The sequence below is a fragment of the Clavispora lusitaniae genome (assembly GCF_014636115.1).
Source record: "Clavispora lusitaniae strain FDAARGOS_655 chromosome Unknown tig00000038_pilon, whole genome shotgun sequence".
Classification (NCBI taxonomy): domain Eukaryota; kingdom Fungi; phylum Ascomycota; class Pichiomycetes; order Serinales; family Metschnikowiaceae; genus Clavispora; species Clavispora lusitaniae.
Genome location: NW_027093976.1, coordinates 1,370,697 through 2,222,335, shown reverse-complemented (window position 1 = coordinate 2,222,335; position 851,639 = coordinate 1,370,697). Strand labels below are relative to the sequence as shown.

General features: G+C 43.0%; 410 protein-coding genes and 10 non-coding genes across 420 annotated transcripts; 198 read left to right on the top strand and 222 right to left on the bottom strand. All coding sequences in view use genetic code 12, as the record gives it.

The window, feature by feature from the left end:
• Positions 1–427: 427 nt before the first annotated feature.
• Positions 428–1,228, bottom strand: FOB63_002145 (acetate uptake transporter family protein; the record flags this gene model as incomplete). Its single annotated transcript, XM_002617705.2, has 1 exon — positions 428–1,228. The coding sequence occupies one exon, from the start codon at positions 1,226–1,228 to the stop codon at positions 428–430; it is 801 nt and encodes a 266-aa protein (XP_002617751.1).
• A 1,857-nt stretch (positions 1,229–3,085) lies between these two features.
• On the bottom strand, positions 3,086–4,435 carry FOB63_002144 (SEC14 family lipid-binding protein; the record flags this gene model as incomplete). Its single annotated transcript, XM_002617706.2, has 1 exon — positions 3,086–4,435. One exon carries the CDS (start codon positions 4,433–4,435, stop codon positions 3,086–3,088), a length of 1,350 nt encoding a protein of 449 aa, XP_002617752.1.
• Positions 4,436–5,850: 1,415 nt separating this feature from the next.
• FOB63_002143 (SDR family NAD(P)-dependent oxidoreductase) lies at positions 5,851–6,606 on the bottom strand (the record flags this gene model as incomplete). Its single annotated transcript, XM_002617707.2, has 1 exon — positions 5,851–6,606. The coding sequence occupies one exon, from the start codon at positions 6,604–6,606 to the stop codon at positions 5,851–5,853; it is 756 nt and encodes a 251-aa protein (XP_002617753.1).
• A 131-nt stretch (positions 6,607–6,737) lies between these two features.
• On the bottom strand, positions 6,738–8,129 carry HSX11 (Hsx11p; the record flags this gene model as incomplete). Its single annotated transcript, XM_002617708.2, has 1 exon — positions 6,738–8,129. One exon carries the CDS (start codon positions 8,127–8,129, stop codon positions 6,738–6,740), a length of 1,392 nt encoding a protein of 463 aa, XP_002617754.1.
• Positions 8,130–9,012: 883 nt separating this feature from the next.
• CAT2 (carnitine O-acetyltransferase) lies at positions 9,013–10,875 on the top strand (the record flags this gene model as incomplete). Its single annotated transcript, XM_002617709.2, has 1 exon — positions 9,013–10,875. The coding sequence occupies one exon, from the start codon at positions 9,013–9,015 to the stop codon at positions 10,873–10,875; it is 1,863 nt and encodes a 620-aa protein (XP_002617755.2).
• Positions 10,876–11,409: 534 nt separating this feature from the next.
• FOB63_002140 (autophagy protein) lies at positions 11,410–14,946 on the top strand (the record flags this gene model as incomplete). Its single annotated transcript, XM_002617710.2, has 1 exon — positions 11,410–14,946. The coding sequence occupies one exon, from the start codon at positions 11,410–11,412 to the stop codon at positions 14,944–14,946; it is 3,537 nt and encodes a 1,178-aa protein (XP_002617756.2).
• A 54-nt stretch (positions 14,947–15,000) lies between these two features.
• On the bottom strand, positions 15,001–15,972 carry PRS4 (ribose phosphate diphosphokinase subunit; the record flags this gene model as incomplete). Its single annotated transcript, XM_002617711.2, has 1 exon — positions 15,001–15,972. The coding sequence occupies one exon, from the start codon at positions 15,970–15,972 to the stop codon at positions 15,001–15,003; it is 972 nt and encodes a 323-aa protein (XP_002617757.1).
• A 246-nt stretch (positions 15,973–16,218) lies between these two features.
• ILV3 (dihydroxy-acid dehydratase) lies at positions 16,219–18,081 on the bottom strand (the record flags this gene model as incomplete). The annotated part of the gene is made up of 1 exon (XM_002617712.2): positions 16,219–18,081. The coding sequence occupies one exon, from the start codon at positions 18,079–18,081 to the stop codon at positions 16,219–16,221; it is 1,863 nt and encodes a 620-aa protein (XP_002617758.2).
• A 338-nt stretch (positions 18,082–18,419) lies between these two features.
• FOB63_002137 (uncharacterized protein) lies at positions 18,420–19,349 on the top strand (the record flags this gene model as incomplete). Its single annotated transcript, XM_002617713.2, has 1 exon — positions 18,420–19,349. One exon carries the CDS (start codon positions 18,420–18,422, stop codon positions 19,347–19,349), a length of 930 nt encoding a protein of 309 aa, XP_002617759.2.
• A 171-nt stretch (positions 19,350–19,520) lies between these two features.
• Positions 19,521–21,023, top strand: LYS21 (homocitrate synthase; the record flags this gene model as incomplete). Its single annotated transcript, XM_002617714.2, has 1 exon — positions 19,521–21,023. One exon carries the CDS (start codon positions 19,521–19,523, stop codon positions 21,021–21,023), a length of 1,503 nt encoding a protein of 500 aa, XP_002617760.2.
• An 888-nt stretch (positions 21,024–21,911) lies between these two features.
• Positions 21,912–24,650, bottom strand: SYG1 (Syg1p; the record flags this gene model as incomplete). The annotated part of the gene is made up of 1 exon (XM_002617715.2): positions 21,912–24,650. One exon carries the CDS (start codon positions 24,648–24,650, stop codon positions 21,912–21,914), a length of 2,739 nt encoding a protein of 912 aa, XP_002617761.2.
• Positions 24,651–24,852: 202 nt separating this feature from the next.
• Positions 24,853–26,748, bottom strand: FOB63_002134 (triacylglycerol lipase; the record flags this gene model as incomplete). Its single annotated transcript, XM_002617717.2, has 1 exon — positions 24,853–26,748. The coding sequence occupies one exon, from the start codon at positions 26,746–26,748 to the stop codon at positions 24,853–24,855; it is 1,896 nt and encodes a 631-aa protein (XP_002617763.2).
• Positions 26,749–27,098: 350 nt separating this feature from the next.
• FOB63_002133 (putative aminophospholipid-translocating P4-type ATPase) lies at positions 27,099–30,536 on the top strand (the record flags this gene model as incomplete). Its single annotated transcript, XM_002617719.2, has 1 exon — positions 27,099–30,536. The coding sequence occupies one exon, from the start codon at positions 27,099–27,101 to the stop codon at positions 30,534–30,536; it is 3,438 nt and encodes a 1,145-aa protein (XP_002617765.2).
• Positions 30,537–31,711: 1,175 nt separating this feature from the next.
• FOB63_002132 (uncharacterized protein) lies at positions 31,712–32,674 on the bottom strand (the record flags this gene model as incomplete). The annotated part of the gene is made up of 1 exon (XM_002617720.2): positions 31,712–32,674. One exon carries the CDS (start codon positions 32,672–32,674, stop codon positions 31,712–31,714), a length of 963 nt encoding a protein of 320 aa, XP_002617766.2.
• Positions 32,675–33,516: 842 nt separating this feature from the next.
• On the top strand, positions 33,517–35,410 carry ATP1 (F1F0 ATP synthase subunit alpha; the record flags this gene model as incomplete). Its single annotated transcript, XM_002617721.2, has 2 exons — positions 33,517–33,582; positions 33,848–35,410. The coding sequence occupies 2 exons, from the start codon at positions 33,517–33,519 to the stop codon at positions 35,408–35,410; spliced, it is 1,629 nt and encodes a 542-aa protein (XP_002617767.2).
• A 233-nt stretch (positions 35,411–35,643) lies between these two features.
• Positions 35,644–37,248, top strand: FOB63_002130 (uncharacterized protein; the record flags this gene model as incomplete). Its single annotated transcript, XM_002617722.2, has 1 exon — positions 35,644–37,248. One exon carries the CDS (start codon positions 35,644–35,646, stop codon positions 37,246–37,248), a length of 1,605 nt encoding a protein of 534 aa, XP_002617768.2.
• Positions 37,249–37,340: 92 nt separating this feature from the next.
• FOB63_002129 (uncharacterized protein) lies at positions 37,341–38,126 on the top strand (the record flags this gene model as incomplete). The annotated part of the gene is made up of 1 exon (XM_002617723.2): positions 37,341–38,126. One exon carries the CDS (start codon positions 37,341–37,343, stop codon positions 38,124–38,126), a length of 786 nt encoding a protein of 261 aa, XP_002617769.2.
• Positions 38,127–38,179: 53 nt separating this feature from the next.
• APE2 (metallo-aminopeptidase) lies at positions 38,180–40,885 on the bottom strand (the record flags this gene model as incomplete). The annotated part of the gene is made up of 1 exon (XM_002617725.2): positions 38,180–40,885. The coding sequence occupies one exon, from the start codon at positions 40,883–40,885 to the stop codon at positions 38,180–38,182; it is 2,706 nt and encodes a 901-aa protein (XP_002617771.2).
• Positions 40,886–42,174: 1,289 nt separating this feature from the next.
• Positions 42,175–42,699, bottom strand: ESS1 (peptidylprolyl isomerase; the record flags this gene model as incomplete). The annotated part of the gene is made up of 1 exon (XM_002617727.2): positions 42,175–42,699. The coding sequence occupies one exon, from the start codon at positions 42,697–42,699 to the stop codon at positions 42,175–42,177; it is 525 nt and encodes a 174-aa protein (XP_002617773.2).
• Positions 42,700–43,457: 758 nt separating this feature from the next.
• URA6 (bifunctional uridylate/adenylate kinase) lies at positions 43,458–44,318 on the bottom strand (the record flags this gene model as incomplete). Its single annotated transcript, XM_002617728.1, has 1 exon — positions 43,458–44,318. One exon carries the CDS (start codon positions 44,316–44,318, stop codon positions 43,458–43,460), a length of 861 nt encoding a protein of 286 aa, XP_002617774.1.
• A 1,014-nt stretch (positions 44,319–45,332) lies between these two features.
• Positions 45,333–46,380, bottom strand: FOB63_002125 (sepiapterin reductase family protein; the record flags this gene model as incomplete). The annotated part of the gene is made up of 2 exons (XM_066102211.1): positions 45,333–46,115; positions 46,354–46,380. The coding sequence occupies 2 exons, from the start codon at positions 46,378–46,380 to the stop codon at positions 45,333–45,335; spliced, it is 810 nt and encodes a 269-aa protein (XP_065958502.1).
• An 827-nt stretch (positions 46,381–47,207) lies between these two features.
• PAN3 (Pan3p) lies at positions 47,208–49,205 on the top strand (the record flags this gene model as incomplete). Its single annotated transcript, XM_002617730.1, has 1 exon — positions 47,208–49,205. One exon carries the CDS (start codon positions 47,208–47,210, stop codon positions 49,203–49,205), a length of 1,998 nt encoding a protein of 665 aa, XP_002617776.1.
• A 985-nt stretch (positions 49,206–50,190) lies between these two features.
• Positions 50,191–51,024, top strand: PCL5 (Pcl5p; the record flags this gene model as incomplete). Its single annotated transcript, XM_002617731.2, has 1 exon — positions 50,191–51,024. One exon carries the CDS (start codon positions 50,191–50,193, stop codon positions 51,022–51,024), a length of 834 nt encoding a protein of 277 aa, XP_002617777.2.
• A 185-nt stretch (positions 51,025–51,209) lies between these two features.
• On the bottom strand, positions 51,210–52,100 carry FOB63_002122 (uncharacterized protein; the record flags this gene model as incomplete). Its single annotated transcript, XM_066102210.1, has 1 exon — positions 51,210–52,100. One exon carries the CDS (start codon positions 52,098–52,100, stop codon positions 51,210–51,212), a length of 891 nt encoding a protein of 296 aa, XP_065958501.1.
• Positions 52,101–53,540: 1,440 nt separating this feature from the next.
• Positions 53,541–54,740, bottom strand: NAP1 (histone chaperone; the record flags this gene model as incomplete). Its single annotated transcript, XM_002617732.1, has 1 exon — positions 53,541–54,740. The coding sequence occupies one exon, from the start codon at positions 54,738–54,740 to the stop codon at positions 53,541–53,543; it is 1,200 nt and encodes a 399-aa protein (XP_002617778.1).
• Positions 54,741–54,967: 227 nt separating this feature from the next.
• PXA1 (ATP-binding cassette long-chain fatty acid transporter) lies at positions 54,968–57,397 on the bottom strand (the record flags this gene model as incomplete). Its single annotated transcript, XM_002617733.1, has 1 exon — positions 54,968–57,397. The coding sequence occupies one exon, from the start codon at positions 57,395–57,397 to the stop codon at positions 54,968–54,970; it is 2,430 nt and encodes an 809-aa protein (XP_002617779.1).
• Positions 57,398–58,783: 1,386 nt separating this feature from the next.
• On the bottom strand, positions 58,784–59,761 carry OAC1 (Oac1p; the record flags this gene model as incomplete). Its single annotated transcript, XM_002617734.2, has 1 exon — positions 58,784–59,761. The coding sequence occupies one exon, from the start codon at positions 59,759–59,761 to the stop codon at positions 58,784–58,786; it is 978 nt and encodes a 325-aa protein (XP_002617780.2).
• Positions 59,762–60,225: 464 nt separating this feature from the next.
• Positions 60,226–61,041, top strand: FOB63_002118 (uncharacterized protein; the record flags this gene model as incomplete). Its single annotated transcript, XM_002617735.1, has 1 exon — positions 60,226–61,041. The coding sequence occupies one exon, from the start codon at positions 60,226–60,228 to the stop codon at positions 61,039–61,041; it is 816 nt and encodes a 271-aa protein (XP_002617781.1).
• A 179-nt stretch (positions 61,042–61,220) lies between these two features.
• CYM1 (Cym1p) lies at positions 61,221–64,340 on the top strand (the record flags this gene model as incomplete). The annotated part of the gene is made up of 1 exon (XM_002617736.2): positions 61,221–64,340. The coding sequence occupies one exon, from the start codon at positions 61,221–61,223 to the stop codon at positions 64,338–64,340; it is 3,120 nt and encodes a 1,039-aa protein (XP_002617782.2).
• A 135-nt stretch (positions 64,341–64,475) lies between these two features.
• Positions 64,476–64,694, bottom strand: FOB63_002116 (mitochondrial 54S ribosomal protein bL33m; the record flags this gene model as incomplete). Its single annotated transcript, XM_002617737.1, has 1 exon — positions 64,476–64,694. One exon carries the CDS (start codon positions 64,692–64,694, stop codon positions 64,476–64,478), a length of 219 nt encoding a protein of 72 aa, XP_002617783.1.
• Positions 64,695–65,177: 483 nt separating this feature from the next.
• On the top strand, positions 65,178–65,816 carry ERV25 (Erv25p; the record flags this gene model as incomplete). Its single annotated transcript, XM_002617738.1, has 1 exon — positions 65,178–65,816. One exon carries the CDS (start codon positions 65,178–65,180, stop codon positions 65,814–65,816), a length of 639 nt encoding a protein of 212 aa, XP_002617784.1.
• A 52-nt stretch (positions 65,817–65,868) lies between these two features.
• On the bottom strand, positions 65,869–67,959 carry FOB63_002114 (uncharacterized protein; the record flags this gene model as incomplete). The annotated part of the gene is made up of 1 exon (XM_002617739.1): positions 65,869–67,959. One exon carries the CDS (start codon positions 67,957–67,959, stop codon positions 65,869–65,871), a length of 2,091 nt encoding a protein of 696 aa, XP_002617785.1.
• Positions 67,960–68,362: 403 nt separating this feature from the next.
• Positions 68,363–69,076, bottom strand: FOB63_002113 (uncharacterized protein; the record flags this gene model as incomplete). The annotated part of the gene is made up of 1 exon (XM_002617740.1): positions 68,363–69,076. One exon carries the CDS (start codon positions 69,074–69,076, stop codon positions 68,363–68,365), a length of 714 nt encoding a protein of 237 aa, XP_002617786.1.
• A 229-nt stretch (positions 69,077–69,305) lies between these two features.
• On the top strand, positions 69,306–70,304 carry FOB63_002112 (L-serine/L-threonine ammonia-lyase; the record flags this gene model as incomplete). Its single annotated transcript, XM_002617741.1, has 1 exon — positions 69,306–70,304. The coding sequence occupies one exon, from the start codon at positions 69,306–69,308 to the stop codon at positions 70,302–70,304; it is 999 nt and encodes a 332-aa protein (XP_002617787.1).
• Positions 70,305–70,666: 362 nt separating this feature from the next.
• FOB63_002111 (uncharacterized protein) lies at positions 70,667–73,165 on the top strand (the record flags this gene model as incomplete). Its single annotated transcript, XM_002617742.2, has 1 exon — positions 70,667–73,165. One exon carries the CDS (start codon positions 70,667–70,669, stop codon positions 73,163–73,165), a length of 2,499 nt encoding a protein of 832 aa, XP_002617788.2.
• A 419-nt stretch (positions 73,166–73,584) lies between these two features.
• Positions 73,585–76,938, top strand: DOT1 (histone methyltransferase; the record flags this gene model as incomplete). The annotated part of the gene is made up of 1 exon (XM_002617743.1): positions 73,585–76,938. One exon carries the CDS (start codon positions 73,585–73,587, stop codon positions 76,936–76,938), a length of 3,354 nt encoding a protein of 1,117 aa, XP_002617789.1.
• An 87-nt stretch (positions 76,939–77,025) lies between these two features.
• Positions 77,026–80,220, bottom strand: ISW2 (DNA translocase; the record flags this gene model as incomplete). The annotated part of the gene is made up of 1 exon (XM_002617744.2): positions 77,026–80,220. One exon carries the CDS (start codon positions 80,218–80,220, stop codon positions 77,026–77,028), a length of 3,195 nt encoding a protein of 1,064 aa, XP_002617790.2.
• Positions 80,221–80,540: 320 nt separating this feature from the next.
• On the bottom strand, positions 80,541–81,668 carry FOB63_002108 (uracil-DNA glycosylase; the record flags this gene model as incomplete). The annotated part of the gene is made up of 1 exon (XM_002617746.1): positions 80,541–81,668. One exon carries the CDS (start codon positions 81,666–81,668, stop codon positions 80,541–80,543), a length of 1,128 nt encoding a protein of 375 aa, XP_002617792.1.
• A 92-nt stretch (positions 81,669–81,760) lies between these two features.
• FOB63_002107 (dolichyl-diphosphooligosaccharide--protein glycotransferase) lies at positions 81,761–82,831 on the bottom strand (the record flags this gene model as incomplete). Its single annotated transcript, XM_002617747.1, has 1 exon — positions 81,761–82,831. One exon carries the CDS (start codon positions 82,829–82,831, stop codon positions 81,761–81,763), a length of 1,071 nt encoding a protein of 356 aa, XP_002617793.1.
• Positions 82,832–83,005: 174 nt separating this feature from the next.
• FOB63_002106 (uncharacterized protein) lies at positions 83,006–84,217 on the bottom strand (the record flags this gene model as incomplete). Its single annotated transcript, XM_002617748.1, has 1 exon — positions 83,006–84,217. The coding sequence occupies one exon, from the start codon at positions 84,215–84,217 to the stop codon at positions 83,006–83,008; it is 1,212 nt and encodes a 403-aa protein (XP_002617794.1).
• Positions 84,218–84,687: 470 nt separating this feature from the next.
• On the top strand, positions 84,688–86,454 carry FOB63_002105 (uncharacterized protein; the record flags this gene model as incomplete). The annotated part of the gene is made up of 1 exon (XM_002617749.1): positions 84,688–86,454. The coding sequence occupies one exon, from the start codon at positions 84,688–84,690 to the stop codon at positions 86,452–86,454; it is 1,767 nt and encodes a 588-aa protein (XP_002617795.1).
• A 104-nt stretch (positions 86,455–86,558) lies between these two features.
• On the bottom strand, positions 86,559–89,579 carry MED14 (Med14p; the record flags this gene model as incomplete). The annotated part of the gene is made up of 1 exon (XM_002617750.2): positions 86,559–89,579. The coding sequence occupies one exon, from the start codon at positions 89,577–89,579 to the stop codon at positions 86,559–86,561; it is 3,021 nt and encodes a 1,006-aa protein (XP_002617796.2).
• A 665-nt stretch (positions 89,580–90,244) lies between these two features.
• FOB63_002103 (serine/threonine protein kinase) lies at positions 90,245–91,732 on the bottom strand (the record flags this gene model as incomplete). The annotated part of the gene is made up of 1 exon (XM_002617751.1): positions 90,245–91,732. The coding sequence occupies one exon, from the start codon at positions 91,730–91,732 to the stop codon at positions 90,245–90,247; it is 1,488 nt and encodes a 495-aa protein (XP_002617797.1).
• Positions 91,733–92,941: 1,209 nt separating this feature from the next.
• On the bottom strand, positions 92,942–94,756 carry FOB63_002102 (uncharacterized protein; the record flags this gene model as incomplete). Its single annotated transcript, XM_002617752.1, has 1 exon — positions 92,942–94,756. The coding sequence occupies one exon, from the start codon at positions 94,754–94,756 to the stop codon at positions 92,942–92,944; it is 1,815 nt and encodes a 604-aa protein (XP_002617798.1).
• Positions 94,757–95,116: 360 nt separating this feature from the next.
• On the top strand, positions 95,117–96,202 carry FOB63_002101 (uncharacterized protein; the record flags this gene model as incomplete). Its single annotated transcript, XM_002617753.1, has 1 exon — positions 95,117–96,202. The coding sequence occupies one exon, from the start codon at positions 95,117–95,119 to the stop codon at positions 96,200–96,202; it is 1,086 nt and encodes a 361-aa protein (XP_002617799.1).
• A 383-nt stretch (positions 96,203–96,585) lies between these two features.
• On the top strand, positions 96,586–97,593 carry BUB3 (Bub3p; the record flags this gene model as incomplete). The annotated part of the gene is made up of 1 exon (XM_002617754.1): positions 96,586–97,593. The coding sequence occupies one exon, from the start codon at positions 96,586–96,588 to the stop codon at positions 97,591–97,593; it is 1,008 nt and encodes a 335-aa protein (XP_002617800.1).
• Positions 97,594–98,307: 714 nt separating this feature from the next.
• RMS1 (ribosomal lysine N-methyltransferase) lies at positions 98,308–99,933 on the top strand (the record flags this gene model as incomplete). Its single annotated transcript, XM_002617755.1, has 1 exon — positions 98,308–99,933. One exon carries the CDS (start codon positions 98,308–98,310, stop codon positions 99,931–99,933), a length of 1,626 nt encoding a protein of 541 aa, XP_002617801.1.
• Positions 99,934–99,978: 45 nt separating this feature from the next.
• FOB63_002098 (uncharacterized protein) lies at positions 99,979–102,888 on the bottom strand (the record flags this gene model as incomplete). The annotated part of the gene is made up of 1 exon (XM_002617756.2): positions 99,979–102,888. The coding sequence occupies one exon, from the start codon at positions 102,886–102,888 to the stop codon at positions 99,979–99,981; it is 2,910 nt and encodes a 969-aa protein (XP_002617802.2).
• An 886-nt stretch (positions 102,889–103,774) lies between these two features.
• Positions 103,775–103,847, top strand: FOB63_005537. The gene has a single exon. It is a non-coding gene; the product is annotated as a tRNA-Phe (tRNA).
• Positions 103,848–104,023: 176 nt separating this feature from the next.
• On the bottom strand, positions 104,024–104,305 carry FOB63_002097 (mitochondrial 37S ribosomal protein mS37; the record flags this gene model as incomplete). Its single annotated transcript, XM_066102209.1, has 1 exon — positions 104,024–104,305. One exon carries the CDS (start codon positions 104,303–104,305, stop codon positions 104,024–104,026), a length of 282 nt encoding a protein of 93 aa, XP_065958500.1.
• A 259-nt stretch (positions 104,306–104,564) lies between these two features.
• On the bottom strand, positions 104,565–106,133 carry FOB63_002096 (uncharacterized protein; the record flags this gene model as incomplete). Its single annotated transcript, XM_002617757.1, has 1 exon — positions 104,565–106,133. The coding sequence occupies one exon, from the start codon at positions 106,131–106,133 to the stop codon at positions 104,565–104,567; it is 1,569 nt and encodes a 522-aa protein (XP_002617803.1).
• A 227-nt stretch (positions 106,134–106,360) lies between these two features.
• On the bottom strand, positions 106,361–107,632 carry PCL1 (Pcl1p; the record flags this gene model as incomplete). The annotated part of the gene is made up of 1 exon (XM_002617758.1): positions 106,361–107,632. The coding sequence occupies one exon, from the start codon at positions 107,630–107,632 to the stop codon at positions 106,361–106,363; it is 1,272 nt and encodes a 423-aa protein (XP_002617804.1).
• Positions 107,633–108,673: 1,041 nt separating this feature from the next.
• On the bottom strand, positions 108,674–112,021 carry ZCF13 (Zcf13p; the record flags this gene model as incomplete). The annotated part of the gene is made up of 1 exon (XM_002617759.2): positions 108,674–112,021. The coding sequence occupies one exon, from the start codon at positions 112,019–112,021 to the stop codon at positions 108,674–108,676; it is 3,348 nt and encodes a 1,115-aa protein (XP_002617805.2).
• Positions 112,022–112,884: 863 nt separating this feature from the next.
• YBL053 (Ybl053p) lies at positions 112,885–116,622 on the top strand (the record flags this gene model as incomplete). The annotated part of the gene is made up of 1 exon (XM_002617760.1): positions 112,885–116,622. The coding sequence occupies one exon, from the start codon at positions 112,885–112,887 to the stop codon at positions 116,620–116,622; it is 3,738 nt and encodes a 1,245-aa protein (XP_002617806.1).
• A 15-nt stretch (positions 116,623–116,637) lies between these two features.
• On the bottom strand, positions 116,638–118,125 carry FOB63_002092 (uncharacterized protein; the record flags this gene model as incomplete). The annotated part of the gene is made up of 1 exon (XM_002617761.1): positions 116,638–118,125. One exon carries the CDS (start codon positions 118,123–118,125, stop codon positions 116,638–116,640), a length of 1,488 nt encoding a protein of 495 aa, XP_002617807.1.
• Positions 118,126–118,609: 484 nt separating this feature from the next.
• Positions 118,610–119,179, top strand: FYV5 (Fyv5p; the record flags this gene model as incomplete). Its single annotated transcript, XM_002617762.1, has 1 exon — positions 118,610–119,179. The coding sequence occupies one exon, from the start codon at positions 118,610–118,612 to the stop codon at positions 119,177–119,179; it is 570 nt and encodes a 189-aa protein (XP_002617808.1).
• A 43-nt stretch (positions 119,180–119,222) lies between these two features.
• MCP2 (uncharacterized protein) lies at positions 119,223–120,932 on the bottom strand (the record flags this gene model as incomplete). The annotated part of the gene is made up of 1 exon (XM_002617763.1): positions 119,223–120,932. One exon carries the CDS (start codon positions 120,930–120,932, stop codon positions 119,223–119,225), a length of 1,710 nt encoding a protein of 569 aa, XP_002617809.1.
• A 285-nt stretch (positions 120,933–121,217) lies between these two features.
• On the bottom strand, positions 121,218–124,196 carry ZCF20 (Zcf20p; the record flags this gene model as incomplete). Its single annotated transcript, XM_002617764.1, has 1 exon — positions 121,218–124,196. One exon carries the CDS (start codon positions 124,194–124,196, stop codon positions 121,218–121,220), a length of 2,979 nt encoding a protein of 992 aa, XP_002617810.1.
• Positions 124,197–124,691: 495 nt separating this feature from the next.
• SMD3 (mRNA splicing protein) lies at positions 124,692–125,012 on the top strand (the record flags this gene model as incomplete). The annotated part of the gene is made up of 1 exon (XM_002617765.1): positions 124,692–125,012. One exon carries the CDS (start codon positions 124,692–124,694, stop codon positions 125,010–125,012), a length of 321 nt encoding a protein of 106 aa, XP_002617811.1.
• A 108-nt stretch (positions 125,013–125,120) lies between these two features.
• GLR1 (glutathione-disulfide reductase) lies at positions 125,121–126,662 on the bottom strand (the record flags this gene model as incomplete). Its single annotated transcript, XM_002617766.1, has 1 exon — positions 125,121–126,662. One exon carries the CDS (start codon positions 126,660–126,662, stop codon positions 125,121–125,123), a length of 1,542 nt encoding a protein of 513 aa, XP_002617812.1.
• Positions 126,663–126,912: 250 nt separating this feature from the next.
• On the bottom strand, positions 126,913–128,160 carry FOB63_002086 (uncharacterized protein; the record flags this gene model as incomplete). The annotated part of the gene is made up of 1 exon (XM_002617767.1): positions 126,913–128,160. One exon carries the CDS (start codon positions 128,158–128,160, stop codon positions 126,913–126,915), a length of 1,248 nt encoding a protein of 415 aa, XP_002617813.1.
• Positions 128,161–129,261: 1,101 nt separating this feature from the next.
• FOB63_002085 (40S ribosomal protein uS17) lies at positions 129,262–129,932 on the top strand (the record flags this gene model as incomplete). The annotated part of the gene is made up of 2 exons (XM_066102208.1): positions 129,262–129,306; positions 129,510–129,932. 2 exons carry the CDS (start codon positions 129,262–129,264, stop codon positions 129,930–129,932), a joined length of 468 nt encoding a protein of 155 aa, XP_065958499.1.
• Positions 129,933–130,276: 344 nt separating this feature from the next.
• Positions 130,277–130,918, bottom strand: FOB63_002084 (glutathione-disulfide reductase; the record flags this gene model as incomplete). The annotated part of the gene is made up of 1 exon (XM_002617768.1): positions 130,277–130,918. One exon carries the CDS (start codon positions 130,916–130,918, stop codon positions 130,277–130,279), a length of 642 nt encoding a protein of 213 aa, XP_002617814.1.
• Positions 130,919–132,478: 1,560 nt separating this feature from the next.
• Positions 132,479–134,041, top strand: FOB63_002083 (Major Facilitator Superfamily protein; the record flags this gene model as incomplete). Its single annotated transcript, XM_002617769.1, has 1 exon — positions 132,479–134,041. The coding sequence occupies one exon, from the start codon at positions 132,479–132,481 to the stop codon at positions 134,039–134,041; it is 1,563 nt and encodes a 520-aa protein (XP_002617815.1).
• Positions 134,042–134,422: 381 nt separating this feature from the next.
• On the bottom strand, positions 134,423–136,078 carry MLS1 (malate synthase; the record flags this gene model as incomplete). The annotated part of the gene is made up of 1 exon (XM_002617770.1): positions 134,423–136,078. The coding sequence occupies one exon, from the start codon at positions 136,076–136,078 to the stop codon at positions 134,423–134,425; it is 1,656 nt and encodes a 551-aa protein (XP_002617816.1).
• Positions 136,079–136,489: 411 nt separating this feature from the next.
• Positions 136,490–138,079, bottom strand: MTS1 (Mts1p; the record flags this gene model as incomplete). Its single annotated transcript, XM_002617771.2, has 1 exon — positions 136,490–138,079. One exon carries the CDS (start codon positions 138,077–138,079, stop codon positions 136,490–136,492), a length of 1,590 nt encoding a protein of 529 aa, XP_002617817.2.
• Positions 138,080–138,555: 476 nt separating this feature from the next.
• FOB63_002080 (Sir2 family protein) lies at positions 138,556–140,124 on the top strand (the record flags this gene model as incomplete). Its single annotated transcript, XM_002617772.1, has 1 exon — positions 138,556–140,124. The coding sequence occupies one exon, from the start codon at positions 138,556–138,558 to the stop codon at positions 140,122–140,124; it is 1,569 nt and encodes a 522-aa protein (XP_002617818.1).
• Positions 140,125–140,263: 139 nt separating this feature from the next.
• Positions 140,264–141,595, top strand: FOB63_002079 (uncharacterized protein; the record flags this gene model as incomplete). The annotated part of the gene is made up of 1 exon (XM_002617773.1): positions 140,264–141,595. One exon carries the CDS (start codon positions 140,264–140,266, stop codon positions 141,593–141,595), a length of 1,332 nt encoding a protein of 443 aa, XP_002617819.1.
• A 380-nt stretch (positions 141,596–141,975) lies between these two features.
• RTG1 (Rtg1p) lies at positions 141,976–142,785 on the top strand (the record flags this gene model as incomplete). The annotated part of the gene is made up of 1 exon (XM_002617774.1): positions 141,976–142,785. One exon carries the CDS (start codon positions 141,976–141,978, stop codon positions 142,783–142,785), a length of 810 nt encoding a protein of 269 aa, XP_002617820.1.
• Positions 142,786–142,843: 58 nt separating this feature from the next.
• On the bottom strand, positions 142,844–143,720 carry FAD1 (FMN adenylyltransferase; the record flags this gene model as incomplete). The annotated part of the gene is made up of 2 exons (XM_002617775.2): positions 142,844–143,459; positions 143,515–143,720. The coding sequence occupies 2 exons, from the start codon at positions 143,718–143,720 to the stop codon at positions 142,844–142,846; spliced, it is 822 nt and encodes a 273-aa protein (XP_002617821.2).
• A 444-nt stretch (positions 143,721–144,164) lies between these two features.
• FOB63_002076 (SDR family oxidoreductase) lies at positions 144,165–145,187 on the bottom strand (the record flags this gene model as incomplete). Its single annotated transcript, XM_002617776.1, has 1 exon — positions 144,165–145,187. One exon carries the CDS (start codon positions 145,185–145,187, stop codon positions 144,165–144,167), a length of 1,023 nt encoding a protein of 340 aa, XP_002617822.1.
• A 360-nt stretch (positions 145,188–145,547) lies between these two features.
• Positions 145,548–146,156, top strand: FOB63_002075 (flavodoxin family protein; the record flags this gene model as incomplete). Its single annotated transcript, XM_002617777.1, has 1 exon — positions 145,548–146,156. The coding sequence occupies one exon, from the start codon at positions 145,548–145,550 to the stop codon at positions 146,154–146,156; it is 609 nt and encodes a 202-aa protein (XP_002617823.1).
• Positions 146,157–146,516: 360 nt separating this feature from the next.
• FOB63_002074 (uncharacterized protein) lies at positions 146,517–147,257 on the bottom strand (the record flags this gene model as incomplete). Its single annotated transcript, XM_002617778.1, has 1 exon — positions 146,517–147,257. One exon carries the CDS (start codon positions 147,255–147,257, stop codon positions 146,517–146,519), a length of 741 nt encoding a protein of 246 aa, XP_002617824.1.
• A 555-nt stretch (positions 147,258–147,812) lies between these two features.
• SWI6 (transcriptional regulator) lies at positions 147,813–150,107 on the top strand (the record flags this gene model as incomplete). The annotated part of the gene is made up of 1 exon (XM_002617779.1): positions 147,813–150,107. The coding sequence occupies one exon, from the start codon at positions 147,813–147,815 to the stop codon at positions 150,105–150,107; it is 2,295 nt and encodes a 764-aa protein (XP_002617825.1).
• A 257-nt stretch (positions 150,108–150,364) lies between these two features.
• On the bottom strand, positions 150,365–150,940 carry ncs1 (frequenin; the record flags this gene model as incomplete). Its single annotated transcript, XM_002617780.1, has 1 exon — positions 150,365–150,940. The coding sequence occupies one exon, from the start codon at positions 150,938–150,940 to the stop codon at positions 150,365–150,367; it is 576 nt and encodes a 191-aa protein (XP_002617826.1).
• Positions 150,941–151,095: 155 nt separating this feature from the next.
• FOB63_002071 (succinate dehydrogenase assembly factor) lies at positions 151,096–151,521 on the top strand (the record flags this gene model as incomplete). The annotated part of the gene is made up of 1 exon (XM_002617781.1): positions 151,096–151,521. The coding sequence occupies one exon, from the start codon at positions 151,096–151,098 to the stop codon at positions 151,519–151,521; it is 426 nt and encodes a 141-aa protein (XP_002617827.1).
• Positions 151,522–151,940: 419 nt separating this feature from the next.
• FOB63_002070 (uncharacterized protein) lies at positions 151,941–153,029 on the top strand (the record flags this gene model as incomplete). Its single annotated transcript, XM_002617782.1, has 1 exon — positions 151,941–153,029. The coding sequence occupies one exon, from the start codon at positions 151,941–151,943 to the stop codon at positions 153,027–153,029; it is 1,089 nt and encodes a 362-aa protein (XP_002617828.1).
• Positions 153,030–153,175: 146 nt separating this feature from the next.
• Positions 153,176–153,832, top strand: SLF1 (Slf1p; the record flags this gene model as incomplete). Its single annotated transcript, XM_002617783.1, has 1 exon — positions 153,176–153,832. One exon carries the CDS (start codon positions 153,176–153,178, stop codon positions 153,830–153,832), a length of 657 nt encoding a protein of 218 aa, XP_002617829.1.
• Positions 153,833–153,841: 9 nt separating this feature from the next.
• On the bottom strand, positions 153,842–154,657 carry SLU7 (mRNA splicing protein; the record flags this gene model as incomplete). Its single annotated transcript, XM_002617784.1, has 1 exon — positions 153,842–154,657. The coding sequence occupies one exon, from the start codon at positions 154,655–154,657 to the stop codon at positions 153,842–153,844; it is 816 nt and encodes a 271-aa protein (XP_002617830.1).
• A 140-nt stretch (positions 154,658–154,797) lies between these two features.
• Positions 154,798–155,670, bottom strand: FOB63_002067 (uncharacterized protein; the record flags this gene model as incomplete). The annotated part of the gene is made up of 1 exon (XM_002617785.1): positions 154,798–155,670. One exon carries the CDS (start codon positions 155,668–155,670, stop codon positions 154,798–154,800), a length of 873 nt encoding a protein of 290 aa, XP_002617831.1.
• Positions 155,671–156,501: 831 nt separating this feature from the next.
• FOB63_002066 (uncharacterized protein) lies at positions 156,502–158,361 on the bottom strand (the record flags this gene model as incomplete). The annotated part of the gene is made up of 1 exon (XM_002617786.1): positions 156,502–158,361. The coding sequence occupies one exon, from the start codon at positions 158,359–158,361 to the stop codon at positions 156,502–156,504; it is 1,860 nt and encodes a 619-aa protein (XP_002617832.1).
• Positions 158,362–158,702: 341 nt separating this feature from the next.
• Positions 158,703–159,524, bottom strand: FOB63_002065 (uncharacterized protein; the record flags this gene model as incomplete). Its single annotated transcript, XM_002617787.1, has 1 exon — positions 158,703–159,524. The coding sequence occupies one exon, from the start codon at positions 159,522–159,524 to the stop codon at positions 158,703–158,705; it is 822 nt and encodes a 273-aa protein (XP_002617833.1).
• Positions 159,525–159,651: 127 nt separating this feature from the next.
• PRP5 (DEAD-box RNA helicase) lies at positions 159,652–162,342 on the bottom strand (the record flags this gene model as incomplete). The annotated part of the gene is made up of 1 exon (XM_002617788.1): positions 159,652–162,342. One exon carries the CDS (start codon positions 162,340–162,342, stop codon positions 159,652–159,654), a length of 2,691 nt encoding a protein of 896 aa, XP_002617834.1.
• A 191-nt stretch (positions 162,343–162,533) lies between these two features.
• Positions 162,534–166,331, bottom strand: FOB63_002063 (uncharacterized protein; the record flags this gene model as incomplete). The annotated part of the gene is made up of 1 exon (XM_002617789.2): positions 162,534–166,331. The coding sequence occupies one exon, from the start codon at positions 166,329–166,331 to the stop codon at positions 162,534–162,536; it is 3,798 nt and encodes a 1,265-aa protein (XP_002617835.2).
• A 1,090-nt stretch (positions 166,332–167,421) lies between these two features.
• On the top strand, positions 167,422–169,293 carry FOB63_002062 (uncharacterized protein; the record flags this gene model as incomplete). The annotated part of the gene is made up of 1 exon (XM_002617792.1): positions 167,422–169,293. One exon carries the CDS (start codon positions 167,422–167,424, stop codon positions 169,291–169,293), a length of 1,872 nt encoding a protein of 623 aa, XP_002617838.1.
• Positions 169,294–169,500: 207 nt separating this feature from the next.
• On the top strand, positions 169,501–169,767 carry FOB63_002061 (uncharacterized protein; the record flags this gene model as incomplete). Its single annotated transcript, XM_066102207.1, has 1 exon — positions 169,501–169,767. The coding sequence occupies one exon, from the start codon at positions 169,501–169,503 to the stop codon at positions 169,765–169,767; it is 267 nt and encodes an 88-aa protein (XP_065958498.1).
• Positions 169,768–170,153: 386 nt separating this feature from the next.
• TAF60 (Taf60p) lies at positions 170,154–171,647 on the top strand (the record flags this gene model as incomplete). The annotated part of the gene is made up of 1 exon (XM_002617793.1): positions 170,154–171,647. The coding sequence occupies one exon, from the start codon at positions 170,154–170,156 to the stop codon at positions 171,645–171,647; it is 1,494 nt and encodes a 497-aa protein (XP_002617839.1).
• An 88-nt stretch (positions 171,648–171,735) lies between these two features.
• Positions 171,736–174,123, bottom strand: FOB63_002059 (uncharacterized protein; the record flags this gene model as incomplete). The annotated part of the gene is made up of 1 exon (XM_002617794.2): positions 171,736–174,123. One exon carries the CDS (start codon positions 174,121–174,123, stop codon positions 171,736–171,738), a length of 2,388 nt encoding a protein of 795 aa, XP_002617840.2.
• A 203-nt stretch (positions 174,124–174,326) lies between these two features.
• FUN31 (serine/threonine protein kinase) lies at positions 174,327–177,701 on the bottom strand (the record flags this gene model as incomplete). The annotated part of the gene is made up of 1 exon (XM_002617795.1): positions 174,327–177,701. The coding sequence occupies one exon, from the start codon at positions 177,699–177,701 to the stop codon at positions 174,327–174,329; it is 3,375 nt and encodes a 1,124-aa protein (XP_002617841.1).
• Positions 177,702–178,561: 860 nt separating this feature from the next.
• Positions 178,562–180,253, bottom strand: FOB63_002057 (uncharacterized protein; the record flags this gene model as incomplete). Its single annotated transcript, XM_002617796.1, has 1 exon — positions 178,562–180,253. The coding sequence occupies one exon, from the start codon at positions 180,251–180,253 to the stop codon at positions 178,562–178,564; it is 1,692 nt and encodes a 563-aa protein (XP_002617842.1).
• Positions 180,254–181,235: 982 nt separating this feature from the next.
• FOB63_002056 (uncharacterized protein) lies at positions 181,236–182,450 on the top strand (the record flags this gene model as incomplete). The annotated part of the gene is made up of 1 exon (XM_002617797.1): positions 181,236–182,450. One exon carries the CDS (start codon positions 181,236–181,238, stop codon positions 182,448–182,450), a length of 1,215 nt encoding a protein of 404 aa, XP_002617843.1.
• A 39-nt stretch (positions 182,451–182,489) lies between these two features.
• On the bottom strand, positions 182,490–183,428 carry FOB63_002055 (N-acetylglucosaminylphosphatidylinositol deacetylase; the record flags this gene model as incomplete). Its single annotated transcript, XM_002617798.1, has 1 exon — positions 182,490–183,428. The coding sequence occupies one exon, from the start codon at positions 183,426–183,428 to the stop codon at positions 182,490–182,492; it is 939 nt and encodes a 312-aa protein (XP_002617844.1).
• Positions 183,429–183,934: 506 nt separating this feature from the next.
• On the bottom strand, positions 183,935–184,864 carry FOB63_002054 (uncharacterized protein; the record flags this gene model as incomplete). The annotated part of the gene is made up of 1 exon (XM_002617799.1): positions 183,935–184,864. One exon carries the CDS (start codon positions 184,862–184,864, stop codon positions 183,935–183,937), a length of 930 nt encoding a protein of 309 aa, XP_002617845.1.
• Positions 184,865–185,102: 238 nt separating this feature from the next.
• On the bottom strand, positions 185,103–188,210 carry CAT8 (DNA-binding transcription factor; the record flags this gene model as incomplete). Its single annotated transcript, XM_002617800.2, has 1 exon — positions 185,103–188,210. The coding sequence occupies one exon, from the start codon at positions 188,208–188,210 to the stop codon at positions 185,103–185,105; it is 3,108 nt and encodes a 1,035-aa protein (XP_002617846.1).
• A 452-nt stretch (positions 188,211–188,662) lies between these two features.
• Positions 188,663–189,817, top strand: NTG1 (bifunctional N-glycosylase/AP lyase; the record flags this gene model as incomplete). Its single annotated transcript, XM_002617801.1, has 1 exon — positions 188,663–189,817. The coding sequence occupies one exon, from the start codon at positions 188,663–188,665 to the stop codon at positions 189,815–189,817; it is 1,155 nt and encodes a 384-aa protein (XP_002617847.1).
• A 398-nt stretch (positions 189,818–190,215) lies between these two features.
• On the top strand, positions 190,216–191,406 carry FOB63_002051 (Endonuclease/Exonuclease/phosphatase family protein; the record flags this gene model as incomplete). The annotated part of the gene is made up of 1 exon (XM_002617802.1): positions 190,216–191,406. One exon carries the CDS (start codon positions 190,216–190,218, stop codon positions 191,404–191,406), a length of 1,191 nt encoding a protein of 396 aa, XP_002617848.1.
• Positions 191,407–192,034: 628 nt separating this feature from the next.
• Positions 192,035–194,458, top strand: CCR4 (CCR4-NOT core exoribonuclease subunit; the record flags this gene model as incomplete). The annotated part of the gene is made up of 1 exon (XM_002617803.2): positions 192,035–194,458. The coding sequence occupies one exon, from the start codon at positions 192,035–192,037 to the stop codon at positions 194,456–194,458; it is 2,424 nt and encodes an 807-aa protein (XP_002617849.2).
• Positions 194,459–194,718: 260 nt separating this feature from the next.
• Positions 194,719–195,696, top strand: FOB63_002049 (phosphoglycerate mutase family protein; the record flags this gene model as incomplete). Its single annotated transcript, XM_002617804.2, has 1 exon — positions 194,719–195,696. The coding sequence occupies one exon, from the start codon at positions 194,719–194,721 to the stop codon at positions 195,694–195,696; it is 978 nt and encodes a 325-aa protein (XP_002617850.2).
• A 121-nt stretch (positions 195,697–195,817) lies between these two features.
• GIT4 (Glycerophosphocholine permease GIT4) lies at positions 195,818–197,365 on the bottom strand (the record flags this gene model as incomplete). The annotated part of the gene is made up of 1 exon (XM_002617805.2): positions 195,818–197,365. One exon carries the CDS (start codon positions 197,363–197,365, stop codon positions 195,818–195,820), a length of 1,548 nt encoding a protein of 515 aa, XP_002617851.2.
• A 1,171-nt stretch (positions 197,366–198,536) lies between these two features.
• On the bottom strand, positions 198,537–199,601 carry URA4 (dihydroorotase; the record flags this gene model as incomplete). The annotated part of the gene is made up of 1 exon (XM_002617806.1): positions 198,537–199,601. The coding sequence occupies one exon, from the start codon at positions 199,599–199,601 to the stop codon at positions 198,537–198,539; it is 1,065 nt and encodes a 354-aa protein (XP_002617852.1).
• Positions 199,602–199,963: 362 nt separating this feature from the next.
• On the bottom strand, positions 199,964–200,524 carry FOB63_002046 (uncharacterized protein; the record flags this gene model as incomplete). The annotated part of the gene is made up of 1 exon (XM_002617807.2): positions 199,964–200,524. One exon carries the CDS (start codon positions 200,522–200,524, stop codon positions 199,964–199,966), a length of 561 nt encoding a protein of 186 aa, XP_002617853.2.
• A 446-nt stretch (positions 200,525–200,970) lies between these two features.
• Positions 200,971–201,402, top strand: DIB1 (U4/U6-U5 snRNP complex subunit; the record flags this gene model as incomplete). The annotated part of the gene is made up of 1 exon (XM_002617808.1): positions 200,971–201,402. The coding sequence occupies one exon, from the start codon at positions 200,971–200,973 to the stop codon at positions 201,400–201,402; it is 432 nt and encodes a 143-aa protein (XP_002617854.1).
• Positions 201,403–201,520: 118 nt separating this feature from the next.
• Positions 201,521–202,213, bottom strand: TFS1 (Tfs1p; the record flags this gene model as incomplete). The annotated part of the gene is made up of 1 exon (XM_002617809.1): positions 201,521–202,213. One exon carries the CDS (start codon positions 202,211–202,213, stop codon positions 201,521–201,523), a length of 693 nt encoding a protein of 230 aa, XP_002617855.1.
• A 784-nt stretch (positions 202,214–202,997) lies between these two features.
• Positions 202,998–203,819, bottom strand: HAP5 (Hap5p; the record flags this gene model as incomplete). Its single annotated transcript, XM_002617810.1, has 1 exon — positions 202,998–203,819. The coding sequence occupies one exon, from the start codon at positions 203,817–203,819 to the stop codon at positions 202,998–203,000; it is 822 nt and encodes a 273-aa protein (XP_002617856.1).
• A 700-nt stretch (positions 203,820–204,519) lies between these two features.
• PMT6 (dolichyl-phosphate-mannose-protein mannosyltransferase) lies at positions 204,520–206,853 on the bottom strand (the record flags this gene model as incomplete). The annotated part of the gene is made up of 1 exon (XM_002617811.1): positions 204,520–206,853. One exon carries the CDS (start codon positions 206,851–206,853, stop codon positions 204,520–204,522), a length of 2,334 nt encoding a protein of 777 aa, XP_002617857.1.
• A 416-nt stretch (positions 206,854–207,269) lies between these two features.
• FOB63_002041 (uncharacterized protein) lies at positions 207,270–208,106 on the bottom strand (the record flags this gene model as incomplete). Its single annotated transcript, XM_002617812.1, has 1 exon — positions 207,270–208,106. One exon carries the CDS (start codon positions 208,104–208,106, stop codon positions 207,270–207,272), a length of 837 nt encoding a protein of 278 aa, XP_002617858.1.
• Positions 208,107–208,727: 621 nt separating this feature from the next.
• On the top strand, positions 208,728–210,284 carry FOB63_002040 (SNG1 family protein; the record flags this gene model as incomplete). The annotated part of the gene is made up of 1 exon (XM_002617813.2): positions 208,728–210,284. One exon carries the CDS (start codon positions 208,728–208,730, stop codon positions 210,282–210,284), a length of 1,557 nt encoding a protein of 518 aa, XP_002617859.2.
• An 874-nt stretch (positions 210,285–211,158) lies between these two features.
• FOB63_002039 (uncharacterized protein) lies at positions 211,159–220,893 on the top strand (the record flags this gene model as incomplete). Its single annotated transcript, XM_002617814.1, has 1 exon — positions 211,159–220,893. The coding sequence occupies one exon, from the start codon at positions 211,159–211,161 to the stop codon at positions 220,891–220,893; it is 9,735 nt and encodes a 3,244-aa protein (XP_002617860.1).
• A 130-nt stretch (positions 220,894–221,023) lies between these two features.
• On the bottom strand, positions 221,024–221,617 carry CMD1 (calmodulin; the record flags this gene model as incomplete). The annotated part of the gene is made up of 2 exons (XM_002617815.2): positions 221,024–221,470; positions 221,615–221,617. 2 exons carry the CDS (start codon positions 221,615–221,617, stop codon positions 221,024–221,026), a joined length of 450 nt encoding a protein of 149 aa, XP_002617861.2.
• Positions 221,618–222,549: 932 nt separating this feature from the next.
• Positions 222,550–225,924, top strand: FOB63_002037 (deoxycytidyl transferase; the record flags this gene model as incomplete). The annotated part of the gene is made up of 1 exon (XM_002617816.1): positions 222,550–225,924. The coding sequence occupies one exon, from the start codon at positions 222,550–222,552 to the stop codon at positions 225,922–225,924; it is 3,375 nt and encodes a 1,124-aa protein (XP_002617862.1).
• A 44-nt stretch (positions 225,925–225,968) lies between these two features.
• HOS1 (histone deacetylase) lies at positions 225,969–227,180 on the top strand (the record flags this gene model as incomplete). The annotated part of the gene is made up of 1 exon (XM_002617817.1): positions 225,969–227,180. One exon carries the CDS (start codon positions 225,969–225,971, stop codon positions 227,178–227,180), a length of 1,212 nt encoding a protein of 403 aa, XP_002617863.1.
• Positions 227,181–227,191: 11 nt separating this feature from the next.
• ALG1 (chitobiosyldiphosphodolichol beta-1,4 mannosyltransferase) lies at positions 227,192–228,586 on the bottom strand (the record flags this gene model as incomplete). Its single annotated transcript, XM_002617818.1, has 1 exon — positions 227,192–228,586. One exon carries the CDS (start codon positions 228,584–228,586, stop codon positions 227,192–227,194), a length of 1,395 nt encoding a protein of 464 aa, XP_002617864.1.
• A 91-nt stretch (positions 228,587–228,677) lies between these two features.
• Positions 228,678–228,749, bottom strand: FOB63_005536. Its single transcript has one exon. It is a non-coding gene; the product is annotated as a tRNA-Asp (tRNA).
• A 1,264-nt stretch (positions 228,750–230,013) lies between these two features.
• MUQ1 (ethanolamine-phosphate cytidylyltransferase) lies at positions 230,014–231,084 on the top strand (the record flags this gene model as incomplete). Its single annotated transcript, XM_002617820.1, has 1 exon — positions 230,014–231,084. One exon carries the CDS (start codon positions 230,014–230,016, stop codon positions 231,082–231,084), a length of 1,071 nt encoding a protein of 356 aa, XP_002617866.1.
• Positions 231,085–231,166: 82 nt separating this feature from the next.
• STF2 (Stf2p) lies at positions 231,167–231,430 on the bottom strand (the record flags this gene model as incomplete). The annotated part of the gene is made up of 1 exon (XM_002617821.1): positions 231,167–231,430. The coding sequence occupies one exon, from the start codon at positions 231,428–231,430 to the stop codon at positions 231,167–231,169; it is 264 nt and encodes an 87-aa protein (XP_002617867.1).
• Positions 231,431–232,269: 839 nt separating this feature from the next.
• FOB63_002032 (RBR-type E3 ubiquitin transferase) lies at positions 232,270–233,712 on the top strand (the record flags this gene model as incomplete). The annotated part of the gene is made up of 1 exon (XM_002617822.1): positions 232,270–233,712. The coding sequence occupies one exon, from the start codon at positions 232,270–232,272 to the stop codon at positions 233,710–233,712; it is 1,443 nt and encodes a 480-aa protein (XP_002617868.1).
• Positions 233,713–233,820: 108 nt separating this feature from the next.
• FOB63_002031 (amidase) lies at positions 233,821–234,792 on the top strand (the record flags this gene model as incomplete). The annotated part of the gene is made up of 1 exon (XM_002617823.1): positions 233,821–234,792. The coding sequence occupies one exon, from the start codon at positions 233,821–233,823 to the stop codon at positions 234,790–234,792; it is 972 nt and encodes a 323-aa protein (XP_002617869.1).
• Positions 234,793–234,941: 149 nt separating this feature from the next.
• FOB63_005538 lies at positions 234,942–235,014 on the top strand. The gene has a single exon. It is a non-coding gene; the product is annotated as a tRNA-Arg (tRNA).
• A 91-nt stretch (positions 235,015–235,105) lies between these two features.
• FOB63_002030 (uncharacterized protein) lies at positions 235,106–239,359 on the bottom strand (the record flags this gene model as incomplete). The annotated part of the gene is made up of 1 exon (XM_002617824.2): positions 235,106–239,359. One exon carries the CDS (start codon positions 239,357–239,359, stop codon positions 235,106–235,108), a length of 4,254 nt encoding a protein of 1,417 aa, XP_002617870.1.
• Positions 239,360–239,395: 36 nt separating this feature from the next.
• Positions 239,396–240,886, bottom strand: NGT1 (Ngt1p; the record flags this gene model as incomplete). The annotated part of the gene is made up of 1 exon (XM_002617825.1): positions 239,396–240,886. The coding sequence occupies one exon, from the start codon at positions 240,884–240,886 to the stop codon at positions 239,396–239,398; it is 1,491 nt and encodes a 496-aa protein (XP_002617871.1).
• A 903-nt stretch (positions 240,887–241,789) lies between these two features.
• FOB63_002028 (uncharacterized protein) lies at positions 241,790–243,373 on the bottom strand (the record flags this gene model as incomplete). Its single annotated transcript, XM_002617826.1, has 1 exon — positions 241,790–243,373. The coding sequence occupies one exon, from the start codon at positions 243,371–243,373 to the stop codon at positions 241,790–241,792; it is 1,584 nt and encodes a 527-aa protein (XP_002617872.1).
• Positions 243,374–243,571: 198 nt separating this feature from the next.
• On the bottom strand, positions 243,572–243,994 carry PET191 (uncharacterized protein; the record flags this gene model as incomplete). Its single annotated transcript, XM_066102206.1, has 2 exons — positions 243,572–243,932; positions 243,984–243,994. The coding sequence occupies 2 exons, from the start codon at positions 243,992–243,994 to the stop codon at positions 243,572–243,574; spliced, it is 372 nt and encodes a 123-aa protein (XP_065958497.1).
• Positions 243,995–244,047: 53 nt separating this feature from the next.
• On the top strand, positions 244,048–247,776 carry FOB63_002026 (U2 snRNP complex subunit; the record flags this gene model as incomplete). The annotated part of the gene is made up of 1 exon (XM_002617827.2): positions 244,048–247,776. One exon carries the CDS (start codon positions 244,048–244,050, stop codon positions 247,774–247,776), a length of 3,729 nt encoding a protein of 1,242 aa, XP_002617873.2.
• A 290-nt stretch (positions 247,777–248,066) lies between these two features.
• Positions 248,067–250,067, bottom strand: FKH2 (forkhead family transcription factor; the record flags this gene model as incomplete). The annotated part of the gene is made up of 1 exon (XM_002617828.1): positions 248,067–250,067. The coding sequence occupies one exon, from the start codon at positions 250,065–250,067 to the stop codon at positions 248,067–248,069; it is 2,001 nt and encodes a 666-aa protein (XP_002617874.1).
• A 792-nt stretch (positions 250,068–250,859) lies between these two features.
• SWD1 (COMPASS subunit protein) lies at positions 250,860–252,173 on the bottom strand (the record flags this gene model as incomplete). Its single annotated transcript, XM_002617829.1, has 1 exon — positions 250,860–252,173. One exon carries the CDS (start codon positions 252,171–252,173, stop codon positions 250,860–250,862), a length of 1,314 nt encoding a protein of 437 aa, XP_002617875.1.
• Positions 252,174–252,569: 396 nt separating this feature from the next.
• VPS8 (CORVET complex membrane-binding subunit) lies at positions 252,570–256,586 on the top strand (the record flags this gene model as incomplete). Its single annotated transcript, XM_002617831.2, has 1 exon — positions 252,570–256,586. One exon carries the CDS (start codon positions 252,570–252,572, stop codon positions 256,584–256,586), a length of 4,017 nt encoding a protein of 1,338 aa, XP_002617877.2.
• A 433-nt stretch (positions 256,587–257,019) lies between these two features.
• Positions 257,020–259,887, top strand: CHS8 (Chs8p; the record flags this gene model as incomplete). The annotated part of the gene is made up of 1 exon (XM_002617832.1): positions 257,020–259,887. The coding sequence occupies one exon, from the start codon at positions 257,020–257,022 to the stop codon at positions 259,885–259,887; it is 2,868 nt and encodes a 955-aa protein (XP_002617878.1).
• Positions 259,888–262,265: 2,378 nt separating this feature from the next.
• PMA1 (H(+)-exporting P2-type ATPase) lies at positions 262,266–264,965 on the top strand (the record flags this gene model as incomplete). The annotated part of the gene is made up of 1 exon (XM_002617833.2): positions 262,266–264,965. The coding sequence occupies one exon, from the start codon at positions 262,266–262,268 to the stop codon at positions 264,963–264,965; it is 2,700 nt and encodes an 899-aa protein (XP_002617879.2).
• A 1,529-nt stretch (positions 264,966–266,494) lies between these two features.
• On the top strand, positions 266,495–268,618 carry FOB63_002020 (uncharacterized protein; the record flags this gene model as incomplete). Its single annotated transcript, XM_002617834.1, has 1 exon — positions 266,495–268,618. One exon carries the CDS (start codon positions 266,495–266,497, stop codon positions 268,616–268,618), a length of 2,124 nt encoding a protein of 707 aa, XP_002617880.1.
• A 227-nt stretch (positions 268,619–268,845) lies between these two features.
• LYS144 (Lys144p) lies at positions 268,846–271,275 on the top strand (the record flags this gene model as incomplete). Its single annotated transcript, XM_002617835.1, has 1 exon — positions 268,846–271,275. One exon carries the CDS (start codon positions 268,846–268,848, stop codon positions 271,273–271,275), a length of 2,430 nt encoding a protein of 809 aa, XP_002617881.1.
• A 357-nt stretch (positions 271,276–271,632) lies between these two features.
• On the top strand, positions 271,633–273,018 carry ERG4 (delta(24(24(1)))-sterol reductase; the record flags this gene model as incomplete). Its single annotated transcript, XM_002617836.1, has 1 exon — positions 271,633–273,018. One exon carries the CDS (start codon positions 271,633–271,635, stop codon positions 273,016–273,018), a length of 1,386 nt encoding a protein of 461 aa, XP_002617882.1.
• A 115-nt stretch (positions 273,019–273,133) lies between these two features.
• SCL1 (proteasome core particle subunit alpha 1) lies at positions 273,134–273,927 on the bottom strand (the record flags this gene model as incomplete). The annotated part of the gene is made up of 2 exons (XM_002617837.2): positions 273,134–273,870; positions 273,921–273,927. 2 exons carry the CDS (start codon positions 273,925–273,927, stop codon positions 273,134–273,136), a joined length of 744 nt encoding a protein of 247 aa, XP_002617883.2.
• Positions 273,928–274,292: 365 nt separating this feature from the next.
• Positions 274,293–275,642, top strand: HOS2 (histone deacetylase; the record flags this gene model as incomplete). Its single annotated transcript, XM_002617838.1, has 1 exon — positions 274,293–275,642. The coding sequence occupies one exon, from the start codon at positions 274,293–274,295 to the stop codon at positions 275,640–275,642; it is 1,350 nt and encodes a 449-aa protein (XP_002617884.1).
• Positions 275,643–275,992: 350 nt separating this feature from the next.
• FOB63_002015 (serine/threonine protein kinase) lies at positions 275,993–278,059 on the top strand (the record flags this gene model as incomplete). Its single annotated transcript, XM_002617839.2, has 1 exon — positions 275,993–278,059. The coding sequence occupies one exon, from the start codon at positions 275,993–275,995 to the stop codon at positions 278,057–278,059; it is 2,067 nt and encodes a 688-aa protein (XP_002617885.2).
• A 1,020-nt stretch (positions 278,060–279,079) lies between these two features.
• Positions 279,080–280,531, top strand: MIH1 (putative tyrosine protein phosphatase; the record flags this gene model as incomplete). The annotated part of the gene is made up of 1 exon (XM_002617840.2): positions 279,080–280,531. The coding sequence occupies one exon, from the start codon at positions 279,080–279,082 to the stop codon at positions 280,529–280,531; it is 1,452 nt and encodes a 483-aa protein (XP_002617886.2).
• Positions 280,532–280,896: 365 nt separating this feature from the next.
• On the bottom strand, positions 280,897–283,605 carry FOX2 (bifunctional hydroxyacyl-CoA dehydrogenase/enoyl-CoA hydratase; the record flags this gene model as incomplete). The annotated part of the gene is made up of 1 exon (XM_002617843.2): positions 280,897–283,605. One exon carries the CDS (start codon positions 283,603–283,605, stop codon positions 280,897–280,899), a length of 2,709 nt encoding a protein of 902 aa, XP_002617889.1.
• Positions 283,606–284,639: 1,034 nt separating this feature from the next.
• On the top strand, positions 284,640–286,943 carry SCT1 (bifunctional glycerol-3-phosphate/glycerone-phosphate O-acyltransferase; the record flags this gene model as incomplete). The annotated part of the gene is made up of 1 exon (XM_002617844.1): positions 284,640–286,943. The coding sequence occupies one exon, from the start codon at positions 284,640–284,642 to the stop codon at positions 286,941–286,943; it is 2,304 nt and encodes a 767-aa protein (XP_002617890.1).
• Positions 286,944–287,002: 59 nt separating this feature from the next.
• Positions 287,003–289,345, bottom strand: CDC9 (DNA ligase (ATP); the record flags this gene model as incomplete). Its single annotated transcript, XM_002617845.1, has 1 exon — positions 287,003–289,345. One exon carries the CDS (start codon positions 289,343–289,345, stop codon positions 287,003–287,005), a length of 2,343 nt encoding a protein of 780 aa, XP_002617891.1.
• Positions 289,346–289,775: 430 nt separating this feature from the next.
• Positions 289,776–291,191, top strand: ARP9 (Arp9p; the record flags this gene model as incomplete). The annotated part of the gene is made up of 1 exon (XM_002617846.1): positions 289,776–291,191. One exon carries the CDS (start codon positions 289,776–289,778, stop codon positions 291,189–291,191), a length of 1,416 nt encoding a protein of 471 aa, XP_002617892.1.
• A 78-nt stretch (positions 291,192–291,269) lies between these two features.
• FOB63_002009 (uncharacterized protein) lies at positions 291,270–292,490 on the bottom strand (the record flags this gene model as incomplete). The annotated part of the gene is made up of 1 exon (XM_002617847.1): positions 291,270–292,490. The coding sequence occupies one exon, from the start codon at positions 292,488–292,490 to the stop codon at positions 291,270–291,272; it is 1,221 nt and encodes a 406-aa protein (XP_002617893.1).
• A 1,537-nt stretch (positions 292,491–294,027) lies between these two features.
• FOB63_002008 (uncharacterized protein) lies at positions 294,028–296,214 on the top strand (the record flags this gene model as incomplete). Its single annotated transcript, XM_002617848.1, has 1 exon — positions 294,028–296,214. The coding sequence occupies one exon, from the start codon at positions 294,028–294,030 to the stop codon at positions 296,212–296,214; it is 2,187 nt and encodes a 728-aa protein (XP_002617894.1).
• A 247-nt stretch (positions 296,215–296,461) lies between these two features.
• Positions 296,462–296,929, top strand: FOB63_002007 (uncharacterized protein; the record flags this gene model as incomplete). The annotated part of the gene is made up of 1 exon (XM_002617849.1): positions 296,462–296,929. One exon carries the CDS (start codon positions 296,462–296,464, stop codon positions 296,927–296,929), a length of 468 nt encoding a protein of 155 aa, XP_002617895.1.
• A 439-nt stretch (positions 296,930–297,368) lies between these two features.
• CSE4 (centromeric DNA-binding histone H3-like protein) lies at positions 297,369–297,788 on the top strand (the record flags this gene model as incomplete). Its single annotated transcript, XM_002617850.1, has 1 exon — positions 297,369–297,788. One exon carries the CDS (start codon positions 297,369–297,371, stop codon positions 297,786–297,788), a length of 420 nt encoding a protein of 139 aa, XP_002617896.1.
• Positions 297,789–298,215: 427 nt separating this feature from the next.
• FOB63_002005 (C2H2-type zinc finger protein) lies at positions 298,216–299,574 on the bottom strand (the record flags this gene model as incomplete). The annotated part of the gene is made up of 1 exon (XM_002617852.1): positions 298,216–299,574. One exon carries the CDS (start codon positions 299,572–299,574, stop codon positions 298,216–298,218), a length of 1,359 nt encoding a protein of 452 aa, XP_002617898.1.
• A 1,264-nt stretch (positions 299,575–300,838) lies between these two features.
• Positions 300,839–302,104, bottom strand: RCH1 (Rch1p; the record flags this gene model as incomplete). Its single annotated transcript, XM_002617853.1, has 1 exon — positions 300,839–302,104. The coding sequence occupies one exon, from the start codon at positions 302,102–302,104 to the stop codon at positions 300,839–300,841; it is 1,266 nt and encodes a 421-aa protein (XP_002617899.1).
• A 1,497-nt stretch (positions 302,105–303,601) lies between these two features.
• HOF1 (formin-binding protein) lies at positions 303,602–305,701 on the top strand (the record flags this gene model as incomplete). The annotated part of the gene is made up of 1 exon (XM_002617854.1): positions 303,602–305,701. The coding sequence occupies one exon, from the start codon at positions 303,602–303,604 to the stop codon at positions 305,699–305,701; it is 2,100 nt and encodes a 699-aa protein (XP_002617900.1).
• A 570-nt stretch (positions 305,702–306,271) lies between these two features.
• FOB63_002002 (D-arabinose 1-dehydrogenase (NAD(P)(+))) lies at positions 306,272–307,291 on the top strand (the record flags this gene model as incomplete). Its single annotated transcript, XM_002617855.1, has 1 exon — positions 306,272–307,291. The coding sequence occupies one exon, from the start codon at positions 306,272–306,274 to the stop codon at positions 307,289–307,291; it is 1,020 nt and encodes a 339-aa protein (XP_002617901.1).
• A 93-nt stretch (positions 307,292–307,384) lies between these two features.
• On the top strand, positions 307,385–307,738 carry FOB63_002001 (chromatin-binding transcription coactivator; the record flags this gene model as incomplete). Its single annotated transcript, XM_002617856.1, has 1 exon — positions 307,385–307,738. One exon carries the CDS (start codon positions 307,385–307,387, stop codon positions 307,736–307,738), a length of 354 nt encoding a protein of 117 aa, XP_002617902.1.
• A 496-nt stretch (positions 307,739–308,234) lies between these two features.
• Positions 308,235–310,985, top strand: MNR2 (putative Mg(2+) transporter; the record flags this gene model as incomplete). Its single annotated transcript, XM_002617857.1, has 1 exon — positions 308,235–310,985. The coding sequence occupies one exon, from the start codon at positions 308,235–308,237 to the stop codon at positions 310,983–310,985; it is 2,751 nt and encodes a 916-aa protein (XP_002617903.1).
• Positions 310,986–311,279: 294 nt separating this feature from the next.
• On the top strand, positions 311,280–311,885 carry FOB63_001999 (uncharacterized protein; the record flags this gene model as incomplete). Its single annotated transcript, XM_002617858.1, has 1 exon — positions 311,280–311,885. The coding sequence occupies one exon, from the start codon at positions 311,280–311,282 to the stop codon at positions 311,883–311,885; it is 606 nt and encodes a 201-aa protein (XP_002617904.1).
• A 379-nt stretch (positions 311,886–312,264) lies between these two features.
• On the top strand, positions 312,265–313,941 carry MNN2 (Mnn2p; the record flags this gene model as incomplete). Its single annotated transcript, XM_002617859.1, has 1 exon — positions 312,265–313,941. The coding sequence occupies one exon, from the start codon at positions 312,265–312,267 to the stop codon at positions 313,939–313,941; it is 1,677 nt and encodes a 558-aa protein (XP_002617905.1).
• Positions 313,942–314,092: 151 nt separating this feature from the next.
• Positions 314,093–315,127, top strand: NIT3 (putative hydrolase; the record flags this gene model as incomplete). The annotated part of the gene is made up of 1 exon (XM_002617860.1): positions 314,093–315,127. The coding sequence occupies one exon, from the start codon at positions 314,093–314,095 to the stop codon at positions 315,125–315,127; it is 1,035 nt and encodes a 344-aa protein (XP_002617906.1).
• Positions 315,128–315,844: 717 nt separating this feature from the next.
• On the bottom strand, positions 315,845–316,795 carry FOB63_001996 (uncharacterized protein; the record flags this gene model as incomplete). The annotated part of the gene is made up of 1 exon (XM_002617861.1): positions 315,845–316,795. The coding sequence occupies one exon, from the start codon at positions 316,793–316,795 to the stop codon at positions 315,845–315,847; it is 951 nt and encodes a 316-aa protein (XP_002617907.1).
• Positions 316,796–317,217: 422 nt separating this feature from the next.
• RIX7 (putative AAA family ATPase) lies at positions 317,218–319,647 on the bottom strand (the record flags this gene model as incomplete). The annotated part of the gene is made up of 1 exon (XM_002617862.1): positions 317,218–319,647. The coding sequence occupies one exon, from the start codon at positions 319,645–319,647 to the stop codon at positions 317,218–317,220; it is 2,430 nt and encodes an 809-aa protein (XP_002617908.1).
• A 938-nt stretch (positions 319,648–320,585) lies between these two features.
• On the top strand, positions 320,586–320,948 carry FOB63_001994 (lipid-binding protein; the record flags this gene model as incomplete). Its single annotated transcript, XM_002617863.1, has 1 exon — positions 320,586–320,948. One exon carries the CDS (start codon positions 320,586–320,588, stop codon positions 320,946–320,948), a length of 363 nt encoding a protein of 120 aa, XP_002617909.1.
• A 662-nt stretch (positions 320,949–321,610) lies between these two features.
• FOB63_001993 (RNA-binding ATPase activator) lies at positions 321,611–322,579 on the top strand (the record flags this gene model as incomplete). The annotated part of the gene is made up of 1 exon (XM_002617864.1): positions 321,611–322,579. The coding sequence occupies one exon, from the start codon at positions 321,611–321,613 to the stop codon at positions 322,577–322,579; it is 969 nt and encodes a 322-aa protein (XP_002617910.1).
• A 60-nt stretch (positions 322,580–322,639) lies between these two features.
• Positions 322,640–323,959, bottom strand: FOB63_001992 (uncharacterized protein; the record flags this gene model as incomplete). Its single annotated transcript, XM_002617865.1, has 1 exon — positions 322,640–323,959. One exon carries the CDS (start codon positions 323,957–323,959, stop codon positions 322,640–322,642), a length of 1,320 nt encoding a protein of 439 aa, XP_002617911.1.
• Positions 323,960–324,057: 98 nt separating this feature from the next.
• On the bottom strand, positions 324,058–329,136 carry FOB63_001991 (uncharacterized protein; the record flags this gene model as incomplete). Its single annotated transcript, XM_002617866.1, has 1 exon — positions 324,058–329,136. The coding sequence occupies one exon, from the start codon at positions 329,134–329,136 to the stop codon at positions 324,058–324,060; it is 5,079 nt and encodes a 1,692-aa protein (XP_002617912.1).
• A 64-nt stretch (positions 329,137–329,200) lies between these two features.
• On the bottom strand, positions 329,201–329,902 carry FOB63_001990 (palmitoyl-(protein) hydrolase; the record flags this gene model as incomplete). The annotated part of the gene is made up of 1 exon (XM_002617867.1): positions 329,201–329,902. One exon carries the CDS (start codon positions 329,900–329,902, stop codon positions 329,201–329,203), a length of 702 nt encoding a protein of 233 aa, XP_002617913.1.
• Positions 329,903–330,735: 833 nt separating this feature from the next.
• Positions 330,736–331,983, bottom strand: DUS1 (tRNA dihydrouridine synthase; the record flags this gene model as incomplete). Its single annotated transcript, XM_002617868.1, has 1 exon — positions 330,736–331,983. The coding sequence occupies one exon, from the start codon at positions 331,981–331,983 to the stop codon at positions 330,736–330,738; it is 1,248 nt and encodes a 415-aa protein (XP_002617914.1).
• Positions 331,984–332,271: 288 nt separating this feature from the next.
• On the bottom strand, positions 332,272–335,709 carry FOB63_001988 (uncharacterized protein; the record flags this gene model as incomplete). Its single annotated transcript, XM_002617869.2, has 1 exon — positions 332,272–335,709. The coding sequence occupies one exon, from the start codon at positions 335,707–335,709 to the stop codon at positions 332,272–332,274; it is 3,438 nt and encodes a 1,145-aa protein (XP_002617915.2).
• A 2,102-nt stretch (positions 335,710–337,811) lies between these two features.
• On the top strand, positions 337,812–338,429 carry FOB63_001987 (N-acetylglucosaminyldiphosphodolichol N-acetylglucosaminyltransferase catalytic subunit; the record flags this gene model as incomplete). Its single annotated transcript, XM_002617870.1, has 1 exon — positions 337,812–338,429. The coding sequence occupies one exon, from the start codon at positions 337,812–337,814 to the stop codon at positions 338,427–338,429; it is 618 nt and encodes a 205-aa protein (XP_002617916.1).
• Positions 338,430–338,629: 200 nt separating this feature from the next.
• On the top strand, positions 338,630–339,115 carry TAF19 (Taf19p; the record flags this gene model as incomplete). Its single annotated transcript, XM_002617871.1, has 1 exon — positions 338,630–339,115. The coding sequence occupies one exon, from the start codon at positions 338,630–338,632 to the stop codon at positions 339,113–339,115; it is 486 nt and encodes a 161-aa protein (XP_002617917.1).
• A 98-nt stretch (positions 339,116–339,213) lies between these two features.
• FOB63_001985 (E3 ubiquitin-protein ligase) lies at positions 339,214–342,834 on the bottom strand (the record flags this gene model as incomplete). The annotated part of the gene is made up of 1 exon (XM_002617874.2): positions 339,214–342,834. The coding sequence occupies one exon, from the start codon at positions 342,832–342,834 to the stop codon at positions 339,214–339,216; it is 3,621 nt and encodes a 1,206-aa protein (XP_002617920.2).
• A 497-nt stretch (positions 342,835–343,331) lies between these two features.
• Positions 343,332–345,989, bottom strand: PMT1 (dolichyl-phosphate-mannose-protein mannosyltransferase; the record flags this gene model as incomplete). Its single annotated transcript, XM_002617876.2, has 1 exon — positions 343,332–345,989. One exon carries the CDS (start codon positions 345,987–345,989, stop codon positions 343,332–343,334), a length of 2,658 nt encoding a protein of 885 aa, XP_002617922.2.
• A 1,749-nt stretch (positions 345,990–347,738) lies between these two features.
• On the top strand, positions 347,739–350,561 carry FOB63_001983 (uncharacterized protein; the record flags this gene model as incomplete). Its single annotated transcript, XM_002617877.1, has 1 exon — positions 347,739–350,561. One exon carries the CDS (start codon positions 347,739–347,741, stop codon positions 350,559–350,561), a length of 2,823 nt encoding a protein of 940 aa, XP_002617923.1.
• A 760-nt stretch (positions 350,562–351,321) lies between these two features.
• Positions 351,322–353,427, bottom strand: TRP5 (tryptophan synthase; the record flags this gene model as incomplete). The annotated part of the gene is made up of 1 exon (XM_002617878.1): positions 351,322–353,427. One exon carries the CDS (start codon positions 353,425–353,427, stop codon positions 351,322–351,324), a length of 2,106 nt encoding a protein of 701 aa, XP_002617924.1.
• Positions 353,428–353,771: 344 nt separating this feature from the next.
• Positions 353,772–354,209, bottom strand: MED3 (Med3p; the record flags this gene model as incomplete). Its single annotated transcript, XM_066102204.1, has 1 exon — positions 353,772–354,209. The coding sequence occupies one exon, from the start codon at positions 354,207–354,209 to the stop codon at positions 353,772–353,774; it is 438 nt and encodes a 145-aa protein (XP_065958496.1).
• A 437-nt stretch (positions 354,210–354,646) lies between these two features.
• FOB63_001980 (uncharacterized protein) lies at positions 354,647–355,789 on the bottom strand (the record flags this gene model as incomplete). The annotated part of the gene is made up of 1 exon (XM_002617879.1): positions 354,647–355,789. The coding sequence occupies one exon, from the start codon at positions 355,787–355,789 to the stop codon at positions 354,647–354,649; it is 1,143 nt and encodes a 380-aa protein (XP_002617925.1).
• Positions 355,790–356,130: 341 nt separating this feature from the next.
• On the bottom strand, positions 356,131–357,477 carry FOB63_001979 (uncharacterized protein; the record flags this gene model as incomplete). The annotated part of the gene is made up of 1 exon (XM_002617880.1): positions 356,131–357,477. One exon carries the CDS (start codon positions 357,475–357,477, stop codon positions 356,131–356,133), a length of 1,347 nt encoding a protein of 448 aa, XP_002617926.1.
• Positions 357,478–358,559: 1,082 nt separating this feature from the next.
• FMT1 (methionyl-tRNA formyltransferase) lies at positions 358,560–359,573 on the top strand (the record flags this gene model as incomplete). Its single annotated transcript, XM_002617881.1, has 1 exon — positions 358,560–359,573. The coding sequence occupies one exon, from the start codon at positions 358,560–358,562 to the stop codon at positions 359,571–359,573; it is 1,014 nt and encodes a 337-aa protein (XP_002617927.1).
• A 112-nt stretch (positions 359,574–359,685) lies between these two features.
• VPS13 (membrane morphogenesis protein) lies at positions 359,686–368,958 on the bottom strand (the record flags this gene model as incomplete). The annotated part of the gene is made up of 1 exon (XM_002617882.2): positions 359,686–368,958. The coding sequence occupies one exon, from the start codon at positions 368,956–368,958 to the stop codon at positions 359,686–359,688; it is 9,273 nt and encodes a 3,090-aa protein (XP_002617928.2).
• Positions 368,959–370,074: 1,116 nt separating this feature from the next.
• FOB63_001976 (NAD dependent epimerase/dehydratase family protein) lies at positions 370,075–373,248 on the top strand (the record flags this gene model as incomplete). Its single annotated transcript, XM_002617888.2, has 2 exons — positions 370,075–370,431; positions 372,604–373,248. 2 exons carry the CDS (start codon positions 370,075–370,077, stop codon positions 373,246–373,248), a joined length of 1,002 nt encoding a protein of 333 aa, XP_002617934.2.
• Positions 373,249–375,039: 1,791 nt separating this feature from the next.
• Positions 375,040–377,553, top strand: ATG1 (serine/threonine protein kinase; the record flags this gene model as incomplete). The annotated part of the gene is made up of 1 exon (XM_002617889.2): positions 375,040–377,553. The coding sequence occupies one exon, from the start codon at positions 375,040–375,042 to the stop codon at positions 377,551–377,553; it is 2,514 nt and encodes an 837-aa protein (XP_002617935.2).
• A 272-nt stretch (positions 377,554–377,825) lies between these two features.
• FOB63_001974 (serine/threonine protein kinase) lies at positions 377,826–381,905 on the bottom strand (the record flags this gene model as incomplete). Its single annotated transcript, XM_002617890.2, has 1 exon — positions 377,826–381,905. The coding sequence occupies one exon, from the start codon at positions 381,903–381,905 to the stop codon at positions 377,826–377,828; it is 4,080 nt and encodes a 1,359-aa protein (XP_002617936.2).
• A 1,295-nt stretch (positions 381,906–383,200) lies between these two features.
• On the bottom strand, positions 383,201–384,144 carry FOB63_001973 (proteasome regulatory particle lid subunit; the record flags this gene model as incomplete). Its single annotated transcript, XM_002617891.2, has 2 exons — positions 383,201–383,723; positions 383,780–384,144. 2 exons carry the CDS (start codon positions 384,142–384,144, stop codon positions 383,201–383,203), a joined length of 888 nt encoding a protein of 295 aa, XP_002617937.2.
• A 1,094-nt stretch (positions 384,145–385,238) lies between these two features.
• FOB63_001972 (uncharacterized protein) lies at positions 385,239–385,796 on the top strand (the record flags this gene model as incomplete). Its single annotated transcript, XM_002617892.2, has 1 exon — positions 385,239–385,796. One exon carries the CDS (start codon positions 385,239–385,241, stop codon positions 385,794–385,796), a length of 558 nt encoding a protein of 185 aa, XP_002617938.2.
• Positions 385,797–386,688: 892 nt separating this feature from the next.
• On the top strand, positions 386,689–388,063 carry CDC3 (septin; the record flags this gene model as incomplete). The annotated part of the gene is made up of 2 exons (XM_002617893.2): positions 386,689–386,698; positions 386,799–388,063. The coding sequence occupies 2 exons, from the start codon at positions 386,689–386,691 to the stop codon at positions 388,061–388,063; spliced, it is 1,275 nt and encodes a 424-aa protein (XP_002617939.2).
• Positions 388,064–389,040: 977 nt separating this feature from the next.
• On the top strand, positions 389,041–389,829 carry FOB63_001970 (nucleoporin; the record flags this gene model as incomplete). Its single annotated transcript, XM_002617894.2, has 1 exon — positions 389,041–389,829. The coding sequence occupies one exon, from the start codon at positions 389,041–389,043 to the stop codon at positions 389,827–389,829; it is 789 nt and encodes a 262-aa protein (XP_002617940.2).
• Positions 389,830–390,794: 965 nt separating this feature from the next.
• On the top strand, positions 390,795–390,882 carry FOB63_005539. Its single transcript has one exon. It is a non-coding gene; the product is annotated as a tRNA-Lys (tRNA).
• A 272-nt stretch (positions 390,883–391,154) lies between these two features.
• SSA2 (Hsp70 family chaperone) lies at positions 391,155–393,092 on the top strand (the record flags this gene model as incomplete). Its single annotated transcript, XM_002617895.2, has 1 exon — positions 391,155–393,092. One exon carries the CDS (start codon positions 391,155–391,157, stop codon positions 393,090–393,092), a length of 1,938 nt encoding a protein of 645 aa, XP_002617941.2.
• Positions 393,093–394,286: 1,194 nt separating this feature from the next.
• Positions 394,287–394,751, top strand: FOB63_001968 (uncharacterized protein; the record flags this gene model as incomplete). The annotated part of the gene is made up of 1 exon (XM_002617896.2): positions 394,287–394,751. The coding sequence occupies one exon, from the start codon at positions 394,287–394,289 to the stop codon at positions 394,749–394,751; it is 465 nt and encodes a 154-aa protein (XP_002617942.2).
• Positions 394,752–394,803: 52 nt separating this feature from the next.
• On the top strand, positions 394,804–396,831 carry ACS2 (acetate--CoA ligase; the record flags this gene model as incomplete). The annotated part of the gene is made up of 1 exon (XM_002617897.2): positions 394,804–396,831. One exon carries the CDS (start codon positions 394,804–394,806, stop codon positions 396,829–396,831), a length of 2,028 nt encoding a protein of 675 aa, XP_002617943.1.
• Positions 396,832–397,190: 359 nt separating this feature from the next.
• On the top strand, positions 397,191–398,438 carry FOB63_001966 (GPI-anchor transamidase; the record flags this gene model as incomplete). Its single annotated transcript, XM_002617898.2, has 1 exon — positions 397,191–398,438. The coding sequence occupies one exon, from the start codon at positions 397,191–397,193 to the stop codon at positions 398,436–398,438; it is 1,248 nt and encodes a 415-aa protein (XP_002617944.2).
• A 234-nt stretch (positions 398,439–398,672) lies between these two features.
• FOB63_001965 (uncharacterized protein) lies at positions 398,673–399,842 on the top strand (the record flags this gene model as incomplete). Its single annotated transcript, XM_002617899.2, has 1 exon — positions 398,673–399,842. The coding sequence occupies one exon, from the start codon at positions 398,673–398,675 to the stop codon at positions 399,840–399,842; it is 1,170 nt and encodes a 389-aa protein (XP_002617945.1).
• Positions 399,843–400,089: 247 nt separating this feature from the next.
• Positions 400,090–400,500, bottom strand: HHT21 (Hht21p; the record flags this gene model as incomplete). Its single annotated transcript, XM_002617900.2, has 1 exon — positions 400,090–400,500. One exon carries the CDS (start codon positions 400,498–400,500, stop codon positions 400,090–400,092), a length of 411 nt encoding a protein of 136 aa, XP_002617946.1.
• A 520-nt stretch (positions 400,501–401,020) lies between these two features.
• Positions 401,021–401,332, top strand: HHF1 (histone; the record flags this gene model as incomplete). Its single annotated transcript, XM_002617901.1, has 1 exon — positions 401,021–401,332. The coding sequence occupies one exon, from the start codon at positions 401,021–401,023 to the stop codon at positions 401,330–401,332; it is 312 nt and encodes a 103-aa protein (XP_002617947.1).
• A 257-nt stretch (positions 401,333–401,589) lies between these two features.
• On the bottom strand, positions 401,590–402,324 carry GIG1 (Gig1p; the record flags this gene model as incomplete). The annotated part of the gene is made up of 1 exon (XM_002617902.2): positions 401,590–402,324. One exon carries the CDS (start codon positions 402,322–402,324, stop codon positions 401,590–401,592), a length of 735 nt encoding a protein of 244 aa, XP_002617948.2.
• Positions 402,325–402,834: 510 nt separating this feature from the next.
• GPM2 (Gpm2p) lies at positions 402,835–403,587 on the top strand (the record flags this gene model as incomplete). Its single annotated transcript, XM_002617903.2, has 1 exon — positions 402,835–403,587. One exon carries the CDS (start codon positions 402,835–402,837, stop codon positions 403,585–403,587), a length of 753 nt encoding a protein of 250 aa, XP_002617949.1.
• Positions 403,588–405,281: 1,694 nt separating this feature from the next.
• Positions 405,282–406,631, top strand: RPN4 (stress-regulated transcription factor; the record flags this gene model as incomplete). Its single annotated transcript, XM_002617904.2, has 1 exon — positions 405,282–406,631. The coding sequence occupies one exon, from the start codon at positions 405,282–405,284 to the stop codon at positions 406,629–406,631; it is 1,350 nt and encodes a 449-aa protein (XP_002617950.2).
• Positions 406,632–407,018: 387 nt separating this feature from the next.
• On the bottom strand, positions 407,019–407,903 carry FOB63_001959 (uncharacterized protein; the record flags this gene model as incomplete). Its single annotated transcript, XM_002617905.2, has 1 exon — positions 407,019–407,903. The coding sequence occupies one exon, from the start codon at positions 407,901–407,903 to the stop codon at positions 407,019–407,021; it is 885 nt and encodes a 294-aa protein (XP_002617951.2).
• A 1,789-nt stretch (positions 407,904–409,692) lies between these two features.
• Positions 409,693–411,342, top strand: ICL1 (isocitrate lyase 1; the record flags this gene model as incomplete). The annotated part of the gene is made up of 1 exon (XM_002617906.2): positions 409,693–411,342. The coding sequence occupies one exon, from the start codon at positions 409,693–409,695 to the stop codon at positions 411,340–411,342; it is 1,650 nt and encodes a 549-aa protein (XP_002617952.2).
• An 853-nt stretch (positions 411,343–412,195) lies between these two features.
• On the top strand, positions 412,196–413,662 carry FOB63_001957 (uncharacterized protein; the record flags this gene model as incomplete). The annotated part of the gene is made up of 1 exon (XM_002617907.2): positions 412,196–413,662. One exon carries the CDS (start codon positions 412,196–412,198, stop codon positions 413,660–413,662), a length of 1,467 nt encoding a protein of 488 aa, XP_002617953.2.
• A 325-nt stretch (positions 413,663–413,987) lies between these two features.
• PHO85 (cyclin-dependent serine/threonine-protein kinase) lies at positions 413,988–415,028 on the bottom strand (the record flags this gene model as incomplete). Its single annotated transcript, XM_002617908.2, has 1 exon — positions 413,988–415,028. The coding sequence occupies one exon, from the start codon at positions 415,026–415,028 to the stop codon at positions 413,988–413,990; it is 1,041 nt and encodes a 346-aa protein (XP_002617954.2).
• An 842-nt stretch (positions 415,029–415,870) lies between these two features.
• Positions 415,871–417,799, bottom strand: FOB63_001955 (tRNA (uracil) methyltransferase; the record flags this gene model as incomplete). The annotated part of the gene is made up of 1 exon (XM_002617909.2): positions 415,871–417,799. One exon carries the CDS (start codon positions 417,797–417,799, stop codon positions 415,871–415,873), a length of 1,929 nt encoding a protein of 642 aa, XP_002617955.2.
• Positions 417,800–418,545: 746 nt separating this feature from the next.
• Positions 418,546–420,021, bottom strand: FOB63_001954 (ubiquitin-protein ligase; the record flags this gene model as incomplete). Its single annotated transcript, XM_002617910.2, has 1 exon — positions 418,546–420,021. The coding sequence occupies one exon, from the start codon at positions 420,019–420,021 to the stop codon at positions 418,546–418,548; it is 1,476 nt and encodes a 491-aa protein (XP_002617956.2).
• Positions 420,022–420,657: 636 nt separating this feature from the next.
• On the bottom strand, positions 420,658–420,942 carry ELC1 (elongin C; the record flags this gene model as incomplete). Its single annotated transcript, XM_002617911.1, has 1 exon — positions 420,658–420,942. One exon carries the CDS (start codon positions 420,940–420,942, stop codon positions 420,658–420,660), a length of 285 nt encoding a protein of 94 aa, XP_002617957.1.
• Positions 420,943–421,131: 189 nt separating this feature from the next.
• Positions 421,132–423,951, top strand: VPS16 (tethering complex subunit; the record flags this gene model as incomplete). The annotated part of the gene is made up of 1 exon (XM_002617912.2): positions 421,132–423,951. One exon carries the CDS (start codon positions 421,132–421,134, stop codon positions 423,949–423,951), a length of 2,820 nt encoding a protein of 939 aa, XP_002617958.2.
• A 74-nt stretch (positions 423,952–424,025) lies between these two features.
• On the bottom strand, positions 424,026–425,384 carry CHL4 (Chl4p; the record flags this gene model as incomplete). Its single annotated transcript, XM_002617913.2, has 1 exon — positions 424,026–425,384. The coding sequence occupies one exon, from the start codon at positions 425,382–425,384 to the stop codon at positions 424,026–424,028; it is 1,359 nt and encodes a 452-aa protein (XP_002617959.2).
• Positions 425,385–425,704: 320 nt separating this feature from the next.
• NOP4 (mRNA-binding ribosome biosynthesis protein) lies at positions 425,705–427,855 on the top strand (the record flags this gene model as incomplete). The annotated part of the gene is made up of 1 exon (XM_002617914.2): positions 425,705–427,855. One exon carries the CDS (start codon positions 425,705–425,707, stop codon positions 427,853–427,855), a length of 2,151 nt encoding a protein of 716 aa, XP_002617960.2.
• A 531-nt stretch (positions 427,856–428,386) lies between these two features.
• On the bottom strand, positions 428,387–429,331 carry SIT4 (type 2A-related serine/threonine-protein phosphatase; the record flags this gene model as incomplete). The annotated part of the gene is made up of 1 exon (XM_002617916.2): positions 428,387–429,331. One exon carries the CDS (start codon positions 429,329–429,331, stop codon positions 428,387–428,389), a length of 945 nt encoding a protein of 314 aa, XP_002617962.1.
• A 200-nt stretch (positions 429,332–429,531) lies between these two features.
• FOB63_001948 (mitochondrial 37S ribosomal protein bS18m) lies at positions 429,532–430,128 on the top strand (the record flags this gene model as incomplete). Its single annotated transcript, XM_002617917.1, has 1 exon — positions 429,532–430,128. The coding sequence occupies one exon, from the start codon at positions 429,532–429,534 to the stop codon at positions 430,126–430,128; it is 597 nt and encodes a 198-aa protein (XP_002617963.1).
• Positions 430,129–431,240: 1,112 nt separating this feature from the next.
• FOB63_001947 (uncharacterized protein) lies at positions 431,241–431,480 on the top strand (the record flags this gene model as incomplete). Its single annotated transcript, XM_066102201.1, has 1 exon — positions 431,241–431,480. The coding sequence occupies one exon, from the start codon at positions 431,241–431,243 to the stop codon at positions 431,478–431,480; it is 240 nt and encodes a 79-aa protein (XP_065958495.1).
• Positions 431,481–432,443: 963 nt separating this feature from the next.
• Positions 432,444–433,337, top strand: PEX4 (E2 ubiquitin-protein ligase peroxin 4; the record flags this gene model as incomplete). Its single annotated transcript, XM_002617918.2, has 1 exon — positions 432,444–433,337. One exon carries the CDS (start codon positions 432,444–432,446, stop codon positions 433,335–433,337), a length of 894 nt encoding a protein of 297 aa, XP_002617964.2.
• Positions 433,338–434,445: 1,108 nt separating this feature from the next.
• On the top strand, positions 434,446–435,309 carry FOB63_001945 (microtubule-binding protein; the record flags this gene model as incomplete). Its single annotated transcript, XM_002617919.2, has 1 exon — positions 434,446–435,309. The coding sequence occupies one exon, from the start codon at positions 434,446–434,448 to the stop codon at positions 435,307–435,309; it is 864 nt and encodes a 287-aa protein (XP_002617965.2).
• A 738-nt stretch (positions 435,310–436,047) lies between these two features.
• Positions 436,048–436,800, top strand: FOB63_001944 (uncharacterized protein; the record flags this gene model as incomplete). Its single annotated transcript, XM_002617920.2, has 1 exon — positions 436,048–436,800. The coding sequence occupies one exon, from the start codon at positions 436,048–436,050 to the stop codon at positions 436,798–436,800; it is 753 nt and encodes a 250-aa protein (XP_002617966.1).
• Positions 436,801–438,046: 1,246 nt separating this feature from the next.
• On the bottom strand, positions 438,047–438,349 carry FOB63_001943 (uncharacterized protein; the record flags this gene model as incomplete). The annotated part of the gene is made up of 1 exon (XM_002617921.2): positions 438,047–438,349. One exon carries the CDS (start codon positions 438,347–438,349, stop codon positions 438,047–438,049), a length of 303 nt encoding a protein of 100 aa, XP_002617967.1.
• A 1,234-nt stretch (positions 438,350–439,583) lies between these two features.
• On the bottom strand, positions 439,584–439,790 carry FOB63_001942 (uncharacterized protein; the record flags this gene model as incomplete). The annotated part of the gene is made up of 1 exon (XM_066102200.1): positions 439,584–439,790. One exon carries the CDS (start codon positions 439,788–439,790, stop codon positions 439,584–439,586), a length of 207 nt encoding a protein of 68 aa, XP_065958494.1.
• A 120-nt stretch (positions 439,791–439,910) lies between these two features.
• PCL7 (Pcl7p) lies at positions 439,911–441,551 on the top strand (the record flags this gene model as incomplete). The annotated part of the gene is made up of 1 exon (XM_002617922.2): positions 439,911–441,551. One exon carries the CDS (start codon positions 439,911–439,913, stop codon positions 441,549–441,551), a length of 1,641 nt encoding a protein of 546 aa, XP_002617968.2.
• A 755-nt stretch (positions 441,552–442,306) lies between these two features.
• Positions 442,307–443,575, top strand: FOB63_001940 (uncharacterized protein; the record flags this gene model as incomplete). Its single annotated transcript, XM_002617924.2, has 1 exon — positions 442,307–443,575. The coding sequence occupies one exon, from the start codon at positions 442,307–442,309 to the stop codon at positions 443,573–443,575; it is 1,269 nt and encodes a 422-aa protein (XP_002617970.2).
• Positions 443,576–445,599: 2,024 nt separating this feature from the next.
• FOB63_001939 (60S ribosomal protein eL34) lies at positions 445,600–446,205 on the bottom strand (the record flags this gene model as incomplete). The annotated part of the gene is made up of 2 exons (XM_066102199.1): positions 445,600–445,919; positions 446,169–446,205. 2 exons carry the CDS (start codon positions 446,203–446,205, stop codon positions 445,600–445,602), a joined length of 357 nt encoding a protein of 118 aa, XP_065958493.1.
• Positions 446,206–447,063: 858 nt separating this feature from the next.
• MMD1 (isoleucine biosynthesis protein) lies at positions 447,064–447,510 on the bottom strand (the record flags this gene model as incomplete). The annotated part of the gene is made up of 1 exon (XM_002617926.2): positions 447,064–447,510. The coding sequence occupies one exon, from the start codon at positions 447,508–447,510 to the stop codon at positions 447,064–447,066; it is 447 nt and encodes a 148-aa protein (XP_002617972.1).
• Positions 447,511–447,705: 195 nt separating this feature from the next.
• Positions 447,706–450,561, bottom strand: FOB63_001937 (CCR4-NOT core subunit; the record flags this gene model as incomplete). The annotated part of the gene is made up of 1 exon (XM_002617927.2): positions 447,706–450,561. The coding sequence occupies one exon, from the start codon at positions 450,559–450,561 to the stop codon at positions 447,706–447,708; it is 2,856 nt and encodes a 951-aa protein (XP_002617973.2).
• Positions 450,562–451,319: 758 nt separating this feature from the next.
• FOB63_001936 (uncharacterized protein) lies at positions 451,320–452,831 on the bottom strand (the record flags this gene model as incomplete). Its single annotated transcript, XM_002617928.2, has 1 exon — positions 451,320–452,831. The coding sequence occupies one exon, from the start codon at positions 452,829–452,831 to the stop codon at positions 451,320–451,322; it is 1,512 nt and encodes a 503-aa protein (XP_002617974.2).
• A 1,421-nt stretch (positions 452,832–454,252) lies between these two features.
• PGA63 (Pga63p) lies at positions 454,253–458,440 on the top strand (the record flags this gene model as incomplete). Its single annotated transcript, XM_002617929.2, has 1 exon — positions 454,253–458,440. The coding sequence occupies one exon, from the start codon at positions 454,253–454,255 to the stop codon at positions 458,438–458,440; it is 4,188 nt and encodes a 1,395-aa protein (XP_002617975.2).
• Positions 458,441–458,678: 238 nt separating this feature from the next.
• On the bottom strand, positions 458,679–462,251 carry ATC1 (alpha,alpha-trehalase; the record flags this gene model as incomplete). Its single annotated transcript, XM_002617930.2, has 1 exon — positions 458,679–462,251. One exon carries the CDS (start codon positions 462,249–462,251, stop codon positions 458,679–458,681), a length of 3,573 nt encoding a protein of 1,190 aa, XP_002617976.2.
• Positions 462,252–463,394: 1,143 nt separating this feature from the next.
• FOB63_001933 (uncharacterized protein) lies at positions 463,395–464,861 on the bottom strand (the record flags this gene model as incomplete). The annotated part of the gene is made up of 1 exon (XM_002617931.2): positions 463,395–464,861. The coding sequence occupies one exon, from the start codon at positions 464,859–464,861 to the stop codon at positions 463,395–463,397; it is 1,467 nt and encodes a 488-aa protein (XP_002617977.2).
• Positions 464,862–465,480: 619 nt separating this feature from the next.
• FOB63_001932 (uncharacterized protein) lies at positions 465,481–467,109 on the top strand (the record flags this gene model as incomplete). Its single annotated transcript, XM_002617932.2, has 1 exon — positions 465,481–467,109. The coding sequence occupies one exon, from the start codon at positions 465,481–465,483 to the stop codon at positions 467,107–467,109; it is 1,629 nt and encodes a 542-aa protein (XP_002617978.2).
• Positions 467,110–467,228: 119 nt separating this feature from the next.
• On the bottom strand, positions 467,229–467,534 carry FOB63_001931 (mitochondrial 37S ribosomal protein mS33; the record flags this gene model as incomplete). The annotated part of the gene is made up of 1 exon (XM_002617933.2): positions 467,229–467,534. One exon carries the CDS (start codon positions 467,532–467,534, stop codon positions 467,229–467,231), a length of 306 nt encoding a protein of 101 aa, XP_002617979.1.
• Positions 467,535–468,231: 697 nt separating this feature from the next.
• Positions 468,232–474,297, top strand: CCH1 (Cch1p; the record flags this gene model as incomplete). Its single annotated transcript, XM_002617934.2, has 1 exon — positions 468,232–474,297. One exon carries the CDS (start codon positions 468,232–468,234, stop codon positions 474,295–474,297), a length of 6,066 nt encoding a protein of 2,021 aa, XP_002617980.2.
• Positions 474,298–474,531: 234 nt separating this feature from the next.
• ZPR1 (zinc finger-containing protein) lies at positions 474,532–476,013 on the bottom strand (the record flags this gene model as incomplete). Its single annotated transcript, XM_002617935.2, has 1 exon — positions 474,532–476,013. The coding sequence occupies one exon, from the start codon at positions 476,011–476,013 to the stop codon at positions 474,532–474,534; it is 1,482 nt and encodes a 493-aa protein (XP_002617981.1).
• A 1,128-nt stretch (positions 476,014–477,141) lies between these two features.
• On the top strand, positions 477,142–478,926 carry FOB63_001928 (ubiquitin-binding SDF ubiquitin ligase complex subunit; the record flags this gene model as incomplete). The annotated part of the gene is made up of 1 exon (XM_002617936.2): positions 477,142–478,926. One exon carries the CDS (start codon positions 477,142–477,144, stop codon positions 478,924–478,926), a length of 1,785 nt encoding a protein of 594 aa, XP_002617982.2.
• A 690-nt stretch (positions 478,927–479,616) lies between these two features.
• On the bottom strand, positions 479,617–481,986 carry FOB63_001927 (uncharacterized protein; the record flags this gene model as incomplete). Its single annotated transcript, XM_002617937.2, has 1 exon — positions 479,617–481,986. One exon carries the CDS (start codon positions 481,984–481,986, stop codon positions 479,617–479,619), a length of 2,370 nt encoding a protein of 789 aa, XP_002617983.2.
• A 2,586-nt stretch (positions 481,987–484,572) lies between these two features.
• FOB63_001926 (magnesium transporter CorA family protein) lies at positions 484,573–486,243 on the top strand (the record flags this gene model as incomplete). Its single annotated transcript, XM_002617938.2, has 1 exon — positions 484,573–486,243. One exon carries the CDS (start codon positions 484,573–484,575, stop codon positions 486,241–486,243), a length of 1,671 nt encoding a protein of 556 aa, XP_002617984.2.
• A 598-nt stretch (positions 486,244–486,841) lies between these two features.
• On the bottom strand, positions 486,842–486,925 carry FOB63_005535. The gene has a single exon. It is a non-coding gene; the product is annotated as a tRNA-Tyr (tRNA).
• A 173-nt stretch (positions 486,926–487,098) lies between these two features.
• Positions 487,099–488,976, bottom strand: FOB63_001925 (tRNA methyltransferase; the record flags this gene model as incomplete). Its single annotated transcript, XM_002617939.2, has 1 exon — positions 487,099–488,976. The coding sequence occupies one exon, from the start codon at positions 488,974–488,976 to the stop codon at positions 487,099–487,101; it is 1,878 nt and encodes a 625-aa protein (XP_002617985.2).
• A 445-nt stretch (positions 488,977–489,421) lies between these two features.
• On the bottom strand, positions 489,422–490,288 carry RRP40 (exosome non-catalytic core subunit; the record flags this gene model as incomplete). Its single annotated transcript, XM_002617940.1, has 1 exon — positions 489,422–490,288. The coding sequence occupies one exon, from the start codon at positions 490,286–490,288 to the stop codon at positions 489,422–489,424; it is 867 nt and encodes a 288-aa protein (XP_002617986.1).
• A 553-nt stretch (positions 490,289–490,841) lies between these two features.
• Positions 490,842–492,272, top strand: FOB63_001923 (Alcohol acetyltransferase family protein; the record flags this gene model as incomplete). Its single annotated transcript, XM_002617941.1, has 1 exon — positions 490,842–492,272. The coding sequence occupies one exon, from the start codon at positions 490,842–490,844 to the stop codon at positions 492,270–492,272; it is 1,431 nt and encodes a 476-aa protein (XP_002617987.1).
• Positions 492,273–493,081: 809 nt separating this feature from the next.
• Positions 493,082–494,215, top strand: TRY6 (Try6p; the record flags this gene model as incomplete). Its single annotated transcript, XM_002617942.1, has 1 exon — positions 493,082–494,215. The coding sequence occupies one exon, from the start codon at positions 493,082–493,084 to the stop codon at positions 494,213–494,215; it is 1,134 nt and encodes a 377-aa protein (XP_002617988.1).
• A 42-nt stretch (positions 494,216–494,257) lies between these two features.
• Positions 494,258–495,007, bottom strand: FOB63_001921 (NEDD8 ligase; the record flags this gene model as incomplete). Its single annotated transcript, XM_002617943.1, has 1 exon — positions 494,258–495,007. One exon carries the CDS (start codon positions 495,005–495,007, stop codon positions 494,258–494,260), a length of 750 nt encoding a protein of 249 aa, XP_002617989.1.
• A 1,068-nt stretch (positions 495,008–496,075) lies between these two features.
• FOB63_001920 (anaphase promoting complex subunit 2) lies at positions 496,076–498,028 on the top strand (the record flags this gene model as incomplete). The annotated part of the gene is made up of 1 exon (XM_002617944.1): positions 496,076–498,028. The coding sequence occupies one exon, from the start codon at positions 496,076–496,078 to the stop codon at positions 498,026–498,028; it is 1,953 nt and encodes a 650-aa protein (XP_002617990.1).
• Positions 498,029–498,308: 280 nt separating this feature from the next.
• FOB63_001919 (uncharacterized protein) lies at positions 498,309–499,811 on the bottom strand (the record flags this gene model as incomplete). Its single annotated transcript, XM_002617945.1, has 1 exon — positions 498,309–499,811. One exon carries the CDS (start codon positions 499,809–499,811, stop codon positions 498,309–498,311), a length of 1,503 nt encoding a protein of 500 aa, XP_002617991.1.
• Positions 499,812–500,313: 502 nt separating this feature from the next.
• Positions 500,314–502,785, bottom strand: OPT7 (Opt7p; the record flags this gene model as incomplete). The annotated part of the gene is made up of 1 exon (XM_002617946.1): positions 500,314–502,785. One exon carries the CDS (start codon positions 502,783–502,785, stop codon positions 500,314–500,316), a length of 2,472 nt encoding a protein of 823 aa, XP_002617992.1.
• Positions 502,786–503,422: 637 nt separating this feature from the next.
• On the bottom strand, positions 503,423–507,682 carry FOB63_001917 (putative helicase; the record flags this gene model as incomplete). The annotated part of the gene is made up of 1 exon (XM_002617947.1): positions 503,423–507,682. One exon carries the CDS (start codon positions 507,680–507,682, stop codon positions 503,423–503,425), a length of 4,260 nt encoding a protein of 1,419 aa, XP_002617993.1.
• A 75-nt stretch (positions 507,683–507,757) lies between these two features.
• Positions 507,758–507,829, bottom strand: FOB63_005534. Its single transcript has one exon. It is a non-coding gene; the product is annotated as a tRNA-Trp (tRNA).
• Positions 507,830–508,265: 436 nt separating this feature from the next.
• NUC2 (Nuc2p) lies at positions 508,266–509,684 on the top strand (the record flags this gene model as incomplete). The annotated part of the gene is made up of 1 exon (XM_002617948.1): positions 508,266–509,684. The coding sequence occupies one exon, from the start codon at positions 508,266–508,268 to the stop codon at positions 509,682–509,684; it is 1,419 nt and encodes a 472-aa protein (XP_002617994.1).
• A 360-nt stretch (positions 509,685–510,044) lies between these two features.
• Positions 510,045–510,896, bottom strand: FOB63_001915 (uncharacterized protein; the record flags this gene model as incomplete). The annotated part of the gene is made up of 1 exon (XM_002617949.1): positions 510,045–510,896. The coding sequence occupies one exon, from the start codon at positions 510,894–510,896 to the stop codon at positions 510,045–510,047; it is 852 nt and encodes a 283-aa protein (XP_002617995.1).
• A 916-nt stretch (positions 510,897–511,812) lies between these two features.
• Positions 511,813–512,229, top strand: MIX17 (uncharacterized protein; the record flags this gene model as incomplete). The annotated part of the gene is made up of 1 exon (XM_002617950.2): positions 511,813–512,229. The coding sequence occupies one exon, from the start codon at positions 511,813–511,815 to the stop codon at positions 512,227–512,229; it is 417 nt and encodes a 138-aa protein (XP_002617996.1).
• Positions 512,230–512,538: 309 nt separating this feature from the next.
• On the bottom strand, positions 512,539–513,231 carry FOB63_001913 (uncharacterized protein; the record flags this gene model as incomplete). The annotated part of the gene is made up of 1 exon (XM_002617952.2): positions 512,539–513,231. The coding sequence occupies one exon, from the start codon at positions 513,229–513,231 to the stop codon at positions 512,539–512,541; it is 693 nt and encodes a 230-aa protein (XP_002617998.1).
• A 479-nt stretch (positions 513,232–513,710) lies between these two features.
• On the bottom strand, positions 513,711–514,781 carry FOB63_001912 (pheromone-regulated protein; the record flags this gene model as incomplete). The annotated part of the gene is made up of 1 exon (XM_002617953.2): positions 513,711–514,781. One exon carries the CDS (start codon positions 514,779–514,781, stop codon positions 513,711–513,713), a length of 1,071 nt encoding a protein of 356 aa, XP_002617999.2.
• Positions 514,782–515,402: 621 nt separating this feature from the next.
• Positions 515,403–517,697, bottom strand: TOP1 (DNA topoisomerase 1; the record flags this gene model as incomplete). Its single annotated transcript, XM_002617954.2, has 1 exon — positions 515,403–517,697. The coding sequence occupies one exon, from the start codon at positions 517,695–517,697 to the stop codon at positions 515,403–515,405; it is 2,295 nt and encodes a 764-aa protein (XP_002618000.2).
• A 632-nt stretch (positions 517,698–518,329) lies between these two features.
• FOB63_001910 (ribonuclease H family protein) lies at positions 518,330–519,241 on the top strand (the record flags this gene model as incomplete). Its single annotated transcript, XM_002617955.2, has 1 exon — positions 518,330–519,241. The coding sequence occupies one exon, from the start codon at positions 518,330–518,332 to the stop codon at positions 519,239–519,241; it is 912 nt and encodes a 303-aa protein (XP_002618001.2).
• A 930-nt stretch (positions 519,242–520,171) lies between these two features.
• On the top strand, positions 520,172–522,274 carry CDC5 (polo kinase; the record flags this gene model as incomplete). Its single annotated transcript, XM_002617956.2, has 1 exon — positions 520,172–522,274. The coding sequence occupies one exon, from the start codon at positions 520,172–520,174 to the stop codon at positions 522,272–522,274; it is 2,103 nt and encodes a 700-aa protein (XP_002618002.1).
• A 153-nt stretch (positions 522,275–522,427) lies between these two features.
• RPB11 (DNA-directed RNA polymerase II core subunit) lies at positions 522,428–522,853 on the bottom strand (the record flags this gene model as incomplete). The annotated part of the gene is made up of 2 exons (XM_066102198.1): positions 522,428–522,743; positions 522,801–522,853. 2 exons carry the CDS (start codon positions 522,851–522,853, stop codon positions 522,428–522,430), a joined length of 369 nt encoding a protein of 122 aa, XP_065958492.1.
• A 772-nt stretch (positions 522,854–523,625) lies between these two features.
• On the top strand, positions 523,626–528,043 carry SIN3 (transcriptional regulator; the record flags this gene model as incomplete). Its single annotated transcript, XM_002617957.2, has 2 exons — positions 523,626–523,684; positions 523,789–528,043. The coding sequence occupies 2 exons, from the start codon at positions 523,626–523,628 to the stop codon at positions 528,041–528,043; spliced, it is 4,314 nt and encodes a 1,437-aa protein (XP_002618003.2).
• A 101-nt stretch (positions 528,044–528,144) lies between these two features.
• On the bottom strand, positions 528,145–532,026 carry FOB63_001906 (uncharacterized protein; the record flags this gene model as incomplete). The annotated part of the gene is made up of 1 exon (XM_002617958.2): positions 528,145–532,026. The coding sequence occupies one exon, from the start codon at positions 532,024–532,026 to the stop codon at positions 528,145–528,147; it is 3,882 nt and encodes a 1,293-aa protein (XP_002618004.2).
• A 1,232-nt stretch (positions 532,027–533,258) lies between these two features.
• FOB63_001905 (uncharacterized protein) lies at positions 533,259–533,918 on the bottom strand (the record flags this gene model as incomplete). Its single annotated transcript, XM_066102197.1, has 4 exons — positions 533,259–533,265; positions 533,360–533,670; positions 533,726–533,809; positions 533,874–533,918. The coding sequence occupies 4 exons, from the start codon at positions 533,916–533,918 to the stop codon at positions 533,259–533,261; spliced, it is 447 nt and encodes a 148-aa protein (XP_065958491.1).
• A 518-nt stretch (positions 533,919–534,436) lies between these two features.
• Positions 534,437–535,042, bottom strand: RRS1 (Rrs1p; the record flags this gene model as incomplete). Its single annotated transcript, XM_002617960.2, has 1 exon — positions 534,437–535,042. One exon carries the CDS (start codon positions 535,040–535,042, stop codon positions 534,437–534,439), a length of 606 nt encoding a protein of 201 aa, XP_002618006.1.
• A 66-nt stretch (positions 535,043–535,108) lies between these two features.
• On the bottom strand, positions 535,109–537,085 carry FOB63_001903 (ERMES complex Ca(2+)-binding regulatory GTPase; the record flags this gene model as incomplete). The annotated part of the gene is made up of 1 exon (XM_002617961.2): positions 535,109–537,085. One exon carries the CDS (start codon positions 537,083–537,085, stop codon positions 535,109–535,111), a length of 1,977 nt encoding a protein of 658 aa, XP_002618007.2.
• Positions 537,086–537,236: 151 nt separating this feature from the next.
• FOB63_001902 (uncharacterized protein) lies at positions 537,237–537,689 on the top strand (the record flags this gene model as incomplete). Its single annotated transcript, XM_002617962.2, has 1 exon — positions 537,237–537,689. One exon carries the CDS (start codon positions 537,237–537,239, stop codon positions 537,687–537,689), a length of 453 nt encoding a protein of 150 aa, XP_002618008.1.
• Positions 537,690–537,809: 120 nt separating this feature from the next.
• On the bottom strand, positions 537,810–539,942 carry PRT1 (translation initiation factor eIF3 subunit b; the record flags this gene model as incomplete). Its single annotated transcript, XM_002617965.2, has 1 exon — positions 537,810–539,942. The coding sequence occupies one exon, from the start codon at positions 539,940–539,942 to the stop codon at positions 537,810–537,812; it is 2,133 nt and encodes a 710-aa protein (XP_002618011.2).
• A 122-nt stretch (positions 539,943–540,064) lies between these two features.
• FOB63_001900 (uncharacterized protein) lies at positions 540,065–542,800 on the bottom strand (the record flags this gene model as incomplete). Its single annotated transcript, XM_002617967.2, has 1 exon — positions 540,065–542,800. The coding sequence occupies one exon, from the start codon at positions 542,798–542,800 to the stop codon at positions 540,065–540,067; it is 2,736 nt and encodes a 911-aa protein (XP_002618013.2).
• A 495-nt stretch (positions 542,801–543,295) lies between these two features.
• On the bottom strand, positions 543,296–543,991 carry PRE10 (proteasome core particle subunit alpha 7; the record flags this gene model as incomplete). Its single annotated transcript, XM_002617968.2, has 1 exon — positions 543,296–543,991. The coding sequence occupies one exon, from the start codon at positions 543,989–543,991 to the stop codon at positions 543,296–543,298; it is 696 nt and encodes a 231-aa protein (XP_002618014.1).
• A 766-nt stretch (positions 543,992–544,757) lies between these two features.
• On the top strand, positions 544,758–545,816 carry FOB63_001898 (palmitoyltransferase; the record flags this gene model as incomplete). The annotated part of the gene is made up of 1 exon (XM_002617969.2): positions 544,758–545,816. The coding sequence occupies one exon, from the start codon at positions 544,758–544,760 to the stop codon at positions 545,814–545,816; it is 1,059 nt and encodes a 352-aa protein (XP_002618015.2).
• A 1,031-nt stretch (positions 545,817–546,847) lies between these two features.
• On the top strand, positions 546,848–547,522 carry FOB63_001897 (thioredoxin peroxidase; the record flags this gene model as incomplete). The annotated part of the gene is made up of 1 exon (XM_002617970.1): positions 546,848–547,522. The coding sequence occupies one exon, from the start codon at positions 546,848–546,850 to the stop codon at positions 547,520–547,522; it is 675 nt and encodes a 224-aa protein (XP_002618016.1).
• Positions 547,523–547,900: 378 nt separating this feature from the next.
• Positions 547,901–548,866, top strand: FOB63_001896 (uncharacterized protein; the record flags this gene model as incomplete). The annotated part of the gene is made up of 1 exon (XM_002617971.2): positions 547,901–548,866. The coding sequence occupies one exon, from the start codon at positions 547,901–547,903 to the stop codon at positions 548,864–548,866; it is 966 nt and encodes a 321-aa protein (XP_002618017.2).
• Positions 548,867–548,976: 110 nt separating this feature from the next.
• On the bottom strand, positions 548,977–551,424 carry FOB63_001895 (uncharacterized protein; the record flags this gene model as incomplete). The annotated part of the gene is made up of 1 exon (XM_002617972.2): positions 548,977–551,424. The coding sequence occupies one exon, from the start codon at positions 551,422–551,424 to the stop codon at positions 548,977–548,979; it is 2,448 nt and encodes an 815-aa protein (XP_002618018.2).
• A 244-nt stretch (positions 551,425–551,668) lies between these two features.
• On the bottom strand, positions 551,669–552,439 carry FOB63_001894 (40S ribosomal protein eS1; the record flags this gene model as incomplete). Its single annotated transcript, XM_002617973.1, has 1 exon — positions 551,669–552,439. One exon carries the CDS (start codon positions 552,437–552,439, stop codon positions 551,669–551,671), a length of 771 nt encoding a protein of 256 aa, XP_002618019.1.
• Positions 552,440–553,049: 610 nt separating this feature from the next.
• Positions 553,050–554,246, bottom strand: ILV5 (ketol-acid reductoisomerase; the record flags this gene model as incomplete). The annotated part of the gene is made up of 1 exon (XM_002617974.1): positions 553,050–554,246. The coding sequence occupies one exon, from the start codon at positions 554,244–554,246 to the stop codon at positions 553,050–553,052; it is 1,197 nt and encodes a 398-aa protein (XP_002618020.1).
• A 649-nt stretch (positions 554,247–554,895) lies between these two features.
• FOB63_001892 (Protein kinase domain family protein) lies at positions 554,896–556,380 on the bottom strand (the record flags this gene model as incomplete). The annotated part of the gene is made up of 1 exon (XM_002617975.1): positions 554,896–556,380. The coding sequence occupies one exon, from the start codon at positions 556,378–556,380 to the stop codon at positions 554,896–554,898; it is 1,485 nt and encodes a 494-aa protein (XP_002618021.1).
• A 2,365-nt stretch (positions 556,381–558,745) lies between these two features.
• Positions 558,746–559,035, top strand: DAD4 (Dad4p; the record flags this gene model as incomplete). The annotated part of the gene is made up of 2 exons (XM_066102196.1): positions 558,746–558,826; positions 558,877–559,035. The coding sequence occupies 2 exons, from the start codon at positions 558,746–558,748 to the stop codon at positions 559,033–559,035; spliced, it is 240 nt and encodes a 79-aa protein (XP_065958490.1).
• Positions 559,036–559,751: 716 nt separating this feature from the next.
• On the top strand, positions 559,752–561,986 carry FGR32 (Fgr32p; the record flags this gene model as incomplete). Its single annotated transcript, XM_002617977.2, has 1 exon — positions 559,752–561,986. One exon carries the CDS (start codon positions 559,752–559,754, stop codon positions 561,984–561,986), a length of 2,235 nt encoding a protein of 744 aa, XP_002618023.2.
• Positions 561,987–562,044: 58 nt separating this feature from the next.
• On the bottom strand, positions 562,045–562,116 carry FOB63_005533. The gene has a single exon. It is a non-coding gene; the product is annotated as a tRNA-Glu (tRNA).
• An 871-nt stretch (positions 562,117–562,987) lies between these two features.
• On the top strand, positions 562,988–563,542 carry FOB63_001889 (uncharacterized protein; the record flags this gene model as incomplete). Its single annotated transcript, XM_002617978.2, has 1 exon — positions 562,988–563,542. The coding sequence occupies one exon, from the start codon at positions 562,988–562,990 to the stop codon at positions 563,540–563,542; it is 555 nt and encodes a 184-aa protein (XP_002618024.2).
• Positions 563,543–564,212: 670 nt separating this feature from the next.
• CEK1 (mitogen-activated serine/threonine-protein kinase) lies at positions 564,213–565,352 on the top strand (the record flags this gene model as incomplete). Its single annotated transcript, XM_002617979.2, has 1 exon — positions 564,213–565,352. One exon carries the CDS (start codon positions 564,213–564,215, stop codon positions 565,350–565,352), a length of 1,140 nt encoding a protein of 379 aa, XP_002618025.1.
• Positions 565,353–565,725: 373 nt separating this feature from the next.
• EMP24 (Emp24p) lies at positions 565,726–566,322 on the top strand (the record flags this gene model as incomplete). Its single annotated transcript, XM_002617980.1, has 1 exon — positions 565,726–566,322. One exon carries the CDS (start codon positions 565,726–565,728, stop codon positions 566,320–566,322), a length of 597 nt encoding a protein of 198 aa, XP_002618026.1.
• Positions 566,323–567,331: 1,009 nt separating this feature from the next.
• Positions 567,332–568,588, top strand: AAT21 (aspartate transaminase; the record flags this gene model as incomplete). The annotated part of the gene is made up of 1 exon (XM_002617981.2): positions 567,332–568,588. One exon carries the CDS (start codon positions 567,332–567,334, stop codon positions 568,586–568,588), a length of 1,257 nt encoding a protein of 418 aa, XP_002618027.1.
• Positions 568,589–568,761: 173 nt separating this feature from the next.
• RPS27 (40S ribosomal eS27 domain-containing protein) lies at positions 568,762–569,211 on the bottom strand (the record flags this gene model as incomplete). The annotated part of the gene is made up of 2 exons (XM_002617982.2): positions 568,762–569,007; positions 569,209–569,211. The coding sequence occupies 2 exons, from the start codon at positions 569,209–569,211 to the stop codon at positions 568,762–568,764; spliced, it is 249 nt and encodes an 82-aa protein (XP_002618028.2).
• A 1,046-nt stretch (positions 569,212–570,257) lies between these two features.
• Positions 570,258–571,247, bottom strand: GLC7 (type 1 serine/threonine-protein phosphatase catalytic subunit; the record flags this gene model as incomplete). The annotated part of the gene is made up of 1 exon (XM_002617983.1): positions 570,258–571,247. The coding sequence occupies one exon, from the start codon at positions 571,245–571,247 to the stop codon at positions 570,258–570,260; it is 990 nt and encodes a 329-aa protein (XP_002618029.1).
• Positions 571,248–572,763: 1,516 nt separating this feature from the next.
• FOB63_001883 (uncharacterized protein) lies at positions 572,764–573,369 on the top strand (the record flags this gene model as incomplete). The annotated part of the gene is made up of 1 exon (XM_002617984.2): positions 572,764–573,369. One exon carries the CDS (start codon positions 572,764–572,766, stop codon positions 573,367–573,369), a length of 606 nt encoding a protein of 201 aa, XP_002618030.1.
• Position 573,370: 1 nt separating this feature from the next.
• Positions 573,371–574,216, bottom strand: FOB63_001882 (Signal recognition particle receptor subunit beta; the record flags this gene model as incomplete). Its single annotated transcript, XM_002617985.1, has 1 exon — positions 573,371–574,216. The coding sequence occupies one exon, from the start codon at positions 574,214–574,216 to the stop codon at positions 573,371–573,373; it is 846 nt and encodes a 281-aa protein (XP_002618031.1).
• Positions 574,217–574,438: 222 nt separating this feature from the next.
• Positions 574,439–575,569, bottom strand: ARO2 (bifunctional chorismate synthase/riboflavin reductase [NAD(P)H]; the record flags this gene model as incomplete). The annotated part of the gene is made up of 1 exon (XM_002617986.2): positions 574,439–575,569. The coding sequence occupies one exon, from the start codon at positions 575,567–575,569 to the stop codon at positions 574,439–574,441; it is 1,131 nt and encodes a 376-aa protein (XP_002618032.1).
• Positions 575,570–576,399: 830 nt separating this feature from the next.
• On the top strand, positions 576,400–581,068 carry FOB63_001880 (C2H2-type zinc finger family protein; the record flags this gene model as incomplete). The annotated part of the gene is made up of 2 exons (XM_002617987.2): positions 576,400–578,234; positions 578,815–581,068. The coding sequence occupies 2 exons, from the start codon at positions 576,400–576,402 to the stop codon at positions 581,066–581,068; spliced, it is 4,089 nt and encodes a 1,362-aa protein (XP_002618033.2).
• A 223-nt stretch (positions 581,069–581,291) lies between these two features.
• Positions 581,292–583,094, bottom strand: ACE2 (DNA-binding transcription factor; the record flags this gene model as incomplete). Its single annotated transcript, XM_002617989.2, has 1 exon — positions 581,292–583,094. The coding sequence occupies one exon, from the start codon at positions 583,092–583,094 to the stop codon at positions 581,292–581,294; it is 1,803 nt and encodes a 600-aa protein (XP_002618035.1).
• Positions 583,095–583,332: 238 nt separating this feature from the next.
• On the top strand, positions 583,333–583,593 carry FOB63_001878 (uncharacterized protein; the record flags this gene model as incomplete). The annotated part of the gene is made up of 1 exon (XM_066102195.1): positions 583,333–583,593. The coding sequence occupies one exon, from the start codon at positions 583,333–583,335 to the stop codon at positions 583,591–583,593; it is 261 nt and encodes an 86-aa protein (XP_065958489.1).
• Positions 583,594–583,913: 320 nt separating this feature from the next.
• On the bottom strand, positions 583,914–585,224 carry KGD2 (alpha-ketoglutarate dehydrogenase; the record flags this gene model as incomplete). The annotated part of the gene is made up of 1 exon (XM_002617990.2): positions 583,914–585,224. The coding sequence occupies one exon, from the start codon at positions 585,222–585,224 to the stop codon at positions 583,914–583,916; it is 1,311 nt and encodes a 436-aa protein (XP_002618036.2).
• A 685-nt stretch (positions 585,225–585,909) lies between these two features.
• On the bottom strand, positions 585,910–585,982 carry FOB63_005532. Its single transcript has one exon. It is a non-coding gene; the product is annotated as a tRNA-Lys (tRNA).
• Positions 585,983–586,276: 294 nt separating this feature from the next.
• FOB63_001876 (uncharacterized protein) lies at positions 586,277–587,344 on the top strand (the record flags this gene model as incomplete). The annotated part of the gene is made up of 1 exon (XM_002617991.2): positions 586,277–587,344. One exon carries the CDS (start codon positions 586,277–586,279, stop codon positions 587,342–587,344), a length of 1,068 nt encoding a protein of 355 aa, XP_002618037.2.
• Positions 587,345–587,399: 55 nt separating this feature from the next.
• Positions 587,400–589,649, bottom strand: FLC2 (flavin adenine dinucleotide transporter; the record flags this gene model as incomplete). The annotated part of the gene is made up of 1 exon (XM_002617992.2): positions 587,400–589,649. One exon carries the CDS (start codon positions 589,647–589,649, stop codon positions 587,400–587,402), a length of 2,250 nt encoding a protein of 749 aa, XP_002618038.2.
• A 703-nt stretch (positions 589,650–590,352) lies between these two features.
• On the bottom strand, positions 590,353–596,115 carry STT4 (1-phosphatidylinositol 4-kinase; the record flags this gene model as incomplete). Its single annotated transcript, XM_002617994.2, has 1 exon — positions 590,353–596,115. One exon carries the CDS (start codon positions 596,113–596,115, stop codon positions 590,353–590,355), a length of 5,763 nt encoding a protein of 1,920 aa, XP_002618040.2.
• A 363-nt stretch (positions 596,116–596,478) lies between these two features.
• Positions 596,479–597,216, bottom strand: TIF6 (translation initiation factor 6; the record flags this gene model as incomplete). The annotated part of the gene is made up of 1 exon (XM_002617995.1): positions 596,479–597,216. One exon carries the CDS (start codon positions 597,214–597,216, stop codon positions 596,479–596,481), a length of 738 nt encoding a protein of 245 aa, XP_002618041.1.
• A 246-nt stretch (positions 597,217–597,462) lies between these two features.
• Positions 597,463–600,156, bottom strand: HSP104 (chaperone ATPase; the record flags this gene model as incomplete). Its single annotated transcript, XM_002617996.2, has 1 exon — positions 597,463–600,156. The coding sequence occupies one exon, from the start codon at positions 600,154–600,156 to the stop codon at positions 597,463–597,465; it is 2,694 nt and encodes an 897-aa protein (XP_002618042.1).
• Positions 600,157–601,004: 848 nt separating this feature from the next.
• FOB63_005540 lies at positions 601,005–601,077 on the top strand. The gene has a single exon. It is a non-coding gene; the product is annotated as a tRNA-Thr (tRNA).
• A 75-nt stretch (positions 601,078–601,152) lies between these two features.
• FOB63_001871 (uncharacterized protein) lies at positions 601,153–602,514 on the bottom strand (the record flags this gene model as incomplete). The annotated part of the gene is made up of 1 exon (XM_002617997.2): positions 601,153–602,514. The coding sequence occupies one exon, from the start codon at positions 602,512–602,514 to the stop codon at positions 601,153–601,155; it is 1,362 nt and encodes a 453-aa protein (XP_002618043.1).
• Positions 602,515–602,954: 440 nt separating this feature from the next.
• FOB63_001870 (uncharacterized protein) lies at positions 602,955–604,085 on the bottom strand (the record flags this gene model as incomplete). The annotated part of the gene is made up of 1 exon (XM_002617998.2): positions 602,955–604,085. The coding sequence occupies one exon, from the start codon at positions 604,083–604,085 to the stop codon at positions 602,955–602,957; it is 1,131 nt and encodes a 376-aa protein (XP_002618044.2).
• Positions 604,086–604,901: 816 nt separating this feature from the next.
• HGT16 (Hgt16p) lies at positions 604,902–606,578 on the top strand (the record flags this gene model as incomplete). Its single annotated transcript, XM_002617999.2, has 1 exon — positions 604,902–606,578. One exon carries the CDS (start codon positions 604,902–604,904, stop codon positions 606,576–606,578), a length of 1,677 nt encoding a protein of 558 aa, XP_002618045.2.
• Positions 606,579–606,962: 384 nt separating this feature from the next.
• Positions 606,963–609,068, top strand: FOB63_001868 (uncharacterized protein; the record flags this gene model as incomplete). Its single annotated transcript, XM_002618000.1, has 1 exon — positions 606,963–609,068. One exon carries the CDS (start codon positions 606,963–606,965, stop codon positions 609,066–609,068), a length of 2,106 nt encoding a protein of 701 aa, XP_002618046.1.
• Positions 609,069–609,187: 119 nt separating this feature from the next.
• On the bottom strand, positions 609,188–609,586 carry FOB63_001867 (guanine nucleotide exchange factor; the record flags this gene model as incomplete). The annotated part of the gene is made up of 1 exon (XM_002618001.1): positions 609,188–609,586. The coding sequence occupies one exon, from the start codon at positions 609,584–609,586 to the stop codon at positions 609,188–609,190; it is 399 nt and encodes a 132-aa protein (XP_002618047.1).
• Positions 609,587–609,937: 351 nt separating this feature from the next.
• FOB63_001866 (uncharacterized protein) lies at positions 609,938–611,959 on the bottom strand (the record flags this gene model as incomplete). The annotated part of the gene is made up of 1 exon (XM_002618002.2): positions 609,938–611,959. The coding sequence occupies one exon, from the start codon at positions 611,957–611,959 to the stop codon at positions 609,938–609,940; it is 2,022 nt and encodes a 673-aa protein (XP_002618048.1).
• A 900-nt stretch (positions 611,960–612,859) lies between these two features.
• On the top strand, positions 612,860–614,464 carry FOB63_001865 (uncharacterized protein; the record flags this gene model as incomplete). The annotated part of the gene is made up of 1 exon (XM_002618003.2): positions 612,860–614,464. The coding sequence occupies one exon, from the start codon at positions 612,860–612,862 to the stop codon at positions 614,462–614,464; it is 1,605 nt and encodes a 534-aa protein (XP_002618049.1).
• A 286-nt stretch (positions 614,465–614,750) lies between these two features.
• Positions 614,751–619,331, top strand: FOB63_001864 (lysophospholipase; the record flags this gene model as incomplete). The annotated part of the gene is made up of 1 exon (XM_002618004.2): positions 614,751–619,331. The coding sequence occupies one exon, from the start codon at positions 614,751–614,753 to the stop codon at positions 619,329–619,331; it is 4,581 nt and encodes a 1,526-aa protein (XP_002618050.2).
• Positions 619,332–619,434: 103 nt separating this feature from the next.
• Positions 619,435–621,864, bottom strand: PIF1 (DNA helicase; the record flags this gene model as incomplete). The annotated part of the gene is made up of 1 exon (XM_002618005.2): positions 619,435–621,864. The coding sequence occupies one exon, from the start codon at positions 621,862–621,864 to the stop codon at positions 619,435–619,437; it is 2,430 nt and encodes an 809-aa protein (XP_002618051.2).
• Positions 621,865–622,182: 318 nt separating this feature from the next.
• FOB63_001862 (uncharacterized protein) lies at positions 622,183–624,717 on the top strand (the record flags this gene model as incomplete). The annotated part of the gene is made up of 1 exon (XM_002618007.2): positions 622,183–624,717. The coding sequence occupies one exon, from the start codon at positions 622,183–622,185 to the stop codon at positions 624,715–624,717; it is 2,535 nt and encodes an 844-aa protein (XP_002618053.2).
• Positions 624,718–624,794: 77 nt separating this feature from the next.
• On the top strand, positions 624,795–625,766 carry FOB63_001861 (uncharacterized protein; the record flags this gene model as incomplete). The annotated part of the gene is made up of 1 exon (XM_002618008.2): positions 624,795–625,766. One exon carries the CDS (start codon positions 624,795–624,797, stop codon positions 625,764–625,766), a length of 972 nt encoding a protein of 323 aa, XP_002618054.1.
• A 105-nt stretch (positions 625,767–625,871) lies between these two features.
• SMX4 (U4/U6-U5 snRNP complex subunit) lies at positions 625,872–626,264 on the bottom strand (the record flags this gene model as incomplete). The annotated part of the gene is made up of 1 exon (XM_002618009.1): positions 625,872–626,264. The coding sequence occupies one exon, from the start codon at positions 626,262–626,264 to the stop codon at positions 625,872–625,874; it is 393 nt and encodes a 130-aa protein (XP_002618055.1).
• Positions 626,265–626,613: 349 nt separating this feature from the next.
• Positions 626,614–627,522, top strand: FOB63_001859 (mitochondrial 54S ribosomal protein uL29m; the record flags this gene model as incomplete). The annotated part of the gene is made up of 1 exon (XM_002618010.1): positions 626,614–627,522. One exon carries the CDS (start codon positions 626,614–626,616, stop codon positions 627,520–627,522), a length of 909 nt encoding a protein of 302 aa, XP_002618056.1.
• Positions 627,523–627,772: 250 nt separating this feature from the next.
• Positions 627,773–628,141, top strand: FOB63_001858 (uncharacterized protein; the record flags this gene model as incomplete). Its single annotated transcript, XM_002618011.2, has 1 exon — positions 627,773–628,141. The coding sequence occupies one exon, from the start codon at positions 627,773–627,775 to the stop codon at positions 628,139–628,141; it is 369 nt and encodes a 122-aa protein (XP_002618057.1).
• Positions 628,142–628,195: 54 nt separating this feature from the next.
• On the bottom strand, positions 628,196–629,164 carry KSR1 (3-dehydrosphinganine reductase; the record flags this gene model as incomplete). The annotated part of the gene is made up of 1 exon (XM_002618012.2): positions 628,196–629,164. One exon carries the CDS (start codon positions 629,162–629,164, stop codon positions 628,196–628,198), a length of 969 nt encoding a protein of 322 aa, XP_002618058.1.
• A 213-nt stretch (positions 629,165–629,377) lies between these two features.
• Positions 629,378–630,121, bottom strand: MRPL8 (mitochondrial 54S ribosomal protein bL17m; the record flags this gene model as incomplete). Its single annotated transcript, XM_002618013.1, has 1 exon — positions 629,378–630,121. One exon carries the CDS (start codon positions 630,119–630,121, stop codon positions 629,378–629,380), a length of 744 nt encoding a protein of 247 aa, XP_002618059.1.
• A 251-nt stretch (positions 630,122–630,372) lies between these two features.
• On the top strand, positions 630,373–630,446 carry FOB63_005541. The gene has a single exon. It is a non-coding gene; the product is annotated as a tRNA-Asn (tRNA).
• Positions 630,447–630,555: 109 nt separating this feature from the next.
• Positions 630,556–630,789, bottom strand: TMA7 (uncharacterized protein; the record flags this gene model as incomplete). The annotated part of the gene is made up of 1 exon (XM_002618014.1): positions 630,556–630,789. One exon carries the CDS (start codon positions 630,787–630,789, stop codon positions 630,556–630,558), a length of 234 nt encoding a protein of 77 aa, XP_002618060.1.
• Positions 630,790–631,221: 432 nt separating this feature from the next.
• On the top strand, positions 631,222–632,766 carry FOB63_001854 (CobW/HypB/UreG, nucleotide-binding domain family protein; the record flags this gene model as incomplete). Its single annotated transcript, XM_002618015.2, has 1 exon — positions 631,222–632,766. The coding sequence occupies one exon, from the start codon at positions 631,222–631,224 to the stop codon at positions 632,764–632,766; it is 1,545 nt and encodes a 514-aa protein (XP_002618061.2).
• A 350-nt stretch (positions 632,767–633,116) lies between these two features.
• WAL1 (actin-binding protein) lies at positions 633,117–635,327 on the top strand (the record flags this gene model as incomplete). Its single annotated transcript, XM_002618016.2, has 1 exon — positions 633,117–635,327. The coding sequence occupies one exon, from the start codon at positions 633,117–633,119 to the stop codon at positions 635,325–635,327; it is 2,211 nt and encodes a 736-aa protein (XP_002618062.2).
• A 107-nt stretch (positions 635,328–635,434) lies between these two features.
• FOB63_001852 (uncharacterized protein) lies at positions 635,435–636,619 on the top strand (the record flags this gene model as incomplete). Its single annotated transcript, XM_002618017.2, has 1 exon — positions 635,435–636,619. The coding sequence occupies one exon, from the start codon at positions 635,435–635,437 to the stop codon at positions 636,617–636,619; it is 1,185 nt and encodes a 394-aa protein (XP_002618063.2).
• A 95-nt stretch (positions 636,620–636,714) lies between these two features.
• Positions 636,715–637,581, bottom strand: FOB63_001851 (S-formylglutathione hydrolase; the record flags this gene model as incomplete). Its single annotated transcript, XM_002618018.2, has 1 exon — positions 636,715–637,581. The coding sequence occupies one exon, from the start codon at positions 637,579–637,581 to the stop codon at positions 636,715–636,717; it is 867 nt and encodes a 288-aa protein (XP_002618064.1).
• A 159-nt stretch (positions 637,582–637,740) lies between these two features.
• FOB63_001850 (uncharacterized protein) lies at positions 637,741–639,318 on the bottom strand (the record flags this gene model as incomplete). The annotated part of the gene is made up of 1 exon (XM_002618019.2): positions 637,741–639,318. The coding sequence occupies one exon, from the start codon at positions 639,316–639,318 to the stop codon at positions 637,741–637,743; it is 1,578 nt and encodes a 525-aa protein (XP_002618065.2).
• A 428-nt stretch (positions 639,319–639,746) lies between these two features.
• Positions 639,747–641,654, bottom strand: PLB3 (lysophospholipase; the record flags this gene model as incomplete). The annotated part of the gene is made up of 1 exon (XM_002618020.1): positions 639,747–641,654. One exon carries the CDS (start codon positions 641,652–641,654, stop codon positions 639,747–639,749), a length of 1,908 nt encoding a protein of 635 aa, XP_002618066.1.
• A 1,377-nt stretch (positions 641,655–643,031) lies between these two features.
• Positions 643,032–644,108, top strand: FOB63_001848 (uncharacterized protein; the record flags this gene model as incomplete). Its single annotated transcript, XM_002618021.2, has 1 exon — positions 643,032–644,108. The coding sequence occupies one exon, from the start codon at positions 643,032–643,034 to the stop codon at positions 644,106–644,108; it is 1,077 nt and encodes a 358-aa protein (XP_002618067.2).
• A 115-nt stretch (positions 644,109–644,223) lies between these two features.
• On the bottom strand, positions 644,224–646,758 carry FOB63_001847 (uncharacterized protein; the record flags this gene model as incomplete). Its single annotated transcript, XM_002618022.2, has 1 exon — positions 644,224–646,758. One exon carries the CDS (start codon positions 646,756–646,758, stop codon positions 644,224–644,226), a length of 2,535 nt encoding a protein of 844 aa, XP_002618068.2.
• Positions 646,759–647,453: 695 nt separating this feature from the next.
• Positions 647,454–648,182, bottom strand: RPL25 (60S ribosomal protein uL23; the record flags this gene model as incomplete). The annotated part of the gene is made up of 2 exons (XM_002618023.2): positions 647,454–647,872; positions 648,095–648,182. The coding sequence occupies 2 exons, from the start codon at positions 648,180–648,182 to the stop codon at positions 647,454–647,456; spliced, it is 507 nt and encodes a 168-aa protein (XP_002618069.2).
• Positions 648,183–648,756: 574 nt separating this feature from the next.
• On the bottom strand, positions 648,757–649,368 carry FOB63_001845 (mitochondrial 37S ribosomal protein YmS18; the record flags this gene model as incomplete). Its single annotated transcript, XM_002618024.1, has 1 exon — positions 648,757–649,368. One exon carries the CDS (start codon positions 649,366–649,368, stop codon positions 648,757–648,759), a length of 612 nt encoding a protein of 203 aa, XP_002618070.1.
• Positions 649,369–650,253: 885 nt separating this feature from the next.
• On the top strand, positions 650,254–651,357 carry MCK1 (serine/threonine/tyrosine protein kinase; the record flags this gene model as incomplete). The annotated part of the gene is made up of 1 exon (XM_002618025.2): positions 650,254–651,357. The coding sequence occupies one exon, from the start codon at positions 650,254–650,256 to the stop codon at positions 651,355–651,357; it is 1,104 nt and encodes a 367-aa protein (XP_002618071.1).
• Positions 651,358–651,567: 210 nt separating this feature from the next.
• On the bottom strand, positions 651,568–652,101 carry VPS68 (uncharacterized protein; the record flags this gene model as incomplete). Its single annotated transcript, XM_002618026.1, has 1 exon — positions 651,568–652,101. One exon carries the CDS (start codon positions 652,099–652,101, stop codon positions 651,568–651,570), a length of 534 nt encoding a protein of 177 aa, XP_002618072.1.
• A 249-nt stretch (positions 652,102–652,350) lies between these two features.
• SWD3 (Swd3p) lies at positions 652,351–653,421 on the bottom strand (the record flags this gene model as incomplete). The annotated part of the gene is made up of 1 exon (XM_002618027.2): positions 652,351–653,421. One exon carries the CDS (start codon positions 653,419–653,421, stop codon positions 652,351–652,353), a length of 1,071 nt encoding a protein of 356 aa, XP_002618073.1.
• Positions 653,422–653,520: 99 nt separating this feature from the next.
• On the bottom strand, positions 653,521–655,116 carry FOB63_001841 (uncharacterized protein; the record flags this gene model as incomplete). Its single annotated transcript, XM_002618028.2, has 1 exon — positions 653,521–655,116. One exon carries the CDS (start codon positions 655,114–655,116, stop codon positions 653,521–653,523), a length of 1,596 nt encoding a protein of 531 aa, XP_002618074.2.
• Positions 655,117–655,367: 251 nt separating this feature from the next.
• On the top strand, positions 655,368–656,597 carry FOB63_001840 (uncharacterized protein; the record flags this gene model as incomplete). The annotated part of the gene is made up of 1 exon (XM_002618029.1): positions 655,368–656,597. The coding sequence occupies one exon, from the start codon at positions 655,368–655,370 to the stop codon at positions 656,595–656,597; it is 1,230 nt and encodes a 409-aa protein (XP_002618075.1).
• On the bottom strand, positions 656,575–661,117 carry FOB63_001839 (uncharacterized protein; the record flags this gene model as incomplete). The annotated part of the gene is made up of 2 exons (XM_002618030.2): positions 656,575–659,436; positions 659,531–661,117. 2 exons carry the CDS (start codon positions 661,115–661,117, stop codon positions 656,575–656,577), a joined length of 4,449 nt encoding a protein of 1,482 aa, XP_002618076.2.
• A 387-nt stretch (positions 661,118–661,504) lies between these two features.
• On the bottom strand, positions 661,505–662,320 carry HCR1 (translation initiation factor eIF3 subunit j; the record flags this gene model as incomplete). Its single annotated transcript, XM_002618032.2, has 1 exon — positions 661,505–662,320. One exon carries the CDS (start codon positions 662,318–662,320, stop codon positions 661,505–661,507), a length of 816 nt encoding a protein of 271 aa, XP_002618078.1.
• Positions 662,321–663,323: 1,003 nt separating this feature from the next.
• On the top strand, positions 663,324–664,727 carry CTM1 (cytochrome c lysine N-methyltransferase; the record flags this gene model as incomplete). Its single annotated transcript, XM_002618033.2, has 1 exon — positions 663,324–664,727. One exon carries the CDS (start codon positions 663,324–663,326, stop codon positions 664,725–664,727), a length of 1,404 nt encoding a protein of 467 aa, XP_002618079.2.
• A 206-nt stretch (positions 664,728–664,933) lies between these two features.
• On the top strand, positions 664,934–665,245 carry TRX1 (thioredoxin; the record flags this gene model as incomplete). The annotated part of the gene is made up of 1 exon (XM_002618034.1): positions 664,934–665,245. The coding sequence occupies one exon, from the start codon at positions 664,934–664,936 to the stop codon at positions 665,243–665,245; it is 312 nt and encodes a 103-aa protein (XP_002618080.1).
• A 135-nt stretch (positions 665,246–665,380) lies between these two features.
• Positions 665,381–667,903, bottom strand: PTP3 (tyrosine protein phosphatase; the record flags this gene model as incomplete). Its single annotated transcript, XM_002618035.2, has 1 exon — positions 665,381–667,903. One exon carries the CDS (start codon positions 667,901–667,903, stop codon positions 665,381–665,383), a length of 2,523 nt encoding a protein of 840 aa, XP_002618081.1.
• A 1,285-nt stretch (positions 667,904–669,188) lies between these two features.
• Positions 669,189–670,418, bottom strand: FOB63_001834 (uncharacterized protein; the record flags this gene model as incomplete). Its single annotated transcript, XM_002618036.2, has 1 exon — positions 669,189–670,418. One exon carries the CDS (start codon positions 670,416–670,418, stop codon positions 669,189–669,191), a length of 1,230 nt encoding a protein of 409 aa, XP_002618082.2.
• A 526-nt stretch (positions 670,419–670,944) lies between these two features.
• Positions 670,945–671,949, bottom strand: FOB63_001833 (uncharacterized protein; the record flags this gene model as incomplete). Its single annotated transcript, XM_002618037.2, has 1 exon — positions 670,945–671,949. The coding sequence occupies one exon, from the start codon at positions 671,947–671,949 to the stop codon at positions 670,945–670,947; it is 1,005 nt and encodes a 334-aa protein (XP_002618083.2).
• A 191-nt stretch (positions 671,950–672,140) lies between these two features.
• Positions 672,141–672,884, top strand: FOB63_001832 (TRAPP subunit; the record flags this gene model as incomplete). The annotated part of the gene is made up of 1 exon (XM_002618038.2): positions 672,141–672,884. One exon carries the CDS (start codon positions 672,141–672,143, stop codon positions 672,882–672,884), a length of 744 nt encoding a protein of 247 aa, XP_002618084.1.
• Positions 672,885–673,092: 208 nt separating this feature from the next.
• FOB63_001831 (peptide alpha-N-acetyltransferase complex A subunit) lies at positions 673,093–673,758 on the top strand (the record flags this gene model as incomplete). Its single annotated transcript, XM_002618039.2, has 1 exon — positions 673,093–673,758. The coding sequence occupies one exon, from the start codon at positions 673,093–673,095 to the stop codon at positions 673,756–673,758; it is 666 nt and encodes a 221-aa protein (XP_002618085.1).
• A 94-nt stretch (positions 673,759–673,852) lies between these two features.
• PNO1 (uncharacterized protein) lies at positions 673,853–674,632 on the bottom strand (the record flags this gene model as incomplete). Its single annotated transcript, XM_002618040.2, has 1 exon — positions 673,853–674,632. The coding sequence occupies one exon, from the start codon at positions 674,630–674,632 to the stop codon at positions 673,853–673,855; it is 780 nt and encodes a 259-aa protein (XP_002618086.2).
• A 586-nt stretch (positions 674,633–675,218) lies between these two features.
• FOB63_001829 (uncharacterized protein) lies at positions 675,219–677,060 on the top strand (the record flags this gene model as incomplete). The annotated part of the gene is made up of 1 exon (XM_002618041.2): positions 675,219–677,060. The coding sequence occupies one exon, from the start codon at positions 675,219–675,221 to the stop codon at positions 677,058–677,060; it is 1,842 nt and encodes a 613-aa protein (XP_002618087.2).
• Positions 677,061–677,108: 48 nt separating this feature from the next.
• Positions 677,109–677,789, bottom strand: FOB63_001828 (uncharacterized protein; the record flags this gene model as incomplete). The annotated part of the gene is made up of 1 exon (XM_002618042.2): positions 677,109–677,789. One exon carries the CDS (start codon positions 677,787–677,789, stop codon positions 677,109–677,111), a length of 681 nt encoding a protein of 226 aa, XP_002618088.2.
• A 272-nt stretch (positions 677,790–678,061) lies between these two features.
• Positions 678,062–680,944, top strand: FOB63_001827 (uncharacterized protein; the record flags this gene model as incomplete). Its single annotated transcript, XM_002618043.2, has 1 exon — positions 678,062–680,944. One exon carries the CDS (start codon positions 678,062–678,064, stop codon positions 680,942–680,944), a length of 2,883 nt encoding a protein of 960 aa, XP_002618089.2.
• A 28-nt stretch (positions 680,945–680,972) lies between these two features.
• Positions 680,973–681,941, bottom strand: SPT3 (transcriptional regulator; the record flags this gene model as incomplete). The annotated part of the gene is made up of 1 exon (XM_002618044.2): positions 680,973–681,941. One exon carries the CDS (start codon positions 681,939–681,941, stop codon positions 680,973–680,975), a length of 969 nt encoding a protein of 322 aa, XP_002618090.1.
• A 686-nt stretch (positions 681,942–682,627) lies between these two features.
• Positions 682,628–683,317, bottom strand: FOB63_001825 (uncharacterized protein; the record flags this gene model as incomplete). Its single annotated transcript, XM_002618045.2, has 1 exon — positions 682,628–683,317. One exon carries the CDS (start codon positions 683,315–683,317, stop codon positions 682,628–682,630), a length of 690 nt encoding a protein of 229 aa, XP_002618091.1.
• Positions 683,318–683,535: 218 nt separating this feature from the next.
• On the top strand, positions 683,536–683,910 carry SDC1 (Sdc1p; the record flags this gene model as incomplete). The annotated part of the gene is made up of 1 exon (XM_002618046.1): positions 683,536–683,910. The coding sequence occupies one exon, from the start codon at positions 683,536–683,538 to the stop codon at positions 683,908–683,910; it is 375 nt and encodes a 124-aa protein (XP_002618092.1).
• A 322-nt stretch (positions 683,911–684,232) lies between these two features.
• Positions 684,233–685,789, top strand: FOB63_001823 (uncharacterized protein; the record flags this gene model as incomplete). Its single annotated transcript, XM_002618047.2, has 1 exon — positions 684,233–685,789. One exon carries the CDS (start codon positions 684,233–684,235, stop codon positions 685,787–685,789), a length of 1,557 nt encoding a protein of 518 aa, XP_002618093.2.
• A 191-nt stretch (positions 685,790–685,980) lies between these two features.
• On the top strand, positions 685,981–687,552 carry VPS17 (retromer subunit; the record flags this gene model as incomplete). The annotated part of the gene is made up of 1 exon (XM_002618048.2): positions 685,981–687,552. One exon carries the CDS (start codon positions 685,981–685,983, stop codon positions 687,550–687,552), a length of 1,572 nt encoding a protein of 523 aa, XP_002618094.1.
• Positions 687,553–687,622: 70 nt separating this feature from the next.
• On the bottom strand, positions 687,623–688,300 carry SOD2 (superoxide dismutase; the record flags this gene model as incomplete). Its single annotated transcript, XM_002618049.2, has 1 exon — positions 687,623–688,300. One exon carries the CDS (start codon positions 688,298–688,300, stop codon positions 687,623–687,625), a length of 678 nt encoding a protein of 225 aa, XP_002618095.1.
• Positions 688,301–688,736: 436 nt separating this feature from the next.
• Positions 688,737–689,336, bottom strand: DID2 (uncharacterized protein; the record flags this gene model as incomplete). The annotated part of the gene is made up of 1 exon (XM_002618050.2): positions 688,737–689,336. The coding sequence occupies one exon, from the start codon at positions 689,334–689,336 to the stop codon at positions 688,737–688,739; it is 600 nt and encodes a 199-aa protein (XP_002618096.1).
• A 379-nt stretch (positions 689,337–689,715) lies between these two features.
• FOB63_001819 (TPR repeat family protein) lies at positions 689,716–691,941 on the bottom strand (the record flags this gene model as incomplete). Its single annotated transcript, XM_002618051.2, has 1 exon — positions 689,716–691,941. One exon carries the CDS (start codon positions 691,939–691,941, stop codon positions 689,716–689,718), a length of 2,226 nt encoding a protein of 741 aa, XP_002618097.2.
• Positions 691,942–692,425: 484 nt separating this feature from the next.
• FOB63_001818 (uncharacterized protein) lies at positions 692,426–692,944 on the top strand (the record flags this gene model as incomplete). Its single annotated transcript, XM_002618052.2, has 1 exon — positions 692,426–692,944. One exon carries the CDS (start codon positions 692,426–692,428, stop codon positions 692,942–692,944), a length of 519 nt encoding a protein of 172 aa, XP_002618098.1.
• A 148-nt stretch (positions 692,945–693,092) lies between these two features.
• Positions 693,093–695,630, bottom strand: PKH3 (protein kinase; the record flags this gene model as incomplete). The annotated part of the gene is made up of 1 exon (XM_002618053.2): positions 693,093–695,630. One exon carries the CDS (start codon positions 695,628–695,630, stop codon positions 693,093–693,095), a length of 2,538 nt encoding a protein of 845 aa, XP_002618099.2.
• A 766-nt stretch (positions 695,631–696,396) lies between these two features.
• Positions 696,397–698,709, top strand: FOB63_001816 (metalloendopeptidase; the record flags this gene model as incomplete). The annotated part of the gene is made up of 1 exon (XM_002618054.2): positions 696,397–698,709. One exon carries the CDS (start codon positions 696,397–696,399, stop codon positions 698,707–698,709), a length of 2,313 nt encoding a protein of 770 aa, XP_002618100.1.
• A 51-nt stretch (positions 698,710–698,760) lies between these two features.
• FOB63_001815 (putative serine--tRNA ligase) lies at positions 698,761–700,218 on the top strand (the record flags this gene model as incomplete). Its single annotated transcript, XM_002618055.2, has 1 exon — positions 698,761–700,218. One exon carries the CDS (start codon positions 698,761–698,763, stop codon positions 700,216–700,218), a length of 1,458 nt encoding a protein of 485 aa, XP_002618101.1.
• Positions 700,219–700,242: 24 nt separating this feature from the next.
• FOB63_001814 (uncharacterized protein) lies at positions 700,243–701,223 on the bottom strand (the record flags this gene model as incomplete). The annotated part of the gene is made up of 1 exon (XM_002618056.2): positions 700,243–701,223. One exon carries the CDS (start codon positions 701,221–701,223, stop codon positions 700,243–700,245), a length of 981 nt encoding a protein of 326 aa, XP_002618102.1.
• Positions 701,224–701,591: 368 nt separating this feature from the next.
• SRO77 (putative Rab GTPase-binding protein) lies at positions 701,592–704,810 on the bottom strand (the record flags this gene model as incomplete). The annotated part of the gene is made up of 1 exon (XM_002618057.2): positions 701,592–704,810. The coding sequence occupies one exon, from the start codon at positions 704,808–704,810 to the stop codon at positions 701,592–701,594; it is 3,219 nt and encodes a 1,072-aa protein (XP_002618103.1).
• Positions 704,811–705,321: 511 nt separating this feature from the next.
• DPM2 (Dpm2p) lies at positions 705,322–705,555 on the top strand (the record flags this gene model as incomplete). Its single annotated transcript, XM_002618058.2, has 1 exon — positions 705,322–705,555. The coding sequence occupies one exon, from the start codon at positions 705,322–705,324 to the stop codon at positions 705,553–705,555; it is 234 nt and encodes a 77-aa protein (XP_002618104.2).
• A 107-nt stretch (positions 705,556–705,662) lies between these two features.
• Positions 705,663–707,192, bottom strand: FOB63_001811 (uncharacterized protein; the record flags this gene model as incomplete). The annotated part of the gene is made up of 1 exon (XM_002618059.2): positions 705,663–707,192. The coding sequence occupies one exon, from the start codon at positions 707,190–707,192 to the stop codon at positions 705,663–705,665; it is 1,530 nt and encodes a 509-aa protein (XP_002618105.2).
• A 597-nt stretch (positions 707,193–707,789) lies between these two features.
• On the bottom strand, positions 707,790–709,652 carry FET3 (multicopper oxidase; the record flags this gene model as incomplete). The annotated part of the gene is made up of 1 exon (XM_002618061.2): positions 707,790–709,652. The coding sequence occupies one exon, from the start codon at positions 709,650–709,652 to the stop codon at positions 707,790–707,792; it is 1,863 nt and encodes a 620-aa protein (XP_002618107.2).
• A 1,004-nt stretch (positions 709,653–710,656) lies between these two features.
• On the top strand, positions 710,657–711,922 carry FOB63_001809 (carboxylic ester hydrolase; the record flags this gene model as incomplete). The annotated part of the gene is made up of 1 exon (XM_002618062.2): positions 710,657–711,922. One exon carries the CDS (start codon positions 710,657–710,659, stop codon positions 711,920–711,922), a length of 1,266 nt encoding a protein of 421 aa, XP_002618108.1.
• A 37-nt stretch (positions 711,923–711,959) lies between these two features.
• Positions 711,960–713,297, bottom strand: FOB63_001808 (NEDD8-activating protein; the record flags this gene model as incomplete). Its single annotated transcript, XM_002618063.2, has 1 exon — positions 711,960–713,297. One exon carries the CDS (start codon positions 713,295–713,297, stop codon positions 711,960–711,962), a length of 1,338 nt encoding a protein of 445 aa, XP_002618109.2.
• A 332-nt stretch (positions 713,298–713,629) lies between these two features.
• RAD52 (recombinase) lies at positions 713,630–714,934 on the bottom strand (the record flags this gene model as incomplete). Its single annotated transcript, XM_002618064.2, has 1 exon — positions 713,630–714,934. The coding sequence occupies one exon, from the start codon at positions 714,932–714,934 to the stop codon at positions 713,630–713,632; it is 1,305 nt and encodes a 434-aa protein (XP_002618110.2).
• A 513-nt stretch (positions 714,935–715,447) lies between these two features.
• On the top strand, positions 715,448–715,768 carry FOB63_001806 (uncharacterized protein; the record flags this gene model as incomplete). The annotated part of the gene is made up of 1 exon (XM_066102191.1): positions 715,448–715,768. One exon carries the CDS (start codon positions 715,448–715,450, stop codon positions 715,766–715,768), a length of 321 nt encoding a protein of 106 aa, XP_065958488.1.
• A 158-nt stretch (positions 715,769–715,926) lies between these two features.
• Positions 715,927–716,193, bottom strand: sme1 (mRNA splicing protein; the record flags this gene model as incomplete). The annotated part of the gene is made up of 1 exon (XM_002618065.2): positions 715,927–716,193. One exon carries the CDS (start codon positions 716,191–716,193, stop codon positions 715,927–715,929), a length of 267 nt encoding a protein of 88 aa, XP_002618111.1.
• A 518-nt stretch (positions 716,194–716,711) lies between these two features.
• On the top strand, positions 716,712–726,476 carry TOM1 (E3 ubiquitin-protein ligase; the record flags this gene model as incomplete). The annotated part of the gene is made up of 1 exon (XM_002618066.2): positions 716,712–726,476. The coding sequence occupies one exon, from the start codon at positions 716,712–716,714 to the stop codon at positions 726,474–726,476; it is 9,765 nt and encodes a 3,254-aa protein (XP_002618112.2).
• Positions 726,477–726,617: 141 nt separating this feature from the next.
• FOB63_001803 (uncharacterized protein) lies at positions 726,618–727,337 on the bottom strand (the record flags this gene model as incomplete). Its single annotated transcript, XM_002618068.2, has 1 exon — positions 726,618–727,337. One exon carries the CDS (start codon positions 727,335–727,337, stop codon positions 726,618–726,620), a length of 720 nt encoding a protein of 239 aa, XP_002618114.2.
• A 490-nt stretch (positions 727,338–727,827) lies between these two features.
• On the bottom strand, positions 727,828–728,826 carry STP4 (Stp4p; the record flags this gene model as incomplete). The annotated part of the gene is made up of 1 exon (XM_002618069.2): positions 727,828–728,826. The coding sequence occupies one exon, from the start codon at positions 728,824–728,826 to the stop codon at positions 727,828–727,830; it is 999 nt and encodes a 332-aa protein (XP_002618115.2).
• Positions 728,827–730,450: 1,624 nt separating this feature from the next.
• FEN12 (fatty acid elongase) lies at positions 730,451–731,437 on the bottom strand (the record flags this gene model as incomplete). The annotated part of the gene is made up of 1 exon (XM_002618070.2): positions 730,451–731,437. One exon carries the CDS (start codon positions 731,435–731,437, stop codon positions 730,451–730,453), a length of 987 nt encoding a protein of 328 aa, XP_002618116.2.
• A 393-nt stretch (positions 731,438–731,830) lies between these two features.
• On the bottom strand, positions 731,831–735,979 carry ROM2 (Rho family guanine nucleotide exchange factor; the record flags this gene model as incomplete). The annotated part of the gene is made up of 1 exon (XM_002618071.2): positions 731,831–735,979. The coding sequence occupies one exon, from the start codon at positions 735,977–735,979 to the stop codon at positions 731,831–731,833; it is 4,149 nt and encodes a 1,382-aa protein (XP_002618117.2).
• Positions 735,980–737,066: 1,087 nt separating this feature from the next.
• ARC18 (Arc18p) lies at positions 737,067–737,591 on the top strand (the record flags this gene model as incomplete). Its single annotated transcript, XM_002618074.2, has 1 exon — positions 737,067–737,591. The coding sequence occupies one exon, from the start codon at positions 737,067–737,069 to the stop codon at positions 737,589–737,591; it is 525 nt and encodes a 174-aa protein (XP_002618120.1).
• Positions 737,592–737,604: 13 nt separating this feature from the next.
• FOB63_001798 (methyltransferase family protein) lies at positions 737,605–738,246 on the bottom strand (the record flags this gene model as incomplete). Its single annotated transcript, XM_002618075.2, has 1 exon — positions 737,605–738,246. The coding sequence occupies one exon, from the start codon at positions 738,244–738,246 to the stop codon at positions 737,605–737,607; it is 642 nt and encodes a 213-aa protein (XP_002618121.2).
• Positions 738,247–738,319: 73 nt separating this feature from the next.
• On the top strand, positions 738,320–739,000 carry FOB63_001797 (protein-S-isoprenylcysteine carboxyl O-methyltransferase; the record flags this gene model as incomplete). Its single annotated transcript, XM_002618076.2, has 1 exon — positions 738,320–739,000. One exon carries the CDS (start codon positions 738,320–738,322, stop codon positions 738,998–739,000), a length of 681 nt encoding a protein of 226 aa, XP_002618122.2.
• A 25-nt stretch (positions 739,001–739,025) lies between these two features.
• On the bottom strand, positions 739,026–740,282 carry FAD2 (Fad2p; the record flags this gene model as incomplete). Its single annotated transcript, XM_002618077.2, has 1 exon — positions 739,026–740,282. The coding sequence occupies one exon, from the start codon at positions 740,280–740,282 to the stop codon at positions 739,026–739,028; it is 1,257 nt and encodes a 418-aa protein (XP_002618123.2).
• A 1,165-nt stretch (positions 740,283–741,447) lies between these two features.
• YHM2 (Yhm2p) lies at positions 741,448–742,374 on the top strand (the record flags this gene model as incomplete). The annotated part of the gene is made up of 1 exon (XM_002618078.2): positions 741,448–742,374. One exon carries the CDS (start codon positions 741,448–741,450, stop codon positions 742,372–742,374), a length of 927 nt encoding a protein of 308 aa, XP_002618124.1.
• Positions 742,375–742,393: 19 nt separating this feature from the next.
• SLY41 (Sly41p) lies at positions 742,394–743,728 on the bottom strand (the record flags this gene model as incomplete). The annotated part of the gene is made up of 1 exon (XM_002618079.2): positions 742,394–743,728. One exon carries the CDS (start codon positions 743,726–743,728, stop codon positions 742,394–742,396), a length of 1,335 nt encoding a protein of 444 aa, XP_002618125.2.
• Positions 743,729–744,687: 959 nt separating this feature from the next.
• Positions 744,688–746,658, top strand: NHX1 (bifunctional K:H/Na:H antiporter; the record flags this gene model as incomplete). The annotated part of the gene is made up of 1 exon (XM_002618080.2): positions 744,688–746,658. The coding sequence occupies one exon, from the start codon at positions 744,688–744,690 to the stop codon at positions 746,656–746,658; it is 1,971 nt and encodes a 656-aa protein (XP_002618126.2).
• An 89-nt stretch (positions 746,659–746,747) lies between these two features.
• FOB63_001792 (uncharacterized protein) lies at positions 746,748–748,567 on the bottom strand (the record flags this gene model as incomplete). Its single annotated transcript, XM_002618081.2, has 2 exons — positions 746,748–748,482; positions 748,545–748,567. 2 exons carry the CDS (start codon positions 748,565–748,567, stop codon positions 746,748–746,750), a joined length of 1,758 nt encoding a protein of 585 aa, XP_002618127.2.
• Positions 748,568–748,908: 341 nt separating this feature from the next.
• FOB63_001791 (mitochondrial 37S ribosomal protein PET123) lies at positions 748,909–749,832 on the bottom strand (the record flags this gene model as incomplete). Its single annotated transcript, XM_002618083.1, has 1 exon — positions 748,909–749,832. The coding sequence occupies one exon, from the start codon at positions 749,830–749,832 to the stop codon at positions 748,909–748,911; it is 924 nt and encodes a 307-aa protein (XP_002618129.1).
• Positions 749,833–749,929: 97 nt separating this feature from the next.
• FOB63_001790 (uncharacterized protein) lies at positions 749,930–751,621 on the bottom strand (the record flags this gene model as incomplete). Its single annotated transcript, XM_002618084.2, has 1 exon — positions 749,930–751,621. The coding sequence occupies one exon, from the start codon at positions 751,619–751,621 to the stop codon at positions 749,930–749,932; it is 1,692 nt and encodes a 563-aa protein (XP_002618130.2).
• Positions 751,622–751,914: 293 nt separating this feature from the next.
• PRP3 (U4/U6-U5 snRNP complex subunit) lies at positions 751,915–753,192 on the top strand (the record flags this gene model as incomplete). Its single annotated transcript, XM_002618087.2, has 1 exon — positions 751,915–753,192. One exon carries the CDS (start codon positions 751,915–751,917, stop codon positions 753,190–753,192), a length of 1,278 nt encoding a protein of 425 aa, XP_002618133.2.
• A 1,306-nt stretch (positions 753,193–754,498) lies between these two features.
• Positions 754,499–757,075, top strand: RNR1 (ribonucleotide-diphosphate reductase subunit; the record flags this gene model as incomplete). The annotated part of the gene is made up of 1 exon (XM_002618088.2): positions 754,499–757,075. The coding sequence occupies one exon, from the start codon at positions 754,499–754,501 to the stop codon at positions 757,073–757,075; it is 2,577 nt and encodes an 858-aa protein (XP_002618134.1).
• A 1,037-nt stretch (positions 757,076–758,112) lies between these two features.
• Positions 758,113–760,624, top strand: OPT1 (oligopeptide transporter; the record flags this gene model as incomplete). The annotated part of the gene is made up of 2 exons (XM_066102190.1): positions 758,113–758,183; positions 758,281–760,624. The coding sequence occupies 2 exons, from the start codon at positions 758,113–758,115 to the stop codon at positions 760,622–760,624; spliced, it is 2,415 nt and encodes an 804-aa protein (XP_065958487.1).
• A 435-nt stretch (positions 760,625–761,059) lies between these two features.
• Positions 761,060–763,216, top strand: FOB63_001786 (uncharacterized protein; the record flags this gene model as incomplete). The annotated part of the gene is made up of 1 exon (XM_002618090.2): positions 761,060–763,216. The coding sequence occupies one exon, from the start codon at positions 761,060–761,062 to the stop codon at positions 763,214–763,216; it is 2,157 nt and encodes a 718-aa protein (XP_002618136.2).
• A 124-nt stretch (positions 763,217–763,340) lies between these two features.
• Positions 763,341–764,282, top strand: FOB63_001785 (coatomer subunit epsilon; the record flags this gene model as incomplete). The annotated part of the gene is made up of 1 exon (XM_002618091.2): positions 763,341–764,282. One exon carries the CDS (start codon positions 763,341–763,343, stop codon positions 764,280–764,282), a length of 942 nt encoding a protein of 313 aa, XP_002618137.2.
• A 100-nt stretch (positions 764,283–764,382) lies between these two features.
• Positions 764,383–765,558, bottom strand: CDC11 (septin; the record flags this gene model as incomplete). The annotated part of the gene is made up of 1 exon (XM_002618092.2): positions 764,383–765,558. The coding sequence occupies one exon, from the start codon at positions 765,556–765,558 to the stop codon at positions 764,383–764,385; it is 1,176 nt and encodes a 391-aa protein (XP_002618138.1).
• Positions 765,559–766,016: 458 nt separating this feature from the next.
• On the bottom strand, positions 766,017–766,820 carry KRE9 (Kre9p; the record flags this gene model as incomplete). The annotated part of the gene is made up of 1 exon (XM_002618093.2): positions 766,017–766,820. One exon carries the CDS (start codon positions 766,818–766,820, stop codon positions 766,017–766,019), a length of 804 nt encoding a protein of 267 aa, XP_002618139.1.
• An 804-nt stretch (positions 766,821–767,624) lies between these two features.
• On the top strand, positions 767,625–768,353 carry MGM101 (Mgm101p; the record flags this gene model as incomplete). Its single annotated transcript, XM_002618094.2, has 1 exon — positions 767,625–768,353. The coding sequence occupies one exon, from the start codon at positions 767,625–767,627 to the stop codon at positions 768,351–768,353; it is 729 nt and encodes a 242-aa protein (XP_002618140.1).
• A 70-nt stretch (positions 768,354–768,423) lies between these two features.
• Positions 768,424–769,014, bottom strand: FOB63_001781 (uncharacterized protein; the record flags this gene model as incomplete). The annotated part of the gene is made up of 1 exon (XM_002618095.2): positions 768,424–769,014. The coding sequence occupies one exon, from the start codon at positions 769,012–769,014 to the stop codon at positions 768,424–768,426; it is 591 nt and encodes a 196-aa protein (XP_002618141.1).
• A 731-nt stretch (positions 769,015–769,745) lies between these two features.
• TOM20 (Tom20p) lies at positions 769,746–770,309 on the top strand (the record flags this gene model as incomplete). The annotated part of the gene is made up of 1 exon (XM_002618096.2): positions 769,746–770,309. The coding sequence occupies one exon, from the start codon at positions 769,746–769,748 to the stop codon at positions 770,307–770,309; it is 564 nt and encodes a 187-aa protein (XP_002618142.1).
• Positions 770,310–770,619: 310 nt separating this feature from the next.
• On the top strand, positions 770,620–772,077 carry FOB63_001779 (glycoside hydrolase family 5 protein; the record flags this gene model as incomplete). The annotated part of the gene is made up of 1 exon (XM_002618097.2): positions 770,620–772,077. The coding sequence occupies one exon, from the start codon at positions 770,620–770,622 to the stop codon at positions 772,075–772,077; it is 1,458 nt and encodes a 485-aa protein (XP_002618143.2).
• Positions 772,078–772,193: 116 nt separating this feature from the next.
• Positions 772,194–773,270, top strand: HOM6 (homoserine dehydrogenase; the record flags this gene model as incomplete). The annotated part of the gene is made up of 1 exon (XM_002618098.2): positions 772,194–773,270. The coding sequence occupies one exon, from the start codon at positions 772,194–772,196 to the stop codon at positions 773,268–773,270; it is 1,077 nt and encodes a 358-aa protein (XP_002618144.2).
• Positions 773,271–773,302: 32 nt separating this feature from the next.
• Positions 773,303–777,859, bottom strand: IML1 (Iml1p; the record flags this gene model as incomplete). The annotated part of the gene is made up of 1 exon (XM_002618099.2): positions 773,303–777,859. The coding sequence occupies one exon, from the start codon at positions 777,857–777,859 to the stop codon at positions 773,303–773,305; it is 4,557 nt and encodes a 1,518-aa protein (XP_002618145.2).
• A 627-nt stretch (positions 777,860–778,486) lies between these two features.
• Positions 778,487–779,023, bottom strand: PEX22 (Pex22p; the record flags this gene model as incomplete). The annotated part of the gene is made up of 1 exon (XM_002618100.1): positions 778,487–779,023. The coding sequence occupies one exon, from the start codon at positions 779,021–779,023 to the stop codon at positions 778,487–778,489; it is 537 nt and encodes a 178-aa protein (XP_002618146.1).
• A 282-nt stretch (positions 779,024–779,305) lies between these two features.
• Positions 779,306–783,472, bottom strand: LTE1 (mitotic regulator; the record flags this gene model as incomplete). Its single annotated transcript, XM_002618101.2, has 1 exon — positions 779,306–783,472. One exon carries the CDS (start codon positions 783,470–783,472, stop codon positions 779,306–779,308), a length of 4,167 nt encoding a protein of 1,388 aa, XP_002618147.2.
• Positions 783,473–783,757: 285 nt separating this feature from the next.
• FOB63_001774 (uncharacterized protein) lies at positions 783,758–784,344 on the bottom strand (the record flags this gene model as incomplete). Its single annotated transcript, XM_066102189.1, has 2 exons — positions 783,758–784,291; positions 784,342–784,344. 2 exons carry the CDS (start codon positions 784,342–784,344, stop codon positions 783,758–783,760), a joined length of 537 nt encoding a protein of 178 aa, XP_065958486.1.
• A 663-nt stretch (positions 784,345–785,007) lies between these two features.
• FHL1 (Fhl1p) lies at positions 785,008–788,052 on the top strand (the record flags this gene model as incomplete). Its single annotated transcript, XM_002618102.2, has 1 exon — positions 785,008–788,052. The coding sequence occupies one exon, from the start codon at positions 785,008–785,010 to the stop codon at positions 788,050–788,052; it is 3,045 nt and encodes a 1,014-aa protein (XP_002618148.2).
• Positions 788,053–788,256: 204 nt separating this feature from the next.
• PRE2 (proteasome core particle subunit beta 5) lies at positions 788,257–789,105 on the top strand (the record flags this gene model as incomplete). The annotated part of the gene is made up of 1 exon (XM_002618103.2): positions 788,257–789,105. One exon carries the CDS (start codon positions 788,257–788,259, stop codon positions 789,103–789,105), a length of 849 nt encoding a protein of 282 aa, XP_002618149.1.
• Positions 789,106–789,513: 408 nt separating this feature from the next.
• RPL11 (60S ribosomal protein uL5) lies at positions 789,514–790,032 on the top strand (the record flags this gene model as incomplete). The annotated part of the gene is made up of 1 exon (XM_002618104.1): positions 789,514–790,032. The coding sequence occupies one exon, from the start codon at positions 789,514–789,516 to the stop codon at positions 790,030–790,032; it is 519 nt and encodes a 172-aa protein (XP_002618150.1).
• A 396-nt stretch (positions 790,033–790,428) lies between these two features.
• On the top strand, positions 790,429–791,120 carry FOB63_001770 (uncharacterized protein; the record flags this gene model as incomplete). The annotated part of the gene is made up of 2 exons (XM_066102188.1): positions 790,429–790,468; positions 790,558–791,120. The coding sequence occupies 2 exons, from the start codon at positions 790,429–790,431 to the stop codon at positions 791,118–791,120; spliced, it is 603 nt and encodes a 200-aa protein (XP_065958485.1).
• Positions 791,121–791,226: 106 nt separating this feature from the next.
• Positions 791,227–791,571, bottom strand: RDS3 (U2 snRNP complex subunit; the record flags this gene model as incomplete). The annotated part of the gene is made up of 1 exon (XM_002618105.1): positions 791,227–791,571. The coding sequence occupies one exon, from the start codon at positions 791,569–791,571 to the stop codon at positions 791,227–791,229; it is 345 nt and encodes a 114-aa protein (XP_002618151.1).
• A 348-nt stretch (positions 791,572–791,919) lies between these two features.
• On the top strand, positions 791,920–793,191 carry FOB63_001768 (ubiquitin-protein ligase; the record flags this gene model as incomplete). Its single annotated transcript, XM_002618106.2, has 1 exon — positions 791,920–793,191. The coding sequence occupies one exon, from the start codon at positions 791,920–791,922 to the stop codon at positions 793,189–793,191; it is 1,272 nt and encodes a 423-aa protein (XP_002618152.2).
• A 57-nt stretch (positions 793,192–793,248) lies between these two features.
• FOB63_001767 (uncharacterized protein) lies at positions 793,249–794,271 on the bottom strand (the record flags this gene model as incomplete). The annotated part of the gene is made up of 1 exon (XM_002618107.2): positions 793,249–794,271. One exon carries the CDS (start codon positions 794,269–794,271, stop codon positions 793,249–793,251), a length of 1,023 nt encoding a protein of 340 aa, XP_002618153.1.
• Positions 794,272–795,069: 798 nt separating this feature from the next.
• FOB63_001766 (uncharacterized protein) lies at positions 795,070–796,221 on the top strand (the record flags this gene model as incomplete). The annotated part of the gene is made up of 1 exon (XM_002618108.2): positions 795,070–796,221. The coding sequence occupies one exon, from the start codon at positions 795,070–795,072 to the stop codon at positions 796,219–796,221; it is 1,152 nt and encodes a 383-aa protein (XP_002618154.2).
• A 121-nt stretch (positions 796,222–796,342) lies between these two features.
• On the top strand, positions 796,343–796,936 carry FOB63_001765 (uncharacterized protein; the record flags this gene model as incomplete). Its single annotated transcript, XM_002618109.2, has 1 exon — positions 796,343–796,936. One exon carries the CDS (start codon positions 796,343–796,345, stop codon positions 796,934–796,936), a length of 594 nt encoding a protein of 197 aa, XP_002618155.1.
• A 138-nt stretch (positions 796,937–797,074) lies between these two features.
• Positions 797,075–798,946, bottom strand: FOB63_001764 (uncharacterized protein; the record flags this gene model as incomplete). The annotated part of the gene is made up of 1 exon (XM_002618110.2): positions 797,075–798,946. One exon carries the CDS (start codon positions 798,944–798,946, stop codon positions 797,075–797,077), a length of 1,872 nt encoding a protein of 623 aa, XP_002618156.2.
• Positions 798,947–799,810: 864 nt separating this feature from the next.
• LSP1 (lipid-binding protein) lies at positions 799,811–800,740 on the bottom strand (the record flags this gene model as incomplete). The annotated part of the gene is made up of 1 exon (XM_002618111.2): positions 799,811–800,740. One exon carries the CDS (start codon positions 800,738–800,740, stop codon positions 799,811–799,813), a length of 930 nt encoding a protein of 309 aa, XP_002618157.1.
• Positions 800,741–802,028: 1,288 nt separating this feature from the next.
• On the top strand, positions 802,029–802,718 carry FOB63_001762 (Mpv17/PMP22 family protein; the record flags this gene model as incomplete). The annotated part of the gene is made up of 1 exon (XM_002618112.2): positions 802,029–802,718. The coding sequence occupies one exon, from the start codon at positions 802,029–802,031 to the stop codon at positions 802,716–802,718; it is 690 nt and encodes a 229-aa protein (XP_002618158.1).
• A 1,213-nt stretch (positions 802,719–803,931) lies between these two features.
• On the top strand, positions 803,932–806,145 carry RTS1 (protein phosphatase 2A regulatory subunit; the record flags this gene model as incomplete). Its single annotated transcript, XM_002618113.2, has 1 exon — positions 803,932–806,145. The coding sequence occupies one exon, from the start codon at positions 803,932–803,934 to the stop codon at positions 806,143–806,145; it is 2,214 nt and encodes a 737-aa protein (XP_002618159.2).
• Positions 806,146–807,600: 1,455 nt separating this feature from the next.
• IMH3 (IMP dehydrogenase) lies at positions 807,601–809,331 on the top strand (the record flags this gene model as incomplete). The annotated part of the gene is made up of 2 exons (XM_002618114.2): positions 807,601–808,051; positions 808,217–809,331. The coding sequence occupies 2 exons, from the start codon at positions 807,601–807,603 to the stop codon at positions 809,329–809,331; spliced, it is 1,566 nt and encodes a 521-aa protein (XP_002618160.2).
• Positions 809,332–809,520: 189 nt separating this feature from the next.
• SCP1 (Scp1p) lies at positions 809,521–810,054 on the top strand (the record flags this gene model as incomplete). Its single annotated transcript, XM_002618116.2, has 1 exon — positions 809,521–810,054. One exon carries the CDS (start codon positions 809,521–809,523, stop codon positions 810,052–810,054), a length of 534 nt encoding a protein of 177 aa, XP_002618162.1.
• A 268-nt stretch (positions 810,055–810,322) lies between these two features.
• Positions 810,323–811,210, top strand: MAK16 (ribosome biosynthesis protein; the record flags this gene model as incomplete). The annotated part of the gene is made up of 1 exon (XM_002618117.1): positions 810,323–811,210. One exon carries the CDS (start codon positions 810,323–810,325, stop codon positions 811,208–811,210), a length of 888 nt encoding a protein of 295 aa, XP_002618163.1.
• An 818-nt stretch (positions 811,211–812,028) lies between these two features.
• EFH1 (KilA-N domain-containing transcriptional regulator EFH1) lies at positions 812,029–812,898 on the bottom strand (the record flags this gene model as incomplete). The annotated part of the gene is made up of 1 exon (XM_002618118.2): positions 812,029–812,898. The coding sequence occupies one exon, from the start codon at positions 812,896–812,898 to the stop codon at positions 812,029–812,031; it is 870 nt and encodes a 289-aa protein (XP_002618164.2).
• A 906-nt stretch (positions 812,899–813,804) lies between these two features.
• Positions 813,805–815,409, top strand: AVT1 (Avt1p; the record flags this gene model as incomplete). The annotated part of the gene is made up of 1 exon (XM_002618119.2): positions 813,805–815,409. The coding sequence occupies one exon, from the start codon at positions 813,805–813,807 to the stop codon at positions 815,407–815,409; it is 1,605 nt and encodes a 534-aa protein (XP_002618165.2).
• Positions 815,410–815,531: 122 nt separating this feature from the next.
• FOB63_001755 (uncharacterized protein) lies at positions 815,532–818,729 on the bottom strand (the record flags this gene model as incomplete). The annotated part of the gene is made up of 1 exon (XM_002618120.2): positions 815,532–818,729. The coding sequence occupies one exon, from the start codon at positions 818,727–818,729 to the stop codon at positions 815,532–815,534; it is 3,198 nt and encodes a 1,065-aa protein (XP_002618166.2).
• A 2,967-nt stretch (positions 818,730–821,696) lies between these two features.
• GSP1 (Ran GTPase) lies at positions 821,697–822,344 on the top strand (the record flags this gene model as incomplete). The annotated part of the gene is made up of 1 exon (XM_002618121.2): positions 821,697–822,344. The coding sequence occupies one exon, from the start codon at positions 821,697–821,699 to the stop codon at positions 822,342–822,344; it is 648 nt and encodes a 215-aa protein (XP_002618167.1).
• Positions 822,345–822,493: 149 nt separating this feature from the next.
• Positions 822,494–822,901, bottom strand: FOB63_001753 (uncharacterized protein; the record flags this gene model as incomplete). The annotated part of the gene is made up of 1 exon (XM_002618122.2): positions 822,494–822,901. The coding sequence occupies one exon, from the start codon at positions 822,899–822,901 to the stop codon at positions 822,494–822,496; it is 408 nt and encodes a 135-aa protein (XP_002618168.2).
• Positions 822,902–823,759: 858 nt separating this feature from the next.
• Positions 823,760–824,118, top strand: ATP14 (F1F0 ATP synthase subunit h; the record flags this gene model as incomplete). The annotated part of the gene is made up of 2 exons (XM_066102186.1): positions 823,760–823,774; positions 823,819–824,118. The coding sequence occupies 2 exons, from the start codon at positions 823,760–823,762 to the stop codon at positions 824,116–824,118; spliced, it is 315 nt and encodes a 104-aa protein (XP_065958484.1).
• A 259-nt stretch (positions 824,119–824,377) lies between these two features.
• FOB63_001751 (uncharacterized protein) lies at positions 824,378–825,568 on the top strand (the record flags this gene model as incomplete). Its single annotated transcript, XM_002618123.2, has 1 exon — positions 824,378–825,568. The coding sequence occupies one exon, from the start codon at positions 824,378–824,380 to the stop codon at positions 825,566–825,568; it is 1,191 nt and encodes a 396-aa protein (XP_002618169.2).
• A 751-nt stretch (positions 825,569–826,319) lies between these two features.
• FOB63_001750 (uncharacterized protein) lies at positions 826,320–826,862 on the bottom strand (the record flags this gene model as incomplete). Its single annotated transcript, XM_002618124.2, has 1 exon — positions 826,320–826,862. One exon carries the CDS (start codon positions 826,860–826,862, stop codon positions 826,320–826,322), a length of 543 nt encoding a protein of 180 aa, XP_002618170.2.
• A 486-nt stretch (positions 826,863–827,348) lies between these two features.
• Positions 827,349–829,535, top strand: CDC46 (MCM DNA helicase complex subunit; the record flags this gene model as incomplete). The annotated part of the gene is made up of 1 exon (XM_002618125.2): positions 827,349–829,535. One exon carries the CDS (start codon positions 827,349–827,351, stop codon positions 829,533–829,535), a length of 2,187 nt encoding a protein of 728 aa, XP_002618171.1.
• Positions 829,536–829,865: 330 nt separating this feature from the next.
• FOB63_001748 (tubulin-binding prefolding complex subunit) lies at positions 829,866–830,345 on the top strand (the record flags this gene model as incomplete). Its single annotated transcript, XM_002618126.2, has 1 exon — positions 829,866–830,345. One exon carries the CDS (start codon positions 829,866–829,868, stop codon positions 830,343–830,345), a length of 480 nt encoding a protein of 159 aa, XP_002618172.1.
• A 31-nt stretch (positions 830,346–830,376) lies between these two features.
• On the bottom strand, positions 830,377–831,480 carry FOB63_001747 (uncharacterized protein; the record flags this gene model as incomplete). The annotated part of the gene is made up of 1 exon (XM_002618127.2): positions 830,377–831,480. One exon carries the CDS (start codon positions 831,478–831,480, stop codon positions 830,377–830,379), a length of 1,104 nt encoding a protein of 367 aa, XP_002618173.2.
• A 207-nt stretch (positions 831,481–831,687) lies between these two features.
• PES1 (mRNA-binding ribosome synthesis protein) lies at positions 831,688–833,469 on the bottom strand (the record flags this gene model as incomplete). The annotated part of the gene is made up of 1 exon (XM_002618128.2): positions 831,688–833,469. The coding sequence occupies one exon, from the start codon at positions 833,467–833,469 to the stop codon at positions 831,688–831,690; it is 1,782 nt and encodes a 593-aa protein (XP_002618174.2).
• A 447-nt stretch (positions 833,470–833,916) lies between these two features.
• Positions 833,917–834,438, bottom strand: FOB63_001745 (uncharacterized protein; the record flags this gene model as incomplete). The annotated part of the gene is made up of 1 exon (XM_002618129.1): positions 833,917–834,438. The coding sequence occupies one exon, from the start codon at positions 834,436–834,438 to the stop codon at positions 833,917–833,919; it is 522 nt and encodes a 173-aa protein (XP_002618175.1).
• Positions 834,439–835,181: 743 nt separating this feature from the next.
• On the top strand, positions 835,182–836,408 carry TAZ1 (lysophosphatidylcholine acyltransferase; the record flags this gene model as incomplete). Its single annotated transcript, XM_002618131.2, has 1 exon — positions 835,182–836,408. One exon carries the CDS (start codon positions 835,182–835,184, stop codon positions 836,406–836,408), a length of 1,227 nt encoding a protein of 408 aa, XP_002618177.2.
• Positions 836,409–836,541: 133 nt separating this feature from the next.
• FOB63_001743 (uncharacterized protein) lies at positions 836,542–839,202 on the top strand (the record flags this gene model as incomplete). Its single annotated transcript, XM_002618132.2, has 1 exon — positions 836,542–839,202. The coding sequence occupies one exon, from the start codon at positions 836,542–836,544 to the stop codon at positions 839,200–839,202; it is 2,661 nt and encodes an 886-aa protein (XP_002618178.2).
• A 27-nt stretch (positions 839,203–839,229) lies between these two features.
• On the bottom strand, positions 839,230–841,287 carry KAR3 (Kar3p; the record flags this gene model as incomplete). Its single annotated transcript, XM_002618133.1, has 1 exon — positions 839,230–841,287. One exon carries the CDS (start codon positions 841,285–841,287, stop codon positions 839,230–839,232), a length of 2,058 nt encoding a protein of 685 aa, XP_002618179.1.
• Positions 841,288–842,348: 1,061 nt separating this feature from the next.
• On the top strand, positions 842,349–843,230 carry FOB63_001741 (uncharacterized protein; the record flags this gene model as incomplete). Its single annotated transcript, XM_002618134.1, has 1 exon — positions 842,349–843,230. One exon carries the CDS (start codon positions 842,349–842,351, stop codon positions 843,228–843,230), a length of 882 nt encoding a protein of 293 aa, XP_002618180.1.
• Positions 843,231–843,271: 41 nt separating this feature from the next.
• Positions 843,272–845,200, bottom strand: FOB63_001740 (uncharacterized protein; the record flags this gene model as incomplete). The annotated part of the gene is made up of 1 exon (XM_002618135.2): positions 843,272–845,200. One exon carries the CDS (start codon positions 845,198–845,200, stop codon positions 843,272–843,274), a length of 1,929 nt encoding a protein of 642 aa, XP_002618181.2.
• A 571-nt stretch (positions 845,201–845,771) lies between these two features.
• On the bottom strand, positions 845,772–846,341 carry NBP2 (Nbp2p; the record flags this gene model as incomplete). The annotated part of the gene is made up of 1 exon (XM_002618136.2): positions 845,772–846,341. One exon carries the CDS (start codon positions 846,339–846,341, stop codon positions 845,772–845,774), a length of 570 nt encoding a protein of 189 aa, XP_002618182.1.
• A 467-nt stretch (positions 846,342–846,808) lies between these two features.
• On the top strand, positions 846,809–847,504 carry GIR2 (Gir2p; the record flags this gene model as incomplete). The annotated part of the gene is made up of 1 exon (XM_002618137.2): positions 846,809–847,504. The coding sequence occupies one exon, from the start codon at positions 846,809–846,811 to the stop codon at positions 847,502–847,504; it is 696 nt and encodes a 231-aa protein (XP_002618183.2).
• Positions 847,505–847,522: 18 nt separating this feature from the next.
• Positions 847,523–849,962, bottom strand: FOB63_001737 (uncharacterized protein; the record flags this gene model as incomplete). The annotated part of the gene is made up of 2 exons (XM_002618138.2): positions 847,523–849,909; positions 849,959–849,962. 2 exons carry the CDS (start codon positions 849,960–849,962, stop codon positions 847,523–847,525), a joined length of 2,391 nt encoding a protein of 796 aa, XP_002618184.2.
• A 136-nt stretch (positions 849,963–850,098) lies between these two features.
• FOB63_001736 (uncharacterized protein) lies at positions 850,099–850,659 on the bottom strand (the record flags this gene model as incomplete). Its single annotated transcript, XM_002618139.2, has 1 exon — positions 850,099–850,659. One exon carries the CDS (start codon positions 850,657–850,659, stop codon positions 850,099–850,101), a length of 561 nt encoding a protein of 186 aa, XP_002618185.2.
• Between the last annotated feature and the right edge of the window lie 980 nt (positions 850,660–851,639).

Sequence of the window (851,639 nt, the reverse complement as noted above, 5' to 3'; positions counted from 1 at the left end):
ATCAGTACCTCCCAAAGAACATCAGTACCTCCCTAAAGAACATCAGTACCTCCCAAAGAACATCAGTACCTCCCTAAAGAACATCAGTACCTCCCTAAAGAACATCAGTACCTCCCTAAAGAACATCAGTACCTCCCTAAAGAACATCAGTACCTCCCTAAAGAACATCAGTACCTCCCTAAAGAACATCAGTACCTCCCTAAAGAACATCAGTACCTCCCTAAAGAACATCAGTACCTCCCTAAAGAACATCAGTACCTCCCTAAAGAACATCAGTACCTCCCTAGAGAACATCAGTACCTCCCTAGAGAACATCAGTACCTCCCTAGAGAACATCAGTACCTCCCTAGAGAACATCAGTACCTCCCTAGAGAACATAAAATTGACATTATGAACCTATGAATAATGACACACATATTGTTGGGTTTTAATCTTTCTTCTTGCCAAAAATAGGCACCTGAGTTGGTTTCACAGTAAAATAGGAATTTTGAGGAGTAGCAATACCAGCATACACGCAAACCCAGCCACAGCAGGATGAAATAACACAGAAAACGCCTCCTGCTGTCATCAACTTATGGTTTCCCGTAAAGTAATGGGCTGTGAAGAGTATAAAAGCCATGTCAATTGTCACGAAAAGCATAATGAAGAACAAAGTTGACTTTAACGTACACATGACAATCATGAAAGTAAAAATTGCCCATCCCAACATGAAGAAACCTAGAGCATTGTTGAACTGTTCTGGATCTAATGCATATGCTTGCATAATTCCAAAGGCTCTGACATTAATTGCACCATAAGAAAGCCAAAATCCCATACCAAAACTTGTAAGTACCGTGCCTCCAAAACAATTCCCTATTATCAACTCCCAGATGCCTGCGGCGGCGCTAACGAAACCACCATGAAACAAAACTAATCCGAGTCCAACAGCTGGAATCTTGATGCCCATCGCTCCAGATATATAAAGACCCGATACAAATGTTGTTAAGGAAAATGCGGCCAAACCTAAGGCAGCAGCATTTCCAAACTTGTGAACGGGTGGTGGAGCATATCTTTCGGGAACCAAAGTTCCTGCAAAAGCAGTCATAAGCTCATGGCGATAATACTTTTTGTCTCCCAATGTGATGAACTCATTACCTTCTCCGCTCACGAGCACTGTCAGTGGGCGCCGCTCTTCATGAGAAATAGTGTGCTTGTCAAAATCCACAGATGATGAAGATGGAACAGACATTGTTGTAATTCACTTCAGTACACCGCAAAGAAAGGTAGGATGGAGAAAAAAGACCGAGAAAAAAGGCAGAAGATAGTAGAGGAAAGCTATTTCAGGTACATTGGCACTGGTATATATATTGGCCTCGTGTTAGAGTTTGCTGATTATTCTTGTTATCCCCATCTCAGCTTAGTACCAGAAAATGTGGGGTACGCAGAAAAAGTTTAAGACAGGGCGTTTTTTTAGAATGCCAAGCCACTTAGACCATACACCGCACACAGTGCTCTATGCCATAATGATATACAAGAGGACATCTCCATATAGAAGTTTCCCGCACATTTCTTTCAGAAGTACTAGGACAATATCGGGCACGAAAATGCTGCAGCTGTCAAGTTCTTTTATTAGTTTTGATGCTCCGGTGTGTGACTGCGAAAGCTTATTCCATTCCCCGAGGGGTGCACATCACCTAAAATGCGAGACGAAACAAGTAATGGAACAGGAAAATAGAAAGCGGGACATCGATTTGGAAGCCGAGGTTGCAAAGAGCTCTCCATAGAAAATGGGGCTACCCCAAATGTCAAGGGTGAGGAGAAACTTGTAGCCAAGAGGTCTCCGCAGTTGCGCGACTACTCTCCTGTGTACGAAAGAATGAAGGTCTGAGGAGAGCGAATTGGAATAAGAATCGGAAAGAAGAGTTGCAATCAAAGATACTGAAGGATAGGTATCCTGATACAAGTGTGAAAATCAGAAGTATATGTATCTGCTCTCCAACTTGCATCTCGCTTGTACTGACCTAAAATGGGTTGAAGTTCAAATGCCGCGCTGTGTACAATCACTGCATGAACTGGTCAAGCAAAGTGACTGAAACAGCAACTTTTAATCCAAAAAAAATCCTACCTCTCGTATTCTTACAATCCTTGAATCACAAGTCTTAGCCTTATCAATTTAAAATTTGGAAGAGGTAAAACTGCACGACATCAAATTTTGACTGGAACAACCGTTTTTCTCCGAATACTGCGAAATCCATGAAATAAACGTCCCATATCGGTAGGCCAAAACAAAAGTGGTGAAAAAAAAATTGAATTATTTATCTTAATTATTACAAAAAGTACCTACTTTTATCCAGTGGTAGACGCTATTTTCCTGTCTTCTTTTAAATTAATGCCTTACTTTCATCTTGGAATTTTTGAGTGGTCGCGGTCTAGTAAAAAACCTAAACTCAACTACTTTTTTTTTTTGTCTTAGGTCAAGTTACTTTACATCAGCCGGTTGTGACTACTCTATAGCTACTCACAGTGGTAAGCGCATGGGATATCTCCCTACCATGTTATTCTGGTGCTTTTTTGCTCAAATGTAATGGTTTGCTTGTTGGTAACTTGTATGAAGCAGAAGAGAAGAATTGTATTTTGATTTCGTAATTAGCCCCAATTTTTCAATCTCCCTTATGTCGCATAGGCACGCTGCCTGAATCAATTGTCATTTCAAGATTTAGTCTGCTTTCCGGTTGCCTCCTTGAAGAACTTTCTGTCTAAACTTACTCTTTTCAGACCATTTGAAAAATAAAATCTTCTTCGAGCTACAATAGGTACAGTAACGTACCAAGTCCCTTACTCTTTGCCTTTCTAGGAATGTAATCCTTAATGTCGCATGTCTTGATGATGAATGTATTAAAGAGACTAAAGCTAATTCTTATCAAATATTAGATACATGGTATACATGTAATGTAAAATATTCTACTTTACATATGGCAAGGAAAAAAGATGGTTGTCTGGTATTGAGGTTTTAACCTTCTAGAACCACTTTTCCTCTAAACATGAATACCAAATCTCCCTTTTACAAAAGATGAAGATTAACCATTAAAATTCATGGTGCCTAACACTAATATGAAATGATTGCCACCTCACCGTTCCTGTCAGGAATGCCCCTTGTTCTCAAATATGGGTCTAGATTGATATAATTAATTGCCCGCGCTCTTGAGATCTCGATCTTGTTTATAAGATGCATTTTGGACTCTTCGCTTGTTGTTGCCTCGATCCATTTAATAGTTGATTCGATGAATTTGACTGTAAGTTCATCTCTCTCCTTTGTAAGAGAGTAGAATGCTTCATCTGGAGTCTTTCTTTGGCAATTAAAGAAGGTAGGCTCAATGTATGCTGGTGGATGTTGTTCTGCTCCCCCAATATCGGCAGGAATATACTTCGGGTCAATGTACTTCGTTAGTTCCCCAATCGATTTTGTAAAGGAGATCCTTTCACGTAAATGAGGTTTCATCCAATGTTCCAAGATTTTCCACATTGCGCTAAAAACGCGAGGAGCATTGTGAATCTGTAATCTTTCAAGCGAGTCAGGGAAGTACTTTTGAAAAGCTCTGATCCCAAACTTGACGCCATGGAAGTCTGCGTGTTTCATTGTAAAGCCTGTGAGATCAATGATAACATGAAACTGGTCCACACCTTGTTTGTATTCCAGAAAGCCCAATCTTGCCCATTCTATGCATAAAAGAATAACTTTCTCAAACTGTGCATCCGTACATCGCCCTCTCTTATGTTTGGCCCCTCTGAATATGATTAAGGGGCTACCGCTTCTGGCAACTCCACGGACATACATCTCATTTCTCCGGAAAACATCAACTAAATTTGGGGATTTCAGCTCGAAGAAGATATGAGCATCACCTTTGAAAAGGATATCTTCAACATTGTACTTGGCGTGTCTCCAATCAAGAATATGAGCTATCCAACTCAAAGAAGATTTGTAGTTGAATTTTGATATCCTGAGAAATCGAAGCAAATAGTTGTCAGTGTTGTCGTTTCTGCCCAGTGCCCATAAACTCTTGTGTAAAATTTCTGGCGCATATTTTTTCAACATGGAATAACCTTCCAGTTGATATAAAGAGAAAATGTCGTCGTCGTCATTATCACAGCCTCCTGTCTCCAAAACATAGTAAACACTTCGGACATTACTTGAAATAGATGTGTGTGTGAGAGTGGATGAATGAGATTCCATTGTGGAAGTTTCCTTACTTCGAGAACCTATCAGCTCGGGATCGCCAATCAGGCGAACGTCTGTTATTGAAGCCACTAGCTGGTCGCCTTTTTCAATACTTTCTATGGAGATATTTATGGGATAGCCACAGTGCTTGAGGAGGATTCCCCACACTTTTTTCAAAGCGATCTCTTGATCATTTGTGAGAGACCAGATTCGTCCTTGGTGAATTGGAACATATGTCATATTGGAATTGCAGCAGAAGGGAAGAAAACAGGGATCGAATTTCCCTGGCAGGGTAAGTCATAGATAAATGACAAAATTGACCCTCACTCGACGTGCAGTGTGACAAGTAGCCGTGCATCTTCTCTTTCCCAAATTTGACGATTGCTCGGCTGTTTACCCCAAAAAAATAATTCTATTGTCGGGTTATCGTATAAAGCAATAATTGCCGCTCATGCGTCACAAACAAGAATTCGCTTCGGAGTTTTCGTTTGAGACCCTGTTCGTGGCCCTTTATAAAGCGTGGTTGTAATCTCTTGGGTATTTTCTAACGAAGCTGGATTGAGTAGCTTTCAGGTCAAAGTAGTTCACGTACACAAGAAAAAAATATTTGAATGCACGGCACATACATGATGTATCCCTATTAGATCCCAGATTTCCTAACGTGTTAATTTAGTCATAACTACTCTGGGAAAATTAACTTGATCAGTAGACATGCCTATTTGGGGGTCCTAGATGAAGCGAAGAATCGCGCATAGTATATACCTTGATGCAGGTGTTTCCCCTTACAGTAATGTCAAGCTTTGTCTATGAATGCCCAGAAATTATTTTCCCGCTAACACTAGGATCGAAATACAATAACCATAAGAACAATAGATCCTACATGCCACTACATTTGCTTCAATTTTTTGCCTCTTCAAGAACCAAAAGTTTTGGCAAGGACTTAAGGATCGGAAATGTTCGACTCTCAGCAAACGCCAACCTTCACACTGTAATTTGGCTTTCTTTATCTGACCTCTTGTAATATTAACGCGATCTCCCACCTATTTTTCGACGGAGATCAGAAGTGTGTAACGTGTCCAACAGGAAAGCAAACATTTCCAACTATAAGCGAAATACTAATGCGAACTTTCGGACCCTGGCTAGAAACAAAAACCCGTGTATTCTTGTTTTCTTAACATTCTCAAACAAATTCCATGGCTGCATGATCTAATAATTTCGAACAAGCGACCCAAAGTACTATTTTTTTGGGTCAGAATAAATTTTTGCATTCGTGCACGTCGTTTCCTCATGATTGCATGTCTTAGAGGAAGTTGATGGGTAACATGCAACTCTCTTGCCAGTGTTCTAAAAGTAACTGGTCCCGTGTCTTTTTATCTTGCAGTCGAAAAACTAAACACATTTATTTCAAGAAATCAAGGGCAATATTCACCAACACTCGTACGTTACAGGATCCTTTGCTTTCAGGCTAACAGTTGGTTTTAGTCAACAAAACAAAGAGACCATTTAGAAAATATTTTGGAACTGGTTTAAACTTACAGATTGAAACGTTTGATGTATTCTAGTTTAGGCCGCCCATTTCTCGCCTTTAGGTCCATCGATTTTACTGGGTTCAACAGGACTCGGATTTGTATAAATCATGCATTGAAAAGCTCTACTCAAACGTAAATGCCACCATCAATGCCAACAATCGTGCCTGTAGAAGTAGCAAGCTTGCATAGTAATATGAACTGCGCAGCAGTTTCGTCGATATCAGCCAATTTCTTAATCGGAGAGGCTTCAACTGTCTGTTGTACCTTCTCCTGTGGGAAGCGGTTTCCCCATTCCGTTAAAAGAAGCCCAGGGCAAACAGCGTGTATTCTTACCTTAGGGCCTTGACTCTGTGAGAGCATCTTGACCAAATGAATCAAGCCGGCTTTGCTGACCGCATACGGGATACTTGAACCGTATACCATGCGGCCTGCGATGGACGCCGAAACAATAAAAGCTCCTCCTTCTTCGTTCGCATCGAAAAACTTCTTTGCCGCTTTGTACAAGTAAAAATGTGACTTGATGTTTGCTCCGAAGCAGCCGTCCCAAAGCTCGTCGTCTAATGCCTCCAAATCGTCGTAGGGCACAATCTTAGTCCAGCCGGCGTTGGATATCACTATATCCAAGCCTCCTAGCTTTTCATAAGCACTTTTGACCAAGCTGGCTGCTACTTCTTTGCCGTCGAACACATTTGCCTGAATAACGTGGGTTTCGATCTTAAATTCTTCTTTAAGTTCCTCGGCCAACTTTTGGGCAGGACCAACAGAAGAGTTGTAATTTATTACTAAATTTACACCTTCTGCCGCTAATTGACGTGCCACGGCAGCGCCCAATCCTTTGGAGCCTCCTGTAATAAGAGCTGATTTTCCTTTCAATTCAATCATTAACGACACCTGGCCAAATGAATAGTCAAAGTTGCAAGGGAGAGGAGCAAGTTATACACACTCTTCCCCACATTATTGGAACGTGAGCCTTTGATATACTATGTACACATCTATAAATGAACCGTCAAAAGTCACTGAAGTTCCTCGGCAGAAAGATCGGTTTTGATTTTGAAGGGTTTGCCTCTCCAGTTGATTTCCTGGCCAAGCATCGCATCAATCCATATCGGTAATGCGAATGCTTCTCTCATGAGCCAAATTTGGCTCCATTGCCACAAACTTCTAGACATTGGTGCTACGTTTCGAAGCCACACCGGCAGATGCCGTGAATTAGTGATATTGTTGACCAAAACATAGAACTGGTAATAGTCACAGGCAAACCAACAGGCCATATGCAAAATAAAGAACCAAACGTTGAAAGTTTGGTTCCACAAGAGTGTTGACAATGCAAAAGTTCCGATAATGCCACATATGATAGATTCTGTGGTTGGCTCCACCAAAGTAGCAGCTTTGACCATATATTTTCTAACCCTTAGCCATCTGACTCTTCTATTGAAATATTCTTTGATGGAATTGGACTTATTGTGAGAAAGCAACGGCTGAATGACAATATCACCTGTTAGAGCTGTTCTGCCATTGCAATTTTCCCAGAGAGCAATTGCAATCATATTATCTTCACCGATATACTTTGCAAAGAACTCAATCAGATGGCCTGGCCCTTTATTAGAGATGCGCAATGCGTCTTGTTTCACTGAAGCTTCAGAAAAGAATTGAGATTTTGCGTAAGGAATGCGAGACACGGCAAAATCGAGATCCGACTTGCGATATAAGTTGGATTTTCCATTAACACATGGAGCGATAGAAAGATTGTTTAAACTGACGTAAAACTTCAGGTGAGATGTGAAAAGGAACATTTCGTCTAACAAACTCCCGAAACCTGAGTTAGCACTGTCTAAGGAAAGAGCAGACGGAACGTGGTGAACCAACTTGACCTTGCGATCGTTTTTTTCGACCGGCGTACCACAGTTTGTGTTTTCTAGCATTGCCATCACAGAGTTCGTAAGAATATATGGAGAGGCCCACACATTCAGATCCATAACCCATAGAATATCGTATTTCGCCGCTAGAAAACCTTTTGCCAAATTATTCACCTTCGGATTTGGACCAAAATGGTCAGTATGAGGTTCTGAGATCAAGATTTGCGCATCGGTATTGGGATACTTGGCAACAAGCATCTTCAATGTGGGGATGGCGGGATCATCCGCGTCGTACACACAAAACAAAATTTGGAGCTTGTCCCTTGGATAATCCTGAAGAAACGACAGCTCCAAACATGAAACTAGCTCTGGGTCTATGCCCTTGATTGGCCTGATGATTGTAACGGGTTCTAGCTTCGACAAGTCCCCCGTAGGCAAAGGAGGTTTATAAAACAGTACTAGGATGCATAGAAAACCTAGGAACGCCACAGATACTATGACAGCATACCATACAAGGGCTATGTACGCGAGAGCCACTTGGGCCAGCATTGGAAAAGGAAAAATTGAGAGTGTGCCCCTAACTTTGCAGCCTTGAAGATGCGTTACAGGTTTTTTTTTCTGAAGTGCCGGATCCTCTGGAACTCTCGGCTCAGTATAGAGCCGGGTGTTCTATATACAGTGTCTTTGCATGTTTCTCTACAGGAGATCTTGTTACCGCCGCGCCTCCTGACGCGCCGTGCCAAGTTAACGTTGGAATAGGACTGGATCAGAAAATAGTAAGACTGGTGGCGGTTGCAACGACAAATCTTGGTGTTTGTGTAAACTAGTGTGCTTTTACTGGGGCACACTTCGAGTAGTTTTTGTGGCACTTTAATACTGGGAAGAGAACAACTAGAACCAACGGCAGTAACGGCAGTAACGCAGGACTACGAAGTATCATTGGGGTCCGATCTAGTATCGATAGCAGAAGCAGATGTTTGAATGTGTCATCTTTGCGCATTCAATTCCCCAACCAAAGTGCTAAAAACCTGCCATGCGATCAAACTTTTGTCCTCGGAACCAATTCTTCACGTGCTGTGCCCAATCGCATGTCTTTCCACTGATAATTTGAACGCCGCCAGTTCCCACCAACAGGCTCAAAAAAAGGCTGCGATCTCGGCTCAATTTACCAATATCCGGATCCCACCCTTTTTAAGCGCTCAAAATAGACCCTCCCGGATTCTCGGAGTACGGATTCCCCTGACAGACACCCATACACCCCTTATTGAACCTCGGTCCGGCGGAATGTGCGACCCCACAAAATCAACTGGCCAAAGCCGCTATATAAGCGAACACCAACCCCAGACTTTTTCTCGAGTAATTGCACCACTTCCGCATCAGCTTTCTCTCCATTAATCTACCAGCACATTAATCGGGGAGTGCAAACATACAAATGCTTAAGTCTTTGGGAAGAATGACAAGAAAGTTTTCAACCTCCACCGTTAAAGGGGACTTGTTCAAGTTCCAATCGCAGCTTCCAAAGTTGCCCGTCCCCACCCTCCAAGAAACATGTTCCAAGTACTTGAAAACTGTCGAACCTTTTCTCTCTTCTAGTCAATTAGAGACTACCAAGGCGCATGTGGAGGAATTCTTGCAAACCGGTGGTCCAGGAGAAGTTTTGCAGAAGAGATTGGAAGACTTCGCTAAGGACAAGGACAATTGGTTGGCCGAATTCTGGGACGATTATGCATACATGTCATACAGAGACCCTGTCGTGCCATATGTCTCGTACTTCTTCAACCACAAGGATGTAAACAATGCCATTGGCCAGAACCAGTTGTACAAGGCATCGTTGATTGCTTACTACACGGTAGAGTTTCTTCTCAAGGTTGAGAATGAAACTTTGGAGCCAGAAGTTATAAAGGGAAACCCTTATTGTATGAACGCGTTCCACTACATGTTCAACAACTCGAGAGTGCCTGCTGCTGGCAGTGACATAACCAAAAGATATGATGGAAGAGAACATCGCTACTTTATTGTGGCCTTGAACAACAACTTCTACAAGGTGTACCATCACGATGCTGAAGGAAACCCATTGTCTAAAAGTGCTCTCTTCAAGCAACTTCTTTACTTGGTCAATGAAGTGAGCCCAAGAGTACCTAGAGGTGAGGGTGTGGGTGCTCTTACTTCGTTGAACAGGGATGAGTACTTGAATGCATTCAATGCGATGAACAAATCGCCTATCAATGAAGCCTCTTTCGAATCTATTTTCGCCTCTTCTTTCGTTATCTGTCTTGACGACAATTATCCTGTGACCATAGAGGAAAAGGCAAAAAACAACTGGCACGGAGATGGCCAGAACAGATTTTTTGACAAGCCCTTGGAGTTCTTCATTAGCAAGAATGGTAACTCGGGCTTCCTTGGTGAACATTCTAGAATGGATGCGACACCTACTGTTCAATTGAACAACTTCATTTTACAGAACATACTGAAGGAGGACCCTGAAGCTTTCATTTCTGACATCCTCGCCGATTCCGCTCATGCGGCATCTCTCGTTCCGGAGTTGCCTAGTGTTTTGCCATTTGACATATCCCTTCAGACAAGAGCTGATATTTCGACAGCGATCGCGAAGTTCCAGCGCACCATTGCATCTCATGATCAAGAAGTGTTCCAGTACTATGGCTATGGTAAGAATTTGATCAAGCAATTCAAGGTTTCTCCTGATGCCTATGTTCAAATGATGATCCAATTGGCCTATTATAAACTCACTGGTAAAGTTCGCCCAACTTACGAAAGTGCTGCAACAAGAAAGTATTTGAAGGGAAGAACTGAAACAGGCAGATCCGTCTCTGTTGAGTCTAAAAAGTTTGTTGAGACCTGGACCAACACAAAAGCTAGTGCCGAAGAAAAAATTGCGTCCTTCAATGCTGCCTGCAAGCAACATGTCAAATACTTGGTCGAAGCTGCAGATGGGAAGGGAGTGGACCGTCACCTTTTTGGTTTACTGCAAATGATCAAGCAAGGAGAAAACACACCAGCGATCTTCACCGATCCTGTGTTCAAGTACTCTTCGACTTGGTACCTTTCCACGTCTCAGGTGCCTTCCGAATTTTTCCAAAGTTGGGGCTGGTCACAGGTTATTGACGAAGGTTTTGGCTTGGCTTACTTGGTCAATAACGAATGGTTGCAAGTTCACATCTCTTGTAAGAAGGGTTCTGGCTTGAGATCCGATTACATGAAATATTATTTGACCGAAACAGCAAATGAAATGAAACAAGTCTTATCTGCTCAATTGCCTGCTAAACCAAAGCTTTGAGCCTGCTATTTATAAATAGTGCTACTATTATTTTTTAAGAATACAACGAGGTACTAAAAGTATTTGTAGGTGAGTCTCATGAACACTGTGTATTCGCACTTCATAAATACTTTCCAAAGAAGAACCTTTTTTGCAAAAATGCAAATTCCATGGAAAAAATCAGAGCAATGGATAAGGATAATAAGCTTCGAGTACAAGTAATAAGATCTTGTGGAGAAAAGACATCGTAAAGTTTCAGGACACATTTGCTATAAAATTTATCGTTTACATACAATGGTGTGGCTCCCCACATAGAAAGGTACTGGTGTAGTGTGATATCGAGCCTCTTGAGGTCCGATTATCACTTCAGCCACTTTACTCCTATTTCCATAACCACTTCCCTTGATATATTCCACGATAGTTGTATAATAACTGTCATCCTCAAACTGTGCGTGTTTTGTTCGCTTTGTCTACTACCAGGCATATTGGCAATAAACGAGGTGGCAAAAGTATACGTGCAACTAGAAACTACAATTGCTCTAATATTAGGCAAAAATGGGAAGTGACTTATCTTATGTGATAGTTTACAATGCTCACAATGGCTTGACTTTGAAAATCCCAAAACCAGTCCGGTTTCACCATATTCAATCTTTCAAGTCGTATTTAGTGGAAACTTTCTCAAATTATAACTTAGCCCGACCGGAGAATATCTTCATGCTAACTTCCTTTGGTATAAAATTCAACTTTCAAATTATAAATGAGGTCAGCGAGATATACGTATTCGATAAGCGTCTATTCAATCGCATGGATGATGAGGCAATACTAAACAACTACCTACTACAGACCGAGGATGATAAGTTTAAGAGCCTCCAACCTCAATCTTTTACTCAATTCAAAGCAATGAACACACATGGTAGTGAAGAATCGATTTATGCTGATTGGACAAAAAGTCTTGTCAATCTAAGCCATAGCTTGGAGGAACTAGTGGAAAGATTCATCAGCCACATAAACGTGATCTTCAAATCCTTCAATATTATACTCCAATTCATAGCAAACTTGATTAATGCAACAGATAAAAATGTGCAAAATCACTTCAATTACATCAAGTTGCTCGGTATGAAATCGCTCCATACTTCGTGGAAAAACTACTACAAAGAACTTCAAACATTCCCTCCAATTGTATTATCACATTCCCCACAGCACAAGATTCATCTTGCCAATTATTTGGACGAGGTGACGTTGAAAGAGAATGCTGCAGAAGTCAGCAGTACCTTGCCCAAGATTATCGATGCTTTTAACGGGTTTTTGAATGGTCTTGACAGTGCAAATTATGAGAAGGACAGCGTTGACAAATGCATTGAATCGTTAAGAAAGGAGTCAATGAATAACTTTTCCGAATTAGAACTGATACGGTCTTCGAGCCTCAAGGCGATTGCACTTGCTTCAAAACAAAGTCTGAGCAATTCGAGAGATCATCTGAAAGAGATTTTCACGCAGACTGAGAAATTGTACAACGCGTTGGAATCGTTAGCCACTTTTAAAAGAAAAATATCAAGAGAAGGATTACGCATTTTTCAAAACGTGGCGAAAATGCAAATGAAAATGGTTGAAATTAAGAGCAATATGAAAAACTTCATGAAAGATAACTCGTCCGGAGTTTCAGCAGGGCTGATCTCCAATACAGATGACACCCCGCGTGAGCAGGACTCAATAGCAAAAGTAAGACAGGCAGAGAATTTGCTTTCTATGACGGTTGATTTGCCGTTGCTTTTCGGGTTCATGTTGATAGAACAGAGAAGACAATACGAGTGGTTTGACTTTTTCACTAAAGGTGTTGTTAGCAATGTGTCAGAACAGTTAATGATTATTATTGATCATGAGAAAATGTTTCAAAAGCTTTGGATCAAGAAATTTGGAGCTTTCATAAAATTGCTCAATGTCAAGAATGATGCGAGAGTCCACGTACCGTCAGTTGAAGTCTCGTTGTCAAATGGGTATTCCGAGGCCATGAAAGGCTCCACCCTTGCATTTCTTGGAGACTTGGTGATAGAGAGAGATGATATTGCTCATTACATTGAGAGTATCAAGACCCATAAATTCACCAACAGTTCGAAATTTGCCTCTCTTCTTGCGAAGAACTTTAAAGATTTAATGATTTCTACAGATAACTTGAAAAAAGTCACAAGGGTTGTTTCCTCCCTTGGCTCCATGACATCCGTTAATCCCATTGAGACGAATCTGATGGTCCTAAGAAACTACCAAGAAGGACTGAAGGAGTTCGAGCAAGATCATGAAATTAATTTGGTTAAAGACCTTAGGCAGAGAATTAGAAAACTCGAGGACCTACTTCATCAACAGCAATACTCGAATCTCTCCAACTGGCCCGTAATTAAGAGCCAAGGGGTTAAAATTAGCGACGCTAATAATATGAGTATGCTTCTCACATCTCATCCTTCGCCTATGACTTCTGATCCCACCAAGTTTTTGAAGGAAAAGTCAAAGAATTCATCTATCGAGGAAAAGAGAGAGATGAAAGCAAAACCCCTCGACGCCTCGACTACCATTGATAAGCACTTAGATAACATTAGACTAAAAAAGGAGAATAACGAGTTGAAAAACTCGAATAAACAACTCCATGAGTCGAATCTCATCTTGAAGGAACAAATTTCAAAGTTGCAAGAGTCTTTGAGGTTGGAACAGCAGAAGAATGAAAATCTTCTGTCGCAGTATGAGAAAAAATTATCCGAGGTTCAGTCTTACGCCACGGAGCTCAAAGAGTCCAACGTAAATGAAGCTCAAAAAATTCGGGAGGAACATAATGCAATGGTAACTCAATTGGCAAAAGATAAAAATGAATTGAAGTCTAAAGTGAATGAATTGGAATCGAAGAACCGTACTTTGGAAAATAATGCATCCAGTAATCGTGACCTTGAACAAGAAATATCTGACCTCACCGCTGAACTTAGTGACTTGAGGATATTCAAAACAGAATTGTACTCGAATATGCAAGCAAAAAGTGCTGAATTTACGAACGAAAGGAATGAGCTTGAGAAGAAAATTAAGGATCTCATATCGCAGCTCGAAAGACTGACAGATGACTATGAGAATTTGATGGAGATCACACAAGCTAAAGAGCGGCACTTTGAGGCTACTATTGCTAGTGCAACGGACGTCATCAAACAATTATTTTTGAGAGTAATTCAGCTTATGCGCAGATGCTATAAATTTGTGGAGGAATTTTCTTTGGTTTTGGAATCCATGGGTCTTCTTTTAATCGAAGAGCAAAATGCTGAAACTAAGAAAATGGAATACAGAATAAAACGGGTCAAAGGCTTAAAGGCAAAGAAAGCCGATCATGGTGAAAATGCTCTAATCACAGAATCCAAGCTGCATGGCATCCATTCGTTGGTAGTTGAAGAGATTGCAAAATCTATGAAATGGGTAGAATCTATCGGAGTGTCTTTTGAAGATGATACTGGCGACGAGACGATGAAAGACGAAATTATTAACGAGTATGAAAAGGAAGCGACCCGATTATCTCACTTATTCGAGAAATATTTTTCAGATTCAGAAGACCGCTTGTCTCCCTTCGCTGCATTCTTTAATACAATATCGTTTGATGAAAACGTACAATTACACGCATTAGAAACAGATACTGTGGAAATCAACAAGATGTTCTTCCTCAACTCTATTGCGAAGAGATTCAACGATGTCGAAGGATTTGCGAAGAAGTTAACGAAAGAAATCAAGTCCAAAACTCAAGAAAAGTCTGTGGACGGAGCCAAGAAACGGATAGCAGTCAACAACTTCTCAGAAGGCGATTTGGTCCTCTTCCTTCCAACCAGAATCGATGACGGCTTGGCAATTGAAAACGAAGATATTCCAATACCGTGGACAGCCTTCAACTTAGATGCCCCTCATTATTTTTTGGATATAAGCACTAAGACTAATATTGGGAATGAGGAGTGGTACGTTGGTCGAATAATCAGTATGGAGGAACGTCTTGTCACAGACGAGAACGCCCAAGACAAGGATGAAAATCCGTATCACTTGAGCGCAGGAACTTCTTGGTACATGGTGCAGACGAAATAGTTTATGGGAAATATATGTATAGTACAGATGGCTAAATGGATGGTGGCCGCACAATTATTCGGGGACATTCTCGAATAAGTAGGAAACACTTTCACCATTATGCAATCTTCTGATTGCCTCTGCAAGAGTTGGACTGATGTCTAGAAGCTCAAGCTTTGGGCAGCGGGCCAACTTGTCATCCAAAGGCAAAGAGTTCGTGCAGACAATCTTGTCAAGTTTTGACTTATTCAACTTTTCGATAGCATTGCTGGAGAAGATACCATGGGTAACAATGGCCACAACTTTTTGTGCCCCATTCGACAAAAGAACGTCGGCAGCTTTACAAAGGGTACCACAAGTGTCAGCCATGTCGTCAATCAATAAGCAAATCTTGTTTGAGACGTCACCCACCAACACCATTTTGGACACCTCATTTGCTTTCTGTCTTTCTTTGTGGATCAACGCAAAGGGGACATCCAACTTGTCAGCAATATATGCCACTCTCTTTGCACCTCCAGCATCTGGAGAGACAATAGTTAGTTGGTCAGTGGAGTAATTCTCTGTGATAAATCGTAAGGCGCTTGGTTCCGCATACAAATTGTCAACAGGAACCTTGAAGAAACCTTGGATTTGAGAGGCATGTAAATCCAAGGTGATAAGGTGATTACAACCTGATGTCTGCAACAAATTAGCGATCAACTTGGCAGTAATAGGGGCTCTAGACTTGTCTTTCTTGTCCTGTCTTGCGTAGAAGAAATTCGGAATGACAGCAGTGATTCTTCGAGCACCACCAATACGGCAAGCATTAATCAAGTGAAGAAGTTCCATCAAAAAATCGTTAATTTCCGTTTCGCCGTATCCCGTCTGAATGATATAAACGTCATCATCTCTTACAGATTCTCCCACTGCGACAGCGGTTTCCTTATTGCTGTACTGGAAAGCACCGACTTTAGAAAGAGGAATCGCCAAGCGCTCGGCTATTAGCTCCGAAAGCTTTCTGTGAGAGTTTCCGGAAATAAGCCGTATAGAGTTGGGGCTGGAATGCATTTCAACTTTGGTCAATAAAAGTGGAGAAGACAAAAATTTATGATTCTATCACGTGGATCCGCATCAAGGTGCAGAAGCACTCATTACATGTACAAGACTCAATGAACTTCACAAAAATCAAAATACAATAAAACGCATTGAAAACAACTTTGTCGCTTAGTAAAAAAAAAGTATCTATTACAATCCGTTCGAAGGACATGACTAAATGCATTATAGAACTGAAGACGGGGATTATATCCTCCGTACTTACAAATCAGTGACACATCCCTTGGATGCGTCGCTCACCAAAAGAGAGTACTTGCGCAAAGTACCTCTAGGGTATCTTGGGGCCGGTGGCTTCCACTCCTTTCTTCTCTCAGCCAAAATTTCTTCGTCCACCAACAAGTCGATGATGTTGTTTTCGGCATCAATCACAATCTCGTCACCGTCATGGACCAAAGCAATTGGGCCACCTTCAGCAGCTTCTGGAACAATGTGACCAATCAAGAATCCATGCGAGCCACCGGAAAATCTTCCGTCGGTCAACAAAGCCACATCTTTACCCAAACCGTAGCCCATTAGGGCAGAAGAAGGCTTCAACATCTCTGGCATACCTGGGCCACCCTTTGGACCCTCGTATCTGATAACACAAACGGTCTTTTCACCCTTTTTGATCTCGCCGTTTTCTAAAGCAGTGATGAAAGCGTACTCCTCGTCAAACACCCTGGCCTTACCCTTGAAGTATGTACCTTCCTTACCTGTAATTTTGGCCACACACGATCCTGGAGCTAAAGTACCCTTGAGCACTTGCAAATGGCCGCTGTCCTTCAATGGATTGGACAATGGGCGAATGATGTCCTGTCCTTGTGGCAATCCTGGCAACTTGGCCAAGTTCTCCTTGATCGTCTTACCAGTGACGGTGTATTGATCGCCATCAATCATGCCTTCAGCCAACAACATTTTCATCACTGCTGGAGTTCCTCCCACAGTTTGCAAATCAGCCATGACGTATTTTCCAGATGGCTTAAAGTCAGCTAACAAAGGTGTGTTGTCAGAGAGGCGCTGGAAATCGTCCACAGTGATTTCAATACCCACAGAAGAAGCGATGGCAATGATGTGCAAGACGGCGTTTGTGGAACCACCGGTAGCAATGATGTATGTGATGGCATTCTCAAAAGCTTTCTTTGTCATGATTTCACGTGGCTTCAAGTCCAACTTTAACAAGTTTTTGATAGCTTCACCGACAGAAGCACATTCTGCAGCTTTCTCCTTTGAGACAGCTGGCGCAGACGAAGAGAAAGGCAATGTCATACCCATAACCTCAGCAGCAGAAGCCATTGTGTTGGCGGTGTACATACCTCCACAAGCTCCTGGACCAGGACATGCGTGTTGCACCACGTCCATTCTTTGCTCTTCGGTGATTTGGTCTGACAAATACTGCCCGTAGGACTGAAAAGCCGAGATAATGTCAATCTTGTCTGGAATTTCCGCTGTAGCACCACAAGATGGGGAGCCGGGTAAGATTGTACCACCGTAAACCATCAAAGAAGGTCTGTTGTGTCTACCCATGGCCATAAGCACGCCAGGCATGTTCTTGTCACAAGATGGGATTGCAATAGACCCATCGTACATCTGGGCCATGATCAAAGTCTCGAAAGAGTCAGCAATGATCTCACGAGACTGCAAGGAGAACTTCATTCCCTCCGTACCGTTGGTAATACCGTCGGAAACACCAATGGAGTTGAACTGCATACCCTTCAATCCAGCCTTGTTCACAGAATCTGTGCACTGGTCGTTCAAATCCATCAAGTGCATGTTACATGGGTTACCACTCCACCAAACAGAACCGACTCCGATTTGAGCCTTATCCATATCCTCGGTTTTGAATCCAGTAGCATACAACATGGCCTGTGACGCACCTTGTGATTTGTCCTGGGTCACGATAGACGAGAATTTGTTCAACTTCTTTTCGCTTCTTGCAGCAGTAACAGAAAACTTTCTGGCTTGCGCAGCAAGCTGCTTAGGGCCAACTTTCAAGAGACTCATTGTAGTTGGAGTTGGATCTGGTGAGCGCTCGTTTTTTCGTGAGTCAACTCTTGACGTTCCGGTACCGGGGAGAGATGCGCACATGTCCAATTAGGCACAGGCCATAAGTAATGGGTGCGCCCACCGATAAGATTGAAACCTACATATTATGATACTGTCAGGTGACTTCGCCGGTTCCGGCCAAATAATGACTTTAAGTTCTAACGACTTCAAGTACCCTAGGTAATGCTGAATATGCTAACTATAATGAATTCAGGTGCTTCACGTTACTTGCTGTGATTTACTTTGGTTAGTATTGCTCAAGAAAATAGCAAGGGTAGCGATTGGGCCATGGTTGCTGCACTTCGTATCAATTCCCTAATGAGGACAAGCTGGTACGACATGTCATAAAGTAAAAAATCTTCTTCACTACATACTTTTCAATGAAACTCACAACGAACTCTTGCCATTCTGACTCTTTGACAAATCCAGAATGCCCGTATCCGTATCAGGAACACTGGGAATTAGAATATGCTAGTTCTTCCGAAAGTTTGCGATCGCCTGGCGGTGTTTCAGGCACATTAGAGGTAAGACTAGGTCGTATGAAGTTGACTGAAGATTCTCCTATGACCCAAGGAGGAAGGGGTCGAAGGAAATACCATCGGCAGAGACAAAGAGACCGCAGACACTCAGCAAATGTTCCACAATCTCACATTACGCCTCATGAAGATGAAAGGTGCTCATCAAGTAACAGGCTACCAAGGAAGAGTAATAAGTGCTCGAAGAAGACGGGAAGTGGGAGGGAAGCTGGAAAAGAAGAGCTGAGGAAAAAGACCCAACTTAAAGCAAAACAACGCCGTGAGCATAGAAAGAAACCTTTGCAAAATCAAAACAGTCATCAAGATGGCTGTTTGGCTACCCCGTTACTAGCCAGACCAGCTCAGAACCCATGTGATTCTACTAATAGTCAAAGTATGGAAGACGTGAATGGACTAGAGCAAAGAGCGATCCGCGTTCTTCAGTCTGCGACTAGACTTCAAAGAGCGCCCCAAAGGTCATCCCCAATTGACATATATCATCAAATGATTCGGCCACCTCCGAGAGATGAATATGCTGCTAGAGATGAGGAGATACCACCGTATAGGGCACAACTTCATAAGTACCTCGATCTTGTTTCTTATGATGAACGATTCTCTCCTGTGCTTCGAGTCAATCGTTATTTGGTTCGAGGAGAAGGAGAATTGAGCGGTGCAATCAACAAACTATCTTGTTCAAATGTCTTACCTAAGAGGACAAACCTATGGGCGGTGTCCCACATTGATGACAACGAGTATGAACAAATGGTGCCTGCGCTCATATCTGAAGGCAGCTAGTTGGTTTAAAAAGAGAATTGTAAAGTGGGTTTTAAATTATTTTTTAAAATATTAAGTTAAAATTAAGATTGTTCACTAATTGTCTTTTTGTTGTCAAATTTAGACAAAATTAGAATAGGTGCGATTCCTAAAACTTTTTGGAAATGCTTTGAATTTAGTCGCCACAGGGACATGAAAACAAATGCAAATGAAAACTCCGTAAAGAAAGCAGGCGATTACAAATTCTATTTCTCAGAAATAATCAAGAACAATGCCTCTTGTAATACTTTTGGTACAGTATGTTCATTTCCTTTCGTTCAGCCATATAGTAGTTGTAAGTCCTCCCTGCAAATCGCGGCCTCTGAAACTCAAGCTTACTTTTTGTCTTTTATCAGTCTCAATATGTCCGTACCAGAAGGATTTACAAAAGTCACTGAAGATCTGCACAGATCCAGTGAAGTTATAAACTCTAACCCATACGGCCCTAACCCTGCTGATTTCTTGTCCAATGTTTCGTCTTTCCAGTTGATCGAATCAACCTTAAGAGAAGGTGAGCAATTTGCCAACGCTTTCTTTTCTACGGAAAAGAAGATTGAGATTGCGAAGGCGTTGGATGATTTCGGCGTTGACTACATTGAGTTGACTTCTCCTGTAGCTTCTGAACAGTCTAGAAAGGACTGCGAAGCTATTTGTAAGTTGGGGTTGAAAGCTAAGATTTTGACTCACATTAGATGTCATATGGATGACGCTAAGGTTGCTGTCGAGACCGGTGTAGACGGTGTTGACGTGGTTATTGGAACGTCACAGTTTTTGAGACAATACTCCCACGGCAAAGACATGTCTTACATTGCCCAATCGGCTATCGAGGTTATCGAGTTTGTCAAGTCCAAGGGCATTGAAATCCGGTTTTCATCTGAAGACTCTTTCAGATCAGATTTGGTTGATTTGTTGAACATCTACAAGACAGTGGACAAAATTGGCGTCAACAGAGTTGGTATCGCTGATACCGTTGGTTGTGCTAACCCTAGACAAGTTTATGAGTTGGTAAGAACATTAAAGTCTGTGGTTTCGTGTGACATAGAGTGTCACTTCCACAACGATACTGGATGTGCCATTGCGAATGCCTACACAGCCTTGGAGGGTGGTGCCAAATTGATTGATGTCTCAGTTTTAGGTATTGGGGAAAGAAACGGTATCACACCCCTTGGTGGTTTAATGGCGAGGATGATTGCCGCAGACAGAGACTACATTTTGTCCAAGTACAAGTTGCACAAGTTGAGAGACTTGGAGAATTTGGTTGCAGAGGCTGTTCAGGTCAACATTCCTTTCAACAACCCAATCACAGGATTCTGTGCTTTTACACACAAGGCTGGTATCCACGCAAAAGCCATCTTGGCCAATCCATCGACTTATGAAATTTTGAGCCCTTCGGACTTTGGCTTGACGAGATACATTCACTTTGCTAACAGGTTGACTGGGTGGAATGCAATCAAGTCTCGTGTTGACCAATTAAACTTGCATTTGACCGATGACCAGTGCAAGGAGGTTACCAATAAAATCAAAAAATTGGGCGATGTTAGACAATTGAACATTGATGATGTCGATTCCATCATCAAGGACTTCCATGCTGACGTCTCGGCTCCAAGCTCCTCAGGCACCCTTCTTGAAGAAAATGCAAAGAGACAAAGAATATAGATTAATAGGCTAATTGTGTTCGGAAAACTCGATCACTCATGTTACTGCAGATTTGTATTTGAATCTTTCATGAAACTATGAACGAAGCAAAAGCTAAATATGATGACGTTGAATGAGATCATGAATCATAAGGAAAACTGCAATGCTTCCAAAAAGGATACACATTCCCGTGCAAGTCATGATCGCCTGGCGCCTTGTACCTGTGTTGACTGTGATTCCTGCTCGATACTCCTCTCTGTACAAAATGATTCCAACCACAATGTTGATTACAGCAACGATCGAGCAAATGAGCTCAATAGTGCGATGCTGAAACATGTCCACGGATTGATGATGATTGGCGACTGCCCGTGTATCTCTGTCTGTGTTTGATGTTGATTAGTTCACCAAGCTGTGCTCATTCCAAAGTTGTATTTCCATTTGCATACAGATCGAACGATTGTGCACATCGACAAGAAGTTTCTTAAGCTTTGAATAGTCTTCTTGCTTTTTTTAGACAAGGATAGCCATAAAGCGGAACAACCGGTGACTTTTTTTTTTTGCACCAGTTTGTGACTCGCGCATACACTGAGGTTGGTACAGGCCCACGTGATGGTAATCTCTTTAATTTTGCTTTGTATACAGGGAACTAAACCACAGTAAGCTTAAGGCAGCGTTTCGAAGAAACATTTTTTTCCTTTGTTCACAAGTGAAAGTCAGTTCTCCTAAATTGAAGAAGAAGATGATGATGACCGAGTGGCATTTTACATACAGTTATCGTATTTCCTCGTTGATGTACATTTCGCATCCTTGATACAGTATGCGCAGCACATACGAGAAATGCAGTACTCTACATAATGAGATGAATAGTCACAATTAGAATCTTTATAAACAAATAATGCAGTATGGTAATCACTCGTCCGCTTCTTCTTCATCTTCATCACTTTCATCGAGTTGAACATTATACTTTTTCCTTTGAAAGTCCTTGATGTGGGCCTTATTCAAAGCGTTAGAAATATTAGCCAATGTTGATCTCCGACGCAGAAGCTCATTTGGATGTTCGGATGAAGCCTTTGACAGACTTTCTCCATCACGGCGCTTGTGACGCATGGAGTTAGTCTCGGTACTGTATGATGTCGTTCTTCCTTGAGATGGAGGTTGCTCAATACTAGATCTTGCATCAGACTCCACGAATTCATGTGGACCGTACTTAGTAGCCACCAATTTCTTAATCGCTCTTTCAACTTTAACAGGCAAGCGATAAGGTAAAGGAGAATCTCTCGAAGCTCGAAACAAAATCACATTGGTGCAATGCTCATTCTCCAATCTGAAAAAAACCCAAATAAATCTCCTGAAAATTTCTGCAAGTGCAATACAAAAACTTGTCACAGCCAGTTGCTGAATCTGATTGGAGAAGAATGCGTAAAAGATCCACTGAAAGCGCAAAATGACATCCATAATGATTGCAGTATAGTAGTATGCTGGCTTCTTGTAAAATAGGTGATCTCTTAGTAGAAAGTGTTTAGATTGAACCTGACCAAGAGACCAATCCATCACTATATCCCAAGCTGAAGAGAGTATCGAGTTAAGGCAGGCAATAACGATGAAAATAGCTCTGTTTGAGGACTTTCGCTCTATTCTCCAGTTACTAAGCAATGCATAATAGGCAATACTGATCAGATACTTGAGCATGTTCGCCAAATGGGGGAAAGCATCACCAGAATCCATATAACGACGAAGACACTGCAAGAAACGCCAAATGGAAGGTAAAGTAGATAGGAAACCCATAGCCCTAGAGTGACTAGAACCACATTTGGTGAGTGAAGGCGGGGATCCGCCGCCCAAAAATTTTCTCCATTCGCTAGTGTACAAGCAGAAGAAGAAATATAAGTTACCCATAGAATAAGTCAACGAACACAATATGTCGCCGAGAAAAAAATCTCTGAATTCAACAGGATAGAACCCAGAGCACATAAGTCTCCATATTGCTATTTGAAGCCATTTTCTGCTGGCTCCGAACATTCTAGAAGTTGGGTTCAAGAATATTAGAAGCATCACTCCAAGAAAGATCAAGGGCCAATCACGACCTGGAAACTTAGATGGCCAAAAGTCTTGAAATGAGAACCAGCCCAATAGTCCTAAAAGACCAAATGCAAAACTAGGAAGCATAAAAAATTGCTTATAATCCAATGCAGTAGTAAGATTGAACTCAAAAATAAACTTGTAGTTAATCTTGAATGCTTCAAAAACCATCATATTGATACCGATGAATAAAAATGCCATGTTCACTAAGAAGTAACCACCCCATATTTGTAGCAAAGATTTCCCTTCTGGTAATTCACCACCAAGTGTCTTTTCAAGGGCTTTATACAAGCCAATCACAAAAAGGGGAGCGCCTATTCCAATGTAAATCCCGGAGAGAAAAACGGTCTTGTAAAACAGCGGCAGCTTAACGTCTGCATTATTGTACACGTAAGTTGCACTACGCAACCTTTCCAAGCTATGTTTTCTGTCCAGAGTATCGCTTTCGAAGAAAGTTAAGAACAAATCTTCAATACGACTTGAGATAGTATCCAATACTGTACTGTTCTGGAAATAAGACTCGTCATCTACCTTCTTCATGAATGATTCAGAAACTTTTGCATCAAGGGCTTTGTCATACTTCTTCGTGATCTTTCTGAAAGCAGTACGATTCATTTCTTTATAAGACCTGACCAAAGAGATGGCTCGGTAATGCTCTATCAAAGCCTTCTTTAGCTGCGTTTTAGCATAATAATATGGTACTCCAAAATGCTTTTTCCGAACATAGTCTCTCCGTCTAGAGCGCTTCGCTTGAGCTGCAGTGCTTGGTTCCTCACGAGAAAAATCTTGTTGATTATCAGAATCACTTTCAATCAGATCAATGTCGTCGTCGATGTTAGAATCTACTCTTAATTGACCGTTTCTGATTTGGTTTTCTCTGTAGTTGGGATCAAAGTCTGCAGTTTCCACACTGCTCGCCATGGATAAAGAGAAAGAGTTTTGCCGCCCTCTGCCAGCCTTCCATGTCTTCAAGAATCCTGTGGATGGGAGTGATGGGAAGTCATATTTATTAAGGTGGTCGATAGTGTTTTTAACAATGTTCCTCCATCCCGTGACCGCAAGATTTATCGGTTCAGACTTGCGAGCCCGAGGAACTTTGTCTACTCTGCGGGAGAGTTCCAACTTATGGTCCTTTAACTGGTAAAACTGATCTTCCAACACTAAAAAACGCTCGTAAACATCTTTCTCCTTTTCCACGTAAAAACCATCAACTTTGGAAAGCTCCGATGAAAGCCATTGCAAAAAGGTAGATCGTTCAATCAAGAACTCTTCTTTTTTATTCTTGACCGATTTCATTGAGAGATTAAAAAGCGAGGCCCTTCTTTTCGAAGATGTTTCGTCATTTTTAGGTGGCGGCACAGCACCATGTCCCAAAGACAACCCGGGAATGGTGCCTCCCTCATGACTTAAAGATTCGAGCAATGGGGTAACATCAGATGTTCTATCTTCGGCTAGTTGTTTGTGGAGAAATGCAACCTTTTTGATTTGTTTTTTTCCCACTTTGTAGTCCACATACTGGTCCTTCCATTCGGGAATGGAACCATCATTGAGGGACTGGCCGAATTTCATAAAGCAACTTCAGAAAGAGTCAACTAACGATACGGTTTTTAAATCTGAAAATATCAGGAAAATATGCACATGTATTAATTGATTGTACAGTCCTGCATAACGTACGATCATAGTCACTTCGCAGTACATTAGCAAAATTAGATAAGATCCGGCAGATTGAGAGAATAGGTAAAAGAATATACAAATTAGATAAAAAAAACAATTAGCTCTCATATCTGACGTAAAGGGCATCAATGAAATGCGGATGTTTAATTCCAGGAGATTTTGCTGCTTTAAATCCCTCCACTGCCTCGCGGACACTCCATCCTTTTTTCTCAATCAAGTAACAGCAAATTAAATAACCGGTGCGATTAAAACCATAGTGGCAGTGGACTCCAACAAGTGGGTTAGGCTCATTTGTTGACGCAAGAATGTCGTCGATTAGCTGGATAAAGCGCCGCACAGCAGTGTGATCTGGAACAACTTTCGATACAGTAGCACACTTGTAGTAGTGGATATGCTTAAAGGATTTGGGGCTGTATGGTGGAATATCAGCTGAGATATCGACCACAGCTATTAGGTTACCTTTGATATCATTTTCCTTCGATGAGCCGTAGAATCTCTCTTCGAGAACATGTGGCAGATGGTTGGGATCACCTTCACGCAACGTTTTCATACCCAATAATGGGGCCAAGTCTGTGTTATTACGACGAGTAATGTTGAACGAAACTGCTTGTGTCTGCAGCCACTTAAGCTCATTCTTCAACCCCCACTTATCGCCAGAGATTTCTGCTTTTAATTTGAGAACCCAAGCCGGAGACAAATGAAGGCGTTCAGGAAACTTCAGCTCTAAGTGATTCAAGATGATGCCACTGATAAACTCTGGTTTTGCCAAAAGCAAAGAATGTCCAGCATTATTTACCTTTGTAACGTGTGAAACTGTCCTTTTTGTATGCGCACAGAGGTATTCGTGGATATCATCAACAACCTTCACCGGAGTGACCCGATCATTCATTCCGCCAATGAGAAGCGTTTTCTCGTAAGTGCTGGGATCTTGTTTACGATCATTGTAACGCGAAACCGCCGATATAAGCTCCTCGTAAGTAGCCTTTTGGAAACCATCAATGTAACGTAAAACAACGCGTGTGTCAACATCCATGTTCCATCTCAATTGTCTCACTTTCGTATAGATACTTGAGTTTTCAGGAAGTTGTCTCAAAACACTTTGACTTGATACACCTTCCAAACGGTCCCACACCCTAAACTGGTTCACAAGGTATGCGTTATGTCTGATGTTCTTTAGTAGGCTTAAGCGGGTGTTGTGTGTCTCCCACTCAGTTCCTTCTTCAGATTGCAAAGGTGGAGGGCTAAGAAGAACAAGTCCTTCCACTTTGTGCTCCTCTAAGGTGCTAGCAACCTTGATCAGAATGTGTGTACCCATAGAGTGACCTATAAGAATTATCTTCTTCTCTTGAGGAATGTACTGGCGAATGAACTGTACCACGATTGCTACAATGCAATCCGTTTTAAAATCCAGCCACGCCATGGCCTGAATACTGGAAGATATGGCCTTCTGGTGCTCTGCAGAAAATTTGTGTTTTGATGGGAATTCGTATCGAGAATCACCAAATCCCGGTAGATCGAGTGCAAAGATTTCCAGACACTGGGAAAGCAATCCCATCAACGGTTCGAACTGTGACATCTGGCCACCCAAACCATGTATAAAGACCAAAGCCGGAGATTCTTCAACTTCTTTTAATAGTTCTGGTGAGAGTGGCTCCTCTTTGGCAAAGTTAACCAACGGATGGCCCGTGTGAACAGAGTGCAAAGTTAGCGAGTTGACGGAAATGCAATCACAAGAACGAAGATCTAGATCCACGACTTTTGAGTACTTGGCCACAAAAGTACAGTCATTGGGTTCTGTTTCAAGAATGAACTTTTCCAATGGGTTTTCGTAACCCACAGCGGCCCTCTTGAAAAACTCCAAGCATTTCCTAGGGAAAGTAGAAGTGGCCTCCTCTTGGGCCTTTACAAGAGCAAGGAGACGCGACTCGGCTCCATTTGGGGCCACAAAATTGTCATCTGTCAGGCTAGCCGACAAATTTTCGTCGGACAGCATGTGCTATAGAGAAGATCAATCTGTGAGGATACTAATACCAGGGCTCGCTCAACGTGTAAAGGTAGATGCAGGCATGGGTCTTATCTAGTTAAAGAGAGCAAACACGTCACGAAAGAAGAGAAAATAAAAACTGTCTGGAAGTCAACCCCACAGATAGATAGAGCGAGAGAGCACAGATATAAAACGAGAGACAGTTGCAGAAACTGGAACTTCGAAGGACTCATAAGAGTAGGTCGATCCTAATGGCGGAGCTAGAACTCGCGGAACATGATCCTCCATATAACTGCGCCATACGTACAAGTAGCATACCTTAAGCTCCAGGCGCTTGTCTCACCTTCAACGAAAACAACATGCCCAGTGGCAATTGGAATCGAAGCACACAGCTGGAACTTAACACGCGAGAAAGCTCGTTCGATGACTTTGACTACTCGCTCGACCGAGCGCTAAACTCCGCCTCCAACAACTTCTTCCTGCGTTCCACCTCGCGCCACGGATCTCTGGGGTCGGTTCTGGGCATTCCGTTGGTCAGTCTAGATAGCAGAGAGGATGACGAGGAGGATTTGAACGATGCCGATCACGATAACCGTCCGCTTATACGACACAGTGACAGTGCCACGAGGATGGCGCGATCCGGCTCTCAGACCCAACCTACACCTTCGGCTCTGGGGGTGATTGGCAGCATCCGGCTGTTTTTGTCGAGTACTGCTGGGATCTACAACGTGCTTCATGGCGAAATTAACCAGGAATTACAGAGACGGGCCGGCGAGTTTGATGAGAGTCATTTGGGCGATGAGCGCTATGTGTCACCCCGAAACAACAGCAAAAAAACCTTTGTGTCGAATGCCATATCCAACGCCAAATATAACCCAGTGACTTTTATCCCGGTGATTTTATACGAGCAGTTCAAATTCTTTTTTAACTTATATTTTTTGTTGGTGGCTTTGTCACAGATCATACCTCAGTTGCGCATCGGTTACCTTTCCTCATACATTGTGCCATTAGCTTTTGTCCTTACCGTTACGATGATGAAAGAGGCCGGAGATGACATAGCTAGACGCAGAAGAGACATGGAGCAGAACAACGAACAATACGAAGTGCTCAATCGTCAATCGCCTCTTACGCAGGATGTCAGTCTAATCCCGTCGAAAAACTTGAAAGTAGGAGACTTGGTCCGGCTACACAAGGACACTAGGGTCCCAGCAGATATGATTCTTCTCCAGTCTTCAGATGCGAATGGGGAAGCGTTCATCAAAACGGACCAGTTGGATGGCGAGACTGACTGGAAACTCCGAATCGCATGCAACATCACACAAACAATCACAGATGTGTCTCGCCTTGTCAACAACATTTCTTTAATTGTTGGAAGACCCACAAAATCTATTCATAGCTTTGACGGGAAGCTTATTTATCATCAAACATCTGCAAACACAAAAATAGTGCCTTTGGGGGTGGACCAAACGTTATGGGCGAACACAGTTTTGGCATCAGGTACCGCGATTGGAATTGTGGTATACACTGGTGTGGAAACCCGACAACTGTTAAATACCACCATGTCTGGGGTGAAAACAGGTTTATTGGAGCTTGAGATTAATAAGATCTCGAAAATTCTCTGTGTGACTGTGTTCGTGTTGTCTGTGGCCTTGGTAATGGCTAACGGATTCCCCTTGAAAGATACATGGTACCTTGACATTCTTCGGTTCTTAATTTTGTTTTCCACCATTATTCCTGTTTCCCTTCGCGTGAATCTCGATTTAGCGAAGTCTGTTTATGCATCCCAAATCCACAAAGACCAAGATATCCCAAATACAATCGTCAGAACTTCGACAATTCCAGAGGATTTGGGTAGAATTGAATATTTGCTTAGTGACAAAACGGGCACCCTAACACAAAATGACATGGAGATGAAAAAATTGCACCTTGGCTCCATTTGTTACGCTGGAGACACTTTAGATATAGTGTCAGAATATATAAGCAAATCATTCTTTGCAGAACAGTCTGGCACAATCTCCCTGAAAAGAAAGGACCTTCGAGCAAAAGTTTGCGACTTCTGTCTTGTCCTTGCATTATGCCACAATGTCACCCCAACAGAGGAAGATGGCGTTGTGTCATACCAAGCTGCATCACCAGATGAAATTGCCATTGTCAAATTTTGTGAGAGTGTTGGAATTCGCTTGTACAAAAGAGACCGAACTTCAATCACCCTTATTCACATGTCTACAAACCAAGAGTTACACTATGAAGTCTTGTACAATTTTCCTTTCAACTCGGATACAAAAAGAATGGGTATAATTATTCGCGACCTTCAAACGAATGAGCAGTGGTTTATGCAGAAAGGGGCCGATACTGTAATGGCGAAAATCGTTAATAGTAATGACTGGCTTGACGAAGAAACTAGCAACATGGCTCGCGAAGGCTTGAGAACACTCGTCATTGGACGAAAGCGCCTTAACACCACCTTATTCCAAGATTTCGTTAAGGAGTATGAGGAGGCATCATTACTTATGCATGCTCGGGAGTCAGCCATGCAAAGAGTCATCAATCAATACCTAGAGACTGAAGTCGAGCTTTTGGGTTTGACAGGAGTTGAGGACAAGTTACAAAAGGATGTGAAATCTTCAATTGAGCTCTTAAGAAATGCTGGAGTCAAGATCTGGATGTTGACAGGAGACAAAGTGGAAACGGCCAAGTGTGTTGCTATCAGTGCGAAGTTGATTTCAAGAGGCCAATATATTCATGAAATTACTAAAGTTTCGCACCCAGATGCTGCCATGGCTTTGTTAGACCAACTCAATGTTAGCACCAATTCATGTCTTTTGATAGACGGAGAGTCTTTGGCAGTTTACATGAAACATTTCCCAGAAGAATTCTTCCGTGTGTCTATTGGATTGCCTGCCGTAATTGCGTGTCGATGTACTCCACAACAGAAAGCCGACATTGCTGTGGCTATTAAAAAGGCCACAGGCAAAAGAGTCTGCTGTATCGGAGATGGAGGAAACGACGTAAGTATGATCCAGTGTGCTGACGTTGGTGTGGGTATTGTGGGGAAGGAGGGTAAACAAGCTTCGCTTTCTGCAGATTTTAGTATTGACCAGTTTCACTTTCTTCTGAAGCTTTTACTATGGCATGGAAGAAACTCCTATAAGCGGTCAGCAAAGTTGGGCCAGTTTGTGATTCACAGAGGTTTGATTATGTCTGTAGCCCAAGCCATATACTCCGTGTCATCTCATTTTGAGCCTTTGGCTTTGTATCAAGGCTGGTTGATGGTGGGATACAGTACACTTTACACTATGGCACCCGTTTTCTCCTTGACATTGGATCACGACATTGACGAAAAGCTAACTAAGTTATACCCCGAACTTTACAAAGAGCTCACATTAGGCAGATCCTTGTCATACAAAACATTCTTCATGTGGGTTAGCATCTCCTTGTTTCAAGGTAGCGTCATTCAGCTACTTTCACAAAAATTCCAAACTCTCAAGGAAAGCAATTTTTTAGCTATGGTGACTATTTCATTCAGCTCTCTTGTTTTCAATGAGCTTATTATGGTAGCGCTCACAATTAATACGTGGAACAGAACTATGGTTGTGACTATAGTGGTTACGTTTATGATTTTCATTCTGCTGATTCCCTTTTTGGGCGATTACTTTGACTTGACATACATAACCAGTTTTGCTTTCTATTGGCAAACCGCAATTGTGCTTGCTCTTAGTCTTTTGCCTGTTTGGATTGTGCAGACCGTCAACCGGAGATTACGTCCTCCGTCGTATGCAAAGGTGCAGCAGTACTAAGTTGGGAAAAGCCGCACTAAGGTATGTACAGACTTTTGCGAGCATACGAGGCGCTTGCAACCATAACCATTTTTTTCGTTCCCTGATCGCGTCAGATCCATATGTCCGCGCTCTTATCCACAACAGGACTGCACTCTGATGGAATGCTGGGAGTAGTGGTTTCAATTGTTCGGATTTGTTTCGACCGAAGTGGAAAATTTTAAATGGTCAGGAACGTAAAGAATTCCCTAGGTTATGATCCATCTGCTTGAACAGAGAAGTGCCGGATGTCAAAAATTTGCTTTGCTTCCACTCGTGCGAGCAATTCTCCGGGCTTCTTCCAATGTCACCCGATGGCTTAGCCACAGGAATTATTTGTGTGGCTGCGAAATAAGAACTGCACATTACGCCAAGGCACCTGACCATAATGGCACCACTTTATCGGCCATATAAAAGGAAGCAGATGCCTTTACTCAGCCGTTTCATTGCTAAACATAACACATTTAAGTGTCCAACGACTCCAACTTCTTTCCCTTTGTGATTGCTCCGTTTCCCATACGTGTCTTTTCTCAAACTTTGATTACTTTTGATAAAATGTACGGCAGTCTCACCACAAAAACCTCGCTTTTGACTCTAAGCTACTTGGCTTTCTCCACAACGGTCCCATTTTTGTTATCTTACAAGGAAACACAAGATAACTCGGTATACACCAAGGGGCATCCCAGCACCAGGTCTCTATTTAACAAGATCTAGCCTGGTGCTAAAGATTGTTTTGTTTGAACACATGGGATGGCTACGGAAATATTGGTTACAATAATAAAATGCATATTTGAATCGATCAGTAGACTAGTTATCATCTGTCATAAGTAGCAGATAACAAGGATTCCATACGGAAGTTCGAAACTAGCTTTGGTACACTTTGTTTATACGGTATACGAGACAATCGATCAAGGGGCGCAAAACAGAAGATCGCATTGCTCAACATGTACTAGACGTGCATAGATTTTCCATCTGCCCTAAAATCTATTTTCCTTTCGGGAACAGGGGAAGGCCCTGTATGAACGCGACAATTCGGAAGAACCGATCAAATGAAAAAAGAAACCCTCCGTCCACCCGATGGAAGCATCTCTACTTCACACTACTTCTCTATGGAAACTAAAGAAATTCTGTTAGCCTAATCATTTCTATGTACACGATCACTTATTCCACGCAGCATTTTCCACCAACAGTTTTGCTGACTTCAAGCCTGAAGCAACATCGAAAATTGTCTGCTTCTGGGCTATATCCAAGTCGCCGTTCCTCATCAACTGAGTTGCCGTAAAGACGGAAGAGGTGGTTGGCTTCTCGCCCATGCTAATGTTTTCAACTTCACCCTTGACTGTTTTCTTGATTTTGTCTCCGAAAGTGGCCACGTCCACATCTAAAGTGTAGTCCTTTTGCAAAAGGAATCTGTTACCCGTGAAAGAATCATCCAACTTGTCAATGATGGATTTAGGCAATTTATATGGATATTTGGACTCAAGCAATGTTTCCTTAGCCACAGCAGCGACTCTTGAAGTAGTACACGTAGTCAAAGTTGTTGGCTTTCCATAGAAGAATGCATCTCCGGAAATGGATGGCTTTAATGGGCTTGCAACTAGTTCCTTACTGACAATATTAGAAGAGGAAGAAGGAGACAAAGCACCAGCAGAAGGTTTGGAGGCTGGACGTCTTCTGGCTTGAGGTCTTCTTCTTGGAGCCTCGGATGTCTGCTTGGGTTTGGAGTTTGTAGATTCTGGGTTTCTAGAAGCAGCGTTCTTTCTGAAGTTGGACTCGTCCATCAACTTGAATGTGTTTCTGCTCAACGGATGGTCTTTCACAGAAATTTTGGCACTTTGACCTTCAAACACACCTTGGGTCTTGCGAGGCGCTTGAGTTTTTTGGTTATTCTTTGTCTTCTTTTCTGAGCTCAGGGCCTGCTTCTGAGACTTTTCAGCCTTTTGTGTGTGCTTTGAAGCCTTTGGCTTGTTCTGTTTGACGTCCTTCAACTTCATGGTTCTGGCGTTGATGGTGTCGATTCTTTTCATCAAATCCGACAAAAACAGAGCCCCTTCATTGTTTTGGCTTGAGTACAAGCGAATCCCACGCGTGAAACTAGCTCGGGTAAACATGGTGCTCATACGTTGAAATGCTCAAGACTTTTTTTCTTCACCTAAAGTTGAAGTCGCGTACAGGAACACCATATAATATGGCGATAATGGAAAAGGCAAGCGGAATCAAATGCGCTGTAGTTGTATATATTTAATGATTGTTCTCTCAAATGGATACATTAAATCGTTCACTTTTGAATATTGAGGATGGATGAAAATGCCCAATCTTCATAATTGAGCGACTGAATAATGATCCAGGCCCGATTCGGTACCTTTATACTGCGTAATTAATATTACCTTAGAGAACCAAAGGGAGTACAAATAAATAAAAAAAAAAAGAACAGAATGCAATAATCTTGCAGAAAGAAATTACCTATTATTTTATTCCTTCATCTATGGGTCCCTTTAATGTCTTTCTCATGGTCGTCGCATGAACATAATAATATATTGAGGTTCTCGTTTTGTCCACGGCCATATACAAGCCTGGCCCACCGAATGATTGAAAAAAGAAAAAAAATCGATCCAATTCCGCTTCAAGTAAGTCGATCGACTTCAATTACGCTTTCCCAGACCAGACACGAGACTATATTTGATTGCAAACATACCCATGGTGCCCCATTAACCACAGACCAATAGTCTCCTACACATAAACACGAGTCGAATTCTGGTTGGAGGCGTGCACACAATCCGGGAAGTGTGAAAACCACAGCGGTGCGAGCCAATCAGAATGCTTAGTGCCAGGTATTCTCCGGCCGATTATGGTTGAATTTTCGCGCTCCTCTCACTCACTGAAATATATACTAAGGCAATTTTCCTACCTTTCTCTTTTTCTTCTTCACCTGACTTTTTCACAAAGCTCTAAATAAGTCGCCATGTTGTCAGCTCGTTCTGTCTTACGCACTGCTGCCCGCGCAGCTACCGTTTCTAGAATGCGTATCGTATGTACCTTGGCCTTTTCATGGTGTTTTTGAAGTTGTTTTCCCCCACCTGTTTTGGAAGTGATTTGCTGGTTTCCTTCGAGTGAAACTCAGCAATTCCCCGGTTAAAGTACCAAGCAATGCTATAGTACATCATCCAACCCTCGCTGAGCTCAATTGGCGGCTCAATGTCTACTGTTGGTCGACGGGAAAATTTTTTACGCCGAACAAGGAGGAATAAAGAAGACACGAAGATAGACAAAGCAAACCAATACTAACATTTTAGGCCCGTCCAGCTTTTACTGCTGTCCGTTACGCTTCTGCTAAGGCTGCTCCAACTGAAGTTTCCTCTATCTTGGAAGAGAGAATTAGAGGCGTCTCTGAGGAAGCCAACTTGAACGAAACCGGTAGAGTTTTGTCTGTTGGTGACGGTATTGCTCGTGTTTTCGGTTTGAACAACGTTCAAGCTGGTGAGTTGGTTGAATTCTCCTCTGGTGTCAAGGGTATGGCTTTGAACTTGGAAGCCGGCCAAGTTGGTATTGTCTTGTTCGGTTCCGATGCTTTGGTTAAGGAATCCGAGCCAGTCAAGAGAACTGGTAAGATTGTCGACGTCCCAGTTGGTCCAGAATTGTTGGGCCGTGTTGTCGACGGTTTGGGTAACCCAATTGATGGTAAGGGACCATTGAACGCTTCTGCTACCGCCAAGGCCGAAGTTAAGGCCCCAGGTATTTTGCCAAGAAGATCTGTGCATGAGCCAATGCAAACTGGTTTGAAGTCCGTTGACGCTTTGGTGCCAATTGGTAGAGGCCAGAGAGAGTTGATTATTGGTGACAGACAAACCGGTAAGACCGCTGTTGCCCTCGACACCATCTTGAACCAAAAGAGATGGAACGACGGTAACGACGAGAAGAAGAAGTTGTACTGTGTTTACGTCGCTGTTGGTCAAAAGAGATCCACCGTTGCTCAATTGGTTAAGACTTTGGAAGCCAACGACGCCTTGAAGTACTCCATCATTGTTGCTGCCACTGCTTCTGAGGCTGCTCCATTGCAATACTTGGCTCCTTTCACCGCTTGTTCTATCGGTGAATGGTTCAGAGACAACGGTAGACACGCTTTGATTATCTACGATGATTTGTCTAAGCAAGCTGTTGCTTACCGTCAATTGTCTTTGTTGTTGAGACGTCCACCAGGAAGAGAAGCTTACCCAGGTGATGTTTTCTACTTGCACTCTCGTTTGTTGGAGAGAGCCGCTAAGATGTCTGAGGCCAACGGTGCTGGTTCTTTGACTGCTTTGCCAATCATTGAAACCCAAGGTGGTGATGTCTCTGCTTACATTCCAACCAACGTCATTTCCATTACCGATGGTCAAATTTTCTTGGAAGCTGAATTGTTCTACAAGGGTATTAGACCAGCTATTAACGTCGGTTTGTCCGTTTCCCGTGTCGGTTCCGCCGCTCAGGTTAAGGCCATGAAACAAGTTGCTGGTTCTTTGAAATTGTTCTTGGCTCAATACAGAGAAGTCGCTGCTTTCGCCCAATTCGGTTCTGACTTGGACGCTTCCACCAAGCAAACCTTGGCTAGAGGTGAGAGATTGACCCAATTGTTGAAGCAAAAGCAATACTCCCCATTGGCTGCTGAGGAACAAGTCCCAGTCATTTACGCTGGTGTTAACGGTTTCTTGGACGACATTGAAATTTCTAGAATTGGTGAATTCGAAGAGTCCTTCATGTCTTCTTTGAAGGCCAACCAACCTGAGATCATTGACGCTATCAGAAACAAGGGTGAATTGTCCAAGGAAGAGTTGGAGTCTTTGAAGGCTGCTACTGAATCTTTTGTTGCTTCTTTCTAAGAGAGCTCTGTGTAGTGCACAGACGTGACCTATGAGGATCACAGAAGATACACATTTTTTATAAATTCACAATGAAAAATATTTACGATATATATTCAAAATCATGAAAACGATTTGAAGCATTTTTATTTGCTCGTCTAGTACGTAAAAGGGTCCAAGTTTATATCCAATCATTCCTGTAGGTCACGTGTATAACACAGAAGAGCTTTCACACTTTTGAAACAACATCAACAATGGCCCAAACAGCGAGGAAAAAACGCCTGGCGCCGAAAGTTGATTTATCTACGGTGAATGCTGTGGGTGATGCATCAAAGTTTCAAGTTGAAACATACGACTATGACGAATTGCAGACAGGAAAGCCAGCGAACGAAATCCAGCTCGAAAACGATTTGTTGTACTTACTCCACACTCCAGCAGAAAATGGAGACCAACTTCCATCTGTAGACGAAGGAACCAAAATTGCCCATGCGAGACGATCTCGCAAAACTAAGAATGGAAAAGCTCACATGACAGTCAAGAAAGAGGAGATCACAGCAGATATAGATGAAATAATCTTCTCGAGCGATGATGAGGGAGAAAGCGAATCCAAAGAGGGAAAGAAAGCTAAAGGAAAACAAAAATCTCCTCTGCGTGGCAAAATGATCAAAAAAGACAAGCTGAGCGAACCTACGGAAGATACACTGTCAATCAAAATCAAACCCTTGAAAGAAGACCAAACTGTAACAAAGGTACTGGCTAACAGTTCTGGCAAGGCGGAAAAGAAGAAGAAGAAGAGGAACAAAAATAAAAAGACGGAGAGTTTGGCAAAAACAGAACCAATTGTTGAGAATGATCGTACTGATGGGGCAGACAGTGTCGGAGATTCAGAGACACCAGGTTCAGAAACGCCAGAAGGTTCAGATGTCAAGGAATATAATGACTTGGCTGAGGGTGCTAAGGAATCCGCAAAGAAGAAACGCAACAGAGGAAGTAAGAAATCAAAGAAAACTAAACAGGACGAAATGGCAACGAATGAAGAGGCGAACACTGCCTCAGGATCGGAAAAGACAGGCAACGGGGCACTTGAAAAGCCTACCGGAGTGAATGACGCTACAGAAACATCGGATGATGCTAAAGCAAAGCAACAGCAAGATATGAAGCGGCCCAGATCGCTGGCTATCGCACTTTCAGCGACTAACTTGCCTGAGATACAACCCATAACGACTATTATTGGACTCCCGTTTGACCAGATACTTCATATGAAACCAACAGATGTGAAGATAAAAACTATTCAGACAGTGAGCAACTTATCCAAAACCTGCAAGCATGTTCTTCAGTTCACACTTGGTGAATCAGAAGGACTTTTCAAAGACAAGCAAAAGCAGACCATTTTTGTCGAGCTTTGCATTAACGTGGCGCTTTACGAGTCGGCCGGTTTTAATTTAACCGCTAAAAAGTATCCGGATATGGCTTCGTGGCTCGCTAAGTATGAGCCACTAACTTTGCAATCTACCAAGACGAAGCTCACAGTATCTAAGAAAGCTGCCCACACAAATAATTTTGACTACACTGTGTTCTCTTACATTGGACATATTATTCTCTGGGCTCTGCATTTGCAGTCATCTAATGGCATAACAACGGTTTTAGGAAAATTGAATTTGAATGTGACCCGAAAGCAAATTATGGACGAATTGGGCGGATACCATTTGTGGGACCGAATTCGCCGCAACCCCAAAACCATCAACACAAAGAGATGGAAGCACATTCAAAAATTTAGACAAAATTTCCCTTTCGAGGTTGACCAATTTGTGTTGATTTTGCGCTACATGTGTCTTGACATCAGCATGCCTTCGCATTGAACTTCTCTATTTTAGCGCATGGTACTTGTATGTAGACGCCACACCATGACTCAAGTACGTCGCGTTTGTCCATTCATAACTACACTACATCAATGTACGAACTACTCATCATAACCAAAGAATGGCTCCACCAATCTAGCAGCCCCAAGAAGTTTGATGACCTCACTAGCATCATCAACAAATCGTACTCAAAACCAATGAAGAAATTTGGCATTATCGAATCACCTCGCATTAGCACACCAAACGAGTTTCTCGAGGATTTAAGACTAACTCCAGGAAACGACGCCTTTTTGGTAGTTCTACTCGGAACCAAATCACATTTCGACTTAATAGAAAAAGAAACAGGCTGGAAGCGCCATTTTGACAAGGATATTAGACCGTTATCTGGATGCTACAACAGTGATATACCTAATGGGCACCTCTCTTATTTTGATAGCTTGAGTCTGCGAACAATCGTAAAAAAGACAATCGCTACACCTGGCCACGACCTTGATGAAGATATCACGGATCGTGTGTTGGCATCAGTGGGATACAATTATCATTCCGAAAGACCTTCTGAATCTGCTCGAGTATACGAAGTAACAGCGTTCACATCTTTTCTTCGTGGTATGGGCACGCAGCTTATAAACTATACACTAGACAATTTCCTTCAAGACCCCAACTGCGAATACCTCGGGGCAAACAAAGTGTCGAAGCGAATCATTCGCGCAGTCGTTATCGAAGAGCATTTGTTGGTGCCATACTACGAGAAGCTCGGCTTTAAATTGACTGGCGAGAAGGAAAAAATGTCTCAAAAAGGATTTGGTGAAGCAGGACTTCGATGCAGCGAAGACTTCCACTGGACGATTTTAGAAAAACAGATAGAGCCATGTTTGTGACATTATCATGTATTAGATTGTAAGATATGGTATTATAGACATACTACAAATAATTATTGGTAGTAGCCGTTGGACTTGAGCCATTCAGAGACCGCTTGGCTATCGCGAGAAGCCCAGTTGTGCTTAGCAGTAATCATATCCAAGGATTGGGCTAAACCTTTGTCATAACCCTTGGTGTCCTTCGAAGAGAAGAATTTCTCGACCTCCGCCTTTTGCTCAGCGGAAGTGAAGCCAGATGTAGAAATGATGACAACAGAGATCAACATCGATAAACCAGGAGGTAACAACTTGTAAATCTCATCCCAGTGAGACGTGAACCATGCCCATAACTTTTCAACACCAGTCTTGTGTGTTCTCATACCTTGCATAGGAACGTACAAATCTTGTGGCTTGATGATTTCAGTTTTCAATAACAAGGAAAGAGTCTTATCGAGAACAGAAGCATCCTTGAATTTTCCAAGAGACCTCAAAACAGCAAGCTTTTCTTCAACTGACAGTGAGTTGGTGTAGATCTTGTAAAGCGAGTCGAAGGTTTCCTCCGAGCCGACACTGGCAACGGTGTTGAAAATGGATGCTCTCAAGTTTGGGTTAATGGCACTTTTGTCACCAGCAATAAACTTGTCAAAAGCATTCTTCGCATACGAAACGACATCTTCTTGGCCGGCAGAAGCAGCAGATGCAAACAACAAGGATTTCAATTGTTGGTCAGCAAAAGAGTCAGAGTCTGAGAACTCATAGCCAACTTCCTTGATTTTCTGTGAAATCAAGTCAATCGTGAAGGCATCAAGGGCATCCAAGAGAGCTTCATCTTCGAACAAGAAAGCAGCTCTAAGCTTACTTATACTAGTCAAAGCAGAAGTCCATACGACGTAGTTAGACTCACCAGACCATGTCTTAATCAAGTTTAAGAGGTCAGTCAGACTAATGAAACCAGACGAGGCCAAGGAAGCGGCGTCAGAAACCAAACCAACGCGGTCTTCCACAGACAATTTTCCAGCAACACCAGCCTCGCCCAACTTCGTCCAGCGGTGAGGTGGGTACGCAGTACGATAGATACCTGCTTGGTCACCGTTGATTTTGTAGAAATCATTTTCAGACTTCAAGGTGATCTTTGTAGATCTATTGTCCAAAACCAAAGATTCATCAATTCCCTCAGAAGTCTTCAAGCCCAAGAACACTGGATACAACACCTCGTCTTCTTCAGCCTTGACATCCGCAGTGGCAAGGAATCTATGTTGAGTCAATGTCAATTCCTTTCCGGACTCCTCGACAGACACAATAGGGAAACCAATGTTCTTCGTCCAGATGTCCATGACCTTCACGACATCTTTTCCACTAGCCTCTGCCAAAGCAGTCCACAAGTCAGAAGTCTGAGTGTTGCCCCACTTGTGCTTTTTCAAATAGTTGGACACACCCTTGATGAAGGTCTCCTCGCCCAACCAGCGGGAAATCATCTTCAACAAAGAAGATCCCTTAGAATAGGAAATGGCATCGAAAATCTGGTTGATCTCGTCGGCACGCTTGACAGGAACCTCAATTGGATGAGAAGATCTCAAGGCGTCCAAAGTCAAGGCACTTTGAAGAGAGTCAGAAACATACGATTCCCACACTTTCCATTCAGGGAACAATGCATCGCAGGCGTACCAAGACATCCACGTAGCAAAACCTTCATTGAGCCACAAACCATCCCAGAAATCCATGGTGACCAAGTTTCCGAACCACTGGTGAGCTAATTCGTGCATAACGACTTCAGTGACACGTTGTTTGGTGTTGATGTTGGTATGTTGTGGGTCCAAAAGTAAGTCGACAGTACGGTAAGTGATCAAACCGAAGTTCTCCATGGCACCAGCAGAAAAGTCGTGGATGGCCACCATATCCATTTTAGGTAATGGGTAAGGGATGTCGAACTTCTTGTCGAAGAAAGCCAATGTCTTAGCAGCAATGTCAGCAGAGTACTCACCCAAGTGCTCTTGGCCTGGAGTGGCCCAAACCTTGATTGGGACATTATAAGAGTTGTTTTCAACACATCTCAAGTCTCCCACAATGAAAGCAACCAAGTATGTGGACATCAATGGGGTTGGGTTGAAAACGGTTTTCTTCTTACCGCTGTCCAATTGTTGCACCTCCTTGACGTCCATGTTGGACAAGTGTACGAGTTTGGCGTCAGAAATCAAGGAAATGTCAAACACAGCCTTCAAAGCAGGCTCGTCAAACGATGGGAAGGCGCGGCGACAGTCAGTGGGCTCCATCTGTGTGGTAGCCAAGTAGCGGGTCTTTCCCTCATCGTCAACGTAGGATGAACGGTAGAAACCAGCCATCTTATCGTTCAAAATACCGGTGAATTTAAGGGTCAAAGCGGCCTTGTCGCCCGGAGTCAATTGCGAAGCTAAGGCAAAGGTGGCGGTCTGGTTGTCCTCGTCAAAGTCAACAGAGGATACAGCATCGCCATTGACGGAGGCACTGTGGATGTCGATCTCCAATGTGTTCAACGTGATGGACGAGGATGGCTCGTTGACTTTCAAGTCGATGGTAAGATCGCCTGCGAAAGTGAAGGCATCGAAGTCCGGCTCGAGAGTCAAATCATAGCGAAGTGGTTTGACGTTTGTGGGCAAAACCTCTCTTTGAGGTGTGGAGGAACACATGGCTGATAAAGAGGTGGAGAATAAGCGCTGGCTGACAGGCTTAAGTATGGGGGCGTGGAGTATGGAGGAGAGGCACCGGCGCGCGCCACCGAAAGGCGTGGCTCGAAGCGCGAACATCAGAGAACACTAAAGACAGAGACAAGATCTGGAGTAGGGCGGGCGAAAAGATGGGCGGGAAAGAGACGTCAGGGATAGACCCAAGAGTTTCAGTGCAATCGTTCACCAGGGGAGCAAGCACGGGATAACGGGCGATCGAGTGCTGATATGGTCGTAAGATGTACTTGTTTGATTGGGTGGTTTTCGACCGCATCAACGTGCAGGGCAACCTGCGGCGTTTTGGTGCCACGTACTCGAAGCGAGCCGTGCGACGGAGACCGAAGTGGATTCTGAGTGGCCGACAGAGTAGCAGAAGCGCAGACGGCGCGGAAGCACAGCCTTCTACGAGACAAGTGAAAAAAGCGGCCGAATTACATGTGCGGTGTAGGGAGAATAGTAAGACGGAAACAATAGAAATACTTAAAGCGGGGAATGCGAGATAACACTGCGGCAATCTACAAAACGATTCTGAGGCCAGATAGAGGCCGAATATGGCTGATTTCCGTTGCACCGCCGTTATGGAGTGTGTGTTGACCCCGGTAACGGTGGTCTGTGCACACTTGACTTGCTGGGGAATGTGCCAAATATGTATCGAAGCAAGAATACGCGGGTGGTGCATGCACTGTCACACTGTCAAGCGGAGCGTTCTGCCTAGCGAAAGAGCCAAGTTACACATCAATACGGGGAGTCGTATGTATAATGATTGTTGGATTCTTCGCAGGGATTTGAATGAAAATTGAAGCAAATCGTCACTAGAGGCCCTAAGGCATCTATCATGAGCCAATTTGTCATTTGTCATGACAGTTGCCATTTTCTATGTCGTTTGTCTGTAATTGTGTTTAATAGCGGTGTTTCTGTTTGTTCATTGGATTCCTACAAACTGTTTGCACAGCATAAACTTATAATGATTATACAATATGTACCGTTTTGAAAAACTTATAAACTCCAACAGTTCGTAGAGATCTTCTGAGTTGAAGCAAGTAACTGGTTGGCAATGTCACATACAAATGCTATCTCTCGTAAACAATTTTACATTCTTTTGTCTGTGGTTGAAATATGTCTCTTGCAACGCCATGAAGCGTATACGTGAATACTTGCACAAAACCTTAGCTGACCACAGGAAACAACAGTAAGACTACAAATGCATGCGAAAACTGTTTTTTTTTATGACTAATCTCATTGTAGACCGTCAAGGTAACTGATATTAGTCAACCATTGCGAGCTTCCATGCGAAATATTTAGTATGTCTGTGCAATAGCCTCGCCAGCTATAGTTTTGATAAGATTCGGGGTTCGCCATTCTCTACCACATCATCCAGTGCGTTGGATCAAGTGCACACCACTGTCAGTTTCCACAATATCACTGAATTCACCCACATTCAAAGCAAAAGCTGCCTCTTCAAAGGCGGGTTGCATCTGGCCGCGGCCGAAAAATCCCAAATCTCCACCACTGGAATGGGATGAACAGTCACTTTCTGTCTTGGCCAAATCAGCAAGCTTGACTTCGCCGTTCAAGATACGCTTTTGGTACCCTTTCAACAAGGCGATGGACTCATCGCGCGAAGTAGTCACAGGGTCTGGCAGTTTCCACGATTTCGGGCGGCGCGACGTGACATTTTTGATTAAGAGATGCGATGCTCTGATCTTGCCATCTTCAGCTACAACAGGCTTCATTCCATTGGCACGAAACTTGTCCAAATACGCCTCGAGCTTAGCCGTGTCAGTACCATATGGAGGTTCCCACGACGACTCTTGTGTAGCCTGGTTAAGAAAGTACTCTTTATTATGCGTCTTGCTGACCCTGATGCACCAGCTGGGAGGTAAACCGGTTTCCATTGTGAAGTGTAGAATAAGAATGTGGTAACTTAAGAATCGTGAAGTTGAGTGCGAACACTAGTGCGAAATTCAAGAATTTGACCGAGAGCGATTCAAAGTAGGTTTGGATTGCAAATCGGCACTAAATAGATGAAAGTTTATTACGTGACTCGAAAAAGTTAAATTTCAGACTGTAGTAGATTGCCTCTTTGTACAACAAATTCGGTGGCAAAAATTCCTGCAGAGGTCACACATGACACCCTACAGTTTTTGGTGTAGGCAAAATTGGCTCCTATAACTTCCTTGTGTCATTCTACGATTGGTCATTTGTTAGATTATACTTTAGGAACTACTAATTTCAAAATATAAAGAATTTGTGCAAAAGAACAGCTGGAAAGCTACAGGAAAGCTGTCTCGAACTTGCGTTGTTCCAATTATTTGTTCCAATTATTTGTTCCAATTATTTGTTCCAATTATTTAGTTACCATTTGATCAAAAAGAATTCTGGCGAATTCTTGCTAGATTAGCCCAAGTAATAAAGCCGAAATATTCATTAGAGCGTAAATGTGCAAGAGTTAGATTACCTCACTAACCAGAGCGAGAAATAGCACCGCTGTATGACGGTGGCTTCATTCGAATTCATAGCAAAAGTACCCAAATTAATATACATAATTAGCGATTTCATCATCAGACACATAGATATTAACATTGGCTACATTCATTCGCTTAAATGTACATTGAAATGTTCAGTCAAGGAGAGGAGGTCTGGGTCGTGAAACCTATACCACGCCTTTCTTCTCTAAAGCAGCCTTGACTTCCCCATAGACAGAATCAATGGGCTGGTCACAGCTAAGTTTGACAACTTTCCCCTTCTTGTCGAAGTAATCAACCACAGGCATCGACGTATCAACAAAGGTACGGAAGCGCTTCCGAATGCTATCGATATTGTCGTCAGTCCGACCACTTGTCTTTCCACGTTGCAACAAGCGGTCAAGCATCACTTGCTCTGGACATTCGAAAAAGAGAGTGAATGCTGAAGGCACAATTTGCTCCTCAAAGACAAGCGCCTGGTCCATCTTCCGTGGGAATCCATCCACAAGGAAACGAGAGTTGCCCTTCTTGTGTTCTTCTGTGATTGCTTGTTCGAGCAACGCCACGGTGACTTCTTGTGGCACAATGGTACCTTCCCGAATACACTCTGCAATCAATCCACCGTACTTGGAGCCTTCACGCTTTTGTTCAGCACGCAACAAGTCACCAGCAGACAAATGAACAAAGCCCTTCTCTGCCACAAGCTTAGCACATTGGGTGCCTTTTCCAGAACCAGGACCACCCAAAACGAACACCACGGTCACCTCGTCCGGAGAGAACGTGGGCTTTTTCAATGGCTTGCCCAGGGCAGCTTCCTTATTGAAAGCAGCCGGGTTCTTAGCTGGCTCCACCATAGGCATTGGGTGGCTCTTGTTGTACACCAGAGCAACAATGGTAGTACCTATAGCCAAAAGACCCAATGCAGCGAGAATCTTTCCCTGGGAGGGAGAAGGAGGCGAAGGGCGACCTGAGGCAAAACGGACCCGGGCAAGGTTTCTGCTTCTGGCAAAACGGGCAAGCGGCGTCACTCTCACGGTTCTAGAGTACATGGTGAAGAAAGAAAAGTTGTGCGAATTGTTTCAGCCACGATATTGGGTGCAAAATAATCGGGACAAAGGGGTGTGCGAGGAGACAGAAGACAACTGGGCAAATGGCAACAACAAATGGATAAATATAATTGACTAGAACCAATTGATCAATTTACAGCTTATGTGGGATTGATGTTGAAATGTGATTAGGATTATCACCAGGATTTACTAATGTAGGACAATCGAGTTCTAGGGGCCGTGCATGGGAAGAGCTTTATTTATAGCAGAGCCTCGATCAGGGTATGACTTTCCCTCATAGAGATAGCGTGATTGCTAGAACTTGCTTTGTTAAGAGATTGCTCATTGGGGTTGCTCAATTGCTAATAATCACACCTAAGTGGTCAAGACGAGAAAAGAAATGTGCGACATGCGTAAAGAGCAATACTCTTCAAGCAAACTATCGTCATAGAACACCAAAGTGTGGGGAATGGGGTCCATGAAAGTTATGATGGCGGCAATGACAAAGATGAACATGATGCCACACTGACTACTCTAATACAAAAATATTAGGAAATGACGTTGATCTTTCAATCTGAGAGTAATACAATGTAGATCCTTCTGTACAGAAAACCCCAAGCGTCGCGGCTTCTAGTTATCATCTAGCAGCTTACAACAAGGATCATTGTGCCGAACATCCGAGATGTAGCCCGCACATTGCAAGACTCACAAGGTCGAAGTATTAAAAAAAGAAAGAAATACCGGATGAAACGATCAAGCTAAGGTAATAAAAGATCATTCTTGATTTATTGAGTGCTTAACGAAGACCGAGAAGACCATGATATTGAGTAGATTTCATACTAACCAAAAGCTATACATTTTATCTCACTGTAGAACCCGAAATTTCAAAAACACTATGGTAGTCAGGTTTAGTCATAATTGCTAATGATTACACCATGGGATGTCATATTTCAGAAAGAACACGTTCTATTTAGGTAAAGTCGGTGTAAATCAGCACTCGCCTGACAGAACTATTTCTCAAGCAGAGTCAGAGTCCTCGTACGTCTTCAACGCGGAATCGCCCACCCTGAAGTACTTGCCGTTCATTTCCTTCGTCCAGCCACGTACGGCTAAATTGGTATAGACTGTAGCAGGCAATTCTGGAGGCAGCAATTTCCCATTGGTATGCAAATCAACAAACCGCTGCAAGCTCTCGGGTGTCATGTTGGCTCCGAATTTTTCACGGATATCCTCTTGCATCGAAGTCGCCACAACACCAGGAGCAACAGAAATGGCGCCCACATTCGGGTTCTCTTCTGCAACCAGCATCATCAAATGATTGAGGGCAGCTTTGGAAGAGCCGTATGCGCACCACCCGAAATATGGCTTCTCACAAGCACCAGACGACACAGCCACAATTCTGCCATGGGATTTTTCCAAGTGAGGCAAAGCCGCAGCCACGAGATCCACAACAGAGAAAAAGTTGATGTCGTACAAACGGCGCCAGCGCGAAACGTCTGCTTTGGCTACGGTGTCTACCGGATCCAATACACCAGCATTGGCCACGACAGAATTGATGACACCAAAGTGGGAGATGGCCTCACGAACAGCACGAGCTGAGACTTCAGGATCAGTGACGTCGCCAGAGACCACCACTACACGAGATCCAAACTCAGCTGCGAGCTGATCCAAAGAATCTTTTGTACGAGCAACAGCGACGAGATTATGGTCCTTGGACTGACTCAAGTAGATGCGGGCAAGAGAAGCTCCGATGCCTGAAGTTAGTATGTGAAAACAAGGTGTGTGGTGGTAGACATACCTCTGGAGGCACCGGTCAAGATCATGGTGTGCGACATGGTTGAGAAGAATGTAGTTGATAAAGCGAAGTATGCGAAGTAGAACGATTCAAAGCACCGAAATATATAAATATGGTGTGTGCTGTTCAGAAAGTGCTCAGAATCCGGTCAAATAGCCGAGATTGGACGAAAAAGCCGGATTGGATGGATGCGCCGGAATGAAAGGATGTATCCGGAATTGAAGAGCGTAACGATATTGCTACATAATGAGCGCGCTTGTTGTCGTCCATGTCTGAACACTGTAGTACAAATATCGATATGAATGCAAACCTGTTGGTGGGGTCTATACCACTACAAGCAATTGAGTTCAAGGTGTATTATACTTGTCACTTAGTCCGATGCTGGATTGTACGTCTGGTGTTATAAACCTCGTGGAAATGTCTTAGTTCTTAAGTTAGATATGTGGCAGTTAGCCAGCAGAAGAGGTAGAAGGACAGCTTGGAGGTGCATCGTGGCTTGGAGGTGCATCGTGGTTTCTTGTATAAACTTTATCAAGTGAGACTGTCTAGTGACGTAAATATTCTGTATCGCACCATTGTGGATTTCCCATATCTGATTCGTTAGACAAATTCACGTTTCTTGGAACCGTTTCGCTGCCACTTGCTCTAATTCATGCATGTAAACTTTGATCTTTGTGTATTTTCGTCTTTGGCAGACTGGGCATTTGGATCATATTACACTTATACTAAGGGTGCTCACTGTAAAATATCGTATACGTGAATTATTGGGCAATTACAAATCCCTACGTATGGTTAGTCTTTTCAGTAGATGATAAATCAATTGACAAGTCAACTCTTTTAGCCAATACTTCCTTCTTCATCTCATAATAGATATAGTGCCAGTATCGAAAAGTGTCCGCGATATGCCCTACCAAAAGTTATCTCACCGGACAAAACAACACACACTCTCTAAGAGAAAGCACACTTCCACGCACGGATAACATAGGGAACTCATTTCCATTGCTTCACTTCAGCTAGAAGTTGACATAATACTTTGCTGCTCGAAAAGTTTTAGCCCATAATACATCTTACGACCAACCTCCCCATACTGCTCCTCCATGAACATAAACCCAGACTCGGCGAGGGATATTCCTTGCAAGAACGTTCTCATCTACGGATACTGCAAATATGAAAACAAGGGATGTGCATTTGCGCACCCAGCATCATCCAAGTCATCTACAATCAAGACAAACCTGGCTAATGCCTCTACCATAGCGACCGGAGACGCCACAGACGCGTCACCGCCCGCTGAGCCGAAAAGAAAGTTCAATATGAATACACCTTCGTTCCAGCCATCAGTCCTGGGTCTCACAAACAAGTTCAGTGCCCTTTCACCCAAGCTTAAAGAAATTCCAGTGTTTGTGCCCGCAAGCATGGAATCGAGTGAGAATCCAATTACACAGTCCCTGATAGCTAATGTATCGACTGCGACGAACTCCGGTAGCACAGGTGTACCTGGCGCGTCTGTAAACGCTTCAACTCCGGCGGAGAACAACTCTCCTTTTACGTCCCGAAAATTCAACGTATCCACGCCGTCCTTCACACCGTCCAATACAACTGAAGCGCCATTACTGCTGCCAGCAGCTAACTTTACGCTGCTGGCACCAACTCAACCGAAATTGGCAAATCCGTATGCGTCGTCCTCCGCAGCAGACTTCATGTACCACCACAGCCTGGGTGCTCTGGCTTACCCACTACATCACCATTTGTATGCACCTGCGCCACCACCGAGACTTGCGATGCCCTTAGGTCGTCATGAAACAAACGCTTCGGCTATGTTCATCCCTAATGATTTACGCGAACTCCTTACGCGAAAGAATGAGGCCACACTACAGACTATGCCTCATCTGACATTACCCGACCATGTGGGAGTGTACCATACTTTGGTACCAATTGATTCATCATTTGACAATGTTTCCAAAGAGTACCACTTGCCCTCTCACGTCTACAAAGTCTTGTCCAACGCTGATGGACTCCCGTATGCCATGCGCCGCATTGACTATGGCACCCTGTTGCGGATTGTCAACGAGTTGCCCTTCCGCACAGTTAAACGATGGAGATCCGTGAAGAATCCCAACGTGATCCATCTACAAGATGCTTTCACATCCGTTGCATTCAGCACGCAAGGAGAGCCGTCCCTTTGTCTCGTTTATGATTACTATCCATTGGCCGACACGCTACTGGAAAGACATCTTAGCCGAAAGTTGGGTAGTAAATTAGAGCCCGTGACGGAGGACCTCCTTTGGACATATGCCATCCAAATTACTGGCGCCCTACTTGACATACATCAGGCTGGTCTTTATGCGGGCTCCTCGATTTCTCTTAGCAAGATCTTAGTAACTAACAAGAATAGAGTGAGGCTTGGTGCTGTTTGCGTCGATGATATATTGGAGTTTGAAAATTTGGACTCAGAGCGCAACGAAATAGGCTCCGAAGCTGTTGTTGAAAAGTTACAGCTAGGCGATGTCATACGCTTTGGGAAAATAATACTTGATCTCGCTGCGACTACGCTTCCTGCTGGTTTGCGAAACGGTTCGATAGAGGAGATGATTGACAATTTGCTGCGTTCATCATCAATATCCTTTTCAGGCGAATTTTTGGAGACGCTTCGTGTGCTTAACAGTGCAGAGTCTGAATTCAGCTTGATAAATTTCTACACGCGATACCTCTCCCAGAGAGCTCTTAAACTTATCAACGGTTTGCAAGATCTGACAGACTATTACGAGGGCCAGCTTCTGTCCGAGTTAGAAAACGCTCGTTTATTCAGACTTATGACGAAAATTGATTATCTACTCAGCCAATCAGACAAAGAGGACGAGGTGAACGGCAACCTTTTTGTTATCAAATTATTCAGAGATTTTGTCTTCCAGACCACTGACGAAACAGGAAAACCAAAAGTAGACTTGTCTCGCGTGCTAGTCAACTTGAACAAGCTCGATGTAGGGGTGGATGAAAAGATCTTACTAGTGTCGAGAGAGGAAGACAGTTGCTTAATGGTTAGCTACAAGGAGATCAAAGACATCATGGATCAGACGTTCCGCAACATCTTCAGGTAGATGATGCAAAGACAAAACCCGAGGGGAAAATTAAAAAATAGAAAAAAAAAAAACGTGAAAACATTTAATACTAGTAGGCACATACCCTTTTAGTCACACCATCATCTTCACTTGCGTGCTTCGTTGCATATCTAGGCGCATACTTTAAAGAAGAGTCATTGCGAAATCGGTCATTAACCACTTATGAGTAATGCGCGCCTTGGTACTACGTGACTACCCAACCAAAATATGGGAACTCCGGTAAATGAAAGAACAATAAGACCTGAGTACAAACTTATCCCCGCATTTATAGGCAACGTAAGAGGAAAGCAACTACTTTCTCCTAATTAGTACAAATGTGGATCTCTTGAGGTGAAGCGCTGAGAAAAAACGCCACACCGTAGCAAAAGGCTCCTCCTGCACATTGTGAATCATTCATGACTAAATGTATATCTTATCGGGGAATGAGTAATTTTCTGGGGGACATACACAGGAACGGCTTCTGTGGGTCACCTATATAAATATGCTCGACCCCAAAAGCCACACCAAGCAGTGTCTACACGGCAATCTCCTTTACCAAACAAACATTTTACCCTTCCCTTGACTTTATTGGCAAGAGCAGTGGAAGCAACAAGTCATAATCTCCGCATTTTCTACATTTTTTTTTATATCTGGCGTTTTTTATTTGGGTATCTAGACGAACTTAGTCCGGCGGTTTTATCTTATCAAGAATTTTTATACTGAATTTTTCTGTTCCATTTCCATTTTCAATTTCCTTCCCATCCATTTGGTGTGATTATACTGGCTGGCCATATCACCCAACCCACAAGAGCCTGGAACCAAAGCTCTTTCATTTAATTTCTTTTGTCCAATCTTCTCCAGTTCGTTATCATTAAAAATGTCTTCTTCTAATTAATTTAGTCGAAGCAAGTGATTGGTTTAAGTTGTGCAAAAGTTTTTTAATTTCATCCCTTTTTATTTTGTGGTTCTTCCTTAGTATTGGTCCATGTCAACCATGACTCCAGAGAATTCTGTGTCGCCCCAATACAAAGAGGAAACACCTTCAACACCTTCAGAACATCATTATCCAAACCAGTTGAAGTATTACAATGATCATTTGAACAAGAGTCAATTTAATTTGATTTTGATAAACTGCGCTTTGAACTTGCTTAAGCTTATCTACCCAGAACAACAATGGGAAGAGCACAAGTTAAGATTCTTTATCATTGAGGTGTTGAGAAGATCCAAAACTTCCATCCAAACATTGCAGATTTGCTGCTACTACATGTTTAGGATCGTTAACAGTGGGGTTCCAGCTACACCTTCATGCCCCAAAAAATTGTTTTTGGGTTTGATCATCTTGTCCTCCAAATTCAACCAAGACCACAACTACTCTTTTAAATCGTGGCTCAAAATTTGTGGCTGCAAGACGGAAGACGACTCGAGCTTAAACTTGAAAAAACTTCAACAAACAGAAGTTGAATGTCTTGCCCTTCTTGACTACAATCTTTACATTAACTCTTCAAAGTACGAAAATTGGTGCAACGTTTTGTTGATCTTTGGTTATGACTTCATCTCGCTTCATGAAGTTAATAACGGAGAGCTAACATGGTGCAATTTTGAGCAAAGTGCTCAGAAGTTGTCTCGTTGGCGTACGTTTTTGACCCATTTGGACGATAAACAATTGAAGGAAGCAAATGTTAATTTCAAGGAATATTACGCCAACCAAATTGGATCAAAAGTGGTCCTCACCACTTCGCAAAAGGTTAATCTGTTGTTTTCTAAACGCAGCTATGACGATGAGTCAACCTCTGCCAAGAAGATTTGTGCAGCAAAATAGGTGCAATATATACTTCATCTGCAAATTGTGCTATGTAATCTTCACTGATACTTGTTTAGGATTACACTACTAATGTTAGCGAATGTTATGTATAATAAAACAGGATATGCTTGGGAGCCACAGTTGTAAGAGGGACACAACGTGAAACCCGAAGAAGATAGTATTACAAAGTTTGTAAGAAGGAATCACGCGGAAGCAGAAACGAACGGAACGTCCGAAGTAGAACCTTTAGTAATAATGTCTTGCATAGATTCTTTTGCGTTCTCTGCCGTAATCTGAGCCTTCTCCTTGTAAGGCGAAGCTTTCTCTTCCACATAAGTTTGTGTGGTATCTTTCAAAGGCTTAATGTAATCGTCATTGACTGATTTGAGCAAAGAAACTCCAGTGTTGATGGAGGCTGAAGCCACCTTAGCGTAATAATTTTGTTCGTTTGCAGCAGAATCGAACTCTTTGTTGTAAGTAGATATGACAGTATTGGAGAGATCGTTCGACTTTGAGGAAATCAAGTGCTTTGATCTGTTCAAGGTATCGTGGACAATTTCAATTGACTTGTAAATCTCATTTGATGCCTCTGCTTGCGCTGATTCTCCAGCATCTTTTGCCTCCTTGACTTTAGGCAATACTTTATCAACCGTGTTCGATGCGTAATCGTTAATGGGCTTCAAATAGGATGACACTGTGTCTTCACCTTTCTTTTTGTATGCCCCAGCAATGCCCTGAGCTTTCTTCTTATACTCGTCTCCGACTTGCTTGTATGTGGAAACATACTCATCTCCCTTCTTTTTGTACTCTGCCAACACAGTTTCCACTCGTTTCAAAATAGCCTCAGTTATTGAGAGCACGCTATCAACAACAGATAAGACAAGACCGTCAAAATTGTTGTCAGCAAAAACCAAAAACCGGGTAGCAAACGGGATGTAAATGATAATGTTGGAATAGATAAAGTTTGTCAAAGCAGTAGCGTACAAGTATACTGTATTCACTAAGGGAAGCGAAAAGACAATAGAAAGAATCTTTTGCACCAAAGGATACTTCTTGATATGTTCAAGGGACTTGGAAGAAAAGGGTTTGGTCATGGCAGCAGGTTACAACTAATTTATGAGGATGAATAGAAAGCAAACTGCTTGTACAAATGAGCTATGGGAATAAAGAAAAAAACGACGAACTACGAGGAGTAAGAGATGCCACAATATTTATAACGGGAGATTTATTACGAAACAGGAGATGAAAGATGGTGCGCCCTGAACCTGTATTATCAGGATATGCATTACCCTAACCAGAATCATCAGAGGTCAATGCGACGAGGAAAGAATCGACATAAACAGTAAATATACCACGAGATTGACAGATTGTAGTTTACATTTTTGAAACGGTATTGAAAGCTAAAAATACATCAAAGTCATCCCGACTTTCCCGCCGGAGCATATAGCGTAGGTTCATTGCACGTTTATTGCAACTAAAGACAGAGAAGTGTTTGATTGTTTTAAATTACAGAAAGTAGAATGTTGGAGTGCCTCTTGATACAATTTGGAGCCAATTCCGATTAGCTACAAGCCCCTATGCGCAACGTATAACTTATCGATAGTTTTGTTTTCTTGACTAAACCTTGTACCAGTTGAATATTTTTTTGCTTTTCTTTTCTTTTCTTTACGTTTCTTTTATAATTCCGTGAGAACTTGCCTCCGTATTCACGTATGTTCTACCCTTCAGAATCTGTATCCGTGTAATTCGACAGTTCTAGTCTAAGGGGGTTTCTCATTTTATCTCTCTTTGCAGTATTCTGAAGTAATCTCAACATACTATATGTCTTCGCGCGATAAGCAAATAAATTGATGGATGATTTACGAAAGTCCCTTTTTTCATGTTGCTTTCATTTTTTGCACTAATCCAAAGAAGAAAATCAACCTCGGTGATCACATTAGTTGGTTCTTCTTCCTCTAATTGGACTAATGGACTAACTAGTGTAATCCAAATGGTTTCAGGGAAGAAGCGGGCGTGCATTAGATTGCTTGAAATTATCCCGGTAGTAGAGGTGCATAGAGGAGCAAGCATGTGCAAAAGTCGCCACGACTTTCAAATATAGTCGCTGCTTCTGAATAAACAGATATCTAGTAGCACTAAAACCCGCCTATTTCTTTTCTTCAAATTTGCCTCCATGCATTTACGACAGTATTACTCTACTTAGAAAAACACTAGAACACTTTTATTGAGTGTTTGAGGCGCTATAGTCAAATAATATATGCAGCTTCCCTTGATAACTAGATTCACGCCCAAACCTGGCGTACGTTCACGTCATCGCCAGTCTTCGGCACAACAGTTTGGCATGCTGTTTGGAAACTGCATTCAGAACACATTTTACTTCACACAGCCGGCACAAAATATACATCGCGGAAATCCGCTCTCTGGGGCATACGGAACACACATGAGCAGACATAGCAGGAGTCCATTACACCAATGGACTGGATGCCATTACAAGTAAACCCGTATCTGGTCATGAGAGAATAGAGCAGCGCTTCTTATTGTTGCTTGCACTCTTGAGGATTTTCCTTTGGGCCAGGTTCGTTGATGTCATCGTCGTCGTCATCGTCAACATCTTCGCTGTCAAACTCTTCTTCATCTTCCTCAGCAAAATCTTCAGGGTAGTCCAAGCCAACAGCGTCACCTGTAAACCAATCAATGGCACGTGGAATCAACCTGTCCTTGATCTCCTCACCCAATTGATAGTCCAATTCCAATCTTTCTTCCAAGTCTGCGTCTTCCTCGTCATCTTCTTCCTCTTCTTCCTCTGCATCAGCCTTTGGTGGCTTTGGTGGATCGAAAAAGTTGAAGAAAGACTCTGTAGGTGTCAACTTCTCTATAGTACGTGTTTGCTTGGTTGTTTTGTTTCTTTGCTTTCTGCGTTCGATATTGATAGTCACATTCTTTTCCTTGGACTTCCAGTTAATCTCACATCCATCGGCATGGTCGTAGACAAAGTCACCAGAGTAACCCAATTCGGCTTGATAGTGGTAGGTTTTGGTCAAAACCAGGTTGCTCAAGTATGGGTTTTCCGAGAACTCGAAAATCAATTCGAATCCTGGAGTGCTTAAGTACTCCATGCGAATATCCTTCAAGTACTGCAACACTTCGCTATCTCTTTCTGTGATAGCCTCACTCACGGTACTCAAATTCTCCAAAGCAGTCAACCAGAAGTTAGGAATACCCTTTGGTGCGTCACCCTCCTCTGCTTCTTTCTCCTCCTCTTCTTCATCCTCTTCATCTTCATCCTTCTCTTCGAGTTCTTCTCCAACTTCGATTTCTTCTGGAGTAGGTTCTTGCTCACCATTCACAATGGCCTTTCTGCGCTCGTACAAAGGTTCGTACTTGCTAAAGTACTTTTTCTCCAACTCCAATAACTCCTTTTGGAACTCAGCTTCCAACTTCATTTGCTGTTGTTGAATGGCCTTCAAACCTGAAACTCTTTTCTTCACAGCCTTAGGTAATTGGTCAATATATCCACTTTGTTGGCCTACCAAAGTGCCCAATTTACCTTGAATCATCGACAATAACGCTGGATTGTTAGCCAACTGTTTCGTCAAGTTATTCTCATCTTCTTCTGTGATAGTGTTAACACTGGGAAGCTGCTGCTTCAAATACAGATTTGCCACGCTGGATGGTGTGTTCTGGGGGGTTGGAGCTTTTGAAATATCTCCGTGTTTTCTGATTGGTTCCGACATTGTTTCTCTAAGATGAGGGAAAGAAGATCTGTTGCAGAGGATAATTTGCTCGATCGTTTAAAAAAGAAACGCTTCGTTCGTCACGTGGGTGGGCGGCGAGTGTGTGCCTTTACATTGAAGGCCGAGAAGGGAAAAAACTAATATAGTGTACATAATGAAAAATATATTGGGAAAACAATAGTTATAGAAGAAATGAAGTTGATTATTCAACGCCCAATACGGACTGTTTAGAGCTCAAACGAAGCAGTCATTACCATATTCGTGCTTTCGGGAATTTCATCATACTTGCCATCCAAATATAATTCGATGTCATGTTTTCGCTTTTCCCATTCCTGCACACGATCCAAATTAGCCTGAATATCGCTGATTTCGTTATCAATCGACTTCAAGTTCTCCTCCGATGTCAAGTCGTGGAAAAGCCATTCGTGATTTTCAGACGTATCCCCTTTGATCTCCAACACGTAGTCATGGTATTTCATCAATAAGGGCCTATGTGAAAGCGTAATGAATGTGATTTTTTTGCTCTGAAGAAGTTCAAAAAGATAATCTTCAATATCAGTACTCACTGCGTTAGTGAATTCATCCAAAACCACATATTTGGGGTTAGCAAAGAGTACGCGAGCGACACTCATTCTTTGCTTTTCCCCACCGCTGAATACATCCTTCCAATCCTTCTTCACATTGAAGTTTCCTTCTCTGGTTAAAAGATACTCCAATTTCACTTCCCTCAATATGTGATACAAATGATCATCATTGTACCCCATGCTCAACATATCGTCGTACGAAAAAGGATATATGATTTGGTCTCTCAAGTTTCCATTTGTGAAATACGTTTTCTGAGGCAAGTAAAATATCTCCTCGTCGCTAGGCTTTGATAACAAACCATGATAAATAGGCCATAACCCAGCCATAATGCGGGCAATCGAAGTTTTTCCACATCCATTCGACCCCAAAATCAAAAGGTTTTTACGTTCCTGAACTTGGAAATTCAACTTGTCGATCAATAGAACACCTTCAGACCCTTCAGTGCTAGGTATAATGACGGGAATGCTTTCAAAGCGGATTCCGTTACCGTAGTTTCGTTGAACTGTTCCCTTAAGGTCTGCAGCACCATACTTAGATCCAAAGGCAAAAACCGGCGAGTGGCTCACATGTAAGTTGGTCAACAACATAAATACTCGGTTGGTGTAACCTGTAAGTTCCGAAACATCTTTGATAGAGTACATGAGCCGCGAACCAGCGTCAGCTAAAGACAACATCAATCTTTTGTTGATGATAAACTGCCTCATGTTCTGGCGCTCATCAACAGGTTTATTACCTTTAGGTATTGGTTCAATAAGCTCGCCTTCGTCTTGGTGGGGTGTCTCGGAAGAAAAGAATTCTTCCATAAAAACTGGCAAACAAGCAAAGACGTATCCCCAAGCAGACCACGTGTACTTCAAAACATAATCTTCAATAATAGAATAAGAGAAGGAAATATTGATTTCCTTCGAAACATGACCCATAAGCTCATTGAAAGTCTCTCGCAACTTTGCTTTCTCGATTTTTGAGCCTTTATAAAATCCGATTTCTTCGGAGTTAGATATGAGATTGAGATGTTCGTTATAGTACTGACCTTCCAACTGAGTTCTTTGGGATGAAAGTTTGCCAAAAGAAGGGGTGAATTTTTTCAAGAGGACAGCTGTAGCGAAATAATTGGCAAAAATGCCAACAATAGCACCTGTCCCCAAGTTATCTCTCAAATAAACTGAGAAGAATACCAAGTCAATTAATGGTTTACCCATACTTGAGAAGAGACCACAAATGGAGTCACAAAATTTTGCCACATCATTAGTGATGTATTGGTCAATATTCTGAATATCATTCGAATTCAACAGAATTTTGTAATATGCCATTACTTTATCCAAGTACATGTCATGGATGTACCGGGTTAAGTTTGTCCGAAAGCCCAATGAAAGGCGATTCGTAAGGTATTTGATGGCTGCATTGGTATATGACGCTGGGAACGCAATGAGAATCCAATAAATTAAATCTCTAACGAATTTTCTGCCGTTTGCACTAATAATATTCTTAACAATCTGGCCATCGAGTTTGGCAATGATCAAAGAAAGCCAAGTGCGGAGAACCAAGAAAAAACATTGCGAAAGTAGCAAGTATGTGTTTTTTGAAGCGAATTTAGGTATCAAGATTCTCCAAATGATAATTAGCTGGTTCAAAAAGCGCGAGTTGAACAAGTTATTTTGCAGTTTCAACTTTTGATCTATATGGAAATTCTTGTATAGATACTTGTCAGCAGCATATCTATCCATATTTGGCTTTGGAATAATGATCCGTGAAGTGCCATTTTTTCCTTTCGGAATGTAAATCTCTCGAGAACCATTTTTTAGTATAGTCGAAGATTGCCGGATGAGAAGGGGGCGACGAGCCAGTCTCTTATCTTTCAAATCTCTAATCCAGGTAATGAAGGAACGTAGAGCAAAAAAGGTTCCGATACCAAAAGTGGACACAACCGTACCAATAAAGAGGATGACCGGTCGACTCTGATAATTGATGGAGACTTGGTTGTCTTTGTATACGAGCACAAACTCGCGAAGAAGAGATAGCAACTTTCGAATATCTTCTCTCTTATAGAGCTTAAGCTTTGATACTCGATTCATGGTTTTTCAGCGGTAAGAAGAGAGACTAGCAATGAGCCATAATGACCATGTAGTCGCGAATACTACCCCACATTATCTTCCGAGGGTGTGCCGGATAATTTAAATGGCAAATAATAACCTATAAGCATGAGAGTATCCATTTAAGAAAATGCAAGATAATATAGAAGTATATCAAATGGATGAACTATCAAAAGCTTATGGTGAAGTTGAGTATTTTAGGTTTGATTTTTCGACTTTACAAGAGGGGGAAAAAATCAGGTGCACGAGAAGAAATAAAGGTGCCGCAACTGTCAATCAAAAAAAAAAAAAGTCATTCTTATATACTGGTTAATAAGGAAGAGCAAAACAAGAAATCCAAGCAATGGTTTCTTTTCAAAGAAACAAAGTTCATGCTGGGAAGCTAAGCCTCTAGTAAACCGTAAAAAAATCAAAGAAGAGTTTATTTGAAGAAGCATGCAAATCGAAATAGAGAGGGTTCGAAGTAGGATAAATTTGAGGATCACTGTCATTTCTACAACACGATAAGTTGTAGCGATCATATCTTCATGTATCGTCTTGTTAGTCTAGTCAGCAAATAGTTGAAGCTCGGAGTATCAATAAGGCTATCAGAAGAAAATGAGCTCTGAAAGCAACTCGAATCCATGGCATAGACTGAAATTGTTTTCGGGTTCATATCTACACCAAATGAACATGCTTTGTATTAGAATCCTATTTCTTCATATGGGACGAAACGCATGCCCGGAACAACTGGAATTCTTTGGCACAAGCGTCTTTTGAAATATTCGTATAACATTTGAGAACACACAGCCCATAAGCTGCACCGAGATCGGCACATTTTGCGCTGGCAGACATGAGTCTAGCCGCTGGCCTAACTTTTTGCGCCATGGTGGAGTTGAAGATGAGAGATGGGTCGCGGAAATGTGTATACAAAGCAACAGTAGGAACATACGCAAGTAACATCTACAAACCATCAATGCAATCGATCAACACAACCTGTGCTTGAACATGTATAAATTCAAACCATGAATGCGATATATCTTGAAAATGTTTGAGCACAGTGAATACGATAGGTTTTGGCAATGATTGAGCACCTGTCTCGAGACAAAGTTGCATTTGAGTAGCCTGTTCGAAGAGACAATCTGCGGCGATGAAAAAGATGATGAGCATTGATATCAATTGGTGTCTTCTGGCTACTACAATATGCCAACATATTGGATCTTAATGACGGATGATGGGATTTTTCATCTCGTATGCAAATGATCTATATTCAGCATCTATTTGGTGTGTACATCTCCACGTCTATAATGTCTGTATCAATCGGAGTTCCAATATTTCTAATCTGCATCCGATTATGAGTTTCTATTTTTCCTCGCTCCTGTTCTCGCTTTACAAGAGCTGCTCCGCCAGATAGACCAACTTCATTGCTTGTTCCATAAACATCAACGTCAAAATTGAATGTGGACCGATCCGAAGCAATTGCGCCCAAAAACCCTTGTAAAGCGCCCAAGGACCCTCTGTCTTGATGATTTTTGCAAAACAATCCGCAGGTCCCTTATACAAGTCGCCCTTCTGGTTGTACAATCGAGTCAAGACAACGTCCCATGGGTTCATTACTATTGCCACTCCAAGCCCGGCCATAGATGAAGATACAAAGTGTAATCCAATGGAACCATTCTCCATCAAGTTATGGTTCAACAAGTAGTTTTTGGTCAAGTTGTACACCGGCAATTGAGCCGAAGAGCCTGCTCCCGTACGCAAGACAGCAGCGTCAACACCCCGGAACCAACCGCGTACACCCTCAGCAGCATAAATCTGGCGAAATCCATCCAAAACACCTTTGTAGTAGGTTTGTTGGCCCACGCTGACCTGCAACTTGGAACTGGCCTTGTTATAAGACTGCATCCTCGTCTTGATTAGGAAAAGCGGATTGGCAATCACAGCTCCCGTACCACCAGAGACAAAACCTGCCAACACATTGATAAGCAAGTTCTGCGGAATCTTACTAACATCGTCCGAGTAGTCGGCCGGATGGAGCAACTGTGTCAAGTATTTTCGAGATGGCTCATAGAGACCAATACGACAACCATTGAGTCCCATCTGGTACCAATAGCCGCATACCAAACCTTGTTGCAATCCCCGTATTCCTTCGTTTTTGTAAATCACAGCGAAAGCCTGAAGCGGGTTTGTGTACAAGCGGGGCGCATTGGACATCTTTGTAAGTTCACCTTGCAATTGCATCCGGGTTTTGATAAGCTCGATGGGGTTTGTAAAAGTTACCGCCCCACACGCAGCAATTCCTCCTGCAAGGAAACCGCCCAATGTTGACACCTCTTGGGCGAGCGACTTGTGTGGCTTTTTAGTCATGGATAGAAATGAGAAGAAAGCGTTATCAAGCCGATTTCAGGTGAGTCAGATACAAGCGAGTGCGAAAAATTTGATATCATAGAACAATGATTGAAGCTAATTGTTTGAATGGGTTCTCATGGACGTAGTCTAGGCTTTGTAGCAGTTTGGAAAAGGTGAAGATAAAGTGAATAAACAAAAAAACTACAAAAGGAAATAAGTACGAATTCATTATTTTTCATGTTACGTACTGATTAAGGTAAAATTCATCAGGAAACAGCTTAAAGTTAGAAATATGGATTTCGTAAATGTGGAAAATCCTCATCTGCAAACGCAAGCGATAAAGACCAGATGTCACTACATTTTACATAACATCAAATTTTGTCTCATTAGTGACATTGATCTTTGTTTTCTTCGGTCCATGCTGACGATACTACGTTTCCTTGCATGATGCGCGAAATCTCTCTTATCTTCTTAGTTTAACCATGGGATATCCTTCGCCTTTACGTACTAGCATACGTAAACTCTCTCCAAATGTTGTTACAGTGTCATGTCCTTTCTCTATCAAAAATAAGGCTGACGTTGGAAATCGGATGACGTTGATCAAGTACGATGGAGATGTTGTTGTTTTCTCTCCTATTCCATATGGAGAATACATGAACGAAGCTTTTGAGGCATTAGGTGGACCCAATTTAAAACCAAAGTACTTGGTGATTGTCAACTTCCAACACAATTTGGCAGCTCCGTCATTCAAAAAAGAATATCCGGACATCAAGATAATCGCAGGGGAAAATGTTGAATTGGGACCAGAATGTCCTGTTTCACTCAGATTAACTAGTGACATGGGCAATCGCTTGCTTAAAGCTGAAGATTTGAGACAGAAGTGGGGCGTCGATGAAGAATGGTGGTGCAATTTGGAGCTCTGTTATTTGACTAACCACAAGAACAAGGATGTGGTTATGTACGAGAAAACGTCTCGCATCTTAATTGAAGGTGACGTCGTGTTCAACATGGGTGTTCCAGACGAAAATGACTCCTTTGAGCAATACTCACCTGCTACCGGTTACCGAGAAAAGCACTTTCCTTATACTGGATGGTCCTACATGTTGAGGTTTGTCAATGCTAACAGCTTTCTAGGACCATGGTTATTTTCTCGTTTGTCGAACACTAAAACAGAAGGCGGTAGAAATGCAATTAAATTGTTGTATGAAAACTGGGATTTTGAGACAATAGTACCATGTCATGGAAATGTCATTTCAAAAGACGCGAAGATTGTCTTTAAGAAAGGATTTAATCTCTGAAACAGTTATCTTTCCCTCAAGCATTAGGTTTTAAGTGACGTAGGAAATTCTCTATTCAATGCATATGCTCTTTACGATACTTTAGATTATTAATGTACTAACATCTAGTTCAGAGCGCGAAAACTGAAGCGAACAAATTACGAATTTGAAGACCCTACTCAAAACACTTTGTTGCCACCATGCTTAGAAACAATCGAACCAGCCTAAATCGCCATCTCCAACGTCGATTAATGGCAACTTTTTCTCAGGCGGAAACTTTATCCAAGTATCCAGTGGGTCTTCTGATGCATGGGTTTTCCATCGAGAAAGTTCAGCCAGTGCCCGAATTCTCATTAGTGGCAGTCAAGTTGAAGCATGGACGCACTGGCCTGGAACATTTGCATTTGGATGCTCCTATGGACAAGAACAATGTCTTCTCTGTCGCTTTGAAAACTAATCCGCCAGATTGTACCGGTGTGCCTCACATATTAGAACATACAACATTATGTGGCTCTTACAAGTATCCCGTGAGAGATCCCTTCTTCAAGATGTTGAACAGGTCCCTCAGTAATTTCATGAATGCTATGACTGGCCACGATTATACTTTCTACCCCTTTGCCACCACGAATAGAAAGGATTTCAGCAATTTGATGGACGTATACTTATCGTCAGTGTTCGAGCCATTATTGTCTTACGACGATTTTATGCAAGAAGGCTGGAGATTGGAGCAATCAGATTTGACTGACAAGAAGAGCCCGATCGAGTTCAAAGGAGTGGTTTACAATGAAATGAAGGGCCAGTACTCCAATTCCAGCTACTTATACTGGATCAAATATCAGGAGGCCATTTATCCATCGTTGAAGAATTCTGGAGGAAACCCTGCTAAAATTCCAGACTTGAATTATGAGGATCTTATCGAGTTTCATTCTCTGAACTACCATCCATCGAATGCCAAGACTTATACGTATGGCTCATTTCCTTTGGAGGAACATTTGAAGAGCTTGAACGAATTTTATCAGCCATTTGGTGCTCGCTCTACAAAACCGGTGATCAAGCCATGTATTTTTGAGCAACAACCAACTGTCAAGCTCCACAATGTGGAGGTTCCAGGTCCTATCGATACCATGTCATCCAAGCCAACCGAAGAACAATACAAATCTTCTTTGACGTGGTTCTTGGGAAACCCATTAGAGGAGGACAGACATTACGAAGTCTTCAAATGGAAAGTGTTAAATTCGCTTCTCTGTGATGGCCACAATTCGCCATTTTACCAAGAATTAATCGAGACTGGATATGGAGAAGACTTCTCACCAAATTCTGGCTTGGATATGACGACGTCTATGCTCAGCTTCACAATTGGACTTAATGGATTATCAAAGACTAAAGTAAATGAACTAGAGTCCAAAATTAAAGATATTGTGACCGATAAGGTACTCCCTGAACTCACGAAGAAGGAAAAGAGTGTGTTTCATGAAAGGGTTCAGGCTATTCTTCACCAGTTAGAATTGGGATTTAAAAAGCACAAGCCAGACTTTGGCTTGGGGCTCTTAAATTCCATTGTCCCATCTTGGGTAAATGGACAGGAGCCTGTCAAATCATTGCAAGTCCAGTTCATTTTAAACAGATTTAAGGAAGACTACGAAGAAAAGGGACTAGTCCTCTTCGAAGATATGTTGAAGTCAAGCTTATTGAACGAGCAAACTCAAAGATTCAACTTTACTATGGCTCCTCAAGAGTCATACAATGATGCTTTAGTGACAGAAGAGGAAGCGAGACTTGCACTGCGTGTAAACCGCCTTAACGAAGAAGACAAAGAAGTGATTTTTAAGCGCAGCCAAAAGCTTCTTGAGAAGCAAGCTGATTCAGGTGATGTTTCTGTTTTACCTACGTTAACACTTGATGATATTCCCAGACAAGGTGACATGTACAAGTTATCTTTTAGCTCTCTTTCCCACGACGGAGACACGATTCAGAAACGAGTTGTCAATACAAACGACTTAGTTTACGTTTCTGCGGCAAAGAACTTATCATTCCTTCCACAGAGACTCTTGAAGTACTTACCATTATTCAACTCATGTTTGACGAACCTTGCTGGAACCGAGAATATTCCTATTACGGAGTTGGAGAACAAAATCCAACAAAAGACAGGCGGACTTACTTTTTCTGCAATGGCAAAAACTGATCCTTATGATATTGGTAAACCACATGTCAAGTTCGTGATGTCAGGTATGGCTCTCAAAGAGAAATCTGAAAATATCTATGAATTATGGTTTGAAATCTTAAACAACACCATGTTTTCGGCAAATGAAGCTGTATTAGACAAGTTGCAAACTTTGATCAAAAATTTGGGACAGAACCAAATGAACATGATTGCTGATAGGGGCCACTCATACGCCAATTCCTACAGTAATTCTCAACTTACTCCTACAAAATGGATAAACGATTTGTTGGGAGGTGTGGAACAGGTGAAGTTTGTCCTGGAAATGAACAAAAAGTTAGATGAGAATGGCAAAGAATATTTGAAAGAGGAAATTTTACCCATTCTTCAGGAAATCCAAACATTGATCACAACAGGTTCCACTGAAGGCTTGAACAAAGGCTTCAATTACAATATTGTTGCGGACAAGGTTTCAGTCGCCGAAAACGTAAAGTTGATCGAGAAATTCAATGAGAGAATGCTCACTAGTTCTGGATCTAAGTCACTTGCAAATGAACTCCAAAAGTTGAAGATTTCTGCACCTACTTTGAGTCGGACAATTTTAAACTTACCATTTCAGGTTGGATATGCATCGTTGGCCCACACTGGTGCTGCTTACAGTACGAAAGAAGGAGCTGCTCTTCAAGTCCTCTCTCAAATTGTTACTTACAAACACTTGCATTCTGTAATAAGAGAGGCGAATGGTGCTTACGGAGGAGGACTTAACTATGATGGTTTAGGTGGAACCCTCAACTTTTACTCTTACAGAGATCCAAACGCGATAAAGTCTTCTGAAGCCTTTGCATTAAGTTATGCTAACGCGAAGAAAAACTTGATGGACGGAAAGTGGGATGCTAAGGCGTTGCAGGAAGCGAAATTGGCAATCTTCCAAAGTGTTGATGCGCCTAGCCACATTTCAAGTCAAGGCTCTGGTCTTTTCTTGGAGAATATTACGGAAGAATTACGCCAAGAGAGAAGAGAAAACTTTCTTGACGTTTCCCTTGAGGACTTGAAGAATGTGAATGAGAAGTACTTGGGCCATGCGGAAAACCAAGTTTTCACTGTCATTGGTGATACCAAAATCTTAGATGCTGGAAAAGGGTGGGAAGTTAAAAACTTCTAAACAGCTTTCCAGCTACTAGTTACTTGTATATATATGGATAAATCAATTTGTCCGACCGACCTTTATTTGAAATGGATATGTACATGGAAAAAAATTATATCATGAAAGCCAGGTTATGGTTGCTGAAGAGATGAATTAAACACGGTGACTTCTGTTGTAGTCCTTTGCCACCAAGTCTGGCACTTTCCTCTTCTTCTCTTCAGTAAAAAGACAATGTCTCTTTGCTCTAGGGTCATATAAGATCAAATTGAGTTTCTGGGTATGTCTTGGAATCTTGAACCACTTTTCATAACCAGTCTTTGCCGCGGAAACGAGCTTGACCATCGTATGGGTCGTTTTCGCTTTTGCTGCCATGGTGGGTGTAGTTGAAGTGTTGAAGAGCTCGGATCGAAAATTTGTGAGTAGAGACCCGTACACCAAAGTTACTTTCAAGCATGACTTCAGCTCCCTCTATAAGCAAGACTGGGTAAGAGCAGGTACGCGTAAAAGATTTAGTGATATCTGAGATAAGCATTGGAAGTAAGTAGCTAATGTAATTGTTAGAACTGGGTATTCTATGTTCAAGTTATAGCTGACTTCCAGTTCAATTTGGCAGTTAGGGCCTTCCTTCCATATTACTTTCTACGTCTTCTTTGAAAAGAGAAGAACCATTTTGAATGATCCAACAAAAAAGTAGATACAGACGTAAAAGTTGTCCAACAACACGAAGAAAGAAGTGTCAAGGTGGACCCCGGCTTGCATGTAAGTTGAATCATTTTTTTTTTTTCGTTTCTCCGTTGCGCGTCCTAAACACGAGTGGCCGAATTCCTGTCTATTTTACTTTCATCAACACATAAAATGATTTGGAACTTGTGGTTCGCCATCACTTTTGTGATCCAGCTTTCTGCTGCTTTGCTCGTTGAATTGCCAGCTCTTGAAAAAGCTGAGCCTGTTTGTATCCGTGACTTTATCGGTCAAGATCAATTGGTAGTGGTGAATGTTAAGACCAGTGGTCGTTCAGGAGACGGCCAAAGATTGCAGATGGTTATCAAAGACACTATGGGAAACATTCTTTCCAAAAGAAATGAAGTCAATAAGGATGTGAGAGTTTCGTTCACCACTTATGATGCTGTTGCTGTCGACATTTGCTTCACCAATATTTTGGAAAGAACAAACAACCGCAGAGTCTATTTGAGCAGAGAAGTTGAGTTGGAGGTCGAGTCAGGCTCATCCGCTAGAGATTGGAATGCTGTTCAGGCAGCAGAAAAGTTGAGACCTAACGAAATCGAATTGAAGAAAGTGGAAGAATTAGCAAAAGAGATCTCTCACGAGTTGAAGTATTTGAAGGCCAGAGAAGAAAGAATGAGAGACACAAATGAGAGCACAAACTCTAGAGTTAAGTATTTCTCCATCATTATTGTGCTTTCCTTGGTTGGCTTGGGCGTCTGGCAAATTCAATACTTGAGACATTACTTCAAGGTCAAGCACATTATCTAAACTACACAGCTTGCGTCCCATATTCATTATTCAATAGAAAGCGATCAAAATATCACACTGTAAAAGTGCTCACGGCATTAGGAAATCTATGTTTGAAAACATCCATGTAACTGATCATTTCTCGTTGTTTGTATTGTGTAATTTCCGACAGTGATAGTGTAAAATTGAGATCTTCGGCCTGGACATCTGCATCGTCCCAGTGGCTATCCAAAAAGTCGTGATAAAAATGCTTGATATGTCCGTCAGCTTTTTCCAAGGAGTTCACGATTGAAATTGGATATTCGACTTGTTCGTACGAAAGAGTTTGAAGTAAAAGCCACTGGAAAAGGAAGATGGTACTTTGCCATTTTTTCCAGAAATGATCAAAGCTCGGAAGGGAATAGTCGTTTGAAATATTGGAATATACCTTTTCTGAAGTAATTGCCAGCAAGATTTGCTGTAGTCGGGCATAGTCATCTTTCGTCGTGTCATAGAGATTTAGTTGTAAGCCAGTCAACTTGTCAAGTAATATAGAGCCCAAGTGATTTAGAAAAGGTGTTGCCACAGAACACGTAATGCCCAAAGTTTCCAGAAGAGGATATGTATCGAAAAAGGACTTTAAGTGGCAGAAATCTAAGGTCAAAAGCTTTTCTGCCAATGCGATTAATAGTTCAATGCTGCCGGCACGTTTTTCATAAAGATATAATGTCACTGCGATACGAAAACGTAAACGCATGGAGTGTTGATTGTCAGTATATTCAAGAAAGGTCTTGCATTGTGAGTTCTGAACCAAGGGGTCATGTTTTAGAAGCAGTCTTTCCCGAACATAGCACGGATAAGGTGTAGAGCTCGTAGCCTGGCCGAGGCCTGTGAGAATATATTCGACTGCTCTTTCATAGACTGTTCGAGGAGGACCGATAAGACGAAGAGCTCTATCAAGTAGAGAAAAGTTTTGACACTGAAACTGAAGAGAAAGAAAACGAAACACTATATCAAAGACACTTTCGTATGAGCGATAGATACAGTGAACATGGGTATTCGCCGAATTGAAGAGGAACTTCTGGTACTGGGATGAAGCATCAGCACACGTAAAAGCCCATCGAAGCAAAGCCCAGAAATCATATCCATCGTTTGGATCAATCGCCTTAGCGAGTACAACATCATCAAAAACACGAAGACAAGATACAGCGCTCAAGGAGTCAGACTTTAGTTTCTTCAGATTTTTGCTCCGCTTTTCTTTCTGAGTCCCATAAACCCTACGCTTCGGACCATCAGTCTTCTTTTCTGGCGCATGTGATCGATCCTTCATTTTGCTCTTTCGATTTGCTTTCGCTTCTGTGTCCGTTGCTTCTTCAAAATTTGGGTTTACTCCTTTGGCACCATGGATTTCTGGCTCTGGCGTAGCATGTGCCAGAAGATGGGGCATAGATTCGAATAGAGCAGTGGTTTCTCCGAGGCCAGATGTTTTACGACCGAGGTCTGATAATGAAGTGACAGCAACAGGAACAGAGAACAGACGTATTGGCTCTTCGTCTATGAGGCTATCCAGTCCTTCCGAGTCAGAGATGACTTCCACAACAGCCATTTGCTCTGGGGTAGAAAGAAGAGGTGATGGCAGACGTCGGCGAGTGAAAAAGTCTTTCTTCATAGGCACTAAAGCGGCTATCGCCTTTTCAAAACGAATATGTAGTAGTCGCAAAGCCTCTCGCTCTATTCGGGATGGATGAGACCGCATCAGTCCTTTTTGTGGCATGCCACCAGATATGTCAGACTGACTATGTACATCTGACTGTAGCAATATAAGGTACCGCTCAAGAAGCGCATGTGAGCGTGCTTGAAGCAGACTCTTAGCCAAAACCGCATCGTAGTCGCGATTGACCAGCTTCATGTAGTCTGAGGTTTCTGGTACCATAGATGAAGGCGAATGTGTCCAATTAGCATTCGGACATCGTGCAGCTAGCGTGAAAAGAATGTGGAGGACATTGACGGAAGGCACCAGGGTGAAAGTGCCCAATACCAGTGCTTCCAAATAGGAAAGAAGCGCATCGAACTGCTTGGTGTTGTTGAAGTTAATGACAGAAGTGGTACCCCGCAATTGCTCGAGCTCAGCAAGAAACGAATCGCCGAGAGCCAGCTGTGCTTCTAAAAGAGCTGTAGGGTGCATTTCCCAATAGCACTTCTTGAATCAATACTGTGTTACAGTACCACCCAAACACACTAATGTCGCACTGATGGACGCAATCTAGTCTTGCATCGCGCTTGAACAGTACATCAACTGTTGTCATATCAAACGAAGTTCATCTTTACTTGTTTAACGAATTAACATTCAATTCTCTTTTTTCGTTGCTTCTTGAGAATTTGCTGATTTGAACATATTTAATTTTCCTTTGAGTCGATTGACTTTCGCGTAGTGAACAGAGCCTTCCTCAATCATGAAGAGATCCTCAAACTCAACCGTAAGGGTAGCATAAGATATCCGAAACTATGATAATTCATCTATTATTTCAAACCTAGTATATATGACAAAAACAGGCTTTGTCGAATTCTTATAGCTCCTTCTTGCCAAATCAATCCAATTCGCCGAGCTGGCCCAATATCTCCGCAAAGCTTTTGATACCGATAGAAAGTTCCAGACCCGAGAAAGAAAAATCAACTCTACCATCAGCTGCTCCACATCCGAGCATGTCTATGAGAATCGAATCACTAATGTCATCTAACTGCAAGTAGCTTTTTACGCGGCGTAACTCTTTCGCCGATAATCGGCCGGTCTTGGGAGAGCCTCCAGCATCAAGAAAAAGAGCCCACGCGCTTTCTATCGTTTCCGAACAATCTCGGAATTTGATGAGTCGAGCACAAAACTTCAACAACTTATCTATATCCACAACATCCGATACATCAAACTCTCCATTCACGTAGGAAGAAATAGTCAATTGGGTCAATAAGTCTTGTGCTATTATCCATCGAGGGCCCCCACGGGCGGTTTTGACTTTGGCAATGTCGTAGAACCATTCTATACATTCAGTAATGTCGCGAGTATAAATGTGTGGGATCGCCAAATGATCTAGTAACAGGGGAATGTGTGCAAGAACTACATCTTGTGTTCCCGTTGTTTCTAGAATCCAGGAATAGGCATCAAGGACATCATCTTCGTGCTGCTGATCGAGTTTGGCATAGTTTCTTGACTTTTGAAACTTGGGGGGCATTCTTTGAAGACACGTAAAGATGAAAAGTCTTAGAGATGCATAAGGTGCGGGTGTACACTCGTATCTATGTACAAACATAGTGACTTATCGGAGACGCAAGTAATTAACTTTTCACCTATTTAAAATAGTTTCAGCCATTAACATGGTCCCATGATATCTCAGAAAATGCCTTGATATTACTGGCTAATGGTAACTATATTGTAAGTTCTATTCTTTCTTAATTCGCCGCTAATTCTGTCCAGATAAATCAGCCTCATACTGTATAGACATCATCTATCAGCCTTCGCCCAGCCATTATTCACATACCATGGTCGCTCCTGCCATAAAAACAGAGCTCGTTGATGTGACTGCAGATTTCAATGCTGACTGTCGTTTTCTTTTCAAACTTGAGCACCAGCAACCCTCGGGTTCTTTCAAGCTCCGTGGCATGAGCCGTCTCATCGAGAAATCGATAGCCGACGCAAATGCTACTGGCAAACAGAACTTGCATGTTTTCACTTCCTCAGGGGGGAATGCAGGCATTGCAGCAGCTTACGCATCTAAATTCTACGGAGTGCCTTGCACGGTTGTTCTTCCACAAACAGTGAAGCAAACTACTTTAGATCAATTGTCTGATCTCGGAGCTTCCATTATGATTTTCGGCGAACATTGGGGTGCTGCTGACGAACACCTTCGTAATGTGGTGATGCCAAAGACCGCAAAAGATGAGGCACAGTTGTACTGCCATCCCTTTGATAATGAAATTCTTTGGGAAGGACACGGTGATATAGTGGACGAAATGGTCTATCAATTGAAAGATTTGAATGTGGATCCGGTTCATGTGAAAGGAATTGTGTGCAGCTGTGGAGGTGGGGGGCTTTACAATGGGCTTGTGGCCGGTTGCCATCGTAATCCACTGCTCAAAGATGTACCCATGCTTGTATTGGAAACTTTTCAAACAGCTAGTTTTGATGCAGCAATTAAAGCAAATGAAATTGTTGCTTTACCCAAAATAGAAACATTGGTCACTACACTTGGTTCGCCATATGTGGCAACTCAAACATTGGCCAATTACAAGAGCCATAAAACAAGTGTGCGTCTAATGGATGATTTGGAAGCCGTGGAGGGAACAATTGAGTATTTTGATAAGTATGGTGTTTTGGTTGAGCCTTCATGTGGAGCAACAGTGGCAACGGCCACACGAAAGAAAGACTTCTTGCAGGTCTTTGGATCGTTGGGAGCTGAAGATGTGATAATCTTCATAATATGTGGTGGAAGCGCTACATCCGCCGAAACTTTAGAAAATTATCGGAATCTTCTCATTTGATATATAGAAAATGTAGCAGAACTAAAACCCTTCAATACCACCTACTAGAGAGGCTACGATGCTTCCAATTATGATCGTGTTAAGAGACTTAAGACACTTGAAATAAGTAGTACAAGTAAATGCTTTTTCTAGCATTAATAAGTCAATTTCTTCGCAATCCCATGTCCAACTGCCCACGAAAAAACAATACAAGGTGAGAGAGCGAATATTATACTAGAAAGTAACCGAACAAAAATATACTTTGTGAAGCTTCTTGCCAGTTGCCTAGACTACTGTGCACTCCATCATGCGCAGGTCTTATCGTATTGCACATGTCATTCGCATTATCTACGATCAGCAAAACTTGACTTTCCTAGGCAGCAATGGCCCGTTTAAGCATGAGTGGAGGTTGGTTTCCATGGAATATCGCCGAAGAAAATCATACAGATCAGAGCCAACTTACTGAAATGCATACCGAAGCACCATGTGCGAAGCACGAACAGAATGAAGATCTAGAACCTTCTACAGAGAAAGAAAGTCAAAACCAACTGTTACGAACAAGAGCATCAATGATCTCTCTACCTTCCCTCAACACAGGCGCATGGTTGAATTGGTCGAGCAAAGCCGAGACAAGCTCTTTGGCTGCCGACAAGAATGGAAATGATAGCAATGGAGTTGAAGGTGACAACGGAGTTGGGAGTGGGAATGGGAGTGGCAATGCAAGTGGAAATGGCAATAGCGGAGAAAATGGTAATAGAAACGGAAACGGAAATGGGGGAAACGGTAAACGAAGCGGTAAAGATGGAAAGAGGAGCAAGCTGAATAGGGACAATGAAGATGAAGATGCAGATGACTATCTTCCAGATGATAATGGTGACGAAGTCGAGGAAAATGCCTCCCAGGGCTCTCGCAAGAAGCTGTGGAGTTTTTGGTCCTCTCTGGAAGAGGCACCAAAAGAGAGCAATCATCCATTTCCTGTTGCCAATACCATTTTTAAATCGACTCCCACATTTCCAGCTCAAGAAGACACACAACAAGGAGGTAAAAAGGATGATGTGGTTTCTAATAATGAAGCAGGCGACGACGCGGTTCTATATAAGCCCCACAACAGTGCCAAACAATTCGACAAGATCAATACTCACAAGAATGAAAACCTTAAGGAGAATATCATAGTTCCACAATGGGAGTCGTGTCTCCCAGCCCTGGCAAATTCTATCAATGCATCAACCTCTCAACAAGCGTCAATTGTGAACCCAAGGAATGTACCATTCGATCTCAAGAATTGGAGAGGCTACCTCTCATACATTTCATCACGTTTTGGTTTTGGGTCGACATCTAGTTCTTCTGCTCAATCTTCCCAATCCCCTTTAGAGAAGGAATTCAAATCTTTGAATGATCATAGTTATCCTCTCTATGGAAGATCACTTAACAGGCTTCCACCATTGAATAGAGCGTGTTTACCAAACTATATCTTCTATCATAGACCTGAAAGTGATGCTTCCAGTTCTGAAGGAAAACATGTTCTTGTGAGTGAGGAGGAGCAGAATCCCGTATCTGTCACAAGTGACATGAGCGGGAATTTGCTGATAAATCCTCCTGCTACTGTACCACCGTCTCCTAATGTGACGGTTGTTAAAAGGCCGGTAGGCTCCTTGAAGAAAATAAAAAAGATTTTAATCATTGGAGTTCATGGATTTTTTCCCACTCGAATGATCCGGCCAATAATTGGGGCGCCCAAGGGAACATCATTGAAATTTGCAAATGAGGCAGAAAAAGCAATTATTAGATACTGTTTGGAAAATAAATTGCTAAACGATAAAGAGGAATCTTCCATAAGCATTCAAAAGATTGCTTTGGAGAAAGAGGGAAAGATATTTGATCGTGTTACATTTTTTGTTGACATCTTGACAAAATGGGAACAAGAGCTCAATGAGGCAGACTTCATCTTTGTTGCTGCACATTCACAAGGGTGCGTTGTGTCTATTATTTTGCTTGCTCAATTGATTAAAAGTGGAATTCTCAAGAATGCAATACATAAAAGAATTGGAATTTTGGGTATGGCTGGCGTCAACAATGGACCATTTTACGGTGTGGATAAATCTTTATTCATGAAAGCGTATTCAGCAATTGAACACGAATCACTTTTAGAGCTTTTTGAGCTAAACAAATTCGAAAGCCCACAATCGGTTGCTTACAAGGAATCTATGCAAATTCTAGTCAGCTCGAATGTCAAGCTTTGTCTTATTGGTTCCATTAATGATCTGTTAGTTCCGTTATACTCTGCACTCGCATCACATATCTTTCATCCCAACATTTATAGAGCTTGTTACATTGATCATTCGACCAATACTCCAGAATTTATTACGCGTCTTGTGTCCATTTGTTGCCAGCTTCAAAATCTTGGATTTTTTGACAACAATGTGATACGAGAATTGAGTGCAAGCTTGCCTGGCCCTGTTACTGGTGGTGGACACTCAAGGATCTACAATGATGGAAAAGTCTATAATTTAGGTGTCAAATTTGCTTTAGACACTGACGATTTGGTAATACCTAGCATTGCTCCTGGCTACTTGTCAAATGGTAAAGAAACAGAAAATGATGCTATGGGTCCCATTAACAATCGTGTTTATATCAAAGAGTACAATGTGAGCAAAATCGGTACAAACCCCTTTATATTACCGTGGTGCGTTCGTGGACTCATTTTTAACATCCAAAAGAATTGGCCGATACATGGGGAAAGACTTGATGACATTGATTCTGAGAGCACAGCTGAAGAGGAAATTCAAGCTTTGTATGAATCTTTTGATAAATGGAAACCCGTCAGCAAGACCTTAAAGCATTTAAGATTTAGGTTAAATGGGATTCGCACAAGCAAACTATAGACTGGTGAACATTCGCTACGACCCCACAAACGACTACTATATATTTATTATTATACAAGTGCGTGCACATATAGCTTAGAATGCCAAAAAAGCATCTGAATACTGGAGAAAATCAAATTTAGAAAGTAAAGTAGAAAAAAACGACAATAAAAAAAGAAGAAGAAGCGAAAAAAAATACTGCAGTAGGTTTTGCAGATTGAATTCGCACATTAGGAATGCACCGCGCTTCAGATCAAACTACACGCTTCTGTTTTTCAACCTTTTCTTTCAATTCTCCGAGTAAAAAAAAAGTGATCCCAGTGGGTGTTTTCAAAGATTTTTTTTTAGTTTTTCCGAAGTTTCGAGTCTACCGCACTGAGATTTCACAATAGCATTCTGATATTAAGGCGGAGAAGTAAGAAAGTTTGCCCAAGCTAATAATGCAATGTTCATCCCTGGTATCAACAATAATGGGCTCACCGAAACCGGAATCGAAAGATTCATTACCGCTATATCGAACTGTTCCAATGAAAGTTTCGCTGCTCTTGAATAGCGAAAGCGGGGAAACAGTGGAAACAATGCCGATTAGCCCCGATTCATTGAAAGTGGAAAACGAACACCTGATTTCACCTTCTATCGCTAAGGAAAGCACGCCTGCTTCTGTTAAGTCAGATGACTACGAGTCTGTCAGTGATGAGCTCAAGAAGTTGACGTACACAAACCTTTTGAGGAGTCATGTTCAAAAACGATTGCCGGATGTTGACTGGGATGAAATCGTGCGCTACGTTGAAACCTTGACATTACCCACAGACTTTACGAAACCGGAAATCGAGCTTATCGTCCTGGAATGGTACAAGGAAGGGCCAGTAAATCACCGAATGCTTGAATATGAATGTTTTGCTCGCACGCGTCGGGAGATCCATCTGAAGATCTGCGCTTTAGAAGATCTTTACGGTCTAAAGAGGGAGGAGCTTGAATGTCTGCAAATCATAGCAATGGAAGTCTGCAATGAGTTACAATTGTTTCTCTTAAGTGATATCAAACCGATGTTGCCACATATGTCGACTTCTAACATAGCGGGAATGATATCCAAACATTACAAATACAAAAATCGTTGGCTGGATCGTGAGGTTGAGTTTATTTCCGATTGTATTGAGAGAGAAGAACTGCGTGAGCTGATCTTAGAAGCTCTTGTATTCAGAAAGCCTTACGAGATCCGAAACAAAATCGACTCAGTGAAGAGGAGACTCCGGAGACAATCTACACCTCCTATCAAGAAAGAACCTTCTCCGGTGGTAATTGCTTACGAGAGTAAGCTTTCAGAGTTGATGAACAGTGATTTGACACTTACAGGGATTCGACTGGTAATGGGATCGCGCAACTTGAACCGAGTTGTTCAGGATATTCAAAGTCGGAAGAAACGTGACATTGCTTTACCCTTTACGTACCCAGAAACCGAGTTTCTACGCCATAGTTTGACTAACAATATGCCGATGGCTGATATAATGAAAGAATTGGTAATCCGGTCGGAGGAAGAGGTGGTGGCCAAGCTTAAAACTCTACAAATGGCTTGTGTTCGACAGAAAAAATTTACAAATACTGTTGAACGCTTAATTTATGAAGCTCAATGGTATATGGCTATTGCAGATGGAGAAAGTGGCGGACGTCCCAAGAGACGCACTAGGAACAATGTTGAACTTGACGATCTTCGAAAGGAAGCGTTGACAAAAAAGAAAAAAGTTGAACGTACGTTGACTCCAGAAGAAATTAGTGAAAAGCAAAAGCGCTCTGAAATACGCACGCAGAGACGAATTGAGCTGCTCCGAAGAAAGGCAGAAGAAAACGAACTCCGTAAGAAAAAGGCAAGTATGCGTGGAAGAAAGCTCCGGAGTACAAGAAAACAGGAAGCTGAATCTAGAGTGGCTGCGTTGATTGAAGAGGCACGCTGGTTTCAAAGTGTTACAGGAGATGGCACATGTGTGAAAGAAGGTGAGAAAAGAAAGAGGAGACCTGTTTTCCATTTAGTGCCAGAATTCAAAAATCGACAACAATTGAAGAACGCACAGAAACGACTCGTGGAGAAGAAGAAAGAGGTGAAAAAGAAAAGAGGTCGTGGCAGACCTAGACGTACACCATCTTCTGATGTCGATGATAGCACCAGCGACTCGGACTCCGAAGACGATTTGGAAAAACTTCAACACGCTATTGATAGTGATGAGTCGGATGAGTTTGCTTGTGTGAGCTCTTTTGATCCTACCGACATTATTCATGACTCATTAGTTCCACTTAGTGGAAGACAGCTTTTCAACAACGCGATCACATCGGGCTCTGTCAATCCACAACCAGTATCCTTCAGCGATGATGTACTGGTTATGATACAAAGCAATCAGTACTTACCGGTGAATGATACGGTTGCAGCGAAAGTTATAAAAGATCACATCAAATCATATAAACCATTGGGAGCATCTTTTCCACCATTGTTTACGAGCGATGTTAACGGCCTGGATGTAATTAACTCCAGAAACATTATTCACATTCGTTATTTGCTTTATCCGCAACACACTGAACAGTTTGTCTTGGCAGCTCCTAAGAGCAACGAGTTGGATCCAGTTTTTGAGTTGCAAAAAATCTTTCAAATTCACTATGCCCTTTTCTTCTCACATTCTTCCCTTATCAAAGATATTATCTATGAGAACTATTGCAAACTGTTGGAAAGAGCTGTCGAAGAGGACAACTTTTCCGATTTCATGACTATAATAGATCAGTGGAATACGCTTATGTTAGCTCTTTCGCCTTATCCAGTGAAGTTTGATCCATCAATTGACATAAATGAGGCTATCAGATTATATTTACCCTCCAACTATAAATTTCAGCCCACCGTCCTGGACCTTAAGTTAGACATTTTCTATTATGACGTTCTTTCAGCTGGAGAAATCAAGGATTCTGATAAAGAAACAAGCATTGACCGTGCAACTTCTCCTCTTATGCGCCCAACAGGTCCTATAAAAGATGCTGATTCTGCCATAGCCAATATTATCACTAGGTTCAGAAACCTTCGACCACTTTCTTATCCTAACGCTTTTATACGGCTGTTGCAAAGAGTTTCAGAGATCTCAAGATTTGCCATCCAACAAATACTTCTTCGGGCTTACACGAGAATCGTTTCTCCAAATTCACGGAAACTCAGATCGTACAAAGCTTTTACAGCCGAGGTCTATGGAGAACTTCTTCCATCGTTTGTCAGTGAAGTTTTAACCAAGGTGGACTTGAAACCTGAGCACAGTTTTTATGATTTGGGGTCTGGAGTAGGGAATACTACTTTCCAAGCTGCACTAGAATTTGGTGTGAAAGAAAGTGGGGGCTGTGAATTAATGAATCATGCTTCGGAATTGACCTCTTTACAGGAAATATTTATGCAGAAGCAATTAATTGTTTTTGGTCTAAAGCCGCTACCTTTGCATTTTGCTTTGAACCAAAGTTTTGTTAATAATCCGGAGGTCAGACTGAAATGTGTCGGCTGCGATGTGCTCATTGTCAACAATTATCTTTTTGATTTTCCACTCAATGTTGAAGTAGGGAAGCTATTATATGGTATGAGGCCGGGTTCAAAGATTATAAGTTTGAAAAATTTCATCCCACCTAGATATAAAGCAGGCACAGAAAAGACAATATTTGACTATTTGAAAGTTGAGAAGCATGAAATGAGTGATTATCTTTCTGTTAGTTGGACTGCTAATAAAGTCCCCTATTATATTTCAACTGTTCAGGAGTCTGTGCAACAGGAGTATGTTTAAGTACACATTTTCAACTATTACTACAACTTGTATTGGTGAAATACAGCATGAACTTTTAATCGATCGTAAATTTACATAAGCATTCCCTTAGTCATTCTCCACTTTAACTGTTCTAGTTTCCACTTCAGCCTCTCCATTCGGGCGTTTTTTCGCCTTGTTATTAGGAGACTCCGAAAAAGTTGGGTCAGGCGTTGCTTCAACTGTGCTAGGGTCAACAGAACTTTGCCTCGTAGATGCCCCGTTCAATTGCTTAGTTTTCCTTTTAGACCCAGATGCACCGTCTGATTCTTTTGCTAAAGCAAGCATGAGTGTGTTGACCCTTCTGCTGATCTCTTGTGGAGTTCTAGAGTTGATATACCAGTCAAATCTGAAAAGATCGCTCTCCGCTATATCTTGCTTTATCTTTTCACCAAGTCTTTCACTTAGAAGACCATGTTTGTGGACACAGAACATGATAAACCTATCTTCAAGTTTAGAATAGACACGCTTGGAATTATTTGGAGGGTATTGGATCTTGAGATCCTCAAGAGGGTCATCTAATGCTTCAATCTTAGAGGCTAACAAACTTTGCTGGATATGAAGCTTCGCCACTTTCTTTTCGCTTGCTTCAATCTGAGCGATGTATTTCTCGTACCCTTCAATCTCCTTATACCTCTCCCAGAACTTCTTCGTGTATCTCTCAATCTCGGTAACATCTTTACCGAGAGCTTCAGCAATCTGCTTGTATGAATGTCTGCCATATTTGGCACAACTATGTATATAATTTGTGAAATCACGCCGTGACCATGTATGAAAACTTTCATCGACCAATTCTTCTTTGCGAGTATGTTCTTCTTCTGTAAGTGGAACAGCGTCCTTAATTTTCTTTTGCTCAATTTTGAGACGTTCTTCTCTTGACATGTCCTCATCTTCACTCAGAAATTCTTCTTCACTATCACCAAAATCATCCACAGAGTACACATATCCTACTTCTTTCTTGTATGCAAGTTGCTCCCTTTCAAGAAGATCAATCAATTCGGGGGAGAAAAATTGGTGGTCCTGCGGATGGTATACTTTCGGTTGTTTGATTTTGGTTGCGGGTCCTTGTTTACCTTGGCCCGCAGGAGCCTTTAGAACATCCTTATAATAGTTGTCTATCGAATACGTTTGTTCCTTTCTTTCACGTTTAGTTGGATGAATCCAAGTAAGACCTGCTTCTTCGTGTTCGCGTTTAGCAAAATTTTGCCCATTCCACTCGTAGACAGAAGCGTCTGACGTAAAGTTTTGAAGGTCATCAAGGCCTAATTTGTTGAATTTTGCATTAAGTGAAGCAGTTTTCTCTCTTCCTCTAGCAAGAATAGCATCAATATCATCATGGAGCATGGTACTTTTGTTCGATTCGAAGACAGCCTTAGCGCCATGTTGAATCATACCTAGCAAATCATCAGCAGAATTTCCAATATTCCCAGTAGCCTGTCGACCCTGTTGAATCACAAGTTGGTCTAATCTCAATTTTTGGGCAGCCCTGTCCATAACTTTCTCCTCTATTGCATTTTCAGTCACGAACCTGAATACCTGAACCTGTTTCTTCTGTCCAATTCTATGCGCTCTATCCATAGCCTGCAAATCTGCCTGGGGGTTCCAATCAGAGTCATAAAGAATAACAATATCAGCAGTAGTTAAATTGATACCCAAACCACCCGCTCTTGTTGTCAACAAGAAGATAAATTTCTTTGAATCTGGTGCATTATAATCATCGATAGCCTCGATTCTATCCTCATGAGACGTCGAACCATCGATTCGACAATATTCATATTCTCTGAAATAGCAGTAATCCTCGAGGATATCTAACAACCTAGACATCTGCGAAAATATCAAAACACGCGAGCCCGCTGCTTTGAATTTCTTGAGCATTTTGTCCAATATGATCATCTTTCCGGAGTTGTAAATCAAATGCTCGTCCGTCGTGAATGGCGGTCCTGGCTCGGCGCCATCAAAAAGATAAGGATGGTTGCAGCACTTCCTCAATTGCATGACGATGTTCAATAATCTTGTCTTACCCTCTCTCTTTCCGACAACACCATTGACGGCATCGATGTCCTTCTCGAGAAGCTTTTTGTACCATTCGATTTGCATTTCAGTCATGCCGATGTAAACATTTGTCTCTATCTTCGGCAATAGAGAAGTCTCGACATCTGCTTTCACTCTTCTTAAAAGAAAGGGACTGAGTACTTTGTGGAGTTGCAGGACGACTTGGTCTTGATTTTTGTCTTTATCTGCTTGGCTATCAAACCATTCATCGAAAACATTAGAATCACCAAAAACATCAGGTAAAAGAAAGTTCAATAGGGCCCAAAGCTCATGCAAATTGTTCTGCAAAGGTGTTCCTGTGATTAATAGCCTGTTCTTCGAGTAAAACAATCGTATGATTTGGGATAACGAACTGTCCTCGTTCTTAATTCTGTGTGCCTCATCCACAACAATGTATTGCCAGCGGAACTTTTTCAACTGAGATTTTTCTCTAATAACCATCTCAAAAGAAGTAATAAGCACGTCGAACTTAGCAGTTAAAAGACGGGAGCGGATGATTTCTTGGCGCTCTTCCTTTGTTCCTTGTAACACCACAACATCAACCTCGGGTGTCCACTTAGCAAATTCTCTTCTCCAGTTATCTAGAGTCGATTTGGGAACAATTACAATGAAGGGACCATCAATTTTCTTGATATACCTCAAGTAGCCTAGAAAAGAAATAGTCTGCAATGTCTTTCCCAACCCCATTTCATCGGCCAAAATTCCACTAAGTCGATTTTCATATAACAGAATGAGCCAATTCAAGCCCTGTATTTGGTATTCTCTCAACTGTCCCTCACAAATATATGACGGTGATTCAGTCAATACTGTTCTTTGTTGTTCTGCATCACCGATGTGCTCTTCATCTTCTAAAAGCTCTGCATCCTCCTCCTTCTCTGTCTTGCGTCGGGACAGCTTCTTTTTCGGTTGCTTGAAATTTAGCTTAGCATCTATCAGTTTCACCATTTTCTTGAATTTGGCGTCCTTGGACATGTTAATATCAATGAAGTGACGGAAGATGTCAGTCAAGCCTAATAGATATTTGAACCGTATCGTAGAATCGTCCACATCGCGTTCTCTCGCTACTTTGGGATCACAATCAAGAATAAATCGGGCCCTTCGTTCCATGTCAACGTCATCTGTATTGATATCAATCTCATTGCCCGACGGTGGTTGATCTTCCGAATCACTTGATTCAACATAGTCGACCTGCGTTTTCTTCCGCCCAGTCATTTTTTGATTTGCTTTAAGTTTTTTTCTTTCAACTTTGAGAGGAAATGTTATTTAGGAGAAGGGTACTCAAAATCTCACTTAAGCCCCTGATGCAAATACGACCGTTTTTTTCGTGGTGTTTATGCAATCGATATATGCCATGTCGCACGTCGCACGCAATGTCGCACACCTACATATGTTTACCATGTTTGCTTTATACACTATTTGGCCATATTTCTTCCAACCTCGATGCATTGTATTTCACCATAAAAAATTAATGAGATAAAACTGAAAAAATTGAGTGCTACATCAACTTTTTCCCACTTAACTGTTGCTCAAGTTTATGCCGTTACAGAATTTCCGTCAATAATTCCCCAATCAATTGGCTGTTTTCCATTTTGGACTAGCCATTCATTGCACTTCTTGAAAACTTTCAGATCGAAGAATCCCCGATTGGCGGAAAGTGGTGATGGATGAACTGTCTTAAGAACGAGAAACGGTGTCTCTGGAGAACTCAATTGGGTACCAAATTTTGCAACACGCTTTTGAGCTGGGGTGCCCCATGCCATTATGACAAAACCCTGATGATTTTCCTTTTGAGCATACAAAATAGCTGTTTTGATTACTTGCTCTGTAAATTGTTCCCAACCTTGGCCTGCATGGCTATTTGCCTTGTGTGCTTCCACAGTTAAACATGCATTGAGCATTAGAACACCTCTTTTTGCCCATTTAGTAAGGTTGCCTCCACCTGGTCTCCCCTGCTTGTTCAATGAATTGTAATCGGGAATCTCAAAGGAGGGAAAGTCAATCTTGAGAGTCTTGTAGATATTTATAAGCGATGGCGGCGGACGAGTGGGCTCTAAAACCAGGAATGCAAGTCCATGTGCCTGGTTGAAATTATGATAGGGGTCTTGCCCCAAGATCAAGCATTTCACTTCAGGTAAAGGGGTGTAGTGAGACCATGAATATATATGGCCTGGTGGAGGGAAGACTGTTTTCCCTGCTTGGGCTTTCAAAAATCTCTTTAGTTTCAAGAAGTAAGGCTTTGTTAACTCTTTGTGGAGAAATGCAAGCCATGTAATATGTAATGTGTTCACCTCAAGTGCTAAAAGTTGTCTTTCTTCTTCAGTGAGACTAGCCACCCATTCCTTTTTGTTGAAATTGAACTTTTGGCAAAAGTCGTCATACTCATCTTGTGCGATAGAAGTCGTAGCTACCACAGGTTTAGAGATGGAGGTTTCTTGCACCTTTTCAGTAGATTCATCTTTACTTGAATGAACATGTGTGATGGTGGTAATGTTTTCCATTTGTTGAACCTTCTTTTCCGCGACTTTGGTAAGCGGTTTCTGTGCGGTCACTGGCTTTTTACTCAGCTTGGGTTTTTGGTTCACTTGTGCGAAGAATTCTGTGATAAGTTTTGGTTTTTTGGACAACTGTTCGTGTCCACTCTCCTGTTCTCTTTTGGACATGAAAAGACTTAGTTGGATGGAATCATGTGTAAGACGCGAGGACGCGAAATGAGAAAAAATAGGACACGGAAAAGACAACGCGGGAAAATCCACTAGAACAACTTGAGTAAGCCATATGGATACCCATGATCCTTCCTCAAGAACATGCTAGTTAAGACACTGAAAAAAATGTAAATGGCCCCCAAAGTCAATATTTGAAGAACAGCTAACTTTCCGTTCGCCTTGATTTGGCTATTCTGTGTAACATTGTATTGACCCAAGTAGAAAAGTAGTACAACAGACGATGCTAAAAGAAAATAAATGCCTGCAACCAATAGTATTTCCACTCCAAACTGATACAGGAGCCCTCCGCTGAGATATATGGGTCCCTTTTCGTTATACGCAATGAAGGGTGTCTGCTGGATTGTCGTGAAGGAATAGCCTCCTAAAAGAACAAATAGGCACAACATGACTAAGAACAGCAAGATTTTACCTCTACTCATCACAGATGAAAGGGATTCTGGCATGTTTTTCTTTATGACAATGATGGATCCAAGCGTTACTCCAAAAGTTGCGACAAACTTGGCCATTGCATGCTCTTGCTTCAAAATGATTCTCTTTTGCATGCTCAGAGCAAGCCAGTCGGCAAGCTCAAAAAGTTGGTCATCGAAGTTGGTGTCTGGAATATCAAACAGGGCATGTGGCTCGAGCAAAATGTCAAAGTTGTCGAATATTTCCTCGCCTGCCTCATTCGTCCTGATCTTCCTCGACAGTTTGTGTTCCTGTGCAACGTGAGAAGGGGGTATAAGCCAGATTTGTGGAACCGTTTGCAAATTCAAGAACTCAAATACCTTCAAATTGGAGCGATCAATGATATCTACCTCGGCAAAAAGCAAGTATGTAGAGTCAGGGTAATTCGAGTACCAACTCTCAGACAATCGATTCAATAATCCTTTAAGTCTATTACAATCGGCACACCCGTGTCTTTCGTCAGTTGAGGTCAACACTAACAACGTGAAGTGGTTTCTGTTTGGTTGGGAAATGAGAGATAAGTTAGATTCGGAGATAGGAAGAATTGCATTAGGGTATTGAATTGCTTCCAAATGCAAGAGCACATCTGAGGATAACTCCGCAGTTACAAAAACTGAGAGACAGAGGACAAGAAGAAACCGTTGGAAGTTCATCAGAGGAGGTAAATAGTCCAAGTATGCACTAGGAATATTTGGGTGCGACGGACTCGCAGAAGGCCGAAAAAAAAAAAGTGTACCAACTATACCGAATACAACGAATACAACGAACTACACCATAACAAAGTTCACATCCTATGCACATTGGACCCTCTATAGTCGGGCATTCTATTATACTTCTATGTCAGAGACAAAATCCTCTCTTTCATCCTTATTGATCACGAAGAAGCCTAACGTAACAATTGCCGCGCCAAACACGTACCAAAAATGAATATTAAAACCTTTGATAATCCAATCTCCAACCATCGCCAATGGAATAGTGAGCGAAAGCCCCACTGTTACTGTAAGGGGGCTAGTGAGTATAACGGCTTTGCACCAGCAAAAGTCGCTGATAAATGTAATGAACGCGTTGCCAAGGAGAAGCATGAGTACATTCTTGGAATGTGGAACCTCAAACTTCTCCAAACCAGTAAAATGCAAGAGAACGACGATTGGCCAGAGAAACACAAGACAAAAGAGACCAACAAATCCAAAGAACAAGTGAGTGTCTAGAATTCGTTCCGCTTTCATGTCCGTATGGGAGATTTTATGCTTCAATAGAATAGTGTAAATGCCATACACTAGGGCACCTAATAGAGCCAATCCATTTCCCCATAACACAAGCCATGGGTCCTCTGCAGAAGGTGTATTACTGGCATCCGATGAATCGATTTTTGTCACGATTAAAACCCCACTGAATGATAATATAATGCCCATCACTTTATTGGTATTAATTTTTTCAACACTGTAAAAGTACCCAACCAAAAGGGTGAAAAAGGAAGAAGTGGAGGATAAAATCGTTTGCGATGCCACAGAAGTATAGGAAAGTGACGAGTTTGTAACCAAATTCGCTGTGAACCAAAGAATGGTGAATTGTAACGAAAGCATCACTGTTTCGTATATGGGTACTTCTTCGGGGTTCGAAGACGTAGCTAACGAGGCGTCAGATCCTTCCAAAATGGCCACATTATCAGTGGAAGCTCCATATTCAGGCATCTCTTGTGTTGACCCCTCTGGGTCATTTAGGCGGGAATAGCGGGATTTGTGGAAATCCTGTTTCAATGCCTCCACAAATTCCGGGACGGAAAGGTTTTTGTAGCGCAAATACGGTATGAGGTAGAGCGCAAAGCAAGAAGTATTGACCCATGTGATGAAAAACGGCTTGCGGTAGGTGTCAGTCTCGAACAAGTCATTTACTAGAAACGAAGACAGCACCCAAAAAAGAATCACGGCTGCTAAGTTGAGAAGACCCAAGACCCATTTCTGCCGAGACAGAAGTCTGCTCTCCGGTAGGAAAAACGAATGGAAAAATGTCACCACCGCTGTCAGCAATCGTTTTATCATGTAAAAAGAGAGTATTGGGTGAAAGTGCCGTTTAGGAATGGGGCCTCGTAATCAGGACGATGGTGTGTCACGTGCAAAGGTGTGGTCGGGATCTTGACTGGTCCCAGGCTTAACAAAAGGCACGTAGTAAACTTCGAGAAGTCATCCAAAGTCATACTTGTGAAACGAAAAAAAAAAAAAAGTAAAGATAAAAAAAAAAGAGGTAATTGACATGTTCGTGATTTACAATGTGTAAGAGGGACTTCCTAGTACGGACCATGCTCTACTGGTCAAGTATCGTCTGGAATCTTTCTTTTTTTTTCCGTAGTCTCATTTTTAGCTTCTACCCTTGTTCCTTGCGGCGTTCATCTTTCCTAATGCGGCAATAGATAAGACTTGTTTACCATTGACCATCTGATGAATTTTCTTCGTTGCTCGTCTTTTGTCGAGAAAACCTTAATACATCGTCACCTAATCGAAAAGCCGTGTCTATGTCCACACCCGAGGAAGAGGAGTATGACGAGAGTTCGTCTCTTTTCAACCGCTCTCAATCCCAGTCGTTTTTGGACCAGCCCCATGGGCTGTTCCGGGGTCCTAACTCTCTTCACAATTTTGCGTCGTCCTTTACCAGAGCACAGCTGTTTGCGGCGCTGAAAATCGACTTGGATATTCGTAAGAAGCGTTCCTTCTTTGCTCTGGATGGTGACGAGGATGATGAGTTGTTTGATCCTTCGTTGATGGTTCCTTCCAATAGAGGTGAACGGCTCAGTACCATTTTGCATGACATGAGCTCCTTTAGAAGCAATAATGGTTTCGCTGCTACTGGACCATCGCCTTATGATGAGGTTTTCTATCAGGACGATATTGCCAATGTTCTTCACCGGACAAGATCAAATAATCAGTTTACCGGTAATGGGATTCCGATTCCTTCGAAAAAAGTATTTCCGTCACCATCTTTTCTGTCTATCCGGTCGAGTATCTCTTATGCGAGCACTGCTTCACACTTTGGCTTGAAGAAAATCGAAGATAAGGACGGAAACGTTCTAACCGTTGTTTCGGGTCAGTCAACGGCACCACAAACTGTATTCAACTCTATCAACGTCATGATCGGCATTGGTCTTTTGGCTCTCCCAGTCGGATTGCTTAAAGCGGGTTGGGTTTTTGGAATCCCTCTTCTAATCATTTGTTGCTTATCTACTGGTTGGACAGCTTCGCTTTTGTCCAAAGCGATGGACACTGATAGCACTTTGATGACTTTTGCCGACTTGGGTTACGTTTCCTACGGTTCCGCAGCTAAATTGTTCATCTCATTAATTTTTTCTATTGATTTGTTAGGTGCTGGTGTGTCATTGGTTGTTTTGTTCAGCGACTCGCTCTACTCGTTAATAGGAGACGAAGTCTGGACAAGAACACGTTTCAAGTTATTGGCTTTTATCGTGCTCACACCATTCACATTTATGCCTTTGCCGATTCTTTCCTTGGTTTCTCTTTTCGGCATAATGTCCACTATAAGCATCACCATTATTGTTGCATTATGTGGTATTTACAAGCAAACATCTCCAGGATCATTAATTCTGGCAATGCCTACAAATCTTTGGCCAGAAAATGTTCCTCAGTTCTTGGCAGCTCTAGGGATCTTAATGGCCCCTTTTGGGGGTCATGCCATTTTTCCTAATTTAAAGTCCGATATGAGACATCCTCATAAGTTCACGAAGACCTTGATCCCAACTTACACGATAACATTGCTCACTGATTCCACTATGGCGGTAGTTGGGTTCTTGATGTTTGGTGCTTTGTGTAATAATGAAATCACCAGTTTGGTTCTCGAAACTTCCGGATATCCAGCTTTTGTTTATCCCTTGATCAGTGGACTAATTTGCATTGTACCATTGGCAAAAACGCCTTTGAACGCCAAACCAATCATTTCCACTCTTGACGAACTATTTGGCATCAATACGATTGTGGACAATCAAAGCGCATTCATTAAAACGATGAAAACCGTTGGCAGATTCCTTACCCGAGTAGGTGTCAATGCCTTGTTTGTTATCTTTGCGATCTTGTTCCCAGAGTTTGATAAAATTATTGGGGTTTTAGGATCATCTATCAGTTTCCTCGTGTGTTTCATTTTGCCTTGTCTTTTCTACTTGAAACTTTGTGGAGATCAGGTTGGTGCAGCAACCAGAATGGGGCTTAGATTTGTGATTGCACTCAGTCTAGTCCTCGCTATTTGTTGCACCTACGTGACAATTTCCTACTAAATGTCGCCATTGTGCCAATTCCCTTCAAGATGGTGATGTTTAATCAAATTTTCACGTAATCATTGCATTACTTACTCATTATGTATAAAGAAATACAAGATGTGTCACGTTTTCAAAAACCTCAAGAAGCAGTCGGTGACCTTCCTCATTAGAGGCTCCAACATGTCAGGATCCATTAAGAAATCGTAATTAAGCTTGACGAAAACAGTCCCCTTAGGCTTCTCTTGCTGCAACTCCGTTGCAGCTCTAAAAATATCCTCAAACAATTTTTTATACTTCAAATTCTCGGAATTCAAGTTTTCTTTCAACGATACTTTTAAAAGCAATCGCTTAGCTTTGTCGAACTTATTCCTCTTGAAACTTAAAGAAAACACGATTTTATCCATGTGTACTTTTTTGGAGTTGGGTGCTCCTAGCAGATTGATGTAAAAGAGAAATTGCACACAGTTCAAGTTCGAAAACTTCAGTTCCAACTGTAGGCGGCGAAGTTCGTTCGGCAACCTCTCTTTACTGATGTCTTTTAGAATTTCTTTCAAAACTCCGATTGTCTTAAAAATAGGAACATACTGCTTCAAGTACTCAATTGTCCCCACAAGAGCTGTATGAGACTCATTCATTTGCTGACTCAAGAATTTTGTGATCAACTTGACTAATTGATCCTCATCTTCACTAGGGGCCAACGTCAATGCAGCTAGATCATTTGCAGGAAGGTTTAAATGAAAGTGCTTATACAACGGATCAACATCAAATGTTATTTCACTAAAGGAGTTGTTGGTGACCCTAATGTCAGTCTTCTTGAGTTGATTCAACATTTGAATCAACGTGTTGACTTTTTCAACGGTGCTTAATAATTGGTTCACGAGATTATGTGCGGTATTACTTTCACCATTTTCAATTGATTTAGACGAAAGATCCATCGAGTTCAGAAACTCAAACGTCTGAGTGTCTGGATTAATCTTGACGTTTAGTTTTGCAAAAGTTTCCTCATCTGCCTGGCTGCCACTGGAAAAATTACCACAAATAGTCAAATTCAATTTGCTAGAATTGTTTTCAGAAACCAATTGCACCACAAGGAACAACGTGTTGGACGTGACAGAAACAGGTAACAAATTTCCAGTGTTATGCAACGCAATCACGGTTTGATGGTCTGATACAGTGTTCCTCAATGTATGTGGAATGTTGAAACGAGTCAATACAGAATGGTTTGTCACTTTGACGAACTGAATCGACCTCTTTTGTAATTCCTCCGTAACCATATGGTCCACTATCATGTTCGAGCACGACTTTGACAAATTTGTGAAAAACTTGTAATCGAAATCCTGTTCTTCTCCAGCCTTAAGCATTTGGACCCATTGAATTTTCCATTCACCTTTAATGGATTTAAGTCGTGCAACCCACCAGTATGTGTTCGAGGTGAGACCACTGATCATATTGATCAAAAACCATGATGACGGCCATGTGCGGCATCTATAGAACAGAATGGTATTATGTGTCATGGTTTTTTCATCAAGTATGAAATTGAAAAGCTTTGCTGTCTCATAATCATTTAGCTTTATGATGTTATTGGAAATCCATTCAGTGGTAATGAGTTTAGTGCTGAGAGAGCGATTAAATGTATCAAGACGTAATTGAACCAAATTGCTCACAACATTCACAACCATATCCTGCTCGCTGATAAAGCTCCTGTTCTTTACTTGCGAGGGTTGATTGTTGATTCTATTCTGGCATTGGCTTTCGATCAAAGATGGGTCCATAAAATAAAAGAATCCTGTTAAAGGGTTGATAGCCAAAATTGTGGTTCTCTTTGGTGTGAGTTTGATTGATAGTTGATAGGGGTTGTTATAAGAAACGAAGTCTGTTGTCATTTCTTGTAGTTGTTTGAAAATTTTAGAAATTAACATCTCAGAATGTTTGTTGATTACAAGGTTCAAGATAAAATCAACACTCAAATCTGCCGGCTCACCCGTATCAGAGTCAGCTCCACTGATGTCTTGAATGTCGTGATTAAAGTTGTATTTTCCATTTTTGAACCAGCGAAAGTTGAGGTTGTACTGCTTGTCAATGCCAATTTCAATGAACGACTTCCAATTTCTGGACAAGTAGTGGTTACTCCAGTAATTGATAATGATGAGTGAAGTGTTATACTTGAACTGAATGTTGTTTCTCCATTTGCTGTTGACTGACAAGTCTTTTAATTGTTTGGAAATTAAATATAGTTTGAAAGAAACGGCATATTCATGCAAGAGTGAATAGAGCCCCTTTAATGATTGTTTCAATAAGACTTGATTAACCACTGCTTCCAACTTTTCTCTCGAGGTTTTAGGTAGTCGAGTTATGATATTGGAATCCCTATGCGTAATTAAAGAAGATTCGGGGTTTATGCCAAAAAGGAATGCAAAATCAATGAAGAAGAAAGGAGATTTATAATAATCTTCTTCATTCTCAACAATTAAATCATTGGCCACGGTAATGGAGACCTCAAATTCATTGGGAATTGTTATAGTAACACGACCATCTCTTACAACATAATTCTTTTGAAAACGGGGAGACATATCGTCAATAAGGGCCATTCTGGCGACCAAGGTCAAGTTCAAGTCACGCAAAACCTCTAAAATTCTTTCCGGAGAGATTTTCGGCCTTTCGATGAAATTGTAAGAAGGCAATTGTGGTCTTCCCTTCACCAAAACCTCTAAACTTGTGAGAATATCAGAATTAGGTAACTTGGCACCTGAAAAGTTATTGAGTTCATTTAGCCCATAACCCAAATTATCAAAATAGAACTCCTGCGTCCGGAGCCAGTTTAAAATGTCGATCAATTTGGATACATCCTTCGAATTTTGAGCCCATTTCACTAATGTGTATATCTTGATGAAGTCTTGTCTTAGAGAAATAATCAATTCCAAAAACTTCCTTTTTCGAGAAACATCGCTCTCCGAGGTTCTAGTATTAGCTAAATTTTCGATCAAGCGACTGAGTTGCTTGTATGCTTCTTGTGTATGAAATCGTAAGACGTTAGATAGCAGAATAATGTTGTTTGTAATATGCGGGAGTTCAGGGAGCGGCGGAGTTCCACCTTTCCCTTTGGAAGTCCCATTGGTTGTGGCTGAGGAAACACTTTCATTCATCTTTCCACACAGACGCCTGATGGAAATGTGGAAATAATGTAGGAATCAAGCAACTATTTTGAAGCTCTCTTTGTGTTTTGGCCGTTTGATGTTCTCCACCGACGAAGAAAGGGCACTTATGTCTGCTTGGCGAAGTTGGTGAGTATTGTCATAGATTCCAGAGAAAGGTTATGTGCAGCGCGACAGTCTGGAGTTTACATGATGTCACTTTTCCCGTCGATAAACTAAATAAACATGCTACGGAAGGGAGTATGGAGGGTGCATTCTAAATTCCTAGCACTTAGATTGGATGTAGTGTCTTAGTTTTTTAATGTTCGCTGTTGTTGTCGGCGGTACTCTCACTCGAGAAGAATTTATAATATCGGTCTTCACGATTAGTTATTTAATTCTTTACAAGAGGAATAAATATTATATGATGGTAGTCCCAGGTTTCCATTGTCTAGCAAGAAATGAACAGAAAGTGACTTTTATAATACCTATCAACTTTCAAACTTTTCTTTTGTGAAGACATCTCTACCGAGCCCATGAAATTCTCCTTCCAGACTATGCTGCTGTAGCTCCAGTCTGGTTACCGAATTGGAAGATCGTATTCCTCCTATATTCATCTACTCCCGCTTGTAACCCTTCCTTCATTAGTATAGTACATGCAAACTCGATAAATATAGCTAGCCGCGCCATGCAAGATAAGACGACGGTACCAGCGCTCTGATCCACTCAAAGCCCGCTCGATCCAAGAAGTTTGACGCCAGAACACGTCGTTCCTTACGCACCAACAACAATCCCACCAACTCCATAAGCTGCGTGATGATTTGATGCGCTTCGTCCGAGAGCGACATATCCTTCTGTAAAATAGACGCACGATACCAGTCCCAATCGATGGTTGCAATACGGTAAGCTGGGTTGTTCTTGTTCTGGCGACGCTTCAATACTGATGGCGACATCCCTGAGGCACTTGCAAGCTCTGGTGGCGGCATATCGAATGGTAGTCTGTCTTCCAAGATGCAGTAGGTGAGTACACCCAAAGCCCATGAATCGAGTAGCGCACCATCATAATTCAAGCCCATGAGCAATTCTGGGCTCACGTAATCCTGAGAACCGCATTTGGTGGCGAGGAGTTGCCCTTCGTGACTGAGTTTTTTGGAAAGACCAAAGTCAGTGAGCGTGCAGACGGAAGACAGTTTAAAGATCTCTTCAGCCAATTGTTCACCTTCTGATTCTTCAATATCATAGTCTGCCGTCAACAACACATTTTCAAGTTTAATATCACGGTGCACCACTAGTTTTGAATGCAAGTATGCGACGGTCACCACCAACTCTGCAACCACACGGCGCATTAGGCGCCAGAAATGTATACTGTGCACGGCACGGGCGTTATGCAGAAGCCACAGGAGCAACGAACCGCCCGGAGCGTATTGCAAGAAGAAGCATTGTTCGTTGGCCACTTTGGTAGAATACAAGTCGTACATGTCTGCGCCAGCATGCTGTTCTTCGCGGCCAAAGAAACACGCTTCGATTTCCTCTTCTGTAAGCAGAAGGCTCAAGCTATAATCGAGCAAAGAAATCACTCCTGGGTGTTGGAGATGGGTTAGGATACCCAACTCTCGACAGATGTACAGGCGAAAATTGCGTACACTTGTAGTGTCGTCTGTAGGCACCGTTACAATTTTCACTGCAACTAAGTCCCCCTGTTGTGCCGTATTTTCTGCAGCGACAACTGTGCTGAAGGCTCCACTGCCCACCACTTGTACAAAGCGGTACGTACGACCAAGATGCGGCGCCACGAACTCGCGGCCGGCAAACTGGACTGTCGCCAGTTCCATTGGCGGCAGTGGGAACAGCTCATTTGCTGGCATCAGGGTCGGGTTCGATATGTGACGCATGCCTGCCCGCGATACCAGGCGGCGGCGCTGAAACTCAGAGACAACTCTTGTGTTGGTCGAGGGTGAAGAGCCCGGATTTCGCTTTGCTACCTCGAGAGGTTGAAAAGCACCATGGTTTGTTATTGGCGTCGGAAGCTGTGCGAGCGGGCTGTAGTCGTAGCTGGGCCCGTTTTCGCCCCTTTCAAGAGAAATCGGCTCGCCTAACACGTCTTCCGTGGGAACGGTGATTCGCAATGCCGCACGGGCATGCGCCAATCGGTCGGTATCCTCCATAATGGCGAATATTCAAGTAGTTATGGAATAGAGAACTTTGAACACTCGTGTGGTGTGCTGTGCTGTAATGGGAGAATGATTGTAATGTTTGTGCGGGCGCCGATGACTAGTACTTGCAGTTGGTTTCGGATTGAGGATGTTCTGAATGAGTCTGTAAAAGCCCTGTGGTGCGGCTAGTAAATATTCTCACTTGCCGTAACAGAATGCTATAGGTGTTCCAGCGCTACTTTAGCGTTTGTAGCTCTTCCTATATCCCAATTCCCGTAATGTACTATCTGCGGATAGCGCGAGTTAACTACTACATGCCTGCAGATGGCGGCGTAACACAGATATCATGCATGCATCTCAACTCTTTTTGGGTCCGGGAAAGAGTTTCTTCCTGCAGTTACATGGCATCTTGTCTGCCCAAGTCCTATCTTTGGCCAGCATCAAATGCAATTGGTTTTGGTGAAGCAAGAAAGCCAAAGATTGAAGCAGGTTACGAGCGCTGTCTTGCATCCCCGTTGAAGTGCGCATGACACCAATGATTGGTTTTTGCGCTGCCTCGTGACACATTGTCATCAGCTTTCGTCTCTGCCCATACGGCAAAATATTTGTTTCTAAACTTTCTTGTCGTTTGTTCTTCTTGTGCCCATAGCTCGTGGATGTGGATGCACGTTCATGCACCAGTAAATTTTTGGCAAGCCGTGTGCGCATGTTTTGGGTAACCCGCTTTCCCAATTCGGCATGCGGCGCACGCACAAGTCCTTATTTGCGGTGACGGCGTCCTATACTTTCAATGCTGGTTCTTCCCCATTGCCGACGAAGATCTTCGCACGACACTAAATCCGCTTTATCACGCGGCCGTCTCTTTCCCTATTAGGATAGCACTTAATCTTTCCGCATAAAAAGTTGCAATTTTGCAATTCTGAAATTTTGCAATTTCAGGTTGGGCTCATTGAAAAGTCTCACTTATGGTGGTGAACAATGTGTCAACCCACACGACGCACTGGTTTGTGGCCTCTACATACGAAGGCCACGAACCTACTGAAATTTGGAATGGTTTTTAATTGTTTCTCGTCTAGTGAACATATATCTAAACCACTGATCTTCACTTGCATCTTGCCGTATTTTTATTATTACTATGGACCGTTTATGCGTTCGACTCCCAGTGTCATGCTTGTACCCCTCATTTTCATCGTAGCGCTTTCTCACAAGTTACCCCTCTCATCATAAGAAGCCCTCTAAGGCGCGGTGTGCTTTTTCAAGTCGCTCGATTCCTACGTCATACCGACTCTCGTCCGTAACCATATCCAGGGTCAACCGACTCAACAGATCGACAATCTTTTCTATCAATTGTTTCTCTTTCGCAGGTAAGTTCAACAGCTCAAACTCTTCTCCCACCACCGTACCGTTGATGCTCTCTAGAAGGTTGATAAGCGTGTTGTACGAAAATGGCCGAAGTTTAGGACCACTGCGACGCGACCGTGCTTTGCTCTTGTGTCTCTGGTGACGAATGCTATCCTTCACTGAACGAACTCTCGTAGGCCCCGTGATCACCACTGGCTCTTCTACATCGTAGTATTCGCCTTGGTCCGCCAACATCTCGCCCGCAGTGCTTTGGGCGAATTCGGGCGCCTCCGCGCGCGCGACGGTGGCTTCGCTGCCTTCAACCTCTTCAATGTCCAGCCCCGCGCCCCATTTCTGCGATGCCTGGCGGGCGCGCTGCATGTTATCGGGCGAAGGCCGCTTTGGAAGTGCCACTGGCGCCCGGGGACTGCCCAACACACCACCTTCCGCAGTCAAAAAGCTGTCCGACGAAAATGTGCTGCTCAAACACAGGGCACGCACATCGATCGGACTTCCCGTATCTCTGTTCGTACGAGTGGTGGAGTACCGGCTGTTGCGTTTGCTTGTGGCACCGGACCTCGCTTGTTTTTCCTTCTCGTGTCCTCTTTCCAGGTGTTCTCTATCCTCAACAACTTCAACACCTTCTTTCTGTTCCTTGTCTCCTCCTCTGTTTTCAATCTCTTGTCTTTCTCTTTCTTTTTCTTGCTCTTCTTGCTCCTGCAAATCCGTAGCACTGGCCATGAGCCGATCCAAATCCTCGCTGATATTCAAGGAGAGTCTGTGACCCGCCAGGGGTCTCACGGGCCGTGAGATCATCTCGCTCACTGGCCGACGTCTCAGTCGGGGCGGAATTGTGCCGTCTACGCCTGTGTTGACCGACAATGATGGTGGAGCAGCGGGCGCACCGGCGTTGATGGTGTTTAACCGACCCAACGGCACTTGGCCTTCAGAAAACATTGATTCCAAGTCTGTGTCATGTTCTTCGGATACAGCGTACCCAGGTGTACTTTGTGGAGCCTGAGCCTGTGGCGCCAGCGGTGGGGAATTGGGTGTTACGAGATCCGCATTTTGGGAAAGTGTTGTGTCTCGGCTTGATGAAGTTGGCTCTGATGTATTTTCATGCACGCCTTCGGCCTTTGAAGGATCCGCCTCCAAAGGATCCACGCCGGACGATGCAGCAGGAGTATAATACTCTGTTTCCAGCATCTTCGATTCGGACGGTTCCTTGTTGAATATCTCCTTATCAAATCCATCCGTGCCAGAGTCTTCCTTGGGGTGCGTGTACATGTTGACGGACAGGCCTGCAACTGAAGCAGCTGCTGGTGTCGGGCCCCGAGCTTCAACCTCCGTTTCTGTTTCTATCTCTGTCTCCAATTCCCTTTGTTCTTCTGGTTCTTCGTCGTTGGCACCAGCTACAAACTTTGGCTGCTGGTCTTGCATCTGCACTGGCACGGCCTCGCCGATCTCGGCTGCTTGCACTGAATCATGGGAAAGCATCGACATATACGACTCGCGCTTGGATCCGGGCGCTTGCGGAGGAAGCAAGTCGGGATCAACAAAACCACGCGACGAGAAACTGCCTCCCTTGGGGCTTTGCTTTTGAGACGATTCGCTCGTGTTGCGAGACATATTCTTGTCTGGACTTGGGGAAGGAAAACTTCTGGGACATCGGGAGCTACATATGTGCGCGGGCATGTTTTGCTTTTGCCCAATGCGGCAATGTAATGGTGAAGGGCTCTGTGCAATCGCATCATCTTCAGACACTGTCTGCCGTCTGAGTATCAGCGTCCATATCTGTGTTGGTTATTTTACCGCTTGCAATTGGCTTCGTTCTCAGTCTTGACTTATGCTGCGTCTTTATTGGGAACTAACTCATCATATTTAAATGCGTTGGACTTGGGCCTTGTATCCGCGCTAGATCCATTTGCTTGTCCAGCCGCACTATTCCTATCCTGTCCAACTCTCGCATTCACGCCCTCCGTTATAACATCGCTTACTCCTCGGTCTTCTCTTTTCTCCTGCTGCATGGCCTACTAATCACTCATTTACAATTACATGGCTCGTGGGTTTTTCTCTGCGCCGCCTCTCAACTACGAGACGCTTGCGCGGCGATTGGCGATTTTCCACAAGCGAAGGGCCACGCCCTCACTCCTTGCAGATTACATACGGGCCAATCGCCAGCTCCAGCGGACCACTAATCAAACTCGCCATTTGTCCCCTGGTCAAAATGATCTCGGCTTGAAAGTTAATGTTGCAAGCTCTACTTTAGAAAAGGAACTTTGGGCCGTCATGCGACGGTACTGGTCCATGTGTGTGGCCAGCGATCTAGTTGTTCAGACCTATGTCCTTTCAGCAGACAATGCGGATATTGGCCCTGCGTTTTCGCTTGTGGCTGCAAATCACAAACAGCACTCACAAGATCTTCTGCCCGGTGTTATGGCATTGGTGGCTCTTCTTTTGCGCCGCAATGACTACCACGGATGTTTCAAGCTACTTGACATCACTTTGAATAGTGCAGAGCTGAAGGAAAAACGGCGTGGCCAGTGGCTCAGTACGCTCGGACTAGGAATTGTTGGTGCGACTGGCGCTGGCGCCTTTGTTTCTACATGTCTACCATTAACACCATGGTTATTATCGTTTGGTGTGGCCTCGGTTTGCGTCCTAGGGCCCTTTTTCGGTTTGCGTACAATCGAGGCCGCTGCACAAGGCGCTCGAGTCGCCTGGAGACCCCGCACCGGTTTTTTTCATCGCTGGAGCCAGCGCCATGAATGGCAGTTGGTCAATCGCATAATCACTAGTTTTGAGGAACACCACGAAGTGAACGGACGAAACTTCCATACCAGCGAAGTGCGACGTGCTCCTAGTCTAGCCATGTTTGACCTGAACGATTACGAGTTGCACTTGCCGCAATCGCGTGCGCTAACTTTTCCGGGCGAAAATTTTGTGGCAGACGAGCGAGCGGACGAATTGGCACGGTATTTTCGTGGCGAGCTTCAACGGCGACGCATGGTGTGGAATGTCTTGGAAGAGGAACGAATGTTCATTGAGTGCTGGCTGGCACAGGGTGAAAATTATTTTTGGGGAGAACCTGATCAGGATCCGGCCGAAATGGTTCAATTTCACTCTCGTGCGAAATATTAGCAAAAACATGTTGACTGAATTTTGCATTCCTATTCTTGTGGCCGCTAACTCGCCTAATGAAATGAATGATGCGACCTAAGTTTTTACAGGCATTCGATGAATAACATATAGGATACTCTCTTTTTGGAAAATTATTATGGCAAGAATATGTATCGCTAATTTGTACATTCGAATCCTCTGTGCCCGCACTTTGTATTTTGTCCTAGGCGCGCCAAATCACTGCGATTGTGCGGATGTCTCCAAAGACTACCTGGATTTTCTGCAGGCAATTCTCACTCATCGTGTTCAAATAGTATCATACACAACATAAACACTGTTCTTGTCCACCGTCCTATCCTAATACACTCCTTTTCCTGCCCCGATTTGTCTCTGATATTCTCCTTATGTACGTTCCCCTACCGACGCCTCCGCTAGACACGCTTTCATGTCTTCTGTTTTCCCCAGACAATGTGTTAGCAGTATCCACATACGACGAATCTGTGCTTCTATATAACTGCCAGGCGTCCGACGGGCTCCGCCCGCAACTCGCGGCCCGGATTTCTGCGCCCAGCGCCGCGCTCAAAATGGTGCACACGCGCGCGCGAACTACATTCGCCGGACTCGCCGACGGGTCTGTGCGGCCGGTTGATTATGAGAACATGAAGATGGACCTGCCTGTCCTCGCCCCAAAACAAACTCTTTCCGGCGCCATTAGCGGATTGCAATGCATTCCTAACCAAAATAACATTGTCGCTAGTAGTTTGGATGGCACTCTTTCCATTTTGGACCCGCGAGCACCGCGCGTGTGCCATCAGGCGGGTGGCACCAAAATTCTAGCCATGGATACGACTGCAAAGTATATTACGGTGGCGCGCGCCGCCCTGATCGTTGATATTTACGACTTCCGCGCGCCCGATAAACCACTTCAAACTCGTGCTAGCGGTTTGCGTTTTCAAGTGTGCGCCCTCCGCAGTCTTCCATCGGAAGAAGGGTATGCGCTCAGTAGCATAGATGGCCGGGTAGCAGTAGAGTATTTTTCTGACGACTTTCAACAAGAGAAATACGCATTCAAGTGCCACCGCACGAAAGCAGATGGCGCAGACATGGTTCATGCCGTGACAGAGGTGCTTTTCCATCCACTTGGTTCCATGTTCACGTCTGGAGGCGACGGTTGCGTGTGTGTATGGAACTGGCGCTCGCGCAAACGCATGAAGCAGTTTCCGCCGCTCCCAGGCACGCCGCACGCTATTTCGCACATGGACATTAGTGCGGACGGCACCACATTGGCTTTGGGCGCGAGCGACGATCTGTACATGCGGCGGGCGGACTTTGACGACCGCACTGCGCTTGAGCCCAGCCGAGTCTTTATTCGACTTCTAGGCGAAGCTGAGGTTCGTCCACGGACAGAGTGATAACGTCCATGTGAATTGATGCTATGAAACCTTGTGCTGCATATTTTACGTGATGCCTGTTCGCCAAGATGTTGTCTATTATTACGCGATGTATATTTTCTGGCTGCGATGTGTTTTTCTTGGAATTCCTTTCAGAATTACACTGTTCTCAAGTAGAGTTATGCACACTGTATTTTACAAGAACTGCACGCGACACTCTAATAATGCCACTTAGTACTTAGTATTAATTGGAAACTATTCTCATACATGCCAGCCAAGCTCTCAAGGCTTGAAGAGCCTTCAGGTAGCATGTATCAGCTACCTTTTGCAACAGTATCTTGGAAGTGCCCAAATACTCGAGGGAAAAGTCATCTCGATTGATTCAGGTTCAGGCCCAGACTATTGGATCAGCCATGTCTAGTAAATTACACTTGCGCCGTTGCGGGAAAACTAATTTTAGTGCCATTCAAGGGTCTTCGGTAAAAATATTTCGTGTTCCTCTCAATTCCTAGTATTTGCACATTACAAGAGGATATGTAACATTTCGCGTTGTCGTTTCTGGCATGATAACGGAAATGTTTTCCTGTTCCTTTCAACCAGTGCTCCTATGAGTGTTCAAGAAAATCATGTTCCGAAGAAGACTATATTGTCATTTTTTTTGACAGGTGGATCTAGGGTATATCTCTAAATGCATCTTGGAATGCATCTCTTAATGCATCTTGGAATGCATTCAGTATGCATCTGGTATGTATCTTGGAATGTATATACGTCACTGTAGGCATGGGAGAAAGAAGAAGCGCTATGCGCAAAACGACAAAACGTATTCACAACACCCACATGTCCTTTTCAGATCGCACAAAAGCCTTTGGTTCATGGCTTCGAGAGAACAACGTAGAGCTCTCACTGAAAGTTGAAATTTCAGATTGGCGCTCCCATGGTCAGGGCCGTGCAGTTGTGGCTTCAAAAGATATAGAGCCAGATGAAGAGCTTTTCAAATTGCCTCGCACTGTGCTTCTAGGGGTGGAAAACTGTTCGTTGGTACGGGATAAGGAAGATTCGCTCGAGAAACTTTTAGACTTGACTCAATGGGAGGCGTTGATTATAGTGCTCTTGTACGAGTGGCTTGTAAAGAAAGATGCGAGTACTTGGAAGAGCTATTTTGATATACTTCCTATCAATGACCCGGAAAATTACCGATTCAACCAGTTGATGTTCTGGTCAGAAGAAGAAATTGAATGGTTAAAGCCATCCCTAATCACAAACCGTGTCGGTAAGGAAGCTGCTGTACAAATGTACGAAAAGTTATTTCCTACTGTCGCAGCACAAGTGCTTGGTCTGGATGAATTGGCAGAGGTAACTTTCGAACAGTTTTCCCTCATTGCTACTTTAATCATGTCCTACTCTTTCGATGTGGAACTTCCCAAGAATGATCAGACAAACCCGGATGGTGAACATGACGATGATGAAGATGAAGATGAAGACGACGACGAAAATGACGACGAGTCTACTCCGATAAGGGGAAGTCGCTATTTCAAATGTATGGTTCCCCTTGCTGATACCTTAAATGCTGATACGCACAAACATAATGCTAGTTTGATGTATACCTCACTGTCTTTGGTGATGCGGAGCATAAAACCGATTGCCGCTGGTGAACAAATCTATAATACTTATTCTGAGCACCCCAATGCTGAAATCTTGAGGAGGTATGGTTATGTGGAACAAAAGGGATCTGCTCATGACTTTGCAGAAATCCCATTGAGTAAAGTGAAAACTTACTTTAGTGAGAACACTTCACTTTCTTTGGAGACTGTGGAAGATATCCTTAATGTTCTAAGGGAGGTTAGCGAAGAAGATGGCGAACTGTACTTGGTCGATTCTTATGATTTATTCGCCAGCGGAGAAGTCATTTCCGAACTTACATTCTTAGTTCAGCTCCTAACTTTAATGGCCAGCATAAACGACCAAAAAACATTCAACACTGCAAGTGTGGATGTTAAAAGTAGAGGAGTTAGACGTGTACTAAAAAAGTGCTACCAGCTACTTGAGGGTGGAAAACTCACTAAGGGTTTTATTGTCCATTATCAAAATCTCTTAAAAGCAAGACTTAAAGAATATCCTAAGCTGGCATCGAAGGAATTTCCGGAGGAAAAGCCGGACCTCTCTAGACAAGAAATGGCCACAATTGTGCTAATCTCAGAATACAAATCTTTGCTCAATTGCCTAGATACAGACAAAGTCTATGGCCAAGGCGAAACTGTTTTTACAATTATCGATGATGGAAAGATCTTGCGAAACATCATGAAGAAAGATGTCTTCGAGGGGGGTGACGACCAGGTTAGAAAGAAACAGAAATTTACATAACCGACTTAAATTTCAAATCCAAAATTTGTATATTAAAGTATAAAATTAAAAGGAGCTGCTACCGTACGTGTTTTCGTCGGAACGTTCAGGAGACTTATCGATATCTGTCTCTCTGTCTTCGTTATTATTCATTCTCATCGCGGTCAATGGTTTTGGGCGGTATACTTCGAACCCTCTTGTTACAGGCTCTCTTTTGAACTTAACTTTACGCAAAAAGCGTACAGCCCACGACTCGGGTTGTCCAATATCCTCTTGCATTCCTGATGCACTCGGCGTTTGGCCTGAGTTTCCTTCTAGTCCGTCCATATTCCATAATCTGGAAGCCCACAACTTCTTAATTTCAGGATCAATTACATCACTAGAAAAATACTTCTCATAAATGAGGTCTCCCTCTCTAGTGGTGTAATCCTTGAGTCTCCTTCTCACTTCAAATCCCGTATCGTTGAATATTTCGACATCTTGCAGCGATGTCTCCTCCTCGTTATTTTTCTGTGCTACTGTCAGATTACCGGTGATTTCACTAGTTTTCCTCAAAATTTTATCGCTTCTAGAGCGGTAATACTCGAAATCCTCTTCTTCTCCGATAGTTTGTTCTAAGGCACGGGTAGTCTTCGTTCCCAATTTTGTATTATCTTCAGCACTAGAAGCATTTCCACAGGAATAAACAACGGGATAATACTCAAAATCATCTTTGAGTTGATCCAAATTACTGTTTTGAATCCCCGATGAATACTTTTCCATTTTCCTCTGTTTTCGGCTTGAAATACGAGACACCATAGTCAAGTATAGACAATAAATTAATTGAATAACAAAAACAATGGAAACGATTAAGTGTATAACCAATTGAATGTAAGCAACGTAAGTCCGTGGTGTTTCAGAGACGCCAAGGCCCCGAATATATGGAATCGAAAGGAACAAAACAAGGAGTCTCGCGATATGTGTAATCAAGTAGAGCGAATGCCAGGTCATTTTCAAGTAGAAAGGCTTAACCGTCAAAAGCAAAACCAACATTATAAATTCGATGATTATGAGGAAGACGACTTGAAGTGCACCATTAACTTGCACTAAAGCAATAACAATCAGAACCAATGTCACGTATACAAAATCCACGATAACATACTGAGTCTTTGCGGGCAGGTAGGAATTATAGAAATAAGCCCAAAGAAGAATCGATTTCACTTCGGTATACAAGCCAGTAACATTCGCATTCGTACTCAATCGAAAATTTTTGTAGGAAATCAAGTATTTGAAAACAAAGTATAACTTTGCCAGTAGCCACGCCAATATTGCCAATGATCCGCAAATGATGCTTGCCACGGGAATGTCTCCAGTGGTAGGCTTTGGGGACAGATGGTAGTTTACCTTCTCTATAAGATTTAGAGGACCCTCCTGTTTTAGGTAATTATATGGTACATTAAAATCAAAAGCTCTTGCCCGCAAAAACGATTGATCCAAGAATATTCTTTTCCCATTTTTCCCTGCTGTATATAGCATGAAGAATGTAAGAACAAGAAATGCAAGCTCAAAAGTGTATAGGAACTGCCTAAAAAAGTGGCCAAGTAAAGCCAATAAATTTTTTGAGACGGAGTAAAGTTTTGGCGTCTGCTTGTTTATCTCATAAGTCTGTTCAATATAGGTAGGAGACTCCTTGTTGAGCAATAGCTTCTTTCTGCATCTTCGTCTATTCACACATAACTTAAGCATGATGAAGAATTGATGAACAATAACTGTAGCAGAAATCCAAAGAAGCAAACAGATAATAAAATTAGGCCAGCTGTAATAGAAAAAGCTGTTGGAACCGTAAAGGGCTAATGACTTCAATCCAGTCCAACTTAAAGTAATGAAGATGTTATCACAGTCCAACAGAGGAACAGATGTATGACGGAAAACATTTAAGCCCAATAAGGCACACCATCTAATTTGTCCCAAAAAAGGTTGCAAAAATCCAGGGTACTGCAAATCAAGACCAGCCATAAAGAAAGCGAATTGGAAGTAATGCACAATGATATTTGTATTAGCCGATAACTGTCGCAACAATCTTCCATTGCAAATAGTGGATGCCTCGACTAAGAATGGATTATTTGACTCCTGATCAGGTGAAAATATCGTGATAAAATAATTGACGAACCCAGCAACAATAATAATTGCAAGAACTCCGTATATCAAAAGAGAGGATAAGTATCTTGGTTGCAAAACAGGAGTAACATGGGTTTGTGCAGCTCCAATGATATCTGATTCTTTATCATTGGAAACCACGGTGAATTTGACGTTGTATGAGCCAAGAGTGCTTGGATGATCGCTAACATCTGCCTGATAATATAAAACGATGGAGTCATTTTGGTATAGTGGGCATTGAACCAAATTACCTGTGTCATTGGAGAAGAATGGAGTGACCGATGCGTTGGAAGAGCCTATCAATCCAATATCCTGAAGAAGGTGTACCTTCGGAAGTTCTTCCACTTTTCTGCGTGAGAAAGTGCTCTCGTTGAAGTATGTTGAATGGGATGATGATGTGGCGGAAGAAGGTAAAGATGAGGAGGAGGAAGAAGAAGATGTATCATCACTAGGAAGCGGGTATCTTGTACTTGGGAAGTATCCTGATGTGTTTTTGACTGAGACGTGGTCACAAAATCTTAAATTTTCCAGGATAAATGTCTTCCCCATGAAATCAATATCGACATGAAGCGTTGTATACTTGTTTGTTTCGTCGTTCACGTCAGTGATTAAAACCTCGTTAGTCGTGTGATTCTTTGGTTTTCTCACTTTGGTATTTATGAAGAACTTTAGAAGATTCCTATCATGGTCCATTCCCACGTCGATGATGAATTCGCTAAGAAGAAGTTTTGAGTTATCGACACCGTTCACGGCAAGGGTTTCGACAAACGCAGCATTCACTAGTCGTAGGAAGGGCCCTAGCAAAATAAATGCTAGGAGGAGTGGTAGAGCAGTCATCATACGGAAGTGATGTAGCGGCTATTAGATGATGGGAATGTTAATGCGAAGAAGATAACTCTGGTGAGCCGTGTAAAATGAGACAACTTAGGGAAGTGAAAGAATGGTCAACAAGAACAACAGTAACAACAGTGGTTACTATGATGATGAACGACTGAATAAAATGGACGTGTTCAGGTCAAGCCACCCTCGTCTCCAACACCTTTCTAACAAGAGGAAAAAAGACGACACTGTGAGTGTGTAAAAGAAGCTATTGAGAAACAAGTCTCGGTAGTTAATGCACATGCAACCTCACAAAATTTGAACTGGGAATGTGTAGGCTGGCAGGCTTTACCAGGCCAAATTTATGCAAACGAAATATCCGCGGAGGTCAAGGGTGAAGTCTATACAATACTTGATCTATGCTCTATGTTTACTCTTTCTACATTCCCCATCTCTCTTATCGTCTTGTTTAATGTACCTTTACTGGGTCATGGCCAGGTCCTTGCTCGCATCGCACGTACTATGTTTTACAAAGATACATAGTCTCTTGTGCTTTACAGGTTGAATGCTTACAGAAAACTATGTCGTGTGAACACTTAATTGCCAGAAGGACTCGTCTAGACTCCAGGCTACCGGTACTAATTTATCTCCGGTAAACTTATCCGAAAGATTCCTGTGGGGCTATTTGCAGGAGTCCAGAACAATAGGTACATTTTCTCGTCTCACAAATCCTGTCGCCATATGCACCAAGGACGTAATTGATAGCGAGAAATTCACAAGGGCTTCGGAAACAGAACCTTAGGTGATACCCATGGCAAATGTGATTTGGAACATGTCAGCGAGTTGAATATGACACCACGAGTTCTTCTTGATCGGCTTTTGATTTCCCTTTTTCACCTATATACAAGCGGTTTTAGCTCAGTTGGGAGAGCGTCAGACTGAAGATCTGAAGGTCCTGTGTTCGATCCACAGAAATCGCATGCCAAAATTATTTTTTTTTCATTTATCCCATAAGTGTGGACATGTTTGCACTTTTTCATTTCCAGACGCCCATTCGCTAGTAATTTTAGTCTGTTTCTCCCCTGTTTGTTTTTCCTACATCGCTTTCCAACAATACTGTAGATTTCTATGTACATGTGTCCCCCAAGTATGCCCACTAATCGTTGACTCTTCTGAACTTTGGATACAACCGACCTGCGTGGTAGTTGATAGAGCTGACCGTTTCCTTCTTAGGCTTGAAAGTTTCCATGCATGTTTTTAAGTCGTTTTCAAAAGCTGAGCACAGAGCAGCACCTTCTCCATTGGCTGCCCAGCAGTTCAAAAGAGATGACATCAAAACATAGCACTGGTTGGTGGATTTTTGAAGGACAGGGTTCCTGAGTCTTAACTTGGGTAACGGAGGTAAGGCTTTGGTCTGGGCAACCTTTTTGTATGCCATGGCGGGTGATGTGAATAGAAAGTTAATGAAAAAACAATTTTTGGACCTGAAAGGTCGTGTGGTGCGAATATTTTCGCATCTTTCTCTTTGGTGCGAGCTGCGAATTCCGCTGATCTCTATCGCCTTTGACACGCGAAAACACTCATTAGACTTCTGGTGAACAACGGATTGAAGAGGAAAGAAAGAAAAATTGAAAATGAAAATGAAAATGAAAATGAAGCTAGTTTACATTTAAATATTTATCATGGGTATCTACCCATCACTTGAGCAAATTGGCAGGGTTCAAGATCAAAATATTGAGCGATTGAGCTTTTCTGCGCACATTTCTGGAAAAGTCCCGCCTCTCTGTCCTGAGGCCAACCCCTGGCTTCCTCACCCAATATATTCTCAGGAAGTTTCCACAAAGAATATGTTTGTGCAATACAGCATTGTATTGTTTGGGAACCTGTATGCGGCTTTTCAATGCCAACGGCATGAGCTTATCTGAAACAGCCTTGTGGATTCTCGCGTAAAGTTTTCTCATGAAAGAATTGGACTCCCGAGCCAGTGTATACTTAATTCTGGTCAACACATCGACGTGTTCGTCTAAGTTGATCAAGATCACGCGAAACAAATGCTTGTATAAGTTATTGTAATGTTTGACTGTGCTCAAGAGCATGCCATAGATAGGTACAAGATCAAACTGCTTAAAGCGATAAGATGTTGTGGGCCCTGAAATTGTTGTTGCGTCGTGATCTTTCGATGCAATCACATATTCGTTAGTTTTTAGTTTCTGCGAGTTAAAGGTGATCACGTCAGTGCCAGTAGGGATCATTTTGCGGGTAATTTCCAAGTATAACGCATCCTTTAACAGTATTGTTTCCTTCTCAATCCTTGTTAAGAACTCCATTGATGGATGTTCAACCTTGCGATAGTTGTCAATGGTGTCCAAGAAAATGGGTTTTCCTACATCTCTGAGCAAGTCTTCTGGTGGTAGCGGCTTCGCATCAAAGGGTGAAATGCTTTCCTTTAGCAGATCATCATCCAAGAAATTAACATCCACCTTGTGGACGGGCACCTTCGTATCAAACGGGCGCATGTCACGAATTAATTCTGTCGGGAATGCATCAGCTGGAGATTCTTCAGATGCATTCTTCTTTAGGTTATTCTTTCCACCGCGTAAAGGAACACCTACCAAGCTGCGATCAAAGCCAACAACATTATATTGATATAGCTTTTTGAACACTCTTTCCAAGCCTTTCGAGATCTCATACTTTTCACCCCTCCGGCCTGAGCTGCACATGTCACGCAAGTTGTTACCCATGCGCAACCTTGTGATCAAATCGTTGTCATCGATGCCAAATTTCTTCAAATACTTTGCGTGAACAGATCTATCCACATCAAGCTTTTCGAGCAGTTTGTACACCCGTTCGATCTCTTCCCAAGGTGTTTCAAGAAGGTCGACTTCGTCCGGTAGCGATCGTATCAACTCTCTTCGATCGAAAAAATGCTCCGAGGGAAAACTGCCGAACTGGCCTCCTTGGTCAAAATTTTCTTGAATGGCAATATCATCTTTGGTCATAAATGCAACTTTTTCAAAACAATCTTCGAGTTCATCTATATTTTCTTTCACGGTTATGTCTAATGCCAGCTGGGATGGCTGCTTCGGGAGCTGGGATTCTAGATCCAAATCAGTCAGTTTCCGATCCTGGGCGTCGCCCACTTTTCCTTGCAGCAATATGCTTCCGAGGTTTTTGAGTTGCTTTTTGTAGTCATCTTTCAGCCGGGAAAAAGAGACACTAAATGGTCTCCTGCCCCACAGAGTTTGTTTAAAGCAAAGCCGAATCATCGGACTAACAAACAGTGAAACAAGAAAAGTGGTTCGCACTAAGAATTCGCACCCCAGATTGTCACTAGCAACTGTGTATAAACCGCAGTATAGGCTTCATTTAAGTAACGCCTAGCTATGCTAGGATAGTAAAATAATTAATGGAATATTAACATTCTCTACAAAGGATGATTTCCGTTATACCCAAACCTTAATTAACCAATCTATATGCTAAAAATGAAACTGTCCTAAGCGGCTCTGGTACGGCAGAGGTTGTTGAGCATCCTGTTCAACTCCATCTCTTCCGTGCGGGCTGCCAACTCAATCCGAGGATCGATTGCGCCGGTGCTCCACTGTGGCTTGCACTGTTCTAGTGGACTCTCAGACTCAAACAGGCTACAGGAGTCCTGTCTGTAGTGGGCTCTGCTGCTTGAAGAAGCGACAGAACTTGCCCTGCTGTGACTTGCGGCATGGCCCAAGGACAAGGTAGAAGAGGCAGAGGAGCTTCTCGAAATGGAAGGAGTCGAAAGACGAGACTCTTCGTGGACTTGCATTTGCGCAGCAACGGCCTGCTGTTGTCTGTGCAAAAACGAGCGCATTTTTGTTGTCTTGATCAAGTCCTCTCTGATTGGCGCCAAGAACTTGTCCAATTGAGCACACATTTCCTCGTTGGACACGCGCATGTCCCAGTTCAAGAGATAAAGCAACTGTCTTTCCATTAAGTTGACGTCTTTAAGAGAGAAAAGCCCTTCTGTGTATTTGGCCCAATGGACGTTCTTGGGAGAAGAGTCATTGTGGAACTTGGAAGCTAAAATCAAGCAGCTCAAGAAGATGCGGTGGCGCGTGCAAGGCAATCCCTGTGCTGTGCGAGGTAACTTTTGCTTCAAACGGTCCAAGTATACCAAAGTGGACATCAAGGTTCCTGTGTAAACATTGGTGTAACGAACCAATCTGTTAATGAAAGTCATCAACGATGGCAAAGGTTTGCCATTGTTTGCAACTTTGGTGTTTTTGTCATCCAGACAAGGAATCACTTGCAACGTGGTCACCACCAACTTGTGGATCATGTCTTGGGACACTGGTGTGCGTGTGAAAATGTTCAATGCTTTAAGGTCGACGGTCGTGGTCATGGTGGCAGTAATGATGCTGATGGCAGATATGTGAAGGAAAGAAGAAGTAGAAGAAGTAGATGTAGAACAAGAATGGAAACAATCGCTAGCGTGAAGGTCTAGTTGTTCTGTCCAGCAGAGCTCCATCTTTATATATGTATGCTGGGCATCTACTTCTCTGCGGGTCGCGACGCATCCAGGCGTCAAGATGTTTTGATCTGGTGCAGCCCGGGCCTCCTGCGACGCGAAATTTTCCGACCCACGCCCAGGCACAACGCGGCGTTTTTCCTGTTTGAGGCTAATGTGCCTCCCCACAAGTAGAAATTTCGGTCCCAATGCGGTTCCTTGCAGACCAGCAACCTGGCTGAACTTTCGTGTTTCGCGTATGTAGATGTGCTCATCTCCTGTCATGTCCCTTCCCCAGAAACGGTTTGGTTCGAACAAGGCGCGGTAGCATCTGACACTCAGCCGAGAATGGATTACATTGCCCTTTTGGCTCGTGCTTGGCGCGTGCTTGTCGAGCTCCTACGTAAGTTTCTATGGATTGACCCACAGTGCTGTTTTTTCCTTGGGGTATACTTTTCGTTCTCATTCCCATTCCCCATCTTGTCCGTGTCTACTATAGCGCTCAATTGACCACAACAAATTATTGAGGTGGTTACAGCCTGTGCTCTCACATTGTCTGCAGACGATATTTCTCGTGTTCTGGGCAAACAAAACGCGACTAAAGGTTTTTGGCGCTGGCCTGCGTTAGCCATTCTATTCCTTAGCGCTCGTGTATGCAGACCCATCCGTAAGAGGTTAACAAGCAAAAGAATTTCGTTCCTTTTGGGCACCGCGACCAGCTCCTGCAATGCAAAGGCAGAAGCTAGTCATTTAGCACCGGAACGGCCCCTTGTGAACCCGGATGCGAATCTCGCAATCTGTATGTTACGATGTTTACGCCTGTGGGGTTCCTTCGGCTACCTGTCGCGACTACAAATTTTACGCATCTGAGCGATGGTTTTTCTTCACGCTTTGGTTCTGAAGGTTAGTAACGAGTACAAAAAATAAAAATAAAAGGGACATGTCAGGAATATGGGTATACTGTATCGATCATGAAAAGAGTACTCTGACTGGTGCACAGCGTTTTGTCATCATCATGTCCTCTCTAGTCATACATACACTTTAGTGTTGTGAGAGAAGAGTGTTTTCTTCAAAATCTCATCGCGCAAGCTCAAATTTATACTGACGGAGTCGGGTAAGTTTGGTTATATGCAGGCCAGAACGCCAAAGCCCTAAATTACACCCATATGAAGTTAGCTAATCACTCTCCATGGAATATTATATGCATTTTCACAAATCGGAAAGATAACAGTTTTTCACTGTGGGTGGCTCACGTCGTAATACATCCTCTAAGATTTTAGCTTTCTTCATTCTCGTTTCCATCTCATTACTTATAAACTTCAATTACTATGACATGGCAGCCTCAAAATCACCGTACATGGCGAAAAGCTTCAAAAGCTCCTCATTGCCAATCATTGACTGCTCATCAAACACATCCTCCTCGTGTTCACTATGCATGTGCTTCTCCTGTAAGACACCATAGGTATTGATAGTATTTTTGTTGGCATACATTGCCCTGTTCGCCGTAGTTGCATCAAAGTCCAAGCCACCTTCGAAACCGCAGTCCTTTGTCGGATGTGTGAAATGCTTAGTAAAACTCGCATCTTCTATTTCTGATTTCTCTTCTTTAGTTGTTGCCTTCAATGTGTTGAAATGACCCTTCAGCCGTCGCATCAGCTCCACCTTAGCTATTTTGAACTCTTCACATAATTTACACAAGCTTCGAAGTTCTGCTGTTGAAAGAAAGTGAATCAAATTAGCTCCTTCGTGGAAGAACTGTTTGCTGTTCACGGAACCCGAAAAGAGGTTCTCGGGATTTTCCATACACTGCCTCAAAACAAAATACGCCATCACGTAAAGCTTGTACGAGTTGATGTATGTGGTACTCAAACTTCGGAAATTGCCAACAAAAAGTTCAGCCTCAATCACTACAATAGTGAATAAAGCGTCAACGGCTTCACGTCTAGTATGCAAAGCTTCAACTGCTGCTCCATCTGGTATTGATCCCGTCTCATTGGTACTCAATTCTTGCATTAAAAGAGTCTTTTTATAATTGACAAGCCGAATGAAAAAAGATGTAAGGAATGCATGTGTCTTGACCATACAGCGTTCGAGTTGAGAAGTGAGCATAAAATCATAACAGCTCCCAAATAATTCTTGAGAGTTATCCAAAGCATATGTCATGATGTAGACTAGCTGGACCACACTTCGGATAAATGTCTTGAAAAGTTCGATTCCAGCACTTATATCAGCATCTTTGTCCTCGTCTAGTTTAGACTCATAATGAAGTGTGATCAAGTAATATGAACAGGACAAGTTTGCTCGAAGCTGAATAAAACTTATAAATTCGATTACCTTCATGTACGACTTACGACGTCGTGTCTCTTCATCCTCGTTAGATAAATCATATAAGGGCGAAGGCTTGCAGACATTCTCACGAAAGAAGTTATTCCCAAACATTTCAAGAAACAATGTCTCCATTTGGCTCGTTTCTTTCAAAAGGTTGTAGATTTTCGGCTTTTTCCTGATGTTCGTTATTATGTTAATAAAATTGCGGTAACACTGATAAACTTCCGCTTGCTTCTCAAAAAATTTAACGCCACTGATATACAAGCTGTCGGTTTCAGGTTTTTCAACATCACTGGCATCTAAATTACTCAATTTGAGTGACATTCCACAGTATATGGCTAGCATAGCATCCATGGTACAAATATAATACCAGAGCGATCTCCATGAGTTGACAAAACTCGGTTCTTTAGAAATTACCCCAATTGAATGTAATTGAGTAGGGTCTCTATTCAAGCCGATTGATAAAGCATGAGTGACTATAGAGCCAAACAATAATGTCGAGTCACTTCCACTCAAACCGAAGCAGTCATTTGGTGCAACAGATCTATAGTAATGTAATAAAGTCAATGCTTGAACGTAGTGGAAAGTCGACCTTGATTGAACTCTCTCTTCAGGAATGCAAAGGTTAACGACTCTCATGTAATCATCGGATTTAAATCGTGTAACATCTTTGATCAAAGCTTTTTCATCTTTACTATAATCTGCTTTTCGGTCAAAATTGGGAATTAATGACATGTAGCCGAGCCTGATCATCAAAATTAATTTGCCAGCAATGCACAATTCAACATCGTTCGTTATTTGCACAGTACTATATTGGCTATCTGCGGAATCAGTTTTCTTACAAATGATTTTTTTCAATTCAGAGGTAACAGTATCCTCATCAAAAATAGGGACAAACGGGTGCACATATTTGAAAAACCTCTTGAGTGCTTTGTTTATACCACGAGTTCGGGGTAGAATCTGTTCAATACTTGATGCGGCAAACTTGTATATATCTTCATTGGTAGAATTAGCGGATAATAGAGCCTGGGCCCCGGTGAGGTATGCTACTGGAAAAGTAGGACTTGATTGCCCCGGCCTTTCCTTTTGGACGTGGATTTTGGTCACAATGAGAGCATCTTCATTAACAATCTCGCCTATTTCAGACTCATTCCCACTATAGGGGGAGGTTTGCTCCGTTTCCAAAACATTTTCCTCGTTAGCCGAACTAGAGCTTTTGGACATCGATTTCTTTTTCCTCTTTTTCTTTGTATACTTTGAGAATTGCTCACTCTGGAAAAGATTTATCGTAAAAGAACGAACCAATTTGATGTAAGGATCGAGCTTTGTAAGTCCCACGTAAGATAATAACCCTTGTTGTTGCCAGTACGGCCCTTCAACCAATAATGAGTTTGAAGCGCAGACAAAAAACGTCAACTCATCATCGACACAGATATCTAGTACATTATTCCCGAAAGATATCGATACATATTCCTTGTGTTCACCATATCCTTTTTGTTCATCATTTATGGTCGTGTTTTGTTCGCATTCTGAATATTTTCGTTTATGAGACGAGGGGAAAGTAATTGAAGGTGGGTATTGTTGTGACTCTAATGGTGTAGTTTCGTGGTCCTGGATTTTTGGGCCTGACGCCGGAGATTGTGGATCGATGATATGCGGGCCTGACAAGGCAAGCTGAGGACCTGTCGCAATAATATGTCGCTTCTGCCTTATGTTATGATATGAAACTATATTAGACGTCTGAGGAGGTACCTCATCAGCTTCTAGCAGTGGTCGCAGGGATAATGAAGGCAGAATCAGTTTATTTGTGGCATTGGTCAACAGTGCGGGGCTTCTCTGGTCGACAGATGAAGAGGAGGCTGACCCTCGGGGTTGATAATAATGAAAAGCGTGTGCTTTCAGCTTCCGCAGATCGGGTCGATCTTGCCATACCTGTGGCAGGTGGTAAGCATATGAGTATGTAGGTGGTGGACCTGCAGAGACCCATGTGGTGGGGATATGTAGCTGTGTTGCAGGTATTCCCGAGCCGTATTGCTCTAGCTGAGGCGGGAAGCCCGCAGGATAAGCGCTATTGATTTTCAAAGCCTGCTGGGGATATGCCACGGGGTGCATCGGTAGGCCTGGTTCGGGGACGATCACTTCGGGGTGTGGGCGTATTGGTAAATATGTCGTAGCCAGGTTTTGTGGCACAGCTCCGGTTTCGTCCTCATACAAGCAAAGATGAGCAATCAGCTTCCGTTTGCATGTTCCACATACCGGATGAGCTCTGTCACACTTGGACTTTCGTTTTCGACACATCAGACACGACGCTGGCGTTCTGTGTCGCTTTTTGTACGAGGCGTCCATAACCTGAGAGAATGCGGGGTCACAGCTCAGAAGCGGAAGGGAAGGGTTCTTTTCAGGTTCTGTCTCAAACAAAAAAAAATTGAAAGTGTGTATTTGGTTAGTCCTCCCCACTGGCGGTACTTTTATTTGCGTTCTTTTTTGTGGAGTCAAATCTTGATAACCAAAGTGTACTGGTTCTGCAGGACGAGATAATTCGCAGTGTTGCTGCGTGGAAGGAAACAAGTTACTCGAGCTATTCTTAGACAGATGCTGAACATGTTTGAATTATTCATTTAAGTGTATTGGTCTGAACATTTTCTGTTGAGTTTTCATTCTTTCAACACTCAGCTTTTAATAGCCCACAGCTTGACTGATTCCTGCCTTGTGTAGGATTGTCCTGTGTGCGCCTGAATACGGGTTTAGCCAAGCGTTAGGGCGTTCTACAAAATATGATTCCCCGCATATAGACGCACAGAAAGATTTTAACGAATTCTATTTCGCACTATTCTTATTTGGAGCAATCACGGAGCACATTGCACGAGTTTTACTAGAATACTTTTCTATTGACGCATAACATTGGAAAACTGACTAAGGATTCAGTGTTGACCCTATAATGCGGGGATAGCTCATAGGATGTCCTATATATAGGAAGCTGACTACTCTTAGATTACTCTGAGTAATATGAAGATATTCTTCTTGAGTGTACTCGTTTTTTGATCCTTTGGTCTCTTGGTTTTCCTTTCTGACACTTTCGAATATGGCGTAATCGAGCTAGTGAATTTGGCTTGTGAGGACTCGCGGTATTTCAATTCTCCTGTGTCTTCGGTGCGATTTTTTCTATCGCGGTACGCGTCTCACCAACTCTTCACATCTACATTGAATCCATGTCTGACTACAAAGAAGATGAAGAGCTAGACGACTTCATTGTTTCTGATGAAGAAGTGCCTTCTCCCCAAGAAGAGGAAACTGAAGCGCCTCAGCAAGATCGAATCACAGGTCTTACTACCATGCTCAGAGTAAATGAATCCTTCACGTCCAAGGTATTGAGAGCGCACATATCGGTTCTCGTGTCGGCATTGGGAGGTCCAGATCATTCTTCTGAGGACGGACTATATAAATTGGGCCACGACGCTTTGGCCTGCTTGAAAGATATCAAGAAGTGGATCCGCAGTGTGGATGATAGGAATAACTCGTCCGAGGTGGCACTCGCATGCGCTGAGAATGGATTAGTTAATAACGACTTGACAGTAATATTGTGTCAATGGGATAAACCGCCTCCAGGTGTTAAGAGAACGAAAACTACGGATAAAATAATGCTTGCATGTTTGGAATTGCTAGTTCTACTTACGTGGCCCATTGAAGTTAATCGCAAAACTCTTCTCAAGGACTACACATCGAAAACCAATGCCAGACGTGCACAATTGGTTTATAAAAAACACATATTGGCATACCAGGGAGGACATACACTAAAAGCTATCATACGGTTGGGATTGCGTGCTATGCAGTTACCCAGAGAAGATAGAGAACCTCGAGACGTGAACATATTACGTCTCATTCTTTTCTTTATTCGTAACTTGCTTTTCATTGAACCTCTACCTGCATCAAAGTCCCCAAAAGCCATAACAAACTCTTCAGATTTACCTAATGGAATGAGCCCGGAAGATGTTGGTCTTAATGCAGTCATAGCTGCATTTGAAAATAATAAAGTGCTCCTATTTCTTACTTCCATTGCACACTCTGTCCTGAGTGAATTCAATGACGAGACTTTTGGTGTCTTAGTGATTGAATGTCTATCTTTACTTACTAGAGGTATCAAAACGGAAAGCTTATTCTCGACCATACCGAAGGCTCCAGTAAGTGATATTTCAGAGAATGTTCCCCCTGCATCGTCAGCTGCTGGATTGCAACTTCAAGATCTTCTTTCAGAGGAAGAAAAACGCAAGAGGCGCCAAAAGAATACAGTTTCCACCAGACATGGAAGATTTGGAACTCTTTTGTCTATTCAAAGTTCTGACAACTCTTCATATTATACTATATCTGGCCAAGAAGCTTTAGCCTCTACACTTGAATCTTTGGATAAGTTGGATCGGACTAAGAAGTGGCATAAAACATCTGGTTTCAAGTATGACTCTAACGAATATGTTAAAAATTCCACTATTTACCTCAATCTGCATTCGATAAAAATCATAAAGAGATTTATTGACCTGTTACTATCTAGCGGGTCTTATAACAACTTACTTCTGTTTGTGGGTCGTCACTTAACGAATATTTCCAATGATCATGACCTCGGGCGCAAAGTCATTCTTGATTCGGTTGATCCACATGAACTTGCAAGTTATTTTTTGGTCATTTCATGGTTTTTTTCTTATAAGAGAGATCGGAATAACTATTACGCAAGGAATAAATTGGCACCCCTCGATGAAGAAGATAGCTTAGATTATGGATCAGTCGGGTCATCCTTGAGTGAGATCAACTTCATCCTTTTGACTTCTTATTTACGTTCTGCTTACGAAGCTAAAGACTATGATTCACTACACGTCGCCTTGATCTGTATGCGTGGAATGCTTCAAATCTCAAATGCAATCTTTTCATCGGAGCGTACCCAAAGGGAAATGAACCCATCTTCTGAGGAAGATATCAACCACGACAGAGAACTCGCTGAGGGCATTATTCGCAAGCTTTTCTCCCAAAAGCAATTTTTGGACATGATTGTCAACATCCCAAGGCAAGCCTCCAGACATTCTCCCGAGTATTTGTCAGTTGTTGTCTCTGTGGTCCACATAGTTCTCAAATGTTTCGAAACGTTAGCGAATGAGGATGTTAAGTTATATATCCAAGGAAGAAGAAGGGTGAACAAGCTAGGGAATCAGAGCGGCCTAAACCATGATATGGACCGTCAGCACTGGCACCTAATCGATGCGGGATCAGATGAAGAGGATTTTGAGCAAGAGATTCGCTATATCAATCAAGAACGGAAATTGGACTTTAAGAATACAGAGGTAAGATTTTTCCATACTGAAACGGTTTCCACGCATATAGCTTACTTGTCGAGGTTTGAGGATCTCACTCATGAAGAAATCAAAAGGGGGATCTCGTTTTTCCATCGCTTGTTTGTCGTACGCAAAGATTTTGCCGCATTGTACAGACTTGATTTTATGAACTTGTTGTACAGATTACGTGCATATCTACCAAGATCTTCCAACATTCGTCGGCATGTTGATGATTTCATAGTTTACTTCATGAAAAAATTCAAAACTGCATTGGACAGATTTCCCGTGGCAATTGAACTTCTCTTTCCTAGGTTTGAAAACCTAGAGATGAAAGGCTTTTTAAGCACCGGTGATCTTGAGAGTACAAGTACATCTTCATCTATTGGAGTGACATCTGCCCGTGGGTTGCCCAAATCTAGTTACTTCTCGGAGGATGCACCGCAGCCAAGAGCAGCTGCCATCCTCCGCTTCAATGATGATAATTTGACGCTTGATGAGAAAATTGGAGTATTAATCTACCACTTGATCAAAAAGAAGAATGGTATCAAGATTCTCAAATTTTTGATTGGCGAACTAGAAAGATTAACAGCTTTGAAGGAAAAGGGAATCAATAATTTGATGTTAAGGCTTAACTTGACTAATAGGAAACTCCTTATAAATGAACCGCATTTGCGACTTTTAGTGGAATCTATCGGTTTTGATTTGCCTTTCTTACAAAACGACGAGACTTCCTTGAAAACATCAGTGGAGGCTTCAACGTTGGTTGAGGCAAAAAACTCCATCGATAAATGGTTGAAACTACACGAAGAAGGTGTTGGCGACATCGAACCATTTCTTGATCAAGTTCATCAAGAGATTTTTACGAAAGAACAGTTGAACTTCGGAATAATTGCTTTATCGGACGTCCGTTCAGGGAGACCGATTGATCTAGCTACAGCAGAAGTAATAGGGCTTAGACAAGATCAGATTGGTAAACTTATTGGACTTGCCAAGAGAAAAGAATACGATGAAATGGTAGCTGCACAATATGCTTTGGAAGATGAGGATTATGATATTGAGCCCTCTGATGCTGAGGATAATAGTTCCATTAGTGGGAGAAGGAGAAAGAGAATGAAGAATAAATCATCTGAAACAACACTCCTGGATTCAGTAATTGATGATCTAGATGACTTACCGAAGAAGCAGCGCAGGTCCAGACGTGAAATACTCAAACGTAGTTTGGACTCAGACGATGATGCACCAGTTAAGTCATCAGAGATGGTGAATGATTCCGACGATGAATCTGATGATGAGAAGGTGAAGAGTTTTTATGAAAAGGAGGAGCAGCTTCGTCAATTGATTTCACTGACGGGTGGAATCATGAACAAAACGCAGCTCGAAATTTTCAAGGAATCATGGCAAAAAATTGTAAACACAAACGAGGATTCTCAGGTTAAAACTGCAATCTCTAGGGCAGCTAGCTTGTTTGTCGACGACCTGGATGAAAATGATGATGAACTGCAGCCAAAGGAGTTTTCACACCAGAACACTACTGATGAGTTACAACTAAATCAGAAACGAACCCAAGATGAGGGCCACGTCATGGTCTCAAGAAAACGGAGAATAGTTTTAGAGGAGGAAGATGAAGAATAGATTAAATATGAAAGCTCAGTCACTGACACAATGTGAATCGTTATCGCTATTGAAACTTGAAACAATAGTCCTGTAAGAGCTAATGAACATGACAGCAAATCCAAATAGTACGCATAGAATGCATGGTAGAGCCTTTCGAAGAACGAACGATAACTTCTCATCCCTGTTTGCTCTTTTATAGTCGAATTGATCGAATGACAACTTTAAGTAACAAAGGGGAGGGATGATATAAGCCATGAGTGATGCCGAGGTGGCACCAATCAACTCCAAAATCATTCCTAAATTGCATGTAAATAACGATACCGACATAGATGATGCAACTAATACCGTCGTGACTATGAAGTTTTGCTTTTTTGAAAGTTCTAAATCTGCTGAGTTATTGTTATCTTCGTCTTGTGCTTCAGCAGTTAACATTATGTCTCGCAAAACATCACGAACAACAAAAATTTCAAGCGGGAAGGTAGTGAGCATGTTCAAGCCGAAACAGAATCGAGCAACATTGATCCAGTTGTCATTGCTTTTAAAATTGTTCAAAATGTTGCCCTTTGTATTGGTACCAAAATTAAGGAGTCCACTTACTCCCATAAGGAGGCAGAAACACATTGATATACCGCAAGCCCAATGCGTTAGCTTATTGAATTTCGATAAGGTAGCATCTTTCATCGAATTATAAATGAAAATGGTGTTATGGTGACACACAAGAGCAAACGAGATGACAGATATACCCTGAAAGATATTCTTATTGATCCACCATTGAGACTTTGTTAAAGAGCCTTTGAGAGATGAATCCACAAATGGGCCACGAACAACAGTTAAAATGACTATTATTACCATACCGACCAAAGCAAAACCAGATGCCTTTGCTAATTTTGAAATATCTCTATTGAGTGAAAGTGGATATGAAACGCAAAGCGTAAAAGTGACAATAATGACATTTCTTCCAAATAGCCAACCTATGACTGAATCTGAGCCTGTAATTGATTTCGGAAGCATTGATTTGAGTACATGAGGGATTGTGTCACCAATAATGACGCAGAATGCCATGCATCCTCCGTATGCAAAGGAACTGATGGATATCAATAACAAAATCTTCCCATATCGTCCAAAACAATAATTGACAGTATCTTGGTATGATCTTGTTTGAGACATAGTCGAATTGAGAATAATTAGTCTTAATGTCCAATCAATGAGAACAGTTAGAAGTATCATGACTATTATACCACCTAAGAGCCCACTGTTCTTGAATGCAAACGGTTGGCCAATAATTCCCGCTCCCAAAATTGAGTTAGCCATGTTCATGAAAGCCATTTTCATCGAGGAAGTCCCGCTTCCTTCTTGTGGTGATGCTTCAAGATCAGCGTCTGGGGTACTCAATTCATAATCTAATGACGCAAGATCGTCGAGAGCCACATCTGTTTCTGTGTTTTCTGGTATCTCGTACGATAAATCTGTTTCAGGAATACTTTCTGCCGGCAATTTGGCATACTTGTTAGTGGACGACATATCTGATCATATAAGGTAAACACGAGAGAATCCAAGTAGATAGATGTACGGATGCCGCTCACTATGGGTCAGATTTTATGGTTTAAACGAAAGATAAATTGAATTTCGATCCCTAGGATTAGTTTTCTTTTCTGTTGAATATTAATACTTAAATAAATTTATTTTTTGTTCTTTAACACTAAAAGCGTGCTCTTTTTGCTGAAAATGACAAGAAACCTATACTTTTTACGTTTCGCATTCAAAAGAGGTAGACTTGAAAGTTACATGTACCGTTCTTAAAAATTTCTTAGATCTAGAAATCAACTAACGTTTCACCAAATGAATCATATAGTATTGTGGAATTCGATCCAACCTGCTTATTTTGTAATAATTGCTTCGGATTTTAGTAGTGAAGTGTAATCTATGATCCCAAGCACATACGCATTTGGTAGATTCCCTGCACAACTGCGATGAGACTAAACTCTTGAAGCTCTATCTCTTTAAAATGGCTGGAATGCATGACAAGAGAAAACCCTTCCAGGGAAAGAAATTTCATAAAGATCTTCGTGAGTTCAAGAATCAAGAGATTAAAAGATCCTTAGTACACAGAGCAAGATTAAGAAAGAATTATTTCAAGCTATTGGAAAGCGAGGGCCAGACTACACCGGAATCCCAGAAAGAAAAGCAAAGTGACGAAGATAATGAAGAGAACGACGATTCTGGAAGTGAAAGCGAAAGTGAAAAAGAGGAATTGCCTGAAACCTCTGTAAGCAAAATTAAAAGTTCAGGACCGCTACCTCCACAAAGGGCACCTCCTGCAAGAGCTCAACCAAAACCTCAACCAAGAAAGGTTATCAATTTTGCAGAGAGAGCAAAATTAGCAAAAGAAAGGAAAGAGAGAGAACGTGAAGAGAAACTTCGTCGTGTACGGGAAAGGCGCCAGGCCCTTGAGCAGAAAAATAAAGAGCGTGAACGGAAAAAAGAGAGTCTATCAAAGAGAACAAAGACAGGCCAACCGGTGATGGGCCCCAAAATAAATGATTTGTTAGATAAGATCAGACAGAACATCAACTAGCAACTTCAAATAAATATCATTATAGTGTTCTATACATGCATAATCACGATACAGAGAGTCTAAGGTTGCGGAAGAACATGTAAATGTCGTACAAATACAACGACGAAATTCTCTTTCGATAAGACAACCAGCTGCAAAGGTTATGGCTGAACCACGTGAAAGAAAATCTGTCCCATTTCTTTGAGTTTTCTTCCAACGCCTCTTCATAAACTGCTCTTGCACAGTAGTTGGCCAAAATTAGAAAGGTCCTCTCGGGTCCCAAAGGGTTATTCAACTTTTCGTCAAGACTTCTTGTTAGATCATTAGTCTTTAAAATCAATAAGACTATTCTAGGCATGCTGCTTAGTATGTACATCAAATCTTCAAGAACACCTTCTTCATTCTGCAATTGGTTTTGCATATTAATCATTTCGTCCTTACCTCTAGCTTTCTTAATATCGTAGTTCAAAGCATTTTCAGGGTCCCTACCGGTGATAGCAGCTGCAAAAATTTGGAATTTGCGATCGCCCTTGATACCAGCAAATTTTTCAGCATAGTACTTCATCTTTGGGACGTCATTGTCCAAAATGGCCAACCAAAAATGGGAATAGTCCCGCTTCATTTGTAAAGGAATATAGCGATACAAACCGTGGTCATAGAGGACGATTTCAAAATTGTGGCCGTTCTTACTGTTTCTCTTATCAACTGCTTTAATGGCCAAATTGCCACCATGTGGGTCACAGTGGAGACCAACACCAGGAGTGAAAATCATGTTGTTGAAGATGTGGGAGAGACAAGAAGACACCTGGGCAGTGTTGATATTATTCTTTTTCATATATTCCAAGTCATCCAAACGTGCTCCAGCAACATATTCCATGATGAGAATTCTTTTGTCAGCCAGGACAATATATGGTATTCTTAAAGCTGTCAAGTTGCGCATATTTCTGAAATTTGCAGTAGTTTGCTGGGCATTAGTGGCCTCATTAACAAAATCTAACTCAACATAGATAGAGGATTGCATTTCATCACCTAACCAAGTCAAGGAATACTCCGGAAACACTTTGTGCATCAAGCCAAACACAGTCTGTGTTAAGAAAATATCCAAAGGAACAAACTCTGCTAAGGATGGGTGTTGCACCTTGACAGCCACTTTTTCGTTAGTTTCCTTCAAAGTTGCGATATGCACTTGAGCCAAAGATGCCACACCGACAGGTTTCGGATCAAATTCACTAAAAATGTCACTTAGATGGACCCCTTTATCCTCGAGGAACATGGCCTCGATTTCCTCCATCGAAGATTGCGGACACTGGTCTTGTAATGGTATCATAGTGTTAGTCCACTCAGGCGGAAGTAAGTATGTCAAAGCAGAAACGTGCTGGCCCAATTTAATGTAAATACCTCCATTTTTTTCTAGTGCTCGTAATGTAATGTCTGCAGCTTTCTGGTGAGCTTCACTTAAAGCCTTCTGACGATCATGCTCGTTGTCAAACGTGCGTTGGAGAACATCTTTGTAGATCTTGAAACATTTGAAAGTCGCCAAAGTGACAACACCAACACGTTGTGTTGTCAAAATGGTATGTTTTGTGGTGTTATGGAAAGTTTCGTTCGTGAAGTAGAGCACAGTTGCACTTATAGCTAGAGTTCCAGCGACTTTAGATAATATGTGAGAGCGCTTTTTGTGCTGACCTGTTGACAGGAACCTATTCACAGTAAGAGACGAGGAATATATCCTGTTCAACCCTCGGGTATGCCTTAGGGATCCTAATCTGTACATGGGGAATATTTAGGAGCGATGAAAATTATGAATTGTGGAGAACTAAAAGCAAAATGTCTCGTTTAACTGGATCTGGCACGTGATTTTTTCACCAATGGTACATGCAAAAGCTTCTGTCTCGTGTCACATTTAGGTCCGTGATAACAATAGGGATGAAGTTCGATATTGAAATGTGTTAAAAGTTTATGCATTGGATATTCGTCTGATATACAATGGGTTCTCTACTCTATGTGATAAGTCTTACACTTGATTATTGTATCGTGAACACATTAGGGAAATAAGTAACTATTGAAACATATTCTCGATCAAGTTTCCTCGGGAATCATTGTTAATTTGGAGAGACAAGTTTTCATCACTAGCTAGGTCGAAATTGAAATTGGGGAGGGTGTCCCAATCGATTAAGTCAAGGTTTGTAGGACTCAAAGGATTATTCTGGACTGGCGTCGCCAAATTCGAGGAAGAAAGTGTTCGGAGCAGAGGCATAGTAGCAGGTCGGGATCTTTTGGAGAAAGGACAACCGTCTTCGGCTTCCTCCTTCGAGACAGACTGTCTCATTTTACTTTCTTGAAAAGTATGGCTGTTGGCGTTTCTGAGTGCCTCATGATTGAAAGGACACAGTCGCTTCTGAGACTCCAGGTCTGATGGCTGTGACTGCAATACAGAGCTGCTCAGTGAAACGGGACATACTGAGATTGTACCTGAAATTGAGGAGGAATTTCGATGACTCAATGACTTGGGAACCATGGGAACTGGTGATGCTGGATGAAGTACGGGACAAGAGCCTTGTTCCAATCGAACCGAAGAGATTGGATAGGACTTCGAAGGATTTGACATGACAGGACAAGCATCAATGAGACGCTCTGAACCAAAAGCTCTCTCGTGAAGCTTTGCATATGCTGCAGGGTTCATTTTATGAGAGTTTCTGATAAACGTCATATAAAACCTCCATATCTTCGTCGCACGAATTTGACTTTCTTTTCCCAAGCTCGTTTCAATAAGGTTAACAGTCTGATATGTCTCTTGTATCACCATTTCTTTTGTTGAAACCGGAATAACAATCGGGGAATCTCTCTCGAGTTGCAAGGCGTAAATGAGAAATGCTGGATTTGGGGTTGGAGAGGATGTACCATGGTCGCCGTTATTTTCGGCTACAAAACGTATGAGTAGCCCAGCAATTATATGACTGAACAGCGAAATTGTTTCACTAATTGCCGCCAAAACGTACTTTGAGTAGGTAACCTTGGAAAACTGAATGATGCTGCTCTGAAGAAATTTATTTATGTCAACACATTTCGAGAAAAGAATAGGTATGAGCTTGCCAACTGTATCAATGTCTCCCTTCTCCTCACATTGTAAGCAAGTGAGGAATGTAAAGAAAAGCAGCAAATGGTTAAGGATTACTTTGATCTCAAAGTAGTGTGTCATTTTGAGTTTTGTAAGACCTAACTCCTCGCTGGCATTTGATACATCTGCCACAAGATTAGTCAAATCACCTATAGTAATTCGGTGGAAAACTCCCATAATCCCAGAGCGTAACAATAGCGACGCTTTTGCAATTAAATAGAAATTTTTTGTCGAAGTTATTAGGTTCTGAATGTGATCGGGCAGTTCTTGGCTTTGACATTGCTCTAGAAAGCTCGTATGGGAACGATATGGTTCCGCTTCGCCTATGCATAGTAGAAAAAAGTCCACGAGACGATTCAAGCGGTCCGTATGCTTCACAATGGGCACAAGGCCAAAAGTGACGATATTTATAATGCGCAAGAGATCACACCAGAGCTGACACAAGAGAATATTCAATTCAAATTGCCGTTGTGGTGTTGATTCTGCACTAAGGAATTGAACAATCGCGGGATCAGTCCATATCTCCAATGTGTTTCCGTCATCATACAAAAGTTCCAACACTGCAAGAAGCTGATTAGAAAAGGAAGTACGGACGTCGATAGCCACATTTTCTCGTTTGTAAAGTAATAGTAGCCTGTTTAGAATCGCCACACGCAAAGAGATAAAACACAACAGATTGTTCATTTCGTACGGTGTGGCAGATGCAAACAGACACACCGAATTCAAAACAAAACTTCGTTTATGTCCCAAGCCTTGATGTAAAGCCTCTAATGGGAACATTTCATGAAAATCGCGAGTGATGGAGTCGTTTATACCACTCCGCATACGCAAAAAATCAAGAGCCTCTTCAACTATCAACCCCAACATTGAAAGATACACACCCTTCAAGCGTAACTCATTGTATACCTCCGAGTCACTCATCTTTGGCAGAAAAACAGCAATGTCTAAACGGGCTTCATCACCATCTTGATGGATCAAGCCCATGATTTCAGCCCCAAAAAAGCGAAAAATGGTGCGTGATTCCATTTCACATGTTGGTATGTGTGAACTAAGATAAAACTTCACCAAAAACATAAGCTGTGCGTAGGTCAACTTTTCGTTGCCACGACCATAGTTGCAGATTTCCAGCCACATTTTCTGGAGCTGCGTGAGCAAATCAACTGCACCACCATTGAAACGTTTGAAAAGTTTCTCAGTTTCATCGGTAGACTCACTCTTTACGCTTACCGACGAGCTCATAGGAGTGCCGGGCCTGCTGGCATCCTCTACCATCATGTTAAACTCACATGCCACCACAGGACACTGTGAATGGCCACAACTAGGCGATTCCGCACGTCTTTCATTTAGGAGCCCCTTCTTGTAGAGATGGTACGATTTCTGCAAATTCGTGATCTTATACCAAAGAGCAGTGAGTTGAGGATCAAGCTTGATGGTGTTGAGCCACAGGTACAAGCTAGGCGCCGTGCTCGTGGCCAACGCTCTCTTTCGACGAAACCCACTCATAGTGTAAAACAGATCGTTTGCAACCCTTGGCTCCCCTGACCCACTCACGCGAAGTTTGCTTAGGATTGAAACCGTAAAATTTTCCCCTGTTGGGAGCATCTCCTTTTGTGGGGGAGGAAGCAGAGGAAGCGCTCGTTCCAATCGGGCTTCGAGTTGACTAACCTCACGCTCCTTCTCTTCCAATGATTTTCGAAGCTCCTGGTACTCTTTCAGCTCTTCAACGGGCAAGACGACCACTTCACCACTCGCTGCAACCTTCATCCTGGGATCTACCCACGAAGGCTCCACATAGACACAGAGATGAGCCACGTTGTTCTTGACACATCCAGTACATGGCTTCTTCTTGTCGCAGCGCACCTTGCGCTTTTTGCAGTTGAGACATGACAACGGCACGCGCTTGCGCAGCTTCTTTTCCATGGCGAGAGAAGAGTTGGTGGCTTTTTGTTGCCGTTGCCTCTGGTATCTGGCCGATAAGTGCTCTTGCCGATAAGTGCGAAAACGGTCTGTGCGACTCGGCTTTTGGTCCTACACTGTTGCCTAATGTTCCAGCCTTGAACTATAGACAAGCTTTTCCTCTTGACTAACACATGTACATTCAATAGCGTCTTAACTGTTATTTTACGACTATATCCTTTCTGCCACTTCCACTTGTGGATGATGTACAGCGTCCTGCAGACGCAGCTCTTCTCTGCCTTCGAAGCTACGCCAACCATCAGACTTTAGCAGTGTCTTCACAACCAAGAATTAAAAACGTTTCAGCCAGGCGATTGACCGTCAAGTTGTAGATCATTTGGACGAACCGTTCTAACAAATCTAACAACGGGAAATCTTTCACGTGACGCTATGCACGTGATAGGACTCCATCTGCGGTATACTGGGCCACATTCAAATATCTGAAAACTATTCTACACCATGTCTGCAGGTGTTCCAGTCCGGCTCTTGAACGAAGCTCAGGGTCATATTGTGTCTCTAGAGCTCACGACGGGCGACACATATCGAGGTAAACTTATTGAGAACGAAGACAACATGAACTTATCTCTCTACGATGTCACGATCACTAAAGGACGAACTGGAGAAACCTCGTACATGAACCAGGTGTTCGTACGAGGTTCTATGATTCGTTTTGTGAGCGTGCCTGACATTTTGCGCAATGCCCCTATGTTTTTTATGAAACCGGGCGAGAAGCCCAAGCCGCCAGTGAGAGGCCCTCCTTCTAAAAGGAGCAAATACTAGCTGTGTGCGAGAACCCGCCTATCATCGTCTATCATCAGGAACAAGCTACACTCTACAGAGTACCTTTAAATGTATAGTAATGTATAATAACGTCTGTATTGGGTTGTACTAACGCAAGGTCACCAACTCCTCAGCAGAAGTAGGGTGGATGGCCACACAGTTGTCAAAGTCCTTTTTAGTGGCACCCATCTTGATAGCCACACCAAAACCTTGCAAGATCTCACTGCTCGAGTCACCCACGATATGAAGACCAACGACCTTCTCTTCAGGCCCTGCGCAGATCAACCTGTAAACACATGGAACCTTGTCATCATCCGAGTCCATCATAGCGTAGTACATAGCATTGAACTTAGAGTTGTAGATCTTGAGGTTGTCCTTTCCATACTTCTCCACAGCTTGTTTAGTAGACAATCCAATAGATCCAGCTTCTGGGTGCGAGAAAACAACAGATGGAACGTTCGAATAATCCAACTTGTCATTGGCGTAAACTTCTTGTCCTGAAAATAATCTGTTAGACAATCTACGACCCGCAGCGATAGCAACTGGGGTCAATTCAATCTTACCAACGACATCACCCAAAGAATAGATTTTTGGGTTCGATGTCTGCTGATAGTCGTCAGCAATGATCGAGCCATTCTCCTGGGTTTTAACATCGACTTTCTCCAAACCCATATTTGTCAAGGCTTTTCTACCAACAGTCCAGATCAAAACGTCCACCTCTAACACATCGCCATTTCCCAAGTAGACTTTCTTTTTGTCGCCTGCCTTTTCCACCTTTGTCACACTACCGGAGTTCTTAATCACATTGACTCCGAGTTTGTTCACATACGTGTCTGTGACAGTAGTCTGAATGATGTCATCAAAAGCTCTCAAAACGGTATCTCCACGGGCCACTAAGTGAGTTTCGGTACCTAAACTCAGAAAAACACCAGCGAACTCAACACCAATGTATCCCACGCCTACAATGGCCACAGACTTTGGTTGCTTCTCCAATTCGAAAAAGCCATCAGAGTTGATTCCCAATTCCGAACCCTCGACTGAAGGAGGGATGATTGGCTGTCCTCCAGTCGCAATAAGCACCTTATCAGCCGAGAAAAGTAACTTCTCATCCTTCTTGAAAGACTTGGATAAGAAAGGCACCTCTTGGTCCGCACTCAAGGTAACTTCGACATCACCATTAGAGTTCGCAAAAGAGGCAAATCCATAAACATACTCGACGTTTTCTTTTTCTAAATTGCGCTCATAGATCCCGTTTAAACGCTTAACGTATGCGTCTCTCTTACTCTTGATTAGGCTCCAGTCAAAGTCGCCATACTTAACGTGGCCATCACCGCCTGCAAAGCCATAAGCCTTCAAGTGGCCCCTCTTAGAGGCGAGGTCAGATGCATACCACATCACTTTCTTGGGCACACATCCAACATTGACACATGTACCACCCAATTGCTTGTACTTGCCTTCAATAAGAAGCACTTTTGCACCATAAGAAGCCGCGCGGCGGGCAGAAGCTACACCTCCGGAACCTCCACCAATGACCAAGTAGTCATAATGTTTGGCAATTTTATCTTGTACAGGAGCCATTGTAAGGTGCTTGTTGATGGATAGGAGACGTGAAACCGGTTTTGGTAGCAACTGTTTGGACGGGGCAAACATGGATAGGCGATAACCTATATATGAGCGCCTTAGAGCTTCTGGTGCACACACGCAAATTATGCAAGCAATAAAGTTACTTACAGAGCTGGCGGATGAAAGAGAAATGGCAAAAAAAAAGAAGAGATTCGCAAAATGTTAGGATCTTAATTTCAAACAAGAGAGTGAAGTTGAAACATGTATAAGAGCAAGATAATCTAAACAATGCTGCTATTTGTCAATTGGCCACTACTTCACTCCTGTGCGTTAGTAATCAATCGAGACTGCGATCGTAATCTTCCCGCACACAACGCTTCAAATGGGATACTGTGCACGCCACAACTTCTGGATCTCCGTCCTGCGGAGCCACAAATTCATTGCTACTAAGCTGGCGATGATACGTAGATGTCAACCAAGCCAGATTTATCTCCAAAAGCTTCACCGGATCAAATTCGGAATCGCAGTCGCCGTTTGCTGAGAATGATGAAGCGTGCGCTTTTCTAGTTTCGTCTAAGGCCTCTTGGAATTCCTTATCGGCTTCTAGTAGTTGAAAAATCTCGTCCTTGTCCTCGTGGAATGCTTTCTGTGCATTTGCAACATTGTCTACCGCCGAATAAAGCGTGTTGTTGGTGATATGTTCTTGATTAAGATTGTTCAAGTAGCCGAAAAGCTTGTGAAGAAACTCTTTCTTGTGGTGGATCTGCACCTTACGCTTCCCAGAGAGCGTTCGGTACGCCATGAATGCCTTTTCTTGCGCAGCACTCTGCTGCTGTCGGTAAAGCCACAATGCCTTCTCTTCCTTCTCATTGTACTCGGTAAAATCTGCCTGTGAGCTGCACGAAAGTAATTGAGCAAAGTTATCCATGATAACCTTGAGCTCTCCTTTTGTGTAGCCCGGAATCGATAGGATAAGCAGTTGCGTAGTTGTGACTTTGTCTTGGGTTCCACGATTTATGCTCGTTTCTGGATCGTCACCGGCACATGTGTCTTCATCATAACTCGAGTCTACTAACTTGTCAGCATCGTCAAAAATAGCGAACGCGTCGCTTGAAGCTGACATATCATGGTCGAAAATAATGTTGGCACTGATCTTCTCAGCGGATTCCCAAGCTTTAATCTGTGATTCTTTCACAGGGGGAAGCAAATCATGCTCATCTATTGGAGTCCAGTTATCTATGAAAACTGAATAGTCATACTTGGATAAGTTGGCAGGCTTGCGCAACACAAATGGTTTTGGCTGAGTGTTGGCTTTTTTCTTCAGTTGCAGAAGATTGAGTAGTTTTTTAGATGTCCGAGCAGTAGATCGCATACCGTGTGAATCATCGGGACGAGATTTAGGTCTGGGATTCTTCTGGAGGTTCTGCTGCTGTACACGGCGAATATTATTGCTAGGGGTGCTGATGATGGATGAAGATGAAACGGTGCGCAGGGATACATTGCCAATATTTGAGTGATCTGCAAAGGATTGAGATGTCACACGAATCCGAGGAAGAACAGCTTTGTTGGATTTTTCGTCCGCCATGATGTTTCTTGTGCGGTCAACTGAGGTGCAATGAAATAGGACTAGAGCGAAAGACTAGAAACAGGTTGATAAGAGCACACTTGAGTTTTTCAAAGTTATTTCAATGAGAGGATTTGGCCAGAATAGATATAACGAGAAAGATTGCGTTTCGCTAGTTGGATATTTTGTATATTTATTGATGGGACATGTACAATACGCAAACAGATCCATAGCGCGCAGATAGCGCGGGGGGAACAGGGCTAATACAATAATGATAAACTCGAATTGCCATTGAACATGAAAGAAGATACAATGTACATTTAGGTTCCATTCTGAAACTAGTCATTTTCATAGACGTGAACGTAAGGGAAGCGTTGAAAATAATGCATCGCCACAATTACATAATTATATCCAAGCTAGCCACATGCAGCTGAATTAATAAGTCTGCGAGCTGAAGAAGCTACACGGAAAACGAACGACAAAAGACATTGTGAGAATAAGCAATAGATTCAGGAAGTGTATTGGAAAAATGAACAACGCCGATAAATGAAAAACCCAGTCCTATTCATCCAAGTAAGGAGCTAATGTTAGCAATTACGGTATATGCAAGTGAAGCTTATATATTGTGATGCATCGCAAAACCTGCGAAGTAGTTTGTTGCTCCACACACGTAGCTATCAGCTTTTAGTGAACAGATACAGTTCGATTATCAATAATATACCAATACCTACTCAAACATTGTTTCAGGCTTCCCTGAAACGTACATCAGTCCGATGCAGATTCACAAACTTTAGCATCACGTGATAATATCAGTATTTCAGTACACCACTTCGTCTCAACAACGGCCGGTGTTCTTAACAAAACTAGAGTGACATGAATGGATCCTTGATCCTATTACGGCAATGCCTGAAATAGTTAAAACGATGGTAGCCTGGGCCTTCTATCTGTGTATGTATTTCCACACATAAGCTCGTGCGAACGGTCACATAGGGCACAAGCCCTGGAAGACCTGCACCCAACTCCAAGATTGTGTCTGGCACGTTTGAAAATTTCTCCCGCGACCATTATACGCAAAAAAATTCTACTCTTTCAATCTAGTTACTAGAACAACAACTCGACAAGATGGCTACTGAATTGACCGTTCAATCTGAAAGAGCTTTCCAAAAGGTATGTTCCATTCCCATATATCCAGTTTAACCCATGTGCCTGGATGCTTCAGTCTCGAGATAGATGATGGTATATTGACGTTACTTCCACTTGGCAGAATGTGAGAATTCTTCTCATGAATTTCCACAATTTGACCAGATGGTATACCAAGAAGCATCTTCAAGCATATACTTCTATCCACTAATGAATACTAATCTTTCTAGCAACCTCACATCTTCACCAACCCAAAGTCTAAGGGTAACAGAAAGACCAAGAGATGGGTCAAGGAAGTCGGTTTGGGCTTCAAGACCCCAAAGTCTGCCATCGAAGGTTCTTACATCGACAAGAAGTGTCCATTTGTTGGTGAAGTTTCCATCAGAGGTAAGCTTTTGACTGGTACTGTTGTCTCCACCAAAATGCACAGAACTATCATCATCAGAAGAGACTACCTCCACTTTGTCAAGAAATACAACAGATACGAGAAGAGACACAAGAACGTTGCTGCCCACGTCTCCCCAGCTTTCCGTGTTCAAGAAGGTGACGTTGTTGTTGTTGGTCAATGTAGACCACTTTCCAAGACCGTTAGATTCAACGTCTTGAAGGTTGCTGTGTCTGCTGCCAAGACCAAGCAATTTGCGAAGTTCTAAATTGCATGACAAATCTGTATAAAGAAATTTGTTTGTGTATTACTTTAATGTTACATTAGCTCAGCTGCTATAAGGTCGTAGAAGTGCTGCTCTCTTTCAGTGGTTCAGATGGGAGTAAGTATGACGTTAGTAAAAATGGTTGCAAAGTAATAGCGGCTCACATCGTTGGCGATGCCTACATTCATGCTAGATGCGCATCGATTCTAATGTAGTGGAGACAAGTTTAGTTAATTACCATTCAGATGATATATCTATGCAGTGGTGCCTGGGATTGATGAATATATACAACCAATAACCCCTCTTGCTGATTCTCTATAGACAGTGGGCACTTTTTAAGGACAGGTCTAGACATTAGATGGTGCCTCAATGCGCTTGGCCGATAACTCCTTGTCGCCCCAGGTGTTCAACATATCGGCCAATTTGTTCTCGCTGTGAAGCGAGAGAAAGTCGTCGCTACCTCCTCGGCTTGTGTGGCTCTTGGTACCGACTAAAACGTTAGGCACAGTGCTTCTGTCCGTTATAGTTTTCAAGTACTCCTGGAGCTCCTTGCCGTGTTTGTGTTTATCCAACTCGACAATAATAGGTTCTGGTGTGATGCTATAGTTATCACGCAAAAGCTGTTTCAACCGTTGCGAGTATGGACAGTACGTTTTGGAAAACACAGTCATGGGTGCAATAGACCGTATCTCGAGAAACTCTTTTGCCGGATCGAAATCATCTGCAGCAGCCTCTTCTTTATTTGCTTTTGTTCCACTGCTTTCACCATCTTTGTGTTTCGAGATCTCATTGTTGATGGCCGCGTCCACCTTGTCATTGTTTGTTGATTCAATGAGAGACTTCCCGCCTTTCCCATTCGCAGCTTCTGGAACAGCCACAGGAGTTTTTGGAGCTTCATAACGCTCTCGTTTGGAATAAAGCACACTAACCACTAACAACGTGGCCACGGCCACAAGGAACATTCGCCATTTGCGTGCTGAAAGCATCATATGTTGAATGTGTTGTTGACCTTTATTCTGACACGCGCTACTTCAAGAAGTCGTGGCTACACCTAAATTAGAGGCGCGGGTTCGGAAGAAGGGACACCACCAGTGGAGAAGAAGGACAGGTGCCACTACGACGTGAAAGAAGAAAATGGTCTCATGACAAATGGTTCTTCAAGTTTCCGAAGAGGTGTTCCCGTAAATGGTGCTTATGCGCGCAATGTTACCCCGGGTTATGCACAATAATGTGGGGCAATACATGTTCTAGGCAAAATGGAAGAAATAGTTGGCCAATCAAGCAATCGAAGCGGAAGCGCGGAAATTTTATGGAATCCCCGGACAAGTCATGTAAGTGTTAGGATCAGTGTTTGTCTCAAGAAGATATCAGGTGGAACCAAAATGAAAGCAAATGATGATAACGCTGCGGTCCACCATTTGCCTTTCTCGCTACATTAGTAAATTTTGTGATAACTTTGCCACTTTTTTCCATGTTTTTGAGCGCGCGATACTACTTCTGTACGCCGTTAGTCCGAATTCGAGGAAAGTGATCGTATGCATGATAGCTTTCGGAGCCAATAATCTATCTCCGGAAACAACAAAAATACCCGGAAACTGAACCAGATAGGGCAGGTTGGGAATTGCCAAGGATATTCAACAGTTCGAATATTCTAGAAAATAGGACTACCTTCGGTCACGGAAAGTCGAATCAGAAAAGACAAAAGTTAGGTAGTGTAACCCTTAAAATTTGATACAACGAAACAGAAGAAAATGAGATCTATCAATCCTCAATGACGTCAAAAAACATCGAGAAAAAAATTTAAAGTCCCAACATGCTTACGTATTTGTAGAATCGTACACGCAGCCATCGCTTATAGTTTACCACATCGTAGAAGTAAGTGGGGTAAACTCAAAGAAAACTCCGGGACGTTTCATCTCACTACGCTGCCTTGCGTCCGGATATGGGGAGGAAGGCTGAAAGATGCACAGAGTTACAAATCGAACGGGAGACATGAGCCCGCTACAGGCAGGAAAAGATAATTTTAAGCGTTTTTTTTTGTTGTCCTTTACCTCCCCCTCACCCCGCCACCCCACTTGCCTTGTTCAAAGAGGGGCAGAGAACAAGCAAATTTTTGACAGGCCCTTACTTTCTTGGCACAGAAGACGTTAGGTTTGACATATTCTGCCAAAAACTGGACAATACCGTTGTCGCTTTGAGCTAGCACTTTCATTGTAACATATTGACAATGTACGTCCCCACACGGAGCTCAAGGTCCGAGATATTACGATTCCGTCTCCTCCAATGAAAGGCGTCAAATTGTTCGCCGCGCGCTCAGTTACATGTGTCATGGCGCGTCTGCAGATAACGTGCAGCCGATGCCAGCCGGGTGCATACTTGCATTCATTGGGTTTGCTTTGGGAAAACGTCGAATTTTTTTTTCGGTTAGGGTTAAAATCACAGCAATAGCCGCCTCTTGAAGTCGTTGTTATTTTTTTGTTAGATTTCTTTTCTTCTCAACTGCGTTTTTTAATCTCGCTTTTATTTTCTTCCTCTTATATTCGCTTACGATGACTAAAGACATGGAGCACCACCTGGACTTGGAGCAACACCAGGACATAGACAGCATCTTGCCCACTGCTGACAAAGTGATGGAAAAACCCTCTTTTGCACCAGCGGACATCCGTCGCTACTTTGCCACAAGATTCTCAGAGTTGATTCCAACGAAAGAGTACATGAATGCAAACAGAGACCTCTTGAACCCATTGCCTGGTTTGAAGGAAATCACCTGGAAACAATGGAAGTTCATTCTCTGTGCGTTCATGGGATGGACTTGGGACGCATTTGACTTTTTCACCATCTCTCTTAACGTTCATGTTTTATCTGAGCAGTTGCACAAATCCACAACTGACATCACTTGGGCAATCACTTTGGTTCTTATGTTGAGATCTGTTGGTGCGTTTTTGTTTGGTTACTTGGGTGACCGGTACGGTACCAAGTGGCCCTTTGTCGTTAACTTGGCATTGATGATGTGTGTTCAAATTGGATGTTCCTTCATCTCCACCTTTAAGCAGTTTTTGGGTGTCAGAGCAATTTTTGGTGTCATCATGGGAGGTATCTACGGTAACGCTGCTGCTCTTGCCTTAGACGATTGTCCTCCACGTGCAAAAGGTTTTATTTCTGGTTTCCTTCAACAGGGTTACGCCTTTGGTTATTTATTGGCTGTTATTTTCACTAGAGCTTTGGCTGACACTCAACGCCATAAGTGGAAAGCCATGTACTGGTTTGCTGCTTGTGTTTCCTTTTTAATCACTGTTGCTAGAGCCTTGTTGCCTGAGACTAATGCTTTCAAGCAAAAGAAATTGAAGATTATTTTGGAGAGAGAATCTGGCATCGTCCCAGACAGTTTCTGGAAGAAGGCTGGAAAAGCTCTCAAGATTTACTGGCTTATGATGATTTACATGATCTGCTTGATGGCAGGTTTCAACTTTATGTCGCATGGCTCCCAGGATTTGTATCCTACTTTCTTGACCCAACAATTGGAGTTTTCAAGCGACAAATCTACAGTTACAAACTGTGTTGCCAACATTGGTGCCATTATTGGAGGTCTTATCGTGGGTCACTTTTCCAACTTCGTGGGAAGAAGATTGTCTATCATCATCTGTTGTATCGGTGGCGGTGCAATGATTTACCCTTGGGCTTTCGTGAGAAACACTGGTATCAATGCTGCCGTGTTTTTCTTGCAATTTTTCGTTCAAGGTGCCTTTGGTGTTATTCCAGCTCACTTGTCGGAGTTAGCTCACCCTGAATTCAAATCTTTCATCGTTGGTATGGCTTATCAATTGGGTAATTTGGCATCTTCTGCTTCCTCCACAATCGAATCCCAATTAGGTAAGCACTTCTTGATCAAGAATAAGCACGGTGAAATTATTCACGATGATGGAAAAGTGATGGCCATTTTCGTTGGTGCTGTTTTTGCTTACAACTTGGTCGTGACATTCTTAGGCCCAGAGAACAGAAACATTCACCTGGAAATCGACAACAAGGAGAACTACAATAAGTTTGTCGGAGACTTAAAGGCAAACTCAGAGGTAAAAGAGAATGTCAGCGCTTCTGAAGGCGAAACGCGGTAGGTAGCTATGGAATTTACGGTATAACATGTGAATTATGGGTGTTTTAAAGCGTATGGAATGTAATGTATCAATTTGCTTCAAATAGGCATATCCTGAAGCAAGAACAAAGTAAAAAGTGGATGCTAGACAATGATCTTCAAATAGCCTGTGATTAATACCCTTATCAGCATAAATGCACAATTTTGGAGGGAGGACTATGTAATTCCAAACAAATGACAGAACTTACAATGCAGCAAACATTTTTAGAACACAATGGGACTCAATTTGAACTTATAGACAGCGTTTCTTTTTCTAATTTTCCTTGTACAAACATAGCTTTGTAATATCTACGTTTACACAAAATAATTGCTAGACATTTGATTTCTGTACAACATAAATAAACTACAATTTCTCAGCCGTAATAGGTCTGCCAATTGTGGTGACATCATTGTAGATCAATGTGGTGACAAAGTCAGAGTATTTCTCTCCAGTAGCCTCGGGCTTGAAGTACTCCAAAGCTCTCTTGAACTTGTTACCTGGCTTTGCTGCCTTCACCAACTTCTCGTATTCCTCTGTCAAAAGCTTCGAGACGTAAGACTTGTCGATGAGCTTGCCGGTGTCAGTAGTAGCACCATGAGTAACCCACTGCCAGAGTTGGGTTCTAGATACTTCCGCGGTCGCGGCATCCTCCATCAAGTAGTTGATTGGAACACATCCAACGTTACGCAACCAAGCCTCAATGTATGACAAACCAATGATACAATTGGCTCTGATACCTTGTTCGGTGATTTTTGCACCAGGAACAAATGGACTCAACAAGTCTCTTGCAGTAACTGGCTTGTAGGGTTCTCTTGGAGGAACATTGATTTGGTTAGGGCCTTTCATGTGCTCATTGAAAACCTTCAACACCACTGGAACCAAAGCTGGATGTGCGACCCAGCATGAGTCACAGCCAGCCAAAACCTCACGCAACTTGTCTTTGGCAACATTTTCCAAGGCAGCTCTGTTTCTGGCCTCATCTGTCTTGATAGGGATCTGTGCGGCCATTCCACCTAAAGCGTGAACCTGTCTCTTGTGGCATGTGTGCACCAAGAGTTTAACATAAGATGACATGAATGGAGCTGCCATGGTCACCTGTGATCTGTCTGGCAAAATGAACTCCTTGTGGTTTCTCAATGACTTGATGTAAGAGAAGATGTAGTCCCATCTTCCACAGTTCAAGCCACCAATGTGCGATCTCAATTGATAAATAATCTCGTCCATTTGGAAAGCAGCAGGTAAAGTTTCAATCAAAACAGATCCTCTGATGGTTCCTCTTGGGATTCCAATGTAGTCTTGTGCATGGTTGAAGATATCGTTCCACAACTTGGCCTCTAAGTGATGCTCCATCTTGGGCAAGTAGAAGTAAGGGCCAAAACCCTGTGCAATGGCCTCCTTAGCATTGTTGAAAAAGTACACAGCAAAGTCGAAAATACCACCAGAAACGGGTTCACCGTCAACCAAAACGTGTTTCTCGTCCAAATGCCATCCTCTTGGGCGTACAATCAATGTGGGGATGTACTTTCCTGGTTCAACCTTGAGCCTGTATTCCTTACCATTGGAAGAAAAGGACAAGTTTCTTCTCACAGCGTCGTACAAATTGACTTGGCCATCAACCAAATTGTCCCATGCTGGAGTCAAGGAGTCTTCGAAATCTGCCATGTATGTAGCCACACCAGAGTTCAAGGCATTAATCACCATCTTTCTGTCGGTTGGGCCCGTGATCTCGACTCTACGGTCTCTCAAGCCGGGAGCCAATGGAGGACCAGTCCAAGTGGGGTCTTCTCTGATGTGAGCAGTCTCAGGTAAAAAGTCTGGCAACACACCAGAATCTCTCAATTTTTGTTGCTCTTTTCTGGCAGCCAATAACTTCTTCCTCTGGCCTTGGAAGTTGCGGTGCAACGTGGCGACAAAAGCCAACGTTTCTGGAGTGAAAATGTGCTTGGCATTGGATGGGATCGGACCCAAAATCTGCACCCCGTGGGCTTTCAGGGCAGTGGTTGGAAAAGGAGAAGACATTGTCACAATAAAAATGGAAGGAAATGAAATATGAAAAGTGAGATTCAGAATGAGGGGCCGGGGCCTTTTATACCGATCCGCAAAAAAAGGAACATGTGTACCCCGGATTTCCCGTTCCAGCGGATACTCGGCGGTCGGAGTCAGCGACCTATTGTGCCTGTGAAGATTAACTATGGGGAAGCCTCCGCACTTAGGCGCCTGCGGTACAGGTTTCCATGCAGCATTCCATCGGACCGATAAGCGTGCATATTACCCGAATACGTATCTCTGATTGGCTGCGGACAGACGGATATTGCAACATACCCTGGCGATCGGTGACTTCCGAGCGCCAAGGGCTCTGGTGCCGGAACTACGTGCAGGAAAAAACCACTATCAGTTCGCTATACACTTGGGACAGAATGACTAGACCATTTACTCTTTGGCCCACTTGATACCATTCTTGGCTGGGGTCAAGATGCCGTTCATCGATGGCACGTAGTTGATTCTGTGGTAGGAATTGATGTTTTTTCTCAAAACAAACTGGTAGCACGTGGCACCCGATTGTCTCGAAGTGATAGTGGAGGAGGCCAAAAAGTATTCCCAGATTCTAAACCACTTGATACCGTACTTGTTGATGGCGTTGTCTTTGTTGCCCATCCAGTTTCTGTACCATCTCCACAAGGTAGCGGAGTAGGAAACACCAATGTTGTCGAGCGTGACAATCTCAAAACCTGCGCTTTCCAATGCGCTCACAACGAAAGCCAATGGCGTCGACGCATCAGCGCCAGGGAAGATGTACTTGTTCATGAACAAACCCCACACCAAGTCTTCGTATTGCCAGTTCTTTCTCAATCCAGCGTACTGCAAGAAGAAAATACCATCGTCTTCCAATGCTTCATGCACCTGGGCCAAAAAGGCACCAAATCTTCTAATACCGACGTGTTCGGCCATCTCGAGACATGTGATCTTGTCGTACTTACCATTGGCTTTCTTTGAAGGAGGTGCGTCTCTGTAGTCACAGCACACGATTTCAGATTGTGAGTTGGAAACTCCATACTTGGACAAAAGTTCATTTCCCCATTTGGTTTGGTTTTTACCTAAGGTGATTCCAGTAAACTTCGCGCCAAACTGAGAGGAACCAAAAGTGGCCCAGGTGCCCCAACCACAACCCAAGTCCAAAACGTGATCTGATTCCTTCAATTGGATCTTGGATGCAACAACATTCAACTTGTTATCTTGCAATTCTTCCAACGTTTCCTCTTTGGTAATGTCACTAATACAGCCAGAAGTGTAGATCATGCGAGGGCCCAAGAACCATGTGTAGAAATCGTCACCTCTGTCGTAATGGTCTCTTACTTGCTCCTCATCTTGAGACTTCGAATGCATGATAACTTCAGGAATCATACCGAGCAAAAAGAAACGGAAAAGAGACAAGGTGAAGCGGAAGTTGGCCCAGTCATGTCTGTACTCCATGACGTCCAAACAGTCGCCCTTGAAGGACACTTTTCCATCGAAATACAACTCATGGAAGGTTTCCATTGGGATCTTAGTACCTTGACCACCATTTGAGTCAACATATTTGGCTTTCAACTCTGGGGTGTGGAATTCCAAGTAGTGGGAAATTGGTTTGCCTGGCAACTTAACCTTTTCATTGAGACGAGGTGAATAAGACGACAAAAGTGTCCAGTATGCCATTAAGATGGGAAGAGCAAGAACCAAAAAAAAGAAAAGCCATGTCTTGAATCCAAGACCCAACTTACGCGTGATGAAATATGGAATCAACACCAAGAAACCGAGCATGGCCCAATTGGAAAAGTGCTTAGATCCAGGGCCATCAGCTGGCAATGGCGCATTGTGAATTGTAGGGGAGTCAGTGGTCATGATCCCGCACTCGGCCGAAGCCTTAGGCTGCGGTTTAGCTGGCGGAGTTTTGATAAATTCAACGTTGTCCAACATAGCTAAGAAGAAAGAAGGTGGAAAAGGAGGAAAAGCGGACGTTTCGAGTCTCGGGCAACGAACCATTATGCAGGTCAAGGCTTCTCCGGAATGGTTGTTCAGTTTATGTTACATGACACAATCTACAGGTTAGAGAAGTATTTTTCATATACATCTGACTGACTTTCACTGAACACCCCACTGACTTTGTTTGCGGTCTCAACAGATTCCTCCGACGCCTAATAAAGCCGTGAGCCAGATCTACTAACACGTTACTTTCTTGGTATGCGCGCTTCGCGCTTTGGTGTTCCGAGTTTGTCGTCTATTTACAGTCTTGAATTTTTCATCACCAAAACGCATGAACGAGTTCCATGAAAACGTTCATTTTCCTAAACATCATCAGCTAGCATAGACCTTATCTTGCAGTATAAACCGGATGAGACACACTTCAAACTTTCAACATAGCACCAGATTGGGAATAACCTTGACACTTTGGTCACGTGGGCGCGTCGCGCCGCCCATCCGTTCTCATATCAACATAGTCCCATCGTTTGACATTGCAAATGGGCTTGACGCGTAACCTGGAAGTGGTACTTGTAGACTCCGATTCGGATGCGGAGCTCGGCCGGATTTCCAAGCGGCAAAAAGCAGAGCCACAAGAGGGCACCATCGCGCCGTTTACGAAGGCCTTCATGCGAGACTCAGACACGGACCTGGTGTCCAGCTCGGACCACCAGGCTAACCAAACGGGCGAAAATGCTACGGAGACTGCCTCTCAAGACTTTGATGTACCACTGACGTCGTCGCTGTCGGCGCCAAGTGTTGATTCGTCTGATTTGGACGAAATTGACGAGGATGATGGCAAAAGCGATGCCGATGCCCCACCGCTGTCCATGAAACAAACCATCTACGAAACACGCAAGTTTTTGAAACTGCGAGGAGTTATGGAGTTCCTTGAGACTTTCCTCCCGCCCACGGCGACCAGCGAAAACATCATGGACCTCATTATCAAGTTGGGCTTCGTGCCTCGCAACATCCCCCCAGTAACCGAGGGAGAAAACTTGTTGCAACTTATCAAACTATTGCACTTGGCAATGAAACGTGTTCGCCAGTTGCGTTCGCGTTTAGAAAATTTCTACACGGTTGAACATGTATTGGACAAGCTCCGTACTGCAAAAAAGATCCTAGTTATCACGGGCGCTGGAATTTCCACGAGTCTCGGGATCCCCGACTTCCGTTCTTCCAAGGGCTTCTACTCACGGCTTTCCAACTTGGGTCTTTCAGACCCTCAGGAAGTGTTCGATTTGGACATTTTTCGCACCGACCCATCCATCTTTTATTCCATTGCGTACATGATTCTACCACCAGATAATGTATACGCGCCTCTTCATCGATTCATTAAGCTTCTTCAGGACAAGAACAAACTTTTGCGCAATTACACTCAAAACATCGACAACTTGGAGGCGAATGCAGGCATTCTGCAAGATAAAATGATTCAGTGCCATGGCTCTTTCGCGTTTTCCACTTGCGTCACCTGTGGCTATCAAGTTCCCGGTGAGACATTGTATCCTCTCATGCGCAAGAAGGAGATTCCATACTGTCCTATGTGTGCGAAAAAGAGAAAGAAGCTCATGGATAACGACGACACGTATATTGAAGAGAGCTATGGTGTGATGAAGCCTAACATTACATTTTTCGGAGAAGCTCTCCCGCGTGTTTTCCACGATAATATAAATCGCGATTTGGCCGATTGCGACTTGGTGATCAGCATCGGTACGTCTCTTAAAGTGGCTCCTGTGGCAGATATAGTCGATAAGGTTCGTCCTGAAGTACCACAAATCTTGATCAACAAGGACCCGATTCAGCATTGCAACTTTGATGTTAGTTTACTTGGCTATTGTGACGACGTTGTAAGTTACTTGTGTCATCGGCTAGGATCTGAGTGGGCTATTGACCATGCTGATTACCCAAAATTAGTGGGTCAAGACGGTCAGAATTTGAAACTAGAGCAAGGAGATGATAAAGGAGTGTTTCACATTCATAATCTACAGCGAGAAGCAGAATTGGCTTCAATGCCACCAGCAACGATCGAGGAGCCTGACTTGGTGATTTTGGAGCCCACTCTTAATTAATGTACTTTGGTTTATCTGCTGGCTTCAGTATCGCATCTTGGTATATACGCATCTCATAATATACACTCCCCTCTCTTGCAGGCGCACTAGAAAATTTGACTTATAGAGAATGCTTAATTAAGAGAAGCCATTTGAAAGCATGTTTTTCCGAGCAGTAGGACACACCCGACTGTGTGCCAACCGCTTTGGGTTATCTTCGTTTACTCGACATGTGAGCTTTTCCCATGTGCGAAACAAAGATCTCTTCAACTTTGAATTGAATGTAGAAGAGCACTTGCGAGATGGAAAGAAAAAACAAACGGAGGATAGAGACGATGGAAGTAACGCTTCTATCGCTACAAAGGAAGAATCATCAAAAGTCAGCCCACAGGAGACTTATGTGAAGCCTAAGGATGACAGCCTTCTTGACGACATCTTTGCAGATTTGGTGTTCGAAAACCAGGCTGGATCAAACGAGCTAGATAAGGTATTTCAAGACATCACAGACAATTCAAAATACGACCATTCTTTACCAATAAATTTGGACAAGACAACTGAAGATCACCTTTTTCCTCCACGAGAAAGTCACAAGAGTAAACTGGTGTCGATGCTAGAAGAGCAGAATCTCTTCCAGAATATCTTTGAGACCTATGCACAAAAGGAGTCAGCTGAAGTCAGAGATGACAAATTGGAAAATCAAGTGTTGCGGAATTTGCAAGAATCTTTTAATGCAAGTGGAGCTTCTTCTGCAAATAGCACTAAACGCACTTTTAAATATGACCAACTTGATCAACCAGCGATGAAGGAAATACTTGATTCTATGGCAGCTGCCCTTACTCCTACCCTTGAGGTTTTAGATGGATTCACGAAAAAACTGGAGGTTATCCAATTTGCTACTCGCATATTTGAGAGATATCATCTGTTAAACAACAATATTGATACTTTCTACTTACACAAAAAGAAATCGGAGACAGCGGCCGAATTCAAAGAAAGATGCAATGCATCATGCAAAGAAGTTGAGAAGTACTGTGCAAGCAAGCCGGACGAACCTGTGCTTAACGTTTACACAATGCCTCTCATTTTCAATCGTGTTCTTCGGGTACTCAACACAAAACTTTACGATGGGCAATTGGCGCTCACCCTTTTCCATGCGATCAAAAAGGACATCAACTTGTACACAGTTGTGTGTAACCAGGAGACTTACAACGAGATACTCAAGACTTATTGGGTCTACATGGGAAAGGCCAGCTTATGCGAAGTGGAACTAGTGTTCCTAGAAATGACAAACAACGGTTTTGCAGGAGATTTGGCTACATTCAGCATTATAAAAGAGATTTTGGCGTCTTATCACACAATGAGAATAGGGAAATCGTTATATAATCCTGGTGGAATGCCCATCTGGTCTCAGGAAGACGAGAGGAGAGCAAAAAATTTGGGAGCAAAGCTTCGAAAATTAGGAAACTCGTTGAGGAAACAACGATTCGGCGCATAATATCATGTACATAGTGGGAAACCCATAAGGTGCCTTGGAATAAACTATTTTATCCGACTAAAAATCTCTTGTAGTTAGCTCTACCGATCTGTCGTTGCTAAGTATATTGATACCTACAACATCATACACTTTTAGACATTAAAGTCTGTTGATTAACTCACGGGGTTCGTCTGTGTCTGGTAAGAGAGCGTTTTCGTGCACCTGCTCTTCTTTAGTTACGGGTCTAAAGAACCTAGATTTGGCGCGCTAATAATTCGTAGTTGTTCTCAAGTCATGACGGTGAAGGTATATGCATCGCCTATGGAAAATGCTCATACCGTTATAGACTTGTACAGCTGGAACCAAGCTTTATATTTTGAAACATACGAAAAAGAGAACACATGAGACTTTCTTTTGCTAGCCAAAAACAAGAAAGATCCTTCCTCTTTGGAATTGATGATAGATGCACTACCACATTCCCACTTTCGTTTCCATTATCCACACTTCTGAGAGCAACAATTATTCTGGTTTCCATGTCAGCGTATTCAGATAATTATTTGCTGCTTTCGGGATCTGGGTCTGGAACCCAGTCACCACGAATTCCTAGCATAAATATCAAAAACGAGCCGGGCTCGCCTGTTAATAATGAACTTCTCAGTCGGTCGCTAGACATCAAGAAACAATTGTCCCAGTCTTTCCAAGGAACTAGTTCGGGCGGGATTTCTAAACCACAGTCTAGGCGCAATTCGGCGTTCCACGTGATGTCAGACCAAGATGACGAAGATGATGGTCAGGGCCACGAGAGAAAACGACGTGATCACATTAATGACCGTATCCAAGAATTGTTGACCTTGATACCTCCAGACTATTTCCAAGATTCATCAAAAGACCAAGGCACCGCAGAAGAGCTTGCTGCACGTAATACAGGTACAAAAGATGGGAAACCAAACAAGGGCCAGATTTTGAGCAAATCCGTCGAGTACATCAAGGACTTGCAGAATCTCATTGATGAGAACAATAGAATGGAGGTGCAGCTACTAGTCAAGTTGCGCAAATTGGAGATGTACGAACAAGGGAAAGTGAATGTTCCCGTCTCTGTCGGTACCACGAGCGCAGAATTGGCATTGGGAGAAATAGGTGTGGGTCCCCACTCGGAGGAATATTTTCGTAAGGTGTTGAAAGACGCCACGGGTTTGGATCGTGACGTTTGATGCGACAAAAGACATTTACAATATCAAAGTTTGTGTTGTTCATATCCGTATCTAATTATCAATGTTTGGCACGTCCCGTGCGTTCCCTTTCATCGGCTTTTTCTTCAAGCATGTAAGCTGGCAAGTACGAGTCACCAACCTTCAAAAAATCATTTTTTTGTGTTGTATCGATACCTCCTAACGATGTGTATCCTTCATCGTAAAGCGAACAGTACAGCAAGTTACACCCGAGAATAAAGTACCAAATGTCTGTGTAGTTCCAATGCAACACCGGGTGGATTCGTATAAATTCGGGCCAGCTGTGATCAGTGGCTTGTTCGTACTTTAGTTGAGATCCATACGGGTCGGAGTATCGTATCCCAACAATAATAACTTTGATATTGGAGTTCACTTCATCTAAATAATACTGAAAGCCGTCCTTTAAGGACGACTTAATCGTGATCTGGTTCAAATGGTACTCGTGGGTGGATTCGTGTATGAAATCGGTTAACTCGGGAAATGGAACCTCGGAATTTATGTAAATAGAATCAAGTTTAAAGTCCTTAGGTAGCAAGTTCAATGAAGGATTCGAATAGACGTCCGAGGAGTATTTCTTGTGAATGGTGGCTAAGAGTAAAAGAAGCATCACAAGGCAGTCTTTACCCCCATTATATGAGATCGCAATCTCCTTAATGCTGTCAGTTAGTAATCCGTAATTATCCTCGACGAATAATCAATAGTTTAACATACCTGTGCTTTTCCAAAGACGTTTCTAATACTTGCAAGGATTTAACCACCTTGTCCTTTACAATCTGTCTTCGCTCCGGATGAAATGTATAGGGTGGGTTTCTTGTCTTTGGGGTTAATTCATCATTCAAGAATGCTTGTACAAGATGGTAGGCATCCAGACACTTTTGTAGAAACCTGCATTGCTCCAAATGTGTCGTTTGCGTCATTGTAGTTGACGGTTTCACTTTGGTACAGTATTCTCACTCATATAGTAGTTCAACCAATTTATCGAAATAGCACTTTTTCATTTGTAGAGAACTTATTTTTACGAACCAAAAATTATTTCTGGGGATAATTCCTCTTCATTTATTTCTGAATGATTGCTTGAATCCATTGACATGTTCTAAAATGTTATTCGTTGTACATTCTTCTTTCCTTCTTTACTGTCCTCCTGCATTGGAATGGGTGCTCACGTAATACTGTTACACATCCGAGTATCGGTTAGTCATACAAAAGGTAATAGAAGAGCGATCTAATCTCATATTTAAGACCAGTTCTTCCTTATTGCGATAGTCCTCAATGTCCGGATTTTCTCTGAAGTAACTACATGTGTAAAACTTAGTGACGATTTTGTCTCTTGAAACCATAAATGAAAACCTAAATCATATGTATCAACCCTTGAGCTTGAAGATTTGTGCGACGGTATCGTGGATACTCTCCTCGACGGTCTTCAACTTGAAGCCCAAAACGCTCTTTGTCCAAGAGTTGTCCAAAGTGAGGAAATTCTTGATAGCTTCTTTATCTTCTCCTGGGTTTCCAGCAGGAATAGCCTTGGTTTTGTCTGGAAAATCTTTGTGCAAGACATCCAAAATGGTCTGTTGTGTGAAAGGTCCGGCACTAAGCAACAATCTTTTACCCTTTGCTTCGTTCTTTTCAAAGGCCACAATGTGAGCATCTGCGACGTCACGGACATCGACTGCAAAGGCATTTACTTTAGGGATTTCTGCGTCGCTTCCCTTGGCTTTCAACACACCGTTGATTACTTCAGCAGAGGTGTTTAAGCTATCTGTCACTAGCGCATCAAACGCTTGTGGGCCGAAAACATACACTGGGTTGACAGTAGACAAGACAAAGTTTGGTTTCTCTTGTTCCACAAAGTCCCAAGCAGCCTTTTCAGCAAACTTTTTAGATCCACAATAACCAACAAGAGCATTTTCTAAAGAACCTTCCCATGTCAATGGGTTCCAGGTTTCTTCATTTTCAACAACTGATGATCCAGCCTGGCTAGGATCCAAGGTTGACATGATTGCCGCATATGAGGAGGTCACAACAACTCTCTTGATCTGAGGGCCAAACTTTTTCACTGCAGACAATGCATTTCTAGTTCCGTTCACAGCAGGTTCTAAAAGGTCCTTCTTAACGTCAGTGACATTGAAGTGGAATGGTGAAGCAGTATGGAGAAAAACTGTGGCTTCTGGATGTTTCTTCACAAAATCATCAAATGCACCGGGTTCAACAATGTCCTTGACAATTTCGTAGGAAAACTTGTCGCTCCCCAACAATTTCTTGAGGTTTTCACCCTTTTCGGTCGATCTGACGGATCCCACCACGGAGTATCCTTTCTCCAATAAGTGTTTGACGGTGTGCAACGCTATGAAACCAGAGGCTCCGGAAACTAAAACAGTTTGAGTCATTATCGAGAAATAATTGATTGGGTACTTTGTAATTGAAAAAGAAAACCAGGCGGGAAAAAGTCTAATTTATATCATTTTTTTTGGGTTGCTCTCGTGTTCTCTCGTGTTCCTCACCACATTCTAGAAAGCGGATTTAAATGTCCCTTCTCCGTAGTTTATGCAGTCATTCCCCATCGGGTTTAAAACCGACAAAGGACCTCTATATAAAATAACGCCATTTTACGCGGCATCTGTTGTGGCATCTTATCTCCTCCTCCTAATCATCCGATATCAGTGTATTTAATCACCAGTTTCCTTGAGCTGATTGATTTTTAAGTACTATCAGTGGATCTCACTTCAAAAAATAATATCTGCGAAACAATGTCCGACGTCTCAGGCCACTTTAACTTTGTCACCAAAACAAAAATCAAGATTGCGATTGTCTACTATTCGCTGTTCGGCACTACAAAGTCAGTTGCCGAGAGCGTTCTCGAAGGAGTTAACTCTGTCGAAGGTGTCGAAGCGGACTTATTCACGGCTGAGGAGGCCCTGAAAAATGTCCAAGTATTTGAGAATTACGATGGATTCATTTGGGGAACTCCAGCCTATTTTGGATCTTTGGCTTCCGGATTAAAATCATTCTTCGAAAAAACAACTCCCATGTTTATGACTAGAGCGTTTCAAAATAAGATCGCGACTGGCTTCGTAAATGGTGCCTCAATCGCAGGTGATAAACAAGGAGCTTTGATTGACTTATTTACTTTTTCGTCGCAACAAGGTATGCTTTGGGTTCCATTAGGACTCATTCCTGCCAAAGTTCCTGTCAACGAGGAGTATGATCTGTTGAACCATGCAGGATTCTTTAGTGGTGCTGCCACTAGAAGCACTGTTAATGGAGTTGTTGGTCAAACTCCTTCTCCAGGCGACTTGAAAACTGCAAGGTTCTTGGGCCAAAGATTTGCTAATGTGGCTCTACAATATTATAAGTAGGTTTTTCTGTAAATACTCTTTATATTTTCAATTGAATAAACCTTTCCCTTGACACATTCCCTTTAAGGTAATGCTCACTAAATATGACGTCAAATGTGCATACACTTCGTTCAAAGCTGTTAGACGCTAACCAATAGAATTCTCAATGAAGCACTTTGTTTGTATCTTACGAGCATAGCTCCGAAATTTGTCGGGTTCAATGTTCAAGATTCTCGTAGCTCATTCTTCGGACTTAGAATTTGTTGTCCAATGGAGTTAATTCCTCATGCAGTATTATACATTGACCACCGCGGAGATACTTGAATTTCCAAACTCGGAGACAACCGTAATGTGGAAATAAAACAACTGGCCATTAATCTTTTAGCTCTTGAAAAGAACCTGGATGAAGAATTCTTTAGAGTCTTCATCCCAGAACCACCAGTAAGAATTGGACATTTCCTCTGATTCCGGTTTGTCAATTATCTTCAGTGCAGGAAACGCTATTGCTATGTTCTCGTATGGTTCGGCGCTTATGACTAAATACTGCCATTTGGAAGGTTCTATATCATCATCTTGTTCATAATCTTCCTTTTCTCTATGAAGAAAAGATTTTGTCGCATTTTGGTTCTTTGTCGAAAGCTCGTAATAAGACATGAACCGAAAAAATGGCTCTTTTACAGTGATCTGTGGAAGCTGGACTTGGACAAGTAATCCCATTTGTAACGAGTTGGGGTCTCTTATTTTCGTGACTTTGGGCGAGGGCCGACCAATCTTCTGCCAATGTCTTTTCTCGACAGAGGTGATAGACACACCATTGGATTCTCCGCCGAGCTTGTTGCGGTTGTTCTTCTCATCCAAAACCCGCCGCCTCTCAAGGTTCATAGAATGTTTTCTTCCGCTTAAGTGCGAAATGTATGATGCTTCATTCGTATGTGTTGTCAAACAAAGACGACATTCTAGAAGACCTAAGTGGTTTCGAAACACATATGGGTCATTATCGAGATCAAGAACTTGACTGGTGAGAAGTTCTTTTATTCTCTGTTTAGTATGGATATTAGCTTCATGCTTATCTGCAAGTGCGCCTGCTCCCTTTTTGGAGTTGACCCTATCTGAGTAGTCCATGGAATAAGATGGTGATGATGAACAGTGCCATCTCTATTGACATCCGTACACCTCGCCTCATCCGTTACTGATGAAGGGCGTAATGATAGTGATCTTAAAAATCCTTTAGTGAGACAGACATTAATGCTAGAACTCTCTTCTTCTACATGATCAACACGTTTCCCTTTGTTTGTTGAAGAAAAAAAAAAAAAAAAAAAAAAAGATAAAGATGGAAGAAAAATGAACTCGCATTACTCACGCTTCGGAAGCGAGATTGGAGTAATAAATGTTGGTATGAAAATAGATTCTCTTTGAAAATTGGGCCATAATGTAGGACCGAATATGATAAAATGTGCATTTGACAAATCCACGCTCCAAGTTGTTCCCGTTTAGTGTATAAATTAGTAAGTAGTAAGACGGAGTTTTGAGGACGGGTCTGCATCTGAAGCTATTTGTCCCAATTGGGAAAAGTGCGCTTCCTGTTTGCTCGCATTAATCCATTTGTTGGTATTGTCCATCTGGCTAAGATATCCTTCCCTTTCTAGCAATACCATTCTGCAGTTCACCGTTTCCATCATGGACTCTCCACAAGATGTTGGAGATACTACTGCGAATTCCATTTCCAACCAGCTAAGCACCACTCACTTGCATCGACCAACAGAAACACCAGTAAGGGCGACCACCAAGAATAATACGCCAACAGTACTGAAAGCTGGTACTGCTGTTGCATCTGCAGTTTCTGCTGCTGTGTATTCTGGACAGAAATTCATGCAAATATCTGTCTCTTTGGAGACGGGGCCGGACAAGCCCATTCTTGTGTTGCGGCGCGTCCAAGACTCGTACGTCAACGTTTCCCAAATGTTGGAGATACTTGTGTTGACCGGACATTTCCTGAAAGACCAGGTGAGTGGTTTTTTGCGCAATGAAATACTCCATAGTACCCAATACTTACCTCGTGGAAACCCGACCCATTTGGCATCGTTCAATGATTTCCGAACACACGCGGTCGAACAAATACGTGGATTATGGATTCCTTACGATAAAGCGGTACTGATTGCAGTGAGATTCGATCTTTATGAGCTTGTTAAGAAGCTTTTTTTGGTTGACGTTCATGACTTCCACAAATTGCATAAACCTGAGCTGGTTCAACTGGCTGCCCAGAAACGACCAAACGAAGAAGACCTCGGAGAAGTCGAAGGATCACCCTCTAAAAAGAGAAAGGCTCTCACTGAGCTGCTGGATCTGCTTACAGTCAGGCTTGCAGCGGAGAATAACTCTAACTACCCGTACTGCTTGGCTCCATTGAGTTTTGAAGAGAACAACATTGCACTTATTTCAGAAGTGAAGCTTAAATTCAGTGAGATTTTCAAGACAGATGGTAAAGATTCTGTTTCGTTCACTATAAAAGACATTGAAGAACAATTCAAGCCATTGTTTTCGAAATGTGAACCTAAGGCAGGCAGTTTCACCTCCATACTAGATGTATCGTTAGATCTGCTGGGGAAAACAGCATTGCACTATGCTTCTACTCTCGCTTCAACTAATCTAGTGGCCAGTTTTATCGAACTCAAGATATGCTCCCCCATCCGTGGTGATAACAAAGGTGAATCGCCGCTCATCTCCATGATCCAGGTTACTAATGCCATGGAGAAAGGAAACTTCACAGAGATACTTCGGAATTGGTTGTGGCCTAACTTATGGTTGTTTGACAGCAAGCACAAATCTATCTTTCATGTCTTGACGTCGCTGGCATCCAACAACTACAAAAGTTCGAAGTTCTATCTCGAGAAAATTTTGGAGTGGGCCGTCTCCAATGAGAATAAGGAGAAAAACTTGTTCAACATTAGTACTAAAATGATCAATGCTCAAGAGTCTGAAAATGGCAATACTGCCCTTCACCTAGCTGGTGAGCTAGAGCTCAAGTGGTTTGTCTATTTGTTCCTCGAGTTACGTGCAGACCCGAACTTGCCCAATAATACTGGTGTGAAGGCCTCGGATTTCGATTGCGTTAAAGTAGTAGCAGAAGCCAGAGATAAGTGCAATGCGAACCCGGATTCTCTCTCAGCAATGAAGAATCTCTATGAAACTTTGGGAATCTCTGATGATTCCGAAGAGTACATGATACAACTTGTACGCACTGGCGTGGAATTCTTAAATAAACTGATGCATTTTGCTGAGGTGGGAGAGATGGAAGACGAACAGGAAGAGGAGAAACCTAAAGAACTTTCTCCCACAAGCGAAGTGGTGAGTTCATCTTTACTTTCAAACAAAATTTTTAAGTCTATTCAGGATTTATTATCTTCAACGAATGAAGAGTACGAAAAAGTGATCCATTCTAAAAAGGCAGAAATCAACAACCTAAACAGAGAGTTGCGAGATGCTACAATCATCACAGCCAACAATCGTTTTTTCTCCAAGAAAATTGCAGAACGGATATCGCTGGTAGACACAATGAAACTTCAAATGGCTAACATAACCGATAAGCTTCAAACTTTCAAGAAAAACCAGCTGGAAGAAGGGGATAAAGACGATGTGTTTTCTTCGGATATTGAGGTTTCAACACTTGTCAAATTCGATGCGGATGAGCCTTTTATTATCAAGCCAATCTATGAGAAGTTGATCAAGGGGGAGGCAGTGGAAGCCACACCAGAAATTTTAGAGGCTCTTCCGTCTTCTGGTATACTTTCGGCGCGTTTGAAGGCTTATAATGAAGTCAATTCCAGTCTTCAGCAGGAGTTAAATAACTTGCTTGATTACAATGCGTTGACCGCAAAGTTCAAGAAAGTGGTAAGCTTTTGCACAGGCGTTGGTATTAACGAGGTGGACGAGCTCTTAGATGGATTATTAGAAGCAGTTGAGGGGCAACAATAGCGAGGGTGCCGAAGAATGTTAGTGAAAAAATAGAGAGTTAGTAGCGAACACGACAAAATTCTAGACATAGTTGAAGAGACACGTCGATAGAGTGTAGCCTTGATTAGGGCTGATTATATAAGACGGAGATACTCACGAAAAATACCTGTCCAAGAGACGGTGATCCGGATCTGTTCTTAGTTGCAAAGTATGTATTATGTGATACTAAATGTAGAAGACGGTAAAGATGCTATAGGTACATGAAGTGAATGGCGGACTCAAACAAAACCTTCATATGAGCCAAAGGAATGTAGCAATGACGGGTCTACCTTGACAAGTTTCTTGAAGTCGTCACACACAAGATAATCTGTTTGTGGGTCCTTCCCCAACATCAGAAACAACTTTTGCGCTCGTAATTGGGGAGTCTGTTCGTCCGGTGCTAGTTTCACCATAGGCTCCACCATTTTATATATGGCAGAGACAACAGCTAGAACATCATCATAATACACCTTGCCGTCTCTATCAAAGTCGTACAAGCGAAATGTGAAATCGAGTTTTTGATTCGTGTCACCTCGTGCCGTCTGTGAAAGAACAATAATAAATTCCTTGAAGTCAATGTACTTGGAGTTGTCGGTATCGAAGCAACGAAAAAGATAGTGACAATAGTCGGAAGGATCGCCAAATGGAAAAAACTGTTTGAACACTTTGGCAAACTCCTCTTCTGAAAGCTGGCCAGAAGGACAATCACGTAGAAAGCCTTTGTACCATTGCTGAAGCTCTCTCTTGTCGAAAACCGTGCGGTCACGAAGTTGCTTTATCTCATCCTTGGATAATTTAGACACGGCTTTACCCATTCTCAGAGAGGTCAGCCCTTATAGTTGATGTTTTATTACTTTTTGCTGGATATCGAAGTTTGGCCTTAGATCTTGTGGAGTTTTGGTTGCGCGCGCACGACTGCAATCACTATTTCTTGCGACACTAATTTCTATCCCAAGAACAAAGTGCATCAATGTGGAAAAACTCAGTCAGACGTTTGGGCGGGTCACCTAGAGTATGGCTTAACTATGGTAAGCCACAGAATCCAGAATATAACGAGTTGGCTTCGAGGATTGAACCAGTCCGCAGAACAGGCGAAACATTAGAAATTAAGCGGGCTCGCTTGACGTACCAATCCCGGAAGAGGGGGATTTTGGAAAGTGACTTGTTGTTGTCTAGATTTGCCAAGAAGCATTTACACACTTTCAACATGGAACAACTAGATGAGTATGACAGTCTTTTGGATGAGGCTGACTGGGATATTTATTATTGGGCCACTGGCAACTACGATGTGACTCCAATTCCAGAGAAGTGGAAAAATTCGGAAGTTATGAAGAAGTTGCAGGAAGATACCCAGAACAACTCGGGCGAAATCTTGCGCATGCCTGACTTACATTAAACTTGTACATATTTTTAAGATTTTTTCATGGATGAGATTAGTAACGCTCTTTTTGCTCTGACATTACATGTGAAACCCCATTTAAGAGCTTGGACTGCCTAGAGATTAATCAGATGGATAGCGAATATGCTTATAGTTTGCGTCTAGTTGCTAGGCTGAAACTTGTCAACTTGCACTGAAACATGTGTGGATATCCGCATTGCAACACTACAGCTCGTTTAGATAATCGTTCAAGGTTGTAACATATAATCAAGGTCAGGAATGTCATCAAATGAGTAGGTTCAATCTGTATTTTGCTTTCATTTTTTTCTCTACTTTTCTTTTTCTTTCCTCTTGTGCTCTTCTTTCGGCCTCCTTTATCTTCACCTACTCCATAGGTGATCTTTATCCAGTCTTATCGCACCGCACAAGCAACTACAATGGAACTTGAAATCCCCGAATCCCTCAAAAAAGACAGAGACGTCCACCCATATTTGGCTAGAGCTCGAGAATTACACACAGCACAGCCTGTCGTCAGCTACTTTTGCAAGATTTATGTTCTCGAACACATTCTTTCCAAACAACTCCATGTCGGAAATCCAGAAGTCGAGGCTTTCACTGTGGCACTTTTGGACGACACCGAAGCTATCAAGAATAGCCACGAGGACGAGAATGTCCGTGCTGTCCTTGAAAGCAGACAGTTGTCTGTGAATGTTGTTTTCGCCTTTGCCTTCCGCCTTTTCCATAGTTGTCTCGAAGAAATCTCTCATTATGAGGCGTCTCGCAAAATCCTGTTGGCCTCAAAGCTCCGTGCTGCCATCAATTTTTTTAATGTGCTCCAGGTCTTCACAGGCGACCAGGACACAGAAATAGACTTCGAGAAAACTACTGGAGGAAAGTGCACTTCTAAAGAAGAGTTCATAGCCTTTGTGCGGGATAAACTCAAAACGCTTAAATACCAATTGAGCCGGCTTATCAAAGATGAGATTCCAGTGGTGGGTGAAGAAGAGGAATTGCGCCAATTAGAGTTAGATGCCCAAGATGAAGAGAACGAGAATGAGCAAGAGTCAAAGTCGCCACAAACATCTGCACCAGATGTTCCAGAAGACAGTGCACTGTTGAGCTTACCCGGTGTTCCTAGGTTTGATCCATCAGAGGAGGACGATGATTTAAAACTTCCAGGAGCACCACACTTTTTGCCTGATGACGATGTTAGCCATATCAACAAGCAATCGGCAATCCACATGATCCCACCTCAAGACCTGAAGGAGAGCGGGAGTGACAGACCAAAGTCAATACCAGCGAAAAGCTCTGAGAGTATCTCGAAGACAGCAAAATCTTCAAAAGTTGCGACAAAGCTCACCAAAGAAGATATCACCTCCATTATTGACAGCACCGAACACATTAGTCAGATCCAGAAACATGCGAAGTTTGCCATTTCAGCGTTAAATTATGAGGATCTCGACACAGCCGAAGAAGAGTTGAAAAAGGGACTCGAGCTTTTGGCACTTGTACGGCAGTCTACTTAAATTTATAATCGAAACGGCGAAATTTTTTTTTTATTTCGTTTCTTCGTGTCGTATACTTCTCACGCTATCACAACGAGGATTATGTGCGCATTAAAATACGTTACAACTCTATTTTTTTGTGTAATAGATATTTGTACTAATTAATCATGAGCCTAACTCCAGCAAAAGTACCAACTGTCAACGCATGGTCAAACCGACTAGTTCTTCCTAAAGGAACAGAAACTAAATGTAAAAAAGAGTATATCATCTTACCCGGTGTGTCGAACGAAGAGCGTACTTCAGGATCGTGTGAAAGCAGAGATCTGTCTCAAAGATCCTCTGAGTTTCCAAAAAATGGGCAGAAGAAGATGAGATTCGAAACAATGTCGCCTATATACCTCTCGTATGCTTCGCCAAGATACTGTTCTTCGCTGAGTCCGTCCCTAAATTCTACCTCTGAAGAGGAAATATTGCATCCGACACCTGTTTGTGTGCCCCAGTTTTTAGTTGATCCAATACGCTTTGCCCAAACAGAGTGGACACAAGCAAAAGAGAATGGGCTCGTCCTTGAACAACTCGCATACTACTTTAGCCCTGCCAATTTATCGAGAGATACCCACCTCTGTTCATTGTTTGATGACGACGGATATGTGATGCTCCGTGATCTCCTCAAACTCAAACGTCTAGCAAACTTGCTCGGCCGGGATTTGGATCGCCTATTCCGCATAGTGCATTACTGTCCTTTCTTGGAACTAACACCCGGCGACAATGCTAACAAAGCGGGAGTTAGGGTCCATGATTGGCACAAATGGGTTCCTAGTTAGCGTCGAGGACTAGCCGTATCTCTCAAGTAACTTGTTCTTTTTATTCTCGCCCGCCTTTCGCTTCTTCTCCTCATTCTCTCTGTTGCGAAGCATCATCAATGTCGGACTTGCCTCGACATTCAAAGACAAATCCACTGGTACATCTGCGTCCACCTTGGCGTAAGGATCATGCATATTTGCTATTTGAGCCTGAAAAATCTCTTTTTCCTTCTTTTTCTGGTATTCTTGGTTCTTTTCCCAGGCAAACTGTTGCATCTGCTTCAACTCCTTAACATCTTTACTTTCCTTCACAAAGTCTGAATCATCATTGACCAACGACTTAGTTGAGTCTTTTCCCAAGCGTATCTTTCCTCCAACATTAGCATTGATGGCTAAAATGTATGCGGGCACATCTCTTCGATCCCGTATGGCCTTCTCCATCGGATCTTCCTTCAGTGAATTTTGAATTTGTTTGCGGTCAAGCCCAAGTTCTTCTAGCTCGAGCTCATAATCTGTATCATCGCTGTCTTGTTCTGTAAGGGAATGTTGGCTCTTTTTGATTTTATCCCATTTCTCAAAGATCTCATCCCACTCTTCATGCGAATGGCCGTGCCAGCGGTCTCTTTTCGCATCATAATCCCCATCTGCTCTGACTAGGTGACCATCGACAGATTCGAAATTGTCTTTAATACCTGAACCAGCTTGCGGATCGCTGTGATCAAGTTTTTCACCCGGTTTTTTGCGATGATGATAAAGCGCGTCATCAGCAGATGCCAACGCATCGTTCTTATAGTACCATGGTATATTCTGGATGTATTTCGGTAGGTATTGGTTGTTTTCCGCCATTAGATGTACATTCACAACGAGTGTGTTTCGCACTCTTGTGCGGCTGCAACGCAATGCGAAGCATCAATGTGCTACACTACTGTCCGTTATCTGTTCTTTAGGTTATCTATTTATTCTATGATACAATGCACATCCGTCTCTTAAAAGCCGGTCCACTCATCTTCAGATTCCTCTGTCTTGTCTTCCAAAACTCCCCATTTCTTTAATCTTTCATCTTCGGTAACCTCTTCCTTGCATTTGGCTCTCATGGCCTTATTTTTAGCAGATTTTTCCAACTCTTGGAAAGGCTCAACCAAGGTTGCAAGAGGGGTTTTGGCACAAATAGCAGCCTTTTTTGCTTCAATCTCTTCTTCGGATAACTCTGCTTTTTCAGGCTTCTCTTCCTTATTCTCATCCTCGTTTGACGAATCTTCTTCCTTCTCATCATCACTGGAGCTACCCTCTTCTTCATCCTCAACATCATCTTCTTGACTGTAGTCTCTGAAATCTTTGAAAATCACGTACTCTATTTCGTCGAGGTAAATATCACACACATGATATGCCAAAGATTGAGGAAATTTGGTGTCGTTCTTCAATGGGTATTGCTTCAAAATGTCCAAGAAGTCGGCTGTTTCTTTCTTAGGAAACCCTTGTGCTTCTAAGCGGAAGAGCTGGTGTCTCAATACTCTTCTGACTAACATGTAAAATTTGTCAATTCTCCACTTGTCTATGGAATACCATTCCTTGGCCATCACCTCCCAGAAAGCCTGGTGAAATAATTTGAGCTTGTTATCTGGTACCACCTTTGAGAATAGTTCTCCCAAGTGGCCAGCCAAGTTCTGTTGTGGAATCGGCTTGTCACAATACCACATGGAAAAGTAAAGACCTCTCCACAACTTCTCCAACTCGAGGAGATCGAGTTTCGCTGATGACTTGGACTTCAAATAGTTGCATAACGCTTTGAATGCCGCATTTCTCACCGAAGCGTCATTGTGAGCCAATTTCCTGACAAATGTGTTTGTTTCCGAAGGCATTGGGAAACTTTAGATATGAGGCGATGACGATGAGCTCGCAAAAAATGTTCCTCTACTGCCATGTGCACTCCAATATGTCAACACTGCTTGTACGAAACTAGCAGATGGTTATGTCATAATTGGCATGATTATACCCTGGAGTACATTTTGCAAGGATGAAATGCTTGCTAGAGAAATGAGATGAGCTTTTTATCAAGTTATCCACGGTATATACGCTGAATAGGTTTTATTCTGACGAACTAGTGGAGCAAATCACACCTTTCTTACACTACAGATATAGTTGTAACTAGGGCAGATCACTATAGGATACTTAAAAGTGTGTTCATTTGTTATTAAGAAGGAAACGAAATCTTTAGGCATTTCATCAGGTATTTGGCCCGATCAAATAGCTTCGGCACATCAAGCAGCTTAAACGATCAAAGATCTGAGTGGAATGTGCACCAACTTGACAACGTATCCAACGACACCCATCATGACAAAGCCAACACCGACAGCTCTGATGATTCTCATGTATTCTACACTTGTTAGTAAGTTATTCATCTTGTGCGAGAAAGACAGCACACATACCGGTTTTGTTTGGCTTTTGGCATTTTCTGACAAATGCAGAACCATCTTTGAAGAATTCAACAGGAACCTCAGTTATCTTTTCCAAACCTTCTGCCATTTTGTTTATTGAACTGAGTGATTGAGGACTGGAACCGACGAAAAAGTGGAGAGGTGTCCACTACGCGCGAATCTTGTGGTACCCGCACGACAAGATAGCGCACACTGACAAAAGGTGCCAGCTTTCATACATTACTGTAGTAACCGTCATTTATTATACGTAAACCCCTACGACATGAGACCCAAAAAACCATCTTCCTCTTCCTCTGATTGCTCCATAATAGTTTTTTTCTCATTGGCATTCTGCAAAAAGCGCGCCTCTTGGCTCAAAGCCCACATATCTAGTTTACTGCGCATTCCTTCGTTCAAAGCCCATTTCGAAATAATAGCTCTGATCTGTCCCAAATCGCCATTCGATCCTTTGGCATCGATTAAGAGCTTCATCGTTCTCTCATAGAGCTGGCTAATTTTCGTGAGTCTGTCGTTGACCATACTGCGATTAAAAGAATTTGGTGAAACATCATGAAGATGATACTGAAGTGCTAGCTCCGATAAGTACTCGTAGCACCGTCTCTCATCAAAGTCTTCTGATAAAAGAGTTAAATATGTTTTGTAAACACGGGCAGAAAATCCGGGCAGACACTCACGATAACCTTTCCAAAGTTCTTCGATCAACTTGTTTCTTTGATTGCGTAAATCCCCAATAAACTTCAAGTATCCCTCATAGTCAAAGTCTGCGGACTTTTGTGCCTCTTCTAGCGTAAGTGCTACTTCATTTGCATCCGTTGGTTTCAATAGGGTTGTTGCTGTCTTCTGAATGAAATGCTGAAGTGCTCTGAATTCCGAAAAACGTGTCTGTATTTCACACCAACGGAAGATCAGGTCCCAAAAATGCTTGGCGTTATCCTTACTCAAGTCAATTCCATAATGCTCTTGAAAACCATTCATATATGCCATGCTGGAAACATACTGTTTGTTAAATATCATAGACACAACAATGGTTTTTAATATGTTCAAATCAGGATAAAGCGGATCGCCAACATCAAGCTTGGAGAAGCCTGCAACCATCTTACCTCTGGAATTGATACCCCAGTTCAGTTCAATGAGTTTTGTCAATTGCTCCACGTTTTTGGAGTAGGCAATGGAGAAAAGCATGGCAGAAAGTACCTGACGATCAAAAACGAAGTGGACATTGCCCAGTGCTATAGCTTGATTTGAGATGAAGTCATTGAAGATTTCAAGCCATCCCCTTTCCGACATGAGTCGAGATTGGCGTGGATTTAATTCGACTTCATACAAGTCGTTCAGTTCAACCTTCCATAAGGCAGGTGAGGCACTAGCGTATACCTGGAACTTGAGGAGCCATAATCTTGACGTCATATACTTGTAATGCGTCCCGTTGGGGTGCTGTTGTTCAAACCTCTGGAACCACTTAGAAGCAAGGTCCAATTTACCATTGTTTAATTCCATAGAGATCAAATTCTCATAATCGTTAGGGGAAAGCTCAAATGCCGTCACCAATCGGCTCCGATGCGCCTTTGAGTACAAATGTGCCCCTTCGGCCTTAGTAAATAGGAGATTAGCGTACACGGTCCTTATTTTCTCCCGCACACTATGGGCATGGACTAATTTGGAGGAAGTCCGTATTCCCAGACTTTCAACCATCTTCGCAGTTCCGGCTCTTGTAATAAGACCAATTTGATAGCTTATTATCTTGCTCAAAATGTGTGTTAGCTCATTATGGGTAAGTGTCTCTGTCCAGTTCGTCTCTCCCTTCCGGCTGGTCCATTTAATCAAGATTCTGAGCAAAGTGTCGTATTTCTTAGTGTCTATGAGGTGCAGTATTTCATTTTTGATCTTGTATGTTTCTGTCTCGGGCGGATTGTGAAAAGATGCAAAATGTGTCAGCGAAAGCTTGGATACGAACGATGCAGATGGAGAAACAACTGTTGCAAGTGTAGCTCTCTTTTGTGTCGGGATAGTCTCATCCACAACTGGCTGTGCAACAGTTATTGTGGCAGCCGCGGTGTTCGAAAGTGAGCGAAATGAGAGCTTTCGCAAAGTCTCAGGTCTGCGTAGGCTAAACATCGGTCTTGGTTTGATGCTTTACTCGTGGAGTAGACTGAAAAAAAATGCCTGGAGACTGTGCGTTTGGTCACGTGCAGATCGTTCTGTTCCTCGATTTTACTTCACTTCTCTGTATCCTGGAAGTGCACAAATCTTTTAAGGCGAAAAACCAAGTCTCTACTATGTATCTCTTATATATATCTGGCGTCCCAAAAATCTCTGTTCCAGCTTGTTCAATTTATGGTACTGCAGCCTTTAAAACTTTGTCAAATATTGTGCGCACTGTAAAGAAGCAAAGTCAAGAAATCACAAAAGAATCTCTTATAGTTTACTACTTAAAAGTCCATACTTTCAGAGCCTCGCTAGAGTTTGGAACCGAAGTTGTTCTTGGGAAAACCGCCGACCAACTGCGCTGCATTATAGTCTGCTATATTCAACAAACCTTGCTCGTGCGTTCCTCCATCCACCATGTATTGAATAGACTCCTTGGTACCCTTTATAGCCCATTGCTCATTTTGATTAATATTAGATCCGAGCTCTTTGCAGTATGTAAGGCCAGATTCTAAATCAGGCACAATCTTACTAACAAAGCCAAGGGATAACGCATCTTGAGCGGAAAAGATCTCACCAGTCAATGCATATTGATACATCAAAGACTTATTATTTACGAGATTCGACATTCTCTGCAATGATCCCATGTCAGCCACTATTCCAATTTTAATTTCACGAATCGAAAGCCTGGCTCCTTCCACCACCACCCTAATACTGCAGGCAGAGACCAAGTCTAATCCCAAGCCGAAGCAAATACCATTGATCAACGCAATCGTAGGTGTCCGCATCCTGGCAGGCATTGTAACTGCATCTTGAAACTCTCTGATATGCTGGTACATGAACTTTTCTCTATCTTTAAATGACCAATCTTCCTTCCCACTCATTAACCCCATGGCAGAAGTCAAATTCAATCCACTGGAAAAGGACTTGGGCACAGCAGACGAAATTAGAATTATTTTTGTTTCTGGATCATTTTCCAACCCAGTAAGAATCTCTTGATACATTTTCCAATCTTCAGTGTCATAGGCGTTCAAAGTCTTTGGGTTATTGTACTGGACATGAATAAACCCAGGATCAATTTCCGCAACAATCCATTTCTCACTTTTACTGAAATTTTCTGCCTTGAAAACCATATTTTAAACCGATGTAATACCTTAGAGAATATCTAATCAGAAGATTCCATCTCATATTTATCACCATTTACCCCACAAATCTGAACCGAGGGTGCACGGATTGCACGTGATCTGATAAGGTATGTATCTATACAGAGTATTTGCCGGTAGGGATCAGATTTTCTTCCTTTGATGCTATCTCGAGACCCTCGATCATCTTTTGCTTTATCATTTTATTGGCCTCATTGACGGATTCTTCTGTGAGACCTTCAATGAGTAAATAAAGTTTAGGAGGCGCCGGCACGTTACGGCCACCAATTTTTGTCGTTATTGGAATTTTCGTGTTTGGGGCATAGTATTGGCCTTTGTTTGTAATCGATGTGGATGTAGCCTCAATGATAGAACCCAAGCTATCTCTATTAACCACATACCAACGCGCCCTCTGTGGTAAGTCATTAATTGTGATTCGAGAGTGGAATTTACATTTGTCAGGTCCCGAGGTCTCTTCTGCTCTGCCCTCGATAATTTTAAATTCTGGTAAATCGATCTTTTCACCGTTAATTTCTGGTGTTCCTTCGGTATTAGTCCATTTAGTCTTTGTGTTTTCATTCTTCAGAATACTTCCAGACTCCGCTTCATACACTTTTCTCTCAAGCGCCATATGTGAGTTCCTGATTTCGTCTAGTTTATTCAAACCTTTTCCTCCAAACCCGAATCTAAATTTCTCTTCCCCGTCCTTGACTCGAGTCAAAAAGCCGTTAGAAATTTCAACCAACCGTTGATCGATTGCATCCTCTGGCATTTTGCTGAGGCGCATTGCCTTCACTAAATCTGTGATAGGTCGTTCTTGTTTTGATGTAACGAATGTGTAAGCAACGCCAGTATTTCCCGCTCTGCCTGTTCTTCCGACGCGATGGACATAGTCTTCCATATGATTGGCTGGATCATAATTCACAACTAAACCAAGACCTTTCACATCTAAACCTCTTGCAGCTATTGAAGTTGCAATAAGTACGTCCACACCCGAATCATTGTCTGAGAAGTTTTTAATAGCATACTTGCGGTCGATTTGCTCTTTCCCACCATGTATAGTCAAGCTGGGTATGTTTTCTGTTAAAAGCTTAACCATTAGCTTGTCAGCTGAATCTTGTTTTTCCACAAAAATCAACTTCTTGGTACTCGGAAACTCCTTCAAAACTTTCAATAGCTTCTCAAACTTCCTTTTTTCTATGGTATCTTCGTTGTCATTCTCAGTTACTTCAAAAAGTTCAACACGTTGAGTGATTTCTTGGGATACAACACTAATACCTCCCACAATCACCTGAATCGGATCATGAAGTATAGCTTTTGCAAGCATTTCCATTTTGCGAGCGAAAGTTGCTGAGAATAAAATACTTTGACGATCGGGTCGTACCTGACTGAAGATTTTGTTTACTTGAGGCTCAAACCCGAAGTCAAACATTCTATCTGCCTCGTCGAGAACAACGTAGGTGACTCTTCGCAAGTTGCAAACACGCCCACCGTTTGCTGCTAAAAGATCTATAAGTCTCCCAGGAGTAGATACTACAACTTGGCAGCCTTTTTTAAGTTCTGCGATTTGAAGTTCGATAGAAGAACCGCCGTAGCAACAGCAAGCAGAAATGCCCAACTTTTTGGTGAATATAGAAAGTTGCTTGAAGATCTGTAGAGCTAACTCTCGAGTAGGGGAAAGAAGAAGCGCAATTGGCCCGTCACCTTTAGATAAGGGTGGTTGTTCTTGCACATGTCTTAACATGGGAAGAACAAACGCCATAGTTTTTCCTGATCCTGTTTTAGCGATGCTGAGGATATCACGTCCTGACATAATGATTGGAAGAGCCTGGCATTGAATTGGGGTTGGCTTTTTGTATTCGAGTTTCTCTTCTATGAGTGACATGATGGTGGAAGAAAACCCTAATTGAGACCACATCCAAATAGGGCGTGGGCAATTGGAACCTTTCACCTTGATCCCCTCCATCTGTAAGCGAAGTTCTTCGACTTCTTCTTCGGTGAGATCGCTTACTGATTGCAGCTCCTGATAAAAGTCCTTGCGAAAAGGCATGTAGTCTACCAGATCGTGATCTACGACGGACAACTCTTTTCCCTTCTGTAAGTTCTTGAGTCTCAAAGAAAGAAGCTTGTCGTCGGAGTCACTTTCAGCCTCCGAGTCCTCTGTATCGGAAGCTTCGTGTTCTGACATAGCCACATCTGACATCAACTCAGGCATCTGTTCGTTTTCTAAATGCTGAACGAACGCATCAAGTGCGTCCTCCGCTTCAACCTCTGCTCGTTCTTCATTTCCCTCCTTAGCATCATTAGCATCTCCAAACTTAATATCTTTTATAAGAGGTTTTTTGAACACTGGCTCTGAAGTGGATTCGTCGTCCGACTCAAAAACTGCCTTTCTTTTCATTAAGTGCGGAATCTTAGTCAGGGTTTTAGGGATTCTTGTAAGCAATCCACTTTTTCTCAACAGCAGCTTACCTTTAGATTGCTCTTTGCCTGGCTCCGTTGTTTGCCTCCTCTGTTTCCACTCTTCGAGCCTCCTTTGCCGTTCTTCAAGTGGGGTATCTTCTTTTTTGGCATCTGTCGTTCCCGAAGAGTTGCCCTCTTGTTGTTCTTGTTTCCTGCGCTTCCATTCTTCAAGTTTTCTCTGTCTATCGAGCTTCTTTTGTTCTTCAGGCGTCGCTGTAGATGACTTTTCTAGTGGAGCAGGCTCACGGTCCTCATTTTGCGAAGAAGATGAAGTCTTCTTACTTCTCCACTTCGCTAGCTGTTCCTGTCGCCTTCTCAATTTCTCCTCCTTGGATAATTCAGACATGTTAGTCGTTGGTAACAACAAGAGCTTTGGGTAGATGCAAACCTTTATAACTGACTATATTTGGAATAATAGTCTTGTCAGATGTGTTGCATCAATGCGCGCGATGCGCGACTCCACATTTGAAGTAGATGCTGGTCTGTATTACGAAGAATTATAATGTATCTAATTAATTGTATAAGCTTCAGAAGGTATTATAAAGCTGTTGTAACCGTTACGGTTTGGGAATTTAAAAGGAGAATAGGTGGCAAACCGTCCAACCATGTAGCAAGACTGCTTGTGTAATCCATGGAGTCTTCATCATTTAAATGAGTACCAATGACCGGTGCGGGCAACGTCGAAAAGATCACCGCAGTTTCGCCTTGGTTTGAATGCATTTTCATCAACTCGTTCAAGATTATATGTTGGCCTTTTGCAGGCAAGTCATTGAAAGTAAGGTCAGCTAGTTCCTTTTTGAGTTGCTTGTACTTCGCTTTGTGATCCGTTGCAGATACATTTGCTGCATCATGCTTCTCTTGGCCTTGGCCATCTGTAGCACCATCTTCTTCTCCTTCTGCTGACGATTCAATCTCGCTCAACTGATCCAGGGGAGTGCCAGGTCCAGTGATGGAAACTATTGGCTTTATATCGAAGCTGGTATCGGCGTCTATTGCTTTCTGAGAAGAATAAGGTGATATGTTGCGAACTTTTCCACTCTTTCTTTGTCCTCTAGGGTTATCTCTGGAGGACACTGGGTGAGTAGGTTCCGCTGGTTCTTCCGCGAATGTTATAGAGGGTTTGGTGTCTTCATCTTCAATTTCTCCATTGTCTGCTCCTTCGTTCTCGTTGTCATCATCATCATCATCCTCGTCATCTGCGTCCCTTACAATAGATTTGGGGATCTTAACTGCCAGAAAATTAGGCCGGAGGTTTGACCGTGAAGACATCACAGAGAGTTGATCAGATGAAAGAGCATGATTACTACTATACTTCACCTTGAGGGCTGGGTGCAAAGGGATTTTGCCTCTTGGTTTTTGGTTAAGGATTGAGACAGCACTTCTCTCTCGTTGAATCAGGGACATCGTAGTTGGGTTGCTTTCTATGCTTTGTGCTGATGTGGTTGATTGGTAAAGGTTGGAGCTATCTCCGAAACTATTGGTTAAATTGGAATTGGACTCACTTTCGGTATCACTGATACTGCTGTTGCTGTCGTCTCCAGAGTCACTGTAATTAAAAAATCCATCTCCGCCTTGCGCTTTCATATTAAGAGAGAACAGGAGACCCTTTTCATGAAGATTAGAAAGTGTATATCTGCGATTATGTTGTAGAGATTTCCCTAAATTAGAGGGGTCTGTGGGGCTCTTTCCAAGAGCACCCAATGTAAATCTCATTGTATTATCCAGCATGGAAATCGGCCTTGGTTTCCCGCAATCACCTTTGCGGAGTGCTCTCTGTTTCTCAATACTTTTGAGTGTTTCCCGCGCTTCTACCAAGTTTGTCCACCATTCCTCTTTTTCCAATATCTTTGACAAATCTTCATACAGCTTTCTATTGGATGAAGTGACACCATATCCTTTTACCAAAAAGTTGTAGGTGGACAAGGAACCCTCCTCGAAGCAGATGATCTTCACTTCGGCTTTAATTCTCAAAGATTCAAGTAAGTCGTTTAATCGCTTCTTTTCTTCATCCTGCTCTGTAACCGTCTCAACGAAGACAATGATTCTCAATTGATAACCACTCGCCTTCCACTCATCAACAGTAGACAAGATGGAACCAAGCTGCAAAATCAAGGTGTAAGTGTCAAAATTCGTAGATAACGCTGATTTTCCATCTTCTAACATACAGACAGACGACATTTGAATAGGATACAAATCAATGTATTTCTTTCCTTCCTTCTCGGGGACAGACTTTTCAGGAAACCATTTCAGGCCCGAAAGAACGGGAAGTTCTAGTTCACGGAAGTTAGCAGCAACTGCAACTGTAGCTTGCATTATAACCAAATCCTCCACTATTTGTACCCATTGACTAACTGAAACTTTCTTCTCCTTCCTGCAATCGTCTGTAGGTAAATGCTTGGCTCGCAAGGACGGAAGATCTACTCCATGCTTTACAAAATCATAAAAGCCGATCACTGTGATATTGGGTTTCATCCCGCCCAATCCAGATCCCAAAAACACGTTTCTTACTCCCCAGGGAAGCGTTGGTCCAATTGCAATTTGCACAAATGCTTTAATCTTTGCCATGTCTCTAAGCTTGACCCACGCGTTCTTCTGCTTTTGTACCTCTTTGAATGATTCAACGTTGAATCCTGATGTTGAATTCAGGTGATCGGAATCATCAGCCAAAAGAACAACATGCCCAAGAATGTACAACCCTCCTTTCTTCAAATGGTTGCAGAATCCAATCAAGTTCCATGAAGTCCGAGGATTGTCACAAAGTAATAGGATCTGAGGCCTCCAATACTTGACGCTCATTTGAAGTTTTAGTCTCAATAAATATTTTCTAACTTGGTGGTAGATAAGAAGTTGAGAAATGTCCCCGAATCTCAGTGGCGGCGTGGAGTAGTGAATCATCATAATCAAAAAAACCAAGAAAACGATAATCGAGGTCGCCGAAACACCATCCACTAAATACATTGCAAGGACTGAAACAAGGCCACCCGTGAATGCTGTTTTGGAGCTGAAGTACTTGAATGAGGGTCTAAAGTTTGGAGCTGATCCAAGCCGTAATAAAAAGCATGCAAGATTTGTAACCAAAAATGTCATGAGAAACGCCATTGTGATTAACGTGGCAATTTCGTTGATGTCTGCAAAAAGAAATATCTGTGCAAGAAACCAAGTAAAAATGATGCTATAGATTTCGGCTCTTCTTTTCTCTGCTGGCTTCTTTTTCGCCATAGCAAACAGATTCAACCCTGGTATAATCCTATCGTCAGCAATTGCATTAAGCATGGACGCCGCTCCGACAACACCCATGATCACAGAAAATAAAGAAGTAGAAACCTCTCCGAAAATAATGATGAGTCCATTCAAGTTCACGGTTTGTATAATTTTAATATCCTTATGAAGCAACTCTCTAGGAACTGAAGCACCCAAAGATATAATCACTAAGAAGTAGAGGATAAAACTTGTTAGCAAACCTTTGAGTGTTCCTTGAGGGATAGACCTGGATGGATTCTTAAGTTCACCTGACATAGACGCACCTGCAAAAATTCCTGCTGTTGCTGGGAAGAAAATTCCAAATAAGTTTTTGAAAGTTTCAGGAACTCCGGGAGGTTGAACGGAGCCTGCGGCACCACTAGTGAAATGGGGCCATAAATTTTCTTTGATCGTAGACCATGCTATTCCAGTATACTCCAAATAATCATAAGGTGGAGGGAGTGGATGATGAGGCCGCACAAAGATTGCAGAAAGCGGAATTGATAAAGTACTTAGAGTTAATACAACAAAAAGCCAAAACGCAGTCTTAGATACGAGGGAAGACCCCACCATAGCGACTGCTGTACATATCGCAAGTAGCACAGTTGAGTAAACAAGTTGCCACATGTACGAATCCGGAAGGATGGCCATAACGTCTCCTTCTGGTTTGCCAAAATTGACTAGAAGTGGTTCTATGAAACCAACCACATTCAAAGAAGCATTCAATATCTGACCTATGAAAAAAATGATTCCTATCGCTCCTCCGAATTCTGGCCCAAGCGATCGCGAGATCATATAGTAGGCACCCCCTCCCTTGACAGTTCCATTTGTGGAGATAGCTGAAACAGAGAGAACGGTTAATGTGTCGATCGTGTAAGACATGACCAAAAGCAAAAGAGCACCCATAATACCCATCTGGCCAACGATAAATCCAAATCTCAAAAACATCAAGATGGAAAGCACGTTGAGCGTTGTGGGTAAGAAGACACCCTCAAAAGTGCCAAGTTTCCTCTTGGTCACTTTTGCTTTGCGTTTGGTGCTGCTGGTGACGACATTTGCCTTTGAAGGAGGTAGTAGAGGCAAAGTTTCAGACATTATATAAGCCGCTGTTTTGTTAAGAGCGTATTATTCTGTCTGGTGGCTCGTTTTGGAAAGAAAAGGCGGGTTGATCTGCCAACAGGATGCAGTTGCTACAAAGATAAGGCGGGTGCAAGAAACTGCGAATTTCTCATGCACGCTTACTTTAGAGAGAAAGAAAAACCAACTAAAGTTCTAGTGAAAGATTTATAGTGTCTTTAGTGAATACGTATCATTATCTTACTCAAAGGTTACTTAGGCATCCATTTTTTCAAATAGAAGGCTAGTTCACGAATTTTCAACTGATCATAGCATTTTTCTTTTCTGCGCAGAGATTCGTAAAAAGTATAAATTCAAAGAAAAGAAGCTTACTTGTAGATTGAAAACACACAAAAATAAATTTTCAGCCTTACCATACAATAAAACTCAAGCGAAGTTGATAACAAGATAGGAGCTTTAGCCTCATCAAATTAGGGGAAACTTGTCAATAACATGAGACTTCCCCTTTCTTTACGATTACGATTACCTGTAACATCATCGGCCTAGACCGATTCGGCCATGCCTTCGCCTTATTTTTCTGTACGATAAGCCACCAAGATGGAAAATGCGAGTGGCAATCATGACGTGATGTGATGTCGCTTAGAAGGCTTAGTTTAGGAACGAGATAACCATGCTCAGTACAAAATCTTTGAACTTCAGATGACAGCACCGCTTCATTGAAGCCACCTCCCACGTATTTGAACTCTAAAGAGGGCTATTACCATATGATATGGGTCTCACGCCATCTACTTTCGAGCCGCACAAAGGCATCACAAGTTGCGAGAAAGTCTAAGTGCATACCAACGACTGATTCATGAGAACTGCATTTATCAGGGGATGATTTTTTGGCCCAACGAAACACAAAACGGCGTCATATACGAAGGTACGATAAACTCGTTCATATATAGTTGCACCTCTTTTCTTGAAAAGACATCGCTACACCATTAATTGCTGCTGCTGAATCTTTTCACATCTATTCTACTAGGAACGAAAAGGCTCACCACTCTCCACAGAAAAAAAAGTCGCACCTAAAAAATTCAAGTCTAACAACTTTTTCTTCTACGCCACCATGTTCAGATTAATCGCTTCTAACTCCCAAGGTGGTCTTAGACCTGCTCTCCTTCGAAAGGTCAGAAGCAATACCAGCACTTTAAAGTTACCTGGAGCTAATGTCGATCTTGATTTGAATCCCATCCAGTTCCGCACGAATGCCACTTCTGCACAAGCTGCCCCCGCCTCATCTGCTACACCTTTAGGGAAAGTCGACAGATACTTCAGCAAAACTCTGGTTGATCCGTTGCTCAAAGATGCTATGTCAAGCACAGGTAGCCTGGCAAAACTTAACCGGTTTGAAGAGTTACTCGTAACTGCTAACCAAGTGAACCCTAAAAACAGCAACCAGCTGCACAAACAGTATTTCGAGACAATCAACTATTTGTTTACCATGTTTCGTGATGATGCAGTCAAGGATAATGTCACGCGGAGAAACATTTTCCAATATGCCAACCTTCTCAACAATTCTGTCTACCAGAACAGAACTTCCCGCTTATCTGGATCTAGAAACAGAGATAGCGACCAGTACCAGAGTAACACATTGAATAATGACGTGATGTTGAAGACTGCTATTTTAGATTTGGCTGAGAATATTGCCAACGGCCAATTCAAAAATATTTTGGATTCCAACACTTTGAGAGTTTTGCTTCTCGCTATGTTTCAGTTCAAGGTGTATCCGGAAATGATAAGCTTGTGGGAGTCAGGTGTTAATGATGAAACAGTCAGCAAAGTCTACTTGAGCCAGAACATTTTGTCTGTTATTTTGCCTGTTGCTTTCGACGAAAACAGATTCACGTATGAACAAATCTTGCAGATTTACGAGTTGAACACCAAAGACGCTTCTAATGTCAACTTTGAGCTTGTGGGAACAATTGGAAAAATCGCTATTAAGGCTGGCGACTACTCGAGGGGCTTAGATTCTTTGGAGAGTCTTTTGCAAATTTACGAACTGAATGGCAAGGCCAACAAGAGAATGATCTTAAGATCCTTGAGCGAATTGCACTTGAGTTTCATCGGTTCCTGCAAGGACATAAGAATTGCTAAGCACTTTTTTGATAAGGTTGTTGATGGTGATTTGCCTTATCAAGTATTGCTCAAGGCTCCACATGTTCAATCATTGTTTGAAAACTGTGTGGAAGTCAACGAATCTTTTGACTCAATTTTGTACTTTTGGAAGGTTACTGTGGAACACTATACTGGAGAGAATAATGATAAGACCAATTTGAACTCGCGTTATGCTATCTTGAACAATTCGTTTTTCTCGATTTTCTTCAAGTTGTTCCCATCATTGACAGAAGAATCCTACATCAAGTTGAAGGAAGTAATTGCTATTTATGCCAACATCAAACCTGTGGATGAGTTTTTCCTTAATACTGTCATCAGTAACTACAGCTGGAATGACAAGGTCGTGTTTGAGCAGTTGGTTGAGAACTATTCTATCCATAATGTTTCTCGGACTCCCGTTTCGTACCGTGTTTGCTTGAAGAAGATTGGTGACATTAAGGAATACAGTGAGAGCGAAATTTTGAATCAATGGAACGAATCTCTTGCTCATTTAGACAGCAATGGTTATAAATATATCCCAATTGCCGATTGGGCTGCTTTACGTGATGCAACAATCTTGTCGTCTCACAGAGCTGAACGGGAGGAGTTTTATTTGAAAGTTTTAGACGCTTACAAGAACTATCATCAAGATGAAAGAGCATGTTTAAGGTTTGTCAAGTATTGGTTGAACCGGGATGACCAGGTTAAAAAAGTTGCAATTGTTTCTCTCCAAGAACACCCAGAGTTTAACTGCTCGCTAGACATCGAAGTTCCACAATTCAAAAATTTGAGGGAGAATGTTAACTATAAAAAGGTGACCGCTCCAATGTTCAAGCAACGTTAATGGAGCCAAACAGCGGTAATACAGGCAAAATTGTTACACAGAAGCAAAAATGAACTTACTAATATGTATATAAATTTCAAACTTAATATTATACCCGGGATAAATGTTGTCTTGTAGATTGCATGGCAAGTTATTGTTCTGCATCTTTCTGCAGTCGCACTACAATCTATAACGATAACCCACTTACCACATTAAATACAGACTGGCATGGGGTCTTGTTTTTCCAAGCAGGATACTGACGAAGCCCCCCGAGTGTCAGAAAAGTCCAGAAGTAAGGGTGGGACCACTTCAACTAAAAAGAAAGACGGAAATGTACTCGGTGGAGGTGACGGACCAATTCCTGAAACTACAAAGGCTGCCGCTGCCAGGGCAGCCCAACAACGGTTCGACGAACACCAAGAGAAGAAAAAGATTAGTCAGCAAAAATTGAAGGCCATGGAAAAGACTTCTCGCAAAGAAAAAGGATTAGAGTAGCTTAGTGTGTTATTGTCAAGACGTCGAGACGTGATTAATGAACAAGAACTACTGCAAACGATTATCCTGTGAATACACTGGATATTATTTGGTATTTCATAATAGTTAACGTTTATGCATGAAGTATTAATAATACTTCCTACTCTTATAGTGGGCATTTGGCTGACCATCGATTGCGAGTGATTTATTTAGTAACCAGTTAGGATTGATGAACTAGCTAAGGCGTCAATATGGAGATGGTCAATAATGATTAGTACCAAGGACTTGTAAATCAGTAAGCACTCCATGTACTTGTGGTAGCTTATGGTGATAGGCATGCACGTGATCTTATACGCAACGACAAATACTCAACATCAATTTTAAACTCGTTTTCTTGTGCAACTAACATGGAATCGGCCACGAAAATTCCTCTTTCTCACACCTTATGGTCTCCCCATGATACAGTGAAGGATGTGGCAGAACTTTTGGGAATCAACCTTCCGGAGGATGCAGCCAAAAACTTGGCCATGGACGTGGAATACAGGATTCACGAAATCTTGGAGACGGCCATTAAATTCATGCGTCATTCAAAGAGGAAAATGTTGACTACAGGAGACATAAACCACGCATTGAAGGTATTGAATATCGAACCCTTATATGGCTATGATCAATCTCAACCTCTAGTTTTCAAAGAGGCATTATTTGGCGCAAGTGGCCAAACTTTGTACTATATCGATGATAACGAAGTTGAATTTGAAAAGTTGATCAATCAGGAGCTTCCCAAGGTTCCCCGTCAAACTACCTTCACCGCACATTGGCTAGCAATTGAAGGTGTACAACCTATGATCCCCCAAAACCCATTAGCATCTGAAATTAAGAATTTACCTGCTATCGTTAGAGGTGCGACTTCTTCGGTTTTGAATAATGATTTGTTAAACAACAGCTCTACTACATCTACGGTAGCTGGTGAAGATAGCAAGGAACAAGGGCAGAAGAAAAAAGCGGCCGGCGACAAAGATGTGGAAGTCAAACCGTTGGTCAAGCACGTATTATCGAAAGAACTTAAACTCTACTTCGACAAGGTTGTGGAGGTCCTCATATCCACAGATGCAGAAAAGGAGTCTTTGAGAGAAGCAGCCTTGAGCTCTTTGAGAACCGATCCAGGATTACACCAGCTCGTGCCTTACTTCATTCAATTTGTTGCTGAACAAATTACTAACCAGCTCAGAAATATTGATGTTTTGATTACAATGCTTGATGTTATATCCGCACTTTACGACAACAAAACTATTTTCCTTGCACCATACGTGCACGCTTTGATGCCATGTATCCTTACCCTTCTACTTGCCAAGAGGATCGGTCCCCCCATCAAAGAGAACTCGGACGACGCAGCTATCACAAATCTTTTGAAAGGACAATTTGCTGTTAGAGAATTTGCATCTTTGCTCCTTGAACACGTTATCAACTCCTACGGCTCTTCATACTCCACCCTTACTCCACGTGTCACTCGTACATTGCTAAGAGCATTGTTGGACTCCTCCAAGCCAATTGGCACTCATTATGGCGCACTCCTCGGATTGGAAAAATTAGGGTCCGAGGTCATTAAGCTTGTATTGGTGGGTAATCTAAAATTGTGGTATAAACTGGTTATCGAATCAAGCGATAAAAGTGCGGTAGAGAAGAAGCTCTTACAGGAGAAGGTCTTAGAAGCACTTAAGAAATTGAAGGTTGAATTTCAACCCAACTCCGATGATATGGAAATCGACAACAAGGAAGTATCAGAAGAAGTAAAAGAAAAATTGGAAGAGAGAATTGGGGAACCCTTGGCTAGTCTTGTTTTAGAACAGCCTGATGCTAAAGCCATATGCCGTGGAATTTTCTTTGGCGAATTGAATGTGTAATGCTTGTATTAATAGGAACTGTAAATTAGAATTCGATTAAAAATGCAAAATTCCTTGTATATGCTATTGAAAAGACTCTTTTCTGATGCTATCGCTTCCTGTATGTTCTGAGACTTGGTCGGGATGAAAAAGCTAGAAGTTTTTCAAGATCTGAGTCTGACCCTGAATCGTCCTCAAACTCTTCTTCGCCTTCAGATACTTGTTCAGTGTCACCATTCATCGGGCTTTCCACGATAGTATCTTTCACTGTATCTGAGTGCTCCATTGGAATCGTCTTTTCAGAAATTTCCAGAACAAGACTTTCGCCCGAGAAAAGAATACTTTCAGTAGTATTCGAAGCCATTGAAGCATTAGTGCGTTTAGTGGAAGAGCCAAGTTTGTAGGCTTGCTTACGTTTCGGGGGAGGAGAGCCATTTATAGAGCCGGCGAATGGAGAATGCAAAGTTGACAAAGTGTTGGCAGCGAAGGATCCGACTTCCTTGACATGTACGTTTTGGCTTGAGGAGTTTACCAAACTCTTTCTTCTTTCCAGAGGAGGAAAGCAACTATCTCCTCCACGAACGGGAGAAGATGTGATGCAATCAAAGTTCTCCGGAGGTGCAAGTTGTGCAAACATTTCATTGACACTTAGCTTCTGTTTCTGTGGTACAGTAAAGGATTCCTCGTGCATATGATGCGGTGTCTCGGGAACATGAGGAAGCTCTTTGATTCTATTCGTAGAGGGAGTTTCCATGATTTGAGGATAGCTAGAAGCAGATTGGTGTCTTGGCAAAGATTTTCTCGCTGGAGTTGCTTCCACTTGGACCAACGAATGTGGAGTTGGATCTGCTGGAACAGACTTAATCTTTCTTGCATCTCCAAAGAGAAACAGTTTGCTTTTTTTAGCTTCCTCAGCATCTTGCGATTCCGACCTAACGAGAGACATATCAACTTGTCTTCGTTTAAGGTTTTTAGAACCGAGATTTGATTTGGAACGTTTCAACAGGAATGCTGGTTGAAGGTCAGTAGGAACATCCGTAACAGATCTGTGTAAAAATGGAACCTTATTTGCGGAAAGTAATGTTTTAGAGAACTTTGATGTTCGCTTTGATAGCACTTCTGGTTCTTGCATTTCTTGTTGCCCCGCCTTTTTCTCTTTGCTGTGTGATTCACTTCTTGACGACCTGGAGCGTGATTTTGGTACGTGAAGCTTAGGGCGCAGTTCTTTAACTTTTTGAATTATGAAATTCACAATTTCGGGTGTTTGTTTGTTATAATAGGGCACAAGCACATAAGCTAGAAACCCATACATGCTCTCATCCTTTTCTCCCTTTGTACGACCCAATAACGTATCCCAAATACTCATTTGATCAACAAGCGCAATTAAAGACGTATACAATGTAAATTCGTTTACTTCACCTCGAGTTGAAGATTGTGTGTCTGTAGACGAATCCTGTATTCCAACACCAAGAAATGTGGGAATGATCTTCTTATTGCCCTTTTTTCGACGAACTAGAGACGGTTTGCGGATTTTCTTAGCCTTTTTTTCTTGGACTTTTGCGTTGTCGATCAAAAAGGATGTCTCATCTTTACCCCAACAGAGAATGAGTTCCATTAATATCAAAATTTGTAGCTGTGCTTCTCGAGTTTTTAGTTCTAAAACTACTTTCCTGATTATGTCTTCCTTAGTTGACCCTGCAATATGATTTTTCATAAAAAATTCTCGGCTTTGTTGCTCGTAGATTGAAATAGGTGCAGACTCAGATTTCGAACCATCAAGTCCGTAATTGTTGCTATATCGTAACTCAAGCTGCTCTGTTGTCAAGTAGATGGACAATAGCTTTTCTTTTCGTACAGCAGCATCATTGTTGCATAAATTCTTGAATCGCGACAACGCAGTCTTTGGAAAGTAGGATAAAGGTGTCGTGAAAGAATATAATGTGTTAAAGTATCGCGACAAAAGAAAGTTCAAGGGATCTGTATCCTGTGTTGGAGATAGAGTATAATTAGTCTTCTTCAGGGACTGCGGAACGGCTAATGTGGGAGGCTTCATTGAGAGTTGGACCAACTTTGGGCTAAGAGGCACATCTTGAACCGTTTGCCATAAGCCTAATGTTTTCTCCGTACTATCAGCTATGGGATAACACTCCTCCTCATTTTCGAAAGCTTGAGATGGAGGATTTGCAGGAGCATCTAGTAGTTGATATGCATCGCATAACAAACCACACCTTAATAAGTATCCAAAACTAGAAAGTCCATTAGTTCCTGTCTGTTTCACATGAAAACTGTTTTCATCCAGGAGATGACGTGTAATCTCTGGTTGAAGAATGACTAACCTCTTGTTAGCAACGGCCGTGGTATTAAGATGATGTATATGTAAACCTGGAATAGGCGCCAAAACTGTAATTTCTAGTGAAGTCGTGTTTGAAGTGCCCAGAGCAAGCAGGAAATGAAACGGAAACTTATTCTCGTCCGTAGAAGAGATACCATTTTCCATACTTATAGATCCTGAGTCGGCATTGAGTGTCTGTCGAGAAGGGTGTTTCGTAGTGAAGCTCACCAGTTTGAGAAAGTGTGCACACACAATTTACAGAACAAATTAGTATTCAACCATGTATAATTATGCTCTATAAGTATATATTTTTTTGAGATCCAAACACAGAGATACTATACTTAGGAAGTACCAATGAAACGACTAACTCACACATCAAGCCAATCATCGTCGGCGATATCAGTGATGGTAGGTCTTTGGTCAATCAGCCTATTCAAAATGTACCGGATTAATCGAAGGGAAAGATCACTAACAACATAAGGCACTCTCATTTCACCTTCCATAATTTCGTCGACGTTATAGAACGGGTTTTCCTTGTAGATCATGGTGTACAAAAGAATTCCAAGTGCCCATATATCTTGTGGTTTGCCCTCATACTTTTCACCTCTTAAAACTTCTGGAGAAGCGTAGTCAATAGTGCCGACAAATACATCAAAGGGACCTTGCTTAGTATAACCAGCACTACCAAAATCAATCAACTTGATCACACCGAACTCATTAACGATTATATTCTCATCTTTGATATCTCGGTGTACTATTCCTTGCTTATGCAAATGGTAAATGGCCAGAACAATCTGCCGGAAAATAAGTTGGCACTCATGTTCAGTCATATCCTTCTTGACTTCAATATAGTCAAACAAATCTATGGCAGGCGGATTGCCGAAAATGGGCGTCTCCAAATAGTAATAATCAGGATCCTCGAAGTAATCAATTATACGCATTATGTTGGGATGCGGATCGTGATTCAATGTTGCCATAATTTGGATTTCCGACGGAATTGTTCCTAGCAGACGATCTCTGACCCATGTATCCACTAGAATTCTCTGTTTATCAATGCACTTAATGATAATTTTGTAAGCAGGGTCGTTATTATGTTCAGCAAGAACCACTTTGCCATACGCACCCTCTCCTAACTTCTTAAGCACTCGAAATTCACTGTATTTTTTTGTTCTTTTCTTTTCTCCAATCACACTTGGCCAATATTTCGATTTGTTCTTCTTTTCTTCTATTTCCGCGTTCTCCATGATTAACATCTCTTGGTCAGTATACTTCTTGTAATATGAATTTCCGCTGCTATCAGTCTTGACCGTAGTGGCATTGCTCGACAGAGTATCCCGTGATTTTGGGGTCGTTTTTCCATCAGAAGTCGTACCTAAAGAGCCATTACTGTGATTATCTCTTTCAAAACTGGACAGATCTTTAATAAAATTCACAGGTATTGAAAAAGTGGTCGCTCTCTTTGGTTTCCTCGTACTATTATGACGACTTATCTCAGGGCTAGAGGAGCCGAGCTCCATAAGTTCTCCCTCGTTCTTGGGGAAGATACATAGCTGAGAGGGCAAATCAACCTTGCTATTTTCATTACTTTTCAAACTGATATTTGGTAGCTGTGTAGGGGAGCTACTGATGGAAAGTGAGGATGTACTTTTCGTCAATTTGTCCAATTGTTTCCCAATGTTCTTGTTTGATTGACGAGAGTAGGTGACCCACAAAACAAAGATTTCCGACAGGATCACTCGAAGTTGAACGTCAACATGTAAGGATTTTCCATCTCTATGACGTCCCTCAATTCCTCTTGAGCTGAAAAACAATTCTTCTGCATTTTGATCATTTTTAAATGCCAAAAGCAATGCATGGTACTTCCGGAAAAAATGTTCAGGCAAAACTAAACCCGGAACAATCTGCTGATTTGGCTGGTCATCCAATCCAGTCTTCAATATGTCAGAAAAATGTGGAAGAATGTTGTTGATACCATATCCGATAACTTTATTGGATGAAACTCCAAAAAGGTTTTTGGCGATAGCCTTATTGCACGAAAGGACGTTAAAAGTAGAAAAATCAACAACAAACATACCGGCAATGTATGGCATAGAATGAATCTTGATCTTTAACTCATATTTCTCATCATCCTTTTCAAGTGGGTATGAAGATAGAGCACAAGGAATAGTATCGCCATTCAACTGAATAGTGTAGTATCTGTTTTTGTTAATGAGGGCGCTGTCAAGAGAGTCACATTCATCTTCATTCTTGTGACTAGTAGCCAGTTTCTCCAAATCTTTTGCTAACGATTCCGAAAAGACATCAAGCTTTGTAATTCCGCTAGCGTCAAGATTGCTGATAAGTTTACCAGCTATTTCATCGACAGACGTGATAACATACAGTGAATTCGGATATGTCTCAACGTCGCACAGAATGACTAGGTCGAATGCGTCGCACGAGATCTGCTCAAACATGAAAATGATGAGATCTCCTCTCTTCTTCGCCCAGAAAGAGGTCCATGCAAATGTTCCATCAGCTTGTCTACTGATGGCGATGATCTCACCCGCAAAGATGATATTCTTATCACCCGGTTGATTTCTTGGAGTTCCAGTCAACAGTCTTGTTAACCGTTCTGTGACAAAATTGCGGAATTGAGGGGCAATAATGTCGATCAACGTCAAATTTTTGATCATGCTTTTCAGAATTCCAAACATTAAACAAGCCAAGTCATTAGCAGCCTTGAAAGTCCAAGGATAGTCTGCCATAACTGTTATAATAGACTGTGGAGAGGTATGTTTACCTGAAGAGATAGAGTGAAATGGTCGATTTCCAAGAGCTGTGGCAGCTTGCGGTTGCTGAATAGAATTTAGCAAGTTCAAGGCTGTACTTGAGGCGTTTGGCAAGGGCAGAAATGGGGGTGAGCCATTTGAAGCCTCCTCACCCCATATGTATGATGATATGTTCGAAGTTTCAACAAAAGGAGTGGCCAATGCAAATAGAAGTTTGTGCTTTAATGTGCTGTGTCTTTTTTGCACGTCTTCGTCGCTTGATGAGAGAGACAAGTCGTGAAGCGTTGATGCAAAATCTGAATTATGAGAGATGACTGACGAGTCACTTTCTAGTAGCTCGATCAAGTCTTTCAAGTCCTCATTTAAAATGGAATCTATGGGTTCGGAATTGTCATTGTTTTCAGAAATATGTGATGAGCTTGTTCGACGTGAGTTAGACGATGTTGCAAAGCTTTCTGAACGAGAAATACTTGGTCGAAACAAGACGCTCAAAGCAGCAGATGAAGCATTCGTTCTCGTTTTAATGTGATCTTTGGACAGCTGAACTTGGTCCCCATCATTGAGCAGCGGTTGCCTCTGGTAAGACTGAGAGGAGTTTCTAACCGCATCGGCGAGCAACGAGTGGTTCGGGTGAGGAGATAATGGCGTTAATTCATCGTCACTGTTGTTCAGGTCCTCGTGGTGATTGAGGGAGTTGAACCACCCTGGACGCTCATTCATAATCTCTAGAGAACGCTTCAAAACGTTAAGTCGAAGAGCCAACGAATTTGGGGACAAGTGGGCATAAGAATAAGCATGGGAGTTTTCGACTGGGAACAACAAGATATCATCAATACTAGGCACATCATTGGACTTTTTCGGCGCTGATGAAGTTCTAAGACTCATGCTCAACGTTTGTGCTCTTTTCGCCAGCACGGCAGCATCCCGTTCGTTGTCTCCATCTAAATGGAAGAGGGCGGATTTGGGAAGGGACATGAACTAAGAGGAGGGAATCACTAGTGTCGATGGACGGCGCTTGATGGAATCAGGGGAGGTGAAGAGTGAAGTTAAAATGAATCTCAAAGTGGAGAGATAATGCAAACAAAAGGCACTGTCTGAGGCTGGTGGAAAGATACTTTGACTCTAGTGCAAGTACAGATTGAGATTATGAGAAGCGGGAGGGTTAAAGGATGCCTGTCTGCAGTCTGAGATGATTCTGAACGATTTCTTCAATTAATTGAAGAAGCAGGCAAATAAGCAGAGCCGTGTTTTGCACGGAGTCTTGGAGATGGGGTTTTATCCTCGAAAGTTTGTGATCAGAAGAGAACAAACCTTTCAGGATGTTTCGGATCTGAGGATTAGGCCGCACGGCTAAAATGCGCCGTTGTTCTCTGCAGTTTCCTTCTTTTCGGGATAAGAGAACGTGCCGAATAATTTTTAAATACTAGAAACTACCCAAGCTAGAGGACGGAGAAGAAAACAGTGAGAATCACTCGTGGAAGGAGTACAGCTAGTAAATATCTTATTATTTTGTTCTTACGTTCAAAAAATTGGCACTTGGATAGCACTGTAGTCGCACGGTTACTGGAATCCGAAGAATGTACCTAGTATACCAAACATTCATAACAATAATTGACGGATCGGAGCCATTTACTTTGTCACTTTGCGTAAGCAACTATACTATTTGTTGTGCTTATGACGTCTAACTGCATACTTCTTTCGCAAACATCTCGAGCAAGAATAACCTCACGTGCCACGAGAAGGCATATTCAGATAGACAAGGGTAATCATGACGTACATTAAATGGGTATTGATGAATAAACCACGCCAGAGAAGCGTTGCTGAATCTGGCATCATTAAAGACGGAATTCCTGGACGTGCTCATCCAAATCAAGTACATGTGCAATGTTCAGCACAGGAGTCGAACCAACAGCATCCAACACCGCCGGAGTCAGCGAAAGCAGCGGAGTCAGCGTCTCATATGTAGGAGGACTTAATGCACTTACATCTTCATATGTTGGGGGCACCTCGTCGTCCCACGCTATTCCTAAACCTGAACGTTCGGTCACCACAACCTTAAACTGCATTCGCAAGACCCGCGCAGAACCTGTGGGGACGCCCACCACGCTCGAAGTCAGCACTGGAGCAACAGCATCGTACACCATTTTTTTCTGCTGAACGACTTCCTCAGCAATGATAACTTCTACCACCAAGACATGTCCCACATAGATGCCAAGGGTCGGGTCGGCAATGTCGCAAGAAACGTTCGCGCCTGAGCGCAGATCGTCATCGAGAGGCGGGTCGCGCGAAGAAATGCGCAGCGTGTGGCGCACCACGCCTGTCAGGCACGCGAGCGCAGAGATTTCGGCCACAAGTTCAATGCGCCCGCGGCCCAGAAAATCGGATTTCCAGCCACTCTTGACTTCACCATGAGCCACCACACGTAGTTCCTCAAGATATAGTTCTGGCAGAGTAGCAGGAGCAGGTTGCTCTGGATTTGAGGCTGCACCCGTAGGAGACATGGTTTCTTGTTCAGGCAGATCATCAGCTGGATGACGGAAAGGGCCATCGACAAGTCGGTCTTCAATCAGACGGTCTGGTACGCTTTCAGGGTTGCCAGCCAATTCTTCGGGAGCACCCTGAGGTTGCAGCGTCTCCGGAACTATATCGGGCCGACCCATGAACATCAGCGTTTGCACTGTCAGGTGGTGGAGACCTTTAGACTCCGTACGTGGTGAGCGGGAAGCCTCGAGCGCACGCACATTCGTCAAGTGCTTCTCGCAGGCGTGCGCCCGTACCTGAGTGCGTTCTTCTAGGCGCCACGCAAGTTTACGCATACGCCAACGGCGGTCACCATGGGCACTCACCACATTGTCCATGCGAAGCTCGATAGGGAAGGTCAGCTTCGGATACATCACACCTGGGAGAGCCGCTTGCGCCGTAATCTCCGTGGGTGGGAACACACGGACCGAGTTTCTGTCGGCACCACGGAAAACCAGTCGCAGCACGTGGAGCGGCATAGCCACCACTGTTTCTTTGCCCAGCATGCGTGCACGAGCTTCCAAATGGTACTTAACAAAAGAACCCGACTGCGCACTGCCCAATTTGGTCAGAGCTGCCACCAGACCGGGAATCAAGTGCGAGAATGGGTATGCGTGGCTTCCGGGCGGGAATGGCGCAGATTCTGTGAGAACATCCCAGCGGGCCAATTCCGTTTTGCGCGTGGTGCACTTTTTGCACCCTGTCACCGCTGACACTGGTGCAACGAAAGGTTTTGTAGCATGGAAAGTCTGCACAAGCAGAAGCACAACAGAGTCAAGTACAACGTGGCGTTCTGCATCGACTGACAATACACCCAGGAGAATACACCCGGTAGACTCGTGCGCGTGTCCAAAAAGCACGAGGGGCGGCGACTCTATGGCAATGGAGAGGCTGAAAGCTGGAGCACTTGACGAAAGCAGATTAGTGGGAGATATCAGGTTTGTGGGCGTGAGCAGCTTGGGACTGCGATCACTATGGTGGTGCAACACTCGCGCAAGAAGTGACATGGCTGAGAATGGAGCGAGGGCTTGGATGGATGTAAAATGGTATCAGCAGCAGCTAAAGAATAGCACTGGGAAGAAAGTGTCGGTGGAACTAAAGTTCGTTTCTGAATGTGCCAACACACCAACAAGAAGCTAGCAGAGTTTACTGCTTACCTCTTTGAAGCTGTTCTGAGGGAAGATGAACAAAATACAAGGCCCAGAAGAAAGGAGTTTCCAAGGCGCAGGGTTCTTTTAATAAAGAAACAGAAAAGCGACAGTAAAGTTTAGCACCAAAAATGTCTCAAATTGTTATAGCACTCGTAATGGAGATGCAACTGGGAAAACTTAATGTCGCACAAGTTTCACAATCGAAAAGACTATTAGTTCGCTGGCGCGACAGGAAAAAACAAATGAGATATAGTCAAACAAGTAGTGACTTGTACTCTGGACTCAGTGCGACTTGGAGTGAGCACTTTTGGACTATGAGGCGATGAAAGACAAAAAGCGGGGTCTGCCGATGCTAGACACCGTTTTTATGCCGCGTTTGCGCGAGCATTTGCGCGATATCGGCGCGCCGCTACTTCCGTTGGTGTGGGCCACACTTTGCTCATTCTCGGCCGCCCACACTTTTCGCTCTTCAAAACCGGCACCCCGCGCTACATGAATGCGCTCATTCCTAATTGTCTCAGTCACAGATGCCCTGTGTTAGCCTTTGCGCGGTATTCTTATTAGCAATGAGATGCGACTTTTTTTTTTTTTTGGCATGTATGACCTCTATTTGCTACAGATACGTATTGTCCAATCGTCCTTTTGATTAATCTGTTACGTAAACGTCTTTGCGAATTTATTTCTCTGGTTTCTGACGATCTTGATCGTTGTCAACTTTAATCGCTTGCATTTTTCTCTCACTGCCCACTATAGCGACCAAGTGTTTGTCCTGGATATACAAAAGTTAATCTGCGCGATTCTTCACTTCAAGTCTTGTGGGTGCATTTACTCATGGACCATGACTAGCCAGCATCTAATTCTTGATAACGGCTCATATAATATCAAAGCGGGATTTCTGTCACAAGAAAACCCTCTTTTGGTCCATAATGCACTAGCTAAAGCGAGAGACGGTGTCGTGTACATCGGTAATGATTATGTTCCACACACTAACTTGTACTCGGGAATCAACTTCAAAAGACCACACGATCTGGGCCATCTCACATCATGGGAAACTGAGAAAACAATATGGGACTATACATTCGACAAGCTTTCGCCAAAAAAGGAACTTGATCCACAAGACTTTCTGCTCATACTTACAGAAACACCCTTCCAACTACCGCAGCTCTCGATGAATACAGACTTGATCGTGTTTGAGGAATATAACTTCGGCCAGTACTATCGCTGTATTCCACCCCAACTTGTACCCTGGACGAAGGGAGACAATCCATCGGACTTTACGTTGGTTATTGACTGCGGCTTCAGTGCTACACATGTAGTTCCTGTTCTTTACCAAAGAGCTTATTGGAAAGGCATAAAAAAACTTCCAATTGGAGGGCGGCACTTGAACAGTCTTTTGAAGGAAATGGTGTCCTTCCGGCACTATGACATTTCTGACGAGCCTTTGCTCATTAACACTGTGAAAGAGAAAACGATGTACGTGGCTCCCGATTTCCAGAAAGCACTCAAGCACAAGGCCGAGGCCCGTTGCGAATTCGTCTTACCAGATTTTAAAACTACAGTGACAGGATACGTGCGTACAAAGGACACGAAGTTGCCCGATGATGCCCAAACTATCCAATTGTATGATGAGCGGTTTACAGTGCCCGAGCTGTACTTTCATCCTGAAATAATGTTGGACAACAATTCTTTCTCCACAAATTCTGTCATCCAGAATGCATATTTCAAGAATATAACTGATTTGGTTGTGGAGTCGATCATGGCATGTCCAGAGGTAACAAGACCAATTCTTCTGGCAAACTTAAGCTTTGTTGGAGGTAGCGCGAATCTTCCAAACTTCAAGGAACGTCTCATGTCAGAACTAGAGAAAGAATTTCCAGTTAACTGGGTAGTGAAGGCTACGCCACAACCATATGACTTGGATAAAGCTGCATGGTATGGAGGACAGGAGTTGGTTCAACAGGACATTATGAAGGAAATTACGATATCCAAACAGGACTACTACGAGCACGGTGCCAATTGGTGCCAAAAACAGTTTGGCTTTAGGAACTTCTAGCTGTGTATAATACATGTATATTAGGTTTACTATTTTCTATTAATTTACTTGAATCAAATGGTTGAAAGTCAAGTACCTGCTGAATATTAACCAACCATATCTGAACCAAACCATTTGTGAAAAGTGGCCATATGCCATAGCCGCATATGAGACACTAAGCATGTTGAGATCCGAGTAAAACTTGATAGACGGGAGCTGTTTATCAGAATATGCATTGAAGAAGCTGATGTTGATATTGATCTTCAAAATGTTGCTGAATACAAATTTGGAGAGCAAGTCGACAAATAACTCCACATTGGTTAAAAGTGTAAATGAGTACTTCTCCCAGAAGTTCAAACTTTTCAACACATAAAACTTGAAATTGAAGTCTCGCTTGGGCTTGAGATACTTAGCCACGAATTCTTTTGTACCGTGGAACAAAGAAATATGATTGGGGTGATTGGAAACACCTTTGTCATCGAAAGTAATGAGAACCAAAGGCTTAGAAGCATGTGTCACTTCCTTTGCCAAACTTGACGCAATGTCTTGAGCACTCCAATGTTCGTCCATGCCGTCCTTGAATTTATCAAGTACAATGACGTTTTCGTCCTTCACACCAATGATTCGGGCAGAACTCCTGAGCTCATGTGCCCTGATATCCCCAAAGGATTCATCAACTGCATCACCACGTGAAAAGCAAATGATCTTCACTTCATTGTCATGCTTCCTCTTGGTGATTTCAACGAGAGAAGGCGAAAAGAACATCACTTCATCATCGGGATGACCAATTACAAAGAACACACTGGAATTCCTTATTGGCAAGGGAGTTGGGGATGTTAGGGAATTGTATGGGTAGGTCTGACGAATAAACTTATTATTCTGGATCTGAGGATCTGTGAACTTGAGGGACACCTGAGGAATGGCCGTGGAAAGAACAATCCAGATAGCGAATGACGCTATGAGGAATTTGACAATGAACCTAGGTACTAGGAAAAACATGTTTCCAATATGCTGTATAGAACTTCTATATTCAAAATGGGATCAATCCACCAGGGAGATGTGAGTTGCAATCGTTGAGTAGCCCGCCAGTTCGAACAGAAAATGAAATAACGGAGCTTCAACGCAGTCAAAAACCCAAATATTCCGGGTCTCTAAAGACGAGTTGACTCTTTGAAGACGCAAACCCAAAACCGTTGGCTCTCTATGCGGGCCACGTTCTGTGCTTATTGTTGGCTAAAACGTGCAGGAATGACACCCAACGCATCACTGTTTCCCCAATTGAGGAGGAAGCTAAGCCCAAAAACTTGAACAAACTACGCACTCGAATATACTTCTGGCAATACGGCCATAACGCTTTGCATTTGTTTTCGCTTTTATTGTTCGTTCATCTTCATGTCAGAATTTCATAGTCTGATACGTTTTTGGCACGTGTACACATGCGCTTAAGAGGCATCCCAAAAGCCACAATGCGCCTAACGGAAAAACTGGACTTTACATAGTCCTGTCTATTTTCTTGTCATGAATGTATAACCCGAATACCATTCCAAGTCAAGTATAGTTTTCTCACGGTCCCAGCCTAGCTCTTCTTCAAAGGCTTTGATGAACTTTTCGAGAAATTCCTTGCCTTTCCCAGTATTCTCGTCATACTTGTGATACGAACTGTAGGTTGAGATGTACTGGATAAAACTCTGGAGATTGATCAGCTGCTTCAGAATCTGCAAATCGTCCTCTGCATATTTTGTTTCGCCATTGGTACTGGGAACATACTTATTGACTTTAACATTTTCAAACTTGCTGTAGGGAATGTGTTTATCCACCTCAACCAAGAAGTTTTTAAGAACTGTTCTCCCAGGCTGTTCCCAATGGGGACCAAGAAAGTCAGGATTCTCATACACAAAACGACGATATATGGACAGCGCAGAGTCAGCAATGGCAACTTTGGATCGGGTTTGATCGTAGGGCCCATCAAAGGCCACGACAACGGGGTCCGCATAATACCAATATGCTAAAACACCACCAGGTTTTAACAAGTTGCTCGCTGCCGAAAAGAACGAATCAAAATCCTTGAACCAATGAATGCATTCGGCACATGTGATCAAATCAAATGATTGGGCAGGCTCATCCAAATCTTCGACTGCGCTCACCTTGAAAGCAATGCGTGATTGATCGGTAATTCCTAATTGCGCAAGTTTGTCCAGTTTTATTTGGTTTGCCGTTTCAATCATCTTAGGTGACAAATCAAGCCCTACCACTTTTTCTGAGAGTTCAAGCAATGGGAAACTTGCGACTCCTGTTCCACATCCAAGATCGATTGTGGACGATACTTTGGGCCGCCCACAATATTTTTTGAGGATTTCATAAAATGACTTGGGGTAATGAGGACGGAATGCCTCGTATCTAACGCTATCAAAAGCAGATTTAGCAAACGTCGTCATATTTACAGAACTGAGATCGTAATATGGGGAATTTCGCGGGTCTTTATAGAATGTGGAGAATCATTCATACTGTATGTGTGCCGAAGTTGTCGCTCGGAGGAAGCGCCGAAACTCCGAGGTTGAAAGTGTTCTTGAGCTGCGGTTTAACGTAGGTTCTCATTAGAAAGTAGCTTAGGGCAATCTTAAACTGTTAATAAATATATTGAATAAATCATGTCTAGTAAGTTTATCTATATGCTTACTGGAGTAAAAATGCACCATCTTCGTCCATCTTATCACTTAATCTATCATCGTCATCTTCTTTGTATACCTCTCTATCGTTGAGAAATGGTACTAACCCGAGAGAGCCGTCTGCTACGAAATCAGACATAATCATTTCGTTGCTATGCATCTTGAAGGGATCAAATTTGAGCATTTCGTCAAACCCATCATCCAAATGCTCCAAGGGAAAAAGCTCGAACAATCTTTCCTCGCTTATCATGTCGCTACTTGAGCACAGCTGCGGTCCAACGGACTCAGATTTACCCCGCTCACCCGTATCTGATGACAGAGTTTCTGGACTCGGGAACTGTCTTTGTGACCCATATTGCAATGATTGTTGGGAAGATGCAAGTTCATCTAGGTCTTTAATGACCTGATGATGTACCATCGGCATCCGAGAAGAATCAAAAGATCTTGAAAGTGCAATATCCTGGGCCAGCTTCTTAAACCCTGAAGCTTTGAACGCCACCTTCTTCCTCAAATCGCCCGACTGCGAAATTTTCTTCATGTTGACTCCTAATATACTGAGGATAGAAAAGTCAAGTAGTTTGAGAGTGTTTTTAGTAAGGCCACCGGAGAGTTCATTTTCTGTTTCCAATTGAAAAGACAATAGAGTTTCCAAAAGAAGTTGTTTCAGATGATGATGTAAAGGTCCACCTTTTATGTAATCAAGACTTCCTTTAGCAACCAAAAGAGAGAATCTTGCTCTTGCTCTAGGAATATTGATTGGAATAGGCAATACGTACGCTGATTTTGAGGCCGTATGGTTGAGAAGCTTTAAAATTTGGATGGATGATTGCTGAATCATCGTCATACTGGAGACAACAGTAGCCACATCAGTCTCTCTCATTGAAAGCTTTTCTTTCATTGACATACCCGCATTATGATGGTACCCATACTTTGAAATAATTGGTAAGTAGATCAAAATCTTGGCATGGTAGTAAAGAAAGATCAAATTAATTTGGGCTTTAGAATACGTATCCCATGAAACTTCCTCAAAATCCGCAGCCTGTTTCCGGGAATCGACTTGCAAAGATAATCCATTCACATCTATCTCAAACTTCAATTCAGGAGGCAAGTCTCTTCTCCAGCAGTCTAAAATACGCTCCTTCTCCATAGACTTGCTCAGAACCTCAACATCCTCAGATCTGCAAAAAATAGAATCCATGATGTTACCTAAAACTTTGCAGTATTGCATAAATGCAAGTGATTCTTTTGAAACCTTACCAAATATGGTTAAGCTTGTGTTGTTGATGATTAATATGTTTTCGTTATTTTTCTCATCGTCATCATCATCGTTTTTCCCACTAAATGGCATAGCACATTCGATTTCGTAATCTTTGAGGAGCCTAGGAATGCCTAGGTTGAGTGAGGAGTAGACATCGAGACAATAAATACACCAGAATAAAATACGCCTTTCTCCTTGCATAGCATGTTGCAAACTTATATTTGCAACACTATTGCTTAGACCCAATACTGCAGCAGGACACCTATGAAGTCGCATTTGCTGAGCCATGGTGATGACTCTTCCTCTTAATTCATAGCATGTGTTGATATCCCCAACTGCAAAACAATACTGTAAGGCAAGTGTCAATATTTGAAGCGATTGCATTGATCCATACTTCGTGATGATGCAATTTGCTTTGATAAACTCGTGGATTAGCTGATGGTATCTGCCAAGTCGTTGTCGGGATTGAGATAGCTTCATCTTACTTGAATTCATGTCGGCATATCTATTGGAGAATGTGCCAAGACTTACTACCAAAACCATTATGGCACCGAACTTTTCGAACAGCTCACAATCCAATACTAGTTGGGTGTCATCTGAATGCCCACTTTCAAGAATTTCTAGTAATTTAAGATAATTTTTTAAGAACATTTGCTTGTTTAATACCGGCAATATGCTACCCCAAGTCAGGAAAAATATAGTCAATAGCTGATCTAGCTCAGCACGAGCAGGAAAATCAAGCAATCTGATGAATTTCAACCCTTCATTCTTGGAGAGTACTGGGCTGTCCTTGTCCATAATTATTTTTAATATGTCCTCATGTTTTGTTATTGCGTCAATATCGTCTGGCGATGGAGACAAGTTGATATTTTCTTTCAAAGCTGCCAAACTGTGAGCAGTCGTAATTGCAGGTTTCGAATTGTATCCGTACAGTTGACAGATTCGAGCTAGAAGCGTGGGAATGAATAGTGTTTCTTCTGTACTTCTTGGAATAGATGCAGTAACCAACCCAGTAAGTAGCCTCTGCTTGTTTTCTTCCTTCAATGTGTCTTCTGTCTGATCTTTCCTTTGCATTTGCTCTATCGCCGTAGCAGCTGCGAAAGCTCCAGGGGCAGGTCCACATTCTTTAATGGGCTGAAGTCCATAACTTTGACTAAAGATCTGACTCTCCACCAAGGATTGAGTGTCTTCCAAACTGAGCAAGCTATTTGTATCGAAGTCTTCATCACTCATGACTGACAGCGAAAGACGCATGCTTCCATCATGATAAAGTGATCCTGCGAGGGAAACGGGTCTTTCGTGGACAGCATGCGGTGCCGCACAGCAGTTGCACGATTCATCATGATTGTGAGTGGAAAGTAGGCCATCATTCGCAGGAGATATCTTTCCAGTACCCAAATTAGGTCCACCGAAAGTGGAGATCGATAGTTTTCTATCAATGTTATTGTTTTGGGAGGCGTGAGCGCCACTTGCGCCGGTCATTGCCAATTGCTCATCTCGCAAGTCCACCAAACCTTGTAGTTTTGTGTTCTCCGCTTCTAGTTGGCGCACACGCTCTTCCAATGTTTCTGTATATCCTTTTGGAAACGCCCTACGGGAAAGCTTGTCGGATACTATGCACTTGAGACCAGCTGCTGCACACAAGGAACAAGCCGGGAACTTTCCGTCACATCTCAGTTTCTTCGCCCGACATCGATCACAAGCTTGGGCAGTCCGAGCATTGGACAGACCCGGTGCTTTGATAGTTTTGCTGGTAGATCCTAACAGCACCCGCAGGCTTTTGGGTAGCTTTGATCGGCCCGTCTGGCCTTTCGGAGAAGATTGGTTGTCTGCTCCACCAAAAATCAGATTGGACATTCCAGAGTCGGGTGGTGGTATGTTCTGTCTTCGGATATCTATAGATTCTTGACTGCAATAGATAGATGCGTCTCAGCTCAAAGGGTCACTTAGTAGAACAGAAGAAGTTTTCCTGTCGAAATCCCAAAAGCGCATATACCTGGGAGGTGACTCAGGCTCCATTTATGGTGGGGTGCATAATCCATGCACTACGCCCCGCAAAAAAAGTCTTGTGCGATTCTCATACCTGACAATTCCCTGACTGCCACTGGCTATTTCGAAAACCGCGAAAGAACTGAAAAAATACAATTTACAGTCCATAGATAGTGAATGACGCATTATTTGCATTATTCACAAACATGCATACATGCGTCACCGAAAAGTGTCTCATGGACTGGCCGGGATACTGCAACCACTGGTATAAGTGAAAAAAACGCAATTTCGCGAGGAACTGTATAATATTCGTTCACTTGATGCCCTCGAAGAGAAGTCTTATAGCCGAAGAGCGCCCTAAACGGGTCCGGAGAAGCCCGAGATTAGTTTTGGACGCAGAAACTTTGAAGACTGAGCCTGAGATCAAAATAGAATCGTCGTTAGACAAACCTCTTAAAGAAGTATTCAGCGATAAACTGGTAACGACAACAAGCTTCAAACACGAGGTGGATGATGCTAAAGTGAAAGTTGAAATTGAAGCTTCGGTCAGTGGCAACACTGACACTTTCGCTTCTCCTGAGATTGAAAGCAAATCTAACGTATTTCAATGTGTTTCGCCTCTGGACATATTGCCTGGTCAGCCAAAAAACTGGAACTTGATCTACAACGAAGTAGTGAAGATGCGGGCCCTCATCGTCACTCCAGTGGATACCATGGGCTGTGAACGGATCCCAGAGACGATTGCTCCAGGACTAATCCGTCGCGACCCTAGGGCCTATCGTTTTCGTCTCTTGGTTTCCCTCATGCTTTCATCGCAGACTAAAGATGAAGTCACATACGTCGCAGTGGAAAATTTGAATAACTTCTATAAGACCAAAGGATTTGACGGTCTCTGCATTGAAGCTATTCTCAAATCTACAGAGGCGGAGATTGACTTTTGCATACAGAAGGTGGGTTTCCATCGCCGGAAAGCCGTGTACATTAAAAAGGCGTCTGAGCTTCTCAACGAAAAATTCAATGCGGATATTCCCAAAAATATAAAGGATACCATAAGTCTTCCAGGGGTTGGGCCTAAAATGGGTCATTTGCTTCTCCAAGCAGGCTGGCGAATCAATCTGGGAATAGGAGTTGATGTTCATTTACATCGCTTGGCCCAAATGTGGGGCTGGGTACCCAAGTCAGACAAACCTGAAAGTACCAGACTAGCTCTTGAGGACTGGTTACCGAAAAAATACTGGTCGGACATAAACCCACTTTTAGTGGGATTTGGGCAAACCGTGTGTGTTCCAAACGCCGGGAACTGTGACGTCTGTACTTTGGCTGCAGGCCTATGTTCCAAAGCAAACAAAAAGCTCAGTAATGCAGCTGTGACCGAAGCCCGACTAGCCAAATTGGCTAAACAAAGAGGTGATATCAGCGGCCTTATCAAGCTAAAGCACGAGTTACAAATGTTGAAGAAAGATTCCAATGTATAATGAACAACTTCGGTCGGAAGACAGAGCGCAGCATCATATAATATCGTAGTAGAGGTTGTTGTTTAAGATTTTCAAATATGATGTTGACCTTCGTTTAATTCATGAAAATAGCTCCTCGATACCCTTTTCGCAATAAGTTTGCTTACCCTATAGAAATGTATCAAATATATCCATCGGAGAAAGAGGCCTCTACCTCAACTATAGACCACACGTCGTCTTAATTTTTAGTAAAGCTATTGGAGAATTCAATGGACATAATTTCAACGACCGAGAGTCCGATTCGGACTTTGGGTAGCATCACATACACCCCAATTATTCCTGTACAGCAACACGAACCCTAACTCCATTCGGTACATCAAAAGTCCGTGCTTATTTTTTTTCTCTCAAAAAAGGAACATATGCTAGCCTTGAAACACCTAAAACGGGTGTGCGTCCATATACAACAGCCACAGCGCAGACTATCGGGAGTTTCCATAACTCCCGAACCTACTCCTTCCATTTACCCTCATTCTCACATTAAACCACCTCCAAACTTTGATGCTACCAAGTTTAGACAATGGATTGAGCTCTCACCGAAGAACGGTAATCCGTCTATCTCCATCATGACTTTTAACTTGTTGTCGCAGCACTATGTGTGGAAGAAAGTTTTTGGTGATTTGGATCAAAACTATCTCGACTGGACCCATTATCGGTTCCCACTTATAAACCAGACCATCTCTCAGTTCCAATGCGACATCATGTGCTTTCAAGAGCTTGAATGCCTGGTGTATGAAAACCTGTGGAAGTCAAACTTCCCGTTGAAAAATTATCTGCTGGTGTATATGCGGAAACCGAATCCGAAATACTGGGGAACAAAACCTTCGGAGTTTATGGATGGTGTAGGAGTGTTTGTCAACTCTGAGCGGTTCGATGTCGTGGACTATTATCCTATAAATTATGGAAACTACGTTTCCGAGCATCCCGACCGGTTTGACTTAACTGATGATGTTGTATCTAGAGTGATCCCTAGAAACACGGTGGCATTGATTCTCAAATTGTGGGATAAGCAGGCCGAAAAAACGGTCTATGTGACCAATACGCATCTATACTGGCTGCCCAAGTTCAATGACGTTAAGTTAATCCAAACCAAAATCCTTCTCAACGAGTTGGCTAGACTTATAGGCGAAGAAGAGAATCCATGTATTATCATGTGTGGAGACTACAATTCCACGCCAAATCTGTTGGTATTCAAATTGTTGAAGGATGGGAAAGTTAAGGTCGATACAGCAGAAGAGTTTGCTGACTTTGATTATGGCCATAAGATCGACGGCGAACCGCTCGATAATGAGTTTGTGAAAAGTCCGTTTGATCTCACTCCAGCATATGGCCCGCTTTTGAAAGACGGGCTGCCGCATAAGTTGGATTTTACTAGCTACTCAAAGAACCTAACAGAGGTGTTGGATCACATTTGGTTTTCATCTGCCACTTTCGAGGCAAATCGAGTGCTTGGAAAAGTTGAGGGAGATTATAGTGCGCAGGCGTCCGGATTCCCTGACAGACAATTTCCATCCGATCACATTCCATTGGTTTCCGAAATCTCCTACATTTGATCTCCTACATTCGAGGAAGATTCATATGCCTATCTTTAAGTATCTCTTTTTGGTACGTGAAATTGGTGCTGTTTGGGTACTGTTTAGGTGCTGCACCGGGTTTGAAGCGATGGACATTTATGATGTACAGGCAGGCATATTTGGGAACGCAGGGCAATCATATTTATGTTAGTATTCAATAGAAGACATAGCACACTTGAAGATCAGTCAATGCCAATTCCAAATTCAATTTCAAAATGACGAACAATTTGTCACCTTTTGCTTGCTTTGGCTTCCCCAAAACGCGGAATCAGTCAGAACGTATGTGGTCGTGCGTACACCCAGTACCGAAGTTGAGCCAAACCACGAAAAACACTTCACAAAAGTCACTCTCCAATAAATCAAGAAGAAGTTCGAGAGACACAAATACACCAAAGGAAATAATAACAGCCATTGAAGTTACATATCTTCTTATTGCTGGGCATTTCGAAATCTTAAACACGAGCCATCCCTGGTCCATTACATGTCGCAATCTTTCTCCTTACACATCTTAAGTGTCTACAGATTTGCCCATCACATATCAATCCATTCCTACAGGCCGACTTCAATCTAGGCGTGTTTTGCTCGCCTATATCTGACTTTTTATCTCATGAACATTAATCACAAGTTTCAACAATCGCAACAGCCTGGCTTACCCTCGCAACAAATTTTGCTCCAACAGTTGCAACAAGGCCAGCCTCAAACCCTGTCCCAAAATAGCGGCTCCCAAGCAAATGGATCTAAAAGCCAATTTGTGAATCAAGATGGACTTTATTCCGACTCTTCGTTTTACCAACGAGGTGGCCCATCTGGTGCACCAGGTTTCTATCCGCAACAATTCCAACAACAAGGCCAACAGCAGCAGCAACAGCAGCAGCAGCAGCAACAGCAGCAGCAACAACAACAGCAGCAGCAAAAACAGCAACAAACACAACAGTTCGGTCAATATCCTGGCCAAAACCCAATTCTTCAACAGCAGGGACCTTTGAATACGCAGAAGTTCATGAACCAGCAGAGTTTGTTGCAACAGAATCTCTTACAGCAACAACAGCAGCAGCAACAACAACAACAGTCGCAAGTTCTGCAGCTCCTGAATGTGCAACAAATGGCTGGTATGCCTGGGTTCCAAACCGTGAACAAGGTGAATTCCATAAATGTGGACGATCCGGGATCTATGTACTGGCAACACCAGGTTTCATTGTGTCAGTTGTCTCGCTCCGAAGACATGCCCCACTTCTATGCTCGTCAATATGCTCAAAACTCGAGGAAGAACAAGAACCCTTACTCAGAAACAAAAAGCGTCACATTAATCGATGCTACGAAAACAATCGTGGCCGCTTTGGAAGAGCAAGAGAAGCAGCAAAAAGCGTCTCAGACCGCTGCCGCTCCTACCGCGTTGATGCGCAACAAAAAGGTGGACTTAGAAGAGGATGAAGAACAGAGAGTCATGGCCAGAACTCAGGGAAAACAATTATGGTGCCACTTGGATTTATCTGGCCAGGGCTTGCTCAATTTGTCCCCAAAGTTATTTCAATATGATTTTTTGGAATCATTATATTTGAATAACAACAAACTCACCAGTGTGCCCTCTGTGATTAAGAAATTGCGTGGATTGCGAGTCCTCGATTTGTCTCACAATAGAATCACTGAAGTTGCTCCGGAATTGGGCTTATGCTACAATTTGCGCTATCTCTACTTGTTCGACAACAACATTAAGACTTTACCTAATGAGTTTCGTAACTTGATCGAGTTATTGTTTCTCGGTATTGAGGGCAATCCAATTGATTTGAAGATCGCGAACTTGATAGCAGAGAAAGGCACAAAAGCCTTAATCAGCTACTTTAGAGATAGCGAACCCACATACCCAGAACCCAACCCTAGAGCATGGCTCTTGCTTAAGGATGATGGTGAAATTATCGATCCAACAACAGATCCGAATGCTTACGCTAACGATCGTATTGGTTCTAAGAACTCAGACACATTCACTTTGATGTCGTACAACACTTTGTGTCAACATTATGCCACAACGAAGTTATACAAGTATACGCCATCATGGGCACTTGAGTGGGAATTCAGAAGAAACTCTTTGAAGGAAGAAATTCTTCGCTATAACACAGATCTTATTTGCTTACAAGAGGTAGAGACTAGAACTTATCATGAGTTCTGGTTGCCGATTATGGAAAGTGCTGGTTACAACGGCTTCTTCTTTTGCAAGAGCAGATCTAAGACTATGAGCGAGCTGGAATCCAAAAAGGTGGACGGATGTGCCACTTTTTTCCGTGCTTCTAAATTTCAATTGATTCAGAAGCAGCACTTGGAGTATAATACTGTCTGTATGGGCTCCGATAGGTATAAGAAGACGAAGGATTTGTTCAACAGATTCATGAACAAAGATAACATTGCGTTGATAACATATCTTCAGCACATCGAAACTGGTGAAAAGATAGTTCTTGTAAATACTCATTTGCATTGGGATCCCGCATTTAATGATGTCAAAGCGTTGCAAGTGGGTATTCTTTTGGAAGAATTGCAATCCATGATGAAGAAGTTTCAGCATACAAACAGTGTGGATGACATTAAAAACTCATCCTTAATCATCTGTGGTGACTTCAACTCCACAAAGTCGAGTGCAGTGTACCAATTGTTTTCCACTGGAGCAGTCTCTAAACATGGTGATTTGGAAGGTAAGGATTACGGAAGATTCACAGATGAAGGATTTCATCACAACTTCAAATTAAAGTCTGCCTACGACAGTATTGCGTCAGACTTTCCATTCACTAATTTCACTCCAACGTTTACAGAAGTGATCGATTATGTCTGGTACTCTACAAACACCTTGCAAGTTAAAGGCTTGTTGGGTAAACCTGATGAAGAGTATTATTCTCATCATGTCGGATTTCCTAACGCACACTTCCCTTCGGATCACATTCCTTTGGTTACAAAGTTTCAAATCCACAAGAAAGGTGTTGCACCAGGAACAAAGAAGGCTGAATTCAAACCCGATTTCAAGTCTGGCTCTTCGAGAAAAACTTGATTCGGTTTTCGAATCGGCAGCAACTGGGTTGCACAAGTCATTGCCTAAGCCAACGTCTTGCGCAACTGCTATTGCGTGTATTTTAGCTTCGTAAGAAATATAACATACTAGAAGTGTTTTTGTATTGCCCCCCTCACAAGTGGGGTAACTTCGGAAAAATATGCCGTCACTCCACGTTATTCCGGCATGATTGAACTAATACATATAGGGTATATCGGAAAAACAAATGCAAGTGCCCTCTTTCTTCTTTTTAGAGTACAATGTCCCTCCTTATCCCTAGTGAATGTGACTTTGAAGATGCACATGGAAATCCAAATGCAGAAAAAATGTATGAAGAGAAGCTTCTGCAACTCTCACTTTCTGAACCGGACAGCTTTAAATGGAAATTTGAAGTTGTTCCCGGCTTTTTTGTCCAGTCGGATCCCAAGACAGATGACTTGAACTTTAGGTATACTGAGCACAATTTGGGAAGGTTGCTATCATGGAAAGAAATCAAGCAAAAGTTGGCTGACCTCAATGCCAACGCGAATGATAACGAATGTTACAAATTGATATTTTGTTGCAGACATGGCCAAGGCTACCACAACTACATTGTTGATAAGTACGGAATTGACCAATGGTGGGAGAAATGGAATGTCCTTGGCCGCGACGGAGACATTGTGTATGGGCCGGATGCCATGTTGACGGAATTGGGTATAAACCAAGCCAAAGAGAACCATGCGGTGTGGGAGAAAGAGATTAATGAACATGGAGCTCCAGTTCCAGCAAAGTTCTATGTCTCTCCTTTGCAGAGGTCGCTGTGGACACTAGTATACACATGGGAGGGGCTCCGGCCATACACGAACAAAGCAATTGTCACAGAGAATTTACGAGAAACCATTGGCCAAAACCTCTGCGACAAAAGATCCTCCAAGACCGTTATTGCCGAAAGGTTTGCAAAATATGGCTTTGTATTTGAAGACGGGTTCGAAGAGGAAGATATCCTTCATGGCCCAAATAGGGAAACCGCAGAAGACCAGAGCATAAGAGTGAATAGATTCTGCCAATCCATGTTTGATGAGGATTGGGACCATTCGAGTGACAAAGTTGACAAAGAAAAGGCCATCGACAATTCCATCATCTGTACGACTTCGCACGCGGGCACAATAAGACTGTTCATTATTGTGTTTGGACATAGAAGGTTCACGATTTCTACTGGTGGTATGGTTCCGATAGTTGTCAAGGCTACCAGAAAGTGAATCAACCTATTCGATTTAAAATGATTATTCAGTGACATATATAGATCACTAGCGCTTAGAACCTATATTGAACTAAAGTTAGACATACATTAGGAAGATATAAACAGAAAGATTTGTGTACCTAGACAGAGTAGGTATCCACTTTAGCCTCGCTCCGTTTCTGGTCAAATTCGGTGCTTTCACTTTCAACATATTCAGAGACTGTTCCATTACCCATATTGCTGATATCGAATCCATGGGATTTCAAGTAGTTCACGTAGGCAACATCCTCCTTGTTGATAGCCTCCTGATCAACCGAAGGTACAAAGAAAACAGTCAATATTGCTGAAAAGAGACACAATGCAGACGAGATATAAAAAGCAGTTTGAATGCCCTTGTCACCCTTATACCTTCTAAGAATAATGGGGAAAATATAGGTGCCAACAAAGGCGCCAACCTTACCCGTAGCAGCAGCAATACCATAGTACTGGCCTCTGATTGGAGTCGCTGAAGTTTTCGCAGCCAAAATACCCACATTATTACCTGGACCGAATTCTCCAAGGGTGGTGAAAATACCAAAGACAACAACAAACGCAGCAATGTGATGCTTTAAATGTGAATAACCAGCAGTCATTCCAAACCCAACTATAGCTTGACAAGTAAGGCCAACAGCAAGAGTGAGTCTGGGACCGAAGAAATCGGTACAATATCCTCCGAGGAATGTTCCTGGAATATAGAACAAGTTGAAAACCACATTCCAACCCCAACTTTTGTAGATATCACTATCAGGCAAAATGACAGAAAGAATATATGATGAATAAAGGGAGAATGAATAAGCCGAGAAATCGTAAATAAACCAAATGATAGACACCACGATCAATCTAAACCAGTAGAACTTGATTGTGAGCCAAAATGGGAAATTAGTGACGGTCTTCATATTAAGTTTTTCGTAGGCTTCGGAGTTGGTCATTTTTCTTCTCATGAAAAACAACGAGATTGGAGGAATGGCACCAAGAGCCAAAGTCAATCTCCAAACAACAGTCAAATGTCTTTCAGAAAAGATCCATAACAAAACCAATGGGACAAATGAGGAAATGACAAATCCAAGATCGATGCACGAGTTGGTGAACCAGCAAAAGTATCTGTTTCTGTGGCCAGATGGCAATTGGTTAGCAAATTCGGAGGCAATGACAGATGAAGTAGGGTATTCGGCACCAATGGCAATACCCAAAAAGAATCTACATGTGGTGACGGCAGCAAAAGTGCCTTCTGGAGTTTTGCCCCAGGTTGCAACAGCACAGAGAAGGGCAAAGAAAATAAGTGCCACATTCGCCACCAACATGCCGCCTTTTCTGGCATAGTGATCCGAGATGTATCCAAACGACAATTGGCCAATAACAGTTCCAGCAAAAGCAATGGCTGCGATGTTGGAGATAGCATTGGAATGGGTATACTTCTCTTTGTAAAGAAGAGACAAACAGGTTGTGACCGTTCCGATAGAGTTATTGACATAGCCATCGGAGAACAAACCAGCGCCAGAAATGAATGCCGGCCATAAATTCTTCATTTGCACTTTGCGAACGGCCTTTTCGTCTTCAGTTTCTTCAACTGTTTTTTTGTTCAATGTGATCTCATCAGGGAATCGTTTGTACCAAGACGTGAACGACCGCGGCAAATCTCTGGAAGACATTTTTATGTGAGAGACGTTTGAAAATTGGATGGAAGTCCATCATTTCGAAAGTGGGTGTAGCGTATATATACCTACATTTACTTATCTGGGAAGGATTATTAACGGAGATGCATGTAGCCCTTGGGCTTGCCGTATGACAATCTGCAGTACCGCATAATCCTGTGCATGTGTGCGGCTTCGTGGATGGATTATCTAAAAAGACTCGAGAAGGATTAGGTTGTGTCGTGGCTTACACACTGATAACATTCGTAATGAGACAAATACGATTAAAGGTTAGAAAAATGGTTGGTTTTTCTCCCTTTTACCTAGGTGATTGCGTAGCGTTTAAAACTTCGCCTCGAATTGAAAGGTGTCAACGTGGGCAGGCAGCTATAAATCAGTGTCAAACTTGCAGGGAAAACAGCCCTCCATGCAGCAAGAAGGGTAAGTGTTCACGTTTTCTAGTGAGATCCCCCATTTATTATTCGAAAATCTTTCCACCTGCCTGCCACACGTGGCGTATTATTTCATATAAGAGCTGTACGTCTTCGTTTAAACGAGTCCTGCTTCGGAAAGAGTCCATTTGACGTACTGGTCAATATGTAGTATAGCCTAATGAAGAAATTAAAAGTCACACTTCACGAGGACGAGGGGAAAAAAGTCACATTTGTAGTTTACTCGGAACAAATTCTAGGAGACATCTTCCCGATAACTGATAAGAATAAGAGCCATACTTTTGCGCAGCGTCCAGATTATAGGAAAAATAACTGATAAGGGAAATTCCGGGCAACCAAATCGCGGACCCCGAATTTCGTCCTACACAACGGTATTAATGCACCCTGCATGTCTATAACCATCTTCTCGTATTACCAGAGGGATTCCTTTATTGTTGCGAGATAAAGTGGAAGAGTCGAGAAAGAAGGAAAGTGCAAAAAAAAAAAAAAAGGCCGTGTTTCTTGGTTCTTACGTACTTTGTGGTCCATAAAGCAAATTATGCAGTAGGAGTAAAAAATACCATGTGAAATTACCACATTTAACAGTAACAGCTCACACCCCACGCGCTTTCTAGAAACGTCTTGTGTCTGCCACTTACAATCCTCACTGTGAAGAGCATTTACTTTCGCGCTTGATGTTCTTAATGACACTGATTCTAGTATTTTGCGTGTATGCTAAAATCCGGCTCTAACGCCGCCTATCTCCATTCTACCATGTACTTGAGTTTGTCACCTGCCCTAAAAGGGACAACTTTCAAAGTATCATTGCCAATAATTTCTGGAACAACATTTTCTCTCTGGACTAAAAAGGCACGGTCCTTGCAGACAACATCCTCTTCAGATATTCCGTAGTAGTCCCTGCCATGCTCACTGACAAACTTCACGAGATTTTCCAATTTGCCTGCCGCATCAAAAATTTCCGCGAGGTAAGCAATTGCATGGGACTGAGTGTAGACTCCTGCACAAACCCCCACATGTTTCGCCTTGCTTTCCAATGGATGAGGAGCCGAGTCAGAACCGAAAAAGAAGTAGCGTTCTCCTTCAGTGGCCGCGCTGACCAAAGCCCTCATGTCTTCCGGTAGTTTTGCTACTGGCTTGCAAAAGTTAATTGGGTTTCCCGCCCATGAATCAATGGTAAGAGAAAGATGGTGCGCGGTAATAGTAGCGGCAACCTTGGAGGCTGGGTTTTCTTTATGGATTTGTCTGATTGTATCAACTGCTTTCTTTGTTGTACAGTGCTCCAAAATGATTTTTAAGTTGGGGAAATCTTGCGACAACTTCACCAAGGCTGGTAGGAACAAAGGTTCGGCATTAAGGACATGAATATCCTCACCTTTAGCTGGAGGGCGTTCTCCATGGAGATTGAGAACCAAATTGTTCTCCTCTAGTGCCTTGAAAATAGGGTAGAACGAACTGAAGTCGTTTGGATCAACTCCAGCAGCAGAATTAGTAGTCACACCAGCGGGATAGCATTTTACACCATGAATTGCGCCCTGCTTAGCAGCAGTGTGAATGAGCTCTGGAGTCAAGTCCTTGGACAAATAGAAACTCATCAAGAATGTTGTTTTGGGTGCGAGTTCTTGAAGTTTCTTCTTATAGTCAACTACTCGGTCCAAAGTCACAATGGGAGGAACCAAATTGGGCATCACATACGCCACAGAAACACCCCCTTCTCTGACTGTAGGAGTGATAAGTTCCATCATTTTCCCATCACGAAGATGGACGTGCATGTCTGCGGTGATCCCGAGCTCGATTTCAGTCATGGGTGTCTGTATCTTCGAAAACTGGGGTTTCGACCAAAAAATTTTTGGACCCCACTCAGAGTTTGGTCACGTGCACAAATAACGTGGAAGAGTTCATTCTGGACCTTGGGCACATATGCTTGTCGTTTCCCCCGTATCATTGTCTACCAAGTGTGCTGTGTGTATAATCTCTTTACTGTTGGTTCGTTCGGCGATCTTGTCAATAACTGCGTAAATGTCATCTGGTTTGTATTTCCAGTGAAGCTGTTCCACTTGATGTGGTCGCGGCGGAATCCAGATAGTGATCACAGCATAAGGAGATTGAACGCAAATGGAAACCCCAACAAGAGGAACTGTATGTTAGTCTATATACTCTCTTTCCCTTAACCACTTTGCTTCAATTTTGTCAGGTCTGTATACGTACTGCTCATGTCTGCCGGATAATAGAGTTCGTCCTTCAATAGAAGGTGTGCGACAGAATCAAAAAAGGGCACGGCGCAACCAATATCCGCTCTCAAAGTAATACAGTCGCCATGTTCAAGAAGCGGACTTGAGGCTAAAGGCTCAATTCCCATCCGCATTATATGGGTAGAGAGAACTTTTCCCTCGTTCGCAGCTGTTTGAAGTGTACGGTGGATATCTTTCATTTTAATCTCAAGCTGGCCCGCCGTTTCAATTAATTCCTCCATTCTTCCACCTTTTTCGTCCTCAAACCATAACCACCACTTGAAGTAAAGAACGTGCACTTTGCTTTTATATCTGTCCCTGTATAAGAGATATTTGTAGATTAAGCAGTCTTCATGTGTGTGAAAGAGAGTTCTGGCCGCTGGCGCTTCGAAACAAATATATTCATCCTCGTCATCGTGCAACGAGTGGCCCATGAGCATATTCAAGCGATCTCGTACTTTAAGGATACTTGTGGATCTGGAAAGTGGTCGGGTCATGAAGGTGTCAGGCATGGGGGGGTTTTGATCTCTTTGTGAATGGGTGCAAATGTAACGCGAAAGTACCGAGAACTTATCAATTCTTTTGAGGTCATTTCCACTCAGAGAAAAGCTTTGGAAGAGATTACCCTTCGTCAAAATGGTTTCCAGTCTTCGTGATTGAATTGCGATTAAGTCCTCGCAAATTTGATCAAAGCACATTCAAGCTTCATTTCTTACTCCACCTTCATTCTCTACACTAGTTACTTATTTCTTGATGAACTTTATGGTTCTACAACGTAGGCTTTTAATATTGTGTACTTATATTATTTTTCGTCATTTCGGTATGGCATCTTGACGAAAAGTCATATATTGTGCTCGAAATCACTTACTATGTTTCCTTTTTTCCTACTCTTCATCCCATCTACATTAAAAATTCTGGTTGTGTATACACACAAGTCCTCATCATGAGTTCCATCTTTCTTCCCCATCTTAAAACAGGCTGGCATGTGGACCAGGCGATTTTGTCTGAAGAGGACAGACTAGTCATCATCCGTTTCGGAAGAGACTATGATCGTCTGTGCATGATCATGGATGAAATCTTGTACGGCATTGCTGAAAAAGTCAAGAACTTTGCTGCCATATATGTATGCGATATTGAGCAAGTACCGGATTTCAATCAGATGTACGAGCTCGAAGATCCTTGTACGGTGATGTTTTTCTACCGTAACAAGCACATGATGTGTGATTTCGGAACAGGCAACAACAACAAGTTGAACTTCCTTATTGACAGTAAACAGGAAATGATCGATATCATAGAGACCATTTATCGGGGAGCCATAAAGGGGAAAGGTTTAGTGGTGAGTCCTAAGGACTACAGTTCAGCCCGAACAAAGTAGACTACAAAGAATATAAAAACATAATGTCATCAAAGTTCATTTCAAAACTCCTAGTTGGCTATCGAATCTCGTACACCAAGCCCGCATTCTACAATTGGTCCTGCTTCAAGCTTGAAAGTTACTCCTGAACCTCATTCTGAGCATAGAAGAAGTTGACAGCTAACAACTTCGAATCGCCTCCGTGCTTTTTAATCCAGTCTCTCACTCCCGATCCTGGTGTGCCCGTTCCCCAATTGGGTCTGTCTGAAGGCGCCACCAAGTTGGCACGAGGATCTTGTTTATATAACAAAAAGACATAGCGGTGCTTGCCTGTCTTTGGTGGTGGTCCGGGTCCAACATAAGGCAAGACTTCCTTTCCTTTCGACAAGTCTAAAACTGTCGACAATGAGTCCCCAGAGCCGGAATTGTTAGGGTTCAAAGACAAGTCCGAGAGAATCCAGTGGCAGAATTCCGACCACTTGTGGTCCGTATTGGAGGGTGCGTCTGGGTCGGTTAACACCAACGTAAAACGGTCATCTGTCTCCACCAGCATCTCCTCCTCCTGGTTGGGCGAATTGAGGGTGAATTGGATGGTTGGCACATGCTGGGTGTCCTTGACTTTCAAAGTGTTCCCCATTGTTACATGACGTTCGGGGGAGTATTCAATGGTGAGAAGACCTTGTGTGTCAAACTTGTCAACCACATCAGGGATAATTTTGTGCTTGGAGTAGGCGTCATCCAACAGTTGGGAAATGGTCATTAAATTCATTGTAGAGCGCCGAAATATGGGTAGACGCGATAAACGGGGGGCGGCTCTATATATAGCAAACATGAATCCGCTTGCTATAGGAGTCGATATTATATGGCGAGCCTAGCTCTTAAGGCCTTTTATAGCGCTCGGTGTGCACTTAACCCGCAAATTGGGGTTCCGATAAGGTCCGAAATCGGAAGGGCCACAGTTCAGCTTTTCATTCCAAGATTGAAATACAGCGGACCACGAACGTATTATCAGGTCTCAGCCCAGAAGACTGACTAGTACGAGACAGAAAACGGATGGAGTGCTTTCCATTGTAAGCGCATCACAGTGTGCACCCGTGCATCCCTAAATAGGGCCATTATACCCCAACTTAGACTGATTAAAATTAGTATGCCAGATTCAGGCCGAGCTCCCATGGTAAAATTAAGCACTGTTTTCTTTACGTCAATTGCAACCATGTGGAGTGTTTTCTCGGCTCCTTTTGCTTCGTATGGCGCTAAGCCGGTAGAATTACGAAATACATGTTACCGCACTCAATACAAGTAGCACTGTTTAATGCCCACGTGAAAGTACATCAGTTCGTTCATTACCAAAATCAATATTCAAACTATCTTGATCACCTATCAGTACACGCTGTGCATAACTATCGCCTTGACTCGTGAGCATTGTGGGAAATACTTATGAATGCAAGAGAGGCTAGTATCAAACCAGCATTCTCGATCTTAGTCGTCGCTTACCACGTATTCCGAGCCATATTTGCGGCAGTGTCCTCATGAATCATGAGGTATGCAATCTATTATCTTCATCGGAGAAGGGCTCTGGACCTCCCATATCCGTCGTCGCTAGAATCTCTTCGTAGCTAATAATTGTTTTCATACGTTGCGTAGCCATCAAATTCATACCTTTTTCCATCCTTCTTCTCGCTCATCACATCCTGCGACTCTTCCTTCACCGGTTCTTCTCGCCTTTCAAGAGGCAGGCGGTCTGCATTTGGCACCGACTCCGGTGGCCCTTGTGTAGTCTGTGGCCCGCGAAGATGCATTGCAGGTTGATGGAGGAGATGCTGAGGCGTATTTACATAGCTGCCAGAGCGCAGGCCCGGATAAGGTTTTTTGGGCTTTTCTTCTTCGCGCGGCACCACGTCGATCAAAAAGTCAAACATATCACTCTTTGTCAACGCTGCAGCAATATCAGATTTCTGGAGTGTGCGCCGCTTGTTCTCTTCGGCGTGGATCCATGCCCGCATCGTCAACTCCGTGATGAAAACATCACAGCCTTTCGCAAACAATATCGGCGCCTCCGCACTGATCATTCGAACATCTTCGTCTGTCTTCATTACTTTTTTGATGCGTGCCAACGGTAACTGGTGATTCTTGAAATCGTGTTCGTCGTGTTCAATCGAGTTGATGGTTTCTTGCCAGTATTGCATCATCATATCTCTGTTTTTGCCCACAAGGCCCTGACCCACATTACTAAACACCCCGCCCGCTTGGTTCTGTTGTTGTGCCACAGCGGCATCTGCGGCCGCCTGTGCCGCTAGAAGTTCTTCTTCATCAACCACCGGATGGTGTGGGGGGCTGGGCCGGCGCGGCTCAGGCGCATACTGTTGCGCGCCGTTGTGACCAGGGGCATTCAAATGCGGCAATTCCTCATCGTCCAAATACGCTCCGTTGTATTCCATAATAAGGTTAGAAATGTGATGATCTCGGTTGGAAGCGGTGATGGGGTTGAGAGTTTATTTGAGTTACAGCGTCCAAAGTTATGCGCTGCACACAAATGTGTCCCGATATACTATAAGAAAACAAGCTTTTCTTTCGAAACAGTAAACTTGATCTGGGAAATGAAATGGGATCAAGAGTTTGTAGTTGCGGTTACTTGGAATATATCATTGAAAAGATGAGTGCGAATCGGCGATGTGTGCAGGTGCTGTCGCCGAGGCCGAACGATGGTCGGGGCTCGTAACACGCGGGGCTCTGACTCTTCAACATCCTGAACTTCGTGAATGGAAGTGGTTCGTACAAACATCACAAAGAAAGGTGTGTATTACTAATGTGTGCTTTCTGCTGTCATCTCTTCGTCTTGAGTGGTATCAACAATTGTGAGACGATTGATCTTTACACACATAGATTTAGTCCATTGAAGATTTAGAGTAAATATGCACGCTAGACATGCAAAGTACTCGAATAACCTTTAGTTTCCGAATGCTCTGCATTAGCAACTTTGGTTACAAATTGTACAATTTAGTATCGGAAAGATATTGAAATGTGTTGTTTATTGGGCGACATTGACGTATACTAGGTCACCCTACTTTTTGGATCCTATGCTAAGTGACTGAAAACGCTCGCCTATCATGGCTCGTTAGAAATTCCATTTTTATTCGCCTAGTACACTTGCCATGTTCTCAAAAGACTGAGATGCTTGTACTGTTCCAAGGGACCGGTCATTCCCCAACAAAAGTCTTTGTAGTATAGGAAGCTGCCGATAATTCCCACGTAAGTAACCAAGTAAATCACATACTTCAAGTACTTATTTGCTCTTCTCGCAACCAAGTACTCCATAAAAAAACCTGCAACAAATATGGCAAAGTATAAAGCTGGCACATAATGATGCAAGTAAGTGACACGGCCCATTGCGATAAATGGCCAATAATGCAACACCCATCCTAGGAGAGGCAAGATTCCCGCAGACAAAAGGAAGTTCCATTCAGGACCAGTGACATTCAAGTTAATCGCCTGTCTTTGTCCTTGAATAAAGATAAATCCAATGAGCAAACATACCAATGGAATACATACTGTCGTAAAGTATGTTACAAAAATGTTGCCCATGAGCAAATATCTGTAACCACTAAGCGACCAGGCATTCATTCGCAAACCTTTTCTCAAAATAGGCCATTCCCACCATTGTGATTCCAATTTGTCATAATGGTCAGGGTCTGGCACCAACGCGTTATTGGACGCCATCATGCCGTAGTTGATGAGAATGAACTCCTTCCAGAACCTTGGTTTTGGTGCCACATATTGATCCTTAGGCATTTCTAGCTTATCATTCACATGGTCCTCAATATTCCACCAGGAACTCTTGTCTTGTGCAAGAAATGTATTTTTGCAAATCACTTCACCTTGCTGGAAACCCCAAGCTGGATAAGCGTAGCCTGTGGTGGCCAAGTAGCAGCCAAGAACTTTGTGTCTCAATCTGAAGTTGGAAGAGATCGGATGGAGAAGTTCAGGGTCCTCATCTGCAAAAGCTGGCAGAGGTGATTCATATTGCGCTTCTATCTCCACCACCCAATCATCCTTATCGTCTGGAATGTCAACGCCACCATAGCAACTAACTTCGTAGTGCCCTGTCAGAATATGGGCAGGGATAGAATGTGAGTGAAGGAAACATCCCGTCACTGCATGCCGTAATCTTATTGTGTCACCATCTTTTACAAGAGTCTCGAAATCGCTGACAAAATCCAGTTGCTTTTCCTCATCCTCAAGGGTTGCGAATTTTTTTTCGGTCAATGAAGTTTGTAAATCAAACTCAATTAAGAATTCGTTATTGTTATCTTTATAGCCGTATGTGGTCACTTGCTGTTGTTGTGATCCCTCTGGATACCGATGATTATGCGAATGAAGCAAATTTGGAGACAAGCCTTGAGATCTCAATGTGACCAAAGAGCCATAAGCTGCTGAGCGTGGGCCATACCTAATTGTATTTCCTTCTAAAGTAGCTTGAAGGAGTGTGGATATCGAACCATCACCAGGGCCTGATCTGTTCAAGACAGCAAAGTGTATCTTGAATGATACGACGTAAATCACAAATGGAATAACAATTAGCGAAATGATTCTGCTAAGCCAGTGCTGTAAGTATTTTGGCCAAGACAATTTCAATACCAGGCTTTCTGACTCCACTGTTGTTTGATAATAGCGAATTAACAAATCATAGATGATGTAGAGTCCAACTAGAACGGTTACAAACAACCCAACCCATTTGACAGAACACACACAACCGATGGATACACCGGTGTACATCAACCAGCCAAAACCCCTCATTGTGATGAGCTTATTACCGTTTCTGAGAGAATGTATTTTGATGAGTCCAAAAAAAGTTGACACGGTGAAGAAAAGGAGCATAGAATCTAGAAGAATGAACCGGGATAAAGTTAAGGATAACATCTCTAAAGCCACCAGAAGCGAAATGAACCAGACAGTGAGTTGGCTCATTCCCAATTCTCTTGCCGTGAAGTAAGCCAATGGCGTGCAAAGAATGCCAAAAGCGCAATTGAACTTTCTCATGAACATGATACTTTCCCGCAGAGGAAATTCAAGGCCACTCTCAAAAGAGAAAGAACCATCATATCCAGCTAGATATCCCGAGAGTGCAACCAATAACTTTCCCAATGGTGGGTGCACATCGAAATAGAACTCATGTTGTAAGTAATGAGATCCAAACTTACCAAAATGAGCTTCATCCCAAACAACTTTGTCATGTAGCGAAATCTTATATAGCCTAACAAACGCGGCGATGCTTGTAAGGATTGCTGGGTTGATGTAGCTTTCCCAAAGACCATCGCGGTGAGAAGATGGTCTTCTGTCATCGAGCGAGAGGGACAGTGTCTGCTCAATGATTCTTCCCAATTCATCTTCCGATGAAACAGGTAATTGCTTACGCCGCGAAGCTGTGGTCAGGAACTGCGCCGATCCGGAACTGACGGAGTTGGGCTGGGCCATGGCAATGTGAGAAATGCCGAACTTTGTGCGAAAGCTTAGTGGAAAAACTCAGGTTCAATGTGGGGCGCGAACTAGTGGCACGTAGCCCAGAAACTCTAAAACAAAAACATTAAATATTCAACTGGAAATATGCCACCGTATTTGCTGAGATAGCAATATCTTAGGCCGAATCAAATGTTTGTATGGTTTGTATCAATTGATATAGCAGGTTTTCACGGTAGGTTTCGACACAGGTCTATGAGAGATCAAAAACTGTCGTTCTAGCAAATGTATATGGACGTGTTGGTGTGACATGGCCGGTTGTACTTAATGGAATTTGATGCTACGTTCTCGAGCTACAGGGAACATAACTTCGTCTGGAGAGTCTAAAAAATCTATTTCCAAGCCTAAAATTTTCTTCAGATATAATCCTTGGACTAATATTCTCCGTTGATAACCGTGACGGCGGAACCTCTAACTGAAATCTCTTTGTCGCAAGTGACCTTGATTCTGCCTTCTCTGTTCAATACTGTGCCCTGTCTCAAATAAACAACGCCGTTAAATCCTTTTTTATCCCTGAGATACGCTCCAGTGGCACCGGATCCAGATCCACACACTGGATCTTCTTTAATGCCAACTAGTGGGGCAAATGTACGTGTTTCAAAAGTATGCTGTTCGGCGTGCCTTCCCAAAACCTGAAAGCCAGTAATACCCATCTTTTCTGATAGTGCTGATAGAGCAGCAAAATCTGGTGTCAACCCAATCACAACCTCAGCGTTCTCTAGCTCCACGACATACCACAAGGGACCTACATCATAACCGAATGCACCTAATAATCTGAATCCACCAAGGGCACAGCTAAGTTCTTCTAAATATTGTTCTTGGCCACCAATTGGCTTGGCATATGGCAAAACAAACAGAATCTCAACTTCCTCGGCTTCAGAAACTGAGAGGGTCACAAGCCCTGCACCGCATTCTTGAACGATTTTTCCGTTCTTGGGTTCGATCAACCCCGCTTCAAGTAAAGCATGGCATGTTCCAATAGTAGGGTGCCCGGCGAAAGGGAGCTCTTCCTGCAAGGCAAAAATCTGCACTTTGTAATCAGCCTCCGGGTGCGTGGGTTTCTGAACAAAAGTGGCTTCTGATAGATTTGTCCAGGCAGACATCAATGATTTCTCCAGATCTGGTATTTCTTCGGCATTGAAGAACACTGCCACAGGGTTCCCGCGATACTTTTGGGACGTAAATACGTCGACTTGCTTGAAAGTTGGCATGTGGTGTGTAAGTCTCTTTGATGATTAGCGAGGTAAACGGTGCTTGCGCGTCTGACTAATACAGGACCCTTTTGAAGACCGATAAGAATCACGACAAAAAGAAGGGATAGAAAAAAAAAGGAAACCAAAAAACTGAAGTTTCAACGAAATGCGTGACTGTTTGATAAGCGTCTAGATCGATTACAAATGTCAGTTCGTGAGTATATGGGGTAAGAGGAGGTAGTGTATTTATGTCCGTGTTAACGCCGCTAATGCGGTTTTAGGCGCCGGAAGCCGCATGGAAATCTTTATGCGGCTAATCTGAAGGCTCGGATAAAACGGCTTTGGGAGACATGGAGTCTGGCAACAACACAAACTTCGTATTGCCCAGCTGCTCTTTAATTTTAAAGCAGATCATCAAGCAACTCATCGGAAATCCCTTTAAAAAATTGAATAGAATAGCAAAAAGGAATCAACGGAAAAGTGAAACACAAAACCAAGGGCAAACGGCTTACCTCATGAGCCAGCAAGTGCAGGACAAAGACCTTTTCTGCACATCGGACCGGCCAGCCGAAACTTTCCTCTATATATCAGCATAAATATATATAGTGATAGCAAGAGACGATAGGACATCATCACCAAATGTCCGAATCCAAAACAACACAATATTCGGGTTCCGGTTCAGGATCTGGGATAGGTTCAGAGTCTCGCAATACTAGCTTCGACCATAGCCATGAAATCACTGATTTCCATGGACACGAAGAAGAAGATATGGGATTTCCAGAGCGTCAGCTAACGAGAACACAGTCTGTTATTCAAAGAGTTCAGACCAAACTTTCCTTTTTCAATGAAAAGCTAGAGTCTGAAAGATGGATGTTGGTACGCCGTTTCTTCTACATTTACCTTCTCATGGGGCTGTTAATGCTCTCTGTTTTCTCCATTTATTGGGGTTCAATGTATGGCCGTGAGAACCGAATGAAAAATCTACGGATGTTGGTCGTTATTGAGGATGACGAGACAGTCAATGGAATTCCTCCCGTCATTGGTGACCATGTGAGACAAATTTTGCAGCTGCCTTCGGCCCGTCACATGGGGAACTGGCTCATCCAGAACACTACAGAGTTTGAGCAAAAAGCTGCTGAGCACAACAACACGATTTTTCAAGAAATTCAACGCCAGATCCACCATCAGAACTATTGGTCATCGATTTACGTCAAGAAGAATGCGTCATCTGGATTGTACAATGCCATTGTTACCGGTGACACCAGTTATAATGTTTCCTTCAACTCTATTGTCTCGTTTTACGAGACGGGCAGAGACTTTATGGCCATGAACCAGTACGTTACGCCAACTGTACGAGAAATTGAAACGATGGTGACGCAGTCACAATCAGATGTAATGTCGAAACTATTACAAAATGCAAATCACTCTAAGGTTTTTTCCAATCCTGATGCTATTAAAGTTGCATCTACAGGGCTTGATTTCACTTTCATTGATGCACGCCCTTACTCAGATCCAGTTTTGGTTGCGCCTTCACAGGTTGGTTTAATCTATACGATCATCATTACGTTTTTCGCCTTCAATTTTTTCAGTGATATCCATAGACAAGTTCTGCTGATGGGCGTCAAGGTAGTGGATCTCATGCTTTACCGAGTTATTTCTACGATGATCACTTTTTTCTTTATGAGTCTCTTTTATTCTTTGGTTACGCTTGCCTTTCAAGTTGACTTCACCAAAGCGTTTGGCAAATCCGGCTTTCTCGTATACTGGATGACTAACTTCTTGACCATGTGGGCAGTGGGTGCTATGAATGAGGCGATGGGTATGATGTTTATTTTGATTTATCCTCCGTTGATGGGTTTTTGGATGTTGTTCTGGGTTATTCTCAATATTGCACCTACTTTCACCCCTTTGGCTCTCAGTCCGAAGGTTTATCGCTATGGGTATGCCATGCCCATCTACAACTCATATGAGATCACAAAGGTAATTTTCTTTGATACCTACAAGGGCCATATGGGTCGTAACTACGGTATTTTGGTAGTTAATGTGATCATAGCTACCATTCTATTATTGATTATGTTCAAGATCTTCGGTCAGACCATGGCTAAGAGGGCCAGGGCGGAGAGAGCAAAGATTGAGGAAGAGTGTCTCCAGAAGAACTGCAAGGATAGGGCTGCCAGCGTGGACTTTGAAAACTAGACGAAACATGCTTTCCTGAATCTAGTTCGTATCATAAACCTCATTTCATCAACACAGAACTACCTCGTCATTCCCTTCCTATACTCTTCATTTTTAGCAAGTCATATTTATCAAGTCATAGTTCTCAAGTCATATATATTAAGTCATATTTTAATCAACATATTTATATCAACATACCTCCGTCGTGTTCCCATTACCTTTCGCGCCATTTTATGGTTTCGGCAGGTCTCGTCTGGCGCACTCGTCTATTAATTTGTCGAACCACTCTCGTTTACTAATATATTGTAGAAAAGGGCCGCGCTCTAATTGGAAACAAATCGGACACGCAAGCTAGTCATACGTACTCGTTAAATGCTTGGAATTACCACTAGGAAGCAGGTTTTTGATTTTGATGATTTCTGGTTCTCTAGAGATCTGATGAGCGATGCAAAGAATTGCCATACCAAAAGATTCCTTGAATAGGTAATTGTAAGCAATGCGTCCTTTCTCTCAAACCTGTCCCTGTTCTCGTAAAATCATGTTCATCTGTCCCATGCTCGTTCCTCAAAACTAAAGTCAGGTTTTGTGCTTCGTGTCTTAATTTACATTCATATTTCATTCATTTTTCCAGACAAATGTTTTACGACGTTCCTATACTTCCCATGGAGTTTAGCCTCAGCTTTTCTCCACATCCTCCATAGTAGATGGAGTGCATGCACAAATGTTTACCTTGAATAACTTGTATACAGAATTGCTCGTGTTTTGATGGGGCGACTACACACTGTTAGACTTCGCATCATATACATCATTTGAAACTCAATAGAAAGTCCACTTTCCACTTTAGGCCCGTGTTCTATACTAGTTTTTTTATATCCAGACTTCTTTCGATCATCTGATGTCTCGCAAGCCGTCTCAGAAGGACGATATCCGAGGCCAGCTCTCGGATATACAGAAGAAGCTTTTCGGTACCAAGGATAAGACACCAAGTGTGGGCGTTTCTGTCAATGAATCTCAGCCAATCACTCAACCATCTGCCGGTGCAAGTGTTCGAAGGCTGTCCTTAGTACCACAGAGCGGAAGATCTGGAGGTCTTTCAAAGAACAATATGGTGATTCCGCAACCAGCACCAGCATTAGGACCCGAACTGAAAGGCCATGACATGGATTTCGTCGTTGGTTTAAGTGAAAATCTCTTGAGTGAATGTCGTCGCTTGACAGCAGAAAACTCAAAGATGAAGTCGAAGTTGAAAATACTGTATGAGGAAATAGCTCAGTACAAGAGCCAGGTTGTCAATTTGCAAAACTCAAAGTCGTTTGCAGTGACAGCCGAGTCAGAGTTGAAGGACAAAAATTGGGAGTTGGAAGCATCACTTTCGATTCTCAATGAACAACTAGACCAACTCAAGGCAGCAAACGAAAAGTTAGTCAAATCTCACAATGAGTCGACTCTCCGCATATCTTCGCTTCAAAGAGAAAATGACGAGTTGAATTTGAAATCAGCTACACTCAGTACTAACCTACGTCAAGTCCAAGACACGTACGAGAGAGAAGTCACAGAATTGAACACAAGAATCCTGACGCTTAATGACGAAAATGATAACTTGCATATTCAAATAACGGAGATGAGGGACACCGCAGCAACTGCGCTGCTTGCCAAACCCCAGTCAGACAGGTTTATTGACACTCAAGCTACTGTGAATGAGTCCACTGATGAGCCCCAGGATCTCGATAGTATTTTGCAGGAATCAACCGAAGTGCAAAGGGCCATTGCAATTGACCCAAATAACTCCGATTTAAGAGTTGAAACTCTTGTGGCGAATTTGGAGCATTCACAGAAAACTATTTCTAAACTCAAGTCAGCCCTACTCAAGATGAAGATGGAAAATGCAGAAAATTCCGTGGTTTCTGAATCCTTCGTCTCCAAAAATACCCCTAAAAGTTCTAAAAAGCTCAAGCACAAAGATTTGATTGTCGGTCCAGCGGCTAGATCATCGAACTTGTTTTCTCCATCTAAAAGAAACTCAAAGTATATTATCATGAACGAATTGGATGCTCAAAACTCAGCGTCCTCTGATCGTTGGCCTCAAGAAGACAACTGGGATGACTACATTGGCAACGAGGAGTCTACCACTCCCTCAAAGGCGCAGCGGAAAATCTTTGATGACCAAGAGGGAAGCGAGGATAAAAGCGCCTTCCTGGCTACTTCGGAAGATAACCCTCTCGTACATTCTTCCTATTTGCATGACTCGTCCTCTGACCTGGAACCGGATGTTCGTATTGAAAAGCATCGTGTCCTTTCTCACGAACTTTCTAAAGCAGCAGGGGAAATTACTGAGAAGCAGGTTGAAGATTACGCCAGGGAGAATAACTTAGTGTTGCTTAGCCTGGATGCATATACTAAACTTGAGTATAACGACATTTCCTCTGCCCCTCTCGAGAGACTAGTCTCGGTTGTTGAAGGTAAGGGATTTGTGTTGCTTTCTCAACAAGAGCATAAAGCTCTTTTAGATGAGGAAGAAATGAAGAAACGGTTGGAGAGTAAGGGATTAGTCACCATCGATTCTGAAGAGTTTAGCACATTGAAGGATACACGCACGAAGTATGATAATCCTGATCTTTCCTATCTTTCACAGAAGTTGATGACCCAAGGTTATGAACCAATTGAGTCTAGTTACTTGAACGATCTTAAAACTACGGAAAGATTGCTTGAATCTCCTTCTAAAGCTTATTTGGTTTCCAAATGTAAGGCTGCCAAATTAAGTGCAATCCCTGAAGAAGAACTCACACTACTCAGAGAAGTGAAGACAGATCATGAGAAACCTTCCTCCGAGTACTTGACCGAAAAAGCTAATGAGCTAGGTCTTGTTGTGACTTCAGCGAAGCTCTATGATGAGCTAGTTGAGAAAGCAAACTCACCTTCAAAAGACCATTTGGAGTCTAAAGCATCGGATGCTGGGTTTGCTATGCTACCTAGTCACGAGTACAAAGAGCTTGTTGATCCTCCAATTGAAAAGTTATCACAACATGCTCGGGATCGTGGCTATGTATTACTCTCCGAACCAGAACATTCTGATCTACACAGAATGGCACATTCGCCAACTATTGAGCACTTGAAATCTAAGTCTGATGAAAATAACCATAAATTGTTGCATCATGATGAATTCGAGGCTTTGGTTACCCCATCCCTTGAAAGTATAACTTCTCGAGCTGCTGCATTTGATTGTGCCGTTGTGAGGACCGAGGAGCTCAACGCATTGAAACAATCAGCGACCTCGCCTACCCTCGAGCGCATAAAAGAGTTGGCCACTGGCCACCAAGTCATTCCGAACGAAGAGTTTGAGCAGTTGTCTCAATTGGCGAAGAACCCAACACGCGCTCAAGTTCAGAAGAACGCTGAACAACATCAGCTTGTGACACTTCATACTGACGAGTATACAAACCTTTTTAAGCAGGCGAATGACCCACTGATTGAGTTCATTACGTCCAAAGCTGCAGAAAAGGCTTATGATGTTGTCAAAGCCTCTTACCTTGCAAATCTCAAAAATGAGCTCGATTCTCCTAATGTGGAATATTTGAGACTGAAAGCAGAAGAGCAAGGACACGCTATACTTGAAGTTCTGAAGTTGCGTGACTTGGAATCTTTGGCGCATGAACCAGATGTGGCCCATATCGAGAATAAAGCAAAGGCCAGGGGCCTTGCTGTTCTTGAAGCGCAAACATTAGAAAATATGCAAAAGGAACTTGAGGAGCCGCTGTTAGAATCACTAAAATCTCATGCGTCCAAATTTAGCCATGTTTTGCTTCCTGAACTGGAATTTGAGGAGATGGAACGCAAATCAACCAACCCAACAATGGAGGATCTTGAGTCCCATGCGAAGTCACTTAATCATGAATTGATAGATAAAGATGAATTATCACAAATCAAAGAAGCAGCTCGGAAACCAACTTTAGAACATATCAGATCGGTTGTTGGAGATTACGGCCATGAAATTGTGCATAAACATGAACTTGAAGAACTAGAAAGGTTGAGTCATGATCCTGACGCAGAACATGTGTCACAACGCGCAAAGAAATTGGGATTGGAGACAATACTTGCTGAGCACCTCGAAAGTTTGAAAGTCCAGGCAAATCTGCCTGATATCGCTCATATTACTGAAAAAGCTAAAGATTATGATCATGTTGTTATACCCACCAAGGAGTTCTTCGATCTTAAAAGGTCTGCAGAAGAGCCTACAATTGATGACTTAAGAGACCGTGCGCAAACATTGAAACATGTCTTATTGAGCAAGGAAGATCATGAACAGCCAACAATTGAATATCTTCAGGAGAAGGCTGCACTCTACAACCACATTCTCATCTCGTCTGATGAGCATAAGGATTTGGTTGAACATATCGAAAATCCCTCTAGAGAATTCATCGAGAACAAAGCACAGAAGCTAAATTTGGTTGTCGTTCCTGAAGAGGAGCATAAAGATATCCTATCTAAGATCATGACCCCATCTAAGGAGTATATTCACTCGAAAGCATCTGCTCTTGGATTGGTTGTTCTTGAGGACGAGGAGCACAAGCGAGTCATCTCTATGTTGGAGTATCCTTCGGAAAAGTATCTTGAAGAAAAAGCTACCAAATATGGTTCTGTTCTTTTCGATAAAGACGAGCTTGAAAAGTTGCAAAGCGTAGCGGAAAATCCGCCTTTGGACTTCATTAAATCAAAAGCCTCTGTACTAGGACTCATAGCACTTGATATCGAGGAATATCACAAGATGCAAGATGATATTAACTCGCCTCTGTCGGAGCGTATGGAGAGTTTCGCTCTGTCTCATGGAATGAAGCTTGTGGCTAAAGAAGATTTTGATAGATTACAAAAGGAAGTTAATTCCCCTACAAAGGGAGCATTGGTTTCAAAGTTGGAAGCTTTGGGATTTACGGCTGTTATCTCTTCTGAATTAACGGAGCTTACTAGAAAGGCGACTTCTCCAACTATTCTGGAGATATCTGTGATTGCAGGTAAGCAAGGTCATCATGTTTTGCCTGTCAGCGAATTCCAAAATTTAGTTTCTCTTACGACGAATCCATCGTTAGAACACCTCATTGAGAAGGCTTCTGATCAAGGTTATATTCTAATGCCTGAAGCTGAGTCTGAACAACTCAAGGAGGCTGCCGCGAATCCCTCCGCGGATGTTATCAACAAATCGCTCGCTAGCCAAGGTGACTGCAGGGTCAATATAACTGAGTTGGAAAGATTACGCAACAATGCTGAAAATCCATCAATCGAGCTAATTTCAGAGAAAGCTGCAGTGTTGGGCTACGAGATCAAAACCAAGTCAGAGTTAGCGGAGCTTAAAACTTTGGCGTATGAGCCGTCAGTTGAGCATATTGAGGAAGTTGCCCGGTCTATGGCTTACGCTGTAATTCCGATCGATAAGTTAAATGAGATGAAACTAGCAGCCTATGACCCGTCCATTGAACATTTAGAAAATATTGCAAAGAAGCGTGATCTCATCGTTTCATCTAAATCGGAATGGTCATCTATGAAGGGATTGGCCTATAATCCTGATATCGATCATGTGCGGCAATCCGCTACAAATCATGGATTCAGTCTCATCAAGTCTTCGGAGTTGGAATCTTTGCAGGCTCTCGCTCATAAGCCGGACCACGGTCATGTGAAAAAGGTCGCCGGAGCAATTGGCCTTATTGCAATTGCTACTTCCGAATTCGACCACATTTCTAAATTAGCTCATGAACCTGATGTCGTGCATTTGAAGAGGCATGCTGATATTAATGGGTTTGAAATGATTGATAAGGATGAGCTTCTTCACTTAAAGAGATCGATTGAAGATCCTTCTTTTGACTACCTTTCCAGTCATATCTCAGGATTGGGTTACGTGGCTGTACCTAGTCAAGAGTTCGAAAGACATTTGGAGGATAGGGAGAAGGCCAAGGGAATGAAGCTTGTTCCAAATGAGGAGTATGCAAAACTCAACCAAATCGCAGAACATCCATCTCTCGACTTCTTGAAGGATAAATCCAAGGAGCATAAATGTGTCATTCTAGATATTACTGCTTACAATGAATTGAAGGAAAAGGTGGATAAACCCGATATTGACTTTTTGAAGCTCAAATCTAGAAATCTCGGTTACGAGCTAGTTAATGAGAGTGACTACAACCAACTAGTTCATACAATCGACTTCCCAACGAGAGATTATTTAGCTGAGAAGGCTGCAGAACAACAACTTTCGTTAATTGAGACAAATGAATTGAGCTCTTTGAACGAGCAAATTAAGGTTCCTTCGGTAGAATATCTACAAGAGAAAGCTCATGAGCGTGAATTTACTCTTATCACTGAAGTCGAACTTGAAAAGTTCAGAAAGCAAATCGAGAATCCGGATAGAGAGTTTTTGGAGCTCAAGGCTGCTGCAATTGGTTTCACTCTTCTTTCTGACAGAGAATTGAATACATTGAAACAACACAGCGAGAATCCGTCACAAGATTTCTTACACGAAAAGGCTGATCAACGTGATCAAAGTCTTATATCAAAGTCGGAGCTTGCTTCTTTTAAACAAGTTTCTGAGTCCCCATCCGAAGGATTCATCAAAGAGAAAGCTACCATTTTGGGCCTATCTGTCTTGTCTTCGTCCGAGCTTGACTCTTTGCGTAAAACGATTGACTCACCTTCAATCGAGTTCATCAAAGAGAAATCCCGGGCGCTTTCTCATACAGTAGTATCTAATGAGGAATTAGAGGAACTTCGAGGCTTGTCTGAGAATCCAGATGTTGAGTTCTTGACACAGAAGGCTATTGATAAGTCCTTGAAAGTGTTACCATTAGCCGATTATAATAGCTTGCTTGAGCAGGTGAACCAGCCTTCGGTGGCCCATCTCAAAGAAAAGGCCAAAGAAAATGGTCTAGAAGTTGTGGATGCGGAATCTTTGGATTCCATGAAAAAGTCCATTGAAGAACCTTCGCTAGAATTTTTGCGTGCAAGGGCCGAAACGCAGGGTTTTCATCTTCTTCCAGTATCAGAATTTGAACTGTTGAAGGAAAAGGCGGATAAACCGTTCTCCGAAGTAGCCCGTGAAGCAGGCTACACGACCATTCCCGACGCGCAATTTGCAGACTTGAACCGTCTGATCGAAGAACCCTCGCTTGAGTACTTAAGCGAGCATCTGCATAAGAAGGGGTGCATATTATTACCTGTTTCGGAACACGATTCCCTAGTGAAACTTGCAAATGAACCAGAATTAGATCACATTGCAGAGAAGGCGAAACAATTGAACTACTTTGTTGTTTCTAGTGCAGACTACGAAGACTATCAGACACCTTTGGAGGAAAAGATTGATAGGGCTGGGATGGTCCCATTGAAGAAACAGGATCATCGGAACTTACTCAGGGCTATCGAAACTCCGTCTTCAGAGTACTTAAAAGAAAGATGCGCCAGTTGCGACTCAGTTATGGTCCCTGTATCCGAATATGAAGCCTTGCAGAAGTTGAGCCACCAGCTGCTTTCTGAACGAGCGGCAGAAGATAACAAAGTGCTTTTAGATATGGAAGCTTTTGGCAAGCTTCAAAATAGTGATGCGGAGCTAGAGAAACTCACACATCAATTAGAGTCACCGTCGCTAGACTATTTGTCGACCTTTGCAGAGAAGAACCACCGTGTTTTGGTGGATAAAACTGAGTATGAAGATCTCAAATTCAAGCTGGAACAATCGATCACAGACATTGCTCAATCACACTCAATGGTCGTCATTCCGATTTCTGATTTCGATACTATCAAACTGCTAGCAGACGAATCTCTTGAGACGAAGGCAGCCAAGCATGACAAGATAATCTTGGATGTCCACGATATGGAAGAGATGAAGAACAAGATCAACTCGCCTCCCATGGATATAGTCGAGAAGGTTGCAACAGCTCATGGATTCACTTTGCTACCAACAACTGAGTTTGAAGCATTGCAAGCTACTTCTGGTGAATCCTTGGAAGAGAAAGCGCTTGCTGGTGATATGGTAATTCTTTCCAAAGAAGAACATCAGGCTTTGCAATCAACAATTAAGGAGCCTTCCCTCGACTTTCTACAAGAGAATGCCAGGAAGCAAGACAAAGTCGTTGTTGACAAAGACGATCTTGAACACTTGCAAGCAGAGTCCAATCTCAGTATAGAAGAACGGGCTACAAATGCGGGTATGGTTGTTCTACCAGTTCAAGAATACAGCGCTATTCATCTGAAAGCAATGAATCCTGATGTGGCAGATATTAGAGAGGCTGCCTCGAAAAATGGACTTGCTCTTGTATCAGTTGATGAACTTGCTGACTTGAAGTCTCTTCATGACAATCCGAAACCTGAAAATTTGAGCAGCCTAGCACAAAAGATTGGTTTTGCTGTCTTCCCTGTTGCAGAATTGAGCCAACTTAAGGCGAATGCTAGTCGCACATTGGATGACCATTTACGAGACTCACATCAAAAGGCGATCAGCGAAAAAGAGTATGATGAGTTGCTACTCAAGGCTAACAAACCTTCAATTGAGGAGATTACAAAGGTTGCTCTCAATAATGGTATGGTTGTGGTTCCTGAAGAAGAATATGCAAGTTTAAAAGCTAGAGATGGAGAATCTCTTGAATCAAAAGCAAGGAAGGAAGGTCTCGTAATTGTTGACGAAAAGAAATTTTCTGCCGTAAAGGAGTTGCTTGACGAGCCATTAAACGAAGACTCGGGAGAACGTACTTTATCGTCGGGTTTCGTTGTGCTTTCAGCCAGTCGGTACAAAACCCTCAAATCCCCAGACATTTACGAACTTGCGGAAAGAAATGGCCTTAGTGTTATCGATTCCGCGCAGTACACGGAAATTATGTCCAAGGCAGACCAAAGCGAAGATGGACAGAAGAACATCGCACTCGAAAATGAGGATGATTGGGATACTTTGAAAAACCAACTTCGAGACAAAGGCTACGAAGTCGTTCCTAAGAACAAGTATGCTTTCATGTTATCTACTTCGAATAAATCTATTGGTGATGTGGAAGCTGAAGATAAGCTCACTATTCCAAATAGAGGTCCTAGTGAGGAAGAATTGAACAAATTGATACTGTGGTTGGAGGGTCAGGGTTATGCGGTGAGTGCTTCTCAGCAAGACTTCGCTGACGCAGATGAGTCTTTTGCGCTCAATGCTGAAGAATTGAATAAAAGTGCTGGTAGACTCGGTATGGTTGTGATTGCGAAGGAAAAATATGAAAGCTTAACGAAGAACCCTCCAACTTATAATAACAAAGAGCTGTTGGAGGCTGCAGGTGCCGCACTTTCCTTGTCCGTCTTACCAACAGCCGAACTCATGAAAATGAAGCAAAATTTGGTAGCTAAGGACTGTACCATTTTTTCCTTGAAGAATGGCAAAACAGCAAATGAATTGACAAAGGAAGAAGTTATCCAGAAGCTGCGAGACTTCAACTTAATCGTTCTTGAGAAAACTGATTACCAAGCTTTGACAAACAAACATGGCAAAGAAGTTGACAGTGCTTCCTGGACTGATGAGGAGCTTCAAAAGAGAGCTGAAGAACTAGGCTATGCTGTTGTTGGTATCCCTCAGTATCACCTGTTGAAAAGAAGTTCTCTTGTCCTTGATGATGAAAGTAAGTTCAGAGAAGAGGCCAAAAAATTCAAGTTCATTTGCGTTCCGGAAAGTGCATTTGTTGCAACCACTGCATCTAAGGTTGCTGAACCAGGGAACGTTACGCTTATTCCAACATCATACTACAACAAGTTGTCGCGTGCTGACGCCATGAATATCGAGAAGGTCTCGAATGAGGTATTTAAAAAGCATGCAAAAAAAAGAGGCTTTATCGAGGGCTCTTTATTCAACTCTCCAACCACCCCAGTGATGAGAGATACTTCCAAATTTATTCCAGAATCATCAGTGTCCCCAGGTGCTCCAAGCTCCGCTGAAGTCCCCAAGCTTGGTAACATTCCCAAAGCTGTTTCCGTGAACAGCAACTTGCATGCTGTTTCCGACGTTGGAAGCGTCCTCGATTCCATTACAGGTTTGTCCATTGCAACCAACATTTCATTTACAGACAAGTCAATGATTCCAGCTATCACACAGGTTGTCATCGGCGAATATTTGTTCAAGTACTATAGGCGACTTGGTCCCCTTAGTTCTATATCTGCAGACCGCCACGAGAGGTATTTCTGGGTCCATCCGTACTCTTTGACACTCTACTGGTCTACATCGAACCCTGTCTTGACAAATCCATCGGAGGTGAAAACTAAAGCCATTGCCATCACTAGCATTGAGAGTGTGAGCGATAATAACCCTATTCCAACCGGCTTGTACCACAAGAGTATCATTGTTCACTCGTCCACCAAGTCAGTCAAGTTTACTTGTGCTACAAGACAAAGACATAATATTTGGTACAATGCTTTGCGTTACTTGATCAATCGGAGCATTCAAGAGCTTGACTTCGGAGGCGGAGCACGGGCTGCCCTGACGGGACCTCCTCCAATTGCAGAGCTGCAAGAAGAAATGGACAGCTTGCATGAAATGCAAATGGACATGGAAAGTTCTACACGCCATGCCTTCCCAAGATCTTCTACCATCAAACGCAGCCAGTCACTTAACCGGTTTGGCAGCTTGAAGAGATGATCTTACTGAGTACAAACCTTTTCTCTTTTACCGCCTTTTCTTTTTTTTCAAAATACTTTATTAAAGTGATAAACAAAGGTATGAAAAGTAGAATGTGTCACACAATCCATGTGCCCAATGGCCCGCGCATCTATTTCGCTGCCAATAACTGTGTAAACTCCTTGATGTCGATTTCACCATCGTTATTGGTGTCTGCTTCTCTGATCATTTGGTCTACATCCGCATCAGACAATTTCTCGCCAATGGAGGTCAAAACATGTCTTAATTCCGTTGCACTAATTTTGCCATCGCCGTTTCTGTCAAAAACCTTGAATGCTTCGGCAATCTCAGCCTCAGAATCTGTGTCCTTCATCTTTCTGGCCATCATGGTCAAAAACTCAGGGAAGTCAATGGATCCGTCACTGTTGATATCAACTTCGTTAATCATGTCGGTCAATTCACTTTCGGAAGGGTTCTGACCCAACGATCTCATGACAGTGCCCAATTCTTTTGTTGTGATTTTTCCATCGCTATCTTTGTCGAATAAGGAGAAAGCCTCCTTGAATTCTGCGATTTGTTCTTCAGACAACTTTTCCGCCTACTGAGTTAGTATTGAGAACCATAATCACCTATTAGACAAGAACAACGAGCTCGATGACAAGCTGAAACCAAGCAAGATTTAGCTTTAGTCTGACAGTATTGATGAAAGTTGTCGGGCTTCAATTGCCCCCATTGTACATACCATTACGTGTGTGTGTTTTGTGGATCAACGGGAAAAAGTTTGCTATTGACCTTTTGTAAACCGCTCCCGTCGTGACCGATTGTGTGCAGGACGCGATTTCTATTCTAACAGCATTGTTTCGGTCAGTGTAGGAAAAGGCTGAGGTGGCGACTATCTTAGAAAAACGCAATTTGCCAAGATTTCAAATCTTTTGCATTTGTAAAAATGAATTCAGTTTTTCAATAAGGAGATATATAGAGTAAAACTTCAGAACCTTCTCGTATTCTTTTTTTACTGCGGCTGTTCTAGTATCGTATTGAGAACATGTCAAGTGCGAATCTGGGCGAATCTGGGCGGAGACAAGTTATCTTCGCCTGTATTGACGAAAAAAAAGAAAGAGAAACCAACGACGCAAAGAAATGTGCGAATCCATGTTACGAAGAGTTCGAGAATTTAGAGACGTATGGATGAGGATTCTACAGTTCTAGTGCATTACGAAATCTCTTGTAGGATAATACATTCTGCCACGGAAGCTTTTAAGTCGACATCGTACTGTGTATGGCATATAGTGGAGGCTGAGGTTTGGTAGCACTGTGATCTGTAACGAAGCGAACTTGCCGCATGACTTTCCTGTCTGGAGCAACGGATCGCCCTCAGCTTTGCGCGCAACTGTATTTTAGAAGATTCGTACTGTGTTCTGTGCAAGGTTGTATCCGTCGCTTGTTACATTAGTATTGAGCCCTACATGGCTTTATATGAACTTTCTCCTGGTTCAATAGAAGCCACAGCTAGCTACTTTTTGCTACTGGTGATTTTGTATTGCCCTAAGAGGCATTTCCTATTGCATCTAATTACTGCCACTTAAGTACCGAGCTCGCCTTCTCAGTTCCTTTCCCCATCTCTGCCTATTCATCTTTCACTCTCCATCTGTATCTGTTTGTCTGTTTGGGTACTGGATGGAGGACACGCCATACCAGTCCTTTCTTCGCCAACTCGATGACTCTGAGCTTATAGACCACATCTCTGAGCTTAGTCAAGAGACCGATGCTCCAGCCGCTATCTCGACTCCGCGTCCTTCGTCTGTTCTGTCGGATCCCTTCAACGATGGGCTCGACTCTCAACTCTTACGCTTGGGAAAGCAACCTTCACTCTCCTCGCTGGATGGTGTGCCACCAAACCAACTAGCTGTGCTTAACGAAACAGATGCGGACTCCTCTGATGATGAAGACTTGACCCCTGTGGGTCCCCTTCATCAATTTGGTGACTACGCTACTTATTTCCAAAACAAGCATGCCAAACAACAAAACGCTGACGCAGCTTTTGTTCAATGGGAGAAGAAACGCCTTCGAGCTATGGGTAAGGCAGACACTCATGTGCCCTTTTTCTCAGGGTGTGTGATTTTTGTTAATGGAAACACCACGCCTTCTCTTGCAGTTATTCATCGTTTGGTTGTTTTGCACGGGGGGAAGTTTCTTTCCTACTTGGTGAATAAAGGTGCGGCTACTCACATAATATGCGACAGACTTACGCCTAGAAAGCGGATCGAGTTTCGTAATTATAAAGTTGTGAGGGCAAAATGGATATCTGATTGCGTAGAGCAAGGACGGTTATTGGATTGGAGAGAGTATCGTCTTATAGACAATGTTGAGTATTGTCAAAAAAGACTCGCCTTTGACAATATAGAAGCGACAATACCACACACTGATAAGGATAAGGCGAAAGAGGATCTATCAGATGACATGGTTGAAAAGCATAATGATATATTCGAAATCCAGGATGAAGCTAAAATAACCCAGAGCGAGAACGTTGCACATTCATATGAGAATCAAGATTTCATCATCAAGAACCAAAATGTTACATCTTTATTAGGGAAAGAACGTGACAAAAGAGATCTTGTGTTCGAAGAAACTGCGGAAAACTCGTCAGATAAATTGGACCCAGATATTCCCCACGATGTTGCTCCCGAATATCATAGTACTGAAGATATTGCTGTGGACATAACCGATAAATATGACATCGCAGTACATCAAATGCCGAATGATGATATTGAATCAGGCGTTCGGAAACAATACGTGGCAATGGATGCAAAAAACCCTGATTTCTTGGCTCATTTCTTTGCGAATTCAAGGTTGCACCATCTCAGCACCTGGAAAGCGGATTTACGTGCAAAGTTTGTCAGACTAGTTGCTTCCAAGGCGTCGCCTCGGAAAAGCGGTGCAGTATCGAATAGGATTATTATGCATATTGACTTTGACTGTTTCTTTGCCACTATATCAGCCTTGGCCCATCCTAATTTGGATATTAATAAAGACCCAATCGCTGTTTCTCATGGAGGTAAATCATCTGATGTTGCCAGTTGTAACTATGTCGCGAGAGCGAAAGGGGTTTCTAATGGAATGTGGTTGGGAACTGCCAAAACACATTGTCCGGAGCTTAATGTACTCGATTATGATTTTGTTGCGTATGAAAGCGCCTCCAATAAATTCTATAACTACCTAATTGGGAAGAATGTTTTTGACACAATTTTTCCTGTCCTGATTGATGAAGTTTTGGTTGATGTGACCTCTTTTTGCAATCAAGGCGATATTGTGAAGAATGTTGAGTCTTTGAGTCTGGAAATACGACTGGATATTTACAAATTAACGAAATGCCCGGTCAGTATAGGAGCCTCTAAGAATGTGTTACTAGCAAAATTAGCCACTCGGAAGGCAAAACCGCGTGGTCAATTCTACTTGTATGATGACATTGAATCATTCTTGGATGATTTGACACTTAAAGATCTCCCGGGAGTTGGAAGAGGATTGACAGCCAAATTGGCTGAAGAAATGGACTGTGGATCTCAGGTTCTAATTAGACACGTCAAGTCCTTACCTTTGGATAAACTTATTAGGATATTTGGTGAGAAAACAGGATCCAAGATTTTTCAAAACTGCAGAGGCATTGATACTACGAGTATCTCATTAGACTTCAGTAGTGTGGAATCGTTGTTGGGAAGAAAATCTGTATCAGTTGACGTTAACTATGGTATTCGGTTCGATACTTTTGAGCAGGTCGAAACTTTTCTTATGAATCTTTCAAAAGAACTTTATAAGAGGTTATCTGACCTAAAACTATGTGGATCATCCTTAACTCTTAAGCTTGCTAAAAGGCATCCAAATGCTCCCGTTAATCCTCCGAAGTATATGGGGATGGGGCTATGTACTTTTCTTAGCAAGTCGTCTCGCTTGGGAATACCTACTAATGATTGGGGGATTGTTGGTTCAGAAATAAGATCTCTCTACAGAATGTTAAATGTTCCGCCTCAAGAGCTTCGTGGTATAGCTATCAGCATGACAAAGTTGCAAGATATTGAGCAAATGAAAAGCCACCGTCAAAGGACATTGGAGTTTAATAGAGCCAAAAATATGCGACGTCAAGTGAAAGCAAATTCACAAGAATTTCCATTTGCAGAACCTGTGAGCAACGCACAATCTATTGATTGGGCTGTCTTCAACCAATTACCAGATGCTATTAGAAATGAGTTGAAAAAAGAGCTATTACGCAGAGGTATACCAGTATCTGCTAGAGAAAAAAGTCCAACGAAAAGAAGTCCCGTGAAGACGGAGGGCCAAAAAGTTTACATACAACAGTTGTTTCCCACTCAGCCAGATGGCCCTTTCAAGTCCACTCGAGTAATTGAGTCACCAAAGAAAAGAAAAAGACTTAAAACGTCACCCACAAAGTCTATCCTGCCTATTAAAAGAGAAAATTCACCTACACCCTTCAATGATACAGTATCTTATGATCAGGGTGTTTTAGATGAATTGCCATCCACGATTCAGAGAGAGTTTTTTGCAGAATTGGAATGGCAGAGGAAAAACAAGAAACTTGCGACGGTTCCTATGAAGGAAAGGTTCAAACAGATTCAAGTGGATGAAAATACTGTGACGAACAAGGAGATCAATTTGGAATGGCTTAACGGACAAAACAGGCTCACTGAATATGGTGAGTTTGCAAACATGCGCAATTTCGCCGAAATCCAATCTCAGGTTACACTATGGGCTAGGCTGTCTTTGCGTTCGCAAGGGCCACATGTGGAGGACATAAAAATTTTTTCCTCATATATCGACGGCCTTATTGCTTTGAATAACATTAATCGTTGTCTTTTGTTGCTCAGGCTGATCAGCCATGAGGTTAATGCACACCAGTATGCAATTACGCTTTGCCCTCTTTCTTCGCAAGAAAAGCAGGACTATCTTCTTGGATTGAAAGATTGGCAGAAGTTTTATGAACAGTTTAGGCAACGCGTCATTTCAGCATGCAGCCAGCGAAAGATCATAGTAGACATTTAATATATCGTTTCTGATTGTTTTGCATATAAATCAGGTCTTTGTTTATGGGACGAAAGGTCTTTTTAGTGTTTTCTTCCGTCGGCTGCCAATTAAGTGACTTGGTTCCAGCGAATAAAGGTCGACAGTCCTTGGTTGACTCATTGATAATAGCATATGATTTGCATTCGAAGTGTGAGATAATCTCTGTTGCTAATGCTGATTCATCAGATCTCACCGCGTATCATTCACCACAATATGTGGCCAAATTGCTAGAAGTCAGATCTGATGACTTTTCTGATGAAGAAGAAGAAGCAATAGAAAGGCTCAAGAATACTCTTGGTGTAACATGTGATGCTAACAGTATTCGAACAGCAGATAGTGATAAAGAAAATACTCAGCTTGATCATGTTGGCGACGATATGTACGGCCTCGAGTATGACACGCCTGTATTTCCTTTCATGAATGAATATGTTAAGTTCGTGGCTGGATCCTCACTTAGTGCAGCTCGCTGTCTTCTTACATGCGTTAACTCTCGAAGGATATCTATCAATTGGTATGGGGGAAGACATCACTGCTTCAAGAATCGGGCTTCTGGTTTCTGTTATGTCAACGATGTTGTATTGGCCATTTTGAAGCTACGCCAAAAGTTCAAGAAAGTTGCATACGTGGATCTAGATTTGCATCATGGCGACGGAGTAGAACGTGCCTTTCAATTCTCTCACAACGTCACCACTTGCTCTGTTCACATGCATGATATCGGCTTCTACCCAGGAACTGGGGGCTTAAAAAGTTCACGAAGAGGAATGTATAACATTCCCCTAAAACGGGGTCTAAAAGATGAGACTATGGTACAAGTAGTCCGAGATTTCGTCTGTCCTTTAATCAAAGCAGGGGATCCAGAAGTAATAGTACTACAGCTTGGTTGTGACGGATTAGTTTCAGATCCTCTGGGGCAATGGAATTTAACCATTCGGGGTTATTGGCTGGCCGTTGAGCTTATTTTGAAATGCTTCCCAAATGTGTCCTTTTTAGTGTTGGGAGGCGGAGGTTATGATCATACTGAAGCCGCCAAGTGCTGGGCTTATATCACTAAAATGATAATCGGTGACGAATCGGAATGGACGGAAATTCCTGACCATGACCATCAAGAAGATTACTCTCGTGATAGCTTCCAATTTTGGACAGTTAAAAACCAGGAACCGAAAGTCGGGCGAAAGGATGAAAACACCCCAGAGTACCTACAAATGCTTAAGAATCTGTTGGATATATTCATGTGATGCTCTATTTGTTAATCACCGTAGTAGAATACTTTTTCCAAGTGTGTTCTCCAGTTGATGTCCCATGTGTTCTTGCTCTCTTCAATCGCATTCTCCTTGAGCGTGGATAAAAGTTGGGGATCCGACATCGCTTTAGTAATTAATTTGTACATTTGATCCGCCTCGTCAGATTTTTCAGTTGTATGTGTCACCATTCCGTTCACCTGATCTTTCACCAACTCGCCAATCGCTGGAAAATCCAACGTTATCACAGGAACACCAACCCCAAAGAAGTCCACAATCTTCATTGGAAGATCTATACCACTCAGTGATGTATGTAAAGAAACCGCTAAATCGGCCAACGAAAGAATCTTTGGATAATCCTCCAGCGAAAGCCACGCAGTTTTTACAATCACTTTTGGCAGAAAGTTCAAGGAGTCAACCCTGTCAAGAAACATCTGTTTTAAAGGTCCTTTTCCGGTGATTATAAGCAACAAGGGTGCGATATTGCTCTTATTGTCGTCATAAGTTTTCAATGCCCTCAAGAGAATCTCGAAGTCCTCATCCGGAGTAAAAGACGTAGCAGATACAATAATCCTGTAATCTTGGATGTTTTTAATACCTTGGAATAGTTCATGGTTCAGCAAGATCTCCTGCTTTTCATTATTACCGTCGATCAATGGAACAAACTGGCGTGCTGGACGATCGTGAAGTACAATAATCTTTTTCGGGTTGAGTTGAAATTCTGTGACGAGAAATTGTTTCATCTGGTTTGTCACGGTGAGGTTTAGCCAAGCACATCGTCCCAAATACTTCTCGTACAAACGTAACAAGCGAACCATGGGATGGCTCATATTTTTGAACTTTAGATTGAGTATCGTATAATTCAAATTGTGCCAGTCAATTATGAGCAAGGAATTCCGGCTGAAAAGTTTGATAAACACGACGACGAGTAATAAGAGAGGCAATGAGGGGGGGTTCTGTATCATGAAGTAGTGGCTTCCCCGAAGCTCGAACAAGAGTCTTCCTAACTGAACCAATTGCATGAGGACTTTTTGGACAGCAAAGGCTAAGTATGGTAGTTCCATCGTGTTTTGAATGGCATGAATAGGATGGATCTCAATGTTGATATCGTCAATCACAGCAGTGGGTGGTTCAGTCTCAACATAACCGCACAAGTTCACATTGTAATCAAGTTCGGAAAAAGAACGGGCATGGTAGCACATGCGAGGTGAGTGACCGACATCGCCCAATACAAGAATAGATATCGTTTTCCTTTTGCCTGCGCTCCCCTTGTATGTCAAGAAAGGTAGTATGATGTACACTGTGATTGGAAGTGTAAGATAAAATCCGACGAGCCACCAGAGCCACGACCCTCGTTTAAGGCTATCATCGAATGCCTCAATTCTTTCGAAGTTTTCAAACATAATGGCACATCGAAAGACAGGCAATTGCGACTCAGAACAAGGAAAGCTGAGCTTTACGTAAAGGTCAAAAAAAAGGGAAGCAAAAAAGAAGCTCCGCGACGGGGAATTGAACCCCGGTCTACCGCGCGACAAGCGGTAATTCTAGCCACTAAACTATCACGGATTTTATATTTCGCAATTCTGCGTAGTACTAAAAGATGAGAGGACAATTATTGATGTACGGGTTTTATAAATGACTTCTTAGATGATCAACGGAATCATCTATTTCCCTAATGTTTAAGAAAAGGTCTGTCAAGACGGGAACGAAACGAAAAGTTGAAACAGACGCCTATGACCAGGAAAATCAGACGATCATAACACCGATCAAAGATGATCTTAAGAAGAGAAAAATTCCAAAACAGAATGAGTTTAAACCTACACGAGATGTTTGCCACGATGATAAACCTCAACCTGAGGATACATCAGTAAATTACCAGGATCCTGAGAAAAAAAAGGTTGTGGGTCCAAAGGCTGCGCCGAAAAATATTCGGGTTACAACACTCACAGACTTTCAGCCTGATGTTTGTAAAGATTTTCAACAAACGGGGTACTGTGGCTACGGTGATACTTGCAAATTTTTACATATAAGAGACGAAATGAAGCAAAAGAAGCCTATTGAGAAGGAGTGGCAAACTGTGGTAGAGGATCCCAAAGTACTGCCGAAATTAGAAGATGTTCCCTTTAAATGTCCAATTTGCAAGAATGATTATGATAATCCAGTAAGGACGACGTGCAACCATATTTTTTGTCAGAAGTGTTTCCTTCTGCGATATAAAGAGAAGAAAACCAAGTGTTATATTTGCAAAAAGGATACTGGAGGTACCATCCTGCCACTTCTGAAGCAAGAGCGTACAGCTTTAATTGCAAAACAAGACATATAGTATTACTCTGGCAGACTCGTCGCCTCAATATAATCATTCAGGTTTCATTAGTCAACATCCTGAAAAAGCATTGGAACTTCAATGGGATGACCAAAAACGGGAAGCAGGCTTGGCTTCGGGTCAATAAGAAGTTTCGAGTCAAAAAGAAAAACTGTATATATCCATAACCTGAATTTCAGTGGAGACGTTGATATGAATTTCAGGGGAGACATTGATATCTTTGAATACTACGGAGCACATGGGAAGACAGTTTTAATCCTAAACTTTGAGATTAAGACACCACGAGGAAATTAATGTAAGGTTGTTCATATAGGAATCACACTGCGCGTAATCTGAAGGATATTGTTGATCTTTATCGGGCCAGCCATGTACGAAAGACCTGAAGGAATAGAGAATTGCCGTATTTGGATCGATGGCTGCTTCGACTTTGCTCATCATGGTATGTTCTCTTAATTTGTTTCTCTTTACTTCATACTCCAGACTAATGCAAAAGGACACGCTGGTGCCATGCTTCAAGCTCGCCAATTAGGCAAAGAACTTTACGTTGGTGTACATTCAGACGAAGAAATCCTCCTCAATAAGGGACCTGTGGTAATGAAGTTAGAAGAAAGAATGGCTGCAGTCGAGGCCTGTAAATGGACTACACAAGCCGTCTCCGATGCGCCTTATGTTACTGATCCAGAATTTATGGCAAAATATGGATGCAAGTATGTTGTTCATGGCGATGATATCACTACGGATGCCAATGGTGAAGATTGCTATAAAGGTGTGAAAGATTTAGGCATGTTCGTAGTGGTTAAGAGAACACCGAATATCTCCACGACGGACTTGGTGGGCAGAATGCTTTTGATGAGTAAATCACATCATTTCAAACCCATAGAATCTTACAAAAGCTCACTGGAACATCCCCTTTTTTCAGATCCAGAAACCTTGAAGAGGTTTGCCGACTATGCGTCCGACTCCACTGGCTCTAAGCACGGCTCAGGTGTATATTTGAACCTCAATGCAGATTCCGCATTAGAAGCTATTGTTCAGCCATCATCAGAAGTTTCAAGCAAACTCTATTCTGGCATTCATTATATCGATGGAGGCTTTGATTTGTTCCACCCTGGACATATTGAGGTCTTGCGTTTGGTTCGTAAAGAGGCGGAGAAGACAAATTCGAGTGTGGTTATCGGCCTCCATGATGACAAATGTATCAACACATACAAGGGCTTGAACTATCCAATTATGAACCTTTTCGAGAGATCTCTTTGTGTTTTGCAATGTCGATATGTTGACGCAGTTGTGATCGGTGCCCCTTATTCCCCTACAGAGAAGTTTTTGGCCAAGTTGCCGGGTCCTGTATCTGCAGTTTATCATGGACCTACCGAATTGGAGAGTGGTATTTATGATGGGGTGAGTGCTGTGTACAAAGAAATAGGGCCCCACAAGTTCGATGAAATGAACACGGAGTTTATTGTGAACCGTGTTTTAGACAATAAGCAAGCATACGAAGAGCGCCAGAAAAGAAAGGGCTGGAAAGCTGAGAACGAGAAACAACTCAAGCTCAAGGAAGAAGAACTGAAGAGCGTTTAAATCATACTAAATCTAAGAAAATTTTGTAGCTAGATATGCATTTCTAATGTAGTATACTATTCATAATTCGTTAAAGAAAGGTTTAAGTGGCGTCTTTCTCCTCGATCGCTCTTTGGATTTGAGCCTCATTCTGCGAGTGATTAGAGTTTCTTCTTGGTGACTTCTTGAAGAAATTAATGTCACCCAATTCTTCGTCCTCTAATTCGTCACCTGGTTTACCCCAATTGAATTTGCCATTTCCTTCCTTACTGACTTTATTTGGATTTGTGTCAATATGTCCGTTGTGGGTGAAGTATCTTGGTTCAGAAGCACCTTCATGCACAGTCCATTTTTGAGTTCTTGCCATGACTATTGTAGTTTGGATGATTTCTTGCTAGTAATATGAGTTAATATATTTTTCTTGGATTTGAGAAATAATATGATAATGATTGTGAATTGGGGGAAGGGAAGTTCGCTGGTTTTTATAGTCGTCAGTGACCCGAATGTGGGGTCAAGGTCGTCTGCAGTGATGGAACAAATATGCATTGTGTGATTCCTGTGGTGCAGTCCCAAACCAATCCATTGAGCTCCTATTAATCCAGAGTTCTTGCCACAGTCGTAGTTTTATACAATTGGGGACAAGAACGAAATATGAAAGCAAATATCAAAGTTGATTCTAAATATTCATGCAATTGGATATGCTTCACTAAAGCCTAAATGGCCCGAAGTCTCTATCTCCAGTGCGCGTCATCTCTTGTCAGGTCGTTCGCGTGACTTTGTCCCCTTTTACAATTCGAGAAGCATCTATGATGAGCCAAGACCTGTTGAATATTTTTTTTATTGTAGTATTACAAAATAAGCCACTTCTAGAATGTCAAAATGATAAACTCGCTGGTTCACTCAAGAATATTAAAGTGGTAACTACCTTGGACTGCGGTTCCTCTCGGATAGTGATTTTTTAAAATTTGTGCGATTAAACAGAAATATGAACAAATGCGAGATTCTTTCTTAAAAATCCAAAACTTGATTTTCTTTCAGACAACACAATACAATATGGAAATTTCTTAGAGGTCTTATCATTCTCGAACTTTATTGATCAATTACCGTTTCTACGTTGCAATACGAACGTTAGCCTTGAACGGCCTGCATAAGTCACAGCATGGTTCATGTATCTGATCCTCAGACACCAGTTATCAACGACCAAACATGTCACACAAGGAAGATGTCAGAAAAGAAGAACTTGAGACACTTCTGGCAATCTATGAGGACATTGTATCTCTAAATTTTACATCTTTTGAGGGAGTAGCGACTCTACCGATAAGCTTTGATGATGAGATTCCAATTCGGCTCCAAATCGCAGGTGGCAACACATACCGGAGCACCAATATAAAATACCTTCCTGCTATGCAATTCAACTTTTCGCTTCCGGAGGGATATCCATATGAAGAGCCTCCTGATATCCTATTAAACTGCACTGTGATTCTGGAAAAAAATCTATCTGAGTTGAAGGCTACGCTACGGCAATTATGGCTCGATATAAAAGACCAGGTGCTATTTGCAATGATTGAACACTTGAAAGAGACAGTTTGTTGGAATCCTAAAGAGTTAGTCGGATCAAGAATAGATTGTGGAGAAAACGGTATACTATATGACAAGCTCATTGAATACGATGCAGAAGAGAAACAAAAGTGCTTTGACCAAACAACCTTTACGTGCGAGATATGCCAAAGCGATTTAAAAGGAGAATACTGCCTGAAGTTTTCGCCTTGTAACCACATTTTCTGTAACGAGTGTCTTCGCAACTTTTTCATATCACTAATTGATAGTGGTAATGTTGAAAAAGTTCATTGTCCTGATTTCGATTGCACAAAGCGCATATTGGACGTTAGGGAGAAGTACCTTCGCTTAGACAATATTGCCAGTGAAAAATTCAACTTTGATGAATTCAAGATGCAAATCATGACTCCACCCATTGATGCATCTTTACTTCAACGCGTACTAAGTGGCAGCGAAGGGTTAGAACTATATCAGAGATATTTGAGGTTGTTCACCGATCATCAGCACGTTCTCATTGCAAAGATGTTCCCCACGAGGTTAGTATCTTGTCCGAGAGAAAAGTGCCCTGCAATGATCTTCCGTGAGAACATGACCAACAGACTCGTTATATGCCGCCAGTGCCAGTATGCCTTTTGCAATACATGCCGAAAGTCTTATCATAGTAATGCTATTGACTGCGCTAAAAAGAACAAAGATAGACAATACTATGGCATTCCTTTAGAAGCTTTGGAGACGTGGCTCAATTCAGAAAGCCAGTCCCGTGAACGCAGTGAGTTGAAGTACAAGTATGGGCATGATCTAATGAAAAAAGTCTCCGACGAGTATTTGATGGATAAGTTATTCAATGAGTTGTTAGCTGATGACTCACAAGATTTTAGCAAGTGCCCAACATGTGATCTAATAATACAAAGACTGGATGGTTGCAATAAGATGAAGTGTTCGTCATGTTACACTTTTTTTTGCAATCTTTGTGGTATATACTTGGATCATGATCATCCTTATGACCATTTCAATGACCCTAACAGTCCGTGCTATGGTAGATTGTTTCACGGAATGTCTGGAACCGAGGAAATGGTTGAAGTCCCAGGATAGTCGTCATTAGCGGAATTTAGGCTTAATAGTATACTCGATCACGAGAAGCATAAATAAATCGAAGCGCGCTCTCTGTACATTCGCCGTATTTGATACTCAGTCGACAATATGAGACTAAGAGTTGCGTGTGTCCAGTTTAATCCTTTGTTGGGACAAGTTGAAGCAAATATAACAAGGGTGAAGACACTTCTTTCAAGTGTCCAGAAAGAAATAGACTTGATTGTTCTTCCCGAGCTCTCACTTTCGGGCTACAATTTCTCGTCTCCGCAGGAAATTAAACCATTTCTAGAAGATTCAACTCAAGGTAAGAGTTGTTCTTTAGCTAGAGAATTGTGCAAGACGTATGGATGTACTACTGTCATAGGATATCCTGAAACTCACCAGGGTACCACTTACAACTCCGCATTGGTAGTGGACGAAGAGGGGAACGTAGTCTATAACTACAGAAAGACTCATCTTTACGAGACAGATGAGGCTTGGGGATGTAAAGAAAATCCAGATAAAAGCTTCCCTTCTATCCCACTAACACTTGGCAAAGATAGCTCAAGATTAACTCTCAGGACTAACATTGGCATATGCATGGATCTAAACCCCTACAAATTTGAAGCACCCTTCAATAAATTTGAGTTTTCTATTTCAAGTTGGTTGAACGATTCATCGTTAATAATAGTCCCAACGGCATGGCTCTCGTCTGATTCGCCGTCGATTCAGGAAAGCTGGACCAGGGATGAGAAAGACAAAAAAGCATCCGAATGGCAAAAGCGATTTACTGAAAACTCAATTGATGAAGCCAATGTTGAAAGCAAGCTGTTGGTAGACTACTGGATTCTACGCTTCTTTCCGTTCTTGTCCCATCCTGCCAACGGACTTTCACAGAAACCCCACAAGACTACTGTCATTCTTTGCAATCGTACAGGGATCGAAGGAGATGTATTATATGGTGGATCGTCTTCTATTTTGCAATTCGATCCTTTGAAAGGATCAAGTGATGATCTAGACAGTGCGAACCCTAGTGTTGAAGTAGTTGGAAGTGCTGGATGGGCCAATGACCAGGTACTATACAGGGAAATACAAATATAGATCTGTATATAAAACTTCCTTTAAAATTAAATGAGTTTATTCAAATCAATAAGCAAATTATCTAGGTTTGAAGAGAATTATAAATGCTTCTTAAAAAACTTCCTGACAGATATGATTGAAACGAGCTTGCGCCAATTTTTTTGCACGTAGCCCCTCTGGCCAAATGGTTAAGGCATCCGCCTCCTAAGCGGGAGACTCCGGGTTCGAGTCCCGGGTGGGGTTCTTAACTTTTTTTATTTTTACCTTGACGTTAATTTTGTCGAATATATGGTTCAGAACTTAAAAAGGCATATGCATTTCCTAAAAAATCCAACTAAAAACCAAAACTGAAAGCACTCATATCAGGTTCCTCAAAGGCGGTTGAAGCTGCTTCAATTTTCTGAGTGGGAGCGGCTGAAAATTCCAGGAATAAGTCTTTCTCGTCTGCCTTCTTTTTCATATCCTCTGTAACACCATAGTCAATAAAGGTCCAAGTCCTCAAAAGTGAAATCGCCAAATAGTCGCACCCCATTTTAGAATAGATTTGAGAAACTTTCAAAACAAAATCAAACTCTTCGGAAGGACTAACTGCAAGGGAGCCCTTGAGATAATTGAATTTCGATGCTCTGAGTTTACGAAACAAAACTGCCAACAGGGGATCATCTCGTAGGAAAGAATTTGCATCAGGCTTGAAATCAATGAGCCTAAGATTCCTTTTAAAATTGTCAGAAAATTTCTCGACGTTTTGCTGAACAACGAGATGCGGAGATTTGATTAATGCTTGAATCGAGACTTCCTTTAGTTTCATTTCCCAGAAGGCCCAACTTGTCATCCATCTATCTCCTTTGGACAAAGCCTTTGGAAGCACGAAATTTTCGATGATATGCATAACGGATTCATGATCACCATTGACTTTTGCGACAGCCAATGCTAGTTCCACATCGTCTAATTTGCTGCACAATGTGATACAGCAGTCTTTCACTTTACCAGCTAATAAGAAGAAGTAAGATGCGTCCATGTAGCGGTGCTTACCCAAAAGTACAAATGCATTTTTCAGGGCCGCTGTCCTCCACCTATCCTCCATAAAATTATTGCTCATGAACTTAAGAACCTTTTCTCTCTCTGGATGAGAAGCTGTTTTCCAGAGGCCCAATAAAACTTGCTTTTTCTTTATTGCAAGGTAGAAAAGAGAGATAAGTCCCGAAGGATCCCTAGAATCTCCGAATTCATTTCTAGCGATTGTTTCCATGAGGTTTGTCAAACGGTGCTTGTCAATCCAGAAAATAATTCCAACTTTCTTTACCTTCTCCCATGTTAAACGATGATGATAGTAATCATCGACATGGCTGAAAAGCAATTCCTTTTGGTCACTATGAACTGCCCAGCTTATATCTCTCATAGTTAATCTAGATTGTTTAGTGGAAGCTTGAAATAATTTAAACCCACACAAGAACTTCAATCCATTCTCATCAACAGATGATTCGAAGTCGGAGATGCTGCTGACAATGTTCACCACATTCATTAATGTGACTTGTTGATGTCTGGTCAACAATGGTAATGATATTTTCGTTAACTTTTCAATTAAGAGTTCCAGCACAGTAGTGCTGAAAGTGTCAAAAACACCTAGACCAATATCATACTTCTCATGCCTAGGAGGAGAGTTGATATTTGAGAGACGGCGCTTAATTTTTGAACTTCTTGTTTTGCTCAATGCTTCAGCCAAATCCATGTCGAGATTCCATGTTAGTTCGTCTTGAGTCCTAAGACACTGATAGAGCCGAATCAAGATTTCCTCTACAATTTCAATTTCATTCATAAGAAGAGCCTGGATCAAAAATTGAGGATGGTACACTGGTAAAGGGCCATTCAAAATCTTTGCCAAGTCCGATATGAGGAAATGGTTTTCATCCCGCTTGAAGCCAACTAACAATTGTCTAATAGTAGAACCAAGTGAATTGCTGGTGGAAACTCCTGAATTTTGACCAAGTTCGACCCATTTGTCGTCAATAAAAAACTGGTTACCACTTCCTATCACAAGATACCCTCCATCTATCCAGATCAGGTCCCCAATTTCATGCGATGAGAATTCAGATATATCAATCTTTTTCAAAACAGCAAAGGTAGGAATTCTGTTAGTGTAATCATACCGAAGCTGAGTATACAACAAGACGAAACGGGCAAACCCAACAGCCAAGATAGCATTCGCAGTTGATCCAGCTTCCCCAATAAAAGTCCAATCAATATCTCTCACAGGACCATATTCTGGGGGAAATGTTTCCTTATACTCAAGTAAACCAGACTTGGAATCCCAGATAGTAAGTTCAGATCCTGTACCATCCACTATAGCAAGACGGTGGATAAGTGATGCACCATGGATCAAGCTTGCATTCTCTATGCTTGTATCTATCTCATTTTTTTGTACCCAAGATACCTTATTCGTTTCAGGACAAATCTTTGCTCCAATAGATCTAAAGAGCCCCTTTTCATCAATAACAGACAAATCCTTTTCAAGAAAGGTATCCACAGCAGAGATTTTAGTGTATCCTGAATAAGCTCCTGGAAGTTCTTCAGCCTCGAGTGAAAAACAAGCAATTTTCGCTGTTTTATCATCAATTGTAACCCTCCAAGACTTGATGAGGTTTACGTCAAATATGCAAACTATGTTGTAATGGGTCGTGGAGTTGCCCATTAAGCAAAATGCTTGCGGTGCCTTTGTGATTCTTTCATTATCGGCATTTAAAATATCAAGTCTCGAGACTAATTCCGCCTCCTTATCGTCCATAGTTGTTCCATTGCAGTCCCAAATACTTAAATACCCACCTTTCTCCACTACAATTGCAACGTGATGCCGGAATCCACGGGTTGGTGGGCAAATATCATTGATCAAAATAGCGTCGATAATTCCTTGATTGTGAATGTTATCTTCACCCTTTCGGGCAACGTTTAGAATGAATCGCTTTGTGATCAGCATGTCCTTCTTTTTCTCTGGTACGAGAAGTAATGGCTCCCAGATATAATTATGATCAGGGAAATCCAGAACCGAAAGCATGATATTGCCTTCGTAAGACGAGGATGAGGTGATTAACTTTTGAATAGATTTTATGTGGCCTTGGAACTTATTCTTGAGTCTCACGCGAGGTCTAGGGTCAAGCCCTCGATGCGTTCGAAAAGACACTTCAGCAATCCTAATAGTAGATTTCAAACGGTCATGAACCAAGTATGTAAGACTGTTCGTCTCAGGCGACGCGAGAAGGTGTCCCACAGTGATGGGATTAGAGAAGATACTATTGGTGTATTCACCTGAATCTAACTCCTTACCAATATTATTGATGGTGACTTCGTCATACTTTGGAAGACAAAAAGTTTCCTCTGTAAATGTCGATAGCTTTTCAAAAACGATATTATTGGGAGGATTGGACTCAATATTTGAGATGGAATACGATACCGAGTCCATTTGGCCGAAAACAATGAGCAAGTCTAAATTCTTCACGTTTTTCGAGGAGAAAAATTCCACAAAATCCGATTTTGGGTCCATTTTATACAACGATGGTATTAAAGTGGCCTGAAGATATTTGTTTTCGATTATAAGTGCAGTAACAAATGGACTCTTCAAGTCTTGAACCAAGTTAAACTTTGCCCATTGCTTCAAATGCCTGTGTCCACTGAAATCATAGGTAGCCCAAACATTAAGGAACCGATCATTGGTCACGGTATAAAGGACATCATTGCTTTCAGTCAAGAATTGAGGGATGTAGTTGCGCATATTTTTAATATTAACCATCGAGGCTAGAATTTGTTTGTTATCGTCTTCCGATATGGAAGCAACAGCTTTTTCACGCCAACGACAACTCAACAACCACTTATCGCGATCGTGGGCCATATATGTGAGCTCAAATGAAGAATGGACATCATCATAGCTTGTACGCATCCACAACTTGACAAAAAAGTCGTAATCCTCACTATTGTACGTCACAATCTTACTGGAATCGTGGGTTATATCTAGTTGATTCACTGGACTTGCTAAAGTTTGAGACCACCGCTTGTTCGCTTTTATCTCACCATACTCAAAGCCCACATGGAATAACGAGATACTGTGGTCAGTTCCCACAGCCAATTCCTCCTCAGAAATAGCCCACTTCAAGCAGTGGATTTGGGATCCATCCACGTCTAAGATATGCGCTTCTGTCCATTTTGGTACGGACATGTATTCATTCACAGGTCTGAAAACAAGAACCTTCGGGCCTTGAGATATGCAAATGAGCCCATTGTCACCATTGATGGAAACAGCAGTTGGGTCTCGGTCCAAGTATATCGTTTGGAGACTGCGCTTTTTATTATCTGTTAGCGAATAAACGATTAAGTTGTTTCCCGAAGCATAGGCGACTATTCGGTGGTTTTTCCATGCTGCCTGGTCCAAACTATATAGGGACAGGTTTGGATCACCGGGCACGAATTGGATAGTCATGTAATAGAGAAATCGAGTTGGCGCACTGGTGCAATTCTCTACGCAAATGATAATGCGCGCTCGAGGCAAAGCGCCAAATTGGCCCACCCTACAGACTAGTGTTAGAGCAAACTGTACTCTCATTTATTATAGCAATTATATTTGTAAAACATTAAAAACTTACTTCAGATGCTCGATCTTGATTTCTTCATCGTTCAAAAGCTCCTCAATACCATCTTCCTCGAGCCCCGTGTGTTCGGTAATCATGAACAAAATTAAAGGAGCAGCAATGAGCATGGATCCATGAACCAAACCCCAAGAGGAAGCAAACAAGTCCATATATGGCTTCTTCATTGCGTCCAATCTCCAAACAATAGCAGCAAACGCACTTTGCAAAGATTTGTAGAAAGAAGCATACAATGCAACTTTCTTTGGATTGTTGGAAAATGTACCCAAGATCCAGAAGATGAAACTTTGGAAGATGGCATCAAACCCGCCATAGAACATGTACAAAAACATGGGACCGATGTAAGCACCGTCTTTGAAGTCAATTGGTGTCTTGTTGACTACATTCTCTCTGGTAACACCCAACTGGAACTTCAAACCACCACCCCAAATAGCTAAGCCACAAATGAAAACCACAGCGTAACCCATACGTGCACGAACAGGTCTGCTGAATCTTGTGCTATCCAACATAGTTCCGATGCCTATGGCTCCGACCATCTGCGAGAGCCAATAGAGCAAAGAATTTAAAGATCTAGTTCTGACATTGAAACGGCCAGCGTTGAAGTCATTGAACTGATAAGTGTAAAACCAGTTAGAGGCACAAAACATTGGAAACAAAAAGTAAATTTTCCGTTCAGTCTTCAACACTTTCCACATACCCTTGAGCTCATCTTGAAGTCTAGGATACTTCTTTGCAATGACCTTGGTGCCGTCTGCTTTGTAGACCTTATCCATAGGAAGCAAAAATGCAGCCAAGGCAATACCCGCACCCATCAAGACCATAAAGGCAATGTAGGTGCCAGCATTAACATGTGACAGGCCTGTTTCCATGTTTTGCGCCAAAGGAATCAAAGAGCCAAGAACAGCACCGAAGTTGAAGATGACCCAGAAGACCATAATAGCAGTAGCCTTCTTGTTCTCCAAAGCATAAGACATGATAATCGAGCCTTGGGCAGCCCACGTCAAGGATGCACATACACCCAAGTAGGCACCTGCAAATACAGGGAAGGCCTTGTTTCCCTTATAATGGAACACCAACAAAGACAAAGTGTACATGAGGTAGCCAGTACCTCCAAACACCAAGCATGCTCTAACACCGATCATGTTGCAGATGACTCCGCCAACTGCACCAATAGTGGCAAATGTGGAGTAAAGGGCAACATTAGCATTGTCAGCAACTTTTGGGTCAGTAAGACCAGAGTTACCTATACCGGAGATGGCATTGTAACAACCAGGCGTTAAAAATAAAACGAACGACATGATGACGATCTGAACCATAGCATGAGAGTAGGGAGGAATGAAAGAGACATAGCGGCGGTTGTACCACTTCCCTGAAGCCTCTATTTCAGCCCATGAATGGTGCACGAGTTCGATGTGATCTTCAGAGGGGTGGGCAGAAGATTCTGTTTCCACATTCACCTGTTCAACCCTTTTTTCGCTCGACATTGAGAGATTAATGGAAGGTAATTTGATCTAGGTATTTGACAAAGGACACACTTTGGGTTCAAACAAAAAACTGCTGTTAAAATTTGTTTGGGGACACTTGCAACACCTTAAATAAGACGATCCTTAGGAAAGTTTAAACAAGAAGATGGGAACAAAATGAAGTAAAGGGTCGACAGAGACACCTATATATGTTTTCGCTTATCAGCTCACGATCAGGTCGCGTACATGATAAAGCACTGTTGCCGAAAAAATGGAGACAGGTTGCAGACTGACTATGTTACATCATTTGCATGCAGTGCATCAGAATCATACATTATCGACCCCATATCTGGTCGTGTGCCACCTTCTAAAGAAGGGAAGACGGGATTTTACTTTAATACTGTCTTCAGTGACATGCACTGCTCACATTTATTGCAAGGGAATGTTGCCTGAGACAGTATGAGTTAGCAAATTTGTCCTATTGTTTCGCACTTTAGATCCTTAAGGACGATCTTGATCTAACGTTCGCAATGCAACATAGGCGCGATTCCATCCTGTTTAGGTTTCTCCTCCATGTTGCAATCTAGGTCCAGTGCAACCTTCTCTGGAAAAACGTAACGTTGCCACGTCCAGCATAATGCCCTATTGCACCCCACTTGGCTTCGTTATTCTCACCTTTGTAACGGAAAAGCTGTGAAATACATATATAAATACGCAAAGCTGCATGAATGTCACGTTTCCCCGCTCCTTTTGCCGTTCACTTTGGTTGTAAAATCGTGCCATGAAGTTGAAAGTGAAGTAATCGCGATCAGACCCTACAGTTTGTGCAAGATTCGAGTTACAGAAGTTGTCAGGTGATTGTATCTATACCTCGTACTAAAAGATAAGAGTTAACTTTTGAAGATAACAACGGGCTATCTAATTTTACAGTTGGCCCATTTTATTTTGGTATGCGGCTCCAACGGAAACAATGCTTGCCACCAAGTCGTCTATAATCTTGTCTGTGAGAATTGGAGAGTTGAACACCACACGGAAGAATTCACCCTTTTCATCCTTTGTTGGATTTGGCGAAAAGTCCATCAAGTATCTTCCTTGGGAATGGAGAGTACGTGAGATGAATCTAGTAATATTCGTCATATCATCTCCTTCATATCCCTCCGGTCTATAGTAGAAGCAAACCTGAAGACACTGGGGGTGTTCGTCTACCAAAGTAAACCCTGGCACATTAGTAATGCTTTGCACAAAATACTCCACAATCCGAAAAGCATGGTCAACACGCTGCTGCAAGCCATCGTAACCATAGTAGAGCCAAGTTAAGTAAAACTTGAATGCATCTGCTCTTCGTCCACATCCCATGGTTCCATCCGCCAAGTCCATGTTTTCTTCGTCATTCTCTCTTCCGTGGAAAAGATATGGTGCAGCAAGCGAGTTTGCTGTTTGGAAAGTTTTCACATCTGGAAGCAAAAGAAATGAACATGTGTTTGGAGTTCCAAGCATTTTGTGCGGGTTCGTAGTGATGGAGTCTGCAAACTCGCTGCCCTTTAGCTTTTTCTTGTGAACCTCAGAGAAAATAACATTACCACCCCAAGAACCATCAACATGTAACCATACATTGAATTTTTTTGCAATGGCAGAAGCAGCTTGAATATCGTCGTACAGTCCGAAAACAGTTGTACCCGCAGTCGTGTTGATGAAAAGCGGCGTATAACCTTCCGAAATTGATTTTTGAATCGTTTCCTCAAGAGAACGAGTGTTCATTGTTCCATCCGAATTGATATCAACTTTGAAAACGGACTTTGATCCAATACCAAGAAGAATTGCAGCTTTTTCAATAGAGTAGTGACAGTGCTTAGAAGCATAAACAGCGAACTTGAAATTACCATTGCCATGAAGTTTCGTCTCAGGATATTTAATTGATCTGGCGATTTGCATGGCAGTAATGTTAGACCATGAGCCCCCAGAGAATGTGAGACCGCCGCATGTGTCTTGGTGATTCAGATAAAAGAGTCTCGCGTACTTTCTGCCCATATAGTTTTCTAGGACGGAGAGGACTGGAGAGACAGTGTAAACGTGAGAATTCGTGTTAAGAACTGACAAAATTATGTCGCTAATTACACCAATCGGATTATTGGATGCATAAAGTTTGTCAAGAAATCCAGGGTTCCATGTGTTTACTGAGTATTTCAAAACGTTGTCAATGTGGTGGAATAGCAGATCGTGATCGTTCTTCAAGCCCCGCTCGAATATCCCTTCCTCGCTGGTGAATATTTTCTTTAGTTCCAGCGGTTCGTGGAAGCTTCCTAAAGAGTTAGCTTGGAATTTTTCGGAATTGGCATCAGCCGAGGCGACATAGTCTACTATCCTAGGATGGATAAGTGATAACAACTGGTCAAGTTCCTGGACTCTATCCGTTTCTAAATCAGATGAGATCATGGGGAATGAAACTTGCAGTAAAGAATAGTATACAGTTGGATCGGAAAAGCTGGGCCGCGGTTTAAAGGTTTTCATGCGACATTGTTTAGATGCTCGTTACCAACGCTTGAAGTATTTATGAGGACAGCACAAAAAGTAATATGAATATACTAAAGTAGAGATTATAACGTATTCATGGACGAAGAAAAGCTACGGAATCCAAATATGCTCGTTTAATTTTCGATTTGCAAGCGTCTTTCGCATTCAATTATTTACAGGGTGAACCAGGCAGACCTAATGCTGGAGTCTCCTCTTTTCTTCCTCTTCACGGAGCTGCCTCTGTTTCGACAAGTTCCTATTCAAGACGTCCAACTTTCTCATTTCCTCCCGGGCATCAAAGTCGCCAGTCGACAACTTCTCATATGTTTCATCATACTTACCTGTCGACAATGGTGCATTTCCTCTCATCCGTTTTCGCATGTCGAAAAATCCGTTTTTGCATTCCATAAATGCCTTGAAATTGGCGACACAGAGTTCCGGCAAATCCTTCTTCAACTCCGGGTCCGTGAGACAATCCTTGGGCGAGTGACGTTGTATAAGAACACATGGAGATCTCTGTAGACATATAGCAAGTGCTTTCTTTTGGTCTTTACAACTTCAACTGTTAGAATCTAGCATATAATAATTAATAAAACGTATAACATACCTAGCGCCCATTATGAATCTTTGACAACTAAACAAAGTAGAACGACCTGAATCATGAACTGACTATGTGGGGCCATATACACTCCCACAATCCATCAAGTATGCATCTAAATACTCATCGCCCAAGCTATAGAGTTCCAAAGACAATGCCACCAGGAAATGATTCTCTCTTCTTATACAATTTGACTCTCCAACCACCTTCTCTGGCACATAAATCTTTAGTGGGCCAGTTTTCTGGTCAAAAGAAAACGCAAGAATTGGTACTTGCTACTTCTACCACAATCGAAATCTACAGACCTGATACAGAGAAAGGAAAATTGAGAAAGTTGATGGTTCAACATGCATTCGCTATTGTTCAAAACATAGACAAAATACGTTTGACGGGGACCCAGAAAGATCTCCTAATTATTACATCAGATTCTGGAAAAGTGGTGGTGGCTGAATTTAATGAAGCCTTATCTAAGTTTGTCCCCATAGTTCAGGAACCACATTCAAAGAATGGACTCCGAAGGGTTACTCCAGGAGAATATTTATGTGTGGAACCAGACAACAGAGCGGTTATGATTGCTGCTGTGGAACGAAATAAACTAGTCTATAAAGTCGAGATGCAAAACGAAAGTGGCATCCTTAAACTCTCGTCTCCTTTGGAAAACACCTCAAAAAACACATTGACGCTCAACCTATGTGCATTAGATACAAATTATGAAAACCCACTTTGGGCTGCTATTGAGATTGACTATCTGAATTATGAAAATAGAGAATACGACTCTCAACTGTCACCCCTTCAGCTCAATTATTATGAGCTAGATCAGAGTCTCAATCATATCATTTTGAAAAAAAGCAAGCCTGATATCGACGCATCTGCAAACCTATTAATTCCTCTTCCTGCTCCTGCTGGTGGGGTCTTAATTTGTTGTAAGTCGTATCTCATCTATGAGCTGACACCTGGAGGCACTAGAAAATATCTCCAGTTTCCAGTAAGACTGGATACTTCTGAAGTAGTGATAACAAACTTTTATGTCCACAAGCTTAAAAAGAAAGAGTTTTTTGTTTTGGTCCAATCGTCGCTCGGTGATCTTTTCAAAATTACTGTCAGTATCGAAGGGGAAACGCTTACGGCATTTTATGCTACCTACTTTGATACCATCCCAGTCTGCACAAGCTTGAACATCTTCAACAGCGGCTTTTTGTTTGCTAATTCGACTGATAATAACAAGTTCTTCTACCAGTTTGAAAGCCTTGGCGAAGCAGATGACACTACTACACTGTCAGTAAGCGAGAAGTCTGATTTTCCCACAAAAACTTTCTTTGACCCACGAGGATTGAAAAACTTATCTTTGGTGGAGGTTTTGGGATCTCTTTCTCCTCTAGTTGACAGTACAATGCTTGAAACATACTCATCCGAATTCCCAGATCCACTTAAACAACTTGTCACACTTGCATCTAATTCATATATGAAGACTTTGACCTATGGTGTCCCTGTGTCTGAATTGGTTTCTTCGCCTGTACCTATCAACCCCACATCTATTTTCACAACCAAGATCTCCAAGAAATCCATCAACGACGACTATTTGGTTCTCACTTCATCGCTTACAATGAAGTCTATGGTTCTTTCTATAGGCGAAGTTGTGGAAGAAGTTAGTGATTCGGGGTTTGCTCTTGATCAACATACAATCGCTGTTCAACAAATAGGTCAGCACTCTCTTGTTCAGGTCCACAATAATGGTATTCGTCACATACGTAACTTTTTCGACGACTCTGATAACGTGACGAGCAAGAGGGAAACAAATTGGTATCCCCCTGCTGGAATTGTTATTCTTCATGCTAGTACCAACAACGAGCAAGTATTAGTTGGCTTATCCAATAGAGAAGTCTGTTATTTTGAGATTGATCCAGCTGATGATCAGTTAATTGAATATCAAGAGAGACTCGAAGTTACAGGAGGCTCCATAACCGCCCTCGCATTGGCTAGTAAGTTTGTTACAGAAGGGGACAGAAAGAGTAATTTTGCTGTTATTGGTACGTCAGAAGAAACCATTCAAGTCATTTCTTTACTTCCAAAGACCTGTTTTGAGATAGTAACATTGCAAGCACTTTCTGCAAATTGCTTCTCACTTTTGATGATGCCATTGGATAAGGATAACTATTTTGTACACATTGGGATGATAAACGGAGTATACGCTCGTGTGAGGATAGATGTCGTCTCCGGAAAGCTCGGCGATTCTAGACTTAAATACCTCGGGACACAACCAGTATCTCTAAGAAGTTTGGCTTTACCTAACGTTGCCCTGTCGGGTATCCTAGCAATTAGCTCGCGGCCATGGATTGGGTACTTCAATAATGAATCCAACTTCAAATTAACTCCTTTGATTGATATCAGTATTAAAGATGGTTCAGCTTTTTACTCGGAAGATATTGGAATAGAAAGTGTGGTCGGAATTCGCGATGGAGAAATCACCATTTTCACTGTGGGTGGTGAAGAAGGGGAGGGATTCGATGTAACAAATGATTTAACAATAAGCCTGATAAAGTTACGGTATGCTCCTAGAAAGCAATTGAAGGATTCTCTTACTGACTATTTTTTCGTTATTGAATCTGAGTTTGGTGTAATCTCACCATACCTAGAATCCAAAGAAGTGGATGCAGAATATTTCGAGGTTTTTGGATACAAAAAAAAAGAAAACCTGTGGGCATCTTGCTTGCAGATCGTTGATGTCGCTGGGTCTGGAATAGAATACACTCATGAATTTACTAACAACGAATGCACTATTTCGTTAGCCAGCATAAAAATTAGAGACGAGGAATATTTAATAGTGGGTACAACAGAAAACTTAGTCTATTCTCCACATTATTATAGTGGGAATTCCATCTACACCTTTCGGATAAAAAGGAACGCCAAAAAGAAACCTGAACTCGTTTACTTGCACAAAACTACTATTGAATTTCCTCCTTCATCATTGTGTGCTTTCAATGAAAAGTTGCTAGTTGGAGCTGGTAATCAATTGAGACTTTATGATGTTGGTCGCAAACAACTCCTTCGCAAAACTTCGACGAAAATCGATTTTTTAAGGCGGATCAACAAGATTCAGCATATTGCAGGCGATGTAATTGTTGTATGCGATTCTAGCGAATCGGTATCTTTTATGAGGTTCGATCAAACAAAAAATCAATTCATTGCTTTCTGCAATGATACGGCAAAAAGACAAATCACTGCCTTAGAAGTACTAGATTCTCGCACAGTGATAGCCGGTGATAGATTTGGAAACATTTTTGTTAGCAGGATTCCGAAGAACGTCGCAGAGCAATTAGAAAATAATGTCTTGATGAAGTTTGAGGAGGAAACATTAGGTGCATCAAGCTCAAGGCTCGATAAGCTTTGTGACTTTTATACTCAAGACATTGTAACTTCTTTGCATAAAGGCTCATTTGTTGTTGGGGGCTCAGAAAGCATTATCTATACTGGTTTACAGGGTACGGTGGGCATTTTACTTCCTTTGGCTACTACACAAGAGGTTGATTTATTAATGAAACTTGAAAATCTGCTCAGAGATTATTTCAATGATTCATTTGACGACTTTGATAACACAAAACAGGGATTCAACTTAGTGGGTAGAGAGCATTTAAAATTTAGAGGCTACTATAATCCAGTCGAGAATGTCATTGATGGCGATTTTATCGAGAGATTTTTCGAGTTGAATCCAAGTGCCCAAGTCAAACTAGCAGGACGATTAGATAAAAGTCCAAGGGATATCGAGCGGAAAATTTACGACTTAAGAAATAGAGCCGCTTTCTGAATATTGCTACATATATATCTTCACATTGGTTCAGGAGTAAAAGAGGATATGTAAATCATCATAGTTTTTAATATACCCTAATGTTTGACTGGTTGACGCACTTGGAGTGCTTACAAAGAGCACCTTAGGTAGGTGACCTGTTATGCCAATCAATCATTTTTTTTCTTCCTGTTGACAAATTTCTATGAGACCAAAGTAATGTTTACGATTTTGTTCACATCATGATGGTTTTCTATTTAACTTGCTAAAAAAATGAAAGAAATAGAAGGAGGGCATTCTTCAACGAGAGACTATTCTGACAGATTGTCGCGTTGCGGAGAAACGTTTGTTGGGGAATCATTTTCTTCGATACTTCTCTTGATGGAATTGCCACCCTTACTGAAAGTAGGGCTTGTCTGTCCGTTACTGAACTCGCTGTCCTTTCTACCTGGGGTCTGCCCGTTCGGAGTACTGAATTGAACAAAGTTCCATAATGCTGGAGAAGACTGTTGAGCATTGCCATTAAATCCTCTACCCCGTTGTCCTGATACTTTCGACCCGCGTTCTGGAGTGAACGCCTCAAGTGGAGCTATTTTCTTCGGAGATGTGAAACCAAGCGCTAGGTCAGATGTATTCGTTGCAGTAGGTGCTGTCGAATTCTGCATTGATTCACTTGTATTTGTAGGATTGGACGAGTTAGAAAAGGAAACGGGGCCACCATGATCGGCTTCCAGATCTTGCGTATGTTGGGTGTTGGGCTTGTAAATATTTACATCAGGGACCATGCTCGATGTGGGTACGTGATGACCGTTAGATGTAGGCTGTGGAAGACTATAATAACTGTTTCCATTAACTTTGGGTAGTTTAGGCAAGTTCTGGTCTAGCCTCGTATGCCTCAATGGAGATGCTAACTCTGTTGTCTTTTCTCCATGAGTTGGAATATAAGGGGGATTGAGGTGCAAAGGCTGAGATGCCTGTCCATGCATTGAAGGGGGTGCACCAGTAGCTTGATAGGGAGTTCCATAAGGAATTGGGTACCCATTAGAAACAGACGCTTGTGGCTGACCAGGTGGAAGACCCACGTATGGCAATGGTGCTTTTTGAGAAGCGTTAGGAATTTGATCGATGGACATCGCATGACGATGATCAAAGGAATTGCTCCGAGAATGGTCTTCACTTTTGAAGTAATTTTGAGAGTCTGGAAGTTGAGAATGTGTAGCCAAATGAATTTGTAGGGTTCTGGATACGGATGAACCACGCCTAGATTTCAGCAACGTTCCACTTTGGATTTTTTTCATGAAATCCTGTTTGTAAGAATCGCTAATTTGCCATTTCATACCTTTTCCTGGCTCATTAGGGCGTCTGGGCACTTTCTCAAAGGCTTTGTTGAGAGACAAGTTATGTCTAATAGAATTTTGCCAGCCGGTCTTGGAGTATTTGTAATATGCATAATGAGATGAGATCCATCCATAAATTTCGGAAAGGGACATGACACCTTCAGGATTTGATAAGATAGCTTGGGTGATCATGGTAGCGTATGAGTAAGGAGGCTTGATGTCTTTTGCATCTTCCCTAGAAAGGTCTTGATCCAAATTATTCTGTAGAGAAACGGCGGATACAGCAGAAGGGGAATGGTTCAAGTTCGTCTTGTCGAACATTTGGAAGCTAGATATGCTCGAAAATTGGCTCATTCCATGAGAAGCATTGTTACTCATGACTCCACTAGCACTGCTCATGGAGCTTGTTCGAGAGAGCTTATTCGAATCAGGTTTATAGCGTGCTAAACATACGTTGAGCATCTTTTGCAGTATACTTGGAGGAGCGTCTGGCAAAATAAACATCATTTGTGTTCCACCAATGTCCAAAATTGCACCCGAATGTAAAGGCGTAGAATGCTGGGATCCAACGGCGATTTTTGTTCCATCTACACGGGCACCGTTGCGGCCTAACACTTTCAACTCCCAACATCGCAAATCAATGTTGTAGGTGATGACAGCATGTTGACGCGAAACAACTTTGGCTGGACCCAAGTCGATATCCACTTGTTGTGCTGGAGGGGCAGCTCCAGGGATATTATCCGTATTTCTGCCTATGGATATGGCCAAAGCTTTCACGTAGAAAGTCCAGTCACGACCAGCAATTTTGGCATATGCCTGTACCTCGGTTGCCAAGTTCTTGTCATTGGCATAGGTTGTGGAAACATTTGTTCTTTCTTCTGGAGCTTGCAATGTCGAAATGACAGCATTGATTAGGTCTGTAGGATCGTCAAATTTCGGAAGGTCCTCTTCACGAGGGCGTTTTTGATCAGCCATTATAAGGATTCTCCGAGTGGATATATGGGCAAGAAACTAGTTCAAAAGATAAGCAGGACCACACGGATTAATAACCCAGATTTAAAAGCAAAGATATATTGGGTTTGTATCTTTAGAGCGGGGGATGACAGGTGGTGTAGCAGACTTATTGGTCGTTAAAGACAATGGTAAACACACCAGAATGCAAGATCTAGCGAAGGCCAATACGTAGTTCCCAATATTAGAATAGGAAGAGCCTTGATAATAAAAGCAGTTTAGTGGCCAAAGGAAGTAAGTTTTTATCCACAACTTTGACCTACGGAACCCAGGTTAGCTTGAAGGATGATAGACCGGTTTTTTGAGTATGGTGAGAAATTTCTCTGGACAAAACAGTAGGAGTGCACACAGCCTATGGCTTTATCCAGAATACAGGGAGCAACTGAAGCTACAAGCAGTATGTCCAGAGACGAAGGAGAAAGCTACTCTTAAAATTACACATGAAGGAAAAATAAAGGAGCCCGGAAGCCCAAATAGAAGAAAGAAGACGAGTTGTTTAACCCCACAGTGTAGGCGAAAGTCTACCTTGGGTGGTGTGCAGGATGTTTGTTTACACCAACAAAATGCTCAATGAAAATCCCGATCCAAGACTTCTCGTGACATTTCCAGGGGAAGCACGTGCTCACAATACGAGAACTGCACAGAGGGTTTCGTATTCGGTTCTTTCACGCATATAGACATGTGGAGCACTTGATGCGCGCACCAACATTTTACTCTTTTAGGAGCATTTTCTGATTTGGATCGGAATTCGCATCCTTAAAAGGAGGTGGTCACTGGCTTTTCGTAGTTAATAGGAATCACGAAAGATTTGACTTGTGTGTCAAAACCACGCGCATCGACAACCTCTTTGGTTAAAATGTCCACCACTGTATCTTCCTCTTCCAACCGCTTTTTGATCAAGTCCGTCTCGTCTATAATGTCGAATTCATCCTCTTTTTCTTCGTACTCTTCGTTCTCTTCAATCTCAACAAAATCCGGTGCCAAAGCGCTCCACTTCAGCGGAAACTGAACTGTCCACAAGTAAATTCTTCCACTGTCTAGTCCTGTAGACCCTATCATACACCTAGAACTATTCCACTTGACGTCAATGAGCTCTTCATGGCTTCCTTCTAAAATCTTGATTAATGATCCCATCGAAGTCTCCCAAACATACAAGTCGTGCGAGCTTTGACCAAATGTCGAAGCCACCAAAAACTCAGAATTATGATTGAATGCCACAGTATTCCATTGGAGTCTGTTGACCATATCCTGGTATCGATGCTCTATTTCGAATTCCCACAGTTCGGGGTTGTTGTTATTGATCATATCAGGCAACTCAACTTGACGAATGATTCTGTCAGACGAGTTCACAGCCAATTTGCGCCCATTCACGGAGATCTCAAGTGTTTTGATATTGCTGTTGGTGATTTTCACCAGATGAACCGTCTTTAGACTCTCCGTAGAAATAATATTAAGCCATCCTTTGCTAGTTCCCGCGAATATGTAGTCTCCCAGAGAGGTAAATGCTGTCACCAAAGTCATATGCTTTGTACTCTTCTTTTTAGGGTCTTCGTCGTCTTCTCCTTCTCCACTTTCGAACGGTTCTGTTTGAAGCTTCGACACTTTTATTTCAGATTCCGACTCCATGTTGACAAAGACTGGGTCGTCTTCAAAAAGTGATGCAGTAAACATCAAGTGGTTTCGGGGATGCATCGACGCCAGCCAAATGGGGCTATCAAACTTGACCTTTCGAAGTATCGCTGGATTCTCGTCCACCACATCGACATTTGCTTTGCTTAAATCCCACAAAATACAATACCAATCTTGTGAAGACGATAGTAGGTAGCGGCCACATTTCGACCATTTAAGTGAAGTTATGGGTCTGACATGTCCTCCACGACTTAATATAGCAACAGGACTACTAGTCACAAGATCATATATGACAATAGTACCATCACTGAGGCCAGATGCAAGGTAATCTCCTTTTTGGTTGAATTGTATCGTGACAGAATGCCCGTACTGGAATGTCTGTAGAAGAGTATCTGGGTATTCCTTCGTGACCGTGAACGGATCCTGAAGAGACAAGTTCATAGTCAAAAGTAAGGTTATTTATTTTCGAGACTATGTGTTTTGGAGTCTCCACAAATGACAGAAAGGTTTTTTAGCACCTTGAATTGGACAATAGCACCTTTTAAGAAAGCTGAAGTACTATAAGCGATGTCTCATTTTGTGCGAATTTCACAACATGACATCTGTGCTAGTAATTGAGTGAGCGACATCAGTACGACGATCGAATCGCCCTTTGTGAAACAAAATAGAACTTTTTTCTGATTCATGATAAAAAAAAATTCTTTACTTTTTTGTCAGGACCGTTAGACTTCTAAAGAGAATGCTTCCACTTACCTAGAGCCTGGTGGCTTATCTGTGCCGTGTGCAGTATCCTACTGATTCATATACTGATCTTGTTCAACGTAAAGACAGAAACCAATGACGGAAACTAACCTGTCTTCCTCCTCAAGCATAAGGAGTACTAAAACTTCAGATGCTACTTTATCTCCTTTTCGACGAAAGAGGTTTGATGATCGATCACAAACAGCTATAAGTTATCACCTTGCAAATAGTTCCACCGAAACCGAAAGTCTTGATCTTCGGCGCCTACAATCAACGCAAAGTAATTCCAATATCTTCACAAGCTTGGTGCATTGGAAGCCTGCTAGAAGTATGGAACATATTATCAACTCAGAGGATTTTGTGAATTCTTTTGGCAAGCCACTTTACCTTCAATTATCGCCTTTACATGTGGCATTGGGGACAGATAAGGGTGTTATTGTGGGTTTCAACTACCATCAAGAAATAATTTTCGCTCTATATGTGCATCCATTTGCTTCAGACGTTCATTCTTCTGTCTTCCATTGCCCCGTCACTTGTATTACATTCTCTTCGGATTCAACCTTTCTTGCAGCAGGGTTTATGGATGGAACAGTGGCTACTTGGAATTTGAATTCAGCAAAGGTCACAGTAGGGAAATATTCTGCTCTTTTCCCTTATGGCATTATACACCCTATATCACTTGAGGCCAGATTTGCGCGTAACGCTCAGGGACACTTAAAGGACGTTCCTGTAAGTGCTCTTCTGTTCATAGGAGGATCCAACCATCAACTAGTTGCTTCGGATGCTTCTGGGCTAGTGTTCTACCACTACTTGTTCAAAAAGCTTATGCGTAAGTACCATGTTACGCAAAAACTTTTAGGGAAGAATGACACCAACCAGAAGGAAACTGCTGGTAAGTTTGTCATCAGGGCGTGCAATATCCTCCCAATTGGGACAGTTCCACAGATAACGGATCAAATGGGTGTCATCGCTGTAATGACAGCAAATATTTTGGCAATAGTTTCTGTGTGTTCGCTCAACAATGCAAGCTCAACAAACCCGATCACTCATCTCAAATTATCGCGATCGAGGCATGTGTTTTTGAATTCCGGATCTCTGCCTTTAGGCAGCCTTGCGTGGTATCCTTGTATTAACCTCAATGGCAATGTTTGCAATGCCAAACTAGCTTACGCATGGAATAATGTGCTCACGATTCTTGAGATTGATAACGGAAAAATTCCAGAAAATATCAACAATATTCTAGCCGAATTGAAAGATAAGAATAAAGGAATACCTCAACTTATCATCAATCGAAAAGCTCGTTGGATGACATCAAATAAAGAGCAAGCTATCTTAGAGTTGAAATGGCTTAATTCTGAGATTTTGACGGCTTTGGTGCAAAACCCCGAGTCAACGGAAACAACCTTAATTTTTTTATATTATGCCAATAACGAAAAGAACTCCCAGCTCATTGAAGTTGGAAGGGACGATATTGACTCTCAACAAATATCGTGGAACGTGTTAGACTCTCAAAGCAAGGAGCATATTTACCAAGGATCGTTCCAGATATTCCGCCACACTATGATGGCTTTAGTCAATTCACACTCTTTATCAGAAAAAAGTGTAATAATTGGCAAAACACTTAAATGGGCTGATAAACTTATGACTTGTTTGGCCAAAAAAGATTTCAAGGCAGCCTTAATCCATGCATGCGAATTTTACTACTCCGACAATTATGGCAGATTGATATTATCTGGATTGCCTCATACAGCCAAGGAAAGACATGAAGTTGTCCGTCCTTTTTTGATTCAGATCATGAAGGAGGCCGTGACACCTTTATTCGAAGTTGAGTCAGCTAACGGACCTCTTGATGAGACCCTCCTATTATACCTACAAATAATAACAATGTTGGCGAAAGACTCAGGGGGACAGATTCCGGAGAATTTACTTGCAATATTAGAATCTATCGACGAAAAATATGAGGACAAGCACGGGTTTTATCAGCATCTTGAAAATTTCATTTTATCTCGACAAGTCCGAAATCTATCGCCAACTTTATTCAAAAACTTAGTGGAATATTATATGAAAGCAGCGGAAGGTAGCAAATTAACTGAAATGATTTGCATTTTAGATGCGAGCACATTGAGTATTGACATGACCTTACAACTCTGCACCAAATATGATTTACGTGAGTGCAGTGTTTACATTTGGAACAAACTTCTCCACGACTACAAGACTCCTCTTATAGTATTGATGAATGATTTGAACTCCTCGAAATATGACGAGGAGCAGAAATTGATAGTCTACACATACATGACGTATATATTGAGCGGACGTCAATTTCCCAGTGATGATTTACTAAGTGTTGATGAAGAGAAATTTGCTCGAGGACAGGTATGCGAGATAATTTTCAGTATGAATCCATACTCTTTACTCCATGGTACAGTTGTATCTGGTGATTCTGTGGATGTCTTATTTCCTCAGTTGTACCAATTATTAAAATTTAATGTGTTTGAAATGCTTGTGACATTGAATGAATTCTTCGAGAACCCTTGTTTGAATGCCGAAGGTAAAGACGCCCTCAACAGACAATACATTACAGATGCTTTACTTGACGTGTTTGATGCAAAGAAGGAAAGTTTCAACCAGAGAGACTTCGTGTACCTTGCTATTTTCATTGCCAGGAACTACCCTAAATATTACCAATTCATAAGGATTTCAGAATCCACTTTGGAGGAAACAGTTGATCGTCTTTGCAAGAACCCAGACGAAGACCTTCATGAAGACTGTGAATTGTCTTTGGAAAGTTTGCTACCTTTCTATGATATGCCTAATGATTCCCTTCTTATAGAAAAGCTACGAGCAGCAAAGTTTTTCAATGTTCTTTTTGGAGTATACCGGTCTAAAGGTAATTTGCGAAAGGCTTTAGAATTGTGGCTTGAAGGTCGGAGAACAGAAACATCACACTCGCCGGACGAGAAGAGAAGCTTAACTGTTTTAGCCACTACTCTTGAAAGTACATTTAGACGGAGCCAATCAAACTATGAAGAGAAAAACCAATTAACAAATTTTATTAATATCCATTTCGAGGAACTTGCGAGATACAACGTGGAAGACATGGTGGTTCTAGCCAATACCTACAATGTGGAACATCACTTGGCTGTACTCAGCTGTCAGGATAACAAACTTGCTTTTCAATATCTAAACGCGTTGTTTACAAAATACGATACAACTATAGAAGCTTCAGCTAAAGCTCTACTTCTTAGTAAATATATTCAGCTCATTGCTGAATTTGATCCAGAGCAGCTTGTGACAATGCTAGCTAACTATGGTACTTTTTTACGACCATTCAAGAAGCCAAGAGAGGAGTTGAAGTCATTTTTCAAGGCAAAATGCTTTTGTGGTGCATTAAGTGTACTTTTACGTCTAGAGGGTCGCTTTCAAGAAGCGGTTAATTGCCTTGCGGATGCGATGGAGCAAACTGTCGAGAATAACGAAAATATCTCCTCGTTGAAAAGCAATTTAGACCTTGCAATGTCGATATGTTCTGAAGCGAAGGACGACAAATTGTGGAAGTTCCTAGTGCAAAAATTAGTCGTGTTTACGGGTACAGCGGGTCCAAGTGCTCTTGAGTTGCTCAACCAGGGAATTTATCAATGTTTCCGCAAAATAATCGAAAATGGCAGTGGCATAAACTCACATCAAACATTCTCGAAGGTTTTCAATGACATTTTGGAGATTGCCACAGTTTCCAACGTGCGGTCTATTCTTCAAGATGTGCTTGTGTCGTTTTTTTTCGAAAGCGAGACACAGAAAATCGTATTAACCAAGATGAATCGGGAAATTTACAAATACATGTACCACTTAAAACGAGACATTATTAAAGGATGGCCCGTCAGAAACATGAGGTGTACCAGCTGCAGCAAGTCCATGTGCGGTACAGACGTCTCGATTGAAAACTACCTGGTTTGGGAAGACAAGATACGTGAACGTGTTTTTCTAGGCCCCGCTGAGGAGACTAAGTATACGAGACAACTTGGACTTATTGTTTTCAAATGTGGCCATGGATATCACTTACAATGTCTTGATGGTCTAGGTAGTCTGACCGTTTGTGTTATGTGTGTTCCGGAATGAGACACACGACGGGAAAGGTGCGAAGCATTCTCCTGAACAACATGCATCGGCTCGGCATGTTGATGTTATTGCGATGAACCACCAAAGAATGGCTAACATGTAAGAGTGAAAAAAATCAAAGCCTGAATAGCACCATTGGTTTACGAGGCACGTAATTTAGATCAAAGTGAATACAAGAATAGAAGAAAGATCCAAGACAGGGCCAGGTTGCGAACAAAGGTATTAATAGTCTAATGAAGCATGTTATGCAGGTGAAGGTGCCTGTGTCTAGTGCGAAACACAATCACCTTTCCCTTTTTGGAAAGGTTCAAAATAGAACATGCGATTTAGGCTGAGAAGCTAGACTGTATACTTGAACAGTTGTGAGCCTTTTGTATTATACTTCTCCCTTTCTTCGCTGCTTTCGCCAACGTCACCTTTCTCTTCATAGGCCATGAATTCTTTCGAGGACGATTTGTTTGGCGACGAGAAGTTCCATCACCGTATGCCTTCGCATCAAAGTGAAAATACTGCTGCCGATGAGGACGATTTTTACGAAAAACTAGGCGGAAGCCTTTATGGTGGTTCCAGCACCACAAATTCAACAGCAAAGTCTCATAATCTTCGGTTCCAAGAACCGGATCGCTTGAACACATTTTATGAGTATCCAGAAGCAGGCGACATGTCATACTCTGGAATCGAATATCCGCCTTCGGCTTACAATCGCTACAGTCGTATATCGACAGTGACACCTGACTTAGTCAACCCAGGATCACCGCCTGCGGTTCGTAACTCTCAGTATCGCTTCCTGAATGTGTTGTTACCTGGTCAGATGGAAACAAACGACTATAACGTTAATCTTTTGGAAGAAGCAAATGAAACGGATGATCCATTTGGTGACGACGACTCCTTGTTCTCTGACACAGGAGAGGAGCCCGTGCGCAAAGCAAATACGCTTCGTCGCAGATTTGGCGATGCCGATGAAGATGACTTTACGCCTCGGCTCAATTACACTAAAACTATTAAGAGAGCAAAGTTGGTTCATGGAAATTATGTTATTGATGCTCCGGTGCCTAAGAGCTTGCTTGAAAAGTACGGTCAGCTGCTTGGTGATAGCAATGAGACGTCTTTTGTGCGGTACTCTGGTGTGACTTGCGGCCCTTCAAATTTCGGTAAGTTCAACTACAATCTCAGACAAATGCTTTATTCCCCTCCACGTGAAACGGAACTCATGGTCTGCATAACCATGTACAATGAAGATGAGATATTACTTGGAAGAACACTTGAAGGTGTGTTCAATAACATCAAGAACCTTACAAACAGACGGGAAGCAACCTGGGGTGATGGTTCGTGGAAGAAGATTGTCGTGGTTATAGTCAATGACGGTCGTTTGCAACTTAATGAAAGAACCCAAAAACTCCTCACTGCTCTCGGTGTCTATCAAGAAGGTTATGCCAAGTCCAAGGTTAATGAGAAGGTTGTCAAATCGCACGTTTACGAGTACACAACTACAGTGGGTATTGAGCAGGTCACGAATGACAGAGTTCACTTGAATGTAAATCTGACACCAGTGCAGCTTATTTTTTGCTTGAAAGAAAAGAATGCAAGAAAGATCAATTCGCATCGTTGGTGCTTACAAGCGTTTGCATCGCTTCTCAATCCAAAATTGGTCATGTTGTTGGATTGTGGTACTAAGCCTTCTAAGGATGCATTCTACCACTTGTGGTGCTCTTTCAAGGACCCAAATGTTGCTGGTGCATGTGGAGAAATGAGATGCGGTTTGGGTCCTGGGAAGAAACTTTTGCTTAACCCATTGGTGGCGGCGCAAAACTTTGAGTACAAAATCTCTAATGTTTTGGATAAACCAATGGAGTCTGTATTCGGTTTTATTTCTGTCCTTCCTGGTGCCTTTTCTGTTTACAGATGGGATGCCTTATTGAATGTCGATGGACAGGGACCTTTGGAAAAGTATTTCAAGGGTGAGTTTTTGCATCTGAGTACTCAAATTGATGACGAAGAGGATGATGAGATCGAGCTCAAGGAAAAGAACTTTCAAGAGGCCGGTATCTTCACTTCTAACATGTACTTGGCTGAGGATAGAATTTTATGTTTCGAGTTGGTGGCCAAGAGAGATAAAAATTATGTTTTGAGATACGTTAGTGCTGCTAAAGCAGAGACTGATGTTCCAGAACATATTGATGACTTTGTCTTGCAGCGTCGTCGTTGGCTTAATGGTTCTTTGTTCGCGGCTGTATACTCTATCATTCACTGGACTCAGCTTTGGCGCAGTAACCATTCCCTTCTCAGAAAACTTTGGTTTCAACTTGAGTTTTATTACCATGCGCTTACCGTCTTGGTGTCATGGTTTTCTTTAGCATCTTTCTTCTTGGTGTTCCGTATCTTGACAAAAAACTTGGGTTCTAAAACTGTCGGATTCACGCTTGGAAAATATTTGTCCATCATTTTCTTGTGGATCTATGTGGCATGTTTGGTTTGTACCTTTGTTTTGGCTTTTGGTAATACTCCAAGAGGTACACGGAAATTCTATTTTACGATCACAGTTTTGTTTGCCATTATGATGGCCTATTTGCTTTTTGCCGCCGTTTATTTGGCAATCCGTACGGTAAAGCTCGTCATGGACCAAACGCATAATCATTTCGAGCCATCCATGCTTTTCCTGAATGAAAAGTTTAGAGATTTGGTGGTTTCCATGCTTAGTACTTATCTCCTCTATGCATTCGGAGCCATTTTGCATGGTGAACCATCATTCATGTTCACATCTTTCTTACAATATCTCATGCTTTCGCCATCATACATCAATGTGTTGAACATTTATTCCTTCTGTAACATTCACGATATATCGTGGGGTAACAGAGACGTTCCTCAAGCTAAGGACTTGGGCTCAGCCAAAATTACCGACAGAGGCGGTGAATTGGTTATGACTGTGGTTCCAGCATCGGACCAGGAATTAGAAGAGAGCTACAATGATATTTTGGAAGACTTGAGGGTCCCACCACCTGCTGTTATCTCTACCCCAAACAAAAAGCAACAAGAGGACTCTTACCATGCCCTTGTACGTACAATCACCGTTTTGGTTTGGATGTTGACAAATGGAATTTTGGTGGCTATCGTTTTGAGTACAGGTGGTGTGAAAGATAAGACATGGAATGCTGACCACAATTCCACCATTTTCTTGACTGTGATTTTGTGGGTTGTTTGTGGTTTGGCTGCATTCCGTCTCTTTGGCAGTCTCATCTACGTGATACAAAAAATGGGAAGACCTATGAAGTGGTGGATACAGAAGAGAAAAACGGTGGATTAAGTATTTATCTGTGTGTGTTAATATTTAAGAACACGATTTAGGGAATTTTGGCTAGAGTGTAACATAATGTAAAATTGTGCGTGAACGAGGCACGAAACGCAAATCCATTGAAGGGCATGGAAAAAACGAGCAAAACATACAACCAGCACAAACATCAGGTTAGAAGTACTTACCTGTTTGGGTTTATTCAAACATCCCCACACGGACTATTAGAAGCACTGGTTGTGGAGCAACTACGAAAGTCGTTAAAGACAGTGTACCAAACGCTTTACATGCAGAACCTAGTATTAGAATTCTCAACTAGAGTGGTTGGACCGGCGAATACAAGAGAACGGAAAGAGAATTAAAGATGCATGAAGACACCAAAAAAAAAATTCAGCAATTTAAAAAAGAAAAGAAGAAACAGAAATTCAGCATTCAGGAACCAATCCATATACACTAGATTCTGCAAGCCAGAGTGGGGGGATCTCTGCCACGGCCAGTATTCCTCCACCTGAGCTTCGGAGGCCTACTCGCCGGAGTTATTACGGAAATAGCCCACAGCTACTATATGCCCGAAAGACAGAGCTCAACGGCACTAGTGGGGAACTCATGAAGATTGTGCTCAGAAGAATTTTCATTGGCGGTCCCCCCCCGCACTGATGACGAAATCAAAAGCCACCACACACTACTTGGACGCATACGACATCAAATCACAAGACCAAAGGGAAGAATAGCCGCATAACGGTTTTCAGGGCACCGAGTAGTGCCTCGCGACAAAGTCGGGCCGATCGGCGAATGAGAGTGAGCGTAGAGCGGATACTCGAGGACGGTACAAAGAAAAATTCTTGTTGGCATACAAGTACAGGAACGGAGCATTCAAAATGCCTTACGAACGAATTGACCGAAGCCGATCGGATTGGTTGATCTGAAGATTGTTCAAGGGCCAGCAAAAGCCAAGACCAGGGCTAAAGCGCTTAGATTGTGGCCTAAGATTAAATGCATAAGTGGCCCGAATGGGCCGAACACTATTAATGGGGTCCTTAACACAAGTCGCACCGAAGTGCCGATGCCGTGCACAATAGACTGCTAGTTCCGTGCGACATTTCTGAGAGATTTTTAGCCATCCACTCGTTCCGAACGGCTTGACCGGACATTAGAGGATGACACTACTATACTGTGGATCTTTCTTCTGCAAGGAAAATGCATTGGGAATATCTTGCTGGCAGTTCTAGTGTGGACAAGTTTCTGGTTCCTGTGCCCAAGTAGGAAAAAAATGCCCCCAAACACTCAATTGGTGCGAATATCGGCTTAATCGGGTAATACACTGGTGAAGCATGGTGCAAGCAGCATGTCAGCCAGATGCAGAGAAAGGCAAAATAAAGAACAAAAAAAAAAATAGCATGCGCAAAAAAGAAATGGCACTCACTAGTATTCCGCGACATTTTTCACCGCTACAGGGCGTTATCTCTTGTGTTCGCCGCCTGCATCCTGTTATCGCATGAGCACGTCAAACCGCTTTTCCACACCTTCCCGAGCATTTCATCTGCTAATGTAGTATGGGGTAAAAATACCCGGCCAGCAGACTGTGTCGCCAGACTTCAAGCTTCAATCGGGGCGGACCATTTTTCGCTCGTGCCTTAAGCTCATCCGCCTGTATCATCGGGCTCTTCGTATGGCAGCCGTATGACAGTTACATATACGATACCTACACTTGCCGTAGCTTTACTCGCATTCAAAATGTCGCTAGCCGTGTGACCCAAAGTCACATACGACATAGCATTGCGGGCTTACATGAGAGGACCATCATAATTTCACACCAAGTCAACTGCTTCAGAAGTTTGTCCGGAGAGACTCATCGGAATTTCTGGTCGGGTGTTATTGGTTAAACGTGGCATCCCTCTCCTGCGCACAAGAGCCCCACCCCAATGAAAAATGCTTGGAAGCATGTCACAAAGACGAATGTAGATTAGGCTGATTGTTGAAATCAAGGGGCCTAACCTATTACACGATAGTGTAAACAGCATATCGTGTAGCTGCCGCCGGGAAACGACATCCCTGGAAAAGCAAAAGTTTGCTCCGGAGATACCTCCGAAGCATCCTCATGTTATATGCAATTCGACGAGACTGCGCTGCTCCAATTAAGAAGTTTGTTTGGGTGAAAGTGGTGCGCAGCGACATTTATCCGGTAGATAAGCCGATAGCGACATCCTTTCCCAAAACGTCCATTTTTGTTTATGCAATAATTCCCTCATTTCTCAAAATTAAGATCGGCAAGTTGCCAGGAAAAAGGAAAAAAATTACAATATAAATCAAGCATTCCCTGTAGCCGTCTAGACGAATTTTTTCTTTTTTTTCTTCTTTCATCTCTTGCCCCCAGTTGTTAATTTGTATTCACTATGAGTGCAACCGAACCAACAAACGAAAAGGTCGACAAGATTGTCCAAGATGATGACGAGGATGAGGACATTGATCAATTAATTCTCGACTTGCAATCCAACCACGGTTTAGGTGACGACGACGAAGAAGAGGAGGAAGCTGACAACTCTTCTTTCAAGGCTGTTCCTGAAGAATTGTTGCAAACTGACCCTAAGGTCGGTTTGACTGACGCTGAAGTTGAAAAGAGAAGAAAGAAGTACGGTTTGAACCAGATGGCCGAAGAACAAGAAAACTTGATTCTCAAGTTCGTTATGTTTTTCGTTGGTCCAATTCAATTCGTTATGGAAGCCGCTGCTATTTTGGCTGCTGGTTTGGAAGATTGGGTCGATTTCGGTGTTATCTGTGCTTTGCTTTTATTGAACGCTTCTGTTGGTTTCATTCAAGAATACCAAGCTGGTTCTATTGTTGAAGAATTGAAGAAGACTTTGGCTAACACTGCCAATGTCATCAGAAACGGTACCTTGGTTGAGGTTGCCGCCAACCAAATTGTCCCAGGTGACATTTTGCAATTGGAAGATGGTGTTGTTATCCCAGCTGATGGTAGAATTGTTACTGAGAACTGTTTGTTGCAAGTTGACCAGTCCGCCATTACCGGTGAGTCTTTGGCTGTTGACAAGAGAGGTGGTGACTCCTGTTACTCTTCTTCCACTGTTAAGACTGGTGAAGCTTTCATGGTTGTCTCTGCTACTGGTGACTCTACTTTCGTCGGTAGAGCTGCTGCTTTGGTCAACAAGGCCTCTGGTGGTACCGGTCACTTTACCGAAGTCTTGAACGGTATTGGTACTATCTTGTTGGTTTTGGTCATTGTTACTTTGTTGGTTGTCTGGGTCGCTTGTTTCTACAGATCCGTCAGAATTGTTGCTATCTTGAGACACACCTTGGCTATCACTATCATTGGTGTCCCAGTCGGTTTGCCAGCTGTCGTCACCACCACCATGGCTGTCGGTGCTGCTTACTTGGCTAAGAAGCAAGCTATTGTTCAAAAGTTGTCTGCTATTGAGTCTTTGGCTGGTGTTGAGATCTTGTGTTCCGACAAGACCGGTACCTTGACCAAGAACAAGTTGTCTTTGCACGAGCCATACACTGTTGAAGGTGTCGAACCAGATGACTTGATGTTGACTGCTTGTTTGGCTGCTTCCAGAAAGAAGAAGGGTTTGGATGCTATTGACAAGGCTTTCTTGAAGTCCTTGATTAACTACCCAAGAGCCAAGAACGCTTTGACTAAGTACAAGGTTTTGGAATTCCAACCTTTCGACCCTGTTTCCAAGAAGGTTACTGCTATCGTTGAATCCCCAGAGGGTGAGAGAATTGTTTGTGTTAAGGGTGCTCCTTTGTTCGTCTTGAAGACTGTCGAGGATGACCACCCAATCCCAGAAGACGTCCACGAGAACTACCAAAACACTGTCGCTGAATTTGCTTCCAGAGGTTTCAGATCTTTGGGTGTTGCTAGAAAGAGAGGCGAAGGCCACTGGGAGATTTTGGGTATTATGCCATGTATGGACCCTCCAAGAGATGACACTGCTGCTACTGTTGCTGAAGCTAGAAACTTGGGTTTGAGAGTCAAGATGTTGACTGGTGATGCCGTTGGTATTGCTAAGGAAACATGCAGACAATTGGGTCTTGGTACTAACATTTACGATGCTGAAAAGTTGGGTCTTTCTGGCGGTGGTGACATGGCTGGTTCTGAAATTGCTGACTTTGTTGAAAATGCTGATGGTTTCGCTGAAGTTTTCCCTCAACACAAGTACAACGCTGTTGAGATTTTGCAAAACAGAGGTTACTTGGTTGCTATGACTGGTGATGGTGTTAACGATGCCCCATCTTTGAAGAAGGCTGACACTGGTATTGCCGTCGAAGGTGCTACCGATGCCGCTAGATCCGCTGCTGATATTGTTTTCTTGGCTCCAGGTTTGTCTGCTATCATTGATGCTTTGAAGACCTCCCGTCAAATTTTCCACAGAATGTATGCTTACGTTGTCTACAGAATTGCTTTGTCTTTGCACTTGGAAATTTTCTTGGGCTTGTGGATTGCTATTTTGAACAGATCTTTGAACATTGACTTGGTTGTTTTCATTGCTATTTTCGCTGATGTTGCTACCTTGGCTATTGCTTACGACAATGCTCCATACGACCCAGCTCCAGTTAAGTGGAACCTTCCAAGATTGTGGGGTATGTCCATTATCTTGGGTATCATTTTGGCTGTCGGTACTTGGATTACCTTGACTACTATGTTCATGTCCAAGGGTGGTATCATCCAAAACTTCGGTTCTATTGATGGTGTTTTGTTCTTGCAAATCTCCTTGACTGAGAACTGGTTGATTTTCATCACCAGAGCCAACGGTCCTTTCTGGTCCTCTATTCCATCTTGGCAATTGTCTGGTGCTGTCTTGGCCGTCGACATCATTGCCACCTGTTTCACCTTGTTCGGCTGGTGGTCTCAAAACTGGACCGACATTGTGTCTGTTGTCAGAACCTGGGTCTTCTCCTTCGGTATCTTCTGTGTCATGGGTGGTGCTTACTACTTGATGTCTGGTTCTGAAGCCTTTGACAACTTCTGTAACGGCAGACCAAACAAGAAGCCACAACAAAACTCCAGAGCTGTTGAGGACTTCTTGGTCTCCATGGCCAGAGTGTCTACTCAACACGAGAAGTCCTCTTAAGCAGTTTTCTCCTTGTGAGCCTACTGCTACATTGCAAATTTTTTTATCGACTAGTCTACCATGGCTAGTCAACAACATTTTTTTCTGATTCCCGATCCCCGTCATTTTTAAGTTAATTTCGTATTACAGTAATAGATAATAATTATCACCGGGTGTAGCGACGATTTGTTGTGGCCGGAGTGTTCGGCTGAGGACGCATATGTGGCTAAAGCAATGCGGCTGGTGTTGGATGCCCGAAAAAATGTCGCACGCTTTTGTTCGCCCTGCAGAATGCATAAGGCATATTGCCATATATGAATTTTAGCCGTGGCGATTCCGATTGGATACTTAATCGTTGGTATGCTAGGGCGTAACTATGCATTACTCTCCTTACCCTACTTGATGTACTGGGCTAATATGCCTGTGGTCGTTCGTGCATACCCAAAAAAGTGTGCCATTTTAAATTATAGTGTGGGACAGAGTGGTACGACGGGAGAACCGGAACCAACGACACCTTTGGGTACTTGTGAAGGTTCGCTGTCTTTCAGGCAAAGACAACCATTTCTGCACCATGGTTCATCTTACCCGGCTATTCTTAAGGAGCAGGGAAACAAAGTTAATTCGGGCAGTGGCTTGCAACAAGTTACTTGCCGATAACAAACAATGCATTGTAATCTAAACCTCGTCCTTTAAGCGACGTCTAAAGAACCCACGTGAAAACATAAGAAAAATGCTTATGAATTCTTCTACTGCAGAAAATAATTAGGAATCGCCAAGAGCAGTTTAGGAACATGAAACTGTTCCCTGCTCTTTCTTTAGGCTCTATGGTTCGTGTGGACTGTATATGTATCTCTTCCTGCGACTGATGGGTGCAATCGTATACAACGACGACAGGGAGCAAATACAGTTTATTGGTTCACATTATACATGAGTTGGGAGTATCTTACGAGAGTACTTTCGACAAGTGATTTACTTCATACGCTGGAAGCACAATGAACTCCGAACGCCAGCGCTAGGCCTATTGGGAAAACAACGGCGTACATCCATATTTTGCCGCATGTATTTCCATAATGGCTAATGTAGATACCGTCTGATGTAACAAGCAACTATAGGATATATTCTCTCGATGATTTACAGTGATAAAGATACCTACTTTTAAAGTTGTAGTAAAAGAAGGCATCGGGTGCAGGATTTCACTCGCACACGCCTAGAGGCAATTTTTTTCTCACTAGGCTGATCGGATCCTTTTCTTACCCAAACAGCTGGACTTCGAAAAAGGTCTACTTCATTGCTGGCAAAACCACTCGCGTCTTCCACGGGCAACTGAAGTTGCTGCCCTCCTTTTCGTTTTGATTTAGCATTCGTGGCATCTACACTTCCAACCTTTCCATATCCACTCTCATTGGATCATCCAAATCACCATTAGTTGCACCCATTGTACATTAGCCTTGGTTCCTCATTTGCCAGCTTGCATAATCCAGCCATTCCCAACTTCATTTCTCTTGTATATTAGTTCCTTTGTACATTAGCTCCAACCCTATCAATCTAGCATGTCCGCCAATTTGCAATCTCGGTCAGCGTCTGTTTCGAACGCCCCTAACGATGCTCTGAAAGGTGGAATCCGTTCTTCGTCCTTTAGCACTGCATTCTTCAACAACAAAGACGCGCTGAGCTTTTTCTACCAAGAAGATACTTCGAGATCAGCCGATGCCTCAAAAGACACTTCTGCCACGGCACAAGACTTGGATATCGTTGGCGCCTTGAGCACGTTAAACTTGGATGAAGACTTGGAATCCAATGTCACTCAGGATGCAAACTCATCCACCTCTTCTGCTGGAAACACCGATGGAAAGACATCTAAGCATTTTGCTCCGCAGTTCTTGAACTCAGCATCGGGCCCGGCTCTGACTATGCAAGGAATGCCGCCCAACCACAGCTTGACACCTAACCCTCCTTCAGTGGCCTCTTTTACCAACTCGCTCTCCAATCTGAACACTACTCCTTCCACCGCATGGAGCACAAATTTCGTTCCATTTTCTGCGCCGCCATTTGCCTACTCTGTTGGTGATCCTACGGCAACTTCCGAGTTGGCCATGCTGATAGCTCCTTTCGAGTTACCTGATGATAAAAGTAAAGACAAGCTCTCCTCGTCAATGAAGACACATCTTGTGAACGCAACTTCTTCACCACCAATGCACTCTTTTGGCGGAGTTTTGGACTCTCGTTTTGCGTTCACCAATTTCCCTGAGAAGCCTTTTGATTACAACAGTAAAGAAGATGAACACAAGGCGAAAAAGTCATTTGACTTCGAAGCTCAAAAGTACGACTTTGAAAAGATGGGTCGCCCCGCCAGTGTTGGCCAAATGCCTTTGAATGGTCCCAATGTATGGAATCCACCACAACAATTTGCACACCTTGGAAACAGACCTCAGTCGTATGGTGAAAGTGCCGTAATGGAACCTTTTGGGCCCGGCCATATGATGCCTACACCCGTTCCCAGCAGATACGGCAACGGTTACTCATCCCATCACAACTATGGGGTAAATGATGGTCACCAACATGGCAGCGGAAACCGGCGTCACAATAACTACAATCATATGAACGCGGGGGTCAACGTGCACCGGAAAATGCATAGCAGAAGAAAAGGCGACGATGCCGCAAAGTATGCCAATGCTAAGTTACTGGACTTTAGTGGTGACATTTACTCTTTGTGTAAAGACCAACATGGTTGTCGGTTTTTGCAGAGACAATTGGATTTAGGAATGGAAGCCAAGCGTTCGGAAGAACTGGGCGTTTTGAGCAACGAGGTGGCTGCGACGATGATCTTCAACGAAATTTACATGAAGATAGTCGAATTGATGACAGATCCGTTTGGTAACTATTTGATCCAAAAGTTATTTGAGAATGTTTCTGCCGACCAGCGGCTCATCTTGGTGAAGAATGCTGCTCCCGAGTTAATTCGAATTGCTTTGGACCCCCACGGCACGAGAGCATTGCAAAAGCTTGTGGAGTGTATTGACACAAAAGAAGAGTCGCAGTTGATTATCAACAGCTTGTCCCCTCACATTGTTCCCTTATCCAGAGATTTGAACGGTAATCACGTCGTACAAAAGTGCTTGCAGGAATTGAAAGCAGAGGACAACCAGTTCATTTTTGACGCAGCTTCGGAACATTGTATCGAAATCGCCACACACAGACATGGATGCTGTGTATTGCAAAGATGCTTGGACCACGGCAATAGTCTGCAGCGCAAGCAGCTCTCTTTGAAAGTGGCTGAGAATGCAACTAAGTTATCTTTGGATCCATTTGGAAATTACGTTGTTCAGTACGTTTTGTCTCGGGGTGACGAGGAGTCTATCACGATTGTGTTGAACCACATTCGTGCCAATGTAATTTCATTGTCATTGCACAAGTTCGGGTCCAACGTGATTGAAAAGTCATTGCGCATTAACAAACTTACGAATGAGGTAATTGCCGTGTTGTTGGAAAATAGTGATAAGTTTAGCATGTTGTTGAACGATGCTTTTGGTAACTATGTGCTTCAAACCAGTTTGGATGTGGCTAGTGCGTCAGACTTAGCGAAGTTGGCTCAGAGCTTGCAGCCTTTGTTACCAAACATCAAAAACACCCCCCACGGAAGACGCATTATGACAAAGATTCAAAACATTATTTGAGATCTTTTGTCTGCTGTATTTTAGTTGACTGTATAATAAATGAATCGTCATGTACATGTATGTATTTAATGTTAATCTTGATTGTTCCTGTACATACAGGTCAGTACTTCAGACAAACTACACTGACAGCCGCACTGGGTGTTATAAGCCTCCGTGGTGGAAATCCATAAAACCACTGTTCTAAACCAGGGTTGGCTCTTGTTCTAGTACTAAGCTGGGAATCAGAGATGGAATCTGATCTGAAACCTAAAATCAAAAAGAGAAAGTATTCGAGAAGAGGTTGCAAGGAATGCAAAAGACGGAAGATCAAGTGCGACGAAGGGAACCCATCGTGCTACAATTGTTCTCGTTTAAATAAAATTTGTGTTTACGAATCGAAACTGCAATTCAAAGATGCGAGTACTGCGAATGATTCCTATTCTCCTGGTGTGCTGATTGTGCCTAGACCGGAGAACGAACTGACCCTCCATATGCAATTCTACAATCCTAACGATGCTACCAAAAACGGCATAAAACAAGAGGATGGGAGCGTGTCGAAAGAAAGTGCTCTTTCTCAGAAGCCAGCACCAGTGATGCTACGAGATAACTCGCTAGACTCCGCGAACCAATCCAGCTATAATCATTCCAGCTATCCCACGATGTCTCTCAATGGGAGTGTTGATGGAGAGCAACGACCAAATCTTGGGAGCACGGGCCCTTGTATAATAACTGCTTCTACACACACAAGTACGTCTTCACAGCTGCCGCATCCGGGGCTTGATGCAATGAACCCAATGGACTTGAACAGTGTTGACATGCGCAATCTATTCAACGAGGCAAGTGGTCTTGTGCACGATATCAATCATTTGTTGGACCCTGGTATGGTCGAAGGTTGGAGCGGGAATATTACACCAATAAGCTCAGCGGGGCATTTACTCAACGAAACAACAGTGTACCCGCTAGGAACGAACAACAGTCCGGCAAGTTTGAACTCAGAGGAAAAGCTACACTTTCATATTGATGAGTTTTCGAGCAGAATTCATGCTGACTCGTATGTGAGCCCATCAGGAATTGCAGAGTGCATTGTACTCTCGAATACGGAGTTAATCCAGCAGTGCATTACTGAGAATTCATTGGAGCAACCGCATGTAAAATACTTGATGACACTTACAAACACAGACCTTTCCTACCATATTTACCCATTTGCCTCGCTGATAGACTCTAACGAAGTGATGAAGCTTCTACTAATATACCTGGCGAAATGCCCGTACTTACTTACGTCGCTTCTCGCCATTTCAGCAACCTTTCAATTTAATCAAACAGGCAAGCAAGCTCACGATAATGCCAGGCAAAAGTACATTACCGTTTGTTTCAAATCCCTTAATGACGCTTTCACTGAACACTCTGGATTTGAAAATGCTGAAATGCTCACAAGCAATATTGAAAAGCTCCTTTTAACCGTTTTGATTCTCACGTCGTACTTCACAGCAACAAATTTTATACTGGATGAGAATATCTTGACATCTTGGAAGGCTCATCTTCGTGGCGCTAGAGATCTTTTGCTTCACTACGGTAAAGTAACCCGCAGCAGCTATAAGTCTGAACATTTCATGTCTGGCGGCCTTGCTCTTGCTAAGTGCTGGTTTTTTGCCATTGAAAGTGCTGCATCAATTCATTCCTCATTTGGAGGCTCCTTAACTAAGTCAAAAGGAGCAACAACGACCGATCTCGACAAAGATAACGAGATATTCAATCCGCCACATATGCTGCTTGACAACGAAAGCTTAATTTATTGGGAATCTGGTGTCTGTGATATGGAAGTGAATCCCGAGTATCATGCAGCTTTACAAAGGGTGCATATGCTTTGCTCAAGTCCATCATCATCGGAATTTAATCTTTACTGGGGGTTTACATCTCGAGCTGTAAAGACTATTCTCCTGTTCAGCACGATTATGGATAAGGTCAGATCAAACGGCTACAGCCGAGTTCCGTTGAGGTGGATCGCTCATCTATTCAAGTTGACAGACGAATGCGCCCAGGAGATTATTGTGCCGAATGTAATACTTCGAAATTTTGAAGTACCGTTATCCAGTTGCGGCCACCCAGATTATACTGGAGCTGGAGCTATTCTGTTTCCATTATCATGCTTTGTCGAAGATAGGACCGAGAGCGGTGAAAAAATCGTCTATTCATGGTTTGATCTCTCACATCAGATTCATGTTGACAACCTTTTCATGAAGTTGATGGTACAAGAAGCATTTCTCAACCTTCCGCGAAACCATTACCATGTACAAGAAATGATTAAGAAGTTGTTTGGATATTTTTTCTTCATTAAAAAGAAACTGTCTGCTAATTATGCAGAGGAGAAAGATAAAATAATTGTGGAAAGTGACAATTACTACTTGAGTCATCCAACATTCGACAACCGGTGCATCATGATCCAGTCTATATTTCGAACCCTATCAACACTTGTGGTGTCAGATGATGAGTTTGAAAAAATCGAACTTTTTTTTATGGGTCTTGTCAAGCTTGGTAATGGTAGTTCGCTTAGCACGTTGGATATGGTGGCACGCTTTAAGGAGAGTAGAAGAAGGAAAAAGGCCGAGACTGACAACGATGGTGAAAATGATGATGAAATTTACGATTACGAGGACCTGTGCGATATTCCTTTTGCATGAGATACATAACAAGGTTAAACGAGTATTATGATTATATGACATGATCTATAGTGCTATGGTGTGCAGGTCGTGCGGAGTAAGCCATGCTGTCAGTTTCAAGCAACTTATGTGCAAGACGTAGAGGCAAGCTACTTCTGGCACATTTCATGGTACATAACCCAAAAAAGAAGGAAAATTGAAGGAAAAACAAGTTATAGAGCTTACCAATTGCGAGGGCTAAAAGGAGACGCGAATGACATCTCGTATAGAATCCAGAAATCGCGTTTAGAACTTATGTGCACGACACAACAGTTGCAAGCTTGCCGTGGAAAAAACGGTTGCTTGTAAAACCGGTTTTTGTTTCTTTTCTGATAAGACATGTCCGACGCTACTGAATCAACACAGCTCATAGAGTCTACTCCAAAAGGATACTTACCAAAGAACGAAATCGAGTATGAGTTCGGAGGCCCAGTGGGTGCTCTTGGAATGATGATTGGATTTCCATTGTTGATGATCTACATGTGGATCAGCGCTCAATTCTATAATGGCAAGCCAGCGTGGCCCGCAGAAGGACAAAGCTTCGAATCTTTCCTCAAAGTATTGTGGGTGTATTTCCGCGACTTTGGAATTCCATCTCCCACCGTTGTTGCTGTTTTTACAACATTCTTCGTTGTTCAAGGCTTCTTTTACTTGACTTTACCTGGCGTGTGGACAAAGGGCCAACCATTGACTCATTTAGGAGGCAGACAATTGCCATACTACTGCAATGCTATCTGGTCATTCTACTTGACAAATGTTATTTTGCTTGGTTTACATTTCGCAGGCTACAAAATGTACTTCATCATTGACCATTTTGGAGAAGTGATGACTACCGCTATCGTTTACGGCATGATAATGTCTATTGGCTTGTACTTGTACACTCTATTTGTCTCTGGTGACTACCACAGAATGACTGGAAACCATATTTATGATTGCTTCATGGGTGCACCTTTGAACCCAAGAATTGGCAAGTATTTGGACTTGAAGATGTTTTTTGAGGTCAGAATCCCTTGGTTCACTTTGTACTTTATGTCGTTAGCCACCGCTCTTTTGCAGTACGACAAGTATGGTAAGGTTTCACCACAAGTATGCTTCATCGTATATGCCCACTGGTTGTATGCCAATGCCTGCTCAAAGGGTGAAGAATTAATTGTTCCTACTTGGGACATGGCTTACGAGAAGTTTGGCTTCATGTTGATCTTCTGGAATATTGCAGGTGTGCCATATACCTATTGCCATTGTACATTGTACTTGGCCTACCATGACCCTAGCGAGTATGCATGGTCTACCGCATACAACACTACCCTTTTCATTGTTTTGACTATCGCATACTACTTTTTCGACACTGGTAACAGACAAAAGAACAGTTTCAGAAGAGTCATGGCAGGCAACACTAATCTCCGCAAGACCTTCCCTTACTTACCTTACTCGGATCTCGTCAACCCTTCTTATATCAAGTGTGAAAATGGATCCATGTTGTTGACGGATGGATGGTACAAGTATGCTCGTAAAGCACATTACACTGCTGACTGGACACAGTCTCTCACCTGGGGCTTGATTTGCGGGTTTGCATCGCCTTTCCCTTGGTTTTTCCCTGTCTTCTTCTTCATCGTCTTGGTGCACAGAGCATACAGAGACATGAGAAAGTGTGAAAAAAAATACGGCAAGGACTGGGACAGATACTTGGAGGCTTGCCCATACTTGTTCATTCCATACGTGTGGTAACCTGTGTCAACTTGTTTCTACGTCAAAAATAAACATAGCTTTCTCATTAGCTGAATAGTGATTCATACTTCCTTGTCTAGCTCAGATATAGTTCTAATCTAGCTCACATTTCTGCCTAGTCTAGTTCGGCAATTGCCACCAATCTCTCGTCAATCTCGTCTGGAGTCAAAATACGGAACTCTCCTTCGGTTGCCACACCAATTTCAATATCGTTCTTTCTGAAATCGGTTCCCAACACTGAGCTCAATGCAGTAATTGCAAACTCAACAGTAGCTTTCCAGTCACCGTCCACGCAATCCATCTTCTTGAACTTTTTCTCCAAGTACGTCGTGGCCTCCTGCTGTTTAGGACCTGTAGACACGGCCTTCACACCAGTGTAGTATCCAGCAGGGTCGCATTTGAAGATTTGAGGACCTTTGCCCTCGTCTTCGAAGTCGACTTGGCAAAACGTCAACGCCACACCAAGCGGCCTCATGTATGCCCTTTGTGTGTAAACTTGGGACATATTGGCCATTCGTTTGGAAATGCTCTGCACAGGCATTTCGTAACCGTATTTGTATCTAAATTCCGCAGCCTCGGATCTTGCTCTCAAGGCTAAAGATCTGGCGTCAGCAATAGACCCCGTTGCTAGCATTCCAATGGAAGGAGTAATTTTAAACAAGTACGACACTGTGTCTGGGTCCAAAAGCTTGTCTGGAATCTTTTTTTGCGAAACCAATACGGCGGAGTCTTTTCCCGTAACCCCAATGGATGTGATGTTGGCTGAATTAATGGCCTTAAAGGCGTATTCCACTTGGTACAATCTTCCCTCGGGGGAGAAAATGGTGATATGCCTGTCAAAACCGGCTGAGCCTTATTGAGTTAGAAAGAACACATGGAACACAAATAATAATGATACATACTCGACATTGATGTTTGGATGTTAGAGCGTTATAAGTTTGGACTTGAGAGTTGATAGTGGCGAGCAAAATGTCGCGCGCTTTCTCGAGGCTACGACAATGTCGCAATAAGCTCAGTAGCCACATACCATGGCAGAAAGCGACAAAACACAGTATAGATGAAGAAAAAGAGAATGCCTACAACAAAATGTCACATAATGAGGTAGTACAGGTGTTAGACAAAGAACTTTGATGCTCTTGTGGTCATTCTTTTCTTTGCAACTCGTGCTGGTTGAACAGAGCCAGCTGTATGGGACACCTGTACACCACGGAAAGACATGAGTAACAAAAGTAAAACACTTTCTTTCTAGACTTGAATGCTAAGGCTGTGGTCCAATGTCTTCCACGTTCACCAATGATGCCAAAACGGAGGCCCATAAGCCCCTATATTATCCGCAGCTACAACTGAATCTAAAAAATGTCTCCTATCATTTTAACCCTGATGTATCTCGTTACCATTATGGCCCATACCATCCAATGAAACCTTTCCGCTTGATGCTTACAGACCATTTGGTGGTACTGTACAAGCTCCACGAAAAGATGGATCTATATTCTCCCAGAAGAGCCACTAAGGAGGAACTTTTAGAGTTTCACTCGCAAGACTACATGGATTTCTTGCAATCAGTGACACCTGAACTTGCATCGAAATTGGGCGAAGACAAATTGGCTCAGTTCAACATTGGTGACGACTGCCCCATCTTTGACGGCATGTACGACTACTCTAGCATTTACGCCGGCGCTTCCTTGGACGCCTCCAGAAAACTAATAAGTGGCATGAGCGATATAGCCATTAACTGGTCGGGCGGGCTCCACCATGCGAAAAAATTCGAACCCAGTGGGTTCTGCTACGTGAACGACATTGTTCTTGCAATTCTTAATTTGCTTCGTGTACACCCACGAGTCATGTACATTGACATCGATTTGCATCACGGAGATGGTGTACAAGAGGCATTTTATACTACAGATCGTGTAATGACCGTCTCGTTCCACAAGTTCAACGGGGAGTTTTTTCCCGGTACTGGCTCGATAGATGAGACTGGAATCGGTTCAGGCAAGAATTTTGCGGTCAATGTACCCTTGAAAGACGGGATAGATGACGATTCGTACACATATCTATTCAAGCTGGTTATGGAACCGCTTATAACAAAATTCCAGCCTACGTGTATTGTACAACAGTGTGGTGCAGACTCGTTGGGTTATGATAGATTGGGCTGTTTCAACCTAAATATCCGAGCCCACGGTGAATGTGTTAAGTTTGTGAAATCCTTTGGGATTCCAATGCTAGTATTGGGTGGGGGTGGATATACACCGCGGAATGTTTCTCGATTATGGTGCTATGAGACTTCGGTTTTGAATGATGTGACCTTAGAATCTAAGCTTCCTCAGGATATTCCCTCCTACGACTGGTTTGGTCCAGACTACTCACTTCACCCGCAATTGGAGGGACGTCTAGATAACAAAAACTCCAAAAAATATCTTGAAAGTGTGAAGCAAGAGATTTTGGAGCAGCTCAGATTCATTAACTATGCTCCATCTGTACAGATGCAGCAAATACCCCCCGATATTAGCGGGTTAACGGAAGAAGAAGAAGAACTTATAAAGGAGCTAAATGAGGAAAGCGACGAAAAGAGATTGATCCAGGAAGAAAAAGATAATGCTCGAATTGGGGAAATGTTGACCTCGTGAGAAGTTTTGTATTATAGAGACCAGCTCTTGGTCAGTGTAGATTAGTGTGCAATAAATGACTACAAACATAATTCATATTGAATTAATGATTGCTTATTCTTCTATTCGTTTTTTTCTCTACAGAACAGTCCATGGTTGTTACACTAGGGTTTTTTTCATCATTCTGATCCATGTAATTTGAGCCTTTTCAACGTGATAAGTATTTTGTCCGTCGCGCAACGCGCTGCATGTTTAATAATGCATTTGTAAAAGAGCGCATAATCAAAAGTCAAGTCTTTAGGTCCCAAGTTCTAATTCTCTAATCCCACTTATACTGCAAACGAAAAACATATGCCAGGTACCAAAATTCGATGGATATACAAACTCTTACGGTGGAATTAGACCCAGCGTCTAAACGGAAAGTGGTTAATAACCGCTTCAAACTTCTTGAGACTATAGGTCAGGGCCAATTCGGGAAAGTAATGTTGGCCGAAGACATATCACCAGATAGAACAGAAGATTATGTGGCCATTAAGACCATCAATAGAGTGGATAAGACGAAACTCATTACGCGAACGTACATGAGCCATACATTGAAAATCAAGAGGGAAATTCAGATAATGAAGGAATGCAATCATCCGAACGTCGTCAAGCTATATCAGGTTATAGATGATATGAAATTCGACAAGATATTGCTCGTGTTGGAGTACTGCCAGCTTGGAGAGATTGAATGGAAGAAATATAATCATTACCACGAAAAATACTTCAAGGACCCGAACAAGAGTATTACCCTTAACAAAATCCTACGAGACGTTACTAATGGCCTAGAATATCTACACTCATACAAGCATATAATTCACAGGGACCTCAAACCATCAAACTTGTTAATCAGCCGAGATCGGACAATCAAGATATCCGATTTTGGAGTGAGTCTCATTTTAGAAAATAATGCCAATGATGATAAAGAACTAGGGAAAACCATGGGTACACCTGCCTTTTTTGCACCAGAGCTATGCCAATTTGTGAATAAAAGGCTTCTGATGTTCAATGAGAAGGATCTTTTGAAAAGCAGTATTGATGCCCGCATAGACATATGGTCGCTTGGTGTCATCCTTTATTGTTTATTTTTTCATCAGCTTCCATTTGAGGGATTCAATGAGTTTGGTCTTTTCAAAAATATAGTCAATGGCGAGTTAAAATTCCCTAACACGCAAAAGGGATCCCATGTGGAAGAGCAAGATTTGAAAGAACTTGATCTCCTCAAGAATCTCATTCGCAAGCTTTTATCCAAAGATCCTCGCCATCGTCCGACAATAAAAGAAATCAAGGAAGACCCTTTCACTGTTTTTGATTTGTCTCCAAAAGAAATTGAAGACTTCAAAAATTTTAACCGAGATATTATTAATAGCCAATCACCGCTCCAAGCTGAAGCTTGGGCTTCAGACAACAAACTAACTTCAAAAATCAAACACTTTTTTGTCGGAAAAGCTGAGTCGACAATGACTCCAGTCCCACCAAGTCTGCTCCCAATCACTGTGAATATGAAGCCTAATCAAGAGGAGCCACCAAACCTCATGGACTTGGGACGAGTGGATGACCTACTAGATTCGTATTTGGATGACTCTTCTTCGCTTGGCTCCATTGAGGACGACTCAGAGCCAGAGGTTCTCGATACGAACCACTTGTTATCATCACTTTCGGAGAAAACTTCGCAGGCGGAATCCGAATCGACGATTAAAAATTCTACTTCGAGTAATTCAAATCTGCTGAAGCTTTCCCGAGGCTCAATCCCCCCACCTCTAAACTTAGTATCAAGTTCATTCCACAGTCCAACGAAGAGCGCACATACTACACCCTTGAGAACATCGCCAGCACGGAATACGCCTACCGCAAATGCAGTAACAATTGGTGCTGGGTCACCACTGTCACTCAAGTCTATTTTTAGTCCATCCCGACGGTTCTTCTCCAGAGCAAAGAAGAATGCAGAACAAAAGGCTGGACCAGCTACAATAAATGCGCTACTGTCGCCATATGAACGAGGAAGCCTCTCGAATTACACAGATCTCGTACCGCCACCATTATTTGGCCGTGATAAACGACACTCAGGAGGTGAACTGATACAGAGTTGCGATAGTATAGACAACGGGTCTCGCAAAAATTCCATCAGCTCTATTCACTCCAATCCATTTTCGCGGATCACAAGTTCCAGCTCCTCGCTTAATCTTCATGCGTATTTGACGGACGATTCACATAGCAGAAGTAGCATGGAGCGGAGCTTTGGTCGCAACAGTGTAGAACGGAGTAGCGTAGAACGCAACCCGGAACGCAACAGTATGGAGTACTCATTGGCCAATGAGATTGAGTTGGTTAGCGATTCTGAATCAGAGGAGGCGAACCGAACATTGACTATGGATCAGTATCTCGATCGGCTTGGGTGAAACGAGGTTTAGCCGAGGCAACTAAGCAACCTTGTAAAAAATACACGACACAGATACGATTGGATTTGTCTAGCCGTTTTCGAAACGGTGAGGCATCACTGAGCGTCAGCGTCGCTTCCCAATGGGGTAAATGCAATACAAGTGAGTGCGTCACCAAACAAGAGCGAAAAAGGTTTAGTGAGACCAACGTTAATGACTAGCAAGCCTAAATGAGTTTAATAAAAGTATAGTAGAAAATTGTCACCAATGCACAGAAGGGATAACGCAAGCTTATTGGAGATTTAGCATCTGAGCGGCTGGAAGCAGGCTGACGCAAGAGAACTTTCTCCACATGCGCGCTGCACAAAACGAAAACAAAACAACATGTCAATAGTAAACAAAAAAAAGATAAACCGTTCTTCCCATTCCAAGAGGCAGTACCAAAGTTTCAAATAATGGTAGACTATTTTAAAATTAGAAACGAGCGGAAAAGAAGCACCGCAGTTACTTGGGGAAAGTAAGGAAAAGGTCGCGGTGCATACACTATGAAGTGCGCGGACCCAAACGGGAAACGTAAACACCCGCGCAGAACACGGAGCAAGGCACAAAACGCTACCTACAGCTGCAACGCTACACCTACAGGAGATAGAACCCAATAGATGTGAGCCTAATGGGCATTAGATGGCTAAAGACATAAAGAAAAACCTAAAGAAGAAAGTTTAAGCTCGATAATTATAGAAGGCAAGGCGCGGATATGTGCATCACGGCGCTTCTTTCCGGCACACGGAACCGTGGTGGGAAGGATCTGTTTGTGGGTACTCGATTTGGGAAGCATCAACTGCGCGCGGGCCAAACGCTCCTGTGCAAGAAACGAAGGCCCCACTCCGGTTGTTTTCTGGATCTGACTACTGTGGCCATCATACTCCTCTGGACAAGCTAGAATCCGACTGTCTGAGAAAGAGTGTGTAAGTGGCATTCACCATCTGACCTTCTGATCTCATTGCACAGCTGACATTGGTCTACAGCCATCTGGTCATCAGGATGAGGAATAACGTGGTTTCGCCAGGCCAAATGCGCAAGCGGCGCCCTTTCAGCTCATTGGTGAGCACCTTGGAATTGGCAGCGGCACGAGCCACACATCCGTTCACACATCGGGAGAAGGACGCAAGCGAAAGCGAAAGCGACAGCGACAGAGATACCACGTTGGAGGATTCAGACTGCGATCTGGAAAAGGAAAACTACCCGATGGATAAGTACCCCCTCGATTGCTACGCGAATAAAAAGTTGACGGAGCGTTCCTATGAGGAGAATCTTTACAGCCAACGACACTATGAGGAAAGCGAGTATTCGGGAAATACCTATGCTAGCCATCACTACGAGGACAAACTGCACGACCTGAGCTTTGTGCCGTTGGAGGATCTCAGTCAGGGCGAGCCGCCCACAGGCCACCTCCGGCACACGCCCATCCGCACGTTCCAAGCGGCGCAGGAGCTGCTCCCGCGCATCGACGCCGAAGAAATGGCGCGCATACTTTCGGGCGCGCGCGCCGGCTTGTTCGACGAGTACATTGTGGTGGACTGCCGGTTCCGTTACGAATACCAAGGCGGACACATTGATGGTGCCATGCACGCACCGCTGCAGAGCGAATTGCAGCACATGTTCTTTGGCCGCCCTGTTCTGCGCCGCACACGCCTTCTCATATTCCACTGCGAGTACTCGGTGTTCAGGGCGCCCACAATGGCCAGCCACTTGCGAAAGTTGGACCGCGCCCACAATGCCCACCGCTACCCGTACCTCCACTATCCAGACATTGTAGTCTTGGATGGCGGATACCGGCGGTTTTTCGAGACCCACCGCAGTCTCTGCCAACCGCAGGGATACGTGGAAATGCGTGACATCAAGCACCGCGCCACATGCGAGACCCAGATGCACCGGGTACTTCAGGCGGCCAAGCTCACGCGCGCGCGCCTGTTCCACCACCCTCCACGACGCTGTTCCCTGCATGCGCGCCTGGCGTCATGCAGTGCTTTTGACCCACCTTCGCCTCTTGCGCGCAAACGTTCGACCAAACTACGCCGCGCCGATCTGTTGGCGCCGCCCGCCGCATTGTTCCACCGCGCGCTGCTGCTGCTGGCGCTGCTTGCACTGCTGCTGCTGCTGCTCTGCTCCGAACCTTCGTCATTCGCGTTTCTGTCGAGCGACCTGCTCATCGAGTCAGTGGCTACGCCGACCGGAGACACAGATCTATTTGATGGGAAATCAGATTTGGAACGAAGTTTCACATTCCCCAGCAGGCCGCGGCTTGCCTTAGGCGGGCTAAGTGCGTTTTCATCGCCCCCCGTGAGCTCGCCGCTTACAGGCGCGCCTGACGATATTAGCGATGCACCGCTCGAATTGCGCGATGTGCGCACTCGCGACCGCCGCGCTTATTCGTCTTTAGGCGCACTGCCTTTTGCGACCTTCATTGACGAAGTTGACGAAGAGGGCGACTAGAAGACTAGTCCCATGATACGAGCACAACCAATGCAACGATAAGATGAAATTAATATGGCCTCCGAACAGAGGATAGTACCCAAAGACACATCATCATAGATTGTGCATCTGTTGAATGTGTTCTTTGTTCAGCTACATAGACGACTTTTATGCTCCCTGTAGAGTTAGCTTACAACTTCGCTCACGAACGAAAGCCTACTTTCAGAAACAGAAACATTTCACACTCCTGAGACATAAAAATTCACTAAAGAAAACTTCTGTCTCCAGTAGCTTTATAAACTTGATAAGCCATGCTTCTACATTGAATACAGCTTACACTTGCTTTCGCTCAATAAACCATTCATTATAAGTCATGTACTAGAAAACTACAACTTGCCCTTGTCACCAATCAACTTAATAGCAGCATTGTTGATAGCGATAGTCTTCCTGTCCACCACATGAGTTTGGAAAATCACAGTATCACCTTGCTTCCATGCAAGAACCCTCAAGGTTTCACCTGGGAAAACAATGCCGGTGAATCTACCCTTGATTTCGTTAAATGGTCCAAACTCATCCAACAATACCTTTGCACTCAATCCATAAGTGCACATACCATGCAAAATAGGATCATCAAATTTGGCACCTTTGGCAAAGGCAGGATCAATGTGCAATGGATTTCTGTCGCCTGTCAATCTGTATAAGGCGGCTTGGTCAGGCGAAGTCTTGATATCGTGGGAGAAAGTAGGCTCACTCTTTGGCGCAGCAAAGGAGTTTGTAGCAAACGATCTGCGCTCCACAAACTTTTTGTTGTCACACTCACAGTTTCTGATGAAAAGAGTAGCCTCGTTGGAGAAAAGCTCCTCGCCAGTCTCAGTGTCGACAGACTTTGATCCATGAACGACGATAGCATTAGTTCCTTTTTGGGTCAATGTGATGGGTTGGTACGACGTTGTCACTGATGCCTCAATTGGAATTGGGAACTTGTTGATTTTGATGTAGTGTTCGCCATGCAACAAAAGCATAGGATTGAAGTTTCTCAACAACCTTGAAAAAGTCAACTGAGACTTGACAGAGTTAAATGTAGGCAAGTGTGTAAATGTTGGAACAACTTGGAAGTCCAGATCGTTCTCATACACATACTTCAATTCCTTACGGGTGGCTCCGACTGCAATATTATACAAAATAACATCACGGTCGTTCCAAGTAAACACAGGATCTGGCATCTTGTCTGGATTCTCATCATCATCATCATCTTCCTCTTCCTCTTCGTCCTCATCATCGTCATCATCCTCAACAGCACTCAAAAACGCCATAGATGCTTCAGTCGTGGTAGTTGGGTTTGCAGTTCCAGTAGAGAAGTCAACAATGTCAGCAAGGTGGTCACGAACAAATTCAGGAGTAATATGTTCTTCTTTAGAAGCAGCACCTTTAGCTCTTTGCCATCTAGTGGCTCCAATCCAACCTCCACCTCCTTCGAAAATCTCACCAGTGACAGGGACATTCTCAGAAGCCAAGAAAATTAACAATGGCGCAACCAACTTTGGAGGATATAAGTTCTTATCTTCCTCTCTGAAAACGGTCAATGTCATAGCCGTTTCCGCATGTGGTGCCACAACATTAACCTTAATGTTACTTCTAGAACCTTCAATGGCGAGAGTCCTGGTCAATCCAACAATAGCAGCTTTAGCCGTGGCGTAATTGGCTTGACCAAAGTTACCATAGATTCCAGAGGTCGAAGTGATATTCACAACTCTGCCGTACTTCTTTTCAAGGAAATGTGGCCATGCCAATCTAGTCAACTGGTACGTGCCAGCCAAATGCACCTTTTGAACTTGTAACCAATCCTCATAGGACATTTTTGCAAAAGAACGGTCTCTCAAAATTCCAGCATTGTTGACCAAAATATCGATTGTGCCATACTTGCCAATGACATTATCAATAATCTCCTTCGCCTGGGAAGCAACATCATGTTTGTCACCGTGAGCATCACCACCAGCCTTCTTAATCTCTTCGACAACTTGAGAAGGATCTTTAAAGTCATTGACAACAACTTTCGCGCCAGCCTTAGCAAAAGCCAACGCGTAGTCTCTTCCCAAGCCGGAACCAGCACCAGTAATCAAAACCACTTTTCCATTCAATGTCACTGGATCAACACCAGCAGTGTCATTAGGTCCCAATTGACTGGCGGCTTTTTGCAACTCAAAATAGTTATTGAGTTGATCTGGATGTTGAACCTGCAACAACTCTGGTTTACCACTGCTCTCGAAATCACGGATTTCGTCAAACTTCTTTGCTACAGCCTCCGGTGTAAAGGAGTCATCTGGCTTAAATAAGACACCCCCTGAACGTTCCCAGCGGATTTGGGCAAAGAAACCAGCAGCAACTTCAAAAATTTTCCCGTTGATACTCTCATTGGCGTCTGAAGACAAATACAACACCAAAGGAGCAACCTTGTCAGGGTTCAACTTCTCCAAAATTGGAGGGGGCAAGACCTTTTCAGTCATTCTAGATCTGGCCAATGGAGCAATAGTGTTAGCCTTGATGTTGTATCTCTCGCCTTCTTTTGCCAAAGTTTCAGCAAAACCAACAAGACCCATCTTGGCAGCAGAATAGTTAGCCTGGCCGAAATTACCATACAATCCGGCTGGAGAGGCGGTGTTTATGATTCTGCCGTACTTTTGTTTCCGGAAGTATTCCCAAGCGGCTTTGGTGACTTTGAAAGCACCATTGACATGAACATCAACAACCAACTGGAAGTCTGCATCAGTCATCTTCTTGAACTGAGAATCTCTCAAGATACCGGCATTGTTGACCACGACATGGACAGTACCAAAGTTTTTAACGGCAGTTTCAATGATTTTTTCGCCATCCAACACGTTGTTGTAATCAGCCACAGCAATGCCGCCGGCACTCTTGATCTCATTAACCACAACATCAGCGGCCCTTGAATCTCCGCCTTGACCGCCCAAAGAGCCACCCAAGTCATTTACCACAACCTTGGCGCCTCTTTTCGCAAACTCCAAACAGTAGAATTTACCTAAGCCACCACCAGCTCCGGTGACAACGACAACCTTATCCTTGAAGGAGACAGTCATCGATGAAAGTATATATAATGGAAAAGATAAATAAAGTGTAACTCAACCTTTGTGAAAACTAGGGTTTCTAAAGAGAAGCGAGTTAGTTCGAGTTTGTCATACCCTTTTATACATCCACTCATCTTTTTTTTTTGCGGGGTGCGCTTGTGAAGTTTCCCCAGACATACCGAGGTGTGCACAATGAAGCCGGAACCCGCTTAAGTACGAACTCCGCTCTCGCCAGAAAAGAAACAGACTTCCAAGAATAATCTAGGGGGGTGCGTTTGCTCCGCGGACAAACTGTTTGGTTTCGTCTGGCTAAACGTTTTTGCAATATGGCTTATATGGTGACACCTCGGTAGAGTTTTTTTTTTTTCAGCCACATGGTAGACAATCGGCGCGCAGTATTGCCAGGCTCATATTTCCACGCTCGACCTTTTCCCCAGTACCGAAAAAAACTACACTCATGACGGACCGAGATCCTCGGATAAACTACACCCGTACATCTTCACACATGACCACCCATGGTTTGCACATGCTCCGTGTGGGGCATTGTTACGTAGCGGACAGAAGATTTAGTTCCGTGGAATCCTGACCAGTAAAGGAGGAGAAATGAAGAGATAAAGAGAACCTTGAAAGAGGAACGAAACTCAAAAAATTATGCGATGTTGTTACGACGCAAACGATCGCACTCTTGCGCAGTGAATTGCTTCCTCCACTGAAAAAGAGCCGCATTTTGCCTTGACCCCAGAGAAAGCTAAGTAGATATACAGGAACTGCCATTGTAACATATCCCATAACAGCTCGCATTTGATGCTGACGAAACCTTCCTCCTGCCCAAAGAACTTGACCGCTTGATGTGAGAAACCTACTAGCGAAAAAACCAGATGGCGTTTCCAAGTTTTCCAGACGTTTCCACAGGAACTTCAAGGCGGGCACATCCGTACATCCCATGCCCTGATGCAAATGAGGAACCTGTCTGGTCCAATTGTACATGCGGCAGTTCTTTTGAGACTTAATTCAACAATTTCTCAACCATTCTAAGACTTTTGCATATGGCCCAGGAGGAAGTTTCGTCGCAGGAACAGGCCAGCCCCGCTTCCAAGAAATCTTCCAGTGTACTCAATCTCAAATACAAAAAGTTCACTCGCTTCCAACTATGGGTTTATGATGTTGTTGCATGGATTTTCTCGGTAATTTTCGATTGTTTCTTTAGAGAGATCAGGCCAAGAGGAGCTTTCCGTCTTCCAAAGCAGGGCCCAGTTATATTTGTGGCTGCCCCTCATGCTTCTCAATTCGTGGATCCCATTATTCTTATGAATCAGGTCAAGAGAGAATCGAACAGACGCATTTCGTTCCTCATCGCCGCAAAATCCTATGCGCACCCTGTAATTGGACCCTTGTCTCGTTTACAATTGTCAATTCCAGTCAATCGGCCTCAGGATATGTTGGTGAATGGTACGGGGAAAATTTCGGTTGATTTCGAATCGAATCCTTTGGTAGTCAAGGGTAAAGGTACATTTTTCACGAAAGAGTGTGCGGTGAGAGGACTTCTTGCTTTACCTCAATCACTTGGTGCCTCAGAGATTGCTGAGATTAGGTCGGATACAGAATTGGTGATCAAAAAAGAATTCAAAAAGTCAGAAAAGGTCGTCGAGTTGTTGCAAAAGGGTACTCCTTATAAGATCGCTGACAAGATTGACCAAAAACAAGTCTACCAGTATGTTTTTGACCACTTGAGCAACAATGAGTGTCTAGGCATCTTCCCTGAAGGCGGTTCTCACGATAGACCGGATATGCTTCCATTAAAGGCCGGTGTTGCAATAATGGCGTTAGGTGCTATGAGTCATGATCCAAAGTGTAATGTGAAAATTGTTCCTTGTGGTATGAACTACTTCAACGCTCATAAGTTCAGATCAAGAGCTGTTATCGAGTTTGGTCATCCAATTGAGATCTCCAGAAGCTTGGTTGAAAAGTACGATAACCCCAGTACTCATCGCGAAGCCATTAAAGAGCTTTTAGATACTGTAACTGCCGGATTACGCGCAGTTACGGTAAATTGCCCTGATTATGAAACATTGATGGTTATTCAGGCCGCGAGACGTTTGTATGCTGGTAACTTTGCTCAATTTTTGCCTTTACCGATGGTGGTAGAAATGAACAGAAGATTGTTACTTGGTTATGAAACCTTCAAAGACCGCCCTGATATGCAAGAGTTGAAGAAGAAGATTTTGCGTTATAACGAATTATTGAAGCTGATGAACTTACCAGATCATCATGTGGAGGACTGTGATGAAAAGCATAAACTCTCGCTTTTGCCTGTCTTTGTCGGTCGGATATTAAAGTTGATATTTTTCCTCCTGTTGTCCCTTCCTGGTTCCATTTTGTTCTCTCCCGTTTTTATTTTCTCAAAAACTTATTCTAAAAAGAAAGCTAAAACTGCATTGGCTAATTCAACAGTGAAGATCAAGGCGAATGATGTCGTTGCAACGTGGAAAATTCTAGTCAGTATGGGATTGGCTCCGGTCATTTACAGTTTTTATGCATCCCTTGGTGTTTGGTACTGCAAGCGTCATAATTATTTTTCGTCATTTGGGTTATTCAGCACTTGGCTAGGATTATATCTTCTTGGGGTCCTAGTGACTTATTCTGCATTGATTACAGGAGAACAAGGTCTAGATTTACTTAAATCTATCAGACCATTGTATCTTTCGATCTTTTCGGGTTCCTCAATAAGTGAATTGAAACAATTCCGTAAAGATTTGAGCCAAGACATTACTGACGTTGTCAACAAATACGGTATTCAACTTTTCCCTGACGATTTTAACTTACTCGAGGAGAAGGGTTCAACCAAAGAACCCTCTATCGTGGATGAAGCAATTGAAGAAATGAAAACTCAAGAGTTGAGAAATCGAAGAAACGCGAAAAAGCTCTCTCAAAAGACAATCGTGGACGAGTCAGACTCAGGTGTTATTTCGGATAGCGACGTATCTGCAAAAGATATCCTCTCCGATACAACTTCAGAATCCGCTTCAATCAAGCACACAAATTCTTATACGAACATACCCATGTTCTCAGATTACGATTTGCACATGAATGCTAAAAATTCTCAAATTGATATCAAAAAAATCACAGGTTCAGTATTATCATCCACTACATCTATGATTGATGATTATGGTCTGAAAATTGCACACACACCTGTCTCGTTACTGAGTCAGGAAGAACATGTTGATGGATCTCCTGTTGAGATCAACTTTTCCACTAATGCAAGAAATGTGCGTAGCGCAGAGGAGACTAGGAAAAGCTTGAGCGAGAAGATCAAAGACAAAGTGAGGAAAAACAGAGACAAGAATGAGTGAATCCTCAAAGATAATGTAGAATATTCATTACATATACGTAAGAACTAATCAATGTATTGCTAATTAACGTTTGCCTGCCTCTCGTAAAACTCTGCGATTTGGCTAGACGTAGTGGCATCTTCAACACCTTTATCCTCTCTAGTTCTGATAAATCGTGGAAATCTCAAGGAAATACCTTTACCATACTCTTGATGAGATGCTTTGTAAATCGGACTCAAAGAGAGATCCGCAGTCAAAACTTCAAAGAGCAAGGTTGGCTCAAGCCATACATCTGGAACAGCATTAGAATTCTTTGTGTCGTAAACGTAGAAAGGCTTAGGCCTAGAAATCTCCGTTGGTTTCAATTTAGCGTACAACGACGCGAGGTCCTCGTCAGAAAATCCTGTTCCAATCTTGCAGGTGGTTTCGTATTCTCCCGTATCATCATTATAAGTCGCCAATAAAAAGCCACCATAAGATCCCGTTCTCTTACCTTTACCAACATAAGCTCCGACAACCACTAAATCTAGGGAATCACCCACACCGGCCAAGTAATCCTTTTTCAATTTCAACCAATTTCTTGATCTCTTTGAAGGCTCATAAAAAGACTCAGGACCATGCAACATTTTTACCATCAAGCCTTCACATGAATCCTTCACTGATTGATCTAGAAATGCTTGAAGTTCATCTAGGTCCGATGAGTTCTTATATGTTGCGTACTGAAACTTCCCTTCTATGGTTTTGAAGTTTTCGAAAAGACAGCTTCTTCTCTCCTCTAACGACTTCGTGATAAGAGACTCATTATTGTAGTATAGCAAATCGAATGCGAATAAGCAAATATGCACCTTAATATCACTTTCATTAACATCTTTCCGTTTTCTAGTTGACAAGACTTGAAAGGGAAGAATTTTTTGCTTCTCTCTATCCCAGGCGACAGCTTCGCAATCTAAAATCATAGACTTTGGAGACTCCTTTTCTTCCAGATTAGTTGTAACTTTGATGAAATCCTTCACAATCGAAAGCAAATCCGGATATCTCTCTGACATATCCTCTGAATTACGGGAGTAAACTCTGACGCTTCCATCAGCGAGTAGATGAACCTGGGCTCTTTCCCCGTCATATTTATACTCACAAGTAAATTCTTCACCCTGAAATCTATCCAAAATCTCTCCGATAGATTTGGTTGGTTTAGCTAACATTGGTTTGAGGGGGACACCCGGAGTTAATTGGCAATGCTCTAATAAGTTGAGAATCCCATACTTGTGGGCGTTTCTGATTATGATCTCGTAATTAGGTATCAATGAAAAGGCCTCACGAATCACGTTCTCCGCCTTCGTAAGCTGTTCAGGCAGAATTTTCTTAGATGTCTTGTTCTCAAAATTCAAGAACGCTTGAGCTAATGCGATTAAAACAGTCTTCTCGGCCAATCCAATACGTAACTTTCCCTCCAATGATCTGATTAGAAACTTTGCTTCGCTGCTTTTCATGTTACAAGCCGTGAGCATTTTGTTTATGATGCCAATCTTTCTTGTTTGCGAGTCCTTTCCCGTAGACTTTGCAATTTTAGTTAAGTTTTCAAACACTGTGTCAACATCCAAAGGAGCAGGTTTGAACATAGTCGGTTGACCCAGGCGAGATTTCTGAGCAACAAGGCCCAAGTCACCAGCCTCATGATAGTCTTTTTTGATTTTGGCAGCCAGACGACCATAACACTCGCTGATCGCTTTGATAAGCAAAGTCTCACCAAGACCCAATTCCAAATCCGGTTCGTAATCGGGCCCAAGACGATTAATGAAAAGATAGACAACGCGTACCAAGTTGTCTGGACTTGGATATTGTTCTAGGACTTCTAGAAGGAACTCTGAGACAAGAGCAGTAATTTTTAAACGGCCTGATTCCTTTTCGATTTTGTCCAATACGTCAGTAAGCCGAGAATATGGGATCTTTGCATTTGGATTCAATTGTTGATGTTGATGGTTTTTCTTGGACATGTCAATAAGCCGGCTAGCATCCTCAATATTATCGATAGGTTCATCGCTCTTTTCATTGACGAGCTCAGCCGCATCACTACTGCTTTCTTCCAGCTTACTTGCTTCTTCATCCTTGATACTCTCTTTAACCTTCCCTTCGGTTCTTCGTAAGTCATCAATCAGGCGACTTTGATCAATTGGATGAGTGGATCCTTCGCCTTCATTTTTTACTATGTCTTGATTCGTTGGCTCCTCGACACGAGCAGATTTTTTGGGCAGCGGTGACACTGTGTCGCTCTTTCTTTTGTTTTGTGTCGAACCTTTATTCAGCCCAAAAAATCTCAATATCGATTGCTGTTCCATGTGATGTAAATTATAAATAGGACGGACGTGGTATTGGAAAGCAAGTGGTAATAGGAGGACGCGTCTCTTTGAGATGATCGAAAAGAGCATGAGCTGGTCGTGTGTAGGTGCTGTAGGTGCGTGTAGCGAGGCGAACACCTGTAAGACTATTGTTGCAAATAGTTACGGTCGTTGCAACTGAAAGACTTTGAGAATGGTTACGATAGTAGTAAAAATATTCGTGACGGGCAATGGTATGAAACTGTCGCTGGATCTATATTAAATGTGTTATGTCTCTGGGTGAGAATGCGCATCATTTTGGCTTCCGCTTTTTACTTTTCAGCAAAGGTCGCTACCTTCCTACATTATTCCCACATAAATTCAAAAATTCAAAAGAAAAAGAATAATAAGCAAACAGTCGCGAGAACAGAATAAGCAGAAAGTCACCAAAAGCACATTTTTGATCTTCATTTCTTCCTGTTGAATCTAAAATCTTACATGTCACAATAAAACTCCATCCGTAGTCGTGCGAGCACCGCGAATGCGATTAAGTCAACTTGAACGTCTTCAACTACAACTACACCACATTATGCCACTCTTTCGCGAAGAAAACTTTTTGGTGGTCCATGCCGGCTCGGAACACACTCTTTTTCTATTTGGCTTGCGTGATTCTTTGACGCCTCCACAGTACAAAATCCCAACTGTCGTTTATTTAGACACCACCGCCAATGAATATAAAGCATCCAATCCTACTGGCACATTGCAAGAAATTAGACCCATCAAAGGTTCGCGTATAGTGGATGTTCCCGCTTTCGAGGCACTTTTGAAGTTCATTCTACAGACAATCGTTGCGAGCAATCCGATTGTCACCATTAATCAAATTCCATTGCTTTTGATTGTGCCTTCGATATCTTATTCTAGATACGCAGTGGAGGAAATTACCAGATTCGTCTTTGAGACTTTAGAGTTTACCGCTTTCAACGTTTTGGATTTATCTGTCGCTGCTGGTTTTGGCGTGGGTGCCACCTCCAGCGCATTGGTGGTTAATGTTGGCCATGAGTCAACTCAGATTATGCCTGTTGCGAGCAACATGGCGCTCAAGTACGCCGGGATGCGTTTAGAAGTGGGCGGTAAGACTATCGATGAAGATTTGCAAAAATTGCTTCCTCACTTTTCTGCGCAGCAGATACATGCTTTGAAAACTTCTCCAGTCTATGAGGTTTTAAATAACCACGATGACACTTTTTACTCCTTGACGGAGTTGGATGAAAATAAGGAAAGCTCAGCGGAGGAATATGAGGTTGCCAAAATTATAACCGAAGACACTTCTGAGGAAGAGAAGAAGGCGGAGGATGCTAGACCAAATAGCGAGTTGGAGAAAAACTCTTTCGTGGACCCTACAACCGGTAGTAAGATTGTGGTTGGAAAGGAAAGATTTCAAGGTACTGCGAGATTAGTGCAGACCATAGCTGAAGCTATTGGGCAGTGCTTGCAAAAAGTTCCGGACTTGGACAAGAGACAAGAGTGTTACGATAACATAATCTTTGTTGGCTCGACATTCAATATTCCTGGTTTGAGACAAGCTATTATACTTGAAACATGTCGCCAATACTTGGTTCTTCCACCAAGCACTAAAAAGAAGTCCAAGGGAGATCAAAACGGTATTAATTCTACTCTTGCTTCTTACCAACAAGCAGATGAACCAACCGAAAGCAATGAAGCCACTGGGGCCACTCAAGTGCCATCTTCCATTAAAATGGTCAAGCTTCCAGACTACTTCCCAGAATGGAAAAAACCGAAGGACAGAGGTGGATCATGGGCAGACGCCTACTTTTTAGGTGCCGAGATCTACGCGAAGCAGATATTTGGTGCCAACTCCAACCATGGCGATTCTTTCATCGACACGGAAATTTACGAAGGAAGGGGACCACTAGCCATTTGGGAAGTATCCATCTGATTGTACCATATATATACTGCGAGTTTGCTACATGAGACTAGCATTATAATCATTAAAAGTTAAAGAAGAAAGCGTACATCAAACTTCGTTGACATTGGCGAGAAATTTTGTGTAGTTTGCTCGGGTACCGAGAATTGATGTTTTACTCATCATAGTGTCCAGTCTATGCAAATGTTGACTAGTTTCGTCATTATGTGTTTTTTGTACCTCCATTTGGCATAGAAGAGGCAAAACTGACCCGTCAGTGTTTTCCGTTGAACGTCTGGGGATTGGAGGTAGATGTTTATGTTTAGAGTCACGGTCTAACAATTCTGCGGAAGAAGACGAATGCCGTCTATCCCTGTCAATAGGCCTTTCAGGGGAGGTAGAAATCCGAGGACAAGTATTGGGAGTCGGTGAAAGCAAATTTGGCAACGACTGCAATTTTTGGCCCTCCATATTCTTCCGCAGCATGGGTGTAGTCTGGCGAAGACTTGTAATCTTAGGGCGACTTTCAATTTGAGTGCTCTTGACGGGAGAAGACGTTCGGCTTTTTCGAGTGGGCAGCTGATCTCTCGATCTGCTTCTTTCATTGGCCTTAGGCCTGGCACACACATGGTTGGGAATTTTAAACTTGGGTTGCAAAGTATTACCTATTGGGTCTGGAGATGGAGAAGGAATGCCAGCGGGTGCTGTAAGCGTGATGGCAATCGACTTTTTGATTTCACTCAACAGGAAAGCAGGAAGTCTGCCTGTGTACCATAGTCCAGCTACACTAATGGCTGCCCACACAAGAGCTACTTTGAGTAGGTGAAACAAAATGCCAAAGTAGTAGGATACAAAAGGCCCACACTTCTGGACGATATACATGAAGACCATACCACTAATAAAGGGCACTATTCTGTCTGAAATGTTGTCAATCCCAATTGAAGAGACGCTGTTCGAGATTGAAGTGATGATGGAGTTCATAGCGACTTTAGCTTCCTTTTCAGTATTCGTCATTGAACCTGATGCTGAACCCGATGTATACGCTTTTTTTGTCGTCAATTTAGAAGTAGGCTCTAGGGTGGAGGTTTTGGTGGATGTAAAGCCCTGATCACTGGTTGGATGACCGTGCTGATTTTCATGTTGTTTTGTTTCCCCGTCGGGAAGCGCAGAATCAGCCAATTGAAAACCTAAGGCAATGAGTTCGTTGGAACTAGGATACGGCTTTCTGGGATCGCATGGTTCGCTAATCGAAGAATCCTGGGACTTCCGCCGAAACACATTGTCTGAGCCGCGTACAAAAAGATTGGCCTTTTTATGGACTGGGCTAGACATTTCTCAATGTGAGACGTTGAACGAAAATACTGTGGAATTCAATGGTAGGGATGTATTGTTATGTTCCAATAGGTAATGAAGAAATTATGTGAAATCGTGTCACAAGTTTACCAAGATACTGGGGTATGGTTGTCCGGTGTATATGAGATCCATTTTTTTCCTGATCCAGATATAAATAGGGTGCTGGTTGAGGCGCGAGATAAAGCACCGATCAAGCGACCCCAAAAAAACCTTTGTAATCAAGTGATGCTTTGTATTTTAGTACAATGGATGTTTGCATCAAGCCATAGTACCAACTTTACGTATTCTATTTTTAATATCCTCAGTGATTTTTTTGTACTCCTCTCACTGATGTCTGCAATTAGTTGTGGTTCTTATCACGTCGGAGCCACAACCGATACATCCTGACCTTAAAGTCCCCATTCGCAAGTTGGCAGAAAGTGCTGAAGCATTCAAAGCATTAGAAAGCTGCCATAAATCTAAAGACAAGAAGCCAAATCAGAAAGCATTCCTACTGTTGACAATAACATACGGTGTTTAATGTCACCGCGATGGTGAGGCTGAAGAATGGAAAAGCACGCCTGAACGTACACCTGAACGCAACACATGCAGAATCATAACGTATAGCAGAGAGGGTGTTGATCGGAAACGGTCTCTCTGAAAAATAGAAAATCGGCATCAGAAAAAAATGTAGTGAGTATGTGAAGCATAACAGGATAGCATGGCATCCGAAGGTCTGCAATTACTTTCAATCTATAAGCGTGTTTTAATCAGGTAGTCCAATAGCCCTTATGGCTCATCCGGATACCTTAATGCAAAGTTTGAAGTTGAAAGTAGAAAATAATCAGCCAGATGATATGCAAAGCTGGAAACGCCATAAACAGAAAAGGTATTAAAACTACTTGTTCCTAACGAGTAAAACACAATATCTCCATCACTGTAATACTGGGAAGCCTGCGGTTCGTACATGATGCACATGCTAGGTTTGGGATAATACTATAATCAATCATAGCATATGCAAGCCAAACCATCGCATCCCTTCCATTCCTGAGTCTTATCACAAGCGAGAAAGTATAGCTGATACCCGCATTCAAGACGTGACCAAACTTAAGTGGGGCGACGTCATGGAAGGGTTTCGCCTGCACACAGACGCTTCCACTGCTTGTAGTTGTTTCTCTTGCGATGTATTGGGAAGTAAAAAGTGGATGAATATGCAGTGTGCACCACTATTGCTCAGTGGCCCACCCTTGGAAACCTCAAGCACTGTGCAGGAGCGGCATTAACCGGTGCTCCTTTGTCGCTTTAGTATTGCGCTCCACCAACTTTCTTCCTCAAATTTCTTTCTTGCAGTCATTTTAAACTACCCAAGAGCAAGAAGCGCCACGAAAATTTCATTTCTATAGTGTGCCAGGTATTCCCGTCTGCGCGCATTTCCCTTCTCTTTTTCCTACTTTTCGTTTAATCTTTGTGTCTGAAGAAGCGTGAAATCCCATTGGGAGCCAGCAATTGAAGAATCAAAACGTCAACTGCACCTAATATGTCTTCCGTCTATCAAACAGGGGGACGCCCATTATCCAAACAAGCGTTGTACCAGCAGAAGTTGAAGCAGGGCGTCTACAACTCGCCTGGCAGACCTTCGGTTGGTGTCAATTCTAATGCCTCGGACGCTGCAGCGTTATTAGCAGCTTCGTCTGACTTGTCTGTAAAACCATCCTACGAACGCTTGCAGGCTGCGCCTGAGGCGCAAACGGCAGCATTGGCTGCTAAGAAGAACAAGATACTGGCTTGGTCCAGAGACTCAACGGACCCGTACGCTGATGCAGCTGCCGCCAATGCCAAGGCAAAACCACGCGCAGCCGGCCCAGCCGTGGAGTTAGGAATCCCAACATACAATAAGGGTTCCGTTTACAGACAAGCGGAACACAATTCCACATCTACTATGACATCGAGAACTACGCCTGAAAAGTCTGTATCCAAGCACGGTTTGGCGTCGAAGTCAGCGTCAGCCGCACTTGATATGGGCAAAGTTTCGAGACTCGCTGACCAGAACTCTACCAAGCTGTTGAACTCTCGTTTCAACCCTGAACACGATTACCGTTCAGGTCTTGTGGGTAAGCCCACGGAATATTTGAATGCTAATGAAGAAAAACTTGCTGCGCAATCGGCGACCGCTTCTTTATCTATGAAACATGGTGCTGGATACACAGACTCTGTATCAGCACAGAAGAGAACTTCCACTTTCCAGGCACATGAAGTAGTCGATGCAACTTTGATTGCGGCGGCCAGTGCTGCCGCCAGCGAAAGATTAAAGACTATCCGCCTGACTGCTCCTGCCGATTTGAAAGAGCAAGCTCTTGTTTATTCCAAGGCATTGTCTGCTGCACAAAAGAATAGTGAAGAGAGGTTGAAGGCACACAAGGCTGGCATGGTCGACTTGGGTGGAGGTTTACATTTACCTATTTCTGAGGTGGACAAGTTGGCAGGCTTGATCGTGACTCCAGTTTTGGCAGACCTCGAGAGCAAGGCCGCTGCGCAAAGAGAGATCGATGCTGAGAAGGCTAGAAAACACGCAGAATTGCAAAAGAAACACCAGGAGGCGAAGCAAGAAGAATTGGCTCGCAAGGAGAGAGAGAGACAACAACAAGAGCAAGAAAAGATGGAGCGTCTCAATGCTCATGAGGACAGGAAGCAAGGTGAAGATGAAAAATTCCTTGTGTACCAAGGTGAAAGAAACGAAGAGGTTGAAGGTAAGCGCACCGAGTTACGTGAATTGCAAGAACAACATGCCACCGAAAAAGAGGCTTTGTTGACTGAAAAGAAAGAGAACGAAGACCGCATCACCGAGGAGGAAACAGGTTTGATCAGCGGACGTAAGGAGGAGTTGGACAAAATGCAAGCAGAGAGAGACGAGTTGTTGAAGCCCACGCTTGATGAATTGGCTGTTGAGTCTGCCAAGTTGAAGGATTTGACCGACTCAAAGAACGCATTGGCCGATGAGGTTGCATCCGCTGAAAAGTTAGGCGAGGAGTACGAGTCTAAGATTGCAGAGTTGAAGAAGCAATTAGAAGAAACCAATCAACAAATCGAGAAGTTCACCACAGATCTTGAGGATGTTACCGGTAAGCGTACTGCTACTGACAAGGAAGTGGAGGAGTTGCAAGCATCTGCCGCAGAAAAGGAAAAGAACGCCGAGCAGGAGCACAAGGAGTTGGATGAAAAGGTAGTTGCTTTGGAGAACGAGAAGAAGGAGAATCTTGCCACTAAGGAGGCTCACAAAAAGAGCATTTTGGCAGAGATCGATGACAAGGTCCTGGATGAAAAGAAGATCAATAAGGAATTACCGGATCACTTGCAATCGGAAGTTCCTGAGCACCGTTTCCGAGATGTTGGTTCCCTCTTTACTGTGGAACTGAAGGCAAAAAAAGCAGAACCAAAGCTTCCAGAGCCAGCCAAGCCTGCTACTACTCAAGCAGTTGACGACAACAAGAGAGGAATCCGCTCACGATTCTCGAGCATCAAAAAGGCTTTTAAGACTCCCGCAGCTAACCAGAAGCCAACATCTGCTTCCAAGAAAGAACCCGTGACCGTTTCCTCTGCATTGAAGGGACATGAAACACACAGTGGGTCGAAAAGTATCCCAGAGGCGGCATCGGACGTGACCAACTTTGACGATCTCTCGATTAACCACACCAAAAAGGGAGGCGTGTTCAAGGAGGACATTTAAGAAAAGCTCTGCTTTTGCTACTTAAAGTCTTTGTTATTTTCCCTACTATTTTCGTTCTACTCGTCACATCGATGTGACATAGTCATTTTTCCATTCTGATTTGTTTTTTTACGTCTATGTATCATTATGTACCCAATTCTGTCGTCGTCATGATTGATGTTGTATGTTTTGCGTGTGCGCACCAGCGCATTTACTATCTGTGTAGCTTGAAAAGTGTTGGTGTATAACTTAACGAAAAAGAAATACGATGGATCTTCTTCGCCAGTACAATTTCAAAATCGCCGATGCATCACCAGAGTATCTTGAAAGGCGGAAGAAGCAAGCTGTTCTTTTCATGACCGCAGCGGCTGTGACCATTTTCACTTCTCGATTTGCCTACAAGTCCACCATCACCCGCCAGTATATTCCCACCCTTTTTCAAGGAAATCACCTGCCTCCTCTTGGATACAACTTTACATCGGATGCTGCTGTTGCTGTTGGAACTGGAACAATGCTTTGTGCGTCTGTTTCTTCTATGATATGCTTTGGAACGTGTTGGGTTCTTGATGTCTCGACCTTCCGTGAGTTTGGATGGAAGATGAAGTCGCTCATGGGTGGGACCCAGAAAGAACAAGAGTTGGCAGACATGCCAATGGACGAGGATAGCGCATACATTCAAGACGGCTTGAATGATATTTTGGATGGCAAGGTGGAGCTCAACTTCGACGACGAGTGATGGAATGGCACATTGTACATAGAAAATAACTAGGAACAGACATACGGGTTAATGGTGCTAGAAGTAGTGGAGCGAGAGGTAATAGATCCGTAAGTGGGAAACGTGCCTGTTCGATTAAGGTCTTTCTACTTTCCCACTAGTTTACGTTTTCTCAAGAGGTAATGCATTGCCGATGATCTGCGCCGTTATCTCTTCCTTTTTCGTAACATTGCTTTCGGCACACATTGCCAACACAAACACCACAACCAGCAAAGATCTCAAACCTCTTCAGATTACGCTGACCTTCTACACATTTTTTAGATGGGCTAAAAGATAAAATGTCAAAATAACTCAGTAGATTCTGCGGTGTGCACATTTGTAATAAATACACTGCTGGCTGCGGGTCGACGCACACAATAAACCCATTTAGGAAAAGAAAAAACCTTCATTTACTACTCCCATGGCCCGTCTTTCCACCAACAACCAAGGGTCTGCTAGAAGAGCCGATCCACTCTCACGTGAAACAGGCGTCTACAGAAATCTACCGGGGGATCCTCCGACTCAAAGTGGTGTGAAAAAAAGACGATACCGTCCTGGCACGAACGCATTGCGAGAAATTAGACAATACCAACGGTCCACAGATCTCTTGTTGCGTAAGTTGCCATTTGCACGGCTTGTAAAGGAAATTGCAGAAACCTATATTGGTGCCGACTACGGAATTCGATGGCAATCTAACGCGGTATTGGCGCTACAAGAAGCGTGTGAGGCGTTCTTGGTTCACTTGTTGGAAGACACAAATCTATGTGCCATCCATGCTAAAAGGGTCACTATAATGCAGAAGGACATTCAGTTGGCCCGCCGGCTTCGCGGACATCTCTGAGACTGGAATTGAGGGATACGTGACTCGGGACCGTGAATGACAGACTGTTTGCAAGGAAAAGTTGTGTCTGTTGGAGAACTCCAATCTTAACCATTTGTGGTTACCTCATGTATGACCAGTGTAAAGGATCACTGGCAGAATAGCGTTAATAATGTATGGATAGAATAAAAGGGTATATTTAAATTAGGCGGAAGAACGCCTAACGATCGATATGTAATCCGCTATGTTGTCAGGACACGATAATTCCGCTTATTTGATGAAGCAGCACACCAAGTAACAGAAACAACAGTGCAGACAGCTCTTCACTGAAAAGTTTTATCGGACTCCAGTTGCCAAGCACAGTCTACATACTCATAAGAGCGAACCAGTATTAATAGTAAACGAAACACAAGAAAAAAATAGTAAAAACGCCGAAGTATCCTTTAACCTAACCGTGCATGCCCATAGAGTCCACGCTCTTCTTACGTCCACCCCTATTTTGTGGATTGGGGTTTCCGTAGATAATTGACGTGGTGCCATTAGCGTTGACTTTGAAGTGTGTCTTAGAGTGCTGCGCCAAGTTGTCTGAACGCGAGAACTTCTTGTCACAGTACTTGCAATGGAATGGACGGATGTTGGAGTGCACGGATCGGATGTGCCGTTTCAAGTGCTCCAGGCGCTTGAATTGTTTGTCACATTCAGGACATGGGAACGGCTTTGGCTCATCATCACCATCCGACCCGTGCCGCGGTATGCTGGCATCACTCTTAATCTCATGCTCGAAGCTGTGTACGGTCACCTGCGGCGATTCGGGTGCTAGCCCCAGTGATGGCGCGGCGATAGAAGGGGTCATGAAGTGTTTCTTGGGCAGCATGTACACTGCCTGTTCCATAGCAACAGTATCTTCAGGAATGGCGGTGGTAACAGACTTCCGCCGCTTTCTCTTGGAAATCCCACGAGACGGGCTTATATCACCACGGGTAGCGACAGGGATGCTATTACGCCTCTTCGCTGCCGGTTTGACGATTCCTGTTGGGTTGGTTGCAACTGTTGCTCCAACATCCAGGAGAACGCCATCAGTATTGTTGAGCCAATAAGTGATAGCGCTTACGCATTCGTCATTCATCACGTACGTGCTCCCCGCTGCATCGCGTATGTCTCCAGTTGCCACCTGCGGCTCAGAAAAGTCCGCAGCTAACTTCTCCATATCCGGCAGTTCAGGGAGGTCAGGAACATCGCCCCGGGCGAAAAAAGTCAGTAGAGAAGGTGACAGCACCAGCAGAGGAAGGATATAGCGCGCTGCTACCGCCGCTGGCAGACTGTCAGGGCCTGCATTACCCAAAAGTTGACGAGGATTGATTGTACGCTCTTCTGGGTGTTGTGGTCGTAAAGCAGTGTACATTTCGGGCAGAGGCAGTTCTGAAGTGCGCAAAGACATGCGGTTAAGCTGCTCCACGGCCAGCGAGAAGCGACGGCGGTGGCTATAGTGGGAAAAAGGTGTAGGTGCGTATTTATTTGGAGACGCCAACAGAAGATCCGGAGTGGTTATGGCCAGCTGCAAAGGCACAAATGGAGCTGTGGCAAGCAGCAGAGACAGCAGCAGCGGTTCGATATCTGGAGGAGGCGCATATGGGTCAAGAACTGGAGGGTAAGACATGTGAGTGTGGTTGAAGAAGATTTCATCGTTCAAGTCAATACCCTCGGTATTGACAGTGGCAAAAGACGCCGGAGGAGGAATCCAATCCTGAGGTTTTTGATGGACATCAATGGTAGGTGGTTCCAAGCCCATAGGAGACGGATAGGACATAGCCGCCGAGCAAATTACGAGGTGCTTGGGTCAAGTTCTGATATAGATAAAGAAAATTGGAGGAGTGAAATCTTCAGAGTAGCAGCCAGCCTGAAAGGTAAGGGTCCTTAATGTATTTGTGACGGGAAAAGCTGTTCGGCTGCGACGCTAGAAACGCACCGTTGAAGACAAAGAAAACAAGTGACTAGGCGAAAATAAGAACACACCACTTGGGTCGAATGTTAGTGCGTGGCACGTGTGCAGGATGCTTGGCCTGATAACGCTTACAGATGAGAGATGCAGTGATTTGAAAATAGACGGCTACGAAGCTGCGTATGGTATGTTGCCACATTTTTTTTTTGAAACACACTATTCCTATGATTTAGTACATTTTATGACCACTTTCTTCTGGAGTCTTTTGCGCTTGCCTTGAATGTACAAGTAGACAAGTCTTATCACCTTTGCTGGTTCTTTGTGGGGTGTGGCGCGCATGGGGTGTTATATTGTGTGCAAGAAAATAATACTGCGATCGTCGGCTTTCTGGTCAAAGGGCATAAACAGAGAACGGGAAAATGATAAGAGGAATACATAGCGGTAATGTTAAGGGAAAATCCTAAAATAAAAACGCCTAGCTCTGTTTGTGATTTGAGAGTAATATCTTTTGGTGCATGGGGTATATGCATTGATAAGCTTGCTGCATGTTGGTGCAATATGGAGTACATTTCTGTCAAGGTGCACTGCGGAGATACACACTAAAAGCACATAAATAGGTAAAGGTCTGGAACTGTATGGTGGAGCAGCAAAAGATGTTGCCACCATGAATGGAATAGGCTAAAGAAAATCCGCTCCCGACAAAAAAAATTATTGTGAGACATCCTGTAGCATACAATTCTCGGGGCCATAGGATTTTGCACATTTGGATGATGTGAGGGGTGTCTCGCATTTGAATAGCCATTTCCCCCAATTTCATTTAAGAGCCGTTTCCGCGATACAGTCTTCTCCACAATAATTATTCCGTGTCGAAGAGGAGCCCGATTCCGTGGAAGAACGTGGTGAAAACATATACGCCACAAAGATCAAAACAGAAAGTCTGAGTCTATGACATGATATGCCCATGCCAACTCATGAATCTAGCTGTAGTGAGAGGGGCCCAGCAGGATCAACTGCAATCACATTCTTTTTGGATCAATGAAAGTTGCCATGCGATGTTAGTATTGTTTCTGGTGAGCGAAAGATTAGGGTCATGAGCATTAATGTTTATCTTCACCGCTATTCCAACCGCTCATTAAGCAGGCCCATTATGACTTGCAGAGTCACTGCGTGGACTTGACAGTTCACTTTTGGCCTCTTCTTCAGGTTCACCAGTTTCAATATCTTTGGTTTCTTGCTCTTCGGCTTCAACCCATTTTTTCATAAATCTGACAAGGACCTGAGCAGTAAGAACTTGCTCTGCTTGGTACAACACCAACGGCACAAGTAAGACACCTAATTTCGGGTTGTGCAGGCCGTACTGAGAAGAGACAAGAGATACACCAAGTGCAGCTGTTTTGGCAGGCCCGCACAACATGATACTCACCGTGTCTTGACGGTTATAGTAGAAGGGCCGGAAAATGCGGTAACACCACCTGTAAGCACGGCTAGACTCTGCTGTAGGCTTCGTAGGGAAAATCCGAAGAAGAAACACTGGTCGAGAGTATAAGAATACCATGACTGTGAAAAACAAGTATATGCCGATGTTGAAAAACACCAAGAATATAATAGATGCATGGCTCACAGAAGTAAATGCATGCTGGGCGAAAGCTGTCGAAAAGGATTGGAACATGATCAAAAGCAACATGAAAGAGCCGACTTTGTTGAGGCGAAATGTGGTGAGACACCATTTCACTTGCTTAGGGAAAATATTTTGCACCACTTGACCTACAAAAAGTGGCACAAACACAGAGAGGCCAATCTGCTTCATCACATGTCGATAAACGTCTCGTACTGATGTGTGATCTGCCTGGTGTACGGGGTTTCCAAAATCCCACCCTCCAGTCAAGTACATTTGAACCAAAGCAGGAGTGACAAACGCACCTAGTAAGTTACCAATGAAAACTTCGCAAATAGTCAACACAACATTACCTTTCGCAGCTCGAGTCATCACAACATTTGAAGAGACAGTTGTTGGACACGCATGTGTCACAATCATACCCACAAGAAGCCAAGAATCAATTTGCCCATCGTGGGCCGCTTTGATGCCCGACACGATTCCATATATGATAGCTGAAGTGATCAAGAAAGAGCACGACAAGACAGTAAAATGGGCACGCCAATGATAGATGTTTTTAAACAAATCCTTTGTTGCCATAGACAATCCGGATACCAAAAAAATGACTGCCACAGCTCCATAGCCAATGGAATATTCTGCCCGAATGGTTCCGCCTTGTTTGGCAAAACTGGGATACAGATGAGCTAATGCAACGAAAACACCCAAGAGGACAAAGAACCACTGGGCTAGAAGAAAGTCAAAGACACTCTTAAGTGTCTTATAGACTCGGGTTTCTTTATACATGTGGTTTAAAAAGAAAAACCGATGCGAACATTATCTAGACATCTATATGCGCGCACATGACATGGGGTAATCTTTTCGGAGTGACGTCAGAATCCCGGTAAAAAGAAAAATCAGAAGAAGATTTTGCAATTCGATTACAGTGTATTTGTGCTATGACTATTCTATAAGAAATGGTGTATCATTAAAACAGGATTTTTCGAGATTGGTCATTGCTGTGGCTTCGGCCCGGCGGCCGAAAATGCATACAGTCATAAGAAATATACGATGCATATCGCGAATTATGTGTCACTAAAACTAGCATTTATCACAGAAGTGGAGAACAATGATAGGAAAGTAAGAGATTTCAGTACAGAATTAAATCCCAAGCTCTTCCACGAAAGCTCATAACCATTTTGGTTTGTACTTGATGTTTATTGTAATACAATGATTACCTTTGGACGACAACCGGCAAGCTTTCAGAATCGCAAGCTTTCAGCAAGCTTACATGCAAAATTTTATCAACAGTAGCTGTACCATTTGGCAAGAGATTCTTATGACATGAAGGTACAATTTTTATTCCAAATGAAAGTAAAAGCAGCATGAACGTTCTTCAGAATGGAATAGGAATCCACAGACAGGTAGGCAAGTACAAACAAGTGCTGGAGTATATTTTGTGGTGTTGGTCCCCTGATACAGATGTTCCAAGCAATCTTGACTGCTTGAACGCATACGTGAATTAAAAAGATTTATTCAAGTGACTCTTCAATTTCTTTCAAATCTTATTTTCAGCGGCACAGCGTAAAGTTAAATTGTAATCGTACTAGTACTTAAAGTAGTCTATCAACCGAAGAATTTTTTACATTATTTTTATATCTGTTTTAATGTTATTAGGCTTAATCTTTCGAATTTGCTTTCGCGACCCGAAGAAAGCCTATAGTACACTTTGCATTAAGAACCCCGAGGGCACATTGCCGTTTCTTGAATATTGTGGAGCAGATAATTCCTAAATTAAAATGCTAGACATTTGTTACTGTTACAGACAAGGATAGAGAGGACGAAAAAATACGATAACACAAGGAGTTGAGCGAATGAAAGTTTTCGAACCATAAACCACAAGTAATTATTTAGACAGTAGATGAGAATACATCACTATTTTTTTATAGGGCTGCAGAACAAAGAAGGACTAGAAGCGCATGAGTAAAGCGAGCATTTGAAAACTCATGCGAAAAGAAGTATTTTCAGCTGAATAAATCATAAAGTTCAGATTGCTCAATCACTATGAAGGTAAGACATTGTGACTGTCAAGAAACAAAAGTTTGCAATACCAGATAATTACAGACTATTATTAGTCAGATTGGTGAATAGAGCAATGCCATACCGAAACTCTGATGCCTGCGTATAGCCGTCTGAAGCGTTTTCCCTGCATGTTCCATCATTAGCTTTCCGCATTGGGCAAATGGTAAATATGCCACCCAAACCAAAAACTACAATGATTCTCACGTACATACTACATCCCCCATGAACGAAACGGCGTTTGTTAACCAATTCTGGGGCGCTGGCGATGGTGGGTTTCGCGTGATTCAGCAGCGGATTCGCAGTGCTGAAGCCACCCTTCTGGCGCTCCTTCACTTCTACAAAGAGCGCATCTCCATAGAAAAGGATTATGCCAAACGGCTCGAACGGCTAGTGTCTGCAAACACCCTTGGAGCGGCAGAAACAGGCTCTTTGAAAATAGCTCTTGATAAACTTCAGAATGAAAGCGAACAACAGGCAGCAGATAGTCGCACTTTTGTCTCGAATGTGGCTCACCATAACTACGAGAAGCTTAGTGCGTTTGAAAACATGTACCGGCGCAGTGCCGGGAAGCTTGAAAGCCACATGAAGAAAGTGCTTGAGCGGAAAAATGAGCACTTTGCACAACTTGAACAGGCGAAAGAAAAGTACCGGGCCGAATGCTCTCAAGTCAAGTCATTGACGTTGGTGTGCCAAACTACATGGGGCCGAGAGCTTGAGAAAAACCAGGCGCGGCTTCGGCGCGCGCAAGGGTCTCTCGACCCGCTCCGGGCGCACTATCAGAAGGCCGTTCGCCAGCACGCAGCGTCGCACGAAACTTGGGTACGTGACTGGGCAGCAGCGCTTCTGGCGCTCTACCAGTTGGAAGTCGAGCGTCTCCAGATGTGCAAGCTCAACAGTTTCAGCTTTTGCAACCATGTGGCTTCGCTTTGTGTCGCTTGGGACCTGGCGGCCGACTCTGCGCGCCTGGCTATTGCAGGCGTGGCTGCCCCACGCGATATTGCTGATTTCGCCCGCGCCTACGGCACAGGCAGTGAAATCTGGCGGGCCCCCGACTTTGTGGAATTTCTCGAGGGCCGTGCCGAACCACCCATGGAAATGGAACGTGCACAGTTTGCTGACCCCGATTATTCGGTCGTGCTACTGCGTACGTTCTCCGTGCAGACGCAGCTGATGGACCAGACCCACAAGGCGCTTCCCCCAGTGCGCGCGCAGACTCCGCCCTACGCCCTGGGGCACGATGCAGATTCAACGCACATTCGGCCAGGCTATCTGTCCGCGCCCACTGATCACTTGGCCACTACAATTCCCGGCCCAGACGTTGATTCTGGACATGGCCCAATTTCTGCTGCACAGCCATTCACAGCACCAGTGCCAGACTTACACCATGTGCAAGACCAAAGCCACGAAAACTCACCACTTCGCCCACGCAAACTGCCTTCTCACAGCACCTTTTCTGACGACATGTTTGAAAAGGCAGCGTCCGATTACCTGAGCCCTACAAACTATACGGTGCGCAGTTGGGCGTCGCCGCGCAAGCGGACAGGCGCAAACGCACAGGAAAACATCAACCGCCGACTGCGCGATATGACCACAATCGTGGCGCCTGCGCGCGAGCCTGAAAGGCCAAGCGTTCCTATTGCCAAAGATTTCTCCATCGATTTCATAGCCAAAGCGCTCGAGGACCTTGATGCCGGTGGAAACGGCGACGTGACCCAGTTTAGGCGCTCGCAGCGCGGCGCGCCCGCGCTCGAAGATGTGCGTCCCGCACTGGATTATGTCGACGACTCGCAAGAAGTGGCTACACGTTTCGGCTCCATCTCTTTTCGAAGTCCTGTTCACGAGCCCGCAGAGGAACGATGGTCACCTGAAGGGAAAGCTCGTCAAGCAGATTCCCCCAAGCGGTGGTCTCCGGAAAGACGGTCCTATGAAAGGAAGGCGCCTGGTTCGGCAAACAAGGAGCTTGGGTCGCCCGAGAGGAGTGGAGCCCGCACTAGTTTTACTCCTTCTGACAAGCATTCACGGTCGCTGCGTCGTTCTCTTCTGATGTCTCCTACAAAGTCCTACACCAATCTTCGTGCCTTGGTCGATCCAGTCACCCCGGTCACTAAAAGCCGCTACGTGGCTAAGGCCAAGGCCAGATACGCCTATACTGCCCGCGAGGATGGCGAGCTTTCTTTCCGCAAGGGCTGGAACATGTATGTGATTCACAAACAGGAAGACAATTGGTATGTTTGCGAACTAGCAGATAATTGTGGGCCTCTGAAAGGAACTATAGGGCTAGTGCCGTTCAATTATGTGGTCGAAGGACCAGATGTATTCTAGAGGATAAAGCTACAAGTGGCATTCACTTATAGCGACTCAGGACAATGGGTGCCTGCTGGGATAGCGGGCCGGGTGTATTTTATGTGCATACAATAATAAGTGTATAAGTAGGTGGTTCATGTAAAGGCATTACATCGAATATTCAGTATTCACAACGAGAAAATCACTATCTCTTGTCCTCTCGATTATCATTTCCTAATGATGACCAGTCCGCTGATACTGTTATTTGAGGTTGCAATCAGTTATGCAAGACAATCTACTCTCGAAGAAGATTCTCTATGGATAGATCATAATAGCCTCGAAATTTGAGTATTCTCAATTGACACTTAGTGGCACTTCATTAGTAATGAGAGTGAGCCACACTTATAGGACATTTAATAATTCACCCTATTTCCAATAAAGAATTCAAGCTATCAAGGTTCACCTGCCTATCCTATCGACTTTGTCGCTAAAATTTCGTTTTCTAACACTGATACCTTTCACAGATTAGAAATTATTACATACTTACTTTGCCTCTAAACGATCTTCGCGCTATCTTTCATCGATCAATTAGAACAACTACTCCAACCAATGAGTGACTCCAAAAAAGCAGGCGAGATTGCTGACTTTCCCCCATTAATTGTCGGTGGCGCTGTTTTCAATACTCAGTATTCGGAAGATCCTACAAAGCTTCCAATCACAGATATTATCGTATCTGCGTTTGAACAAGGAATGAATGCGTTAGATACGTCGCCTTACTATGGTAAATCTGAAGAATTGATTGGCTCTGCTTTGGGAAATATCAAAGAGGAGTGGCCCCGTGAGTCCTACTTTATTTGCACAAAGGCTGGGCGAATTCAATTGGACGAATTTGATTATTCGAGAACTTGGGTTCGCCAATCCGTGCTCCGCTCATTGGAGAGACTCAAAACAACATACTTGGACTTGGTGTACATGCATGATATTGAGTTTGTTCCTGAAGACCAAATTTATGATGCTCTCCGTGAGTTGGCTCAGTTAAAGAAAGAAGGTGTGATAAATAACATTGGTGTATCAGGCTACCCCGTAAAATTATTATTAGATGTTTGCATCCAATGCAAAGGCTTAAAAGATATCGGCCCGTTGGATGCTGTCTTGTCCTACTCCAATGGATGTATCCAGAACACAATTCTTTTCGACTTATATGAGCGGTTTATTGTTGATGGTGGAATCAAAAAGCTCATGAACGGGTCCATTTTGAGCATGTCGTTATTGCGTTCAGGAGTCACCCATTCATTCCATCCAGCGCCACAAGCGTTGAAAGACCGTGTGAACGAAATCGCTCAACGTTTGTTAGAACAGGATATCGAGCTAGCAGACTTGGCCACTCGCTTTGCTTTGCACAGGTGGCTATTCCTAACCAAAGAACAGACAGAAAAACAGTTGGAATGGAATAAGAAGACGTCGGTAGTGTTAGGTGTATCTAACGTTGAGGAACTAAATGTTGCACTCGAGGCATTACGGCTGGTTGAAAAAGGGGTTTCAGAAGAAGAAGAAACATTGTTCAAACGAGTGATATCTGAACTTGGACCTGACCACTACAATGAAACCTGGTCAAGTGGTAGATACTAACTAATGTATAGATAGAGTTACAATATTGTGTCACGTGCACATATAATTAGTTCACCTGAATCAACTCGCGATGTATGAACCGCTCTAGATATTATGGCCTACAAAAGAACTTATACACAAAAGGAGTCTGGGGACGATAAAACTACCCAATTGAGCTTGGAGTTGGACAGTAAAAAGGCGGTCACTGTTTCGCTGTTCAAGGGAATCCCCTTGGTTGATATCCGCGAATATTATACTGATGCTAGCACGAAAGAGCGCAAACCTGGCAAAAAGGGCATAGCCTTGACTGTTGAAACCTGGAAGAAATTGCTTGAACTGCAAAATGAAATAAATGAAGCTTTAGACAGTCTACAGAACAAGAAACAGAAAGTTGAAAAGAATGACGAAAAAGAGGAAGCTGAGAAAGATGTTGAAGAACCAAAGGCCGTAAAGGAAGAACAAGAGTGATCCAAGCCATAGATTCCATGATTAATGGAGTATAAAAATACAATCATTCAAAAAGCAGATAGAGATACGCGAATAGGAAATCAGAAAAGACAGTTATGACTGAATTACGTGCCAATGGCAGTCCTACTGATAAGTCGTAGAGCGCCGCATTTCGCGTGACCATTGTCTTCATAGGCAAGTAAAGCACAAAATGAATTTTTTTATTTTTTTTTAACTTAATTGTTCTCTGTTCTCAATTAGGCATCAGCCAAAGCTCTCATGCTCTTTGAGCCGATCAATATTATTATCATTCTGGGCGATATAATCTGCGATGTTATCGACGCAATCATAAATCTACACGTGACGCACATCATAGCAACATATGCTTCGGCTAAAGTAGCGAAAGTTTATCCGAGCTATTCGATGGTCTGTCCCAAGTAAATAACATTTTTCTCTCTACAGACTGACTCCAGTGATTTTCCTGAAATACCCCGAGTCTATATTATACTGAAGAAACATGCCGAAGAATAGATCATCCAAGAATAGGAGAAGGAATAGAAAGCTGACTAAGGCTGCTCGAGAAGGTCGACTTCAACACGACGGTGAATCAGATGCGTATGAGGAAGATTATCTTGCCGCATCATCCAGACAACCGCAAAGAGGATCTTTTGTGGATCATCGGGGCGAGAATTTGGCGAATTTCGGATCATCAGCTTCAAGACATCGATTCCGCTCCGAAGCAGCGCAAAGCAGGTCCAAAGGCTCAAACACGCCACTCACAAATAGAAACCTTCAGACGTGGCTTGAGCAAAGCCAGCCTCAGGCTCAGACTTCACAGTTTGGCGCTGTCGCTCTTGATATGGATCAATACGCAAAAGAGCAACAAAACAACCGCAAATCCTATCACGATCATGATGACGGAGACAATTATAGCACGTACAGTCACAGATCGGGACAGCTGCTTGAGTTCGGGGAGCTGAATCCGTCTCTGGAACATCTGAGCGATCTGACATCTTTGGATGATGTCTGTTTTCCAGATTATTACGAAGGGCTACTTGATGCAGACAACGGAGAAACTTCACATAAGTGGCCTGATTTGTCTGTGTTGGAAGAATACATCCAAGAGGAGTTAGAAGAGTTACACGAGGCACAACAGGAAAGGGAGGAATCACCCGAAGTTAATTTCCATTACCCAGTAGCACGGCGTGTTTCTGCCGCAGTGGGTGACTTGAAAGATGTGCTGCCCACCAATGAACTGGTTCCTCTTTTGGGCCTGGTCCAGGTCAATGAGACCCATCTGCTTCAGCTGGGAAGTCTGTCTCTCCGTGTCAGACCAAAGCCGATCCAGCCATGGGAGAAAAACAGGGAACATTATCTGCCAATTTTAAATAACTCGCAAAACCGTGCCCTGGATACTACGTTCCGTTTCACATACTTCAGAGAGGATTTGGAAGGGACAATCCACTCTCCAACACTCTCTGGATTGGTCTCTCGTGATAAAGAGAATGTTTCGAAAACGGAAGCAAACTTGCTGGAAAGCTTACATCAATTGTTCTCGCCGTCATACTATTCTAAAGAAACGAGCCTGACTCACGAGCCTTCTCCTGGAGTTGAACATGCAAAGTTAGCAGAAACTTTGCCAGTTCCACAAACTAACTTGTCTACTAATAATGCTTCTGCTGCTTCTGCTAGTGCTTCCACTAATACTACTGGCAATGCTTCTACTGGCGCAGCAGCAGGGATTCGCTCCGCTAATCAGAGATTTAGCTCGCCACTTCCTGGATCGACTGCAAACGGGGCTTCGCCTGCTACTCACCATCACAGCCATCCTACTTATCCATTTTGGCTTGACATCGAGAATCCGCTGGAAGAAGAGATGAAGGTGATCTCGAAAACTTTTGGTCTCCACCCGTTAACTACGGAAGATATTTTCTTGGGCGAGACAAGAGAAAAAGTGGAGTTGTTTAGGCAGTACTACTTCATTTGTTTTACATCCTTTGACATCGTCTACGAACGGCGCAAACAACGGGCAAAGGAAAATGAAAAGAAACATATCAAGCTCCAGGAGTACTCTTGGCCCGAAGAGACGTCTAACAACAAGGGGTTTTTCAAGCGTATTTCAAAGATGTTATTTCTGCGCCGGGGTTCGACATACAGTTCATCGAAGAGATCGGTGACTCTGTCTTCTATCACCATTCACAAGAATGTTAGAAGTGGAGAATTGTGCCCTTTGAACATGTACATGATTATTTTCAAGCATGGAGTGCTTACGTTCCACTTTAGTCCTACTCCACATCCTATAAATGTGCGTCGTCGTGCACGTATGCTCAAAGATCATTTGACAGTGTCGACCGATTGGATATGTTATGCACTTATTGATGACATCACTGACTCTTTTGCTCCCATGATTGACAGCATCGAATCTGAGGTGTATCTCATTGAAGACGAGATTATGAGAATGCACTCTGGCGATTCTGAAGACAGTGACGAGGAAAGCGACAATGAAATGAGCTCTTCTTTGCCACCCACGAATCAGGGATACCAAAGGAGCATTGGGACAGACGTCTTTTACCGCCGTGAGAGATCAAAATCCACAGTGGAGGCAGTAACGCCCAACTCTTTCCGCCTGAGGTATAATAAAGAACCACGCGGGGAGTTCATGTCTGTCAACTCGCGCAGTAGCGCACGGACATCTTTGAGCCTGACTTCGACTTCGACACTGTCGAAAATCGTTGCCTGGAAACGCAAGGGTGATATGTTGAGAAGAATTGGTGAGTGCAGAAAACGTGTCATGTCGGTCATGCGTCTTTTGGGCACGAAGGCTGATGTGATTCGTGGATTCAGCAAACGTTTTAACGAGACGGAATCCCTTGCGTCACTCAATGATACACACGTGAACAACACACGGTTGGCTCTGAGACAAGAGATTGTGATGTATTTGGGAGACATTCAAGACCATGTTGTGACAATGGTGCAATCGCTCAACCATTATGAAAAACTTCTTGCACGAAGCCACTCGAACTACTTGGCACAGTTAAATATCGACATGACCAAAGTGAACAATGACACCAACGACGTGTTGGGTAAAATCACCATCTTGGGTACAATTGTTTTGCCTATTAATGTGGTTACTGGCCTATGGGGAATGAACTGTATCGTACCTGGCCAAGATCACGAGGGCTTGGTTTGGTTCTGGGGCATCGTTATTGGAATAACACTGTTCAGTGTGATCTCGTACTTCTATGCCAAGAAGGTAACGGGATTGTGATTAATATGTAAAGTATCGATGTAAAATGTTTTAGAAATTAAGGATTATAGATGTAATTAATGGCATGTTCGGAAAAAAATAAATAGTTATCAGTAATGAAAACCATTACTATTGAAATTAATTACAAGGATTCTTGTGGACTCAAAATATCGCACAGTTGCGTTCGACGATTTGCACTTAACGGTAGAGGAAGCTTATGCGCAATGCGAAAGCATACCGAGGTGTGCATACGACTATTCCACACGAGTCAAGTGGCGAGCTTCCATTGTACATCTCTACTTCATCTACTTAGCCATGAGTATTCAAATGTCGCTTGTGTTTGGTGCACTTGTTGCCCAAATGTCGTTCTTAATTCTTCTTCTTTTGCCCTTGCCGTATGTGGTTCGGACGAGCATTCTCGACACATACTCGGTTATTCGGAAAAATACCAATGTCAAGGTGGGGTTCAACTTTGCTCTCTTATTGTTAGGGCTCCAATTCTTTGACTGTGTCAAGAAATTGCAAAGGTACTCGAATGTGCAGAGTCCATATTTTGCCCAGATGCAGCAACAAATGACAGGGGGCCAGTTACTGTATGACCAGCTTGCTTCTAAATTCTACGCACAGCGCAATCTTTACATCACTGGTGCTGTGTTGTACTTGTCGTTGGCCATCAACACAGTCTATTCTATTTTGGTGAAGTTGGTTAAGAAAGAGACTGACTACAGAAACTTGGTGAAGGAAGGCGCTCTGAAAAGTGGGGGTGGCGCATCACAGAACGAAAAAGAGTCTGTGGATCATTATCAAAAGTTACTTGCGCAACGCGAGAAGGACATTGAGACTTTGAAAAAGCAATTGCAAGGAATGCAAAACGCGTACGACTCGTTGAACGAAACCACTGAGAGATCAAAGGACGATTAACCTAGAAATTACATATGACAATCATATTCTATTCAGAGAAAATGGTTTCTGTTTCGTAGGGATTTTGCATGTACTTGACTTCGCACCCTGCAGGCAATCAGATAGTAAGGTTTAGGCATGCAACAAGGAAGGGTGTTGAAAGGTACTGGATCACTCTATGATTCCATCTCGTTGATATCTCTTTTCCTCACATTGTACCCTAAGTCGGGGATTTAGCTTATTTTCCCTTGGGTTCCTCTCAATTTATTTTTTGCTTGCATCTACTCGATAGAGATGCACTTCCTTTCAAAGTGCGTGTAAGCGTCGCGTCAATCTACTTTGCGCGATTGTCCTGCTCAATATACTCAACGATAAAATCTTGGAAACTATTCTTGGGACTATGCTCTTTTCCAATTTTCGCTCGGCGGTTCGAGTCTTTTCCAGACGGGCTTACCATTTCAAGCTTGGCTTGGCCACCGCCATCTTGATGGCCATCTTCTTGTACTTGAGTCATGATAAACGCACTCTGTTGAGCTGGACACCACTTCCTCCGTTGTCGTATGAACTATTCTTCCAAGGCCTTGACGAGTATGTCGTGAAAGCTCCATCGCTCAAGGATAGGTACAAGGCTGACAAAGTGGAGTCCAGAGGAAGCAACCAGGACGAGTTTTTGTTTTCCAAGGAGTATCTTGAAAATGTTCTCGACATCTCTGACGAGACATTGCAATTGCTCAAACAGTCCCACCATGGTTACGTGCACAAGCACATGGATAATTTGATCAAAGAACTGAAGATCGCTACTTTTGGTATCGTCAGACCAGAGTCTCCCGAGTGGAAGACTTACAAGAAAAGCGCGGGTTATGTTATAATTGGAGGAGGAAAGTACTCCTGGCTTTCTTACCTTGTCGTGAAACAAATTAGATCTATCGGCGGTACACTTCCAATCGAAGTTTTCATCCCATCTGAGAAAGAATACGAAGAGAAGTTCTGCAAGGAGGTATTGCCAAAATACGATGCTGTGTGTAATGTCTTGGATGTGGATGTGATGAAATCCGTAGCGGAAAATTTCAAGATTGGTGGCTACCAATTCAAAATGCTTGCAATCTTAACTTCGAAGTTTGAAAATGTCATGTATTTGGATTCCGATCTTTTCCCAACCAGAAACCCCGAGTACATTTTTGACTCCGATTTATACAAAGAGAAAGGACTTTTATTATGGCCTGACCACTGGGCGAGAACCACTAACCCTAAGTTCCATGAAATTGCAGAGTATCCTGTTCTAGAAACCAAAGTGAGATACTCCAAGTATGACAAGAAGCAAGCCGAGCTGAAGGGCGAGAGTTTGAAACCATTGCTGGAATTCACTTTCAAGGACTCAAACTTCCACGATTTCCAAAATGCTTTGCCAGACCCTTCGTCTGAAGCCGGAATTCTTGTTGTAAACAAAACAAGTCACCTCCGCACAATGCTCTTGGCTTTATACTACAACTTACTTGGTCCTGATTATTACTATCCTTTAATGACCCAGGGTGGGGCAGGCGAAGGAGATAAAGAGACGTTTATTGCAGCAGCATCTGTTATGGGCGAACCATATCACCAGACAGCCAAGAGTTTTGCTTGGGTTGGGTACCATAGCCAGGACGAGAAACTGTTTGTTTCGAAAGCTTTGGGCCACTATGATCCGCTCGTATTGGACCCTGAGGCACCAAATAATATTACCTTCTTGCATTGCTCCTATCCAAAGTATTATACCGATTGGTTCTACAACAACCACGATCTCATCTATAAAGATGAAAAGACTCATATTCGCATGTACGAAGGTATCTACAACAATGTTGGATATGACGTGGATTTGAAATTTCAGCAAAACTTTGTGCAAGGTGTGTGCAAAGGCTATTATAAGGATGGAAAGGCTGTTGATTCCGATATTCGCGAAGAAGATGAATGGGCAGGCAATTTCTTAAAGTATATTGGGGATGACTTGGAGGCCAACAACAAGAGATGTGCTGAGGTGTACCTTCCTCATTTGAAATGGCTTAAAGAAACGACAAAGTTCCCCAACACACTTACGCAATAGACGATTCGGTTATATTAATCCCTCCCAAAGATACCGTAACCTATTTTGCCTGTATGGGCTAATAATAAATGAATCAAAGTTCCGGATTTCTTTCACGTAGGGCTTAGTTGTATACCGAAATATTACGACTCCATGGGATAAACTAGATCAGATGGCGCTGTGTAAGAAGAAAATACGTGGTAAAAAATGTGACTCCACACTCGCATTTGTATGTTACAATCTTATTGCGGGGATCCACAGTGCGCATAATTTGGCACCAGCTAGGATATCACTTTGTTCCACTACAATGTCTTCCGTTCTCAAATCTCCACTCACCAAAAACTTAAAAGTTGCCTTAATCCAGTTGAAAGCTGGAGCAGACAAGGCTGCAAACCTAAGCAAAGTCCAATCTTATATAGACAAAGCGGTTAGCGAGTCTACAATCGGAAAGCCAGATGTGGTGATGTTGCCAGAGTGTTTCAATTCGCCCTATGCTGTTGACAAATTTAGGGAATATGCCGAGGTTATTCCAGGAGGAGAAACCACCAAGTTTTTGGCACAATTGGCTAAACGGCATGGCGTATTCATTGTCGGAGGCTCCTTTCCCGAAAGTGACCAAGATAAGATCTACAACACTTCTTTGACCTTCAGCCCCAGTGGCGATATAATTGCCAAGCACCGCAAAGCACACTTGTTTGACATCGATATTCCCAATGGAATCACTTTCAAGGAGCTGATCACACTTAGTGCTGGAGATAAAGCCACTGTTTTCGGCTTGGGAGATTTCGGAACAGTTGGTTTAGGAATCTGCTACGATATCCGGTTTCCTGAACTTGCAATGGCTGCTCTGAGAGCGCCCCACAATGCTTTTGCTATGTTCTATCCTGGAGCCTTTAACACTACTACTGGTCCACTTCACTGGCACCTTTTGGCAAGAGCTCGTGCAGTGGACAATGAAGTTTTCACTGTCTTGTGCAGCCCGGCCAGAGATGTTGGGGGAAGTGGCTATCAAGCATACGGCCACTCTTTGGTGGTAGACCCATCGGGAAAAATCATTGCTGAAGCAGGCGAAGGAGAAGAAATTTTGTACGCTGAACTTGACCACTCTTTGTTACCTTCTGCTCGGACTGGAATTCCAGTGCACTACCAAAGAAGATTCGATATTTATGATGATGTGACTACTAGCACAAAGACTAGTGCAATCTAAAGATACAAACTAAGTTGAAATACTTCATAGAGTACAATGATAATCTCACAATTTTTAAGTCCTTGTAGTGTAGATCTGCAACACTTTACTCTGTGAGCTCAGTCTGTTGAAGCCAACAGGAGAAGGAGAAGAGTAGAAGGAGATTTCTCCTTTCAGTTTCGCCGGCAGTCTATCGCCTACCTGACATTGTTAGATTGTTAACATTGGCACAATGTCTTCTTGTTTAGCCGGTTTGTTTTTTCCCTCCACCTGAAATATTCCTTGTAGTTTTCCATTGCCTTATTTCTCTTTCGGTATTTTCTTCCTAGATTGGCGAATTTGTTCTCGTCTGCCTGGATTATTCGCCCACCTGTCTGGTTTCTTTAATGTGACTGTCTCAGTATGCATTAGATTAATTCATTCGAGCGACTCTTACGATGTTGGCGATCATCTTTTTGAAACAAATAAAATTTGTCATCCATTTGATTTCACACCTTCACAGCGGAGCGTTAAACATCTTTCCCGACAAAAGGCACGAAGAGCAATCAACTTATGACAGTGATAGTCCCAACCTGACTTAATTAGATGATCTCTCATTATTAGTCAAAGCCGTCAACATGCTCTTTTCGAAACATATACAAATTATCACACTCGTTATAATTGACCGAAATGAGAAATATGAAAGGTATTCTATTTGCAAAGTCTATTCAGCTGAGTGGTTCTATAAAACTAGTGGATTTAATCCTCTTCGTCCTCCTTTCGAGCGACAAATTCTTCAAGTACTTCCATAAATTCTTTTGGGTTTTCGCTGATAACCCAGTGTCCAGCTTTTACGTCACGAACCTCGAAATTGGGGAAGTATTGTCCAATGTCCGGGAGTACTTCGTCTGGAACATAGGTGGACTCTGTTCCTCGCACAAACAAGGCTGGGCCCCTACTCCAGCGGCACACTGTAGGGTCGAATGGCCATGCTGCAATATTTCCAGCAGTAATTGCTTTCCCAATTATTTCCAATGGAATTTTTGATGTACAAGCCTCGTCTTTCTTTCCTCTATCCACATTTGTCAAGAGAAATTGACGGACCTCTTTTGACGGTTCAACTATTGCCAACTCGGCGTCCACTTCTTTGATATTCTTGTAACGCTTCACTTCCAAAGCATGCCGAAGTTGCCGTACATACTTTCCAAAAGGCCCGCCAGAAGCAGAAATGCAAACAGGAGCATTGTCGACAGAAATCAACATTTGTGGAAGTTCCGGCCGACGCAAAGCGACAGCCATAGCAGTCTTTGCACCCATAGAGTGGCCCACTAAAATGGGCTTTTTCTCAAAGTTGGACTTTTCAATGAAATGTTCCACATCGGCTGCAAGCAGTGGATAATCTAGGCGATCGGAATGAGGCGACTGTCCAAAGTTGCGCAAATCCAAACAATAGACATCCCTATCCATTTTTTGAGCAAGCTGCTTGGCCACAGTCCGCGTGTTTGTTTTCGATCCGAAGAGACCATGGAGGAAAACCAAAGGAGACTTTGGGACAGGAGAAGGTACCAGAGGTTGATGCTTGTCAAAGCTGAGTTCGACTGGTTCAATGGAACGAGAAAGAGCGTCGCCTAAATATGAGCCATCATTCACGGCATATGACAGATAGCGTGTAGACACACGGCTCAAATACCGGGGAAAAGCACAAAGCATTACTTAGAAGTATGGTGCAACTGTTCTTACTAAAGATCTTCGCGCACTTCGTTATAGCGATTTCCCACGAATAGACGTGTAAATTATGGAAATTCGGAGAGGAAAAGAAGTACTTGACACATAAACGCCACATATCGCAATATGTGTACTTCGGATTTTGATTTTTTTTTTTTGGCATTATAAGTCCTCTGGTGTAGCTACATTGCGTACAACTTTTTCTTTCGGTACGCATTCGGACGACGTATTTGGGTTTTGGGTCAAGTTGTTTGTTTTACCCTTCAAATATTCACGCAAACCACTCTTATTTCCTTGATATATTAATTGAAAAAGTCTCGGTTGAGTTTACATAATTCTACGATGCTCTTTCATTGAAGGTGTTCCATGAATTTGGCTCCAATTATTCGTCATAAATGACTTCTAAATTATTTCTCCTCCTTAGTCTCCGGCTCCTCTTGTATAACATTCCAACCCATACGCAGATTCAACCGCTCATACCGTGCTCTGTCACGATCGCTAACACTTGGGGCAATGTTGGATAGAGCGCCCAAGAAATCTTCATGCGTCACCTCGATCAGATTATCGCTGGCACTATCAACGTAGTACCCTGATGCATCCAACTCTTGGATTTGTTGCCCGCTGAAAAACTTCTTTTTCAATGCAAAAACACCAGCCTCGCGAACTAACAGGGACAAATCAGCACCGGAAAAGTTACGACATTTTTGGTGATTAGCGATCACATTCAAATCCACATCCGAAGACAATGGTGTTTTGTTTGCTTTGACAAGAGTACGAAGAATCTCCAACCTTTCCTCCGCAGTGGGTAGCTCGATGTAAAGCGTTTTGTCCAACCGACCAGGTCTCAACATGGCTGGGTCAATCATGTCAGGTCTGTTAGTGGCACCTACAACAAAAATCCCCTGCCTATCATTAAGGCCATCCAACTCAGTTAATAGTGTGTTGACAACACGAGCACTAGATTCAGAAAGCGAAGAAGTTCTGCGAGGCACAAGCGCATCCAACTCATCAAAAAAGATGATGCATGGAGCAGAAGCCCGAGCTCTTTGAAAAACTTGGCGGACAGCCTTTTCTGATTCACCCACATACTTATTAAGCAATTCGGGTCCTTTCACAGAAATAAAGTTAGCGCGTGATTCGTTGGCAACCGCTTTTGCAAGTAATGTTTTTCCACATCCAGGGGGACCCCACATAAGCACACCTGCTGGTGCACTAATACCGACTTTTTGGTACAACTCTGGCTTTTTGATAGGCTGCACAATACACATATGAAGTTCCATACGAACTTTTGCCAAAGCTCCAACATTTTTCCACGTTACATCAGGAACAGTCGCAAAACCTTCACGTTTGGCAGTAGGCTGTATTGTAGGTAATGCAATTTTGAAATCGTCATAGGTGATGCTAAGGGGAGCCAATTGCTCCGATGTAAGTGGATCTGGGTGCTTAGAAAGAAACTTTTGAATCGTTGATAATTTCTCCTCTTCAGACTTGTTTGCAAAAGTGGCGTTGGCTGCTGGATCAGGAGCCACCGCTCCATCTATTTCCATTTGCTCTGTCTTGCTTACAATCTCCGCTTCAATTTCGCTCAAGCTCTCGAAAATTCGCTTGATGGCTGAAATACCTGCCGCTGTGACTAAACTCTTTAAGTCTGCACCGACAAAACCAGGGGTCATTTTTGCCAACTCGCGATAGTTGAAACCTGAGTCATTTTCAAGTTTTAGAGATGAAGTCATGGTCTTCAAAATGGCACACCTTTGGTCCTCGTTAGGAACGTTGAGACAAATTTCTCTGTCGAAACGTCCTGCTCGACGTAAAGCCGAGTCTAAAGAGTCAGGTCTGTTTGTGGCTCCCAAGACTACAACAGGTTTCCCATCTGTCTTATCCAATGTCAACTCATCCATAAGCGTGAGTAATTGTGCGACAATTCTACGCTCCATTTCCCTTTGAGCGCCTCCATCTCTTTTTGGTGTAATGGCATCAATCTCGTCCATAAAGATGATACATGGAGCTAGGGAACGCGCCTCTTCAAAGATTTCCCGAAGTTTTTTCTCCGATTCGCCGGACATACCTGAGACCACAGAAGGTGCTGAAATGTTGATGAAGGGTACCTGCAATTCACCAGCCAAAGCATTTGCAATGGTTGTTTTTCCGCAACCTGGTGGGCCATAAAGCAAAACTCCCCGTGGTGGCTCAACACCAGTAGTTTGATAAATCTCGGGATGTAAAATGGGCAAGCCTACCAATTCCATTAATTGGGTTGTCACGGATTGAAGACCTCCAAGGGATGATAAAGTGATTGATGGTGGTGTGTGCTCAATCTTAGGTTTCTTTTGCTTCGAATGCTTACCATGTTCCTTTGAGCGTTTTTTGGCTTTCTTCTCTTCCTCGTCTTGAGACACAGCTGCCTGCTTTTCCCACATGGAAATAACAGACTTATTTAAAGAGTTCGTCTCTGGAACCAGCATCAAGTTATCTTGATCAACACCCTCAAAATCACTGTCAATAGCCTGTGCTTTTGCAAGTGCCTTTTCGTCTTGAAGCCTAATAACTTCCGCTAACTCAGACTCTTCATCTTCCCGACAGAGCTTCAAGACAACATCAACAGATTTTTCCAAAATAGCCCTCTTCATGCGCTTAAGTTGAAAGTCCTTTGCTTGAACGTACGCCACAACATCCAGTGCTCGAAGGTCTCTAGCTAGGGCCACATGTAGAAGCAGGTCACGATCTTCTTCCGGGTTCTCACTTTTGTTCTCCTCTGTACGTTCCTGGAGAAGCTCATGGATTAGGTCATATACCTTCTGGTCTATAGACTGCGAGACGGAGCCGCCTTTTGCCATTTTTTTGGTTCAGAGTAAAGGTGATGCTCAGGCAGAAAAGTGATGGGCATCGTGCACGTGATATATCACGTGCCGAAAATTAAAGAAGGACGAACTTGTATCGGTGACTACATCGCTAGACTTGAAAGAGTGGACTGTAAGACATAAGGCCATTAATTGTCTTAGTATTGTCTCTTTCGACTTGGTGATGAGTATTTTGAACAAGATTTTTATCCTGTATATTGCCGGTCCGGGTCCAAATTGATAAAGTATTATCACATTTAGTCGGCTTAAGACGGAGTTTCAGAAACAAACGATGTCATGTTGAATCAATCAAGAACTTCTCTTTATCAGATCTACACTTACACTTTTGAACCTGCCCACACGCCACAATAAAGTACAGCAGAGACAATTGGCCAGAATGTCAGCTCATAGGACGGAGTTCGGGCTACTCAAACACCTTCCACCAGGAACATTCGTAAATCTGTTGACGTCACTACGGTTCCTCCGCTAAAGAAGTTCGCGTGCGCCACTTCCTCAGACTTATGTGGCGCCGACCCGGCCCTGGTGTGTCGATAAATTACAATGGTAGTGGCCAGTCTGCAGGATGCATAGCAATCTTGAAGAACATATTGTTCCAGCGGTCACCGAAGCTCTTTGAAAGCGGTCTGGAATGATATATTCTAATGGAGAAAGTATTTAGCGACACCAATATATGTAGTGGCTCTTCTTTTTTTTTTTTTTTGAAGTGTTTGCTTTCTTTTTCGTCTCTTCGTGTCGGAACGTCAAATGTGGGGCATGGTTTTGATTGCCGATTCTATGATTGCTACAATGCGCGGCGCCTCAACACAGGCTCAATGACCAATGATTGCTAAATTGGTCCCTCGAGCCCATATAAATAGTGAAGGGTATAACCATACTTGTAGAAGCAGTATACAAACACATCAAAATCAATAAAAATGTCTGACGCTGGAAGAAAGAATTTCTCTGACAAGGTTACCGAGTCTATCACCCCAGAAAGCCAAAAGACCTTTGGCGACAAGGCTAAGGAGTCGGTCACTGATGCTGCTGACAAGTTTGCCGCCAATGTGACTCCAAACGATCAAAAGTCTTTTGGTCAAACTGTTGCTGACAGCACTAGACAGGGCCACGACGATGCTAAGAAGGCAACCTCTGAGAACCAAGCTACCTTGGCCGAGACTGCTGAGCAGTACATTGATGCCGCCAAGGAGCAAGTTGCAAATGCTGCTGAGTACATTTCCAGCGTTGTCACTGGTGCTCTGGAGGGTGCCAAGAAGAGCGCCGACGAGACCAAGAAGTAAGTAGATTAATTAAACGAGTTTAAGAGCAGTTATATGTAATAAGGTAGTTTACTTAAGGAAAGGAAACGGCCTATACCATGAAATTGCCAACGAAATTTTTGGCTGTTTTTTCTGTGCCTGGTCGATTCATGCAAACAATTGGGATTGATATGCATCACTAAAATTGTCATACTTGTACAATAGGCTAACAACTGATAAGCTTCCAAGTTTCAAAAAAAAATCTACTGGAAAACAACGGATCACGATGATGTTTTCATCTCGGATACGAAGGTGGTCTCTTGTCGCATTCGACGCACATAGGCTTCTGATTATCTTTTTGACTTCACGCTAAAATTCTAATGAGAAAATGTATGTGGTTTATTTCTATATTTTTGCAGGGACTTTGTGAATACGGAAAAAACAAGTTGTGTCGACTATTTAATTCACAATCAAATACAATTGAGCAGTACTAAAGCTATAAACTTGTGAGGTATACCTCAATTCATCTGGTCGCTTTTTAAAACCGAGTAAAAAACTTTTTCGTTCACGTATTTTAACTTCGGTGTACAGGAGGAGTGGAGTTTTTTTATCCTTCCACCAAGCTGTTTCCAGATACTGTTTCTCATCATCTCCTGCACACCAATCTGTTAAGCTCATCTCCAGTTTATCAAACTTATCACAACATGGGTAAACAAGATACTCTCAAAGACTTATTGGCTGTTGAAGAGGACTCTGATGTGTCAAGTGACTCTGAAGCATTAAATTCTAGGAAGCATGAGGCTAATGACGAAAATGATGACTTTGATTCTGATGACGAAGAAGAAGAAGCTGTCTTCCAAACTAAAAAGAAGTCAAACCTAGAAAGGTTTCAAGACCATGAGTCCGATGGCGATTCTGAGGAAGAAGAGTCGGTAACTAAGAATGAGTCAGTTACATCTGCAAAACTTGACGAAACGTCAGAAATGGTTGAGGAGCAGAAGAAAAGAACCAGTAAGCTCAAGAAATTGACTCCGGAACAACTTGCTAAAGAGCAGAAGAAGATCAAAAAGACAGGTGTGTGTTACTTGTCAACTATTCCTCCATACATGAAGCCTGTGAAGTTAAGATCAGTATTGTCCAGATTCGGAAAACTTGACAGGATTTTCTTGAAACCGGAAGACCCTAGTTCCTATCAGAGAAGAGTGAAATATGGTGGTAATAAGAAAAAGAGATTCACAGAAGGTTGGGTGGAGTTTGTCAATAAAAAGGACGCTAAGCTCTGTGCGCAAACAATGAACGGTAACATTTTGGGAGGAAAGAAATCGTCTTACTATCATGATGACGTTATCAATATCAAGTATCTCCCAGGCTTCAAATGGTTCGATTTGACGCAACAAATTGCAAAAGAGAACGAAATCAGACAATCGAAGTTGGCCCTTGAAATCTCTCAGCAAGCCAAGCTCAATAAAACTTTTGTTAACAATGTTGAAAAATCCAAATACATCAACAGAAAGCGCAAGGAAGCGGAATCTGAAGGAAAGGAGGATAAAAAGGCTCCAAAGCGGTCATTTGATCAGCGAGATGTCACCACCACGCGTGCAGAAGCTGGTCTGTCTTTCAAAAAGGCTAAAAATAGCGATAATCTTGAAAGTGTGCTTTCAAAAGTGTTTTAACATATCATGCATTTTATTATATAATACATCACTAACTTAACATGAATAATACATGCGTAGTCACGAGGGGAGCTTCCCTTGTTCAAGAAAGCATATTCTTTCTATCAATTCTGATCTGTTACATCCAAGATCTTCCATGACAAGACTGCTGTTAATAATCACATCTTTAGGAATCAGCAGCGCCAACAAACCCTTCAATTTATCCCATTTTTTCTTCGACCAGTTTTGATACCTGTTTTGTTTGTATGAATGGCGTTTGCGAAGCATATTTCTCGCAAACTTTCCTGAAAGCTTTCGAGACGTAGTCTCAGGTCTTCTTTTAGTCGATCTCGTGGAACTGTATTCATTCCTTAGCAGCACAGCTGTATCTTTGAAGGATGTTGGATTGCGTGTAGGAGAACTTGGAAGGGGAGTATACTTCTTTTCTGAAGCTGGCTGGATGAGCGGAGATGGGTTCAAAATGGGAATATTTCTTTGCACAGATACATTGCTATCAGTAGGCAGATGTCGAAGTGACTGGTTGTTTTTTAAAGATGGACTATTTTCATCAGGTGAATCATTCTCGGGTAGAATATTAGAAGTCACCTTCGGCAAAAATTCATCGAGGCTGCGGAGTATTTCGCCATCATCTTCCAGCTCCTCGTCAGTATCTGCACCAACAAGAGTAGCCATATCCCGCTCTCGTAATCGCTCCACACTGGAGTTGATTTGGTCTATGATCTCCTGAGTTGATTTGGATTTTGTTGCCCCACTACGAGCAATCTGTCCTGCGATTTCCTCGGCTGCTGACTTCACGCTACTTGAATTAACTCGAACTTCTTTTCGTAGCGGCGACCTTTTCCGAGGTGTACGCGTAAGGTTAGTTTTGTAATTGTCAGTGTCGTTGCTAGTTAAGAGATTGGTACTGGCGCCAGAAGTCATGTCTTCTTTATGGGACTTTGATGGAAGTGACAGGACTTCTTCCCTATCAGAGGAGTCGAATTCTATTTCCTGCTCATTGGGTTGCTCATGAGTAAGTAACAGGCTGGAGGTATTTCCGGCTCCATATTGATTGGATAGGCTTTCGGTGCTCTTGCCAATAAGATGTTCGTTGCGAATGGTTTCTCTTTCTCTGAGCAAAAAGCTCTGATATCTCTCAGCTGCCCCATGTGGTTCATCCCCATTGGTTTTAGGAGATGAGGACTCAGCTGCACTTCTCGAATCTTTCCACGACTGCGTGCTCTCTCTTATGGTAATGGGTGTTTCGATGCGAGCATCTTCAAAATCTGACAGTGCATCCCTTCGGAATCTTTCACCTATTTCCGACCTCACTTGTTGTGGCAGTAGACCGGATGTGACTCGGCGGATTGTGAATCCTAGTGAGTTCTGAGTAGATTGCATTTAAACTAGTTTCGTGTTATTGATTCAATGTTTGTACATAAAGTGTGTGTATAATTTTTGTTGATGCTTGTTAATCGCGTAGTCGCGACGCATCAAAATTATTTATAAGCGATATCCATCATTGTATCTGTTTCACACGAAACAATATCAGCTGTATGTAAGCCATACTTCCGCTCGTAATTCACGTAGCTAAGCAGACCAAAGAATCTCTTCAAACTTGCGAGATGTTGAATAGACCGCACACCATAGAGTAGAGATTTCACCTCCACGCTGTCTGTTGCTTGTGAAACTACCACCGGATCTTCTTTCGTTAAAAGAGACTCAGTCAGCGCTGCTAATTTGTCAATCAATGACATGGGTACTCGTGAAACTTCAGTGGCAGATACAGAAGAAACGAAAAGCCATTCATTCAAGCGGAACTCATCAAACCCAATCAAGAGAAGCTGATCCAACAACTTGCTGGCTGACAAAATAAAACTCAATTCCTCCTTGTCCAAAGATCCATATTCCTTCGGCCCTCTTTTAATTACCAGGCTAAACACCTCAATCAAACATTGCGTGATGGGTGTCCAATACGAATGCAATGCCATTTCGCTAAAACTCAAGGTAATGGCCCGGATGAGCGTAAAAGCTTCTCTCTTGTACAATGGAGGACATGAACTGCCAAGAGCAAGTGTGAGTTTGGAAAAAAGATCACTTAAACTATCGCCGAAATAGTCCTTTGGTTGCACCATGAGCAAATATGAAATACGCTTCAAAATGAACACCCTGTCCTCCACTTCAGAATGCTCATTCCAAATGAAAATGTTAGCGGCAGAAGATTGGACAGAAGGAGTCACCCTTGCAATTAAATCGGACATTTTCTCCTTATCTTTGGACACCCAGATTCTCACCGAGTTTTTCCATCCCTCCTTCATGAATTTATCGCTGGAGAAAAATGAGTTATCAGAATACACTTCTGAAATGACCTGTTTCCATGCCTTAAGAGGATGATGCAACCCAATCGTCTCAATCAAGACCAATATTGCATCATCCACATCAGCCAGCTTTTGCTTCAATTGTGGAAGTACAAATGCACTTATGATCGACGAAACTGCAGTACTAGTCTTATCAGAGTCCTGGAGGATGTCGCTTAAATATTCCACAAGATTCGATAACCGTTTAATTGCATCTTTATCCGAAACAATCGAATCTCTATTATTTATCGTTGCTTGGAGCAAATTCATGAATATCAGAGCTAATTCTCTATTGTTTCGTTTCAAACTTCTCTTGTAGTCAATTTTCAATGACAAGACTTTGACGGCCTCTAAATAAGACAACAACAGTTGCTTGTAGTGAGATGGACGGGACAAAACATCCTTGAAAAAAGATGTGCAATCTTCCCAGATTTCATTTACTGTATCCAGATCAAGCGACTCAAAATATGGGACCAAGAACGATGACAAGTTTTCATACGATAAATCTGGGTTAAGAGAGAATCTCGATTTCTCATCAACGGACAGCAGCGCGCATCTTGTTAAGATAGAGTTCAAGATTCGAGGTAATGTCATTTGAGCTCGGCCACCATCAAGGACATGTAAAATCTTAACAATATCGTTAACATCAGAAGGAGACTCTATAATTGTTTCAACAATTTCCTGCTTCTCCAAATCACTTAAGCACTCAAGCAATTTGCGGGAGCGGAATTTGAGTCTAGTGCACAAATAGTTGATTGAACGTGCTGAGGCATGTTTGCACCCAGATGCTGCTGGCTTTGCATCTGCCCAACTCCAAATCTTAAATGCTGCTCTAGAAGCGTCTCTGAATGCTATTAAAATAGAATAGAGCCTGTTCTGCTCTTCTGTACGCACAGAAGGAGATTCTATTTGAAAGACTCCTTGAATCATATTTCCTAAGAAACCATTCTCAGATGTGGATGTTTGGGCTGTGGCACGAAGATTTGAGGTAAGAAGATACGAATGACATATGGAAAGAAAATCCTCAAATCCTGAGAGCAAAATACTAATGCATGCTTCAAGGTCTGCGTCCTCATTATCATTCAGGAAGTTTCTCACCAATTCGAAGTATTTCATCAATTTATCGATCAAGGAATCATTGATCGTCAAGATAACACTGAATATTGAATCGTTGAACATGTACAATGAAGTCGTGAGTAAAGAAAGCCATTTTTCCAATAAGAGCGATGATTGAGATGTGGAAATCCCATGTATGATATAATTGACGAGTGAGGGATTCTTCGATTCTTCTGAGGGCTTTGCCAATTTTAGATCAACATTTAACAGTTTCGCAGCTTTCAAAAAGTGCAAGATTGCCTGAATATAACTAGCTTCCACTATTTCCATCTCGTGAGGCTTATGTTCCAACTCTTTGAAAAATTTGAAAGAGCGATTTACTAACATGTGGAAATGGTTTTCAAAATCTGTTTCTGATCCCGTTGAGAAAAGGCAAAATAAATCAAGAACTAACGAAATGCAAGAAGAGTAAGTCGAAAGATGGGAAGAATCCTTTAGCATCTCCTTTGATATTTGCAAATTGAGGAACTTTTCAATAATGCAGATGATGAGCGATTTATAGTTGGAGATGTCCCAGCCATTCGACTTTATTAGCTCAAATTTTTCAGTACTTTCAGACACAACAAATTCATGATTGAAAGAATCCTTCAATAATTTTTCATTACTTTTGATCACATTCAGCACAGTTCGCAAATAATATGTAAAAAGCTTTAAATCATCATGACTCGAAAGCTCAACATGTTGTTTTTTCATGAATTCGAATGTTAGGAGGGGATTAGTAATAAGCATTAGTAACCGATTAGCCGACCCATCTACCACAGCATTGTATACAAACTTTTGGGCAGCCATGTAATCGCCTTTTTCTGTACTTAATAAATCATCAAGGACAGTATGAAGTGGGTTGGAAAGAAGATTGTCGGCATTATTCAAACCAGCCGAGTGAGCCCAAAGTTTGTAAAAGGAACGTGTTTTCATTTCGCTCGGCGACTTTAAAAGCATTTCTAAAATCCCGGCCTCAATGTGGCATATATCAAAACAGAGCTCTAAATCAAATATGAGACGAACGGCCTCAACTTGATTATTTGCAGGTTCAGATGTAATAAGGGGATACCATAAATTGGATAAAATAATCTTCAAGATTTTGGACTTTTCTGCTGGAGTCGTGAATTTCACAAGGAATCGACAGAGTCTTACAATTCCGAATACAGTGTGTAACATATCTTGTCTTTCTTGAGTTTTCCTTTCCCAATGGCATGGTGGACAAGTTAGAATAACCTGTATAAGTTCCTTGTCTCGGAAAGGATTAACAAGATCAACATTAGGAATAGAATAGAGAAATTCACTCAAAAGCTTCGAGATGCGGTCGCTGAACTCAATATTATTGAATGTTTCCACGTACCACTTTTTGAGATATTCTAAAATGAGAAATGAGAGTGCAGAACCAGCTATAGGAGGTTCTTTCTCTTCGCCCTTCACTGCATTATTGTAGAATGTCTTTAGCATATCTGGGATTTTTGCTTCGTCATATACTGACAAGTCTGTGTTCTCCTCTAAAGGAGAAAATAGTGCAGGATCTGCTATCTCAACTAACAGTTCAAGCATCAAGGTTGATCTATCACAGAGATTTGAACTTGAAAGCAAACCAACAATTGCAAGCCCCACATGAAGTGACTTTTCTTCTTCGGGGAAGTTGAAATTCCGTAAAAGAAACTCAAGAATATCCGAGTTTTCAGGTGAACTGGCCAAAATCAAGTCACAAGTAACGTATTGCCAAATGAAACTGGCTTCGACCTCATCAAAGAAAGACTTTGCTGATACAAGAACATCTTGAGAATTTTCTCCCCTTTGCTTCATGGAATCATAGGTTGACTTGATGATAGGTACGAACAACCTGGGTGTAATGAGCGCGTTGATTTCCCACCTATCCATAATAAGAGAAAGTGCAATCCGAAAAGCTTCAACCTTTTTGGAAGTATCATCTGAGTTCACAAGCTTGAGCAAACCTCTCTCTAACACAGGTAGAGCATTAGTTTTGAAATATGTTGTTTGCTTACTCTTATCAGGTTCATCGCTAACTCCCGGCCCAAGAAGCCATGCCCATAACCTTCTATTCAAACTCATATCTCTCTTCAAAGTGACTTTGCAAGCTGTCATCACTAGTAATTCTTTGTCTTCTGGTGCCAATATCGAATTAAGAATTTCCGATCCTAATGGGATGTGCGTGAGTAATAAATCAAAAAAGCCACGCATAACTATTATATCATTGGCTTGGTTGAAAGATGAGTTTGAGGCAAAAACTGAGGCAAAAGCACGGGCAAGAATTCCAGGTTCAGGCTTTAAACAAGCTTGAGCTTCAGGTGGGAACTTGGAGGTGTCTCCTTCCTTGAACGTCGCAAAGATGGGTAACCTTGAGTTACACCAGTGGAGAGCACCCATTCTTTTCTCTGGACTTGATATTATGCAAGTGAAGAAGGTCTTCCAGAAGTGAGAACTGTTGTCGAGTTTGCTTTTGAACTCATCCATCAACTTCATGATATCGGCGAAAACTTCTGAATTTTGATCATCCATGCCTGCAAGTAACGATAGAATGAAAGGTTCTGTGATTTGTTTTAATGATTCCTGTTCGAGGTGTGGAAGGATGTGATTCTTGAAATGGTCGAGTAGCTGTGGTTTTACTTGCATCGATGCATAAGACACCACCGGCAACAAACCTGGAAGCCATATAAAAACCGACTTATTGATCTCTGCCTCTGTCAATGCTGAGAAGATAGAATCATAAATGGTTAAGGCCTTTTGATGTACACCGTTGGGTAAATTGGGCGATAGACAAAGAGCCAATTTGGCCAGCACTTCTTCAGCAGCAGGAATCCAAGAAAGGGTATGATCCTGATGTTCCGAAAGAGAAAGAGCTTTCTGAAGTCTTGAAAGGAATGCAATATAATCTGCCCATTCATCTAAGGCGTCAAACGTGGCCAATGCTTTTTCAACTTGGCTCAAATACCGCTTGTCTTTAACTGACATATCTGGTCCAGGGGACGATCGGAAGCCTAAATTGGTCATTCCTTTGAGAAATCCAGAGCTCAGCGGGTCCATTGGTATTATGACAGAGAATGTGCTACAGAGTCTGATAAAACCACGCTTAGGTGTATAGTTCTTGATGTACATTATGCAGGATAGTTGGATTCATACTAGTGGATAGTACTAAAGATCTTTGCTACAAAGTTTGAGTCTAATCCAAAATCAGTGAAATGAAGTGTAAGACATCTTGGGTTTCTCTCTCGTTGGTGCTGTGTCCAAGTCCTCGGTACGTTTGAAATTTATAATTCGAAAAGCCCAACAGTTTGTAAGTCTCACTAGTTTCAAGAGCATAAGCATGGGCAATCACTGGGTCCGAGTCGCCATGGCCTTGAAAAATAGGAGTAGTCAAATTAGGACAGTTGTCTTTTTGAAAAATCTCCTTCATTTTTTCGGGGATCGGAAGAAAGCCCGCAAGAGCGACACATCCACCAATTTTGAAATCAAGCAAAGCTAATGTGGCCAACGCTACTGCGGCACCTTGCGAGAACCCACCAATGATGATTTTTTCTGGTGGAATCTTGTTCTCCTCCATTTCCTTCTTGATATACGACTTTAAGAGATTGCACGACTCTAAAAAGCCCTCGGTATCTTGCTTGCCTCTTCTATCACCCAAAGTATGAATATCGAACCAGCCAGGCATCATCATACCACCATTCACAGTAATTGGCCTTTCAGGAGCATTAGGAAAAATGAATCTCGTATTGCGGGCAGACTTGACAATTCCTGATCTCTGGACCAAAGGAGCAAAAAACGACCAGCCATTGCCTGAGTCTCCAAGCCCATGGACAAAAAGGATTGCAGATTCTGCAACCCCACTCAAAGCGGGAATTTGAACAGCACTATGTCTCATCATTATGGTGTTGAAAAGACTTCGAAATAGGTTACAAGAGCAGTCTGGATAATCGTAGAGATTCGCGCAAAATAATACTACCACTACATGTATAGTTTTGCCAGTAAATTTAGAGAATCATCAATAAAAAGTCCTTCCTTGATTCTGAACCAATTTCACTTTACTTAGGGAGCTGTAAAGTATTTGAGTTTGACGGAAGCTCTTCAGTGCCAATTAAAAACCAATGCCACTACAATGAAATTCGTTTGAGCTCTATGGCCTGATGTGAGCTAATATGACTAAAATGACCAATTGCAATTCTACGTTTACTGTGAAATGAACATCATTAGCCCTAATGGGAGAATTATCTGCTATAAAATTTCATCAGACTTGGTAATACAGTCTGTTACTAGTGATCATCAGAAGGTAATGTAGTATTTTCTTACCAGTTTGTAGACTTGCGTTTCAGGATGTAGACAGAAAATTTTTCTCTTTCTTCATTTATTCTTTTTCTAATAGATAATTCGTTTTATCAGACAAATCGGATCGCTATGAAGTGTGGACTTATACCCGGTACTTATTTGCATTTTTTACCGAAAAGTTGCGCGAGATGAAGAAAAGCACAAAAACTTGGAATAAAAAATGATATTTCACGACGTCTTATTTCAATTTTGTGTGTAATAGTATAATGTTAATTTGAGAGTCTGCTCCAACAAATGTCTCTCAGTAGGTACTTACAGAATATCGAATTTAAAATGTTCATACTATGCTTTTGAGTCCGATGAGTTTCATTTAGAATACGAAGCGTAAATGAATTATTATGGAAAGTCCCTGTATGACCAAAAAAATTATATATATTAATGCACCAGCTCAACCGCTATCTTTTTTGTTGGCTCCGTGTTTTCTTCAGCAGGACGCTTTTTCTCATTCTTTGCTTCAGCAACTCCACTGGCAGCAACCTTGAGCACACGAGTATTTTGCTTTTCACCGTCAACTGTTCGGAAGTAAGGTTGACATCTCCAGTAAGGAATAGTTTTGTACTTTCCTCCCCATGATTGCAATTCACCTTCTGTGATCACGTCTAGTTCAGCAATGTTGGGCTGCGCGAATATATCTTCGACAATCGCTTCCACTTTTTTGACTATATCATCCCAGACAGAAAAATCCGCGTTTACGCTAGTCTGTCCAATGATTGGGCGCAACTCTTTGTGGACATTAAGAAACGCATGCAATAACTTGAAGAAATGGGCCTTCATCGCCACCCGTGAAGCTTCACCTGGGCAAGTCCTCACAATATCAAAGTACTCTCGAAGCATTTTATCTACCCGTGCGAATTGCTTATCCTTGTCATCATCTTTCGTCCAGAACACACCTGGATTATACAAATTACCTTCCGCCGACATCACCGCATCACAACTAACTTCATCAATGCAGCGGTTAATATCCAGCGGATATAATATGTTACCGTTGGCAAAAAAAACTTGGTCGGAAGGCAAATTGTCTCTCAAGTAGCGCAAAATCTTCCAGTTAGCTAATCCAGTCGCTTGACCCTTCATGTCCCTCGTCCTGCCATGTATCGTGATGAATTGGGCACCTGCACTAAGAACCATTTTAGCATATTCCAAAGATTTTTCCCAGTCATCATAAACTCTGATCTTTGCCGTTACAGGACATTTCAAGTTGTCATGTAGCTTGCGGATCAATTTATAGACCAAGTCCCAATCATCCATCAAAAACGCACCATAATTCCCCTTTCTGGCGATTCCTTGTGGACAACCCAAATTTAAATCCACAGCGTCACATTTATCTTCGACAAATTTGGCTGCTTGCAAAAGGTATTCTGGGTCGTTGGCGCAAAATTGCACCACTAATGGACGATCTTTCTCCCTATCACCATCCCACTCGGACCACATTTTGTTTCTATATTTTTCTTCTGTTGCAAAGAGACGGGCATGAAACATGGGGGTATAACAAAGTTCGGCTCCGTATCTTCTGGAAAGGATACGCCATGCAAGTTCGGATTGATCTACCATTGGGGCAACAATGGTTTTGGGTCTTCCAATTTGCTCAAAGAGAGCTCTTCCATTTAATTTCTCTGCGGTCATTAGTGTGGAAATTTTGGAAAGAAATCCCAAGTTGAATATTTTGAATCCCGACACCTTGTGTAGTTGGAGATGATGTCAGTTTCTTTTTTTTTTTTTTTTTTTTTTCTGATGCGCTCCATGCATTCTCAAAGATTAGATAGTACTACCAAGGAGAATTAGCTAGATCATTTTCTTTCTTGCGCACTATTACAAAAACCTTACCATGCGTCTTGTTTAAGGTAAAAACTATCATTAAGTTAGCTGGAAGTTTATTATAATCTATACTCCAGCCAATAAATATTAAGCAGTTCAATCGGTATTATTTTCGTCATTGACGTCATTAATCGTTGCAAGGTTCTTCAAAGCTTCAGCAAATCCCATAGCAAGAGGCCACAATGGTGCATCTGCCAACATACGAACTCCCAAACATAATGAAAGAACCAGAAGCTTGCATTTTTTGACAGCAGCACAACATGCCTGAGGCGAACCTTCTTTCATAGTGCTGATGACATTTTTGATGTTCAACTTGAGAGTCGTACTCCAAGCATAGTCAAATAATCCTTGAGATTGGCTTCTCAATGACTCGACGTAGGAACTTGTTTCTTCAATTGGGCTGAGCGTAGCTTCGATTCGTCTAAGCACCTTTTCTGCATTGAGCCATAAGGCTTTATCAGATACACTGAGGTTCTGAGAGTTTTCGATGGACATTAAAGCCGTAGAAAGAACCATAACAGCAACAAAAATACAAGTGACGAAGAAAACAGGTGTACGAACAGACGTTTTCTTGGGATCATTCAAAACGGATATGTTGTGCACCCACAATTTCAAAATTTCAATACCAGATAATGTCGCCTCATTCAATGATTCAAGATCAGATGTCCAAAGTTGAAGTATTTCATTCATCCCCTTCCAGTCCTTTCGAAGTGCTTTATCCATCACAGGTGCAATATTCAAGCAAATTCTGATTTTTGCTAAGGAAAGTAAGGGGAACAACAATTTGAGTTGATGACTGCTATTGAGCAAATGATGGTTGTAATTATTCACCACATTGAATCCTCCATTGATAACGAAGCTTGCCTCCCACAGTTTCAATAAACTCTCAAGCTTAGGGCGTGAGTTGACCCTCCAATCCAACGCATCAAATGGCAAGTTATTCGCCTTATGTGACAAATATGCGGCCAGTATCTGTTCATGAGCAATCATCAACATCGACATGGATTTACTCAAATTACCAACATCTCTGGAATTACATCCAGTATTCAATTCTTGAATGAGAGACTCCATAGACTCATTATTGGCAATTTTCAGGAGTGGAACAGAGCCGTATTTTTTGTAATGGGTATACCACTCTGTGGCGTTCTTGGCTTTCCATAACAGTTCGTCCTTACAGGGAGAGCCAGATAGGATTTCTGATCCTCGCATTGGTAGGTGTGTGCCAAGTAACGCACTACGCAATACTTCTAACTGGTAGAACGTTTGAATGGTACGAATCCGTGTTTGGACCATAATAAAGTAGTCGAAATTGTTTTGGATGATGCTTAGATCATTAGGATTGGTGATAGTAGGAGGAGGAACCAAAAAAAGTTCCAAAGGACGATGGAAGTTCGTCGATTTGATCAATCCCACCATGGACGTCATTTGCCTTAATGTTATTTCAGCCAGGTTTGGTTCATTTAAAAACATAGAGATGAAAATATGCAACACAAGACTTTGATGAGCCATTATTGGAACCTTTTTGAATTGCAACTTGTCGGCTGTAACCTCCTTTTCGAAAAAATTATAAATGTGATACTTCGACAAGTTAAAAAGAAGCAATGTGTTACTGTCGTGGTAGGAATAAAGAGCTCCAATAGAGCACATTGCCAATATGAGAGGAATATTTTCAAAGTTGTCAACCATTGGGTTTCGCAACGTTGGAATGTGAATGAACGGAAAGTAAGTGTTGAATTCACTCTCGTAAAGATTAATGTAAGAGTTCAAGTCCTCCAATGGGGGAATCTGGGAATCCGTCATATTGCTAGACATCACAATTTTAGCCCGAAGTTCCTCTGTAATAAAGTCGGAGGATTCTCCTATAGTAAATTTGACTCTAGAACTGGACCTTGGTGCAGATGATGTCAGCCTTTCAGAAGTTTGCGGAGAAAGTACACTCAAGTCCATTTGACTCCGCTGTTTTACCAAATCCTCTTGTCGTAATTTGAATAACGACACAACCTCGTCAGGTTCGTACTGGTCTGCTATGAATGGCATTCCCAGAAAGCCTGTATCATGAGATGCGGAGGGCAAGTCATCAAGGAGCGGGATAGCTTTGAACTCATTGACCCAATTTAGATCATCAATGTCATTAGAGAAACCGATCTTAGGCTTTTTAGAATCCGTGCGAGATAAAGGCGACGCAGATTGATGCTTGCGCGTGTTTTGTTTTGTCGCGTCGATATCCTTGTTTAAACCGACAATTTCTCCCGTCATATTAACTATTCCGGTACCATTAATAGAAAACTCTTTATCCGCATCGTTGAACAAAGACTGCTGAAGGTTTGTGGTTGATGGAAAAGAAAATTCAAGTGGCGTGGTTCCCGGTATATGATGTGGGTGGCTTGGATCTTGAAACTGATGGGCAGCCATAACGGAGTCGGCAAAAAAAGGAGTTTGGCCATGTCCATTTCCAGCCAACTGTGACTCGGAAGGGATGGTGTCTAGTTTCAGTCGGTAACCAACTTTGCCATCCTTCAAGCTATCTTGGAAATTATTATTGTACCATTCCAAGTCTAAAGATCCAAAGTCTACAGACAGAAGTCCCTTCGAATCGATTTCTGCCGCTGTAAGTTGCGGAGTAGCGAAACCCACCTGTGTCGGTGCTCCAGAAATTTGATGGCTCTCGATAGACAAAGCATCTTTAATGTTAGTGTAAGAAATACCAGAGACCGCAGAAAAGGAAGCATGTCGATGTGAATGGTTGTTATCCGCCATTGACGCATTCCATGCCAGTTTCTTCTTTTCCTTCAAATCGGGAGAGTCACCGGTCAACGGAGAGGGTTCTTGGAGTTCCATATTCAAACTAGATGCATCCACCGAGGACCTGCCTGTGGGTCTTGCACCTGAAGGCGTGTTATGGCTTGACGTTGTGTGCGGAGAAGGCATGGAATGGTCCTGAAGGGCAGGCATAAAACCAAAATTTTGCCTGAAGTGTGCTTTGTGATACTCAGGGGACAGGACAGCCATAGATTGGTTCATATCGGTAAGGGGCTGTGAAGATTCATGCGTGAGCGGCTGAGAAAGAGTCTCAAGTTGGGATGAAGGTTTCCTACTCGAGACTTGGGCTTCTCGACCAGACACACTATCTGACTCCACAGGATCGTTGGGAAGTGGTGCTTTCGCATTAGTGTTGTTGTGCAAAATGATGATGTGATCATTAGGAGGGGAGAGGCTGCCGTCCAGCACCAGATCTGGACGTACCACCAGTGCGATGTGCAGATGTAGTTTCTGTTGATGGCGAAGCACCAAGTCACGGCGAGCAAAGCAACGTCCACACGCAGCACATTGGAATGGTTTTTCGTTCGTATGCGATCTCTCATGGCGCTTCAAGTGTTCTAAACGGGCAAACCCACGTGTACAAATGGTACACACATGGGGACGTGGTTTATCTGTACGAATCTGGAGAGATTTCTTCGGGATAGGCTGTGTGGGACCGTTATACGCGGCCAGAGCGGGCAGCGATGTTTTGGGCGACGCCGAGTTGGCGAGCATGGCGGAGTTTCGGGTTGATGGAGATGTGGTGGTAGATTCTAAAGCAGCTGTTGTAACGCGTGGCAGCAAGGACAGAATGTTGTGGGGCCTGTTACTAGTTTCCAGCCTTTGTGTGCTGGAAGTTTCAAGCCCTTGGAGCTTTTCCTGCTTCGTTTGTGTGTTGTCACGGAAAGTGATGTTTCAAGCACAGAGGCAACTAGAGATTACCTAAGTGAGGGAAACTGGAAATCCACGGGCAAGTGTGCGCAAGGGGATGTAAATGGGAGCGAAAAGAAACAGAAGAAAATTTTTTACTTGGGCTTGAAAGCGCCTAAGTGCTATGTCCGGGGAAAGAGAAGATGGGGGATTGCAGATTACTATGGAGGACAATAGTGAGGTGACGAAAAGGAAAAAATGGGTCGCGGGCATGGCGCCATGTACAGGAAGTTATCTGGAGCTCACCGAGAAAATGGCCCGTTTGCGCCTTGTATGCATAAAAAAAACCCGCCGCGCCTTGCGATCTTAGCTTCTTCGGACTTTTCAAACGGTAACCTGGGCCGTCTTTGACCGAATCTTTTCTTCGCTCGAGAACTGCCAAGGATCCCGAGGCCCATTAACATAGTTCCGCCGTTATTTAACCACACTTCTCTCCTTCCGCCTTCCTCTACCCTTGACAATTTGCCACGTCGTTCCTGTGTGGGAAGTTTCAGTTTCGGTTTATGTGCAGCATCCGCCCCGAACTCGAAATCCGGGGTAGTTGCGCATTCTCCCGTCTTCAGCCGCTGCCACGGCCAAAAGTTGAACCAGAGGAGAAAAAGGTTTTCATTACGTGATATCAAACACACTTGTGACAAATACCACTCCATACTTTGATTTACTACTGAGCAGGTTGTTTAAAACACGACAGTTAAAAAGCACAAGGTAGGGCATATAATATCGGCAACTCGAGTCGCGGAGTGTTTTTTTGGTCCGTGTGGATAGGTACTGCATCCAACCAGGTCATTTCTGGCACTTTTGGGCCTTTCACCGATTGGCCGTGTTGGCATTGGGATATTTTTTTGCCGATGCCACAGGTGACTCGTTTACGGTATCGTAATAGAGTGATTTAATTTAATAACTGGTGAACCTTGCTGCTCCTATTGTGCACCCATTTTATTATTGCTTTCCATTGTAGTCGTTTTATTTCATTCCTCTTCACCTTAAATGAAAGTATTTTCTTTGTAATGGCCGATTCAGGATTGCTTGTAACTTCAACGTATATTTTTCTGCACTCCTTACGCTTTGGTGCTTAAGCATGTCATCCAAAGCCGTGCGAGTAATGTAATATTATTTAGCCTCGAATATGCCTGTAAACTAAATGGAAACCGTGGTTACGTTTGAACAATCTCGCACGAAGAAACAGTAAACCTTCACCTGTTTCAGTACACGTTAACCCAAAGATTTTCACTCGTAATACTAAAGCCCCAAGTGCATTTGTCGGGTGGGTATTCTTGCCAATACATTTCAACACAATACAAAACAATGAAAATACGAATGTGGCGGCAGTCTCCCATAAAGCGCACAGTCGTAAATTGCAGGAACTGCTAATCTATTCATAGTAGTTGCTTCCATCAAGCATCTACCAGTCGACCTTTCCAAAACAAAACTGCATGTTTGCGTATTTCGTTTATAGCAACGCATTTATTTCGCCAAGTCTTTATGGGTTTGCATAGTATGGAATGAAGTGATAAACCATGAACTCCGTTCCAACTCCAAAAAACGTCTCTTTCAAATGGTGAGTATGTCAGAAAGCACTGCGTAAAATCTTTAGAATATTCCAGTATACTCTCTAGATGATCTTATATATTTATCTGAACTTTAATGACCACTTTTTTTCATTTTTCGGTTTTTGATTTTTGTTATTTTGAAGTTTTTGATTTTGCTTACTAGTGCAATTATTCATGCGCGAACAATGTGGATGTTTTGAACACCGACTTGGTCATACTTGAACTACACCATCTCTTTTGTAATCCCACCAATTGATTACCATCGATCACTGAGAAAGACCTTAATTTTGAACAGCTCATCTTTGAATAATTGATCATCGAATCGGACATTTTACAATCACCCACTACAACATTCCCATGTCCTCCATTCTAGTCACCACAGGAGCAACTGTTACATTCAAGCCTCTTGTGAGTTATATTGCTGACCTAGATTTCTTACTAGAAGCTCAAAAGCTCGGGTACTCTACCATATACCTACAATACGGAAATGAAATCTCTAATAACACAAATGTCAGTAAAAACTTTTTGAATGAAGTCATGCAAAAGTCACAGTTGATTGAAAAGCTTGGTTTAGGAATCGTTAACGAAACGAATGATAAGAGTGTTACGCACTTTTCAAATGGAAGGCTCCTGCTCGTGGTATTTGCATTCTCGTCTCATATAAGCGACTACATTTCCAAAGTAGACATTGTTGTGTCCCATGCTGGAACTGGATCTATTCTTGATTCATTGCGTCTTAAGAAACCGCTTTTGGTGGTATCGAATCTGGAGTTGATGGACAACCACCAAGAAGAAGTCGCTGCGCAGTTTGAGAAGGAAGGATTTCTTCATCACATAACTACTAAGCAGCTTCAAGAAGGTTACCTTTTAGATTACTTGCGAAAGTTTTCTCGTGGAACATTGCCATTTTCTCTGCTTCCTGACCCCCCTACTGGTGTGGTGGAGTCTATTTTGGCAGAGGAGTTAGCAAGATAAGTTTAGTATCATTTTTCCAGGATATCAAAGAGAAGGAAAAGGCGTTTGTATGGTCTATATAATGACTTCAATATTAGACTTTTATGTGGATGATAAACTGTACCAAGTTACGGTGTTCTCAGAAATCAGTACACCACACACATTCCTATACTTTTAATTACCATTCAGTATAGAGGTCTTCAGCTTAGCTTCTCTTGTCAATGTACCCATACCGTGTTTCTATGCCGCCTAGAAGGCGTCGCAGACCAAGACTTTTCACAAAAGAAATTGAGACATTGCTATATGCTTTGGGTGATGGCCCTGTTTCGCAAGATGCAACAGTGAGTTGTCTTGAAGACTGTTTGGTAGAGTTTCTCACAGACTTATCGCATGAATCGCTCCAGTTTGCCAGGTCTCATGGGCGCTCAAGAATCAAAATGGATGATCTACCTTTTGCTTTGCGAAACGATCCACTGAAGTTGGGTAGAATGAGTTACATCCGTGAGCAACTTGCGAATATCGAAAAGGCGAAAAAGATGTACGACACGAACAATGTCAACGAAAAAGAGCTCTTTGCTGACGATGAAGAAGACGAGAAGGAAACGAAGGAAACGAAAAAAGAGAAACGGAAAGAGAAAAAGGAGCGAGGACGGAAGCGGAAAAACGCAACAAATGTCTCTTTTAACGAGTCTAATGAAAGTGACTAGCGTAAAATGTGTTTGTCACTATTATGTTCCTTTTTGATCCATTTCAATCATTATCATAATGTACTATTGAAATCCTATGTACTACTTAACGACATTGTCTAATTATCTTCTGTTCCATCCAAGTTCTCAATGGCAGTTCCACGCACGTACTTTTCGTCTCTGATTTGCTTCAGAAGATTCGTGAGGAGGGAAGAGAGATAAAATGCACTCTGTGTGAGCACCACCATGGCCAAAGTTAGTCCTTTCAACATGATGTCCTCTCTGTCTGTGAGTACAACACCATTCCGAATTTGAGAAGCACGATAATAGCGGTCCAAAAGGAAAAATGAACAGATACCCACATGCCTAAGAAACCTCAGCTTATGATATGATGTACGCTCATTTACGTTTGTAAAGAGCTTGAAAACATTGGAAATCTTATGTCCGTAGGTCCAAGGAAGAAAAGCACAATGTAAGAGTACTCCTCGCCAGGTCACAACTCTTCCGCTCCCTGCCAATGACGTCCCGAAAAAGTATCTTTCCAACAGCGAAATATAAGTCATATGGATATAAACGTCAATAGCTTGCTCAATAGACTCGGAAAGCATATTAAGTATCGCGTATCCCGCTCCTCTCATACCCGCATCTAACACTCTACCAACAGCGTGTTGTTGCTGCTCAGCAAAAAGATCAGCAACGGCAAATCCATCCTGCTGAGCACTAATAAATGTGACAATAAGAAGCTCTATTGTGATTCCAACGCTTAGGGAAGAGCAGTCAGCAAAAGACCAGTCAATATTGTTTGAAACAAACTTAGGGAATAAGAAAGACCCAGTCTTAGTTGCAACAACTACAACCGGCCTGCCCAACAATAGAGCAATGGTACCTAAGAACACTGAGAGAAGTGCGCCGAAAAGGCAAACCATAATAACCAAGACGATACATCTCATCTTGAGGTATGGTGGGGTGTATACGACCGTATAAGTGTCTTCGTATTGGATATCTTCGTCCCACCAGTCTGTTTCTTCATCAGTTAGGACCTCCTCTGCTGGTGATAAAAGCTGGTCAGACTTTGTGACCGGAACAAAAAGGCTCCGTAAAAATTTGTGCGAGTTATCGTCACTTCCAGGAGCACGAATAAAGTTCCCGTCGGGGACAAAACAAGCCTTGACATCAGGATGCTCTTGAAATACTCGCATAGCTTCCGAATAACTTAAAGGTCTCGAGAAATCTGGCACAGCCAAACCCAAAAAGGTTTGAAGTATATTTCTGTACAACACATGTCCTCTTTCCTCAGGAATTGGCACTCCTAGTAAGAAATGGGAGAGCCTGAGACGACTGCACAACATGGAGAATGACCATTTCCAAAAATCATTCCAACGGTTAGCAAGTAGGGGTTTGATTTTATGCCCAAGGGATAAGGGCACAAAGATCATTGCCACATCTTGCAAGCGAATTGGGAAAAGTACTGCCTTCTCAGCACTTGGTGGGCTTACTAAAAACCGGAGACCCCATGTGGTGCTTCCAATACCGAGAACAATAAATGCAGTGTATACTTTAGCACTCAAAAAAATTCTCAGTACCTGTAACAAAAATGGTTTGACCACTGCATCATGAATAAGTCTCGCGTTTGGGTCCTCAGGACTTTTGATAAAGAAAAGTACACCCGGACGTAAAATGTTACTTCTGATCATGCCCACATATAACGCAATGAGAAACATGTAACTTGTTCCCCATAACCAGTATAAAAATGCTCTAACATAGGTGTGCTGTGTGAGCAGGTGGCTTGTAGTGAAAAGCATGTTGTAGACAGTTCCAGATTCCGTATGAGAAACTAAGTTCAAAGTAAAGAGAGGGTTCATACAAAAGTCAAGGAGAAAACCGCAAAAGATGGGGAAAAGCACAATTTCAATAGCGAAGATACCGAAGACTTTAGCAGTAGCAACAACTTTGAACAAAAATTTGTATACCTTACGGGAAGTACCCATGACCGGTTTTTTGCCTGAAACCAATGCATTCATGAACTGGTTCACGGCAGTGCAAATAATTGCGTACCCAAGACCCAAAAATAAGAGACGCTCCACTGAAGTAGGTGGTTGGTCGTTATCACTGGAACATACATCCTTAAGGAAATTATAGAGTGGTAACACTAGAATCTCAGATGTCATATAATAGACAGTGGACAACGACTCGTTGGTGCGGAGTTTTTGAAGGAAAAACATTAGTAATGAGTTCATCTTAGAAAGTGGGAGAAATGGGAGAAGGGGTTGGAAAATATACCTGAACACATCCATCACAACAAAAGTAAATGCAGATACAGCAAGGTTGCCTAGCATGTGTGGAATCAAGTACGCGTTGAACAAGAACAACACAACCACAAAATCTGCAACAATCATTAGCTGTATAGGCATCACAAGGTTCAAACGGATGCCAAAAATTTCCAAGAGATCACCATTGTTGTTAGCTGCTTCCGCTGCGGCCATTTCGTCCTCGGCCAAGTTCTGGCGTCTTTCAAGCTCTTCTGCTGTTTCGTCTTCATCATCAAAATCAAGCAAGTTATGTGCCATATTGTTTCCCACATTATCATTCGCATCTTCATCTTGTCTTACAGCTGCATCGTCGTCTTGGTGTAAATTATGCACTTCCTCTTCTTCGGACTCCGAGTCGTCATTAACAGTGGGATGAGGCATGATACCTTCGGGATGTTGGATCTCTAGAAGCGCATTTGCATCTCTTGGGGCAAGATAGTCATCAAATACTCTTTCAGCTAAGGCTCTGCGAAGTTCAGCTTCGTTGCGGTGCACATCAGGCACATTTCGAAGATCTTCCAACGCACGGTTGATCATAACTTCTCTGCTGGCATCGTTCTCGTCACCACCCAGAAGCAACAGCGTAAGCAAATCTGCTAGCTTTGTACGAGGTTCTTTTCCGATCTGGCGCAAAAGCAGCTTGGTGTAACCCTCCTCCCGAACCACCCACTCGTGTTCAATGAAAATGACCACGAGCACTATAAGAAAGATCACAACGTGGACAAGACCGCTGGCAAAAGTGTTGAGCAAAAAAGATTCTGCCTTATCATACATTGTTGCTTCTGGCCCTGTCAACAAGTGTCCACTTCGAGAGCGCAAGTTGTATGCGCCATATAATAGAGCATGGAGCAAACTAAAATGAGGCGAAGGAAGTCGGCCATCAATCGTGTATGTTAGGATACGGCCCACAAACTTCCAGAATATGGGCACTTGAAGTGCACAGGCGGAGTAGAGCAAGATGGAAGCACGGCGAAAAAGCCAAGAGCCCAAAGACTGAAGCATCTTGTTCCAGAGGTCTTTCAAAGGTACTCTCTTCGGCATGTTTGGGTCGTAAATCGTGCGGAATCGGTATGGTGTGTTGCAAATATCACATTGTTTGGTGCTTTTGTTGGTGTGGTTAAGCCATTCCATCAAACAATCCTGATGGATATATTTGATGGACCCTCGGCACTTGCAAGGATGAATCAAAGGTTGGGACTCTGTTGCCTCACCACGACAAATACGGCAAGTTCTGTCTACTTCGGACATACTGGATTGGACATGGATTGATAAATGTGCAACTGGATGAAGTACTGTGAATAAGTTAATGTAATACAGAGGGCTACTTACAGTAACCAAGTTAAGCATATTCTTGTATGCACACCAAACTGGTATGCTGGAAGCGGTTTTGCAATAACGAATTGCCATCCTCAGCACTAACCAGTTCATCATTGTATTTTCCTACTTTATCTCCCTTGCATCATTGCTGGTCCCGGAATGGACGTCAAATTCACTGTACCATTTCTCAAAAACTTTAACTTTGTAAGTGTAGCACTTTCCTCATGATTTATCGTTCCTTAGGAACCAATTAGTATCCTTAGATAGGAACGGGAGTTTGGATTTGAATTTTTTTCTTTTTAAAATTGAATGTACTCTCCAACTCACTGCATTTTGAATGGTAGTTGATTAAAGGGCAGTAGTCACAAATCTTAGTTCCTACCTTGTTGATGAGTGTACATTTCGATGAACTAGACATTTTGGTTAAGCCAACTGTTCAGCATTCAATTTCCTTACTTCATTGCAAAATCGTTCCTGCTCGATTCACGTCTTCTTGCAGGTTTCCGTTAGGGTAAGAGATTTCTGGACTTTAATGATGTCCAGGAAAGACAGGAATAAAAAAGCTACAACATTATCGTAGTCACCTTGTTCATTTATTTCGGTATATGTCCCTACTCGGCTATAGCCTTTTTGACCTCCGGTTCAGCTGGAGGCAAAGGTTCTTCAGCTGCTTCCACAGATGCCTCTTCAACTACTGCATCTTCAGCTTCGGCAGGTTCAGATTCATCAATAGCCGAAACATACTCCACGCTGTCACCTTCAATCTCAACTTCAACATCGTTTTCCACATCAGCCCCGCTGCCAACGTCAGCCGCGTTCTCAGCTTCAGTCTCCTCTTCAGCTTCTTGAAGATACTCTGGCAAATCACCGTAATGAGTTTCAGCAGCTGGAGGGGCCTCCATTTCCTCGTCCCCGGACATGTCAGCCTTCAAAGGTTGTTCATCAACGGGCACTGGAGAGGCCTCGTTAATTACATTCACTGAGGAAGTAGCCTCCGGTTTGGCAGCTTCGGGGGTATATGAAAGATATTCTTCCTTACTTTCAAAGAAGGTATTGCAATCGTAATCCCAGCTCGAGAGAAGTTTGGATGAAAGGCATTGCGATTTTGTCCATTGAGAGCCGTCAATCAATGGAGAAAGCGTGTAATACATCGCCAAAGCGAGAGTAACAAAAAGCACTATGGCTCCGTAGGCTGGTCTGCTAAGCTTTTTCGAATACGACACAAGCAAATCAAAAACATGACCAAGTCCTAAGATAGCAAAATAGTATGCTGGCAAGTAATGGTGCAAGAACAACTGTCTACCCATAATGAAGAAAGGCGCATAATGGATAGCCCATCCCAAAAAGTAGGAGAGCATTTGTGCGTTAAAATTGAACACATTCTTATTTTGGGCCACAGTCTGGCCAGCTTGCCATTTCAACACAGAAATACCCACGTGGATCACAAAGGCAACCAAACACGCGGAAGCAGTCCACCAAACAACAGGGTTACCAAGGAAGTACACCTGAGTGTGGTCCTTAGCCCAGTAGTTGATACCACGTAATAATAATGGCCAGTCTTGTGGGTCAGACTGCCATTTGTGGAAAGAGGTCAAACCTTGGTTGATCTTCCACATAGTCTTGTGAGATTCGACAAACTTTTGCCAGAATGTCAATGTTGGGTACGAAACAATGTCCTTTTCCTCTTCCTTTAATCTGTCATTGTCGTTCGTTTCAATGTACCAGTGGGTCAATGGTCTGGCACCTTGGCCTGCCGCAGTGACTTCCTGTTGTTCGAAACCCCAAGATGGCAACTTGACTTCGCTGGAGAACAAGTAGTTGCCGCTCATGGCGTGTCTCAATCTGAAAACGGTTCCCAAGGCCTTCACATTTTCCTGGGCCTCGCCTTTTTCGGATTTGTGCTTGACAATTTCAACCACCCAGTCATCATTGGCATCACCTCCAAATCCTTCGTATCCATAACAAGAAACTTCCTTCTGCCAGTCACGTTCAGAAACAGGAGGTTTCTCATCGTGAGAATGCAATCTCTTATGAGTCATGATATGCTTCAATCTAATCTTAGTGCCGTCGGTGATAGGAGTGAATTCATCTGGAATCGACATGTTGTAGGGCTCAATGAGCCATTCATTGTTGACATCAATGTGTGGGTACAAGGTGATCTGCTGCTGCTTAGACCCTGCAGGGTAGAGGTGGTTGTGTGAGTGCAAGTAACCACCTTGTGTGTTAAGGTGACGGATGCTGACAATAGAACCATATCCCACCTGAGCCGTAGTTGATTTAGGCACAGGTGAGCCACGCAAGCCAGCGCGGAATGCGGAGGTCATGAAAGCAGATCCTGGACCTTCGTTGGGCAATACTTGGAAATGCAAGGAGAAGCAGAACAAGTAAATTACTGCTGGAATACCCAACAACATCGTGGCACGAGCAGCGGCGTGTTTAACAATGGCACATGGAGAAACGCGCAAGTCGCCAATGAGAAACCACATGTGGCCGGCGCATGAAAGACCAATCCAGATTAAGGTAAACAAGCCAACCCATTTGGAAGAGAGGGCAAGTCCCAAAGCAATGGCACATGACAGTAAAGAACGGAACCACTCCAAAGAAAAAGGTTGTTGCACCTCAAACTTCTTGAAAGCATAAATGGAAGCAGCAATGAAAAACATAAGTGGGGAGTCCAACAAAATGTATCTGCTGATGGTAATGTAGGAATTGTCCAAGTTGAGGCACGATGCCGTAGCAAACGCAACAGCTGGACGAACACCAGAAGAACGCAAGGTTAAGTAGCAAAGCAAAACGGTCAAAACACCCAATGCGGCCGGGAAGAACCGCATCAACACATATGGAACAGTTTCAGGGTAGATGTCGCCAATGGAAGCGAAGTCAAAGTCACCTTTGAAGCCGCCAATCAGGGCAACCCACGCAAACAACATCTTGGCCAATGGCGGATGCACATCCATGAAAAAAGTGCCCAAGATATACTTTTGCGAAAAACCACCAAAGTGGACCTCGTCAAAAACCACAGAGTTAGGCTTCTCCAAGCCACGTAAACGTAAAAGGGCCGACAGAAGAACAAGAGCTGCGATGAGAAGCAAATCTTTGGAGGAGACACCTCTAGATTTTGTGATTTTCTCAGGAATAGAAGTCACAAGATAACTTCTGGCAGATCCGGCAGCATATTGCGGTTCAGGCACGGTATCCAAGTCCAACACAAAACTCGATTTGTTCGAGGCGAGACCTACGTCTCTTTTTTGGTTGATCTTTTTGGCCATGGAGCTTTTTGAGATTGGTGAAAACGCTAAAAGGTTACGTGTACATGTATCGGACGCTCTTAGTTGTGTGCAGAACTATTAACTAGTGAAAACAAGACGCGAATGGCCCCACTTCGACAATTTTTGTGGAGTTCTTACTTTAATGGCCATATGAGGGTTTTAATATCACTCTTTCTTTTTATGATAAGTTAAAGCAAGTCGAAGACAGTGAATCCAATTCATTCTTCTGGTTAATGTTTACTCTACTTTTGGAGGTTACTTCAATCTAGTGTAGTGCGAGAGAATATTTTTTATCAGTCTTCTGGATCCTCGCACAAGTAAGAGAATTGCTGAATTCTCCGCGAGTTTTTTTTGTTTAGACTTCCAACTCTCCATATTTTCTGATTTTGCTCCTATTTGACGATCTGGCTTCGCAGACGGAGTTGAAGGGTTCGTGTGGACTTAACGGCCGGGAACCTCGTAATTCTGCATGAAATTCTTTCTCAGCTGCGCGGTGGGGTATTGTGATTCAGTACTACTAGGGAATATGCCTAGCCTGCAATAAATGCCATGAATGAACTATTAGTTTGGAAGGTGATGGCTTAGGCATATGAGTACACAATAATTTCCGGAATGAGAGAGCTAATTATCTAGAGAAAAATTCTTGTCTATAGTATCCCAGACTATCATTATTGTCAAAGGTTGGGAAAACCGATTTGTATTTGTACTTGACAGATAAATGGTTAGAAAGGTGGATAGTTTTTACTCTACTAATCTTTATCGGATATGGCTACAACAATGGTTTTATAATGGGTAACTCATGGCTATCAAATGATGATTCGTACCAGTATTTTTGGGATACTGTGTCAGAAGCGTACTGTCTTGCTGCTTGATGAAGTCTTTCAGAAGCCATAAGGAAGTCATACGACAACAATGAAGACTTCTCGTTGTTTGAATGTGACACATCAACTTTTCTGAGAACATAACGGAACAAAGAACGATCTATTAGCCTCCTCAAACCTGATTTAATTAGTGCAGAGAATACTGTCCCAATAAATACAATAAATACCAGGCATAAATTGCTAATGCCCTACCATGTAGTTGCTTGTGTTTAATAGTTAAAGTTATTTAATATCCAATAGTTTTTCAAAAAGTCAAAAAGATGTCATCCAGTCGACGTCAGTTCATGGAGAGAATAATGACACCGATAAATCAAAAATATAGTGTGACCGGCTTTGGCACTCGTTCGAGTGCGAATACGTATTCAGTCAAGAGGTGACTCTCATGAATTCTTGCCTTATGAAATTCAGAATACATCCCTTACTTACCTCAAGGATCTTTAAGCAGAGTATGCGAAAACATATACATAAAACCCACTTAAGACGCATCAACGTACGTGCGGCCAATGATTGGGTTTCCTGACTCCTCAGATACTGGTACGCGACAGATATTAACTTTCCTATTCCTTTGCATAGTTCTCTTGTTTACTGTTCTCCGTGGCCTATTCTTTCTGATGTCCAGTATTCTGTGGTTGGACTGCGCACCCATCGCGACCAATTCAGGTATTCTGCATCTTGACATAATCACAGTGTGATTTGAACCTTTGTCATTCATTAAATTTCCAACTTGCCTCCCCTTAGAGTCTTATTCTCGAGTTCCTTGCACATATACGGGTGTCGTTTCAAGAATCACGTACTTCACATTGTGCTAGCCGATCTTATCTTCAGTTGTATCTCACATCTGCTCCAACTAATTGCATATCGCATCTGAATGTGGCCCACAAAAAAAGAAACCGGCGTTCAACTAACGTATGGAATTTCAGGCCCTGGCATCTTGTTCCCCACTACGGGGAATCGTACAGACACATACGTGCCTGAATTCCGCTTCCCGCGTCTCCGAGATCACGCTGCACGATATCGCCGTATGAAGAAATCAGCTCTTGTTCTTTCGCCTCCAAAGCCTCAAGTTAGGGGGCACCGACTGACCTTAAGTCGTGATGCTTCCTTTCTTCCTCAGTACATAGTCCTGAGCCTTGCTGCTGAGGCAGACGCGCTAGATGAGGAAAAATACGATCCAGAAGTAGGAGCACTATCAGCGGTTTTCCAGCTTGGAACGGGAGCTTATGCGCTGCTGGTACGGATCGAGGGGAGAAGACGTTTTCTTAAGAGTAAATCAAATATAGTGGCTGTACACGCCGTGGCGTGGGCCGATGGGGAAACTCTCAATGTGCTGGTGATGATGCCAGTGAAGAAGCGTCTCAAAGCAGAGCAAACAGGCGGAGACGAGAGGCCATACGGAAAGAAGAGAAGCAATACAAGTAGAAATGACAGTGGCAACGATCAAAATGAGAACATTGCAGAGAATGGCAAAGACAAGAGCGGAAAAGACAATGAAAGAGACGGTAACAGCAGTGAAAGCAACAGTGAGAGCGGCAGTGAAAGTGAGGACAATAGCTCAAGTCTGGATGAGCGTATGAGACAAAAAGAAGCCGACAACGGTGGTCGGGAAGTTTCTGAAAGGCCGGCTAAGAAATCCGCATCAAAATGGCTTGCCGCCTACCCGCGCAAAGTTCTTCTGTGCGATATTGAGGCGCGCATTCTTCAGGTGGCTGTCGCGGCCCGCTCTCGCCTCATTGCAGTGCGCACAACGTCGCGCATTGTGTTCTTGGAAGTGCGGTGGAATAACGATCCCAAGTCCAAGGGCCTTGAGGTTTCGCGGATCGAAGCCGCTATATCACCATCTGATGTTGACGGCCATTCTCTCGTGCATGTGGAGTTTGCTCAAGACGATCGTTTTCTTGTGGTGGATCTGCTCGGGACAGTAGCAGTATTCCACTTCGAATTTGGCGCACGGTGGACTTTTGGGCGCGACCATTTGGTGCGGGTGCCCGAGCCGCAAGAGCTTTCTGCCTGGCGCCGCGCATGCTTCTCTCGCGCAGGCGAACTTCTTGTGGCCTCGCGCACAGGCGTGTCACTAATACAGCTTCAGCTTGAGACAAGCCCCAAAGTGCCATACATCAATGTGCCGACACTACTGGAAAAGCAGCGTGTTTCTGATTCCACACCCAAAGTGAGTACGATTATTCTGGCACGAATGTGGTCGCGCATCCAGGACATGCAAACGGTGGCAGGTACGCCGTACATTTTTCTATTGACGACGCAGGAGATCATCTGGTGCACCAAAGACGACATGCCTCTTCGGCGGCTTGTATCTTGGAAGCATTATTTGGACAATTCTGATCTGCTGATGCGAATGACCATTTCGCATGAAGGTAACCAGTACATTTGTGCGATTTTCTCTGCGCGGCTGCCGCTCATTGTCGTTTTTTCCTTTGCAGAGGTTGAGGGTCGGCCCTGCAGCGTTCGCGACCCATACTTTTTACGGGCGCTGTTTCGGGGCCTCTCGCACTTATCTGTGGCACCGGCTCCTTTTTCGTGCGGGCGCGACCCTCTGCTTACGCTTGTCGAAAGCGGAAAGGGCGTGATTTTTTCTATTCTCCGCCCGCATGGCGGTTTTTGTACGCCACCTCCACCGCTCGAGATGAAGCGTCAGGATGCAAGTGTGTCCGTACAATTTTCTGAATCGCAATCAAAGTCCTACAAATACTGGATACAGCTGCCATCACCAATGTCATTCAAACCAACTACTGGCTCGGAAATTCTATATGAACAAATGGAGGACCTTAACAACCTTGACGGTTGGAGTATAGATGTCCATGATGCTTACATGTATGGCCCGCACCATTTCGCTGCCTTGGCTTCGCGCACTCCGCTCTCCAAAGAAGCACGAGTTTTGGCCGGTCCTGATGCCCTTCGCCAATATGCGCGCCTTCTTAGTGCGGCTGCCAAAGAAGACATTGCACCCACATGGCATGCGTTGGCTACACTAGGCGGGGACATTCCCCAGTTTGAGCACAACAGGAGCCATTTTGACGCCATGACCCTCCAACTCCGTTCGCATTATGCTTCTTCCGGGCTTGCGGTAGAAAACCAAATCTCGAGTCTTTTAAGTGAGCGCCAGCGTGCTGCTGCACGCATCTCATTTCCAGTCGATTCGGCGGCTTCGCTTGCCCGAGCGCTCGGCAAACTTTCGCGCAACCGTCTTAATATCCGCCAGGCGACGATGCTTCTTGCCACGAGTCTGATACGCGCAGCAAGAAACGACCTTCCTCAACAATTAGATAACAGCATTGAAGCCGCCCACGCAGAGGCGCCCAAAGAGCTTCAGGAGATTTTTAACGATTGGGAAGAAGCACCACCTCCTCTAGAGCAGACAAAGAAAAGCAAGCGTGAGCTTCGTCGTCTTGCCCTTGCCAATTCCCAACCACAGTTTTCTCAAGGCGTTCACTCGTTTTCGTCCCACGTTTCGCTGCCTCAGTCAGTCCAATCTGAGCCTCGTTCTTCTCAATCGATTCCTTCTCAAACAGCTCCTTCGCAGTCATTAACATCTATCCCAGTTGTCTCTTCATCGCAAATATCAATCACGCGGTCGCAATCTCAAACACGGTCGCCTGCTCCTTCGCAAGGGCTCAAGAGGTTTGGTCTGCAAACTGCAAGTCAAAAGAAGAAGAAAAAGAAGGGAGGCTTTGCATAGCTCGATGTCATTGTTTCCACTCTGTTGTGGGTTTTCTTACTCAATTTTCGCTTGGTCTTGGATACTGCGAACCGCTTGCGCTAACTTCTTCGGATCTACGCCTAGATCGAGAAGCTTGGCGCAAACTTGTAAAGTGGTATTGTCAATATCTTTCACGCCGAAAACAGCTGAAAGTTCTGTGAAATATGTTGGTTGGGACATTGGAAACAGTGGTGTTTGAAAACTGTTGTGGAGTGTACGGAGCGCGAACTTTGCATCTGCTCTCTGATAAAGACTAATAAACGTGACTCTGCGTTAAATATACTATTTAATCTCTATAATTATCATATATGCTTATTATCATTTTAAGGCTCTGCAAACTGTTATCTTGTATGCAATTTAAAGTTTCTGACATTGTTGAATGAAATCATACAATCATGAACTCAAAAAAAAAAAAATCGCAGTTGAATACAGACTCGTCAAAACTTGGGCATTCTTCTCTCTTGTATCTCGTATTCATGATTTACGCCGTCATTGTTCGTAATCTTGGAAGTATACTGGAAAAAAAGGTAATAATTTTGAAATAAGTTGAGAAGCCGTACGACTGACATTTCCCGCTATGTTGCCGTGAACACTTTCATTTAATACAATTCTGAATCACGGATAACTAGCCCATTCAGAAGGAGAAGTCTCAACGGTAAAAAAACGAAGTAAATACCTACAATCTACAACTCAGCTGGGCAAGTGACTATATTCGTCTACCTATATAGGTGAATAACCCTTACTTTGAAGGATCGTCCTCGAAACGTAAGTCCCAGCCAATTTGCTCGCCCAAAACTGGTAAGGCCTTAGCAACACTTTGCACATCTTTGTCACCACGCCCGGAAACATTGATAATAATGTGCTGGTCAGGCTTCATGGTCTTGGCAAGCTCAACACCTCCGTAAATGGCATGGGAAGATTCCAAAGCCGGAATGATACCTTCCAACTGCGACAACAATCTGAAACCTTCCAAAGCCTGCGCATCAGTGACAGCGCTAAACTCAGCACGGCCCGTACTCTTCCAATAAGCCAACTCAGGTCCAACACCTGGGTAGTCCAAGCCTGCAGATACAGAGTGAGTGTCATGGACCTGGCCATCAGCGTCCTGTAAAACGTACGTTTTAACACCGTGGAAAACACCTGGAATACCGGCAGTCAAAGTAGCAGAGTGGCGGTCGGTGTTGACACCGTCACCACCAGCCTCAATTCCAACCATACGCACAGAAGTGTCCTTTTCGAAAGGAGAGAACAAACCGGTGGAATTAGAACCACCACCCACACAAGCCACAACGGCATCAGGTAAGCGGCCACCTGACAACTCCTGGAATTGCTCTTTTGCCTCCTGGCCAATAACACTTTGGAAGGTACGCACCAATGTAGGGTACGGATGAGGTCCAATGGCCAGTCCCACGACATAATGTGTGGACTCTAGGTGGGACACCCAGTAACGGAAGGCTTCCGACGTGGCGTCACGAAGAGTTTGTGTTCCGTTTGTCACAGCAACAACTTTAGCTCCCAAAATACGCATACGGAAAACGTTCAACGCTTGGCGCTTCACGTCTTCAGCACCCATAAAGACACAGCACTCCATGCCAAACTTGGCACATGCAGTAGCAGTAGCTACACCGTGCTGGCCAGCACCTGTCTCGGCAATAATGCGTTTCTTGCCCAAACGACGTGCGATCAAAACCTGGGCCAAGGCGTTGTTGATCTTGTGCGAGCCGGTGTGGTTCAAGTCCTCACGTTTCAACCAGATTTGGGCACCCCCAGCGTGCGCAGACAAGCGTTCAGCCTTGTGGAAAGAAGATGGCCTTCCAATGTAAGGATACAAAGCTTTGAATTCTGACCAGAACTGTGGATCAGCAACGGCACTCTCGAAGCCTTTTTCTAACTCGGCCAAGCAGGTGTGCAAAGCTTCAGGTACATACTGGCCACCAAAAGCACCGAAACGTGGACTGTACTGGTGGCTCTCTTGCAAGAGCGGCTTGGGAACAGAAGCATTCGCAGGTGGGGCATAAGGGGCAAATGGCGGAAGCTCGGCGCGAGAAAAGTCCTCTCCTAAGATGGAACGGACAAAGCGGAACGCCACTTCACGACGCTCACCGGGAGCAGACTCGCCCAAAAGCGTCACGATCTTCGAGCCAATCACCACACCTTCGGCGGCGGCACCCACAGTCAAGAAATGTTCACGGGTCGACACACCAAAACCAACGGCCAAGGGCTTATCGCCGACAAATTTACGCACACGGTCACATAAAGTGGCAATGCCACTGGAAACAGCAGTGTTGGAACCGGTGGTGCCCATACGCGAGACCACGTAAATGAACAGGTCAGCGATATCGCCCAACACCGCTAAACGGGCATCGGTAGTTGCTGGCGCAACCAAAGGAACGTATGAGAGACCATGTTTGGCACATGTGCTTCTGAACTCAACAGCCTCTTCAGGCGGCAAGTCCACCACAATGAAACCGCTGGCACCGGCCTTGGCAGCGTCCTCCACCAATTTTTCCTCGCCGTACTTCATGATTGGGTTGAAGTAACCCATCAAGATGATGGGAACAGAAACACCAGCTTCTCTGGCCTGCGCCACCAACTCCAAGCATTTGACAACAGTGACACCGTTGTCTATGGCAACGTTATTGGCCACCTGGATAGTAGGGCCGTCGGCGATCGGGTCGGAGAAGGGAACACCCAACTCGATGATGTCGACACCACCTTCCTGCATGCCAAGCATGATGGGAACTGTGTCTTCGATAGTAGGGTAGCCGGCTGTGATAAAGTTGACGAGGGCGTTTCTGCCCTCCTTTTTGCATCTTGCAAATGTCTCTCTTAAGGAAGCGGACATTTCTGTTTGGTGATATCGTTGAAGTCGACTACCTCGCGCGCTTTATATGTCTAGTGTGCATGTGGCTATGAGTCAGTTCAGGGTAACCCCCGCAAGATTAGTAGAGTGATTGATGCTATTGATTAATGCTAAGAACTGGCTGTGTGTAGCTTGCAATGAGTCAGGGACATGAGACAATACATATCTCTTGGTGGGTACGCGAGTTGAACCTCGTCAAAGGTCAATGAGTGAAGTCGCACAAATCACAAAGAAACTTGGCGTAATGTGTGTAAATAAGAGAGATTCCACTCCTAAAGCAGATGCAATATTTGATATTCCTCTTGGTATTTGGGTTGATAGGGCATTTACTTGCGTTTGGCGGGTGAAACACCTGCTTTCGGCGGAAGCACCTCCACCTCATGGCCCAAGCGCATCTGTGCCAAATTGATCACCGGTAGAAGGCGGTTGTACTGCCGGCAGTAGTCTTGAATGGAGACGTTAACCGCCTCAAGTCGCTGCGCTAATAGCTTACGATACTCCTGCTGACTTTGGGAAGGAGAGGCAGACGCCAAAGCGCGGAGGAAAAGTGACATGTCGTTGCGGAGGATATTCACCTCGACTTTTAGGCGGTCGAGTTCTTTGTAGATCGCTTGGGGGTCGATTTTGCCCGAGGTAATGTCGTCGATTTTGAGCACTTGAGGAAGCTCATTCAGCGTTGTGGGAACAGGTTTGTTGAAATCAGGTTGCGAATCGAGCTCCATGATCTCGATATCTGGACTTTGCGTGTAGTTTGATAATGACATTTTCCACTCTTCGTTGGTGTATGGTAGTGTCTGTGGGTTAACTGATCTGAGCGCAGAGTAACGGGGCAAGTGAAGAATATGGAGCAAAACTAACTAAGCGAGAGGCTAACTTAGGCGCGCGCCGATTATGGGCCATATGCCAGTCCTTCATGCGTAAGTCTATGGAAATCAAAGGTCAGATAAGTTGAAGGCTCAGAGAAAGGAGGGTGGCTAGGGAAATCGACGGAGCCTGTTTTTTCATTTCAAGGGCATTACATAGTTTAAAAAAAGTAACAACACACGGCTAGTTACAACTTTCTACGTAGGACCACTTAAACCAGTCCAAGTCTCCAATGCAATGAAGAGAATGATCGCATTATACTCAAACAGATTGATCAACCCACTCTTGGATCTCGAGCAAATTTGCCAATTTATACATCTTGTAAAGCCTGTGGGCGTTATGATCTGCGCCGAAACACGATGGTATCTTCTTTGAGTTCCCAATGCGGCGCATACTCCTCCATGAAAGTTGCCAAGGTCACACCAGCCGGGAGAAACTTTGTTTCGAACTCGCTGCGGGAGATCTGAAAATATGCACAGGTTAGGCTATGCACCATCCGGCGCATTATATCACCTAGTCCGCTCGTCATGGCGCGGAAAGTAGCAGGGTCCGGCTCTGAGTTGTACTTTTGGAGCCAAGTATAGTAATCCCCGCGCGCCCACGAAACTAAAGTCTCCCAAAGGCGCGGCGCCTGATCTCGCCCTGTGTGAGCGAAGAATAATGCGAGAGCGCGCGGTGTATCGCCCGCCACATGCGATATGTGGAGTGCGAGCAACGATACGAGCTCGAGCTTTTCTTCGCCCGTAAGCAACAGTGCCGCGCGCAGCTCCAAAAGATAGGTCAGACATGGAACCACAGTTTGATAGCGGCCAGCAGGAGCAGCAACACGCACAGAGAAAAGAAACACCTTCTTGAGAAAACGGGATGGGCCGGCATGAAGCATGGCCTCTCGAAGTTTGCGCAAGTCGGCAAGGACAGCGTCGATGTCTGATCCGGCCAGAAGTGCGCCCGTCGTGCGGTCGAAAAATGCCCGCTGTTCGGCAACACTATTCTGTAGGCGCAGGTCACCGCGGGAGGCAAACCCAAACGGCTGGGCAGGCGGTGCCGAAAAACGGGCCTGCCGCGCAAGTGCGGCCTCATCTCTGTTGCCCGACCGGGCCTCTTGTTGTGGCTCGCGCTGGTTATGCTCGGTCGGGTCAGGGCGCGAAGGCGCGGTGAATGGGCGAACAAGAGGAGGCTGAGGAGGAGGGAATGACCGAGAGTGTAGAGACCGCGAGGACCTGGAAGTCGGTATGGAACGTGCATGTTGCAACGGTTGCGCCGGTCGGGAAGCTTGTGGCTGGCTCTGACTTCGATGCTCAGATTCAACTGTGGGCGACTCTGAATCAGAGGTCAGACTTTTAGGACGAGAACCTTGATAAGTGGACCGCGACCTTCGGGCTCGGTTGCTCTGTGACCCTTGGCGTGACGCAGAGGTTGTCCCAGATCCTGGCTCTAAGGTTCGTTCTCGTAATCCTGGCGGACGGTACTTCAGGGACATACTCACACATACACGGTGAAGTCAGTGCGAAACACAGACAAACAAAGTAGTATCACCATGGCGAAATTCAAAACATACAAGCCACAATAGGAGATTTGCCACTTGGCAAGATATATGTGATGGGTATGGTCCCACAATTCGAGAACCCTTATTTTTGTAGTCTTATGCTATATAATGGAAAAGGTAAAATCTTGAATGTCTACCATGATGAATCACAAACTGAATTTCACCTTTTAAATTGGCTGATTAACATCAATCTGAACTGGCCGAGGCAAACTATTATCCATGTTAGTGACAATGTCACGTCTCTATAACTTGTATATCTATCCCTATCTATGCCCTCAGTGTCGCATGCGACCGGTGAGATTGAAAAGCGCTACCAGCACGGCCGCTAAAAGCACTGCTAGCGTTGTGACGTAAAAGACAGAGTCGTAGCAGACTCTCCCACTCATGCACACCCCGTTTATGCTTCGCAGATCGTAGACTTGTCCAAACAAGGACGTCAAATAATACGACGGAAACACTGGTGCAAGGCCTACCAAGCCCCAGTTAGCCAGGAAATGACGAAGGCCAAACTCGTCGCCCACAACTAGAGGCATTATGCAGAACGTGTAGCCGTAGAAAAAGCCCGTAAGCAGCGACGCAAGGGACAACCGATGAGGGGCCGAAACAGCAAGTGCCAGCCCTTGCGCAACCAAAAGCCCTATAACTGGGACCACTAGAAGCCAACGTCGTGGGCAGTGCCACAGATGCACCATATCGCCCGATATACCAGCAGCGAGACGGCCGACACAGTTGGCCACAGAAAGAAGACTCACCTGTAGGCGCTGGTTTTGTTCCGCATTGACTACTGAGTCCAGTTGCGCAACTGAGAGAGCGCTCGCCATGTACCCAACTGAGTATATGTACATTTGGCCAACGGCGGCCAACACGCCCGTTGTGATGAAAAGAAGCCAGAATCGGGGCGAACGGAGAAGGCGCGCGCCCGATACTTCAGCCGCAGGGCGCGGCGGTGACAAGGCCCGCACAGGATGAGATGACACAGCGTGGAGCGGCAGGCGCGCGCGCGACAAATCCACCATGGGCACGTTCTCTGTCTGGCCTGGCGTCGTTGCGCCGTCGCGGAGCATTACTGCGGGCGCGCACACCACAAACACGCCGAACAGGGCGCGAGCAAGGAAGGCGAGGAATGCCAGGGGATCTCCCGAGAAGAACATGCTACCAGCGACAGAAAAAACCATTGCCAGCAAACCGTAGAGCGCCAAAGGAAGGGCAGTAGCCACGCCTCGCATGCGCGGGAAAGTGACAGCGCAGCACTTGAGGCATGCCAGATTGATGAAGGTCGAGCCGCATCCCACGAGGAAAAGAGCCAGGCGCAGAACACTTACACTGGCCCATGCAGCATCGTACTGTCTCTGGAGGCATGCGTATCCGGATACAATGCCGACTGCACCAAGCAGGAGAGCAGCGGTGTATCCATAGGTATCCACCACGACTCCAGCTATCGGACCAGAGAGCGCTATACCCACGCTACCAAACAATCCAATGGAGGACGAGTCGGCAGCAGAGTAGCTGAGTCGGATTGCCAATTGGGGGCCATAAGACAGGTAGAGATATAGCGTTCCGCACACAAGGCCAAGAAAAGTGCAAGCCACGAGCACAACAACACGCAGTAGGGTTGAAGGCATGCTGAAAAAATGTGAATGGCGATATGCTGGTGATTACCAAATGCAATGTATGGGAGACGACCGGTTATCAAATTCGAAAATCAACAACTCGATGGAACACTGGAGTATGAGAGGGCAGATCAAATATTATTGTGTCTGGAAATGTAAGCGACAATCGCACCAGGTTTGATGGGAGATAATGGCAATTGTTTTCCCCAATTGATTAGATGTCTTTTTCAAATGCAAATCCTCAAGGCTGTAGCAGCATACGCTATGTTGTATTATGATGACGCTTTGTTGTCTTGATTTTCGGTGTTCGGACAATCCACGTTGCGCGAAAATAGACAAGGGTCGCGTTGTTCACCGAGTGTGGAGAAATGTGTGGAGATAGAAGGTATCGGATTAGTTACGTATACACATGTACTATTTTTCACCACAGTGAAAGCGAACAAAGCGATTTATTGATCAACTATCAATCGCTTGTATTAATCTAATGACGGATTATGAGGCTTATGGTAAGTAGTCTTGCACAATCGTGGAATGCAATAGGTCGTAGTTTTTCGAAAATGAGGCAGCCAAATTTAAAGTTCCAGATGTTTTTTATCCACGTTTAAACTCATTCTTACATTAGTTTGGCATTGTTTACTACGTGGTGCCTGGCTTAGGGCATCTAGGACTGTGCATTAGTAGTAGTAAAATCATTAGATACGGCATTTCAAAAAACCAAGTGGTTCAAATCTACTTACTTTGAAGATAGTGACTTGATCCTAATAGGATACATACTCAGCTGATATCTCGTCCCATTAACCTTTGCGTATTCTGTTGGACTGCGACTCTAATTCTTCAGTATGAATGCGCGCGTCTCCATCAGGATCAGAAAAGAAGCACACCATATTAATTACATTGTTTCATATTGCATTTGCTCATCTTCTGCATTTGCTCATCTTCTGCATTTGCTCATCTTCTGCATTTCCGCTTGCTTTCTCGCCTCTGATGTGCCTTTTCCTCTAGAATAATAATCCGTGCTGCCCACACCTGTTTCGCATTCTGACTTTGCTTCGCACATACCCACGTTCAATCCACTTTACGCCTTACCTCCTTCTATGTCCCTTCGTATCGCCTTTTTCGGGTCTGACGCCTTCTCTGTGGCCTCACTTGCTCGCCTTCTTCGGCTTCATCACGAAAATCCTTCCCTCATCTCGTCTATCGATGTGGTGACGCGAAGAATCAAACCGACTGGTCGCAAATTGACCACCTTTGTTGACTTGCCAGCAGGCGACTTTGCTACCCGTCATGGACTTCCTCTATGGCGTGCTGATTCAGCGGAAGAAATTCTAGATATAGCTCCCCGTGGACCGAATCATATGGCTGTCGCTGTATCGTACGGGAAACTTATACCGGCTGAGTATCTCTCTCAAATGGGGCATGGCGGTCTAAATGTCCACCCCTCGCTCCTCCCAATGTATTCAGGGTCTGCGCCGCTCCAGCATGCGCTCATGGATGATGTGTCCGAGACTGGGGTTTCCGTTCAAACTTTACATCCCACTAAGTTTGACAAAGGTGCTATTCTCGCGCAGACCTCTCCCATCCCTATCCTTGAAGATGACAACTACCACAGCTTGCAAGCACGATTGTCTGAAGTTGGCGCAGATCTTTTGGCACATGTGCTAGAAAAAAAATTGTACGTTCCTCCTCTATCTCCTATCAAGTCGCCATATGCGTACTCGCTTGCTAAGAAGATCTTGCCTGAAACCTCTCAGATCGACTGGCGAGCTTCCAGTCGGACAATTAAGCGGCTATCGGACGCCCTTGGGCCGTTACATACTTTCAAGATGGTTGACATTATTAAGAAAAAGAAACGCGTACATCAACACTATAAGGTGATCTTAGACGATATACGGGAACATGAAACCACGTCGATATTGGAAAAGGCTCTACCAGGCGAGTTTGCCTTCCTGGGAAACCGCATACTCGTTAAAACTGGCGACGGCATTGTCTCTGTGGGTTCTCTCAAATTCCAGTACTGTGCGGAAGAGAACCCCGAAACCTTCATGGCACGCCTAGGAAAAAGGGCAGGCGAGACCCCAAGAGTCTTTGAGAGTCTTCCCAGGCCATAGAGTGTAAACATGCCATTACACATTATAAAACTTTATTAACAACTGCGCATATATCATGTACATAATTTCAGAACAGAACAAAAACCACTCATCAAATACACGGTGTTGGATACTATAAGGTAACCTGGCACCGAGCATTGTACTTATCAACCGCAACCTTAAACCTGGAGTAGAGGAAGAGTCGGCTTTGTTTCTCAGCAATAGGAATGAATGGACCATTGCGTCTCTTCAACAAAATTGCAATGCCTGTATTTTCAAGTGAAAGTGCTTTGATCTGGTCGAAGGATACAATCCACGTCACTTTCATGCTGTTGATGACAAATAAAATCACTTTGCCGAACGTCACAATCACCGCTTGCTCCTCTCCTGGCATGACCAAGTGAGCCAAGTATGTCTCGTCAAAAAACGAACCTCCATCAATTGACTTGAGCCAGAACTGTCCCTGTGCTTCCCTTTGTGAGTATGGTCTTACCACTCCATCGTACGAAATGTATCTCGGAAGTCTCACCTTTTCCAAACCATCAGCATCAAATACGGTAGTTGTGTTGCGAATACCCTCGCTCACATTGGAAGCCAAATCGAAAAATCCGATGGCGGTTTTGGTAGGAAGCCCAACAAGACCCTTCCCAAGGCCCTTAAAGAATCCACCGGCTCCTTCCTTGGCAGCACCTTCAAGAGGGGCCAGGGCGATTCCTGTGACACCCGACGATATGGAATCAAAGAACGAGTTTGCCCCGGTTGTGAAGCCGTAAAGGGCATGCTTAGGTCTGTTTCTGCGCTGGTTGAGTCTTCTGCGTTCTTGGAATTTTCTGTCCATTGTAGCAACAGATAAGCCTTTGGCCAACGAACCTGTGACCTTAGCAAACGAATCAGAAAAGCCGAACACAGACTTCTTAAGAAAGCTCAATCCACCTTTAGCTAATCCTATTCCAAGTTCCTGTGGACGGTCATTGATAACAAAACCTTGGTATGGCTCATAGAAGATGTCAATGACTCCGGAAGATAAGTTGTTGAACAATCCAACAGGATTACCCAAAAAGTCTGCTGAACCAAGAATTTTATGAAGTTGGTAGAAGAATGATTGGCCGTAATGGGTCGAAATGGATTCCATCAAGATAGGAATAGGCACACGCACATTTTCAATGAACAATGCATTCAACTTGATTGGTGCGTCATTAATGTTACCGATAGCCATTGTTAACATGTTGACGAAGAACATCAATGTATTCTGAGAAGACGTCCTATCTTCTGCATTGACTCGCTCTGTTCTCACAAACGATAAGTTCATCAATGTAGGCTGTAAGTGCAACGCCTCAAAGTAAATGTCGTTCGCCTCGGTGAGTTTCTTCGGTTCTGGAATCTGAAGATCGTCATCGCAAAGTTTGTCTTCAACTTGATCATTCCAACTGGCTCCAGGGAATTTTGAAAAGTCCAATAGAGCAAAGAGGAAATCCTCGTCAACTTCAACAGACATTTCTTGCAACAATAATGTAGCATACTTTATGAATACCACACCATGAGAATCGTCCTTAACTTTGCACACTGACGCACTGAAGGATGGGTGACTATTCATTTCCTTCCCTGATTTAGGTACAATAGTAGGATAAATGATAATAGGGAAAATCCCTCCATATAACTGATTGTCAATCTGGATCCATTTTATCTTAGCACTGACATTCTGATACAAGTCAGACTCGTTGTATCTGAGCTCAATGCCCTTCATTGTCACATAACAGAGCTCTTGGTTCCTTGTATTAATTAAGGATACCCCGAAACCTTCAAATCTAGTCACAATTTTGGTGTAATAATTCTCGTCTTTCTCAATAACCTGAAATTGTTGTTGGGATAAGCTGTTAGAAGACCCGCTTTCGCCTTGTAGCTTATACAAACTAACAGACGGATCGTATTTGGAAATCACAAGGGATTGGGTAGGTCCATCAGCAACGACATTTAAATCAACGATTACTTGACCTTCTCTTTCTGTCGGTGGCAAACGAAATGGGCGAAGATTGCCGATTTCTGCAAGGTTAACGGCCCTCTCTCTACCATGAGAGCGTATTATAAGGTCCTTAACCACACCACTTGGGTAATCATACGCGTACGGCATCACACTTTTTGGAGGAACTTTGTAATAAATTGGTTTGTAATCCACTTCCTTCTTCACAACCTCACCATTCAGATTCTTATTGGGGTCACTCTGGTAAATATAAAACTCTGTATCTGTAAAGTTCCTGATTGAGAAGGGCCAGTCATTATTTGCATTTTCAATTTCAATGAAAATAGATGCGTTCTCGGTAATTATATTTACCTTCAAGAGAACCTGCCCATAGTTTTCTTTCTGTGCTTTTAAGAATAACTGACCTATGTCATCAATACCAAAAGGTGAGGTCCACGATTTGCCTCCATGACTGAACTTCAACATCATTGACTTCTTTTCGAGGCGTCGTAATTGGTAGAGAGGAGTGATACCACCACTAGCCAATTCAAACTGCTGAGTGGAACCATTTTCAACCAAGAAAATTGATTCCTTCAAATTGTTACGCACAATGTAACGAGGCACAAAGGTAACTACTTTGGAAAGTTTATATTTTCCTTCTCCTTCGGCGACACTCACTCCAAAATTCATCTCACTTTGCTTCCCTTGAACTTGGGACTTCACACCAATATTTTGTCCAATAGCATCAAAACTCAAAGGTGTTGACCAAACCGAATCTCCCACTCTAGCTAACGCTCTGTTCAGAGGATCTTCATCTTTGTCGAAAGAGAATAAATGAGGGATGTTTTCACTTTCGCCTTTTGTTTTCATGGGTGATACCTTTGCTCGGGCCTCGCTGATTAGCAAATCTTGACCTGTTCTATTGAGAATGACATAAGGTGAATAGATGACAATCTTCAAACCAGATCTAGCAGAATTCTTTGGGTAATGGATCTTGAGTCTAACAACTTGACCATCATCAGTCTTCATGCTCATGTATTTTTCCCTGCGGAATTCGCTATCATTTAATGCATTTATGATCGCAAACTCTGACTTACCAAATCCGCATCCCACAGGCTCGACACTTAATAGTAAAAGGCTTTCAAGAGACACGATATGCACATATGTTTTTCCTCCTTTCAACACCGAATCACTCCAATCCTTCTTCGCACTCTTGTCGTACAATCTGAAATTCAAGTCGAAGGGCAAGAGGTTTTCTATCTCAAGCGGGGCCGAAATTACAATGGAAAGATGAGGATAAACCTTAGTTAATGGCTCTTCTTGCTCAAATCTAGCTTCGGCCTGGAAATAGTACAATGATCCTGGAGAATCAAGCGATGAACATGATATGGGCGAACCCTTTTTCATCAAATCTTTCCATGTAATAGTTTCTGCGGACCAGCTGAAACGCGATTGAAGCTGTGGTTTCACTTTGATTCTATCATTGTAAACGCAATCAATAGGCAAAGCAATTGTTTCATTTGGCTGGACTGTGATTTCAGCGCTGGTATCTCCATTATTTTTGACAGCAATCACTGAGAGGGCAGTATCGGATTTATTTCTTACCGTCATTGTTGAACGTAAAACAACTGTTTTAACATTGTCCACACCCAAAGTGATCTCACAAGCAAGTCTGTTATGAACACCATCAATAGGAGGATTTAAGACAAAAACTTCTTCACCCACTCCGCTTGCAGAAATTCCGCTGACTTCATTATAAGATGATCCAAGAAGCTTAACCCCCAAAACATCCAGGACATTATCAGTGTCAAGATTCTCTCTAATTTTTCTCCAATCCTCAAATGCCCAATTCGTTTTACCCAAGGATGGGATCACCTTCTTATTTGTTTTCAGGCCATCGTGCAGATCAGTCCAAATTTCTAAGTCAAATCCTGTTTGATTAACAATGACATATGGGGTCACTTCATCTCGCGGCTTTGAATTACCTTCCGTTGTGATAGATGAGAATATTTGGGACAACAAAACCACAGAACGGGAAGAAACTGAAAACTCTGCCATTTGTCTTGAGACAATATCAATCATCATACTTGGTTTCGGGAGTAGCCGTTTAGAAGCATAAATAGCTACTGGCCACGGTTCCAAAAGTGGCTCCCATGTTGACTTCGCGTAGTTATAAATGTTCACAAAGTACTCAAGATGAGTTTCAGCGCTCATGTCATTGGACCAATTCAATACTTTCACTTCAAATGGTTTTACGTTCATGTCTAGGACGGGTAGTTCGTGCACGTCCCCAATCAAGACAAGCCGTGCTCCTCCAAAGTTACCATTGAATTCCTCACCTTTCACCGTAAGGCTTGCTGCAATAGACAGTTTCCGACGCTTGGGGTGTTGCCCTGAAAGGCTAGAAACGATGCTTGGCGCGTACTTAGATAACTTAGCCTTGAAATTCTCTGACATCTTGTACTCTGCGTCTTCTTCTTGTTCTTTAATACCATGGGCAATATTGTAGAAGTTGTTCGCACGGCCAAATATTTGCATTGCAAGCCTGATATCACGAAGCGAGATTCTTAGAAGCAATGCGTCCACGGATAGTTCAATATTCGTAAGTAGGTTTGAAGGTGTTGACTGCCTTTCATCTAAGGAGAAGGAAATTGAGAAGTCATCAATGATTCTCAATCGTTGATCTGCAAAATTATCCATGTTCACGACAAACATTCCGATGTTGTTGGCAGCAACAGACATAATACTTTGACTGGTGATCATCACCTGCTCCACTTTGAATACAATGGCTTCCGTATCCTGTCTGGCAGAATCAGCTAGCAATATTATAGATGGCTCAATTACATTGACTGAGAATCCAATATTAGCTGAAGATTGCTGAGGTTCCTGATCTAGATTAGATACATCTTCAAGAAGAGTCATTTCTTCAGAGTTGCTCTCGTTGTCTAAAGATATAGGAGCATCGAGTTCCAACCCTTTGTTAACAAACGCTTGGAGTTCAAAAATGTGATCAAGTGCTAGTATAATCCTTGGTTTTTCGACTGTTACCATAAAAGCAATACTTTGTTGACTTCCAGAGTTGGAAGAAGAAGCGGCCACAAATAATTGTTTTTCGTTGTCATCTAGAGGGGGGATGATCTCTGTGAACTTGTTTTCTGTTCCTTCTCTAACATCCTTGATCGTGAATGAATTAACAGACACTTCTGAAGAAAATGTGGAATCTTCCTTCATGTTAAAATCAAGTGAGAAGTCGTTGATTGCCAAAAAGGTAAGTTGCTTCGAGCTGAAGTCACTGAGATTAGTAGTCTTGTTAAAAAGAGTCAATGAAATTCTAGGGATTTCAAAACTGAAATTAATATTCGTATGATCGGGATGAGCAATTGGTAACTCCTGTTCTTGTCCATCCAGCGACTTTTCGATATCGTTGCCATTTTGATTATCTTTGTTATTATGTCTCATCACTGCATTTGCGTACTCTGCATCTTCCTCAATATCATCTAAAGAGTCATCATCAACTGACAAATCGAAGACCTTCGTAATAGATTTTTGTAAGTTATTGATGTATCTCAATTGCAATTCTGTGAGTTTCATATCAACTTCAGGCATTTTACCCTTGATTGTAAAATGAGGAAATTCAGGGTTATATTCCTCAATATGATCAATTGCAAAGGAGATATCGAAATCTTCCATCAACTTTCCAAACTGGCGAACATCTTCACCGAAGTAGAATTCAGTAGAGAGATTAACGTTTCTTATACCTGCGTTTATCCTGTTGTGAAGGATGCCATTGATTGGTTCAAAATTATTCTCAAGATAGATTTCTCCCAATTCGGCAACCAACATATCACACGTATCGTTTCTTTGATCAATCAATCTGGGAAAATATACGGTGGGAGCACCCACCAAAATATTCATTTTCATGTTGGTTGCATTGTTGATTTGGTTTGCCTGATTAATCGCAGCATCACGGGCACTATCATAAATTGCTTTCATTCTTTGGAACTTGTTGAGATAAGAGAAAATTTTGCTAAAAGCATCTTCAACAAAGTTAATCTTTGTCGCAGCAGTAACAAAATCAATCGAGCTTTGGTATGGCTGATCTGATTTTGCCATATCATGAGTCTTATATGTGAGTTCTGCCAAATTATCACCTTCAATACTGACTAAACTTCTGAAGATAGAGTTACGTGGAGATCCTTGATTTGACTCATCATGCAATGTAAGAGCGCCCAACTTGCAGTTCACTTCCATCTCTTCAGGGAGCAAAAATACATTAATTTGCGCAGTACTGAGTTGCAAAGTGGCCAATTTTATCCCATCTTCATTCAAAACAACAATGATACTGTCCAAGTTAACATCGACGTTGATCTTCTCTGGTGCTGCTTCTCCTGCCACATCATTGTGCTTCAAATCATCAGCTGGAGTTGCAACTGCATTTGGATCGGTGAACGTGTTGAGAATAAAGTTCAAAATACTAAGATAAGACTTTCTGGAAACCACGCATTTGACAGCGGACATGTCGACCTTCACATCTTGGTCAAATAGCTCTATTTCTTTGCCATTGAACTCCACAAGTCTTTGCTCACGATTGTACTCGACCTTGAACAATTCTGAATTTTTTCTGCTGACTGCCTCTTCTTCCAAAAAGTTGTTGGATGAAAGCAACTTCTCGAATTCTGGAATGCCAGATTTTTCAATGTGATCGATCAAGTTAATATCTGTTAAGGACAAATCCACATGCATGCCATAATCCGTCTTGTAAAAAAAGAAATTTAATGAATCACCCACTAAGTCAACCAAATGCTCAGCCTCTAAGGTCACCGCATCGACGCATCTTGACAAGTATAAGTTCACTGCTCCAACTTTAAAGTCCATTTCGAACATATGTTGTACCACATCTGGACGAGGACTTTTATTTGTCTCTTTGGTATTATTATCCACATCTTCAATTTCCTTGTTATTCAGACTGTTGCCAAAGGTGTCAAATATACCTTCCTCTTCCGTTTCTTGCATATCGGGATTTGGGATAATAACATCAATAAGCTGCATGATAGTTTTGTACTGAAAGTCGTTAAGAGCGACATTAACACAAGGAATCTCTCCACCCATTTTAAAACGAGCCAAGTTTACGGCATCTGGAAGAATAGAAATACCAAGGTAGAGCTTAAGGTCAAAATTGTCAAGAACAACAGCGGACATGGTTTTACTTCGTGTATGAAGTTGTTCCATAGTGTTCTTGATTGTTGGGCCAACCAAGAATTGAGCATCCTGGAGATGAAGATTGAACTTATCGTACATGAAGGTGTTGAAAGTTTTCTGATCCTCTTTGCTGTAAGTATCTTTAGACTTGAACTCTTCGATAATAGACTTGTCAACCAAGTCACTGTTGACACTTATATGACCAGCATCTAAAATGACAACTGGAGACTTCCAATTTGTGGGATCAATTGGCATAATTATCAACGGAGCCTGCAAATCTAATTGAACATTGACTGTTTTGTGTTCCTCCAAGGCATACTGAAGCCCGAGTCTTGTTTGAGAGGTGATTCCTTCCATGGTAGCTTCGGCAGCATTCATAATTGCTCCCACTGTATCGAGGTGAATTTTGGGAGGAGTGAAGAACCGGATAACCTTTTCGATGAAAAGAGCATTGTAGAAAATAGTCATTGACTTCAATTTTGCAACGATCAGAGAATCTGCACTTCCATCTAATGGGTTATCCTCGAAAGAAATTTGGAAGAATGGTTCGGTCGAAGATGACGGTGTCTGAATCCCTTCATCGATGTGCAAGCTGGAATGTGAATGCTTAACACTAACAATGTGCTTATACAACGGTTTCTCCGACCCATCTTCAACCCGAAGCTCCTGCATTTGAAACTTAGCCAAAAACGAGTCTGGTCTTTGATAAAATTGCGTTGTGCATTCTTCTACCGCAACCTCGGCCAACGTGGCACCATTCTTTTGAGTCTTGAGAGAAACTCCTGCCTTCTTCACTGTCACATATATCTCCATCGTTGTGCGATCCCGTGGAATGTCAATTGTGTTACTCACACTCTGATTTTCGTCGTAGTCGATTGTATCATAGAGAGCCTGTCTCTGTTCATCGGTCAAAGAAATATCAAGGCCTGATTCCTGGGATTTCGGAGCCTCTTTCGAGCCTCCTCCCCACCATGAAAACCAACCTCCCTCTTTACTCTTTGAATGTGTATCAGTGGATGCAGTAACGAGATTTTCCTTCCTCACTTCATTACGGGCAAGAGACCTGTAGAACTTTATATCTTCGTATGAGAGCTCGTTCTCCAACGATTCTAGTTTGGATGCGTTTTCGGCACTCAATGTATGCTTGACTAACGTTTCTTTCCACAAAGGTATGTAGGCTTTTCTCTGGTCTCTTCTCTTTTTGAAATGCTCCCAGCTCCATTTGTAATTCTTCTCGTGAATTTCATTCAAAACAGAATTAGCCGCATACCTGAACCATTCAAGCGGATCTTCCTCCACGGGTATTTTAGGCCGCAACTTTCTGAATTTCCATGTCTTTTGATACCAGTGGAATTTCGAGGCAGTCCATAACACATCTCTATATTGACTACCATCAAAATCCACCCCAAATTCATCAAAGAACAACTCTGTTCGAATATGAGGATGTGACAGTGTAGCACCTGCTTTATGAATAGACAAATGACCCTCTCCAGAGACAGGTTTAAGCAAATATTGGTGTGCGTTCTTCGGGTCCGAAAATATCTGCTTGAGTGTGCGCAAAAGCTTTTCCTTATCTTCGTCATATACGGAAGATGAGTTTGTATCCATGTAGCACGCGAAACTCTTCAAACGCACCAATTTGCGAGTGAGTTCTTGGGTGATTGAGATGAAACTAGGATTCCATCCTTCATCTGTAGACACTGCAGACAATTCTTCTAATAGAAGGCCCAAAGAATAAGGATTTTCTGTGAGCACAGAGTCATCTTCATAGCGAATGTGGATGTTCTTGATAGTCACCTGCAAATTGTCAACAATTTTTGTAATCAAACTTTCGGTGAATGACTCGTTGTTTGGCAAGTCCGAGGCGCCGCCTGCGCTTGCTGCGCTTTGAAGTGCCTCCAAATCCTTGAGCCTCTCCTGTTTCAAGATTTGCTGGCGGCGCTTATCGTCTTCCGCATCATAATCATTTATGATTATCGGAGACGCAAGTAAGTAGACGTCCTCAATGATCACTTTCACTGGTTTCCCCTTGAGGTTTGACCAGGGGATCTGCAAAGTGAGCTGGCCCAAATGGCCAAATTTGACGTCAAGTGGTAGTTTGAACTTGTCCAAGGACTCTTTCTTAAGGCGCAAATCGTGCAATTGCACATCCCCACTCCAGATACCAATATTGAGTTGTTTTGTGTCAAAGTTCTCGATATAAGAACCTAAAAACCGATTGAGAAGCGTAGCCACAACCGATTCAAACATTTTTCGTAATTGACAAGATCAGTGGTGGTTGAAAGCAGGAGAATGGTTAACTTGGCCTCAATATATGGTTGCGGGCCAGTGTGCACTACTGTACGATTGTCTGAGAAGTAGAATGTGCGCAATAAGACACATTGGGAGGAATGAGAAAAAGGAGAAGCTTGAGCCTAAATCGGCGTCTTCTTCCTTGAAGAAACATCGAAATGAATTGAAACTGCTTCTAGGTACTAAAGCAGGCTCTAAATCCCAGAGGTACATGTTACCACACGAATTAGACTAGATCACTGTTGACCAAGCTTATCTGCAATCCAATCACTACTAACTCCGCTTGAGTATTGGGTATTACCATTCGAGTATTCTTCAAGACAGCTGAGGGCTTGTCAGATCCATTGGGTATAATTCAAATGAGACATTGCAAAACGTCAACGTATTTTCTGAGGACGTTTGATCGTAGCAGCGGATAAGCTTTTCAGTAATACAATCTTTCCCTCGAGGTCAATGCTGCACGACTATGTGTCAACATGACAGCACATGTTCGCGTACAATTCGTAAAGTTCTAATCTCCGTTACAAGAGTTGATACATGTACCAGCTTTCCATGTTATATCACGGACCACGTATGACATTTAGGGGTGTGCAAGACGATTAACGTATACGGTGTGAACCTTTCTTGAACAGGCTTTACTCCGCTATTTGTATGCAATCATTTCGGAAATAGCCATTTTCGGCAGAATTCGGATTCATTCATGAAATTCAGCATAATCGCAAATCAATTCGCGACATTTCGGCCCATTACCCTACTTTTTACATAGCAAAATGTTGTAACTGAAAAGAAGATTTGCTGACAAACAAAGTGCCTCCTAAAATCATGTGCCTTCGATCTAATGGTGCATTAATAGTTTTGACCAAATGATGCGCAGTGAATGTCTGATACGAGTTAGATTGTACTTTCCAACAATAAGCGCGTTCTACTATGTGCTCTTATGTCCGCACATGAGACAGTAGCGTACTCGGAGCTACATTTAAATTAATTAGTAAGCAGTTAGGTAGTACGCTTCCATATAAAATATATGCTTTGCCACATACAATGGAGTCCAACAAAGTTTGAATCTATTTTAAAATGACACAAGTATTTCTTACAGGCGCAAATGGCTACATAGGAGCTCAAATTGCGAAGCACCTCATTGACAAAGGTTATGAAGTGATTGGCAGTGTTAGGTCGGCTAAGAAAGGCGACAAGTTGAAGAGCCATTTGGGTGCAAATTTCACCTATGAGGTCGTTCCTTCTTTTGTCGAAGAAGGAGCTTTTGATGAGGCATTGAAGAAGCATCCAGAAGTGGTGGCATTTTTGCATTCTGCTTCTCCTGTCATCTTTGAATCAAGCGACCCCGAAAATGATGTGCTTTTGCCTGCGATTCAGGGAACTCAAAATGCTTTGAAAGCAGCGCAAAAGCACGGGCCGAACATCCGAAAGTTCGTGTGCACATCATCTGTCTCTGCGATGTTCCACTTAGGCAAGCAGACGCATGTCACCGAAAAACTGTGGAATCCCATTACATACGAAGCCGCTAAAACAGAGCCTAATGGATTGTACCAGGGTTCTAAAACTTTTGCTGAAAAGGCTGCTTGGGAATTCATTGAGTCAGAAAAACCCTCCTTCACATTTACTACCATCAACCCTGTGTATGTTTTAGGTCCATTGGCCTTTGATGAAGATGCCGCAACGAATTCTTTCACTTCAACCTCGTCTATCATTCCCAAAATTCTCAATACCAAAAAGGGTGAGAAATTACCGGAATTCATAGGTTCAGCAGTCGACATAAGAGATGTGGCCAAATTGCACATCGCTGCCATAGAAAATGACAATCTTGCTGGAAAGAGATTGATGGCGCGCTCTGGTTATTGGGACACTCAAATTCTATTGGAAGCTATTCAAAAGAACTTCCCCGAGATTGCAAGAGATATGCCTGAAGGAAATCCAGGAAGCAGTGAGGAGGCCAAAAAGACATATTCGACTTTTGATAACTCCGAAACCACTAAATTAGTTGGAATCGAATGGATTCCAGTTGAAAAGTCGTTTAAAGATGAGATTGCCCAAATCCTTAGAACGAGAGGATAGATGTAATCTTAACCCCCAAGTGGCAACGTAACTTCAGATGGCTTCAGTCTTTATAGTGAATATACCGAGCTTTCTGCTGAAACCAAGGTAGTGGATTTCGAATCACTTGTATTCTTATCCCGTAGAAATCCCATCAGGTCCCTCCAGCCATGAATACAGCTGGTCAACTTATATAGGAGGAATGTGAGTTGAGACCGACACCCGTGAGATGATGCTTCGGTCATATTCTGATGTTTGATACAGTGTAACTGATGAAAATGCATGTCTTGGAGTCCTCTCCATTTTTGGTCATCTCATTGCTCTAATGAAGGAGACGAGACGTTGAATAGCACAAATCAAAAACCTTGTTTCCGTATGCAAAAAGGTTGGCCTGAAAACTTGGGCTCCGTTCTTCAGGTCAACTGAGGTCTGGTCAGATCCATTGGTTATAATTCAAATGAGACATTGACAAACGTCAATGTATTTTCCGAGGACCTTTGATCGTAGCAGAGATAAGCTTTTCAATAATAGAATCTTTCCCTCGAGGTCAATGCTGCACGACTATGTGTCAACATGACAGCACATGTTCGCGTACAATTTGTAAAGTACTAATCTCCGTTACAAGAGTTGATACCAGCTTAAGTAGTCTTCCACGTCAAATCACGGACCAAGATTGACATGTAGGAGTGTGTAACACGATCAGCGTATATGGTGTGATCCTTTGTTGAACAGGCGTTTGAAAGCAATTATTTCGGAAATAGCCATTTTCGGTGGAATTCGCACTGATTTATGAAGTTCAGCATAATCGCAAATGTATTTCGCCACCTTGCGGCCGATTACCCTACTTATTTGTATAGCAAAATAAAGTAATTGAAGAGAGGATTTGCTCAGAAAGATATTAATCTGGCAAAGCAAATAGCTTCTAAAGAATGTGCCTTCGATGTAATGGAGCATTAATAGTTTTAACCAAACGATGCGCAGTGAATGTCTGATACGAGTTAGATTGTACTTTCGAACAATAAAGCACGTTCCACTATGCTCTTATGTCCGCACATAAAACAGCACGGGCGTATTCGGAGCTACATTTAATCTAATTAGTAAGCAATTACGTGGTAGTACGCTTCCATATAAAATATATGCTTTGCCACATACAATGGAGTCCAACAAAATTTGAATCCAATTTTGAACAATTCTAAAATGACACAAGTATTTCTTACTGGCGCAAATGGCTTCATCGGAGCAAATATTGCGAAGAATCTCATTGAAAAAGGCTATAAAGTGATTGGCACTGTTAGGACGGCTGAGAAGGGCGACAAGTTGAAGAGACAATTGGGTGAAAATTTCACCTATGAGGTTGTTCCTTCCTTTATCGGGGAAGGTGCTTTTGATGAGGCATTGAAGAAGCATCCGGAAGTGGTGGCATTCTTGCATTCTGGTTCTCCTGTCGTGTTAGAATCAGAGGACCCTGAAAATGATGTGCTTTTGCCTGCGATTCAGGGAACTCAAAATGCTTTGAAAGCAGCGCAAAAGTACGGACCGAACATCCGAAAGTTCGTATATACGTCGTCTGTTGCCGCAATGCACCACTTAAGCGAGGCGGCGCATGTCACCGAAAAACTGTGGAATCCCATTACATACGAAGCAGCTAAAACAGAGCCTAATGGATTGTACCAGGGTTCTAAAACTTTTGCTGAAAAGGCTGCTTGGGAATTCATTGAGTCAGAAAAACCCTCCTTCACACTCACTACCGTCAGTCCTGTGTTTACTTTTGGTCCTTTGGCCTTTGATGAAGATGCCGCAACGAATTCTTTCTCCTCAACCTCGACTATAATTCCCCTTGTTCTCAATACCAAAAAGGGTGGGAAGTTACCGGACTTCAAAGGTTCAGCTGTGCACGTAAAAGATGTGGCAAGATTGCACATCGCTGCCATTGAAAATGACAATCTTGCTGGAAAGAGATTGATCGCGTGTTCTGCTTATTGGGACATTCAAATTCTATTGGAATTTATTCAAAAAAACTACCCCGAACTTGCAAAAGACTTGCCTGAAGGAAATCCAGGAAGCAGTGAGGAGGCCAGAAAGACAGCTCCAACTTTTGATAACTCTGAAACCACTAGATTAGTTGGAATCGAATGGATTCCAGTTGAAACAGCGTTTAAAGATGCGCTTGACCAAATCATTAGAACGAGAGGATAGATGTAATCTTAGCCGCCGAGTAGCAATATAACATCAAACCGTTTCAGTCTTAATAGTAATTTCATCTAACAAGATTTTTCCCGAAACGAAGGTAGTCGATTTCGAATCACTTGTATTCTTATCCCGTAGAAATCCGCTCAGGTCCCTCCAACCATAACTACAGTTGGTCAACTTATATAGCAGGAATGTGAGTAGATACCCATGAGATGATTCTCAGGTCATATTCTGCTGTATGATACAGAGTATCTGCTAGAAAATGTCTTGGAGTTCTCTCCATTTCTGGTTATATCATTGCACTAATGAAGGAGGTGTTGGAATAGCACAAATCGAAAACCTTGTCTCCATATGCAAAAGGTTGGCCTGAAAACTTAGGCTCCGTTTATTTTTCTCATCGGTGTTGTTCTTTGTTAATTTCTGTTCTTTTGGTCGCACTGTGCCAAAAACAGAATTAAAACTCCGTCAGGTGCACTAAGCAAGCAATATTAGATATGGTCTCCCACTTGTGTAGACTTCATTGCCTTGGTTTTACTCGATAGAACTACCACAATCTACTGTATTGTGATAATAGGTAGTTCCCAGCATGATGTCGTACTGCAGCCTTGTATATTTTTCCTAATTGATGCTTATCAGTGACGCGGTTACCCCATATTCTCACGTGCCGCACCTACTCAAAGCATCTGATGTCATGCCCAAAGCAACCCCATGTAACCACACCACGTCAATAAAAGAGAAGTGGGGATATCTGCCAAATCTGGAAAAGTGTGCATATTTTTTTTTTTGTGCTTATCTCTCCCGTACTTGACATTGAACTATGGGCTACACTAGGGTATTATTCGACTCTGAAGACAAATCAATAGTCTCCAATATCAGTAATACAATCATTGCGGGTTCTTGCAAATACCGTAGTGTACAGATGTAATTGCGCTCATATGAATAAGAGCCGAAACCCAGTCTCTCTACGGTTTTCGTAATGTTCCATCCGCAACTAAAAAAAACGTTTCAAAGATCGGAAACTGAAACGACTGAATTCATTGCTTCTGCCAATTTTTCTGGTGAATTTCCCCTTTTGTTTAGCCCTTCTATATTCCTTGGCTTGTGTTTTCCATATTCGTCCCAGCCTTGCCGCAGCTTGTGCATGGTGGCTATTTAGGTGCGATTTGTCACCACGTCACGTGCCGCCTGGGTTATCTTATCTGTGAATCACGCTCGCCTCTATCCGTTGTCAGTCTTTTCCTTACAAAGCAGTAGATCTACTCCAGCCCATTTCTGGATCCAAATCTATTTACTCGCTCGCATTTAGCCGTCTACCGATTGCACTCTGTGCGAGTCAGTTCCCGAGCCTTGACTGCTTCATTTCTGTTCTCGCTCCGGTCTTTTCTTAACGCTAAGTGGCGAAACCGCCTTTCGGCCCGTCATTTTCGGAAACAGTATATTTGCCGCCGCTGATTTTTCTGCAGCCACAGAGTCAGCTATCCACGAGTGAAGAGACTACTGGTGTGCGTACACTCCGAGTCTTTACAGTTAATCCGCACTTACCTGTACCCCTTGGCCCCAGTTAAGAAACGCCACAACTACGAGCGTTTTTTTTACTTTGCCAATCCACCTTAAAAGAAAATTTTAGAAAAAAGAAGAAAGCTTCTATCTTTCTTACTCTTGTCCCTGTGATTGTCTAGCCCTAGCATTCTGTCTATGGCGGTGTGTTAGTGCTGACTTTATCTTAAACCGTCGCAGTTTCTTGTTTGCCTTCCTTGGCCACATCGCGCTTCGCGTTCTTCTATTCCTTAGCTTAAAATGTCTGACATTCCCAAGTCCATTGGCGTCTACAACTTCGGGCCCGAAATTGGCAAGGGCTCGTTTGCCACGGTCTACAAAGGTGTCAATACAAAAACTAACCAGTCCGTGGCGATCAAGAGTGTTGTGCGCTCCAAACTCAAATCCAAGAAGCTCATTGAGAATTTGGAGATTGAAATCTCCATTCTCAAATCCATGAAACACCCACATATCGTGGGCTTGCTCGACTACACGCAGACCTCGACTCATTTTCATCTTGTCATGGATTACTGCTCTATGGGTGATTTGTCCTACTTCATTCGCCGGAGAGACCAGCTAATGAAAACCCACCCTGTGATCTCTTCATTGCTCCAAAGATATCCTTCCCCTGAAGGTTCCCATGGTTTGCACCAGACATTGGTGATTCATTTCTTGAAACAACTCAGCTCTGCTTTGGAATTCTTGCGCAGTAAAAGCTTAGTTCATAGAGACATCAAGCCGCAAAATTTGTTGCTCTGCCCCCCAGTCCATGTGAAACTGGACTTTGTTGCCGGAGAGTATGTGGGATTATGGGAATTGCCCATTTTAAAAATCGCCGATTTCGGATTTGCTCGTTTTTTGCCCTCCACGTCTATGGCTGAAACCTTGTGTGGATCGCCCCTCTACATGGCTCCGGAGATTCTCAGATATGAAAAGTACAATGCAAAAGCGGACTTATGGTCTGTTGGTGCTGTGTTCTATGAGATGACTGTGGGAAAACCTCCTTTTCGTGCTGCCAATCATATTGAGTTGTTGAAGAATATCGAAAAAACTCACGACAAGATCAAGTTTCCTTCTTCGGCGCAAGTGCCAGAGCCATTGAAAAGATTGATCAGGTCTTTGTTGAAGTACAACCCAACAGAACGAATGTCCTTTAACGAGTTTTTCAGTGACCCATTGATCGTCAATGATTTGGAGAGTGTTGACAAGCCGCTTGATACGTCTGAAATGGACGAGAACCTATTTATCAGTGAGTATATTTCCCCGATCAAGGCTTCTGATCGTGCCCAGTTGACTCAAGCCGTCGCTCCTTTGACAACTCAGGAGAAGGAGAAAACTACGAAAATGGAACCTCCTGAAGAGCTGGAACACAAGAGTTCGACCTCACTGTCATCTATCCCTATAGGAAGTCAGAACTCTCGAGACGAGCAAATTAAGCAAATCATTACCAAAAACAGCCCAGATCCTAATATATCGACACATTCCATACAGCCACGATACAGTGAACAATATCCGATTGCATCCAGAAATAAGGATGAGCTTATTTTGGGTCGGGACTACGTGGTTGTTGAGAAGAGGGCTGTAGAGGTTAATGCTATTGCCGATGAGTTGGCTCGCGTGGGAAGAGGTACTTTTAGACGTCGCAGCCTGGCAGCGAATCACGAAAGAGAAGCTCTTATCCCGCGCAGAAACTCCCAACGCTCCAATTCATCTGAGGGTTCTCCTAGACCTGTATTTGACCGGCGCATCTCTGTATCCATTTCACCTTCCAACGCGTTGGGAAAGGCGATCTCGTTGGCTTCAAACAGACTATTCGGAAATGCGCCAGCTGCTATAAGTGAGGAAGTAAATCAGCTTTCCGACTCTAATAAGGACGAGTCACCAGTCGTTTTCAAGCCGGAATTCGCTAACAATTTGTTGCTCAACAAGTTGAATTTGCCAGTTTCGCAAACTATATTGAATTCCAATGGACCTAACGAAAGTGATATCAGTGAATCCCCTTCGGAAGATGACAAAGTCCTCCGTCAACTCGAGTCCATTGCAACGAAGTCTCATGCTGTAAATCTTTTTGCCGATGTGAAGTTCAGCCAATTGATTCCTTCGCCACCTTCTTCAAATGGCAGTGATGATGATTACTTTCAGCACAACAATTTGCTCCCTCCCAAAATAGTTAAAACCATCAGTGAGGAAGGTGTCGTACTCTATGTGAAAACGTTATCTCTTCTTGCAAAAGGAATGGCGATCGCCAGTGACTGGTGGTTTGCACACTATGACAAAAAGGAGTCCACTGGTGAGCAGTATCTTGTTGAGCCATTCAACATCCAATCAACAATAAAAATCAATGAGCTTGTACAATGGATCAGAGAAAAATTTAATGAGTGCTTGGAAAAAGCGGAGTTCATAAAATTACGTCTTCAAGAAGCCATAGCTCTGATCAGCAAAACGGAAGAAGCATCAGTACATGAGTCTTCTTCTGCTATTGATGAAAATGACGCTTCTTTAGGCGCTTCTGATAGAATTGTGGCCGAGAAATTGATCTTCGATCGTGCTTTGGAAATTTCCAGAAATGCTGCTGTCAATGAACTTGTTAAAGAGGACTTGAAAGGCTGCGAGCTAGCTTACAGTACAGCAATATGGATGTTAGAGGCCCTTTTAGATGAAGGTGAAAAGGACGAAGGAAGATTGGATAATGAGGATAGAGCAATGGTGGAGAAATTCATCGTGAGTATCGGTAACAGGTTGTCCGTACTCAAACGCAAACTTGATTGCATTTAAAGAAGGATGGCTTGATTTTTTTATGGGGGCTTGAAAGTGTGACTTCGCCTCGAGTTTCATCCTCAATTTCAATTTTTATTTCACTTACTATTATATTTTTTTTTTTACTTTTTATCTGGTTTTATGGTTACGGATCAGGGGTGGTGATATTGGGAAATTATAATTTACAGTTGTGCCCTGAAGGGTAAAATTGGATGACATTGAATGGTGAATAATGTTGTCCGCTCCTGTTTATCTTATATATACTAATGCATTGAATGTGCTTGAATGAATTATTGTACATCTTTCAGCGACCTTTGGTGTTGCAATAATCCGATGGCAATAGAATTTGAGCGGTTAAAGCTTGGTCTCAGAAGCAACTTCTGTTTCTGTACTTGCTTATGATTGCTCTCCCTGTCATTATCTAAATGCTTTGACTGTGGAAATTCCATCTGTTGGGGTTCTTTCCTGTAGTGATTGCTGTAGTAGCCGTTATGAATGGTGGCAGAACTCATTTCACTTTTAGGAGCAAACTTTGTTGCAATTGCTGACTTTGGTCCATCTTGGATATCTGTAGGAAGCAGATCCAGTGGCGAGCTAGGAAAAATCTCCTTCCTTAGTCCAGAACTCTTCATAGGAGGTTGTATGGAAAGTTTTTGCTTTCCAGTTTCCTGGGTAATAGTGGCTGAAGATAAAGTAGACGTAAGAGCAGAAGCAGTGGGAGTCATATCTGTAGCTTCAAATCTAGAACTTGTAGGGCTAGGTGATCCACTCATTAAGCCTACTGGAACATCTTCGACATCAAGAGAATTAGTGTTGAAAATGACAGGATAGTAATTTGAACTTGGGGGTTGATGGACCAAGCGTTTAAGATTTGAGTCATGCGAAAATGCTCTGCTGTCCATAGTAAGGAATGGAGCTCTTGTTCTAGGAGTTACTTTTGAGGTGAACTTCAAAGTGAGATTGCCCTCTTCCCCGTCACTTTCACTGCTACTACCAGAGGAGCAGGAAGAGCTTAATGAGGAAGACAAAGACTCTGATGCATCATCATTAGAGTTTCCAAAATCGAATGTGGTTGATGTAGGCGCAATATGTTCCTCTGCACTTGCATCCCTGGAACCATGTCTAGCGGTCATCAGAGAACCCAAATTGAAATTGCTAAACTTCTCATTAATTTGATCAAACTTGTCATTGGCCCTTTGTTTGAAACCGTCATTGGATGCTGGAACTGTCGCATCATGTGTTAGTTTCTTCTTGCGAAGTTCCTCATATTTGTGTGTAAGATATGTGTCGTTGAAACTATCCAAAGATGCAAAACTTTCTGTCATTGGAAGAGAAATGACTGACGAAGGACGACGCGAGTTATTGATGCTAATAGGACCGACCTTTATCTTGCTCAGGGTGCTGTGGTCCATAGTTGTGGCCATAGGTGAGCTACCCAGAGTCCGAGGTGTAGGGGGATTCGACGAACCCAAAGCGCTGTTGTTACTAGCAAGAATGGCATACGCACTTGATTTTCGCCGTTTCTGGTCCAATTGTTGAATATCTTTGAAAGCATCGATAGCAGACTGGTTTTTCAAATAGACATCACCAACCACATTTCTTTTCGTTTCAATTTGTGGCGCTTCCATTATTCCTGCTGAACTGCCCTTTCTACTGGCTGTAGGACTGGCTATTTCCAAGACTTCCAGCAAAATTAAATTGCTGCGCCCACTGCTAATGGATAGTTTGTGTGGAGTTTGTGAAATATTCAGCAGGTTCAGTTGATTATGCGATGAGTTGCCGGTAGGTTGGGCGATAGTTGAGGTTAAAGTTGTCTGAACAAGAGGAGAACTCATCGTAGGTTGTGAAGAATGTGAACTGATTGTAGGCTGAGCTAGAGGGGAACTCGTGGTGACTGGCTGGGCTAGTGGAGAACTCATTGTCGGCTGGGCGAGAGGGATGTTCATGTTTGACTGCCCAATAGACAGGTTAATAGTGGCAAGACCGGAATTGGTTGGTAAATGAGTTGTGTGGCCCAAATTGCTATACAGTGGTAGATGCAGTGGCGGGGCCGAATTAGTGCGGGCTTTAGTTTCAAGGTGGAGTCTAGATGGCATGGGTGACGACACTTGCTGCGCTTCTGATAAAATGACTGACAAATCGCTCTTATCACTGTGGAGTTGAGCACATGAGTTATTATGAGAACCCAAATGGGACGAGTCGTCGCTCGAAGAGGCACCACTGAGCGAAAGCTCTAACTTGGTTGATAGGCGTCTGAGTGCGTCAGGATCCAGCGAGCGCATCGAACGCATTAAGCTGCTTCTAATACGGGCACCCACGCCTACTACAGCGGAATCGAGATCATTGGGATCAAGTTCCTGATCTGCCGAACCAAAAGCAGTTGCGCCGAGATCCGGTGAGTTGAGGAAGAAAAACTCGTTGATGCCGTCGAGATCATTCTCAAGATCTATCAACACAAAAGGATGGCACTTGATTTGAAGAATATCATAGCGGGCATTGCTATCTTTGCAAAGCATATTGCGGAGCAAGTCTTGGGCCAAGTCAAACTCGACATCTGTAACTTCCTGCGGCGAGTGGAATCCATCTGCAGATGATGGGAATTGCACCGGTTGGTTGACAATAACGTCAAACAACTGGAATTCTGAGTCTGCGTTGAAAGGAACGCGGCCGAATAAAAGGCAGTAAAGCGTGACCCCTAAGGCCCAAATATCAATCTTGTGGGTAACGTGGGGCACAGCTTCTGGCTGCGCAAAATTTGTTTGGCAGAGTTCTGGGGCAAAGAACGCCGGAGTTCCCACGGTTTTGGCCAAGTCCATCTCCGACACTCTCACACCGTCGTCTGCAGAGCTCAAAAACGACGCGAAGGACACGCCAAAGTCAGATATTTTCACCAGATAATCATGGGCCACGAGCAAATTTGCCGGTTTGATGTCGCGATGGACAATGCCTTGCATGTGGAGGTACTCCAAGCCAAGCACCACATCACGGAAAATACGGCGAGCCTGACGAAATGTGAGGCTGGGCGAGTACTCGCTCGAAAGAAGATCACTGTCCTCGCTCGCGCGAGCGGCGCCGCAGGGAATACGAATGTCGATAGGTGCGTCGGGCGGCGCTCGTGGTTGGGGCGAGAGCACCGGGGTGCGGCGCTTCCACCGCAACTCGCCCCGGTCCATGTATTCGAGCACAAGATAAATCTTGTACATGCTGCGGTCGTCAAGCACCTCGCGGAGGCGCACGATATTCTTGTGGTGGCAGCGTTTCATGATGGCAATCTCACGGCGCACTTTGGCCTCGGCATCAAAAACAGCCGTATCTGTTGGCCGCAGGCGAAGGCGTGGGCGCTCGTGCTTGTTTTTGCGTGACACAATCTTAATGGCCACAAGCTCGTCGTGCACCAAGTCTCGGGCCAATTTGACCTTGCCGTGCTCGCCTCGGCCGATTTCGCGGAGGATCTCATATGTGTTGAGCACTTTACGCCGCGTGATCGGGTCATACTCGAGTGACACGTGGCGGGTCTCTTTGACAGGTATTTCCGGGACGAGCGATGACCGCGATACATTGGTTGAAGTGCCAAACGATGGCGGCGAATGCAATACATTCAGTGGCACAGTGGGTCCAAGCGCAGGCGAGACACTGACAATGGGTGTGCCTAGCGCGGATCCTTTCGCTGCAGCATTCAGGGCGCCATTCGATGGGGCGTCGCTGGACCCGTTGGGCGCCGGCGTGGACTGTCGTGCGACAAAGTGGGCCAAACTCTGCTCGCGCCTCGGTTGTTCTCTGGCCCGCGTTGGCGAGACAGGAGGCGTCCGATGGAGAACACCATTCATGCGGGACGAACTCCCGTTCGAAAGCAGATGGCGCAGTTCGCGCCTGCCCGTCTCGGCATCGCCCACCGCACTCTGACCAAGCGTCTGCTGATTCTGAACCTGGCGGTGGAGGTCTGTAACTTCGACGTGGCCCAGTGGATCCAGATCTTTCACGGCATGATCCTTCTGGTCGTTCTGCTTGGCCTGCTTGTCCTGGCTCTTGCTGCGGTTGGCGCTCTTGTCGTCGTCGTTATCGCCAATGTTCTGGTTGTCGCTCTTGTGCTGGCGCAGACGCTCGCTTCCGCTGTCCTGATCTTTCAAGTGCAGTTTCCGCTGGCGCTCGGCCGACTTGGGTGACGGCTGGTCGAGACTTTGGTCGTTGCGCTCGCCCGCCATTTGATGCTCTCTCTCAAGGCCGCTCCGTTTTTCGTCGCGCGAAAGCGTCCGAAGCAAAGTGGCCATTTTTCCAAGCAACGAAGGCTCGGGCAGAAGCAGGCGCGACCGGACTCGTTCGAGCGTCACCTCTGTTGTGGGCCCCAGAACATTTGCAATGTCGGGCCGCATGGGATGTTTGGGTTTGGGGAGGAGAAGTGTTGGGGATAAGTGCGCAAGCAAGATGGGTAAGTGGAGTGTATAGTATGGTGCGGTCGAGAAGTTGTAGATAGTGTGACTATTTTGTGCAACTAGTCGAGCGATTGCATACACGAATTGTTCTAGAACGGAAAATCTGCCCTGTCTGATGGTGAGGATTTTCCAATCAGTACGAATTGTGTTTGTTTGTCGGATCCAAAAGTTAGTGACAGACATGGAATGGGCTATCTTATGAGGCTACTGTATGTTCGTCTTATGCGTTTATGATCATGTTATGTCACTGCGACTCCAATGAAAAAATAAGGCTAGCACAGTCACCTCCACTGAGCTCAAGACACGATTTCTCTTCAAAGTCAACACCTAGGCAGATCAGTATAATATTTCAATTACTCCTTAACTCAGTAATGAAAGCGGAGTAACTTCAAAACAAGTAAATTGATCTCAAGCTGCCTCATCCTTTCCATCCTTGAAGATCATCCACTTTGTTGCCATTAAAGAAGGCGGAACTCTGTAAATCGATCTGCTCATGTGCATTAGTGTGTACTGTTCATATTGCAAAACTGAGCACCCGTCCATTATCTTGGTGAGGTGAAATATTCACTCGGTAACGCCGTGAAGACTTCATAATCTATAAACTGTGAGTAGCTTGAAAGTAGGTCCATATTGCACATTATACTAAACTGCTGATAACTGGAAAACAACGAGTTAGTAAGCATGTAAGGACAACAATGAAATTTCTCTAATTTACTTTAATGTGAACGATACTTAATCTCCACGTATCTTCAAATGGCTAATACAATATTATGTACATACATCTACGAATAAATGTTTCACTTACTCGCTAGCGTCGCGTATCATAAGGTATAATGACATGTACTCTTGTATTGTCATGTTCAGATATAATTCAACCCACTTTGTTTTCTCACTTTAGCAAGCTCATGGAAGAGGTATCTGCGTCTTGGAAGTATTCGCAGACGTCTCCGTTTATATTCTATCTTCTTCTCCTTGCTTACTTCATGCTAGGGTTCCATGATTCAGAAGCAAGACAATTATCTGACGGTCGTAGGAAGTCGCTGCACACCTCAATACTACGATGGAAGGAGTTAGCGCACTCAAATCCAAAACACATCCTACAGCTTATGTCACATCGGTTAACTGTTCCCTCTATCTATTGCATGTTGCTCTCCGAAGCATTATTTGACAAAAGTGCCCTTTCCGGGCAACAAACTCGCAAAATGAAACGTGTCCTGCCATACACCTCGCGGATATTACATCTCCTCTTTCTTTTCCACTTCTGTTTCTCTTGGAGGTTCCTCTTCTGGAACCTCAGACGCACGGAGGCCTCGAAGAAACGGCTCAATGCCCTCGCCCGCGTAAGGATAACCCCAAGTATGTGCAAGAAGCGCACCCACATTGTGGTGCGAAAGGGCGCTCGACAATTCGTCGCGCGCGCGGTGGAAAAAGCCACTGCGCACAACACGGAGCATGTCTGAAGCCTGTGGGGACACCGACGGAGGCAACAAAGAGGCATAGCGCGCGGCCTGCGCGGGCAGCATGGCAGCCAAATGGGCTGCAATTCGCTCGTCTGAGAGAATATCACGGAGACTGTGGATTCCCAGCCCGCCTTCACCTTGTGGCATGAACAGACCCCATGTGCCATGCGCGCTTTTCGACTCGCCCGCATTGGCCTCGCCTGCATTCGCCTCGCCCGCGGTGTCTGTCTTGCCGGCCCTTTCATCCGCGCCTCGTCCGCTGTTCACGCTCTGTGTACTTTCCGCCGCTTCCACTTCGCTGTCGTTTTCATTTCTGCTGTTAATACTGCGGGGAAGAGCGCTGCACTTACTTACTCGCTGGGAGCCAAAAGCGCCTGCACAGACGCCAACAACTCCTTGTCCTTGGGGGTCATTTGCCCCGGTTCGTCGTCGCCCACATCTTGAAGCCAGTACAAGCTTTTAGCGCCCGAGCTCAAGAACGTCAAGGCGAAAACACGGCCGGTCTTGCACGATTGGACAGCGCGGAATGTCGCGTCGCCCGGAATGATCAAAAGCTCGTCCTTTGGGATTCCCGCCAGTTTTGGCGCCCACACAAAATCATAGAAACCTTCTTCGTCTGCAGACGGGCGAATGGTCACAGTGCCTTTGTGGGGCAAAGGAACGCACTTTTTCGTTTCCTCGTCGTACTGGACTTTGCCTGCGTTGAATGTGATGCTCATGAGGGAGAAGAAGTATGGTGGCGCCAACATTCGACGGAGGCTCGAAAGGAACTTCTGGTGGCGCGGGCACGACCAAAATGTGCGACCAGCTTTTGTTTCTCCACGATTCTTTCTGCCGCCCATTGTCAATGTAGATCTATAAAGAGCTGTTTTGTGGCTACGCGAGGCCTCTGTTCAAACGAAAGGCTTTTTTGCTGGTGCTCTGACGTTTTTTGTTTTAGTGGAAATCATCAAAGAGTAGGAATAGCATAAGCCCAGTTCGCGAAAATGCTCGTAGTTCACGAAAGCCGTATGAGTTAAAAAAGCCAGTTCATGAGAATAAGAACGCATTTAGAGGAGAAAGAACGCATTCGTCGGAGGAGAAGAATGGAGGCAAAGGCGGCATCCAGTTTCTGTGTGTACCTGAAATGTAAAGGAACCAATAAGTTTGGGTGTAAGATTGAATTACGTAGTAACTAAGCAAATAAGCAGCAGTATATGTATCTGTTGAATTTGATAAAGCGATCCGAATAATGAAAAGCTGGCATTCCATTTTGAAGGATTCTTTCGAAGTACACCTTGAACAAACAGGAGACATCAGAAGGATCAATACGGCCACATACAGTTATAAGTCCCTAGTTCGGGAGTTTACTACATTTATCAAAGGTAAATGGTACTTGTAATATCTTATCTATGCCATAGAAGCCACTACATTGTGTGTATTAAATTTCAGTTTGTGTAAGTATTGTGTCATTTGACTGCAACTTTTGTGCCAAAGTGTTAATTGTAATTCTTCTACCAACATACTTTTTTCCACATTTGTTCCCCAACACTTTCCATTGCCTTCCATTCGTGATTGTGCTGCGTTTCTTTTACTCTAGCACAGATTCAGGCCAAAAACTGATTATTTGTCTAACCTCCTATGTTTGTGCACATAACTTTGCCTTGGTAAAGCCATTTCTTATGTATGCAAAATCGCACCCAAGCTTTCTTCATTCTCACGCAACGGCGATTTAACTTTACAAGCCTTTACAAATCTGTGTAATACCCACTGGTTTTCCGGATCAGAACCAATTGCACCTCACCTCATTTGTCACACAACCATATCTGGCACAATGGATCCCACACATTCCGATGCAGAAAGCGATTTCCCTCCACAACCTGTTCAGTCTCTTGTGGCCCGTATAGCAGAAATTCTTCGTTCCAGAGGCCAAACGCTAGCTACATCTGAAGCAGCTTGCGGTGGTCTTCTCTCTGCGTACTTGGTTTCAGTTCCAGGCGCCTCCGATTTCTTTTTGGGTGGAAAACTAGTCTACCTGTTACGGCAGCGGCTCAAATTGTCGGGCTGGAGCGATGCCGAAATCGGCTCTTACATGGGTCCGCTGGAACAAGTGGCCCTCAAGTTGGCTCGAACTGCCAAATATGAGTTGGGCCTGACCTATGTTTTGTCTGAAACAGGTTTTGCTGGTCCTTCGACAGCGCTACATTTGGGCTCCGATCGTTCGGGCGAAGATGCTGTCGGAACCGTATTCTTGGGTCTCAGCGGGCCCCAGGGTGAGATTTCTTGTCGCCGAGTCACTGGAAGCTCTGCTAGAGCAGCCAACATGGAGAAGTTCGCTTTGGAGGGTTTGAAGTTCTTGTTAGATTGTCTTGAGGGAGAAAATAAGGTGTGATTCAACTTTCCACCGATAATACTGTTAGTACTGACCGCAGAGACTGAAGCATTGATAGACTGGCCTTGACGCTCAATTAGAAGCCGCTCCTCTTTTGGCAAATTTATTACGACCCCAGCACTTACATGTATCCTGAATAATTTGCGAAGGGTCTATCATCAAGATAGTGACATGTTTCAAAGAAGAAAAATAATGGTATTCTAGATGATGTAAAAATAGTTGTCTTACACTATTATGAACCGATCAGATTGACGTAGATCTTGCAGTCCTACGCGTTTGAATCATTACCTGGAAGGAGTTCCTCCTGAAACCTAAATGCCATAAGTATGTAACAGTCTACATTCTGCATTGCAAATTGGTCACAACTTTCACTCATTAAAGCAGTGCTTTCAAATCTGGTAGACATGCTCCAATGGCCATCGCAAAACATTGGCACAAAATATTTTTGTCAGGGTTCAACCTTCTCTTTTTTTCTAACTTCTCCTCTTTGATACTTCGTGTAATATAAAGTCTGTTTACAATTAACTTTCGATATTTTCTCCACAGCCAGATTTAAGTTCAAGTAAGGTCCAGACACGAGCGAACATTCCAATAGTCCTGCACATTTGTTGTCCCCCCATGTCTCTATATGTGTTTGCAAATTCTGCCGGAATAAAAAATAAAGGAGAAGAAAAGCTAATCCCAAAGCATATTTGCCACTTGTTATGCCCTATCCTCCTTCACCCTCCGCTTGCATCCTCGATCTAAATAGATTTGTATCTATATATGGCTGTCATGTGACTTGTAACCTGCACTCCCGCGACACGTCGAATAATTTCCTCTTGACACAAATCCACCAAAACAACTGGTGCTAGTAGAGCTACAGAATCAAAGTACAAGCTACATCGCCATAATGACTTCAGGTATGTTTATTTTGTTCAACAGGTATCAGAGATCAAGTATCTCATTGGCTTTTTTTGTGCCTGTTCTCGCCTTTTCTGCCATGTGCATACTAACGTCCAGTTAACGGAGTTGCAAACGAACCCGAGGTCAAAATCATCAAGCGGAAGCTTGATGGCTTTGTTGGATTCGCCAACTTGCCCAAACAATGGCACCGCAAGTCTGTCAGACGAGGATTCTCGTTCAATTTCATGGTTGTGGGAGAATCAGGTTTGGGAAAAACAACATTGGTCAACACGTTGTTCAACAAAGAGATTTTGACCAAGAAAGCTGTGGAATCCGACTCCAACTCCGAGGATGATGAAACTCCAAGCGTTTCCATCGAAACTACTACTTCAGTAATCGAAGAGGACGGTGTCAAGTTAAATTTGACAGTAATCACCACACCCGGCTTTGGTGACAACCTCGACTCCACGGATTCGTGGAAACCTATTGTGGAGGAAATCAACACGCGGTTTGACCACTACTTGGAAGCGGAAAGCAGAGTCAACCGATCGACAATCACTGATAACCGTGTTCATGCATTGTTGTACTTCATCGAGCCCACTGGTCATTCTTTGAAGGCGTTGGACATCCAGGTGATGAAGCAGGTGCATGAGAAGGTCAATTTGATTCCAATCATTGCCAAATCAGACACCTTGACTGATGAAGAGATTGCCGACTTCAAAGCCCGTATTCTAGCTGATCTTACCCACCAGAAGATCAAGATTTTCAAGCCCCAGACATACGACAATGACGATGACGAGGCAGTAAGAGACTCTAAGTCTTTGATTGATACTTTCCCATTCGCAGTGGTTGGTTCGACTTCCGATGTGCACTTGCCAGACGGCAGAAGTGTCCGCGGAAGAGCATATCCATGGGGTATCATCGAAGTGGACAATGAAGAGCACAACGATTTCATCAAATTGAGAAAGTTATTGATCCGCAACAACTTAGAGGAGTTGAAAGACACCACTCTGGATGTATTGTACGAGCACTACAGAACGCAAAAGTTGGTTTCCATGGGCATCGAACAGGACAACACCGTCTTCAAGGAATTTGACCCGTTGACCAAGCAAGAAGAGGAGCGCGCATTGCATGAGGCCAAGTTGGCCAAGATGGAAGCTGAAATGAAGGCGGTCTTCCAGCAAAAGGTTAGCGAGAAGGAGAAGAAGTTGCAACGATCCGAAGCGGACTTATTTGCCCGTCACAAGGAGATGAAGGAGAAGTTGACCAAGCAAATCAAGTTATTGGAAGAGAAGAAGGCCCAGTTGGAGAAGCAAAAGAGCTTGCCACTGGATCCACCGGCCGCTGCGCCACAGAAGACGCGTAAAGGTTTCTTGCGTTAGTTATGGGAATACAAATGTTGTGGACATTCTGTAGCACCGACAAATTATTAAGGTATCTATTCTTAAAGCAGTACGAAAAAAGCCTAGATAAAAATGTTGAGGTGTATATTCTGCCGGAGAAAAGAAAAGATTCCAAACCAGTGGAACTTCATTAGGGAATACTTCTCTATATCTTTTGCGAACATTCTCTTGAAGTAATTGAGTATTCTACAGTAAAAATAGCGGTTCAATGTTACCTCTCGTTTAAAACGTGAATAATACTGTTTGATTCGATACATCTCTAACTCACGAACACTCGACTTGTGTTCATATTGATTATCTACTGATATTTTTATTTAAGGCATGCCTCATTCTTCAGCCCTGTTCGCTCCATCGTAACTTTGTCCTATTTGATGTGCAGACTCGTTTTTGGCTTCTGAATTCATTGATTCACTTTTTCTGTTCCTATTTGCTATTCTTATCTGTACTACGTAGCATCATTTCGTTTATTTTAGTCCCTGTTCCTTCTCCTTCTCTTGCATTCACACGCATGATGATAAACTTTAGATTGCGCACCGAAACCCATTATCATGCACTCAATTGTGCAATTTTCAGCAATTCCAGCACGAACACCCTGGTTTCTCTACTGATCTTTTTTTGTAAATGCGTTTGGGATCAGAACATTTCTAACAATCCCTGTTTTGCTTCTCTGTACTGTCACACGATACCAAAGATTAGATAGCCAACGTATTTGTATGCAGTCTTGCCCCTATCTCCGTTCACTTCTTGTATCCCAATCGATTGACCACGATGGATACTAAGAGTAACAGGATGTCGTACTTAGGTAAGGAGCTGGCTCGTAGAAACATTTCAAGGTGCGTCTTAATGCTTGTAATTTCTCGTGACGTTTCACAGTGCGGAACCTGCGAAGTTCCAAGCAAGTGAGAAATACAAGAAAATATCTCCAAAAAAAAAAACTCCCACCTATTGTTTTCTTCATGAGCGACGCCCAACAAAGCACCCCAAAGAAGGCTACTCCAACGCCTCCCAAACAAACCTTGGCTGATCTTGTCAAGACATTGCAATTTGCTTGGTTTGTGGGACATGTGGTGACATTTGTGGCGACACTCATGTACGCCTTGACGTACTTGCGTGTTTTCCCATCAAGCTACAAGTTCTGGTACAAATTGGCTTTGGCTGGTGTGGTGGAGAGCTTTGGCATCCTTGTTTTCCAGTCTGTCAAGAAGAATGGTGCTAAGCTTTCCGTCTTGCTTAGCGACGACAATGTGCATTACTTGCTTTTGGGCTTGGGCCTCTTCTTCTTCAGCCCATACGTCTTGTTGACTTTGACTGTGTACATTTTGTTCTCCACTTTCCATGTGTTGTCTTACGCCAAGCACTACTTGTTGCCTGTGCTCAACATTCCTGAAACGCATCCAGTGAGCGTGAAAATCGGCAATTTTGTGGCGGCTAACAATGCTTCTTCCATTCAATGGGCTGCGTTGTTGGAAGTCGCCACTTTGGGCTGGCTCTTTTTGCGTGTCCTCACGTTCCGCTCGTGTTCCCTGATCCCATTCTTGCTCTATGTGGTATTCATCAAGTTGAGATTTGAGAAATCAGCCTTCACCAGAAGCGCCTTCAAGTCTCTTGAGATGCGTGTCGAATCATCTGTTAACAGCTTGGGCAACCCTAAAGCCAAGGACATTTGGATCCAAGTCAAGGGCGTTTTCCACAAGGTGGCTTTGGTTCATGTGGCCCATGACTACACGAAGGAGAAGTCCACTTAAGGCTATGGATTGTTTGCCTGTCGTGCGGCTTTAGATTTGGCCCGCGTAGCTTCAGATCCTATGCATTATATGGCTCAGTTTGTTTTGCACTGGTCGCTTTATCTGATGGCCCAGTCGTTTATTCTTAGTAATTGAATATTGTAACATGTCTGCAGTCTGTAAGTTTTAATGGTGGTTAGAAGGCTTTACTACTATGCTTTATGTATTTTACTGCTACGAATTGGAGTCACTACTTGTTAGTTGATATATGTACTTTAGTTATTAAGGGGACAATATCGAGCTCGCATAACGAGCCTGTCAAAACATCAGGTCATTCTTGATAATGGTGTTCAAATTTATTAGCAAATGATTATTGTATGCTTACATCTGTTAGGACGACCATACGGGGGAACCTGGGGGTATCCCAGTTTCCGGCTATGGTAGCCTTCAGATAAGGCATTGTGGCTTATCTGGCTCGATTTGGTGATAAGCTTCACTGTATGAGATAAGACTCGTACCCCTATTTATACGTCTATAAGAAGCCGGGAACCAAGAAGTATGTACCAGAATATACACCAACAATTGTATTCAGAACCTAACAACATCAATAAAAACTCGTTCTAATGTACCTGCTTGCTATACGGCAACATAGATATTTACTCGTGAGATAAAAGCAAAAACTTATGGACGAAGCCAAGGATATAGAATGACCATATATATCTCAACATGGACACAATAGTTCAGATTTCGATCCACGAAGAATCATGCTACATGACAAGTTGTAAGCATTGATCCACTTTATCAGTGGAATTTGCTATTATAAAGTATTGCAAGAATATACCTCATCTTTAGAGAAATATCATTGCCATACTTCAATTCTCTAATTACCCAAGGACAGCCATTACTTCAGATAGTATTGACATGAACATGTATATCTAGTTTCACCCTCTCTCTTAGGTACACGGGTAAAATAACGAGAACAAGAAGCCTGGTTAGCTCAATCGGTAGAGCATTTGACTCTTAATCTTCATAAGGTCAATCAAAAGGTTGCGGGTTCGAGCCCCGCATCGGGCTCTCTTTTTTTGCCCTCGCTAAATAGATTCTTCCTGCACATTCTAGTCTCTTCTAGAATGCCGGATTACGTCAGCCACAGAAGGCCAAAGAAATCAGTGGAAGTGTCACGTGCGCAAGCAGAAGTGCGATTAGCGTAGAATTCAATGGAAAATTCCATGGCGTCCGGCGCAATGTGCCCTATAAAGAGGTTAATTTCTCCGACATTTGGAGGTCCTTTTTTTTTTTCCTTTTCAATCTCTACAGAGTTACTAATTCTATAGATAACTACAACCATGTCTAAAGCTGTTGGTATTGATTTGGGTACTACCTACTCCTGTGTGGCTCACTTTGCCAACGATCGTGTGGAAATTATTGCCAACGACCAAGGTAACAGAACCACTCCTTCCTTTGTTGCTTTCACCGACACTGAAAGATTGATTGGTGATGCTGCTAAGAACCAAGCTGCTATGAACCCAGCCAACACTGTCTTCGACGCTAAGAGACTTATTGGTAGAAAGTTCACTGACGCTGAAGTGCAAGGTGACATCAAGCACTTCCCTTTCAAGGTCATTGACAAGGCCGGTAAGCCACAAATCCAGGTTGAGTTCAAGGGTGAGACCAAGGTCTTCACTCCAGAAGAAGTTTCTTCTATGATCTTGACCAAGATGAAGGAGACTGCTGAGTCTTTCTTGGGTACCACCGTTTCCGACGCTGTTGTCACTGTTCCAGCTTACTTCAACGACTCTCAAAGACAAGCTACCAAGGATGCTGGTTTGATTGCTGGTTTGAACGTTATGAGAATCATCAACGAGCCAACCGCTGCTGCCATTGCTTACGGTTTGGACAAGAAGTCTGAGCACGAGAAGAACGTTTTGATTTTCGACTTGGGTGGAGGAACTTTCGATGTTTCCTTGTTGTCCATTGAAGACGGTATCTTCGAAGTCAAGTCTACCGCCGGTGACACTCACTTGGGTGGTGAAGATTTCGACCACAGATTGGTGAACCACTTCGTCAACGAATTCAAGAGAAAGAACAAGAAGGACTTGTCCACCAACCAAAGAGCCTTGAGAAGATTGAGAACTGCGTGTGAGAGAGCCAAGAGAACCTTGTCCTCTTCTGCCCAAACCTCTATCGAGATCGACTCTTTGTTCGAGGGTATTGACTTCTACACTTCCATCACCAGAGCTAGATTCGAGGAATTGTGTCAAGACTTGTTCAGATCCACCTTGGACCCAGTCGAGAAGGTGTTGAGAGACGCCAAGGTCGACAAGTCGCAGGTTGACGAGATTGTCCTTGTTGGTGGTTCTACCAGAATTCCAAAGGTTCAAAAGTTGGTTTCTGACTTCTTCAACGGTAAGGAGCCAAACAAGTCCATCAACCCAGATGAGGCTGTTGCTTACGGTGCCGCTGTTCAAGCTGCTATCTTGTCTGGTGACACTTCTTCTAAGACTCAAGACTTGTTGTTGTTGGATGTTGCTCCATTGTCCTTGGGTATTGAGACCGCCGGTGGTATCATGACCAAGTTGATTCCAAGAAACTCCACCATCCCAACCAAGAAGTCTGAGACTTTCTCCACCTACGCTGACAACCAACCAGGTGTGTTGATTCAAGTTTTTGAAGGTGAAAGAGCCAAGACTAAGGACAACAACTTGTTGGGTAAGTTTGAGTTGTCTGGTATCCCACCAGCTCCAAGAGGTGTTCCACAAATTGAAGTTACCTTTGACATTGATGCCAACGGTATCTTGAACGTCTCTGCCTTGGAGAAGGGTACTGGTAAGACTCAAAAGATTACCATCACCAACGACAAGGGTAGATTGTCCAAGGAAGACATTGAGAGAATGGTTTCTGAGGCCGAGAAGTTCAAGGAGGAGGACGAGAAGGAAGCTGCTAGAGTTCAAGCCAAGAACGGTTTGGAGTCTTACGCTTACTCCTTGAAGACCACTTTGGGCGAGAAGGACTTCGCTGACAAGTTGGAGGCTGCTGACGTCGAGACTGTCACCAAGGCTGCTGACGAGACCATCACTTGGTTGGACGAGAACCAAGCTGCCACCACCGAAGAATACGGTGACAAGCAGAAGGAATTGGAAGGCGTTGCCAACCCAATCATGGCCAAGGCCTACCAAGCCGGTGCTGCTCCAGGTGGCGCTGCCCCAGGCGGATTCCCAGGTGCTGCTCCAGGCTCTGCTCCTTCTCCATCTAACGACGGTCCTACTGTTGAGGAAGTCGACTAAACGGTTTAGCAAGCTAGATCATATTATATACGATAGATTAATGGGGTAATGCAAAACGAATTGATAATACAATTGTAGATGGGTCTGAATATACAGCTATGTAGGCCTCATGCCGAACAATTTGATACGTGTTTCTGAATTCCTAGTTGGTTCTAAAGCATTGCTGTGCCGATTGTCGCCAAAAATGTCTCCTTCAATTTCGTTCCTCCTCAGCGACAATGTCGCGGACAATGTCCGAGACCGAGTGCGGGGTCGAATCCTTTGAGGAGAATATATGCTTGGCTATATATATTGCTTGATTTCCAAGATGTGGAGTTTTCTACCCAATATAAAAGTGATGTTATCGAACGAAAAAGACATTGTACTGGTTTAGAACGAAAGTCGAAAGTTTACATGACACACTAGTCCAGTGGGACACATCAGAGAAACAATAGCGAATTGTTCAAAAATGAAGACAATGACAAAATAGAACAAATCAAAGGACAATAGGGAATCCCTTAAGAATCCAAGGAAAAAACTACGGCAGTCTAAACTGATTATATCTATTGGATAAAGTGTTCCTACTTGTGTCTCCTAGTCGTGAAAGACACCATGTCGCGCAAGTCGTGCATAATGTCGCGCGCACAGATACAATGTCGCACTGACGTTAGTCCTCTCGCCTAGACACAACATGAGATGGACAACCCAAAGTGTATCGCGCATACACAACAATTGGTGCTCGTATCGCTGCACGTGACCATACCCAAAGCGCCGCCCGACTTCAGTTGGCGGTTTCATCTTAGCAGACGCCTCTTTTTCTTCCAATTGTTTCGTTTCAATGCTTTTGGCGCTCAATTGAGACATTGTTTTCCACCTCACAGGACTTGATACCCCATTGGAAGGTGGGAGGGCTAGTGTCGTGCCCCGCCCACCTCCGCTGGTCCCGGGGCCAACTCCGAAAGTCCGGTGACCCGCCTCCAAGTCCGGTTGCCCGCATTTTATGTCTAATCGCCGGGGATAGGGTCCCGATGTGTCTGACGCTATAAAAGCAGGAGAAATCTACCAATCGCCAACGCGTTATTAGTGCGCCCAAAAAAATCGTACCCCATATCAGTAGTGCACCCACGACGCACCCAAAAAAACGAAAAAGTCGGCATTACCTTTTCTTCACACCACATTTCTTTCACAGTACGTATAGATGTCCCCAATTGGCCTATGTCTATGGTTCAGGCAAGTTCAGAAAGTGCTGGAACATCAAGTGCTGGCCACCATGGACAGTTGGAGCTGTTGTTTGGGTCTCTGACTCTGGCAGCTAATGACAGTCATTGTTTGGGCAGAGCGAGCACTGCGAGAAATAATTTTGCAACACTTGAAGTCGGTGCTCAGGACCATTGGGAAATAGAAGCAATACTAGACGGGGAACAAGGTGAGGGTCAATTGTCCAAGAAGCTGCGACAACAATCGGCTATGGCGATTGTCTCCAAGTGCTGGAAGCTCCTATTTCTTTTTTCTTTGAGGAGTTATAGTGAGAAATTGGGCACTGACGATGTCAGGAGAAATTTTGGGATACTTCCTTGTGCCTTATCTTCACTTGGGCATATCCCCATACCTTGCAACTCGATCAAGCCGGTCTTTCGATGTCTTGTTCCTTTGATGTTTCTGCCTCTGCCTCTGCCATGACTCATAGTCCAATCCCTTTTCTTCCTATTTTTTGTTCGTCACTAACAAGCAGATGACCCACACGGTTGTACACGAGGCCAACGGCGTCACCCCACGTCACACTCCAAAAGAGTTTTATGCCCGGCAGCCTGCCAAGGGCCACATTGAGTCCTTGGAGCAGTACCAACAGATGTACCAACAATCCATTAATGACCCAGAGGCTTTTTTTGGTCCCATGGCCAAGGAATTGTTGCACTGGGATAGACCATTCACCAAGGTCAAGGCTGGCGGTCTTGCCCATGGTGATCCCCAATGGTTTATCGGTGGTGAATTGAACGCATGCTACAACTGTGTTGATCGTTGGGCCTATGCTCACCCAGACAAGCCTGCACTCATTTACGAGGCTGATGATGAGAAGGACTCCCGTACCCTCACGTATGGTGAACTTTTGCGCGAGGTCAGTGCTGTTGCTGGTGTTTTGCAGAGCTGGGGTGTTACCAAAGGCGACAATGTTGCCATTTACTTGCCTATGAACGCTCACGCTGTTGTGGCCATGTTGGCCGTGGCTCGTTTGGGTGCTGTACACCTGGTGATCTTTGCTGGTTTCTCTGCTGGCTCCATCCGCGACCGTGTGAATGATGCTGGATGCAAGGCTTTGATTACATGTGACGAGGGTAAACGTGGTGGTAAGACCATTAACATCAAGAAGTTGTGTGACGAGGCTTTGCAATCGTGCCCATCAGTGGAAAAGGTGTTGGTCCACCGCAGAACAGGTAACCCTGACATTGCGACTGTTGCTGGTCGTGACTTCTGGTGGGATGAGGAAACTGCCAAGTTCCCAGGTTATCTTCCACCTGTGTCTGTCAACGCTGAGGACCCATTGTTCTTGTTGTACACTTCGGGCTCTACCGGCTCTCCAAAGGGTGTGGTTCACACTACTGGTGGTTACTTGCTTGGTGCAGCTATGTCCACCAAATACGTTTTTGACGTGCATTCCCTGGATGTTGTCTTTACTGCAGGTGATGTTGGTTGGATCACCGGCCACACCTATGCCCTTTACGGTCCTCTCCTTTTGGGTGTCCCAACAGTGGTGTTTGAAGGTACACCTGCTTACCCTGACTACGGTCGTTTGTTCCAGATCATCGATAAGCACCGCGCAACACACTTTTACATCGCTCCTACTGCGTTGCGTCTTTTGAGAAAGGCTGGCGAACACGAGATTGAAAAGTACGACTTGACATCGTTGAGAACCTTGGGTTCCGTCGGTGAGCCTATTTCCCCAGACATTTGGGAGTGGTACCATGAAAAGATTGGCCGTGGCCAGTGTCACATCTCGGACACTTACTGGCAGACAGAGAGTGGTTCGCACTTCATTGCTCCACTCGCTGGTGTTACACCTAACAAGCCTGGCCTGGCCTCTTTGCCTCTCTTTGGTATTGACGCATGCATCATCGACCCGGTGTCGGGCCACGAAGTCAAGGGCAATGATGTAGAGGGTGTTTTGGCGATCAAGAACACATGGCCATCTATGGCCCGTTCTGTGTACCGTAATCACCAAAAGTACATGGATACCTACTTGAAACCATACCCTGGCTACTACTTCACAGGTGACGGTGCTGCGCGTGATCATGATGGCTACTACTGGATCCGTGGCCGTGTGGATGACGTTGTCAATGTGTCGGGACATCGTTTGTCTACAGCTGAGATTGAAGCTGCTTTGATTGAACACCACGGTGTTTCTGAATCGGCTGTGGTTGGTATCAATGATGACTTGACCGGTCAGGCTGTTGTTGCGTTTGTTGCGTTGAAGGACGAAGTTGCCGATGCCATCAATGGCAACGAGACTTCTGAGGAGGCGTTCGCTTTGCGTCGTGAGTTGGTGTTGGTGGTTCGTAAAGAGATTGGACCATTTGCGGCACCAAAGTCTGTGATCATTGTCCAGGACTTGCCAAAGACACGTTCTGGTAAGATCATGCGCCGTATCTTGCGTAAGATCTCGTCAAATGAAGCTGACCAGTTGGGTGACATCCTGACATTGGCTAACCCACAATCTGTTGCGGGTATCATTGACTCGTTCGCTGCGCAATTCGGCAAGAAGTAAGTACTAGACATTCAGGGCGCTCGCGTCCTTCCATGCTCCTAATATACGGGCACCTATAAGTGGGATGTATAAATATATTCTATTATTATTTTGCTGGGTGGTGAGGAAACAGGGATTTTGGCAAAGTGTTTCTTTGGTTCAAAGAATGTAAATGACGCATTATGCTAACCCACATAGATTAAAAAGGGAACAGTTACTAAGTTTTTTCCTCTGCCAACTTCTTTGCATTTCTTTCATCATTAAGTCCCCCACCTTACAGTGTTCTGTCCTATCTTCTTGGAGAGACTCGAATGGTACACGTCCTGCATAATTACTCGCGCTCTGCTCCAACATCACCACTTCAACACCTTCTCATCACTATGCGGCTTCTTTCGCTTTTCCTCGCGTCAAAAGCCGCCCAGTTCGTGCTTCTTTCGCTTGTTCCTGCGCAATTTGATACTTCGTCGCAGATTCTCCTATCGCACCATCGTCCTGAAAAATATGCCCTTGTCTCAGCGTTTCCCATTCCTTTGCAAAAGGCTGCAGAGTTTGTCTTGTCTCGCGTCGTAGACCGTTTAGTCGTCTGGGATGCGGTTTACTTTAGCCACCTTTTCACGAACGGGATAACCTATGAGCACGAAAATGTTTTTTGTCCTCTCTGGTGGCGGCTCGTGAGTTTTTGTAGCCGCCAGCTTGGCTGCCATAATTTTTACAGCCGGTTTTTGTGCGCGACATTGTTATCGTGCACCGCCCACTATGCCGCGACACTTGTGCTTGGTGCCTACACCCGCCTCGTTTTTCAGGACGCTCGTCTTTTTTCGCCCAAGCGCATGGCGCGCGCGGCCCAAGTTGTGTTTGTGATTTCGCCCGCAGGCATTTTTCTCACCGCACCGTACGCCGAGCTGGCTGCCGCCCTCTGCAGTTTCGCGTGTTTGTACTTGCGCGAGAGTGGTACGCTCCAAGGCGTGGGCTCTCTATACGTAGCTAGCGGCATCTTTGCTGCTTTAGCTTACGGCATGCGCGCCAATTGCTTGTTGTTGGGCGGTGTCTATCTCTGGGATGTGGCCTGGCCCCGAACGGCCGGTGTGTTGGTTGGCCCTGGTTTAACAGCTAGACGCATATGGGCGTTGGCGGCTGGTTGTATATTGGGCGCCTCTTTCGTGGCCTCCAATGTAGCCAACTACGTTTCAGTTTGTTCCCTCGGCCGCGGTGAGTGGTGCGACCAAGTGGTGCCATCGCTCTTTGCCTATGCTCAGTCCCACTATTGGAACGTAGGTTTCATGCGCTACTGGAGTGCAAACAACATACCGAACTTCATGTTTGCGATCCCTGTGGTGACATTACTGGTGGTGAGTATTCGGTACTTTCAATATGAGTATCCTGTGGACCGTGTGCTGGCCGTTCTGGCTGTCAACGGCTTATTTGTCATGATGGTGGTGTTGTTCTGGCACGTGCAGATCGTCACGCGTATTCACACTTTCTTACCTAGCGTGTACTGGCTTATGGCCGGGTTTTTTACCCAGAAGGGGCTTACAGGTGCTCGCTGGGGACGTTGGTGTATGGCGTACATGGTGGTGTGGTGCGCGGTCCAGACTGCTATGTTTGGTGCGTTTTTACCACCAGCCTAGTGGATGCTTTTTCCTAGAAAGGAATTCGCACCCGCGCTGATAAGCGCTTCACCACTATAAGGTGCACCGAAGGACACAAATAGGCATACCTTTGATTTTGCATTTGCTATCGAATAGCGACTTTTGCTTATTAATCGTGAATAATCGCAACTCTTTTTCGATTTTTCAACTGCAAGCTTATTTATTCTGCTTCCTCATCGGTTGTTGCTAATTATTCGCATCTATTGCCAAAGAATGACTTTGGAACCAAAGCACTACGTCTATATTGTGCTATTTGTGGCACTTGCTGTGGCATATGTGCTCAAACCACAGCGCAAGGTTAAAAAGCCTGTGGTCTCGAACAAAAATAGAGTACCTGGCACTTGGACACCTGAATCGTTCAAAACCCCAGTACCACGTCCCTACCCCCACTGGGATGCTCAGAAGACACGTCCACTTCCTTACCGTGCTTTCAAGCACAAGTACAATATTACAATGGGTATCCGTAATATGGAATGGGACAGTTGGATCGAGTTGGACAATGAATGGATGAAATTTCACCAGGAGAAGTTGGATCGTTTGAAAGAGAAGGGAGACGAAGTTCATGGAACATACCCCGAAGCCCGCGATGCTGCTTTTGAGTTATTGGATGAATTCTGGCTGTATCTTCCGAATAGATACCCCACTCTTTTCAGGCAGCTTGACTCAGGCTTGGAGAATTTGCTTACAGGCGAGCGCTTTATATTCCGCAACTGCAACCGTGATGAAATTAAGGAAGACCCAATGGTGATGGCAGCATTGATGGTGCAAGATGACTTGGCAATCATGGTTGAAGGCAGTGACGGTGTGTACTACTTGAAGGCTGGTGCCATCATTTTGCCAGGATTTTGGCGCTTCAAGGACAAAGTGGGTATGCCATTACACGCAATCCACACTTCTGGTGACGTTCCAAAATATCAGGAGAAGCTCCACGGTGGAATGGCGAAATTTTTCACTCGTCTTACATGTGATAAGCCGGTTATTAGAAATAACTATTTCATTCAGACCGATAGTGACTTGGGCTGGTCCTCGTCTATTGGTGATGAAAAATCTGAAGTTGTCGGATGGTACACGGCAAAGCCAGCTGTAAAGCCGGAGCAGTTGTACTACCGCAGTGAAAGACAAAGTTTGCGGCGGTTGCCTAAGACTGGTGCAGTCGTGTTCACCATTCGTACTTACTTCGTGCCAATGGCAGAGCTAGTTGAAGAGCCACATGTACCCAGAAGACTCCTTAACGCAGTGGAGAGTTGGAGCGACGATGTTCGTGAGTACCGTGGTTACGAGAAGTTTAAGGATGTTCTTTTGCCATACTTGCAAGAAAAAGCCGAGCAGCAAGAGAAGAGAGGATATGTTCCCGAAACAGAACCTTCAGTATATCCATTCTAAGAAATATTTATCTGACGCATCCCCTAACAGACGAATGTAGAGATTTTATATATTACCGAGAGTATTAAGAAAGCCGAACAAGTAACAGAAATAACGCTTAGTTATGAGATGAAGCATCTCAAGACGACAAAAAAAAAGGGAAAAAAAAAATATTTATCGAAATGTTACATAGTGTATCGGTATCATGTCATTACTAATATACAAGGGGTTAAATAATACAAGAGAGAAGTAAACCAGCTTAGCGCACCTAAGATCTCTCACCTCTCAATCTTCTGGCCAATTGGATGTCCTTCTTTTGAATGGTGACTCTCTTGGCGTGGATAGCACACAAGTTGGTGTCTTCAAACAAGGAAACCAAGTAAGCTTCGACGGATTCCTGCAAAGCACCAATGGCAGACGATTGGAATCTCAAGTCGGTCTTGAAGTCTTGGGCGATTTCTCTAACCAATCTTTGGAAAGGCAACTTTCTGATCAAAAGCTCAGTGGACTTTTGGAATCTTCTGATTTCTCTCAAGGCAACGGTACCTGGCTTATATCTGTGAGGCTTCTTGACACCACCGGTAGATGGAGCAGACTTTCTAGCGGCTTTGGAAGCCAATTGCTTTCTTGGGGCCTTGCCACCAGTGGACTTTCTTGCGGTTTGCTTGGTTCTAGCCATTGTTGTTCAATGTAGATAATGAAGAAAGATTAGCCTACAGGGAAACTTCGCATGCTTATATATCAAAGTGGGAGCTGCAACGAAGATATTCTGCATGTACACTTTTGCAGCCCGACATTATCGCCTCGCTTTTCCGCGAAAAAGCTACTTGGTTCGCGTGCTGTGATATTCAGACGCATTTGGGTAAATCGCAGCACCATGAATGTCGCGCTTCTGGGCCATAGATCCGTACCTCCAGGTTCTCCGCGCGCGCCAAAAAGCAGTTTTTTCGCCAACTTGGCCTCACTAAAGAGCTTTTCTCACCTTGAGAAGTGCACAAAAAAAATGCGAACGAGGTGAGGAAAGTAGCCAAAGTAAAGTGAGGGAAAAAAAAGGGGAGTAACCGAGACAAAATTAATTTGCCCCCGAATTGCGTGAGCAACATTGGTATATATTAGAGCGCCCGCGCCCCTTGCTTTTTTCTTCTTTTTTTTCTCTCATAGTTTTTTAACTACATTTATTAACAAACTAACTACTTACAATGTCTGGTAGAGGAAAAGGTGGAAAAGGTCTCGGAAAGGGTGGTGCTAAGCGTCACAGAAAAATCTTGAGAGACAACATTCAAGGTATTACAAAGCCAGCCATCAGAAGATTGGCGAGAAGAGGTGGTGTTAAGCGTATTTCTGCTTTGATTTACGAAGAAGTCAGAGGTGTCCTCAAGTCCTTCTTGGAGAACGTTATCAGAGACGCTGTTACTTACACTGAGCACGCCAAGAGAAAGACTGTCACATCTCTTGATGTCGTCTACGCTTTGAAGAGACAAGGTAGAACCTTGTACGGTTTCGGTGGTTAAGCTGGTGCTTAGGGATTGTATATTAATAATTTATGTCTGATGAGATCAAGTGTAGTTGGCTGCGGGTATAATCGGCGCTAAATGGGCCTTTGGATAGTGCAGTTAGTCCAGGTTCAGTAGAGGTATCGAGGGCTGTTTCCGGCTTGCTCTCGATGATGCAAATATTTTAGAGCCGGCTCTTCTCGGTTAGGGATGACCAGGTTGGGGGTGGCGTCTCGTGTATTGCCTTGCTCAATTTCGTTTTAATCTCTAGATCTCTAGTTCAATGGCAAATCTACTTCCAGTTCGTCCAACGGAACACCTGGTCCTCCAAGCACCTGTTGCAACTGCTCCAGTGTCATGCCCTTGATTACAACATGAATATGGCTAATTTCCTTAACACTCTGGAGGGCATCCCAGTTCCGAAACCAAACTAGATCTTCCCGGGGGATGCCTAAGCCATCGACAAATGTCTTGACCACGTACTTTTCGATATGAGCTCTCATCCGTGGAGAGATGTCGCCGAACAGGTTGTTGGGATCCGACTCTATTCTTTTCTTTGTCCAGACACACAAGTGTACTACGTCGTCCTCAAAGTGATAAGGGAAGTCATTGAGAACGATCTTCAAATCTTCTGCGTTGCAGAACAAGGGGCTACCGCTGCGAGGAACCACAATCTCCGAGTCATCAAGCAGCTGGACTTGTTCTTTGGTGCGCCACTTTAACGTCTCCACCACAAGATGTTTAAACACGGTGGTATGTGCCTCTCGCAATTGTTTCTTGAAGGAGAGATATTTTTCTGTGGTGCTCTGCGACCGTGCAAGAGCCTCCAAGTCGTTATACTTGACGATATCCCGAACCTCTGCCCAGGTAAAGGGCCTTTCCGAGACTTTAGAAGCAGAAGGCATATCGGGAGAGTGGATAATGCTAATGCTCATGCCACTTATAACGCGGTGGGCGGTCGTGTGACAATCAATCTGGGTGAGCGGTTTCTTTGATACAGTGATGGACATTAGGTGAGATGTGGAATAAGTTGGGGATGACTGGGTAACACCTTATATCAGATTTTCCGGTAGCAGAGCCACTTAATATACTGGTGCAACATGGCATGAATCCATGTTGCAGTGATGAGAACGAGGTTGCATTGTGCGGCTCCCACTATAGTTCTGTCTCCTGCACAGTTTAAATCTAGCGCATTCTTAGAGATAAGGAAATGTACACGTGCACTTGTGTCACGTGCATAAAGCCACTGAGAGCAAATTTGATGAATGGGGCTCATCCCCATAGTCCTCGGTTGCCATTGGAGTTCTCCTCCTTCTCCTATTCTGCTAGTAGCATACCTTACGGCGCAAAAGTGATGTCATCTCATTTCGCAGCAACCTTACGTGCAAGTGCATTCGCAAGAACATACTTGAAACATACGTCAGGTGCGCACTGTCGTGCACGTGACAAGCATCGAAAGATTATGGTAGCCTGACGTCCGGAGAGTCATCCACACTCCACCACAAACTCTTTTCATAATCATGGCGCATAAACTTATTGTCCTTCGCCACGGTGAATCGCAATGGAACCACGAAAATCGTTTCTGCGGCTGGATTGACATCCCTCTTTCAGCAAAAGGCGAACAAGAGGCACAGCACGCAGGCGAGTTGATCAAAAAGTACAACATCAAGCCGGACATTATGTACACTCTGATGCTCCAGCGGTCGATCAAAACGGGGAATATCATATTGGAAACGCTCGGCAGGCTGTGGATTCCGGAAATCAAAACATGGCGGCTCAATGAGCGCCACTATGGCCTGTTTCAAGGCCGTGACAAGACAGAAGTCTTTAATGAGTATGGGAAAGAGAAATTCCAGTACTATAGACGAGACTTCCACGCAATTCCACCTAGGCTGGATGTGGACGAAGATACCTCGGTGGACGAGCGGTATGCTAACTTAGACCGGTCCGAAATCCCAACTGGCGAGTCGCTTGAATTAACCATGGCACGCCTCATTCCATTTGTGTCCAAGGAGATTGTTGAGCAGCTGCTCTTGACTGAAAATAAAACCGTTTTGGTGGTGACGCATGGATCAATCGTACGCAGTTTGATCAAGCATTTTGATAATGTTAGCGATGCAGACATCAGCAAAATCAATGCGCCTACAGGTGTGCCGCTTGTTTTCGAACTTGACCAAGATGGCCACTTGGCGCGGCCACACTACTACTTGGATGAGGAATTGGCGAAAAAGGGCATGGCTAAAGTGGCAATGGAGGGTCAACAGAAGTTGTAAATGAAACAATTAGTCGATCTCACAACTTCTACCTTGTTACCCTAATTAATTGGGCCAAAAGCCTAACCTCATAAAGACGTGAGTCTAACCTCATAAAGGCGTGAGTCTAACCTCATAAAGACGTGAGTTTTGATATCTTCTAATAACATGAGGAGAGAACAACTGAAAGCAATATGGCAATATAGTAAACAGCTGCTTCAACATTGATTGCCTAAAAAGGTTTCGCATTAACGCTGGAACCTCCTTGCACGTGACTTCTTCAGATAAGAGATGAAGGAAAATAAATCAGGGGCCCACAGGAGTAAGGGGAAAGGAGAAATATGCGAAATAAATTCGGCCATGCATTGAGAGGGTTAGAAGATGAAAGGTTGTAGGATGGTGTAATGTTATTGGTTTAATGTTATGATAAGGAGTGTTCTAGAGGCCGTAGAGGCGCAAATTCCGGTGTTTTAGCAATGACACGAATTGCCTTTTTGGGCATATCTCCAGAGAGAAAATCTTCTGTCTGAAACCCAGACTCGCGAAGACAAATTTCTATTGTGAGCAAGAAACGTGAGGGAAAAAAAGGTAAATCCGTCTCTTCGAAAAACGTACGAGCAAATTTTGGGGGACAAATTGTGGCGGAAAAAAAGAAAATGCAGGGTCCGCGATAGCGGATATAGCAATTAAAGTGGCTGTCAAAATATATTATTTGCGAAGCTTTAAATGGCTTTAAAAGGGCAGTCATGGCTGTTATAAATGTTTGTGAGAATTGGTTGTAAATATGGCTGTAAAAGCTGGCTACTTAAAAGTTGGCTGTAAAAAAAGTGGTTGCAAACGCACGTTTTGCAAAGAGGTATAAATACTAGTTGTAAACGAAGATTCAATAAGGCTTAAAACTGCACGTGAAGTTCGTCGGTACGAAGCCCGATCGGTGATGTCAACAAGTCATGTTCCCGCGGCGTTAGGACGGAGATATTGATTACTCCGGCGCGCAGAAACGGCTTAACATAGATCGACGATTGGGCGAGGGCACAAAATGTGTGAGAATTCTTGCAGGGACGATCTAAGGCATGTTTTTGCTTTACTGGGCAGAACGTTTAGCTCTGTTTTTTGTTTGGGTTTTAATTTTATTTATTTTTTTTTTCTCTTCTACGTTCGGTGGCGTTCGCTCTCGTTCTTCGCGGCCGCAACTCCTTCTTTACAAGGCATAGGGCCAACACAATAAGATTAAAAACGTGCTAAATTGAATGACTGAAACACATGTGACTCATGGGAAATCCCTAGGTGCATTTCTGTCATGTACGAGCCCAAATTTATCCCTTCTCGTTCTAGGAGAAAGTAAACCCCGTCTGTTTATGTGCAGGGATGCCGCGCTTAGTAAGCCTACGTATATATTGCCACCGTTTGCCATCAGATTGACCGCATTCAAATCTTTCCGTTTTTTTTACCTCATTTCCACTTGATCAGCGCATACATCTACCGCTTCCATCAAGTTTTTACAGGTTCTAAAGTTTTCGCTTAGGTTACCCGCTTCTTTTACCTACATCCGCTCTCAAAGCCTATCTTTGGCTTGAAACAGGCTAGTTTTATTCTTGAAACACGCCTACCCCTTTAAAAACCCGGGCTCCTTGTTGCAAAAAGTGCACAAGCGCCTGAAAACTGCTATTTTGGATCCTCAAGACCCTCAATCTTTCGAAGACTACTTAGCCAAAATGACTTCTTTGGCTGTCTTACCCGCTTTGACCAGGACTGCAACCGATCTTATGGACGAGGAGCTTTATCAATCCCCGGCAAGCCCGGCTTTCGAGCTGCGGCCTGCAGCTGCTTCTCCTGCCATGAATGGAAACACGACGTCCACGATTCTCTCCAACTTGCTTAATATCCCTGATTCATTTGTCGAACACTACAATAGAGTGAATGGCTCGAATACTGCTTTAAACAGCAGTGTACCGCCACTATATTTGGACAACTCGAATGATTACAGCACATACAACGGAGACTCTTCTGCTACCAAGATCAACCCCTTTAATGCATATGCCAACCCTGAGCTTCAGCTACAGCAGCAACAACAGCAGCAACAGCAACAGCAACAGAATCCCGCATATATCCAACCAGACCAGTTACGAACTAATATGCCCTTTACCAGACGGGGGCGTATAACTACTCTTGACCAACCTGAAACTGGAAAGCAATCAAAGGACGACGACTACTACTTATTTAACACTGATATCCAACCCTCGCAGTTAATGACAAACAGAAACTACTTCAACACAGAGGACTACCTAGATAACTCCATGTTCATCACAAACGGTGATTTGGACACGCCTAAGAATGGCCAGGGCCTTCCGAGCGTTCCTGTTGTTGGATTTGAAAACGATTATTTTGGAGTGGATGACTTCTTCGAGGATGCCGAAGACTTGAGTGATGACTCTGATGATGACAACTACTTCCAAGATGAAAATGATGAGTTTGATGATTACAACATGAATAATGGTTTTGACTTCCAAGTTCCATCGACTGAGAAGTTTATGCCATTAAACTTGCCTTCTATCGAGAATCATGACTTCATGGATGAGGGTGCGAAGCCAGAGCTTGCGGATGAAATGGATGTTCCACATGCTGACACTAGCTCTCCAGTTGACAATGAAATGGAGGTGGTGATGGAAGAGGCGGAGGTATCGCCTGCTTCCATGAACGTCCAGCCAGTGCTGCGTATAACACCTGACTACCATAGAAGTGCAGCTGAGATCACGGCCACCAATCCGAACCACCAATGCGACTTGATAAATCCATCCAGCGGTCAACCTTGTAACAAGCAGTTTAGTCGGCCTTATGACTTGATCAGACACCAGGAGACGATACATGCATCAAAGAAGAGGATTTTCCGTTGTGTGATTTGCGAAGGCAGATACAACGGTGGAGCAGGAAACGGTAAGCAAAAGACGTTTTCTAGAGGAGACGCTTTGTCGCGCCATATCAAGGTCAAGCATGGTCTCAGTGGCCAGGAGGCTGTTGATTTGATCAATGAAGCCAAGGAGAATGTGGAGTTTGTTTCGATCTAAACGAGCGAAAGCAACTTTTTTTTTTTTTTTTTCTACGCCGCCTGCGGCATAGATCCACTCTGTAAATAGCTAATGTATTTCAGTAAGGGCCGTGGGAGTACTTGAAGATGCGTTGTGTTTGCAATGTGGATTTGTTTGCTTTTAGATATGTACGGTTTAATTGATGTCTATAAACGAATGAAGTGTATACATGCTTGCAGGTTGCAGTTTACTACTGCAAGATGCAAGCTTATGCAATATGTAGAATGCTTGGTAAATTAGGTGTAACGCCGGAAATAAGGCAAGTCGCAATTAAGGTAAGTCGCAATTAAGGCAAGTTGCAATTTGTAGGTAAGGCCGACCGACATTGCTCTGTTGCGGATTCAACGAAAGATATTTTGTGTATGTTCATGAAACTGGGGGAAGGGCTTCCATTTCGTACATTGGAAGAGACGCGCGACGGCGGTCGGCGGCCCAGAAATGTAAGTATTGGGCCAAGATGATCAAGTCCAACCCCATCTGAAACAAGGCAGCCGCCACAAAGATACTGGAGACATTATCGGTGCCAAAGAACAAGTAACTGAGTTTCAAGCAATCACCGCCGAGCCACGACACCAATAGAATGACTTTGAAGTTTTCCACGGTGCCGAGACGCTGGAGCATAAGAATCTGAGGGAGCGGGAGCAAGGCCTCAATGAAAAGCCCCAAAGTTCCAATGAAGGCACCGTACCAGGGGCTCGAGCGGAAAAGCCCCGTGAGCACGGCGAAAACGGCGCTGAAGATGGCAAGAAACCGCCAGTAGGGCGCCTCCTCGCGCCACTGCCAGAAACAGCCGGGCCGGCGGTAGTGCACGTCGAACAAACGGAGGGCGTGTGCGCCCAAAGCGCGCGCCATGTCGAGGTAGAAGCGCGGGCCCAGCAAGCGCGGCGCGGCCAAGTTGGGCGCGAGCGGCGGGCGCGCGGCCAACCCGTCGGGCGAGTATGTGGAGGGCCGATGATGCAACAGCACGCGGAGCAAAGCGCACTGCACTAAGGTCATGACAAGCGCCTGGCGAAGCAACAGCGGCTCGAAGGGCGTGACAAAGTAGTAGAGAATGCGAAGAATGGACGCCATTAGCATGGTGGCACAAATGTCAATGGAAAAGCCAGCCGACAGCCGGCGGCGGTGAATCGAATAGCAAGCGGTGCCATAAGTGTAGAGCGGGGTGAGGGAGATGGCGACGTTTGCTATTGCCCGAAGGAGCGCCGGATCGATGTCGGGCCAATACTGCTGAGGAATCACGGCCAGAAGCATGGGAAAGGAAACCAGACAGAGCGATGGGCGATGGAGATGGGGCGGAGCGACTTTTCGCGCTTGACGGATCGCTTCATACAGGCGAGCATGTTGCCCGATCTTGACATTTATGTGGCGCGGCTCGGAAAGGCACTGCAATTTCTTCCGTGAGGCTTCTGCTGATGGATGAAGGGAACTCGACTACTCGATTCCGCCTGAGACTATAAGTTTGCGTTCACGATGCGCCAAACGGATGTGGATGGGATGTCTTTGACCCAAGCGTATTATATGTGCTGACCCCAGCATGTAGACTTGTATTTCTTGGCCCAAGCTTATTATATGTACTCACCCCAGCATGTAGACTTGTTACTTGGCCCAAGCTTATTATGTGTACTCACCCCAACATGTATACTTGTATTACTTGGCCCCAGCATATTATGTGTACTCACCCTAGCATGTAGACTTGTATTACTTGGCCCACGCACAACCATTTTTCGGTGCCTTTGCCTCTAGTTGGTGCCTCCAGCCATGTACATACACCCAAACTCCGAAGTTGCTTATGTTGAAATGTCTGCGTTTAAGTGCTTGGAGAATCTTCGTATTGTTTCGTTGTGAAAAATCTTGAACTCTACGTATTCTACGTTGCACGAGCCATTTGAAATACCAAAACTGGACTTGGTCGTCCCAGCTTAACATACGTGTTACTGGCAGCTACCATCACTTCAACTCATGCTTTCAGCCATATGCGCTATCCTGCTCTACACAAACCCTTATGAGTTTGTAGCATGTCCGTCATTGCCAAAATTATCATGGCTGCATCAACAGGGCCGGTTATCATTTGGCAGTAGAGAGAACATCGTGGATGCCATAGTGCACATTTAATTGGATCAAAACACAGACTTTCCCTCTGTCCATGAATGTGAATACAGAGAACAGTCCTCGATTGCATCTTTGATGATCCTATATGCGGTCCAGGCATTTGTCTTGGCTGTTGGAATGCTGGTCCAATCTTCAATACGTAAATGACAATCTAAGTTCACCCATTGAAACGTCTTGTATAGTTTTTTCTCTCCATGGGCGATTCTTGGGAAGTTACTGTTTCTGCACTCTTCAAATTTTTTGAGCTGATCCTCTTGCCTATTAGTCATTTTCTGGTTTTGTAAAGCATTCTCCCGGTGCTAAAATTGCGCCTGGAAGATCCGGGATAGACATTGCGGTACATTACCTGTGCTTGCATATGCTTTCACAACACTAAAGGCTCTTTTGAAAAAGTGACTCAGTATTTACAACTTCCAGATGGCTTCTCCATTTGGCCCCCGCATCAATTAATGTCGTTCCACAATATGATTGTGAGTCACGGCCGGAGTGAGCTAAGTCCGAGTGGCCGGACGCACGGAAGCTTCGGCGCCGACTCCGGTGGGTGGGTGGTTGTATGCAAAATTGTTTTATGCAGGATTACCCCGGACTTGCGGTTTCCTGTGACTTAGAATCTGGGGTGGCTGCAAGTATGAGCATGTGTTGCGCAAGGTTCGGCGAGACATGGGACGCCCTTCAGAGACATTGCAGAAAATACTAGGGGGAGGACATTGTCGTCTCGCTTGCATAGAGCTAACAATCTAGAACGACATTTGTGTCGAGTGCACAGCCCTCGGTTTTTCGCCATGTCCGTCGTCCGCACATCCGAGGCCGCCAAGGGCGAGCGGAAGTCTGGGGTAATTTTCATTACCTCCCACTAGAGTATAAAAAAGCCATAATTCCCCCATCCCATCATCAGCTTTTTTTTTTTTCATTCATTCTTTCTCCATCAAACATGGCCTACACTAAGATTGACGTCGATCAAGAAGAACAGTTCTTCCAAAACCAAGTTGCTGAAATCAAGCGCTGGTGGGCACAACCCCGCTGGAAGAAAACCAAGCGGATCTATACTGCCGAGGAGATTGCTGCTAAGAGAGGAACTCTCAAAATCGACTACCCTTCGTCGAATCAAGCGAAGAAGTTGTACGCGACTCTCGAAGAGCGTGACCGCACCAAGACCGTGTCCTTCACTTTCGGTGCTTTGGACCCTATCCATGTTTCGCAAATGGCCAAGTACGTGGACACAATTTACGTTTCTGGATGGCAATGTTCATCGACTGCGTCCACTTCGAACGAGCCTTCGCCTGACTTGGCCGACTACCCATACGACACTGTGCCCAACAAGACCGAGCACTTGTGGTTTGCGCAACTTTTCCACGACAGAAAGCAGAGATCGGAGCGTTTGTCCATGTCCAAGGAGCAAAGAGCAAAGACGCCGTACATTGACTTTCTCCGTCCCATCATTGCTGATGCTGATACCGGTCACGGTGGATTGACTGCCATCATCAAGTTGACCAAGTTGTTTATTGAGCGTGGTGCTGCTGGTATCCACATTGAGGACCAGGCTCCAGGTACCAAGAAGTGTGGCCACATGGGTGGTAAGGTGTTGGTCCCTGTTCAGGAGCACATTAACCGTCTTGTGGCGATCCGTGCGAGCGCAGACATGTGTGGGCTGGACCTCTTGGCTGTGGCACGTACAGACTCGGAAGCTGCCACTTTGATCACCTCGACCATTGACCACAGAGACCACTACTTTATTGCTGGCTCCACCAACCCAGACACCCCAGACTTGGCCACTTTGATGGCCGAGGCAGAGGCCAAGGGCATCTATGGCGAGCGTTTGGCTGCTATCGAGGCAGACTGGACGAAAAACGCCAACATCAAGTTGTTCTCTGAGGCTGTGATTGATGCCATCAAGGAGTCTTCTTTGCCAGACAAGCAGAAGGCCATTTCCGAGTTCACTCGCCAAGTGAACCCATTGTCAGAGACCTCGCACAAGGAGGCCAGAAAACTTGCCCGCTCCATTTTGGGCAAGGACATTTACTTCAACTGGGACGTCTCCCGTACTAAAGAAGGATACTACCGTTACATTGGTGGAACCCAGTGTGCTGTGATGCGTGGAAGAGCCTACGCTCCTTACGCTGACTTGATTTGGATGGAGTCTGCTTTGCCAGACTACGACCAGGCCAAGGAGTTTGCTGAAGGTATCAAGAGCAAGTACCCTGACCAATGGCTTGCCTACAACTTGTCTCCATCTTTCAACTGGAACTCGGCTATGAGCGCCGCAGACCAGGAGACTTACATCCAGCGTCTCGGTAAGTTGGGCTACGTCTGGCAATTTATCACCTTGGCGGGCTTGCATACCACCGCTTTGGCCGTGGACACTTTTGCCAAGAACTACGCTGAGATCGGTATGAAGGCCTATGGCCAACAGGTTCAAAAGCCTGAAATCGAGAGCGGTGTTGAAGTAGTCAAGCACCAAAAGTGGTCTGGTGCTGAGTACATTGACCTGTTGTTACGTATGGTGTCTGGTGGTGTCACTTCGACTGCTGCTATGGGTGCTGGTGTGACTGAGGAGCAGTTCAAGGAAAAGGGCAAGTTGTAAGTCAGCTCTAGAAACCTGGCATCTGTGATGTCTGAATAGCTACCAATATATGGTCTTTTGAATGCAAGTAGGTTATACTTAAAGCATGAACTGTTGGAATTAAAATCTTTCTTTCTCAGCTAAGTTTCCAATCTAAGCTGTCATATTTTTGTTCTTTGGTTTTATTTTGTTCCTTCAATAGTTACCAATCGTATGTATCCAACCACGCAATTCTGGTACGCAATTGTTGTTGTTGTTTTGTCGTAACAATCTTAATATTAATGATATCTAGTAAGTCTGCTGTATAATTTGTTCATGGAAGGATATGATGGTAAATATGCCACATTCGCTTTTACGTTTCTCTCTGGCCTAGAGTAGTTGAAGCAGGCAAATCTATACTGGCTCTCGCCTCATACACTTTGACCATCCATGTGGACTGAAGAAAGACTATTTAGTAGGAAGATGTATACATTTGCCCCATCACAAGAAAATTGAAAATATCGAAAAAAAATTCTGATTTATCTGAACTGCTCTATAATAGTGATTGATAGGTATTGAGCCGGATATGTCTCATCGCACTACTGTACATTTCTCATCTTAGGAGCGTCAAACTCAACTAATCAGAAGCAGCTTTCCCTATGCATTCTTGACGTCCTCTTTGACTAGACATTAAGTTTCTGCTTACGCCATTTACCACACTTGTTGCATTTCATCTGGCTTTCGTCCAAACGAACCATCGTTCATTCAGATCATCCGCGTGTATCATCAGCTCCAACCCGCTCTTTCCTGTTCATCCCACGATCTTGAACTCCAAGATCTTCCTACATTCAATACACCATTTGCATACTTTCATACTTCTCAACAAATCGCTTTCATGGGCTATCTTCTTTCTGGAGCCGCTTACTCGGATTACGGCACCAAGCGGAGCTTTTGTCATTTTTCCCGCGCGCGGCGCCGGGCGCCCTTGCACCCCAAGAACAGCGCGGCCGCCTCGCTTGCACGCGCGCCGGCCAATGCTATCACACAAACGCGAAGGGCGGCAGCGCGCGCAACACTGGTCGCGCGAAAGCCCGCCCTAAAACACACGCTCGAGTCGCTTCCGCCGGACCTTCTTTTCCAAATATTCTGCCATGTAGGCGTGGGCGAGTGCAACCAGCTCCACCTTGCCAACCGCCGCATGCACTCGCTCTTTTCTCATCCGCGCCCCTGGGTAATTGACATGGTAGTCGGAGCCCACTACTCGTCGCCGTTGAATGTCGGCGTGGAAAAGTGGCGGAGGCGTGTGGAGAGGAGAACGCGGCGCCTCGCGCCAGACGACGAGGCTCGCGCACGCGCAAAGGAAGATTTGTCTGTAATCGGGGCCACTCCACGGGCCATAGACGTGCGGTTTTTCCGTCTCCGGTTGGTGACCAGTGAAACAGTGGAGCATGTTGCACGGCGGGGCGCGCTCGTTTTGGATGCCGAAACTATAGAGAGCGAGCAAGCACAGCGTGTGCGGTTGCTCCAATTCCACCTTCATGTTCTCAAACAGAGAGGGGCGGACGCAGAACGAGAAGCGGAGAGAGAGGGAGAAAGAGAAAGAGAAAGAGAAAGAGAGAGGCAGAGAGAAGTTCCAGTAGGCTCGGAAACAGAAGGCGATTTGGGGAACGACACCGGGAACCACCAGAGAGAAAACGGCGCCGACAATGAACCCACCGATTCGTCGAGCGACCCTGGCCGCATCCGCGCCGAAAGAGAACTTGCGGCCCGCTTCGGCGTGCTACAGTACTCTCCCGCGCGCGCCAGTGTATGTGTTCCGCCCGACATGTATCGCCGCGTGAACGCGCGCAAACTTGGCGTGGTGCTTCTGCTCCACGAGCATTTTGGCATGGCCCTTGACGGAGGGCAGATTTTGGCGGCAGTAGTGGACTTGGCAATACGCGAAGCGCGGAAAGCAGACCGTAAAAGACACTACGACCAAGAGGCCAACGAACTGGGTCTAGAAGAGGGGGGTCGAGACGTTATCGCCAACGAATTCGAAGGTGGAAGCACACGCGGTCGTCCCGTCACAACTGTCAGCGCACTCGAGTATATTCGGACGCGCTTGGACCCGCCAGCAGTGGCCCTGCTTGCCGCACTTGCGCGGGTGCGCGAGGCGCTTTTCGCGGTGCCGCTTGCAGGCCGTTCCTCGCTGCCGCTTGCGCTTGTGGTCGACGCCGCACAGAATCTCGCCGACGCCTCTCTTCGGCGCCTTTATGCTGACGAAGGCGATGACGAGCTAGTGTGGCCGTTGCTTCAACAGCTCCAGATTCCCGAGCTCACGGATCTTGCCATTGATCTCGGAGGAACGCCGGTATTCTAGCTTTAGAACCACATTTATTTTTTAGGACAATAACGAGTGCTTTGGCCGAGTCATGCCAGCAAAAACTTAAATGCATGTGCAGTGATAATACACCTGTAAGGAGATTTCGGACATTTCATTTCATTGGCATCACTGTATGCCGCTTAAGACTATCAATGTGTCTTGCAGTATGTTATGAATGCGTAGGCTACTATTGGATGTCATGGCAGTGATACTAGTTTCAAACTATATATTACTTCGTGTGATCTGTCTTTTCTTCACTTTGTTCTCGGCCTACACCCTACACCTTTTGGCTCCTCTAGCAGATGTCTTTATTCTGTATTTCTCAGCGGTAGTCCGGGCTCAGAATCTCGTGGAACCACGGGTGTTGCAAAGCTTGACGTGCAGTTATACGTGCCTCGGGCCGCATTTGCAATAAGCTGGTCAACAAGTTGAAGCCCATGGCATCCAAGTCAGGAATGAGTGAGCGCAAATCTTGCGGCACATACGTCTGCCAATTGGTTTTGAAGTTTGGGTATTGCGATACACCCAGCCATGTGCGCTCGTTGGGAGTGCCCATCAAACGGAAAATCTTGTTCAACTGGTCGTCGTTGGCGGTACCTGGGAAAAGCGGTTTGCCTGTGCACATCTCTGCAAAAATACAGCCGGCAGACCAAATGTCAATGGACGTGGTGTAAGCACGCAGACCCAACAACACGTCAGGCGCCCTGTACCACAAAGTGACGACCTCGTTAGAGAAAGTATTGAAGGGAATGCCAAACGCCCGCGCGAGGCCGAAGTCGCCGATCTTGAGCTCGCCCTTGGCGTTGATCAACAAGTTCTGCGGCTTCAAGTCCCGGTGCAACACCGAGTTGTCATGGCAGAACATGATACCTTTGAGCAACTGGAACATGAACAGCTTCACCACTTTCAAGTCGAGCGCCCCGTTGTTGCCGTGTGTTTCCATGTACTTCTTCAAGTCTTTGTCCATGTACTCGAACACCAACGTCAACTTGTTTTCCGTGTGGATCACATCGTAAAGCGTCACGATGTTCTCGTGGTCTAGTTCCTTCATCAAGGAAATCTCCCGAATGGCCGTGGAAGGCGTGCCTTCTTCCGAGTCCAAGTTGATTTCTTTGAGCGCAACAAGAGCGCCCGTGGCACGGTTGCGGCCTTTATACACGGTGGCATAAGTGCCTTCGCCGAGTTTCTCGAGCTGCTGGAATTGCGACGACGATCCGGTCATGGGTAGGGCTGAAAGAACAGGCGGTGCGATTATACGCACACTTGTAGGTGGTGCGCCCAGGTACGCTGAAATACTCTCAATCGGGAAACACAGACGAACGGGATATAGAGAGTAGACACAAGAACGTGGGGACAAGAACATGGGGGCAAGAGCATGGGGGCAAGAACATGGGGAACAAATGGGTGAGCTTTGACTCGGAAGAGTCCAACAATGATAGTCGGGTAAAGCCTTCGTTATGTGGAAGTCAGAAGCTTATATGGACATGTAGATAGATATTTCAGACAAGGTATGGTTTCTGAGTCGTAAAGAAGTATCTTCAAGGCAAAGTGGCTAAGGGGAGTGTTTGAATTTTCGATGATAAGTTGCTTCTTCGGAGGTAGGTTCATGATAGATCCTTGTCAATGACGAAGCATTTGAATGGATGATGACCGTCTACTTGGATGTTGAAAGTCTCCTTCATTAAAGCATACATATCAGTTAAGCTCAGCACGGAGTTTTTGATACTGTTCCTCTTTCATCTTCGTTGTCTCACATCTGTTGGATAAGAATACTCTTTATTTCTGCTCCTGGGATAGACAAAAATCCTCGTAAAGGACCTAAATATACAGGGAGAACCTATTTTTATTGACCATAAAGTCTTTGACCTTATAGCTTTTGATTTCGATTTTTGGTGGCCACTGTTAGTTTTTCATTTTGCTTCGCATCTGCTTTTTGACAATAATATGTACTTTTCGCACCCATTTCCAAATGCAAATGACTCTAAAGACATTGAAACAGCGTCCAACAAACAATGCTTTCGCAACTGCAAAAACAAAGGATAAACCAAATTACGTATACAGCCACATTAAACATGTCTCCTTCTGTGGCCAGGAAACGAAGCGCCATCTACAGATAAATGTTTCAGTATGTACATTGTGCTTGGATTACGACCTCATTAGACTCCAGTATTTCGTGATTCTGCAGCTGACTAAAAGATGGTTGTTCTAGTGGTTCTTCGGATTCTTCTTCATGAGTGCCATCAGATTCTCAACCCAGCCCTCTGCTCCGCCCTCAGTAGCCAAGATGTCAATGACGCGCATCTCCGTCTCGTCGGGTCTTTCGCTGGCAAACTGCTCGTTTCTATCTATGCCAATGATGGCAGCATTTCGCGTACTGGGAATACGCAACGTCTCCTTTTCCACGACCCAACCCATTTGCGTTGCCAAGTCATCGACATGGTCGACCAAAGCAGCATATGTAGACAGCCCAACTTGCGGCACGCCCTTATTCTTTCCGCCCTTATTCTTACCGCCCTCTTTATCCGCGCCCTTTTTCTCGGCATCATCTGCGCGATCGCCTTGGGCCGCGCCCGGCTCCGGCTTCTGCACTTTTCGAGGGCGGAAGCGCGCTTTGGCGCCGCTCAATGCGTGCGAACAGCACGGAATCACCATGAAGGGGAAACCCAAAAGTGGGAGCCAGCACGTGAGCTCGTCCAGGTGGTTTCCAATGAGAAACGTGTTGCTAGGAAACTCTTCAGTGGTGCATACCTTGGACAGTTCAAGCAAATTTGCTGCTGAGTAGTATTTCATGAGAGGCACGCCGCGCGCGCCAGCCTCGGGCACAGAAAAGAAGCGCCCATTGTCGCGCATGTAGGGCGCCATGCGTGCCACCGCCGGGTGAGGCTTGAGCAAAACGCTGGGCACGATAATTTGCTCGAGCAAATTCGCCTGCACTGCGGGCGGATACGTCTTCCACGACTTGCGCGCGCGTGCGTCGATGCCCTTCCCGCGGAAGCCTTCCAGAATCAAAATGTGCACAAGAAGGCCGTTGCCGCAGCCCAAGTCGCGGAACTCAAAGTCACGGCCAGGAAAACGGCGCGCCCACAACTCAATCAAAAACGCCGCCACAGCCAAATCCTCAAACACGTGTTTTTTCGGGTCTGTGCTCTCGACCCAAGACGCCACAAGTGTCGCCAGATACTTTCTCTTGAGCGCAATGTATCTGTTCTGAAAGGCCACCCGCGGCACCACTAGGTCATGCTGAACTCGCTTGGAGTAGCCTGCGCGCGCGCCCAGAGAATGCTTGGCCAGCGTTTGGAGGAGCCTAAGCGCAATACGCATGGGGCGCGAGCTTTCGTCGCTCACAAAGTCGCGCCACGCCGGAGTCTCGTCCGCTCCAGACTGTTCTGCGACTCCTTCTGTGCCCAGCAGAAATGGCACGTAATGGATCGAGAGCTCGCCCTGGCAATACAAAATGCCCACTGCAGCCACGGGCGGCAAATAAAAGGGCACTTCGTCTGCGCTCGAAATGTGGGCGATGTAAACCACAAGAACAGCGTTTTCGCCCTTGTGCACCGCGCACGTTTGATTGAGAATATGGTCTTTGTACGGGTTGCGCGGAATGATGCGGCGGACAGACACTACAGCAGGCGAAAGTGCCACTTGTGCGCCCGAAAGATCCACGGCGCGCGGCTGCGTATCATTCAAATCGCGGCATAGAAGGCGAGGCGAGGCGGTTTCGCCCGCTGCGTTTGTGTCGCCAGTTTCCCGGTCACGAAGCATCGCGTCTTCCGGTTGTTTCTTGTCCTGTTCATGGTGCTTTTGAGGCTCTTCAGTCTCGGCGTTTGGTTTTTCTTTTTTCTGCGTCTTCAGGCCTTCTGGAACCTGCTGATGTTCAGACGTCTCCCCGCTTTCCTTTGCTTCTGGAAGGTCGGGCGAAAAGGTACGGCTCTCCTTCACCTTTCCATCGTCGCCAAATACTGTTTCCAGCAAAATATCTGCGCGAAGAATCACTGTCGAGTTGATGTTCGGCTCGCGAATCAAATGCGCCATGGCCGTTTCGAAATGCTCCGGTTCAAAATCCACTGGCACCAGATAAATTGGGACCCACGCATCTCCAAGACACAGTGCCTGGTCCGATAGAAGCTTGTACATGGCTTACAGAGAAATTTTTCGGGCGCGATGGTATTTCTAGATGTGCGATGTGCTCACTATACATTCCTGACTTCTTTGATGAGGAGTGCGAAAAGTCTCCAAGGCAGCTAACATGGCATAGTAGAAGAGATCAATACGTTGGTTAAGATAGACTCAGTGTTTGCATTGATTTGATCGGAGCAAAAAGAACAATCCCCACTGAATTGCTTTCAGTAGCAATTTGCATGAATTCGCAGTGACTAGACCAGAGTCTAACAAGGGTAAGGTTGAATTTCTTTAATTAAATTTTTGGCAATGTGAAACTAGCTACATCTCGATCGAGATCACTTATCTCACTTACAATACTGATTAAAATCCTACATAATCCATCTTCACTGGAGAATATAGGGTGCACCTTTTTGTGTGTTACATGCTTGTTTAGTCAATTTCTTGCTTAATCCATTTCTACAATAGAAGATAATCGCAGATGAAAGATGTGCAAAGTAAGTAATTGTCAAGCACATAATTTGTCCTGGTGACTCTATTTTACTCCGCTTAGATCTTTTGTCAATGACATTGGCCTCAACATAATCCTTTCTCTGAACTATTGATAATTGCATGTCCGCATGCACCTACACATTTTCAAAAGAGCCTTCCATTATCAACAATTAGCTTTGCATTACACAATCCCATAAATCAAACCGTAATTAGCGTTACCTCGCTTCTCATTGAGTCTACTCAACCATCTCATTGAGTCTACTCAACCATCATAGATCAATAAAGTATGCATCACTCACTTCCAGAAGCTTGTGTTTTTTGTAACAGTAATGGCACTTGAACACCTCTGTGCCTCCTTTGGTCAAGCTCCGAACACTGTCCTTCAAGGCCAAATGGCGGCAGTGATCAAAAACAACGACTGGATTCGTCATAGGTACCAACTTTTCAGTGGGAGACACAAGAACCGCACGCCGCTTGCGATCCCGCAAATCTTCGTCCGTCGCCGGAACACGAACCGAGAGTGGCACCAACTGTTCTTTCGAAACAGGGCAGATGAAAATCGGGTGGTGGTTGAACAAAAAGTGGTTCTTGTCCGGAAGTTGAAACGGAAGTTCCTGTGGGGCAGGATCATGCCGTGAAAGACGTCTCTGGAGCTGACTGTACTTGTAGAAATTGGGTAAATTCACAAAACCTGCAAGCATGCTTTCAAACAACGCCGACTCGCTGGAGAGAGCCATCCCAGAACAGAATTCAGCAACAAACTCATGGGCGACGCGTGCAAAGAGTTCAGGCCGCAGGTGGAGCTCTTCAAAATGCTGCAAGATGTCCCCAACAAACTTGCTTTTAAGTTTCCCGGATGCAGCATCATGGGCAAAATGTGCCGCCACTTTCCGTCTAAACTCACTCCCACCATCTTGCTCGTCGACAAGAAGCGTCATCACTGGTGCAAGTTCACTGGCGTGTGTTTTGAAATACCGGGGGAAATGCTTCTGGGCATACACATACGCCTTCATGTGTGCGTTTGCTTGTTTTTCTCCAGTCAAACAGAGAGCAAACTGGAGCATGTGTAGCTCAAACAGAATCTCGTCCATATGAGCAGAGCGCCGTTCGCTGTGGGTCTCTAGCCAAGCGATTACACTACTCAAGTCATGGCGCACTTGGATATCGTCCAAGATACCGTTGAGCTGCTGGAACTGCTGGTACATGTCCCGATCAACATCATTTTCCATGTGGCAGTCTGCGAGAAGCGCCGAAACAGCGCTGCCATGGCCTGATTTGAGCAAATGCATCACGATACTTTTCATCAATTCCCGCTTGTTTCCCGTCTTCGAAACAAGCTCCCCTTCTTCTTTTGTCGGGTAAGCATCTAGCATGAGGGGGAAGGTGTATGCGGTATCAAGATCAATGCGATACTTGGAGCTGGACACAACTTTGACATACTTACTGATTTGGTGGTTGTAACGTTTAAGAGCTGAAATCGACAGAGTATACCACTTAGAGCACAGAGATTCCACAGCAAGAGGTGTAGCTAACACCTTGGCCTTTTTGCCCAGTGGTAATTGCGTTGATGCGTTCTTGCCGTCCGTGTTGCGGCTCTGTTCGATTTCCGCTTCAAGCGACGCTTCCAATTCTTGAAGATCCTCAAGAAGAGCAGATGTCTCAGTGGCAATCGAAGTGAAGGCGGAAGCACCTGCGGTATCAAGAAGGTCCACCTCTTTCCTCAAGTTTTCCACTAGTACCGTCATAAAAAGTAGTATCCGGGGTTGGGTGTGCAGAAAAGCCTAATCGTGAGACTACATGTATGTTAGCCTGAAGTGAGCGCCGATAACGAAAAATACAACAGACATGAGTAATGTGCAATTGCTAAATAGAAAATGAAGTTTGTACCGCAAATAGGAGTCATATTGATGGTTGCACGGAAGTTTTTTTATTCGAGCGGTTTTGGATATAATACATCTACTGCTATCAGTGATAGCAAATTTCTATGACATGGGATTTAATTCATTACCGCGTTGGCTTTATTTATATTCACAAGAGACTCTTAAATAGAGGCTCGAGATAATATATTTTGTAGGTGCTTAACCAGCACTTTGAATATCCCTGTTTTGCTTGACTTTCCGTCCAGCTTTCATCAAACTTGAGTGATCATACGAGAACACAGTACGAGAGCCAAATGAGATCTGCGCTGGTTCTCACGTCCACTAAGGGTTTTTCGCTAGCTTTAATCAAAGCCTGTACGCTGGTCTTGGATGGTCTGAACTGATATTATTGCAAACGGAAAAAAGCAAAAGGCGAGAGTATTGTTTGAATCGTTTGACCGGAAAAGTTCGCTTCCCCCAATGAACTCACAACCAGCAAAAAAATATACCATGACAAGGCGTCTAGATGTCCAAAAAGTCTGCCTTCACCAAAAGCTCCAACGCCAAGTGAGTAGGAATCTTGAATTCCGGAACAGCCGCATCTTCACTTTGGTCCTTGTACTTGTAGAAATAGTGCAAATACTCCACCACCACATCCAAGATCTCGGCATCCATGTCCAATGAAATGCGGCCAGTTTGGCCCTCCTCGAACTCATGTGAGCTTCGGAGAACAGGCGAGATCAGCGCCACTTCCTTCATCACCACAAACCGATGGTTGTCATTGGAGATAAGCGTCACGTATTCCATCTAGAGAGTAACTGGCGCTTTTCCTTTGTAGATTCCCAGCAGTGAAGGAAAAACCTTGAAATCAGTGATTTATCTCAAGACAGCACCTCAGAGCTTCGCAGGATAGGCAAAAGTGGGTCACGTGCCGCACACACAGGTTTAAGAGACCTAACCTTAATCTAACCACGCCTTCTCTATCTTGGCAGAAATATGCTTACCAACCCAAGTCTCGGGTGGCAGAAACTACAAAATGTCTACTACAGCATAAAGACATGCTATGACTCTGTGCAATGGCCGATAGACAATCTTTACTCCAACTTTCGTGTGGCAGTTTCTACTCATACGACACTTTTGGCTCTAGCCGCCAAAGGTAGCTCATATCCCCATGTCATTGATATTTACACCCTCAGCGGAAACAAAGTATGGTCACTCGTTTACAACTCATCGCCGTCAGATCATATTGTTGACTTTTGCTTTTACAACGAGCAACTTCTCGTCATTTTGGCTAATCGCAAATATCGCCTTTACACAGACTTCCAAGGCTCTTTCAACGAGTATAGCTACACGGATGATTTGGTGAAACTAAATTCAGAGTCCGAAAGTGGTGATAGTGATGCTCCCAAATATGTTATCACCAACTTGGAAACTAACCAGACTGAAGAACCATTTCTGGTGATCGAAGCGCAAAACTGGGGCCGGTTCCTTGTTTTACGTTACAGAAATAGAATCACCGTGTCAGACTTGCATTCCTTTACAAATTACGACATCCAGTTTCCCTCGGGGCTAAATCAGTCCAAAATCCACACCATGGCACTTGTAAACATCACTGATTCGAAGTTCGATTGTCTTTTGAGCTATGATACTACCGTATTTCTTGTGAGTGTTGATCTATTAGAAGAAGCATATAGCTTTGTAGATCAGGGCTTAACAGATGGACCGTTCTCTTTGGTTGCTGCTTCTCCAGATGGTGCGATCATTGCTTTACACAACCCAACAAGATCAAGAATTTTTGTCATTACGAAAACATTTGACCGTATTCTTCTTGAGTACGACACTTCCAACGAATCAAGTGCCCCGTATATGATGGAATGGGCTGGGAATGATGCGATAATATTGTCATTAAGAGATGAAATCAAACTCATTGGGCCAGGGCAGAAATCCATATCTTTTTTCTATGATATTATAGAGCAAGACGATTTTGACATTGGTGCGATCTTGAACGAAAGCACCGACAACGATTTGTCTTTCACTATTCCGGTGATCAAATCAGAAAAAGATGGGTTGAAAATTATCACTGGTAACAAAGTAGAGTTTTTGAGTCGAATCCCTGAGTGCTGCATTAACCTTCATTTAATGGGCTCCTCACATCCATCTCTGATCCTACTCGATTGCATTGATAAACTAGCTTTGCAACCTTCCAAGGCGTACACGAATATTTCCTTCTTGAACACTGAAAACTCATTGAGTGCAGCTATGGATGGTTGCTTACAGGCTGCCCTTCATGAATTTCTGCCAGCATGGCAAAAGAAGATCTTGAAAGCTGTTTCCTTTGGCAAAATTTACGAGGAAAAGTACTTCGACTCAGACAAATATTTAAGAGTCCTTGATACGGTAAAGGTACTTAATCAAATTCGTTCGCCTGAGATTGGATTATTTCTTACAAATGCCGAGATTGAGCAAATGGGTTGGAACACAATAGTAGAGATGCTTGTGAACAGGTCTCAATACTTATTAGCTTTGAAGATTGTTGACTTGTTGCAGTTAGAGGATTCCAGAAGCCTGGTATATGTACATTGGTGCTGCAGCAAGATTAAAAAAGAGCTCAACATGTCTGACATCAATCTTTTTAAAATTATTTCCAAAAAGTTGATGTCCTCTCACAACCAAAATAGGGCAAACCCGAATCGAAACATCATATCGGTGTCCGAAATATCAAAAGTTGCATATGAAGAAGGAAGATCCGACTTATGCAAGCTTCTTATAAATTTGGAGCCTTCCACAATAAGGAGAGTGAATCAACTACTTCAAATCGAAGAGATTGAATTGGCTATGATAAAATGCTTTCAGTCAAGTGAATTTGACTTGTGCCGGCTAATTCTCATGTACTTGAAAGACAAGCTCTCCATTGCCCAGTTCTTCCAAGTATTGAACCAAAATGAGCAAAAGAGCATCATCAAAGACATTTCTCTCGAAGAGTTCTCTGAGGATGAACAAATAAGTGCATTATTCCAAGAAAACTTGTTCATCAACGGGGATTTGATTGGGAATTTTTGGGAGCAGAATATTGGAAAATACTCACCGAAATCCCTCGATGCTTTTTTGAAACATCAAAACAAGACACTTGCCCGTAACGAAGTAAAGTTGAAGAATTACCTTCAAGAATCGTCAATATCACAGGGAGAGTCTTTTGAGAAACTTTACCAAACACAGAAGACGAAGCTTCAGAGCCTATTGGGCAGTCGCAAGTTCAGCAAACAGCTTCATTTGGAGCTTGAAGTTCTCGAATTAAAGAAAAGGCTATCGGAAACCTATCAACAATCATTTTTCGAAAGGAAGTCCGTGGCTGAAATTATCATCAAGTTAATCGAGATGCACCAGCTCAAACCAGTATCAAAAATTGTCAAAGACTTTAAGTTTCTGCAAGAGAAATATTGGAATCTTGTTCTCGAAGTCTACTGCAAAGCAGGTGATTTTGACAGCCTACACAGGTTCATAACCGCAAGCAACCCCAATCCAAGTGCTCTGCTAAAATCGCCTATTGGATTTGAAGTAATTGCTGAGACTTGTCTTGTTTACGGAGCGCCACGCAAGCTTATTTCGAGCTACATTGAACAATGTACCGAATCGCACTACTTGAAAAGAATCGATCTTTACCTCCAAAACGGAGATTATAGCCCAGCAGCCGAAGAGGCCTTTAAAAACAAGGATGGTAACGCTCTAGTTAAAATACGCAAAACGGCGCAATCGCATAATGATGACAGCCTAGAGTTGATAGCAGGATACTTGTCTCGACTTGGCTATGGTGGTTGAATTAAATATCCCATACCGTTTGTATTCATTTCCTAATTAAGTTTGCAGATATTGATGCTAGCAGAGATAGTCTCTCATTCCAGGGTAAAGATGCCGTTTCTAATAAACCCACAACTGATTCCTTCTTCTCCAGTAAGCCAACCCGGTAGTTTACTTGGATCTACGACCAGCTTCTTAGGGTCTGTAGATTTTGTTGCTAACTCATGTAGGCCAGCGAAAACGTCATTCCCGACAAGTTTTAAGATCACGTTCGAAGGACCATTTGCATCTTCATTTGAGTGTTCATCCGATGGGAGATCATTTTGTATAGTGAACTCAGCAAAGCGAATTGGGGCGATGGAAGCGAACTGACTTTTCCTAATTGTTCTTGGAGGTAGACCTTCTTCATCTTCCGTGTGCAGCTTTCTCCGTTTACGAAGTGATTTGTTATCCTCGAAAAGAACATCAGATTTGATTGTGCCTGACGCTGTACCCTTAAAACGAATGTTGGCGGACTTCAAGAGTTTTTCCTCTGCAGAAGAACATACTTCACTTTGGCTCAGAATCACAGGATGGTCTTCCAACGATGCCAAAGGTGAAATATCCGCTTCTCCGTCGGCATACGGGATCCATGGGCCCATACTATTTGCAAATCGAGAACATCCTTTAAGGATATGCATTGACTCAAGAGAGCGCACGGCTTTCTGAGATGATGGTGTTTCCAAGCGGAGAACTTCTCTTGGAGATTTGGATAAGCTGGATTCGACAACCTGAAGGACAATTTCAGACACAAGGTCGTTTCCTGGGCTGTGGATCAAATGTGGGGAATTCATTGGCACAGCCAAAAAATAAGGCTTGTGTGAGGTGATATGCGACTTCTGCATCTCCGGATTCCGAGAGGATTGTCTCCCAAAGGGAAGAAGATCAAACACCTGGATTCGGATAAGAATCAATGGCATATTGGGGTGTGTACAAACGTAAATGTACGACATGAACATCTTGCCCAATTCCCTGGCCAAACGGTTCAAGAACAGCAGCGGATCCAAAGAAAGTGATGCCTGGGTGCCCCAGGCGTCTTTCACAGTAGACAGAATCCAGTAGTATGCGTTTGGGTTATCAACAATCAATTGACAATCGATCTGGGCTAACTGAAGCAAATTCAATCCGTTGGGCCAGTACTCAAACAAGATGCGATCCACAAGCTTTGCCTTCTTCCACTTGGATCCTTCGGCCCGCATCTGTTTCGCTGCATCGCGAACTAGCCGGTTGTACTCCTTTTGGGACAATTTAGCGTCTCTCAATAACGGCTGGGTGTTTTTGAGTTGTGGCCAAAGCAGAACAAGCGAAAGGATACTGGATTTTGGGAGACGCAACAAGACTGTCGCTAGAACTTTTTTCGATAGAACTGGCACATATGTATTAGGCAAAATGTTGCTGAATTTAGGTTTGGCCATTGATAAGCACAAGACCTCTTAATGTTTACCTGATGTAAGCGGGGAAGCACCCGTACACCAGTATCATCACAGAAATGCTTGATCAGAGGTAAGCATACAAAACTGAGAAGGAAAAGATGTGAAATTTTGTCTACGTATTCAGAAATTGTATAAAATTACAAGCTGCTTTCCCTTCATATTCCACCTCTTCTCTTAGTTATTCCATGTACCCATAATTTAGTTTTGTATCGTGTTTGGCCCTATATGCATGGCAGAGACTTTTTCGATGTGCGATGCTTCATCTCATCGCACTTCTTTAGTCTAGCATACTTTGTTCGAAAATGTCAGACAACGAAGCCAAAATAGAAGAAGTCAAAAGTGACGACAATTTAGACAGAAGAACTTTGTTCGTGAGATCAATCCCAGAAGATGCTACCAACGAAGAACTCTCGGAATATTTCTCTCAGTTTGTGCCAGTTAAACATGCGGTGATTGTTACCGACGAAGAAAAAAAATCTAGAGGCTTTGGCTTTGTCTCGTTTCCTATGGATGAAGATACTTTGACTGCATTGGTGGAGGCGAAGAAGCAAAAATTCAAGGGTCGTTTCCTTAGAGTCGATATTGCCAAGAGAAGAGACAGAAAGAACAAAAATAAGGAAGAGGGAGCCCCACAAGAAACACGCGCCCCAAGGGAGACCGTGGAAAAAAGAAAAGCTCGTCTTATCATCAGAAACTTGCCCTGGTCTTGCAAGTCTCCAGACACCTTGAGAAACATTTTCCAGAAATACGGTGCAGTTCATGATGCCTACATTCCAGCGAAGAAAGGTGGATTGATGAAAGGTTTTGCCTTTGTGACCATGAAAAAACATGCTGCTGCAGAAAGAGCAGTGAAGGAAAGCGTGGGATTAAAGATCGATGGAAGAGAAGTGGCTGTGGATTTGGCAGTGGAAAAATCCAAGTGGGAGCTGATCCAAGAAGAGGAACAGAAAAAGCCTGAATTCAAATCTACTGGAAGAGAGAGACCTGCTGTGGAAGAAAAGGAAGAAGAGGAGGAATCCGAAAATGAAAAGAGCGAAGACGAAGAGGACGAAGAGGACGAGGAAGAGGAAGAAAATGACTTTGACGAGCTCAATGACATGAAGTCCGATGATGAAGAAGAAGACGAGGAAGAAGATGTCAAACAACACGAGAAGAAAAACACTCAAGAAGCATTTTCTGTATTCGTTAGAAACATACCGTATGATGCAGACAAGGACTCGTTGAAAGAACATTTTTCTCAATTTGGGCCTGTAAAATATGCATTGCCAGTGGTTGATAAAATGACAGGAGTTGCCAGAGGATCAGCATTTGTAGCTTTCAAGACAGCAGAAGCATACAACGATTGTTTGTCTAATGCACCAGAGGTTTCGAATACGTCGATGTTGATTTCAGACGACGTTTCTCCTGCCTATGTGTACCAAGGTCGGATTTTATCCATTGCTGCTACTGTGGATAGAAATTCTGCATCCAAGTTAGCTGAAAGAAACACCGAAAAGAGAAAAGAAGTCTTGGGAAAGGACAAAGGTGACAGAGATAGAAGAAACTTGTATTTGTTGAACGAAGGACGTATCACTGAAAATTCGAAGTTGGCACAATTCATAACGAAGACAGATATGGAACTCAGAGAAAAATCCTACAAGTTGCGTGTCCAGCAGTTGAACAAGAATGCCACTTTGCATCTTTCATTGACTAGATTGGCCATCAGAAATCTTCCTCGTGCTATGACCGGCAAAGCGCTCAAAGCCTTGGGTCGTAAAGCAGTCGTCCAGTTTGCAACGGAAGTGAAAGAAGGTTCGAGACAGCCATTGTCTAAAGAAGAAATCAGTCGTTCAGTGAAACTGAAACATGAGGCAGAAGGTATGGTGGGTGACGATAAGAACGAAAAGGGCGAGAAAGAGAAAAAGAAGAACAAGAAACAAGGTGTTGTCAAACAAGCTAAAGTCGTTATGGAAGTCAAGGGCAACAGTGAAATTGGAAGAAGTAGAGGATATGGTTTCATCGAATTCAGAGATCACAAGTCTGCATTGATGGGTCTTCGGTGGTTGAATGCACACGAAGTTACGCCGCAAGAAATTTTGGAGGGCTTATCAGAAGAAGAGAAGAAGCTTGTTTCGCTTGATGGTTTGACCAAGAGAAAGTTGATTGTCGAATTTGCGATTGAAAATGCACAAGTCGTCAAGAGAAGAAAGGAGAAGGAGTTCATGGCCCGTCAAAACAAGAGAAAGAGAGAAGGCGATGATGCAGAGGAAGACGAAGAAGAACAATCTCAAAGAAAGAACAAGAAAAGAAAAGGTCCCTCGAGGAAAGGAAACATGAATAAAGGAGCCAAGAGCAAAGATGAGAAAGATTCGAAGGTTAAAACTGGAGAAAAAGAATCTGACAAGAAAAGTGGACTTTCCGACAATGTCAAGAACATTATTGGCCGGAAGAGAAGAAGCAAGAAGAGAAATTAGTGAATAAATAGTCATTTTGCAATAGATCAAGCGTAAAAACCAGGGAAAGAAGAAATAACCTTACTAACAAAGACTGAATCAGAATACATTACAACTAGTGTATTTAGGCAACAAGCGCAAAGCGCTCGGAATGCAATTAAACATAGGAACAGTTCGTAATCATTAGGCATGAAAGACAGGAAGGGCACAATCAGGAGACGAGGCTTGCATTATGGTCAATCAATTTTAGGAAAGTCAATTATGAAGGATCAAGCCATGATGAAACCAAACGATGAGAAATTTGAGGCTTGGAAGAAAAACTCAAAGAGCCAGGTGAAGAAATGAAGACGCAGGGCGTGTGGAGGACTCAGGCCAAAAATTTGATACCAAGCAAGGTCCATAATCTAGGCACAAAACTCTAAAGATCTAGGAAACAACACCAGTAACTGACAACAACAATCTTTTTCCTCATGCGTAGTTCTAAATCCGAGAATCCGACATTCAAGGGTTTAGCGTCAAATCAGAGCCACAAAGAGTGAGACGACATCGGCCTCACAAAAAGTAGTCTATGCGCTGTTGCTTGGCCGTGTTGTTTTTCGCTGCCAAGTCACCGTCTTGAACCGCACTGAAGATCTTGAAGTTAGGTTCCAAATCGCTATCCACCTGCATCACACTCGCCACATTACCACAACGGTAGCAGTAATTTGGCGCTGACCAAACAGTGACCACATCTTTATCCTTGAAATGGTAACGGAAGCCTTCCATAACCAACTGGTGGGCCCTGGCTATCAACTCTAAGTTATTGATATGATTGAACTCACGGCTAACTTTGGAACCAAAGAGCCAGCCTGCACCACGCGGCGAAACCGCCCAAGTGTCAATATTATCAGGATCAGACCAAACCAAGTCACAAAAACCACCTTCGTGCGGAACTTCCTGTGCTCTACTCAAGACACGAATCTGGTCGAGCATGCGGATTTCGGGAGACAAACCTCCGTGTACACACAAGATCTTCCCGTCGATGATAGCCGCAAGCGTCAAGAAATCAAACACCTGGCAGCAATACTTCCAAACCGTCGTCAGGCCGTATTTGGTCAAGCATTCATCATAAAAACCGTAGACCTGGGTGATTTGCCGCAGCTCATGGTTACCCCGCACCAACGTTATACGGTTTGGATACTTGACTTTGAGCACCATGAGAAGCGTGAATGTCTCCAAAGAAAAGTATCCACGGTCCACGTAATCGCCCAAAAAAATGTAGTTAGTAGCGTTGTCGTCGCTAGGCAAGCCACCGGAAACTTTGAAGAGCTCCAACAAGTCGTGGAACTGGCCGTGTATATCACCACAGACAGTAACGGGCGATTGCACAGGCTGGATGTTGGAATCTTCCATCAAAAGCTCTTTCACAAGCTCGCAGAGCTGTTTCATGTCGGACTCAGAGAGCGACAGACATTTTTTGATCTGGTCCAACCACTGGTCGGGACCGCGTTCTCCCATGGTAAGTTCGGACTGAAAAGGGGAGTATGTGATTTTTTTTTGGTGTATGAACGGAAAACCGGTGCAAGAGAAGAAGCTAGCCAAAGATTACACAATGCAGATAGTATGGACTGGCGGTGAGACTTGGGCGGCGCACGCACACACCGTTTTTCGTTTCTCTCTTTCCATCTTTTCTCACACACATCTTTACCGGAATCACCATGTTGCGGCTTCTCCAGAAAAGGCTGTTTTCTTCACCGGCGGCATTATGTTTCTCCCTGTCGCCCATGTCCGCTTTTTCGCGCTCGCTAGCTGCGGGCAAAGTGCTTCCGTCAAGCCCAGAAATGAAAACTCCAGCATGGGCCGAGTCTGAGTCCAACGAAAGCGCCATTACAAAGAAAGTGGTGGGATTGGCCAGATCTTTGCAAGAAACAGGCCGCCCTCCAATCTCTATTGCAAAGAACTTCTCTAAGAACTTTGTTGCTGGTCAGTTGTACGATCCATTTGACTTCTCGATGGATCGCTTGGACATGGAAGCGAAATGGGAAAAGCGCAGACGTGACCCTGCCAGAAACTACAGAAATGGCGAAAATGATGTTTTCGTCCGCACAGGCATCGACCCGCTCGATTTGTACTCGATGCCAGAGATTTTATCACGGTTTGTGTCTTCTACGGGCCAGATCTTGCCTCGGGAGGTGACTGGGTGCAACGCCAAAAACCAGAAAAAGTTGGGCATTGCAATCAAGAGAGCTAGAAGCGTCGGCTTGTTGTCGACAACCCACAGACACGCCAGATACATGCCAAAACGTATCTTGTAATTAATGTACATAGAAATTTTACTAACGGAAAGATGGCGTAGGACAATAGGCCAAGAAGCGAGAAAATGCAAGAGCGCCATAGTAAAAAGAACTTCAAGCTAGTATGAGACGTGATGCATAGGAGAATTTGCATCCATTTCTTAGGCATTCAAAAAGTGGTTTTAGAGGCGTGAAAGCGTAATTTACGCTAGTAAGGGAAGCCTAAAGATAAAAAGCATCAAACAACTGGAACGGCAAATCGAGATCGTGACGTATATTTGTGATGCATTTGAGTCCAAGAATTAGTAAGCATAGAAACAGCTAATCACATCGTTACAGGTACGTAAAAGTAGAAGTTCGTAGCGAAATAGGGTCATTTGCGGCTTTACTGGCGTGTATCTGCAATTGTGCATGGAATTTACTCTTGAAAGCCAAATACAACAGAATCACCTTTGGATACAGCATAACCCGGGAACACAACGATAGTCCTTAATACAACATCAATTTCTTGAACATACAATCATTGTTAATACACTTCAACCATCTTGGACATACGATCTTAATACACCTTCAATCATTTTAAGATCATCTTTACATACAACCATCGACAGTCTTGACTACATCATGTACATATTTAAACATACCCACCATTCTAATAGAGAATTGTTATTCCCGTTGTAGGGTTTTCATAACGTCTATTCTCTCGACTGATTAAATAGAGTACTGGCAAAAGTTTTTTACGGTAAGCTTGTCACAGCAAGTACAATTTTTTATTCTACCTCATAATGTTCTATGAGAGAGAGGTTCTGGGCCGTTTTCTTAGGCTAACACACGGGAAACCGGAACTTCCACCACCTCGGACATGTATTATATGCAATACAAAATAGGATAATGCTTCTTCTGATTACGGCACTTTCTCTATCCAAAAGCCAATTTGTCTCTTCCCAACCGTGGGAAGCGTCACCTAACTATACTTTCACTCCCCAGATGCTAAATATTACACATCATTCAAGTGGTTATGGTATGGAAACGAAAGGTTCTATATCCTGCACACTCCAGCCAATAAGAATTATGGGTGACCCCAAGTGCGCCTTCTTTCCTCCACCTCTTTTTCATCTATCAGAACAAACACAATGTTGAGACAATTGACCACCAAGAGAGTTTCCGCTGCCAGAAACATTTCTGTTTCTCGTATGGCCAGAATTGAAACCCCAAACAAGACCGACTCGTTCAAGGACAGAGAACATGCTCAAGAGGCCGCTTACATCAAGAAGCACGAGTCCGAGCAATTGAAGCAATTGAAGGAAAAGTTGGAGCAGCAAAAGAAGGCCGTCAACGACCTCGAGAAGGAGATCAAGGACTTGAAGAACTAAGCGTGGTGTCCACCATATATATTCAGGAATGAAGTTTTCACGATACTGAGCGAGCGCCGGAATTGTAGCCACTGTAGGACAATTGAGACCAGTTAGTGAAGGCGTGAAAGAACTAGACAATTTCTGCTTTCGAGCAGCAAGGCTTCACCAAGGAGATCAGCCAAGGTGATACTTCAGGAATGGATGCGATTAATGCTGACTTGGCAAGTTGACATTGGATGAAACAGCTTGGGTGCTACATCGATAACAAACCCTTCAAAGCAGAACCATGAGCATACCTGCCCTAAAACCTAGGCTTGTCTTATACCCAGTTTTGGACTTTTTTCAACATTACAAAATGAAATGAGCGGAGTTTCCTATTTCTCACCTCGGTACAAATCTTCACCTTAAAGTACCTTTACGGATGCGACAAAGCAAACAAAAGAAATACAGAAAAGAAGCAAGGACGCTATCTAATCGCTTCGAAGTATCTGCAAACTGCCCATACAAGTTTAACCTTTACAATTCTCAGATACACAGTTTTGCTCGTGCGTCTTTCTTCTAGTACACATTTGCTTTCATTTTTCTTACCATTTTTACTTACGATTTCCTTACGATTTCCCCACCTCTGCTTTGCCTGAATTACAAGAAAAATATACCCACAATAGGATTGCTAGTGCCATGACTAGCACGTGAGTTATCGCTTCTGCCCTTAAGCGGAAAGAGGCTTTGCATGACTCCAGTTCGCGTCATTATGCGTCGCCAATGGGGTAAAAAAAGCATTATCGTCATGCATGTCCAGCGTTGCCTGCAGACAGAACCTAAAAGCGAGATGTACGGGTGTGTCATCAAGCTTACAATTGTGCCCAGCCTGGAACGAAACTGTTCAATTGATCACAAGCATTCTTCACTCAGCAAAATTTTTTTCCCGAAACCTCACATTTATCCCAAAGCTTTAGATTTACATTCACCCTTCATAGCAACATGGCAGAAAAGCGGCTTCTTACGGAGATCAAAAAACTCGCCAAAAGTCCACCACAGAACGCAAACCACCAAATCTTATCTTTGGCCCCAATAGATATGGAGTCTTCGCTCCACCACTGGAAAGCAGTTATTGCAAAGCCTACGCGGGAAGACAGCAACTATTACTATAATGGGAAATGGACTCTAGACATCACTACAGATTCTACATATCCGCTTCAGCCACCCACCATCCGCTTTAACAAGGACACGCCGATTAATCATCCAAACGTCAACTTCACAACTGGAGAAATTTGCCTAGACATTTTGAAGAGTGATTCTTGGTCGCCTGCGTGGGACTTGGAACATTTAGTAGAGGCTATTTTGATGCTAGTAGATGATCCAGAACCGGACTCGCCTTTGAACGTGGATCTGGCCAACCTCTTTCGTCTAGACAAGGCGGCCTTTGAGTCCATGGTTCAATATACCATGTGGAAGCATGGCACTTTGTTCCTGAGCCAAAAGGACTCACAGGGGACAAAGGCAGGTAAGGAAGATAAGAAAGGGGACAGTGAAAAATTCGACTCGCCCGAAAGCACCGGTGAAGAGGAAAGCAGTGGGAAGATTGTCACACAAAGACTCGAGGTGAAGTCGCCGGAGACAACTTTCACCCTGGCATTGAGCTCTCCCGTATCGGATGTCGATCATCTCAAGAACTTGGAATCGATTCGCAGAGTGGGCAAAGAGGTGACGAAACTGCTCTTGGAAAAGGCGAAAGAAGTTGAGTCAAAACACGAAAACGGCGACTTCAAGCTTCTGGATGCTGTTCAAAACCAAGTGTCCAATAACGTGGCAAAGCAAGTTGAGGAGATTTGCCAGAGTTCAGCGAGTTGTCTACGGCCTCAATACGCGAGTTGATGCTATTACGGACCCAAAGCGAGAGATTGATGATGACAGTGTTCGAGCCAAAGAAACAGAGAAAGACAAGGACTATCATGAGGAGGGAGAGGAAACCAGTTCCGAAGCTAATTACAGTAAGCAAAGTGAAGACAAGGGTCAGTCTCTTGCGGAGAGCATGGAACTGGATTACAGTAACGTGGGTTATAGTGCTTTCGAAAAAGATAGCGAAAGAGACACTATGATAGCACTGGCACACGACGACGAAAAAGCAGCTTTACAAAACCCTAAAGATGCAGATTCTACCATCAACAGCTTTGAAAAAGAAGTTTCCCTTTACGGGAGTGAGAAGAAACATACTTCTATCGATCATGCTAAAATTAGAGGGAGAAAAGAGACTAGCCAAAACTCATTGTCATCTTCGACAGCAAGCAGACAAACGCTTCTTTCGGAAGGTTTGTCGTCGTCTGCGAGCGATGAGAATGCGGAGGGTAGAGAGAAACGCCGCTCCCGGGTATGGAAGCGGCTTAAGAGAAAGGTTTCAGTAAAGAGGAAGAGCTCTCATAATAGCGATTGATACTCAAGACAGCCGAGGAAAAGGGTGATGGAGGTTCATGGTGATTTTAAGGAGATGGGATAATAAGTTTATGTTTAGAACAAAGTTAAATGAAGTTAATGCTTTTCGAATACCAACGTTAATGCCAACATAAATGCCAACATTATGACTCTGAATAATAAGAAAGCGTTCGCAATAGTGTGTAGACGTCAGATTATATAAGAAGACTCTGCTTGCAAAAGGGTTACCGTCAACATCATACTATTCATTTTGCACAACATTTTCGCTCTTACTTTTTAGTGACGTTCAGTTCTTACTTTAAGTGACATGTAGAGGTTTGAAATGTCAATATGAAGGTCAACACGTGCTGCATCATATAGGCTAGCAAGTCTCCCTTGGATTTCCCCGTCTCCCAACATGTCTAGCAACAGTGAATAAAGCAAGACCAATAAAAAAACAGACCATAGCATACACGGAACAAAATTGTGCAATACAAATTGGAGTCGACCGTCGCTAGATCCTACATCACATGCCGCGTTCGCGAAACAAACGAAAACACTTCAGCCTCTTTCTATGGCCATTGGAGAATCACGCACAGAGCTCTTGCATTGGCTCAATTCGACGTTCAGGCTTCCCTATTCTAGGGTTGAACAATGCGGAACAGGAGCGGCGTATTGTCAAATTATGGACGCCATTCATGGCGATGTGCCCATGGCGAAAGTGAAGTTTGAGAACCCGCTTAGCGACTACGACGCTCGGCAAAACATGAAGATTTTGCAAGCGGCATTCAACCGGCACGGCATTTCGAAGCACATTGAGGTCGAACGGCTCATCAAGTGCCGGCTCCAGGACAACTTGGAGCTCCTTCAATGGTTCAAGCGGTACTGGACGGAGACAGGCGCGAGTGCAGGCAATCTTGGGGCGCGAAGCGAAAACCCGCGCGCGGTTTCGAGCGACCGCATACGCAATTCGAGCGAACGCATACGCAGTTCGGGCGACAGAGCGCGCAGCGCCAGCGACAAGGCGCGCGTTGCCTCGAGCGAAAAAACACCGGCCAACTCCATAGGCATGCGCAGCCGTGGCAGCGGAAGCTTTGCTACTGCAAGTTCGGGCAGGGTTTCGGGCGGCAGCAGTACGGGCGAAAAATCGCGCCGCGTGGTTTCCGCCAGCTCTGCTGGAGACGAGCTGGCACGGGCTTATGCCGATTTACGGGCTGCTCGGGAAGAAGCCGCCGAGTTGCGTCTTCTGGCAGAAAGCTTGGAGACAGAACGCAACTTTTACTTTAACAAGTTGCGTGAGATTGAGATTTTGACTCAGTCCATCCAAGACTCTGGTGCAGAGGCTTTGGTGTTGGAACTTGTGGGCCAGATACAGGAGATTTTGTATTCAACAGAAAAGGGCTTTGAGGCTCCCGATGGCGACACGGAGTCTTTCTGATACGGACGGAACCTTTGTGAATCGACACTTCCTCGGGTATGTTGTGTCCGACGCATAAGATACTACTGTTGGCGTTTCCTCATCCATACTCACATTTCGCACCTTATGTTCCATACGCTCGTACCTTATGCTTAATCTCTCATTCACCATCCCTCATTTCCAATACTTGCGACCAACGGTCCTCCTTCTTTTGCACTTTATGCGGAAACGTCTACTCCAGACCTCTGTAAGGACATTTTCGAATACCCTGGCAGTTTCTTGACTGTGCTGGTTATGTTCTGACTCATGCCTGCATAACGACGTAAACAGGGCCCTTTCTGCAATGCAGTCTCCAGTTTCCGCATCGCTAAAATGTCCAGACTCGGTCACGTGAAAATGTCTCTCGCCATGTCTCCACATCTTCTGCGCCGCCCGAGGGTCAAAGAATCGGATTTTGCTTTGTCCCAGATATTCTTTTGCACCATCTATACCTCTAGTTGTTATAGAAGGCCTATTTACGCGTGTTTCTTATCGTGTGATGAATTTTGGGCTGCCGCAGTGCAGATGAGGTGCTGCGCACTAAAAAACCTGCGAGAAACCTAGGCCCGCAACCACAAAAAAAAAGCTCGATGAGAATTTTTTTGACCAACTAACTGTCTGAATCTATACCTACGCCTACGCTACCAACTTTACGTTCCGAATAGCAGTTCCCCGCAATTTCGCATAACCTTTCTCTTGCAGCCTGGCTCTTTTTCCACAATGTCTCACATCCATCATCCAAGACGTAATTCGTCAGCGTCGCCGTATTCGGTAGCCTCCAAAACCCCCCACAAACACGGCAGCCATCACCATCACGGCCACAAACTCTCAACGTCAGTGCCATCACTTCCCCGCAATCTTGTTGTCCGGCGGATTTCGGAGGGCGATTCCGGCAGACTCAAAGAACTGTTGAACTGTGAGGCATGCGGAAAGGGCTACAAGCACATCTCGTCGCTCGCCAAACATCTTTGGGAGCACACGCCCGAATGGAACATGACAAAGAAGCTTCTTATATCCAAACATCAGCAGGTTCAGCTCCTAGAGGCTGCATCTATTCTCGTGGGAATGACAGACCCAAACCACGATGACAGCGACGTTTCTGTGCGAGAGAAACTTCGATTCACAGACTCCTTTGACTCTACGCGCGAGTACGCGGTGGATATGGCAGACACTTCCTCTGTGAGCCGTGCTCATTCCATTTCAGAATATCCACCGTCGCTGATCCCGTCCACATATTCACCAATGCCTGGATACGTTGGCGGATACATTGACGTACCGAAGATCAAAAAGGAACTAACAGAAAACCGAGATGAGGTGTTCAAGCGGCCAACCACCATCAACTCCAGTTCCAAACGGCTCTCAATCAGTGACTCCCGCGAAAGCTCAAGCGATCCCCTGGATGGGAGAACGGGAGACGAAGCAAATATGCCTGAGACTGAGAGCGACGACGAGATCGTAGGGAAAATGGAATAATATGGTCATGTTTAGGAAGCAAAGCGTACAATACAAACTGCGCAAGAAAGACTGTAGGAAAAAAACGAAAACCAGAGTCGAATCAACTATTAGGCTCTATGGGAAAAGGAATCGAAGAAGAAGTGAAGGCATAATTGTAGAGGACCTAAAGCATGGTAGCACATGTGCAAAACCAGCCCACCAGCAACCTTCATATATCCGCGCTCAAACTTTTCATATCAAAGTGGATAGGTTGTTTTGCCAGTCCATATAAGTGAATATCTCTAGTAGATTGGACAATTTCGTTCAACGACTTACAATGCTAAAGGAATAAATAAGAAACTGCCAGGATGTCATAGCACGAACTGCTGTAGACAACATCACGGTAAGGAACATTCTACACCAAAAGATTGGAAATTAATAAGAAGTCGAAGTTCTGCCATTGAGCCGATTATGATCTGGGATGAAGCCACCCGAAATTGCCCGTTTAAACAGATTATTCAGCCCATTCAGTCAGTGGGTAGGACAAGACCCGTACACCAACACCAAGTATATATTCCGAGCAGAGAAGAGAAAAAAAAACTATACTGATATTAGCCTTCCAAGATCTGACTCGGCTGCCCACAGCCCAACATCCTCTCTTCGAAGACCCGTTTTGGTGATTCGCCTGAGGCAGGTTGACGGATATGGCTCGCATAATGAAGCGGACTATAATCCCCAGTGTATCATAGTACATCTAGCTGGCGTCTTACGACCATACCACGGGTGTCTCCAAGCACACAGACATTTTTTGTATTGTACAGTATTTTTGAACGTTCTTGTAAATCTCTGCTTTACGGACCTGCAACATTGGTAGAATACCCATGTAACCATCTATATGCTCCGACTATCACACCTTCCAGGACTGGTCTCGAATCTTTGTTTTTCGTGTCGGGTCGCCTTTTTCGGCCGATACAAATCCGACTTCAGTAATCTACTCTTTTGGAAGGGATTTCTTCGCCCTTTTTGTCTCCACGCATGAAGATTCCATCTCTGTCCCATCAACTTTAATCCTCAGCTACATGTCTCATTCATATTTCTCCGTCCACCATCATCTGATCTCAGCACCTCAGTTGCATTGATACCTCAACATTATAAATGAAGGAAGGTATCTCCACTGTCTCTACCTATTCACTACCTTGGCGGCCACCACCGCCTTCCCATTTTCAGTATTGTCTAGTTGTCTTACTTTATTCTCTATGTACACGATAATGACAAACAGAGGAGACTAGTCCTCTCCCCGAATAATTTCCCCACTGAGAGGTTGCACCAGCTCATACTTTTCTCGCAAAAGGGCCTGTTCTTTATGCTCCAAATCATTGGCAAGCTGTTTCTTGGATAATTTCTGACGCATGCGCTCTGCGTCCTTGATGGGACCTTGTCTCAAGTTATCACGTTCGATTTTCTGTTCAACATTGATGTAGATAAAAGAACCTACAGCAAAAAGGCAAGAGGCAGCAAATGTGACTTTTGAAGCGGTAGACATGGTGAACCTAAGAAAGATGGAAAAGCTTCTGATGTGGAGAGACATCCGTGCACCTTCACAGATGGATATTCCGCATACACATAATTTACAATTTGCAAAGAGCTAAGCACTGAAGTGGCATTGAATGCTATACAGAATGAAAACGCTACCCAGTTTATAGGAATTTCTTGCTCTCTATGCATAGCTTCGAATTTTACAAAACTGAACGCAGGGTGCTGATGCGCAGTTTGGATAATTGTGGTTAGAATACTTTAGAAAGTTCACTAATAAGTCTATAAAGTCAAATCCCACTACCTATATGTATCGGAACATATCCAGTGTAAGAATGAGATATTGTTGTTGACACTGGTGAATGTTGTAGTTTGCACACGATTGTACTCGCTCACCACCAATATTGTCTTGAGCGACATTTTAGTTCGGGTACCACGCCCAGAATCATTTTGTGTCCATACTCCAAGTAAACAAATAATGCCACAAGAATCATGAAAAGGCCAAAGAGAATAATAACTCGAGGTGTATTGACTAGAAAATAACTGTGAAAGTACACATGCATACCATGGGATGGATGAAACTTAGAGGAAACCATGGCCTACTGTTCTACTAGCCACTAAAAGCGGCCAAAAATAAAAAGAGGGCTACTCCTTGCAGAGAACACTCACCTGCATTTCATTATTTCGTTGGCGGCTCGAATCAATTTGTCTCAAGTGAAATCATGGAAATATGCCACAGGATATTTTACTGCGGCACCAGTTTATTAGACTGAAAGACCAATTGCGTTCTCAGTTAGTGGACGACACTTCTCCGGTGTCAAAAATTTTATGAACGTTTCAGAGTTTTACTGCTGGAATCCAAGCACTTTCAACCACTCAAGTAATTCTGCCGCTCTGATTGGCAGAAAGAACACACCCAAAACCTCATCAATACTTGATTTCGATGATATACTAGATCAAACAAAAGTGGCCCATCCGTCTTCCCCACTCTTGGACATCCAATCCATCCATTAATTTTCAAGCAGGTTGAATCCAATCCAAACGTACTTTCATGCTGTCGAATTCCAAGTCATTTTCGATTGCACTTCTACCGCACAAGGTGATTTCTAAATTAGGCCAGAGTCAATTGAGGTACGCTCAACGCTAATCAGCCTGCACACACGCATCTAAACTAAACGACATACACTACCAGTTCCACCAAGGCGCCCGTGGCCCAAGAATAGCCAAACGAACAACAGAAAGCCGGGCCAAAGCCACAGTTGCAAACCGAAAAGCCCCGTCTTCAGCCCTTATGCTTTCCCCTTGCAAAATTTCCCCTCCAATATCTCTTCCTCGGGCAATTGCTTAAGCGATCCTCTGCGACACCCGTGCACCACGCGTGCACCACCCGTGGTGATGTTCCGTTTCCACAACGGGAACGAGACACTTTCTTGTTCAACAAAAGTCGTTGCTGCGTTTCCCCTGTCGCAGAGCAGCATTCCCTTAGCTGCAGCCATTCCCGAGCCCGCTTGACATCACTTTGCTCTCCGACCCGTATGTCAATCATTGCTTTCCTTTTTCTCGCCGCAATAGGCACTCTCCTCCATTGTTTCCCATACTAACTCCAGACTTTGCTGATGAACCAGTTTTCCGAGGGTCCAGGCGGCCAATACCCTGGAGGAAACCCACAATACCCTGCTGCCAATACACTGTTTGTCAATGGAAACCCGCCGTTTCCCCTGTCCAATCCGCCATACCAGAATCCCTTTTCCCAAGGCCCGACAGATATGGGCGCTCAAGCAACACCACAATCGTATACACAAACACATACACAGACGCACCACCTGTTGCAGAACCAAGCACAGGCCCAAACACACACAGCGCCGCCGGCGCTCTTCCCGCCGCGTCACGTGTCGAACTTGACCAAAACCTTGATTGGATCTAAGCGCCAGGAGGCTCCGTCAGGACCAGAGGAGCTTGTGGGCCAGCCTCCAGCGTACCAGCCACTGCTGCTGCCTGCAGCCCATGTCTTTGGCAGCCACCTGTTCACCCCTGGCGGCAACTACATCCCGCTTGGCCGCAACACCCCAACGGCCGTGTCTTCCTCGTACACATCCAACTACTCGTGCACGCCATCGTACCACCTGGCACACGGTCCAGGCTTCCTACCCGGCGCCCCAACAGCAACATTGTCTGTTTCTGTGCACACGCCGCCACTGCTGTACACGCGGCATAGTTTCAGCGATAGAGCAGACGCCCGCGAGAGAACTGAAAGGTTCCCAGAACGATTTCCCGAAAGGCTCCCCGACCCAGGAAGAGAGAGAGACTCCATGTCTGATAGAATAACTGGCCAGCCTGCTCCTCATCCTTTAGTTCAGTCTGCTCCAATCCAACCCGCTCCCATACAGCCTCCTACAGATGCTCCGGGCGTCTCTGCAGACCATTACATGACGTATCGCGAGTACCTTGCGTCGCTCCCCAATGGGGAAGCATACGAACAACATTTAAATATTGTGGACTTTCCTGTGAACGATCTCATCACCATGCTTGCATGTCTCTTATCCAAGATCATCGAGGCAAACGACAAACTCCATCCTAATCACTTCGAAAACACCATCGCCGTTAGGCAGAAGTTGAAGGAGCGTAAGCGCCTCAAACGAGAGCGTGAGCGCCGCGTATCTTTCACTGACGGCGTCTCTTCGGGCGGAGTATCTACAACGATCGAACATGTGGACGAAGACCTTTCGGACGATGATTCGCCAGGAGAGGAAGAAGACGAGTTAAAGAACCGGTACTTGGCGAATGTACTTGCGTTCCACGGCACAAACGTGCCCGGAATCACGCTCCATGCATATCTTACACGTGTGCTCAAGTACTGCCCAGTAACGAACGAAGTCTTTCTTTCCCTTTTGGTGTACTTCGATCGGATAGCCAAGCGTGTGAACAATTTGAAGGCCGAGAAGAAGGAAGGCGATACTGAACAGTTATTTGTAATGGACTCATATAATATCCACAGGCTCATCATTCTGGGAATCACTGTCAGTTCCAAATTTTTCAGCGACATTTTCTACAAAAACCTTCGTTACGCAAAGGTTGGCGGACTTCCTCTAGAAGAGCTCAACTACTTGGAATTGCAATTTTTGTTACTGTTGGACTTCAAGCTCATGATTTCCGTCGAAGACCTTCAAAACTATGGTGATCTCTTGCTCAAGTTCTGGAAACGAGAGCAGCTCACGAGCGAGCTTGTTGGATCAAAAGATGAAAAAGACGTTAACTAAAAACCAAAGTTGTTCTTGCCTGAAGTAAGGATGGGGTTGATGGATTAGATCAATCTTGAGATGCAATACAAGAAAGTACGCGGTGAGGCTGATGACATTTCCATTTTGGGCAATCTCATTTCTCGCAATTTCGAAAGCCGCGTTCGCTTCACGTTTTCATCCACAGTCCGATACAGGCGTCACAGGCCCACAGTCCATCGCACGCTGGCATAGAGTGCAATATCCTTCATGGTGCCCGGCATCAGGTATTACCTTGTGAAATGTTCCGTATCGATTACTTTAGAATTTCTTTGGTCAAGAGGGGCATGCAAAGCAAATACCCAGAGACATTGTTTTTTCTTAAACATTAGGTATCTCCGGTGCTGTTGACACGTTCAAGATACTGGCCAAACCATGCCAAGACATGTGAGTTCAATCAAAGATGCTCAGCCTTGTTTTTGTCTCTATTTTACGGAACCGGCTAATTCTCCGGACGGATCAGTTATCGTGGGAAACAATGACAGATTATCTCCGGATTCGCAAACATCGGGCATCAATCGCACTTCAATGCGGCAATTTGGTGTGCTACAGTGCAGGACAATAGCTAATCCCCACCCAGAATACGCACTTTCTCAGCCGGTTGTTCTGCATATTATAGTAGGTGCATCAGTGGTTTTCTGTTATTTCCGTGCTCCGTGGTTTCCGCAGGTGGTTTTAAGTCTCCATGTCTGCCCTGTTTTTCAAAGAATAGTAAATCATATTTCTGCTATCCGCTGATGATTTCCGTGAATTCCACATCAATCAATCCCACGCACGTGACGGGGTTACTCCATACCTTGTCCTCAGCCAGTAGTATCTTGGCTACTGCTCACAAGAATGGGCCGGTTTACACATATTCGCAATACTTGAGAGGTGCCTCCGCGTCTCTTAACGCCATCAGTGCTGAGAGCGTTTTGGCTACAGCTACTGCAAGTAGCGCCAAAGCTTCTGCGTCAGCTGCTTTGCGTAGCGCCGCATTGGACTTGGCAGGGTTGGAATGGGAGCAGAACCAGTACACAGAATGGTTGACTCTTTGGCCGAACGCGTTGTTTACTGGCGTTTTTGGTTTCCTTCTCGTCTTCCATTTTGGTTTGACTATCTTTTCACGATACTGGTACTTTGGTACTACATTTGTCATTGGCACTGGATTATGTTTTGGTGGTTACTTGGCGCGTTCTCTTTCCGTCAACCACGAGAGCGAGCAGAACCCTTTCCTCGTTCAATTTATTGTTCTTACTATAGCGCCCGCATTTCTAATGGCTGGAGTTTACTATATATTAGGAAAAATGTTGGTACTACATGGGCCAGGTTATTCAACTCTTCGCCCCAAATGGTTTTCCTACATTTTCGTTTCATGTGACTTGATTTCATTGATTGTGCAAGCGGTTGGTGGTGCTATGGCAGCTGATGCTGTATCACAAGCGGACGATACGGCTCCCGGAACCCACGTCATGGTGGCAGGTATTGCATTCCAGGTCGTCTCTATGTCTTTCTTCTTATTGGTGTTTTTCGAGTTTGTGTTCAAGTCGTACTTCCGCTGCTCACCGGATATACGCTTTTCCTTCGGAACCTTGATTGGCTTATTTTTTGACACCAAAAGGGGTCGCCAATTGCGTCCGGAATTGGATGCTCATTACATCCGTGGGTTCGAAAGCGTACGTCAACGCCAGGCGTTTAGCTACGTGCCTTTGGCCGTTTTTGCGTCCACGGTTTGCATCTACATCCGTTGTATCTACCGTTTGGTTGAGTTGGCTGGAGGATGGCGTGGATATGTCATCACTCACGAAGCATTTTTGATGTCGCTCGACGCGTTGCAAGTTGCATTTTCCTGTTTCATTTTTATATTGTTCCACCCATATGTTATGTGGGGCCCAAGATCACAACTCCATGCGCTACAAAAGGAAGTGAGCGAACTGGAGAAATACAAGGAAGAGGCTGTCAACGGCGACCTCGAGGAAGGCGACGGAGTCGAAAGTACCATTTCTGGTGGCAGCCTGTGGCACTAAAGATTTACCTGATCTCGTCCCACGTCCGTGCTTCATGTGATTATTTCACTGTCGCATGGGAAATCTATTTTTCTTATTTGCTGTGTGGCAACAATGGTGTACGTGAGTCGAAACGGTCAATCTGCAAGCCAGTAAGCTGCCCGTCGCATGAACTACGAGCCTGGGACTACAAAGACATCGTGCACGCTATCGATCCATGTATTCCTCCGTCATTAATTATATAGCCCCAGAATTACATCATTACTCTTGTCAGCAAAAGTAGCATTCCAAGCACAGTTGCATATATCTCGCTTAGAGATTAGTCTCGTCTACAGACGAGGAATCCAACTAGGAGCGTTCTTCACACAATACTGATCTGCACATCCGCATGGTTTGACCTTGTTGACATCCGTCTGCGAATCTTGTACTATAAGACAAGGGTGGTAGTTGGGCACCTCTTTTTTGGCGCAAGATGCTGCAGGCGGAATGTAAATATTCGAAAGAAGTTGGTTTAAGCGGCTGGTGTCCATCTCTATTTTTGCTTAATTAGCCATAGCCCGGGCGGAAAAACCACATGCCTTTATATCCGGTGCAGATACGGGGATGCAGATGATGCATGTGGAACGGCTGCAGGGGAGCCATACACCCGTGCCGCCCGGAGGAGAGGCTTATCTCCTGGACCCTTCCGCTGTTTGATTTCCCCTTTGGGTTTAATTAGTTCCGAACTGTGTGGACACATTTTCACTTAGGTGCTGGTATTGCAATTCTATGGGATGATTTTCAGCATCATCGCAGGACTTGGTTAGGTGTGTTTTTTGCTTGTTTTGTTTCAACCAGATAAATATCCTGTACATTGATGATGACATGGGTGGTGAGACAAATGACTTATCTAGCAGGTGATATCAGCGGGAGCCGCCTTCCGATGTTGATAATATGCTTTGCGGACAATACGTTTAAAGTGCCAATGCGTTTAGAGAAGAACGCATAAACGAAAACCTGGTCAAAGATACATTAGCACTGGCAAATGGCACAAACAACACCATGAATAGATAGAGATGGGAAGCTTGAAAGCGCGCAAAAGAAACAAAAAAAGAGCCTTCTTCATGTGAAGAAGATAGGTAAAGATACTCGTACGATGCTGGCAGATACAGATGCTAGCAGATACTAATGGGTCTCTTTATATTTTCGAGGATAGCGAAAACATGAAAGAAGGAGGAGCAAGCTTTCACATCAACACGGCGAAATAACGTTGGGCCTCCTTCTTGGCATATGCGCGATAATGCATGCCATTGGTATATTGAACAATGACAAGCAACCCAAACATATGTATTCCTTTTTTTTATGAAAGCTCGTCTTAATGGAGTCGTCATGATGAAAGTTCGTCTTGAAGATTACGAATGAAACATGTTTGACACAATGTTTCTATTCACGGAAGTTGTATGTGGAACTTTACTTTAGGTGGTCCAAGGAAGGCGGACGATGATTTGTTAGCATTAAAGACAATTTAGACGTATATGTCATCGCAGTAAAGTGGTACGAAATGTAAACAATGCAAAGAAAGATTTTGACTCAGCATATGAATTGCCTAGCCTCAGGCGCATGAGAAAGTTTTCTGTACCTGAAGATTGCCCTTCATGTGCAAAGTTACAAGTGTTTTCTAGTTCAGTAGCTGGAATCGAATATCTCTAGGCGACATCCAAATCAAATCTGAAATCGCATCGAGCAGAGATAAAGATATTGAGAGTGCTGATTTCTTGGTATTATGTTCCTCCATCAAACAGCTTTAATTCTCGAATACATGTTCTCAGTAAGGTTATCGAAACCTTCAAAAACAACGAAATGATCACAAGTCAAGGTCTTTGCACCTAGACAATGAGGCATTAGAACACATTCGGATTGTATGATGGTTTTGTCTTGACTTTGACAATTGTTGATAATCCTTCATAGATCCTGCCTCTACTCCTACAGTACTAGTTCCCCTTCGACTACATCCAAGTATACAAATATGTGTATTAGCAATAAGTGATAAAGTACAACAGGGCAGCTTAGTTCTTAGCAGCCTTCTTCTCCTTCTCTTGCTGGTCCTTCAACACTCTCTTGACAATCTTTTGTTCCTCAATCAAGAAGGCTCTGACAATTCTCTCCTTGACACAGTTGGCACATCTAGAACCGCCGTAAGCTCTTTGCACGGTCTTGTGGGTCTTGGAAACTTGAGCGTATTGTCTTGGTCTCAAAGAAGAGATACCTGGCAATTGGCTGCCACAGTCACCACACTTGACCTTAGAAGCTTGCTTCTTGACGTGTTGGGCAACCAACTTTCCACCTGGGGTCTTGACGACCTTGATCTTGTTGGATCTGGTGTTGTCTGGTTTGTTAGTATATATTCAAGTGGGGATGACAAAAAAATAGAAGCAGATAACATAGACAAACGAGACAAAAAAAACTTTTGGAAAGCTGGCGATAATGTGTTCCGAATGATGAAACTGACGGATGGAACGACGTTGGATGGATGTCATATCTTGATTTGTCTCGCTGACGAAAAAACGCCCTCGTTAAGCTGCTTCAACATTTTCTTTTGTCATAACAATATTCCTAGGAGAGCCGAAAAACATACATGGAGTTTGTCTTCTGTAAGTAACACGTTGAGCCATTGTGGTATTCAAGCGGATTAGGCGAAACTTCAATATTGAATACACCAAGAGAGAATTTTTCGAGAGGCCCGGTGCGAGCGATGTGCATGCAGGAAATAGTAGCGATGGAGGCAGGATCATGATCATGTGATGTCAATCGTTTAGTTAGGGCGCGAGCCCTATACAACACCATATTACATTGATTATGGTTCATGACGCTTAGGGTGATAAAGCAGTTATTGCAGGTCCAGATGGAAATACTACACAAGCGGGTTAGAAATAAGAAGGTATTGGGCCATATTGGCCAAGTGTTTGTGGTAAGATCAGTAGAAAACTAATTTCTATATTATGCGGACAGAAAAAATGGAGGAGAGATTGTGTGAAAGCACAAAGTAGGTGGCACGGTTGTACAACCTGAAAGGGACATTATTCTTTGTAATATATTGAAGTCACAGATGACTGCGAAATTAGACTTTTAGCTACAACAGCGATGAAGGAGACGCTGATCCGCCTACTAGAAAAGTATCTAATCATATCCCGCACATACTAACTATCCGTACGGTCATCAGAAAGAGGAGATATGCAATCTACTATTCAATTACCGATACATCATGCTCTCAAAAACATGAAAGTTACACATGGCTTTTCAGCTTCAGTTTTTGGCTATTGTTCAATCATGAAATGGTTGACTTGCTGATACCAAATTGATCTTTGGATATTATAGTCATCGGCTACAGAGAGTATTCTCCGCAAGCTTCATCCGACGAGACTCATGTTACTTTGTACTGTTAAAGTGTCCATTGATCCACAATGTCTACATGTCCTACTTGTTTTTTGCAAATGAAAGAAGCTTTCTATTCTGCTAGACAAGTGACTTTATCACAATCTGTTCGAGTCTTTTTCAACAGCAACAACCTCCATCTCTAAGTCCACGCCCAATGGCAATTCCTTGACTGCAACACAGGATCTAGCTGGCTTGTGTTCGTTGAAGTATTTGGCGTACACACCGTTGAACTCACCAAATTGCTTCTTCATGTCGGTCAAGAAAATGTTGGCCTTGACAATGTGGTTCAACGAGGAGTTAGAAGCCTCCAAAATGTTGGAAACATTCTGGATCACTTGTTCGGCTTGTTCAGCAATCGTTGGGTTTTCCGATAATGGCTTGTTTTCCGGGGTGTACGGAATTTGGCCGGAAACATAGATAAAGCCATTGACCTTGATCGCCTGTGAGTAAGAAGCAGCAGGTGGTGGAGCAGCAGCAGTCTTGACTGGGGTAATGAGAGTTCTTTGGGACATTTTGAAAACAGCAGTAGCACGGGAAAACATTAGCCTGGATTCAAATTAGTCCACGATAGGAAAGCTGTGAGCAAGACCGAGCGGCACGGGTGCATGTATGCGCTTAAAGGGAATCTCAACATTATGACTCTTTCGAGACAACGAGCTTCATTGGCGTACTAAAGAACATCAAAACTTCCTCTTGTCATCTCATGAGTATTCTATCAGCATTCGAAACAATTTCCTTTACTTCTTCTTCTTCTTACTCTTTTTCTTTTTCGTCTTTTTCTTCTTCTCCACGCTTATCCTTTCTTGGAATTGGCCTTCTCCGTTGAGAAACTCATCATTGAATTCCGAATCGACAACATGATCCCTCGTGTCCTCTTCTCCTTCGTCCTCTTCCTCTTCTCTCCCTGGTCGATCTCCAATGACTTCTGGTCTGAGAAGATCGAAAAGAAGAAGCACAAAATGATTGCATCGAGCCAATTGGTTGTAGTTTGCCAAAAAGAGTGCAAAGTCGTCGTTTGCCAGGGTTGTAACATTGAAGTCGCTTTCGTTGATGGTTATGTTGTGCTGTTTACAAATATGGTAAAAGATGCGGCGAGCAAAATCCGTGAAAACATCCATGGCCTTGTCAGTGACTGCGTACTTGTAAATTTCTTTATCCGAAAGTTTTTCCAAGTCCTCCAAGGCCTCATAGATATTATTTGGGCGTTCTGCTGGTTCGGTCAGATTTTCAATTTGCGCCGGTTCGCTTGGATACATTTGCTTCTTAATGGAAAAGAACAACTCCCGTGCCTCAGGAACTTTGCCTATCCAAGGGAATAAGAGAACCTGAAGGTCTTGCGAATAGTCTTCAAAAAAATCTGCGTCAGACCGATCAAAGACAATGACTTTACGGCTTATGAGCATCAGAATCATCAAACACATGTAGCTCACCAACTTTTTTGCCCGCAGTTCAGGGAGTTCCGTAGAGCTGTCGAATTCCCCTTGGAATAGCCAACAACTCGCACTCATAAAGAACTCATGCAATAGCATCAGCCGCTCGATTGGGGACAATACCAACAGTTCCCCTTTTCGTGAGAAGCGAAGGTTCGATGGTCTGTCTGGATTGTTTCCACGAAGCCCAACAGCCAACTCGTATATGTAATTGATGAGTGACATGTGGAGATTGATTCCATGCGTCAAGTACCAGATAAGAGAACGTCGAAGGCCAGGACACATAAAAAGCTCATCAAGCATGGAAAATGCGATCGTAGGGTTGTTGACAAGCACAAGTTCGAAATTGGTTACCCTTCGAAGTTGAATAAGATATGTTTTCCGCTGGTGTGTTCCGTCTAGAAACATGGCTGGTGCAGGCGAGACAAAGAATTTGTAGAGCTTATCTGGGTTTATGTCGCAGTCAGTTTCTGTGTCCTCGTCTTTGATAGCCTTGGCAATCGTGTTGGCGTAGACCTGCCCCATTTTCTCTAGGAAAGTTGCTGAGTTTTCCATATCTAGCTGTTCCAAAAACTCCAACGCTTTCTTCACGTCGTCCCACGTGCCAATGAAATCGTTAGAGCTGCTTTTCTCCACGAGAGCATTATACCGCGCATCAAGCTCCAAGAATTCTTCGGTAAACTCGACGTTTTCCCCTCTGACACAATCTCGCCAATCACGGCCATTATCGTCAAACTCTATCCCATTCTTTGTGCGAAGTGCCATTGCCACGTCTTCCATTTCCAGCGCCGCCTCACTTTCCTCATCGGAATCGTAGTATCCAAATACGTATTTGATGTCCTCATCGAACTGGTCGCCGTGATAAGTATCTACAATTAGGTCACCAGCAGCGCCCAAAAATGACTGCCGGGCGTTTCGGCGAAAGTTGTAATCTTCAACATCGAAGAGGGGGAATGTCACCTCCTGTTCCAGTTGGACAGAATACAGTTGCCTGGACCCAAGTATAAGCAGAACGACCATGCATAATCTTTCGTCGGCAACCAAAGCGCCGCAATGACGCGCTGTACGCGAAAGAGGATGGAAAAAATCAAGCATGGGGAGGTTTTTCAAGTCGTGTTCCCTATTTTTCTTCTGTCCATTGTCATCATGGACCGGCGGCAGTGCCTGGTTGAGAACATATGCTAAAACTGTACGAATGGCGCTCAGCCCAAGAAGCGCTCGCTTGACATTTTCTGGTGTGTCAAAGTACTCTCCTTGGACAGACCATGCTTCCTCTTCCAACTCCCGGTCCATTTCCAATGCCAATGCAACTATGCTCGTGTGCGTTTTCCATAAGCGGAGAAAGTAATCTGTGTACGGGTTCAAAGCCACATTGTAAGGTTTGCTGGGAAAAAGCTTGTACAAGACAAAGATTATGACGCTGCACATGTAATAGAGGATTTTCGCATCACTATCGCCGACCTGCGGAAGCCAAAAAGAGCTCAACTCGTCAAGCTGCTCTTTATCGTTCTGGAGGTAGCGCACACGAAGCTCATCATCTGCACGAAGCACTTTTTGCGCCGCCTCGAGAATCTCAAAGAGCCTAAGCGATAGCGTAAAGCGAAGCAGCGCCACGGCTGCGCTCTGGTCGTGTGTGGGGGTTAGGTCTATAGTGGTACTTGAATCATTTGTGTTGGATTCAACTTTTGGATTTTGATCGCTGACCGCTTCGTCAGCTGGTCCATCAGAGGCGACTTTCGCTTCAGCTGGTTCACTTGCATCTTTAACCAGGTTGCCGTTGACACGTTTCGCGTCGTCACGGTCGTTGGAGTCTTTGAAATCGTCAAGATCTTTAGCATCGTTAATATCGTTTGCATTATTTGCATGTGCATTTTTGGAATTCTTGGCTTCCTTCTTCCCACTTTCTTCAGCTAGAAGCACTCTGTATGATAAGGCCATTACCAAGTCTGCCAAACAGTCAATACTCAAGACCATCTCATCGGTTTCTCCAGGCTGGGTCAGCGGGTCGCAAAGTCCAGCGACCACATAGAATATAAGTTCAAGCGTTCTGTTATTTCGAAGATGGCATGCTCTGTATAGTATTGTGTGTTCGTTGGACACCGAAGCCAGAACCAGAGCCAGAATGTCTAATGTATTGTCATCGTCGTCTGTGTCATCTAACATTGCATTGTGTTTTAAGCCAAAGCGAAAAGCGCGAGCTTGAAACACGATTTTGGTGTGTGTAGAAAGAGGGTACCTCTAAACCGAGCTTGGGCCTGAAGCTAGAAGAGATGAGGGAATTGTACTAAGTTAATTTTTTTAAAACAAACAAAGTCGATCAAATGAAAATAAAGTATTTCAATGAAAATGTTGGCTAAGTTGAGATAGCCTCATTCGCATCTTTGTCTGTCTCTTCCTGTCTTTCCTCTTCTGTCTCAAAAAATGTCAAACAAAATTGTACAATACGACAAAATATGCTTTTATACAACTTAGCCAAACATTCTAAAGCTAAAGCGACCACTAGAAACTAGCTAGTTTTTTGGTTACGAGATTTCGTCTACTGCTCTCACTCACCTCTACACAATTAACGTTCTTTGAAAACCCACATCAATGGCGCGAAAATTGAGACGATGCATAAATGCGTAAGTATTGTATTAGTTGTATCAAAAAATTAGTTCGTAACATTGTAAGTTGATGGGACGATTTTTCTTTTGGCGGCCGGCCGCCACTCTCACTGTAAGTCTCCGTCTCGATTAAACTCTAACGTGGTGTGATCGAACGCCAGTTTGGACTTCAGATAAAAAGAGATGATATCTCAGCATTGAAGAGTTGGCTTCTTTTTTTTTTTTTTTTTTTTGAGACAAACAGTGGGAGAGTCACCAAGCGTGCCTATTCGAACATGGCGTTCTGTTTGAGCAAACGCATCTCAAAACTTAGTATGATCACCGCGCAAACACTGCAGCAAGACCACGACCGAAAAAACCCCGCACCAGATCCGGGTCTCGTCTCGAGCAAGTCACCAATGCAGCCATGCTGACAGCAAAAATAAGTCTCTCCGTACGCAACAGAGCTGGTGTTGGCTCGGGCAGTACTAGGGTGCCCAAAGCGCGAGGCGCCACAAACAATGCCAATTCACGCCGCCGCGTCGGCGTTTCAACTAGACAGCTGAGCCCGCAGAGGAGCGAACCGCTCATCACACACGGCGTACGATCCCAATATTGCGGATGAACATTTGGTAACAACTTTGGAAGTACCCGGCGCCGCGCCAAACACACACCGTACCAGCAGAGCGCAATGAACAGGCCCAAGAAACATGACAGTCGCACCGCCAGAGATGCGGCGTGCATGAGGGCGCGCCAAGTGGGGCGGCGGCGCATTGTAGCGACGAACATGACAGCATTTATGCCGCCATAAAGCTTGAGCGCGAAAACAAAGCCGCGCCAGAAACGATACAATGCATGAACCTCGCAGCTGCGGGTGCGGAAGGCGTGTACCACCTCGCAGTCAACGGGAACGTTTTTCGCCGTCAGGCCACGTACTGGGTCCTGGCCATAGCGGCGGCAATAGTCATCAAGTACATGTGCCTCAGGTCCTTCTCGACCATACACCGCGCGGCCGGTGCGCATGTGGCGTAAAAGAGTTAGTAGTTCGATGTCCATATCAGCGGCGCGAGTGATCCACGAGCGGTACGAGTGTGGTAGGCGCTCCGGGTGGTAAAACCATGCATACATGATGAAAAACGACAGGGCTGCAAATAGAGCAGGGTCGGCGACAGAAGCCGCTTTGCAGCCTCGGAGCGCACGCGCCAAAAGCGTATCAGCCGCGCGCGTCGCCACCAAGAGTGTCAAGTCGAGCGACCCGCGCCCGGCGCGCGCTTTTTGGTACGGTCTCATCGCGCAGAGCGAGGCTGCCAAAGCTGCAGCAAACACGGGCCACAGAGACAGGGAACGCGCAGACGTTTGCGAATTATGAAGTCCAGGGGCCAAGGGGCTTTTAGCAGCGCGCGATTTAGCAACTTTCGACGTGTTCAGGATAGCGTGCTTTGCAGTTTCCCTTGTTGTGGCTGTAAGTCTCAGGGAGTCCAAAGTTGAGTTAGCGTATGCACTATTGGCAATCTTGAGTTTGCCGTAGCGCAGCGCAAGTCCATTGTTTCCAAACGCTTGTGAGTGTGCTGCCTCCATCACATTCATGAAGAGAAGAAGACGCCCAGCGAGCGCAGGAAACTTGTCTCGCCCTAAAGCCCTTCGCATCACAGCGATAACTCGCGGCAATAGTTGGTCATATTCATGTTTTCGAGCCAGCTGCGCAACAATTGCGACTATCTTGGGAACAACTATATAGAGGTAGGCGAGAACATAAGCCCGAAGCAGAGGTTTGACAAAGCGAAGGATCGTTCGAAGTCTTTTAGGCATAAGAAGATGTAGTAGTAGTGAGGCGCGCGCAATGGACCTCATAGGAGAAAGAGGAGCATACTCAGGAATAAACAAAACTTTCTATATTTTTTTTTTATAGCAGTCCAACTATATAAACTATAGAGACGAGCGAAAAACATCACTCAATTCGTCAAGTCTGTTGTAGTGTGCTTTTTTTGCAGACGCTATCATCATGAGTCTCCGATGTTATGCGCTAAAGGGTTTACTCTGCGATATACTGTAGTAGTAAAAGTAATCAAAACATGGCAATGCTTTTGTGAATGCATTAAGGGTTACAATAACCATAGACGATCATTAATACTCGGCAGCATCAACGTAAAGATAACGGAATAATTTCTGTGTCATGCAAAACGCCTGAGCAACTTCCGAAGGTGTAGTAATGCTAATAAAGGTAGACTGACATTTGCACTGCTGAGGCACGAAATTTTTACTGAAGAAGGCCAATTTCCGGAATCGTTTCCATATAGGAAATCTTTTTTTCTTAAGTTCAACCATTGAAATTGATTGTTTGATCTTCGAAAATTATATTGGTTGGAAGATCTTTAAGGTGTAAAAGACGCACCAGTTCGTAATTTACGGTCCAAGTAATGGTTTCTGCGCAAAACTCAGTTTACGGACAAATATTTACCATACGAACGAAAAAAATATATTGAATGGTCTTCTCCACGAAATTAAGTGCCGTGAAAAACTCACACTTGAATGTTTGCTCGGTTCTTTACATTTGTGCACAATGTCATATCTCGTTGATATTTGGCGTTCTGCCTCAGTTATCCGGGTATAAATAAACCCGCGCCTAAGATTCTACGGGAACACGATGGTAATGGAAAAGTGGATGAAATACATATAATGTAGGTAAAACATAGGAAGATCCTATTCAACTAGAATGCACAGCAAAGTAAAAAGAACAAAAAAGAGTTATTGGAAAACTTAGACTTGGGTACGCATGCCTCTTTATTGTCCATTTTTATTACGCGACTCCACCAGCGAAATGTGTCGGTCCAGAAGCAAGTACTGCACCTAAATATCAGAAAGGACACCAGATGCTGCTTTTGCCATAATACTAAGGTCGAAGAAGAGGCAAACCAGAATGTGAAGCTATGGAACACCAAGCGAAAGAGCTATTGGCTCACTTTCGTGTCGAGTCGCTTTTATCACTAGTGGCTACGGTGACCCAAAACGACGGTTAGACTACCTGCAGTCCAGTGCGTTGGCCAAAATCAACCACCGAAAAACCACGAAACACCACTAGCGCTTACTTGACCCACTGAAAAGTGCCGAACCAGCACAGAAAAGAAAGCGGCAAGTACCAAAATATCCGGCAAAAAACCGAAAAAAGCCAACCCGGACACTGCAGAATAGAGCCACAAAGCACAATTCCAAGCGCAACGACCCTAACCTAACCAACCTCCCCGACCTCCTCTTTTCTCTTCACCCCATTTTCCATGAAGATCCAAGAGATCGGGCGCACTTCCACCTTTGCGTGGAGTCACGATGCTCTCCCGCTATTGGCCACAGCGTCTGTTGCTGGCGCTGTCGACCTCGACTTTTCTGCTGCGGCCAGTCTTGAGATCTGGAACATTTTCGGCCCGCACGCGGGAAAACCACTTTTTTCTGCTCAGCTTGACACCAAGTTTCATGCCTTGGCATGGCTGAGGCCTTGCGACGGCCACCCTCATGGTGTGATTGTTGGTGCACTTGAATCGGGTGCCCTCGAGTTCTGGGACGCGGCCAAACTTGTTGCGGGCCAGCCTTTGGCAGCTGCGTTACTCCACCGACTGGAAAAACACACCGGTGCCGTGCGCTGTTTGCAGTTCAATGCACACCAGCCGCATGTTTTGGCGTCAGGTGGCCCACGCGGCGAGATCTACGTGTGGGACGTCCGCACTTTTGCCGAACCCTTTTCGCCTGGCCGCGCTGTTTCGCCTGCCGACGATGTGACTTCTCTTGCATGGAACAAGGCTGTCAGCCACATTTTGGCTTCCACCAGCAGCGGCCACACAAGTATCTGGGACTTAAAAGCCAAGCGTGAAGTTTTGCACTTGTCATACAACTCGGGCCTGGGCCACGCCGATTTTTCTGCCGTGGCTTGGCATCCACAGCAGCTGACCCGCTTGGCGACTGCTAGCCAGAGCGATTCGTGCGCAGCCGTCTTGGTGTGGGACTTGCGCAATACCTCGGAGCCCGCACACGTTTTACCTGCTGCAAAGGGCGTATTGTCTGTCGACTGGTGCGCACAAGACCCAAGTTTGCTTCTTGCGAGTGGAAAGGACACAACGCGCTTGTGGAATCCAGAAACTGGCGTGAAAATTGGCGAGTATGCCTCAGCTGCAAACTGGACCTTTTTGGCTCGGTTTGCGCCCCATGCCCCCGATGTGCTTGCATGTGCCCTGTTTGACGGCAAGATTGTGGTACAGTCATTGCATGACACTACGCCACCAGCAGAGCCTGTACGTACCGACGATACAGACTTTTGGCTGAGTGTCGCTGCAGCTGACACTAGCAGGCCGGTCTTTGATGTCATTCAGGCACCACGCTGGATGCAACGGCCATGCCTGGCCACATTTGGTTTTGGTTCCAAACTTGTGGCAGTTCGTACAGAAAATGGTCGCAGCACAGTATCAGTGCAAACTTTTGCTGAAGCAACGCTTGACGTGACGCAATTGACCCAAGCTGTACTGACAGACGATCCTCAGTCGCTTCTTACTGTTCAAAGAGAGCAGGCAGATGCTGCTGACTGGGAGCTTTTGCGCCAATGGGCAGAAAAGAGACAGAACTTTTTCAAAAGTGCTCAAGACAATGAAGAAAAGGCTAATGGTGAGAAATCCAATGGCGTACAGGAATCCAATGGCGCAAACACTGAATCAGAAAAGGCTAATGGAGCCGATATCGAGGGCGATGGTGACTTCTTCTCGCATCTTGCAACACCTCAAAGCTATGCGCCATCAGGCGAATTCCGCATTGCCGATGCTGACGCACGGTTGGCACGCCTCATTCTCGCAAACAAGCTTGAGGAGGCGGTGAAAATGTGCTTAGCTGAAGGAAAAATCCAGCATGCATTTGCGTTGGCTTTAGACCAGGGTCCACATGTCAAGGATTTGGTGCGCAGCCACTTTCTTCGCGAGAACGCCTCAGATGTTGCAGCTCGCTTGATTTATGCTGCATCTGCTCATGATGTGATTGATATGGTGACCAACGCAGACCTTGCAGATTGGCGTGAGATAGCTTTGGGTATTACTTCCTTCTGCGCTGATGATGAGTTTGGCCCTAAAATGGTTGAATTGGGTGACCGTCTTTTTACTCTGCACTCTGCTGGTGCACGCGAGAATGCGCTTGCGTGCTACTTAGTTGGTGGGGCCGTAGATAAGGCTGCATCGCTCTGGCTTGATGGATTGCCTGCTTTAGAAAAGCAACTCTTGGCTTCACCGGACTCCAGCGTGACATCAGCGTACGACGCACGCTACGCTGCGTTGAGTCTGTTTGCTGAGAAGCTTTTTGTTTATCGTGGTCTTTCGCACATAAATGGTCCACTTGAAGGTCCTGCTGCAGCTCCAGTGTGCAAGGCAGTTATGGAGTTTGCCAACATGTCTACGGCCGGCGGCCACTTTGAAGTGGCGAGCCGCTTCTTGGAACTTTTGCCTGAAGAAGTTCTGCGTGCTGAAAGAGAGAGGATTGCTACAGCAATGGGTAAGAATGTCCATCCAACCAACGCTACTCTGAGCGCTTCGGGTCTGCGCCAAGTTCACCCTAGTGCTCGTCGCAGCACACCTGGTGCAGATTCGGCACGCCGAGTATCATACACGCCTGACACGCGCAGATCGTCGCATGCTCCTACTCTCCCCACCATTCCTACTGGACAGACGCTAGCTCCACTGGTTCCACTTACTCAACCTGTCACGGCTCAAAGTCAGACCCACCGCAAACCACGTGCACGGTATGCCGCCCCACAGGAGACTCGCAGAAGTTCTGTCCCAGCTAACTTGAGGTCTAATCCATATGCCCCAGCTAACGCTGACAACAAGGGATCAGCGCCAGTAAATCCTACACCTGGATTGACACCGGAAAATTCGACGTCAGGCTTCACTCCTGTCAACGGTACCTCAGGATTTGCTCCTGGTAATGCGACTGCGGGCTTCACACCCGCTAACGCTACTTCCAGCTATGTGCCACCGAAGGCTACACATAACGCCTACACCCCAGCTGCGCCAGCAGCTCCATTTACTCCAGGAGCACCCTTCACTCCAACAGCGACATCAGCCGTACCACCCCCACCTACAACAGCGCCCCAACGCTACAAGGTGGAGACAGATGGCTGGAATGACTTGCCTGACGCATTCAAACCGAAGGCTGCACGTCGCGCTGCTCCTCCTGTGGTCGCACCTCCATCTCCTGCCCCTCCTGTCGCTCCAAAAGTGCAAGCATCTCCTTTGATGCCTCCACCGCCCAAGCTGGTGTCACGTACTGCGTCGCGCTCGGTGTCTGCTGTTCTGCCCGCTCAGTCGCGTGCTGCTCTGCAACCACCTTCGAAGTATGCGCCGCCACCTTCTGCCAATAATGCACCTACAGCGAACACTCCACCTTCTCAAACAATGGCAACTCCTCCTGCGTCCTCTGCACCTCGCAACCCATACGCCCCTCCACCAAGGGTGGCTACACCTAAATTGTCGTATGCTCCTCCACCACGCAACAATTTCGCTCCAGGACCGGCTAGTCCGGCTCATTCGGCTGTGCAGCCTGCTCCAAACCCTTACGCACCACCGGCAGCTGTGAGCACTCCACCTCTTGGTGTCTTACCGCCCCCAGCGCATAACCTTGGCCATTCTCGCACACCTTCTAACCTCAGTTTGAGCCGTGCAGGGCAACTGGCACCACCTAGAAATTCTCCTCTGGCACCGCCAATCAAATCGGCCCCACCAACTGGACTGGTAGCTCCCCCACAATCTGCAGCAGCAGCAGCACCACCACCACCACCAGCGTCAGGTCCAACTGGTTCCGTCGCTCCAACGGGAGTTTTGGCCCCAACTGGTGCTTTGGCCCCAACTGGTGCTTTGGCGCCAGCAGGTGCGTTGGCGCTGCCACAGCCTCATGCTCCCCCAATGAGACACCCATCCGCCCCTCCAAAGCATTCCGCACCTCCCGTGAGACAACCTTCAGCACCTCCAATGAGACAGCCTTCAGCACCTCCCATGAGACAGCCTTCTGCACCACCTGTGAGACAGCCCCCGGCTCAGCCACAACCTGTTCAGACACCTAACCCAAGTCAACCTCCTTCTCGGAAGGTTTCTGTGAGTCATGGTGACCGCTCGCAAATTCCCCCAGAATCCCAACCCATTTTTGTTGGCTTCACCAGGATAATGGAGTCCATCAAGCCTGCAGCACCAGCTAAGTATAGCAAGCATGTTGCGGACATGGATAAGCGTCTCAACATCTTGTTTGATATTTTGAACAAGCGCAGCTTGTCGCCTGGTGCCGTGAACTTATTGAACATGGTGGTAGAGGCTTTAACTGCGAAGGACTACGCTAAAGCAACTGAAATCAGTAATGACATTCTCGCCCAACATGGATCTGAGGTTGGCGACTGGCACACCGGCGTGAAGCGTTTAGTCACAATGGCAGAGGCATTCGACGTCTAATCAAATTCCCCATATATCAAAACGGCTGGATGGACGTATAGCCTTACGTAATAAATGGAATCCATATTATACGTTATAATGTAATTCAAAGAGCGCACTTCTTAAGAAGGCAACTTCAAAATGAAATCTGCCTTTAATCTTATTATTTGAGAGATAGCTTGACAAAAACATCACGATTTCTGTGATTCAAAATCAATCGTTTAATTTTATTCTACTTCTATAGAATGTTCATGAAAGGTTAGAAAAAGACCGCCTCACAAATCTTGGCACCCACATCCTGATCATCATGTACACCATCGAATTCGACCAACACAAAACGAGGTTCATAATTTGCAGTAAGATCAAAGGTAGTGACATTGAAACGAGTGGGTACAACTACCTTCAGAGCTTCGACTGCATCAAAAGGTTCGGAAATGTCTACGTCAGTCGAGTATATTTGGGTGAATAGAGCGTCCTGCGCCACTAGACGACCCCTCGAAGCATATGAGTACTTTTCGTAAAGAGAATTGCCGAAGTCCACGTTCGCCAAAACTTCCTCAGTCAGCGAGTACTCAGATGAGTTCATTGCAAGAACCAGCAAGTGGCGTGGAGGTCTGTCTCCCCAGTTGAACACTGCGTGAGTTAGTTCAGAAGGCGCCTTCAAATCGACCAAAATTTTAGTGACGTTAGCTGTTTGTGCCTGCCAATGGGTGGCGTTGGCACCATCATTCATCAGATCAGCAATGTCACCGTAAGCACTAGCAGTGATGTTCGTGAACAGTGCTTTGCCACATTCCGTTAAACTATCGGCGTATAATGGTTGTGTGCGGCGCACTGGAATAACCACTTCACCACCATTTGAAAGCTCAAAGGACTTTTCAGCGGAACCAGTTCCCGAAACGATAGAGATGGCAGTACCATTTGTAACCAGTGGTGAGAACAGAGCAGGCCCCAAGTCACGAACAGTGAGTCCGTCCTCTGTTAGATTCATCGACAACGTACGGTTCATGTAGTAAATAGTATCAAAGAAGACACCGTTTGGCAACTTAGGTGAGAACACAGGATCCAAACGCAAAAAGCGCTCAATACGACCAGATTCTGCACGGAAATCGAACCGGAGGCCCAAGATACCACTTACAACAGCCTGGAGAAGTCCACCATGAGCTGTCATGAACGGAAACGCTGGATGGGTGCCACCATTGTCACGAAACGTATCAAAATTCTGTTCAGAGAACTGAGCGAATGGTCCTCGTAAGAACGGCTGAACAGCTTTTTGCAAATATGACAGTGCAGCACAGCCCGTTTGCAGGACAGCATTGGCCACAGCAGAAAATATAGGGTAGGTCATGGCCGGTCCTACACTCAGTTGTTTCGCCGCATAGTAGTCCAAGTTCGCAAGTGCCTCACGTTCGGTAATGAGTTCATTGTCCAATGGATAGGTTAACATTACCACGTCAGCCTGCTTGATTTCAACTGATGAATTCATGCCTGAGTATTCCAACACCACCAGCAGATCATGTGAAGATCGTGGCAAGAACACATTACCTGGCACAGACTCGTAGAGATCAGTATCATTGTCAGCAAGGTGACGGGCAATAGAAAGGGCCCAACGCGTCGTTGCCAGAATAGCTGCGTTAGTGTATGCACCATTGTCAATGTGGTTGGCGTACTCGTCTGGATCTGTCAAATTGCTTGTGGTATACATTTGTAGGGAGCCATTGTAAACAGCATAGCTGGAGAGGAAGCGAGCCGCATCTCGTACAAGTGGACGAGTAACTTCTAAGAGGTATGTTTCATCACCAGCACCACTGAGGTAAACCTGCCACGCGGCCATAGCCACCGCAGCATTGATGTGGTACTCATAGTCGAAGCAAGGCCCAGTTCCAGTGCAATTACCATAGCGCCCACTGGTCCAGGGATATACAGCACCAGAGAAACCGTCATGCGGCGCCAGTGGACTATGGATGTTGTCGAGTGCTTGTTTCCGTGTATGCATACGGTAGTTGACCAAACTCTTGGCATGAAGAGGGTGGAAGGGCAACAAGCCATGCAGAATCCACAAGTCTGTGTCCCAAAATACCATACCACCGTAGGAGTCCGAAGAAAGGCCAGTGACACCCAACGCAGCAGTCAAGCCTGTGGCGTTCGCTCTGGTATTAGCGGCGAGATGGAACACTGAGGCGCGCGCTGCCAACGAGAGAAGAGGGTCATCGGGGAAAGCAGGGGCGCGGTGGAGGTCTTTCCAGGCGCTGACGTGCGAGGAACGAGCGGTGTCATAGTTGCCGGCATGAGTACGGGCAACTTGGCGAGCGCGTTCCAAAACTGCGTCGGCCAGAGTGAGGTCTGGATCAATATCTGATGAGACAACACCCACATATTTAGTCAAAATGATAGACTGACCGGGTAAAAGAGTGAGCGAGACGGTATGAGAAACGGACTGGTTAGATTGAGCATAAGAGTTGGCAAAGACACAAAAGGTAGATTCAATTTTAGTCTCGGATTTATTATCGTCTTTGTCGCCGTCGGTACTAACGTGAGCACCAATGCCAGCACCAATGCCACTTTGGCTCACGTCTCTCTTGATTTTGATGCTTCCCTCGCCTTTGCCGCGATTCCCTTTTGCATTGGTATTTTTGTCAACGTTAGTCTCGTTGTAAGCTTCTTCCACCTCCACTATGGAGTATGTCGCACCATATGCCTCGGCACCTTGTGGCCTGTACATCATATAGACAGCATCATTATCGACACCCACATGGTCCAATTCGCACCGCTGTGCAGTTGCAAAGTCCAACAGGTCGACAACTTGGAGTTGGACAGGAGAATCAGCACCGCTTGTGACCGAAACTCTCACGATCCCAAGACTCGGCTCTGTGCGGTGCGCCCAAACGTCATAATGCACATTGAGCGCGCGCCATTCGTAGGCGGTGCGAACAGTACCGTCGGCCATAGACAAGTTTTGCAGGTAGCTCGAGACGCCCGAAGGGTGCTGCGGGTCCAAGTGCGATCCGTTCGCAGCCAACATGAGGGTTGTCCACTGGGGAACAGCCGCCACCACACTCTCCCCGCCATACTGGAGGAGCCAGGGGAAATTTGTGCCATTTGTGGAAGGCTGCAAATCGAAAAAGCCCGCCACAAATGCGCCTGCGTATCGTGGGTTGAATAAGGGCCATCCGTTGGAGATATCATCTGGCGCGCCCTCAGGCGTAAGAGTATCATAGGCAAATCCGTGCCCCACACTGGGCACGCGACTGCCCAAATATCCGTTGCTGACATATGGCTGTCTCTGGTACTGGTTGGCAATGGGGAAGTTACTAGTGCCCAAGACGTGGCTGGCCTCGTCGTAAAATGCACCTTCGGCGTATTGAACAGGTGCGAAAAGCGCGCTTTGGAGCTGACCTCCACTAGCCTTGTCGTTGCTGCTAGTGCCCTCATTGTATTTGGCGCCGCTTTTGTGGCTGTTATTGCTGCTATTGTTGTTATTGTTATTGTTATTGTTGTTATTGCTGCCATCTTTGCCGCTGCTGCTGCTGTCTTCGTTCTTGCTGTCGCTAGCAGCGTTCGCGCCCAGTGTTTGGGCCGCGCCGTGACCAGTTGCACTTACAACGCTTTCCTTGACGGGAAACGCTGCCAGGAGGCCAAGAAGCCAGACAAGCGCAAACAACACAAGCAGGGTGACCAACATTCGTATTCTGCGAGATTTGCGAGATTTTCCGAGCCGCTGCATGTCGCCGAATGGCGTTTGTTTTATACCATGGGAAGAAGACAAGTGGGTGCGCGCCCACCAACTTTTGCCCTGCGCATGGTTTCGAGCGCGCGTGCCCGGCCGGAACATAACACCTGCGGAGGCTTGGGTGTCGTTATTTGCGGAGAAGGTTGCTAGCTGGCATGGTGTACCAGTTGAAGAAGATGTGAATGCTGAAGGGAGAGTGAAGCCAAGTTGGGAGATGTGGCAAAGCAAATAGGCTGAAGGTTCAAACTGAGGTTTTTTTTTCCTTCTTTTTGCTCATTCGGTACACATAGCTTACGTTGTGTGGGTTACTTCTTCTGGCTTTAAGTGACGCAGCAGTCCCTTGGCACCATTCTCGGAACGATTGTTGCAGCGAAAATCCTTCCGTTTTCCGTCGTGCTTTCGCTCAGTCTAGATTTTCTTTATTTCGCTTTCGTTTCTGGATAGCCCATGTGTCTTAACTCTTTGTTTTCCTTTGTGGTCACCCGAGTGATTCTCCTATTTGTTTTATTCGTATCTTGCTGTCTTGTTTGCTCTCCGCATTTCGGTGCGACTCCGCGAACATTCTCCGCATTAGTTTCGACGTTGGGTTTTCGTTCCAAACCGACCCGGAAACGGCCCACTTTGGCTTTAACGTTTGCAATTTGCTGTACTCAACGATAATTTAAGCGACTGTTGTGTATGGGGCCCCTTTTCTGCTTTTGGTTACCAATTTTAGAACTGTTTACTTCTTCATTTCTTTTTTGTGTGTTTTCGTTTCTTTCCTCTTGTTTAAGATTAATTGGCTCTTCCACTTGACGCTTGATGTCTTAGCTGTTAGATTGACCGTTAAGTTCTTCCTCAGTTATAGCATTTTAATCACTGTTGAGTGCTCAAGTTTGTCTCAGCTATTGGTACTCAATGGGCCCATTTTGTCTCCTACTTTAGACATTATCTAGCCAGACCACAAAGAAAGATAGAGTCATGGCGCAACAAGAATTCTAAGATGAGACAAGCTTAATTACCCTTTTAACAGAGCAACCAGTTTTAGTTCATTACCTTCTTTCTATGAAGTCCTCTCGCGTTTAATTTCTTTTGGTAAAGGCCATTGAATTCCACGTTTTTGTGCATCGTAAACATAACCAGAGTTTCCTTGTGTTGTCTTCAAATATTCAGCCGTTGCACCAATTTCGTCTTTCTCTATTCACAATCTCATTTTTTTTTTGATCGGCCGCGGCCCTATATTACACTATACTTACATATTATACATCACCTTTCAGGTGCATCCATCCGCAGAATGCCCCGCAAAAGATCCCTGCTACTAAGTGGTGTTACACCACGTCCACGTGCTCTATCCATATACCTCCGCACCATATGTGCCACCTGTGAAGAGAGTCGTTCGCGTTCAACTCGCCCAACGAGCTCTACACCCAGCTTCATGCGATGCAGCAAATGGTAGAGTCCATCCACTGCCGGCTGAAGTTCGTCTTTCACACTTGCCTGCGCCGCTGCTCTGTTATTTTCAAGTCGCTGAATCAACTGGTTGCGTAGAACTTCAGTGACCATCTCGCGTGTACCAGGCTTGTCTAGGTATTCAGCCAAAGTTTCGCGGTCTTCTCCGTCTGAACGAACGACAAGATTCTTGAGAGGTTCCACACTGCGCTCAAACGCATGGCGCCATGTATCTTGCTCACCTTCGAGTTGTCGGAGCTTGCGTGTAAATATTTCCATGCTCTCCTTGTTAGATTCATTAAGTGGATTTGGTCGGATGATCCTTTTGCCAGACACTTCTGTGTCCGACTGTTGTCCACGACTATACCAGCTTGTAGATATTGCTCCGTCAACCAAGTCATCCAATAGTTCTTGTTTTATTATCTTTGAAATGCCTCGTGCGGTATCAGATACCCCGTCCAGACCACCTTCACCGTCGTTATCACTCTCTAGTTTTTTGCGAAAACACCAGACAAGAAGCTGACGCATACGACTCGGTTCGGGCATGTCGGAGTCAAGCATTTTGTAGTACTCCGATTCAGGAACTTCACTATGCGGTTTGCCCTCATATCCATTCCCAACCGACAGAACTCTCTTTCCACGGTTATTATACGATGTGCGTCTTTTTGCTGGTCCATCAGAAGGACCATCTGCAAGATCTAGCGTATGGTGAGAAACCTGCTCAACAAAGCTGTCCGAGTCATCTGCAAATACGGACGCTGTTACTCGCGAAGGGGCCTTTTTAATTTGACGGGGTGCTTTTGACACTTTCCGACGCGGAAGAATCTGGGGAGTATCAACTGGGAGTGGATTTTTCCTCGGACGGCCGCGACCTCTCTTTTTAGGAGCAGGCTGCTCATCTATGTCATCGAACTTGATGGATGACCGCTTCGCTGAGTTGGGCAGATCAAGTAACGCTGTAGCTTGCTCTAGTCGAGATATTGGTGTTGATGCCGTATTCATAGGCAGATCTGGTGCATTTTGTTGCCGTTTGGGTTTGCGGCCCCTCTTCTTAGGGACTTTCTTAGGTGTTGCCGCCGCCGGTGCTGATAGCAATTGCTTAAGAGAGTTATGTGTGCCCAAAATAGTCTGGCTCAGGCGCACTGGATTGGTTTCGGCTGAGTCCGAGTCCGATTCGGAAGCTTCAAACTTCTTTCGCAGTGGCATGTGCTTTATTCCTGGAAGCGTCAGCTTTCTGCCACCAGACCCATTGACGTCTTGGGTGGCCCGTTTTTTCGGAGGCATCAGGAAACACTCACGCGAAGTTGGACAATCGAGTTGTGAGGGGGATTTCGCCAGGCGGCAGCTTGAAATAAATGAGTGAAGTGCAGCGAAGACTTATATTGCGCAACAAGCCGAGATCTGTCGGATCGTGAAGAGTATATGTGTAGTGGGGTTTGTTTTTCTGCGAGTGTCTTGCAACGGATTGCCTGCAGGAGCGACAGATTGTAGTTGCAAAAACAAGTGCGCCAAAATATCAACACAGGAACGTACACCAACATCAGAAAAAAAAAGATGCTCTTTCTGTACAAAATATGAGCCTCAGTAGGAAGTAGGATGCTATTGGGATATTTAGCATCTACACCAAAAGCTTAAGGTCGACATACAGACACTTCACAGGAAGACTTACAAAAACAGCAAATATCACGAGGTTCGGCAAGCGAAAAGTTGAGCATGACAGCCAATTCACGAAGGGACGAAAAAAAACGTTTGTAAAAGCCTACATTTGCGGTGTTCGAAGTTCGGTGGCGGATAAATTTAAGGCTTAGCTCTCGTCCCGAATAAAATCGTTTGGACCTTTTTCTTGCGCGACTGGGTGCAAATCCGCCATACAAGTGTTGATAAACAAACATCATCACAGCCCATGAAACAAGCGGTGTCCCATTGCGCAAGCTACATCGCCTTGGTTAAGGACACCGATCTTCAAATCCACCAGCTTCTGCCAGGATCATTAATTCGATCTTATAATTTGAATCTTTGCTTCCGTCTCCACAAACAGGACAACCAGCGACCGAAATCGAATACCCCAGTCCAAGTAGGCTTGATCCAATGGGAAATCGCCACAAATGACCGTTGCACAAAACTAGCAGTCTACGCATTTGACCTGAATCTCCACGGCGTGCTTGTCTTTGACTTAACTGAAGACCTTCCTGTTTTCATAGAACAAGATCCTATAGGCGTGCTGGCACTAGAGTGGATCCCTGGCGTTGATTCGGAGGGTGCTTACACTAACTGTACCCAAATATGTGTCTTTTCGTCATACGGACTTGATGCGCGTGTCTACTCGCTAGATTGCACCCACGTCCTCTTCACAATCCCAAAGCCACTTTACAACAGCATCATCATTCGTCCTGGAGACTCACACATATGGTCAGTAATTGCAGCCCCATATTATGAAAAAAACCTGGCTCTGAGGTCCATTATGGCTGACACTGGTCGAGACTACCCTGTTATTTTTCATTTGCATAATCAGGGTTCCATCAGCAAAGTGTTAGCTGTTTTGCCTTTGAATTTCTTCCCCTCTCTGTCGTCCACGTTTGACTGGTCAGAAAATGGGAAGTGGCTAAAGTATTTTGATACTTCTCTTCTGCAATACAGTCTTAAAGTCTTCAACATATTTGCTCTCCACACTATTCCAGTGGGTAGCGTAACACATCATACTGTACAAGCAACTGCAACATATGATTATGAGAAAACAGAAGCGAAGACTAACTGGTGCTCGTCTTGGATTTCAAGTGATAACACAGACTATGTTATTGCAATGGCGTCTGATGGTGGACTAGCAATACCTTATCGAACTTATGATATTTCACACATGACTGTTTCCCAAAAAATGCTTTTAGACTTGAAGAATGTTCGAAATGTATGGCATTACGTTCAAGATAGTGACAGATCCATTGCGTACCAACGTACATCTGGCCCTTTGATTTCTGCGCCACCGCAATGGCACATTGCATTTTCCACTGGGCACCATTTTTTGTTAGCAAGTGAAAACCTGATTGTTCTTGTTGCAGCAAAAAGAGATTTGCCACTTACTCTTGAAGTCGAAGCAATCATCACAGCCCCGCTGCGATTTCTCAAGACAAAACTCCTTTCCAAAGACAGACTATTGTTCGTATTTAGTGACCATGCAGCCATATTTACATCATATGGAATTGAAATACTTGCAACAAGCAGATATCAATTTTCAAGTGCTTACATAGTTGAGTCCGACAATGGTTGCTTAACTACTTTGGTTGAAGAGACACCGAGTGGTGTCGTTTGGCGACAGGTCCGACATGAATTTGACAGGGAAGAAAACGGCGTCATGGATGATTCCAATATGGAAATCATGCGCAAGTTTCAGTATACAGAAGAGAACAGCAAGGTGGTTAATCTCATGAAAGACGTTCAGCACAATGAATGGGGACAACAAGCAAAGCGCAATCTACAAGATCCCACTGACACCTTCCAAACAAAAAAGAGAATCTATAGTACAAACAAGCCCACATAATGACCAATAACAGGATACACATTTAGCAGAACCGGGAATTCGATAGTGATTTCATATTCATAATATTTACAAGATGCTGAAGTATATGAGGGAGGGGACATAACGGTAGTTTAAAAAAATCAACTGGACTTCTTCTTTGGCGCACCCTTGTTTCTTTTCTTTCTGTCAGCCACCATTTTGACTCTGTATGCTTCTTTTGGATCAACTAATTTTAACTCAGGAAACCACTCTTTGAAGTCCTTAAAAGTTGGTGCAGCATCATTGTCTCCGTACCACGACACAACTTCCGGTCCCTTTAGTGGGGCACGCAAAACCTTAGCACCGTTTCTGACGTTACCAGGGTTATAGGTTTCGCCAAAGATATTTGCCGAAAGCCTCTTGACTTCCTTGAGCTGCTTCAAGTTGACTTTCCGTAAAAGGGACATGTTGTGGCAGAGTGAAGAAGAAAAATTGTTGTGCGACTAATCTCGAAAGCAAGGTGTACGGGTGGCACTAGTAAGTGAGGCTCAGAGTATAATGACTATTGTATGGGACTTGACAGAAATACGAGTAGGCACCAAATGAAGACAGAGGTTCTGCGCAAAAAAAAACAACCAGGATTCTTACAAATACAAGTACTGCTTTCCTTTTCTTTCCATTACACTTCATTGTCTTGGAAAAATTTTCTGCTCCTTTATCTTGGCCTGTGTCTTTATCAAGCGAGGATACTGATGCCGTCTAACGCTTTGGCGCCAAATGCAGGCGCTCATCTGTTTGTCCAGCACAGCCTTTCAACATACAGACTTGACTAATTGTACTTTCTTGTTCATATTTTCTTTTTCTTTAATCTTCTAAGAAGGACATGTGGAAGTCAGACAAAATCCACCTGGTGGTGACTCATGCGATGTTTCTCTATCGCTTGGAGATCAAAATTAGCCTTACCTCCGACTGCACCCAACCCACGACACGTCTATGTAAAGGACGAATGTATTGTTCTAGATAGTAGCTAACTTTACCTAGTGCTTTCCCCACCACATCTCCTTCTCTCTCTTTCATTAGAGTTGACCAAACTACTCCTAACTACCTTGCGAATTAACGATCGCCTCTGTTATTGTTGGACTTTGGCAAACATATATCGTGACCATGAGGAATCCGTTTAGAGATGAAGAACCCACGGATGCTACTAGAGAAGAACGGGAGCAGAAAGTGGCCAATCGATATAGTCAGCCCCGGTTTGTCGTGGAAAGTTCGTACGACAACTTACGCGACGCCTTTACCTCTGATCCACTTACCGTACAAGACGAATTAGTCTCCGCCTTGGGGAATGAAGGGCATGAGGCCAACTGGTTGAAATCACCTGCCAACAGTCGAAACCTGATGGAAATTCTGTCTTCAAGGAGGAGTCTGAGAGAAGCATCATCCAACGCATATCTACATCCTACAGATGCTCCCTCAATCTGGGACCACTATCCTAATTATGACTACTATCCCGATTACCCCGAGACACAAAGCAACTACGACATTCCACTAATAACGTTGGATCATTCGGGAAATGCTGATTTGGAGGCCGGGCTTCAGAGACTCAATGAAAAAGCGAAGCTCAATTTACCTGGCTCGCCATCGAAAATCCCCAATATAATCTCGAGAATCTCAGATAGAATTGCTGGTAGTAACAATCCAGCGACACCCATTTCAGAAAAGCCACCTGTATTCACGGCAGACTTGGAACTGGTTGAAACTATGGACCCAAACTTGACTTCTCTCGGAACACCCTCACACCTGCCCCTTTTGCGTCCTTCCAGGCCCTCTGGAGACGGCGACAGTATGATTAGCTCACAACAGTTACATACAGAAGAATTGAGTCGCCAAATTACCCCTGATTTACAGCATTCCACATCTAATGTTACTACAACAATAGTACATGAAAACCCTTTCAACATGGGAAATGGCCCCCGCGAGGGGTTTGAACATCTTTATTTATACGGCCGGTCGCTTCGAATATTTGCACCTAGTCTGTCATTCCGAAAATGGTGCCACCGGGCGGCGGCACATTCTGCAACAAATGCAACCCTTTTAGTTCTTCTTTTCATCCAGACCACCCTATTGATATTCAGGCAGTGGAACCCTGCAAAGCTAAATGGCTATGTTTACTATGGTAACAATTGGGTGGATTATGTTATTGCATTTATCTATTTCCTATACTCTATGGAAGCAGGAGTGAAAATTGTGGCATATGGTCTTATCGATGACAGAATCATGTTTGAAGAACTTGGTTTGGATTATCCAAGCAGCTGGATCTCAGAAACCACAAGACTGGTAATCCAGTATATACGTGAGTTATATCTGTCTTATTCCAATAGATTTGGAAAAGGTAAAGATGGAAAAGGTGACAGATTTAGACTACTGTCGAAGAGTACATCAAATAACAAAAATCCATCAGGTGGGCTTGGTGAAACTTCCCTGGGCTTGAATCTGCCACTTGATAACTCTACAGAATATCACGAAAACCCATTTCTTGAATCGCTGAGTGATTCTCTTCAAAACCCTTTCAATGACACTTCTTCTAGTCAAGATAGGAACTTGACAAGAAGAAGGTCCAACATCCAGCGAAGAGTACGATTTCATCGTCAAGATTCTGCATCTTCCGTCGTTGACGTGAAACCATCACTCCGTATTCACCTGAAAAATACATTTCTCAAATCCAGTACAATTCGAAAGAAGGTGGAAGAAATGAATTTGCGCCGAGCATACTTGCATAATAACTGGCAAATATTTGATGCCATCTCAACAGTATCGTTTTGGATTTCCATGATTCTTTCTGTCAATCGTCAGGATTACCATAACCATTTCATGCTTTTCAGAGCCCTTAGTTGTTTAAGGATTTTGCGTTTATGCAACTTGACTACAGGTACCAACATTATTCTCAAAGCATGTTATGCAGCCATCCCGCAATTGATGGATATTACGATAGTCATTGTTTGTTTTTGGGTAATTTTCGCAATTATTGGCGTTCAATCATTCAAATCATCTCTTTCCCGGAACTGCGTGTGGACAAATCCTACCGACCCTTCAGAAACGTTTAGAAATACTGAACAATTTTGTGGATCGTATATTGGACTTGATGGAAAGGCAAAACCGTTTTTGAACCGTAACGGTGAAGCGTCAGAGTCAATCAAGGGCTTTCGGTGCCCCATGAACTCTGTATGCCAAAGTGGCGAAAATCCTTATGCGGGATCTGTAAACTTTGATAATATCTTTCAATCCATGCAGTTGGTGTTCGTCATCATGTCCGTTAATGCATTTTCGGATCTCATGTACGAACTAATGGATACCGACAATATTGCCGCCGCCTTATTCTTCATATTTGCAATTTTCATTTTAACTGTATGGTTGATGAATATTTTTATTGCAATCATTGTGTCGTCATTTCAAGTGGTTCAGATGGAACAAGCCGAAGAAAATAGACAAAGGGCAGAGCGCCGGAACAAAAAGATGTCTCTGTTCAAAATATGGATGTTCAATGATGAACTCCATAGTAAGCGAGTACGTTCAGTCATACTGAAGAAGCCATGGCTCAAAAGATACTACCAGTTTGAAGTCATACTGTTAGTAATGATTGCTACTGGTTTAGTTATTCAATGCTTGCGCCTGGGCACTATGTCTGATGATTTGTCGGACTTCATTTACAGAGCAGAAGCGTTTGTGACGGCTTTCCTTTGTGCAGATATCGTATTACGATTTTCCTTGTTCATGCCTTATTGGAGAGATTTTTTTTACTCTAAAAGAAACTGCTTTGATTTATTTTTGGCTCTTATAACGACTGTGATAATTGCTCATCCAGTGAAGAATAAACTAGGACACGCCTATTACTGGCTTTCGTTTTTCCAAATTGTGAGGTTCTACAGAATTGTGTTGGCTTACAGCATTACTAGAGATCTTTGGTTGAAAATTTTGCGTAACGCAAAAGCAATTTTTGATTTAACGTTGTTTTACTTTATTCTTTTGGTTCTTACGAGTATTATCTTGGCTCGTTTCTTTGAAGGAACGGTTCCTCTTTCAGATGTCGATGATGTCCAATTTGCGATGCATACTTTGCCTAATACTTTCATGTCTTTATATGTCATCACATCCACAGAAAACTGGGCAGATATCATGTATTCCCTTCAAGAGTATGCTAGATCCACTTCACAACGAGCAATTGGGTCAGTGTTTCTTATTTTTTGGTTTATTGTTTCTAATTCCATTGTGATGAATATCTTTATTGCCGTTATTGCGAATGCATTACAGGTCTCAGATGAAGGTAAGAGAAAGCATCAACTTCTGCAATTTATCGAGGACGTGACTACGAAGCTTCAAAGCGTCCAGACCAGAAATGACTGGATTAGTAAAATGAAGTCCAGAATTTTCAAATCGAACACAGAAAAGAACATGCAAAGAGCAGTTACAAACCTTTTGATGAGTGGAAGTGCTGTGAACGATTTCTTAGAAAATGATACTACAGAAGAGAGGAATGATCTGGAGGAGGATGACAAAGGTGGACCAATTCGAAAATGGCTCAATGAGCGCAAAAGGCGAATATTGGCATACTTTCATAATCCCTTCTTTACTAAGCACAGTACTCAAATAACGTATGAAGGTAAATTTGATCCAGTCACTTTCGCTAAAAAAGCTTTGGAAGAGAGGCAACGGATTGAGAAAGAGCAAGATCAATATTTGAGAGATAATCCCATGTTCAACACAGTATTTTATATGTTGGCACCAGGCCATCGTTTAAGGAGAATATGCCAGCGAATTGTTCCCTCAAGTTATGGTGAGAGAATTGATGGAGTCGAGCCGCACAAGAAGATAAGCGAAATTTTTGCACTGTTGATGTTTTTGTCCACTATCGGAATCGTTCTTGCCGCTTGTTATGTCACTCCAATCTATAGAAGGGATGTTGGACACGTGAATGGACAGTGGAACTGGGCTCTATACACTGATTCTGTGCTTCTTCTTGTGTTCACGATGGAGTATCTCATCAAAATTACGGCAGATGGCATAATTTTTACTCCAAATGGATATTACAGGTCTCCATGGAATTGGTTAGACTTCTGCGCTTTGCTCTCTCTTTGGACAGAGTTTGTGGCATTCATAAAAGACGATGGCCCTCTTTCTTTGGTTGTGCGAGGCTTGAAGGCTTTGAGAGCATTGAGAATTCTAACAATCAGTGAAACAGCGAAAAACAATTTCCAGTACACCATTATATCGGGGTTTGGGAAGATTGTAAGTGCTGCAATGATGTCTCTTACCTTGATTTTCCCTTTTTCTATATGGGCGCTCAACATTTTCAATGACCGCCTTGGATTTTGCAACGACGGTGTTTCATATCTTGGTGAATGTGTGAATGAATACTCCAACACCGTTTATGACTGGGAAATCTACAGTCCCAGGGTATACACCGAACCCCTATTACAAATGAACAGATTCTCATCTTCGTTTTCAACCTTATACCAAATTGTATCTTTGGAAGGGTGGACTGATCTCCTCATCAATGTTATGCAAAGCACAGGATCTGGAACACCACAGCAAATGTTCTACAATGCTTTTAACGGTGTTTTTGTTATCTTTTTTAATTTTGTGAGTGTGGTTTTCATTCTTACAGTGTTCGTCTCGGTCATCATTGATAATTATGCTAAGGTAACTGGTAGAGCCTATCTTACAAATGAGCAAATCCAGTGGTATAATGTGAAGCGATTCCTTTTGCGAGTCAAACCTTCAAAAAGACGGGACCCCAAGTCGTTGAAAGGTATTCAGAAAGCATTTTACAATTTAACTGTGGGAAGAAATAGAATTTGGAGAAACACATTAAACACAGTTTTGCTTATCCATGTGGTATCCCTACTTTGTGAGACTTACCCATCGAATAAGTCATTCAATGTGTTTCGAGCACTAGCATTTATGGTGAGTTCAACTTGTTTTGTAATCCACTACTTTATGTTAGCTATTGCTCAGAGCTTTAAGGTCTTCATTAGCAACAAGTGGAACATTTTCTCATTCATCGTTTCGCTTGGAGCTTGGATATCAACCATGCTTAGTTTTGTTACCAATTCGGGGTCGGTTTTTATTAACTTTAACAAGTTGTTTTTGGTTGGAATGTTAATTTTCCTTTTCCCAAGAAGTGATAGAATCAACCAACTTCTAAAGTTTGCAGCTGCCTCTCTTCCTAGATTACTTTCTTTGATGTTCACTTGGTTTATTCTTTATTTGGTGTACGCGATCGCCTTGAACCAAATTTTTGGAATGACTAAGATTGGTCCTAATACAAGTGGAAATATAAACGTGAGGTCGGTACCAAAAACATTAATTCTTCTATTCAGATGTTCCATGGGTGAGGGATGGAATTACATTATGGATGATTTCACTTTAGAGGTGCCTTTCTGTACATACGACAATAGTGTGGATGATTCGGATTGTGGAAACAAGGAATACGCATATTTGCTCTTCATGTCTTGGAATGTGATTTCCATGTACATTATGCTTAACTTGTTCGTTTCATTACTTTTGGACAGTTTCAGTTACATTAGCGGAGGATCAAAATATGCTCCGTTGGTAGCCAGATCTGAAATAAGGAAGTTCAAAAAGTCGTGGGGGAAATTTGACCCAAAAGGAACTGGTTTCATTGACCCTGAAGATCTTCCAAAATTTCTACACACTTTAGATGGCTCCTTGAGTTTTCACTTTTATCATGGCATGTTTAGTATCCCCGAGCTTTGTTCAAAATGGATACACAGAAATGACCCAAACAATCCCTACGATGTGGCGATAAACTATGATGCCATCAATGAAACAGTTGCAACTATGGACTTTCCGAAAATCAGAGAACGAAGATTTATGTACGAGAGATTTATCGAAGAGGCCATCATGAACATGGAGTTACATGAAGAACCGGGAATATCATTCACTCGTCTATTGGTACAGCTCCCATTGTACAACTCTTTTGATCTGGGTGAGTGTCTTGTCCTCATTGATTACTTGGAGAGACGTCTTTTTATGCAAAAACTAGAAAAAAGACTACAGAAAAAGAGATGTAAAGAGTTACTTCAAGGATATATTACGCGGTGGGCTTACGTTCATCGGCAGAGGGAGGAGAAAAGAAAATCACAAATTCTGAATATTTCAACAGAGGGAAAACAGAACACATTTTACGAAGTGGGCATCGAAGACTTCTGACGTATTCATTTAGCATTATGTCCAAGATGATTTTCTATAGCATTTAATATAAACATAGGACATTGAATTTTCTGTAAGAGCCAGTCCATACTAATCCTTAAAATAATCTACACCGGATATCGTAAACACGTTTATAGGTTTGTGCAAAGGAGCAACGCCCCCGCTATTGTGCTATAAATAATACAAACTAAGCCCAAACATGCCTCAAATACATTAAACACCATTAAAATACCCTTATTTCGCGTCCATGTCATTCAAGCCCAAGTCCTCGTTCTGTTGGAAACTTCTCTCAAAGTCCTCAATCACCATGTTAGGATCATTATCTGGCGCATAAACATTTTGGATGTACGAAGATGCTAAGGGGTCCTCCATGTAAATAGTGAAACCAATTTTGCCATGTGCGGCATCCTCCAACTTGGCAAAGAAGGAAGTCCATCTTTGCTTAGTTTCATCATCCATAGAATCAGATGTTTGCGTAAAAACACGCGAGTGTAATTCATCGTAAACTTGACTTAATAAACCTTCGATGGTGGTGAATCTACCGCCCAAAGTTCCTGGGGTCAAGTCCAAATTCAAATCGGGGATTTTCATGTCACAAGTTTCCGACTTCAAAATGTCACGAGCCAAGTCTTCTGGGTCAGTTACTTTGAGCGTGATGCGTCTTCCCTTTTCAGGAATAGCACCTCCTGTTTTAACTTCATTAGACTTGTAGCCACAATGGTCACAGACGGTGGACATGATAATGACATCTTTGAAATGTGGGATGTTCACTGTTTTCATATGAGTTTCACATGGCTGGTAGCATGCGGAACATGTGGCATGGAAAGTCTGGACTTCATTATCGAAGTTCTCAATGTCTGTGTTGTCGGAAACAAAACCTGTGGCTTTAGGGTTTTCGTTCCCAAGTTGTGAACTCACATTAGTCTCTGTTGCGGATTTCTTCTTTTCCAGCTCAAGTTTCTTGTGCTGGGCAACGTCATCAGCAGAGATAAGTCCAAGGAATACATTTTGCTCGGCGGTACGGTTGTACTCGTACATGGACCATTTGTGAGCTGGCTGACCTGGGGTATATTCGATCCACGAGTTGCCGGCAGGATCATCGACATAAAATGTCAAAGGCAAGCCCTTGCCATCAAGACGCTCTTGCACTTTGGCAATGAAAGCTTCAATCTTATCATGCACCTCTGGCTGGGCATCTTTACGTGCTGGTTGGTCTGCTTTCAAATTGTCGATCATCTCGGTGAGAAGACCTTCAATGTTGGTCAACTGCCCACGCTCAGGAGGAATTTCAAGCTCCAACTCAGGGAACAGACATGTTGCAGTTTCGCTCTTGACAACCTGCTTGCTGAAGTCTTCCTTGGACTCGATCTTGTAAACGTAACGAGACCCTTTTTCAGCAATCTGTGCCGCAGCTTGGATCTCAGAGTTTTTGAATCCACAGTGGGGACACTCAAAAGACATGACAATAATTTCACGGAAAAATGGGATACGGGTCAAGAGCATGCGGGTGACACCGTTCTTGTGGCAGTTCATACACATGGACTCAACTTCTTGCACTGGATGTCCTTCAACATCGGCTGCTCCGGTCTCCCTCACCGAGCTGTCCATATTCTGAACCTGCTCGCCGACAGGAGTAAATTGTGATTCGTTCTCTGAAGCCATTTCTAAACGTGGTTTCTTTTCTGGAGAATTGGCGGCGTCTTCGGTTCTTTTCATCTAGTAGCCAGATTTTTTTCGATGGTGTTCATGCAGGTTAGAAGCATCGAGAAAGATGTAGAAGTTTCGAGCAGAGTCAAGAAGGTTCCACACCAGGACATGCTACCGAAATGGGAGAAAGGAATCAGGTAGAATTAGGCAAATGAGGTGGTCAAATTCCAGAAAGCAACGTCAACCTGCAATCAGTATGGATCTCTTCAATACCAATATTCCGCTGATTGTATTGATGCAATGGTCTTGTAGTGGCAGCAGAGAATCATAAGCATAGACTCATCTAAATTACACCAATTCTCGAAGGCCCAAGCAAATACGAAGAGCAAGAGCACATTCAATCCTGGTGAACCATCTTGAATGACATGTCAAATGCCACTGGACCTGCATATACCATTATTGTTACTACTTTGTGTGGCTTTTCTGGGCCAGAGAACCCCTTCCTGAGTTTAGGGCGAACTTTTAGAAGTGCCACAATACAGGCGAGGTACTTCCAATGCCCATAACTTCCAATCTGACGAACTTGTGTCTGAGGTTACTGTCCCGATAAGAGAGGTGTCAAACCCCCCATAAATTTATAAAGCACCCCAGATCATTATCCTCTAGTTGCTATAACAAAGACACATCCACAGGTAGCAGTTAGCGAAAGTATCACTTGTGTAACTCTCTTTGTAAACTCCTTTATCCTCTGTAGTTGATTGTACATCTGATCCAACGTCATGCAGCTTGTCATTGGGAATACGCACGTGCGCTTGCCATATTCGAAGACCAATGCTATTGGAAGAAGTACATTTGAGTGAGCGGGCAAAGAAAAAGAGAAACAAAACAGTGGCTCATGGATTCTTTCTAGTATAAGCCATATGACCCTGACCAACAAAAAAACAAAGTCTATTCAAACTATAGTGGTTACGTGATGCTCGCTTAAGAGCTTCTGTGCTTAGTAGGCCGCGCATGGGAGTGCACATAAACTCGTACCAAAGTCTTCCCGTTCCTGGAGCCACAGTTTTTATAGCCACACTACTCTTTTCCTTTAAGGACGCATATACATATTCCACCACAAAGCAACTATCGAATAAAAGATATAGCCAAGTGACTTTTCCACAAACAAATAGTTATTCAAGGCCTGCTTCCAGTACCATGAATTTGTTTGATCCGTGCTTATCACACGACACAACTTCAAACAAAACCACACAAAATCTAACGGCAATCCTCCAGAAAGGGGTTTCTGCACCAGAAAACGAATCCGACCAGTGGAATGAGCCGGAAAAAGAAATCATCAGTGACTGCAAGGCGGAGAATGAAGACCAGCTGGTGGTCACGCTGTTTTTAGCCAAACACATTACGGATCACTCCAATATCCCAAAAGACAACATACACAAATTTTGCTACCGCCACAATCCAGACATCGTATGCAACAAGCAAGCAGATGCTGCTAAAATGAAGAGCATCCAGAGCGAGCTTGAGAAACTTCCTTTGCGTGACCAGGAGGCCGTTAGTCACGTATGGCTGATCTTCTCTGCTGCCCCACACGCACACCGTCTGTTAATCTTGCGTGGTTTGCTCAGTCAATGTTGTTTCCCCCAGCTCTCAACCATCTCTCAGGAAATCAGCCAACTCGTGAGGATAGACTTTATAGCGACACTCCCGGTGGAGATTTCCCTCAAAATTTTGTGTTACTTGGATTGTCAATCGCTCTGCAATGCGGCACAAGTTTCACGCAAATGGAAAGAACTTGCGGACGACGACCGTGTTTGGCACCACATGTGTGAACAACATATTGACCGCAAGTGTCCAAACTGCGGTTGGGGTTTACCATTGATGCACATGAAGCGAGCCCGCGAGATCTGTGAAACAGAGCCTGATTCTAAGCGCCGCAAAACGAAAAGACCATGGAAAAGCGTCTATAGTGAACGGTATCTGCTCGAAAAAAATTGGCGGAATGGTACTTACACGATTCAACAGTTCCAGGGGCATACCGATGGCGTTACGTGTCTTCGCTTCAACCGTAAGTATCTCATATCGGGTTCGTACGATGCTACGGTGAAAGTATGGGATGTGGATTCTGGAACCTGTATCCGCACGTTAACGGGCCATCAAAAGGGTGTGAGGGCATTGGTTTTCGACTCGCAAAAGTTGATCACGGGTGGCTTGGACCTGACCATCAAAGTATGGAATTATCACACTGGTGAGTGTATCTCAACATACCGCGGCCACGATGATGCTGTATCCAGTGTTGATTTTTCCAACAAAACGATTGTTTCTGGACTGGCTGACTGCACAGTGAAGGTGTGGCATGTGGACTCTCGAACTTGTTACACGCTTCGAGGCCATAGCGACAGTGTCAACTGTGTCAAGATCGATGTAGCATCAAACACGGTTTTTTCTGCTTCGGATGACACAACAGTGAAAATGTGGGATTTAGCCACAAACCAGTGTCTTCGTGTTTTTGGCGGTGTGGGTAGTAATGGCCATGTTGGACAAGTTGAAACAGTGATTCCATTTGTGTACAAGGGCGGTGATTTGATAACGGATTCTAATGAGAGCGACAGTGAGGGCGCGGGCCGCCCATCACGCCAGGAGGAGAACACATCCGTTTGCAGCGAGCTTCCTGAGGATGGAAATTATCCAACTCACATATTAACCTCTCTGTTGGATAATACCATCAAGTTGTGGGACGTCCGCACAGGAAAATGTATACGTACGCAATTTGGTCACATTGAGGGAGTATGGTCAATCCTGGCTGACACTTTCCGCATTGTTCTGGGTGCTCACGACAGGTTGGTAAAAGTATGGGACTTGCAAGATGGAAAATGCTTGCATACGTTTGGGAACAATGCCAGCGTGAGCTGTGTTGGATTATCAAGCCACAGTTTCGCGGCAGGTTTGGAGAATGGGAACATCAAGATGTATAACTTCAGTTAGGAAAGGCTTTAAACCGTGAAGTTGGTTTATTGACGGTATAGGAGTTAATTTAGGTAATTTTTGAATATTCAAAGGTTGTAGTATCTATGACGCAATGTAGGATTGCAGCCGTTTGCATTTCATTGACCATTCAAACAGTGACGGACAACATCTTTAGTGCAACGATCGCAGGAGTACTTGCCCAAAGGAAGGATGTATTTATATTATTATTAGGAATGCGTGAGATGGAGTGAAAAGTTAGTTGGACAAAAATGAGTACACCAAATGTGGAAGAGGAAACAACGACATTTTCAAAGCCTGTCGTCTTTCTTGTTCTAACAATATTGAGAGGAATACACTACAACACAAGCTAAAGATGAGGAAAACCACTATTAAATCAAGGGCATGTTCACCATAAATTTAGCATCAATCAATAACTCATTGTATATAGAAATGCAAAGTGGGCTTGAGGTCCCCAATAAGTAAGACAACAAGCACACACAGTAAATACATGCATAGGGATCAGCATGATATGTAGCCATGGTGTATAAACAGGAATTCGACCATGTTCACCTATATCTGCAATGAAACGGTCATCCGGTAACGACCAAATGGTCACGGAAATGTGTCAAGTAATAACACGAACAAACAAAGCCAAAAAGAGTCTTAGAAAACAGGCAATCACCAATTCAACCGGGGGAAGCTCTTTCCTCAATGGCGTAAAAACGACGACACAGTAAATGGCGCATCAGGATCGCCAGATGGTCCACGAGCACGGTCACGATCAAACGATACATTGGGTTCATCGCTCATGACGAGAGTTGATGTCGAAGCATCGCGAGAGGGCGAAAAGAAACAAAAGGAGTCCAACAATTCACGGTATGACATGGAGCTGATATCCTTGGGCGTGCGGGAGGTCTGTGAGGGCCGCGAGTTTGGCGAGAGGTTTTGCCGGTCAGCAAGGTCATTGGGTGTATTCGAGAGCGGGTCTGGGGAGTCAGGCGGCGACACGGGCGCAGAGTTGGGCGAGACCAGCTCATCCGTATGCGCACGGAACTGAGGAAGTTCCGATTCGTCCCGCACGCCGAGGCTTGAAAGAAGCGGCGACAGAAGATAAAAGTTGTTGCGGTCGAAGTCCGACTCGCCTTGGCGGCGCAAGAAGGATGCCAGATACTTTGGTTTGGGTCTCTGGGAGCGGTCAGCTTTCGAAACTGCTGCTGCACTCACTGCACGCTGTTTAGGGCGGGGCCGCCTCTCGAGCCGCACCATGTAGTTAGAACCACTGTTGTTGTCCCAGTATTCGCAGTCGGGTGTGGTGAAACGTACGCAAAACTCATAGTCCCATCTTCCGCCAGCAGGAAAACGTTCACCAATTTTGGCCAAGTCCAATTTGAAAATGAATCGGTCATAGTTATGGGCCCGGAGCACAGGCGGAGTGTCGGGCACATATATGGCGTCAAGATCCTTTGTGGTTGACCAAGCGTCAGGCGAGTATCGCACTACGACGCTCTTCTCATACGCCATGTTATGCACAGCCACTTGGCCCAAAAGATAGCGTTGGTCTGCCAGCACAAACATGTGTTCCAAAAACACTGGCATATGGCGCACAGCCATGCGCTCGTGGTAAGACAAGGGGGGAAAGTTGAGCACATCCACCAGCCACTGGGGAAACGCAGAATCTCGGGGCGGTGCAGCAAGGCCGCCCGCGGAATCTGCAGGACCGCTCGAGCTGTCCCACGTCACTTCAAGGTCAAGGTCAGCACCTGGGTCGTCCATATCGTCGTCGTCAGTTGCTAAAACGGGCGAGTTCAGTGCCAGTATAGCCGCAGGCCGGTCTTTCTGCGAGAAATATCGCACGTCTGCGTCGCCACCAAAATGAACCAGTTTGTATGTTGGGGTCAGTGGGAGTGAGCGGGACCGAGGTGTGTGCTCTTTCAACAGCAGCTTCACAATCTCTCCCAGTTTTTTCCGCACAAGCAGGTGTTCGGGGTAATCCTCAGGTACTGGCAGAGGACTAGCTGGGGCATCAACAAGGCCAGCATTGATGGCGGAATTACGCCGCGTCGGATCAGACGCCTTAGTGTACTCCTCTTGTGAGCGCAGCGGCTTGTGGATAAAGCGCATCGAAAGCGGCACGGGCGAGGGCGCCTGCCGAGGCCGGTCAAAATAGCCCTTGCGCACGGCGACAAAGCTGCGCGCGCCCGCAGAAGGTGGACTCTCGGGCGACGTTTCCGGACTTGACTGCGCGCCATTGTCCAGTAGGCCCGACAGACTGGTCAGGTTGCGCGACTCGGCCAAAGTACTGGTCAGATGACGTGACTCGCCCGGCAGACCAGTCAGATTGCGTGAAGGGGTCTCCGAATCTGACTCTTTATTTTCTGTGCCGAGGATGCATTGGTCATCCTTGTTATGATGGGCAGATGCTGTTTCTGTCTTGCTGGGTTGAGTGCCTTGGGTATCCTTGGAGTTATCCGAGGCCTGGCCATTTTTCACATTTTGGGCATCTTCCAGTGCATTACTCTGACCATTATTCTGGCAATTTTTGTAGGTGTCATTGGTTTGGATATCATTATTTGCGCCATCTTTGGCGGTATTGGCCGGCAGTGGGTTCAGGCCAATGTTGTGCTTAGACTGGTTGGCCCTGTTATCTCCGTTCTTTGTAGGTTTACTCCCGGAGACTTTGGCTTCCATTGCCTTAGAGTTATTCTTTTCCACGCTTGTATAGCTGCTCGCACCTGTTGTTCCCAGACTCAACTGGCCCACACTTGACTGTCCCAGACATGAGTCTCCCAGAGGAGTCTTTGTCAGATTATCCGCCTTTTTAACACGTAGCGGCTTGGCTAGACCTTCGTCCAAGCTTCGCTTCGTCGTTTCACTCTGCTTGGAACCATTTTTCATCTCGAATGGAGCTTGTGAAGGGCCCAATTCGTCCTTTTCTGAAACGACTCCTGAGTCGGATGGCCCGGTTTCAGTATTTCTATTCTGCATCGCACTCTTGGGGCTGGTCTTTCCTTCTACTGCTTGGGACGAAGCCCCGCCTTGGCCGTTTTTCTCGGCCAGGGCTGAAGAAAATGCAAACATAAACCGCAAAAGTAAAGGGAGAAGGAGATGCACCACGATAAGTTGCGCAGCCTGTATTTGCGCGCAGATCGGTATCGGCGTAGAAAAGAGCCGAATGAAGACAGGACAATAAACTCGGACAAATAATTTTTCTTCCGCGCTGTCCTATTGTATACTGCTTGCTCCGGAAGATGTTCCTCCTGCCCGCCGGGGCCGAATCATGCGTCACTGTGTGGTGCTGCTCATAAAGCGCTTTCGGGTCCTCTGATGTTCTCTGTGGCCGCGCGCGCAGCGGCTATCCGCACAGGGCCCCTGGAACAGGTGATAAAACAAAGACTGCGGTACAGGATGCACTAAGGGCTGACAGTCGGACCCTGCGCAAACCGTACTAAAATGAGGGGAAAGAAAGGAAGGTGGAGTGGCCCACCCGCCATGAACTTAAGTTTTTGCTGGTCTTTGTTCGTTTGATCTGGTGCCTTTAATTTGTCTTTCGGGTGTGCGCACAATCGGGCGCAATGGGGCGCACCAGGTGTCCTACATTGGGCCATTCCGTAAAAATCGTACCAGAATTGCCCCACATATGTGCTTCGATCGGCGCGCAGACACTTAGACCGGCTTTTTCCTTCTTCGCGCTTCGGCGCCGCCCTGCACTGTTCTTTCTTGTTCCGGTTCTTTTCACCCTTCCAGACCCCGGTTGGTGTAGAAAACCCAAAAAAAAAGGGGCCTCCTTCTGTAACAAGTTCATGCCCACCTGAAATGCTTTTTTTATTTTTGTATTTATTCTTTCATTTTTTCTGTTGTGGCTGTTTTTGCTTGTTTAATTGGCTGACTCGGGTGTGCATCTGCATCCATATATTTTTTCTTGGGCATGTGTGGTCACCCTATGGCGGATCCATTGTTCACCTTAGACAACAGAAAAATCGTTATTCTACGTCAGGGTTTTTCCGAAACTCGTCCTGGGGTCATGTCAAAGAGTGGGTACAAATGAGTTTTGTGAAGTACCTGCCTTGATCCTCTATGAATCCCTATTAATGGACTGTTCTTTATAGATGCACCATCCGTATTAGGCGAGGATATCTTGGCTAGAACCAACCTTACCTCAGCTGACATTATTTTTATACATCTAGCTTGCAATACGAGCATGTTTCAAAGAAGAAAGAAAAGACATCTTTAGAGTCCTATTTACGCAACTTATTTCTTTTCTCTTATCCTTAAAACAGGTTATGTAATGTCATAGTCTGATGGTGTCCACGTACCCCATTACCTTCTCTGTAAGTTTAGAGTCTGAAAAGTTTCCTTGGTTAAAGTAAATATGTTGTTTGATTCTTAGCCTGTCTGTATGTTTTTATGTTTTTTTGTCTCTTTTTTTTTTTTTTGGTATCTTCTTCTGCGGCTTTCTTCTTCTCAACACCTACTTACACTTATATTTTAATTCATGGAAAAGAATTCCGTGATGACTGGATAAACTGTTCAACGCAAATGCTTTTCTTCGTTAGGTTTTCCATCATACAAATCAGTAGACTCGCTGAAAACATCGCGGAAAATAAAATCTTAGTTCAGTTTTCATAATGATATATGAAACAGGAAACTTTTGCTGAAACGTTTAGCGCACTCTTTTTTTTCAGCGCAAGATCATGCATTGGATGCGCTAAAGTTTATTCTCTCGTCTCAAATTGGCTAATGACCAACATATGCAACTACAAGCGTTTAGTCATTCTTAAATGCAGGCTTAGATGAGGACAGACATTAGTCTCTGGTATATAAACCTGTCAAATGTATTCTTCTGCTTCCGGGCCATATTCAAACCATAGACATGAAAAAAAAGGATATCCAGGGGGCAGAAGAGGTGGTGTAAATCAACTCTCTCTCTCTCCCCAATGCAAAAGAACTAATGATTGCAATCTTCCCCAGAAACTAGATGCAAGCTTATTTAGTATGCAAACCTTCTCAAGAAGTATGTCTCAGTATTAGGCGATGACAATCTCAAGGAATAAATGAGTCCTCCTATAAGTATAAGAAGACGTTATACAGCAAAACTCAGCTCAAATTAGCCCTGTGTTGTTGAAAGAGTTTCATTTTTCGTTCTTTTCGTGTGCAATCTATGTAGCTTTGAACTGGTGGATATTGGTCTTCACATAAAAGCCGAAGTGGAATATTGAGCAGCACGCAGAGCTACAAAAAGAAAAAAGAAATAGTGTGAAGCATTATTTTTCCATTTTCAATTCTCTCAGATACCTATAGGCTACTTCAGCGTCGTATTACTTAAGGTTTACTGTCTATGAGCCTGTTGTGCAGCTGGACTAAACTTGATGTTGAGTTGAAACATTTTAGTTCAAAATGGCTGGCATGGGGAAAATAGGGCAAAGAGAGTCTATCATCTGGGGAGTGAAACCAGGATCGACATTGAAGAAGTGTCGCAGAAGAATTCAAATTATACCAATTTTCCATGACAGGTCACATGTCGCCTAAGCCTCATAATAATAGTACCTGCATATGCCTCAAGATTAATATCGCAGAGCCTCATCTCTATTACGTTTTTATGTCCATCTTCTGAGCCCAAAGGCTCTGCCGCCACTGCCTGAATCCATTTTGTTAAGCCTCCCTAATATGTCTGATGAGGAAGGGTATCAAATTCCAGCTTCTCAATTGCGGGTCCAACGCAGACTGTCCAAAATTATCTCGGTCAAAATGGCTCAAGATGCAATCAATCGCAGACAAACCCGGGTTTCCCTCGACCTGGAAGACAGTAAAGCGTCACATTCCTCCCAGGAAACAGAAAAGGATGTGTTTTTCCCACTTCGAGGTGCTAAGGCACGGCCAGGGGATATAGATTTTGCCGAGCTCGACGATTTCCTTCGACTGACAACGAAGAAGAAAATTCAATCACTGGTAATGGCTAGCGGCAGTTCACGTACTGGTGATATATCACAAAATGCTCTTCGTTATACACCCAGAAACACGGAGGTGAAGAATGAGCCACTGCTCGAACCAGACGATGCTACCCCCTCTGAAAAGGCAAAGGAGAGTGATAAGGAGGCAACTGCAGAACATCTGTGGCTGCAAAGCTCGGAAGAAAGACCGCTTCCGGGATCACCAGAGTTGGCTTCTGCATCAAATGACCGGTTTTCATACTTTCACTCGCTGAGCGAGGAAACAGTCCATGCGCCAGACCTTGCACTGCTTATCCAAGGTCCTTCAGCTACTTTCTTCAGCCATGGTGAAGGCACGTGGTGGCTTGACTGTACATCTCCAACCGAAGACGAAGTACATGTTTTAGCCAAAGTGTTTGGCCTCCATCCATTGACTGCTGAAGATATTCGCATGAGTGAACCTCGAGAAAAGGTGGAAATGTTCCACAGTTACTACTTCATCTCCTTTCACACATTTGATGCAGATGTGGAATCCCAGCAGTACTTGGAGCCGGTACACATGTACGTGGTCGTTTTCCGCGCGGGCGTGGTCACTTTCCATACTTCTCCTACCGGTGTAGCGGCTAACGTACGGCGGCGTATTCGCCAGCTCCGTGATTATGTGGATGTGAGTCCCGATTGGATTTGCTATGCACTTATAGATGCGGTCACGGATGGTTTCGCCCCAGTGATCACAGCAATTGAGCATGAAGCCGATGCCATAGACAACTCTGTCTTCATTACACGTCTGACAGACTTTGGATCAATGTTGAAACGCATTGGGCAGTGCAGGCACACGGTGATGGGTTTGATGAAACTATTGGCCAACAAAGCCGATGTCATCAAAATGTTCGCCAAACGCTGTCAGGAGCACGCTGATGGACGAGTGATATCCCCGAGGAGCGATATTGCCCTTTACTTGGGCGATATCCAGGATCATATTGTGACAATGTACCAGAGTCTATCTGCGTATGAAAAGATTTTCAGCCGGTCGCAGGCAAACTATTTGGCGCAATTGCAAGTTGAGTCTTTTGATCTGAATTTGCTGACAAGTGAAATGTTAGAGAACCTTACGATTCTTGGAACTTTGCTTATTCCCATCAATGTTGTTACGGGTATTTTTGGTACCAATGTGCTCATTCCAGGAAAAAACGATAACTCATTGTTGTGGTTTTTTGGTATCATAATTTTTGTGCTTGTATTTCTGGTTATCATGTTTGTGCTCATCAAATATTATACTCATAAAGATGCTCAGGTACAGCAACAAGATTTTGATGACTCTATTGTTCGTTCCATTAAAAGCGCTGAATTGCGCAAGAAGAACCGTACTCGCTCGGTTGTCAGCTTTCCGGGAAGATACGAAGTTTAATTTTAGATTATTCCGACTGTCAATTTCGTATCTAATTTTTTTTTTTTTTTTTTTTTTTATATGTATTTTCCTCTTTGCATATCTAGTCGAAAATTACTTCGTCATGTAAAATATATGACAACAACATTTCTTAAAGTTCTCGTTGTGAAAATAGATACGCCTTTTCCTCTGTGCGGCCTAGCGTACGTGATGATCATAGCAAAGGTAAGTCAATTATCACATACTTCTAATTTGAGTCTTAATACATACCCAGTATAGTCGGAAAACCTTTGGATTTTCGAAGAAAGCTAAACAAAGTTGGTTGGCTAGAAGTAGCACTTTTCGATACACTTAGTCACTGTGTCTCTTCAGAACATACAGGAAAGCCAAAGTTACTATAGTGGACGACACTGCATTGAACCGGTTCTCCTGCAGAACTGTGGCTTAATAGAATTGTTGTACGTACACTGAGGTTAAGGCTCGTCTCACTTAAAAAAAGCGCCCAAGTGAATTTATGACATACGCTTCTCAAAGTGTGCCTGAGACAGGAGCACTAAGGATTTCAAAAGAACAGTAAGTCTTTTCAAAATATGAATATATACCCTCAACAAAAAAAACGTCTCCCGGGGGTGAGTCGAACACCCGATCTCAAGATTACAAATCCATTACAGTCTCGCGCCTTAGCCAGCTTGGCCACCGAGAGGAACGTTGAAAGAAATTTTCGTTCAGCAATATTATTCTGATACATGTACTGTTCAAATTTCGAACATTAAAATGGTAAACAAAATTAATTAGTGAATTAACAAAGATCATGTTGAAAAATGAAACTAACTCTACCGCTTGTTTACCAATGAAAATATGCAATTCAGAGAATATTTAGAAGTCAACAGTATATGTTTTATTATAGCTGCTTCCAAAAGTGTAACATACTGCTCCACCGCCGACGATAGTATTACCGGCCAATTGAGAGCCAACAAAGACAGGAAAAGTCTTCCACACTGTATCAGATATTGGAACAGCGTACACCTTCTCCGTGGAAAGAGAAATTTTAAGTATGGTGTCAGAACGGCGAGGAGACATTTTCCCTGTTCCACCCATTAGATATAGATCTGATTCTATCAATTTTGCCATTGCTGAAATTCGTGCCAAATGAGATGATTCGACAAACAAAGACACGGCGATAGTGTCACCATATACAAATTTGTACATGGCACCACTAAGACGAGGCTCAATGTCGTTTTCCATCCCACCAATCACATATCCTGTCTTGGAGAGAGAATCATATACTATGCAATAACTCTTTAGCAGAGGGATATGTCCCTCTGTTGCAACTTCTGTGACGGTAAACGGCGCCTTGGTTACCTCCCAGAACTTGCCATTTGCAAACACTAAAGCTTTCCCTGTGGAAATACAGACTGCCGAATGTCTGGACATAGACTCGGGCATGTTCCCTAAAAGGGACCATTCCTGGTTCGCTGTTGAAAATAACCAAACATCACTTAGCTGAAATCCTGGTCGTGTCCGTCCACCAATGAGAAGAAGAGTTCCATCGTCAAGACTCACCATACAATGTGACATACGTGGGGAAGGTTTTGCTTTCGTCGTTACAACAGAGATAGAATGCTCAATCTTCAATAGTTGGTCTGTTCTGGTTTGCGATAGCCCTCCATGCACATAAACTGCGCCAGACGAAGATGCTGCTGGAAACTTTAGGTTCACTGACAAATCCATGGAGTGGCATGTTAATGAGATTGGCTCCGTACATGGCAATTCAAACTCTGGATTTGGACGGGGGAAAATGGCCTGCTCAGACACAGTAGCATGTAGGATTATGTAATGCTGGCAGTAAAGAATGAGTTCCTCCCATTCATCAAAATCTTCCACAAGAGCAACCTTGCGTTTTTCCTCAATCAGGAAAAAGTGTTCCCACGCTTCAAACAAATCAAGCACTTCTGAAAAGTGGAAATATTTAGAGAATCGATCAAGTTGTTTTTCTTTGCTTGGATATGCTTCTACGCATTGTAATGGCGACAGCAAGTGGCCAAAATGGTAAAGCATTTTTTGGGCGAAAAAATGGTCTTTGCCTGCTGGTAGAATTTGCTCGAGAGACAAGAAATGGGCATTTGGGATTTGACCGCATATTTGGACGATCATATTAGCATCTTCAGGCACCATATATGCCAAAGAAACTTCTGCAAGAAATATTGCAGCTCCATCATTATCCAAAAGAGCATCTATCTGTTTATGGAACAAGTCGGCATCCTTCAAGTCGCAACCAACCAATTTGTATGACTGCGAAGCCCAAACCGTGCCCAACAGGCTTTCCATATCAATCTGTGCTCCTAGAGTATCAAGAATCTCAGGAACATTACGGATCATCGCTGATTTCTTTTCGGCGAGATCCGGGTAGTCGAAATCGAGACATTCAAAACGTGGATCCAGAGATATGAGTTCGAAGGCGAGCGAATCAAAACCACAACCCAAGTTAATGACCCGAATCTTTTGCTTGGGGTATTTGGATGCAATCGATGAAATAGCTCTCTTCACGGTTTCCATTCGTATCCAGAAAACCCTATTGTCCCCCGGAGAACGTCGTTTAGCTTTGGGCAATAGAAGTTCAAGGTATCGAGTAGCATCTGGATTCAAAACCGGACCATATATAGCTTCAACAGAACGTTTAGACAATATGGAGGAGTCGTTCGTGCCTTGGATCTGCGAGTCCTGGTATGCTTGTTTCTTTTTGACATTCACCATATTTGCCAATGTGATGGGATGAGAGTGATTGGTCACGAGGAGAGCTAAGCGGAAATAATCTAACAATTGGTATAATGAGACCAATAGACTGATGAAGTAGAGAAAGGATGGTCGAAATCACTGAAATAACGGTGTTAAACCAAGGCAGAAAAGTTCTAAACCTCGACTAGGAAACGAGATGAGAAAGTCGCACATACATTTATGGTTCATATAACTTCACAGATGCAAGATTTCGGACGGGAAAGAAGCATGCAAGGCAGGAATAATCTCGATCGAATTTTTTTACAGTAGCCTTCTATGTTCCTAGATTTTCAACTTTGTCAGGCGGAAGATATTGATCAAGATATGCGATCATTGTCTTAAGATGCCATTCTACAGCAAGACTTCAAATCATTCTATTCTCCATTAGCGTTGAAATTTCACACTTCCAATAGTCTATTTTACATTACAAAACACCCCGGAATGCCTTTTTCAATTCCGTGGAAGCTTCTTCTGTCAGGACATACTGACACAGCTTTAAATACTGAGCAGCAGCCAATGTCATTCTCATATCCTTGAGCGATATCTCTGCTGCTGCTGCATCAGTCATGATTTCATCCTCATCGCCATTTTCGTTTTTTTCCGAGACGAACTCATCTGTCTGGAGACCGTTTCCACATTTGATCCACACACGGCCGTTGATCCCTATAGCAATTTCAAACGAGCACCTGGATGCAAGCTTTTCTAAGAAAATGCAGCTCTTGTTAAACAAGAGTTCTCGGGCAAAGTTCATGTTGACATCGAAAATGAATCCAGACTCATCGAGTAAACCGAAACCACCTTCTTTTCCTGTCTCCGGGTCAAAGCACTCGATTTCTGTATCTATATCTGGAAGAGCCTCGCTTACTCGGGCGTATACAGCCTGGTCCACTTTCAAGTTGGGTCTATTTTTTTTCGTGGCATTTGGAAATGCCATCATGGAAAGTTGCACAGGAGCAGAGTGGTTTTGAAGAGACACTTTGAAAAAGTCTCCGTAAACTCCGGTTATGTAGCCAATAACTAAATCATTGACTTGTGGAATGTATCGCTTGGAATTGGATTCGATGTATAAGAGCTTGTCATTACTTTTTTTACTGGCAGAAGTGGATTTTAGTATTCCAGCCTGCAGTGGGATAATCTGGTGTGATTTTGGATATTTGTATATGCCTGGACCAATAGTAATCTCAGCTTGGCCTTCCACTTCCGACGCTAATGAGTCGCCTGGCAATATTATCGACATGTGGAGTGAAGAAGGTTTGAGATAATGCGATGAGAAAATATGGAAGGAAGTCATGATGTGTATGCAGTACGTTGGACCCAGTCAAGAGAAAGAACGGAATGTTGATGGCTAGGATGCGCCTCTACGTTAGAGTAATACGTAGATGGTCCTTTTCTCTGTCTAGTTTTTTTTTCGTCCTCTTTTTCTCCTTTTTTTGGCTCGTTTTTTTTCATTCTCATAGCATTTCTTGTCTTTTCGTCGGTCAACGAACACGATAGCAACAACTCATAGCTACCAGATACTCTACTTGATATCTTTTAGGGGCGAGAATGGTAACATCTTGGGCTACACCTATCCTGTTTTGTCATCTTTTCATGTTTAGGAGACTCTATTCCTTAGTTCCGCGAGTCGTTATTTCCGCACATGGATCGACATATAATGCCCCTAATTCTCAATCCACTCCATCTTTTCAGATTCATCTTCCTTTCCTTTTCCCGTCTCTGCAATAGACTATTCGCTAAAACCTCATTTGAATACTTATTCTGTGGGCAATTGAAGAATCCAGTGTCATCCGTGCCTTTCTTCCCTCTTGTCTCTTCCAGTATCTCTTTTCACCAACACCTTAACAATGGCGTCTAAACCATCCCGTGCTCCTGATTTTTTTGAGCGCTACTACATTTGCAGAGACACGTGTGGCTATCTCAATAAGGGGTTCAACATTTCCGCCCGCTTGTCGCGTCCTGTTAATGATGCTGTCTTGTCCCAGGCCCTCAGAGCCACAGTGCTTGCTCACCCGCACTACCTTTTGCATATGGTACGAGCTGATGGCTGCAAAACCGCTGATCCCCGCGAAGAAGACGCGAAAGCAAATGGCACAAATTACGAGGTGCAGTTTGTGGAGAAGCTCGCTTTCAGCGACGTTGTGCGTCACGCGTCGGTGCCAGCGTTAAACGACGAAGAGTTGGCCCGTTTGGCGACAGTGCGCACGCCATGTGACGTATCAACCCCGTCATGGTATCTTAACGTGTGTGAAACTGACGAAGGACAATATTTAACGTTTGCCTGTAACCACGTATTCTTCGATGGTCGTTCGGCGGTACACTTCTTTGACGATTTGGTGAAAGCTCTCGCAGCTGTCACTGATAAGCTAGGCGAGAATGGAGAAACCGAACTTTCATCAGAGGTGGCCTTCGTGGACACTTTATTTGACCTGAGCACGGACAACGTAGACATGCCTCCAGCAAGCTCTGAGGTTGTTAATTTGTATCAATCATCGTGGTGGTTTGCCCTCAAGACCATTGGTCTTTATTTTTTGCCAACGCCATTGAAGAAGCTTTGGAAATATTGGTGGGGTATTTCACCCAAACGAATGATCTCGGTGCTGCCACTTACAGCAATAAATCCATGTGCTTTTAGGCGTGTTCATCTTGACGCGGCGCAAGCTGCTTCGCTTTTGGCACGTTGCCGCAAGTTGGGTGTCACGATTACTTCTTACCTTGCTGCAAGTGTCTGCCATGCCTTGGATAATAGTGTTGTTCCTGCTTTGGGTGGTTCATTTGTGCACTCGCTCAAGCTTGTTGTATGTGGCCGTCGGCATTATCCGAATCAAATTGATGCGACCCGCTATGGACTCTATGTATCTCCTGCTACAGACTACGTAGCTTCAGGACTGGACTTGAATGAAACTGCTCGCACTGTGTCTCAAAGACTCTCTGCACTGACAGGCAATCGCGCGCTCTTCTGGATGACAGGATTGCTCAATTACATTAATATCTGGGATCACTTCCGTGGCGAGTTTGACGGCAAGCATCAGCGCGCTACAATCGAAATTTCGAACGTGGGAATGGTGCGCATTGAGCACGGTCTGTGGGCCGTTGACGACATGGTATTCAGTCAGGGCGTGACAACCACGCACATTACTCTTTCCGTCATCAGTACGCCACATGGAGGTCTAAACATTGTTATGGCGACACACGATGAGTTGTGTAAAGTTGAAAATGAGGGTATTCCAGTAATCGACACCTTCTATAAGGTGTTTGAGGCTGACTTGACCAGTTAAATTATGCACCTCGTTGATATTATGTGGTACTTATCTTGGCGCGCATCGTATATGCGAACGAATCTGTGGCATTGAATATAAATTAGAGACTTCGCTTCATACCTTACACTGCTTTCTAATTATCTCTTTACTATATATTGCAAATGATTTTGTGCGTTTCTCAGGCAATGGGAAGCATCGGCAAGTACAAAAGCTATTAACGGTGTACTACAATCCCAATGCCCAGATAAAGTGATTCCTTGGCAATGGTTACGATTACATGGACAATAAAAGACTCGGAATATGATTCTCAGCTAAATCAAGGCAAAGCTTTGAGTAAATCCATCATCAGCACCTAGGCAAGCAAATCGCACTCATCATTTGCAGCCATAAAATCATCTGCAGTGAATTATTCGAGGCTAATGTTGTGGTCTGTTATACGCAGGATGTATCTGGACGCACCAGTGCAACTGACCAGAGCCCCACGTGCGCCGCGTTATCTGCTGCAATATTGCAGCCAGAACAGGCTGTAATTAGTCGCACAAGACCCATGTGGGCAATTTTTCTCTCGTGTGACCACTATATACTCTATACGTCGCCCCTCCAGCTGCAACGTGGGTATCAAAAACGTGCATCAACGGCGATAGTTTATTGCACAAGGGCAAATTATAAAAGTCGTGTGGAAGTTTTCGCCTTGTGCTTATATTGGTTTGGCTTGTTTCGCTCGTTGATAGAGGAAAGACCTAAATCACATCCACTCAGGACCCTGTCCAGTTATATCCAACCCATATTTGGTTACGCAAGTCTTTTCGAAATTTGTTGACATCGTTATGCGTTTGACAGCTCCACCATTACTCAAAACCACGATCATTCAGTTGAACAAGGATATCGATCCTGAGGACAATAATTATGAAATTCTCACCAACGGCTATGGTGATAACACGAACCGTGAAATGGTTCCGACCATTTCGTACGCTGATGAGCAGCCACGCAAGAAGAGAAGAAGACTGTCATCTTTGGTTGATGAAGAAGAACTTGCTAAGCGGCGCCATGAGACAAAACAGCTCCATTCCGTGATCGAGAAGCGCCGGCGCATCAAAATCAACCGAGAATTCGAGGCTCTAAAGTACCTTATCCCCGCGTGTCGTAGTGCTGACACCGGGAAGCGTCTGGGCACTGGAAACAACAATGGCGCAAAGATTGATGGCATGTATAAATTGACTATCTTGAAGGCTGCCGTCGAATATATCTTATACTTGCACCACGTTGTGAAAGAACAACATGACGCGTTAAGCCAAGTGCTGGATGAGTACGACTACGATGTGGGGTTCTGCGATGCAGCACTCGATGTGAATCAGTACCGTAACATTGATCATGATTTTGACTTCTCTGAACTTGCAATGACTGCACCGATGGTACGCACCACATCACTGCTGCGAAGCCGATGTGAAACAGTTGCGGAGGTGAACGAGTTCGAACAAAACGAAGGGAGGCAGGCGCGCGCCAAGTCCGACACTGCTGCATTCATAGCACACAAGTCACAGAAGGCGCTGCTTCCTACCCCAGACGTCACGCCAGACATGGCGCCCATTTTCACACTTCTCGCGGAAAGTGAGGCCAATGGCGGAGCTTCATCTCGCGACAATCTTTTGTCAACGCGGGCGTTCCTGTTTGAGTCTAGCTCACGTGGGTCCGTGTCTTCGAACACTTCGCCCTTCACAGTACCTAATAAATCACTGGTGAAGAGTACATTTCACCTACCCGACGCTGCTCTTGCCAGTGCTGCTACTGGTCCAGCTTCGGTGGCTGGACCTCGCAAGATGTTCTTCAAGACCAAGGTCCCTGCTACCAACACCATTCAGCACGTGGGTGACACCGAGGAGGTCGAGCCCAGCCGTGTTGAGGATGCCACACGTGCGTTGTTAACGCTCCGAAAACCCAGCATCGACAATCTCTTGAACTAGCCTAAGCGAGGCAGCTACTCTAATCCTCCCTTTCCATGTACATTATAGCTGAGCGCTCTCGCGCAACCAATCAACGTATTCGTCTACCAAGCTTGGCCATGCGTCCATCTCGTTGTAAGCCGCAAGGGTCTTGGGCGCGGGCTCCATCACCTCGTAGTAGAAACGCAACCACATATTCCACGTGTCTCTAGTAACCGGGCGAGCAGCGTTTTCAACAAACTCGCACCATTGTTCCACTCGCTTCACCAAAACCTCATCCTGATGTTCGTTCGAAGCCATGGAATCAATAAAAAGAAGATGCCAATATGCCGCAGCATCAGGCGCAGGAAGCGTTTTCCCGGCGCCGCGCCCGCGCACAAAATCAAAAACGTAACGGTAGAATTGTTCGAAGCGGTTGCGATTTGCGCGGAGCTCGTAGTGCTGTTTGTCGATGTACGACCGCATACCCTTCAAAGAGTCTATGCCGTTGGCGCCCCACACAGAGAAAAAATCGTCGCGCGAAAACTCACCTGTCTGGGGCGACCGCAACAAGAATGCAAGGGTCAAGCATCGCAGATCTTCTGGCGCAAGCCCCAAGTCTGCCAAATACTGTAACGTGCCATCGATCAAAATGGACTCTTGGTCATTCGCGTCGTGATAGCGCTCCCAAAGCTCCTTAAGTGCTTCCGATGGGACGCTAGCATAGTATGCATCCACGGCAGCATTAAGGTTCCCGTTATGTTTATCCAAATATGCCGAAGCCTCGGCCGCCAGTGCAGACGTGATTTTGCGGAATTGCTGGGAGAGTGACATGGGAACTCTTTTATGGATACGTGCTAGGTATGGAAGAACAGGATATGCTAGTATGAGGCGTTGGGTATATTTCACGCTTCTTCGAGATACCAATAACGAAGGAAGAGACAGGCAAAATCTATACCGCTTATGCCCTGTGGAATAAGTTCGAGGTTTGAGTTGGTGGAGTTCGCGCGCTGAGAACTTGTGATTTCCAAGCCTGCATCAAGAAGGGCCTAACATCGGTTAGTTCTAATACTCCGACATCGTCTACGATAGCAGCAAGTGGACGCAATAAGTCAGTAAGTCGCTTTCAGTTAAGCGGATTTCCCAGTTAAGTGGATTTCCCCAAACCTTCTCTTTGTTTTCTTTCCAGAAAATAAAGAAGCAGTACATTCATTTCTCTTCGTCCCGGCCAAAAGAATAAAATTTTGTAAAACAGATACTACTATCTTCCAAGTAACTCAGACTAAAGTTCTAATAAAGACTTTACGAAAACAAACAATAATAACAAGTAGAAGACTACAAATGAAAGACTCAGCTTACGATGTGCTAAGAAGACTATTCGCACAGTAGAATTATTATCTCCTAATGTCACTCAAAGGAAATCAGAAATGCTACTGAAGTGGAAAATGGTGAAAGTATTGTAGAAGAAAGACAAAAACAGCAAGAATTATCAACTGAACTTCAAACATCTTGAAGTTACATAACTGCTTCTTAGTTGATCTTTACTCTGGCCATCTGTGGACTTTTTGCACCCAAGTGTGCACGTGACGTACACGGTCTCATTTTAGAGTACTCGTGTTGCACATCTGTGCTTCGTACTGTTCGTGAACCAACGACCACTTTTTACGACAATCGAAAGGAGTAATTACACAACTCTTCGTTCCCTTCAAGGTGCCTGGGATCATCAACGTATCATCACCTTTGAGATCATTATTTTGACTGATATCTACTTTCACTTGGTTGACATTCCTCACATACAATCGTTCCATTCCTTACTTCCTGCCGATCACATTTTGTTCCTACCCGCCCAAATTCTTTTCGTATTCATTTAATCCCTACTCCATCCTCAGCCACGTCTCCACCATGACTCTCTCTGCTACTTTGATTGCACGTGAGATACCTCTTCCAGGACTAGCCGATCTTCTGCCTGACTCCGAAATCGAAAACGATATCGAGCTTCTTCTCCATTGGCTACAACCCAACAGCTTTGATGCTGAAGTTTCACCGCCCACCCCTCGAATTCGAGTAGCTGCACGCCGATGTCTTAATGATCCGGCAGGACTGCTACATTTTGTGCGCCTCTGGCTCAATGCCATTCGCCCACACCTCGAGGCGCGCCTTGCGCCGCTCGCAGCGTCTGCGCCGCTTGCTGCTGTGGTCGACCTAGCGGCGCGCCTGCATCGCCGCTATTTGGCCCAAGCGGCCCACTTGCCTCTACTGGCCCGCGCAGCCCAATTTTTCTCTCGTGCACTCGCAGGCATGTACACACATTACCTATCACTGCCACGTATAGAAAAGGAGATTTCTGTTTGCTTGTCCCAAGAGCTTGATGCAGAACTCGTGCGCACCTTGTCTCGACTTGGCTTGGCCACTTCTGTGCGGGCTGCAATGGTGGCGGTGTGTGTTTCGCGAGTGCGTGAGCAGGCTGATTATATGTGTGCTCGCCGCTGGAACAAGCCTGTTCTTGGGGCGCTAGAAGATTGGGCTCGCGAGTTCGCGCGCGGCGCCTCGCCTCCCTTTGCTCTGCCCAAAACCTCCCATGTCGCTGCAGGCGGCGCTGCTTCTCCGGCAGAGGCATTCTCATTCGTGGAGGACGACGTTGAGCGGACCTTACTCTCTGGTTTTGACTGGATAGATCTGGACCAGAGCCATATCAACCAAAGCGCAGTCTTTACTAATGAACTTGCACGAATTGCACAGAACGAGCTACTAGCTCTCCGCACACGTGAAATCTATGACATTGTTGCAGCATATCCTGAAAGTTCAGCTGCTCTTGCTGAGTTGCACACATGTCTCGACGGTGCAGGCGCTGCGTCACGTTCGAACCTCGTAGACACCTTTGTTAGTGCGTGTATGGTTCGTCTTTTGCATCTGGGATCCACCACAGATGCCGTGATTCTTGCTTACATGCGCACCATCAGAGCATTTCTTGTTATGGACACCTCGGGTGTTCTCTTAGACAAAGTAGCACGCCCGTTAAGGCGTTACTTGCGTCTGCGCATGGATTTGGTGCCAAAACTTGCTCTTGGCATGCTCGATAGTAAATCCTCAAACCCGCTTGCAGAATTGGCACACGAGCTCAGCACTACAAACCCATCACCCCCAGAACTCGACGACCTTTCTGATATCGCGTGGGTTCCCGACCCCATCGATGCTTTGCCCGATTTTCAAAAGGGCAAGGCTGCAGATGTTCTTGATGCTATTGTCTCCGTTCTTCCACTGTCGACAATGCTCATTGAGGAGCTTACCCGTGTTTTAGGTGACCGCTTATTGAATTGGAAGGAGTACGATTCTGGAGACGTTGTACATAACGTTGAGCTTCTTAAGGCCCGGTTTGGTAGCGCAGAGTTTGCCACTTTAGATGTCATGGTCCGGGATATGGTGGAAAGCAGTGCACTCAACATGGCGGTTTCCTGTCCACCACTCCGCTTGGCAGTGCTATCAAAATTGTACTGGCCCAATGTTGGAGACGGCGACACGTCAACTTTGAGTGTGCCCGTGCAAGGAGTTTTCGAACTTTACAACAAACGCTATGCTTCTACGCGTAAGGGCCGTTCATTAGCGTTGATCCCAGAATACGGCACAGTGACTCTTGATTTAGTTTTTGCGCATGGCAAGCGCACATTTACAGTGACACCAACACAGGCTACTGTCATTAATCAGTTTGATGGTTTTAATGTTGAAAAGAAACTTTTTGAAGTCGCCAATGCTATTGGACTTTCGGAGTATGCGACACTGAACGCTCTAGCTTTCTGGGTTCAGCAAGGTATCTTAGAGAAACATGATGAGTCTTACCACACAGTGGAAAATTCTTAATTACTTAGCAATAGAAGGGTTTACGACCCGAATATCATTGCGTTGGGAAGTAGATATGGGTCTAAAGAGTTGCATTCGAAACGGATTATTTTAAATACATAACTATACGTAAAATTATATTTGGGTTTCAAAATACAGGGAGATCATCCGGTATCATACCCTTCCAGTAATTATGGTATTCCTTCCGGCCTAAAAAATCCACAAGTGCGTACCCATAATCCATTACATCAACTCCCAAGTCAAACTCATTCGCCTATCATTTCACTGACTATCATCTATACTAGTTCATATTCCCATTGACTGCTTTTGCAATCTCGACACCTGAAACCTTCAGGTTGTATGACAGGCTTGGTTGCCATTTGCGTACCGCACGGATATCGTCCATAGCGTGACCTGGCACACGGATATTCCAGTTTCGCTCGAGATGCAACTGTACGTCGCGGACATCGACAGCATCTGTCTTGCGGTGTTTGGCCAAACGGCAAGCAAATGATGTTACCAGTGACACAAACTCGTCTGCCAAATCTAAGAGAAGCTCTTCGACATCGCCGTCGATAGTGGTCTTACCGTCCCCGTCGTCCGCCCCCATAGTGTTAACTAACTCCGTCAATTTTCTCTTTGTAAGCACACGGCCACCATTGTCTGGCATAGGGCCGCTCAGGGCCATGTCAAATGTGGGCATACGCATGACTGCAGGAGTGCCCATGATTTGTCCAAGCCCAGAAGCACTGCCACCAGATAATGTGGGTCGCACATTGTTCGCTCCTGGTTTCAAGGTGACAGGCACCGCAGGTTTCACATTGAGCGTAGACAGTATCGGCATCAGCGGCACACTTGGTTTCGTAATGCCAGCCAAGTTAAAGCCTGGCACAGAGGGCTCCTTAGTCGCAGGCGACGCACTACGGCCCTTAGTAGCATCTGGAGATGCTGCTGCTGGAGACGCTGCGGCAGGTGAGGCAGACATCGCTGTACCTGCTGGACCAGCTACAGGTGCGGAATTTTCTCCGGTGGTGGCGGCAACCCCTCCGGTTTGCAGCACCCCCGCATTAGAAGGGGTACCTGCTGGTGGTGACTGTTGGGGCGATGATGCCCGTGCCTGCTCCATCAATTGGTTACGCATGTAGAGTGCGAATTTGGAGTATTGTCCATACTTCAACTTGAGCTCGCTTAGTTGGCTGTCAAGCTGCGATGCTTCTTCGGCTGACATATCTGGTCTACGGCCGGTTTCAAGAGCACGAATAGTGCGCTCCAAATCCTGAAGCCGTGCACGGACTTGATTGTATTTTTCTGTTGTGACAGTGGCCGCACGAGCATCTGTAGGTGGGCTGCCCAAACGGCCTGAGCTGCTGCTCGTTGTATTGACGCCAGTATTCCCACTTGGGCCAGAAGTAAAGTTACCGCCACCCATCATGTTACTTGCTTGATTGTTGCTCAAGTTGGCACCAGGATTCGCGCTGCCCCCCATGTTGGAGTTGCCGCCTATGTTACCCATATTTGATGCTGTATTAGAGCCCACATTAGACCCCATATTGGATCCAGTATTTGAGGCAGATGTTGAAGGACCAGAATTACCACTCGCATTACGAGCAGCAGCAGCCTTTTGCTGTTGCTGGTAATTGACCAAAACTTGTTTTATTTGGTTGGCTTTGGCGTAATGTTGCCTCGCTTTGGCGGTGTCTGTACCAGCAGCCTTGGCTTGCGCAAGTTCCTCCTTTAAAGCATCCAAAAGCCGTGTGACATCAGCAGGCTGGATCCGCTGGATCATGTTAGGTGGTTGACTCATGCGGAAAGAAGTACTGATACGAAGTTGTTAACTTTGATAGTGAGTACTTGATACTTTGTGCGCATGGTGCACGGGTGTGTTTACCTACCTTGTGAGCAGACTACTTGTAGAAACAGTGTAATATTTCTATGCTGGGGCCAAGAGTTGCTATTATGTTGGCAACTAACAGATAGAGAAGATAATATTTCTAGTAGTGAGAGCTTATTGATGAACCATATTCTTTCAAATTTTGTTCATCAATCTTTCGAGGTCAACAAAACGCGATTTGATGATTAAAATTACAAATACTTTAGCCATACTAAAAGTTTGTTTGATTATATTAAATTTAAGGTACTCAGTATTAAGTCGTAAAATTCTATTAGATGCATTTCTCTTCACAGCAGAGTAGTACAAAAATATAAGCTGCCCCCCTAGTTTTCTAAAAAGATCTATTCTTGCGACAATGTATGAAAAGTTCTTAACCGTCCAGAGCAGAGAAATATTGAAAATTTTCAGTTACTTATCAGTTCAATGCAAAACAACGTTCCACACTTCGAGGATCATTTCCAAACCACACAGGGGCACGGAAACCAAGCCATGCAACGATAAATAATATGGTAAGCGATAAATTATAGCCTGTATCAAGAGCTGCAGCCACCAAATAATTATAGCGACGCCATAAGCGAGGACGATGGCGGAAATAGTATAACAGCACTATTGAAGCCCCAATAAACTTGGAAAAATAACCTGTAGAGATGTTTCCGTAAAAGTGGCTCATCGATGAAAAGAGCACGGTTGTATTCCAGAGTTCCAAGCGAAGCGGACTTCTTTTGAATCGCTTGTGAAGACCATAAACAATAATGGGCGCAACAAGCCCAAGCACAAATCCGTAAGGTAAGAGAGGATAGTTTTCAAAGAGCCGTGCAGGCCCAAGAACCACATACTGGATGGCATTAGTATGGTAACCTACCAAACTCTGGGCAGTCCACTGATGAAGGGGATCAGTTGCTGCACCCGTCAAATAATTCCACTTTGACGCCAATACCCACCGCAAACTAATATAGTTGACTGGAATTCCCACGATCTCGCCATATATCTGTGCCAAAAAGATGAGTCGAGGAGGTAGATGAGTATAAAACCCGAACTTCATCAGCTCCAAGTGATGCTGTGCACGGTACCAAGCATTTCCAGCAACACAGCCGAAAAATGCAGCTCCAGCGGGGTGTTTCGTTGTCTGGTTCTGCACCAAAAGCCCATAAAGAAGCTCATTGAAGGTACCAATGGGGAGTTGAAAGTTTGTGAGCGCATACATCCACATTAAGGGTGTCACAATTATCAGACCCACTCCCAAAGCCACAACAATAGTCCACCAAGGCACAAAGAGGTAACCTGCCCAATGCACTGCGCCGAGTACCAGGATTGATAGAAGAAACATGACCATGTAGTATATCGTGGGTACATCGTGATACACCCTATTGAGGCGGTTGAGACGGTCGTCAAAGCGATTCGACCCCTGAGCTTGTCTGCTATTCGCAAAACTATGCCGAAGTTGTTTCCAACCGAAAACCACGACCCAAACAACACCAGAAACATATGCCGCGTAGTCAAAAAACATATTCCACGAACGCTGAGCTCCTAAGTGCACCGGGCCATAATGGGCATATGCTGTAGCATTGAAAGCGCCAGTAGATGTCACAAGTCGTTCTGCGGGGTATGGGAGACCATCACCTGTGAAAAGGCTGTTAGACATAAGACCATACTTGTATCCTACTACACCTGTCCATTTGGCTACCGGGATCAAGACCCATGCAGACGCAACAAAGCCCACAAACTGTACAACTTGAAGCCAGTATGGATATAGCAAAACCAGCGATGTAATGTTTGCCCAGTCAAGCAGAAAGTTGAGTACACCCATACCACCCAATCCCAGTCCTATGAAATTAACTGCTTCGTTGTGAGGCGCGATATAACATAATACTGCGAGAGACAGCGTCATTGGAAAGAAAAACTCGGGAAGAACCTGCCACAAACAAAGAGCAGCAGCGCAAATGAAAAAGACTCCCTGAGTGGACCAGCCATTGTGAAAGTCCTCCGCTTCTGTATCACTTGAGTCGCTGTCGGATTTGGTTGCTTTCACATGTACATGAGGAACTTTTCTGTCTATATCACTCAAACTGTCATTGTCTGCGCTATCAGTCTCCTGATCCCTACCCCATTGCGTGTTAGCCTTCAAAATATCAGAGCTACCATCGTCTTCCCCCGATTCGAAAGGCAGTTTCTTCCTTATCACGTTATCTGGCAAAACTGTTCTTTCTCCATCCACTTCGCTGAAACTCGCACTCTCTGAACCCTGCGCCTTCTCGCCACTTCTATCGCCCTCCTCCTGACTTCGGAGAAGAGCTGTCTGCATAAGTGCCAGTGGCCACAGAAACTGTGGGTCATAACTGACTACGGGCCGCGCGATAGCAGCGTATGAGTATCCGACAAAGACGATTGCTCCCATAATGCCAATTGCTGCTGCTGCAGGAACCCGAGTCTTGAAATAAACTTCTACCATGGCCAAGGCGTTTGTAGCCAAATTTCCTGTGGCACCACTTTTGGCTGCAATTGTCACAAGGGCGGTCTCTTTCACGGACCACGGACCCGGATTCAAGTTGAACAGGAACCTGCCTATCCCCACTTGCCGTTTGGGTAGATGACGTGCCATGGCACGTCCTGCCCAGTGGGCGGCGATCTGAACAAAAAATATAGAGTACGCTGCCAGTGTTGTCCGAAACAGGTTGACTGTGTCAATAAATGCACCAGGAATGATGAAGATAGCTGCTAGTACGAAAAACCGAAACGTAGCCACGTGGATCTTGGGGTTATCAACAAGGTACGCCGTTTGGCGTACCATGGAGGGCAAATCTAAAAGATCATCGTCTAACTCTTCGGGCACTGCTTCATCGACAACCGCCGTTTTGTTTAAAAGTGGGCTCCGCTCAGAAGGCGGCATTATTGCAATAGGGTTTCGATCTCTGCGGATCAAATTATTTCGGAGTTTCAACCGTAATAAATGGAATCTAGCATCTGTTTACTAAGCAAGTTGTGGTGATGGATGACAGTATCGCACGTGACTGGAGATGCCCAACGGCTTCGATGCAGATCTGGACTTTGACAGATCTTCCGGATCAGAGTGAAGAAGATACAATCAATGGGTTTGCGCCTAGTAATTACCACTCTGGTAATACGATAAGTATGTATTACCCTCTTACACTTTTATTTTGTTTTCACCTAGTCTGTAGATGGTGATGAATTCCTTGCCTTTGCCTTATCTTATCTGCTGAGTAAGCTCACAGAGTGGCAATCAACTAATATTTCACATCCGAATAATTATAATATAAGGATAAACTCAATTATAGCGATCATAAGTATGACGTCTCCTCCTCGCATGCGAATAGAAGCGTATCATCTAAATGTTATGTTCAGATCTAGTAGAGGAATATCCATCTTTTCATTCGCATATTCAAACCTTTCTGCACCTGCCTACTTCTCATTTCAGATTTTACCCAAATTGTTATGGTTCATCATTTAGTACTTTTATACTCTATTACCTCTATAACTTTTTAAAACCATCTATAAAGTTCCAAAATTCATCTTTTTCTCACCTCCACCCCAAGCACTGTTTTCACAATGCTCAACACTTCGTCATCCTCGCTTTCTGATTTCTCCAGATTTGTATTCGAAAGTTTATTTTCGATTACTTGGTCCAAAAGTTTCCGGAGCCGTTTCACCAAAACACCATTCTTACACCATGTTCGTACAGGCATCCACCGATCCAAAACAATTCCTGGACATCGCTTTCCAGAAGCAACATGCGTACTCATGTCGTACGAAATCTCCCCGCCGAAAAGAAGTGCAGCCAAAGTGCTCGTAGGTGTGATCTCTCTAAGATATAACTTTGTCGTGTGATTGGAAGATGTGTATACGACAAAAGGAGATTTGTGCATAGCTTGCGAGTTGAATGAAGCTTGAGGGGTCATATCGTATTGTTCTCTTGCCTTCTTCATGTCGATAGTACCGTCCTCTAATGTAAGATCCTCCAAACTAGGAAGAGCTACGCCAGTTTCGGATGAAGAAAAAAGCATTGAGCTCGGGTGAATAAAAGCCCGTGTTGCTGGAAGCTCATCGACGGGACCTTCATTATGTGTTTGTTCAATATACTTCTCATTTCTGATCCAAATCTTAGTTGCTCGAGCGTCAGCGTCGATCTCGACCGCGCCTGCTAAAGTTTGTGCATATTTGGGATCTGGAAGTTGGACCCGAGCCAATTGAGGCGTAAATGATCCGGTGATGATGGCACGAACAATTGTATAGTTATCATTGTTAGCATTAAGCTTGCTTTTGTCGTCAACTTTATAATTAAAAGGTAGAAACCCAATCTCCTTCAAAGTCAGGAGGTACTGTGTTCTTGTGGATTGAAGATCTTGAAGTGTCATGTAGGACAAGTAGTTGTCAGCAATGAACTTCTTTCTTCTTTCTCTAGGTGTATTTTCCCATTCATGGAATGCAAAGGCAGATGCCAATAAGTCGCCCTGGTTTTTACCTATTTTTCCCTTAGCTCTTCTTACCTCGTCTTTGACATCAAAACTGTTTAGAAATGGACTTCCACTGGAGCATATGGCTGCAATGGTCAAACAAATATTGACGCATCCGAAAATACATCCAAGAAGCATAAGCTTACCAGCTTGCAAATCTGTTGGGAGAAATGACAAATACCTTCCTAAATGAGTCAAATTTTCATTCGAATCATCATACTCCAAAGCACCGATCTCTCTAAGCATAGATTTTGCTTTTTTCAAAGATTGTGCTTCGGGAGGATCAATCCCACTATTCAAGAAATCCTCCACTTTGTTGATGCCCATAGCCTTCACCACTAAGTAAAGATTTTCGAGACGAGTTCTTCTAATTTCCGGAATTGGCTGAGCCAAAGTTGTTTGTTCTGTTTCCCGGGTGTACATGTGATAACACGTTCCTTTTTGTATACGGCCCGAACGACCTCTTCTTTGAGCCATTTCCGCTCTTGAACACCAGTTTTCTACCAACTTAGTAGTGTTTGCCTTCGAGTCAAAGAAAACCAGCTTTGATCTTCCTCCGTCGATTACAACCACACAGTCGGGGATTGTGATAGATGTTTCAGCAATATTGGTGGACACAACGATTTTTCTGGTCTCCCTCGGAGGATAATTGAAAACCCTAGTTTGGTCTCTCGAAGAAAGTGCAGAATGTAACGGCAAACACCAGCAACGGGTACCAGCCTTAGAATAAGCCTGTTCTATGCTTCTTATGCACCTGTTAATCTCCATTATACCAGGCAAGAAAACCAAAATCGACCCAGTATTTTTCTCCTCCTTTAATTTATCGTCAATATAGATGCAAAGTTGAGCAATCAAATCGAAATTGAGGTTTCCACTTTTAAAAAAATGAGAGTCTGCTTTGGGTTTGATGATTTGATCGTCATATGTCGTAATCGTGAAGTCCAAATCTTCGAGAATTTCATCGAGGTAGTGGTCTTGAATCGGGAACGTTCTCCCCTCAATGTGAATATGATTCACATTAGGGAAGAAGTTCTTGAACGTGTCAATACTGATGGTGGCAGACATTAAAACTATTTTTAATTTGGGGAACTTGCTCATAGTTTTCTTCAAGACAACCAAGAGTAAGTCACTATCAACAGACCGCTCGTGAACTTCATCAATAAAGATATACTCGAGTCTATCAAAAATCGATGTCTCCTTGGTTTTAGAAGCTAGAAAAGACTGCAACATACGTAATAACACACCCGTTGTCACAAACAGGATCCTTGTTTGCTTCAGCGTCTTGTTTTCTCCTCTGATAATGTACCCAACGTCTTTACCCACCATCAGTATTCTTTCTTCGGAGATACGCTCAGCCAATCCGATGGTTGAGATACGTCGAGGTTGTGTGCAAATAATGGTTCCTTCAAAGTTTCCTTTAGAATTCAACTCATCTAGAATGAATTGAACTATTTGGGTACTCTTTCCTGAACCAGTTTCTCCGGTCACCAAAGTTACTTTATTCGAATTGATGATATTCACAAGCTGGTCTTTTTTTTGCCATGCGGGTAATTTCTTTCTTTTCGAAAGCGAGTCTTTCATAGCTTGCGATTCCATTTGTTCGTTGTAAGTTTTGCGCATTGCCTCAATATCGCCCGGCAGTAGCGTGAAAGACCTTGAATTTGAGCTCTTTACGGTCTTATCTTGCTTTCTAGTAAAAGATTTGCCACCAGGTTCCTTACTTTGAAATGTTTCTGGGGGCAATAAAGGCCCCGGATGCTCAATAACTTTTGAAATATTTTCTTCAAGCCACTCTACCAAAGAGAATATGAAGCAATTGCCAAGAAGATTGTTCGATACCACATATGAACAGAGCTGACGCAATATGGACAACTTGATGTAATTGGCAAGTTTGAAAGAGGCATTATTCACAACTAGCTGAATACCAGGCAAGCTGTGAGGATATTCTTCACAGAAAAACAATTTTGCCAGAAGCATACCAGGAGTAATACCACGTGCATTAAGCAGAAGAGTAACTATCTTCTTGCTTGAATCAAAAAACTCAATCTTGTTACTCCCAATCGATTCGATGCCGTCAAGTTCCATGCACCACATTTCGAACTCATCACCTTGTAACTCCATGGAAGGCGCTTGGAAATCTATTACCTTATGTGTTAGTGCAATGCTAGCACGAATTTCATCACCATCGCATTCCTCTAAAGTGGATTTTATTTCGTCCATATCAAATCCTGAGAGCGCCAACCGCTGAAGAAGATATTCGGTTTGAATATTAGTAGAAATCTTTAGCGACACGCTTGAATCTTCGTCTCTGCGAGCAAAAAAAGGAGGCAAGTCATCCTCAGGAACATGAAACAAGAGCCACTCCAAAGCATCCACGTATGAATGGGTATATGAAAGAGCCTCAGACACGTGTGATTTTCTAAACCCTAACAGAACCAACAGTTGTACCCAAGAGTCTACGTCCTTCTTGTCCTCTGCTTCCCCTTCCACCCAATCAATATGATGTTTGATAGAAGCTTCAATTGAAGCACGAATATGGCTGGGGAAGTCAATAAACGGAGCACTTTCCCATGCTTTTCTGCCAATTGTAGGAAACAGGCGCATAGTTTTCGGCTTTGTAACTTTCTTGGTGTCCTTAGATTCCTTGCTGGTGCTTTTTGGTTTGTTTCCAACAAGAGAAATGCTTGTAGTGGGTTTCTTGACCTTCGCATCATTATTCTCTCTTGCTAGGCGTTCTTTCGCTCGAGCCTCCTTCTCTGCTCGATCGTCCAAGAGCACCTGGAATGGATTCGCATTATAGATTTTGTCATGCTCTGTCTTATTCTCTTTGAGAAGTTTGAGTCTCCTAGCCTCAAGATCCGACCAGTAGCTGCGAAATATGGTAGGAAGCACCATCTTCAAGTTCTTGACGTGATTTATTCTGAACATCGCATAAGTGGCAGCAAAGTGGCGTGCTTCGTTGGTCGTTTCTCTGGGGGGTAATAATTCTGTATCTGGTGACATTTTGACGTGGATCACTTCCTTCGTTTTTGGATTCTCCCAACTAAGGTCGGCTATGCCAATGAATCCCTTAGATGTTTTGCGCATCTCCATAACAACCTTGTTCCATTTCTGCTTCTGGCAGTACTCAAAAAGTAAGGTTGCTGGAAGCTTCCCGGTCCATCCAAAGTTATCTCCTATTGCAAGACCTCTCTGAGGTTTAGGCGTACCGTTATCAGGTTCTGGTTGGTGTTGATCTTTAGATCCCTTCTTTTTGCCTTTAGGATCTTTAACCTCCTGTATTGGTGTTTTCTCTTTCTTGATCTTCTTAGCCATGACGACGGAAGATCAAAAATAACCAGGAAAAATGAAAAACTAGAACGTTCCTCAAGAAGATGTGGAAAAAAAATTTGACACGGACAGGAATCGAACCTGCAACCCTTTGATTTGGAATCAAAAGCTCTGCCATTGAGCCACCGCATCAACCTTAAAATTTGTAGTTGCTGGATACATATATTCGGCTTTTTAATCCAGAAGCACGTATGTGATTGATATTAAGCTCCAAATGTACTTTTTTTGATAACATTTCTATCTGTTGACTGTATTTGACAAACGTTAAATCTTGGCATAAGAGCTTCATCGTATATCTATCATATCGCGCAAAGTAATAAATGTTCAAAGGTACACAGAAGACTTTAATATTCCAATGACTCGATCCTGTTTCCATGTCATTTCTTGCCGACTCCAAGTTAGACACAACTGGCCGATCCCATAGATAGTTAACGGGGCGTACTGTATGTAGTTGGGGTACCGATGTTGTCCATCCAATGAAGGCGCGGCTTTTTCTAAAAGTACCTACACTAAACACTTACGCACATTGAAACATTTTTTCGTCCAACCTCGACTCCAACCCATTCCCATGTTTTCCATCAGAAACTTGGCCAGAGTGAAGGCTCCTTCTCGCTTTTTCTCTGTCTCCTCCAAATTGAGAGCAGGTCATGCTGAAGAGTCGGTCAAGCCTTTCCATAATGCCATGGGAAGACCCGCACAGAAATATTCCGTTCCAGAAGGCCAAGTCCTCGGCAAAACCACCTTTACTGAGGCGATGGACGAGGTAGACATGGTCTGGGGCCGTGACGATGACCCTAAGAAAGTGGAAAAGCAAAACACTAAGATCAGACACTTTACCATCAACTTTGGTCCACAGCATCCAGCTGCCCACGGTGTCTTGAGATTGATTTTGGAGTTGCACGGTGAAGAGATTGTCAGGTCTGACCCTCACGTTGGATTGCTTCACCGTGGTACTGAAAAATTGATTGAATCCAAGACCTACATGCAAGCGTTGCCCTACTTTGACAGATTGGACTATGTTTCGATGATGACGAACGAGTTGGTCTTTGCCTTAGCTGTGGAGAAATTGTTGAACGTTGAGGTGCCTTTGCGTGCTAAGTACATCCGTACAATGTTTGGTGAGATCACCCGTATCTTGAACCACTGTATGTCTGTCTTGTCGCACATTATGGATGTTGGTGGATTGACGCCTTTCTTGTGGGGTTTTGAAGAGAGAGAAAAGTTGATGGAGTTTTATGAACGTGTCTCTGGTGCCAGATTGCACACGGCTTACGTCCGTCCTGGTGGAGTGTCGCAAGATTTACCTGCTGGTCTTTTGGATGACATTTACATGTGGGCCACACAGTTCGGTGACAGAATCGATGAAACGGAAGAGTTGGTCACCGATAACCGTATTTGGAAAAATAGAACGCAGGACGTGGGTGTGGTTACTGCTGAAGATGCATTGAACTATTCTATGTCTGGTGTGATGCTCAGAGGTTCTGGTGTGCCTTATGACATTAGAAAGGCCCAACCATACGATGCTTACGAGTTGGTGGACTTCGACGTTGCTGTCGGCTTGAACGGTGACTGTTACGATCGTTATTTGGTGAGAATGGTGGAGTTCAGACAATCATTGCGTATTATCGAACAATGCATCAACGACATGCCTGAGGGCCCAGTTAAGGTTGAGGATTACAAGATTTCCCCACCTCCAAGACTGCTTATGAAGGAAGATATGGAGGCGTTGATTCACCACTTTTTGTTGTTCACTAAGGGCTATGCTGTTCCGCAGGGTGAAACGTACACAGTCATTGAAGCCCCTAAGGGTGAGATGGGTGTCTACGTTGTATCGGACGGCTCGGAAAGACCATACAGATGCAAGATCAGAGCACCAGGATTTGCTCACTTGGGTGCTTTTGACCATGTGGCTAGAGGCAACTTGTTGGCCGATGCCGTGGCCATCATTGGTACCATGGACTTGGTGTTTGGCGAGGTTGATCGTTAGACTCGGCCTGTCCTTATTTCATCACATTCCCTGCATTACTGGAGCGACGCGTGTCCTCTGTTCTTTATAGCTCATTACACTATTTAACATGTTCGTGCGTACTTAGTCTATGTCACTCATAACTATTCTACCATATTTAGCTTCTTCCGTTTGTTTCAAATCCTCTTTCTCCCAAATAGCTGGTGCATCGTCTTACAGTTTTAATACTCTGTGAAATGTGTATGTCTGCTAGAAATTGCATCGTCCTGACACTTCTCGCAGATATAAATATGAATATGTGAATGTTCTCGTATTTGCGATCATCATCAATTGAATTGGTGAACGTGAATATGTTGGCTTCATTACCGTTATAATATCTCTCTATCCCAACATATGGTACAAAAGATACGCTGATCCAGCTCCTCCAAGTACTACTGCCGTCTTAAATCCGAGCAGGGCTTCATGCTCGTGATACTCTCCATTCTGTGGTCCTTGGTACATGTATGGATTCCGAGACAGCTGAGTTTCTGGTCGGCCCAGACTAACCTTTATACGCTGCGCCTGGCGCATCAAGTGCTTAGTTATAAGCTCTTCACTCACACCTGAAATGTCTCCGTCTTTGGCCAACTGGCGGAGAATTGCTTTGCGATCTTCGGGCAGGAGCTGTTTATTTATTAGATGTTGCTCAAACTTGAGATGCTTCGCCAAATGTTCCTCGTAATTGAAGTGGGGTACGTCGTGTCGATCATGGTTTTTGTGTTGGCCAGAGAAATGAGATTTGGGATCCGTTCCATTGTAGAAGTTATGCACACGATACCGTCTATTTGCCAGCGAATGGTGTGTGGAAGCTTGGCTCCGGGAGAAATACTTGGCTTCTCCGTAATACTTTTTCTGCCATTCAGATGGTCCCAGTCGAGGCTTTGGAGATGAAGTAGACCTGGAAAGCAGAGCATCGTACTCCCTCTTCTTCTTGGCATCTTTCAATGTCTCATACGCCAGTACCATCTGAACATATCGTGCACTGTTAGCCTCTTTCTCATCCTCGGGCAATCGAGCATTCACGTCGGGGTGGAACTTTTTCAGGAGCCGTTTAAACTGCATTTTGATCTCTTTCAATGAAGCGTGAGGCAGAAGTTCGAGCACTTGGTAATGTGTACGTTCGGAGCTCGATGCCCATCGTAGAGAACGTAAAAATATAGAATGCACAGGTGGAGTGCTGGAAAAAAATGTCATGGCTGAAGTAAGAAGGGATGTGGAAAGAGCTTTTGGAGGGGAGACGTAGATGCTGGAGTGCAGGGAAGTGTACCGGATCGGACTGGGGAAACCGTTCGCACAAGATCTGTTTCCTTTGTGCAAAAGGTTGTAGATAAAAGAGAGGAAGAAATAGCTCTATCTGAGGCAGCGTTGTCCTTCAGTTGCTGATTTAAGGATATTGCTGTTGGAATACGAGTAATGGCGAGATTAGCAAAGTGATTTATATTTTTGCTAGAATGCTTCAGCAATCAACCATTTGTGTGATTGCTAACGCAATACTAACGGCTGTTATTACTGAAACAGAAATGAGGGGGGATCAATTGTCAAATGGTCGGCGATTATACTAATATGCTCTAGGATCGCCTGAATATATTCCTATCAAGGAGTAACTCCATCAGATTACTACTCAATTCATTGCATCACCGTTGTCAGTTTCAGACTCTACAGTCAATGAGTACTTCCCATAATACGGGGATAAATGATTCGTTTTGTTCCTGACGGCAAACGCCCATTTTCTTCAAGCGAGAGTGGAATACAACCACGACTCCACATTCATTCGAGGCCAGGAAGTTTCCAGTGGCCAAAGAGAATAATAAGTGTGAACAGCCGCCTTCTCCAAAGTAACATTGGCGCTTCTCTGAAATCTGTTCACTCTATAGAAAGCTAACTCAAACAATGGTTTTTGGTTGTGCTTGTGACCATACGTTATCCGGCCCTCCATCCTCTTTCTTTCGACCTGTTTAGAAAGTGCTGGAAGCAGGGCGCGACATTCTTTTAACGGCTGGGTGCGACATTTGGCCTGCGCGACATAGCGCGTGGCCCAATCGCCACTGGATTAAAGCCTATAAAAACTTCGCACCCGCATCAAATCTTTAACTAACCTCAACTATACATCATGGCTAGACAAAGAAGATCCGCTCCAGTTAGAACGCAATCCAGATCTGCCCACACAGCTGCTGCTCCTGTGGCCCCTCCACAACAACATCCAACTGCCATTTCTCAACCTGTTCAAACGCAGCAGGGCCCAGGCTTGTTCGGCCAGATGGCATCTACTGCCGCCGGTGTTGCCGTCGGTTCCACTATCGGCCACACCCTTGGTGCTGGTATCACTTCGATGTTCGGAGGCTCTTCTGCTCCTGCTGAAGCCCCTCAACAAGCTGCCCAACAAAACTACCAAGAACAAGCCAGAACTTGTGACGCCGATGCCAGAACCTTCACCAGATGTTTGGAGGAGAACAACGGTAACATGCAAGTTTGTGACTTCTACTTGCAACAGTTGAAGGCATGCCAGGAGGCCTCGCGTCGTTATTAAGACCATGTAAATATTTATTAGCTGATTAGCACAATACAAAAGCAAGGATTTTTGTTTTGTTTCGCATTAAACTTTATTGAGCACAGTACCCTTGCCTACACTAAAGAGTAGTTAACGAGTATCACCAAACTGTAATATATGGACAAATATATATTTGTACTACCAAATAGTTGGAATTCTTTATCATCAACGTAGTTGTCCTTATCAAGCACCCTTTTACGGTCTTCACTGACCTGTTGCTGAATTTCCCATAACTCCTACTCGTTTATCTTCTAGTACATATATTTATGTCTATGCCTCGGGAGCTTCTCACTTTCTCTCAGTCTTTCCAAACCAAAAGTAGCCTGCCAAGCCACCCAAGCCCAAGACACCAAGAATCTTAGCCGTGTTTCCCGAGCTTTCAGTTTCCGGTTCTGCCGTTTTACTTTCGACAGACTGTGGATGTTCCACATCATCAACAACCTTGGCCTCTTGCACCGGAGCAGTTTTGTGGTCCACGCTGTTTGTGTGACCGAGATTCACTACATCTGGGTTATTGATGTTCGGGTTGATAGAAGTCTGCACGTAATTGTCGTGGTTGGTAGTTTTCTTCCGTTGAGGCGTTGTAGCTTTCGTAGATGCATCCACTGGGTCCAGTCCCTTATCATGGAGAAATTCAACCTCGGCTCCAACGGGCTCTCCGCCATGCACCACCGCAGCGTCATTAGCTTCCACTTTGATGGACGATGTAAGTTCCTTATTAAACAACTCAGCCTCTACTTGCTGCTTCTTCGTCTGTGCAATGTCCTGTTTCACTGCTTCCGGATTGATAGGTGGAATTTTAGGCTGAGCCACTTTGGGAATAAAGTCGTATTTGAACTCCCATTCGTTAATCGAAGTTTGCGAGGGCAATCTATACGAGTCAATTGTAGACGAATCTCCTTTAGCTTTGACACGGAGGGACATGTGAATAGCACGCTTAGCTGGCGCTCTCAAAATGGTGTTTGCTGCTTTAAAACTCATTGTTGAATATGAAGAAAGAGGATTCAGTACAAGATAGCCGGTGCGGTCGAAGTATGACGGCTTTATTGGATAAGGGCCGGAGCAAGGGAGCAACGTGTACGTACCGATATGCACGGAAGCAAAGTGCGGGGGATTTTGCGCATGGAAAGCGTCCTTGCTACAGACACTAACTCGAGAAATCTAGGACGGAAAAAAGATACGAAGTGAGCTACAAATCAAGAGAAATTATTCTTATTCTCCAGTGTACTTAAATTGAGCTCATAATCAGTAGATATGGCTTTTGTACGGATTCCCCCTCCAGAGTCATAGTGGTCAATCAACATGGCCAAATTGTCTAACTTTTACAGGACTTTTATTACACAATTTTGAGAATTTATCAGCCTTCTCGTACATTTGCAAGACTATTGGCCAACTTGTACTTTTTCTATATACTACAAGTTACTGGTCATTATTTGAGGTCTTATCCTCTCTTCTATTGTCTATAAATTGCCTGGATCCTTACTCAAATCTATTCCTGAAAGCAAATCATCCAATACCTGGGACGGTGGCCTCTCGAGCCGTTTACTTTTATTGCTCAGTCCCGATTCGGGAAATGAGGCCGGAGGCAGCTCATTATGGTATGCAGCAGAATCCAAGCTAGGATGAAGTAAAGTGAGATCAACTTGGGATCGCAGTCCTTGCATCATCTCAAGAACTGGGCTTATAGTCATAGATCCTCTTCTATCAAGAGGCGTCAGCATCTCGCGGTACAGGCGACCTTGGGAGGAAGTGTCCCAATTAAGCGTATTTGAACTTGGGTACTTCAGAAGCATGTGAGACGAAAACAGGCTTTTTTCCATAAGAGATGATTGTGACGAATTTGGAAAAGAAGCGCCACTGCCGCCCCAAGAAAATATGTGTGATCCATTCAGGAAGTATACTTCCTTATCAACTTGAGCTTTTCTTCTACTCAAGCACCACATAGTCGTACGAGCTGCGACAAACGCGAGTATTAAGGCACCAAGAATTGCACCTACCACAATAAAAACAACGTTGTTCGGGGCACGAGAATATTGAATGTATGGGTTCTTGTTATGATCAGACAGTGGCGGCACTGTCACGGCATAAGAGTAAGATGTTGATGACGACGTCGTTGAAATCGATGGCATTTCAGTGTTAACGGATGGCATCTCAGTGACTGAGGATAATTGGCTCGAATCCTTCGTGGATTTCTGCGAGCTCTCGCTAGAACTAGTGGGCATATTTGATGATTTCGGCTTATCAGAGCTCTTACTGGTGCTTTTAGCATCGTCAGTACTTTTGGCACTATCAGATGTTTCTGTGCTTTCGTCCTTTTCTTCACTCTTAGTGCTTTCCGTATCTTTAGCATTATGTGTGCTTGTATGGTCCTCTGTGCTATCTGTCTTATGTGAAGAGTCGGAGTTCTTGTCATCCCGTCTCAAAAGATAGCGATTGCCATGTTGGTGGTAATGGGTTAGTCCAGTCGACGCTGGAAGGGGCCCAGCAGCCCCAGCAGCAATGAAAGCTAAGAAAAGGAGAAAAACTCGCATGGTAAAGGAGTGTAATGGGTCGGAATGCGAGCAGCAAATCTAGAAATCAACCAGATTTTCTTAAGCTGTATGGAAAGCAAGAAAAGACAAGGAGAAAAGAAATCCGAGAGAAGATGCGCTGAGAAAAAGTCTATGCATATCTACGCTTGGTATAGTAATAGTAATAAATGTCACACATGCGCGTCGCTTTTGTTTACGTCCCTGCGACGCGATTTCTCGTGGGAAAATAAATGGGTCCAGAAGATAATTCTGTATTCTTAAATCCTTGGGTATCATTGACTCGGGCTCCTTGAATACCTTGAATCCCGGTACTATTTTCACCTCCTTCTCAACCTGACTAACCCCAGTTCCAAAGCATTGTGAAGCTTTGTTCATGCGGCTTGTACAGACGGCGCGTATCTATTGATGAAGAATCGCGATTGCATGCATAAAGGCACGTAACCAGAAATTCCTAATTGGATACAATTGCAGGCATCGAACAATGGTGCACAATAGGTAGATTCGCCGATAAACTAAAAAAAAAAAAGACCAAAAATAGTTACTTGAATAGACCGAATCAATCTCGTATCAAATCGTGATTATTTTTGTATTTATGTGTGATCACAGCTCTATGCTAATATGCTAAAATCTCCAGTTCTCGTCTGCAGACTCAATGGCCCATGTAAATTTCTCCCGCAATGTTTTGGTAAAAAGCTTTTCAATAGGCACGTTAAACTTCTTCGCAAACATAACCGTCAATCTGGGATCAATATAGTTCAACTTAGACGTTCCAAGTGAAACCTCTGAGTTGTCCTCTTTGTCTTTAAGCTGAAAGTTTGTGTTCAAAATCCGGTTCTCTATCTTCTCGATCTGTACTTTCAACTTCTCCACTGATGCACCTTTAGTCACTTCAACTTCTCCCAGTTCGATTTCGTGTCGATATTCTTCCTCGGATGCTTTGATTTTACTGAGTTTTTCTTGCAAGTCCTCTTCAGTCAATAGCTCCTGCTTTTCCATTGCCCTTTTCTCGTTGTCTCGCGTCCACTTACGCTTCGCTTGTTCACGTTGTCTTTCAATCATTTGAGTGACAACCATTAACTGGTCCTCACTTGTCATGTCTTCAAGTTCTTCGAAGTACTTCGGGTTTTTAGCTTTCTGCGATGAATCGAGTACCAAAATCATCTTCTTCAACCGGATTTTCTGCCATTCCATTTCCTTGATCTTCTCTTGGATTTTTCCTACCGAGTTCTGATGCGCTTTACTTACTGTACGCTGGTGATTACACAAGATGGCGACAGTCCTGTTAGCAGCATTGTACTTCATCACTTTTTCTGCCACTGTTCCCTCATTGGGAATCAAATCCATTTGATCTTGCATGGTCTTGGACGCGTTGTAAGTACGGAAAACTTTAGCAGTTAATCCCTTCATGTAAGCTTGTAAGTGCTTGTTCAAAGTTGCAGGTGTAATCCTATCAAACAAGTCATCACCAGGTTGCTTGGGTTCCTTTTTGAAAATACGTAAGTTTTTGAACACCTGTCTGTCCACCTCGACCTCTTGATAGAAACGAATGGAATCTTTACCCAAAAAGTCAAAAATCACAGTGTTAGGTGGTCTCAACGTAACATGCTCATACCGTAAAGAACAACAGCCAACAGTATCTGCTTCATCTTCACCCTTTTCACCACCAGCTCTAAGAGCAAACACATCTATAAGGTATGTGGCAGTGGCAATTTGTCGGTTTTGCATAAAAGGATCCTTCAACATTTTCTTATAATCATCTCTGATTCTCTCGATGTGATCCTTTAATCGGCGTGCAGTTTCGAATTTTTTCATATCCGATATGCCCTTGATTGACGAGTTTGCAGCAAGTTTGACGTACTTGAAGGAATCGGAAATATTTTCCTTCCACATAGCAAGCCAGACCACGGACTTATCGTGTCTAATTTCGCCCCATTTGTGACCTTCGGGAGCTGGTGGAATTGGAGCTTCTATGCCCAAATTCAATGTGATATCCTCCGGATAAACTCTTTTCTTCAATTTACCTGTCTTTGGATGAGCACCTCTACCACGGAATAAAGAAGGAGGTTCAACCTTGAAGTTTCCTACATTCTCACGTCTTCCATTCAACAAGCAAGTACGGTAAGGCTCCTCTAACGCTTCACGCTCTTGTTTAAGTCTCAACTTTTCGGCCTTGCTCATGTTCTTCTTCTCTTCCCGTACTTTAACGAAATGCGCATGCATCTTAGAGAAGTCACATTTGTCAAATTCGGTAATGTCCACGTCGCATCCGCCGTTCTCACGCAAAACCTGGAGAAAATCTTCAAAGAAGTTCTTTTGAAATACGGGGTTTTTCGCGTGATCGGTTTCTAACATTTCTGCAAAAAACCCGGCCACTTCTTCCGCAGCAAGCGGCAAGTTCACGGGTTTCAGATCGTAATACAACTTCACGTACGAAGGCAAGGGCTTATAAGGTGGAGGGAAAATGACACCATTGTGTTCCAAGGTTTGCCATCTGTCTGGGCCCTCTCCAAACTTCTCATCTTCCCACCACTTGTAATCCTCTGCTTCCTGTGAATCTTTCTTTGGGGTTTCCGGTTCAAGCGAAGTCTCAGGCTTCGGGGTCTCTGTGTCCTCTCTGGGAGTGGCTGTGAACTTCTTTGAAGCTTTACGATCACTGTCTTTCGCAACAGGCTCCACATCTGTTGTTTCCAGCTTGATCTCAGGGTCTTCCTTCACCTTAGTGGTTTTTTGCTTCTTTTTAGACGTCTTCTTTTTCTTGCTTGATGAACCATTTTCTTTAGATGTAGACTTTCTTTTCTTCTTGGGCAGCCCGTTAAGCAGCGCCAATGGTGCTTCTTCGGTTTCGTCTTTAATTTCTAAAGATCCATTTTGAGGCTTAGGCAATTGAGAAAGCACTATTTCCTCGGAGTCGCTCATTTTCTATCTTGTGAGAACAAAACAAAACAGGAAAACAGGCAATTCTGATCACGGGAGAAAACAGAATCACTAGATGAACGAAACCACTTTGCAATACAGCTTATCAGGCTTTTAAAACCAGGAACGGGTTTGATATTTTGTTTGCGGAATATATCGCAAGGCCATCGCAAGTAGAAATTTATGTGTTGCGCACGATTTCTCGAATTTTTTTTCTCTCGTGTTTGACGCGTCTTGAGAAATGTTAGCCATCTAATTACCAGTGCTAAATTTCAGGCATTCATCTAATTACAGAGTACTAATTTTATGCTCTCCATAGAGCAACTGAAAAATAGTAATTTGTTCTTTATGTCGTCGTAAAGTCCCGTTCTAAAGTCCTTTAATCATGTTTTCGTGCTGATTAGGATGGCAAACTGGACGCTCTTCAGCTTGCTGCATGTTGTTTCAAGATGCTCAATACTTGCGCCTAATTCGCAGAACAAAGGTTCTCCGGGAAAACGACTAGTCTTACAAACAAGGATGATATACCCCTCCTCGCTCTTTAGGAAAAGAGGCGCGCGCCGTCAGAGAATGTACGATATCTGAAACCTAATTATTGTTCCAAGCTGAAGAAACTTTCCATTCTCTGCCAACAAATGGGAAAAACACCCTACTATTACGCAGTGGCAAATGGCCGTAACGCAGGTGTTTACAAGTCCTGGGATGATTGCAAACTGCAAGTCTCAGGCTTTTCCAATGCCAAATACAAAAAGTTTTCCAGTGCAGAGGAGGCTCTGAGGTTTGTGCTGAGCGGAAGCTCTAAATCTTCATCTCTGTCGTACCAATCATACTCTTCAGGGCTGCTGGGCAGAGTTTCTAAACCGGAACCTTCAAATTATTCCGCAAGCACAAATTATGGATCTAAGCCAAGATATCAAAGCGCTAGAAACAGCCAAGGATCCACCGGTGGTTACCAACGCAAATTTGACAAGATAGAGAGCTCAGTAGATCATCTGATTTCAAGAGAATCTCTGTCTGGGACCCTGTCCGATTCTCTGTCGAAAAGACGCCAAAGAGTTTACGTGGACGGTGCTGCTAGAGGCAATGGAAAAAGTGGGATTCCCAATGCAGGTTACGGTGTCTACTTTGGGCCAAATGACAAAAGAAACGTCTCACAAGGGTTACATGAAGTTGATGATGTTGACAGAATAAAGCCTACTAACCAAAGAGCTGAATTGCATGCTTTAGTACATGCCCTCGATGTGGCCGCCAAAGACAGCACTACTGGCTACGAGATCCTAACTGATTCCGCCTATGCTAAAAATTGTGTGGAAACGTGGGCAGATAAATGGGAAGCTAACGGCTGGGTGAATACTCGTGGAGAGAAAGTCGCCAACAAAGACCTTGTGCAATCCGCTTTGACTAAATATCGTGAGGCAAAGGAACGTCATGGTGATGATTTTTCTATCACACATGTACGGGGCCATCTGGGAATTGAAGGAAATGAGCAAGCGGATTCTCTTGCAAATAAAGGTGCAGATGACATGACACAAGCACGTCGCCAGTAAGCGCTGGTTGAAAGAAAAAAAAAAAAAAACGGTTTATGTTTGTCTTGGTTTCGTGTTTCTCTACTTTTCGTAATTCATGTTATCCTTGGTTCCGCTGATGGATTGTCTCTACGACTACTTTTTTTGCTGTCTATTGAGGTGTGAAGGCGTTTGAATGCATTTAACACGAGAACAAGCATCACTTGCAGTATCTTACACATTTCTCTAGCGATCTCGTACAGTACTGGAAGTCGCTAAGATGAAACTTGTCTTTCTTGGGTTTAATTTGTTTGTTGATATTAAATCTATATCTTTTCCTATTTAGGAAATCTAGTGCGCTGATTCTCATCGGATCCAAGTTATCGACTTCGCTTTTACGTTGTGAACTTTGTGTATGGTTGCTGAGCTCCTTGCATTTTTTTCATATGATATATGGCTTAAGGGTATCTAAAATAATGATTTTACTACTATGATGTATATGCTGAGTTTCATGTCGATGTCATTCACACGGATATGTTGTGCTGCATGCAGTCTACAAATCTCAATTAGTTGGTTTTGTAAATACTTTCTCGAGATGATTACTAGATCCGGTATATTTGTAAACATTAAACTAGAGCCAAACCGTTTAGCCCATACAATTTTTCAGTCTCTCACACCGATCGTTTCTTTGTATTCTTTTTTGACGAAAGGGAACTACTCTGCAATTACCAAATTCGTCTCCGAGCAAAAATAGATATAAATACTTTTTGATCGCCGTGCCTCACCTTTTCTGGCTTTGATAGAAAAAGAGATAACTAAATCTATTGCATTGTTCGTTATTCAAACGAGCTCACAAACATAAAGTTCACCACCTTCATTCTCCTTGGTGATTCTATTCCAAAAAGTCTTCCTGTTCCTTTTCGAGCCAATTCTTAGCGCTTCGATCTTCTCCAAATTTTGATCCATTCTTTCATGAACATTCGTTCACAGCCCTTGCAACCGCTCAACAACGGGCAACTCAATCGTGCCGCTAGCGTTACCCCAATCAAATCTACTAGAAGAAAAGAACCTCATTTTGATTATTATCACCAACAACCTGTTCACAATGCCCAATTGTATCATGACAATCATGTCCAGCAACAAAATCAGTATCAGGTCCATCACAATCAACAGCATTATCAACAACAACAGCAACAGCCCCGTGCTCAAGAAAAACCAAAGAAAAAGAAGGAGAAACTTTCCGCTCTTTGCAAGACTCCTCCTTCAGTGGTCAGAACAAGAAACGGTATTGACTACCGTAGAGGTAACTTCTTAGGCGAAGGAGGATTTGCTAGATGCTTCCAAATGAAAGATGCATCGGGTAAGATCTACGCTGCAAAGACTGTTGCCAAGGCCCTGATCAAAAACGAAAAAACCAAAACTAAGCTCTTGCTGGAAATCAAAATTCACAAGTCACTTAAGCATCCAAACATTGTCAACTTTGTTGACTGTTTCGAAGATGACGTCAATGTCTACATTTTACTAGAGATATGCCCCAACCAATCGCTCATGGAACTTTTGAAAACAAGAAAAAGAGTCTCTGAATCCGAAGTTCGATTCTTTATGGTGCAGATTATTGGTGCAGTTAAGTATTTACACTCCCGTAGAGTGATTCACAGAGACTTGAAACTTGGCAACATTTTCTTCGACCCAGACATGAATTTAAAAATTGGTGATTTTGGTTTGGCCTCCGTGTTGCCTTCGACAGACTCCAGAAAATACACTATTTGTGGTACTCCCAACTACATCGCCCCAGAGGTATTAGGAGGAAAAACAACTGGTCATTCCTTTGAAGTAGATATCTGGGCCATCGGTATCATGATGTATGCGTTGTTAGTCGGAAAGCCACCGTTCCAAGCCAAAGATGTTAATGTGATCTACGAGAGGATCAAAAAAACAGAGTATCTGTTCCCTTCAGATAAACCAATCTCTGAAGAAGCGCGCACATTGATTAAAGACTTACTAAGTTTAAATCCATTAAACCGCCCATCCATCAATGAAATTTTAGACTACCCATGGTTCAAGGGAGCTTTCCCGTCCAAAACAGTGGAAAAAGCTTTGACTGGAACCCCACCAGGTGTTTCCGATATTTCCAAAGCTCAAAGTGCCCTCAACTTTACGAATGCAAAAGCTCTTGCTGGTATCTACACTCCTAAGCTGAAGAATCCTGTTGAAATATTGAAGTCTGATTTACAATCTGACCAGCCCCGCACTGTTCTTCCACAGTCCTTATCCCCCGGTGACACTCGTTCGAAGTACCAAGAGATTTCTGTTCCAGCAGCGCTTGTGGGTCTGAATGGAGCCAGATCTCTTCGAAAGCTTAATTTCAACTCTCAGTTTAATAAAACCATTATAAAATTGGACCAATGCCTCAGAGAATCCGCATACAATATGAGAAGACTTCACAACATTGTCAACTCTGAGGATAAGTTAGAGTTGAATGTTAAAGAACTTCCAACGTGCGAAAACCCTACTCTTATTTCCAAATGGGTGGATTACTCTAACAAGTACGGCTTTTCTTATCAGATGAACAACGATGATATTGGTGTATTGTTTAATGATGAAAATACCATATTGAAACTTCACAACAGCGACCGCTTCTTGGAATTGATTCACCATGAGAAAGAAGGTTGGACCTGCGTCGAAAATTCAGTGAGCCATCCTCCATCACAAGCACGTCGCCAGCTTGAAATTGTGGACTTTTTCGCCAAGTATATGAACAGCAACTTATCGAAGGTGAGCGAAAATGAAGAAAGAAAGGAAATCGTTTTCTTACACCGGTATACGCGTAATAGCGACTATATTATGTTCGAGTTAACGAATGGAAGTTTTCAATTCAACTTCAAAGATCACCACAAGTTATGCATCTCCAAAAACGGGTTAGCCATCACGCATATTTCGCCTAACCGCGTAATCCAAACGCATCCATTGATATTGGTTATGGAACAGGGAAATTTCTTGCAGACAGAAGTGCCTGATTGTATGGACAAGATTGCAACTATCGAGCAGGCCATCCGTTCCAAAATTTCCAACTAATGAATAATATACGCCATATAATAGAATGACTGAGTAGTGCCAATTTCGAATACAAGTCCTAGCTTTTATTAGATTCAAGCTTTTGATCAGAAAAATTAAAAACATGCAAGCACCCGTTGTAGTAGTTCATTAAATATCTGTTCTAGTATACATCTAATAATCGTCGTCGTTATTACTGAGCAATGACTTAAGTGCCCATTCATCCTTAAATTTCGTTTTAAGAACGTCCAACTCGGAAATCAAACTTGAGCATGCGTTTTTCAACGCCTCTCTTGGTGTGTAATCATCTTCCGTTTGAATTCTCATCACAAAGTTGGCAAACAAAGGGTGTTCGACTTTGTATGCGGCAAAGAGAACTTTTTCATCCTTTGCCAACTGAGCACGTAATAAGTTGGCTAGCGTATGGTCTTCTCTCTCGATTTTGATGATAGCAGCATTTGGCACCTTAGTGTCGGGGATGATTTTGATTCTGGGCGTTAGTCAAGAACAAAAGAAAGCGGTATACCTGAGTCGTAAAATTACATACTTGTCGACACCATCAGGCAAAATGAACAATTCAAATCTGTCTGGGGCGTTCATTTTAGATGTTGATTAAGAAGATGAAAGTGTTCTTTTCATTTGAACAAGCAGACTGCATGTTGCGTGGGAGGCAGTGGGTAAGGCGAACTGCTGACACACTTTAACTTGCAATAGAGGACAGTATCCGAATACACCAAGCAAAAGTACTCCTTATAGTTACGGTTCGCCTTATTCTTTTGCTCCTGTTAGTATTCACCAAAGCTAATATTTTGATTATGCTTCTCATTTTTGATCATTACCCAAGAATCGCATCATTTTACCAAAATCAGAAAAAAGTGTGTAGTAAATCGTTATCCTGTCAATTAATTTTATATTACAGAAGAAACATCACATTACGGTCATAATTTTTGTCTTATACTTCAGTTTTCTTCATTTCTTTACACTAGAATTCCCAAGTGGAGGAAGCCAAGAACGCTGGGATACTTCACGTACAGGTTGTCGTTGTGTATGGTATAGAGCCTATTTGGGACTTTTTTCTGATGTACCCGAAGCAACGCCCAAGAGAACAAATGTCCGGCATAAACGAACCCAGCACCCGCGTGGTGTTACCCGACTCACGCACTGTACTCGAAAGTGTCAATTGGTCTTCAGTCTCAATCTCCATCGTTGGCGTCAATCCAAAGATAAGTGCTTGTTTTCATCCAAAACAAGTTGTACGCCTCTTTCCATTTATCGCTCCTCACGTCTTCTGTGGTTTCTTCCATTTGACCTTTGGTTTTCTTGCATCGCCCAAACTGCCTTTACTTGACTTGGGCCCTAGCGGAATTTCATCATGACCAACCAAGAAAATCGCTGGACGAACCAAGGCATGCCTTTGGGCCAGCTGTTTAAGTACGTATTTTGACAATCCCCTGTCAGTGTTTTTGGTTTTTTCCATTTTTTTTTTTCAGCCAGGGGGTTGCATCCTCATCTTGTCAGCCACACTAACATTCCAGCCGCCAGAATCCACCAGTGTTGCCTCCTCCGGCGACTTTAGAGGCGGGTGCTCAGCAATTCCCATCCTTTACTAGTCTTCCGGCGTTGGGTTCGCGCGCCAATAATTCACCAGGCCATGTTTTCACTATCCCCTCAATTAGCACATCTGAGGACAGAAGGCAACCAGTCACCACCACTCTTCCTTCTGTCCCAGGATACGCGACGATCACTTCCCACTCGCCGAGCACTTCTATTTACTCGCTCACAAACCAGGATGTTTCTCACCAAACGCCTATACCTCCCTCGCAAGAACATCAAGCGTCTGCGGAGAAAGAGGTGAAGAAGGAGCCGGAACAACTATCGGCGCTGCCTATGCAACTGAACCAGAACCTGCAACAGCACACACAGCCCGGCCCAAACCAACAAGGACAGCCGGGACATCCTGGTGTTCAAACCCAAGAACAGAGAAGTGCACCAGCAATCCCTCAGGGCGTTATGAACCGTTCTTCAACTTCATCTGCTTATCGGCCATTGAATGTTAAGGATGCGTTATCATACTTGGATCAGGTGAAAATCCAATTTTTCAACCAAGCAGACGTGTATAACAACTTCTTGGACATCATGAAGGATTTTAAGTCTCAGAGTATCGACACACCGGGAGTCATCGATCGCGTATCTACATTGTTTCGCGGCCATCCAAATTTAATCCAGGGCTTCAATACCTTCTTGCCTCCTGGCTACAGGATCGAATGCTCAATGGACCCCACAAACCCAAACCCAATTCGCGTTACCACTCCAACGGGCACATCAACACGGCCTAATATAGGGGGAAACTCCACTAATCCTTATACGCAATGGTCTGAGCAACCGCAACCTCATCAGTACCCACAGGAACAGACGCAACATGGACCTGGTGGACAGATCGAATTCAATCATGCTATATCTTACGTCAACAAAATCAAAACTAGATTTGCCAACCAGCCCGATATCTACAAGCAGTTTTTGGAAATTTTACAGACGTATCAACGCGAACAGAAACCTATTGGAGAAGTGTATGAACAAGTGACACAACTTTTTGCAAACTCGCCAGATCTTCTTAATGACTTCAAGCAATTTTTGCCTGACAGTGGTAATCAACCTCTCTTACAACAAAACACTCATGAGGAGTTAATGAATGCCCATGGAGCACCGGCTCATGTTCATCCTTCGGAAAAGCAAGTATACTATGGTGGAAACGGTGTTTCACAGTTACCCCCCTTAGGAAATTTCCAACCAAATATGAATGCTCCAGTTCCAAACCCTGAGCATCATTACCCCAATACGTACCAAATGCCTGGTGCCCAGGAGGTTGGCATGGGAGGTCAAGTTATGTCTGATGGTCTAGCTAAAAAGCCTGAACATTTTGCATACGAGAACAATTACAACGAAGAGGCTCTGTATTCTAGTATTCGAGGTGCTCCACAAGCTAACATGGTACAAAAGCAAAGCTCTGGTACCCCTGGGTACTCTGCCCCAGTGGCTAAATCTTCCACCAAGGCAAATCCTACTTTAGTTCCAGGTATTCCTGAGCCTGTTCCTCCGTCTGCCGTGGGCCCAACATCTTCTTTGCTGGAAGAATTAGGTTTCTTTGATCGAGTCAAAAAGGCTGTTGGGAATAAACAAACTTACAACGAGTTTTTGAAGGTTTTGAATTTGTACTCTCAAGACATCATTGACAAAGAAACTTTGGTTGAAAGAGTGGACTCATTTCTTGGCGATAACTACCCGGATTTGCTTAACTGGTTCAAGCAATTTGTCGGGTATAAGGAAAAATCTCTACACATCGAGGACATTAGCTTCAAGAAGCACCAGTTAGAACTCTCCTTGTGTAAAGCATATGGTCCATCGTACAGACAATTACCAAAAGTTGAGACATATATGCCGTGCTCTGGTAGAGATGAAATGTGTTGGGAAGTGTTGAATGATGAATGGGTTGGCCACCCCACATGGGCGTCTGAAGATTCTGGTTTCATTTCGCACAGAAAGAATCAGTATGAGGAAATATTGTTCAAGATCGAGGAAGAAAGGTTGGAATTTGATTACCATATGGAAGCAAATTTAAGGACCATCCAGACTTTGGAGACTATTGCTAACCGTATTGCGAACATGACACCAGAACAGAAAGCAAGCTTTAAGCTTCCTCCAGGGTTGGGCCACACTTCTCAAACGATATACAAGAAGGTGATCCGTAAAATCTATGACAAGGATAGGGGATTTGAAGTAATCGATGCTTTACACGAAAATCCTGCTGTTGCTGTCCCAGTTGTGTTGAAAAGGTTGAAACAAAAAGATGAGGAATGGAAGAGAGCTCAAAGAGAATGGAACAAAGTCTGGAGAGAAATGGAACAAAAAGTGTTTTATAAATCTCTAGACCATTTGGGATTGACATTTAAGCAAGCTGATAAAAAATTGTTGACAGCCAAACAGTTGGTAAGTGAGATCAGTACTGTAAAAGTGGAACAACAGAACAAGAGAGTACATCCTTTGACTCCAAAACCTCAAGAACAATTGAACTACAAGTTTACTGATTATGATGTTGTCTTCGATATAATTCGGCTCTCTGAATTTTATATCTTCCATTCTTCCAATTATTCAGCCAACGACAGGGAAAAATTAGGTTCATTTTTCAAGCACTTTATTAGTGTTTTTTTTAACATCTCAAGTGATGTTATTGAGCTGGCTCTTTCTAAAAGAGAGAAGGAAAGGACCAATAAAAATAGTGACGCTCCACGTCCTGAGTCTTCTCACAACGTTGATATCAATGGTAAGAGTGATTCAACTGAATCTAAGAAACGTCATCGTGATCCTGATTTATTGCGTGATGTATTGAAAAAACAATCCAAATCCAGGAAGGAAGATCACGACGATTCTCCTGCTAATGAGTCGGATGAGCAAGAGGAAGCTGAAGAAGCTGAGAAGCTTGGTGAGCTTTGGATCCGTACCACGTCATCTAATTATTCTTTAGGTGAAACTAGGAATGAATCCAGGAGGGATAAATTCAATTTTTTCTGCAACACAACCATTTACGTCTTTTTCCGTCATTTAAGAACGCTTTATGAAAGACTTGAAGAGGTAAAGGCAATGAACGAAGCAGTTGCAAAAGAGATTCGTTCTAGAAAGGTTCCTCAATTTGCAAAAGACTTGAATTTGATTTCCCATCAGCTCGAAGACATGGGTGTACTGATCGATGGAAACAGCGATTGTTACAAGCAAGTTTTATCTTTGGCAGAACGACTTTTGGATGGTGAAATTGAGCATCAATGGTTTGAAGAAAGTTTACGGCAAGGGTACAGAAATAAGGCATACAAGTGCTACACTATTGATAAGGTTGTCCTTTCTTTGGTGAAGCACATGCATACGATGGTTACCGATTCTAAAACCTCTGAAATGGTCGTTTTGTTTGAGAAAGATAGGAATACTCTTGTTTCTAGCGCCAGGGACCAAATCTTGTATCGTATGCAAGTTAGATCATTGATGAGTAATGATGAAAACATGTTCAAAATTGCGTTTTCTGAGTCCGAAAATTCTGTGAACATACAATTTGTCAGTCTAGATGATTTGACAATCAATGATCATGCTAATGCCACAGAAAGGTACAACTACTATGTTACATCTTATGTCATGTACCATCCTACGGAAGGAGTCCCTGCTTCCAAGATCAACATGCCATTCCATAAGTCTTTCATCGAAGCGGTGGACGAGGACCAATGTGAAGGAAAAGTTTTCTCTGGTTTGAAGGTATCTGTTTGTGAAAATTCATTCCGTTTGTTCTTTGAGCCTGGAACTAGTGATGAGTTTACATCTACTCTTGTCTATACTAAGCAGAAAGACAAAGGAAAGACTAAAAGTGACAAACTTGCTGCCTTGCAGAATCTTATCAATGATAAAGAAGTGGGATGGGCGTCATCATTAAGCGAAGAGGCAACGGAGAAACTTGATCAAAAGTTTCAAACTCTCTTAACAAAAGGTGCAAATGAATATCTAGCGGTAACATCTACTGAAGCGGCAGATGTGCCTAAATCTAGCGAAGCAACTGAAGGTTCATTAGTCACAAATGGTCAGGAACCTGAAGACAAACGTGATGTTGACATGGCCATCGATACCAAACCGACTGAAATTAAATCCACGAATCCAGATGTCACCATTGATGCTGATTCAACTGTTGTTCAAGAGAATAATGACACGACAATTCAGCAAGATGCCAATGACACCACTATGGAAGATGCTTCCAATTAAGCACAGTATCGATTATGTCTAGAAATACAAAAATTTTTAATCTTGTACAGAAAAAGACATCTTAAATGAATGATCACTGTAATTGAAAATACTATATCCTATTAGCGGAACAAAGTTCCTTCAGCTACTGCTCTAGCCAATCTCTCTGTAGCTATCGTATGCGCTAATCTTTCTCTCTCTTCCATCCGTTTGGCGACGAATTGTTTTTCGTCTTTAACAAGTAGTAAACGCAATATAATGTTCTCAGCAGACGTCTGAGCGGCCAAAGGATCAGAGCGCAACTCGCGGGCTTCTTTTTCAGCCCTTGCTCTAGCTCGGGCTGTCGCGTTTGCGCGGATAGTCAGACTTCTTGCGATTGAACCTGCTCTACTTCTAAGGGTTGCTGTATCAGATCCTGGATGTTGCGAAATGTAAACATTATTTTTGTCTCTTAGCATCCGAAGATATGCTGGTGAGAGTCGTTCCACTTCTTGCATCAAAAAGGAAGTATCACGATCATAGTACACTGGAATCAAAAGTAGGGATTGGTATTGCTCTGTCTTCAAATCCTCCACCGGAGGCCCATTACCTTCATTATGAAAGAAATCGATGCAGAGAAAGTCAAGCCACGAAATAACCGTTTCAATCTCATTATTGGTTAAAGTCTTACCGAATCCTAAAATGTTCATAGAATTTGTCACATTGGCCACAGCCGAAGACACGGCAGACTGCCAACCGGTTTTAATATTTCCACCACTTGCGCTCGTCCTCTTGTAGCCGAGTGTGGAGTTGCGTAGAACTCTAGCGCTCGTCAATTTGGGAAGAAGCAATTCATCTGCACTTGCAACAACAACATTCCATGCTTCAATCATAACCCGAAGTAAAATTTCTTTTGAAAGATATTGAGCTAAAACCAGTAAATTCATGTTAAGATAATTGTACAAGGGTTTCATAGCTTCATCCATCTGTTCCTGAGTAGGCTTGATATTCCCACTGTTACCACAGACAAATTTCAATGTGGATCTCGAAAAACAATGTTTAATGAACTTTGAGAATTTGGCCACAATCATCTTGATGATACGCTGTTCACTTCTTCTCAATGCACGATGTGCTCTTCCCATGGCAAAGACAGCATCTTCGCGTTCACTTTCAACTGCAATCTCGATCAAAACTCTTCCTTGAGAATCAAGATCAAGATACACCTCTTGAGCAATACCGTCGTGTTTGAATTTTCTAGGCTCTAATTGCAAAAGAGCTCTCCCGCACACAGCGTGCGTCCCGAACTTTTCTTCCCATACAGTTGCTGATAATGTCATGGTGGCCTTAGGTGCTAAGGTAATTTCAAATTCTTCATCCCATTCGGGATTCTCAGAATCCAATGTTCTTGTCTTGGCAATTGTTCGCCTCGCCAGCGTATCAATAAGAGTCATATACGGTCTGATGTTTGATGCGTCTGAAACAGATCGCAAATTTTCAGCCTTTACCACTCTAATGGAAAATACGTGGCTTGTATAAAAATGACGGGACCTTGGATCATTCTTAATCATTATATTAGAAACGTCTTCTGGGGACAACAATTGCTCCAATTTGGCTAACTGTTTCAACACTTCACTAATGTTATTAAGACCAACACACGTCGTGGATGAAAAGTTGATGGGGTTTTCTGATTCGTGCTTTTCTGCCAGATTTTGGAAATTTGAAACTATATTTTTCATTTCAGCAATCCAGCCTTTCTGCCCGGTTGCAATTTCACAGTCAGAGCGCTGCTCAGTATTCGCCAAATCCTTCATGACCATATCTGACATCTCATTAGCATAGAAAAGACAAGAATCGCAGATACTTTTCATTAGAGTAGTATAAATCTTGGCGAGATGGAATTGGTTCTGCCAGTTCAAACCCTTCAAAATATCAAGATAATGTTTGATGAGGCTGAAAATGTCATGAACCGATGAGGAGTACTTCTTGTTATCGTTGTCAAGATCTATTGGTTGAAATTCATCCTCTTCAATGGCATTCTTGACAAATGACAGGATTTTCTCTCCACTCTCTGACACCCAAGCCTCAAGATACGGAAAGAAAAAATCCTCTATTTTGAAAGCAAACTTTTTCGATGGCGAAACTTGTTGGTGGATCGAACGAATTTCTTGAAGAGTTTTGTAGGCTTCCAAAGCATCACCATAATTTAGAAACTCATTTTTCGCCCTCACATGTGCCACAATATGGTCAAGCATATTTTTTGCATCTGAGGCGAACATTCCTGTAACCAGATCGGCGTATGTGTGACTGACATTCAAGTAACCGAGCAAAGGACTTTTGTATCTTTTTTGAAGCATCTTAATATTTTCAATTAACACATCCGCTGCATCTAACACATTCACTATACTTAAAGTAGAGTCCCTGGGAATTGCACTCAAGCATTCAGCGTACAGTGTCTCTGTTACACGCAAAAGTGTTTTCTTAAGTCTTTTTTGCCACTTGGTGACAAGCCCCGTTTCCACCTTTGGGAATAGAGAGTCATTTTCCACATACTCCCCGAGAAAGATTAAGTAAGGAGCGAACTTCGGCTTTGAAGTTTTGCTCAACAACATACCTAGGCAGTCTTTGATACTGAGGAAGACTTCGCTATATGTATAGCCCAAATACGTTGCCCATTCATCTTGATCTTTGAGTGTCCAATAGTGTTTGTCGTCCCAATTAAGCTTACCCTCTTCAACCCAGCGCTTGCACGTCTGAAGCACTTTTGTGGTGGTATTCAAGTCAATGGGTCCCAAATCCCGTGTTCCGGTCGCAAATAAGGGGTCCACTAGAAGACCCGACAAGTGTGCTGCAATAAAGAGACATGTAGCTCGCGTCGGATAATCCACACGCCACACACGGGCACAGAGTGAAAGGAGTTCTCCTGATTTGTTTGAAAATAACAGTACCTCAGACGGCGTCTCGAAGCCAAACTGAAGTTCTTTCCTGTGCTGAATCAAACAAAGTTTACCAAGTTGAACCATGAAAGCACGCACTGCCAGTGGCGATGGTATAACGTAAAATTCGTCACCCTTTGGAGGTGGTGGGAGAGACAAGAGTTTCTTGGGCGGTGGTATTGGGCACTTTTTCATTAGCGCCTCGCAATACTGGGTCTCACGCTCCTTCCATGCTTGATATGCTTCAGGAGAAGCGAACTTGCCCGGAGAGAGCCATCCTACATCCTTGGACACGTAGAAAAGAACTTGCTCAATGTCCTTGTGCAAAGCTTTTTGGGATACAACCGTCTTGAGGCGGGCAATGTCTGACTCAAGCTTTTTGCGGTCAACGCCGAAAAGTTCCATGAGTAGTTTTAAATACGATTGGTCCATGTCTGACAAGGCAAATGATGGTTCAGGATACGTTCCATTAGCAAGATCGCTAGAGGATGTTCGTGCTGAAGGTTGGAGAGATGCCATATGTTCGTGGAGCTTTGCTTCCAACACTTCACTGTTCTTTTCTCGCTGGACGAGCCGGATCATGATTCGGAGTAGTTGCTCCGCTTGCAGGAACACCACACCACTGACATCTTCTGCTGGAATCAGGCCGACTTTAACGACTTCTTTATTGGCGGCAGCAACAAACTTCATTACCAACATATCAAGTGATCCTGCCCGACGGAAGTCCGCAGCAAAGTTCGGGTCAAGAAGGTCGCCGTAAAAACGAAGAAGCAGTCGACGCGTAGCCGGCTCATAATCCGTTCCTTTCATGGCCACCTGATTGAGTTGGGCCTTTAGATCAGCTAGAAAGTGAGGTGGAAGCTGAGGTTCCGCATCAATACGAGACATACGCGAGCGTCGCTCAGGAGGCTTCGTGCTAGCCCGAGGCCGATAGAAACGGGCCTCACAAATGTACTCGAGGAGTACAAGTTTTAGAACAGCGTCGTATAGCCGGTCAACATCCACCAGATCATATTGTGTGTCCTCCACCGTGGAAAGAAGACTTTGTGTCCTCGATTCTGCCTTGCGTAGTGAACGGATTGTACTTGCCATGTTGAGATGACAGTATATTCAGCGATTGCCGTCTGTTGTAGTCACGATCAACAGTGCCCTGTATAAGAGAGTATAGTGTTTTTATACTGGAATCGTGACAATATGCTAGCTTTCGTGAGGTAAATACCACGGGAAATAGGTTGTTTAGATGAATGTGCGGTGTGCGTCAAGAGAGTGCTCCGGTTGTAGGATAGTGGTAGTGTGTGTGAGATGTGGAGCGCGAGACGAAAATGGTTGGACCACCTTATCAGCTCTAGTGATTAGATGCGGTTGCAAGATCGATGAAAAAATACATATGTACCAGAATTTATTGGGCATTGGTAGATAGAACCTTTAGGTTTCATAGCCCTGGACAAATTGAGTAGTTGAATACATCTAAGCCAAGCTTACTTAACTTTCGCACCCTTTTCAAGTCACGGTCGAAGAAGTACTCTTAAAGAACTGAAAAGAGACACAAATTCTACTTTCGATACTCAGCAAAGGGCAGTATACTCCACTGTTGTTTTCTAAATGCAATTGGTGTATTTCTTGAAGCATAGATAATGTGCTGGCTAATCTATTCTAGAGGGTGATCAAGTAATAATGCAATTTTTACTTTGAGTAGGAGTACATCACACTGAAACCAGCATCTTTCAACCCGTTAAGAGTGGCACCTATTCTCTCCGACGGTCCAAGCAAATATTGAAAGTATTCGGAACTTCTTACATATTGATCAACTTGTAATGCAACTTTAAATTATGTTGACCAAATGAACCGAGGTTTCAGGCACCTCAATGCTGCTGATATAACATCACTTTGGCAGTCAAAACCGTACTTAGTTTCCCCATTCAAGAAGCACTTGTAGTTTTGCAGGAGCCAATAAAAGCAAAGGGCGTTTAAAAGATCTTGAAGAAACACAAAAAAAGAACTAGTATGTACACCAAAGCAGCATGATTATTTCCAAGTTCCAAGACCAGATGCTTCCACCATTATCATCTTTTAAATACCCTGAATAGCCGCCGCAATCCATTGCTTTATGTCGACTTTTCCAGTTCAGTCTTCCACTTCACTCATTTCATCTTCGTCACTTTCAATCTCCTTCTCACTTTTTCTGTCCTTCTCACTCCCCTGCTCTCTATCACTTATGTCCTCACTTTCCAGCGAAACCACGTAATCATTCCGTTTTCCTACTATTTCGTCGTCCTTAAATAGATGCTTTCCTAAAAGCTTATTCATCTCAAACATACCGACTGTCAGTTTCTTAAATACCGCTTGCAATTTTTCATCACACTTCACTTTCCGCTTGTCTGCCGGGTCCTGAAGACCGTTTGCTTTGATGTATACCCATAATTGCTTGACCACCTGTGGTCTACTCATACGAGAACCTCCTAGAACCAGTTGGAGCTGTGGTGAAAGCGTGTGTTCCGCATTGAAAGCTGTATTAGGTGTTCTTTTGACTTTCTTTTTCACAACCTTTGATGCTGTTTTGGCGGGAGTTTTTCGACGAGTTACTGGCCCACGTAAATCGGATTTCAGTAGTTGGATTGCCATTAGCTCGTCCAGTTTTTCTATCTCCTCTTTAGTCTTCGCATCAGTGTTTTTGGGGCTTTTTTGTTGGTCTAAAAATTTGTAATAGCGCTCCAAAATGAGATCATTCATCTCTTTCTTTGAAAAGTTAGTATTTGGGTTCTCCGTATTGCCGATATCAATTGTCAGAAACGTACCTTATGTGGAAGTAAGTCAATTGCAAAAAGCTCCAGAAGAGCGTTCCGAATGCGCTTGACAGTGATCTTTTCGAGATCTGCTGCGGTGAGTATAGCCTATAATGTTAGAATGGGTTATTTCTATACGGTGGTCCTCATACATACATCTATCATAGGCATGTACTGTTTTGGATCATAAGATTCGCTCATTTCGATGAAGAGTACTCAAGTGTTATCGACGCTCTTGGGGAAAATATACATGTTATGCAGGCTATGGTCGAAAGTCTAGACGACCACCACCTCCATGTTTTCGATACTACAAGTTGTTGTCAAAAAAGTAAAGAAATACCCTATCAGGATTTTGAGAGCTTCTGTCTTCAGCTACTTTATGTGGATAGACTTTTTGTGCGAGTTAGAGTGGCATACGTATGTGATATCCAAAACGGGCAGTCAACTGTAGATCTATCCCTATACATCAAGAATATCACTTTTGCATCCCGATGCAGCTTTAGTCAATCTATTGCAGACTCCTCGTTAACACTGAAAGGGCGACGTCTTCACGTATCTGCAAGATTCACTTTGTGTTAGGCATTATATCTTTATATCAAAACGCCTGGTCGACAGACTGCTTTCATCCGTGGAGTGTCTAGCCAGAAAGCTGTACCTACAACAGTATCCAAATGTTCTTTATGCTATTCTATGATACACTCTGGCAGTTGTGCCTGCTCTCATGCCAGCTGGTTTCTCAAGTTTCTCTTGTGTTGCGCCTCATTCTTCTTCACCAACTTTTTTCTCTCCATACGACTAAGCTTTCTTGGGTCAATCAATTCATCTGGGGTACCCTTCACCTTATCGTCCAACTCAACCAACCATTGGTCATCAAGAGCCTTGTTCTTTCCTTTGTAGCCCCACTTTGGAACCCATTCTCCTGTCGCCTCATCATAAACCAACTTACCATCCTTAGCCTTGGCTTTGATTCCCTTCTTAGCAGCAAACTGCTCCCATTTGGTGAGCGGCTTGTCCTTTGGAATGCTCTTTTCTCTAGGCAAAGGTGTGGATGGTTCTGGTAAGCGTATGAGGGTCATGGTAGAATCTTGGCCTGTCGATGAGCCATGAGTGTCTGTAGTAGTCTGGATAGGCAAGGACAAAACCTGGTTAATAAGAAGTTGAAGGTTGTCTCTTGTGACGGAGGCCAAATACGCTTCCTTCTGTTCCGGATCTTTCAACTTTGCATTGTCCAAAGGGTTCGGATCAAAGGTAGCCAAGTTTCCCAAGTCGAAGGTATTAGGGATCGGCTTGTTCACAGTCACGGGCTTGAATTTCTGTTCAGACATGTCTGGTGGAGAAAATGATAGATGCGCATCGCAGAAAAAATGCCCTTCTTTGCGGGCGTGCACCCCTCATTTTGCCAGCCGAAGTCCTCGCCATATAAAGACTGAGAAAATAGCCATCACTCCGACGGCGCCCCCTGTCACTAAAAAATGTTTGAGATTTTCTAAATCGGCAGAGTCTGTTTGTGTTTCTAGCCCTGGAGTTGCGGCGCTAGGTGTCTTAGCAGCGTCTACAAGTTGTATGAACAACTCGTGTAATGACGTAGTCCATGCATTGGAAATGTGGAGAGGCGAGCTCAAAAAAAGGTCTCGTGTGTAGTTTTCCGGCTGTACATCGGCCCGCTGTTCTTGCTTGTCGAGGTCAGCTTTTAACGCCACAAAAATCGATGGCACGTCATCCAACATCTTGCTGTATTTTTGTCGAAGTTCCACCAAGTATTGGAACAGACTAGGATCCGAAGAATCGTAGGTGTAGCAAATGACATCGCACAGGTCAAGCCTTTGCTTGTTTTCGAGTATGGCAGGTTCAAGTTCCCCCAATTCCTCCAAGATCAAGTAGCACTGTTTACCGCCACGGAGTTCGATATCTTTCACGCAAATACGAGGCTTAATCGTTGGCAGGTACACCTCGCTGTAAGAACCAGAAATAAACAGCTCGAGAAGAGAAGTCTTTCCGGATTTTGGGGCGCCCAATACAAAGCAGTTGAACACATTGCGGTCATTCACAGCCCCACGGTATTGTTTACCCTGCTTTTGGCGAATCTTCCTTGGTTTTGTCACACGGAGAGCCTTAACAGAACTTTCCTCATCAAACCCAAGAAATGCTAAATACTCAAGGGTTGTGCGGTGGTCCAAAAATGTCGTCAAATTCCATTGGGCAAGCCAGCCTTGAAGTGAGACGTATCCTTCTTCGTTGCGCACAATGGACGACGGAAACTGTGATTCCTGCCAAAGTTTTGGGATTCCAGGTGTGGGAAGAAACAAATTAGCAAGTTCCTCGTCATTAAGACCACCGTCATTGTCTTTATCGAATTTCAAAAACAAGTCAACCAAAAACCGGTATCCCGTAGGGCTTAGTTCGACACTCGAGTTTGGGTGAACGTCGAGATGAGGATACAAGAACTTGTCATTCAAAGAAAGGGAATTTGTATAGTGGAATGCCCGCAAGATTCCCCATATGGACTCATGTCGTCCTTGTTCAGCGTACATCTTATTGAGGATTATGAAACTGTTCTCCGAAATGTACTGCGGATCATTGGCCTCGGGTAGAATTACTTCATTGACTTTGCTTACAATGTTTATGTAATCCTCCTCTGCCGCAGAAGTTCCAAAGCACTTGAAGTGCAAATCAGAAAACTCTTTGTAATTGAGAAAGCCGTCTTGGTCCTTGTCACAGAGGAAAAAGATCCGCTTGAGAGCATCTACAGCAGCAGGCTTTAAGTTCCCTTCTTTCGAATCAAAAATCGGTGCAATCGGATGCGTTACAGCGCGTTGGCATAAATAAAAAGCTTCCACAACATTGCTGTTATCCTTGGCACTGCACCGAATACATGCTTCAATCTCTTTGAATTCATTGATAAGGGGGACAAACTCCTCAGAAGTCTGCTGCTTGAATGTTGGACCGCCATTTTTTTCGGAATCACACTTGTTGGCGCATACAATTACTGGTAAGTTGACGCCCAGCGCTCGAAACATGGGCATCCAGTAGAGTGAGATACGTTCGTAAGTATAGTGGTCCAGATATACGAGTAAAATCACATCGGCCTGTTTCAATTCCCGTTGGAGACCAGCGTGATCTGATGCCAGTGTATCGATTATGATCGTGGCATCTGGAAGGTTTTTCGAAATCCGCTGGCGGTACAGCTTTTCTATGTCCGATTCAACATCGGACTGGTAGTCACTTAAAGCACTGTAATCTTGTTTGGCAATAGTCACTGGAGGAACGACACCCTGGATGCTAGAAACAAACTCCTCTTTGGCAAAAGTTGCTACGAGCGAAGATTTGCCCACGGCTTCATCGCCGCAAATGACAATTCGAAGCGACATGTGGATGAAACGTTGTGCGCGAAGTTGATAGAAAGGATTAGTCGACGAGCTTGGTTTTTCACGCAATCGAATGCCGAAGTATACTTAGTCGACGACTGTCTTTATCCGGCTTGACTTTTTGTCTAGTATTGGATTTCAAGATGTCGGTGTAATGGACTCAACGATTAATTGTTCTACTGCATACCCTTCAATGCAATACTCACCCAAATCAAATTATAAAGCGCGCTTTCTAAGCGTGCCATCTCATTTGCTTACGGTTTTCATCTCCATGTTTGCCTCTCTTATCCGTTCAAGGCTGACTGTTTCCAGTCTTGCTCTGCCATTAAGCATGTCTCGGCAGTTCATGACCATTCGTCATTATTCTACTCCGCCGATGGAGCCCTATGAGCAAAAAATCTATGACATCCTCAAGACACATTTTGCTCCAAAAAACTTGGCTGTTCGAGATGTTTCTGGTGGTTGTGGCTCCATGTTTGCGATTACTGTGGAAAGTGAAAAATTCAAGGGCATCCCAATGGTGAAACAGCATCGTTTGGTCAACGAAGTTTTGAAAGACGAGATTGCAAAGTGGCACGGACTTCAATTACAAACACGGGCTGCCTAAAGATCCACCCAGACTATGGATTACATTGGATAGTTAGACTTCATCTGTCATCACCTACTTGTATCTCCACTTAGTTCTTGTATATATAAACTATATGTTTGATACCCATTCTAGTGTACACTACTCTACCACTTCTTCCTTCTCTTCGATAATTTCTTCCTTGATCTCTTCCACGACCTCAGCCTCGCCATCGTACTCTTCGGTAACATTGGCTTGGTGCTTGGCTCTGTAAGCCTTCCACTCCTCTAACAATTTACGACGCAACAAGATGGCTTCTCTAGTGGCAGCATCTGCCTCCATGGCATCGATTTCGTCGAATTGGGCGCTGTACTCACGGAAGCTCTTCTTGACCTTCTTAATGTCGTCTTCTGTGAGCAAGGACTTTGGTCTAGGTCTCCAGATGAAGTCCTTGAACTGATCAATGGAATCATCTCTCAACAAGTTACCTGTAAACTCGTACAATTTGTAACCGTTTTCTATGGCATGCACCCAAGATGAAGACCATGCGGCAACAAAGCGGCCAGATGGGTCCCAGGAGATATTGGTCATACCGGAGAACTTTTCGGTCTTCAACAACTTAACCTCGGTCTTCTTAGGGTTCTTTTCATTCTCGTACTCAGTGTCAAAGAATTCCAATTCACCACTCGATTTGCCAATGGTGGCAACAACAATGTATCTACCCTTAGGAGACCAGAAAAGAGTGTTCGAGAATTTCTTCTCAATGCTGCTGATCTTCTTGAACTTGACAGCCTTGTCCTTGGAGCCACGCTCAGAGGAAAAGAAGGAAACGGTGTTTTTAGCAATGGCTGGGTTATTGTTGCCATCATCCAATCTGCTGATGGTAACGAAGCGGTCCGATTTGGGTTCCCAGGCAAAGTTAATGCACACATCTTTCATTTCCAACTTCTCCACAGGAATATCCCTCTCAGTAGTTCTGAAAAACTCCAAGTTCGAGAAAATTGTCTTTCCAGACTTGGTGTGACGGTCAACCTTCACACATAATAATTTACCTTCGTCTTGCCAGTGCATCTTACAGTCGCTGACCTGGAACAAGTTGATGGTTCTGAGAACTTTTCTTGTTGGAATTTGCATCAAAGCAACTCTGGCGGTTTGGTTAGGAGTCTCTGGAGTCCAGTAAGACAAGATGTGTTCACCTTCTTCATCTCTCGAGCCCGAAAGCTTAACACCAGCAGGAGCCCATTCGAAGTCAACAATACCATCAACCTTGACCAATTTCTTGTCCAACAATTGAAAGCTTGGAGTTTCGTACACAGCTAAAGCATCAGGACCTTGACGACAGCAGTACTTGTCGTCAAACGACCATTTGACGAGTGGCCATGGCATCTCCTTTTGGTCTTCCAAGTGAGGTGGCAAAGCAAAAGTTCTAGCTGGTTCCCCAGTCGCCAAGTCCCAAATGACCAACTTGTGGCCTTCTGACTCAGGTCCGAAGGGGAATTCTTTGGCCTCCGCAGCACTTTCTGGTGCTGTAATACCAGTTGGAGACAATGTAACCATGTATTTCTCGCTAGGAGAGAAATCGATTAAGCGGACTTGCGGATGCACGAACTTGTTAATCTTCTCGAACTTCTCTCCGCCCCAAGATTGGACACCTTGAGGGTGAATGGAAAACAAGTATGTGCCCTTTGGCGAAAACTTGGCATACTTCGATGTGAAACCCTTTCTTGGCTCTGTAACTGCCTTTGGATCGTTCTTTTTGTTACTGAAGTAAACTCCGACGGTGTCTGAAAAGTGCATGGCCATCTGGTCCCTTCCGCTCTCATCTTGCAACCAAGACTTCAAGTAACCAAATGACTTTTGAGGAGGAATTTCAGGTTCCACAAACGTTGATGGAACACTACCTTCAGTACAGTACTTTTCGATGTCGGAAAATCTGTTCACGAACAATCTGTGTTTAGCATCCAAAGGCTTTCCGTTCAATTGTTGCACAGCGGCTGTGGCCATCTCTGGGGTTTTGAACTGGGCGAAAAGGTAACCCTTGGTCATGTTGTCTTCAATAGGAAGAAAAACACCTGCCTCGCCCTCAACAAGTTCACCGGCCTTGCTCAAGAACTTTCTCAAAACTTTTTCCAACAAAGGAGCTTTGGACAGAGGTGCTTTTGGTGCACCGTCAACCACAACATAAGTCTCCAAGCCAAGATCAGCATTTACAGCATACTTTGCCTCCAAGTCAGAGAAGTCAATATCGTCGATAGAGATCTCTTTCTCGAGATCCTCGTAAGAAGGTTCAGTCATGTTGAATATAAGAGAAAGTGGGTTTCGCGTTGAAAATTTTTAAGACATGGGTGCGCAGATGCAGGTGCAAAGTATGTAGCATTGAATACATGATTTTTAAAATAGCCTAATTCGTCATTTATTCAGACTTTAGATAATTGTTGCCGTAATTTCCGGTTCTCTTCTTCGAGCTCTCGGAAGCGTGTGGCAGCTTGTGAGTTGTCGTGGACCCGCTGCTCACGTTCGTACTTCCATTTATCATGAAGCTGTTGGTTTCGAAGCTTAAAGATCGAAATCTCTTCATCAGCGTCTGTTGCATGCTTTTGTTTCAATTTGGCGTTGGCTTCTTCTAGCTCCTTGATTTTGTCCCGCAATTGTGTTTCTTGTCGATTCTCTGACGTCTCTAATAAAACGCGAATATGCTCTTTAACCATCGCATCCACAGCTCTCACAAAGTAATCGAAGACAAACTTGTGATCTCGCTTTACTGTATTAAGTACTTCGCTGGATTGAAAAATGTTCTGCCCGTTCTGTGTCGCCTTGAGCAATCTCTTTATCTTTTGCTCTGGCTCTCGCAATGAAGACTCCTCAGCTAAAAGATCTAGAGAATTATAGATTTTCTCGAACCGGCGAATGTCGACATCTAACAATGCTTTATAGTGAGATTCAGCTAAGCTTTCGTCAAGCTTCGGAGCATGGCTCGATTTTGATAATTTCTCACTGATTTCGGCAACTTTACTTTGCAATTCCGTCTTATCTTTACTTAGAGCATCCACCTGCCAAGAAAGCTTGAAATTTTCTGACTTTAGTACTCGCTGTTTACTAACAGCATTCTCTAAGTCGCGCTGAAGTCCCTCTATATCAGCAATTTCGGCTCGAAGGTTTATAAGCTCGCGCTTGCGGTTACTCAAGTTTCCATTTAAAGATGAGATCTTGTTTTCAAAATTTTCTCGGACTTGATGAAGCTCGTCCCCGCGTTCCTGATACAATCGTTGGAGATTTTCATAGTCTCTCTGAAGAAGGATGTATCTTTCTCGATCTCTGGAGGATATGCCACTCAATTCGGAGATGTCTGAGAATGAATCCTTTCTTAAAGGTTCAGATAAATTCGCCACTTCTTTCTGTAGACGATCAATTTTGTTCTGATACTCCAAAAGTCGCATCTCAGTGCTCCCATCACGATCCGATTTTAGCAAGTCAAGCTCTTGCTTAAGTTTCATGCTTTCACTTTTCCACTTTTGGGTCTCTTCAAGTTGCTGATGTAGAAGAAGTTTGGTGTCAGATAACTCATTCTTATTAATGTTAAATTGTTCATGTGTTTCTTGAAGAAGCGCATTGAGTTCGTATTCTCTTTCCTTGAAGAGTTCCCTTATTTTATTCCCAATCAATTCCATGGCATCAGAAATATATGATTTTGCATCCGGTATAGGCTCTTTAGCATCTGCTTTCATTAATGAAAGTATATCTTTTAGACTTAAACAGATATCTTGAAGATACGCGTCAGATTCGTTAGCTCTGGCATCTGCGACCCTCCACTTCTCTTGATACTCCTCTAGACTGGCATAGAGATCTTCTACCAAATCACAAATCTCGCCATGCTCCTGTTCTAGTTTTGCAAAGCTTTTTCCACCATAGTCAAGATGTTCTTGAAGACTTGCAACATGATCAATGTCAACCTTATCTGTATCAATCAAATCTTGCAAGAATTTTTCGTACAATTTTAGTTGAATTTTGCAGTCAGTCAACTGCTTTGAAAGGTCTTCAATTCTGTGGTTTGAAGAAGTTTCCGCAATTGTGCTCTGTGTTGCTATTCTTCTGGAGGAGAAACCGTTCACATTTCCGAGAATCCGTGGTTGAATTTTCCTCCAGGGAGACACTTTTGTCTCTCCGCTAAACTTTCGATTATCGATATCAATATCAAGGTCAAATTGTTCCCGCGTATTATTGAAAAGTGATGAGTCTTGAAAATTTGTTTCGTCGCTATGACTGGAAAAACTATTTGCTGGAGAGCTGGCATATCGCAGTTTTCCTAATGGTGAAGATGGTAAGCTGGGGAATGAAGTTTCAGATTTGAAAAATGCACTGAATTGTTCTTTGTTTTCAGGACTAGAGATCTTTGACTTCTGGTGGTATGCTTGTGCTTCATAATCTTCATGTTGTTTTTCTCGGGGTACACTCTCACTAGGGACCACATTTGAGCTCAAGCTGGGATTACTCGAAAAGGAGTGTTCTTCTGATACCAATGAAGATTTAATGGACTCCTGAGCATCACCAATAGGTGCCGTTTCTTGACGATCAGATTCCGGTGTGGTTGACGATCTGATAGAAAGTTTGTTCTGATTTGGTTCACTCAAAAATTTTCTAGCGACACTTATGGCGCCGTTACCTTTGCCCTTAGTTGGTTGGCTTGATATGTCATTGGAGATGTCGGTGGACCTTATGTTTAAGACTTCGCTCGATGTATCGTTTAGAACTTCCAGCTCTCCAGGTATTTTCTTATTAGGGTGAATATCTTCGCTTATGATTATATCTTCTTCTCGTGTTGACTTTGTGCTCTCCTCTTCTTCGGCGTCAATAGCAGACTGATCTTTGTCTTCTACGCTCGAAAATGAATGCTTTGGGAAGGTATATGCTAATGACGCATCATTTCGAAAGGGAATATCGTGGTCAGCTTTGAGCAGTTGATTTTCGGTCGCCTTCATGCCCGTAGCTTCTTGGTGTACTTCTCCCAGCGTGGATTGATCAGGCATGCGACTGGGATATGTGATAAACAGACTAGAATCAGCGGTACACCCGAATGTGGTGTTTGGAGAAAGAGGAGGGCTAGCACCATTATAATCCACTGTATTACTGGAGGCATTTGGGCTCGGTAGCGCCATTTGATACTGTCTCAGAAGCGTTTTGATTATGTGTGGAAGTGTTTACATTCGCGTAGACGATACTTAGTATGGAGGTGATGCGCACCGCGCTTACAGAATAGGAAACTATGAAGATACAACATATATGTAGAATGACAAATAAAACGTTGTATGAGGAGTCATCTTGAAGAGGAGATAGAGAAAAGTGGATGCCTATTGAGATTGTGGTCTCCTGCTTTATATGAGCATTGTAGAGAAGGCGTCCTCCACCCAAGCAGTTTTGTGCGGAACAATGGGGGTATACTTTGTTGGTGGGATGTAGAAGTTAGCTTCGGGCTTATTAGAATCCAAACTAAATTCTGACAGCTTTTCGTTTAGTCTTCTCCAATACTTCTACATGTTTTCCTGTAATACTCTTTTCAATGCTTGCATTGGGACTTGCTGTACACAATTCTTGCATTCTTTAAAAATCCTTCTTCAGTTCTCACCTCCATTTCGATGGGAATTCTATATAACTCAACTCATTTCGGTGTCTTCGTCATTGTCGTCCTCTTCCTCTTCCTCTTCCTCTTCCTGTGCAAGCTTGGTAGCCTCCTCCAACAAATCTTCAGGAACAAATTCGTGCTTTCCTCCAGTTTCGACCGTGCACCAGGAGATTTCCAACTCGTAATCCTTGTCCTTGTTATCCTCATGCGCCTGGTGGATGATTCGAGCAGCATGTTTAACTGCCTCTCTCGCCGTCAACTGCTCGAAATCCAATTTCTCTAACTCGGATTTAGCTGTTTGTCTTCCTCTACCTGTAGCTGCACCAGTGTAGCCCCAGTAAGTTCCGCTGGGTTCAACCATATACAAATGAGGTCCGTTTTCGTCCATACCGCCAACAATGGACAGAACACCGAACGGGCGGACAGAGTTGTAGCACGTGTACATCTGGACATAAAGTCCCAATCTGTCCATCAAGTATGGCAAACTAACCGGCGTTTTGTATAGCGACCGGAACGATTGTGCCTCGTCACGACCACGCTTGACAAAATGGCGTCCGTCGGGCAATAAGCCAGAGTATGCCACGCCAACGTGTCTGTCGATGGTCTGAATTCGTTTGTTTCTGCCTGGAACAAGCAATTTAGAATTTATGATTTTTTCCACCGCCAATACAATTCCATCTTTGGCCTTGATACCGATGGAGGTTCCGCCGTTCTCTACAGCCTTCATGGCGTACTCCACTTGGAAGTTTCTGCCGTCTAAATGTTAGTTCAAAGCCGTCTGGTGGAGGAGATTGAGAAATACATACCTGGCGAGAAAACACTGTTGGACAAATCGTAACCAGTGCCGATTGAGGTCTAATTGTTAGCGAATGATGTTTTGTTTGAGTCTTAGATTGTACTTACCATTGGGTTTTTGAGGATAAATGTTGGAGTGAGATCGCCACTTGAAGATACCTAAGTGCTACTGAGCCAGATGCAGTACACATGGTTCAACACTATTTTAAAGAGTACATGAGCACGAGAAACGAGCCGGGTGGACCTTGGGTGAAGCCGATGAATCTCTAATGTTCTACTATTAAAGGGCGTGGTATTTGTGCTGCTCCTTATCTGCGAACCGGGGATCCGTTGTGATATATAGTCACTGTAGCGACATTGTTTTTCAATGAAGCGTCCCCGAAAGAGCATTTTTATGGCAATAGTTTCTATTAGTAGGCTGATTGGTTTTGTTTTTTTTGTATCTCTTTTTTTTTTTTTGTTACTTGCTTTTAGTTTTGAGTTGATTGTCTGGCGTATACTACTTAATGTGAACCGCTCTCGTTTTTCGATCATTTTCGCGTTATCACCAATGTGGGAACTAAAGTGGCCGTGGATCGGTATTGCCGTATGTCTTATGTCTCTCATTTCTTGCATTACATACTAACTAACATCAGATTCCTTGTCTTATCATTGCCGTTCTCGGGTATGGTTCACATTACTTCGTTTTTCGGTTCCACATGGATCCTGCGGCCCAGATCAGCTATCAGGTATGCATCACAATGATATGGGTGAATTACTTTCTTGCAATCCAAGTTTCACCCGGTTCGCCGCCGAAAAACTACCAAGTTCCTAAGCGCCACTGGAAAAAGTGGTGCAAGAAGTGCCAAAACTATAAACCTGAAAGAGCACATCATTGTCGCAAGTGCAACACTTGCGTCCTACAAATGGACCACCATTGTCCTTGGACAAATAACTGTGTAGGTTACAGAAATCTCCCTCATTTCATGCGCTTCTTGGTTAGTGTTCTATTGGGTACATCAATAACTTTGGTGGGCTTGCTGAAGAGAGCGATAGAATACTACAATAAGAGAGATATGCCAGTGTATCTTATCAATAAGTCTGAGATGGCTGCTGTGATTGCATTATGGCCCCTTGATGCATTCATTTTTTTCGCTATTCTTGTGCTTTTCCTTCGGTGTCTCTTCCACATCTGTTCCGGGAAAACCCAGATTGAAGTGTGGGAAATGGAGCGCATCGAGGCCCAATTCCACACTGAGCGCTTTTGGAAAAAAATCAGACATAATTACCAATTGGTCCACGGTAAAGAGATGCCACGGCTAACCTCTTGGAATCTCTCGGCTCGCATGTACGAGCAGATGGAAGGAATGGAAATGGACGGTGAGGATGAAGCAATTGTTCCTGCGATGTTCACACCAGATGATCTAGTGTTTCCGTATGATCTCGGCCTTTGGAGAAACTTGACTACAGCCTTGGGTAGCCCATGGACATGGCTTTTGCCTTGGGGAATGCCCAAGGGGAATGGATATAGTTTTGAGGTTACAGATGACGACGATCAATTAAACCTTCCATGGCCCCCAGATGGAGGAAATGTTGATTTTGAGCCGCGGGAATTGACTGATGAAGAGCTTCGTCAAATTGGAAATTATACACTTATCAAGAAGCATTTAGATCCTCGGAGCCATATGGCCCGCACAGAATGGATGAATGACTTAGGAGAAACTCTCAACGATTTCGGGGTCGATGTTGAAGCAGAGGATGAAGGCACTTTGGCATAAATAAGGAGCAAATCCTATTGAAGAGAACGGAATTTACACGTATCAACCATGGTGCTCTTTTGTAATGGAAGCGCAGCATAAAAATCATCACAAGCGTCCCACAATATCTGCACTGGTAATTATACAACGTCGTCTGATTCTAAGTTAGAGGAGGTAACCAACTAATGCTTTTCTTCTCGTTAATTGAAAGTTTCCTTTGAACTCGGTGTATTTTTTTATTTTTGGTTACTTGAATGACATATCTTCTGTGGTTGCCATAAAGGCAGGGTTCACAAACATTGCTTTGGCCATAATCATGTTCAATTGGAAGTAAAACCGTTTGATAGATCATCCTAGTATTGTGGCTTGCGTTTGCTCGCAAGGTATTTAAGTTTTTCTTCAACATAAGTAATAAAAATGCTTTCTAAGAACTAGGTTTTTTTCATTAAACGGCTGCTAATATTGTCCTACTGCGTGTACACCAATGTGAATATCGTTTTTATGATGAAGCTTACAGGTTGAGTCTGCCAGTTTTACCCTTCCTTGAAGAGGCTCGCACCTGAGGTTGATAAGCATGCACTCCTCGATGTTCACCAAAATGCAAAAACACAAAAAATGGTCCATGAATATAGTTAACTCGGCGAAGCCCGCTCAAACATCACAAGACATCTTTTCGTTGCAAGTGAAACCAGAAAAATGGAAAATACTTTTACATTTGTAGATTCTCAGCCATACAGAAATCGATGTTAAGATGATGGATAATTGGACGCCAAAATCCAAACCAAAAGTAAATTGACAGCCGCGTTATCGTCCTATGAGAGTAAACGCACCCTTATCTTCGTTTCCTCGTCAGTTGTAACTGAGGCAGTAATATTACGCCTAGAATTCTATACAAGCCACAGATTAGGGAACAGAAGTTGCGCGCATGTGGAGTCATGGCACGTGAAAAGCGGTGATCTGGCGATAGGAGTGCGTGTATCGTGGTATTTATTCGCCATGCTGGCATAGCAGTTGAAGATCCAACCGACTTTCTTTACTCCATATATTCCGACATGTCTGACATTCCAAAGGGAACCTTGAGATTGGGCTCGACCGCGCCAGACTTTACTGCCGAAACTTCCAACGGCCCAATTTCTTTCCACGAGTACATTGGTGACTCTTGGGCCATTTTGTTCTCGCACCCAGACGACTTTACTCCTGTTTGCACCACCGAGTTGGGTGCTTTTGCTAAGTTGCAACCTGAGTTTGAGAAGAGAAACACCAAGCTCATTGGATTGTCGGCCAATGGTACTGAGTCTCACAAGGCCTGGATCAAGGACATTGATGAAATTACCGGTTCCAAGTTGACATTCCCAATTGTGGCTGATGCCCAGAGAAAAGTTGCTCACTTGTACGACATGATCGACTACCAAGATGCTACTAATGTTGATGACAAGGGTGTCCAATTCACCATCAGATCAGTCTTCATCATTGACCCAAAGAAGAAGATCAGATTGATCTTGGCTTATCCTGCTTCTACTGGTAGAAACACGGCTGAGGTCTTGAGAGTTTTGGACTCGTTGCAAACTGGTGACAAGCACAGAGTGACTACCCCTATCAACTGGGTTCCAGGTGACGACGTCATTGTTCACCCTAGCGTGACTAACGAGGAGGCCAAGACTTTGTTCCCTAAGTTCAGAATCATTAAGCCATACTTGCGTTTGACACCATTGGACACTAAAGAATAAGCAAATATGACTTACGACCGCTAATATAGGAAGTTCTTCCCTGATGATTGACTGTATGTTTCTTTTAATTCCATTAATTGACCTTGACGATGAACCTCAAAATGTCAGCTATGAGACGACCGTAAGAACTGCACTATTGCTCTTGTTGGTGTAAGGATATAGTACTTCTCGCTCCCTTAATCTCTTTTTCTTCGTGTAAATCATAACTTACATGCGAGCCGATGCTCAACACCACTTTTTCCATTTTACGAGGCAATCCTCCATCTGCTCTACTGAATTTTATAATTTGTTACTTCTCCTCATCAGAAATTACCTACTCTTGGTGCGATCTTCCCACTATCATCCTGTACAGGAAACCATCTTCTTTCTCCAGTATCTATGCTTTCGTGTGTCCGCCGGCCCCGATGGCTTCTGAAAGTGTCCTTGGGTTCTCCAACGGCCTTGGCCCTGTCGCCTGTTTTTTCTCCGTTCCTCAAACGATACCTGGATCTGTTTCTGTTTAGTTTCCGACGTTCTTACTCAGAAGGTGGTAATGAACCCGCTTCGGCCGTTCTTCCAAAACCCCCTTCTCTTTTGCAATACAGTGAATCGGAAAAAGATCCTCTGCCACCTGACAAGAAAGAGCAAGAGAAATTGAGCAACTTGGGGGCCATGATTGACGACCTTCGTGAATTGGTGCCACAACTTCTAACAGAATCTTTTCCGAAGGAAATGGTGCTGTCAGAAGTGCTTCTCCGCATATGTCCATCACATCGGGACATACTCAATTCGTACTTACCAACCATAAAGGGACGAGTTTCTTATTACGCTACGTGTAAAGCCTTACAGTTATTCTTCACCTCGTTGGTGCTCAATCCGCGAGTGAAACTCCACATTCAGCTGGTAAGGACCTCTCACTTCCCAGAACCTAATTGCGTCTTTGCTCACTCCACAAAAGTATACATGCGCTGGAACACATGCTCTGAAGGCTGCATTCATCTTCTTGAGCCAAACGAACCTGACCTGGTCCCTTCTGATACCCTGAACGAAGATTCGTCCAGTCTGGATTCAATGCCCGGTTCAACTTCCAAGGCAACTTTGGGAGCACACCTGTGGGCTAGAATAGATCCAGAAAAATTCTCGGTATCTCATGTTCAGGCAAAGTCGCTTTCGGCGTCACTATCTGATTTGACAAAAGGCATTATTGGCTTAAAGAAAGAAGATATTAGACTTGAACGTATCATCCTGGGTGTCTTCGTATTTGAGCTCAACGAAGATAATACAGAGATAGTTGTCCACACTGTGGAGGATGTCAACATAGTCGAACGTGAACAAGAAGCACAAGGGAAACTTAGAGTGTGCTAGCATGTTTGTATTTTAGTGTCGTTGTGTTGACCACATCGATTCCTGTAAATATTCCTTTTATTTTTCTTACATATCATAAATTCTATAGCCTGGACTAATTAAAAAAAGAATCAAAGGAGACTCTCAATGACGCCCATTAGCAGTATATCTTCGGTGTCTTCCTGAAGCAAAAGCAAAGCTTGTCGGGCTAAGTTGGAGGCCCGCTCCTTTCTGTGACGTGCCTTACTTTCCAGAGCTCGGTCTGTTCTTTCAGACAGGCGCAATGGCGCCAATAATCCCAACAAGCTACTGGACAATGCCATCTCTTTGCTAACGAGTGCCTTTGTTTCTGCAACAGAGCGAGCCAATCTCCATTGCGTCCATACAAGCAACGTTAGGAGCATCACAATCGAGTATAGACCAAAGAGCATCGCGACACTTTGCGCTGGAACTTGAGCGGCATTGTTCACAGAACGCACCTTCTTTTTCTTTGTCTTGATAGACAGTGCAGGTTTCTTTTGTGGAGGAAGTATGTCTTGTTGCACTGTCATTGCCAGTCCAGCAATCGAATGAGTGTGCGTGTCGATTTCTTTTCGTAATTCTTCAATCATGTCCTTCGTGACACTTGACTGAGCAGACAGCGTCAGCTTTTCAACGACGTTCTTAATCCATGAGCGACCAGTCCATTTTACAAAATACGCAATTCGAAGATTGGTGGTGTTGTTTGGACCCCATGTAAAGTAGTATCTTGTGTTGACAGTGAAGGATCCTCCAGAGGGGACGTCTGGAGTTGCAGTAGTATTCAATACCACGGCATAATCTTCGAAGTTCAAGTGTTCCACAACTTCACGAACAATACACTTTGTCCACTTTGGACCAATTGAGTATCCCAATTCACGTCTGTATGTGAATGATCTCTCCAAAAGAGAGGGATTATCCTCCGCAGGATGGAAACTGCTGTACTCATCTATTTCAGACGCATCGTGCGTCTCCAAAAACCTCCGCTGGAAACTGGTGTCTGCACTGCCAAATAAGATGTCAAAAACTATTCCTAATGGTGCTTCAATAATCTCATTGCATACCTCAATCTCAGCTTCGCTGTCAGGATACGCTTTCCCTACTTCGGTGGGTGCATGAGCATCTGGCCCCAAATTTTGGTATCTGGAATCTGGTTTCAACGCTTTAAGTGTCGAACTGCCAGGAGAATCTTTTTCGTTCCTGAGGGAATCCTTTTTGGTTGAAGTTCCGGTGACAGAAACTCTATCCTCGACGTCTGAATTTTCGTGGTTTTCGGAGTCATCTGAATCACCGTCAACATCTATCAAGTCATTTTCTTCGTCATTATTGACATCATCCCCATCGATCGAAAGGATGTAACTGGAAATCTTGCGCTCCCGATCTCGTTTCTGACTTTCAATACTATCACTGATAGAAGAATCCTGTGCTTGTATATCTAAGTCTGACGTACTCTTTCCTGTGCACGCCAGCCACACGGTTCTAATGAACTCAAATGTGGCATCTCGCGACAAGAAACTGGCGAAATTGTGCTTCGTAGTCTTGGTTTCTATAGAAATACCATTAGGAAAGAGACCTGCTGTGCTTTTCTTGTCAATTCTTATAATGTCCTCGAATGGAACCACTAGGCTTGTCACCCACCCAAGTAGGTTAGAGTTGAAACAGACGCTGTGCTCTGTTACATAGATGCGTCCTTGTAGAAGAATTTCGCGGCTCAAGGCGCATGCAAAGTCATCCAAGAGCCGGTCTGTTAAGTCGAGGCTGCGAAACACTTGGTGAAATTCCACATTTCTCTTGATGGTGGCGTAACGATAGTTGGTATTCCGGAATTTCTCATCAACATACAACTTCGGATCATATCGTTCCTCTTTGTTCAAATGGAAGCTGTATGAGTCGCTCTGTGTCCTTTGATGGCTTTTCTTGCGATATGTAATGATTTTCGGCGAGCTAGGACTCTCGCCTGTAGGTTCGTCAGAATTCATTGTTCCGCTTCTTATAAGAGGCAGGGCAGCTAAGTTGGAAAGAGAAGCACGCACATTTTGTGAACCTGATTTCTGGCTTTCTTCCAGCGGTTGCTCTACAGCATTTTGAAGAAGCTTCAGTTGCTCTTCCTGTTTTTCCTGCCAGATTCGTATAGAATTGCTGAAATCGCTCTTTACCGCGGGTGTTGACGGGACAGAAGCGATAGCGGCATCACCACTCTCGGAATCTGCTGCTAAGGCATTTGTACTTTCCTTAGACATTACTGAGCCAGCATCTTCTATAGTAGTATGCGGATCGGCTGGGTTTGCTTTCAGTGCTAGCGGTGTAGGGCCCTTGCCTAAAAAAATCGTCAGATTAGATCTTGCTGTAGGCCCTATATCCTGCTTCAAGACACTCACTGTCGAAACATCTAGTTTGCTGAGAGATATCAGACTTGAGCTGGAATTCGGGGAGTCTGCTGGAATCAAACACATTTTATCCATGGCTGGCTTTAGCAGATCGGGTTGATCCTCTATGGGTAACGGCAGCGACTCCTTAGACGGAGGAAAAGAATATGACCATGCATCATCATCATCATCCATTTTTGAAGTTCTATAAAAAGGACAGAAAAGGATATGGAGACAGAAGTTGTTGGGGTATCATATACGAAGCCCGCCAAGTAAGGCTGACATTATGCAGTCCATGCTCTGGGGAACCGAAACATCCATATTCGTGAACAACAATGTCCCATAGAAGACTCCATTGCCTAATTAATAACTATTCAACGTTACAGTCGCAGTTTCTAAATCTGATCATTAATTTACATACCAACCCAAGTCATAAAAATCACACAGATTCCAACACAACATCCTTGTAGCCAGATGAAACCTTCTTACCCTTCTCTTCGGTAGATCCCTCACCGTGCAAGGCCAACAAAGAACCCAAGTCGAACTTTGGTTGCTTCAACAACTTAACCTTTCTGATGTGGATGTTTTGCAATGGCAAGATGGATTGGGTAGACTTTTCGATCTCACGGCCAATGACTTCTGGAATCAACTTAGATGTCAATTGAGCCAAGGTGACGTTGGAAACTTCTCTTTGCATGATCTCGATCATCTTCTTTCTCACTTCTCTCAATTTGGAAGATTGGGCGTAGGTGGTCTTCTTGACCTGGTTGGCTTGTCTCTTGGTGAAAGCAATGGCGAAGACTCTCAAAACGTAGTCGTCAGCGGTCTTGACAGTCACGTTGGCTTCAACCAAAGATTGCCACTTTCTGACCAAAGATCTCAACTTGTCAGAAGTGAAGTCCAAACCGTGGAAGTTGGTCAACAAGTTCTTACCTTGAACTTCGTCAACTCTCAACTTGACCTTTCTGTAAGAGTGGTCCTCAGAACCTTGCAAGTCAGCCAAGCAAACTTCGAAGACACGGCCCTTCAAGCCATCAGCAGCGTTCTTCAAACCGGTAGACTTGTTGATCAAGGTCTTACCGACGTTTCTGTTCTCAAAGGTAGAAGGAGCCTTGATGTCAAACCATTCCTTTCTGGCGAATGGGTCGACGGCCTTCTTCTTCAAACCCTTCTTTCCCTTGGATAATCTCTTGTTCTTGCCAACAGCCATGATGTATTATAATCCGTTCAGAACAAAAGTAGGTACTTCAAAACCTCGGAGAAATTTTCAGTGCGCCCAGCGAGGATTTTTTTTTATGGTTAGTTCCGAGGGGATCCGCATGAACATTGCCACGTGATGACTAAAGTATTTCCGAGGGTAAGCCCTAGTCACGTGAACAACTTTAGGGCTCGCTTTAACTGCTTGACGATAGCAAGCTAGTAAAGTACGCGATTTAAGCCAGCTCAAAGAATAGGTTGACTAGAATATACTTCATCTATGTTTTACTCGAAGAGCATGATTACTTAGCATCTGCGTCTCTATTGAAAAGTTATTTATTGATCAACCTGTGACGAAGTTTGGGTTCGCATTTGGTACTGTTTGTGAGTGTGTCTAGCCATCTTTGTCACTATAACAGTAGGTATACAAAACATCACGTATGAGTGAACTACAATAAATTGAAAATCTCAGGACTGTTTATTCAACAAACAGAGTGCCCTATATGCTATGTATATTTTATTAACCCGCCCCATTATGGAAATAAAAAAAAACTGTGGGGTCATAACAGAATTGAACCAGTCTCAGTCATTCATAGACCATTGTAGACGTCATTGCAAAACATTTAGTGGTTTTCTGGACGCAACTTTCTCACTTCCTTGCCGACCTTCCAGATCTCCATGTTTCTGATGGTCTCCAACTCCTCCTCCAATCTCTCTCTGTAGTCTGGTTGGGAGTTGAAGTCCAAGGATCTCTGGGTCTCAGAACCGTTCTTAACAGACTCGTACAATTCCTCGAAAACAGGCTTCAAGGCATCCTTGAATCTTGGGTACCAGTCCAAAGCACCTCTTCTGGCAGTTGTGGAACAAGCGTCGTACATGTAGTCCATACCGTACTTTCCAATCAATGGGTACAAGGATTGAGTAGCTTCTTCAACTGTTTCGTTGAAAGCCTCAGATGGAGTGTGGCCGTTCTCTCTCAACACCTCGTATTGAGCCAAGAACATACCGTGGATACCACCCATCAAGCAGCCTCTCTCACCGTACAAGTCAGAGTTGACTTCTCTCTCGAATGTGGTTTGGTAAACGTAACCAGAACCAATGGCAACAGCCAAAGCAATAGCCTTTTCTTCTGCCTTGCCGGTAACGTCGTTCCAGACGGCGTAAGAAGAGTTGATACCTCTACCTTCCAAGAACAAGGATCTCACGGTTCTACCAGATCCCTTTGGAGCAGCCAAGATGACATCAACATCAGATGGTGGCTCGACGTGGGTCAAGTCCTTGAAGACTGGGGAGAAACCGTGCGAGAAGTACAAGGTCTTGCCCTTGGTGATCAATGGCTTAAGTTCAGCCCAGGTTTCGGATTGAGCAGCGTCGGACAACAAGTTCATGACGTAAGTACCCTTTTGGATAGCCTCCTTGACGTCGAACAAGTTCTCGCCTGGGACCCAGCCATCTTCAATGGCAGCCTTCCAAGAGGCACCGTTCTTTCTAACACCAATGATAACGTTCAAACCATTGTCTCTCAAGTTCAAACCTTGGCCGTAACCTTGAGAACCGTAACCAATCAAGGCCAAGGTGTCGTCCTTGAAGTATTCAAGCAACTTTTCCTTAGGCCAGTCGGAACGTTCGTGGACAATTTCTTCGGTACCACCAAAGTTGATGGTCTTGATACCACGAGTAGCCAATGGCGCAACAGACTTGGCCAATCTTGGGGTAGTTCTGGAAGCCAAGGCAGAGAGGGCTCTCTTGGCAGCAATTTGCTTAGCAGCGTTGGAAGAAGCTTGTCTGGCCACACGGATGGCGGAGTTTCTGAAAGACATTTTGTGTTGATGAAAAATGTTAATAGTAGGGGCGAGATTCGTACCCCATTTATATACCGAGCAATTGGAAAATTTCGTTGTCCACTAATTTAATTTTTTTCGTCGCGCCGCCGCTCTAGGGCCGTCGCCGGCCTCCCATTATCGCTGCGTATATGCAGGTTGTTTCCGCTTTCGGGCGGCCATGATAGGGCTCTTGCTTGCCGTCCGGTTTTAGGCACGGCGTACTTTGCAGTGCGGAACTGTATCTGGCGATATCGTCATATTTTCAGCGCATTATTGGCCGCACCTGTCTCTCTGACACATTAGCTTCCCCGCTGCTCCGAAACTGCGTCACGTGCTGTACCTTGTGACTCAATTCTTCCGGCCCGGTATTGGGTTGGTGACTCACGGCTCTGAAGAACACTTGCGCCTCAACAAGATTATCTTGGCTATTTGCCAATGTTGGCGCTGGGCATTTCTCAGATGTTGGGTCCATCTCAATGCTGCTTTGCACTTGGTTCTGTATCGCTCATATAGACCTGCAAGAGACCTATGTGGAGTAATCTTGAGAGGGGTATGCGTATAAAGTTCAAAAACTTCCAGTAATATTTATTGATTTCGTATCTACCTACCTATCCGTCATCATTTATCGTTATAATTTCGTATCTCATCAGTAGTCGCTCCAACTAGAGCCACCTACAAAAACCTCCTTTTCCACAATTCGAATATCATTGTGGGCTTCTGCTGCCTTGCCTGAAGGCTGTTGGAGGGACACTGTAGGTACGCTCTTGCAACTCAAGGTGCTAAAAAACTTATTGAATTCCGTATCGTCCAATTCATCCTCCAAATCATACCATGATTTAGGCTGATACGAAGATTCAACAAGAGATGGTACAGGAATGCTATGGTGCCTGTTAACTGGCTGTTTAGAAGCCGTATCGGCCGCTCTCTCCTCTTTGTGTTCAGAAACCGTATTGACTTCGATGTGTTCCTCTTCAGGTTGCGCGTGTCCATGGGACGAACCTGAGAAATCATCCATGTCAAAAACGGAATCGTGATGATTGGGCCCAATTGCCAGGTTGTTCTTCTCATCATTGTACTCATTCTCGTAGAGCTCCTCCTCTTCCCATACTGTCAAACCGAACTTCCAGTTATTTTCCAAGTCTTCAATGAACTTGTCCAAGCTTCTCAGGCGAATCTTCTTATTGTAACTTTCGATGTCATCTTCCACGCCACCTGCCTTGAGCAAATTCATGAAGATTTTGAAACAATTTTCATTCATGGTTGGATAAATGTCATACAACACTTCAGGCATATTATACATGACAAAGTGCTTAAAATTAGAGTCTGACTCCAATGATTTCTTCACAGACTTGTTTTTCCGTTTGAAGTCATCTGCAGAACCCAAAGCATCATTCACTCTGACAGGTTTGAAAGGCGCCGTACCGAAAACCGCAGTCAATAATGTAATTCCTAATGACCAGTAGTCAGCGTACTTGCAATCGTAAGAATCAACGACAGGACTGGCACTAACAGGACTGTTGAGGAAACATTCAGGTGCCATGTACTTTTCAGTTCCAACATTAAAGTGTGCGCTGTACCGGGAATATGTAGCCAAACCCCAATCGCAAATCTTGACTCTGCCCACGTCTGTGAATAAAATGTTTTCAGGCTTCAAGTCCCGATGGAAAATGCCCAAGTTATGCGCATACTGAAGTCCATGGTAAATTTCCTTTGCCAAATTCCACACATCCACAGCGCGAGGACCGTTTGAAGTCGAGTGGATCATATCATACAAATCGCCATTGGCACAGTATTCCAACACCAAAATGATGTAGTCCTTCGTTTCAAAGTGGTCTAACAACTGACAAATGTGCTCGTTGTCGTGGCCCAACTTGCTCAAAATGTTGATTTCGTTCCAAGCCATAGGCGCAACTTCTTTTGCCTTGAACATAGTCTTCATGGCCACATGGGTATTTGTCTTGACATCAATAGCTAAAGTAACCATTCCAAAAGATCCTCTTTGGATTTGGCGTACATACTTGTATCTCTGCTTCAAAAGAAGATGATTCTTTTCGTACAATGCATAATCTGAGTCGGGTGAGGAATGGCTAGTATCCATAGTCTTGTGACTTGACACATCAGAGGTTAACATGGCAGCGACAAAAGTAAAGATGGAATAAAAGAGGAAGATGAACGACAAATAATCAACACTCGATGTGTGAGATAATTTGCTGGTTTCCCTTGTACAGTTTATCGGCTTGACTTCGAAGTGAGAAGTTCGAGCTAGGACTGGGGCCGGTCGATGAAACTAGACTGAAGGATTGAGAAGCAGTATAAGGGACAAATATTTGCCGCAAAGGAACGGGTTGTGCGACGTGGCAAAAGATTTGGACAAAACAATACGAAAACACCGATGGAAAGGAAGAGAAGAAAAAGTTATAGCGATTCTTGCTTGTCCGGTAGCGGACCATGCACCTCGCACCCAACGTTAGAATGTCGTAGAATGTGGCTCTTCTTTTTCTGCACGTGACCGTCCCTATCATGCATGCATTTCTTTTTCCATTACAGGAATAGGGGGAGGGCCCAGCGGAATCAAATTTTGCATCTGAAGGGGTATTGTACTAGGGTTGAACTACAAGATTTAATCGCTCATATTGTGTCTAGTGGTGCGGAATGTGTGACTCTGTTGCATGTTTCCATTCGATACTTATAGGATGTATAAGAGGGGACACCCCAAGTACCGGAATCGGTTTTCACCAAGCGCCGAAGTTTATGCGTTGTCCTTATCGGGTTGCATCTCACGTGCAGTGTTTACTTTGGCTTATGTGGAGTTGTCAGTAGATACGGAATGTGCCATCTTTGTTGGGATGGCTCTAAAACCAGCGAGCCCCAATTATGTGTGGCTTCCTGTTTCTAGAAAACAAGGGACTGCGGTCTTATTGTGGTGGTTCTCAACTGCCAAATGCAAACCTAGAGGCTTTCCGCACCACTCCCTTACCCGCTAATGAGTCACTGAAACGAGGTCATGGCCAACATCACTCCATCTTATATTTACGTAGGACATACTTGACAGGTGCTGGCTATTTCCTGTGCATATATTTACACGATTCAGTTTTTTTTGTTTTTTTTTTGTATTATCTGTTTTTTTGGCAGGCACTGGTCATGCGTCTAAGCACATTGATCTGTAAACAAAAACTGTAATGCACTGTCTGTCACTGTCTGTCACTGTTTGTCACTGTTTGTCACTGTACTGTTTCTTTGGTTGTCTCGTCTTCTATTATTGCAATTGAGATCTTTTGTTTCTATCAATACCATTATCGAGGGCAACAACTTTTATTTAATTTCCTAATTTTTTTTTTTGTACTTACATCTCTGTGGGTTTCAAAATATGATGCACTGTGCTAACGTAGCCCAGAATGGTAATGGTTGTGAGATGCCGATGTTCCTGTCCCCAACAGCCGTCCATTTTTTGGGCTTTTGCAAGAATGCTTGCTTAAGACGGGCGACTCTACTTTAGTACGTGTCAAAGAAGCTTTTTATAGGAAAGAAGGAAACGTATATACTCAAGTGTTCTTTTTCAATGTTGATTTGGGTGCGTTCTCTCTTTTCTTTTTTGTGGGGTATACTCGTTTCTAGGCAAGTATTTCTTTTTCCAAGAATTGTCACGCTACCACAAAAATTATGAATTGTTCACCAACGTAAAAAAAATCTAAAAGCATACTAAAAGTCAGCGAAACTCATTCTGATAATGCACAAAAAGAAAAGATAAACTTTCAGGGCCACATAAAGTCGGAAAACTTGTCTTAGCTTCTGCCTTATCTTTTTGTGTAGTGTTGGTATCCACTGGGTGATAAAAAACCTTTTTTCAAAAGCATAATGAATCCTCCCACACATCTCGGATGAATAGCGTGAAGCTACCTATAATTATAGTCACTTAATAATAGAAAAGATAACGCTTGTTCCGTGTTCTACGTTTAGTTATAGCTGTCGCTCAGCCGGCTCACATTTTCACGCGAAGATCTGTGTAGTGACGTTCGCAATAGAATCTGCTTGTGTTCATCATTCCATCTTGCTGGCGAATCAGAGACCAAATCCACTGGGGTACTTCAAAGAGAATTAGAGAGGAGTTTGAGTGAGCATCTTTAGTACGGAGAGATGGGTCGGGGATTATGATAAGTGATGTTTAGTTAGAATTAGTATATTGGGCACGGGCGTATGATCCTTGATAAGAAGGCTATCCCAGAGAAAGTAAATGATCTTATATACCCGTGTAGACTATAAGTAGTAAACTTCTTGAAACATGGAAGGGGTACAATGTGTATCCCTAGAGCTTCACATTTTTGATCTGTGAAATTCTGGAGAATGGTGATGTGCATATGCAGCACTGTAAGAGATTCTCAACAAGATCAAGTATTGTTTATGTCATAAGAGTGAACCTATAAACACACTTGCGCTTCAGATCATCTCTTATTCTATTCCCTGAAAAACCATCCCGCTAGAGCTACTACACTCATAAAATGTCGACCAATAAAATGGTTATGGAAAACCCCCATGAACAAGTTCAGGTAGCTTTGTTGTCGCGTATAATAAACAATATGGTACGTCTTACTCACTCTTTCCCAGTTAGCACCACGATTCTAACCATCAGAAAACTTTAAATGAATCTGTTCATGACATGAACTTGTGCTTGAACGAAATAAACAACAAAAACAAGAATATTGAAGTTTTGTCCCAAATGTGGACGAACTATTCCCAGAGTATTGATTATAACCTAGAAGCGACGGGCCAAAAGAGAGAGCCTCTTTAGTTTGCAAGCGGCAGATGGAAAAACAAATTCAGATATTCTAGTTCACTCGCAAGTTTTCAATTCGAGTGTTTTCATACTAGAGAAACTTCACTGAAAGATTCTGCGACAGCAAACCTTTTCACGTCTACAAAATATAATTTGACTGCGTTTATTTATCAAGATGCAAATATAGTACAAGGGAATACCGATTCAGCAGGCATCATCCACTTAGTTTTGGGTTGGCAACAAACCAAATCTCTTCTTCAATGTAACTCTTTGTCTAGAGTACTTGTCATCTGGGGAAAATCTGGCTGGGTGGGCAGACTTGGTGATTTCACCATCAGCAGTTATCTTTTCCAAGGTGTAAATTCTCTTGCCATCAGGGCCCAAAGTGTACATCAAATGCATTTTAGTTCTTTATTCTATGATGGTAAGAATTTTTCTTGAGATGAGAAGTTTTGTATGTTCTATCTGGTGGTGCACGGATGTCGAAGAGTCTTTGCTCACACCACACCTATTATCTTTCAAGGAAGAGCCACACAACATATCTTTAGGCCATTCTGGATGGAATGTGAAATATTAGAAAGGAAAAACTTTTTTCTAGTCTTAGTGTGTACCATTTTTCCAAATCTTTCTGTACGGAACCTAATAGTGACACATTTGTAGCTTCCTGCACGCGATCTTACTGATCTAGTTCATATCAATTTACAGCTTCTTTCGTGTCTTTTTCGCCGATCATGGCTCCACCCAAAAAAGATGCTTTTGCCGACTTATTTCACTCTGCGGCTGGTACTTCCAACCTGTCTTTAGACTTGCCGATGAAAAATCTTTCTATGCGTGATCAGCTGTCCACTTCCAATGGCCTTAACATGTCTCGTACTGATATCTTAAGTCCTACGAGCTATCGGTCGCCGCAGGGATCGAAACCGGCTACTCCTAAGCCAACAGGTATGCATGATTTAGATCCATTTTCTATATTTGAGAAACCAAGTCCGTCAAAACCAGCATTAAACACGGTATCACAAACGCAGAAACCGCAGCAAACAACCGTGAAAGTGGCCCCGCATGCCAGACACCAACAACCAGAAATATCCTTGTTGGATGACGAATTTACTGATGTTTTTGAAACACAGTCAGTTGCTAGTGCGCCAGTGTCAACCAATACTCGTGAGGACACTTCCCTGCCCCATCCAACTTTACCTCCGAGACCAAAGGAAAATACCGCAGAGGATTCTCGAGATGAAGTTTTGGCAGGTTTGGTGGATATTGGGTTTTCTCTATCTGTTTCCAACCAAGCAATTGACGCAGTTGGTGCCGACTTACAAGCATGTGTCAACCACATAATGAGCAATGGAAATCGACAAGACCCAACATCCGGTAGAGGGGACTCAAGAACACCACCTGACTTGTCTGCTACATTGCAGGACTTCTCTACTGATTTATTTAAGCGGGCAACGAAACTTCTAGACAAGTCAAAAAGAACAGTCATAAAAAACATCAACCAATTCCATGCGAATCAAGGTAAAAGTGGTTCCGATGGATTACCTGCCTGGATGATAGAGCAAGACAAATATAAGGAAAATGCCTCGGAACGAAAGAAAGGCGGAGGTGTCTATGAGGATTATGGCGATGACCGTGAAAACATCAATAAAGACGACATACAACGTATTATGCGTGCCCAGAGACAAAGAGAAAAGGAAAGACAACGCGAAAGGCTCGAGAGAAATGGAAGAGGATCAACATCACCTTCACCTAGTCCCGCTACTAATAATGTGTCTCGGTCAGATGCTTCTTCGAAAGGCTCCTCACCATTTGAAAAGCCGGTGCCGTCGATCACTCGAGAAGCAAGCGATTCGCTCCATGCTAATGATAGCCAAAAATCTGTTTCCAAGGAACAACCGCACGTAAAGCCTCCACCAGAACCTTCTGTCGATCTTCTTGGTTTAAATGGATCGACTACAACGTTTAGTAGAACAGATGACCTCAAGCAATCTGGTGGCGAGAGCATTTATCAATCACAATCTAGAAGAAGGTCGCCAAATTTCAATGCTTCTACCAAGGCTCGACTCGCGACTAATGAAGTGTTGAATGCCTTTCAGAAATCAGACTATGAAACATTCAAAGCGTCCGCATCTACCGCATTTAATAACGGCAATTACACGGAAGCTTTCGAGCGCTATATGCGGTGTCTAGAGGCTTTACCGGTCAAACATGAACTACGTATTGTCATTCTTTCCAACCTTGCGATTACATTAATTAAGGTAGGGAACTACAAGTCTGCCAAACAGAATTGCGATGATGGAATTGCTCTTGTTGGTGAGAATGTTAACGATGAAGATTGGGTCATAAACTCAAAGCCAATCAAATACTGGTATCTTCGTCTTTTAAGCCGCAAAGCAGAAAGCTTGGAAATGTTGGAAAATTATCCCGAAGCTTTAGAATGCTATTTGGAGTTAATCACGAAGCATAATGTAAATGACAAAAAAGTGATGGATGCGAAACGGAGAATCAATAATATAATCAACCCGCCCAAGAAAGTCGCCAAACTGAAACCAACTGTAACAACTCCATCAGTGAAGAAGTCCGAGCCAGAGGCGTTAAAGAGAATCCGGGACCAGCACAGTCAAGAAAAATTGGAGGAGGAAGAGAAGTTTAGGCTCAGTGACCAAGTGCATGAAAAAATCTTCGAGTGGAGCCGTGGCAAAGAAGATAACTTGAGAAGTTTACTCATGTCGTTGGCAGATATCTTGCCAGCTAGACTCGGCTTCCCATTCATTACAGAGAAGAAATTGACAATCAACGATTTGATGTTGACAAAGAAGGTCAAAATCCATTACATGAAAGTGATTAGCAGTATTCATCCCGATAAGTTGGGGAAGTTTGACCTTGAAGATCAGATGATCTGCCAGGGCGTCTTCATTGTATTGAACAAGGCTTGGGACACCTTCAAAGAGCAAAACAACATTGTATAGATAATATGACGTAGACATACTTTCCTTTGTAATGAAAAATAATAAAAAAAGTAAAGGACTCCGATACCGGGAGTCGAACCCGGGTCTGCTCGGTGAAAGCGAACCGTGATAGCCGTTACACTATATCGGATTTCTTGAAAATTAATTTTCGCCTAAAAGACAGAAGAGTGTCGGATACGGTTTATTGATGTAGATCAATAATTGGTATAGTATAATGCATATTTCAACGTCCTGTTGACTTTAATTCTTTGTTTGAATTGTGCTTTAACTTTCCGGCAACGTTATTTACTCCTTTGATCTTGTCCATGATGTACGGTTGTTGAAGTAGGCTGGGCGTGCCGACATCGGATCTCGGGATTTAAATGAAAAAATCGTGCCGCATTGCAGGGGGCGAAAACAGTTTTTCTGCTGTAAACTTTTTTTTTCTGCGGGACTTGATTTTCGATATGCATCATGCAAGGTGTCAACAGATGCGCAAATGGAATCAGAATAGGGCCTAAGCTTTGCTTATTTCAAGATTTGAGAAGAACAATAATGAGTTGCACCCAAACCTTGAAGGTGACACCGAAAAAAAAGAAAAGAAAAAACTGTCTAGGCTCTGGTATTGTCTTCAGATTATCGGCCAGAAGCTTTGTTCTACTGTGTGTACGAATTTACGAGTCCAATTCTAGTAGGAGCGCATACGGGAAATAGAGCACCGTACGATGCTCATGGTGATAGCAATGCAGCCTCATTAACTCCAGCCAAGATGAGGCTGTGGCCCTAAGAAATTTAGCCTCGCCACGTTTGTGTCAATGTTGAGTTTAGAGCACTTCACCAATGCCCGTAATTGAAAGGGGACCCCAGACCTGCATGGAAACCCCAGCAAGGGCTGTGCGGGCCTGCTTATGAGCTCGCGAATCCACCATTTTCTTACACCACCCACAACATAGGAAAAAACCTTCTTTTCTTCTCCTTGACCCTAAAGCTATTGCTATTTTCTTCGCTTAGATCCATTAAAAATGGCTATTTTCAGATCTTCATCGAAGAAAGCCGAGCCTGAGTACGTGCCTCACAGAGAGGAGAACACTAAAGTCGAGGCATCTAATATCCATGATCCCATTTTATCAGCAGTCAATGAGGCTCAGCCTTTCGAGGAAGCGAACCAGGCCCAATTTAATGCTAGAAGACCCTCTTATTTATCGCAAGAATCCGGTGACTTGAAGGATATTTTCGGTCAGCCCATCGGGAACCCAGATATGCTGAATCCCACCAGATCGCGCAACGAAAGACCGTTGGACACCATTAGAGCTTTTGAATACGCTATAACGGGTGACAACTCATACCATGATCAACTTGAGTCCCACAGACTCGGGTGGAACTTCCATGAAGATTTTGTCTATAACAATATGAACCGCAATGACGAGAGCGGAGGAGCCAACGGTTATTCGCGGCCCGTGGCGTCCTTTAGTGGAGCAGAGCAGCCCATCTACCAAGCAGCCAACTACAGTGCGTCCTCGTTAAATCCTGAAGGCAAGAAAAAGAAGAAGGGTTTGTTTGGACGCAAAAAGAAGTAAGGGTGACATGGGATGGTTGTTTGTTTTGACGATTTCAATGTAATGTACGAGGATACGGTGTTACTGTAGGAACCCCGAAGATGTAAACGTCATGACACGCGGACTGGCAGACACGTGCAGATTATTCTCCTTTTGTTATTGTGTAATTCAACATGTTTCGCTTGGCTTTGTTGGGGTGATCAGACACATAATTTTGCTGTCACTATTGTTTCATCTTGCTTCGTGCTGGTCTTGTCATGTCCCCTCAGTGTCCTTCTCGCGCTAGCGCATCATATTGCATTGTTAGGTGCGTTTCATTCACCTCTAAAGATCTTATCCGCGATTTCTCGCGTTGTTTGTCGCATTCCTAGCACATACATATCATGCCCGAAAAAACGCCATTTGGCGGCTGCTGCGATGATCAGAAGTAAATTGAATACTCTACATAGGTACGAAAACACTTGAATCATAACAAACACTAACGAGGAAGAAATCACAACAACATAAAAGCGAGTTTGAATTTTTTTTTGCTAGCACACAATACAAGTGCGGTACCTGGCTCCTCCTGACTTAACTGCAGGACGAGCTCTCAGCCACGCATATGCGCAATACCCTCGTGAAACCCATTCTGTCTTCATCTTTCCTTATATAGCCCCAGCGCGCCGATTTCCCTTTCTAGCCCTTTTCTTCGATGGACAAAGACCAACCCGACATGCTGCATGTGCAAGCTTACCCATACCAGGCACAGCAAAAGGCTTCACCGCCAGTACAGCCTGAAGGTTCCAAATCTGTCACGTTTAACGTTTCGGATCACTACCAGATACTCGAAGTGGTTGGCCAAGGCGCGTATGGAATGGTGTGTCTGGCAATACACAAACCAACACAACAGAAGGTGGCGATCAAGAAAATCGAACCCTTTGGTCGTCTGATGCTTTGTTTGCGGACGCTCCGAGAGTTGAAGCTTTTGAAGAACTTCAACCACGAAAATATCATTAGCATCTTGGCGTTGCAGAGACCAGCTTCATACGAAGATTTCTCCGAGATCTACCTAATTCAGGAGCTCATGGAAACTGATTTGCACAAGGTGATCAGGACTCAGAAACTCAGCGACGACCACATTCAATATTTCATTTACCAGACACTCAGAGCCTTGAAGGCTCTCCACTCGGCAAATGTGCTCCACCGTGACTTGAAACCTTCAAATTTACTTCTCAACTCCAACTGCGACTTAAAGATTTGCGACTTTGGATTGGCCCGTTCTGTGGCGTCGTCAGAAGACAATTTTGGTTTCATGACTGAGTACGTGGCCACAAGATGGTATCGTGCACCAGAAATCATGCTCACCTTCCAGGAATACACAACAGCAATTGATGTGTGGAGTGTGGGATGCATCTTAGCCGAAATGCTTAGCGGACGCCCGCTTTTCCCTGGAAGAGACTACCATAATCAGTTGTGGTTGATTATGGAGGTATTGGGTACGCCCAACCTGGAGGATTACTACAACATAAAGCTGAAACGAGCGCGCGAGTACATTAGACTGCTTCCCTTCTGTAAGAAAGTGCCATTGAGCGAGTTGTTTGGCCTGATCCCCAATGTGAACCCGTTGGCAATTAATCTTTTGGAACAACTTCTTGCCTTCAACCCATCCAAGAGAATCACTGTTGAAATGGCCTTACAACATCCATACTTGAAAATATACCACGACCCTAATGACGAGCCAGTGTGCGAGCCTATCCCCGACGATTTCTTTGACTTTGATCGTCGCAAGGACGAGTTGTCCATCAGCGACTTGAAGAAAATGCTTTATGACGAGATCATGAAGCCTCTTTAAGCCGCATTAGATACCCACATAGACACGAATAAAAGCATCACCACCTTCCACAGACTGTTTGTAGGAAAGGGTTGTAATGTAGAGCGTATCCACAGTCAACTTACAACTATTAGCTTCATTTCATTCGGCATCAAAGTACAAAAAATATACGAAAGTATAATTCTAGCAAATAACAGATATCGCTGTCTTGCTTGTTAACAGAAGATATTTTACTAATGTACGGTTTTTTAGCGTAGCCTGAATGGACCCTTTATTACCATAAGCTGGGGAGTCGCGTTTTCAGTGTCGAGCGATATGGGCGTCGTGTGTCCACCGCGTTGTATGAAGAAAACACGCACAACCACATTGTTCAACAAATTTGATCTTCCTCAATATGAAATTGCTTTCGATTTGGCTCTTGCTTGTGGCGATTGCTTCCGCCCACACAGTTTTGTTGCCTCCTAATGGTAAGCAATGTTTCTTTGAAAATTTGAAGAGAAACGATGAGTTGTCCATTAGTTTCCAAGTTGGCTCAAGAGACCCTCAGAACGCCGAACAATACACCATCGACTTCTACATCACAGGCCCAAATAACAAGGTTGAGAGATCGTTGTACGGACTGGATCACGGAGACGAAACCATCAAGGCCATGTCCGAAGGTAAGTACCAATACTGCTTTTCTAACGAAAAATCAAGCAGAGTGGACTTGGATGTGTCCTTCAACGTTCATGGAGTCATTTACATTGATGTCAACGACCCAAAGTCCGATACCTTGGACTACGCTATCTCCAAGTTGAGCCAGTTGGCCAGCGATGTCAAGGCTGAACAAAACTACTTGGTCATCAGAGAGAGAACCCATAGAAACACCGCCGAGTCCACCAACTCGCGTGTTAAGTGGTGGTCTGTCTTCCAAATTATTGTTGTTGCATTGAACTCTGTCTTCCAGATTTACTACTTGAAGCGCTTTTTCGAAGTGCGCTCGGTGGTTTAGCAAATTTCATCAATAAAGATAAGATTGCATGCTGTAGAAAAGTTTATCTTATTAAGTACTCTCCAATGATAGACAAAGATTGAAGACTTCGATTGCAATATCATAGAGAAAATGATCCCGATGAAGTACACTAATGCTGTAGAGATAGATTTATAGGAATAGTACTAAAGTATTATTTCATGCTTCATTAGTGTTGATACATGTGACTGCATCTCAATATGAACTCATGTCTTATTGAATATGGTCGTCTAGTTTCATCATCATTCTGAAACTTGAATAGTTTACTAGCGACACCAGGAGCATACCATGGTCGTTTACTATGGATGTAAGGTCGTATGACACGAAAGATACCAATACTGAATGGACCAACTGTTATTTGGACGGATTCTTATGATTGGTTGCAGCGACAGAATGATCGAGATCATTTTATATGCTTGCTTCCGTTGTCTTTCAAGCATGTGCTTTGATAACGCTTATAGAAGCAACGAAGTCTACAATATTGTTGACTTTCCATGCATATTATGTTTCTGTGCTGGTTTATGCCACAGATGCTATTCAAAGCTTGTAAATGCCAGTTTCAGTTATTTTTCATTTGACAAACATTAACGCACACTTCCAGTATACATAGTTATAGTCTTATGATCCAGAGACGCATTTCGCTGCAGATTCAAACGGTTAGCGCGCGCCCACCTTACCCCTCACATGGAACAGAATTCTTCCGAGTACCATAATTCCCATAAAACCACGCGGAAAGTAGTAAAGGAGACAAAAAGCTCGGGAAAAGTGCGTTATTATTGTAACCCCACCTGCCTCTCCTGGAGTGTGAAAAAAGTGGTCCGGCGTTATTGGAATGTGCCAAAATGTTGCCTGTAACGTGATCAGATTGCTCCGCATTTTATCGCCGAGGGGACCCCGGTTGAAAGGATCAGCGCTCGGTTATATATTTTCTCCGCAAGACAAGAACTCATAAAGCAGATTATACTTTCGTGTCCGTATAAACTTATTCATCATGTCCAGATACTTTTCACAAATTACAGAGTTGCCCCCTGATCCTCTCTTCGGATTGAAAGCACGCTATGTCGGTGACTCACGCACAGACAAAGTGGATTTGGGTATCGGTGCTTATAGAGACAACAATGGCAAACCATGGATTTTGCCCGCAGTGAGAAAAGCTGAGCGGAAATTGATTGACTCAGAGGGTTACAACCACGAATATCTTTCCATTTCGGGTTACGAACCGTTCTTAACTGAATCTGCTAAGGTGATTTTGGGCGAGGACTCTAAAGCCATTCAAAACTCGACTGTAGTGTCGCAACAATCTTTGTCGGGGACTGGAGCATTGCACTTGGCTGGAGCTTTCTTGCGGGGGTTCTATGCGGGAAACCACACTGTATACTTGTCCAAACCCACATGGGCAAACCACAAGCAGATTTTCTCGTCGTTGGAGTTAAAAGTGGAAACATACCCATACTGGGATGACGAAAACAAGAAGTTGGACATTGAGGGATATGTTAAAACAATCGAAAGAGCACCAAGGGGATCCATTTTTTTGTTGCACGCATGTGCTCACAATCCTACAGGCTTGGACCCCACCGCAGAAGAATGGGACAGAATCTTGAATGCAATTGCCGCAAATGACCACTTACCTTTGTTTGACTCGGCCTACCAAGGTTTTGCTTCTGGAAACTTGGACAAGGATGCGGCTGCTATCAGAAAGGCTATCAACCTGGGTATGTTCAAATCACCCATACTTATTTGCCAATCGTTTGCAAAGAACGTAGGAATGTACGGAGAACGTGTGGGTGCTCTCCACGTCGTTTTGCCTGAGGAAGATAAGGAAACAACAGAGAGCTTGAAGAGAGCTATCAAATCGCAATTGAACAAGTTGACCCGGTCTGAGATCTCGAATCCACCAGCTTATGGTTCCAAAATCGTGGCTACTATCTTGACAGACCCTGAATTGCGTAAACAATGGGAGGAGGACTTGGTCACCATGTCTTCTCGTATCATTAAAATGAGAAACGTGTTAAGACTGAAGTTGGAATCCTTAGGGACCCCAGGTACATGGGAGCATATCACCAATCAAACAGGAATGTTCTCTTTCACGGGGTTGTCTCCAGATATGGTAGCACGCTTGGAAAAAACACATGGTGTCTATTTGGTAAGCTCAGGCAGAGCAAGCATGGCCGGATTGAATGAGGGAAACGTGGATAAGGTTGCAAACGCCATTGACGAAGTTATTCGCTTCCACAAGTCAAAATTGTAATATGAAGGTAGATCGCATTTTTAGTTCCCCGCCAATACACACTTTTATATTTACCATATGTTGATACGAAGGCGTTGTTCTAGCAATGCATTACTTTATATAAATGTGAAGATTAATTTATATAAGAAGTGTACAGATATTTTTGGTTGGAGTTTTCTTCGTCGTTAAACCACTTACTTTCTTCTGAAAGAACAGCCCTCAGTCAACTTGGCCTTACCACCGGTTGGCGAACACAAAACAGTGGAGCAGTTGTCACAGGTGACAGCAGTTTGGGCGTGAGAGAAAACAGTGGTGATGTTCAAACAACCTTGGCACTTAACGTCCATGAAGTAAGATCTTGGAGATTGGACCAAAGTCTTCAATTTGTGCTTTTGAGCCTCAGAGGCTGGGTTTGGGTGCAACAAGTCTTGAACTAAAACCTAAACTAGTCAGTATGGTGATACAACAGAATCATGAGAAAAAGCAATAGGAGCAACATCGAAGGAATAATGGCAAGACGAACAGGAAAAGTCAAACTTCAAAATTTGGAAAGTCTATGTGTCTCATGTAGTGAAGAATATGGGAAGCATGGTAAAAGTTGGGAAACTGCTTTTTCACGAACAGATGGGCTTGTTACATACCATTTTGTCTGTGTTTTCAACAAGCTCTAGACTACGAAAAGATTTATTAAATTTTTCAGCGGGAGGAGGGTGCGAACATCATGTACTGCATGCATATCTATTTGGGCTCTTCTGCCATGTGGTGTAATGATGTACATGCCCTTGGTTGTTAATTGCAATCACGTGATAACGTGACTGCTCCACCAGTTCTTCAACACCATCAATTTTCGAGTTATAGTTTATAGTAGCTAACGTAGTAGTCATATGATAGACAATTTAGATGGTCTATTCATGGGGAGGAAAAGAAATTGTTATTGACTAAAATAGTGCATACGCACCTTACGTTTGTCCGAGGTGAGACGTTTTGCTCTTTACTAAACAATATTTAAAACAATCGAAACAGATAATTCTGAAAAAAAGCTTGATTTTGTACCAGCAATAAACAACCAGTGGGCAACTCGACAAAAAGACATTGTCTCAGCATTTGGCTCCCTAACCAAATCAGGTCAGACATCCTAGTTGCGGCCACATGTACTAACTATCAAGAAAATATGTAAACTATAGAATTTGACGTAAGCTACTGCAGTATAAGATAGGCTTGAAGAATCTATAGGATCGGCACGGGCTCAAATATTGAACCTTACCCATTCACCTCCAAGTGATCGTCAAAGCAACTTCCTGACCACTTTTGAATTTCTCGCCAATCATTGTTAAGAAAAGAACAACCAATGACGTTAAAATCCGCAATGTTCTATCATCCGCATAGTCTAGACAATCGAAGTATTCTCCGTTGCAAAATTGTTGAATTCATATTTGCTCGATAGCCCCCGTACATCGCGACGCAAAATAAAAATGACGATAAGATGGGGTTAGATGCATGTAAATGAAAGACTTTTTTGTCTCTTTGCCATGGTTTGTCAATGATTTCTGGCAAATAAAACACTAAAATACACATATCAAACTTCAGAATTAGAAAAGAGGTAGTCAGAAATAATCTGAAGGAACGTCCAAGAAGCTAAATAGATAAACGAATGTGACGCCATTTAACTATGCTTGGATATGCCTATCACTTATTTCGTCCCACGTTTGGCTTTTCTTGGTGGGGTCGTGACTGGTCTGTTATTTCCCACACTATTTGGTGGAGGATATCTGGGTTTTTTATCAGCCGGTTTCAAAATTTGGAAAGAACACAACAAGCTCTCATCGACACTCATCATGGCACCTGCATTATCAAATTCACCACAGTAGTTTGGAGCGGAAAACAAAGTCACCAATTGTCTTTTAGAGAAAAATTCGTAACCATCTTCAACAACTTGGTGAGCTCTGCAAATCAAATCCATATCATGCTTTTGTAAAAATCGAGATACAACGTCTGGTCCGAATGTGAAAGAGACACCACGGTCATTTTCGGACCAACCGGCTATATCCTTATCAGGATCGGACCATAACAAATCGCATAATAATCCAACGTCAGGGATGTCAGTGGGTCTCATAACTCTTCTGATTTGTTCCATAGAGTTCAAGTCGGGCGATAAGCCACCGTGCATGGTGAAAATCTTTTCATCGATGATGGCGGCAATCGGTAAACAGTTAAAACAGTCTGTGAAAGTTTTCCATAATTTGATGTTGTATCTTCTTTTGCATTCGTCGTAAAAACCGTAAATACGGTTAATAGACGCACACTCGTGATTACCTCTTAAGATAAAGAAGTTTTCTGGATATTTGATCTTGTATGCCAAAAGCAAACATATGGTTTCCAAGGATTGTTTACCTCTGTCAACATAGTCACCTAAGAATAGGTAATTAGCTTCTGGAGGGAATCCACCGTATTCGAAAAGTCGCAATAGGTCATAATATTGCCCGTGAATGTCACCACAGATTTTGATTGGAGCTTCCAACTCTAATAAGATAGGCTGTTGAATGAAAATTTCTCTTGCTTTAGTGCATAAGTAACGGATTTCGTGCTCCAACAAAGTCACCTGTTTTCCAGGTCTGGAGCCTCTGACTTCCAATAATCTATCGACAATGGAGTCGATGTCTGCTTCCTGATGTTCAGACATGGTAAGGATTTAGCACTTTCTAGGCAAATTTGTGGCGGAAGGATGGCGGAAAATGAAGTAAAGAGGTCGTTAAAAAACAAGACGAGAACTTTACTATCGATTTGGAGGCAAACTGACAGGTTGTAAGGGAAATCGCAACCGAAGACTTCTTTCAAGTGCAGAAAAAATGGAAAAAAGTTTAGTTTCACTCGTATAATGTTGACCCTTGTAGGTGACTGGGTCACTCTTTATCGAAGGATTTAAATGCTTGAAATAGAGCCCAGAGAGGCAGTAATTTATTGTGGACTAAAATGTATCCAGCAACAAAAACAACGAGGATAAAACAACGAAGAAAAGTGAAACGGAAGATGTGACTGCCGAAGCGCACTTTTTTTTTGGTGGGCGGCAATTAAGGGATGAATGGCCACGACATTTTTTTCTGGGAGGCGACCCACCGACGCGGGTTTTTGCACGTGATACATTTTCGGTACATGATAGGTATGTATTGTCAGTTTATATTAACAGGTATAGTTTTGTTTAAGATCTAACTTGTAGAAACCTCGCTCAATTTACCATTTACAGATGTTCTGAAGTTGCTGCTGTCTCTGGTGTACGCATAGCTCTTCGGGATGCACGGTATTTACTGAGAAAAATGCCCTTCCTAATGAGGAATGTACATAAATATAGCCATAACAGACCAAATGCGCCACATGATTCGAAGCTCAACGATAGCGACCATGCATCGCAGAACCAAATTCAAATTTTCGGATAAATACAATGTCGAAGGTTGAGAGCTGGAACCAACTGGCTTTATACATCTGAATGTGTTTGTCTCCTACGCTAAAAGCATTAATAAGCCAAGAAGGCTCTATGTCGGCCGCGAAAAATCGAAAGAGCAATTCACAATCTTCGGGAAAGATACAGGACTTGTAAATTCATTTTCTTGTCCTTAGAGAGAGCTCGGGGATATTGAAATATGGAAACCGGCCTTTTGTCACGCCAACTCAAAATGTACGCGAACTAATCAACCCGGAACTTCCAGTCGCGTCAGGCGCGACATTTCCCTGGCATCCGGTGCGACATTGCTGTTGGCGAGCGAAGCGAGGTGGAATACCCCGTTTAATGTGTCAAAATTTCATGCCTTCAGAGTCACTAACCATATACTCACTTCTTGTTTTTATTCCCTTTTCTTGGCTATCTTTTTACTATCAAATCCTTTCTAGCGCCGTAGTTTCTGGAGATAAAAGCATTTTAGGGACCGAGGAAGTTTTCCAGCTTTTCCTTATTTCGTTGTTTCGATACAGTATTGAGCTGCTAGGGCCTCGACTATTGGCATAAAAACAATAGAAAACAACCATTCACAGCAGTCGCAACACTAGGAAAAGGAAGATCATGAGCGAAAATACTCAACATTTTGTTCTTACTTCTCTTTCGCCCCATTTCTTCGTGAAGTTGCATAAACTTATGATTCCCCACATTTGTACTTGAGGTACTGGAGTGCATTTTCGCAGTGCGACAATAATTCTGCTTTATCTCAATGCCACCCCAGCCTCCGTTCCCCAATGAGTATCAGAAACGGCTAGTCAGCGAGTCGGATAGTAAAGCTTGCAATGTCTGTTACAAGCCAACATGTACAGTTCTCCTAGCATCAAACCAGGTCGACTTCTTTTACGTCTGTCCTTCTCATCTAAAAGACGTGAGCTTCTGCTCCGCCCTTCATCCCGAGGCGTATACAAAGCTTTTAGAGGAACGCAAAGCCTTAGAAAAACAAGTCAAAGATGCTATGGCTGAAGCTGAAGCACACAAACCCTATCCTTGGACAAACATCATGAATACAATCGGTTGGAATAAGAAAGATAAGGATAAGCTGCCAAAGAAGGACGACGAGAATGCATCCAAAGAAGAGAAAGAGGGCACTAAAGAGTACGAGTCGCTCATTGCTGCAGTGAGGCAACACAAAAGCGATCTAGCTGACTTGGATGAGAAAATTGCTAGCTTTTCATTCAAAAAGTATCAGTTAAACAAAGATGTCTATAGAATCAGAGTCAACAACTACATACAAGGGCAGTTGAGAGCAAAGCGCCAGAAAGAAATCCACGACCCGTCTTTTTTTCCTCAAGCACCCACAGGGGAATTGCAATAGCTCACATGCCCGCATAATTAACGGCTTTCTCGTCGAACCAGTTTTCCCAGTTAGATATTTTTCCTTTAGTGACAGAACCGCCTATGAATTCCATGTTTCCCTCCAAAAGCTCAAATCGGAAGCTTCTGTTGGCTCCAACAACAGATTTCCAGAAATCGCGAGTTGACTCCTCCTTTTGAAATTCTTGCGCATTCTCATCATCATCATCGTTGTCGATTCCACTTCCGCCTCTTGCCGAACCTTTGGCACCTAATTCACTCTTGATTAATTTCTCCAACTCTTCTTCAAGCATCTTTTTCACCTTGAATACTGGACGTGAATCGAACAAGTCCTGCTTGTTAATGGCAAACAAGTAGTCGACACCATTTGGAATCTTTTCGGTAATACTCAAGAGATTGTAGAGATCTTTAGCAATAGAAGCAAGTCTTCCTTCTTGCGACAAAAACTGGTCTGACGAATCGATCATATAGACAATACCTTTTAGTTTACTAACTGTAACATCTTCAACAATCAACTTGCGTAAAAGTTGCGAGTATTTCAAGTGGCCTGGGTAGTCAATAAGCTGGTATTCCTTTTGGATTTTTGAGTTCGAAAATGGGATCGAGATGGATCCAATATTCGGCTCAAGAGATGAAATGGTTGCTTGGGACTTTTCATCACCATCTTGCAATTGGAAAAAGAGCGCTGTCTTTCCTCCACCATTGGGCCCTAAAACGAGGAAAGTAGGCTTGTAAAGTTTGGACTTCAGTTTACGGGTAGCAGAACCGGCACTTTGGAAGTACATGACAACCAATAGAACCACAAGGCCGGCCAAGATGGCCGTTAAAATTTTCTGAACCTGGTCCATAGATAAGTTTGGATGAAATTTTCGGTGCGCACATTCACATAGAAGGAATATGTAGTTAAAGAATCGACTAACGAGCGACGTTAAGCGCTTTCAGAAAACTTTCTATAATTAATAATTCGGATAAATGAGAACATACTGATACTGATAATACAAATGATGTGTCCGTGCTATGAGATACAAATGCATTAGTGACAACTAATAAGTGACATGGATGCCATCAATTCAAGCAACAATAGACTTGCCGTATTCTCTAGACTTTTGGATCAACAATTGGTCTACAAGAACCAACGCAGCCATAGACTCGACAATCGGAACGGCACGTGGAGTCACCGAAGGGTCATGTCTGCCTCTTGCGGCCAACACACCGTCCTTTCCATCATAGGTAGAGGTTTCCTGCTCCTGAGAGATGGTAGCAGCAGACTTGAATGCCACAGAGAAGTAGATGTTCTCACCATTCGAGATACCACCTTGTACTCCGCCAGAGTTATTCGTTTTCGTTCTCAATCTTTGATCTTCCTCAGAGAAGTAAAATGGATCGTTGTGCTTGGAGCCTGGGATCCTCGTGCCAGCAAAGCCCGAACCAAATTCAAAACCTTTGGTAGCTGGCAATGACATCATAGCATGGGCCAAAGTAGCCTCCAATTTGTCGAAACATGGTTCACCCAAACCAACAGGGCAGTTCCGGATAACACAGGTGACAACACCACCAATGGAGTCCTTGGCATCTCTGTACTTTTCAATAACTTTGACCATCTGTTCGCGAACTTCTGGATCTGGACATCTGATCGGTCCAACACTGTCAACCTCTTCTCTGGTGATGGTGTTTAACAATTGCTGGAACTTGGCATCCTGTGGATTTCTGTCCATAGAAACCTCGCCAATGGACGATACGAAGGCCACAATTTCGACGTTGTTGGCCTTCTTCAAGATCTTTTCTGCAATGGCACCTGCAGCAACACGGCCGATCGTCTCTCTGGCGGAAGATCTGCCACCTCCGGAAGCAGATTTAACACCGTACTTTTGCATGTATGTCCAGTCAGCATGCGAAGGTCTGGGGTATAAGTCAGTCTCCGAGTAGTCTCCTGGTCTGTGATCCTGGTTCATCACCATCATTCCGATGGGCGAGCCCAAAGTTTTCCCATGCTCGGTTCCGGACTGGATTTGAACTTGGTCCTTTTCATTTCTTGGTGTGGAAAGAGCCGACTGACCTGGTCTTCTTCGACTCAATTGAGGTTGAATATCGGCTTCGGTCAATTCTAAACCTGGTGGGCACCCATCAACAATACATCCCACAGATTTGCAGTGGGATTCACCGTAAGTAGTAACGCGGAACACGGAGCCAAAAGTGGACATGATGCTATTCTTTTGTGTGGAGAAAAGACGTTTGGACAAGACTGAACTTTTTTCACTGCGACTGAGTCATTTCGCGGTGTAGTTTCCTTTGGCGCTGTTTATGCATTCTCAAATATCATGCCATAAGCGACTTGCGATAAAAAAATCATTAAAATTACACAAGCTCGAATCTGACTGTTTTTTGATGTCAAGTGTACTTAAGACCTTATCTCTCCTTTCCTCCTTCACTTGTTTTTCTGTTGTTATATATTGGTATTCATACTTTGTTCTCTCTATGCGCAGAATAAACTGAAAGAGCTCAAGAGCCTACACTCCAATGGCACTTATGATCAGAAATTAGGTCGCATTGACTGATGATGGGTCTTTTCTACTTTCTATTGATATTAAACGAAGAGAGGCAAACAAGAGCCTCGCCCTTTTAAATGTCCGTCGAGCTGGATTTCGCGTCAGAACTCTCAACTTGCTTTCAACCCGCTTCGACCCACTAGTTTGTTATCAGTCATGGATTTATTCACACATAATATTGAGCACTTTTAGTGAGCCTGTGAAATAAGGTGGCTGCAACCTCGTTTTTCACTTGCGTGCACTCAATCGATCTTGCATCGTGTCAGAGGAGAATGCAAGTAATGTATTTCCCGCTTTGGGCTAAAAAGTAAACATGATCCAGCACCACATCCGCCGTATGTCTGACTTTCAACCCTTCTTTCTTCTAAACCTAATCAGTGCATTTCAAACCCATAGGGCATAGTGCAAAATTTTCTACTACCCATATTTGCCAAGCTGCACGGGTATTTGAGTTATAAACGCCATTCCATTATCTCGTTTATCCGATGTGGAGCACAGCAATAGCCTTAGCTGTCCTCTGCAATATATGCTTTGCACAGTGGGGCACTTTCTACTCGTTTCTGGACGGACAGATCTATATGCGTTTGAAAAACAACGATATGGTCTCTCTTAACTTTTCCATCACCGGCTTTGACGATTTGGATCTTTATTCCTCCTACTCGATAGATGATGTCAACATCAAATCGGGCCAGCTCGTGAACACCATGAGCCTGCCGCCTTCAAATGCGTCTATTTTCCTTCTTCAAGAAAATCTCTACGCTTTCATGGCGTCAGATGACGTCGACGATGATGGCGATATTTGCGGTTCGGGTGTTCTTCGCTTACTCCAATATGATAGAGAAAACGACTCGTGGGAAAGCTCTAAGGACGAATTAACCTTTAACGGAGTCGAGGACCACTCATTTTACTCCTCCGCTACTTATCTAGTCTCTGACGATTCTTCTGTTGTATACATTTACGGTGGAAAATGTGACGAGACAGGTATATCGACTGACAGATTACTTGCATTCGACATGCAAAAGAAGAGCTTCTCGAATATAACTACAGCCACAAAACCACAGCCGTTTTTCGGGGCCGCAAACTTGTGGGCTCCCAGCCCTCAAAACCTGCTTGTGGTAGGTGGAAAATCACAACTGGGATGGCTTAACATGAAGCAATTAGCGACTTGGAACTTCAACTCTGGTTGGCTGTTCCAGCTGGTTGAAATCAGTGGCAACGAATCAATTGGTTCCCGAATTAACCCTTTAGTATTGCCTGTCTTTAAGAAGTTGGCTGACAATGCAACCGCAACGTTTGAAAGTACTTATTCCCCCTCCTCCGTTCTTGTTTTTGGTGGAGAAGCCAACGGACAACCAGATCCAGAAATTGCGCGTATACGTCTCAACTCTAACCAGTGGGTTTGGGAAAGTGTTGAACTGGATTTCAAACTAGATGATGTTATGGGAGCGGCGGCTATTTTCAACACTCTAGTTGTGGTTAACAAATCACTGGAACTTTCAAAGCGAGACCAGTCTCATAGGTATACACTCGAGCTTTATGACATTTCTACAAAACTAGCAAGTGTGGAGGATTTGAAAGCGAACACACTCAGGAGTCAACCGACAAACAAAGGCGGCGATTCAGGATCATCGATTGTTACCAAAGCAGTCGCTGGTACACTTGTGCCAATAGCTGCTATTGGTCTTATTGCGACTGCCGGACTCATTCTCTGGAAGAAGAAGAAAGCGAAAAATGCTGATGATGCAGATCAAGGTCCTATGGACTATCAATTGGGACATTTCCGGACTGCACTGGATCAGCATTACCACCTTTTGGAGCCTTCACCTTTGAATGTTTATCATCACAGTAATGATACGAATTCAACTTTGGATGATGCCTCAATAGACTCTTGGGTTCGGAAAAGACAGGAGTTTGATGCTAAAAGATTAAGGACATTGAAAAGACACAGTTATCTTGCATCTAACGAGACTTTAAATGGGCACAAGGAAGAAGATGAACTTACTGAAATGGTACAAGTGCCTACAGACATACTACCTCTGCCTTGCCGGACACATCAGCTTCGGAAAAGTCTTTCCTTTACGAATACGCCGCCACAGCTGCCTCAATTGAAGAAAAAGAGCAGGCTAGATCCAGGATTTATTGATATAGCCCAGTTGGGACTTACAGCAGAGAACATTGACGACGAGTCCGATGATTCGTTGGAGCTGCAGATGGATGTTCAAGTCTTGGTGAGCTCAAAAAGGAAATCAATTCTCCGAATTGTAAATCCAGACATGGAAGCTGAAAAAGAGGACTGTCTAAGACAGAGAACGCCTTCAAAGTAAGTTTCCCTTGCTCGTTATTGTATTATATGTATAATTAGTGTTTTTCTACTTGGAGTTAGTTTGGTAAAAATCCTGAGATTCTCAGCCACAAGTGTAAAATGAATCATGTACCTCGCACTCAGCCACGATTATATGCGTAAAAGACTATTAGAAATGTCACAAATTGCCCACTACTCTTTAGTGAAATGACATGTTATGATATCGATGCTTCATCACACACAACAGAAGCTTGCGTGACGAAACATTTATCACCCTAGGCTTAGTAGGCTTACATAAGCGCCTAGATTTCTGTTGCAGGTGATGCAACATTTTTGGCTTCGGCAAAAAGCACTGAGTGCACAATATTGTAGGATAATTGATAAATAACTGGTATCCTCCAATAGCTAATATTAACAAGGAGCCTGAATTATACTCCTTCAATGCAAACAGGCAAGGGCAAAGTTCTGCAACTAAGAGCTGCACCTGCACATGCCCAAAAGTCGGCAAGTTGACATGATACACTCAGTCGGTAATATGCGAAGTGCATAGGATCAGAAAAATCACCTGGAAGGATAGCGCTCTCTTTGATATGGATAGCGATTACTACAAGGGGTTCGGCTATAACCCGCAGTCAAATAGGGATCCAAACCAAGATTCCGAGCAGCCGATGACGTATGACGGCTCTTACAACAACTACCAAGACACCATGATATCCAAAGAACCCACGATATGGCCACAACAGGATCAGAGGCGACAGGAGCAGAATAGTGATATGTACGACGAAGCTGCTTACTACCAAAACGATTCAAATTTGAGTAACCCGGTCATTGGACTGTTATTTCCGGTCTCGGAACAGGAACCAGCAACATGGAGCATGCCAGGCGCTTTCAAGACTGAGGATGGTATGGACCTTGATCACTCTCCACCCTTTACGGTAGCTCTGGATATGTATTTTGATGCTATAACACTGACCATGAATGAGGAGAGGCAACAGAACGTTGGCGTCTTTAACCAGGAGACGCAACTGGGGGGCTACAAGAAGACATACCAGCAACAGCCCTTCGACAGTGGTGTACTCATTACTGAGACACAAAATATACAACTACGAGGTTCTGAGCCCAATGCATACAACTTCCAGATGACCCCAACAGCTCCGCCTACAGATCCGCTTGGAAATGTTCAGATGGAAGACAACCCCGATTTATACCCCCAAGAGATTGCAGGACCATCTTATACCACGGCAAACTATCTTTCCGAAGCTTTTACACCCGAGAACAACGAAAGCATCTTCAAAACAGCCAGCATACCGACACCTGAAGAAGATGGCAGTAATGTTTGTAGCTCCGGCGAAAAGCATGATGTAAGACATCGCCCTTCGATTCTGGTGCACGGTGCCGACTTGCTGCCATTGACTACCACAAACTCACTTACTCCTTCTGTTAGTTCCCTTCATCTGACGCAGCCGTCGTACTTCTCAGCCAATCAGTTTTTAAGATCACTGTTCGACCAGCCGCCCTCTCTGATACACCGCCCCTCCATTGACCTTTACTCACGGCAACGTCTTTCCATAGATAGTCAAAACTCTGGTGCAAAACCTGTCCAAAATTCCTCAAGATCGTTTGCCAGCTATTTTCCGTTTATGGGAGACCGGGAACGAAAACTGCCGGTCCATCAAAATCCTCCAGAGTGGGTACAATCACCATCAGGACAACATCGCCACCTAATACGGAGCATTTTCAAATCGAGTAATGAGGTGCCTGAAAATCCTGCTATACCCGAGGATTCAATATATACAGAAACCCCTGTTGAAGAAGAGGATTTGGCAGCGTTAGGAGAAGGAGGATCTCAGAAGAAAGCAAAGCGCCCTCGTAGGGGTCTTTTTACTCGTTTGAGACAAGGAAAAACAGAGGCAGAGAGACCGGAATCCAATTTTTCTGAGACTATGAAGTCTGACCTTCAGGAATCTGAGTTTCTCCTAAAGCAGGAATTTGGTGGCCCAGAAAGCGATAAACCACGGCAAAGTAATGATTCATTCAAATTAGAATCTACTGACCCTACTTCCATGAAACTAACTTTTCTGGAAGTTGATGCTATAAAGGCTGAAACGCAAAGTTCTGCACCATCCAATGATAGAGACTCTAGTGCAAATTCATTGAATAAGGTCAATTCGACTGGATATGCGGATGGAAACCAGGAGCCAAACTATGGAGCTTTGTTTCAAGGTGTTGGTAAGAGACGCAATTTGGTAGGAATTAAGAGTAAAAAATCAAAAGCGACTGAACCAACCGTTAAAATGGAGATCAAGCAGGAACCAGATTCAGAGAGGTTATCTTTATCCAATGGACGCTCTAGCAATGACAATGATGCTCGCCTGACACAAAGTCATCCATACTCGCAATGTTCGTCGATGTCTAATGAATCAAATCTGGAAGGACAGGGATCTTCTTTTGCCAGTGCTTCCAAGAGAATGTTGGGATCACGACTCTTGAAGCGGAGGGGAAACACTGTGCGAAATGAAACCCAAAGTGATGTTGTGGAGATTGACCTTCAATCATTAGATCTCCCACCGAATACGGAAATCTTACCACAAATCAACCCCAACAATAGAACCAGAGGACGAAAAGAGGATAAAGCTGCAGACATGGAGGATCAGTCGAAGATATACGTTTGCGGCTATTGCAGCCGGCGTTTCAAAAGACAAGAACATCTAAAGAGGCACTTCCGGTCATTGCACACTTCAGAGAAGCCGTACGAATGTCCCATTTGTCAGAAGAAGTTCAGCCGAACGGACAACCTTAACCAGCACTTGAAGGTGCATAAGCAAGAGGATGGGGATATGGAAGAAGAATAGGTAGTGGATCTACATCTTAATTAGCATTAGCATTTTATACTGTATTGTAACCGAGAACGAGACTAATGGTCTGTTGCAAGCAATAAGGTCGACAGGATATTGAAACGTGCAAAGAAGTAGTACAGAGAATGTGCGAAGTGAATGTGCTTCCGTGCGCACCAAGCATAACGGGATGGGATCTGGTTTTTTCGGCCCTTTGCTCCCATTATTTGTTTTACCTGTGTCAAAGGCCCAAATCTTCATTGAGCCTATTCGACGTCAAACCATCCAAAATGACGTCATTTTTTTGTCGATGCGCTCCAGGTTTCGCAATGTAGCTTTCGTCATTTCGTGAACATGTTCCCTTAGCCAAGTGTTTTTTGTAGCCTTCCACACGAGTATATTCTTTGCCACATTTGCATCGAGTATGCTTGGTGGCCAAGTGGGATTTAATATGACGATTTAAATCATGCTGCCGAACAAAGCTTTTCGGACAGTAACTGCATGAGAAAGGTCTGTCACTCAAATGAGTTTGTATATGCGAGCGGACGTTATAACGCCTCGTAAATTTTTTACCACAGTTATTGTAGGTGCAAGTGAAAACTTTGTCTTCATCAGGTCCCTCCCAATATCTATCAAGTTCTCCAGGGGGCAATAATGAAGTCTTTTTCACAACTTTTTTGGGAGAAAGCTCAAGGATTGCCTTGCGCACATCCGAGCTGGCCTTAGCATTAGGTGATATGATTGGACTCCACTCTAGAGTGATGTGCTTCTTGCTTGGTGTTATAGGCCCTTGGTTTCGTAGAGGCGTAAGCTGGACTATAGTTTCATTGACGTCGGTAGTGGTTTCATCAGCAAAACTTTCATTACCTCGTTTTTCATATCTGAAGGGTGATGATTTGACGTCTGCACCGGAATCCCGAAACGGCGACAGCTGTATCTGATTACCAGCATCGAAATAATAATTGTCAGCATCGTCCGAGAAGAATTGTGGATTATAAAACGCCTTTTTGCTATACGGGGACGATAGCTCTTGACCGAGACGATTTTGCATTGGGGATGAGTAAAATTGAGGCAGAGGGCTTCCTGGTTCGGGTGAGTCATGCGACAGTGATTTTGTTGAAGGAGGAGGAAGAAAGACGTTCATATTCATATTGAGGTCGTTTTGCTTTAGCATATGTGGTTGATTTTTGGTCATTTGAGGTCGTCCCACGGTAACGGGGGATTGGCGATTCTGAGGACTGCTATCGATATTTTGCTGTACTTGAGAAGTGCGCTGACAAGCAACCAATGGCTCAGGTTGCAGAGCAAAAGGAATTTCCTTTCTTTGATGATGATCGGAATTTGGTTGTTGGACGGGGATTGGGACATACTTACGCTGGGAAGGCGTTTCCAAAAGTGCTTCAATGTCATCTGGATACTGTTGGTCGGGCTTAGGGTGATGTATAGGAGTCAAACTTGTAGTTAGATAACCATCCATTTCTGCGCGAGCAGCCGGATCTTCAGCCGGGAGTGGATCTGGTGGAAACTTATAAGACTTCGGATTGCTATTCGTCACAATAAGATCATCAGCCTTTTTGTTCATTGGCTTTTCGTATTCTTCCTCCTCTTCATTGAGAAGAATTGGTTTGCATTCTTCCAATGGCTGCGAGAAGTCAAAATCCAAATGCTCATTGGACACCGCGTATTGTTTCGCTAGTTGAGTGGGAGATATTGACTGTGGTTGGACATGGGAGCCTTTATTATTGAGCTCCAGACTCAATCCATTGATCGACAACTCTCTGGTATGATCAAGAAAACCGAAGATAGCAGTCCCACTGGGCTTTTTCGCATGCTTGTACGGCGAAGAGAGAGCAGACTGGGCCGGAGGAAGAACTTGACCATAACCAGAAGGCACATCTAAGTCTTGTAAATTGGTGAGGGCGTCGTTGAAGATGTTGTCAAAATTTTTGTAGTCAGTGAAGTAATGGGAGAAATCGTCGGCCGGAGGAGTCTTTTGCCTCATGTGAGGAGGCACAATATCATCCCAGCCTGAGTACGGATCCATACTGTAAGCGAAAGTTTTCGTATTGCTGTTTCAAGATAGGTTTCGAATGGAAGGTGAGGTTGGCAATTGGGGCCCGAAAAGCAAGGTGGATAGCGGGAATTGACCAAATACCTGTTGCAATGGCGTAGGACTAAGAACAGGGCCACTCGATGCTAAATCCAAAGCAATGACTAGACTCAAGAAAAAAAGGACTGGCAGTTATGTCGAAAAAGAATACAGCTCGAGAGATTAAACAAACATGCTCGCCTTATGGCAGTGCATGTTGCTTGATGCCTTAGCCGGCTCATCTTACTTGAAAGCTAACCATCCTAACTTACATTACCACATTGGGGAGAAATATAAACACCTTGAACAAACCCTTTCCGGCATATGGTTGGTGCTGTGCGAGATAGATACCCATGTGTTTACAATCATACCAAATTGGGAGAATTTTGACGTCCTTGGTTCCGACTATCAATACAATGTGTTGCCAGAGACTCAAGAATCCGTTGTCATGTAAACGTACCGGAAATAAGAACAATGTGCCACATATGTTGGTTTTTACTAATGCATCGTACTATGCAAAAGAACATGCCCATAAAAATAATGCGCGGATATCCAAGAATACAAGGTAACTTACAATGGGCAGTGGTTCATGTAAGGACATACACTATGATTCATGTACGAGTAGGTGAAATATCCAACCACATGGGACAGCAATAATTGGAAAGACGCTTGAAACCTACAGAAATGCACGTATTGCGTTCAGATGGTACTGTGGAATATTCAAATAATAAGATATATGGGATGGTGATGCAGCAAAGAGTTCGAGACTGAAATCTATGGAGACAACAACATCTTTCTTGGGTCCTCAATCAACTCCTTGACGGTCTTCAAGAATGTAACAGCTTCACGGCCATCCAAAACTCTGTGGTCATAGGTTAATGCAAGGTACATCATTGGTCTAGAGACAATTTGGCCATTGACGGTAACGGGTCTCTGTTTAACACCATGCAAACCCAAAACTGCAGTTTGCGGCATGTTAATAATAGGAGTACCGTACAAAGAACCGAAGACACCTCCGTTAGAGATGGTGAAAGTACCACCGGTCATGTCTTCCAAAGACAATTTGCCGTCTCTGGCTTTCTTGCCCAAAGCAGCAATCTCTTGCTCAATGCCCAACACTGAGAGAGACTCAGCATTTCTCACCACTGGAGTGACCAAACCCTTTGGTGTAGCTACAGCAATGGAAATGTCCATGTAGTCTCTAAAGACCATGGTGTCATTGTTCTCGATGGAAGCATTGACAGCTGGGATCTCCTTAGAAGCCAAAGTACAGGCCTTAGAGAACGCACCCATGAAACCAAACTTAATACCAGTCTTCTCCAAAACTTCGTCCTTGTACAATTTTCTCATTTCCATCAAGTTGGACATGTCCACTTCGTTGAAAGTGGTCAAAGAAGCAGCAGTGTTTTGAGATTCCTTAAGACGCTCAGCAATTCTCAATCTCATTCTGTTCATCTTAACTCTTTCTTCGTGTCTAGAAAAGGCATTGAAAGATGCAGGGGAAGACTCTTGGCTGGCAGATTTGTTATCCTTTTTAGTTTCTTTCTTAGTCTCCTTCTTTGGTTCTTCCTTCTTTGGTTCTTCCTTCTTAGGCTCCTCCTTCTTTGTTTCCTCCTTCTTAGGCTCTTCCTTCTTCTCCTCCTTTGCCTCTTCCTTTGGAGCAGCCTTTTGGCCTTCTGGAGCAGCACCTTCTTCAATCTTTATGATTTCTTGACCGACTTCAACAGTATCCTCGACAGCGACCAACAATTCAGTGATAGTACCGGCCACTGGCGCATTCACCTCAACATCGATTTTGTCGGTCTCAATAGTTGCAACAAGCTCGTCAACATCAACATAATCACCAACTTCCTTGTTGAAAGAGGCCAAAGTACCTTCAGTGATGGATTCAGCCATCTCAGGAACCTTGACGGTAGTGGAGGCCAATCTTGTGAAAGTCATCATTGGAGAAACCATTCTGTGTTGGGCTGCAACCATAGGGGCCTTAAAGTGCAAGGATCTAGCCATAACGGCTGGGGTCACTTTAACACCAGTCTTCATGACAGGCATGCGGCGCATACTGCTTCTAATTGTTCTCGACAACATGATTGCTTGGGCAGTGGTTGTTTTGTTAGATGTAATGGAAAGAACACAGAGGTGGAAAGAATGTCCAGAGTTCTGTGGTTTAAGAGTAAACGCTCGGATTTTTTTTCTGAGCTTTGCGTTCCAAATCCGACATGCTCCGGGTTTCAACCAATTAATGCGCGCGAATAAGAAAGGCGAACCCCGATTACTTCTTCACCAATAATCGAGAAAACTTTCTATAGATTGAATCGATACTTGACCGATTGATAAGTTACAAGTGCTCCGTAACATAGGAGAATTTTCCCGAACTACACTGTTCTCTTTCATAATTTTTTTGTTTGCTCTGCGCCGTGAACTCCGTTGCCGTGGAAGATGTGGGGCAAAACAGACCTGCACATAATCCCGGAGGAATGACTATTAGATTTCCGAGTTTTGTCTACTGTTAATTTCTTTTGCCGTCCTAAAAGTAACCGTTAATTCTTCACCCAGTCAAGCGTAAATAACAATACTTTCATAGTAACGTAGTGCGAAGTTGGATATGTACTTCTATCACGACGCCGTTTTCTGCATTCGCACTTAACAATGTGGGTCCTATCACACAGAAAGGCTTCATCGACCGGGTAAGGTTTGAAATTGCATTACGAAAGGAAAAATATCAAAAGCGTTTCCATCCTCCTTTCCAATAGATCTCAAAAAGAAAAAGATAAGCCCTACGCGGGGGTCGAACCCGCAACCTTGAGATTAAAAGTCTCACGCTCTAGCCATTGAGCTAGCAAGGCCCTTTTATACCGAACATTTTTTAATAGCTCACTTAAAGGAATGAAGAACTGTCAACGAGCATATTTCATGGTTGAATGTGATATCATCTCTCATGGATATCCCATGGTTGGCCCAATTGCAAAAAAATAGGCAAACCTCTACTGAACTCAATAAGGGACGTAAGTTAGCACACATTTTGTTTTTGTCGATAGGGAAGCTTAAAGTAACATTTTGTGATTGCGCGGCCACATTTGTTACGAATCCTATCATTTTTGCACCCACTTAAAATTCTTCGCTGAACTATTCAAAATCTAATGTTGTTACTTGGATTTTTAGCATTTTCCCAGATATTTGGGATTGTTGTGTCTCACGCAATTCCCAAAGTTGGAAGCTCATTTCATCTTTCAAGTTTAGAGAAGAGAGCTGATTTGTTCCAGACTTTGGAAGACACATTAGGTCGAATCAATAAGTACACAGAAACCGAAGGAAGTATTTACCTTCAAAAAGGTGACGAATCTAAAAGTTCATTGTCTATTCCCATAAATTTGCAAGTTTACCCTCCGGGAATGGCAGGCAAAACCACTATAGCACAAAATATTATGAATGAACAAGGTTGTGAAGGCAATGTGGTCATTATGAGCTCAAAGGAAAAAGAGCCTCCTTACTCTTTCCAAGCTGGCCTCTGTATATCCATTAACCGGGATATGAACAAACCAAAAGTCCACTTGGGGGAATTCAGTGTTTCTGGTGCATCTAATATGGAATTTCGCCAACTCTTGAGGTTGGCTGGAGATATTGATTTGCATCAAGACTTGGATAGCATGTTGGCAGTTTGCTTCAATCAAGATCTGAAAGAAAACGAAAAATGTTTGAAGCTTGACGAAATAAATCATGCTTTGCTTCCTTTTAAAGTTCTTTCAAAAAGAGAGTTGGACGAATCAGACGGGCCCATAAATGAAGTGGGATCCATTCTTGACCACGAAAAGGGAAAATCAAGATTAGTAGAGATGTTGGAGGATTTTGTTGGGGAGTCCATAAACCATAAGATCTCTGAAAAGTTCAATGCTCTCTCTGGGCATGATTTGAAAAGAGTGTATGATTGGAAGAAGGAAATGGAAGAAGCATTTGATGATTCATTACAATACTCTTTTCAAAGAATTGACAAGGACTATTTGGTGAAGAGAGATGACTCTGAATCCATGTTAGCCCAGGAAGCAGATATTGAGACCGACTCTCGTACGAGCGATGTAAGTATTTCTTCTGACCCTGAGCAGGGTATGCCAGCTTCAGAAAACTGTTACCCAGTGACTTGGTTTAACATATTTCGTCATAGTGTATTTGGTACTCATTTGTGTCAACAGGACAACCTACAAGCAATGTGACTGAAATAATTTTAAATACAAATTCGTGCTAGTTGTGGAAATGGTCTTTCAACGTCTAATTCTGGTCGTAATACCCCTTGTAAGGATGTGAATCATCATGTCTTCCAGTATAGGAAGTTTGGAAGTTCTGGTATGCATTGGTAGAGTTTCCAACTATTGTTGATGCAACATGCTGTGGTTCTAATGTTTCCGCTAAGGAGTTTTTAGAAAGACTTCCGCTGTCGTTGTAAACCAGGCTGTAAGCATTCTTCTTGTTCGAAGAGTCCTCATCGTCAAAAGATTCATCCTCACCGTATTGCATTGGTTGGGCATGTTCTAGTCCCTTCATAGCACTAGCACCCAAAGCGACCAACTCCATATTATCCTGAGCTTCAGTTCCTTTACCATTAGTATGTCCAATACGCGGCAAAAATGATACTCTGTCATCCTTCATAGGTTGGTATCTCGTATCTGGATTCTTGTAAACCAATGCCAAAACGCAAGTAACAATTGTGAAAATCAACAAAAACAAGGCAAAAACTGCGTTCACAAAGAAATAAACCACAGCCATAACGGAAGCAACAACCTGAGGTTGGTTGAAAACATAAGAAAAGAACATGAAGAAAAGCGCATTTATAGTGTTTATCACAGCAATGGTGATGTTGAACACGTTCGTTCTCTTATCCATGAAAGGTCTCTTCCAGCAGACGGCCACACAATAGAATAACTCGACAACAAAAACTAATACCGCTTGGACTCTTCCATGTCCTTGCAATACGGCGACGAATAATGTCTTGATTATCGTGTAGGCAAATGAACAAGCAACAAAGTAGTAACAATCAGCCCTGAATTGCACGTAGACGAAACCAAATTTGTTTAAAAATTTGAGATCTCCAAACAAAAGCAACGCAGGGTTTTTGTGTTGTTTAACTGACCTGCGTCCAAAGCTTACCACGCGTACAATGGCATAACTCAACAAACCCACAGTAACAAGAAGTAAAAAGACAGCAACAACAACAACACCTGCAGAATCATGTTGCGTAAATTCCCAGAAACTCAACACAGCAACCTGTGGCAATGCAACCAATAATAGACGGTATAAAGCACCCTTGATGATGTTGGCCCACTGTTGTCTATACTCGTTGAATTTACCTTCATTCATAATTTTTGAGCGGATGCAAATTTCAACTGCAGCTTTGAAGAAAGTCATGCAAACAACCACAACAAAGACGAAAAAAAGTAAGAAAATGATTGTGGTCATGTACAAGTCACTGATCTCAATACCAGCCAAATAAGCAACTCTTTGAATACCACGTAAAATCAATACCTTGCTTCCAATCTCGCTTCTCTCATCAGTAGTGTACAAAGTAGAGTTGAGTTGATCACTAAGACCAAAATTGTCACTGTCCACGGAAATAGAGGCTCTCTTCTGCAAGAAATTGGGCCGACCAACATTGGCTAGACTGTTTGCAGCCTCGGCTAACAAATTGGTGCCTCTCTTGATCTTCTGTACAGAAATGGACAAATGGCTGTTGTCCAAAATATCTGTAGGTGTACCACCTGTGGCTTGCAAATACCAGTTTGCGATTTTCTGTATGAATTCAGCTCTAATTACACCCAATGACCATTGGAAGTTCTGTGACCATGCAGAAGCAATAGGAGGCACTTTCGCCACAGCCAACATCGAAGTGATAGCTAACGACTGAAAGTAAACAAACAAGGACATGGAGTTGGATGCAATATGTGCGGCAGTGTTAGAGTGACCGATGACAGAAACAACACCGGATGTAATCAAACCTAAACCAGCAATAGCAGCGATTGGCCATGCAGCATATTTTGTTTGAACAGTTTTACCATTGTTGACAACAGCTTCAACACATGCTAAGGGATTCTTCGTAGCAGTCTCATACATGGCAATCCGAACTCTGGCATCCAAATCCGGAATGGTGTAGGCAACACCAGGAATCTTCTTAGTAATGGATTTAGACACTTTGTATGTGAAACTAATATCCAAATGTCCGGACGTCAACGGACAGAGCTGCTTATACTCCAGAAGTTTACATAAGTCCACTGTTTGCTTGACAACTTTAAGCCCGTATGCAATGAGCTCAACATCTGCCGAGACCTTAACACCGTTAATGTTGGAGATACCTTGAATATCAAATACAAGCGAGTTGTTTTGCGGATAAAAGACAACATCAAAGTACGACGCAGAAGCTTGGGAGTTGTCTGAACATGTCAATAAGGAGTTAGCCGAAAGGTGCTTTGTTCCTTCAGCTGCAGTAACTAATAGAAACGCTGTATATATCCAAAGGAGAAAGTTCATGCTGTTCAACTGTTTTGTTTGTTTGCAAGGATTGAATGTATAAAGTCCAACTTAAAATGTTCAAGAGCCAGTATATGTCCTTGATTCGGGGACAGGGGAGGATGGGTTGATCTCCAACTTAGGCTAATAGTAATGAGGAACACAAGTCGCTGACTGCAAAGATAAAGGTGAAGATCGCGAATACTAAAGAACAGATCCAGCCGCGGCAACAAGGGAAACAAAGAAAAAAGTCCTGTTGTAGCTGAGTCTAAATATAATTTAGGCAGTATTCGGAAGGTACAGGAAATGCTGAAATGTAGAGGGAATGCGTCGCTGAAAAGTAGGCTGTGGCACGCAAAAAACCAAGAAAATACGTATTTGAAAAAAGCACAAACACACAAATAATAGAGCAAGAAGAAGCAAAAAAATCAAATATATCATAATACAAAGGTTCTTGTTGAGATTCCTACCCTTTCAAATCATCGGCAAAAAGACGCGGAGTTACCAGATCAACGTCGAATGTCCTGTAAGCAATACAAGCCAGCGATAATCGCGAAGGCAATATTCTGTATACAAGTTGCTAGATGCACAGGATATGTGTTTTTTTTTTAGGTAACATAACCCTGGGTTTACGGATCGTGCTACGAAGGTCTTATTTCATAGTTATATTTCAGTGGAAGTACACAGAATGAAGTAAAGTATTAAAACAATTAGTGAAAAGTTTCTAATAAGGAATGCCATTCGTGAGCCTTTGGAACTCGTCGTACCCAGTGGTGTAGAAACTTTCGTAGGACTTATTAATCAAGCCTTTGAAGTATAGCGCAGCTTCTCTCTCGGATTTGGTGGGTACGAAGCGCTTCCTCAATTTTTTGATTGTCGAATCTTTAAAACATGGCAATCCACTCTCTAACATAGGCTTCACACAACGAACAATCAATTCCATGTATGGCCTGCAAGCAAGATATCCCTTGATACATAGTTCTTCGAACCATTTGAAGGCCTGAGTAGAGTTAGAGCCTCCCAAGACCATCACCATTTCTTTGGTTAACTTGAAAGGTACTGCCTCAAACTTCACACCTCCAGGCACAATATCAAAACAAAATCCAAAGTCAATATGTAACACATGGCCCTGATCGTCATACATAATATTTCCGTTGTGCCTGTCTTTGAACTGAAGCAAGAAGGAAATGATCGAGTATGCTGCAAGGGATCTAATCAAGTTGTTTCTAGCTTGCTGAAATTCAATCGAGCTTTCAGGTCCAAATTTCGTGGTGTAGTATTCATACAACCCATTTACGGCCTCTCTACCGAGCATATCCCTACTAGTGGAATTAGGCAAGACATCGATAACACCACATCCAGGGGCTGTAGCTGTCACACGATAAGGGAACACGTAAAGATCTAGGCCGGCATTGAGCCAAATTGTTCGAAACACGGAAATTAATTGCAATGCCAAGACATCTTGTCGACAGTCATCACCCACTTTGAAAATGGCACTTTGCCATTTTTCGATTGGTACAGAGACGATGTTCCCATACTCATCAAAGTCATCCACTTCCTTGCGGATTTTGAAAGTTGCCATAAACGGTGCTTTTGCATGAGATTGCAAAGGTTTTCCTGATTTTCGATTGATGTCAACAAGGACGCCATCAGGATTACTTGGCAAGTAAACACCAGGTTGAAGTTCAATCTTCGCCATTTCTTCATCAATTTTCATCTTTTTTTCCGCCTTTGATTTCTTGATGTAGGGTTTCAACTTACCAGAAATAGAGGTAACCTCGTTAAAAAAACCAAATTCCCGTTCGTAAAATGTCAAATCCCCAGGACTGAGGCTTTTTAGCATAGTTTCCTGAATCTTGTCTAATGTAGGCTTCAAAGAATCTGGTTCTGTAGATTCTTCATCTTTATAGCTATTTGCCAACATATTCCATATGATTTGGTGAGCAAACAACTGGGATACACGAGCAGTTTCAAGTATGAATCTTCTTACGTAACCTTTGACATCGAACCTCAATGATTGAACAATCTGTGGCACATAAAAAAATGTCAAATTCACGTCATGATGCTCTAACGATCTCATTGTGTACTGCAATATGAAAGGATTCTTTCCAAATGGAGGTAAGAACAAGGAAATCGCATCAATCGGCGAAACAACCTCCCAAAACAAGAGCTCATGGCTAGGCATATTGCCTACTGCATTAATTCCAATAAAGTATTGGACGGTATCAGAGTATGGAATACTTGGTGTAGGATTCGCAACAATGAGCTTTTGTAGGACTTCATCCAAATGTTTCAACTTGTACCGACTAGCTAAATTCACGGCAAGTTGTGGATTGATTGCATAAGCTCTTGAAATGTGCTCAGTCCCTACATGACCAGAAACTAGCTTGCCCCGCGAATCCTCTGGCCCAATAGGATTCAACCAGACACCAATCTTAGAGATTTCATCATCCAAAAAATACAATAACAATTCCTTTTTCTGTTCCAAGGTGACCTTTTTGAAAGTGTTGGTACGAGAGATGAGACCCGCGACTTCCTTCAACAAGACAAAGTCGGCTTTAAATTTCAAGCGGTTATTACCAAATGGGTAGCTAGATCTCGACTGAAACCAAGACAATGAACTGTCAAAGATAAGCTCAGTGAGACCCTCACAACTTCTGGAACCGAGTTTAGAATGATAACCTAAGATATCGAACGCGAAACTCACCAATTCAAAACGGATAAACCGAGCGAATGGATGTAAGCTACCATTTATCATGTTCTTCAACCCTACTCTAACGAATCGAGTGAAAGTCTTGAGCAAATGATCACTCTGGTTCATCGTAGCTTCAAAATTGGAAGAAACCAACTTGATGATTTGAGAATGAGGTTCGAAAGTCTTGCTTACCGAATCAGCGATTCTCGAAACATGCTTGAAATCGCTTGGAGTGTACTCCATTTTGCTGAATTCGCAATCCTTTAAATCATGTGCTTTAGAGAAAATACCTTGTTTCAATTGAATAGAGACTTCCCAATATTTTGTGATCTGGGATAAAAGCATAATAGAAAGATCTGGTCGCTCTTTCATAACTGCACCCCATAAGTTAGTAGCAGCTTGCATTCTGCTTGATTCAAAAACAAGGAAAGGTATCTCTACCAAATAGCGCACTAACTCTGCCAAATTGTCATCCTGGATAAGAGTAAATGCAGCAATTTCACTCATCAAATCTGTGACTTGGTCAAACATCACATGTTTTTGAGGATCAAGCAAGGTAGTTTTCAACGATATTACTTGACCTCTTAAAACAGAAAAAGCTTTTCTTGATTCTTCCTTCGTATGGAAGGACATTCGGTCCATTACATCAGATACCATATTTGACCGCCACGCCAATTGTGAAACAATGGTCGGGAGTAAATTCACTGGAGAGTCCTTCGTTAACTTTGGCAAATGTGACAAATGACGATCCGTAGGATTGATGCTTCCAGCCATTTCTAAAGCAAATGAGGTTCCGAACTGAATGTCTTGACTTGACGGTGGGTACTTGTCAATCTCTGAAGAGTAAGATTGAATTAAGCTTTTTGTATCAGATGAACATTTTAAAAGAAGCAATTTCACCCATTCACGGGCTTTGCCATGAAATCTAGTAAAGGTTTCGAGACGCCAAGTGTATGAATCAGGTAACTTCAACAGGATCCCGGTTTTCTTTGCCCTGTACATGAATGTTGGTTCGTACTGACTTACTTCAGCATCCATCACACTATCGTATAATAACGTCAACAAGTCAAATAGTGCGAATAAGCTTAGAGGGTGGCACAAGGAAGAAGGCACCTTCGTAATAAGCAAGTCGCAACACTTTATTGCAGCGTCTTGTAAATCCACAAGCCCGTAACAGCAAAGAGTTAACATGGATGTAAGCTGATTTGCAATATTTTCTGCACAAAATTGTTTATTAGCCCCGCAGTTGATGAGAGCAATGAAATCTTTGTTGATCTTGAAAGCAATAGGTCCAAGGTACTTATCAATTCCACTTGTTTTCATCGAAGGGTCTGAATAATATCTTAATATTGTGTGACAATCTCCACTTTTCACTCTCAAGGATTCCACAAATATGGCTGCTGCCAAAAACATTAACTTAGAATACGACATTGTACGAGGGGTTTCGAAAATATCGCCGACAATATGTTTATGATCCTTGACATTATGATTCGACGATCCTCTTTTCAAGACAGTATTCAACTCTAATGATGTCTCAGTCCTATCCCAGGAAAGGTCTGATGCCAATGGGGGAGTATTGTATGCAATGATTTTAAGTTCTGTGGCATATCTTTTAGAATTCTCTGAGTTGATAGAATAGCCATGAACAACCATATTGAACCAAATGTTTCGGAAAAGATCAATGAGCGCACTGTCTGTGGTTTTAAATGGCTCTTCATCCTTATAAACTTTTGGTAAAAGCTCAGCTAGCGGTTTTAAATAAATGGAAATTTGATCACCGATGGCGCTTATCTCGTTATGTGACCGATGGTGATCCAAAACCTGGACGTCGCCTTTGCTTATTATACTTGCCAACATTTCAGATAAGTAGACAGTGTATAATGGGTTGGACTGGTCAAGCTTTCTTGCTAAATCACATCTGGCACTTTTAAGTACATCTAACGAATGGTAATTCTTTTCCTGGAAAGCATCAAAAGACAATTTGTGAAGTAGTCTTACCAAAATGACAAACTCCCGGGACGGCAAATAAGGGGCGCACGATATCAAGCCTTTCAAAAGTAAAGGAGTTAATGAAGTGTTGAACTTGATCACTTTTTGAGATAAGATCGTAACAGCCAAAGTACTGACACTTTCGTCGCCACAGGCAGCAACCACCTCAGTGATTGCAGTGATTGCATTTGCCGTAACTTCCTCATATTCTCCTTCATTCAAAGTAGCTATATCGTTTCCAAAACTTTTCTTCTTTGCCAATGCATTGGTTTTGCTCAGCCGGTGACTAATAGCATCGTTATGCCTGGACCCATTTAAGCTTGCCGACAATTCATTTCTCAAGCTAGAGTGTTTTCTGCTACGAGATTGCAAATGTAAGTCATCATCGACAAAAAGCAAATTCGATAAGGCATAGATTGTTGTCACGACTGTATCCTGCGAAAGAACTCTGCTTGCTAGTCCAACACATTTAGAAATCACTTGACATTGCACCGCACTTAATTTCGGATCCGCTACAAGAGACGTAAACGCTCTTGTAAGAGAAGAACCAAGAGTCTGATCTTTGAAAACAAGCAAAGAGCCCAATTGGATAATACTAGATCCAAGGTGGTGATCTAACAAAGCATCATGGATTCCCAAAGAATTCTGAAATGTGTTTTTGGATATCTGTTCGTCAATTATATCATTGAATACACCGCACAGAAATACCAGTAGGAACTTACTCTTAGCAGAGTATCCGAGCTTCAACCTGCTCATGGACGAGTAGATGATATAAACTTCGCCGTAGTCCAAAACTTCAATTTTTTTAAGAGCATTTTCGGCCAATCTCTGTACCACACTTTCCTTGAAACTCCTAGTGGAGGTACTTTCAGATATATTTGAAGCAGAAACCAGAAGAGCATTTGTGCGATCGACTAAATTGTTGTCATAAACCCCATTCTGCTTTGGGAGTACTTCATCAGCAGTTGCGAGCGATTCAGTTTCGGATATTTCTTGCGCACCTTCTGATGCTTTGGAGACTAAAAACTCTAGCAAAGGCTTGCTTGAATTTCCTAAAACAGAATTAGCAATTTGGCACATCAAGTCGCCCAATGCATCAATGAACAAGATTGGTGAGAATATAGACATCCTTTCTTTTCCACAACAGTAGCGGATTTCCGGTGAGTCAAAGAGGTTGCTTGAATACTCGTGAAGAGGCTTCAAGAATTTGACGTTATCGATACATGTGTCCAATAAACGAAACAAATTGAAGCCTTTCTCTGAAGCGGCAAACAATTGCGCATGTGAAGTAGCTCCATACAAAACACCAAGTAATGCCAAATAATTTGACAATCCATATTCACTGTTGCTGAAAAAGGCCTCGATGAAACGAGTAAAAGAAGCAATGACCTTCGACATGTACAGCCTGTCCTTCTTGAATGCCAAATTTATCAAAGCACCTGTAAGACTCTCTCCCAAAACAAGCCATGGCATGTCCTTGTCCAGCAAAGCATGGACTGAACTTGAGAATTGCTGGTGGGGCAAAGCAAGTAAATAGTTAGCGAAGGAATCCACCAACTTTTCAATTTCCCCAGATGTCTCCACCTCGCCAGAAGTAGCAGCACATATAGCTAACAATGCGTCCAACTCGTTCTGGGACATGGCTTTCAGAGACAGTGAGGTGGTCTTTCCTCTGTTGTATATCTGGTTTAAATCATTCTTTCCCAGAGTACCAGAAAGCACATTGCTTTCGAGGGAAAGCAGTGCCAACTTCTTGTAAGCCTCAGCCCGAATAGATCCTCGTTTAATACCGAGGTAATCCATTGTGAACGCCTCTAAATTAATGAAAGGAGGGAGGTTGGAGAAGAAAATGGGGAGGCAGTTACAATTCTAAACCGTATAAGATGAAGATCGCCGAAATGAAAGCGCGTATGCATATAGGTGCACATGAAAAAGCTATCTGGGGCTTTTGGGGAGACGTACAGGACTCGCCTAAAAAGGAATCTAGGAAGGCTAAGCATAAGAAAAAGAATAAAACCAGAGTGCCAACATTTCCGAAAACAGCAATAAGTCTACAGTAGAATTGGTGTGTCCGTCCATTAAGTGGTGTAATATCTAATATACAGAGATGCTAAGGACATAACTCGGTCCCAATGCCAGTAACAGTGCCATGCGCGATCGCCCAGCTTAAGAGTATGTCTCGATCAACGTGTCTCTCAAGTTTCCGGTGATGGCGTCAGGTTGTGCGTCTTGCAATCTAAAGATAGATTCAACAACAGACAATTCAGGCGCAGTGGTGTCCAAACCGGTCACAGCACACCAATCGTTCACTACCATTCCGGCACCAACCACAGAGGAACCTCTGTTGACTGTACCTGCGACCAAAGGAACTTGCAAAAGCGAAGACAACTCCTCCTGATCTTGGATGGATGTTTGTGGGTGAACCAAACCACCTTGGTTCGACAAGGAACAGTACGAGCCAACCAAAACGTTACCAGCGATGGTTTGACGGAACACTTCGACGCCCAAAACATCGGCAATCAACTCTTCAGTTTCTCTTTCGATATCTGGGTGCACCAAAGCAACGTAGTCATTACAGCAGATGACATTACCCAAAGCAGACAATCTCTCCTCCACTCTTTGGATCTTGACAGAGTCTGGCAAAGAATTTCTCAAATGCATTAGCTCCTGGTCGGTGGTTTGCGTAGGAACCAACAAACCTCTTCTGTTACCCGCAGTCATTCTACCTACTATACGAGTACCAGCAATGGTGGTACGCACAATAGGAATGACATCGCCAAGTTCAGCTTCAAAGGCAGAGTAAAAATTCTCAGAACCACCAACAGCAACAAGACAGTACGAGTTTGTTAACTTGGAGAAAACACCAACCTCGTTCGAATTTTCAAATTGAGTTCTAGAAGCCATGTTGCACTAGATGTAGATGTAGTTTTTTGGTTTTCACGCTAGCAATTTTTTGAGATGAGTGTGTCGTGCGCATATCGAAAAATTGCCACGGCATGTCATGTTCCTCCACATGCTCCATTTATGCGATCTTCGCGTATTCGATGCCCTCCATCTCTCCGCATTACTTTTGTAGTTTTTCTTCTACTTACTGTTCAACTCTACGTGCGTTATCTCTTTATAGCATCTTATTGGTATATACAATTGAATTTAGTCAAGAGCGGCTGCCATATCATCATCATCCTCGCTGTCTTGCCAGTCAGCCGCATCTGGCATATCTTCATCTTCAGCCTCATGATTAGGCAAAACCTCTAATCCCTTCTCGGTACAGACAACACGCGCCGTCTCCTTGTCTCTCACTTGACCTTTCAAAAGTAAAATGGCCAACTTATTCAAGATCTCTCTTTGAATGAGACGATTCAATGGTCTTGCACCCAAATCAGAGGAGTAACCGTTAGTGCACAAATATTCCAAAGCCGAATCGTCCACATCTAGTGTTATTGACTTACCATTAGCAGCAAATCTCTTCTGAATCTCTTCAATTCTGATGCGGACAATCTTTGCAATAGCTTTTCTTGATAATCTGTTGAAAACAACCATGGACGAGATACGGTTGAGGAACTCTGGCCTAAAGTGGTGTCTAACAGCTTCCATCACCAACTCTCTGGTTTCTGAATCAATCTTAGAGCCCTTAGATGCGTTAATGTATTCTGCACCCAAGTTCGATGTCATGATGATGATACAGTTCGAACAGTTGATCACCTTACCCTGCGAAGAAGTAACTCTACCATCATCCAAGATTTGCAACAAGACAGTCAATACTTCAGGAGCAGCTTTCTCGACCTCGTCAAACAAGATAACAGAATATGGTCTTCTCAACACAGCCTCTGTAAGAATACCACCTTCTTCATAACCGACGTAACCTGGAGCAGCACCTAACAATTTCGAAGCTGACCATTTGTCGCCAAGTTCGGAACAGTCGATTCTAATCATTGCACGTTCGTCTGCAAAGAGGAAACCAGCCACTTTCTTCGCCAACTCGGTCTTACCAGAACCTGACAAACCAAGGAACAAGAAGGAAGCTGGTTGGTTAGGGTTGGCCAAACCGGATCTAGTTAATCTCACAGCATTAGAGACAGCCTTAACAGCTTCGCCCTGTCCAACGACTTCAGAGGACAACACCTTCTCCATGTTAATCAACTTAGCATTCTCAGCTTGAGTTAATTTCGTCACTGGAATACCCGTTAATCTAGCAGCGGTCTCAGCAACAGCATCAGCGCCGACAACATTGTTCAACATAGACTGAGTGGCATCTTCTTCAGCTACCTTTACCTCTAACTCCTCGATTTGTTTCTTAACATCGGGAATAGCGAAGTATCTCAAATCGGCGGCAGAAGCGTTATCACGTCTTCTTTCAGCATCATGAGCCTTGACTTCTAACTCGTCCAACTTTCTCTTAAGGGCAATCAATTCATCGTGACCTTTCCTTTCTTGCTGGAATCTCTCTCTCAAAGGAATCAAGCGCTCCTCTAATTCGGCCTGCTTCCGCTTGGCTTGCTCAAGACGTTCAATCGAAGCAGAGTCAGCATCCTTATCTCTTTCCAAAGCATTTATTTCAACTTCGAGCAAATGCAATTGTCTCTCGAGATTATCCAACTCTTCTGGCTTGGAGTCTCTCTGAACAGCAACAGTAGCTGCTGTTTCATCAATCAAGTCAACAGCGGAATCAGGTAAACTTCTGTATGTCAAATACCTGGAAGCCAATTGAGCAGCAGTCACTAAAGCAGAGTCCAAAATACGAACACCATGATGAATTTCGTATCTTGGTTGCAAACCTCTCAAAATTGCAACTGTCTCCGGAATAGTTGTGGCTGGTACATCAATCTTTTGGAATCTTCTTTCGAAGGCACCATCCTTGGAGATGAATTTACGGTATTCGGCAAAAGTGGTTGCACCAATGCAGTGCAATGCACCTCTAGCCAACATAGGTTTCAACAAGTTGGCAGCATCCGACTTACCATCACCCATCAACATATGGATCTCATCAATGAAAAGAATGATCATCTCTTTGGATTTCTCGATGTCACCTAAGACACCCTTAATTCTTTCTTCGAACTCACCTTTGTATTTGGCACCGGCAGTCAAAGCACCCAAATCCAAGGCAAAAAGCCTAGCATTCGCCAAAATACCAGGCACATCACCATCCACAATTCTCTGCGCAACACCTTCAACGATAGAGGTTTTACCAACACCTGCCTCACCAATCAAAACGGAGTTGGACTTTGTTCTTCTAGCAAGCACTCTAATGACCCTTCTAATTTCCTCTTCTCTTCCGATGACAGGGTCAATCTTTCCCTCTCTAGCTTTCTCCGTCAAGTCCTCACAGTACTTTTCAAGATATTCATAAGAAGAGGAAGAGTCAGCCTTTCTAGAATCAATTCTTTGGTTTCCTCTCAACTCAATTGCAAGTGTCTTGATTGTTTGCACATTTACCTGCGCTTCCTTGAAGATGTCCTTTATAGAGTTGTCATCCAAGAGGGCCAATAATATGTGATCTTGGGCAACGTAACTGTCCTTTTGTTGAGCCTTGACCTTATTAGCGTTCGTAAGCAACTGTCCAGCAGCGTAGCTGAGTCTCACATCATCAGGAGCAGGCGTTTGGGAAGGCAATTTCACCAAATGTCTGTTAACTATTCTTTCGAAATCGGGCCATTCATAACGTCCCTTCTGGATTAATGTCTTCAAATATTGAGTGGAGTTTTCGTCATCCGTAGGTACCATAGCAGCCAAAAAGTGCAATGGCACAATTTGAGAGTGGGCACCTTCTTTAGCCAATTCAGTGGCTCTTTGGATTATCAGCAAAGCATTATCAGTGAATTGCGTTTCATCCATTGGGGTGTTCATTTTGTTTATTTTTCTTCTGGTAAATCCAGTTAAGTAACAAAAAAGTCCTTAGTAAAAAAGTCTTTGCTTTGTCAACAGCGGCTTTCAGGGCAGACACTTATATATGCCATGTCTCAGATGCAGCAATATTCCAGTGGGTGCTAGAAGTTTCCAGAATATGCAGGCTGCCGTGCGAGACATGGCCAGATTATGCGAGTTGGTCCTAGACACTCTCTACCCTATTCGGATGCAGCTTCTCTTCTAAATAATGCCTTCTAACATCTCACATGAGCTCAAAACGAATATAATTCATTTTTCAAAGGTATTTCTAATGATGAGAAAACCGCATACGTGTACAATTCTTGGTTGCGAACCAATGGAAGTGAAATGTGGAAGAGCGGAATGACCGGGAATTGCATGGGATGCAGTCACCCCATAAATTGAAAGGTTCTCCGGATTCCAGTAATTTCGCAAAATGAAGGAGGGGTGTTCATAACGGTCACGAATACTTGGCCAATTAGCCGTCCAGAATAATTCGTAAAAGATATCCTGCAACGAAAGCCGCTTATTACACATCACCAGGTTTTTACTTTAAGGAGAGCTACTTGAAATTCCAAGAAGTAACTATGTTGATTCATCATCCCGTTAATCACCATTCAGCCATACGAAACCAAGTATGTTTCTCATTTCGATTGGCGATTTGTATTCCTTACAATTTGAACCAATGCAGGTATTGGGTCTTTGTAAAGTGGTATGGCAATAATTTCGCGATAGAATACCAGCTTTGACGATTGAAACAGAAGGACCACCGTTGGTGATAGTAAATTTACGGATTCATATATGTTACAGAATAATGTCGACCAGAAATCGCCTTTATGGCCAAGTTGGTAAGGCACCTCACTAGTAATGAGGAGATCGTCAGTTCGAATCTGGCTGAAGGCAGTTCTTTCTTTTTTTTATTTGAAGATTTTCAATTTCCGGGCAAAAATTTTGTATTTATTCTCGTACACATATATATCATCTCCATTGTTGTTGGGGTTGGCCATACTGAAACTGTTGTTGCGGCGTAAAGAATCCTGTTTGTTGCTGTACAGTAGGTTGCATGTACACCTGTTGGGGCATCTGTTGGAACTGATTTTGTAATTGCATTGTATTCTGTTGCATGATTTGGTTTTGGGGGACCTGAGTCTGCATGGTCGGCATTTGCATTTGCATTTGCATCTGTGGGTTCTGTTGCACCTGTTGTGGGTTCTGAACTTGTGGGTTCTGTTGAGTGCCCTGCATTACCTGTGTTTGTTGCTGGCCGGTGGGCGTGGCCACGTTGGTGGTAAAGTTGTTGGGTTGATTATACAAAGACAAGACATTTTGCTTTGTAGCTTGTTGTGTAAGCATCTGTGTATTTTGCATCAAAAGTTGCTGGTGCTGCGGGTTGTTGGTGTCCAAGTATTGTTGTCCATTTGAGTCCACATACGACACTTGCCCAGTGACAGGATCTGTGTACTGATAGATCTGCGGTTGCTCAGCTACAGCACTAGTTGAGCCTGTCCACCAATCATTCGAAGAGCCCGCCGATGTGGGTAAAGTAGTGCCTTGTGCCGAGGACTGAGTCGATACAGTCGATGGGCGTTTAGGCAACTCAGGAGGAAGTTCGCTCAGCAGAGGATTGATTTTCGCGTCGTTAGCCAATATATCCAATGCAAAATCAATGTCACCGTTGCTCAAGGTCAAACTCTCCAATACTGCATCTCTGTTCTTGTAGCCGAACCCCATGATCTTGGCTACTTGCAGCTGGTATTGCGTCTGCTCAAAAGTCGTAAGTTTCCTGTGGGTCAAACGCGGTACCTGTCTCGAGTTGGCCCGAGATCGATTACCCGTAAAGCCAACGCTGGAACCCAGACGTGACGATCGCGCCACCGGAGTCAGCGTACCGCTGTCATCGGAAAAGCGGCTCATTCTGTCCTCATAGTCATCACTGTCAATAGCACCATCCCTGAATCGTCCCTCCACGTACTTGTCAATAATAAAGCGTTCGATTGGACCTTCATCATCGTCATCAGTATGTGGGAAGCGCACCAGCTTTGGGTTCCATCTGCGCTTAGCCTTCTTGTTGCCAATCCTTCTCAAGGAATCCACCTGCTCATCAGTCCAGTTCTCAAGCGTCAAAGATTTGACTTTGGAGATGGGTCCTCCTCTTGGCCCACCGCGGGAAAGAACTTTCTTGTGGATGTTGGCGCACCGGCCGCATAGTAAAATACCAAGGTTCCAGGAGGCCCATGTTGGATAGTCTGCACCACACTCACCACACTTATTGCAGTTGTTCCTGCTGTTGACGATATCAATGAGCTGCTTTTCTACCTGCTTGCTGTGTTTTCTGAACATGCTGGCGGTGATGATAAAATGGTGGAGGAGAGGGTGGAAATACCGGAAAAGTGGGTGTGCAGACAAGCAGGTCTCGGCGAACGACAGCAGGACATTTCCAATCTGTTAAAGCCAAAAAGAGTTTCTTGATAGCTAGGGAATGGAAGTTTTGCTGTTCAATGTTGATTCGTTTCATATGGCCGTTAATTCGAATTCATCACCGTCTTGTTGTAAGATTTAGTAAGGATTCGTATGGCTCAGTGATATTCTCGCGTTTTGCCAAGGAACAGTCAAAACGCGATAAGTAATAACCTAGGCAGAATAAACATTTAGCGAAAAAAATACGATAAAAATGTAAAAAAATATTAAGTCAAGACATGAGAGTTACAGGTGCCATAAGGATGAGATATCTCTAAGTTTGAATGCTATTAGTGCTACATTGGGGTGGGTGTTTGTTAATTTTATTTGATAAGGTCAATGTTCGCAGTCAAGCCTGCAATGTTGCGTATTTGGAGAGTATCCACATCGACCGTTATGTCCTTTAGGTCCTCCAAAACGTTACAGTTTTGAACCACATCTCTAAGCTTTCGAAACTCGCCAGATTTGAGTCTTCGATCAAAGATTTGAATTTCTCCAATTAGTAATGTTACATGGTACTTGATCACGGGAAGCCCATCATCCAACTTTTTGGAAGGATTGGTCACCATTGTTTTCCAGTCGTACTCGCAATTAAGCAATTCAAGCTGTTCTTCTGCCAATCCTGTCATTGTTCGGAGAAAGCGGTATTCAGCCAGCATATGGTCACCAAGGGAAGGTTCATCGTTGATATCAAGGGCCACAAACACTGTTCCAGATTTACTAGACATATAACATCGCAAGTTCGGTTTGATCTTTAAGGAGATGAATTTTTTTTTCGGATGCTTCAGTAGCATCTTATCTATTGCGCTCGCTTCTTGCTCTTGTAGGAGTTCACCGGGAGGAGATATTAGGCTTACTGCGCGCTTGAGATTGGCTCTTATTTGTGAGAAACGATGTTTTTCCGTATAGAAATTTGGGAGCAAGCTCACATGAAGTGAATTGATTGCACCCACATTTGTGTAACCAAACCTACCGAACACAACAGGTCTGTTGGCACCGGCAAAATGCCAATCGTATCTTGAGTTGAGCTCTGGAAACTTTGATTTGATAGCAGAGGCTGCTTTTTGGCTGCACACTTGTAAGCGGCTCATGGTAGCTGGCAGTGGCTTCCAGGGGAGAAGTAGAAATCCTGATAATAGGTTTTTGCGATTCATGCTGTAGTTTGCCAGGAAAGGTACGAGACTATGAAGATGAGATGTGGGGGACACTGGTGATGGATTCAGGTGTTGAATTGTTGTTTCTTTCTCTGGTTCGCTTCCTGCTATAGGCGGTATTACACTTGGATTCTGCTCTTCTTCCTCTGACGAAGTGTATTCTACCAAAGTATCCATACCTACTACACTACTACAATGCGAATGAGAAGTATACATGGTGTACAGGTGTGATGTTAAACATGGATACCAGAGTAGTGGAGATTGTTCGTCTAAGGTTATGTTAGGTGCATTGCATGCCATTCTTCAGAGGCATTAGAACTCTCATTGACCTTCAATTTGCTAGAATTAATGAGGCAAGAAAGAAATTCTATGTGGAGATATTGTAGTTGAGGGCAATGACTTTCAGTTTTGAAGAAGATAATGAGACGGTCTATGCACTCTTTCGATACAAAGCTCTCATAAATTCTGAGGGCTGCTAAGACAATGAAATTATGAAATTAGGAGGGATTCAAACATGTTCGGGGAAATGAAGACACTAGCATGGCGGGAAATATTTTGATTCAGCGAAATGTAGGAAATGCAGGACTCTCCCACACAATTGCCGTTCCTCCGAAGAATCGTAACGGAAGGCCCTTCACCCACCAGGCATTTACTTAGTGGATCATCGAAAAATCACATTTAATAGAGAATGCAATCATCGGTAGACATGAGTAATTTCATCACCTTTTTATTGTAGCGAAAACATTCTTGAGATCTCATACTTATACATTGGACTTAAGTTTCGCGCACCGACGTCGGAGACCCACATCCAGAAACTCTTTATAAACAGTAGCAAAATCGTCTCAGAGAGAGCAGAAGATGGACTCCAATTTGTTGATCCAAATGTCCCAATTTCAGACGTATCAGCTTTTGAATGTTAAGCGAATCAGGAAATGTATCAATCGCCGACGATGATCTACGATTACGCGGCAGAACGAAATGAACGCCTGCAGCTGATTACTTACCCCGCGCATGAATGACTCTTTGTGCAGCGAAGTGATTAAATGCACACCAATGCCTTATCGTGGGCCTATTTAAATTCTGTTCGCCGATTGAACATTTTTTTTTTTTCCGTCCATGCTTGATTTAAGAACCAAATTGTCCCATGTTGGGGATACAATGTCTCTCCGATCGGTGAAAGAGGAAGAAGACCTTCAAAGAATACCGATTCCAGACGAGGTGTACAACTACAAGATTGTCCTCTTAGCCATAACGGCAGCTTCTGCTGCCATCATAATTGGTTACGACGCAGGGTTTATTGGAGGTACAGTGTCTTTGACTTCTTTTCAGCAGGAGTTTGGCTTAGATAAAATGTCTGCTGGGAAAAAGGCAGACATCGAGGCAAATGTTGTTTCTGTTTTTCAAGCTGGCGCTTATTTTGGATGCTTGTTTTTCTACCCAGTGGGCGAATATTTGGGAAGGAAGGTAGGCCTCATTCTTTCTGGATTCTTCTTGACTTTTGGTGCTGCCATCTCTTTGATTTCCAATAAAGATAATGGCTTAGGAGGGATTTATGCTGGCAGAGTATTGACTGGTTTTGGCATTGGTGGTTGCTCGGGTTTAGCTCCGATTTATGTGTCAGAAATCTCCCCATCAGCCATCAGAGGGAAACTAGTTGGATGCTGGGAGGTTTCTTGGCAAGTGGGAGGTATTGTGGGATACTGGATCAACTATGGAGTCTTGAAACACGTGCCTGTGAGCAGAAAACAATGGCTCATTCCTTTTGCAATCCAGCTCGTTCCATCGGGAATTTTTTGGATTCTCTGTTTCTTGCTTCCAGAGTCTCCACGTTTCCTTTTGGCAAGAGGTAAGGTTGATAAAGCGAGAAAAAATTTGTCTTACTTGAGAAATTTGCCTGAGGATCACCTTTACTCACTCCATGAGATGGAAGTGATCAGTACGTCCATTGAGGAGAATTATGCTGAGACAGGAAGGGGTTTTTTTGCACCCATGAAGGCCCTTTTCTGTACTAAAAAACTACTTTACAGACTCGTACTCTCCACATCTTTATTCATGATGCAAAATGGTTTTGGAATTAATGCCATAACATACTACTCTCCAACCATTTTCAAGTCACTTGGTGTACGCGGGTCTAATGCTGGTTTGCTCTCAACTGGTATCTTTGGTATATTGAAAGGTGTCGCCTCTATCATCTGGGTCTTCTTCCTTGTGGACAGATTTGGTCGTCGTGTATGCCTTTGCTTCATTGCGATACCGTGTACTTTATGCATGTGGTATATTGGAGCCTATGTGAAGATTGCTGACCCAACATCGCAACTAAAAGAAGGAAACATCTCGTCTTCTTCGGGAGGAACAGCAGCCAAAGCGATGATCTACATTTGGACTGTATTTTATGGTGCAACATGGAACGGTACGCCTTGGGTTATTTGTGCTGAATTTTTCCCTCAGTCTGTTAGAGCAGTTGCCCAGGCTGTCAACGCTTCTTCCAATTGGTTCTGGGCATTTATCATAGGCCACTTCACTGGCCAGGCATTGAATGCGATAGGATACGGATACTACTTTTTGTTCGCATCTTGCTCTCTTGTATTTCCAGTCGTTGTGTTTTTCATTTATCCGGAAACAAAGAACGTGCCTTTGGAAGCTGTTGATTATTTGTTTGAAGTGCCCGCTTGGAGAGCCCACTCTCACGCTTTGCAAAAGTTTGAAACGGTCATGCTACAAGGGAGAGAAGAAATTCATGAAGATAAGAGTGGGATATTTGTGGAGTCCGTTGAACAGAAAAGTTCAAACTAAATTATGTGATATATATCGACTAATGAACATTTAATGATGTAATGTTGGCCATATTTTTGGTATTTCACATGCAATTCATGCGGCATGGAAGAGACAAAATAAACAAAGAAGAGGTAGAAAAAACGAGACTTCTTACCATTGAGCGCCAAAAATTAAGACCCTATACTTCGTAAGTTATGGGTGCCGGATCTCTCCTTTGAAGCATGTGCTTATCTTAAGATGAGCTTATGTTTCTCAGATATGCAGGTTCCGGGAGTATTTTCACAAGACATTCATTTCGCGTAATGTGGGGTTGACGAACCTATAAAGAGTGGACATGATGAATTGTACCTCAAGAAATGCATAGTTGATTGAAGTTCTCCTTGTTCCTACCACTCACTGAAAATGAACTTTTTACCAAATAAAGTTGAAGACAGACATTTGGACGAATTCATTGCCATCTGTGATGGATTCATCCATGAGGTGAAGCCAGAAATCATCAGACCATATGTGTCTAAAGAATTTGCCGATTCAAAGCTCGAAGAATACACCCAAGTTGTTTCGAGACCTTCTAAAATCCCAGCTTTCAGAGAAGTTTTAAAAGAGACTGTCGTCTCTAACACTTCCGATTCAATCCGTCTCTTTTGCTTTTTGACTACAGTATTAGGACTGAGAACATTATCGCCTGCTCTCACAGGAACAACTAAGCTTTTGCGGGAAATGGATGACGATGAGAAGGCTAGGATTCTTCTTTCGTGGAGGAATTCTCCGTTCGAGACAAAGAATAAGATCTTTAGTCTTATTTTGACTCTTACTGTTACAACATTCCAACGAATAATGCCTGATCTTCATGCTGAGGCAATGCGGTTCCCTAAAACAGATGCGAGAGAGTCATTGCACGAGGATTATAAAAGGGATGACTTTGAGTACACAATGATGAGCCCACCAGTTGAAGAAAATGTGGAGTTGTACGTACCACACATTGACGCTCTTATTATTGGTTCGGGTTCTGGAGCAGGCGTTGTAGCCCATACATTAGCGAAAAGTGGCATCAAGTGTCTTGTTCTTGAAAAAGGGAAATATTACAAGAACCAGGAGTTTGTTTTTGACGACAAGAGCGGATTTAAAGCATTGTACGAAGGTGGAGGAAATATAGCGACCACCAACGCACAAACTCTTCTCTTGGCTGGTGCAACTTTTGGTGGAGGTTCCACTATCAATTGGTCAGCTTGTATCAAAACACCTTTCAAGGTTCGGAAGGAATGGTACGACAACCATGGAGTCGAGTGGGTTGCCAACGAGTCATATGACACTGACATGGATTACGTCTTCCAGCAAATGGGAGCATCTACGGAATGTATCACTCATTCGCACACTAACAAGGTTCTTTTGGAAGGAGCCTCCAAATTAGGGTATCCTGCTAGACCCATACATCAGAATAACGGGCGGCATACCAACCACTCATGCGGCTTGTGCCACTTAGGATGTAAATGGGGAATCAAACAAGGCTCTGCAAATCACTGGTTTAGGGACGCAGCCAGCAACGGTACAGAATTCATGGACCAGGTTTTAGTGCAGAGGATATTGCGTAATAAGAGGGGACTAGCAGTGGGGGTTGAGTGTACCAATCTAAGAAACGGAAAAATCTTCACAATCAGAGGGCCAAAAAAATATGTGGTGTCTTCTGGATCACTCCAGACGCCTGTTCTTCTCCAAAAGTCAGGTTTCCGCAACCGGAATATCGGTAAGCATTTAAAGTTGCACCCAATTTCGGCAATTTTTGGAGTCTGGGACGATGATACGGAGCCTTATAACCATTCGATCATGACATCAATCTGTTCCCAGACTGCCGACTTGGATGGAAAGGCCCATGGAGCAAGAATCGAGACACTCTTACACACTCCTATGTTAGAGTCAGCCTTCTTCCCATGGTCCTCATCAGACCAGTTGCGGCAAGATATGTTGAAGTACCAGAAAACCGGCGCCTTTATCTTGTTGGCGCGAGACACGCTGTCAGGTACAGTGTCATATGACGCTAGTAAGGATGATGCTTTACTTGTGGACTATACCATAAACAAGTTTGACCGGTATTCAATACAACAGGCCATGTTAGCGGCGGCCGATATTATTTACGTTGAAGGTGGTAAGGAAATCATCCATCCATACTGGAAAGTACGTCGTTTCACAAGCAGCAAGCCAAAGGAAGAGCGTGCAATCACAGATAAGGATTATCAGGAATGGCGGAAACATTGTGAGAATATTCCATTGTCCGCATTTGGTCTCAGTTATGGTTCAGCTCACCAGATGAGTACTTGCCGCATGAGTGGGAAAGGACCAGCAGATGGAGCTTGCGACACCACTGGCCGACTTTACGAGTGTGAAAACGTTTTTGTGGCTGATTCTAGTCTCCTACCAACCGCTTCAGGTGCCAACCCAATGATCACAACAATGGCTTTTGCCCGCCACACGGCGTTGGAAATTGCCAAGACACACCGCACAGTACGGTTGTAAGAAACAAACAACATGCATCGTATGCATTCTCGATGATTTTCTTTAGTCTTCCATTTCTTATATTTCCCAAATACCATGAATCTTGTCTGTTATATGCATCTTATTGTACTTGATTGAATTTAAACGTCATATTTGACCGTGTCACACGACAAGTAGTATCGAAGATTTTTAACGTCTGAATCTTGGGCATTCACATAACCAGCAAAACCGATGGGTCCTTTATCGCATTCGCCACAAATGAGTAAACGCTCCACTTTAGAGAGTTGGCCCACCGCTTCGCTTTTTTCGAGATCTGGGGCTGTCCGTGACACACCAACATTGTCAAAGTCCCACACATCATTCACTTGCAAGAAAGACTTACCCTGAGCCGCCATGGATGGAGCATTCTCTAAAAGTACTTCAGTCGAAGCTAGCTGCGGAGTTAAAGCGATGATGCGAGTGTTGCACGAATCAAAAGGACATCTAACGATTCCTGTTGGCCACTTTCCACCCAAATCTGAATACAGTTTGATGGGCATGTTTATGAGAAGTGGATGAGAAGTGGATGAGTAAGCCGCTGTTCCTTGAACGTTTACGATAATTTTCCGAGCCTAAGCGCGAAAAAGTACTGTAGTGATTATCTAGTCCGCGATGTACGCACTTCAGTTATACAAGATGAAACCTTCTATATTATGCAATTGGAAGCTTATGCCGTGTAGAGGGTCATTCTGTTTGACCATTATTCACTGCAAATGGTGCTTCAAAGAAATATAAAAAAAGACGTATGCCTCTCACTTGCCCAACCTTCTTTTGTTGAGACATGAAACTAAAAATGAATATCAACTGCTTATCATGATCAAGAACCTGCTGATCTGCTTCACATTTTCATGCTATTTCACATTTAACGAGTAGTAATTGTAAATTCCTCTCTGGCTGAATTCAACGGGCCAGACCAGTTCATTCAAACCTCCGTTGATATAATCCTTCTTCTTTGTAGTTTTCAAATTATAATAGCCAATCGAGCAATTGATTTTTCTCGAAGCATACTTCAAAAATGCTGGCTTTGATGTTTTTGATTCAATTTTTGCACCCGTTTCCAAATCATAGTAAACCAAACCAGATGGTTGGGAAGATGCAGAAGAATTGCCGGATATAATGGCATCATATGATGGGTCGGAGGAGTCAATCTTGTAAATCCATGAGCGTCGTCCTTCATTATCGTAAAACTTCCAAGCTTGTGGAAGATATGCTGTGCTTCCTATTGAAAAATCTGTTTGCACGGGATCTACCCGAATGTGATCCCCACCGGTAAGGTCATAGAGAACCCTGTAATCAAACTCTAGAGCTTCAAGGTTCGAGTCATAACATGATTTCAAAAAATGTGTGAGGTTTCTTCTGCTCAAAGCTTTGCAGTTTGTGACATCAAGGAATTTGATAGCCAAGTTATTATCCATGTATTGTATCAAGTCGTTCATATCGACATTAGAATGTGAAATGGCTAAGCTCTCTAGGTTTGTAAATCTTGTTTTGATCAAGTTGAGAACAGCTTTATTCACAGGCATTCCTCCCAAGTTGAGGTACCTTAAATCTGGCGCATTAAGAGATTTCAAAGTAAACAAAAGGTATTGATCACTCAAGGGAGAAACAACGTTGGAATCAATCTGCAAGTTGAGCCATTTCAATGAACCTTGCGAAACGGCAGGGTGGCGGGTCAAGAATTGGATCAAGTCTTTTGTTGTCAATTTAGAGCAGCGTGCTAAGGATAAGTGTGTGAGTCTACAGGACTCAGGAACATGAGAGAAAAGGATAGTTGAGGTTATTGACGTGTGCGTAACATCAAGACGCCTGAGATTAACCAAATGAGGGAGAATTTTCTGGAACACAGAAGGTGCCAAGTTCGAACAATCATGGAAAGAAAGTTTGAAAAGGTGGTTCAAATTGTGCTCCAGAAAATCAGGAGTGTCGCTATCATCAGACATTACTGAATCCATCCTGTCATGAATAACAAGCTGATTGAAGGCATCAGCGAACAGTTTCAGGGAAGCTCCACAGAAATCGATAGCCTGGATCTTAGGTAATTCATTGAAAAGAAGCAGAAGCACTTGGACGTCCATGTCATCTTGGATATTTTCGGATGCCAAGAACTCTATCAAATTAGGACACAAACGTAATGCAGTCAGAATCGTTTCAGAAGTGACCATCTGAATTTCTTGGTTCATTCTTCCGGTCCTTCCTAAGCCAATGGATGTAAACGTCTGGAAATCCATAAATTCGACGTATTGACCAATATCAGGCTGTTTCACAACATTGCGTAGAAAACGGTCAAAAGAATGGGGTCGGTTGAAGATGGCGTACTTATATAAAAAGCGGATCGCCAACTGGTTGAACGTTTTCAGGAGAACAGGTATAGTTTTGGAGAACTTTTCCAAATTCGCAGGAATCGATGATGTGCTCTCATCGTAGTAGACAATCTCAATAATTTGGTATAAAATTTCCATCGGAAGCAGTAGAAGTGGCGAAAAGTTTTGAGTCTGCAGCACATTGACTACTTGCGGATCCACTAACATAAAATCCTTAGTCACGGAAGAAGCGGAAAGCAGGGAAATGGCGGTTTCGTTAGACATGACCGGCAGCAAGAAGAGACCCCCTTGCTCCTCCGCAGCCAGATCTTTTTTCGTATGATGCCGCTGGTAATCGTAGTCATTGGCGTACTCTTTGTTAAGCACGGTGAAGATATTAGGCAAGTTGCGGTCAAGATAAGACTTGTTCTGGGATTTTGAGTTCGGGATTGTCGACAGGGGAGTTAATGCTGCGCCGAACGCTGGTTTCAGCGAACTCTGGCCCATGGTTTCGGAAGAAGAAGAAGGGTATGTGTAATTTGCGGGGGGACATCTAGGAATCCTCGTTAGCATCGTACAATGTACAGGCGATGGGTCCTTTGGAACGGAGAGAGAAGAGAGTATAAGGACTATTGATAAGAGAAGAAGGAATATGCAGAGGAGGAAAAATCCGCTGGACTAAAACTCTTATATAGATCAAGCAAATCAGAGTGGGTGTATTTCTGCCGGTCTCACTCCATCATGGCTCGTAGTGGCCACAATGGAGAAATGCCGTGCAATACCCCGAATCGGGCACACACTGTGTGCACATAAGACGCTTTCAAACGTATTTATGCGGCTCGCGCCCAGTTAAGAAAGAGCCGCATGCCTCGGAGCACGCATTTTCCCAGACAAAGTGGAGAAGACTGTCATGCTATTCTAAAATTGCCCGGACAATGTGATTGGTGCATGTAGGCAGACAGGTCGAGACGAGTACCATCTCCGAAAGACAAGCTTTCCTTGCGAACAAATAACTAACCGTCTTGAGTAATAGTCACTGCGCCGTACGAATACAACCTCATCAGAATCGAAGCAAGACAAGCGTTCGGTTCAAATGACAATTCATCTTGTTGCTGACTCCAGTGTTTGAACTCACTCATTCAAACTACACTCTTGTGGCATCAAGACACCTCTCTCCAGTGGTGAGACATTTGGATTACAATGGCAAGGAACACCATATAAAACACACTGTGAGCAAGCAATGATGACTTGGTGGGCATCTCCTACACTTTTTTCCACATCGGTTTAGCACACTTGTGATGACTGCCAAGGCCACTCTCGTGCTAAGATGAAGAAAAAGGTTCCGTATCCGCAGGCCCTTCCGTCCGCGAAATATTACTCATTACTAGCCAATGCGCACACCCCACATTTATAAACGCCTTTACCTCCAGTGCTAAGGAAGTCTTGAGAAATTGACCACGAAAAAGAACAACAATGTCAGTTTATGCCTCAGACGACGAGTCTGTTAGCGAATTTGAGCGTCTTGAGTCCACATTACCCGGGCCTCTTCGCCGCAGCGCTTCTTCCCTTTTGGAGAAACTTTCGAGCCAGAGCCGTGAACATTTACCTTCGTCGTTTCTAGATGGCCCTCTGTCTAGAACTCCACCATCAGCACCAACAAAGACAAATAAATTGACTGTAAATGAACAGCACCACAACCGCTTGCTTCAAAAACTCTCCCATTCGGAAAATGGCAGGTCAAGCTCACCTATTCCGGTACCTCGGCCGAAATTTAATGAGGAGATCAATAAGCCTGCTATGAACACAAAACAGTCTTCAACTGGTGTCTTATGGGTCACTGAAAGAGCAACAGAATACGGGTATCAAGGCAATGGCGATGATTCATGGGCAAATTTGGGACAAGGTGCTCCGGAACATGGAGACACGGTTCCCGGATCGTTCAAAAGACCTACATCCGTCCCCATTACTGATATAAGCAAAGAGTATGCACCGACTGCTGGAATCAAAGAGTTGCGTGAGGCCGTGGCCAATTACTACAATGAAACCTACCGCCAAAAATGGTCATCCAAGTATACATACAAAAATGTGTGCATCGTTCCAGGTGGCCGGGCTGGGTTGACGCGAATTGCATCCATTATTAGCGATTGCTACTTGTCTTTCTTCTTACCAGATTATACAGCATATGCCGAGATGCTCTCTCTTTTCAAAAATTTTTCGCCTATCCCTGTCCCCTTAGAAGAAGCTGATAATTATGAGATGCACTTGAATGTTATCGAATTGGAATTAAAAAGGGGTGTTTCGGCATTACTTACTTCGAACCCTAGAAATCCTACTGGTCATTGTATGACGCGGGATCAATTGAAGCGGCTTCATGATATGTGCAGAGAAAAATGCCTCTTGATCATGGATGAGTTCTATTCGCATTACTATTATGACGAAGGTTGCACAGGCTCATCCATATCCTCTGCAGAATTTGTCCAAGACGTTAACAAGGATCCAGTTCTCTTGTTGAATGGTCTCACGAAGGCATTTCGCTTACCAGGTTGGCGTATCTGTTGGGTATTGGGCCCTGAAGACTACATCAGTGCATTAAGCTCTGCAGGTTCCTTCTTGGACGGTGGGTCGAATGCTCCATTTCAGTACGTTGCCGCGGAATTCTTGAAACCATTGAAAGTTAAGCAAGAGATGCAGGCTCTACAGTTGCACTTCAAAATGAAACGTGACTACATTATTAGTCGATTGAAAGCTATGGGTTTCCATTTCAGTGAAAAGAATACTCCAAACTCTACGTTTTACCTCTGGCTCAAGCTCTCTCATCTACCAGGAAAGTTGAGCAACTGTCTTGGTTTCTTCCACGAGTGCCTTCACGAAAAGGTGATTGTCGTACCCGGATTTTTCTTTTTGATTAATCCGCAAAATTTGAGTAGACTCGAGGATGTGATCTGGTACAACTTTGTACGTATTAGCTACGGTCCTGAATTGCCGCAATTGGTGAAAGGGATGGACGGTATCGAACGCATTTTGAGACGGTTCGATTGCTTGCCCGTTGGATATGATGATTCCCAAAATAGGAAATAAATAAATGGACACCTTGCTACTTATTGCTATTCTAAGACTAGGACTAGGACTTTGGGGGTAACAGCAAATCGGTAAGAGAAAATAATGTGTCAACTAATGTCCTGTATGGAAGTGAGACATACGTACAATGTGCATACCTTGTAGGAGAAATGAAGTAGATGCACTCCAGATTTATCGCGGCACGTGCATCGGGTTGCTCTAACTAGAATATCGAAAGACATCGAATCTTTGGTCGTGCTTTTGGATTTTTTTTCGCTCACACGATCGTAGCGACAACGCCTATACGATGCTGGCTGAAATAGGTTTTGTTTCAGCTTCCGATGCAGTCGCAAGGGTGGAGCCTTCTTACTCTTCGGCTCGCTCGGTTTATACTTCCGTTGTGAACATCATGCTCTACTGGCTATGGATATTACTTGTGCTAGTTAACAACGTGGTGGTCGTTCTCCCGAAGAAGACAGTATCGATACTCCAAACACGCTTCCTGGTGACGTTGTCCCTTCTGCTGATGCTTCTCTATCTTGCAATTACTGTTTCACTCAGTTACTTAATTGTGCGACACAAATACCTCACCCGCTACTCAAAAAACTCCCCAGCAAAACCCGAGAAATCAGGTCTGAAACTTGGAGTGGGTGTGGACTATGTTAATGGTGCAAAAAAGAAGCGTGGGACGGACAAATCAAAGAACTACTTGGATGAGTTTCTCAGCGCCATCAAGGTGTTTGGGTACTTAGAACGACCCGTTTTCCACGAACTTACCAAGAGTATGACTACTCAAAAACTCGCTTGTGATGAAATTCTCTATTTGGAGGAAAAGCTAGGGTTTTCCATCGTGGTAGAAGGAACAGTACAAGTTTTCACAAAGGTAGAACAGGGTAATGGATCACCGCTGGAGTACACTGAGCAAGATCTGGAAGATGTCTTGATTATTGGGGAGCATAGATACCAGCTATTGAATGAGGTCAAGAGCGGCTCGCCATTGTCTTCGTTACTAAGCACCTTGGATCTTTTCAGATCACGAAATTCATTGAGCTCCCCTATCAATTCTCCCGAAAAAGAATTATTACCCAAGCTGAAAGCAAATGGTATTGAAAGGTCGGCCTCAGCATTATCACCCAATTCAATAAGACCAACGGAGTGGGGCCCTCAAGGTTTCCTCTGGAAGGATACACCCCAATTTCAAAATTTTTCCCTTCATTCCCCTTCCTTTGGCTCAACAGTTCCACCATCTCCTGATCTGCCAATGGGATATTTGGATCAAAACAACTTGCCTTCACTAGATTATTCGTCTGCTCAACTTCCGGATATAGTTGTTCGGCCAAAAAAGGCTGGCTCTAAACCTGAGGATTCTACGGCAACAATCGCAATAATCCCTCATCTGTCATTTCAGAGAGTCCAATCGAAATATCCTAAAGCCACATCTCATATCGTGACTATGGTGCTTATGAGGTTACACAAAGTGACCATGAATGCTGTCCATAACTACTTGGGCTTAACAAAGGAGATCTTTGACTGTGAAGTCGCATTGAATGCTTCAACTGAAGAGAGCAAACTACCTAGTTATCTTTATAACGGTGTAATTGAGAAATTCAATCACTACCGTACGAAGCAATCTGGGAAACTTAACTCTGTTGATATATTTCCAAAATCGACAAAGAAACCCCGCACTTTGAATAGAGAAAGCTCATCAAGATATGTTGTGTTAGCATCGCGTTCCAAATCATCGCATCCTGGAGATTTGCTCTCCTCAGTTCCTTTATCTAGAAAACCTGACCTTAACAAGGAACCAAGTCTGTGGAATAATGAAGAGGAAGACTCGTCCAGGAAACATCCACGGCCAAAGAACAATAGTTCTAGTGAAAGCCCTCTTCTTCCCAAATTGAATAAGAAGCATAGTCATAAGCCTGCGGAGAATATTAGGGACCGTGTATTCTCAGATGAGAGAGAAGAAACTGAGGAAACTTCGCTTCGTGTTGCCATAGTTGAAATTATTTTCAAAATGCTCGGAATCGAAGAGTTAGCTTTGAACATGAACTTATCTGCAATGACGAGTGGCCAGCTTTCTGCCAATTCATCTCAGATTGGATTGTCTGCATTGATGGGTGGCGATAATTCTGTTCCAATAAGTGGCGAAAAGTACCTTTCAGATTTTACTACAGACGCAACGCAGAAAGGTTTATCATTCAAATCAACATCGCGCCCATCATCGTCCTTAAACTTGAACTCCCAGAAGTTTTATAACACAATTTACCAGACTAAGGATGGCTCAAGAAAAGTAAATGGTCAGGACCATTTACCTGATAAGAGGAGGGAGTCGAGCAGTTTATCAAACGGTCTCAATTTTGCTTCCATAAAGAATGCCTTCAGCAAGTACATTGAAGTGAAATATTACGCGGCGAATACAACTTTAGTTCCCCAAAATTCTTCTGATACGGGATTGTACTACGTGATAGATGGTAGTTTAGAAGTGCTTCTTGATTTCCCATCCAAGTCTGATTCTGAAAATTCGGCTCCGAAAACATTATATGTAGTTAATTCTGGAGAATTAGCTGGCTACTTGAGTACCATTCTCGGGTTCAAATCATTAGTGGGCATTAAAAGTGGAAGCAATGGTGCTATTGTTGCGCATATTTCAAAGAAGGACATTTCTGCTATGATGGATAAATTTTATTTCTTGCAACTTCCTGTTGCCGCAAAGCTCAAGTCGTTGCTTCCGGGTATAATTCGTACAATTGACTTTGCGCTAGAGTGGTGTCATATTCCTGCTGGTGGAATTTTGTGCAATCAGGGAGACCTTGCAAATGGGTTTCATATAGTATTGAGTGGTAGGTTTCGTGTCATTCGCTACAAAAATTTGGATACTGATGATACATCTCCTCTCACTCCAAATACTCTCATTGACAATTCAAATGTGCATTCTCATACAGTGAAAAGCGATGATTATGAAGTGCTAGGTGAGTATGGTCATGGTGAGTCTGTGGGAGAAGTAGAGGTCTTGACAGCTTCCAGAAGAACGAACTCATTGATTGCAGTCAGAGACTCCGAGACGGCTAGAATTCCTAGAGCCTTGTTTGAAATGTTGTCAATGAGAATTCCGTCGATTATGGTTAAGGTGACACGTATCGTTGCGGATCGTGCCATACAAATGAGCAAGAACGAAAAGTATGCAACTGCTGTTGCAACCGTCACGTCATCCTCTGTATCTGAGATCAACAGTGACTATAAGACTATCACAATCTTACCGACAGTCAATGGTCTTCCTGTTAGAGAATTTTCTGAGCGATTAGTGCATGCTATGAAGGCTATAGGTCGTAAGGTTATTGCACTTGATCAGGCATCTATCCTCACACATCTTGGACGAAACGCTTTTGACGAGAGGTTAGCAAGGCTCAAACTTTCTGGATTCTTCGCCTTTTTGGAAGAAGAATATGATACAGTCATTTACGTGTGTGACACTCCGTTGAAATCAAACTGGACATCAACATGCATCTCTCAAGGAGATTGTATTTTGTTACTAGCTGATGCCGAAGATGATGAATGCGCAACAAGTGCTGGTGATTACGAAAAGGTCCTTCTTAAACTCAAAACCACTGCTCGTACGGAGTTATGTTTGATACATCCAGAGAAATCTGTTTTTCCTGGATCCACAAGTATCTGGCTCAAAAACAGACTCTGGGTACATGGGCATCATCACATTCAAATGGAATTACTGAAAGACAATGCAGTTAATAATGTGAAGAAAAAGGGCAACATTCTTTCGGAATTAGCCCTCAAGTTGAGCAGTAAAGCTAATCCAAACATTAAATTGAAGTTTGAAAACGTGAAGTCCCGGGCAATTGCCTCGTTAGTCAGACTTAATGAAAGAGTCAACTATACGAAGGAAACTTCTGCTGTTCATAAGAATGACTTTTTGCGATTAGCACGAATTCTTTCCAATCAATCTGTCGGACTTGTCTTGGGTGGAGGAGGATCAAGAGGTATATCGCATGTTGGTGTTGTAACGGCGTTAGAAAAACATGGAATTCCTGTTGATATGATAGGTGGTACATCTATTGGCTCATTTGTGGGCGGTCTTTATGCAAAGGAGTATAATAGTGTTTCGATTTACGGGATGACTAAGAAATTCTCCAGGCGAATTGGTTCTATTTGGAGATCTATTCTAGATTTGACATACCCTGTGACTTCCTATATTACTGGTTATGAATTCAACAGAGGCATATGGAAGGTCTTTGGATATCACCAGATTGAAGATTTTTGGATTAGATACTTTTGCAACTCGACGAATATCACGAATTCTACAATGGAAATTCACGAAACGGGGTATGCTTGGAGATTTATTAGAGCATCGATGTCATTGGCTGGCTTACTTCCTCCTATAACTTTCAATGGCTCTATGCTTTTAGATGGTGGATACTTGGATAACCTTCCAGTATTGGAGATGAAGAATAGGGGAGCTAAGTACATCATTGCAGTCGATGTTGGATCTATCGATGATAGAACTCCAATGAATTATGGAGATACCTTGTCAGGTTTCTGGGTCCTTTTGAACAGGATAAATCCATTTTCTAAGCATCCCAATGTTCCAAATATGATGGAAATTCAGCTTAGATTGGCATATGTTGCTAGTGTCAACGCTCTCGAGATGGCAAAAAGAACTCCAGGTGTCATCTATCTTCGTCCACCTATCGATGACTATGCTACTCTTGATTTTTTGAAATTCGACGAGATTTACAACGTTGGGCTAGCGTATGCCGATAAAGTGCTCACTAAATGGGAGTCTGAAGGTAAGCTACCATCAATCCCAGGTATGAAAACCAACTTGCAAGGTGACAATAACAAGCTGCGCATTTATAGACGCAACTCCATTTGATTTTGATTCTTAGCGTCTTACCTTCATGATGATAACGAAAAATGAAATATAAAAGTTTCAAATAATCCTATGTAATATATAACCTTCCCTGAACTAAATGTATTTATTTTCTTTCCTTGATGTATGCCAAATCCTCTGAAGTAGACAATGATTCATAAAATTCCTCCACAATACTATGTGTTCGGACTTTTTGTTTACTGAAATTCACAACTTGTAAACCATCGCGAGAAACAGCTCTTGACAAGGCGACATAAGCTTGACCGTTTTCGAAAATTCTAGTTAGATCGACTTTAACTTTTTGTAATGTTTGGCCCTGCGATTTGTGTATAGACAATGCCCAAGCAAGCATCAATGGTAACTGTACCCTTGAAGCTAAAACTTCCCCTGATTTGTCGTCAGTAATTTCCCACTTCTCTGGTTCGACTAAAACATCTCTAGTGGTCACTCCATCGGGGTTTAAAAAGCGGACCAAAGGAAATTTCTCTCCTTTTGATGATTGCTGTATTTGTTGAATAAAGTCGAACTTTCGTTTCCTGTTTTGTGAAACTAATTGTTCCGTGGTCATCTGCTCTTCTGTGGTTTCACTCGAATGTTCAGTATTCTCATAGAAAAAATTAAAAACGCTGTCAAGCAATGGTTGGGAGGAATTTTCTATATCCTGCGATAACTTAAGTTTTGTTTCAGTATCTAAAGTTTTCCCTGCCTCCGCTTCCTTTTGCGAAATAACGAATTCAACTTTTTTCTTTTTGAGAACCTTTTGGAACTCGTCAAAGCTGAGATTTGGCAGCTGCTTGTTGATTTCAGAGCACATATAAGTATCGCGATCTAAGAAACCAACGACTTTTCCAAGTGAGCCATTCACCAATGTATCGTCAAAGTTTTTGATGCACATAACCTGAGCATTTAATTTCAAGAAGAGCTTCTGTGGTGCAAGAAAATTCATTAGCATCGCTGATCTTATATTCAAAGGTAGCGTGCCCCCATCTTTTGACTCAAAAAGCCGTGTGGATCCCCGAAGCTGAGCTAACTTCATATTGTTCGCACTATCAACCTCATAACGTGTCGCATATAGCTCCGTGGGTACAATCCCAGCAGGACAGCTTAGAGGCCGAGAAAGACGAGCGAACTCAGCTTCTGCTGCAGGAGTAACGACGCCGTGCCTCATATCATTCAAAATATCAATAAATTTCTGGTCACCCTTTTGCCGAAAGACTTCCTTCAAGATAATTTTTGCTTGGACTACTTGATTCCAAGATTCACTTTCAAAAGCGAAGGCAGCATCCTCTTTAAGTTCGCTTCCATCGACCTGGTACTCTATCTTACTCACTGGAGGTAGCTGATAGAAGTCCCCACACACTATGAGTTGCAATCCTCCAAATGGAACATTTTTCTTTCTCCTAATATGTCTAGCGACATAATCAAGCTTCTCAAACAATTTAGCATCAATCATTGAAATCTCATCAATCACTAAAACGTTTGTGTAGTTCCACCTCATGGATGCCTTCCTGTTTCGGCGGACCATTTTCAAAAGATCTGGAGCTTTTCCTTTACCTAGGCCAAATCCTGCAAAACTATGCACTGTTATTCCTCCAATGTTACATGCTGCCAACCCTGTTGAAGCTGTGACGGCAACTGCAGATTTACCATGCTTTGTTTTCAAAGCTTTAATGATTGCTCGAAGAAGTACGGACTTTCCTGTTCCTGCAGAACCTGTAAAGAAGATAGACTTGCCTTCTTTTGCTAACTGTAAAACATATTCCTGTTCAGCCGAGAGTATTATAGGCTTGACAACTTTCTCTCCTTCGCTTTGTCCGGCCTCGCCTTGCTCATTTATCATGCCTGCGAGGGGTCTTTGGGTTGCAAGTTGAATAGTTGGATTGGGCAAATTGACCAATTTCACATAATTGTTCCCTTTCTTCGTTCCATCATCGTTCTCCACTTGCCTGTCTTCTTGGATTTGTCGCAGAGCCTCTGCAATGGATGACGTTGAAAACTGGCGAACAGGAGATGACGTGAGCGACCTTGGCTTCTTGAATATGGCATGTGAAGGCGATGAGTTGATACTTTCTATGTTTTTCCTGGAATAATTAAGAACTGGACTCGTTGGACTGTTTTGTGTCTCGTGCTTAATGTTTGTTTCTAGGGTGGTCGATGAATGCTGGGAAGAATTGTGTGAGATAGATGCCTTTGGTAGTTGTTCTTCTTTTTTTACGGGTTCATCCTTCACAATGTTCTGCAAAGGTTGGACACCCACCAAACCTATCAAGTCAGCAGGATCGAAGGGGTCATCGCTTTTGTGCCCAATGCTATTGTAAGACGTGTCGTATTCTTCAAGATTTTGACTGTCACTAAAAGAGGATAGCTCAAATAAATGCAATTTGTCTAGTGATTCCTTTGAAGGAACGAGGTGGTCCATAACATTATGTCCATCTCTGTTGTTTATCACTGACATGAACGATGAGTATGGTTTCTGTATTGTGTATGTCAATGGATGCCGTGTGGAGTGGAGTAGGGCAGATCGAAGTTGAATCATAAAACCAATGAGGAGGATTAAGGGCTGTACATGAAATTTCTCAACTTGTGTAGTTGACAGCAGTTGGATATTTACTATGCTAAGTTCTCAACTGTCCTGATAGTGGTTTTGGGGGGTCACGTGACTACGATCCTTTCTTTACTTAAAACGGTTACTGGAACGAGCAATTATTGGCAGTAAAGTAACCTATTCTATCATAATTGGGACTTTTAAAATCCATTGAGTTTAGTACACTCATTTGATTAAAGTTTTATCGGCTTGTTACGACAAGAGATACGAAAATTTGGGCCTGTACGAAGACTGCATGCATGATACAACATGAAAAGAACACTATTATCTCTACTTCCTTTGATCATGTCAACAGCTCTTGTGGAAGCTGATTCATGGTTATTTTTTTCTGTTTGCAAAACTCTTGCTGAAAAACCATCAAGCTTCTCCGAAATCTTCGAAAAGTTGATTCCGGTGGCATTGTCAAACCAACTCCCATTCACCACACCCGCAAACTTGCTGAGAATACTTATAACTATTATAAGTCCTGTCTCAATTTCTCCCGAACAAATTGCTACAGTTGCTGATGAATTGTTTCTATCAAATCATGGACAAGCGCATTTAGAGGAGGCAGATCTAATTGAGGACGTTGAAGATTTACTGATGTGGATCACTAGCGAGTCTCCGGTTAACAATGCATTGTCTCTGCAAGCAATACTCCAGATCGTAAAAGACCTAACAGCATTTTTGGATTTAAAAGCAAAGTCTTTTGGCTTTGTTGGTGCTTTTGGATCCGCAACTACACAAGAATTGTTGTTCTCGTTCATTAAAGCCAAAACATTACAATTGTCCTCATACCACCACGACTTGAGTGAGCTAAACCCATTATTCGCTTTATTAAATGATTCAAGTCAGTTTACCAAATGGCTCAATGGTCTAATTCTTCCCTATATATATTATTGGAGGAATTATGCCTCTCTCGGAGACTTCAAGTGCTCAACCAGTGATTTTTTGTCAAAGTTCTCTTCTGATGACCAATTCTTCCAGTTGATTGAACCACTTGATAGTCAGGAAGATGTGACGTATAGCGAAACGATGGACATCTCTCTGTACTTGAATAATGTTATTCTTCCCTTTTTGGCTTATAATGGAGACAATTTAGATCCATTATCGTCATGGATGTCTGCTAAAACTACCAATCTCACGCAACATCTTCAGCTTTGGGATAGGGTTCTGAGAAGTGTTGTTTCATTTGCCAAAAAGGAGGAATCATTTTCCTCCCATGCATGTATGAACTTTGTGAGAGCTTATGTCATTTCTTGCGTCAAGGAAACCATAGCGCAAGAAGCGGGATTGTCTCCTTCCAAACTTTCGCAGGCTTATAGTCAGATAAGTTTGACTGCCAACTATCTTGTGACTACTTTAAACATTGAAAACGTTTCTCCGTTGAATATAGCCACAACTCTTGAGGCGAGCGCTAAAGTTGCTACTGAGAACAATTCCTCAAATATCGGGTTAGAAAATCAGATTCTGATGTTAGTGAAAGCTCCAGTTACACAGTCTTTAATTACATTACAGTCTATTGCTCGGACTTGTGATGCATTATATCCTATGAATGGTTTAACTATGGGAAAGTACTTTCAACTCAAGAGTACCTCAACTGTGGATTATGATATGCGACAACAAGAAATCTTGAAGATATTATCTCGTGTCAGTGAGTTAAACTATAAACAAGTATTGGGATCCATTGACTTATTCGTTAGCACGTTTGTTGGAACTGATGTTTCTCTGATACGCGATATAGACCAGTTGATTATCGAATGTTTATTCAACGGAAATCTATTCTCCTTGGTCTTGAAATATTATCAAAGCAAAAACGAAGAGTTTAAGATCTCTTCTAATGATATCTTTGATCTTGGTGTCAAAAAGTTCTGGGATTTGGTACTGACAGCATCAAATATTGACGAACGAATTGGAAAAATGAAGCTTGCCGCAGAATGTCTTAATGTATTGACAGTATTATCTTCAGAAAAAGACATACAAGAAGATAAAAGATACACGACTATGAGGCTAAAACACTTTGTCAAGGCTTTGGGCCAACTCAAGAATTTCAAATTGGTTCTAGACAAGAATTTACCCATCACGCCGCAGCAAATTCTCAACAGGCTCAACCACCTAGATGATGATGAGCCACTTTCACCCGTCTCTTTGGTTTCATCTGTCCTAGAGCAAAATCCAAAATCATATCTTGCCTATGAGAAGTTATACAAGATCGTAGTTGATCTTGCACTCTTTCTTGAGATTGAAGACACAGATTCCTTTTTGCCAAAGGTTCAATCTGCATGCATTGAATCCTCTCTTATCGATGATAATTTTGCTTTCGCCTACAAGCAATCGAAAGAGTTATTTAATTTTTATGTGACCAGAGGTCAATCAGAACAACTTGGTAGGTTTTGGCTCACCTTTTACCAGGTGGGGAAGTATATTCTGACAGAATGGTTTAACGAATATGATGAGAAAATCAGCGCGGAGAAAATTGAGATTTTACTCAAGCAGAGAGAAATTCTTTCGTCAACGTTAAAACTCATGAAACCCTCAAACTTGACTGTAGACAACAGTCGCTTGATTATTGGCCAACTAAGGCATGTAAATCAAGAAATTCACAGATGGTATACTGAGGATAGCGCGCGATACACAGAAACTACTCAACGAGCAGTAGAATCCACACGCAACCAAATTCAGAGCAATATTAAAAATCTTGTTGGTGATGCTTCTCTTTCGCGAGCTCAAGCTGGTGAAAAGTTGTCAAATTTACTTGTTTCTGGTATAGGATGGGCTATTGGAGCAAATAGGCAAGAACCATGAAATGAGTGGTGCACGGGTTTTGATACTTTATCTCTTCTACGTAGTTCGTGTATACCTATTACATTAGAACTACACTTATGTCACAAGTTACTAGTTCTCAACAAGAACTCATTGACGAATTCATATCTAGCTATATTAAGAACAATGATAACATTGGAAGGCAGTACTTGAAGCTCCGACAGAGTGCTTTGGAAGTGACAACTAAGATCAATGAAGAAATTAAAGCAAATGGAGCCACAAGCGATGAGAGCCTTATTCAATTGCAACAGCTTGAATTTGAGAATGACAAACTCTCGGAAACTTACCGTCAATATCTATCACGAATTGGAAACGCATTAGACTACGCTGAGAACGTTAACCCACGATATTTGAATAGTCTCGAAGATAAGTTTTTGGATCTCAGTTCAGTTAAGGAAAAGGTTGAAGCAGATATTGAAGACTTTAGGCAAGTCAAAAAGCCAATTGTTGATAAGATGAATAGCTTAGCGGATCGCTATTCTCAGGGGATTACGGTCACAAACAAGAGTACACAACGAGGAAAACGTACTTACATTTTGACTGGCAGAGGTAGCAATCCCGATCCTAATAGCACTTTTATTGACTTTTCCTCGACTGTTTTCAACAAAACGGAGCTTCGGTCTTTGTTTGATGATACTGAAAAGAAGCTCCAGAACATCAAAACAGTGGATGAGGTTGGTGAAAGCAAAAATGAACAAGAGAATTTAGATGTCTCGGCAAACACTCTGCACGCCATAAACATTGAAAAGTATTTGGATGAACTCCTACAAGATAGTCGAGCGTTCTCTCGTGCTGGTGAAGAAGAATATGCGTATGATATTTCAAAGTCCACTTCTATAGATGTGGGAGGATCTGGTCTTGTTCTCGATGACTATAATAGAAATATTGACAAGTTGACTACCGAAATACAAAATCTTGTCGCTGGAGGAGCTGCGGCTAAAGAAAGATGGATCATCAACGCTAGAAGGCTTGAAATGGTGCAAGCGGTACTCGAGAATGATGGCGGAGCAGATATTGATCTCGACGTTTAAATACAAGGCTGGTTCGTATAATATATATTTTTTTTTCTTTATTTGTATTTATCGTATTGTACATTTTTCCCATCCTAAGAACTGGTATGAAAAGACTGTCTAGAATTACTCTTCTGAGGGGCTGATTAAGATCACGGAATCACCTCTAACAAACACCATCTCTGTTTTCTTAACTACTGTGTCTTCTTCGTTCTCTCCATATATTGTTTCTTGAGCATCACTCAACACCATGTTGCAGTGAGAGTCGTAACCCTGCAACTTACCCTTCATTTCACGGGCACCTCTCAACTTGACGAGAACAGACTCATCTAGTTGATAGCGGATAAGATCGAGGGGCTCCTCTTGTTGTGCACCTGTTTGGATATTGGACATGAGTATGAAGTTATTCAAACGATTGTGAACCAGAAATCTGTTGAGCCTTCGTTTATATGCAGGTTGGTTCTTGTGAGTTTGGCATTTCCTTACTATTGTTTGCATAAGCTCATAATGTTCTATCATAAGACGGATAATAAAGCTTAGAATTGTTTGATGGATATTTTTCCATGTACATATAGATGGAACAATAAGACCTATTCAAGAGATGAGTGGGATACTGGCATCTCCTGGAAGTATACTCCAATTTTTTGAGTAGACATAGACTCTTTTGAGAGAAACAAATCTCTATGTACTTACAGAAAAGAATTAATGGGGACCTGATTATAAACCATTCTAGTCCTTATGTCTATTAGGTTGTATAATTGTGGAATTGAAATAGTGTATGTCACGTGCGCTAAGTTTCAATTCTCGACTTCAAGAAAATTTTCCATACACACAAGCATAAGTTCAGAGCTGTCGTCCTAATAACAACATGTCTATGAGAAGCTTCCAGAGAGGTTTCCAGCAGGCGGCCCGGAACTTGGAGAGAACTAAGCCTCTTCGGTTCAGAGACTTTAAGTCTATCAAGTTACGGCCTCCAATTGTTCCCACACACAAGAACTTCGATGTCTCTCCTGACCATCCTTTGTGGGCTTTTTTTCCAGATGGAAGCAACTCAGACACCTGTTTCAGAACACCAGATCAATTACCATCTGATTCACGTGCGTGGACGATGTCTGAATTGCGCAGAAAATCCTTTGATGACTTGCACAAGATCTGGTACTTAACCTTAAAGGAGAGAAACGTGTTAGCCAGAGAGGTTAGGTTGGCACAATCCATTGACTTTATGAATACATCGAGATACGATGAGATTGACAACAAGTTGAAGTTGACCCAAAAGAGAATCAAACAAACTCTATTAGAGAGGCAGGTTGCATACGAAAGAGTGCAGCTTTTCACCAGTGAACAAGAGCAATACTTGGGAAACTTTGAGCAAGCCTATGTCGCTGCAGAGGAACATGAGATTGGTGACATGAATGAAAAACTTGTTCGTTTGCAGTACGCTTTCTTTGGTATCGAACCCAACCTTTCGGAGATGGATTTGGAGGAAGACATCACGGTCAAATTTGTCGAGGGTGTTGCATATGTCGCCAACTTGAAGGCACAGAGATTTACGAGGCTCAGTCAAGGTGGTTTGGAGTTGCCTTTGAACGGCATTATGGAGCAACTTCCTTTCTTGTTGCGTGATGTGGAAACTGCTGTGGAGGAAGTCAACACTTTAAGGGAGACTGGCCAGAGCAAACAACTCGACAAGATTGACATCTTCCCATTCTTGAGGAATGCTTTACAAGCAGCGAAAGATGCTGATCTGGCTTCAGCTACACCGGAGCAGGTTCTTTGAACGGACTATTTTTCATCATGTACATACACCGGTCGAAGGTACCGAAACAATCTATATCTTTCTCGCGAGAAGTGTTTTTTTAGTCTATTGTAGTGTTTCTCATAATACGGAAATTTTTATTTCGATGACTTTGGATTGATAATTAACCATCAATAGTGCTCAATGGTGCCTATTCCTGCGCAGAATAAAGCCAATCAAACAATGCGACCTTCACAATTCTCCACAACTACAAACTTCAAAGCCACCTGAAATGGGAAACAGAATTCAAGGTTTTTTTGCCGGTGCAGCTCTCACTGGTTTTTTGGCAACAACTACTGTTGGATACATGCGCTCGCTCAATACAGTCAACTCTAAACTCCTTCGCGACACCCAAGATATCATCACCACCAGAATTCTCAGTGACAGAAATAGCGAAGACGAACTAGCTCCACTCAATAGACGTGTTCTGTGGTCAACCAGACCGTCCGTTTGGGAAACGTGCAAGGATATCTGGAATGAAGAAATCATTACTGCCGCGAACTGGGTCTACTCAATCAACTGGTACCAGTTTGGGCTCGACATCGACCGTAAATTAAATAAGTTGACGGATAAGGTTGTCCTGGTGGCAGAGAAGAAGTAACGCTGCCGATTTTCTTTAGGGATTAATACATTAGCATAGGTTATTTACGTTGTACTAATTACTCTGTTCGTCGGAGGGTTCTTTCTTCTCCTGAAAGAATTTCTTCACATCCAGTGACACGATACTTTCCGCTACCGGGGCAATGATCAGGAATATAAATGCAACTATGACTTGGAAAAGGCCCCAGTTCCGAGGATTAACATTCAATGATGAACAGCCAAGAACCCAGCCAATGAAATCTGTGTAGATGGAGTCATATCCCTTGCTTAGTTGGTCCAAGATGATGTCGCAACAGTGAAGCGAAGAAATGGGTTTACTGGCTCCTTCGATCTTCTTCGTAATTGCGGGTTTCGTTTTCTCTTCCTCGAAGTATCCTTCACTCTCGAAGTTTCCGGGATACACGCATGTCACTCTGTAATTGAAAGCTCCCATTTCTTGCCTCAACAAATTGGAAAGTGACACGAGCGCAGCCTTCATTGGAGCATACTGTGCATATCCAGTAAATGAATACGAGGCCAAAACAGAAGAGAACAAGATTATATGTCTCTTCTTGAATTCTTGTGGCTTCAAATCTTTATGTTTTTCAACCACACTCTTGAACCCAGCATGAACAGTGTTCAAGGCCGTCATGTAATTTATATTAACCCCGTTGGCTAATTCCTTCCCTGTGAGATCGGCAAATAGTTTGGGAACAGACGTTCCAGCACAACAGAATATGAAGTCTGGGTCCATATTCCGTGAGTGAATCAAATGTGACCACATTTGATGGCATGAGTCGTAGTTTGCAACATCACAGACGTAGTATTCAATGTTTTTCTCGCCCTTACTGTTGGTCTGCTCACCAGCGATCTTGACAATACGATTCACTTGTTCCTTTAACTTGGACTCGGTTCTTGCGACCAAGATAACTATACCTCCTTTCTCATACAATCGAAGAGCAAGGTCTGCACCTACTCCTTGGGATGCTCCTATAATAAGGGAAACCTTTCCTTGTGGCTGAAATTGAGATTTACTCCAATACATGCTGAAATATGAAGTGATATCTTGGTGCGAGGTCAAGGATAGATACAGTCGACCATTGATAAAAATCGTCGAATGCAGAACCACAACTACAAACCATACAGACAAGATGGATAATAGATGACATTTAAGGAAGGACGTATCAAAACTAGATGAATGTGTTTCTTAATTGTCTTTATCAACCTATGTACATGGCGGCAGGCGATGCCTCTAAATCTATGCTAAGAATGGGGACTTTGGAAGTTCCAGATCCCCCTTTGGCGGTCTTTCCTTCACACCATATTTCTTGGAAACACCAAAAGAAGCACCCTCTGTGTAAAAGTCCATCTTTGGAGGCTTGTTTTCCAAGTTCTTTAAGACTTCTGGATCCTCAACTTCTCCTGTCTCAGTGTTATACTTGAAAAACTGGACCTTTGCTTCTTCAACAGCCTTCCTGAAGCTCTCTTCACCTTGGGGTCTGAATTGAGTCAACTTGTCAACATTATGTTGCGTTAAGGCATCAACCGGTAAGCCTTGTAACTCCAATCTGGCGACAATCTTGGCAGTGTACCAAAACTTGATTTCAAACTCAGAATCTACCAATTCTAAGACAGACATAGGCGCCTTGTCTTCGCCCAAGCGAGGTTCCAATTTGATTATACGTGTAAAGCCATGCTTTCTTCTTGTGTATCTTTTGCTCAACTCTTCGATGACTTTTGATCCGACTTCCCTCTTATCAGGAGGCTGCAAGTAGTTTAGAGCCTTGTTATTGGCAAATCTGTATTCGAAAGGCTTATCTTGTTGCTTGTTGTTCTCATGCAAAGCCTTGGCTAAGAAGCTTTCGATTTTAGCTTGGGCTCTCTTTGCTTTGGTTCTTCCTGTGACAATATACTCGTGGCGTATCAAATTAGCGCATAAGTTTTTATTCATCAGCTTCACGTGGCGGGCCACGTTGGCATCGAATTTTTTTAACGCTGGCATTGGCTTACTCGGGTGGTCAATAGATTGGTTTTTTTTTTTTTTTCGAACTGTAAGGTAGTGTATATACCGGTAATGGGGTCTGATCCCAATCAACATAAAAAAAGAGGCCTACGAAAGCCCTGTGTAGACACAATCAAATAATCGTATACACTATTCAAATGTCTTATAAGTTTCTGGTAAGCATTAGATGTATTCACTAAAATCAATAATCATATTGTAGTCTATACTACAACTTTCCTCATATATAAAGCGACTCCGTGGCCAAGCTGGCTAAGGCGTAAGACTGTTAATCTTGAGATCGTGAGTTCGATCCTCACCGGGGTCGTTTCTTTTTGCATTTTCCAATGACCACCTTTTCCATATTTTTTTTAAGAAGTTAGTGATTCTTTAGGTTCGCTTACATATGGATTAATGAGAGTCTTGCTATTGCCTATTTATTTCTTGCCACTCTTTTTGATTCCACCACCGATCAAAGGACCTCCCTTCTTAGCCTTCTCGGCCATAGCCTTCTTAGCAGCAGCATCGGCCTTTTGTTTAGCCTTGAAGGCTTCGTCATCTTCATCATATTCTTGGTTCTTTTTCTTTGGGGCTTTTAATGGCTTGGCCTTGCCACCTTGACGTCCGGACATTTGTAGATAGTAGTTGAAGGGCAGACAGTTTTCACGCATCAATTTTTTGTCGCAAGGGTGTATGCAGGTCTAATAGAAAGAGTTCATCTAGCTTGTAGATGTTGAAGTGGTTCCTCTGTTATGTTTTTCTACAAATTTATGTGAAAGTGAAGAAAAAAAAAGAGCATTTTGAAAGCGATTGTCTCAAATACAAGCGAAAAGTTTCTCATGTTGGTACATGTTGGAAGTCTCTATCGACGGTCAAAATGTATGTACCGATATACAAGAGGACCACTGAGGTACATTATCATCGTTGCATAGCCAATAAAAACTCGCCACTTAACAAGCAATTTAATCTCTATTGCTTTGTCATTGTCGAGGCAGTTGGTATTTTTATTATACGGTAACCACAATGGTGTTTTATACATACTATAAATAGAAAAAGGTATCTGCTTGGTGATCAACTCTATTCTCAACAACCCAATCATAGGAATGGTGGGGGAAGAAGTCACTAAACCGATTCCGGTAACATTGCTCTCAGGATTTTTAGGTTCTGGGAAGACAACCTTGTTAGAGCATGTTCTTACCCACAATCATAATCTTCGTATAGCGGTTGTCATCAACGACATGTCTCTGTTGAATATCGATGCAAGTTTGATTGAGTCCCATAGAGTTTCCCAAAAGGAAGAGAAGTTAATCAAGCTCCAAAACGGATGCATTTGTTGCACATTGCGAGGCGATCTTTTGGAAGAGCTCGTTTCTCTCGCCAAGAGCAAAGCATACGATCATATTATTATTGAGTCCACTGGAATTTCAGAGCCAATGCAGGTTGCTGAAACTTTTACAACGGAGTTCACAAACGTATATCTCGCTAACCAAGATGACCTTACTCCTGAGACTAGAGAAATATTGGATGAAATCTCAAGTTTAGGTGGATTGGCAAGAATTGCGAAGTTGGATTCTTGCATTACTGTGGTGGATGCAAAAACTTTTCTGGACAACTTTGAGACTACTGAATTTTTGGTAGACAGGTGGGGATCTAGTGGTCAGAATGAAGAAGATAGAACAATTTGTGACTTAATGGTGGACCAGATAGAATTTTCCAACGTGATCATAGTTAATAAGACTAATTTGATCAAAAGGAAAGAAAAGAAAAAAATCCATAAGATTATAAAAATGCTTAATCCTAATGCGAAAGTGATTGCCACTAATTATGCAAAAGTGGATATTAAGGAAATCGTCGGTACTAGTTTGTTCGACTTTGAAAAGGTGCAGAATTCGGTAGGGTGGCTTCAGAGTCTTCATGAAATGACCAAGCAGGAGAAATACAACAACAAGCTCACACCCAAGCCTGAGACAGAAGAGTATGGAATCAACAACTTCGTTTATACCTCCAGAAGACCATTTCATCCTGAACGTATCTACAACCTCCTCAAAGATAAGTTTAGTATTATTGAGCAATCAGGATTCGCCGATGAGGAAGGAGATGCTGAGAAGACAGAAACAGTCCAAATATCTGACGATGATGAAGATGAAGATGAAGATGAAGATGAAGATGAAGATGAAGATGAAGTAGATGAAGACGTTAGTGATGCTGAGATTGTTTTGAACAGGAAAAAGACCCCTTTTGGCCCCGTATTACGTTCCAAGGGATTTTTCTGGTTGGCATCTCGCCACATCATTAGGGGTGAATGGTCCTCTGCTGGTCCTATGCTTACTTTACGGGGTGGTCTTCCGTGGTTTGCAATCACCGGGTATGACGAGTTTTCCTCTGAGACCCAAAAGCTCATTAAGCAAGATATGGTTGGCGAGCATGGAGATCGCAGGAATGAGATTGTGTTCATTGGATTAGGCATAAATCAATCGAAGCTTACAAAACTTCTTGACTCGTGTTTGGTTACCGATGAAGAATTTGATCTCTACAACAGGATTACGGGGGAGAAGAACCTCTTCAAAGTGGAAAAGAATCTTCAAATGCACTTCACTGACGGATTCGAGAGCTGGATCACGTTTTCAGAATCTTCTACTGAAGGTTGAGGCCGATTCTAGCGATTTTCTTTTCGTAGAGTATGTAATTCATTCAATGTGCCTGAAATGATTAATCATGTACATCGCAGATAAGGTAGCCCTTGCATCGCCAAGGCGCTGTATCTTTGGGTAAACCGTTACAGCAGCACTTCCTTCATTGTGAATCTATGAGTCAAGTTTATTTTAGGTTTTCATCAAATAAGTGCATTGATAAAATAACCAAAAGTGTACAGAGTAGGTTTTTCTACATTCGCACGCTACTAATAGCTTCTCAATGCGCAGTCAAATATTCAGTCGCACTCCACTCAAGTTGCACTCCGCTTTAGTCGCAAGTTTCATAATCATAGAAAATACCACCTATGGGCATACTCACAGCCGCAGACAAAGAGAAAGTCAAGCGGGCCGTGCCCAAGGCCTCTAACAAGGTAGTAGATGCCACCATTGCGCGTCTTTACATTGCTTATCCTGACCCCTCTCAATGGACATATACTGGCTTGGTAGGAGCCATTGTGTTGACTGACGATCTTGTTGGCCACACATTCTTCTTGAAGTTGGTCGATGTAGTGGGTTCGCGCGGTGTTCTTTGGGATCAAGAGCTTTATGTGGATTTCCAGTACCACCAGGACCGCAAGTTCTTCCACACTTTTGAAATGGAGGACTGCTTGGCGGGCCTTCTCTTTGAGGACACAAATGATGCAGCCCACTTTTTCAAGCGCGTCACCACACGCCAGAAGCATGCCTCCAAGCAAACTGCGGCCAATAAGAATGCTGTGGCCTTGAAGGATCGCTTGGGTCCTGCAGAGCAGAAAGTAGGTCCAAGAGGGGAGTTTGTCGATGTCAACACAGAGCAGCGCTCGCGCCGGGCACGCGGTGTGCTCTATTACGACGACGTACCGCCCCCGGAGTGGGCACCTTTGTATGCGGAGCTCGAGGCTGCGGGTATAACTGAGGACATGATTGCTGAGAACAGAGAATTTATCAAAAGCTACATTGCAAAGCAGGGTGGGCCATTGGTCGGCTTGGAGCCACCTGTGCCTCGCAAATACGCTACACGCAAGGTTGAAAAGCCAGCGCTGCAGGTTTCTGTGCTGAAGAAAACGAAAAAAGCACCGCCTCCTCCTCCTCCCCCTCTCGCTGGGGAATCATCGGCGTCAGCCTCACCAGCGCCAAGATCTCGTTCGACGACTATTAGTAGCATGCCTAGCGCAGCACAGTCTGAAAACGAGCCTGAACCAGACCCAACTCCAACCCCCGCGCCAGAACCAGAAAAACCTAGGTTCCGTGTACCACCTGCCTCCGCTATTCCACCTCCGGTTCACACCAATCTACCTCCGCCTAATCAGTTGCCTGAGCACACTGCCACGGCCATAGGGGGATACGGCCAGAACAGCCAGAACGGCCAGAACAGCCAGAACGGCCAGAACTTTGCTCAGAACGGCCAGAACTTTGGTCCGAATACCCAAGGATATGCGCAAAACTCCACGCCAAACTACAATTCTCCTACATATGGCTCTCCAGGACCATCGCCCAACTCTGGCACACCTACTGCTCTACAGCCAGGGCAGGTGCATGCAGTTCCACCTGCTCCTCCTCGTTCAGCTCGAGCAGTTCCACCTCCTCCTCCACGTGCAGCATCCAACCGTCCTCTCCCACCGCCTCCCCCACCGCGTGCTGGAGTTCCTCCTGCGCCTGCTCCTCGCATTGGTGGTGCTCCGCCTCCACCTCCACCTCGAGCATCGCGTGGTGCTCCTCCGCCGCCTCCTCCTGCTCGCGCGCCTGTTCAGACATCGCACCAACCACTGTTTCAACAGCTGCCTCAACCTCAATTTCAACAACTGCCTCAGCCTCAATTCCAACAGCAGCCTCAGCCTCAACTGTTCCAACAACCACAGGCGGCTTCCCAGTTTGCTCCTCCTCCGCAACAGCCGCAATTCTCGCCTCAGCCTGGGATGTTCCCTCCTCCTCCTCCGCGTACTGGACAAGCTGCTCCACAGCCGGCGCCTACTCTGTACCATCAAGACCAGTATGTTTCGCAAGCTGTTCCTCAGCCTCTGGCACCTCCTGCAATGCCACCCACGGGTGCTGCAGCACCGCCTCCTCCACCTCCGCTTCCTTCCCTGAATGGAGCTTCGGCACCTCCTCCTCCTCCACCACCACTTCCTCTGAATGGATCATCTGCAGCACCGCCCCCTCCTCCTCCACCAATGCCAAATGGGGCTCCAGGAGCTCAAGGTGGAAGTGCGCCTCCTCCACCTCCACTCCCGGCACTCGACCTCAACTCAGGTCCTGCTCCATCTATGCCGCTGGTGGACCCCTCCCGAGATGCTTTATTGGCCTCCATTAGAGGGGCTGGTGTATCCTCACTCAAAAAGACGGACAAGTCACAATTGGAGAAGCCTAGCGTGATTCTTCAAGAGGCACGAGGTGAGCCCTCTGCACCCAGTACTTCCAGTGCTCCCGCAGCTCCCGGCCAACCTGAATCGTTGGCAGATGCTTTGGCGAATGCTCTCAATAAAAGAAAGGACAAGGTGGCCGCCAGTGATGACGAAGACAATGATGATGACTGGTGATATTGGCTCTCTGCGATCACCGATCCACTATATAAATTTTCTTTCCAATTACTATATTACATCACGGTACCCAGTACCATTATTATCTTTGAGGCAAGCATAACTATATGTGGGTTTGCAGTAGTCTTTATATAATTTACAGTGTGGTTGACGATCATGATGCGCGCACAAAACTTCTCATCGGTCTCATACGCCTTTATAGCATGGCCAACGTGAACGATATAATAAAAGCTTTTGAAGAGGCTCTAGACTGTTGGGGCCTTGTCTTTTCTGGATCGGAAGGACTAAAAACCATCCGTCCTGCTAAGGTTCAAGAGCCTTTGAAAGAGTTGGTTAAGGTCGCTAAGCTTATCAAAGCCCACACCACAAAAGTGGGTATAATATTCGAGCCATCTAAACTTGCCCAACTGTCTGATGCAGCATATACTACAGTATCAGACTTGTCCAAATCCTTCGTGCTTTACATGTCCGTTGTGGCCCAATTATCTCCAGACAAAATATCCAGTCTATTTTATAAGGAGATATTGATCAGCTCTCATACTTTGGTAAGTACTGCTGCATCGCTCACTGCTGAATTGAAGGTGTTGAATGACAAGTCGGGAAAATCAAGTGATGACAAAAATAATACAGAAGTTGATGTGAGGTTGGTTTCTGTGGGAAAAGTATGGAACGCATGTGATGAATTGGTCAAATTGGTGGAAAATGGAAACCTTAAGTTCTTGGAGAAGAAGACGAGGCTTCAGCTTTCCTTGATCGAAGATGGTCTAGATGAGTTCTCTGAATGGGCTGAAAACCCTGAAGAATTCGATCTTGTTGATCCCTTTGGTTTGGATGAGTTTTCTGAGGACGATGAAGAGGATGGAGAAGATGCAGAAGATGCCAAAGTTCCTGTTGCAGACGATGGTGAAAGCTCATCTTCTCTGGCTGCTGAAGCTACAATGCACAAGCTCTCAGGATTCAGTAAGCAATGGGTTCAAAAATTCAAATTAATCAAGCTACTCTTCTTGTCGATTAATAAATCGTTGCCGTCTATTGTCAATGGTACAGATATCGACGAAATTTACAATACCGAAAGTATCATCAGCAAAGAAGCTGATTTGCTAATTGTGGAATTGATGATGAGCCATTCTCTCACTGAAGATGTTACTGAACACTCTATTGCCGTGGATAAGGCTTGCTTTAAAATACTTTCGATTTTGAAGAAAGCAAACAAGAACAGTGACAACAAAACAAAGTGGTGCAGCTCTTGGGAAATCAAGTACAAGGAAATGCTGGAGGCAATGTACGACTAGTATAAATAGAGTAATATATACGCATTCAAGCTAACAAGGACGATGTAAGGTGAACACTATAGTTTGTGAATACTCTGGACATCATCCATAGATAGTTATTCGATCAAGCCTAGCGCTTTGGCGTGGTGCTTGGCGTGAGCTTCTGCAAAAGAACTGATGAAGAAGTACAGGTGGTCATATCCATCAACAATGTGTAAGTCCACCTTCCCTTTGTAGTCAGATCCTTTAGCTGCTTCGACAAAGTTCTCAGGTTGCAAATACTTATCCTTGGCATAGAAGCCATCCAGTGCTCCCTGATGAATTAAGATGTCAGGCTGGTGGCTCCCTTTGTATTGTGCAATCAAATGAGTAGGATCATATTCGTACCACTGTGCTTTGTCCTCACCCAAGTAGTTTCCAAAGTTCTTTTCTCCCCATGCGCAGTTCAGTGGGTTACAAATTGGCGCAAATGCACTCACGCTCTTGTACTTTCCAGGGTTTTTGAAGAATCCTGCTAAAGCACCATATCCACCCATAGAATGACCAGTAATGGAGATGTTCTCGAAGTCCAATTTTGGGAAATGAGACGCCAATTTCTCCAAAAGCTCTTTATGGACGTATGTGTACATATTGTAGTTTTCTGACCATGGCTTTTGAGTGGCATCGACATAGAAACCTGCTCCTGTGCCAAAATCGTAAGAGTCGTCCTCTCCAGCAATGTTTGCTCCTCTTGGTGAAGTGTCTGGGAACACAATAGCGAAGCCATATTTGGACGCAAAGTATTGCAAAAAGGACTTTTCAGATGCATTGTTAGGAGTACAAGTCAAGCCAGACAAGTACATCAAGACAGGAATCGCCTCAGCCTTAGAAGGTGGGACAAAGACATTGACATCCATCTTGGTTTTGGTCGAATCGGATTCATGGGACAATTTGTACAACTTGCCGTCGAATTGGGCAATTTCTGCTGTGGTGGAGAAGGACATGGTGAATATGAAGTCAATTAAGTTGGAAAATCAAATTGCAATCTAAATATTTGAGCAATTCCTTCCCTTTTGAGGGCAGAGTGCGCGCGGCATTTTTATCCTCTTTTGGTAACAAAATGCGGACCATTCAAAAACTCAAAAACCTTATCAATTATTAACTTATAAACTGTACTTACTACGTGGCTCATACGGGAAAAATAAAACTAACACCGCTGATAACAAAAATAGTGCTCCAGATACGAATATTGGTGCCGATGTAGTCAAGTCAGCAAATATAGCAATGATGGGTGCAAAGACACCCAAGACACGATTAGCTGATGCTGCGAGTCCAACTGATGTTCCTCTGATCCTAGTTGGAAATACTTCAGGGGTGTAAGCATAAAGAACACCGTACATGATGTTGGAAAAGAAGTTGAAAAAACAATTCCACACAAGGTACGAGTCTGATGTTTTCGCAGTTGTAGAACCGAAAAGAACAATGCCTGTCATTAAAAGAGAGCCTGCCAATGTTCCTTTTCTTCCAATACGAAGCTCGACTAATATTCCTGCAATTATTGCTCCAGGAAGTCCCACCACAGCGACAATCAAAGTGTTTCTGTAAGTTTTCGAAACACTCAATGCTTCGCTCGCTGAACCTTTTTGTTCCAAATATGTTGGTAAAAAGGCATTGTAGAGCGGAAAGGCAAGCCCAACAAGTGCCCAAGTCAAAATCACCAAAGTCAGAGAAATAGCTAGATCCCTAGAGCCAAAGCTTTCTCTGATGTGGGAGAAATTGTACCTCTTTATGCGATTCGCCAACAATTGATTTTCGGGCTCCAGAGAAGCGTCCAGAACAATATCATCAACTGCCTGGAGGTCCTCTAAAGTGAGATTATGATTGCTCTTGTTAATTTTCGCAATGAAATTAATGGTGTCCATAGCCTTGGCGTCATTGCCTTTTCCTAAGTAGAATGTGGGACTCTCATGTACGGGAAAAAGAAACCTTGCGGCAAACATTACCAAGGTTAACCCACCTAGTGTGAAAAGAAAGTATCTCCAACCCTTATTATTCTTTGAATTGCACACAGTTGCTGTGTCGGGACAACTGTAATTTGTGATCAAAGCCCACGACAACAACGCGGTAACGATCTGTCCCAAACTCCACCAGATAGACATAACTGTCAAAAGCCATTTCTTATTCGACGGCAATGATTCCAAAAATATTGCAGAATCTACAGGAAGATTTCCACCCACGCCAAAACTCCATAACGCACAAAAGACTCCAATTGCTGCAAATGTTGGTGAAGAACCAGCTGCAACAGAAAATACGCCCGTAAATAAAAAGGTCAAGCTGAATGCCCATTTTCTTCCAACAATGTCCGAAAGGAAGGACCAAAATGCGGCTCCACCTAGAAGTCCTAAGTTTTGAGCAAGCGTTAAGTATGGTGCGCGGTTTGGAGGCGAATGTACTTTATCCTCTTCATTTAATCGCTGCAAAATATAAGATGTTGCAGAAGGCCAGGCATTGTCCACAAACCATCCAAAGCCAGCAACTATGAAGAGTCCATACTGATAGCGCCCGAACCCAATTTCATTGATTGCACCGTTGATCAAGAGAGACTTTCTCAAGTAATTCTCACTGAAATCGGAGGAATCAAAGAGACTGCTATCAAGCTCAGCCGGTTTTTCCTGTGACTTGGTAGTCAGAACTTGTTTTGAACTCATCATCAGTGTTTGGGGGAAAGATAATGGTACCATTACTTTCCTCTTTTGTGAGTTCTATTTGATTTCGTTTTTTTTTTTCTGAGTCTGACCAGTTGCTACAAGATATCTTGACTGTCGTACTTTCTGCAGGGTCTTCGTACATGAATGCGGCGATTGCTACTTGCCCCACCTTTCGTTCCTGTATGCTCATGAATCAACCAGCTTTTATAGTCAAACAGGAAACAGGGAAGGTGCAATTGGAATATACAGCCTGGATCTTAATCTTATGCGCTCCTGCCATAGCGTAATACTTCAATCATCACAAGATGTACTTCGACATCTCTACAATCATTACAGTTACTATCACATATCATCCATAGTGCTATGTAACATTATAGCAGCCCCACAATGAACCAGTGCTTCATTGAAAGCTTTAAAAACAGAAATGTAAAATGGGGCTATCATCAAGGTTTCACGTATGATCAGAAAGAGAAACTGCTGACAACTGAGATCAAAGAAGCCAACAAAACAATTTTAAGTAAGCCATAGTTATCATCGGATCTTACCAAGGAGTAGCCGAAACTTACTGTTCTGTTTCCGTTTTCCTCTGGTCCAGAAGTGGATCCAGTGCTTGTGAAATTCACACCAGGCTCACTGGTGTCAATACTGCCATCCCAACAGTAAGTGTCGAAACACTTCTTGCACTGCTCAGATTGTTCAACACCTTGTCTTTCTTGTTCACGTCTAATGATTGCACAAGCAACACACGTGCTCCATTCCTTGTCCAAAGTCCCATTGAGTCTGGAAGCAACTTCAAAACCATTTTTTATCATTCCAAACTTCTCGTCATCCTCATATGAGAGCTTGAATGTCGATGTGTTAGAGTAGTACGTGAATGGTCTGTTGGCAGTGTAAACAATCAACGGCGAGTCATAAACAGCACTTTGGTCAGCGCCATCTGGGAGCAATGAAGTGAGGTTCTTCGCATCACAGCCAAAGAAGGTAGGTTTTGCAGTCAAATTCAAATTGATAAATGAATTGATGTCAGGAACGTGAGGGAAAATGGTAGAGTTCGCTTGTTTCAAAAACTGTCTCTCATAAGTTGCTACCATGGATGCTCCATTCGGCCAGCTTTCGTTAGTGTCAGCTGAGTTGTCGTATGCAAAGATGACGTCGAGACCTCTTTTGGGTTGGATCAAAGGGTGCAATGGAATATTTTGCAAATCTTCGCCACCATCGACCAAGTACAATGTGTCGTTTTTAACAATGCTCTCTACTGAAGCTTCGTCAGTTCCTTTAAATGGATTTGGTTCATAGATAGCAATGTCGTCCTCATCTTTTGAAACATGATCCAACAAACTGGTGATTATACTTTTGAGTGTACTAGAAAGAGAAGTAGTGTTAATCTGCAAAACAAACTGGTTGAAAAGGGAAGAGGAGGTACCCATGACAAAACCAGCGTTATCAAATCCACCAATGCAAGTATTGTTCAATGGTTTTCCGTCTTTCACTTTCGTACCCAAGTATCTGACGTCAGTGAATTGATACAAAGAAGGGTCCCAAGAACCCATCTCGAATGCATTGAATTCGAAAACTGTCGAGTTTCCACTAATGATTGTAGTACCAGGCGTTCTGCCGTCTGCAACAACAATCGGAAAAGGCATGTCATGGTTGACGAAATCATCCATATCTTGAATTTGAGACCAAAGTAAAGAATTACCATAATTAGTCAGTTCAGGGAAGAATTGATGAGACAAAGCTCTACCCCATGTGTCGGTGATGGAAAGTTCGAAGCCCGCATCCTCTTTATCTTTAACATCATCGTAGATACCATCATAATAATTATAAGCTTTGATAGGGTTCCATCCACCGTAATTGACAATAGAATGCTCCAAGTTCCAGATCTTATTTTCGTCCACAATCTCTTGTACACTCGTCCAGTTGTTCATGACCAAACTGCCCACAAGCCAGTTACCACCAGACAACCCCACTAAATATGTGGCAGATTGAAGCAAGCCACCCAAACCATGAGAGGAGGCGCCAACGGTGTTGTTGTCTAGAGCGGAAAGTTCGCCTGCTCCTGCTAACATAGCTCTATAGCCTCCTCCGGAGAATGCAATACCGATCTTGATAGATCTACCGTCCGAAGTGTTCGAAAGGAAACTTGACACATCGAAGTCGTCCAAATCAGCTTTTTGAAGGAATGATTCTAGATTCTTGTCAGTCACCTTGTTTCTTTCCTTGACCCAGGAAGACTCATCATCGGAGATTTTATCGGCAGCTCTAACCAAGCTTCCGGATGGGCAATCGACCTTAGCTGGGGCGTAATTGTTTGTGGGAGACCATGCAAGGACCCCGGCTCCAAAAAGCAAGAGTTTTTGGAACTTCATAAAGAGTAGTTTATGTTAAGTCGGAAAAAAAAAACAATGATTTTGCAATGAATATAATGACTTGACAGCCTACGGATATTAATAATGAAGACCGCTTATATCCGGGTAAATGCGAAACTAAAATAGTTCTTTAGCGGCTAAAGAAAACAACCTACATGAAGATGCTGCAAACCAGCATACTCTATGTTTTGAACCCAGTCCGATGAATTTCACTTATGTACTTAATCTTACTTGATCAAGTCATCGAAACTTTGCACGCGTGTAGCTGTAGAAAAATGGGAGAGCATTGATGTGGTATTGTATTTGTTGCAAACAATTGCTCTAGCAGCTGCGCCCTCCTTAGTCACGTTCGGATCACGGGTGTCGTAAGTTCCTTGTGTCATAACTGTTTTCAATAATACAATATTTGACAGCGTCTCTCGTGTTGCTGTATTAGCATCTACATTTCTTGTTCTCGTGTATTAAATATGACTTTCCGATAGCGAATCGGCGTATGGTGCCAGCGTGGACACCGAACATAGGAAAATGTACGTTCATGCAAGATTCCCACCTAGCGCGTAGGGTTGCTTGCTTGAAAAGTCATCAGATATGCATGACTTTGACATGCCTTTCCTCCCTCATTTGATCTTGGTCATCTTACTTTACCCTTCATAAAGCATAGAAAGAGTATTTTCTGTCGTTTATGTAGTTTCTGAAGATAGTCTCTATGAAATGTAATATGTAGGATAATGTATGTTGATGCGGGCTTCTCTTCCGTGCATAGAACTATTCGATTCTCAATTGTAGACAAATTCTAGTTGTTAAACATAGCTATTCCACCGCTAGACAGATTACTACGGTTCGAGAAGCGATTGATTTCCTAGCTTCATTATGCACTCTCTTGAATTACTTATTTTCATTTATTCGGTCTTGTTGTGATTTTCGCTTAACTATCGGCACTACCGGTAAATATCACAAATACTACATACCGCTACTGTAGGTTCCTGCGATGGGGAAACTACAAACTTCTCATTTTAAATACTTTGAATATACACGAGATACTATTTCAGTAACATTTTCACATATATTGGTCAGTATTCAAACTTTTCGGTCGAATATTCGTAATCTACAATGTTGAAGCCCGATTTTTCAACATTTTCTTTTAACTCCATGTCGCGAAAGAATGATGGACATGACAGAGAGACTGGAGACAGAAATCACACTTATACTTGGCAACGGTATCCTGAATGCTTTGCATTTTTCATCAAATGTAGATGGAAAAAATATATGATTCTCTTTAGAGGCTCTCTTGTGTATCAGATATCCATAGCTGCCGAGTATAATGTAGACGGTGTTACATGTCTGCAGTACTTTCAACACATCATTCACAAGTGAATCATGCCTCGTCTCAACTCCACGTCTGATCCAGCAATGAGTAGTGGATTTATGTCTCAGATTAGGGATTTGGCAACCAAGCAAAACGAAACGATGAATGATTTTCGAAACAGGGTATCCCTGTGGTATTTTTCCCATCCCTTGTGGAAACGAGTCCTACTAGCACTTGGAGGAATTGCGATTGCATGCGTTGGTATTCTAGCACTTATATTTCACAAACGTGTTATTAAGTTGTTGGTGGATGTATCAGATTATTGGGAAAACCTTCGTTTTGGCAGGACCATTTTATTCTTCTTGATTTTCTTCGTGGGATTTCCCCCACTCATTGGTTACTCCGCCTTGTCAATGCTATGTGGTATGGTGTTTGGTTTCCCAGGCGGCTGGCCATTATTGGCATCGGCAACAATCTTGGGGTCATTGGCATCATTCTTGGTATTCAAATACGTTCTTAGAAGTCAGGGTGAACGTTTGGTCCAGCATAATGAGAAGTTCCGAGCATTTGCAGAAATTTTGAAAGAGGATGCGTCTCTTTTCCTTCTTGTTTTGCTAAGATTGTGTCCGTTCCCTTACTCATTATCAAATGGTGCTTTAGCAGCTATTCCCAACCTCCCAGTTTCAACCTATGTGTTGGCTTCGATAATCACATCGCCAAAAATGTTCGTCCACGTCTTCGTGGGGAATACTATAAAGCATTTGGGCGACGAGGAACGTTCGTTTTCTGCTAAAGTGATTGATGTAGTGAGCATTGTGATTACAGGCTGTGCATTATCATTGGCATCATACATCATTTACAATCGAATGCAGGGTAAATTAAACTCATATCACCACGGATTGCGCTCAAACTATGACGACTTAGTGTTTGGTAATTTTAATGATGACCTAGAGTTGGATCGTTCCATGGGATTAGAAGCAGGTGACTTCGATGAAGATAATTTTTTTATTGGGGATGATGAGGAAGATACGGGTGACTCAAGACAACTTAAGGGCGCATCACCTAAAATAACATCTAAGCCCATTGAAGACGAAGACAATGGATCTTTGGGTTCATTAGGACGGCCCAAGGTAAGTAGGGATTACTGATTACAAACTGACACGAAATATAAATATTCTATGATTTATTCCTATTCCTCATTGATATATAAGACAGAGAGCCCAAAGGGCCCTGATTAGAACCTAGTTTGCGAGGAAAGGAATTTCACATGCCTTGTTGTTGTTCAAGGAACAACATTCTTGTCCTTCTTTTTTCGATCTTCTCAGACGTCAACAACCCACTTTGCTCTAAACCAGCAATGATAGTAGGGGCATCCAGCTCGCACACAATTTCATTTGCTATCAAGAAGTAATCGCTCGAAATACTCTTTTCACACTTTGAGCATTTAAGGCATGATACATGCCATTTTTGCTTCAACTCATTCTCAATACATTCTCCTTCAATACCTTGGCCACACGTTTCACATAATGTGCCATTAAGTAGGTGATAATGATGCTTGCAAAAAGCATTGTCTAGTAGAGCATAGCATGCAATGTGTTTGCTAAAGACGACCTGGCAACCACCGTATGTGCATGAGAAACACCCACGATGCCACTGGCCACTCAATTCTCCATTTCTTGAATAGATCGGCTTGCGAGATCCCCTTCCATTTACATCCACTTCATCTCCACAGACACGACATGGGCCCGTCCCAGATGCGTATACTGTGCCTGAAGCGCTCGCTCTGAAATTTGGAACTTTCATATTCATTACTGATTTTGGGAAAGCCTCAAATTCTTCAGGTGGCACGTTCTGCAGAAGTATAACCTCATCACGAAGATCATCGATATCTGTGGACAGATCAACCGAAGTATCAAATACATTTTCTGTAATGCCGTTATGTAACTTTGGAGTTTCCACGTCATACTTAAAGTTCATGTTCTTCAATTCTTCTTCAACTCGGTGGTTTTTGGGGCTCAATGGTTTGATTGTTTCAGGTGTGTTGAAGGTTTCCTCAAACGGAGATGCGTGAACCTTTGGAGTTTCTGGATAACTAGACTGAAGTTTGCGAGCTGGATTTCTTTCAGTAATGAATGGACTGCTTGCCTGATCCTGTTCATGCACACCATCAGCCTCAAAAGAGTTAAAATCATCATGCAACTCGGTGGATTCATTGAGGGGAAAGTCAGAATCCTCGTATGTATGAGACAATTTGTATTGCAAGGGTTCTTCCAAAGTCGACCCCTGGCTCGTTCTCTTCTCAGAAAAGTCCACAGAGCTACGATCAGTGGTATTTCGTACCAATTCAGATGGAATATTGTCTCCGCCATAAGTTTGTACTTGTGTAGTTTCTGCTGAAATGGACTGTTCATCTGAACTAGCAAGGCTTTCGCTAGTGTCATGGACCTGAATTTTTGGCACAACAGGTAGTTCACCGATTTCCACAGCCGAAGTGTTAGCTGTACGATATGAAGCGGATCCATCCAGGCTCTCTTGACGGGGTTTGAAAACGGAACTTCTATTTTTGAATCCATCCAATTGCCTTTGTAGCTCTGGATCAACTTCTTCTTCCCCCTCGATTGAGCCAGTGGTCTTTGAAATGATAGAGCTGACGGTCGACAACTGAGAGTATCTGAGCATCGGTTCATGGTTGGATGTCAGAAGGAATGATTGATACTCTGATTGCTCGTTGCTTTCGTCATGAGCACTTGAAGCTTCCAGTACAGTGTTGTATGGTGCCGAGGTAAACTGAAATGAGGTATTCTCCAGTGTGTTATCCGTTGTGTCATCAATCATTAACTTGGTGAGGTTTCGCAGGAGATCACCAGTGTCAGGAATGAATTGGGTATGATTAGATTCTGTTGGCCTTTTTTGATTCTTCGAAGCGTCTCTTCTCGGATCGTAACCCTTTTGATGGTCACGGTCATCGACGAAATTGTTCAAATCCATAGACAAATCTTTCGAATGGTTCAGGGAAGCCAGATGTGGAAGTTCGGCTGTACCCACACTCATAGCGCTACTGTGCTCCATCTTTTCATCGAGACCATTTGTTGAGCTAGCAGATGTGTTCGGCGTGGAAGGCTTCTCTATCATATTCTCAAATGTCTGAGAATTAGTGCTCGAAGAGCTTTCATTAGATTGCTCATGTGGGACATTCGAGTAATTGCTATAAGGTATATGCAATTGAAGCTTCTTGACGTTTCTGCTTTGAGAATTGTAATCTGTGGAATCATTGTGAGTTTCTGATTCCATAGAAGCAACGGGCTGACCACTAACGAGTGCCGGAAGAGAAATATTGCCTTCGTATGAATGATTATAAGGTTCATGAGATTTGAGGTTTTCGTTTGATGAAGTTGGGTATGGCGCAGTACTCTTCTTCCCAGTGGCAGAAACAGGAGAAAAGGGGCTTTTTCTTGCTGGAGCATAACGGTTTCTGTTTACATTGGATACATCAGTGATTGGAGAAGATGCACTTTGCGGCATAGATCTCGATGACACATTTCTAGATTTGTAAGTTCCAGGGGCAGAATCAGAAACAACTCTATGAGAATTGAAAGTACGTGAGTTTGGAGCTTCCTTTGGCAGACGCATGGAACCCTGTTCGCTATGGGAATAACCACCAAGATTCACATCAAAGCCTGCTCTTTCATAAACACCCCTGTAGCGATGTTCAACTTTCAATGGTGGAAACGGAGAATCCGTTTGGATCATTGGAGACTTCTCCCCCCGGAAGTAGTTGGGGAGACTGCGGAAGTGCATTAGCGAAGGAAAACGAGTATGGGGAAGTAAAGCTGAACGAGTCAAGAAGAGGAATGCGTGTCGCAAAATGAAACAAACGAAAGAAGCAACTTGAACCTAGGCGAATCACAGAGGAACGATATTCTTTTCAAAAGCGTGTCCGCGACACGAAATTTGAGGTCAAGCAAAAAAAATATGTGTATAAAAAACAAAAAAAAAAAAAAACACGCAAACATTATGCAAACGCGCGATACACGGTTTCCTAATACAGAGGAGGAAAAGTTAAAAACCATGATCTTATTATCTTACTGGTAATTGTACTTTAAATAGAAAGAGACCCAGAGATGAATCTCACAGACAGTCTATTTTTGAACATAGATACATGCCAGTAGACTTTCAAACCACAGTATCATTGTGATCGCGTCTCTCTTGAGCGCCGCCTGTATGTATGACGCCCAGTCTAGGAAGAAAAAAGCGCAAGAAAGGAGAGCGACACCACTGCTTCCTATTACGGACGGAAGCTAGGCCTATTAATCAGATCGATCTTTTACCCACGTTTAACATGTGACGAAAATCACAGAAACTCTTACATGCACATTCAGTTTCTTGGTGCAAGCGATATTTGGAGTCAAATAAGCGCAACGGTACTTTGAATACACATAATCGTCCGTTAATTTTATTAATTACAAAATCCTATAGTACTAAGGGCATGCAGATTAGATGTAACCGATTCTGTTGGCAACATCCAAAGCATCGTGGTCAGCAGTCAATCTGATGTAAGCCTTCTTGGTACCGTTTGGTCTGATCAAAGTGTTAACGTTTTCAACATCGACTTCGTACAATTCCTTAACAGCAGCCTTGATTTGGTGCTTGTTAGCCTTGATAGAAACTTGCAAGACCAAGGTGTTACCATCCTCAACCTTCTTGATCGCAGTCTCAGAAGCAATTGGGCTCTCAATGATCTTGTAAGCGTCCAATCTGTTGTAGTGTGGGACAGACTTTCTGGCGTATCTTGGAGATCTAGCCAACTTCAAGGTCTTTGGCAATCTGAAGGTAGTGGAAGTTCTGACCTTGACAGCCTTCTTGGAGTTGGTACCCTTCAAAGCAGATTTCTTAGCAGCAGCAGCCTTAGTGTCTGGAATAGTTAGTACATGACCTTGAGGTAAAAGAAAACGGATGACCATAAGCAAACAAAATAATAGTTTCATGAATCTCTGAGATCCCAAAGCATATGTTTTCAAACTTCTTGATGGAGGAGTATAAACCTCTTCTCGGCAAGGGATATGAATTATAGGACACCTAACAAGAACCGCTATTCATGAGAGTCGGATGTGGAGGACAGTTTGCCATATGGAACATTTCAGTTGGAATTTTACATACTTGGAGCCATCTTTGATCTTGTCTATCAGAAGTGAAAAGATTTCAAATGAGGGTATGGTGAGCATTGAAAAAATTCTGCCTGCCACCGGCATGACTGAGGGCCTGCATGCTGGCCGCGCAAAGCGTGAAACGTGGCACGTGAGAGTGTGACGTCTCCACTAGTGCACGTGATGAGAGTTAGGGTTTCGCACTCTACATTAAGACACCAAATTGATTGCAAGTCAATGCACGATTCAGTCGCACGATAAATCACATAGACGTACGATTCTCATCGTTAGTTAGACTTTAAATGCTAAAAAAATACCGATCGACAAAGGCTTGTATTACAATTTGACAGACGATTAGGACGGCAGCAATAAGACACGTCAATACGATAGTGTTCACATTCTAAGTGTAAATTAATGTAATTAACTGCGAAGTTGCATCTTGTTGATGTCGTTATTCACGAAAGTTGCGAACTCTCTTCATCTTATAGCATCACGAACAATACGGTGCTTCAGAACATAAAACAAAATATCAAGAGTAACAATAATTCATCAATGTACTACGCCGCTTCTTACAGCCAGGTTTTAGTGAGCCACCTAATTCAAAGATTTCAGCTATTTCTATTTCATTGGATACTATGTACATGCTAACTTCTTACAAACGACGCAACTTCTTCGATCTCGAACCACCGAATTTCAACTTGGTGTTATCCGTGACCCTCACAATATGTGGACGAACATTTGCACCTTCTTTACCTTGCAATGCAGAAGTAAATGCTTCTCTTCCTTTTCCGAAATCACGCAAGATCAATTCGACCTTGTCGTTAGGACCAAACAACTTCTTTTCCTCGATCATTTTGAATAAGCGGGAGCTAACCTGGTATCCAGCTTCATATTCTGCTCTATGTGCTTTTCTGAATCCCAACATACCAGCACTGACATGAAGCTTGACCTGGTGAGGTAATTGCATGTAGTAGAGAACTTTCTCATTGTAACTCAAGTGGTCATTCTTTTTCATGAAATCCAAGTCTTCCACGACTGCAACAAGGGAGCACAATGTGTTGTGTCTATGAAAAGTGGCATAAATTTTCCACATCACCACCTTTTCGTTCTTGGCGTTGGTGAGAGCTTTCGTCCTTAATGAAGAATCAACTGCACTTCTGGCCACGGCCGCGGCAGAGGAAGACGTATTCAACCATCTGGAGGCAGAAGAAAATCCGCCTAATGGTGTATGAAGCAGGCGGAGTGATCTGAGACTAGCAAACATGTTGTATATTCTGGTTCAGATATCACAGAGACAATCTATGTTACCTTTTTTTTTTCCGCTGATTGAACAGATGGTGTACTGGTGTTTATACCAAGAATTCCCACTACAGAGTTCCATAAGAGGGTATCTCCATCGGGAAGATTACTGAAGTGCATATCCATAGTAAAAATATGAAACTCAACGTGATAAGAGATCCAGGAAAGGTGATCTTCTTGTTATCCACCTATCGATGTCTAACTCGCATACGTTAAGCGCAGTCTATCCCATTGTGTTACTTGCAGAGATAAGCTCAGACTTCCATCATTTGCATGGTAGTAGGGAAGTCCCATATAGGAATTCGTATGCTGAGGACTGGTAATTTAAAATACATGAATAGAACAAATATTCGTCTCCGTCGTGGTGTACTGTGTAAGGATAAATCGCGACAGAATTTGGCTCGGCGAAGCCACACAAGAAAGAACGTCCGATGGAGAAAATTCCTCTAACACAAAGAAACATAACATAATGCCACAGCAAACCCAGCTATAGCAAACTCATTTCTTCAACCTCAATGGAACCCCAAGCAAAGGACAATGGTAGAAATTCACGTGACTACAATTCACTGTCAGCACATACTGCACAATAGCTCCCGCGGCCACGCAAACTGATAACAACCACCTTGTTCAACACATTCTCCCTCATACGTGCCAAGGCTTCAAAAGGCTTATTGCCCAACCATACCCAAATCTCATATTACTTCCCTTTTCACCAGCTGCTGCCTGAAATATCCAACATTGCCTCGCGTCCCTTCTGAGGCACCACGTATTTAAAGTCTATCGTCAATTTTTTCCCGCGAGCTTATCCGCCATTGTCAGTGGAAAACCACAAAAATTATTGAGTCTACAAATGAGTTTCAATAACGAATACATACTTGATGGCGTTGTTAATAACGAAACGTCCGAAACGAAGCGAATGTATGTGAAGGAGTACAAGAAAATCGGAGAAGGGGCATTTGGTACTGTCGTGGAAGCAAGTTTAGCAGAAGTCGATGCTAGCGGGACGCCAAAACACACTGCCTTGGGGCCCTTTGCTATCAAGAGAGTGTTAGCCCAAACTGAGTATAAATGCAGAGAATTAGAGATCTTGCGAACGGTCAACCACCCAAACATTGTTTGCTTGAAGTACTTTTTCGATAAAAGGAGCCCGCAGGATAACAAGATGTACCAGAATCTTGTGATGGAGTGCTTACCTTCCAATTTGCAGAATGAAATCAAATATTATCGCCAGTCGAAGTACACAATTCCATACCCGCATATGAAAGCTTACACTTTCCAATTGGCAAGAGCAATGCTTTATTTGCACGGTTTCAATATATCACACCGTGATATCAAACCATCAAATATATTGGTTGATCCTTCAAGCGTGAAATTGAAGATATGTGATTTTGGAAGTGCAAAACAATTGGAACCTAATCAGCCTTCCGTCAGCTACATTTGTTCAAGATACTACCGTGCCCCAGAGTTAATTGTCGGTTGTGCCATATACACCACAAAGATTGACATTTGGGGATTGGGATGTGTTATCGCGGAAATGTTTTTGGGCAAGCCTATTTTCCAGGGACAATCGTCCGAGTTACAACTCAAGGAAATATCCAAGCTTTTGGGACCACCACCTAAAACATTCTTCTTCAAAAGCAATCCGCAGTATAGAGGAAACATGTTCTCCAACAAGTTGTTCAATTGCACAATTAAAGAAAGGTTTGAACAAATTTTCTCTAATTCTCCGCCTGACGTGATTGACTTGTTGTTAAAAATTCTCGTCTATGATCCGGACATGCGAGCATCTCCAAGAACCATTTTGCTGCATCCATTTTTTGATGAGCTAAAACACGATAATTTTGTTGTTTATCCTAGAGGCGCGCTGGAGCCCATCAAGTTAGAGTTGTTTGATTTCAGTAAGTTCGAGCTAAATCTTTTGGGGTCTTCGAAGGATGAGTTTAAGCGAGCATAGGGAATTTACAGAGCTTATAGAAAAGAATTTGCTCGCTTTGGGCTTGCTAATGCTTCGGCTTGTGAATGCTGATGACATTTACAACCGAAATCGCAAACTTCTTTATTGCATCTACAATTGTATAGAACTTCGCAATATAAACGCATCGGTATGTTAATATTTGAATGGCATTTTTATTTGGCAATTTCTACTAGCGCTCAAAGCGAGCCTCTAGTTCAAAGCCAAACTGTAACTGTATTCATCCTCAATGTTTTGTGACAACCATAAAACAATACAACTCAACATGATGCATCCATTGCAGACAATATTCGAAACTCCCATGCCTAAGGTGGGAAAAGTATAGTGCTTCATCAAAAACTTCAAAATGAAAACCATGAAAGAGCCGGCCAAACCACCAGCTAGAAGCGAAAAGCCAAAGAACAAAATCACTCTAGCGGCCCAGGCATTACCGTTCCCATCCCCCATAAACAGATTTTGACCCTCGCTGAACAAGTTTGACTTCTCTATGGAGTTTACAATAAGCATTCCCAATGTTGAACAGATAAATGGGATCCAGTCCACAAATGTTACATGAACAACGGAAGCATTCACGGTTTTGGAGTAAACTGCCGAATCCACCATCGACCAGAAGCCAATAGCAAAAAGCGCCCCTGCCAAATAAATACCAAATGACCTCAACTTCTGCGACTTTGGAAGATGGAGGAGGGATGCATCGAAGCGGAAAAGGTGTCTGCTTTGTTCCATAACTGGGGAATTGGGATTTGAATGTAGAAGCTATATGATAGAGAACCATGATAGCGCCTTATGCTGAGAGGCACGGGTCTACCACACACCCCTAGTTTACTGGTCAATGCCCTTACAGTCGTAGATAAAGAGTGAGGAAGGGCTTTCCGGGTTGTTAGTTGTACTTACTCACACATACGTTCTATAGCCTGGCATTGAAGATTTTCTTCTTTCATATTAAGTATTCTAGAAAATTTTATGAACGTGCACTCAAAGCTTATCCGAGCTGTGATTTCCATTTGCAAGTTTATATTTTGGCGCTAAGGTGTAGACATCTACTTCACCCTGTAATGTACATGTAACCAACCTTTCTCCATTGTCGCATATGGCCACGTCTAAGACGGTGGAACCTGGCAATAGTTGAAAGACAATGTCCTTAGTTTGTAAATCCCAAAATAGAGCACCAGAGTTGTCCGAACCTGAAACAACAATTGGGCTTGCAGTGCAAGTTACGAAACACGTTCCGCTGTTGTACTTGCTGTTGACTGGGGAATTATTAATCCCCGTGTATGTTTTCATCACTTTATTATTCATGTAATCCCACAATCTGATTTTCCCATCCAAACTGGAGCTGAGAATGTACTTGCCATTCGGGGTCACGTTAACATAAGAGATTGGGAAGTTTACCACATCATTAGTCGAAGCGGTGGCCGTCCCATGAGTAGAGCTATTATACACCAACGTCTTCAAGCATTGACCAGTTTCTATATCGAATAGTCTCATTAAGCCGTCATAGGATGCACTGACAACCAAAGTGTCGTCTGGGGTTAAGCACACACAGCTGATAGGATCAGAGTGAGCAGCCAATGTCTTAAGGCTCTGACCACTGCTAAGGTCCCATATCACAATAGATTCGTCTGCTGCTCCACTGATTAGTAGGTTTCCTTTCGAGTTGAATTTCATCGTGGTAATGTGATACGTGTGTTTTTTCAAAATCTTTATGCTCTTCTTTTTCGCAATGGACCACAAGATGATTGTCATATCGTCTGAGCATGAAGCTAGCGTATTGCTATCAAGAGGAGAAAATGCAATATCCGAGACACCTTTGCTGTGCTCAGTAAACGTCGCAAGTAGTTTGCCCGAGTCAAATTCATAGATTCGAATCTTTCCTTTTGATGAACAAGTCGCGAGCTTGGATTTATCTGGAGAGATCTTCACAGCGTTTATCAGCTCATTCGGTACACTGATGCGGTAATTATGAGAGTAGAGTTCATCAAACGTATGCGGAGAATCAGTTTGCTTAGTGTCGCTTTTAGCTCTTTTTTGAGCAGCGTCGTCCATCACCGTGTGGAAGATGAGAGTTGCAGATCGATTTATCAATTTTCCGCGCTATCACTAGTGGACTACCCCACCGCGCTATCTATATATTGTCCTAAGAACCTAATAATTACCCATCTTGTCAAGCCACGACTCCAATAAACTGTTCTCTATTTCGTCCAAAGGATTCAATGGCGTGTTCTTCCGTGGGAAGTTTTCCGTCAACAGCGAAACTGTGTGATTCACTTGAATGTTCGATGGAATTATAGCCCGTTGCAACTGGAGCCTTAATGATGATGTCTCTGCATTTGATTGATGCTTCGTAAGTTCACGGAGATAGTACTTCAAGTACTGGCAAATTAAAATTCTTGTTTGGTTATTTTCGGAGTACTGAACGGGAGAAAACAAGTTTGCAAGTTTCTGATTCAATGTGACAAGCTCATCGTATTGAGTGGTGGAGATACTCACTTTCAGCTCAAGCTTAGCAAACACACGGTTTAGAAGCTTGATGTGCTCTAACTTCAATGCTTTATTTGTTTGCGGGAGTTCATTCTTATAGTTCATTGATCCACTTGAAGGAGTTGGGGATACATCATTTTCATGTAATGCAGTTGACAGAAGGACGTCTGGGTTGTTCAAAACTGGTACATCCTGAATGGTGCTAAAATCAAAATTGATTGTATTTGCTTTCTGTTTTCCTCCTTCGCTTCCCTCTGCGTCCTGCCATTTTTGCTGGTTGGAAGCAATCTCAGTAGGGACATAAAAGCGCTGCGTTTTTGGCTGATGGTTTTCTTGCGCCCAAACCAACTTACGCGTTATAAGGCGTTTAAGTAGGACTTTCTTAGAGTCGTTCTCCAATCGCGTAGACTGGGTGATGAATTTATGCTTGAGAAGTTTTGAGGCAGAAGGTCTATTTGCAGGGTCAACCACAAAACATCTCTTTAAGAAATCTTTCAATAAGTCTGACATATTATCTAGATTGAGCATACGAAGGAAGTCATCGTCGCTTCTGCACGCAGATATTCGTCGTAGAGCTGCCATGGGTGCAAGTTCATTTTGCAAAGGCGGCTTTTCTGTTCTTAATTCATAGATGCAACAGCCTAAAGACCAGATATCAGCCTTGTAGCTGTGCCCGCCATTATTACTCAAGATGATTTCTGGGGCCATCCAATAAGGTGTTCCGACGGTTGTATTTCTTCGAGAAAAATTGGAGTAGAGTTGAGTCGATACACCAAAATCTGTGAGTTTCACTTCACCCTCTTGACTCAATAAAATATTCTGAGACTTCAAATCGCGATGTATTTTCCCCTGATCATGTAAATAATTTAAAGCTAGTAAAATTTGATGGGAAATAACACTGATTGTCATTTCATCAGTGATTGGGCCTGGCCGCAAGATTTCAAATAAGGAACCACCATTCACATATTCCATGATAACCCATAGTTTGTAGCCCTTCACAAAACAGCCCATGTATCTCGTTATTTGTGGAATACGACACTCAGACAAGATCTGGATTTCTTTATTCACTTCAAAAAGGTCCGCCAGCTCATTCTCCAAATCGATTTGTTTAATTGCCACTTCCTGACCGGTAGCCTTTATTATTCCTCGAAAAACAACACCAAAGGCCCCTCTACCCACTTCTTCGCACACTTCTAACTCATCCAGACCCTGAATTCTTTCCATTGCCTGGAGCGCTAAGGAAACAAGAACGTTCTGCATGAGAGAGTATACATTATGTTGCTACCATTGATAGGTCACGAGACAATTTCGAGTTAAGACTTTTCCTTAATTCAGCCTTTGGAAAGTTGTCCCAAAGCTTGTAAGGATCCCTGACGTGCTAACAGATTTAAATTTGTAACCTCCCTTTGAATTCTCGTAGATTTTAGTATTCTTGCTCTGGAACTTGAAGCTAGATTGTGCACTCCCGCGATGTATCTCATTAGGATAGATTTACATGAGAATCGTCACTAATGATAAGGATCTGGAGCACACTAAAACAACAGCCCGGATATAGGCCTATTTTCAAATCCTTCAAATGCTACCTAAGTTTCACAAACAGGAGACAGCAGGACGTTTTTAATGACGTTTTCATTACAAATATCATCAAATCAAGCAAAACTGCCTCGGATGCTGAGTATGTTCGGTGTACAGTGTACGATTCGAAAGGTGATATAGTGATACATGGGAAGGATATAAGGAAGCTGGAATTCATGAAAAAGTACAGTTTAGCCCCGCGGGACTTGCGTAAGATGGTCAGGTCTCATACAAACGCATCTACTAAAGGAGTACACGTGGATTTTGTTCCTCTGCTTCTGACAAGAAAGGATTGCATTCTACTAAACTTATTGAACATAAGGGCGCTAATAAAGTGTGACGAATTAGTTGTTTTTGAGAATTCTTCCAGTCTGGGACTGGGAGTTCGGTTCAATGAATCTCATTCTCACGGCTCTTTTCTCAAAGAGGTGAGCACACGATTAAGAGCTAATCACCCGGATGCGCTGGGTTTGCCCTATGAATTCAGGGCTTTGGAAGCGATACTAGTTGACGTGACTGCTAACCTCAATACAGAGATGGCCGTACACAAAACGGTACTCAAGAATGTATTGAGCAGCCTAGATAAATCTATCGAAAGAACCAAGCTAAGGTATCTTCTTATCCAATCTAAAAAACTAGCACAATTTCATCAAAAGGCAAAACTTATCGAAGAATTGTTTGATGATCTACTTGACCAAGATGAGACCCTTAATGAACTTTATTTGACGGAAAACAAAAATGGCAAGAAGAGAGTATCATTCAATCATCAAGAAATAGAATTACTTCTTGAATCATACTATACTACTATAGGGGAGATTGTCCAGACAGTTGAAAATTTAATGGGACAGATAAAGACATCAGAAGAAATCATCAAGTTCGTGTTAGATGCAAACAGGAATGAATTGATGTTACTTGGTTTACGCTTCTCCATCGGTGTACTATCTATGGGCGTTATCATTTACGTGGCTGCATTATATGGTATGAACTTGGAGAATTTCATTGAGGAAACAGACGGTGGATTCGAGGCCGTGGCTATTATTGCTGTTGTCATGACTGCCATTTTGTTCGTGTTTTGTCGCAAGCAAATTGATAAAGTACAGAGGATCACAATGAGTGACGAAGCCAGAAAGAACGGCCTGGTGTTCAAGTTGCATCATGTAAGGTGATGTTGATGTCAATAGGTTTTAGAAAATTGGTACTCGGACTTTTCGGCATTGTAAGCTGTCGTTCTTGGCGAACTGGGGAACTCAAGGGTGACGAACGTGGCGTGGTTCCTGTTCGAAATGGTCTTAATTCGAAAGCGTCTGTACTAAGCAAAGGAGGACCTTGGCTGGCATTTGACATCTTCCGTGGGGTCAGGGGATTCTTTTTGGACTCATTCTTTTCGCATACAAGTTCATTGTTGGGTGCACTATCCGTCACAATTTCTGGTGTCTTCTTGATGATACCGAGATTTTTTCTTTGTTGTTCCTGGCGTTCGAGATACTTTCTTTCGCTTAAAACCAATGCTTGCATAAGCTTGAGGCGAACAGACAGCTGTAATAAATCGCCAAATAACACGTTGTACTTTTCAATTGGAGGAATGAATCCGGATGAGTTTTTCGCAACAGATGGTCTCATGAATAAATGAAGCAAAGGAACGCTTCCCACGACATCCATACGGTTGCAATTTACTGCAATGGATTGTAATTTTTCTCTATCGTCTGAAGTAGATACTGGCCCATGAATATCATCTGTTAAACCGAACTCATCGAATACGTAGATGTCAAGAACTTTGGAAAAATGGTGCAATATGAAAAGAAGCGAACTCAAGTTGCTCCGTGGAATTGCTGAAAGGATACGAATAGTTTCGGCTTCTTGAGATTCAATATCCGATCCTTGTGTCGAATAATTAGCCATAAGAGAGTCATAAACCGTGGATGGAATGACCGAGTCTCCAATTTCTAAGCACCAATTCTTCAAGATATTGACAATCATGGAAACGCTTTTCGTTTTAAACCTGTCAATAATCATCTGAATTATCTCAGACTCAACATTATTGACCGACAGAACACTCACTTCCGAAGTCGGTTGGAACGCTTGAATATCAATGATAATTTCATTTTTCATCAACCAATACATTTGGTGATCAAGGGGCGCTAACCATAGTTTCTTGAGTTCAGTAAAATCAGATGAAGCGTCTTCAATCACTTTAACAACTTCGTAAAGAAACTTTGGAACGGAACGAAGGGTCAACAAGCCAGTACTCCCGCTAGATAAAGTCGCTTGAAGTGGTATGTCTTTGAAAAGATTGAATTCTAAATTAATATTTTGGAAGTTGGTATTTAGATGTCCCATAAAGTGTTTTTGAGCCATAAGTTCTGGCGAAATATTAGACGGAAAATAAATACCACAGCTAAAGTCGGATACCATGCTTTCAAAGTCTCGAGTGTAAAATTCAGGTTTGTTGATTTCTGTTTTGAATCTTTGGGAGAAGACTCGGGCTTGCTCTGAAAAGTTCAGTGAATGGACGTGTAATATTTCCAGTAGCTTTGTCAAAGAATTGTAGATAATTTTGATTTTCAGTTTCTCGAAACTTTCTAAGTACTGAGTGCCATTGATGAGCTCGACATCGAGAAGATGTTTCGCTTTTTCAAGTTCTTGATACTGCTCATTGTAACTTACCTCCACTGCCTTTATGGCATCTTCTGAATACTTGGGCTTCATTAAGGATGTTTTCATTGACTTAAACATACCGTTGAAACGTCTCGAAGTTGTCAGTGCCATCTCATTAACATCTTCGATGGTCAAAGCTTTGAGTTTCAGGGAGGGCAGAAGTGGGTCAGACGACTTATAAACCCCACGACCTAAGGAATGCAAAAAATCGTCAGACCATTCATACCATTTGCCTTCGCAAGCAAATTTCTTTGCAAAGAAGCCGGTGCCAACTATAATCTTCAAGTCGATGAGACCTTGGCCAAACTTCTCTAAGTTTAAACGAGAAGGATTGAATCCAATTGCCTTCCCCTTAAGAAGATATTCACAAAGTTGGTCACTACTGAAAATCTCATTTCTGTATCCCGGTAAAGGGATTGTTCTTCGAGTAATGGGAATTGCATCCACGAGCCTTAAGAAGTAATCTGAAAAGCTAGACAAATCATTAAAGCTTAGAACATTCCCAACTGAGAGAGGGAAGTTGAAAGTATGCGCTTGTGAAGGTTTACCAGCCTGTGTGGCTTTTTCGTCCCTAGTTTGCTTCGGACTATGAATTGGCGTCACTTCTTGCTCGTTATCCAGTTTTTCAACTTTAGAAACATCTTTGGATCTTTTCGCATCCGCCTCTTGTGCTGAAAACTCTGAAGTTCGTTTAATGGAATCAAATTCGATCTTCTTCTGCTCCACTGTCTGATAAGATGCCTGGTAATCGAGAAGTAATTCGTTGATCAGATTTAAGCACTTGTTTATCTGCGGTTCATGTTGTTTTATGAATACAGTGAGTTGCTCCAAAACGGAACGATCTATGTCTGAAGCTAAGGCTTGATATTCTTGCAGCTCAGAAGTAGCTCTCTGGACATATTGCAGAAAAAGATACGATATGTTAACATCCGAAGAATCCTTCTTCCGAGAATCGTGTGGTTGCTTTCTTCGAACACTATGATATCCGCTTTCTGGTGAAAACGAGTTTTGTGCAAGCGTTGCCAAATACTCGCCATTGGAATGATATAGTTTCATGTAGTTGAAGACTAATTTGCGAAGTTTATGCAATTGCGAGAGAGATCGGTGCAGTTGAACACCAAGGTTCTGGATTCCTGACTCATAGTCTGGAGACCAATACAAATTGGCAAACTTGGACATCCTATCTGGCTGATATACCTGAATCAGGTTCTCCAAGATCAACAAAAATGATTCACGTGACCGCACGCGGTATGCAAATGCTATGGATCTATATACACTATAAATACATTTAAAGACTGGCATGGAATATGTTTCTGTTTGCCATCTCGTCTTCAATATCTCTTTCAAAGCCTTTCTTCAATTTGCGAACCAAATTGATATCAAGCGAAACACCCATCCTAATCCATGAAACTTTTCTGTAAGTAGTTATCACCTCTTGTGGTACGTGATGTGAAGATTGCGAAAAGCCAAAAGCTTTATTCATGTTAGATATGGCACCACTTTTAACAAGCTGTTGTTTGTGTTGCAATGTTGTTTCTTCCCAGTTCCTAATTTCTTCTTCATCAAGCCTTTCCCAAGGTGGCTTAATTTTGCAGCCCTCTGATTGGAGAAACAAAGTGCTAGCCTCCAAATCAATCAAATGTGTCTGAGTAAGCCTCTTCATGATTCGATAGTTCTCTGGGAAATCCACTTTAGGAATGACGAATGGTAGCTTATAAATAGGATTTTTCAGCTTATGTGTTTGTTCTTCATGGGCTGCAGTTGCAATTTTAGTCGGCAATTTTAGCATTTGGACAGCGTCATGATGTATCAAACATCGAATCACTTCATTGAGATGAATTAAATCAAGATCCTCATCGTTCTGGCATAATATCTGTATTAGCTTCCCGAAGACTTCTGCAGGAACCAAACCAATATTATCTTTCAATCTGATGTATATGGACAATGCATGTGATGCTTTGTTCTTGATATTGGGGTTGGAAGACACCGCATTAATGATGTTTTTCAAAGTGATACCATCCACTGCGATGCCATTTAGTAGACTATCCACAGATTTTAAGAAAGCATGATCGTCGGCGACGTTAGAAATTGTATGGTAGATCACTTTTTCGGCAATTCTGGCATCCTGTCTCCAATGAGGGCGATGGAGGTCATTCTCAATAAAGTCTATTACTTCGCGGGAATGTGTTGAAGTTTGCGCAAAGTCCTCTATAATTCGTATGCATAGATTATCCAGTATGGGCAAACTGATGGAAGAAATCTTGTTAAGAAAAATCTCTTTCAAGAAAATGTTGTCGATACAGTCGTATACCCTATTCCAAGTTGAAAGATTAATGTCTAAATCCAAACGTTTAGCCAAGGTCAAATAGTTCATGACTGCTTTGTAAGTACTTGTCAAGGATCTGCGGTTCGAATGCTTCCGACATATCTTCAACAACTGATTTATCGTATCGATGTTTGGCTTGTGTCCGTCTCTGGTCATCACGAGAATAAGCTCCCGTGCAAACGAGTTTTGGAACTTGTCATAACCAAAAAACTTGATAAGGTAGTTGTAGGTATCCACCGACCGGTACTCTTTAAATTGGCTATTTTCCAAGTGGTGAGTGTAGAGGAGAATTTCAGGTACAATACCACTTGTTAAAGAGGAGGAGTTCTTATAAAGCATCTTCAGATGCGTAAGAAAATAAATATACTCTCTGAAACTTTCTTTTGTAAGAGGAGACGGAAACGGTGGAACTTCATGAAACCAAAAGCGAGGTACATTAGGATATCGGGAAGCATTATAGGCCGCTTCCTGTTCTTCCAAGACATTGGCTAAAACGTTTGGATCACTTACCATATCTGGCGATTTCAAGTGAGCTGGCGTTAGCTCCACCAAAAAGTCCAACATTTTGTTGAACAAAAACCGCTCGCTTAAAAAGTTGTTGAAAACGTCCACTCGATCTTTGCTTTTCTTGGAATGTAAGTTGGCCTCCGCCTTGGGAGCATTATATCGTAATCGGTCATTATCAAAAATCTTCAACTGCGGCATATCTAGAGGTTCAAGAAATTTTTGAAATCTCTTTCGCTGAAACCCTCGGAGATGTGGACGTAGCTTATCGAGTTGGTTTTGGGGCACTCGATCTCGTATGGGAGGAAAAGTTTCTTTTCCTCTTGGAGCGCCTGTTGTGGTTGGTATCGGAAGGCATTTCGGCTTCGGCAGTCGACTATTATGGACAACACGGGTCACTCTGGTGAGAGCATCTCTTAAAGTGCTCATCACTGAGACATCTGTGGTTCTGAAATTTTCGTTCGCATTTAATACCCCAGACATAAAATCGCGACTTGTAGGCCCTGAGGAATCAGCCATGGAAAATGCTTGCTTATACTGCGGTTTGTTTGATATATATACCATTATAAACACTTATGATTCTATAATTTACATAAAGTCGTCATCGCCAAAGTCGTCGTAGTTTGCGTCCATATCATCGTAGACGTCCTTCTTGAAAGCTGTGTTGTTAACATTGGTCTTCACCAATGGTTTTGCCTTCTTCTTACCTGCACCTCCTGTGGCAGTGCCACCACTCTTTTGCAATCTAGCTTGTCTTTCTTGTCTTTCCTTGTCCTTAAGTGTGACATTCAAAGTAGAAATGACTTTTCTAACATTTTCCACGCTCAAAGGTTGAACAAGATCTCTGATCAAATCAATAGCCAAGGAAGAGGAGTAGTTCATCAAAGAATCTTCGGCTAACCCGCTCAAGATTGGGCCTAAAGTCTTTCTCAACTTTTCGAACTCTTGCTTGTTTGTTGGCTGAAACAATGGGTGTTCAGTCAAGGGTGTATCTTTGTTGAAACCCGAGCTCTTTTTCACTGGGATAGTCAACTTCTCCCTTGGATGAGCATTCACGTCATCAGCAACGCCCAAACCTCCAAACAAGTCAGCAGCATTGTTCAAGTCAGCTTCCAACTCGGCTTGTCTCAACAACTCTTTTCTTGTTTCCTCATCAACCATGTCAATTTCCATAAGTTTTGGGGCACCTGACTTTGCCGCCAACTTCTTAGCTTTGGCCTCCTCTTGCTTTTTCTTCAACTCGGCCTTTTTCTTCTCTTCCTCAGCTTTCTTCTTCTTAGCCTCTGCTTCTTCATCAACGTCCCACGAGTCCATTAAGGGCTCATCTTCAACTTCTTCTTCCCAAGAGTTGGCAGCTGGTTTGCTGCTTGTAGGAATATCAAAATCTTCGTCGTCCCAAGACATAATTACAGTTGCAAAACTATAGAATACGGATAGTAATCCTTTAGCAAAATATTTTTTTTCTGTAACCTTCTTTGGTGCACGGGTGTCCACCTTCGGAATTATTCAAGTTGTTAGGAAATAGACCATAGAATATCGAAAAGAATTAACTTCGCCAGCAGATTTAGTGAATAGATCTCTTTCCCCGACATGCTTCAAATGTATTCTATATTAGCTTTAAATTTCGATCTCGTAGGAGAAAAGGAGAAAAGGTTTCTTCTCATGGTTTGCAGTTTTCTGGAAACTATGCATGCGTAGGAGGAAAATCGCATTTTCTTCAGAGAGACTCAGACCAAGCTCGTCAAAAGTCGGCGCGTCATGTCATTTTAACAAAGTAAACAAAATACCGCAGGCTGTCATATTAAAGCCTGCAGTGTCTAAAGCCAAAAGATAAATTCTTTTTGCGAACATTACTTTGTAAGTTGATCAGAGTCGATAATTCCCAACCAACACTCATTATTGGCATCGTAGGCATTTGATACAGTCAAATTAATTTTGAAGCAAATGTAACTTACGCAATTTAGCTTTTTGATGAAACTAAACGATCAGTTAGCTTCGCTACAATGTGTGAACTACATCACTTGCTCTCCTGTGCAGGCCTACGTCACTGTTAAATACACTTATCTTCTAAGCAATATGCTGGTTGACGCATTTAGAGTAACAAATGACGACAATTGTGGCGCAATTGCTACATGGCGGACAGAGCATTCCGCTTTTGATAAGAAAAGGAGCCACATAGATGGACGGACCGAGTATAACAGATGGGAACAACAATGCGCTAGATTAAGGTTGAATGAAATTCAATGTCCCCTTCCCCTATCTTTTGGGAGCACACACAACCATGACATTACGACATTGCGTTATTTTCTTTCAATTTTTGGGTACTTGTCTCTCTTGGGCAAGTTTAGGTGTGCACATATGGGTTGATTTCCATAATTTCAAATCGCAGACACAGTAATTGTCCACTATGGCCATGGATAATACACGTCCATTTTTAGACTGGGCAACCAAGTCGGGTGTCTGGATGGATCCAGATTTCGAAGTTTCCTCTAGTCAATATGGAGGTTTGGGGATATTTGCCATGAAGGATCGTGAAGAAGATGCAGTCATACTTCGTATTCCTCACACATGCACGTTTGACATGGATAATTTGCTTGCGTTATCTAAAAATATCGGTTCCGAGGCAAGTGAACTTACTGGCCCAGTCTTCCGTGCAGTTCTAAGTTGTGGAGACTTGGATACTGAGACGAGTATCTTGCGAAACTACATATGGGGATTCACCATTGTTCAATCAATTTGTGTAAAGTTGGGAAAACAGCTCCAGGCGTTGGAAAAAATCAAACCGTATCTTCAGATTCTTCAGACAACACCTGTGTTGAATGTTGATGATCTGCATGATGCGCAAGATCAACTTGTGCAAGCACTAGTGTTGGAGAAGCGGCGTGTGCGCAAAACGTACGAGGAAATATGTGAACGCATTTCCGGGTTTGAATTCCCGTTTGAACTTGCATTCCAGCTTCATCAGGCAGTAAAGTCCCGCGTGCTCGAGATCCCTCATGCAATAGACGATGGAGAAGATTTTGAGACTAATGTCACGCTTGTACCAGTATTGGATTTTGCTAATCACCAGAAAAATAACAATGCAGTTTTCGACGTGGATAGAAGTTCAGGCGACGTACTACTTCGCTTAGTACAACCAGTGCGCGCATTGCAAGAAGTATGCATCAGCTACTCACCCCAACAGGAGAAAAATATTTTTTTGCGAACGTACGGATTCATGCCTGCGGGGGAGGGAAGTTACGAGTGGCGGATTCCGTCCTTTGACCAGATTTGGAAGTCGGCCACCAACGGCACCACGCACACAAATTACACTGCATTAGCCAAATGGCTCCAAGTGAAACCACAGTTGCTAATACACTTTGACGCAGCTGACAGCGCCTTTTTGGATCCACAAGAATTTCAACTCCCGATTCTTCTCTTACCTGGCTTGGAGTACTATGCAGAATGGAGTAAAGAACTTGACGACATGAAAGAAGATGTACCTGATGGAATGGATATTGCTGATTTTGTGCTGCAGTTGACGTTCCAGGAAGATAAGGCAGATATAGTGATAGCAGGTGAAACAGCATATGGTGCCACATGCAATGGAGCATACGTCAACTTACCCAACATATTGGAACAGGCGGGCGTCAATTCCGAAGAAGATTACAACATACTTGTTCAACAAAGCCTAAAGTTGGTAAAAGATGCTGTTATCGAAACTATTGCCACCGATGACAAATACATGAAAGAGAGTGACAACGCCGCACTTATATCCTACTTTTGTCAGAAAAAGAAAATGCTTACGCAAATTGCCGATAAGTGTGACTAGAGAGTTTAAAAACCTAAGTAATCAGGTCTGGCTGATTAATTGTACATTTGTCATCATGTGCAGGTTGATGCTTTGTCTAGTTCGACATGCTTAGGTAATGAGCGCGCGACTCTCATTTTTTGCTCTATAAATACTGCTCCACAGTTCCTCCATCTGCGAACAATAGTTTTTTCTCGAACTATACACTATCATACACAAGAAAAATAATGGTTGCCACTGTTGCCTCTAAGGAAGAATTTCAATCTGCTTTGCAGCACTCCGGTTTGGTCGTTGTCGACTTTTTCGCCACCTGGTGCGGTCCTTGTAAGATGATTGCTCCATTGTTGGACAAGTTCTCCAACGAATACTCGAGTGCCAAGTTCATTAAGGTCGACGTCGATGAGTTGAGCGAAGTCGCCCAAGAATACGAAGTGTCGTCAATGCCAACCATCCTTTTCTTCAAGGACGGCAAGGTTGTCGAAAAGGTTGTTGGTGCTAACCCAGCTGCCTTGAAGCAAGCTTTGGGTAACCACGCTTAAGTACTTTTATAGATTAATGAGAAAGGTGTGGATTATGGCTTAGAATTTCCGAGACGTATTGTCAATATATTTAGTAGGAAGGTTATGTTAGTGTGTGCCTTTGCTACCATATGCAATCAAACCCATATGTGTATATTAAACTTTTTCTAAAAATTCCGTAACTATACCAAGTTTACAGAGATCCGGATTATCCTTACCGTGAATAACATAGTGGACAAGAGCATCGTAAATCAAACAGTATTGGCGCATTGTCTGCACCATCAGTATTCTCTGCTGACGAAGATTGTTGACAACTTCATACACTGGATCGCGAGGAAGATCACAATTGTTATCGTTGAATTCCAAAAGGGAGATTAACGAATCCACAGCGCAAAAAACGCCTGTTCGGCCACACCCTGCCGAGCAATGAGTGAGTGTGGGGAATTCTGATTTTAGGGACGCATGTGACATGACATGTTGCTTCAAAGAAACAATAGAAAGGAGATCCTTGACATCAACATGAGCACTCATATCCTCCCACTTGTCCAAATGAATCTGCAATACGTTATGTTTGGCTTTACCATTAATGGAAACTTCAAAGGAACGCACTGAAAAGTTACCACACAGCTCCTGCTTTACTGCCTCCACGACTAATGCATCGCGACCAGAATAATACTTTCCTGGTACCCAGTATTTTGAACATTTTTGAATTCCGTTTTCAAACTCCTTAGTAAGGGATACGATAAGGAGACATTTTTGATCGACAATGCACTTCCAAAAATCACCGATTGTTTCATTTAAAGGGCCCTGAGTAGCAATAAACTGCATATCCTCCAACTCCAGTTCCCCCATATGCTTCCCCGAGGAGATGAATGAAGCAATGTTGGGTAATGGTTTTAAGTACGATGCATTAATGTAATCGCAGTCCAGCTGCGTCGCATTATCGTACTCAAACGATCTAAGGTGAACTCTCGAGTGATTGAACAAAAAAATATCTTTGTATCTATTCTTGTGACCATAGTCAAGACCACAGCTGATCTCCGGTCGGGATTCGTGAGTTCCATCTGGGGTTAAAAAACTGTCCAGTGCTCCTAAGGTCAAAACGCTATTAAGCCTCAACTTTTCACTTTTCTCAAGTTTGTTGAAATCAGCTCGAACACGATTATCGTTGGTTACTGCATCCGTGAGCCATGGAGGCAAACGAGCGAGTTCTTCATCAGCCACACGTGACACAGAAAGCAAATTCTCAACTGATGAATGCTCAGAAATATTGTCAAAAACTTCCTCATTGTGTCTAATGTTGAATTTTTTTTGTGGCAAGTTGTGTGGAAGCACAAAATTACACACATTAGGAGTAGATGCACTATTGAGAGCGGAAACGGATTTGGATCGACCTTGAGGTGGCATTTGAATCTTCTCTATCCTCGAGGTATCAATTTGGTTGAGATTGGAGAAATTGCCAGGCACGGCCGGACTCTGTAGAGAATTGATCGACAAAGTAGAAATATCAATCATCTCCTCCTTGCCACATGAAATCAAATTAGGATACTCCTTCGAAAAGAAATCAAATGATTCATCCATAAGGTAGATTGGTGGTGCCGACGTCGCTTCCCAGCAGGAGCAATCGATCAATTTTTTGCACATGTGATAGATATTGGAAGACACGTTTGAATTGTCATAAACAAAAATTGGTGGAAGTCCATGGCGGCCCTTCGTTGGTTCATCGAACGTAATGTTTTGTGAATGATTTACTTCGTTGCAATGCAAGTAATTTTGAAAAATGAGCTTTTCATATGTGGGTAATGAGTTGATGCACCGTTGCAAGTTGAAATTCGACCGCTTCAACAATGTCAGTGGCAAACACACATTTAAAGAGCCCTTGATATGTCCTCTAGCATAGTCGGCAAAAGGCCTAATATCTATGACCAAAATATCAGGCAAATGTGTGAGCGGGCTGACAGATGCTTGTGTAATGACATTTGCCATTTCAGCAGCACGTCTGTATGAGATCGTTGTCGCAAGAGAGCGAATAGAGTCCCGCATATCTTCAGCCACGGGCTGGTAAAAGGACCTTTTCGCTTGTTCTATTTTGATGTTTTCAATATATGATGACAGTGGAGTTGACATTAATGTGGGTAGCGTGCTTTGCTTTTTCAACTGTGGTAATTGCATTTTTGAAGTCTCAGTGGGGACTGGTTTTCGGTTGAATGGGAAATGAGCATCCAAAGCCGAATGTGGCGCACGAGCCAATGGATCCTCTGTCTTTAAAGGTTCCGTTGACTTGAGTGAACCTAGACTAAATGAGGAGGCGGTGCGGTTGGAGAGCATGGGCTTCGAGGAGGAAAGTTTACGCATAGGTTTCGGCGACTCAGTTGCTCCAACATCTTCGACTAGAGTGTCAGTCGAAAGGAAATGCGAGGAGTGAGAAGGTAGCGGACCTTCTACAAACGTTGCGTCTGAGTTGACAGAGCTGACAGAATTGGCGCCAACGCGAAGCTGAGATGGTTTTTTCGGCGAAAGAAATGTGGACGCAGGCCCCAGATGAAGCGGAGGTTGCAAGGCAAAGTAATCAGAGCCCTCGGTCACATGTGGTGAAGCAGTATCAGCAGAGGAATATTCTGAAGACCGCATGCCTCCGGAAGGGGGAAACTTGAAGTTGGAACAGTAAGAACCACTCATGATGGCAAGTTTTCGAGGCTATGCCAGTGTGTAGCAAAGAAAGCAAAGGCGGCTAAACCAAGGCTAGGCCAAGACACAAACTGACCAAAAAGCAATGGGAAAAAGGAGAAACGTCAAAGAGAAGAACAGGTTCTAGACGGATATCGGTAGCAAGCGTAAGTTCTTGAAACGGATTCAACCAACACTGGAGCGAAAAATGATATGGGAAAAGCCTCTTGGGAAACGCAAAGACAGCAAGGCAGTAATGATGTCACCAGTGAGAAAAGTCAAGGACAATGGAAAAAGAGCCAGAATGGAGCTAGAGACACTAAAAAAGTATCCAGACTGTGAAAAGTTCTCCCGCACACTCGTAGGTAGAAGATGGACAAGTAAAACAGCTGTGGTGTTTAGAAATCCTGAGATAAAAAAATTAAAACGTCATGTTCGCTCGCAGACGCCCTGCACTGGGCACTATGACATAATGTGCATAGTGCGGGACTCCTGGTCTAGACCAGATGCGCGCCGTTCCTACACTTGTGGTTCCTTCCATCTCCTTTATCTTCCGAATGGAGATGCAATTCCAACGGGGTTAAGGATACTTCTCCTTCGCCTTCCGGCAACTTTCCAACAGTTCCGGGATTCCGAGTTTGTTTTTCTGTGTCTATTTTTATCTTGATTGTTGAGTCGTGGCTTGTGTTCTCAGTCCTATTTATTGTATGTCTATTGTTATTTTTTCCGTTTGGTAATGTGGCAAATATAACCGCCAACCACGCTTTCCGCGGCCTTGAAGGTTTAGCCACACGGGGCTCATAGTACACAACGGTGTATGCGCCGTAAGTCTCAATAGTAAACAATCAACTATATTCGCCCTCTCTATTGTTCACGGTACCTCCTGTAACACCAATTTATTTATCCTATTTTTAATACCGTTGCTATTTAATTTCTTTTTCGCAAGCGATCGCCAGTATCACCCTATACGCATCAGCTTTTGATGGCAATTTAAAATATGCAATGCGAGACAGGATCTGAGCGACCTGCGGCATTTTACCTGCGCATCACACAAAAATAGGCTTCTGTAAGATTTGCCCATGTGCAGACGCTGTCTCACTTCCGGGATTTGCTTCCTCTACTCCGCATTCCCAACACCAGCAAATATCCGTTCAATAAAATTGCATTCTCATAAGTGCATTTATACTCCTCTCCCGATCTCATACCAGCGTGTTTCCTTGCTCTTTTTCTTTTCTCTTGCGCCTTGCTCGGCTCGAGTTCGCTAATCGCGGCAGATTGAAAAGGTTGCAGCGCAGGATCACCTTTGACTTTTCCTGCGCTTTGATTTCTTGTCATCGTCCGCGTTCTCAGCTTCCTCCACAATCAGTGCGCTGTCACGCGATTTGCGGCGCCGAAGCCTATTCTCATACTTCCCACCTACTTCCGGCTTTGCAGCGGTCTCCTTAAAAGTAGTCGTCGGTGGAGAGACAACCTCTGGTTTGATTTCTTCCTTCACCTCCTCTTCGTCATCAAATAAGTGCGAGTTAGCAATGGGCTGTCTGACCTCCCGCACTAACAGTTTGTACTCTTGAGCGTCATGAGCCACGCCATTCTTTATGAGCTTTTTCATCAACTCATCGGAACCAACATCGTTCTCAGATTCAGGACTATAATTCTTATTTTCAGTTTTCACTGGAGGCGTCATTTCTGTAGGAGTTTCACTCGCTCTATGCACTGTGTTCAAAGTATTACTGAGCCCATTAAAGTAAATTTCATTGACGTTCAAGTTCTTCGATGGATCCACCCCTTTTTTCTTCAAATTATTCAAACTAGCAACACCTTCTTCGTCTTGAAATTGTTCAGGTAAAATCTCTCCACAACTCAACGCAGCAGCATCTTGAGAGGTGTATTCTTTTGTATGAGCGATTCTGCTATGATTCAAAAATCCCTGTGCTGATGAAAAATTGCTTCGTTGGCAGTCTGGGCATGTTAACTTTACTATAATTCCATCCGTCCTTCGGTACAAGCAACCTGAAATACGCAACGCTGGCCCAGTCAAACTGGGTCGTAGCGACGACGTGGTAGATCTTGTGCGGTATGAATGAACAGGCTCTTGTTCAACGAAAACATCTTCGTTAAATTTTGGCTGCCCTTGTTGCAGATACTGCTGTTGTTGAAGCTTGGTGAAGTTAACAGACAATGAACGGTTTAAGAGATCGTAATATTTGAGTGTGAACTGATTAGGCTCTTTCTCGAATGTAACGTCGGAAGGTACCTCAAAAAACTGCCGGATTGCTATCATTTGTGCTTCACATTTACCTAGTTCTTCTTCAGTTAGTTTGAGCTCTTTATGCTTGAGACGAATCTCCAAGTCCACTTGCTCCGAAAGAATCTTGCGAAGTGTGTCGGCTGGAATACTTTCAAGCTTTTTCATGAGTGTTGCCTTATCGATCAGAGGCTGTGATATAGTGGGTTCGTGCACGTTTGGAATCTTAAGTGACATTGCACCTTGACTACCCGGACTGTCTGGGGTTCTTTCCGGATTCATTTTGAGAAACAATTGGAACAGTGTGGCAAGAACGATAACAAATGAGTCGTTGTTGGTTCAAAGTTACATCACGTGCGGTAATGCCCCGTACAGAAAATTGGGAGAATGTGCAGTATGGAATCCGTTTTTCAGTGACGAGGATACTTGAAATATGTAGTACCGTGAGAAATGGAGAGCACAATTCTTAACATAAATGTGTTCATCCTGATATCGGGAACTTTTATGGGATGTATGACGATAGTACTCTGAGACCAAAAGAGCAATGTGTAAGCGAACTTAAATTGCCAATTCATACTAGAATCGAGGGAAGCACAGTCTGATGCGCTCCTTCATTAATTTTTCTTTTGATTCGTGTCATGAAGCTGTAGACATGTTTAAAAATTCTCAACGTTGAAGTTTCGCCAAGAAACTATAATAAACACTTAGCCAAATCTAATAACTTAGATTCGGGAACAAACTGAATAAACATATGACACATTTGAAAGGTTCAATTTACCATTAACCTCGCCCTTTTTTCTTTTTGGTCCTAAGTAAGTGCTTTAGTAAGACGTCTTCGCCAGCCTAATATGTTCAAGTTTTCCTCACCAGGTGCACATTTGGTTAACAATTGCGCGTATAAAGTGGCAGTCTCATTTGGCTGTGCGTCTTTACATGGAAGTGTTCTAACCTTAGAATCAGAGTTGGGTTGAAGATTCTTCAGGCGGTCTCTTCTCCTTTCAATAAGTTTTTTCAGTTTCCTCCTTTTATTGCCATCTTTTCCCAGAGTTATGAGTTCTTTGGGTACATCCTCTTGAAGTTCTTTTACTATTTCTTTAACTCTTGTTCTAGAATTTGAAACGCCTTCTTCGGAGGATTTGAATCCTAACTTTTTTATTTGATCAGTTTTGGAGCTTTCGAATTCACACGGTTGAAGATTTTTCCTGGTAATTGGTTTGCTCCCTCGTCTTTTCGGTGTTTTTGGATTGCAAATCTGGTCACCCTCATGTTTAGTGCTCGTTTTTGGCTCCGTATTAGTACCACCTTTCCGCCCCAGTTTTTTTATAGATGAAGTGACTTTCCGCTTTGATTTCCGAATAACGCTTTCAGGCAATGGCTTTGAGGAATCAGCACCTTTGAATTTTTCTGGGATTTCTGAATGTATTTCAAGATTTGAATGTTTCACATCCAAAAAATCCTGGCACGACGGAATTTTAGATACAATTTTTTCATCTTCATTCAAAAGTAGGGACATGTCATTCTCTCCATCCTCTTTTGTTGGATGAGGACAAGCAGCTTCCCCTAAATCATCAGCAGAAAAATTATATGGTTCAAGAAGAGTCAGTTGCAACACCGGTTCTAGAGGGCGAAATGCCTCAACTTTTACAGGAGTTGAAATGTCTGGAAGCTGAACATGACTAGGCTCCGGCTCATGAAAAATTGTTAAGAGCCTGTGGATAGAATGTGCTTTTGTTTTCTCGTGAGATTTGCTCACTTTACGAGCATTGTTGAGAGATAATTTCAGCTTGCGAGTTTGAAGAGTTTTTCTCTTCATAAATGCTAGAGAGATTAGCACTTACGTGGTGCACAGAAAGAGGTATATCATACTAGTTGAAATTGTGTCTTTCATAGCAGAAGTTGGTAACTAATTGCAACACCAAGTATGCATGCGCGCACTTATTGACAAGTCCTCCACTGCACCTCTTTAAAGTCTTACTCAACTCGTCCCTAAACACATTAGAGTCAATGACGGACAAACAAATTTTGCCCTCAGTTGCTTCAATGGGGGCACTCACTTTAAATGAGAGACCGAAGAGTGGATTCGGTTACAACCCTTCTATCGGCCCAGCCTCTAACAGCATTGATCAAGAGACATCGACTTTACTACTAAACAAAAGAACACTAAATCTTTCCACAGGTGGCAACAACTCCATTTATGAGAAAAGCATTCAAACGAAGAAAGCAAATGAAATCAGTCTCTCTGCTTTGTCGTTTCTCTTCTGTGAAATCGTGAACTGGGCCCACAGCAAATCAAAAGGAATTCAAGATCTTGAAAACAGATTGAATGGCCTAGGGTACCAAGTAGGACAGCGGTACTTGGAGCTTGTTAAATTAAGAGAGGGTATGAAGTATGGACAACGAGAGACAAAGATTGTTGAGATCCTACAGTTTATACACGGACCTTTTTGGAAAGCCATGTTTGGGAAGACGGCCAACGAGTTGGAGAAATCTCAAGATGTGGACAATGAGTATATGGTGATTGACAACGTCCCACTTATTTCCAAATTCATAAGTATTCCCAAAGAGTATGGGAATTTGAACTGCTCAGCGTTCGTTGCAGGCATAATCGAAGGTGCATTGGATAGTTCAGGGTTCAATGCTAGTGTATCTGCCCACTATGCTCCAGTGGCGACCTTGGTTTCACGAACAGTGTTCCTCATTAAATTTGATGAACGTTTATTCGTTAGAGAAGAGATACGAGCTACATAGTTAACATACAATGACGTTCACCAAGCAAGAACTTATATATCGAAGGCTCTGTGTAACTCTTTATGACACAATAATATTACATTGCCAAATACTTTTAATCGTGGTCCAATTGATCGTCAGTTAAGTAGGCACCAAACTAGCACTCGCACGACCCATTTTACATTTTTCATTTCAGCAAAGATAGAGTGACGTCTACGGTGCATAAGACATGGGTGTTACAATTAGAAGAGCAACAATCGAAGACGTCCAGGCGATGCAAAATGCTAATTTGCTCAATTTGCCTGAAAATTATGAATTGAAATACTACATGTACCATATTTTATCGTGGCCTCAAGCCAGTTTTGTGGCCACCACCTATGACCCAGAAGACTATCACAGTACGTTGGATGACGAAGATGAAGAAACCGAAGTTCTTGCTGAATCAAATGGTACTGGCTTCCTTGACACCGTTCAAGATCCCAAGGGTGATACAGCATATATCAGGAAAGGTGAAAAAATTGTTGGTTACGTTTTAGGAAAGATGGAGGACGACCCAGATGCCGAAGACAAGACTCCCCACGGACATGTGACGTCTTTGGCAGTGATGAGAACTTACAGACGAATGGGATTGGCCGAAAAGTTGATGAAACAATCGTTGTATGCCATGTGTGAATGTCTTCGAGCAGAGTACGTTTCGCTACATGTGAGGAAATCTAACCGAGCAGCATTGCATTTATATCGTGACAGTTTGAAGTTTGAGGTGTCTTCTATTGAAAAGTCGTACTATCAGGATGGTGAAGATGCATATGCCATGAGAAAGGACTTGAAACTTGAAGAAATGCTTCCGTATCATGGCCACAGTGAAGTTGATGATTTGACGCTGGACTTAATCTAAGTGCAATATAGAGCGGCTCCCGCATGAGATTTCACACGAAAAAGTAGATAATATTAATGTACACAATGCAAGTATTGGAAGAAAAATAGTGCACCTAGTAACGTTCCTTCATTCTGGAAGCCACGGTACGCAAGTTTCCGTACACCTTTCCCGGAGGCGAACCCAAAATGAGCGAGACAACAGCTTCTCTGGCCATACGGATGTGGGTGAATCCTCCCAAAATGTGAATCTTGGAGTCTGCCAACACGATTCTCGTTCTGGTGGCATTTTCTATGGCAAATTTGGTCTTACCATCTTTTCCTGCAATACGTCCGATTGCTCTCGATAAGTGGTCTCCAGTTAAAGTTTTCACATCTTTAATTTCGAATGTCTCGATATATAGATCATCCAATCTCAAAAGAGCAATAGCATCATCAACATCAAATCCTAATGTGAATGCCTTAATGAAGTCGGCGCCTTTCTGCAATGCACCTTCATCTTCAGTGAACTTGTTTGTTTTCAACTCAACAGTTTTAGTCTTCAAATTCATTCTCACTTGCAACTTGAGGTGTTCGACCAATGGGGGGTATATCTTGACCCAGGTGTTCTTCAAAGGGGTCATTCTATGAGGTGGGACGGGCACCTTTCTGCTTTCCAATTTAACCTTCATACCACTTTTGGCCGCAGCAGTAAATTTCGGTTTACCCCCCTCATCCAACACCACTGATGACGGAGTAGGTTCTTCTTCTTTCATTTCTTCATCTTCCTCAACCTTCTCTGGCTCTTTTTCTTCCTCAACAGGAACGCTTGTAGTGTTGATCAAAAATTCCTCCTCTGCATCTTCGACTGGCTTCGTCGCTGGAACAGCTTTTTTCACTGCAGTAGGAGCGGCCATATTGACTTTGGTTATCTTTAAGTTAGAACAGGATTTTTTGCGATGGAGCGAAGAGATGATATGTGCACGTGACCAACACCGATATTGATGTGGAGGACTTCAAGCAACTATAGTTTGGAATTTATACACTTTAAATAGACAAACTTGCAGTGTTAATGAAGTCATATAATAAATTAGATATTTTTTCTTCTCTTTCCTATGAGAAAGGTCAAAAAGTTTATAAGTGTCGTGGAAGGCGACACGAGATTCTGAAGAAGAAAAGTATAGATGTTTTAAAAAGAGATTCGAATAAGAGATCATCAAGCTAACTGCAAATTTCAATATATTAGTCTCAAAGAATGCTAATTTTTCAAGACTGCTTGTATATGCGGTAATATCGTCGCAAGTCTCTGATTTGCTCTTTCATATACGATCCAGTCCTTGCGTGAAAAATATCTTAGCGCGGAACAGAAAATTTCCCCATACTTTTTCTATTCTTTACATTGCGTTTTTCAAAGGACTTACTACACTGTCATATTCGATTATTGCTCGTTTATCCATTTTCCGCATATCAAAATATACTTTTAGCGTTCAAGGGTAGTTAGTCATGTCTCTTATTAGAAGACAAATGATCAACCGAAATAGTTGCTTCAGGATCTTAAAGGCAAGACAACAACCATGGTCATCCCTAATAAGAAATACTTTCCCTGTCCAAAGTAGCCGGTTGTTACACTCATCCAGAACTTTACTCTCAAAAAAAGAAAATATCACTAAGTCACAGCTTTTAGAACAAGCTTCGTCATCGCTTTCCCGTCTCTGGATTCACATAAAATGGCCGCTTACAAGAAACAACCGCCCCTTTTCATTAGATGACTTTTCAGCTTTTGCATCCTGGCTCCTCATGGGAAATGTTCTTTGGATTATATTGGGAACGACGACTTTTGGTCTTGTCACCATGTATTCCATTGATACTTTCGACCGTTTCTGGAACGTCGTTAAAGGCGAGCAAAACCTGGGCAGTGAAGATAAAGACACTAACAAGAAACTGAACGATGATAGTTTCCTCGGATTTATCGCCAGTTCTATCTTGTCTCAAGGTCTCGGTCTCAAGTTTGTATTCCAGAAAGGAAATGTGGTGCCAGAGTTTGCCGACGGTATGCTAAAGTTCAAAAATTTGAAAGTATACTCCACGAAATCCCCAGCGGAAGAATTATCATTCATTGCTTCCATTCAAGAACTTAACTTGAGTTTATCCTTCAAAAAATGGTACAAAGGAAATGGTCTTATCTATGATATGGAAATATTTGGCATGGATGCTACAGTATACAAGAATCTAGAGTCAGTTGCAAATGAAGCCCCGATTAAGGATAAGTCCATTCCATTGAGCTCCATGGCGTTGTCATTCAGTAAATACAATGACAGAACATACAACGACATTGATGAACATGGAACTGAGCAACTTGAGCGTCTTGAGCAATCACCTAAACTCTCCCTGTTAGCCCCCAACTATGAATTTTCTCATGTGAAAATTCATGACTCAGTTATTGCACTTTATGAGGGTACTGATCGAGTACCGTTGAAGATTTCCATTTTCAGTGGCGATTTACCGAGACTTCGGGGAAGTCGGCTATTGCTCGATTTTTTCAACGCAAACAACGTTGCAGGTGCAGTGAACGATGCAATGTTCACTATACACAAGCATCAAACATTTTTAAACAACGAAAACGTTGTTAGATTCAAATTAGACGGCATCGATATGGGATCTCTTTCGAAGGCGAACCCTCAGCTGAAATTCAATTGGATTGCTAATGGTAAGGCAGAAATTATTGCAAATATTCGCCTTCCTCCTGCGGATGGAGCCAAAGAAGATGGCCACTCGAACGCTCCACTTTTGAGTGGGATTTTCCAGAAGCTTTTAGATGAGTTCAAAGTACTTACAAGCCCAAAGGAACAGGAACTTTCTAATGAACATCCAGAAAGCAGTTTGGTTAAAAGTGCAGTCACAGCAATTTATGAGACTTTTTCTCACAACAAGGAAGAGAAGCCAATAATGAATGAAGCGGAGTATGTCATTGTTGATGTCAAAGTCAAGTTTACCGATTTGAAGGCTACTCTTCCACAAGAGCTCCCTCTGGCATCTTCTTCTCTGGTTCCATTTGTTTCATTGCAGGAGTTACGCTCATTAATTTCCTATGTGAACGAAGTTGAAACAGACAGTGATCATCCAATTATCATCAATACTACGGTTATCGAAAAAATGAGCGATTTATACAACTTGGATAACATTTCTCAAACACGTCTATTTGATGTGATTGTGAGTGATATTTATGATGACTTTTCGAAGTTAATAAAATTGGAGGAGAAAAGAATTATTGAAGAAAAATCAAACATGTGGTCTCATTCCCTTGCCAGCCAACTTCTTTTATTGGGACTTGGTGTCTTAGCATGATTATCAACCTGTATTTATTAACGATCCTAATGACTATAATTTTATTCTTTATTGTTGCTTCGTTCTTGGAAGCATTGGTACTGTAAGCTTAACGCTAGTTTTCCCCATAATTTCTTGCTCAATCTCTTTCTCTACTGGCGTAGATCCTATTCCCAATGTCACTCCTCTCTGACGATGCAGAACATCCACTCCCTTGCTCGATTTTGTGTCATTTTCTTTCCATCCCATCCCTCGCAAAAGAGCTGCACCGAATTGTTCGACCGGAACATTCTCATAATCTTCTTCAACAATGTCTTCTGCGGAGTCGTTGTCACCCATTTTAATAGTGAGATTGCTTGTGTCATCGACAGACTTTCCCGCAAGTAGAGACAGTCTAGCTAGCTCATCTTCATTATCTGAGCTTCCAGTCGTCGCACCGGCAGTTTCTAACTGACCCTCGGTAGACTGCAAGCTATTTAGTATTGTTTTTGCGAGATGTGGTGGCTTGATGACTAATTTTTCCTTTTCAGAGACGGCTTTGTTTCCGCTCATTGCTCCTGAACGTGAATGAAACCCGTCGATGACTATCGTCTTTGGCTCTTCATCATCGTCTGGGGTCGATAGAACATTCTTTTTTTCTCCTGCTTCCGCATTCTTGGTAGCCTTCTTAGCAGCAAAGAGAGATTTGGCCTTGCCCGCACCTGGCTTCGAAACTTTACTGCCCTTTAGATTGAACTTAAAACCAGACATGTAGTTAGAAGCCAAGTTTTACTCATGCCTTATCATGGTGTGCAGGATGGACGTACTTTGCTTGAGGGAAAAAACACAAACAAATCCAAATTATAACCATGTTAGACGCAAAGAATCGCCAGGATTACTATACTTTTTTTGACGTAGATACATATTTTCATCTCTTGTCCAAAGTGGATCTTTTTATTACACGGTCTACCGATGTTTCTTGTGCACGCCTCTGTACGCGAATACTTGTGCGCGTCTTAGAAATCTGAAAAGACCATAATGAGATGCTGCTAGGTCTGGAGCAGTATTTGGGCATAGATCCTGATCTATTGGAACTCCTGAGCCTACAAGGCTCCTCATCTCAGGTATTAGAATGTCCAACTAGTGATACTGAAGAAGAGCACGAAGAAGTTGTCCAGGGTTCAACATGCAAAGACGATTACCATGATCATCAATGCCAAAGTCAGCAACAGATGAAATTACAGGACAAAGAGACTCTGAAATCTTTTCATGATGAAAATAAAAGGCTTCGGAAATATGAGGAGGAGAAAATGGACCCAAAGACTCCAGAAGACAAGGGAGAAATGGATATACTAAAAGCGAAGACCAGTTTCCAAGCTGAGTTTGATAATGGTCGTCCTGGACTTTTGTTTCTACTCTCAGGTAAGCAGCAGAATGCGAAGAGCAGAAGAAAACGAAAGACTACAAAAGCAACATCGGGCAAATGTGATAGTGTTGTATCAGAGGCTTCAGAGGCAGAAACTTCCTTCGACTCTGCGGAATTTGAGCGCACTGTCAAGCATCAGAATTACCTAAGCGATCTTGAAGATAAGATGTACGGAAATGGAAAAAGTGTATCTCTCAAAGATTACTTGAGAAAGCCCACTGAGATTGTTCTGGCCTCGGAAGACTCGCAAAGAATAGAGATTGTCGAGGCTAAAACGCAACCTCAACCCCTCGAGACTTTAGAACTGTTGGGTAAAAAGGTACATGCCAGAAACTTGTTTGACGGATTTCCTCGGAAATTGAAGAATAGTAAAGGAAAGTGGACGTTGAAAGTTCGACTTCGAATCAGTCCTGAAAAATTGGCCATTATAAAACGTTACGATAATCCCTTTACAACTAGGGGCACAACAGGAACGGGAACAGGCGCCATGTCCAAATTAATGGCTCAAAATTCGTCATTGAAAGTTTCGTTGAAACTTCCAGTAAAGTTTTTGAAAGAAATTGAAAGGTCTTTAAGTCCTCTCTACACTAAAAGTTCAGGACACATTAATGGAAAGCCAGCAAGATCAGTGTTTGAGATGATGATGCAATCAGCCAACAAATCAAGCATGCCCAAGCTCACTCCAATACAGAAACTTAAAGAACTTTATCCTCCGATACTTTGTCGTTCTCAAATGCATGTTGTTCCTGATGAAGCTTTACCCAAAGCCTCTAGTTCTTACATCCAATCATTTCCACTACGAGATACTAATATGGCTACAACCTCAAACGAATCCTTGTCTTGCCTACTATCTGGAGAGAAGAAGTCGGCATTTATGTGTGCATTTGATATACTGCCTATACAAAAGAAAGCAATCGAAGTGAAAGATATTACCGAGCTCGTTAAAGCTAACGCCCCTTTGGCATTTTCAAAAGGACCCCATAAACGAATCTATAAAGATTTCATCATGAACAAAGCTGCAGATAATAGCTACCTGGTATGGCCGCAAAAATTTCAGCCCCAACAAGTCGAGGATATGCTTTTACCTAGTCAAAAGCGTGCCTTTATAAAGCACTGGATTGAAAATGCGTTCAAGCTCTTGAAAGCACAATCTACAAGGACCCCACTTAATGTCAGACTAAAAGAACAACAACGACGCCAAAAGCAAAGGGAAGCATCGGCTATGTCAGGCTTTATCGTCGATGATTTTGAGGAAGATGAGACAACAGATGAGGACATATTTGTGCCAATTTTGATTGTGAAGGGTCCTACAGGCTCTTGTAAATCGTCCTCTATTTATGCGGCCATGAATGCAATGGATGGTTATGTTCATGAGATCAACACCAGTCAACAGAGATCTCGCAGAGATATTTATGGTCCCCTCAAGGAGTTTTGCACCACCCAAATAGTTAATCAAAATGGTGAAGCCAAAAAATTTCAAAAAGGTGTTGTTCTCTTTGAAGATTGCGATGTCTTGTTTGAGCAGGATAAGACATTCTGGACTCTTGTTCAAGATGTTCTAAACTTTTCAAAGCGGCCCATTGTGTTAACGGTTAGTGATGACTGTGTCATTCCACGATACATTAAAGATCTAGCAGCAGAACAGAACTCTATTATATCATTGAGCATCATAAACAAGGAATCCATGAGGCAATATATTTGGTTATGTTCTTTAAGTCAAGGTTATAGTTTGAGCTCGCAATTACAGGAAAAAATATTGAGCGATTGTCACCATGACGGAAGCTATGATTTACGGAAAGCACTAATGATGTGTCAATGGCTTTGTGGGCCTAAGGGCTTATCAGATGAGATCGTCGAGGTTCTTTATTTCGAAAAACTCAGCGATAAGTTTCAAAGTTTTGACGACGTCGACTTAATCAGCAAGAAAATCGACCTTCTCTCTGCAGCTGACATAATTTCACGCAATACCGTTTCTTCTATATTGCATGATCGGCAAGAAAATGAACTTTTGGATGTTTATGTCGTCGACGACTCTTTAAATTTGACACAACCGGCCTTACCTCATGAGGTTAATGTGGGAGGGTATATTCAAGACACCTTACAAAGTGATTATGAACCAAATACCACATATGAACTACACGGGAACCAATTAAGGGATATAACGATAGAATTTCTCAGCTCCAGAAGCAAGCCTACTCCTGCTTTTTTGAGGGATATACAAACATTGAGATCGCAAACTAGAAGCCGGTCTTCTGCAACATCATTTGAGGAAATTGTCGAGACACAGGGTTTACCAGAAACCTCAGTATGCTATTCGATGCCGAAATCATCAATAGCATTGGATTTAGCACCAGTCTCAAGAGCATGGGCACAGTTTCAAAAGGAGATAATGAAATGGGATGCGCAACATGCACATGAAGAAGGGACTCGATCTCTCGAAAATTTTCTCAACTGGCGTAAGTTTCATAGAAATGTGGAAGAGATTTTGAAGACAATTTAGACCAATAAATTAATAGAATATGGGGTCTTTAGATGAGTCTTGTCCGTGATTTTAGCATTCCACCACCGAATGCCCTAACGGCTTTATGCTTGAAGTCTGTAGACTGTAGCCTTCTCCATGCTTCCTCAATATGATATGGTTGAATTGGTTTCGCTAATTCGTCTGGTTTATCAAACAAGTACTTGCGTTTCCTTTCGTTGATTTCTTTTCCTGTCTTCAGCATCGATTGCATCAAAAGCCTTTCCTCAGCAGACTTTATCCCCATAGCTTCTTCAGTTAGGGAACACACAATTTCAAATGTAAGAAATCCAAGAATATCTATGACATCATCATGGGGTCTTGACTCGCATATTTGAGATATCTGGGCCCATTCTCTAAACTTCTTCGCTTTTCTGAACGTAAAAGATGCTTGTCTGCATTCGGACCAATGAACATATTCCTCCTTCGTCATATGCTTCGTTCTTTCATCAGCCATTTTCAACCTTTTGAGAGACGCAAGAGTTGCCGCCTTTTCTTCGTCGTCCGCTTCATCAGCGTCATCAGCATTATCCAAATGTTGTTCACTAAACATGAACTGCACCTCCCATGGTAATCTGATCTTCAGCTTTCTGTATCGAGTAATCATTTTTGATTGGTCAGTCGTAGACGGACCTCCTGTAGCACCATTTGCAGCTCCTTCTTGTTCCATGAATGATTCAGTTCCACCACCCTCGTCTTTGGTGTTTTTGCGCACATCTTTCCACGAGAGGTACGTAATTAGACGGTTCACTTTAGCCTTGTCATGCCGTATAAGAAAAATAACGTCTTCAGGTGCAATGGATCGAGTTCCTCTCTTGGCTGCTGTCTTGGTGGCTTGCATGAGAATCTCAATTACCTGGCCTCTGACTATGTCCTCAATCAACGAGGTAGTCTCAACAGGAGGGTCATTTGTTTCTCCCGAGACAAACATCATTTGCAGCACCTCCACACGGTACCTACATTTTTCTTGGGAAGACATTTCGAACGTGTTATAGGAAAGTGATGATAATGGTTCTGGAATACCTCACCATGATTCACGTGACACTGTTTACTATGTTTAGTGCCAATTGGGAGATTGTTATTGTGTTTAAAGACTTTGAGATATCGAGTCAATACTGTTTCTGTTGTCTTTCATATTTACGAATATCTCTCATCAAAGTACAAGGCCAGAACCATTAAGGAACTAAAGTTATGTGCCTGGTTTAGCTAACTGCGTTTCTACGCTTCGAAGTACAGCTCCTATTGTGTATGACAGAGTCAATTTCCAGTGACCCTTAAAGTGAATTTCGATGAACTTTATTCACTATAGATAATATCGGGTAGGAGCAGTTTTTTCTTTCTGAAGGAACTCGTGGTATTGCCCTACTGATGTATGTGCGGGTAACCATTTTGTGATGCTGAGAAAAAATGTATTTAAACTGAGGCATTCTCCTCTTTTCTCACGCACCAAGCTACTTTCGACTGGTATGTGAATACAATCAAGTGATTGCAGTGATTATGATGAATCTGAGTGCATTTGGCTCGAGACTTTCTGTCGGTGTGGAAAAAACCAAGCTACCTTACTTTTTTTTTGACTGATACTCATTTGCAATTACTAAACTTTACATTTCATTAGTTACTAACATATTCAGGATGTTTTATCTTCTAAGATCTTCTTGATACAGATCAGGCAACAATCAACAAAACTAGTAAAATGCACAAGACAACAACAAGTATTCCGATACACCAGTTGCTTGCCGTCTCCCTATTCTTTTCGATGACAAAGTTCACTCTCTTCAAACCTCTCTGTAGCTTGTTTCCCACTGTGTCCATCTCATTGTCTAAGTCTTCAAGCATGAACCCTTGATCTTCCAACTCTCCACCCATTAACGTGGCTTGTTGGTTAAGGCTCTGCATTGTTTTATGAATCAGATCAAGTTGGAGATCTTGTGACTGGATGTATTCTTGTTCTTGGAACTGAGTAAACTCGCGGTTAATTCTTTGGCTATCGCTAAAGGGGTTTTCGCCATCGTCGTCGCTAATTCTATTGCTCATGGTGGTCACTTCTCTCGGACGGTGGGGGTTATTTATTCTTTCAATCCACTCATTGTCTAACGTTTCCATCTTTTTCTGTAACTGAGACAATATTTGCTTCCTATTGACGATTTCTGATGGACTTAAGTTGAAGTGAGAAGGATTGGATTCTGAGATGATGACTGCTTGCTTTAAATCCTCCACTGTTTCAGCCAATTCTTGATAATTGTTCTGGTAGTCCAACTTAGCATTCTCATTTATTTGTCTTGTCAGATGAATAAACGTCTCCAAAGAGTTAATTTGGGACCAGCAATCTGTCTCAACCTCATTAAATGGATCCATGATTTGACGATTTGGGAGGTGAAATTAAGACTGTGGTAGCTGGAAACAATTAATGGTAAGGAGTAGTGATGCCTGCAGTAACAAAATGGTTCACAAAGCGTGCAAATGAAGTATGAGACCTAAAAGGAACCTGCTATATGTTTTGTAGTAGTTTGACAAGGTTTTTTTGTCCCAGACAAAACGCGAACTGTTGAAGGAACTATACGCTCATCAGAGAAATGGACACAACAACGATACCCACTCCTCTCGTTGAGTCCAATGATATTTCGACAGAAGCCAAGCATGAAAATGGAAATGAGTCCGAGTCTGCTTTCCCGCAGGCTGAACCGTTGGTAAAGATGGAAGAACCGCCGCAGAAAAAACTAAAGACCGAAGAGGAAACGCCAATTGAAGAGGATATTCCAAAGTTTGATGGACCCCCAGTACACGAGATGGTGGGAGGCTCATCTGTCAGAAAATACTTGAACCAATACGTAACTCCACACCTTTTAGAAGGCCTCAAACAAGTGGCGAAGGACAAACCAGAGGACCCTCTCTACGAACTCGGCCAATTCCTCATCAATAGGTCAGCTGAACTAAAGAAAGCGAAGTAATTTAATGAAATGCTTAACGAAGCCTTGAACAAAGAGCAAAAAAAGCTTGTTACAGACGCTAGTTGGGGACGAGAGTAACTTGATACAAGTTCCTCTCTATGCTGATTGTATAAGTCGTGTATGGAAATAGGAAAAAGGGGAGTACATTAGGAATGTGCTATTTTCTCATCAAATCATGTTTTTAGTTCATATGGTTATCCATATTTCATGTTCTTTCGAAGCATTTTCCTCAGGCAATATTCCCCAGACCTGCATCAAGTTTGTAATGATCGAAAGTGCGCTTTAGAGGATGGTGAGATCCCATTAACAGATCTTTCCAGCAATGTCTGGGGAAAACAGTTTACGCCCTTATTATAACCACGATACTTTTGATGCTGGGTATCTGGTAATCTTTAAACCCGGCATTGGTCTCGTGGACACTGCCACGAACAAACCGATTGTTGCGTACTTGGGCAATAATGTATCAAAATCCAGCAACTTTGGCGCCGGAAGCATAGGTTTGCTGGGCATAGGGAAGGTGCTGTCTCTGGATGTCTCGGTATTACTGACAGACAAAAATTACGTGTACGACTTGGAGCTTCTGGAATACTTTGACGTGAACAACTTTCTGGAACTTTTCAAGAACTTGGTATGGAACTTCATGCGAAACTATTGCAAGGTATTGATTTCGCAACCTTTAGAGATAGCACGGCTTGTCCTTCAGGTAGGGTTCTTCGATTTCCGTGACGGGTCTGCTTCCAGCAGTGCTTCCAAACGCTCAAGACTTAAACTTGAATCGAACAGCACTGCTGACCATGATATTGCGGCAAGCTCCTCCGACGAGGCGGATGAAGCTATCGACTACTTTCAACTGCCTTGGGAGTCATCTAGTGGTGTTACGGTTCCACAGAAGACCAATAATGAGACGCATACTGTGAAACCACGCAAAGCACGCAACCCACACAAAATTAATCCAGTTTCCCAACATACAATTGACATTATGGCCGCAGTTGCCTCCAAGGATGGTCCCTTTGCATTATTCAGAGGAATTAATGCTTCCTTCATTCACTACACATTATCACACACCATAGAAGCCTGGATCACAGGTTTCATCTCACCTTTCTTGTCGATTCCGGACCCATTCTTTTTGGATTTAACTCATTCAACTGAACCAGGTAAATCCTTATGGCTCTCTGTTCTGGCTTGTGTTCTCGCGGGAGTGATTTTGATGCCTTTGGACTTGATAAAAGTTCGGCTAATGATCACCCAGTTTAATAAACCTGTTTCTCCTACATCCAGTGATTCCTCTGAAATACTCTCCTCAGAATCATCAACCGTTTACCCAGAGCCTTCGATTGACACAAGATCTGTGCGTGAATCTATCAGGCACTTTCCAAGAAAGGTGCTCTTGAACCCGCCCCCAACTATCACTCTCTTGACTATATTACACCAGTTTTCTACAACAGTTTTCCGCAAGCTGGCCCCATACTTGTTATTTGTGAGATACAATATTGACTCTTATCTGTCACCAAACTTGTACACCATGGTAAACTTGGTTTTGCTGATCATGGAGTTGTTTATTAAATTACCACTTGAGAACTTGTTACGTAAAGAACAAGTGAGATTTTTATTGAAACCAAAGTCAGAGACAGAAGACAAATATGGCGTTGTGACAATTAAAAACCCAGAAGAAAACCTCATAGTTAACTTTAATGGCTTTCTCCCTCAGGATGTCTTTGATGGTGATGAAACTGACGACAGAAGGCCATTAACTCTCTGGAAAAGATTCCGTCTTTTGGGCCTCTTTAATGGTTGGAGAGTTGGTGTATTGAATTTGATCGGATTCTGGGGCTACAACATCTTCAAAAGCTCTGGTGTCATAACAGAGGAAAGGCTTTGAGCAAGTTAAAAGATGCAACGTTTTATGTACTGGTAATAAATAGCGTAATTATGTTTTTCTTCTAAATGAGCTTCAAAATAGCTGTCAGAAGTTTGCACGCGTAAAGGTAATCCTGCATTCCAGAGTTCTCCCACCAAGTTGAAGATAGCGGCAAGGGAGTACATTCATCACCAGTCATTTGAGGTCATAACATGGCATCTACAATTAGTTTCAAACCAGACGATTTTGAGGATAATAATCCTTTCGCTGAGCCCAGCGATGAAGCGTTTAATACTCAACATCCTGAGGTGGAAGATTCACATGAGGTGGAACAAACGCAGGAGACTGGGGAAGTATCCACTACACAACAAACAGAAACGCAGATTGAGCATGAAGACAGTGGAAGCTTAGTTAAAAAGGAATTGATGAAATTGTTACCTGAGCGTTTCTCCGACAAATACTCGATGCAATTGATTCTACGTAATATCGAGCCCAACAAACCAGGGAACCCCATTTTACGATTCGATGCAAAGGTAACAGGAATGAGCAAATATCGTCAGGGAACTTATAAAGACATTCGCAGGACGTACAATGAGATCGTTAAGTTCAATAACTACTTGATTGTGTCCAATTTGGAAGTGTTTGTGCCTAGAATTCCACTGCCACAAACTTCTTATCCCACTGGTGGGGAAGAAGAAAATAAACGGTTATTCTATATCTGGCAAGAATGGTTTGATCGCTTAACTCAAAACCCTATATTAGTGAGGGACGAGGAGTTTGTTTTCTTCATCGAGAACGATTTTGGTTATTCTGTGATTAACAGTGGGAGAAAATCTCTGGTAGCCAGTGGCTTAGTCCGGAAAACTTTGAAGCAATTGGCACCACCATATGATCCCTATGTTGAATTGGCAGAATTCAGGCCCATGATCAAATCAGCGTACTTGCTCTTGCAGCGCCTTCTTCGAGCTATGGAGAAAAACCAAAAGAATGAGCGTCAGCTTTCTTCATATATCAGTGAATTGGCCACGAAGCTAAAAGGTCTTTCGCATTTTGAGACAGTGCATCCCGGGATGAAGAATATGTGGGAGAAATTGGCGAAGATCACTCAAATCATGAGCGACTCGAACTTGATTCAACTGATTAGTGATATGGGCACCTTGGGCGATAGCTGCCAAGCATTAGTTGACGATTTCTATGAGATTAAAGAAGCCCTTACGAATAGACATCTCATCATGAGAGAATTACTTCATGCCCAAGCGCAAACACAAGCTAAGCATGCTCAAGCTACAAAATTTAAGAATAAGCTGTCACTTGATCCCATCAAAGTAGATGAAGCTTTGAGAGCCTTGGATTATGCTACAAAAGCAGAGGAGAGTCTTCAGATGCAAGTAAAGCGAATTTCAGGTGAGATGATATTTGAAAAGCGCGAGGTTGTCAACTTCATAGAATCTAAGTTCCAAAAAACGCTTAAACAATTTACCTTGGGCAGAGTCGAGCAACACAGAAGATTTTTAAAAAGCTTGGAGAACATTCGAATCGATATAAGAATTATCGATCAAAATGGTGGCTTATCTCGTTTGAATCGAGATAATTTGACCCAAATGAAGCATAATCTCCCTCTGTCACAAGCCGCGAACGGGGACTCATGGAGCTCCCGAACTTTCCGAAGCTTAGCTGCAGACCACGAGCTCAAGGAGCAATCTCTCCGGCAGCAGGCAGAAATGGAAGGTGCGGTTGTTGACGCTAAGCAAGCCGCTTGTATACTTGGTGCTGCTACATTCTGAACACATCTACACTGTGGTAATAAATATCCGTACGTTCGGAAATAAACAAACTAAACTTTGGAGAAAGCAATTAGTTAACCAAAAATCTCTTTTCAGCTTCCTTCCAGTTAATGACGTTCCAAATAGCCTTGAAGTAATCAGCCTTGACGTTTTGGTACTGCAAGTAGTATGCATGCTCCCAAGCATCGATAGCGACCAATGGCACTAAAGGACCGCCTACTGTGTCTTGGTTCATAGTGGTAATAACGTCCAATTCACCACCGTTCTCCTTGTTCTTGACGATGAAAGCCCAACCTGATCCTTGGATACCAGCTAACTTGGCATTAGTGATTGCCTTCAAGTTGTCAAGAGATCCGTATTGCTCAGTAATCTTCTTGGCAAATTCGGAATCTTCCGATGGAGGAGCACCTCCACCTTGTTTCTCAGGGGCCAAGTTTTTCCAGAACAAGCAATGGTTAGTGTAGCCTCCTCCATGGAAGTTGATGGCCTTTTGCAATTCGATGGTCTTCTTGACCTCACCCTTTGCCTTTGCCTCGGCATGTTGTTCAATGGCTTGGTTGTAGCCATTCACATAAGTTTGGTGGTGCTTGAGGTAGTGAAGCTCATTGATTTTACCAGAGATGTGAGGTTCCAAAGCATTGAAATCCCAGTCCAAGTCTGGTAAGGAAACTTTAGTTCTAATTGCACCAATTGAGGTGAAAGCAGATCTCGAGGAACGAACAGAGTTTCTAAGAGTAGAAGCAAGCATAGCGTATGGATATGTGAATTGTTCAAAAGATACTGAAGCAAATTTATAACGTTCCTGAGCAACCCGGAACAGTCTCTTATTACTAACGGATCACATATACAGGAGCGCATGGTGCATTTCTATTGGTTCTCCGGAGTTTCTAGAAAAGAAACATCCTGGGGGGTATTTATAGAGAAACACCTGTGTTGGTTGATTAATACTTTGAAGGCCCCTATCCGTGGCTCTCGGTGTCAACTGCATCCGTCTTTCCAGCTTAGTTGAACAGTCTACAACGCATCTCGCAGTACAGGTGCGGCTGTATTAGTGAACGCATGTCTACCATCGATCAAGACAGTCATTCCAATTAGACTAAAAACATAGAACGGTGAACCACCCGATATGACCGTCCATGTCGAAAATTAATCATACTTCGTGACTAATACTTGCTTTCTTCAAACTAATTTCTTAATGCACGTAATCTCTCTGCGAGCTTATCCTCCTTCTCTTCCGAGATGGTGACTGGAGGGCTCAGAATGTCCACCTTCGTTTCGTTCAAGCCCTGTTTCATTTCTATTCCAGCCTCATCTGCAATCTGCGACATTAGCTCATCCACTTCTTCTTGTGGAGTGGTCAATGCGTTAACGTTGTTGGTAGCTGATTCGTAGTAGTTGGTCAGCGCATCCAAGTCCTCGAACTGAGATTCGAATTTATCCATCACGAGTGAGATACGCTCCAAATTCATCGTTTGGAGTGCCTTATCCATACCTCTAATTACTTGGGACATATTGCCAGTGACAGATTTCATTGTCACAGCCGTTTGTACTCTCGAAGCAACAGCATCAATTCTTGAAGCCAATCTTAGAAGATTGACTCTCTCATTCGCCTTTCTGATGGCATTCTGTGCGTAGAGCAGTGCAATGTCATTGTTTCCTTGCATCATTGCCTTTTTTGTCTTTGCCTTCTCTTGTAACTCCTCCTTCGCGGCCTTGCTCGCTTGTCTATTTAACAGCTTTGCTGTAAACTTAAGCTGAAAAAGTGATTGTTCCAATCCGGCCATGATGTGTTAGTTAGGTAAGGGCGATACGCACTTCGTTGAATCTTGTCTTATCTGTGTGTGCATATAAGGAAGTCATTTAAAGGCTGAAGAAAGATATGGGCAAAACCATCACACTGTAGACACGGCACAGGAAACTGTAAAATGTAAGGTGACTTCAAACTAGAAGTAAGCAAAATGCCCGATAAAGAAACAAAGTTTTCAGAGTGAATGTGTATTTGTTTGATAAAGTGAGACTTTCTTATACATAATATTTCTCAACGCTAGTGCTTCAAGCGTCTAGATACGAAATGTTCCTATCAAGTTATTACCACCATAGTTATGGCTGCTTCACTGCGATTGTATTAAATACAAAGTAAGAACTTCCGCTAATAGTTGAAAATTAGTGTTCTTCAGTTGCGTCACTCATATCCAGGTCAGGCCGTGGGTTCGGATCTTCCGAACCGAGTCCAGGCGCACGGGTAGAATCTGAACGGCCCGAGTTGGATTCTTCTTCTGGCAACCTGACACCCCTGGTGCTCACTTGCGTTCGTACACCAGTAGGACTGCTGATAACCTCAGAATTCCCGCTACGGTCAATGCGTATAATGCGGGGCGAGAAACTACGATGCACTCTTTGTTCAGATACGCCTCTTTGAGCATCAGGCGAATTTAGATCCCGAGCCAGTTGGTGGTGGCGGAGGGCTTGGTTCAAAAGTCCTCCGAGATTACCCCGAAGTCCAGGAACAAAATTGCGGATGGTACTGCGGAAATCAGAATCGGAAGTTCGTTGTTCCGGTTCGGGTGCACGAGAATCGGTAACTCCCGCTTGGTTTGTGTTTCTTTGAAGGATTCTATCAGTCGAGTTGGAACTTGTGTCCAGTCGAATATCATTGTTTTGCAAGTTTGTCTCTAAACTGGTTGAGTCAGCCCTCATATTCGATGCAACACCTTCTCCTGTACTTGCATCAGCATTCTGTTCGGAATTGGCCACCAGGTTTGGCTCTCTCCTATTGGTATCATGTGCGTCATGCTGTGCTTGCACAGCATCATTGAAAATCTCACCCAAATTGTTGAAAAAGCCTAGCAAGTTATCCAGAGACCGTGCTGTAGTACCTCTCGGGCCATTTGGAGGTGGCGTATTACTCTCGGCATTTGCATCTCTGTTTCCTGCTGTCCGTGTACGCAAATTCATAGCGGGCAGAATTGTCACTGCAGACGCTTCCATATTTGAACTTGCCATGAGGTCCTGCGCCACATCAGGGGTCAAAATGTTAGGACGTGCTCTATTGGATCGAGCTGCAGTAGCTCGAACATTCTCTACTTCATTTTCGTACGAATAAGCTAAGTACGACAAGTCTTCTGGCTCCACGACGGAGCGAAGTCTCGCAAGGATAGCACGTACTTTTGTGGACACCTCCTGGATAGCTTGAGATGGTTCTCGCTGTTGCTCGGCTCTGCGTTCTGTTAAGATGATGGACTGAACTAGTCTCTGGACAAATTGTGGCATGATACTCCGCATTTTGCTCACGGTATACTCCTGCTTCAATTCTGTATTCTGAGGGAAATTTTCTGGATATATTTCGCCTGAAATCGTCCGCAACGCTGTATAGTAGCACTTCAAAGCGAGAAATCCGGACCCTTGGTATAAGTGGCAGTAGCCCAACTGCGCCCACGCGGGGGTGAATGTCCTGTCGTAGCGTACCGCAAAATTCAAGTCTGATGTAGCCTCAGCAAAACAATTGAGTCCTATAAATGCAATAGCTCTATTCGTGTAGAGCTGTGGAATGTTGTTGGAACAAGTGTAGTCACATGCATGAATAGCTTCACTGTATACTTTGAGGGCTTGTGGAAACGATGAGTTCTCCATGAGATTGTTTCCTAGTTCTCGGAGGTATAAGACTTTGTCCCGTACGGTTGTACCCTGGTTGTTCAAAGAACGCCCGACTTCCAATTGTGATAACAAGAGAATCTTGAATATGGGAAAGAGTTCCTCTCCCAGACAAACAACCGTACTCTCTTTACGAAGAAAATCCACAGTAGCATCAAGTTGTAAGGATAATGCCAGAAGATCTATCCCCTCGCATATATCTTTTTGTTGCCGTAATGAGTCAAACTTATTTGCAAGAGTGGAAGTCAAGACGCTTGGTGTTGCAGATTCATCGAGATTGTGCGTTTGTAGAAATACCTTCGCAGCGTTCTTCAAAATAACGTAAAGTTTCTCTCTGAGTTGGTTTGTGTATAGCAGAACTCCGGTGAAAGGTGCTGGCTCTTCTATCTTTGCCAAGATTTGTTCTGTCGAAAGTGTGTGTGACAGATCCGCTTGAGTTCCTATTAATTGAGCCTCCAAAGCATACGAAAATGTCAGTTTGTAATAGCCTTGAGGGCTGTTCTCCTCAATATCCTTGTGAAAATAATAGTCTGCAAGCTTCTGTAAGCCGTATTCATTCACTAGGCGGAAGTTGGTGGCCATGTCCTGTGCCCAGATAGTTTCTTCTAATGTCTGGTTAGGTTCTGCCGGTTCCGCCAGGAAATGGGCTTCAATCTTGGAGAAATGCGCCGATAATGCTAGCATAAAAGCATAGTTAATGCCATGCTCGTTAGCCCGAAAATCCGAGTTTTCAGTCATGACCCTAAAAAGCAGACCAGGCTATCAGTTGAGTTGGATGGATTGTGGTTTGTATCTGCAGGAGAATTCTTGCTACAACTAATTTCCTTAACCTGAAACACAAGCAACGCCGATTCAAATAGCAATACGGGACCGAATGAGTTCATATCTCTCTATGTTCATAATATTTGACTCAATTGCAACATTATCAGAATTTTGAACAAACACGGTCGGAGCCACACTTCGAGTGCCTTCTAGGAAAAATATTTAATTTGTCAGCAGATGAATGAAGCTAAACTTAGTGCTAGAGGTCAAGATGTATTGGTATTGTAGTACTGGCACTCTACTTTTTAGTCGGTCGATGAAATACTGGTAGTTATCCCTTCATCTGGTTTTTTACTCTTCGTTCGGCTGCGTTCTTTTTTTTGCCCAGTTCTGCGACTCCGAGCGCTACATGCATACACACATCAGTCTCACCCCAGATTAGTAGTACTCGTTGATCTCCATGGGCATGGTTGACTTGTTTTACAATAATAACAATACATCAGAGACGGAACCCACAGCTCCTCTGACTCTTTTGAAACCAGAAAGCTGTGAGTCGTCATCCCGCATCCGTGCTTTCCTTCGGCTTTCCAGAATCGCCACCGATGATACTATAAGGCAGCACTTGAATGAGATTCCCCGCTCCAAATGTGATGAGTACTTCAATAGAAAGATTGTACCACAGTGGCGAGCTCGGAGCGAAGTTATTACTTTTTGCTCAAACTATGCTAAAGAAATACGGCTGAAAGTCGAGTTGCGGAAAGCGGAAGCCCATAACGATCACGATCTTCGAATAGACCCATATGCATTGAAGAATGAATTGAGCCAATTGGAAGAACAAACCTCAAAGTGCACCACCATCGAGAATTGGATTCACAATGAGTCTGGAGTTGAGGCAATCATTCGTGCTCAAACAGCAGACGTACTAAACGACAAATGTTACTACAAGGACTGGCTTGCAGCTTTCAAGAAAAGTGTTTAGTCAGACAGGGTAATCATGTACCGCATTATTGCTTGCTTATTGCTGGACGCTTTGTGTCAGGGTGTAAAATCTACAATCATAATTGGAAAACGAAGATGCATTAATAATGTTTATCGCATAGTTGCGAGTTAAGTCATGTAGTCTTTTATTATCTGTGTGCTGCTGCAGCTGCAGCGTATGCAAATTTATTGGTGCTCGTTTTCGAATCGCTTGGATTCTGGCTCTTCTTCGTCGTAGTTGGTGCTCCAGGGCGACTATGTTTCTGTGTAGTCGATTTTTTTATTGTTGGCTTTGTTTGGCTCTTTGAAATCTTCGGCCCTTTGAGTTTCTGCTCGTTGGAGACTTTGTCCACCATTTGCTTAGCATAAACTAAACAATCAATCCACCCATAGTTTGTTCCCAATACAATATGTTGACCTGGCTTACCTACCACGTGAGTAGGATTCTGGAACTGGGCTTTGTCGGTTTCGTCAAATCTTTTCAAAAACACCAAATCACCTCCCTCTTTGATCAACTCTAAGATGAGATAGCCGTACACCTCCTCGCCATTCGATCCATCACTTCGGTCATCACCGACAACCACGCTTTCAAAGTCGTAATCATAAATCAGATAATCGCCGCCTTCGTTTGCGGTCAAATCTACCATCATCACTTGGAGACTCGAATCTATCAAGAATACCCTTGCCATATTAGAGATACATGCGACAACCGGAACCATATTGCTACTCAAAACCTCTCCATGCTTTTTAATCAATGTTTCAATCATGTTAATATCAAGGTTTCCTGGCTTCTTACCTATTAAGTTATTGCTCAATATCAGTTTTAAAATCGTATCAAGTTTGATAATTTTCTCTTTTGGTTTCAACAAGGAGGAAACCTCTTGGAATGTGACTGTGTTTGCATTGCTTACTTTAGCAGGATTGGTGTGTTTTTCTTTAGGCCGGGACCCAGATTGTGACAGCTGGATTCTTTCTGTGGCACTTGCAGCAGCGGATATGGCATTCAATTGGGGTGGCTTACTCGTCGGAGGAGCACTGGATTGCGATGAATAGGATTGCAGCTTCGCAAATGCCGTATTGCTCCTCAAGTTTTTCATCTGAGGGGACTTGTTATTAGCACCCAACTGAGGAGATTTATTCGCTGATGTCACTTGAGGAGGCTTAACTTGGGAATTTACTTGTGGGAGTTTTGATTGGGATCCAATGTGAACATTCGCAATTCTTTTTTCGACAGCTTGTACAGATGAGGAATTCTGCTGAGCAGCCTTGGCTGCGTTCTGACTAGCAGTTTCAGCTTGATTGGATTGTGTGGGTACTTTATGGTTTATGCCATTTGACTGAGGAGCCGGTCTTATTGGAGGATTAGCCTGGGGATTTATTCCCCCTTGTGGCAGAACCCATGCGTTAGTATGAATGTTTTGGGGCGGAGGTACGAAATTCCGGTCTTGTGGATGTTGTGTTCCATCAAATCTATGAGTTGGTACAAAGTTTTGTTGTGGTAGGGGAGAATTTGATGATGGAACTCCTTTCTTAATCCTTGTCGGGGGTTGAAACAGTTTCTTACTTCCTATGGTAGGAACTAAGTTGTAGTCATATTGTTGAATCTGGGAATGCAACTGATAATTTGAGTTTGATTTATTTATGTTCCTGTTTGAACCAGTTTTGAACTGGGGTACTGCAGCGAACTTTGGGGGTGACGATTGGGCAACAAAAGGTTCAAACCTGGGAACCTTTCTGTTCCAAATGAACTCACGGTCATTCCAGGGAACACCTGCGAACCATTGTTTCGATTGGATTTGGGGGATAGTCAAACGTTTTTCTGGTTCAAAAACCAAAATCAGATCAATGACATCTTTCACCAATGGAGGAACCTGATTTCTATAGGAATAGCTTACGCTGATGATTTTTTCAAATGTTAGGTACTCTGTAGACTCTTTAAATGGTGGTGAGCCATTGAAGAATTGAAAGAGAATGCAGCCTATTGCCCAGATATCCGTTTCGAATCCACATTCATTAAACTTGAGAAGCTCAGGGGGAACATACTCAGCAGTCCCCACAAAAGATCCTTTCCTGTCAGATAACTCTTTGGATGCATTGAGATTTACCGTATCATAGTTTATCTTTTCATCTTGTGAATCATCATCGTTCCCTATAAGCTTTGCTGCTCCGAAATCGGTGATCTTCAACTTGAAGTTATAGTCTACCAAAATATTTTCTGGCTTCAAGTCTCTATGGATGACCCCTTTCAGATGAATGAACTTGACAGCGTCTATAATCTGTAGCATGTAGAATTTCAGTACAGATTCCAGAAGAGATCCAAACTTAGAAATAATCGTCAAAAGCTCTCCATACTCAGCAAAATCCAACACGAAAAAGAGGCTTTGGTCATCCTGAAATGTATAGTAGAGCTGGACAATTCCTGGATGTTGCTGCCCTAATCGGTGAAGAGTCGTCTTTTCGATATTCACATATTTGATTTTGTCTTCCTTCACAATATGCTTCTTGGAAAGAACTTTAATGGCGTATGTTTTGTTGTTGTATAGGTCCACAGCCAGAAAAACAGTCGAGTAGGAACCTTCGCCTATTTTGTTACCAAATTGATAGTCCCGAGCAGTTCGCTTTCTAGGAATCGGCGACTGTGGATTCATTTCTTGAGCCATACCCAGAGGGGGTATGCTACCAGACATTTGAAGGAAAATCTATCGGGGTCCACTCTAAAAGTGGGTGTGTAAATTTGGACAATGAACCGAATAAGAAAGGCAAATGTAGACGATCGCTTCTCACCATTTTCCGAGCTAACCACCTGGCATAGGTTTACTGCATGAAGCGCAAAGGAGGCATGTATGGCATGTTTTGCAGAGAGATAAAGCACAAGAAAAAAGACAAAGACGATAAGACTCTCAAAAAGCACAAAACAACCCACTTGAATATTTTCTCGAGTAACAAAAAATTGTCTCTGCCTGGGAAGCACATATGTTTTTTTCTAAATTTTTTGTTGGGGTTTCCGCCGCAGGTAAGTTCGTTCTATTCTATTATTGTCTCTGAACGCGGTTTAATGCATATTGCTATGCACGAACTGAGTACACTACATCATAAAAAACTGACATACAAACCGGGCAAAAATGGAATGATAATGTCTGTTCCAAGAAGGAAGGAAGAGGCATAATTTTTGCGCTCAATGCCGTTTCTGGCCTGCAATAATAGCATATGTGATGACTCTTATAGGAAGCTTCAATTCCACAGAATAGGAGTTTCAGACGAAAAACAAAGACTAGAATAAAGTGAATGACTATTCGAACCCACTGTTTTTTCTTTCTTTATAAGAATTTGCACTGCCGAAAAACTATTCGAATCGAATCCCGATGATTTCGTTGTCTAAGACTGGTAGTCATCCAGGAGTGCATATGTGTCTGGCAAAAAGGTATCGTTCTCAAGTGTGCATTTTTGACTTCTATGGCTATGCTCATTAGAACTTCAGTGCCGAAGCTAAGGCCGTCCTTGTTACTGAAATGCTTCTATGTTACTTCGTGTGCAGAGCCATTAAAGAAGTTGTTTGACAGTCAGAAATATTTCACCAACTTTAATCTGGCAGGGCGCTCATATCTTTCATCGCCTAATGTTGGACTCTTTAAGAACAGCAGGCTCAAGAATCCCCTGGGCTTGATCCAATTTAGTGAAGAATCGCTCTCGAAAGCTAAAGGCTTGGTCGATAGTATGCTTATAGATGCGAAAAATACTGACATTGGAAAGCTCACTTACATCCGCAAACTAGATCAGTTAAGTGATATACTCTGTCGAGTGATTGATGTTGCAGAATTTATCAGAGTTGCTCATCCTAGCCAGAAATGGGTGGATGCAGCTCAGGAGACACATGAGATGATGTTCGAATACATGAATCAGCTCAACACGAATGTTGATCTCTACAAAATGCTTGCCGATATTTTGGATCTGGACCTTGTAAATGATTTAGGTACAGAAGAGATCGAGGTGGGCAAATACTTGCGTCAGGATTTTGAGCGATCGGGTATCGCTATGGACCCACAGACACGCGATAACTTTGTGGCAATTACTCAAGAAATCTCGCTCTTGGGCTCTGCTTTTAATAATGATATACATACATTGGACTCATATTGGTGCTCTGTACCACGTCATGAATTAGAGCTGGTTTCAAGTTTATCACTAAAGAAGCGCATTATGGATATGCAGTCGAGGGCACCAAAAACTACAGAGACTGAAGTATCTATTCCTTTAGTTGGCACTATTCCCTATGAAATTTTGAGTCACTGTCCCTCTGAGTACTTAAGAAAAAAAGTTTGGATTGCATTACACAATTCTCCCAAAAGCCAAATCAAAACTTTGAACAATTTCATCAAATATAGAGCTCTCCTAGCTAATATGATGGGCTATAAATCGTTTTCACATTATCAACTAGAACACAAGATGGCCAAAACCCCTCAGAATGTGATTACTTTTTTGAAAAACTTGGAGAAAAGTCTACTCCTGAAAGAAAACGGGGTTATCAAGGAACTTAAAGGTTTGTATGCCGCGAAAGACGATTTCAATCCAAATGCTGGGGTTGATCAAGTGTTGGATGAAGTGAAACCGTGGGATAGGGATTATCTCTTAACTCGAAAGAGTGCGATGAACCCGCAAGAGGAGATTGAAGAAAATATTTCTGAGTACTTATCAGTCGGTACAGTGATGAATGGATTGGATAAGCTCGTTCGAAGTATCTACAACGTGAGCATCGTTCCTGAAAGAACCAGCAAAGGCGAAACATGGGATCAAAATCAAGTCAGGAAATTGGGATTTGTTGATCTCTCTACAAATGAACATATTGGTTATTTGTATGTTGACTTTTGGTCAAACAAGGTTTTGCCCTCCCATTTCACTATTGTTTGTTCTCGTGAGCTTAATGTTGACTTGGGTACAGAATCTCAGGTCGAAATGAAAAATTTGGTTCATTTGAACAAATCGGAAGACTATCAACTCCCTGTTATATCGTTGGTGTGCAACTTTCAAATGCCAAAAACAAGCACGATTAAGAACTTCGCTGGCTGTGACAGGGACGTCCCTACTCTTCTTTCTTTAGAGCAAGTTGACACAATTTTTCATGAAATGGGACATGCTATTCATTCAATGCTTGGTCGCACAAAACTTCATAATTTGTCTGGAACTAGATGTCTGACTGATTTTGTTGAGCTTCCATCTGTTTTGATGGAGCAGTTCAGTAATGATCCTAGAGTCTTATGCAAGATTGCAAAACATCATCAAACAGGAAAGCCATTGAGCGAGAAGTTGTTGAAACAATATCAAGTGAGACGTGATATGCTCAAGGAATGCGAAACTTACATTCAATCCAAAATGGCCCTTTTAGACCAAGTTTTACATGATGAGAATATTATTGATTTTTCCGACGAAGAAGCGTTCGAAAAGTTTGATTCCACGAAAATTTACCACGATTTGGAAAAACAGCTTAGAGTCTTTAGTGATGAGTATTCCACATGGCATGGAAAATTCCCTCATCTTTTTTCATACGGGGCGGTTTACTACTCCTACTTGTTAGACCGTGCTATTGCTGACAAAATTTGGTATGGACTCTTCAAGAGCGATCCATGGAGCAGAGAAGCGGGAGAGAAGTTCAAAGAGAGTGTTCTCAAATGGGGTGGAACGAAGGACCCATGGAACTGTTTGGCAGACGCATTGGGGGACGAAAAACTAAGAAATGGTGATGCCGAAGCAATGCAGATCATTGGCAACTTGTAAATAGATCATGTTTCACTAAGAAGCTCATTCAATATAGGAAACGATTAGTGTATGGTGTGTATGAGGCGCGAAAATGAATCGCTATTACGTTGGAATATCTTCACTCTTGCTAATAACACATATACACAGTTTGGATTTATGCTACATTCATATTACTTCCAACGCAGTGTCAGTACATTCAAGAATACTGTTGCGCTAAAGCGTGCTGCATTGGATATCAAGTCCATCATCTCCAGACAAGATGAAATGAGACAATCCATCAAGAGACGCGGAGGAAGCGAAGAGCTGGATCTTTCCTATGTGATTGAGAACAGACAGAAAGAAATCAATCTTCAAAACGAAAGAAACCGTTTAGTGAATGAACGGAAAAAGTTGGGCGCACAATTGGGCCAACTAATGAAAAATGCTGAGAAATCAGATGATATATCACGATTGCAGAATCGGCTTCTAGAATTTAAAAAGCAGATTGGGTCCATAGAAAATGACCTTGAGACAGTGTCAGAAAACGTTCATCGTTCTCTTGAAGCGTTGCCTAATTGGTTGGATCCTACAGTTCCTGAGGATCCGCTCGTCCCCGAGATTGTAGACATTATCGGAGGTGATAATGAATCAACAATCTCCCTGGAGATGCCTCCAACGACATACGATCACAAAACTATTGGGGAAAAGTTAAACATTATGAATTTCTCTACTGCCTCCAGAATCTCTGGGTCTTCGTGGTATTATCTAGTGGGCGACGGTGCGTTGTTGGAACAAGCTCTAGTGCAGTATGCGTTGCAACAAGCTCGAGCTCGAGGATACAGAATGGTCATCCCACCGTCAATAGTGAAATCTGAGGTAGTCCATGCTTGTGGTTTCAAACCAAGAGACCAAAATGGAGAAAAGCAGGTATATGCTATAGAGAACGAACCTTTATCTCTCACAGGAACAGCAGAAATCCCAATGGGAGCCTTACATTCTTCTTCGACAATTGAGGTTCCTACAAGATATGTGGGTGTCTCGCGTGCTTATAGAGCAGAGGCTGGGGCGAGAGGCAAAGATACAACCGGGCTATACAGAGTTCACGAATTTACCAAAGTTGAATTATTTCATTTCACTCATCCTGATTTGTCAGCAAAAGAGTTGGAAGAAATAAAAGATTTTCAAATATCTATACTATCAGGCTTGGGTATCAAAGCTAAGGTTTTGAATATGCCCACGACGGATTTGGGGGCGCCAGCTATGAAAAAGTATGACTGTGAAGCATGGATGCCAGGAAGAGCAAAATATGGAGAATTGACAAGCTGTTCGAATTGTGGAGATTATCAATCACGGCGTCTTGGAATCAGATTCAAAAATAAATCTGGAAAGTTGGACTATGTTCATACATTAAACGGTACGGCTATGGCTGTTCCTCGCGTGATTGTGGCCATATTAGAACAAAACTATGATCCTACGACCCAATCAGTCCGTATTCCTGAAGTGTTGAGGCCATTCATGGACGGAAAAGAGTTCATCACTGCAAATTAACTTGTACATAGTAAAGCATACAAATCAATACTCTTCGTGAATGGATTGATTTCGTATTGGTTCATGTATTGCTGCTTCGTGAGATTTGATTGGCATACTGGTAATGCGCTTCTTTTGAACAAAGAGCAGCGGCAGATTATCCAATTGCGATATCAGGGTAGCATGTAACTGTTGCAACTTTCCATATTTCAGGAGGTCTTTTGTTTCTATCTTAGAAACCATCCGATCAAATTGGGTTTCTAAATTCTTGAAGTGTTCCTCTAATCTCATGAATGCTTGATATTTTTCTTTATATGCGATTGATAGCGTGTCGTACTTTTTCTGTAGATTGGTGTACTTTTCGACCATTGTACTAACACTATCATGTGTTGAATCGACTTCTTTTTGAGTGAGCTTTTCTTTCAAGAGATTCAATGACTCTATTTGTTGCTCAGCCAACGTCTGCAATTTGACAACCTCTGCACCGGATAATGTGCTTTGAGCATGTTTCTCCTCCCTTTTTATGGTATCCGTGTCATCGATATGGCGTTTTATAGCTTGAGAATCCGTCATTAATTTATCGAGAATGTCTTTAATAGAGGACAATTGGCGACTGATTTGATCTTGTCTGGCGTCTGATCGATTTGCAATGGTCTCGTTGCTTTTATTAACTGTCCCTGTAACTTGTTTCATTAGCTCAAAACTCATGTTATCCATACACTTTTGGATAACTGTCTCAATCAATTCTTCAGGAAGTACTTTTAACCTCTCTAAAATCCTAGTGACGTCGTGTTTTGTAGCATTTCCTTCAGTAGTGACCTCTTTGCTATAGTTAGATATGGATTCAAGAAGCTTATTCAAATTCTGGTTATTATTTTTCAGTCTGTCGAACAATTGCTCTAGATCTGCATTAGTTTGTTTCGTTTGAAATTCAATAACATCTAGTTGTTGCTTGATTTCATCATGAGAAGAAAGTGGATCTTTTTGCATCTTTCTCTGCTTCTCCAGGTCTGTAAATTGTTCCATAGAGTTTTCACAATGGAATGACTAAAGTAATTTGCCAGTTACACAGTAGTAGTGCTGAAAATGTCTCGAACAGCAAAAGTAAACTTGGTCTGCCTCTAGAATACAAGGCCACGAAGAAAATTAAGCGCGACTCTGGTTGTTTTAAACAACTGTATGTAAAGAAGGATAGGACCGCACAATGTAAATACAACTTGTGTTCAGAAGCTAAGTGCAAAAGTAAGCCTCCACTGTGTACTTCTGCTGCTCAAGTTGAATTGTTTAGAAAATAGATTTTGCTACTGTTCTGTTTACGAATGTAACTTTACTTGTCATGTGGTACGTCTACGCCAGCGAGTAACCTCTACAGATGAAAAGAACTAGCTTCGTTTCTAAAATCCAAACTTACTCTTCAAAGCCAGTGAATAAAGAGACTTCTTCTGGCCTTCAACAGTTTCTGTCATCGCTTCGGATAAACCAGAGGCATAAGAATTCACGTTCTCTTCTACCGAATCAATTCCATCACGAATGGATCTCATGAAACCTTGTGTGCCAAAAGCATATGGATTCGTAGCCGTAGCTCTTCTCGTTGGCTGGGCATAGGGTTCTGCCGGCTTTGGTGTTGATGAAACTCCGTTATACGCGCCATATGTTTGATTTGGATTCGCTTCGGGGCTAATATTGTATGCTAATTGACTTTCCGGGTGCTTCGGTTGCCTTCTATTTGGGCCGGCAATTAGAGATGTTAGGTCAGATGTAGACGTCAAAGTGATCTGACCCTTGGCCCACAGCATAGCTCCTGCAGTAGGTCTAGGTGGAATAATAGCATTTTCATTAAACAATGAGTCTGTGGGCTTTGTTTTTTGTGGTTTATTTCTTGATTCGTCATAAAGTAGCAAACTCATGACTTCAGTTCGGCTCAACTGAATAAGTATTTCACCTGTTCCCAATACTGTAGAGCCCGAAGACAAACTTGACATACGACTCTTCTTCAACCTCGAGAAAATCTCGTTCGGAATCTTTACATCTGTCTCGCTCAATGAAGGAAGGGAAAATAACTTTAGAAACCCCGACTCTGTGACCGACACCAAAACCGCCCCCCTATCTCTCAACTGGACAACACCATTGCATAGACATGTTTCATCCACGACTTTATGTGCTAACTTTTGCTTCGGGGTTTTAAGAACACGTAAATCCCTTGAAGACCCCACAACAATGTAACCCGGAATAGCACTTCCCTTTCCCAATTTCCTAAACATGTCAAGAGTAGCAATGGTTGACTCCCCAGTAGAAGCATTAATTGGCATGAGTTGGTCCAATCCAGAGGGTTTATCAGGATCGGCATTCTTATAGTTTAAGCCAAGAGTTTTGTCTGCAAACGCAACCTGGAATCCACCATTAGGTTGAGGAATGATCTTAAACAACAATAAGTTACCTCCGGCGTTCGTTCCCACGATCATGATCAATGAAGAAAATCCATCTTGTCCATATTCCATAATTGCAAATTCAATTGCGGTCACAAAGCATTCGCCCGTTACCGAAGGCAAATGTTGTCTAATGTTCAGGTTCAAGATAACCGCTGGACCACGAGTTACATCCATCACCACAAGTTTTCCTGATTTATATCCTATGGCACCAAAGCCTGCGTTGGACATTTTCATGGAAGTGATATAATCTTCTTCACCAAGTACAAGTAATGCAAATGGTGCAAACGATGAATGAGAAGAGTTTGGTAACCTTTTTGAAATGTCACGTATCTTTGCGTCACCATTTTCATGAAGTACTGGACACGTTTCATAATCAGATGGGATTGAAGTAATAGGGTTGGAATTAGGTTTCATGAACTTGCACAAAGCAACATTTCCATTCCCGACACCAACTAATAGTTCTCTGCTTTCAAAACTGCAAGAAATCGATACTATACAGTAACTGCTGAACCTGCCTTCCACATCCAAGACTTCCTTCAAACTTATCTGTACATGTGCTTCATCATCATGAAATTCGCCACTCGTCATATCAAATAGATTCACAGAGCCATCCTCATGTCCGGTAATGTAGATGTTGTGAAGATTTTCATCTGCTCCAAGTGTCCTTGGATACCCTTTGTTCACGGAAGCGCCTCCTGTAAGCATTCCTTTATAGCCTGTCCTTTTACTTGGAAGTAAACCAAACCATTCCACTCTTTTAACCAACTGTGCATCTGAAAATGTGATCGGCGGAACAATAGAAGACAATGATGGAGGAAGAGACGACGTTTGAAGACGGCCATTTGTATAATTCAGGTAGTAAAGGGAACCCAAACTCGAAATGAAGAAGACCAGAGATGGGTTGTGGCATCCATTGAAATATGGCTGTGCCTCTGCTGCGACTGGTAAGATATCCTTGATCACCTCCCGTGTGCCCTCTGGACGATTACGCTGATAAAAATCAATCTTTATAACTCGTCTACCTTCTTGAGGATTAGCATAGAAGGCACCTTGCTTCTCATGAGATGTTAAAGAATATTTGAGGGTGTATCCAAAATCAAGTATGTCCACAGTGTCTGAAGAAGTTGCAGATGAGCCTGTGATAAGAAGAGAAGTGATTTCAGGGTCTTGTGCCGCAATCCATTTTGCTTTTATACCAACGTTTTCTTCGATTTGGACTGCATCTCCGGGTTTGTGAAGTCCAGTCTCTTTCACTGTTCTGGCCTCCAAAAGCTTTCCATCATTAGCATCCCAAAAGACCAATGATCCATCTGCATGTACAGTTACGACGTGTAATCCATTGGGATGATAATGTGCTTCATTCATTTCACACACTACCGGTTTGGGTGATCCGAATAATTTTTTCTTGTTTCCAGTGGCAAATCCGTTCGAATGTGCGTAACCTCTGGTTCCTGGTTCCAGAATGTACGTAAATGAATTCTTGATACCACCACCAGAAATTGAGAATTGAATAGCACAATGGCTGTACGTTATCAATAAAGTACCAATGTCCCTGGGATGCCATTGGATACTTCTCACTGGTGATAGTTTCTGCTTAGGTAAAACAACCTTCTGTAGATTATCCACTCTAAACGGCGTAAGATTGAATCTATCCACGTCGTAAAAGAATAACGAACCATTGGCCAACCCAAAAATTAGCCAGTCCATAGAAGGATCAGACTCCACCGCGGTAATCGTCCCAGGAGCCAGGTATGTAGACAAAATGCTTTTCGAATGTAAAGACAATATAGTTATAGTGCCTGATGTTTCGACACATACCAAATATATGCCTTTTAAGAATCTCAAATGTGCAATCTCCGCTCTAGTATTTAGCTCAAAAACAACCTCAACAGTCTGCTGACCATAAACGTGGACAGTCTTCGCCTTGGTGCCCACCGCTAGAAGTGATTGGACTGGATCAAATGCAATAGCGTCTATGGATCCCATAGGTAAACCAAGCTGATCGCCTGATGTAACCTTTAAATGTTTTGATTCCAACTGTGGAGTCAACGAGCTTGAACTTGATGACTTGATAGCATTGCTTACAGAACTTAGTGAAAGCGGTGCTTTTCTCAGTTTAAGTTTGTTGAACATGAAAAGCTGTGGAAGTGATTTCGGATATAAGAATCGCGAAATGGTGACCATTGTTAAGCAAAATTGCCTGGTCTCGCAAGCATCCCTAATGAGTCCCCTAATGACTATCTTGATTACATATTGAAACCATATTGGCTTATGCAATGAAAGCGGTCTAACAATTTATGTAGATGAAATTAAGGAAAATCATTCTTTCCACACAGCTACCATTTTGACATGCATTGCTCGCGTCTAATGATTTTTGTAAATGAAGTTTATAGAATAATAATTCAAACCACAAACAATGATCAATATCACACAAATATTCAGCATCAGCACAAAACAGGTATGGCTTTCACTCTTATAACATTATTGAAACCATCAAACTAGAAAGTTTCGTTCTATGACTAGCCAACCATACGACAAATGGATGTACGGGTGCGGATCTTGTACACGTCAACTATTCCTCAAGACAACATCATCATTGCATCATTTTCCTCAGAGACATGGTATGTTTGTGTTGTTTAAGCGATATTGAGTTTGTTACTAATAATAGTCCTGTGATAAGCTTGTTGGTTTGGGTATGCTTACAGTCGCCACCGTTGTTTTTATATACTACAGCGTTTGGGTTTTGGTGTTACCATTCGTTGAGACCGACAGCTTGCTTCAAAATTTATTCCCTCCAAGAGACTATGCCATCAAATTGCCATTGATTTTACTTGTAAGCGCAGTTTTTGCTGTCACGGCATTCATTGGCAATGTCATCATCAAGAACGCACAGAAGGAAAAGTTGAAAAAGAGTAAGAAAGCAAATTAAAGAGGATGCATCTGGACAAATTCTATTAACTATTTAGGACGACTCAGTGATAGTTCCAGAGCTTCACTTATTCATCATCAGCCTGAAGGCTTCGTACAATAAACGTTTCATTTCGTCCTCACTGTGTAGTCTCCAGACTTGGTTACATACCGAACACCCTTATACGGTTTCACGTTTTCACCCAATCCTTTGATGCTTGTAACCTTAAGGCTATCTACCTTCAATCCACTTGGTACATTACCTTTGTACGTAAATCTCAATTTGTAATACAATGGAGAAACAGGCTGCTGAACACCCAAATCTAGATTTTCCTTTTGTGATGATTCCGATGAAGAATCTAAAAAATCATCATTTGAATTAGAGGTCATGATACTAGCTCTGAGGATGGGTTGAACACCAGTAATCATGTTCTTAATCGACCATTCTGCTTTTCCATTACCCTGGTAACGAAAGTCACCATGACTGACCCTAATACTTTTCATATTAGAGATTTCATCGTTTGAAGTCTCAAGACGCTTCTCCTCGTTCTTAGAGATGTCTGGGTATCCAGCAATAATTTCAACACTGAGACTATCTATCTTATTAATTGCATGATGCTTCGGAATGTTAAAACGGAGTTCAAATTCGTTCCGTCTAGAACCAAGCTCCAGCTGACATTGAAAATCTATTTGATTAAGCATACCAAGCTGAGCGTTTTCCAGTAAGGTATCCATATCAACCTGGTAAGTCATCAAAGTAGATTGCCCGTCAGGTGGGATAAAAGACAAAGATTTTGCTCTCATCCAAGTGTCAAGTTTAATGCATGGGTGAAACAGAGGAACACCAACGAGAGAAGCTGCTGAATTAAAGTCAACTTGTAGCAGCGGAACTCCACTGATATGGCAGAGGCAATCTATTTCTCCTAAAATAGTTCCCGTCACTGGAATGAGTTTAGTCCCAAGAAAAGCATTCGAATAAAATGCAGAGTCAAAGTTGTGAGTTGAAGGTTGAACGTGACGGCCACTCTTGGGCTTCAAAATAACATTGACCGTCTCAATGATGTCAACGAAGACTTCATTATTAGTGTACCTAACATTTGATTTCCTCCAGGGAATAGAGTCTTGAGTTCGAGAAGAGCGGGATATACTCGATAAAGATGCCAAAGACTTATTTGTTGCGGCAGCCGCCAACTCATTGCTGGTACTCAATATTTTTGAAAGAAGACTCTTCAGCAGTACTAATTCTCTCAATTTGTTGACATCAGTTATATGCGGTACCCCATCATCAATCATTTCATTTAGAATCAAAGTAAGTGTATCATTGTTGGCATCAATTTTCGTGGATGATAGGGGAGTGCCAAAGTATTCTTGCATAACCTCGAGAAGCCTGTCCAAGAAGACAAAAGGGGTCAACGGATTGAGTTCATCCTCTGAGTTTTTCAGACAGAGAACGTAGAATGTAATGTGCTGAGTAATCGAAGAGCAAACGAAGGAACGGTTGTTTAGTTCCATGACTTGTTGAGAACTTGGATCATTCTTCTCCTCTTTCTTCAACTTGAGGTAGTTAACAAGCAACTGTAAGTGCGGAGCATGCAGCTGAACGAGATACTCGTACACTAAGTTCTCTTGTCTGTCTGCGATATAGACAGCCTCAAACATGACGAAGTCTCTGTACGAATGTTGAATCGAATTGATGAAGCAACTAAGTGCAGGTTTACACCGAGTAAAGTGTATCTCGTTCACCTTGGTATACATTATAGCACCGTCGTAAACTGCCAACAGATTGAACTTCTGCTTCTGCTTCTTCTGCTTCTTCTTTTTCTTCTTCTTGTTATTCTTCTTGTTATTCTTCTTGTTATTCTTCTTGTTATTCTTCTTGCTCTTCTTCTTGTTATTCTTCTTGTTATTCTTGTCGGCCTTTCGAGTAGCTTTCTTTCTACAAACAAACTGAGGCGTAGTTGAGTCCACAACAATGAGCACTACAATAAAAATTATCGGGTTCGTATTAAAACATAAACGTTGGGTTTAAAAAAAAGGGGGTGGGGGAGAGGGGGGAGGGGATAAAAAAAAAGTCGAGCCGTTCAAACACACATTGGGACAAACCAACAACAATCCTGGAAGTGCTTTCAATAACATAATCTCGCCGAGCAGACACAAGAGAAACTTTCAACACACACACATTAACAAAAATTGAAAACCTCTCTAGCGTTGCTGGACAAAACCAGCATTCATCCAGAAATCGGTGTAAGTTCACATTTAAATACGGGGAGTTGAGCTAGATGCTTCCTGCTCTTCACCCTCAGACAAAAGTTCAGCTTCAGCATCAGGATCAAGGTCAACATCCAAGTCTCTGATAACATGTTCTTCCAAATTCTTGACATCAGCCATACCATAGAATGAAATAGCGATCATACCACAGGCACCTGCAATACAAGAGAAGACCAAAGCAACAATACCTCTACCTGTGAATCCAGATGGCAAAGGCTTGTGTTGCACATTAGCACCAGACAAATCCATGTAGTTAGCAGTATTACCAGCAGCATTTCCTTCAAAGTTGACACCAACATTCTTACAGACTTCTTTGAAGTTATCAGTCAATTGCTGAGACTCAGTCTTTTGCATTTCCTCTGGAGCTTCGATGAAGATAAGGGCTAAACCTTGTTCCAAATGCCATTCAATGTGACAGTGGAACATCCAAACACCTGGGTTGTTAGCCTTGAATCTCATAACAACATAAGATTGAGGGTTGACATAAACAGTGTCTCTAATCATAGGGTATTCAGGGTATGGAGCATGGTCAGATGCGTTAAATGCTACAGGCGATTGGTCATCAGGGACACCTTCGCCTCTTTCAATAACCTGGAAAGTGTGACCATGCAAATGGAAAGGATGCTTACCAGTATCTTGGTTGTTAAGACGAATGTCAATGACGTCATCCTTCTGCAACACAACAGCATGCACGTTACCGTAGATGTAAGCATTGGTTGCAAATTCACCGGCAGACAAAGCAGTACCAATAATAGGAACTTTAGGAGCAGTGTAAGTGACGTTGTTGAAGAAAGCGTAGTTAACACCATTGCCCAAGTTATTCATGACAACATCAACAGTGACAACATGGTCAGCTTCATCATAAAGCTTCTCCTTATTGAGAGGAGTCAAGTAGAAGTCATCAAAGAAATCAAGTTCATCGACCATGTACTCATCTGGTTTGTCAGCCTCTTCATCATAGATAATGTAGTTGGTAGAGTTCAAAATCAAATCTTTAGGAATCACATCCAACATATCATCATCGATCTTGTTCATGAAAGCATAGTTCTTGTCAGTTTCATTCTTGGTATGAATCAAAACACCGTAACGCTGAGCAACAGTAATGTAAATCATACTGGTAGAGTTTTTTTCCACATAAATACCATCAACTTCAACAATCTCGAACTCGTGATCTTCCATGTACAAGTATTGAGAAACAAAACCACCAACATTGATGATTCTGACAAAATACGTCTTGTTTGGTTCCACGTGCCAAGTGTTGTTTCTGGTATTGTTGAACAAAGTGTTTTGGGGAATTGGTTCGGCACCGGTAGGATTGTATCTGTTCAAAAATTTTGGAATCAAAACATCTGCAGTGTCATGATACCATTCACCAACAGTCAAAACAACCTCTTCATCGAACTCGAATGGGTATTTTCCATCCTTTTCTTCAATGATGAAGACACCTCTCAAACCATCCCCGTATTGACCGGAAGTGTGAGAGTGGTACCAGTAAGTTCCCACTTGATCAGGAACAGTGAAGTTGTACAACATGGTGTCACCAGGAGCAATAGGACATTGAGTAACCATTTCTGGGCCATCCATTTGAGAAGTTCCGTTCTGGAACAAACCGTGGAAGTGCAACGAAGTGTTTCTGTCATCAAAACCATTATTCAAAAACAATTGGACTCTGTCACCTTGCTTAACTCTCAAGGTGGGCAAAGGCCAAGTGTTGTTAAAACCCATAACTTTACGTTCGAAAACGCCATCAGGGTTACCATCAACCCATGTAGTCTGGAAGTACCATGTGTGAGTTTCAGCAGAAACGAAGCTGTAAAGCAACGCAAAGATGAAAACGGAAAAGGCTCTCATATTCCGTCAAAATGTATAGTCCCCCAGTGGAATGTAAGAACAGGCTAAAGAAGAAGAGAAAAGGGAAATAAAAATGGCTCAGGGGATGCGTCTCTTAAATATAAAAACGCACATCGCCGCGCGTTACTCGTCAGATGTATCTGATAAAAAATGCCCGACGCTCGGTACATGTAACCAATAACAGACTTGTACCGGGCTTTAACATGCACTATCCAGTGAACGCAGTACGGCTGTCTCTTGTGCATAGAGACCGCTACGCGATTGGCTGAAACTACCATGCAAACCTCCATAGCAGACGTTTTGAGCATGGCCACGCATGATGTCGTGCTTGGCGCTTAAAAGATCGAGGCGATATTATCCCCTTCCGAAGATGTTTTAGGGAGATGCCATCAGATAAAATGAATATACGACATTAGAGACATCCAGGTGCTCTGTATTTCTTAGGTTGTTGGTACTCCATGTTCAAGTAATAGCAGAAGCATTTCGGATGTCTTGGTATATTTATGTCTCAACTAATCTTAATAGGCTTTTTGACATGGTCGTAACACATAGACTTTTTCTTGAGGTTTTTTTTTTCCTTTTTTTTTTTTTTTTTTTTTTTGTTTCAATTTTGGGGCATATGGGCTCCATTATTTTCTAATTTTGCACCTTACTTTTCACGCCAGGTCCTGCATACATAATTGAAAGACCAAACAGAATTCATCAAATGCACCTTCGGCTCCGGTTTAGGAATGTACCACACGAGAAAGTGTCACTTGAAATTATTCTTTTTTTTTTTTTTTTTCTTTTCCAAGATGATTGCCTTCCAATGACAGTACGCAATCTCACGGTTTCTTGTTAGTTGCTGGGGCATACATGACATTGTTGTAGGATGTACGAACAACATGGGCGAAAGGTGGGCCTGTTTTTACATGCAGGCATATTTTCTAACCCGAACTCTTAGCAATTAGACGAACTCTTGTATTCATTGAAACCCAGCTTTTAATGCAGTTATCTGCTCCATGATGTCGTCCTTTCACGTTCGTCTGCTTCAATACATCGAAGGCTTTCCATCAAGTGGTATTTTTGCTCTGCGCAGGTTTCGCAAGTGCTTGTCTAGACTGGCTTCAACAGATCTGACGGTAGGCCAGCAAATCTACAAAAGATCCACGCACCCTACGTCTGTGCCACTAAGTAAGCTTTTTTCATCTCAGTTCCCCCTATCTACTAAGGAGCTGTTCCGCGATTATGCGTTTCGTCATAATCCACTAAAGTTCCAATGGGATTTGTTATCTACATTACCTTTCTTCCCGAATGCGGATGCTCAAGGTAGGAGAGGCCATGTGGTGGAAACAACGCTTCTGTCGGGCCACCGGATCAACGAGTTTGTCATACATCCTCCATCGTTCAACGGTAAGGCCCAAGTAGAACAGGACGCCTTGTACGAAAATTGTAATCACTTGATCATGGTGCATGGTTATGGAGGTGGACTCGGTTTTTTTCTAAAAAATTTTGATCAAGTGGCACTGTTGCCCAACTGGGTGGTGCACTCAGTAGATTTATTGGGCTACGGTTGTTCATCACGGCCAAAATTCACGCCCACCTGCTTGGACGAGGTGGAAGACTGGTTTCACGATTCTTTTCAAGAGTGGTTAAACCTTCGGCATTTAAATAAAGCCCCAGAAAAGAATTTAGTCATGGCACATTCCATGGGTGCTTACTTGATGGCTACATATGGCATAAGACGAGACCCAAGCTTTTGCAAGAAAATGCTCATGGTTTCGCCTGGTGCAATTATCAAGCACAGGAGAAAAGTGCCTGTTCCAGCGTACTTTGCGAGGTTATGGGAACAAAATATATCGCCTTTCTCTCTAGTACGGAATGCCGGGCCGCTTGGGTCAAAGCTCGTTAGCATGTGGTCCTCCAGACGGTTTGCTAACTTACCAGCGAAGGAGGCTAAACTACTCCACAAATATGCCTACGGTATTTTCCAAAGTCCCGGTTCCGGTGAGTATATGTTGAACTATTTATTAGCTCCTGGTGCTGACGCAAGACATCCTCTTATAGAAAGAGGTGTCGAGGCCCTCAAATGCAGACTTCTATGGTGTTACGGAAAAGAAGATTGGATGGACCGGAAAGGTGGTGAATTGTGTTCAGCAATGATTAATGAGCATTATGGAGACCCGACGCGCAGTAGCACTTGTGAAATTGAAAATGCTGGCCACCATCTCTATCTTGACAACATCAGAGATTTTAACAAATTGCTTCTCACTGAGATGAAAAACTTCTAATGAGCAAGCTCATCTTGATGGCCCATGGAACACAACCCTACTGTAGGAGAGAGCCAAGATCTAGAGGTTCTTGTTCTGATCCTTCAAACAGATCCAAGACTAACCGAATGGGTACAGGAAGACTTGGATCTGTTATCACCAACTCTTCTCCCACTTGAACTAAATCACTGAGTTTTTTCAGTAAATTCTCCCGTGTCTGTGTTTCTAGAAAAGCAGGTTGTCTCATGTACAACGAGACGCGAGCACTGCTGACGGAGGGAGCTTTCGCCAAGATGTCTTGTTTCGTCGCTAGCTCTTCCAAAAATCTAGCAACAGTCCACCATCGCTTAGCTCTCATTCTCTTGACTCCAGTAGAACATACACTGCAATTCGTGTTTCGAGTGTGCGAAAATGTATACGTGAAAATGGAGTCATCTCCAGAATACATCATGTAGGTCGAAAGAGCTGGGTTACAGCTTGTCACAACTTTGAATGCTTCATTACAACATGAAGCCGCAACAATTGCATTCGTCGATGCAATGGCGGGAATGATGTTCTTAACAACGCCCAATGTTAGGCTCCGAGTAACATTCTCGATCCCAAACTCAGTGGCACGCGCCAAAGATAGTTGGTACATCAAATCAACGTCATCATCTTTATCAGCATCAAATTTTCGACCTGGAAATCTTCGGGGCCATTCCAACTGAGATGCCCACTCAATACAGTGTTCTGGAAGCCGAGGAGTGTTTGCTATTGTGCATACGGGATAGGTCGTTTTTGGTGATATCATATCCAAGGAGCATTCAAAACATGAAGTTAACGTGGGCAAGATAACCCTTGACTGGCCCCGGAAACCTTCTGTACCCCCATCGATTAATGGAATTAGGTTACTGAGGTCGGGACCCACAAACCCCACTAGTAAGGCATTTATCCACCTACGTGCTTCGATGTTGTCCAACCCACAAACAACCACTGTGAACTGCTTGTAGAATTCTGCGGGTTGGTCTTGAATTTTACAGAAATGTGGAATGATGCGTAATGTTGGATCGTTCATGCGATTGAGAACATACTTCGCTGCTGTCTCTGATTTCGGCCTTCCGACATCTTTGTCACGAAAGAGAAACTGTCGATTAAGGTTAGAAACGTCGACTGTGTCCATGTCGATAACTTCAATATGTTTAAAGCCTGTAAGAGCCAAGTTCTTTAGTATTTCCGAGCCAAGGCCTCCGGCTCCCACGACTAGAACCTTCGCATGCGTTAGAGCTTCACAAGCGTCTGCAAATGAATATTCTTCTGGAACTTCATTGAAAGGGCCCGTAACTTGGAGAAGTGGCCATATGGATGTCAACAGTTGGACCATAGTGGAGTATGTGGGGTTTATACTAGAGCGAATCATGCAGGCATATAGTTGGTCCTATTCTTATCCCATGAAGTTAATAGTACAAGATTGGTGAACCGAGAAATGCTTAATTTCTAGACTTGGGGTGATTGATATTCTCTGAGCTCAGGGAAGCTGCCAAAATAACAACTTAATCTTTTGCTGAATCTCTGAAAGCTAAATAACTGTTGATAGATAAGATAGTTTGCAGTACATCTAGAACACTATAACATGCCCACCATTAAACCCCTCAAAGCTGCACTGAGGATCAACAGAGGCTTTTAAAGCCTCTGCCGCAAGTAAAGATTTCACCTACCAAAGTTTACTGATGTGTTCCGCTTACTATATAGCTAGCCCTGTTCAACCAGTACCGTTATTTCCTGTTCCCTCGTGCTCTGTGAAGTGATATGAGCTCGTTTTGTTGTCTGACGTTGTGACGGAGGCATACCTAAGGGGCGCTTCCCTATTTGAGGTCCTCCTGATAAAGAAGGAGAAAAGGGGCGCTCCGATGCAAGCTGGCTACCTGGAACCGTCGGAAGTTCGGCACGCCGGATTTTTACGGATTTCGATGGATCCACTGTTCGGCGCACGCCGCTAGATAAGAATTTATGATCATAAACAGGCACGTTCAGATCAGGGGTTTTCTGCACATCCAAGGCTTTCTTTGAGCTTGTAAAGAAAACCTGTTCTGGAGCTCTTACTGTATTATTCTGAGCCTCAGGTGTTTGATTTTCTCTGTTTTGAAGCAACTCAAGTTCGTATTCATCCAATCCATCATTGAGTTCATTCGGATCAGCAGGCAAGTCATCACTGAATTGAAACAGGTCATCAAAGTCATCCAAACCATAACCCTTAACCACTGCTGGAGTTATACTTGGCGCAGGTTTGCTTTCCAGATGTGAAACAGCGGGCAGGGGCGTCTTTGCTGAAGTTGGTTTTAGATGTGCAGCAGTTTCTTTCGGTTTTGGCGTCGCATGAGCAGCAGAGTGCTCTCTTTTTCTCTCCATTTCACGCTTCAAAATGATGGGATCTCTGTGGAAGTCGTCAAACTCAAGCTCAGGTTGCGGCAATTTGACTTTTTGCATCTTGGCGATAATACTCTTGTCATAAAGACAATTGCCCAAAACATTTCCGAAACACCGTAGACAACGCTTCAACCCATCAGTAAATGCTTCCTTCTTGCACTTTTCAAATGCCATAGCCTTGTTTTTGGCGTTCTCGATGAATCCATAGCCAAAGTCCTCATGAAATGTTCCGTCTCGGATTGTGATTCTCACCACCACTGAGAGACCTAGAGACACTCTCCCCGATCCATGCGAGTCCAAAAAATCAACTTGAACGCTGATAAGTTCCGACGACCAGCCATTGAAACCAAAAATCTCATTCGCCAAATTTAGCGCTTTCCAACCTTCAATGTATGACACATTTTGCCCTCCTCCACCGGGGCGAAAACTGACGTACTCGGGACCCAAAACTTTATTCAAAGCATTCTGAATCCTCTCCTCTTCTTCTTTTTCGTATGGAATCGCCGTGAAAGGACGGCCAGATGAACTCTTTTGTAGATTTGTCGCATTAGGACGCGGTATATTAGCACCATTTTGGACGTTAGTGGGCCGACCACCAGCTGGTTGATCCCTTCGATACGCGTTGCTCATCTTGAATCAAAGATCTAGCTTCTGATATGACCAAATGTATTGCGTTGCTAGCAAGTGCAAAGAAGAGAAAGAAATCGCTAGTGCAAAAGACGTGTTGTTTGGAGTTCCACAGGTGCAGGTACGGTCTTCACCCAAGAGGATAGATAGAACCTTTCAATGATTCTTGAACAGCATTAATACCATATTAAATGTATCTACGAAGAAGGGTAAATCTAACGAGAGTTATTGAGGCAAGGAAGCAGCGTGTCTTTTTCTTACCCTTAATGTATTCATGTATAATTTGAGTTAAAGTAAATCACCATTAATTCAACCTAAAATGAAACAGAATAATGAATATCTGCTCATGGAATCAGTGGCATACATCGCTTTCGTTTTTTTTTTGTTTTTTTTAAGTATGTTAACGATGTATTAAGCGTCATCTGTATGACGATTCCAAAGTAGGACAATTATACCAACACCTTCTTGAATACTGAAGTGCGAATTTCGAACGATCTCTACCATGGCCAGGAGAACATGCCGAAGTGTCCAGGCTCTTCAGCAGCCGAAGAAGAGGAGGAAGATGTTATTTTAAAGAAGAAGTCAAGTGGCCAGAAAGAAGAAATCCGTCTTCTTCGGCAGGAACAAATTCAGGCGTACCGACTAACAGTGACTCAAGAAGAGAGAGCTAAGCGAAGCAAACTACGACAAGGCGAAACAAGAACATCTGAAGACGAATCGCCTAAGAAGAAGAAACGCGTCAGTTTTGTACCATCGGAAGGCAATGACTCTTCTACTTGTAACGGCGACTTCCGTTGCAAACTTCGAGAAGAGTCAGAAACAAAACATAAAAATTAGGGGGAAGGACAGGATCTTTCCAATCCCAACCTACTGGATTTTGCCAAACAATCACTCAAGTCTGATTGATTGTCTTATGTGCTTTAAATGTTATAAAGTCTATTCCTTCATACATATATAACTTCATGTACTTATTCTAATTGCACCTTTCAAATTCACTAGACATCCAAACTAGAAATCAAAGTGATGTTATCACCCTTTAGTAAGATCCTGCCTAGCGTTTCTCGTGATCCATCTTTCGTGCTAATTTCTTCAGCCTCATCTATGACTATGTTCATAAATTCGTCAAACCCTCTCACTTTGCCTTGAATTCTCAGCTGTGTTTGCTCATAAAGCCAAATCGTCACAACAGATTGTTGTTGTAAGTATTTGAAAATCAAGTTGATGGGTGGGAGCATGGACTTCTTGCTTTTGACTGATGACATGATGGATGGTTTGCGTTCGGAGATGCGAGCTATAGTACTGAATAATGTGGGAATCAAACGAACTTAGATATATATAATCAAAAGGGTTGGTATTCAGTAAAATGTAAGGATAGAACACAGAATTTTCACTGTAAATGGTATACTGCTGGATGTAGTAGTAAAATACTAAGAAGCAATGGGTAGCAACACCAGTACATCTCTTCTGGTAGTGCCCTGTCCCTTGAAGGTCTTCAATCGCTCCATGAAACCATTTCAACCAATTTTCTAAACCTTCTTTCTTTGTGCTAGTTGAAACTCAATTTATCAGAAGGAAGAATTGGATACTTTATTGAATACCTTTCTTATTTGAACTTCATTTTCTTGAATAAAGATTTCACTTGTTCATAGTCTCGCATATCACACTGATCTTCGAGAAAGCCGATTGAACCAGGTTTTCCATCATTTTTTATTAGAACATAACTTATAGTTGAAGATCGTTGCTCCTAGAGCATAGAATACGATACCCTCATCACATCAACATGATCATTTCGAAGAGAGAACATTTGCAACAGCTTGAAAAGGAAAAGCCGCTTCTGGCATTGATCGATGAGATATGTTCTATTGATCACTCCTTATTAGCAAAAAAACTCAATGAGAATTTGAAGTGGGAAAAACCAACAGGTGATCTTTTGCACTGGGTTAATGTTTTGAACTTGTTTGACGATATTTTTGAGAAACACATTTCCAAATATGGCTTAGACGAGGCATATCCAAAACTTCGAGAGATTTCTCCGGAAGATTCAGACCTTTTGGTAGCGTGCTTGAGATTCACATCAATGCTATTGGATCATTGTACTAATGGTTACATATACTCCAGCCTGGAACGTATTTTTCAATTGATCAAGACACCCTCGATTGACGTTAGATTTGCTGCTTTGGAAACTGCGATTTTCTTAGGAGAAAAACATAACCTGGTTGGCAGTAAAAGATTTAATTTTCCTAAAGCCACTCGGTTACAAGTGCTTGAGATTGCCAAATCGTACCCTCCTCCAGTGCCAGCAGGTTTCCTCCAAAGAAGAATTGAGCAAAATGCGCTTTCTCCCGATGAAAATGGCAACAAAAGCGCCCATTTCAGTTTGGTTGATACAATTGATATAACAAAGAAGCATCCATCCAAGTGGAAACAGCTTTCGTTCCAATATTACAACTCTAAACCGCTGGAGATTAAGCCCTCCACCAAGACCAAAAAGAAAATGAAAACCAACAATCCAAAGGCCGCGGAAGGACTTGCACACTTTTACTTGAACGAAGAACAAGTCAGGCGGTTGTCTTTTGAGCAAATTTTAGACGAAGGGTCTGAGTGCTTGCCAAAGGAGAGCTGGTTCAGCTTTTCTTTGGCGGCTCTGAACGCAAAGGCTTTCAATAGTCGTCTGTATGACTCTTTGGAATTGAGAGTCAAACTTCTCAAAATGAAATGTGCAGCTATAGCAATTACCAGTTTGGTTTGCAACACCGATTACACATCGGCTAACTTTTTTGAAACCGAGCCTTATATTTTGAGCTTTTTGGTGGACCTTATATCTCCAGAATTTTCATCAATTGTCCCATCGGACGTGTTTTATTTCGCAGTGAAGACTCTTGATTGTATTGCTTCGAAGCGAGTCTGGGGAACAGAATTGGTCCGTCATCTCGGTGGAAATGTCAGTCATGGTGTGATGTATCAACTTTTGAGACATATCAATAAGAAAGTTCGAAATGAGGATGAGGATTGTTTCGAGAAAAGTCACCTTATCTATTTTACACTACTCAGCCATTTCATTGAATCCAAATCTTTGTTACCGCGACTCGCTTCCGGTGGCTTATTGAATGAATTGATGACTTTTTTGAATGTGCACACGAAATACAGGTGGACATGCTCAGCAGCATTAAACACTTTATCCATGTTTTTGGGACTTTCTCCTGATTTAATTTCAGAATTTTCTTCTAATAATGGATTTCAACTTTTGATCGATACAATTAGTTACGAAGTTGATTTTGCATTGGACAACCCAGATTTCGGTGGCGGTCCTCCCAAAGATGTTGTGACCTACTACACAATTACTCTCAGACAAGTAAATTATTTGAGAAATTTACTCAAAGTCGTATCCAACCTTATACAATCTGAAGCAGGAGACCGTTTGAGAAATCTTTTCGATTCTCCGATTTTGATTAGTTTCAACAAAATCATATCCAATTCTCACATATTTGGCCCTTTTGTTGTTGCAGCGACGTTGGATGATGTATTGTACATCATCCATAATGAACCAACTGCCTTTCCTATCTTGAAGGAAGCAAACGTGATTTCGACTATTCTTTCTCGTTACCTGGAGTTGTTTATGCCTGCGCATGAGTTACTCATGTCTCTACTCGAAATATTGGGGGCAATTTCTTTGAATAAGGAAGGTTTGTCCATGGTAATTGATTCGGCTGCTATCAAAACGTACTTCAAATCATTTTATGAATTGGAGTTTGCTAAGAAATTGGTTCAAGCTGACGCAAGTACTGGCATTGGATGCTCTATGGACGAGCTTGGTAGACATTACCCTACCTTAAGACCGATTATTATGGCAGAAATCAAAGATCTTGTTGACAAATTTCCGGCATTTGCTAATAAAAAGTTAAGACCATTATGCTTATACGGCAAGGGTGAATCTATGTTCTACAGGAATCAGGATGATGCCCCGAATGGCGACGATGAGCCTCAGGAGGAAATCAACTCTTGGGAAGGAGTACATGGCTCTAACCTTTTCGATAATGTTATTAGCTTTTTAAGTGGACTTCTTCAAGACAGTGGACAGTGGGGTAAAGAATGTGTGAAGGAAATTCCATTCGAGAGCTGGGAGTCCTTTTTAACATTGCCAAACGCTCCTTACGACTACGTGTCAACGAATACTATGATCAACTTCTTGTCAATTCTCAAATATCTCAACGATGAAGAGAAAACATATGGATTTCCCGAAATATTGAAACTTCTTGATAAATTGGTTGATACCCCTATAATCAAGTCCTTTGCTACGCATTCAGGAGAGGCTTCATTTTTCGAATGTTTCCAAAAGTGCCCAGAAAAAGGTACTGCTATTTTACAAGCTATCAACACAGTCAATACGGTCTTGCATGGTATCACCGAAAGTTATCTAAACCCTACGATTATGGTGCACGATCGTTATTTGTCTTTCATCAATTATCTTGGATCAAACCCTACCCTCATACCAAATTTAGTCAAATTCATGAGCCGTTGTATCATAGAGGAGATAAACATTCGCTCTACATTACCACATCAAGTTATCGATGAAACCTCACCGGTGACTGAGGTAGGTGTAGACTCTCCACAGTTGTTGGTCTATTCCAAAGAACCTCCTCGCAACCCAGTTGCGAATGCTAATAACAGTGCTAAATTCAAAAACACTTTACAGTTGAGGTTTTTAATGAATCGGTTGCAGATTAACATTGTCCTTATTCTTACTTGCATTTCAAGAAGCTGTATGCAAAGAAGACAGGATTACTTTGATGCGGATTGGAGACGTTATGCTGTGGATTGCACCAAGTCTTTAGCTGTTTCATTATCAGATATGTGGGATGCGGGCAATTCGCTTAATTCAACAAACAAATTGAATTATAGTTTGATTGCTATGAACATCATATCATTTATCTCTAAAAGCAAAGATAAGGGAAAGGAAGTTCTCTCTACTCCTTTGGTACTGTTTTACTTTGTGACTACAGACATTGTTCAAAAAATCGTGGATACAGCAATTGTCACTTTTGATAACCTAACTTCGATGTTGCCCGCTCAAGCGGAGGACGCCAAGATTTCAAAATATGTTAAATGCTCAGACGTCTCTATCAAAGCGAACTTTTTGGACCACGCCCTACTTTTCCTCGAGAAATTATGCACTCCAGGATTGGTCTCAAAAATACCTTTCAGTTCCTACTTTTACAATAACGGTTATGGAAATGGTGATTCGAATGTGATTGATGGAATACTTACCCAAGTATCCGTGCAATGTATGCGCCTCATTATTTTCTGCGTGGGATCGAAGTCAAAAATGGTTCAACAGAATGACTTCTCCGGCTTTGAGAATTTACTGGACTCAACTGCACATTCATTAGTCACAATAATCCGTAATACCTGGACGGTGGATCCTGTCGATGAATATTACCCATTGAAGTCAGAGTGGATCTCGCCGGTCAAAGATGAAATTCGGTATTTAATGGATAAAGTCGGAATCTCTGAGGAGGGCGCAAAAACAATTTTGCAGGAGGCAAAATCTATCCGTAACCTTCATGATTTAGTCATTAATATTGACGCTACTGATAGTGATGACTGGAAAAAATGCATGGGAGTTGATTTCGATGAAGTGAAGAATTTGTTTGCGTATCAACCGATCAATACGCATGTGGTTCAAAATTTCAAGTCGGATAAAGCAAACGAGAGTAACGCCTTGTTTACTTCCACGTTGATCAAATTGGCCATGGTTTGCAAATCCATTGTGCCTATCATCTCATTGATTATGAAAGATCGTCAAATTGCAGGTACTACATGTGCAGCTCTTTTCGAATCAATAGAATCTTTGAGCGAAGAAAAAACAGAACAAAATATGGGCCGTCTCTCTGCCGCGATCGCTTTGTTGGAGAAGTTAATTTTTCATGGACCAATACCTACGACCTTCGAAGCAGCTGTTAAGTCATCTTATCTTGCATTTGTGAACTTTTTCATTGAAGAGCTCGAAAAGAGACCGGATCTTGTGGATTCTGATTACTTCCAATCTGGTTTATCTTTACTTGAACCAATTCTAAGTGAAGCGAAACCCAACTTCTTGTTAGATGTTCCCTTATTGCCAAATTTAACTTGCAGCAATGATTTGATTTCGCGACTTGCTTCTGCTGTTCTTATTCTCTCCCCCCAAAAAAACATTAGATCAGCCATAACCTTGTGCCGGTTCATGTATTTGCTTGGAAAACAAGAGAAATTTAGAATGCAGGTTGCTAAGTCTTCTCTCATGAATCATCTAACTGTTAACATGCAAGGCTTTATGGAGCTGAATGATCTCACTTTGTATAAAAGTCTTCAGGATGTGTTAATATTGCTGGTTCGGGTTTGTTTTGAAACTCCTACTACCGTCGAGGGCTTTATCTCAGCCGAGGTCACTAAGCATATGAAAAAGGGAGGGAGACATAGTTTGAGGTCTTTAGTTAACGACACAAGATTTTTGTGTGGAAGAGATCCAGAGATATACATCAAAACTGTCTCCAATATGGTAAGACTCGTTGATGATGAGTATGGGCATGACTTCATTTTCTTATTAGAAAAGAAACGTGAAGATGAGATCAAGTCGGTGAACGATGATGTGGACATGACTGAAGAGAGTGATACCCCCGCTTTGAATCCTCCAACGGGCTTAGTACATTTGCTTTTAACTGAAGTTATGGATACTTACAAGAAGGATTGGGTGTCAACGCCTGAAACAAGTACCACCCCTGAACCTGAACATGATGACAAGAAGAAGAAGGAACTGCATTTTGAAATTTTATTGAAGAACAAAAGGTTTGGCTATATGTGCTTTCTTTTGCAAACTATAACAGAATTGATTGGGTCGTCAAAAGAAGCAAAACTTGAGTTTATTACTTTTTCGAAAAAGAATAGCTCGAATGAGAGCAATAAGCCACGCTCCACATCATTGAATTTTTTCATTCATCAGCTCATTTCCAGTCAATTATTTGTTGCTCCTACCGGAGAAGAATTTCAAAGGAGAGAAGCAATATCCTCACTAGCGAAACTTGCAATTCTCGCCTTAGTATCAACGACCGTTACTAATGCTCCAGATGAATCCAATCCCAAGAAGGAAGATCCTGACATGATGGTTGTCAGGAAGTTTTTGATGGACGTTGTCTCTAAAATTCTCAAGGAACTATTCCAGGCAGCAGTTCCAACTTCTTTGACATACAGTAAGCTTTATGACTTGTTTGACATGTGTGGATGCTTGCTTTCAACTAAGTTTAAAGAGCTTTGTTATCCTCTTTTGGATAAAAATGCTACGAAATTAGATCATTTCTATATTGCGTCGGCCTTTTTTGACAATCAGCTACCAAACCAAATCACAACTGCATTGGCTCGCTTAGATTTAAATTTCCCTAACATTCACAGGATTATGAAAGTTGGCCTAAAGCCCCTTTCAAACTTAGCCAAGATTAAAGTTGCAAATGCAGAATTATTTGAATCGAACTCATTGGATGAAGAAGAGATTGAAGAGATTGAGGACAGAGATGAAACACCTGATCTTTTCCGAAATTCGACTCTTGGCATGTATGACATTGACCTTGATAGCGAAGAAGAAGAAGAAGATAACTATTATGATGAAGGTCCAATTGACGTCATGATGTCAGGATCTGAGATGTCTGAAGATGAGTCTGAAAGTGGTGTCTCTAGTGAGTCAGACATGGAATCAGGAGAAGACGACGATATGCTGGAAGAAGACTTGCAACATCAGTTAGAAGGGTATGACAGCGATGATAGTGCAAATGACATAGAAATTATCGATGAGCTTGCCATTCAGTCTGGAAGCAGCTCTGAAATGGAAGATGATGATAGTGATATTTCGGACTTTTACGGCTTCGATGATAATAGTGCAGGAGAGACTGAAAACAGCGGAGATTATGAGGAAGAGGAAGATGAAGAGGAAATGGATTATGACGATGATGAACTAGACGGTTGGTTAGAGGCTTTTGGAGACGAGGAAGAATTAGAGGGTTCAGAAAATGAGAATGAGACACGCTTTGCAAACCCATCGAATGACTTTAGTGATCGTGAGTTTAATAGCCTTCACTCTGATTATGATGAGGATTTGAGTACAGAAGACGAAAGCAATGGAGAAATGGATGGCACTGAAATGGATTTCGAAGGTGACCATGGGTCTAGAACGCGAGAATTTGTTACTTCGTTCTTTGATGCTCTTCGACCCATCACTCATCAGAATGTTTCGGGCTTGTTTGAGGAGTTGGTCCATAGGAGACATCTCTCTGATAGGACCCTTAGAGGTTCGATCCACATTGGCCTTGGACCTAATGGTAACGACGCCTTAATTGATCCACTACTTCTCTTTAATGATAAGAACCTTGCTCATTCAAAGAATTCTTTTGATTATATGTTCATTCGCTCAACAATAGAGAGATGGAGAACTGCTTTTTCCTATTTCTTTAGCAACTATGAGAAAGATTTTCTTGATGAAGTCCATCACAGAATCAAGGAAGCTATCTATGATGACAGCATTGAGATAATCAAAAAGAAGAAGGAAGAAAGAGAACGCTTGAAGAAAGAACGGGAGGAAAGAGAAAGAAAAAAGAAGGAAGAATTGAAGAAGAAAAGAGAGGAAGAAGCTCGACAACGTGAATTGGAGTTGGCAGCAAATCCCCCTCCAGTCAGAGAACCAGTTATGTTACTAATTGGTGATCGTGAAGTGGACATTAGTGGCACAGACATTGATCCGGAATTTTTTGAAGCCTTGCCAGAACATATGAGAGAAGAGGTTTTTACTGAACATGTTCGGGAGCGCAGAGCACAGGCGTCGAGTATGGAAGAAGACGTTCCTGAAATTGATCCTGATTTTCTTGACGCTCTTCCTGAGCATATTAGAGACGAAATTGTACATCAAGAATCACTCTCTCAAAGACTTGCTGGTGGTCGTTTTGGATACTTAGGAGAGGGCGATTTGGACGAATCTGAGGAAGACATCGATGATCCAAGTACTGCGCATTCTCATGTCCAAGAGGGTAACTCTGATCAACCCCAAAAGAAGAAGCTTCGGAATTTCATAACTCCTTTGATCGATAGGGCAGGCGTTGCAAGTTTAGTTCGTCTTCTTTTTGCACCTCAACCAGTCAATCAGCGGGACCATGTCTATCTGACTCTTCTACAGATGTGCAATAACAAACAAACTAGGGCGGATATCATGAGTTTGTTGATTGCCATTCTTTATGACGGTTTGCATAATCAAAAAAGCTTGGAGAAGGTGTTTAATCAGATATCCGCAAAAGCTGACCACGTCAAATCAACCAATACATCATTGCCTATCGATGCCACCCCAGTAAGTGTTGGTGTGCAAATTATTGAAGCGGTTTTCTACTTGCTTGAAAAGAATACTGCTTTGCGTCTTTTTTTGCTCACTGAGCATGACAATGCATTTATCTCCAAGAAGCATATGCAGAAAAAGAAACTCAAAAATCCATCGACATGCGAGGAAAGGTATCCTATCAACCTTTTGTTCAAGCTTTTGGAAAACCCTCTTTTGAGGGAAGAAAATTTCTTCATCGATTTGCTTGCAAGTGTACTACACTTCGGAACGAGGCCCCTTCTTGTTTTGAGTGACAAGTCAAAGAGCTATCCTCCAAGTTTCGACACCAATTTCATTCCAGACAGCAACTTGCGTCTAATTGTTCGCATCCTAACGTCTAACGAGTGCGTGAACACAACATTTAGAAGAACAATTAGCGCTATGCAACATCTTTCATGGTTGAAAAATGCTCAAAAAGTATTTTCAGTTGAGCTTCTGGAGAAAGCAACAAACTTGGGTCGTCGTATCATCAAAGATTTACGAGGCTTAACTGAAGGGTTGAAAAGTGGTACCAATTATGACGGCGATGAAAAGTTCATCAACAGCTTCACGGCTCCAAGTTCTGATCAAGCAAAACTACTTAGGATCTTGACAGCTTTAGACTACATGTTTGAAACAAAATCAAAAACTGGGGAAAATGTTGATAGTTCACGGGAAGGAATTGACCAACTTACTGGACTTTACCAACATCTTGAGCTTGGTAACTTGTGGGACGCTCTAAGTGAGTGCTTGAGAGTTCTAGAAGAGAATACAAACTTGTCTAAGGTTGCCACGGTTTTGTTGCCTTTGATTGAGGCCCTTATGGTTGTGTGCAAACACAGCAAGGTGAAGGAAATACAGATCAAGGATGTTATGAAATATGAAGCCCGGAAGATTGATTTCAAGAAGGAGCCTATCGAAAGTTTGTTTTTCTCATTTACTGATGAGCATAAAAAGATTTTAAATCAAATGGTTCGTGCTAATCCTAACTTGATGAGTGGGCCGTTCAGCATGTTAGTAAGAAATCCGAAAGTGTTAGAATTCGATAACAAAAAGAACTATTTTGATCGGCAATTGCATGAAGGTGTGACTTCAAATGAAAAGTTGTCAATTAGCATTCGTCGTGATCAGGTTTTCCTTGATTCATATCGTGGACTCTTTTTCAAGTCTGTTGATACCTTCAGGAATGCTGTCTTGGAGATAAACTTTAAGGGAGAAGCTGGCGTTGATGCTGGTGGAGTTACAAGAGAGTGGTATCAAGTTTTATCCCGTCAAATGTTCAATCCAGATTATGCCTTGTTCACAGCGGTTGCTAGTGATGAAACAACATTCCATCCTAACCGGACATCCTATATTAATCCAGAGCATTTATCCTTCTTCAAATTCATTGGTCGCATAATAGGAAAAGCTATCTTCGACAATTGCTTTTTAGATTGTCATTTTAGCAGAGCTGTTTACAAAAAGATCTTGGACAGACCTGTTTCTCTCAAGGATATGGAGAACCTTGACTTGGAATATTTCAAATCCTTAATGTGGATGTTGGAGAATGATATTACAGACATCATCACTGAAGATTTCTCTGTTGAAACGGATGATTATGGCGAACACAAAATTATTGATCTTATTCCTAACGGTCGGAACATACCTGTGACAGAAGAAAACAAACAAGAGTACGTGAGACTAGTCGTGGAATATAGACTCCAAACATCTGTTGCGGAACAAATGAACAATTTCATTACAGGATTCCACGAAATCATTCCTCGGGACCTTGTCGCTATTTTTGACGAGCAAGAGCTCGAGTTGTTGATTAGTGGATTGCCAGATATTGATGTACAAGATTGGCAAAACAATACTACCTATGTCAATTATTCACCATCATCAGAGCAAATTCAATGGTTCTGGAGGTCTGTTAAGTCTTTCGATAACGAAGAACGGGCCAAATTATTACAATTTGCCACTGGTACTTCGAAGGTACCACTAAATGGGTTCAAGGAGTTGCGTGGTGCCAATGGAGGATGCAAGTTCAGCATTCATCGTGATTACGGATCCACTGACAGGTTACCGTCATCTCACACATGCTTCAATCAAATAGATCTTCCGGCGTACGAAACATACGAAACGTTGAGAGGTTCTCTTTTGTTGGCCATCACTGAGGGACACGAAGGTTTTGGTTTGGCTTAGTAATTGAGCTTCATTGAATAAATAAAATGCATTTCGAATTATATATTGAAATTAAATGTAGCTGAACCACATGTATCTATGTCGCATACTTTATATAAGATCTACCCGCTCTTAGCCGCATAAGTATGGTGTAGATAGCGATTAAGATTTCTCCATTCTTGCTGCTAGTTCTTCTAAACCCTCAGACGATTCAAGGTGGCTTACCAATTCATAGTTCTTTTGGTTGATCGCTTCAACCTCGTCGTTGTACATACCGCACTCCGCAATGAATTCTCTGGGTCTCAAAGTGATTCTACCCTTTTTCTTGAAAACGTACTTTGTAATTCCGAGAGCACACAACTTGCCATCTGTTGCTTCAAATTTCAGTAGAATGTAAAGCCATTTGTTATCCCAAGCTAATACATTGGATGTGATGGTGTAGCGCTGGAACAACTTAATCTCGCGTTTGAAGACACATTGAATTGTTCCCACGGGGATGTACGGACAGTTTTGAAGCGATTGGGACTTGAACTCACCAGTCTCGTTTAACCAAGCATTCATGAACAATTTCTGGAACAATTGACACACAAAAGAAGTACGAGCAATGTCCAAGTCTATCAAATAGGTAGAATTGGACTTGTGCAAGTACATGTCAATTTCTAGTGGCGATGCATAAGTGGAGTAAGACACAGCCTTGAATATGTCAAGCTTGGAAGAGCCATATCCAAATGTGTTTTTTCTCGTTTGGATAAAAGCATTTTTGTGTACAACAATGTGTTTGAATACAAGGGCGTAGAAACGTATCAAGTACGCGAATGGAAGCGTCTTGTAGGTGGAAACCAAAAATAAAACCACAAAGGTTTTTAATATGGTAGAAAGCATGTAGTTGGTGGAGCAGAATTAGTGCGCTGCGGACCGAGAAGCCGAGGAAGAACCGGCCGAAGTGTAGATAAGAAAATGATTCTTTTACTCTTTACGCATTTAAAATATTTTATGGCATTTGCGCTCCAAATGCGCCCATAAACCAATGGGGTTCATGGTCCAGTATAGGATCACTGTTATTTTTATACTAACGTATAGCCTACAGCAATAGGGAAGTACATTTGCAAATCGGCGTAGACTGGGAATTCCGTAGGATCACTGCATAATAGAAAACGCTGGAGAGAAATACTGGCCCACTTGCACGTACATTTTAAGGCATAAACTGAACCCGTAGTATGTGTTATTCGTGACTATAAATGATATGAATGAGGATGAGTGCCACCTTGGCAAACCCAATGCGAGGAAATGAGTGCGGTGAAAAGAGTTAAGCTGCATGGAAATGGTCACCAAAGAGAGGTGCCGATGACTAGCTACTGCTGGCTATGCCGATCTACTCAGGCAGAGAACTGCGGGTATAAGGGCACTGGTTGGTGTCAATGTGCGAAGAGATCCACTCGTCCACATTGCGGAACTGCGCCTGGCAGAGTCGACAACAGCCAGCAACTTGGTTGCGCTGGCTTTTCTTAGTGCCTCCGGGGTATTGGAAGTGGATGGCTTTCAAGTGGTTTTTGTAGGTGTCACACCGACTGAAAATACCCAGCGTGTGGCAGCAATGGTCGCCACGGGCACCATTCTTGAAAGGACAGCGGAACTGGCCATTGTCAGCGCCCATTTCCTTCCAATGGCACTTGAAGTGGCGGAAAAGATCGTTAGGTCTGGCAAACCCACGTTGGCAAATTTTGCACACATGTGGGCGTGATGTAGGCTTCAAGTGCGTGGATTTGTGCGTCGCCAAGTTGGAGAAATAAAGATGGCACTCGGGGCATTGACGCTTTTTGCGCGGCTTCCATTCCTTTGCAGGGGAGGCATCGCGCAGCAAAGGCGAGCGAGGCGACGTCTGGCTCTCCAGCTCGCGCAATGGTTGCAGTGCGGGCTCCGCCAACGTGGCCGCTTCAGGGCGCGGTTCACTTGGCGCCTCGACTTTTGGCTGCAACTTGGGCTCGAATGCAGGTTGCGCAGAGGAATCAAAAGACTGCATCTTGGGGGCCGGCGCATTTTGCAATTCAGGTTCCGACGTCAGTTGCGCCTTTGGCGCTAATGTCAGAGGCAAATGTTGTTCTGATGCTGGTGGCAACGTAGGCTCCAATGTCTGATGCAATTTAGGTTCCAAGTTCTGATGTAATTTCAATCCAAATGGAGGTTGTCTGGCTTCGAGCGGCTGATGCGGCTTTGCTTCAAACGGCGCGCCAACCGGCACCGGCCATGTCCCATACTGGCGTGGCACCAAATGTGGAAGCGACTGGTGTTGGCTAAAGTTCGGAGGCGGTAGCGGGAGGTCCAAAGAAAGCAGGTTGATTGGGGGAAGGCGAAAGGCAACGTTGTGGGCCATGGCGGAGATAGGAGATAGAAACACCGTGGGGATAGACTCCTGTCAAAGTAGATGCGAGAAGGTGGTCTGTGATGTTGAAGAGCACCAGGGGGGAAAAGAAGTAAATGTGTAAAAGCCTTTGAGGAAACAAAAAGTTTGGCTTGGTATCACCTAAATCTTTAGTGGCGGACAAGCGACGCAATATAAATGGCCGGTGGCTTGGACGCCGGTGGCATTTTTTTTTCCGCCTTCCGCCTCCTCCGGTGTCTCTATTTACAGGAGCAGACGGCTGTGCTCTTCGGCACAGAGAGTGTTGCCGCGCTGTATGCACCCTGTCACTTCCGAGGTACCCCTATAGTCAGTTGGTGCGCTTTGGACGCATCCCATGTACACTCGGGAATTTTTTTCCCACCAGAAACTTATTAGCTTGTCATCCCAAGCCAATGTGTTTGCCTATGTCTCCTCGCCACCTCTTTTGAGGGTCTTTATGTCCGCATATCTCCGCCGTGCCAAGGGGCGCGGCGGAACATCAGAGGCGCGGCACGGCTTGGTACGATTCCATCCGAGCCGCGTGTTTCCGGCAGGCTGTGCGCCCGCAACAGCCGTTCTTTTGGCCGCGGCACGTCAAGAGTCCAGCCCGAGACAGCCTCTGGCGTACATGGCTGATCGAAGGTCTGTTTGTTATGATGCCAGCGAATCATTAGTAGTATGATGATGGATATCACGAGTAATGTAATGGAGCACCGACATAGCTCCGTGTATGTGGAGAACCTATTATTTGTGGGCATTGTTGGCCCTTCTCGAGATTTGCATTTTGCACTTTTTTACTGGGCCTCGTTTGCTATGGGACACTTTATCGCCGGTTCTCCGATCGCGTAGATCTTCTCCGCGTCGCGCCACTAGCGAAAGGGCCGTTGGGGTCGCGCCGCTATATACAAGTCTTCTGCTGTTGTTTGTCTGGGGCACCAGATTTAATTTTTGCTGGGTGGCGTCCGAAAATTCCGGCACTAGTATCTCCGAAACCAACCTAGAGTGGCCAACTTCCGGCTTGATTTACCTCTCCGTTTCCTAAACCGGAAGACTGTCGGCCCTCAGTTCTTTTTTCGTTCCCTGTTAGTTAATTCCGCTCCCGTAATAATTTTCTTCTCCGCATTGATTGATTATTCATCTGCCTCACCTCGTACATTTAGTTGTGCCATACATTATACGACTAAGTAGCACCTTCATTGTTTGAATTTTGAATGGCTTCTTCTTGTCTGTTTGTATGCATTGCGCTTGCCTATTTTTTACCGTATTCTATTTTGCTAATCATTCTCGTTCGATATTAGTGATCTGTCCGTCAGTTTCTGTACTAGCAAACAAACCATAGCAGAACCTGGAATCATTTTCTATTCTCACTCCGGTATTCAATACTTGACGACTTTAAATTGAGAATCGTATTATTCGATTTAAATATAGTTACTCAGTCAATACTTCTTTTTTTTTCTTCTTGTTCGGCTCACGAGAGCCAGTGCAAAACCACTATTAAAGATAAATCTCCTGGTTCAATTAAAGCTTCAACATATATTCTAGCACTCGTTGCAGCAAGAGTCGATGCCAGTATTCGTATATTATGCACTCTTGAGGCACGCAAGTCTTAGATTAATTATGCCTTTCTGGAGCGTGGACGAGTAGAGCCAGCTTCGGTACCACTGGATACACCAACACTGGTACCCTCGGCCTTCTTAGATGCCCTCTTTTTGCCAGCATTCTTGTACACCTTGATGTAAAAGGAAATGAACAATAACAAGTAACTGGTCAAAATCATGCAACCGTAAAACGCTGCCAACTCCGAGCCAAAACAGTCACCCACATGTGGGAAAGATGGGAAGTATTTGAAAGAAAAGTGACTGTACGTGGCAAAGTACACAAAGATCAAGTCCAACACGAACTGCACGATTTGGAAGCGAGTCACCCACTCCTTCCACCAAACACGGATTCCACGTGCACTCAAGAAGTAGTACCAGTACATCACCACGTGCACGGCCAAGTTCAAAGAGATTGGAACCCACTCGACAGAGGTTGAGCCGGTCAATTGTGTGTAGCACAACAAAGCAGTGGCACCGTGGTGGTATACATGTAAGAACAACAACTTTTTCTTTTTCAATACCAAGAATACAGTATCAATCAACTCCCAGTACTTCGTCAAGTAGTTCAAGTAGTACAAAGTGACCAATTTTGGCGCAAACGCACCTTCGGCACAGATAGCGTAATACAAGCCGTGATGGTACCAGATAGGCACTAACTGTTCGATGGTCAAAAGCAAGAGAATAAGCGAAGCCATGGTCAAGCCTAAGTTGTGCATCTGGAACAAAACATTCAACTTCAAAGCTGGTACATTCAACGCGTTCGAAACAGCACGTCCCCCAAAAATCACGATATAGTACACAGCAATTACGCTAAGAGCATGGTAACCGTTAGCCAAAAACGTCTGGCGGTGGACGAATTCGAATTTCTCAGCTGGGTATCCAATCACTTTTTCAAACACGGCGGAAAATATTGGCCACAAGTAAAGGCCAAATGGTCTCTCTATGGATGGCCAGCCAACCTGAAATGTGGGCTCCTCAGAAAAAGAATGAAAAACGCTTGCCATTTTGCCGCCTTTCTTGTTGAGTAAAGATTAAGTTGTTGTGTAACCTGATGCGGAGAAGCTGGTACGCAGAAAAAAAAACTTTCCACTCTTTCATGTTGATTTTTCGTCGGGTGCCGCGAAACCCGAATCTTCACATGCATGAACACAATACTACATTTCTTCTCCAGAAGATTAGTAAGACCCTGTTAGGAGCAAATCTTACTTTTGAATTTACGTACATACATAAAGAGAAATTATTCTTATCATCTGAATGGTTTCATCCACCTGGAATGTACCAGCAAAAATAGTGGGCCACTTCGGTTGTTAATGTTGGAGCTGTTGTTTTTATAGCGGAACTTTCGTATCATCTCTGAGCTTCTTTATCGTTTCGTTTCATTGTACTATGCGGTAGGCTCAGAGTATGGGTTTCTGTTGCGACTTGGGTTTCAAGTTCAAAAAGTCAATCGATACAATAATATCGTAGCCATTTTCCTCGCAAGCATATAATGCCTCGTGTTCATTAGAATGCAAAAAACGAATGTTTTCTCCGACCAAAGCGCGGATCAATGAACAACTTTCAAGGTCTCTGATTTCAATGAAACCGGGATCAAACGCCAAAAGGTATGGATAGAACAATGCAATATTCTGTGGTGATCCTTCCCAAAATATACCCCAGTCATGCTTGGTTCGCCAACCGTTTTTATTGATTAAAAACGAAAACTCACTGTAACTCAACAAAAAGTTCTTGTCAAGACGGTGGATTGCAAGAGGTGTTACACTTTCCCTCTGCGTAGCAAAATCCAATGAAGGGTCCGCTTCATCTAAAATCGGCTCTTTTTCGCCTCCTTCAAGAGAAAGAATCTCAAATCCCTTGGTGCAACCAATACACAACTTCGTCTTCAAAAATGAGATGGACACTGGCTCTGAACTAAAGCTAACTTCACGAACATCCATTCTTTTGTATTTGTTCTTGTTCTTATCGAACGGATTAGCTGGCTCCACAATACTGATGGCCCTAGTATTTCCGCTCTTTACAGCGCAAACAAGCAATCTGCCCTCACACACACCCGTTTTGAAAGAGGAGACATGGCTCAAAATAACTTTACCACTTCTAGTGTTTTTCGCGTGATCAAGCGAATCGGTACACGAAAGATCAAACTCATATAAAGTTTTGTCCGATAAGACCAAAATTTTCGAGTACTCCACTAATACTTCCATTTGCGTCACGTATGGTTTACTTATAACCATAGTTGGATCCGAGCAGATTCTCTCGTTGGAAGTGGCACTAATGGATCTGACCGTTGACACCCACACGCCACCATCAGTACCATATAGTAACTTTTTTCCACCATAGCAAGGCACTCCACAATTGATCCGGTTATTTCCCGTAAACCTTCTTGTTTCATACTTGCAAAGCGAGAAAATGTCATGCTTTGAGATTAACTTTAGTTGTTGTTGTTGAACTTGCAGTAAAAGTTGGTTTTGGTTCGTAACATCATCTGCAAACAAGGAGACATGGACCGGGTTGTTACCCAAGCCAAGAAAATTGACTTGTAATTTCTGCTGAGAAGAGGAGACAGGATTGTATGGTGAAGTCTCCAATCTCCTTTTCGACCCGGTGTCGGAGACAATTGAGCAGTCATGGCGGTACTGAAGAATGGTCTTGAAAGTAGGTGACTCATAACCGCTATTGATAAAAAGCAATGGCAAGTACATGGGTTTCTCAAAAACTTTATGCACTTCTCTCTTGTTCTGAACCTTGTGCTTCACCATCAACAACGCATGTTCAAAAAGATAGACGTCAATCTTTTCATTGTCTCTCTTCCTGTTTAGAGTCACCTGGTAAATGATGCGATTGTTGTAGTTTAACTTGAAGTTGTATCTTTCCTCCAACGTCTGCTTCCCCAAGAGCCTGTGCAAAACCATAATTTTATGTCTGTCTGTACTTTCACCGGTTTGAACATTGATTTCAACTAAGACCTTTTCGATTTCTTCCTTCGCTTTGAGGAGGTTCTTATAGTCAGGCGATGTTTCCTTTGTATTCTTCAAGATTCCTGCAATAAGCAATTGGTACCTGGCTGGCCGTTGCACCCCCTTGATCAAAAATGATGACAAATCTTGCTTTCTAGACTCGGGCTTCTTTTCGATGGCCTCTAGGAACCTGGCATATTTCATATTGACCTGTTGCTGTCTTTCATGCTCAAAACTAGCAAAAACTTTGTTTCCAGAATATTTGATGAATGGCTCAAATCCACCAATGTATTGTAAAATAACATCTCCAATGCATTCAACGACAGGTTTCTGCTGCTGTTGACGAGCAGTTAGAGCCTCGCTCAAATTCCTAGCTAAGCGCAAAAGATCACTCACACCTCCAAAAACAGTTCTGATGAAAGCTTCTCTTTCCCGCTCAGGTATGATGTTATTGGCTGGATTTCTCAAAGGCATGATGTAGAAATCGGTCATAAACTCCAAATCCTTGACGTAATCCCTTTCTGTGTAAATGAGTTCGTAGATTAATTCCTGCCTCATCTTTTCGTGCTTCTCAAGTTTATCTAAAACAGACTTGTCCACTGTTTCATGCCACAAAGTTTTGACTTTTTCGGTATCATGTAAGGATAATCTCGAAACGGCCCTTTTCAAGCCGCCTCTGGGTTTCATGTTGAGTCTAGCTTGTTGTTCTAATCTGCGAGGACAAGCAATCGAGTAGCATAGTCTATTCCGGTTACAAGTTGGTGAGTAGCAGTCAGTCAAAATTGTAAACACACCATTGACACCTGTCAGCTCTTGCGAATCCTTTTCGTTTAACCGGTTCAAGTTGGTGAAGCTACCAGTCGAACCCTCCGCTGGACTACCTGGAACACCTGGAAGTTGCGAAACTGGATATGGAGCGTTTGTAGTATTCGATGGATTTCCAACAAAAGATCCACGCAGTGAATTGTTACCTGTACCAAGATTATTCGAATCATCAGGAAAGAACTCCATTTCACTGAATATTCTACTAAATGTGTACACTTCGTTTGGTGAATCACGCAAACGATGGTTGTAGGTAACATCATGGTAGAACTTTTGGGCGTCCAATGATCTACCCAATAACAAAGCTAAATTTCTATCATTCGTCCTAATGATGTGACAAATGGCATCAACAGCTTCTTTTCCTGTGAAAGAGTCATGGTATTCCAATCCATCTTTCATATTGATACCCAAGACTAACGACTCCTTGAACGCCTTTGCAACTCTTGACAAAATTGCAGGATAAATAGCAGGTTTATGTGAGTGTTTATGTGCCAAAGTCTTTTGGGAAGACATTGTTGAGCTGGAAGCAGCTCGGTCATTCTTCAATGATGTAGTGCTTGAGAATTTTTTGGTTGACAATGACGACAATTTTCCGAGAGAACTAAAGGACCGGGATTTAGATGACAAGGAAAAACTATGGCTATTCCCCGATATATTTGTTCTTGGACTCGATGTGGGTCCAGTGTTACTAGATATCAGGTTCTGTTTCAAGGAGTTCGAAGACAAGGACTTTGTTCGGGACAGTACTTCTTTCTTGGGAGACGGTTGCCCAAACCCATTTGCATTTGACATATTTGGAGAGGTCACCACTCTTCTGCCTTCGGGAAGATCAGTTCCCAAAGTACTACCAGGAGGCTTTCTCCTGGCATGATGCGCGGCCGATCCATATTGAGCTCCGTGTTGGGCCATATGCGGTGTTGCAAGTTGGTTTCCATGTCCCCACTGTTGTCCGTATGGATTTCCAGAATTGGGAGCAGGGTGTGATCCTTGGGCAGGGTGAGGTTGCATATTTGGAAGAGGTTGTTGGGGTATATGCTGTGGCCCTGTGTACTGAGATCTGGTTTGGGAAGCATATTGAGATCCGTACTGGCTCGCCTGATGCTGCTGAGACTGTTGGTACAGCAATCCTGCGCCATGTTGTGAACTGTACTGTGATCCATTCTGAGCACCATACGGCTGGTTAGAAGTTGTGTAATGACCCTGTTGCGTTCTCTCGGCTGTTGACGAATATGATTTCGGGGGCCCGGGATTTGAAGGATACGAAGGTTGTGCCGCATAGTTAGGACGACCTTGGCGAGACTCATGTTGAGACTTATGGGCGTGGAATTGGTCCGGTAAGTAATTCGTGCCTTGGTTTTGGGAATGATGCACCTTCTGAGGGGCAAGAGTCTGTTGATAATCGTTTCTTGGCTCTGTTTCTGCTCGGCGACGTTCTTGGTAAGGTTCACCAAGACTGTCTGTGCTAGGAAAAGCGGGTGCAACAGGATATGGGGGTATTTTTTCTGGTTGTTTCTCGAAAGACGGTGATTGACTCTGCATGAAAGGGACCAGGGCAGATTCATATGTTAACAGCAGAGCGGACTTTGCAGGGCTATTATTTGATTGAAACACATGAGAAGGTGCCAAATCAGTCTGAATATGGGGCCGCTCCTTGAAGTGGTGTGCTTTATTATTTGCATCGAACCTGTCACGAGTATCCAACATCGCTTTTGGTATTAGATACTCTGGAAGCCCCAGTTGCTCAGACCGGCTAGAATGAGAGTATGACATTGGATGCTGGTTTCAGTAAGCAGGAATTAGTGTTTGATGCTGTAAAAAAAGAACAACTTCGCCGCAACAGGGACGTTACTGGCGTTGAATAGTTGACCAAATAAAATGAGAAACGAGGCTTCTCAGGCAACCAAAAAAAGACCTCACCAGCGTAGAGCAATAATGTTTCCCTCGTAGAGAGAATGTTCTATGCCAGTAGAAGAAAGGTGTTCCGGTCTTCCGTTGGAAAGATGGCCCTAATGAAGAGGAAAACGGCCAACTTAAAGAGCAAACGTTGACCAGCAATCTGAATCACCAATGTTGATGCAGTGAATGAAGCAAATAATAGGGAATCGCACAGTTGGCCTGATAATCTTACCTGTTGAGGTTCGATTTTAAAGACTGCTATTTCTGGAAAAAACTGTGCTGAAGTTGGAATTGTGAATGAAATTCAAAAGGGAAGTTTCCTGTGTGCCGGACGTTGCCCATATGAATGGATTTGGAGGTGAGGGAGAGAAATGAGTTTGAAAAAAGTCTTCCGAGACGGCAAAACGAATATAGGTAGACCAGCAGATATGAAACGGGGCTTGCAATCGCTTTCATTGCCAATTAGCACATTCAGCCCCTGATTTACTTTACAGCCTTGTAATCGTTGCACTACAATAATTCATGGTACTTAAACCATATATCAAGCTACCAAGCATCAACATCAGTTGAATTTCCGCATGTATCTTATTTGAGAGTGTTTTAACACATATGTGACAGCGAAAAATACTGTTTCGGGGCTCCTGATGATTGAGGCACAGCCGGGCGCGCAAACAGCCGTAGGTTCCGTATTTCGAAAGTGCTAGAATTGGAACTACGAAAGAGATATTCGTATTTACATGACAGAGATCGCAGAGTCAAGAGAAACACTTTGGTCAATTGTTTGATGCTTTTCTGTTGGTTTTTTTTGAAGAATTGGTTATTGGAATATTCCTCACGGTCATATTTTTAGTTTTCTGTCCTCTCACTTAGTGCCAGGACAAGAGACCACGGAAAGACCTGTACACAGCCTCGATACTCTCCTATCAACATTTTGACCCTCTCTTTCGTTCTTTAAAGCATAATGCCAGCCTTCCATTCCACTTTTCTCAGTGAGGACTCTGAAAGAATTGTGGGCAATGTTGTCTTGTTGCCCATCCACACACAATATAGAGGACCTTCTTATCCTCCGACCAGTGAATACGACATTGTCGAGGAGGTGCTTGACTTGTTCAGAGCCAACTCATTTTTCAAGAACTTCGACATCAAGGGTGCCGCTGATAGATTGCTCATTTATGGCATTTTGTTTGTGAGCGACTGTTTGTCTAAATTGAATTCTAGAATGAACCACAAAGAGGCTGTTCGTGTGCTAAATAACTTGGCCCTTGACTCGTTTGCTTTACCTGGTGACATTGGCTTTCCATTGAATGCGCTCTATCAGCCTCCAGCCACTAGAAACGATGCAGAATTATTGAGGGGTTACTTGCAACAATTCCGTCAGGAATTGGCTGACCGTTTGTTGAAACGCATTTACGCCGAAAATGAAAATGTCCCTAGTAAGTACTGGTTGGCTTTTACTAGGAGAAGATTTATGAACAAGAGCTTGTGATGCTGTGTCTGAATTAGTAAATACCGGGTATTAGGGCAGGTACTTCCTGTTGATATCGGACATACGCTTCTCCGAAGATTCTGTGGACTAGAAACCACTCCTCCAAGCGAATCCTCTTGAAGAAAAACCAAGCTAATACACTGACGCTAAAAACTAGCATTATCTTATTGCCCAAGATCATTTGCATCCCTAACACGTAGATGAGGAATCCCAAGTAGCTAGGATGCCGGCAGAAAGAGTAGATTCCGTTTGTCACCAAACGGTGAGTTCCCTGTGTTTCTATATAGTGGGAAAAAGAGTCGCCGCAACTTTTGATGGCTAGATCTCGAATGGCTATGCCAGCTAAAGATACAGGTATGCCCATGAAAACTTGACCATGGTTTCCCCATCTCCGAGAAGTGACAATATGCTCCATGATACTTAAAAGATGAACGGCCATCAAGTGGGTAGATCCTGTGGCGCCGTATACCAAGAAAGAGTATGGAGTCAAGGTTCGCCTCAGATACATAGCCGTACAAAGGTACTCACAGGAATGGAAGATGGCCCATATTAGTAGATAAGCAGAAAGCGGAACTTGATGAGAAGTAAAGAAACCGAACAAAGAAACAACCGCAGCAAAACTAAGAAGCAAGATTTGGTTCTGGACTAAGCTCATAGCAATCTGGTACTGATTCTTCAGAGCTAGATCCAAAACGCGAAATATCGGACATGCTCTCTTTTCCTACGCCATGTCATATAGTTACAAGCCAAACAAGATTCGGCCTCATGTGGTAGCCCTCAAAGCATTCTGTTTGGGTAGTGCTTCAATGGCATGCATTGCTGTTTTATGCTGTTCTTCTAATGTGAACACCAGTGGTCCAAAAGTCGCCCTATACACTTTGGTCCAATGCATATTTCATTTCTTGGAGTTTTTAAGTACGGCGATTTTCAATACATCAGAAGTGGAAGATGATTCATTTATTCTAGGTGATACCGACCTTTATTTGGTATATGTGTTGTCTGTTATTGAAACATTTCTTGTGCACATTTATTTACCCCATCGTCGGTGGTCGCTATTCCTTGGGCTTGTGATGACTATGACTGGTCAAATTTGCCGAACATTGGCTATGTACACAGCGGGGACGTCATTCAACCATTACGTTCAACGAGAGAAAAGTAGTAAGCATAAATTAATCACCACAGGTATCTACAGCTACTCTCGGCATCCGAGCTATTTCGGCTACTTTTGGTGGTTTATTGGATCACAGGTCATGTTAGGGAATTGGTTTGTTGGCGTTGCCGGTGCTTATAAGTTATCTCGCTTCTTCTCACAAAGAATTGCTTATGAGGAAGAGTATTTAATCTCCTTCTTTGGAGAGGAATACGAAGCATACAAGAAAAACACGCCAGTTAGGATACCATTTATCTAAATATAAAGAGAGGAAATTTTTATATCTATTGAGTCTTCTTAGGGGCGACTCCATTTCCGTTGATGTTTCTAAACATCAAAACACCATTGTCACCTTCAACGAACTGACACCATCTGCCAGACTTCCACAAGGAAACCCACATATTCTCATCACTGTATTGGTAATGTTTACCCATAACCTTCTTGATCGCTTCTGTTGCCTCGCGAGCATTGTAAAATGGGATCCGCGAGCAGTAGTGGTGCAAGACATGAGTTTCGATGATGTCGTGGAAAATATGCTTACCAACAAAGCCGAATTCTCTGTCCATAGTAGCAGCTGCACCTCTAGCAAAGTTCCATTCGGAAGCCTCGTAATGTGGCATTTTAGGATCAGAGTGTTGCAAGAAGGTAATGAACACAAGCCAGTGGTTCACGCCAATGTAAGGAATCAACCAGTTAACGAGCAAGTTGAACGCGCCAAACTTCTGGTACCATGTGTACAAGACCAAACCTTGAATCAAGAGGCCAATATCAGACAAGATGATATACCAGTAGTCCTTCGTTTCGAAAATGGCAGAACTAGGGTTGAAGTGACTCATTCCCCAGCCAGACTCAGCAACAGGTTGACCAGTGACATTTGTAGCAAGGTACATAAGCCAGCCACCCAATTGCTGGGACAACAAGCCAATAAAGGTTGCAAGAGGCGAGTCAGCGACGATTTCTTCCAAAGTGTGGGCGTGTCTAGATTCAACAAAGCCATCTCTAGTCTTTGGAACAAACACCATGTCTCTATCCATGTGGCCAGTAGCCTTGTGATGTTTGCCGTGGGAGAACTTCCACGAGAAGTAAGGAACAAGCCAGTATGAGTGCAAGACCCAACCGACCAGGTCGTTAAGCCATCCGTAGTCAGAAAAGGCCTGGTGACCACACTCGTGCGCCAAAACCCAGAGACCAGTGCCAAAAAGACCTTGGACGTATGAGTACAAAGCCCAGGCGGTAAATCTCAAAGCCTTGTTGGGCAAAAACTGGATGTAGTTGTTGGCCACATAGCCAATGGCAACCATGCAAGCAATGTCTCTAAAAACGTAGTATAAGGACTCCAAGGCACGTCTTTCGTAACATTGGGATGGGATGGCAGAGAGAATATCCTTGATGGTGTAGTCTGGAACTTGGAACTCCTCACCATAAGTGTTAGTGGCGGTCAAGCCAGATGTCAAAGTGGCCACATTGCCCTTTTTCTTGATTGTAGTAGAAGTGGAGGAAGATTCACTGTTTCCAGTGGAGAAGGAAGTGACTTGGGCCATTTCGGAAAGAAGAACACGCTCTTGGTAGCGGGTGCGAAACGGTTTCCCTTATAAAGATGCGAGAACAGAAAAAAGAATTCAAAAAAAAAAAAAAAGAAAGCACTTGGGAGAGTGCACACAAAGGGGTTCTGGTCAAGAGCTCATGGTATTGGGCTGATTGCTTTTTCCGAGGCGTATGTCGATAAGATATGATTCATATCCAGCTACGAAAATTGAAAAGAAAAGGAATAATGACATGTGTCTACTGTAGAGAATCGGTTCTTTTGTATGCGACTTCCGAAACCGTGGAAACTCTTCGTTGGATGCTGAAACGAATTGCTCAACAAATTGTTCGCGCAGTCCCAATATTTGGCATATGGGCGCACCTTGCCAAGTAAATCAGGCAAAAGACAGGTCTATTAGAACGCTTCATTAATCCCTTGCTCCTTTATTCTGTCACTTCAGTCAAGATAAAATGAGCTTCATTCGCAGTTCGCTTATTTCATTTTCTCTATGGTTTGGTATCCACCTCTAGACCAACAGTGCTTACTAAGCTACATTATACTCACATAAGGGGAGCATAACATTAAAGTTGCCCGCTAATACAATTTATGGCATCATTTCGAGATTTAAAACAAGTCGACAGTTTTTTTTTTTTTTTTTTTCGCTCGTATCCCATTGGCGCATGTGTCGACATGCTTCAACCGTGGTCCCTGGTACAATGCAGTCTTCAGCCGTATTATAGACTTCTAACTTGCAGGTGGGTACGATGTGCCTCAGCTTTTTCTCCTAACATTTAAGTCAGCCACGACATCTCTGTTTTGATCTAAATGTACTCACGGCCAACAACCTGTTGTAGTTTTCCACCCGGTAGAAGGAAAATGCGAAGCGATTTATGTTCTAGTCTGTGGCTTCGTTTCTGACCATGTGACAAGATTAGAGGATACATGTAGCGCCATTTTTCAATCCCTGTGAACAATTATGCCTCAAGGTAAAAATTCGCCATACTTCTCACTTAACTTCTCACTGACGTTTACATGTTGATTTTTTTCGTCCTGGGTTACTTTTCTTCTCTCCCGGGATCTGGGGAGAACTCCTAATGCAGTCCCGGGCCCGATAACGCGCCGACACGCTATACTCACCTGCTCAACGTTTTGCGCTCTACCCTTTATCTTTATAGAAAACAATGGCCACTGCTACAGATTTGTCCCCGCCAAAGATTGAAAAGAAGCCAATCAGTTTTTCTAACATCCTTTTGGGTGCTGGTTTAAACATGGCAGAAGTGACCACATTGGGCCAGCCTTTAGAGGTGATTAAAACTACGATGGCTGCCAACAGATCATTGTCCTTGCTTCAGGCTGGAAAACTTGTCTGGTCCCGTGGTGGTCTCTTTGGTTTTTACCAAGGTTTGATTCCTTGGGCGTGGATCGAGGCTTCTACTAAAGGTGCTGTTTTGTTGTTTGTTTCAGCTGAAGCTGAGTACGTCTTTAAAACTATGGGTGCAAGCAACTTTTTGGCCGGTATGGGTGGAGGTGTTTCTGGTGGTTTGGCCCAAGCTTACCTTACTATGGGATTTTGCACATGCATGAAGACTGTTGAAATCACTAGAGCAAAGCAAGCTGCTGTGCCCGGTGTCCCGCAACAAACTTCTTTTCAAGTGTTCAAGGACATTTACCGTAAAGAAGGAATTAGAGGAATTAATAAGGGTGTCAATGCTGTGGCAATCAGACAAATGACAAATTGGGGTTCTAGATTTGGTTTCTCCAGATTGGCTGAGGAGGCCATTAGAAAGCTCACCAACAAGAACAAGGAAGAAAAATTGAACGCTGTTGAGAAGATTGCTGCTTCGGTTGTCGGTGGTGGTTTGTCTGCCTGGAACCAGCCAATTGAAGTCATCAGAGTGGAAATGCAATCCAAGACTAACGATCCTAATAGGCCTAAAAACTTGGGCGTGCTCTCAACAGCCAAATACATCTACTCTAATAATGGTATTAAGGGTTTGTATAGAGGAGTTGCCCCAAGAATTGGTTTGGGTGTTTGGCAAACCGTCTTTATGGTTGCCTTCGGAGACATTTTCAAGAAGATGTTGAACACTGATGGCAGTGGACATTAATTATATTAAGCTATCTAGATTAAGATCTGCTATGTTTCTCCTTGGATACTCCGCCCCATTTATCGTAGCAGTACAAACCAATAATTGTAAGCAAAACTCCATAACCTTGAGTACCAGAGAAGGAAAACGTGCTTTCCCATACAAATGCAAACAAAATGACCGCGACTCGTTTCATAATGTTCGCAATTGAGTAATTGATGGGAGAAATAGATCCGAGAAGCATGAATGCTAGCAAAGATTGCATAAAATGGGAAGTTCCATTGAGAACGACTAAAAAGAACAAGGACCAGTTCATTTGCAACAACGAGAAGTTTTCATTTTGGAACTCCAGTATGGTGTAAATGGGAATTGTGAATACAAAACCAATGACAGAACAGAAGAGCAAAATTGTCAATTTGTCCAACTTCTGTTCGGGTTTACCCTTGTAAGTAGGAAGAGCCTCTCTCGACTCATCGCTCTTATATGTTAGTCTTTTCTTGGCGAAGATATTCTGAGAAACAAAAATGAACATTGAAATGAAGGCATGGGCCAAACCACTGAAATAATGATCATTTGCAGAAGAGGCTTTTCTTGGCTTGTAGCATGTGAGCATTATTCCCAACATCAATGGAATTAATGTGACATACGTCACCCACAGATACTTTGCTTTGTACACTATTCTGTAGATCATAACCGTTGTGATTGGAGAAAGCGCCTTAATAGTGTGGACTAACGACACAGGGATGACTGAAGTGGCCTTATGACTCGTAATGTGACCCATGAACTGAAATATTCCCATTGGCAATGTGGTCGATATGATGTAGCCAGTAGGTTTGATGAACTTGATGATAGAGTAATCAAGCGTATGCATCTGGGGAACTGCCCCCTGAGGAAAGCGAGAGGAGAGTTTAGGATAATGTGATAATGCCGCGAAAAGGAGGATGCAAAGAGATGCATTTGTCAAGAACTGGAACTGTGTCAATGTAACCGGATATTTGAAACGAGACAAGATTGCCTTTGTAGAATTGGCTGATACTATGGAAAATGCGTACCAGAAAGTGCACAATGTGACAACCTCAAAGTCAACTACTGGCAACCATTTGGAGAGTTTGTCGGCATCACTTGTAGGACTTGACCTCGCTTGAGAGCTAATAGGAGCAAAAAAGTGAGCATTGCTTTTCTCACAAACTGGAGTAGTGGCATTTGAAGAGGGCGGCGTAAGTGGTGAAAATTGTCCGAGGAAGTGGGGCTTGACAGCTTTGGGATGGTTGAGCTGGGAAATGTTCACCGATGACAGATTAGGATTCATTTGCGATGTTCGCTGCGGATATGGATAGTTGTGGATATCATCCACACTTGAATTCACACTCAACATCCTTATATTGATTGAAGTTAAAAAAGAATAGCGAACGGATAAGTCAAAAGACTAGGGGAAAGGATAAGGATGAAAGTATGGAAAACAAATGCGGGTCGAGCCCATAAAAATGTGTATCTAATATTAACGATGCGCTATAGAATCGCAAAAAAAAAAAGAAACTTAACAATAACAAACGGATAGCGTGCTGCCTTGTATGCAATCTAATTCCTTTTCTAATTTCATCCAGCATGGTACCTGCCTGTCATGAGTTTTCTGACAAAAAGCCTTAGATTCTTCTGCCTGAATATTCAAGTGCAGCTTGACCTTTTATCTTGTTAATTGATTTTTTACACTATTGAGCCTTTTAGAAAACCCGAAGACTTCTTCGTTTTGGGTGACAACCAAATTATAATAATAAATGACGAGCTTATCAAACTCCTTCTTTTAAAGCAGAGTAGTTAATATCATTATCTGTCTATTGAACTAACGATAAAAATAATTTTTCTTCAAGGTTCATTTTGCGTTATGTGTTCAGTATTGTGGAGAATTCTTAAATGGAGGAAGGAACTCCGAGCCTTGCGTTTGGATTATCAGAAACCCAAATCTATTTCTTCCATTTTTTAATAATAGTTGCACTTTCTGTCTTTTAGCTAGGATTAGGCTGTTATCATCCCTTCATTTTTTATGGATTTGTAGGAAAGCACTCCATGTACGTTTTCATCAATCTCCTAAGTTTAAGTATACTGCATAAACTATCAGATCAACAAAATATCATCCATACAGCTACTGAAGTTCACGCGAGTCGAAATAAAAGTGATTATAAGTGAATCTTCATCACCGCCATAATACTAGCATACACGATCCATCCAATTGTGTTTGACTGTTCCGATTGCTAAGCCATTTATCCCTTTCTTACTATTCTTTCGAGAGCGAAGTTCACTGCATAGTCCTCAAAACATACTCCACTTCATTCAAGAATGGAAGCAATAGCATCCTATTTAGGTAAGCGAATGCTATCAAAGGGGGTGAGATTCTTAATTAAACGGGCGATTCCTTTGGATGATGAAGACTTTCCGGACGCTACTCCAGATCCAGAGGAAAGTGCTGACCCAGTCGCCGAGGAGGTCTTTTCGTCCTGGGCCCTCTTTATTCTCTTGTCACTTTTGTGTGCAGCATTATGGTCCTCTTATTATCTCCAACAAAGAAGAATTAAAGCTGTCCATGAAACTGTGTTATCAATTTTCTACGGAATGATAGTGGGATTAATCATCCGTGTAGCTCCAGGTCATTACATCCAAGACACCGTGAAATTTAAATCAGGTTACTTCTTTAATATTCTTTTGCCCCCCATCATCTTGAATTCGGGCTATGAACTTCATCAGGCAAACTTCTTCAATAACATTGGATCAATCTTAATGTTCGCCATTCCCGGTACCTTTATTTCCGCCCTTGTTCTCGGAACGATTTTATATTTATGGACCTCTTTAGGTTTTGATGGCGTGAAGTTGGAATTTGTTGATGCATTGGCAGTTGGAGCAACTCTCTCAGCAACAGATCCCGTCACGATTTTGTCCATTTTCAACGCATATAAAGTTGATCCAAAACTTTACACTATCATTTTTGGAGAGTCTTTGTTGAATGATGCCATTTCTATTGTTATGTTTGAAACTTGTCAACAATTCCATGGAAAACAACTCCAATTTTCTAGTGTCTTTGAAGGTATCGGCTTGTTCTTGATGACATTCACCATCTCAACTATTATTGGAATATCTGTTGGAATTTTAGTTGCTTTAATCCTCAAACATTCGCATATCAGAAGATATCCCCAGATCGAGACGTGCTTGGTTTTGCTTTTCGCATACCAATCCTATTTCTTTTCAAATGGTGCACACATGTCTGGAATCGTTTCATTGTTATTCTGCGGCATAACTTTGAAGCATTATGCTTACTTCAATATGTCAAGAAGAACTCAGATTGCAACTAAATACGTTTTCCAATTGTTGGCTCAATTATCTGAGAATTTCATATTTATTTACTTGGGATTATCTTTATTTACTGAGGTGGCATTGGTATTCAAACCATTATTGATTATCGTCACTTTCGTCCTGATTTGCATTGCAAGATGGTGTGCTGTCTTCCCATTATCAAAGTTCTTGAATTTCTTGTTCAGAGCAAAGTTCGAAAAGTTTAGTCGCAGTAACCTCATGAGTGGTGGTATTTCTTCTCAAGCTATTCCAGAGGAAATTAGTCACTCATATCAAATGATGATCTTCTGGGCTGGACTTAGAGGTGCAGTTGGTGTCGCTCTAGCGTTGGGAATCTTGGGCGAAGCTAAGTGGACTCTTTTAGCCACGGTGCTTGTGGTGGTTGTACTCACTGTCATTTTCTTTGGTGGAACGACCGCATCTATGCTTGAAATCTTGGGTATCAAAGTTGGTTGCATTGACGAGCACGATTCTGATGATGAATTTGATATTGAAGCACCAAAGTTCAGTGTCTCAAATAGAAGTGGGATTTTGGGAAGTAGAAGAGGTGCGCCCGTGTCATTGTCCAACATCACGAGCAAAACCAATATCCTTAGGAATAGTTCGTCTAACATCTCTTTGCCTTACGTGAAAAACCTGGGAAGCCTGCACTCTCTTGCCAACTCCAATACGGACCTTGTGGATGATGATGAGTTCAATACCAGTGATGTCGATGATCTTTTCGCTTCCCTGGTGAATAAAGGCGCTATAGACACTGCACAGGCCGCTAGCGCTGCAATCGCTCAAAGATCTAGTGGTGTTTTGGGAAGTATACTAAGCGCCGAAGAACATGCCAAATGGTTTACCCGGTTCGACGAGGAAGTATTGAAGCCAGTGTTGCTTGATGCTATGATGAACCAGAATATCCACGATAACGGCAGCCCCGGCGTCAATTCCAACAGCGAACATGAAAATCAAGGTTAAGTAATGAAAAGAAAAATAGCTTGCCCTTACATTTACAAGTGTTGTATAAATATGCATACCTTGAGTAGAGAATGAGAAGGTTATTGGTACTAGAAAAGTTTGGAGGCATGCGACTGTCCTTGCTTTTGCTGTTGAGCAATAGAAGCGTCGACTACCCATTTGGCGAGTTTGAATGCTCTTGAGGACAACAGTAAATCATTCAACTTGTAATTGTACTTGTAGCAGAGTAAGAAAAACTCATTCATTGTTAGATCATGCAAAAGTGCGATCAAATGCTGCTTTGGTTGTTCATCGACAAGCACATTATGGGGTCGATACACCGATGCGGGTAAGATATCAGTGTAGTTAGAGCAAGCCCTGATAGGTCTTTCAAGCAAGTTGAAAACTTCACTGATATGATTATCTGTTATTGTGTTTTTTCTGTTCTCCTCAATCGCATGTGAAAGTAAACCTGCAAGGGCAATAACAGCATTCCCGTAGTTAACTGGGTCGAGGACTCTGGATTCAGCATCCCGCTTGACTGTCACTCTGAAGAAGACACCGACGCTAGACGCCAAGAACTTTTCATGATAAGTGTTGAGAGTCTTTGAGAGCAAATTAATCTTCAGACGAATAGAAGGATAGGCAGACGATTCAGGATTAACAAGGGCCGAAAATTGCGACCTTAAAAAGGAGACAACCACGTTATCAGCATTCTGTTGTAAAAGAAATTTGCTCAAAACACTTAAAACAGGTAAACTTTTCTTTTTAGAAGTGGGATTATCATACTTCTTTAAAGGACTTGACGTAGCACTGATGTCGAATGCATTAGGCTTACCATTACCAGCATACTCAACAGAGTTACCGAAGATAAGTTTGTCTTCCTTGTCCACTTGGAATCCCAAAGGGGCTTCAGCTGCTTTGAGTGAATCCAGAACAGCTTTAAGTGCATCCATGTCAGCTTTCGATCTATAGTTAATTCTTGAAGTGACATCTTTGATAACAAGAGAGCACTCATCCAAAATTGCGGTCCATATGAACCCCCCTTTCGAATGTGAATTGAAAATGGAATTTCTGATTTTTACACCTTGGGCATCGGTGGTGCTTGCGAGATAAGCCAATTCTTGAAACGCAGATAACCGACTCAATTGTTGTTCTGGAGCTAAATCACGTAACCCCGAGAGCAATGTCTCAACTGGGTCTGGACTGTAGCTGCTGATTGTCTTCGAACCATCTAAGCAACCAATAGTGGAATAAATGGCGTACACATGATTGACAAACTCCCACGCGCAGTAGACGAAGAAAGATATGAAGCTCACGTTAACGAGAGTTCCAAAAGAAATGTGGAACCTTGGAATAGAAGAATCAACGGAAAGAATTTTGAAAACAAGCCAGTTGGCCTTATAGACTGTGGATCTTGCTGAAAAGTATACAAATGGAGACACCACACTAGTAAAAATGTTGAAAACAATTGCATTTCCAAGAAGACCTGCAATATTCGCAAATAGAACTGACTCGGGCTTGACAGAATTAACACCATATTTGAAGTTGAGTCTGTTTCTTTGGAAAACGACATGTTGGATGGAGTAAATTAATGCGATGAAAAATGCATGAAACCAAAAGAACACATATTCGTCATTAATGGCTGGCTTACGACGGTATTCTTTGGAAATGACGCTGAACTGGTGTCTTAAAGGAAGTTGAAAGATGAAAAGGGTGAAAATGGAGCAACTTGAAGCAAGATAGAAACCAAATGTAATGAGGTACTGGCGGGTTGCAACGCTTCTAACAATTTGCTCTGCCAAGGTTTTTGCCCGAGAGTACTCAACAGTGGAGTTAAGCTTCCTGCTGCATTTAATCAACCATAGAGATAAATATATCACTGGAGCCCTATAAAGGGTAGCAACCAAACTCCACCAAAAACCTCCATATGGTAGCTGGATCAGCACACTTAACAATATCGCTAATAAAACGTTAATTTTGTTCACATATCGTAACCTTTTTGTAAGCACTTTATTAAAATAGTAATTGTATGACACTGGCATTCTTCTCGGAGGATCTGACGCACTCATTGAGGGCAAGCAATGACTATGATGTATACTCAAGTTGCACTTATTGAGAGAGCGAGATGATTCTGAATTATATACAGGCCCAACCACTCTTGTCTCATGAGTTAATAGACAAACTTGGAAGAAAAAAAAAACTACAGGCAGACGAAGGTATCGCAAAGGTGTGGATATGTTCGATTCTATGTACATGCATCTGCTTAGCTTAGTTGTTGTGGTTGAGTCTTGCTTGCGCATCACGTCTCATGCTTTCAGCTTCTCCACTCAAGGTTTCCTTCACAGCATCAAGACCTGGCTGGCCATCAATTTCTCCAAAGGCAGCATCTTGGATCAATTTTTCGCCAGTCTTAGCGTTGTTGTAAGAGTTGTGGAAACCGAAAAGCTTATCTTCAATTAATCTCTCAGAACTCTCGAACTTACCAACCTTGACTTCAAATGCATCTTTAATAGCAACCTCCAACTCTTCTTCCGTTGTGATGAAAGTCGATGCTGCGTGATACAAATTTAACAAGTCAGTCGCCTTGCTTTCCATCACTGCCAACTCCGTTGCTTTTCTGTTTAAAGTTCTCTTTTCGTTGACAATAGCTTGTTCTTCAGGAGTTCTGTGTCTCATAATTGGTCCCTTTAAATACGAATCAATAGTTGGTAACGTCAACTTGGTAGCAACAGATTCCTCAAAGTGTTCCTGCTGGTCCTTGTGCTTCTGCTCCTGTTCTTGCTTCTTAGCTTCCAATTGTTCGAGTCTCTCGAGTCTCTTGGCCTCTGCAAGAAAAGCATCTTTCAAATGTTGTCTTCTAACTTCGTCTCTTTGAAGCTCCCATAACTCTTCTTGTGATAACTTTGATTTGTCAACATCAGGTGCCCTGTCCTCGATGAACCTTTTTATTCTTTCCTCAACAGTAATGACTGGTCTTTCGACAGGTTTGCGATGGAACACAAATCCCCTTTTCTTGGGCGTTGGAATACCTTCAGCGTAGCCTTGTTCTATTTGTGCTTCTTCGTGTTTTTGATGCTCTGATTTCGGCTTTATTGGGTTTCTTTTGAAAATAGGGCGGACCTCAGGTAAAATACCAGACTTACCTCCATACTTAAGCGTTCTTTTTCCAAGATTAACAGGAGAGGAGCGCATTGTGTTACCGTTAGCAGCGATTCTAATCTATGGCCAAAAAAAAAAAAAAGATGAAAAACACAAAGTCGTGCACAAAACAAATTTACAACCATGTATTCTATAATTTCCCCCACGATTCATACAAAGCTATCAGCGCAGCTTTGTTAATTTTTTTACTTCCAATTTGACTTTGAAAGAGCTTCAGAATTAGTAATCCCTTCTCGGATTCGGAAAGCAGCCTATTCTCGATCAGATAATAGTCAATAAGTTTTTTAGGTGTGCCAAAATGACTTTGAATCACCACAGCCTTTTCTAGTGAGATTCCCTTAACCAGCATTAACATGAGGATAAACATTTCTTTTACTGTTCGCATATTTGACTTAGCTAAAGTAGCTTGGTAAACTGGGAGCATGTGAACGCATTCGTAAGCTTGCTCTTTGTTGTCAAATTTCTCACGGAACTCTTGTAACATGTGCAAGTATTCTTCTTGGGAATGAATCGTTCTCGGTTTTATGACTATTAGTCTTTTTTGGCTGTATTTTTCTTTTAAAATATTAGACATCGTCAATAACCAGTCTATGGTGTCGTCGGTTCGCCTAAACCGATGTAAAAAGAGATTCGAAACGGTGATCACCATGGAGATTGATGTTTCGATCGATTTCCTCATTTCCATTATTCTCTCCGTATCTGCCATTCCGCCTTCTTCAACTAGGTAGTATACATTATTTATGCCAGACTTGCGGAGCCTATTTTTCTGTTCTGAGAATCTCCCATCTCGTATCGACATAGCCAAATCATCTAACCTCTTTCTCTCGCAGACATAATTTAGGGCAACCTCTTTTCCAGTTGTTTTATGTTTTGCCACCCACAAGATATCTCCCACAGACAAGGACCGCACATCACACTCAACGTCCTTCTCTGTTATGCGCCTTTGGAAAAAGTCTCGTTCATTCTGTGACCTAATCTCTCGATTATCAACAAGCAAAACAATATCAAAATCTCCGGGTACCCAAATATCGTAGCTGATGCCGTTGAAGGTTTTATTAGCGGCATCATGACCTTTTTCCACTATTGAGTCAGAGACAAACAATCCCTCAGAGCCCATACATGGCGAGTCGGAGCTGATGCGTATTCCATTATCAAAAGAGAAGTCTACTTCATCTGTTGGCGCCGACTCAATGCCTTCTTGCTCTATAATCAACTGGGCCATTTTTTTTCCGGATTCCGTTAAAAAGTACATTTTAGGTGCCCTACCAATGCATTCAACAAGCTCCCTCTTAAGCAAGGTCTTGATACCATCCCATGCTGAATAAAAGTCACGCGCAGACGGATTGGAGGTGAACGAACTGTCACAGTATATGCCTGCTCCAGATATGATATCATCTTTGCTTAAGCCTTTTCCAGATTTGTCATTGATATGTAAAGATACCAAAATTGCCCACGATCCAGATCTTCGTTTTGGTACCCAGTTTGTCACTCTTCGCTTCTTCTTCTGATTATCGTCATCAAGCTCTTGATTTCTCTTTCCACCTTCGCCTGCAATGATGTGATTGGAGAACCCCAGAGGAATCGAAAGATCGTTTTCGATGCAATACTTCTTTAGCATTGAACATAGAAGCAGAAAAATCTTTTCTCCTACGAACTGAATACTTCGAAGTTGTTTAGACGTGACAATCGGCTCTTGATGGGATCTTATCTTTTGCAAAGCCTTACCATAGGTATGGGAGAGTTTGGATCCCTTTTTGATCAACTCATTGGTTTTCGTCTCTAACCATTCTTCGAATAATGCATTTAAGTTCAAATCGGACATGGATTCGCGTCAACAAACTAAAGAAGAGCAGATGCATCTGGGGAAAAGCACACGAGAGAGGAGTGCATATATACGAAGTTATGGTTCAGGCCCTTCGTTCTAAGGACTATAAATTTTGCTTTGCATTCAAATTTGGAAAACGTTATAGATTCATACGTTAGAAAAATTTGCTTTACTATCTTGATTACTGACGATAAATGTAGATAATCATTGTATTATGTGATGAGCTGTGTTCTGCACACAAAGGGAACTAATACATGTGAGAGGATATACTCCAATGCTAAACAGAGCCAATGTCTTCGAAAAAATATAACAGAAAGAGAAGACTAGATTTATCCGATGAGGAAAAGGTGGATGAATCAAAAAAGCAATCGAAAGGTGGCTTGAATGTTGACATCCATCCTCTCTTGAGAGAAATGGTAAGTTTGCCAACAATTCCAAAAAACCATAATCCTTTAAAGCAGAATGCCAGGAGCATTTTTGATCCTACAGCACTTAACCCATATGTGAGCCAGGAGAATATACATACACAATTTCACAAACCGAGACCTTTAATTATCAACCCAAAGGGGAAATATGTTTCCAAGGGAAACGAGATGAGAGCTAAGTTGATGGAGGATAAAATCAAGGAACAAGAAATAGCAGAATTAAGAGCTAAAAACTTGTTGGCTGATGAGAATATTCAGGAAGTTAGGTATAAGCCCCAGCAACCTCCACTAATAGAATGGTGGGACAAACCCTATATTCGAGCTCGACTGTACAACGAGTTTAAAGACAAGAAGCTCGACTTCTTTTTGGAGCACGAAGATGCACCTGTCTCCATCTACATACAGCATCCTGTTCCAGTACAACCTCCCTGGGAAAAGCACATTGTTCAAGAAAAGGCTATGTTTTTGACGAAGAAGGAGATGAAACGTGCCCGCCGGAACGAAAGACAGGCAAGACATAAGGAGAAACAAGATCGGATCAGATTGGGCTTAGATCCGCCTCCACCACCGAAAGTGAAACTTTCAAACTTGATGAATGTCCTCACGAATGAAGCCATCAAGGACCCAACAGGAGTTGAAATGAGGGTACGTAAAGAAGTGGAAGAAAGACTTGAGAAGCATTTGCAGGAAAACGAAGCAAGGAGGTTAACCCCAGAGCAAAAACACGAAAAGATCAAAGCTAAACATGAGAATGATTTGCAGCGGGGCTACTTTACGACTGTCTACAAAGTGAATACACTCGAAGACCCTCAACACTTTTTCAAAGTGGACATGAATGCCAAACAGCTTGATCTCTTCGGCATAGTGCTCATCAACCCTCGATTCAATCTCATTATTGTGGAAGGGGGTGCCAAAAGCATAAAGTTTTACAAAAAACTCATGACTAAGCGTATTAAATGGAATCAGTCGAACAGTGACGTTGATGTCAGCAACAATAAATGTACAATCCTTTGGGAGGGTCAGCTCAACGAGCTTCTGTTCAAAAAATGGTCTCCAATGTATACACAGGATGATGAAGAGGCTTACAAAGTTTTAAATAAATTTGGCCACGAGAACTACTGGCGAGAAGCATTTGATGCTTGATGGGGAATTGGGAACTGGGACTTGCACCCGTACACCAGCAACAACCCCACCAATCTGACGTGCGCATTGGTACTTGAATCTCCTTTCATCTTTTCTTTTAACTGTCTTATCACATACATCAGAATGGGTGCAGCTTACACTATTTTCGGCAAACAGGTCCAACCACACATTGTATGTATCACAACTAAGAGCAATGGCTGTTCGTCATACTAATCTCAGCTTTCCATCTTGACATTGGGTTCAGTGGCCTTGATCGCTGCATGGCCAAGAGAAAAATCCGAAAAGCCAGCTGCTCCAGCTCCAGCTGTAGCCTCTAAGGATGAAGAGTTTGACTTGGAGAAAATAATTAGGTATGTTGGTATTCATAATACGTTTTTTTTTGCTCACACTAACCTTTCAGCGACTTCACTAAAGACGAAGCTAAGTAACTTGCCAATGCATATTCAATCGCAATAAAAATAACTGTAAAACGCAATCGTAGCCAAACCGTAGAAAGGACCATCGGTAACACGGTTTCCGAGTCGGAGGTATCAAACCCGTACACCACTCATAATATCTGGTAAGGAGTCCATGATTTCAGATGCATTTACTTTTTGTGAACGAAGATGTAAGGTAAGAGCAAGTCAATGGGAAATAGAAAGGCTTTCCCGAATTCGCAATATTGTGTATGCACTTTGATTATTTACCTTTTGCAGATTCCGGTTCGGCCATCTGCCTGTTTCAGCCTACATGCGAGAAGTACAAAGAATCTCTTAGCAACAGTGCATATTGATAAGCAAATCAAGAGGAGAATGTTTCGACACCAGCAGCTTTAGGATTCAGTAAAAATTAAGCAGTTCACATATATAATTTCTACAATGTTGTATTGATTTAGGTTGAACAGCTTTGAAATCAACCACATAATGACTTGAGAAGTGCGTCTTTAGGGCTGAACGTGTCCGCTGATTACTAAGACGCGTGTGCGTGTAACGCATACTCCTGTATATAAATCGCCATCCTCTGACACGTCTTAGTGTAATATGCTGAGAGACTGGAGCTTTCATGAAAGCTGGTAAATAATAGAGTGGCAGAAGTATCTCCAGCCCCACCGGATATATATGTGAACACAGAATTTGTATATAGAGAGTAGGTGTACTTATTCTGCGTGTTGGATTTCATTTCCATGCGCGTCGTATGCCGTTTGTTTTGATTCTCTCGCTTTTTTTTTTCCCTTGATTTGCACGCGTATCCACTATATATTCGACGCTCTCGCACTTTTTTTTACTTCCTCTATTTCATCAGGTCCAACTTTTTCTCTTTTTTTAAAATGTTCGTCATCAAGAGAGATGGCCACAAGGAGCCTGTGCGCTTCGACAAAATCACAGCTAGAATCCAGAGGTTATGCTACGGGCTTGATTCTGATCATGTTGATGCTGTTGCTGTTACCCAAAGAGTTATTTCTGGAGTTTATCATGGTGTCACCACCATTGAGTTGGACAACTTGGCTGCAGAGACTGCTGCGTACATGACAACCATTCATCCAGATTACGCGATCTTGGCAGCAAGAATCGCCGTTTCCAACTTGCACAAACAGACTACGAAACAGTTTTCGCAAGTTGCAAAGATTTTATACGAGTACATCAACCCAAAGACTGACTTGCACTCACCAATGATTTCAGAAGAAACATACAAGATCATCTGTGAAAACGCTGACGAGTTGAACTCTGCCATCGTCTATGACAGAGATTTCAACTACAACTACTTCGGTTTCAAGACTTTGGAAAGATCATACTTGCTCAGAGTCAACGGGAAGGTTGCTGAAAGACCACAGCATTTGATCATGAGAGTTGCGGTTGGTATTCACGGGAATGACATTGAACGTGTGATCGAAACGTACAATTTGATGTCCCAGAGATACTTTACTCACGGTTCTCCAACCTTGTTCAATGCAGGTACCCCAAGCCCCCAAATGTCGTCTTGTTTCCTTGTTGCCATGAAGGATGACTCCATCGACGGTATTTACGACACATTAAAGACATGCGCTTTAATTTCCAAGAGTGCTGGTGGTATTGGTTTGCACATCCACAACATCAGAAGTACTGGTGCTTACATTGCAGGTACTAACGGTACTTCTAATGGTATCATTCCAATGGTGCGTGTTTTCAACAACACAGCACGTTATGTCGACCAAGGTGGCAACAAGAGGCCAGGCGCTTTTGCGATTTACTTGGAGCCTTGGCATGCTGACATTTTCGACTTCATCGACATTAGAAAGAACCACGGTAAGGAAGAGATTAGAGCCAGAGACTTATTCCCTGCCCTTTGGATCCCTGACTTGTTCATGAAGAGAGTTGAACAAAATGGTGACTGGACTTTGTTTTCTCCAAATGAAGCTCCTGGTTTGGCTGATGTCTACGGCGATGAGTTTGAAGCTTTGTACGAAAAGTATGAGAGAGAAGGCCGTGGAAGATCCACCGTCAAGGCTCAAAAGCTTTGGTACTCTATCTTGGAAGCGCAAACTGAGACTGGAACTCCATTCATGTTGTACAAGGATGCTTGTAACAAGAAAACTAACCAAAAGAACTTGGGTATTATCAAATCATCTAACTTGTGTTGTGAGATTGTCGAGTACTCTTCTCCAGAAGAAGTTGCTGTCTGTAACTTGGCCTCCATTGCTTTGCCTTCATTCGTTGAGAAAGATGCATCTAGTTCCTGGTACAACTTTGATAAGTTGCACGAGGTGACCAAGGTTGTTACTAGAAACTTGAACAGAATTATTGACAGAAATTTCTACCCTGTTGAGGAAGCCAGAAGATCCAATATGAGAAACAGACCTATTGCTCTTGGAGTTCAAGGTCTTGCTGATGCATTCATGTCCTTGAGATTGCCATTCGACTCCCAGGAAGCTAAAGAGTTGAACATTCAGATATTCGAGACCATTTATCATGCTGCTGTGGAAGCATCTATCGAGCTTGCTCAGGAGGAAGGTCCATATGAGACATATGAAGGTTCTCCTGCGTCAAAGGGATTGTTGCAGTACGACTTGTGGGACAGAAAGCCATCCGAGTTGTGGGACTGGGATACTTTGAAGCAAAATTTGGCCAAACACGGTCTCAGAAATTCTTTGCTTGTTGCTCCGATGCCAACAGCCTCTACTTCTCAAATCTTGGGTAACAACGAATGCTTTGAACCTTACACATCCAACATTTACTCCAGAAGAGTGCTTGCCGGCGAGTTCCAGATTGTTAACCCACACATGTTGAAGGACTTAGTTGACTTAGGTATTTGGAATGACAATATGAAGAACAACATCATTGCCAACAACGGATCCATTCAGTCTTTACCAAATGTCCCAGATGAAATCAAGCGTTTGTATAAAACCGTGTGGGAAATCTCTCAGAAGCATATAATTGACATGGCTGCCGACAGAGCTGCGTTTATTGATCAGTCACAGTCGTTGAACATCCACATCAGAGAACCTACTATGGGTAAGTTGACTTCCATGCACTTTTACGGATGGAAGAAGGGATTGAAGACGGGTATGTACTACTTGAGAACGCAAGCTGCTGCTGCTGCGATCCAGTTTACTGTTGACCAAAACTCTGCTTCTGCTGCAGGTAAGACGATTGCTTCTTTGGAAAAGTTGAACCAAAGGAAGTATGTCATTAAAAGTGGCACAAGAAGTAGCTCTGCTTCGCCCAATATCAGCGCTACCTCGGAGTTGAGCGGAGTCTCGACACTCCCATCGTCATTGGAGAACTCTGTTGCGGAGTTGAAGATTGAAGACAAGGAAGATTCTGCGAAAAGCAGTGCCGACGAACCTTCGGAAGCTGATATCTTCAGTTCCAAGGTGATTGCTTGTGCTATCGACAACCCAGAAGCATGTGCTATGTGCTCTGGTTGAACGGTAAATTGGTTTCCTGGTGTACATTACAAGGACTTTCGTCCATCTACTTAGTTTTTCTTCTTGGGTAATATAATATTTTGACAAACGGAGCCCCACAACACCTCTGTAGCGGAGATAAGATGTCGCGCCAGGCAACGCCAAACGATGCCTTGGCTTCTGTCCACACCGCCAAGCCATGCGGACGTTTTAGGAAGCCGAACAAAATTTCCCTTTCCTTTTACAAACGGGAAAAATAGATACATACGGTTCCCTCCCTTGTTAAATCATGCCACGCTGAGATCAAATCTCACGATATTGATAACCATGACAGGGGATAAAACAAGATAAGAAGCACAATCAGGGGCATGCACAGTGAGAAAGAATGTGCCCCATATCTCCCTTCTATTTTTTTTTTTGATTTTTTTTTTTTTGCATTATTTTTTTTTTCGCATATTTTATTCTGTTATTTTTTACTATTGTTGTTCTGTTTTCATATTTCAAACGGTCGATCAGTCAAAGCCGCGCGGCCTTTGAGTCGTAAGGCGATCATATAGAGCCACATGCACGGCATTTGGTATCGCTTACAGTTGTCATGCATGAAATTGACGCAGTCTGTATACAGCTTGCATCGTCTCAGCCTCCAAAAAAAATGATACTGAGGGGGAAGTGCTAGAAACTGACAGAAATTTTTTAGTAAAGATACGGAAGATAAAAAAAAGCAATAACTGAGGATGCCTACAAGTAGTACCAGATAACAGGGGTTGCGAGTGTGCTTGCTGTGGTACAAATGCACGGGATCATATCTTAGAGCGCATGATGCCGTACGAATGTGAGGCACCAATTCTTCGCGCGCATGTGCATGCGTACGGTGATGAGTGGGGGAAAGAAAATGCGGACCAGGAAGACCAGCAAAGGATGAGGAATGCTTTTCACAGCATTTGAGCTTCAAAAGACGACACAAACGTAAACTTCTAAATCTCGGACAACATCCAGGCTGCTCCGCGTGTATTAATGAATGATATCCGGCGGTTGCTTATCTGTCGGGTTATGTGACCATGGCTTTTTTGCCCATCCGCGTCATCTTCCGATTTCTTTTGCATCCGCGCGTTGATAGGCATGCGAGCTCGTCTGCGATTGGGCGTAAAGCTTTATCTACACAGCTATCGTTTGGCCCTCAAAACTACCTATATTAATCGCTCTGTCCCGCAACTTTTTGTGAACAGCTTTGCCTCAAAACTTTTGCCAATGGAGAAGATAAAGCACATTCTCAGTTCTGAGCGTACTGTTCAGGACGAAAAGCTTGTATCAAGTGATGTCCCAGACGAGTTGGCTCTTTCCGTGTCCAAGTCAGCAGAATATGATCCAGTTGACCAGACTATTGCAGCCCAAATCTCGAATGATGAGTATGCTGCTATCACCGTCGAGGATGACTCTCCATACCCCGAAGTGAGAGCTTCTGTTCCTTCTACAGATGACCCATCTTTGCCTCAGGGTACCATTCGTATGTGGGTTATCGGTTTCATTTTGACTACCCTTGGATGTGGTATGAACATGCTTTTTTCCATGCACTCTCCATCTTTCTCCATTACCACTTTCGTCACTTCTGTTTTGGCCTATCCTATTGGTAAGGCTTGGCAGTGGTGGATGCCAAAAGTTGATATCTTCGGTTTGCCTTTGAACCCAGGGCCTTTCAACTTGAAAGAACACACTCTTATTACTGTCATGGGCTCTGCATCCTTTGGTGGTGGTGTTGCTTACGCTACGGATATCCTTTTGGCCCAAAACAGATTCTACAGCTCTGACTTTGGTGTAGGTTTTGGCATTTGTGCTATTTTGTCTACCCAAGTTATTGGTTTCTCTTTGGCAGGTTTGGCTCGTAAAGTTTTGGTTGATTCTCCCTCTGCCATTTGGCCATCTAACTTGGTCACGGCCACTTTCTTGACCAATCTTCACATCAACGCAAATCACGAAGCTAACGGTTGGAAAATTTCCAGACTTGCGTTCTTTGGTTTGATTTTTGTTGGAAACTTCATCTGGTACTTTTTCCCAGGTTACATCTTTACTGCATTGTCTTACCTTGCTTGGCCAACATGGATTGCACCAAATAACGTTACTGTTAACCAGGTGTTCGGTGCTTCTAGTGGTATGGGTTTGATGCCTACTACTCTTGATTGGAACCAAATTGCTGGATACATTGGTTCTCCTTTGATTCCTCCCGCATCAACTATCCTCACTATCTTCCTGTCGATTGTTCTTATCTTTTGGATTATCGTTCCAGCAGTTTATTACTCCAACACTTGGTATTCCAAGTACTTGCCATTTTCCAGTTCAGGATCTTATGACAGATACGGCCAGACATACAATGTTCTGAAAATTGTTAATGTTGACACTTTGAGTTTTGACAAGAAGGCTTACGAGAACTACTCGCCATTGTTCATTTCTTCGACTTTTGCTATTTCCTATGGTTTGTCTTTTGCTTCTATCATTGCAACTTTAGTTCACACAGCTTTGTTCCACGGAAAAGATATCATCAACCAAATCAAACAGAAGGAAAAGCCAGATGTGCACTTGCGTTTGATGAGACAAAACTACAAGAATATTCCTGAGTGGTGGTTTGGAATTACTTTCCTCTGCTCGCTCGCCCTTGCAATTGTCACCATCAGATGCTGGAACACTGAAATGCCTGTTTGGTCTTTGTTTGTTGCTCTTTTGATTGCCATTGTTTTCTTGTTACCTGTTGGTGTTATCTATTCGCTCACAAATATTGCAGTTGGTTTGAACGTTGTTACCGAGTTCATTATTGGTTACATGGTTCCAGGTAAGCCATTGTGTATGATGTTCTTCAAGACTTTTGGTTACATCACCAACAGTCAGGCTGTTACTTTCTCCCAAGACATGAAATTGGGTCACTACATGAAGGTTTCCCCACGTCTTATGTTCTGGGTTCAAATGCTCGCTACCATTTGGGGATCCCTTGTGCAAATGGGTGTTTTGAGATGGGCTTATGGTGCTATTGACAACTTGTGTGACCAACACCAAAAGAACCACTACAGTTGTCCAAACGGTAGAGTCTTTTTCAATGCTTCTATCATCTGGGGTGTTATTGGCCCAGAAAGAGTTTTCGGTGACGGTGCTGTCTACCACAAGATTCTTTTCTTCTTCCTTTTGGGTTTCTTGCCTGTTGTCAACTGGTTGATATTGAAGAAGTGGCCAAACTCTAAGATTAGATGGTTGAACTGGCCTGTTTTCTTCTCTGGTACCGGTTACATTCCACCTGCCACGCCATACAACTACTCCACTTACTGTGTTGTTGGTATGCTCTTCAGTGTTTTCATCAAAAAGAGATGGACTCACTGGTACTTCAAGTACAACTACTCCCTTTCCGCCGGTTTAGATATTGGTTTGGCCTATTCTACATTGATCATTTTCTTGGCTTTGCAATTGACAACTACTGACTTCCCAAGCTGGTGGGGCAACAATGTTGTTAACGGCACTCTTGACACCAATATTATGACTAACTCGTGGACCCTTGCTGAGGGTGCCTTCTTTGGACCAACTAAGTGGTAAGCTGTGGAAACAGTATATAATGTCATGACCCTTCATCTGGTCATACCCTAATACCTTCGATCTGCACATACAGTAAATTTAATTAGATGGGTGATCTGACGAGTAGGCTAAAGGAGATCACCTCGAATAATTTGGACTCTTTAAACGGTTTGATGAAAAGGATAAAAGAAAGGTTAATTCGGCTTTGATAAATGACCTCGTAGTTCCAGAGACAAGAAGTCTTCTCTTACTGTTAGGTTGTGCAACCTAACTTCCAGGTGCATAATGACAGAACATAAGGTTCCAAAATAAGATGTCACCTAAGATTTTACTGAGGCGATAGTCTAACTCGATCTACATTTGCTGTTCTCCTGGTTTAACTTCTATTCATACTGGCAGATATCCGTTCTGATGTGATAACGGATGTGAGTATGCAAAGTGCCGGAAGTATGCACGATGGATTTTGTCTATTCTAAGTTATGTCCGCGAGCGCGTAATTCCGTCCGCACAGTACGTATTGGATCTATCCGGGGAAATATGACGGATCTGATCGAGCTATCAGAACTCGGGGGTTCTCTCATGAAGCGGAGGTCTCACTCGACTCAAGATTCTCTACTCGATGCTCCGCACGATGGGTTAGAGAACATGGATGCAGATGCTCAAAGTTCTCTTGGAACGCTGACGTCTCCACGATGGCAGAGTACAGCTCTGCGCAAGGAGAAGATCAAGAGGTTTTTCATTGTGGCTTGGGAAGGTCCAATTCACCCTGTTGATAATCCTCCACAACCTATTGGATGTTTACTGTGGTTGGAATCTCTACCGCTCGTATTCAGACAGAAAACTACTGCCGGTGCAAGAAGGATAATATTGGGCATTTATCTATTGATTTGGCTATCAATATGGACTCGGATCCAACTTCCATATCTTTCACAACCTCCAGAGGTTTCTGGTATGGACACTGAAGTTATATCGCTCACTTGTGAACAATCTGATATGTTTTGGAAAGGAAAAAATGCAGCGTGCGGACTAAATGCTGAAAATTGTCCTTCACTTGACACAAAGGAAGATATTTTTATAAGGTGCCCAGCTCTCTGTGATAGGGGTAGCTGGTTATATTCCCTGAGGGCAATTGGAGACCAAGTGGTTAAGTATAGAGGCTATTTTGTGGGTGGAGGAGAAACTGCGGGTAATGAAGAAAGGTTGTCCCATCCATATCGTGCTGATTCGTTTCCTTGTGGTGCAGCTGTGCATTCGGGGATAGTGTCACCTTTCTTTGGTGGATGTGCTCGAATTTCATATTCCAGTGGCGCCCAGACGTATTTCAAAGATACTAAAGGTCATTATGGAGTTTCTGACTCCATCAAGTTTGATACTTTTTTTCCGTACTCTTTCTTCTTTAAAGGGCTTTCAGCTAAAGTTACTCAGTGCTATGATCCAAGATTTCCAATTCTTTTACTCAATATTTTTATGGGGATGCCCATAGTGTTCTTTGGTTCCGGTGTTACCTTCTTTTGGATAATGTCAATAGTGGGTTATTGGACAATTGCTTTTGCCACCGACCCTCCTGTCCTAGTGGACCCTCACGACAAAGAAACCTTCTTTCAGCTCATATCCGTCGGTCTTGAGAGATTTCTTCCTACAGCATTTGTCCTTCACTTTCTTTGGGTCGTGAGTGTGAAGCAGACCTTTGGGTCGTTGCATGACTATGTGAAGCTTCGCATATCAGAGGACGAGGAGCGTGGTCCTCGGGGAGAAAACTCCTCCAACTATTCCACGGTTACAAGATTGATTCTTTGGTACCCTTTCTTCTGGCTTGGCGTCCTCAATAATGTAACGTTCGATCGTCTTCCAGTTGATAGGCTTACGTGGCACGATTTACAAGTCCAACCAGGTGCTCTTCTTACGGTTCTGATAGTTGCTCTTGTTTTGGTTTTCTGTATCATAGCGCAAGCCTACTATGTATGGCTTCTGGGCCGTTTCTGGAAGTTGATCCTGGTTTATGGCGTTATGTTCATGAGTTTGATTTTAATTGCCAACATTCCCGGACTAACTTTACGCATACATCACTACATTTTTGGTCTCATGTTTATTCCAGGGTGTGCTACAAGAGGGAGAACGGCATATGCTTTTCAAGGCATTCTTCTCGGTTTTTTTCTCTCCGGTGTTTCAAGATGGGGATATGCATCGATTGCAGAAACAGACATATCATTGTTACGAGGAGAGCCTATTGGAAAGCTTAAACCACCGGAAATATTTTCAGTGAACGCAGGTGTTGTTTATTGGAATGAACCTTCTTTTCCAGACGATTCGGATATGCCTTCTCGATTATTGGAGGACTACTCAGATATATCTGTTTTGATCAATGATATAGAGAGATACAGAGGCAAAAACATTGGCAGTCTCAATATCACGCAACTCATAGAGAACAACACAGACCTTGGTGATTTGGTGAGAAAATCAATGGAGCTTCTTGCGCCTGATGCGGAGATTCCATTGTATTTGAGAATAGCAAAGTACTCCCCACAGAAAAAGAGTCTTGGTGACTATTCTAGTGCCTCCACTTTGCTCTTACCATCATACAACCTAACAATCGGTGAATTGGGAATTACATAGTCTGACTTTTAGAAACAAATATACGAAATGTAAATGAGTGGGTACTGCACCCATACACCACTTGAGATTTCCAAACCACAAACAACAGGACACTTGGTCTAAATCAAACTACTATACAAAGATCATGAACGTTTTCAGTGACTCTGGTGAGTTGTACACCATTAGAAATGAGTTTTTCACGAACCAACACAGAAAGATTCTCTCATACAGCTTGGACCTGTTTTCGGACGAAACAAAGTTGAAAGTCTTGGAATTCAAAATTAGATCCGCCGTCTCTTTGGGCGAAGATGCATCCCTGATGATTGAGGAAGGGAGATTTCTTTTCCCGGGTAATGATGAAATATTTAATGCTTTGCAACTGTGGAACGACTTGAAAACCTTTGGCACCGACGAGTCAACATACTTTGATGATGTCAAGGAAGCCAAATTCGAATTGCAGGCTGTTTTGACCGCTTTTTACATGGTTAAATTCCACGGTGATTACGATCTGGCCATTTCATTATTGGTTAACTTCAATAACCAGAACCCCAACAACCTCCACGAGTTGGAACCATACTTAGTGTTGATCCAATTGTATTTGATTCAAGAGAACTATACCGAAGCCAAGAAACTCTATCAAAGTTTTCAAAAATTCCCACCTAGCTCAAGAGACAGCATCATCTACCAGGTTTTGGAAAGTTGGATGTTATCCATCCAAGGTGGCTCAGACAACATAAGTAACTCCTACTATTTCTACTATGAATTATTATCCACTGAGTTTGAAAATGATCCTCAAGGTAAATTCCACATCTTGAGTGTTTTGTTTGCGTTGACTTTACAAATGAAACATTATCCTGAAGCGCAGGAGTTGGCTGACCAAATTGCGACTTTGGGTTACGAAGGACCACAACAAGCTGACTACATTGCCAACCAAATTGCATTTGACTACTTGACCAAAGATGGTGATAATGTGGGTGCATTGTTGAAACAATTATATCAGAGCAACCCGGAACATCATTTGTTGAAGGATTTGAAGGCGAAGAATGATAACTTCAATGAAATTATCGCCAAGTATCAAGCGGCCTGATCCTTTTTTCAGTCTTACAATAGCTTCTTGAAGAGTACAACTAAACACAAAAAATGACTGTAGTTATATTTAACAACTCATACTACTTTTCCTAAACTACTTACTCTTCGACTTTCACCAATTCTCCATCTTCATCCATCTTCAAACCTTCAGCAAGCAATCTCTTTTCGATTTCTTTCAATTCGCTCTCTCTTTCCAAAAGTTCCTTTCTCTTGTTCACCAAGTCTTGGTGCACCCTTTCTTCAAATTTTCTCAATCTCTCTTCTTCCAATTTAATCTGCTCCTCTTTCGCTAGGTAGTCTGATCCTGGCGCATCGTTTGAAGTAGTGTAGTCTTTCTCCTCAGTGTTATATTGGAACTGCTTACCAGACAAAGCCTCAGTTCTGTAATTTTCATAGATCACATCATGAGTAAGGTCCTTAAATTCATTCAAGTGGGTAATTAGAAGCACATTCTTCAAAATTGTAAAGTCGTTGAATTCGGGTAACTCGATATTAATCGGCTTTGAATGTGCTGGATTCAATACTCTCAACTTTAATAAATCCTCCTCATCGTTGGTCTCTCTGTACGTGTTTGCTCCAATAACGGCAAACGGGATTAACAGGTTCAAATACTTGTTGTAAGCAACGATCTCGTCATCGATGTAATCTTGTTCATATTCATATTCGTTGAACTTGTAGTAGTTTATGCCATAATTGTTCAAGTCTTCCAAAATTAATTCTTTGTTCAACTTCATTTCTTCAGGGGTCAAAGCATCCGCCTTTGCAATGATAGGAATGACATTTACAAGCCCGCTGATGTGCTTCAAGAATTTGACATCTATTTCTGAAAGTCCGTGGCCTGTGGCATTAATCATGTACATCAAAACGTGAATACGGCCATCTTTGAATCGAGGATTTCTCTTCACCCTGCTCTCTTCTAACAATACTTCATCATACTGGTGTCTGATGAAATCAACAACGACTCGGAAATCGTCGTCGCAATTCAACCCATTAGCGAAGTTAGGTGTGTCGATGATATTCAAAGAAATTTTATGTCCCTCATTGTCTTCCAACTCGACATTCTCGTGTCTTAAAGTGAGTTTCCTGGTATATGGGTCCTGGGTAGCAGTCAGGGAAGTAGGCACGATAGAGTTTCCGCCACACAAAGAGTTGATCAAGGTGGACCGGCCAGAGCCACTTTCACCAACGATCATGATCGAAAAGTTGATCAGCTTTTTCGTGGTCTTACGTTTCCTCAATGCCGCGGACGATGTGTTATAATCTGGAATTGACATGGCAAACAACTGATATAGATCCTTCTCTTGGACGAAACTATAACTTTTCTGGTTGTTTACTCGCAAATTAGCGACACGTCTGGATCAGCGACTGCATGTGACCAATGGCCAGTGTCAGCAAAGAATTTGCTAGTCCCAAGCCTATGAACCGAAAATACAAATGAATTAAGAATGTCACTAGAGAATAATACATAATATTGTGACTAGGGCTTGGTCGCATCATGCTTTTTCCTTAGACAACTCACCAGGCATTCTTTACAGTAGTGGTAACAAGGAGTGCAGATACCAATTGAGGACACTGGCGTAGGAAATTTGAAAGCTAGTTCTGGTTATCCATACCATATCAACACTAATTAAGCTACACCACAAGTTACAAAGACATAAAACTACATTCATATCACAAAATTTCCCAATTTTTTCGCTACAAACTTGCGACCTAAAGACACACCTGTGCTCATCTAATCAAGCCATCTTCTTCTTCTTGCCGAGCTCAAGCTTGCTTGAGACACTCTAGAGGATGCGGGATAGTAATAAGTAGGATATGGAGCAACAGGAGCAGAGTTGATTTTAGAAACAACAGAATAACTCCATCCCGGTGTGATGGTAGAGTAGACATTAGGAGAAGGACTAATGCTCGTGAATGGAGTATAGGCCGAGGAAGGGTGTCTTGTAGAATAAGCAGTGTGTGTAACTGTGGTACCTGGCTGGAGCTGCATAGGAGCAAATCTCCATGTGCCAGTTTGCAAAGTGTAAGGAACAGTGAAAGAAGCGGAGTTAATCGTCTGAGAAGAACTGGAAACATCAATCTGCGGAGTTGGCTTGTCACCCGTTACACTGAACAAGCTTCCTGGGAATGTGAAGCTACCTGCTGATCCGGACATACCTGTCAACTTGAACCTGTTCGTGTAATGAATGGTGTAGCCATTTTTGACTTTTGCAAACACCTGGACAAAGTATTCGCCATTAGGCACGTCAGACGCTTTGATGGAAAGTTCGTACCCCGTTTCGGATCCAGATAAAGAGGTTGTGTAACTCTTAACAGGCTTGATGTTGTTGTTTGGACCCGTACACAAAACGATGGAATATTTTTCAACGTCCTTCAAAGGCACCTGATCGTTTCCGTCATCGATCCACTTCACGCTGACGGTAGCGGTTCCATCCGAGCCATCAAAAGTTTGTCCTGTTGAAGGATTAGAAATGGATACATCAGCTAAAGCTAATGATATGAACAGCAAAAACGTCCATAAAACTGTGATCTGCATTTTTCGTATGCTTTTTCGAACAATACTCTAGATTGATCCCAATAGAAACGGATGTGGCCAAGTTGCGGATGTAGGCTCAGAATTTGATTTGCAAGGTAGTTCAAACAAAAATGTGTGATACAAGGGACAAGGAGAGTTCCAGAAGGCCGATAAGTGTCAACACTCAAGAAGCGAAGTGAAAAGTTTTCCTTTAGGATTTGCTTGCACAGCAGTAGATGGCAGAACAAAGTTGAGGAAAAAAAAACACTGGACATGGCAGTGCCTTAAAGGAAACCTGTATACAGTACATACCAAGCCCAGAGCGTGTTTCTTGGTGTGATAAGGTAAGTATAACGCAGTTCGAGAAGACAGAAAAGTTGGTTTTTTACAAAGATAATGGAAACGCCATCCTACTTACTGCCCGAAGACACTTTCACGGAATTTTTGGCTGCTTTCCTACTTGCTATGGGAACTAAGGGAGTATTACGTAGGAGCTTTGTAGATGCAGAACACGCACTAAAGTAGCCAAGTTTTTTCTATTTTTGTTTGGTGGTGCGCTAATTCAGCCGAACTAACTTCACATAGGCTGAGAAAGAAACCACACAAAACATGCAACAAAATGCTAAACCGAAAAGCATGAATTCAATACTCAAACGAGTAGGTAATAACCTATTATTTCAGCTGTGGCTGATTACAAACTATTTACAGTAACCATGGATATTGTAAACATTATATCGCTCTTTGCCTCACACTCCTTTGTGATTGTAACCTGCATCTACAGAATCTCTTCTGGAGTAACTTAAACATCTACACCGTTCCCTTGAAATGTTTCTGGTACTTAAAAGGGCACCATTGCGAGTGCAGTCTGTTCGGGCATTCACTATGGTCCGCCGTGTGGCGCCTTTGAAGAAACCGGCTGCAGAATCTACGGAAGAAGACGCAACGTCTTTCGTGGAGAAAGCATCTGTCCCCACGGCGCAAGAGCGAGTATCTTTCCACGACGCCCCCGTTATTTCTCAGAAGGAAGGGATTGATTGGTCTGATTCTTTCCATGGTCTCGGTCAAGCTTCCTTCTCCAAAGAAGTGACCGACATTTTGTTGGCACCTTTGGCTAACGAGGATATAGAGATCAAGCCTGATGGGCTTCTCTATTTGCCGGAGATCAAGTACCGGCGTATTTTGAATAGAGCATTTGGACCTGGTGGTTGGGGGTTGGCTCCAAGAACTGAAACATTCATCACTCCTAAACAAGTAAGCAGGGAGTATGCTTTGATTTGTCAAGGCAGGCTAGTTTCGGTGGCAAGAGGTGAGCAAGACTATTTTGGAGGAGAAGAGAAACTCACTACAGCGTTGGAAGGTTGTAGAAGCAATGCATTGATGAGATGCTGTAAAGATTTGGGAATAGCGAGCGAGCTATGGGACCCATCATTTATTCGCAAATGGAAGAAAAAGTATTGTGATGAAATGTTTGCTGAGCATGTTGTGAACAAAAGGAAAAAGAAGTTGTGGAAGTTGAAAAGTAACGACTTTGAGTACCCGTACAAGGCCTGCTGATATAGCCTGAACTGTGCTACAATAGTTCTCTTAAATAATGTATATAGATGTCAAGATATGAATATGCAAACTACTGCTTGAAGATACCTCTACCTTCGCCCAAAGCCTCCACTGTTTGCGACAAAGGTCTTCTCTTCCAGACGTCCCAGAACTGTTGTTGTGGTAACTCATCTCCGGTGTTTGCCTCGGCAAATCTAATGTCTCTACCAGCAAAGCTGGGAGATTGCGCCCAGAAAGCATGATCGATAAAAGCTGTGATGGCTGCTCCGGAAATACCAGCCAAAACCTTGTGCTTTGGAGGCATGTTCTTGAATCCGATAGTCAAGCACGCCAAGTTACCTGCAGCAACAGCCCAAAAGGTGTTCCATCCATCGTTTTTCTCTCTCAAGTTAGCGAGCGAGCCTCTCACACCAACAGCAACGGTTGCAAACCCAGCAACAGACAAGGGCAATCCAATTTTGAAGGTGGTTCTTTTCCATAGGTACAACCAGGCGTAGGCACCAACGGTAGAGTAGAATGAAAATTTGAAAACTTGAAGCGTCTTCTTCTTGGTGTCAACAGGTTCCCATTTAGGGTATGCGCTAGCATTGGCCAAGTTGACCAACGGGGTAGGCCACTTGTGCGTGGAGTCGGGGTACGTTTTCTTTTCGACTTCAGCCATTGTGAACAAGAATTCCCACTAACGTTTACTGAACAAAGTGAGACGGTGTAGGCCAATCACCTTAGTGGGAAAAAAAAGCTTCCCCGTGTAGGACACCCGTACCTCTGATACAGGCTTCGGGGTTCCAAGTACCAGAATCGATTAGCTTTATTATTCTCTGTGTAATAGTGAAGGATCCAACCGATAAGTCAGAATTCCAAGATTTGTGTTTGTTTGGCCTTTTTTTTTTTCTTTTTTGTCTTTTTTTCCTGGTAATGCTTCTGTAATATTTCGATTGTGTGCGTATATTGAGGAGATAGATGCAAACTCAAGTGTGCTCATAATACTGTAGTGCACTAGTGATATAGGCAAACTAAATAAATGACGTACAATGATGTTGATAGCATCACATACATGAGAGAAGTTGCTTGTCTTCATTTACGTTGATAGTTCATATTGTTGTACCTTTATATCGTCCACTAGCATATTGCTATCAACAGGGGAAGATGACGCGCGCACCAAGAGAAGTTTGGAGAGACAACTTCCTTTGTTTCAAAGACAAAAGGAGAAGCACATCTCAAATAGTACAGTCATGTAGATAAACATAGTTTCCATCATTTATATCATTGAATTTGGCCAACGACGTTCCCAGTGATCATATTCTGGTGATCGCACGAACATGCTATTGCCAGAAAATTTTCAACTTCTCAAGTACAACTTCTCCATCCCACTCTTCCTCAAACAAAATCACGATGAACAGAACGTTGACTTTTGCCTCCATCGCTGCCGCAGGTGTGCTTGGATATGCCATTTACTTCGATTACAATAGAAGAAACTCTCCAGAGTTCAGAAAGCAATTGAGAAAGAGAAGAGTTCACCAAGAAAAGGAACAGGCCAAGGCTCAAGAAGAATCCAGAAAATCCAAAATGCTTGCTGTTAAGACTGCTTTGTTGGAGGATTTGGCCCAGAACCCTATCCCAACCGACTTGACCAAGAAAGAAGAGTTTTTCATGGAGCAAGTTGCTTCCGGTGAGCAATTGGCTAACAACCCTTCCACCAAGATCGAAGCTGCTTTGCGCTTCTATAAAGCTTTGGCTGTCTACCCTAACCCTACCGATATCATGGGTATCTACCAAAAGACTGTTCCAGAAGATGTTTACGAGTTATTGGTTATGATGATTGCCATCCAGCCTCCAGCTACTATCACTAACATCATTGGCGGTGCTGCTGGTGTCAGCGGAGCCGCTTCTGCTGCAGGTGCTGCTGCCGCTGCCATGGGTGAGGAAACCAAGCCTTCCGAAGTTGATTTGGATTAATTGATGATGTATACGATTTTACTAATAGAAGGCGCCGGCTTGCCAGTACTTGAATCTTGATGCCTGATGTTGATTTACATATTCGAGTTATGGTTACAATGTATCATTTGATAGGGTCTCAATTGCTCATGTATTCAGATCTTCCCTTTCTCCTTTGCTTTTTTTTTTTTTTTGCGATGTTAATTCCTTAAGTCTATCTATAACCTTATACTCGTGTATGTTGTCCCTACGCGCTGTGTAAACACACCTTGTCCATATAAGTCCGCTATTTTCCCTCACTACCTTTTTTATCCATAAAACATATAATCCTATGTCTCTGTGGCTAACGGCACTTTTCGGAATATTCTTATTGGTCCCCCAAGTCTTTGGCTTGCGGCGTGATTTCAATACTAGTGCATACAATTCGACCACTTTCGCCAATAGTTCAGACTCCTTCCCTTACAAGAACTCATTCACATCCAACAACTTTCAATTTAAGGGAATAACCTTAGGTGGATGGCTTGTTCTTGAACCATACATCACTCCGTCTATTTTCGCCAAGGTGAATGGGACTACAGACCACAAAATTATCGATGAATATCACCTTTGCAAATACTTGGGAGATGAAGCCCATGATATTTTGACACAGCACTGGTCCTCATGGTATAATGAGAGTGACTTTCGTGACATTAAGAATTATGGCTTCAACATGATCCGTATTCCGATTGGTTACTGGGCGTTTGAGAAATTGAAAGGTGATCCATACGTTATGGGCGCCCAGGAATACTTGGATCGGGCCATTGATTGGGCCCACAAGTACGACTTAAAAGTGTGGGTGGACTTGCATGGAGCTCCGGGCTCACAGAATGGATTTGACAATTCAGGTTTATTTCTTAATAATACTCCTACCTGGCAAGACAAACAAGAAAATATTGACTTGACTTCGCGTGTACTTCAAAAGATATACACCAAATATGGTAGCAAAGAATTCAGTGAAAAGTACGGTGACACTATACTAGGAATTGAGGTATTGAACGAACCTCTCGGTGGTAAATTGTCAATGGATAAACTCAAAGACTTTTACAAAAAATCCTATTATGATGCAAGACTTTATCAGGATACAAACAATACAATTGTTTTGCACGATGCATTTCAAGGCCTTGGTTACTGGAACCATTTCCTTAACACTCGCGGCAACTCGTCTTCTCGTTTAAGCAATTACAATATATTGATTGATCACCACCACTACGAGGTTTTTACCCCATCACAGCTAAACCTGACCATTGAGGAGCACATTTCAAACATCGCCAATTATGCTCTGGATATTAATAAAGAAATGGAGTACCATCCTGCAGTGGTTGGTGAGTGGAGTGCAGCATTGACAGACTGTACCCCATTCCTTAATAGCATAGGCTATGGAACGAGATGGGAAGGCACGGCTCCCTACGACAATCCACCGGTAAACAATACGGCTTACGGAAAATGTGCTGATATTAACAATTGGGATACTTGGACCAAAAAGCATAAGGTGGACACGCGAAAATTTATTGAAATCCAGTTAGACAGGTATGAGAACAAAACTATGGGCTGGATTTTTTGGTGTTACAAAACTGAAACCACCATTGAATGGGATTTTGTCCGCTTGACAAAACTTGGATTATTCCCCCAACCCTTTTCTGACAGAAAATACATCCGCAATGGTCACGATACAAAACCAGATTCCATGGGATCCAAAAACTCTTTCAGTTTGGGTGTCCTTGTGGCTGTCTCTCTAGCTCTTCTTATTTAGTTAGCAAACACTGCATTTGATCAATATGACTATGACTCAAAACTTCACGTGCTCGCACTCATTTTTTCATTAACAGTATGTAGTTCTCAAACCTGGAGTAACGCATTCTTTCGACAATGAAATCCGTCAACGTTGCTATTATTGGGTCCGGTGTTGTTGGCTCGGCCTTCATCAACCAATTGAAGAACTTGAAGTTTCCGATCAACTTAAATGTTGTATACTTGGCTAAGAACTCTAAAGAAGCCCTTTTCTCACAAGACTACAAACCTGTCGATTTGGCTTCGTATGAAACTGCGGTTACCCAGCCAACATTATCTTTAGATGAATTGACTAAATTTTTGAAGGCTTCAGCAAAACCATCTCTTTTGATTGACAACACGTCCAATGTCGCCATTGCTGACTACTATCCAACTTTCATCAAGGAAGGTATTTCCATTGCCACACCAAACAAAAAGGCATTTTCTTCTGATTTGAAAACATGGAATGAGATTTTCTCCAACTCTGCCGCTCCAGGAGGTGGTTTGGTTTACCATGAAGCTACAGTTGGAGCAGCTTTGCCAATCATTGGTTCTTTGAGAGATTTGGTTACAACCGGTGACAAAGTGCACAAGATTGAAGGTATTTTGTCAGGTTCATTGTCCTTCATCTTCAATACCCTCTCTACAAGTGAGCCTTCAACCACTAAATTTTCTGATGTTGTTAAGACCGCCAAGGAATTGGGGTACCTTGAGCCTGATCCAAGAGATGACTTGAACGGTATGGACTTCGCTAGAAAAGTTACCATTTTGGCAAGAATTGCTGGTTTTGAAGTGGAATCGCCAACCTCTTTTGCTGTTGACTCTTTAGTCCCTAAAGAATTGGAAGCCTGTGCTACTGGTGTTGAATTTTTGGAGAAGTTGCCTAACTTCGACGCTGATTTCCAAAAGCGCAAGGATGATGCTCTCGCTGAAAACAAAGTCTTGAGATATGTTGGCCAAGTGGACTTCAAGGCAAATAAGGTTTCCGTTGGAATCGCCAAATATGATTTTGACCATCCATTCGCTTCCTTGAAGGGTTCTGATAACGTCGTTTCCATCCAAACAGAACGGTATGTGAACCCATTGATTATTCAAGGTGCTGGCGCTGGAGCAGAGATTACAGCCCATGGAGTGTTGGCAGATGCTTTGAAGATTGCTGAAAGAATTGCTCAGTAAATATCTAAGTAGTATATGTGTAAAAATAGTTATTACGTATAAAGTAAGAAGTCAGCATTGTACTCCTCCTTCAAGTTTTTGCTTGCTTCCCGAAATACTTCTCTCAAGTACTTCTTGCTCCTGCAACTCTCTCGAAAATCAAGCATGACTTTCTGTGAATCAAGAGCGTTGAACTTGCTGCTCAGCTCAGGCATGGAAGAAACGAGAGTATTAACCCGTAGGATATGAACATTGTTAGGTGCCATGAAGAAATCGCCATTGTCTCTCAACTCCACGATATATGATCCTGTCTTATGAATGAACTGGGCATACTTGAATGAGGGCATCCCCCAACTGTAGCATATTTCGACGTTATCCTTCTTAAAAAACCTTGTGCCGCGGTTGTCCAAAAGAAAGCCAGCTTTTTTTAGTAGATGCAAGTGGTAATAGAACTTATTAGTCTTGAGCACGTCATTGTTCATGAACTCCGGATCAGTCAAAGGGTTTAGCACGAGCTTCAAATCCACAAATGAATGGAAGGGGTTCAAATTGGGGATAATACATAACTCACTCCAAGGGGTTTCCACTAATTTAAGGCCATACCGTTCGCATACCCGGGACCAATTGATGATTGTTTCATCGATAAATTTGGTACTGGTATTCAACCATTGTAGCCGAATGTGGTAACAGTGCTCAGGATTATGCACACAATCATAATGGACATCTAATAGCTCCGGTCTAAAAGATTTTCGTAATGGATCGCAATTGTATTTGACATGCTTGCTTATCATAAACTTCTTTTTTCTTCTCAACTTTTGTGAGTCGGTTAATGAAGAAGAATCGCTGTCAATTTGCAAATTCTGCGAGATGACACGACGTAAATCTGGATTTGACTCAGTGCCTGATAAAGCTGATTCATTATCAGAGTTACGTCTCTGGTTTGCATTACTGCTGACTGGTGTTGTAGGCAGTGGTTGTGACTGATCTTGCCCATCGTGTCCACCTTTTTTCCTAAACCATCCAGAAGTGCTTGACCTAGATTTGTAGGAATTGTCCACATAGTCATCTTCAAACTCGTAGAAATAGTGGCCATCTAAGAAACCGTGCCGGTTTTCCACGTGTCGGAAAAGGCCCCTCTCCATTAAACTTTGGCCGTATTGTGTTGCCTCCTCCCTGCTATCAATGTCGTCGAATGCTTCTAAAAGCCAAGATACCATCTCATTTCCAAGGAAACAGTGCGGATGAAGTTTGAAGTGCCAGGTTCTATCAACCAATCTAAGACCAGCAGGGGCGGGCGCTTGTAATTCTTGTGCCAATGATTGAAGTTTAATATTCGTGTTGAATCTCAGTCCATCTACCATCAATGAGTTGTCGGGTTTTGTTCCACTTACGTTGAAATATTCAGCTTGCTCTCCAAGGAAGTCATACAAGTTACCCGTATAGAAGAGGATTTCGGGGAGTATCTCTTCTTTTTTAGACTTCTTCTCCTGTTTTTCGGGCTGTACGTACTTTCCTCGTTCGATTAGAGCAATTAGTTTCCGGAGGCCCTCAACTCTTATCTCTTCATCGCTAAGGTTCTCATTGTTTATGTGGTGAGCATTTGGAGGAATGTCACCGGGCATTACCACAAACTTCATCTTATGATATGCCTTCTCTCCTGTGATTGCATCATCATACCCAGCAAGTAGCTGATCAAATTGATTCCAATTGAAAGTTGGTGGTTTGATATTTTGCAAGTCGATTTTTAAAGGAGTGTACTCATCTGCATATCTAGTTCGAATGACGGCATTTTCATCGCTGTGAGGTCTCCTTGATCCCAAGGATATTTTGCTAGGGTCTTTTTTTTCAATTTTACGATACATTTGTACGTTCAATGTCCCGTCATAGTCACAAAAGATGCTGTGTACTTCATCATTTATCGACAAGTACATCTTCTTTCCCGTACAGTCGTCTGTTGGGAAGTACTTTATGATACTCGCCGGGTTCCCAAGTGGTTTTCTCTCGGCTTCTATTCTATCAATATTCTCGCCGAAGCAAACTTGAAAGCCCATAGCGAGCCGCAATCCAATCATTTCTCGCATTAATTCTCGAGTCGTCTTAAGCTCAAGGTTGTTCTCAAAGTTCAATGTAATGATGTAGTTTTGGAGAGTGTAGTCCGTTTGCAATTGGGTGCTAGTGGGAAATAACGAAGTCGATATGGGAAGTGCCGCTGGTGCCTTTAAGGACCTCCACTTGAACATTCTTCTCCGAATTTTTGGGGGCAATACGTGAGACCATCTTCCCCAAATATCAGCATAAGACAGCGATTGTTGTGATGGATTTTCAATATTTAGCCAGTATTGGCTATCCAAGTCGCTTCTATAATCTGTTGTATCTGTGAAAGATTTCTTTTTTGCAGTAGCCTTTTCCGCATTGCTTCTCTTTTGACTCCTTATTTTCTTACTTGAACGAATTGCATCAAGTGTCGACGACGGTGTAGTTTTGACTTCCATTAGTTTCAGTTGATGTTGGCTGTTCATTTGGAGTGGTTTTGAAGGGAGGGCTTTAACACCTGCTGTTTTTTGATTAGAATCATCGTTGGATTTATTCAATGTGTATAGGGATGATAAAGCTGAGTTTGTCGTAGACGTATTCGTCACAGTACCTTGGACGGAAGAATGCGTCTCGGAAACATTAGTCCTGGATGATGATATGTTTAATTTTGAAGGAGCTGGTCTACTTCCCATTAGAAAGAGAGAGCCCGTGGCTTCTTTCTTAACAACTGGTTTTGAAATCTTACCCTTCATTGTGCTTTCTGAAAAAGAGTGGAGGGGCCTGGAATTGACAGGTTTGAATAGTGCTTCGTCATACTTGTCCATCGATTCGATTACCCTGCTATTGTCCTTGAAGTTCAATCTCTCAATTTGTATTTCATTGATCTCATTCTCCATGACACCCATCATTTGAAGTTCGTAGATCTTACACCTAGGAATCCAATGAAATGAGCTCCCGACTTCTCCGGCGTAGTAAGAGACATCGCACCACTTGGGAACACAATGATTTACTTTCCCTTCTGCATCTCTGTATCTGAAAAGAGGAACTGTATGCAATGGTTGTTGGCTCAAAGAAACGATATCCAAAGCGATATCAAGACTCAACATCTTTCTTGAAGTATCGCTTAATTGATCAAAATCAACATCAAAAATTCCCGTTCCAGGGGTAATAACCACCAAGTGGTTCACGGAATGTCTGAGGTCTGTATTTCGAAATCGGTCCGACACAAGGCTCAAACTTAAATTTATCGCCTCCAATAAGTTTCCTTTCACTGCAGGGCATGGTTCTCCCTTGATTTGATACTTGTTGTCTTCAAGATGTAGTAATATGTCTCTCTTAAAGTTTGCAAATTCAAGACGTAGCGCTGCCATTATTTTATCCCACACAAACACACTGACTTGATCTACAACCACACGGTAGTAATCTTGACAGTTCGATGGTCTTTCTCCTCCACCCAAAGATATCCAAGGTGTGTATGTCAAATCCACACTAGTGAAAAGCACAATTGTGATGGAATGATGAGAATTGTTGGCCCTCCACTTCTTAAAAATTTTGGGAAATAACGCATTCACTAGCTTGTGGAACATTATCTCCCCGTTTTCTTCGAAGTGCCACATTTCTCTTGACATTTGAACTAGAAAGACTAGCTTTGCACTTTCGGAGCGAAAAACGATATTTGTCTTGATGCCAATGTATCCGCTGAATAACAGGCGTCCGTCCTTATATAGCGTATTGATGTAACCTATCCGGTTTCCAGAAAATGACACTCTCTGATTGACGTAGCAACAACTTCCAACCATGGACGATGCGAGACCCCATTGCGAATCTCTAGGAAAATTAACGTCCTTGAGATATATTTCGACTGTATCAAGCATAACATCTTCTATATTTGAGATACATTTCAATTGAACAGTAGAACGTGGAGGAATGTCCAATAGTTTCTGGAAAGTCGAAAGTAAAGAGATTTGAAAATTCGTTTTGGCTTTCGCTGTGGAGACACTTAAAGTATTCGGTGATTCTGTCACATCCTTGCCCAATATGTTGGATTCTCGTACAAGAAAAACGTACTTGTTTGGCCGTTTTGCGTTTGCAGTCTTCTCCATAGGTTCCAATTCATACAAATTTCCCACTCTTAGGTTAGGAATAGCATTCCGGTCAATAATCACATCTTCTGAGTAAGATCGGAGTTCATGGAACCACACAGGCATCTGTATAGGAGACTCTGCGTCCGAATCGCTAGATGATGGAACGTTAGTGGTATGTGTGGGGGACTTGACTCTGGCAAACTTTGTTTCTAGGTTTGCACGATTGTGGTGGATTCTGTGTCTGTGTAGGGGATTGGACGAAAAGTTTTTAGCTCCAACCCCTCCAACACTGGAAGTGACGCTGTTTTTCCCGACTATAAGAGTGCTACCAGTGGTGTTGGTACTCATGTTCCCCGCAACAAATCTAGATCTGTTTGGTGCCCGATGGTTCATTGATATTGGCAGTGTTGGGTTTTGCCGTAGAAATGATGATAAATCACCATCAATGCTTTCTTTCTGTTTAGCATTATTGCCGAGTCTAACGTTTTGCATTGAGGTATTTCAAGACAATACTAATAGGCTTGAGCTTCTCTCTACACTGTGGTGCACAGGTGTAGGAACACCACACTTGATCACCTTCTTACATGATTTATTTTTTTTCCGACGTCACAAACTGCTTAGAAAATCACTATAACTGAAATGTTGGGGCATTAGTAGAATTAGTTGCTAAAGAGGAAAATATACATTACAAGTTATGCTATACGTGTATTCTCACGGGAAGACACTTTCTGAATGTTCCACTCCAAAGTCATATTGATGCTGCTTAGAAATCTGTCTTTCGCTTATGCCAACACGTAAAAGAAAATATTTGCCCAATCTTTCAACAACGTTTGATATGCATCGTGTAGTTCGAGTACATAGTACTGAATTCCATGAGAATATGGTTGTGTAGCTTGTCAATTTAAATGTGCATGAAATACAGTATAGGATAGCACGTTCTTTAGTATGAATGTTTCTTCAATTCTTCGCACTATGTGAATGATCAAGATAGGACATGGAATCGTCCAAAGTAAACTTTTCCCCAAGGTACAAAATTTACGTAGACCATCATTCTTGGTTGCACCGCGAGAATAATTCGATCATCACCGTAGACCAGCCAACGGCAATCGTATCATTCTGTTAAAAATACTCAGATAGCACTGTACGTGCTTTATCCTTTTCCTGGTCAATCGTAACAACTTTCCCCACGAAACGACCCAAGTCTTTTGGTATCTGCTCCGTGATACCCAAATCGTCAGTGCACACGATCAAAATATCTGGTCTCAAATTTTTAAGGAGCTGGAAGTATCCTTGCATGTTCGAGCATTTGAGTAATTTGTAATTATCCTGAAGGATTTCTGGAACAACCATGCTTCTCTTTCCACTAATGTTGCATTGTAAATCGTCGACTGAAAGGTAAGGAGGAAGAATGAATGTGACATTGTTTGAATTCAAGAGAATCTCTTCAAGACTTGAATCAGAGTTCAAGACCGAATGCAGAAGTGTTAAAGTGACAGACTTGTTAGCATATTTGCTTTTGATTTTCTTCACGTTTGAGCTTTCACGTTGCTCGTCTTCGTTGGGTAACCATTCTTGGTATATTTTGTATGCAACAGCGGCAACCGATGTTGCTAAAGCCAATGCAACCCACGTCCTCGTGTTCCTTTTTCTGGCCATTTTGAATTGTTTTTAAGATCAAGAAAACCAAGTTAATCGAATGTGGGGCGATAAGAAATGGTTTTAAACTTCTTGAAAAGCCAAGTAAGATTGTTGGTTGGGGAAGCAAATCCGGAGAGCCGGGGGGAACGCGCGCCAAAGTTCGCTACATTGTGCCCTCGGTTGTTCTACCCTCGGTTCTCCGTAACCCAACAGACCTTCACTCCGCATTCATCTAAGGACATATGATAGGACTACCGCATACCCATTTTGATCAATATTATTGCTGTTCATTAAAATTTATTAACTCAGATGCTCAATGATCTTGAGACAGTAATTCATTTCTTCTTCATCGAGTGATTTAATGTAGAGACATTTGCTTAAGAGCTCATCATCAATGGAGAAATTATAGTTTTTCGACCATTCTATGCACTGCGATAAGGATTTCACAATATGGACAGACGTCCGGAAGCGGGAGAAGTTGATTAGACGGTCGCTGTCCATGTGAACTGTTTCAGACTCGACACTGGAATCGGCAAGTGTCAGAGCCCGATCAAAACTCTCCGAGAGGGTATTAGGTGGTACAATAGGCAGTGGCTTGTTGGGCTTTTTGACATACTTCGGCCTTTCAGCATTGAATATCAAATCGGAAAGATACAAGCCCACAAATGGAATGCAACCACGTGAAGGTTGAACTTGATTCGTGCATAAGCGGATGTTGATGAAGTTCTTTAATGGTGAAGTCATTTCTTCAAGATTCTTCAACGTTAAGATATCCCCTGGGCGTAATGCGTTCCATGTTTGCTTCAATTTGGTTACTTTTTCGCTAGTTAAAGCTAAAATTATTTGCATCAAAGAAGCAAAGTTTTGCAAAACTAAACAGTGGTATGCAACATGGATAAATCTTGAGACCACCATTCGTCTTTCCTCCTCGGATTTAGTTAACAAGATTTCAGATATGATCCAGTTAACCATTAAATTGAATCTGGATATTACCAAATTAACACCTTTGTTCTTACTATAGTATGTCTCGTTGACGATAATCTCGAGCCAGCTGTTAATAGGACTAAGGTCTTTATTCCACTGAAGCTCAACAAGTTCTCTCCAATCGATCTCTTGTAACATGTCTCGTTCAATAACGGTGAAGTGTTCTGCCAAGTCTTTCGACTTATAGCTAAGCACAAATGACACATGAGACCCTTTCTCCATGACTTCCTCCACAGACAAATATTTAGATGTGAGCGAGTAGCCATCCAATATCACTTTGGGATTCAAAATTGATAGTGGACTTGTGTTCTCACTGCCGGAAACGGACATTAAAAAGGCATTCATATTTGGAGTAGACAATGATGGATTGAGCGCGGTTCTAGGCCGTGTTTTGATAGGTGTAACTGGCTTGTCTCTTAACTCTTTCTCAACTTCAGAAGAATATTCAATGGCATCTTCAGTGGCTGCATTGTTTATCTCCGCAAGAATCTCCTCAGTATCATGAATTCCTGACTTTTCTTCATATTCTGATCTATGGTTTCCATAGGACTCGTCAAGATTCTCAGTGCTCTGAGGTTTACAAACAATGCTTCCTTCGTTAAAACTTTGTGGCCTTTCGGGGCCAGAAGTTTTATCTGAATTAGGAACACTTTGAGTCAATTCCACTGATGTATCACCACTATCGCTAGGCTCTTGGTCCTTACCTTCGAGTTTGTACAATGCAAATTTGACAGGGTTGTTCGAGTCTAATTTCTCATCCGGAATAGAGGCAAGCTCTTTAAGCACATAGCTGCTTATACCAGGAATTGCCACAGAGCTGGCTGATGATTGTCCACTTACCTTCTTAGTTGCAGACGACTTGTGCTCAGCGCTGGAAAATACTGAACTGTCTGCCATCTCAGACAGTTTGCGATGAGAATTGGTGTTGTTGAGTAATAGTACACTATCGCGGCAATCATTAAAAGGCAATTCAGTCAAAGCGCATATAACACTAAATCTGACACTTTTTCTTGTAGAGGAAGACCTAGAAGCCAACGAAGTCGTTCTAACTTTGAAAGGGATCCCCAAGGCACGATCCTGAGCGCTAGCGTATAACACGTCCTGTTCATCAAGTTGGTCATTGAAGTCATTCAAATTTAACTTAGCCAATTTTCTTAAGTTCTGGTACCCGTTCTTTTTTCGAAGATTGCTATTTTCTGGCATGTCAGTCTTGAGATTAGAAGAAGTTGATAGCGCTGAATCATAACTAAGGTATGACTTAGCAGAATCGCGTCTGAGTAGAGAGCCACCTGACGCTCCCGAAAACATCGAGAATCTTTTGCTGGCTGCATTTGTATTGAACAGGTCGCCAAAGCTTATTTTGTGTGCTGTTCGCTTCATGGACTGCGGGCTCATGGCAACACTCAAATCTGCTATTTCAGCATTATAATGGTCGATGTCACTGGGGAAAGAAACTGAGGAGTTATCTTGTGATTCTTGTTTCTTGGATGTGGATAAATCTGAGCTAACGTCGAAGTACTGAGTATTCCTCTTCACAAGTCGATCGGTCTTCGTATTATCTTTCTCGTCTGCGGCAATCGGTGATTGCACAAGAGAAGCCGAATTTTCAAAATCAAGATTTCCTTCATCATTCCAGTTAATGCTAGTGACTTTTCTGAAAGAGGACTTTCCTGACTGTGAATCTTCGTCAGAGAGAACATCGTTAAGCGCTTCAGATTCGCTATCGGAGTCCCTCTCATTTTCAATATTTATGGACACGAAAATTTCATCTTGACTGAAAATGTTATCAATCTTCTCAATATTTAGTTCTGAGACATCCTGTATTGACACGTCGTCTCTATGATCCAGAATTGTCTTCGATCTCTTGATTATCCCATCGTGTAATAATTCACTGTCATCAGAGTGTTTCTTCTTGCACGATTGTGCTTTACTGAGTTCTGACTTCGTTGTGGGTTCACGTGAAAGATTCTCAACATTCACGTCTGCTTGGCTTATTCTGTCTTTATCCTCATCTTCGTTGATAGTACCATTATTGTCAACAATTGAATTTCTGATGATGTACTCTAATTCATCAATTATCCTAGCACTGAGGGTATCAATCCTGGTACCAATTGCCTTCTGTGTTGATTCCTCAAAAGCGTCAGGTATGTGGAGGCTTCCTGAAGCCTCTACAGTAGTTTTATCTCCTTTAAGATCTGCCGAATTGAAAGATTTTTTCCATCCTTCCATGAATTTCTTGATTGAGACTTTCCTTCCTAGTCCATCCACATCTGTAGAATCCGTACTGTGGAGAAAAGATTTCCTTTTGATTGGCACATGGGTTTCATCCTTCAAGGTATACTCCATTTTCTTGACAGGGGTTGGGGGTACAATGTAACTGATCTTTGAGTTCGGAAGCTTGACCTGGCCATTAGTGGAGAATCCTGTTGCTACAATACTATCTTTCTTCGACTCGCTTCGTAAAGAGTCCCGCATTGCTGCTGTCTTCTTCAAAGCGAGAGACGAATCTGTAAAGTGCATACACTTTGCCTTATGCGCATGATGTTTGTTGCTCGGTCCCGGTTTCGTCTCATCCTTTCGATCAACTTTTGAGTGGAAGTCACGCAATTTATCGTTCAAAGATGTCCTAGACGATTTATGTTGCGCGAGCAAATTATTGATTGAAAGCTGGGGATTCTCGTCATTTGAATTGGATTCATTGAATATTAAGCATTTATGGTGTGTTTTGTTATCGTAAAGTGAAAGCATAGCCGAACGTCTGTATGAAGGGTTCGTATGAATGGAGTTATCTGTGGTGGATTTTGTCAACTTATTATAGTTGACTATGCTTGCGACCATTGGAAGGTTGTTCTCATAAATTGACTCCATGGCAATGTTAGCGTCAAAGAATTCGTTAAACTGAGACAACCAGTGGGTTTTTAAGTCCGTTATGATCTTCAATTCGAAGACCATATTACTTCTTATAAGAGTAGGGCCCCCTGTGATGCGATTTAGAATCGTGGAAAATGTGTCACATAAGTCGAAATCGTTTTGAAAATCGTCAATAAAGTAGTTCAATATCCAGTGTCTCAACACAACAAATGTTCTCAAGAGTACTAGCTTTCCCGTTCTCTCTGTTTCATCTTTAAAGGAATTGACATACTGCAAAGACCAAATTAACCGTGTGAGTAGCAAGGACATGACGGTATGAGAGTCGGTGAAAAGTCTGTAAGTGAGAAAGAAGTCGCAGATAAGATTATAGTCAATAACCTCGGGGGAGGTTAACTGAACTATTAATGCTTTCAATGTTGCATGGTTTATGACTTCCTCGTTGTTCTGATCAAACTTAACCACACTGTCGTGCTCAGGCTTCAAATGGGGGAAGTATCGATAATCGTCAAAAATGCTTTCGTTATGTTTATTATACAGAAAGATGTTAAATTCATCTTCCTGAGTAATAGTGGAATCGGGTATATCCCACTCACTGTTGAGCTTTTCCTCCATATCCACCTAATTTTTGTGGGGGTTCAAGTAGATGTGTAGGGTGGAAGAGTAGGTGCAGTAAATTCTAAATGGACTGGTGATGGGGATTCTTGCTTTTCCTGTGGTTAACATCAACATGTTTTTGTTTACCTCGATAATATCCTGTATATAGTACCGACACTACCGCGATTTCTTTACACGGGCGCATCCATTCTGGGTATGCATACGGCTCAAGTTTCCACAAATTATTTTAAAATGCATAATATATAGTTGACTGATTTATTATGTCACCACTTTCGTCAGAGGCTATTTTTTCATGTTCTGGCTAATTGCCTGCTTCAATGCGCTAAATGGAGTGCACTTGAACTCTTGGTTCTGAAGGACCTTATTGAAATGTTCGTTTTCAGTTTTCAAGAGCTTAGCGTGTCCCGTCTGTTTCTGAGGGTTCGGTAAATTAGCCGCTTTCGTCGTGTGTTGGACATACGACGGCTCTCTTTCATTATTCTTCTGCACAATGTTCACTGTCAGTTCAGGTAAGCTCAGCCATAAGTCTCCTAATTTCGGCTTCAACTGCTCTTTTTCCTTTCTTTTCCTCCTCCTCAAAGCAGACTTAGAAATACCTCCGCTAAGATTGAATGTTAATTTCGAAAGAATTTTTTCATTGAACTGACTAGATTTTGCTTGTTGTTTCTCCTTTTTGGTCGTTTTCAGCAACTTTAAAAGCGGATTCTCGTGATAGTCATCGCTCTGTTCTTGCTCTTTCTTGAACTCTGCGATTTTACTAGATATCGTAGACCTTTTAGCCAGCTTCGCCCTAAGTCCCGATTTCTTCTTAATAGCCTTGTAATTAGTACTTTGTATAAATTGTGACGGGTGATGTTTTAACGTACCATTCTGCCTTGGTTTAAACAGGAAGGTAAATTTATGACTTTTGTGCTCATCAAGCTATCTTACCCTGCAGGACTAGTTGATTCTGATTTATCATATAATGTAATAATCATGTCGGAAAATCAAATGCACAGGGCTGACAGTTCCAATAGGTCGTATAAAAGTTTGCTCTTTGATGTTTCGGATTTTGCTTCTCTTTTCTTGTGGGTCACATGTTTTACGTTTGATATTCCCATAATCGATTGAGGAAGAAATGCGATTAATGAAGCAATAAACCCTTTTCGTAGCGAAGATGCAAACCGAACATAGTGCACCAAAAAAAGAAAAAAAAAAAGACAAACGTAAATATAATAATCCACACTGTTAGATACTTTGCAAAACTTATTCGTATAAATTGCCCAGTCTATCAGCTATCCCTGTTTCTTATTCCTCATTCTCGATGGGGAATTTGCCTACTAATCATCTCCTGTACGGAACCTAGAGATGAGCGAGAAAAGACAACGCGAGTGTACCCTTAATAACTAACATACTTTGCTCCAGAGAACCGGTCTCGCTTACAGAAGCCAGTGAAACTAGAATTACGCGAGGACTCTCGTGTTACGGTTTTTCTTATTACGTGAAAATCTACTCAACTACGAGGATTGTCCTGTTCCTGACCTTCACTGACAATGAGCTGGCCCACCAGTGAACATGCTCAAAGCAGCCCGAGAGCCATACCGAGCAATACGGCTAAGACCAACGAAGAGCTTGCAAAATCATTTCCTCTAACGGAGAGCTATCTAAATCCGACATCACAATCAAAATCCGATTCGATAGCGGACTCTGCTCAAGAAGCACTAAACAAACAGGCTGTGATTTCGCCAGCCGCAGAAGCATCGGAAACAGAGGATGTCGATGGAAATGCAGCTGCATCTAAGATTTCTGCTTATGCTCGCCTAGACTTTGAGAATTATACTTTCTTCGTACAAACTCTTCAGGTTGTACTAGGGAGAAATTCCAATGAGGAAATACAATCATCACAACACTCTGTGGACGTTCACCTCGGTTCAAAAAAGGCTATTTCGCGAAGACATGCAAAGATATTTTACAATTTTGGAACCCAAAGATTTGAAATATCCATTGTGGGGAGGAACGGAGCGTTTATAGATGATCTGTTTGTTGAAAAAGGTATAACACTTCCGCTTGCGGACGGCACTAAAGTTCAAATAGGAGATATTCCGTTCACATTTGTCCTTCCTACCATAGAACCGAGCGAAGAGAACGAAAAGAAACAAAAGCCTGGGCAACTAATAAATCCCAGCGATGCGATCAACTTGCGAACCAATTTGTACCAGTCATCTACGTCGCCACAACGAGAGAAGAAGAAGAAAGTACAAATCCTGATGGAAATGAAGAAAGACATTGCTCGCAGAAATTCCAAAGCAGATATTGTCAGACGTTTGTCGACTGCTAGACGTAAATCGAACGCAACCACAAATGATGAGATCAATGCATTGCTCAAGGAACTTGAGGAGCTTGAAGGTGAAAATGGTGAGGAGTTTGATCCAGATTCGTTGGATGAAGAAGTCCGCGAGCTATTAGCACAGCAGAATTCTAAGAACTTAACGGAAGAGCAACTAGAGAAAGAAGAAGTTGAAATCGATGAATTGGTGAAACAGCATAATCTTCAACAAGGAGTCAATCTTGATGAACCTGAAACAGCACAAGCTAAGAAACATACAACTCCTGTGACTAAACCGGATGTCGATATTGACATTCACATGCTTGACCAAGAGATTGCCACTCTAGCGCCTTTGATCGACGCACATAACGAAGTTTTAGGAAAAGATAAAGAAGGTGAATTGAAAGAATTGGAAGACAGAAAAAAATTTCTCGCCGCAAACGGATACTCCCTACAATCAAAGTACAGCTTCCCCAACTCAAGCAATGCTTCGTTTTATGATACAAACACGGAGCTTCCTCTTCGCACTGCTCCTCTTATGGGCAAGCCTGCCTCAGGTCCTCGAATGGGAAAACCAGCCACAATCCAACCTCCAGCTAATCGTGTTTATGGTAGACAGCCTACTACTATGGGGCAAACCAATAGTCCTTATCCTAGTGCATATCCATTGAATGCATCACCATATTCGACGTATAATAGCTATATTGGTGGAGCTAATACGTCGTTGTATAACCCCATGTTAACGAGACCACCACCACCGAAATTGGAAGTTCTCGTTGAGACTATAACCAGAATTCCTACCATAAGCTCAATAGTACCTTTTAAGGCGATTACGTCAACTTTCGATTCATTTGAAAAGGCGCCTATTTGTGTATTCAAATCTTTAGATCCACCTTCTGCAGTTCCAAAAATACCAATAAGGCGCAAAGACGGACTACCTCGGAAACCACCTCGTGTTCAAAGCTTCAAAGAGGTCCCTGACCAATTCAAGAGCAAGCCCTCAATCAATATTCTGGCAATGGTAACGGCTGTTCTAAAGCGGAACGATAAAAAGGGCTACACCTTAGGAGAAATTCACGAGGGTATCAAAGAATTATTTCCTTATTACAAATTCTGTCCAGACGGGTGGCAGTCTATGGTCACACATAATGTGAGATTCAACCAGATTTTCAAGAAGGTGTCTTCAACAGGACCTGAATCTGAATGGCTCTGGCAAATTGACGAAGAATATATACTCGAGAAAGAAAAAGTCAGAAAGCGGCAACAAGAGCTTGCCGTATCGAAGGCGAAAGAAGCGGCATTGAAGGCGGTTGAGCTCCGTCAAAGGCAAAGATTGGACGTGCCGCAATACAATGCTCTCGGTCGGACTTACATGAACGGAGAAACAGCATATGGTTCGCGATATTCATCACCTACCCCTACCAGTAACTATAGCCTTCAAAGGCCAAAGTCGATCGCTGAGCTTGCCAGTGAAATCAAGAGAGATGGAACGTACTCGAGTGGGAAGAGCCCAGCCTATTTCCATGGGCAATCGTCGCTGTACAATTCCACGATACTGACTCCAGAACCAGAGCGGCCATCTGGAACTACTATAAAAGATCAGCTAGCCGCAAATCGTGCACGAGCGTCTGTATCTCCTTCTCCAAATCCCGTATCGCAACTGGGCTCTCCTCCACCAACTTCTCTTCCTGCAATGAATGCAGACACCAAGAAGTCATTGACATACTTACAAAAGGAGCTTTTCACGTTGTACAAAGCACGAAAACTCTCCTACAATACGGCGGTGACGACAGAAATTATCACCAAGGCGCTAGCCACAACAATAGCACAAGTGAACATCATTGGATCGAAAGCTGGTTGTGGAGACAACGCATTGAGTTTTTTGGTGGAGAAGGCTCCACAACAGGTGAGCAAGATTTTAGACATCGCACTAACAAAGTCTATCAAAGAGAAACAGGCTGCTACGTCTAAGTTACCAAGCCTAGACCAGTCACCACAATCTACACCCGGTCCTAGTACACAGCGAACAGTTGAAACCAAAATCGATACGAGCTCGCCAAATACAGAGAGCTCAAAAATGAAAGACACAAGCGGGCTATCAAAACCTCCTAGTTTCAGTCCAGGCCTCAGCCGGCCAACATTCTCTGGGAAACCGCTGGGTTTGGCCAAGCCAGGTGCATTGGCCAAGCCTCCACAGTTCATTTCGAATAAGCCAAAGCGCCCAACAGAGGATGCCGATGAGCCGAAAAAAATGCCTCGTTATGGTGACTAGGTCTTTGGTATGAGTAAGAGCAAAACATATTAGTCCTCATAATAGTCTGTAAATACACGAAAGCTCTTTAGCGGTTGGAGACAAACTACAGTAAAGGTCCAACAGGACACCATGCAGTCCGCACACTAAATCGAGCGAGTGGCGATATCAACATCTAATACTACACGAAGTATTCCGACAGCCACCGTACTTGAACTATAGGCCATGAATACTATCGCCAATCAGTTCTCAAATGCGCATACAAATGCACTTCTCAGTGAAATCTCCTCTGCAAGAGAGAATCTCCACCAACAACCACAATTGGCATTGGCGCCATCCATCCAAGTTCCGCCAATCTCGCACCCCACGGAGTTTTTAAGAGCTCACACAGACGACTCAAAGAACCCAGATTGCAAAATCAAGATTGCCCACGGTACAACTACATTAGCTTTCCGTTTCCAGGGCGGTATTATAGTGGCTGTCGATTCGAGAGCCACGGCAGGAAACTGGGTAGCATCCCAAACGGTGAATAAGGTTATTCGTATTAATCCATTTTTGTTGGGGACTATGGCCGGTGGTGCTGCGGACTGTCAGTACTGGGAGACTTGGTTGGGTACGCAATGTAGGTTGCACGAGTTGAGAGAGAAGGAACGTATATCTGTTGCTGCTGCGTCTAAGATCTTGGGTAACTTGGTGTACAACTACAAGGGCATGGGCTTGTCCATGGGAACAATGGTCTGTGGCTACACGAAAAAGGAGGGTCCAACTATTTACTATGTGGACTCGGACGGAACCCGATTGAAGGGTGACTTATTCTGTGTGGGGTCAGGTCAGACGTTTGCATACGGTGTGTTGGACTCGGAGTATAAGTGGGACTTGTCCGTAGAGGACGCGTTGTACTTGGGTAAAAGAAGTATCTTGGCTGCAACCCATAGAGATGCGTATTCCGGAGGTTCTATTAACTTGTACCATGTGACTGAGTCCGGGTGGGTTTACCATGGGAACCACAATGTCGGCGACATTTTCTACGATATCAAAGAGAAGGAGCAATCGTTCAACAACGTTGACGGATAGGTATAGATGCCGGTTACCATGTATACATCAAATGAAGAAGCAATTAGAGAACGTTCGAGTAGTTTCTGTGTACGTGGAATCAAGTTCTATGTAAAGTACTGGGTCCTATGGCAACCGTTAAAGATGTCAATAGCGATCTCAATACAGATACCAATAACGCTTCCAAATGAATCTCGTACAAAGACTTGGTCATTTGAGTTACCATTAATCCTTCGTCTGGTGTGATGTAAAGGGGAGGGGGCGAAAACCCTAAGCAGAAGCGCTAGCACGTGATCAAAAAACCAGATTCCGCACGTGACACAGACACAGCCTGCACATAATTGATCCCGCGACGGCTGCGCTCCTACTGAAAAATTTTAGGCGCAGAAAAACTTTCTCTCCTCTGAGTACTAAACACAACAGCCCAAAATGTCTGCTCAAAACCCTATGCGTGAGTTGCGTATCGAAAAGTTGGTCTTGAACATCTGTGTCGGTGAGTCCGGTGACAGATTGACCAGAGCCTCCAAGGTCTTGGAACAATTGTCTGGTCAAACTCCAGTTCAATCCAAGGCTAGATACACTGTCAGAACTTTCGGTATCAGAAGAAACGAAAAGATCTCTGTCCATGTCACTATCAGAGGTCCAAAGGCTGAGGAAATCTTGGAGAGAGGTTTGAGAGTCAAGGAATTCCAGTTGAAGAAGAGAAACTTCTCTGCTACTGGTAACTTCGGTTTCGGTATCGACGAGCACATCGACTTGGGTATCAAGTACGACCCAGGTATCGGTATCTACGGTATGGACTTCTACGTTGTCATGGGTAGACACGGTGCCAGAGTCGCCAGAAGAAAGAGATGCAGAGCTAGAGTTGGTCTCTCTCACAAGACCAACCAAGAGGAGTCTATTGCTTGGTTCAAGCAAAAGTACGATGCTGAAGTCTTGGAGAAGTAAATGTATAAACCATCCCAATACACTTAATTCGTTGTCGTAATTTCATGTAGACTTTACGAGCTGGATATTTACGAGCCCTCGATTATCTTGGCATAAGGACGAAGAAGTTCACAAACGAACGTTCGCACACCCATAAGCGACCAACAGACTAGATCGGTGAGTATAGCTCATTCTGATGTGATTCTAACTTTCTTGCGTTCACAGGAACCAAAAAAAAGTACATGTGCTAGGTTTTCTTCCCAGTATTCGTAATTGACACACCTGCATCTTGTCCTCAGTTTCCTCATTTGTCGCATCTTCTGGCCGAGGCGAGTTTCGCTATAATTCTCCGTTCTTTGTTGAACGGATCCAAAGGAAAGCAGATTAAAAAACAAAAAAAAAGAATCATTCTCCGTTATGGTTGTTGTCAACTCGACTGAGTTGGAGCATCTCCCATGTATGTAATATTCTGAGGAATCTGCTGAAATATAAGCAGGTGAAAGTACGATACGTACACTTATCTCTATCCTCATACTAACAGTCAAGTTATCGATGGTGATATAACACCTCAAGAAAGACGTGCAGTGGAACTGCTTATACAAAATGAAGCGGCCCGAAACAACACAAACCAACCACATCCTTTGGTAGACCAGATTCTTCCTCTTCACTACTCGTCTAACTCAAGCTTGATGCGGGACATCGAGCGCTACGAGCTGGAAAATGGCGAAGAAGTGGGCGAGGGCATCCTTGAGCACACTATTTCTATGGACAGATATACCGATTTTGAGGGCGAGAATGGGGTTGACTACAATAGAGTGTACACTACTTTGTCATATTCTATTATGCGTGAGCGTTCCGCTTCGTTGATGTCACAGAACCAACAGCAGCTTGAAAATATGCAGCGGGCACATTCGTCTTCTTTATCAGAGCTTGACAATGTGTATTTGGCAGAAGTTGGTCGTAAGCGTCTGCGTGTGGATGAAATTAACGAGATACGGAAAAAAAGGCAACTTGAATTTGAGCCCATGAATAGGTACCTCGAGCAGCGGTTTGACGAAGGCGTGAACTCCATGATAGATCTTGGAATCGAGAGCTTGGAACATAAGTAGCACAATATATGCAACAATCACTGAAATATTGAATAACAGAGCGCCTAATGAGCTCCATAGGCCGCTGGAAGAAAACATAGAAGCTCCAACTTGAATACAGCGTCAGTTATGTGATTGCTTTCCTCTTTTTGTTGAATATCATGTCTGCTTTAGAACTGCCCACGTTCGTAATCCTTGGACAACCTTCTCTATGTTTTTCTTGAACGACGCATTCTTGACAGTAATAAGCGGGCGATCCAAGCTCTGCATTCTCACCGAGATGAGCACTGCAAATAATACATCGTTTTCCCAAATGACCATAGGAACAGGCATCGCATATTCTAACTTTCTCTTTAGGCTTGACCATGGAATCACATATAGGACATTTGCCATCGCACAGCAGACATAGTAATGCAACGTGAGTTCCTGGCCTTTTCATGCACTGTATAAGATCATACTGGTGGCGGGACATGAAGAAGAAGAAGTAGTAGTAGTAGGTTATACAATAATATAAGTCACGTGCGTAAGTGGAAGATGATCAAGTGTAGAATGGTGGCGGTTCATGCCAATATTAGCCTCCAATTTGTCGCTTAAAAGGAGAAGAAAAAAAGGAAAAAAATAATAATAATCAAAATACTTGGTGGATTTCAATAGAAAGATCCGTAACTAATTTTTATTAGTGCTGTGAACTCTGCTAGACCATTTCTTTTTCTGGTGCGTTCCATATAGGGATGCGAATAGAGTTGCAGTCTGCAATCTTAAGTGGAATAGAAGTGTGCCATTATACCCAGCAACGTTTCGTCTGAAGACATTCGAGGAAATGCACGAGTGTCCCATCTGTCTCGAAAATATCCAGACATTTGCTCTGCTAGGAAGGGTACTGCCATGTCTCCACACTTACCATGAACAATGCCTTATCCAGTGGTCTTCTCACTCCAACTCATGTCCCACCTGTCGCAAACTCTTCCATAAAATCGATATCATTGCAAGTCATCAACCGAATTTAGTTCAACGATCGATTCCCGTTAAAGACAAGATCATTGAGAATGACGCCATAAACGAAATTCCCCAAGAGTTTATTATCCCGCCACAAATTTATGGCGAGGTGAGACCAGAAGAGCCTGACCGGGGACACAACGGCGTATGCACCATATGCTCAAGTGCACAATATTCTCGACGCAACAAGGCCATGGTTTCATGTATTGGATGCGGTGCAACCTTTCATACACTGTGTCTTGGTCACAAAGACGAACCTGATTGGTATTGCCCAGTGTGCGACTGTCACCAAGAAATGCCCATACAATCCCCAATTCGAGTTTCTAGACGGCTGGTTCCGGCTCCTCGGCGGGGACTCACGATCTTCAATGAAAACAATGAGATTGAGGATTTTGATGATAGAGAGCACCCGACTCGGTCAGCCTCGGTTTTGAATGGCGGGGTGCTATTGCGACGAGAAGCAAGACAGTTGGAAAGCCTAACCAAAGAGGAGGCTGACTCATGGAGCTTGTTGGAGCTGGTGAGGCATGGCTCAACTAAGGACATTGAGGTGTCACTCCAACACTCAACATCAGAGAAAAGAAAGAGACGAAAACGTACTGATCCGTCAAGGGTTCTAGATTCTACTGGTCCTTTGGATCTTAAGGCAAGCAATTCTGCTCAAAAACCATCCCGATTCGGCTCTTTAATGAACCAAATTAGATCAGGTAGTTCTTCTGTCCACATGGAGACAAATCCACCTGTTCAAGAGGTTGTACTGGTCAGTGAAACTATACCATCTTTACCTTCAGGAGGGGAGAGGTCATTGACCAGACGTACTGAGTTATCATTTGAGCAGAAGCACAAGGTGCAAAAGTATGTACGCGATAGACTCAGACCGCGATATATTCCCAACTCTGAATCGCTGGACCCTACTATCATTAAATCCGAATCGGAGTACATCAAAATCAACAAGGCCATATCGAGAAAAGTATATGCTGGCATCTTATCATTGTTTGCTGCGAATCCGGACCAAATGGATGAAATCTTTGAGAAGGGGGATTTGCAATTGAGAGACTTGGTGAATGAATACGCAGATCTGAGTTTAAACGTTTAATAGATTGTATTTATGATAGCTTGAAACAAAAGTTTAGGAAAGAAATAGATAGGAAGTTCATCTTCTGCGAGGTCCTTTTGGCTTGGAAAACTTAAGGTTGCTTTTAGTAGTTTTCGAATCAGATGCTTCTGGGCTTGCAAAAACAGAAATATCGATTTCATCTAAATCACCCACTTCTAAAATTTTATCGAGTTGGCCTTCTTTAAAATAGTCAGACGTCAAATGTGCAAGCAAGCCTTTCTTGTTTGCAGCATAAACCATTCTGTCTCTAACTTTGGAACCAGACGGGCACAGATAAATGAATGAGACTTTTGAATGGGTATATCCAAAGATGATATACAGCGGTGTAGACTCAGTTACAGCCTGTTGCGCAGAATGCACCAAGCTTTCCACAGAAACATTCTCTGTTACATTGGCTAAAACCAAATGCTCGCTTGAGTCTATATTCATCACCACGAGATGGTTCTCCAAGTTTCCCCGAAGAACACTATCAAGCTTGGAGTCAACCTCGAAAAATAAAGCATTGCCAGAATGACCTTGCATCGATGGAAGCTCTTTTTTAAACGCAGAATTTGGATTTTGGGACACACTTAGTGTTTGCAAAGAGTTGATGCTTTGCAAGACTCGCTCATCTTCAGTGAACAAACTTGGATCAGTCTCGGTAAGAGTTGCATGAGCAAAATGTTCTGGTGTCAATTCCTCAAGTTCCGTGAGTGCTAAGTTGTATTTTTTCCCAAAGAATCCGGACCCAATTTGCTGAATTAAGGTATTTTTAGTAGAGGCATAAAGCATTTTGTCTCTGATAGGGGCCAGGTCAGGAATGAACGCAATGAAAACAAAATCCGACGCCTCTGGACGAGGGAATATAGCGTACCCAGGCTGAGGATATTTTTTGTGGAAATGCTGGTGTAAGCCACTGAAGATGGAAGATAAATCACCAGACGAAGGTTGTTCGTACGATTCATCCTCGACCAATTGCGTTTGGTCTTCGGAGATGGTGACAAGCAACGTCTCACCGGAGAGACTCAGAAACCTTTCAAGGAGTTTCTTGGAGGCGACAATTCCTGATTGAGTAGACATGAGGTTGATAGGAATCTCTATAATGTCAGAAACCTACTGATGTATATTCTGCAGGACCCCTATGTCCAATAGATTATGACTGTAATAAGTCCAAAAATAAGAGTAAGGTAATCGTTCATCTACAATTGTTTGATGCTCTATAATGTTTTTTTATTCCGTTTTCTTTATGGAAGACGATTCGAGTGTAAGTTTGTGAGTGGTTTCATGAGAAGCATGAAGATAAGCACTGTTGCAAATTGAAAATCAACACTCCATTAATTTCGTATTTTCTTAGTAGAGTACAATAATTGAAGGCTTATTACTCATGAAAAGCTGCCAAGTGCTGGAAAATCTGCCATATGACAAGGAGAGGCAACAAGATCTTCCATATCCAAATCCTAGAAGTTTGCTTTTCAATAGCTGTGACTGGAAGAGGCAATTTGTCATTCTTAAAAGATACCTGTTCCGAAAAGCTAGCAACTCGCTTAGGTATAATCATACACATGTGCCATGAACTATGAGGATATCAAATAAAACTTCACTCGTGAGATAGAAAATGCGTGCGTCTTTTCCTGTCCATCAATACTAAATGTAAACAATGCGGCCAAACCCCACGTTGATGATTCCTCAGATTGAAAATTAGTGCTTTCGATATTGATTTCTTGCGTTTCCTATGTTTTACTCTGACACTATACTTTCATGTTCTCTCCGATTGTTCAATATGAAGAACAATACGGCTGCACGTCAAAGCATAGCCTGTACATAGTCTTCCGTTTAGAAGCTGGTTCTGTAATCTTCATATGATGTACGCCTGGTACCATGGGTCTTTTTGATTTTCTACCTTCTAGAACCAGCCTGGAACTGCCACCTCCTTTTACACCTCATAAAGGAGAGAGTCCTGAACTCCAGATGGAATCGCTCCTTTATCTTTTCAAAAGACTACGAATCAATCGGTTGTCTTCATTTTCTCAGGGAAACACCCTCAAATATTCAGATAACAAAGAAGAATCCATTCAAGACTCAGCCCAGGAGCCTGAAGTAAGCCGCTGGGACAAAATTTATCAAACGACAGAAATGAAGCGTCGATTGTTAGGCCAAAAGGAAAGGGTTTTGATCGACTGGCTGAAAAATAAGTTTCGGTCTTTGTGCATACTTCAAAGGGATCCGGGACCATCACTACGAAATAAAGACTACGAGTTAGAGGATGGCTTCCCAGTATTTAAGGACTATAAAGATAGGAAAACGGGTTCATTTGTCTTCTTTGTTATTCCTATCGATCAGAAATTGAACTTCACAGAATTGGCCTTTGAATTGGCACAATCTACCCTATACGTTGAGCACCATTCCTACGTCTCTGTTGCAGCCCGAATTCAATGTGCGAAAGAAGCAATTAGCAAATGTTTAGGACAAAAGTTCACTAGTGAATCGGTGGTTATACTTTCAGAGGAAACCCACACGCAAGTAATCTCCGCATATGTCTCATCATTAGCCTTTATCGTGCAATTGTTTCGGATATATGACCTGCATATCAAACATAATAGTGACTCAAAGGTATCTGCTAAACCTTCACTATCTCTGAAAAGTTCTTTCTCCTTTGCTTCAAAGGAATCGCCATCTAAACCACAGTCAAGATCAAACTCACCAGTGAAAGCGAGAGGATCATATGCAGTATACGAGTCTCTGAATGATACACCCTCTTCTCCAACAAAGACATTAGGCTCAAAAAAATCTCTTGCGAATTTGCGGAATACACGGTTGGAAAAAAAGCCGTCTATATCTAATCTTCGGGCAAATGAGATATACAACCCAGTTGCTGCCCCTGTGTCTCCAGAAAGAAGAAGTTCCCCAGGCCGTATGCAGGCCCTGGATCATTCTTCACTTTATGGTCGTGAAGTCCAGCCCGAGTTGTGGGAAAAGTGCAAACAGTCGATAAACGAGAAACTTAGAATAGAAGCTCAAGTGATAGGGTGATATTATTTTTCAAGGGAAAAATCAGTATTGTCTTTTACGTTCATATGACGTTTACGACTGCATACAGTAATCACACTGAATTCTGTATATTCATGAAATAGATAAAGTTGAACTGACGAATATGATCCGTATTCAGAAATGTGCTTTCCGAAGATTTAGCACTTCAGCACTCAACAGAAATTTGTTTGGCGGCGGCAAAGTTGTCACTACGCCTCATGCAGCACCTTCCAACAAGCTGGAGACTACAAGCAATCCTGCTGATCTTTTTAAAAAGAATGATATTCTCATGTACTCACAGAAACCCATTAATTACATTGAATCAGTGAAGCAGAACGGTTATCATTTGGCCAATAATATACTTATCACTTCGCCCAATAAAGAGGGCCATGAAGTGGGTACTTTACTTCTAGAGAATGAAAGTTACGAGGTTAATCTACTGAATGGAGGGTACAAGGTCATCAACGGATTCATAGTCGAATTCAGCGAAGAAGAAGTTCTACAGATATTTAAAAAGATACATCCAAAGCCTGAAATTGCTGTCGTTGGCTTAGGTAAGAAGTCAAGGATGCTTTCAGAAAAATCGAGGAAATATTTCTCGCAGATGGGCATACAACTCGAAGTTGGTGACTCGAAGCACGCCGCACAAATATATGACTTGCTAGCTACAGAAAGACCAGGCGTTATTGCTGCTTTGTTGCTACCTCCGAACGTGTAAATTAAATGCAAATAGTGTGTATTAACGACATAGTTAACAAAATTCAGAGATTTGACAATCGCCGCGAACTTAGTAAGTTATCAAATCTCTGAAAAAAGGCGTCGAGGAAACTTTAAGTAGTAATATCATGTTGATAATTCATGGGGTACTCATTATAAAGCCGGTCATGGACAGATTTTGGACGCCCTGAGAGGAAAGCTGACGAAACTGCGGGTCGTGAAGTTGTTGATGGTGTTGTTGACGATGTTGTTGATGATGATGGTGTTGTTGTTGTTGTTGATGATGTTGTTGATTTTGATGTTGGGACTGTTCCTGTTGGTATTGTTGCTGCTGTAATTGTCGCTGGTTTGTTGAATGATGCAGATGTTCGTGTTCTTGCTGAAGTTGAAGATACTGTTGTTGATGATGAAGCGAGACATTATTCTGACTCTTTGGGGGAAGCATCTGATTCTGCGCATCATTAGACTTCAGGTACATGTTACCAAGTGTACAATGGCGCATAATTTGAGGCGACTGCTCATCAAACAGGTTTTCCAACAAAAATTTCCCGTTAGGAGTTGAAATCATTCCGCCATGCATAAGATCAAACGAGTGTTGGTCCGATGAAGAGTTAAGATTATTAGCTGTTGTGTTGACAGTTGAGTTGTTCGCAATGATGCTGAACTCCTTGGAAGTATTCATGGTGGAGTTGAAGTCTTGAGATGCTGAAAGATTTGAGGACGTATGATGAAAAGATGAAAGATTTTGCTGCGCTCTTGAGTCCGATAAAGCCACTTTGGAATACTGTGGACCAGGTGAATAATTTTTCATATTTTCAGCCTTAGTTGGTACCTTTTTCTTATCCAGCTTCTTGTCAGCTTTATCTGGTTTCAAGGTATTGCCAGCACTCTTTTTCTTCTTCGTGTTCATAAGCGTATGCACATCTGTGAATACAATCTGAAATCTATTCATTCCATTCGGTTTCTTCTGTGACTTCTTGTTTGAGGGTTTCAAATCCAGAGCCTTAACAGCGCCTTTTCGTTCAGAGAAGATACCCATCACCGGTTCAGTGACTTCAATTTTGTCTTTGTTTGGGGTGGGACTCATGGGTACAAGGCGATCTTTCCCCTCTTGCTCGGGAGACTTTGTAGCACTTGACATGATGACAGTAGAAGGAGATGAGTTAGGGACTTTTCCTGGAGTTTGATAAGGACCTTTGTTATTATTCAATGGGGTTGATTTCAATGGAGTTTTGTTTATCATACTCGCAGATATGTCATGCAAAATGTTCTTTTTTGAAGGTGTTACAAATCCTTCGTCGTCATACTTTTTAGCATTTCTATTCTCATACTCTTCGTCGCCATCAAACTCAGCATCCTCCTGCTTGAAGCTCATATTGTACTTTTTGAATGGCTGCCTAGCAGGAGTTTCAAGCAGTGTTATTGATCGTTTATGTGTTTGCTCTGCTTGAAGTTTAGCCTTGATGTTCTTTGTTGAAGATTTCGGATCGGTAGATATGAGAAACTTCGAAGGCGTAATAGTTTCTACCTTCAGCGGGGTCTGTCTTATCGGAGAATCCATGAAAAAGTCATTCAAGTGGAGAGATTTATCGTAGAATGGGGTGAAGTTGATGTTGTTCGACAAGTTGCCAGCACTGTTCGGATTGTTTAAAAGATTCAAGTTATGAGTCAAGAATGGGGTTAAGTTCAAACTCGGATAGTCATACTCGGAATTGATGACGGTACTGCCTCCTCCATTAGCCAATGCAGCTGAGGACTTTGATATACCGGGAAACATTTTGGAACTTGGTGTTGAGTTGTAAGAAACGACTTCATTAGACAATGTTCTAGTTATAAGAGGCGTCCAGCCTGTGATTGCGGTGTTCTGTTGCGTCGAGGAGGACGCATTTAGAATCTTCGAAGCAGGAGGCAAAGCTGTTGATGCTGCCGATGGTTTGCCCTTCCCTGTTTCCTCATTTTCGGGATATGTGTAGATTAAAGGGTCTATAACCTGTCGCGAAGGGGAAGACATTTCTCCGCACGCCAGCAAGTCAGAAGGAGGACAGTTTAAAAGAACGAAAAGAAATGACGATGTCTGCTTCTCCAGTGCAAGAGTCGTGGGATGTCAGAAGTGGTCAAAGTAGGTCTGAGATGCGGAATGGTCGGGTATTAGCAAAATGTCAGCAAGATTCCACAGATAATATGGTGTCTTTCAAGTGAAACGATGGCTGGAAGATAAAGGGCAAGCCGGACCAAATCAACAACAAAATAAGAGATCTATAGAATCAATACTTTGAAGGAAAGGAAAAGATAGGATAGTGTGTTTTGTTTTTCGCGAGCACGCTTGGAATCAGTCTGCACATAGACTAAGATATTCGCGCCTGAAGTTTTATGAGGCAGTGAGAAGCGTGAGGGGGCTTAAAAAGCGGCAGCAACCAAGTGATTCGCGAGTAGGGTTTCTTAAACAATCTGTAGCATTTTCTAAAGCGCGTTTTTATCTACATCTGGGTCGACTCGCATTTGAGACACAACAGATATGTGGACAATTCTCGAGACTAAAGTATTGGAGACACCAATGAAAATAAAAGAGTGTAAGGGTAGGTTCGGTCTGCCGGAAATAGTGGATACCGCTAAGGATAGAAGGATAGAAGGATAGACTTTAAATGGTGCGATCATGTACGTAACCGTCAAAACATCAAAACAAGTGCGTAGAACTTATAGCTGTGGCATTACAAATTTCGCAGAGTTACGACTCTTCTATGCATAGAGATAGAACTTCACGTTTATTATGGGGAGAACTAAGCAAGTAAACAAATTTTTTCGGCAAGAGTAGCTTCAAAAAGACCGTAGTGATACAGAAGATGAAAGTCCAGAATTGAATATAAAATTGCCACACTTAAGCAGTGGCCTTGTCTTCTTCGTTCCACTCGCTTTCAGTCACCTTCAAGTGCTCAGCCTCGTCAGCCAAGTCATCAGCGTCGTACTCTTCTTCTTCGTGAGCAGCAAAGGACAAAGTTGGCTTCACGACAGCAGAGTCAAAAGTCCATGTGGCCAAGGCATTTTCAGCGTCAATGATGATTTGCTTAGAAGCCTCGTAACCGTCGTAGGCTGGTCTGGTTTCACCTGGGGTAACTGGAGACTCGTCCAACAATTCCAACAAGGCCTTACCGTAACCAGCAATCAAGGCAATTTTCTCAGCGTGCTCACGAACAGAGTCGAATTGGTAGTTGAAAGCAGTCTTCAACTTTTCTCTGGTGATGTTGGACAATTGTGCCTCAGCAACCAAAGACTCGGCTTCGGCTCTGACCAACTCCTGTTCCAAGACGTTGATCTTTGGAGATTGTGGGTCCTTGTACTTCAAGTAGGCAATTTGATCGGTGATCTTTTGTTTTCTCTCTCTAGAAGGTTGGACGGAACCTTCAATGTCTCTAATGGACTTCATGGTGATTCTGTATTGGTCATATCTGTCAATGAATTGGTCTTCCAATTCACCAATCTCATACACCAAGACACCCAACTTGTCGGTAATGTCGGAAATATCATCGTCATTGGTTTCACCCCAAAGAGACAATTGCTTAGCAACCTCTTTTCTCTCTCTAGCGGTGATTTCAATGGATCTCATCAAGTTCTTCTCCATCTTGATCAATTGTGCCAACTTTCTGGCCATCTCTGGACCCAAAGCACCAGCAGCATTTTTTCTGATGGTGTGGGAGAGAGAACCCTTACCGAAAAACTTGGACTTGGTGGTGGATGGTGGAGGAGGTGGAGATTGCAATTGAGCAGCAGTTGGTGCTCTCTGAGATCTCAAGGAGTAAGTTCTATGCATGGCGAAAGTAGGTTAGTGTAGGTTCGAAACAAGAATGAAGTAAGAAAAAATTTCCTCAGCACGGAAAAGCCCATTATATTGGGCCGCAATCAGGGGGCCTGGAAATGGACGAAGCTCTGTTCCTGTGTGCAGGACCTAGCCAGCCACCCTTGTTATCATTATGGGGCTTTAATATGAGGCAACACAAAGAGAATGACCAAAAAGGCAACTGGAGCGGAGAGTATAGTACAGTTGCTTCCTGCAAGTATCCAGCATGGAAACCGAGGGCTCGAGCACCCGAAGATGCGAGAATGAAATGTGCCATTATTCTTGCCTCAATGCATATGACTTGGGCCTACCGTAAATTAACCAAAAGCTTCGCGAACGAAAACACACATCCTGCAGTTTTACGTGTTCGAGAAGGATGTGCTTTGGGTAAAATTGAACCATGGTCACGTGACCCGAAAAAAAAAAACTTCTAAAGAATGTATTGAATGAATGGTGTAATCACTGGGTAACCGTCTGGCATGTGAGAGCGGTTTATATGCTGGCATTTCTTGCCACTTATACTTGGCTTTCGGCTAGATCCGTGTGCAGGTCATCAGATTGACATAGCACGCGACTAACGCCAATCGAGAGTCTTATCGACAATGACCTGCATATTATTATACCCTAGCACCCTTTGGAACCTTTGGTTTTCCGTATTACACTTTCATCCGCACGTATTCGGCACTTTATTAGGATCGGATTTTGAAACAGCCGTGGTAAATATGGGTGAGAAATATTTTATCTTGTTCCATATCTCTTTGATTGAATAATGGCGGGCGCAACCATGAGATGCCTAGTATGCGCATTTTTTTTCTCTTTTCCGGATTATGCGGTGGCTCCTCAAGCATCTATCTGCGAACATCTGTAGGTTTAGGAAGGTCTCGCCGATTCAACTCGGACTTTGAAGCTGGTTTAGAATGTTTAATTTCAAAAATCAAAGGAATCCATAAGTTCGTGCATATCCACGAATAACACTTGGCCCATACAGCAATCTGTATCGGATTTTGGCATCATTTTGCATTTCCACGGGACAAAGGCATCGCAGCGCTGCGGAAGTTAGAGTCCGAAAAAAGATATCGCTCGCACCTTCTACATCGGAAGCTCTGCCACATTTTCAGTCGGAATTATATATAGCTTTGTAACGAAACCGTTTTTCTGGGCTTCTGCTTTTTCTCTTCTTTTTTTTTCTTCTTTCTCTGGCCTGCCTTTCTAGCTCCACCCATTCTTCTGAGCCCATTTCTCACCTTATTTTGCATCCACAATGGCGCTGTTCTTTCGAACATATAATCATCTTCTCAAGACCCACCCATACAAGACCAATATGTTCACCACTAGTGTGCTCTTTGGCGCAGGAGACTGCTTGGCTCAGGGTCTTTTCCCACATCATGTTGACGATGATTTGAATAAACCTACAGAATTTCATTCTGATCGACTCGTGAGAGCAATGATCTACGGATGCTTTTTTTTCGCTCCCGTGAGTGTGAAATGGACAACAAAAACATTGCCTTTCATCCACAGCCCATTTCTCTCGGCAACTAAGCGTGCCACAAAGTCATTTCTGTCCATCAATGTTCATGACAATTTGTACAGGTTAGTGGTGGATTCGCTATTCATGCCTAGCATTGTGTGGATTCCGATGTACAATATAGTCATGAGTGCATTGGCACTCCACGACGATCCGCTAGCTGTGGCGAGAGAGAAATTAGAAAACAACTGGTGGAACGTCTTGAAAGCTAACTGGACCGTGTGGCCTCCTTTACAGCTTGTGAATTTGTTTTTCGTTCCTATTCATCTTCGCATTGTTGTCTCGAATGTGTGGTCTATTGGGTGGAACTGTTACTTGAGCTTTGTTCACAACACCTTGGGTCACGGAAAGGGTTCAGGACATCTTATTGAGGAGCTAGTTGACATTGAGACTGCAGACGAGGAACAGACCATGGTCTATGCATAATGATTGACTGAATTATAGATATAGAGATGCAGTCATTTAGGCGGCGGCAGGAGCTCCGTACATACTTATTCACTCGTTATGAGATTATATTAGGGTTTTCTTGGGCCGGGCGAAGGTCCGAGTCTACGGCAGGGTTTATTAATGGATAGACTATTGGGTATTGTGCATTAAGCATATTGTAGCAAGTAGTGCTTCTTTTAGTCTCATGTGGAATTGCATTTTACTTTGATGCAGACACTTCGGCCCGAGTAGCTTCATCTTGATCGTTTTTAGTTCGACGCAACTATATGCCATCAGATAATAAGGCAGCGTGGGCTCTTTTGTCTTGTTAATTTCGTATAAATCAAACCTTACCCGGGCCAATTCCGAACAATCATGAACGAACAAGTTTACGGACACGCTTCAATGACACCGCATATAATATATAAGAACATACATAAAAAAGATAATAAAACAATTTAGTCGGCTTGCAACGACCATAACTTTTTGTCATATTACAGAACGTCAGAACTTATCCGGTGCACTCGGTTTCGCACCCAGACTCAAATGTTCAGTGTACACTTTTTCTTCTCGTGGCTCGTCAAACAATAATCAAAATGGAACACAAAGCTAGCATTTCCTGGTTCCCCTTTATAGTACATTCTTGCTTTTAAAAATATCCTTATCGTAGCTTTAAGGTGTAGTCTTACATTAAAACCGAAAGATATGTGTCGTGCAATAACCGTCGTGCCAAGATCAAGTGTAGAAACCGTAACAAAGCAAGGAACGGTGTTGACCTTGATACTGAGCGCTCAACGAAAAAAACGCTATTCAGGATTTTTTATCATCAGCTGATAGTGTTCCCGAATTTATTTGGCTTCTTTCTTTTCTACTACTTTCCAATCTGCTTTGAAGCTTAAACGGCCGATTTTCTCGTTTGATACTATAGTTGCACTCGTGGACAGTCTGTCTTGAGGAATCGTGGTTGTCTAGTCGATTTTGCAGTTTTTTATATTCTTTCAGTTGTTTTTCTTTCTTCACCTTTTCCTTTTATAGCTTCCAACTTCTGCGGCAGCTTTTACTTCCGAGATCGATCGCTCCGGAACCCATTGGGCTTGTTTAACATCCTCGATTCAACTGTTTCCTCGAGCCTACGCTTCATTGTTCGTGAATTGTGAACCTAGCCTCAAAGCATTTATTATTTCCCTTGTTTGTGTTTCTATTCACATTGAAAATGATGAAAGGCTTCAAAAACAGACTTACTCGCAACAAAAACCCGAGCTCGTCAAAAAAGACAGACAAGAAGGATCTGAAAGACTCCACGAAGGACAAGGAATCTTCCAAAAAGGGGCAATCGCTTTCACTGAAAACAGCTAGCTCGAACTCTTCCTTGAAATCAAACTCCCCTAGTCCCTCGAAGAATGAGACTCTGCTGACTTCCGATTTGTCTTCAATTCTGAAGCTGCTGGATCAAGCGAAACAGCTGCTGGTAAATCCGTCAGCAGTTTCCCAATTTTCATCACAAACTGAACATCCTAACACACCGCCACCTCCAGACGCTATTGCAGGTGTCGATAAACAGGCAAGTTCTCCCAAAATTGTTGTCAACGAACCGATACCAACAACTGTTGGCTCCACAAATCCTGTGTCTCCTACCCCGAGCTCACCAAACGCCCAGAACCCTGCATTCGGACACGGTAGCCTTCACCTTGATGGCAGATTGGCTTCTCACTCCCAACATCAACCACACTCCCCTTTGAACCTCAATATATCATCTCCTGGAAAGGATTCATTTGACATAGATTTGATTGTCACTCCCAAAAGACATTCGTCTTCTCGTTTCGAACCAACAACGTCGGACGACCACAGGGAAATCACGAAGCTTCCTAACTTCGACGAAGTGGCTCCAGAAGAGCAGATTTCCCTCTTCATCCAAAAGGTCGATCAATGTAACATCTTATTTGACTTCAGTGATCCAACAAATGATATCCGGGGCAAAGAGATAAAGCGTATCACGTTGCAGGAGCTAATCCAGTTCATCGTGAGCAATCGCTTCAATTACACTGACGAAATGTATAAGCATGTGATTGCAATGTTCAAAAAGAACTTATTCCGTCCTATTCCACCTCCAGTTAACCCAGTGGGGGAGCTTTTTGATCCAGATGAAGATGAGCCTGTGTCCGAATTGGCCTGGCCTCACATGCAATCCATTTATGAATTTTTTTTAAGGTTCGTGGAAAGTCCCGATTTCAATCACCAGGTCGCTAAGCAATACATTGATCATGATTTCATCCTCAGAATCTTGGAATTGTTTGATAGTGAAGATCCCAGAGAACGTGACTGCTTGAAAACTACGTTGCATAGAATTTATGGTAAGTTTTTAAGTTTGCGGTCTTTCATTCGTAAGTCTATCAACAACGTGTTCTTGCAGTTTGTTTATGAAACTGAAAGATTCAATGGTATCGGTGAATTGTTGGAGATTTTGGGCTCTATTATTAACGGATTTGCGTTACCTTTGAAAGAAGAACATAAAATCTTCTTGATCCGAGTTCTCCTTCCTTTGCATAAGGTCAAGTCATTGTCATTATACCATCCTCAACTAGCTTACTGTATCGTTCAGTTTTTGGAGAAAGATCCATCATTAACTGAAGAAGTTGTCATGGGTCTATTGAGGTATTGGCCCAAAATCAATAGTCCAAAAGAGGTCATGTTTTTGAATGAAATCGAAGACATTTTCGAGGTTATGGAACCAAACGAATTTTTGAAAATTCAGATTCCATTGTCCGCGCAGTTGCTGAAATGCATTGCTTCATCCCATTTTCAAGTCAGTGAGAAAGTGTTGTGTTTCTGGCAAAATGAATACTTTTTGACTTTGGTGACTGAAAATGCTGAAGTTGTACTTCCAATTATCTTTGCCTCGTTGTATGAACTTACTAATGCAACGCAGCCAGGAATAGCTAATGGTATCGTGCAGCAAAAACTCAACGAGAATCCGAACGCGATGACAGACGCTAATGGCAATCTAATCGATAGTGGTTTGGTATTGAATAACAATTATGATTCCAATGGGGATAGAGATCATAATGGGGGCTTGGAAGATGCGCATATGATCCATGACATGACGGATGAAGAGTACTACGACTCTTTTTCCTCCCCTCATCAACATATGGACATGGACGATTTTAGCAACATTCCCCCACACAACCTGGCCACATCTAACTGGAATAAAAGCATTCACCAGTTGGCATTCGGCGCATTGAAGGTTTTTATGGATCATAACCCTATTTTGTATGACCACTGTGCTATGTTGTATCACCAATCTGTTGAGGAAAGAAAGATAAGGGAAGTTTCAAGGAAAGAGGGATGGAAACGAATTGAGCAGTATGTCAAGACGCATAAGCAGTCGGGCTCTCCTCCTGTCAACGATGCAGAGGTAGATGCTCATTAACCAATCATTGTAATGATTTCTTGATGTTTCATGACTCTTCAATTCAGAATATCTTTCCGCTCACTCCGTGCCCATTATGATGCTTATCTTTTGAAGACTTTTTATATGTTGGTCTAGCATATACGTTACAAAGCAAATTACAAACCACTTTCTTAAATCGTTCTAGGTGAACGACATCGTAGTTACAGACATTGTTCACATAACGAATGTATGGTACGAATGCGGGGTTTCTGGAAGATGCAAATTAGTCATTACATCCTACATCGGAAACTTATCCTTGGGATACTTAGATCATAGCTTTGGGTTGGGCACAGGGTTGGGCACATTTTCTGATTACACGGGAATGCCTTTGTTAGCCCTCCACTCTGATAAAGCAGGTCTTGTCTTCGAAATTGAAAAATGGCTTGACCCTTGATTCAGTTTGTGCTATTCTTAGCTCATAGTTTAGAAATTATATGATCAAAAAGATAATTATATATAGGTTCTTTTTTATTTCCAACGGAAATGACAGGTTTGAAATAAATTCAGCTCGTAGTTGCTTAATTCGCAAATATCTTTAAGTTTGCAATAAAATGGAAAATCATCAAAAAAAAAAAAAAATATAGTACATACTAAAATTACTTTTGACTGTCAATACCTATGGTCATCTCTATGATCATCTCTTCTTATTTCCCAAAACGCAGTATCATCCAGTAAAACCTACCATCCAGACATGAAGACATTTCCTAATTTAGTTAGATGCAAGACAGAATATTGTGAATTATGGAGTTCAATAGGGTCAGCTACAAGTACACCGATCTTCCTTGCTGGTGGATCGATAACCAAACCAATGGAGTCATTTAAGGACGAGCTAGAGTGAGGATCTTCAATAGGACAGTTGGATTGAGCATCTTGATGAATGACGTTTAGTTAGGGTTGATATTTAGGGATGGGGCGATTATTGAAGTGGAATCCATCCAAGAGGAAATCGAATGATCTTACTTGAGTCCAATATGAAGTATCCTTATCTAAAAAAAGAGGATAGATTATCCCAAAATGAATCCGGGCCAGTCCGAGAAGCCGCGGCGATGCCGAGGCATGTCCGCGAGACATTGAAGATAAGACCTGAAGAGCATAAAAATGGTGTGCATATACCTCTCAGCAGTTTGTACGCAACAAATATTACCTACAAGGCCCGAGTCAAAAAAGTCTTATGTGCCAATGAAATGACGATAAACAAGATGAAAACTCCGTAAACATCAAAAAAAAATCATAATAAGACACTGGAAAAATACAATATTGAGATCAATTGTCTGGAAAAGTGTTAAATTCAAAGTTGATGGAGATTTATTTGTCATCGCTTTTTCTCATCAAATTTTTTTCGCCGCTTACATAATAGTATAAATACTACTGCGAAGACGCACACTTAATTTTTCTCTTTTTTTTTTTGGCTAATCTTGCCCCTCTGCTCTAACAATGGTTTTGGACTGCTCTTCTGCTACTTCTCACTTGAAAACTTATCCTAAGAAGGACGGTTTGGATATTCGTTCGTTGATCGATTCCTCTAACTTTGGTGGTTTGACTTACAATGACTTTTTGATTTTGCCAGGTTTGATCAACTTTCCATCTTCTGAAGTTAGCTTGGACTCTAAGTTGACTAAGAAGATTGCTTTGAAATCTCCTTTCTTATCTTCTCCTATGGACACTGTCACGGAGGAGAATATGGCTATCCACATGGCCTTGTTGGGTGGTATCGGTATTATTCACCATAACTGCAGTGCTGAAGAACAGGCTGCTATGGTCAAGAAGGTCAAAAAGTACGAGAATGGCTTTATTAGTGACCCAGTTGTCGTCTCCCCATCTGTCACTGTTGGTGAAATCAAGAAGATGAAGGAGAGAATTGGTTTTTCTTCTTTCCCTGTTACTGGTATGTGTATCCTATTACTATTGTGTTTTTTTTTTTTTCCTGATGATTCCATTTTTATTAATAACTTTCGTTCTACCGAATTACATCAAACGATGTTGAGGAGACTATTTCCCCTGATTCTTGACACAAATTATCTTTGTCTGCGATTATACTAACAATTTATAGAAAATGGTAAAACTGGAGGCAAACTTGTTGGAATTGTTACTTCCCGTGATGTTCAATTCCATGACGATGATTCTACTCCAGTGTCTGAAGTTATGACTAAGGATTTGATTACAGGTAAGCAAGGCATTACCTTGACTGAAGGTAACTCTCTTTTGAGAAGCTCCAAGAAAGGAAAGTTGCCTATCGTGGACTCTGAAGGTAACTTAGTGTCTTTGATTTCCTTGACTGATTTGCAGAAGAACCAATCATACCCAGACGCTTCGAAATCTTTCCACTCTAAGCAATTGTTGTGTGGTGCCGCTATCGGTACCCTTCCAGCTGACAGAGAAAGATTGGACAAGTTGGTTGAAGCCGGCTTAGATGTTGTTGTTTTGGACTCTTCTAACGGTTCCTCTATTTTCCAATTGGACATGATCAAGTGGATCAAGAACAAATACCCAGACTTGGAAGTTATCGCCGGTAATGTTGTCACTAGAGAACAAGCTGCTCTTTTGATTGAAGCAGGTGCCGATGGATTGAGAATTGGTATGGGTTCTGGTTCCATCTGTATCACCCAGGAGGTTATGGCCTGTGGCAGACCACAAGGAACTGCTGTTTTCAACGTTTGCGAATTTGCTAAGCAATTTGGTGTTCCATGTATTGCTGATGGTGGTATTGGAAACATTGGTCATATTGCTAAGGCTTTAGCTTTGGGTGCTTCTTGTGTTATGATGGGAGGTTTGTTGGCTGGTACCTCTGAGACTCCAGGTGACTACTTCTACCGTGACGGACAAAGATTGAAGACTTACCGTGGTATGGGATCCATCGATGCTATGCAACAAACTTCCACCAATGCCAACGCTTCCACATCTCGTTACTTCTCTGAGTCTGACAAGGTTTTGGTCGCTCAAGGTGTTTCAGGTTCGGTTATTGACAAGGGTTCCATCACAAAGTTTGTTCCATACTTGTTCAACGGTTTGCAACACTCTTTGCAAGACATTGGTGTCAAATCTGTTGATGAATTGAGAGAGAAGGTTTACGAAGGAGAAGTCAGATTTGAGTTTAGAACTGCTTCCGCCCAATTAGAAGGTGGTGTCCATGGTTTGCACTCCTACGAGAAGAAGTTGCACAATTAAGTCCTATAGCTGATTGGAGTGCTTGACTGCATTCTTCCGATTATAAAAGTTTGTATTTCTAGGGTATCGTATAAATTCACATAGACCATGAAAATGTATGCAGGTAAACGGCGGCTTGAAGGCTGAGATTTACATGACTAAGATGCACCCCATTGTACTCCATTGTCATCAGCTTCTTGACTCTTTAAAATGTCTTTCTACAACAATCGATCTTTGCCTATACAAGAAGCATCCACAAACCTAGATCAAGATCTCCACTCTTCGCGTGAAGCAAAGTATCAACGTTCTCAAGCTGAAGTCGCCAAGTGGATTTTCAACGTTTTGCGTACACTGCCCGAAGAGCAGGGAGAATATCATAAGAGGGGGTATGATCTAATTGAGATGCTCAAGGATGGTTCTATGTTATGTAAATTGGGAGATCTTCTAGGGCTTCCAAATAGTCCTACGAGAAAATACAAAAGCTCAAAAATGCCCTTTGTACAAATGGAAAACATCCTGTTCTTTTTGAAGACTTGCGACATGATTGGAATAACTCACGATGAAATATTTCAAACTGTGGATTTGTTTGAGAGGAAAGATCCTTATCAAGTTGTTGTTACTTTAATTTCTTTCTCGCGAAAGGCGAGCGAAATAAATCCAGAAGCGTTCAAGGAAGCTATTGGGCCCAAAATTGTGAAAGTTAAACCTCCAGTTCCCCATAAGCCAATAACTCTTAGAAAATGAACATAAGCAGAGGAGCTTAATCAATAAGTAATTCAAGACATGGGATTCGTCAAGATGCGAGAGTATCACGACGTTGGTGCACAGGTGTAATGCGCGCATCTCATCTCTGCTAGACATTTTTTTTCTTAGGATTTAGACATTAAAGCTACTCATCACCTAAAGCACAAAACCTAATTTACGATAAACCTTTGGTAGTAGTGACTTGAAGAACACTCTACCTACATTATTATTTTTGCATTCCCATATACTCTTCATTGAATTTGCATAGATGTCGTCCGACGAAGTGATTTGGCAGGTGATCAACCACTCCTTCTGCTCTTTCAAAATCAAGCCAGGGAAAGGCCAGGATTTTTGCAGAAACGAATATAATGTTAGTGGTTTATGTGACCGAGCATCTTGTCCTTTGGCAAATGCCAGATATGCTACTGTGAAAAATGTGGAAGGTAAATTATACCTTTACATGAAGACTGCCGAAAGGGCCCACATGCCTTCGAAGTTGTGGGAAAGAGTCAAATTACTGAAAAACTATGCCAAAGCTTTGGAACAGATTGACGAGAACTTGCAATATTGGCAGAAGTTTTTGATTCACAAGTGTAAACAAAGATTGACCAGATTAACACAAGTTGCAATTACGGAACGCCGACTTGCATTGAGAGAGGAGGAAAGGCATTACGTCGGTGTGAAGCCTAAGGTCAAAAGAAGAGAAGAGAACAGAGAAAGAAAAGCATTAGCTGCTGCTAAGATTGAGAAAGCTATCGAAAAGGAATTATTGGAAAGATTAAAGAGCGGAGCTTACGGCGATAAACCTTTGAATGTCGATGAGAAAATTTGGAAGAAAGTCTTGGGTAAAGTTGATGAGGTTGAAGAAGAAGAAGAATTTGACGAAGACGATGATGTTGTTTTGGAAAGTGGAGATGATGACAGCGATGTTGGCGAAGTCGAGTATGTCGAAGACAGTGGTGACGATGAGTTCGTTGATATGGAAGATTTGCAAAAGTGGTTAGGCGACTCCGGAAGTGAATCTGAGAGCGAATCGGAAGACGAAGACGAAGAAGAAGAGTCCAAAAAGGGTAAGCTGCGTTCTACGAAGAAGAGCAGAAGACCACATGTGGAGATTGAGTATGAGGACAACATTCAAACTAACATTGCTACATAGATGTAGCCGGGTCGAGAAAATAAATACATTCATTTTCATAGTACAATTATTTGATAGTGACTATTGTTGTGTAATATTCATTAGTCCATGAACAAACCTGCCTTATTTACGTTGCACTCGAGCCGCCATTAAATACTCTCTGGTTTGAGCCTTCGTTGGATTTCATTCGCTTTGACTCTTAGCTTTCATCAGAGAATGCAGATGTCGTTAATTTTCCACTAATGCATATCACGAAAAAAAAACTTGTGATCTTATTTCATGTAAATTACCAATAAATGATCTGTAGTCCAGACTAGATAACGTGGAGTTTTAGAAGAACTCTACAGAAAATGGCGCACATTTTAAGCTTATTACATTTTGCGCATCTTCGACTCTACATCTTTATACTTGCAACGAATAGTAAAAAAGCATCAATGTAAGCAAATTAACGATTCGACAATTAATTATCATGATCACTAAGGCTTATATAAGACTAATTCTCTCGATGTACGCTCAGGTAGTATTTACTAATCATGCATATGCGACTATAGAAAGACAGTGTTTGGTCCCTTAACACCGAGCAGAAGGTGCATCCACTTGGCGGCTCACAATCAATTTTCCATGCAAATAAAAAACGACACAGTCTATTAATACCCTTGGTTGAGCCTGTTCTGTAATCATTTGGGATTTCAAAAAACAACAACACAACATGGCACCTTAAGAAGGGAACGAAAATAAAAAACTAACTTGTGCATTGAAGTCTTCTGGTATCCCTCGGATAAAATTTCCGATCATTGAGATACCTATATTTAAATTCAAGAATAAGAGAAAAACTTGACTTATGGAAAATAGAACGGCATAGTCCCCGTATGGGTCTTAGTGTCATTTGCAGATAAATCTGCATCCATAAAAGATTCTGGTGCTGTGCTGACTTCCTCGTTGTCCGAAGCACTCTCTTGCCGAAGATCTTGCCCACGCACTTGATAAAACTCTCTAATATTACTAACAAACAATGGGTATAGAAGCTGATCAACCCCTTCATTCCTTGCAATTTCAGAAGCACGATGAAAAGGAATCCAAACTCCTTTCAAATTCATTGGGCCATTTCGGACAACGATACGTCCTTTTTCAGTTTTTAATAAACCGTCTCTCTTCCCCCGGCTCATACCCGTAACATTAAGTAATTTTGTACCATTCACATAATCGTCCTTTTCTCTTCTTGAAACCACTACTTTGCCCGCTTTCACTTGAAAACACGTTGTGCTTTCAGCCTCCCAGTAAATCGTTGTAATCCTCGGTTTTGAGATTTTTCGTTGATTAGACTTAGGCATAGAAAGTGTGGGCGAAAGAGACAGTACTGAACCAAGAGAATTTTGTGAACGATGAATCACATTAGGAGAGCCCACATGATGCATATGCGTCGCCATCTCAGAGGAGCCACCTACCTGAGAAGGACCCAAATACATGTTGATTCCATGTGAGTTCCACTGCGAGGATGAATAATGCACTGAGTCCCGAGAAGATTCATTTGATTTGGGCTCTAAAAGTTCGTCACTGATATTTTGTGCCATGGGAACAGAGTTGCTCAGCTTTTCCATAAATCTTGAGTATTCGCCGTGTGCCACGTCTCCAAGATGATTTAGCACTAAGTGTTTACTTGCAAAAGCTGTAGACGTATAGTTAGGGATATTATCGTAAGAGGAGGTCATAATTAGTAGGTTGGAATTAACACTTGGTTTGCTTTAAATGATGGGAAGAAAGTCAAGTATGTAGAACCACTAAGCCACCAGTCAAAGTAGGAAGTTATAGGTCTTATAGTTACTCTTTGCAGCTAATACTCCTCATCTGCAAGATGATGATCTAGATTCAAAATATCAATTGAGGAGTTTTAGATACTAACCAAAAGTTAATCTTGATGCAAGTTCATGTATCCTAATGTATAGACAAGTTTAACTTCACCCATAGATATGCATGATTGTATTCATTATCTTGACTAAAAGAGTTACACTAAAATATAAAGGTCCACTTTAAGGGTCTAGTTCCGGAGATATGGAACCATTTCCCATGGTCTGAGCATTTAAAATTGGATACTTCTGGTGGAATACAATAACATTACCATTTAGAGCAGTCTGGTTCCCCTAAAGAACGCCACCACACACCGTTTCAGTAATTTCATGAAACCGAGTAAAGGATACCAGACATAGCGTACGTGATGTTTGACCCGCTTTTATTAAAGATCGGCCAACTAACCAAATATTCACTTTCACGCCACAGTATTTTTTATCTCATATGTTAAAAATGGGAGCATGTTCTGTTCTGACTCGTATCAGACCTCGGCTACAAACCAGGGAACAATTACGTAATGAAGGAATTAATGAGAGTCACATTTGGAAAGTTCAACTTCCCCGAGGTGCAGTAGTTTCCTTCGGTGCACTTGCATATCGTCTGTATTGACTCGTATTTTAGCTGCGTGAGAAGAGAAAAAAAAAAAAAAAAGGCGACTCGAATTTACACAAGAAAAAACTTTACTTCAACCAAAATCGAGTACCTATCCTAGTGAATTATCGGCTAGGCTAATTGTCCACTAGAAATATTCTATTTAGTTCATTTCTTTGATGGCCTCTCCGACGCCTATTCCGCACCATGAGACGAGAAGAACATCCTTCTTGGACCTTGGAGGTGCCAATTCACTCAACAATTTCGCATCTTCCTTCAAGCGAACACAAAACTATATTGGAGGCTCTCTTGTAGAGAACACTTTGGGCGATGATATTTCTCCGTGCACGTCACCTTCTCCGAGATTGATATCGAGCGCAAGAGACTCTTCGTCATCCACAATGTCAAGAGAAACTGATTATGGCGCTTTTTCAGCCACACCTGGAACCCCACCGACAGGAGGATCGCGTGGTTATGATCACATCAACTCTTTCATTTATCCTGTTGATGATGAAGCTGGAACCTTGCATCGTACTGCGAGCAAGTCTAGTATCCATTCTCGCCATGGAGTTACTGGATCATCGACCAGCTATCAGACAATTTTCAACGCTGTCAACACATTGATGGGGATTGCGATGCTCTCTCTTTCTTTCGGTATGAGATTGTCTGGCTGGGTGGCTGGAACTGTCATGTTGATGGGATTTTCTTGGGTCACCAACGAGACAGCAAAGATAATCGGCAACATCCTAAAAAAGTACCCTCAAGCATCCACATATGGTGATATTGCGTATTTGTATGGCGGAAAGAAGTTTCAGGCTTTGGCTACTTCTATCTTCGTGGTTGACCTCGTGGGGGCCTCTGTGTCATTGGTCCTTTTGTTTTCGGATTCGTTTCACCTTCTTTTCCCAGATGTGAATGTGGGCATTTTCAAAGCTTTAATTATATGTGTGACATTTGGAATGTCTTTTATGCCATTGAGCTTGATTTCCTCATTCAGTGTGTCAGGAATTTTCTCAACCATGGGCGTTTTAGTTCTTATCATCATCTGCGGCTTGTCGTCACTGGAATCCCCTGGATCATTGTTCAATACCGCAGAAATGAACTTATGGCCCAGATCTGTGGGAGAATTGATCTTGAGCTTAGGTATTTTTATGGCGCCTTGGGGAGGACACCCAGTGTTTCCAGAATTGTACAAGGACATGCGCAATCCGTCGAAGTATGCCACATGTTGCAATATCACATTCATTTCTACATTTTGCTTAGACTTTTTGATCGCAGCAGTTGGATATGTTATGTTTGGGGTTAAATGTGAAGACTCTTTAACAAAAAATGTTATGTCAGCCACCACTTATCCAAGCTGGGTAAACCCATTATTTTGCATCTTCTTGGGTATTCTTCCTGTTTCTAAACTTTCTCTTGTGACGAGACCTATTATATCAGTTTACGAAAACTACTTCCGCATGAATGTACAGAGTGACATTGTCTACAAAGATGGCCAACGAATTTACCCAATGACGTTACAGAAGTTAATGGCCCGTGTGATCTTCATGGGGATGATTCTCATCCTTTCCTTAGTCTTTACTTCTTTCGGCAGAGTGATTGCTTTCCTCGGTAGTGCCATTTGCTTTACTATTTGTTTCACATTCCCCCTCCTTTTCCATTTGGGTCTCAACTCAGAAGACCTTTCCTCCACTCAGCGACTTATTGCTCGTACTGGAGTGGTGATCAGTATGACGGGCGCCTTTCTTGGGACTTGTGCCGCTCTCGCGTTTCAAGAGTCCTGAGTCGCAGTCTTCTTTAGTCTAATACTTAATACATGAAATAAGTCATTTTACCCTGATGTGTATTGCTGTTTGATGTAAAACCACTAACTATCACATTTTTGTTTTAAACGCAATCTTTCTCTTCATTCTGTAGATTTTTGAGTGTTGCATTTTCCATGCTTCCTGTATTCCTTGACATCATCCACCGAAACATCGTTATTCAATATGTTTGCCGCATAAACATAGTTTTCGTGTTGTGACCTCGCCAAATACTGCGCCATGACTTGTGAGCCACTTGCCAAATATGATCCTTTACTTCCCATCGCCAGGATAGGGTTCGTGACTTGTGGATACATCAGACTGACAGGAATAGACTGCAGCGGAACGCTGTAATATGATGACGGCTGGGCTTGGACAAAATAAGGTGACTCTGGAGGATAGAACACTGCTTGGGGGTATCCGGTACCATAATTCGCAGGAGGGCAATTATATGGTGGGGGGTACCCATATGTAGAGCTCAAAGACAGTACCGAGTTCAAAGAAGTATTATAATCAAAAATGTCAGCCAGCCCAAACTTATGATTATAGATCTTGTCATGTTTTCTGCGAGACCTCTTAGACTTAGTTTTATGAGATGATGTGGTTACATCTGAACCAATAATGATGGAAATGTCATCGTCATCATCCTCGTCCTCGTCCTCATGTCCAGGGTCCACATTAACATCCTTAACAGGTTCATCAATTGTGTTCGATTTGATATCATTCTTTTCCTTACCTCCATGCACTTCTTCAAATACAGATTCAGTACTAGTCACGTTCGCACATTTTATCTCCTCGTCAAGCTTTTCCTCTGTCCCACTTACCTTCTTATCTGCATCCACAGACTTATTTTCGTCGCCCGTAGGATTATCCTTTCCACTTGTAGCCGCTTTCTGGTCATACAGACCATCCAGAGAATCTTCAACAGGCATTGACTTCTGACCAGAGGAACCGTTTTTATCATTCTCGGAGTCATCACTCAGTGTGGATTGAAGAGCGGGAGCTGGATGAGAAGCGTCAGTACTGATACCGAAAACCATTGCTGCTTCTTCACTGATTGGATTGATTTCGTCTCTAGTTCCAACACTTGCTCTTGTTGGATGACTTCCGAAAGGTTCTCTAAAATCCCCTGAGTTGATCTTCTTTTTATAGTTGAATTTAGGAGGATTTCCACATCTGTCCTTACCAAAACTGATTTTGAAGTGCCTGTAGTGTTCATAAAACTCCCCATTATCACCAGCAATCTCATTAATCTTGTCAACATTCTCACTCTCAAACAATTCGACAACTTTAATAGCATCCACAATGTTCATGAAGTTCATAAATCCACAATCATTATTATGATAGAAATTAATCTGCTCCAAATCACCGAATTTTCCAAATGCTGACCTCAAGGTTGGTTCGTCAGGAAGACGCATGGTATTGGCGGCTTCTTCTCCATCACCTGCCAGCCTTACACCAATGTAAACGTTTCTAGATGCACCAGCAGTGACGGCCAATGAAATTTCTCTACTCAAAGGACCAGAATGATTCTTACCCCAACCGACATTCACTTCGCTGCCATGAACAATCAACTGATGCAAGACTTGGTGGTTCAAATAAAATTTCAAAGCAACTGCTGCATCAACGAAGGTAATGAAACATATCCTCTTGCTTTTGTAATATTTGAACGATTCAACCAACCCACCAGCTCTTACGTTATTCGCAATCTCTTCAACGGAAGTACTAGGATGCAAATTGCCGAGATAGAGAGTTCGGTTACCGACATTAAAGGGATCCGGGTTGAATTGATATGCATGTTGGTAAGATGGGACGCTAATTTGTGGGCCTTGTTGGATAGGTACAGCCATTTGATAAGGTGTAGTTTGGTAAAGCAAAAGTGGGTCAGAGGCAGAATAATGTTGCGCATATACAGCAGGCAAGGACTCAGTTGCTGCACTCGGGGAACTTGAAGAGATTGACTCTAGTTCCTCAGAAGAGCGAGAATGCTCCAATGTGTTACGATGAACATCTGTTGGAGGGTCTCCCATAGTTGGAGATTTGGGATGAGAACCTTCATTCGCTTCTTCGGGCAAATCCTCATCAGTTGGCTTAGTTGCTGTAAAGCTACCCCGGGGTGATATATTCAGTTCGTTGATCTTCAGGCCAGTTATATTTAGTGGATTTGCAGATTTCCGACGTATCATCGCAGGTGATGACGATGAAAGCGAAGAAGAAGAAGAGAAAGAGTCAAGCCGCGATACAGTGGAAGGTTGTCGCGATTTAGACGAATTTTGACGGTCACATCTATCACGGTGAAAGCTCACAGATAAACACATGAGCAGTGGCTCGCTTCCAAGGTCCAAATGATTTTCACGATCAATTTGAATTCGCTTTAAATGATACTCATATATTTTGATAGCAGTATCGATAGATGTGAAATGGATTAAAAATTTGAGCTCATGCTTTTCTTCATTTGTGGATACTCTGAAATCTTCAATTTCGCCGTACTTCGAACAACGGGTGCGAATTTCCTCCTTTGTAGAAGGGATGAGATCAGTGTTTGCAATCTTAAACTTGAGCAACACTGCGCGAGTAGCATTCAAGTCATTAATATAGTTTAGAGTTTTTAGCTTAATGTAATCTTGTTTGCTTAAATTAGTGTGCCCGGAGGCTCCACTCGCAGCATGGACAGGCTCATTCAAGCTGATTTTCAAGTACCTCGAATTCTTTAACTTATCTTGAAGGGCTTTCAAATTGTAAGGATTTTTGCCATACTTGTGATGAAAATTCACAGCAACTGCTGTGCTAACGAAGGAAATGTAGCACGTTTTTACTGTCTCCATATCTTCCATATGAGGGGGCGCTGGGCTCTCAAACATTTTACAGTACTCAATGGGCCCACAAGAGATTTCCGACAAAAGTTCGTTTAGTGTCAATTTGGGATCCAAGTACTTGAGAAGCACGGTCCGGGAAAGGTGAAGCTGGTCCAAGCTTGAATTTGATGACGGATAAGTCAAATACGGTTGTTGAGACTGGGAATGGACCTTGTTGTATGCTGGATATTGATTCGGTACCAATACCGCTGAGTGTCCGCGGGGCACCACCAGATTCTGTGAATGAGCAGGCACAAATGAGGGCCGGCTAAGAACAGGCCCAGGTGTTGACGCTAATAGATTTGCAGGTAGCATCGACTGCGAATAAGCAAGATCTAAAGGGGTGTGACTTCCTTGGAACATATTGTGGTACACCAACGGATGTTTTTGATGCTGTTGGGATTGAAATTTTGGAGATGAAACTGAAGAAACGAATGGCTGATGCATTCTTGGGGGAACCTGGCAGTTTTGATACTAACAAGGGAGGCCAAGTCAGTGGTCGTCACAAGCAAATAATTGAGAAAAGAAAAAAGAAGCAAACGCAAAGAAAGATGTCAATCTAGAGCCAGTTATCCAATAGCGATCGTCGGCGATTCGTGGAAGAGCGATAGTGGTGCGCTTTAGACGCTAGTCTTTTTTTATTCTCCTCTGTGAAAAAGGTACTCTAGTTCTATCTATCCTTCAAAAGAATTCGAGACTTCCAAAACAATGTCAGGAAATGTCCCGTGAAGGGAGATGTAGTTTAGAGGCTCTTGGCGGTAGGCTGGGTTAAGCAAATAAGCAAAACGCACTCAACCAAAGAAACCAAGAAGTTTAGGTTGTAAATGAAAATGCAAGCCGGGAAATAAAAAGTAGCCCTAAAATCGGAAGATTAAAGAAGACGAAGGGAAAAAGGATGCTGTTTATGTCGCGTCAGGAAGGTTTTTGCGTGGAAGGACCGCATTTTCTGGACGTTATTCCAGGACGGCATGTTTGCCCGATACTAGAGAAATGTGCAGGTCACCAAAAAATTTCGAGTTTGACATTCAAGGATCGAGAGCACTGAACATGCTATTATTAGCGTGCTTCAGCGAGTGAAAGAAACATGCTAGAGGACTTAAATGAGAAGCGCAAAGGTATAGACGTTTTTTTTTTTTTTTTTTTGCTTTTGCGTGAAGATATTTATATACATCTGCAAGTTTGGACGCATGACGCAGAGAACGTGGCCCTGAAAATTCAGATGGGGCATAGTGCATGAAAATGCTACGCACTCGATACTGATCATCAGAATGAGGGAAAAGTCCACGAAGAAACCGCGACAACATGTAAACTAAAACTAAATGAGAAGAGGAGGAGAGGTGAAAGCAGAAGCGCAAAAGAAAAGGAGTCGCAGGGATTGTACGAGGGGCGAGGAAGTGAAGGTTCTATGATGAAAACATGCAGGTGCTCAGTCTCATCTTACATTGTTTAAAGGTACGGAGGAGGTTAGTTAAGGTTAACCTAGCTGTGGTCTCTTGAGACATTTTAGCGGTTAAACATGAAAGCGGCTCAAGTGATACAATACTCTTGTATCTGAATAATACGGATCTTAGGTTTCGAAAAGAAATTGTTGTTGGTAATAACAGCAAAATCATTACCGACGAATTGTCGATTCTCCAGTGGATGTCGCGACTTGTGAACATCTCGGGATTAGTCTAGACGCATGCGCTTGCTGCCAATGACAAAATAAGCTCTCCTCTACTATGAATATTAGAGTCCGAGATCTTCGCACGTAGTTGTAAGTCCTTTGGCCAGGGGAGCAGTTTTTTTGTTCTTCATCAAGGCGAAATAACTTGGTAGAGAACAGGCGTTTCGGGTGGGATTGAATTACACATGATTAAGTTGAACAAGTGAACACACTATCCACTCTTTGAAAGTGTCTGCGCGCTTTGGAAATGCTCCATGTACACAAGTGCCTGCGCGCTCCCAAAATAGCTTAAGAAGCTTTCATTGTTGGAAAGCCATTAGAATTGGTGGGTGCCAGTCCCGCCAATAGTGTCATTGACACAGGTTGGTTATTTCTTCTTGACTCTCGTGACAATAAGCTTACGACAGTGAAGTAGTCTTTAGACTACCTAATCAACATTTCGGGGACCTTATGCAGTTTGGATGCATGGAGGACAAAACGGCCTCACTTTGCCTTAAACTGCATAATTAGAATATTTTTTCTCATCTTGGCCCGAACAGTCATTGTTGGCGCATATCTTGGAGCAGGTGCTATTCGTTTCTCTTTATTTTCCTCCAGAGGAAAATATTACAGCATGCCAAGAAGTTCTCAAATGGCTGGCCCTCTTCCCTGAGAGGAGGTGTAGTAGCTAGTGTACTTCTTTAGAAGCTTTTTCCTCGGTGTTTGTCCAAGCTCTCGCAGTGCAAGGTATCACGCCTGCGCGCACCACCCACTTTGTACGGATTTTATGGGCGTGAGGAATCGGCGTTTCCGCCTTCGTCCCCGTTTACGGTACATTTGCGCTAAGAACTCAGTCTCCGCTTAGACATTCCTCTTTCCACTCTCATATTCGTTCCATGTTACAACTGTGCTCCGATGGCCTCAGACTTGTGGCCCAACATGCTACCCATACTTGTAAACTGCCGCCACCAATAATAATCGGGGCGATGAATTGTGCACGAGAGGAAAATATTTGGCGTGGTACGCGCAAGAATGTGGGTTAGGACTTGTATCCGATGAGCCGCACCTCGTACTCCACAAAGTGGCCAAGCCGCAGGAGACTTGATCTAGCTCGGGCGTATGCGTCGCGCCGTGAAACCAAAGCGCCCAAAAGTCTTGAGCGGCTAGGTTTAAAATGCATCATTTCGCGTGGAGTTTATTGTTCGATTCATACTGTTTCGCACGCGAGCTTTGCAACTTTGCACAGGAGAAGGCTAGAGGGGAATAGATAGGACAGTAGAGAACAGTGACCCAAAGAGGTTTACCTTTTTTCTTTTTATGCTAAGGCTACTTTTTCTTGAGTTCTGTTCCCTACTAGCATCTATGATGTTGGGCTTCCCCATTTACCAAAGCGCGCCTTCTTTATGTTCATACAAGCGCATACCTTTGATTGCGCCCACTGGAAAAAACATTCGACTCCCTAAAGAGACGTGGATATCTTTATTACATCAGTGCTGCTTCTACGTCGTTTCACCTGTACGCTATTTTCCTTCTCTTCTGTTGTGAAGTAGCTTTTATTCCTAGCATTGATCTCTTGGACGCTAATGGGCTTCGTTTGGAACCTTCGAGAGAGTTGAGTCACACACGCTTACGTCCCGCCGCGGCTACCGTCCTGTATACAGGTCATCGCACGGGTAAGTTTTTCGTCCCTATTGCGTTGTTTTTTTGATTCTCCTCCTTCTTCCCCATCGGATTTGATCCATCAATCAATCAATCCTTTATAGTGCAAGATGGCTACTCAAGAAATCCCAACCTTCAAATTGGTCCTCGTTGGTGACGGTGGTACCGGAAAGACCACTTTTGTCAAGAGACACTTGACTGGTGAGTTCGAAAAGAAGTACATTGCTACTTTGGGTGTCGAAGTCCATCCTTTGGGATTCCACACCAACTACGGTGAATTGAAGTTCGACGTGTGGGACACTGCTGGCCAAGAGAAGTTTGGTGGCTTGAGAGATGGTTACTACATTAACGGACAGTGTGGTATCATCATGTTCGATGTCACCTCAAGAATTACCTACAAGAACGTTCCTAACTGGCACAGAGACTTGGTTAGAGTTTGTGAAAACATTCCAATTGTCTTGTGTGGTAACAAGGTCGATGTCAAGGAACGTAAGGTCAAGGCTAGAACCATCACTTTCCACAGAAAGAAGAACTTGCAGTACTACGATATTTCTGCAAAGTCCAACTACAACTTCGAGAAGCCTTTCCTTTGGTTGGCCAGAAAGTTGGTTGGTAACCCACAGTTGGAGTTTGTTGCTTCGCCAGCTTTGGCTCCTCCAGAAGTCCAAGTCGATGCCGACTTGATGCAAAAGTACCAACAGGAAATGGAACAGGCTACTGCTTTGCCATTGCCTGATGAAGATGACGCTGACTTGTAATCGCCGCCGTGGCTTTACTACGCAGCTCGTGTATAGTTGAATAGATGATGCACTTGCATTTTTACGTTTGGCTCTGACTCTGCGTACTCCTTGTACTTTCTCCGATGCTTTCTTTCCCTAGTACCTTTATTGCTTACTATTTCCCTATCTTATATATCATGCGTTGCAAGTGAAACGTGCGTCGTTATCGCCTTGATGTATTCATCCGTGTGTCTGATTGCTGAAGGAGGCGGAGGAGCCAAGTTAGCCAAGTTCGGAGGCGGAGGTAGGCAAATCTCTTGTTCTGCTTCGTCTTTCTGTCTCACAAACGACTTGTCTTTGCTACGAAGTATCTTTCTTGAGAATTTTTCTGGTGATGGTGCTCCTTGGCTGAGGTAGCCCATATCCACTTCATAGGTGAAGTCATTGGTGTCCCAAATTCCAAGCTGTTTGGCCTTTTCCTCATAGTATAAGCAATACTTCCGAATGTGATTTTTTCCCGCCAAGTGCGATTTCCGCACACTCATTTTGTCATGAGTGAGATACGACTTGCAGTAGTCGCAATAGTATTTTGGCATCTTGTGGTACTGATAATCGTTGATCTTTTGAAGCTTCACATAGTGGATGATGGACAATGTGCAGTACCATCGATGTTAAAATTAAGATCTATGGATACAGAAACAAAATTACCAAAAACTAATGTAAAATGAATCAAGGATCAATACTGAAGGTCCCAATATTCAATCTCTTTCGTACCATTGCATACGTGTTGATTTTACTTCAATATTAAGCGCTTTGCTTCAAATTTTTGACCCTAATGAGCTTCAAGGAACAAAATTTAATGTTCACAGTGTCAGAATCACGTTCCCACTAACTTAGAGTCTAATTAACAGATGTTTTGATATAAAGACACAAGTTAAAGGCTGAGTGGATAAATGGATGAATCACGTGACACGTTCAACTGCTCGGCTTCGACTGTCCAATAAAAGGGAAGGGCCCACACTTCAGTTGTGGTAACTGCACGCACCCGAGAATCGGTGAAGTTTTAGCACGCAGTTTCTCAGGCAAACTTTCCACTTTACTGTTGTGAAACACCAGATCTTACAAGGATAATGTTCAAGCAATCAATTGTATGTATTCAATTTTGCGATCGACAATTTGGTTCCCTTTGACGAAGGAGATAGAGGCCACTGAATGGTGCACTTTTATTCTCGCTAAATGGAAACGTTTATTATCTTTGATGATAGTCAAATTGTTCCTTTGGGTTCAACACAATGGAATATTATTGCACAATATGCTGGGGTAGTAGAAGCAAAGATACCATGTGACTGCGGTGTACAGCTTTAAGACCTTTCCCTTTCCATACCGACCCTATGCTGATATGCATTGTGGATTTTAGAAGCATATTTGTGTTACTCTCTTCTTGAAACCAGAAAATGATCCATAACCCTGTCGAGGAACCTCAATCTTTCCACTTTCTAGTACTAACACATAGCGTGCCTTGTCTTCTAGAAGATTGTTCTCTGTGACCCCAAAGAGAAACAACTTGGTCGCTGACTTGTATGTTCAACAGATCAAGCAGTTCAAGCCAACCCCAGTTGCTGCTGACCAAGCTGAAGGCATCAAGACATTTAAATTGCCATCCAAGCCAGCCATTCCATCTGATGAAGTTTCTGCTGACGCCGTTTCTTCCTATGAAGCTGCTGATGTTGAAACAGAATCTGCACCAGTTTCTGGTAGCGCACCAGTTGAAGAGGATTGGTTTGTCTTTGAGGAAGAAGAAGAGCACCACTAAGCCTCTTGACGACATGAACTCATACAACAATTATCTTTCACGAACAGAAGTCGCGCTTCTGGGATAGGGGCAACAGGCTATGCACAGCGTTATCTTTTGCCGGAGAAAAGCTTTTCTTTATGTATCAAATAAATGAAATATTCACTGCGTGGACGATACAGTAGACATAAGTAGTGTAGCCTATGGACAAAAAGACTGCGCATGTGCGCATAATCGCACAGTAACGAAAACAATACACATAAAAAAGGCAAAACCCGTAATGACAGGAGAACTAAGCATTGACACAATTAAAAATGCGTCGGAGTTGGTCAACACTACTCTCATATCCAAGGGCTACATTACCGAGGATTTGAAGTTTCCTATAATAGATTGGGAGGATCTTATTACGGATCAACCTGAGAAGGAAGCTCTTCAAAAGTTAGTGGTTGCTGATAAAATATACAATAATGACAAAAACATCATCAATATAATTTATTCATTGACACAGTCGATCGACCGCCATCAAGCCCAACAAAAGTCCATAAGCATGGCAATTTTACAAAAGGATACTACCATTGAAGCACTTCAGAAGAAGATTCAGACTCTCGAACAACAAGTGCAGGGATATGAGCAAAAGTACGAGAAGAGCGTTTATCTGGATCATTTGAATATGTCAGAAAAAATAACTCGCCTAACCAAATTGAGCAAGACGCAAGCAAAGGAGTTGGCCAAGCTAAAAAACACTTCGTCTGAGTTGCAAACAAAGTACGATATTGAAATGCGCAAGAAAGCAATTGAAATTTCCCTGCTTAAAAATAAATTGCTAGATACTCGAAATTTGTCTAACACAATAACTTATGCCCGACCTTCTCGTTCTACGAAGAGTGCTTCGCCAAATCCAATGGGTCAGGAATTCAACCCAAATGTTGTGTATAACAACAAGCCGATAATAGATAACTCTGCTACAAGAATGACACCCGGAAGTGAAAATTCCAGTGCGATAATCAAACAAGAATACGATGGAATTGCAACGCAGCTTTCTGAACTCATTGAGAATTTGATGAAGGAGAATAGCAAATTCTCCAATTTTATTAACGAACTCAACGAATACTTTACCAAATTCAACTCCCAATTATCAATACTGAACTACAAGAACTTAAATGCTTCTACCCTTCTGAATCCGTCAGACGAAATCGATCTTAATCGCATATTAAAGGATACATCTACAGAAATTGATCCATTTGAGTTCACATCGCGACCTCTTCTCTCCAATGTTTACAAAAACTACCACTATGTTTCTGGACTAATAGATTTGGCTGCTTCAACACTAGCGGGACATGAACAAGGCACTTCAAAAACCGAGGACAACGACACATTGCAAAAGTTGAAGGAAGAAAATAAAGCGTTGTACAATAATTGGCAGAGCGCCATCAAGGCATTGGATGACTGGAAGAGTTACAAAGGTAACTAGGCTATTATTTAAAACTAGGCTATTATTTAAAGGACATAGGTATCACTAACCGAATCACTGGTAACAATTTTCATGGATGATCTGGTATATAGGTGATCTTTATAGACATGTAAAGAGAACAAATACATGAACTCCTCTCGATAATAATCTCAGCAGTGTGGATCAATGGGTTTAATAGACGTGTATTGAAGGTGTTGGCCGTAAGGCTAATGTCTTCATTAATGATTCAAACTTCTGACATATCAACCGCAAGAACTTTGAATTAGATTGTTGTTTTCTAGACTGACGCTAAGAAACCAATCTTAAAAGCATTTTCGTTAATTGCTTCTCTCCTTCACCAGCGCTCTCATAATATTATATTCAGTTTTTACCCAAAAGTGCGATGTACGCAAATGGGATTTTCCTTCATTGGTTTCCCTTAGCCAATTCGTATTCCTAAGTTGAATTCGCTGTCAACAAATGTAAAAGCAGAATTCGACAAAAATATTTTCGAATTATTCATCAGAGCAATCATCCTCTTGTCTTTTTCCTTTACATCACTCATCGTCTGTTTCCCACCAGTGGATGTGACAATATTAGGAAAATAGCTCCAGCTACGACTGTAGGCAGCGAATTTATCAAGATAATAAGGTCATTAGAAGATTGCATTCGGAGAACGGGAATAAACAGAGTAGTGATGGTTGCAAAAGATAGGTACAATCGGGAAGTTGAGTTTCAACTTAGTCCAAAGCGTAAAGATCAAGAAGAAGTATTACTTGTTCTTACTTAGAAGAAGATCTAATTCTGCATCCAAATCGATCAATTCAGACATAGCCTCTTGTTCTTTCATTTTCTGTGCTTCTCTTTCCTCCTCTATTCGAGAATACTTTTTCTTGGACTTCTTTGCTTTGCTTTGCTTAACCATAGATTTTCGCTTATTCAATATAGCTGTTCGACTGTTCTCTGGATCTTGCAACTCTTCCAATTTCAAGGCCAATATTTCTCGAGCTTTTTTCCTGTTCTGCTCTTGTGATCTAGAATACTGACATGTAACAACTATTCCAGTTGGCTTGTGCGTGAGCTGGACTTTGCTATTGCTCTTGTTGATCTTTTGTCCGCCAGGTCCTCTTCCTCCTTTCAAAAACTCTTCATCGATTTCTTCTTCTTTAATGAGCCAGAGTGGACGTGGAGGCAATTTGTTTTTTTTAGGGATTCCTAGAGCCAAAGAAGACGAACATATCAGTCTGGATAACTCTGCAGATTTTACGAGGGGTAAATTATTTCTGCAAAGACTCTTGAATAACCAAGTGATCATTATTAGATTTGAACAAGACTGGACTATTCATTTATATCTATGGAAGGTACGGATGTTCACTGTGGTGGAATTGGATCTATCCTACTACTTGAATCGGCAAGTTGAAAAATTCAGGGTTTGAGATGATGTGTTTCTGCTTCGTATGAATGCTTTCTGCTTCATGGGAAACTTTTCCTGATACGTCTCCATTCTCGTTGGCCAGAGAAGCACATTTTTATGGTTCTACAGAAAAAAGATGACCCCGACTGGAACTCAATTTATATAAGAAAGCTATTGATATGAACAACATGCTAGGTTAATATGTGTTTCAGATTCTTTGTCTGATCGTCAGGTGAATCACCTTTTGTTCGAATGGACATCGACCTGCCCTGCACAAAATTATTTTCCTGCTCATTGCACGACGCGTCCACTTATTTTACTCAATTCGGGCTATTAATTGACATGCGAAAAAGTTTAGACTAATCCTCTTCACATTCTATCTTTATCATGTCTTACGAAAGAGCGGAGGTATTCAGCGCTCAAGTTCTACCAGGAGAAGAACCTCAAGACTCTTCATTCAATGAGATCACTAAGGCGTTTCGGTCATTCATTTTGGAGTTCCGCTTGAACAATCAGTTTATTTACAGAGACCAGTTGCGGGAAAACTTATTAATCAAAAACTTCTATCTCAAAGTTAACTCTGAACATTTGATCGGTTTCAATGAAGAGCTCAACAAAAAACTATCTGATGAGCCAGGTGAAATGGTTCCTTTGTTCGAAAATGCCATCACAGACATAGCGAAAAGAATCGCTTATCTTTCCAACGACGATGTTCCCAGGGATTTCCCCATATGCCAGTTGATCTTGTACTCAAAATCAAGTACCATATCTATTAGAAACTTGGACTCTGAACATATCTCCAAAATTGTTAGAGTCAGTGGAATCATCATCTCGGCCTCAGTTCTTACCTCTAGAGCGACTATGGTCCTGTTGATATGCCGCAATTGTAAACACACCATGAAAATGAAGGTAGCATCCGGATTTGGCTCCTTGAACTTGCCAAGCAAGTGTTTGGCTACCCACAACCATGATGAAGTTCACTCACAACAAAAGTGTCCTCCAGACCCATACGTGGTTGTGCACGACAAATCGACTTTTATTGATCAGCAAGTATTGAAGTTGCAAGAATCACCAGATGCTGTTCCCGTGGGAGAAATGCCTCGTCATATTTTGGTGCAAGTGGACCGCTATCTCACTAACCAAGTCACCCCCGGTACTCGTGTTACATTGATCGGAACCTACCTGATTTATCAAGCCAAACAAAGAACAAGTGCTGCAGTGAACACCGTTGCAATTAGAAACCCCTATCTTAAAGTGTTAGGTATTCAGACAGATGTTGATACCGCTGCGCAAGGGCTCTCTTTCAGCGAGGAGGAGGAAGAAGAATTTTTAAGAATGTCACGGATGCCGAACTTGTACGAAGTGTTTTCAAAATCCATTGCTCCTTCCATTTATGGTAATGATGATATCAAAAAGGCGATTACATGCCTCTTGATGAGTGGATCTAAGAAAATTTTGCCCGACGGAATGAGATTGCGGGGTGATATCAACGTATTGTTACTCGGTGATCCAGGTACAGCCAAATCTCAATTATTAAAATTTGTGGAAAAGGTCTCTCCTATATCGGTATATACTTCCGGTAAAGGTTCATCTGCCGCAGGTTTAACTGCATCTGTTCAGAGGGACACGCAAACCCGAGACTTTTATTTGGAAGGTGGTGCTATGGTCTTAGCAGATGGTGGTGTGGTGTGTATTGATGAGTTTGATAAAATGAGAGATGAAGATCGTGTTGCAATTCATGAGGCAATGGAACAGCAGACCATTTCGATTGCAAAAGCTGGTATTACTACCGTTCTCAACTCTAGAACGTCCGTTCTTGCGGCAGCAAATCCTATTTTTGGTCGTTACGACGACTTGAAGAGTCCGGGCGAGAACATTGACTTTCAAACTACCATTCTTTCACGTTTTGACATGATTTTCATTGTGAAGGACGACCACAACGAGTCTCGAGACAGGCTGATTGCCCAGCATGTTATGAACATTCACACGGGTAACAGTGCTGAGAATGAAGAGCTGGAGGGTGAAATCCCGATTGACACAATGAAGAGATACATTCAATATGCGAAATCAAAGTGTGCTCCTAGATTGAGCCCTGAGGCATCCGAGAAATTGTCATCGCACTTTGTGGCCATTAGAAGAAGATTGCAGGTGAATGAAGCGGACATGAACGAAAGATCGCTGATTCCAATCACTGTTCGTCAACTCGAAGCCATCATTCGTATTACCGAGTCTTTGGCAAAACTTACATTGCTGCCCATTGCCACTGTTGATCATGTGGATGAAGCAATCCGTTTATTTACTGCTTCCACTATGAATGCTGTCGACCAAGGTGTACAAAGTGGATCTTTGATGGCGACAGGAAAGTTTGCTGAGCAAATCAAGCTTGTGGAGCACGAGTTGAGACGGCGTTTGCCAATTGGGTGGTCTACGGCTTACAAGACTCTTCGAAGAGAGATTGTCGATTCAGGCAAGGCTCCGGCTGAAGCCTTAGATAAGGCATTGCACATTATGGAGAGACACGAAGTCATCCGGTTCCGCCATCAAAGACAAAACATTTTGCGTGTTGGCGTTTAAGGTGTCGTGGCTATCGAAATGTGCTTTCTTCTTCTATAGTTTTGTATTATTAATGTGGTGTTTTGGATTGTTTCCATGAATACGTATTTCTCTTTCTCTCGCGCTTGGTAGTGCGCATAATCGTTCAAGTATATTTTCCAGTGCGCTTAGCTATTTCTCCTCTAGTAGACAATGGCAGACTTTCTCAAGTAAGTACATACTTTCCACCATTCAAAGTCTATACTAACTAATAGGCCCAAAAACACTAATCCTAGGGGTATTCCCGAGGCGCCTTTTATAGAGAAGGTCGAAAGCATCATCAAGAACCCAGATGCGGAGTTCGAAAGCACAATGGCTGCTTTTCAGGACAGATTACAGCAATACAAGTACATGGAATTGTCCAAGAAACAGCAGTTAGGCGATTTGAATATCAAAATCCCAGACATTGAAAAAAATTTGGCGGTGATCCGCCTTTTGAAGAAGAAAAAGGAAGCTGAAGGAGAGGAGGACCAAGAGATGGAAGTGAATTATGAGTTGGATAGTACTTTATACACTAAAGCCGTTGTCAATACAGAAAAATTGGATTCTGTCTACTTGTGGTTGGGCGCTGAGGTGATGTTGGAGTATCCACTTGATGATGCCGTGGATCTTTTAAACACTAGGTTAGAGAACAATCGCAAAGAGCTCACCACTGTCGAAGAAGACCTAGAGTTTTTGAGAGAAAACATTACTACCATGGAGGTGAATACTGCCAGATTGTACAACTGGGACGTCGAAAGAAGAAAGCATATGCGGGCAGTGGAAGAAGGCAGCAAGAACTTGAAGATATAGGATGAATTTTGCACGTATAATAAATGAGTAACTATGCACGGAAAATGTCCAAAAATTGCCTTCCGAGTGGCCGCGCTGGAGTAGCCGACCTTTCTTGTGGATTACGCTGATTGATGTCATCTATAGCTTCCTCTGATTCCTCTTCTTCCGGTTGCACACTGACCTCTGGGCTTGTTTCTGACTGTGGCAAATCTTCCACCACTTGTGACACACTCTGGTAGCCACGCACGCGGCGCAATGAACGGAAAAGAGTCAGATGGAATTTGCGAGGGTTGACAAAGACCCGGAATACAAATGGCGGCACCGACCAGTTTTTAGATCCAGCCAAAAGGTCTTGCGTGTATAGCCTGCCAATGATTAGGCCCACAAGGCATGGCAAGAAGGACGCTAGTCCATTGTTCAACATGAGAATGGTGTATATAGCATGCACTTGAAAATGGTCTGTCAACGTCAAAGTGGTTCCAGAGGGAGCATCACCTTCATCTTCAGCTGAATTATCTTCATTTGGCTTGCGTAGAAGGATTTTGAAATGATAGGATGTGGGGATATAGTGGCCATAGCACATGTACAACAGCGAAAGAATACCCATTGGACCAGACGACACAGTATTAAATATAGTATCGAAATATACCACCTCCAACTGCAGTCTCCATACAACCCATTTCATCAAAGCATAAACTGCAATGACTAGTAGCTGACCCACAGTAAGAATGAGGAATATAAGGACCGCGTTATACAAGGCAAATACCGTCACCAAGGAAAGAAATTTTCTAGATCCAAAAAAACGCTCCAACGTTTTGAAATGAAAGAAAAGCAATATGATGAGCATGTAGTCGGACTCGTTTCGAACCGCAAGCTGGAAAGTTGCCACACGCCAATACTGGCTGAACTCCACAAGATATGGGTTAACGGCAAGCACCACGTAGGGCTTCAACAGAAGGATCAGAATCAGTAATGCAGATAATGTGGAAAAAATACATAGAGCTTTCGTCACTGGAGTATTGGTAAAGCCTTTTATGGGCGTGATTTGTGTCATTTGGTGTAATGATATATATGGTGTAGCGCTTTGAAATCTGCACAGAATATACCAGGGCCGATTTATCTGTGCGCATTTACAGGAACCCCAACTTGCCATTCTTAAAGGTTGGGCTTTGAAGGTTCAGTAAATATCATAAAGATGAAAATCACTTCCACGCTAAGATGATTCAAAATACGTCCTTCTACTTGTAATTCTTTTCCTTCTCAAGCGTACGCGAATTCTTACAATCAACTCGTACATAAAAATGTGTTGCGTGAAAATCTGCTTGGAATGTTAACTATACATGCTTAATGACCTCTTCCTTTAATTCTTGTCCAAAGCATTCAATTGCTTTTTCGTCTTCTCAACCTGCTGTTTCTTCTTCTTCAAGTTCTCAACACGGCTGTTCTTCTTATCTATACCGTATTGCATCTTGTTGTATAACTTCTTCTTCTTGTGAGACATCATGATCGTCTTCAACTCCTTCTCTTCCTCTTCTTCCGACTTTTTGGTCTTCTTAGCCTTCTTCTTTGGTTGTTCGTCCTTAGCTTCGGAGTATTGGATACCTGCAGCCTCCATCTCCAACTCTTTCTGTTCTCTCAAGGCTTCATCCTCTTCCTCGTCTTCGTCCGGAAGCTCTTCTCCTTCTATTTCAACCTCCTCCTCGCTTCCGGACTCGCCTTCTTCAACAGGCTCAGCCTCAGGGTTATATTCTGCTCTGTCGCCCCATGGAGACAAGTGAGGAGGCAAGGTTTCTCCTGGAGCATATGCACCAACAGGAAGCAATTCGCACTTGTTGATGGAGTCAAAAATCCATTGTGGCTGAACATATGTACGGCCGGCAATCTTGTTCACGACCTTTGGTCTGTCGACAACTTGATGGGTGATTGATGACAAATCTAATTTAGCGTACGCTTCAGGGTGGTTGATCTTCATTTCATCCAAAGCAATTTCAGAAACAACAACACCACCAGCTGACAAGATGCAAAGTTCCATGATGTCCAAAGGCACCTCACGGCCAACGAAGAAAGTGAACTTGGAAAATAACGTGGACGAAGGAGAGGCAAACTCGGATGGTTGTGCTAACAAGTCACCCGTAGTCTTATTAGCGGAAGCGAACTTGTCCAATTCAACAGATTCCACATTTTCCACCGGCTCACTTTGGTCATCTTCTTTAGCATCGGCAGCAATGGCGTTTTGAATTTCCTGGGCCGACAAAGTTTCTGGTTCAGCCGCGTCCTCTGCATCTTCAACACTTTCTTCCTTCTTCTCTGCTGGGAGCAACGAGCCAATGCCTTGGTCCTTAGACTTCAAAACATACGAGGACAATCCACCAATACCTTTCAATTTTTCGGCATCAATTGGAGGAGGATACACCAAGTTGGAGTCGGAATACAACTTGAACAAAACAAAATGCAACAAGGTGGAGTAAAATTCCAAGAAGGTCAACATAATACGGAAATCAACGTCCGATGGAATGTTGGCTGGGAACTTGAATGGAACCAACCATCTCACCTCCTGGCCTTTCACAGATGCCTCGTAATACACACCTTTGATCGAGACAAAGACCTTCTTGATCAATCTTTCTTTGGCAACGTAAGCAAGCCATTGATTAGTCAATTTGGAAGCTTCTTTAGTAACTCTGTGACTGACACTAGTAGTAGCAGGCATATTGGCAAACAAGAAAAGCATATTCAATGGGTCGTCGAGATCACGTAAAGCATCCAAAAAGGTTGGATATCTCTCCTTGACAACATGGTCTAACGTGTACTTAGGTCTCGTTCTCTCCAACTTGTCTGCATCGTTTAATTCTTGTTTCGACAACAACCTTTGCAACTTCTTTTGAAACGTCTTCTGCTCTCTGAACTTAGCCAACACTGGTTCATGTAACAAGTATTGAATGTCTTTGGAATAGTAGAAAGTAGTTGGGGCAGTAGATCCCTTGTTGGCCTTCTTTTTGTTTCTGGGTTCTCTTGGGTAAATTCCTTTGAAAATACAGAGACGACGGAAATCAGCCAAAGAGACCTGCAACTTTCTGATGGCCTGTGATCTGGTAATAAAGTTCTTTGCAGAACCAGTCTTTCCCTTCTTTTTTATTCTTGCCATATTGCTCTTGTAGAACTAAGATGAGATATTGAAAATTTATTTTGGTGCGAAGAGATGAGTTTGGCCTGCAGATGGCTCTCGTATTGGGATGTGATAACAAGCTAATTTGTATACTGGAATTCATTTTATCGTCATACCCTGACGAAATTCTCCATCACAATGACATTTAGAATTGAGTTTATGACTTCTTATTTTGCTATCTTCTTTCGAGCTTTTGTTATTTTGATTTCTTCTTCAATGTCCTGACTGAAGTTCACAGGATTACATTTGGCTCATACTTCTTTCTTTTTTTAGGAAGAAGTTATCTCTTCTGCATTGATACTTCACGTTTTACACTCTAGATGTTTGGCTACACTTTTGTGCTTGGTGCATTGCAATTTGCGTAGTTGGTACGGTTTATACTTCATGTTATAAGCCGCGCATTAAGCCAAAAAAGAAAGAAGCACCCTACTTGTACTCATATTCTCTAGCCAATAAATACAAAAGGGGCCACATGCTATTAAAGCGATCATTCCAAGTAAAAGACAAAGCACAACTAAGATCATCATGGCTGCTTGTGACTGGCACGTAGAATAGAGAGTCAAAGCAATCAGCGACGCGATAACATAAATCTTGCAAGTCCGTTAATGGGAAGGAATGAAGAGAAACTGAAATAAGTTTGAGTTGACTAGCAATATGCCCAAGCAAATTCAAAATCAGGCTGTATAACCTGCAATGGTTTGTGCTATATTCTTTTAGGCCAAGGATATTCATAATGTGCTTGTCAGACAATTTTACTTTGCTCAGAAGTATAAGTTGTAGCATAAATGTATGTTTCCCTGCGCTAGTATTAAAAGAACAATTAGCCCTTAATCTTTCCAAAAGACAATTTTGCCGTTCTTCGGCCAAATGGCATTTATCTTCGTATGGATCTACGGAGAAGTTGACTGAAGTTTCTTCATTCTGGGCCACTTCGTAACGAAAACCCATGGTAGGTCTTGTCGTTTCGTCGCGCCACTAATGTTTTTGTGCCTCATTTCTTTGGTAATGGCAGGTGGTTATACACATCATTTAGCAACAGAGAAAGACGTTGATAGTGAAATAGCAAATTGTTTTCACAGACGCATTCTTAATGAAAACTCGTTTGCATTTAGGCGTGCAGTTGATCTTTCCGTCGGGGATTTGCTCCCCGATCTTGACCAACGGCTTAACCAAATACGGAATAAGATGTTAGCCAAGGTATTTCTCGAAGAGAACGGCGTAACCTACAATGAGTACCTAAGTGCTGTAGGTCTTTTGGATCCTTTTTTGCCACAAATGAATGACACGCAGAAGGACCACGGTGCTCCTATAATCCTGCCTTTCGACTTCAGCGATTATGGATCCAACTATGTAGATGGACTGGCAGTTTGGAGTCTGTTACTAGCAGAAATTGATCTCCTCCTGGCTGATGCTATCGCTAATGCGTGGGGTAAAGAACACGCACCTCAATTCTTAGCACCAATTCACCACCAAATATTCCAAAGAGTTCTCGCTAGCATTCAAATAGGTGATGGAGATCCTCGATTGGCATTTGATAAGATTTTCTCTATGGATAAGGCCACCTCATCTTCACATGATACCCCACGTTTCGGTCCAAAAAATACTTAGTGGGTGCGAAAAAATCTCTGAAAATCCAACAAACAAAAACTCCATTCACCAAACCATTGGGTGTTTCTAACCACAGCACAAATATGTCGTTTCCTGACGTTTTGAAGCGGGGTGATGATTTCCTTTCCGAATACCCTAGAACCTCGGCTTTCTGGAACTATGCGTCCCATGCCACATGTTTGGGGATGATTCTCCCGACCAAATTTCTCATTAATTTATTGTACAAGCCCCAACTTCACGACATTGAAAAACTAGATGCGGCCCTCGCAAAGGCAAGACAGGAGAAGAGATCATTGTTGACAGTTATGAATCATATGTCTGTTGTTGATGATCCGTCTTTCTATGCTCTTCTCCCGATGCGTTTTCACACAGACATCGATACCATTAGATGGGGTTTTGGAGCTCACAACATCTGCTTTTCGTCACCAAAATTATCGTGGTTTTTCAACTTGGGAAAGATTCTAGGCACAAAAAGATTCGGAGAGGGTCCCTTCCAACCTTCTCTTGACGCAGCAATAAGAATCCTCAGTCCCGATGACACTTTCCTTTTGGAATACAGCCCGTGGACACCTGAATGCGAAAAACCGACGATTGTTCAAGAGCTCACCAAATTAGGCTCAGTCCCCGAAGATGTATCTGGCGTTGCAAAGAGTGTCAAACCCGGACCAGAGTCAACATATCTTCTCATGTCCAAATCCCCCTTTATAAGAACGAAGACATCGTGGTTTCATGTTTTCCCAGAAGGATTTGTCTTACAATTGAAGGAGCCAAATAACAACTCTATGAGATATTTCAAGTGGGGTGTTTCTCGTCTCATCTTGGAAAGCACTAGAGCCCCTGTAGTCGTTCCTATTTTTGCTCATGGATTTGAAAAAATTGCACCAGAGCACGCCGAGGATGTAGGGCTTAAGAGATGGTTACCTCAAAATTTGGGCGCTGAAATCGATATCATATTTGGAGATCCAGTTTCAGATGAAAAGATAGAGAAATACAGACAAGAGTGGAGAGATTTATGCAAAAAGTATACCGATGAGCAGAACCCCACAGATTTGTCTGAAGAATTGAAAAACGGACCTGCCGCTCAAAAGCTCCGCTCAGCCCTCGCCGGGGAATTACGTGAACGGGTTCTCGATCTAAGACAAAAATTGGGTAAGTTCGCACCCGAAGACCCCAAATTCAAAGACCCTGCGTTTTGGAAAGAGTATACTCTTTCAGAAGGCAAAAGTGACCCCAGCGTGCAGTTTATTGGAAAAAACTGGGCCATTCGTAGATATCAAAAGCATTTGCCCGAATACGAAGAAGGCGAATAAAGCTTTGCAAATGTTTATTCTATAATTGTAAATAAATCGATTTATTCTTTATACATTCTTCCGTAAGCTGGATTCGCACATCGCGAAATGGGCAGTGTAATTCACTTTATCGCTCTCTGACGTTCTACATTCCATGCTAAGGCTCACATTGAACAGTCTAAGACGACTACCGGCAACCCGGAACGGGCTTAGTGGGTATCAATTTCCTTCATTATATCTGTCTATATTACCTAGACGATACAACTGGGTTACACCGAACAAACGATATAAAAGAAGCCGACCGCTGATAGAAATTCTTGAAGGAGAATCACTTACTAAAGACAATATCTCAAGTAACATTCATGACTTAAAGCATTATTTGAAAAGCACAGAGATCCCATCGAATCTACGCCAGAAACTTTTGCAGACCAAATTATTGGCGTTGATAGACCAACTTGATGATTCTAATGTGACCAAAGAAGTGTTGGCGGTTGTAAATAACGTTTTCACAGCGTTAAGGAAGGAAAAGGGAGTAGAGAATGTTTTGTCTTCTGATGTGGCACAGTCCCTTTTCATTAAGACGACTGATGCTGTGAAGAATACTCCAACTTTGCCCGTTCCAGAGTTCATGCTTGGCTTAACTCAACTTTTCGTGAAGCCCGAGAATGAATGTCCTTCGCTGGTTCTAGTGAAAGTCATTCAACTTGGGCAGGGGCTCAAGTTTAGCAGCTTTCCAATGGTCTTATCCTATATCACAAAAAACAAGGCCGAGTCTCTCCCATCTGATTTTACTAAGGTAACATTTCTGCATTTTCAAGAGGAACAAGAGTTAGATCTTAATAAATTCGAAGGATTTTTGACAGTGGTATCCTTAGAAGAGACAAACCATGTCCTCATCAATCGAGATTTCTGCGATGCTCTCATCAATTACATTGAATCTCTATTCGCAGATTCGAATCCCGAAACTCACGAATACAAGGATTTAAACAAGAACTTGTATCGAATTCAAGCGGCTGTGAATGACACCATTTCTAAGAGCCTTCCAAACATCGATGCATATATGAAAATGAAGTTGCTAAAACTCAAGTCGGATTTGAATTCCGTTGTTTCTAATGACTCTGATATCCTAAAATGCGAAGAGGTTTTGGAAAGTATTAGTTCTGATGGTTTGACGAAAGTCAAGACAACTTTAGAGGAATCTGAAGACGACACTGTTATAGAAGCTACAACAGAAGCACTTCTACTTGAATTGGCAAAGCACAAGTCAAAGTTTATTGAAATGATACAGTTTGTTTGTGATTTTATTTCAAAAGATCAAGGAAAGTTCTCAGAACAACTCAAGTTTAAGGCTCAATTGTTGTGTTTGCTCAATGATCCAGTCGAGTCCGAAGAAGAAATTTATGAGAGAGTTAAAAACCTTTACGTTTCCTACCTTAAGGTATATCCAGGTGCCTCCGAAATGTACACCGATATTGTCCAAATATCCCTTTTCGCCGATGTTGTTCGTCCAGATGGAGAATTTTTAGATCTTTTACGAAAAGACTTTCTGGCAACAGAATATGAGCCCTCTATTTTGTCTTTCAAATATCTCATCGACAAATCTATTCAACAGGGGAAGATAGAATTAGCTTATGATTTGTTTCAACAAAGTTTGAAAGTGACGTCTGTGCATTGGAACCTTCTGGATGATCCGAGAATATTTTTCACTTTGAACAGACTCATTATATCAGTGTGTGAGCAAGGGAACGATATAAATATGACGTTTGATAAATTCCGCTTCATTAGGCAACATTTGGCCTCCCAAGTATCCGTCGAGGCCTTAACATGTTTAGCTTCCAGAATGTTACTGGAGGAATGCGTTGGAGATACTATTGAGTTGCTCAAGCGTGAACTTCCAAATATTGAAAAGCTATCTACTCAGAAGATTCCTCTTTCTCCTTCCTGTTACCAGCCATATTATGATCTTTTTCACTTGCTACACAACTTTGTTTTGACATACGATAATGAGAAAACTTACGAAACAAACTGGGTACTCTATGGCGAGTTACACAAGTACTTTCATATTCCATTCGACACTTATCTACCCACTTTACAGTTTTTTTGCAATGTTGACCGTTTGAACGCCGCCTTGGTTATCTTTCGGCAAATAAAAATGCTCAACGACTTGCATGGATCTCATCATGTGAACCTCCCGCCTCTGAGAGAAATATATATGTATTTACTTCGAACATTTGGCGACAGGTTATATGAAGAGGGTGTTGTCGAGATCCATGAATACCTAAAAATGGACACAGATATCGAGAAACAAGACGTGGATCTACAGAACTGCGTGCTTAATGCCTATTCAAATTTGCAAAATGTCGGAAAAGTGAGAGATCTTTTCCTTGCACTCTCAGCGGACGCAAAAGAAAGCGGAGGTATTAATGAAGATACAATACAAATCATGATAAAGACATATACATACAGCGATATGTTATATGTGAAGAAATTCTGGAATAACTTATCTCAGTTCGGTATTTTCCCGAATTATGGCATATACAAGCAGTATGTGATTGCTCATGTCTACCATGGATTTGTCGAGGAGGCATTTAAATTGATTGAAGAGATCGACGACTACAACATTGAGTTTTCCTCCGACATGATGCTTGCCATGTATAATTTCTGCCTCGATCCAGAAAAGCAACTTCAAGTGGTTGACTGGGCAAAAAAAAACCATAAAGAATTGTGGGATGTCGTTTCAAGCAGTGGTTTGCTTAAGCCTGCTTCTGGGTATGCACCAGACCAAAACTTACTATTAAAGCCACAAGAAGAATAATCTAAACTTTGTACATAATTATATATTTCATTGCAACTTCGTACTATTCACCTTTGTGGCAAATCGAAGCGAATTGATGGATTCGCTCAAGTTGGCTTTTAAAGGCGAAATGTTCACGAACATGAGCGTTTTCGAATCCCCTCCCAAGCTGTGTTTCAAAAGATAAGTGAGCTTTGAGTTTCTGTAGGGGATATGTTGGGCATTATTTTGTGCCAATCCACTTATAACATCTCCAAGACACGAGAGAGATTTATTAATTGATTGGGTTTCTTTCAATCGACTACCTTTGGCTTGCGAGCTTTTTAGCCGCTCAGAACCAGCTAAATCAATAAGGTTAAGAGTGCCCGCACTCACTTTTCCCAGTTTGTGATGAACACCTTTGATTTTGAGCATGAACACCAAATGGGACCTTGAAGATCTCTCATTAGCCATGGTACTTGCCGTCGACCTATTCTTTGTAGCGTTTACGAGGAATCTTAATGCTTCCTCTTCCGAATGCATTTTGGCAGTTGTGACATTTGTCACCGTCGTGTGCTTTGATTCATCATCATGTTTGATTTCACATTTAATGTTGCCATGTGAAGCTGCGAGCAAGTCTCCGATCTGCTCATTGTAGATCTCCACAAATTGACCTTCTACATCATAAACCCAACCTTGTGCTTTTAAGTCATTGATATCCTCAAAGATCTTTTTGAAAGAGAGGGGAATCATTCCATCATCTTTGTGTGCCATTGTCCAAGTTTTTCCAGATCCAGTTTGGCCGTACGCAAATACGCAAACATTGTAACCATCGAGTGATGACTGGATAAGTTGGGAAATTTCGGGAAAAATATCAAGGTTTGACTTTTCCATTCCAAATAGTTTGTCAAACTGAAATTGATAAGCATTCAGCTTTTTGCTGGAAAGATAGAATTGCGTGCTATTCAGTGGCGTTTCAGAATTAGAGACTGTAAGAACCTCTTTACCGTGTTCATTGAGGTTACCTTCAGCAGATAATTGGAAGGATGAAAGCGAGTCGGAACCATCAGCCACGGGTCTTATTCTGCAGAACACACGTATGTTACCCTTGATCTCCTGTACTCTGTTGTGCAACACTCGTCTTTGTTCCTCTAGCAATGGAAAGTGACTTTTCAAGACCGATGCAGACGTCCGATACTCCTCAATCACTTTCAATTTTGAGCCACAAGAGGATCGGAGCTCTTCAACTTTTTGATGCATTGTATGTAGACTCTCTTTCAACTGTTTAATCTCTGTTTCGTTTTGTGCATACTGATTTCTCAATGTAGTTAATTTGAGATTCAACGAATCAACCTCCAGTTGTAAATTGACGATGGAAATGCTTCTAAGATGTTCAAGATCTGCTTCTTTGTTACTTGTCTCCTTTTCTATAATTTCTTTCTCTTGGCTGAGCTCGGTAATAATTTGGTCCATATTAGCCTTTAATTCAAGAAGCTTCTTATGGTGATCTTCTTTGAGTTTTATAAGCTTTCTAGTGGTATCAGTAGAATGTCCCCGAATACTGATGTTTAGGCTGGAAACTTCAGTCTGAAGAAGCAGCTTTTTTTGCAAAGCATCCTGCTTTGCTTTGACTATCGCAGCTTTGATGGTATCGGAAGTATCTTCTTTCAATTTCATTAATCTCTCATCGTGACATACGTTCTGCTCCTTTATTCTTCGTTCATACATCTTCTGTAACGATAGCAAGGAATCGGCCTCGTACTCCTGCAATTTTTCCACGTCATTCAGAGAATGCTCTAGCTCCTGATCTAACTTCACCATATCATCTTCAAGTTTGCAGTTCTCCAACTCTTTGTTCGACATGGATGTTTTGAAAACCATGATGTGCTTGTTTGTCGATGCTAGCGATTCCTGAAGTTCATTAATATCATGTTCAAGACTTTGAATACGTCTGTTGGCGGAAAGGCTGTCAAGCGAACTGCTAGCAAAGCGCGTTCGAAAGTCTTGGCCAGTCATCCGGTATCTCTCGACAATTTTTAGTTTTTTCGATGGCGAAAGGAGATCTCCCAGTTGAGCCTTCCGGATGCGAGAGATATCGTGGCCCACATCCTTCGTCGAAACACTCATTATGATGCGTCAAGGTTTGTGTTTGATTTATGAAACATGTAAACACAGTTGTGGGGTACGGGTTTCTATACAGCATCGCCACTTTCGAATGTGAGATCCTTACACAAGAAAGGATACTCCATTTTAGTCTTAGCGTCACGTCTTTTGTCAGCTTCAAAAATGGAAACCATAAACTGCAACGTGACGTCGCTTTTGCTAACGTCAACGTATGCCGGTGCAGTTTTGTGGCTTTTTACTTTTTGGACAGGAAAGGACCGGAAATAGAAATATTCCAGCGCAGGGCCGTCAGGCACTGCTTTAACTCCTATTCACGGTCTCCGCTCCAAACTTAGAGCCTTGGGTGTGACAGAACCTGAAATTTCTGCACACAATATGAGTGCATATCTTTAATTTCCTTCCGCGTAATGGCGAGCTGATAAAAATAGGACCTGGTAAACGGTCGCATGGGAGGATATGAGTTATTTCTGTTACCTCCGCTATCCTGTCTTGTACGCAAATATATCATTAGTTGTCTCCGCAGCGTTTGGTGTTGTTAAGTCAAATATTCCGTGAGCCGGATTTAATAACTTTGCCATTGCACACTAAACACATTACGTCCTCTGTGCGGTGTTTGATGTGCATTTACGAGTTTCTAAGGCCGCAAGCGCGCTTAAATATATTCAAGCCCATGGACTTCAGGTCAGTATTTGAGGGTCGGCAAAACCAGTCGCAAAATTTTCCCTTGTTCTTTTCTCTATTCTCCACGACGAACATCTTTATTTTTTCTCTTTGGTAAGAACATCACTGCTTCCTAATTTTCCAAATTATACGGAGCTTGTTCTATTAGATGCAACACGTGGGTCATTCAAGCGCTGTGTCATTTCTCATTAAAGCGTTTCACGAAGCATCGTCAATCACGTCTACGACAACTTCTTTTCATTTTCGTTCTCGTTTCGTTTTCCCTTCTTTTCCTACTTCACAAGAACGGCAATAGTTTTCTTGTTTCTTGTGTGTTCCATTATTCCTCACTCATCTTGCTTGCTGTTTCTCATTGATTAGCCCCATTCCAAACGCAATCTACAATGTCATCCCCACTCTATACAACATCGTCTAAGCTTGCAAAATTTACATACTTCGTTGACGAAATTTTATGCAACAGGATCGGAAACCCCATTGTTTTGTCCTTTGTGGCTGCAGTTTTGGCAATTACGCTTTTTGTGTTACTGGCAATCAAAGCGTCCACACATGATTTGGCATTTTTAAGCATTGACGACTATGTCCAAGAGCTTTGGCATAACTTAGTCAATATTATGTTCATCATCAGATTCCCCTCTCACAGCAGAAACGGGCTTGCACGGAAATCCAATAAAGCGTTCGAGATTCTCCTTTTTCTTGCGCAAAACGCCGGTATTGCTATGTTGATGTTGCCTACAAATTACTCGCTCTTGTACACTGACTGCAGCAAGATTCTTAAGTTTTTCATGCTATCACAGATCATTGCTCCGTATGTTGTTCTCGCGATGACGGTCGTGGAGAAATTATACTCAAAAGAAGAGAGTGAGAAGGCTGGTTCTTTTCGCCCAGATTTGAAGAGAATCTCCATGCTTACGGAGACTAACAACAACTTGTTGCCTGTGTTTATTACCCATTCGTTTGCATTCGTTAATTTCACGTTCCAATTGGCAGACGCTCCAAGAATCGTTTTACTATACAAGTTGGTTTGCTGCTGCTTGAAGTTCACTTTGATCCACCGCTTCATCCTTCATGTTGTGGTTGTTTTCGTTAATGGCGAAAACGTTAAAGATTATGCCGAACTATACCGCCCAGTTCTGCTTGAAAACCAAGAGCGCACGTGGAAATGCTTTTTCCGTGAACATGAGACGGCGATCATGGCAGTTTGCGCCCTGGTTTTGATAGCACAGGACATGGGCATCATTGCCATCTTGAAGTTCTTCGTTTCATAGATTGCAGAAATATACAAAGTGGTTATGTGGAGTTCAAAGCTTCAATACTCGGAAAAAGAATGGTCCCAGACATCACGCAACTTCTGCGGACAAAGCTTCTCGATATTAGTGAGTCCCCAAAGGCGAATGTTGTAAAGTTCATCCATGTCAATAACCTCGCGTGGATATACAGCTGGCGGCCTTTCATCGTCAGTAAAAAAGCTCAAATCATCTGCTAACTGCTTCGTATCTCTTTGTGAATCACTGATTTTGAGTGCAGAAGTTTCTTGAACAAAACACATTTCCTCTACCAAAACATCCTCGAAACCTCTTTTCTTAGGAAGTGTTTGTGCCACTGGAAGATCTTGCCACTTAATACTTTGCAAATTCTTTTCACCGTCTGTCTCCAGGGAACTATTCTCATGATCAGTGTCAGTAATTACACCACGAGAAGTAAAATCCACACTCCGAATATCATATTCTGGACAGCAATGTTCCGAAGACATGTTCCTTTTGGTAACAGAGATGTGAAACGGTGGATACCTCTGCTGGGATAGTTTCTCGCAGGTTTCTATTCGATTTGAATCTGGTAATGTAACATTCTCGCCTTCGCTGTCAATATTTAGTCCCAAGGACAGAGCAATGTTTTGCCAGTATGTCTCTAGACTTGGCGCCTTCCCATCTCGGCCCTTTGAGTATGTGCCGCTCTTTGGTGTTTCAAACATCTTGAGCATGTCGCATGCCCAAATCACTTCCTTAGAAGTTATTGTGGTGGCGCTTGAAGCTTCTTCACGTTTTCCAGAAGCCTTTGCTGCAATGATGGTACCGATAATCTCTCGAACTTTCTGGCGTACGAATTCATCAAGTAACAATAGTACATCGGCGTTTACCAGCCGTGCTTTTGCAATTGATGTACATGGGTAAATGCTGTTTTTCCTGAATATTTGGGAAAGTTGAAGCGCGTTGGCTTGATAAATTAATGTAAGATCGCCTTCTTCCTTGGCTTTCTCGAGGTGTTTCCCAGTTTCCTCCAAGATTCTATTTCGTTTGGCCAACTCTTTTCTATTTTGATGGGCATCAGTTACTGGACCAAGAAGAGAACTTTGGTAGTCTTCATATTCAATCCATTCTTCGCTCAGTTCGTGGGCTATTGGAAGATTAGAGTAGCTAGCTCCACGAAAAGACCTGCTTTCGTATGTATGAGTAACAGAATAAGATGCATCTGACTCAGCTCGAGGATAATCTTCAAACGTCACCTCTACTCGTTTCGTTCGTTTAACGCGAGCAAGCTCTCGTTTTAGTAGGTTATAATACATCATGATTTCTGGTTCGGTCTTTCCAGGAATATAGCGCCGAAATTCTTCGATTCTATGAATTGTAAATCGAGCTAAACACCGAAAGAAAATATCCTTCTCATTCGATGTCCACCACGAGCCAGGTAAACTGGAGATGTCATATTCTTTCACACCTCCCTTATTCTCTGGATCGAGACTTTCCAATTCTGGATCAATTGAATTATCTGGCTTGGAGACGAATTTTTCAGTTCGATGACGCGGGAAATAGAATGCCCGTTGTGTTGTGATTTTGCTCGGTTTTAGACTGCTCTTTTTGCTTCGTTCCAAGTATTCTAGATCAAAGAATTTTTCGGTGTAATGCTTGTACAATTGAATATAGCCTGCGTTAGGTCGAGGTTTTCTTGTTCGTGGGGTTCCTTTTTGCTCGACATTTTCTTCTGTTTTAATATTCAGTATAGAAGTAGATGCAATCGTTGTAGGTGGCAAATTCTGTGATTTGGAACCATTAATTCTAACCTCATCTTCATTGAGAACATTCGCCGAATCAGGTATACTTGCTTGTAGTTCCCTAGAGGAATCTCCGGATAATGCAGACCCCAAAATGACAATCGAGGTTTCCCCACTAGCTGAAGATTGTGGATGGGCTATCAGGGCTACTTCAGCAGTAGGGGGCCCCGAAAGAGTTTTCTCCAGCATTGGTTTGGTAAACAGAAGTTATAGGTACTGCAGATGAGATGTGCATCTCTGATCCAAGTGTCGCCAACAGTTTGTCAAAATTGGTGTATAAACTGGTTTCCTAGAAGTGAAATTAGTTTTGGCAAGTGACATGAGTCTTATTTCTGAATTAAATTAAGTTGAGGAAGTTTTGGTTACTTAGAAAGCATAAACTCAAGAAATTATTAATTGGTCGTCCCAATGAGATAGACACGTAATTTTAATTCTCGAAAGTTGACATGAAAAGACAAAATATTCTTATATTACGTACAAAAATGTCTTAAGAAAGCCACAGACGAAAAGTGTTCAACACTTGTTCAAGACTGACATTAAAAGAAAATTCAATTGCGACTTTGAGTAAAAACGGCCAGATAATACAATGAATCCATATGCAAAAGTTGAAAGCAATGAGATGGCTTTCTATATTTTGAGCAAATCTACTCTACATTAGTAAGCCGAAAAATCCAGTCATCGATCGTAATTAGCTCTATAACCACCTACAATGGCTCTCCTAAAGTCCATGGCCTATGTGTATGCTTGCAGTTTTGTTAGTTTACTCCTCCAGAGTAGGTGTTTCTAGCGTAACTTGCAGTAGCTTCTTCAGTAGCAATTGCGACGCCCCATTATCTCCAGGAGACTCGGTATGTACATCTTCTGTTTCGTCTTCATCCACGTCCTCCCACTCGCTTTCGTTCCCGCGAGCAAATTGTTGGAGTATTTGGGGCATGAATGGCTTAGCAACGTCCCCCGTATCCTCATCATAGAAAATGTCCACATATTCCTCTGGCACTAGTCCATTTTCCCCTGTGTCTGGATCCTCAGCCACAAGCCAACCTTGACCATGCCTATAAGAAATCCAAATAACCTGGCCTTCGAAAAGGGCAACCTCGTTGTCATTTTCAGGCTCAAAGTCAAATAGGGCAACGGCCCTTCGGTTTATCTCATCAGAAGAATATATTTGTGTGTCTCCAGAACTGGTTACGTGAGAATGTGTAGAAAACACGTCCAATTCGTCGTCTGAGCTACCTTCGCTTGGATAGTTTCCCGAACGCAACGGGTGTGACTCTGGATATGCGAAATCTTTGATTACTGTGCTGGGGGGAAACTCGCCGGACGGACTCATCGTGATTTCCAGAAACGAATGGGTAAGATGTATGCTAGAAAAATATCCCCACTTCTAGAAGATGATTTGGGTCCTTGGACGTGTGATGGCAAAATAGTTTTGTTGCAGTTTCTCTTGGGTCGAGCAGAGTGGTCTGTGAATGACCAGTATTAGTGGAAAGATCAGTTATTGTTTGAACTAAGAAACTGCATCTTTGGTTCAGGTGCGGCGTTACCCACAGGAACCACATAAAGTTTATGGAATGCCATGCTCAAAGAGGTGAAATCAACTTAGTGACATTCTGCCTTACTATGTATTTCTGTTAAGTTTTCTAGGCCATGGCAGCTTCCAATTTCCGTCTTATGTTACGTCAAACACTTTTGTTCTCTTTTCTCTTCTTGTACTTGCAATTGCATTTTGTCTTAGCGTCTTCCGGATCTCGCACTACCCTCAACTATTTCGAGTGATTTTCATCTCTTCCCATCAGTATGGACCCCTTAGAAGAACAGAAGCAGGAGATCGAAGTGCTCCAGTCCATTTATCCCGATGAATTAGAGCTCGTTTCGCCAACACAGTTTTCCATTAATGTGGCGCTAGAAACTGTCTCAGATACAAAACATACGCTTGTTCTTGGAGTGGAGTATCCGCCAAAGTACCCAGAAGAGGCTCCTAGACTCAATATTAAAGCATTTTCGGAAGCGCCCGAAGAAGAAGAGAATGACAGTGACAGTGACGATGACACAGAAAAGTTTGTTAGTTTGGCCGAGACCATTGAGCTAGAAAAAACTGACTTGGCGCAGTTGTTGGCCAAGCTTCAGGAGGAAGCAGAACTCAATCTCGGGATGCCATCTGTTTTTGCATTGGTGGCACTACTCAAAGATGAGGCAGAACTCTTGTTCCAGCAAAAAGTGGACAGTGCACAGCAAGAGTATGATGAGAAACTTTTAGCACAAGAACGAGAGGAGCAAAAGAAGTTTCACGGTACCAAAGTGACCAAGGAGTCGTACGCTGAATGGCGCAAAAAGTTCCGTGAAGAGATGCAGTTTGAACTCAAGGACAAGAAACGCTACGAAGAAATGCATAACGGAAAAATGACCGGACGCGAAATATTCGAGAAGGGCTTGGCCGGAACGGAAGACGACTTGGCCGAGTTGGCCGACGCCGTGGCCAAGACTGAGTTGTGATTTATAAATACATCTAAGTTAATCGAGAACAGAGACCCACTCCCACACTTTCATAACATCTCCGTGGATCTCAAGCAACTGGTGTCTCACGTTGCTATTGCGATCTACTTTGCGGCTCACCGCTTCCCATAGACGCATTTTCCTTGCCAAATTACTTTCATGGCTGAGAATAAGATCTCGGAGCTGAATTGATCCAATGTAGGGCGGAAGCTCGCTCGTTTCAGCGGCCAATTTCGCCTGGCGCTGGAGTTTGCTTAAAACTTCTTTGTAGACTGTCTCCACTTGCTGTGCGTGATACTGCATTTTTTGATACTTGTAACGGGCATAAAATGCAGCAGTAGTAGCGATAACTACTGCAAGCAAAAACCGTTTAAAACGAAGAAGTATGCCCGTGGCAGTATTGGACATTTGGCACTTTAGGCTAATGTGCGATAAGGACGTTGATCGAAGAACTTTGTCCTTGGTTTGCGTCGTGCCAACAGTGTTGTTAGTGTCAATTCTGGAGAGATCGTGATGAGCTCGGGATCCAACCTGCCGCTTGTTAGTATGTGTCTTTATAGAAGATGAAAAATTAAATGGAACTTGCCTTACAATTATCTCGGGTTTTGCTTCCAACTCCACCACACAACGAGCCCAAAGTTCTTCAAACTCTTCTTCAGTAATGTATGGTGCTTTAAGACTCAACAATATATCGTGAAGATCTGTTGTCGGAAGACCAGCCTCGAAGTCTCGATCCAGTGTGTTGCCGCAGTTCTTATTAGCGTTTCTTGCTCGCAATAAATCAAGAGCAACATCAATCATGATTTCAATTTTCTCTGCCTTCTTAGTATTGGGAACGCATCTTTTCAGTGTGGGATCGATCATAGGAACGTATGGAAAATACCATGGCGCATACTCCACAAAATCATCATAGCAACCGATATTCAAATTGGAGAAACATCTTGCATGTTGGGGACACTTAACACATTGTGGTCTGAAATTTTTGTCGAGATATGCTCCAAAATTTACCAAGAATTTTGGAGTTTGGGGTGTGCTGGGAATAGTTGGTTTGAATATTTCTTGCCCACAATAGCCCACTAAAAATGTCTGTTCTCTGTACCAATATCCAAATAAGCTGGCTCCTAACACTGCAATCCAGACCAAAAGATATGTGACACTCTTAAAGAAGGACTGGATGCTTATATGTGGTCTCGCCTTCTGTTTTTTAGATGACTTGCGTTTGTGTCTGTTGATTCTAGTACTTGAATCACTTTCGTCATCAAAGTCAGATGCAGTCATAGTGTTTTTATTCACTTCAAGATCAAAATCTTCATCCAGCTCATCTTCATCTTCATTATCAAACTCTGTTTCTGTTTTGGCGTCCATTTCATCTGAGAGTGAACCCTCCAGTGATTGGTCATCTGAAGAAGCATCTGCATTGATTGCTCCTGACTCCACTTCATTAGGCAAATGAAGAACTTCTTGTGAGGAAAGTCGCTTTCCGTGAATTATTATAGGGCGTCTTGGAGTGATGATTCGACGCCCATTTTTCTTTGGTTTGACTCCTCCAATATCCACTCCAAGGAGCTTAGCGAGTTCAACGTCTCTCTCCTCGCTAAAAGCTTTGTCGTTGTTCCTCTTACTTTTGAGTTTGCGCAAAGAAGAGTCAAACTCCTGAGCTGCATCAACGAATGAATTTGTGTTGTCTGCTTTCAGTGAGTCTTGCGTCGCATCAATGCGCTCTGAATCGTCAATAGTAATAGAGTGGGAGTTATCTTCGCTTTCTCCAGAACTTTCTGTCGAAGCTTCAGGAGAGAAAGGACTCTTCATTTTTTGCTCTTTATTTGACTTGGTCGGCGCACTGCTTCCATCTCCTGGCGTTGCAGATTCATTACTTTCTTCTTCTGCGTTTAAGGTTTCGCGGCTCTCTTCCTCACTCTCTTCGTCAATGTCCTTAGGAGCATTCGTTCTTGTTGCTTTTACACTATCCGTAGACTTTTGAACTTTGGACTCGGCTTTTGTTTCCCTTGCATGCTTTCTCTTCGATTCCTTATTTTTTTCAAGTGAAGTTACTTGAGGAGAGAGTTTTGTTCTCTTTCTTGGGGAAAGAATGTCTGATTCCGAATCAGAATCAACCTCAAAGACATTACCTTTTGGTGGAGGCGTTTTATCTGTCTTCTTCGATTTCGCTTTTGACTTTCTTTTCTTCTCATTAGACTTGGTCTCTGGATTCTCTGCTCCTGATGCGTCAATCAATGGAACTTTGATTTCGGATTGTTTTTTCGGATGGAGAATGTGTTTCTCCAACAAATGCACCAATTCTTTCTTTTTTGCGCCGGCTGGAAATGATACATTGTTTTCCCGTAATATAGATCGTAATCTAGACACTTTGAGTGCTGAAAGATCAATATCTGTCGTTAGTATAACTTTTCTTCAGGGTTCAATTCGTCTATTACATACCCTCTTTGAGATAACTCATGGGACTACAAGTAAAGTTTTTGTTTTCGCACCGCAAGACAATAGAGGTTTGCGCGCAAATATTGGAAAGGTTTTAATAATGCTACCAGATAGGAAAGGATGGCAAGATAGAAATGTAGAAAGAAAATTCCTATTGACTATAAACTTCCTTCTAAGTACGGGTACGACTGCGCTATTGAGCTCAATTTGGCATCTTCCGAGACATCCTTCGAAAGAAGAGTCTTGCCGTGCACAGTGATGATGACAGGCAAGTCTTCAATCAACTTTAACCGTGGGTCTTCATGGAGATAGTTGATGTGTAAGTCCACACGCACAAGACTGCAGGAGTTCCAATCAAGTTGGTTTAGTAAATTCACTATGGTCATGAGTCGAATTGGATTGTGGCTGTCATCATTGTTATGGGCGTGGTATGTTATACTGACACTCCGTAAGAGGAAGGTGCCAAGACGGCATTTCTTCGAGAGATTGTAAAGCGCCAAAAGCTCGTCATCGCAGTCCTGTTGGGATTCACGCACCACCAAGTGAAGCAGAGAATTGTTCAGGAGGGTAAACTTTTCGAGCGCCTCTTGCAGGTCCCTTGTATTTTGAATCACCAAGACTGGTGTCTCTTGTTTGCAGCTATAATCGTCCCTGGAACACGACCTTCTGCGAAAGGGGCGGGCGTTCGTGAGTGGAGGGGCGGATATATTGAAGAACATTTGCTGTCACGGTTCTAGCAGTTCCACAATACCCAAAGGGTTTGGAGAAGGAAAGCTCGAAATTCAAAAGTAAAAGGAGCCAAAAATACGCAATGGCAAATCGCTGAGTGCGATAGGTGTGGCGTTCGGGGTTGTTGTTCGTCTGTTTTGAATAAAGGGATGTATTAATAACCGATGTCAGTAGTTCAAAAAGCTAATAGAGACTTTGTTGTTAAGAACGACGAAGCAGGTCATACGCGGCGGTAAATGAAAATTGCAGCCAGATCAAGAGGAGAAAGTAGGAGGTGACCTTTCGAAGCGAAGAAATGGATTACCAAAAAAAAAAAAATACGTACTAGCAAGATAAGGAGCGAAAAAAAGAAACCCGGGGCAAAGCGTGCACTGCCCAAAACGCTTCCGCTTTCCTAAATAGTCATGAGATATATGATGGCAGCACACCATTACCTCTCGCTAGAACGTACGCTTTAGTTAAGAAGACATCGCATTCTTCTTTGCATCACCACTGACACAATTGTGTACGAAGTAGAATAATCAAAGGCATCATCTTGAACCAAAGAAAAAGAATGCGAGCATTTAACTGAATAACTAGTCATAGAAATGTGGTGGTCTCAACAGAAGAGCCACCACATGTGCCATATTTGAAGTTAAAGTAGTGTCTAGACTTTTGAGTAATGAATTAAACGGAAGAGAAGTGTTTATGTTCAAGAACAAGTTTCATGTTACAAAAATCATCAAGCTTACCATTCGCAGCGAATATTGTGCTTTCAATGTCGTTCACACTCAAATTTTACCGAGCGTGAAACAATGTGAGAGGTGGATCAGGAGAAGCGTGCCTCGTTTTCCAAACTCGAAAATTCTGCACCTGTACCGTCCTTCTTCACTCTTATTACGAAGCAGTGCCACTTTGCAAAACGCCGATGGACACCCAAACTTGTCATACGTCAATTATGGCCCGAGATTCAAATCATTTTCCTTAAGGG